Genomic DNA, 1,153,433 nt, shown 5'->3' with positions numbered 1-1,153,433 from the left:
TGTGAAGTTCGGATTACAGGGGACGTTAGTCTTAGGTCGTTTGTAGAACGGAGAGCACATGTAGGGCGATAGACAGAGATGAGAGAGGAGATATAAGGAGGTGCAGAACTGTGGAGAGCTTTGTGGGTGAGAGAGATGAGTTTACACTGGACCCTGTAGCGAATGGGTAGCCAGTGTAATGACTGGCACAAGATGGAGGCATCGGTGAAGCGGCTGGACAGAAATATGACTCTGGCTGCAGCATTCAAGATGGATTGGAGAGGAGAAAGTTTGGTAAGAGGGAGACCGATTAGAAGAGAGTTGCAGTAGTCCAGACGAGAATGAATAAGAGTGACAGTAAGAGTCTTAGCAGTTTCAACGGTGAGAAAAGGTCGGATTATGGAGATGTTTTTAAGATGCAGGTGACAAGAGCGAGTGAGTGATCGGATATAGGGAGTAAAGGAAAGTTCGGAGTCTAATATGACGCCAAGACAGCAGGCATGCTGCTTGGGAGTTATGGTTGAACCCTCCAGGGTAATTTCAATGTTGTGTATAGTGAGGTTAGTAGAAGAGAGAAACACAAGAAGTTCCGTTTTGGAGAGATTTAGTTTCAGGTAGAGGGAGGACATGATGTTAGATACCGCAGACAGACAATCCTTGGTATTTTGAATTAGGGTAGGGGTGATGTCGGGGGAAGAAGTGTATAATTGGGTGTCATCAGCATAGAGATGATACTGGAACCCAAATCTGCTGATTGTTTGTCCAATAGGGGCCATGTAAAGAGAGAAGAGGAGGGGGCCTAGGACTGAGCCTTGCGGAACCCCAATAGTAAGGGGACGAGGAGAGGAAGAGGAGCCGGCAAAAGATACAGTGAAGGAGCAGTCAGAGAGGTAGGAGGAGAACCAGGAGAGGGCTGTGTCCTTGAGGCCTATGGAGCGGAGCATAGTGAGAAGGAGCTGGTGATCCACATTGTCAAATGCGGCAGATAGATCCAGGAGAATCAGCAGAGAGCAATGACCTTTGGATTTAGCTGTTATTAGATCATTAGAGACTTTAGTGAGGGCAGTTTCAGTGGAGTGTAAAGAGTGGAAGCCAGATTGTAAGGGGTCAAGAAGAGAGTTATCCGAGAGATAGCGGATTAGACGGGAGTGGACCAAGCGTTCCAGGAGTTTAGAGATGAAGGAAAGGTTAGAGACAGGTCTGTAGTTAGCAGTGCAGTTCTGGTCCAGGGATGGCTTTTTAAGTAAAGAGGTTATGATGGCATGTTTAAATGAGGAGGGAAAGATACCTGAAGAAAGAGAGAGGTTAAATATTTTAGTCAGGTGAGTGGTGACCACTGGTGAGAGAGACTGCAGGATATGTGAAGGAATGGGGTCACTGTTGCAGGTTGTAGGCCGAGCAGAAGCGAGGAGCTTGGAGACTTCTTCTTCTGAAACAGGCTCAAAGATGTCTTGTGAGCTTGAGGTGCGGCAGGGAAGGGGATCCAGGCACTGAGGAGATTGCGCTGAGATATCCTGATGGATGTGGTTGATTTTTTCTAAGAAATAAGTGGCCAGATCCTCACCGCTGAGGTTGGTGATGGGGGCCTGTACTTTAGGTTTCAGGAGGGAGTTTAAGGTTTCAAAAAGTCGTTTTGGGTTGTTGGATAGTGAAGTGATGAGGGTGGTGAAGTAGGATTGTTTGGCCAGATAAAGGACAGAGTTAAAGGTTTTGAGCATGAACTTATAGTGGATGAAGTCTTCTGCTAAGAGTGATTTTCTCCACTGCCGCTCTGAACACCTTGAGCAACGCTGCAGAAAGCGTGTTTGCATAGTGTGGATGATGAGGGAATGCGGAGAAGAGGGAATAATGATGAGGTGATGTGCAGAGAAGGGGGAATGATCATGAGGGAATATGCGGAGAAGGGGTAATGATGATGAGGGAGTATGCGGAGAAGGGGGAATGATGAGAGAATATGCGGAGAAGGGAAAATGATAAAGGGATGTGCAGAGAAGTGGGAATGATGAGGGGATGTGCGGAAAAGGGGGAATGATGAGGGGCTGTGCGGAGCAGGAGGAATGATGATGAGCGCTGTGTGGAGAAGGGGGAATGATGAAGAGGGAATTTGCACAGAAGGGGGATTGATGAGCGAATGTGCGGAGAAGAGAATGATGAGGGAATGTGTGGAGAAGGGGGGATGTGTTGTGAACTGTGTTTCTGGGCTCCCTCTGGTGGTCACTAACGGTATTGTGTTAGGTATGTCTTGTTGCAGGCCTGGCATCGTTGTATCCAGACCTATTTGGTCTCCTCCGGATTCCTTTCAGTCTGCCTCATGCAAGAAAAGCTAAGTCTGTTTTGTACAATTTGGATTGTTTGCATTATTCAGTGTTTTTGTCCAGCTTGCTTTACATTTGATTTTTGACTCGCTGGAAGCTCTAGGGGGCTGATATTCTCCCTCCACACCGTCAGTCGGTGTGGGGGTTCTTGAATGTTCAGCGTGGATGTTTTGTAGGGTTTTCTGCTAACCGCATAGTCCACTATCTATTTTCTGCTATCTAGACTATTGGGCCTCACTTTGCTGAATCTAGTTCATCTCTACGTTTGTGTTTTCCTCTTGCCTCACCGTTATTATTTGTTGGGGGCTTTCTATATCTTTGGGGTTCAATTTCTCTGGAGGCAAGCGAGGTCTGTTTTTCTCCCGTTTTGACTTTGTGGTCTCGTACCTGCCTGGTTCGAAGAACGTGAAGGCTGATGCACTTTCTAGGAGTTTTGTGCCTGATTCTCCGGGAGTCTCTGAGCCGGCTGGTATTCTTAGAGAGGGAGTAATTTTGTCTGCCATTTCCCCAGATTTGCGACGAGGGCTGCAAAAATTTCAGGCTGATAGGCCTGATCGTTGTCCACCGGAGAGATTGTTTGTCCCTGATGGATGGACCAACAGAGTTATTTCTGAGGTTCATTCTTCGGTGTTGGCGGGACATCCTGGGATTTTCGGTACCAGAGATTTGGTGGCCAGGTCCTTTTGGTGGCCTTCCTTGTCGCGGGATGTGCGTTCTTTTGTGCAGTCCTGTGGGATTTGTGCTCGGGCTAAGCCTTGCTGTTCTCGTGCCAGCGGGTTGCTTTTGCCCTTGCCTATCCCAAAGAGGCCTTGGACGCACATTTCCATGGATTTCATTTCGGATCTTCTGGTGTCTCGGAAGATGTCTGTCATCTGGGTGGTGTGCGATCGTTTTTCTAAAATGGTCCCTTTGGTGCCCTTGCCTAAGTTGCCTTCCTCCCCTGATTTGGTTCCTTTGTTCTTTCAGAATGTGGTTCGTTTGCATGGCATCCCTGAGAATATTGTATCTGACAGAGGATCCCAGTTTGTGTCCAGATTCTGGCGATCCTTTTGTGCTAAGATGGGTATTGATTTGTCTTTTTCGTCGGCTTTTCATCCTCAGACTAATGGCCAGACCGAGCGAACTAATCAGACGTTAGAGACTTACTTGAGATGTTTTGTTTCTGCTGATCAGGACGACTGGGTTACCTTTTTGCCACTGGCCGAGTTTGCCCTTAATAATCGGGCTAGTTCTGCCACCTTGGTTTCACCCTTTTTCTGCAACTCTGGTTTTCATCCTCGTTTCTCCTCGGGTCAGGTTGAACCTTCTGACTGTCCTGGGGTTGATTCTGTGGTGGATAGGTTGCAGCGGATTTGGAACCATGTGGTGGACAATTTGAAATTGTCACAAGACAGGGCCCAGCGGTTTGCCAACCGCCGCCGCGGTGTGGGTCCCCGACTTCGTGTTGGGGATTTGGTTTGGTTGTCTTCTCGGCATGTTCCTTTGAAAGTCTCCTCTCCTAAGTTCAAGCCTCGCTTTATCGGTCCTTATAAGATTTTGGAAATCCTTAACCCGGTGTCTTTTCGCTTGGACCTTCCAGCGTCTTTTGCTATTCATAATGTGTTCCATAGGTCCTTGTTGCGGCGGTACGTGGTGCCTATGGTTCCTGCTGTTGAGCCTCCTGCCCCGGTTTTGGTTGAGGGCGAGTTGGAGTACGTGGTGGAGAAGATTCTGGATTCTCGTATCTCTAGACGGAAACTCCAGTATTTAGTTAAGTGGAAAGCCTATGGTCAGGAGGATAATTCCTGGGTTGTCGACTCTGATGTTCATGCGGCTGATTTGGTTCATGCCTTTCACGCTGCTCATCCTGATCGCCCTGGTGGTCTTGGTGAGGGTTCGGTGACCCCTCCTCAAGGGGGGGGGTACTGTTGTGAACTGTGTTTCTGGGCTCCCTCTGGTGGTCACTAACGGTATTGTGTTAGGTATGTCTTGTTGCAGGCCTGGCATCGTTGTATCCAGACCTATTTGGTCTCCTCCGGATTCCTTTCAGTCTGCCTCATGCAAGAAAAGCTAAGTCTGTTATGTACAATTTGGATTGTTTGCATTATTCAGTGTTTTTGTCCAGCTTGCTTTACATTTGATTTTTGACTCGCTGGAAGCTCTAGGGGGCTGATATTCTCCCTCCACACCGTCAGTCGGTGTGGGGGTTCTTGAATGTTCAGCGTGGATGTTTTGTAGGGTTTTCTGCTAACCGCATAGTCCACTATCTATTTTCTGCTATCTAGACTATTGGGTGTTATGACCCCAATGGCGAGGGTCTCAGAGGAACGTGGAAGTCTGCAGAATACAAAAATCCAGCTCATAGGGCAGTGGTAACTGGGTTGACCATATATCTACTCCTAACGCCAACACTAGAAGTAGCCGGGGATCATTCCTACGTTGATTCTAGATGACACGCGCCAGCCGGAGAATCTAGCTACCCCTAGTAGAGGAAAACAAAGACCTTTCTTGCCTCCAGAGAAGGGGACCCCAAAGCTGGATAGAAGCCCCCCACAAATAATAACGGTGAGGTAAGAGGAAATGACAAACACAGAAATGAACCAGGTTTAGCACAGAGAGGCCCGCTTACTGATAGCAGAATAAAGAAAGGTAACTTATATGGTCAACAAAAACCCTATCAAAATCCACACTGGAAATTCAAGAACCCCCGAACCGTCTAACGGTCCGGGGGGAGAACACCAGCCCCCTGGAGCTTCCAGCAAAGGTCAGGATATAGATTTGGAACAAGCTGGACAAAAATACAAAACCAAAACAAATAGCACAAAGCAAAAGGCAGACTTAGCTGATATAACTGGAACCAGGATCAGTAGACAAGAGCACAGCAGACTAGCTCTGATAACTACGTTGCCAGGCATAGAACTGAAGGTCCAGGGAGCTTATATAGCAACACCCCTAACGACCCAGGTGCGGATAAAAGGAATGACAGAAAAACCAGAGTCAAAAAACTAGTAACCACTAGAGGGAGCAAAAAGCAAATTCACAACAGTACCCCCCCCTTAGTGAGGGGTCACCGAACCCTCACCACGACCACCAGGGCGATCAGGATGAGCGGCATGAAAGGCACGAACTAAATCGGCCGCATGAACATCAGAGGCGACCACCCAGGAATTATCCTCCTGACCATAGCCCTTCCACTTGACCAGGTACTGAAGCCTCCGCCTGGAGAGGCGAGAATCCAAGATCTTCTCCACCACGTACTCCAACTCGCCCTCAACCAACACCGGAGCAGGAGGCTCAGCAGAAGGAACTACAGGCACAATGTACCGCCGCAACAAGGACCTATGAAATACATTGTGAATAGCAAACGACACAGGAAGATCCAGACGAAAAGATACAGGATTAAGGATTTCCAATATCTTGTAAGGCCCAATAAAACGAGGTTTAAATTTGGGAGAGGAGACCTTCATAGGAACAAAGCGGGAAGAAAGCCATACCAAATCCCCAACGCGTAGTCGGGGACCCACACCGCGGCGGCGGTTGGCAAAGCGCTGAGCCCTCTCCTGTGACAACTTCAAGTTGTCCACCACATGATTCCAGATCCGCTGCAACCTATCCACCACAGAATCCACCCCAGGACAGTCAGAAGGCTCCACATGACCCGAAGAAAAGCGAGGATGGAAACCAGAGTTGCAGAAAAAAGGCGAAACCAAGGTGGCGGAACTAGCCCGATTATTAAGGGCAAACTCAGCCAACAGCAAGAATGTCACCCAATCGTCCTGATCAGCAGAGACAAAACACCTCAAATAAGCCTCCAAAGTCTGATTGGTTCGCTCCGTCTGTCCATTAGTCTGAGGATGGAAAGCAGACGAAAACGACAAATCAATGCCCATCCTACTACAAAAGGATCGCCAGAACCTGGAAACGAACTGGGATCCTCTGTCTGACACAATATTCTCCGGGATGCCGTGCAAACGAACCACGTTCTGGAAAAACACAGGAACCAGATCGGAAGAGGAAGGCAGCTTAGGCAAAGGAACCAAATGGACCATCTTGGAGAAGCGATCACATATCACCCAGATAACGGACATGCCCTGAGATAGCGGAAGATCAGAAATGAAATCCATGGAGATATGTGTCCAAGGTCTCTTCGGGACAGGCAAGGGCAAGAGCAAACCGCTGGCACGAGAACAGCAAGGCTTAGCTCGAGCACAAGTCCCACAGGACTGCACAAATGACCGCACATCCCTTGACAAGGAAGGCCACCAAAAGGACCTGGCCACCAGATCTCTGGTGCCAAAAATTCCCGGGTGACCTGCCAACACCGAGGAATGAACCTCGGAAATGACTCTGCTGGTCCACTTATCCGGGACAAACAGTCTGTCAGGTGGACAAGACTCAGGCCTATCAGCCTGAAATCTCTGCAACACACGTCGCAGATCCGGAGAAATAGCTGACAAGATAACTCCATCTTTAAGAATACCAACAGGATCAGCGACTTCAGGAGCATCAGGCACAAAGCTCCTAGAAAGAGCATCGGCCTTCACATTCTTTGAACCTGGTAAATACGAGACAACAAAATCAAAGCGGGAGAAAAACAATGACCAGCGGGCCTGTCTCGGATTAAGGCGTTTAGCAGACTCGAGATACATCAGATTTTTGTGATCAGTCAAGACCACCACACGATGCTTAGCACCCTCGAGCCAATGACGCCACTCCTCAAATGCCCATTTCATGGCCAACAACTCCCGATTGCCCACATCATAATTTCGCTCGGCAGGCGAAAACTTCCTAGAGAAAAAGGCACAAGGTTTCATAACAGAGCAACCAGGACCTCTCTGCGACAAAACGGCCCCTGCTCCAATCTCTGAAGCATCCACCTCAACCTGAAAGGGAAGTGAGACATCGGGCTGGCACAAAACAGGCGCCGAAGTAAACCGGCGTTTCAACTCCTGGAAAGCCTCCACGGCAGCAGGAGCCCAGCCAGCCACATCGGAGCCCTTCTTGGTCATATCCGTCAAAGGTTTCACAATGCTAGAAAAATTAGCGATAAAACGACGGTAGAAGTTAGCGAAACGCAAGAACTTCTGAAGACTCTTAACTGACGAGGGCTGAGTCCAATCAAGAATAGCTCGGACCTTGACTGGGTCCATCTCCACAGCAGAAGGGGAAAAAATGAACCCCAAAAAGGGAACCTTCTGTACACCAAAGAGACATTTTGAGCCCTTGACAAACAAAGAATTTTCACGCAAAATTTTAAAGACCAACCTGACCTGCTCCACATGCGAATCCCAATTCTCAGAAAAAACCAAAATATCATCCAGATAAACAATCAAAAATTTATCCAGATACTTCCGGAAAATGTCATGCATAAAGGACTGAAAAACTGAAGGCGCATTGGAGAGCCCAAAAGGCATCACCAAGTACTCAAAATGACCTTCGGGCGTATTGAATGCGGTTTTCCATTCATCACCTTGCTTAATGCGCACAAGGTTGTACGCACCACGAAGGTCTATCTTGGTGAACCACTTGGCACCTTTAATCCGGGCAAACAAGTCAGACAACAGCAGTAAAGGATACTGAAATTTGACAGTGATCTTATTTAAAAGCCGATAATCAATACAAGGCCTCAAAGATCCGTCCTTTTTTGCCACAAAAAAGAATCCCGCACCAAGAGGGGAAGAAGACGGACGAATATGTCCTTTCTCCATAGACTCCTTGATATATGAACGCATAGCGGTATGTTCAGGTACCGACAGATTAAACAGTCTTCCCTTAGGAAATTTACTGCCTGGGATCAAATCTATAGCACAGTCACAGTCCCTATGAGGAGGCAGTGCACTGGACTCAGACTCACTGAAGACATCCTGATAATCAGACAAATACTCAGGAACTTCCGAAGGCGTAGAAGAAGCAATAGACACAGGCAGGGAATCCCCATGAATACCACGACAGCCCCAACTTGAGACTGACATAGCCTTCCAGTCCAGGACTGGATTATGGGTCTGTAACCATGGCAGCCCTAAAACAACCAAATCATGCATTTTATGTAAAACCAGGAAACGTATCACCTCGCGGTGTTCAGGAGTCATGCACATGGTAACCTGTGTCCAATACTGCGGTTTATTTGCTGCCAATGGCGTAGCATCAATACCCCTAAGAGGAATAGGATTTACTAATGGTTCAAGAGTAAAACCACAGCGCTTAGCAAATGACAGATCCATAAGACTCAGGGCAGCACCTGAATCTACAAACGCCATGACAGGATAAGACGACAGTGAGCAAATCAAAGTTACAGACAGAATAAATTTAGGTTGCAAATTACCAACGGTGACAGGACTAACAACCTTAGCTATACGTTTAGAGCATGCTGAGATAACATGTGTAGAATCACCACAGTAGTAGCACAAGCCATTCCGGCGTCTATGAATTTTCCGCTCATTTCTAGTCAGGATTCTATCACATTGCATTAAATCAGGTGTCTGTTCAGACAACACCATGAGGGAATTTGCGGTTTTTCTATCACATTGCACCGAATTAGGTGTCTGTTCAGACAACACCATGAGGGAATTTGCGGTTTTGCGCTCCCGCAACCGCCGGTCAATTTGAATAGCCAGTGCCATAGTATCATTCAGACCTGTGGGAATGGGAAAACCCACCATAACATTCTTAATGGCTTCAGAAAGGCCATTTCTAAAATTAGCGGCCAGTGCACACTCGTTCCAATGTGTCAGCACGGACCATTTCCGAAATTTTTGGCAATACACTTCAGCCTCGTCCTGCCCCTGAGACATAGCCAGCAAGGCCTTTTCTGCCTGAATCTCAAGATTGGGTTCCTCATAAAGTAAACCGAGCGCCAGAAAAAACGCATCAATATCAGCCAATGCCGGATCTCCTGGCGCCAGCGAAAAAGCCCAATCCTGAGGGTCGCCCCGTAAGAACGAAATAACAATTTTTACTTGCTGAGCAGAGTCTCCAGATGAACAGGGTCTCAGGGACAAAAACAATTTACAATTATTCATGAAATTCCTAAACTTAAACCTGTCTCCGGAAAACAGTTCAGGAATCGGTATTTTAGGTTCTGACCTAGGATTTCTGATAACATAGTCTTGTATGCCCTGCACACGAGTAGCCAGCTGGTCCACACTTGTAATCAAGGTCTGGACATTCATGTCTGCAGCAAGCATAGCCACTCTGAGGTAAAGGGGAAGAAGAAAAAAAAAAAAAAAGAATCTTCTTTCTTATAATCCCTCTTCTGCAATGCATTAAACATTTAATACTGGCCTGGCAAACTGTTATGACCCCAATGGCGAGGGTCTCAGAGGAACGTGGAAGTCTGCAGAATACAAAAATCCAGCTCATAGGGCAGTGGTAACTGGGTTGACCATATATCTACTCCTAACGCCAACACTAGAAGTAGCCGGGGATCATTCCTACGTTGATTCTAGATGACACGCGCCAGCCGGAGAATCTAGCTACCCCTAGTAGAGGAAAACAAAGACCTTTCTTGCCTCCAGAGAAGGGGACCCCAAAGCTGGATAGAAGCCCCCCACAAATAATAACGGTGAGGTAAGAGGAAATGACAAACACAGAAATGAACCAGGTTTAGCACAGAGAGGCCCGCTTACTGATAGCAGAATAAAGAAAGGTAACTTATATGGTCAACAAAAACCCTATCAAAATCCACACTGGAAATTCAAGAACCCCCGAACCGTCTAACGGTCCGGGGGGAGAACACCAGCCCCCTGGAGCTTCCAGCAAAGGTCAGGATATAGATTTGGAACAAGCTGGACAAAAATACAAAACCAAAACAAATAGCACAAAGCAAAAGGCAGACTTAGCTGATATAACTGGAACCAGGATCAGTAGACAAGAGCACAGCAGACTAGCTCTGATAACTACGTTGCCAGGCATAGAACTGAAGGTCCAGGGAGCTTATATAGCAACACCCCTAACTAACGACCCAGGTGCGGATAAAAGGAATGACAGAAAAACCAGAGTCAAAAAACTAGTAACCACTAGAGGGAGCAAAAAGCAAATTCACAACAATTGGGCCTCACTTTGCTGAATCTAGTTCATCTCTACGTTTGTGTTTTCCTCTTGCCTCACCGTTATTATTTGTTGGGGGCTTTCTATATCTTTGGGGTTCAATTTCTCTGGAGGCAAGCGAGGTCTTATTTTTTCCCTCTAGGGATAGTCAGTTCTCCGGCTGGCTCGAGATGTCTAGAACCAACGTAGGCACGTTCACCGGCTACTTTTAGTTGTTTGTGTCAGGATCAGGTATGCGGTTAGCCCAGTTTCCACCTCCCTAGAGCAGTATTTATATTTTTGCTATCTTGCCGGAATATCAGAGATCCTCTGCCATTGGGATCATAACAGGGATGATGATAAGAGAATATGCAGAGATGGAATGATGAGGGAATATGCGGTGAAGGGAATGATGATGAGGGAATATGCGGAGAAGGGGGAATGATGAGAGGATGTGCGGAGAAGGGGAATGATGATGAGGGGCTGTGCGGAGCAGGGGGAATGATGATGAGGGGCTGTATAGAGAAGGAGGAATGATGAGGTTATATGCAGAGAAGGGAGAATGATGAGGAAGTTATATGCGGAAAAGGGGGAATGATGAGGGGTTGTGCAGAGAAGGGTAAATGATGATGAGAGAATATGCAGAGATGGGAATGTTGAGGGAATATGTGGAGAAGGGGGAATGATGAGGGAATGTACGGAGAAAGGGGAATGATGAGGGGATGTGCGGAGAAGGGGGAATGATGATGAGGGCTGTGCTGAGCAGAAGAAATGATGATGAGGGGCTGTGCGGAGCCGGGGGAATGATGGTGAGGGGCTCTGCGGAGAAAGGGGAATGATGAGGAGGTTATATGCGGAGAAGGGGGAATGATGATGAGGGAATATGCGGAGAAGGGGGAATAATGAGCAGATGTGCAGAGAAGGGGGAATGATGATAAGGGCTGTGTGGAGAAGGGGGTATGATGAGGGAATGTGCGGAGAAGGGGGAATGATGAGAGAATATGCAGATATGGGGGATTGATGAGGGGATGTGCGGAGAAGGGGGAATGATGAGGGGCTGTGCGGAGAAGGGGGAATGATGATGAGGGGCTGTGCGGAGAAGGAGAAATGATGAGGGAATGTGCGGAGAAGGGGGAATGGTGATGAGAGATTATGCAGAGATGGGGGAATTGTTGTGATTTTGCTTTTTGCTCCCTCTAGTGATCATTAGTGAATTGACTCTGGAGTGTCTGTCTTTTTCTTTATCCTCACCTGGGCCGTTAGTTCTGGGGCGTTGCTATATAAGCGCCTTGGACCTTCAGTTCAATGCCTGGCATCGTTGAAATCAGAGCTAATCTGTTGTGCTCTTGTCCTTTGATCCTGGTTCCTGTATTTCAAGCTAAGTCTTCTTCCTTGCTTTTTGCTTTTGTTTTGTTTTGTATTTTTGTCCAGCTTGTTCCAATCTGTATCCTGACCTTTGCTGGAAGCTCTAGGGGGCTGGTGTTCTCCCCCCGGACCGTTAGACGGTTCGGGGGTTCTTGAATCTCCAGCGTGGATTTTTATAGGGTTTTTGTTGACCAGATAAGTTATCTTGCTTTATTCTGCTATAAGTAAGCTGGCCTCTCTTTGCTGAACCTGGTTCATTTCTGTGTTTGTCATTTCCTCTTACCTCACCGTTATTATTTGTGGGGGGCTTGTATCTTTCTTTGGGGTCCCTTTCTCTGGAGGCAAGAGAGGTCTTTGTTTTCTTCTCCTAGGGGTAGTTAGATTCTCCGGCTGGCGCGAGTCATCTAGCGATCACCGTAGGCATGATCCCCGGCTACTTCTAGTGTTGGCGTTAGGAGTAGCTATTTGGTCAACCCAGTTACCACAGCCCTATGAGCAGGATTTTTGTATTTCGCAGACTTACACATTCCTCTGAGACCCTGTCCACTGGGGTCATAACAGTATGCCAGGCCTGTATTAAATGTTTAATGCATTGCAGAAGTGGGATTATAAGAAAGAAAATTTTGAGGTTTTTTTTTCCGCTCTCATTTTTTTTTTTTTTTTTTCCTTTCCCCTTTACCTCAGAGTGGCTTAAGCTTGCTGCAGACATGCTTGTCCAGACCTTGATTACAAGTGTAGACCAGCTTGCCGCTCGTGTGCAGAGTATACAAGATTATGTTACCAGAAATCCTAGGTCTGAACCCAAGATTCCGATTCCTGAACTGTTTTCAGGAGACCGATTTAAGTTTAGGAATTTCAGGAATAATTGTAAATTGTTTTTGTCCCTGAAACCTTGTTCGTCTGGAGACTCTGCTCAACAAGTAAAAATTGTTATTTCATTCTTACGGGGTGACCCTCAAGATTGGGCTTTTTCGTCGGCGCCAGGAGATCCGGCATTGGCTGATATTGATGCGTTTTTTCTGGCGCTCGGTTTACTTTATGAGGAACCCAATCTTGAGATTCAGGCAGAGAAAGCCTTGCTGGCTATGTCTCAGGGCCAGGACGAGGCTGAGGTGTATTGCCAAAAATTTCGGAAATGGTCCGTGCTGACACATTGGAACGAGTGTGCACTGGCCGCTAATTTTAGAAATGGCCTTTCTGAGGCCATTAAGAATGTTATGGTGGGTTTTCCCATTCCCACAGGTCTGAATGATACCATGTCCCTGGCTATTCAAATTGACCGGCGGTTGCGGGAGCGCAAAACCGCAAATTCCCTCATGTTGTTGTCTGAACAGACACCTGATGTGATGCAATGTGATAGAAAAACCGCAAATTCCCTCATGGTGTTGTCTGAACGGACACCTGATTTGATGCAATGTGATAGAATCCTGACTAGAAATGAGAGGAAAATTCATAGACGCCGGAATGGCTTGTGCTACTACTGTGGTGATTCTACACATGTTATCTCAGCATGCTCTAAACGTATATCTAAGGTTGTTAGTCCTGTCACCGTTGGTAATTTGCATCCTAAGTTTATTCTGTCTGTAACTTTGATTTGCTCATTGTCATCTTATCCTGTCATGGCGTTTGTAGATTCAGGTGCTGCCCTGAGTCTTATGGATCTCTCATTTGCTAAGCGCTGTGGTTTTATTCTTGAACCATTAGAAAATCCTATCCCTCTTAGGGGTATTGATGCTACGCCATTGGCAGAAAATAAGCCGCAGTATTGGACACAGGTTACCATGTGCATGACTCCTGAACACCGCGAGGTGATACGTTTTCTCGTTCTACATAAAATGCATGATTTGGTTGTTTTTGGGCTGCCATGGTTACAGACCCATAATCCAGTCCTTGACTGGAAGGCTATGTCAGTGTCTAGTTGGGGCTGTCTTGGTATTCATGAGGATTCCCTGCCTGTGTCTATTGCTTCTTCTACGCCTTCGGAAGTTCCGGAGTATTTGTCTGATTATCAGGATGTCTTTAGCGAGTCCAGGTCCAGTGCATTGCCTCCTCATAGGGAATGTGACTGTGCAATAGATTTGATTCCAGGCAGTAAGTTTCCTAAGGGGAGACTGTTTAATCTGTCGGTACCTGAACATACCGCTATGCGTTCATATATCAAGGAGTCTCTGGAGAAAGGACATATCCGTCCTTCTTCTTCCCCTCTTGGTGCGGGATTCTTTTTTGTGGCTAAAAAGGACGGATCTTTGAGGCCTTGTATTGACTATCGGCTTTTAAATAAGATCACTGTCAAGTTTCAGTATCCTTTGCCGCTGTTGTCTGACTTGTTTGCCCGGATTAAGGGTGCCAAGTGGTTTACCAAGATAGACCTTCGTGGTGCGTACAACCTTGTGCGCATTAAGCAAGGGGATGAATGGAAAACCGCATTCAATACGCCCGAAGGTCATTTTGAGTACTTGGTGATGCCTTTTGGGCTCTCTAATGCCCCTTCAGTTTTTCAGTCCTTTATGCATGACATTTTCCGGAACTATCTGGATAAATTTTTGATCATTTATCTGGATGATATCTGTTTTTTTCTGATAATTGGGACTCGCATGTGGAGCAGGTCAGGATGGTCTTTAAAATTTTGCGTGAAAATTCTTTGTTTGTCAAGGGCTCAAAGTGTCTTTTTGGTGTACAGAAGGTTCCCTTTTTGGGGTTCATTTTTTCCCCTTCTGCTGTGGAGATGGACCCAGTCAAGGTCCGAGCTATTCTTGATTGGACTCAGCCCTCGTCAGTTAAGAGTCTTCAGAAGTTCTTGGGTTTCGCTAACTTCTACCGTCGTTTTATCGCTAACTTTTCTAGCATTGTGAACCCTCTGACGGATATGACCAAGAAGGGCTCCGATGTGGTTAATTGGGCTCCTGCCGCCGTGGAGGCCTTCCAGGAGTTGAAACGTCGGTTTACTTCGGCGCCTGTTTTGTGCCAGCCTGATGTCTCGCTTCCCTTTCAAGTTGAGGTGGATGCTTCAGAGATTGGAGCAGGGGCCGTTTTGTCGCAGAGAGGCCCTGGTTGCTCTGTTATGAGACCTTGCGCCTTTTTCTCTAGGAAGTTTTCACCTGCGGAGCGAAATTATGATGTGGGCAATCGGGAGTTGTTGGCCATGAAATGGGCATTTGAGGAGTGGCGTCATTGGCTCGAGGGTGCTAAGCATCGTGTGGTGGTCTTGACTGATCACAAAAATCTGATGTATCTCGAGTCTGCTAAACGCCTGAATCCTAGACAGGCCCGCTGGTCATTGTTTTTCTCCCGTTTTGACTTTGTTGTCTCGTATTTACCAGGTTCAAAGAATGTGAAGGCCGATGCTCTTTCCAGGAGCTTTGTGCCTGATGCTCCTGGAGTCGCTGAACCTGTTGGTATTCTTAAGGATGGTATTATCTTGTCAGCTATTTCTCCAGATCTGCGACGTGTGTTGCAGAGATTTCAGGCTGATAGGCCTGATTCTTGTCCACCTGACAGACTGTTTGTGCCTGATAAGTGGACCAGCAGAGTCATTTCCGAGGTTCATTCCTCGGTGTTGGCAGGTCACCCAGGAATTTTTGGCACCAGAGATCTGGTGGCCAGATCCTTTTGGTGGCCTTCCTTGTCTAGGGATGTGCGGTCATTTGTACAGTCCTGTGGGACTTGTGCTCGAGCTAAGCCTTGCTGTTCTCGTGCCAGCGGGTTGCTCTTGCCCTTGCCTGTCCCTAAGAGACCTTGGACACATATCTCCATGGATTTCATTTCTGATCTTCCGGTGTCTCAAGGCATGTCTGTTATCTGGGTTATATGTGATCGCTTCTCCAAGATGGTCCATTTGGTTCCTTTGCCTAAGCTGCCTTCCTCCTCCGATCTGGTTCCTGTGTTTTTCCAGAACGTGGTTCGTTTGCACGGCATCCCTGAGAATATTGTGTCAGACAGAGGATCCCAGTTCGTTTCCAGATTCTGGCGATCCTTTTGTAGTAGGATGGGCATTGACTTGTCGTTTTCGTCTGCTTTCCATCCTCAGACTAATGGACAGACGGAGCGAACTAATCAGACTTTGGAGGCTTATCTGAGGTGTTTTGTCTCTGCTGATCAGGACGATTGGGTGACCTTCTTGCCGTTAGCTGAGTTTGCCCTTAATAATCGGGCTAGTTCCGCCACCTTGGTTTCGCCGTTTTTCTGCAACTCTGGTTTCCACCCTCGTTTTTCTTCGGGTCATATGGAGCCTTCTGACTGCCCTGGGGTGGATTCTGTGGTGGATAGGTTGCAGCGGATCTGGAATCTTGTGGTGGACAACTTGAAGTTGTCACAGGAGAGGGCTCAGCGCTTTGCCAACCGCCGCCGCGGTGTGGGTCCCCGACTACGTGTTGGGGATTTGGTGTGGCTTTCTTCCCGCTTTGTTCCTATGAAGGTTTCCTCTCCCAAATTTAAACCTCGTTTTATTGGTCCTTACAAGATATTGGAAATTTTTAATCCTGTGTCCTTTCGCCTGGATCTTCCTGTGTCGTTTGCTATCCACAACGTATTTCATAGGTCCTTGTTGCGGCGGTACGTTGTGCCTGTGGTTCCCTCTGCTGAGCCTCCTGCTCCGGTGTTGGTTGAGGGCGAGTTGGAGTACGTGGTGGAGAAGATCTTGGATTCTCGTCTCTCCAGGCGGAGGCTTCAGTACCTGGTCAAGTGGAAGGGCTATGGTCAGGAAGATAATTCCTGGGTGGTCGCCTCTGATGTTCATGCGGCCGATTTAGTTCGTGCCTTTCACGCCGCTCATCCTGATCGCCCTGGTGGTCGTGGTGAGGGTTCGGTGACCCCTCACTAAGGGGGGGGTACTGTTGTGATTTTGCTTTTTGCTCCCTCTAGTGGTCATTAGTGAATTGACTCTGGAGTGTCTGTCTTTTTCTTTATCCTCACCTGGGCCGTTAGTTCTGGGGCGTTGCTATATAAGCGCCTTGGACCTTCAGTTCAATGCCTGGCATCGTTGAAATCAGAGCTAATCTGTTGTGCTCTTGTCCTTTGATCCTGGTTCCTGTATTTCAAGCTAAGTCTTCTTCCTTGCTTTTTGCTTTTGTTTTGTTTTGTATTTTTGTCCAGCTTGTTCCAATCTGTATCCTGACCTTTGCTGGAAGCTCTAGGGGGCTGGTGTTCTCCCCCCGGACCGTTAGACGGTTCGGGGGTTCTTGAATCTCCAGCGTGGATTTTTATAGGGTTTTTGTTGACCAGATAAGTTATCTTGCTTTATTCTGCTATAAGTAAGCTGGCCTCTCTTTGCTGAACCTGGTTCATTTCTGTGTTTGTCATTTCCTCTTACCTCACCGTTATTATTTGTGGGGGGCTTGTATCTTGCTTTGGGGTCCCTTTCTCTGGAGGCAAGAGAGGTCTTTGTTTTCTTCTCCTAGGGGTAGTTAGATTCTCCGGCTGGCGCGAGTCATCTAGCGATCACCGTAGGCATGATCCCCGGCTACTTCTAGTGTTGGCGTTAGGAGTAGCTATTTGGTCAACCCAGTTACCACAGCCCTATGAGCAGGATTTTTGTATTTCGCAGACTTACACATTCCTCTGAGACCCTGTCCACTGGGGTCATAACAGGGAATGATGAGGGAATGTCCGGAGAAGGGGGAATGATGAGGGTATGTGTGAAGAAGGGGGAATGATGACGGAATGTGCAGAGAAGGGGGAATGATGTTGATGGGATGTGCGAAGAAGGGGGAATGATGAGGGGCTGTGCGGAGAATGGGAAAGGATGAGGCGATGTGCGGAGAAGGGGGAATGATGAGGGGATGTGCGGAGAAGGGAAGATGTTGAGGGGCTGTGCAGAGAAGTAGAATAAGAAAGGAATGTGCAGAGAAGGTGGAATGAGGATGAAGTGCTGTGCGGAGAAGGGGGAATAATGAGGGGATGTGCAGACAAGGGGAATGATGATGAGGGGATGTGCGGAGAAGGGGAAATGAGGGGAAGTGCGAAGAAGGGGGAAGATGTTGAGGAGCTTTGCAGAGGAGGGGGAATGATGAAGGGATGTGCAGAGAAAGGGAAATGAAGGGATGTGAGGAGAAGGGGAAATGATGAAGGAATGTCCAGAGAAGGGGGAATGATGAGGGGCTGTGTGGAGAAGGGGGAATGATGATGAGGGAATGTGCGGAGAAGGGGGAATGATGAGGGAATGTGCAGAGAAGGGGAGATGTTGAGGGGCGGTGCGGAGAAGGGGGAATGTTGAAGGGATGTGCAGAGAAGGGGGGAATGATGAGGGGATATGCGGAGAAGGGGGAGTGATGATGGGATGTGCTGAGATGGAGAAATGAGGGGATGTGCAGAGAAGGGAGAATATGTTGAGGGATGTGTGGAGAAGGGGGAATGAAGAAGGGGGAATGATGATGAAGGGATGTGCGGAGAAGGGGTAATGGTGAGGGGATATACAGAGAAGGGGGAATGATGAGGGGCTGTACAGAGATGGGGGAATGATGATGAGGGGCTATGCAGAGAAGGGGGAGTGATACTCCTACTTAGCAATTTTGAAGAGTATTTGTTAAATATTAATTGAATGATTCTTAATCTCAATTCAGTACCGAGCACATTGCTTCTTGCTGACATTACAAAAGGGCTATTTCTGTGTGTGTAGTCAACACCATATACAGAGAACACGTGATCTGTAGAAAACATATATAAACGTCTCTTAGGAGGGTGTGGGGGTCTTTTGTCGCGTGGGACTGTCACCTCCTGCCTTCAACTTCATTCTCCATGGACGTCCGACAAGGAAGGAACAGCTGTTAGCTGGTAGCCATAATGACCTTCAAACTTCACACAGACAGACGGCTTTTACCATCCAAACTTTGGGAAAGATGAGTATAAAGTGCTGATATCTACACATGGACAATCTGTTCGTAACTATTTAATCGATTTTTATGTTTCACTGCAATGTGGTTATTCTGTGGACAATTCAATAAACCACTACCTTTTTTATGAGAATATCATGACATTTTTCTTTAAGAGTAGCACACCTGGTGAATAGTCTTGATTAAATAAATGTGCAAAATAAGCATATTTAACAGTATTTTTAGCCAAGGAGGACATAAGTTGTAGTAACTCAAATCTATAGTACATAGTATACAGCAGACCTGGGCATAGTAGTAGTGTAGCAGAGGTATTATTCGTCAAACTCAATTTGACAGGTGGACCTGCCCCTATCAAAGTGTATCAAAGTGTGTAACCCCTCCCCTCCCTGTCTGGCAGCTGTCAGCAGCTGTTCCCTGTGTGTCTGCTCTCCTCTTTTGATACAGTTTGCTATTGTTAATTTGAAACAGTGATTATTATCACAGTATTGCTTTTATATTAGATTTTCATTTTTATATGTAACTGCTGTGAGATTATTCTGTAATCAGGGCAGTGTGTTTTTTTTTATAACACACTGTGCCAGTTATATAATTATATCCTAGCTGGTGTGAGATTATTCTGTAAGATGTGCTGTTTCTGTCTGCAATTCTGCAGGGTGTTATGTGAAAGCTCATTTTACAAGAACTTTTTTTTACGTAAACACAGATGTGTCCGTGCAGGACATACAGCTAATGGCCTGTCAATCAACACAGCAAAACAGACTGCAATTCTGCAGGGTGTTATGTGAAAGCCATTCTCATTTTACAAGAACTTTTTTTTACGTAAACACAAACAGATGTGTCCGTGCAGGACATACAGCTAATGGCCCGTCAATCAACACAGCAAAACAGATGTGGTAGAGATGTGTGTGTTATGAGTTATGGGTGGCCCCACGGATGTTGTGAGTTCTGGGGTCCCAGAAGTGAAGGAAAGACTAGATGTACAAACACAGATCAGTTTAAAAATGTTTATTGTCAGACCTAAATGCAAATAAAAAACACATAAGGTAGCAATGCCACACACAACAGCATGGAATGTTAAATAAAAAACACATGGGCATTAGGGAATTTAGCTAATTGCTAGCAGCCGCCATGTATCAATGGGGCTATGTCTGCTCAGACAGCCTGAGGTCAGAGATCTAGTTCAGCGAAACTGACAAAGACAATCACATTCTTGCTGAATTTGATAACTCCGGTCAGAACAACGAGTTAAACTTGAAAATTTTGATGACACAAAATCTGATACGATTCTATCATTATTCTGTAAGTCAGAAGTGAAACACTGTAAAAGCGTCTTGAATGGTATCCTGCGCGCTAAATGATGTAATACATATACGCAATAATGGCCGCATACACGGCTATACATATCTTGGATTTGCGCGTTCTGATAACAATAAGATTCACAATTCTTGTTCAGGAATGTCACAAAATCGCGTGGGAAGATTATATTGTCCGGACGAAAGCCATAACTATCAAAAAATATGCCCGTCTTATCATCGCAGAGTATGATTAATACCCAGTGGCGTCCAGCTTGACTCGCCGGGTCTGTATTCACGATATATGCCGCGGGTCTCTGAGGCACTCTTTCTTCTGGAAGCAAATCACACGGAAACACACCGGCGAATATGCGGTCTGTATAATTATCGGCCTTCACTACCGCTGTAAGCTGCAGACTGTCCATCGTTAATTAAAATCGTACAAGATCTCACGCCTATTATTAATTTCCAGAATGGTGTGGTTGATTGCAAAAACAATCATATTTATTGTGTGGGGTGTCGCTAACGCAAAGCGGACTTCAGCACGTAGGTTACCTGTTTTAATGAGCGAGAAATGTCCTCCAGGCTCTTGATCAGGCGATAAATCAAAAGCAAATAGAGTGAATCCAGCTATAAATTCTTCACGATCTATCGCCATGGCACAATCAGCCGTTTGCTTACCAGATATATGGGCAAGCGCCATATACTCTCTGATGGCTAAATCATCATTAAAATTGGGATTATAAGGTCTCGCGGGTATCTGCTGGCCGTCCAGATATTAAGCGGCGTGGTTGACGTGGTAGTGGTGGAATTGCAGGGGGTTTTTCGAGTAAGAACCGCTGAAGGCCTCATTATCTACAAACCCCAATATAACAGTTTTTGGTATCTGGCCTAGGAAGAGGTTCTCGTGGTTCGTGATCCGTGTCCCTGCGGCGATGCTGTACACTTTCATGCATGTTCGGTCAATAGCGTACTTGGCGGTTGCGGATAGGAGGGCCTGGCTGTGACCGATTCGGACAGCCGGAGACACCTGCACTCTTTTCACATAGAGAGCCGCTTGCGAGATTTGCAACTTCAGCAGCTCGGCTTCTACGGACATGAGGCAGAAAGCATCCTTATTTCTTGTTAACTTAACCTTAAGGTCAAGTCCATTCAATATTAACTTTGGTTGATTAAATATATCCCCAAAAATTGGCCCCAAGAGGTCGATGGGCTTTGAGCGGGACGCTGCATTGGCTCTTTTGATAAACCCTGCATTTGAGCCATCCAAGCTCCGGTCATTATGATGGCCCGCAGTGTCTTTATAGAACAAACCGGCTGTAAATTGTGATGCCAGTGTCTGTGAGCTGTAATTTAAAAGGGTCTCTATGTACGCTCTATAGCTGTAGAGATTGTCCGATTGTGAGATAAGGCGATCTCCCAGAGTAATATCGACCTGGTTAAAAAGAGTGGCTAGAGGGTAATTTATGAGAGCCACACGGGAGCCATCGCCGATAGCCGTATTATCTTGCTTCACGATGCGACAGCTTATGTACAGCAGCGTGTTGTTTAGATCATAATAATAATCGCCACTCCCAGATATGAAAAATTTAAACGGGCCATTGTCTGACAGCCGCAACCGGTTGTACTTCTACAAATAGAGATTTCTCTATACTTGTTTGTGTCGGGGGTACGTCAAAAATATCCAGTTCAGATTTTGCGCACTCCACAGAAGCGTCATGCAGGAAAGCCATGATAACTGATTAGAAGATGTCGTCCACAGAGCGTCTTACGCGTTTCTGACGGGGGCATCTCTTGGTGATAGTTTTATTCATGAGCATCGGCGGTAAAGGCGGGCAAGCGTGCCTCTTTCTTTTTTGTGCTTTTTTAGCGACATAAATTATCCCAGATCCGTCTTGCTGAGGTTGTGTATTTAGCTGTTTCATAAGGGCCGTTGAGGCGATCGTGACTGCATCCGTCGCGATGTTCCGGACTGCCGTCTTAACGTGCGATTTTACTAATTCTAGGCCTTTTCTGAAAAGCGGCACGGCGTGGCGAAATAAGCCTTTAAATATTCCGGCCAGGCCGGAGCCATACATGTACTCGCTCCCACGGAACCCCTCTAGACGGTGCCCCGACTGGGCGGTATAGTAGCGGGCATAAACAGCGGGATCTCCATACACCCTTTGAGACACCATTTTAGCGTGTCAATACTGTCGCGGTCTAAAATGTAATCGCACTATACACTTTCCGTATCTGAATTTAACCGGCGTACCCTGGTCTGACATGACTGTAATGTTTATGGAGTCAAAGTATTGTTTGCACAGTGGTATGTAATCGGGACGCGAGTATCGCACCGTGACAATATCATTATCATCGCCGCTAACTTCTACGGTTCGTAACAGTTGAACGTAACTGTCGCCTACAAGCTGATGTTGAATTATATCAGTGTATACAAAAAGCGGATAAAAACCAGCCTTTGAATCGGGGTAAAAGCGGCGATTCCACGGCATTAAAGCAACGGAGTCATCGACGGTCTGTAGGCCGAAAAGAAATTTTAGCTTAGTACCCAGCGCAAACTGTATAGGGGCTGGGTCGGGCAGGATCACCTCTCGGCGTAGCTCAACATACCGTATTCTGTAGGCCGGCGTGGATAAATTCAGCGCTTCTATTCGGGCATTGACCGCGCCAACCAGCTTATGAATGTTCGAGTAAAATCCTGATTTTATGTGATAATGTTCTAACGGATCGTTGTGTTTAGCCGCGTAGAAGTTCCCTTCAAAAGCCTCAAACGTGTTCCACGTATGGGGGTACTGTATTTCCATTAACGCCACTTCATAAACGTCTGAAAGCTGAACGGCCCTCGCTAACTTGGTATTGTAGCTCGATATGGTGTTTTCGGGGTAGATTTTGATTGAGGAGTTGCTGGGTAATGTGACGAAAAATGAACCAGCTTCCATGGCTATATATCTGTCAACTCTGAAGCCGGGATCCAACTATTGAATTTTTCGGGGTACCCCAGCCATTTGACAAAGCAGTGACTCACACCCCCGACACGTTTTTTTCTCAAAATCTTTTCTACTCTGTAGACACAATTCTCATCCATAGGTATTTTTTGCAGCTCTTCCTTATAAAATGACCCCTCTACAGAGTCGCCGGCTAAATCACTAATTTTTTAAAGAGGTTTATGAAGTTTATTGGAGACGGCAGTAATTAAAAAAAATCTCTTCGCTGTACGTTTTCTCATAGCTCTTACAGAATGTTCCCTTATAGCGCGATATTCTGACATGATCTCCAACCTTTAAAGACGGTTTAATCGGTTTATTAGTAATAGTAGAACTGTAAATATTGCGCCAGATTTGCATCGCGTTTTGCGAACTCACAGCAGCGGGACTACAGCGTATGGTAGAATGATAAGTATGATTGTAGCTATGCACCAAATCCAGTAAAATATCAATATACCTAAAGGTATTATGCTGCGTAAGATAGCGCCACATATGGGTTTTTAATGTGCGATTAAAGCGCTCTACCATAGCGGCCTTCACATCATTGTTGGTAAAAAAGTGGTGAATATTATGCATATTATATAGTTGCTTGAGTTGTGAATTTATAAATTCTTTGCCGCGATCCGTCTGCAATTTCTTCGGTATGCGCTTATCATTTTGAAATATTAATTCGAACGATCTGGCTACACTCGACCGGTCTTGTTTGATAAGGCCACGCACCATGCGTATCTCGATAGAGTATCAATCACCGTCAGGATGTATTTGACATTATCATTTTCCCTTGAATAGTCAATTAAACTTACGAGATCCGCTTGCCACTGCGCATCAATGTCCGAGACGTAAATTTTATTTGTCAAAAGCGTTTTCTAACAGGTTTGTGTAGAGTGTAGGCATTTTGTTTATTCAACCAGCCAGTCACATCAGATTTCTTTATTCCGCGGTCTCTTGTCTCTCTAAATAATTTGTCAATTCCGCAGAATGATCCGGGGGCTTTAGGTGTAAAATATTGTTTTTCTAATATGGCATCATACGATTTAGATGTCATGATTGAATAAATGATTGTGTCTCGATAACAACAGCCGGTTTCTTTCAGAAATTCAACTGTATAAAATTTCATATTAAATGCTGTATTTATACCAAATATTCCAGCCCGAGATAATATATTTCAGTCCTAGATGAGTTATTTAGTTTTAACACAACAGCTGCAACTCATTAGTGTAATCCGATACTGCATGGCTGAAATCACTGAAGAGCTGAACACAGACACAGTGGGTGGTACTTTCTCTTTAAATACAGGCCAAACTCCTCTAAGTTTGACACAGAATCTTAAAGACAGTTTTTCTGTGAATCTCAACAGCTGTTCTTTAAAAAAGTAAGTGTTTACTGATTTATTTGCACCCTGATATTATCATTGTCTGTAACGTATATATTTGTAACATAGTTTTAAACTATATTTATCGTCGGTATAGATATAGATAAAACTTTTCCCCTTTTTATTTAAGATGGAATTCCAATATCCCTGCGATCAATACAGCCCCTGTTATGATCTCAGTGGTAGAGGATCTCTGATATTCCGGCAAGATAGCAAAAACATAAATACTGCTCTAGGGAGGTGGAAACTGGGCTAACCGCATACCTGATCCTAACACACACAACTAGAAGCAGCCGGTGAACGTGCCTACGTTGGTTCTAGACGTCTCGAGCCAGCCGGAGAACTGACTACCCCTAGAGGGAAAATAAGACCTCACTTGCCTCCAGAGAAATTGAACCCCAAAGATATAGAAAGCCCCCAACAAATAATAACGGTGAGGCAAGAGGAAAACACAAACGTAGAGATGAACTAGATTCAGCAAAGTGAGGCCCACTAGTCTAGATAGACAGAAAATAGATAGTGGACTATGCGGTCAGCAGAAAACCCTACAAAAACATCCACGCTGAACATTCAAGAACCCCCACACCGACTGATGGTGTGGAGGGAGAATATCAGCCCCCTAGAGCTTCCAGCGAGCCAGAAAATCAAATATTAAGCAAGCTGGACAAAGACACTGAAAAATGCAAACGATCCAAATTATACAAAACGGACTTAGCTTTTCTTGCATGAGACAGACTGAAAGGAATCCGGAGGAGACCATATAGGTCTGGATACAACGATGCCAGGCAAGAGACTGAGTCCGGAGGAGACTTAAATAGGGAACACCCGCTGCTTAACGACACAGCTGGAGCTCAGGCCTGCCACAAGACATGCCTAACACAATACCGTTAGTGACCACCAGAGGGAGCCCAGAAACACAGTTCACAACAGTACCCCCCCCCCCTTGAGGAGGGGTCACCAAACCCTCACCAAGACCCCCAGGGCGATCAGGATGAGCAGCGTGAAAGGCATGAACCAAATCAGCCGCATGAACATCAGAGGCGACAACCCAGGAATTATCCTCCTGACCATAGCCTTTCCACTTAACTAAATACTGGAGTTTCCGTCTAGAGATACGAGAATCCAGAATCTTCTCCACCACGTACTCCAAATCGCCCTCAACCAAAACCGGGGCAGGAGGCTCAACAGCAGGAACCATAGGCACCACGTACCGCCGCAACAAGGACCTATGGAACACATTATGAATAGCAAATGACGCTGGAAGGTCCAAGCGAAAAGACACCGGGTTAAGGATTTCCAAAATCTTATAAGGACCGATAAAGCGAGGCTTGAACTTAGGAGAGGAGACTTTCAAAGGAACATGCCGAGAAGACAACCAAACCAAATCCCCAACACGAAGTCGGGGACCCACACCGCGGCGGCGGTTGGCAAAACGCTGGGCCTTGTCTTGTGACAATTTCAAATTGTCCACCACATGGTTCCAAATCCGCTGCAACCTATCCACTACAGAATCAACCCCAGGACAGTCAGAAGGTTCAACCTGGCCCGAGGAGAAACGAGGATGAAAACCAGAGTTGCAGAAAAAGGGTGAAACCAAAGTGGCAGAACTAGCCCGATTATTAAGGGCAAACTCGGCCAGTGGCAAAAAGGTAACCCAGTCGTCCTGATCAGCAGAAACAAAACATCTCAAATAAGTCTCCAACGTCTGATTAGTTCGCTCGGTCTGGCCATTAGTCTGAGGATGAAAAGCCGACGAAAAAGACAAATCAATACCCATCTTAGCACAAAAGGATCGCCAGAATCTGGACACAAACTGGGATCCTCTGTCAGACACAATATTCTCAGGGATGCCGTGCAAACGAACCACATTCTGAAAGAACAAAGGGACCAAATCAGAGGAGGAAGGCAACTTAGGCAAGGGCACCAAATGGACCATTTTAGAAAAACGATCGCACACCACCCAGATGACAGACATCTTGCGAGATACCGGAAGATCCGAAATGAAATCCATGGAAATGTGCGTCCAAGGCCTCTTCGGGATAGGCAAGGGCAAAAGCAACCCGCTGGCACGAGAACAGCAAGGCTTAGCCCGAGCACAAATCCCACAGGACTGCACAAAAGAACGCACATCCCGCGACAAGGAAGGCCACCAAAAGGACCTAGCCACCAAATCTCTGGTACCGAAAATCCCAGGATGTCCCGCCAACACTGAAGAATGAACCTCAGAAATAACTCTGCTGGTCCATCTATCAGGGACAAACAGTCTCTCTGGTGGGCAACGATCAGGCCTATCAGCCTGAAATTTCTGCAGCACTCGTCGCAAATCTGGGGAAATGGCAGACAAAATCACTCCCTCTCTGAGAATACCAGCCGGCTCCGAGACTCCCGGAGAGTCAGGCACAAAACTCCTAGAAAGTGCGTCAGCCTTCACGTTCTTCGAACCAGGCAGGTATGAGACCACAAAGTCAAAACGGGAGAAAAACAACGACCAACGAGCCTGTCTAGGATTCAGGCGCTTGGCAGACTCGAGGTAAATCAGATTTTTATGATCAGTCAAGACCACCACACGATGTCTAGCTCCCTCAAGCCAATGTCGCCACTCCTCAAATGCCCACTTCATAGCCAACAACTCCCGATTACCAACATCATAGTTCCGCTCAGCAGGCGAAAATTTTCTTGAAAAGAATGGCTTCATCACGGAGCCATCAGAACTTTTTTGTGACAAAACAGCCCCTGCACCAATCTCAGAAGCATCAACTTCAACCTGGAAGGGAAGAGAGACATCCGGCTGGCACAAGACTGGCGCTGAAGTAAACCGACGCTTCAGCTCCCGAAAGGCCTCCACGGCCGCAGGAGACCAATTAGCAACATCAGAACCCTTCTTGGTCATATCCGTCAAAGGCTTCACCACGCTGGAAAAACCAGCGATAAAACGACGGTAAAAATTAGCAAAGCCCAAGAACTTCTGCAGGTTCTTAACAGACGTGGGCTGAGTCCAGTCATGAATGGCACGGACCTTGACTGGGTCCATCTCCACAGTAGAAGGGGAAAAAATGAAACCCAAAAAAGAAACCTTATGTACCCCAAAGATACATTTTGAGCCCTTCACAAATAGAGCATTCTCCCGCAGAACCTGAAACACCATCCTGACCTGGTTCACATGGGACTCCCAATCATCAGAAAAAAACCAAAATATCATCCAGATAAATAATCATAAATTTATCCAGATATTTCCGGAAGATGTCACGCATGAAGGACTGAAACACAGAAGGGGCATTCGATAATCCAAAAGGCATCACCAGGTACTCAAAATGACCCTCGGGCGTATTAAATGCCGTTTTCCATTCATCTCCCTGCTTTATGCGCACAAGGTTATACGCACCACGAAGATCTATCTTGGTGAACCAACTGGATCCCTTAATCCGAGCAAAACAAATCAGACAACAATGGCAAAGGATACTGAAATTTAACCGTGATCTTATTCAGAAGACGATAATCTATACAAGGTCTCAAAGACCCGTCTTTCTTGCCCACAAAAAAGAATCCTGCACCAAGAGGAGAAGAGGATGGGCGAATATGTCCCTTCTCCAAAGACTCCTTTATATAACTCCGCATCGCGGCATGCTCTGGCACAGATAAATTAAAGAGTCGTCCCTTAGGAAACTTACTACCAGGAATCAAATCGATAGCACAATCACAGTCCCTATGAGGAGGAAGGGCACTGGACCTGGCCTCATTAAATACATCCTGAAAGTCTGACAAAAACTCAGGGATCTCAGAAGGAGTAGAAGAAGCAATAGACACCAATGGAGAATCGCCATGAATCCCCTGACACCCCCAACTAGACACAGTCATAGCTTTCTAATCTAAAACTGGATTATGGGCCTGTAACCATGGCAGACCCAAAACGACAACATCATGCATTTTATGCAGTACCAGAAAACGAATCACCTCCTGATGTACAGGAGTCATGCACATGGTCACTTGCGTCCAATACTGAGGTTTATTCTCTGCCAATGGTGTAGAATCAATTCCTCTAAGAGGAATAGGATTTTCCAAAGGCTTCAGGACAAAACCGCAGCGCTTGGCAAACGACAAATCCATCAGACTTAAAGCAGCACCAGAATCCACAAAAGCCATAACTGAGTAAGAAGATAATGAACAAATTAAAGTCACAGACAAAATAAACTTAGGCTGAAAAGTACCAATGGCGACAGGATTAACAATTTTTTTTTAAGCGTTTAGAGCATGCTGAGATAACATGTGTTGAATCACCACAGTAGAAACACAACCCATTTTGACGTCTATGATTTTGTCGCTCGACTCTGGTCAGAATTCTGTCACCTTGCATAGAATCAGGTGACCGTTCAGACAGCACCGCCGAAGGATTAACAGATTTGCGCTCCCGCAAACGTCGATCAATTTGAATGGCCAGAGCCATTGAATCATTCAGACCTGTAGGGATAGGAAACCCCACCATCACATCTTTAATGGCTTCAGAAAGACCATTTCTGAAATTTGCGGCCAGTGCACACTCATTCCATTGAGTAAGCACGGACCATTTCCGAAATTTTTGACAATATACCTCAGCTTCGTCCTGACCCTGAGAGATAGCCAGCAACATCTTTTCAGCCTGATTTTCAAGATTAGGCTCCTCATAAAGCAAACCAAGTGCCAGGAAAAACGCATCAACATTCACCAATGCAGGATCTCCTGGTGCCAGAGAGAAGGCCCAATCTTGAGGGTCGCCGCGCAAGAAGGAAATAACAATCTTAACTTGCTGAGCGGAATCACCAGAGGAACGAGGTTTCAGAGACAGAAACAATTTGCAATTATTCCTAAAATTCAGGAACTTAGATCTATCTCCAAAAAACGGCTCAGGAATAGGTATTTTTGGTTCAGACATAGGGCTATGGATAACAAAATCCTGAATGCTTTGCACCCTAGCAGCAAGCTGATCCACACTAGAAGTCAGAGTCTGGACATTCATATCTGCAGCAGAGTTCCAGCCACTCAGAGAAAAAGGGGATGGAAGAAGCTAGGCAAACTGCAGCAACAAAAAAAAACAAAAAAAAAACTCAGAACTTCTTTTTAATCCCGCTTCTGCGATGCAATAAACATTTTCTTTCGGCCTGGCATACTGTTATGATCCCAGTGGTAGAGGATCTCTGATATTCCGGCAAGATAGCAAAAACATAAATACTGCTCTAGGGAGGTGGAAACTGGGCTAACCGCATACCTGATCTTAACACACACAACTAGAAGCAGCCGGTGAACGTGCCTACGTTGGTTCTAGACGTCTCGAGCCAGCCGGAGAACTGACTACCCCTAGAGGGAAAATAAGACCTCACTTGCCTCCAGAGAAATTGAACCCCAAAGATATAGAAAGCCCCCAACAAATAATGAGGCAAGAGGAAAACACAAACGTAGAGATGAACTAGATTCAGCAAAGTGAGGCCCACTAGTCTAGATAGACAGAAAATAGATAGTGGACTATGCGGTCAGCAGAAAACCCTACAAAAACATCCACGCTGAACATTCAAGAACCCCCACACCGACTGACGGTGCGGAGGGAGAATATCAGCCCCCTAGAGCTTCCAGCGAGCCAGAAAATCAAATATTAAGCAAGCTGGACAAAGACACTGAAAAATGCAAACGATCCAAATTATACAAAACGGACTTAGCTTTTCTTGCATGAGACAGACTGAAAGGAATCCGGAGGAGACCATATATGTTGTGAATTTGGATTCTGGGCTCCCCCGGTGGCTACTGGTGGAATTGAACTTGTGTCATCATCTTCCCTGTTCACCTGTTCTCATCAGATCTGGGTGTCGCTATATAACCTGGCTTCTCTGTTAGTTGCTTGCCGGTCAACAATGTTATCAGAAGCCTCTCTGTGCTTGTTCCTGCTCCCAGACATCAACTAGATAAGTTGGACTTTTGTCCATGTTTGTTTTTGTTTTTTGGTTCCAGTTCACAGCTGCAGTTTCGTTACTGTGTCTGGAAAGCTCTTGTTGATCAGGAATTGCCACTCTGGTATTATGAGTTAATGCCAGAGTTCTAAAGTAATTTCTGGATGGTGTTTTGTTAGGGTTTTCTGCTGACCATGAAAGTGTTCTTTCTGTCTTCTGCTATCTAGAAAGCGGACCTCAAATTTGCTAAAACTATTTTCCTGCTGCGTTTGTTATTTCTTCTAAAATCACCGCCAATATATGTGGGGGGCCTCTGTCTCCTTTTTGGGTATTTCTCTAGAGGTGAGCCAGGTCTTATATTTCCCTCTGCTAGCATTATTTAGTTCTCCGGCCGGCGCTGGGCATATAGGGATAAAAAGTAGGACATGCTACCTGGCTACTTCTAGTTGTGCGGTAGGTTTAGTTCATGGTCAGTACAGTTCCCATCTTCCAAGAGCTTGTTCATATGTAGGCTTATGCAATGTTCTCTGGCCATGGAGATCATGATAGTTTGACCGGCCACTAAAGGGTTAAAATCCTTGGCTGAGAAAGGAGAGAAATAAGAAGTCTGCTGAGAGTTTTTTTTTTTTTTTTTTTTGTGCTCTTAATTGGATCACTTGCCAGTCTGTCTATGCTGCAGTCTTTCTTTTTTTTTCTCTCTCCTTCTAATCTTTGAATGGCTCTGTGTTCACCTGTTTATAATGGATCTTCAGAGTGTAACTGCAGGTTTGAATAATCTCACCACGAAAGTACAAAATTTGCAAGATTTTATTGTTCATGCTCCGGTATCTGAGCCGAGAATTCCTTGGCCGGAATTTTTCTCGGGGAATAGATCTGGTTTTCAGAATTTTAGAAATAATTGCAAGTTATTTTTGTCCCTGAAATCTCGTTCTGCCGGAGACCCTGCACAGCAGGTTGGGATTGTGATTTCCTTGCTCCGCGGCGACCCTCAAGACTGGGCTTTTTCATTGGCACCAGGGGATCCTGCGTTGCGCAATGTGGATGCGTTTTTTCTGGCCTTGGGGTTGCTTTATGAGGAGCCTCATTTGGAACTTCAGGCAGAAAAAACTTTGATGTCCCTATCTCAGGGGCAAGATGAAGCTGAAATTTACTGCCAAAGATTCCGTAAATCGTCTGTGCTTACTCAGTGGAATGAGTGTGCCCTGGCGGCTACTTTCAGAGAGGGTCTCTCTGATGCCATTAAGGATGTTATGGTGGGGTTTCCTGTGCCTGCGGGTCTGAATGAGTCCATGACAATGGCTATTCAGATCGATAGACGTTTGCGGGAGCGCAAACCAGTGCACCATCTGGCGGTGTCCACTGAGAAGGCGCCGGACAGTATGCAGTGTGATAGAATTCTGTCCAGAAGCGAGCGGCAGAATTTTAGACGGAAAAATGGGTTGTGTTTCTATTGTGGGGTGGGGATTCTACTCATGTTATATCAGCATGCTCTAAGCGTACTAAAAAGCTTGATAAATCTGTTTCCATTGGCACTTTACAGTCTAAATTTATTTTGTCTGTGACCCTGATTTGCTCTTTGTCATCTATTACCACGGACGCCTATATCGACTCTGGCGCCGCTTTGAGTCTTATGGATTGGTCCTTTGCCAATCGTTGTGGGTATGATTTAGAGCCTTTGGAGACTCTTATTCCTCTGAAGGGGATTGACTCCACCCCATTGGCTAATAATAAACCACAATACTGGACACAAGTAACTATGCGTATTGATCCGGATCACCAGGAGATTATTCGTTTTCTGGTGCTGTATAATCTACATGATGATTTGGTGCTAGGATTGCCATGGCTGCAGTCTCACAACCCAGTCCTTGACTGGAGAGCTATGTCTGTGTTGAGCTGGGGATGTAAGGGGACTCATGGGGACGTACCTTTGGTTTCCATTTCATCATCTATTCCCTCTGAAATCCCTGAGTTCCTGTCTGATTATCGTGACGTCTTTGAAGAACCCAAGCTGGGTTCACTACCTCCGCACCGCGAGTGCGATTGTGCTATAGATTTAATCCCGGGTAGTAAATACCCAAAGGGTCGTTTATTTAACCTGTCTGTGCCTGAACATGCTGCTATGCGTGAATATATAAAGGAGTCCTTGGAAAAGGGACATATTCGTCCATCGTCATCTCCCTTAGGAGCCGGTTTTTTCTTTGTGTCAAAAAAGGACGGATCTTTGAGACCATGTATTGATTATCGGCTTTTGAATAAAATCACGGTTAAATATCAATACCCATTGCCGTTGCTGACTGATTTGTTTGCTCGCATAAAGGGGGCCAAGTGGTTCTCTAAGATTGATCTCCGTGGGGCGTATAATTTGGTGCGGATCAGGCAGGGGGATGAGTGGAAAACCGCATTTAATACGCCCGAGGGCCACTTTGAGTATTTGGTGATGCCTTTTGGTCTTTCTAATGCCCCTTCAGTCTTCCAGTCCTTTATGCATGATATTTTCCGCGAGTATTTGGATAAATTTATGATAGTGTATCTGGATGACATTCTGATTTTTTCGGATGACTGGGACTCTCATGTCCAGCAAGTCAGGAGGGTTTTTCAGGTTTTGCGGTCTAATTCTTTGTGTGTGAAGGGTTCTAAGTGCATTTTTGGGGTTCAGAGAATTTCCTTTTTGGGATATATTTTTTCTCCCTCTTCCATTGAGATGGATCCTGTCAAGGTTCAAGCTATTTGTGATTGGACGCAGCCCTCTTCTCTTAAAAGTCTTCAGAAATTTTTGGGCTTTGCCAACTTTTATCGTCGATTTATTGCTGGTTTTTCGGATGTCGTTAAGCCATTGACCGATTTGACTAGACAGGGTGCTGATGTTGCTAATTGGTCCCCTGATGCTGTGGAGGCCTTTCAGGAGCTTAAGCGCCGTTTTTCTTCTGCCCCTGTGTTGCGTCAGCCTGATGTGGCTCTTCCTTTTCAGGTGGAGGTCGACGCTTCTGAGATCGGAGCTGGGGCAGTGTTGTCGCAGAAAAGTTCTGACTGCTCCGTGATGAGGCCTTGTGCCTTCTTTTCCCGTAAATTTTCGCCCGCTGAGCGGAATTATGATGTTGGGAATCGGGAGCTTTTGGCCATGAAGTGGGCGTTTGAGGAGTGGCGCCATTGGCTTGAGGGGGCCAGACATCAGGTGGTGGTATTGACTGACCACAAAAATTTGATTTATCTTGAGACCGCCAGGCGCCTGAATCCTAGACAGGCGCGCTGGTCATTATTTTTTTCTCGGTTTAATTTTGTGGTGTCATACCTACCGGGTTCTAAGAATGTTAAGGCGGATGCCCTTTCTAGGAGTTTTGAGCCTGACTCACCCGGCAACTCTGAGCCCACAGGTATCCTTAAGGATGGAGTTATTTTGTCAGCCGTTTCTCCAGACCTGCGGCGGGCCTTGCAGGAGTTTCAGGCGGATAGACCGGATCGTTGTCCGCCTGATAGACTGTTTGTTCCTGATGATTGGACCAGCAGAGTCATCTCTGAGGTGCATTCTTCTGCATTGGCAGGTCATCCTGGAATTTTTGGTACCAGGGATTTGGTGGCAAGATCCTTCTGGTGGCCTTCCCTGTCACGAGATGTGCGAGGCTTTGTGCAGTCTTGTGACGTTTGTGCTCGGGCCAAGTCTTGTTGTTCTCGGGCTAGTGGATTATTGTTGCCCTTGCCTATTCCTAAGAGGCCTTGGACGCACATCTCGATGGATTTTATTTCAGATCTGCCTGTTTCCCAGAAGATGTCTGTCATCTGGGTGGTGTGTGACCGTTTTTCTAAGATGGTCCATTTGGTTCCCCTGCCCAAATTGCCTTCTTCTTCCGAGTTGGTTCCCCTGTTTTTTCAAAATGTTGTTCGTTTGCATGGTATTCCTGAGAATATCGTTTCTGACAGAGGAACCCAATTTGTGTCTAGATTTTGGCGGGCATTCTGTGCTAGGATGGGCATAGATTTGTCTTTTTCGTCTGCTTTTCACCCTCAGACTAATGGTCAGACCGAGCGGACTAATCAGACCCTGGAGACATATCTGAGGTGTTTTGTGTCTGCTGACCAGGATGATTGGGTTGCTTTTTTGCCATTGGCGGAGTTCGCCCTCAATAATCGGGCCAGCTCTGCCACTTTGGTGTCCCCGTTTTTCTGTAATTCGGGGTTCCATCCTCGATTTTCCTCCGGTCAGGTGGAATCCTCGGATTGTCCTGGAGTGGATGCTGTGGTGGAGAGATTGCATCATATCTGGGGGCAGGTGATGGACAATTTGAAGTTGTCCCAGGAGAAGACTCAGCTTTTTGCCAACCGTCACCGTCGTGTTGGTCCTCGGCTTTGTGTTGGAGATTTGGTGTGGTTGTCTTCTCGTTTTGTCCCTATGAGGGTCTCTTCTCCTAAGTTTAAGCCTCGGTTCATCGGTCCGTATAAAATATTGGAGATTCTTAACCCTGTTTCCTTCCGTTTAGACCTCCCTGCATCCTTTTCTATTCATAACGTTTTTCATCGGTCGTTATTGCGCAGGTATGAGGCACCGGTTGTGCCTTCCGTTGAGCCTCCTGCTCCGGTGTTGGTTGAGGGTGAGTTGGAGTACGTTGTGGAGAAAATCCTAGACTCCCGTGTTTCCAGACGGAGACTCCAGTATCTGGTCAAGTGGAAGGGATACGGCCAGGAGGATAATTCTTGGGTCACTGCATCTGATGTTCATGCCTCCGATCTGGTGCGTGCCTTTCATAGGGCCCATCCTGATCGCCCTGGTGGTTCTGGTGAGGGTTCGGTGCCCCCTCCTTGAGGGGGGGGTACTGTTGTGAATTTGGATTCTGGGCTCCCCCGGTGGCTACTGGTGGAATTGAACTTGTGTCATCATCTTCCCTGTTCACCTGTTCTCATCAGATCTGGGTGTCGCTATATAACCTGGCTTCTCTGTTAGTTGCTTGCCGGTCAACAATGTTATCAGAAGCCTCTCTGTGCTTGTTCCTGCTCCCAGACATCAACTAGATAAGTTGGACTTTTGTCCATGTTTGTTTTTGTTTTTTGGTTCCAGTTCACAGCTGCAGTTTCGTTACTGTGTCTGGAAAGCTCTTGTTGATCAGGAATTGCCACTCTGGTATTATGAGTTAATGCCAGAGTTCTAAAGTAATTTCTGGATGGTGTTTTGTTAGGGTTTTCTGCTGACCATGAAAGTGTTCTTTCTGTCTTCTGCTATCTAGAAAGCGGACCTCAAATTTGCTAAAACTATTTTCCTGCTGCGTTTGTTATTTCTTCTAAAATCACCGCCAATATATGTGGGGGGCCTCTGTCTCCTTTTTGGGTATTTCTCTAGAGGTGAGCCAGGTCTTATATTTCCCTCTGCTAGCATTATTTAGTTCTCCGGCCGGCGCTGGGCATATAGGGATAAAAAGTAGGACATGCTACCTGGCTACTTCTAGTTGTGCGGTAGGTTTAGTTCATGGTCAGTACAGTTCCCATCTTCCAAGAGCTTGTTCATATGTAGGCTTATGCAATGTTCTCTGGCCATGGAGATCATGACACATATAGGTCTGGATACAACGATGCCAGGCAAGAGACTGAGTCCGGAGGAGACTTAAATAGGGAACACCAGCTGCTTAACGACACAGCTGGAGCTCAGGCCTGCAACAAGACATGCCTAACACAATACCGTTAGTGACCACCAGAGGGAGCCCAGAAACACAGTTCACAACAAGCCCCCTTCTTACAAGCACACAACTAGGTATTTGTTGTGAACTCTGTTTTCGGGCTCCCTCTTGTGGTCACAGGTGGAATTGTGTGAGTTTTGTTTTTGGGCTCCCCCTGGTGGCTTTGTTTGTTATCCTGCGGATCTGTGGCTGATCAGCTGCCTCGTTATGCACTAGGGAGTTTCCTACGGTTGTGAACTCTGTTTTCGGGCTCCCTCTTGTGGTCACAGGTGGTATTGTGTGAGTTTTGTTTTTGGGCTCCCCCTGGTGGCTTTGTTTGTTATCCTGCGGATCTGTGGCTGATCAGCTGCCTCGTTATGCACTAGGGAGTTTCCTATTTAGCTCTGCTTCACCTCCACTTGTTGCCGGCTGTCGATGTATTCAGTGCTATTCTGATCTCCCCTGATTATCTTCGTTTTCAGTCTCTTCTGGAGAAGCTAAGTTTCTGTTTGATTATTTTTTGCTTATCAGTCTGCAATATGATTTCTGTGTATGATGAGTTTAGTTCAGCTTGCTAATATGTGAGTTCTTGCTGCTGTAAGCTCTGGGGTACGGAGTTGCTTCCCCCGCACCGTTAGTTGGTGCGGGGGCTCGAGCAATCTCTGCGTGGATATTTTGCTTAGGGTTTTCTATTGACCGCACAGCTCCCTTCCTATTTTCTGCTATCTAGTGTTAGCGGGCCTCATTTGCTAAATCTATTTCATCTCTGCGTTTGTGCTTTCCCCTTAACTCACCGTTAATATTTGTGGGGGGCTTTTCTATATTTTTGGGGTCATTTCTCTGAGGTAAGTAAGGACTTTACTTTCCCTCTAGGAATAGGTAGTTTCTCAGGCCGTGAAGAGACGTCTAGGATTTTCAGGTAACGTTCCACGGCTGCCTATAGTTGTTTGCGGATAGGATCAGGTTGCGGTCAATCCAGATACCACTTCCCCAGAGCTGGTCGTCGGTTTAGTTACTTAGCTTGTCAACTTGCGATCCTTGCCACTAGGATCATAACAGGTATTATACCGAATATAATGTACAGAGTATTGGCTCATTCTGATTAAGTCATTATATTATAAGTAGTTTATATTAATTATATATTCTTTCATTCTTTCTTATTTAAGAGGAGTGTATGTCTCCCGATTATCGCAATAACTTCATCACGCCAAATTATGAACCCTTTGAACACGTAGCTGAGGAACCGTTAGAAGATAATGAGCCTGCTCTTCACCTTATCACAGGTAATTAGATTCTCCTTTTTGCATTTAGATAGGGAAAAATGCCATTGTAACACAGTACCAAGATATTTATCTTTCCTGTATCACATGTAAGAAAGCTATATATATATATATATATATATATATATATATATATATATATATATATATATATATATTATCTATGTTAATTCCACACCACAGACAAACACATTTTATACACCTCAACAACTAAATTTGCGCCTACTGCATAAATATGTTTATACTAAGCAAAACATAGGTAATACGGATACGTCTTGCTATATTAATTTTACACCATAAATATGGTTTATACAGTAAAACTATTATACACCGCAACAACTAAATTTACGCATACTGCATAAATATGTTTATACTAAGCAAAACATAGGTAATACGGATAAGTCTTGCTATATTAATTTTACACCATAAATATGGTTTATACAGTAAAACTATATTATGCACCGCAACAACTAAATTTACGCATACTGCATAAATATGTTTATACTAAGCAAAACATAGGTAATACGGGATAAGTCTTGCTATATTAATTTTACACCATAAATATGGTTTATACAGTAAAACTATATTATACACCGCAACAACTAAATTTACGCATACTATAATAATAATAATAATAATTTTTATTTATATAGCGCCAACATATCCCGCAGCACTTTACAATTAAGCGGGGACATGTACAAACAATAAATTCAATACAGGTTAAGACAATTTAAACAGTGACATTAGGAGTGAGGTCCCTGCTCGCAAGCTTACAATCTACAAGGCAATGGGGGGACACAATAGGTGAAAAGTGCTTGTTATTTCAGGTCTGGCAATTATAATACATAGCGATTTTCGTATAAAGCTGCATGATCCGGTCATCAGCCCGTGTGTTTAAGTGCAATAGTCAAGCATACTGCATAAATATGTTTATACTAAGCAAAACATAGGTAATACGGGATAAGTCTTGCTATATTAATTTTACACCATAAATACGGTTATACAGTAAAACTATATTTATACAGTAAAACTATTTTATACACCGCAACAACTAAATTTACGCATACTGCATAAATATGTTTATACTAAGCAAAACATAGGTAATACGGGTAAGTCTTGCTATATTAATTTTACACCATAAATACGGTTATACAGTAAAACTATATTTATACAGTAAAACTATATTATACACCGAAAAAACTAAATTTACGCATACTGCATAAATATGTTTATACTAAGCAAAACATAGGTAATACGGGATAAGTCTTGCTATATTAATTTTACACCATAAATACGGTTATACAGTAAAACTATATTTATACACCGCAACAACTAAATTTACGCATACTGCATAAATATGTTTATAGTATGCAAAACATAGGTAATACGGGATAAGTCGTGTTATATTAATTTTACACTATAAATATGGTTTATACAGTAAAACTATAACAGCTATTAACTATTGTATTACACAAATGATGCCATAATAAATATACGGTTAAATTATCAAAACAAATAATGCCGCTAGCCATCAATATAATACTAAATTATTAAAACAGATACACCATAAACAGGGGTTATACCGTAAAACTATATTATACTATGTCAGCTGCTTTAATCCTTTGTATGTAAACACGAACTTAGTGCAATTTCTCATACAGATACTGACACGCATCCATCGGTCTATATGGCGGAAAAGTGGTGTATTCCCGAACCGTGTGAAAATCTGGATTCAGACGTCGAGATCATAGATGTCAAGAACACTGTAATTTCAGCGCTAGCCGATGCTCCTAAAAGACGTGGAAATTCGTTAAGCAGGTGTCTCAAGAATAGAAAAGGTAACGGTTCACTTGAAATACATACGATTCTCACTTTTGTGTAGAAAATCAGTTCAGTATTAACTAATAGTCATATTTTATTTACATCTGCTAAACTAGTTGTCAGAAAAATTCATTTTGAAAAAAGAGAGGCAGTTTTGTGTAGAAAATCAATTCTGTGTTAACTAATAGTCATATTTTATTTACATCTGCTAAACTAGTTGCCAGAAAAATTCAATTTGAAAAAGAAAATATCCCCGTCTCAACGAGTTCGAACAATGCGATGTCCATTAAACCAGGCGCTGCGGAGCTGCAATTTCCGGTTCATACTTGTAAGTATATATCTGGTCTGCTCTATACCGGATTTATGCAAATATTGTTACAATGATTTCATGGATAACTGTCACAGTTAACTTTTCAAATATTACGCAGGATCATGGATAACTTCCGGCGTGTAGCTTTTCCAATTTTACAACGGTTTTGCGGATAACAGACACTTGTATCTTTCGTTTTAGATACGCCGGATCTTCAACCACGAGTTTTGCATCGGCGTAATTACGGATCTGCACAGAAGCAACCACAAAGAGCTAATGCGTCTGTGAGATCAACTCCTCTTTCGCCCATCTGTGTTGTGGATCGTGAGGAAAGCTACGCGGCACCCAAACACACCGGGCGTCCAAGCCCCAAGATTCCACATCAAAAATATAAGAATGTTTCAAGAGAGAGATTTGCAGCGCAGAACGCTAGTCCCTGCATAACTCAGGAAGCCAATAGCACAATCATCATTCCACAAGTTACTCCTGAAAACAGAGAAATTGCGCAGCTCGTCGCGGGTAAGAAGAGTAATAACCGGAGCAATATACGTGTGTGTCAAACTGTACAATCTGCAGATACTGCTCTTGCAGGCTCTTCTAGCGATTTTGGCACTGTATTACCTCTAAAGAAACGATCAGTATCACGCCGCCGTGTAAGGAGTAAAAAACAGAAAGTTGCTGAACATTCATCTTATACAGGGAGTCCTGTTTGGGATGATGAACATATCAAAATGTTTATTGCCATGTCTGGTCAGTACGTCCATACCAAACTCGCACAGATCAAACTAAAATCTTTCTGTGATACGTATGAAAGACTGATAAATGCATGCCCTACACCTGACATTATCGCCGAGCTATATGATTTTAAACTAAATCATGCCTGTGTACATACACCACCTGTGAATTTAAATAAATCTAAATCCACCTGACTAAGCTTGGTTGGCTGTGGTTTGAAAAAATCCAGAAGATCGCGAGCAGCTAGAAGGGGGCGAAAGTCAGTTTACAGCGCTAAAACTACACAATATCCCCAGAGCCTGTTACATGATTCAACTACAGTTTTACACACCCAAGACAACCCTGGAGGTGTCAACAGCAGTGCTGATCCAGATGCTCAGAGCAGTGGGCATCTTGAAACACATACTGAAAACGCGCATGATGCAGCCTCTGTGGGTAATGGTGTTTATGATAATGAAATGCCCGTAGATCGTTCAGACATTTTACAACATTTTTATCATCATCAAAGGGCTCTCCACAATTTCAACGGGCATATACATACAGATCATTTTAGATTTGTAAATTTGGATCGTGTACGATCATTTGTAGAGGCCGTAAATATTGTTCATGACGGCGTTCAGTCATTACTGGATAGAATCATCAGGGACATTGAACCTGGTGAGTTTGTACAGTTAAGGCTTGAATGTGGGGATACTTTAGACCCTATTTTCGCTACAAAACAAACCTGGGAAGAATCTTTTTTAAACGCCGTTGCCCGCACACTTCAAAGTAACGTTGAATGTCTAGCATCCAATTCTTTAAAGCTAGTCATCACCATCATTAAAAATAGCGGTGGTGTAAAAAAAGGCGCTTGAAATCTATAGCGACCAGTCGGATCATTAAACAAAAGAGGCAGTGTCTGTATGATTTTAACACAACAAAAACACAAACTTTTTATGGCGTGTTTTACAACCGCGTATGTCAGGCTAGAGCTCTATTCGCTGCTGGACCGGGTGTAGGAAAGGTGGCTTTATCACGACACAGATTCAGTTATTTTTGTACAGAAAGATGGTGAGTAGCAACCGCCTTTAGGCGATTACCTGGGGGAACTGATCAGTGAAATACCCAATGGTACACACATCACAGAATTTGTATCCGCGGGCCCCAAAACTTACGGATACAAACTCAACACCGGTAAAACTGTCTTAAAAGTTAAGGGGATAACACTAAATGTCGGTAACTCTCAATCTATTAATTTCAACAGTCTAAAAGATCTAGGTCTTGGCTACCCGCGCAATTCTGACACAGATACACAGAAACGTATTGTCGTACAGCAGCCGTCCATTGTGATAAATAAAAAGTACTGGGAGATTGAAACGAGGACCTTGCCTTTTGGGTATTAGCCGAGTATTGTAGTGATGGATACCCGCCTGCAACACCCATTCTCATGCATTCTAGCAGGACCATCTAATTCTGGAAAGAGCTATTTTGTAAAACAACTGCTATATAATATTGAAACTATTTTTTCTCAGAAACCTGATAATATTGTTTGGTTGTATTCGTGTTGGCAAAAACTATATGATGAAATCTCTCTCTCTTTTCCCAAGGCCAGATTTGTGGAAGGTCTGCCGAATACATTCGTAGATGACGAATTATTCCCGCCGGAGAAGGTGAATTTGGCTATTGTTGACGATCTCATGGAGAGTGCTAGTGAAAATTGTGAGATAGAAAAAGCCTCTACTAAGTATGTGCACACAGAAATCTCAGCTTTTTCTACCTGGTACAAAACATATTTTGTCAGGGTAAGAAAAGCCGCACGATAAATTTAAACACCAAGTACATGGTGCTTTTTAATAACCCCCGAGATAAATTACAAATTTTAACTCTAGCTCGTCAGATGTATCCCGGAAAAACACATTTTTTCCTAGAATCTTTTGAGGATGCCACGCGGGAGCCTTATGGGTATTTGCTTGTAGATTTGAGAGCTAATACCCCTGAGGATCTGCGCTTTAGGACCGGATTGTTTCCACCAGCGTTGCCTGCTGTCTATGTTCAAAAGAAAAACACTTCTAAAAAGTGAATTTTACCCGGTATCAGACATTCTACGCTGTGTGCGTTGTGATGTAAAGATGTCTGAGAGACTCCGGCGTAACTGGGCTCTCTTAAAAACTCTGGTGAAAGCAACCCCAGCTGTCCGAAAGTCTATTTTGCGCAGTGCAAGCAATGATTTAATTACAGCCATCGGCGAGATTGCTTTAAACATCTTAAAAGGCAGGATTCCTCTGAAAGAGCGACAAAAAGGCATATTAAAGAAGTGGCGTAAAGCTATAAGAACCCTGAGCGACAGATTTCAGCCCATAAAGAAAAAGAAGCGGCTACTAAAGCAGGCCGGCGGGTTTATCGGTCCTCTTTTAGCTTTTGCAATTCCAATAATAACAAGCCTGCTCGCAGGAAGATAATGGAGCATACAGAGAAAATGTATCTAGTCTCCAAACATGAGCTAGACAAACTAAGACCCGGTACTACAGATAACATACGCGACAGTGTTATTCGTCGCCTTGATGGTGAAATTAGCGCCATTTTACAACGTCGTGACATTCCCGATGATGTGAAAATTAAAATGTATAGCTCCGTGCTACAGCGCTACTTGGTACATACGAGACACAGCTCAAAAGAAGTAACGGCTTTAAATCTCGTTAGCACTCCTGATCCTGATCAGCAACAATTGTCAAATACCGACTCTGATAAAAATCAAGAGATCGCTGAAATTGTCAGCCATATAAACCAAAGATATAAAAAGAATGCTGAATTTTTACTAAACAGGTTACTGCAGAATAAAATTGTTACAGCCTGGAATAATAAAGCTGAATTTATTTTTAAAGGATCCGTAATACCAGGGTCTAACTTACTGGATTTGGTACGTAGTACAACGCAGAGTCATGCTCTGACTGGCAGAAATTTACCTCCGGGTTGGGATGCATTTATGCAAGCTATGGCCGAGCTAAATATACCGTCTACAGTTGTGGGTAATCCCACTACTAGGAAGCTTTTAGATGAATTAAAAATTTCCAGCAGTGAGACACACGCTGTATCTACACCACAGACGCTAGCCACAACGCCGCGTACAATTCAATCTTTACATTCCCCGTCATTAGGTACCACACGCGGAACTCTGCTACCTAAAAAAAGGTCTCTTCCGATACTACAAACTATGTGGCTCACGATGTAAAGAATGTACTGGGAAAATGCTGTACTTGGCTTGTAACACTATATTATTTATTTTGTAAGAAGTGTAATGTTAATTGTACTTGTGATACTATTTACTTATTTATTTTGTAAGAAGTGTGTTGATGTATGATCACTGTACTATTTAATGTTTGCTTTTTTATATTCTGTAAGAATTTTATAGTATTGAAATGTCTTTGAGATGTATTTATTTTACAATAAAATCTTTTAAACTTTTACAATATCGTGTCTTTGGTTTTTATAATCGTATAAAACACATCGCTTCATACTTGCGGGTGTTGTAATATGGCCACATACATAATGTGCACATATAATGAGACTGGTGTTATAAACCACGTGTAAAAATGAGAATCCTAGGATATAATTATATAACTGGCACAGTGTGTTATAAAAAAAAAACACACTGCCCTGATTACAGAATAATCTCACAGCAGTTACATATAAAAATGAAAATCTAATATAAAAGCAATAATGTGATAATAATCACTGTTTCAATAGCAAACTGTATCAAAAGGGGAGAGCAGACACACAGGGAACAGCTGCTGACAGCTGCCAGACAGGGCGGGGAGGGGTTACACACTTTGATACACTTGATAGGGGCGGGTCCACCTGTCAAATTGAGTTTGACAAATAATACCTCTGCTACACTACTCATAGTGCAGCACACAGGCTACATCTGACCTTCTGGTCATTCCTGTCTGGCCCGTGGACAGCCAAAGGGCAAAAAACAATGACCTACGGGCCACACCATGGAGTCACCATTCTGACATCCAAAGTTGCCAAACCGACAGAATTTCCGGGACCGTTGGCATTTTTTTTTGCCCGGATTTGTAAAAAAAAAAGTTAAGACACACTCGCTGATCAGCAAGTTACCACCTATCCCATAGTTAGGTGATAACTTGTTTTCACTGCATGGCCCCTTTAAAAGGACTCTGTCAGCACAGAATGACTATTCAAACCAAGCACAGGTGCTCGGCGCACCCTTGTTGTCATCTAGTGCTCCTTGACATCTACTTGATTTTTCTCTATCTCCGCCCTTCCTCTATTTTGATTGATAGTTTAGTCCTTACTAGAACCAGAGAAGGGCGAAGATGGAAAACAAGTAGGTGGGAAGGTGCACTTATACAGGTCCTTCTCAAAAAATTAGCATATAGTGTTAAATTTCATTATTTACCATAATGTAATGATTACAGTTAAACTTTCATATATTATAGATTCATTATCCACCAACTGAAATTTGTCAGGTCTTTTATTGTTTTAATACTGATGATTTTGGCCTACAACTCCTGATAACCCAAAAAACCTGTCTCAATAAATTAGCATATCAAGAAAAGGTTCTCTAAATGACCTATTACCCTAATCTTCTGAATCAACTAATTAACTCTAAACACATGCAAAAGATACCTGAGGCTTTTAAAAACTCCCTGCCTGGTTCATTACTCAAAACCCCCATCATGGGTAAGACTAGCGACCTGACAGATGTCAAGAAGGCCATCATTGACACCCTCAAGCAAGAGAGTAAGACCCAGAAAGAAATTTCTCAACAAATAGGCTGTTCCCAGAGTGCTGTATCAAGGCACCTCAATGGTAAGTCTGTTGGAAGGAAACAATGTGGCAGAAAACGCTGTACAACGAGAAGAGGTGACCGGACCCTGAGGAAGATTGTGGAGAAGGACCGATTCCAGACCTTGGGGAACCTGAGGAAGCAGTGGACTGAGTCTGGTGTGGAAACATCCAGAGCCACCGTGCACAGGCGTGTGCAGGAAATGGGCTACAGGTGCCGCATTCCCCAGGTAAAGCCACTTTTGAACCATAAACAGCGGCAGAAGCGCCTGACCTGGGCTACAGAGAAGCAGCACTGGACTGTTGCTAAGTGGTCCCAAGTACTTTTTTCTGATGAAAGCAAATTTTGCATGTCATTCGGAAATCAAGGTGCCAGAGTCTGGAGGAAGACTGGGGAGAAGGAAATGCCAAAATGCCTGAAGTCCAGTGTCAAGTACCCACAGTCAGTGATGGTGTGGGGTGCCATGTCAGCTGCTGGTGTTGGTCCACTGTGTTTCATCAAGGGCAGGGTCAATGCAGCTAGCTATCAGGAGATTTTGGAGCACTTCATGCTTCCATCGGCTGAAATGCTTTATGGAGATGAAGATTTCATTTTTCAGCACGACCTGGCACCTGCTCACAGTGCCAAAACCACTGGTAAATGGTTTACTGACCATGGTATTACTGTGCTCAATTGGCCTGCCAACTCTCCTGACCTGAACCCCATAGAGAATCTGTGGGATATTGTGAAGAGAAAGTTGAGAGACGCAAGACCCAACACTCTGGATGAGCTTAAGGCCGCTATTGAAGCATCCTGGGCCTCCATAACATCTCAGCAGTGTCACAGGCTCATTGCCTCCATGCCACGCCGCATTGAAGCAGTCATTTCTGCCAAAGGATTCCCGACCAAGTATTGAGTGCATAACTGAACATTATTATTTGATGGTTTTTTTGTTTGGTATTAAAAAACACTTTTATTTGATTGGTCGGGTGAAATATGCTAATTTATTGAGACAGGTTTTTTGGGTTATCAGGAGTTGTAGGCCAAAATCATCAGTATTAAAACAATAAAAGACCTGACAAATTTCAGTTGGTGGATAATTAATCTATAATACATGAAAGTTTAATTGTAATCATTACATTATGGTAAATAATGAAATTTAACACTATATGCTAATTTTTTGAGAAGGACCTGTATGTTTGACTGCACTAAGAGTGCACTGAGCACCTGTCCTTGCAGTCATTCTGTGCTGACAGGGTTCCTTTAAGCCCATGTTCAAACTATCAGTATTTGGTCAATATTTTATATCAGTAATATAGCTGCCTCGGGAACACATACATACATACATACATGGAGAGCCTGTGTGTTGTCACTGTCACACAGCCGGGACACATGCAGCTGCAGCATCGAACAGCTGATTATCGGGAGCGCTCAAGGTATCCGGGTTTCTGAGGCAGCTATTCGGTAAGAGCTATAGCTATACTGATAAGGAGTTATCCAAAGCTATTTGATCAACACTATTTATAAGCCAAAACCAGGAGTGAGTGAAAAACGGAGAAATGGTGACATGTTTCTATTATACTTGTCCTCAGATTTTTCCACACCTGGTTTTGGCTTACAAATATTGATGTAAAATTGTCACGCTCACGCCCTGTCTGGTGGGCGTGAGCTCGGGGGGTTTGTGGCCCCACTGTGCCACAAATCAGACTACTCTGGAAGGGGCGTGACTATGACAGCTGCCTGGGTTTTCACTGGAGCCTCTGATGGTGAGGTCAGGCTTGTGCAGCAGGCAGGTGCCAGGTGCTACTCCAGGGTGGTGTCTGGCTGTGGCTGCTGATCCCACTTGGGAGACAGGAACACTAGGACAGCTGCGGGTGACTGGCAGATGAGCACTGCTGAAACTTGGATGAGTAGGCTGGCACGGCTGAGACACAGCTGGCAGAGACACAGGGCTGGCATGCACGGCAGAGACAAGGCTCGCAGGTTCGGTAGAGACACAGGGCTGGCAGGCACGGCAGAGACACAGGGCTGGCAGGCACAGCAGAGATACAGGGCTGGCAGGCAAGGCAGAGACACAGGGCTGGCAGGCACGGCAGAGACACAGGGCTGGCAGGCACGGCAGAGACACAGGGCTGGCAGGCACGGCAGAGACACAGGGCTGGCAGGCACGGCAGAGACACAGGGCTGGCAGGCACGGCAGAGACACAGGGCTGGCAGGAACGGCAGAGACACAGGGCTGGCCGGTATGGCAGAGACACAGGGCTGGCAGGAACGGCAGAGACACGGTTGGCAGGTACAGCAGAGACACATGGCTGGCAGGTACAGCAGAGACACAGGGCTGGCAGGTATGGCAGAGACACAGGGCTGGCAGGAACGGCAGAGACACGGCTGGCATGTACAGCAGAGACACAGGGCTGGCAGGTACGGCAGAGACACAGGGCTGGCAGGTACGGCAGAGACAGGGCTGGCAGGTACGGCAGAGACACAGGGCTGGCAGGTACGGCAGAGATACAGGGCTGGCAGGAACGGCAGAGACACAGCTGACAGGAACGGTGTATGAAAGAACAGGTAGGGACCTGTTCACACAGGAGATGCAGGTACGGTAACAAGCAGGAAGGAATGGAGCGTGAAGGAACAGGTTGGGACCTGTTCACACAGGAGATGCAGGTACTGTAACAAGCAGGAAGGAATGGAGTGTGAAGGAACAGGTTGGGACCCGTTCACACAGGAGATGCAGGTACGGAAGCAAGCAGGAAGGAATGAAGTGGGAAGGAACAGGCAGGTTGGGACCTGTTCACACAGGAGAATCAGGTACGGAAACAAGCAGGAAGGAATGGAGTATGAAGGAACAGGTTGGGATCTGTTCAAATAGGAAGAGAACCGCAAGGCTGTGGATAGGAATGGTAGAGCAGCAGGAGATGGAGCAGCAACAGAAGCTAAGCAGAGCTGAACCACAAGGAATGCGGAGAGGAGCTGCAGCAAGAGGTTTCTGCAGCAGCAAAAGCTAAGCAGAGCGGAACCGCAAGGAATGCGGAGAGGAGCTGCAGGAAGAGGTTTCTGCAGCAGAGCAGAGCAGAATGGAGCAGAACCGCAGGAGTGCGGAGCAGAGGCAAAGCTGCAAGAGAGCAGAGCCCAGGCAAAGTCACAAGGGTTCAGAGCAGACAAAGTCGCAAGAGTGCGGAGCATAAGCAGACTGGGAACACAAGGAAAGACACAGCAGGGAAGGAAGCCACTGACAAGGAGACAGAGATAGGACTAAGTTCAGACAAGGTAATGGAACAAGACAAGGAACAAGAACAAAGAGACAGGGACCAGGATATACAGCCTCCTAGAGGGCAGACAAACAAGATCAAGGCAAGGCAAGGAGAAAAGCCTCTAGAGAGGGAGTAACACAGAGCAAGGCCTGGCAACTCAGAAGCTAAACACAAACTGAGCTAACACATTACACAGGCCCAGTCCACTGGGTGGAGCTGCACTAAATACTTGAGGCCTCTTGGTAATTGGTCAGGGACAGATTAGACAGGTGCACCTGATTCCTATAAGAACCAGAGAGTTCAGGCGCCTCCCCCCTATGCACACAGCCAGGAAGCATGCAGAGGCACAGAATATGGAGCTGGCAAGAAACAGAAACCACATCATGACCTGGAGCAGTGGGTAAGATAGTGTGAGAGATGAGAGGCCATGCCGTGATGCCAGCAGAGTTGTTACAAAAATGCTGACCAAATACTAATAGTGTGATCATGGCCTAAGACCCTCAAATGTTAGATAGCTGTCAGCCGTTTGGTCGACAGCTCTCTCTCCGGAACATCACATACATGGTAGCACTTTGAAAACGTTCTTGTGCTGTCTTTTAGAGAGCAAATGTCTGGCTCCTCTAGTAGTGGCAGCTTATCTTCAGAGTGAACAAGAGGCTTAAAGGGAACCTGTCACCCCCCCAGGCGTTTTTAACTAAAAGAGCCAACTTGTGCAGCACTAATGCTGCAGTCCGTCAAGGTGGCTCTTTTAGTTGTGGTCTCTTTCAACGCTAAAATAGTTGTTTTTATAATTTGTCCCTGATACCTCGAATTTGTACTGGGGGCATGTCTTTTCCCCCGGACACAAACGCCTCCCAGCCATCACTCAATACTCTGTGCGCAGGGCTCCGCCTCCTCTGCCTTCATTAACGTCCCACTGGGGCTCCCGGATTTACCGCCTTGTCAGTGACCACCGCGGTGCGTCCCTTGCTTCCCAGACGACCTTCCGCGGTCGGAGCAGCAGCCGCAACACCGACCACTTTGAGGAAGTCAACACGCAGCAGTCGATCATGTGTTCTGCTGCGGCCCCAGCTCCTGCGCTGTAAGTTCGAAGGGCAGCGCAAACTGCTACTGAGCATGTGTATAAAGTGCAGCACAGATTCATCTCAACAAGAAGCTGAGATCCTTAGATCAGGAAGAGACATTTATAGGACATTTCATAACTTTAACAAATTCCTATGAAAAATGTACAGCACAATCTGATCTTAACCCAATTTAGTATACATTTAAGGAGTCGGAATTGGTCCATTTTATACTGACTCCAACTCCACAAAAATGGACACTGACTACGACGCCACAGTTCTGACTGTAGTGAGACAGCTTGAATGGAGTCGCTGCAATGAGGACGTCCTTCTAGACAGTGCTCTGTGTACAGACAGGGCAGCCACTAGGAATATCGGGGCCCCATACTGGCCTAATTTTCGGGGCCCACTTGAGACTCCACCCCTCAAACAATCCACTGTCCCACTGCCCTCTCTTGGAAAAACTCAACTTCTGCACCACATCCTCACAAATCACACATCAGTTCCCATCACCAGATCACATACATGGCCATCAACTTTTGATTTTTTAACCCGCCACCACGACAAGGACTCTTTTGGCCAGGCTCTACTTTACTGAAGCTTATTACACTGTTGTTAAAATATCCAATACAATTTAGGTATATTTTTATTTTTCAATTTTTTAACCCCTTAATGACCGCCGATACATCTTTTAACTGACCTGAGATATAAGAGACCAGCATCCCTATACAGGAGACAATCCAGCAGCTGTCGGCTGGACACTATAGCTGACAATTTGCTGCATCAGCCACGATCAGTGTTGGCACGTCCATATCTGTTTAACCCCTTAGATGCTGCTGTCAATAATAACTGCAGTACAGACCAAAAGTTTGGACACACCTTCTCATTTAACCCCTTAATCCCATATGACGTACTATCCCGTCGAGGTGACCTGGGACTTAATTCCCAGTGACGGGATAGTACGTCATATGCCATCGGCCGCGCTCACGGGGGAGCGCGGCCGTACGCTGCCGGGTGTCAGCTGAGTATCGCAGCTGACATCTGGCACTATGTCAAACATGATCGCAGCGTTTTGGCGGCATAGGGAAGCATCGTGCGTGCTTCCCTGAGACCCTCGGAGCAACGCGATGTGATCCTACCTCTTTCTCCCTGCAGGCCCCGGATCCAAAATGGCCGTGGGGCTACATCCGGGTCCTGCAGGGAGGTGGCTTACCAGCGCCTGCTCAGAGCAAGCGCTGGTAAACCTGCAGCCCTGCATGTCAGATCGCTGATCTGACACAGTGCTGTGCAAAGTGTCAGATCAGCGATCTGTCACTATAACATGATGTTATAAAGTAAAAAAAAAAATATTCACATGTGTAAAAAAAAAAAAAATCCTAAATGAAGAAAAATATATATATATATATATTGTTCCCATAAATACATTTCTTTATCTAAATACTAAAAAAAACAATAAAAGTACACATATTTAGTATAGCCGCGTCCGTAACGACCCCACCTATAAAACTGTCCTGCTAATTAACCCCTTCAGTGAACGCGGTAAAAACAAAGCAAAAAAAAACGAGGCAAAAAAACAACACTTTATTATCATACAGCCAAACAAAAAGTGGAATAACACACGATCAAAAATACGGATATAAATAACCATGGTACCGCTGAAAACGTCATCTTGTCCCGCAAAAAAACAAGCAGCCATACAGCATCATCAGCAAAAAAATAAAAAAGTTATAGTCCACAGAATAAAGCGAGGCAAAAATAATTATTTTTTCTATAAAATATTTTTTATCGTATAAAAGCGCCAAAACATAAAAAAAGATATAAATGAAGTATCGCTGTAATCGTACTGACCCGAAGAATAAAACGGCTTTATCAATTTTACCAAACGTGGAACGGTATAAACGCCCCCCCAAAAAAGAAATTCATGAATAGCTGGTTTTTGGTCATTCTGCCTCACAAAAATCGGATTAAAAAGCAATCAAAAAATGTCACGTGCCCGAAAATGTGACCAATAAAAACGTCAACTCGTCCCGCAAAAAAACAAGACCTCACATGACTCTGTGGACCAAAATATGGAAAAATTATAGCTCTCAAAATGTGGAGACGGCTGCCAATCATAAAAATCCGCTAAAAAAACCCTCTATAAATAGTAAATCAAACCCCATTTCATCACCCCCTTAGTTAGGGAAAATTAATAAAATTAAAAAAATGTATTTATTTCCATTTTCCCGCTAGGGTTAGGGCTAGGGTTAGGGGTAGGGTTAGGGCTAGGGTTAGGGCTAGGGCTAAGGTTGGGGCTAGGGTTGGGGCTAGGGTTAGGGTTTCAGTTAGATTTGGGGGTTTTCACTGTTTAGGCACATCAGGGGCTCTCCAAAAGCTTCATGGCGTCCGATCTCAATTCCAGCCAATTCTGTGTTGAAAAAGTAAAACAGTGCTCCTTCCCTTCCGAGCTCTCCCGTGCGCCCAAACGGGTTTACCCCAACATATGGAGTATCAGCATACTCAGGACAAATTGGACAACAACTTTTGGGGTCCAATTTCTCTTGTTACCTTTGGGAAAATAAATATTTGGGGGGCAAAAAAAACATTTTTGTGGGAAAAAAATTATTTTTTATTTTCATGGCTCTGCGTTATAAACTGTAGTGAAACACTTGGGGGTTCAAAGTTTTCACAACACATCTAGATAAGTTCATTGGGGGGTCTAGTTTCTAATATCGGGTCTCTTGTGGGGGGTTTCTACTGTTTAGGTACATTAGGGGCTCTGCAAATGCAATGCGACACCTGCAGACCAAACCATTCTAAGTCTGCATTCCAAATGGTGCTCCTTCCCTTCCGAGCTCTTCCATTTGCCCAAACAGTGGTTCCCCCCTACAAATGGGGTATCAGCGTACTCAGGACAAATTGGACAACAACTTTCTGGGTCCAATTTCTCCTGTTACCCTTGGGAAAATACAAAACTGGGGGCTAAAAAATAATTTTTGTGGAAAAAAATGATTTTTTATTTTCACGGCTCTGCGTTATAAACTGTAGTGAAACACTTGGGGGTTCAAAGTTCTCACAACACATCTAGATAAGTTCCTTGAGGGGTCTAGTTTCTAATATGGGGTCACTTGTGGGTGGTTCCCCCCCTACATATGGGGTATCAGCGTACTCAGGACAAATTGGACGACAACTTTTGGGGTCCAATTTCTCCTGTTACCTTTGGGAAAATTCAGAACTGGGGGCTAAAAAATAATTTTTGTGGGAAAAAAAATCATTTTTATTTTTACGGCTCTGCGTTATAAACTGTAGTGAAACACTTGGGGGTTCAAAGCTCTCACAAAACATCTAGATAAATTCCTTAGGGGGTCTACTTTCCAAAATTGTGTCACTTTTGGGGGGTTTCAATGTTTAGGCACATCAGTGGCTCTCCAAACACAACATGGCGTCCCATCTCAATTCCTGTCAATTTTGCATTGAAAAGTCAAACGGCGCTCCTTCCCTTCTGAGCTCTGCCATGCGCCCAAACAGTGGTTTACCCCCACATATGGGGTATCAGCGTACTCAGGACAAATTGTACAAAAACTTTTGGGGTCCAATTTCTTCTCTTACCCTTGGGAAAATAAAAAATTGGGGCGAAAAATCATTTTTGTGAAAAAATATGATTTTTTATTTTTACGGCTCTGCATTATAAACTTCTGTGAAGCACTTGGTGTGTCAAAGTTCTCACCACACATCTAGATAAGTTCCTTAGGGGGTCTACTTTCCAAAATAGTCACTTGTGGGGGGTTTCAAAGTTTAGGCACATCAGTGGCTCTCCAAACGCAACATGGCGTCCCATCTCAATTCCTGTCAATTTTGCATTGAAAAGTCAAACAGCACTCTTTCCCTTCCGAGCTCTGCCATACGCCCACACAGTGGTTTACCCCCACATATGGGGTATCAGCTGTAGGGATTCACTCGCTCAGATGCGACAGCTGACACTCAGGAGGCACGTTCCATTAAAAAGTTCAAAGGGTTTATTGCTCCATAAACCACATAGCAGAACAGAAAACAAATAGCCTTTAGCTCAGGAAAAGGAAAAACAGGTGTCCAGTCCTTCAGGCTCAGTCCTGGAGCCTTAACACACTCTGGATTCTAACACCTCCACACATATCCACCTGTGTTAAGCATTAGCCTTTCTTTTATAGATCTAACCACACCCAGGAACCCATCACATGATTAGACATGTCGTTATGACATCACCACAGGTCCTGAAACACATATAGATAGCTATGGTTACATCACAGCGGCAAGCCATCTATGTGACACATATCTCCCGTCGATTAGACACCTTTTAGCCATGCTACATACCTCCCCCCTCTGCCTAAAGCCGTGGGGCTTGGCACTTTCCCCCACTAGACAAGGGATTCTTGACAGGGCATCAGCATTACCGTGCAGCTTCCCGGCCTTATGTTCCACATGGAAACAGAAGTCCTGCAGGGCTAAGAACCAACGGGTGACCCTAGTATTTCTACCCTTCGTTTCCCTCATCCATCTAAGTGGGGCATGGTCGGATATCAGTCTAAATTTACGTCCAAGCAGATAGTACCGTAATGTGTCCACCGCCCACTTTATGGCCAAACACTCCTTCTCTACGACTGAGTAGTTCTTTTCAGACGAGGACAGTTTCCTACTCAGAGAACAGGATGCTCCTCCCCACGTAGTTCTTGGGAAAGGACTGCTCCTACCCCAACATCTGAGGCATCTGTCTGAAGAATAAACTCTTTCTTGAAGTTTGGGGCCATCAGAACGGGTTGCTTACACAGAGCCTCTTTCATTTCTTGGAAGGCTGACTCTGTTTCTTCGGACCATTTAACCATTACTGATTTTGTCCCTTTTAGCAGATCAGTCAGAGGCGCAGCCATCGTGGCGAAGTTTGGGATGAACCTACTGTAATATCCCACGATTCCCAGGAAGGCTTTAACTTGCTTTTTGGAAACTGGTTTTGGCCATGTTTGAATTGCCTCCACTTTACTGATTTGGGGTTTTATTTCTCCATGACCCACTATATATATCCAAGGTCTTAGCTTCTTCTTTACCCAAGGCACACTTCTTCGGGTTTATTGTAAACCCCGCCTCTCTTATAGCATCATACACCGCTTGGACTTTTTCCAGATGACTCTCCCAGTCCGGGCTAAAGATGACGATATCATCCAGGTACGCAGCAGCGTATGCCTTATGGGGTGCAAGGATTCTATCCATAGCCCTCTGGAAGGTCGCCGGAGCTCCCTGTTAGCCCAACGGCATCCGGACATACTGGAAGCACCCATCTGTTGTAGAAAACGCCGTCTTCTCCTTGGCTTCCTGTGCCATAGGGATCTGCCAATACCCCTTCGTCAAATCCAAGGTGGTTATATACCTGGCTGGCCCAAGCCTTTCGATGAGCTCATCAACGCGGGGCATGGGATATGCGTCGAACTTGGAGACCTCATTCAACTTCCTATAGTCATTGCAAAATCTCCACTCCCCATCAGGTTTTGGGACCAGGACAATTGGGCTCGACCAACCGCTCTTGGACTCCTCAATGACTCCAAGCTCAACATACGCTCCACTTCCTTGGAGATTACTTCTCGACGGGTCTCAGGAATTTGATAGGGCTTCACGTTCACCCGCACATGTGGCTCTGTCAGGACCTCGTGCTCTATGACCTTCGTGTACCCTGGCAACTCAGAAAACAGGTCCCTGTTCTTCTGGAGTAACTCCCGGCACTGCTGTTTCTGGGCCTTCGATAGCATCTCCGCTATAGTAACCCCTCCAACCTCACCTTCTGGGTTTCTTAGCAAAGATGGAGCTACTGTCGGCTCTCTATCGTGCCATTGCTTGATGAGGTTGACATGGTAGACTTGGATTGGTTTCCGTCTACCTGGTTGGTGAATTTTATAGTTTACCTCACCAAGCTTCTCGACGACCTCATATGGCCCTGCCATTTGGCCAAGAACTTGCTCTCCACCGTCGGAACTAACACAAGAACTCAGTCTCCCAGATTGAACTGCCTAACTCTTGCAGACCGGTTGTAGACCCTAGCCTGAGCTTCTTGTGCCTGGAGGACGTGTTCTTTCACGATAGGCATCACCTTTGCAATCCTCTGCTGCATCAGGGCCACATGCTCAATGACGCTTCTGTGGGGCGTAACTTCGGCTTCCCAAGTTTCCTTGGCTATATCCAGGAGACCTGTAATAATTATAGGGGATATCTCAGGAGACTCTTTGCGTGGAACAAGACAACTACAGGACACAGTTTTATAAGTGGTAAAGTCTATATTATCACACGGTGATTCAAACAGGTGCAGAGAGAAACTCAAGTCCACAACACTTGGTGCAAATAATAAACGCAGCTTAGCAGTCTATAGGAAACTTCAGAGGAAAATGCAATCAAGCAGAAAGTCTATGAAGCACAGTTATTCTTGAGGATACTTGACACGAATAAATCCTTGTCTTAGTCCAGGCACAGATAGGTATGCTTATTAGGCAGTTCAAATCATATCTTAGCTCAACCAGGGAGACCTGGTTAATAGTCTCAGGTTATTGCAAAGCAGCAACAGCTTACATGTCCAGCAAATGCAGATGGAAGTAAACACGAGCAGCAGATGAAGGAGGATTACTGGAAAATTGTGTATGCAGCAGGAACTCAGAGCAGAGTAGCAGGATCACCACACAGGTTCACAGGAGCAGGTGTATAGCCAGGGAGTAATCAGAGGTCAGGAGCTGGATGCAAGGCAGAATACTCTAGCACAGACTGAAGGCTGGGGTGGAGTTTTATAGCAGGAAGACACAGTGCACATGAGACCAAATATGCCATCTTGGAAAAGGGCAGTAATGCACAAAAGGTAAAAAATGTTCAGAGTCCTGACATTACTCCCTCCTTAGAAGCGGCCTCAGGACGATCCTGGACTTGGTTTCTCAGGGAATCTCTGATGAAAACGAGAAATCTTCTGTTGGGCATTGATGTTTTCCACAGGTTCCCAAGAGTCTTCCTCAGGGGGATATCCCTGCCATCTTATCAGATATTGGAGCTGATTCCTGCGAATCCTGGAATCAATAATTTCCTCCACCACGAATTGTTTTTGCCCATCAATCACCACAGGCTGCGGAGGTGGCACAACACGTCTCTGGAAGGTATTAGGAGATACAGGCTTTAGTAAAGATACATGAAAAACTGGGTGTACCTTCATTGTCCTAGGCAGCTTCAGCCGGCAGACCACAGAGCTCACAATACCATTGATCTTGAAAGGGCCAATGAATTTCTGTCCAAGTTTTTGTGAAGGAACGTTTAACTTCAGATTCTTAGTTGCTAACCACACGGAATCTCCTACCTTGAACATGGGTGCAGGTTTACGGAATCTATCAGCCGATCTCTTATAACGTTCTCGAGCTGTGGTCAGGGATTCCTTCAGAACCTCCAGATTTTGTCTCATCGCAGTCAGCCTTTCCTCCACTGCCGGAACTGGAGAATTAATTGGAGACCTAGGTAAAATACACGGATGATAACCCAGATTGGCAAAGAAAGGGGTAAATTTAGTGTAGGCGCTCTGAGAATTATTATATGAAAATTCGGCTAACGGCAACAACTCCAACCAATCATCCTGGAGATGGCTGACATAGCATCTTAGATATTGTTCCAGCGTCTGGTTGGTACGCTCAGTCTGACCATTTGTCTGGGGATGGTAAGCAGAAGAGAGACAGACATTATTGTTAAGTGCAGAGCAAAACCCCTTCAAGAATCTTGAAGTGAACTGTACTCCACGGTCAGAGATGATCTCATCCGGAACCCCGTGCAACTAAAAGACATTCTGTATAACCAAGTTCACTGTATCTTTAGCTGAGGGGAGGCCGGTGCACGAAACAAAATGATCAGCTTTAGTCAGGCGATCAACTACCACCATGATTGTATTCATGCCCCCCGATCTAGGCAGCTCCACAATAAAGTCCATTGATATAGACCCCCAAGGGCGGGACGGAACAGGTAATGGTTGTAGAAGACCCGTAGGTGCCACATGAGGAGTCTTGTAACGGGCACATACCTCGCAAGAGAGAGCATAGTCCTTGGTATCATTCAGGCAAGTTGGCTACCAGAAGAATCGGCTCAGGAACTCTTGTGTCTTCTGTACCCCCCTGTGACCAGCCAACTTGGAGTCATGTACCAACTTGAGGATCTGCAGACGGACGACCTCTGGGACGTAGATACGTCGATCTCTGAACCACATGCCACCCTTAAAGACAAGATTAATATCCACAGGTGGGTTGGCCAGAAATACATCACCTTCATAGGCCTCCCTGCACTCCTTCCACAAGTCCTGATCGTGGATAACTCCGATGAAATTGGCATCAGATAGAATGGTCTTGGATGGGGCTCCAGGTACGGAATCCGCAGCATGGATTCGGGATAAAGCATCAGCTTTCCCATTACGAGAACCTGGACGGTACGAGATAACAAAGTTAAATTGATTTAAAAATAAGTGCCAACGAGCCTGACGAGGAGAAAGACATCTAGCAGATCTAAGGAACTCTAGATTGCGATGGTCAGTTAGCACTATGATCTGTTGTGCAGCTCCTTGCAGATGATGCCTCCATTCTTTGAAAGCCGCAATAATAGCCACAAATTCCTTGTCTCCCATGTCGTAATTCTTCTCTGCTGAGGTTAGCCTACGGTAAAAGAAAGCTGTTATGATCCGGTGACCCTGGAGCCGCATGAGACTATCTCTGGAGTAGGTGGTACCTGTACTGACCGCAATCCTAATACTGACACCGCAACTTGAAGTAGCCGTGGGATGTACCTAACCAGGCCTAGACACCTCGACACAGCCGGAGGACTAAATACCCCTAAAGATGGAAATGGGAAATCCTATCTTGCCTCAGAGCAGAGCCCCAAAGGATAGGCAGCCCCCCACAAATATTGACTGTGAGTTTAAGAGGAAATACGTACACAGGCAGAAAAAACAGAGTTTAGCAAAAGAGGCCCTTCTAGCTAGATAGAAAGGATAGGACAGAGTTCTAAGCGGTCAGTATTAAAACACTAGAAAATTCCACAGCAGAAAATACTATATACTAAATCTAACTAAAGACATAGGATGTATATCTGCATCTCCAAAGAAACCAGCATGACAGAAAAATCCAAACAAGTCAAGCTGGACAAAAACACAATAGATTGCACTGCACATAAAAGCACACTGCATGCGTGCTACAGAGAACCAAAACAAGACACTTATCTTAGCTGAAATGACAGCAGGGCAGTGGAGCCAGACAGAGATGAAATCCCTCCAAGATACAATGGACAACTGGCAGGGATTGATGGATCCTACAAACCTAAATACCTAATAGAGCTGCAATAAGCAGAAACACCTGCCCTGGCCTATAATCCTGAGACCACTGCACTACCACTAACAACCACCGGAGGGAGCCCAAGAGCAGAATTCACAACAGTAGCCCCCCCTTGAAGAGGGGTCACCGAACCCTCACCAGAGCCCCCAGGCCGATCAGGACGAGCCAGATGAAAGGCCCAAACCAAATCAGCAGCATGGACATCAGAGGCAAAAACTCAAGAATTATCCTCCTGGCCGTAACCTTTCCATTTGACAAGGTACTAAAGCTTCCGTCTCGAAAAACGAGAATCCCAAATCTTCTCAACCACATACTCCAACTCCCCATCAACCAACACAGGAGCCGGAGGATCAACAGAGGGAAGAACGGGCACCACATATTTCCGCAATAAAGATCTATGGAAAACATTATGGATAGCAAAAGATGCCAGAAGGGCCAAACGAAAAGACACCGGATTGATAATCTCAGAAATCCTATAAGGACCAATAAACCGAGGCTTAAACTTAGGGGAAGAAACCTTCATAGGAACATGACGGGAAGACAACCAGACCAAATCCCCAACCCGAAGCTGGGAACCAACACACCGACGACGATTAGCAAAACGTTGCGCCTCCTCCTGAGACAACACCAAATTGTCCACCACATGAGCCCAAATTTGCTGCAACCTGTCCACCACAGAGTCCACACCAGGACAATCAGAAGGCTCAACCTGCCCTGAAGAAAAACGAGGATGAAAACCAAAATTACAAAAAAAAGGCGAAACCAAGGTAGCCGAACTAGCCCGATTATTAAGGGCAAACTCGGCCAATGGCAAGAAAGCCACCCAATCATCCTGATCAGCAGACACGAAGCATCTCAAATAAGTTTCCAAAGTCTGGTTGGTTCGCTCGGTTTGGCCATTTGTCTGAGGATGAAATGCGGAAGAAAAAGACAAATCAATGCCCAGCCTAGCACAAAAGGCTCGCCAAAACCTAGAAACAAACTGGGAATCTCTGTCGGACACAATATTCTCCGGAATACCATGCAAACGAACCACATGCTGAAAAAACAATGGAACCAAATCAGAAGAGGAAGGCAACTTAGGCAAAGGCACCAAATGAACCATCTTAGAAAACCGGTCACAAACCACCCAGATAACTGACATCCTCTGGGAAACCGGAAGGTCTGAAATAAAATCCATAGAAATATGCGTCCAAGGCCTCTCAGGGACCGGCAAAGGCAAAAGCAACCCACTAGCGCGGGAACAACAAGGCTTAGCCCGCGCACAAGTCCCACAGGACTGCACAAAAGAACGCACATCCCGTGACAAAGAAGGCCACTAAAAAGACCTACCAACCAAATCTCTGGTACCAAAAATACCAGGATGACCAGCCAACACAGAACAATGAACCTCCAAAATCACCCTACTAGTCCATTTATCAGGAACGAACAGTTTCCCCACTGGACAGCGGTCAGGTTTGTCAGCCTGAAATTCCTGAAGGACCTGTCGTAGATCAGGGGAGATGGCAGAAAGAACCACCCCTTCCTTTAGAATGCCGACCGGTTCAAGGACCTCCGGAGAATCAGGCAAAAAGCTCCTAGAGAGGGCATCAGCTTTAATATTCTTAGAACCCGGAAGATACGAGACCACGAAATCAAAACGGGAGAAAAACAAAGACCATCGAACCTGTCTAGGATTCAGCCGCTTGGCAGACTCGAGGTAAATCAGATTTTTATGATCGGTCAAAACCACAATGTGATGCTTGGCTCCCTCAAGCCAATGTCGCCATTCCTCGAACGCCCACTTCATAGCCAACAATTCCCGATTGCCGACATCATAATTACGCTCAGCAGGTGAAAACTTTCGGGAAAAGAAGGCACATGGTTTCATCAAGGAACCATCAGAATTCCTCTGAGACAAAACGGCCCCTGCCCCAATCTCAGAAGCGTCAACCTCAACCTGAAATGGAAGAGAAACATCTGGCTGACGCAACACCGGAGCAGAAGTAAATCGGCGTTTAAGCTCCTGAAAGGCAGAGACAGCCGCAGAGGACCAATTCGTCACATCAGCGCCCTTTTTCGTCAAATCGGTCAGGGGTTTAACCACACTGGAGAAGTTAGCAATGAAACGGCGATAAAAATTAGCAAAGCCCAAAAATTTCTGAAGATTCTTCACGCACGTGGGCTGAATCCAATCATGAATGGCCTGAACCTTAACCGGATCCATCTCTATAGATGAGGGAGAAAAAATAAAGCCCAAAAAAGAAACCTTCTGCACTCCAAGAAGACACTTAGACCCCTTCACAAACAAAGCATTGTCACGAAGGATGTGAAAAACCATCCTGACTTGTTTCACATGAGACTCCCAATCATCGGAAAAAAAAAAAATGTCATCCAAATATACAATCATGAATTTATCAAGATAATTCCGGAAGATATCATGCATGAAGGACTGAAACACAGATGGAGCATTAGAGAGTCCGAATGGCATCACAAGGTATTCAAAATGGCCTTCGGGCGTATTAAACGCAGTTTTCCATTCGTCCCCCTGCTTAATACGAACCAGATTATATGCCCCTTGAAGGTCAATCTTAGTAAACCAACTAGCCCCCTTAATCCTAGCAAACAGATCAGAAAGCAAAGGCAAAGGGTATTGAAATTTGACCGTGATCTTATTCAAGAGGCGATAATCAATACAAGGTCTCAAGGAGCCTTCCTTCTTGGCAACAAAAAAAAATCCCGCTCCCAATGGTGAAGAAGATGGCCGAATATGCCCTTTCTCCAAAGACTCCTTAATATAACTCCGCATAGCGGTATGTTCAGGCACCGACAGGTTGAAAAGTCGGCCCTTAGCAAACTTACAACCTGGAATCAAGTCAATAGCACAATCACAGTCCCTATGCGGTGGAAGGGAACTGGACTTGGGCTCATTGAACACATCCTGAAAATCAGACAAGAACTCTGGAATTTCAGAAGGGGGGGAAGAGGAGATTGACATCAAAGGAACGTCGCCATGAACTCCCTGACAACCCCAACTAGTCACAGACATAGATTTCCAATCCAACACCGGATTATGTACCTGCAACCATGGAAAACCCAGCACAATAGCATCATGCAAATTATGCAACACCAAAAAGCGACAATCCTCCCGATGGGCTGGCGCCATGCACATGGTCACCTGTGTCCAAAACGGGGGATTATTTTTAGCCAAAGGTGTAGCATCAATGCCCCTTAAAGGAATAGGGTTCTCCAAAGACTGCAAGGGGAAACCACAACGTCTAGCGAATTCAAAGTCCATTAAATTCAAAGCGGCGCCAGAATCTACAAATGCCATGACAGAAAATGATGACAATGAGCAGATCAATGTCACAGATAACAGAAATTTAGGTTGTACGGTACCAATGGTAACTGAACTAGCGATTCTCTTAATATGCTTAGGGCAGACCGAAATGACATGAGAAGCATTGCCACAGTAAAAACACAACCCATTCTGACGTCTGAATCCCCGTCGTTCAGTTCCAGACAGAATCCTATCGCACTGCATAGGCTCAGGTATCTGCTCTGAGGACAACGCCACAGCGCGCGCAACTCTGCGCTCACGCAGGCGCCGATCAATCTGAATGGCCAGAGACATAGAATCGCTCAGACCAATAGGCGTGGGAAACCCCACCGTAACATCTTTAACAGATTCAGAAAGACCCTTTCTGAAAATTGCCGCCAAAGCATCCTCATTCCATTTAGTCAGCACAGACCATTTTCTAAATTTCTGACAATACAATTCTGCCGCTTCTTGACCCTGAAACAGGGTCAACAAGGTCTTCTCAGCATGATCCACAGAATTTGGTTCATCATATAATAACCCTAGAGCCTGAAAGAAGGCTTCTACATTAAGCAAGGCAGGATTCCCAGATTCCAGGAAAAATGCCCAATCCTGAGGATCGCCACGCAGCAGGGAGATGACTATTTTAACCTGCTGAATGGAATCACCAGAAGAACGAGGTTTCAGAGCAAAAAACAGTTTACAGTTATTTTTAAAACTCAAAAATTTTGACCTGTCCCCTGTTGTGAATTTGGTTTCTGGGCTCCCCCGGTGGTCACTGGTGGTACTGAACTTGTGTGCTTCATCTCCTCTGTTCACCTGTTTCCATCAGGATGTGGGAGTTTTCTATTTAGCCTTGCTCCTCTGTCATTTCTATGCCGGCCAACAATGTTACCAGAAGCCTTTCTGTTGCATGTTCCTGCTCCTAGACTACTATCAGCTAAGTTGGACTTGTAGTCCTAAGTTTGTTTTGCATTTTTGTTCCAGTTCTCTGTGATTGAATATTTCTGAGACTGGAAGCTCTTGTGAGCTGAAATTGCCACTCTGGTGTCATGAGTTGATATTAGAGTCTTAAAGTAATTTCAGGATGGTGTTTTGAAAGGGTTTTCAGCTGACTGTGAAGTTCCCTTTTCTGTCTTCCTACTATCTAGTAAGCGGACCTCAATTTGCTAAACCTATCTTCATACTTTGTATGTCAATTTCTTCTGAAATCACCGACAATATATGTGGGGGCTACTGTCTGCCTTTTGGGGAATATTTCTCTAGAGGTAAGCCAGGTCTGTATTTTCCTCTGCTAGGGTCAGTCAGTCCTCCGGCTGGCGCTGGGCGTCTAGGGATAAAACGTAGGCACGCTACCCGGCCACTGTTAGTTGTGCGGTAGGTTTAGCTCACAGTCAGCTCGAGTTCCCATCTTCCAAGAGCTAGTCCTTTTGTATGCTTTACTACGTTCTCTTGCCATTGAGAACCATGACAGTTTGGCCGGCCAAGGGTTAAAATAATTGGCTGAAGAAAGGAGAGAAAAGAAGTCTGCAGAGAATTTTTTTTTTTTTTTCTGAGTTTGCTCATTAGTTGATTCACTAGCATCTCTGCTTACTGCAGCCTTCGTCTCTCTCTCCTTCTAATCCTTGAATGGTTCTGATGTCACCTGATTAAAATGGATCCTCAGAGTTTAGCTACAGGTTTGAATAATCTCGCTATGAAGGTTCAAAGTTTACAGGATTTTGTAACTCATGCTCCTATATCTGAACCTAGAGTTCCATTGCCTGAATTTTTCTCCGGGGATAGATCTCGCTTCCAGAATTTCAAACATAATTGTAAATTATTTTTGTCTCTGAGATCTCGCTCCGCTGGAGATCCTGCACAGCAGGTCAGGATTGTAATTTCCTTGCTCCGGGGCGACCCTCAGGATTGGGCATTTGCTTTGGTACCAGGGGATCCTGCGTTGCTCAATGTGGATGCGTTTTTCCTGGCTTTGGGGTTGCTTTATGAGGAACCTCATTTAGAGATTCAGGCTGAAAAAGCCTTGATGGCCCTGTCTCAAGGGCAAGATGAGGCTGAAATATACTGCCAAAAATTTCGTAAGTGGTCTGTGCTTACTCAGTGGAATGAGTGCGCCCTGGCGGCGAATTTCAGAGAGGGTCTCTCTGATGCCATTAAAGATGTTATGGTGGGGTTCCCTGTGCCTACAGGTCTGAATGAGTCCATGACAATGGCTATTCAGATTGATCGGCGTTTGCGGGAGCGCAAACCTGTGCACCATTTGGCGGTGTCTACTGAGAAGGCGCCAGAGATTATGCAATGTGATAGAATTCTGTCCAGAAGCGAACGACAGAATTTTAGGCGAAAAAATGGGTTATGCTTCTATTGTGGTGATTCAACTCATGTTATATCAGCATGCTCTAAACGTACTAAGAAGGTTGATAAGTCTGTTTCAATTGGCACTTTACAGTCTAAGTTTATTCTGTCTGTGACCCTGATTTGCTCTTTATCGTCTATTACCGCGGACGCCTATGTCGACTCTGGCGCCGCTTTGAGTCTTATGGATTGGTCCTTTGCCAAACGCTGTGGGTTTAATTTAGAGCCTCTGGAAGTTCCTATACCTCTGAAGGGTATTGACTCCACGCCATTGGCTAGTAATAAACCACAATACTGGACACAAGTAACTATGCGTATTAATCCGGATCACCAGGAGATTATTCGCTTCCTTGTGTTGTATAATCTACATGATGTGTTGGTGCTTGGATTGCCATGGCTGCAATCTCATAACCCAGTCCTCGACTGGAAAGCAATGTCTGTGTTAAGCTGGGGATGTCAGGGGACTCATGGGGACGTACCTTTGGTTTCCATTTCGTCATCTATCCCCTCTGAGATTCCGGAATTTTTATCTGATTATCGTGACGTTTTTGAGGAGCCTAAACTTGGTTCACTACCTCCGCACAGAGATTGCGATTGTACTATAGATCTGATTCCGGGCAGTAAGTTTCCAAAGGGTCGTTTATTTAATCTATCTGTGCCTGAACATGCTGCTATGCGGGAATATATTAAGGAGTCCTTGGAAAAGGGACATATTCGTCCTTCGTCATCCCCCTTAGGAGCCGGTTTTTTCTTTGTATCTAAAAAAGATGGCTCTTTGAGGCCGTGTATTGATTATCGGCTTTTGAATAAAATCACGGTTAAATATCAGTATCCTTTGCCACTGCTTACTGATTTGTTTGCTCGAATAAAGGGGGCCAAGTGGTTCTCTAAGATTGATCTTCGTGGGGCGTATAATTTAGTGCGAATTAAGCAGGGGGATGAGTGGAAAACCGCATTTAATACGCCTGAGGGCCATTTTGAGTATTTAGTAATGCCTTTTGGTCTTTCAAATGCCCCTTCAGTCTTTCAGTCTTTTATGCATGACATTTTCCGTGAATATTTGGATAAATTTATGATTGTGTATCTGGATGATATTTTGATTTTTTCGGATGACTGGGACTCTCATGTCTAACAGGTCAGGAGGGTTTTTCAGGTTTTGCGCTCTAATTCCTTGTGTGTAAAGGGTTCTAAGTGCGTTTTTGGGGTTCAAAAGATTTCGTTTTTGGGGTACATTTTTTCCCCCTCTTCCATTGAGATGGACCCTGTCAAGGTTCAGGCTATTTGTGATTGGACGCAACCCTCTTCTCTTAAGAGCCTTCAGAAGTTTTTGGGCTTTGCTAATTTTTATCGTCGATTTATAACTGGTTTTTCTGATGTTGCTAAACCGTTGACTGATTTGACTAAGAAGGGTGCTGATGTTGCTGATTGGTCCCCTGCTGCTGTGGAGGCCTTTCGGGAGCTTAAGCGCCGCTTTTCTTCCGCCCCTGTATTGCGTCAGCCTGATGTTACTCTTCCTTTTCAGGTTGAGGTCGACGCTTCAGAAATCGGAGCTGGGGCGGTTTTGTCGCAGAAAAGTTCCGACTGCTCCGTGATGAGACCTTGCGCGTTCTTTTCTCGTAAATTTTCGCCCGCTGAGCGAAATTATGATATTGGTAATCGGGAGCTCTTGGCTATGAAGTGGGCTTTTGAGGAGTGGCGTCATTGGCTTGAGGGGGCTAGACATCAGGTGGTGGTATTGACCGACCACAAGAATTTGATTTATCTTGAGTCTGCCAGGCGCCTGAATCCTAGACAGGCGCGCTGGTCGTTATTTTTCTCTCGGTTTAATTTTGTGGTTTCTTACCTACCGGGTTCTAAAAATGTGAAGGCGGATGCCCTTTCTAGGAGTTTTGAGCCTGATTCCCCTGGTAATTCTGAACCTACAGGTATCCTTAAGGATGGAGTGATATTATCTGCTGTTTCCCCAGACTTGCGACGGGTCTTGCAGGAGTTTCAGGCGGATAGACCTGATCGTTGCCCGCCTGGTAGAATGTTTGTTCCTGATGATTGGACCAGTAGAGTCATCTCGGAGGTCCATTCTTCTGCGTTAGCTGGTCATCCTGGAATCTTTGGTACCAGGGATTTGGTGGCTAGGTCCTTCTGGTGGCCTTCCCTGTCGCGAGATGTGCGAGGTTTTGTGCAGTCTTGTGATGTTTGTGCTCGGGCCAAGCCTTGTTGTTCTCGGGCTAGTGGATTGTTGTTATCTTTGCCTATTCCGAAGAGGCCTTGGACTCACATCTCCATGGATTTTATTTCTGATCTCCCTGTTTCTCAGAAGATGTCTGTCATCTGGGTGGTGTGTGACCGTTTCTCTAAGATGGTCCATTTGGTCCCCTTGCCTAAATTGCCTTCCTCATCCGAGCTGGTTCCTCTGTTTTTTCAAAATGTGGTTCGCTTGCATGGTATTCCGGAGAATATCGTTTCTGACAGGGGAACCCAATTCGTGTCTAGATTTTGGCGAGCGTTCTGTGCTAGGATGGGCATTGATTTGTCTTTTTCGTCTGCTTTCCATCCTCAGACTAATGGCCAGACCGAGCGAACTAATCAGACCTTGGAGACTTATTTGAGGTGTTTTGTGTCTGCAGATCAGGATGATTGGGTTGCCTTTTTGCCCTTGGCGGAGTTTGCCCTCAATAATCGGGCTAGTTCTGCCACCTTGGTTTCTCCTTTCTTCTGTAATTCGGGGTTTCATCCTCGTTTCTCTTCCGGTCAGGTGGAGTCTTCGGATTGTCCTGGAGTGGATGCTGTGGTGGAGAGGTTGCATCAGATTTGGGGGCATGTGGTGGACAATTTGAAGTTGTCCCAGGAGAAGACTCAGCATTTTGCCAACCGCCGTCGTCGTGTTGGTCCTCGTCTTTGTGTTGGGGACTTGGTGTGGTTGTCTTCTCGTTTTGTCCCTATGAAGGTTTCTTCTCCTAAGTTTAAGCCTCGGTTCATCGGCCCGTACAAGATATTGGAGATTCTTAACCCTGTGTCCTTTCGTTTGGACCTCCCTGCATCTTTTTCTATTCATAATGTCTTCCATCGGTCATTGTTGCGCAGGTATGAGGTACCGGTTGTGCCTTCCGTTGAGCCTCCTGCTCCGGTGTTGGTTGAGGGTGAGTTGGAGTACGTTGTCGAGAAGATCTTGGACTCCCGTGTTTCCAGATGGAGACTTCAGTATCTGGTCAAGTGGAAGGGCTACGGTCAGGAGGATAATTCTTGGGTGACAGCCTCTGATGTTCATGCCTCCGATTTGGTCCGTGCCTTTCATAGGGCTCATCCTGATCGCCCTGGTGGTTCTGGTGAGGGTTCGGTGCCCCCTCCTTGAGGGGGGGGGGTACTGTTGTGAATTTGGTTTCTGGGCTCCCCCGGTGGTCACTGGTGGTACTAAACTTGTGTGCTTCATCTCCTCTGTTCACCTGTTTCCATCAGGATGTGGGAGTTTTCTATTTAGCCTTGCTCCTCTGTCATTTCTATGCCGGCCAACAATGTTACCAGAAGCCTTTCTGTTGCATGTTCCTGCTCCTAGACTACTATCAGCTAAGTTGGACTTGTAGTCCTAAGTTTGTTTTGCATTTTTGTTCCAGTTCTCTGTGATTGAATATTTCTGAGACTGGAAGCTCTTGTGAGCTGAAATTGCCACTCTGGTGTCATGAGTTGATATTAGAGTCTTAAAGTAATTTCAGGATGGTGTTTTGAAAGGGTTTTCAGCTGACTGTGAAGTTCCCTTTTCTGTCTTCCTACTATCTAGTAAGCGGACCTCAATTTGCTAAACCTATCTTCATACTTTGTATGTCAATTTCTTCTGAAATCACCGACAATATATGTGGGGGCTACTGTCTGCCTTTTGGGGAATATTTCTCTAGAGGTAAGCCAGGTCTGTATTTTCCTCTGCTAGGGTCAGTCAGTCCTCCGGCTGGCGCTGGGCGTCTAGGGATAAAACGTAGGCACGCTACCCGGCCACTGTTAGTTGTGCGGTAGGTTTAGCTCACAGTCAGCTCGAGTTCCCATCTTCCAAGAGCTAGTCCTTTTGTATGCTTTACTACGTTCTCTTGCCATTGAGAACCATGACAGTCCCCCCAAAATAACTCAGGAGTAGGAATCTTAGGCTCTAAAACCGGAGTCTGAACAATATAATCGGAAATACCCTGTACCCTAGCAGCTAGTTGGTCTACACGAGAAGCTAATCCCTGAACATCCATGCTAGCACACAGCTCCTCAGTCACCCAGAGGAAAAGAGGGAAGGAAAGTCAAAACAGACTGCAGAAAAAAAAATGGCTCAGGACTTTTCTTCCCTTCTTCTGAGATGCATTTAACTCATTGTTGGCCAGTTGTACTGTTATGATCCGGTGACCCTGGAGCCGCATGAGACTTTCTCTGGAGTAGGTGGTACCTGTACTGACTGCAATCCTAATACTGACACCGCAACTAGAAGTAGCCGTGGGATGTACCTAACCAGGCCTAGACACCTCGACACAGCCGGAGGACTAAATACCCCTAAAGATGGAAATGGGAAATCCTATCTTGCCTCAAAGCAGAGCCCCAAAGGATAGGCAGCCCCCCACAAATATTGACTGTGAGTTTAAGAGGAAATACGTACACAGGCAGAAAAAAACAGAGTTTAGCAAAAGAGGCCCTTCTAGCTAGATAGAAAGGATAGGACAGAGTTCTAAGCGGTCAGTATTAAAACACTAGAAAATTCCACAGCAGAACATACTATATACTACATCTAACTAAAGACATAGGATGTATATCTGCATCTCCAGAGAAACCAGCATGACAGAAAAATCCAAACAAGTCAAGCTGGACAAAAACACAATAGATTGCACTGCACATAAAAGCACACTGCATGCGTGCTACAGAGAACCAAAACAAGACACTTATCTTAGCTGAAATGACAGCAGGGCAGTGGAGCCAGACAGAGATGCAATCCCTCCAAGATACAATGGACAACTGGCAGGGATTGATGGATCCTACAAACCTAAATACCTAATAGAGCTGCAATAAGCAGAAACACCTGCCCTGGCCTATAATCCAGAGACCACTGCACTACCACTAACAACCACCGGAGGGAGCCCAAGAGCAGAATTCACAACAGTAGCCCCCCCTTGAAGAGGGGTCACCGAACCCTCACCAGAGCCCCCAGGCCGATCAGGACGAGCCAGATGAAAGGCCCGAACCAAATCAGCAGCATGGACATCAGAGGCAAAAACCCAAGAATTATCCTCCTGGCCGTAACCTTTCCATTTGACAAGGTACTGAAGCTTCCGTCTCGAAAACAGAGAATCCAAAATCTTCTCAATTACATACTCCAACTCCCCATCAACCAACACAGGAGCCGGAGGATCAACAGAGGGAAGAACGGGCACCACATATTTCCGCAATAAAGATCTATGGAAAACATTATGGATAGCAAAAGATTGATAATCTCAGAAATCCTATAAGGACCAATAAACCGAGGCTTAAACTTAGGGGAAGAAACCTTCATAGGAACATGACGGGAAGACAACCAGACCAAATCCCCAACCCGAAGCTGGGAACCAACACACCGACGACGATTAGCAAAACGTTGCGCCTCCTCCTGAGACAACACCAAATTGTCCACCACATGAGCCCAAATTTGCTGCAACCTGTCCACCACAGAATCCACACCAGGACAATCAGAAGGCTCAACCTGTCCTGAAGAAAAACGAGGATGAAAACCAAAATTACAAAAAAAAGGCGAAACCAAGGTAGCCGAACTAGCCCGATTATTAAGGGCAAACTCAGCCAATGGCAAGAAAGCCACCCAATCATCCTGATCAGCAGACACGAAGCATCTCAAATAAGTTTCCAAAGTCTGGTTGGTTCGCTCGGTTTGGCCATTTGTCTGAGGATAAAATGCGGAAGAAAAAGACAAATCAATGCCCAGCCTAGCACAAAAGGCTCGCCAAAACCTAGAAACAAACTGGGAACCTCTGTCGGACACAATATTCTCCGGAATACCATGCAAACGAACCACATGCTGAAAAAACAATGGAACCAAATCAGAAGAGGAAGGCAACTTAGGCAAATGAACCATCTTAGAAAACCGGTCACAAACCACCCAGATAACTGACATCCTCTGGGAAACCGGAAGGTCTGAAATAAAATCCATAGAAATATGCGTCCAAGGCCTCTCAGGGACCGGCAAAGGCAAAAGCAACCCACTAGCGCGGGAACAACAAGGCTTAGCCCGCGCACAAGTCCCACTGGACTGCACAAAAGAACGCACATCCCGCGACAAAGAAGGCCACCAAAAAGACCTACCAACCAAATCTCTGGTACCAAAAATACCAGGATGACCAGCCAACACAGAACAATGAACCTCCGAAATCACCCTACTAGTCCATTTATCAGGAACGAACAGTTTCCCCACTGGACAGCGGTCAGGTTTGTCAGCCTGAAATTCCTGAAGGACCCATCGTAGATCAGGGGAGATGGCAGAAAGAACCACCCCTTCCTTTAGAATGCTGACCGGTTCAAGGACCTCCGGAGAATCAGGCAAAAAGCTCCTAGAGAGGGCATCAGCTTTAATATTCTTAGAACCCGGAAGATACGAGACCACGAAATCAAAACGGGAGAAAAACAAAGACCATCGAGCCTGTCTAGGATTCAGCCGCTTGGCAGACTCGAGGTAAATCAGATTTTTATGATCGGTCAAAACCACAATGCGATGCTTGGCTCCCTCAAGCCAATGTCGCCATTCCTCAAACGCCCACTTCATAGCCAACAATTCCCGATTGCCGACATCATAATTACGCTCAGCAGGCGAAAACTTTCTGGAAAAGAAGGCACATGGTTTCATCAAGGAACCATCAGAATTCCTCTGAGACAAAACGGCCCCTGCCCCAATCTCAGAAGCGTCAACCTCAACCTGAAATGGAAGAGAAACATCTGGCTGATGCAACACCGGAGCAGAAGTAAATCGGCGTTTAAGCTCCTGAAAGGCAGAGACAGCCGCAGAGGACCAATTCGTCACATCAGCGCCCTTTTTCGTCAAATCGGTCAGGGGTTTAACCACACTGGAGAAGTTAGCAATGAAACGGCGATAAAAATTAGCAAAGCCCAAAAATTTCTGAAGATTCTTCACGGACGTGGGCTGAATCCAATCATGAATGGCCTGAACCTTAACCGGATCCATCTCTTTAGATGAGGGAGAAAAAATAAAGCCCAAAAAAGAAACCTTCTGCACTCCAAGAAGACACTTAGACCCCTTCACAAACAAAGCATTGTCACGAAGGATCTGAAAAACCATCCTGACTTGCTTCACATGAGACTCCCAATCATCGGAAAAAAAAAAAATGTCATCCAAATATACAATCATGAATTTATCAAGATAATTCCGGAAGATATCATGCATGAAGGACTGAAAAACAGATGGAGCATTAGAGAGCCCGAAGGGCATCACAAGGTATTCAAAATGGCCCTCTGGCGTATTAAACGCAGTTTTCCATTCGTCACCCTGCTTAATACGAATAAGATTATATGCCCCTCGAAGGTCAATCTTAGTAAACCAACTAGCCCCCTTAATCCTAGCAAACAAATCAGAAAGCAAAGGCAAAGGGTATTGAAATTTGACCGTGATCTTATTCAAGAGGCGATAATCAATACAAGGTCTCAAGGAGCCTTCCTTCTTGGCAACAAAAAAAAATCCCGCTCCCAATGGTGAAGAAGATGGCCGAATATGCCCTTTCTCCAAAGACTCCTTAATATAACTCCGCATAGCGGTATGTTCAGGCACCGACAGGTTGAAAAGTCGGCCCTTAGCAAACTTACAACCTGGAATCAAGTCAATAGCACAATCACAGTCCCTATGCGGTGGAAGGGAACTGGACTTGGGCTCATTGAACACATCCTGAAAATCAGACAAGAACTCTGGAATTTCAGAAGGGGGGGAAGAGGAGATTGACATCAAAGGAACGTCGCCATGAACTCCCTGACAACCCCAACTAGTCACAGACATAGATTTCCAATCCAACACCGGATTATGTACCTGCAACCATGGAAAACCCAGCACAATAGCATCATGCAAATTATGCAACACCAAAAAGCGACAATCCTCCCGATGGGCTGGCGCCATGCACATGGTCACCTGTGTCCAAAACGGGGGATTATTTTTAGCCAAAGGTGTAGCATCAATGCCCCTTAAAGGAATAGGGTTCTCCAAAGACTGCAAGGGGAAACCACAACGTCTAGCGAATTCAAAGTCCATTAAATTCAAAGCGGCGCCAGAATCTACAAATGCCATGACAGAAAATGATGACAATGAGCAGATCAATGTCACAGATAACAGAAATTTAGGTTGTACGGTACCAATGGTAACTGAACTAGCGATTCTCTTAGTACGCTTAGGGCAGACCGAAATGACATGAGAAGCATCGCCACAGTAAAAACACAACCCATTCTGACGTCTGAATCCCCGTCGTTCAGTTCCAGACAGAATCCTATCGCACTGCATAGGCTCAGGTATCTGCTCTGAGGACAACGCCACAGCGCGCACAACTCTGCGCTCACGCAGGCGCCGATCAATCTGAATGGCCAGAGACATAGAATCGCTCAGACCAATAGGCGTGGGAAACCCCACCATAACATCTTTAACAGATTCAGAAAGACCCTTTCTGAAAATTGCCGCCAAAGCATCCTCATTCCATTTAGTCAGCACAGACCATTTTCTAAATTTCTGACAATACAATTCTGCCGCTTCTTGACCCTGAAACAGGGTCAACAAGGTCTTCTCAGCATGATCCACAGAATTTGGTTCATCATATAATAACCCTAGAGCCTGAAAGAAGGCTTCTACATTAAGCAAGGCAGGATTCCCAGATTCCAGGAAAAATGCCCAATCCTGAGGATCGCCACGCAGCAGGGAGATGACTATTTTAACCTGCTGAATGGAATCACCAGAAGAACGAGGTTTCAGAGCAAAAAACAGTTTACAGTTATTTTTAAAACTCAAAAATTTGGACCTGTCCCCCCAAAATATCTCAGGAGTAGGGATCTTAGGCTCTAAAACCGGAGTCTGAACAATATAATCGGAAATACCCTGTACCCTAGCAGCTAGTTGGTCTACACGAGAAGCTAATCCCTGAACATCCATGCTAGCACACAGCTCCTCAGTCACCCAGAGGAAAAGAGGGAAGGAAAGTCAAAACAGACTGCAGAAAAAAAAATGGCTCAGGACTTTTCTTCCCTTCTTCTGAGATGCATTTAACTCATTGTTGGCCAGTTGTACTGTTATGATCCGGTGACCCTGGAGCCGCATGAGACTATCTCTGGAGTAGGTGGTACCTGTACTGACTGCAATCCTAATACTGACACCGCAACTAGAAGTAGCCGTGGGATGTACCTAACCAGGCCTAGACACCTCGACACAGCCGGAGGACTAAATACCCCTAAAGATGGAAATGGGAAATCCTATCTTGCCTCAGAGCAGAGCCCCAAAGGATAGGCAGCCCCCCACAAATATTGACTGTGAGTTTAAGAGGAAATACGTACACAGGCAGAAAAAAACAGAGTTTAGCAAAAGAGGCCCTTCTAGCTAGATAGAAAGGATAGGACAGAGTTCTAAGCGGTCAGTATTAAAACACTAGAAAATTCCACAGCAGAACATACTATGTACTACATCTAACTAAAGACATAGGATGTATATCTGCATCTCCAGAGAAACCAGCATGACAGAAAAATCCAAACAAGTCAAGCTGGACAAAAACACAATAGATTGCACTGCACATAAAAGCACACTGCATGCGTGCTACAGAGAACCAAAACAAGACACTTATCTTAGCTGAAATGACAGCAGGGCAGTGGAGCCAGACAGAGATGCAATCCCTCCAAGATACAATGGACAACTGGCAGGGATTGATGGATCCTACAAACCTAAATACCTAATAGAGCTGCAATAAGCAGAAACACCTGCCCTGGCCTATAATCCAGAGACCACTGCACTACCACTAACAACCACCGGAGGGAGCCCAAGAGCAGAATTCACAACAGTAGCCCCCCCTTGAAGAGGGGTCACCGAACCCTCACCAGAGCCCCCAGGCCGATCAGGACGAGCCAGATGAAAGGCCCGAACCAAATCAGCAGCATGGAGATCAGAGGCAAAAACCCAAGAATTATCCTCCTGGCCGTAACCTTTCCATTTGACAAGGTACTGAAGCTTCCGTCTCTAAAAACGAGAATCCAAAATCTTCTCAACCACATACTCCAACTCCCCATCAACCAACACAGGAGCCGGAGGATCAACAGAGGGAAGAACGGGCACCACATATTTCCGCAATAAAGATCTATGGAAAACATTATGGATAGCAAAAGATGCCAGAAGGGCCAAACGAAAAGACACCGGATTGATAATCTCAGAAATCCTATAAGGACCAATAAACCGAGGCTTAAACTTAGGGGAAGAAACCTTCATAGGAACATGACGGGAAGACAACCAGACCAAATCCCCAACCCGAAGCCGGGAACCAACACACCGACGACGATTAGCAAAACGTTGCGCCTCCTCCTGAGACAACACCAAATTGTCCACCACATGAGCCCAAATTTGCTGCAACCTGTCCACCACAGAATCCACACCAGGACAATCAGAAGGCTCAACCTGCCCTGAAGAAAAACGAGGATGAAAACCAAAATTACAAAAAAAAGGCGAAACCAAGGTAGCCGAACTAGCCCGATTATTAAGGGCAAACTCGGCCAATGGCAAGAAAGCCACCCAATCATCCTGATCAGCAGACACGAAGCATCTCAAATAAGTTTCCAAAGTCTGGTTGGTTCGCTCGGTTTGGCCATTTGTCTGAGGATAAAATGCGGAAGAAAAAGACAAATCAATGCCCAGCCTAGCACAAAAGGCTCGCCAAAACCTAGAAACAAACTGGGAATCTCTGTCGGACACAATATTCTCCGGAATACCATGCAAACGAACCACATGCTGAAAAAACAATGGAACCAAATCAGAAGAGGAAGGCAACTTAGGCAAAGGCACCAAATGAACCATCTTAGAAAACCGGTCACAAACCACCCAGATAACTGACATCCTCTGGGAAACCGGAAGGTCTGAAATAAAATCCATAGAAATATGCGTCCAAGGCCTCTCAGGGACCGGCAAAGGCAAAAGCAACCCACTAGCGCGGGAACAACAAGGCTTAGCCCGCGCACAAGTCCCACAGGACTGCACAAAAGAACGCACATCCCGCGACAAAGAAGGCCACCAAAAAGACCTACCAACCAAATCTCTGGTACCAAAATACCAGGATGACCAGCCAACACAGAACAATGAACCTCCGAAATCACCCTACTAGTCCATTTATCAGGAACGAACAGTTTCCCCACTGGACAGCGGTCAGGTTTCTCAGCCTGAAATTCCTGAAGGACCCGTCGTAGATCAGGGGAGATGGCAGAAAGAACCACCCCTTCCTTTAGAATGCCGACCGGTTCAAGGACCTCCGGAGAATCAGGCAAGGCAAAAAGCTCCTAGAGAGGGCATCAGCTTTAATATTCTTAGAACCCGGAAGATACGAGACCACAAAATCAAAACGGGAGAAAAACAAAGACCATCGAGCCTGTCTAGGATTCAGCCACTTGGCAGACTCGAGGTAAATCAGATTTTTATGATCGGTCAAAACCACAATGCGATGCTTGGCTCCCTCAAGCCAATGTCGCCATTCCTCAAACGCCCACTTCGTAGCCAACAATTCCCGATTGCCGACATCATAATTACGTTCAGCAGGCGAAAACTTTCGGGAAAAGAAGGCACATGGTTTCATCAAGGAACCATCAGAATTCCTCTGAGACAAAACGGCCCCTGCCCCAATCTCAGAAGCGTCAACCTCAACCTGAAATGGAAGAGAAACATCTGGCTGACGCAACACCGGAGCAGAAGTAAATCGGCGTTTAAGCTCCTGAAAGGCAGAGACAGCCGCAGAGGACCAATTCGTCACATCAGCGCCCTTTTTCGTCAAATCGGTCAGGGGTTTAACCACACTGGAGAAGTTAGCAATGAAACGGCGATAAAAATTAGCAAAGCCCAAAAATTTCTGAAGATTCTTCACGGACGTGGGCTGAATTCAATCATGAATGGCCTGAACCTTAACTGGATCCATCTCTATAGATGAGGGAGAAAAAATAAAGCCCAAAAAAGAAACCTTCTGCACTCCAAGAAGACACTTAGACCCCTTCACAAACAAAGCATTGTCACGAAGGATCTGAAAAACCATCCTGACCTGTTTCACATGAGACTCCCAATCATCGGAAAAAATCAAAATGTCATCCAAATATACAATCATGAATTTATCAAGATAATTCTGGAAGACATCATGCATGAAGGACTGAAAAACAGATGGAGCATTAGAGAGCCCGAAGGGCATCACAAGGTATTCAAAATGGCCCTCTGGCATATTAAACGCAGTTTTCCATTCGTCACCCTGCTTAATACGAATAAGATTATATGCCCCTCGAAGGTCAATCTTAGTAAACCAACTAGCCCCCTTAATCCTAGCAAACAAATCAGAAAGCAAAGGCAAAGGGTATTGAAATTTGACCGTGATCTTATTCAAGAGGCGATAATCAATACAAGGTCTCAAGGAGCCTTCCTTCTTGGCAACAAAAAAAAAAAAATCACGCTCCCAATGGTGAAGAAGATGGCCGAATATGCCCTTTCTCCAAAGACTCCTTAATATAACTCCGCATAGCGGTATGTTCAGGCACCGACAGGTTGAAAAGTTGGCCCTTAGCAAACTTACAACCTGGAATCAAGTCAATGGCACAATCACAGTCCCTATGCGGTGGAAGGGAACTGGACTTGGGCTCATTGAACACATCCTGAAAATCAGACAAGAACTCTGGAATTTCAGAAGGGGGGGAAGAGGAGATTGACATCAAAGGAACGTCGCCATGAACTCCCTGACAACCCCAACTAGTCACAGACATAGATTTCCAATCCAACACCGGATTATGTACCTGCAACCATGGAAAACCCAGCACAATAGCATCATGCAAATTATGCAACACCAAAAAGCGACAATCCTCCCGATGGGCTGGCGCCATGCACATGGTCACCTGTGTCCAAAACGGGGGTTTATTTTTAGCCAAAGGTGTAGCATCAATGCCCCTTAAATGAATAGGGTTCTCCAAAGACTGCAAGGGGAAACCACAACGTCTAGCAAATTCAAAGTCCATTAAATTCAAAGCGGCGCCAGAATCTACAAACGCCATGACAGAAAATGACGACAATGAGCAGATCAATGTCACAGATAACAGAAATTTAGGTTGTACGGTACCAATGGTAACAGAACTAGCGATTCTCTTAATACGCTTAGGGCAGACCGAAATGACATGAGAAGCATCGCCACAGTAAAAACACAACCCATTCTGACGTCTGAATCCCCGTCGTTCAGTTCCAGACAGAATCCTATCGCACTGCATAGGCTCAGGTATCTGCTCTGAGGACAACACCACAGCGCACAACTCTGCGCTCACGCAGGCGCCGATCAATCTGAATGGCCAGAGACATAGAATCGCTCAGACCAATAGGCGTGGGAAACCCCACCATAACATCTTTAACAGATTCAGAAAGACCCTTTCTGAAAATTGCCGCCAAAGCATCCTCATTCCATTTAGTCAGCACAGACCATTTTCTAAATTTCTGACAATACAATTCTGCCGCTTCTTGACCCTGAAACAGGGTCAACAAGGTCTTCTCAGCATGATCCACAGAATTTGGTTCATCATATAATAACCCTAGAGCCTGAAAGAAGGCTTCTACATTAAGCAAGGCAGGATTCCCAGATTCCAGGGAAAATGCCCAATCCTGAGGATCGCCACGCAGCAGGGAGATGACTATTTTAACCTGCTGAAAGGAATCACCAGAAGAACGAGGTTTCAGAGCAAAAAACAGTTTACAGTTATTTTTAAAACTCAAAAATTTGGACCTGTCCCCCAAAAATAACTCAGGAGTAGGAATCTTAGGCTCTAAAACCGGAGTCTGAACAATATAATCAGAAATACCCTGTACCCTAGCAGCTAGTTGGTCTACACGAGAAGCTAATCCCTGAACATCCATGCTAGCACACAGCTCCTCAGTCACCCAGAGGAAAAGAGGGAAGGAAAGACAAAACAGACTGCTGAAAAAAAAATGGCTCAGGACTTTTCTTCCCTTCTTCTGAGATGCATTTAACTCATTGTTGGCCAGTTGTACTGTTATGATCCGGTGACCCTGGAGCCGCATGAGACTATCTCTGGAGTAGGTGGTACCTGTACTGACCGCAATCCTAATACTGACACCGCAACTAGAAGTAGCCGTGGGATGTACCTAACCAGGCCTAGACACCTCGACACAGCCGGAGGACTAAATACCCCTAAAGATGGAAATGGGAAATCCTATCTTGCCTCAGAGCAGAGCCCCAAAGGATAGGCAGCCCCCCACAAATATTGACTGTGAGTTTAAGAGGAAATACGTACACAGGCAGAAAAAACAGAGTTTAGCAAAAGAGGCCCTTCTAGCTAGATAGAAAGGATAGGACAGAGTTCTAAGCGGTCAGTATTAAAACACTAGAAAATTCCACAGCAGAAAATACTATATACTACATCTAACTAAAGACATAGGATGTATATCTGCATCTCCAGAGAAACCAGCATGACAGAAAAATCCAAACAAGTCAAGCTGGACAAAAACACAATAGATTGCACTGCACATAAAAGCACACTGCATGCGTGCTACAGAGAACCAAAACAAGACACTTATCTTAGCTGAAATGACAGCAGGGCAGTGGAGCCAGACAGAGATGCAATCCCTCCAAGATACAATGGACAACTGGCAGGGATTGATGGATCCTACAAACCTAAATACCTAATAGAGCTGCAATAAACAGAAACACCTGCCCTGGCCTATAATCCAGAGACCACTGCACTACCACTAACAACCACCAGAGGGAGCCCAAGAGCAGAATTCACAACAGAAAGCACAAGGATGTAGCAGACCCTTCTCTCCAGTTCTTTGGGAGAGAATAGCCCCCAAAGCATTATCAGAAGCGTCCACCTCCACAATGAAAGGAAGTGTTGGATCTGGGTGTATTAACAGCGGTGCTGATGTGAAACAGATCTTAAGCCCATCAAAAGCTTCTTGAGCCTGTGATGATAACTTAAAGGGCTTTTCCTTCTTTGTCAAGGAAGTAATGGGACGGACAATATCAGAAAAATTTCGAATGAAGCGCCTGTAGAAATTTGCAAAACCAATAAAACGTTGGACCTCCTTAACGTTCTTGGGTACCAGCCAGTCAAGGATAGCCTGAATCTTACCAGATTCCATGTTCAGTGTTGTGAATTCTGCTCTTGGGTTCCCTCCGGTGGTTGTTGGTAGTAATGCAGTTGTCCCTGGGTTGCAATCCTGGGCAGGTGTCCCTGCTGATTGCAGCTCTGACTGGGATATTTTGGGTGTGCAGGATTCATTAGCCCTTGCCAGTTGTCCATTGTTCTAGGAGGTTTTGCATCTCTGTCTGGTTCCTCCTGCCCTGCTGTCAAGTCAGCAAAGATAAGTGTCTGGTTTTGTTTCTGCAGCACACATGCTGTGTGCTTTACAGTTCAGTGCTGTTCAATGTTTTTTCTTGTCCAGCTTAGACTGTGTTTGGATATCTCAGTCAAGTTGGATTCTCAGGAGATGCAGATATACATTCCATGTCTTTAGTTAGATGGTGGAATTTTTGTATTATCTGCTGTGGATATTTTTAGGGTTTTAATACTGACCGCTTTGTATTCTGTCCTATCCTTTCCTATTTAGCTAGCGTGGCCTCTTTTGCTAAATCCTGATTTCTGCCTGCGTGTGTCTTTCCTCTAATACTCACAGTCAAAATTTGTGGGGGGCTGCCTATCCTTTGGGGTTCTGCTCTGAGGCAAGATAGAATTCCCATTTCCATCTATAGGGGTATTTAGTCCTCTGGCTGTGTTGAGGTGTCTAGGATGTGTTAGGTACACCCCACGGCTACTTCTAGTTGCGGTGACAGTTTAGGGTTTGCGGTCAGTACAGGTTCCACCTACTCCTGAGAAAGTCTCATGCGGCTCCAAGGTCACCAGATCATAACAGTTCAGCCCCTGGGGAGAGATGATATAACCTAAGAACTGTATCTCAGAACGATGGAACTCGCATTTCTCCGGCTTAATATACAGATGGTTCTCTTTCAGACGTCTTAAAACAGTTTTGACATGTTCTTCATGTTCCTGTATAGAGTCAGAAAAGATTAGTACATAGTCCAAATAGATGACTACAAACTGGTCCAACAAATCTCTGAAAATGTCATTAGCAAGGTATTGAAATGTTGCAGGGGCGTTACAAAGCCCGAAGGGCATCACAAGAGATTCAAAGTGTCCATACCGGCATCTGCTGTCTTCCACTCATCCCCTGGACGAATACGCACCAAATTATAAGCCCCACGAAGATCCAGTTTAGAGAACACCTTAGCATGGCGGACTCTTTCCAGTAATTCGGGAATCAGAGGCAAAGGGTAACGATTCCATACGGTTACCTTATTGAACTCTCGATAGTCCACACAGGGTCTCAGGGTCCCATCCTTCTTCTTTACAAAAAAGATAGGTGCCCCTGCTGGTGAGGAAGAAGGAAGCCTTTGGCCAGATTTTCATCAATATACTCTTTTAAGGCTTGAAGCTCAGGTGCCGCCAAAGGGTATACGTTACCAATAGGAATGGCTGCCCCAGGAAGCAGCTCAATGGGACAGTCATAATGCCTGTGTGGAGGAAGCTGATCTGCATTCTTCTTGTCACAGATGTCAGAAACTCTTTATAAGCTGGAGGTAAAGAAAATACCTGTACATGTGTGTGAGGATAGACTAGGGAAAAAATGGAAAGTGGACCCACTGAACCGTGATGACGATCCCCTCAAGGACGAGCTGACCAGGTGGACCGCCCCCTATACAGGGAGAGTTAGGGGCAGGCCCGTGAGGGACTATCACCACGGAAGCTGGGGAAGCAAGAGGGAACAGACGAAAGGATAAGAGGAAGCGGAGGAATCAAAGAAGGCACTGGACTGCAATGAAACTGGTCTGGTAAGACAGAGATGGCAGGAGGACTGCGGTGATACAGGGCTGATAACACAGGGACGGCAGGAGGACTGCGGTGGTACAGGACTTGGTGACTAAGGGACGGCAGGAGAACTGCAGTGGTACAGTGCTGGTAACACAGAGAAGGCAGGAAGAGGCAACGGAAGATCCAGAATCAAAAGAGCATAAAGCACAAACGAGGGGCCAAGAGCATTAGCAGAGTACAAGTGATCTTCAGGCACAGAGGAGCGAACGGAAGCAACTTACATACAAAAACAGCAAGGCAGTTCCGGGTGAAGATCCTCCAAGACAAAAGAGAGGAGGGAAGGAGCGCCACCAGGAAGGTTAGAGGTGCGCGCGCGCAGTGCTGAATCTGGCGTGCGCGCGCGCGCGACGAGCAACAGAGACTGGGAGCGAGTGCAGAGAGGAGGACGCTGCAGGAGAGGAGGTGTGCCAAGACGCCGAAGACAGGTGAATATGAGTGGGCGGCAACGGCAGCGGCGTAACAGTACCACCGTCCTTACATCCCCCTTACTCTTATGGCTGGAAAGAAACCTAGCTAAAATACGAGGAGCCTGAATGTTCTCCCGAGGCTCCCAGGAACTCTCCTCAGGACCAAAACCCTTCCAGTCCACCAAAAAGAAAGTTCTACCCCTACGCCTTTTCATGGCCAAAATATCCTTTATCTCAAAGATATTATACGTAGAAACAGGCGACGGTGAAGACAAGGTCGAGGCATGAAACTGATTAAAAACTACAGGTCTAAGGAGAGAAACATGAAAAGAATTGGGAATGCGAAGAGAGGCTGGAAGCTTAAGTTTGTAGGAAACATTGTTAATACGTGCCAAGACCTCAAAGGGACCAATGTAGCGAGGACCCAGTTTGTGCGAAGGGATTTTAAGGTGAATAAATTTAGACGAGAGCCAGACCTTATCTCCAGGATGGAATACAGGGGAATTAAGATGCCTTTTATCTGCGTGTCTTTTCATCCTAAGCTGAGCTAGTTCGAGAGCAGACTTGGTCTCCTGCCAGACCCTGGAGAATTCCCTAGACAGAAGATCTGCCGCAGGCACAGAAGAGACAGGAGGAACCGGAAGAGGAAGTCCGGGATGTTGTCCATAAACGACAAAAAATGGAGACTTGGTAGAGGCTTCATTGGTATGATTATTATAAGAAAATTCGGCCCATGGAAGTAAGTCGGACCAGTCATTTTGATGAGCGTTGGAGAAGTGCCGGAGATAAGTTACCAGAGTTTGGTTAGTACGCTCCACTTGGCTGTTGGACTGTGGATGATAGGCTGAAGAAAAGTCAAGCGAGATGTTCATCGATTTACAGAGAGACCTCCAGAATCGAGCAGTGAATTGGACTCCTCGATCAGAAACGATATGCTGTGGTAGACCATGAAGGCGAAAAATATGTTGAACAAAAATCTTCGCCAACACAGGAGCCGATGGCAAACCTGAGAGAAATGAAAAGAGCCATTTTAGAGAAACGGTCTACTACCACGAGGATGACGGTGCAACCAGAAGAAAGAGGCAGGTCAGTAATAAAATCTACTGCAATATGTTGCCACGGAGCAGTAGGCACAGGAAGAGGATGCAGAAGACCTGAAGGCAACTGTCTTGGAACCTTATTCTTAGCACAGGATGGACAAGACTCGACAAAACCTCGGACATCCTTTAAAAGAGTCGACCACCAGTAGTAGCGGGATATGAGATTGAAGATTTTCTTGAAACCGACATGGCCCGCTAGCTTGGATGCATGTCCCCAAAGTAAAACACGTCTCTTGTCTTTCTCAGAAACAAAGGTCTTACCCGGAGGTAAAGAGGTCAGGGAGACTGGAGCAACCGTGATGACTCTGGTTGGATCAATGATGTGTGTGGTCTCCTCCTCAGCATCCTCCGGCGAGAAAGATCTGGACAAGGCATCAGCCTTGACGTTTTTTTCACCAGGCAGAAAGCGGAGTTCAAAGTCAAATCGGGCGAAGAATAAAGCCCACCTGGCTTGTCGAGGGTTTAGTCGGTGCGCAGAATGAATGTACGCCAAATTCCTCCAGTGCCAATTTGATGGCTAAAAGTTCTTTATCGCCAATTAAATAATTTCTCTCAGAAGACGAAAAGCACTTGGAAAAGACGCCACAAGGCACAAGACGACCAGTAGAGGACTTCTGAGAAAGCACAGCTCCAGCTCCGATAGCAGAGGCATCAACCTCAAGGAAGAAGGGCTTATTTGCTTCAGGGTGATGGAGTACAGGAGCTGAGGTGAAAGCTTTCTTGAGAGACAGGAAAGCCTCTTCGGCCTCTGCTGGCCAATGATGAGGATTGGCACCTTTCTTCGTCAGAGAAGAGATGGGAGCCGACACGGAGGAGAAGTGAGGAATAAATTGCCGATAATTAGCAAATCCTAAAAAACGCTGGATTGCCTTCACACCGAGTGGACGAGGCCAGTTGAGTGCGGCAGCAACCTTGCCCAGATCCATACGTAGACCAAAATCAGAGATGATGAAACCCAAGAACGGCAGTGACGACTGTTCAAAGGCACATTTTTCAAGTTTTGTGTAAAGCCGATTCTCTCTCAAACGAAGAAGAACTTGACGGACATCTCTTCGATGAGAAAGTAGATCCGGAGAAAACACAAGGATATCGTCCAAATATACCACAACACAGGTGTAAAGAAGATCCCGAAAGACGTCATTCACCAGCTCTTGAAAGACTGCAGGAGCATTACATAAGCCAAAGGGCATCACCAAATACTCATACTGGCCATCACGGGTGTTAAACGCAGTCTTCCATTCATCTCCCGAGCAAATACGGATCAAATTATAGGCTCCTCTGAGATCCAGTTTAGTGAAAATGCGTGCTCCTCGTAAGCGATCGAAGAGTTCCGGGATGAGAGGTAGTGGATACTTATTTTTAATTGTGATATTATTGAGGCCACGATAATCTATGCAGGGTCGAAGGGAACCATCCTTCTTCTTAAAGGGACACTGTCACCTAAATTTGGAGGGAACAATCTTTAGCCATAGGGGCGGGGTTTTCGGGTGTTTGATTCACCCTTTCCTTACCCGCTGGCTGCATGCTGGCTGCAATATGGGATTGAAGTTCATTCTCTGTCCTCCGTAGTACATGCCTGCACAAGGCAATCTTGGAGGAGTAGACCTCTGGGAGGAGTAGAGCCAGGAACAAGATCAATCGGACAATCGTAGGGACGATGCGGTGGTAAAACCTCTGCTTCTTTCTTGTTGAAGACGTCCGAAAAAGAAGAATAAACCGAGGGCAGATTCTCTAGTCCAGGAACAGATGGAGAGGAACAAGTAGGCTTGACGGGAAGTAGACATCTATTCACACAAGACTGGCCCCAACTTAACACGTCTCCAGTTCGCCAGTTTAAGGCTGGTTCATGGTTTCTTAACCAGGGTAGACTGAAAAGAAACGGATGAGATAAAGACGGCAGAACATAGAAAGCCAATTTCTCACGATCAAGAGCTCCAATTTGAATCTCGACCTCCTCGGTGACTGAAGTAACGGACTCCCGCAAAGGCTGACCATCGACAGAAGCTATTTGCCTAGGAACCTCCAAGGATCAGACAGGAATCCCAAGTCTTTTAACAACCTCGAGTTGGACGAAATTCCCAGCCGCACCTGAATCTACGTAAGCCCCTAGAGAGAAGCGACTCGACCCTAAATGTAAAATCACAGACAGAATCAAAGGTGGAGAGGAATCATAACTACCTAGGAAGGCCTCTCTTACCTGTCCTAGGCGGAAGCGTTTCCCGGCTTCAGAGGGCAGGAACGTAGAAGATGAGTAGCACTGCCACAATAGAAGCATAATCCCTGTGCAAGTCTCTCCTTACGGCGTAATTCTGCGGGCTTGAGGCGATCTACCTGCATGGGCTCAGGAGAAGGAGAGGTGGTTACAGTAGAGGTTAGAGGGAAAGAAGCACCCCGAGCAGCAAAAGACGAGCGAGGAAGTCTCCTCTCTCTGACAACCTCACGAGAGTGCTCCTGGAATCGCAAATCAATGCGAGTCGCCAAAAAGATTAGGTCTTCCAAAGTAGTAGGAGTATCACGCCTCGCCAGCTCATCCTTTATTCGGGAAGAGAGACCTCGCCAAAATGCTCCCACCAATGCTTCATTGTTCCACCTGTTATGGTTCTCAATGGCAAGAGAACATAGCCCAGCAAACATAAGTACTAGCTCTTGGAAGGATGGAAACTAAACTGACCATGAACTAAACCTGCCGCACAACTAACAGTAGCCGGGTAGCGTAGCCTACGTTTTTTATTCCTAGACGCCCAGCGCCGGCCGGAGGACTAACTAATCCTGGCAGAGGAAAATATAGTCCTGGCTCACCTCTAGAGAAATTTCCCCGACAGGCAGACAGAGGCCCCCCACATATATTGGCGGTGATTTAAGATGAAATGACAAACGTAGTATGAAAATAGGTTTTAGCAAAATTGAGGTCCGTTTACTAGATAGCAGGAAGACAGAAAGGGCACTTTCATGGTCAGCTGAAAACCCTATCAAAATACCATCCTGAAATTACTTTAAGACTCTAGCATTAACTCATAACATCAGAGTGGCAATTCCAGATCACAAGAGCTTTCCAGACACAGAAACAAAACTACAGCTGTGAACTGGAACAAAATGCAAAAACAAACGAGGACTAAAGTCCAACTTAACTGGGAGTTGTCTAGCAGCAGGAACATGCACAGAAAGGCTTCTGATTACAATGTTGACCGGCATGGAAGTGACAGAGGAGCAAGGTTAAATAGCGACTCCCACATCCTGATGGAAGCAGGTGAACAGAGGGGATGATGCACACCAGTTCAATTCCACCAGTGGCCACCGGGGGAGCCCAAAATCCAATTTCACAACATCCACCCTAAATCAGAAGACAGTGTTCGGAAACGGATGACGTACTGAGCCACAGAAAGGGTGCCCTGGTGAAGGTTGAAAAGAGACTCAGTAGTAGATACCAGACGACCGGGTTCATCAAAAACCTTGCGAAAGGTATCTAAAAAAAGATTAAGTTGAGAGACCACCGGATCACTTCGCTCCCAGAGAGGGTTAACCCAGGCCAAAGCCTCACCCTCCAAATGAGAAACCACAAAAGCTACTTTAGCTCAGTCCGTGGGATACAGCAGTGGGGACAACTCAAAGTGTAACAGACACTGATTGAGGAACCCTCGACAAAATTTAGGATCTCCACTATGGCGAGGAGGTCTGGCCAGACGAGGGGAGGGGTGCGGAGCAGAGGCCTGGATAGGAGCAGAAGCGGCACCCTGAAGGGAGAGAAGTCGATTATCGACAGAGGCCATAAAATTCAAAATATGAGACTGAGTGTCCCGAGCAGCGAACGGAAGCAACTTACATACAAAAACAGCAAGGCACTTCCGGGTGAAGATCCTCCAAGACGAAAGAGAGGAGAGAAGGAGCGCCACCAGGAAGGTTAGAGGTGCGCGCGCGCAGTGCTGAATCTGGCGTGGGCGCGCGCCCAATGAGCAACAGAGACCAGGAGCGAGTGCAGAGAGGAGGACGCCGCAGGAGAGGAGGTGTGCCGAGACGCCGAAGACAGGTGAGTATGAGGTGAGTATGAGTGGGCGGCAACGGCAGCGGCGTAACAATGTGGTTCCGTAGCCGTGGACTCAGGGACAGCTTCTGTTAATGCTGAGTTGCTCCTTGTTGGGAAGATAATCTCCTTGGTCTCCCAGTTGATAATTGGGTTCTGAGAACGCAAACAAGGAATGCCTAAAATCACAGGAAAATGAGGAGAAGAAATTAGCAAGAAAGAAAGTTGCTCCTGATGATTAGGCTCCAACAAAATTTCAAGGGGTACGGTCTCCTGATCCACAGGCCCAGAGATTAAAGGTGACCCATCCACTGTTTCCATGGTAATTGGAGAGGCTCTTTGCTGAATTTTAATACCATGTTCCTTGGCAAATGCGATATCCATGAAATTGCCACCTGCACCAGCACCAGCTGAACTGGAAATCCACTGTCCTGAACACAGGATCTTAATACGGAGAGAACAGTGAGAGTTCTTTTCCTTCAGCTCCTTGGGGGGTGAAGTCATAGAAAGTGAATGGAATACAGCATTTAAAGGCAGGCTACATTCAGAGATGTCAGATTCATCATCACAGTTGTCATACTCCCTTATTGCTGCTAGCACCTTGTTAGGCCGTCTAGGACACTTAGGACAATTGATCAAGAAGTGGTCAGACTGGCCGCAGTAGAAACATAGACTTTCACAAAGGCGATGCTCCCGGCGCTCATTGATCTCGCGCCTCTGAAAGGAATCAATTTGCATGGGCATCTCCTCCACCTCCCGAGAGGTTTTACCTGCAGGCTCTTTGGAAGGAAGGGAAAAGTTAGAAACACGGTTATATGCAGCAAATTTCTCCTGCCTACGCTCAGTAAGGCGAATGTCTATGCGCACACAATGCTGTATAAATGTCTCTAGCTCTTGTGGTGACTCAGAGCGGGCTAGTTCATCTTTTACAATACTAGACAGACCCCTTTTAAAAATAGGCAATTGTGCATAACTGTCCCAATTGGTATCTACCGCCAATCTCCTGAATTCAGTGGCATACTCAATAACAGAACGTTTAGCCTGGCATAAAGACAACAAAGCAGATTCAGCGGTTGCACGGCGATTAGAGTCATCAAACATTAATACCATAGCGGCCAAGAAATCATCCAAGTTATTTAACCGTGGGTCACGAGACTCAATCATCGGATTCGCCCAGGCGAGCGCTCGTGAGGTCAGTAGCATTATTACACACAATACTTTGGATCTATCAGTAGGAAACCGGTCAGCATGCACATCAAAATATAGCATACATTGATTCACAAAGCCACGAAATTTGTCGTGATCACCATTAAATCTGAATGGGGCAACTTAGGTGGGCTAGCTGGTGGCGGTTGCCCAGAGGGTAAAGTCACTTGTGCAGCTATTTGTGTGCTTATGTCCTGAAAAGCCCATCCATACTGGGACTCTATGCCAGCAAGTTTGTTTTCCTGGGCTCCCATGCAGTTGCTCAAGTGCTGCAAAGTTTGTCCAAACACTTGTTGATTGTGTTCAAAGCTTCCAAACTTCTTTTGAAGACCTTCCACATCTTTCTGCAGTGATCTAATTATGAAAAACACCTGCTCTAATCTGCTTTCTGCAGTCATTGTTCCAGCAGTCTCCTTTTTTTTTTTTTTTTTTAAGGTTAGAGTATCCTGTAATAGTTATAGGGGATAACTCAGGAGACTCTTTGCGTGGAACAATACAACTACAGGACACAGTTTTATAAGTGGTAAAGTCTATATTATCACACGGTGATTCAAACAGGTGCAGAGAGAAACTCAAGTCCACAACACTTGGTGCAAATAATAAACGCAGCTTAGCAGTCTATAGGAAACTTCAGAGGAAAATGCAATCAAGCAGAAAGTCTATGAAGCACAGTTATTCTTGAGGATACTTGACACGAATAAATCCTTGTCTTAGTCCAGGCACAGATAGATATGCTTATTAGGCAGTTCAAATCATTTCTTAGCTCAACCAGGGAGGCCTGGTTAATAGTCTCAGGTTATTGCAAAGCAGCAACAGCTCACATGTCCAGCAAATGCAGATGGAAGTAAACACGAGCAGCAGATGAAGGAGGATTACTGGAAAATTGTGTATGCAGCAGGAACTCAGAGCAGAGTAGCAGGATCACAACACAGGTTCACAGGGGCAGGTGTATAGCCAGGGAGTAATCAGAGATCAGGAGCTGGATGCAAGGCAGAATACTCTAGCACAGACTGAAGGCTGGGGTGAAGTTTTATAGCAGGAAGACACAGTGCACATGAGACCAAAGACGCCATCTTGGAAAAGGGCAGTAATGCACAAAAGGTAAAAAATGTTCAGACTCCTGACAAGACCTCTCGGATGTCGGCCATATAGAAGCTCAAATGGTGAGAAACCTGTGGAGGCCTGTGGAACTTCACGAATGGAAAACATCAGATATGGTAAGAGACAGGCCCAGTCTCTACCGTCTTTCTTTATAGCTTTTCTCAGCATGCTCTTCAGTGTCTTGTTAAATCTCTCCACAAGACCATCTGACTGGGGATGGTACACCGAGGTTCTCAACTTGGAGATTTTCAGGACTTTGCATAACTCCCTCATCACCTTGCTCATGAAAGGTGTCCCCTGGTCAGTCAGAATCTCCTTCGGCAGACCTGTCCGGGAAAACACATGGACCAACTCACGGGCTATACTCTTCGAGGAAGAATTTCTCAGGGGAATTGCTTCAGGATAGCATGTGGCATAGTCCAGGATGACTAATATATACTGATGGCCCCGGGCTGATTTAACTAAGGGACCATCCAAGTCCATGGCAATTCTCTCGAATGGCACCTCAATAATGGGCAATGGCACAAGGGGGCTCCGGAAATGAGGAGTGGGGGCAGTTAGCTGACATGTAGGGCAAGACCTGCAATAGTTCACTATTTCCCGGTGACACCCAGGCCAATAGAACCTCTGCACAACCCATTCCTGCGTTTTTCCACCCCTAGGTGTCCACCCAAGATGTGTGAATGGGCCATATCCAACACCTTCGGTCTATATGTACCCGGCACTACCAACTGCTCTATCAACTCCTCCCTTATTTTCGTGACCCGGTACAACAACTCCCTTGTAGATTGTGAGCCCTCGCGGGCAGGGTCCTCACTCCTTCTGTACCAGTTATGACTTGTATTGTTCAAGATTATTGTACTTGTTTTTATTATGTATACCCCTCCTCACTTGTAAAGCGCCATGGAATAAATGGCGCTATAACAATAAATAATAATAATAATAATAATAACAACTCCCCACTCATCAGAAAATAGGGAAATCTTGTGTCTGCCCCCGGTTCCTGTACAACCCCATTAATAACTGTGACATTATTAAAGGCCTCCCTCAGAGTGGGGTCCCTATGTTGGGCAGTCCCAAAATTTTCACCAGTTACCTCTAACTCCAGAATGTCAGATGTAGGGGACACTTCCTCCTCATCCCCAACCAGGACACAAAAAGGAAACCTGTCTGTCTCTGGGTGTGGCGATACCTTTTTAGGGTTCATTGGTTCCCTACTCTTGCTAATGAATTCAGAACCCTTTCCCCACAAATCCCAAAACAAACAGAAATCCCGGCCAATAATTATAGGGTGCAACAAGTCCCGAACAACGCTGACTTCATGGGACTCAGTGCCACACGCCGTTTCAAAATCCACCCTAGCCATAGGGTAGTTCTTTGCATCACCATGTATGCATCGCACGCCGACCTTCTTTCCTGTAAGCAGGTGGAGAGGAAAAGTGGCCCTCACCAGGGTCACTAAGCTCCCCGAGTCTAACAACGCCATTACTGCTCGACCGTTCACCTTTACGGGACATGCTTGAGGCCCCTTGTTGGGTGGAGAGTTAACACTGCAGGCAGGATATGCATAGTATGAACTACGACGTCCCATGCTGCAGTCCATCTGCTCAGTGGTCTGGGAACAATGGGCAGCTATATGTCCTGGCCCGTGGCACCTCCAGCAAATAATGTCACCCGTAGGGACCTTGGGCACCACCTCCCCCGCCCTTTGTGACCTTGGACGCCCCACCCCTTTTTGGGACTCAGCCCCCTTCTGGGACCCCAGTACAGCATGGGCTGCCTCCCGAAGGAGCCTTCCACCCCTTTGTATCTCTTGACCAGTCCGACCAGCTCGTCGGCATTCTGGGGATCACCCTGGGCAACCCAAGTCTGTATGGGCCTCGGGAGGGAATGCACAAACCAATCCATCACCACTCGTTCTCGTTCTATCTAGCAGTGAATTCGCTGTGCCCTAACAGTCATTGTCACCACCAAACGTGCGAGAATCTCGGCTTTCAATTTGTGATACTCCTTGGCATCCTGCAAGGTCAAATCATAGTACGCCTTCTGAGGTTCCCCCGTCAGGTAAGGCGCCAATACCTCAACCCACTGCTCTGGCGGAAGTTTTTCCCTCTCAGCGACCCTCTCAAACACCGTCAGGAAGGCCTCAACATCATCCCCGGGAGTCATTTTCTGCAATGCGCGTCTTTCCGTCTTCCGGCCGTGGGTGTCATCAGCCAGACCTGGGGTTGGGACGCTCGTCTTGCCCTAGATGGCGGTTGCCAGAAGTTGCATCTGCTGCTGTTGCTCCTGCTGGCTCTGCCATTGCTCCTGATGGCTCTGTTGTATCTGCTGCATCAACAGCCTGTTGGTCTCTTGCTGTATCTGCTGCCGTTGCTCCTGCTGTGATTGCAACTTGACCAAGTGTTTCAGCAGGTCCTCCATTTTCCCCGGCAATGCTTGCTGGCTTTCAACAGACTTGACCCAGGACATTCAATAATAGACTTATGTCTCCGCTGGGAACGGTGCCCGCATTCTCCAACAATTGTAGGGTTTCACTCACTCAGATGCGAGGGCTGACACTCAGGAGGCACGTTCCATTAAAAAGTTCAAAGGGTTTATTGCTCCATAAACCACATAGCAGAACAGAAAACAAATAGCCTTTAGCTCAGGAAAAGGAAAAACAGGTGTCCAGTCCTTCAGGCTCAGTCCTGGAGCCTTAACACACTCTGGAGGCTAACACCTCCACACATATCTACCTGTGTTAAGCATTAGCCTTTCTTTTATAGATCTAACCACACCCAGGAACCCATCACATGATTAGACATGTGGTTATGACATCACCACAGGTCCTGAAACACATATAGATAGCTATGGTTACATCACAGCGGCAAGCCATCTATGTAACACATATCTCCCGTCGATTAGACACCCTTTAGCCACACTACACAGCGTACTCAGGACAAATTGCACAACAACTTTTGATGTCCAATTTCTTCTCTTACCCTTGGGAAAATAAAAAAATTGGGGGCGAAAAGATAATTTTTGTGAAAAAATATGATTTTTATTTTTACGGCTCTGCATTATAAACTTCTGTGAAGCACTTGGTGGGTCAAAGTGCTCACCACACATCTAGATAAGTTCCTTAGGGGGTCTACTTTCCAAAATGGTGTCACTTGTGGGGGGTTTCAATGTTTAGGCACATCAGGGGTTCTCCAAACGCAACATGGCGTCCCATCTCAATTCCAGTCAATTTTGCATTGAAAAGTCAAATAGCGCTCCTTCCCTTCCGAGCTCTGCCATGCGCCCAAACAGTGGTTTACCCCCACATATGGGGTATCGGCGTACTCAGGACAAATTGTACAACAACTGTTGGGGTCCATTTTCTCCTGTTACCCTTGGTAAAATAAATCAAATTGGAGCTGAAGTAAATTTTGTGTGAAAAAAAGTTAAATGTTCATTTTTATTTAAACATTCCAAAAATTCCTGTGAAACACCTGAAGGGTTAATAAACTTCTTGAATTTGGTTTTGAGCACCTTGAGGGGTGCAGTTTTAGAATGGTGTCACACTTGGTTATTTTCTATCATATAGACCCCTCAAAATGACTTCAAATGAGATGTGGTCCCTAAAAAAAATGTTGTTGTAAAAATGAGAAATTGCTGGTCAACTTTTAACCTTTATTACTCCCTAACAAAAAAAATTTTGGTTCCAAAATTGTGCTGATGTAAAGTAGACATGTGGGAAATATTACTTATTAAGTATTTTGTGTGACATATCTCTGTGATTTAAGGGCATAAAAATTCAAAGTTGGAAAATTGCGAAATTTTCAAAATTTTCGCCAAATTTCCATTTTTTTCACAAAAAAACGCAAGTCTTATCGAAGAAATTTTACCACCCTCATGAAGTACAATATGTCTTGAGAAAACATTGTCAGAATCATCAGGATCCGTTTAAGCGTTCCCGATTTATAACCTCATAAAGGGACAGTGGTCAGAATTGTAAAAATTGTCCCGGTCATTAACGTGCAAACCACCCTTGGGGCTTAAGGGGTTAGAGATTTTTCTTTATTTTCGTGACTATGAAAATTGTAAATTCACACTGACGGCATCAAAACTATGAATTAACACATGTGGAATTATATACTTAATAAAAAAGTGTGAAACAACTGAAAATATATCTTATATTCTAGGTTCTTCAAAGTAGTCATCTTTTGCTTTGATGACTGCTTTGCACACTCTTGGCATTCTCTTGATGAGCTTCAAGAGGTAGTCACCAGAAATAGTTTTCACTTCACAGGTGTGCCCTGTCAGGTTTAATAAGTGGGATTTCTTGGGTTGGGACCATCAGTTTGTTGTGCAGAAGTCTGGTGGACGCCCCCTGAAGAAGGACAACTCCAAAACGCGCGTCGGGGTGGGTCTGGAGTGGACACGTTTCCCGCACCATCTGCCGGTATGATATGCGCTTAGGTGACTACTCTTTATATCTCTAACTATATATGATTTTACTGTCTTCACCTACATACTCCTGCTTGGTTATTTCTACTATTACAAATGGAGCAGGTAGTGACTATTATATGGTCTGTGGTCCCTAGTGCACTGCACCTGGCCGCTGGTGTGGGTTACTTTGTCTGACTCCATGCGGTGTACACTCTGTGTTTGCAGTTTTTAACTCACCATTACTTTTATTCCTTGTATTATTTCATATATATTTAATAATGATTTTGTATTTTCATACTTTTTGACTATTGCACCATTTTTTTGAGTGGTTTTGCTTTTGAGCATTTGGTGTGTCCTACACTACTCCATCAACAGGTACCTGCTATTTCTTTTATGTCTTTCTATGACAATATGATCAGAAGATATGCATACTTTTGCCTGTTATGTTTTCCTTGTTTATAACTATATATGAGAAAACATTGTCAGAATCATCAGGATCCGTTTAAGCGTTCCCGATTTATAACCTCATAAAGGGACAGTGGTCAGAATTGTAAAAATTGTCCCGGTCATTAACGTGCAAACCACCCTTGGGGCTTAAGGGGTTAGAGATTTTTCTTTATTTTCGTGACTATGAAAATTGTAAATTCACACTGACGGCATCAAAACTATGAATTAACACATGTGGAATTATATACTTAACAAAAAAGTGTGAAACAACTGAAAATATGTCTTATATTCTAGGTTCTTCAAAGTAGTCATCTTTTGCTTTGATGACTGCTTTGCACACTCTTGGCATTCTCTTGATGAGCTTCAAGAGGTAGTCACCAGAAATAGTTTTCACTTCACAGGTGTGCCCTGTCAGGTTTAATAAGTGGGATTTCTTGGGTTGGGACCATCAGTTTGTTGTGCAGAAGTCTGGTGGATACACAACTGATAGTCCTACTGAATAGACTGTTATAATTTGTATTATGGCAAGAAAAAAGCAGCCAAGTAAAGAAAAACAAGTGGTCATCATTACTTTAAGAAATGAAGTCAGTGTGAATTTACAATTTTCATAGTCATGAAAATATAGAAAAATCTTTAAATGACAAGGTGTGTCTAAACTTTTGGTCTGTAATGTATATCATATAAATGTTTAAAAGAGTGTGGCTTCGGGGGGCGTATCCAGCGGCTGGAGAAGAAGGTCGCATGGTGGAGAGCTCCTCCAGCAAAGAGGAGATAAAGGTCTTCCCCGGACCTCAATCAAGCGCGGACCACCAAATATTTTCTGGCAACGCACCTGAATTAGGGGGACCCCCGACCTGTGACCCCCCACGGCGAGGAGTCGGCACACCGGACCCTCGGGTACAGAGCGGCCTTGCAGCACAGCCGCACCGGTAACAGGTCGGCACAGCTAGGACCTCTCAGGCACTGCAGACGGCACAGGGAAGCCCAGCAGGCGGCACGAAGTAAGGTGTGCGGCGGTAGCGAGAAGCCTGCGAATCCCCCGCCGGGCCAGAGGGGTGGCGAGGGAGAGGCCCTCCTGCTCTCGGATCCCCCGTGGCTCTCGCGGAGAGAACATCGTGGGTGCGCTCTGCCGGAACCCCTGCAGGGAAGACCCTGAAGAGTGCGCGGACCGCGCTACACCGAGGAGGAGGGCGAGCAAGTTAGTACTGGGGCTGGTGGGACAGGAGACTCCACGGGGCGCCCGCCATAGTGCCCCCAGCGCCGAGCGTTTTCCCGCCAGTGGGAAGGTAGACGCCATCTTGGGGACGGATCCCCTCATAAAGAAGCGCCATCTTAGGGCGGGCATACATAAGATACCTGGCACTCCTGCGTATTGTCCTGCCCATCGCCCTTGCTGCAAAGGCGGCGCAGCCATCCTGCTATTACCCTTTATTGGGCTGATATTGTGCCTTATCTGCAGCAATATTAGAAAACAGAATACCAGCATACCACCTAACAAGCCTACATTCCACAACTCCAGACCTCTGGCGACACCTAGTGCTGAGATCGTTTAAAACATCCAGAGGTTCCTTCGTTCTGGCTCAGGACATAATATATGCCCCACTAACCTTAAGATTATAACCAAATGCACCTTGGAGGGGGCTTGCTGATGGGGGGTGTGCCTAATGCGGTGACCGCTGCACCCCCATGTCCCCCTGAACACTATCACGGGCAATTAATAGCAGCAGACATATATGGGTAAAACTAAGAAGACTTCTGGACAATCCACAAGCTTACACAAGGAGCCTCCTATAGAGGATATGGAACGGTTCTTAAACCAGCCACTCCAAACAAGGAACACCAGATCAACAATGTCGCAAACCCCACATAAAAATAGTTCCTCCTCAAAAGAGCCACAGACCGCACATATCTCTCCAAAAAAACTAACAGACAACGGTGGTGGAAGCGGGGACCTGCCCGAGGACATGAATATAGCTGAACTGAGTAAATATATTAAAGCTCTCCCAACCAAAACAGACCTAGAAAGTTTTGCGTGCAGGCTTGAGAACTCGTACAAAAAGGAGATACATAATCTGCAGGCAGAATTTACATCGCGTATAGAGGATGTGGAAAAGACGCAAGAAGATATCTCACAAGAACTTTCATGCGCACAGAGAAATCTTAATGGATCATACCATGAAACTGGAGGAAATGTCATCCGGTCTCGAGGACTTGGAAAACCGCAACAGGCGTAATAATTTCCGTATACGTGGCCTTCCAGAATCTGTCAGTCCTCAGGATCTAGACCGTACAGTCCAGAGAATTTTCCTGGATATTCTCGGCGATTGTGAAGACAACACCATTGAGTTCGACAGAATTCATAGATCTCTTGGTCCTAAACCCACGTCCGAGTCGCGCCCTAGAGACGTCATTTGCAGGGTGCACTACTTCAGAATCAAGGAGGCCATCATGATGGCCTCTAGGAAAAAAGGATCCCTCCAATTTGAAGGTCAACCAATTCTGCTCCTATCAGATCTATCCAGGCGCACCCTATTATTGCGCAAGGCCTTGAAGCCCTTACTGGCGGTTCTCAAGGAAAGAGATATCCCCTTACAGGTGGGGGTTCCCATTTCAATTAACAGCTTTCAAAGGCGGCAAAAGCGCATACTTTCGCCGGATTGGAGACCTTGCCAACTTCCTGGGTACTTTTGAACTCCCACTAATAGATCTCCCGGACTGGCCTCTGACTCCGACACTCCCAGATGCTCCTCCAAAGTGACTCAAGGTCCCCCGTTCTAAGAACCGACACACCAATGAAGGCTCCTCTGATTTTTGTTTTTTCCTCCCCCCCCCCCTTTTTTTTTTTTTTTTCTCTTCTCTCTCCTATTCTTTTCTGATGGCATGTGGGACATCTCGCTTGTACAAGGGTTATTATTCTGTTTAAGCTAGACTCTACATGTTTGCAAGTTCTTGTTCATGGGACCTACCAAGTTCTCGGGGGGGGGGGCTAGTGTTTCCCTCGGCTTCCCTTATCCACTCAAGGTGCACGGGCGAGGTAGGGGGAGGAAACTTTTCCTTCTCCATTCTTTTGCCCTAACTAAACAGATGCAAAGTCAGACTTGGTGCGTGAACTCTAACGCACCTTCTTCTATGTTTTCTATGTTCTATTATCTCTTCTCTACCCTGTCTTCTTCCCTTCCCTCCTATTGGTTTTCCCACACTACCCTTGGCTGTCGTGTGTTTTGGCGGATGGGGCGCATGATGTCGCGAGATGGCATAAAGGTATTTGATAATGGATGAAATTAAATTTTGCTCCTTTAACGTAAAGGGGCTAAATATCCCAGAAAAAAGATGGCGGGTCCTATTTGATAGCCACAAGCAACAGGTCTCTGTGCTACTGCTACAAGAGACACATTTCAAAACTGGTGTGGTACCACATTGTATCACGAAAAACTACCCCAAATGGTATCACAGCCCAAACCCATTCTCAAAGTCAAAAGGTGTCTCAATAGCCTTCCTCAAATACTTTATGCCTGAGATCCTAGATTCACTAATTGATAAAAATGGTAGATTTATCTTCCTACTTATCACATGGGCAGCTCATAAACTTGTAATAGCTAACGTATATTTCCCAAACCAAGGGCAGCAGAAGTTTGGAGCCGACTGCAAAAGACGCCTCGAGGAGTTTGCTGGTTCCTCTCCTGTGATACTTGGGGGCGATTTTAACATCCCAATGAACCCTGCGGTGGATGTCTCTTCGGGTAAGTCTTCGTATCCCACATCTTCTATTAACAATATAAGATCTCAGCTGCGCAGCCTGAGACTGATAGATGTCTGGAGGGTTCTTAATCCAACAACTAAGGACTATAGCTTCTTCTCAAAAATACATAATACTTACAGTAGAATAGACTATTTTTTTCATTTCACATAAGCTGCTTGATATGCAGGTAAAGGCGGGCGTGGGGTTGATATTGTGGTCGGATCACGCTCCTATTTATCTAACAATCTCACTTCATTCTGCCTCGAGACCAGGTTTCTCATGGCGTCTGAATGAAAACCTGCTCCAGGACCCAATATGTAAATCCAGGATTGAACAAACAATCACAGATTTCCTGGCTGACCACGAGGTAGACACCACGTCCCCCACTGTGAAATGGGGAGGCTTTGAAAAGCGTAATAAGAGGCGTCCTCATCTCTCATGGCGCTCGGTTGAAAAAAGAAAGGGCGGCGGAAATATATAACCTAACAGAGCAAATCCACCAACTAGAAAACAAACACAAGTGAAACCTTGAGACCAGCACATTTGCTCGGCTCTCGTCGGCCAGGCAGAAACTGCTAACTATTATAGACCAAAAATCCAAATGCCTCAGAGAGAGACTCAAAAGCCGATTCTACCAACTTGGCAATAAAAGTGGTAGGCTCTTAGCCAGAGCTCTTAATCAACGCAATCCCAATACCTACATTCCTTTTATCAAAAACAAACAGGGGAAAAAAGTGTTTAACACCAGAGATATTCTTTCTAACTTCAGCGATTATTATAAATCTCTATATAACATAGCGGGACACTATAAAGACACACCACTACATTCTTTCCGTAACAAAATCAAATCATACTTACAGGAACATAAATTACCCATATTACCTGAAGGTGATCTACTCGATCTTGAAAGGGAATTTTCAGTGGAGGAAGTATCTGAAACCATTAGCGCCTTAAAACAAGAAAAGAGCCCGGGCCCCGATGGGTTCTCAGCAGGCTTCTACAAGTCGTTCAACACGCTGCTCAGTCCAATATTCTTGAAAGCTTGTAACTCTGTCTCTCTTGGAGGTTCTTTCCCTACACAGGCACTCACCGCTCACATAACAGTTCTCCCCAAGCCTGGTAAAGACCCTTCTACGTGTGATAATTACCGCCCGATCTCTCTGATAAATCTAGATATTAAAATATATGCAAAAATGTTAGCAAATAGATTAAGTCCCCTCTTACCAAAATTAATAAACCAGGATCAGGTGGGCTTTGTCCCAGGACGAGAGGCGAGAGACAACACGATCCGAGCTATCTCTCTACTTGACAGGGCGGAGAGGGAGGGGGACCCACTATGTATTATGTCAATCGATGCTGAAAAAGCTTTTGACCGGGTCCACTGGGAATTCATTTTTCAGACCCTAGAGGAAATTGGTATCAAAAACCAACAAATGCCCAGAAATATATTAAAGGACAAATAACTCAAGGAACATTAACAACCACAGGTGGATAAACCACAGCACAACCGAGTATAATCCTTATCAAATATTTTTATTGAAGAACAATTAAAATGAACATGAAATACACATTAAAATGAGAAAAAACTGGATAACCTATAAACAGGACACAAAGAGTGCCCGGCACATACAACCTATAGCAGCGGAGTAGAAATTCAATGCCCCATAAAGTGCTAATAGTGATTTAATCACACAGCAATGTAAATACCGAAGTGAAAACAGCTTCAGTGATCACACCATTGAAACTATATATGGTGTCAAAGACAACCACATGGTATAAAGTATGTGTAATGGCGAAGCTCAGTACAGAGGATCTACATGCTGCTGGATAATAAATAACAGATAAATAATATTGTCCCACATTAGAATCAGTGTATAATGTGGCAAGGCAAAACAACAGGCATGAGCCTAAGATATAGACATATAATAGAAAGAGGCATGATATACTCACTAAATGTTGTAGAGGTAAAGTGCCGGTACCACGTTGGTCCCTGCCGCCCCAACGCACGTTTCGTAGAGACTTCCTCAGGAGGCGTGCATTGGGGGGAGGGTTTCGACCATTTATAGCATGTCCAGCCAATCACAACATAAAACTAAACCTAATTGAAAACGTATAGCAGATGTGCGCCGACTGCCCATGCTGACGTCTGATGATGTCCGGTAACAGCGGCGCATGCTCAGCCACCACAGCAACCACGGGACCATCCAGGAAGCGGCAGTGGAACGCAAGCAAGCAGGGCCGTCATGGAGACGGCTCTGCATGACGCGCACCGAGCGCCGCCCACCAGATGATCCGGTGCCATGGAAGCGGCGCATGCGCACACCGGACAAAGGGTAATCAAAAGAAGAAAATAAACGCAGAGGTAAATGTATCGTAGCACAAAGAAATCATAGCGCTAAACTGGAGTGAAAGTGACTGTGTGCATATGATGCTGGTGCGCATGAAATAATGATATGTCAAACCCACTTATATGAAATAAAACATTAAACAATGTTGATAGACTTATATAAAATGCAAAAAAACAAAAAAAGGAGACAGAGTGCCATGACAATTCATGTAGGTGAGAGCCTCATGATAAAACAGTCAATCTAGATGTGAACAAGTGAGTAATACACATTGTAATAATATAACACATACACAATGAGTAGCGATATTAAAATGCAATAGTATAAAAAATACGGTGACCATATGCATATAAAACTGATATGCATACATGAATAATCTCACCCAATACAGAAAAACTAAAGTGCTGTGCAATGACATGGAATAAATAAGTAAAAATAAGTGCAGAGCAGTGTATAAAACTGTAGGACAATATAGAGGTAAAAGAACCTCGCAATCAACCAAAGAAACAATAATAAAAATGGGTGCGAGCACATAGACAGACATACATAAAACGTGGATGGTGTTTTCAATTGAAGAATGGAAGACTTCCTACGATAAGAACCTCATAGATCTTCATGAGGATGCGACTCCCAGGTTGTTCTTTGGATGGGAGGTAAGGGACTGGGGTCAGGCGTCTACATACCCTTCCTCACACGAAACATATTGCTCCTTATCAAAAACAGAAACAAAGACCTTCAGATTACAACTATCCCGGGCCCCCTGATTCCAATCTATGATAATCCTGCTTTTCCGGCGGGGCTAAATAAAGAGGCATATCTAAACAAGAGAAAAGAATACAAATCCATCATTCACGATTATTTAAAGGATACCAGGATGAAGTCCCTTCGGGAATTATTCCCAGAGGAAGAAACACACTCTGTTGATTGGTTCTTCTATGAACAACTAAAAAGCTACAGTATATCCACACAATCTCTAAACAAACCAATATTAGCAGGCCACTAACTCCCTTTGAGATGCTTTGCGTATCAACAAACCCTCCGGATCATACCGTTTCACAGCTATATAAAATCTTCCAAGAGGGGAGGGCTCCGCTGCAGGGTTGGCCAATGTTTTTCTCAAAATGGGAGGGTGACCTGGGAAGACCCTTGTCACCCGAAGATAGGGGAAAAATTCTTCTCTTCTCGTCCAGATCGTCATTATACGCAGTATCACAGGAGAGGAGCTATAAGATCCTAGCAAGATGGTATAGATGCCCCTCCATGGTGCATGCAGTGTTCCCCACAACCCCTGACACCTGTTGGAGATGCTTAAAGGAAATAGGCTCTTACATACATATTTGGTGGGACTGCCCTCCCATAAGGGATCTGTGGTTGGCTGTCTTTGAACTTCATAATATCATGTCTATCACACAGATCCAACCTTCAGCAAGTCTAGCATTGTTGTCTTTATGTGACTTGTCGATATCTCGGTTCAAGAGGGGCATCCTCAGACACTTCCTTACCGCAGTCAGGAACTTTATTCCACGTTTCTGGAAACAAGAAAAATTTCCCTCCCGAGCGGAATTTGTGGCTGAACTTAATAACATCTATAGAATGGAGCAGCTGATAAGTCAGTCCTCAGGCAATGTAGAAAAAGCTTACAACACATGGGCTCCCTGGATTGCTTTCAGGGAAACCTCTGAACTTGATCTCTGGATTTCCGGAACCTGATGTATCATGTAGCTCACTCTTGCGTACTGTCGGGCCGTTTCTCGGCCTGCGCCCTGTCTGCTGGAGCAGGATGGCAGCCTTACTCCCTTCCTGCATTCCCCAAACCCCCATCCATCCCTCTCTCTCCTCTTCTTTCTACTCCCTTTTCTTTCCCTTATCTTACTTTCTTTGTTTGTCTTCCTCATATCCAGTTTGATTGTATATTGTACTTTTGAATGATTACAAAGAAATTCAACAATGGTTATCGTTTATCCCTGCTGTTAACACTTCATAATTTCGGGATAACTAACAACATTATTAACAAGAAAGTTAAATCATAAGACTTAAATGTTGTAACAATGTTTCACTTGATTAACTTGTAACCTCTGCCTATTATTGCACAGATTTACTAGTTTGTATTATGCGTCATTATTCTTTATTGCTGTGACCAATAAAATTGATTTATACAAAAGAGTGTGGCTTCTCACTCTTTATCCCCATCGGCACCCTAAGATCATAATTGTATGGTCCTTATGTTTGTCATGGCAATGCACGAGCAAATAAGTGGCCTTAGAGTCTGCCAGCTACACTGACCTGTTAAAAAGTTAGCGACATTTAGGTGGTAAAAATCAACTTTTTCATTCCTATCACGCCATTATGTATTAATTCCTGAAAAGCACCTGAAGGGTTAATAAACTACCTGACAGCAATTTTCAGAATGTCAGGGGGTGCTGTTTTTAAAATGGTATCAGTTGTTTTTTTTTCAATAGATAGGACCCCTAAAGTCAATTGAAACCTGGATAGCCCCTAAAAAATAATTTTGTAAATTTCCTTGAAAAGATCAAAAATTACTGCTACATTTGTAAACCTCCTAAAGTGCTAATAAACTAAAATAACATTTTACAAATGATGCTGATGTAATGATAATCATGCAAAGTTTCAAAATTGCTTATTTTTTTACATTTTTTTTCACATTTCTGATATTTTTTATAAATAAACACAAAACGTATCAACCAAAATTACCATTATCATAAAGTATAATGTGTCATGAAAAAAAACAATATCAAAATCACTGGAATTTGTCAAAGCGTTACAGAGTTATTACCACTTAAAGTGACACTGGTCAGATTTTTAACATTTGGCTTTGTCACTAAGGGGTTAAATTACCAATAATCACATACAAGGGACAAATACCACCTCACCATGACCAAATCACATATTTCCACCACATGGTGACCAAATACTACAATACTGATCATTAATAAAAAAAAACACACAATACTAATATCACCATAAGTGCCATTATACACAGGAGATCTATACAGTGTCCATGTACAGGTAATACAGTAATCTTTTATTCATTTCACACTTTTGGGTGGTTTCCACGCGCTTACTTATCACACTTGTGTCCATGTACATTTTTTTGTGCCTTGGAGGTGAGTTGTGGTGGTTGGTAGAGATGAGCCAATATTTCAATGTTCGTTTCGGATTACGATCTCTGATTCTGCAATATTCGCCGATTTATTTGTCAAATATTCACCGAACATAGCCAAACATCATTGGAGTTAATGGGAGGCAAAAATATGCATCAGAAGAAGAAGCATCAGCAAAACGCACGTTGTAGTGAGGAGAGGCAGCATGCAGTAATCAGCTCTCAGCCAGCGACACTTTCTACTTTCTATTTTTGCAAATATTTGATCAATAGCCTATATGCATTTTATGCTGTTTATTTTACCTTCACTCCCTCATGACATTGAGATATTTTATATGCACATATTTTGCTTGAAAATGTTACTACTAGAAATTTTCTGGGCCATATAATATATTTTCTTGACTGCAGCTGCCTCTTCTTCTTTGTTTGATTTGATGCACCTTTTAATATATGTGTTTTAAATTGTTTCAATAATGATATATCATTTTAAATTTTTGTGTTCCAACCCATCTGTTTTCTCACATAATTGTGGGAATGGGTATGATGTACTGTCAGGAAAATGTAAGGATAGTAACACGGGTAGTTGACTCAAAGGTAGTGGAGGCCTGACGGTCTCAGAGGACTACTGCTACAGGCAATACATATGAAGGAGACCCAACAAGGAGTCTACACATTTCCAAAAATTTGTGGCAGACACCACCAAAGTGGCATCAATTTCACCAGAGTAGAAATAGCATAATGGTGATTGGCACCTCTTCCACTACAGCCAACCAAGCAGATGGAGAGACCCAATCAGGAGTCTCCACATTTCCAAAAATTAGTGGCAGACACCATCAAAATGGCATCAATTTTACCAGAGTAGAAATAGTATAATGGGGAGCAACATCTCTTCCACTATGCAACTGTGGCGCCCCTGGGGTCCAGTCACCATAGAGATGCTGCACCTCACCCAGAGGTGTGGTATCCCACTCTCAGGTAAGGAGGGAGCACTATCGAGGACTCTAACACTCAGATCCAACACACACCAGTTCAGTCGGGGCACCTGGGTGTACCCATAGGGAGGAAGGCCTCATCCCAGGCTGGATAGGAAAGGATGTTGGAGGAGTGGGTGGGGTAGGTAGAGTAGGGGAGGAGCTAATTAGGAGAGAAAGTGAGGCAGATTGTGAGAGAAGTGGAGCTGAGCAGACATGAGGGTCTGCAGCTCCTGACAGCCAGAAGAGAGAATTGAAAGGGAGAGAATGAAAGAAGCTCCAAGAAGGACAGAAGGGGTCCTAGGGGCATGGGTAGTGCAGAAGTGGGGCCTGTATCCAGGCATGGAGGGACCAGGTCGCAGTTAAGGGTTCAGCTAAGAAACCGGAGGCTGTGGCTTTTGCTAGAAGCACAGCCACATCCACCCATACTTCACCAAAAAGGCAGCCGTATAGAATCCCGGGGACTCGGAGGACGTCACCCAACCAGATTCGTGGCTGCTGGCTTGGGACACTGTCAGTAAGGCACTGGCAGGAGAAGAGGAAAGCCAGTCTAGTGAGACGACCAGAGAAAGGCATACGAAAGGAGTCCTGGAAAGGTGCATCCCAATTTACCTGGGAGTTTGCAGGACCACTATCCTGGAGCATCAGGCCGACATTTGTGGAATGAACAACTGTGAGTAAAATATTGAAAACTGCATCTTGCTGTGTCCTTTCTACAACACCTGCCCGGCCTACCACAACCACCATCATCATAACCAATATTACACCTGCCCTGGGGTTAGCTCTACCTGTGTAGAGCTGTACAAACTCTGCTGCATCACTACCATCACCCCAGAGGATCTGACTGCAGTATTGGCTAACATCTTTATTGCCGAGTACCACAGGTGGCGTCACGAACAATTCCCATAAACTTTATTTTCCCCTTTATTTCACCTTTAATTGGACGCCCAGGGCAATGGACCGGGTCACTGCTGCCGTGACCACATCCCCTTTAATAACCGGTCCGGTACCAAGTACCCCACGGCTCTTGGGGGCGCTCCATAACGAATGGAAGCAGAGGCACAGATGTTGTAGTGTACATTCGTTTATTGCTATTTTAGTTGGACCATGGCCTGGGGGGATCTGAAGGGGGCTTGACTATGCGAGCCCCAGACACCCGTAGAAAGACCCCTTTAGCAGGGTCAGATTGGAATGTCCGAGGGACGCAGGTGCTACTTCCAGTTAGACCCCGGACACGTGGCAGCTGCCCCAGCAAAGTATGTGGACTGGCCAAGATAACAGGCAGTGGTGGGCTAGACCAGCGGCAAGCGGCTGAGCATGGTGGAACTGGCAGTGACAGTACAGATGTCATCCAGGATGACGGGCTGATGAGCATCTGAGTGAGACGGGACTGGCACAGGCAGTAGAGGTATCATCCCGGGTAGCAGAGTGACGAGCGGCAGACAGTCTAAGAAGACAAACAGTCTAGCAGGATACTGGCCTGACACTGGCGGTACACAGACAGAGCACACAGATGAAAGTACAAGGAACCGGAAGCTAGAAACAGGAAACACTTGTTTCTCTGCCACCTCCTCTAAGACAGGGACCGAGGCCGGGCAGCGGGGAGCAGACCGAGAGCGGGGACCCCGATGGGAGCCCCACGGAGGTATGGGTGGAGATGCTACAGTACCCCCCCTTTACGCCCCCTCTTTTTCAAGCCGGCAAGAAATCTCTCCAATAGGAGGGGATCCTGGATATTCTCTTTGGGTTCCCAAGACCTCTCCTCAGGACCGAAGCCCTTCCAATCCAGTAAGAAAAAGGTTTTTCCCCTTACCCTTTTTGTGGCCAAAATATTCTCTACCTCAAAGACATCCTCACTGACGGGAACAGAAGTGGTACCCGAGTCCTTAAAGAAGAAGCTCAAGACTACAGGTTTGAGGAGGGAAACATGAAAAGAATTAGGCACACGTAATGTGGCAGGCAATTTCAATTTATACGAGACTGCCCTGATTCGTTTCAAGACCTCAAAGGGACCAATGAAGCGGGGACCCAATTTGTAGGAGGGCATTTTCAAACGGATGTACTTGGAGGAGAGCTACACCTTATCCCCGGGCTAAAGGTTGAAACACTCAGGCGTCTTTTGTCTGCTTGTTTCTTCATCCGTTGTGAGGCTTTTTCCAAAGCGGACTTGGTATCTCTCCACACTTCAGATAATGCCTCCGCAAAGGTGTCAGCTGTTGGAATGCCCGAAGACCCAGAGATGAGAAGAGGGATTCCATGTTGAAGTCCAAAGACAATCTGGAAGGGAGACCTTCCCGAGGATTCACTGACTTGATTATTGTTGGAGAAATTCGCCCACGGCAGTTACTTGACCCAGTCATTATGATGGACGTTAATGAAATGATGCAGGAATCCGGACACGATTTGATTGGTCCTCTCGACCTACCCATTGGATTGGGGATGATAAACAGAAGAAAAATCCAGCTCCACCTTCATTAGTTTACAGATCGCCTTCCAGAACTTTTAAGTGAAATAGACACCCCTGTCGGACAAAATGTGGAGAGGAAACCCATGGAGACGGAAAATATGCTGTATGATGTAATCGGCAAGCTCAGGAGCAGACGGAAGACCAGACAGAGGAACAAAGTGAGCCATCTTCGAAAAGCAATCCACCACAACCCAGATAGCGGAACAGTCAGAAGAGATGGGAATATCCATAATAAAGTCCATAGTAATGTGCTGCCAGGGAATGGATGGGACAGGAAGTGGCTGGAAGACGCTTCTTAGTCTTGTTTTGAGCACGCGAAGGACAGGCTGCGACATACCAATAATAACAGGAAATAAGTTGCAAAGTATTCCTTTGTCCGGCATGACCGCCCAACTTGGAGGAGTGACCCCACCGAAAGACATGATTCCTGTTAGAGGCGAACACGAGAGTTTTTCCGGGAGGAAGTCGAGAAAGATTGACAGAGGCTACTGACACTAACCTGGATGGCTCATTGATGTGTTGAGTTCTTCTTCAAGGTCGGGAGGCAGGAAGGCTCTAAAGAGTGCATCAGCTTTGATGTTCTTATCAACTGGGCAGAAATGAAGAACAAAATTAAATCTAGCAAACAACCAGGCCCACCTTGCCTGGTGGGAATTCAACCTCTGTGCAGACTGGAGGTAGGCAAGGTTTTTTAGATCGGTGAATATGACAACCTGATGGACTGTCCCTTCGAGGAGGTGTCGCCATTCTTGCAGAGCCAACTTGATTGCCAGCAATTTCCGATCTCCATTGGAATAATTCCTTTCGGAAGTGGAAAAAACCTTCGCAAAAAAAACACAAGAGACCATACAATCGGTAGAAGACTTTTGAAAAAGAACCACTTCAGCGCCTATGGAGGAAGCATCTACCTCGAGAAAAAATTGTTTATCAGTAACCAGTCGATGAAGCACAGGTGCGGAAAAGAAGGCTCTCTTTAGAGAAATAAAGGCCTCCTCCGCCTTCAGAGTCCAATCCTTGGGGTTAACGCCTTTCCGAGTTAGAGCCGAGATGGGTGCCACTCGAGTTGAGAAGTGTGGAATCAGTTGCCGGTAATAGTTGGCGAACCACAGAAACCGTTGTATCGCTTTAAGCCTGGACGGGCGGGGCCATTTGAGGATAGCTGATAACTTCTCCGGTTCGATCTTTATATCTGTGGTAGAGACAATATAACCGAGAAAAGGCAGAGAGGATTGCTCGAAGATGCATTTCTCAAACTTGGCATACAATCTGTTCTCCCTGAGCCTTTACAAGACCTGGGGAGCATGCCTCTGATGGGAGGCTAAATCAGCAGAGTAAATCAAGATGTCATCCAAGTAGACAACTACACATGAATAGAGAAGATCTCTAAAAATATCCTTTACTAACTCTTGGAAGACCGTGGGTGCATTACTGAGGCCAAATGGCATGACCAGGTATTCATAGTGTCCATCTTGAGTGTTGAAGGCTGTTTTCAATTTGTCTCCCTGCAGTATATGGATCAGGTTGTAAGCACTTCTGAGATCTAATTTGGTGAAAATCTTGGCTCCCCTGAGACGATCAAACAGCTTAGAAATAAGCAGTAACGGGTATCTATTTTTTACCGTGATCTGGTTTAACCCTTTGTAGTCGATACAGAGCGGTAGAGATCCATCCTTCTTGATGAAAAAGAATCCTGCACCCACCGGGGAAGATGGTTTCCGGATAAAGCCTCTAGCCAAGTTCTCCTGGATGTACTCCGACATGGCCTGGGTCTCAGCATGGGAAAGAGGATAGATTTGTCCCGAGGGGATGATATTCCTGGAAGCAGATCAATTGGACAGTCATACGACCTGTGTGAAGGCAACCTCTCTGCTTCTTTTTTCCCGGAGACATCTGAGAAGACACAGTAAGAGGATGGTAAACCTGGAAGGGCAGTTGGCTTCACTGGAGGGCGAGCAGGACGGATAGAAGCGATACATCTGTTAGAGCAGGAATCTCCCCAGCGCAGAACCTCTCCAGTCTTCCAGTTTAAGACGGGCTCATGTGCTTGGAGCCATGGTAACCCTAAGAGCAAGGGATGAGACAAACCTGGCAAAATATAAAAACAGATTCTCTCTGAGTGCATCAGACCTATCCGAAGTTCTTGAAACCGAAGGTCAATCCAGGTTGCCAGGGATATCAAGTCATCCAGAGTCGCAGGAGTTTCTCAACCCGCTAACTTGTCCTTTATTCTTCTAGCCAGACCTTCCCAGAAGGTAGCCACCAAGGCCCCCTTATTCCAGGATAACTCAGAGGAAAGGGTACGAGACTGAACAGCATACTGAGTCACCGTGAGACCCTCCTGGCGGAGACGGAGAAGAGAGAAAGCTGTCGAAGAGGCACTGCCAGGCTTGTCAAAGGTCCTGCGGAAGGCCTCAAGAAAAAACTATAAGTTATTAACCAGGGGATCCCCTCTCTCCAACAACGGACTCAGCCAGGCGAGAGCCTCTCCCACAAGGTGTGAAATAATGAAGCCCACCTTAGCCCAATCGGAAGCAAACATATGCCCCAAGAGTTCAAAGTGCAGCATGCACTGATTAATAAACCCCCCCACAAAGAGCTAAATCACCTTCAAACCGAGTGGAAGCCGCCAGACGGAGTCCTTTACCTGTCGTACAACAGGGAATCTGGATTCCTGCAGTAGAGGTACTCGTAACCTGGGCAGAGACAGAAGAAGCTAAAGATACCACTGAGTCCATGCGCGTAAACAGGTTGCGCAGATAGGTTGTGATCTTCTTGGCTGGAGCAATCTGTAACAAATGGAAGCGGAGGCACAGATGTTGCAGTGTACATTCGTTTATTGCTATTTTAGTGGAACCACTGGACCATGGGCCGGGGGGCTCTGAAGGGGGTGTAACTATGCCAGCCCCAGACACCCGTAGTAAGACCCCTCAAGCAGGGTCAGATTGGAATGTCCAAGGGATGCAGGTGCTACCTCCAGATAGACCCTGGACACATGGCAGCTGCCCCAGCAGAGTAGTTGGACTGGCCGAGATAACAGGTAGTGGTGGGCTAGATCGTCGGCAAGCGGCTGAGCACGGTGGAACTGGCAGTGGCAAAATGGGACTGGCACAAGCAGTAAAGGTATCGTCCCGGGTAGCAGAGTGATGAGCAGCAGACAGTCTGGGAAGACAAACAGTGCTAGCAGGATACTGGCCGGACACTGGCGGTACGCAGAGCACAGGGACGACAGTGCAAAGAACCAGAAGCTAGCAACAGGAAACACTTGCTGCTCCAGTGCCTCCTCTAAGGCAGAGGCACCAGAAATAGTACTCATTCTTCTATCATTGGTTTGGAGCATATTTGAAAAATGCTGTCTCGTTAAGAGACTGGGAGCGTGCGCGCGCGCCCTTAGAGTCATATCCGGAGACCTACTGGCTGCACTCCAGGAAGCAGCAGCAAGAGGAGAGCCAGGGACTGAGGCTGGGCAATGGGGAGCGGACCGAGAGCGGGGACCCCGACGGGGTCCCTGCGGAGGTACGGGCAGAGGCGCTACACACTACAGCCAACCCAGCAGATGGAGATCCAGCAAGGAGTGTTCACATTTCCAAAAATTAGTGGCAGACACCAACAAAGTAGCATACATTTTACCAGAGTAGAAATAGTATAATAGGGACCAACTCCTCTTCCACTACAGCCAATCCAGCAGATGGAGACTCAAGCAAGAGTGTTCATATTTCCCCAAATTAGTGTTAACATCTGCAGCAACAGCAGGCACAGAAGCCACACTAAAGATATCACAGACTGCAAATACGCAAGATCAATGTAGCACACTAAAAACTACATTGCCTAGTCTGTACAATCTGCGATTGGGGTGCAAAAGGCCTTGGAGATCCATGACTTGTTCATCTTGATGAAAGTTAGGTAGTCTACACTTTAAGTCACGCTGTGTGACTGAGAAGTAAGGTGCACAACAACAGGAAGGGGTGAGGAAGCCCAAACACTAGGAAAGGGGGGAGTGGAGACTCCTTGTCAGGACTCTGAACATTTTTTACCTTTTGTGCATTACTGCCCTTTTCCAACATGGCGTCTTTGGTCTCATGTGCACTTGTCTTCCTGCTATAAAACCCCACCCCAGCCTTCAGTCTGTGCTAGATTATTCTGCTTTGCATCCAGCTCCTGATTACTCCCTGGCCTTGCACCTGCACCTGCTCCTGTGAACCTGTGTTGGAGATCCTGCCACTCTGCTCTGAGTTCCTGCTGCATACACCAGTGTTCAGTAATCCTCCTTCATCTGCTGCTCATGTTACTTCCATCTGCATTTGCTGGACATGTAAGCTGTCTTGCTGCTCTACAAAACCTGAGACTATTAACCAGGCCTCCCTGGTTGAGCTAAGATATGATTTGAACTGCCTAATAGCATATCTATCTGTGTCTGGACTAAGTCAAGGATCTATTCGTGTCAAGTTTCCTCAAGAATAACTGTGCTTCATAGACTTTCTGTTTGTTTGCATAGTAACATAGTAACATAGTCAGTAAGGCCGAAAAAAGACATTTGTCCATCCAGTTCAGCATATTCCATCATAATAAATCCCCAGATCTACGTCCTTCTACAGAACCTAATAATTGTATGATACAATATTGTTCTGCTCCAGGAAGACATCCAGGCCTCTCTTGAACCCCTCGACTGAGTTCGCCATCACCACCTCCTCTGGCAAGCAATTCCAGATTCTCACTGCCCTAACAGTAAAGAATCCTCTTCTATGTTGGTGGAAAAACCTTCTCTCCTCCAGACGCAAAGAATGCCCCCTGGTGCCCGTCACCTTCCTTGGTATAAACAGATCCTCAGCGAGATATTTGTATTGTCCCCTTATATACTTATACATGGTTATTAGATCGCCCCTCAGTCGTCTTTTTTCTAGACTAAATAATCCTAATTTCACAAATCTATCTGGGTATTGTAGTTCTCCCATCCCCTTTATTAATTTTGTTGCCCTCCTTTGTACTCTCTCTAGTTCCATTATATCCTTCCTGAGCACCGGTGCCCAAAACTGGACACAGTACTCCATGTGCGGTCTAACTAGGGATTTGTACAGAGGCAGTATAATGCTCTCATCATGTGTATCCAGACCTCTTTTAATGCACCCCATGATCCTGTTTGCCTTGGCAGCTGCTGCCTGGCACTGGCTGCTCCAGGTAAGTTTATCATTAACTAGGATCCCTGTTGTGAATTCTGTTCTCGAGCTCCCTCCTGTGGTTATGAATGGTACTTCGGTGAGTTCTGTTCATGGACTCCCTCTGGTGGCTGTGAGTGGAGCTGCTGGTTCTGAGATTCCTTCTCCAGCTGATCTCGTTCAGGCCTTGGCTGGCTGCTCTATTTAACTCCACTCAGATCTTTACTTGATGCCAGCTGTCAATGTCCTAGTACTGGTTCAGTTCTCTTGGATCTTTCAGATGACCTGTCTATTTCAGCAAAAGCTAAGTCCCTGCTAGCTTATTTGTTACCACTGTGTTTTTGTCCAGCTTGCTATTATGATTTAATCTTGTTAGCTGGAAGCTCTGGGATGCAGAGTGGCACCACCGCGCCATGAGTCGGTGCGGTGGTTTCTTTTGCACACTCTGCATGGTTTTTTGTTAGTTTTTTATGCTGACCGCAAAGATACCTTTCCTATCCTCTGTCTGTTTAGTTAGTCTGGCCTCCTATGCTGAAATCTATTTCATTCCTGTGTTTGTGACTTCCATCTTAACTCACAGTCAATATGTGGGGGCTGCCTATTTCTTTGGGGAATTTCTCTGAGGCAAGGAAGGCTGTATTTTCTATCTTTAGGGGTAGTTAGCTCTTAGGCTGTGAAGAGGCGTCTAGTGTTATGGACCTGGTGGTTAGGTGCACCAGGAATGACCTGATAGTTAAACACGGAATCAGGACGAGCTCTGGGGAAATGGGAACTCTGCTGACCGCAAACCCTACTCCTATCAACACAACTAGAAATAGCCGTGGAGCGTGCCTGACTCTGCCTAGACGCCTCTTCACAGCCTAAGAGCTAACTACCCCTAAAGAAAGGAAACAAAGCCTCACTTGCCTCAGAGAAATTTCCCCAAAGGTAAAAGCAGCCCCCCACAAGTATTGACTGTGAGTTAAGAGGAAATCACAAACACAGGATGAAATAGGCTTTAGCAAAGAGAGGCCAGTCTAACTAAACAGATTGAGGATAGAAAAGGGATCTTTGCGGTCAACACAACAAACTACAAAAACCACGCAGAGTGTGCAAAAAATACCCCCGCACCGACTCACGGTGTGGTGGTGCCACTCTGCACCCCCAGAGCTTCCAGCTAGCCAGGCAGATTAATGATAGCAAGCTGGACTAGAACTTAGCAAGAAAAACCATAAGTAACAAATGAACAAGCCGGAACTTAGCTTTTCCTGGAGTAGTCAGGTCCTCAGAAAGATCCAGGAGAGATCTGAACCAGTACTAGAACATTGACAGCTGGCATGGAGTAATGATCTGAGTGGAGTTAAATAGAAAATCCAGCCAAGCCCTAAACGAGGGCAGGTGGGGAAGGAATCTCAGAACCAGCAGCTCCACTCACAGCCAGCAGAGGGAGTCCATGGACAGAACTCACCGAAGTACCATTCATGACCACAGGAGGGAGTTCGAGAACGGAATTCACAACAGTCTAGGCAGAGTCAGGAACGCTCCACGGCTATTTCTAGTTGTTGTGATAGGATTCGGGGTTGCGGTCAGCAGAGCTCCCACTTCCCAGAGCTCGTCCTGTATTGCTAGTTTGCTCATCTGGTCATTTCTAGTGCTCCTAACCACCAGCCAAACATAACAGTACAGCTGGCCCGCAAAGTGTTAATGCATCTCAATAGAGGGATAAGAGAAGTTCTGAGACCATTTTTTTTTCTCTGAGTGTGTTTTGTATTTCTTTTCCCCTTAACCTCTGGGTGGTTCAGGACACAGGTGTAGATATGGACATTCAAGGTCTGTCCTCTTGTGTGGATCAACTCACTGCAAGGGTACAAAGCATTCAAGATTATGTAGTTCAGAACCTGATGTTAGAACCCAGAATTCCAATTCCTGATTTGTTTTCTGGGGATAGATCTAAGTTCCTGAATTTCAAAAATAATTGTAGACTGTTTTTTGCTTTGAAACCCCGCTCCTCTGGTGACCCCATTCAGCAAGTAAAAATCATTATTTCTTTGCTGCGTGGCGACCCTCAAGACTGGGCATTTTCCCTTGTGCCAGGAGATCCTGCATTGCGTAATGTAGATGCGTTTTTTCTGGCGCTTGGATTGCTTTATGATGAACCAGATTCAGTGGATCAGGCAGAGAAAATTTTGCTGGCTTTGTGTCAGGGTCAGGATGAAGCGGAGGTATATTGTCAGAAGTTCAGAAAGTGGTCTGTGCTTACTCAGTGGAATGAGTGTGCCCTGGCGGCAATTTTCAGAAAGGGTCTTTCTGAAGCCCTTAAGGATGTTATGGTGGGATTCCCCACGCCTGCTGGTCTGAATGAGTCTATGTCCTTGGCCATTCAGATCGATCGATGCTTACGTGAGCGCAAAAATGTGCACCATTTGGCGGTGTTTTCTGAGCAGAAGCCTGAGCCTATGCAATGTGATAGGACCTTGACCAGAGCTGAACGGCAAGAATACAGACGTCAGAATGGGCTTTGTTTTTACTGTGGTGACTCCACTCATGCTATCTCTGATTGTCCTAAGCGCACTAAACGGTTCGCTAGGTCTGCCACCATTGGTACTGTACAGCCAAAATTTCTTTTGTCCATTACTCTGATTTGTTCTTTGTCGTCCTATTCTGTTATGGCATTTGTGGATTCAGGCGCTGCCCTGAATTTGATGGACTTGGAGTTTGCCAGGCGCTGTGGTTTTTTCTTGGAGCCCTTGCAGTATCCTATTCCATTGAGAGGAATTGATGCTACACCTTTAGCCAAAAATAAGCCTCAGTACTGGACTCAATTGACCATGTGCATGGCTCCTGCACATCAGGAGGATATTCGCTTTTTGGTGTTGCATAATCTGCATGATGTGGTCGTTTTGGGTTTGCCATGGCTACAGGTCCATAATCCTGTATTGGATTGGAAATCAATGTCTGTATCCAGTTGGGGTTGTCAAGGGGTACATGGGGATGTCCCATTGTTGTCTATTTCGTCTTCCCATCCTTCTGAAGTCCCTGAGTTCTTGTCAGATTACCGGGATGTATTTGATGAGCCCAAATCCAGTGCCCTACCTCCTCATAGGGATTGCGATTGTGCTATTAATTTGATTCCTGGTAGTAAGTTTCCGAAGGGCCGACTGTTCAATTTATCTGTGCCAGAACACGCTGCAATGCGGAGTAATATAAAGGAGTCCTTGGAGAAAGGGCATATTCGCCCGTCGTCGTCACCGTTGGGAGCAGGGTTCTTTTTTGTGGCCAAGAAGGATGGTTCTCTGAGACCTTGTATAGATTACCGCCTTCTTAATAAAAATCACCGTCAAATTTAAGTACCCTTTGCCGCTACTGTCTGATTTGTTTGCTCGGATCAAGGGAGCTAGCTGGTTCACCAAGATAGATCTTCGAGGGGCGTATAACCTTGTGCGTATTAAACAGGGCGATGAATGGAAAACAGCATTTAATACGCCCGAGGGCCATTTTGAGTACTTGGTGATGCCATTCGGGCTTTCTAATGCTCCATCTGTGTTTCAGTCCTTTATGCATGACATCTTCCGAAAGTACCTGGATAGATTCATGATTGTATATTTGGATGATATTTTGGTCTTTTCGGACGATTGGGAGTCTCATGTGAAGCAGGTCAGAATGGTGTTCCAGGTCCTTCGTGCTCATTCCTTGTTTGTGAAGGGGTCTAAATGTCTCTTTGAAGTTCAGAAGGTTTCATTTTTGGGCTTCATTTTTTAGCCTTCTACTATCGAGATGGACCCTGTTAAAGTTCAGGCCATTTATGATTGGACTCAGCCTACTTCTGTGAAGAGCCTTCATAAATTTCTGGGCTTTGCTAATTTTTACCGTCGCTTCATCGCTAATTTTTCTAGTGTTGTTAAACCATTGACTGATTTGACCAAGAAAGGTGCTGATGTGGTCAATTGGTCCTCTGCGGCCGTTGAGGCTTTTCAGGAGCTGAAGCGTCGTTTTTCTTCTGCCCCTGTGTTGTGTCAGCCAGATGTTTCGCTCCCGTTTCAGGTCGAGGTGGATGCTTCTGAGATTGGAGCAGGGGCTGTTTTGTCTCAAAGAGGTTCTGATGGCTCTGTGATGAAACCATGTGCTTTCTTTTCTAGAAAGTTTTCGCCTGCTGAGCGCAATTATGATGTGGGTAATCGAGAGTTGTTGGCTATGAAGTGGGCGTTTGAGGAGTGGCGACATTGGCTTGAAGGAGCCAAACATCGCGTGATGGTCTTGACGGATCACAGGAATCTGATTTATCTTGAGTCTGCCAAGCGGTTGAATCCTAGACAGGCCCGATGGTCGCTGTTTTTCTCCCGCTTCAATTTTGTGGTTTCGTACCTTCCGGGTTCTAAGAATGTGAAGGCTGATGCCGTTTCAAGGAGTTTTGTGCCTGATTCTCCGGGAGTTCCTGAGCCAGCTGGTATTCTCAAAGAGGGGGTAATTTTGTCTGCCATCTCCCCTGATTTGCGGCGGGTGCTGCAGGAGTTTCAGGCTGATAGACTTGACCGTTGCCCAGCGGAGAAGCTGTTTGTCCCTGATAGATGGACTAGTAGAGTTATCTCTGAGGTTCATTGTTCGGTGTTGGCTGGTCATCCTGGAATCTTTGGTACCAGAGATTTGGTGGCTAGATCCTTTTGGTGGCCTTCCTTGTCATGAGATGTGCGTTCTTTTGTGCAGTCCTGTGGGACTTGTGCTCGGGCTAAGCCCTGCTGTTCTCGTGCCAGTGGGTTGCTTTTGCCCTTGCCGGTCCTGAAAAGGCCCTGGACGCATATTTCCATGGATTTTATTTCGGATCTCCCTGTCTCTCAGAGGATGTCAGTTATCTGGGTGGTTTGTGATCGCTTCTCTAAGATGGTCCATTTGGTACCTTTGCCTAAATTGCCTTCCTCCTATGATTTGGTTCCATTGTTTTTCCAGCATGTGGTTCGTTTACATGGCATTCCGGAGAACATTGTGTCGGACAGAGGTTCCCAGTTTGTTTCAAGATTTTGGCGGTCCTTTTGTGCTAAGATGGGCATTGATTTGTCTTTTTCTTCAGCTTTCCATCCTCAGACAAATGGCCAAACCGAACGAACCAATCAGACTTTGGAAACATATCTGAGATGCTTTGTTTCTGCTGATCAGGACGATTGGGTGTCCTTCTTGCCTTTGGCTGAGTTCGCCCTTAATAATCGGGTCAGCTCGGCCACTTTGGTTTCGCCTTTTTTCTGTAATTCTGGTTTCCACCCTCGTTTTTCTTCAGGGCAGGTTGAGCCTTCGGACTGTCCTGGTGTGGATTCCGTGGTGGACAGGTTGCAGCAAATTTGGACTCACGTAGTGGACAATTTGACATTGTCCCAGGAGAAGGCTCAATGTTTCGCTAATCGCCGTCGCTGTGTTGGTCCCCGACTTCGTGTTGGGGATTTGGTTTGGTTGTCATCTCGTTTTGTTCCTATGAAGGTTTCGTCTCCTAAGTTTAAGCCTCGTTTCATTGGTCCTTATAAGATTTCTGAAATTAATAATCCTGTGTCGTTTCGTTTGGACCTTCGAGCTTCTTTCGCCATCCATAATGTGTTCCATAGGTCGTTGTTGCGGAGATATGTGGCTCCTATGGTTCCCTCCGTTGATCCTCCTGCCTTGGTGTTGGTTGAGGGGGAGTTGGAGTATGTGGTGGAGAAGATTTTGGATTCTCGTATTTCGAGACGGAAACTTCAGTACCTAGTCAAGTGGAAAGGTTATGGTCAGGAGGATAATTCCTGGGTAGTTGCCTCTGATGTTCATGCTGCCAATCTTGTTCGTGCCTTTCACTTGGCTCGTCCGGAGTGGCCTGGAGGCTCTGGTGAGGGTTCGGTGACCCCTCCTCAAGGGGGGGTACTGTTGTGAATTCTGTTCTCGAGCTCCCTCCTGTGGTTATGAATGGTACTTCGGTGAGTTCTGTTCATGGACTCCCTCTGGTGGCTGTGAGTGGAGCTGCTGGTTCTGAGATTCCTTCTCCAGCTGATCTCGTTCAGGTCTTGGCTGGCTGCTCTATTTAACTCCACTCAGATCTTTACTTGATGCCAGCTGTCAATGTCCTAGTACTGGTTCAGTTCTCTTGGATCTTTCAGATGACCTGTCTATTTCAGCAAAAGCTAAGTCCCTGCTAGCTTATTTATTACCACTGTGTTTTTGTCCAGCTTGCTATTATGATTTAATCTTGTTAGCTGGAAGCTCTGGGATGCAGAGTGGCACCACCGCACCGTGAGTCGGTGCGGTGGTTTCTTTTGCACACTCTGCGTGTTTTTTTGTTAGTTTTTTATGCTGACCGCAAAGATACCTTTCCTATCCTCTGTCTGTTTAGTTAGTCTGGCCTCCTATGCTGAAATCTATTTCATTCCTGTTATTGTGACTTCCATCTTAACTCACAGTCAATATATGTGGGGGCTGCCTATTTCTTTGGGGAATTTCTCTGAGGCAAGGAAGGCTGTATTTTCTATCTTTAGGGGTAGTTAGCTCTTAGGCTGTGAAGAGGCATCTAGGCAGAGTCAGGAACGCTCCACGGCTATTTCTAGTTGTTGTGATAGGATTAGGGGTTGCGGTCAGCAGAGCTCCCACTTCCCAGAGCTCGTCCTGTATTGCTAGTTTGCTCATCTGGTCATTTCTAGTGCTCCTAACCACCAGCCAAACATAACAGATCCCCAAGTCCTTCTCCCTGTCAGATTTACCCAGTGTTTTCCCGTTCAGGGTGTAATGGTGATATTGATTCCTTCTTCCCATGTGTATAACCTTACATTTATCATTGTTAAACCTCATCTGCCACCTTTCAGCCCAAGTTTCCAACTTATCCAGATCCATCTGTAGCAGAATACTATCTTCTCTTGTATTAACTGCTTTACATAGTTTTGTATCATCTGCAAATATCAATATTTTACTGTGTAAACCTTCTACCAGATCATTAATGAATATGTTGAAGAGAACAGGTCCCAATACCGACCCCTGCGGTACCCCACTGGTCACAGCGACCCAGTTAGAGACTATACCATTTATAACCACCCTCTGCTTTATATCACTAAGCCAGTTACTAACCCATTTACACACATTTTCCCCCAGACCAAGCATTCTTATATTGTGTACCAACCTCTTGTGCGGCACGGTATCAAACGCTTTGGAAAAATCGAGATATACCACGTCTAATGACTCTATAAGCCTATAGCTTACCTCTTCATAAAAACTGATTAGATTGGTTTGACAGGAGCGATTTCTCATAAACCCATGCTGATATGGAGTTAAACAGTTATTCTCATTGAGATAATCCAGAATAACATCCTTCAGAAACCCTTCAAATATTTTACCAACAGTAGAGGTTAGACTTACTGGCCTATAATTTCCAGGTTCACTTTTAGAGCCCTTTTTGAATATTGGTACCACATTTGCTATGCGCCAGTCCTGCGGAACAGACCCCGTCGCTATAGAGTCCCTAAAAATAAGAAATAATGGTTTATCTATTACATTACTTAGTTCTCTTAGTACTCGTGGGTGTATGCCATCCGGACCCGGAGATTTATCTATTTTAATCTTTAGCCGGTTTCGTACCTCTTCTTGGGTTAGATTGGTGACCCTTAATATAGGGTTTTCATTGTTTCTTGGGATTTCACCTAGCATTTCATTTTCCACCGTGAATACCGTGGAGAAGAAGGTGTTTAATATGTTAGCTTTTTTCTCGTCATCTACAACCATTCTTTCCTCACTATTTTTTAAGGGGCCTACATTTTCAGTTTTTATTCTTTTACTATTGATATAGTTGAAGAACAGTTTGGGATTAGTTTTACTCTCCTTAGCAATGTGCTTCTCTGTTTCCTTTTGGCAGCTTTAATTAGTTTTTTAGATAAAGTATTTTTCTCCCTATAGTTTTTTAGAGCTTCAATGGTGCCATCCTGCTTTAGTAGTGCAAATGCTTTCTTTTTACTGTTAATTGCCTGTCTTACTTCTTTGTTTAGCCACATTGGGTTTTTCCTATTTCTAGTCCTTTTATTCCCACAAGGTATAAACCGCTTACAGTGCCTATTTAGGATGTTCTTAAACATTTTCCATTTATTATCTGTATTCTTATTTCTGAGGATATTGTCCCAGTCTACCAGATTAAGGTCATCTCTAAGCTGGTCAAACTTTGCCTTCCTAAAGTTCAGTGTTTTTGTGACTCCCTGACAAGTCCCCCTAGTGAAAGACAGGTGAAACTGTACAATATTGTGGTCGCTATTTCCTAGATGCCCGACCACCTGCAGATTTGTTATTCTGTCAGGTCTATTAGATAGTATTAGGTCTAAAAGTGCTGCTCCTCTGGTTGGATTCTGCACCAATTGTGAAAGATAATTGTTCTTGGTTATTAGCAGAAACCTGTTGCCTTTATGGGTTTCACAGGTTTCTGTTTCCCAGTTAATATCCGGATAGTTAAAGTCCCCCATAACCAGGACCTCATTATGGGTTGCAGCTTCATCTATCTGCTTTAGAAGTAGACTTTCCATGATTTCTGTTATATTTGGGGGTTTGTAACAGACCCCAATGAGAATTTTGTTACCATTTTTCCCTCCATGAATTTCGACCCATATGGACTTGACATCCTCATTCCCTTCGCTAATATCCCCCCTTAAAGTGGACTTTAGACAAGACTTTACATAGAGACAAACCCCTCCTCCTCTCCAATTTTACGATCCTTCCTAAACAGACTGTAACCCTGTAAGTTAACTGCCCAGTCATAGCTTTCATTTAACCATGTCTCGGTTATTCCCACTATGTCAAAGTTACCTGTAGATATTTCTGCTTCTAGTTCTTCCATCTTGTTTGTCAGGCTTCTGGCGTTTGCGAGCATGTAGTTTAGAGGATTTTGTTTTGTTCCAATCTCCTCGCTGTGGATTGTTTTAGAAATGACCTTATCTCCCCTTCTGAGTATGTTTTCCTGGGTCTTCTTTATTCGAGTCTAATGTTTTTCTTCCCGTCCCCTCTTCTTCTAGTTTAACGCTCTCCTGATGAGTGTAGTGAGCCTTCTGGCGAATGTGTGTTTCCCAGGTTTTTTGAGGTGTAGTCCGTCTCTGGCGAGGAGTCCATCTACCTCTGAAGTTTCCTATTGACTGCTAAGCTGCGTTTATTATTTGCACCAAGTGTTGTGGACTTGAGTTTCTCGCTGCACCTGCTTGAATCACCGTGTGATAATATAAACTTTACCACTTATAAAACTGTGTCCTGTTGTCTTGTTCCACGCAAAGAGTCTCCTGAATTATCCCCTATAATTATTACAGGATAATCTAGCCATAAAAAAAAGGAGACTGCTGGAACAATGACTGCAGAGAGCAGATTAGAGCAGGTGTTTTCCATAATTAGATCACTGCAGAAAGATGAGGAAGGTCTGCAAAAGAAGTTTGGAAGCTTTGAACACAATCAACAAGTGTTTGGACAAACTTTGCAGGACTTAAGCAATCGCATGGCAGCCCAGGAAAACAAACTTGCTGCCATAGAGTCCCAGTATGGATGGGCTTTTCAGGACATAAGCACGCAAATAGCTGCACAAGTGACTTTACCCTCTGGGCAACCACCACCTAAGTTGCCCCCATTCAGATTTAATGGTGATCGCGACAAATTTCGTGGCTTTGTGAATCAATGTATGCTATATTTTGATGTGCATGCTGACCGTTTTCCTACTGATAGATCCAAAGTATTGTGTGTAATAATGCTACTGACCTCACGAGCGCTCGCTCCGAATCCGATGATTGAGTCTCGTGACCCACGGTTAAATGACTTGGATGATTTCTTGGCCGCTATGGCATTAATGTTTGATGACCCTAATCGCCGTGCAACCGCTGAATCTGCTTTGTTGTCTTTACGCCAGGCTAAACGTTCTGTTATTGAGTATGCCACTGAATTCAGGAGATTGGCAGTAGATACCAATTGGGACAGTTATGCACAATTGCCTATTTTTAAAAGGAGTCTGTCTAGTATTATAAAAGATGAACTAGCTCGCTCGGAGTCACCACAAGAACTAGAGACATTTATACAGCATTGTGTGCGCATAGACATTCGCCTTACGGAGCGTAGGCAGGAGAAATTTGCTGCATATAACCGTATTTCTAACTTTTCCCTTCCTTCCAAAGAGCCTGCAGGTAAAACATCTCGAGAAGTGGAAGAGGTGCCCATGCAAATTGATTCCGTTCAGAGACGCGAGATCAATGAGCACCGGGAGCATCGCCTTTGTGAAAGTCTATGTTCCTACTGCGGCCAGTCTGACCACTTCTTGATCAATTGTCCTAAGTGTCCTAGACAGCCTAACAAGGTGCTAGCAGCAATAGGGGAGTATGACAACTGTGATGATGAATCTGACATCTCTGAATGTAGCCTGCCTTTAAACGCTGTATTCCATTCACTTTCTATGGCTTCACCCCCCAAGGAGCTGAAGGAAAAGAACTCTCACTGTTCTCTCCCTATTAAGATCCTGTGTTCAGGACAGTGGATTTCCAGTTCAGCTATGATTGACTCTGGTGCAAGTGGCAATTTCATGGATATCGCATTTGCCAAGGAACATGGTATTAAAATTCAGCAAAGAGCCTCTCCAATTACCATGGAAACAGTGGATGGGTCACCTTTAATCTCTGGGCCTGTGGATCAGGAGACCGTAGCCCTTGAAATTTTGTTGGAGCCTAATCATCAGGAGCAACTTTCTTTCTTGCTAATTTCTTCTCCTCATTTTCCTGTGATTTTAGGCATTCCTTGGTTGCGTTCTCAGAACCCAATTATCAACTAGGAAACAAAGGAGATTATCTTTCCAACAAGGAGCAACTCAGCGTTAACAGAAGCTGTCCCTCAGTCCACGGCTACGGAACCACATGTACAGGTATCTTCTTTACCTCCAGCATATAAAGAGTTCTCTGACCTCTGTGACAAGAAGAATGTAGATCAACTTCCTCCACACAGGCATTATGACTGTTCAATTGAGTTGCTTCCTGGGGCAGATATTCCTTTTGGTCACGTATACCCTTTTGCGGCACCTGAGCTTCAAGCCTTAAAGGAGTATATTGATGAAAATCTGGCCAAAGGCTTCATACGTCCTTCTTCCTCACCAGCAGGGGCACCCATTTTTTTTGTAAAGAAGAAGGATGGGACCCTGAGACCCTGTGTTGACTATCGGGAACTCAATAAGGTAACCGTACGAAACCGTTACCCTTTGCCTCTGATTCCCAAATTACTGGAAAGAGTCCGCCATGCTAAGGTGTTCCCTAAGCTGGATCTTCGTGGGGCTTATAATTTGGTGCGTATTCGTCCAGGGAATGAGTGGAAGACAGCATTCAGATGCCGGTATGGACACTTAGAATCTCTTGTGATGCCCTTCGGGCTTTGTAACGCCCCTGCAGCATTTCAACACCTTGTTAATGACATCTTCAGAGATTTGTTGGACCAGTTTGTGGTGATCTATTTGGACGATATACTAATCTTTTCTGACTCTCTACAGGAACATGAAGAACATGTCAAAACTGTTTTAAGACGTCTGAAAGAGAACCAACTGTATATCAAGCCGGAGAAATGCGAGTTCCATCGTTCTGAGATACAGTTCTTGGGTTATATCATCTCTCCCCAGGGGCTGAACATGGAATCTGGTAAGATTCAGGCTCTCCTTGACTGGCCGGCACCCAAGAACGTTAAGGAGGTCCAACGTTTTATTGGTTTTGCAAATTTCTACAGACGCTTCATTCGAAATTTTTCTGATATTGTCCGTCCCATTACTTCCTTGACAAAGAAGGAAAAGCCCTTTAAGTGGTCATCACAAGCTCAAGAAGCTTTTGATCGGCTGAAGATCTGTTTCACATCAGCATGGCTGTTGATACACCCAGATCCAACACATCCTTTCATTGTGGAGGTGGATGCTTCTGATAATGCTTTGGGCGCTATTCTCTCCCAAAGAACTGGAGAGAAGGGTCTGCTACATCCTTGTGCTTTCTTTTCCCATAGACTAACCTCAGCAGAGAAGGATTACGACGTGGGAGACAAGGAATTGCTGGCTATTATTGCGGCTTTCAAAGAATGGAGGCATCATCTGCAAGGAGCTGCACTACAGACCATAGTGCTAACTGACCATCGCAATCTAGAGTTCCTTAGATCCGCTAGATGTCTTTCTCCTCATCAGGCTCGTTGGAATTATTCTTAAACCAATTTAACTTTGTTATCTCGTACCATCCAGGTACCATCATGTGTTTCTCAACGCAAGCAATGAATAGCCAGGTCTTTTACCGGGAAGGAACAACCACGGGAAGGGCAGCATCCAATGAAGGAAAACCACCTATGCCAAAACATGGTATCCATCCACAGACAGCTGTTTTGGTGTATTTGCCCCTCATCAGTGTGGAGTAGGAAACTGGATATTAGGAGCAGTGCCTAGTGAAAAGGCTATAAACATAAGGATGAATGACCTCGGGGAGATCAAAACATCCAACACCGCGGAAACACGTGATGGTATGCATTTGCATATTTCCCATAAGGGATGGGGGCAGTGTTCTGGATCACTGCATTGAGAAACACGTGATGGTGTCTCCGCGGTGTTGGATGTCTTGATCTCCCCGAGGTCATTCATCCTTATGTTTATAGGGGGGTACAGAAGACACAAGAATTCCTGAGCCGATTCTTCTGGTGGCCAACTTGCCTGAAGGATACCAAGGACTATGTTCTCTCTTGCGAGGTATGTGCTCGTTACAAGACTCCTCATGTGGCAGCTATGGGTCTTCTACAACCATTACCTGTTCCGTCCCGCCCTTGGGGGTCTATATCAATGGACTTTATTGTGGAGCTGCCTACATCGGGGGGCATGAATACAATCATGGTGGTAGTTGATCGCCTGACTAAAGCTGCTCATTTTGTTCCGTGCACCGGCCTCCCCTCTGCTAAAGATACAGTGAACTTGGTTATACAGAATGTCTTTCGGTTGCATGGGGTGCCGGATGAGATCATCTCTGACCGTGGAGTACAGTTCACTTCAAGATTCTGGAAGGGGTTTTGCTCTGCACTCAATAATAATGTCTGTCTCTCTTCTGCTTACCATCCCCAGACAAATGGTCAGACTGAGCGTACCAACCAGACGCTGGAACAATATCTAAGATGCTATGTCAGCCATCTCCAGGATGATTGGTTGGAGTTGTTGCCGTTAGCCGAATTTTCATATAATAATTCTCAGAGCGCCTCCACTAAATTTACACCTTTCTTTGCCAATCTGGGTTATCATCCGTGCATTTTACCTAGGACTCCAATTAATTCTTCGGTTCCGGCAGTGGAGGAAAGGCTGACTGTGATGAGACAAAATCTGGAGGTTCTGAAGGAATCCCTGACCACGGCTCAAGAACGTTATAAGAGATCGGCTGATAGATTCTGTAACCTGCACCCATGTTCAAGGTAGGAGATTCCGTGTGGTTAGCAACTAAGAATCTGAAGTTAAATGTTCCTTCACAAAAACTCGGACAGAAATTCATTGGCCCTTTTAAGATCAATGGTATTGTGAGCTCTGTGGCCTGCCGGCTGAAGCTACCTAGGACAATGAAGGTACACCCAGTTTTTCATGTATCTTTACTAAAGCCTGTATCTCCTAATATCTTCCAGGGACGTGTTGTGCCACCTCCGCAGCCTGTGGTGATTGATGGGCAAGAACAATTTGTGGTGGAGGAAATTATTGATTCCAGGATTCGCAGGAATCGGCTCCAATATCTGATAAGATGGCAGGGATATCCCCCTGAGGAAGACTCTTGGGAACCTGTGGAAAACATCAATGCCCAACAGAAGATTTCTCGTTTTCATCAGAGATTCCCTGAGAAACCAGGTCCAGGATCATCCTGAGGCTGCTTCTAAGGAGGGAGTAATGTCAGGACTCTGAACATTTTTTACCTTTTGTGCATTACTGCCCTTTTCCAACATGGCGTCTTTGGTCTCATGTGCACTTGTCTTCCTGCTATAAAACCCCACCCCAGCCTTCAGTCTGTGCTAGATTATTCTGCTTTGCATCCAGCTCCTGATTACTCCCTGGCCTTGTACCTGCACCTGCTCCTGTGAACCTGTGTTGGAGATCCTGCCACTCTGCTCTGAGTTCCTGCTGCATACACCAGTTTTCAGTAATCCTCCTTCATCTGCTGCTCATGTTACTTCCATCTGCATTTGCTGGACATGTAAGCTGTTTTGCTGCTCTACAAAACCTGAGACTATTAACCAGGCCTCCCTGGTTGAGCTAAGATATGATTTGAACTGCCTAATAGCATATCTATCTGTGTCTGGACTAAGTCAAGGATCTATTTGTGTCAAGTTTCCTCAAGAATAACTGTGCTTCATAGACTTTCTGTTTGTTTGCATCTACCGCTGAAGTTTCCTATTGACTGCTAAGCTGCGTTTATTATTTGCACCAAGTGTTGTGGACTGGAGTTTCTCTCTGCACCTGCTTGAATCACCGTGTGATAATATAAACTTTACCACTTATAAAACTGTGTCCTGTTGTCTTGTTCCACGCAAAGAGTCTCCTGAATTATCCCCTATAATTATTACACTCCTAGGCAGATCTGACACCCTGTCTGTTGTGAACTCTGTGTTCGGGCTCCCTCTTGTGGTCACAGGTGGTATTGTGTGAGTTTTGTTTTTGGGCTCCCCCTGGTGGCTTTGTTGGTTATCCTGCTGATCTGTGGCTGGATCAGCTGCCTCGTTATGCACTAGGGAGTTTCCTATTTAGCTCTGCTTCACCCCCACTTGTTGCCGGCTGTCGATGTATTCAGTGCTATTCTGATCTCCCCTGATTATCTTCGTTTTCAGTCTCTTCTGGAGAAGCTAAGTTTCTGTTGGATTATTTTTTGCTCATCAGTCTGCAATATGATTTCAGTGTATTATGAGTTAGTCCAGCTTGCTAATATGTGAGTCCTTGCTGCTGGTAAGCTCTGGGGTACGGAGTTGCTTCCCCCGCACCGTTAGTTGGTGCGGGGGCTCGAGCAATCTCTGCGTGGATATTTTGCTTAGGGTTTTCTATTGACCGCACAGCTCCCTTCCTATTTTCCGCTAACTAGTGTTAGCGGGCCTCATTTGCTAAATCTATTTCATCTCTGCGTTTGTGCTTTCCCCTTAACTCACCGTTAATATTTGTGGGGGGCTTTTCTATATCTTTGGGGTAATTTCTCTGAGGTAAGTAAGGACTTTACTTTCCCTCTAGGAATAGGTAGTTTCTCAGGCCGTGAAGAGACGTCTAGGATTTCCAGGTAACATTCCATGGCTGCCTATAGTTGTTTGCGGATAGGATCAGGTTGCGGTCAATCCAGATACCACTTTCCCAGAGCTGGTCGTCGGTTTAGTTACTTAGCTAGTCAAACTTGTGATCCTTGCCACTAGGATCATAACACTGTCTCCCCTAATGTCCCTAAATAGGTTCCGCACCTATCCCAAAGCAGGAGCCTAATCCCTGACTGCCCCTAGTGATAGGCCCTGGATAGGGTGGGTACAGGGTAAGCACTAGTCAGCCCCCACTACAACTAAAGACAAATAAGGTAAACAAATGAGGAAATAAACTTATCTTGAAAAAACACCAAAGAGGTCACACCAGCTATCCTCCAAGATGGAACTAGTCGACTACTAGTACTTCCAACCAGACAGAGGGAAATAGAACTATCACCAGCGCCATGCTAAAGTGACTAAAGGTATTTAAACATCCAACAAGGGTGTGTTAATCAGCAACAGATGGTGGAGATCACAGATAGATCGTAGAGGGAGAAGGATATCACTCCACAGCAGAGATACAAGATCCAGAAGGTGTCTGCAGAGTCAGGCACAATGACCTTCTAAAACCGGATCAAGAATGACTGTCTGTCACACCTGACACATCCGTGACACTTTCATGGGACAGCCGGCTGTGCTTATCCATCAGGACACCACCAACAAAACTGAAGATTCGTTCTGTGTGAACGCTTGCTGCCGGGCATGATAAAATCTCCAAGGCGTGACAGGTAAGCTCAGGCCACTCATCCATTTTTGAAGACCAAAATGTAAAAGGGTCCAAACCCTCCCTGACAGAATTGATATTGAGTTAAAGATACTCCTGCACCATCCTTTCCAGTCATTCACCACATTTAAGACTTGGACTCTGTTGTGCTGGTGCACGAGCTGGTCTAAAAAATGTGTCAAAGGACTCAAAGAAATTCCTTCTGCCACTTACACTGCTGCTGCTAATGTTTTTGCGTTGATGAATTGATGTGCCAGTGATTGGAAGTCTAGAGCTGTGATGCACTCTGTGACAACGAAGTAATCAACACTATTTTGAATCATAACAATGCGGGGATCATGTTGCAGATAGTGCAGCAAAAAGGAACTCATATGTTGGGCTCATCCATGAGGTCCAAGCCCATGCTGTGTTGGTGGCTGGGTAACACTGATGTTTGTTTCTTCCGTCGCCTCCCAAAAACCACGAAGAATAGAGAGGGGATGATTATCCTCTTCATCTCCTGACAGCTGCTCGCCCATCACCTCTTCCTCCTTCATTTGTTCCTCGGCTCTTGCACCTTCACTAACAGTTTGTCTGGTATCACCAGCCTCCCTCGATAGCAGTAATCCACCCTCTCTTGGCACCCGCCTGTGTGATGACAGTCTGGAACTTTGAGACATTGTTATCCCTTCTGCATCCTCCTCTGCTTCCTCCTCTTCCTCTGGGACCACCACATCCTCTGTTATGAACTGGTGGCCTAGGAGCAGCATGGACGAGCTCTGGAGTAGGTGGCCTCTATACTGACCGCAGACCCTGAACTTAACACATCAACTAGAAGTAGCCGTGGGATGTTCCTGTCACTCCCTAGACACCTCGTCACGGCTGGAGGACTAATTACACCTAAAGAAAGAAACAGGAATACTATCTTGCCTCAGAGAAAATTCCCAAAGGAAAGGCAGCCCCCCCACAAATATTGACTGTGAGAGAAGAGGGAAATTACAAACGCAGACTGAAAACAGAATTTAGCAAAGGAGGCCACGCTACCTAGAAAGAAAAGACAGGAAAGAGTACTGTGCGGTCAGTATAAAAAATACTACAAAATCCACCACAGAGAATACAAAAATCTCCACACCTAACTAAAGGCATGGAGGGTAACTCTGTGACTCCAGAGCTTCCAACTTGGCTGAGTAAATCTTAACACAGACAAAGCTGGACAAGAAAAAACATAGCAATTCACAGAACTATTAAGTCCACCGCATGTGGACTGCAAAAACAGAGCCAGGACTTATCTTTGATGATTTGGACAATCCAGAAGGAGAAACCAAGCAGAGATGTGGATCCCTAGAAAACAGTGGACAACTGGCACTCACTAAAGGAAGGAGCCAGACTAAATAGCCCCAACCAAAGTGGAAGCAGCTGATGACTGTTGTGAAGGACAAACAGCAGCACTACCACTTATAACCACCGGAGGGAGCCTAAGAGCAGAACCCACAACAGAATTCACAACAATCCTCCCACAGGTTATTCAAAGTCTGCTCCAGCAGGTAGATGACCGGAATAGTGATGGCATCATCAGCACTAACCAGCTTAGTAGCAATTTCGAAAATGTGCAGAAGAGTACAGAGGTCTTTAATCTTTGACCACTCCATAAACGTGATATTGCCCACACCCGTGCTGCATTGGTCCATGCTATATGACATGACATACTGCATCAGAGCTCATTGCTGCTGCCACAGTCACTGCAACATGGGCAGAGTGGAATTTTACCGTTGTCACATTGCAAATCAGCCTAACTGTCATAGACAAAGACCTCTGTATCAATGCAAGTCGATGACCTGAGGGGTGCAAATGGCAGAAGTGAGCACACAGCTTCTGCGCTTTCTGTAGCAGCTCACCCAGGCTATGTTGTGAATTCTGCTCTTGGGCTCCCTCCGGTGGTTGTAAGTGGTAGCGCTGCGGTCTCTGAATCACAGCATTTATCAGGTGTTTTCACTTTTTGCAATTTGGACAGGGCTATTTAGTCTTGCTTCACCCTTTAGTCTATGCCAGTTGTCCATTGTTCCTGGAGGATTCACATCCCTGCCTGGTCTCTTCTGCTTTGCAGTTCTTTTCAACAAAGATAAGTTCTGGCCTTGATTTTGCTGTCCACATGCTGTGGTCTTATTGTTCAGTTATTTCCCATGTTTTGTCTTGTCCAGCTTGGTCTGTATAAGGATTTGTTTAGCCAAGCTGGTATCTCTGGAGATGCAGATATACCCTCCATGTCTTTAGTTAGCTGTGGAGTTTTTGTATTTTCTGTGGTGGATATTTTCTAGTGTTTTAATACTGACCGCATAGTACTCTGTCCTGTCCTTTCTATTTAGCTAGAAGTGGCCTCCTTTGCTAAATTCTCATTTCAGTCTGTGTATGTTTTTTCCCTCTCCTCTCACAGTCAATATTTGTGGGGGGCTGCCTGTTCTTTGGGGATTTTCTCTGAGGCAAGATAGTTTTCCCTTTTCTATCTCTAGGGGTAATTAGTCCTCCGGCTGTGTCGAGATGTCTAGGGAGCGCTAGGTACATTCCACGGCTACTTCTAGTTGCGGTGTTAGGTTCAGGGTCTGCGGTCAGTACAGGTACCACCTTCTCCAGAGTACGTCCCATGATGCTCTTAGGCCACCAGATCATAACAGTACAACTGGCCAACAATGAGTTAACCGCATCTTAGAAGAAGGGAAGGAAAGTGCTGAGCCATTTTTTTTTCTGTAGTCTGTTGTGTTTTTTTTTTCTCTTCCCTCTTTGCCTCTGGGTGGCTCAGGAGTTCGACGCTGGTATGGATGTTCAGGGATTGGCTTCTCGTGTGGATCAACTTGCTGCTAGAGTACAGGGTATTTCCGATTATATCGTTCAGACTCCAGTTTTAGAGCCTAGAATTCCAACTCCTGATTTGTTTTTTGGGGATAGGTCCAAATTTCTGAGCTTTAAAAATAACTATAAACTGTTTTTTTCTCTGAAACCCTGTTCCTCTGGTGATCCCATCCAGCAGGTTAAAATTATTATATCTCTGCTGCGTGGTGACCCCCAGGATTGGGCATTTGCCCTGGAACCTGGGAATCCGGCGTTGCTTAATGTAGACACCTTTTTTCAGGCGCTTGGGTTATTGTATGACGAACCTAATTCAGTGGATCATGCTGAGAAGACCTTGTTGGCCCTGTCTCAGGGTCAAGAAGTGGCAGAATCATATTGCCAGAAGTTTAGAAAATGGTCTGTACTGACTAAATGGAATGAGGATGCCTTGGCGGCAATCTTCAGAAAGGGTCTTTCTGAATCCGTTAAAGATGTTATGGTGGGGTTCCCCACGCCTGTTGGTCTGAGTGATTCTATGTCTCTGGCCATTCAGATTGATCGGCGCTTGCGCGAGCGCAGAGTTGTGCACACTATGGCATTGTCTTCCGAGCGGAGTCCTGAGCCTAGGCAGTGTGATAGGATTGTGTCTAGAGCTGAACGACAAGGATTCAGACGTCAGAATAGGTTGTGTTTTTACTGCGGCGATTCTGCTCATGTTATTTCTGATTGCCCTAAGCGTACCAAGAGAATCGCTGGTTCTGTTACCATCAGTATTGTACAACCTAAATTTCTGTTATCTGTGACCCTGATCTGTTCATTATCGTCATTTTCTGTCATGGCATTCGTGGATTCAGGCGCCGCTCTAAACTTAATGGACTTAGAATTTGCCAGACGTTGTGGTTTCCCCTTGCAGCCTTTGCAGAGTCCTATTCTTTTGAGGGGCATTGATGCTACACCGATGGCTAAAAATAAACCTCAGTTTTGGACACAGCTGACCATGTGCATGGCACCAACCCATCAGGAAGATTGTCGTTTTCTGGTGTTGCATAATTTGCATGATGCTATTGTGCTGGGTTTCCCATGGTTACAGGTGCATAATCTGGTATTAGATTGGAAATCTATGTCTGTGACTAGTTGGGGTTGTCAGGGGGTTCATGGTGATGTTCCTGTGATGTCAATTGCCTCCCCCCCCTTCTGAAATTCCTGAGTTTTTGTCAGATTTCCAGGATGTATTCGATGAGCCCAAGTCCAGTTCCCTTCCACCGCATAGGGACTGTGATTGTGCTATTGACTTGATTCCAGGCTGTAAGTTCCCTAAAGGCCGACTTTTCAACCTGTCTGTGCCAGAACATACCGCCATGCGGAGCTATGTGAAGGAGTCCTTGGAGAAGGGGCATATTCAGCCATCTTCTTCACCATTGGGAGCAGGTTTTTTCTTTGTTGCCAAAAAAGATGGCTCCTTGAGACCCTGTATTGATTATCGCCTCTTGAATAAGATCACGGTCAAATTCCAATACCCTTTGCCTTTGCTTTCTGATCTGTTTGCTAGGATTAAGGGGGCTAGTTGGTTTACTAAGATTGACCTTCGAGGGGCATATAATCTGGTTCGTATTAAGCAGGGGGACGAATGGAAAACTGCGTTTAATACGCCCGAAGGCCATTTTGAATACCTTGTGATGCCATTCGGACTCTCTAATGCTCCATCTGTGTTTCAGTCCTTCATGCATGATATATTTCGGAATTATCTTGATAAATTCATGATTGTATATTTGGATGATATTTTGATTTTTTCAGAAGATTGGGAGTCTCATGTGAAACAAGTCAGGATGGCATTTCAGATCCTTCGTGATAATGCCTTGTTTGTGAAAAGGTCTAAGTGCCTCTTTGGAGTACAGAAGATTTCTTTTTTGGGGCTTCATCTTTTCTCCCTCATCTATAGAAATGGATCCGGTTAAGGTTCAGGCCATTCATGATTGGATCCAGCCCACATCCGTGAAGAGCCTTCAGAAATTTTTGGGCTTTGCTAATTTTTATCGCCGTTTCATTGCCAACTTCTCTAGTGTGGTTAAACCTCTGACCGATTTGACGAAGAAAGGCGCTGATGTGACGAATTGGTCCTCCTCGGCTGTTTCTGCCTTTCAGGAGCTTAAACGCCGATTTACTTCTGCCCCTGTGTTGCGTCAGCCGGATGTTTCTCTTCCTTTTCAGGTTGAGGTTGACGCTTCTGAGATTGGGGCAGGGGCCGTTTTGTCTCAGAGGAATTCTGATGGTTCCTTGATGAAACCGTGTGCTTTCTTTTCTCGAAAGTTTTCGCCTGCGGAATGCAATTATGATGTCAGCAATCGTGAGTTGTTGGCTATGAAGTGGGCATTTGAGGAGTGGCGACATTGGCTTGAGGGGGCCAAGCACCGTATTGTGGTCTTGACTGATCATAAGAATCTGATTTATCTCGAGTCTGCCAAACGGCTGAATCCTAGACAGGCCCGATGGTCCCTGTTTTTCTCCCGTTTTGATTTTGTGGTCTCGTATCTTCCGGGTTCTAAGAATGTTAAGGCTGATGCCCTCTCTTGGAGCTTTTTGCCTGATTCTCCTGGGGTCCTTGAGCCAGTCGGTATTCTGAAGGAAGGGGTGATTCTTTCCGCCATCTCCCCTGATTTACGACGGGTTCTTCAGAAATTTCAGGCTGATAAACCTGACCGCTGTCCAGTGGGGAAATTGTTTGTTCCTGACAGATGGACTAGTAAAGTGATTTCGGAGGTTCATTGTTCTGTGTTGGCCGGTCATCCTGGGATTTTTGGTACCAGAGATTTGGTGGGTAGGTCCTTTTGGTGGCCTTCTTTGTCACGGGATGTGCGTTCTTTTGTGCAGTCCTGTGGGACTTGTGCGCGGGCCAAGCCTTGCTGTTCCCGCGCTAGTGGGTTGCTTTTGCCTTTGCCGGTCCCTGAGAGGACTTGGACGCATATTTCTATGGATTTTATTTCGGATCTTCCGGTTTCCCAGAGGATGTCAGTTATCTTGGTGGTTTGTGACCGGTTTTCTAAGATGGTTCATTTGGTACCTTTGCCTAAATTGCCTTCCTCTTCTGATTTGGTTCCGTTTTTTTTTCAGCATGTGGTTCGTTTGCATGGCATTCCAGAGAACATTGTGTCCGATAGAGGTTCCCAGTTTGTTTCTAGGTTTTGGCGGGCCTTTTGTGCTAGGCTGGGCATTGATTTGTCTTTTTCTTCCGCATTTCATCCTCAGACAAATGGCCAAACCGAGCAAACTAATCAGACTTTGGAAACTTATTTGAGATGCTTTGTGTCTGCTGATCAGGATGATTGGGTGGCTTTCTTGCCATTGGCCGAGTTTGCCCTTAATAATCGGGCTAGTTCTGCTACCTTGGTTTCACCCTTCTTTTGTAACTCTGGTTTTCATGCTCGTTTTTCTTCAGGGCAGGTTGAGCCTTCTGATTGTCCTGGGGTGGACTCTGTGGTTGACAGGTTGCAGCAAATTTGGGCTCATGTTGTTGACAATTTGGTGTTGTCTCAGGAAGGGGCTCAGCGTTTTGCTAACTGTCGTCGCTGTGTTGGTTCCCGGCTTCGGGTTGGGGATTTGGTCTGGTTGTCTTTCCGTCATGTCCCTATGAAGGTTTCTTCCCCTAAGTTTAAGCCTCGGTTTATTGGCCCTTATAGGATTTCTGAGATTATCAATCCAGTGTCTTTTCGTTTGGCCCTTCCAGCCTCTTTTTCCATCCATAATGTTTTTCATAGATCTTTGTTGCGGAAATATGTGGTGCCCGTTGTTCCCTCTGTTGATCCTCCTGCCCCGGTGTTGATTGATGGGGAGTTGGAGTATGTGGTTGAGAAGATTTTGGATTCTCGTTTTTCGAGAGGCTTCAGTATCTTGTTAAATGGAAAATGGAAGGGTTATGGCCAGGAGGATAATTCTTGGGTTGTTGCCTCCGATGTTCATGCTGATGATTTGGTTCGTGCCTTTCATTTGGCTCGTCCGGATCGGCCTGGGGGCTCTGGTGAGGGTTCGGTGACCCCTCCTCAAGGGGGGGGTACTGTTGTGAATTCTGCTCTTGGTCTCCCTCCGATGGTTGTAAGTGGTAGCGCTGCTGTCTCTGAATCACAGCATTTATCAGGTGTTTTCACTTTTTGCAATTTGGACAGGGCTATTTAGCCTTGCTTCACCCTTTAGTCTATGCCAGTTGTCCATTGTTCCTGGCGGATTCACATCCCTGCCTGGTCTCTTCTGCTTTGCAGTTCTTTTCAACAAAGATAAGTTCTGGCCTTGATTTTGCTGTCCACATGCTGTGGTCTTATTGTTCAGTTATTTTCCATATTTTGTCTTGTCCAGCTTGGTCTGTATAAGGATTTGTTTAGCCAAGCTGGTATCTCTGGAGATGCAGATATACCCTCCATGTCTTTAGTTAGCTGTGGAGTTTTTGAATTTTCTGTGGTGGATATTTTCTAGTGTTTTAATACTGACCGCATAGTACTCTGTCCTGTCCTTTCTATTTAGCTAGAAGTGGCCTCCTTTGCTAAATTCTCATTTCAGTCTGTGTATGTTTTTTCCCTCTCCTCTCACAGTCAATATTTGTGGGGGGCTGCCTGTTCTTTGGGGATTTTCTCTGAGGCAAGATAGTTTTCCCTTTTCTATCTCTAGGGGTAATTAGTCCTCCGGCTGTGTCGAGATGTCTAGGGAGCGCTAGGTACATTCCACGGCTACTTCTAGTTGCGGTGTTAGGTTCAGGGTCTGCGGTCAGTACAGGTACCACCTTCTCCAGAGTACGTCCCATGCTGCTCTTAGGCCACCAGATCATAACAGGCTAGGAGAAATTGCTGTACAGCCAGGTTGAGGATGTAAGTCATGCAAAGCATGTGTGTGAAGTTGCCTCAGCTTAGGGCCGCCACCAGGTTGGAAGCATTATCAGACAAGGCTTTCCCTAGATCAAGGCTCAGTAGAGACAGCCATTGCTCAAACTCGGCCTGGAGAGCTGTCCAAAACTCTTCAGCTGTATGACTGCAATCTCCAAGGCATATCAATTTTATCATTGCCTGATTGCAGTGGGCCCTGGCTGCACAGTAAGGTGGTGTTGAGGATTCGCTCTGCACTGTTGGAATGCGTGTCTCATTAAGGCAGAGGTTCAGGGCACAGGTGGAGGCCCTAGAGGATGTGGAGGAGGCTGAAGCAGTGCAGGAAGTGTGAAATACAGAGGTTTATCCAGCAAGCCTTGGGGATTCCAAGACTTGTACAGCAGCCCCTTCCCCACCTGCCCCCACAGCCACCAGAGTCACCCAGTGCCCAGTCAGCGAGATGTAACGTCCTTGGCCATGCTTACTCTTCCAAGTGTTTATGGTGAAATGTACCCCGTCAGACACAGATTTAGTCAAGGGATGGGTGATTTTGTCTGCAACATGCTGGTGTAGCATAGGCACAGCTTTCTTAGAGAAGTAATGCCGACTGGACAACTGTTACTGGGGGACCTCGATGGCCATCAGCTTTCAAAAGCCGTCTCTATCTATCAGATGGAAAGGCAGCATTTCTGTGGCCAACAGATTGGAGATGCTGGAGTTCAACCTCTTAGCTTTGTCATGTATAGGAGAAAACAATCCTTTGCATTACCACTACTGCGGGACTGAGAGCTAACCACAATGCTGAGAGTTGGCGGAGTACCATGAACAGGACAAACTGCTGGACTGTGAGTTAGATGCAGGTGGAGATGTTATGTGGATTGATAAAGTTGTGGTGTGCTCATTCTCTGAGATCAGTCAAAAACAGCAGGTATGTACACTTCTGTTACAACTGACGGGCTCTCACTCAGCCTGACGAGTGGGTAAAGAACCAGAGGTTCTGTAGTCGGAGACCTGCATCACAATAATTGACACAGTAACAGAGGAGGAGGAAGAAGCAGCAGATGCGGTTGATTAGTCGGCTGATGGTTGTTGAGGACCACTGGTCTGCATATTTTTGCAGTTGGATTGCCAGAGTAATGCATGTTGATTGCGTATGTGAAGTGTTATGATCCTTAGTGGTTGAGGATCACAAATTACTCCAGCTAAGTAACAAACATAGGACAAGCTCTAGGGAGGTGGCAAACTGGACTGACCGCAAATCTGAACCTATCCAAACACACTAGAAGTAGCCGGTGAACGTGCCTAAAAATCCTAGACGTCTTGAGCCAGCCTGAGGAACTAACTACCCCTAGAGAGAAAGGAAAGACCTCTCTTGCCTCCAGAGAAATAATCCCCAAAGATATAGAAGCCCCCAACAGATAATAACGGTGAGGTAAGAGGAAGGCACATACACAGGGGTGAAAGCAGATTCAGCAAATGAGGCCCACTAATACTAGATAGCAGAAAATAGAAAAGGGAATCTATGCGGTCAGTAAAAAACCCTTACAAAATATCCACTCTGAGATTTCAAGAACCCCCACACCAACTCACGGTGTGGGGGGAGAACCTCAGTCCCTTAGAGCAACCAGCAAGCAAGGAAATCACATTTTAGCGAGCTGGACTAAAAAACATAATGAACACTGATAATCAAAAAATGATCAAACAAAAACTTAGCTTGTCTTGGAGAGACTGGGAGCAAGGTAGACACAAGGAATCTGAAGAGCACTGAATACATTGATAGCAGGCAAGGAACTGAGTCTCCAGGTGAGCTAAATAGGAAACCAACCAAGGATAACGAACCAGCTGATGCAGCCAACCAGCAGAAAGACAACACTACACAGTACCGCTTGTGACCACTAGAGGGAGCCCAAAAATAGAATTCACAACAGTGAAGGTTCATGCATGTAGTAGTCAAATTTTTGCACTTTTTCCCTCTACTCGTTTTTTTTTAAAAAGTTGACAGATAACATGAGTTGGCTCATCCTTTGCGGTGTCAAAAAAAGCCCAGGCTAGGCAGCCCTCACCACCCTTGCAAGCTGTGACCCGTGAACGCTGCTGGCCACAGCTGTGGCTGAGAATGCAGTGCTTGTCTCATGGTTGCATCACTCCGTGTCTATGCCATAGGACGCAAATTAACCTCCTCGTCTTCCTCCTCCTCAGATGACCTACTCAGCTGTGGGTTTCTGTGTTCACACCAAATGGGATCTACAACTTCATTATAATCCTCTTTGATATACCATTTCGCGCCCTGACATTGACTCTCTTCCTCTTCCTGCCCTGACAGTACAATCTGTGTGAGCCTCAAATAACTGAGTCTCATTAGGATCATCTCCTTCCCCGTTGGTTAGCGTCTGGTGACGAGGGTCAGGATGCTGCTCGGACCCTATTTTGTCCTGCCCCGGATCCAATCTAAAAAATGTTGGGCATCGTGCAGATGATTTCCTCCTCTTGACTCTGTGAATCTTTGGAGTACACTTCTGATGCCCATGGCATAGAATGTGTGAACAGCTCTGCAGACTCACCCATTTGTGGTTCCCTACTGACTGTTGGGCGGTTGGTGAATTGTGATGCTGGGGGAAACAAGGGTAATTAGGGTGCCACCTTTGTGAATTGTACTGTGTGTCATGTTGAGGTGGAGGAAGAGAAGGAGAGACCACTTGAAGCTGCGCTTGCCACCCACTGAAGCACATGGTCTTTCTGGCCCTCATCAACAAGGCGTTCCGCTGTCTGTCTGCCAAAGAAAGTGAGTGGAGTAGCGCATCCAGTAACAGAAGTTGTCAGTTGTGTTTGATTAGGACATGGTGGCGTTGGTTCACTAAGATTACCACCTACCCCAGGTACACCTTTAACACAAAGCCTATTCCCCCTTCCACGCCGACATTGCTTTTTCCAATTCATGTTGCTCAGTGTGGTAGGAGCATACTAATAGCAACAACAAATTAGATTTTTTACTGTGCACACAGCTGAATTTCAGCAACACTAAATAACAATGTGAAGTATGGCTTGCTGAATCACGTTAGTAACAGAAGAAAGTATATTTTAGTGTGGATGAGGCCTGTATAACATAGCAGATATGATCCAAACAAGTTCAAAGTGAGATATCCCCTACTGTATCACATTAGTAACTGAAGAAATAATTTTTTCAGTGTTGATGAGGCCTGTATAACCAAGAATATATGCTCCAAACAATTTCAAACTGAGATTTCCCCTACTGTATCACATTATTAACAAAAGAAAGTATTTTTTAGCAGCCTGTATAATAAAGAACGTATGTTCCAAACTATTTCAAACTGAGATCTCCCCTACTGTCTCATGATAGAAACATAAGAAATATTTTTTTCAGTTTGAATGAGGCCTATTTAGCAAAGAATATATGCTCCAATAAATTTCAAAGTTAGATCTCCCCTACAGTATCACGTTAGTAACTGAAGAATGTATCCTTTCTCATGCTGCATGATCTTGCACACAGCTGAATTTCACTGCCACAAAACGAGAAAGTGGGATATGGCATGTTGAATCATGTTTGTAACAGAAAAAAATAGTTTTTCTGCTCTGCAACAGCTCCTCACAGAGATGACTTTCACCGCCACTAAATGAGAAGGTGAGATATGGCGCGCTGAATCACGCTTGTAACAGAAAAAAATAGTTTTTTTTACTCTGCAACAGCTCTGCATAAAGATGAATTTCACTGCCACTAAATTACAAGGTGAGATATGGCGTTCTGAATCATGTTAGCAACTGAAAAAAAGTTTTTTTCACTCTGAAACAGCTCAACATACAGATGAAGTTCTGTGCCACTAAGTGACAAGGTGACATATGCCTTGCTGAATCACCACCCAGGAGAAGTGCAGCGCCCCAGAGTCCTGGTCGTTGCAGTACTGTGGCTCCGCCACTAAGGGGAGCTATGGTACGTCCGATGGCACTGAAGGAGTTCATCTGACCAGGTATCACAGACACCAATACATTTCACAGCCGGGCCACCAGGGGGAGCTAAGGGTTCTATTCATTAGGCCACTCCCCACCATTGTGGGTAACTGGGGGTCAGGCAGGAAGTTAGACAGAAAGCTGACTGGGTTGGAACCAGGCAACACCTTGTGGCAGAGGGTGTTGTGGGAGAAGATTCGGTAGGGTCCCTGTCAGGGGTGGGATCCTGACAGAGGCCTGGCAACTTGAGCGAACGCAACGGGACCGTGCCTGCTCAGTATAGCGGCGGTACCCAAGGAGGGATTGGAAGCGAGATAGATTGTGCTGAGTGAGAAACGAGATCAAAGCAAGAAGGAGAATACCAGTAGGAGTCGTGCTGTAAGACCGAGGCAACATCCTACTGAGGCGCACAACCGGCGGCCGGAACGCCGAGGGAGTATTACAATATTCAGCTTCAAGCAATACTCTAAACCAACGGCAGGACAGTCAGTTTAAGGCGGGCTGTCTCACCTAAATCACCTATGCAGTCTCGGGGGGCAACTTGTGGAGAGGGGCGACTCTAGGGTCCCGGAAGAGCTCTGAGCCTACCCGTCATACGGGTGCCGTCCTAACCGTAACATCAGGGAGGGACGGAGGATTAGCAGAACATCATCTAATCGAGTTGTGAGGGAACTTAAGAAACGGACACAACAGTTGTGGGGACTTTCCGTAAGCACAGCAGGGAAGGACCACAAGACATAGCGCTAGCAGGAAGGCGCAGATTTCCACCTGTTAAGAGAACTCTGGAGGTGCCATTGGACCGGCCGGACTTGCGCAGCCTGGTTATCCGGATTCCGGACTGAGGACCCAGAGATCTTCAGTAAAGAGGTAAAGAGACTGCAACCTGGTGTCCTCGTTATTTACTGCACCGCACCATTACAGCATCACCACCACCATCATCTACCCACACCTATTACTGTACGCCCCTCAGCAGGGTCACGGACCGGGTCTAGCCACCGTGACAACCCCAGAACAGAGACTCAGAGGCCCGGTACCGGGTACCCCTCGACCCTGCGGCAGTGGGGGCGCTGCAACTTGGCGTCACGAACAGGATCTACTTAAGCCTGAAGGATCAGGTCATGTGTGCCTTAGAACTGTGATTTACTGTGCTTGGGACTGTACTTTATTGCAAAGACTGTGCTGTGCCATTTGCCGCCAAAATCCGCCGCCATTACAGCGCTGAGGAGAGCGCAGGAGAAGAAGAGGGGCGTGGAGTGAGCGTAGGCAAGCTGGAGACCGCGAACAACAATGACCGCCCAGTCTAAATATTGCTGTGTTCTGAGGACGTGTCCGTCAGCAGTCGAGACCCGCCTTCTGATTTTCTATGCTGGATGGAAACCGAAGAAACGAAACTATGACTCAGGTGAGGTGGAACTGGAGACCAAGGAAGGCTTGCAGAAAAGAATGGCCCCGCATCGACCCCCGTCACCAGCGGATTATTCCGATATGCCCCCGCTGGAGGACTTGCATCCCTGGGAGCTGCCGATGGGGCATCCCGTGCCTGAATGGTCCCCGGTTCGTACGCCTTCCACAGGAGAGGGGAGCGGCACCGGAGGAGCTACCGCAAGTGAAAGTACCCAGTGCCGCGATCCCCGGGGAGACCACCTCACCCCTGCACACGACCCGGCCACTGCTGCGACCAGTGGCGCCCCGATGTCCCCGCCGTCTGGCACCAATGCACCGGGGGGGCATGACCTCGGGCCCTTCCCCTGGGGGGAATATCGGAACCACCTGATCGCGGAGTTCCAGCGAGAAGTGGAGCGGGAGGCGCGAGGAGAACTGCTGGAGGGCTCCCTGCCGAAGTGGGGCGTTGTGGTTGTTTACCTGCCCCAGACGGGAAAGGGCTTCGTGCAGGAGATCGGGACAGCCCTGAGAGTCCGCATCACCCGGGATGAAGTGGAGCCCTGCCTGTGTGGAGATGGCGCCAAGTCCTTCCTGAACCCGGGGGATGTGGTCACATACCGCCGGCACTTAAGGGGAGCGGCTGGTGGGCCCGGGATATGCAGCGCTGCACTGCCGTTCTGGCGGTATCCCGCACCGAGCGGGAGGAGCTCGCCGCTGAAGCCACTGCTGCCGCCGCTGCTGCCAGCATTATCCATCGACCCACGCAGACACTCATCGCAGCGCACGACCTGGTCGTGCAGGAGACCCGAACCCACGGGGTGCACCTGGCCGCGGGAGTGAGCTTGGAGTCCGACCTGCCTGGCCTGCAGAGGGCCACCTGCCAGGTGAAGCCTCGGTGGGGGCTACCGAAAAATGAGTAAGAAACTGCATTATATGTAAATAGTTCCTTAACTGTTTGTTCGTTTCCTGATTTTTTGCTGCTAGACCCGTCCAGGGTTAACTCTTAAGGGGATCCCTTTGTTGACCCGGGATCCCTATTGTTTTGTTTACTTTTTCTAAGTTTTGCACAAGTTTCCAGAACTGCCGCAATCATGAACAGTGCATGATACAAACTGCTTGTAAATAGTTTGCACCTTCTTAAAGGTGCTCCCTACTGGTTTTACTTAAGGAAGGACTCTTTGTGAAGTTACCGCACCGGAGCCTTTGCTGAGTACGGACTGGTAGCTTGAGAAGATATGCTACCTCATGGAGACTTGGTCACCTTTTAAAGAGGACGTTCACCTGTTGCACTTAAAGGGTGATATTGCTTTAAGACAGAAAGTAATAATGTCTTGACAAAAAAAAATGATGAAGATGCTTATATGAAGAAGTTATGTTTATTTAACAAGTTAATTGTGAGAAATGTTTAATAATGATGATAGAAACCTGGGGACAGACAGTGAACCCGTACGGGGTTAGTTAGTGAGTCCTCTTAGGAGCCTGTGATACAGTGACCCCTGTAACAGGTAGGGGGCACTGCATGGTTTCCCCAGGATGCGCACGGACTCGTATTGAGGCCGTGAGAATCCATGGCAGTTGTATGCGTGGATGTAATTATGAGACAGTGTCCGGCATGGTGTTTAATGGGAGGTATGTGTCGCAGAGGAGGAGGTCCTCTGTACTATAAGTAGTCTCCCTTGATGTGGGGTCTGGCGACCCATATTCTTCACCACTGTGTGAGGGCACTCACTGTACCTTGTTCCTTGCAGGATTATGAGGACCTGCAGTGATGTCAGGATCACATGACCAGCCCATGTGATCCATTTCTGTGGGCGTGGTTACAGGTACATAGTGTGGCCAGGGTGTGGGTCACATGGTCTCCCTGAGGGCCCGGTGTATGGGCTGTGTATGTTCCTGTGTTGGAAGCCTGGGAGGAGGCTTCCTGGAAAGCGCGTGCTGGCGTGGGAGGTCCTGGGAGGAGGACCGGATCCCTGAGCCGCGCACAGTGGAACTTGGGGAAGCCACAGTCCTCCGGAGGGTCTGGACTAACGAAGTTATGCCATAAAGGCAAGTTGGGGATTCCCGTGAGGCAGCTTCCCCAGAGGACTGACAAGGAGTCAGCAGTTGGAGCAGGAGCTCCCATAAGGTACCTCCACGAATGGTTGGTGCTTGTAACGTACTGTGTGATGTTAGCTGGGAGGGAGCAGCCCCCCCAGTTGTTAGTTTAGTAACGCATTGGTTGAGTTACATATAAAGAGAAAAAAGAAAAAAGGTACACATGCCCGTGCAAGTAATCTGTGGTATTTCTGTGCTATTGCATTTGTCTTTGCGCTCCAGGTCATGGTTCTCCCTCTTCTGGTGGGTATTTCATCCATGTTTATCTACAGCATGCTGTCCAAGTCTGGTCATTGAATCATGTGTAAAATTGTGTGCATTTTTTCCCTTTCCAGATTGCATATCACTATCAGGTATGCATTGCATCTTAACATCTAAGTGACAGTTAGCATTTAGGGAGCTGGTCATTTTCGTTTATTATTCTTAGCCATCACATGAGCCTGTGGGACAGACTATGTATTATTTTGGGCATGTGTAAATAAATACCCCTTTGAGAGTGATGCGGTGCTGCGGCCGTATTATGGGCCTTTTGTTTGTACAGGGATATGCCACATCCCTTTGTTTTTAATGTTTTAAAAAATGTTCTGTCTTTTGCATATGTGTGGAATAAAGCTGTTATCCTGTTATTTGCATGGTGGTGACTCCCGTTTTTGTTAGGCCCATCTTTTTTCTCTTTATATGTTACATAGTGTTTTCTGGGCCTAGGTTTGAGTCCCACCGACCGTGGTGCCCCCGTTTGCTCTTTTTGGTGCATTGGTTGAGTTAGTGCCGGACAGGCTAGGGTTTATTTTTATGTTTTGTTTTGTTGCTTTCACATTAATAAACCTGACCTGAGGTCAGCTTACTCGAAACCTGCTGTACGCCTCGGAGTTCAATGCGCAAACCACGTGACCTTTGACCCCAGCAAAGGCGATCCCGGAGTGTGATGTCACATTGTGGTGGAGAACGCGGGCACACGTGGAGTTGATTGCTGTAACTCGGCGGGGTTACGAAGCTGACAAGCGTCTGGCTGTAACTCGGCAGGGTTACGAAGCTGACAAGCGTCTGGCTGTAACTCGGCGGGGTTACGAAGGGGACAAGCGGCGTCCTGTGGATCGGCGGGTCCACGAAGTCGGCGGTAGAGCCTTGTGGAGCGTAGCTGCAGTGGCGGCAAGAGGTTCCACAGCAGGCAGAGCTGCAGTGGCTTGTGGTTGGCAGCCGGAGGTGCCGGTTGGGTGTGACTGCAGCGTGAGCGGTGGCAGTACCAGCAGGAGCTGGTGAAGTGACATGTAAAAGAAAAAAAAAGAGTTTTTTTTTTTCCCTTTTCTTCCAAGTTGTGCTGACTCTTAAAGGGCCAGTACAAGCCCAGAGACAAAGGGGTGTACTGTGCGAACTGGGGCCTGGGTCCGCGGGGTGTATCCCAGCAAGGGGTGTAACCCTAATAGTGAGCAGTGACCCAAATGGAGATGGTTGCCCAAAAGGGGGCGGAGTCCCAAAAAGGGGCGGTAACCCGAACAGGGGTAATGGCCCGAAAAGGAGTGGAATCCCGAAAGGGGGCTGAATCCCGAACGGGGGTGGTGTCAAAAGGCGGAGCACTTGCCCAAAAAGGGGGCAGAGCCAAAAAAGGGGCGGCAATCAGTGAGGAGTCACGACTGTGTCCTTTTTGGCTGGATGGAGAGTGTGTGCAGGGGTTGATAGACCCGGGGAGAGAAGTGTCTTTGCTGAGAACCCTTCCAGGGAATTCTGTGTCACCTGGGGACACTAAACGTCTTCAGGTAGCCACTCTCTATGTTGTCGCAGCTGGTGTTTCCACATACCATGAGGTGGCTGTAGTCCCGAACTTGCCGTGTCCTATGGTAATAGGACAAGACTTGGAAGCAATGTGGGAAAAGGGTGAAGTCTTTGTGGATATAATGTGGATGGGAGGTAAGAATGTTGAGAATGTGCCCCCTGGAGTTGACAGTCCTAAGGTAGGCCTGACCAAGGGAAATGGTGAATGGGCCCAACCTAGTGACACAACGTTAGCATTAGTTCCTCCCAAAGTTGTAAGGTCAGACATGTTGGTGACCAGAGGTAAAGGTGCGACTGCCCAACTAACTGACCTGACGTCACCTGAAGTGTGCCACAATACGACTGGTAGTAGTCTGGTGGATAAAACAAGTGGAGCTGACACCCAGACAGAGAGTGACTTGCGGGGTCATTGTACTGTGGAGTGTGACACAGACTCTGGGGGTGACTGTGACAAGTCATGGTCAGTAACAAGCGCATGTGCCATGGTGACAGGTGGAGGACGGGGTCCAGGACCTGTGGTGACGGGTGGAGGACGGGGTCCAGGACCTGTGGTGACAGGTGGAGGATGGGGTGCAGGACCTGTAGTAACGGGTGGAGGACGGGGTCCAGGACCTGTGGTGACGGATGGTGGTGACTCCCATTCAGACGGTGATACCAGTGGAAAAGAGTGTAATAAGGTTGACTCAGGCAATTCTTCCTCCCATCGCCGGAGACATAAAAGAGCCAAAGGGGCTGAACCGGTTGGTCCGTGTGAGGAATTGATGGAAGATGCTGAGGACCTGGGGTGTATGAAGTACTCTGAAGTCCCAGGAAAAAGGGACGAACCTAATGATGTCACCGCTGAGACCCAAGAGAGGGCCGACCCTGACAGTGCAGAGTCTGAGGGTGCAGAAGTGGAGGAGGCCACCAAGGAGGTGGTGCCTGAAGTAAATACCTCCTCAAGTATTGGATGTTCCACCAGTCCAAAGGATGGGAGGAGCGAGATAGAACTGGTTAAAGAGACGGTGAACGACCATCTCGAACGAGAAAGGTTCCTGAGACAAGCAGCTGAGTGCAGAGTGGATGAGCTGGAGAAGGAAGTCTCTGAGCTCAGAGGTCACCTGTTCAGATGGCAAAATGTGTATCAGACCCTAAAGGAAGACATTGACGTGCTCAGAGAAGCACTGAAAGGCCCTCTACAAGGAAAAGAGGTGGTGGCCGCAGACTTCTCGTGTCAGTACCAGAGTGGTAACGAGGTGAAGCTGCTAATGCCCATCTTGACCCGGGGTCTGGAAGAGGGTAAAGCTGAAGAGGAGTTGGCGCTAAAAGCAGAACAAGATAGTCACCCGGTTGTGACAGGTGTCTTGATGGAAAGGTCCATGGCAAAGCAGGAGCCATCCGTTCCTGAAGAAAGTGAGACTCCGCTCTTCAAGTGCGTGATAGATGTACCCGAAGAGCCGCATGATGCATGTACCCGTGAGGGTGTGCATGAGGCCTTTAAAACGGCAGTAGCAGCGTGTAGTGTGCACTGGGCACTGGAGACGAAACAGTTGGTGATACTGTCTACTAAGGAAGTCACAGTGAAGAGGGTGGCTGTCCTGAGGGACATGCACCTACGGTGCCTCCGCACGAAACAGATGGTCCTGTTGGGGAATGGTGAGGCCACTCGTTGTTTGGAGCAAGCCAGGAAAGCTCAAAGTCGTCTGGGCTTGGTAGAGGACACAGTCCAAGTGCCCAGGGCTCTGGTAGCGAAGCTCATTGGCTGATTTGGGAAAGTGATGCAGGAGATGGTGAATAAATCCGGTGTGAAGAGGCTAAGGATTCCGGCAGATGACGAGGCCCAGGACGTGGGTGAAGATGGGATGGTACCATGCCTTATTGTCGGGTCCGTGGAGAGCATTGAGAATATCCGGATGCTGCTGGGGTATCGCGTGGCGTACCTAAAAGAAATCGTGCAGCTAAAACGTGAAAGGGAACAGATCCATAAAGAGCTGCAGAAAATGGGAAACAGGTGGCCGCCAGCATCATCTCACGGGTTAGAGAGGCGAAGAGGTTCGCTAAGGGCTGAAGGTCCTCAAGATGAAACTAACAGAAGATATAAATACCGTGGAAGAAATGGCCAGCAGAGAGGTTACAGAAAGAGGCCTGATGAAAGAGATAAAAGTAGTGTCGTCTCAGTTAGCTCAGGCCTGAGTGACTTAGGTGGGAGACCTGGTAGCGGACGTGTTGACAAAGAGTCAAACCAGACAGGTCATATGGGTGCAAGGGGATTGCGACGCCAGATTGACCGTGATGCCCAAACCCGACTGAGTGGGCCCTCTCGGCTGGAAGGGCAAGGTGACTTGCGTACCCGGTCTCGGGTCCCCAAGTGTGTGACAGGTGTTCAACCCCATAAGTTTGAACAGAGGGGGGGGATATGTGATACAGTGACCCCTGTAACAGGTAGGGGGCACTGCATGGTTTCCCCAGGATGCGCACGGACTCGTATTGAGGCCGTGAGAATCCATGGCAGTTGTATGCGTGGATGTAATTATGAGACAGTGTCCGGCATGGTGGTTAATGGGAGGTATGTGTCGCAGAGGAGGAGGTCCTCTGTACTATAAGTAGTCTCCCTTGATGTGGGGTCTGGCGACCCATATTCCTCACCACTGTGTGAGGGCACTCACTGTACCTTGTTCCTTGCAGGATTATGAGGACCTGCAGTGATGTCAGGATCACATGACCAGCCCATGTGATCCATTACTGTGGGCGTGGTTACAGGTACATAGTGTGGCCAGGGTGTGGGTCACATGGTCTCCCTGAGGGCCCAGTGTACGGGCTGTGTATGTTCCTGTGTTGGAAGCCTGGGAGGAGGCTTCCTGGAAAGCGCGTGCTGGCGTGGGAGGTCCTGGGAGGAGGACCGGATCCCTGAGCCGCGCACAGTGGAACTTGGGGAAGCCACAGTCCTCCGGAGGGTCTGGACTAACGAAGTTATGCCATAAAGGCAAGTTGGGGATTCCCGTGAGGCAGCTTCCCCAGAGGACTGACAAGGAGTCAGCAGTTGGAGCAGGAGCTCCCATAAGGTACCTCCACGAATGGTTGGTGCTTGTAACGTACTGTGTGATGTTAGCTGGGAGGGAGCAGCCCCCCCAGTTGTTAGTTTAGTAACGCATTGGTTGAGTTAGTGCCGGACAGGCTAGGGTTTATTTTTATGTTTTGTTTTGTTGCTTTCACATTAATAAACCTGACCTGAGGTCAGCTTACTCGAAACCTGCTGTACGCCTCGGAGTTCAATGCGCAAACCACGTGACCTTTGACCCCAGCAAAGGCGATCCCGGAGTGTGATGTCACAGAGCCATATAGAGATGGCTCATGGATCTAAAACTGAAAGTAATGTTATGTTCTATACTGTGTATAGTAGTTGAAAAGGCAGTAGGCCCGGGCTGAACGGGGCGGTCCTGTAACAGAAAGGAGAGGAAGAAGGTCTGGTGCCGTTAGGACAGGCGGTCCTGCAGATTTAAAGAAGGAGAATGAAAAGTTAAAATTGCCTTATAATGTGATTATAAGAAGGTCTTTAGTGCATTCAGAGTGTACGTCCTTAAAGGCAAAGTTAAACTATTGTTTGAACCTTTGTACTAAGTAGAATACCCGGTTGGGTAAGAAAAGTTACTTATAGCATGTTGCTATGATATTTAACCATGTTTGTAATGTTCAAGTGTCCTCACCTCCCATAAAGGGAAGCTCTGTTCCAGTATGCTTATTGTTATTGCACTCAACAAAATTGTATGTCTTTTTGCTAACCTGTATTGTTGTTTTCTTCCCAGTCCAGGAGTACTGGATTTAACCAGGGGGGAGTGCAGCGCCCCAGAGTCCTGGTCGTTGCAGTACTGTGGCTCCGCCACTAAGGGGAGCTATGGTACGTCCGATGGCACTGAAGGAGTTCATCTGACCAGGTATCACAGACACCAATACATTTCACAGCCGGGCCACCAGGGGGAGCTAAGGGTTCTATTCATTAGGCCACTCCCCACCATTGTGGGTAAACTGGGGGTCAGGCAGGAAGTTAGACAGAAAGCTGACTGGGTTGGAACCAGGCAACACCTTGTGGCAGAGGGTGTTGTGGGAGAAGATTCGGTAGGGTCCCTGTCAGGGGTGGGATCCTGACAGAGGCCTGGCAACTTGAGCGAACGTAACGGGACCGTGCCTGCTCAGTATAGCGGCGGTACCCAAGGAGGGATTGGAAGCGAGATAGATTGTGCTGAGTGAGAAACGAGATCAAAGCAAGAAGGAGAATACCAGTAGGAGTCGTGCTGTAAGACCGAGGCAACATCCTACTGAGGCGCACAACCGGCGGCCGGAACGCCGAGGGAGTATTACAATATTCAGCTTCAAGCAATACTCTAAACCAACGGCAGGACAGTCAGTTTAAGGCGGGCTGTCTCACCTAAATCACCTATGCAGTCTTGGGGGGCAACTTGTGGAGAGGGGCGACTCTAGGGTCCCGGAAGAGCTCCGAGCCTACCCGTCATACAGGTGCCGTCTTAACCGTAACATCAGGGAGGGACGGAGGATTAGCAGAACATCATCTAATCGAGTTGTGAGGGAACTTAAGAAACGGACACAACAGTTGTGGGGACTTTCCGTAAGCACAGCAGGGAAGGACCACAACACATAGCGCTAGCAGGAAGGCGCAGATTTCCACCTGTTAAGAGAACTCTGGAGGTGCCATTGGACCGGCCGGACTTGCGCAGCCTGGTTATCCGGATTCCGGACTGAGGACCCAGAGATCTTCAGTAAAGAGGTAAAGAGACTGCAACCTGGTGTCCTCGTTATTTACTGCACCGCACCATTACAGCATCACCACCACCATCATCTACCCACACCTATTACTGTACGCCCCTCAGCAGGGTCACGGACCGGGTCTAGCCACCGTGACAACCCCAGAACAGAGACTCAGAGGCCCGGTACCGGGTACCCCTCGACCCTGCGGCAGTGGGGGCGCTGCAGAAGCATCAGGAGCAGCTTTTCTGTGCTGTTATACTGACAAATTGGCACTAAAACAAGATGTCCACTCTTTATATAGAGCAGGACATATGATTTCAGCAGCCAATAGCACAAAACGTTGTGTCTAGACATTGTGGATGTTTCCTGCCCCCTGATTGGCTAGCCGCAATGTGCATACTATGAGGCAGTGACCGGTGTCACAGGTAGGGTTCGCTGTTTGTTCTCCGCAGGTTATACACAGAGGCATTTGAAGGCCATAGAAGTGCATGGCCATCACGGGCATAGCGGTGGCTGCAATGCATGCTAGTGTCCAAGGCAGATGTAGGGTAAACCTGCTCAGGGATATGGTGTTTTGAAACTGACTGCAGTATGTCAGTAGTGCAGTCCGTTTCATTTCCGGCCCAGGTTTTCCATGTGGCTGAATGCCACAGGTCTCTGTGTTAAAAGCCCTGTATTATAGGATAGGGGTGTGTCAGGTCAAGCCTGTGTCAGGGCCAGAGGGAGTTGATGCTTGTAACTGTGCAGAGCAGTTGGTGTTGCAGAGCACAGCCTGTGTGAGGCAACACAGGACAGAGCAGAGCCAATAGGCCTGGCACCCGCAGCATACACAGCGGTTCTGCAGTCCATGGTAACTAGTCTCAGATGTGGATGTCCTGTGCCTGAAGGAGAACTGGAGGTGGATGTCCTGTGCCCGAAAGAGGACTAGCGTGTGTAATGGCTTCAAACAGGTGGATATGGTTCTCGGCTGCAACCCGGAGGATATCAAGGACTGTGTACGGCTGTGTGAGTAAAAGAGACACTGGTCAGAGTTGGACTAGTGTGTGTAGTGACTGCAAACTAAAGGAGGCTGTGAGTAAGAGACATTGACATGGTGCGGCAGTCGCCCACGGAAACAGGACAAAGGGAAGTCCGGCGTGTTTAGTGACTGTGATTTAAAAGATGCCGTGTACTATGTAGTGCTATGGACTGGTGTGAACTGAACACTAATGATATGCACTTGTGAGAACTGGACTTTAATGTAGTCAATTGAACACATTAAAGAGACTTTGTGTTTGAACTTTGTGCGTTACTGCCTCAGTACTGCGTACCGTGCTACCGCTGCACTACTGTCATGATCCAGTCCAGGTTTTGAGTACTGTCTGCCCTTTTCCCTGGGCTGATCATGTCAAGGGTTAACTTTGCTCTGCCTCATTCTGGGTTCAAGTTTGCTATTAAGCTCCACTGTATCCTGCAGGCGGATACACACGGCGTGTGTAGCTGACTCTTCGTACCCTGATTGGTCCTGCTGCTTTTGCTGACTGTACCCGTGTCTGTTTATTCCCCTCTTTCCTTCTCGATTCTGTGTTCCCATTTCATGTTTGGATTCCCTAGGTACCTGACTTGGCTTGTACTCTGACCTGCTGTTTCGTTTCTTGTCTTAGGCATATCTGCTCTTGACCGGTATTGACCCATTTGACTTGTTTCTGACTTGTTGTACTGCGCTACAGACTAATATCGACCCCGCTTGTTTTACTATTTCCGCTGCCACCTGGTGGTGGCCTTGCTGCTGCAGGTCTGCTCCTGCTGTGTGCAGTCCTCCCTCCACTCTATTGTCATCTACTGGAGCTGCGTCTTCCTGTATAACAGCAGCGTGACAACTACAATACATAACATTAGAAAATAAAAACTTTTTTTACAAGCACGCTGCTCCTCTGAGCTCTCCCCCCTCCCCTAATCAAACACGTGACCCCCGCTCATCATACACCAACATTAACCTAGCCAAAGTGCTAAAAGACTTTAGTGGCAACGCAAATATTTTTTGTATAAATTAAGTTTATTGAAACATAATGTACAGGAGTACAATCAAATGAATCAGCAAATTATCAGATATTGCTTACAAACTGGTCGAGAATTACAATACAACATCTCCACAAATCTGTATGGATTTGCACTCTGTCAAATGATATTGCTAATTATAATAATATTGTGAAATGTTAATAGTAAAAGAACAATAAAGATATTTAATAACACCTATCGGTATCGTGATAATTATTCAAAAAAGATAAAGAAAATTGAATCTAGATAAGAAAGAGGACAAACAGAGAAAGTAGAGAAGAAGAAAAAGAAAGGGAGGGAGAAGAAGATTGGGAGAGAGGATGGGATATGCATGGAAGGAAACGTAGCTGTCATAGCTCTCCAACGTCCGGGTGACAGATTGACAAAGCGGTCCAGAAACGTACAAATATGCGGGTCGTCAGGTTCTTAAAAGCCAAAGATCTAATTCAGGTGTCTCCCTAAATACGACCCAGGGGGCCCATGTATTATATGTTTTATCGGTATTTCCTGAGATCTGACTTATCATTTGTTCTGTAAATATCATTGAGTTCTGCTACAACCTCAGCGCGTGAAGGAAATTTCTCTTGTTTCCAAAATCGATGAATTAAATTCCTAACAGCAGTAAGAAAGTGTCTGAGTAGACCCCTCTTGAACCTAGATATCGATAGGTCACATAGGGACAGCAAGGCTAGACCTACTGAGGGTTGGATCTGTGAAATTGACAACTTATTGTGGAGTTCAAAAACAGCTAACCACCTATCATTCATGGGGGAACAATTCCACCAAATGTGTACGTAGGAGCCTGTCTCTTTTAGGCACCTCCAACAGGTCTCAGGGGCCGTAGGGAACACAGAGTGCACCATGGAGGGATACCTGTACCACCTCGACAAGATTTTATAGCTCCTCTCCGGCGACACCGTATATAACAACGACCTAAACGTGAATAGAAGGATTTTTACTCTATCCTCAAGTGACAGAGATTTCCCCAGATCGATTTCCCATTTTGAGAAGAACGTTGGGTAGTCCTGTAGTGGGGTCCTTCCTTCTTGGAAGATTTTATATAGCAATGAGACAGTATGGTCTGGAGAGTTTGCTGATATGCAAAGCATTTCAAAAGGAGCTAGTGGTCTACCAATATTGGTTTGTTTTGACAATGTATAAATGAAGCTCTTCAATTGTTCGTAGAAGAGCCATGCGCCTGAAGGTGGTTCCTCGTCTTGGAATATTTCTTGAAGAGATTTTATCCCTGTTTGTTTTAGATAATCATGAATAATAGGTTTTGTGTCTCTACTCTTATTTAGGTACATCTCTCTGTTTAATCCCACGGAAAAGGCGAGATTATCATATATTAGGATCAGAGGGCCCGGAAATGTTGTGATCTGAAGACCCCTACTTCTGTATTTGATAAAAGATAACATGTTTCTGGTGAGAAAGGGCAAGGGGGTATTCGTCCCTCCCCCCCTACCCAAGGACCACCTGGGAATCACAGCCATTGAGATCATTTTCTAAGTTAACCCATTTATTGCTATTTCTGCTATGGTACAAGTCTAAGAAACATGTTCCTATTGAAGCATAGCTATAAATCGCGAGGTCTGGGAGGCCTAAGCCACCTGTCTGCTTGGATCTGCTCAGTAATAGATACGAAGTATGTGCCCGACTGTGAGACCAGATAAATCAGGTGATCATTTGTTTGAGGCGAGAGAAGAAGGAAGCTGGCAAGTGTAGAGGTATTGTTTGGAAATAATATAAGAGACGTGGCAGGAGGTCCATTTTAATTACGTTAATCCTGCCCAGCCAAGACAACTGGAGCCTGTGCCATCTCTCCAAATCCGATTCAGCTTTCTGTAGGGCTATTTTAAAGTTTGCTTTGAATAGCTGGGTTGTTTTAGCTGTAATATTAACACCTAGTTAAGTGAGGGAGTCAAAACGCCATTTAAATGGAAAGGCTATCCTCAATTGATCAATCAAGGAGAGTTGTATTGATATATTTAAAACCTTCGATTTGTGGGAATTCATCTTAAAATTACTTAAAAGGCCAAATTTATGTAGTTCCGGGATAATGTTCGGCAGGCTTGTTGACGGGGATGTGATATATAAAAGTATGTCATCTGCAAAGAGTGCTAGTTTATGTTCTTCTGACCGTAGTTTTATTCCTTTGATTGAAGGGTTATTTCATATTGCTATAGCCAGGTGCTCCATTGTTAGTATGTACAGAAGGGGGAAAGTGGACATCCCTGTCTTGTACCATTTCTGACTGGAAACATGCTTGAGAGTGCACCATTAACCTTGACTTGGGCACTGGGAGAGGTATACAGAGCGGTGAACCTACGTAATATGTTTTTTTTTTAGGCCGATTCCCTCTAGGGTCTGGAAAATAAATTCCCAATGTACCCGATCGAAAGCTTTTTCAGCATCGATTGACATGATGCATAAGGGATCTCCCTCTTTACCCACGCTATCTATTAGGGAAACAGTTCTAATTGTGTTGTCTCTTCCCTCTCGACCTGGGACAAAGCCATCTTGGTCTTGATTTATCAATTTTGGCAAGAGGGGACATAATCTATTTGCTAACATCTTTGCATATATTTTAATATTTATGTTTATCAGAGATATCGGGCGATAATTGTTGCATGTAGAAAGGTCTTTACCAGGTTTAGGAAGTACCGTGATGTGAGCAGTAAGCGCCTGTGGAGGAAAAGAACCCTCCAGTGAAACAAAGTTACAGACCTTCAGGAACATTGGCCTTAATAACGACGTCGTGAGCCTCATAGAAAAGTCTGCTGAGTACCCATCAAGGCCTGGGCTCTTCCCTTGTTTGAGAGCGCTAATGGTTTCAGATACCTCTTCCACTGAGAAATCTTTTTCTTGATCAAATAATTTGTCTTCTGATAGTAAGGGTAGTTTGTTTTGTTGTAAGTATTTATTTGATTTTGTTGCGGAGTGATTGTAGTGGTGCATCTTTATAATGCCCTGCTATGTTATATAAGGATTTGTAATAATCACTAAAGCTGGAGAGAATATCTCTAGTATTATACACTTTTTCCCCCATTTTATTTTTAATAAAGGGTATGTAAGTATTTGAGTTGCGCTGATTAAGAGCTCTTGCCAAAAGTTTACCTCTTTTATTACCAAATTGGTAGAAGCGACTCCTGAGTCTTTCATTAAAACATTTAGATTTTTGGTCTAATGTAGCAAGCACTTTTTGCCTAGCTGTTGAGAGCTTTGCAAGCGTATTGGCCTCGAGATCTCGTTTATGTTGGTTTTCTAGTTTGTGAATTTGATCTGATAGACTAGCTATTTCCGCGATTCTGTCTTTTTTCAGCCGAGCACCATGGGAAATAAGCACACCTCTTACAACACTTTTCAAGGCTTCCCACTTTATAGTGGGAGACGTGGTATCCTCCTCATCGTCCGCCAAGAAGTTTGATATTGTTTGTTCTACCTCAGACTTACATATGGGATCTTGAAGTAGGTTTTCATTTAGGTGCCATGAAAAGCCCGGTCTCACAGCAATATGAAGTGAGATTGAAAAATATATAGGGGCATGGTTTGACCAGAGTATCGACCCCACGTCTGCCTCTACTGGCAAGTCAAGTAGCTTATGTGAAACAAAGAAGTAATCTATTCTACTATAAATATTGTGGATTTTTAAGAAAAAGCTATAATCCCTAGCTTCAGGGTGAAGAACCCTCCAGACATCCACTAGTCTGATGCTATGCAACTGAGATATTATTTTGTTAATAGAAGATGGTATGATGACTTACCCGAAGAAACGTCCACCACAGGGTTCATTGGGATATTGAAGTCGCCTCCAAGTATCACAGGAGAGGAGCCGGCAAACTCATCAAGACGTCTTTTACATTCAGCTCCAAACTTCTGTTGCCCTTGGTTTGGAAAATACACATTAGCTATTACGAGTTTATGTGTTGCCCATGTGATAAGCAGAAAAATGTATCTACCATTTTTGTCAACTAGAGAATCTAGAATCTCAGGCATAAAAGATTTGTGAAAAGCTATTGAGACACCTTTGGATTTAGAATATGGATTTGAGCTATGGTACCATTTAGGATAATATTTTGTGATACAATGTGGTATTGCTCCGGTTTTGAAATGTGTCTCCTGAAACATTGGTGGCGCTGTGGCTTAGTTGGTTAAAGCGCCTGTCTAGTAAACAGGAGATCCTGAGTTCGAATCTCAGCAGTGCCTTACTTTGGGCAGCATGGTGGCACAGTGGATAGCACAGCAGCCTTGCAGCGCTGGAGTCCTGGGTTCAAGCCCCACTAAGGACAACATCTGCAAAGAGTTTGAATGTTCTCTCTGTGTTTGCGTGGGTTTCCTCTGGGTACTCTGGTTTCCTCCCACATTCCAAAGACATACTGATAGGGAATTTAGATTGTGAACCCCAACCCCAATCTGCGACGATAATGTGTGCAAACTGTAAAGCGCTGCGGTATATGTTAGCGCTATATAAAAATTATTATTATTATAACATTAACACTGAGACCCGATGTTTATGACTGTTAAAAAGAACCTGTCTCCTTTTTTCCGGAGTATTTAGCCCCTTTACATTAAAGGAACAGAGTTTAATCTTATCCATAATCTAGGTATTTACCAGCATCTCGCATCCTCACGTTTCCAAATAAATAAGAGATCCGTTGAATTATAAGACAGCCAAGTGAGATGAGGAAGGAATGGGGAGGAGGAAGAAAAGAAAGTAAAGTAAGGAGAGAAAGATAGAAAATAAATAACATATAAAAAAATTGTATTAGAGCTGGTGCTCCAAGTTAGTTGTCGCAACAGTGTTACTTAGGCAACCAATTACCTGTACACCTTGTAGGGAGGAAGGAAGCCGAGGAAGAACAGCAACCCCCCCACATCCCTCTTCATTCTTGAAAGGTCCCGGGAATGAAGACATACGGTCATACATTTGTCCAAACAAGATGGAATATAATCCCTTATAAAAGCAAGGCGTTTCACATGTATAAAAACAAAGAACAATAATGACGTGTGTACGACCATATACTAAAAAGAAAAAAACTATATCTTTCACATTCCCGTTATTCTAAGATTAAGATCGAACCCCTGGGGTGGACCTAAAATGGGCTAACGACAGAATAATGCCTTGATGACCCGCCAGCCCGTCCAGGAGATCCATCCAATCAATAAAAGATATACATGAGACCCTCTCAACTACAGCAGAACATCTAAATGTAACGCAATAATAAACAAAGTCTATTTCAACTATGGTATAGTTAACGGAAAGTTAATATTATCTCCTCTAATGATCAAGTATGACCCGGTGGGGATCATGAATAGGAAAGAGGAGAAATAATAAAAGAAAAAGGGGTGAAAATGGAGAAAGAAGGAACTTCATAGCGGATCAGAAGGACTTCCTTTGGTGTTCAGTTTCTTAGGTTGAGGAACCTTGAGCCACTTTGGAGGAGCATCTGGAAGCGCTGGGATCGATGGCCACTCCGGGAGATCTATTAGTGGAAGTTGAAATGTTCCTAAAAAATTAGCCAGGTCCCAATCCGGCGGAAAGAGATGCTTTTACCTCCTTTAAATGCTATTAGTTGAAATGGGAACCTCCATCTGTAGGGGATGTCTCTCTCCTTAAGAACCGCCAACAAAGGTTTCAAGGCTCTGCGTAAGAATAAAGTACATGTAGAAAACACCATCACGTGTTTCTCAACGCAAGCAATGAATAGCCAGGTCTTTCACTGGGAAGGAACAACCACGGGAAGGGCAGCATCCAATGAAGGAAAACCACCTATGCCAAAACATGGTATCCATCCACAGACCGCTGTTTCGGGGTATTTGCCCCTCATCAGTGTGGAGTAGGAAACTGGCTATTAGGAGCAGTGCCTAGTGAAAAGGCTATAAACATAAGGATGAATGACCTCGGGGAGATCAAAACATCCAACACCGCGGAGACACCATCACGTGTTTCTCAACGCAGTGATCCAGAACACTGCCCCCATCCCTTATGGGAAATATGCAAATGCATGTAGAAAAGCCGCGGAGACACCATCACGTATTTCTCAACACAAGCAATAAATAGCCAGGTCTTTCACTGGGAAGGAACAACCACGGTGTTCTGGATCACTGCTTTGAGAAACACGTGATGGTGTCTCCGCGGTGTTGGATGTTTTGATCTCCCCGAGGTCATTCATCCTTATGTTTATAGCTTTTTCACTAGGCACTGCTCCAAATAGCCAGTTTCCTACTGCACACTGATGAGGGGCAAATACCCCGAAACAGCTGTCTGTGGATGGATACCATGTTTTGGCATAGGTGGTTTTCCTTCATTGGATGCTGCCCTTCCCGTGGTTGTTCCTTCCCGGTGAAAGACCTGGCTATTCATTGCTTGCGTTGAGAAACACGTGATGGTGTCTCCGCGGCTTTTCTACATGCATTTGCATATTTCCCATAAGGGATGGGGGCAGTGTTCTGGATCACTGCGTTGAGAAACACGTGATGGTGTCTCCGCGGTGTTGGATGTTTTGATCTCCCCGAGGTCATTCATCCTTATGTTTATAAGAATAAAGTACGTCTGGATAAATCTGATAGAAGTAGGATTTGATGACCCTCAAACCGGAGAGGTCTCTTTTTCCTAGAGGCTATCATAATGGCTTCTTTGATTCTGAAATAGTGCACCCTACAGATGACATCTCGAAGGCGTGTGTCAGGTTTAGGGCCAAGGGATCTATGAATCCTGTCAAACTCGATGGTATTATCCTCGCTGTCGCCAAGAATGTCCAGAAAAATTTTTTGTACTGTACGGTCTAAATCAGGAGGGCTAATGGACTCTGGTAAACCACGTATACAGATATTATTACGCCTGTTGCGATTTTCTAAATCCTCTAGGCCAGACGATATTTCTACCAATTTCAGAGTGTGATCAATTACGATTTCTCTGTGGGCATGTAGTTCTTGTGAGATATCCTCCTGGGTCTTCTCTACGTCCTCTATACGCGATGTGAATTCCATCTGCAAATTATGGATTTCTTTTCTGTACGAGTTCTCAAGTCTGCACGCCAACCCTTCTAGGTCTTTTTTAGTTGGAAGAGCTTTGATATATTTGCGTAGATCAGCTATATTTATGTCATCGGGGACGGCAACGTAAATATTTTAATGCAGTTTTACAGAATGCTACCAATTGTTCCCAATTTTAAGAAAATGTGCTCGTGTTTCTGATCAGCAATTCGAATGTGCCATATGCATGCCGAATTTACGTTTGGCGATCGTTTTCCGAACATATTCGCTCATCTCTACTATTGACTTAAGGTTCATTTGATTTTTCTGTTGCTCCTTCAGTGGTTGAAGAGCCTAACCAGATTTCTACATCCTTTTCCTTGTTATTTTGAAATTGTGACTGAGATTGTTGTTGCTTTAGCTGGACTACTGGGATGATGTCATGATACTTCAGCGACACAAAGTTCTCATCAATTATTACATCTCTGATTATTATGAACTTGTTCGTTTCTGGGTGCAGGATTCTATATCCTTTCTGTGTTTCACTGTAGCCCACCAAAATGCCATCCTTTGCATGAGAGTCCCACTTGCTAAGTTTTTCTTTGGGAATATGTACAAATACTTTACTTCTGAATATACTTATGTGTTGTAGTTCAGGCTTCTTGCTGTTCATTTGCTCAAATGGAGTTTTCTCAGTAGCTTTACCTGGTAGTCTGTTTTGAAGATAGCAAGCTGTCATGATTACTCTACTTCAATATGTTGTTGGCAGATCTGCATCAAATAGCATACTTCTTCCATTTCCACTTCTTCCATTTCCACTTCTTCCATACATGGATACAATTTTTGTGCAGTTCATGTTTACTAGTCTATACACTTTTGTTGCATTTTAGCTGGTACAGCTCATCTTTTAATTTTCCTTCTGCTAGTGTGTGACTTTCTTATAACCCTGCTGTTCTGTTCGGGTCCATATGACCAGAAATGAAATTTGAGACCCTGCAGATTATTTATTATGCGGATCTGAAACTTGTGATTAATTGACTTTTCCTCATTTGAGGGGTTCTTACTATGATTGTTGTTTGTTTTTTTTTGTTTGCTTTTTGCTAAATGCTGATTGTTACACTTGTACTGTTCGGGTCAATATGACCCGATAACATTTTATACTGTTCAACAGGTCACTAATTATTTCTGCCTGCAAAATTTATTTGTTTTCCTGTGTACTTCATCTCATTATTCAAAGGGTGGAGGTTTCACTGTTCTTGGTTTCTCCTGGTCCTACTAGCTACGCTATATAAAGAATATCTGATACAGGATCAGCATTCACATTTTTCCTAAATATGACTTTCCTAAATATTATAATACAAATGACAAACATTGAGGGACAACGAATTTATGATGATAAAAGGAACAAATTAGATGTGACAGCTCTAAATGCTTATATTGGTTTACGTCTTTTAGCAGGAGTATACAAATCTTATGGTGAATCAACTAAAAGTTTGTGGAATTCCGAAACCGGTCGCCACATATTTAGAGCTACAATGTCACTTGAAAGGTTTCATGAGATTTCTAGAGTACTGAGGTTTGATAATAAAACAGATCGAAATGAAAGAAGAGCTAAAGATAAACTAGCCCCTATTAGAAATGATTGGAATAAATGGATAGAGATTACCGTATATACTCGAGTATAAGCCGACCCCCCTAATTTTGCCACAAAAAACTGGGAAAACTTATTAACTCGACTATAAGCCTAGGGGGGAAAATGCAGCAGCTACCGGTAAATGTCAAAAGTAATAATAGATACCAATAAAAGTAAAATTAATTGAGACATCAGTAGGTTAAGTGTCTTTGAGTATCCATATTGAATCAGGAGCCCCATATAATGCTCCATACTGTTCATTATGGCCCCATAAGATGTTCCATATTAAAATATGCCCCATATAATCCTGCATAAAGGTTAATAAAGGCCCCATAAGATGCTCCATAGACACATTTGCCCAATATAATGCTGCACAAATGCTGATTATGGCCCCATAAGATGCTCTATAAAGATATTTGCCCCTTATAGTGCTGCACAAACGTAATGGCCCTATAAGATGCTCCATCCAGACACTTGCCCCATATGCCGTAGTTCCCTACAAACGTTAATTATGGCCCCATACAGACACTTGCCCCATATAGTGCTGCACAAACATTATGCCCCTATATAGTGCTGCAGAAACGTTATGGCCCCATATAGTGCTGCAGAAAAGTTATGGCCCCATATAGTGCTGCAGGAATGTTATGGCCCCATATAGTGCTGCAGGAATGTTATGGCCCCATATAGTGCCGCAGGAATGTTATGGCCCCATATAGTGCCGCAGGAATGTTATGGCCCCATATAGTGCTGCAGGAATGTTATGGCCCCATATAGTGCCGCAGGAATGTTATGGCCCCATATAAGCGCACATAGTACATCACCCAGCTTTGCACACAGACTTCCCTCTGCTTTTTGCTTTCATATGGTATGTTCATCCACCCAGCTCTCCTGCTATGAAGCGCACATAGTACATCACCCAGCTTTGCACACAGACTTCCCTCTGCTTTTTGCTTTCATATGGTATGCCTTTCAGCTAACCCCAGCTCACCCTGTGATATTTATGACCTTGTTTACTTAGGCTTGATTGTATGCATCTGGCCCACTCTTAATTCTCTGACCAAGATGAGCAGAGACCACTCCTCTCTGCTTCACACCTGAACGCACTTAGTTTTCCATATATTGTATAGCACAAGTCTGCATGACTTCAGTCTGCAGTGTGATTTCTAGAAGTGTGTTCTAAAAGTGTGGATTACATTAGAATTAAAACCTGAATTGAACCTGAAGGGAACTGAAGGTAACTGGCCTGTCACTGCAAACAATGTTTCTGTTTGTTGTCACTTTTACCCCTATAATCTTTCACTTTCGGCTACCTCCCCCAATCCCCACACCAAGTAAGGAACTGTTCATCTCCTCTTCAATCCTCCCCATCCATCTCACCTCCTCCTCAGAACTGTTCCTTAACATACAATCCTCTGTCTCAAAGCACAGGCAGCCACCTCATGCCCTCTCCTGCTCCCACCTGCTAACACTTTCTCTGCTACTTCTCACTGCTGGTGATATCTCTCCAAATCCTGGTCCTCCTCACCATATTCCCACAGTCATTTCTACCTCCCACCCACACTCCTTCACAAACTTCCGTAACCTCTCTAACCTTATACCCATTCACCCAGCCCCCGCTTCCCCAGTCCCACTAACAGGAGCTCTGTGGAACGCTCGCTCTGTCTGTAACAAGCTTCCCTACATCCATGATCTTTTTGTTACTACCAAACTTTCCTTCCTCGCCATCACCGAAACCTGGCTCACCCCTTCTGACACAGCCTCCCCTGCTGCACTCTCTTACGGTGGCTTCCACCTTTCTCACACACCCCGCCCCAGCAGCAAGCATGGCGGAGGAGTTGGTTTTCTCCTGTCAGATAACTGCTCCTTCACCCCAATCCCACTGCCACCCTCTGTTACCCTCCCTTCCTTTGAGGTGCACTCTGTGCGCATCTACTCCCCCTCCAACCTCCAACTGGCTGTCATTTACCGCCCCCCAGGGCCAGCCACCACCTGCTTTGACCACTTCACCACCTGGCTACTTCATTTCATTTCTGCAGACATCCCCACTATCATCATGGGCGATTTCAACATCCCCATTGACACTTCCCTCTCAGCTGCCACTAAACTTCTATCTCTCACTTCCTCCTTCGGCCTCACTCAATGGTCTTCTGCAGCCACTCACAAAGATGGTCACACACTGGACCTCATCTTCACCCGCCTCTGCTCCCTATCTAACCTCTCTAACTCACCTCTTCCTCTCTCTGACCACAACCTTCTCACATTCTCATCTCTCTCCACTCCATGTCTACAATCCCCACCCCACAAACTTTCACACCCTCGCAGAAATCTTAAACATCTTGACCTACATTCATTCTCTGAATCCCTCCTCCCTCTCACAGACATAAGTTCCATACACAATGCGGATGACGCTGCCGCTCTATATAACACCACAATAGCTGTAGCTTTGGAATCTGCTGCCCCACTTACACATACCAAAGTGTCATGAATCCCAATGGCTAGGGATAGCAAGGGACAAGCAAAGTAATACAAAATATCGGACGAGCTCTAGGGTGATGGAACCTAGGCTGACCGCTGCCCTACGCCTGACAAACGCAACTAGAGATAGCCAGGGAGCGTGCCTACGTTGGTTCTAGACGCCACGCACCAGCCTAAGAGCTAACTAGTACTGCAGAGAAAATAAAGACCTCACTTGCCTCCAGAGGAATGAACCCCAAAAGGTATAGTTGCCCCCCACATGTATTGACGGTGAAAATGAGAGGAAGGCACACACATAGAGATGATATATATAGGTTCAGCAAATTGAAGCCCGCTGTAAACTAGAAAGCAGAACGATACAAAAGGGGTCTGAGCGGTCAGCAAAAAACCCTAATCAAAAAACCATCCTGAGATTACAAGAACCCATGTGCCAACTCATGGCACATGGGGAGAACCTCAGTCCACTAGAGCTACCAGCTAGCATAGAGACATAATAAGCAAGCTGGACAAAAAACCAAACAACTGAAAATCAGCACTTAGCTTATCCTGAAAGATCTGGGAGCAGGTAGGCAGGAACCAAACAGAGCACATCTGAATACATTGATAGCCGGCAAGGGAATGACAGAAAGGCCAGGTAAAATAGGAAACACCCAGCCTCTGATGGACAGGTGGAAACCAAAGGCCGCAACCCACCAACATCACCCAGTACCAGCAGTAACCACCAGAGGGAGCCCACAAACAGAATCCACAACAGTACCCCCCCCTTGAGGAGGGGTCACCGAACCCTCACGAGAACCCCCAGGGCGATCAGGATGAGCTCTATGGAAGGCGCGGACCAAATCAGTCGCATGAACATCGGAGGCGACCACCCAGGAATTATCCTCCTGACCATAACCCTTCCACTTAACCAAATACTGGAGTTTGCGTCTGGAAACACGAGAATCCAAGATCTTCTCAACAACATACTCCAATTCTCCCTCCACCAGCACCGGAGCAGGAGGCTCAACCGAAGGAACAACGGGCACCTCATACCTCCGCAACAACGACCGATGGAACACATTATGAATAGCAAACGATGCTGGGAGATCCAAACGAAAAGATACAGGGTTAAGAATCTCCGAGATCCTATAAGGACCGATGAACCGAGGCTTGAACTTAGGAGAAGAGACCTTCATAGGGATAAAACGAGAATACAACCACACCAAATCCCCAACAAGAAGTCGGGGACCCACGCGGCGACGGCGATTAGCAAACTGCTGAGTCTTCTCCTGAGATAACTTCAAATTGTCCACCACCTGATTCCAAATCTGATGTAGCCTATCCACCACCACGTCCACTCCAGGACAATCCGGAGACTCCACCTGACCAGAGGAAAAACGAGGATGAAACCCCGAATTACAAAAAAAAGGAGAGACCAACGTGGCAGAACTAGCCCGATTATTAAGAGCAAATTCGGCCAGTGGCAAAAAAGCAACCCAGTCATCTTGATCAGCAGAAACAAAACACCTCAAATAAGTTTCCAAGGTCTGATTAGTTCGCTCCGTCTGGCCATTCGTCTGAGGATGGAATGCAGACGAGAAAGACAAATCAATGCCCATCTTGGCACAAAACGTCCGCCAAAATCTAGACACAAACTGGGATCCCCTGTCAGAAACGATATTCTCCGGAATCCCATGCAAACGAACCACGTTCTGAAAAAATAAAGGGACCAACTCAGAGGAGGAAGGCAACTTAGGCAAGGGCACCAAATGAACCATCTTAGAAAAGCGGTCACACACAACCCAGATAACGGACATTTTCTGTGAAACCGGGAGATCAGAAATAAAATCCATGGAAATGTGCGTCCAAGGCCTCTTCGGGATGGGCAAGGATAACAACAACCCACTGGCCCGAGAACAGCAAGGCTTAGCTCGAGCACACACTTCACAAGACTGCACAAAGGTACGCACATCCCTAGACAAGGAAGGCCACCAAAAGGACCTGGCCACCAAGTCTCTAGTACCAAATATTCCAGGATGACCAGCCAACACAGAAGAATGGACCTCGGAGATGACTCTACTGGTCCAATCATCCGGAACAAACAGTCTTTCTGGTGGACAACGATCCGGTTTATCCACCTGAAACTCCTGCAATGCACGTCGCAAGTCTGGGGATACGGCGGACAATATCACCCCATCCCTAAGGATACCAGTAGGCCCAGAGACTCCAGGAGAGTCAGGCACAAAACTCCTGGAAAGAGCATCTGCCTTCACATTCTTTGAACCTGGCAGGTATGAAACCACGAAATTGAAACGAGAAAAAAACAACGACCAACGAGCCTGTCTAGGATTCAAACGCCTGGCAGACTCAAGGTAAATGAGATTCTTGTGATCAGTCAAGACCACCACACGATGTTTAGCACCCTCAAGCCAATGACGCCACTCCTCAAATGCCCACTTCATGGCCAAAAGCTCCCGATTACCCACATCATAATTGCGCTCGGCGGGCGAGAATTTTCTAGAGAAGAATGCACATGGCTTCATCACCGAGCCATTAGAACTTCTCTGTGACAAAACCGCCCCCGCTCCAATCTCGGAAGCATCAACCTCAACCTGAAAAGGAAGTGAAACATCTGGTTGACACAACACAGGAGCAGAAGAAAACCGGCGCTTAAGTTCCTGAAAGGCCTCCACGGCCGCAGGAGACCAATCAGCAACATCAGCACCCTTTTTAGTCAAATCAGTCAAAGATTTAACAATACTGGAAAAATTAGCAATGAACCGACGATAAAAATTAGCAAACCCCAAGAACTTCTGAAGGCTCTTAACAGATGTAGGTTGTGTCCAGTCACAAATCGCCTGAACCTTGACGGGATCCATCTCAATAGTAGAAGGAGAAAAAATGTACCCCAAAAAAGAAATCTTCTGGACTCCGAAGAGACACTTTGAGCCCTTCACAAACAGAGAATTGGCCCGCAGAACCTGAAACACCTTCCTGACCTGTAGAACATGAGACTCCCAGTCATCAGAAAACACCAAAATATCATCCAAATACACAATCATAAACTTATCCAGATATTCACGGAAAATATTGTGCATAAAGGACTGAAAGACTGACGGAGCATTGGAGAGTCCAAAAGGCATTACCAAATACTCAAAATGGCCCTCAGGCGTATTAAATGCGGTTTTCCACTCATCACCCTGTTTTATCCGCACCAGATTATACGCACCGCGAAGATCTATCTTAGTGAACCACCTAGCCCCCTTAATGCGAGCAAACAAATCAGTCAATAATGGCAATGGATACTGATATTTGACTGTAATCTTATTCAGAAGGCGATAATCTATACAAGGCCTCAGGGAACCGTCCTTTTTTGCCACGAAAAAAAAACCTGCTCCCAGAGGGGACGAAGATGGACGAATATGTCCCTTTTCCAAGGACTCCTTAATATAATTCCGCATAGCAGTATGCTCTGGCAGTGACAGATTAAATAAACGACCCTTAGGGAACTTACTGCCAGGAATCAATTCTATAGCACAGTCACACTCTCTATGAGGAGGGAGCGAATTGAGCTTAGGCTCCTCAAAAACATCCCTATAGTCAGACAAAAACGCAGGGACCTCAGAAGGAGTAGATGAAGCGATTGAAATCGGAGGTGCATCATCATGAACCCCCTGACATCCCCAGCTTAGCACAGACATTGTTTTCCAGTCCAGGACAGGATTATGAGTTTGTAACCATGGCAGACCCAGCACTAGTACATCATGTAAATTATACAGTACAAGGAAGCGAATCACCTCCTGATGAACGGGAGTCATGTGCATGGTCACTTGTGTCCAATACTGCGGTTTATTCATAGCCAATGGTGTAGAGTCAATTCCCTTCAGAGGAATAGGAACTTCCAGAGGCTCCAGACTAAAACCGCAGCGTTTAGCAAATGACCAATCCATAAGACTCAGGGCAGCGCCCGAATCCACATAGGCATCGACGGAAATGGAAGCCAGTGAAAAAATCAGAGTCACAGACAAAATGAACTTAGGCTGCAGAGTACCAATGGCAAAAGATTTATCAAGCTTTTTTGTGCGTTTAGAGCATGCTGATATAACATGAGCTGAATCACCACAATAAAAACACAATCCATTTTTCCGCCTATAATTTTGCCGTTCACTTCTGGACTGAATTCTATCACATTGCATAGTCTCAGGTGCCTGTTCAGAAGACACCGCCACCTGGTGCACGGGTTTGCGCTCCCGTAAACGCCGATCAATCTGAATGGCCATAGCCATAGACTCATTCAGACCTGTAGGCGTAGGGAACCCCACCATAATATCCTTAATGGCCTCAGAAAGACCATTTCTGAAGTTTGCAGCCAGGGCGCACTCATTCCACTGAGTAAGCACCGACCATTTCCGAAATTTTTGACAATATATTTCCGCTTCATCATGCCCCTGAGAGAGGGCCAACAAAGCCTTTTCAGCCTGAATCTCCAGGTTAGGTTCCTCATAGAGCAATCCCAATGCCAGAAAAAACGCATCCACACTGAGCAATGCAGGATCCCCTGGTGCCAATGCAAATGCCCAATTCTGAGGGTCGCCCCGCAGGAAAGATATTACAATCCTGACCTGTTGAGCAGGGTCTCCAGAGGAGCGAGATTTTAAAGAAAGAAACAATTTACAATTGTTCCTGAAATTCAGGAAGGTAGATCTATCTCCAGAAAAGAACTCTGGAATAGGAATTCTAGGTTCAGACATGGGAGTGTGAACAACAAAATCCTGTATGTTTTGAACTTTTGCCGCGAGATTACTCAGGCTGGAAGCCAAACTCTGGACATCCATGTTAAACAGCTAAGATCAGAGCCATTCAAGGGTTAAGAGGAGGTAAGAAGCAGCTAGACAGCAATTAAGGGCTAGGCAGCAAAACTCTGAAGGGAAAAAAAATAAATAAATAAATTTCCCTTAAACACTTCTTTTTCTCCTGCTTCAGCCCAAACAATTAACACTTTGTGGGCCGGCTATACTGTCATGAATCCCAATGGCTAGGGATAGCAAGGGACAAGCAAAGTAATACAAAATATCGGATGAGCTCTAGGGTGATGGAACCTGGGCTGACCGCTGCCCTACGCCTGACAAACGCAACTAGAGATAGCCAGGGAGCGTGCCTACGTTGGTTCTAGATGCCACGCACCAGCCTAAGAGCTAACTAGTACTGCAGAGAAAATAAAGACCTCACTTGCCTCCAGAGGAATGAACCCCAAAAGGTATAGTTGCCCCCCACATGTATTGACGGTGAAAATGAGAGGAAGGCACACACATAGAGATGATATATATAGGTTCAGCAAATTGAGGCCCGCTGTAAACTAGAAAGCAGAACGATACAAAAGGGGTCTGAGCGGTCAGCAAAAAACCCTAATCAAAAAACCATCCTGAGATTACAAGAACCCATGTGCCAACTCATGGCACATGGGGAGAACCTCAGTCCACTAGAGCTACCAGCTAGCATAGAGACATAATAAGCAAGCTGGACAAAAAACCAAACAACTGAAAATCAGCACTTAGCTTATCCTGAAAGATCTGGGAGCAGGTAGGCAGGAACCAAACAGAGCACATCTGAATACATTGATAGCCGGCAAGGGAATGACAGAAAGGCCAGGTAAAATAGGAAACACCCAGCCTCTGATGGACAGGTGGAAACCAAAGGCCGCAACCCACCAACATCACCCAGTACCAGCAGTAACCACCAGAGGGAGCCCACAAACAGAATCCACAACACCAAAGCTCGCAAAATCAACAGACAGCCCTGGCACACCAGCCTGACCAAAGAACTGAGGCGAGCTTCCAGGGCTGCTGAGCGCAGATGGAAAAGATCCCACTCCAACGACCACTTCATCGCATTCAAACAGTCCCTCACTACTTTCAAGACCACACTCGCCACAGCAAAACAAACCTACTTCTCATCTCTCATATCCTCCCTGTTTCACAACCCTAAACAGTTATTCAACACCTTCAATTCTCTCCTCCGTCCCCCAGCACCTCCTCCCTCCCCACTTATCTCCGCTGAAGACTTTGCCTCATTCTTCAAGCAGAAGATTGATAACATCAGAGACAGTTTTGGTCAACAAGCCCCAGAGCCCTTCCTCCCAACTTCCCTACCCTCCACCTCCAAAACCAACTTCTCCACCATTACAGAAGATCAACTCGCCACTCTACTCTCAAGATCGCATCTCACCACCTGTGCACTTGACCCGCTCCCATCCCACCTCATCCCAAACCTCACTACAATCTTCATCCCAACCCTAACCCATCTATTCAACCTATCACTAACAACTGGTGTTTTCCCCTCAAGCTTTAAACATGCCTCCATCACACCTATCCTCAAAAAGCCCTCTCTTGACCCATCCTCTGTATCTAGCTATCGCCCTATATCACTTCTCCCCTATGCCTCAAAACTACTGGAACAACATGTCTACCTTGAACTGTCCTCCCATCTCTCTTCTTGCTCCCTCTTTGACCGCTTACAATCTGGCTTCCGGTCACACCATTCCACTGAAACTGCCCTAACTAAGGTCACCAATGACCTCTTAACCGCCAAGAGCAAGCGACACTAATCCGTTCTCCTCCTCCTCGACCTGTCGGCTGCCTTTGACACAGTGGACCATTCCCTATTATTACAGACGCTCTCATCCCTTGGCATCACAGACTTGGCCCTATCCTGGATCTCCTCATACCTAACAGACCGGACATTCAGCGTCTCCCACTCACACACCACCTCCTCACCTCGCCCCCTATCTGTCGGAGTCCCACAAGGTTCAGTCCTTGGGCCCCTGCTCTTCTCCATTTACACCTTTGGCCTGGGACAGCTCATAGAATCTCATGGCTTTCAGTATCACCTCTATGCTGATGACACACAGATCTACATCTCTGGACCAGATATCACCTCCCTACTAACCAGAATCCCTCAATGTCTGTCCACTATTTCATCCTTCTTCTCCGCTAGATTTCTCAAACTTAACATGGACAAAACAGAATTCATCATCTAAGGCTACGTTCACATTTGCGGTGTGCGCCGCAGCGTCGCCGCCGCAACGCACAGCGCAAATGTGAACACATGCACAACGCTGCTTTTTGCGCCGCATGCGTCCTTTTTTCCATTGATTTTGGACGCAGCAAAAATGCAACTTGCTGCGTCCTCTGCGCCCCGACGCGGGCGCCGCAGGGACGCATGCGGCGCAAAAAGCAAGTGCACCGCATGTCCATGCGCCCCCATGTTAAATATAGGGGCGCATGATGCATGCGGCGCCGCTGCGGCGCCCGACGCTGCGGCGCTAGCCGCAAATGTGAACGTAGCCTTTCCCCCATCTCACGCGACCCCCCCAACGAACCTATCCATTACAGTAAATGGCTGCCCACTCTCCCCAGTCCCACAAGCTCGCTGCCTCGGGGTAATCCTTGAGGCTGATCTCTCCTTCAAACCACATATCCAAGCCCTTTCCACTTCCTGCCGACTTCAACTCAAAAATATTTCACGAATCCGTTCATTCCTCAACCAAGAATCTGCAAAAACCCTAGTCCATGCCCTCATCATCTCTCGCCTCGACTACTGCAACCTCCTGCTCTGTTGCCTGCCCTCGAACACTCTCGCACCCCTCCAATATATTCTAAACTCTGCTGCCCGACTAATCCACCTGTCCCCCCGCTATTCTCCGGCCTCTCCCCTCTGTCAATCCCTTCACTGGCTCCCCATTGCCCAGAGACTCCAGTACAAAACCCTAACGATGACATACAAAGCCATCCACAACCTGTCTCCTCCATACATCTGTGACCTCGCCTCCCGGTACTTACCTACACGCAACCTCCGATCCTCACAAGATCTCCTTCTCTACTCCCCTCTTATCTCCTCTTCCCACAATCGTATACAAGATTTCTCTCGCATATCACCCCTACTCTGGAACCTTCTACCACAACACATCAGACTCTCGCCTACCATCAGAATCTTCAAAAAGAATCTGAAGACCCACCTCTTCCGACAAGCCTACAACCTGCAGTAACCACCGATCAACCAACCGCTGCACGATCAGCTCTATCCTCACCTACTGTATTCCCACCCATCCCTTGTAGATTGTGAGCCTTCGTGGGCAGGGTCCTCTTTCCTTCTGTACCAGTTATGACTTGTATTGTTTAAGATTATTGTACTTGTTTTTATTATGTATACCCCTCCTCACTTGTAAAGCGCCATGGAATAAATGGCGCTATAACAATAAATAATAATAAATAATAATAATAATAATATAGTGCCGCAGGAACGTTATGGCCCCATATAGTGCTGCAGGAATGTTATGGCCCCATATAGTGCTGCAGGAACGTTATGGCCCCATAGATGCTCCATACAGACACTTGCCCCATTTGCTGCGATAAAAAAAATAAATCACATACTCACCTCTCCGTCGCTCAGGCCCCCGGCACTTTCAATAGTCACCTGCTCCTCCTTCCGGGCGCCGATCTGTCTCCAGCACTGACGTTCAGCAGAGGGTGCGCACTGACCACGTCACCGCGCCCTCTGACCTCAGCGTCACTGCTGGAGACAGATCGGTGCCCGGAACGAGGAGCAGGTGACTATCGCGCAGCGCAGCGCTCCCCTCCCCGTATACTCACCTGGTCCTGCCGCTGTGTAGATCCTGCTTCTCCGACGCCGCAGCGCTTCAACCTGTACTCAGCGGTCACATGGTACAGCTGATTACAGTAATGAATAGGCGGCTCCACCCCTATGGGAGGTGGAGCCGAATATTCATTTACTGCAATGAGCGGGACCATGTGACCGCTCAGTGCAGGAAGACGCTGAAGCTGCTGCTGCTGGCGCTGGGGAATGTTGTGAATTTACTTTTTGGCTCCCTCTAGTGGCTACTAGTGATTTTACTCTGGGTATGTCTATCATCCTTTGTATGCTCACCTGGGTCGTTAGGTCAGGGGTGTTGCTATATAAGCTCCCTGGACCTTCAGTTCAATGCCTGGCAACGTTGATATCAGAGCTAATCTGTAGTGCTCTTGTCTACTGATCCTGGTTCCTGCTTGATTAAGCTAAGTCTGCTTTCTTGCTTTTTGCTATTCGTTTTTGTTTGCATTTTTGTCCAGCTTGTATATTATCTGTATCCTGACCTTGCTGGAAGCTCTAGGGTGGCTGGTGTTCTCCCCCCGGGCCGTTAGACGGTTCGGGGGTTCTTGAATCTCCAGCGTGGATTTTGATAGGGTTTTTGTTGACCATATAAGTTATCTTACTACATTCTGCTATTAGTAAGTGGGCCTCTCTTTGCTAAACCTAGTTCATCTCTGTGTTTGTCATTTCCTCTTACCTCACCGTTATTATTTGTGGGGGGCTTGTATCCTACTTTTGGGGTCTTTTTCTCTGGAGGCAAGAGAGGTCTTTGTTTTCCTCTTCTAGGGGTAGTTAGCTCTCCGGCTGGTGCGAGACATCTAGCGACCAACGTAGGCATGTTCCCCGGCTACTTCTAGTGTTGGCGTTAGGAGTAGATATATGGTCAACCCAGTTACCACTGCCCTATGAGCTGGATTTTTGTACTTTGCAGACTTGCTGATATCTCTGAGACCCTCGCCATTGGTGTCATAACAGTTTGCCAGGCCAGTATTAAATGTTAAATGCATTGCAGAAGCGGGATTATAAGAAAGAAAGTTCTGAGTTTTTTGTTTTTTTTTCTCTCATTTTTTTTTCTTTTCCCCTTTACCTCTGAGTGGCTTGTGATTGCTGCAGACATGAATGTCCAGACCTTGATTACAAGTGTGGACCACCTTGCTGCTCGTGTGCAGGGCATACAAGATTATGTTACCAGAAATCCTATGTCAGAACCTAAGATACCGATTCCTGAACTGTTTTCCGGAGACCGATTTAAGTTTAGAAATTTCAGGAATAATTGTAAATTGTTTTTGTCCCTGAGACCCTGTTCCTCTGGAGACTCCGCTCAGCAAGTGAAAATTGTTATTTCTTTTTTACGGGGCGACCCTCAGGATTGGGCTTTCTCGCTGGCGCCAGGAGATCCGGCATTGGCTGATATTGATGCGTTTTTTCTGGCGCTCGGTTTGCTTTATGAGGAACCCAATCTTGAGATTCAGGCAGAAAAAGCCTTGCTGGCTATGTCTCAGGGCCAGGACGAGGCTGAAGTGTATTGCCAAAAATTTCGGAAATGGTCCGTGCTGACCCAGTGGAACGAGTGTGCATTGGCTGCAAATTTTAGAAATGGCCTTTCTGAAGCCATTAAGAATGTGATGGTGGGTTTTCCCATTCCCACAGGTCTGAATGATTCCATGGCCCTGGCAATTCAAATTGACCGGCGGTTGCGGGAGCGCAAAACCGCAAATTCCCTCATGGTGTTATCTGAACAGGCACCTGATTTAATGCAATGTGATAGAATCCTGACTAGAAATGAGCGGAAAATTCATAGACGCCAGAATGGCTTGTGTTACTACTGTGGTGATTCTACACATGTTATCTCAGCATGCTCTAAGCGTCTTACTAAGGTTGTTAGTCCTGTCGCCATTGGTAATTTGCAACCTAAGTTTATTCTATCTGTAACTTTGATTTGCTCACTGTCATCGTATCCTGTCATGGCGTTTGTAGATTCAGGTGCTGCCCTGAGTCTTATGGATCTGTCATTTGCCAAGCGCTGCGGTTTTGTTCTTGAGCCATTAGAAAATCCTATCCCTCTTAGGGGTATTGATGCTACGCCATTGGCAGAAAATAAACCGCAGTTTTGGACACAGGTTACCATGTGCATGACTCCTGAACATCGGGAGGTGATACGTTTTCTTGTTCTGCATAAGATGCATGATTTGGTTGTTTTGGGTTTGCCATGGTTACAGACCCATAATCCAGTCTTGGACTGGAAGGCAATGTCAGTGTCAAGTTGGGGCTGTCATGGAATTCATGGAGATTCCCTGCCCGTGTCTATTGCTACTTCTACGCCTTCGGAAGTTCCGGCGTATTTGTCTGATTATCAGGATGTCTTCAGCGAGTCTAGGTCAAGTGCATTGCCTCCTCATAGGGAATGTGACTGTGCAATAGATTTGATTCCAGGCAGTAAGTTTCCTAAGGGAAGACTGTTTAATCTGTCGGTACCTGAACATACCGCGATGCGTTCATATATCAAGGAGTCTCTGGAGAAGGGGCATATCCGTCCTTCTTCTTCCCCTCTTGGTGCGGGATTCTTTTTTGTGGCCAAAAAGGACGGATCTTTGAGGCCTTGTATTGACTATCGGCTTTTAAATAAGATCACTGTCAAATTTCAGTATCCTTTGCCGCTGTTGTCAGACTTGTTTGCCCGGATTAAAGGTGCCAAGTGGTTCACCAAGATAGACCTTCGTGGTGCGTACAACCTTGTGCGCATTAAGCAAGGAGATGAATGGAAAACCGCATTCAATACGCCCGAAGGTCATTTTGAGTACTTAGTGATGCCATTTGGGCTCTCTAATGCACCTTCAGTTTTTCAGTCCTTTATGCATGACATTTTCCGGAAGTATCTGGATAAATTTTTGATCGTTTATCTGGATGATATTCTGTTTTTTTCTGATGATTGGGACTCACATGTGGAGCAGGTCAGGATGGTTTTCAAGATTTTGCGTGAAAATTCTTTGTTTGTTAAAGGCTCAAAGTGTCTCTTTGGTGTACAGAAGGTTCCCTTTTTAGGGTTCATTTTTTCCCCTTCTGCTGTGGAGATGGACCCAGTCAAGGTCCGAGCTATTCATGATTGGACTCAACCCTCGTCAGTTAAGAGTCTTCAGAAGTTCTTGGGTTTTGCTAACTTCTACCGTCGTTTTATCGCTAATTTTTCTAGCGTTGTTAAACCGTTGACGGATATGACCAAGAAAGGCTCTGATGTGGCTAACTGGGCTCCTGCTGCCGTGGAGGCTTTCCAGGAGTTGAAACGCCGGTTTACTTCGGCGCCTGTTTTGTGCCAGCCTGACATCTCACTTCCCTTTCAGGTTGAGGTGGATGCTTCGGAGATTGGGGCAGGGGCCGTTTTGTCGCAGAGAGGTCCTGGTTGTTCTACGATGAGACCTTGTGCCTTTTTCTCTAGGAAGTTTTCGCCGGCAGAGCGAAATTATGATGTGGGCAATCGGGAGTTGTTGGCCATGAAGTGGGCATTTGAGGAGTGGCGTCATTGGCTCGAGGGTGCTAAGCATCGTGTGGTGGTCTTGACTGATCACAAAAATCTGATGTACCTCGAGTCTGCTAAACGCCTGAATCCTAGACAGGCCCGCTGGTCATTGTTTTTCTCCCGTTTTGACTTTGTGGTCTCGTATTTACCAGGTTCTAAGAATGTGAAGGCCGATGCTCTGTCTAGGAGCTTTGTGCCTGATGCTCCTGGAGTCGCTGAACCTGAGGGTATTCTTAAGGAAGGAGTTATCTTGTCAGCTATTTCTCCAGATCTGCGACGTGTGTTGCAGAGATTTCAGGCTGGTAGGCCTGACTCTTGTCCACCTGACAGATTGTTTGTGCCTGCTAAATGGACCAGCAGAGTCATTTCCGAGGTTCATTCCTCAGTGTTGGCAGGGCACCCGGGAATTTTTGGCACCAGAGATCTGGTGGCCAGGTCCTTTTGGTGGCCTTTCTTGTCAAGGGATGTGCGGTAATTTGTGCAGTCCTGTGGTACTTGTGCTCGAGCTAAGCCTTGCTGTTCTCGTGCCAGCGGGTTGCTCTTGCCCTTGCCTGTCCCGAAGAGACCTTGGACACACATCTCTATGGATTTCATTTCGGATCTTCCGGTGTCTAAGGGCATGTCTGTCATCTGGGTGATATGTGATCGTTTCTCCAAGATGGTCCATCTGGTTCCTTTGCCTAAGCTGCCTTCCTCTTCTGATTTGGTTCCTGTGTTCTTCCAGAACGTGGTTCGTTTGCACGGCATTCCTGAGAATATTGTGTCGGACAGAGGATCCCAGTTTGTGTCCAGGTTCTGGCGATCCTTTTGTGGTAGGATGGGCATTGATTTGTCGTTTTCGTCCGCTTTTCATCCACAGACTAACAGACAAACGGAACGAACTAATCAGACTCTGGAGGCGTATTTGAGGTGTTTTGTCTCTTCTGATCAGGATGATTGGGTGACCTTCTTGCCGTTGGCTGAATTTGCCCTTAATAATCGGGCTAGTTCTGCCACCTTGGTTTCGCCATTTTTCTGCAACTCCGGTTTCCATCCTCGTTTTTCCTCGGGACATGTGGAGCCTTCTGACTGTCCTGGAGTGGATTCTGTGGTGGATAGGTTGCAGCGGATCTGGAATCATGTGGTGGACAACTTGAAGTTGTCACAGGGGAAGGCTCAGCGTTTTGCCAACCGCCGCCGCGGTGTGGGTCCCCGACTTCGTGTTGGGGATTTGGTATGGCTGTCTTCTCGATTTGTTCCTATGAAGGTCTCCTCTCCCAAATTTAAGCCTCGATTCATTGGTCCTTACAAGATATTGGAGATCCTTAATCCTGTATCCTTTCGCCTGGATCTTCCGGTGTCGTTTGCCATTCACAACGTATTTCATAGGTCCTTGTTGCGGCGGTACGTTGTGCCTGTGGTTCCTTCTGCTGAGCCTCCTGCTCCGGTGTTGGTTGAGGGCGAGTTGGAGTACGTGGTGGAGAAGATCTTAGATTCTCGTCTCTCCAGGCGGAGGCTTCAGTACCTGGTCAAGTGGAAGGGCTATGGTCAGGAGGATAATTCCTGGGTGGTCGCCTCTGATGTGCATGCGGCCGATTTAGTTCGTGCCTTTCACGCCGCTCATCCTGATCGCCCTGGTGGTCTTGGCGAGGGTTCGGTGACCCCTCACTAAGGGGGGGGGTACTGTTGTGAATTTACTTTTTGGCTCCCTCTAGTGGCTACTAGTGATTTTACTCTGGGTATGTCTATCATCCTTTGTATGCTCACCTGGGTCGTTAGGTCAGGGGTGTTGCTATATAAGCTCCCTGGACCTTCAGTTCAATGCCTGGCAACGTTGATATCAGAGCTAATCTGTAGTGCTCTTGTCTACTGATCCTGGTTCCTGCTTGATTAAGCTAAGTCTGCTTTCTTGCTTTTTGCTATTCGTTTTTGTTTGCATTTTTGTCCAGCTTGTATATTATCTGTATCCTGACCTTGCTGGAAGCTCTAGGGTGGCTGGTGTTCTCCCCCCGGGCCGTTAGACGGTTCGGGGGTTCTTGAATCTCCAGCGTGGATTTTGATAGGGTTTTTGTTGACCATATAAGGTATCTTACTACATTCTGCTATTAGTAAGTGGGCCTCTCTTTGCTAAACCTAGTTCATCTCTGTGTTTGTCATTTCCTCTTACCTCACCATTATTATTTGTGGGGGGCTTGTATCCTACTTTTGGGGTCTTTTTCTCTGGAGGCAAGAGAGGTCTTTGTTTTCCTCTTCTAGGGGTAGTTAGCTCTCCGGCTGGCGCGAGACATCTAGCGACCAACGTAGGCATGTTCCCCGGCTACTTCTAGTGTTGGCGTTAGGAGTAGATATATGGTCAACCCAGTTACCACTGCCCTATGAGCTGGATTTTTGTACTTTGCAGACTTGCTGATATCTCTGAGACCCTCGCCATTGGGGTCATAACAGGGGAAGCAGGGTCCGCGCCTGGACTAGGTGAGTATTTTTAGACAGCCCCCGCTCCCCCTCCCCTGCCGACCCCCGGTATGACTCGAGTATAAGCCGAGAGGGGCAATTTCAGCCCAAAAAAGTGGGCTGAAAATCTCGGCTTATACTCGAGTATATACGGTATACCAAAATTATATAATATTGTTGAAGCTGTAACTGTTGATGAACAACTGGTGGCATTCCGAGGTAGGTGCCCATTCAGACAATACATACTGAGTAAGCCAGCAAAGTACGGCATCAACATATGGACACTTTGTGACAGCAAAAGTTCATATGTTGTAAACTTTCAAGTATATACAGGAAGAAACCCTGGAGAAAGAGATGAAAAAAATGAGGGTATGCGAGTTGTTCTCGATTTGACTCATGGACTAAAAGGACAAAATGTCACATCTGACAACTTTTCCACATCCTACCAACTGGGCCAGATGTTGCGAAAAAGACAACTTACCATACTGGGTACTATAAGGAAAAACAAGCCAGAACTGCTGCAAGGTATCCTTAGTAAAAGAGATGTGTATAGTTCTACTTTTTACTTTACTGGAGATACAACAGTTGTGTCTTACGTTCCCCCCCAAAATAATCATGTAATTCTAATGAGCACAATGCACAATGACAAGGCAATAAGTAATCGAGAAGACAGAAAGCCGGACATGATATCTATAATATAATGCTGGGAGCGTCACTCTGTCCGAAGCCTTTATAGACTCCCCAAGCGTGGCGTGCCTGCACAGTCTGGACCCCACAGAGTGACACATCTGGGGATAAGGATTGTGGCCCAGGAGACCGCGGTATGCGTAAGCACTGAATGCATTCTGCGATCTCCGATGGAAAAGTAGGGACGTGCCAGGAGGGGGTGAGTATGATGGGGAGGGTGAGCCATGCGATATTCACCTGTCCCTGTTCCACCGCCGGGCTCTGTCTTCTGCATCCTCTGGCTGTGGCATTCAGGTCAGAGGGCGCGATGGCGTGGGTAGTGCGTGCCCCCTGCCTGAACAGTCACAGCCAGAGGACCTGGAAGACACAGCGGCACGTGGCGGTGGAACGGGGACAGGTGAATATCGCAAGTTTCTGTGGCCTGAGCCAGCGGTGACTCCGGCACCTGACCCCCATAGCGTGCCGGTGTCCCTGCCTGCTCAGGCCCCTGGCACTTGGTGCCCAGAGATGAGAGGTGACTATGTCATTTTTTTTTAATCGCAGCATACGGGGCATATTATGCTATGGAGCATATTGTGTGGCCATCAACCTTTATGGAGCAGCATAAGGGGCATATTATGCTATGGAGCATCTTATGGGGGCCATCAACCTTTATGGATCAGCATACGGAGCATATTATGCTATGGAGCATCTTATGGGGGCCATCAACCTTTATGGATCAGCATACGGAGCATATTATGCTATGGAGCATCTTATGGGGCCATCAACCTTTAGGGAGCAGCATACTGGGCATAATATGCTATGGAGCTGGAGCGCCCCCCATGGGGCCGTGGGGTACTCGGTTACGGGTCCTTCAGTTCACAGGGGGATGTCACGGTGGCTGACCTGGTCCATGGCCCTGGGACGTCCATGTAAAAGGGAAAGGTCTTTAAAGGGGAAATGTTCATGACGCCATCTGTGGTATTCGGTCAGGGTGACAAGATGCTGCTTTAAGGGGTCCGCTGGGGTGATGTTATGGCAGCTAGATGGTATACCTTCCCACAGGTGAAGTGTATTCCCAGGGCTTCCCGGTGTGTAGATGGTGAATGATGAATGGCGCAGTGAGGAATGTCATGATCTCTGCAGGCAGAGATCATAGCAAGCCTATAGAGGGACAAGCTCTCGGAAGATGGAACTATACTGACCATGAACTAAGCCTGCCGCGCAACTAGAAATAGCCAGGTAGCATTTCCTATTTATCGCTAGATGCCCAGCTCTGGCCTAAGACCTAAATAGCTAGCAGAGGGAAATATAAGACCTGGCTCACCTCTAGAGAAATATTCCAAAGAAGACAGTAGCCCCCCACATATAATGACGGTGAGTTCAGATGAAACAACAAACGCAGCAGGAAAATAGTCTTAGCAAATTTGAGGTCCGCTTACTAGATAGCAGAAGACAGATAGTATACTTTCATGGTCAGCAGAAAAACACTAACAAAACACCATCCAGAGATTACCTTAAACTCTGGCATTAACTCATAACGCCAGAGTAGCAATCCCTGATCAACGAGAGCTTTCCAGACACAGTAACAAAACTTCAGCTGTGAACTGGAACAAATAGGCAAAACAAAACATGGACAAAAGTCCAACTTATCTAGTAGTTGTCTAGAAGCAGGAACAAGCACTGAGAGGCATCAGATAACATTGTTGACCGGCAAGAAACCACCAGAGAAATGAGCTTAAATAGCGACACCCACTACTGATGGAACCAGGTGAAACAGGAAAGAGGATGACAAGTCCAATTCCACAAGCGGCCACCGGGGGAGCCCAGAATCCAAATTCACAACAGTACCCCCCCCTCAAGGAGGGGGCACCGAACCCTCACCAGATCCACCAGGGCGACCAGGATGAGCCCTATGGAAGGCACGAACAAGATCAGAAGCATGAACATCAGATGCATTGACCCAAGAATTATCCTCCTGGCCGTAACCCTTCCAGTTGACCAGATACTGGAGTTTCCGTCTGGAAACACGAGAGTCCAAAATTTTCTCCACAACGTACTCCAACTCACCCTCAACCAACACCGGAGCAGGAGGCTCAACTGAAGGTACAACAGGTACCTCATACCTGCGCAATAACGACCGATGAAAAACGTTATGAATGGAAAAGGACGCAGGGAGGTCCAAACGGAAAGAAACAGGATTAAGAATCTCCAATATTCTATAAGGGCCGATGAACCGAGGTTTAAACTTAGGAGAAGAGACCCTCATAGGGACAAAACGAGAAGACAACCACACTAAATCTCCAACACAAAGCCGAGAACCAACACGACGATGACGGTTGGCAAAACGCTGAGTCTTCTCCTGGGACAACTTCAAATTGTCCATAACCTGCCCCCAGATGTGATGCAATCTCTCCACCACCGCATCCACTCCAGGACAATCCGAGGATTCCACCTGACCGGAGGAAAATCGAGGGTGAAACCCCGAATTACAGAAAAACGGGGACACCAAGGTGGAAGAACTGGCCCGATTATTGAGGGCGAACTCTGCCAATGGCAAAAAAGCAACCCAATCATCCTGGTCAGCAGAGACAAAACACCTCAGATATGTCTCAAGGGTCTGATTAGTCCGCTCGGTCTGGCCATTAGTCTGAGGGTGAAAAGCAGATGAAAAAGACAAATCTATGCCCATCCTAGCACAGAATGCCCGCCAAAATCTAGACACAAATTGGGTACCTCTGTCAGAAACAATATTCTCAGGAATACCGTGCAATCGGACAACATTCTGAAAAAACAGAGGAACCAACTCAGAAGAAGAAGGCAACTTGGGCAGAGGAACCAAATGGACCATTTTAGAGAAACGGTCACAGACCACCCAGATGACAGACATCTTCTGGGAAACAGGCAGATCTGAAATAAAATCCATCGAGATGTGTGTCCAAGGCCTCTTAGGAATAGGCAAGGGCAACAGCAGTCCGCTAGCCCGAGAACTACAAGACTTGGCCCGAGCACAAACGTCACATGACTGCACAAAGACTCGCACATCTCGTGACAGGAAAGGCCACCAGAAGGATCTTGCCACCAAATCCCTGGTACCAAAAATTCCGGGATGACCTGCCAATGCAGAAGAATGTACCTCAGAGATGACTCTGCTGGTCCAATCATCCGGAACAAACAGTCTATCAGGCGGACAACGATCCGGTCTATCCGCCTGAAACTCTTGCAAGGACCGCCGCAGATCAGGAGAAACGGCCGACAAAATTACTCCCTCCCTAAGGATACCTGTGGGTTCAGAATTACCAGGAGAGTCCGGGTCAAAACTCCTAGAAAGGGCATCTGCCTTAACATTCTTAGAACCCGGTAGGTATGACACCACAAAATTAAAGCGAGAAAAAAATAAAGACCAGCGCGCCTGTCTAGGATTCAGGCGTCTGGCAGTCTCAAGATAAATCAAATTTTTGTGGTCAGTCAATACCACCACCTGATGCCTAGCCCCCTCGAGCCAATGGCGCCACTCCTCAAACGCCCACTTCATGGCCAAAAGCTCCCGATTCCCAACATCATAATTCCGCTCTGCGGGCGAAAATTTGCGAGAAAAGAAGGCACAAGGCCTAATGACGGAGCAGTCGGAACCTTTCTGCGACAACACTGCCCCAGCTCCGATCTCCGAAGCGTCAACCTCAACCTGAAAAGGCAGATTCACATCAGGCTGACGCAACACAGGGGCAGAGGCAAAACGGCGCTTAAGCTCCTGAAAGGCCTCTACAGCATGAGGGGACCAATTAGCAACATCAGCGCCTTGTCTGGTCAAATCAGTCAGTGGTTTAACGACATCCGAAAAACCAGCAATAAATCGGCGGTAAAAGTTGGCAAAGCCCAAAAATCTCTGAAGACCCTTAAGAGAGGAGGGCTGAGTCCAGTCACAAATAGCTTGCACCTTGACGGGATCCATCTCAATGGAAGAGGGAGAAAAAATATACCCCAAAAAGGAAATTTTCTGGACCCCAAAAACGCACTTAGACCCCTTCACACATAGAGAATTAGACCGCAGAACCTGAAAAACTCTCCTGACCTGCTGGACATGAGAGTCCCAGTCATCAGAAAAAATCAGAATATCATCCAGATATATTATCATAAATTTATCCAGAAAATCGCGGAAAATATCATGCATAAAAGACTGGAAAACTGAAGGGGCATTAGAAAGACCAAAAGGCATGACCAAATACTCAAAGTGGCCCTCGGGCGTATTAAATGCGGTCTTCCACTCATCCCCCTGCCTGATCCGCACCAAATTATACGCCCCACGAAGATCAATTTTAGAGAACCACTTAGCACCCTCTATACGAGCAAACAAATCAGTAAGCAATGGCAATGGGTATTGATACTTAACAGTGATCTTATTCAGAAGCCGATAATCAATACATGGTCTCAAAGAGCCGTCTTTCTTTGAGACAAAGAAAAACCCAGCTCCCAAGGGAGAAGAAGATGGACGAATATGTCCCTTTTCCAAAGACTCCTTTATATATTCTCGCATAGCAGCATGTTCCGGCACAGACAAATTAAACAAACGACCCTTTGGATATTTACAACCCGGTATCAAATCTATGGCACAATCGCACTCACGGTGCGGAGGTAACGACCCAAGCTTGGGTTCGTCAAAGACGTCTTGATAATCAGAGAGGAACTCAGGGACTTCAGAGGGAATGGACGACGAAATAGAAACCAAAGGTACGTCCCCATGAATACCCTTACATCCCCAGCTCAACACAGACATTGCTCTCCAGTCCAAGACTGGGTTGTGAGACTGCAACCATGGCAATCCCAGTACCAAATCGTCATGTAAATTATACAGCACCAGGAAACGAATAATCTCCTGGTGATCCGGATTGATACGCATGGTTACTTGTGTCCAGTATTGTGGTTTATTATTAGCCAATGGGGTGGAGTCAATCCCCTTCAGAGGAATAAGAGTCTCCAAAGGCTCTAAATCAAAACCACAACGATTGGCAAAAGACCAATCCATAAGACTCAGAGCGGCGCCAGAGTCAACATAGGCGTCCGTGGCAATGGATGACAAAGAGCAAATCAGGGTTACAGACAAAATAAACTTAGACTGAATGGTGCCAATGGAAACAGACTTATCAAGCTTCTTTGTACGCCTAGAGCATGCTGATATCACATGAGTAGAATCCCCACAATAGAAACACAATCCATTCTTCCGTCTAAAATTCTGTCGCTCGCTCCTGGACAGAATTCTATCACACTGCATACTTTCTGGCGTCTTTTCCATAGACACCGCCAGATGGTGCACCGGTTTGCGCTCCCGCAGACGCCTATCAATCTGAATAGCCATTGTCATGGACTCATTCAGACCTGCAGGCAAAGGGAACCCCACCATAACATCCTTAACGGCATCAGAGAGACCTTCTCTGAAAGTTGCCGCCAAGGCGCACTGTCATGATCTCTGCAGGCAGAGATCATAGCAAGCCTATAGAGGGACAAGCTCTCGGAAGATGGAACTATACTGACCATGAACTAAGCCTGCCGCGCAACTAGAAATAGCCAGGTAGCATTTCCTATTTATCGCTAGATGCCCAGCTCTGGCCTAAGACCTAAATAGCTAGCAGAGGGAAATATAAGACCTGGCTCACCTCTAGAGAAATATTCCCAAGAAGACAGTAGCCCCCCACATATAATGACGGTGAGTTCAGATGAAACAACAAACGCAGCAGGAAAATAGTCTTAGCAAATTTGAGGTCCGCTTACTAGATAGCAGAAGACAGATAGTATACTTTCATGGTCAGCAGAAAAACACTAACAAAACACCATCCAGAGATTACCTTAAACTCTGGCATTAACTCATAACGCCAGAGTAGCAATCCCTGATCAACGAGAGCTTTCCAGACACAGTAACAAAACTTCAGCTGTGAACTGGAACAAATAGGCAAAACGAAACATGGACAAAAGTCCAACTTATCTAGTAGTTGTCAGAAGCAGGAACAAGCACTGAGAGGCATCAGATAACATTGTTGACCGGCAAGAAACCACCAGAGAAATGAGCTTAAATAGCGACACCCACTACTGATGGAACCAGGTGAAACAGGAAAGAGGATGACAAGTCCAATTCCACAAGCGGCCACCGGGGGAGCCCAGAATCCAAATTCACAACAGTACCCCCCCCTCAAGGAGGGGGCACCGAACCCTCACCAGATCCACCAGGGCGACCAGGATGAGCCCTATGGAAGGCACGAACAAGATCAGAAGCATGAACATCAGATGCATTGACCCAAGAATTATCCTCCTGGCCGTAACCCTTCCAGTTGACCAGATACTGGAGTCTCCGTCTGGAAACACGAGAGTCCCAGTCATCAGAAAAAATCAGAATATCATCCAGATATATTATCATAAATTTATCCAGAAAATCGCGGAAAATATCATGCATAAAAGACTGGAAAACTGAAGGGGCATTAGAAAGACCAAAAGGCATGACCAAATACTCAAAGTGGCCCTCGGGCGTATTAAATGCGGTCTTCCACTCATCCCCCTGCCTGATCCGCACCAAATTATACGCCCCACGAAGATCAATTTTAGAGAACCACTTAGCACCCTCTATACGAGCAAACAAATCAGTAAGCAATGGCAATGGGTATTGGTACTTAACAGTGATCTTATTCAGAAGCCGATAATCAATACATGGTCTCAAAGAGCCGTCCTTTTTTGAGACAAAGAAAAACCCAGCTCCCAAGGGAGAAGAAGATGGACGAATATGTCCCTTTTCCAAAGACTCCTTTATATATTCCCGCATAGCAGCATGTTCCGGCACAGACAGATTAAACAAACGACCCTTTGGATATTTGCAACCCGGTATCAAATCTATGGCACAATCGCACTCACGGTGCGGAGGTAACGACCCAAGCTTGGGTTCGTCAAAGACGTCTTGATAATCAGAGAGGAACTCAGGGACTTCAGAGGGAATGGACGACGAAATAGAAACCAAAGGTAAGTCCCCATGAATACCCTTACATCCCCAGCTCAACACAGACATTGCTCTCCAGTCCAAGACTGGATTGTGAGACTGCAACCATGGCAATCCCAGTACCAAATCGTCATGTAAATTATACAGCACCAGGAAACGAATAATCTCCTGGTGATCCGGATTGATACGCATGGTTACTTGTGTCCAGTATTGTGGTTTATTATTAGCCAATGGGGTGGAGTCAATCCCCTTCAGAGGAATAAGAGTCTCCAAAGGCTCTAAATCAAAACCACAACGATTGGCAAAGGACCAATCCATAAGACTCAGAGCGGCGCCAGAGTCAACATAGGCGTCCGTGGCAATGGATGACAAAGAGCAAATCAGGGTTACAGACAAAATAAACTTAGACTGAATGGTGCCAATGGAAACAGACTTATCAAGCTTCTTTGTACGCCTAGAGCATGCTGATATAACATGAGTAGAATCCCCACAATAGAAGCACAATCCATTCTTCCGTCTAAAATTCTGTCGCTCGCTCCTGGACAGAATTCTATCACACTGCATACTTTCTGGCGTCTTTTCCATAGACACCGCCAGATGGTGCACCGGTTTGCGCTCCCGCAGACGCCTATCAATCTGAATAGCCATTGTCATGGACTCATTCAGACCTGCAGGCACAGGGAACCCCACCATAACATCCTTAACGGCATCAGAGAGACCTTCTCTGAAAGTTGCCGCCAAGGCGCACTCATTCCACTGAGTAAGCACAGACCATTTACGGAATTTTTGGCAGTAAACCTCAGCTTCGTCTTGCCCCTGAGATAGTGCCATCAAAGTTTTTTCTGCCTGAAGTTCCAAATGAGGTTCCTCATAAAGCAAGCCCAAGGCCAGAAAAAACGCATCCACATCGCGCAACGCAGGATCCCCTGCTGGCAATGAGAAGGCCCAATCTTGAGGGTCACCCCTGAGCAAGGAAATCACAATCCTAACCTGCTGAGCAGGGTCTCCAGCTGAACGAGACTTCAGGGACAAATAAAGCTTACAATTATTTCGGAAATTCTGGAAGCTAGCTCTATTCCCTGTGAAGAACTCCGGCAAAGGAATTCTCGGCTCAGATACTGGAGCATGTACCACAAAATCTTGTAAATTTTGTACTTTCGTGATGAGATTATTCAAACCCGCAGTTACACTCTGAAGATCCATTATTGTCAGGTGCCCACAGAGCAATACAGAGATTAGGAGGAGAGAGAGAAAAAAGACTGCAGCAAGGCAAACTGGAGGAAAAAAAAAAAAAAAAAAAAAAAATTCCAGCAGACTTCTTATAACTCTCCTTTCTCAACCTGGGTCTTTAGCACTTTATTGGCCGGTCAAACTGTCATGATCTCTGCAGGCAGAGATCATAGCAAGCCTATAGAGGGACAAGCTCTCGGAAGATGGAACTATACTGACCATGAACTAAGCCTGCCGCGCAACTAGAAATAGCCAGGTAGCATTTCCTATTTATCGCTAGATGCCCAGCTCTGGCCTAAGACCTAAATAGCTAGCAGAGGGAAATATAAGACCTGGCTCACCTCTAGAGAAATATTCCCAAGAAGACAGTAGCCCCCCACATATAATGACGGTGAGTTCAGATGAAACAACAAACGCAGCAGGAAAATAGTCTTAGCAAATTTGAGGTCCGCTTACTAGATAGCAGAAGACAGATAGTATACTTTCATGGTCAGCAGAAAAACACTAACAAAACACCATCCAGAGATTACCTTAAACTCTGGCATTAACTCATAACGCCAGAGTAGCAATCCCTGATCAACGAGAGCTTTCCAGACACAGTAACAAAACTTCAGCTGTGAACTGGAACAAATAGGCAAAACGAAACATGGACAAAAGTCCAACTTATCTAGTAGTTGTCAGAAGCAGGAACAAGCACTGAGAGGCATCAGATAACATTGTTGACCGGCAAGAAACCACCAGAGAAATGAGCTTAAATAGCGACACCCACTACTGATGGAACCAGGTGAAACAGGAAAGAGGATGACAAGTCCAATTCCACAAGCGGCCACCGGGGGAGCCCAGAATCCAAATTCACAACAGCGCACTCATTCCACTGAGTAAGCACAGACCATTTACGGAATTTTTGGCAGAAAACTTCAGCTTCGTCTTGCCCCTGAGATAGTGCCATCAAAGTTTTTTCTGCCTGAAGTTCCAAATGAGGTTCCTCATAAAGCAAGCCCAAGGCCAGAAAAAACGCATCCACATCGCGTAACGCAGGATCCCCTGCTGGCAATGAGAAGGCCCAATCTTGAGGGTCACCCCTGAGCAAGGAAATCACAATCCTAACCTGCTGAGCAGGGTCTCCAGCTGAACGAGACTTCAGGGACAAATAAAGCTTACAATTATTTCGGAAATTCTGGAAGCTAGCTCTATTCCCTGTGAAGAACTCCGGCAAAGGAATTCTCGGCTCAGATACCGGAGCATGTACCACAAAATCTTGTAAATTTTGTACTTTCGTGATGAGATTATTCAAACCCGCAGTTACACTCTGGAGATCCATTATTGTCAGGTGCACACAGAGCATACAGAGATTAGGAGGAGAGAGAGAAAAAAGACTGCAGCAAGGCAGACTGGAGGAAAAAAAAAAAAAAAAAAATTCCAGCAGACTTCTTATAACTCTCCTTTCTCAACCTGGGTCTTTAACACTTTATGGGCCGGTCAAACTGTCATGATCTCTGCAGGCAGAGATCATAGCAAGCCTATAGAGGGACAAGCTCTCGGAAGATGGAACTATACTGACCATGAACTAAGCCTGCCGCGCAACTAGAAATAGCCAGGTAGCATTTCCTATTTATCGCTAGATGCCCAGCTCTGGCCTAAGACCTAAATAGCTAGCAGAGGGAAATATAAGACCTGGCTCACCTCTAGAGAAATATTCCAAAGAAGACAGTAGCCCCCCACATATAATGACGGTGAGTTCAGATGAAACAACAAACGCAGCAGGAAAATAGTCTTAGCAAATTTGAGGTCCGCTTACTAGATAGCAGAAGACAGATAGTATACTTTCATGGTCAGCAGAAAAACACTAACAAAACACCATCCAGAGATTACCTTAAACTCTGGCATTAACTCATAACGCCAGAGTAGCAATCCCTGATCAACGAGAGCTTTCCAGACACAGTAACAAAACTTCAGCTGTGAACTGGAACAAATAGGCAAAACAAAACATGGACAAAAGTCCAACTTATCTAGTAGTTGTCTAGAAGCAGGAACAAGCACTGAGAGGCATCAGATAACATTGTTGACCGGCAAGAAACCACCAGAGAAATGAGCTTAAATAGCGACACCCACTACTGATGGAACCAGGTGAAACAGGAAAGAGGATGACAAGTCCAATTCCACAAGCGGCCACCGGGGGAGCCCAGAATCCAAATTCACAACAGAGGAATGAAAACACAGGGTTGCAGTCTCTTTACCTTTACTGAAGACTTCAGCATCCACAGTCCAGGGCACCAGATCACAGGGCAGGCAGAGTCCGGCCGGTTTGGAGGCAAGTCCAGAGTCCCCTTGCCCAGGTGGAAATCAGTAGCCTTCCCTTGCGCTGCAGTGTTGTAGTTCCTTACTGCCTAAGGCTTCACATAAGGTCCTCACAGATGTAATGTCTCTCTCTGTCCCCCGTATGGATAGGACAAACCCGTATGACTGGTGGCTTGAGGCGGTTTATAGGGACTCTATCATGCCCCAGTCTCTAAGGGGTGCCATCGTGCCTCCTGGGCGTAGGGTGGATAGGTAACGTGAAATTAGCTGTCCTGACGGTCTCTGGAGCAAGGCATAAAGGTCGTTACTCCCTCGGTGTTCCGGGTACCGGGATTCTGCGCCTCAGAAGGAGGCAGCCTGTGTAGGGCTGGCCCCCTTCTGGCATCCACTCCTTTGCTACAACTTCCTTCACGCTAGCTGCAATACAGTGTTGCCTTCAATGTCTCTTTCTGGGAGCTGCAGCTCTGAGGGCATGCACAGCTCCGTGTCCTTCTCCTTCGTTCTCTGACAGGATCCCACCCCTGTAAGGGACCAACTAACTGAGCTGAGCTCAGCCAGCAACTAACTCACTTTCCCTACAGGCAACCAGTTTTACCTATGTGGGGAGTGACCTAATAAATAGGAGCAAGAGCTCCCCCTGGTGGCCTGGAGTGTGAAATCTGTTGCTTGTTTGTGATACCTGGATGCAGTTGTCCTTCATTGCCTCCAAACGTAATATCACTCTCCCCTAGAGGAAAATGACATTACTGCAATGACCAGGACCCTGGGGCACTGAAGAGCATCTTATGGGGCCATCAACCTTTATGGAGCAGCATACGGGGCATATTATGCTATGGAGCATCTTATGGGGACCATCAACCTTTATGGAGCAGCATACGGGGCATATTATGCTATGGAGCATCTTATGGGGCCATCAACCTTTATGGAGCAGCATACGGGGCATGTTATGCTATGGAGCATCTTATAGGGCCATCAACCTTTATGGAGCAGCATATGGGGCATATTATGCTGTGGAGCATCTTATGGGGCCATCAACCTTTATGGAGCAGCATATAGGCCGTATATTGAAGCCAGAAAAGTAAACCCCAGAAGTGAAGGAGCAGCAGCCATTGTGAAGAGTGTTCAGCAGTATGCTCAAGAAAGAGACTCCACGGCCTCCTCCAACACAGCTACCAGCCAAAAAAGGAAGAGATGTAGCTTCTGTCATCTTCTTGTGACAATAAAACAAATCTGACATGTGCTGGGTGTGCAAAATATCTATGTAAAAGACAAGTGTTTTATTATTGTGTTCAATGTAAAAATGCATGAACTGTTCAACCTTTTTAGAGATAAAAATTAAAAACTGAAGTTTTCATTATTTTTCATTTGTTGTTTTATAAAATATGTTAACACAAAGTTATATTTAGTTAGATTTCATGTTATAGTAATAGAAATCTAAAGTATGTTTGTTATTTGTGTGCAGAATGCTATAAAGCGAACATAATTGCAAACAGCCCGTGTAACCTTTTTCTGAAAAAAATAAAATAAAATTAAGTTTTAATTTTATTTTTCATTTGCTTATGATCAACCATGTTCACATACAGTTTAATAATGAAATAGGTATCCAAATAAAACACTTACAGTAGCTAAAATCAACATTTTAATAGGTTGGGTCATATTGACCTGAAACAGTACAAGTTATAATAAATGCGTTCAAAACAGCAGGGTTAAGATGATACAGCTGTCATCTTTAAAAGTAACTTCATTTCCTTGTCTTGTGAGTTTTTTCACAGATGACAGGTTGCTTTCAAGGCTAGAGACATAAAACACGTCCTTTACTGGGATCTTTCTGTTTAGTGTTAGCGAGACTTGACTTCTATTCCCTCTGAATTAAGATACTGACAATTAGCCTCTCTGATTTACTTTGTTCAAATTTAAAAAAGACGCTTCTGTCATTAGTTATAAGACTAGTTGCCCGAGTCTATACACCATGCATACTTTGATGTACTTGCATTAACAGTAAACGCAGCTTCAGTACTTGAAGTCTCATAGTCTCAGTAATGACACTTTTAACCCTTTGATTATTTTACTTTTTAGCTGATTCATTCTAGCGTTCCAGACTTTACAGTCATCCTTTAGTTGCGCTGACTTATTGCAGACAATACAAGTGTTTCCTTCAAATGACTTATTTTTGGATAGATCTTGGGTTTTTAAAGCAAATTCTGCTTTGGATACCCCATTAAATAGAGCTTATTGCTGAGTTTATCTTTTCAAGCACTTTCTGCAGCTGTTCCCACATCTCTTTTGCAGTTTCACATTTACATACATGCACAATCTTATCATTATCTATTCTGAGGGAGATACTGCTTTTTAATCATTCTCTACCCAGTCTTCTGGTAGTGGGTTAAGTCTTGACTCCTGTGTGTATTTGCATGTTCCTTTTCTTATCAGCAGTATCTTAACTTTGAATTTCCGGGTTTGGTAGTTCTGGTTAGTCAAACTTGGCACTGTGAAATTCACAGAGTTGCTGTTGGCGGCCATCTTTGCTTCTTGTTCTTAGTACGCTGTTGTTCTCTCTCCTCTGTGCTGTTCTCTGAGTCTTTGGGTTTCTGGGTCTTTGGATACATAACCTATTGGCAGCGGATTAATCTCTGTACTGTCCAGCCATTCAACAGTAAATATATATTTATTCAGTAGCAAAGATAACAGCTTACAACTGGTATTTCTTATAGCTTAGGATCTTAGCATCTTGTCGGTCAGCTTGCAAAGTGAAAGTAAAATTGTGCTTCAGCTACATACACAGTGAACAGGAACTTTCTGTTTTATTTTTTTAAACACTGTTTAACCCCTCCTGCCATTGGACGTAGTATTCCGTCCATGTGGGGTGGGCTTTACTTCCCAAGGACAGAATAGAACATCCAGCACGATCAGCCGCGCTCACGGGGGGAGCGCAGCCCATTGCGCCCAGGTGTCAGCTGACTATCGCAGCTGACATCCAGCACTAAGTGCCAGGAGTGGTCACGGACCGCCCCCGGCACATTAACCCCCGGCACACTGCGATCAAACATGATCGCAGTGTACCGGCGGTACAGGGAAGCATCGCACAGGGAGGGGGCTCCCTGCGGGCTTCCCGGAGACCCCCGGAGCAACGCGATGTGATCGTGTTGCTGCGAGGGTCTCTTACCTCCTCCTCCCTGCAGCATGTCCGGATCCAAGATGGCCGCGGCATCCGGGTCCTGCAGGGAGGTGAATCTGTGCACCTCAGATCGCCGATCTGACACAGTGCACAGCAAAGTGTCAGATCGGCGATCTTACACTTATAACATGATGCCCCCCCCCCCCCCCGGGGCAATGTTATAGAAAAAATATATATTCACATGTGTAAAAAAAATGTAAAAAAATTCCCCGAAAAAAATAAATAAAATAAATATATTGTTCCTATAAATACATTTCTTTATCTAAAAAAAACAAACAATAAAAGTACACATATTTAGTATCGCCGTGTCTGTAACAACCCGACCTATAAAGCTGTCCCACTAGTTAACCCCTTCAGTGAACACCGTAAAAAAAAACGAGCCAAAAAACAACGCTTTATTATCATACCGCCAAACAAAAAGTGGAATATCACGCGATCAAAGAGATGGATATAAATAACCATGGTACCGCTGAAAACATCATCTTGTCCCGCAAAAAACGAGCTGCCATACAGCATCATCAAAGAAAAAATAAAAAAGTTATAGTCCTCAGAATAAAGCGATGCAAAAATAATTATTTTTTCTATAAAATAGTTTTTATCGTATAAAAGCACCAAAACATAAAAAAATTATATAAATGAGGTATCGCTGTAATCGTACTGGCCCGAAGAATAAAACTGCTTTATCCATTTTACCAAATGCGAAATGGTATAAACGCCTCCCCCAAAAGAAATTCATGAATAGCTGGTTTTTGGTCATTCCGCCTCACAAAAATCGGAATAAAAAGCGATCAAAAAATGTCATGTGCGTGAAAATGTTACCAATAAAAACGTCAACTCGTCCCGCAAAAAACAAGACCTTACATGACTCTGTGGACTCAAATATGGAAAAATTATAGCTCTCAAAATATGGTAACGCAAAAAATATTTTTTGCAATAAAAAGCGTCTTTCAGTGTGCGACGGCTGCCAATCATAAAAATCCGCTAAAAACCTGCAATAAAAGTAAATCAAACCCCCCTTCATCACCCCCTCAGTTAGCGAAAAATTAAAAAATTACAAAAATGTATTTATTTCCATTTTCCCATTAGGGCTAGGGTTAGGGTTAGGGCTAGGGCTAGGGTTAGGGTTGGGGCTAAGGTTAGGGCTAGGGTTAGGGCTAGGGTTAGGGCTAGGGTTAGGCAAGGGCTAAAGTTAGGGTTAGGGTTGGGGCTAAAGTTAGGGTTAGGATTACATTTACGGTTTGGAATGGGGTTGGGATTAGGGTTAGGGGTGTGTTTGGATTAGGGTTTCAGTTATAATTGGGGGGTTTCCACTGTTTAGGCACATCAGGGGCTCTCCAAACGCGACATGGCGTCCGATCTCAATTCCAGCCAATTCTGCGTTGAAAAAGTAAAACAGTGCTCCTTCCCTTCCGAGCTCTCCCGTGCGCCCAAACAGGGGTTTACCCCAACATATGGGGTATCGGCGTACTCAGGACACATTATTATTATTTATTATTATTATTTATTGTTATAGCGCCATTTATTCCATGGCGCTTTACAAGTGAGGAGGGGTATACATAATTGGACAAGAACTTTTGGGGTCCAATTTCTGCTGCTACCCTTGGGAAAATACAAAACTGGGGGGTAAAAAATAATTTTTGTGGAAAAAAAAGGATTTTTTATTTTCACGGCTCTGCGTTATAAACTGTAGTGAAACACTTAGGGGTTCAAAGTTCTCACAACACATCTAGATAAGTTCCTTGGGGGGTCTAGTTTCCAATATGGGGTCACTTGTGGGGGGTTTCTACTGTTTAGGTACATTAGGGGCTCTGCAACCGCAATGTGACGCCTGCAGACCAATCCATTTAAGTCTGCATTCCAAATGACGCTCCTTCTCTTCCGAGCACTGCCATGCGCTCAAACGGTGGTTCCCCCCACATATGGGGTATCAGCGTACTCAGGACAAATTGGACAACAACTTTTGGGGTCCAATTTCAACTGTTACCCTTGGAAAAATACAAAACTAGAGGCTAAAAAATAATTCTTGTGGAAAAAAAAAGAATTTTTATTTTCATGGCTCTGCGTTATAAACTGTAGTGAAACACTTGGGGGTTGAAAGCTCTCACAACACATCTAGATAAGTTCCTTAGAGGGTCTACTTTCCAAAATGGTGTTACTTGTGGGGGGTTTCAATGTTTAGGCACATCAGGGGCTCTCCAAACGCAACATGGCGTCCCATCTCAATTCCTGTCAATTTGGCATTGAAAAGTCAAACGGCGCTCCTTCCCTTCCGAGCTCTCCCATGCACCCAAACAGTGGTTTACCCCCACATATGGGGTATCAGCATACTCAGGACAAATTGTACAACAACTTTTGGGGTCCAATTTCTTCTCTTACCCTTGGGAAAATAAAACAAATTGGACCTGAAATAAATTTTTTGTGAAAATTTTAAATGTTCATTTTTATTTAAACATTCCAAAAATTCCTGTGAAACACCTGAAGGGTTAATAAACTTCTTGAATGTGGTTTTGAGCACCTTGAGGGGTGCAGTTTTTAGAATGGTGTCACACTTGGTTATTTTCTATCATATAGACTCCTCAAAATGACTTCAAATGAGATATGGTCCCTAAAAAAAATTGTGTTGTAAAAATGAGAAATTGCTGGTCAACTTTTAACCCTTATAACTCCCTAACAAAAAAAAATTGGTTCCAAAATTGTGCTGATGTAAAGTAGACATGTGGGAAATGTTACTTATTAAGTATTTTGTGTGACATATCTCTGTGATTTAATTGAATAAAAATTCAAAGTTGGAAAATTGCGAAAAATTTTCAAAATTTTAGACAAATTTCTGTTTTTTTCACAAATAAACGCAGGTAATATCAAAGAAATTTTACCACTATCATGAAGTACAATATGTCTCGAGAAAACAATGTCAGAATCACCAGGATCCGTTTAAGCGTTCCAGAGTTATAACCTCATAAAGGGACAGTGGTCAGAATTGTAAAAATTGGCCTGGTCATTAACGTGCAAACCACCCTAGGGGGTAAAGGGGTTAAACACTGTTTTACTGGTAATATAACACTATTGTTGGAGACAGAAATGTATGCACTGTTAAACAGTTGTAAGTAGTTTATTCAATATATACAATATATACAGCTGAAGGGAAGTTGGGACCAGAACAGGTGAGCAAACATGACCTGCTAACAATCACATCTCAATTCCCCCCTCCACCCCATACAGCTGGAGATCAGAACGTTAAGGCACACTCACACATTCATTATTTTATATCAGTATTTGTAAGCCAAACAGAGGAGTGTGTGAAAAATGCAGAACTGGTGCACATGTTTCTCTTATACTTTTCCTCTGTCTGTTTGACTTGCAAGTCATGTTTGACTTGCAAATAGTAATCTATATATATATAAAGTTGAGTGTATATGTAGCGCCCCCACTGCCGCAGGGCCGAGGGGTACCTGGTACCGGGCCTCTGAGTCTCTGCTCTGGGGTTGTCACGGTGGCTAGGCCCGGTCCGTGACCCTGCTGAGGGGCGTACAGTGATAGATATGATGGATGTGGATGGTGGTGGTGGTGCGGTGCAGTAAATAACGAGGACACCAGGTTACAGTCTCTTTACCTCTTTACTGAAGATCTCCGGGTCCTCAGTCCGGAATACGGTTCACCAGGCTACGCAAGTCCGGCCGGCCCAATGGCACCTCCAGAGTTCTCCTTGCAGGTGGAAATCTGTGCCTTCCTGCTAGCGCTATGTGTTGTGGTCCTCCCCTGCTGTGCTTACGGGATAGTACCCCACAACTGTTGTGTCTGTTTCTGATGTTCCCTCACAATTCGTTCGGATGATGTTCTTCTCCTCCGTCCCTCCCTGATGTTCTGGTTAAGACGGCACCCGTATGACGAGTAGGCTCAGAGCTCTTCCGGGACCCTAGAGTCGCCCCTCTCCTAGTGCGCCCCCCATGTCTTCATAGGTGATGTATGTGAGACAGCCCGCCTGAGACTGACTGTCCTGCCGTTGGTTTGAAGTATTGCTTGGAGCTAGATATATAAATACTTCCTCGGCGTTCCGGCCGCCGGTTGTGCGCCTCAGTAGGATGTTGCCTCGGTCTTACAGCACGACTCCTACTGGTATTTCTCCTCTTGCTTTGATCTCGTTTCTCACTCAGCACAATATATCTCGCTTCTGATCCTTTCTTAGGGCACCGCCGCTATGCTGAGCAGGCACGGTCCCGTGACGTTCCTTCCTGTAGCCAGGGGTCTGTCAGGGTCCCAAACCTGACAGGGCCCCTACCGAATCTTCCCCCACAACACCCTCTGCCACCAGGTGTTGTCTGGTCCAATCCAGTCAGCTTTCTGACTAACTTCCTGCCTGACCCCCAGTTTACCCACACGGTGAGGAGTGGCCTAATAAATAGCACCCTTAGCTCCCCCTGGAGGCCCGACTGTGAAATGTATTGGTGTATGTGATACCTGGTCAGATGAACTCCTTCAGTGCCATCAGACGTACCATAGCCCCCCTTAGCGGCGGAGCCACAGTACTGCAACGACCAGGACTCTGGGGCGCTGCACTCCCCCCCCGGTTAAATCCAGTACTCCGGGACTGGGAAGAAAACAACAATACATGTCAGCAAAAAGACATACAATTTTTGTGAGTGCAATAACAATAAGCATACTTGAACAGAGCTTCCCTTTATGGGAGGTGAGGACACTTGAACGTTACAAAACATGGTTAAATATTATAGCAACATGCTATAACTAACTTTCCTTTACCCAACCGGGTATTCTACTAAGTGCAAAATTGTTGAACAATAATTTAACATTGCCTTTAAGGATGTACACTCTAAATCCACTAAAGACCTTCTCATAACACATTGTAAGGCAATTAACTTCATACTCCTTCTTTAAATCTGCAGGACCGCCTGTCCTAGATGCTCCAGACCTACTGCCTCTCCTTTCTTTACAGGACCGCCCTTTTCAGCCCGGGCCTACTGTCCTTCCACTACTATACACAGTATAGAACATAACATTTACTTTCAGTTTGAAATCACTGAGCCATCCCTACATGACTCCTAAGAGGACTCACTGATTAACCCCATACGGGTTCACTTTCTGTCCTCATTTTCCTTTCAATATTATTGAACCTTTCTTACAATTAACTAGTTAGTTACATTTAACTCTTACATATCAGCATTATTACTTTCTCTTTTCAAGACATTATTGCCACCCAACTGTCTTAAGGCAATACGGTTCATCAGCGCAATACGTGAACATCCCCTTTAAGAGGGGATCAAGTCTCTATGAGGTAGCACATCTTCCCAAGCTACCAGTCCGTACTCAGCAAAGGCTCCGGTGCGGTATCTTCGCAAAGAGTCTTTCTTTAAGTAAAACCAGTAGGGAGCACCTTTAAGAAGGTGCAAACTATTTACAAGCAGTTCGTATCATGCACTGTTCATGATTCCAGCAGTTCTTGATAATGGAACGAAAAGGTAGAAAAACAAAACCAAACAACAGAAACAATAGGGATCCCGGGTCAACAAAGGGATCCCTTTAAGAGTTAACCCTGGACGGGTTTAGCAGCAACATAACAGGAAACAAACAGTTAGAAGAACTATGTACATTTTCAGAGTTTTAAGATCTTACTCTTTTGATGCCGAAGGTGGTTTCCTTCCGGGCCTCACCAGACCAACGGGTCGCGCTGCCGATCCAAGGAGCGGTTCCTGTCCCAGCAATGACAGGATCCCTCGCCGTGATGCTCTTCTCATTGATGGGCCGGCACGCCCCCAAGGTACGTGGTGGGTCCGGGTTCCCCGCTGCTCCGCAGGGACAGGTTCCATTGCCTTTTCGGCAGGAGGTTCATCTTCGGATGTTTCGGCGGCGGCCTGGAGTGCGACGCACCGCTGGACGCCCCGGGCTATCCAGCCAGCTTCACCTGTTTCCCTCCTCCACCTGGTGTAGGTTACAGCGTCACCTGGCTCCAGGTCGCGAGCGAACCTTCCTCCGCAGGGCTCTACCTCCTCCCGGTCTACACGGATCTGTAGCGGCTCCCCAATCTCCTGTATAACTCCCCTTCCGTGTCGGGAGTTAAAGGACACCACTACACCCCAGTGTGACAGCGGGGTTTCTTCCACGCTGGTCAGGTCAATCTGGGCTGCAGGCTGGGGCCGGCTCCGCCATGCCATCAACAGGCGCCGCAGGTGTTCGGCCTCCGGCAGGATTCTCATGCCCTGTGTCTGCAGCGTACCTTCAGCCACAGTCGGGTTGGGAGGAGCAGGGGACACCAGAGACAGGCGGACCTCCGTGGGCTGGCCCAGCCGAGCGAGCACGCGGGCATCAGCCTCCAAGCGGCGTGCTATCTGTCGGGCCTCGGCTGCGGCCACACACTCCTCGGACATCTGCCAGTTAGGTCGACCCATCGGTGGTTCCGTGAGAGCCAGTCCCCGCAACGATGGCGTCTCCGAGGCTGTGTCCGGTGATGCGGCTCCATGCCGAGTCGGGTCATCCCCACGTGGTGCTCCCGGCGTCGCCATCTTTATCTCCTCCCCAGCGTCTTCTTCCCGTGGTCTCTTTCGTGGGCGGCCCCGTCTCCATGGTCTCCACCCTCCAAACAGGATCAGGAGGCGGACCTCGGCTGTTGACGGACACGTCCTCAGGACACAGAAATATTTAGACTGGGCGGCCATTGTCGTTCGCGCTCTCCAGCTTGTCCACGCCTACTCCACGCCCCTCTTCTTCTCCTGTGCTCTCCTCAGCACTGTAATGGCGGCGGATTTTGGCGGCAAGTGGCACAGCACAGTCTTTGCAATAAAGTACAGTCCAAGCACAATAAATCACAGTTCCAAGGCACACATGACCCGATTCCTCAGGCTTAAGTAGATCCTGTTTGTGACGCCAAGTTGTAGCGCCCCCACTGCCGCAGGGCCGAGGGGTACCCGGTACCGGGCCTCTGAGTCTCTGCTCTGGGGTTGTCACGGTGGCTAGGCCTGGTCCGTGACCCTGCTGAGGGGCGTACAGTGATAGATATGATGGATGTGGATGGTGGTGGTGGTGCGGTGCAGTAAATAACGAGGACACCAGATTACTGTCTCTTTACCTCTTTACTGAAGATCTCCGGGTCCTCAGTCCGGAATACGGTTCACCAGGCTACGCAAGTCCGGCCGGCCCAATGGCACCTCCAGAGTTCTCCGTGCAGGTGGAAATCTGTGCCTTCCTGCTAGCGCTATGTGTTGTGGTCCTCCCCTGCTGTGCTTACGGGATAGTACCCCACAACTGTTGTGTCTGTTTCTGATGTTCCCTCACAACTCGTTCGGATGATGTTCTTCTCCTCCGTCCCTCCCTGATGTTCTGGTTAGGACGGCACCCGTATGACGAGTAGGCTCGGAGCTCTTTTGGGACCCTAGAGTCGCCCCTCTTCTAGTGCGCCCCCCATGTCTTCATAGGTGATTTATGTGAGACAGCCCGCCTGAGACTGACTGTCCTGCCGTTGGTTTGAAGTATTGCTTGGAGCTAGATATATAAATACTTCCTCGGCGTTCCGGCCGCCGGTTGTGCGCCTCAGTAGGATGTTGCCTCGGTCTTACAGCACGACTCCTACTGGTATTTCTCCTCTTGCTTTGATCTCGTTTCTCACTCAGCACAATATATCTCGCTTCTGATCCTTTCTTAGGGCACCGCCGCTATGCTGAGCAGGCACGGTCCCGTGACGTTCCTTCCTGTAGCCAGGCCTCTGTCAGGGTCCCAAACCTGACAGGGCCCCTACCGAATCTTCCCCCACAACACCCTCTGCCACCAGGTGTTGTCTGGTCCAATCCAGTCAGCTTTCTGACTAACTTCCTGCCTGACCCCCAGTTTACCCACACGGTGAGGAGTGGCCTAATAAATAGCACCCTTAGCTCCCCCTGGAGGCCCGACTGTGAAATGTATTGGTGTATGTGATACCTGGTCAGATGAACTCCTTCAGTGCCATCAGACGTACCATAGCCCCCCTTAGCGGCGGACCCACAGTACTGCAACGACCAGGACTCTGGGGCGCTGCATATATATGTGTGTGTGTATATGTATCAAGCCACGCCCACTCCACATAGCAGGCACAGGCCACATCTAGCTCCGTCGTGTTTAGAATGGAGTTGCTCTTGTGAGGCATGACGTCAAGGGAAAGGGAGTAGCCTCATGGATTGAGATGTGAGGGGGAAAATGAGAGATGTCAGGGTGAAAATGAGAGAAGTGAGCTGCAGTATGAGGCTGTGTATAGAGAAGAGTAAGGCGCCGCAGGTGGAGACTGTGTATAAGGCCACATTCACACGTTCAGCTTTCGGTCAGTATTTTACCTCATTATTTATAAGCCAAAACCACGAGTGGGAGAAAAATACGGAAGTGGTGACGTTTTTCTAATATACTTTTTCTCTGATTATTTTACTCCGAGTTTTAGCTAACAAATACTGAGGTAAAAATACTGACCAAATAACATGTGAACGAGGTCTAAAGGAGAAAAGTGTGATGCTGCAGAAGAAGTAGGCTGTGTATACGATACGCATTTTTGCAATTTCTCTCGGGATCAAGTGTTTCCAATTGTATATCGAAGAGGAGTGTGAGGTGCTGCCGGAGGCGACTATAAAGGAGAAAAGCTGTGTGGCACAAAAAAGCTGTGTATAATCCGTCTTTCACATGTCCGTGTCACCGGTACGTGTGGTGACAGTTTTCACACATACTGGAGACATGAATGGGTGTGTGCACATGTCAGTGTGTTTCCACGGACCATGTGTACGTGGGCAAAACATGTTGACACACATTGATGTCCTCCGTGTGACACGCATTGGCACCGGGAAAGAAGCGCTACAGTTGTGAAGGAGAAAATGGCTAATGAAATCAATTATTAAACGTTTTATAAGTCAGTTCAGATATGGTGTAGCAAGATGGAGTCTATTTCCTGATCAGCAGCACACTGGAAGGAATTTTTTGGATGTGAAGAAGTCACTGGACATTGGACACTGGACATTGGACTGAATACCATATATGGAAGTGAAGTTGGAAATGAAGTTGGAATGAGCCAATCAGAGTGACACTAACTATTCAGAAGTTGTGCGACCTCCCCTATTTCCTGTTTCTAGTATCTTCCTTTGTTCAGAGAATAATGCAGTTGTGTGTAAGCCTTTGCTGAGAGGAGTGTGTATCTGTCTCTGTGTATCTGATACATTCTTAGCCTCTAAGCTAGCACTCAGCTTATATTTGGTCAGGTACAAGCAATCATATAGATCTCACTTTAAGAGATCACCCTCACACAGTAAGCGCTGTTCCCCGGTGGCAGGTGCTGAAGCTGGCTCTCATCATTCTCCCCTACTCTGCCAGTGAGCAGAGGAGAATGATGAGAGCGGGCTTCAGCATCTGCCACCGGGGAACAGCTCTTACTGTAGCACTTCTTCCCCAGCAGCTGTCCGTGTGGTACTGATGCGCACACGGGTGGCACACGGTTGACACACATGTGCCCAGGGCTGCCACTAGGAATTTCGGGGCCCCATACTGGCAACATTTTCAGGACCCCCGAGACTCCACCCAGGCTCCACCCCAGCTCCGCCTCCACCCCTTGAACTGTCCACAGCCCCGCCACTCTCTCTTGGAAAAGCTTCTCACCAATCACCCATTACCATTTCCCATCACCAGATCACACATATGGCCAACAGCTTTTGTTTTGGCCAAAATATTTTTTAAACTGCCACCACAGCAAGGTAGACTCTTTTGGCCGAGCACTACTCTACTCTATCCTATTAATTATTTGTTAAAATATCCAATACAATTTTGGAACAAATACCACCACACCATGTCCAGAACACATATTATCACCAGTGACTAGTGTTGAGCGATACCGTCCGATACTTGAAAGTATCGGTATCGGAAAGTATCGGCCGATACCGGCAAAGTATCGGATCTAATCCGATACCGATACCCGATACCAATACAAGTCAATGGGACACCAAGTATCGGACGGTATCCTGTATGGTTCCCAGGGTCTGAAGGAGAGGAAACTCTCCTTCAGGCCCTGGGATCCATATCAATGTGTAAAAGAAAGAATTAAAATAAAAAATAGGGATATACTCACCCTCCGACGCAGCCTGGCCTTTACCGCTGTAACCGGGAGCCGTTGTACCTAAGAATGCGCGCTTGAAGGGCCTTAGATGAGGTCACTGCTCTCTGATTGGTCCGTAGCGGTCGCGTGACCGCTACACGACCAATCACAAAGCAGTGACGTCACCTAAGGTCTTTCAAGCGCTTGAAATACCTTAGAAGACGTCCGCAGCTTCTGATTGGTCGCGTAGCGGTCGCGTGACCGCTACGCGACCAATCACAAAGCAGTGACGTCTTCTAAGGTATTTCAAGCGCTTGAAAGACCTTAGGTGACGTCACTGCTTTGTGATTGGTCGCGTAGCGGTCACGCGACCGCTACGGACCAATCAGAGCGCAGTAACCTCATCTAAGGCCCTTCAAGCGTGCATTCTTAGGTACAACGGCTCCCGGTTACGGCGGTAAAGTCCAGGAGCCACCGGAGAGGTGAGTATATCCCTATTTTTTATTTTAATTCTTTATTTTACACATTGATATTAATCCCGATACCGATTCCCGATACCACAAAAGTATCGGAATTCCGATACCCGCAAGTTTCGGCCGATACCCGATACTTGCGGTATCGGAATGCTCAACACTACCAGTGACCGAATAATATCACATGCAAGGAACAAATACCACCACACCATGACCAGACCACATATTACCACCACATAGTGACCAAATAACAGCACATGCAAAGAACAAATACCGCCACACCATGGCTGGACAACATATTACCACCACATAGTGCCTGAATACTACAATACTGATCATTAATAAAAAAAATACTAACATCACCATAAGTGCCATTATACACAGAAGAGCTGTACTTAGTGTGCAGTGTCTGTGTACAGGTAATACAGCGATTACCGGTGACATTATACACAGGAGCTGTTAGAACTGGCGGAACGCACAAAATAATAGTAATGGAGAATATGTGGTGCGTTCGCAGTCCGGGGTCCATCGTGCATAGATGACACCTGCTGCTGAGTAATGGCGGATGGATGCTTGCTCACACGTGGGTTAGACTTCACCCAATGTGAATAGAAGCGAACTCTGTTGCTTCACAGAGTCGCCACAAATTCGCTGCGCCCTGTTAGAAGTCACAGGGTGCAGCTGAAAGGCTTTTGAGCCCGCATCTGAGGTATGGGAAAAGCAGAACTTAGTCTCAGAAAGACCTGCTTGCTGCTGATCAGTGCTGGCTACAAAGGCAGAGCCTGGAAAGGCAGCAGTAACCAGTCACAGAGTATCAGCTTGAGCCAGACCCTGGGACCGACGTCTCCGCTCAGCAGGCTCCACTGCGGCTGGAGAAGAATGGGAGGCAGCAGCGGACATGGTTCGAGATTCCCCCTGTGTGGAGGCCTGTACTCGGCACCTTAAATGGCCCCCACTCCCTGGGCCTCACTATGTTCAAAGGCTGCAATGTGCAGCAGAGCCCGAATGTGCTGCACAGGCTCCCAGGTTCTGTCCTCTGGGCTGTGACCCTTCCAGTCCATCAGTAAGGAGGGAAATAGGAGAGCAGGGCAGGCCAGACAGGTGCTGGTAGTGGGGGACTCAATTATTAGGGGAACAGATAGGGCAATCTGTCACAAAGACAGGGATCGTCGAACGGTGTGCTGCCTAACTGGTGCTCGAGTCCGACATATTGCTGATCTGGTGGACAGATTTCTGGGAGGGGCTGGTGAGGACCCAGCGGTCATGGTGCACATTGGCACAAATGACAAAGTTAGAGGTAGGTGGAAGGTCCTTAAAGATGATTTCAGGGAATTAGGCTGCAAGCTGAAAGCAAGGACCTCCAACGTGGTATTTTCTGAAATACTGCCTGTACCACATGCCACGCCAGAGAGGCAACGGGAGTTTAGGGAGGTTAATAAGTGGCTCAAGAATTGGTGTAGGAAGGAGGGGTTTGGGTTCCTGCAGAACTGGGCCGACTTCTCAGTTGGCTACAAGCTCTACGCTAGGGACGGGCTGCACCTCAATGGGGAAGGTGCAGCTGTGCTGGGGGAGAAAATGGCTAGAAGGTTGGAGGAGTGTTTAAACTAGGGATTGGGGGAGGGTATTCAATTTATAGGAGGAGAAGATAGTGCAGATAGAGACCTGGGCACAAATAAGGAAGTTGGGGGTGGCGGTGGCATGGGGGGTGGGGTTAGAACAGTTAATAATTTAAGAATAGAGAGGAACATCAAGTGCATGTACACTAATGCCAGAAGCCTCGCCAACAAAATGGACGAATTAGAACTAATGTTGTTGGAGCATAATTATGACATGGTGGGGATATCTGAAACATGGCTGGATGAGAGCCATGACTGGGCTGTTAACTTGCAGGGCTATAGTCTGTTCAGAAATGACCGTACAGATAAGCGAGGGGGTGGGGTGTGTCTATATGTAAAATCGTCCTTAAAACCCATCCTGCGTGATAATATAGGTGAATTTAATAAAAATGTAGAGTCCCTGTGGGTGGAGATGGGGAGGGGGAAAAAATAATAAATTACTGATAGGGGTTTGTTGATAATGGAAGCAATGGAGAATATCCTCGTAAAGCAAATAGATGAAGCTGCGACTCAAGGAGAAGTCATTATTATGGGGGATTTCAACTACCCTGAAATAGATTGGGGAGCAGAAACCTGCAGTTCCAGTAAAGGTAATCGGTTTTTGACAACTATGAGAGACAATTACCTTTCACAACTGGTTCAGGACCCAACAAGGAGGGGGGCACTGCTAGACCTAATATTAACCAACAGGCCAGACCGCATATCAAATATAAGGGTTGGGGGTCACTTGGGGAATAGTGATCACACAATAATAAGTTTTCATGTAACCTTTAATAAGATGGGTAGTAGGGGGGTTACAAGGACACTAAACTTCAGGAGGGCAAATTTCCAACGGATGAGAGAAGGATCTTGGTGCAATTAACTGGGACGATATCCTGAGACACAAAAATACACAAAAAAAAAGGGAGACGTTTATTAGCATCCTGGATAGTACTTGTGCACAGTTTTTACCGTATGGGAATAAACATACTAGAAATAGGAGGAAACCAATATGGCTAAATAGAGCTGTAAGGGGCACAATAAGTGACAAAAAGAAAGCATTTAGAGAATTAAAGGAAGTAGGTAGTGAGGAGGCATTAAATAAATACAGAAAAATTAAATAAATTCTGTAAAAAGCAAATCAAGGCAGCAAAGATTGAAACAGAGAGACTCATTGCCAGAGAGAGTAAACATAATCCCAAAATATTATTTAACTACATAAATAGTAAGAAACTAAAAAATGATAGTGTTGGCCCCCTTAAAAATAGTCTGGGTGAAATGGTGGATGAGGATGAGGAAAAAGCCAATATGCTAAATGACTTTTTTGCATCAGTATTTACAAAAGAAAATCTCATGGCAGACAAAATGACTAGTGATAAAAATTCCCAATTAAATGTCACCTGCTTAACCCAGCAGGAAGTACGGCGGCATCTAAAAATCACTAAAATTGACAAATCTCCGGGCCCGGATGGGATACACCCTCGAGTACTGCAGGAATTAAGTACAGTCATTGATAGACCATTATTTTTAATCTTTAAAGACTCCATAATAACAGGGTCTGTACCACAGTACTGGCGTATAGCAAATGTGGTGCCAATATTCAAAAAGGGGACAAAAAACGAACTCGGTAATTATAGGCCAGTAAGCTTAACCTCTACTGTGGGTAAAATCCTGGAGGGCTTTCTAATGGATGCTATACTGGAGTATCTGAAGAGCAATAACCTCATGACCCACTATCAGCACGGGTTTACTAGGGACCGTTCATGTCAGACTAATTTGATCAGCTTCTATGAAGAGGTAAGTTCCGGTCTGGACCAAGGGAGCCCAGTGGATGTAGTGTATATGGACTTTTCAAAAGCTTTTGATACGGTGCCACACAAAAGGTTGTTACATAAAATGAGAATAATGGGGATAGGGGAAAATATGTGTAAATGGATTGAGAGCTGGCTCATGGATAGGAAACAAAGGGTGGTTATTAATGGAGCACACTCGGACTGGGTCGCGGTTAGCAGTGGGGTACCACAGGGGTCAGTATTGGGCCCTCTTCTTTTTAACATATTTATTAATGACCTTGTAGGGGGCATTCAGAGTAGAATTTCAATATTTGCAGATGACACTAAACTCTGCAGGGTAATCAATACAGGGGAGGACAATTTTATATTACAGGATGATTTATGTAAACTAGAAGCTTGGGCTGATAAATGGCAAATGAGCTTTAATGGGGATAAATGTAAGGTCATGCACTTGGGTAGAAGTAATAAGATGTATAACTATGTGCTTAATTCTAAAACTCTGGGCAAAACCGTCAATGAAAAAGACCTGGGTGTATGGGTGGATGACAAACTCATATTCAGTGGCCAGTGTCAGGCAGCTGCTACAAAGGCAAATAAAATAATGGGATGCATTAAAAGAGGCATAGATGCTCATGAGGAGAACATAATTTTACCTCTATACAAGTCACTAGTTCGACCACACTTAGAATACTGTGCACAGTTCTGGTCTCCGGTGTATAAGAAAGACATAGCTGAACTGGAGCGGGTGCAGAGAAGAGCGAACAAGGTTATTAGAGGACTGGGGGGTCTGCAATACCAAGATAGGTTATTACACTTGGGGCTATTTAGTTTGGAAAAACGAAGGCTAAGGGGTGATCTTATGTTAATGTATAAATATATGAGGGGACAGTACAAAGACCTTTCTGATGATCTTTTTAATCATAGACCGGTGACAGGGACAAGGGGGCATCCTCTACGTCTGGAGGAAAGAAGGTTTAAGCATAACAGACGCGGATTCTTTACTGTAAGAGCAGTGAGACTATGGAACTCTCTGTCGTATGATGTTGTAATGAGTGATTCATTACTTAAATTTAAGAGGGGACTGGATACCTTTCTGGAAAAGTATAATGTTACAGGGTATATACACTAGATTCCTTGATAGGGCGTTGATCCAGGGAACTAGTCTGATTGCCGTAAGTGGAGTCGGGAAGGAATTTTTTTCCCCAAGGTGGAGCTTACTCTTTGCCACATGGTTTTTTTTTGCCTTCCTCTGGATCAACATGTTAGGGCATGTTAGGTTAGGCTATGGGTTGACCTACATGGACTTAAAGTCTTCCTTCAACCTTAATAACTATGTAAGATAGAACTTTTTGCCACGTACCACCTTGCACCCCAAGATAGCGTTCACCTCATAATCGTCAGTGGACAAACCCGATGTCCCGGCAGATGACTCAGAAAACCAGGACATGTGAACGGGATTTAAGAGGGACACATGAAAGGTGTCGGTGATACCCAGGCGTGGAGGAAGAGCCAGATGATAGACCACAGGGTTAACCTGTTCCAGAACCTTGAAGGCCCTAAGTAGTGAGGCGCAAACTTAGTGAACTCAACTTGCAGCCTGATATTGTGGGCGGAGAGTCACACTAAGTCGCCAGGAGCAAAGGTCAGAGCGGGACGCCAATGTGCATCGGCAGAGACCCTCATTCTCTCCTTGGAAGCCTGGATAGCATCCTGTGTACGGTCCCAGATGTCCCTTGCTTCCACTGCCCAGTCTGCCACCCTACAGTCAGCATAAGACATGGGCATGGGCACAGGAACCCGTGGATGCTGGCCGTAATTAAGGAGGAATTGGGTGTGACCAGTGAAGTCGGCTACAGCATTGTTCAAGGCAAAGTCTGCCCAAGGTAGCAGGGATGCCCAGTCATCCTGCCTGGCTGAGACAAAATGTGACCAGGGTCTGGTTGGCCCTCTCTACCAACCCATTCGTCTCGGGATGGTATGCTGAAGAGAGATTCAACTCAATACTAAGTAGGCGACAAAGGTCTCCCCAGAACCGAGACACAAACTGGGGACCCCGGTCACTGACAATCTTGTCAGGCATACCGTGTAAATGGAAGACATGTTTGACAAACAACGCCGTCAAGGCTGGTGCAGAAGGTAACCGTGGGAGAGGCACCAAATGCACCATTTTAGAGAAATGGTCAGTAACCACCCAAATAACTGTGCAGCCACTGGACTTGGGTAAGCCTACCACAAAGTCCATCTGACCGGTAGGGGGTAGAGTAACCCAGCAGGCCGTTGTCGAGGAGACCTATTCTTGGCGCAGGAGACGCACTCCTGAATATAGTCTCTAATTTCACGGGCCATATGCGAACACCAGTACGTCCTCACCATAAGCTCAGGTGTCCTTTTGATCCCAAAATGTCCACCCACCCTGGACGAGTGAGCCAAAGAGAGAACCACCGGTTGCAAATTGGAAGGAACGAAAGTCTTGCCCGGAGGCACAGACTCTAGCGACACCGGAGCCACAGTTCTCAGACTCTCAGAAGGAACAATTAGCCCGAGGCTCCTCCTCTGATGATGATCACAAGGAGTGGGAGAAAGCATCGGTGCGAATGTTTTTCTCCCCAGATAGGAAATGAAGGGTGAAGTGGAACTGGGAGAAGAACAGGGACCATCTGGCCTGGCGAGAATTCAGCCGCAGGGCTGTCTGCAAATATACCAAATTCTTTTGGTCAGTGTAGACTTGGAAGGGAAAGCGAGCCCCTTCCAGAAGGTGTCTCCATTCTGAAAAAGCCAACTTCATTGCTAACAACTCCCTGTCCCCGATGGAATAATTCCTCTCTGCCGGAGTGAAGATCTTGGAGAAATAGAAGCAAGGATGCTTCCGACCTTGAGCGTCCTTTTGGAAGAGGACCGCTCCAGCTCCGACAGATGAGGCATCCATCTCAATAATAAAAGACTTATCTACATCGGGACGATGTAGAATGGGAGCACTAGCAAAGTGGGACTTAACAGATAAGAAGGCTTTGGAGACCTCCTCTGACCACAATTTGGGATTTGCTCCCTTCTTGGTGAGGCTACCAAGGGAGCTACCAAAGTTGAGAAGTGGGGGATGAACTGACGATAATAATTAATGAACCCCATAAAGCGCTGTACCGCCTTGAGAGAATGGGGTTCTGCCAGTCCATCATGGCTTGTAGTTTGGCAGGACCCATAGCTAATCCCCGGGCTGAGATGATATAACCCAGGAAAGGCAAGGACTCCTGCTCAAACACACACTTCTCCAACTTGGCGTAGAGGAAGTTTGCCCGTAGGAGATCGCAAACTCTGCAAACATCTTTCCGGTGGGAATCAATGTCTGGAGAGAAGATGAGAATATCATCCAGATAGACCAAAACTGAGGTGGAGAGCATATCCCGGAAGATGTCATTCACTAAGTCTTGGAAGATGGCTGGTGCATTATAGAACCGGAAGGGCATCACCAGGTATTCATAGTGCTCATCTCTAGTTTTAAAGGCTGTCTTCCACTCGTCCCCCTCACGGATGTGAATCAGGTTGTAGGCACCCTACAGATCTAGCTTAGTAAATACCCTAGCTCCCCAGAGCCTATCGAAGAGCTCAGATATCAGGGGAAGAGGGTACTTATTCTTAACGTTAATGGCATTAAGACCCCTGTAGTCTATACATGGATGTACTTCTCTGCTCTTCTTCTGCACAAAGAAGAACCCCGCCCCCGCAGGTGACACTGACTTCCTAATGAAGCCTCTTGCCAGATTATCCTGGACATACTGTGACATTGCCTCCATCTCTGGGAGAGACAGGGGATAGACACGTCCCGAGGAGGCTCTGCCCCTGGCAAGAGGTCAATAGGACGGTCATAAAGGCGGTGAGGCGGAAGAGTCTCCGCAGCTTTCTTGGAGAAAACGTCTGCATAGGTGTTGTGAATTAGACTTTTTTGGCTCCCTCTTGTGGTCACTTGTGATATGACTCTGGGATTGTCTTTCCTCAGTTTGGCACCCACCTGGGTCGTTAGTCCAGGGGTGTTGCTATATAAACTTCCTGGTTTCTCAGTCCAGTGCCTGGCATCGTTGTAATCAGTTCCTTTCTGTTTGCTCCTGTCGGCTGGTCTTGGATCTTGCAAAATTAAGCTAAGTCCTGCTTCCTTGTTCTTTGGTTATTTGCTTTGCTCTTATTTTTTGTCCAGCTTGTACTAAATGTGATTCCTGATTTTGTTGGGAGCTCTAGGGGGCTGGTGTTCTCCCCCCAGGCCGTTAGACGGTTCGGGGGTTCTTGAATATCCAGCGTGGAAATTTTGATAGGGTTTTTGCTGACCATATAAGTCATCTTACTATATTCTGCTATTAGTCAGTGGGCCTCTCTTTGCTAAATATCTAGTTCATTCTTACGTTTGTCTTTTCTCTTTACCTCACCGTTATTATTTGTTGGGGGCTTGTATCCAACTTTTGGGGTCTTTTCTCTGGAGGCAAGAAAGGTCTATCTTTTCCCTTCTAGGGTTAGTTAGTTCTCCGGCTGGCGCGAGAAGTCTAGAACCAACGTAGGCACGTTCCCCGGCTGCTGCTATTTGTGGTGCTAGGATTAGATATATGGTCAGCCCAGTTACCACTGCCCTATGAGCTGGTTTTTTGTGTTTGCAGACTTGGTATGTACTTTTGAGACCCTCTGCCATTGGGGTCATAACAGTATGCCAGGCCAAGGTTGAATGTTTAATGCATTGCAGAAGTGGGATTACAAGAAGGGAAAGTCTGATTTTTTTTTTTTTCTTTCCTCTCTTTTTTCCTCCCCTTTACCTCTGAGTGGCTTGTGCTTGCTGCAGACATGAATGTCCAGACTTTGATTACAAGTGTGGATCAGCTTGCTGCTCGTGTGCAGGGCATACAAGATTTTGTTATCAGTAGTCCAATGTCTGAACCTAAAATACCTATTCCCGAACTGTTCTCTGGAGACCGATTTAAGTTTAGGAATTTCAGGAATAATTGTAAATTGTTTCTATCTCTGAGACCCCGTTCATCTGGAGACTCAGCTCAGCAAGTAAAAATTGTTATCTCTTTCTTACGGGGCGACCCTCAGGATTGGGCCTTCTCGCTAGCGCCAGGAGATCCGGCATTGGCTAATATTGATGCGTTTTTTCTGGCGCTCGGATTGCTTTACGAGGAACCCAATCTTGAAATTCAGGCAGAAAAAGCCTTGCTGGCTATTTCTCAGGGTCAGGATGAAGCTGAAGTGTATTGCCAAAAATTTCGGAAATGGTCCGTGCTTACTCAGTGGAATGAGTGTGCTCTGGCCGCAAATTTCAGAAATGGCCTTTCTGAAGCCATTAAGAATGTGATGGTGGGTTTCTCCATTCCTACAGGTCTGAATGATTCCATGGCGCTGGCTATTCAAATTGACCGGCGTTTGCGGGAGCGCAAAGCCGCGAATCCTCTGGTGGTGTTGTCTGAACAAACAATTGATTTAATGCAATGTGGTAGAATTCAGACTAGAAATGAACGGAAAAATCATAGACGTCAGAATGGGTTGTGTTTTTACTGTGGTGATTCTACACATGTTATATCAGCATGCTCTAAACGCCTAACTAGGGTTGTTAGTCCTGTCACCATTGGTAATTTGCAACCTAAATTTATTTTGTCTGTGACTTTAATTTGCTCATTGTCCTCCTACCCTGTTATGGCGTTTGTGGATTCAGGTGCTGCCCTGAGTCTTATGGATCTGTCGTTTGCCAAGCGCTGTGGTTTTGTTCTTGAGCCGTTGGTAAATCCTATCCCTCTTAGAGGTATTGATGCTACGCCATTGGCGGAAAATAAACCGCAGTTTTGGACACAGGTAACCATGTGCATGACTCCTGAACATCGGGAGGTGATTCGTTTTCTTGTTCTGCATAAAATGCATGATTTGGTCGTTTTGGGTCTGCCATGGTTACAGACCCATAATCCAGTCTTGGATTGGAAGGCTATGTCTGTGTCAAGTTGGGGCTGTCAGGGAATTCATGGTGATTCCCCGCCGGTGTCTATTGCTTCCTCTACTCCTTCGGAAGTTCCTGAGTATTTGTCTGATTACCAGGATGTATTCAGCGAGTCCAGGTCCAGTGCTCTTCCTCCTCATAGGGACTGTGACTGCGCTATAGATTTGATTCCAGGTAGTAAATTTCCTAAGGGAAGATTATTTAATCTGTCTGTACCTGAGCATACCGCAATGCGTTCGCATATCAAGGAATCTCTGGAGAAGGGGCATATCCGTCCATCCTCTTCCCCCCTTGGTGCGGGATTCTTTTTTGTGGCCAAGAAGGATGGATCTTTGAGACCTTGTATTGACTATCGGCTTCTGAATAAAATCACTGTTAAATTTCAGTATCCTTTGCCTCTGTTGTCGGACTTGTTTGCCCGGATTAAAGGTGCCAAGTGGTTCACCAAGATAGATCTTCGTGGTGCGTACAACCTTGTGCGCATTAAGCAAGGAGATGAATGGAAAACTGCATTTAATACGCCCGAAGGTCATTTTGAGTACTTGGTGATGCCTTTCGGGCTCTCTAATACTCCTTCAGTGTTTCAGTCCTTTATGCATGATATTTTCCGGAAGTATCTGGATAAATTTATGATTGTTTATCTGGATGATATTCTGTTTTTTTCTGATGATTGGGACTCGCATGTAGAGCAGGTCAGGATGGTGTTTCAGGTTTTGCGTGAGAATGCTTTGTTTGTTAAGGGCTCAAAGTGTCTCTTTGGAGTACAGAAGGTTCCCTTTTTGGGTTTTATTTTTTCCCCTTCTGCGGTGGAGATGGACCCAGTCAAGGTCCGAGCTATTCATGATTGGACTCAACCCACGTCAGTTAAGAGTCTTCAGAAGTTCTTGGGTTTTGCTAACTTCTACCGTCGTTTTATCGCTAATTTTTCTAGCGTTGTTAAACCTTTGACGGATATGACCAAGAAAGGTTCTGATGTTGCTAACTGGGCTCCTGCAGCCGTGGAAGCCTTTCAAGAGTTAAAGCGCCGGTTTACTTCGGCGCCTGTTTTGTGCCAGCCTGATGTCTCACTTCCCTTTCAGGTTGAAGTGGATGCTTCTGAGATTGGGGCAGGGGCCGTTTTGTCGCAGAGAGGCCCTGGTTGCTCTATAATGAGACCATGTGCTTTTTTCTCTAGGAAGTTTTCGCCTGCTGAGCGAAATTATGATGTTGGCAATCGGGAGTTGTTAGCCATGAAGTGGGCATTTGAGGAGTGGCGTCATTGGCTCGAGGGTGCTAAGCATCTTGTGGTGGTCTTGACTGATCACAAAAATCTGATGTATCTCGAGTCTGCTAAACGCCTGAATCCTAGACAGGCCCGCTGGTCATTGTTTTTCTCCCGTTTTGACTTTGTGGTCTCGTATTTACCAGGTTCAAAGAATGTGAAGGCTGATGCTCTTTCAAGGAGCTTTGTGCCTGACTCTCCTGGAGTCGCAGAACCAGTTGGTATTCTTAAAGAGGGAGTTATTTTGTCAGCCATTTCTCCGGATTTGCGACGTGTGTTGCAGAGATTTCAGGCTGGTAGACCTGACTCTTGTCCACCTGACAGACTGTTTGTTCCTGATAAGTGGACCAGCAGAGTCATTTCCGAGGTTCATTCCTCGGTGTTGGCAGGGCATCCGGGAATTTTTGGCACCAGAGATCTGGTGGCTAGGTCCTTTTGGTGGCCTTCCTTGTCACGGGATGTGCGGTCATTTGTGCAGTCCTGTGGAACTTGTGCTCGAGCTAAGCCTTGCTGTTCTCGTGCCAGCGGGTTGCTCTTGCCCTTGCCTGTCCCGAAGAGGCCTTGGACACACATTTCCATGGATTTCATTTCAGATCTTCCGGTGTCTCAGGGCATGTCTGTCATCTGGGTGGTATGTGATCGCTTTTCCAAGATGGTCCATTTGGTATCTTTGCCTAAGCTGCCTTCCTCTTCCGATCTGGTTCCTTTGTTCTTTCAGAATGTGGTTCGTTTACACGGCATTCCTGAGAATATTGTGTCTGACAGAGGATCCCAGTTTGTTTCCAGGTTCTGGCGATCCTTTTGTGCTAAGATGGGCATTGATTTGTCGTTTTCGTCTGCCTTTCATCCTCAGACTAATGGACAAACGGAGCGAACTAATCAGACTCTGGAGGCTTATTTGAGGTGTTTTGTTTCTGCAGATCAGGATGATTGGGTGACCTTCTTGCTGTTGGCTGAGTTTGCCCTTAATAATCGGGCTAGTTCCGCTACTTTGGTTTCGCCATTTTTTTGCAACTCTGGTTTCCATCCTCGTTTTTCCTCGGGACATGTGGAGCCTTCTGACTGTCCTGGGGTAGATTCCGTGGTGGATAGGTTGCAGCGGATCTGGAATCATGTGGTGGACAACTTGAAGTTGTCACAGGAGAAGGCTCAGCGTTTTGCCAACCGCCGCCGCGGTGTGGGTCCCCGACTTCGTGTTGGGGATTTGGTATGGCTGTCTTCTCGATTTGTTCCTATGAAGGTCTCCTCTCCTAAATTTAAGCCTCGCTTCATCGGTCCTTACAAGATATTGGAAATCCTTAATCCTGTGTCCTTTCGCTTGGATCTTCTGGTGTCGTTTGCCATTCACAACGTGTTCCATAGGTCTTTGTTGCGGCGGTACGTTGTACCTGTGGTTCCTTCTGTTGAGCCTCCTGCTCCGGTGTTGGTTGAGGGCGAGTTGGAGTACGTGGTGGAGAAGATCTTGGATTCTCGTCTCTCCAGGCGGAGGCTTCAGTATCTGGTCAAGTGGAAGGGCTATGGTCAGGAGGATAATTCCTGGGTGGTGGCCTCTGATGTGCATGCGGCCGATTTAGTTCGTGCCTTTCACGCTGCTCATCCTGATGCCCTGGTGGTCTTGGTGAGGGTTCGGTGACCCCTCCTTAAAGGGGGGTACTGTTGTGAATTAGACTTTTTTGGCTCCCTCTTGTGGTCACTAGTGATATGACTCTGGGATTGTCTTTCCTCAGTTTGGCACCCACCTGGGTCGTTAGTCCAGGGGTGTTGCTATATAAACTTCCTGGTTTCTCAGTCCAGTGCCTGGCATCGTTGTAATCAGTTCCTTTCTGTTTGCTCCTGTCGGCTGGTCTTGGATCTTGCAAAATTAAGCTAAGTCCTGCTTCCTTGTTTTTTGGTTATTTGCTTTGCTCTTATTTTTTGTCCAGCTTGTACTAAATGTGATTCCTGATTTTGCTGGGAGCTCTAGGGGGCTGGTGTTCTCCCCCCCGGGCCGTTAGACGGTTCGGGGGTTCTTGAATATCCAGCGTGGAAATTTTGATATGGTTTTTGCTGACCATATAAGTCATCTTACTATATTCTGCTATTAGTCAGTGGGCCTCTCTTTGCTAAATATCTAGTTCATTCTTACGTTTGTCTTTTCTCCTTACCTCACCGTTATTATTTGTTGGGGGCTTGTATCCAACTTTTGGGGTCTTTTCTCTGGAGGCAAGAAAGGTCTATCTTTTCCCTTCTAGGGTTAGTTAGTTCTCCGGCTGGCGCGAGACGTCTAGAACCAACATAGGCACGTTCCCCGGCTGCTGCTATTTGTGGTGCTAGGATTAGATATATGGTCAGCCCAGTTACCACTGCCCTATGAGCTGTTTTTTTGTGTTTGCAGACTTGGTATGTACTTTTGAGACCCTCTGCCATTGGGGTCATAACACATAGGACCAGTAGTGTTGGGGAAGAAAACTAAGATCTGTGGGTATCTCCGTAGTGGCAACCTGAACACACTCCCTCTGACATCTACCTTCACAGGATTTACTCCATCCCAGAATTTTCCCAGAGGACCACTCAATATGTGGGGAGTGGTAACGCAACCAAGGTATCCCTAGAAGAATCTCATCTATTCCCTCAGGAATGACGAGAAGGGAGATGATCTCCTGATGAGATGGAGACATGGTTAAAGGAAAGGGGATAGTCTGATGTGTGATCTGTGAAGGTAGTGCCAACCCATTCACCACTCTTACGGTCACTGGTTTGGCTAGCATAACCAGGGGTATTGCGTGCCGTTGGGCGAAGGAAGAAGACATGAAATTTCCCTCCGCCCCGGAATCCACACAAAGCTCAACCATAAAAGTGGAAGGGCCAAAAGTAATTGTCCACTTGAAGGACAATTTGGAGGAAAACGCCGCTGTGTCTAGTGAACCTCCTCCTACAGCTACTAGACGTGGTCGTTTGCCGCTGTGGACAATTCTTGGAATAATGTCCCGACTGCTGGCAGACACTACAGACCATGGGTGTTCGAGCAGCCCGAGATTTAGGACCTGCTCGAGATACCTCCATGGCCTCATAGGGCTCGGACGCCTGGACAGGTGACTCTAGAGGTTTGGCGAAGGTAGGCGCCAACCGAAACCTCTGTCTACACTGGGCTCGCTCCAACCTTCACTCATTAAAACGTAGGTCTATGTGAGTGGATAAAGTTATTAACTCCTCCAGTGTAGTGAGAATCTCCCTAGTGGCCAAGGCATACTTTATATGGTCAGCCAGTCCTCTCCAAAACACTGGAATCAGGACTTTATCCGGCCACTTCAGCTCAGATGCTAATGTCAAGAAGTGGACGGCAAAATGGCTGACCAAGGATGAATCCTGTGTCAATGCCAACAGTTGAAGCACCGAATCATGGGTGACGCGAGGTCCCATAAAGACCTGTTTCAGAGTGTCCAGTAACCTGGGAGCACTCTGCACCACATGATCGCCACGCTCCCATAGCAGCGTTGCCCACTCCAACGCCCTGCCCAACAGAAGGGATATAATAAATCCCACTCTAGCCCGTTCTGTGGGAAAATGTGCAGCCAGGAGCTCAAGATGTATAGCTCACGAATCCCTGACACAGCTTACTGTCTCCAGCAAACTTGTCCGGTAACGGGAGACGAGATAATGTCGGAGCAGGGGTGGCAGTGGAAAACTGGCTGCAGCCACGCTAGTGGCCTGAACAGCGACTGCGGTAACATCCACAGCCGAGGTTGTGCGCTCAAGAGCCGCCAACCTACCCTCCAGCTGCTGGATGTATCGTTGTAATCGCTGTTCATTCGCCATTACTAGCCAGAGCCTGGCGCTAGTGTAATATTAGGACTGGCGGAACTCACCAAATAATAGTAATAGAGAATATGAGGTGCGTTCGCAGTCATCCGGGGTCCACCATGCAGAGATGACACCAGCTGCTGAGTAATGGCGGACGGATGCTTGCTCATACGTGGGTTAGACCTCACCCAATGTGAATTGAAGCGAACTCTGTTGCTTCACAGTGTCATCACAAATACGCTGCGCCCTGTTAGCAGTCACAGGGTGCAGATGAAAGACACTAGTGAGATCCCTATGAATCACCCCCACTAAGCTGGTGATTGGACCCTCTCTGACCCTCAGTGGCTTTTGAGCCAGCGCCTGAGGACGCCCTGAGTCAAATGCTGAGTCCAAGCGGGAATTCCCACCCTACATTGACACGCTGTCTGGAAAGCGCACTGATTGCGCACGATGCCGTATAAGCGGGCACTGCAAAGGCACTGTAACGTGTGCTTGGTGTGCAGATGGCACTGTCGGGTGCTAGATAGCAAACATCCACCATACGCGAGCAGACAACAACATTAGGAAGTGGGATGATTAACGAGCTACTTTCACACATCTACACACACACGTTTTCAAGTATACACTAGCGCATGGTCGAGCAGCCATGCAAACTTTTTATAGCAGTAGTGCTATGGGACCTACCAGATGGTCCAATGGGAGATGCAACAGGACCTGAGCATGTGATTTCCTTAGTATTGCACAGGTGATGGAATTATTGCCTGTCCAGGTGATGAAAGTATCACCTCTTCAATACTAAGGAAATCCTGAAAACGTGACCTGTTGGTGGCTCTTGAGGACTGGAGCTCAGGAACACTGGTGTACAGTGTACAGGTAATTCAGTAATCAACAGTGACATTAAACACACGAGCGCTGTATATATTGTACAGGTTATACAGTGATCAATGACATTATACAAAGGAGCTCTGTATATAGTGTCAGTGTAAAGGTAATACAGTGATCACTGGTGACATTGTACACAGCACAGCTGTATATAGTAAACAGTGTATAGTGTCAGTGTACGGGTAGCACACTGACTCACCAGTGACGTCTTTAGGTGAAGTCCTTCATCTTTGCTTTTCATCTTTATCCAGCCAGAGCTCGTCTCTGCAGGAAATAACACTGTTATCTAGAGCACCGCTTGTAGAACACATTACTTAATTTTTCGCAACTTCTACACTACACCAGATGAAGAAAAAAAAGCGACATAGTGTCGCTCTGCACAGTAACAGGACCGCCCCCCATTTAAAACTGCAGTAATAATATCCCTTAATTAGCCCAAATGGTAATAATATCCCCCATCCTGACCCCGTGTCTCATTCCTGGCTCCAGCCATATGTTCTCCCATGCTGGCCCCATATGTTCTCCCATCCTGCCCTCATCAGTATCCATTCTGTCCCCATGTGATGTCCTGTGATCCTGCCCCATCTGCCCCGTGATCCTGCTCCATCTTTCCCATGATCCTGCCCCATCTGTCTCCATTGTATCCATCCTGCACCATATGTCTCCATCCTGCACCATGATCCTGCCCCATCTGTCTCCAGCCTGCCCCATGATCCTGCCCTGTCATGATTCTCAATGGCGAGAGAACATAGCCCAGCATATATGAGAACTAGCTCTTGGAAGATGGAAACTATACTGACCATGAACTAAACCTGCCGCACAACTAGAAGTGGCCGGGTAGCATGCCTACGTTTTTTTATCCCTAGATGCCCAGCGCCAGCCGGAGAACTACCTAATCCTAGCAGAGGAAAAGACAGTCCTGGCTCACCTCTAGAGAAATTTTCCCAAAAGGCAGACAGAGGCCCCCACATATATTGGCGGTGATTTTAGATGAAATGACAAACGTAGTATGAAAATAGGTTTAGCAAAATCGAGGTCCGCTTACTAGATAGCCGGAAGACAGAAAGGGCACTTTCATGGTCAGCAGAAAACCCTATCAAAACACCATCCAGAAATTACTTTAAGACTCTAGCATTAACTCATAACACCAGAGTGGCAATTTCTGCTCACAAGAGCTTTCCAGACACAGTAACGAAACAGCAGCTGTGAACAGGAACAAAATGCAAAAACACACAAGGACAAAAGTCCAACTTAGCTGGGAGTTGTCTAGTAGCAGGAACATGCACAGAAAGGCTTCTGATTACATTGTTGACCGGCATGAAACTGACAGAGGAGCAAGGTTATATAGCGACTCCCACATCCTGATAGGAGCAGGTGAACAGAGAGGATGATGCACACAAGTAATTCCACAAGTGGCCACCTGGGGAGCCCAGAATCCAATTTCACAACAGTACCCCCCCCCTCAAGGAGGGGGCACCGAACCCTCACCAGAACCACCAGGGCGATCAGGATGAGCCCTATGAAAGGCACGGACAAGATCGGAGGCATGAACATCAGAGGCAGTGACCCAAGAATTATCCTCCTGACCGTATCCCTTCCATTTGACCAGATACTGGAGTTTCCGTCTGGAAACACGAGAGTCTAAGATCTTTTCCACAACGTACTCCAACTCACCCTCAACCAACACCGGAGCAGGAGGCTCAACAGAAGGCACAGCCGGTACCTCATACCTGCGCAACAATGACCGATGAAAAACATTATGAATCGAAAAGGATGCAGGGAGGTCCAAACGGAAGGACACAGGGTTAAGAATCTCCAATATCTTGTACGGGCCGATGAACCGAGGCTTAAACTTAGGAGAAGAAACCCTCATAGGGACAAAACGAGAAGACAACCACACCAAGTCCCCAACACAAAGCCGAGGACCAACACGACGACGGCGGTTGGCAAAAAGCTGAGTCTTCTCCTGGGACAACTTCAAATTGTCCACCACCTGCCCCCAAATCCGATGCAACCTCTCCACCACAGCATCCACTCCAGGACAATCCGAAGATTCCACTTGACCGGAGGAAAATCGAGGATGAAACCCCGAATTACAGAAAAACGGGGACACCAAGGTGGCAGAGCTGGCCCGATTATTGAGGGCGAACTCCGCCAAAGGCAAAAAAGCAACCCAATCATCCTGATCCGCAGACACAAAACACCTCAAATATGTCTCCAAGGTCTGATTAGTCCGCTCGGTCTGGCCATTAGTCTGAGGATGGAAAGCAGACGAAAAAGACAAATCTATGCCCATCCTAGCACAGAATGCCCGCCAAAATCTAGACACGAATTGGGTCCCTCTGTCAGAAACGATATTCTCCGGAATACCATGCAAACGAACAACATTTTGAAAAAACAGAGGAACCAACTCGGAAGAAGAAGGCAACTTAGGCAAGGGAACCAGATGGACCATCTTAGAGAAACGGTCACACACCACCCAGATGACAGACATCTTCTGAGAAACAGGCAGATCCGAAATAAAATCCATCGAGATGTGCGTCCAAGGCCTCTTCGGGATAGGCAAGGGTAACAACAATCCACTAGCCCGAGAACAACAAGGCTTGGCCCGAGCACAAACGTCACAAGACTGCACAAAGCCTCGCACATCTCGTGACAGGGAAGGCCACCAGAAGGACCTTGCCACCAAATCCCTGGTACCAAAGATTCCAGGATGACCTGCCAACGCAGAAGAATGAACCTCAGAGATGACTCTACTGGTCCAATCATCAGGAACAAACAGTCTACCAGGTGGGCAACGATCAGGTCTATCCGCTTGAAACTCCTGCAAGGCCCGCCGCAGGTCTGGAGAAACGGCAGACAATATCACTCCATCTTTAAGGATACCTGTGGGCTCAGAATTACCAGGGGAGTCAGGCTCAAAACTCCTAGAAAGGGCATCCGCCTTAACATTCTTAGAACCCGGTAGGTAAGACACCACAAAATTAAACCGAGAGAAAAACAACGACCAGCGCGCCTGTCTAGGATTCAGGCGCCTGGCAGACTCAAGGTAAATTAAATTTTTGTGGTCAGTCAATACCACCACCTGATGTCTGGCCCCCTCAAGCCAGTGACGCCACTCCTCAAAAGCCCACTTCATGGCCAAAAGCTCCCGATTCCCAATATCATAATTCCGCTCGGCGGGCGAAAATTTACGGGAAAAAAAAGCACAAGGTCTCATCACGGAGCAGTCGGAACTTCTCTGCGACAACACCGCCCCAGCTCCGATTTCAGAAGCGTCGACCTCAACCTGAAAAGGAAGAGCAACATCAGGCTGACGCAACACTGGGGCGGAAGAAAAGCGGCGCTTGAGCTCCCGAAAGGCCTCCACAGCATCAGGGGACCAATCAGCAACATCAGCACCCTTCTTAGTCAAATCAGTCAATGGTTTTACAACATCAGAAAAACCAGCAATAAATCGACGATAAAAGTTAGCAAAGCCCAAAAATTTCTGAAGACTCTTAAGAGAAGAGGGTTGCGTCCAATCACCAATAGCCTGAACCTTGACAGGATCCATCTCGATGGAAGAGGGGGAAAAAATGTATCCCAAGAAGGAAATCTTTTGAACCCCAAAAACACACTTAGAACCCTTCACACACAAGGAATTAGACCGCAAAACCTGAAAAACCCTCCTGACCTGCTGGACATGAGAGTCCCAGTCATCCGAAAAAATCAGAATATCATCCAGATACACAATCATAAATTTATCCAAATAATCGCGGAAAATGTCATGCATAAAGGACTGGAAGACTGAAGGGGCATTTGAAAGACCAAAAGGCATCACCAAATACTCAAAATGGCCCTCGGGCGTATTAAATGCGGTTTTCCACTCATCCCCCTGCTTGATTCGCACCAAATTATACGCCCCACGGAGATCAATCTTAGAGAACCACTTGGCCCCCTTTATACGAGCAAACAAATCAGTAAGCAGTGGTAACGGATATTGATATTTAACCGTGATTTTATTCAAAAGTCGATAATCAATACACGGCCTCAAAGAGCCGTCCTTCTTGGACACAAAGAAAAAACCGGCTCCTAAGGGAGATGACGAAGGACGAATATGTCCCTTTTCCAAGGACTCCTTTATATATTCTCGCATAGCAGCGTGTTCAGGCACAGACAGATTAAATAAACGACCCTTAGGGTATTTACTACCCGGGATCAAGTCTATGGCACAATCGCACTCCCGGTGCGGAGGTAGTGAACCAACCTTGGGTTCTTCAAAAACGTCACGAAAGTCAGACAAGAATTCAGGAATCTCAGAGGGAATAGATGATGAAATGGAAACCAAAGGTACGTCCCCATGAGTTCCTTTACATCCCCAGCTTAACACAGACATAGCTCTCCAGTCGAGGACTGGGTTATGAGATTGCAGCCATGGCAATCCCAGCACCAAAACATCATGTAGATTATACAGCACCAGAAAGCGAATAACCTCCTGGTGATCAGGATTAACACGCATAGTCACTTGTGTCCAGTATTGTGGTTTATTACTAGCCAATGGGGTGGAGTCAATCCCTTTCAGAGGTATCGGAGCCTCCAATGGCTCCAAATCATACCCACAGCGTTTGGCAAAGGACCAATCCATAAGACTCAAAGCAGCGCCAGAGTCGACATAGGCGTCCGCGGTAATAGATGACAAAGAACAAATCAGGGTCACAGATAGAATAAACTTAGACTGTAAAGTGCTAATTGAAACAGACTTGTCAGGCTTCTTAGTACGCTTAAAGCATGCTGATATAACATGAGTTGAATCACCACAATAGAAGCACAACCCATTTTTTCGTCTAAAATTCTGCCGCTCGCTTCTGGACAGAATTCTATCACATTGCATATTTTCTGGCGTTTTCTCAGTAGACACCGCCAAATGGTGCACAGGTTTGCGCTCCCGCAGACGCCTATCGATCTGAATAGCCATCGTCATAGACTCATTCAGACTCGCAGGCACAGGGAACCCCACCATAACATCCTTAATGGCATCAGAGAGACCTTCTCTGAAAATCGCCGCCAGGGCGCACTCATTCCACTGAGTAAGCACAGACCATTTGCGGAATTTTTGGCAGTATATTTCAGCTTCATCTTGCCCCTGAGACAAGGACATCAAGGCCTTTTCCGCCTGAAGCTCTAAATGAGGTTCCTCATAAAGCAACCCCAAGGCCAGAAAAAACGCATCCACATTGAGCAACGCAGGATCCCCTGGTGCCAATGCAAAAGCCCAGTCTTGAGGGTCGCCCCGGAGCAAGGAAATTACAATCCTGACCTGCTGTGCAGGGTCTCCGGCAGAGCGAGACTTCAGGGACAAAAACAATTTGCAATTATTTTTAAAATTTTGAAATTGAGATCTATTCCCCGAGAAGAATTCAGGCAAAGGAATTCTAGGCTCAGACATAGGTGCATGAACAACAAAATCTTGCAAATTTTGTACCTTTGTGGCGAGATTATTCAAACCTGTAGCTACACTCTGAAGATCCATTTGAAACAGGTGAACACAGAGCCATTCAAGGATTAGAAGGAGAGAAAGAGAGGAAGGCTGCAGTATAGGCAGACTAGCAAGTGATTCAATTAAGAGCACACTCAGAACTAGAGGAAAAAAAAAAAAAAAAATGGTAGCAGACTTCTTTTTTCTCTCCTTTCTCAGCCAGTAATTTAACCCTTTTTTAGGCCGGTCAAACTGTCATGATTCTCAATGGCGAGAGAACATAGCCCAGCATATATGAGAACTAGCTCTTGGAAGATGGAAACTATACTGACCATGAACTAAACCTGCCGCACAACTAGAAGTGGCCGGGTAGCATGCCTACGTTTTTTTATCCCTAGATGCCCAGCGCCAGCCGGAGAACTACCTAATCCTAGCAGAGGAAAAGACAGTCCTGGCTCACCTCTAGAGAAATTTTCCCAAAAGGCAGACAGAGGCCCCCACATATATTGGCGGTGATTTTAGATGAAATGACAAACGTAGTATGAAAATAGGTTTAGCAAAATCGAGGTCCGCTTACTAGATAGCCGGAAGACAGAAAGGGCACTTTCATGGTCAGCAGAAAACCCTATCAAAACACCATCCAGAAATTACTTTAAGACTCTAGCATTAACTCATAACACCAGAGTGGCAATTTCTGCTCACAAGAGCTTTCCAGACACAGTAACGAAACAGCAGCTGTGAACAGGAACAAAATGCAAAAACACACAAGGACAAAAGTCCAACTTAGCTGGGAGTTGTCTAGTAGCAGGAACATGCACAGAAAGGCTTCTGATTACATTGTTGACCGGCATGAAACTGACAGAGGAGCAAGGTTATATAGCGACTCCCACATCCTGATAGGAGCAGGTGAACAGAGAGGATGATGCACACAAGTAATTCCACAAGTGGCCACCTGGGGAGCCCAGAATCCAATTTCACAACAGTACCCCCCCCCTCAAGGAGGGGGCACCGAACCCTCACCAGAACCACCAGGGCGATCAGGATGAGCCCTATGAAAGGCACGGACAAGATCGGAGGCATGAACATCAGAGGCAGTGACCCAAGAATTATCCTCCTGACCGTATCCCTTCCATTTGACCAGATACTGGAGTTTCCGTCTGGAAACACGAGAGTCTAAGATCTTTTCCACAACGTACTCCAACTCACCCTCAACCAACACCGGAGCAGGAGGCTCAACAGAAGGCACAGCCGGTACCTCATACCTGCGCAACAATGACCGATGAAAAACATTATGAATCGAAAAGGATGCAGGGAGGTCCAAACGGAAGGACACAGGGTTAAGAATCTCCAATATCTTGTACGGGCCGATGAACCGAGGCTTAAACTTAGGAGAAGAAACCCTCATAGGGACAAAACGAGAAGACAACCACACCAAGTCCCCAACACAAAGCCGAGGACCAACACGACGACGGCGGTTGGCAAAAAGCTGAGTCTTCTCCTGGGACAACTTCAAATTGTCCACCACCTGCCCCCAAATCCGATGCAACCTCTCCACCACAGCATCCACTCCAGGACAATCCGAAGATTCCACTTGACCGGAGGAAAATCGAGGATGAAACCCCGAATTACAGAAAAACGGGGACACCAAGGTGGCAGAGCTGGCCCGATTATTGAGGGCGAACTCCGCCAAAGGCAAAAAAGCAACCCAATCATCCTGATCCGCAGACACAAAACACCTCAAATATGTCTCCAAGGTCTGATTAGTCCGCTCGGTCTGGCCATTAGTCTGAGGATGGAAAGCAGACGAAAAAGACAAATCTATGCCCATCCTAGCACAGAATGCCCGCCAAAATCTAGACACGAATTGGGTCCCTCTGTCAGAAACGATATTCTCCGGAATACCATGCAAACGAACAACATTTTGAAAAAACAGAGGAACCAACTCGGAAGAAGAAGGCAACTTAGGCAAGGGAACCAGATGGACCATCTTAGAGAAACGGTCACACACCACCCAGATGACAGACATCTTCTGAGAAACAGGCAGATCCGAAATAAAATCCATCGAGATGTGCGTCCAAGGCCTCTTCGGGATAGGCAAGGGTAACAACAATCCACTAGCCCGAGAACAACAAGGCTTGGCCCGAGCACAAACGTCACAAGACTGCACAAAGCCTCGCACATCTCGTGACAGGGAAGGCCACCAGAAGGACCTTGCCACCAAATCCCTGGTACCAAAGATTCCAGGATGACCTGCCAACGCAGAAGAATGAACCTCAGAGATGACTCTACTGGTCCAATCATCAGGAACAAACAGTCTACCAGGTGGGCAACGATCAGGTCTATCCGCTTGAAACTCCTGCAAGGCCCGCCGCAGGTCTGGAGAAACGGCAGACAATATCACTCCATCTTTAAGGATACCTGTGGGCTCAGAATTACCAGGGGAGTCAGGCTCAAAACTCCTAGAAAGGGCATCCGCCTTAACATTCTTAGAACCCGGTAGGTAAGACACCACAAAATTAAACCGAGAGAAAAACAACGACCAGCGCGCCTGTCTAGGATTCAGGCGCCTGGCAGACTCAAGGTAAATTAAATTTTTGTGGTCAGTCAATACCACCACCTGATGTCTGGCCCCCTCAAGCCAGTGACGCCACTCCTCAAAAGCCCACTTCATGGCCAAAAGCTCCCGATTCCCAATATCATAATTCCGCTCGGCGGGCGAAAATTTACGGGAAAAAAAAGCACAAGGTCTCATCACGGAGCAGTCGGAACTTCTCTGCGACAACACCGCCCCAGCTCCGATTTCAGAAGCGTCGACCTCAACCTGAAAAGGAAGAGCAACATCAGGCTGACGCAACACTGGGGCGGAAGAAAAGCGGCGCTTGAGCTCCCGAAAGGCCTCCACAGCATCAGGGGACCAATCAGCAACATCAGCACCCTTCTTAGTCAAATCAGTCAATGGTTTTACAACATCAGAAAAACCAGCAATAAATCGACGATAAAAGTTAGCAAAGCCCAAAAATTTCTGAAGACTCTTAAGAGAAGAGGGTTGCGTCCAATCACCAATAGCCTGAACCTTGACAGGATCCATCTCGATGGAAGAGGGGGAAAAAATGTATCCCAAGAAGGAAATCTTTTGAACCCCAAAAACACACTTAGAACCCTTCACACACAAGGAATTAGACCGCAAAACCTGAAAAACCCTCCTGACCTGCTGGACATGAGAGTCCCAGTCATCCGAAAAAATCAGAATATCATCCAGATACACAATCATAAATTTATCCAAATAATCGCGGAAAATGTCATGCATAAAGGACTGGAAGACTGAAGGGGCATTTGAAAGACCAAAAGGCATCACCAAATACTCAAAATGGCCCTCGGGCGTATTAAATGCGGTTTTCCACTCATCCCCCTGCTTGATTCGCACCAAATTATACGCCCCACGGAGATCAATCTTAGAGAACCACTTGGCCCCCTTTATACGAGCAAACAAATCAGTAAGCAGTGGTAACGGATATTGATATTTAACCGTGATTTTATTCAAAAGTCGATAATCAATACACGGCCTCAAAGAGCCGTCCTTCTTGGACACAAAGAAAAAACCGGCTCCTAAGGGAGATGACGAAGGACGAATATGTCCCTTTTCCAAGGACTCCTTTATATATTCTCGCATAGCAGCGTGTTCAGGCACAGACAGATTAAATAAACGACCCTTAGGGTATTTACTACCCGGGATCAAGTCTATGGCACAATCGCACTCCCGGTGCGGAGGTAGTGAACCAACCTTGGGTTCTTCAAAAACGTCACGAAAGTCAGACAAGAATTCAGGAATCTCAGAGGGAATAGATGATGAAATGGAAACCAAAGGTACGTCCCCATGAGTTCCTTTACATCCCCAGCTTAACACAGACATAGCTCTCCAGTCGAGGACTGGGTTATGAGATTGCAGCCATGGCAATCCCAGCACCAAAACATCATGTAGATTATACAGCACCAGAAAGCGAATAACCTCCTGGTGATCAGGATTAACACGCATAGTCACTTGTGTCCAGTATTGTGGTTTATTACTAGCCAATGGGGTGGAGTCAATCCCTTTCAGAGGTATCGGAGCCTCCAATGGCTCCAAATCATACCCACAGCGTTTGGCAAAGGACCAATCCATAAGACTCAAAGCAGCGCCAGAGTCGACATAGGCGTCCGCGGTAATAGATGACAAAGAACAAATCAGGGTCACAGATAGAATAAACTTAGACTGTAAAGTGCTAATTGAAACAGACTTGTCAGGCTTCTTAGTACGCTTAAAGCATGCTGATATAACATGAGTTGAATCACCACAATAGAAGCACAACCCATTTTTTCGTCTAAAATTCTGCCGCTCGCTTCTGGACAGAATTCTATCACATTGCATATTTTCTGGCGTTTTCTCAGTAGACACCGCCAAATGGTGCACAGGTTTGCGCTCCCGCAGACGCCTATCGATCTGAATAGCCATCGTCATAGACTCATTCAGACTCGCAGGCACAGGGAACCCCACCATAACATCCTTAATGGCATCAGAGAGACCTTCTCTGAAAATCGCCGCCAGGGCGCACTCATTCCACTGAGTAAGCACAGACCATTTGCGGAATTTTTGGCAGTATATTTCAGCTTCATCTTGCCCCTGAGACAAGGACATCAAGGCCTTTTCCGCCTGAAGCTCTAAATGAGGTTCCTCATAAAGCAACCCCAAGGCCAGAAAAAACGCATCCACATTGAGCAACGCAGGATCCCCTGGTGCCAATGCAAAAGCCCAGTCTTGAGGGTCGCCCCGGAGCAAGGAAATTACAATCCTGACCTGCTGTGCAGGGTCTCCGGCAGAGCGAGACTTCAGGGACAAAAACAATTTGCAATTATTTTTAAAATTTTGAAATTGAGATCTATTCCCCGAGAAGAATTCAGGCAAAGGAATTCTAGGCTCAGACATAGGTGCATGAACAACAAAATCTTGCAAATTTTGTACCTTTGTGGCGAGATTATTCAAACCTGTAGCTACACTCTGAAGATCCATTTGAAACAGGTGAACACAGAGCCATTCAAGGATTAGAAGGAGAGAAAGAGAGGAAGGCTGCAGTATAGGCAGACTAGCAAGTGATTCAATTAAGAGCACACTCAGAACTAGAGGAAAAAAAAAAAAAAAAATGGTAGCAGACTTCTTTTTTCTCTCCTTTCTCAGCCAGTAATTTAACCCTTTTTTAGGCCGGTCAAACTGTCATGATTCTCAATGGCGAGAGAACATAGCCCAGCATATATGAGAACTAGCTCTTGGAAGATGGAAACTATACTGACCATGAACTAAACCTGCCGCACAACTAGAAGTGGCCGGGTAGCATGCCTACGTTTTTTTATCCCTAGATGCCCAGCGCCAGCCGGAGAACTACCTAATCCTAGCAGAGGAAAAGACAGTCCTGGCTCACCTCTAGAGAAATTTTCCCAAAAGGCAGACAGAGGCCCCCACATATATTGGCGGTGATTTTAGATGAAATGACAAACGTAGTATGAAAATAGGTTTAGCAAAATCGAGGTCCGCTTACTAGATAGCCGGAAGACAGAAAGGGCACTTTCATGGTCAGCAGAAAACCCTATCAAAACACCATCCAGAAATTACTTTAAGACTCTAGCATTAACTCATAACACCAGAGTGGCAATTTCTGCTCACAAGAGCTTTCCAGACACAGTAACGAAACAGCAGCTGTGAACAGGAACAAAATGCAAAAACACACAAGGACAAAAGTCCAACTTAGCTGGGAGTTGTCTAGTAGCAGGAACATGCACAGAAAGGCTTCTGATTACATTGTTGACCGGCATGAAACTGACAGAGGAGCAAGGTTATATAGCGACTCCCACATCCTGATAGGAGCAGGTGAACAGAGAGGATGATGCACACAAGTAATTCCACAAGTGGCCACCGGGGGAGCCCAGAATCCAATTTCACAACAGTACCCCCCCCCTCAAGGAGGGGGCACCGAACCCTCACCAGAACCACCAGGGCGATCAGGATGAGCCCTATGAAAGGCACGGACAAGATCGGAGGCATGAACATCAGAGGCAGTGACCCAAGAATTATCCTCCTGACCGTATCCCTTCCATTTGACCAGATACTGGAGTTTCCGTCTGGAAACACGAGAGTCTAAGATCTTTTCCACAACGTACTCCAACTCACCCTCAACCAACACCGGAGCAGGAGGCTCAACAGAAGGCACAGCCGGTACCTCATACCTGCGCAACAATGACCGATGAAAAACATTATGAATCGAAAAGGATGCAGGGAGGTCCAAACGGAAGGACACAGGGTTAAGAATCTCCAATATCTTGTACGGGCCGATGAACCGAGGCTTAAACTTAGGAGAAGAAACCCTCATAGGGACAAAACGAGAAGACAACCACACCAAGTCCCCAACACAAAGCCGAGGACCAACACGACGACGGCGGTTGGCAAAAAGCTGAGTCTTCTCCTGGGACAACTTCAAATTGTCCACCACCTGCCCCCAAATCCGATGCAACCTCTCCACCACAGCATCCACTCCAGGACAATCCGAAGATTCCACTTGACCGGAGGAAAATCGAGGATGAAACCCCGAATTACAGAAAAACGGGGACACCAAGGTGGCAGAGCTGGCCCGATTATTGAGGGCGAACTCCGCCAAAGGCAAAAAAGCAACCCAATCATCCTGATCCGCAGACACAAAACACCTCAAATATGTCTCCAAGGTCTGATTAGTCCGCTCGGTCTGGCCATTAGTCTGAGGATGGAAAGCAGACGAAAAAGACAAATCTATGCCCATCCTAGCACAGAATGCCCGCCAAAATCTAGACACGAATTGGGTCCCTCTGTCAGAAACGATATTCTCCGGAATACCATGCAAACGAACAACATTTTGAAAAAACAGAGGAACCAACTCGGAAGAAGAAGGCAACTTAGGCAAGGGAACCAGATGGACCATCTTAGAGAAACGGTCACACACCACCCAGATGACAGACATCTTCTGAGAAACAGGCAGATCCGAAATAAAATCCATCGAGATGTGCGTCCAAGGCCTCTTCGGGATAGGCAAGGGTAACAACAATCCACTAGCCCGAGAACAACAAGGCTTGGCCCGAGCACAAACGTCACAAGACTGCACAAAGCCTCGCACATCTCGTGACAGGGAAGGCCACCAGAAGGACCTTGCCACCAAATCCCTGGTACCAAAGATTCCAGGATGACCTGCCAACGCAGAAGAATGAACCTCAGAGATGACTCTACTGGTCCAATCATCAGGAACAAACAGTCTACCAGGTGGGCAACGATCAGGTCTATCCGCTTGAAACTCCTGCAAGGCCCGCCGCAGGTCTGGAGAAACGGCAGACAATATCACTCCATCTTTAAGGATACCTGTGGGCTCAGAATTACCAGGGGAGTCAGGCTCAAAACTCCTAGAAAGGGCATCCGCCTTAACATTCTTAGAACCCGGTAGGTAAGACACCACAAAATTAAACCGAGAGAAAAACAACGACCAGCGCGCCTGTCTAGGATTCAGGCGCCTGGCAGACTCAAGGTAAATTAAATTTTTGTGGTCAGTCAATACCACCACCTGATGTCTGGCCCCCTCAAGCCAGTGACGCCACTCCTCAAAAGCCCACTTCATGGCCAAAAGCTCCCGATTCCCAATATCATAATTCCGCTCGGCGGGCGAAAATTTACGGGAAAAAAAAGCACAAGGTCTCATCACGGAGCAGTCGGAACTTCTCTGCGACAACACCGCCCCAGCTCCGATTTCAGAAGCGTCGACCTCAACCTGAAAAGGAAGAGCAACATCAGGCTGACGCAACACTGGGGCGGAAGAAAAGCGGCGCTTGAGCTCCCGAAAGGCCTCCACAGCATCAGGGGACCAATCAGCAACATCAGCACCCTTCTTAGTCAAATCAGTCAATGGTTTTACAACATCAGAAAAACCAGCAATAAATCGACGATAAAAGTTAGCAAAGCCCAAAAATTTCTGAAGACTCTTAAGAGAAGAGGGTTGCGTCCAATCACCAATAGCCTGAACCTTGACAGGATCCATCTCGATGGAAGAGGGGGAAAAAATGTATCCCAAGAAGGAAATCTTTTGAACCCCAAAAACACACTTAGAACCCTTCACACACAAGGAATTAGACCGCAAAACCTGAAAAACCCTCCTGACCTGCTGGACATGAGAGTCCCAGTCATCCGAAAAAATCAGAATATCATCCAGATACACAATCATAAATTTATCCAAATAATCGCGGAAAATGTCATGCATAAAGGACTGGAAGACTGAAGGGGCATTTGAAAGACCAAAAGGCATCACCAAATACTCAAAATGGCCCTCGGGCGTATTAAATGCGGTTTTCCACTCATCCCCCTGCTTGATTCGCACCAAATTATACGCCCCACGGAGATCAATCTTAGAGAACCACTTGGCCCCCTTTATACGAGCAAACAAATCAGTAAGCAGTGGTAACGGATATTGATATTTAACCGTGATTTTATTCAAAAGTCGATAATCAATACACGGCCTCAAAGAGCCGTCCTTCTTGGACACAAAGAAAAAACCGGCTCCTAAGGGAGATGACGAAGGACGAATATGTCCCTTTTCCAAGGACTCCTTTATATATTCTCGCATAGCAGCGTGTTCAGGCACAGACAGATTAAATAAACGACCCTTAGGGTATTTACTACCCGGGATCAAGTCTATGGCACAATCGCACTCCCGGTGCGGAGGTAGTGAACCAACCTTGGGTTCTTCAAAAACGTCACGAAAGTCAGACAAGAATTCAGGAATCTCAGAGGGAATAGATGATGAAATGGAAACCAAAGGTACGTCCCCATGAGTTCCTTTACATCCCCAGCTTAACACAGACATAGCTCTCCAGTCGAGGACTGGGTTATGAGATTGCAGCCATGGCAATCCCAGCACCAAAACATCATGTAGATTATACAGCACCAGAAAGCGAATAACCTCCTGGTGATCAGGATTAACACGCATAGTCACTTGTGTCCAGTATTGTGGTTTATTACTAGCCAATGGGGTGGAGTCAATCCCTTTCAGAGGTATCGGAGCCTCCAATGGCTCCAAATCATACCCACAGCGTTTGGCAAAGGACCAATCCATAAGACTCAAAGCAGCGCCAGAGTCGACATAGGCGTCCGCGGTAATAGATGACAAAGAACAAATCAGGGTCACAGATAGAATAAACTTAGACTGTAAAGTGCTAATTGAAACAGACTTGTCAGGCTTCTTAGTACGCTTAAAGCATGCTGATATAACATGAGTTGAATCACCACAATAGAAGCACAACCCATTTTTTCGTCTAAAATTCTGCCGCTCGCTTCTGGACAGAATTCTATCACATTGCATATTTTCTGGCGTTTTCTCAGTAGACACCGCCAAATGGTGCACAGGTTTGCGCTCCCGCAGACGCCTATCGATCTGAATAGCCATCGTCATAGACTCATTCAGACTCGCAGGCACAGGGAACCCCACCATAACATCCTTAATGGCATCAGAGAGACCTTCTCTGAAAATCGCCGCCAGGGCGCACTCATTCCACTGAGTAAGCACAGACCATTTGCGGAATTTTTGGCAGTATATTTCAGCTTCATCTTGCCCCTGAGACAAGGACATCAAGGCCTTTTCCGCCTGAAGCTCTAAATGAGGTTCCTCATAAAGCAACCCCAAGGCCAGAAAAAACGCATCCACATTGAGCAACGCAGGATCCCCTGGTGCCAATGCAAAAGCCCAGTCTTGAGGGTCGCCCCGGAGCAAGGAAATTACAATCCTGACCTGCTGTGCAGGGTCTCCGGCAGAGCGAGACTTCAGGGACAAAAACAATTTGCAATTATTTTTAAAATTTTGAAATTGAGATCTATTCCCCGAGAAGAATTCAGGCAAAGGAATTCTAGGCTCAGACATAGGTGCATGAACAACAAAATCTTGCAAATTTTGTACCTTTGTGGCGAGATTATTCAAACCTGTAGCTACACTCTGAAGATCCATTTGAAACAGGTGAACACAGAGCCATTCAAGGATTAGAAGGAGAGAAAGAGAGGAAGGCTGCAGTATAGGCAGACTAGCAAGTGATTCAATTAAGAGCACACTCAGAACTAGAGGAAAAAAAAAAAAAAAAATGGTAGCAGACTTCTTTTTTCTCTCCTTTCTCAGCCAGTAATTTAACCCTTTTTTAGGCCGGTCAAACTGTCATGATTCTCAATGGCGAGAGAACATAGCCCAGCATATATGAGAACTAGCTCTTGGAAGATGGAAACTATACTGACCATGAACTAAACCTGCCGCACAACTAGAAGTGGCCGGGTAGCATGCCTACGTTTTTTTATCCCTAGATGCCCAGCGCCAGCCGGAGAACTACCTAATCCTAGCAGAGGAAAAGACAGTCCTGGCTCACCTCTAGAGAAATTTTCCCAAAAGGCAGACAGAGGCCCCCACATATATTGGCGGTGATTTTAGATGAAATGACAAACGTAGTATGAAAATAGGTTTAGCAAAATCGAGGTCCGCTTACTAGATAGCCGGAAGACAGAAAGGGCACTTTCATGGTCAGCAGAAAACCCTATCAAAACACCATCCAGAAATTACTTTAAGACTCTAGCATTAACTCATAACACCAGAGTGGCAATTTCTGCTCACAAGAGCTTTCCAGACACAGTAACGAAACAGCAGCTGTGAACAGGAACAAAATGCAAAAACACACAAGGACAAAAGTCCAACTTAGCTGGGAGTTGTCTAGTAGCAGGAACATGCACAGAAAGGCTTCTGATTACATTGTTGACCGGCATGAAACTGACAGAGGAGCAAGGTTATATAGCGACTCCCACATCCTGATAGGAGCAGGTGAACAGAGAGGATGATGCACACAAGTAATTCCACAAGTGGCCACCGGGGGAGCCCAGAATCCAATTTCACAACACTGCCCCATCTGTCTCCATCCTGCTCCATGATCCTGCCCCATCTGTCTCCATCCTGCCCCATCTGCCTCCATCCTGACCCGTGTCTCCATTCTTGCCCCGTGTCTCCATTTTTGGCCCGTGTCTCCATTCTTGCCCCGTGTCTCCATTCTTCCCCTTGTGTCTCTATTCTTCCCCTTGTGTTTCCATTATGCCCCCGTGTCTCCATTATTCCCCGTCTCCCATTCTTGCCCTTTGTGTCTCCATTCTTGCCCGTGTCTCCATTCTTCCCCGTGCCTCCATTCTTCCCCATGTCTCCCATTGTTGCTTCGTGACTCCATTCTTCCCCGTGTCTCCATTCTTCCCTGTGTCTCTATTCTTCCGTGTCTCTATTCTTGCCCCTTGTCTCTAGTCTTCCCCCTGTGTCTCCCATCCTGCCCCCATGTCTCCCATCCAGCCCCCTCCTGCTTTCAATAAAAATGAAAAAAAAACTTTCTCCTTACCATGCCGCTCTCCTGCGGCTATGCTCTCTCCACACAGTTCCAGCGCGCACTCGCTGGCGAATGACAATGTCATACGCCGGTGACATGCGCGCTGACGTCAGCTGCCAGCCTCTGATTGGCTGGCGGCTTTTAACTATTAAAAAAAAAACAGCAGAAAAAAGCAGCACTGCTTACCTTCACAGGTCTTTGAACAAATGAACTACAGGATGCAGCCAGCCCATATTGCAGGATGTTGGCAACACAGGTGCAAAATACAAAATAGACTGCCGCTCACCGCATACCCATTCATGGAGGGGGGTGACTGCTTACTTTACATTTGCACAATTAATGGACATGCATGTCCTGCGTTTGTTCAAAGACCTGGGCAGGTAAGCGGTGCTGCCTTTTTTCAGCTTTTAATTTTTGGAGGATTTTAGTCCTCTTTTGTGGCTTTGCTATTAGTTTAGTGATAGGACTCGCAAGTGTGGGGACCCTTGGCATGGGTTGCGAGCTTGCAAGTTTTGGCCAAAATATCGACCAATACTTCAATATTTTTGTGTATTTTATGCACTGTATTTTTCAGGGTGCAGCCAAGCCCAGCAGGTTTTGTCTTGTATACAGGGTGTTGAGAGAGTGCTGGCCAGCCCGCCTAATCGAATAGTAGGGGCGTGACCAATAGGCTAGGAACCAGACACTATGCATTGCCTTTATGTGAACAGTGCCCTATACAGGCCTTTATTGTGCAAATGTATACTAAGGAGTCACCCCCTCCATGGATGGGTAGGTAGTGAGTGGCTGTCTATTTAGTATTTTGCACCTGTGTTGCCAACATCTTGCTATATGGGCTGGCTGCATCCTGTAGTGCATTTGTTCAAAGACATGGGAAGGTAAGCGGTGCTGCCTTTTTTCTGCTGTTTTTTTTTAAATTATTTTTGGAGGATTTTAGTCCTCTTTTGTGGCTTAGCTATTAGTTTTCGACTTTTAACTGATATTGTGCAGGCCCAGGCCGGGACGGCAATAGAGTTTAACTGAACCTGCATCTCGGACGCAGGTTCAGTTTCTGCACCGGCAGAATACTGCCACTGGGACCCGATGACCAGAAGAGATGGGGCCCGATGCGGGCCCCATCCGCCAGTCAGGGCAGTAATGTCCTGATGGTGGCCCTGCGTGTGCCACACGTAGTACACACACGGACACTGATATCTCCGGTAGTTTTTTTTCCTGTACCGGAAATAAACGGACATGTGAAAGTGGCCTAAAGGAGGAGCTTGAGGTGCAGGAGGAGGCTGTGTTTAAAGGAGCGTGAGGTGCAGGTGGAATAAAGCCCCTTAAAAGCTGTTAAAAGTTGTATCGGCAGTCATTAAGGGGTTAATATTGTGTTAAAAAAAATCTTTTATTCAACAAAATGTCGCCAGTTGTATTCCATGTACCAGTGCGGGAGCGTTGCTATGTTCAACAGCGACAATTTATTTTTCTTCATTACAATTTGTTATAACTAACTCACAGTTAGTTACTATGCCCGGGCAACGCCAGGCTCTTCAGCTAGTTTAAAATAATTACCAAATACTGATAGTGTGAAAATGGCATAAAACTGACACTCAGTGCTCTCATTATCACAGCAGCTGACAGAAGAAATTCAAAACAGGAGTCATCCGCAGGATTCTAGTGATTTCCAAGCACTTAGAAAGCACTCACAGAACAAGAGCTATTCCGCATGCAGGGTCCAGCCTCTGCTACAACATCATGTTTAACCCCTTAGTTACGGAGCTAATTTTGACCTTAAAGGGCCACTGTCACCCCCCTCCAGCCGTTATAAACTAAAAGAGCCACCTTGTGCAGCAGTAATGCTGCAGTCTAACAAGGTGGCTCTTTTAGTTTTTGATTCAGTTATTCCCTCAATAAAGCGTTTTAAAATTTGTACAAAATAACCTGTCCTTAGACCTGGAGGCGGTCCAAACTTCCTCGGTGAATCTCCCAACGGCCGTCACTCTTCTCTTCTGGGGATGTGGTCGCCGCCCCCTGAGCGCTGTTTCTTCTTAAATCCAGCGCCTGCGTGTGCGTGCCTGCCTGTGACAGGCGCAGTCTTCATTGTCCGTCATAGGTCAGATGCAGGGTGCCTGACTGCGCCTGTGCGGGCAGTGCGGCCACCCTGTTGCTGAATCCCCGCCCCGCACTGTGTTATTCATTATGCACAGTGCGGGGCTGGGGTTACTGGGCATGCGCACTGCGCTGTTCAGACGCTCCCCCAGCTCAGACGCTCCCCCAGCTCCCCCGCCTTCCAGCGTTATTTGCAGCTGCTTCATTCCAAACGCTGGCAAGGAAACCTGTATATTACGGCAACGCTGGAAGGCGGGGGACCGTCTGAACAGCGCAGTGCGCATGCCCAGGAACCCCAGCCCCGCACTGTGCATAATGAATAACACAGTGCGGGGCGGGGTTTCAGCAACAGGGTGGCCACACTGCCCGCACAGGCGCAGTCAGGCACCCTGGATCTGACCTATGACGGGGCAGGCGCCGGATTTAAGAAGAAACAGCGCTCAGGGGGCGGCGACCACATCCCCAGAAGAGAAGAGTGACGGCCGTTGGGAGATTCACCGAGGAAACTTCGGACCGCCTCCAGGTCTAAGGACAGGTTATTTTGTACAAATTTTAAAACGCTTTATTGAGGGAATAACTGAATCAAAAACTAAAAGAGCCACCTTGTTAGACTTACTGCTGCACAAGGTGGCTCTTTTAGTTTATAACGGCTGGAGGGGGGTGACAGTGGCCCTTTAATGACGAGGGCAAATTTTTTTAAATCTGACCACTGTCACTTTATGTCAGGGATGGGGAACCTCAGGCCCCAGGGCCATTTACAGCCCTCGATGACCTTTTATCAGGCCCTCGAGCAGATTCTCAGGTACCGCATTCTTCGGCAGGGAGGTGTATTTTGATTACAACCAGCTCATTAATTTCTTCTTGCTCTGTGAGCACACACATACAGTGTTCACTACTGAACATTGAAGGGCATGCAATGAAAGATTATTTCCTGATACCAGTGCCAGTCAGGATGTACTTTGTGGGCGGAGTTTGTACGGGCCCCGAAGGATGGTATAAATATCCAAATGACTCTTGGCAGAAAAAAGATTCCCCACCCCTGCTTTATGTGATAATAACTCTGAATCCCACTGATTCAGAGATTGTTTTTTGTGACATTGTACTTGATGTTAGTGGTAAATTTAGGTCGTTATGGTTTGCCTATATTTATGAAAATGTTGAAAATTTGACAAAAAAAATTGAAAATTTTCCAATTTTTATGCCCTTAAATCAGATAGTTATACCACACAAAATAATTAATAAATAACATTTCCCACATGTCTACTTTACATCAGTATAATTTTTGAAACATTTTTTTGTAATAAAATTAGAAGGGTTCAAATTTGAACAGCAATTTCTCAATATTCTAAGGTTAGGTTTACATTAGCGTTTGAGTCTGCAGCGTATCATCGGCAAACGCATGGAAATGCATGCTTAAGCGTTTTTATCAGCATCATTAGCGATGAGCGAGTGTACTCGTTGCTCGGGTGGTCTCCGAGTATTTGTAACTGCTCGGAGATTTAGTTTTTGTTGATGCAGCTGCATGATTTACAGCTGCTAGCTAGCCTGAGTACATGTGGGGGTTGTCTGGTTGCTAGGGAATCCTCACATATTCAAGCTGTCTATCAGCTGTAAATCATGCAGCTGAGGCAACGACAACTAAATCTCCGAGCAATTACAAATACTCGGAGACCACCCGAGCGGGCTCGGGAAAACCTGAGCAACGAGTATACTTTCTCATCACTACGCATCATCTTCCGCATGACAGCAAAAAAACGTTGCGTGTGCATGCGTTTGCATTGTTTATGCACATGTGTTCGATATTTCCAATGTTTTCCAGTAGCTTTTCCTTGACATTAGACACCCAATGGGTGTGTCTTATGGGATTTCTATATATATATAGACACACTGCACTGAGGAAATCCTCATTTTTGCTGCTGTATCCTGCTGCAAGATGGATCTTGACATTTTCTTGAGCTTCTATGCTAATCTGGATTTACAATTGAAATTGGCTGTTGCCTTTGCTTATCAAGAAGGAGACAAAGACTGAGAAGACATCGTCGTCATCGCTACTGGCAACACCCCATCCTTGAACTCTGAGAGAGCCATGGAGCCGACCACCCGTTACACACCGAGCTGCATGCAAACCCTCAGAAGTTTTTTGACTACACGAGGATGTCTGAACAGAGTTTTGATGACTTGCTGCAATGTGTCCAAGGATCCATTACCAGGCATGACACACAACTCCGTAGAGCAATTCCTGCTGAGGTACATCTGTTGGTGACCCTGAGGTACGTAATTGTGAAAAACAAACACATGTTCATAGTATTATTGTTAGAAAACCCATGTATTAATATTTTTATTTCCATTTTCTGTTCGACAGAATCCTGGCTACCGGAGAGATCTTATCTCTCCATTTCCAGTTCCAGATTGGAGTGTCCACCCTTTCTGGGATTGTTGGAGACACCTGCAGGGCTTTATGTGACGTTCTGTGTCAAGAATTCCTCCCCCAACTGAAATCTGGCTTCTAAATGCGGAAAAATTCAAGGACATTTGTAATTTTCCTAACTGTGTGGGGGCTATGGATAGCAAGCACATTCGGATTATGAAACCTGCTGGAAGTGAAATTGAGTATTTTAATTACAAAAAATACTTTTCTATTGTTCTCATGGCCATTGCAGATGCTGAATGTCGATTTGTCACCATGGACCTTGGCTCATTTGGACGAGGAAATGACTCTCAGACTTTCAAAAACTCTGACATGGGCCAACGTTTGTATCATAATAATTTCAATTTTCCACAGCCACAACCTCTTCCCAACACTGAAGGCCCGCCAATGCCGTTTGTTGTGGTTGGGGATGAGGCCTTTCAAATGTGTGCCAACCTCCTAAAACCTTACTCAAGTAGGGACTTGAATCATACCAAACGGATTTTCAACTACTGACTGACAAGGGCACGAAGAACTGTGGAGTGTGCCTTTGGCTTGCAGGTGTCTAAATGACGCATTTTGGGAACACCAATCAATCTAAAAATTGAGACAATTGATGAGGTTGTGAAAGCATGTGTTGTTATGCACAATTATATCATGGCAAAAGAGCGACCCGACTTAAAACCTGAGGAACCTGTTACAGTGCATGATTACCAAGATCACCCTGAGGACTACAGTGGGAGTTGCCCAGATGAAATATAAGTTTGCTACATACTTTATTTCTGATAATGGATGTGTGGCATGGCAATACGGAATGGTTTAAGCCGCTAAGTATGTACCTGTAATTTCAAAATGTACCTGTAATATTTGCTAAATTAAATAATAAAATACCTGTAATTTTTTCAAAAAGTCACAGAGAAAGAAGCAGAGATGTTTACCCGCTCTGGCCTCCAAAACAAATGCACTGGCAGGGTGCAGCGGACCCGATTAATGATGGCAGAAACACAGGTGCAACAATACCGATGAAACAACCACTTTCAATCTAGTGTTGGCTGTTTGGTATTTAAGTGCACAAAAAAGATAAAAGATAGTAGTCTGTATGTGGCATTATTCACACAGGCAATGCAGAGCATCTGGCTTACAGCCCATTACTAACGCACATACAGGCGGGCTGCCCAGTGCTACCAAATGCATGCTGTGCGAGCAGAAGCCACAGTTTACAGAGCCATCTTGGTCCAACTGCACCCTGCAAGATAAAGTGCAAAAAAAAACATATCAATGTTGGTTAATATTGGGGCCCAATATATAAGCTGGCAACCCACGTCAAGGGTCCTTACAGTTTGCCAGTCCTAACGCTAAACATCTCCTAACGCTAATCAAACAAGGCTCACCGACACAAAAAGAGGACTTGAAAAATCCTCCAAATTTTTTTTCAAAAAGTCACAGAGAAAGAAGCAGAGATGTTTACCTGTTCTGGCCTCCAAAACAAATGCACTTGCAGGGTGCAGCGGACCCGATTAATAATGGCAGAAACACAAGGTGCAACGATACCGATGAAACAACCACTTTCAATCTAGTGGCATTATTCACACAGATGCTCTACATTGCCTGTGTGAATAATGCCACATACAGACTAGTATCTTTTATCTTTTTGTGCACTTAAATACCAAACAGCCAACACTAGATTGAAAGTGGTTGTTTCATCGGTATTGTTGCACCTGTGTTTCTGCCATCATTAATCGGGTCCGCTGCACCCTGCCAGTGCATTTGTTTTGGAGACCAGAGCAGGTAAACATCTCTGCTTCTTTCTCTGTGACTTTTTGAAAAAAATTTTGGAGGAATTTTTAAGTCCTCTTTTTGTGAGCCTTGTTTAATAAAATACCTGTAGTAAAACGCCCGTTACAAGTTCCCTCAACAATACAATACAAACGTGTGTTTGCGGCGGCAGAGACGCTTAAAGAGACAAAGAAAACAGATATTGTGCAAACAAAATAAACATTTATTTAACAAAAAAATAACAGGGTTTAGGATTGGGGTCTATCTGATGGTGAGATGTGGTGGACCTTGGGGATGTGGAGGTGTGAGGATTGGGTGGTAGTTGATGGAGGGGTTACAGCAAAAGGGGCAACAAGTTGAAGGATTGGATCATGGATGGGACTAGACACATTGGGAGTAGACAACACAGTGGAATCATGGGAATGGATAGACAAACTGGAAGGGGCAGACACAAGGGAAGGTAGTGACACATTTGACAACAGAGACACATTGGTAGGTGAGGGTGGAGGTAGTGGGTGCAATTTTAGCAATTTTTTTTTACTCCAGGTCTTCGTCCTGGTGGGAATGTTTTTAGTTTTTGACTTTTGCTTTCTTGGCCGAGTGGGAGTGGTGGCCTCTGTAGCAGTCTTCTGGCGTTATGCTGGACTGGACAGCGTGGTGGATGCTGCTGGCTGCATGGGTGCTGAACTTGGGAGTGTGGTGGATGCTGCTGGCTGCAGGGGTGCTGAACTTGAGAGCGTCGTGGATGCTGCTGGCTGCAGGGATGATGAAGTCCGCAGCATGGTGGATCTGTTAACTGGAGGCGGTGGTGGATAGTTCGGTGCTGTGGGAGTTCGAAAGTAGATGTTCGGCTGCTGGTTGGTAACATCCTCCAGCCTGTGGATTGTAGCTTTGGGACTGCTGCTGCTGTAATGCATGTCTGTAAGCAGCCTGGCAGGCCTGCATGACGTTGATCTGGAATTGAGGCTTAAGGTTTTCCAACACTTTCCGCTCTACTGAAGAAAAAAAATGTCTGGAAGACCGAGCTAAAGTGCATAAACTCGGGCATGAGTGACCTCTCACAGGCCCTCTGCCGCTGACGAGAAGACCCAACCAAAGCAGTGACAGAGGGCTGGGAGAGGGGAAAACCTGATGGACCAGAGGCTGCCTGTTCCTTAGCCTGTGAGGCCTGCCAGGTTGCTCCTTCACTAGTGGATGATTGGGACTGTGCCTGTTCGTTGGCTGGTCGATGAAGGTCGACTCCAAGAGAGGACGATCCAGGTTGTGTGGTGCTACACCAGGTTCTCTGGTGAAATTAAAACAAAAACATTAGTAAAACACAAAAAAAGGTTAAATAATAGTAAGACAACACAAAATATACTTACGTTTGCGTAACAAGCGCAGGCCTCAGAAAAGCAAGGTTCCGGTGGTATTTGTATTTTCTGAGTATCCTTTGAGCAGCACCACTTTTAACCTGGTTCTGCTGTCTCATGTCCTTGTTGAAGCGATCCTTCATTGAGCGCAAACGCACCCTTATTCTCTTCACTGTAAAGGGGGAAAAAAGGGAAAAAATTAATTGTAAAACAATGCACCTACATTTACAGCTTCACTGGCACGTCACACCACATTGCAATACTTACCAAAATCATTTCTGGTACGTGGCATGGTACGATCCCAATCATGCAGCAGCGATCTGGCCACTTCTTCCCAGAGTCGTCGAAGGACACCAATGTCGGAGTGCTGACGAGCACGGGTGTCCCACAGCGGTACTCGCTCTTGCACAAGGTGAATTAGTTGCTCGTTTTCAATGTCCTGTTGGACTTCTTCCCATTGTGGAATCTATAGATCAAATAAAACAAAATAATTTTAAGTAAAAATGAAGCCAAAATCAATTACAACTCTGATGAAAAGAATGATTACACCAAGTCTTTCCTCCTGAGACACATGAGCCCGACGACCCTGGGAAGATTCATTTCCACTTGACTGCTCCTGCTCTTCATCGGTGGAAGGTACCTGTAAAGAAATTACATGATTTAACATAGGTATAGTATTGGCAGTCAATACATTCCAATCAGTATAGCAAATGTGATTACATAATCTGTGTCATGACCACCCTGGGAAGCAGTCACTTTTTTACTTGAGGAAATGGTTGAAGAGCAGGCAGCAATCAAGTGAAACACTACACAAAAAACAAAATTTAAACTTCTTAAGAGCCAAACACAATGTAGCCCCCCCCAAAAAAAATAAAAAAATGGACACCAATATGTACATTACAGGCAGTAGTCCAACAGCACAGAACTCAGCACTGGACAGGGACAGACGGCCGCACCAGGAAAAGATGCCAGCACCAGAGACAGCAGCACCAGGAGAGACGCCAGCACCAGGAGAGATGGCAGCACCAGGAGACAACCTTCCCTAATAATAAAATACCAAGGTTTATGATGTTTATATGATTTTATTTGCCTGTAGAATATAAATCCTGTGTAGAACATAAAAGTTGACTCTCACTGACACACAGTTAAAACTCATTTTATTTTTTAATTGACACATATTAGTGGGGATATGAATCAACTCATTCTTTCTAGACCGGTAAATGGCCAGGCAACTCCTTCTTGCAGGTACTGTTTCTCTTTTTTTTTTTTTTCTTACTTTGATTTCATCTTAAACATCCAACAAGAAGATACAATGAAAACAATCAAAATTTATAATTTACATTACTATAACTAAAATCCAACTCCTGAATGATTACAACACATCACACTCAAGTGGAAATATTTGGAATTTGTGAACATTTATAATAACCCATCTAAATTCTTTAGGACAGTCTGGTCATGTGCCCAAAAATGGTTCCAATAAAAAAGTCAGCTCGACCCGCAAAAAACAAGCCATCATATGACTCTGTCAGCCGAAATATGGAAAAATTATAGCTCTCAAAATAAAGTGTGTGCTAAAACTTGTATTTGCAATAAAAAGCATCTTTTAGCGTTTGACAGCAGCCAAACAAAAACTCGATATAAATCTGGTATCGCTGCAGTCGCACAGACCCGAAGAATAGTCACCTAATCACTTATACCGCATGACGAACAGCGAAAAAAGTAAATAAAACCAATTCTTCACATGCTGCTGATTTTTTCATTCTTCCTCCCAAAGATCGCAGTAAGGCTCGGCGCACATTTATCCCGCGCACTGCACTGAACTCTTACACCGGGGTTTCCGTGTAAATCTCTGAAATAGGTGATTCAGATGGAGCCCCCGGAGGAAGACTCCCCATAATGAGGCAGATGGAGGCACTGTGGGCGCCATAAGACCTGTGATACGGCGGTGTCCGTCTTTTAGGTCATACATATAAGTGCAGTCAGCCAGTTTTGTGCACCTCTGAAAAGAAGGACACTGCTGAAGAGAGGCCAGACAGAGTCCAGAGTAACTCTGCTGCCTCATTATAGTGAATGGATAGGGGGTTTCATCTGTCACATCACTTATGTAAAATTTTCCCAATAAAAGCTTCCATTCAATCCACAAAAAAAGGAAGTCCTCTCTCAGGTCCGTCTTCTGTTAATGGAAATATTGGGAGATTCCACGTTACTGCTAGTACAAAGGCTATGGAAAAGCGTTATGGCTACTCATCCCCCTAAAAGAAATTCTGCACTCCCAATTTCAAATGCCCCCCTCCCTTCTGAGCCCCACAGTGTACCTAAACCACATATATCATCCACATATTTGGTATTTCTGCAGTGAGAGCCCACCTAATTTATGGGTGCATGTATCCAGAAGCACGGGCTGGGCATAACGTACTGGTGACTGCAACGTACTGGTCACTACAGCGTACTGGTCACTATAATGGCAGTTTGCATTTTTCACTCAGCAACATCCACTGTTGCCTGTTTTGTAGAGAAATTCCTAAAGGGGTTTAATTTTCAAACTGGGATCACTTGAGTGGGGATTCTGCTTTTCTGACATTTAGGGGCTCTTTATATAGAGTCTGGAAACTATTCTATAATAATTTGTTCTCCCAAGAGTCCCTCCAGAGTCTTGCTGTGTGGCGAAGCAGTTCTGTACAGGCACATATGGAGTATTGCACAGTTCAGAAGAAATTGTGTAACAGATTTTGACACCATTTTTACCCATTTCTCAGTGTGAAAATGTAAAATCTGGAGCTAAAACAATTTTTTTTGTGATAAAAGTGTTATTATTTTTCCTTCACTGCCCAATGGTAACAAATTCTGTGACACACTTGCGGTGTCAATATGATGACTGCACCCCTATATGAACTCATTGAGAGGTGTAGTTTGTAAAAAGGGGTCACTTATTGGGGCTTCTGCTGTTCTGGCACCTCAAGAAGTCTGCCAATGTGACATGGCCCACTCAAACCAATGCAGCAAAAACTGCACTGTAATATGTTCTCCTTCCCTTTCATGCCCTGCCGTGTTCCCAGACAGTAGTTTTCCACCACATACTGGGTATTGACATACTCAGGAGAAATTGCACAACAAATTTTGGGGTCCATTTTTTCTTGCTACCCTTGTGAAAATAAAAAAAGTGGGGGCTAAATAGCAGTTTTGTGGTAAAAATGTGTTTTTTTTTAATTTTGACGGCTCAATATTATAAAATTGTGTGAAGTCCCTGGAGGTTTCAGGTGCTCACCAGACATCTAGATAAATTCCTTGAGGGTTCTAGTTTCCAAAATGGGGTCACTTGTTGGGGGTTTCCACTGTTTAGGCACGTCAGGGGCTCTCCAAATGCAATATGGCGTCCACTATCGATTCCAGGCAATTTTGCATTTCAAAAGTCAAATGGCGCTCCTTCCCTTCCAAGCTCTGCCGTGCACCCAAACAGTAGTATTCCCCAACATATGGGATATTGGCGTGCTCAGGAGAAATTACACAACAAATTGTATGAAACAATTTCTCCTGTTACCCTTATGAAAATGCAAAATATGGAGCTAAAAAGATTTATTTGGGAAAAATGTTATTTTTTTTTATACTTCCATGGCTCCACATTATAAACGTCTGTGAAGCACCTGTGGGTTCAAGCTGCTCAATACACATCTAGATAAGTTCCCTAATGGGTCTATTTTCCAAAATGGCATCACTTGTTGGTGGTTTCCACTGTTTAGGCACATCAGGGGCTCTCCAAATGCGACATGGCAACCGCTAATTATTCTAGCATATTTTACATTCAAACAGTCAAATGGCGCTCCTTCCCTTCTGAGCCCTGCTGTGTGCCCAAACAGTAGATTTCCCCCACATATGGGGTATCGGCATGCTCAGGATTAATTACAAAACAAAATGTATAGTCCTTTTCTCCTGTTACCCTTACGAAAGTAAAAAAAAAATTAGGTCTAAAGGAACATTTTTGTGAAAAAAGTAAATTTTTATTTTTTCCTTCCACATTCCATTCATTCCTGTGAAGCACCTGAACTTCTTGAATGTGGTCTTGAGTACCTTGAGGGGTACAGTATTTAGAATGGTGTCACTTTTGGGTATTTTCTGTCATATTGATCCCACAAACTCACTTCAAATGTGAGGTGGTCCCTAAAAAATATGGATTTGTAAATGTTGTTGGAAAAATGAGAAATCGTTGGTCAACTTTTAACCCTTATAACTTCCTAACAAAAACAAATTATGCTATTTATTAACTATGTTGTGCGATATGACTTAAGGGCATAAAAATTAAAAGTTTGAAAATAGCAAAATATACAAATTTTTTACAATTCTGAACACTGTCAATTTTTGAGGCTATAGCTCTAGAACGTTTTAACATATCCTACTGATTCTGAGACTGTTTTCTTGTGACTTGTGTACTTCATGTTAGTTGTAAATTTTCTTCGATATAAGTTGCATTTTTATGAAAAAAAAGGAAATTTGGCAAATATTCAGAAAATTTTGCAGTTTTTACATTTTTTACCCTTAAATCAGAGAGTGGTGTCACACAATATAGTAAATAAATAACATTTTCCACATGTCTACTTTACATCTGCACAATTTTGGAAACATAATTTTATTTTCTGCTAGGACGTTATAAGGGTTAAAAGTTGACCAGTGATTTCTCATTTTTCCAACAAAAATTACAAAACCATGTTTTTTAGGGACCCCCTCACATTTGAAGTGAATTTGGGGGGTCAATATGACAGAAAATACCCAATAATGGTGCCAAGCTAAAAACTGCACCCCTCAAGGTGCGCAAAACCACATTCAAGAAGTTTATAAACCCTTCAGGTGCTTCACGAGAATCAAAGCAATGAACATTTTGCTTTTTTCACAAAAAGTTCACTTTGGAACCATAATATTTTTAATTTCATAAGGGTATCAGGAGAAAATGGATGACAAAATTTGTTGTGCAATTTCTCCCGAGTATGCCAATACCCCATATGTGGGGGAAAGCCACTGTTTGGGCGCATGGCAGGGCTCAGAATGGAGGGAGCACGGTTTCACTTTTTGAACACAAAGTTGGCTGGAATCAATGGTGGCTCCATGTTGAGTTTGGAGACCCCTGATGTACCTAAACAGTGGAACCCCTAATTCTATCTCCAACACACCCCTAACCCTACTCCCAACCCTAACCATAACCCTAACACACCCCTAATCATAACCCTAACCACAAGCCTTACCCTAACACACCCATACCCCTAATGCCAACCCTAAAAGTAATCACAACCGTAACCACAACCCTAACCCTACCCCAACCCGAACTTTAGTCCAACCCTAGCCCAACCCTAACTTTAGCCAAACCCTAACCCTAATGGAAAAATGGAAATAAATACATTTTATTTTATTATTTTTACCTAACTAAGGGGGTGAAAAAGGGGGGTTTGATTTACTATTTGTTCATTTTGATCACTGTGATAGACCCTATCACAGTGATCAAAATGAAAAAAAACCAGGAAAAATGTCCTATTGTTGCCGGGTACCGGCCGGCAGATCTCGGCGGGCACACTGCGCATGAGCCCATAATTTTCTTCCCACCAGCCAAGGGACATCACAGGGGGATGCAGGAGGGTCCAGGAACACCGGAGGTGCGATCACATCAGAGGAGAGAAAAATCGGACTTTTTTTTGCCGTCGCTGTTATTCCATTAATAATGCCAATCACAACACTGGGGTGGGTAAAAACTGACCCGAATCATGTTATCCCCGGTAACCGAGACCCTGGAGAGATTCCGACGCTGAGGGCGCTATACACTTATTTCTCACCACCGTTAAAAAGCGGCACTGATGCATAAGTACCCTTAACTAACGCTTAAAAGGCGTATCGGCGGTCGTTAAGGGGTTAAAGGGATTGTCTGGTCTTAGGGTACAAGTCTGCATTTACTCTATGTGATTGTAGACTTGTGAATCCTCACATTGCGCACACTGAACTCTGTGAGGATTTTCCAGTGCTGGAGCTGGGAACGTGTGGTCATGTGACTCCAATACGCGATATGCATAATCTGCCACATTCCGATTAGATGGGTGCGGCCACACTTCATTCAAGTGTATTGAGCGAGGCTGGAAACAGTCTAGTCGGAATGTGGCCAGGAGTATGCATATCGCATACTTGTCGTCACATGACCACTGTTCCTGATGATGACACCAGAGAATCCTCACAGGCAGGGAAAATGCTTTAATTTTCCAAGTAATAGTGAGTAAAATGAATAGAGAAATCTGTTACATCTGTAAACAATACTGTAATAATTATAGGGGATAACTCAGGAGACTCTTTGTGTGGAACAAGACAACTACAGGACACAGTTTTATAAGTGGTAAAGTCTATATTATCACACGGTGATTCAAACAGGTGCAGAGAGAAACTCAAGTCCACAACACTTGGTGTAAATATTAAACTCAGCTTAGCAGTCTATAGGAAACTTCAGAGGAAAATGCAATCACGCAGAAAGCCTATGAAGCACAATTATTCTTGAGGATACTTGACACGAATAAGTCCTTGTTTTAGTCCAAACACAGATAGATATGCTTATAAGGCAGTTCAAATAATATCTTAGCTCAACCAGGGAGGCCTGTTGTGAATTCCGTTCTCGGGCTCCCTCTTGTGGTCATGAGTGGTATTGTGTGAGTTCTGTTCTTGGGCTCCCTCTGGTGGCCTTTATTGCTTACTGCGGGTCTGTAGCTGGAATCCAGCTGCCTCGTTTTCTGCTAGTCTGGCCTCTATTTAACTCCACCTGGACCTTCACTTTTTGCCTGCTGTCGTTGTATTCAGTACTGGTTCTGATCTCTCTGGACTTTCCTTGTGACCTGTCTCCTCCTGAGAAGCTAAGTCTTGCTAGTTCATGTTTGCTCATTATTTCCTTGAAAATGTTTCTCTGTATATGATGAGTTCTGTCCAGCTTGCTTATATTTAATATTCTCGCTTGCTGGAAGTTCTGGGGTGCAGAGTTGCGCCCCTCACATCGTGAGTCGGTGTGGGGGTTCTTGTAATCTCTACGTGGATTATTTTTGATAGCATTTTATACTGACCGCACAGATCCCTTGCTGTCTTCTGTCTATTTAGTGTTAGCGGGTCTCATTTGCTAAAAAACATGTTTTCATTTCTACATTTGTGTTTTCCCCTTAACTCACCGTTATTTGTGGGGGGCTGTCTAAAACTTGGGGTGATTTCTCTGAGGCAAGTGAGGCTTGCTTTCTCTCTAGGGGTAGCTAGTTTCTCAGGCTGTGACGAGGCGTCTAGGATTTTAGGTAACGCTCCACGGCTGCCTATAGTGTGTATTGATAGAATCAGGGTTGCGGTCAGTATAGCTCCCACATCCCCAGAGCTTGTCCTAAGGATTTCTGTTACTTAGCAGGTCAGTTTGCGATCCTTGCCACCAGGATCATAACAGTACAGCAGGCCATAAAAGAGTTAATGCATCGCAAAAGAGGGATAAGAGAGATCCTGAGTTCATTTTTTTTTTCCTCTGCAGTGTGGCTAGCCTCTCTCCTCCCCTTAATCTCTGGGTGGTTCAGAATTCAGCTGCAGACAAGGGCATTCAGAGTCTGTCCTCTAGTCTGGATCATCTCACTGCAAGGGTACAAGGTATCCAGGATTATGTAGTTCACAGTCCTATGTCAGAGCCTAAAATACCAATTCCTGAGTTATTCTCTGGAGATAGATCTAGGTTTTTGAATTTCAAAAATAATTGTAAATTATTCCTTTCTCTGAGACCTTGTTCCTCTGGTGACCCTGTTCAGCAAGTTAAAATTATTATTTCTTTGTTACGTGGTGACCCTCAAGATTGGGCATTCTCTCTGCCGCCAGGAGATCCTGCATTACTAAATGTGGATGCGTTTTTTCTGGCGCTTGGATTGCTTTATGAGGAACCTAATCTAATAGACCAGGCAGAAAAGGTTTTGCTGGCTCTCTCTCAGGGTCTGGATGAAGCAGAGGTTTACAGTCAGAAGTTTAGGAAATGGTCTGTGCTCACTCAGTGGAATGAGTGTGCCCTGGCGGCAATTTTCAGAAAAGGTATTTCTGAAGCCGTTAAGGATGTTATGGTGGGGTTCCCCACGCCTGCGGGTCTGAATGAGTCTATGTTGTTGGCCATTCAGATTGATCGGCGTTTGCGGGAGCGCAAACCTGTGCACCATCTGGCGGTATTTTCTGAGCAGAAGCCTGAGTCTATGCAATGTGACAGGATTCTGACCAGAATTGAACGGCAGAATCACAGACGTCAGAATGGGTTGTGCTTTTACTGTGGTGATTCTACTCATGTTATCTCTGATTGTTCTAAGCGCACAAATAGGTTCACTAAATCTGTCACCATTAGTACTGTACAGCCCAAATTCATTTTGTCTGTTACTTTGATTTGCTCCCTGTCATCCTACTGAGTTATGGCTTTTGTGGATTCAGGTGCTGCCCTGAACTTGATGGATTTGTCATTTGCCAGGCGCTGTGGTTTTATCTTGGAGCCTTTGCAATTTCCTATTCCACTAAAGGGAATTCATGCTACGCCATTGGCCAAGAATAAGCCTCAGTACTGGACTCAAGTGACTATGTGCATGACTCCTGCACATCAGGAGGTGATTCGTTTTCTTGTGTTACATAATTTGCATGACGCTGTCGTGTTGGGTCTGCCATGGCTGCAGGCTCATAATCCAGTCCTGGATTGGAAAGCAATGTCTGTGTCAAGTTGGGGTTGCCAGGGGATTCATGGCGATGCTCCTTTGGTGTCAATTGCTGCTTCTACTCCTTCTGAAGTCCCTGAATTTCTGTCGGACTACCAGGATGTATTTGATGAGCCCAAATCCAGTGCCCTACCTCCTCATAGGGATTGTGATTGTGCTATAAATTTGATTCCTGGTAGTAAGTTCCCTAAGGGACGACTTTTCAATTTATCTGTACCAGAACATACCGCTATGCGGAGTTATATAAAGGAGTCTCTGGAGAAGGGGCATATTCGCCCGTCCTCGTCCCCTTTGGGTGCGGGGTTCTTTTTTGTGGCCAAGAAGGATGGTTCTCTGAGACCTTGTATAGATTATCGCCTTCTAAATAACATCACGGTCAAATTTCAGTATCCTTTGCCACTGCTGTCTGATCTGTTTGCTCGGATTAAGGGGGCTAGTTGGTTCACCAAGATAGATCTTCGAGGAGCGTATAATCTTGTGCGTATAAAACAGGGCGATGAATGGAAAACGGCATTTAATACGCCCGAAGGCCATTTTGAGTACTTGGTGATGCCTTTTGGGCTCTCTAATGCACCTTCCGTGTTTCAGTCCTTCATGCACGACATCTTCCGAGAGTATCTGGATAGATTTATGATTGTGTACCTGGATGATATTTTGGTATTTTCTGACGATTGGGAATCCCATGTGAAGCAGGTCAGGATGGTATTTCAGGTCCTGCGTGCCAATGCCTTATTTGTGAAGGGCTCTAAATGTCTCTTCGGAGTCCAGAAGGTTTCCTTTTTGGGCTTTATTTTTTCTCCTTCCACTATTGAGATGGATCCAGTTAAGGTCCAGGCTATTTATGACTGGACTCAACCTACATCAGTGAAGAGTCTTCAGAAGTTCTTGGGCTTTGCTAATTTTTACCGTCGCTTCATCACTAATTTCTCTAGTGTGGTTAAGCCTTTGACGGATTTGACCAAGAAGGGTTCTGATGTGACCAATTGGTCTCCTGCGGCCATGGAGGCCTTTCAGGAGCTGAAACGTCGGTTTTCTTCGGCTCCTGTCTTGCGTCAGCCGGATGTCTCTCTCCCTTTCCAGGTCGAGGTTGATGCCTCTGAGATAGGAGCAGGGGCTGTCTTGTCGCAGAAAAACTCTGATGACTCTATGATGAGGCCATGTGCTTTCTTTTCAAGAAAGTTTTCGCCTGCCGAGCGGAATTATGATGTTGGTAATCGGGAGTTGTTGGCAATGAAGTGGGCATTTGAGGAGTGGCGACATTGGCTTGAGGGAGCCAAACATCGTGTGGTGGTCTTGACGGATCACAAGAATTTGACTTATCTCGAGTCTGCCAAGCGGTTGAATCCTAGACAGGCTCGATGGTCGCTGTTTTTCTCCCGTTTCAATTTCGTGGTTTCATACCTTCCGGGTTCAAAGAACGTGAAGGCTGATGCCCTTTATAGGAGTTTTGTGCCTGACTCTCCGGGAGTTTTTGAACCGGCTGGTATCCTCAGAGAGGGGGTGATTCTGTCTGCCATCTCCCCTGATTTGCGGCGGGTGCTGCAGGAATTTCAGGCCAATAAACCTGACCGTTGTCCACCGGAGAGACTGTTTGTCCCGGATAGATGGACCAGTAGAGTTATTTCCGAGGTTCATTCTTCGGTGTTGGCGGGTCACCCTGGAATTTTTGGTACCAGGGATTTGGTGGCTAGGTCCTTTTGGTGGCCGTCTGTTGTGAACTGTGTTTCTGGGCTCCCTCTGGTGGTCACTAACGGTATTGTGTTAGGCATGTCTTGTTGCAGGCCTGAGCTCCAGCTGTGTCGTTAAGCAGCGGGTGTTCCCTATTTAAGTCTCCTCCGGACTCAGTCTCTTGCCTGGCATCGTTGTATCCAGACCTATATGGTCTCCTCCGGATTCCTTTCAGTCTGTCTCATGCAAGAAAAGCTAAGTCCGTTTTGTATAATTTGGATCGTTTGCATTTTTCAGTGTCTTTGTCCAGCTTGCTTAATATTTGATTTTCTGGCTCGCTGGAAGCTCTAGGGGGCTGATATTCTCCCTCCGCACCGTCAGTCGGTGTGGGGGTTCTTGAATGTTCAGCGTGGATATTTTTGTAGGGTTTTCTGCTGACCGCATAGTCCACTATCTATTTTCTGTCTATCTAGACTAGTGGGCCTCACTTTGCTGAATCTAGTTCATCTCTACGTTTGTGTTTTCCTCTTGCCTCACCGTTATTATTTGTTGGGGGCTTTCTATATCTTTGGGGTTCAATTTCTCTGGAGGCAAGTGAGGTCTTATTTTCCCTCTAGGGGTAGTCAGTTCTCCGGTTGGCTCGAGACGTCTAGAACCAACGTAGGCACGTTCACCGGCTGCTTCTAGTTGTGTGTGTTAGGATCAGGTATGCGGTTAGCCCAGTTTCCACCTCCCTAGAGCAGTATTTATGTTTTTGCTATCTTGCCGGAATATCAGAGATCCTCTACCACTGGGATCATAACAGCCGTCCTTGTCGCGGGATGTGCGTTCCTTTGTGCAGTCCTGTGGGATTTGTGCTCGGGCAAAGCCTTGCTGTTCTCGTGCCAGTGGTTTGCTTTTGCCTTTGCCTGTCCCAAAGAGGCCTTGGACGCATATTTCCATGGATTTTATTTCGGATCTTCCAGTCTCTCAGAGGATGTCTGTCATCTGGGTGGTTTGTGATCGTTTTTCTAAAATGGTCCATTTGGTGCCCTTGCCTAAGCTGCCTTCCTCCTCCGATTTGGTGCCGCTGTTTTTTCAGAATGTGGTTCGTTTGCATGGGATTCCGGAGAACATTGTGTCTGACAGAGGATCCCAGTTTGTGTCCAGATTTTGGCGGTCCTTTTGTGCTAAGATGGGCATTGATTTGTCGTTTTCGTCGGCCTTCCATCCTCAGACGAATGGCCAAACTGAACGAACTAATCAGACCTTGGAAACTTATCTGAGATGCTTTGTTTCGGTTGATCAGGATGATTGGGTGTCCTTTTTGCCATTGGCTGAGTTCGCCCTCAATAATCGGGCTAGTTCTGCTACTTTGGTTTCACCTTTTTTTTGCAATTCTGGTTTTCATCCTCGTTTTTCCTCAGGTCAGGTTGAGCCTTCGGACTGTCCTGGGGTGGATTCTGTGGTGGATAGGTTGCAACAGATTTGGAACCACGTAGTGGACAATTTGACGTTGCCACAAGAGAAGGCTCAGCGCTTTGCTAACCGCCGTCGCTGTGTGAGTCCCCGACTTCGTGTGGGGGATTTGGTATGGCTGTCTTCTCGTTTCGTTCCTATGAAGGTTTCCTCTCCTAAGTTCAAGCCTCGTTTCATCGGTCCTTATAAGATTTTAGAAATCCTTAACCCTGTGTCATTTCGTTTGGACCTCCCAGCATCGTTTGCCATTCATAATGTGTTCCATAGGTCATTATTGCGGAGGTATGTGGTGCCTGTGGTTCCTTCTGTTGATCCTCCTGCTCCGGTGTTGGTTGAGGGAGAATTGGAGTATGTGGTGGAGAAGATCTTGGATTCTCGTATTTCGAGACGGAAGCTTCAGTACTTGGTTAAGTGGAAGGGCTATGGTCAGGAGGATAATTCCTGGGTTGTCGCCTCTGATGTCCATGCGGCTGATTTGGTTCGTGCCTTTCATCTGGCTCGTCCGGATCGGCCTGGGGGCTCTGGTGAGGGTTCGGTGACCCCTCCTCAAGGAAGGGGGTACTGTTGTGAATTCCGTTCTCGGGCTCCCTCTTGTGGTCATGAGTGGTATTGTGTGAGTTCTGTTCTTGGGCTCCCTCTGGTGGCCTTTAGTGCTTACTGCGGGTCTGTAGCTGGAATCCAGCTGCCTCGTTTTCTGATAGTCTGGCCTCTATTTAACTCCACCTGGACCTTCACTTTTTGCCTGCTGTCGTTGTATTCAGTACTGGTTCTGATCTCTCTGGACTTTCCTTGTGACCTGTCTCCTCCTGAGAAGCTAAGTCTTGCCAGTTCATGTTTGCTCATTATTTCCTTGAAAATGTTTCTCTGTATATGATGAGTTCTGTCCAGCTTGCTTATATTTAATATTCTCGCTTGCTGGAAGTTCTGGGGTGCAGAGTTGCGCCCCTCACATCGTGAGTCGGTGTGGGGGTTCTTGTAATCTCTGCGTGGATTATTTTTGATAGCATTTTATACTGACCGCACAGATCCCTTGCTGTCTTCTGTCTATTTAGTGTTAGCGGGCCTCATTTGCTAAAAAACCTGTTTTCATTTCTACGTTTGTGTTTTCCCCTTAACTCACCGTTATTAATTGTGGGGGGCAGTCTAAAACTTTGGGGTGATTTCTCTGAGGCAAGTGAGGCTTGCTTTCTCTCTAGGGGTAGCTAGTTTCTCAGGCTGTGACGAGGCATCTAGGATTTTAGGTAACTGTTGTGAACTCTATTTTTGGGCTCCCTCTAGTGGTCACAAGCGGTACTGTGTAGTGTTGTCTTTCTGCAGGTTGCAGCATCAGCTGGTTCGTTATCCTTGGTTGGTTTCCTATTTAGCTCACCTGGATACTCAGTTCCTTGCCTGCTATCAATGTATTCAGTGCTCTTCAGATTCCTTGTGTCTACCTTGCTCCCAGTCTCTCCAAGACAAGCTAAGTTTTTGTTTGATCATTTTTTGATTATCAGTGTTCATTATGTTTTTAGTCCAGCTCGCTAAAATGTGATTTCCCCGCTTGCTGGTTGCTCTAGGGGACTGAGTTTCTCCCCCCACACCGTTAGTTGGTGTGGGGGTTCTTGAAATCTCAGAGTGGATATTTTGTAAGGGTTTTTTACTGACCACATAGATTCTATTTTCTGCTATCTAGTATTAGTGGGCCTCATTTGCTGAATCTGCTTTCACCCCTGTGTATGTGCCTTCCTCTTACCTCACCGTTATTATTTGTTGGGGGCTTCTATATCTTTGGGGATTATTTCTCTAGAAGCAAGAGAGGTCTTTCTTTCTCTCTAGGGGTAGTTAGTTCCTCAGGCTGGCTCGAGACGTCTAGGATTTTTAGGCACGTTCACCGGCTACTTCTAGTGTGTTTGGATAGGTTCAGATTTGCGGTCAGTCCAGTTTGCCACCTCCCTAGAGCTTGTCCTATGTTTATTACTTAGCTGGAGTAATTTGTGATCCTCAACCACTAAGGATCATAACAGGTAACGCTCCACGGCTGCCTATAGTGTGTATTGATAGAATCAGGGTTGCGGTCAGTATAGCTCCCACATCCCCAGAGCTTGTCCTAAGGATTTCTGTTACTTAGCAGGTCAGTTTGCGATCCTTGCCACCAGGATCATAACAGAGGCCTGGGTAATAGTCTCAGGTTTTTGCAGAGCAGCAACAGCTTACATGTCCAGCAAATGCAGATGGAAGTAAACACGAGCAGCAGATGAAGGAGGATTACTGGAAACTGGTATATGAAGCAGGAACTCAGAGCAGAGTAACAGGATCACCACACAGGTTCACAGGAGCGGGAATATAGCCAGGGAGTCATCAGAGTCAGGAGCTGGATGCAAGGCAGAATACTCTTGCACAGACTGAAGGCTGGGGTGGAGTTTTATAGCAGGAAGACACAGTGCCCATGAGACCAAAGACGCCATCTTGGAAAAGGGCAGTAATGCACAAAAGGTAATAAAAAATGTTCAGAGTCCTGACATTACTCCCTCCTTAGAAGCGGCCTCAGGACGATCCTTGACCTGGTTTCTCAGGGAATCTCTGATGAAAAAGAGAAATCTTCTGTTGGGCATTGATGGTTTCCACAGGTTCCCAAGAGTCTTCCTCAGGGGGATATCCCTGCCATCTTATCAGATATTGGAGCCGATTCCTGCGAATCCTGGAATCAACAATTTCCTCCACCACAAATTGTTCTTGCCGATCAATCACCACAGGCTGTGGAGGTGGCACAACACGTCCCTGGAAGGTATTAGGAGATACAGGCTTTAGTAAAAATACATGAAAAACTGAATGTACCTTCATAGTCCTAGGCATCTTCAGCCGGCAGGCCACAGAGCTCAAAATACCGTTGATCTTGAAAGGGCCAATGAATTTCTGTCCAAGTTTTTGTGAAGGAACGTTTAACTTCAGATTCTTAGTTGCTAACCACACGGAATCTCCTACCTTGAACATGGGTAGAGGTTTACGGAATCTATCAGCCGATCTCTTATAACGTTCTTGAGCTGTGGTCAGGAATTCCTTCAGAACCTCCAGATTTTGCCGCATTGCAGTCAGCCTTTCCTCCACTGCCGGAACCAGAGAATTAATTGGAGACCTAGGTAAGATACATGGATGATAACCCAGATTGGCAAAAAAGGTGTAAATTTAGTGGAGGCCCTCTGAGAATTGTTATATGAAAATTCGGCTAATGGCAGCAACTCCAACCAATCATCCTGGAGATGGCCGACATAGCATCTTAGATATTGTTCCAGCGTCTGGTTGGTACGCTCAGTCTGACCATTTGTCTGGGGATGATAAGCGGAAGAGAGACAGACATTAATATTGAGTGCAGAGCAAAACCCCTTCCAGAATCTTGAAGTGAAATGTACTCCACGGTCAGAGATGATCTCATCCGGAACCCCATGCAACCGAAAGACATTCTGTATAACCAAGTTCACTGTATCTTTAGCTGAGGGGAGGCCGGTGCATGGAACAAAATGAGCAGCTTTAGTCAGGCCATCAACTACCACCATGATTGTATTCATGCCCCCCCCGATGTAGGCAGCTCCACAATAAAGTCCATTGACATAGACCCCCAAGGGCGGGATGGAACAGGTAATGGTTGTAGAAGACCTGTAGTTGCCACATGAGGAGTCTTGTAATGAGCACATACCTCGCAAGAGAGAACATAGTCCTTGGTATCCTCCAGGCAAGTTGACCACCAGAAGAATCAGCTCAGGAACTCTTGTGTTTTACGAGAACCTTGACGGTACGAGATAACAAAGTTAAATTGATTTAAAAATAAGTTCAAACGAGCCTGACGAGGAGAAAGACATCTAGCGGATCTAAGGAACTCTAAATTGCGATGGTCAGTTAGCACTATGATCTGTTGTGCAGCTCCTTGTAGATGATGCCTCCATTCTTTGAAAGCCAAAATAATAGCCAGCAATTCCTTGTCTCCCACGTCGTAATTCTTCTCTGCTGAGATTAGTCTACGGGAAAAGAAAGCACAAGGATGTAGCAGACCCTTTTCTCCAGTTCTTTGAGAGAGAATAGCCCCCAAAGCATTATCAGAAGCGTCCACCTCCACAATGAAAGAAAGTGTTGGATCTGGGTGTATCAACAGTGGTGCTGATGTGAAACAGATCTTAAGCCGTTCAAAAGCTTCTTGAGCCTCTGATGACCACTTAAAGGGCTTTTCCTTCTTTGTCAAGGAAGTAATGGGACGGACAATATCAGAAAAATTTCGAATGAAGCGTCTGTAGAAATTTGCAAAACCAATAAAACGTTGGACCTCCTTAACGTTCTTGGGTACCGGCCAGTCAAAGATAGCCTGAATCTTACCAGATTCCATGTTCAGCCCCTGGGGAGAGATGATATAACCTAAGAACTGTATCTCAGAATGATGGAACTCGCATTTCTCCGGCTTAATATACAGATGGTTCTCTTTCAGACGTCTTAAAACAGTTTTGACATGTTCTTCATGTTCCTGTAAAGAGTCAGAAAAGATTTGTATATCGTCCAAATAGATCACCACAAACTGGTCCAACAAATCTCTGAAAATGTCATTAGCAAGGTATTAAAACGTTGCAGTGGCGTCACAAAGCCCGAAGGGCATCACAAGATATTCAAAGTGTCCATACCGGCATCTGAATGCTGTCTTCCACTCATCCCCTGGACGAATACGCACCAAATTATAAGCCCCACGAAGATCTAGTTTAGAGAACACCTTAGCATGGCGGACTCTTTCCAGTAATTCGGGAATCAGAGGCAAAGGGTAACGGTTTCGTACGGTTACCTTATTGAGTTCCTGATAGTCAACACAGGGCCTCAGGGTCCCATCCTTCTTTTTTACAAAAAATATAGGTGCCCCTGCTGGTGAGGAAGAAGGACGTATGAAGCCTTTTGCCAGATTTTCATCAATATACTCCTTTAAGGCTTGAAGCTCAGGTGCCTACAAAGGGTATACGTTACCAAAAGGAATAGCTGCCCCAGGAAGCAGCTCAATGGGACAGTCATAATGCCTGTGTGGAGGAAGCTGATCTGCATTCTTCTTGTCACAGATGTCAGAGAACTCTTAATATGCTGGAGGTAAAGAAAATACCTGTACATGTGGTTCCGTAGCCGTGGACTCAGGGACAGCTTCTGTTAACGCTGAGTTGCTCCTTGTTGGAAAGATAATCTCCTTGGTCTCCCAGTTGATAATTGGGTTCTGAGAACGCAACCAAGGAATGCCTAAAATCACAGGAAAATGAGGAGAAGAATTTAGCAAGAAAGAAAGTTGCTCCTGATGATTAGGCTCCAACACAATTTCAAGGGGTACGGTCTCCTGATCCACAGGCCCAGAGATTAAAGGTGACCCATCCACTGTTTCCATGGTAATTGGAGAGGCTCTTTGCTGAATTTCAATACCATGTTCCTTGGCAAATGCGATATCCATGAAATTGCCACCTGCACCAGAGTCAATCATAGCTGCACTGGAAATCCACTGTCCTGAACACAGGATCTTAATAGGGAGATAACAGTGAGAGTTCTTTTCCTTAAGCTCATTGGGAGCTGAAGTCCTAGAAAATGAATGGAATACAGCGTTTAAAGGCAGGCTACATTCAGAGATGTCAGATTCATCATCACAGTTGTCATACTCCCCTACTGCTGCTAGCAGCTTGTTAGGCCGTCTAGGACACTTAGGACAATTGATCAAGAAGTGGTCAGACTGGCTGCAGTAGAAACACAGACTTTCACGAAGGTGATGCTCCCGGCGCTCATTGATCTCGCGCCTCTGAACGGAATCAATTTGCATGGGAACCGCCTCCTCCTCCCGAGATGTTTTACCTGCAAGCTCTTTGGAAGGAAGGGAAAAGTTAGAAATACGGTTATATGCACCAAACTTCTCCTGCCTACGCTAAGTAAGGCGAATGTCTATGCGCACACAATGCTGTATAAAGGTCTCTAGCTCTTGTGGTGACTCAGAGCGAGCTAGTTCATCGTTTACAATATTAGACAGACCCCTTTTAAAAATAGGCAATTGTGCATAACTGTCCCAATTGGTATTTACCGCTAATCTCCTGAATTCAGTAGCATACTCAATAACAGAACGTTTAGCCTGGCGTAAAGACAATAAAGCAGATTCAGCGGTTGCACGGCGATTAGAGTCATCAAACATTAATGCCATAGCGGCCAAGAAATCATCCAAGTTATTTAACCGTGGTTCACGAGACTCAATCATCGGATTCGCCCAGGCGAGCGCTCGTGCGGTCAGCAGCATTATTACACACAATACTTTGGATCTATCATTAGGAAACCGGTCAGCATGCACATCAAAATATAGCATACATTGATTCACAAAGCCACGAAATTTGTCGCGATCACCATTAAATCTGAATGGGGGCAACTTAAGTGGGCTAGCTGGTGGCGGTTGCCCAGAGGGTAAAGTCGCTTGTGCAGCTATTTGCGTGCTTATGTCCTGAAAAGCCCGTCTATACTGGGACTCTATGCCAGCAAGTTTGTTTTCCTGGGCTGCCATGCGGGTGCGTAAGTCCTGCAAAGTCTGTCCAAATACTTGTTGATTGTGTTCAAAGCTTCCAAACTTCTTTTGCAGACCTTCCACATCTTTCTGCAGTGATCTAATTATGGAAAACACCTGCTCTAATCTGCTCTCTGCAGTCATTGTTCCAGCAGTCTCCTATTTTGTGGCTAGAGTATCCTGTAATAATTATAGGGGATAACTCAGGAGACTCTTTGGGTGGAACAAGACAACTACAGGACACAGTTTTATAAGTAGTAAAGTCTATATTATCACACGGTGATTCAAACAGGTGCAGAGAGAAACTCAAGTCCACAACACTTGGTGCAAATAATAAACGCAGCTTAGCATTCTATAGGAAACTTCAGAGGAAAATGCAATCACGCAGAAAGTCTATGAAGCACAATTATTCTTGAGGATACTTGACACAAATAAGTCCTTGTTTTAGTCCAAACACAGATAGATATGCTTATAAGGCAGTTCAAATAATATCTTATCTCAACCAGGGAGGCCTGGGTAATAGTCTCAGGTTTTTGCAGAGCAGCAACAGCTTACATGTCCAGCAAATGCAGATGGAAGTAAACACGAGCAGCAGATGAAGGAGGATTACTGGAAACTGGTATATGCAGCAGGAACTCAGAGCAGAGTTGCAGGATCACCACACAGGTTCACAGGAGCAGGTATATAGCCAGGGAGTCATCAGAGTCAGGAGCTGGATGCAAGGCAGAATACTGTAGCACAGACTGAAGGCTGGGGTGGAGTTTCATAGCAGGAAGACACAGTGCACATGAGACCAAAGACGCCATCTTGGAAAAGGGCAATAATGCACAAAAGGTAATAAAAAATGTTCAGAGTCCTGACAAATACTGAACATATAGTGCATAAGGATAAAAAGGTTTTTTAAAACTTAATCTTTTATTTTTCACATTTTTTAAATACACTATCGAAACATGATAGTTTTTGCCAGTTTCATTCATTTTTTTCACAATATGTTTAATAATAAAATACCAAGGTTCATGATGTTTATATGATTTTATTTGCCTGTACAATATAAATCCTGTGTAGAAAGTAAAAGTTGACTCTCACTGACACAGTTAAAACTCATTTTATTTTTTAATTGACACATATTATTGGGGTATGAATCAACTCATTCTTTCTACAGCGGTAAATGGCCAGGCAACTCCTTCTTGCAGGTACTGTTTCTCTTTTTTTTTTTTAACTTTGATTTCATCTTAAACATCCAACAAGAATATATAATGAAAACAATCAAACTTTATAATTTACATTACTATAACTAAAATCCAACTCCTGAATGATTACAACACATCACACTCAAGTGGAAATATTTGGAATTTGTGAACATTTATAATAACCCATCTAAATTCTTTTGGACAGTCTGGTCACTTTTCTCATTATTTGGTTGGTTCAATGGTTTATAATTATTTTGGTATTCTTGAAGAATTTTAACTACATCATGATGTCCAAAGTGTATAGCTTCATCCATAGGAGTGTTATTCCATCTGTAAAAAAGAAAAAAAAAATCAGAAGGTTGAGATTAAGGCCTCTGCTTATCTGCTACATAAACTCTATTGTCACCATCCACCAGCAATCTGTTTATAACACTGTTTAATGTGCAAATATGACTGAAAAGCTTTGGGAGTGCCTCCCCAGCACTATTCTCATCCTGCTTGACTGACAGCTTGTTGGTGATGTAGTCACGATAGAGAGTTGTCAGCCAAGCAGAAGGTGGTACTAAGTGGGTAATAGTGCTGGAGAGGCAGAAGCTCAGGGAGTGCTTTGCCATGCCCACAGCAATTCAGCTTAACTTGCATATGAATTAAAATGCACTTTTTGGTGGGTCAGGGAGCAACAGATTGCATAAATAAAGGTTTGAATGGCATTACCGCTCACAGAGCAACATGACCACATAAACAGTTTATTTTTGGGTGGGGCAGTAGGAGGGCGCAAAGCTGGATCATGTTGACAGATTCCCTAAAAGTATCCTTGTTGTAAAGTGATAACATATTGATTGTATTTGCGTTCATTATGTTGGTTAGAGGTCTGACCACTAAGGCCATGTTCACACTTTGCGGTTTTTACCGCGGAACCGCGGTGATTTTGATGCTGCGGGTCCGCAGCAGTTTCCATAGCGTTTCCATTTACATGTAAACCCTATGGAAACCGCAAACCGCTGTGCACATGCTGCGGGAAAAACCGCGCAGAAACGCAGCGGTTTAAAACGCGCAGCATGTCACTTCTTTGTGCAGAATCGCTGCGATTCTGCACCCATAGGAATGCATTGAACCGCTTACTTCCCGCATGGGGCTGTGCCCACGTTGCGGGAAGTAAGCGGTTAATGTGCAGGTGGTACCCGGGGTGGAGGAGAGTAGACTCTCCTCCAGGCCCTGGGAACCAAATTTGGGGTAAAAAAAAGAATAAAAAATCATGTTATACTCACCTCTCAGCGCTGCACGCGGCCGGCCAGTCAGAGTTGCTGTGCGAACAGGACCTGCGGTGACGTCGCGGTCACATGACCGTGATGACTCCCGGGTCACATGACCTTGACGTCACGAAGGTCCTTCTCGGCACAGCATCTTTGGAACCGGAGCGCCGCGTGCAGCGCCGAGGAGATCCGGACATCGGAGGGTGAGCATAACCAATTTTTATTATTTTTAACATTACTATTGATGCTGCATATTGCTGCATATGCAGCATCAATAGTATAGGAGTAATCCCGCAGCGTAAACCGCGGAACAAACCGCGATAAATCTGCAGGGATAACCGCAGCGGTTTTGCCCTGCAGATTTATCAATTCCGCTGCGGGAGAACCCGCAGAGGGACGCCGCAAAGTGTGAACGTGGCCTAAGACCTCACAGTCTTCATTTCCACCCACCATAATGTAATATGCATACACTGTACAGTATGACAACACTTTATAAGACTGCAATAACCTTTAAAATAAAAAGTTAATTGATTTTAAATTTCAAACATCAATATTATGTAAATGTTAATATGTATTCAATTTGACTTCCACTGACAATTGACAATACAAATTCTAAACTTAGTTAAAATAAAAGCTCTCATTCTCTGAGGTGTGAAGGATGTGTATAACTTTTTTGGCAAAGCTATATTTCAATGCTAGTCTCATCAAAGCAGGAAATTCATCACTAGTCATCTAATGTTTAAAGAACTCAAGCAGTGAGAGAGTTCTGCTGTATACAGTATATCACATAGGATACATTGAGACTGCTGTATAAACATCACAGGAGACAATGAGGCTGCTGTATATACATCAAATAAGAGGCACTGACACTGCTGCATATATCACATAGCAGACATTGGGGCTGCAGTATATACAAGCCTACGTGGCAACATATCCAGAGCAATCAGTCTGGAAATGTGACCGTTTAGTATCGTGGCCTGTGAGTGGGCGGCTGCATAATTTACACTTGCGTTCCAAGGACTGCGGTAGGGACAACTGAACGCTGCACTGGGACAGGGATGTGGCTGCTGATGGTGGTTGCAAGTGTGCAACGATAGGTGCAGGGTGGGAGGCATCTTTGCCTACATAGATGGGATTGGCGTGCTTGTAGGACAGAGAAAGAGGCAGTGGTGTCATATGCAGGCACTTTTTCTGGACATTGGCATTTGGCCCAAGTAGTCCGGTGCTTTGCTTGCATGTGCCTGAGCATGATGGTGGTGTTCAGGCCGGCAGTTGTGCTGCCTCTGCTGATGCTGGCATGGCAGATGTTGTAAATGGTCTTTGTTGGGTTAACTGGACTGTTTTTAAAAAAGCGTCAGACTTGGGAACACCTAACCCTTGGCTTGGCAACTTCACCTGTACTGGTGATTTGGGGAACAGTTGCCCGCCTTGTGTCTCTGGCCATCACACTGCCTCTCCCTGCCTGTTGTAGTGCTGCGGATCCCTCCCTCAGTGCCCTGCTGTCCTCGATCTGCATGTCACTTTCCCAGGTTGGGTCAGTGACTTCATCGTCCACCATCTCGTCTTCAGCTTCCACACCCTGGTCCTCTTCCTGACGTAGCAACATCACTTGTTTGCAATTGTCTCATCTTTACCCACTTCTTGTGACAGTAATTGCATTTTCCCACTGTCGCCTTCTTGTGAGTGTGACTGCTCAAATATTTGGGCATTGCTACATGCAATCTCCTCATGTCCCGCTTGAAATGAGCAGGGTGAGAGGCCAGAATTTATAAATGGAAATGTGAACATCTATTTGGAGTGTCCAAGTGTAGGATCATTTGTCTCTGGGCACTCAGCTGGTGGGAGGAAGGAGGATCAGGGGGGAGGATAATATGGTCAAGAATCATGGCTACTGAGACTGGACCATATGGAAGACAGGGTGATGCTGGCACAGTGACCAGAAGCATTATCTGCTATCCAGTAGGGATGAGCGAGTATACTCGTTGCTCGGGTTTTCCCGAGCACGCTCGGGTGACCTCCGAGTATTTATGACTGCTCGGAGATTTATTTTTCATCGCAGCAGCTGGATGATTTGCGACTGTTAGACAGTTTGATTACATATGGGGATTCCCTAGCAACCAGGCAATCCCCACATGTACTCAGCCTGGCTAGTAGCTGTAAATCATTCAGCTGAGGTGATGAAAACTAAATCTCCGAACACTAACAAATACTCGGAGGTAACCCGAGCGTGCTCAGGAAAACCCGAGCAACGAGTACACTCGCTCATCACTACTATCCATACAACAACCTTTTCACACTGATCTGGCTTTGATAGTGGTGTTTTGTGCCCTCTACCAAGTGGGGCAGGAAGCTAGATCGACATGATGTGTGTGTTTGTTGTGTTCTCGCGGCAGACACAGTTTCATCGTGCCCATGGCCTCGGCCTCTGTACTCACCATCAGCATCAAGTCCACTTCCCTGTTCTTTACCATGCACCATGCCCATTTTAAATTACGTATGATATATCCATGTTGAGAAAACTTTTCAGTCTTACTATTGCCAAAAAATTGGCCCACCTCTGTGGACTTCATAAGCTGCAGTGTCAATAAAGCGATGCTATTTCTAACCAACCAGTTTTATTTTGAGGCATAACTGGAGCACGATAAATGCGTATATAATTTCACAGCTGAAAAAATTTTCAGTACAATTGCAGGAAAATTGGCCCACCTCAGATGGACCCCTTTCGCTGCAGTATCAAAATAGTGATGCTATTTCTAACCAAACAAGTTTTTTTTTGTTTTGATGTACAAATGGAGCATGATAAATGCTGTATAAAATTTTACTGCTGAAAAAAAATTGCAGTATTACTATTGCAGGAAAATTTGCACACCTCAGATGGACCAGTTACAGTGCAGGAGCAATATAGTGATGCTATTGAGATCCAACTAATTATTGACCCAAAAAGAGGCCCGTTATAGAAAAGGCGAACTCATCCATAAATATACAGATAAATAACCAAAACGAAATGGACACAAGAGCAGTACTCAAAAAATGTATATAACTTTATTACAAAATATATTTTTCTTTAACACACAGTTAAAATCATAGAAATAAAGACAATTAAATAAAGGCAATCACAAAATGCAATACAAAAGGGTACCACACACAGGCAATTTGGTAATATATAATAGTCTATCGTATTTTTTCAGACCATAAGACGCACTTTTTCCCAAAAATTTTTTTTGGGGAAAATGGGGATGCCTCTTATAGTATCAATATACTTACAAATCCTGGCGGCGGTCCCAGTGGCCGAGGTTCCGATGCAGCTGTGCGGCTATAGCTGTGCTCTGTGGTGTGGTGGTGTCGTGGCTCTGTGGTGTGGCGGCAGCGGGGCTCTGTGCTGCCTGGGGGGCTCTGCCGGCATTTCGTTAAAGCCCAGAAGCCCCCCGCAGCTCCGTTGCTCTGATGCCGTGGCCTCCGGAAAGATGGCCACCGGGGGCGGCCAATGCTCATATTCAAATCTCGGCAACGAGATCTGAATCTGAGCATGCGCCACCCCCGGCGGTCATCATTCCAGAGACCACTGGGGGCATTCTTTCCGGAGGCCTCCTTGCAGCAGAAAATAGAAAAGGGAATCTATGCGGTCAGTAAAAAACCCTTACAAAATATCCACACTGAGATTTCAAGAACCCCCACACCAACTCACGGTGTGGGGGGAGAAACTCAGTCCCCTAGAGCAACCAGCAAGTGAGGAAATCACATTTTAGCGAGCTGGACTAAAAACATAATGAACACTGATAATCAAAAAATGATCAAACAAAAACTTAGCTTGTCTTGGAGAGACTGGGAGCAAGGTAGACACAAGGAATCTGAAGAGCACTGAATACATTGATAGCAGGCAAGGAACTGAGTCTCCAGGTGAGCTAAATAGGAAACCAACCAAGGATAACGAACCAGCTGATGCAGCCAACCTGCAGAAAGACAACACTACACAGTACCGCTTGTGACCACTAGAGGGAGCCCAAAAATAGAATTCACAACAGCCGGGGCTCTGTGCTGGGGCGGCAGCGGCTCTCTGTGCTGCATGGGGAGCTCCGCCAGCATTTTATCAAAGCCATTTGATGGGCCATCAGGGACCCACACCGCGGCGGCGGTTGGCAAAACGCTGAGCCTTCTCTTGTGACAACTTTAAGTTGTCCACCACATGATTCCAGATCTGCTGCAACCTATCCACCACAGAATCTACCCCAGGACAGTCAGAAGGCTCCACATGTCCCGAGGAAAAACGAGGATGGAAACCAGAGTTGCAGAAAAATGGCGAAACCAATGTAGCGGAACTAGCCCGATTATTAAGGGCAAACTCAGCCAACGGCAAGAAGGTCACCCAATCATCCTGATCCGCAGAAACAAAACACCTCAAATAAGCCTCCAGAGTCTGATTAGTTCGCTCCGTTTGTCCATTAGTCTGAGGATGAAAGGCAGACGAAAACGACAACTCAATGCCCATCCTAGCACAAAAGGATCGCCAGAACCTGGAAACAAACTGGGATCCTCTGTCAGACACAATATTCTCAGGAATGCCGTGTAAACGAACCACATTCTGAAAGAACACAGGAACCAGATCGGAAGAGGAAGGCAGCTTAGGCAAAGATACCAAATGGACCATCTTAGAAAAGCGATCACATACCACCCAGATGACAGACATGCCCTGAGACACCGGGAGATCTGAAATGAAATCCATGGAAATGTGTGTCCAAGGCCTCTTCGGGACAGGCAAGGGCAAGAGCAACCCGCTGGCATGCGAACAGGAAGGCTTAGCTCGAGCACAAGTCCCACAGGACTGCACAAACGACCGCACATCCCGTGACAAGGAAGGCCACCAAAACGACCTAGCCACCAGATCTCTGGTGCCAAAAATTCCCGGATGCCCTGCCAACACCGAGGAATGAACCTCGGAAATGACTCTGCTGGTCCACTTATCAGGAACAAACAGTCTGTCAGGTGGACAAGAGTCAGGTCTACCAGCCTGAAATCTCTGCAACACACGTCGCAAATCCGGAGAAATGGCTGACAAAATAACTCCCTCTTTAAGAATACCAACTGGTTCTGCGACTCCAGGAGAGTCAGGCACAAAGCTCCTTGAAAGAGCATCAGCCTTCACATTCTTTGAACCTGGTAAATACGAGACCACAAAGTCAAAACGGGAGAAAAACAATGACCAGCGGGCCTGTCTAGGATTCAGGCGTTTAGCAGACTCGAGATACATCAAATTTTTGTGATCAGTCAAGACCACCACACGATGCTTAGCACCCTCGAGCCAATGACGCCACTCCTCAAATGCCCACTTCATGGCCAACAACTCCCGATTGCCAACATCATAATTCCGCTCAGCAGGCGAAAACTTCCTCGAGAAAAAGGCACAAGGTCTCATCATAGAGCAACCAGGGCCTTTCTGCGACAAAACGGCCCCTGCCCCAATCTCAGAAGCATCCACTTCAACCTGAAAGGGAAGTGAGACATCAGGCTGGCACAAAACAGGCGCCGAAGTAAACCGGCGCTTCAACTCCTGGAAAGCCTCCACGGCTGCAGGAGCCCAGTTAGCAACATCAGAACCTTTCTTGGTCATATCCGTCAAAGGTTTAGCAATGCTAGAAAAATTAGCAATAAAACGACGGTAGAAGTTAGCAAAACCCAAGAACTTCTGAAGACTCAACTGACGTGGGTTGAGTCCAATCATGAATAGCACGGACCTTGACTGGGTCCATCTCCACCGCAGAAGGGGAAAAAATAAACCCCAAAAAGGGAACCTTCTGTACTCCAAAGAGACACTTTGAGCCCTTAACAAATAAAGCATTCTCACGCAAAACCTGAAACACCATCCTGACCTGCTCTACATGCGAGTCCCAGTCATCAGAAAAAAACAGAATATCATCCAGATAAACGATCATAAATTTATCCAGATACTTCCGGAAAATATCATGCATAAAGGACTGAAACACTGAAGGAGCATTAGAGAGCCCAAAAGGCATCACCAAGTACTCAAAATGACCTTCGGGCGTATTAAACGCGGTTTTCCATTCATCTCCTCGCTTAATGCGCACAAGGTTGTACGCACCACGAAGATCTATCTTGGTGAACCAACAGGCACCTTTAATTCGGGCAAACAAGTCTGACAACAGAGGCAAAGGATACTGAAATTTAACAGTGATTTTATTCAAAAGCCGATAGTCAATACAAGGTCTCAAAGATCCGTCCTTCTTGGCCACAAAAAAAAATCCCGCACCAAGAGGGGAAGAGGAAGGACGGATATGCCCCTTCTCCAGAGATTCCTTGATATACGAACGCATTGCGGTATGCTCAGGTACAGACAGATTAAATAGTCTTCCCTTAGGAAATTTGCTACCTGGAATCAAATCTATGGCACAGTCACAGTCCCTATGAGGAGGCAGAACACTGGACCTGGACTCGCTGAACACATCCTGATAATCAGACAAATACTCAGGAACTTCCGAAGGAGTAGAGGAAGCAATAGACACCGGCGGGGAATCACCATGAATACCCTGACAGCCCCAACTTGACACAGACATTGCCTTCCAATCCAAGACTGGATTATGAGTCTGTAACCATGGCAAACCCAAAACTACCAAATCATGCATTTTATGCAGAACAAGAAAATGAATCACCTCCCGATGTTCAGGAGTCATGCACATGGTTACCTGTGTCCAAAACTGCGGTTTATTTTCCGCCAATGGCATAGCATCAATACCCCTCAGAGGGATAGGATTAACCAACGGCTCAAGAACAAAACCACAGCGCTTGGCAAATGACAGATCCATAAGACTCAGGGCAGCACCTGAATCCACAAATGCCATAACAGGGTAAGAGGACAATGAGCAAATTAAAGTCACAGACAAAATAAAATTAGGTTGCAAATTACCAATGGCGACAGGACTAACAACCCTTGTTAGGCGTTTAGAGCATGCTGATATAACATGTGTAGAGTCACCACAGTAAAAACACAACCCATTCTGACGTCTATGATTTTTCCGCTCATTTCTGGTCTGAATTCTATCACATTGCATCAAATCAGGTGTTTGTTTAGACAACACCACCAGAGGATTAGCGGTTTTGCGCTCCCGCAAACGCCGGTCAATTTGAATAGCCAGCGCCATAGAATCATTCAGACTTGTAGGAATGGAGAAACCCACCATCACATTCTTAATGGCTTCAGAAAGGCCATTTCTGAAGTTTGCGGCCAGAGCACACTCATTCCACTGAGTAAGCACGGACCATTTCCGAAATTTTTGGCAATACACTTCAGCTTCATCCTGGCCCTGAGAAATAGCCAGCAAGGCTTTTTCTGCCTGAACCTCAAGATTGGGTTCCTCGTAAAGCAATCCGAGCGCCAGAAAAAACGCATCAATATTTGCCAATGCCGGATCTCCTGGCGCTAGCGAGAAGGCCCAATCCTGAGGGTCGCCCCGTAAAAAAGAGATAACAATTTTAACTTGCTGAACTGAGTCTCCAGATGAACGGGGTCTCAGAGATAGAAACAATTTACAATTATCCCTGAAATTCCTAAACTTAAATCGGTCTCCAGAGAACAGTTCAGGAATAGGTATTTTAGGTTCAGACATTGGACTACTGGTAACAAAATCTTGTATGTTTTGCACACGAGCAGCAAGCTGGTCCACACTTGTAATCAAGGTCTGGACATTCATGTCTGCAGCAAGCTCAAGCCACTCAGAGGTAAAGGGGAGGAAGAGAGGAAAAAAAAAAAAAAAAATCAGAATTTCCTTTCTTATATCCCACTTCTGCAATGCATAAAACATTCAATGTTGGCCTGGCATACTGTTATGACCCCAATGGCAGAGGGTCTCAGGAATCAATACCAAGTCTGCAAACACAAAAAACCAGCTCATAGGGCAGTGGTAACTGGGCTGACCATATATCTAATCCTAGCACCACAAATAGAAGTAACCGGGGAACGTGCCAACGTTGGTTCTAGACGTCTCGCGCCAGCCGGAGAACTAACTAACCCTAGAAGGGAAAAGAAAGACCTTTCTTGCCTCCAGAGAAAAGACCCCAAAAGTTGGATACAAGCCCCCAACAAATAATAACGGTGAGGTAAGAGGAAAAGACAAACATAAGAATGAGCTAGGTATTTAGCAAAGAGAGGCCCACTAGCTAATAGCAGAATATAGTAAGATGACTTATATGGTCAGCAAAAACCCTATTAAAATATCCACGCTGGATATTCAAGAACCCCCGAACCGTCTAACGGCCGGGGGGAGAACACCAGCCCCCTAGAGCTTCCAGCAAGGTCAGAAATCACATTTAGTACAAGCTGGACAAAAATAGTAGCAAAGCAAGTAACTCAAAAAACAAAGAAGCAAGACTTAGCTTAATTTTGCAAGAGCCAGGACCAGCAGACAGGAGCAACAGAAGGATCTGATTACAACGATGCCAGGCACTGGACTAAGGATCCAGGAAGTTAATATAGCGACACCCCTGGACTAACGACCCAGGTGAGTGCCAAACAGAAAAAAGACAATCCCAGAGTCATACCACTAGTGACCACAAGAGGGAGCCAAAAGGTCTAATTCACAACAGTCTGCCATGGCTGCAAGCTCATAATCCAGTTTTAGATTGGAAAGCTATGTCTGTGTCAAGTTGGGGTTGTCAGGGAATTCATGGCGATACTCCGTTGGTGTCTATTGCTTCTTCTACTCCTTCTGAGGTCCCTGAGTTTTTGTCTGACTACCAGGATGTATTTGATGAGCCCAGGTCCTGTGCCCTGCCTCCTCATAGGGATTGTGACTGTGCTATAAATTTAATTCCTGGTAGTAAATTCCCTAAGGGACGACTTTTTAATTTGTCTATACCAGAGCATGCCGCGATGCGGAGTTATATAAAGGAGTCTTTGGAGAAGGGACATATTCGCCCATCCTCTTCCCCTCTTGGTGCAGGATTTTTTTTTTTGTGGCCAAGAAGGACGGTTCTTTGAGACCTTGTATAGATTATCGTCTTCTGAATAAAATCACAGTCAAATTTCAGTATCCTTTGCCACTATTGTCTGATTTGTTTGTTCAGATTAAGGGTGCCAGTTGGTTCACCAAGATAGATCTCCGTGGTGCGTATAACCTTGTGCGCATTAAGCAGGGAGATGAATGGAAAACAGCATTTAATACGCCCGAAGGCCACTTTGAGTAGTTGGTGATGCCTTTTGGACTCTCTAATGCTCCTTCTGTGTTTCAGTCCTTCATGCATGACATCTTCCGAGAATATCTGGATAAATTTATGATTGTTTATCTGGATGACATTTTGGTCTTTTCTGATGATTGGGAGTCCCATGTGAAGCAGGTCAGGATGGTGTTTCAGGTCCTGCGTGCTAATGCTTTATTTGTGAAGGGCTCAAAATGCCTCTTCGGAGTACAGAAGGTCTCCTTTTTGGGTTTTATTTTTTCTCCTTCTACTGTGGAGATGGACCCAGTCAAGGTCCAGGCTATTCATGACTGGACTCAGCCCACGTCTGTTAAGAGTCTTCAGAAGTTCTTGGGTTTTGCTAATTTTTACCGTCATTTCATCGCTAATTTTTCTAGCGTGGTTAAACCTTTGACGGATTTGACCAAGAAGGGTTCTGATGTGACTAATTGGTCTCCTGCGGCCGTGGAGGCCTTTCGGGAGCTGAAGCACCGGTTTTCTTCAGCTCCAGTCTTATGTCAGCCAGATGTCTCTCTCCCCTTCCAGGTCGAGGTTGATGCTTCTGAGATTGGAGCAGGGGCTGTTTTGTCGCAGAGAAGCTCTGATGGCTCTGTGATGAAGCCATGTGCTTTCTTTTCAAGAAAGTTGTCGCCTGCCGAGCGGAATTATGATGTTGGTAATCGGGAATTGTTGGCTATGAAGTGGGCATTTGAGGAGTGGCGACATTGGCTCGAAGGAGCTAAGCATCGGGTGGTGGTCTTGACTGATCACAAAAATCTGATTTACCTTGAATCTGCCAAGCGCCTGAATCCTAGACAGGCTCGTTGGTCGTTGTTTTTCTCCCGTTTCAACTTCGTGATCTCATACCTGCCTGGTTCGAAGAACGTGAAAGCTGATGCACTTTCTAGGAGTTTTGTGCCTGACTCTCCGGGAGTTTCTGAGCCGGCTGGTATTCTCAGAGAGGGAGTGATTTTGTCTGCCATTTCCCCAGATTTGCGACGAGTGCTGCAGAAATTTCAGGCGGATAGACCCGACCGTTGTCCACCAGAGAGACTGTTTGTCCCGGATAGATGGACCAGCAGAGTTATTTCCGAGGTTCATTCTTCGGTGTTGGCGGGTCATCCTGGGATTTTTGGTACCAGAGATTTGGTGGCTAGGTCCTTCTGGTGGCCTTCCTTGTCGCGGGATGTGCGTTCCTTTGTGCAGTCTTGTGGGATTTGTGCTCGGGCTAAGCCTTGCTGTTCTCGTGCCAGCGGTTTGCTTTTGCCTTTGCCTGTTCCGAAAAGGCCTTGGACGCACATTTCCATGGATTTTATTTCGGATCTTCCAGTGTCTCAGAAAATGTCTGTCATCTGGGTGGTGTGTGATCGTTTTTCCAAGATGGTCCATTTGGTGCCCTTGCCTAAGTTGCCTTCTTCCTCCAATTTGGTTCCTCTATGTTTTCAGAATGTGGTTCGCTTGCACGGCTGTTGTGATCCGCTTTTTGGGCTCCCCTAGTGGTGGCTGGTGGTACTGGAGACTTGTGTGTTCTTTTCTGCCTCAGCTCACCTGCTTCCATCAGTTTTGGGAGTTCCCTATTTAGCCTTGCTCTCCAGTCACTTCCTTGCCGGTCATCATTGTAACCTGAGTCTTTCAGTTGCATGTTCCTGCTACCAGTCTGCTGATCAGCTAAGTGGACTCTTGTCCTTTTTGTTTTGTATTTTTTGTCCAGTTTACAGTTTGTCATTTCCTGTTACTGGAAGCTCTTGTGGACTGAAATTGCCACTCCTGTGTCATGAGTTGACACAGGAGTCTTAAAGTAATTTCAGGATGGGTTTTTCAAAGGGTTTTTCAGCTGACCGTGAAGTCCTCTTTTGTATCCTTCCTCTATCTAGTAAGTGGACCTCGCTTTGCTAAATCTACCTTCATACTGTGTATGTCTTTTCCTCTGAACTCACCGTTAATATATGTGGGGGCTACTATCATCTTTGGGGAATTTCACTAGAGGTAAGCCAGGTCTGTTTCCTTCCTCTTCCAGGCGTAGTTAGTTCTCCGGCTGGCGCATGGCATCTAGGCAGCCGTAGGAATGCTTCCTGGCTACTGTTAGTTGTGTGGTAGATTTAGGTCACGGTCAGCTTGAGTTTCCATCACCCGAGGGCTAGTCTGTTATTTTGGTGTTTCTGATGTTCCCATGCCATTGGGGAATCATGACACACGGCATTCCTGAAAATATTGTGTCTGATAGAGGATCCCAGTTTGTGTCCAGGTTTTGGCGGACTTTTTGTGCTAAGATGGGCATTGATTTGTCTTTTTCATCGGCCTTCCATCCTCAGACTAATGGCCAAACCGAGCGAACTAATCAGACGTTGGAAACTTATTTGAGATGTTTTGTTTCTGCTGATCAGGATGATTGGGTGACTTTTTTGCCATTGGCCGAGTTTGCCCTTAATAATCGGGCTAGTTCTGCTACTTTGGTTTCGCCTTTTTTCTGCAATTCTGGTTTCCATCCTCTTTTTTCCTCGGGTCAGGTTGAGCCTTCTGACTGTCCTGGGGTGGATTCTGTGGTGGATAGGTTGCAGCAGATTTGGAACCATGTGATGGACAATTTGAGGTTGTCACAGGAGAAGGCTCAGCGCTTTGCCAACCGCCGCCGCGGTGTGGGTCCCCGACTTCGTGTTGGGGATTTGGTGTGGCTGTCTTCTCGGTATGTTCCTATGAAGGTCTCCTCTCCTAAATTCAAGCCTCGCTTCATCGGTCCTTATAAGATCTTGGAAATCCTTAACCCGGTGTCTTTTCGTTTGGATCTCCCAGCACCGTTTGCCATTCATAATGTGTTCCATAGGTCTTTGTTGCGGAGTTATGTGGTACCTGTGGTTCCTTCTGTTGAGCCTCCTGCTCCGGTGCTGGTCGAGGGCGAATTGGAGTACGTGGTGGAGAAGATTTTGGATTCTCGTATCTCTAGACGGAGGCTTCAGTATTTGGTTAAGTGGAAGGGCTATGGTCAGGAGGATAATTCCTGGGTTGTCGCCTCTGACGTTCATGCGGCCGATTTGGTTCGTGCCTTCCACGCGGCTCATCCTGATCGCCCTGGGGGTCTTGATGAGGGTTCGGTGACCCCTCCTCAAGGGGGGGGTACTGTTGTGAATTCTATTTTTGGGCTCCCTCTAGTGGTCACAAGCGGTACTGTGTAGTGTTGTCTTTCTGCAGGTTGGCTGCATCAGCTGGTTCGTTATCCTTGGTTGGTTTCCTATTTAGCTCACCTGGAGACTCAGTTCCTTGCCTGCTATCAATGTATTCAGTGCTCTTCAGATTCCTTGTGTCTACCTTGCTCCCAGTCTCTCCAAGACAAGCTAAGTTTTTGTTTGATCATTTTTTGATTATCAGTGTTCATTATGTTTTTAGTCCAGCTCGCTATAATGTGATTTCCTCGCTTGCTGGTTGCTCTAGGGGACTGAGTTTCTCCCCCCACACCGTGAGTTGGTGTGGGGGTTCTTGAAATCTCAGTGTGGATATTTTGTAAGGGCTTTTTACTGACCGCATAGATTCCCTTTTCTATTTTCTGCTATCTAGTATTAGTGGGCCTCATTTGCTGAATCTGCTTTCACCCCTGTGTATGTGCCTTCCTCTTACCTCACCGTTATTATCTGTTGGGGGCTTCTATATCTTTGGGGATTATTTCTCTGGAGGCAAGAGAGGTCTTTCTTTCTCTCTAGGGGTAGTTAGTTCCTCAGGCTGGCTTGAGATGTCTAGGATTTTTAGGCACGTTCACCGGCTATTTCTAGTGTGTTTGGATAGGTTCAGATTTGCGGTCAGTCCAGTTTGCCACCTCCCTAGAGCTTGTCCTATGTTTATTACTTAGCTGGAGTAATTTGTGATCCTCAACCACTAAGGATCATAACACCTGGCACCTCCGCCCCACAGAGCCCCGCTGCCCCACAGAGCACTGCAGCCCCACAGAGCACCGCAGCCCCACTTAGCACCGCAGCCCCACAGAGCAGCAGCACCACCGCACCAGCCTGGGATGGGATTTCCCGGAGGCCACTGCACCAGCCTGGACCACTGAACAACCTCTGTGACTACTCCTCCACCAGTGCCGAAACCCCTGCCCGGTAAGCTGAATTCGGACTGTAAGATGGACCCCTATGTGACACTTTTTTTTCCCCTATTTTCCTTCTGAAAATTTGGGGTTCGTCTTATGGCCTAGTGTGTCTTATAGTCCGGAAAATACGGTATATATGTGCCTAGAGCAAGTCAGAAGGGATACAAGGGTAATGGCTCTATATGAATGCATTCTTATTGTAGAGCAACTGAAGTTATGCTAAGAGGGATGATTATAACTAGTGTTACATAAAGTAAATAGTGCAATAATAAGAATAGGCAACACTATAATACATTAGTCAGGGATAAAATCCCATAATACAAGTTCATGATATACATACAGAGAAAGAATCATTCAAGATACAACTCATATGGAATATATCACATGAACCCTGGTATGACAAGAGACTAATAATGCTGAGCCATAATATGACAGTGAGGACCAACCTGCAATGGATGTGGGAAAAGAGACCCCAATGCGCGTTTAGCAATGTGCTTCTTCAAGCCCCCAAAAGAAGCACATCACATAACGTCCCATGTCCACTGCAGGTTGGTCCTCTCTGTCATATTATGCCTCAGCATTATTAGTCTCTTGTCATACCAGGGTTAATGTGATATATCCCATATGAGTTGTACCTTGAATGATTCTCTTTATGTATATTGTGAACTTTTATTATTTTATTCCTGACTAATGTATTACAGGGTTTTCCTATTCTTATTATTGGACTGTGTACTTTATGTAACACTAGATATAATCATCCCTCTTAGCACAACTTCAGTTGCTCTTCCATAAGATCACATACAGTGGGTACGGACAGTATTCAGACCCCTTTACATTTTTCACTCTTTGTTTCATTACAGCCATTTGGTAAATTCAAAAAAGTTCATTTTTTCTCATTAATATACACTCTGCACCCCATATTGACTGAAAAAAATCAGAACTGTAGAAATTTCTGCAAATTTATTAAAAAAGAAAAACTGAAATATTACATGGTCATAAGTATTCAGACCCTTTGCTCAGACACTCATATTTAAGTCACATGCTGTCCATTTCCTTGTGATCCTCCATGAGATGGTTCTACTCCTTCATTGGACTCCAGCTGTGTTTAATTTAACTAGCAGGACTTGATTTGGAAAGGAACACACCTGTCTATATAAGACCTCACAGTGCATGTCAGACCAAATGACAATCATGAGGTCAAAGGAACTGGCCAAGGAGCTCAGAGACAGAATTGTGGCAAGGCACAGACGTGACCAAGGTTACAAAAGAATTTCCACAGTACTCAAGGTTCCTAAGAGCACAGTGGCCACCATAATCCTTCAATGGAAGAAGTTTGGGACCACCAGAAGTCTTCCTAGACCTGGCCGTCCAGCCAAACTGAGCAATAGTGGGAGAAGAGCAATCGTGAGAGAAGAGAGCCTTGGTGAGATAGGTAAAGAAGAACCCCAAGGTCACTGTGGCTGAGCTCCAGAGATGCAGTAGGGAGATGGGAGAAAGTTCCACAAAGTCAACTATCACTGCAGCCCTCCACCAGTCGGGCCTTTATGCCAGAGTGGCCTGACAAAAGCCTCTCCTCAGTGCACGACATATGAAAGCCTGAATAGAGTTTGCAAAAAAACACATGAAACCCCAAGATCACTGTGGCTGAGCTCCAGAGATGCAGTAGGGAGATGGGAGAAAGTTCCACAAAGTCAACTATCACTGCAGCCCTCCACCAGTCGGGCCTTTATGCCAGAGTGGCCTTACAAAAGCCTCTCCTCAGTGCACGACATATGAAAGCCTGAATAGAGTTTTCAAAAAAAACACATGAAACCCCAAGATCACTGTGGCTGAGCTCCAGAGATGCAGTAGGGAGATGGGAGAAAGTTCTACAAAGTCAACTATCACTGCAGCCCTCCACCAGTCGGGCCTTTATGCCAGAGTGGCCTGACAAAAGCCTCTCCTCAGGGCACGACATATGAAAGCCTGAATAGAGTTTGCAAAAAAACACATGAAGGACTCCCAGACTATGAGAAATAAGATTCTCTGGTCTGATGAGACGAAGATAGACCTTTTTGGTGATAACTTTAAGCGGTATGTGTAGAGAAAACAAGGCACCTCTCATCACCTGCCCAATACAATCCCAACAGTGAAGCATGGTGGTGTCAGCATCATGCTATTGGGGTGCTTTTCAGCTGCAGGGACAGGACGACTGGTTGTCACTGAAGGAAACATGAATGCAGCCAAGTTCAGAGATATCCTGGATGAAAACCTCTTCCAGAGTGCTTTGGACCTCAGACTTGGCAGAAGGTTCACCTTCGAACAAGACAATGATCCTAAGCACACAGCTAAAATAACAAAGGAGTGGCTTCAAAACAACTCTGTGACCATTCTTGACTGGCCCAGCCAGAGCCCTGACCTAAACTCAATTGAGCATCTCTGGAGAAACCTGAAAATGGCTGTCCACCAACTTTCACCATCCAACCTGACGGATCTGGAGAGGATCTGCAAGGAAGAATGGCAGAGGATCCCCAAATCCAGGTGTGAAAAACTTGTTGCATCATTCCCAAGAAGACTCATGGCTGTACAGCTCAAAAGGGTGCTTCTACTCAATACTGAGCAAAGGGTCTGAATACTTATGACCATGTGATATTTCAGTTTTTCTTTTTTAATACATTTGCAAAAACTACTACACTTCTGTTTTTTTCCAGTCAAGATGGGATGCAGAGGGTACATTAATGAGAAAAAATATGAACTTTTTTGTTTAATTTACCAAATGTCGGCAATGAAACAAAAAAGTTAAAAATTTAAAGGGGTATGAATACTTTCCATACCCACTGTACGTATAGAGCCATTACCCTTGTATCCCTTCTGACTTGTTCTAGGCGCATATATAATAATAATCTTAATAATAATAATCTTTATTTTTATATAGCGCAAACATATTCCGCAGCGCTTTACAGTTTGCACACATTATCTTCGCTGTCCCCGATGGGGCTCACAATCTAAATTCCCTATCAGTATGTCTTTGGAATGTGGGAGGAAACCGGAGTACCTGGAGGAAACTGTTATGACCCCAATGGCAGAGGGTCTCAAAAGTACATACCAAGTCTGCAAACACAAAAAACCAGCTCATAGGGCAGTGGTAACTGGGCTGACCATATATCTAATCCTAGCACCACAAATAGCAGCAGCCGGGGAACGTGACTACGTTGGTTCTAGACGTCTCGCGCCAGCCGGAGAACTAACTAACCCTAGAAGGGAAAAGATAGACCTTTCTTGCCTCCAGAGAAAAGACCCCAAAAGTTGGATACAAGCCCCCAACAAATAATAACGGTGAGAGGAGAACACCAGCCCCCTAGAGCCTCCAGCAAAATCAGGAATCAAATTTAGTACAAGCTGGACAAAAGATAAGAGCAAAGCAAATAACCAAAAAACAAGGAAGCAGGACTTAGCTTAATTTTGCAAGATCCAAGACCAGCAGACAGGAGCAAACAGAAAGGAACTGATTACAACGATGCCAGGCACTGGACTGAGAAACCAGGAAGTTAATATAGCAACACCCCTGGACTAACGACCCAGGTGGGTGCCAAACTGAGGAAAGACAATCCCAGAGTCATATCACTAGTGACCACAAGAGGGAGCCAAAAAAGTCTAATTCACAACAGGAAACCCACGCAAACTCTTTGCAGATGTTGTTCTGGGTGGGATTAGAACCCAGGACTCCAGCGCTGCAAGGCTGCAGTGCTAACCACTGCGCCACTGTGCTGCCCATATATACAGTATAGACTATTATATATTAATAACTTGTCTGTGCGTGGTACCTAGGTGTAAAAAAGCACACTTTTGTATGGCATTTTATTATTGCCTTTATTTCTATGAGTTTATCTTTGAGTGTGAAAAATATATTTTGTAATAAAGTTATATACATTTTTGAGTACTGCTCTGGTGTCCATTTCGTTTTGGTTATTTATGAGATCCAACTAAGTATGGCTGTATGCTTTTGACGCACAACTGCCGCAGTAAAAATGGTGTAGAATATTTCCCTGCACAGAACAGTTTGCAGGATTAAGAGCAGAAAGAATATTGTTAGCCCTGAGAAGGGGTTTTAGTATGAATTGCAGGCTGCAGCATAAAGCATGTGCAATTCACCCTATCCTACACGATCCTTCAGCACAACTTGTCACGACTCTGTTGTCAGGTGTCTCAGAACCAGGGTCTCCTTCACTGTCCCTAACGCTAGGGGTGCTCTAGCTCGCTCTGCTCCCCGGATTACTTCTAACGGTGAAGACGCCGGGGCCATGTACCTTACCTTAGCTCCTGAATTCGCTGTCATGTCGGACGCTATTCACACTAGGGCGTCCAACAGACATCGGTAATTCCACATTCGTCCACTATACGCTCAGTGGCGCCAGCTAGACTTTATCCAGGTTGTCCGGGGTTAATCTAGCTGGTAATCGGGTTGGAAGCTGGGTCATGCCCATGGCCTTTAAATAGTCATTCTGGACTTTGGGCGTCGCCAATTATAGCTTGTGTCTTGTGCCTGGTGATCTCGGTCTGGAGTGGTGGTCTAGGAGAAGAAATATCGTATCTGGTGGTGTATTATCCTTTGTCATATTTCTCCTTCCTATATTTGTATTTGTTTTGCCCTGTGCACATTATAGTGTTTTCCTGTGTGTCTGCAGCGTGGTGCGTTTTTAGTTTTCCCTGTCTGCGCTTTCTGTAGGGGTTGGTGTGTGGTCTTATCACTGGGTGGCAGGTGGAGGTTTCAGCATAGGACTGAAACAGGAGTCAGGGTCAGGCCTGGCAGCCCAGACAAGCACACCATCAGTGTAAATTCTGGGAGAGGGAGACAGGGTTTTCCCTAGTCTGAGGGATATCGCAGGGGCCCGGGTAATCAGCTGTAGTCTACCCAATACCCGCGTGACATTATAATCGGCCAAAATAAATTTTGGATGCCATGTATCCCATGATTTCCATAACCTGCCAGTTGGAGGCGCTGTCCTTACAGGTCACTGAGTTGAAGAGGGCAGTTCAGCAACAGGGTCTTGTAGTATCTAATGTGCAAGCTGAAACTGCAGGTAGAGTTGCAGAGCCAAAGATTCCTTTACCTGAGAGGTTTGCTGGGGAACGCAGTAAATTTGTTGTTTTTCGTGAAGCTTGCAAATTATATTTTCGTATGCGCCTGATCTCCTCAGGTAATGAGGCTCAGCGTGTGGGTCTGGTGTTGTCATTACTGAACGGGGACCCCCAAGCATGGGCATTTTCATTACCATCTGATTCAGCTGCATTTAACTCAGTGGAGTTTTTTTTTCTGCTCTTGGGCTCATTTATGATGATCCTGACAGATTGGTTCCAGCAGAATCTAAAATACGCGCTCTCCGCCAGGGGGAGTGAATAGCGGAGGATTACTGTTCTGAATTTCGCCGCTGGGCGGTGGACACACAATGGAATGACCCAGCGCTGCGGAGTCAGTTTGTACATGGGGTTTCGAGAAGGGATAAACAAGCCCTCCTGATGTATGAGACTCCTGCTTCTCTAGAGTCTGCCATGAGTCTTGTTGTCCGCATTGATCGCCGTTTGCGTCAGGGGGTGCAAGAGACGCTGCTTATGGGGGAGGGCTTAGGTGCACGTGAGGTTGCTGCAGGTGAGCCCACAGAGCCTATGCAAATCCCAAGGGGGTCACATCATCGAGCCCCCTCCCTCACTCAGGAAGCAGGGAGCCTATTTTTGCTGTGGTAAAAAAGGGCATTATGTTAATGTTTGTCCTCTGTTTTCTAAGAAAAGCGCAATGGCGGAAAACTACTAAGCTCAGAGGGTGTGGAGGAGGCCAATCTGAGCTTATGCATATCCTCCATGGTGGTCTCTCAATGTATGCTTCCTGCCAGAGTTATGGTCGTTGGCAGAGAGCTGGCAATCACTGTTATTGTGGATAGTGGTTTGGCCACTAATCTCATTGATGAGGAGTTTGCGCGCACGGCCGGGTTCACGGTCGAAAAACTGCCTCATCCTATCCGGGTGGTCACCATCAATGCTACTCCACTCCCACAGGGGGAGATTACTGAGTTTGTGGCTGAGGTTAAACTCCACATTAGGGTCCTACATTCTGAGCAAGTTACATGTAGGGTGCTCAGTAATCTTCCTGCACAAATGGTTCTGGGCTTTCCATGGTTGTCTATGCACAACCCGGTGATTGACTGGAAAACTCAGGACATAATTCAGTGGAGCGGATTCTGTCAGGAGAATTGCCTGGCCACATGTGATTCCGCTGTGACTCCTAGCATTCCTGAGTCACTGCTGGATTTCGCAGATGTGTTCTCTGAGAAGGGTTGCTCAGAATTGCCACCACATTGATCCTATGACTGTACTATTAGGTTTAAACCAGGGGCCAAATTGCCGAAAGCTAGGATGTTTAACATCTCTGGTCCTGAGAGGCAAGCTTTAAAAGACTACATTGCTGAGAGTTTGAGCAAAGGGCACATCAGGCCTTCGTCCTCGCCGGTGGCAGCGCGGTTCTTCTTCGTTAAGAAGAAAGATGGCGGACTACGCCCGTGTCTGGATTTCAGGGAGTTAAACCAGATTACGGTCCGTGATCCATACCCTATGCCACTGATACCTGATTTGTTCAACCAGGTGGCTGGTGCTAAGTGGTTTTCCAAGCTTGACCTCAGGGGGGCGTACAACCTCATAAGAGTCCGTCAAGGGGATGAGTGGAAGACGGCTTTTAATACTCCTGAGGGTCATTTTGAAAATTTGGTGATGCCATTTGGGTTGATAAACGCGCCTGCTGTATTTCAACATTTTATAAATGATGTGTTCTCGCATGTACTGGGGAAATTCGTTATTGTGTACCTAGATGACATTCTCATTTATTCATGCGACCGTGATACTCATTTAGAGCATGTGAGGCAGGTGCTACAGCTACTCAGAGAAAATAAGCTCTATGCAAAACTGGAGAAATGTGTTTTCTCGGTTCAGGAGTTGCCTTTCTTGGGTTATATTGTGTCCGCTTCAGGGTTTAAAATGGACGCCGCTAAGGTGCAAGCGGTGCTGCATTGGGAAAGGCCTGATAACCTAAAAGCACTCCAGCGGTTCCTTGGATTTTCTAATTATTATAGAAAATTTATCAAAGATTGTTCTACCATTGCTAAACCGCTTACTGACATGACGAAAAAGGGTACCAATTTCTCCGCCTGGCCTGAGGCTGCTGTGCGCGCGTTCGAATTTCTGAAGAATAGTTTTGCTTCGGCCCCCATTCTGGTGCAACCGGACGTATCAAAACCGTTTACCGTGGAAGTCTATACACAAAAAGAAGAAGAAAGCGGCGCAAGAAAAGTGCGCTCACAACCCATAGGATTATATAAGTAATGCTTTATTGAGACTAACTCTAGTGCAAAAAACATAATAAAAACATTTAAAAGCATGTGGACAACACACCCATACAGGTCCTTCTCAAAAAATTAGCATATAGTGTTAAATTTCATTATTTACCATAATGTAATGATTACAATTAAACTTTCATATATTATAGATTCATTATCCACCAACTGAAATTTGTCTGTCTCAATAAATTAGCATATCAAGAAAAGGTTCTCTAAATGACCTATTACCCTAATCTTCTGAATCAACTAATTAACTCTAAACACATGCAAAAGATACCTGAGGCTTTTAAAAACTCCCTGCCTGGTTCATTACTCAAAACCCCCATCATGGGTAAGACTAGCGACCTGACAGATGTCAAGAAGGCCATCATTGACACCCTCAAGCAAGAGGGTAAGACCCAGAAAGAAATTTCTCAACAAATAGGCTGTTCCCAGAGTGCTGTATCAAGGCACCTCAATGGTAAGTCTGTTGGAAGGAAACAATGTGGCAGAAAACGCTGTACAACGAGAAGAGGTGACCGGACCCTGAGGAAGATTGTGGAGAAGGACCGATTCCAGACCTTGGGGAACCTGAGGAAGCAGTGGACTGAGTCTGGTGTGGAAAGGCGTGTGCAGGAAATGGGCTACAGGTGCCGCATTCCCCAGGTAAAGCCACTTTTGAACCATAAACAGCGGCAGAAGCGCCTGACCTGGGCTACAGAGAAGCAGCACTGGACTGTTGCTAAGTGGTCCCAAGTACTTTTTTTCTGATGAAAGCAAATTTTGCATGTCATTCGGAAATCAAGGTGCCAGAGTCTGGAGGAAGACTGGGGAGAAGGAAATGCCAAAATGCCTGAAGTCCAGTGTCAAGTACCCACAGTCAGTGATGGTGTGGGGTGCCATGTCAGCTGCTGGTGTTGGTCCACTGTGTTTCATCAAGGGCAGGGTCAATGCAGCTAGCTATCAGGAGATTTTGGAGCACTTCATGCTTCCATCGGCTGAAATGCTTTATGGAGATGAAGATTTCATTTTTCAGCACAACCTGGCACCTGCTCACAGTGCCAAAACCACTGGTAAATGGTTTACTGACCATGGTATTACTGTGCTCAATTGGCCAGCCAACTCTCCTGACCTGAACACCATAGAGAATCTGTGGGATATTGTGAAGAGAAAGTTGAGAGACGCAAGACCCAACACTCTGGATGAGCTTAAGGCCGCTATTGAAGCATCCTGGGCCTCCATAACATCTCAGCAGTGTCACAGGCTGATTGCCTCCATGCCACGCCGCATTGAAGCAGTCATTTCTGCCAAAGGATTCCCGACAAAGTATTGAGTGCATAACTGAACATTATTATTTGATGGTTTTTTTGTTTGTTATTAAAAAACACTTTTATTTGATTGGACGGGTGAAATATGCTAATTTATTGAGACAGGTTTTTTGGGTTATCAGGAGTTGTAGGCCAAAATCATCAGTATTAAAACAATAAAAGACCTGACAAATTTCAGTTGGTGGATAATGAATCTATAATATATGAAAGTTTAATTGTAATCATTACATTATGGTAAATAATGAAATTTAACACTATATGCTAATTTTTTGAGAAGGACCTGTATATGCATGATCAATATCCTCTGTATATGAAGACATAGAAAAAGCAGGCTCCAAACAGAGTGGGTACAGTGGGTACAATAATCCCTTATAAAATCCTGGTGAGTAACTATAACAATAAACTAGTAATAAAGCTTGTATATAAAATATCCTTGTGCACCTGATTGCTCGACCCGGATATGGCTCTCTCCAGCGTGCCAGTATTAAATACGCTCTAATCAAATTGGTGTACAATTTATAATTATATTATGGTTAATATTAAATATAACTTGTGGCTATAAAAAGCTAGGCATCGCTGCGGGGGTAGCCCCTCTCTGAGTCTTGCACATCAGTATTTATATACATGCATTGCACATGAATGACATAAATAGAAAGTTGTAAATATCCTTGTGCTCCTGACTGCACGGCCCAGATGTGGCTCTCTCCAGCATACCACTATTAGATCAACGTTTGTCTTATTCATATAGGCTTATAACAACATTATAATATTACAATGATATAATGAAAAATAAATATCACTTATTGCTAATAAGGCTAGGTCATGCTGCAGAGAATGCCCCCTTCTGAGTCATGCATGTCAGTATCTATTCACATATATTGCACATTGAATAAAGTTGATGGTTATACTCACTGATAATAGTAGAGCCCACTAGCTCCCAACGCGTGTCGCTACGCTCTGTAGCTTCGTCAGGGGAAGTAAAGAACCACTGATCATGTCTAGCATTTATACCCGTAAGTGCACTTACATAGCAGCTAATGGTTGCCGGCACCTGAGTCCGGCATACCATAAGCTGTGGAACTACCTATTTGTTACACCGTGACTGCACATTTCTAGCAAGAAAATCAATGGACTCCGGTGCCACAATTTGTCCTACTCCGTCATACTACTCAAAACGGTCCCTGGTTACTATCAGAAGTCGTGACCGCGCTTGCGCCAATCCTTCTAATTCCGTCAATCACATTCATTGGAGCACTCCCAGAAAGCTGGCTCCGCCCCATGGTGCAATCCCCCTTGGTCCATCCAACCTAGATTGTTACGTCACAGTTTGCATCTGCGCGGTGCCCTCGTGGTGTCCGCTCTGTGTGTGCTCCTGTCCTGATCATACTAAAATGGCGCTTGCGCTTTACAACAGTTACTATTATCAGGGTACGTAGATTAACGGCCGTCGCCGGTGGGCAACTGCGCATGCGCTAGATTGCCGTTCCCTGATCTCTTCTATAGTGACCTCTAGCCTGCTATCCTGGTACTACGTTATTTCACACCGGCCATAAATCAACCCAGCAAGCCAGACTTAGTGGTAGCTGTTATCCTACTAATATGTATTCAAAGCAGGCTCCAGTATGCTGTTATAATTGACTCCTATATCTAGTTAACACTTAATTGCACCCTAACTAATCAAATACAAAAACTCACTATAGGACTAAAACTGATACTGCAAATGGGAACCATATGCTCAATATAAGTTAGCTGTTATGCATACCTGTTGTTTTCTTTTGTCCTATGTCACTAATATCTAGTCTAATAGGCAACGATACCCAGTGTTAGATCCTATGGGGTTTAAAATGCATAAATTAGCCATAATATCCCCATCCAGGGACTACAAAATGTATCCTTATCCTAACAACTCTGTCTAGACTAGAACCCAGTGGACACCTTCACTAATAAATAATCGGTATTTTACCCGATATTAAGACCATCTACTCCAGATTTCAATCCTTGCTCCTCTAGAGGCTTTAATTAGTATCCCTCAAAAAATAGGGGCCATCATACGTTAGTCCTTACTTCACTACCACCAATAACCTAACTACTATATTCCAGAGTTCACCGATTTAACACTGCCAGTGCCCTTTCAGCTAGGACAGACTTCACAAGAGCTGCGCAAACGGACTCAACAGCACATTTCTAATATAAGATTGGCAAGGCAGGATCTGGCTAAAGTTAAAAATATTTCCACGGTGGCAATGCATTTTCTAGAAATTCATTCTAGTAATACTAGTGACTTACAGGTATTAGGCCTACAAAAGGTCCCCAATAATCTACGTAAGTATGATCGACAGGGTGAGTTGCTTTAATTAGAGGCACGATGGATATACCAACTTGGGTCAGTATCACCGGGAGGCCTCAATGAGGACTTGCTCTATACAGATTTTCTTTTACCTTAGAGCCTAAAGGGATAATGCTGTCACAAGCCCAGCATACAGAAATAGCTGAAAGGGCACTGGCAGTGTTAAATCGGTGAACTCTGGAATATAGTAGTTAGGTTATTGGTGGTAGTGAAGTAAGGACTAACGTATGATGGCCCCTATTTTTTGAGGGATACTAATTAAAGCCTCTGGAGGAGCAAGGATCGAAATCTGGAGTAGATGGTCATAATATCGGGTAAAAAAACGATTATTTATTAGTGAAGGTGTCCACTGGGTTCTAGTCTAGACAGAGTTGTTAGGATAAGGATACATTTTGTAGTCCCTGGATGGGGATATTATGGCTAATTTATGCATTTTAAACCCCATAGGATCTAACACTGGGTATGGTTGCCTATTAGAGTAGATATTAGTGACATAGGACAAAAGAAAACAACAGGTATGCATAACAGCTAACTTATATTGAGCATATGGTTCCCATTTGCAGTATCAGTTTTAGTCCTATAGTGAGTTTTTGTATTTGAATAGTCAGGGTGCAATTAAGTGTTAACTAGATATAGGAGTCAATTATAACAGCATACTGGAGCCTGCTTTGAATACATATTAGTAGGATAACAGCTACCACTAAGTCTTGCTTGCTGGGTTGATTTATGGCCGGTGTGAAATAATGTAGTACCAGGATAGCAGGCTAGAGGTCACTATAGAAGAGATCAGGCAACGGCAATCTAGCGCATGCGCAGTTGCCCACCGGCGACGGCCGTGAATCTACGTACTCTGATAATAATAACTGTTATACAGCGCAAGCGCCATTTTAGTATGATCAGGACAGGAGCACACACAGAGCGGACACCACGAGGGCACCGCGCAGATGCAAACTGTGACGTAACAATCTAGGTTGGATGGACCAAGGGGGATTGCACCATGGGGCGGAGCCAGCTTTCTGGGAGTGCTCCAATGAATGTGATTGACGGAATTAGTAGGATTGGCGCAAGCGCGGTCACGACTTCTGATAGTAACCAGGGACCGTTTTGAGTAGTATGACGGAGTAGGACAAATTGTGGCACCGGAGTCCATTGATTTTCTTGCTAGAAATGTGCAGTCACGGTGTAACAAATAGGTAGTTCCACAGCTTATGGTATGCCGGACTCAGGTGCCGGCAACCATTAGCTGCTATGTAAGTGCACTTACGGGTATAAATGCTAGACATGATCAGTGGTTCTTTACTTCCCCTGACGAAGCTACAGAGCGTAGCGACACGCGTTGGGATCTAGTGGGCTCTACTATTATCAGTGAGTATAACCATCAACTTTATTCAATGTGCAATATATGTGAATAGATACTGACATGCATGACTCAGAAGGGGGCATTCTCTGCAGCATGACCTAGCCGTATTAGCAATAAGTGATATTTATTTTTAATTATATCATTGTAATATTATAATGTTGTTATAAGCCTATATCAATAAGACAAACGTTGATCTAATAGTGGTATGCTGGAGAGAGCCACATCTGGGCCGTGCAGTCAGGAGCACAAAGATATTTACAACTTTCTATTTATGTCATTCATGTGCAATGCATGTATATAAATACTGATGTGCAAGACTCAGAGAGGGGCTACCCCTGCAGCGATGCCTAGCTTTTTATAGCCACAAGTTATATTTAATATTAACCATAATATAATTATAAATTGTACACCAATTTGATTAGAGCGTATTTAATACTGGCACGCTGGAGAGAGCCATATCCGGGTCGAGCAATCAGGTGCACAAGGATATTTTATATACAAGCTTTATTAGTAGTTTATTGTTAGAGTTACTCACCAGGATTTTATAAGGGATTATTGTACCCCTTCTGTTTGGAGCCTGCTTTTTCTATGTCTTCATATACAGAGGATATTAATCATGCATATATGGGTGTTTTGTCCACATGTAATGACCAGAGGTCCGAATAAGATCCAGTGAGTCACAAACCAAGACTAAGGCAGAAATCTCCAACAGTTGTTTACTCAAAGGCAAAATAACTAAGGTAGTATGGAGAATACCAAGGCAGATGCACCCCAAAGATACACCAATTCAGCATCAGCTGAAATCACTGTGCCACTCCAAGGTCTCCTGAGAAGTGTATGCTCCAACAGTCTAATAATCAATTTACCTAACAGAACTCAATACAAGAACAAGTGTAAATTGATTGTAGTGCAATCAAGGGAGCCCCTGGAATGGCACACTGAGTATAACTTATACACATCTAATATTAACAATTAAACACTCTGAACAGGGATACCCGGGTATCTATAACTATGGTACCGTATCCTGAGATAGATCTCGTCTCAGGCAGGAATCTGCACAGGCTGCAGCCAGTCCAGATCTTCAGCGCCAATAAATTACAGCAAGCTCCTCTGTCTTGTCGGCCGATGCCGAGCCCAAACGCCGGGGACTTAGTTTGGTGGCCTCACGATGTTGTCTCTGCTTCTGTAGCTCCTAGAAATGCTCCACAACAACCCGTCCGTCTCTATATCAGCAGTCTGTCCAAACTTATTTCTCCACTCAATGCACAGGGACTCCACAAACTCTCAAATACGTACTGAGTTTCCAGTGAAGTCTCAGTCTTCCAAAATAAAAGGTTAGCTCTTCTCCAGAAAAATGTTAGCAACAAAAAGTCTCTCACAGGGTTAAATAAAAGGTTAGCTCTTCTCCAGAAAAAAGTTAGCAACAAAAAGTCTCTCAAAAGCTTTTCCTCCAACACACTCGCAGTAAATTCACACAGTCTCTTGCTATATCACTGCAGCTTCTTCTCCTCTTGCCGCCTTTTTCTTCTCTCACTTCCTTATCTGACACTTTACACACAGGACACCAGACCCCACCCACCAGCACACATTGTCTCCGGGAGTCTCGCAGTGTCTCTCCCTTGCTGCAGCAGGCAAAAACCATAGGGTCCTAGTGCTCTCTCAGTGGGACTACAGTTCACCCTCTTACACACATACCGTGGAAGTCGATGCGTCTGAGGTTGGAGTGGGGGCGGTGCTGTCACAAGGCTCATCCTTGGGCGAGTTGCATCCATGCGCCTACTTTTCCAAGAAGCTGTCGCCCGCCGAACGTAACTACGATATCGGCAACAGGGAGTTGTTGGCTATCAAGTTGGCTTTTGAGGAATGGCGACACTTCTTGGAGGGGTCGGTCCACCAGGTTACAGTTATCACCGACCATAAAAATCTGCTTTATTTAGAGTCAGCCAAGCATCTGTCCCCCAGGCAGGCTCGCTCGGCATTGTTTTTCACGCGATTCAACTTTTTTGTTACGTACCGACCGGGGTCTAAGAACACTAAGGCAGATGCTTTATCTAGGTGTTTTCCGGGGGGAGAACCTTGGGAAGATCCGGTACCCATCCTCCAAAAGGGTGTAGTGGTCTCGGCTCTCACGACAGAAGTTGAGGCTGAGATTGCCGAGACTCAGGAGGAAGTACCACCAGAGCTTCCCATTAACAAATCATTTGTACCGCTTCATCTTCGCCTAAAGGTGTTGGGTGAGCATCATGATGCTGTTCTGGCTGGCCATCCAGGGGTTAGGGGTACCTTGGAGTTGGTGTCGCGTCGGTTTTGGTGGCCCAAAATCCGACAGGACGTGGTCTCGTACGTATCAGCATGTACCACGTGTGCTAGGGCTAAGACGCCTCGCTCCTGTCCTGCTGGCTCTTTACATCCTCTAGGGGTGCCCAGTAGGCCATGGACAGAGATCTCCATGGATTTTATTACAGACCTGCCCTCCTCAGCTGGGAACACGGTCATCTTGGTGGTTGTTGATCGGTTCTCAAAGATGTCGCACTTTGTGTCCTTGCCTTCATTGCCTAACGCGAAGACTCTGGCTCAGGTTTTTGTGCAGGAGGTGGTCAGACTTCACGGGGTCCCGTCTGACATAGTGTCGGATAGGGGTACTCAGTTTGTGGCAAAGTTTTGGAAAGCATTTTGCTCACGGCTGGGGATCAAGTTGTCGCATTCTTCGGCGTTTCATCCTCAGTCAAATGGTCAGACCGAGCGTATGAACCAAAATTTGGAGCAGTACTTACGCTGCTTTGTTTCTGACAACCGGGAGGAGTGGTCGACGTTCCTTCCTTTGGCTGAGTTTGCCATTAATAATCACCGCCAGGAATCTTCTGGGGAGTCCGCGTTCTTTTGTGTTTATGGGTACCATCCTCAAGTTTGTACTCTGCGTCAGGGTGGCTCTGCTGGCGTTCCGGAGGAGGACCAGCTAGGAGCACAAGTGTCATCCGTTTGGAGGAGAGTGAAACAGCGCTTGCTGAGCGTGGGTGCAAGGTACAAACGAGTGGCTGACAGTAGACGTGTGCCAGGTCCGGACCTGAGTGTGGGTGATTGGGTGTGGTTGTCCACAAAAAAACATAAAACTCAAAGTACCATCCCTGAAATTGGGTCCAAGGTTTATTGGTCCATTTAGGGTCGCCGCCATCATTAACCCGGTAGCCTACCGATTGGAGCTTCCTACGGTATATAAAATACACAACGTGTTTCACAGATCTCTTTTAAAGAAGGTGGTGGGTTCCGTGGACGCGGCGCCGATGCCACCTCCAGTCTTGGTGGATGGCAATTTGGAGTTTGAAGTCTCCAAGGCTGGTTGACTCTCGTATAGTGCGTCGCACATTACAGTACCTGGTACACTGGCATGGTTATGGGCCAGAGGAGAGGTCTTGGGTACCAGCTTCGGACATACATGCGGACCGGCTGGTCAGTATGTTTCACCGCCGCCATCCGGACAAGCCGGGTCCTATAAGTCGTGAGGGCCCTGGGGTCCCTCATAGAAGGCAGGGTACTGTCATGTTGGACGCTATTCACACTAGGGCGTCCGACAGACAGTGGTAATTCCACATTCGTCCACTATACGCTCAGTGGCGCCAGCTAGACTTTATCCAGGTTGTCCGGGGTTAATCTAGCTGGTAATCGGGTTGGAGGCAGGGTCACGCCCATGGCCTTTAAATAGTCATTCTGGACTTTGGGCGTCGCCGATTATAGCTTGTGTCTTGTGCCTGGTGATCTCGGTCTGGAGTGGTGGTCTAGGAGAAGAAATATCGTATCTGGTGGTGTATTATCCTTTGTCATATTTCTCCTTCCTATATTTGTATTTGTTTTGCCCTATGCACATTATAGTGTTTTTCTGTGTGTCTGCGGCGTGGTGCGTTTTTAGTTTTCCCTGTCCGTGCTTTCTGTAGGGGTTGGTGTGTGGTCTTATCACTGGGTGGTGGGTGGAGGTTTCAGCATAGGACTGAAACAGGAGTCAGAGTCAGGCCTGGCGGCCCAGACAAGCACACCATCAGTGTAAATTCTGGGAGAGGGACAGACAGGGTTTTCCCTAGTCTGAGGGATATCGCAGGGGCCCGGGTAATTAGCTGTAGTTTACCCAATACCCGCGTGACATTCGCCCTCAGTCTTCTATACCCTTCCCTCACCCAGGGTAGAGGGGAGTAGCAGTGTACTGTAATACACCAACCAGACTAACAAGGTAATACAAACAGGGGTAATGAAAAATACCAAACATACTCACACATACAACAGAAGAATCCACCAGGGAGTGGAGGATGAGGTTAAACCAAAGTAAGAGAATAAAGGGAATTATCACACACTCAAAACTTAGCAAAAGTCACAGATAAATCCACCAACCGCCTTCTTCAATAACCACCAACAACCTCTAGCCATGCAGAAAAAGCTACTCTGACAATGAGTGCTAGCCAGGGCCCAGATTATATAGGAGATGGAAGTGGCTAACAGTGCACAGCTGAGAGCCTTAGCTCCAGAAGCTCAAAACTGAGCAGATTAACCCCTGCACTGCTAAAATAAATTTACACCGTTTAATAAGAAGGTGAAGTGCTTCTAATTAGAGATGAGCGAATTGATTGGGTCAGGGCTTATTCGGCAAGCTACAGAGCTTGCCGAATAAGCTGCAGAGGGAAACCGGCTTCCTGGATCGCGCTGGCTGATCAGCTGTTCGGCTCCACAGCTACATGTGTCGGGGCTGAGTGACAGTCTCGACACATGCATGGAGAGCCTGTTTGTTGGGCTCTACATGTACAGTTGTGGCCAAAAGTATTGACACCCCTGAAATTCTGCCAGATAATACTCAGTTTCTTCCTGAAAATGATTGCAAGCACAAGTTCTTTGGTATTATTATCTCCATTTAATTTGTCTTAAATGAAAAAACACAAAAGAGAATGAAGCAAAAAGCAAAACATTGATCATTTCACACAAAACTCCAAAAATGGGCCAGACAAAAGTATTGGCACCCTCAGCCTAATACTTGGTTGCACAACCTTTAGCCAAAATAACTGCGACCAACCGCTTCCAGGAACCATCAATGAGTTTCTTACAATGCTCTGCTGGAATTTTAGACCATTCTTCTTTGGCAAACTGCTCCAGGTCCCTGATATTTGCAGGGTGCCTTCTCCAAACTGCCATTTTTAGATCTCTCCACAGGTGTTCTATGGGATTCAGGTCTGGACTCATTGCTGGCCACTTTAGAAGTCTCCAGTGCTTTCTCTCAAACCATTTTCTACTGCTTTTTGAAGTGTGTTTTGGGTCATTGTCCTGCTGGAAGACCAATGACCTCTGAGGGAGACCCAGCTTTCTCACACTGGGCCCTACATTATGCTGCAAAATTTGTTGGTAGTCTTCAGACTTCATAATGCCATGCACACGGTCAAGCAGTCCAGTGCCAGGGGCAGCAAAGCAACCCCAAAACATCAGGGAACCTCCGACATGTTTGACTGTAGGGACCGTGTTCTTTTCTTTGAATGCCTCTTTTTTTCTCCTGTAAACTCTATGTTGATGCCTTTGCCCAAAAAGCTCTACTTTTGTCACATCTGACCAGAGAACATTCTTCCAAAACATTTTAGGCTTTTTCAGGTAAGTTTTGGCAAACTCCAGCCTGGCTTTTTTATGTCTCGGGGTAAGAAGTGGGGTCTTCCTGGGTCTCCTACCATACAGTCCCTATTCATTCAGACGCCGACGGATAGTACGGGTTGACACTGTTGTACCCTCGGACTGCAGGGCAGCTTGAACTTGTTTGGATGTTAGTTGAGGTTCTTTATCCAACATCCGCACAATCTTGCGTTTAAATCTCTTGTCAATTTTTCTTTACGTCCACATCTAGGGAGATTAGCCACAGTGCCATGGGCTTTAAACTTCTTGATGACACTGCGCACGGTAGACACAGGAACATTCAGGTCTTTGGAGATGGACTTGTAGCCTTGAGATTGCTCATGCTTCCTCACAAATTTGGTTTCTCAAGTCCTCAGACAGTTCTTTGGTCTTCTTTCTTTTCTCCATGCTCAATGTGGTACACACAGGGACACAGGACAGAGGTTGAGTCAACTTTAATCCATGTCAAGTGGCTGCAAGTGTGATTTAGTTATTACCAACACCTGTTAGGTGCCACAAGTAAGTTACAGGTGCTGTTAATTACACAAATTAGAGAAGCATCACATGATTTTTCGAACAGTGCCAATACTTTTGTCCACCCCCTTTTTTATCTTTGGTGTGGAATTATATCCAATTTGGCTTTAGGACAATTCTTTTTGTGTTTTTCATTTAAGACAAATTAAATGAAGATAATAGTACCAAAGAATTTGTGTTTGCAATCATTTTCAGGAAGAAACTGAGTATTATCTGACAGAAATGCAGGGGTGTCAATACTTTTGGCCACAACTGTATGTGTTATGACTGTCACACAGACGCGACACATGCAGCTGCGGAGCCGAATAGCTGATCCAGTAAGCCGGGTTCCCTCTGCAGCTTATTCGGCAAGCTCTATAGCTTGCCAAATAAGCCAAGACCCAATCAAATTCGCTCATCTCTACTTCAAATCAGTGTAGGAGTACAAGAAATCAGACACTGTGGTTTTCTAGCTCCTCTCTGTCGCAGTAAATCCATGACACAACTTCTCTCTAAGTGCTGCTAGCAGCAGTATTACTATTGATTATAATTAGTCCTAAGAAGGGCTGTTGTACTTGAAAGAAATGCAAATGTTTTTGAATCCTTGCTTGATATGAAGCTAAAATTCACTCCCTCTTTCAGCATCACCTCTCCCTGCTCTGCCTTGTTACGGGGCACCCATAGCCAAATTTGAAGACCCGGGCGGCTCCTTCATCCACCTCGAGTGCACATCAGGAAGCACCTCCAAGCCTACGACCCAGCCACAGCAGGGACCCTGAAGACAGGCCTCCTATATGTGCACAGCTGCGCTCGCCTGACATGGAAGGCTGGAGCGCAGGCTGCACGCCCGATGGACCTCCAGACGACAGACATCATGGAAGGGTGAGAGCTTTCCTGTGTCGGTACCTTTATGTAATTCGGATCTTAAACACATTTTAAGGAATGTCATTACTGAAGCTTTGGGTAATGCATTTAAAGCTGCTTCACCCATACACCTTACTATAGACTTATCTAGCGATTCGCCTTTAGTTTCTATTCCTCCGAGAAACACTTTTAAAGAAGCCCACGAAAAGAAGAAGCCCGGAAGCCCGGAAAGTAAAAGCACAGCACAGCGGTGACATCACCGCTGTGCTCTGCTTTCACTTTACGGCCGGCACTCAGTCAGTGCGGGAAGCAGACGGCGAGGGACCTGACGGACACCGGAATGTGAGTATGTACTGTTTTTTTTTTTTTACATTTACGATGGTAACCAGGGTAAACATCGGGTTACTAAGCGCGGCCCTGCGCTTAGTAACCCGATGTTTACCCTGGTTACCCGGGGACTTCGGCATCGTTGGTTGCTGGAGAGCTGTCTGTGTGACAGCTCCCCAGTGACCACACAACGACTTACCAACGATCACGGCCAGGTCGTATCGCTGGTCGTGATCGTTGGTAAATCGTTTTGTGTAACGGTACCCTTATGTAGTAAACTATTCCAGCATGTTGACATTATCCTGGAAGCATACCAAAATTTTGGCGGATTTGCTTGGTTGAATTATGATGAAGCTTTCCGCCAAAAATTTGCGGTTCATCCTGAGGTTATATGGTGTAGCAAGGATGTGGGACTATGGCTCAATTTAATGCTTCCTCAGAGACAATTTTCTAATAGATCACCGTCCACATCTCAACCAAAGAAAGGTTTTTACTTCGCATTTAACGAATCCGTGTGTAAATGGGGTAGTAGTTGCAGGTTCCGTCATGAGTGTTCCTTTTGTGGATACTCACACCCCGTTTCCAAATGCTTTAAGAAACAAGCCCAGTCTTCATCTAAGGATGCTAATTCAAAAGGCACAGACCCCGGTGATGGTGGAAAGAATGGCTTCTTGGCTAAATCGTTACCCAGATCAAGTGACCAGTGATCTGCTTTTCAATGGTTTTTGTAATGGCTTTTTCGTTCCTCCATTTCAGGGGTCTGGTTGTAAAATTGTTAAAAATTTACAATCAGTCTTTATTCATCCTGAGGTAGTCAGAGAAAAAATTTCAAGCGAATTGTTACTAGGCAGAGTAGCTGGCCCCTTTTTCTTCCCCACCTTTTCAGAATTTCTCCATTTGGCGTAGTCCCTAAGAAGGTGGCTGGCTCTTTCCGCCTCATTCATCACTTGTCATACCCTCCTGGTGCTTCATTAAATGATGAAGTAGATAAATCAGCTTGTTCCGTTACTTATTCATCATTTGATGTGGCGATCGACTTGCTAAGGCAGTTCCGAAGCGGAGCTTTGATGTCAAAATCTGACATTAAGTCTGCCTTCAGACTTCTTCCGGTTCACCCTGATGGGTTTTCTTCCTTGGGTTTTCATTTTGAGAATCAATTTTTCTCTGACAAATGTCTTCCCATGGGGTTTTCTCTTTCCTGTCTTTATTTTGAGAGCTTTTCCTCCTTTTTGCAGTGGGTTTTGGAATGTCAATCTTCAGAAGTTGGTATACTACACTATCTTGATGACTTACTTTTCATAGGTCCTCCTTCCTCTTCTAATTGTCTGCATATGCTGAATAATTTTATTGGCATGTGCAGACACTTTGGTGTCCCAATCGCTGACGAAAAAACAGTTCCCCCTTCTACAGTTATTGAATTTTTGGGGATAACTTTAGATTCCTCTACAATGGAATGTAGACTTCTTGAAGAAAAAATTACCAAATTGCGTGCTACATTGAATAATTTTCTTTCTAAACCCTAAGGGACTTACAGTCCTTATTAGGTTTATTGAATTTTGCTTTAAGGATTATACCAATTGGCCAGGCATTCTCTCGATTATACACGAGGTTTTTCATCTCCCAATTCACACATTAGAATCGGTTCGGAAGCAAGAGAAGATGCCAAAATTTGGCTCTCTTTTCTTGCTAGCTTTAACGGCAAGGCTTGTTTGCAATCCCCTTTTGTCTCTTCAGATTCTTTTCCGTTTGTTTTCTCAGTACATAGTTTTTCCGGTTGTGGCATTCTTTTTTCGACACATTGGATCTTGCAGTGTTGGCCTAAGACATGGGTTGTCTCCGGGATGACCAGGAACACAATGGTTCTGGAAATCTTTTCCATTTTTGTTGCCATTTCCCTCTGGGGGTACGGTATGCAAAACGCGAGAATAAGTATTCTTTCTATGGACACGGGTGTTATTTTTTCCATTAACACATTATCATCAAAAAACAAATGGGTTTCCTGCATATTAAGACAATTGGTATTGGTTTGTCTTAAATCCAACATTTGGCTGAAAGCATATTCTGGCAAAAGCAAATGGAGCTCGCCAGCCGATGCACTACGTGAACATCATTGGTCGCTCTTTCATTTGCAGGTACCCGATGCGGATCCAGAAGCGACACCCTGCCCCCACTCTATTTGGGAAGTGATTGCAATTTGTTCCCTCAGCTTATTAAAAATTCGTTATCTGTTCGATCATGGGCCGGTTATTCAGCTGCATGAAATTGTGGACTGATTTTTGTAGTTTAAATCTTTTTAATACCAAGGTTGCCAGCCCCATTTCTGGTATAAAATTCGCGGAGTCCTTAATTATTCAGGGCCTATCATATTCTGCTGTAACCAAACACTTAGCGGGTGTCTCATTTTTCCTTAGACTTGGCGGCGAATCATCTTTGGCTTCAATTTTTCCGATTAAACAACTGCTGAAAGGCTACAAGAAAACTAGCTTTCAGCCTGACAGCAGACGCCCGATTTCTCTCCCACTGTTAAAAGAACTTTGCTCGGCCCTAAGCCGAGTTTGTTCTGATTCAGACGAGGTTTCTTTATTTTATGCGGCATTATGCTTGTCATTCTTCTGGGCCCTCCACATAGGAGAGGTGGTATCCGGTAAAAAATCTCAACACTCAGGATTGATGCTTTCAGATTTAAAAGTCAGTGACAATTTTATTATTTTAATCATTAGAAGGTCTAAAACAGATCAGTTGGCCAGGGGATCAAGTTTGAAAATTGTTTCTTTTGCTGACCCAGCGATTTGCCCAGTATTCAACATTAAAAAGTGGCTGCTTATTAGACCTAAAAAGGAGGGCCCTTTATTTTTGCATAAGAACGATTCTCCAGCTACACTTTTTCAATTTAATTTTATTTTGAAGACGTGTTTGTTATTGTTAGGGAAACATCATTTCAGAATAATATCTCATTCCTTCAGGATTGGAGCTGCGACGGAGGCTTCTAGGGCCGGTTTTTGTGACTCCCAAATGAGGCAAATTGGACGATGGGAGTCGGGGAGGTTTAAACTTTATATTCGGCATGATTTATACGATGACTAATCTGTATTTCAATTTCAAGTCCCTTCATAATTTGGGTCATCGGACACTCTCATTTATTGGGCTCAGAAGAGAGCGTGTCAACGATGCTACTCCGAAAATTTGTCTTTTGATGTTTCTAAGGTGCAGATCTTCTGGCATGGAGTTCGTGGTCTGAGATGGTTCAATTTGGTTTTAGAATTTAAAACATGTTTTAATCTGTTTCCATTCCCAGATTTGGTTGTGTTTCATGCAGGGGGGAATGATCTCGGGAAATTAAAAACCCTGGACTTATTAGCCATTATGCGTTATGACATTGTTGATCTTAGACAATCTTTTCCTTACCCGGGTTTTGTTTTCTCTGAGATCATTCCCAGGCTTATGTGGAATTCACCGGAACTCAGATTTATGGATAAAGTTCGCAAGAGAGTTAATAGAGGCATGGAAAAATTCTTGCCTTTGGTAAATGGATTTTCCTTTAGGCATGACGACCTCGAAGGTTTTCTACCAGGGCTGTATTGCCAGGATATGATTCATCTATCTAATATTGGCCTCGACATTTTTAACCTGAATTTACAAAATATTGTGGAAAAATGGCTGTGTGTTTTTGGGGGGGCCTCAACTCTTTGAGTAGAGGCTCTTGGGAAAATCACCCAGTCCCTGGGTGGATTGTTTAATGGAGTCTTGGAATGTTTGGTTATTTATATGAATTGTTCAGTTGGTATTTTTACTGTTACATTTTAAAGTTACCCAAGAATAAACATCACGGCCAATTTTATTCCACAAAATTTTGTCTTGTCTTTATTTTAGTAGGAATTAAGACTTGTGTTGCCATGGCAGTTTCCCCCCCCCCCCCCGTAAGAAATAGGGAATAGGGGGGGGGGGGGGGGGGTGTCACATGGCCACACAGGCTATGAATGTGCCGAGGCCACAGTGCTATTAAGGGGTTAATTTTGAATCTAAGCACTGGGCAAGTTTGAGTTATTTTTAGAAATACTGGTTTGGACCAGCAGGTTTTTGCGCCCTTTTAACGGCTGCTCATTGGTGGACAGTGCGTTGCTGGGCTGTTGCCGGATTATTTAAAGCCTGTTATGGCAGATTTTAGGCATTCTGAGGCGAATGCTGAAGAAAAGAAGATCCCACCCTCCCTCCCTTGAGCTTTTGTCCTTGTCGTGATGTTTATATTGTGGGAAAATCACCCAGTCCCTGGGTGGATTGTTTAATGGAGTCTTGGAATGTTTGGTTATTTATATGAATTGTTCAGTTGGTATTTTTACTGTTACATTTTAAAGTTACCCAAGAATAAACATCACGGCCAATTGTATTCCACAAAATTTTGTCTTGTCTTTATTTTAGTAGGAATTAGACTTGTGTTGCTATGGGTTTTATATAGATCTGATGACGCTATGCTGCCAGCCAATCATAGTATTGTCTACAAATATCTGAAGGGATGTCACAGTGTAGAGGGATCATCATTATTCTCATTTGCACATGGAAACACGAGAAGCAATGGAATGAAACTGAAAGGGAGAAGGAAGAGATTAGATAATAGAAAAACGTTTTGACAGTGAGGCCATGTGCACACGTTCAGTATTTTTCGCGTTTTTTTCGCTATAAAAACGTGATAAAAACGTGAAAAAAACGCGAAAAAAGCGCTTACATATGCCTCCCATTATTTTCAGTGTATTCCGCATATCTTGTGCAAATGTTGCATTTTTTTCCGTGAAAAAAATCGCATCGCGGAAAAAAAAGCAACATGTTCATTAACCCCTTTCTGACATTGGACGTACTATCCCGTCGAGGTGGGGTTGGCCCGTATGACCACCGACGGGATAGTACGTCCAGAGCGATCGGCCGCGCTCACGGGGGGAGCGCGGCCGATCGCGGCCGGGTGTCAGCTGCCTATCGTAGCTGACATCCGGCACTATGTGCCAGGAGCGGTCACGGACCACCCCCGGCACATTAACCCCCGGCACACCGCGATCAAGCATGATCGCGGTGTGCCGGCGGTATAGGGAAGCATCGCGCAGGGAGGGGGCTCCCCTGAGACCCCCGGAGCAACGCGATGTGATCGCGTTGCTGAGAGGGTCTCTTACCTCCTTCCTCGCTGCAGGTCCCGGATCCAAGATGGCCACGGCATCCGGGTCCTGCAGGGAGGTGGCTTCGCTACGCCTGCTCAGAGCAGGCGCCGGGAAGCATAGAAAAAGTGCACGTCAGATCGGTGATCTGACACTGTGCACAGCAAAGTGTCAGATCACCGATCTTACACTATAACATGATGCCCCCCCGGGGCAATGTTATAGTGTAAAAAATAAAATATTCCAAAGTGTAAAAAAAATAAAAAAAATAAATACAAAAATATATTGTTCCTATAAATACATTTCTTAATCTAAATAAAAAAAACCAAACAATAAAAGTACACATATTTAGTATCGCCGCATCCGTAACAACCCCACCTATAAAACTATATCACTAGTTAACCCCTTCAGTGAACACCGTAAAAAAAAAAAAAAAAAACGAGGCAAAAAAACGCTTTATTCTCATACCACCAAACAAAAAGTGGAATAACACGCGATCAAAAAGACGAATATAAATAACCATGGTACCGCTGAAAACGTCATCTTGTGCCGCAAAAAACGAGCCACCACACAGCATCATCAGCAAAAAAATAAAAAAGTTATAGTCCTCAGAATAAAGCGATGCAAAAATAATTATTTTTTCTATAAAATAGTTTTTATCGTATAAAAGCGCTAAAACATAAAAAAATGATACAAAAGAGGTATCGCTGTAATCGTACTGACCCGAAGAATAAAACTGCTTTATCAATTTTACCAAACGCGGAATGGTATAAATGCCTCCCCCAAAAGAAATTCATGAATAGCTGGTTTTTGGTCATTCTGCCTCACAAAAATTGGAATAAAAAGCGATCAAAAAATGTCACGTGCCCGAAAATGTTACCAATAAAAACGTCAACTCGTCCCGCAAAAAACAAGACCTCACATGACTCTGTGGACTCAAATATGGAAAAATTATAGCTCTCAAAATGTGGTAACGCAAAAAATATTTTTTGCAATAAAAAGCGTCTTTCAGTGTGTGACGGCTGCCAATCATAAAAATACGCTAAAGAAAACCCGCTATAAAAGTAAATCAAACCCCCCTTCATCACCCCCTTAGTTAGGGAAAAATTAAAAAATTTTAAAAAATGTATTTTTTTTTCCATTTTCCCGTTAGGGTTAGGGCTAGGGTTAGGGTTAGGGCTAGGGTTAGGGTTGGGGCTAGGGTTAAGGCTACAATTAGGGTTGGGGCTAAAGTTAGGGTTTGGATTACATTTACGGTTGGGAATAGGGTTGGGATTAGGGTTAGGGGTGTGTCTGGGATAGAGGTGTGGTTAGGGTTACCATTGGGATTAGGGTTAGGGATGTGTTTGGATTAGGGTTTCAGTTATAATTGGGGGGTTTCCACTGTTTAGGCACATCAGGGGCTCTCCAAACGCGACATGGCGTCCGATCTCAATTCCAGCCAATTCTGCATTGAAAAAGTAAAACAGTGCTCCCTCCTTTCCGAGCTCTCTCGTGTGCCCAAACAGGGGTTTTCCCCAACATATGGGGTATCAGCGTACTCAGGACAAATTGGACAACAACTTTTGGGTTCCAATTTCTCCTGTTACCCTTGGGAAAATACAAAACTGGGGGCTAAAAAATAATTTTTGTGGGAAAAAAAAGGATTTTTTATTTTCACGGCTCTGCGTTATAAACTGTAGTGAAACACTTGGGGGTTCAAAGTTCTCACAACACATCTAGATAAGTTCCTTGGGGGGTCTAGTTTCCAATATGGGGTCACTTGTCGGGGGTTTCTACTGTTTAGGTACATTAGGGGCTCTGCAAACGCAATGTGACGCCTGCAGACCAATCCATCTAAGTCTGCATTCCAAATGATGCTCCTTCCCTTCCGAGCTCTGCCATGCGCTCAAATGGTGGTTCCCCCCCCACATATCGTGTATCAGCGTACTCAGGACAAATTGGACAACAACATTTAGGGTCCAATTTCTCCTGTTACCCTTGGAAAAATACAACACTGGGGGCTAAAAATAATTTTTGTGGAAAAAAATTTTTTTTATTTGCACGGCTCTGCGTTATAAACTGTAGTGAATCACTTGGGGGTTCAATGCTCTCACAGCACATCTAGATGAGTTCCTTAGGGAGTTTACTTTCCAAAATGGTGTCACTTGTGGGGGGTTTCTACTGTTTAGGTACATTAGGGGCTCTGCAAACGCAGTGTGACTCCTGCAGACCATTCCATCTAAGTATGCATTCCAAATATCGCTCCTTCCCTTCCGAGCCCTCTCATGCGCCCAAACGGTGGTTCCCCCCACACATATGGGGTATCAGCATTCTCAGGACAAATTGGACAACAACTTTTGGGGTCCAATTTCTCCTGTTACCCTCGGGAAAATACAAAACTGGGGGCTAAAATATAATTTTTGTGGGAAAAAATGTTTGTTTTATTTTTACCGCTCTGCATTATAAACTTCTGTGAAGCCCTTGGTGGGTCAAAGTGCTCACCACACCTCTAGATAAGTTCCTTAGGGGGTCTACTTTCCAAAATGGTGTCACTTGTGGGGGGTTTCAATGTTTAGGCACACCAGTGGCTCTCCAAACGCAACATGGCGTCCCATCTCAATTCCTGTCAATTTTGCATTGAAAAGTCAAACGGCGCTCCTTCTCTTCCGAGCTCTCCCATGCGCCCAAACAGTGGTTTACCCCCACATATGGGGTATCAGCATACTCAGAAGAAATTGGACCCCAAAAGATGTTGTAAAATTTGTCCTCTTTGTCATGGTTCTCAATGGCAAGAGAATGTAGTAAAGCATACAAAAAGGACTAGCTCTTGGAAGATGGGAACTCGAGCTGACTGTGAGCTAAACCTACCGCACAAATAACAGTGGCCGGGTAGCGTGCCTACGTTTTATCCCTAGACGCCCAGCGCCAGCCGGAGAACTGACTGACCCTAGCAGAGGAAAATACAGACCTGGCTTACCTCTAGAGAAATTTTCCCCAAAAGGCAGACAGTAGCCCCCACATATATTGTCGGTGATTTCAGAGGAAATTGACATACGAAGTATGAAGATAGGTTTAGCAAATTGAGGTCCGCTTACTAGATAGCAGGAAGACAGAAAAGGGAACTTCACAGTCAGCTGAAAACCCTTTCAAAACACCATCCTGAAATTACTTTAAGACTCTAATATCAACTCATGACACCAGAGTGGCAATTTCAGTTCACAAGAGCTTCCAGCCTCAGAAATAACAATCACAGAGAACTGGAACAAAAATGCAAAACAAACTTAGGACTACAAGTCCAACTTAGCTGATAGTAGTCTAGGAGCAGGAACATGCAACAGAAAGGCTTCTGGTAACATTGTTGGCCGGCATAGAAATGACTGAGGAGCAAGGCTAAATAGACAACTCCCACATCCTGATGGAAACAGGTGAACAGAGGCGATGAAGCACACAAGTTCAGTACCACCAGTGACCACCGGGGGAGCCCAGAAACCAAATTCACAACAGTACCCCCCCCTCAAGGAGGGGGCACCGAACCCTCACCAGAACCACCAGGGCGATCAGGATGAGCCCTATGAAAGGCACGGACCAAATCGGAGGCATGAACATCAGAGGCAGTCACCCAAGAATTATCCTCCTGACCGTAGCCCTTCCACTTGACCAGATACTGAAGTCTCCGTCTGGAAACACGGGAGTCCAAGATCTTCTCGACAACGTACTCCAACTCACCCTCAACCAACACCGGAGCAGGAGGCTCAACGGAAGGCACAACCGGTACCTCATACCTGCGCAACAATGACCGATGGAAGACATTATGAATAGAAAAAGATGCAGGGAGGTCCAAACGAAAGGACACAGGGTTAAGAATCTCCAATATCTTGTACGGGCCGATGAACCGAGGCTTAAACTTAGGAGAAGAAACCTTCATAGGGACAAAACGAGAAGACAACCACACCAAGTCCCCAACACAAAGACGAGGACCAACACGACGACGGCGGTTGGCAAAATGCTGAGTCTTCTCCTGGGACAACTTCAAATTGTCCACCACATGCCCCCAAATCTGATGCAACCTCTCCACCACAGCATCCACTCCAGGACAATCCGAAGACTCCACCTGACCGGAAGAGAAACGAGGATGAAACCCCGAATTACAGAAGAAAGGAGAAACCAAGGTGGCAGAACTAGCCCGATTATTGAGGGCAAACTCCGCCAAGGGCAAAAAGGCAACCCAATCATCCTGATCCGCAGACACAAAACACCTCAAATAAGTCTCCAAGGTCTGATTAGTTCGCTCGGTCTGGCCATTAGTCTGAGGATGGAAAGCAGACGAAAAAGACAAATCAATGCCCATCCTAGCACAGAACGCTCGCCAAAATCTAGACACGAATTGGGTTCCCCTGTCAGACACGATATTCTCCGGAATACCATGCAAGCGAACCACATTTTGAAAAAACAGAGGAACCAGTTCGGATGAGGAAGGCAATTTAGGCAAGGGGACCAAATGGACCATCTTAGAGAAACGGTCACACACCACCCAGATGACAGACATCTTCTGAGAAACAGGGAGATCAGAAATAAAATCCATGGAGATGTGAGTCCAAGGCCTCTTCGGAATAGGCAAAGATAACAACAATCCACTAGCCCGAGAACAACAAGGCTTGGCCCGAGCACAAACATCACAAGACTGCACAAAACCTCGCACATCTCGCGACAGGGAAGGCCACCAGAAGGACCTAGCCACCAAATCCCTGGTACCAAAGATTCCAGGATGACCAGCTAACGCAGAAGAATGGACCTCCGAGATGACTCTACTGGTCCAATCATCAGGAACAAACATTCTACCAGGCGGGCAACGATCAGGTCTATCCGCCTGAAACTCCTGCAAGACCCGTCGCAAGTCTGGGGAAACAGCAGATAATATCACTCCATCCTTAAGGATACCTGTAGGTTCAGAATTACCAGGGGAATCAGGCTCAAAACTCCTAGAAAGGGCATCCGCCTTCACATTTTTAGAACCCGGTAGGTAAGAAACCACAAAATTAAACCGAGAGAAAAATAACGACCAGCGCGCCTGTCTAGGATTCAGGCGCCTGGCAGACTCAAGATAAATCAAATTCTTGTGGTCAGTCAATACCACCACCTGATGTCTAGCCCCCTCAAGCCAATGACGCCACTCCTCAAAAGCCCACTTCATAGCCAAGAGCTCCCGATTACCAATATCATAATTTCGCTCAGCGGGCGAAAATTTACGAGAAAAGAACGCGCAAGGTCTCATCACGGAGCAGTCGGAACTTTTCTGCGACAAAACCGCCCCAGCTCCGATTTCTGAAGCGTCGACCTCAACCTGAAAAGGAAGAGTAACATCAGGCTGACGCAATACAGGGGCGGAAGAAAAGCGGCGCTTAAGCTCCCGAAAAGCCTCCACAGCAGCAGGGGACCAATCAGCAACATCAGCACCCTTCTTAGTCAAATCAGTCAACGGTTTAGCAACATCAGAAAAACCAGTTATAAATCGACGATAAAAATTAGCAAAGCCCAAAAACTTCTGAAGGCTCTTAAGAGAAGAGGGTTGCGTCCAATCACAAATAGCCTGAACCTTGACAGGGTCCATCTCAATGGAAGAGGGGGAAAAAATGTACCCCAAAAACGAAATCTTTTGAACCCCAAAAACGCACTTAGAACCCTTTACACACAAGGAATTAGAGCGCAAAACCTGAAAAACCCTCCTGACCTGTTGGACATGAGAGTCCCAGTCGTCCGAAAAAATCAAAATATCATCCAGATACACAATCATAAATTTATCCAAATATTCACGGAAAATGTCATGCATAAAAGACTGAAAGACCGAAGGGGCATTTGAAAGACCAAAAGGCATTACTAAATACTCAAAATGGCCCTCAGGCGTATTAAATGCGGTTTTCCACTCATCCCCCTGCTTAATTCGCACTAAATTATACGCCCCACGAAGATCAATCTTAGAGAACCACTTGGCCCCCTTTATTCGAGCAAACAAATCAGTAAGCAGTGGCAAAGGATACTGATATTTAACCGTGATTTTATTCAAAAGCCGATAATCAATACACGGCCTCAAAGAGCCATCTTTTTTAGATACAAAGAAAAAACCGGCTCCTAAGGGAGATGACGAAGGACAAATATGTCCCTTTTCCAAGGACTCCTTAATATATTCCCGCATAGCAGCGTGTTCAGGCACAGATAGATTAAATAAACGACCCTTTGGAAACTTACTGCCCGGAATCAGATCTATTGTACAATCGCAATCTCTGTGCGGAGGTAGTGAACCAAGTTTAGGCTCCTCAAAAACGTCACGATAATCAGATAAAAATTCCGGAATCTCAGAGGGAATAGATGACGAAATGGAAACCAAAGGTACGTCCCCATGAGTCCCCTGACATCCCCAGCTTAACACAGACATTGCTTTCCAGTCGAGGACTGGGTTATGAGATTGCAGCCATGGCAATCCAAGCACCAACACATCATGTAGATTATACAACACAAGGAAGCGAATAATCTCCTGGTGATCCGGATTAATACGCATAGTTACTTGTGTCCAGTATTGTGGTTTATTACTAGCCAATGGCGTGGAGTCAATACCCTTCAGAGGTATAGGAACTTCCAGAGGCTCTAAATTAAACCCACAGCGTTTGGCAAAGGACCAATCCATAAGACTCAAAGCGGCGCCAGAGTCGACATAGGCATCCGCGGTAATAGACGATAAAGAGCAAATCAGGGTCACAGATAGAATAAACTTGGACTGTAAAGTACCAATTGAAACAGACTTATCAACCTTCTTAGTACGTTTAGAGCATGCTGATATAACATGAGTTGAATCGCCACAATAGAAGCATAACCCATTTTTTCGCCTAAAATTCTGTCGTTCGCTTCTGGACAGAATTCTATCACATTGCATAATCTCTGGCGCCTTCTCAGTAGACACCGCCAAATGGTGCACAGGTTTGCGCTCCCGCAAACGCCGATCAATCTGAATAGCCATTGTCATGGACTCATTCAGACCTGCAGGCACAGGGAACCCCACCTTTAATGGCATCAGAGAGACCCTCTCTGAAATTCGCCGCCAGGGCGCACTCATTCCACTGAGTAAGCACAGACCACTTACGAAATTTTTGGCAGTATATTTCAGCCTCATCTTGCCCTTGAGACAGGGCCATCAAGGCTTTTTCAGCCTGAATCTCTAAATGAGGTTCCTCATAAAGCAACCCCAAAGCCAGGAAAAACGCATCCACATTGAGCAACGCAGGATCCCCTGGTGCCAAAGCAAATGCCCAATCCTGAGGGTCGCCCCGGAGCAAGGATATTACAATCCTGACCTGCTGTGCAGGATCTCCAGCGGAGCGAGATCTCAGAGACAAAAATAATTTACAATTATGTTTGAAATTCTGGAAGCGAGATCTATCCCCGGAGAAAAATTCAGGCAAAGGTACTCTAGGTTCAGATATAGGAGCATGAATTACAAAATCCTGTAAACTTTGAACCTTCATAGCGAGATTGTTCAGACCTGTAGCTAAACTCTGAGGATCCATTTTCATCAGGTGAAATCAGAACCATTCAAGGATTAGAAGGAGAGAGAGACGAAGGCTGCAGTAAGCAGAGATGCTAGTGAGTAAACTAATGAGCAAACTCAGGAAAAAAAAAAAAAAAATTCTCTGCAGACTTCTTTTCTCTCCTTTTCTTCTGCCAATAATTTTAACCCTTGGCCGGCCAAACTGTCATGGTTCTCAATGGCAAGAGAACGTAGTAAAGCATACAAAAAGGACTAGCTCTTGGAAGATGGGAACTCGAGCTGACTGTGAGCTAAACCTACCGCACAAATAACAGTGGCCGGGTAGCGTGCCTACGTTTTATCCCTAGACGCCCAGCGCCAGCCGGAGAACTGACTGACCCTAGCAGAGGAAAATACAGACCTGGCTTACCTCTAGAGAAATTTTCCCCAAAAGGCAGACAGTAGCCCCCACATATATTGTCGGTGATTTCAGAGGAAATTGACATACGAAGTATGAAGATAGGTTTAGCAAATTGAGGTCCGCTTACTAGATAGCAGGAAGACAGAAAAGGGAACTTCACAGTCAGCTGAAAACCCTTTCAAAACACCATCCTGAAATTACTTTAAGACTCTAATATCAACTCATGACACCAGAGTGGCAATTTCAGTTCACAAGAGCTTCCAGCCTCAGAAATAACAATCACCGAGAACTGGAACAAAAATGCAAAACAAACTTAGACTACAAGTCCAACTTAGCTGATAGTAGTCTAGGAGCAGGAACATGCAACAGAAAGGCTTCTGGTAACATTGTTGGCCGGCATAGAAATGACTGAGGAGCAAGGCTAAATAGACAACTCCCACATCCTGATGGAAACAGGTGAACAGAGGCGATGAAGCACACAAGTTCAGTACCACCAGTGACCACCGGGGGAGCCCAGAAACCAAATTCACAACACCTCTTACCCTTGGGAAAATAAAAAATTGAGGGCGAAAAGATAATTTTTGTGAAAAAATATGATTTTTTATTTTTACGGTTCTGCATTATAAACTTCTGTGAAGCACTTGGTGGGTCAAAGTGCTCACCACACCTTTAGATAAGTTCCTTAGTGGGTCTACTTTCCAAAATGGTGTCACTTGTGGGGGGTTTCAATGTTTAGGCACATCAGTGGCTCTCCAAACGCAACATGGCGTCCCATCTGAATTCCAGTCAATTTTGCATTGAAAAGTCAAATGGTGCTCCTTCGCTTCCGAGCTCTGTCATGCGCCCAAACAGTGGTTTACCCCCACATATGGGGTATTGGCGTACTGAGGACAAGTTGTACAACAACTTTTGGGGTCCATTTTCTCCTTTTACCCTTGGTAAAATAAAACAAATTGGAGCTGAAGTAAATTTTGTGTGAAAAAAAGTTAAATGTTCATTTTTATTTAAACATTCCAAAAATTCCTGTGAAACACCTGAAGGGTTAATAAACTTCTTGAATGTGGTTTTGAGCACCTTGAAGGATGCAGTTTTTAGAATGGTGTCACACTTGGGTATTTTCTATCATATAGACCCCTCAAAATGACTTCAAATGAGATGTGGTCCCTAAAAAAAAATGGTGTTGTAAAAATGGGAAATTGCTGGTCAACTTTTAACCTTTATAACTCCCTAACAAAAGAAAATGTTGGTTCCAAAATTGTGCTGATGTAAAGTAGACATCTGGGAAATGTTACTTATTAAGTATTTTGTGTGACATATCTCTGTGATTTACCGTATTTTTCGGACTATAAGACGCACCGGACTATAAGGCGCACCCAGGTTTTAGAGGTGGAAAATAGGGAAAAAAAATATTTGAAGCAAAAAATGTGGTAAAATACTTAATAACACAAATAACATACAATTATATGTGGTGTTATTATATATAATAGTATGTTATTATGTTGGAAGCTGCGGGACCAGTGTGGTGTCTGTACAGTACTATATGAAGATGCTGGAGGGTGAGTATAAGAATGGGGGCACAGGGCTTATAGTGAAAGCACCACTCCAGCACTGCAAAATAACACTGGAGTGCTGCTTTAAAATCCCATGGGAGAACTATAACTCCCAGCATGTCCTGCAGATCCTATGACATGCTGGGAGTTATAGTTCACCAAAGGCGTGGCAGAGTGCTTTATTGTGTTTTGTAGACTAACCTCTTAATTGTGGCAGCCTGCCAGCCTGTGGTGAGGTAAAAGCTGGAGCATCCCATGACTGCACACACAGAGCCCTCCCTCTTGTTGCCTTTCCACAGCACAGGTAATGAGGAAGCTGCAGATTCTAGTGGGGAGCCTGAAGGACCTGTGATGATATCAGGAAGAGGGAGGGCTCTGAGCTGCCATGTGATGCTCCAGCCCGCCCACTTCTGACATCATCACAGGTCCTCCTTGTGCACAACACTCGGCATCCAGGCATGGCAGGCAGGTATGCAGCGATCTCCTGGCCCCTGCTGCTGCCTCCTCCTCCCCAGGACACACAAATCTCCCCGGAATCAGTGCTGGGGAAACTGTGTTTCCCTGCATAAGTGCAGTACTCATTTGCTGTTCCCGACTCACCGCTCAGCTGATCAGTGGGCGGGGAGCAGCTAATAAATATTCACTGCACTTAATCAGCGGGGCCACGTGGTTTCCCCAGCGGCTGATTCCGGGCAGCGGGGACATCCTGAAGTGGGATAACAGTGCGATCCCACTCACTGCTGCCCCCCTCCCCACATGCTACATCCGGACCATAAGACGCACCCACACTTTCCTCCCAAATTTGGAGGAAAAAAAGTGCGTCTTATAGTCCGAAAAATACGGTAATTGCATAAAAATACAAAGTTGGAAAATTGCAAAATTTTCAAAATTTTCACCAAATTTCAATTTTTTTCACAAATAAACGCAGGTAATATCAAAGAAATGTTACCACTATCATGAAGTACAATATGTCACGAGAAAACCGTGTCAGAATCACTGGGATCCATTGAAGCGTTCCAGAGTTATAACCTCATAAAGGGACAGTGGTCAGAATTGTAAAAATTGGCCCGGTCATTAAAGTGCAAACCACCCTTGGGGGTGAAGGGGTTAAATTTGTGGAATTGCGGGGATTCCGCACAACTAGGAATGCATTGATCTGCTTACTTTACGCATGTGGCTATGCCCACCCTGCGGGAAGTAAGCAGATCATGTGCGGTTGGTACCCAGGGTGGAGGAGAGGAGACTCTCCTCCACGGACTGGGCACCATATAATTGGTAAAAAAAAAAGAATTAAAATAAAAAATAGTCATATACTCACCTTCGATGGCCCCCGCAGTCTTCCCGCCTTTCAGCGGTGCACGCTGCCGCTTCCGTTCCTATAGCTGGTGTGTGTGAAGGACCTGCGATGACGTCACGGTCACGTGACCGCGATGTCATCGAAGGTCCTGCACACACCATCTATAGGAACGGAAGCCGCTGAGGAGATCGGCTGTCTGCAGAAGGTGAGTATAACCATTTTTTTTATTATTTTTAACATTCTATCTTTTACTATTGATGTTGCATAGGCTGCATCTATAGTAAAAAGTTGGTCACACTTGTCAAACACTATGTTTGACAAGTGTGACCAACCTGTCAATCAGTTTTCCAAGCGATGCTACAAATCGCTTGGAAAACTTTAGCATTCTGCAAGCTAATTACGCTTGCAAAATGCTAAAAAAACGGGAAAAAAATGCAAAAAGAAACATGCGGATTTCTTGCAGAAAATTTCCGGTTTTCTTCAGGAAATTTCTGCAAGAAATCCTGACGTGTGCACATACCCTGAGGGTGATCAATAAGTGGAACAGGCTGCCACAAGAGGTGGTGAGTTATCCTTCAAAGTCTTCAAACAGAGGCTGGACAGACATTGTCTGAGACGGTTTAGTGAATCCTGCATTGAGCAGGGGGTTAAGGCCTCGTCTCACATAGCGAGATCGCTAGCGAGATCGCTGCTGAGTCACAAGTTTTGTGACGCAACAGCGACCTCAGTAGCGATCTCGCTATGTTTGACACGTACCAGTGACCCGGCCCCTGCTGTGAGATCGCTGGTTGTGTCGGTATGGCCTGGACCTTTTTTTGGTCGTTGAGGTCCCGCTGACATCGCTGAATCGGTGTGTGTGACACGGATTCAGCGATGTCTTCACTGGTAACCAGGGTAAACATCGGGTTACTAAGCGCAGGGCCGCGCTTAGTAACCTGATGTTTACCCTGGTTACCATCGTAAATGTAAAAAAACCAAAACACTACATACTCACATTCCGGTGTCCGTCAGGTCCCATGCCGTCTGCTTCCTGCATTGCCTGACTGCCGGCCGGAAAGTGAAAGCAGATCACAGCGGTGACGTCACCGCTCTGCTGTTAGGGCCGGCGCTCAGTCAGTGCAGGAAGCGGACGCCGGGGGACGCGAAGGTGAGTATGTAGTGTTTGTTTTTTTACATTTTACACTGGTAACCAGGGTAAACATCGGGTTACTAAGCGCAGCCCTGCGCTTAGCAACCCGATGTTTACCCTGGTTACCCGGGGACCTCGGCATCGTTGGTCGCTGGAGAGCGGTCTGTGTGACAGCTCTCCAGCGACCACACAGCGACTAAACAGCGACGCTGCAGCGATCGGCATCGTTGTCTGTATCGCTGCAGCGTCGCTATGTGTGACGGGGCCTTTAGACACAATGACCCTGGAGGCTCCTTCCATCTCTAAGATTCTATGAGTAATGAGTAGTGATAAGCACGCTTATAGCAAACACTGATACTTGCAGTTTGGTGCACACAGCCTTTCTCTCTCAGAGACAGATTCTGGCTTGTCTCTGTTTAGCTTTTTGGCTCCAATACAATCCACTTTGGTTAGCTTCCCCCAGCTGACTGCCTAAAGTGAACACCTAGCCTGGTTAAATGCAGAGCTAGTCAGATGCACTGTTACCGCTGTATCCGGGGTGGGGGGGCGCCCCGCTGCATCTTCTCTTCCAGCCAGGGGGCATCCTCGGGTTCCCTGTCATCCGTGCATGCCGGCTTGCCGGGTGCCTTAGAACGCAGCCTGAGTCCTGATCCGGAAGTAACCTTTCCCGGCATCTGGTATACCTGGCAGCTGCGGCCGTGCCTCCTTGCCTGATTATTGTTTTCTTGCGCTTGTCCTGTGCAGACTAGCCCTCAGGTCCCTGTACGCTTCCTATTGTGTACTTAGCTCTGTAGCCGTTTTGGTGTATTTCCCTGTGCGTGCTCTGTCCGTCTGCTTCCCAGTACATACTCTGCTCCGTACCTGTTATTATGTGTTTCCATGTGCGTGCTCTGCTCTGTCCCTTTCCCTGTATGCTTCCCAGTACATACTCTGCTCCGTACCTGTTACTATGTGTTTCCATGTGAGTGCTCTGCTCTGTTCCTTTCCCTGTATGCTTCCCAGTGCGTAATCTGCTCCGTAACTGTTATTGTGTGTTTTTCTGTGCATGCTCTGCTCTGTCCCTGTCCTGTATGCTTCCCAGTGCATACTCTGCTCCGTCCCTGTTACTGTACGTCTCCCTGTGTGCACTCTGCCTTACCCTGGATCTCGGTTCTCCCTGCGAGTATCCTGCCCTATCCAGAGTCCTGTACCAGCTGTGTGGACTCAGCCTGGTCCTGGTGCCTTCCCGTGAACGCGCTGCTCTGTACTGTTCTTGGTAAGTACCCTGGTTCTTTCCGTTTCCTTTGAGCCATCCCTCTGGCACTAGCTATCACGGCATACCTTCCCCCCGGGCCTGCCCCTAACAGTCTCTCAAAAAGGAGGACAAATGAAGTTTTTTAAAAAAAAATACGTACAAAAGCCTTTATTGACACAACAATAAACATACAGAAAGACAGATAAAATCAGGTGCTATAAGGGACAACACAAAGTGGTGGCGTTCAGTACAAAGAATAGCTCAAGTCACAGTAACTAACTTAGTAATGGTAAGATGAGGACTTGCTGGTTGAGCTCAGAGAGTCACATAACAATGCCCCCTGCTGTAGGCAAAAAGTACCATCAGTCATCATACTATTCCTATGTCTATACTAATGCCCAGGGTTGCATGGTTTGTGGTCAAGAGCCCAGGGTCCAAAACCAATCTGACATTACAATCATCAAAGGTTATAAGCATACAGAAACCGAAATTGAATTCTGCTATTTATAGGAGAATCATTATTGCAACCAGCCATATTCAAGGTAAAACTATTTCATGTATTCAGTATAAACAGACATTTGGGGTAAGGAAAAATATTTAAAAGTATTTTAAAGTACGGTCAAATGTAGCGACTGAAAACTACTCCATCATGTGTACTTCAGTAAACCAGTATGAAGTTATGGCATTCTCGTTCACGTTTGCACGTTTTTTCAGGCTAATAACCATTTACCAGCAAAAATGTCATTTTGGGCCAAAGAGAAATGTGTGGCCCTACAGTCCTATGAGTTATGCTAGACAAGACTGGCCCAACTTGATACAAAAACTCTAAAGAGAATACCATACTATAACAGTCTCAAAATATTGATTTACATATATATATATATATATACTAACAGTATTAAAAAAAATAATTACCTGTCTTTTGGGAATGGGTTAACTTTGCATGCCTCAAGAAGAAAACGTACAACTTCTACATGCCCTGCATTTCAAAATAAAAGCAAAAGAATCAAACAGATTATTCATATATTTGCTTTCAATGAAACAATACAAAAGTGTTTAGAAAGGTACCTTTTATGTTTTTAAAGAAAACTAAAAGTGGAATTATCTGTAGGATCAACCCTCCTATATGAGCATCTAGGTCATAGGAGGCTGAATAAAATTATATATTTTTTTCCTAATATGCAAGAACTATGGGCCGGACACTGATCTCTATGAGAATCTACCTCCAGGGCTTATTATAAATGAGAGGGGGCGTTACCAGTGTGAGACATGTAATGATTGACAGACTGCTCTCCTGATCTACCAGTCTCTCACTGGTAAGTTCTTAACAGTTCATTTACATATTAAGAAAAAAATGGATTTCTTGTGAATTAGACATCAGATCACAAATATCAAGTATCACTTTAGTCAGCTTCCTATGACCTATATGCTCCTTTAAACAGCTTAGGAGGGTTGATCTTATAGATTCCCTTTAAAGGGAACCTGTTAGCTGGCTCATGCTACCCAAACTGTGGGCAGCATGAATAAATGGCTGGCTACGCGATTACAGCCAGGTATATCAAAGTTTGAAGATCTGGCCAGGAACAACAACCAGAGATGAGAGCAGTCCAGGACAAATGTTACATGTTGAACCTGACACGATGTATAAGGCGCTGCAGAGCTGCATAACATGTTTGTGTCCTAAATTTGGTCTCTCCGTTGCGGAGGTATTAGCTATTATAGTATATGGCACCTCAACAGTTAAACTTGTTGAGTCCAAGTGGGCATTATCAGACAAATTTCATTGGGGGCTTGTACTTCTTCCTCTTTCTGACGCTGACCAATCATAGGTAGCAACACAATGGAGAAAGAACAGCATGCTCCCACAATAGCTTAGAACAGGCTCAATGAGAGACATGTATTGATAAACAGTCTGCTCTTCTCACTGCAGTGAGGTGACGTGCTGGAGCTCAGCAGATGCGAGTGTGATTAACTGACAGCTTTCAGCTCTCATCTATGGCAGTCAGTATGGGGGTGGGGCTGTACTGTAGAAGTTGAGTCTCATTGCAAATACTTCTAGAAGCTCTCCTATCAAATTCATAATCAGCTTTATTGTCTGGACCAAATACACATTAGCATTGCCAAAGCAAGTGTAGTGCTCTCAACTCTGTTGTACTGCACCTACCCCCACACTGACTGCTGAATAATATTCAGGTCTGGTGTGTTCCAGTACATGTAATCACTATTTTTTATGTAGAGAGCAGATTATTAATATGCTTCACACAGAGCCTGTCCTATATGGGGGGAATGTTTTCCCCCTTGTATGTAGATGCCTGCTTATGATTGGCAGAGCTGTCAGCACTATGAAAGGAGAGCTACTAAAAGTGTTTATAATGTGACCCAACTCTGCAGCACTGCCCCTCCCCCCACACTGACTGCTGGAGATGTGAGGTAATAGTGGTCAGTTAATCACACATGTCTGCTGTGCTGAAGCTCATGTATTCATGTTGCAGTGAGGACAGAAGATTTATTGTCAATACATGGCTCACAGGGAGCCTGCTCTAAGCTTTTTTTTTGGGGTGGGGGGGTGTTCTTCCTCCAAACTCTGTTGTTGCCTGATTATGATTGGTGAGCTGTGATGTAAAGGATATACGTCACTCAGTCTGTGGATGCACGAGAAGGGTACCAACCTGTATAAAATAAGAGAAAAATAGCTGGCACTTCTTATGAAGTAGAAGAGACAAAGCCTTAATGGTGCAATTCAGAAATCTATTGTTTTGATCTACGAGCCTTAGACCTTCAGTACATGGATTTCCATCATGAAACAAATGCTCAGATTGTGTGCTGTGCAGAAAAGGCGTAAATGTACGCCACAAGGACAAAGGCCTCACTCCAGGCCGTCCAAGCACGCCTGCTCCACACAGCACAAGATCAGCGCTTTCATCACTGGCCAGTGTCAAAAAAAGGAATAAGAATAATATTTGGTGAAAGGTCCTCGTTAAGAGGGTTCTCCAATAAAAGCTTTTTGGTCTTTAGACATGGATACATAAAATATGTTACTTTATTCACCTACTACAGGTTAAGAAGAGCCTCTCCCCGGCTGCCCCCAGTCCTTGCTGACAGACTACAGCAGTGACCTCACAAGTACACACACGTAACTGCTGCAGCCAATCACTAGGCTTATACCCACTTCTTCAGCTGAGTTCAATAATTGCACGACGTGTAGTAACACAATAGGCAGAGTTAAAAAGTTCCAAATGTATTATGTGTGCTCGCAGGTCTCTCATCCCTCTTATCTTCAAGGCAACACCTAAAAAGCGACACGCACAAAAAATGTCTCTGCAGTTCTATTATATGTGCAAAATATCTGATTTTATTATCTTTAAGTAGCAGCAAAGATTCAGGTTGCTCTCCTAGCCCTAGGTATAAAATCCAGGCCAGGCAGTATGGTTTATGGCTCTGATGTTTAGCACTCTGTACTGCCTGTCACCTCTATACAAAACACTTGTAAGCAGAAGAGTTGTTAGCTATCAATATAAAGGTTGGTGGAGGTCTAACCGCTGGGGCCACCACTGACCGTCAGAATGGGTACTTCACGTACTTCCACGTTAAAATGGAGAATAAATGGAGAGCGGTGAAGCGGTGGGTGATAACTTCTCTTCACTGGCCATCCCCTCTAACTACAATTCTTCAAATGAGCTTTCATTTTGTCAGTTCATTCACATCCCGTAAAAATGTTAGTAAAATTTCTCTCGATACAGTATGAGCCTCATTTATGTTCTCAAAGATACATAGTAATACAAATAACATACCTTCTGCGGATGCGACATGCAATGCCGTGCGTGAGTCATAGTCACGTTGTTCCATGTCCATTGCTGACAGGGCAAACCTAGCGAACAAAAGCAATAGTCAAGTTTGAGGTCTGATCTGCAGTTTCAGCCTATTCGGGGTTAAAATTTCACCTAAGATCTGGATTAATTTGGGGCTGCATTAAATTTGCCTTTTTTACATATGTGGCTCAGAGGCGTAGCTTGGGTTTTGGTTTGGGGGGGGGGGGGGGTTTCGAAGCTTCTGAGTGGGCCCCTTACCAGATAACCTTGATTACAACTTGGTGACGCACCCTAATAGTGGAGGAGAACCTCAGCAGATGACCGCGCTGTTGCTGAAAATAATCTCTATATGAAGACCAACATAGATATTACCGCCATCTGGTCAGTGGTAGATACCAGTCCTACAGAACATATACAAGATCACAGCACAGTTGCAGATGGTAACTTACAGAGGACGTTCTTTCTGATGGAATCATTCATTTTTCACATCTTTTCCATCTGGCCCAGACCGACATGACAACTTCTTTCAGCCAGGACTCTGCTACAGAGAATACAACAAAGACACATTTCACGTCTCATATTTTCAGGACATCACCATCTATTCCCAACCTGCACAAACTCATCCTTAAGATACCCCAATGCTGAGCCGCTGCTGCCTTATGTGTCCCTATTACTGTCCCCATAGGCAGCCTGTATAGTATAATGCATCCCCAGAGGCAGCCTGTATAGTATATTGCACCCCCTTAGGCAGCCTGTATAGTATATTGAACCCCCATAGGTAGCCTGTATAGTATATTGCACCCCCATAGGTAGCCTGTATAGTATAATGCACCCCCATATGCAGCCTGTATAGTATATTGCACTCCCATAGGAAGCCTGTATAGTATAACCCTTTCTCATAGGCAGTCGGTATAGTATATTGCACCCCATATGCAGCCTGTATACATAGTATAATGCACCCCCATAGGTAGCCTGTATAGTATATTGCACCCCATATGCAGCCTGTATACATAGTATAATGCAACCCCATAGGTAGCCTGCATAGTATATTGCACCCCCATAGTCAGCCTCTACAGTATAATACACCCCCCATAGGCATACTCTATAACATGATGCACCCCCCAAAAAATAAATCCAATACTCACCTCTCTTCCTCCGCTGCTCCGAGCTCCCGCTCAATGCCTGACAGCGGGCGCTGGGTAGTGACGTCATCGTGCCTGCTGTCAGTGTCTGAGTCAGTGACGTCAGACGCTGACAGGGGGATGATGGGAGAAGGAGCACTGGGCCCCCCCGCCTGCTCAGGGGCCCATAGCTGCCAGGCGGGAGATTGCATCTCCCTGCTCTGCTGGAGAATGTAACTGTATCGGCGCTCTGTGCACGCAAATACATAGCGTAGCTCCGGGTGGGCCCCCTCAGAGCACCGGGCCTGGGGCCACCACACCCTCTGCCTCCCCTGTAGCTATGCTACTGATGTGGCTGATAATGTGTACTCTAGTTTGTGGAACTGTAAGTCCCATCATGCTTTGATTATTTATCAGTTCATGCTGCTAGACTAGATTCACAAGCATTCTAGCATCAATTCTGCAATGCAAAAAGCACATTGATTCTTCATTTAATGCTGAGAAAAAAATATTTTGACATGATCGTGTCCTATCTGTGCACATTATTGCATGTTGACCCTCTTCTAGGCAGGCATGTCACCACAGTAATGTATTTTTTTTTACTCAGAGATGTTTGAGCTCTTGTTTTTTACATGATGAGTTCATTTTACCATTTTGTGATACATAAGACTTTTGGGTCACTTTTTACACTATTTATCATAGTTCTTAAAGGGAACCTGTCACCCCCCAAAATCGAAGATGAGCTAAGCCCACCCCGTGTATCCTGAAAGATGACAAAAATAGGTTAGATTATACTCACCCAGGGGCGGTCGAGCTGCGGTCCGGTCGCGGTCTGGTAAGGCGCCTCCCATCTTCATAGGATGACGTCCTCTTCTTGTCTTCACGCTGCGGCTCCGGCGCAGGCGTACTTTGTCTGCCCTGTTGAGGGCAGAGCAAAGTACTGCAGTGCGCAAGGGCCGGGAAAGGTCAGAGAGGTGCACAAACGTCAATTGAAGTTCACCCTATACCCTGGCATATTAATCCAGAGGAAGGCAAAAAACCCATGATGGAGAAGATAATTCTCAATATTAGGGGAAAAATTCCTTCCCAACTCCACACAAGTCAATCATACAAGTCAACAGCACAGAATTTAGTGCCCATAATGAAATATTATATTTATCAAAAAATGCATCCAGGTCTCCTTGTACTTTAGTAGTGAATCAATCTTTACATCATCATGTGGCAGGGAGTCCCATTGCCTCACTGCTCTTACTGTAAAGAATTGTCATCTGTGATAATGATTAAACCTGCTCTCCTCTAGAGGATACCTCCTTGTTATCACAGGCCCAATTATATAGAAGTCTTTAGATAGATCTCTGTGCTGTTGCCTCATGTATTTGTACATTGTAATAATCATTTTCTTCCAACAATATTAATTCTAATTCAACAATCTTGTTGGTGAGGCTTACATTAGTTACTTTATATTAGTGTACATTAACTTTAGTTGTTTTTTTTTTGTATTTCTATTCCTCCTCAATGTATTATCTGTTAAGTGGAGGTGTTATGGGGGAAGGGGTTAACTCAGTGTGTTAACTGTTTTAACCCCTTCCCCATAACACCTCCACTTTCATTACCTTGGCCTAGGTCACTATCTACACTAGCTTCCACTCCTGTACAGTAATTGCCCACCCCAAGTCCCTAGTTTATACACTCCTCCAACATTGTAGCCACTCTTTCCTCCAGCACATCCTAAGGGTATGTTTCCAGGTCAGGAACGGCTCAGTATTTGCTCAGGATTTGACCCAGGTAAAATCCGCATTTGAGGTTCGTGGCAGGTCACTTGCGTTTTTGATGCCTTTTGGACCATACGCAGTGAAAACGGCAGTGACCCAAGCAAGTTCAAACAAAACGTTTCTTTATTGTGTCACTTCACACAGTCATTTAGCAATACATAGTAAATGGCTTCTTCATCCAGGCCAAAGGAAAATACGGCTTCTTCACATAATCCATCAAAAATACACAGTAACCGGCTTTACTTTGCAGTCCCTACACAGGCAAGACTTCCCCGTCCAGTTTCCCTGGGGCGACCGCACAACGATACCAAGTCTCTTTACTCACGCCGTGCACCAAACGCTATCCTCCGGATTGCAGTCTGGCAAACACAAGACAGCCCGGGACGCAGGGTGTCAGTTCCTTTTGCCCCTGTGTTGCTCCACACACAAAGAGCTCTGCAGACAACTGCTTTGTCTGCCTCCAAACCAACACTGACACACCTCCCCCTCTACTACAGGGCTTTTAATCAGTCACTGCTTCACTATTCTAATTACAGCCACACCTGTGTCTGCAGTACACCCTCATGGCCTCACTACGCTTCCATGCACATTCTGGAGAGCGCATACAGTGCCCCCTAGCTGTAACAGGGGTCACTGCCTCACACTATCTATCTTCTATCTATCTATCAATATATCTATCTATGTATCTATCGATATATCTATCTAGATAGATCGATAGATAGAAATATCTATAGATAGATATATCTATAGATAATACCAAGCCCGATGTTTAGTAATAAACGTAATAAAATGGTACATAAAGAGTTAGGCTGGGATCACACATGCGAGAAACTCGGACAAGTTTCACATCTTAATACCCTTGAGAAAGGTTCAACAAAAGCCGAAACGTCGCCTGCCATGTGAGTCTGAATTAAATCACAGATTTTCACTCAAAGAAAAGGAGTGCTGCCTTCTTTTTTCTAATGTTACTGAATTTTTATGCATAATGGATGGATTGCAGTGAAGGCTTGTGTACCCGATAATATATATTGTGCTGTTCCGCTTTTTTGGTTTCATCTATCGATATATCTATCTATCTTCTATCTATCTATTTATCTATCTATCAATCAATATATCTATCTAGCTATCTATCTATCTTTATATCTATCTAGATAGATCGATCGATCGATCGATAGATAGATAGAAATATCTATAGGTAGCTATATCTATAGATAATACCAAGCCCGATGTTTAGTAATAAACATAATAAAATGGTACATAAAGAGTTGGGCCGGGATCACACATGCGAGAAACTCGGACGAGTCTCGCATCTTAATACCCGGCACTGCCGCCGACACTGCCCCTGTGTCTGACCGTGTACAAAACATACCACAGCTCCTGGCCAGGGGAGGAAGCAAAAGACAATACTGACATTACAGCAGGAGATTGCAGAGGATACATTTTGTGAGGTAAAATATTTTTTGAAAACAGTCAGTGAAATATTTTACCTCGCAAAATGAATCCACTGTGATCCCCTGCTGTAATGTCAGTATTATCTTTTGCTTCCTCCCCTGCCCAGAAGATGTGGTATGCTCCGTACACGGTCAGACACAGTAAATTTTTAAAATGAACTTTAATTCGTGGGAAAACCCCTTTAATGTGACAGGCTTCCTCTGCATCTGCCGCCGGGATGAGCCAAATGATTCACTGCACCTGCGCGTAATTCGCGCAGGCGCAGTAAATCAGACCGCCGCCGTCTTTGTACAGACAGAAAGTGGTGGTCACATTAAAACTGCGCATGTGCTACTCATGTGCAAAGATGGCGGCAGTCAGTGAATCATTCGGCTGATCCCAGTGGCGGCGTGTTCGCGACTGTGTGAGTGTGTGTGTGAGAGTGTGAGTGTGTGCGGTGCGTACGGCGTATAGAGTGTGTGTGTGTGCTGCGGCAGTGTTCCGCTGGTGGTACCGCGCAATGGGTTGGTACCAGCAGCAGTTTCCATATTGAGACACCCATCACTTGGGTGTCCCAATATGGCAGTCGGTGAACTTCCTCCGCTTGGAATTCTAGGATACGGTCACATCTGGACAGAACAGGAAATGAAAACATTACAAGGCAGTTATATAAATAGTCATTTATTTAAAAAAATATAAAATGTTATGTTTAATTATTAATTTTTTCTGTAGCTGCTGGGGGCTGCAATTTTGCTGGTGTGTAAATGTTTAAGGACGACACTTTCACACTGCAAATGTGGAAGCCCCAGGGAGACTGTGGTTGGTGTCCGACTTCATCTCCTAAACTGTGGCTACCTCAGCTATGAACTGGGCATGCCCCCAAGGCTCTCCAGGTAACAGCTATGGGGGAACCAGGCACCATTTTGTTGTAGCCCACCCAGAAGGGGAGTGACATCACACACATGCAAGCAAATCTCGCCCACTTTTACTGCAGTCATAATGTGAGCTAGCAATAAACTAGGTTTTCATTACAAATACGGTATTAATAGCAGATCCCCCAAGTGTCTGAAAGTGGAAAATATCACACCTGTTACCATTCTTTTTAGATTGTATAGCATTAAAAAATATTTTTTTTTAAGTTAAAACTTTGCATTATTTCAATTTTTAAAAAACTTTTTATGACACTCCCTTTAGCCACCTTTAACCTACGACCTAAACTCGAACTTCCTGCTTTGTCATTGGTACTGATGTGCACCATGACTGCTAACAAGCCCCTCCCATTAATTTGTCAACCTAATTCTCAATGTCTAAGACACGTGCAGCACACACTGCTTACAAATCAGTCATATGCAGCGCACATTTCACATATCAGATACATGCAGAACCAGGGTCAGACTGGCCCACCGGGATACCGGTAAAATGCCCGGTGGGCCCCGCCCCAGAGAGAAGGAGGAGGAGGAAAAAAAAAAAAAAAGGGCGCGGGCCCTTTCAATCTTCGGGCAGCGCCAACCACCGCCACGACCAGGGCCCCCCCCCGATGCCAGCGCTGGCATCGGGCCCCCCTTCTAATACCCACACCTCCTCGTTTCGGCAACAGCTACAGTGTCTTCAGCGCCCTCTGACTATGCGACATCTCAGGGCAGAGGGTGCGATGACGTCATCACTGCGCGCTCAGCCTCTCTGTCTTGAGCGTTGCAGAGCTGGAGAGACGCTGAGTGTATGGGACCTGCGGTGGGAACGGGAGAGGTGAGGATTTTACTTTTTCTTTAAATGCATGGAGGAGCGGGGGGCAGCATAATGCTGTGTGGCGGAGTGGGGTCCCATAATACTGAATGGAGGACCTGGGGGGCATAATACTATTTGGAGGAGTGGGGGGCATAATACTGTGTGGAGGAGCGGGGGGCATAATACTGTGTGGAGGAGTGGGGGGCATAATAATGTGTGGAGGAGTGGGGGGCATAATAATGTGTGGAGGAGCGGCATCCCATAATACTCATAATACTGTGTGGAGCAGTGGGCTCCCATGATACTGTATGGAGGAGCGTGGGGGCATAATACTGTATGGGGGAGCAGGGTCCCATGATACTGTGTGGAGGGGTGGGCATCCATGATACTGTATGGAGGAGCGGGGGGGCATAATACTGTGTGAAGGAGTGGGGGGCCCATAATACTGTGTGGAGGGGCGGGTTCCATAATACTCTATATGGAGGAGCGGGGATGCATAATACTGTATGGAGGAGAACGGGGGGGGGGCATACTGCTCTATGGAACAGCAGGTGGGGGCATAATACTGTGTGGAGGAACGGGGTCCCATAATACTGTATGGAGGAGCTGGGGGGGCATAATACTGTGTGGAGGAGCACGGGGCCCACAATACTGTATGTAGGAGCAGGGGGCCCATGATGTGCTGTATGGAGGAGCATTATATGGGGCCCATAATACTTTATGGAGGACTATGTGGTTGGCCGTAATACTGTATGGAGGAGCATTATATGGAGCCAATAATACTGTATGGAGGAGCATTATATGGGACCAATAATACTGTATGGAGGAGCATTATATGGGGCCAATAATATTGTATGGAGGACTATGTGGTTGCCCATAATACTTTATGGCAGACTATGTGGTTGCCCATAATACTGTATGGCGGACTATGTGGTGCCCATAATACTGTATGGAGCACTATGTGGTTGCCCACAATACTGTATGGAGGACTATGAGGTGCCCATAATACTGTATGGAGGAGCATTATATGGGGCCAATACTGTTTGGCGGACTATGTGGTTGCCCATAATACTGTATGGCGGACTATGTGGTTGCTGTACTGTATGGAGGAGCATTATATGGGGCCAATAATACTGTATGGAGCACTATGTGTTGACCATAATACTGTATGGAGGACTATGTGGTTGCCCATAATACTGTATGGCGGACTATGTGGTTGCCCATAATACTGTATGGCGGACCATGAGGTGCCCGTAATACTGTATGGAGCACTATGTGTTGACCATAATACTGTATGGAGGACTATGAGGTGCCCATAATACTGTATGAAGGACTATGTGGTTGCCCATAATACTGTATGGCGCACTGTGTGGTGCCTATATATTGTACTATATCTGTTTTTTTATCTGTGCATCAGGAATCGTGGCATGTATTAAAGGGGCCCACTGATACTCTTTTGCCTGAAGCCCATGAAAACCTGGAGCCAACCCTGGTGACAACGCACATCAAGATGAATGCCGGCTGCAGCTGTGACAGGGAGCTCTGCTCTGTGACAGGCCATGTATTGAAGTCACATAGCAGTTTTGTTAACCCCTTTCTGACATATGACGTACTATCCCGTCGAGGTGGGGTGGGCCCATATGACCACCGATGGGATAGTACGTCATATGCAATCGGCCGCGCTCACGGGGGGAGCGCGGCCGATCGGGGCCGGGTGTCAACTGACTATCACAGCTGACATCCAACACTACGTGCCAGGAGCGGTCATGGACTGCTCCTGGCACATTAACCCCCAGAACACCGCGATCAAACATGATCGCAGTGTTCCGGCAGTATAGGGTAGCATCGCGCAGGGAGGGGGCTCCCTGCGTGCTTCCCTGAGACCCTTGGAGCAACGCGATATGCTCGCGTTGCTCCGAGGGTCTCCTACCTGCTTCTCCCTGCAGGCCCCGGATACAAAATGGCCGCGGGGCTGCTTCCGGGTCCTGCAGGGAGGTGGCTTACAAGCGCCTGCTCAGAGCAGGCACTGGTAAGCCTGCAGCACTGCCTGTCACAGTGCTCTGCAAAGTGTCAGATCAGCGATCTGATCCTATAACATGATGCCCCCCCGGGGCAATGTTATAGTGTAAAAAAAGAAATATTCAGATGTGTAAAAAAAAAAAAAAAAAAAAAAATCCTAAATAAAGAAAAAAAAAAATATTGTTCCAATAAATACATTTCTTTATCTAAATAAAAAAAACAAACAATAATAGTACACATATTTAGTATCGCCGCGTCCGTAACGACCCGTCCTATAAAACAGTCTCACTAGTTAACCCCTTCAGTGAACACCGTAAAAAAAAAAAAAAAAGAGGCAAAAAACAACGTTTTATTATCATACCGCCAAACAAAAAGTGGAATAACACACGATCAAAAAGACGGATATAAATAACCATGGTACCGATGAAAACGTCATCTTGTTCCGCAAAAAAAGAGCTGCCATAGAGCATCATCAGCGAAAAAAAAAAAAAGTTATAGTCCTCCGAATAAAGCGATGCAAAAAGAATTATTTTTTATATAAAATAGTTTTTATCGTATAAAAGCGCCAAAACATAAAACAATGATATAAATGAGGTATCGCTGTAATCGTACAGACCAGAAGAATAAAACTGCTTTATCAATTTTATGAAACGCAAAATGGTATAAATGCTCCCCCCCCAAAAGAAATTCTTGAATAATTGGCTTTTGGTCATTCTGCCTCACAAAAATCGGAATAAAAAGCAATCATAAAATGTCACATGCCCAAAAATCGTACCAATAAAAAAAGTCAACTCGTCCCGCAAAAAACAAGACCTCACATGACTCTGTGGACCAAAGTATGGAAAAATTATAGCTCTCAAAATGTGGAGACGCAAAAACTATTTTTTGCAATAAAAAGCATCTTTTAGTGTGTGACAGCTGCCAATCATAAAAATCTGCTAAAAGCCCCGCTATAAAAGTAAATCAAACCCCCTTCATCACCCCCTTAGTTAGGGAAAAATAATAAAATAAAAAAATGTATATATTTCCATTTTCCCATTAGGGTTAGGGTTAGGGCTAGGGTTAGGGCTAGGGTTGGGGCTAGGGTTGGGGCTAAAGTTAGGGTAAGGGTTGGGGCTAAATTTAGGGTTAGGGTTGGGGCTAAAGTTAGGGTTTGGATTACATTTATGGTTGGGATTAGGGTTACGGGTGTGTCAGGGTTAGGGTTATGATTGGGATTAGTGTTAGGGGTGTGTTAGATTTAGGGGTATGGTTAGGGTTGGGATTAGGGTTAGGGTGTGTGTTGGGGTTAGGGGTGTGGTTGGGGTTAGGAGCATGTTCTGGTTAGGGTTATGGTTATAGTTGGGATTAGGGTTAGGAATGTGTTTGGGTTAGGGGTGTGTTAGGGTTAGGGTTTTAATTAGAATTGGGGGGTTTCCACTGTTTAGGCACATCAGGGGCTCTCCAAACGCGACATGGCGTCCGATCTCAATTCCAGCCAATTCTGCGTTGAAAAAGTAAAACAGTGCTCCTTGCCTTCCGAGCTCTCCCGTGCCCCCAAACAGGGGTTTACCCCAACATATGGGGTATCAGCGTACTCGGCACAAATTGGACAACAAGTTTTGGGGTCCAATTTCTCTTGTTACTCTTGGGAAAATAAAAATTTGGGGGGCTTAAAAACCCTTTTTGTGGGAAAAAAATGATTTTTTATTTTCACGGCTCTGCGTTATAAACTGAAACACTTGGGGGTTCAAAGCTCTCACAACACATCTAGATAAGTTCCTTGGGGGGTCTAGTTTCCAATATGGGGTCACTTGTGGGGGGTTTCTACTGTTTAGGTATATTAGTGGTTCTGCAAACGCAATGTGACACCTGCAGACCATCTCAGTCTGCAATCCAAACGGCGCTCCTTCCCTTCCGAGCGCTGCCATGCGCCCAAATGGTGGTTCCCCCCACATATGGGGTATCAGCATACACAGGACAAATTGGGCAACAACTTTTGGGGTCTAATTTCTCCTGTTACCCTTGGGAAAATACAAAACTGGGGGCTAAAAAATAATTTTTGTGAAAAAAAAAGGAATTTTTAATTTCACGGCTCTGCGTTATAAACTGTAGTGAAACACTTGGGGGTTCAAAGCCCTCACAACACATCTAGATAAGTTCCTTAGGGGGTCTACTTTCCAAAATAGTGTCACTTGTTGGAGGTTTCAATGTTTAGGCACATCAGGGGCTCTCCAAGCGCGACATAGTGTCCCATCTCAATTCCAGTTAATTTTGCATTGAAAAGTCAAACGGCGCTCCTACCCTTCCAAGCTCTGCCATGCGCCCAAACAGTGGTTTACCCCACATATAGGGTATTGGCATACTCAGGACAAATTGCACAACAATTTTTGGGGTCCAATTTCTTCTCTTACCCTTGGGAAAATAAAAAATTGGGGGCGAAAATATCATTTTTGTGAAAAAATATGATTTGTATTTTTACGGCTTTGCATTATAAACTTCTGTGAAGCACTTGGTGGGTCAAAGTGCTCACCACACATCTAGATAAGATAGTGGTTTACCCCCACAAATGGGGTATCGGTGTACTCAGGACAGATTGTAGAACAACTTTTGGGGTCCATTTTCTCCTGTTACCCTTGGTAGAATAAAACAAATTGGAGCTGAAGTTAATTTTTTGTGAAAAAAAGGTAAATGTTTATTTTTTTTTAAACATTCCAAAAATTCCTGTGAAACACCTGAACGGTTAATAAACTTCTTAAATGTGGTTTGAGTACCTTGAGGGGTGCAGTTTTTAGAATCGTGTCACATTTGGTTATTTTCTATCATATAGGCCCCTCAAAATGACTTCAAATGTGATGTGGTCCCTAAATAAATGGTGTTGTAAAAACGAGAAATTGCTGGTCAACTTTTAACCCTTATAACTCCCTAACAAAAAACAATTTTGGTTCCAAAATTGTGCTGATGTAAAGTAGACATGTGGGAAATGTTACTTATTAAGTATTTTCTGTGACATATCTCTGTGATTTAAGGGCATAAAAATTCAAAGTTGAAAAATTGCAAAATTTTCAAAATTTTCGCCAAATTTGTTTTTTTCACAAATAAACGCAGGTAATATCAAAGAAATTTTACCACTACCATGAAGTACAATATGTCACGAGAAAACAATGTCAGAAGCATCAGGATCCATTGAACCGTTCCAGAGTTACAACCTCATAAAGGGACAGTGGTCAGAATTGTAAAAATTGGCCCGGCCATTAACGTGCAAACCACCCTTGGGGGTAAAGGGGTTAAATGACTCCTGCAGCCTTTGATATGCCGGCGGCCTTTCAATTTTACTGCTATGTGACGTCAGCGCGCGGCCTGTCACAGAGCAGAGATCCCTGTCACAGCTGCAGTCGGCAGCCATTGTAACGACCACGCCGAATATGAAGCCACAAGAGGATGCTGGAGAGCGCAGGTGTCAGGACTCTGAACATTTTGATTACCTTTTGTGCATTACTGCCCTTTTCCAAGATGGCGTCTTTGGTCTCATGTGCACTGTGTCTTCCTGCTATATAACTCCACCCCAGCCTTTAGTCTGTGCTAGAGTATTCTGCCTTGCATCCAACTCCTGATGACTCCTTGGCTTTGCACCTGCACCTGCTCCTGTGAACCTGTGTGGAGATCCTGCTACTCAGCTCTGAGTTTCTGCTGCATACATCGGTTTCCAGTAATCCTCCATCTGGCTGCTTGTGTTTGTTTCCATCTGCATTTGCTGCTGTTGCTGCTCTGCTTAAACCTGAGACTTTTACCCAGGCCTCCCTGGTTGTGCTAAGATATTATTTGAACTGCCTTATAAGCATATCTATCTGTGTTCGGACTACCAAGGACTTGTTCGTGTCAAGTATCCTCAAGAATAAATGTGCTTCATAGACTTTCTGCGTGATTGCATTTTCATCTGAAGTTTCCTATAGACTGTTAAGCTGCGTTTAATATTTACACCAAGTGTTGTGGACTTGAGTTTCTCTCTGCACCTCTTTGAATCAAAGTGTGATAATATAGACCACCACTTATAAAACTGTGTCCTGTAGTTGTCTTGTTCCATGCAAAGAGTTTCCTAAGTTATCCCTTATAATCTTTAATGGATACTCTAGCTTCAAAAGAGGAGACTGCTGGAACAATGACTGCAGAAAGCAGACTAGAGCAGGTGTTCTCCATAATTAGATCACTGCAGAAAGATGTGGAAGGTCTGCAAAAGAAGTTTGGAAGCTTTGAACACAATCAACAAGTGTTTGGACAAACTTTGCAGGACTTAAGCACCCGCATGGCAGCCCAGGAAAACAAACTTGCTGGTATAGAGTCCCAGTATGGACGGGCTTTTCAGGACATAAGCACGCAAATGGCTGCACAAGCGACTTTACCATCTGGGCAACCGCCACCAGCTGGCCACCTAAGTTGCCCCCATTCAGATTTAATGGTGATCGTGACAAATTTCGTGGCTTTGTGAATCAATGTATGCTATATTTTGATGTGCATGCTGACCGTTTTCCCAATGATAGATCCAAAGTATTGTGTGTAATAATGCTGCTGACCTCACGAGCGCTCGCCTGTTCGAATCCGATGATTGAGTCTCGTGACCCGCGGTTAAATAATTTGTACAATTTTTTGCCCGCTATGGCATTAATGTTTGATGACCCTAATCGCCGTGCAACAGCTGAATCTGCTTTATTGTCTTTACGCCAGGCTAAACGTTCTGTTATTGTGTATGCTACTGAATTCAGGAGATTAGCGGTAGATACTAATTGGGACAGTTATGTACAATTACCTATTTTTAAAAGGGGTCTGTCTAGCATTGTAAAGGATGAATTAGCTTGCTCTGAATCACCACAAGAGCTAGAAACATTTATACAGCATTGTGTGCGCATTGACATTCGCCTTACTGAGCGTAGGCAGGAGAAGTTTGCTGCATATAACCGTATTTCTAACTTTTCCCTTCCTTCCAAAGAGCCTGCAGGTAAAGCATCTCAAGAGGTAGAGGAGGTGCCCATGCAAATTGATTCTGTTCAGAGGCGCGAGAGTAATGAGCACCAGGAGCATCGCTTTCGAGAAAGTCTATGTTTCTACTGCGGCCAGTCTGACCACTTTCTAATCAACTGTCCCAAGTGTCCCAAGCGGCCTAACAAGGTGCTAGCAGCAGTAGGGGAGTATGACAACTATGATGATGAATCTGACATCTCTGAATGTAGCCTGCCTTTAAACACTGTATTCCATTCACTTTCTATGACTTCACCAGCCAAGGAGCTAAATGAAAAGAACTCTCACTGTTCTCTCCCAATTAAGATCCTGTGTACAGGACTGTGGATTTCCAGTGCAGCTATGATTGACTCTGGTGCAGGTGGCAATTTTATGGATATCGCATTTGCCAAGGAACATGGTATTGAAATTCAGCAAAGAGCCTCTCCAATTACCATGGAAACAGTGGATGGGTCACCTTTAATCTCCGGGCCTGTGGATCAGGAGACCACCCCCCTTGAGATTTTGTTGGAGCCTAATCATCAAGAGCAACTCTCTTTCTTGTTAATTTCTTCTCCTCATTTTCCTGTGATTTTAGGCATCCCTTGGCTGCGTTCTCAGAATCCAACTATCAACTGGGAGACCAAGGAGATTATCTTTCCAACAAGGAGCAACTCAGCATTAACTGAAGCTGTTCCCGAGTCCACAGCTACGGAACCACCGGTACAGGTATTTACTTTACCTTCAGCATATAAAGAGTTCTCTGACATCTGTGACAAGAAGAATGCAGATTAGCTTCCTCCACACAGGCATTATGACTGTCCCATTGAGTTGCTTCCTGGGGCAGCTATTCCTTTTGGCGGCACCTGAGCTTCAAGCCTTAAAGGAGTATATTGATGAAAATCTGGCCAAAGGCTTCATACGTCCTTCTTCTTCACCAGCAGGGGCACCTATATTTTTTGTAAAGAAGAAGGATGGGTCTCTCAGACCCTGTGTGGACTATCGAGAGCTCAATAAGGTAACCATACGAAATCGTTACCCTTTGCCTCTGATTCCCGAATTACTGGAAAGAGTCCGCCATGCTAAGGTGTTCTCTAAACTGGATCTTCGTGGTGCTTATAATTTGGTGCGTATTCGTCCAGGGGATGAGTGGAAGACAGCATTCCGATGCCGGTATGGACACTTTGAATATCTCGTGATGCCCTTCGGGCTTTGTAATGCCCCTGCAACATTTCAACACCTTGCTAATGACATTTTCAGAGATTTGTTGGACCAGTTTGTGGTGATCTATTTGGACGATATTCTAATCTGACTCTCTACAGGAACATGAAGAACATGTCAAAACTGTTTTAAGACGTCTGAAAGAGAACCATCTGTATATCAAGCCGGAGAAATGCGAGTTCCATCGTTCTGAAATACAGTTCTTAGGTTATATTATCTCTCCCCTGGGGCTGAACATGGAATCTGGTAAGATTCAGGCTATCCTTGACTGGCCGGTACCCAAGAACGTTAAGGAGGTGCAACGTTTTATTGGTTTTGCAAATTTCTACAGACGTTTTATTCAAAATTTTTCTGATATTGTCCGTCCCATTACTTCCTTGACAAAGAAGGAAAAGCCCTTTTAAGTGGTCATCACAGGCTCAAGAAGCTTAAGATCTGTTTCACCTCAGCACCGCTGTTGATACACCCAGATCCAACACTTTCTTTCATTGTGGAGGTGGATGCTTCTGATAATGCTTTGGGGGCTATTCTCTCCCAAAGAACTGGAGAGAAGGGTCTGCTACATCCTTGTGCTTTCTTTTTCCTTAGACTAACCTCAGCAGAGAAGAATTACTATGTGGGAGACAAGGAATTGCTGGCTATTATTGCGGCTTTCAAGGAATGGAGGCATCATCTGCAAGCAGCTGCACAACAGATCATAGTGCTTACTGACCATCACAATTTAGAGTTCCTCAGATACGCTAGATGTCTTTCTCCTCGTCAGGCTCGTTGGAATTTTTTTTTTTTTTTCCAATTCGTTTATTAATGCAGAATAAATCAAACGATACACACATTTGCATTTGTTACTATCAGTTACAACATGAAATACAAATAATTACAGTGCAACATCACATCCAAGTAATACAAGAATAGCAAACTGTGTATGTCAAATCATTAGTACTTATAAACTACCTATTATAGAACATTAACTACTTTAACTACCAATAGTAAGTCGCCAAAGAAAATTCTACATAAATCTCGCCCTTTAAGCGATGCCCCGGAAACAATAAATCTAACTGCTTACATAAGTGTTAAATTGTAAATTAGTGTGATCTATAGAGTATGATGTGAAGAATTCCATCTACCCCAAATCTTTTCAAATTTACCTGGGCATCCTCTGTTTTGGTACAATGTTCTTTCATATGGAATAATCGAGTTTACTAATTCCACCCAAGCTCTGAGAGACGGGTGAGAACCACCCATCCACCTTAACGCTAACACCTTCTGTGCCATAAAAAGTGCCTATCATAGAAAAATCCCAGTGCAATGATGCCAGGATTCCATATCCCACACTCCGAATAAGCAGGTCAATGGCTCAAGTGGGACAGGAATCGACAATAAGGATGTTAGTAATTTTGTCACCTCTTTCCAATAATGAAAAATTACAAGGCACTTCCAAAGCATGTGGATAAAATCTGTATCACGAGTATGACACCTTAGGCAATCTGACGAGAGGAGGCGACCCATTTTAAAGAGTCGTGTCGGGGTCAAATAAGACTGATATATAATATATAATTGAGTCATCCTTGTTGTGAACTCTATTTCTGGGCTCCCTCTTGTGGTCACAAGTGGTACTGTGTGAGTGCTGTCTTTCTGCAGGTTTGTGACTGGCATCAGCTGTCTCGTTATCTGTGGGCTGGTTTTCTATTTAAGCTCACTTGGACTCTCAGTCTATGCCTGCTGTCAATGTATTCAGTGCTATTCTGATTCCTTCTGACTACCTTGCTCCGTTTCCGTTTTGTTAATTTTTTTGATCATCAGTGTTCTATTTGTTTCTTGTCCAGCTTGCTAATATGTGATTTCCCAGCTTGCTGGTAGCTCTATGGGGCTGAGTTTCTCCCCCCACACCGTTAGTTGGTGTGGGGGTTCTTGAATTTTCAGCGTGGATATTTTGGTAGGGTTTTTTGCTGACCGCACAGTTCGCTATCTGTCTTCTGCTATCTAGTATTAGCGGGCCTCATTTGCTGAATCTGTTTTCATTCCTACGTGTGTCTTTTCTCCTTACCTCACCGTTATTATTTGTTGGGGGCTTCCTATATCTTTGGGGTTATTTTTCTTGAGGCAAGTGAGGTCTTGCTTTCTCTTTAGGGGTAGTCAGTTTCTCAGGCTGCGTCGAGACGTCCAGGATTTTAGGCACGTTCACCGGCTACCTTTAGTGTGTTTGGATAGGATCAGTTTTTGCGGTCAGTCCAGTTACCATCTCCCTAGAGCTCGTGTCTATGTTTAGTTACTTAGCTAGTATTTCCTGTGATCCCCAGCCACTGGGATCATAACACATCCTATTGTTAATCGAAGGGGAGACTTTAGTTGGAGAATCCAGAATATCATCCCATTCCTCTCCCAATACATCAGGAAGAAGACCCTCCCACTTCCCCTTGATAGAATTTATGGCAGACACAACTCCCTGGGACAACAAATATGTATATAAAGAGGATATGAGTCCTTGAGGACCCTGTGAGTTGAGAATGCCTATCAAAGGCAAAGATGAAATAGCCCGACTTGTACCTATATTCCGCATGTGTGACTGGAAAGCTGACCTTAATTGTAAATAATGGAAGAATTGAGTTCTCGGGATATCATAAGTATTCTGTAAGTGTTCAAAGGATATAAAGACCCCTTGGTCATATATGTCGCTGATCGAGAGAACACCGCACAAAACCCAATATTCGGTAGATGGATGGTTCAGCAACTCCGGGAAATAACCTTTATTCCACAATGGCATTTCAGCCACTATATCTACAAACCTGATGATTTTTTTAATTTGCCTCCATATTAATCTTGCCAACCGGAGTAGAGGCAGCAAACGAGGAGCACTAACCTTCTCTGACTCCAAAAACCCCAGTGGACAATCAATCCTGGCCGAGTGGAGCAGATGACTCTCAGAGTTAGGTAGAGAATTATTAGGCATCCATTTATTTATCGCCTTAGCTTGTCCTGCAAGGTAGTACAAATAGAAATCTGGTAAAGCCGCCCTTCCCGCCTGCCTCGGTCTCTGCAGAGCAGACAGTGTAAGTTTGGGCCTGGCCTTCCCCCAAATAAAGGACGTAATTAGGGAATTTAAACTCGCAAAGAAGGATTTAGGTACTGGCACAGCACTATGCTGAAAGCAGTAACTAAGTTTGGGGAGCAATACCATTTTAATTAGATTAATACGGCCAGCAACCGAGAGTGGGAGTTTGTTCCAGATTGCAAATTTAGATTTGACCAAATCCAGTAATGGGTAAATATTAAGTTGTAGATCAAGTCGACTATGTTGAGACATATGGATACCTAAATATTTAAAATTAGAGACAATAGGTAGCGACGAATAAGTTTCAAGACGGGGCGTTGGGGTATGAGAAAGATGCAGCAAAGTAGATTTATCCCAATTTATATAGAGACCGGAGAATTTACTAAATTTATCTATGGTCGTTATCACTTGTGGTAGTGTTTCCTCTACTTTATCCATAAATATTATCATGTCGTCAGCATAAAGACCAATGGTATCTACACGACCCGCAATATTTATACCCTTAATATCCGAGGAGGACCTTATACGTATTGCCAGAGCCTCTATTGCAAGGGCAAAGAGAACCGGGGATAGAGGACATCCCTGACAAGTTCCTCTATGTAAGGCAAAGGGTTCAGAGATAGAATTGTTCACAATTATACGTGCCTTGGGATTCTTATAGAGTATACCTATCCCTCTCAAGAATTTATCCCCAAAACCGTATTTCTGTAGACAGGCAGAGAGAAAAGGCCATTCAAGAGAATCAAATGCCTTGGCTGTATCCAGCGACGCTAATGCCCAATTATTATCTGATTCTAAAGAACTATATTGAATCACTGATTGAACCCGCCTAATATTAATGGAGGTAGTCTTCCCAGGCATAAAACCAGTTTGGTCTGGATGTATAAGGTCTAGTATGATCGTGTTCAGTCTAGTAGCCAAAATTTTGGTGAAAATTTTATAATCTACGTTTACCAGCGATATGGGGCGATACGATCCACATTCCAAAGGTTCCTTCCCTTCCTTCTTAAGCAGTATAATATCTGCATCATAAAATGTTTCAGGCATGGATCCTCCCTCCCATATTCCCTGGAGCACCTTCAATAAGAGTGGTGCCAATTTGTCCCAGTATTTCTTGTATAATTCGATGGGAAACCCGTCAGGCCCAGGGGCTTTTCCAGTAGCCATATCTGTCATAGCCTGCTGAACTTCCTCCAATGTGAACTCAGCATCCATAAAGGTCTGTTGGGTTGGATTTAATGAGGGGAACGCCACATCCGACAGATAGTCTAAACATTCCGAAACATTGAAACCAATTCCAGACCTATATAATAATTTATAATAATTATGGAAACATCGAAGTATTTCATCAGTAGAAGATACTAATGAGCCATCAGGTGTTCGAATCTGTAGTATTGTATTAGAAGTATTATGTTGGCGCACTAAAAAAGCTAGAAATGTACTGCCTTGATTCCCCAATTCAAAGTAGGATTGACGGGTAAAGAATAGTTTGCATTTCGATTTAGTATCTATGTGTTCAGCATATAGCCTCTGAGAAGCAAGCCATTCAACTCTGTTACCGCTGGTTTGGTTAGTTACATAAGCGGCCTTCAAGTACTTCAACCGCCGCTCCATCTCATCATCCTCCCTCGCCGTTGTCTTTTTAATATAAGAAATTGTAGAAGACAAACACCCCCTTAAGTATGCTTTTAAAGTATCCCAAAACAAACTAAAATTTGAAGGTTCCGGGTGAGTTAAGATAAAACAGTTCAGCTGATCAACCGTTTTATCACTAGAACCTATTAATTTCAACCAGAAGGGATTCAGTTTCCAAGGCATATTATTACTGGATTGACTGTATTTAAGTTTAAAAATAATTGGGCTGTGGTCCGATATCCCCCTATTACCATGCTCACCACTATCTACCCACAATGCCAGCCCACTGGATCCAAAAATATATTCTATACAAGATAGAGATTGCCTGGTAGACGAGTGACAGGTATACCCCCTAGCCTCAGGGTGACGTATTCTCCATAGGTCTAGCCACCCGCTACCACCCATAAACAATGCCAATTGGAGGAGGGGACCCACCAGGTATCGCGTCATCCAGTCTCAATCTATCCATGGAATTTATCCATAACCAGATTAAAATCTCCCATACAAACAACGTTGGCACCAGGGTAATTTAAGGAAAAACACAGTGCCATGCGGAGAACCGATGTATTAGCCGGGGGGGGGGGGGGGGAGGGGGGGTTATAGACACATAATATCACATATTCACGTGAATTAATGAAGGCGTGTACAAAGACAAAACGACCCTCGGGGTCCCTTTGTGCCTCCCTGGCTTCCCATCTAACATCCCTATGTATCAGAAGCTTCTTGAGTAGCTGGTGTGGAATGCATGGAGAGACCACTGTACCCACGGCTTATGTACACATCTAACTGTATCCCTAGTCAGACGTGTCTCCTCCAGGGCAACAACATGAGGATGATAACGTTTAATCTGCGAGAATACCTTTATTTTCTTACGGGGAGTCTTAACACCCCGTATATTCCAGGTCATACATATAATCTCAGACCCCATATCCACACGTAATAGAAGGAATATCATACATCAGAACTGGAGCAGGAATCAGGGACATCACACAGAGCACAAAAATATTAATGGCGGCGACCATATACATCAAACAGTCAGAACTAGTATAAAAAACCAAACAAAACAAAACTTGAACAGTAGAGGAGTATGATCCTATACTTCTACAGTCAAATAGAGAAGGGGATACCCCCACTGAATCCAGCGTCCGGTATTGTAATAACCTCAGCACCCATACGGAGAGCTCCGTTTATATTGCCATTAGACAAGTAGGAACAACCTAGGAGTCTGCCACGTTAGACACCTTATAGGACCGTAACCATTTGGCTACCTCCGCCGGATCTGTAAAAAATAGGGAGGAGCCCTCATGGACAATGCGGAGTCGGGCTGGATAAAGCATGGAGTAGATAATGTTTTTTTCTCTAAGCTGTTTCTTAATTTCCATAAACCGCGCCCGTTGTTTTTGGAGCTCCATGGAGAAGTCTGGGAAAATCGATATAGTAGCGTTGTTGAACTTGATAGGGCCCTTCTGCCGCACCAAACGAAGAATAGCATCCCTGTCCCTACAGTTGAGGAGACGCGCCAGGAAAGGCCGGGGTGGAGTTCCAGGAGGGAGGTCTCGTTGGGACCCTATGGGCCCTCTCCACCGAGAATGTTGAGGAGAATCCATCCCCCAGGGAGGCCTTAAGCCAGTCCTCCAGAAACTGCTCAGGTCCTGACCCTCCGAATGGTCCGGCAGGCCGATAATTCTAATATTATTGCGACGCATTCTGTTCTCCAGGTCGTCTGCCTTTTGTTTCCAGGCGTTCAGAGAGCCAGCGGCTTTTGACAGCTTAGCCTCCATAGGGGTAATGGTATCCTCTATATGGGACACTCTTGTTTTGTTGAGGAGAGCCATAAGATCAAATACTTAATTAACCTCAACATATAAGGTAATTGAGAGAAGCAACCTATAACATGTATTGTTTAACCTTACATAAGTTTTCCTCAGACAAAGTAAGACACTAAAGATGGCCGCCATTTCCTGTATCAGCATGCCGTGTGCTCTGGTATCCAAGACGACGCCCACCCTGATGACCTCATGGATCCACCCACAGTGACGCCCACCCTGATGACCTCACGGACCAACCCACCCTGATGACCTCATGGATCCGCCCATGGACTTGCTCATGCCCAACCCACTAACCAATGAAATACATCCGATCACTCCCATTTTAGAGCTAACCGAGCCCCCTTACAGGAGATATATAAGATGTGTTTTCACTAATAAAATCCCTTCTTGGAGCTGAGCCACACATTGATCAAGGAGAGTTACAGCTGACTGTGTCTGGTGTATTTCTTTAGTGCACATGATCAATATCCATTAGGCCAGGAGTAGGCAACTAGAGAATTGAACATTTTATTAATTGTTCAACCCTAATATTTGGCCGCCCAACCTGGGGCCAGCAGAGGAGAGCCCTGAACCCTGAGGACCGGCGAGTGGAATGGCTGGACGCATTGAATACCCCGAACCTGGAGACTGATCACCTCCTTAACAGAACACGGTAAGTCTGCTGATTTTTATAATCTGTAGTCTTTACCTGTGTCCTTCGGGGTATCCTGTGCAGATTGCCTGACCGTGTCCGGTTTTCTTGGTATCTGTAAGACGGCAGAAGGGTTTCTCCGCTGCTGGTCATTTAATTGCAAGAACCATCACATATTTTAGTTGCCTGCTGCCTGTTACATGTTGTGAAGAGGGGAGATGACTAGTAAATAAGAGAAGCAAGTTTTTTTTTTCTACAGAGGCAAGTGAGAAAACAGGAAGAGCAAGTTTGTTTGTCTTTTACAGAAGGAGATGATGGTAGTTAAGAGAAGCATTGTGTTTGGAACAGGAAGAACAGGTTTTTAGGAAGGAAAAGAAGCAAGTGTTTACAGAAGGAAAAGCATGTGGTAGAACGGGATTAACAGGATTTTTTTTTAGAGAAGGAGAGCAAGCGTTAGGAAAAAAAAATAATAAATAATAATAATAATAAATTTTTGTCTGTGGTATACGGTTGTCGCCTGTGATAAGATTTTCAGTTCTGTATAAGAGAGACTAGGACCTGGAGTGATTGACTCAGTTCGGGCATAATAAATTGTGTAGCGGCTCATTAAAAACTTGGAGTGATTGACTCAGTTTGAGCCAAATAATTAAACTTATAGTTTTTGCCCCGTGACATCGAGTGAGTGACTCTGCACGGGGACCGGTAAGTTAGGGAGCAATTTGACAAAGTAGGGAATAATTGGTTTGTAAAGTACGGAGCACGGAAGTCAGACAGGGACCACGTGACAAGAAGCAATAGGAACTGAGTACTGCAGACTCAGTTCCCTTTAGAATCTCAGGTTTGAGTCATCTCCCCCGTCTTATTGTTTGTTTGGTGTTTGTTATCTTGATAGATAGATAGATAGATAGATATACTGTATATCTATAGAAAGATGGAGAAATTAATGCAGTTCTGCCGTATGGGCACTAAGCCAAATTCAGATGGCAAGTTAGACTCATGCACATTAGTGGAAATTGTGTGGAATGCCAGAAGGGGGGATGGTTACAGCCCCTGGAGTGGAAGCTTGTCTTGAAAGAAAGAAAAGGTATCCTAGAAGATAATGGATTGTTGTCTATTGCTAGGGCAGGAGAAAGAGTCTCTGGAAGTCTGTAGAAAAAAAATAAAAAATAAATAAATAAAAATTGGAAATTGGGTAGAAGAGAAAAGGAATAGAAAGAATAGAGTTTTGAGTTGTGTGTATTACAAAAATATATCCTGTGAGCGGCCACCACCGTATAATGGTGGCCCAGAGCCATGTGTTAAATGTAATAGCAGCCAAAATGGTGGCCCAGAGCCATGTGTTAAATGTAATAGCAGCCAAAATGGTGGCCCAGAGCCATGTGCTAAATGTAATAGCGGCCATTTTGTTGGTGGCAAATGTGTTAAATGTAATAGCAGCCAAAATGGTGGCCCAGAGCCATGTGCTAAATGTAATAGCGGCCATTTTGTTGATGGCAAGTGTGTTAAATGTAATAGCAGCTATAATGGTGGCCCAGAGCCATGTGCTAAATGTAATAGCGGCCATTTTGTTGATGGCAAAGGTGTTAATGCTAACAGCGGCCATTTTGTGGATGGCAAATATTTTAATTCTAATAGCGGCCATTTTGTGGATGGCAAATGTAATGCTAACGGCGGCCATTTTGTTGGTGGTAAATGTAATTCTGATGGCGGCCATTTTGTTGGTGGTAAATGTAATTCTGACGGCGGCCATTTTGTTGGCGGTAAATGTAATTCTGACGGCGGCCATTTTGGTGGCAAATGTAATTCTGACGGCGGCCATTTTGTTGGTGGTAAATGTAATTCTGATGGCGGCCATTTTTGTTGGTGGCAAATGTAATTCTGACGGCGGCCATTTTGTTGGTGGTAAATGTAATTCTGATGGCGGCCATTTTGTTGGTGGTAAATGTAATTCTGACGGCGGCCATTTTGTTGGTGGTAAATGTAATTCTGACGGCGGCCATTTTGTTGGTGGCAAATGTAATTCTGACGGCGGCCATTTTGTTGGTGGTAAATGTAATTCTGACGGCGGCCATTTTTGTTGGTGGTAAATGTAATTCTGATGGCGGCCATTTTGTTGGTGGTAAATGTAATTCTGACGGCGGCCATTTTGTTGGTGGCAAATGTAATTCTGACGGCGGCCATTTTGTTGGTGGTAAATGTAATTCTGACGGCGGCCATTTTGTTGGTGGCAAATGTAATTCTGACGGCGGCCATTTTGTGGATGGCAAATGTAATTCTGACGGCGGCCATGTTGTGGATGGCAAATGTGCTGCCCCTGGTGGTGAACATCTCACACTAAGGCTACACACCACATCACTAAATCCTTGTTACCCAGTAATGACCACTGATGGCCAATACTATATTCCTTCGGGAAATAAAAAGGCTTTACCCATGTTTCCTATCTCAGTGGTTTCCAATGAGGCACCAACCCTTTCTACTATCACTTCCAATGCCAATTTAGCCGCACACCCACATGAGATGCTCCAAGCAGCGGCCTCTCCTCCCAATGCTTCCACAACAGCACTCTCATGCAGTCTACCTAACCCTATACCTAGTACCTCACAGGCTGTCTCGCAGCCAAGTGTACACCTGTATGGGACGGTGGCAACTGTAACAGGGGGGGCTCAATCTGGGAGGAGGATACCAATAGAACAGGAAACACAAAGGGGAGGGAATGTTGGCAACCTATTTTTGAAAAAGGAACTTCCTGAGGGACCCTTGTTAGTGGTGGGAAAGGGTGACATAACATTGGAGACAGACGCTATTGTTAATGCTGCCAATTCTTGGTCAGAGCACAATGGAGGTGTAGCTAGAGCTATAGTGGAAGCAGGAGGGGCGACTATTCAAGCTGACAGTCGAATCATTGTTGAGTCACGTGGTCAGATAGCTGTTGGGGACATAGCGGTGACTAAAGCTGGCAATCTCCTGTGTAGAATGATCATACACACTGTGACCCCTACTTATGACCCTATTCATCCAGACGTTAGTGCTCAACAACTTCATGTAGCAATAACTCGCATTAATGAGGACAGGACTGTTAAAGCTTTTAAGACTGCCTGCATCACCTGGAGCCCACACCATGATACTGGAGCTGCCCAAATAGAGCCCCTCATTCCAGGACTGTTACCTCCTCCGGCTCCTTATACACAAGGGACTACATCTGCACTCCCGGTGCCATCTCTACTCCCGCCTCAGGTGCCACCGCCAACAGTGCCAATGCTCATGTCTGAGGAGCCCGCCATCTATGTCAAGTTTACACCCCAGCAAGCTGCTACTCTGTTGAACCAAGTTCTAGATCCAGAAAAACAGCCGATGCCTTTCTACAGGAGCATGACGAGACATGGGACTCTGGTGTTGAGTTCTGCCAAGAACCTAAGACAAGGGCCTCGGATGAGTTGGCTGACCTATCAATTATTATTGTTGCCAAAGGTTTCCAGATGCCTCAAAGCTGATGCAGCCATTGTACGATGACCTCAAGACGTCAGCGTTTCCACTATGTACTGAATCTGTGGAAGCTTTCTACGCTCTTAAACAGGCCATACAGTCTGCACCAGCTCTTTGAATCCCAAATCCTGATATCATCTGAGGACATCCAGTTCTCTTAATGGCTCCACACGACATAATTGCTATTGTTGGAACCTAAACATCTGTTGGTGCAGCATCATAAGAGACTCCAATGTTGGCTCTTGGTTCCGGATAATGTCACTCTTGTCCGCTGCAGCATCTTCAAACTGTCCACGCTGATTCCTCTTTCCAGGGGGGATGTGGATGATACTGATGCTCTCGGAGAAGATGCCTCTACACACTCAGAGGTTCATGACTGTCTTGAACAAATGCATGAAGAAGTAGCCTCCCAGAAAAACGTGTCTGAAGACCCACTCCCACATGCTGACGTGACGTTCTTCACTGATGGTTCCAGATTTGCAGATAAAACAGGAAGGTTCCATACGGGATATGCCGTGGTTACACATGACCTGATCATCTCAGCTGGATCGCTACCACCGCACATGTCTGCACAAGAAGCGGAACTTGAAGCTTTGACGCTGGCTTGTCAGGAAGCGACGGAGAAGGTGGTCAACATCTACACGGATTCAAGATACGCTTTTGGAGTGGCTCATGACTTCGACAGTATCTGGGCAGCCAGAGGATACCTAACGTCCAGTGGAACTCCTGTAAAACATGCTGCTACCATGCAAGAACTTGTGGTCGCTCTGAATCTACCTTCAGAGGTTGCAGTGATCGAGATCAAAGCTCACGGGAGACTGGATTCTCCAGAAGCAAGGGGGAACTTCTTTGCTGACAAAACAGCAAAAACCTATGCTGTGGATCCATTTAGGAAAGAGAAAGCAGCGGTGTACGTGTCACAAGACACTGAAGAAGGGACTAAAGCCTCTCTTATGAGGATTATCCATCTACATCAAGACAAGACATCAGATGATGAAAAGAAGTCATGGCAAGAAGGAGGAGCTAAAAAAGGATGAAGATGGAGTCTGGAGGGTGAACACAAAGGTCTACCCCGTAATCTGTACCCCTCAGTGACAGAATGGGCACACGGTATCACCCACAGAGGCAAGAATCAGATGAATGACCCGATTTGGAAGACCTACATGGCACCTGGGATTTCTACTGTCACCCAAAAATATTTCAAGTCCTGCCTTGTGTGTGCAACATGCAATCCAGCACCGCCTCAGAAAGTTACTTAGAAACATTTGGCTAAACCACTTTATCCCTTTCAGAGAATTCAGATCGATCGTATTCAAATGCCAAAAGTAGGGAAGTACGAGTATGTACTGGTAGTGACTGACATGTTCTCAGGATGGCCCGAAGCCTATCCAGTAACCAACATGACTGCCAGAGTGACTGTTAAGAGACTGATGACTGAAGTAGTCTGCAGATATGGGATCCCAGAGTAATTGAGAGTGACCAAGTACCCGTATTCATTGCTGCTCTGACTAAGGAACTATGGACATTGGTAGGAGCGGATTTGGGTTTACATACTCCATATCACCCACAGAGCAGTGGGAAAGTAGAAACACTGAATGGCACCTTCAAAAATAAATTACTGAAAGCCAGTTAGGAGGTCAGACTTGGACAGACATTTTGCCCGTTGCCTTATACTCAGTCAGAAACACTCCAAGGGGTTCTACTAAACTCACACCATTCGAAATTCTTTTTGGGGGGCCTCCAAGGTTGGGTCAATATTTTCCACAACAGCTAGCCTTAGGAAGTGATACTCTTGTAAATTATGTAATTGTTGTTACTAAAGAACTGTCAGTAACACATGTACGAGTTTTATCATCCATTCCAGGTCCAGATTCCAGTGAAGGTACCCATGCTTTCCAACCTGGTGACTACGTGCTTGTAAAGAAGTTCATCAGAAAGACATCCCTGGAGTCGAGATTTAAGGGTCCCTACCAAGTGCTCCTGACTACTCCTACTTCGGTCAGGATTGCTGAGCGCCTCCTGGATCCATCTCTCACATTGTAAATTTGTTAGACAGTTAGGGACAGAGTAGGATCTGACCTGCTTGTCAAAGTCCAGCTACAAAGGGAGGTTTTCCACAAGGGAAAACTTGTCTCAAACTGGTGAAAACTCCAATTCCCCCTCCCGGGCAAGACGGTCAGATCTAGGATGTGTACATCAGGGTTAGTCACATGTGTATTTTACTGTAAGTAACCATGGAGATGGGAGATTGGAGAGTAATAGATCCAGCAGGTAGGGAAGTCCCGAGGACACTGGTAACACGTTCCGATATACCTCCGCAGTATACCCATAATTGGTCACACATTCTCTGGTGTCTATAGCATCCATATTGTCATGAAGCTTCTGATGTCATAATAACACTTAACATCGGTGGATTAGGGAACCACGGTGGAATCAAGATAAAAGAAAAGGTTAATAAAGTATTTAGGGGGGACTGTTGAGGAGAGCCATAAGATCAAATACTTAATTAACCTCAACATATAAGGTAATTGAGAGAAGCAACCTATAACATGTATTGTTTAACCTTACATAAGTTTTCCTCAGACAAAGTAAGACACTAAAGATGGCCGCCATTTCCTGTATCAGCATGCCGTGTGCTCTGGTATCCAAGATGACGCCCACCCTGATGACCTCATGGATCCACCCACAGTGACGCCCACCCTGATGACCTCACGGACCAACCCACCCTGATGACCTCATGGATCCGCCCATGGACTTGCTCATGCCCAACCCACTAACCAATGAAATACATCCGATCACTCCCATTTTAGAGCTAACCGAGCCCCCTTACAGGAGATATATAAGATGTGTTTTCACTAATAAAATCCCTTCTTGGAGCTGAGCCACACATTGATCAAGGAGAGTTACAGCTGACTGTGTCTGGTGTATTTCTTTAGTGCACATGATCAATATCCATTAGGCCAGGAGTAGGCAACTAGAGAATTGAACATTTTATTAATTGTTCAACCCTAATATTTGGCCGCCCAACCTGGGGCCAGCAGAGGAGAGCCCTGAACCCTGAGGACCGGCGAGTGGAATGGCTGGACGCATTGAATACCCCGAACCTGGAGACTGATCACCTCCTTAACAGAACACGGTAAGTCTGCTGATTTTTATAATCTGTAGTCTTTACCTGTGTCCTTCGGGGTATCCTGTGCAGATTGCCTGACCGTGTCCGGTTTTCTTGGTATCTGTAAGACGGCAGAAGGGTTTCTCCGCTGCTGGTCATTTAATTGCAAGAACCATCACATATTTTAGTTGCCTGCTGCCTGTTACATGTTGTGAAGAGGGGAGATGACTAGTAAATAAGAGAAGCAAGTTTTTTTTTTCTACAGAGGCAAGTGAGAAAACAGGAAGAGCAAGTTTGTTTGTCTTTTACAGAAGGAGATGATGGTAGTTAAGAGAAGCATTGTGTTTGGAACAGGAAGAACAGGTTTTTAGGAAGGAAAAGAAGCAAGTGTTTACAGAAGGAAAAGCATGTGGTAGAACGGGATTAACAGGATTTTTTTTTAGAGAAGGAGAGCAAGCGTTAGGAAAAAAAAATAATAAATAATAATAATAATAAATTTTTGTCTGTGGTATACGGTTGTCGCCTGTGATAAGATTTTCAGTTCTGTATAAGAGAGACTAGGACCTGGAGTGATTGACTCAGTTCGGGCATAATAAATTGTGTAGCGGCTCATTAAAAACTTGGAGTGATTGACTCAGTTTGAGCCAAATAATTAAACTTATAGTTTTTGCCCCGTGACATCGAGTGAGTGACTCTGCACGGGGACCGGTAAGTTAGGGAGCAATTTGACAAAGTAGGGAATAATTGGTTTGTAAAGTACGGAGCACGGAAGTCAGACAGGGACCACGTGACAAGAAGCAATAGGAACTGAGTACTGCAGACTCAGTTCCCTTTAGAATCTCAGGTTTGAGTCATCTCCCCCGTCTTATTGTTTGTTTGGTGTTTGTTATCTTGATAGATAGATAGATAGATAGATATACTGTATATCTATAGAAAGATGGAGAAATTAATGCAGTTCTGCCGTATGGGCACTAAGCCAAATTCAGATGGCAAGTTAGACTCATGCACATTAGTGGAAATTGTGTGGAATGCCAGAAGGGGGGATGGTTACAGCCCCTGGAGTGGAAGCTTGTCTTGAAAGAAAGAAAAGGTATCCTAGAAGATAATGGATTGTTGTCTATTGCTAGGGCAGGAGAAAGAGTCTCTGGAAGTCTGTAGAAAAAAAATAAAAAATAAATAAATAAAAATTGGAAATTGGGTAGAAGAGAAAAGGAATAGAAAGAATAGAGTTTTGAGTTGTGTGTATTACAAAAATATATCCTGTGAGCGGCCACCACCGTATAATGGTGGCCCAGAGCCATGTGTTAAATGTAATAGCAGCCAAAATGGTGGCCCAGAGCCATGTGTTAAATGTAATAGCAGCCAAAATGGTGGCCCAGAGCCATGTGCTAAATGTAATAGCGGCCATTTTGTTGGTGGCAAATGTGTTAAATGTAATAGCAGCCAAAATGGTGGCCCAGAGCCATGTGCTAAATGTAATAGCGGCCATTTTGTTGATGGCAAGTGTGTTAAATGTAATAGCAGCTATAATGGTGGCCCAGAGCCATGTGCTAAATGTAATAGCGGCCATTTTGTTGATGGCAAAGGTGTTAATGCTAACAGCGGCCATTTTGTGGATGGCAAATATTTTAATTCTAATAGCGGCCATTTTGTGGATGGCAAATGTAATGCTAACGGCGGCCATTTTGTTGGTGGTAAATGTAATTCTGATGGCGGCCATTTTGTTGGTGGTAAATGTAATTCTGACGGCGGCCATTTTGTTGGCGGTAAATGTAATTCTGACGGCGGCCATTTTGGTGGCAAATGTAATTCTGACGGCGGCCATTTTGTTGGTGGTAAATGTAATTCTGATGGCGGCCATTTTTGTTGGTGGCAAATGTAATTCTGACGGCGGCCATTTTGTTGGTGGTAAATGTAATTCTGATGGCGGCCATTTTGTTGGTGGTAAATGTAATTCTGACGGCGGCCATTTTGTTGGTGGTAAATGTAATTCTGACGGCGGTCATTTTGTTGGTGGCAAATGTAATTCTGACGGCGGCCATTTTGTTGGTGGTAAATGTAATTCTGACGGCGGCCATTTTTGTTGGTGGTAAATGTAATTCTGATGGCGGCCATTTTGTTGGTGGTAAATGTAATTCTGACGGCGGCCATTTTGTTGGTGGCAAATGTAATTCTGACGGCGGCCATTTTGTTGGTGGTAAATGTAATTCTGACGGCGGCCATTTTGTTGGTGGCAAATGTAATTCTGACGGCGGCCATTTTGTGGATGGCAAATGTAATTCTGACGGCGGCCATGTTGTGGATGGCAAATGTGCTGCCCCTGGTGGTGAACATCTCACACTAAGGCTACACACCACATCACTAAATCCTTGTTACCCAGTAATGACCACTGATGGCCAATACTATATTCCTTCGGGAAATAAAAAGGCTTTACCCATGTTTCCTATCTCAGTGGTTTCCAATGAGGCACCAACCCTTTCTACTATCACTTCCAATGCCAATTTAGCCGCACACCCACATGAGATGCTCCAAGCAGCGGCCTCTCCTCCCAATGCTTCCACAACAGCACTCTCATGCAGTCTACCTAACCCTATACCTAGTACCTCACAGGCTGTCTCGCAGCCAAGTGTACACCTGTATGGGACGGTGGCAACTGTAACAGGGGGGGCTCAATCTGGGAGGAGGATACCAATAGAACAGGAAACACAAAGGGGAGGGAATGTTGGCAACCTATTTTTGAAAAAGGAACTTCCTGAGGGACCCTTGTTAGTGGTGGGAAAGGGTGACATAACATTGGAGACAGACGCTATTGTTAATGCTGCCAATTCTTGGTCAGAGCACAATGGAGGTGTAGCTAGAGCTATAGTGGAAGCAGGAGGGGCGACTATTCAAGCTGACAGTCGAATCATTGTTGAGTCACGTGGTCAGATAGCTGTTGGGGACATAGCGGTGACTAAAGCTGGCAATCTCCTGTGTAGAATGATCATACACACTGTGACCCCTACTTATGACCCTATTCATCCAGACGTTAGTGCTCAACAACTTCATGTAGCAATAACTCGCATTAATGAGGACAGGACTGTTAAAGCTTTTAAGACTGCCTGCATCACCTGGAGCCCACACCATGATACTGGAGCTGCCCAAATAGAGCCCCTCATTCCAGGACTGTTACCTCCTCCGGCTCCTTATACACAAGGGACTACATCTGCACTCCCGGTGCCATCTCTACTCCCGCCTCAGGTGCCACCGCCAACAGTGCCAATGCTCATGTCTGAGGAGCCCGCCATCTATGTCAAGTTTACACCCCAGCAAGCTGCTACTCTGTTGAACCAAGTTCTAGATCCAGAAAAACAGCCGATGCCTTTCTACAGGAGCATGACGAGACATGGGACTCTGGTGTTGAGTTCTGCCAAGAACCTAAGACAAGGGCCTCGGATGAGTTGGCTGACCTATCAATTATTATTGTTGCCAAAGGTTTCCAGATGCCTCAAAGCTGATGCAGCCATTGTACGATGACCTCAAGACGTCAGCGTTTCCACTATGTACTGAATCTGTGGAAGCTTTCTACGCTCTTAAACAGGCCATACAGTCTGCACCAGCTCTTTGAATCCCAAATCCTGATATCATCTGAGGACATCCAGTTCTCTTAATGGCTCCACACGACATAATTGCTATTGTTGGAACCTAAACATCTGTTGGTGCAGCATCATAAGAGACTCCAATGTTGGCTCTTGGTTCCGGATAATGTCACTCTTGTCCGCTGCAGCATCTTCAAACTGTCCACGCTGATTCCTCTTTCCAGGGGGGATGTGGATGATACTGATGCTCTCGGAGAAGATGCCTCTACACACTCAGAGGTTCATGACTGTCTTGAACAAATGCATGAAGAAGTAGCCTCCCAGAAAAACGTGTCTGAAGACCCACTCCCACATGCTGACGTGACGTTCTTCACTGATGGTTCCAGATTTGCAGATAAAACAGGAAGGTTCCATACGGGATATGCCGTGGTTACACATGACCTGATCATCTCAGCTGGATCGCTACCACCGCACATGTCTGCACAAGAAGCGGAACTTGAAGCTTTGACGCTGGCTTGTCAGGAAGCGACGGAGAAGGTGGTCAACATCTACACGGATTCAAGATACGCTTTTGGAGTGGCTCATGACTTCGACAGTATCTGGGCAGCCAGAGGATACCTAACGTCCAGTGGAACTCCTGTAAAACATGCTGCTACCATGCAAGAACTTGTGGTCGCTCTGAATCTACCTTCAGAGGTTGCAGTGATCGAGATCAAAGCTCACGGGAGACTGGATTCTCCAGAAGCAAGGGGGAACTTCTTTGCTGACAAAACAGCAAAAACCTATGCTGTGGATCCATTTAGGAAAGAGAAAGCAGCGGTGTACGTGTCACAAGACACTGAAGAAGGGACTAAAGCCTCTCTTATGAGGATTATCCATCTACATCAAGACAAGACATCAGATGATGAAAAGAAGTCATGGCAAGAAGGAGGAGCTAAAAAAGGATGAAGATGGAGTCTGGAGGGTGAACACAAAGGTCTACCCCGTAATCTGTACCCCTCAGTGACAGAATGGGCACACGGTATCACCCACAGAGGCAAGAATCAGATGAATGACCCGATTTGGAAGACCTACATGGCACCTGGGATTTCTACTGTCACCCAAAAATATTTCAAGTCCTGCCTTGTGTGTGCAACATGCAATCCAGCACCGCCTCAGAAAGTTACTTAGAAACATTTGGCTAAACCACTTTATCCCTTTCAGAGAATTCAGATCGATCGTATTCAAATGCCAAAAGTAGGGAAGTACGAGTATGTACTGGTAGTGACTGACATGTTCTCAGGATGGCCCGAAGCCTATCCAGTAACCAACATGACTGCCAGAGTGACTGTTAAGAGACTGATGACTGAAGTAGTCTGCAGATATGGGATCCCAGAGTAATTGAGAGTGACCAAGTACCCGTATTCATTGCTGCTCTGACTAAGGAACTATGGACATTGGTAGGAGCGGATTTGGGTTTACATACTCCATATCACCCACAGAGCAGTGGGAAAGTAGAAACACTGAATGGCACCTTCAAAAATAAATTACTGAAAGCCAGTTAGGAGGTCAGACTTGGACAGACATTTTGCCCGTTGCCTTATACTCAGTCAGAAACACTCCAAGGGGTTCTACTAAACTCACACCATTCGAAATTCTTTTTGGGGGGCCTCCAAGGTTGGGTCAATATTTTCCACAACAGCTAGCCTTAGGAAGTGATACTCTTGTAAATTATGTAATTGTTGTTACTAAAGAACTGTCAGTAACACATGTACGAGTTTTATCATCCATTCCAGGTCCAGATTCCAGTGAAGGTACCCATGCTTTCCAACCTGGTGACTACGTGCTTGTAAAGAAGTTCATCAGAAAGACATCCCTGGAGTCGAGATTTAAGGGTCCCTACCAAGTGCTCCTGACTACTCCTACTTCGGTCAGGATTGCTGAGCGCCTCCTGGATCCATCTCTCACATTGTAAATTTGTTAGACAGTTAGGGACAGAGTAGGATCTGACCTGCTTGTCAAAGTCCAGCTACAAAGGGAGGTTTTCCACAAGGGAAAACTTGTCTCAAACTGGTGAAAACTCCAATTCCCCCTCCCGGGCAAGACGGTCAGATCTAGGATGTGTACATCAGGGTTAGTCACATGTGTATTTTACTGTAAGTAACCATGGAGATGGGAGATTGGAGAGTAATAGATCCAGCAGGTAGGGAAGTCCCGAGGACACTGGTAACACGTTCCGATATACCTCCGCAGTATACCCATAATTGGTCACACATTCTCTGGTGTCTATAGCATCCATATTGTCATGAAGCTTCTGATGTCATAATAACACTTAACATCGGTGGATTAGGGAACCACGGTGGAATCAAGATAAAAGAAAAGGTTAATAAAGTATTTAGGGGGGACTGTTGAGGAGAGCCATAAGATCAAATACTTAATTAACCTCAACATATAAGGTAATTGAGAGAAGCAACCTATAACATGTATTGTTTAACCTTACATAAGTTTTCCTCAGACAAAGTAAGACACTAAAGATGGCCGCCATTTCCTGTATCAGCATGCCGTGTGCTCTGGTATCCAAGATGACGCCCACCCTGATGACCTCATGGATCCACCCACAGTGACGCCCACCCTGATGACCTCACGGACCAACCCACCCTGATGACCTCATGGATCCGCCCATGGACTTGCTCATGCCCAACCCACTAACCAATGAAATACATCCGATCACTCCCATTTTAGAGCTAACCGAGCCCCCTTACAGGAGATATATAAGATGTGTTTTCACTAATAAAATCCCTTCTTGGAGCTGAGCCACACATTGATCAAGGAGAGTTACAGCTGACTGTGTCTGGTGTATTTCTTTAGTGCACATGATCAATATCCATTAGGCCAGGAGTAGGCAACTAGAGAATTGAACATTTTATTAATTGTTCAACCCTAATAGTTTCAACCTCCGATATACGCCCTCTCATAGCTTGCATGTCATGCCGCAGACGGCCCACTTCAGTGTGCACATCCTCTATCTTTTCCGTAAGAGAAGATCTGGTGAGGGATATAGCCTGCATTCATTGCTCAGATGCTTGTTTAAGAGTCAGTTCATCTTGCTCTCCCTCCTCATTACTATCAGAGAGGTGATTCTTACGTTGAACCTGCGATGGATTATTCCGAAGTGTGCGCACATTATCAGAGGTGTCTTCCCTCGCATACTTCTTTAGTTTATCGGCAGCCCCCGCTCCCTCTGATGCATGGCGGAAGGGTATGCAAGGGTATATCTCAGAGGAATCATTAAGCGGGCAAGAAGAGTGCCAAGGGTTATAAGAGCAACAGTTTGATATTTACCCAGGCACTGCGGCCCAGAGCAGCCTCACAGCCCCCACAGGTGGACCAGCAGGGAGGGGGTTAATCCCTCCAGTATTATGGTGCCGGCAGGAGAAATGTCTATCTGATAAGGGGGTGCAGGGCCCAGTCTTTCAGGGCACACACCGCACCACCCCCCTATTATATCAGGCTGCCCACTTGTATCCTGTGCAGCACCGCAGATATGATATAAAGCGCCGCTCCCTTTACTGTTAAGGTGCGCGCTACAGTAATGGCCGCCGTCCCCTGCAGTCACCACCGACCGCTCCTGTCCCCAGCACCTGTGCTCCGGTGTTCCACAGCGCTGCCAGCCACAATTTGGAGATCCACCGCGTCCTGGATGAGAAAGCCCGACACTGATAGGGCCGGCGCTGCGCTCTGTCCGCCTGAACGCACACTCCAAAGATGGCCGCCGCTACACGTGGACTCCACAGCCTGCTCACACCGCTCCGGCTCCCGACGTCCCGGGCCTCCACAGCTGCCATCCGAAGAGGATCACAGGGCTCCCAGGGTCCCAGGGCTTCAGCCCTAGCAAGCATATTCCCTTAAACCGGGGATTATTTAGCAGGATGAGGTCAGGATGGCCGGAGCTCTCACAAGGTGCGTCCTGTTGTGAATTCTATTTTTGGGCTCCCTCTAGTGGTCACAAGCGGTACTGTGTAGTGTTGTCTTTCTGCAGGTTGGCTGCATCAGCTGGTTCGTTATCCTTGGTTGGTTTCCTATTTAGCTCACCTGGAGACTCAGTTCCTTGCCTGCTATCAATGTATTCAGTGCCCTTCAGATTCCTTGTGTCTACCTTGCTCCCAGTCTCTCCAAGACAAGCTAAGTTTTTGTTTGATCATTTTTTGATTATCAGTGTTCATTATGTTTTTAGTCCAGCTCGCTAAAATGTGATTTCCTCGCTTGCTGGTTGCTCTAGGGGACTGAGTTTCTCCCCCCACACCGTGAGTTGGTGTGGGGGTTCTTGAAATCTCAGAGTGGATATTTTGTAAGGGTTTTTTACTGACCGCATAGATTCCCTTTTCTATTTTCTGCTATCTAGTATTAGTGGGCCTCATTTGCTGAATCTGCTTTCACCCCTGTGTATGTGCCTTCCTCTTACCTCACCGTTATTATCTGTTGGGGGCTTTTATATCTTTGGGGATTATTTCTCTGGAGGCAAGAGAGGTCTTTCTTTCTCTCTAGGGGTAGTTAGTTCCTCAGGCTGGCTCGAGACATCTAGGATTCTTAGGCACGTTCACCGGCTACTTCTAGTGTGTTTGGATAGGTTCAGATTTGTGGTCAGTCCAGTTTGCCACCTCCCTAGAGCTTGTCCTATGTTTGTTACTTAGCTGGAGTAATTTGTGATCCTCAACCACTAAGGATCATAACAGTATAGCAGGCCAAAAAAGTGTTTAATGCATCGCAGAAGTGGGATAAAAAGAAGACCTGAGTACATTTTTTTTTCCTCCCGCTTTTCCTTTGCTGCAGTCTGTTTAGCTTCTTTCATCCCCTTGAACTCTGGGTGGTTTTGAGCTCAGCTGCAGAAATGAATGTTCAGACTCTGACTTCTAGTGTGGATCATCTTACTGCACGGGTGCAAAGTATTCAGGATTTTCTTATTCATAGCCCTATGTCAGAACCAAAGATACCCATTCCTGAGTTGTTTTCTGGAGATAGATCTAGGTTTCTAAATTTTAAGAATAATTGTAAGTTATTTCTATCTCTGAGACCTCGTTCCTCTGGTGATTCCGCTCAGCAAGTTAAAATTGTTATCTCCTTGTTGCGTGGCGACCCTCAAGATTTGGCTTTCTCTCTGGCGCCAGGAGATCCTGCATTGCTTAATGTAGATGCATTTTTTCTGGCTCTTGGACTGCTTTATGAGGAGCCTAATCTTGAGAATCAGGCAGAAAAAGCGTTGCTGGCTATCTCTCAGGGTCAGGATGAAGCAGAGGTGTATTGTCAAAAATTTCGGAAATGGTCGGTGCTTACTCAATGGAATGAGTGTGCCCTGGCTGCAAATTTCAGAGAAGGTCTTTCTGAGGCCGTTAAGAATGTTATGGTGGGGTTTCCCACCCCTGCAAGTCTGAGTGATTCTATGGCTTTAGCCATTCAGGTTGATCGGCGTTTGCTGGAGCGCAAATCTGCTCATCCTTTGGCGGTATTTTCTGAACAGAGACCTGAGTCTATGCAATGTGACCGAACTCTAACCAGAATTGAGCGTCAAAGTCATAGACGTCAAAATGGGTTGTGCTTTTACTGTGGTGATTCTACTCATGTTATCTCAGCATGCTCTAAACGCTTAAAAAAAAAAAATAAACCTGTCACCATTGGTACTATACAGCCTAAATTTATTTTGTCTGTTACTTAGATTTGTTCTTTATCGTCCTACCCGGTTATGGCTTTTGTGGATACGGGTGCTGCCCTGAATCTGATGGATTTGTCGCTTGCCAGGCGCTGTGGTTTTGTCCTGGAGCCTTTGGAATTTCCTATTCCTCTGAGGGGAATTGATGCTACGCCATTGGCTGAGAATAAGCCTCAGTATTGGACGCAAATGACCATGTGCATGACTCCCGTACATCAGGAGGTGATTCGCTTTCTTGTTCTGCATAATTTGCATGATGTTGTCGTTTTGGGTCTGCCATGGCTGCAAGCTCATAATCCAGTTTTAGATTGGAAAGCTATGTCTGTGTCAAGTTGGGGTTGTCAGGGAATTCATGGCGATATTCCGTTGGTGTCTATTGCTTCTTCCACTCCTTCTGAGGTCCCTGAGTTTTTGTCTGACTACCAGGATGTATTTGATGAGCCCAGGTCCTGTGCCCTGCCTCCTCATAGGGATTGTGACTGTGCTATAAATTTAATTCCTGGTAGTAAATTCCCTAAGGGACGACTTTTTAATTTGTCTATACCAGAGCATGCCGCGATACGGAGTTATATAAAGGAGTCTTTGGAGAAGGGACATATTCGCCCATCCTCTTCCCCTCTTGGTGCAGGATTTTTTTTTGTGGCCAAGAAGGACGGTTCTTTGAGACCTTGTATAGATTATCGTCTTCTGAATAAAATCACAGTCAAATTTCAGTATCCTTTGACACTATTGTCTGATTTGTTTGCTCGGATTAAGGGTGCCAGTTGGTTCACCAAGATAGATCTCCGTGGTGCGTATAACCTTGTGCGCATTAAGCAGGGAGATGAATGGAAAACAGCATTTAATACGCCCGAAGGCCATTTTGAGTACTTAGTGATGCCTTTTGGACTCTCTAATGCTCCTTCTGTGTTTCAGTCCTTCATGCATGACATCTTCCGAGAATATCTGGATAAATTTATGATTGTTTATCTGGATGACATTTTGGTCTTTTCTGATGATTGGGAGTCCCATGTGAAGCAGGTCAGGATGGTGTTTCAGGTCCTGCGTGCTAATGCTTTATTTGTGAAGGGCTCAAAATGCCTCATCGGAGTACAGAAGGTCTCCTTTTTGGGTTTTATTTTTTCTCCTTCTACTGTGGAGATGGACCCAGTCAAGGTCCAGGCTATTCATGACTGGGACTCAGCCCACGTCTGTTAAGAGTCTTCAGAAGTTCTTGGGTTTTGCTAATTTTTACCGTCGTTTCATCGCTAATTTTTCTAGCGTGGTTAAACCTTTGACGGATTTGACCAAGAAGGGTTCTGATGTGACTAATTGGTCTCCTGCGGCCGTGGAGGCCTTTCGGGAGCTGAAGCACCGGTTTTCTTCAGCTCCAGTCTTATGTCAGCCAGATGTCTCTCTCCCCTTCCAGGTCGAGGTTGATGCTTCTGAGATTGGAGCAGGGGCTGTTTTGTCGCAGAGAAGCTCTGATGGCTCTGTGATGAAGCCATGTGCTTTCTTTTCAAGAAAGTTTTCGCCTGCCGAGCGGAATTATGATGTTGGTAATCGGGAGTTGTTGGCTATGAAGTGGGCATTTGAGGAGTGGCGACATTGGCTCGAAGGAGCTAAACATCGTGTGGTGGTCTTGACTTTTCACAAAAATCTGATTTACCTTGAATCTGCCAAGCGCCTGAATCCTAGACAGACTCGTTGGTCGTTGTTTTTCTCCCGTTTCAACTTCGTGGTCTCATACCTGCCTGGTTCGAAGAACGTGAAAGCTGATGCACTTTCTAGGAGTTTTGTGCCTGACTCTCCGGGAGTTTCTGAGCCGGCTGGTATTCTCAGAGAGGGAGTGATTTTGTCTGCCATTTCCCCAGATTTGCGACGAGTGCTGCAGAAATTTCAGGCGGATAGACCTGACCGTTGTCCACCAGAGAGACTGTTTGTCCCGGATAGATGGACCAGCAGAGTTATTTCCGAGGTTCATTCTTCGGTGTTGGCGGGTCATCCTGGGATTTTTGGTACCAGAGATTTGGTGGCTAGGTCCTTCTGGTGGCCTTCCTTGTCGCGGGATGTGCGTTCCTTTGTGCAGTCTTGTGGGATTTGTGCTCGGGCTAAGCCTTGCTGTTCTCGTGCCAGCGGTTTGCTTTTGCCTTTGCCTGTTCCGAAAAGGCCTTGGACGCACATTTCCATGGATTTTATTTCGGATCTTCCAGTATCTCAGAAAATGTCTGTCATCTGGGTGGTGTGTGATCGTTTTTCCAAGATGGTCCATTTGGTGCCCTTGCCTAAGTTGCCTTCTTCCTCCGATTTGGTTCCTCTATTTTTTCAGAATGTGGTTCGCTTGCACGGCATTCCTGAAAATATTGTGTCTGACAGAGAATCCCAGTTTGTGTTCAGATTTTGGCGGACCTTTTGTGCTAAGATGGGCATTGAATTGTCTTTTTCGTCGGCCTTCCATCCTCAGACTAATGGCCAAACCGAGCGAACTAATCAGACGTTGGAAACTTATTTGAGATGTTTTGTTTCTGCTGATCAGGATGATTGGGTGACTTTTTTGCCATTGGCCGAGTTTGCCCTTAATAATCGGGCTAGTTCTGCTACTTTGGTTTCGCCTTTTTTCTGCAATTCTGGTTTCCATCCTCGTTTTTCCTCGGGTCAGGTTGAGCCTTCTGACTGTCCTGGGGTGGATTCTGTGGTGGATAGGTTGCAGCAGATTTGGAACCATGTGATGGACAATTTGAGGTTGTCACAGGAGAAGGCTCAGCGCTTTGCCAACCGCCGCCACGGTGTGGGTCCCCGACTTCTTGTTGGGGATTTGGTGTGGCTGTCTTCTCGGTATGTTCCTATGAAGGTCTCCTCTCCTAAATTCAAGCCTCGCTTCATCGGTCCTTATAAGATCTTGGAAATCCTTAACCCGGTGTCTTTTCGTTTGGATCTCCCAGCATCGTTTGCCATTCATAATGTGTTCCATAGGTCTTTGCTGCGGAGGTATGTGGTACCTGTGGTTCCTTCTGTTGAGCCTCCTGCTCCGGTGCTGGTCGAGGGCGAATTGGAGTATGTGGTGGAGAAGATTTTGGATTCTCGTATCTCTAGACGGAGGCTTCAGTATTTGGTTAAGTGGAAGGGCTATGGTCAGGAGGATAATTCCTGGGTTGTCGCCTCTGATGTTCATGCGGCCGATTTGGTTCGTGCCTTCCACGCGGCTCATCCTGATCGCCCTGGGGGTCTTGATGAGGGTTCGGTGACCCCTCCTCAAGGGGGGGGTACTGTTGTGAACTCTATTTTTGGGCTCCCTCTAGTGGTCACAAGCGGTACTGTGTAGTGTTGTCTTTCTGCAGGTTGGCTGCATCAGCTGGTTCGTTATCCTTGGTTGGTTTCCTATTTAGCTCACCTGGAGACTCAGTTCCTTGCCTGCTATCAATGTATTCAGTGCTCTTCAGATTCCTTGTGTCTACCTTGCTCCCAGTCTCTCCAAGACAAGCTAAGTTTTTGTTTGATCATTTTTTTGATTATCAGTGTTCATTATGTTTTTAGTCCAGCTCGCTAAAATGTGATTTCCTCGCTTGCTGGTTGCTCTAGGGGACTGAGTTTCTCCCCCCACACCGTGAGTTGGTGTGGGGGTTCTTGAAATCTCAGAGTGGATATTTTGTAAGGGTTTTTTACTGACCGCATAGATTCCCTTTTCTATTTTCTGCTATCTAGTATTAGTGGGCCTCATTTGCTGAATCTGCTTTCACCCCTGTGTATGTGCCTTCCTCTTACCTCACCGTTATTATCTGTTGGGGGCTTCTATATCTTTGGGGATTATTTCTCTGGAGGCAAGAGAGGTCTTTGTTTCTCTCTAGGGGTAGTTAGTTCCTCAGGCTGGCTCGAGACGTCTAGGATTTTTAGGCACGTTCACCGGCTACTTCTAGTGTGTTTGGATAGGTTCAGATTTGCGGTCAGTCCAGTTTGCCACCTCCCTAGAGCTTGTCCTATGTTTGTTACTTAGCTGGAGTAATTTGTGATCCTCAACCACTAAGGATCATAACAGCGTCCTCTCTCCTGCTCTACATAGCCACGCCCCCCAGGCTCGTTGGAATTTTTTTTCAAATCAGTTTAATTTTGTTATCCCGTACCGTCCAGGTTCTCGTAATGGGAAGGCTGATGCTTTATCCTGAATCCATGCTGCGGATTCCGTACCTGGAGCCCCGTCCAAGACCATTCTATCTGATGCCAATTTCATCTGAGTTATCCACGATCAGGACTTGTGGAAGGAGTGCAGGGAGGCCTATGAAGGTGATGTATTTCTGGCCAACCCACCTGTGGATATTAATCTTGTCTTTAAGGGTGGCATGTGGTTCAGAGATCGACGTATCTACGTCCCGGAGGTCGTCCTTCTGCAGATCCTCAAGTTGGTACATGACTCCAAGTTGGCTGGTCACAGGGGGGTACAGAAGACACAAGAGTTCCTGAGCCGATTCTTCTGGTGGCCAACTTGCCTGAAGGATACCAAGGACTATGTTCTCTCTTGCGAGGTATGTGCCCGTTACAAGACTCCTCATATGGCACCTACGGGCCTTCTACAACCATTACATGTTCCATCCCACCCTTGGGGGTCTATATCAATGGACTTTATTGTGGAGCTGCCTACATCGGGGGGCATGAATACAATGATGGTGGTAGTTGATCGCCTGACTAAAGCTGCTAATTTTGTTCCGTGCACCGGCCTCCCCTCAGCTAAAGATACAGTGAACTTGGTTATACAGAATGTCTTTCGGTTGCACGGGGTTCCGGATGAGATCATCTCTGACCGTGGAGTACAGTTCACTTCAAGATTCTGGAAGGGGTTTTGCTCTGCACTCAATATTAATGTCTGTCTCTCTTCTGCTTACCATCCCTAGACAAATGGTCAGATTGAGCGTACCAACCAGACGCTGGAACAATATCTAAGATGTTATGTCAGCCATCTCCAGGATAATTGGTTGGAGTTGTTGCCGTTAGCTGAATTTTCATATAATAATTCTCAGAGCGCCTCCACTAAATTTACACCTTTCTTTGCCAATCTGGGTTATCATCCGTGTATTTTACTTAGGTCTCCAATTAATTCTCCGGTCAGACAGAATCTGGAGGTTCTGAAGGAATCCCTGACCACAGCTCAAGAACATTATAAGAGATTGGCTGATAGATTCCGTAAACCTGCACCCATGTTCAAGGTAGGAGATTCCGTGTGGTTAGCAACTAAGAATCTGAAGTTAAACGTTCCTTCACAAAAACTTGGACAGAAATTCATTGGCCCTTTCAAGATCAGCGGTATTGTGAGCTCTGTGGCCTGCCGGCTGAAGCTGTCTAGGACAATGAAGGTACACCCAGTTTTTCATGTATCTTTACTAAAGCCTGTATCTCCTAATACCTTCCAGGGACGTGTTGTGCCACCTCCGCAGCCTGTGGTGATTGATGGGCAAGAACAATTCGTGGTGGAGGAAATTATTGATTCCATGATTCGCAGGAATCGGCTCCAATATCTGATTAGATGGCAGGGATATTCCCCTGAGGAAGACTCTTGGGAACCTGTGGAAAACATCAATGCCCAACAGAAGATTTCTCGTTTTCATCAGAGATTCCCTGAGAAACCAGGTCCAGGATCGTCCTGAGGCCGCTTCTAAGGAGGGAGCAATGTCAGGACTCTGAACATTTTTTACATTACTGCCCTTTTCCAAGATGGCGTCTTTGGTCTCATGTGCACTGTGTCTTCCTGCTATAAAACTCCACCCCAGCCTTCAGTCTGTGCTAGAGTATTCTGCCTTGCATCCAGCTCCTGACCTCTGATTACTCCCTGGCTATACACCTGCTCCTGTGAACCTGTGTGGTGATCCTGCTACTCAGCTCTGAGTTCCTGCTGCATACACAAGTTTCCAGTAATCCTCCTTCATCTGCTGTTCGTGTTTACTTCCATCTGCATTTGCTGGACATGTAAGCTGTTTCTGCTTTGCAATAACCTGAGACTATTAACCAGGCCTCCCTGGTTGAGCTAAGATATAATTTGAACTGCCTAATAAGCATATCCATCTGTGCCTGGACTAAGACAAGGATTTATTTGTGTCAAGTATCCTCAAGAATAACTGTGCTTCATAGACTTTCTGCTTGATTGCATTTTCCTCTGAAGTTTCCTATAGACTGCTAAGCTGCGTTTATTATTTGCACCAAGTTTTGTGGACTTGAGTTTCTCTCTGCACCTGTTTGAATCACCGTGTGATAATATAGACTTTACCACTTATAAAACTGTGTCCTGTAGTTGTCTTGTTCCACGCAAAGAGTCTCCTGAGTTATCCCCTATAATTATTACAGCTAGGGACTCAAAGGGCATTATTACATTAGACATGAACGTATCTGTCAATTGTATATTCTTTTCATTGTATCATTATAGAAATTAATCTTTTTACAAGGTTCCATCCATGTTCTAGGCATAGTTTGCACGTATAAAAAGTTTTTCGTTGTTATTTATACCTTGTAGATCTGATGAAGGCAATGTAACTGGCCGAAATGTCAGCATTGCTTATACAGTAGGTGAACCTGTTCGAATAAAATATCCTATTCATGCACCCACCTTCAGAGGAGTGCGGCATAGCCTTTCTACTTATTCTGCAATGGAGTCATGGATGGAAGAAGTTGTCATGTCAATGTGGGGAAGATAAGTGGATAAATGTAAAAAAACCAAATGGGTCACTCTTCGCTGCCATGGAAAGAAGGATGACAGATTCCAAATCCAAGTTTAAGCGGTTTATTCATCAACATGTTTTGAAGTATATAACTTCTTCCTCAGGACAAACCACAATGTGGGGAAGATGAAATAGATGGGGAAACGAGTGACTCCATCAGAAAGCACATCACCTGTGAGCCACTGTGTATAAAGCTGTATTGTAATCCCTTATAACATACCCGGTATTTATAACTATATGGCCACTATATAGTGGTTATATCAGTCTTTGTCATTGTAAGCCGATTTTTATTTAATAACCACATTGCCATCTGCTGAGGTCGCCACTTCACCCAAGGTATTCACAATGCATTCCCACAACTGAAACATAGGTTAGGCGACTATATATAGATTTGCCCCTCCTGTGCTGGACCCCTAGCTGCGCTTCTGATGTCAGATAGTTATTGATTATAATATGTATATAAGATGTACATGCTTGTACTGGATATGTTCTAAGCTGTACTAATTGCACTTTCTAGCGCTATAGGATGCAAACATGAAATATATGAAATTTGAATTGCATTACTGCTCTAGAAAAACTCTTAGTTCACACATGTTTTCTGTTAAGGAAGTGGTGGTCAGTCTTTTGATATTTGTACTAATTGTTTGATTATGATAATTACTTGATCTTATAGTTTCACCCATATAATGTTTGAGATGCCATTGTAATGCTTAAAGGGAACCTGTCATTCCCAAAATCGAAGGTGAGCGGCATCAGGGGCTTATCTACAACATTCTGGAATGCTGATTTCGATTAGACGAGTCATATAGCACAAAATTACACCGTGGCCAAGAGGGAACTAATGTCCCTCTTCCATCAACAATGTCACCATAATCATTATTTTGAATGAGAGTACTCCCTGATAGATCCAACACAACAAAACAATGGAGTAAACACAGAATCTCAGAAATCATTATAAAAATACTAAATTTATTACACAAATATCAACAAACAATTCAATCATATGAAGAGAAAGTACAAAGTGTACAAAATGCAGGAACAATCCAATGAACAGACTGGTGGTATAGCAGAAAGTTCGCAGGGACACAGATCACTACGGTACCATGGTACGAGCCCAGTACGTGTACCAGTGTGCACCATACAGAAAGCACAGCATATCATTGAGGTAAATCACTACATAATGTTAGTTATACTGCCGCCGCCTACCAGGTGCATTAGTGTAGTTATAAGCGCTTACCCATGGGAGATGATCGGTCCCACGAACTCCCTGACACCCCTAAGGGGTGTACCATGGTATAATACCGTAGTGATCTGTGTCCCTGCGAACTTTCTGCTATACCACCAGTCTGTTCATTGGATTGTTCCTGCATTTTGTACACTTTGTACTTTCTCTTCATATGATTGAATTGTTTGTTGATATTTGTGTAATAAATTTAGTATTTTTATAATGATTTCTGAGATTCTGTGTTTACTCCATTGTTTTGTTGTGTTGGAACATTCTGGAATGCTGTAGATAAGCCCCCGATGTATCCTGAAAGATGAGAAAAAGAGGTTAGATTATACTCACCTGGGCGGGCGGTCCGATCCGATGGGCGTCGCGGTCCGGGGCCTCCCATCTTCTTACAATGACGTCTTCTTCTTGCATTCACGCTACGCTACGGCTCTGGAGCAGGCATACTTTATCTGTCCTGTTGAGGGCAGAGCAAAGTACTGCAGTGCGCAGGCGCCGGGAAAGGTCAGAGAGGCCCAGCGCCTGTGCACTGCAGTACTTTGCTCTGCCCTCAACAAGGCAGACAAAGTACGCCTACGCCGGAGCGTGGATGCAAGAAGAGTACATCATCGTAAGAAGGTATGAGGCCCTGGACCGGACCGCAACACCCATCGGACCCGGGCCGCAGCGGGACCGCCCCTGGGTGAGTGTAATCTAACGTCTTTTTCTAATCTTTCAGGATACATCGGGGGCTTATCTACAGCATTCCAGAATGCTGTAGATAAGCCCCTGATGCCGGTGGGCTTAGCTCACCTTCGATTTTGGGGGTGACAGGTTCCCTTTAAAAAAGGCTTGTACACACTGGGCTGAAATGTAACATTTTGCATGGGCTAATTAAAGTGATTTTTTTGTACTTAAAGCTGCTATGTACATAAGTAAATGTGTATTATGTAGCATTTATCATATATACTATCAATAATTTTATTAATTAAAATGAAAATTGTGTCTCCTGGAGACAAATGGTCATCTAGACTTTGCCCACCTTTTACTACGGCATTTCTCGGTTCCAAACCTCCTCTATAGTGGTACACATGCCAATTCATTTATCCTAACTGTAGTTCCTTAAGTTGTAGGCTTTGAAAAGTGAACTCTTATTCTGTAGTTAATGAGGCAGGACTAGTCCTGTTTGGAGAAGTCAAGGGGAGACAGGATGTCAGAATACGCTTACCTCATCAACATAAAAGAGCAGAATAAAAAATCATTTTTAAAAGCCTGCAAGCTAAATAAACACTTAAAAAGCATTAGAATAACGGAAATTGTGTGTATAATGCTACAGTAGTGGTTAGGAAAAATCAGGGGTCTGATAGATTACCTTTTATCAATTTTCTATCACTAGCCTGAAAATCAGAATGTGTCTCTTATTGCGGCAACGATATTTTAGTGTAACAGTCTCTAAGGCCGGAGTCACACTACCGTAGAATACAGCCGAGTACTATGCGAGAAAACATTGCATAGCATTTGGCCCAGTATTCATCTATGGGGCAGCTCACATCACCTTTTTTTTTTCTCTGCTGTATTCAGCGTGCGTGTAAAATTGCAGCATGCTGCGATTGTCGCCGAGACTCAGCCGAAACCTCAAATGCAAGCCTATGGGTGCGAGGAAAAAAAACAAAATCGCACAGCACTCCGACCATGTGAGTGCTGTCCAATTTTTATGCACTGATGTCCTTTGAAAAGCCAGCAATTCATCTGTCGCATATACAGATATATACACATAGAATACATATATATACATATAGATGTCAGTGACACACACACACACACACACAGTCAGCCATTTATATGGATACATCTAAATAAAATGGGAATGGTTTGTGATATCAACTTCCTGTTTGTGGCACATTAGTCTATGGGAAGGGGAAAACTTTTCAAGATGGGAGGTGACTATGGCGACCATTTTGAAGTCGTACATTTTGGATCCAACTTTTTTTTCAATGGGAAAGAGGGTGTTGTGATATCAAGCTTATTGAGAATTTCACAAGAAAAACAATGGTGTGCTTGGTTTTAACGTAACTTTATTCTTTCATGAGTTATTTGCAAGTTTATAACCACTTATAAAATGTGTTCAAAGTGCTGCCCATTGTGTTGGATTGTCAATGTAACCCTCTTCTCCCACTCTTGACACACTGATAGCAACTCCGCAGAAGAAATGCTAACACAGGCTTCCAGTATCCGTTGTTTCAGATCCTGCACATCTCATATCTTATAATAATAATAATCTTTATTTTTATATAGGGCTAACATATTCCATAGCGCTTTACACACATTATCATCTCTGTCCCCAATGTGGCTCACAATCTTAATTCCCTATCAGTATGTCTTTGGAATGTGGGAGGAAACTGGAGTACCCGGAGAAAACCCACGCAAACACGGGGAGAACATACAAACTCCTTGAAAATGTTGTCCTTGGTGGGATTTGAACCCAGTACTCCAGCGCTGCAAGGCTGCAGTGCTAACCACTGAGTCACCGTGCTGTCCATAGACAACAGCCTTCAGATGACCCCAAAGATAAAAGTCTAATGGGATCAGAGCGGGAGACCTTGGTGGCCATTTAATTGGCCCACGACGACCAATCCACTTTCCAGGAAACTGTTCAAGTAAGAATGCTTGGACCCGACACCCATAATGTGGTGGTGCACCATTTTTCTGGAAAAACTCAGGGAACGTGCCATCTTCAGTGCATAACTGAACAGTTAACTGGAAAATGGATTGGTCATCGTGAGCCAGTTGAATGGCCACCAAGGTCTCCCGATCTGACCCCATTAGACTTTTATTTTTGGGGTCATCTGAAGGCAATTGTCTATGCTGTGAAGATACGAGATGTGCAGCATCTGAAAAAACAGATACTGGAAGCCTATGCTAGCATTTCTTCTGCGGTATTGCTATCAGTGTGTCAAGAGTGGAAGAAGAGGGTTGCATTAACAATCCAACACAATGGGCAGCACTTTGAACGCATTTTATAAATGGTCATAAACTTGTAAATAACTCATGAATGGTTAAAGTTATGTTAAAACCAAGCACACCATTGTTTTTCTTGTGAAATTCTCAATAACTTTGATGTGTCACATGACCCTCTTCCCATTGAAAAAAATTGTTGGATCCAAAATGTCCGAGTTCAAAATGGCCGTCATGGTCACCACCCATCTTGAAAAGTTTTCCAGCTCTCATATACCAATGGGCAACAAACAGGAAGTTGATATCACCAACCATTCCCATTTTATTTATGTGTATCAATATAAATGGCCCATCCTGTGTGTATATATATATATATATATATATATATATATATATATATATATATATATATATATATATATATATACACACACCGTATAAACTCGAGTGTAAGCCGACCCGAGTATAAGCCGACCCCCTGATTTTGCCACAAAAACCTGGGAAAACGTAATGACTCGAGTATAACCCTAGGGTGGGAAATGCAGCAGCTACTGGTAAATTTCAAAAGTAAAAATAGATACCACTAAAAGTAAAATTAATTGAGACATCAGTAGGTTAAGTGTTTTTGAATATCCATTATTGAATTAGGAGCCCCATGTAATGCTCCATACAGTTCATGATGGGCCCCATAAGATGCTCCATACAAAATACGCCCCATATAATGCTTCATAAAGTTTATGATGGGCCCTATAAGATGCTCCATATTAAAATATGCACCATATAATCCTGCATAAAGGTTAATAATGGCCCCATAAGATGCTCCATAGACACATTTGCCCCATGTAATGCTGCACAAATGTTGATTATGGCCCCATAAGATGCTCCATAAAGACAGTTGCCCCATACAGTGCTGCACAATCATTGATTATGGCTCCATAAGATGCTCCATACAGACACTTGCCCCATATAGTGTGGCACAAACGTTAATTATGGCTCGATAAGATGCTCATAAAGATATTTGCCCCATACAGTGCTGCACAAATGTTGATTATGGCCCCCATCAGATGCTCCATGCAGACTCTTGCCCCATATAATGCTGCTGAAACCACAACTGATCAAAAAAAAGACCTAAAAAATTAAGCTTTAATGAAGATGATTAAAACCAGAAACATATAAGTAAGACTAATATACCAATAGCAGAGAACCTGCAATTAGGGGTCTATACGTAATACAAAAAATATAGTCAATATATATAGGAAAAGACTATGGAGGAAAGAGGTGCCTTTCCCTAGAATATTCCCTTCCTAGCTGCGGAGGTTGGCACCCTGGGAAGCGATGTGGCGCCCCCGCTCAACGTGAACTGACCCTAAAGACCCTAGCAGGTATCCCTACCAAAAGCCACCACCTACAAACACACCAAAAAAAAGACAGAAAAAAGTGATACTATACACTAAACAGTGCTAATGCTAATGCTGGCTAGCGGTGTATAGCTAACACACAATGAGCTTGTATTAGGTAGATTCAAGGTGATGAAGATACTGCGCTATGTTGATACTGAAAAGTAAGATGTAAATAATATATTTAACAGTATCCCACAGTACGGTCCTCTTTGTATATATCATACAAGGCAATAAGTATCTGTTATACAATATACAAAATCTTCCTCTTCAAAAGAAGCCCCACAGAGAGAGGAGAAAAAAAAACCAAAACAGTTTTTCTATAGTCACCTATTCAACAATAGAAATGATCTAGGTGTAGAAGGGCTTAATAGACGAGGGCTTCAAAGATATATTCATATCAAGAGAATTAGCATCATCGCTAGACAGAACATCACCAATATCAATAAAATTAGCATCACCGCTAAAAAAGTATAGGCTTAATTGCCAGAATAGAGCCGCCTTATTGTTCAAGCCGTCATATGCCCTTTGATGATTTACAAAAATGCAGACTCTCTTATACCATGCCTGCTATGAGTGGGAGAATAATTGTCACTCACTAGTCGTTAGACCAACATAGTCAAAAAAATGCCCTAGAGATAGATGACTTGGTCGGACACTGATGGAATAGTCGCCTGAAAAAAAATGTTTCTAGCGTATACAGTGATCCAACAGTGCCAGCGATGTCTCTACCAAAACATGTATGGTGTTTAAGCCATTATGGGCACAAAAGAAAGTACATATTGTGATAATACTCAGTATCAAAGCATACGATAGCCAGAACAAGGATAATAGACTGCCAGCATATCAGCACATGTGTATGATTATAATCCACTTATCTTTATAGAGACAGTGTCTCATCCCAATGCGTTTCGCCCCATAAGAAGATTCAGAGGGGCTCATCAGGGGGGTGCCCTTAGTTGGCACAGGCAGCGGGGAATGCTGTCGCTGCGCGTGGTCCAGAAGTCATGGATTATAATCATACACGTGTGCTGATATGCTGGCAGTCTATTATCCTTGTTCTGGCTATCGTATGCTTTGATATTGAGTATTATCACAATATGTACTTTCTTTTGTGCCCATAATGGCTTAAACACCATGCATGTTTTGGTAGAGACATCGCTGGCACTGTTGGATCACTGTATACGCTAGAAACATTTTTTTTTAGGCGACTATTCCATCAGTGTCCAACCAAGTCATCTATCTCTAGGGCATTTTTTTGACTATGTTGGTCTAACGACTAGTGAGTGACAATTATTCTCCCACTCATAGCAGGCATGGTATAAGAGAGTCTGCATTTTTGTAAATCATCAAAGGGCATATGACGGCTTGAACAATAAGGCGGCTCTATTCTGGCAATTAAGCCTATACTTTTTTAGCGGTGATGCTAATTTTATTGATATTGGTGATGTTCTGTCTAGCGATGATGCTAATTCTCTTGATATGAATATATCTTTGAAGCCCTCGTCTATTAAGCCCTTCTACACCTAGATCATTTCTATTGTTGAATAGGTGACTATAGAAAAACTGTTTTTTGTTTTTTTTTTCTCCTCTCTCTGTGGGGCTTCTTTTGAAGAGGAAGATTTTGTATATTGTATAACAGATACTTATTGCCTTGTATGATATATACAAAGAGGACCGTACTGTGGGATACTGTTAAATATATTATTTACATCTTACTTTTCAGTATCAACATAGCGCAGTATCTTCATCACCTTGAATCTACCTAATACAAGCTCATTGTGTGTTAGCTATACACCGCTAGCCAGCATTAGCATTAGCACTGTTTAGTGTATAGTATCACTTTATTCTGTCTTTTTTTTGGTGTGTTTGTAGGTGGTGGCTTTTGGTAGGGATACCTGCTAGGGTCTTTAGGGTCAGTCCACGTTGAGGGGGGGCGCCACATCGCTTCCCAGGGTGCCAACCTCTGCAGCTAGGAAGGGAATATTCTAGGGAAAGGCACCTCTTTCCTCCCTAGTCTTTTCCTATATATATTGACTATATTTTTTGTATTACGTATAGACCCCTAATTGCAGGTTCTCTGCTATTGGTATATTAGTCTTACTTATATGTTTCTAGTTTTAATCGTCGTCATTAAAGCTTAATTTTTTAGGTCTTTTTTTTGATCAGTTGTGGTTTCAGTTGTAATGATAGACCTTAGTTCATTACTTTGTGTTTTTTTTCCCCATATAATGCTGCACAAACATTGATTATGGCCCCATAAGATGCTCCATAAAGATATTTGCCCCATACAGTGCTGCACAAACGTTGATTATGGCCCCATAAGATGCTCCATACAGACACATTTGCCCCATATACAGTAGTGCTCCACAAACATTGATAATGGCCCCATAAGATGCTCCATAAAGATATTTGCCCCATATAGTGCTGCACAAACGTTGATTATGGCCCCATAAGATGCTCCATACAGACACATTTGCCCCATACAGTGCTGCACAAACGTTGATAATGGCCCCATAAGATGCTCCATAGAGATATTTGCCCCATATGCTGTTGCTGCGATAAAAAAAAAAAAATCACATACTCACCTCTCGTTGCTCAGGCCCCGGCATTTGCAATATTCACCGGTCCTCGTTCCGGGCACTGCTCTGTCTTCAGCGTCTTCTGCACTGACGTTCAGGCAGAGGGCGCGCACTAACCATGTCACTGCGCCATCTGACCCGAGCATCACTGCAGAAGACGCTGAAGACGGAGCTGCGTCTGGAACGAGGAGAGGTGAATATCTCGCAGCGCTTCCCCTCCCCATTATACTCACCTGCTCCTGGCGCAGTCCCTGGTTCTCCGGCGCCGCAGCTTCTTCCTGTACTGAGAGGTCACCGTTACCGCTCATTACAGTAATGAATATGCGGCTCCACCCCTATGGGAGTGGAGTCGGGTCCATATTCATTACTGTAATGAGCAGTACCATGTGACCACTCACTACAGGAAGAAGCTGCGGCGCTGGGAGAACCAGGGACTGCAGGGACCGCGCCGGGAGCAGGTGAGTATTATTAGACTCCCCTCCCCTGCCGACCCCTGGGTATGACTCGAGTATAAGCCGAGAGGGGGACTTTAAGCCCAAAAAATTGGGCTGAAAATCTTGGCTTATACTCGAGTATATACGGTATATATATATATATATATATATATATATATATATATATATATATATTACATAGATACATAGATAGAAGAAAAGCCAGTAATTAATCTGCCGCATACAGTAAAATCGCAGCATGACAGGTTAGAAAAAAATGGATAGAACAGATATATACACATAGAATATATAAATATAGAGATGTAAGTGATTCACACATATATATGTATATATATTACATAGAAAGAAGAAAAGCCGGCAGTTCAGCAGCCGCGTACAGTAAAATCACAGCGTGACAGGTTAGAATAGATATATACACATAGAATAGGTAGATATATAGATATCAGTGGCACACACATACAGTTGAGCTCAAAAGTGTACATACCCCAGCAGAATTTTGGTTTTCTTGGCCTTTTTTCAGAGAATATGAATGACAACATTAAAACTTTTTCTCCACTCATGGTTAGTGGTTGGGTGAAGCCATTTATTGTCAAACTACTGCGTTTTCTCTTTTTAAATCATAATGACAACCCAAAACATCCAAATGACCCTGATCAAAAGTTCACATACCCCAATTCTTAATACCGTGTATTGCCCCCTCTAACATCAATGACAGCTTGAAGTCTTTTGTGGTAGTTGTGGATGAGGTTCTTTATTTTCTCAGATGGCAAAGCTGCCCACACTTCTTGGCAAAAAGCCTCCAGTTCCTGTAAATTCCTGTCCAGCAAAAATTCTGCTGGGGTATTAATCTTTTGAGCACAGATGTATATATGTATATACACTGCTCAAAAATATAAAGGGAACACGTAAACAACAGAATATAATTCCAAGTAAATCAAACTTCTGTGAAATCAAACTGTCCACTTAAGAACTAACACTGTTTGACAATCAATTTCACGTGCTGTTGTGCAAATGGAATAGACAGATGGAAATTATTGGCAATTATCAAGACACACTCAATAAAGAAGTGGTTCTGCAGGTGAGGCAACAGACCACATCTCAGTACCAATGCTTTCTGGCTGATGTTTTGGTCACTTTTGAATGTTGGTTGTGCTTTCACACTCATGGTAGCATGAGACGGACTCTACAACCCACACAAGTGGCTTAGGTAGTGCAGCTCATCCAGGATGGCACATCAATGCGAGCTGTGGCAAGGTTTGCTGTGTCTGTCAGCGTAGTGTCCAAAGGCTGGAGGCGCTACCAGGAGACAGGCCAGTTCCCCAGGAGACATGGAGGGGGCCGTAGGAGGGCAGCAACCCAGGTGTCACGATCCTTGTTTGGATCTGTGGCAGATCTGGTTTCCCTCAGATTAAAACCTTTTTTCCTTTCAGGTCATCGGAGGTTAATGCAGTTTTTCCCCTGGTGGCCGCTGGTGTAATTGCATTGCAGCTTGTTCTGCTGATGTGGGTGGTGTTATTGTTTCTTTGTCCCTTTGTTGTTTGTTACTTTCCCAGTGTTGTATTAGTCCAGCGGTGGGACCAGTGCCCTCACCTGTCAGTTCCCTACATAGGGATTAGAGCAGGGCAAGTAAGGGTCTAGGTATCCTGGTCGGCGACAGGTTGAAAGAACCCGTATAGGGAGGGTAGCAAGATCAGGGCAGAGCCTCAGGTGAGTGCAGGAGGTGCCCATTCCCCGTTCCCTACCAACAGGGCCCACCGTTGTTAAAGTGTCCCCGGTGTACCCTTATGTGTTTCGCCGTTTTGTGACTGACCACCTGCCAGGTCGTGTCACACCAGGACAGTCACATCGTGACACTAGGAGCAGGACCGCTACCTCAGCCTTTGTGCAAGGAGAAACAGGAGGAGCACTGCCAGAGCCCTGCAAAATGACCTCCAGCAGGCCACAAATGTGCATGTGTCTGCACAAACGGTTAGAAACTGACTCCATGAGGATGGTCTGAGTGCCCGACGTCCACAGATGGGGATAGTGCTCACAGCCTAACACCGTACAGGACACTTGGCATTTGCCACAGAACACCAGGATTGGCGAATTTACCACTGGCGCCCTGTGCTCTTCACAGATGAAAGCAGGTTCACACTGAGCACATGCGACAGACGTGACAGAGTCTGGAAACGCCGTGAAGAGTGATCTGCTGCCTGCAACATCCTTCAGCATGACTGGTTTGGCAGTGGGTCAGTAATGGTGTGGGGTGGCATTTCTTTGGAAACCACACACCCCTCCATGTGCTCACCAGAGGTAGCCTGACTGCCATTAGGTACAAAGATGAGATCCTCAGACCCCTTGTGAGACCATATGCTGGTGCGGTTGGCCCAGGGTTCCGTCTAATGCAGGACAATGCCAGACCTCATGTGTCTGGAGTGTGTCAGTAGTTTCTGCAAGATGAAGGCATTGAAGCTATGGACTGGCCTGCCTGTTCCCCAGACCTGAATCCTATTGAACACATCTGGGACATCATGTCTCACACCATCCACCAACGTCACGTTGCACCACAGACTGTCCAGGAGTTGGCCTCATCAGGAGCATGCCCAGGTTTGTAGGGAGATCATACAGGCACGTGGAGGCCACACACACTACTGAGCATCACTTCCTTGTCTTGAGGCATTTCCACTGAAGTTGGACCAGCCTGAAATTTCATTTTACACTTTGATTTTGAGCATCATTCCAACTCCAGACTTCCGTGGGATATTAGTTGTGATTTACGTTTATCATTTTTAAATTTTATTGTTCTCAACACATTCCACTATGTAATGAATAAGGATTTACAACTGGAATATTTCATTCAGTGATATCTAGGATGTGGGATTTTAGTGTTCCCATTATTTTTTTGAGCAGTGTATATTACATAGATAGATAGAAGAAATATCTGCAATTCAGCAACGGTGTACTGTAAAATCACAGGAGACGACAGGATAGAATAAATGGATTACCTACAGTAAATACACATAGAATAGATAGTTATACAGATGACAGTGACACATACAATTAGTACAGTGTTTGTTTAGCTTACTGTACATGTACTTAATTAACAAAAGATTATTTTTCTGAAAAAAATAGCGTGGGCTCCGGCATAATTTTCTTAAACAGGAGAGGAAAGCCAACGGCTGGGGGCAATGTTTATAGCCGGCGAAGGTTGTAATACCCATGGAGCTTCCCAGGCTATTAATTTCAGCTCACAACTGTATACTTAGCCTTTACTGGCTATTAGAATGAGGCCTCCTAAAAAAAAATGGTGTAGGGTACCCCTATAATAATCAGCAAAGGCTATGCAGACAGCTGCAGGCTGATATTAATAGCCTATGAAGGGGCCATGGATACTGCCACCCCAGGCTAAAAACATCAGCTCTCAGCCACCCCCTGAAAAGGTGCATCTCTAAGATGTGCCAATTCTGGCACTTGTAAAACAAAGTCAGTAAAAGGCGGATTCTTTAGGAGCACTGGATAGGCAGCCCTAGTGAGGGGAGGGCGTACAGTCCCCCCGCAGCTCCAGCCGAACACCTCCGAAGGAGCACAGAAACAGGAAAAGGGTGAAACTCGGTCAAAGGAGCGCCGAAAGGAAACTCTGACACCAGAATAGGGTTTAAGCCACAACGCGTTTCAACGGAAGTACCATCTTCATCAGGTGTCCACCTGATGAAGACTGGACTTCCGTTGAAACGTGTTGTGGCTTACACCCCATTCCGGTGTCAGAGTTTCCTTTCGGCGCTCCTTTGCCCGAATTCTGGCACTTAGCCTTGCTCTTCCCACTTGCCCTATAGTGGAGGCAAGTGGGGTGACATCAACCCCGAGATTAATAATAGAGAGGCGTCAATAACACACCCCCATTACTAACCCCATAATTATATCACATAAATACACACACCCAGAAAAGTCCTTTAATTGAAAGAATACCACAGCCTCCTTTAATAAATCTTAATTAAAACATACTTATGACCTCGCCCATTTCACAGATGCCATTGCCTTCTACAAAAGCGTTAAATAAACACACAAACAACAATACTCCTCACCTTTCCGCAAAGAAGATGATAATCCATTTGTCTCACAACAGGTCTAGTTCTGCTACATCTAGATGGCAGGTTGCATGATGCAACCATACAGCCTGCCATCCAGCAGAGACACTGAGCAACCTCTGTAGCCTTCCCAGGCTATAAACATCTGCCCCCAGCCGTTGAATATCCCTCTGCTGGTTAAGAAAATTATGCTGGAACCCACGCCATTTGTTTCAGAAAAACAATCTTTTATTAATTAAATACATGCACAGTAAGCTGCACATACACTGTACTAATTGCATTTGTCACAGACATCTCTATATCTACCTATTCTATTTGTATTTACTGTATGCAATCCGTCTATTTTATGCTGTTGGTTCCTACTGTAATTTTACACTACACGGCTGCTGAATTGCCAACTTTTCTTCTGTCTATGTATGTAATATATAAACATATATATATATATATATGTGTGTGTCACTGACATCTATATATTCTATGTGTATTTATTCTATCTACCCTATTCTAACCTTTCACACTGTGATTTTACTGTATGTAGCAGATGAATTGCCGGCCTTTATTCTAATATATGTGTGTGTGTGTGTGTGTGTGTGTGTGTGTGTGTGTGTGTGTGTGTGTGTGTGTGTGTGTGTGTGTGTGTGTACTCATGTTAAAATGGCATTTCAATCGGATAGCAATCGCGCTGCATTCGGATGTAAATCGGATGCTAAGCATGAAAAATTGGTTTGTACTCGCATGACACTCGCATTACACCTGTGAGACTCTCGGCAGTCAGAATTGGACTGATTTTTTTATACGTTTAGTGTGACTCCAGCCTAATTCTAATAAATGGTGGTTTTCTTTACCTTCTCAGTGCAGATACATCTCCAGTGAATGCAGCAAATAGAAGATTTATCACGGATTTCACCTAGAACGAAAATATATTTTGTATCAGAAATAAAGGACAAAAAGTGGGTCATTTAAAAGTAATATCATATTTTTTATACTTAAACTTTATTTAATTGGCTTCAATTTTTGTTCCAGTTTGTTGCATGTGCTTTTATAAATTGGGATTATGAGGACGCAACAATATGATATGCTACCAATGTTGAGAGCTGAGACAAAAAATGCATTTAAAAAAGATGATTATAATAATGTACAATACAACCTATAACATAAATCCAGTCTGAAGAAAAAATAAGATGCAAAAAGAAAATGAAAACATAAAAAATACAAAAATATGACTCCAAAATGTAAAGCAGGCACTCTCAAAAAATGTTTATACATACTAGTCAACTAAATATGTAAATTAATCAACACTATCCATCAAGGTACAATTGCCAAAGGATAATGAGGGGTGTAGGCAGCAAAATAGTTTTAAAAAATATATATTTTATTACAAAAAAATCTAAAATACAACCTAATTAATAAACAGGGCTAAAACAATGAAAAAAATATATATATATATATATACTAGCTGTACTACCCGGCTTCGCCCGGGTTAATGACTGCTGTTAGCAAAATAGAATGTGTTAACAAAAATTTATTCTGCACACAAAAACCACAAAACAAATAGATAGAAATGTAATTATTAAAAGGCAAAAACTAAGCAAATAGAAGCATTTCACAACATATATTAGCTTTGTTATACTGAGAATGTCTTTGTTGCCTATATTAACCAATCAGAGCTCAGGTTAATTAACTGTAGCAAAATAGAAGCTGAGCTGTGATTGGTTGCTATTGGCAGCCTGATAAATCCCCAGCCAACAGGAAGCCCTCCCCCCTGCCAGTATATATTAGCTCACACATACACATAATAGACAGGTCATGTGACTGACAGCTGCCGTATTTCCTATATGGTACATTTGTTGCTCTTGTAGTTTGCTTATTAATCAGATTTTTATTTTTGAAGGACAATACCAGACTTGTGTGTGTTTTAGGGCGAGTTTTATGTGTCAAGTTGTGTGTGTTGAGTTGCGTGTGGCGACATGCATGTAGCGACTTTTGTGAGATGAGTTTTGTGTGGCGACATGCGTGTAGCAACATTTTGTGTGTTGAGTTGCATGTGACAGGTTAGTGTAGCAAGTTGTGTGCAGCAAGATTTGTGCATGGCGAGTTTTGCGCGTGGCGAGTTTTATGTGTGGTGCATTTTGAGTATGTGCAAGTTTTGTGTGAGGCAACTTTTGCATGTGGTGCAACTTTTGTACATGTGGCAATTTTTCTGTGTGTGCAAGTTTTGCATGAGGTGAGTTTTCCATGAGGTGAGTTTTGCACGTGTGGCGAGTTTTGCGTGAGCCTAGTTTTGCATATGGCGAGTTTTGCATGTAGCGAGTTTTGAGTGGTGACTTTTGTGTTTCGACTTTTATGTGGCGAGGTTGGTGTGTGTGTGTGGTGAAATGTGTGCTGAGGGTGGTATATGTGTTCAAGCACGTGGTAGTGTGTGGCGCATTTTGTGTTTGTGTTCATATCCCCGTGTGTGGTGAGTATCCCATGTCGGGGCCCCACCTTAGCAACTGTACGGTATATACTCTTTGTCGCCATCGCTCTCATTCTTTAAGTCCTCATTGTTCACATCTGGCAGCTGTCAATTTTCCTCCAACACTTTTCCCTTCACTTTTTCCCCATTATGTAGATAGGAGCAAAATTGTTTGGTGAATTGGAACGCGCGGGGTTAAAATTTCACCTCACAACATAGCCTATGACGCTCTCGGGGTCCAGACGTGTGACTGTGCAAAATTTTGTGGCTGTAGCTGCGACGGTACAGATGCCAATCCCGGACATACACACATACATACATACACACATTCAGCTTTATATATTAGATATACCTGTATGTAATCTCCTGTATATAGTATATACCTGTGTGTCATCTCACCTATATATAGTATATATCTGTGTGTCATCTCCTGTATATAGTATATACCTGTATGTCATCTCCTCCTATACATAGCATATACCTGTGTCATCTCCTCCTGTATATACTATATACCTGTAGGTAATCTGCTCCTGTATATAGTATATACCTGTGTGTCATCTCCTCCTGTATATAGTATATACCTGTATGTCATCTCCTCCTGTATGTAGTATGTACCTGTATGTCATCTCCTCCTCTATATAGTATATACCTGTGTGTCATCTCTCCTGTATATAGTATATATCTGTGTGTCATCTCCTCCTGTATATAGTATATACCTGTGTGTCATCTCCCCTGTAAATAGTATATACCTGTGTGTCATCTCCTGTATATAGTATATAGCTGTATGCCATCTCCTCCTGTATTAGCCCTCGTTCACACGTTATTTGGTCAGTATTTTTACCTCAGTATTTGTAAGCTAAAATGGCAGCCTGATAAATCCCCAGCCAACAGTAAGCCCACCCCCTGGCAGTATATATTAGCTCACACATACACATAATAGACTGGTCATGTGACTGACAGCTGCCGGATTCCTATATGGTACATTTGTTGCTCTTGTAGTTTGTCTGCTTATTAATCAGATTTTTATTTTTGAAGGATACCAGACTTGTGTGTGTTTTAGGGCGAGTTTCGTGTGTCAAGTTGTGTGTGTTGAGTTGCGTGTGGCGACATGCATGTAGGGACTTTTGTGAGATGAGTTTTGTGTGGCGACATGCGTGTAGCAACTTTTTGTGTGTCGAGTTGCATGTGACAGGTTAGTGTAGCAAGTTGTGTGCAGCAAGTTTTGCGCATGGCGAGTTTTGCGCGTGGCGAGTTTTATGTGTGGTGCCTTTTGAGTATGTGCAAGTTTTGTGTGAGGCAACTTTTGCATGTGTTGCAACTTTTGTGCATGTGGCAATTTTTCTGCGTGTGGCAATTTTTCTGCGTGTGCAAGTTTTGCGTGTGGCGAGTTTTGCACGTGTGGCGAGTTTTGCATGTGGAGAGTTTTGCGCGTGGCGAGTTTTGAGCGGCGACTTTTGTGTTTCTACTTTTATGTGGCGAGGTTGGTGTATGTGTGGTGAAATGTGCACTGAGGGTGGTATATGTGTTCGAGCACGTGGTAGTGTGTGGCGCATTTTGTGTGTGTGTTCATATCCCCGTGGTGGTGTGATTATCCCATGTTGGGGCCCCACCTTAGCAACTGTACAGTATATACTCTTTGGTGCCATCGCTGTCATTCTTTAAGTCCCCCTTGTTCACATCTGGCAGCTGTTAATTTGCCTCCAACACTTTTCCTTTCATTTTTTCCCCATTATGTAGATAGGGGCAAAATTGTTTGGTGACTTGGAAAGCGCGGGGTTAAAATTTCACCTCACAATATAGCTTTGACGCTCTCAGGGTCCAGACGTGTGACTGTGCAAAATTTTGTGCCTGTAGCTGCGACGCCTCCAACACTTTTCCTTTCACTTTTTCCCCATTATGTAGATAGGGGCAAAATTGTTTGGTGAATTGGAAAGCGCGGGGTTAAAATTTCACCTCACAACATAGCCTATGACGCTCTCGGGGTCCAGACGTGTGACTGTGCAAAATTTTGTGGCTGTAGCTGCTACGGTTCAGATGCCAATCCCGGACATACATACATACATACATACATACACACACACACACATTCAGCTTTATATATTAGATATATATATATATATATGTCCGTGTGCTTGACAACCAAGGGTTACACTAGTTATATATACCAAAAAATAGAGTATGGCAATAAATAATAAGGTGAACCAGCAGATAATTTTATATATATATATATATATATATATATATATATATATATATATATATATATATATATATATATATATATATATATATATATATATATATACTAGATTGTGGCCCGATTCTAACGCATCGGGTATTCTAGAATATGCATGTCCCCGTAGTATATGGACAATGATGATTCCAGAATTTTATGACATCATCGTCGCCATGGCAACCATTATGACATATATGTCGATACTGTGCCCGTCGCTGATTGGTCGAGGCGAATTCGCGGCAGACTGTGCCCGTCGCTGATTGGTCGAGGCAACCTTTATGACATCATCGTCGCCATGCTGTGCCCGTCGCTGATTGGTCGAGTCCTAGCGGCCTCGACCATTCAGAGACGCGGGATTTCCAGGACAGACAGACAGACGGAAAAACCCTTAGACAATTTTATATATATATATATATATATATATATATATATATATATATATATATATATATATATAACTGCACCGTATACCAAAAATCACCACCATAATAGGGGCCAAAGACTTATCTTAATATATAGAAAAGCAGATGTGAGTTTTTAGAAGTAACAAACCATCAATGTCTAATATAATCATCCGTGTACAAATACCACAATGTAAGCCAATACTGACAGTGACAGTCTCCAATATCAGGAGGTGCTAGCCCCGAGGTAGTGTACTGTTATGATCCTGGTGGTAGGATCTCAAACTGACCTGACACATATGCCCTGAATATATAGGACAAGTTCTGGGGATGTGGAAGCTATACTGACCGCAATCCTGATCCTATACAAACACACTAAAGGCAGCTGTGGAGCGTTACCTGAAAACCTAGACGCCTCGTCACAGCCTGAGAAACTGACTACCCCTAGAGAGAAAGCAAAGACCTCACTTGCCTCAGAGAAATATCCCCAAAGTTTTAGATAGCCCCCCACAAATAATAACGGTGAGTTAAGGGGAAAACACAAACGTAGAGATGAAACAGGTTTAGCAAATGAGGCCCGCTAATACTAGATAGGCAGATAATAGATAGGTGTCTGTGCGGTCAGTACAAAAGCTATCAAAAGTAAACCACGCAGAGAATACATGAACCCCCACACCGACTCACGATGTGAGGGGCGCACTCTGCACCCCAGAACTAACCAGCAAGCAAAAAATCACATAAAAGCAAGCTGGGCTGAACTCATAATATAATGAGAAACGTTTTCAAGGAAATAATGAGAAACTGAACAAGCAAACTTAGCTTCTCATAGCAGGAGACTGGTCACAAGGAATATTCAGGAGAGCAAAGGATCAGGACTGAACACACCGACAGCAGGCGACAAGTAAAGGTCCAGGTGAGTTAAATAGGCCCAGCCTAGCAGGAGATGAAACAGCTGAGCCCAGCCAAGACCAGCCATATCGCTAAAGGCCACCAGAGGGAGCCCAAGAACAAACTCACACAGTACCACTCATGACCACAGGAGGGAGCCCGAGAACGGAATTCACAACAGTACCCCCCCCCTTGAGGAGGGGTCACCGAACCCTCACCAGAGCTCCCAGGCCGATCAGGACGAGCCAAATGAAAGGCACGAACCAAATCGGCCGCATGGACATCGGAGGCGACAACCCAGGAATTATCCTCCTGACCATAACCCTTCCATTTCACTAAGTACTGAAGCCTCCGTCTCGAAATATGAGAATCCAAGATCTTCTCCACCACATATTCCAACTCCCCCTCGACCAAGACCGGAGCAGGAGGATCAACAGAAGGGACCACAGGCACCACATATCTCCGCAACAATGACCTCAGGGCCGGCGTTAGGGGCAGGCAGACTAGGCAGCTGCCTGGGGCCCCCGCTGCCCTAGGGGCCCCCAGCCAGGGGCAGACATACTGTTGATGGCACTGCTCCAGGGCCCAGAGGTGGAGGGGGGCCCCTGCAGGAAGGCCCGGTATCATGCAGGATCGGGCCCCTCTCACTCACTCCTGTAATCATGGAACACCGAGTGTCAGGGAGAGAGCGGGGCGCGAAGTGCAGGAGATCAAAAAGGGGGCGTGTCATGCAGGGAGAGACGCTGGCCAATGAACGCTTTCCTTACCTCACAGTGACCAGACAGAGGAGAGCGTTCACTGGCTGCCGTCTGTCCTCCTGCATGGAGCGTCCCAATCGTGAGTACTCGCCTACAGTCAGGGGCCCCAGGGCACAGCAAATAGAGACATCAGTGGAGGAAGAGCAGGACTTACAGGGGGGTCTTCTGCTCCCTCCACTGTTCTGTTCAGAGCAGGCTGCAGCGTCTCCTCACAGAAAAGAGATGGGGGAGGAGGCTCACTGCAGGGGCAGCACGGCAGCAAAATGTATGCTGTGAAGTGACCTGAAAAGTAATGTGCAGTTATAGTGCTCTTTATAACTTATCTCTTTATAATTTTAGTCATGGAACTTTTTGAATTTGAGTCTTTTCCTCCCTTACTGGGAATTTATCATCAGGTGCTGTCTGCTCTGTGCCCCATCCCCCACAGTGGGGTCTGCAGCCTTCTCCAGCTGAACTGACCTGCAGGGCTCATCTGATCACCTATACAAGATTAGTATGTGTGTATGTATATGCTTGTATATGTATGTGTGCATCTGTGTGTATCTATGTGTATGTTTCTATCTGTGTGTGTATGTACAGTATATGTGTGTATGTATGGTATAGTTGTATGGCTGTGTGTGTATGCATGTACAGTATGTGTGTATCTGTGTATGTGAAATAAATTTGTATGGATATATGGTATATATGTATGTTTATGTGCATGTACATACAGTATATGTGTATGTATATGTGTGTACGGTATGTGTATATACTGTATGTGTGTATGTACGGTACGTGTATGTGTATCTGTATGTTCGGTATATGTGTGTGTATGCATGTACGGTATATGTATGTATGTACGGTATGTGCATTTGGGAGTATTTTATATGTATGTACGGTATGTGTGTACTATATGTATATAACTGTATCTGTGTATGTACGGTATATGTGTGTGTATCTGTGTGTATGTACGATATATGTGTGTACGGCATTTGTGTGAATGTACGGTATATGCATGTGTGTATGTACGGTATGTGTATGTATGATGGTATATGTATGTGTATCTGTGTGTATGTATGGTATATGTATGTGTTTGCATATACTGTATTTGTATGTGTATCTGTGTGTACGTACGGTGTATGTATGTGTATTTGTGTGTATGTATGGTATATGTATGTACGGTATGTGTATACTATCTGTGTATATAACTGTATGTGTGTATGCATGTAAGGTGTATGTCTGTGTATGTACAGTATGTGTACCTGTGTGTATGTACGGTGTATGTATGTACAGTATATGCCGGAACAAAAATCATTGTTCTCATCAGCACATCGCCCAGTTAAAACTGCAGATATGCTGCCAAGATGATACTGTATGGGGACAGATTGATTTACTAGTGATCATTCTGTCCCCATCATTGTTCCTCAGCCAGTGTAAAGAGGCTGGAAACAAGTGGCGAATGACTTCAATATTGTTGATCACGCTCGTTTAGTGGCCTGAAATCAGCGCATGTAGCTACAACCAAAATGTTTCTGTTGGTGCAATATGTTAGCATTTGGGGCCCCATTTTAAACTTTTGCCTAGGGCCCCACTTTGCCTAAAACCGGCCCTGAATGACCTATGGAACACATTATGAATGGCAAACGATGTTGGGAGGTCCAAACGAAAAGACACAGGGTTGAGGATTTCCAAAATCTTATAAGGACCGATGAAACGAGGCTTGAACTTAGGAGAGGAAACCTTCATCGGGACATAACGAGAAGACAACCATACCAAATCCCCCACACGAAGTCGGGGACCCACACAGCGACGGCGGTTAGCAAAGTGCTGAGCCTTCTCTTGGGACAAAGTCAAATTGTCCACCACATGGTTCCAAATCTGCTGCAACCTATCCACCACAGAATCCACCCCAGGACAGTCAGAAGACTCAACCTGACCCGAGGAGAAACGAGGATGAAAACCAGAATTGCAAAAGAAAGGTGAAACCAAAGTAGCAGAACTAGCCCGATTATTGAGGGCGAACTCAGCCAATGGCAAAAAGGTCACCCAATCATCCTGGTCAGCAGAAACAAAACATCTCAAATAAGTTTCCAAGGTCTGATTAGTTCGTTCGGTTTGACCATTCGTCTGAGGATGGAAGGCTGACGAAAAAGACAATTCAATGCCCATCTTAGCACAAAAGGATCGCCAAAATCTGGACACAAACTGGGATCCTCTGTCGGACACAATGTTCTCCGGAATACCATGTAAACGAACCACATTCTGAAAAAACAGTGGCACCAAATCGGAGGAGGAAGGCAACTTAGGCAAGGGTACCAAATGGACCATTTTGGAAAAACGATCACAAACCACCCAGATGACAGACATCTTCTGAGAGACAGGAAGATCCGAAATAAAATCCATGGAAATATGCGTCCAAGGCCTCTTCGGGACAGGCAAAGGCAAAAGCAATCCACTGGCACGAGAACACGAAGGCTTGGCCCGAGCACAAATCCCACAGGACTGCACAAAGGAACGCACATCCCGCGACAAGGAAGGCCACCAAAAGGATCTCGCCACCAAATCCCTGGTACCAAAAATCCCAGGATGACCCGTCAACACCGAAGAATGAACCTCGGAAATAACTCTACTGGTCCATCTGTCTGGGACAAACAGTCTCTCCGGTGGACAACGGTCAGGTCTATTGGCCTGAAACTCCTGCAACACCCGTCGCAGATCAGGAGGGATGGCAGACAAAATCACCCCCTCTTTGAGAACACCAATCGGTTCAGAAACTTCCGGGGAGTCAGGTACAAAACTCCTAGAAAGGCCATCAGCCTTCATGTTTTTCGAACCCGGAAGATATGAAACCACGAAATTGAAACGAGAGAAAAACAGCGACCATCGAGCCTGTCTCGGATTCAACCGTTTGGCAGACTCGAGATAAGTCAAATTCTTGTGATCCGTCAAGACCACCACACGATGCTTGGCTCCCTCAAGCCAATGTCGCCACTCCTCAAATGCCCACTTCATTGCCAACAACTCTCGATTACCAACATCATAATTCCGCTCGGCAGGCGAAAACTTTCTTGAAAAGAAAGCACATGGTCTCATCACAGAGCCATCAGAGCTTCTCTGCGACAAAACAGCCCCTGCTCCAATCTCAGAAGCATCAACCTCGACCTGAAAGGGAAGAGAGACATCGGGCTGGCGCAAGACAGGAGCCGAAGAAAACCGACGTTTCAACTCCTGAAACGCCTCCACGGCTGCAGGAGACCAATTCGTCACATCAGAACCCTTCTTGGTCAAATCCGTCAAAGGCTTCACCACACTAGAAAAATTAGTGATGAAGCGACGGTAAAAATTAGCAAAACCCAAGAACTTCTGAAGACTCTTCACAGATGAAGGTTGAGTCCAGTCATGAATAGCCTGGACCTTGACTGGATCCATCTCGATACGAGAAGGAGAAAAAATAAAGCCCAAAAAGGAAACCTTCTGGACTCCGAAGAGACATTTAGAGCCCTTCACAAACAAGGCATTGGCACGCAGGACCTGAAATACCATCCTGACCTGCTTCACATGAGACTCCCAATCATCAGAAAAGACCAAAATATCATCCAGGTACACAATCATAAATCTATTCAGGTACTCTCGGAAGATGTCGTGCATGAAGGACTGAAACACAGAGGGGGCATTAGAAAGCCCAAAAGGCATCACCAAGTACTCAAAATGGCCTTTGGGCGTATTAAATGCTGTTTTCCATTCATCGCCCTGCTTTATGCGCACAAGATTATACGCTCCACGAAGATCTATCTTGGTGAACCAACTGGCCCCCCTAATCCGGGCAAACAGATCGGACAACAGTGGCAAGGGATACTGAAATTTGACCGTGATGTTATTTAGAAGGCGATAATCTATACAGGGTCTCAGAGAACCATCCTTCTTGGCCACAAAAAAGAACCCCGCACCCAAAGGGGACGAGGACGGGCGAATATGTCCCTTCTCCAAGGACTCCTTTATATAACTCCGCATAGCGGTATGTTCTGGTACAGACAAATTAAAAAGTCATCCCTTAGGGAACTTACTACCAGGAATCAGATTTATGGCACAATCACAATCCCTATGAGGAGGTAGGGCACTGGATTTGGGCTCATCAAATACATCCTGGTAGTCCGACAAAAATTCAGGGACTTCAGAAGGAGTAGAAGAAGCAATTGACACCAAAGGAGCATCGCCATGAATCCCCTGGCAACCCCAACTTGACACAGACATTGCTTTCCAATCCAGGACTGGATTATGAGCCTGCAGCCATGGCAGACCCAACACGACAACATCATGCAAATTATGTAGCACCAGAAAGCGAATTACCTCCTGATGTACAGGAGCCATGCACATGGTCAATTGAGTCCAGTACTGAGGTTTATTCTTGGCCAATGGTGTAGCATCAATTCCCTTTAGCGGGATAGGGAATTGTAAAGGCTCCAAGATAAAACCACAGCGCCTGGCAAATGACAAATCCATCAAATTCAGGGCAGCACCTGAATCCACAAAAGCCATAACTGGGTAGGATGACAGAGAGCAAATCAAAGTAACAGACAAAATGAATTTAGGTTGTACAGTACCAATGGTGACAAACTTGGCAACCCTTTTTGTGCGCTTAGAGCATGCTGAGATAACATGAGCAGAATCACCACAGTAAAAGCACAACCCATTCTGACGTCTGTGGTTTTGCCGTTCAACTCTGGTCAGAATCCTGTCACATTGCATAGGATCAGGTTTCTGCTCAGAAAATACCGCCAGAGGGTGCACAGGTTTGCGCTCCCGCAAACGCCGATCAATCTGAATGGCCAAAGACATTGACTCATTCAGACCCGCCGGCGTGGGGAACCCCACCATAACATCTTTAAGGGCTTCAGAAAGACCCTTTCTGAAAATCGCCGCCAGGGCGCACTCATTCCACTCAGTGAGCACTGACAACTTCCTAAACTTCTGACAATAAATCTCTGCTTCATCCCGACCCTGAGCGAGAGCCAGCAAAACCTTCTCTGCTTGGTCTACCAGATTTGGTTCCTCATAAAGCACTCCAAGCGCAAGAAAAAACGCATCAACATTTAGCAGTGCCGGATCTCCTGGCGCCAGAGAGAATGCCCAATCTTGAGGGTCACCCCGCAACAAAGAAATAACAATTTTAACTTGCTGAACAGAGTCGCCAGATGAGCGAGGTCTCAGAGAAAGGAATAACTTACAATTATTCTTAAAGTTCAAAAACCTAGATCTATCTCCGGAGAACAGCTCAGGAATAGGTATTTTAGGCTCTGACATAGGACTGCGGACTATATAATCCTGAATGCCCTGTACCCTTGCAGTGAGATGATCCACACTAGAAGACAGACTCTGAATGTCCATATTAGTAGCTGCATACAGAACCACCCAGAGATTAAGGGGAGGAGAGAGGCCAAACACAGTGCAGAGGGAAAAGAAAAAAAAAAATGACCTTAAGATTTCTCTTCTCCCTCTTCTGCTGCATTAACACTTTCGGGCCTGCTGTACTGTTATGATCCTGGTGGTAGGATCTCAAACTGACCTGACACATATACCCTGAATATATAGGACAAGTTCTGGGGATGTGGAAGCTATACTGACCGCAATCCTGATCCTATCCAAACACACTAAAGGCAGCTGTGGAGCGTTACCTGAAAACCTAGATGCCTCGTCACAGCCTGAGAAACTGACTACCCCTAGAGAGAAAGCAAAGACCTCACTTGCCTCAGAGAAATATCCCCAAAGTTTTAGATAGCCCCCCACAAATAATAACGGTGAGTTAAGGGGAAAACACAAACGTAGAGATGAAACAGGTTTAGCAAATGAGGCCCGCTAATACTAGATAGGCAGATAATAGATAGGTGTCTGTGCGGTCAGTACAAAAGCTATCAAAAGTAAACCACGCAGAGAATACAAGAACCCCCACACCGACTCACGATGTGAGGGGCGCACTCTGCACCCCAGAACTAACCAGCAAGCAAAAAATCACATAAAAGCAAGCTGGGCTGAACTCATAATATAATGAGAAATGTTTTCAAGGAAATAATGAGAAACTGAACAAGCAAACTTAGCTTCTCATAGCAGGAGACTGGTCACAAGGAATATTCAGGAGAGCACAGGATCAGGACTGAACACACCGACAGCAGGTGACAAGTAAAGGTCCAGGTGAGTTAAATAGGCCCAGCCTAGCAGGAGATGAAACAGCTGAGCCCAGCCAAGACCAGCCATATCGCTAAAGGCCACCAGAGGGAGCCCAAGAACAAACTCACACAGTACCACTCATGACCACAGGAGGGAGCCCGAGAACGGAATTCACAACAGTGTACATAAACAGTGCTAATGCTGTTTAATAGCCATGATATGGTATAAGTGCTTACCAGCAAGGTGTCCAGAGTCAGAGTGATTATAAAATTATCTGCTGGTTCACCTTATTATTTATTGCCATACTCTATTTTTTGGTATATATAACTAGTGTAACCCTTGGTTATCCAGCACATGGACATATATATATATATATATATATTTTTCATTGTGTCTGAATTTATTGTCCCTCCCTATGGAGGTTTTTTAGCCCTGTTTATTAATTAGGTTGTATTTTAGATTTTTTTGTAATAAAATATATATTTTTTAAAACTATTTTCCTGCCTACACCACTCATTATCCTTTGGCAATTGTACCTTGATGGATAGTGTTGATTAATTCGAATAGAGTGTTTATTGGGCAATCCATTCCCTTATGGACATCGAGTATAAATATATAAATTGTTGAAATAGATATATTTTTAAGTCCTACGACGCAAGAGTAAAATGAGACTATGAATGTGTCCACATTATGAATCGCTCACAGTTCCTGATCTGATTGAAGAAACACTGTGGTAACAGACAGCATAATCTGATGATCTCATGCACCGTAACAATCAATGTTCAATTCGTATTTCCACACTGTGCTGTGCAGTAAAGTGACGCACAGCCATAGTGAATGATTCCTGGAGTCAGAGGCTACAATTATGACTTGCAGACGCTGCAAGACTGCTTTGTACAATTCTGAACAGCCAATCACAGCAATTTCAAAATTTTGGCAAACAGAATTGCCTGAAACATTGAAGTCCAGCTATGATCAGTGCTATAACAGCAGTGATCATAGGATGGTGCTAGGAAATAGCAGTGTCAATAGCTCCAGTGCTAATAGGTGGGATCGAAGAACGACGTTCGATTGCACCGATCAGTGAGCAAAAGCGCAGTTTGGCCTCTTGATGACTGCTCTGCTTCATTCTAGCTAGGAGAGGTATGCATTGTGATTACTGTGTCATTCTGCTAATCTGCTGGGCCTTGCTGTGCCACAGACCATTTTATCCTGTGCCACTACTTATGCTGTTGCTACTGCTGCTGAATGAAGACCTGATGAAAAGAAGATTTGCTTCTGAACTGTTCCTGTCCCTTGCTTTTTTCTTGTCCACCACAATCCCATCTACCCCCTTTCTCTCCTTTCACCTCTTCCTAACCCCTTCCCCAGCCCCTTTCTGTTGCCTAGCACTGATCAGTACATGATCGCTGTTCAGTACTTGATCGTTCAATTGTTGTAAATCTTTTTCTTTTTTACCACCTACGTGTGTGCAGCCGCCGAGTGCTGATCAGTGACACTCATCACTGATGGGCATCCATGCTCGCTTTTTGCCAGGATTTTTTCTCCCTTACCATTTTTCATACCCCTCTCTTTGCACCACCTCTGTACATGCGTTCAGGAGCCGCCAAGCACTATTAAGTGACGCACATCACTGATCAGCATCCGTGCTCAGTTTTGACGACTTTTTTTCCTGTCCATTTTTTTCACTTCCCTTTGCACCAAATTCGTGCATGCATCCTGCAACCGCTGAACACTGATCAGTGACAACAAAGATAATCCACCTCAACGAACTTTGAGAAGGCTTTTATTCACACAAAGTGCATAACAGAGCACAGTATCAGCAGTACAGCTAAAGGAAAGGCAACATCGACGACTTCATGACCAAGGGTGGGCTGTCGCGTTGTTGTCGCATTTCCTTTAGCTGTACTGCTGATCTTGTCCTCTGTTAGGCATTTTGTGTGAATAAAAGCCTACTCACAGTTCATTGAGATGGATCATTTTCAGTTTCACTATTGTTCCACACCTTGACGCGGCGTCTCCGGGCTCCAAACACCTTCAAAATGTCCTTGTGTGGAGCTGCATCAAACCTTTCTGATCAGTGACGCACATCACTGATCAGCATCTGGTTGTTTTTTTGGTTAACTGTAAAAAATAATTTGGATTAGTTGATAGGGCTAGATTAGGAACAGTAAATATATACTGCAGCATTCAGCTTCTTCTATAGTATTTTTTACTAAAACCGTAATCAAAATTAGCATCAAATAATGAAGTATATAAAAAAAAAGAATCAAATAAAAATAATTTAGATTAGTTGATAGAGCTAGATTAGGGAATATTCGAATCCACAGTAAAAGTAAACTGTAGTAATCAGCCTATACTACAGTATTTTTTTTTTTACTAAATTGCAGTCAGACTTAGAATCAGATAGTTGCTGGTGCCCAGTAATTTGTTTTTACTGACATCCGCGTAGTAATAGTAGTTTTGTAGTTTTATAATTTTACTGAAAAATTCTTGTAGTACTAATACTACAGGTTTTTTTTCCTACTAATGTATAAAATCAAAATTAATGTCAGATAGTTGCGGGCGCTCAGTAATTTTTTTTACAGACTTCTGTTTCGTAATAGTAGTTTCAGAATTTTAGTGTAGTAATTATACTACAGTTTTTTTCTACTGCGTAGAATTACGATTAGCATAATTTAGTTTTGGGGCTCAGCAGTTGTTTTTACTGTTGTTAATTTTTTTTATTTTATCAAATTTTCATATTATCTTTCTTATTTTTATCCTTTTATTTCTAGATTCTTTTCTTCAATTCTTTATTGTTCCTTTTCTCTATTCTAAAATTAATAAAATTATATTTTTTTTTTTACAACAAACACACCTCAATAATATTTGATTACCCAACACAGGTGAAAAACACTACAGAAAAACACACCACCCACGTGAAAATAAAATGTCCCGCTTTGTAATAATTATAGGGGATAACTCAGGAGACTCTTTGCATGGAACAAGACAACTACAGGACACAGTTTTATTAGTGGTAAAGTCTATATTATCACACAGTTATTCAAACAGGTGCAGAGAGAAACAAGTCCACAACACTTGGTGTAAATATTAAACGCAGCTTAACAGTCTATAGGGAACTTCAGAGGAAAATGCAATCACGCAGAAAGTCTATGAAGCACAATTATTCTTGAGGATACTTGACACGAATAAATCCTTGTTTTAGTCCAAACAGATAGCTATGCTTATAAGGCAGTTCAAATAATATCTTATCACAACCAGGGAGGCCTGGGTAATAGTCTCAGGTTTTTGCAGAACAGCAACAGCTTACATGACAAGCAAATGCAGATGGAGAAAACACAAGCAGCAGAATAAGGAGGATTACTGGAAACTGGTGTATGCAGCAGGAACTCAGAGCAGAGTAGCAGGATAACCACACAGGTTCTAAGGAGCAGGTATATAGCCAGGGTGTCACCATGGGTCAGGAGCTGGATGCAAGGCAGAATACGCTAGCACAGACTTAAGGCTGGGGTGGAGTTTTATAGCAGGGAGACACAGTGCACATGAGACCAAAGACGCCATCTTGGAAAAGGGCAGTAATGCACAAAAGGTAATAATGTTCAGAGTCCTGACACGCTTTTCCCAAAGACGGCATTCAGACAAGGAGGTATTATGTCTTCCTTGCCTCTGACACTGATATTGAGTGAGAGGATTCCATCTTCCTCTATATATTCTCCTCCTCTTCCTTTAGCAACAATGACCAGGACCACCATCAGGGCATTACTGTCCTTACTGGCGTATGGGGCCCAGTGAGCAGAGGGGGCCAGGACTGGGCCCCCCTTCTTCTGCTCACCAGGTCCCAGTGGCAGGAGGATTCAGACAATGCAGTAACTGATCATGCATCTGCATGGCAACATTTAAAAGCCACCAGCCAATCACAGGCTGGCAGCTGACGTCAGCACGCACATCGCCGGCGTATGACATCATTGTCATTCGCTGACGAATCCATACTTCAAATGCATGGAGGGGACGACAATGCTGGACCACGGCCAGGTAAGGAGAAAGTGTTTTTTAATGGAAAGTGGAAAGCTGCAATATGTTTGGGTGGCAGAATGGAGACACAAATGTGGAGGATGGAGGCAGATGGGGCAGGATGGAGACACAGTGCAGGATGGAGACAGATTTGGCAGGAACATGTGGCAGGATGGAGACACATGGTGCAGGATCATGGGGCAGAGGGGCGGGCTGGCCCGGGTGGCAGGGAGGCAAATGCCCCCAGGCCACTCACCCAGCAGCTGTGCAGGTCCAGCCACCTGATGGCCGCACACAGCAAACTGTGTGCGGCCGTGTCTGCTGTGCTGTACAGTACTGTGATGCAGCTGGCAGCAGGGTTTGTGTCTAGATCGGAGTTGATTTCTTGAGGAAATGATGTCACTGGAAGGGACGGGGCCTCCTTCAGTCCCATCCAGTGAAGAGATCCAATAGCAGGAAGCTGTGTTTGCCTAGGCTGCTGGAGAAGGAAGTGGGAAAGGAGGGGCTCCACCATGGAGACCTGTGAGGACCGAGGGGATGCAAATGGGAATGAGGACCCAGGACTCATTGTGAGTACTCCGAGGATGGATTTTGGGAAGGGGTTGATGCTACATGAGTGGTCCTGCAAAGGGAAGATTATGATTAGGTGCTGTATGAGGAATGGGGGGATGATGAGGGGCTCTGTTGGGAGAAAAGAGGGGGTGATGAGGGGTTGTGCATGCTGAGAAGGGAAGCTTAGGGGCCATTATGAGATGAGGGGCTGTGGGGAGAAGGGGGATGCTGAGGGGCAGTGGGGAGAAGGGGGATGATGAGGGGCTGTGGGGAGAAGGGTGAATGATGAGGGGTTGTGGGGAGAAGGGTGAATGATGAAGTGCTGTGGGAAGAAGGGTGAATGAGAGGCTGTGTGGAGAAGGGTGAATGATGGATGAGAGCCTGTGTGGAGAAGGATGAATGATGAGGGACTGTGTGGGGAGAGGGGTGAATGATGAGGGTCTGTGAGGAGAAGGGTGAATGATGAGGGGCTGTGGGGAGAAGATTGAATGATGAGGGGCTGTGGTGAGAAGGTTGAATGATGAGGGCCTGTGGGAAGAGTGAATGATGAGGGGCTGCTTTGAGAAGGGTGAGTGATGAGGGGATGTGGGGAGAAGGGTGAATGATGAGGGGCTGTGGGGAGAAGGGTGAGTGATGAGGGGCTGTGGGGAGAAGGGTGAATAATGAGGGGCTGTGGAGAGAACGGTGAATGAGGGGTTGTGGGGTGAAGGATGGGAGGCTGTGGGGAGAAGGGGGAATGATGAGGGGCTGTGTGGGGAATGGAGGGGAAGAGGGGCTGTGTGGGGAATTGGGGGTGATGAGGGGCTGTGTGGGGAGATGGGATGATTAGGGGCTGTGGGGGGATGAGGGGTTGTGCGGGGAATTGTGGGTGATGAGGGGCTGTGTGGGGAATGATGAGGGGCTGTGTGGAGAATGATGAGGGGCTGTGTGTGGAATTGGGGGATAATGAGGGGCTGTGTGGGGAATTGGGGGATGATCAGGGGCTGTGTGTGGAATTGGGGGATAATGAGGGGCTGTGTGGGGAATTGGGGGATGATGAGGGGCTGTGTGGGGAATGGGGGAATGATGAGGGGCTGTGTGGGGAATTGGGGGTTGATGAGGAGCCGTGTGAGGGATGATGAGGGGCTGTGTGGGGAATGGGTAGTGATGAGGGACTTTGTGGGGAATGGGCAGTGATGAGGGGCTGTGTGGGGAATGGGGGAATGATGAGGGGCTGTGGGGGGAATAATGAGGGGCTGTGTGGGCAGTTGGGGGATGATGAGGGGCTGTGTGGGGAATGATGAGGGGCTGTGTGGGGAATTGGGGGATGATGAGCTGTGTGAGGGATGATGAGGGGCTGTGTGGGGAATGGGGGGATGAGGGACTGTGTGGGGAATGGGCAGTGATGAGGGGCTGTGTGGGGAATGAGAGAATTGGGGGATGATGAGGGGCTGTGTGGGGAATGGGGGGATGATGAGGGACTGTGTGGGGAATGGGGGAATGATGAGGGGTTGTGGGGAAGATGAAGGGCTGTGTGGGGAATTGTGTGATGATGAGGGGCTGTGTGGGGGATTGGGGGATGATGAGGGACTGTGCTGGGAATGGGGGGATGATGAGGGACTGTGTGGGGAATGATGAGGGTGTGTGGGGAATGGGGGGCTGATGAGGGACTGTGTGGGGAATGGGGGGATGATGAGAGACTATGTGGGGAATGGGGGGTGATGAGGGGCTGTGTGAGGAGAAGGGATTATTAGGGGCTGTGAGGGATGAGGTGCTGTGCGGGGAATGGTGGGTGATGAGGGGCTGTGTGGAAAATGGGGGTGATGAGGAGCTGTGTGGGGAGAAGAGGATGATGAGGGGCTGTGGGGATGAGGGATTGTGTGGGGAATGGGGGTGTGAGGACTTCAAAGTGTGTGTGTGTATATATATATATATATATATAGATATATATCTATATATATATATATATATATATATTTGTATAAGGGGTACTTCCGTCTGTTTGTCTGTAACTTCCATAACAGAAATCCAGGGTCGCTATAAAAAAAACATTATATTCTCACCTTCCGGCGTCCGCGGCAGCCTTTTCCACTCCTCGCGACGCTCTGGTCCCAAGAATGCATTGCGGCAACGACTCGAGATCACGTAGCGGTCTCGCGAAATGATGACGTAGCGGTCTCGCGAGACTGCTTCATGATCACGGGTTATTGCCGCAAAGCATTACTGGGAACGGAGCGTCGCGAGTAGCATCGCTAAAGGCCTGGGCTGGATCCGGGGGCCGCCGGAAGGCGAGTATATAACAATTTTTTATTTTAATTGTTTTTTTAACAGGGATATGGTGACCACACTGCTATATACTATGTGGGCTGTGCTTTATACTATGTGGCCTGTGTTATATACTGCATGGGCTGTGTTATATATTACGTGGGCTGTTATGTACTACGTGGGCTGTGTTATATACTACGTGGCCTGTGTTATATACTGTGTGGGCTGTGTTATATACTGCGTGGGCTGTGTTTTATACTACATACATACTCTAGAATACCCGATGCGTTATAATCGGGCCACCATTTAGTATATATATATATATATATATATATATATATATATATATGTATATATATATATATATTATATACACAGTGGGTAAAAAAGTATTTAGTTATCCACCAATTGTGTAAGTTCCCCACTTAAAAAAATGAGAGAGGCCTGTAATTTACATCATAGGTAGACCACAACTATGAGAGTCAAAGTGAGAAAACAATTCCAGAAAATCACCTTGTCTGATTTAGTAAGATTTATTTTGCAAATTTTGGTGGAAAATAAGTATTTGGTCATTAACAAAAGTTAATTTCAATATTTTGTTATATATCCTTTGTTGGCAATAACAGAGGTGAAACGTTTTCTGTAAGTATTCACAAGGATGTCACACACTGTTGGTAGTATGATGGCCCATTTCTCCATACAGATCTCCTCTAGAGCAGTGATGTTTTGGGCCTTTGGCTGGGCAACATGGACTTTCAACTCCCTCCAAAGTTTATCTATGGGGTTTGAGATCTGAAGACTGGCTAGGTCACTCCAGGACCTTCCTATGCTTCTTACGAAGCCACTCCTTCACTGCCCTGGTGGTGTGCTTGGGATCATTATCATGCTGAAAGACCCATCCACGTTTCATCTTCAGTGCCCTTGCTGATGAAAGGAGGTTTGCACTCAAAATCTCACAATACATGGCCCTATTCATTCTTTCATGTACACGGATCAGTCGTCCTGGTCCCTTTGCAGAGAAACAGCCCCATAGCATGATGTTGCCATTCCCATGCTTCACAGTAGGTATGGTGTTCTTTGGATACAACTCAGCATTCTTTCTCCTCCAAACACGACGAGTTTTGTTTCTACCAAACTGTTCTACTTTGGTTTCATCAGACCATATGACATTCTCCCAATACTCTTCTGGATAATCCAAATGCTCTCAAGCAAACTTTAGACGGGCCCGGACATGTACTGGCTGAAGCAGGGGGACACACCTGACACTGCAGGATCTGAGTCCCTGGCGGCGTAGTGTGTTACTGATGGTAGCCTTTGTTATGGTGATCCCAGATCTGTGCAGGTCATTCTGGGATTTTCACCCCACGGGGTGAGACCTTGCGTGGAGCCCCAGATCGAGGAAGATTATTAGTGGTTTTGTATGTCTTCCATTTTCTTATTATTGCTCCCACAGATGATTTCATCACACCAAGCTGCTTGCCTATTGCAGATTCAGCCTTCCTAGCCTGGTGCAGGGCTACAACTTTGTTTCTGGTGTCCTTCGACAGCTCTTTGGTCTTCACCATAGTGGAGTTTGGAGTGTGACTGAGGTTGTGGACAGGTGTCTTTTATACTGATAACAAGTTCAAACAGGTGCCATTACTACAGGTAATGAGTGGAGGACAGAGGAGCCTCCTAAAGAAGAAGTCACAGGTCTGTGAGAGCCAGAAATCTTGCATGTTTTTAGGTGACCATTACTTATTTTCCACCATAATTTGCAAAATAAATCTTGCCAAATTAAACAAGGTGATTTTCTGGATTGGTTTTCTCATTTTGACTCTCATAGTTGTGGTCTACCTATGGAGTCAATCACAGGCCTTTCTCATCTTTTTAAGTGGGAGAACTTGCACAATTGGTGGCTGACTAAATGCGTTTTTTCCCCACTGTATAATACATATAGGACAGTGAGGACCTTCATACTATATATAGGGGGCAGTGGGGACATCATATTTTATATAAGGGCTATGTAGCCATTTTACTATATACAGGGAGCTCTGGAGTCCTCAATGTATTATAAAGCGCTTTTGGGACCATCATATTGTGTATTGGGGCTGTAAGACCATCATTCTATATATACAGAGCTGTGTGTTTACTCAGAGGACATTATTTGTTATAAAAGGGGACATTATTAATTTTGATAGGGGCACTCAGGTTCCATTATTTATTTATTTTTGTTGGGGGGGGCATTATTAACTTTAAGTGGACACTCAAGGGTATTTGATGCTGCAAGGGGGCACTTGGGATATTATACAGACTACAGGCCTTTGCACAGTAGGGGCATTAATACTTTCTATGGGACACTTTCATTTTTTAGGGAGGGAGCAATCCTAATAATGGCACAATTTTAAAATATTGTGGTCAGTGTTCCACACCACAAGTGCACGCAGAGTGGGGAGTTTTTGTAGGTTGGAAATAGATGGCGACGTCACTGAAAATGCGTTTTTGTTGTAATCTGTGCAGAAAGCTGTGGCTGGAGAAGTGGTAATGGAGGTCTGGGCCAGATGGAAAAGACTGGAAAAGTGAACGACCTGAATGAGAAAGAACGTCATGTGTAAGTTAAACTGTACTGTAATCACGTGTATGTCCTGTGGGACTGGTATCTATAATAATAATAATAATACATTTTATTTATATAGCGCCAGCATATTCCGCAGCGCTTTACAACTTATAGAGGGGACTTTTACAGACAATAGACATTACAGCATAACAGAAATCACAGTTTAAAACAGATACCAGGAGGAATGAGGGCCCTGCTCGCAAGCTTACAAACTATGAGGAAAAGGGGAGACACAACAGGTGGATGGTAACAATTGCTTTAGTTATTTGGACCAGCCATAGTGTAAGGCTCGGGTGTTCATGTAAAGCTGCATGAACCAGTTAACTGCCTAAGCATGTAGCAGTACAGACACAAAGTGCTATTAACTGCATAAAGTGTATGAGAACATGATGCGAAGAACCTGTGTTTTTTTTTTTATAGGCCACACAGGGATAGTTAGGTTAATGCATTAAGGCGGTAGGCCAGTCTGAACAAATTAGTTTTTAGGGCACGCTTAAAACTGTGGGGATTGGGGGTTAATCGTATTAACCTAGGTAGTGCATTCCAAAGAATCGGCGCAGCACGTGTAAAGTCTTGGAGACGGGAGTGAGAGGTTCTGATTATTGAGGATGCTAACCTGAGGTCATTAGCGGAGCGGAGGGCACGGGTAGGGTGGTAGACTGAGACCAAAGAGGAGATGTAGGGCGGTGCTGAGCAATGGAGTGCTTTGTGGATGAGGGTAGTAGTTTTGTACTGGATTCTGGAGTGGATGGGTAGCCAGTGTAATGACTGGCACAAGGTAGAGGCATCGGTGTAACGGTTGGTGAGGAATATGATCCTGGCAGCAGCATTCAGGACAGATTGGAGGGGAGAGTTTGGTAAGAGGGAGGCCGATTAGTAGAGAGTTACAATAGTCCAGACGAGAATGAATAAGTGAAACAGTAAGAGTTTTTGCAGAGTCGAAAGTAAGAAAAGGGCGAATTCTAGAAATGTTTTTGAGATGCAGATAAGAAGAGCGAGCCAGTGATCGGATGTGGGGGGGTGAATGAAAGCTCGGAATCAAGGATGACCCCAAGGCAGCGGGCATGTTGCTTTGGAGTAATGGTGGAACCGCACACGGAGATGGCAATGTCAGGCAAAGGTAGGTTAGTAGAGGGAGAGAACGCGAGGAGTTCAGTTTTTGACACGTTCAGTTTCAGATAGAGGGAGGACATGATGTTAGAGACCGCGGTAAGACAATCACTGGTGTTTTCTAAAAAGATCGGCGTGATAACAGGAGAAGAGGTGTATAATTGGGTGTCGTCAGCATAGACATGGTACTGGAAACCAAATCTACTGATTGTTTGTCAAATAGGGGCAGTGTACAAAGAGAAGAGGAGGGGGCCTAGGACTGATCCTTGAGGAACCCCAACAGTAAGGGGAAGGTGAGAGGAGGAGGAACCAGCAAAAGATACAGCGAAGGAGCGGTCAGAGAGATAGGAGGAGAACCAGGAGAGAACGGTGTCCATGAGGCCGATGGAGCGGAGCATAGTGAGGAGGAGCTGATGATCCACAGTGTTGAATGCTGCGGAGAGATCCAAGAGAATTAGCATGGAGTAGTGACCATTAGATTTAGCTGTTAGTAGGTCATTAAAGACTTTAGTGAGGGCAGTTTCAGTAGAGTGTAAAGAGCGGAAGCCAGATTGAAGAGGGTCGAGAAGAGAGTTATCTGAGAGATAGAGGGTAGGACGGGAGTGGACCAGGCGTTCGAGGAGTTCGGAGATGAAGGGAAGATTAGAGACAGGTCTATAATTAGCGGCACAATTTTGGTCGCGGGAGGGTTTTTTAAGTAATGGATGTATGATGGCATGCTTAAATGAGGAGGGAAAATTACCGGAAGTGAGGGAAAGGTTGAATATTTTTGTTAGGTGAGAGGTGACAGCCGGGGAAAGGGACTGGAGGAGATGTGACGGAATGGGGTCACTGGTGATAGTGGTCGGGCGAGAAGATGCAAGGAGCCTGCTTACTTCTTCTGTAACTGGTTCAAAGTAAGAGAGTGAACTAGATGCAGTGGGGGAGGGAGGACAGTGCATGGTATGAAGAGATTGGGAGATGATTTCCTGTCGAATGTGGTCAATTTTTTCTTTGAAGTAATTGGCCAGATCGTCAGCGTGGAGATCCGTGGTTGGGGCCTGCTCTCTTGGGTTGAGTAGGGACTGGAAAGTGTCAAAGAGACGTTTAGGGTTATTTGACAGTGAGGTGATGAGGGTGTTGAAATAGGTTTGTTTGGAGAGGTGAAGGGCAGAGTTGTATGTTTTTAGCATGAACTTATAATGGATGAAATCTTCGGGTAGATTAGATTTTCTCCACAGACGTTCGGCGCACCTGGAGCACCGCTGCAGGAAATGTGTTTGCAGCATGTGCCACGGTTGTCGCCGTCTGTGCCGAGTTGTTCTATGTATTGGAGGTGCAGCTTCATCCAGGGCACTTTGCAGGGTTTCATTGTAATGCTTCAGAGCAGAATCAGGACATGAGATGGAGAAGATTGGGGCCAATGAGGACTGCAAGTTCTTCATAAGTTTCTGGGTGTTAATGGCCTGTATGTTTCTATAAGTGTGGAAAGTGGGGGTGACCTGAGCGGGATGGCAGTTCTTGATAGAGAATGAAAGAAGGTTGTGGTCAGAGAGCGGGAGAGGGGAGTTTGTGAAATCATCCAGTGAGCAAAGAAGGGAGAAGACCAAGTCAAGGGAGTTTCCATCTTCATGCGTTGGAGAGTTAGTATGCTGCGAGAGGCTGAAAGAGGAGGTTAGAGATAAAAGGTGAGAAGCAGATGAGGAGAGGGGAGAAGCAATGGGGATGTTGAAATCACCCATGATAAGGGTGGGGGTGTCACAGGAGAGAAAGTGTGGAAGCCAGGTGGCAAAGTGATCCAGGAACTGATGAGAGGGGCTGGGAGGACGATACACCACCGCCACTCGCATGGAGAAGGGGACGTAGAGTCTGACAGCATGGACCTCAAAGGAAGGGAATACAAGTGAGGGTACTTGGGGGATAACCTGGAAGGTACATTTGGGTGAAAGGAGTAGACCAACGCCTCCACCTGCTCTGTTGTCCGATCTTGGGGTATGAGAAAAGTGTAGTCCACCATATGAAAGAGCAGCAGCAGCGGTGGTGTCTGACTGCTGGATCCAGGTTTTAGTAAGAGCCAGGAGATTAAGAGAATTAGAAAGGAAGAAGTCATGAATGAAGGAGAGTTTATTACACACAGAGCGAGAATTCCAAAGGGCACAATTCAAAGAGACAGAAGGCATGCATGGAATATTATTAAGGTTAGAGGGGTTTCTGGGTGTAGCAATTGGGAGGTTTGACTGGCTATATACATGGGGGGCCTGTTGTGAATTAGACTTTTTGGCTCCCTCTTGTGGTCACTAGTGGTATGACTGTTGTGAATTCGCTTTTTGCTCCCTCTAGTGGTTACTAGTTTTTTGACTCTGGTTTTTCTGTCATTCCTTTTATCCGCACCTGGGTCGTTAGTTAGGGGTGTTGCTATATAAGCTCCCTGGACCTTCAGTTCAATGCCTGGCAACGTAGTTATCAGAGCTAGTCTGCTGTGCTCTTGTCTACTGATCCTGGTTCCAGTTATATCAGCTAAGTCTGCCTTTTTGCTTTTTGCTATTTGTTTTGGTTTTGTATTTTTGTCCAGCTTGTTCCAAATCTATATCCTGATCTTTGCTGGAAGCTTTAGGGGGCTGGTGTTCTCCCCCCGGACCGTTAGACGGTTCGGGGGTTCTTGAATTTCCAGTGTGGATTTTGATAGGGTTTTTGTTGACCATATAAGTTACCTTTCTTTATTCTGCTATCAGTAAGCGGGCCTCTCTGTGCTAAACCTGGTTCATTTCTGTGTTTGTCATTTCCTCTTACCTCACCGTTATTATTTGTGGGGGGCTTCTATCCAGCTTTGGGGTCCCCTTCTCTGGAGGCAAGAAAGGTCTTTGTTTTTCCTCTACTAGGGGTAGTTAGATTCTCCGGCTGGAGCGTGTCATCTAGAATCATCGTAGGAATGATCCCCGGCTACTTCTAGTGTTGGCGTTAGGAGTAGATATATGGTCAACCCAGTTACCACTGCCCTATGAGCTGGTTTTTTGTATTCTGCAGACTTCCACGTTCCTCTGAGACCCTCGCCATTGGGGTCATAACAGTTTGCCAGGCCAGTATTAAATGTTTAATGCATTGCAGAAGAGGGATTATAAGAAAGAAGATTCTGAGTTTTTTTTTTTTTTTTTCTTCTTCCCCTTTACCTCAGAGTGGCTATGCTTGCTGCAGACATGAATGTCCAGACCTTGATTACAAGTGTGGACCAGCTGGCTACTCGTGTGCAGGGCATACAAGACTATGTTATCAGAAATCCTAGGTCAGAACCTAAAATACCGATTCCTGAACTGTTTTCCGGAGACAGGTTTAAGTTTAGGAATTTCGTGAATAATTGTAAATTGTTTTTGTCCCTGAGACCCTGTTCATCTGGAGACTCTGCTCAGCAAGTAAAAATTATTATTTCGTTCTTACGGGGCGACCCTCAGGATTGGGCTTTTTCGCTGGCGCCAGGAGATCCGGCATTGGCTGATATTGATGCGTTTTTTCTGGCGCTCGGTTTACTTTATGAGGAACCCAATCTTGAGATTCAGGCAGAAAAGGTCTTGCTGGCTATGTCTCAGGGACAGGACGAGGCTGAAGTGTATTGCCAAAAATTTCGGAAATGGTCCGTGCTGACACATTGGAACGAGTGTGCACTGGCCGCTAATTTTAGAAATGGCCTTTCTGAAGCCATTAAGAATGTTATGGTGGGTTTTCCCATTCCCACAGGTCTGAATGATACTATGGCACTGGCTATTCAAATTGACCGGCGGTTGCGGGAGCGCAAAACCGCAAATTCCCTCATGGTGTTGTCTGAACAGACACCTGATTTAATGCAATGTGATAGAATCCTGACTAGAAATGAGCGGAAAATTCATAGACGCCGGAATGGCTTGTGCTACTACTGTGGTGATTCTACACATGTTATCTCAGCATGCTCTAAACGTATAGCTAAGGTTGTTAGTCCTGTCACCGTTGGTAATTTGCAACCTAAATTTATTCTGTCTGTAACTTTGATTTGCTCACTGTCGTCTTATCCTGTCATGGCGTTTGTAGATTCAGGTGCTGCCCTGAGTCTTATGGATCTGTCATTTGCTAAGCGCTGTGGTTTTACTCTTGAACCATTGGAAAATCCTATTCCTCTTAGGGGTATTGATGCTACGCCATTGGCAGCAAATAAACCGCAGTATTGGACACAAGTTACCATGTGCATGACTCCTGAACACCGCGAGGTGATACGTTTCCTGGTTTTACATAAAATGCATGATTTGGTTGTTTTAGGGCTGCCATGGTTACAGACCCATAATCCAGCCCTGGACTGGAAGGCTATGTCAGTCTCAAGTTGGGGCTGTCGTTGTATTCATGGGGATTCCCTGCCTGTGTCTATTGCTTCTTCTACGCCTTCGGAAGTTCCTGAGTATTTGTCTGATTATCAGGATGTCTTTAGTGAGTCTGAGTCCAGTGCACTGCCTCCTCATAGGGACTGTGACTGTGCTATAGATTTGATCCCTGGCAGTAAATTTCCTAAGGGAAGACTGTTTAATCTGTCGGTACCCGAACATACCGCTATGCGTTCATATATCAAGGAGTCTCTGGAGAAAGGACATATTCGTCCGTCTTCTTCCCCTCTTGGTGCGGGATTCTTTTTTGTGGCAAAAAAGGACGGATCTTTGAGGCCTTGTATTGATTATCGGCTTTTAAATAAGATCACTGTCAAATTTCAGTATCCTTTACCGCTGTTGTCTGACTTGTTTGCCCGGATTAAGGGTGCCAAGTGGTTCACCAAGATAGACCTTCGTGGTGCGTACAACCTTGTGCGCATTAAGCAAGGTGATGAATGGAAAACCGCATTCAATACGCCCGAAGGTCATTTTGAGTACTTGGTGATGCCTTTTGGGCTCTCCAATGCGCCTTCAGTTTTTCAGTCCTTTATGCATGACATCTTCCGGAAGTATCTGGATAAATTTTTGATTGTTTATCTGGATGATATTTTGGTTTTTTCTGATAATTGGGATTCACATGTGGAGCAGGTCAGGTTGGTCTTTAAAATTTTGCGTGAAAATTCTTTGTTTGTCAAGGGCTCAAAGTGTCTCTTTGGTGTACAGAAGGTTCCCTTTTTGGGGTTCATTTTTTCCCCTTCTGCTGTGGAGATGGACCCAGTCAAGGTCCGAGCTATTCTTGATTGGACTCAGCCCTCGTCAGTTAAGAGTCTTCAGAAATTCTTGGGTTTCGCTAACTTCTACCGTCGTTTTATCGCTAATTTTTCTAGCATTGTGAAACCTTTGACGGATATGACCAAGAAGGGCTCCGATGTAGCCAACTGGGCTCCTGCTGCCGTGGAGGCTTTCCAGGAGTTGAAACGCCGGTTTACTTCGGCGCCTGTTTTGTGCCAGCCCGATGTCTCACTTCCCTTTCAGGTTGAGGTGGATGCTTCAGAGATTGGAGCGGGGGCCGTTTTGTCGCAGAGAGGCCCTGGTTGCTCTGTTATGAAACCTTGTGCCTTTTTCTCTAGGAAGTTTTCGCCTGCCGAGCGAAATTATGATGTGGGCAATCGGGAGTTGTTGGCCATGAAATGGGCATTTGAGGAGTGGCGTCATTGGCTCGAGGGTGCTAAACATCGTGTGGTGGTCTTGACTGATCACAAAAATCTGATGTATCTCGAGTCTGCTAAACGCCTTAATCCAAGACAGGCCCGCTGGTCATTGTTTTTCTCCCGCTTTGATTTTGTTGTCTCGTATTTACCAGGTTCAAAGAATGTGAAGGCCGATGCTCTTTCTAGGAGCTTTGTGCCTGATGCTCCTGAAGTCGCTGATCCTGTTGGTATTCTTAAAGATGGAGTTATCTTGTCAGCTATTTCTCCGGATCTGCGACGTGTGTTGCAGAGATTTCAGGCGGATAGGCCTGAGTCTTGTCCACCTGACAGACTGTTTGTCCCGGATAAGTGGACCAGCAGAGTCATTTCCGAGGTTCATTCCTCGGTGTTGGCAGGTCACCCGGGAATTTTTGGCACCAGAGATCTGGTGGCCAGGTCCTTTTGGTGGCCTTCTTTGTCAAGGGATGTGCGGTCATTTGTGCAGTCCTGTGGGACTTGTGCTCGAGCTAAGCCTTGCTGTTCTCGTGCCAGCGGTTTGCTCTTGCCCTTGCCTGTCCCGAAGAGACCTTGGACACATATCTCCATGGATTTCATTTCTGATCTTCCGCTATCTCAGGGCATGTCCGTTATCTGGGTGATATGTGATCGCTTCTCCAAGATGGTCCATTTGGTTCCTTTGCCTAAGCTGCCTTCCTCTTCCGATCTGGTTCCTGTGTTTTTCCAGAACGTGGTTCGTTTGCACGGCATCCCTGAGAATATTGTGTCAGACAGAGGATCCCAGTTCGTTTCCAGGTTCTGGCGATCCTTTTGTAGTAGGATGGGCATTGATTTGTCGTTTTCGTCTGCTTTCCATCCTCAGACTAATGGACAGACGGAGCGAACCAATCAGACTTTGGAGGCTTATTTGAGGTGTTTTGTCTCTGCTGATCAGGACGATTGGGTGACATTCTTGCCGTTGGCTGAGTTTGCCCTTAATAATCGGGCTAGTTCCGCCACCTTGGTTTCGCCTTTTTTCTGCAACTCTGGTTTCCATCCTCGCTTTTCTTCGGGTCATGTGGAGCCTTCTGACTGTCCTGGGGTGGATTCTGTGGTGGATAGGTTGCAGCGGATCTGGAATCATGTGGTGGACAACTTGAAGTTGTCACAGGAGAGGGCTCAGCGCTTTGCCAACCGCCGCCGCGGTGTGGGTCCCCGACTTCGCGTTGGGGATTTGGTATGGCTTTCTTCCCGCTTTGTTCCGATGAAGGTCTCCTCTCCCAAATTTAAACCTCGTTTTATTGGGCCTTACAAGATATTGGAAATCCTTAATCCTGTATCTTTTCGTCTGGATCTTCCTGTGTCGTTTGCTATTCACAATGTATTTCATAGGTCCTTGTTGCGGCGGTACATTGTGCCTGTAGTTCCTTCTGCTGAGCCTCCTGCTCCGGTGTTGGTTGAGGGCGAGTTGGAGTACGTGGTGGAGAAGATCTTGGATTCTCGCCTCTCCAGGCGGAGGCTTCAGTACCTGGTCAAGTGGAAGGGCTATGGTCAGGAGGATAATTCCTGGGTGGTCGCCTCTGATGTTCATGCGGCCGATTTAGTTCGTGCCTTTCATGCCGCTCATCCTGATCGCCCTGGTGGTCGTGGTGAGGGTTCGGTGACCCCTCACTAAGGGGGGGGTACTGTTGTGAATTCGCTTTTTGCTCCCTCTAGTGGTTACTAGTTTTTTGACTCTGGTTTTTCTGTCATTCCTTTTATCCGCACCTGGGTCGTTAGTTAGGGGTGTTGCTATATAAGCTCCCTGGACCTTCAGTTCAATGCCTGGCAACGTAGTTATCAGAGCTAGTCTGCTGTGCTCTTGTCTACTGATCCTGGTTCCAGTTATATCAGCTAAGTCTGCCTTTTTGCTTTTTGCTATTTGTTTTGGTTTTGTATTTTTGTCCAGCTTGTTCCAAATCTATATCCTGATCTTTGCTGGAAGCTTTAGGGGGCTGGTGTTCTCCCCCCGGACCGTTAGACGGTTCGGGGGTTCTTGAATTTCCAGTGTGGATTTTGATAGGGTTTTTGTTGACCATATAAGTTACCTTTCTTTATTCTGCTATCAGTAAGCGGGCCTCTCTGTGCTAAACCTGGTTCATTTCTGTGTTTGTCATTTCCTCTTACCTCACCGTTTTTATTTGTGGGGGGCTTCTATCCAGCTTTGGGGTCCCCTTCTCTGGAGGCAAGAAAGGTCTTTGTTTTTCCTCTACTAGGGGTAGTTAGATTCTCCGGCTGGAGCGTGTCATCTAGAATCATCGTAGGAATGATCCCCGGCTACTTCTAGTGTTGGCGTTAGGAGTAGATATATGGTCAACCCAGTTACCACTGCCCTATGAGCTGGTTTTTTGTATTCTGCAGACTTCCACGTTCCTCTGAGACCCTCGCCATTGGGGTCATAACATATGACTCTGGGATATTCTTTTTTCTGTTTGGCACTCACCTGGGTCGTTAGTCCAGGGGTGTCGCTATATTAACTTCCTGGATCCTTAGTCCAGTGTCTGGCATCGTTGTAATCAGATCCTTCTGTTGCTCCTGTCTGCTGGTCCTGGCTCTTGCAAAATTAAGCTAAGTCTTGCTTCTTTGTTTTTTGAGTTACTTGCTTTGCTACTATTTTTGTCCAGCTTGTACTAAATGTGATTTCTGACCTTGCTGGAAGCTCTAGGGGGCTGGTGTTCTCCCCCCGGCCGTTAGACGGTTCGGGGGTTCTTGAATATCCAGCGTGGATATTTTAATAGGGTTTTTGCTGACCATATAAGTCATCTTACTATATTCTGCTATTAGCTAGTGGGCCTCTCTTTGCTAAATACCTAGCTCATTCTTATGTTTGTCTTTTCCTCTTCCCTCACCGTTATTATTTGTTGGGGGCTTGTATCCAACTTTTGGGGTCTTTTCTCTGGAGGCAAGAAAGGTCTTTCTTTTACCTCCTAGGGTTGGTTAGTTCTCCGGCTGGCGCGAGACGTCTAGAACCAACGTAGGCACGTTCCCCGGCTACTTCTATTTGTGGTGCTAGGATTAGATATATGGTCAGCCCAGTTACCACTGCCCTATGAGCTGTTTTTTTGTGTTTGCAGACTTGGTATTTATTCCTGAGACCCTCTGCCATTGGGGTCATAACAGGGCCGGGGTTTGGAGAGATGTCTCCAGCGACTAGGAGAAGGAGGATAGAAAGAGTGAGTAGATGGTTAAGTGATTTGTGAGAGCGTCTCTTGTGTTGGATGGTGGGACTGAATGGATCTGCGCTGTTAAGCAATGTGAACAGAGCATGAGTGCTATACATAGGTGAGGCAAGGACAGAGGGGCAGATATGGATGGAGAGTAAAGAGTTTATGCAAGGGCGGTGAATGTGAGTGAATGCAGCAGCCAGGATATAGATTATACAAATACATATGGTGAGTATTTGTTCTGTTCCAAATGAATAGGGAATAGATTTAGATTGTCTTACCTGTCTCCTGCCCTGTCTAACTGCCATGTTATAACTGCCGAATACTTAGAAAAAAAGTACTTTGAATAAAAGTACACGAATAATAGTGCACAAATGCACCCCTGCACAAATGCATCCCCAAGCTATGTCTACATTTATAGAAGGCTAGCTCTTAGATCTCATTTTTTTTTCCTCCCCTTCTCGTTAACAATCAATCTAACTCAGTTGAGACAGCAGGACACAATAAATGTAGTGATCAGATAAACAAATGTCCAGGTCTACATGGATCATAAACCTCTTTGAAACAGTTATGTGATCTCTCTGCATAAGGACAAGTAGAAGTGAGTTAAATATCTATAAACACAAACAAATGCATAATAAGATGACTAATATATATAGATATATGCAGGATTCAATGCGAGGATAGAATCACTCAGATACCATTCAGGCTGCTTGCTGTCTATCAATATTCGGTTACTGTAAGGTGGTAATATTGCTCTTTTTAGTACTGTAGTGTTTTTATTTTTTTTATTTAGTAACAGCTTAAAGTGTTTCGGTCATTATGTAGTAGAAGGTGTATGGTGGTGTCATTGGTCTTTGTATAGAGTGTTTTGTTAAGTAGCGGTAATGGTCATATTATGATGCATTCGCTGTGTAGTGGTGATGTGGTGGATGGTAGTTTATTGTTTTGGTCTTTTATAGTAGTAATTTTGATAATATTGGTCTTTGCACTGTATGTTGTTGGCTAGCATCAGTGGTATACTGTAATTACATATGTACAGATGCTATTTTACATGGCTATAGGGGGTCATATGGGGAAATATGCACTTTGGGGCTTGGACCCCTGATCTTTTAGGACCCTAGCAACGCCCCTGCTGTACTGTGTGTTTACGTGTCCATGTTTCTGGAGTTGTATGTTTGAAGGTAAGCTAAGTTATGGTACCATATCTAAGCAGTAAGCTTGGTTCTGGTACTGTATCGATGTAGTAATCTAGATTCTGGTCCCATATGTATGATGGAAGCTTGGTATTGTTCCCGTATCTATGTAGTAGACTTAGTAAGCTCTGATCTGCTCCCTTATCTCTGTAGTAAGCTCTGTTATGCTCCCTTATCTCTGCAGAAAGCTCGGTTCTGCTCCCATATCTCTAGTAAGCTCGGTTGTGCTCCCATATCTCTGGAGAAAGCTCGCTTCTGCTCCCATATCTCTGTAGTAAGGCCGGTTCTGCTCCCATATCTCTGTAGTAAGGTCGGTTCTGCTTCCATATCTCTGTAGTAAGCTCGGTTCTGCTCCCATATCTCTGTAGTAAGGTCGGTTCTGCTTCCATATCTCTGTAGTAAGCTCGGTTCTGCTTCCATATCTCTGTAGTAAGCTTGGCTCTGCTCCCATATTTCCGTACTAAGCTCGGTTCTGCTCCCTTATCTCTGTAGTAAGCTTGGTTCTGCTCCCTTATCTCTGTAGTAAACTGGGTTCTGCTCCATATCTCTGTAGCAAGCTTAGTTCTGCTCCCATATCTCCGTAGTAAGCTCGGTTCTGTACACATATCTCTGTAGTAAGTTCTGTTCTGCTCTCATATCTCAAGTAAGCTCGGTTCAGTTCCCTTATCTCTGTAGTAAGCTCTGTTCTGCTCTTATATCTCTGTAGTAAGCTCCTTTCAGTTCCTATATATCTATACTAAGCTTGGTTCTTCTCCCATATCTCTGTAGTAAGCTCTGTTCTGCTCCCATATCTCTAGTAAGCTCAGTTCTGCTCCCATATCTCTGTAGTAAGCTTGGTTCTGCTCCCATAACTCTATAGTAAGCTCAGTTCTACTCTCTTATCTCTGTACTAAGCTCGGTTATGCTACTATATCTCTGTAGTAAGCTCGGTTCTGCTCCCTTATCTCTGTAGTGAGCTCCTTTCAGTTCCCTTATCTACGTAGTAATTTTGGTTCCGTTCTTGTGTCTATGTAGTTAGCTTGCTTCTGTTACAGTATCTATGTAGGCAGTAAGCTTGATTCTGCTCCCATATCTATGCCGCATGCTCCGTTCTGTTTCCATATCTATGTACCAGCCTGTCTTGGAAGCATGTTATCTCTGCTGCTTTATTGCAGCGGCCAGAGATAAGCAGGGCAGAGGTGGGCCACCACAATTCGAGGGCCACTGCCTTGTGATTGCCCCCAGGCTGAAAAGTGCCAGCCAGCCCCTGTGGGGCAGGGTGGAGACACATGGTGCAGGATGGAGACATATGGGGCAGTAATATGGGGCAAGACAGACAGATTGGGGAGGATGGAAACAGATGGGGCAGGAACATGTGGCAGGATGGAGACACATGGTGCAGGATGGAGACACATGGGGCAAATGGAGACACATGGGGTAGATGGAGACATATGGAGCAGGATCATGATACAGGATGGAGAAACATGGTGCAAGGCTATAGAGCAGGATGGAGACAGATGGGGCTGGAACATAGGGTAGGATGGAGACAGATGGGGCAGTCACAAGGGCTGGATGGAGACACATGGTGTAGGATCATGGAGCAGGATGAAATCAGATGGGGCAGGAACATGGGTCAGGATGGAGGCACATGGTGCAGAATCATGGGTCAGGATGGAGGCACATGGTGCAGTATCATGGGGCAGGATGGAGAAAGATGGGGCCGGACGGAGAAAGCGGGGACAGGAAAATGAGGCAGGATGGAGACACATGGCGCAGGATGTAGACACATGGTGTAGAATCATGGGGCCGGATGAGACAGATGGGGCAGCAACATGGGGCAAGATGGAGACAGATAGGGCAGGATGGAGACACATGGGTCAGGATCATGGAGCAGGATAGGGACACATGGGGCAGGATGGATACGATGGAGACACATGAGACAGGATGGATACGATGGAGACACATGATGCAGGATCATAGGACAGATGGGGCAGGATCATGGGACAGATGGGGCAGGATCATGGGACAGATGGGGCAGGATCACGGGACAGATGGGGCAGGATCACGGGACAAATGGGGCAGGATGGAGACAGATGGGCAGAATGGGACACCACATAGCGGCAGACTGGAGACACATGAGGGCAGGATGGGAGAACATACAGTTAGTACGGAACGTATTCAGGCCCCTTTAAATTTTTCACTCTTAGTTTCATTGCAGCCATCAGGTAAATTCAAAAAGAGTTCACTTCTTTTCTCATTAATAAATTGCAAAAATGTCTACATTTGTTTTTTTTTCAGTCAACATGGGGTGCAGAGTGTACATTAATGAGGGACAAATGAACTTTTTTGAATTTACCAAATGGCTGCAATGAAACAAAGAGTGAAAAATGTAAGGGGGTCTGAATACTTTCTGTACCCACTGTATGGCTGGAGCCAGGTATTAACACAAGGGAGTCAGGATGGCGGATATTATTACTGTAGGGGCTAATTAAGCGATATTATTACTGCAGTGATGTATTTCATTTTTGAGGATACTGTTTTCAATGGGGTCCCGGTACTGTGCAGGGTGACACTATGTCACCTTTTTTTCTTCATTTTTTGTAGTGTAGAAGTTGGGAAAAATTTAACCCCTTTCTGTCATTGGATGTACTATTCCGTCCATGTGGGGTGGGCTTTACTTCCCAAGGAAGGAATAGTACGTCCAGCGCGATCGGCCGCGCTCACGGGGGGAGCGCGGCTGATCGCGGACGGTTGTCAGCTGACTATCGCAGCTGACATCCGGCACTATGTGCCAGGAGCGGTCACGGACCGCCCCCGGCACATTAACCCCCGGCACACTGCGATCAAACATGATCGCAGTGTTCCGGCGGTACAGGGAAGCATCGCGCAGGGAGGGGGCTCCCTGAGTGCTTCCCTGAGACAATCTGTACAAGGCGATGTGCTCACCTTGTACTGAGCATCTCCTCCCTGCAAGCCCCGGATCCAAAATGGCCGCGGGGCTGCATCCGAGTCCTGCAGGGAGGTGGCTTCACAGGGCCTGCTCGGAGTAGGCGCCGGGAAGCCTCCGTGCTGTGCATGTCAGATCGCCGATCTGACAAAGTGCACAGCAAAGTGTCAGATCGGCGATCTGTCACTTTACTGTGATGCCCCCTCCTGGGGCAAAGCAAAAATGTAGAAAAAATTTTTTTACATATGTAAAAAAAAAAAAAAAAAATTCCTAAATAAATAATAAAAAAAAAATATTGTTCCAATAAATACATTCCTTTAACTAAATAAAAAAAAACAACAATAAAGTACACATATTTAGTATCGCCGCGTCCGTAACGACCCGACCTATAAAACTGTCCCACTAGTTAACCCCTTCAGTGAACACCGTAGAAAAGAAAAAAAAAAAAAAAGAGGCAAAAAACAACGCTTTATTATCATACAGCCGAACAAAAAGTGGAATAACATGCGATCAAAAAGACAGCAATAAATAATCATGGTACCGCTAAAAACGTCATCTTGTCCAGCAGATAACGAGCCGCCAAACAGCATCATCAGTGAAAAAATAAAAAAGTTATAGTCCTCAGAATAAAGCGATGCAAAAATAATTATTTTTTCTATAAAATAGTTATCGTATAAAAGCGCCAAAACATAAAACAATGATATAAATGAGGTATCGCTGTAATCATACTGACCCGAAGAAAAAAACTGCTTTATCCATTTTACCAAACGCGGAACGGTATAAACAACCCCCCAAAAAGAAATTCATGAAAAGCTGGTTTTTGGTCATTCTGACTCACAAAAATCGGAATAGAAAGCGATCAAAAAATGTCACGTGCCCGAAAATGTTACCAATAAAAATATCAACTTATCCCGCAAAAAAAAAAGACCTCACATGAACCTGTGGATCAAAATATGGAACAATTATAGCACTCAAAATGTGGGAACGCAAAAAACATTTTTTGCAATAAAAAGCGTCTTTTAGTGTGTGACAGCTGCCAATCAAAAATCCGCTAGAAAACGCGCTATAAATAGTAAATCAAACCCCCCTTCACCACCCCCTTAGTTAAAAATAAAAAAAATGTATTTATTTCCATTTTCCCATTAGGGTTAGGGCTAGGGTTAGGGCTAGGGTTGGGGCTAGGGTTAGGGCTACAGTTAGGGCTAGAGTTGGGGTTAAAGTTAGGGTTTGGATTACATTTACGGTTGGGAATAGGGTTGGGATTAGGGTTAGGGGTGTGTCAGGGTTAGGGGTGTGGTTAGGGTTACAGTTGAGATTAGAGTTAGGGGTGTGTTTGGATTAGGGTTTCAGTTATAATTGGGGGGTTTCCACTGTTTAGGCACAACAGGGGCTCTCCAAATGCGACATTGCGTCCGATCTCAATTCCAGTCAATTCTGCGTTGAAAAAGTAAAACAGTGCTCCTTCCCTTCCGAGCTCTCCCGTGCGCACAAACAGGGGTTTACCCCAACATATGGGGTATCAGCGTACTCAGGACACATTGGACAACAACTTTTGGTGTCCAATTTCTCCTGTTACCCTTGGGAAAATACAAAACTGGGGGCTAAGAAATAATTTTTGTGTAAAAAAAAATATTTTTTATTTTCACGGCTCTGCGTTATAATCTGTAGTGAAACACTTGGGGGTTCAAAGTTCTCACAACACATCTAGATAAGTTCCTTGGGGGTCTAGTTTCCAATAAGGGGTCACTTATGGGGGGTTTCTACTGTTTAGTTACATCAGGGGCTCTGCAAATGCAACGTGACGAATGCAGACCAATCCATCTGTCTGCATTCCAAATGGCACTCATTCCCTTCTGAGCTCTGCCATGCGCACAAACGGTGGTTCCCCCCACACATGGGGTATCAGCGTACTTAGGACAAATTGGACAACAACTTTTGGGGTTCAATTTACACGGTTTCCCTTGGAAAAATACAAAACTGGGGGCTAAAAAATAATTTGTGGAAAAAAAAGGATTTTTTATTTTCACGGCTCTGCGTTATAAACTGTAGTGAAACACTTGGGGGTTCAAAGCTCTCACAACACATCTAGATGCGTTCCTTAGGGGTATACTTTCCAAAATGGTGTCACTTTTGGGGGTTTCAATGTTAAGGCACATCAGTGGCTCTCCAAACGCAACATGGCGTCCCATCTCAATTCCAGTCAATTTTGCATTGAAAAGTCAAATGGCGCTCCTTCCCTTCCGAGCTCTGCCATGCATCCAAACAGTGATTTATCCCCACATATGAGGTATCAGCGTACTCAGGACAAATTGTAGAACAACTTTTGGGGTCCAATTTCTTCTCCTACCCTTGGGAAAATAAAAAATTGGGGGCGAAAAATCATTTTTGTGAAAAAATATGATTTTTTATTTTTACGGCTCTGCATTATAAACTTCTGTGAAGCACTTGGTGGGTCAAAGTGCTCACCACACATCTAGATAAGTTCGTTAGGGAGTCTACTTTCTAAAATGGTGTCAGTTGTGGGAGGTTTTAATGTTTAGGCACATCAGGGGCTCTCCAAATACAACATGGCGTCCCATCTCAATTCCAGTCAATTTTGCATTGAAAAGTCATATGGCGCTCCTTCGCTTCCGAGCTCTGCCATGCGCCCAAACAGTGGTTTACCCCCACATATGGGGTATTGGCGTACTCAGGACAAATTGTACAGCAACTTTTGGGGTCCATTTCTCCTGTTACCCTTGGTAAAATAAAACAAATTGGAGCTAAAGTAAATTTTTTGTGTAAAAAAGTTAAACGTTCATTTTTATTTAAATATTCCAAAAATTCCTGTGAAACACCTGAAGGGTTAATAAACTTATTGAATGAGGTTTTGAGCACCTTGAGCGGTGCAGTTTTTAGAATGGTGTCACACTTGGGTATTTTCTATCATATAGACCCCTCAAAATGACTTCAAATGAGATGTGGTCCCTAAAAAAAAATGGTGTTGTAAAAATGAGAAATTGCTGGTCAACTTTTAACCCTTATAACTCCCTAACAAAAAAAAATTTGGTTCCAAAATTGTGCTGATGTAAAGTAGACATGTGGGAAATGTTACTTATTAAGTATTTTGTGTGACATATCTCTGTGATTTAATTGTATAAAAATTCAAAGTTGGAAAATTGCAAAATTTTCGCCAAATTTCAATTTTTTTCACAAATAAACGCAGGTAATATCAAATAAATTTTACCACTATCATGAAGTACAATATGTCACGATAAAACAGTGTCAGAATCACCAGGATCCGTTGAAGCGTTCCAAAGTTATAACCTCATAAAGGGACAGTGGTCAGAATTGTAAAAATTGGCCCGGTCATTAACGTGCAAACCACCCTTGGGGGTAAAGAGGTTAAATAATGTGCTCTGCAATTGGTGCTCTAGATAACTGTTATTTCCTGCAGAGACGAGTCCTGTCTGGAAGAAGTGATGGTGTTCAATGCTGGATGAAGATGAAAAGCGAAGATGAAGGACTTCAGCTAGAGATGTCACTAGTAAGTCAGTGTATTACATGTACACTTACACTATACACTGTATATTATATACAGAGCTCTTGTATAATGTCAATGATGATCCCTGCATTACCTGTACACTATATACTATATACAGAGCTCGTATATAATGTCACCGATGATCCCTGTATTACCTGTACACTGACACTATATAAACAGTTCCTGTGTACGTCACCAGTGATCACTGTATTACCTGTACACTATACACTATATACAGAGCTCCTGTGTATGTCACTGGTGATCACTGTTACTTGTAAACTGACACTATATACAGAGCTCCTGCGCATATTGTCACTGGTGATCACTGTATTTCCTGAACACTGACACTGTATACTAAGCACACTAAGTACAGAGCTCCTGTATATATATACATATATATATATATATATATATGTATATATATATATATATATATACACACACACACACACACAGTACAGACCAAAAGTTTGGACACAGCTTCCCATTTAAAGATTTTTCTGAATTTTCATGTCTATGAAAATTGTATATTCACACTGAAGGCATCAAAACTATGAATTAACACATGTGGAATCATATACTTAACAAAAAAGTGTGAAACAACAGAAAATATGTCTTATATTCTAGGTTCTTCAAAGTAGCCACCTTTTGCTTTGATGACTGCTTTGCACACTCTTGGCATTCTCTTGATGAGCATCAAGAGGTAGTCATCGGGAATGGTCATCCAACAATCTTGAAGGAGTTCCCAGAGGTGCTTAGCACTTGTTGGCCCTTTTGCCTTCACTCTGCGGTCCAGCTCACCCCAAACCATCTCAATTGGGTTTAGGTCTGGTGACTGTGGAGGCCAGGTCATCTGGCGTAGCACCCCATCACTCTCTTTCTTGGTCAAATAGCCCTTACACAGCCTGGAGGTGTATTTGAGGTCATTGTCCTGTTGAAAAATAAATGATGGTCCAACTAAAAGCAAACCGGATGGAATAACATGCCACTGCAAGATGCTGTCGTAACCATGCTGGTTCAGTATGCCTTTAATTTTGAATAAATCTCCAACAGTGTCACCAGCAAAGCACCCCCACACCATCACACCTCCTCCTCCATGCTTCACGGTGGGAACCAGACATGTAGAGTCCATCCGTTCACCTTTTCTGCGTCGCACAAAGACACGGTGGTTGGAACCAAAGATCTCAAATTTGGACTCATCAGACCAAAGCACAGATTTCCACTGGTCTAATGTCCATTCCTTGTGTTATTTAGCCCAAACAAGTCTCTTTTGCTTGTTGCCTGCCCTTAGCAGTGGTTTCCTAGCAGCTATTTGACCATGAAGGCCTGCTGCACAAAGTCTCCTTTTAACAGTTGTTGTAGAGATGTGACTGCTGCTAGAACTCTGTGTGGCATTGACTTGGTCTCTAATCTGAGCTGCTGTTAACCTGTGATTTCTGAGGCTGGTGACTCGGATAAACTTATCCTCAGAAGCAGAGGTGACTCTTGGTCTTCCTTTCCTGGGGCGGTCCTCATGTGAGCCAGTTTCTCTGTAGAGCTTGATGGTTTTTGCCACTGCACTTGGGGACACTTTCAAAGATTTCCCAATTTTTCAGACAGACTGACTTTCATCTCTTAAAGTAATGATGGCCACTCGTTTTTCTTAGCTGCTTTTTTCTTGCCAAAATACAAATTCTAACAGTCAATTAAGTAGGATTATCAGCTGTGTATCCACCAGACTTCTGCACAACACAACTGATGGTCCCAACCCCATTTATAAGGCAAGAAATCCCACTTATTAAACCTGACAGGGCACACCTGTGAAGTGAAAACGATTCCCGGTGACTACCTATTGAAGCTCATCAAGAGAATGCCAAGAGTGTGCAAAGCAGTCATCAAAGCAAAAGGTGTCTACTTTGAAGAACCTAGAATATAAGACATAATTTCAGTTGTTTCACACTATTTTGTAAAGTATATAATTCCACATGTGTTAATTCATAGTTGTGATGCCTTCAGTGTGAATGTACAATTTTAATAGTCATGAAAATACAGAAAAATCTTTAAATAAAGTGTGTCCAAACTTTTGGTCTGTACTGTATATATATATATATATATATTAGCATTGATTTTTTTTTTATTAATGATCAGTATTGTAGTGTTCAGTCACTGTGGTGGTAATATGTGGTCCAGTATTTGTTCCTTGTATGTGATATTATTCCGTCACTGTGGTGGTACTATGTGGTCTGGTCATGGTGTGGCGGTATTTGTCCCTTGTATGTGATATTAATGGTAATATTAAAAACTGAAAAACAAATAAAAAAAATATACCTAAAGAGTATTGGCTATTTCAGCAAATGTTTAATAAGTTACAGTAGAATAGAGCCCGGCCAAAAGAGTCCTTGTAATGGTGGCGGATTAAAAAACCTTTTGGCCAAAACAAAAGCTGCTGGCTTTGTATGTGATCTGGTGATGTGAACTGTTAATGTGTGATTGGTAAGGACGTGGTACAGAAGTGGAGTTTTTGCAAGAGAGGGTGGTGGGACTGTGGAAGGTTCAAGGGGTGGAGGCGAGGCTGTGGCGGTGCCTGAGCGGAGTCTCAAGGGGGTCCAAAAATCTTTAGAATCATCAAGATGTTTTCTGGCAAAACTGAGACAACCCTTTATGTTCTTATTGCTCAGCAGTAGTTTTCGTCTTGGAATTCTGCCATGTAGGCCACTTTTGCCTAGTCTCTTTCTTATCGTGGAGTCATGAACACTGTACTTAACTGAGACAAATGAGGCATGCAGTTCTTTGGATGTTTTTGTGGGTTCTTTTATGACCTCTTGGATGAGCCCTTGGGGTAATTTTGGTCAGACAGCAACTCCAGGGAAGGTTCATCAGTGTTCCATATTTTCGCCATTTTTGGATAATGGCTCTCACTGTGGTTAGCTGGAGTTTTAAAGCTTGATAAATGGCAGTATAACCTTTTCAAGACCAATAGATCTCAATTACTGTATTTCTTATTTGTTCCAGAATTAATTTGGATCACGGCATGATGTCTAGCTTTTGAGGAACTTTTGGTCTACTTCACTTTGTCAGGTATTTAAGGGATTTCTTAATTGAGAACAGGTGTGGCAGTAATCAGGCCTGGGTATGGCTAAGGAATTTTAACTCAGGTTCCCAAAGATGTGATAAACCACAGTTAATTTATGCTTTAATTGTGTGTGGGGGGGGGGCAATCACTTTTTCTCACAGGGACCTGTAGGGTTGGATTTAATCTTCCCTTAAAAATAAAGACCTTGACTTAAAAACTGCCTTTTGTGTTTCCTTGTTATCTTTGTGTAATATTTAAATTTGTTTAGTGATCTGGAACATTTAAATGTGGCAAACATGCAAAATGAATAGGAAATCAGGAAGGAGGCAAACAGTTTTTCACACAACTGTAAATGTTATTTATTAACTACTAGATGGTGGCCCGATTCTAACGCATCGGGTATTCTAGAATATGCATGTCCACGTAGTATATTGCACAGCCCACGTAGTATATTGCCCAGCCACGTAGTATATTGCCCAGTTACGTAGTATATTGCCCAGTGACATAGTATATTGCCCAGTGACTAGTGTTGAGCATTCCGATGCTGCAAGTATCGGGTATCGGCCGATACTTGCTGTATCGGAATTTCCGATACCGAGATCCGATATTTTTGTGATATCGGGTATCGGTATCGAAACAACATTAATGTAAAAATGTGTAAAAGAAAGAATTAAAATAAAAAATATCGCTATACTCACCTGTCCGACGCAGCCTGGACCTCAGCGAAGGAACCGGCAGCGTTGTTTGTTTAAAATTCGCGCTTTTACTTGGTTACGTGAATTCCCGGCTTGTGATTGGTCAGGGCGGCCATGTTGCCGGGACGCGGACCAATCACAGCAAGCCGTGACGAAATTACGTCACGGCTTGCTGTGATTGGTCCGCGTCCCGGCAACATGGCCGCCATTAACCAATCACAAGCCGTGACGTCACGGGAGGCTGGACCTGCGCACTTTTTAAAAAGCGCGCGTGTCCAGCCTCCAGTGACGTCCCGGCTTATGATTGGTCACGGCGCCATGTTGCCGGGACGCGGACCAATCACAGTAAGCCGTGACTAAATTACGTCACGGCTTGCTGTGATTGGTCCGCGTCCCGGCAACATGGACGCCATTAACCAATCATAAGCCGGGACGTCACTGGAGGCTGGACACGCGCGCTTTTTAAAAAGTGCGCAAGTCCAGCCTCCCGTGACGTCACGGCTTGTGATTGGTTAATGGCGGCCATGTTGCCGGGACGCGGACCAATCACAGCAAGCCGTGACGTAATTTCGTCACGGCTTGCTGTGATTGGTCCGCGTCCCGGCAACATGGCCGCCCTGACCAATCACAAGCCGGGAATTCACGTAACCAAGTAAAAGCGCGAATTTTAAACAAACAACGCTGCCGGTTCCCTCGCTGAGGTCCCGGCTGCGTCGGACAGGTGAGTATAGCGATATTTTTTATTTTAATTCTTTCTTTTACACATTTATATGGTTCCCAGGGCCTGAAGGAGAGTTTCCTCTCCTTCAGACCCTGGGAACCATCAGGGATACCGTCTGATACATGAGTCCCATTGACTTGTATTGGTATCGGGTATCGGTATCGGATTGGATCCGATACTTTGCCGGTATCGGCCGATACTTTCCGATACCGATACTTTCAAGTATCGGACGGTATCGCTCAACACTACCAGTGACGTAGTATACAGCACAGAGCCACGTAGTATATTACCCAGTGACGTAGTATACAGCACAGAGCCACGTAGTATTTTGCACAGCGACGTAGTATACAGCACAGAGCCACGTAGTATATTGCCCAGCCACGTAGTATATTGGCCAGTCACGTAGTATATTGCCCAGCTATGTAGTATATTGCCCAGGCACGTATGTCACAGGTTAAAAAATAAAAAATAAACATATACTCACCTTCCGAGGGCCCCTTGTAGTTCTGTCGCCTGTGTTTGGTGCAGGTGGCAGCTTCCGGTCCCAGGGTGTGATGACATCGCGGTCACATGACCGTGACGTCATGGCAGGTCCTTCTCGCGCAGGCCCTGTGATGACGTCGCGGTCACATGACCGTGACGTCATGGCAGGTCCTTCTCGCACACCATCCTTGCCACCGGAACCTGCCGCTTGCATGGAGCGGTCACCGGAGCGTCGTGAGGAGCGGGAAAGGCAGCGGAAGGTGAGTATATAATGATTTTTTATTTTTTGTATTATTTTTTACATTAGATGTTTTTGCTATTGACGCTGCATAGGCAGCATCAATAGTAAAAACTTGGTCACACATGGTTAATAGTGGCGGTAACGGAGTGAGTTACCCGCAGCATAACGCGGTCCGTTACCGCTGGCATTAACCCTGTGTGAGCGGTGACTGCGGGGAGTATGGAGCGGGCGCCGGGCACTGACTGCAGGGGAGTAGGAAGGGACTAATCGGACTGTGGCCATCGCTGATTGGTCGCGCGTTCCATGACAGACAGAGGCCGCAACCAATGATTATCCGTGACAGAAAGACAGAAGGACAGACAGACGGAAGTGACCCTTAGACAATTATATAGTAGACTAGATGGTGGCCCGATTCTAACGCATTGGGTATTCTAGAATATGCATGTCCACGTAGTATATTGCCCAGTGGCGTAGTATACAGTACAGAGCCACATAGTATGGGGACGCAGGCACGCGCACCACGCAGGGAGACGCAGGCACGCGCACCACGCAGGCACGCGCACCACGCAGGGTGACGCAGGCAAGCGCCCCACGCAGGGAGACGCTGGCACGCATCCCACACAGGGAGACGCAAGCACGCGCCCCACTCAGGAACGCGCACCACACAGGGAGACGCTGCCCCACGCACCACACAGGGAGAAGACGCTGCCCCACACAGGGAGGAGACGCCGCCCCACACAGGGAGGAGACGCCGCCCCACACAGGGAGGAGACGCTGCCCCACACAGGGAGGAGACGCCACCCCACACAGGGAGATGCCGCCCATACAGGGGGCCACAGGCACGCACCACACACACACACAGGCCCACACAGGGAGAAGACGCCGCCCCACACAGGGAGGAGACGCTGCCCCACATAGGGAAGAGACGCTGCCCCACACAGGGAGGAGACGCCGCCCCACACAGGGAGGAGACGCCGCCCCACACAGGGAGGAGACGCTGCCTCACACAGGGAGGAGGCCGCCCCACACAGGGAGGAGACGCCGCCCCACACAGTGAGGAGACGCCGCCCCACACAGGGAGATGCCGCCCATACAGGGGGCCACAGGCACGCACCGCACACACACACAGGACCACACAGGGAGGAGACGCTGCCCAACACAGGGAGGAGACGCTGCCCTACACAGGGAGGAGACGCCGCCCCACACAGGGAGGAGACGCTGCCCCACACAGGAAGATGCCGCCCATACAGGGGGCCGCAGGCACGCACCGCACACACACAGGTCCACACAGGGAGGAGACGCTGCCCCATACAGGGAGAAGACGCCGCCCCACACAGGGAGGAGACGCTGCCCCACACAGGGAGATGCCACCCATACAGGGGGCCGCAGGCACGCACCGCACACACACACACAGGGAGACATCATTGGTGGCACTGGACGAAGACACCGCCCCACACAGGAAGATGCCGCCCATACAGGGAGACGCAGGCACGCACCCTACACAATGGCGGCACTTGACAGCAGTGGAGGACAATGATGATTCCAGAATTCGCGGCAGACTGTGCCCGTCGCTCATTGGTCGAGGCTGGCTGGCCTCGACCAATCAGCAAGGCGGGATTTCCGAGACAGACAATTAGACCCTTAGACAACACAATGGCGGCACTTGACAGCAGTGGAGGACAATAATGATTCCAGAATTCGCGGTAGACTGTGCCCGTCGCTGATTGGTCGAGGCCGGCTGGCCTCGACCAAACAGAGACTGCCCGTCGCTGCGGCCTCTACCAATCAGAGACGCGGGATTTCCAGGACAGACAGACAATTAAACCCTTAGACAATTATATATATAGATTTTGCTATACAGTGCCTACAAGTAGTATTCAACCCCCTGCAGATTTAGCAGGTTTACACATTTGGAATTAACTTGGCATTGTGACATTTGGACTGTAGATCAGCCTGGAAGTGTGAAATGCACTGCAGCAAAAAAGAATGTTATTTCTTTGTTTATTTTTTTTTAAATTGTGAAAAGTTTTTTCAGAGGGTCATTTATTATTCAACCCCTCAACCCCCCAGAATTCTGTTTGGTTCCCCTAAAGTATTAAGAAGTAGTTCAGGCACAAAGAACAATGAGCTTCACATGTTTGGATTAATTATCTCTTTTTCCAGCCTTTTCTGACTATTTAAGACCCTCCCCAAACTTGTGAACAGCACTCAAACATGGTCAACATGGGAAAGACAAAGGAGCATTCCAAGGCCATCAGAGACAAGATCGTGGAGGGTCACAAGGCTGGCAAGGGGTACAAAACCCTTTCCAAGGAGTTGGGCCTACCTGTCTCCACTGTTGGGAGCATCATCCGGAAGTGGAAGGCTTATGGAACTACTGTTAGCCTTCCACGGCCTGGACAGCCTTTGAAAGTTTCCTCCCGTGCCGAGGCCAGGCTTGTCCGAAGAGTCAAGGCTAACACAAGGAAGGAGCTCCGGGAAGATCTCATGGCAGTGGGGACATTGGTTTCAGTCAATACCATAAGTAACGTACTCCACCGCAATGGTCACCGTTCCAGAGGAGCCCGTAAGGTACCTTTACTTTCAAAGCGTCATGTCAAGGCTCGTCTACAGTTTGCTCATGATCACTTGGAGGACTCTGAGACTGACTGGCTCAAGGTTCTCTGGTCTGATGAGACCAAGATCGAGATCTTTGGTGCCAACCACACACGTGACGTTTGGAGACTGGATGGCACTGCATACGACCCCAAGAATACCATCCCTACAGTCAAGCATGGTTGTGGCAGCATCATGCTGTGGGGCTGTTTCTCAGCCAAGAGGCCTGGCCATCTGGTCCGCATCCATGGGAAGATGGATAGCACGGCCTACCTGGAGATTTTGGCCAAGAACCTCCGCTCCTCCATCAAGGATCTTAAGATGGGTCGTCATTTCATCTTCCAACAAGACAACGACCCAAAGCACACAGCCAAGAAAACCAAGGCCTGGTTCAAGAGGCAAAAAATCAAGGTGTTGCAGTGGCCTAGTCAGTCTCCTGACCTTAACCCAATTGAAAACTTGTGGAAGGAGCTCAAGATTAAAGTCCACATGAGACACCCAAAGAACCTAGATAACTTGGAGAAGATCTGCATGGAGGAGTGGGCCAAGATAACTCCAGAGACCTGTGCCGGCCTGATCAGGTCTTAGAAAAGACGATTATTAGCTGTAATTGCAAACAAAGGTTATTCCACAAAATATTAAACCTAGGGGTTGAATAATAATTGACCCACACTTTTATGTTTAAAATTTATAAAAATTTAACTGAGCAACAAAACTTTTTGGTTTGTAAGATTTATGCATCTGTTAATAAATCCTGCTCTTGTTTGAAGTTTGAAGGCTCTAACTTATTTGCATCTTATTAAACCTGCTAAATCTGCAGGGGGTTGAATACTACTTGTAGGCACTGTAGATACTTTTCTTGTTTAAGAGCATAAAAATTAAAAGTTTGACAATTGCAAAATTTTGTCAAAATTTCAATAGTTTCACATTGAACATAAAAAAATTTCTACCTAAATTTACCACTAGCATGAAGTACAATGTGTCACGAAAGAAACAGACTCAGAATCACTTGGCTCCGTTGAAGCGTTCCAGAGTTTTTACCCTATAAAGTGCCCCTAGCCACATATTGTAAAATTTGGCCTGGACAGGAAGGTGAAAACAGGCTCATGTGTGATTAATGGGGCTGTCAACCTTCCAGGACAATTTTTATTTTCTTACATAAATGTTTGCAATGTTGGCTAAAAATCATTTTTGCAATTGGGTTGCAGTAAAAATGTTGCACTATAACTGCTATATTACAGTGTTTGTGAGCAGTTCCAAAATTTTCACCGGTCACCCCTAACTCAGGAATATCAGCCTCAGGGACACCACTTTCCTATAACCCACAAGGACACAGAAGGGAAACCCGTGAGACTCTGGGGGTGGTGACACTTCTTTAGGTGCGACCCGTATCTTATCTGAGTAACCGAGCCGTCTCCTTCCCCCATAAGTCCCAAAATAAACAAAAGTTCCAGCCTATGATAATGGGGTGCAATAAATCATGAGCTACATCCACCTCATGGGACTCAGTACATTGGGCTATTTCAAGGTCCACTCTGGTGACAGGATAGTCTTTAGCATCCCCATGGATGCAGCGGATGCCAACCTTCTTCTCAGGGATCAGCTGGAGAGGAAGTGTGGCCCTCACAAGGGTCACTAAACTCACCGAGTCTAGCAGTCCAGTCACTTTCAGACCATTCAACCTTACGGGACAAGTTTGTGGCCCCTCGCTGGGTGAACCGTTCCCACTACAGGCCAGATATGCACAGCATGAACAGCACCGTCCCAGGCATCAGTCCATGAGCTCAGATGTCAGGGGACAATGGGCGGCTATATGGTCTGGGCCAGGACATTTCCATCATATATCGCAAACTGGGACTTTCGGCACTACCTGTCCCTGCCCCTTTGGACCTTGGATACCCCACCCCCTTTTGGGACTCTGCCACCTATTGGGCCCCCGAGTATGGAGTGAGTTGCTTCCCCAAGGAACCCTCAACCCCCCGATACCTTTCGACCAGTCTGACCAGGTTATCGGCATTCAGGAGATCTCCCTGGGCAACCCAAGTCTGCATTGACCTCAGAAGGGATTGCACGAACTGGACCATCACTACATGCTCTACCATCTGCCCATGAGTAGAGGATTCTGGCTGCAACCATTTATGGACCAGGATCAGCAGAACAAACTTTGGGAGCAAGGTGGTTTGTTACAGAGATACGCCCAGTGGTGTACCCATTGTGCCCTAATAGTCATTGTCACCCCCAAGAGCGCCAAAATTTCAGTTCTCACTTTCACATATTCGTTGGTGTCTTGTAATGCTAAGTCATCGTAGGCTTTCTGGGGCTCTTGCGTTACGTATGGCGCCAGCATGTCCACCCATTGCTCTGGCTGAAGTTTCTCACTCTTGGCGACCCTTTCAAAAACGGTCAAACTACTTTCTCAATGCCAGTATTTACCGTATATACTCGAGTATAAGCCGATAATTTCAGCTGATTTTTTTATTCTGAAATTGCCCCTCTCGGCTTATACTCGAGTCATACCCAGGGGTCGGCAGGTGAGGGGGAGCGGCAGCTGTCTAATAATACTCATCTGCTCCTGGCGCGGTCCCTGCACATCCCTGGTTCTCCGGGTGCCGGCAGCTTCTTCCTGTAGTGAGCGGTCACATGGTACTGTTCATTACAGTAATGAATATGGACCTGGCTCCACTCCCATAGGGGTGGAGCCGCATATTCATTGCTGTAATGAGCGGTACCATGTGACCGCTCAATACATGAAGCTGCCGATGCCGGAGAAGCAGGGACTGCACCACGCCAGGAGAAGCCGAGTATAACGCAGTGCGCAATATTCACCTGTTCCCTGTTCCACTGACGGCCGCCGCTGTGTCGTCCCTGTCCTTTACAGTGACGCTCAGGTAAGAAGGCGCGATGACGCGATTAGTGTGCGCACTGCCCTCTGCCTGAACAGTCAGTGCGGACGACAGGGAAGACAGCGGCGGCTGTCGGTGGAACGGGAAAGGTGAGTATATCAAGTGCCGGGGCCTGAGAGGTGAGTATGTAATTTTTTTTTTTAATCGCAGCAACAGCATATGGGGCAAATGTCTGTATGGAGCATCTTATGGGGTCATGTGCAGCGTTATATGGGGCACATATATCTGTATGGGGCCATGTGCATCATTATATGGGGCAAATATCTATAGAGCATCTTATAGGGCCATAATCAGCATTTGTGCAGCATTATATGGGGCAAATATCTGCATGGAGCATCTTATGGGGTCATAATCAACATTTGTGCAGCATTATATGGGGCATATTTTAATATGGAGCATCTTATAGGGCCCATCATAAACTGTATGGAGCATTATATGGGGCTCCTGATTAAATATGGATATTCAAAAACACTTAAACTACTGATGTCTCAATTAATTTTACTTTTATTGGTATCTATTATTATTTTTGAAATTTACCAGTAGCTGCTGCATTTTCCACCCTAGGCTTATGCTCGAGTCATTAAGTTTTCCCAGTTTTTTGTGGCAAAATAAGGGGTCTCGGCTTATACTCGAGTATATACGGTAACTCATATTTTTGCATTTTTTATGCTCTGATTTTATTTTTTATTTTTTGGATCTTATGAACCTAGTCCAAAGAAAAAAATGTTATAGGTTGTATTGTACAATAAGAGAATGTATGTTTTCAATAACCTGCTTTGAAGGAACTTTTTATATATTATGTAATATAATAAAAATATTTATATACTCACAACACTTTGAAAGATGGCAACTTTCTATATATATTTTTATATAATTTTGTTATAACACCCACTAACAAAGCATATTTTGTTAAAATAATGGTTGGAAATAGTGTATTCCATCTGCAATTTCCTACTCATGTGATTTGTCACTGTCAGCCTCAGTCAGCCTTCTTCATGTGGGGTGGGTGATGATAAGGGGTCCAACTCACTCGAGAGCTTAATCTCACATTTTCCCGCTGGTCAGGCTACAGATTGAACACAGAACATACCCCCAATCAATCTGCACACCCAAGACCCTCAATACTGCCTCATTTACCAAAAAGGTTATAAGTAGTGATGGGCCAGCACTAAAATGCGAGCAGTGAGCGCTGCCCGTCCTCTGTCCTCATATGCAGTCTACGAGTGGACTGCGCCTAAGCGGCCGCCATGCCTGTGAATCCCAGCCCCGCAGTGTCTTCCGATTTATTCACATTGCGGGGCTGAGATTCACAGGCAGGGCGGCCGCACAGGTGCAGTCAGCTAGACTGCATATGAGGACAGAGGACGGGCAGCGCTCACTGCGCCTGCCCAAGGCATGACAAAAGAGCGCAGGCACCGGCTGATTTCAAAACAGCGCTGAGGAGGCGGCGCCCGGCGCCAAGAAGACTTGAGTGACGGCTGTGTGGCGTCTGCAGCAGGGGGGGAAAGGCCTGCCTCCAGGACTGAAGACAGGTATTTTCTGACAAATTACAAAACGGATTACTTCTGCAGTTACAGCAGCCAGAACTAAAAGAGCCACCTTGTCAGAATGCAGCATTACTGCTGCACAAGGTGGCTCTTTTAGTTTCAAACACCCAAACACCTGGGTGGGTGGGGGGGGGGTGACAGGTTCCCTTTAACATTATACAACCTTATCTGGCCATGTGGTGTGTGACACATCAGACACATTCTGTTTCATTTATGAAGGAGGGACTCTGAAAGTCACAAAGCCTACTTTTATAAGGCCACAAGGCGGCCTTTACTATCCATAGAGAGCCATCAGCCAGTTATGCTTTGTTGTTCCCATTATTAACTAGTGGGTCTCCTATACTGTTATTGCGTATGCCATGAGTGACAGGGCTGCCCAAAATTTGGACGCACCCAATACCCCTTTGAAGAGACGTACAGGAGGGCCTCCTGAAAACAATGTTCCCATTATTAAGAAGTGGGTCTCCCATTCTGTTTGCCAATGCAGTTAATGCAAGGGCTGCCAAAAATTAGGAGGTACTCCAATACCCCTTTGAAGAGAAGTAGAGGAGGTCCTTATGAAAAAATGTTCCCATTATTAGGAAGTGGGTCTCACACACTGTTTGCCTATGCAGTGAATGTAAGGACTGCCAAAAATTTGGAGGCACTCCAATGCCACTTTGAAGAGACGTAGAGAAGGCCCTCATGAAAAAATTTCCCCATTATTAGGAATTGGGTCTCCCATACTGTTTGCCTATGCCCTATGCAGTGAATGCAAGGGCTGCCAAAAATTTAGAGGCACTCCAATGCCCCTTTGAAGAGACGCAGAGAAGGCCCTTATGAAAAAATGTTCCCATTATTAGGAAGTGGGTCTCCCATACTGTTTGCCTATGCAGTGAATGCAAGGGCTGCCAAAAATTTGGAGGCACTCCAATACCCCTTTGAAGAGAAGTAGAGGAGGTCCTTATGAAAAAATGTTCCCATTATTAGGAAGTGGGTCTCCCACACTGTTTGCCTATGCAGTGAATGCAAGGGCTGCCAAAAATTTGGAGGCACTCCAATGCCACTTTGAAGAGACGTAGAGGAGGGCCTTATAAAAAATGTTCCCATTATTAGGAAGTGGGTCTCCCATAGTGTTTGCCTATGCAGTGAATGCAAGGGCTGCCAAAATTTTGGAGGCACTCCAATGCCCCTTTGAAGAGATGTAGAGAAGGCCCTCGTGAAAAAATGTTCCCATTATTAGGAAGTGGGTCTCCCATACTGTTTGCCTATGCAGTGAATGCAAGGGCTGCCAAAATTTTGGAGGCACTCCAATGACCCTTTGAAGAGACGTGGGGGAGGGCCTCATAAAAAAAATGTTCCCATTAGAAAGGAGCGGGTCTCCTAGACTTGAAATGCCCATGCACTAAGTGTATGGGCTGACAAACATTTACCCCTGGAGGGTATACATGAACATACTGCATATTATTTTTTTTACAGGCATCGTAAACACCCTTTAAAAAAATGATGTGGGTGTTGCATCACGGACTATGGTCAACCTGGTGATATGGCGGTGGAGGATGAGGACAACAGCAAATAGCCAAAATCAGGAATATTATTCCTATGTGTAGGTGTGAAGAGGTGCATGGGATTAGACCTATCAAAAAAAGAGACTGGATTTGAGTTTGTTACACTATCATTCGGTGGTGTTGAGAAGTCTGTCCCAATCCAGCCCGTGTTCATTTTTATAAGATTCAGTCTGTCAGCATTTTCAGTTGACAGGTGGATGCGATTATCAGCTATAATTCCACCAGCAGCACTAAAAACCCGCTCTGACAAAATGCTAGCGGCAGGGCAGGGTAGGACGTCCAAGGCGTAGAGAGCCAGTTCATGCCACGTGTCCAGCTTAGTAACCCAATAATTAAAAGGCACAGAGGAATCACAGAGGATGTTGGTATGGTCAGCAAGGTACTCCCTCAGCATCTTCCCAAACTTTGAACTCCTTGTGACAGTACCCCACACCTCAGGGCATGTGCGATGGGAGGGTCTGAGAAAACGCTCACAGAACTTTGACAGTGTTCCCCTGCCTCTGCTGGATTGGAGTTGTGTCTCTCTCGCTTTAGTCCTTGGTTGTCCAATGAACTGTGACCTCTGCCGCCAGCGTTTTCTATGGGATTTTTTTTAATCGTTACGCAACAAGGGCCTTCTGCTACTGCCCCATATTAGTAGACCTGTCTGCCTCAAGAATAAGATATAAAAAGTTCTCCTTTTGTGTGGGTCTAGAAGTGTCACCAACCAGTAATGACTGTCACTCAATTTTGAGAACGCGAGGGTCACGAGAAAGGCAGTGTAACATATACTCGGCCATGCGTGCCAGACTGCTAACAGGCAAGAGTTCCGTGTCCTCATCAAGAGCACGACTGACCATACTCTCCTTCTCCTCTCTGTCCTCAGGCCATACAAGCTGAACAAACGGTAGGAAAGTTGTGCAGGTAGTACCGTCTATAGTGCATGAAACTAGCTCCGGTTCTTCCTCCTCCTCTTCCTCATTGTCACCCAATCCACGTTGGGATGAGATGAGGCTGGACTGTGTGTAATCACCCTGTATGGTTCCTTGCTCTGCCTGCAATGCATCCTCATTGATTGTGAGCAGAGAGCGTTTCAGAACACAGAGAAGCGGGATGGTGACTAATTATAGCACAATTGCCGCTCACCATCTTGGTGGAGTTCTCAAAGTTTTGGTGGATGGTACATATGTCTGACATTCATGTCAACTCCTAAGGTTTTATGTGTGAAGTCTGAACTGAATACCGATGACCTTTTTGATGCTGGTAGTCAACAACTGCTCTCTTCTGATCACAAATTCTTTCCAACATCTGCAGTATAGAGTTCCAAAGTGTGGGAACATCACACACCAGTCGGTGAGCCAGAAGCTGCAAACACTGCTGAAGCATGGCAAGGGCGGCGGAAGCTGTAGCTGACTTTCTAAAATGGGCACACAGGTGGTGTACTTTGACAAGCAGATCCGGCAGCACCAGGTACGTTTTGAGAAACCGCTGAACCATGAGGCTAAGCACATGGGCCCGGCATAGTACGTGTGTAAGCTCAACTAGCCTCAGAGCCATCACCAGGTTCCGTCCATTGTCTAACATGACCATGCCTGGCTGTAGGTTCAGCGGTGTCAGCCACAGATCTGCCTGCTCTTTCAGAGCTATTCGTAACTCTTCAGCATTGTGCCCGTTGTCACCGAAGCATATTAGCTTCAGCACAGCCTGTTGCTGCTTGGCTGAGGCAGTGCTGCAGAGCATCCAGCTTGTGACTGATGCGGTATTTTCGGAGGTGGAGGCTGAAGAGGATGATGAGCTGCAGGAGCTGTAGACTGTGGAAGTAAACCTGATTGACCTAGGGCCCGCAATCCTCGGCATCGGGAAAATATGTTCCATCCCAAGGTCTGACTGGGTCCCGGCTTCCACTATGTTAACCCAGTATGCCATCAGCAAGATGTACCGTCCCTCCCCAAAAGCACTTGTCCACATGTCCATGGTTAGGTGGACTTTCCCAGTAACTGCATTGTTGAGGGCACGGCTAATGGTGTGAGACACGTGCTTGTTTAATGCGGGGATGGCACACTGGGAGAAATAGTGGCAGCTGGAGACCAAATTCCAAGGGATGGCCGCCGCTATCAGGTTGCGCAAAGCTTCCGTCTCCACGAGCCTAAAAGGCAACATTTTGAGTGCAAGCAGTCACGAAATGTGTGAACTTAGTAGTGTGGCCTGTGGGGCGTTGGCTGCGTATTTGAGCTTGCACTCCAAGGACAGGGGTATGGCCAACTGAATGCTGCGCTGGGACAAGGACGTGGAAGGGCTTGCTGATGGTGCTAGTTGAGTGTGTGCAACGACAGGCGCAGGGCAGGAGGCATCTTCGCATACACCATGGACAAGGGATTGGCTTGCACGCACAACAGTGGAAGAAGTAGTGGTGTTACCCGCAGACACTGTTCCTGGACCCTGGGGTTCGACCCATAAAGTCGGGTGCTTTGCTGCCATGTGCCTGATCATGCTGGTGGTGGTCACGCTGGTAGTTTTTCTACTTCTGCTGATGCTGGCCTGGCAGATGGTGCAAAAGGCATTTTTTTGGGTTATCAGCAGAGTCTATAACCCCTTCATGACCCAGCCTATTTTGGCCTTAATGACCTTGCCGTTTTTTGCAATTCTGACCAGTGTCCCTTTATGAGGTAATAACTCAGGAACGCTTCAACGGATCCTAGCGATTCTGAGACTGTTTTTTCGTGACATATTGGGCTTCATGTTAGTGGTAAATTTAGGTCGATAATTTCTGAGTTTATTTGTGAAAAAAACGGAAATTTGGCAAAAATTTTGAAAATTTTGCAATTTTCACATTTTGAATTTTTATTCTGTTAAACCAGAGAGTTATGTTACACAAAATAGTTAATAAATAACATTTCCCACATGTCTACTTTACATCAGCACAATTTTGGAAACAATTTTTTTTTTTGCTAGGAAGTTATAAGGGTTAAAATTTGACCAGTGATTTCTCATTTTTACAACAAAATTTACAAAACCATTTTTTTTTAGGGACCACCTCACATTTGAAGTCAGTTTGAGGGTTCTATATGGCTGAAAATACCCAAAAGTGACACCATTCTAAAAACTGCACCCCTCAAGGTGCTCAAAACCACATTCAAGAAGTTTATTAACCCTTCAGGTGTTTCACAGCAGCAGAAGCAACATGGAAGTAAAAAATGAACATTTAACTTTTTAGTCACAAAAATTATATTTTAGCAAAAATGTTTTTATTTTTCCAAGGGTAAAAGGAGAAACTGGACCACGAATGTTGTTGTCCAATTTGTCCTGAGTACGCTGATACCTCATATGTGGGGGTAAACCACTGTTTGGGCGCACGGCAGGGCTTGGAAGGGAAGGAGCGCCATTTGACTTTTTCAATGAAAAATTGGCTCCAATCTTTAGCGGACACCATGTCGCGTTTGGAGAGCCCCCGTGTGCCTAAACATTTGAGCTCCCCCACAAGTGACCCCATTTTGGAAACTAGACCCCCCAAGGAACTTATCTAGAAGCATAGTGAGCACTTTAAACCCCCAGGTGCTTCACAAATTGATCCGTAAAAATGAAACAGTACTTTTTTTTCACAAAAAAATTATTTTAGCCTCAATTTTTTCATTTTCACATGGGCAACAGGATAAAATGGATCCTAAAATTTGTTGGACAATTTCTCCTGAGTACACCGATACCTCACATGTGGGGGTAAACCACTGTTTGGGCACATGGTAAGGCTCGGAAGGGAAGGAGCGCCATTTGACTTTTTGAATGGAAGCTTCCGGTCCCAGGGTGTGATGACATCGCGGTCACATGACCGTGACGTCATGGCAGGTCCTTCTCGCGCAGGCCCTGTGATGACGTCGCGGTCACATGACCGTGACGTCATGGCAGGTCCTTCTCGCACACCATCCTTGCCACCGGAACCTGCCGCTTGCATGGAGCGGTCACCGGAGCGTCGTGAGGAGCGGGAAAGGCAGCGGAAGGTGAGTATATAATGATTTTTTATTTTTTGTATTATTTTTTACATTAGATGTTTTTGCTATTGACGCTGCATAGGCAGCATCAATAGTAAAAACTTGGTCACACATGGTTAATAGTGGCGGTAACGGAGTGAGTTACCCGCAGCATAACGCGGTCCGTTACCGCTGGCATTAACCCTGTGTGAGCGGTGACTGCGGGGAGTATGGAGCGGGCGCCGGGCACTGACTGCAGGGGAGTAGGAAGGGACTAATCGGACTGTGGCCATCGCTGATTGGTCGCGCGTTCCATGACAGACAGAGGCCGCAACCAATGATTATCCGTGACAGAAAGACAGAAGGACAGACAGACGGAAGTGACCCTTAGACAATTATATAGTAGACTAGATGGTGGCCCGATTCTAACGCATTGGGTATTCTAGAATATGCATGTCCACGTAGTATATTGCCCAGTGGCGTAGTATACAGTACAGAGCCACATAGTATGGGGACGCAGGCACGCGCACCACGCAGGGAGACGCAGGCACGCGCACCACGCAGGGAGACGCAGGCACGCGCACCACGCAGGGTGACGCAGGCAAGCGCCCCACGCAGGGAGACGCTGGCACGCATCCCACACAGGGAGACGCAAGCACGCGCCCCACTCAGGAACGCGCACCACACAGGGAGACGCTGCCCCACGCACCACACAGGGAGAAGACGCTGCCCACACAGGGAGATGCCGCCCATACAGGGGGCCACAGGCACGCACCACACACACACACAGGCCCACACAGGGAGAAGACGCCGCCCCACACAGGGAGGAGACGCTGCCCCACATAGGGAAGAGACGCTGCCCCACACAGGGAGGAGACGCCGCCCCACACAGGGAGGAGACGCCGCCCCACACAGGGAGGAGACGCTGCCTCACACAGGGAGGAGGCCGCCCCACACAGGGAGGAGACGCCGCCCCACACAGTGAGGAGACGCCGCCCCACACAGGGAGATGCCGCCCATACAGGGGGCCACAGGCACGCACCGCACACACACACAGGACCACACAGGGAGGAGACGCTGCCCAACACAGGGAGGAGACGCTGCCCTACACAGGGAGGAGACGCCGCCCCACACAGGGAGGAGACGCTGCCCCACACAGGAAGATGCCGCCCATACAGGGGGCCGCAGGCACGCACCGCACACACACAGGTCCACACAGGGAGGAGACGCTGCCCCATACAGGGAGAAGACGCCGCCCATGGTTAGGTGGACTTTCCCAGTAACTGCATTGTTGAGGGCACGGCTAATGGTGTGAGACACGTGCTTGTTTAATGCGGGGATGGCACACTGGGAGAAATAGTGGCAGCTGGAGACCAAATTCCAAGGGATGGCCGCCGCTATCAGGTTGCGCAAAGCTTCCGTCTCCACGAGCCTAAAAGGCAACATTTTGAGTGCAAGCAGTCACGAAATGTGTGAACTTAGTAGTGTGGCCTGTGGGGCGTTGGCTGCGTATTTGAGCTTGCACTCCAAGGACAGGGGTATGGCCAACTGAATGCTGCGCTGGGACAAGGACGTGGAAGGGCTTGCTGATGGTGCTAGTTGAGTGTGTGCAACGACAGGCGCAGGGCAGGAGGCATCTTCGCATACACCATGGACAAGGGATTGGCTTGCACGCACAACAGTGGAAGAAGTAGTGGTGTTACCCGCAGACACTGTTCCTGGACCCTGGGGTTCGACCCATAAAGTCGGGTGCTTTGCTGCCATGTGCCTGATCATGCTGGTGGTGGTCACGCTGGTAGTTTTTCTACTTCTGCTGATGCTGGCCTGGCAGATGGTGCAAAAGGCATTTTTTTGGGTTATCAGCAGAGTCTATAACCCCTTCATGACCCAGCCTATTTTGGCCTTAATGACCTTGCCGTTTTTTGCAATTCTGACCAGTGTCCCTTTATGAGGTAATAACTCAGGAACGCTTCAACGGATCCTAGCGATTCTGAGACTGTTTTTTCGTGACATATTGGGCTTCATGTTAGTGGTAAATTTAGGTCGATAATTTCTGAGTTTATTTGTGAAAAAAACGGAAATTTGGCAAAAATTTTGAAAATTTTGCAATTTTCACATTTTGAATTTTTATTCTGTTAAACCAGAGAGTTATGTTACACAAAATAGTTAATAAATAACATTTCCCACATGTCTACTTTACATCAGCACAATTTTGGAAACAATTTTTTTTTTTGCTAGGAAGTTATAAGGGTTAAAATTTGACCAGTGATTTCTCATTTTTACAACAAAATTTACAAAACCATTTTTTTTTAGGGACCACCTCACATTTGAAGTCAGTTTGAGGGTTCTATATGGCTGAAAATACCCAAAAGTGACACCATTCTAAAAACTGCACCCCTCAAGGTGCTCAAAACCACATTCAAGAAGTTTATTAACCCTTCAGGTGTTTCACAGCAGCAGAAGCAACATGGAAGTAAAAAATGAACATTTAACTTTTTAGTCACAAAAATTATATTTTAGCAAAAATGTTTTTATTTTTCCAAGGGTAAAAGGAGAAACTGGACCACGAATGTTGTTGTCCAATTTGTCCTGAGTACGCTGATACCTCATATGTGGGGGTAAACCACTGTTTGGGCGCACGGCAGGGCTTGGAAGGGAAGGAGCGCCATTTGACTTTTTCAATGAAAAATTGGCTCCAATCTTTAGCGGACACCATGTCGCGTTTGGAGAGCCCCCGTGTGCCTAAACATTTGAGCTCCCCCACAAGTGACCCCATTTTGGAAACTAGACCCCCCAAGGAACTTATCTAGAAGCATAGTGAGCACTTTAAACCCCCAGGTGCTTCACAAATTGATCCGTAAAAATGAAACAGTACTTTTTTTTCACAAAAAAATTATTTTAGCCTCAATTTTTTCATTTTCACATGGGCAACAGGATAAAATGGATCCTAAAATTTGTTGGACAATTTCTCCTGAGTACACCGATACCTCACATGTGGGGGTAAACCACTGTTTGGGCACATGGTAAGGCTCGGAAGGGAAGGAGCGCCATTTGACTTTTTGAATGGAAGCTTCCGGTCCCAGGGTGTGATGACATCGCGGTCACATGACCGTGACGTCATGGCAGGTCCTTCTCGCGCAGGCCCTGTGATGACGTCGCGGTCACATGACCGTGACGTCATGGCAGGTCCTTCTCGCACACCATCCTTGCCACCGGAACCTGCCGCTTGCATGGAGCGGTCACCGGAGCGTCGTGAGGAGCGGGAAAGGCAGCGGAAGGTGAGTATATAATGATTTTTTATTTTTTGTATTATTTTTTACATTAGATGTTTTTGCTATTGACGCTGCATAGGCAGCATCAATAGTAAAAACTTGGTCACACATGGTTAATAGTGGCGGTAACGGAGTGAGTTACCCGCAGCATAACGCGGTCCGTTACCGCTGGCATTAACCCTGTGTGAGCGGTGACTGCGGGGAGTATGGAGCGGGCGCCGGGCACTGACTGCAGGGGAGTAGGAAGGGACTAATCGGACTGTGGCCATCGCTGATTGGTCGCGCGTTCCATGACAGACAGAGGCCGCAACCAATGATTATCCGTGACAGAAAGACAGAAGGACAGACAGACGGAAGTGACCCTTAGACAATTATATAGTAGACTAGATGGTGGCCCGATTCTAACGCATTGGGTATTCTAGAATATGCATGTCCACGTAGTATATTGCCCAGTGGCGTAGTATACAGTACAGAGCCACATAGTATGGGGACGCAGGCACGCGCACCACGCAGGGAGACGCAGGCACGCGCACCACGCAGGGAGACGCAGGCACGCGCACCACGCAGGGTGACGCAGGCAAGCGCCCCACGCAGGGAGACGCTGGCACGCATCCCACACAGGGAGACGCAAGCACGCGCCCCACTCAGGAACGCGCACCACACAGGGAGACGCTGCCCCACGCACCACACAGGGAGAAGACGCTGCCCCACACAGGGAGGAGACGCCGCCCCACACAGGGAGGAGACGCCGCCCCACACAGGGAGGAGACGCTGCCCCACACAGGGAGGAGACGCCACCCCACACAGGGAGATGCCGCCCATACAGGGGGCCACAGGCACGCACCACACACACACACAGGCCCACACAGGGAGAAGACGCCGCCCCACACAGGGAGGAGACGCTGCCCCACATAGGGAAGAGACGCTGCCCCACACAGGGAGGAGACGCCGCCCCACACAGGGAGGAGACGCCGCCCCACACAGGGAGGAGACGCTGCCTCACACAGGGAGGAGGCCGCCCCACACAGGGAGGAGACGCCGCCCCACACAGTGAGGAGACGCCGCCCCACACAGGGAGATGCCGCCCATACAGGGGGCCACAGGCACGCACCGCACACACACACAGGACCACACAGGGAGGAGACGCTGCCCAACACAGGGAGGAGACGCTGCCCTACACAGGGAGGAGACGCCGCCCCACACAGGGAGGAGACGCTGCCCCACACAGGAAGATGCCGCCCATACAGGGGGCCGCAGGCACGCACCGCACACACACAGGTCCACACAGGGAGGAGACGCTGCCCCATACAGGGAGAAGACGCCGCCCCACACAGGGAGGAGACGCTGCCCCACACAGGGAGATGCCACCCATACAGGGGGCCGCAGGCACGCACCGCACACACACACACAGGGAGACATCATTGGTGGCACTGGACGAAGACACCGCCCCACACAGGAAGATGCCGCCCATACAGGGAGACGCAGGCACGCACCCTACACAATGGCGGCACTTGACAGCAGTGGAGGACAATGATGATTCCAGAATTCGCGGCAGACTGTGCCCGTCGCTCATTGGTCGAGGCTGGCTGGCCTCGACCAATCAGCAAGGCGGGATTTCCGAGACAGACAATTAGACCCTTAGACAACACAATGGCGGCACTTGACAGCAGTGGAGGACAATAATGATTCCAGAATTCGCGGTAGACTGTGCCCGTCGCTGATTGGTCGAGGCCGGCTGGCCTCGACCAAACAGAGACTGCCCGTCGCTGCGGCCTCTACCAATCAGAGACACGGGATTTCCAGGACAGACAGACAATTAAACCCTTAGACAATTATATATATAGATTTTGCTATACAGTGCCTACAAGTAGTATTCAACCCCCTGCAGATTTAGCAGGTTTACACATTTGGAATTAACTTGGCATTGTGACATTTGGACTGTAGATCAGCCTGGAAGTGTGAAATGCACTGCAGCAAAAAAGAATGTTATTTCTTTGTTTATTTTTTTTTAAATTGTGAAAAGTTTTTTCAGAGGGTCATTTATTATTCAACCCCTCAACCCCCCAGAATTCTGTTTGGTTCCCCTAAAGTATTAAGAAGTAGTTCAGGCACAAAGAACAATGAGCTTCACATGTTTGGATTAATTATCTCTTTTTCCAGCCTTTTCTGACTATTTAAGACCCTCCCCAAACTTGTGAACAGCACTCAAACATGGTCAACATGGGAAAGACAAAGGAGCATTCCAAGGCCATCAGAGACAAGATCGTGGAGGGTCACAAGGCTGGCAAGGGGTACAAAACCCTTTCCAAGGAGTTGGGCCTACCTGTCTCCACTGTTGGGAGCATCATCCGGAAGTGGAAGGCTTATGGAACTACTGTTAGCCTTCCACGGCCTGGACAGCCTTTGAAAGTTTCCTCCCGTGCCGAGGCCAGGCTTGTCCGAAGAGTCAAGGCTAACACAAGGAAGGAGCTCCGGGAAGATCTCATGGCAGTGGGGACATTGGTTTCAGTCAATACCATAAGTAACGTACTCCACCGCAATGGTCACCGTTCCAGAGGAGCCCGTAAGGTACCTTTACTTTCAAAGCGTCATGTCAAGGCTCGTCTACAGTTTGCTCATGATCACTTGGAGGACTCTGAGACTGACTGGCTCAAGGTTCTCTGGTCTGATGAGACCAAGATCGAGATCTTTGGTGCCAACCACACACGTGACGTTTGGAGACTGGATGGCACTGCATACGACCCCAAGAATACCATCCCTACAGTCAAGCATGGTTGTGGCAGCATCATGCTGTGGGGCTGTTTCTCAGCCAAGAGGCCTGGCCATCTGGTCCGCATCCATGGGAAGATGGATAGCACGGCCTACCTGGAGATTTTGGCCAAGAACCTCCGCTCCTCCATCAAGGATCTTAAGATGGGTCGTCATTTCATCTTCCAACAAGACAACGACCCAAAGCACACAGCCAAGAAAACCAAGGCCTGGTTCAAGAGGCAAAAAATCAAGGTGTTGCAGTGGCCTAGTCAGTCTCCTGACCTTAACCCAATTGAAAACTTGTGGAAGGAGCTCAAGATTAAAGTCCACATGAGACACCCAAAGAACCTAGATAACTTGGAGAAGATCTGCATGGAGGAGTGGGCCAAGATAACTCCAGAGACCTGTGCCGGCCTGATCAGGTCTTAGAAAAGACGATTATTAGCTGTAATTGCAAACAAAGGTTATTCCACAAAATATTAAACCTAGGGGTTGAATAATAATTGACCCACACTTTTATGTTTAAAATTTATAAAAATTTAACTGAGCAACAAAACTTTTTGGTTTGTAAGATTTATGCATCTGTTAATAAATCCTGCTCTTGTTTGAAGTTTGAAGGCTCTAACTTATTTGCATCTTATTAAACCTGCTAAATCTGCAGGGGGTTGAATACTACTTGTAGGCACTGTAGATACTTTTCTTGTTTAAGAGCATAAAAATTAAAAGTTTGACAATTGCAAAATTTTGTCAAAATTTCAATAGTTTCACATTGAACATAAAAAAATTTCTACCTAAATTTACCACTAGCATGAAGTACAATGTGTCACGAAAGAAACAGACTCAGAATCACTTGGCTCCGTTGAAGCGTTCCAGAGTTTTTACCCTATAAAGTGCCCCTAGCCACATATTGTAAAATTTGGCCTGGACAGGAAGGTGAAAACAGGCTCATGTGTGATTAATGGGGCTGTCAACCTTCCAGGACAATTTTTATTTTCTTACATAAATGTTTGCAATGTTGGCTAAAAATCATTTTTGCAATTGGGTTGCAGTAAAAATGTTGCACTATAACTGCTATATTACAGTGTTTGTGAGCAGTTCCAAAATTTTCACCGGTCACCCCTAACTCAGGAATATCAGCCTCAGGGACACCACTTTCCTATAACCCACAAGGACACAGAAGGGAAACCCGTGAGACTCTGGGGGTGGTGACACTTCTTTAGGTGCGACCCGTATCTTATCTGAGTAACCGAGCCGTCTCCTTCCCCCATAAGTCCCAAAATAAACAAAAGTTCCAGCCTATGATAATGGGGTGCAATAAATCATGAGCTACATCCACCTCATGGGACTCAGTACATTGGGCTATTTCAAGGTCCACTCTGGTGACAGGATAGTCTTTAGCATCCCCATGGATGCAGCGGATGCCAACCTTCTTCTCAGGGATCAGCTGGAGAGGAAGTGTGGCCCTCACAAGGGTCACTAAACTCACCGAGTCTAGCAGTCCAGTCACTTTCAGACCATTCAACCTTACGGGACAAGTTTGTGGCCCCTCGCTGGGTGAACCGTTCCCACTACAGGCCAGATATGCACAGCATGAACAGCACCGTCCCAGGCATCAGTCCATGAGCTCAGATGTCAGGGGACAATGGGCGGCTATATGGTCTGGGCCAGGACATTTCCATCATATATCGCAAACTGGGACTTTCGGCACTACCTGTCCCTGCCCCTTTGGACCTTGGATACCCCACCCCCTTTTGGGACTCTGCCACCTATTGGGCCCCCGAGTATGGAGTGAGTTGCTTCCCCAAGGAACCCTCAACCCCCCGATACCTTTCGACCAGTCTGACCAGGTTATCGGCATTCAGGAGATCTCCCTGGGCAACCCAAGTCTGCATTGACCTCAGAAGGGATTGCACGAACTGGACCATCACTACATGCTCTACCATCTGCCCATGAGTAGAGGATTCTGGCTGCAACCATTTATGGACCAGGATCAGCAGAACAAACTTTGGGAGCAAGGTGGTTTGTTACAGAGATACGCCCAGTGGTGTACCCATTGTGCCCTAATAGTCATTGTCACCCCCAAGAGCGCCAAAATTTCAGTTCTCACTTTCACATATTCGTTGGTGTCTTGTAATGCTAAGTCATCGTAGGCTTTCTGGGGCTCTTGCGTTACGTATGGCGCCAGCATGTCCACCCATTGCTCTGGCTGAAGTTTCTCACTCTTGGCGACCCTTTCAAAAACGGTCAAACTACTTTCTCAATGCCAGTATTTACCGTATATACTCGAGTATAAGCCGATAATTTCAGCTGATTTTTTTATTCTGAAATTGCCCCTCTCGGCTTATACTCGAGTCATACCCAGGGGTCGGCAGGTGAGGGGGAGCGGCAGCTGTCTAATAATACTCATCTGCTCCTGGCGCGGTCCCTGCACATCCCTGGTTCTCCGGGTGCCGGCAGCTTCTTCCTGTAGTGAGCGGTCACATGGTACTGTTCATTACAGTAATGAATATGGACCTGGCTCCACTCCCATAGGGGTGGAGCCGCATATTCATTGCTGTAATGAGCGGTACCATGTGACCGCTCAATACATGAAGCTGCCGATGCCGGAGAAGCAGGGACTGCACCACGCCAGGAGAAGCCGAGTATAACGCAGTGCGCAATATTCACCTGTTCCCTGTTCCACTGACGGCCGCCGCTGTGTCGTCCCTGTCCTTTACAGTGACGCTCAGGTAAGAAGGCGCGATGACGCGATTAGTGTGCGCACTGCCCTCTGCCTGAACAGTCAGTGCGGACGACAGGGAAGACAGCGGCGGCCGTCGGTGGAACGGGAAAGGTGAGTATATCAAGTGCCGGGGCCTGAGAGGTGAGTATGTAATTTTTTTTTTTAATCGCAGCAACAGCATATGGGGCAAATGTCTGTATGGAGCATCTTATGGGGTCATGTGCAGCGTTATATGGGGCACATATATCTGTATGGGGCCATGTGCATCATTATATGGGGCAAATATCTATAGAGCATCTTATAGGGCCATAATCAGCATTTGTGCAGCATTATATGGGGCAAATATCTGCATGGAGCATCTTATGGGGTCATAATCAACATTTGTGCAGCATTATATGGGGCATATTTTAATATGGAGCATCTTATAGGGCCCATCATAAACTGTATGGAGCATTATATGGGGCTCCTGATTAAATATGGATATTCAAAAACACTTAAACTACTGATGTCTCAATTAATTTTACTTTTATTGGTATCTATTATTATTTTTGAAATTTACCAGTAGCTGCTGCATTTTCCACCCTAGGCTTATGCTCGAGTCATTAAGTTTTCCCAGTTTTTTGTGGCAAAATAAGGGGTCTCGGCTTATACTCGAGTATATACGGTAACTCATATTTTTGCATTTTTTATGCTCTGATTTTATTTTTTATTTTTTGGATCTTATGAACCTAGTCCAAAGAAAAAATGTTATAGGTTGTATTGTACAATAAGAGAATGTATGTTTTCAATAACCTGCTTTGAAGGAACTTTTTATATATTATGTAATATAATAAAAATATTTATATACTCACAACACTTTGAAAGATGGCAACTTTCTATATATATTTTTATATAATTTTGTTATAACACCCACTAACAAAGCATATTTTGTTAAAATAATGGTTGGAAATAGTGTATTCCATCTGCAATTTCCTACTCATGTGATTTGTCACTGTCAGCCTCAGTCAGCCTTCTTCATGTGGGGTGGGTGATGATAAGGGGTCCAACTCACTCGAGAGCTTAATCTCACATTTTCCCGCTGGTCAGGCTACAGATTGAACACAGAACATACCCCCAATCAATCTGCACACCCAAGACCCTCAATACTGCCTCATTTACCAAAAAGGTTATAAGTAGTGATGGGCCAGCACTAAAATGCGAGCAGTGAGCGCTGCCCGTCCTCTGTCCTCATATGCAGTCTACGAGTGGACTGCGCCTAAGCGGCCGCCATGCCTGTGAATCCCAGCCCCGCAGTGTCTTCCGATTTATTCACATTGCGGGGCTGAGATTCACAGGCAGGGCGGCCGCACAGGTGCAGTCAGCTAGACTGCATATGAGGACAGAGGACGGGCAGCGCTCACTGCGCCTGCCCAAGGCATGACAAAAGAGCGCAGGCACCGGCTGATTTCAAAACAGCGCTGAGGAGGCGGCGCCCGGCGCCAAGAAGACTTGAGTGACGGCTGTGTGGCGTCTGCAGCAGGGGGGGAAAGGCCTGCCTCCAGGACTGAAGACAGGTATTTTCTGACAAATTACAAAACGGATTACTTCTGCAGTTACAGCAGCCAGAACTAAAAGAGCCACCTTGTCAGAATGCAGCATTACTGCTGCACAAGGTGGCTCTTTTAGTTTCAAACACCCAAACACCTGGGTGGGTGGGGGGGGGGTGACAGGTTCCCTTTAACATTATACAACCTTATCTGGCCATGTGGTGTGTGACACATCAGACACATTCTGTTTCATTTATGAAGGAGGGACTCTGAAAGTCACAAAGCCTACTTTTATAAGGCCACAAGGCGGCCTTTACTATCCATAGAGAGCCATCAGCCAGTTATGCTTTGTTGTTCCCATTATTAACTAGTGGGTCTCCTATACTGTTATTGCGTATGCCATGAGTGACAGGGCTGCCCAAAATTTGGACGCACCCAATACCCCTTTGAAGAGACGTACAGGAGGGCCTCCTGAAAACAATGTTCCCATTATTAAGAAGTGGGTCTCCCATTCTGTTTGCCAATGCAGTTAATGCAAGGGCTGCCAAAAATTAGGAGGTACTCCAATACCCCTTTGAAGAGAAGTAGAGGAGGTCCTTATGAAAAAATGTTCCCATTATTAGGAAGTGGGTCTCACACACTGTTTGCCTATGCAGTGAATGTAAGGACTGCCAAAAATTTGGAGGCACTCCAATGCCACTTTGAAGAGACGTAGAGAAGGCCCTCATGAAAAAATTTCCCCATTATTAGGAATTGGGTCTCCCATACTGTTTGCCTATGCCCTATGCAGTGAATGCAAGGGCTGCCAAAAATTTAGAGGCACTCCAATGCCCCTTTGAAGAGACGCAGAGAAGGCCCTTATGAAAAAATGTTCCCATTATTAGGAAGTGGGTCTCCCATACTGTTTGCCTATGCAGTGAATGCAAGGGCTGCCAAAAATTTGGAGGCACTCCAATACCCCTTTGAAGAGAAGTAGAGGAGGTCCTTATGAAAAAATGTTCCCATTATTAGGAAGTGGGTCTCCCACACTGTTTGCCTATGCAGTGAATGCAAGGGCTGCCAAAAATTTGGAGGCACTCCAATGCCACTTTGAAGAGACGTAGAGGAGGGCCTTATAAAAAATGTTCCCATTATTAGGAAGTGGGTCTCCCATAGTGTTTGCCTATGCAGTGAATGCAAGGGCTGCCAAAATTTTGGAGGCACTCCAATGCCCCTTTGAAGAGATGTAGAGAAGGCCCTCGTGAAAAAATGTTCCCATTATTAGGAAGTGGGTCTCCCATACTGTTTGCCTATGCAGTGAATGCAAGGGCTGCCAAAATTTTGGAGGCACTCCAATGACCCTTTGAAGAGACGTGGGGGAGGGCCTCATAAAAAAAATGTTCCCATTAGAAAGGAGCGGGTCTCCTAGACTTGAAATGCCCATGCACTAAGTGTATGGGCTGACAAACATTTACCCCTGGAGGGTATACATGAACATACTGCATATTATTTTTTTTACAGGCATCGTAAACACCCTTTAAAAAAATGATGTGGGTGTTGCATCACGGACTATGGTCAACCTGGTGATATGGCGGTGGAGGATGAGGACAACAGCAAATAGCCAAAATCAGGAATATTATTCCTATGTGTAGGTGTGAAGAGGTGCATGGGATTAGACCTATCAAAAAAAGAGACTGGATTTGAGTTTGTTACACTATCATTCGGTGGTGTTGAGAAGTCTGTCCCAATCCAGCCCGTGTTCATTTTTATAAGATTCAGTCTGTCAGCATTTTCAGTTGACAGGTGGATGCGATTATCAGCTATAATTCCACCAGCAGCACTAAAAACCCGCTCTGACAAAATGCTAGCGGCAGGGCAGGGTAGGACGTCCAAGGCGTAGAGAGCCAGTTCATGCCACGTGTCCAGCTTAGTAACCCAATAATTAAAAGGCACAGAGGAATCACAGAGGATGTTGGTATGGTCAGCAAGGTACTCCCTCAGCATCTTCCCAAACTTTGAACTCCTTGTGACAGTACCCCACACCTCAGGGCATGTGCGATGGGAGGGTCTGAGAAAACGCTCACAGAACTTTGACAGTGTTCCCCTGCCTCTGCTGGATTGGAGTTGTGTCTCTCTCGCTTTAGTCCTTGGTTGTCCAATGAACTGTGACCTCTGCCGCCAGCGTTTTCTATGGGATTTTTTTTAATCGTTACGCAACAAGGGCCTTCTGCTACTGCCCCATATTAGTAGACCTGTCTGCCTCAAGAATAAGATATAAAAAGTTCTCCTTTTGTGTGGGTCTAGAAGTGTCACCAACCAGTAATGACTGTCACTCAATTTTGAGAACGCGAGGGTCACGAGAAAGGCAGTGTAACATATACTCGGCCATGCGTGCCAGACTGCTAACAGGCAAGAGTTCCGTGTCCTCATCAAGAGCACGACTGACCATACTCTCCTTCTCCTCTCTGTCCTCAGGCCATACAAGCTGAACAAACGGTAGGAAAGTTGTGCAGGTAGTACCGTCTATAGTGCATGAAACTAGCTCCGGTTCTTCCTCCTCCTCTTCCTCATTGTCACCCAATCCACGTTGGGATGAGATGAGGCTGGACTGTGTGTAATCACCCTGTATGGTTCCTTGCTCTGCCTGCAATGCATCCTCATTGATTGTGAGCAGAGAGCGTTTCAGAACACAGAGAAGCGGGATGGTGACTAATTATAGCACAATTGCCGCTCACCATCTTGGTGGAGTTCTCAAAGTTTTGGTGGATGGTACATATGTCTGACATTCATGTCAACTCCTAAGGTTTTATGTGTGAAGTCTGAACTGAATACCGATGACCTTTTTGATGCTGGTAGTCAACAACTGCTCTCTTCTGATCACAAATTCTTTCCAACATCTGCAGTATAGAGTTCCAAAGTGTGGGAACATCACACACCAGTCGGTGAGCCAGAAGCTGCAAACACTGCTGAAGCATGGCAAGGGCGGCGGAAGCTGTAGCTGACTTTCTAAAATGGGCACACAGGTGGTGTACTTTGACAAGCAGATCCGGCAGCACCAGGTACGTTTTGAGAAACCGCTGAACCATGAGGCTAAGCACATGGGCCCGGCATAGTACGTGTGTAAGCTCAACTAGCCTCAGAGCCATCACCAGGTTCCGTCCATTGTCTAACATGACCATGCCTGGCTGTAGGTTCAGCGGTGTCAGCCACAGATCTGCCTGCTCTTTCAGAGCTATTCGTAACTCTTCAGCATTGTGCCCGTTGTCACCGAAGCATATTAGCTTCAGCACAGCCTGTTGCTGCTTGGCTGAGGCAGTGCTGCAGAGCATCCAGCTTGTGACTGATGCGGTATTTTCGGAGGTGGAGGCTGAAGAGGATGATGAGCTGCAGGAGCTGTAGACTGTGGAAGTAAACCTGATTGACCTAGGGCCCGCAATCCTCGGCATCGGGAAAATATGTTCCATCCCAAGGTCTGACTGGGTCCCGGCTTCCACTATGTTAACCCAGTATGCCATCAGCAAGATGTACCGTCCCTCCCCAAAAGCACTTGTCCACATGTCCATGGTTAGGTGGACTTTCCCAGTAACTGCATTGTTGAGGGCACGGCTAATGGTGTGAGACACGTGCTTGTTTAATGCGGGGATGGCACACTGGGAGAAATAGTGGCAGCTGGAGACCAAATTCCAAGGGATGGCCGCCGCTATCAGGTTGCGCAAAGCTTCCGTCTCCACGAGCCTAAAAGGCAACATTTTGAGTGCAAGCAGTCACGAAATGTGTGAACTTAGTAGTGTGGCCTGTGGGGCGTTGGCTGCGTATTTGAGCTTGCACTCCAAGGACAGGGGTATGGCCAACTGAATGCTGCGCTGGGACAAGGACGTGGAAGGGCTTGCTGATGGTGCTAGTTGAGTGTGTGCAACGACAGGCGCAGGGCAGGAGGCATCTTCGCATACACCATGGACAAGGGATTGGCTTGCACGCACAACAGTGGAAGAAGTAGTGGTGTTACCCGCAGACACTGTTCCTGGACCCTGGGGTTCGACCCATAAAGTCGGGTGCTTTGCTGCCATGTGCCTGATCATGCTGGTGGTGGTCACGCTGGTAGTTTTTCTACTTCTGCTGATGCTGGCCTGGCAGATGGTGCAAAAGGCATTTTTTTGGGTTATCAGCAGAGTCTATAACCCCTTCATGACCCAGCCTATTTTGGCCTTAATGACCTTGCCGTTTTTTGCAATTCTGACCAGTGTCCCTTTATGAGGTAATAACTCAGGAACGCTTCAACGGATCCTAGCGATTCTGAGACTGTTTTTTCGTGACATATTGGGCTTCATGTTAGTGGTAAATTTAGGTCGATAATTTCTGAGTTTATTTGTGAAAAAAACGGAAATTTGGCAAAAATTTTGAAAATTTTGCAATTTTCACATTTTGAATTTTTATTCTGTTAAACCAGAGAGTTATGTTACACAAAATAGTTAATAAATAACATTTCCCACATGTCTACTTTACATCAGCACAATTTTGGAAACAATTTTTTTTTTTGCTAGGAAGTTATAAGGGTTAAAATTTGACCAGTGATTTCTCATTTTTACAACAAAATTTACAAAACCATTTTTTTTTAGGGACCACCTCACATTTGAAGTCAGTTTGAGGGTTCTATATGGCTGAAAATACCCAAAAGTGACACCATTCTAAAAACTGCACCCCTCAAGGTGCTCAAAACCACATTCAAGAAGTTTATTAACCCTTCAGGTGTTTCACAGCAGCAGAAGCAACATGGAAGTAAAAAATGAACATTTAACTTTTTAGTCACAAAAATTATATTTTAGCAAAAATGTTTTTATTTTTCCAAGGGTAAAAGGAGAAACTGGACCACGAATGTTGTTGTCCAATTTGTCCTGAGTACGCTGATACCTCATATGTGGGGGTAAACCACTGTTTGGGCGCACGGCAGGGCTTGGAAGGGAAGGAGCGCCATTTGACTTTTTCAATGAAAAATTGGCTCCAATCTTTAGCGGACACCATGTCGCGTTTGGAGAGCCCCCGTGTGCCTAAACATTTGAGCTCCCCCACAAGTGACCCCATTTTGGAAACTAGACCCCCCAAGGAACTTATCTAGAAGCATAGTGAGCACTTTAAACCCCCAGGTGCTTCACAAATTGATCCGTAAAAATGAAACAGTACTTTTTTTTCACAAAAAAATTATTTTAGCCTCAATTTTTTCATTTTCACATGGGCAACAGGATAAAATGGATCCTAAAATTTGTTGGACAATTTCTCCTGAGTACACCGATACCTCACATGTGGGGGTAAACCACTGTTTGGGCACATGGTAAGGCTCGGAAGGGAAGGAGCGCCATTTGACTTTTTGAATGGAAAATTAGCTCCAATCGTTAGCGGACACCATGTCGCATTTGGAGAGCCCCTGTGTGCCTAAACATTGGAGCTCCCCTACAAGTCACCCCATTTTGGAAACTAGACCCACCAAGGAACTTATCTAGATGCATAGTGAGCACTTATAACCCCCAGGTGCTTCACAGAAGTTTATAACGCAGAGCCGTGAAAATAAAAAATAATTTTTCTTTCCTCAAAAATGATTTTTAGCCCAGAATTTTTTATTTTCCCAAGGGTAATAGGAGAAATTGGACCCCAAATGTTGTTGTCCAGTTTGTCCTGAGTACAATGATACCCCACATGTGGGGGTAAACCACTGTTTGGGCGCACGGCAGGGCTCGGAAGGGAAGGCACGCCATTTGGCTTTTTGAATGGAAAATTAGCTCCAATCATTAGCGGACACCATGTCGCGTTTGGAGAGCCCCTGTGTGCCTAAACATTGGAGCTCCCGCACAAGTGACCCCATTTTGGAAACTAGACCTCCCAAGGAACTAATCTAGATGTGTGGTGAGCACTTTGAACCCCCAAGTGCTTCACAGAAGTTTATAACGCAGAGCCATGAAAATAAAAAATAATTTTTCTTTTCTCAAAAATGATTTTTTAGCCCACAATTTTTTATTTTCCCAAGGGTAACATGAGAAATTGGACCCCAAAAGTTGTTGTCCAGTTTCTCCTGAGTACGCTGATACCCCATATGTGGGGGTAAACCACTGTTGTGGCACACGTCGGGGTTCGGAAGGGAAGTAGTGACGTTTTGAAATGCAGACTTTGATGGAATGCTCTGCGGGCGTCAGGTTGCGTTTGCAGAGCCCCTGATGTGCCTAAACAGTAGGAACTCCCCACAAGTGACTCCATTTTGGAAACTAGACCCCCAAGGGAACTTATCTAGATGTGTGGTGAGCACTTTGAACCCCCAAGTGCTTCACAGAAGTTTATAACGCAGAGCCGTGAAAATAATAAATGTGTTTCCTTTCCTCAAAAATATTTTTTTAGCCCAGAATGTTTTATTTTTGCAAGGGTAACAGGAGAAATTGGACCGCAAAAGTTGTTGTCCAGTTTCTCCTGAGTACGCTGATACCCCATATGTGGGGGTAAACCACTGTTTGGGCACATGCCGGGGCTCGGAAGGGAAGTAGTGATGTTTTGGAATGCAGACTTTGATGGAATGGTCTGCGGGCATCATGTTACGTTTGCAGAGCCCCTGATATGCCTAAACAGTAGAAACCCCCCACAAGTGACCCCATTTTGGAAACTAGACCCCCCAAGGAACTTATCTAGATGTGTGGTGAGCACGTTCAACCCCCAAGTGCTTCACAGAAGTTTACAACGCAGAGCCGTGAAAATAAAAATTCATTTTTCTTTCCTCAAAAAAGATGTTTTAGCAAGCAATTTTTTATTTTCACAAGGGTAAGAGGAGAAATTGGGCCCCAATATTTGTTGCCCAGTTTGTTGTGAGTACGCTGATACCCTATATGTGGGGGTAAACCACTGTTTGGGCACACGTTAGGGCTCGGAAGGGAAGTAGTGACATTTGAAATGCAGACTTTGATGAAATGGTCTGCGGGCGTCACATTGCATTTGCAGAGCCCCTGATGTGCCTAAACAGTAGAAACACCCCACAAGTGACCCCATTTTGGAAACTAGACCCCCCCAAGGAACTTATCTAGATGTGTGATGAGCATGTTCAACCCCCAAGTGCTTCACAGAAGTTTACAACGCAGAGCCGTGAAAATAAAAAATCATTTTTCTTTCCTCAAAAATTATGTTTTAGCAAGTAATTTTTTATTTTTGCAAGGGTAACAGGAGAAATTGGACCCCAACAGTTGTTGCCCAGTTTGCCCTGAGTACGCTGGTACCCCAAATGTGGGGGTAAACCACTGTTTGGGCGCACGTCGGGGCTTGGAAGGGAGGGAGCACCATTTGACTTTTTGAACGCAAGATTGGCTGGAATCAATGGTGGCGCCATGTTGCGTTTGGAGACCCCTGATGTGCCTAAACAGTGGAAACCCCTCAATTCTAACTTCAACACTAACCCCAACACACCCCTAATCCTAATCCCAACTGTAGCCATAACCCTAATCACAACCCTAACCCCAACACACCCCTAACCACAACCCTAACCCCAACACACCCGAAACCCTAATTCCAACCCTAACCCTAATCCTAACCCTAATCCCAACCATAATCCTAATCCCAACCCTAACCACAACTGTAACCCCAACACACCCCTAACCCTATCCGTAACCCTAACCACAAGCCTAATCTTAACCCTATTTCCAACCCTAGCCCTAATTCCAACCCTAACTCTAATTCCAACCCTAACCCTAAGGCTATGTGCCCACGTTGCGGATTCGTGTGAGATTCTTCCGCACGATTTTTGAAAAATCTGCAGGTAAAAGGCACTGCGTTTTACCTGCGGATTTACAGCAGATTTCCAGTGTTTTTTTGTGCGGATTTCACCTGCGGATTCCTATTGAGGAACAGGTGTAAAACGCTGCGGAATCCGCACAAAGAATTGACATGCTGTGGAAAATACAACGCAGCGTTTCTGCACGGAATTTTCCGCACCATGGGCACAGCGGATTTGGTTTTCCATAGGTGTACATGGTACTGTAAACCTGATGGAAAACTGCTACGAATTTGCAGCGGCCAATACACTGCGGATCCGCGGCCAATCCGCTGCGGATCCGCAGCCAAATCCGCACTGTGTGCACATGCCATAACCCTAACCCTACCCCTAACCCTACCCGTAACCCTAACCCTACCCCTAGTTCTAACCCTAGTTGAAACCCTAACCCTAGTGGAAAAAGAAAAAAAAATAATTTTTTTATTTTATTATTGACCCTACCTATGGGGGTGATAAAGGGGGGGGTTTATTTATTATTTTTTTTATTTTGATCGCTGTGATAGAACCTACCACAGCGATCAAAATGTACTTGTAACGAATCTGCCGAAAGGCAGATTCGGCGGGCGCACTGAGCATGCGCCCGCCATTTTGGAAGATGGCGGCGCCCATGGAGAAGACGGACCGACACCGGGAGCCTCGGTAAGTATAAGGGGGGGGGAGATCGGGGCACGGGGGGTCGGAGCACGGGGGGGTGACATAGGAGCACGGGGGGAGCGGACAGGAGGACGGGGAGCGGAGCACAGGACGGAGGGGACTACGGGACAGATCGGTGGCTTGGGGAGGCGATCGGTGGGGGGGGGGTGTCACTTCAGTATTTCCAGCCATGGCCGATGATATTGCAGCATCGGCCATGGCTGGATTGTAATATTTCACCAGTTTTTTAGGTGAAATATTACAAATCGTTCTGATTGGCAGTTTCACTTTCAACAGCCAATCAGAGCGATCGTAGCCACGGGGGGGGGGGGTGAAGCCACCCCCCCTGGGCTGAAGCACCACTACCCCTGTCCCTGCAGATCGGGTGAAATTGGAGTTAACCCTTTCACCCGATCTGCAGGGACACGATCATTCCATGACGCATACGCTGCGTAACAGGTCGGATTGGCACCGACTTTCATGACGCAGCGTATGCGTCAAAGGTCGGGAAGGGGTTAAAAAACAGCCAGACTCGTGTGGGATCAGTTGTCTCCGAGCACACGGCATGGTAGGAGAAAGGAGGATCAGGGTGAGGCCTCTGCATGCACCATCACGTCCAGTTCCCCATCCATTGCCACGCGCTGTGCCCATTTTAAATGGAGGACAATATTTTCCACATTCACTACAAATGGCTGAATTTGGAGCAAACTTATATGTGATCCATGTGACGGATAAACCACAGTTTTAAATAGCTGGCCTGTAGGTAACTATTTTTACCAGCAAACTGGTGTCAATAACATCGCTAACACACTGCAACAAAGTTTAAAGGGAGGCCAGAAATGTCAGAATTTGGAGCACATTTTCTATCTCTGATCCATATGTGACAGACAAAACACAGTTTTAAATAGCTGGCCTGTAGGTAACCATTTTTACCAGCAAACTGGTGTCAATAATTTAGATAACACACTGCAACACAATTTAAAGGGAGGCCAGAAATGGCAGAATTTTGAGCACACTATTTATCTCTGATCCGTGTGTTGGACATACCACAGTTTTAAATAGCTTGTCTGTAAAAAAATTATTTCTGGCCCCCGATACCTGGGGCTACATCTAGAAATATGTGTAATAGCAGCAGCAGACAGAACTGGAATAGACCCTCTTGCTATATGCACTGCAGTCTGCCGCATACACTGCCTGACTGCCTAGCACTGATATCTATGCAGCTTTATTAATCCTTAGAAGGACTGTTAGCTGAGATGGATATGTGTATAACATATGGTATGCCCACACTAAGTAAGAACCAAGCAAATTTCTCCCTAGCTCAGCAGCAACTCTCCCTACACTGCCTGACTCCGTAGTAGATTGTGAGGAGCATGGCGGTGCAAGGTCTGATATAGACCTGATGACGCTATATCTTTATCGCTAGGGGTCGACTGATTCTGAGAGCTGACCCCCTGCACTAATTACACACAACTCCCGACACTTTAATCCCCAAAATGCTGCGATCGAATGCGACACGGGGTCCCAATCGTTGCCATGGTGACCTGATGACGACATACGAGTCACCAGAGATAAAAAACTTGCTGATCATGCCCAAGCCATGATCAAGCCTGCAAAAAATGATAGTCCTATATTAGGACAAAATAAAAAATATAAAAAATATTATTTATATCATTGAGTGCGAACAATGCAATATCAAATACACAGGTTGTACACTGGACCCTTGAAAAACCGCATGTCTGACGCGGTTAAATTGAAAGCTGCTGGTGTATCAGCAGTCTCAAAACATTTTTCTCAAATACATGAGGGTATCGTATTTTTCGGACCATTAGACGCACTTTTTTCCTCCAGATTTGGGAGGAAAGTGTGGGTGCGTCTTATGGTCCGGATGTAACATGTGGGGAGGGGGTGGCAGCAGAGAGTGGAATCCACTGTGATCCCACTCACAGGAGGCAGAAAAATGTCCCCACTGCCTGGCTGCAGTGTTGGGGAAACCATGTGATCCCGATGATTAAAGTGCAGTGAATATTCATTAGCCGCTTCCCTGCCCACCTGTCAGCTGAGCAGTGAGCAGCCATTGAATAGTCCTTCACTTAAACAGGGACACACATGGTTTCCCCAGACCTGGATTCCTGCATCAGCTGGGGATATCTGCGTGTCTGGTGGAGGAGGCAGCAGCAGGGTGGCAGAGGAGACAAGATCGCTGCATACCTGACAGGCTGTGCTGGATGCTGAGGCATAAAAACCTGTGTGATGTCATGACGTGGGCGGGCTGGAGTATCACATGGCAGCACACAGCCCTCCCTCTTGATGTCATCACAGACACCGCACTAGAATCTGCTGGCTCCTCTTATGACCTGTGCTGTGGAGAGGCAACAAGAGGCAAGAATCTGTGTGTGCAGTCATGGGATGCTCCAGCTCTTTACCTCACCACAGCATGAATGGCTGGCTGGCTGCCACAATTAAAAGGTTAGTCTTTACAACACACAATAAAGCACTGTGCCACTCCTATCGTGAACTATAACTCCCAGCATGCCATATGATCTGCAGGACATGCTGGGAGTTATAGTTCTCCCATGAGATCATAAAGCAGCACTCCAGTGTTATTTTTCAGTGCTGGAGTGGTGCTTCAAATATAAGCCCTGTGCCCCCATTCTTATACTCACCCTCCAGCGTCTTCATATAGTACTTTACAGACACTACACTGGTCCCGCAGCACCATCTTCTACCCGCAGCTTTCAACATAATAACATACTATTATATATAACACCACATATAATAGTATGTTATTTATGTTATTAAATATTTTACCACTTTTTGCTTCAAATATTTTTTTCCCTATTTTCCACCTGAAAAAATTGGGTGCGTCTTATAGTCCGATGCGTCTTATAGTCCGAAAAATACGGTAATATCAGCTCCCTAAAATTCTATGGTATAGAAAAAGTGTATAGAACTAAGAGAAGAGGTGATTTAAGGTGAAAATTGTTGAACCACAAATCCATTTGTATTTTTAGGACCAGACTAGAGTCCCCCACTATACGATAAGCAGCACGGTAGCTCAGTGGTTAGCACTGCAGCCTTGCAGCGCTGGAGTTCTAGGATCAAATCCCACCAAGAACATCTGCAAGGAGTTTGTATGGTCTCCCCGTGTTTGCATGGGTTTCCTCCAGGTACTTCAGTTTCCTCCCATATTCCAAAGACATACTGATAGGGAATTTAGATTGTGAGCCCCGTCTGGGACAGCGATGATAATCTGTGCAAAAACTGTAAAGCGCTGTGGAATATGTTAGCGCTATATAAAAATATAAATTATAAAGATTATTATTAAATAAAATTATTATTTTACAATACAATTAAGTCCAATGATTTTTTGTATTTGTCTTGGTATACTACACATTTTTTTAGCAAGAAAAAAAATCATTTTTATTTTTCTTTTTTCATACCATCTTTGTATATTTATGTATGATGTGTTTTTTTTCTTCCAAATCTACGTGCTAAATTTTTGTGGCACTTTATTGAGTTAATTTTTTAGGTGTTTTGTTATCTTCATTAGCTCACACCAGTGCAGCACTAACTTGTGACCTATATTAGAAATCTGTTCAGTCCAGGGTGTTACATACCATGATTAACGCTTTTAGCAGAAACAAGTTGGTTGTTCATCCCAGGTTGTGGTGACCAGGATCCATGTCTTTTTTTAATGCACTACTGTACCAAATACATTTTTTCATATTTTTTTTTACAAAAAAGATATTTCCCTTCTTGATTTCATCGCTGGAGTTTTCTTCCCCCACCTTTTTCTATTTTGCTGACGTCCTAGACTGAGACGGTTCCGGGCTATGTTACCTTCATCCGGCAAGGTGCTGCAGTAGATGGTGAGCTGACATTTTTCCCCAATATTTTCCCTCCATTGCAACCAATAAAACTGTCCCACTAGTTAACCTCTTTAGTGAACACCATAAAAAATAAATAAAAAACAAGGCAAAAAACAATGCTTTATCATCATACCGCCTAACAAAAAGAGGAATAAAATGCGATAAAAAAGATTGATATAAATAAACATGGTACCGCTGAAAACGTCATCTTGTCCCGCAAAAAAAGGTGAAAATATAAAAGTTATAGCTCTCAGAATAAAAGGATGCAAAAATAATTATTTTGTCCAGAAAATAGTTTTTATTGTGTAAAAGAGCAAAAACATAATAAAAACAATATAAAAGGGGTATCACTGTAATCGCACTGACCCAAAGAATAAAACTGCCTTATCAATTTTACCACACACGGAGAGGCATAACCCCCCATCTAAAAAAGAAAAAATTCTGAATTGCTGTTTTTTGTTCATTCTGCCTCCCTAAAATTGGAGTAGAAAGCGAACATAAAATGTAGTGTGCTCAAAAATGGTACCAATAAAAACATCAACTCATCCTGCAAAAAACAAGCCATCACATGACTCTGTGGGTCAAAATATGGAACAATTATAGCTCTCAAAATATGGTGATGCAAAAAGTATTCTTTTCAATAAAAAGCGTCTTTTAGTGTATGACAGAAGTCAAACATAAACGGTGAAATCGCACTGACCTGAAGAATAAAGTCGCCTAATCACTTATACTACATGAGGAATGGCATAAAGAAATAAATAAAACCAATTCTTCACCTGCTGTTGATTTTTTTCATTCTGCCTCCCAAAGATCACAGTAAGGCTCAGCACACATTTATCCTGCGTTCTGCGCTGAATGCTAGCACCGGCCCCTTCTCTTCAGGCTATCGAAGAAGTTACGGAGGAGAATCGGAGCATGAATGTTCTCTTTAGGCTTCCAGGATCTCTCCTCAGGACCACATCCCTTCCAGTCAACAAGAAAAACCCTTAGGGCTCATTCTCACTTGAAACACAGATGAGTGCAATCCGATAAAAAATCGGATTGCACTCGGACCAATGTTATTCAATGGGTGACATCTCATCTGCGATTTTTTTCTCAGCTGAAATCGGACTGAGAAAAAAATCGCAGCATGCTGCGATTTGCTGATTATCTCAGACGAGACTCACCAATGCAAGTCAATTGATGCGAGAAAAAACGCACAGCTCTCGCACCATGCAAGTGCTGTCCGTTTTTTCTCACCGTTGTCCTTTGAAAAGCCAGTAATTCATGTTGCTACTGTAAAAATCCCAAATTTACGTACAGTAAATCCATGCAGAATAGTTAGATATATAGATGTGTGTGATCAATGCAAATTACTGGACAAGTATTTAATAAATAAATGATTATATATTTGAAAAAAATGCCATGTGCTCCAGTGCAATTTTCAAAACCAGCATAGGGAAAGCCAGCGACTGGGGGTGGATTTTTATAGCCAGGGAAGGGGGTAATACCCATGGAGCTTCCCAGGCTATTAATATGAGCTCACAGCTGGATAATTAGCCTTTACTAGCTAATAAAATGGGGACCCCCCCAAAAAATGATGTGGGGTTCCCCCATAATTAATAACCAGCAAAGGCTATGCAGACAGCTGCGGGCTGTGCCCTTATTCACACTGAGGTCAACATTGACACATGGTAAGGTTTTAATATTAGACAGTGTAGGACTGTCCCTATCAGAGTTACCTTGACGAAGTGGGATGGCTTTTGTGCTATTTTTTGATCAAAAAACAGTAATACTAAAAACTCTGTTATTTAAATGCACTTTCGCTTTTTCACTTAGTTACATCAGGGTTTTTGCTTACTTTTTTCTCTTGTAGGTTTTAATGTTTTGTGGCCAATGTAAACATGCGTTTAACCTCTGCGTGTGTATCAACTCAAGTTAAGCTCAATTTCTGTGTTTTTTTTCTCTGTATTGTTGCATTCTGTGCAAGCCGTGGTGTGGCCTCCCTGTTCCTGAGCTAGAGACTATTTATAAGGCTTCCCCAGTCTGGTGTTTCACTGGTTGGGCCCAGTCCTTTTGTCTGCCCTTATTCACACTGAGGTCAACATTGACACATGGAAAGGTTTTAAAAATATTAAAAACAGTGTAGGACTGTCCCTATGAGAATTACCTTGACGAGGTGGGATGGCTTTTGTGCTATTTTTTGATCAAAAAACAGTATTACTAAAAATGCTGTTATTTAAATGCACTTTCGCTTTTTCACTTAGTTACATCAGGGTTTTTGCTTACTTTTTTCTCTTGTAGGTTTTGATGGGCTGATATTAATAGCCCAGGAAGGGACCATGTGTATTGCCCACCCCGGCAAAAAACATGAGCACTCAGCCGCCCCAGAAAAGGCTCATCTATATAAGGCACCAATTTTGGCACTTAGCCTCGCTCTTCCCACTTGCACTGTAGCAGTGGCAAGTGGGGTAATAGTTGTGGGGTTGATGTCACCTTTGTATTGTATTTGACTGGGCTGGTCGCATTACCACCGTTCTCGGTTGTAAACTGTATATCCCCTAGATATGGATTATGCCGTGGGACTGACTGAATGCCGGACAGGTATGGTATATTGTTGTTTTTGTTTTATTTATTACAGGAGATCGAGGGCATCGTTTGGATTAGCATAAGAATAAAGATGGCAAAACTGTGTGGTCTTTCATTTCATTAAAATACTTTTTTATGTCTGTGTGTGTGTGTTGATTTAACCCTTTACAAACTTTAGGATTAATAATGGATAGATGTGTTATTGACACCTCTCCATTACTAAAACACGCTTAATATCACCTTACAATACAAAGGTGATATTAACCCCTTATTACTCCATATGCCACCACTACAGGGCAGTAGGAAGAGAGAGGCTAAGTGCCAGAATTGGCGCATCTTACTGATTTGCCTTTTTTGGGACGGCTGGGGGCATATGTTTTTAGCCGGGGACAATAACCATGGTCCCTCTCTAGACTATTAATGTTTGTCCTCAGTCACTGGCTTTCCCTCTCTGGCGCAGAAAATTGCACGGGAGCCCACGCCAGTTTTTTCCGTGAAAACATTATTTTTCTTCCAGATGTGCCTTTTCTGGGGTGGCTGGGGGCAGATGTTTGTAGCCAGGGGGGGCCAATAACCATGGACCCTCTCCAGGCTATTAATATCTGCCCTCAGTCACTGGCTTTACCACTCTGGCGGAGAAAATTGCGCGGGAGCCCACGCCAATTTTTTCCGTGATTTAATCCTTAAATGTAATAACTACAGCGCCGAAATTTTGCACATACACACTACTAACATTAGTAGTGTGGAATATGCAAAAAAAAGGGGGATATGACATGGTTTACTGTATGTAAACCATGTCTCATATCATGTCGGGTTTAGGCAGGAGAAATGAAAAGCCGGCAATTGAATTACCGGCTTTTCACATATATCGCGCTGAAGTAAATATAAATATATATATGTGTCTCAATGACATATATATATATATATATATATATATATATATATAAATGAAACCCGACTTTGGAGCGAAGATCGCCGACGGCCGACCCTATCCCACAGTGAGATCGGGTCGGGTTTCCCAAAAGTCGACTTTTGAAATTGGCCGATCTGTTTCGCTCAACCCTAGCGCAGAGTCTAAGTGTAGGTGTATATTCACAGCAAGAAATATATATTGTTGCACTCACCCTTTGGATGTCTTGTATGTACATTCAATTGATCCGTATGATGGATCCACGCCTTATAATATTCCGGTATGCAGCACTATTGCAGGAACTATGCCAGCCTTGATCCAAGGATTGCATGTGAATACAATGGTTAGAAAAAAAAAATTCCTTTCTTGGCGCTTCAGGAAGACAAGGATAGTTTGGAGGTTGAGATAATTTGCTCAGTACCAAATTTATTAGGACACTTCAATAAGAACTAAACAACGCGTTTCAGCCCACAACGGCCTTCATCAGGTATTGTATGTGCTTTTAAAAATGTTTTAAAAGAAAGTTGTCTTTATAGACTGGTGACTCCTAAGGGCTGTCCCACACGTCCAGATAATTCCGTTACCGGAAAAAATCGGTACCGGAGTTATCCGTGTCCGTGTGCCCATGAGCTCACGTAGGCCATACGTGCGGCACACGTGTGCCGCCCGTGTGGCGAGTGGGTACCACACGGAGCGTGCAGGAGACAGCGCTAAAGTTTAGCGATGTCCCCTGCATCGTGCTGAAGCCGCGATTCATATCTTCTGTGCAGCAGCGTTTGCTGCATAGAAGATATGAATAGTGTTTAAATGAAAGATCTATGTGTCCGCCGCTCCCCCACCCCCTGTGCGCCCCCCCGCTGTTCAGAAAATACTCTTTTTCTTTTCTGTCCACATCTAGGGAGGTTAGCCACAGTGCCATGGGCTTTAAACTTCTTGATGACACTGCGCAGGGTAGACACAGGAACATTCAGGTCTTTGGATATGGACTTGTAGCCTTGAGATTGCTCATGCTTCCTCACAATTTGGTTTCTCAAGTCCTCAGACAGTTCTTTGGTCTTCTTTCTTTTCTCCATGCTCAATGTGGTACACACAAGGACACAGGACAGAGGTTGAGTCAACTTTAATCCATGTCAACTGGCTGCAAGTGTGATTTAGTTATTGCCAACACCTGTTAGATGCCACAGGTAAGTTACAGGTGCTGTTAATTACACAAATTAGAGAAGCATCACATGATTTTTCTTACGGTGCCAATACTTTTGTCCACCCCCTTTTTTATGTTTGGTGTGGAATTATATCCAATTTGACTTTAGGACAATTCTTTTTGTGTTTTTTTCATTTAAGACAAATTAAATGAAGATAATAATACCAAAGAATTTGTGTTTGCAATAATTTTCAGGAAGAAACTGAGTTTTATCTGACAGAATTGCAGGGGTGTGAATACTTTTGGCCATGACTGTATATATATATATATATATATATATATATATATATATATGTACACACACCTATTCTATGTGTATATATCTATTCTATTAAAACCTATTCTATTCTATACTGTATGCGGCAGATCATTTGCCGGCTTTTAATCATATATATTGTGGCATAGCAACTGGTCATGTGATTAATGGGCGGTATGTATCGCAGAGGTGGGTGGCCCTGTGATGGAACCCTGAGGGAATTGTTTTACATTGGGAAGGCTTCCAGGTGATTGGAGAGATGGGTGGGTCCAGTCACCTACAAACCCACCCAAAGGGATGTGTCTGAATACCCAAGATGAAGCCTGTATATGATTGTGTGTTTGAGGATCTTTGGTGATGTCACGCTAACCTGACTAGCTATGATAGGTACCTGGGTGTGGTTACACCTATGTAATTGAGGTGTGTTTGGCACATGGGAGCGAGTGCTGGCTAGTCTGAGCCAGAGCAAGGAGGCCTGTGAGATGCCTCCAGAGTGGACGGTAATGATAACCGTGTGCGATACTGACCGGGGTCAATGAGAGATGTCTGTGGGATACCTCTGAGGATAAGAGGTATCCGGGAACCTGTGCGGCACCAAGTGGTAACTGAAAGGGATCCGTGTTCTACTGACCGGGGTCAGAGAGAGAGACACTGTGTTTACTCTATGGGATACCTCTAAGGATAAGAGGCATCCGGGAACCTGTGTGATGGTTGCCAACAGGTAACGGACTGTAATCCGTGTTATGCTGACTGGGGCCAGTGAGGGACTGTGGTTCCACTGTAAAGCTGAATATGTACAGACGGTGTTCAGGCTGTTACAAACTACCAAGTTCATGAGGTTGTGGTTTATGCTGATGTGGAAATAAACCTAAGAGACTGTTTTTGTAAGAAAATAGTGCCTGAGTGCATTTATCCCATTGCCAAGTGAGTGCATTTATCCCATTGCCAAGTGAGTATCCCCCAAGACACGCAGTAAGCGTTATCTTACAATTGGTGCTAGACTGCGGGCAACGGTCCAGGGAGCACGTGTGGAGGTGATTGCTGTGGCTCGGCGGGGGTCACGAAGATTTATTTTTTTCTTTCCTCAAATCAACTTGCTGTGGATCGGAGGGTCCACGAAGCTGACAAGCGTCTGGCTGTAACTCAGCAGGGTTATGAAGGTTTGCTGTGGATCGGCGGGTCCACGAAGTCTGTGGTGGAACTGTGCAGAGCCTTGTGGAAAGGAGATGCAGTTGCAGCAAGAGGTTTCCACAGCAGCCGGAGCTGCAGTGGCAGCAGCAGCGGCTTGTAACTGCAGCAGGAGCTGTGGTGGTGCCAGCAGGAGCTGGAGAGGTGTCGTAAGGACATTGGTCCAGATTGTGCAGACTCTTAAAGGGCCAGTGCCGACCCAAAGAGACTTTTTTTCTGTACTGTGCGAACTGGGGCCTGAGAGTACCGTGGGGAGTCCACAGGGTGTACCTCAGGAAAGCGGTGGTGTCCCAAACAAGGGAGCGGTAACCCAAACAGGGACGGTTGCCCAAAAGGGGGCAGAGTAAAAAAAGTCACTTCTGCTTCTGAGGATAAGTTTATCCGAGTCACCAGCATCAGAAATCGCAGGTTAACAGCAGCTCAAATTAGAGACCAAGTCAATGACACACAGAGTTCTAGCAGCAGACACATCTCTACAACAACTGTTAAGAGGAGACTTTGTGCAGCAGGCCTTCATGGTAAAATAGCTACTAGGAAACCACTGCTAAGGACAGGCAACAAGCAGACTTGTTTGGGCTAAAGAACACAAGGAATGGACTTTAGACGAGTGGAAATCTGTGCTTTGGTCTGATGAGTCTGTCCAAATTTGAGATCTTTGGTTCCAACCACCGTGTCTTTGTGTGACGCATAAAAGGTGAATGGATGGACTCTACATGCCTGGTTCCCACCGTGAAGCATGGAGGATGAGGAGTGATGGTGTGGGGGTGCTTTGCTGGTGACACTGTTGGGGATTTATTCAAAATTTAAGGCACACTGAACCAGCATGATTACCACAGAATCTTGCAGCGGCATGCTATTCCATCCGGTTTGAGTTTCGTTGGACCATCATTTATTTTTCAACAGGACAATGACCCCCAAACACACCTCCAGGCTGTGTAAGGGCTATTTGACCAAGAAGGAGAGTGATGGGGTGCTAAGCCAGATGACCTGGCCCCCAGTCACCAGACATGAACCTAAACGAGATGGTTTGGGGTGAACTGGATCGCAGAGTGAAGGCAAAAGGGCCAACAAGTGCTAAGCACCTCTGGGAACTCCTTCAAGATTGTTGGAAGACCATTCCCGGTAACTACCTCTTGAAGGTCATCAAGAGAATGTCAAGAGTATGCAAAGCAGTCATCAAAGCAAAAACTGGCTACTTTGAAGAACCTAGAATATAAGACATAAGTTCAGTTGGTTCACACGGTTTTGTTAAGTATATAATTCCACATGTGTTAATTCATAGTTTTGATGCCTTCAGTGTGAATGTACAATTTTCATAGTCATGAAAATACAGAAAAATCTTTAAATGAGGTGTGTCCAAACTTTTGGTCTGTACTGTATTTCTTTCTGGTTGGTCAAGAAAAATAGACTTTTGGTTGTATAAGCCTGTAATATTGACTTCCAAGTTGACATTTGCTGTAACATTGTGCTGTTATCCTGGATGATAGAGACGCAGGATAAATGAACAATGATGTTTGCTGATATGTTGATTATACACTGTCCAGGAAATTATCTTGGCCAAAATATCGACCAATACCGCATATATTTATATGTATTTTGTGCACTTCAATTTTCAGGGTGCAGCCAAGCCCAGCACGTTGGACCTCGTATACAGAGATGTTCACATGGGATGCATTTAGAGAGTGTGCTGGCCAGCCTGCTTAATCAAATAGTATGAGCGTGACTAATAGGCTGTGAAACAGGGCTGTGGAGTCGGAGTTAGTTTTGGTTGGAGTCAGAGTCGGTAGAAATGTACCGACTCCAGCTTTAAAAAAAATGTAATAATATTTCATAATTGAACTTTCATATGAATTTTATAAATGTTACTTAAATATCTATGTTCTATCAAACTATGAACAACAGTGATAAGCAGTTCTGCTGGCAATAGAGACATTTCTTACTTCTTGTGTGTCACTGTTCTCCACTGCCCTTATCTAATCTTATACTTGGTTAACCTCATGCTGCCCCAACCCCCCTACTTACAATGTATGAAACTGAAAGTGAAAATGTGTTGCAAATTCTTAGTAGTAAAGCTCCTCCTCTAGACTAGATGTTTACTAGGTGTGCGTCTTCCAAGCATCTCACAGCTGCTACTCAGAAGAGGAAGACTGTAAGAAGTAATATCCTTTCAACAAACTTTGCATCAGTTAACTGTGAGTACATGAGGAATAACAGTATTACTGACCACTATATCAGTTGTACGACCTGACAATAATTTTGTACAATTGTTTTTAAGAAAAACAATTGTCATTTGGATTGTGAATGCAGAATTAAAAACCTGAGAATGTCAAAGAAGCGTCACATTAAATCAGCGGTATTTGAACATTTCACCATCACTCAAGATAGAAAACATTATGTCTGTCAGTGTATGACAAATGATCCAGACGAAAACAAATGCTGTGAAGCCAAGATAAGGGCATATTCAGGCAAAGATAAAAATGCTCCCACCAGAGATTCTAATCTAAAGAGACATTTACAGCGCTTTCATCCAGAAGTACTGAAAGCAGTGGATGAGAAAGACTGCATCCAAACCAATGAACCAGTGCCCAAATCTTTTATGTGTCTGAATGGGGAAAATGGCCCGCAAGCTTGGTGTTTCTCTGGAGAGAGAGAGTATTAGAAAATTAGTAATCGAAGAAGCTTTTAAACAAAAGGAAGAACTTAAAAATCTCTCAAGGGACGCTTTCTGTTTCTTAAAATGGATGCCTGCACACGTCACAGAGTGAACTATTTTGCCATCAATGTCCGATTTGTTTATGACAAAAATGAAATAGTTACCAAGACATTGGCAGTAAAAGACACCAAAGCTCATCACACCAGTGAGTTTCTCCAGGTCTTGGTGGAAAAGGTTCTGCAAGACTATGAACTTAAAAAAGAGCAAGTTCTTTCTGTCGTAACTGACAATGCTTCAAATATGATAAGTACTATTAAGCTAATGAATGAGAGTAATGATGGTGACCAGCAGCTAGAACAACATTCTGGGTCCACAGACACAGAAATGTTTGAAATAGAGGAACACAGTATTGTAACTGAGGAGCAAACTGAAGTTGCTTCAGATGAACAGCAACATGATAGTTTAGATGATCTTGTTGAAACGGTGTCAATATGTTCTTTCATTCATCACATGCGCTGTGTTGTGCATACGCTACAGCTGGCTATAAGAGACAGTCTGCAAGAATGACATGCTGCTGCACTGATTGGCAAGGTGAGAAAATTGGCTACTGTTGCCCGAACCCCTAAAGTTGACTCAATTTTGAAGAGACGTGCTGAAAAAGGGGCAATTATTGATCAAGCCACACGATGGGGCAGTACTTACTTAATGATTCAGCGCTTGGTTAAACTGAAAACCTTTCTTGTAGACATGGCTAACCCTCAACTGACGCTAAATGAAAGTCAGTGGAATCAGGTGACTGAGCTGGAAAAATTGCTAGAGCACCCATTTACAGTGACTAAAAAATTACAAGCAGAGGACTTAACTCCAGGTATTTTCTTAAAGGAGTGGAAGAACCTGATGTTTCGTCTGTCCCAAAGAGGAGGGTTAATTGCAAGCGGCATTGCTACATCAATGAAACGGAGAGAGGAGCTACTATTACAAAATAACATTCTTTTGGCAGCTGTTTATGTAGACCCAATGCATCGGATTCTTCTAGATGATTAACAGCTAACTAAAGGAAAAGAAGCTCTGTTTGAAATAGCAGTAAGGATGAAAGGGTTGCAGAACAGTCAGGAGGAACAAGAAGAATTTGGTCGTCCTGCCACATCTTCACCCTCATCAACTGATGAAGAATTTAATTTCGAAAAATATTTGGATCACAAGGACCGTGCAAAGCCTTCCCGCATAGAAAAAGAGTCATCCCCATCAAAGAACACAGCCAGTACATTTCAGCAGAATTTTTCATGTGCACTAAAAGAAATTGAGAAATTTGACCGTTCATCAAAAATAACAGTGCAACAAGCGATTCCTCTGTATCCTGACATTGTCAGAGATGTTGCCCGAGTGGTTACTGATTTGCCACCAACCCAAGTTAGTGTAGAGAGGTTGTTCTCTGCTCTCAAAATAATTAGATCAGATTTGAGGGCATCCATGAAGGAGGATCTGACAGAGGCAATACTTTTTCTGAGGACAAATTTATAGATTTCTTCTTATTAACTGCATAACAGTGTTTATTGCATATTTACTTACAAGAGTTTAGAAAAGTTCATAAAAGTTATTTGCTATATTCTAATTGTATTCTAATAAATACAGTTTTTGCTCTAAGTGGTCTGATTACTTATATGATGGTGAGAAACTGAATAAGCACGATGTTAATATTTCACAACAGTAAATTTATTGGTACGAATTGGCCATTTATGAAGGAGTCGGAGCCGGAGTCTGAGTCGGAGCCAGAACCTGATAAAATCCAGGAGTCGGAGTCGCATCTGTGGCTTACCGACTCCACAGCCCTGCTGTGAACCAGACACTATGCGTTACCTGCATGTGAACAGCGCCCTATACAGGCCTCTATTGTGCAAACATATAGTAAGCAGTAACCCCCTCCCATTAATTGGTAGGCTGTGAGTGGTTGTCTATTTAGTATTTTGTACCTGTGTTGCCAAAATCTTTGCTACATGGGTTGGCTGCATCCTGTAGTGCATTTGTTCACAAACCTGGGCAAGTAATCGGTGCTGCCCCTTTTTCTGCTGCACTTTGGCATTTTTGGAAGATTTTCAGTCCTCTTTTGTGGCTTTGCTACTAGTTTAGTGATAGGACTCACATGCGTGAGGACCCTTGATGTTGGGTTGTGAGCTTGCATATCTTGGCCAAAATATCGACCAATACCTCACATATTTATATGTATTTTGTGCTCTTTATTTTTCAGGGTGCAGCCAAGCCCAGCATGTTTGGTTTTGTATACAGGGGTGTTCACATGGGATGCATTTAGAGAGTGCTGGCCAAGCCGCCTAATCGAATAGTATGGGCGTGACTAATAGACTGTGAACCAGACACTATGCATTACCTGCATCTGAACAGCACCCTACACAGGCCTCTATTGTGCAAACATATACTAAGCAGTCACCCCCTCCATTAATTGGTTGGCTGTGAGTGGCTACTTAGTATTTTGCACCTGTGTTGTCAACGTCTTTGCTACATGGGCTGGCTGCATCTTTTTTTTAAATCATGTATTTTTTATTAAAGCATATGACACCCCATTAAGAGTCCGATACAATTTCCAGACAAATACCGTACATTAGATACATGACCTGATCATATTTTCTGGCTGCATCTTCTAGTGCATTTTTTTTTCCAGAAACCTGGGCAGGTATGCGGTGCTGCCCCTTTTCTGCTGAATTTATACACTGTCCAAGGCCAGCTAGTATCTTGATTTGTGAAACAAAGCAGGAAAAACTATGCAAATAAATTAAATACCGTATATACTCGAATATAAGCCAACCCGAGTATAAGCCAAGGCATCTAATTTTGCCACGGAAAACTGGGTAACCTTATTGACTTGAGTATAAGCCGGGTATGTATTGTCCCCTCATTCCTATCCCGGTATGTTTGGTTCCCCCTGCCCTGCTCTGTGTGGTTCCCCCGGTCTCCTCATTGTATGCATGGCTCGGCTCCCCCCTCCCATCCTTGTATGCATGGCTCCCCCGTCCCATCGTGTATGCATGGTTCGGCTCCCCCCTCCCATCCTTGTATGCATGGCTCCCCCCGTCCTATCTTGTATGCATGGTTCGGCTCCCCCCTCCCATCCTTGTACGCATGGCTCCCCCTGTCACATCTTGTATGCATGGCTGGGCTCCTCCGTCCTCCTCGCGTCGTCGCTGAACGTCCCAGCGCGGCAGCTTCTTCCTGTGCTGAGCGTTCACGTGGTACTGCACATTAAGGTCATGATTATGCGCTCGACACCTATGGGAGTGGAGTCTCGTCCATATTCATTACCTTAATGAGTGGTGCCATGTGACCGCTGAGCACAGGACCAGAAAAAAGCTGCCGGCGTCAGACAGATGCAGGGACGGAGATGCAGCGACGGAGGGTGAGTATTGATGTCTTCTGGAAGCCGGCGACTGCAACTGTCACTGTGTTACAGCCGCTGGCTCCCCGCTCCCCCTCTGGCTTTCTGGACCATGACTTGTGTATAAGCCGAGGGAGGCATTTTCAGCGCAAAAAGATGTGCTGAAAATCTCGGCTTATACATGAGTGTATACGGTAATCAAAAATTGTGAGTTGATCTCATCACCATTACCTGTGAATGCTGGCTTGGAAGGACAACAGCTATGTGAGCTATGTAAGTGAGATGTAAACAATCATACAGATATATACATCCAGTCATTATCATTAAGTCAGCCAAGACATCCAGAGATCCAAGAGAACAGAGACTTTACAAAATTGCAGCCAGGAACAAGCTACAGGACAGCAGCCAGATCATCATGGCTCCGTCACGAGTGACACATATTTGACATTCTACAGGATGCCAGCTTAGGAGACCACAGTCCCGGCTGGAAGAATAAAGATTTGCTTCATTGACCATCACTGAACCATGGATACATTTTGGGTAGTAAGGATTTGGACCCACCGCTCACCTGAGCCTCATGGAAACATTTGTGAAAGCCAAGAATGTGACTCACCAGTCACCTGGCTCCATGGAGATGTTCGGAGAAACCAGGTTGTGACCCTCCGTTCACCTGACCTTATACATCAATGGACTGTCATCTTTCTAAGCTTGTCATTACCTAATCTGTGTGTGCTGTAGGTGGAGTTGTTGGCCCTGGAAGTTCTGAAGTAACAACTGCTCTCGTCCCGGTGAGTCAGCGGAAGGGTGAGACTCAGTAATTTGCACCATCTTGGGTATTTTTTGGGGACTGTTCTACATGTTATTTTTCTGTTTTGTGGTTCAATAAAGTATTGCCACACTTTTACTCTCACCCTGAGTCGCCTGAGTAGTATTACGCCCACGGTAAGAGAGCGGGCATTCGATGGGATGATCCCTGGTCCATGCGGTTTTAGCTAGCGGACCAGAGCACCCGTTGACCCCCTCCCCCATGTATTCACAACAGGCTTCAATATGCTTGAGGGATACTATGAAAATCTCATGATGCCATTTGGGTTGACTAATGCTCCCGCTGTCTTTCAACAATTTGTTAATGACATTTTTAGTTACCTGCTGGTAGGTAGGTTTGTTGTGATCTATCTTGATGACATTTTGATTTATTTGACTGACCTCAAGTCACACCAGGCACATGTCAGACAGGTCCTCCAGGTACTCATGGACAATATATTATTTGTTAAATGCTTGTTCTTGGGATCAAGGTATTCCTTTTCTGGGTTATTTTTTTATCATCCTCCGGATTTCACATGGATCTGGCGAAAGTCCGGGGAGTACAGGATTGGAATCGTCCTGAGAAACTAAAGGCCTTGCAAAGGTTTTTTTGGGTTTTGCCATCTACTACAAAAAGTTCATCAAAACCTTTTCGTTAGTAGCCAAACCACTGACTGATATAACTAGGAAAGGGACTGACTTTTTCAAATGATCCAGTCCGGCCTGGGAGGCCTTTCACACCTCGAATTTGATGTCTAGCAACTGCACCAATCCTAACACAGCCTAAAGTCAATCAGCCAATTATTGTAGAAGTTGATGCGTCTGAAGTGGGGGTGGGGGCTGTTTTATCGCAGGGTGCATCTCCTAATAAATGGGGTCCATGTGCATATTTTGTTTAGATCATCTACTGAGAAAAACTATGTACTTGGCAACAGGTAATGTTTGGCAATTAAGTAGGCTTTTAGAAAAGTGGTGTCATTTTCTGGAAGGGGCAGTTAATCCATTCATGGTAATCACAGATCATAATCTTTTATATTTAGAATCAGCTAAGCGTCTGACACCTAGACAGGCAAGGTGGTCTTTGTTCTTCACTAGATTTGACTTCTTATAATGTATAGGCCACAGAATAGGGGTGTTAAGGTGGATGCCTTATCCTGCTATTTTCCTGGGAGTGGAGATAATTGTTAAAAGGTTCCTATACTACAGAAAAGAGTGGTTATTGCTGCTAGAAGTTTTGACCTTGAGAAAGAGTATGTAGAGGATCAGGTGGAAGGCTGTCCTTTGGGTAAACTTTTTGTATCTGTGAATCTCCATCTTAAAGTGATAAGTGAACATCATGATTCGGTCTCGGCCGAACAACCAGGTAATAAAGTCACCATGAATCTCCTTATCTGGCATTTTTGGTGGTCTGGGGTGCATCAGGATGTTCGGGAGTATGTAGCGGCTTGTAATGTATGTGCTGTTCTAAGACCCCTCATACTCGATCGTCTGGGTCTTTCCAATCATTGGCGATTCCCAGGAGACCTTGGGTTAATTTGTCAGTAGATTTCATTACTGATTTACCTGTGTCTGCTGGTAATACAGTTATTGTGGTTGTAGTGGACAAGTTCCGTAAGATGTCCCATTTCACTGCGCTATCCACCTTACCTAACGACAAAACTTTGCACAAATTTTCAACAAAGAGATTGTAAAAATGCATGGGATTCCTACATATCATGGTTATACCCCTCACTGTTTCTGAAATGCTGTTACTGACAACATAGCCATCCAATCTTGGACAGCTCAGTCATCTAGTCTGGTGCAGGGGTGTGCTGAGCTGTTAGTGTGTTGATTGACAGCTCGGCCGTCCAATCAGACACTGGGAGGCACTGGCCGTCTCCAGGTGTTCATTGTCCCAGGTGAGTGCCAGGCTAGTTAACTGAGCTGTTACTCCCAGACCTCTGTCAGACGTACATTCACCTAAGTGTAGTTTGTCTCTCTGTGCCTTGCATTCGGCTTGTAGAGCTTTTGTGTCTGACTTTGGACCTTGTTCTGTCCATCTGATTAAACTCTTCTGCTTTGATCCGCTATCCTCCTGGTATTCTGACTTTAGAACAATACCTGACTTCACCTTTGCCTCTACACACGATCTGTGACCAGGTTGTGAATCCTGATGAAGATCCATCAGGATCTGGATAAGGAATGCCAGAATCTGGAGTCAGCACAATGCCAGTTGCAGGGTCAGATAATTAATTTGATGAAGACCTCCTACAGCCCTCCACTGCTGGCAGTGACATCAGTATCTCCTGATGTACAATTGGTCTTTCCCAAACCTGTTATGGCGGTCCCTGATAAATTTTCGAGAGAGAAAGATAAGTTTAGGGTATTGTAGATTTTTTTTTTACTCTGTGCCTCTGGTCATCAGGGGAGGAGTTTCAGCGGGTGGGAATAATCATGTCCCAACTGCGAGGAGGGCCTCAGACCTGGACATTTTCCTTGTTCCCACAAGCCACAGAACGGGTTTCAGTTGATAGCTTTTTGACAGACTAGGTCTGATATATGACCAATCCGACAGGATCTAGGTCGCTGAGGCTAAGATCATGAACCTAGCATGGGGAGGGGAGGTTGCACAGCTGAGGACTACTGTACTGAGTTTCAGCAGTGGTCCACTGAAGTTTTGTGGAACAATGCAGCTCTCAGGTGCCAATTTCACAAAGGCCTTTCCGAAATTCTTAAGGATGCTCTGGTACATGATGCCCCTTGTTCTCTGGAGGAGGCCATGACCCAAGCCATATGAATGGACCACAGAATCCATGAGAGATGTGGCGAACTTCCCAGGAGCAGGAACATTTAATGTAGGTGAAGCTGTTGGAGGTTAGAGTTACCAGTCTTAACGTTGTAGATAAAAGACGTAGACAAGATCTTGTACTGTCTGTACTGTGGTCTCTCTGGACATTTTCTAAAGAATTTCTCAACTCCTCCTCAGGCTAGCAAGGAGTTTGGGTGATGGCCAAGGAGGTCACCTAGACTCCCAGGTACCTTTTTCGCTCTCTGATAAATATCGTGCTATTGTTTGAGAACCAGATGTAATCAACATTGGCGTTCATTGACTGTGGGTCTGCTGCTAACTGTATTGATTCGGGATAGATTCTAAAGTTAGGGACAGTTAGTTTAGCCCCATTCAAATCTTTACCCTTGACAAGACACCGTTAGTTCAGAATTTGGTCACGAAGCTAACAGTGGATTTCAAGCATTCCATTCTGAAACCGTCTCCTATTTTGGATAATTTACCTGCTGGGTTGGTACTGGGGTTTCCGTGGTTGTAGAATCACAATCCTGTTATTGATTGGTGTCAGAAGGAGATTGTTAAATGAAGTCCCAATTGTTGAAAGAAATATCTAAAAACCGTACAAATATGCTCTGCTAGAATGAAGGGTCTGCTGGGGCACCTGAAGGTCTTTGGAGATGTGTTTTCAGAAAAAGAGGCAGAGATTCTACCTCCTCATTATCCTTATGATTGTGTCATTGATCTTATTCCTAACGCCAAACTGCCTAAAGCTCGTCTTTACAATTTATTTGGGCATGAACGGTCTACTATGAAAGAATGTGTTAACTAAAGTTTACGGAACGGTCATATCCATCATTCCTCCTCCCCTGTAACTGCCAGAATTTTCTTTGCAAAATAGAAAGATCGGGGTCTCTGTCCTTGCTGAGAACTAAACAAAATGAGGATTAAAAATACTTAACTGCTTTCACTCATCTCAAACCTACTGTATATAATCAGCTTTTGGGAGCCAGGGTATTTTCTAAACTTGATCTTAGAGGGGCTTACAATTTGATACGCATCTGGAACGATGAGGAGCGGAAAACGGCGTTTTTAACATGTGAGGGTCTATTTGAAAACCTTGCTATGCCATTTGGATTATCCAATGCCCCTGCAGTGTTTCAAAATTTTATGAATATTTTCTCTGATTGCATTAGAAGATATGTTGTGATTTTACTTGGATGATATTCCAATTATTTCACCAGATTTGGACTCTCACCAGGAACATGTATGTCTGTGTTGTGTTACAAAGGTTGAGGGAGCACTGTTTGTTTGCTATATTAGAGAAGTGTTTTTTCTGTTTAAGAAACTTCATTTTTGTGGATTATTTTGTCAGCAGACGCGTTTAAGATGGACCCTGCGCAGGTGTAGGTCATTATTGATTGGGGTCAACCTCGTGATCTTAAGGCTTTGCAGCGTTTTCTGGGATTCGACAACTATTATAGGAAATTTATCAAGCGTTTTTCTCAAATTGCTAAACCTCTTACTGACCTTACACATAAGGGGTTCGAATTTCAAGGTTTGGTCGCCGGGTGCTATCAGGGCTTTTGAAAAAACTAAATGTTTCATGTCTGCTCCCATTCTGATCCAACTTTATGTCAAAGAACCTTTCAATGTGGAAGTGGATGTTTTGATGGTCTGACTAGGGGCAGTTTTATCATAGGGGCCAAAAACTCAACTACCTGCGCCCATGTGCTTTTTTTTTCTAAAAAATATTCTTCTGCGGAAAGAAATTATGATGTTGGGAATCGTGAGTTACTTACTGTCAAATAGGCCTTTGAGGAATGGAGGCATTTTTGGAGGGGGCGTTTCAGCCAGTAAGGCTACTTTCACACTAGCGTTTTTTTGCATACGTTGCAATGCGTCGTTTTGGCGAAAAACCGCATCCTGCAAAGTCGTCTGCAGGATGCGTTTTTTCCCCATAGACTAGCATTAGCGACGCATTGCGATGTATTGACACACGTCGCAACCGTCGTGTTGTGGCCGACCGCCGGCAGCAAAAAACGTTACATGTAACGTTTTTTGGTGCCGACGGTCCGCCATTTCCGACCTCACAATGGGGCATCTGCTGCCCCGTTGTGCGGCGCTTGCACAGTATGCATCAATACGTCGGGCCGACGCAGCGAGATGGCCCCGTACCGACGCTAGTTTGAAAGTAGCCTTACTGTGGTCACTGATCACAATAATCTAGCTTAGATTAAATTAGCTAAAAGCTAACTTCTAGACATGCCAGAGGCTCCTTGTTTTTCTCTTGGTTTAATTTTCGATTACATTCAGAGCAGGGTCTAAGAATGTAAAAGCTGATGCATTATCTCGTTGTCTCGATTCATTCTCTCCTCCAGAACCTGTATTATTCCTTAGAATATTGTGGGTTCTATGGTAACCTCAGAATTTGAAGAGGAATCCATCAAGTCCAGTCGTTGGCTCCTGCTGCTAGTAGAGGGTCCAAATTATTTATGCCTGTGTACCTAAGATTACAGGTATTACAGCAATTTCATAATTCCGCCTTGAGTGGTAATCCTAGGGTTATTGCTACATGGAAAGGAATTGCTAGACTTTTTTGGTGGCCATCAATGCATAATGATATCAAAGATCTGTTTGTGAGGTTTGCGCACGCACTAAAGTCAGTCATGGCTGGACAATTGGTTCCATTGCCTATTCCAGAAAGACCATGGACTCAGGAATTTCATCACTTTCATAATTTTCTGTAATTATGGTTTTCATTCCCATTTTGGTGAATTTTCTAGGATTAGTTCTGATTAACTTAGAGTGGAGGTCGCAGTACAGAGACTTGGGGATGTCTGGAGGGAGGTTCAAAAGAATATTAGAACTGCTCAGATTCTCCAAAAATGGGAGGCTGTTAGAAGATGTTTGGTGGGTCCTGTTTTTAAGATTGTGGATAAGGTTTGGTTGTCAAGTAGGATCATAAAACTTAAAGTGCCATCAAAGAATTTGGGTCCAAAGTTTATTAGTCCATATGAAATCCTAGAAGTGGTCAATTCTATGGAATTCAGATTAAAGCTTACTCCATCTCTTCGCATAAATAAAGTGTTCCATAAATTCCTACTAAAAGAGTTTGTCCCTTCTGCATTGTGTCCCTCATCTCCGCCTCCATCGGTTTCAGTTAATGGTGGCTTGGAGTGAGATTCAGTGTTGTGAAATCTCATAAAGTCCGAAATTCCCTCCAAAACCTTGGTCCATATCCCCTCCAATATCCACTGGAGGGGATATGGACCATAGGAGAGATCCTGGGTCCCAGCTCAAGATGTGAAGGCCAATCGGTTAGTCAGGGCCTTTCGTCTAAAATTTAATGAGAAGCCTGGGGTTCTGGTGCCCCCCTAGAAGAGGGGGTACTGTCACGGATCCACCCCTCAGTGTGTATGGGATACAGTTACTGACAGCTCAGCCATTCAATCTGGTACAGTGGCATGCTGAATCTGTCAGTAGTTTCACTGACAGCTCAGTCGTCCAGTCTAGTGCAGTGGAATGCTGAGCTGTCAGTGTGTTGATTGTCCAATGTGAGACTGGAATGTGCTGGCTGTCTTCAGGTGTTTTTTGTCCCCAGTAATTGCTACTTTATTGAACTGTAACTCTCAGACGTCTGCCAGACGTAAATTCAGCTAAATGTGGTTTGTCTGACTGCCCTGCATTCTATTTGTAGATCTTTTGTTGCCTGACCTTGGACTGCGTTCTGACCAGCCCTCTGTTTAACACCTTCTGTTCTGATCCGCTATCCTCCTGGTATTCAGGCCTTGGCACATTACCTGACTAAGCCTTTGTCTTTTCCTTCTGTTTATGACGTACTGTCCCTATAGCTTTTGACCTCGGACTCCTTGACCATCCTGTCTCAAGGCTTTGACGTGACAACTATTGTTTCTGACCAGGTGTGCAATTTATTTCTAAATTTTGGAAAGTATTTCGCGCTCGGTTGGGGATCCATCTGTACTCAGCCTCTCATCCACAGTCTGATGAGCAAACTGACTGCATTAACCAGAATCTTGAGATTTATCTTAGGTGTTTTGTGTGAGAATCAAGAAGATTGGGCTACATACTTACCTCAAGCTGAATTCAAGGTGAATGACCATTGTCACGAGTCTACTGGTATATCACCATTCTTCGGGGCCTATGAGTTTCATCTTCAGTTCAGATCTTTTAATATTAATTGTTCCTTGGGAACACCTGAAGAGTAACGGTTTTTTATCATCTATTACGTCTGTGTGGCAAGGGATTCTTAATAGTTTGAAGAAGATGGGGTGCAAATATAAGAGTATGGCTGATCGGAGAAGTTTGATGGGTCCGCAACTGTGTTGGTGATTTGGTGTGGTTATCCTAGAGGAACATATAAGTTAAAGGTCCCCTCGTAGAAACTGGGTCCCAGGTTCATTGGTCCTTATAAGTCATGTGACAAAACACTCCGGGATCGCCTTTGCTGGGGTCAAAGGTCACGTGGTTTGTGCATTGAATTCTGAGGCGTACAGCAGGTTTCTTTAGCAAGCTGACTTTAGGTCAGGTTTATTAACGAGAAAGTAACATAGAAAAAACAAAGCATAAAAATAAATCCTAGCCTGTCCGGCACTAACAGATACGTTGCTATCTCAACAACTGGGGGGCTTCTCCCTCCCAGCTAACAACACACAGTCCTTGAGCACAACTCTCACTCACGTTTGTCTCACACAGACAGGCAATCTGTGTGCCCCAGGCTGACGCTGGAAACCCTCAGCTGGTCATCCTTTATTCCCACACTCATTAACCCATCATTATCCTGAAAATACTGAGCGGCCTAATTCACATAGGACAAATACCTGGGCGAGATATACCTGCCCCCAACTACCAGACCGACATGATTCTTACATATCCTCCCCCCCTGCTCAGACCACTCAGGTTGAGCAAGAACACTCTCGAAACAGTGCACTCGGGACAGGGCATCAGCGTTCCCCATCTGCACCCCGGGGCGGTGCTCCACCGTGAAAGAGTAAGCCTGCAGGGCAAGGAACCACCGGGTTACCCGACTATTACGGTCTTTGTGGAGGTGCATCCACTTGAGAGGGGCATGGTCCGTGACCAGCTTAAACTTCCTACCTGCCAGGTAATACTTGAGGGAGTCGAGAGCCCATTTAATGGCTAGGCACTCTTTTTCAACCACGGCATACCTCTGCTCATGTACACTCAGTTTACGGCTGAGGTAGAGGACCGGGCGTTCGACTCCGTCCCTCACCTGGGAAAGTACAGCTCCGACCCCAGTATCAGAAGCATCAGTTTGGACCACAAACTCGCTGCTGAAATCAGGAGTCACTAGTACGGGCTGAGAGCACAAAGCTCGTTTCAGACTGTGGAAGGCCTCTCCAGCCGCTGGGGTCCATTTTACCATGACGGAACCCTTCCCTTTGGTAAGATCCGTCAAGGGGGTAGCCATGGCTGCAAAATTAGGTATGAACCGGCGATAATAGCCGGCGATCCCCAGGAAAGCTTGTACTTGTTTCTTGTTCACTGGTTGCGGCCAGCCCTGAATTGCCTGTATTTTGTCGATCTGTGGTTTAACCACTCCTCTGCCAATCACGTAACCCAAGTATCGGGCTTCTTCAAGCCCGATATGACATTTCTTGGGGTTTGCCGTTAAGCCTGCGTCTCGCAGGTCATCAATCACCGCCTGTACCTTCCGGAGGTGAGTTTCCCAGTCCAAGCTGTGAATTACAATGTCATCCAGGTAGGCCGAAGCGTACTGCCTGTGGGGCCTCAAGACTCGATCCATCAATCTCTGGAACGTTGCTGGAGCTCCGTGAAGTCCAAACGGCATGTAGACATACTGGAACAGACCTTCCGGTGTAGCAAATGCCGTCTTCTCCCGGGCCGCCTCGGCCAGAGGGATCTGCCAGTACCCCTTTGTTAGATCCAGGGTCGTAATGTATCGGGCTTTACCCAGCCGGTCGATTAACTCATCGACCCGAGGCATAGGGTACGCATCAAATTTAGAAGCCGCATTCAGTTTCCTAAAGTCATTACAAAACCGTATGGAGCCATCCGGCTTAGGTATCAACACGATTGGACTGGACCAGGCGCTGTGTGACTCCTGAATGACTCCTCAGTCCAACATTGCCACCACCTCCCGGGAGACGGCTTCACGGCGTGCTTCCGGAATCCGGTATGGCTTCACATGAACTGTGACACCAGGCTCCGTAACAATCTCATGTTTCACCAGCTTAGTCCGGCCAGGTTTTTCCGAGAAAAACTGTCGGTTCTGCAACAAAAACTGCTTAACCTCAGATTTTTGTTGTTCTGAGAGAGTCTCGGCAATCTGCACCTCCGGTACGGTAGGTGCGCAAACCGGACGGGGCAGCTCCGCCGTTAGGGCAGAGCGGTCTTTCCAGGGTTTTATCAGATTCACATGATAAATCTGTTCTGGTTTTCTCTTACCGGGCTGGTACACTTTATAGTTCACTTCACCAACTCTTTCCATGACCTCAAAGGGGCCCTGCCATTTCGCCAGAAATTTACTATCCACTGTAGGGATTAGGACCAACACCCTATCCCCGGATGCAAACGTACGGACCTTAGCACCTCTATCATAATTTTGCCTCTGGGCTCCCTGGGCCTGTAACATATGGTCCCTAACAATGGGCATGACAGCGGCAATACGGTCCTGCATTTGTGTTACATGGTCGATCACCGTTTTAAAGGGAGTGACTTGACCTTCCCAGGTTTCTTTTGCGACGTCCAACAGTCCCCGGGGACGGCGGGCGTACAACAGTTCGAAAGGCGAAAACCCTGTGGAAGACTGGGGAACTTCCCTAATGGCAAACAGCAAATAGGGTAGCAAGTAATCCCAGTTCTTCCCATCTTTGTCTATCGCCTTCCGGAGCATCTGTTTTAAGGTTTTGTTGAACCGCTCAACCAGGCCATCTGTTTGAGGGTGATAGACAGACGTACGCAACTGGTCTATTTGTAAGAGTCTGCAGAGCTCCTTCATCACCCTCGACATAAAGGGAGTCCCCTGGTCGGTGAGTATCTGTTTTGGAATTCCCACCCGACTAAACACTTGTACCAACTCTTTGGCAATCGTTTTGGTAGCAGTGTTACGCAAAGGGATGACTTCTGGGTAACGAGTGGCATAGTCCATGATGACGAGGATATGTTGGTGCCCACGTGCGGACCGGGGAAGGGGCCCAACCAGATCCATCCCAATTCTCTCAAAAGGGACTCCAATGATAGGGAGGGGTACCAAAGGGCTACAGAACTGAGTTTTAGGCGCAGAGATTTGGCACTCTGGACAGGACTCACAATAGTTACGTACATCACTATGTATTACGGGCCACACAAAACAATGCAATATCCTTTCTATGGTTTTCTGTACCCCCAGATGTCCCCCCATTATATGTCCGTGGGCCAGGTCCAGTACCTTCCGCCGATAAGGTTTGGATACCACTAACTGTTGCACAGTGTCTTCTCCTTTTTTCTCTACCTGGTAGAGTAAATCATTTTCAAGAACCATGTACGGGTACGCTAGCCTAGTGTCAGGTTCTACGGGTACCCCATCTATCATTTTTACATTTTTCCTAGCCGGAATCAGGGTAGGATCTTTCATTTGCTCGCTGTGGAAGTCATCCAACTGGACTCCCAAATCTGGCAGGCAAGGTGCTGGATGGCTGTCTGCCTCCACCTCTCGCTGAGTTTCCTCAGTTTCCCCCGCCAGAACTGAGAAGGGGAACTGAAGGCTAGTTTCAATAACCTCCCCAGCAACGTCTTCTTGTGGGACCTCCTCTAGGAGTTCGGGACCTCCAGATGGCATGGGAAAAGACTTACAGCTACCGTGAAGGAGCAACTGATTCTCCCACAACTGCCAGAAATGGGGAAAATCCCTGCCCAGGATTACATCCTGTAACAATGCGGGAACGAGTCCCACTTTGTGTTGCACAGACCCATAGGGAGTGGAAATCGATATGACCGCTGTTAGGTACGAGCAGGTGTCACCATGCACACACGTTACAGAAAATTTGTCAGACGAACCAGATGGAAGTGCCACCAGACTAGCTTTCACCAGAGTCACCACACTTCCAGAGTCTAGTAATGCCACAACATTTTTCCCATCCACAGACAATTCACACAGGTGTTTCGCTATATCATTTTGACCCGCATTCACATTCACTAGCCGAGTAACCAAAGACATGCGTTTCTTAGAGTCTGTAACATCGCACTGCATGGGTTCAGTGGTAACAGGACAGTTCGCAGAAATATGGCCCTTCTCACGGCAGCAGAAACACCTAACAGGCCCCCTACTGAGACCACCGTCCAACACTCTCGGTCTCGGAGTGCGAGCAGTCCCGTGTTCCTCCCCCATAGTTTTTGGCAATTTTCCTTCACCCGTAGTCGCTGGAACAGTCTTACCGGTTCCACGAGGAGGAGGCACGGACCGGGTGCCAGTGGTTTCGTCGGGAAGTCCTTCTGCCACGGAATAACGCTCAACCAACTCCACAAGTTGATCCGCTGTCGTGGGATTTCCTTGGCTTACCCACCTTTTCAGCGCTGGTGGTAGTACTCTCAGGTACTTGTCCAAGACAATCCGCTGGATTATTTCGGGTGTTGTACCTCGGGTTGCAGCCATTTCTTTGTCAAGCAGATCAGGTCGAACATCTGAGACCGCGCCGGTTTATCTTGCTGGTATGTCCACTGGTGTACCCTCTGTGCACGGACAGCTGTCGTTACACCCAGCCGGGCCAGGATCTCAACTTTCAGCTTCTCGAAGTCCTGAGCGACTTCCGGGTCCAAGTCATGGTAAGCTTTTTGGGCCTCGCCGGAGAGAAACGGAGCAATCAAATCGGCCCATCGTGCCTTCGGCCACTTCTCCCTCAACGCCGTCCGCTCAAACGTTGTCAGGTATGCCTCGACGTCATCTTCTGCAGTCAACTTTTGCCAGTATCGACTCACATGGATCCTTCTGGACTCTGCTTCCGGGTCTACCTCAGGCATGCTCACCAGGCGCTGCGCCACCTGTTGGAGAAGCTGGCGGTCTGCAACCGTCATGTCCATTAACTCCTTCAGCTGTGCGGCCATCAAGCGATTAGCTTCATGCTGTGTGGCAGTGGCCTGCTGCTGTACGGCAGTGGACTGTACTAGGGCTTTCACCACGTCTTCCATACTGTCGCCTGTGCCACGTAAGTGCCCGCGTTCTCCACCACAATGTGACAAAACACTCCGGGATCGCCTTTGATGGGGTCAAAGGTCACGTGGTTTGTGCATTGAATTCTGAGGCGTACAACAGGTTTCTTTAGCAAGCTGACTTTAGGTCAGGTTTATTAACGAGAAAGTAACATAGAAAAAACAAAGCATAAAAATAAATCCTAGCCTGTCCGGCACTAACTAACAGATACGTTGCTATCTCAACAACTGGGGGGCTTCTCCCTCCCAGCTAACAACACACAGTCCTTAAGCACAACTCTCACTCACGTTTGTCTCACACAGACAGGCAATCTGTGTGCCCCAGGCTGACGCTGGAAACCCCCAGCTGGTCATCCTTTATTCCCGCACTCATTAACCCATCATTATCCTGAAAATACTGAGCGGCCTAATTCACATAGGACAAATACCTGGGCGAGATATACCTGCCCCCGACTACCAGACCGACATGATTCTTAGAGTCATCAATGCCATAGCATTCCATCTTGCATTGCCACCTACTTTTAGGATTCATAATGCGCTTCACTAGTCTCTGCTCAAAAAATAGGTGGTGTCTTCTGAACCATCATCACCACCTCCATCACCTGTCCAGTATTGGCCACTCCTCTCACTTATACATGCTTACCCCTGACAATCTGGATTGCCAGTGTTAGTCTTGTACTTCCTGGAGTGGTGGGGACAGTTGTTGGTACAGGCGTTTGGAGTATTGATCTGAGATTGTTGCTTGGTGTTTCTGTTTGTGATTCCTTTTCTTCTCCTTTTTTCTTTACCTCTCATCTCCTCAGTGTTCTTCTCTCATATCTGTGCATATTTGTATGTGTGGTATTTTCATTTATTCCTGTACGTCCTTCCCTTAGTAGTTTGGTTTGCGTATATACATACACTATTACTCCCCACTTCACTGGGTGGGGAGTAAGACAGATATAGGGCTGATTCAGGAAGTCAGCAATGTACATGGCCCTGGCATCTTCACTATCAGAAGTAATCCGTGGAGCAGGGATAGCTAGGGCGTCCCTAGCATTAAGGACAGGAGCCCTTGGCCCCGGGTATTCCGACAACAGAGTTGTGACAGTATGGTTCAAAAGGGAGAGGGGCATTTGGATTTGGGAGCACAGAATTTGTTGGATTTCTTTTGGAGGGCAAGGAGCCATAGTGCTTATCCAGAGCCTTTGTGCTATCAGTAACGTGGAAGCCTCCTATATTTCCACTGACAGATGATGAATCTGAGTGGGTATTTGCTTTTTTGTGGATTGAGTTGAAGCTTTTGTTGGGAACATTTTACATAACATTTTGGATCACGTTTATCCTGAGCTCTACGCTGAGCATTTACATTGTGGTTTCCATCTAAGGGATCCATTCAGTATATTGAGGCAGCAGAGTAACTCTCAACTCCGTGTGGCCGATGTTCTGCAGTCTTCTTTTCAGAGGTGCACAAAACTGTGGCCGACCGTGCTTTTATGCATGCTTAAAAAGACGAACACAGAGGCCAGACAAAGTCCACATCTGCCTCATTATATGGGAATCTTCCACTGGGGATTCTGTCTGAATCACAAATTTCAGAGATTTACATAGAAAATACAGTGAAAGCGCTCAGTGTAGAACGCAGGATAAATGTGTACCAAACCTTACTGCGATTTTTGGGAGGTAGAATGAGCAAAACAACAAGAATTGGTTTTATTTATTTTTTATGCCTTTCCTAATGCAGTACAAGTGATTAGACGGATTTATTCTTTGGGTCAGTGCCATTACAGATATACCAGGTTTATATTTTTTTTTTTTGCTTGATTGCTGTCACAAACTAAAAAAAGTTTTATTTTTGCAAAGCTATCATTTTTCTACATAACGGGCAACATTCATATCAGGGCTTGATATTGATGTTTTTATTGATACTATTTTGGGGCACAAAACATTTTTTCATCTCTTTCTATTCCGATTTTTGGGAGGCAACATGAACAAAATCCAGCATTTCAGGAACTGCTTTTGAGTTTTGTTTTTTTTTTAATGCCGTTTACTGTGTGGTAAAAGGGTTTAGACAACTTTATTCTTCTGGTCAGCATGATTACAGCGATACCACATTTATCTTTATGTTTTGCCTCTTGTCCCGTCCAATTTTGGATGCATGGCAGCTCTGGTTCTCTATAAATTAAATGTAGCTTTTTTCCTTTTCAGGCCAGCAGGGGTTAATGTCGGTTACCCTCATTGTAACTGCAGAGTTGCTAGGTCAGCTGATGTGGGTGGTGACCACTCCCACTATCCTTTAAATAGTCACCTGATGCATCAGCTGGCTGTTGGTGATAGAGATTCTCTGGAGACCAGTCGATGTGTGCGCTCTCTGGTGCCAGCGCGTTTCAGCTGTTTGAGGTCCTGGTTTCATATCCTATGCTGAGTGGAGTTTGCAGCAGCACAGCAGCTTGGAAGCTAGGTGGTGTGCTTATTCCTTGTCTATCTCATGTTCGCCACTGTCCCTGTGTGGTACCATCTGCAGTGGTGAGGCTAGCGCCCTTGTCGGCAAGTGCACTGTGAGGTGGCAGCGAGGGACGATGTAATAATTATAGGGGATAATTCAGGAGACTCTTTGCGTGGAACAAGACAACAGGACACAGTTTTATAAGTGGTAAAGTTTGTATTATCACACGGTGATTCAAGAAGGTGCAGAGAGAAACTCAAGTCCACAACTCTTGGTGCAAATGATAAACGCAGCTTAGCAGTCTATAGGAGACTTCAGAGGTAGATGTGTTGTGAATTAGACTTTTTGGCTCCCTCTTGTGGTCACTAGTGATATGACTCTGGGATTGTCTTTCTTCAGTTTGGCACTCACCTGGGTCGTTAGTCCAGGGGTGTCGCTATATAAACTTCCTGGATCCTTAGTCCAGTGCCTGGCATCGTTGTAATCAGATCCTTCTGTTGCTCCTGTCTGCTGGTCCTGGTTCCTGCAAAATTAAGCTAAGTCTTGCTTCTTTGTTTTTTGGGTTATTTGCTTTGCTTCTATTTTTGTCCAGCTTGTACTAAATGTGAGTTCTGACCTTGCTGGAAGCTCTAGGGGGCTGGTGTTCTCCCCCCGGCCGTTAGTCGGTTCGGGGGTTCTTGAATATCCAGCGTGGATATTTTAATAGGGTTTTTGCTGACCATATAAGTCATCTTACTATATTCTGCTATTAGCTAGTGGGCCTCTCTTTGCTAAATACCTAGCTCATTCTTATGTTTGTCTTTTCCTCTTCCCTCGCCGTTATTATTTGTTGGGGGCTTGTATCCAACTTTTGGGGTCTTTTCTCTGGAGGCAAGAAAGGTCTTTCTTTTCCCTTCTAGGGTTAGTTAGTTCTCCGGCTGGCGCGAGACGTCTAGAACCAACGTAGGCACGTTCCCCGGCTACTGCTATTTGTGGTGCTAGGATTAGATATATGGTCAGCCCAGTTACCACTGCCCTATGAGCTGGTTTTTTGTGTTTGCAGACTTGGTATTTATTCCTGAGACCCTCTGCCATTGGGGTCATAACAGTATGCCAGGCCGACATTGAATGTTTAATGCATTGCAGAAGTGGGATAATAAGAAAGGAAATTCTGAGTTTTTTGTTTTTTCTTTCCTCTCTTCCTCCCCTTTACCTCTGAGTGGCTTGAGCTTGCTGCAGACATGAATGTCCAGACCTTGATTACAAGTGTGGACCAGCTTGCTGCTCGTGTGCAAAGCATACAAGATTTTGTTACCAGTAGTTCTATGTCTGAACCTAAAATACCTATTCCTGAACTGTTTTCTGGAGACCGATTTAAGTTTAGGAATTTCAGGGATAATTGTAAATTGTTTCTATCTCTGAGACCCCGTTCACCTGGAGATTCAGCTCAGCAAGTTAAAATTGTTATCTCTTTTTTACGGGGCGGCCCTCAGGATTGGGCCTTCTTGCTAGCGCCAGGAGATCCGGCATTGGCAAATATTGATGCGTTTTTTCTGGCGCTCGGATTGCTTTACGAGGAACCCAATCTTGAGGTTCAGGCAGAAAAAGCCTTGCTGGCTATTTCTCAGGGCCAGGATGAAGCTGAAGTGTATTGCCAAAAATTTCGGAAATGGTCCGTGCTTACTCAGTGGAATGAGTGTGCTCTGGCCGCAAATTTCAGAAATGGCCTTTCTGAAGCCATTAAGAATGTGATGGTGGGTTTCTCCATTCCTACAAGTCTGAATGATTCCATGGCGCTGGCTATTCAAATTGACCGGCGTTTGCGGGAGCGCAAAACCGCTAATCCTCTGGTAGTGTTGTCTAAACAAGCACCTGATTTGATGCAATGTGATAGAATTCAGACCAGAAATGAGCGGAAAAATCATAGACGTCAGAATGGGTTGTGTTTTTACTGTGGAGATTCTACACATGTTATATCAGCATGCACTAAACGCCTAACAAGGGTTGTTAGTCCTGTCGCCATTGGTAATTTGCAACCTAAATTTATTTTGTCTGTGACTTTAATTTGCTCATTGTCCTCTTACCCTGTTATGGCGTTTGTGGATTCAGGTGCTGCCCTGAGTCTTATGGATCTGTCATTTGCCAAGCGCTGTGGTTTTGTTCTTGAGCCGTTGGTTAATCCTATCCCTCTGAGGGGTATTGATGCTACGCCATTGGCGGAAAATAAACCGCAGTTTTGGACACAGGTAACCATGTGCATGACTCCTGAACATCGGGAGGTGATTCGTTTTCTTGTTCTGCATAAAATGCATGATTTGGTCGTTTTGGGTTTGCCATGGTTACAGACTCATAATCCAGTCTTGGATTAGAAGGCAATGTCTGTGTCAAGTTGGGGCTGTCAGGGTATTCATGGTGATTTCCCGCCGGTGTCTATTGCTTCCTCTACTCCTTCGGAAGTTCCTGAGTATTTGTCTGATTATCAGGATGTGTTCAGCGAGTCCAGGTCCAGTGCTCTGCCTCCTCATAGGGACTGTGACTGTGCCATAGATTTGATTCCAGGTAGCAAATTTCCTAAGGGAAGACTATTTAATCTGTCTGTACCTGAGCATACCGCAATGCGTTCGTATATCAAGGAATCTCTGGAGAAGGGGCATATCCATCCTTCCTCTTCCCCTCTTGGTGCGGGATTCTTTTTTGTGGCCAAGAAGGACGGATCTTTGAGACCTTGTATTGACTATCGGCTTTTGAATAAAATCACTGTTAAATTTCAGTATCCTTTGCCTCTGTTGTCAGACTTGTTTGCCCGAATTAAAGGTGCCAAGTGGTTCACCAAGATAGATCTTCGTGGTGCGTACAACCTTGTGCGCATTAAGCGAGGAGATGAATGGAAAACCGCATTTAATACGCCCGAAGGTCATTTTGAGTACTTGGTGATGCCTTTTGGGCTCTCTAATGCTCCTTCAGTGTTTCAGTCCTTTATGCATGATATTTTCCGGAAGTATCTGGATAAATTTATGATCGTTTATCTGGATGATATTCTGTTTTTTTCTGATGACTGGGACTCGCATGTAGAGCAGGTCAGGATGGTGTTTCAGGTTTTGCGTGAGAATGCTTTATTTGTTAAGGGCTCAAAGTGTCTCTTTGGAGTACAGAAGGTTCCCTTTTTGGGGTTTATTTTTTCCCCTTCTGCGGTGGAGATGGACCCAGTCAAGGTCCGTGCTATTCATGATTGGACTCAACCCACGTCAGTTAACAGTCTTCAGAAGTTCTTGGGTTTTGCTAACTTCTACCGTCGTTTTATTGCTAATTTTTCTAGCATTGTTAAACCTTTGACGGATATGACTAAGAAAGGTTCTGATGTTGCTAACTGGGCTCCTGCAGCCGTGGAGGCTTTCCAGGAGTTGAAGCGCCGGTTTACTTCGGCGCCTGTTTTGTGCCAGCCTGATGTCTCACTTCCCTTTCAGGTTGAAGTGGATGCTTCTGAGATTGGGGCAGGGGCCGTTTTGTCGCAGAGAGGCCCTGGTTGCTCTGTGATGAGACCTTGTGCCTTTTTCTCGAGGAAGTTTTCGCCTGCTGAGCGGAATTATGATGTTGGGAATCGGGAGTTGTTGGCCATGAAGTGGGCATTTGAGGAGTGGCGTCATTGGCTCGAGGGTGCTAAGCATCGTGTGGTGGTCATGACTGATCACAAAAATTTGATGTATCTAGAGTCTGCTAAACGCCTGAATCCTAGACAGGCCCGCTGGTCATTGTTTTTCTCCCGTTTTGACTTTGTGGTCTCGTATTTACCAGGTTCAAAGAATGTGAAGGCTGATGCTCTTTCAAGGAGCTTTGTGCCTGACTCTCCGGGAGTCGCAGAACCGGTTGGTATTCTTAAAGAGGGAGTTATCTTGTCAGCCATTTCTCCGGATTTGCGACGTGTGTTGCAGAGATTTCAGGCTGGTAGACCTGACTCTTGTCCACCTGACAGACTGTTTGTTCCTGATAAGTGGACCAGCAGAGTCATTTCCGAGGTTCATTCCTCGGTGTTGGCAGGGCATCCGGGAATTTTTGGCACCAGAGATCTGGTGGCTAGGTCCTTTTGGTGGCCTTCCTTGTCACGGGATGTGCGGTCGTTTGTGCAGTCCTGTGGGACTTGTGCTCGAGCTAAGCCTTGCTGTTCTCGTGCCAGCGGGTTGCTCTTGCCCTTGCCTGTCCCGAAGAGGCCTTGGACACACATTTCCATGGATTTTCATTTCAGATCTCCCGGTGTCTCAGGGCATGTCCGTTATCTGGGTGGTATGTGATCGCTTTTCTAAGATGGTCCATTTGGTGCCTTTGCCTAAGCTGCCTTCCTCTTCCGATCTGGTTCCTGTGTTCTTTCACAATGTGGTTCGTTTACACGGCATTCCTGAGAATATTGTGTCTGACAGAGGATCCCAGTTTGTTTCCAGGTTCTGGCGATCCTTTTGTGCTAGGATGGGCATTGAGTTGTCGTTTTCGTCTGCCTTTCATCCTCAGACTAATGGACAAACGGAGCGAACTAATCAGACTCTGGAGGCTTATTTGAGGTGTTTTGTTTCTGCGGATCAGGATGATTGGGTGACCTTCTTGCCGTTGGCTGAGTTTGCCCTTAATAATCGGGCTAGTTCCGCTACATTGGTTTCGCCATTTTTCTGCAACTCTGGTTTTCATCCTCGTTTTTCCTCGGGACATGTGGAGCCTTCTGACTGTCCTGGGGTAGATTCTGTGGTGGATAGGTTGCAGCAGATCTGGAATCATGTGGTGGACAACTTAAAGTTGTCACAAGAGAAGGCTCAGCGTTTTGCCAACCGCCGCCGCGGTGTGGGTCCCCGACTTCGTGTTGGGGATTTGGTATGGCTGTCTTCTCGATTTGTTCCTATGAAGGTCTCCTCTCCTAAATTTAAGCCTCGCTTCATCGGTCCTTACAAGATATTGGAAATCCTTAATCCTGTGTCCTTTCGCTTGGATCTTCCGGTGTCGTTTGCCATTCACAACGTGTTCCATAGGTCTTTGTTGCGGCGGTACGTTGTACCTGTGGTTCCTTCTGTTGAGCCTCCTGCTCCGGTGTTGGTTGAGGGCGAGTTGGAGTACGTGGTGGAGAAGATCTTGGATTCTCGTCTCTCCAGGCGGAGGCTTCAGTATCTGGTCAAGTGGAAGGGCTATGGTCAGGAGGATAATTCCTGGGTGGTTGCCTCTGATGTGCATGCGGCCGATTTAGTTCGTGCCTTTCACGCTGCTCATCCTGATCGTCCTGGTGGTCTTGGTGAGGGTTCGGTGACCCCTCCTTAAGGGGGGGGTACTGTTGTGAATTAGACTTTTTGGCTCCCTCTTGTGGTCACTAGTGATAGGACTCTGGGATTGTCTTTCTTCAGTTTGGCACTCACCTGGGTCGTTAGTCCAGGGGTGTCGCTATATAAACTTCCTGGATCCTTAGTCCAGTGCCTGGCATCGTTGTAATCAGATCCTTCTGTTGCTCCTGTCTGCTGGTCCTGGTTCCTGCAAAATTAAGCTAAGTCTTGCTTCTTTGTTTTTTGGGTTATTTGCTTTGCTTCTATTTTTGTCCAGCTTGTACTAAATGTGAGTTCTGACCTTGCTGGAAGCTCTAGGGGGCTGGTGTTCTCCCCCCGGCCGTTAGTCGGTTCAGGGGTTCTTGAATATCCAGCGTGGATATTTTAATAGGGTGTTTGCTGACCATATAAGTCATCTTACTATATTCTGCTATTAGCTAGTGGGCCTCTCTTTGCTAAATACCTAGCTCATTCTTATGTTTGTCTTTTCCTCTTACCTCACCGTTATTATTTGTTGGGGGCTTGTATCCAACTTTTGGGGTCTTTTCTCTGGAGGCAAGAAAGGTCTTTCTTTTCCCTTCTAGGGTTAGTTAGTTCTCCGGCTGGCACGAGACGTCTAGAACCAACGTAGGCACGTTCCCCGGCTACTGCTATTTGTGGTGCTAGGATTAGATATATGGTCAGCCCAGTTACCACTGCCCTATGAGCTGGTTTTTTGTGTTTGCAGACTTGGTATTTATTCCTGAGACCCTCTGCCATTGGGGTCATAACATAGATGCAAACAAACAGAAAGTCTATGAAGCACAGTTATTCTTGAGGAAACTTGACATGAATAGATCCTTGACTTAGTCCAGACACAGATAGATATGCTATTAGGCAGTTCAAATCATATCTTAGCTCAACCAGGGAGGCCTGGTTAATAGTCTCAGGTTTTGCAGAGCAGAAACAGCTTACATGTCCAGCAAATGCAGATGTAAGTAACATGAGCAGCAGATGAAGGAGGATTACTGAACACTGGTGTATGCAGCAGGAACTCAGAGCAGAGTGTGTTATGATGACCTGGTGGTTAGGAGCACTAGGAATGACCTGATGAGCAAACTAGTAATACAGGACAAGCTCTGGGAAGTGGGAACTCTGCTGACCGCAACCCCTAAACCTATCACAACAACTAGAAATAGCCGTGGAGCGTACCTGACTCTGCCTAGACGCCTCTTCACAGCCGAAGAGCTAACTACCCCTAAAGATAGAAAATAAGGCCTAACTTGCCTCAGAGAAATTCCCCAAAGAAATAGGCAGCCCCCCACACGTATTGACTGTGAGTTAAGATGGAAGTCACAAACACAGGAATGAAATAGGTTTCAGCAAAGGAGGCCAGACTTAACTAAACAGACTTGAGGATAGAAAAGGTATCTCTCCGGTCAGCATAAAAAACTACCAAAAAACCACGCAGAGTGTGCAAAAGAGACCCCACACCGACTCACGGCGTGGAGGTGCCACTCTGCATCCCAGAGCTTCCAGCTAGCCAGGCAGACTCATGATAGCAAGCTGGACAAGAAAACAGTGGTAAACTAATAAGCTAGCAGGGACTTAGCTTTTGCTGGAGTAGACAGGTCATCTGAAAGATCCAAGAGCAAACTGAACCAGTACTAGGACATTGACAGCTGGCATCAGGTAACGATCTAAGTGGAGTTAAATAGAGCAGCCAGCCTAGGACTAAACGAGGTCAGCTGAGGACAGAACCTCAGAACCAGCAGCTCCACTCACAGCCACCAGAGGGAGTCCATGGACAGAACTCGCCGAAGTACCATTCATAACCACCGGAGGGTGTTCGAGAACAGAATTCACAACAGTACCCCCCCCTTGAGGAGGGGTCACCGAACCCTTACCAGAGCCCCCAGGCCGATCAGGACGAGCCAAATGAAAGGCACGAACAAGATCGGCAGCATGAACATCAGAGGCAACCACCCAAGAATTATCCTCCTGACCATAACCTTTCCACTTGACCAGGTACTGAAGTTTCCGTCTCGAAATACGAGAATCCAAAATCTTCTCCACCACATACTCCAACTCCCCCTCAACCAACACCGGGGCAGGAGGGTCGACGGAGGGAATCATAGGAGCCACATATCTCCGCAATAACGACCTATGGAACACATTATGGATGGCGAAAGAAGCTGGAAGGTCCAAACGAAACGACACAGGATTAAGAATTTCAGAAATCTGAAACGAGGCTTAAACTTAGGAGACAAAACCTTCATAGGAACATAACGAGACGATAACCAAACCAAATCCCCAACACGAAGTCGGGGACCAACACAGCGACGGCGGTTAGCGAAACGTTGAGCCTTCTCCTGGGACAATGTCAAATTGTCCACCACGTGAGTCCAAATCTGCTGCAACCTGTCCACCACAGAATCCACACCAGGGCAGTCCGAAGACTCAACCTGTCCTGAAGAAAAACGAGGGTGGAAACCAGAATTACAGAAAAAAGGCGAAACCAAAGTGGCCGAGCAGGCCCGATTATTAAGGGCGAACTCAGCCAAAGGCAAGAAGGACACCCAATCATCCTGATCAGCAGAAACAAAGCATCTCAGATATGTCTCCAAAGTCTGATTGGTTCGTTCGGTTTGGCCATTTGTCTGAGGATGGAAAGCCGAAGAAAAAGACAAATCAATGCCCATCTTAGCACAAAAGGACCGCCAAAACCTCGAAACAAACTGGGAACCTCTGTCCGACACGATGTTCTCCGGAATGCCATGTAAACGAACCACATGCTGGAAAAACAACGGAACCAAATCAGAGGAGGAAGGCAACTTAGGCAAAGGCACCAAATGGACCATCTTAGAGAAGCGATCACAAACCACCCAGATAACCGACATCCTTTGAGAGACAGGGAGATCTGAAATAAAATCCATGGAAATATGCGTCCAGGGCCTTTTCGGGACCGGCAAGGGCAAAAGCAACCCACTGGCACGAGAACAGCAGGGCTTAGCCCGAGCACAAGTCCCACAGGACTGCACAAAAGAACGCACATCCCGTGACAAGGAAGGCCACCAAAAGGATCTAGCCACCAAATCCCTGGTACCAAAGATTCCAGGATGACCAGCCAACACCGAACAATGAACCTCAGAGATAACTCTACTAGTCCATCTATCAGGGACAGTTTCTCCGCTGGGCAACGGTCAGGTCTATCAGCCTGAAACTCTCGCAGCACCTGCCGCAAATCAGTGGAGATGGCAGACAAAATTACCCCCTCTTTGAGAATACCAGCCGTCTCAGGAACTCCCGGAGAATCAGGCACAAAACTCCTTGAAAGGGCATCAGCCTTCACATTTTTAGAACCCGGAAGGTACGAAACCACAAAATCGAAGCGGGAGAAAAACAGCGACCATTGAGCCTGTCTAGGATTCAACCGCTTGGCAGACTCGAGATAAGTCAGATTCTTGTGATCCGTCAAGACCACCACGCGATGCTCGGCTCCTTCAAGCCAATGTCGCCACTCCTCGAACGCCCACTTCATAGCCAACAACTCTCGATTGCCCACATCATAATTGCGCTCAGCAGGCGAAAACTTTCTAGAAAAGAAAGCACATGGTTTCATCACCGAGCCATCAGAACTTCTTTGAGATAGAACAGCCCCTACTCCAATCTCAGAAGCATCCACCTCGACCTGAAACGGGAGCGAAACATCTGGCTGACACAACACAGGGGCAGAAGAAAAACGACACTTCAACTCCTGAAAAGCCTCAACGGCCGCAGAGGACCAATTGATCACATCCGCACCTTTCTTGGTTAAATCAGTCAATGGTTTAACAACACTAGAAAAATTTGCGATGAAGCGACGGTAAAAATTAGCAAAGTCCAGGAATTTCTGAAGGCTCTTCACAGAAGTAGGCTGAGTCCAATCATAAATGGCCTGAACTTTAACAGGGTCCATCTCGATAGTAGAAGGGGAAAAAATGAAGCCCAAAAATGAAACCTTCTGAACTCCAAAGAGACATTTAGACCCCTTCACAAACAAGGAATTAGCACGAAGGACCTGGAACACCATTCTGACATGCTTCACATGAGACTCCCAATCGTCCGAAAAGACCAAAATATCATCCAAATATACAATCATGAATCTATCCAGGTACTTTCGGAAGATGTCATGCATAAAGGACTGAAACACAGATGGAGCATTAGAAAGCCCGAATGGCATCACCAGGTACTCAAAATGGCCCTCGGGCGTATTAAATGCTGTTTTCCATTCGTCGCCCTGTTTAATACGCACAAGATTATACGCCCCTCGAAGATCTATCTTGGTGAACCAGCTAGCCCCCTTAATCCGAGCAAACAAATCAGACAGTAGTGGCAAAGGGTACTGAAATTTAACGGTGATTTTATTGAGAAGGCGGTAATCTATACAAGGTCTCAGAGAACCATCCTTCTTGGCCACAAAAAAGAACCCTGCTCCCAACGGTGATGACGACGGGCGAATATGCCCTTTCTCCAAGGACTCCTTTACATAACTCCGCATAGCGGCGTGTTCTGGCACAGATAAATTGAACAGTCGGCCCTTCGGAAACTTACTACCAGGAATCAAATTAATAGCACAATCACAATCCCTATGAGGAGGTAGGGCACTGGATTTGGGCTCATCAAATACATCCCGGTAATCTGACAAGAACTCAGGGACTTCAGAAGGATGAGAAGACGAAATTGACAACAATGGGACATCCCCATGTACCCCTTGACAACCCCAACTAGATACAGACATTGATTTTCAATCCAATACTGGATTATGGACCTGTAGCCATGGCAAACCCAAAACGACCACATCATGCAGATTATGCAACACCAAAAAGCGAATATCCTCCTGATGTGCAGGAGCCATGCACATGGTCAATTGAGTCCAGTACTGAGGCTTATTCTTGGCCAAAGGCGTAGCATCAATTCCTCTCAGTGGAATAGGATACTGTAAGGGCTCCAAGAAAAAACCACAGCGCCTGGCAAACTCCAAGTCCATCAAATTCAGGGCAGCGCCTGAATCCACAAATGCCATAACCGAATAGGACGACAAAGAGCAAATCAGAGTAACGGACAAAAGAAATTTTGGCTGTACCGTACCAATGGTGGCAGACCTAGCGAACCGCTTAGTGCGTTTAGGACAATCAGAGATAGCATGAGTGGAGTCACCACAGTAAAAACACAGCCCATTCTGACATCTGTATTCTTGCCGTTCAGCTCTGGTCAAGGTCCTATCACATTGCATAGGCTCAGGCCTCTGCTCAGAAGATACCGCCAAATGGAGCACAGTTTTGCGCTCACGTAAGCATCAATCGATCTGAATGGCCAAGGACATAGACTCATTCAGACCAGCAGGCGTGGGAAATCCCACCATAACATCCTTAAGGGCTTCAGAAAGACCCTTTCTGAAAATTGCCGCCAGGGCACACTCATTCCACTGAGTAAGCACAGACCACTTTCTAAACTTCTGACAATATACCTCCGCTTCATCCTGACCCTGACACAAAGCCAGCAAGATTTTCTCTGCCTGATCCACTGAATCTGGTTCATCATAAAGCAACCCAAGTGCCAGAAAAAAACGCATCTACATTACGCAATGCAGGATCTCCTGGCGCAAGGGAAAATGCCCAGTCTTGAGGGTCGCCACGTAGCAAAGAAATAATGATTTTTACTTGCTGAATGGGGTCACCAGAGGAGCGGGGTTTCAAAGCAAAAAACAGTCTACAATTATTTTTGAAATTCAGGAACTTAGATCTATCCCCAGAAAACAAATCAGGAATTGGAATTCTGGGTTCTAACATCGGGTTCTGAACTACATAATCTTGAATGCTTTGTACCCTTGCAGTGAGTTGATCCACACAAGAGGACAGACCTTGAATGTCCATATCTACACCTGTGTCCTGAACCACCCAGAGATTTAGGGGAAAAGAAAAACAAAACACGCTGCAGAGGAAAAAAAAAAAATGGTCTCAGAACTTCCTTTATCCCTCTATTGAGATGCATTAACACTTTACGGGCCAGCTGTACTGTTATGATGACCTGGTGGTTAGGAGCACTAGGAATGACCTGATGAGCAAACTAGTAATACAGGACAAGCTCTGGGAAGTGGGAATTCTGCTGACCGCAACCCCTAAACCTATCACAACAACTAGAAATAGCCGTGGAGCGTACCTGACTCTGCCTAGACGCCTCTTCACAGCCTAAGAGCTAACTACCCCTAAAGATAGAAAATAAGGCCTAACTTGCCTCAGAGAAATTCCCCAAAGAAATAGGCAGCCCCCCACACGTATTGACTGTGAGTTAAGATGGAAGTCACAAACACAGGAATGAAATAGGTTTCAGCAAAGGAGGCCAGACTTAATTAAACAGACTTGAGGATAGAAAAGGTATCTCTGCGGTCAGCATAAAAAACTACCAAAAAACCACGCAGAGTGTGCAAAAGAGACCCCACACTGACTCACGGCGTGGAGGTGCCACTCTGCATCCCAGAGCTTCCAGCTAGCCAGGCAGACTCATGATAGCAAGCTGGACAAGAAAACAGTGGTAAACTAATAAGCTAGCAGGGACTTAGCTTTTGCTGGAGTAGACAGGTCATCTGAAAGATCCAAGAGCAAACTGAACCAGTACTAGGACATTGACAGCTGGCATCAGGTAATGATCTAAGTGGAGTTAAATAGAGCAGCCAGCCTAGGACTAAACGAGGTCAGCTGAGGACAGAACCTCAGAACCAGCAGCTCCACTCACAGCCACCAGAGGGAGTCCATGGACAGAACTCGCCGAAGTACCATTCATAACCACCGGAGGGAGTTCGAGAACAGAATTCACAACAAGAGTGGCAGGATCTCCAACACAGGTTCACAGGAGCAGGTGCAGGGCCAGGGAGTAATCAGGAGCTGGATGCAAAGCAGAATAATCTAGCACAGACTGAAGGCTGGGGTGGAGTTTTATAGCAGGAAGACAAGCGCACATGAGACCAAAGACGCTATGTTGGAAAAGGGCAGTAATGCACAAAAGGTAAAAAATGTTCAGAGTCCTGACAGACGAGATTCCTGACAGCGGTGGGGGGGGAAGGACCCACTTAGGGTGTTAGGGGAGTGCAGGAATAGGCTCAAGGGGGTGTCCATGCCTCATTTCTCTATCGGTAGGGCCTTCCTTTCCCCTTTTCCATCCCATTGTGTGTTTGTTGTGCACCCATTTTACACAATAGAAACTATATTGTAGAAAAAATTATTGTTTTTGCATCTCAACATTCTGAGAGCTATAACTTTTTTATTTCTCTACTGATGGAGCTGTATGGCAACTTGTTTTTTGAGGGACAAGAAGGCGTTTTCAGAGATACCATTTTTATTTCCATTTGACTTTTTGATCACGTTTTATTTCACATTTAGTTAGGTGGTATGATGAGAAAGTATCGTTTTTTCCACATTTTTATTTATGTTTTTCACGGTGTTCACAGAACGGGTTAACAATTCAGTGACAATTTTACAGGTCGGGTCATTCCGGAAGTGGTGATGCCAAATGTGTACTTTTTTTGTTTATTGATTTTCTTACATTAATGTTTATTTATTGGTATAATTTTTAAATTTTTTTTGGTTCTGTATTTTGTGATTTGTTTTAAATATCTTTACAATTTTTTAACTTTTTTACTTTAACTTTTTCACTCTGATCTCTCGTATAATGCATTGCAATACATCATGTTAATGTACTGCAATGCTTTATACCGGACAGTGCTGTACTGACAGAGCCCCTCCTTCTCCCAGCCTTTTAAATGCTGCAATAAACATCAATTGCGGCACTTAGGGGGCTTAACTCCTTACTGACATCAGGCGGTAAGCCCACATCTTTCCGGGGACATTTCAGCTGTTTTAAACAGCCGACAAGTGCCAACAATAGCCACGGGTGGAATCGCGATCCACCCACGGCTATTAACCAGTTAAATGTCGCTGTCAAACTCTGACAGCGACATTTAAATCGCGCTTCTGGCCATTAGGCCGGAAATACGCACACCGGTGACCCCTGTCAAGTGATCGCGGGTCACCGGTGTGCTGGCATGACAACCTGAGGTCTCCTGGAGACCTCTATGGTTGTCAGTGATGTCTTGCTGTGAGCACCACCCAGTGGTTGGCGCTCATAACAAGTGGGCAATTCTGCTATATAGAGGCGAGTTGAACATCGCCTCTATGTAGCAGAGCTGATTGGGCACTGGCAGCTTCTAGTCTCCTATGGAGACTATTGAAGCATGCCAAAAGTATACAAAAAATGTTTTTAAAAACATAAAAAAAAAAATGTTAAAAGCTCAAATCACCCCCCCTTTCAAAATAAAACAATAAAAATAAAATCAAACATACACATTTGATATCGCCGAGTTCAGAATCGCCTGATCTATCAATAACAAAAAGGATTAACCTGATCACTAAAAGGCGTTGAGAGAAAAAAAGTGAAAACGCCAAAATTAAGTTATTTTGGTCGCCACGACATTGCATTTAAGTGCAGTAACAGGCGATCAAAAGATCGTATCTGCACCAAAATGGTATCATTAAAAATGGCAGCTTGGCATGCAAAACATAAGCCCTCACCCGACCCGAGATCACGAAAAATGGAGACGCTATGGATATCAGAAAATGGCAATATTATATTTTTTAACAAAGGTTGGAATTTGTTGTCACCACTTGAATAAAAAAGAACCTAGACATGTTTGGTGTCTATGAACTCAGAATGACCTGGAGAATCATAATGTCAGGTCAGTTTTAGCATTTAGTGAACCTAGTAAAAAATCCAAACAAAAAACATGTGTGGGATTGCACTTTTTTTTACAATTTCACCACACTTGGAATTTTTTGACCCGTTTTCTAGTACGAGAAATGGTAAAACCAGTGGTGTTGTTCAAAAGTACAACTCATCCCGCAAAAAAAAAAGCCATCACTTGGCCATATTGACACAGAAATAAAAAAAGTTATGGCTCTGGGAAGAAGGGAAGCGTAAAACAAAAAAGCAAAATCGAAAAAAAAAGCTCTGGGGGTTAAGGGCTTAACAGGCCCTGAGCGGTGCGTGCACCACTCCTGACAGTGACAGCGGGGTCTCAGCTTTAACTTAAGCCAAGCTACTGGCATCGATCATGTGGGCACAGATTCTATGCCTGCATGATCGCCATGATGTACCCCATACGTCAAAGGTCATGAAGGGATTAATAGCTGCAGCCAAATAGATAATTCACAACTCCCGTTAATACAGAAACCCACCCCCTCTCATGGTTGAAAAAAGTTAAATATGAAGACTTGAAGAACTGTCCAACCATGATTTATTCTCTAAAGCTTGAAGCCCTTTGTTTTGTGCTTTTGGCTCTCTGGTTGCATAATGAGTGCCTCAAAAGGGATCTTCTCTTTATTGAATATACTAATCTACATCACCTTTGTACTGTGACAATCTAAAAAAGCCAACAAGTTGTCAATCCCATGCTACCTAAAGTTTTAGTCCTCCCTCTTTCCCTCATCTATCTTTTCTATTCCACCCACTCAATACTGGTTTCTAAGACTATTTAGCCTTGGATATTGATACGATACCAGTTTGTCATTAATTTTTAGGCATTGAAGAAGCGTTAACATTTTTAATCCATCTATTTATTCTATATGGACTTTAAGCTTCAATTATATAATCAATCTCTTCATTTAACCCCTTCACGACATGCGCCGTACTAGTACGGTGCATGTCGTGTCTCCCCCTTTGATGTGGGCTCCGGCGGTGAGCCCACATCAAAGTCGCGACATGTCAGCTATTTTGTACAGCTGACATGTGCGCGCAATAGCGGCGGGTGAAATCGCGATTCACCCGCCACTATTAATCTGTTAAATGCCGCTGTCAAATGCTGACAGCGGCATTTAACTACCGCTTCCGGCCGCGCGGCCAGAAATGAGCGCATCGCCAACCCCCGTCACATCATCGGGGGGTTGGCGATGCGTCAGGATGGTAACCATAGAGGTCCTTGAGACCTCTATGGTTACTGATGCTGGCCTGCTGTGAGCGCCACCCTGTGGTCGGCGCTCATAGCAAGCCTGCATTTCAGCTACATAGCAGCGATCTGATGATCGCTGCTATGTATCTGAGCCGATCGAGTGGTGCCAGCTTCTAGCCTCCCATGGAGGCTATTGAAGCATGGCAAAAGTAAAAAAAAAATGTTTTTAAAAATATGAAAAAAAAAAAGTGGTATCACTAAAAACGTCAGCTCGGGACGCAAAAAATAAGCCCTCACCCGACCCCAGATCACGAAAAATGGAGACGCTACGGGTATCGGGAAATGGCGCTTTTTTTTTTTTAAGCAAAGTTTTTAATTTTTTTTCACCACTTAGATAAAAAGTTACCTAGACATGTTAGGTGTCTATGAACTCGTAATGACCTGGAGAATCATATTATCAGGTCAGTTTTAGCATTCAGTGATCCTAGCAAAAAAGCCAAACAAAAAACAAGTGTGGGATTGCACTTTTTTTTGCAATTTCACCACACAATTTTTTTCACGTTTTCTAGTACAAGACATGGTAAAATCAATGGTGTCGTTCAAAAGTACAACTCGTCCCACAAAAAATAAGCCCTCACATGGCCATATTGACGGAAAAATAAAAAAGTTATGGCTCTGGGAAGGAGGGGAGCGAAAAACGAAAACGCAAAAGGGCCGCGGCGTGAAGGGGTTAAAGAAGAGCTCATACAGTTGAACTAAACACATTGTCATTAGTCTTATGTTTGTCTTTATTTCATCATTGGTGTTAAATCTTTAACAAAAACAGATTTGGTAAACAGATGAGGGCACTGCCAGCAGTGGCTATTTCAAGATTTTTCAGCCTAGAGCTAGGAGGTCAGAGCGCACAGCTTAATACACATAGTAATAAAAAAGGCCTAAATCTGATTGTGGTGTACTACTACAGTAATGAAGCATATTAAAAATGGGATTGCACTCTCAGTCTAAGAATAATAACCCAAAAGATTAAAGTGATAGGGATGTACTGAGCATGAAAAGTCAGTCAAGACTTTGAATTGATTGATCTGTTGTTATATATTGCAGTACAGCACCTAAATATTTTTTTTTTTATTTCTCACTGCAAACAAAGAGGGCAGTTTAATTACCACTGTTCTCAATTTGCTACTGAACACAAATCCTGAAACCAGGGACGTGTGTCAGAGAAAGTGTGTAGAATCACTTGAGAGAAGGCCAAGCCATATATATATATATATTTTTTTTTTTAAAGACGAAAGAAAAAACTCCACGTACCAGAAATTTAAATTCAACTGAGTAACTCACACAGTGTGTGTGTTGTAAAAAAAATGTAATGTACGATTGGAGGAAGAGTAGGAGCAGCAGGTCGATATGAGCGGGGACAAAGAACTAGCACAGGCAGAGGACAAGATTGACAGAGTTAAAATGATAACGATGCAGGCAATGACAACCAACCGCCACAGCAAGGTGATAAAGGTGAACCAACGGGGACCTCGGTAATGCTAGCGAGTATAGCAAACTTTACGCTAGAATTCTTGTGAGAGGACAGTTGTATTGTTACCATCAAGCAAAGGAATGACTATAGGATAACTATGCTTTTACACTCTCGCTATACAAGCAGAAAGAGGGATTATTTCCAGCTTCAGGAAGGGAGTCCAAACTAACTTTTCCCCCCCAAAATAAGCAGTGTTGTCTGCTCCGTGAAGCTTTCGCTTAGCGGACACCGGCCTCTCTCATGACTGATCAAGAGTTCCGTTTCCTAGTTTCGCAGACCCAACACTTTCCCGTATGAGATAGGACTATAGCAAAAAGCTAAAGTAGCTGCAGCAGCTACAGTATGTTGGGACATGATGGACCAGCTGTCATTGCCACAATCTGATGCACATTAACACTTCGTTTCAGTTAAACCTTCTTAAGCAGATACCCTGAGCCACAATCCCATGAACTTCTGGGTCAGTAAATTGGACCAGTGGTAAGAAGAGGTCCAGTTTGCTATCAGCCATTTGCGTATGCTCATAGCGAGTATATGACACAGTTTGGTGGCTTTGTCACACCCAAGCAGACCAATTTAACCTCTGCAAGAGACTCTTACACCTGTCTTAGTTTCCAGCCTGCAGCAATCTCACTGCAAGAGTGGAAAAGCTTACATCTGTCAAAATAAATTAGGCATGGATCAGTGCCAACTTTCATTAACCTCTGGCTGAAGCCAGTGATGCAATTCGTCATACCATCTTACTGCTTGCTGTCTTGTGTGACTTCTACACCGTTCAGTTGATTCCAGTGCTGATGAACACAGTTGTGCATCTACACCTTGTCCATAACTGCTGCTTCCAGGGCTGCCATTGATGGTCCTACACTTACAGACATCTCTTCTTGACCATTCATCGCTTTACACTGTGCGGCTACAATGCCCCCACACACATCCTCCATTTGTCCAGTTTGTTGTAAAGCTATATCATTATTATTATATATTATTACAGTGCCTCTTATTCCATGGCGCTTTACATTTGAAAAGGGGTATATATAATAAAAACAAGTACAATAATCTTAAACAATAGAATTCATGACTGTAAAGGCCTCTTTCACACTTCCGTGTTTTCAGATCCGTTGCAATGCGTTGTTTTGGGAAAAAAACGGACCCTGCAAATTTGCCAGCAGGATCCGTTTTTTTCCCATAGACTTGTATTAGCGACGGATCGCGACACGTCGCATCCGTTGTGCGATGGATCCGTCGTGTTTTGGCGGACCGTCGTCTGGAAAAAAAAGTTCAATGTAACGTTTGTCTGCGTCGGGAAAACGTGTCGTGACGGATCCTGCGGCATACATCGTTGACTAGAATAGAAGCCTATGGACGCAGGATCCGTCGTGACACGTCGTATGACGGAATCCAGCGCTGGAATCCGTTTTTTTACACTGAGCATGCTCAGAATCAGGAATTTGTAGCCAATTGGTTAGACGGGCCCCAAATCTATATAAACCTGGCCTGGGGCTTCACCCCCAAATGTGCCAGAAAGACTCCTGCCAGCCTGAAGACAGCCAGCCAGTCAATATATTGGTTTCCCTATTTTCCAGTAGCCAATTACATTTGGGAGACTCCCATTTTTAGGCATGGAAAACGGATCCGTCAAGAAAACGGATCAAACGGATGGTAAAAACGGACAAAACTGATGCAACGGATCCAGTTTTTCGACAGAACCGTCTAGCGGATCCCTCGAAATACTGGATGCGTTGCATCCGTTTTTCACTATTTTTGCAGGATCCTGCATTCACTAAAAACGATGGATTGTGACGGATTCAAAAAAACGGGAGTGTGAAAGTAGCCTAACAGGAGGAGAGAGGACCCTGGACGTGAGGGCTCACAATCTACAAGGGATGGGATGTCTTAATGCCGCTTGGAAACTTAATTCCTTGAGGGTACACAAACATCAAACTGCTCTCAAAATAGTGCTATTTGTTCATAGTGCTATTTGCTTATGACTTGTTGACAAGCCACTACTTCTTCACATTGAAAACCGCTAGCCTGAAACTCTTTCAAAAAATGTATAATACAGTCATGGCCAAAAGTATTGACACCCCTGCAATTGTCAGATAATACTCAGTTTCTTCCTGAAAATGATTGCAAACACAAATTCTTTGGTATTATTATCTTCATTTAATTTGTCTTAAATGAAAAAACACAAAAGAGAATGAAGCAAAAAGCAAAACATTGATCATTTCACACAAAACTCCAAAAATGGGCCAGACAAAAGTATTGGCACCCTCAGCCTAATACTTGGTTGCACAACCTTTAGCCAAAATAACTGCGACCAACCGCTTCCGGTAACCATCAATGAGTTTCTTACAATGCTCTGCTGGAATTTTAGACCATTCTTCTTTGGCAAACTGCTCCAGGTCCCTGATATTTGAAGGGTGCCTTCTCCAAACTGACATTTTAAGATCTCTCCACAGGTGTTCTATGGGATTCAGGTCTGGACTCATTGCTGGCCACCTTAGAAGTCTCCAGTGCTTTCTCTCAAACCACTTTCTAGTGCTTTTTGAAGAGTGTTTTGGGTCATTGCCCTGCTGGAAGACCCATGACCTCTGATGGAGACCCAGCTTTCTCACACTGGGCCCTACATTATGCTGCAAAATTTGTTGGTAGTCTTCAGACTTCATAATGCCATGCACACGGTCAAGCAGTCCAGTGCCAGAGGCAGCAAAGCAACCCCAAAACATCAGGGAACCTCCGCCATGTTTGACTGTAGGGACCGTGTTCTTTTCTTTGAAGCCTCTTTTTTTCTCCTGTAAACTCTATGTTGATGCCTTTGCCCAAAAAGCTCTACTTTTGTCTCATCTGACCAGAGAACATTCTTCCAACACGTTTTAGGCTTTTTCAGGTAAGTTTTTGCAAATTCCAGCCTGGCTTTTTTATGTCTCGGGGTAAGAAGTGGGGTCTTCCTGGGTCTCCTACCATACAGTCCCTTTTCATTCAGATGCCGACGGATAGTACGGGTTGACACTGTTGTACCCTCGGACTGCTGGGCAGCTTGAACTTGTTTGGATGTTAGTCGAGGTTCTTTATCCAACATCCGCACAATCTTGCGTTGAAATCTCGTCAATTTTTCTTTTCCGACCACATCTAGGGAGGTTAGCCACAGTGCCATGGGCTTTAAACTTCTTGATGACACTGCGCACGTTAGACACAGGAACATTAAGGTCTTTGGAGATGGACTTGTAGCCTTGAGATTGCTCATGCTTCCTCACAATTTGGTTTCTCAAGTCCTCAGACAGTTCTTTGGTCTTCTTTCTTTTCTCCATGCTCAATGTGGTACACACAAGGACACAGGACAGAGGTTGAGTTAACTTTAATCCATGTCAACTGGCTGCAAGTGTGATTTAGTTATTGCCAACACCTGTTAGGTGCCACAGGTAAGTTACAGGTGCTGTTAATTACACAAATTAGAGAAGCATCACATGATTTTTCGAACAGTGCCAATACTTTTGTCTACCCCCTTTTTTATGTTTGGTGTGGAATTATATCCAATTTGGCTTTAGGACAATTCTTTTTGTGTTTTTTTTCATTTAAGACAAATTAAATGAAGATGATAATACCAAAGAATTTGTGTTTGCAATCATTTTCAGGAAGAAACTGAGTATTATCTGACAGAATTGCAGGGGTGTCAATACTTTTGGCCATGACTGTAGGTATGCAATCAGTATTATAAGTTTTCAGTTAACGATATGCCTGTGCTTCAGGGCGGACTGTAGGCATAGTGTTATCTTGGTCCTCTAGGTCAGAGAAACCATGAAGAGACCTGCCCGAAGGCCACACCGAAGCACAAACATGTTCCTCATGATAGAAACAGAGAATTATGTGGAAAATCCTGCTGACAGGCTCACTTTAACTTAATACATTTTATTTCAGGACAACTAGAGCCTTTGCAGTATTGACATGCACTGCAAATTTAATTTTTGGGAAAAATGTTTAATTTTAATTTCAAAAGCTCTGCTTCTCTCTAATTCAAATTATTATAAGCACAAGGAGGCATGGCGGGGCATTATTATTATGAGGCATGGCGGGGCATTCCTATTTTTGTTATAGGTAGGCACACTTATTATTATACGGAGCCACAATTATCATCTGTCAAAAGGTGACAGTATAACTGTAGGGTGCTGTAAAACTATAAGGAGTCATTGGGGGTAATTTGTTCTATGAAGAAGCACAGAAGAGATTATTACTGTCTACGGTACACATACGACTATTTGGTTTGTGTAGAGGTGGTGTGATGTGAGGATGATGCGGGGAAAAGCTGAAGATATCAATGTGTTACATTCTGCATGTACATGGATGGAAGAAATGGTCATGTGCCAAATGGAAAGGAAAAATTGAATAACTATGATCAGCGAAAATGTCAACATTGAATCACGGATACATGGTCACTGTAGTATAAATCCTAGTATAGTAATTTTGGATAATGTTCAGAATGTTGCTATTGTACACTACTATATATGCTGGTGTCACAAACAGTTCCCACTTGCTGCACACATGACTCAGATGTGTAAAGGGGGAGTTCGCTTCTCTCTCTCTCTCACTCATCACTTCACCCATTGCAATAGGCAAGCAGTGAGATAAGCGGAACCCACAGCCAGTTCACATGTCCACACAATATTACTTGCTGTCACCACTCACCGTTTTACTAGTCCAACAAGATGCTTGCCCTGGGTAACATACTAAGATACGCTCCAAACATCTGACAGGTACATTTCTTGCACTCTGGCATATACAGGGCATATACTTTTCTTCTTCGAGGTTGTGGGTATGTTTACAGCATGAACGAACAAGCTTATTTAACTTTAGCTTTAATATACCAAAAAGGAGGTACAGTGCATAAAAGTTTACAAAAAGATTAAATAAAAATACACACATACAAGCAAAAACAGTATAAAAAAAAGGATAAATACAGAAACATCTTATGAAATGGATCCATGAATACTTTGGGTAGAGAAGTTCACCACAGAAATTTGAACGGATCTACAATACATGTTGTCTCTCCTGGGATCAGACAAAGGGTGTCTATGGGTGAGATAGCATATAGGATATCATCCAGACCCCTCATCACTTCCCTCTGGACAGGTGAGAGCAGAATGGCTGATGAAACACAAGGATGGGGTTCCTCTCGATTGTGCCAGAGTGGTTAGTATGAAGTCAATCTGAGGTATCCTTTTTGAGGCTATGGCCTCTGTCAGACATTACAGTTTAACTGCCCTACTATGGATCTCCTCCAAGCGGTGGTCAGTCAAGTGCAAGACCAGGCCCAGTTTATGCAGAGTGATTTTCTCAACCGAGAATCACTCACATATAAGTCCTTGAAACAATTCCTTTGACCATTTCAGAACTCAGGAATAACCTACCTGACAGATTTTTAGGTGACCGTAAGAATTTTTTTTTCCTTTAAGCATTTCAGGCTCTACCCATATTCGTCTGGCAGAATATGGCACTCATTGTATCTGAGTGACCCCCAGGTTTCGGCCTTTTTACTTCCCACTGATACTCCAGAACTCTCCACAGTCAATTTATTTTTTGAGGCCTTATGGCTTATACTGTATATTATGACCTTTACTGAGTTGCTTTAGCATAAAGTAAATTAATAGCCCTCTGTTAGGGGATGGCAGTGTACTACTGTGGAGTATTGCACTGAGTTTACGCGCTAGAGAAAAGACTCACTGTGAAATGATCAGGCCCTTTGCCATCAGTTTTGTACTGGACTCTGACCAAATCAAAGACACGTTAGTTCAGTTCCATTCTCCTTACTCTTTTGACTCATTCATGTCCCTGGCAATTGGTCTTGATAAGTAGCTGCGTGAAAGCAGACAAGAACACACTGCTGACTCTTCACCACTATCTAACATTTCTGTATCTATTACCCTTATTGTGGACCCCATGGAGATTGGGAAGGCAAACTCACATAGACAAGAAGGGGTTAAGTGGCAAAAACTAGATCTTGGTAGCAAACATCGAGAGTTTGGATATGAGATGCATGCCTGCCCAAGACAAACTCTACTATAAAGACACCAGCACCAAAGAGGGTACAAGGATGTTGCACAAGTATCTCGCTATGATTCTGCAAAATTACTGCACCCTGCTTTTTTATCTTATCTTGGACAATCTGTGTTGCATGACACCTTCATTCAGTGCAGTTCCGCAACAAATTTTGTAGATGACAAAGCAGCTAAAGATATAGGCTTACTCTTGCTAAAATTATGTTTTCCTATGAAAGTCATTGTTCTTGGTTATGCATGTTTCTTACCCAGAGTGTGGGGAACTACATCACTAAGGACGTCTCCCTGCTTTGCATTTAGAATTTGTCATTTTTTTCCTTGAAAACCTAGTCACAACTGTGGTCTTGGACATTCCTGATTACATAAGTTTAACTACGTTTTTGACTGGAACCTGTGGAAAATTGTACACTGGAGCCCTCAATGCCTCAACAAAATGTATGTATCTGTAGGGGCAGCATGGTGGCTCAGTGGTTAGCACTGCAGCCTTGCAGCGCTGGAGTCCAGGGTTCAAATCCCACCAAGGACAACATCTGCAAGGAGTATGTATGTTCTCCCTGTGTTTGCGTGGGTTTCTTCCAAGTACTCAAGTACCCAATGGGAACAGTGATAATGTGTGCAAACTGTAAAACTCTGTGGTATATGTTAGCGCTATAAAAAAATAAATATTATCATCATCTGTGAATTTGTCTGAAGTCATACCCAGTTGTTTACTTGGCAGTATTTAGACATTTTGCTGAAGAATTTTCTGTGTCTGAAACTAAAAATTTACTCCTAAACTGAGATTATGACTGTCCCATTGATTTGGTACCCAACTCTCGTCTTCGCAAGGTTAAAATATATTATCCTTCCAGTCAGAACGTCTCATCATGAAATATTATATATCAGACAGAAAGCAAAAAGTTCATCAGACCGTTCAGTTTCTTTTTCTATTTGTAAAAAAAGATAGTGGACTAAAACTATGTATTGACTTAACCCCTTAGTGACAGAGCCAATTTGGTACTTAACCCCTTAACGACCTTTGACGCATACGCTGCGTCATGAAAGTCGGTGCCAAAACGACCTATGACGCAGCGTATGCGTCATGGAATGATCGCGCTCCTGCAGATCGGGTGAAAGGGTTAACTCCATTTTCACCCGATCTGCAGAGACAGGGGGAGTGGTGCTTCAGCCCAGGGGGGGTGGCTTCACCTCCTCGTGGCTACGATCGCTCTGATTGGCTGTTGAAAGTGAAACTGCCAATCACAGCGATTTGTAATATTTCACCTAAAAAACAGGTGAAATATTACAATCCAGCCATGGCCGATGCTGCAATATCATCGGCCATGGCTGGAAAACCTGAAGTGACCACCCCCCACCCCACCGATCGCCCCCCCAGTGCTCCGGTGCGTGGTCCGGTCCCCTCCGTCCTGTGCTCCGCTGCCCCGTGCTCCTGCCCGCTCCCCCGTCCTGCTGTCCGCTCCCCCCGTCCTCCGATCACCCCCCCTGTGCTCAGATCCACCCCCCCACCACCCCTTCATACTTACCGATCCTCCCGGTGTCCGGCCGTCTCCTCGCTGGGCGCCGCCATCTTCCAAAATGGCGGGCGCATGCTCAGTACGCCCGCCGGCCGGCAGATTCCTTACAGGTACATTTTGATCGCTGTGGTAGGTTCTACCACAGCGATCAAAATAAAAAAAATAATAAATAAACCCCCCCCTTTATCACCCCCATAGATAGGGACAATAATAAAATAAAGAAAATATATATATATTTTTTTTCAACTAGGGTTAGGGTTAGAACTAGGGTTAGGGTTAGAACTAGGGTTAGGGTTAGAACTAGGGTTAGGGTTACGGGTAGGGTTAGGGTTATGGCATGTGCGGATTTGGCAGCGGATCCGCAGCGGATCGGCCGCGGATCCGCAGCGGATCGGCCGCGGATCCGCAGCGGATCGGCCGCGGATCCGCAGCGGATTGGCCGCTGCGAATTCGTAGCAGTTTTCCATCAGGTTTACAGTACCGTGTACACCTATGGAAAACCAAATCCGCTGTGCCCATAATGCGGAAAATTCCGTGCAGAAACGCTGCGTTGTATTTTCCACAGCATGTCAATTCTTTGTGCGGATTCCGCAGCGTTTTACACCTGTTCCTCAATAGGAATCCGCAGGTGAAATCCGCACAAAAAAACACTGGAAATCTGCTGTAAATCCGCATGTAAAACGCAGTGCCTTTTACTTGCAGATTTTTCAAAAGTCGTGCGGAAAAATCTCACACGAATCCGCTACGTGGGCACATACCCTTAGGGTTAGGGTTGGAATTAGGGCTAGGGTTGGAATTAGGGTTACGGGTGTGTTGGGGTTAGGGTTGTGGTTAGGGGTGTGTTGGGGTTAGGGTTGGGATTAGGGTTATGGCTACAGTTGGGATTAGGGTTAGGGGTGTGTTGGGGTTAGTGTTGAAGTTAGAATTGAGGGGTTTCCACTGTTTAGGCACATCAGGGGTCTCCAAACGCAACATGGCGCCACCATTGATTCCAGCCAATCTTGCATTCAAAAAGTCAAATGGTGCTCCCTCCCTTCCAAGCCCCGACGTGTGCCCAAACAGTGGTTTACCCCCACATTTGGGGTACCAGCGTACTCAGGACAAACTGGGCAACAACTGTTGGGGTCCAATTTCTCCTGTTACCCTTGCAAAAATAAAAAATTACTTGCTAAGACATAATTTTTGAGGAAAGAAGAATGATTTTTTATTTTCACGGCTCTGCGTTGTAAACTTCTGTGAAGCACTTGGGGGTTGAACGTGCTCATCACACATCTAGATAAGTTCCTTGGGGGGTCTAGTTTCCAAAATGGGGTCACTTGTGGGGTGTTTCTACTGTTTAGGCACATCAGGGGCTCTGCAAATGCAACGTGACGCCCGCAGACCATTCCATCAAAGTCTGCATTTCAAATGTCACTACTTCCCTTCCGAGCCCTGACGTGCGCCCAAACAGTGGTTTACCCCCACATATGGGGTATCACTGTACTCACAACAAACTGGGCAACAAACATTGGGGCCCAATTTCTCCTGTTACCCTTGTGAAAATAAAAAATTGCTTGCTAAAACATCTTTTTTGAGGAAAGAAAAATGATTTTTTATTTTCACGGCTCTGCGTTGTAAACTTCTGTGAAGCACTTGGGGGTTGAATGTGCTCATCACACATCTAGATAAGTTCCTTGGGGGGTCTAGTTTCCAAAATGGGGTCACTTGTGGGGTGTTTCTACTGTTTAGGCACATCAGGGGCTCTGCAAATGCAACGTGACGCCAGCAGACCATTCCATCAAAGTCTGCATTCCAAAACGTCACTACTTCCCTTCCGAACCCCGACGTGTGCCAAAACAGTGGTTTACCCCCACATATGGGGTATCAGCGTACTCAGGAGAAACTGGACAACAACTTTTGGGGTCCAATTTCTCCTGTTACCCTTGCAAAAATAAAAAATTCTGGGCTAAAAAAATATTTTTGAGGAAAGGAAACACATTTATTATTTTCACGGCTCTGCGTTATAAACTTCTGTGAAGCACTTGGGGGTTCAAAGTGCTCACCACACATCTAGATAAGTTCCTTGGGGGGTCTAGTTTCCAAAATGGAGTCACTTGTGGGGAGTTCCTACTGTTTAGGCACATCAGGGGCTCTGCAAATGCAACGTGACGCCCGCAGAGCATTCCATCAAAGTCTGCATTCCAAAACGTCACTACTTCCCTTCCGAGCCCCGGCATGTGCCCAAACAGTGGTTTACCCCCACATATGGGGTATCATCGTACTCAGGACAAACTGGACAACAACATTTGGGGTCCAATTTCTCCTATTACCCTTGGAAAATTAAAAAATCCTGGGCTAAAAATCAATTTTGAGGAAAGAAAAATTATTTTTTATTTTCACGGCTCTGCGTTATAAACTTCTGTGAAGCATCTGGGGGTTATCAGTGCTCACTATGCATCTAGATAAGTTCCTTGGGGGGTCTAGTTTCCAAAATGGGGTCACGTGTAGGGGAGCTCCAATGTTTAGGCACACAGGGGCTCTCCAAACGCGACATGGTGTTCGCTAACGATTGGAGCTAATTTTCCATTCAAAAAGTCAAATGGCACGCCTCCCCTTCCGAGCCTTGCCGTGCACCCAAACAGTGGTTTACCCCCACATATGAGGTATCAACATACTCAGCAGAAATTGCCCAACAAATTTTAGGATCCATTTTATCCTGTTGCCCATGTGAAAATGAAAAAATTGAGGCTAAAAGAAATTTTGTGTGAAAAAAAGTACTTTTTCATTTTTACGGATCAATTTGTGAAGCACCTGAGAGTTTAAAGTGCTCACTATGCTTCTAGATAAGTTCCTTGGGGGGTCTACTTTCCAAAATGGGGTCACTTGTGGGGCTCTCCAAACGCGACATGGTGTCCGCTAAAGATTGGAGCCAATTTTTCATTCAAAAAGTCAAATGGCGCTCCTTTCCTTCCAAGCCCTGCCGTATGCCCAAACAGTGGTTTACCCCCACATATGAGGTATCAGCGTACTCAGGACAAATTGGACAACATCGTTCGTGGTCCAGTTTTTCCTTTTACCCTTGGGAAAATAAAAAAATTGTTGCTAAAATATCATTTTTGTGACTAAAAAGTTAAATGTTCAGTTTTTCCTTCCATGTTGCTTCTGCTGCTGTGAAACACCTGAAGGGTTAATAAACTTCTTGAATGTGGTTTTGAGCACCTTGAGGGGTGCAGTTTTTAGAATGGTGTCACTTTGGGGTATTTTCAGCCATATAGAACCCTCAAACTGACTTCAAATGTGAGGTGGTCCCTAAAAAAAATGGTTTTGTAAATTTTGTTGTAAAAATGAGAAATCACTGGTCAAATTTTAACCCTTATAACTTCCTAGCAAAAAAAAAATTTGTTTCCAAAATTGTGCTGATGTAAAGTAGACATGTGAGAAATGTTATTTATTAACTGTTTTGTGTCACATACCTCTCTGGTTTAACAGAATAAAAATTAAAAATGTGAAAATTGCGAAATTTTCAAAATTTTCGCCAAATTTCCGTTTTTTTCACAAATAAACTCAGAAATTATCGACCTAAATTTACCACTATCATGAAGCCCAATATGTCACGAAAAAACAATCTCAGAATCGCTAGGATCCGTTGAAGCGTTCCTGAGTTATTACCTCATAAAGGGACACTGGTCAGAATTGCAAAAAACGGCAAGGTCATTAAGGCCAAAATAGGCTGGGTCATGAAGGGGTTAATGACCGAGCCAATTTTTACAATTCTGACCACTGTCACTTTATGAGGTTATAACTCTGGAATACTTTAACGGATCCTGCTGATTCTGAGATTGTTTTTTCGTGACATATTGTACTTCATGGTAGTGGTAACATTTCTTCGATATTACTTGCGATTATTTATGAAAAAAATGGAAATATGGCGAAAATTTTTAAAATGTTGCAATTTTCAAACTTTGTATTTTAATGCCCTTAAATCAGAGAGATATGTCAAGAAAAATAGTTAATAAATAACATTTCCCACATGTCTACATCAGCACAATTTTGTACACAAAATTTTTTTGTTAGGGAGTTATAAGGGTTAAAAGTTGACCAGCAATTTCTCATTTTTACAACACTTTTTTTAGGGACCACATCACATTTAAAGTCATTTTGAGGGGTCTATATGATAGAAAATAACCAAGTGTGACACCATTCTAAAAACTGCACCCCTCAAGGTGCTCAAAACCACCTTCAAGAAGTTTATTAACCTTTTACGTGCTTCACAGGAACTGAAACAATGTGGAAGGAAAAAATGAACATTTAACTTTTTTTTGCAAACATTTTGCTTCAGAACCATTTTTTTTTTATTTTCACAAGTGTAAAAACATAAATTTAACCATAAATTTTGTTGTGAAATTTCTTCTGAATACACCGATACCCCATATGTGGGGGTAAACCACTGTTTGGGCGCACCGCAGAGCTTGGAAGTGAAGGAGCGCCGTTTGACTTTTTCAATGCAGAATTGGCTGGAATTGAGATTGGATGCCATGTCACGTTTAGAGAGCCCCTGATGTGCCTAAACAGTGGAAACCCCCCACAAGTGACACCATTTTGGAAACTAGACCCCTTAAGGAACTTATCTAGATGTGTGGTGAGCACTTTGAACCCCCAAGTGCTTCACAGAAGTTTATAACGTAGAGCCGTGAAAATAAAAAATCGCATTTGTTTACACAAAAATGATTTTTTCGCCCACAAATTCTTATTTTCACAAGGGTAACAGGAGAAATTAGACCACAAAAGTTGTTGTGCAATTTCTCCTGAGTATGTCGATACCCCATATGTGGGGGTAAACCACTGTTTGGGCGCACCACAGAACTTGGAAGAGAAGGAGTACCGTTTTACTTTTTCAATGTAGAATTGGCTGGAATTGAGATCGGACGCCATGTCGCGTTTGGAGAGCCCCTGATGTGCCTAAAGAGTAGAAACCCCCCACAAGTGACCCCATTTTGGAAACTAGACCCCCCATGGAACTTATCTAGATGTGTGGTGAGAACTTTGAATGCCCAAGTGCTTCACAGAAGTTTATAATGCAGAGTCGTGAAAATAAAAAATATATTTTTTTTCCACAAAAAAAGATTTTTTAGCCCCCAAGTTTTTATTTTCACAAGGGTAACAGGAGAAATTGGACCACAAAAGTTGTTGTCCAATTTATCCCGAGTACGCTGATGCCCCATATGTGGGGGTAAACCACTGTTTGGGCGCACGGCAGAGCTCAGAAGGGAGGGAGCACCATTTGACTTTTTGAGCGCAAAATTGGCTGCCGTGTTTGGAGACCCCCTGATGTACCTAAACAGTGGAAACCCCCCAATTCTAAATCCAACCCTAACCCCAACACACCCCTAACCCTAATCCCAACCCGATCCATAATCCTAATCACAACCCTAACGATAATCTCAACCCTAACCATAACCCTAATCAAAACCCTAAATCCAACACACCCCTAATCCTAATCTCAACTCTAACCTCAAACCTAACCCTAATCCCAATACACCCCTAACCCTAATCCCAACCCTAACCTTAACCCTAATCCCAAACCTAACCCTAATCCCAAACATAACCCTAATGCCAACCCTAACCCTAATACCAACCCTAATCCAAACCCTAACCCTAACTCTAACCCTAACTTTAGCCGCAACCCTAGCCCTAACTTTAGCCCCAACCCTAACCCTAAATTTAACCCTAACCCTAAGGCTACTTTCACACTTGCGTCGTGTGGCATCTGTCGCAATCCGTCGTTTTGGACAAAAAACAGATCTTGCAAATGTGCCCGCAGGATGTCTTTTTTGCCCATAGACTTGTATTGCCAACGGATGGCCACATGTCGAGTCCGTCATGCACTGGATCCGGTTGTGTTTTGGCGGACCGTCGTCACAAAAAAAACGTTCAATGTAACCTTTTTTTGTACGTCGCGTCCGCCATTTCCGCGCTTGCGTGGCCGTAACTCTGCCTCCTCCTCCCCAGGATATAGACTGGGCAGCGGATGCATTGAAATCTGCATCTGCTGCCCACGTTGTGCACAATTTTCACAATGTGCGTCCGTACGTCGGGCCGACGCATTGAGAAGGTCCCGTACCGCCGCAAGTGTGAAAGAAGCCTAACCCTACCTCTAACCCTAAATTTAGCCCTAACCCTAAATTTAGCCCCAACCCTAACCCTAATTTTAGCCCCAAGTCCTCTCTCCTGCCGGCCGGCAGATGGCGGACGCACTGAGCATGCGCCCGCCATTTTCTTTCCCAATGAAGAGGCCGGCGGACAGGAGGGGACGCAGGAGGACCCAGGGACACCGGTAAGTATGATAGGGTACCCGAATCCCCCTATTTCTCTGTCCTCTGATGTGCGATCACATCAGAGGACAGAGAATGACAGATCGCTTTTTTTTTTTGCGACCGCCGGTAAACAGTTAATTACCAGCGATCGCAAAACAGGGGTCGGTAAAAACCGACCCCGATCATGTTCTTTGGGGTCTCGGCTACCCCCGGCAGCCGAGACCCCAAAGATCCTCCGGGTGCTGGCCGGCGGGCGCACTGCGCATGCGCCCGCAATTTTTTTGCCGGAAAAAGATGGCGGCGCCCATTGGGAGCCACGAGGAGCACCGGGGGAGACAGGTGAGTATCGGGGGGCTATTGGGGACCCCATTTCTCTGTCCTCTGATGTGCGATCACATCGGAGGACAGAGAAATTAAAAGGGAAATCGCGGGTTTTTTTTTTGTTTTTTTTGCGATCGCCGGTAAACGGTTAATTACCGGTGATCGCAACTCGGGGGTCGGTAAAAAAACCCCGAATCATCGGTTGCCGGGGGTAGCCGAGACCCCAGAGAAAATCCGACTCTGGGAGGCGCTATTCACTTTTTCCACAGCGCCATTAATTAATGGCGCTGTGGTTTAAGTACCCTTAATTGCCGCCGTTAAAAGGCGTATCGGCGGTCGTTAAGGGGTTAGTAAAATTACTGTAAAGAATCAGTATCCGCTGCTACACATCCCTGATCTCTATAACCAGATGTTGGGATATCAATGAGATGAGAGTTACACAGCCTTTAACAAAAATTATTTATTCACCTAAAGCCTCAACTGAGATATCAGTGTTGCATGTATGTGTTTTATCTGTTTTTTTTCACAGATACAACACATACCCATTATAATCTATGCTTCTATTCACATGTCTAGGTTGTTTCACTGACTGTATTTCCAATGCAAACTCATGAAGACAAGTCCATTTTTTTTCCAGTATCATGGATGAAAAGGGCCAATACAAGTCCAAGGGTGCAGGAAAAACATGTACAGTACAGATATGACATTATCTGTTTGCAATCCGTATTTACTATTGCAAACAATATAAGAAGCTTTGAAATGTATTTATTCATCCTTGAAAAACACTGATGGTAAAATGAACACACGGACCAAACACTGATGACACACTGATGGTAAAAATGAACACACAGACCAAACACTGATGACACACTGATCTAAAGCACTGACAACACCGGTACTATTTTTATTTACGTACGTATTTAAGCACGGACTTGTGAATGAGTCCTAATACTGAGTCACAAATCCGACATGTATGTATGGTACTGAGAAAACTGATAATTTTTTATTTGCTAAAAATTGGAAAATATGTTTCTTAGTTCAACAAGTAATCTTCCTGGGGTATATTTTTCAGCGAAAGGTTTCTAAATGGACCTTTCAAAGGTCAAAGCTATTAAGGCTAGGGATAGAAAAAGGCTGGTATCTGATTGTGGTGTACTACTGCAGAGCTGAAGCACATTGAAAACAAAAGTTGCTTTCTATGTATGTACTGTACCTACCAACCAATGTAACAGTCTGGCTTATGATTTTTTTTTCCGGATGAAATATTAATGTATTAAAAAAATAAAAACATTTGAAAATATTATAAAAATTTTTTGCATCTCTTTTAAATAATCCACTTTGGCAACTGTACAACTATACTAAGAGCCATTGTAGCATTTTTTAGGCAGTGTTCATAACGCCTAACATTCATTGTTATGTGGTCCTCTATAGGCAGGGGTGAAATCTGCTTTAACCAAAAATGTGCAAACTAATTATAAAGGTAAATTCGAGATCTATAACCTCGCAGGTCTGTGTTAGAACTCCTGTTTAAATTGTCAAATTGGAGACACATACATGCCACACTGATATGATGGTCAGGCTAATATTGCATTAGTCTTTTGGGGCATCACAAGTATCCTATGCAGCATTTCTGATATATTCCATACTTTGTCACTATTGGCTAAGCCTATTAAAATATTTTTGTAAACAAGTTTAACAAAGTGTCAAGCATGTATATTAAAACAAAACAGGCACTGGCAAATGATGTAGAGTTAGAGAAAAAATAAAGATACCATGCAAAAATTGTATTAGCCACTTGTAGCACCCATACTGCTGGTAGCAACTGTGTTGGTACCAGTACCAAAATAATGTTAACACTTGGCATCCTTTGCCTCTAGCAAGAGTATTAGTGTGGCGAAAGTGAAAAGTGTAATGGAATATACGTCACATCACTTGTCTCAGTCACATTAGGATGATGTAACCTCTGACAGCGACATTATCAGTTTAAGTCACTGTTTTCAGTCCACTTCCTTTGTCGACAAAGCACTTAATATTGTACATAGAGGAATTTCCCATTCTGACACTAATACCTGTTTTTGTTAGGCCACCTAGACCTGAGATACTATACCAGAACAACTTATTCCAGTTGATTTATTGGAAGAGAAGAAAAATCAGCCTTTGTATTTGGAAGACAAGACACTATTTCAAACGCCAAATGTCTGTAAGCCATAGTGATAAGGGTGCTAGCAATGGCAATAGCACACTAACCCAGGCCAAATCTGCAGGTGGAAATCAGGTGGAGGACAAGGAGTGTTGGCTACTCTCCACTTAAAGGCAACTGTGAGCCGAGTCATGGATAATGCTGCTGATGACTAGAAACCAAATCAGTATGCTGAAGAGATGAGAGGGCAAGGGTGGCGGTGTCGGCATTAAGGATCAGAGGCAATGTCCAGCCAAAAGATCTAGTGGTGAAATATTTGCTTGTACTGCAGTAAGCACGGGAACAGGCGACGTCATGACAGAATTTGGAGAAGGAGGCTCTACCATGTCGGAAAGCTCTTGAGGTTGTGGAGACTTATGTACCAGCATCTTGGGTTTGAGAATTCCTTTCTACATTGCCTGATGGTAAATTGCATTGTGCAGGCTGTGCCAATGGAAAATTAGTTGCATAGATCCTGGAACACATCGACTAAGAACTAAATCCTCCATTAGCTCATGAAATGGCATCCCATGCAAACAGACCAGTAAGATGAGCAAGGGTCAATCTACCCTGCTTCTTCTCCTTGTGATTGTCTATCGAGTAGTTAGTTCACATCCACAAGTAGTGCCTTGTTGTTGTCGACAAACCATCATCCATGTCTACTGATTCCATACTCTTTCTCATCTAACTCTATTGCGTCATCAGTTAGCTTTTTGTGTCCCTAAGAAATATGCATCCAGTTGTCTGTTTTTGTGGAAGCTTAACTCCCACAAGTCCAAATTCACTACAATCAGTGCCAAGTCACTTGCTTTGTATTGCCTTTTGCAAAAGATTCTGATGCCATGAGTCTCAATCAAGATACCTAACCGTCATCATTCATTGAAAAATGACATCAGTGCCAGGTTTTCATACAAAATGCTAATTTTTTTCCAAAACAAAGGTAATCATGTTCTGAGATTTTCACTACACCTCAAGACTCTCACCTTCTTTTCAACTATTGGTGAAATTAAATTTTATTGTGCATGTATTTTTAGGGATAGCACCCTGCACAGGATCGGGCCCCTGTGCAAGCCAAGGTACAAATGGCAAGATTGTGGTAACTTATCAAATAAAAATTCTTGTAATTCCATAAATGCAATATTCTTAAAAACAAAATTATTAATTTTTTAGAGCAAGGCAGGCATTTTCCCCCCAAAAGAATACTTTTATACCGTTTTTACGAGTATAAAAAGTCTGATAATACAGTGTGTTGTTACATATGCTCTTGGCTATTACCAGTTACCATCCTTTTGTACACAGCCAGACAGGTTGAGGTCACTTGAACATTACTAATGTTCACGTTTGCATTAAACAGCTCAAAAGAGGTTTAATTCAGTAGGAAAACTCTGAGGGTTATACACGTATTTTCCGGGGAATTATAGTTTATGCCATTTAAAATCAAGCTTTTCAGGAAAATTTGTCAAAATAGAATATCAAACAATCAGCTCATCTCTAATCTGTGCATATGTTATGAAAACAATAGATACATTTTTTTTTTTTATAAATTGCACAATAACCGCAAAATTTTCAGGTTTTGGTTTTACAAACACATTTATAGTATAAAAGGAATTTACAATTGTAGATACTGGAGTGTATGAATAAAAGCAATACAAAGTGACTGGAGGCAATGACATATTGTAAAACTTGCTAAATACTTTGTATTATTTTGATAAAGCAGCATAAGTAATAAACAGTTCCTGTCAAAAGTTTGGACATACCTGTTCATGCAATGGTTTCCATTGAACATTGTAGATTCAGTTGGGGGACAGCAGGCCCATTTAGAAAAAGAAATAGAATTAAAAAGTAAAAAATATCTGAAACAATGTTGCTATGTGACCAAGAAGGAGAGGATGGGAATTCGCAGTCAGCTGACATGGCCTCCACAATTGCTCTATTTCAACCCAATTGAGATGGTTTGGGATGAGTTGGACTGCAATTAATTAGTCGATAAAGATGCTTAAGAAAATGTCAAGGGTGTATAAAGTTGTCTTTAGATTAAAAAGAGGGTTACTTTAAGGAATCTAAGGTTTCATACACTCTCACATGTGTTTCTTTACTCCTTATTTCCATATGTGAATCTTTGTAGTTTTGCGGCTGAATCTACAATCTGCACATTCCAATAAGTATAAGGTAATTCATTGCTTGAACAGTTGTGTCCAAACTTTTGACCGATACTGTAATTCTTTGGTAAAATAGGACCTGCATACATAAAAGTTAGATCAAAGATATACATCATAACTATAATACTCTCAGTATGTAATAATAAAAAGAAATGACTTATGTACTTATATATAGTTCCGCACTACATCAGTGCTTCATAGTGAAATGGTAGAGAAATAAAGCAGGTTAAAGAGAGAAACTCCTAATACATTAATTACAAAATTATAACCAAAAGTATATGGATTCTGTCACCCAAGATTTCCTTTTTCTAAACTATAGCAAAAACTGTAATGTGGAGTAGTCCTCATTTTATTCAGGTCACACTTTTTCCAAACTGCATCTTTTAGTGAAAGCTCCTTCTGAAGGCAGTCATAATCCAGGGATCCAAAGGAGAATTAATTCTTCACATTACATACAAAAATTAAAATTGAAAGAAAATAGTAAAAAGTTAAAAAGTAATGTTATAGTAAGAATCCAAATTTGATAAATTCAATAAGTAAACTTTAGAAAAATGGAACATCATTAGTGAAAGTGAATCTAAAAAAGTCTTGCAGCCCCCTTTTAAAAGTCATTAAAAATTATTTACCAGTTTAGGACCAGGCCATTTTCCCCCTTCCTGACCAAACACAGTATCATATATGTGCTCATATATGTGCTCAACGGCGGCAAAAAAAATTTCATTCAGATATTCAAATGATTTTAACCTCTTTCTTTATGATACATGGGACTTTATTTAATTTTTATTTTATTGTTTATTTCTTTATTTTTTGATTGTTTGCGGATATTGAGGGGAAATTTAAAGAAAAATTAAGAATTATGAATCTATCTTTCACAGTTTTTTCTTCTATTTTAGGAAATCAGAGGACAGTTAAGGAAAATTTAAATGGAGTTTCATTTTTCGTTAAAATAATTGTTATATATTAGACATATTTTGGTTGGTTGCAAGTCTAAAAATAGCTACAGGAAAGATATATATCTTGGTACCGTGTTAGCCAGTAGACAGAAAAAATCACATATTTATGCACAGCATAGCACAGAATAAGAAAAAAAACATGGATAAGACAGGTGACATGAAGCAGAATTACCATGAGTGATAAACAGTTATGTCCATAAATGTTGGGCCAGTTCTTAGATAAGGAATGTTTTATTGTCCTCTGATTGGGGTCTGTGTTGTGATGACCCTTCATAGTCTGAGGGGCAAGTTCCTTAAGGTACCTTCACACCAAGCGACTTTACGATATTGCTAGCGATCCGTGACGTTGCAGCGTCCTGGATAGCGATATCGTTGTGTTTGACACGCAGCAGCGATCAGGATCCTGCTGTGATATCGCTGGTCGTTGCTGAATGTCCAGAACTTTATTTCGTCGCTGGATCTCCCGCTGACATCGCTGAATCGGTGTGTATGACACCGATCCAGCGATGTCTTCACTGGTAACCAGGGTAAACATCGGGTTACTAAGCGCAGGGCCGCGCTTACTAACCCGATGTTTACCCTGGTTACCAGTGTAAATGTAAAAAAAAAAAAACACATACTCACATTCCGGTGCCCGGCGTCCGCTTCCTTGCACTCGTCCTGCATCCTGTGTAAGTGCCGGCCGTAAAGCAGAGCGGTGACGTCACCACTCTGCTCTGTGGGAGATGCCGGAGATGTTCGGCGCTGACACAGGATGCAGGAGGAGTGCAGGGAAGCGGACACCGGAATGTGAGCATGTGTTTTTTTTTTTTACATTTACACTGGTAACCAGGGTAAACATCGGGTTACTAAGCGCGGCCCTGCGCTTAGTAACCCGATGTTTACCCTGGTTACCCGGGGACTTCGGCATCGTTGGTCGCTGGAGAGCTGTCTGTGTGACAGCTCTCCAGCGACCACACAACGACTAAACAGCGACGCTGCAGCGATCGGCATCGTTGTCTGTATCGCTGCAGCGTCGCTTAGTGTGAAGGTACCTTTAGTTGTAAAAAGACATAAATCCATGCGACACATTCATTCCACCACTAAGACAGTCAAAGGTCGTCATCAGTTTATATTCCCAGACTCTTCTGTCTCTCTGTGTTTTGAAGTTACCTTTCAATACAAGTAATTTCATGTCCATAATGTTATGATTTGGGAGACAGAAATGTATTGCCACAGGTAGATCCATTCTTTTTTCTCTTATTGTATGGCGGTGAGAATTCATTCTTGTTTTAAGCTTTTGCTCTGTCTCCCCCACATACAGACCCCCAGTTGGACATTTAGTACAAATAATTAGGTACACCACATTAGATGTGATGCAGCTGAAAGTACCTGGTATCTTGTAGTCCTGATGTGAATTGGGGATCTTTATCTTGTCCGTGGTCGTTATGAATGGACAGGTTTTACATTTTTTCTGATTGCAGGGAAAGGTACCTGCAGCTGTTGGAGAGGACAGGGAGCTCTTGACAATGATGCTTCTTAGATTTTGGGGCTGTCTAAAACACAGTAGTGGGGGGTCTGGAAAAATGGATTGTAATCGGGCATCTTTTTGTAGTAAAAAAAGTTTGTAGAGTAGCGGCGCTTGTGAGATGGGCAGGAATAGCTGCGGGTAATGCTCCTTACCACCCAAAAGCAGAAATAAAAGCTAATAAAAAATATTTCTACAATATTAATACCTGCGCATAGTGTATCTTTAAGTCTAGCGCAGGTATTAATATTGTAGAAATATTTTTGGTTTTTGTAGTTAAGGTTGTAATTTCCGTGCAGCTCCCCTTAGCACCTCCAGATTTGGATTGTAGGTAACTACTAGAGGTACCCGGTTATTTTCTTCTTTAGCTTTGTAATGTAGCAGGTGATTCCTTGATATTCTGGTGGCTCTTGTAATCTAGTTTTCAATTGTTCTTGGATGGTGGCCCTGATTCGAAAAGGTGTTTCTGAGGCGACCAAGGTGCTCATCCCTGTCCATTGGGTTGGAACATATACGATTGTATCTGATGGCTTGGCTGTAGATAATGGAGTTTTTTATGTGTTTTGGATGGAAACTGTCCCATTTAAGGTATGTTGGACGGTCGATTGGCTTCTGATACAGGGATGTCTCTATTTTATTGTTCTGCAGCTTAATGATGGTGTCCAAAAAGTTAATTTCAGTACAGGAGTAGTTGAGTGTCAAGTTGATGGTAGAGTGAAATTGATTAAACTGTTCATGAACATCTTTAGCTGTGGTTCAGACTCCGTCCAGATGATTAAAATGTCATCAATGTAGCGGTAGTACGCCAGAGGCCTGATGGGACATGAGGATAAAAAGTCGCTTTCAAGCTTGGCCATGAAAAGATTTGCATACTGTGGGGCCATTTTACTTCCCATTGCTGTGCCAGTCTCCTGTAGATAGATCATCTTGTCAAATTCAAAGTAATTGTGGGTGAGGATGAATTTTATAAGTTTCACCACAGAATTTGCATCAGTCCCTGTGTTTTCCAGGAAGAATTTGCAGGCATTTAATCCATCCTGGTGTGGCATATTGGAGTACAAAGATTCCATATCCATGGTGGCCAGGATGGTTCCTTCTGGTAGAGGACCTATTGTCCCATCAGGCCTCTGGCGTTCTACCGCTACATTGATGACATTTTAATCATCTGGAAGGAGTCTGAACCACAGCTAAAGATTTTCCATGAACAGTTTAATCAATTTCACCCTACCATCAACTTGACACTCAACTACTCCTGTACTGAAATTAACTTTTTGGACACCATCATTAAGCAGCAGAACAATAAAATAGAGACATCCCTGTATCAGAAGCCAATCGACCGTCCAACATACCTTAAATGGGACAGTTTCCATCCAAAACACATAAAAAACTCCATTGTCTACAGCCAAGCCATCAGATACAATCGTATATATTCCAACCCAATGGACAGGGATGAACACCTTGGTCGCCTCAGAAAGACCTTTTTGAATCAGGGCTACCATCCAAGAACAATTGAAAACCAGATTACAAGAGCCACCAGAATATCAAGGAATCACCTGCTATATTACAAAGCTAAAGAAGAAAATAATCGCATACCTCTAGTAGTCACCTACAATCCAAATCTGGAGGTGCTAAGGGGAGCTGCACGGAAATTACAACCTTTACTACAAAAAGATGCCCGATTACAATCCATTTTTCCAGACCCCCCCACTACTGTGTTTTAGACAGCCCCCAAGCCTAAGAAGCATCATTGTCAAGAGCTCCCTGTCCTCTCTAACAGCTGCAGGTACCTTTCCCTGCAATCAGAAAAAATGTAAAACCTGTCCATTCATAACGACCACGGACAAGATAAAGATCCCCAATTCACATTAGGACTACAAGATACCAGGTACATTCAGCTGCGTCTCTTCTAATGTGGTGTACCTAATTATTTGTACTAAATGTCCAACTGGGGGTCTGTATGTGGGGGAGACAGAGCAAAAGCTTAGAACAAGAATGAATTCTCACAGCCATACAATAAGAGAAAAAAGAATGGATCTACCTGTGGCAATACATTTTTGTCTCTCAAATCATAGCATTATGGACATGAAATTACTTGTATTGAAAGGTAACTTCAAAACACAGAGAGACAGAAGAGTCTGGGAATATAAACTGATGACGACCTTTGACTGTCTTAGTGGTGGAATGAATGTGTCGCATGGATTTATGTCTTTTTACATCAACTAAGGAACTTGCCCCTCAGACTATAAGGGGTCATCACAACAGAGACCCCAATCAGAGGACAATAAAACATTCCTTATCTAAGAACTGGCCCAACATTTATGGACATAACTGTTTATCACTCATGGTAATTCTGCTTCATGCCACCTGTCTTATCCATGTTTTTTTTTTTTTCTGTGCTATGTTGTGCATAAATATGTGATTCTTCAGAATTTGTATTAGCCTATGCCTGATGAAGAGACCTGTGTAGTCTCGAAAGCTTGCAATTTGTTACCATCTTTTCAGTTAGCCATTAAAAGGTATCAACCACTGAGGACTCTCAATTCTAAATTTTTTTCTAAAAATAGCTATTCAGCTTACTGGTGTTTCTTGTATTCTTTTTAGTTTTGTTTTTTAATCACATTTTTTTGCTTCTTAATTTTTTCTTTACTTCATATACTTTATCCCCCTTGAGGCCTCTTTCACACTTCAGTCTTTCTTTTTATGTCACAATGCGTTGGTTTGTGAAAAAAACTGATCCAGCAAATGTTTCTCCTGGATCTGTTTTTTCTCATAGACTTGTATTAGCGACGGATTGTGACGGATGGCCTTCGGTTTCATCCGTCGTGCACTGGATCCGTCATAAAATTGCTGTCCGTCGGGCAGAGACAACGCACATAGAAACGTTTTTTGTGTATGTCGTAAAATCGCTCAGCGACGGATCCTGCACGTCTGTCGTTGGCTATAATGGAAGCCTATGGACGCAGGATCTGTCGCTGACCGTCAAAAGCAGAAATCCAGCGACAGATGCAGTCTTTTGAAACGGAGCATGCGTGGAAGAATTTCCAGTCAGGGAAATTCTCTCTCGCTCTCTCTTTTTACTATTGATGTTGCCTATGCAGCATCAATAGTAAAAAGATATAATGTTAAATGTCTTGCGAGAACACTACATCATCACAGGTCATTGTCTCGCAAGGTATTACTGGGAACGGGAGATGCGGGGAGCATTGCGAGCATTGGGAAGGCTGCGGGGGACGGCTGAAGATAAGAATATCACTTTTTTTTTTTTTTAAACATGGGTTGTGTTGTGTATGCATTTGCACAGCGGAAAAATGTGGCGAAGAAGCATACACAATGTGCGCACATAGCCAATTCTGGCAACAAATTACTCGACAGGTCCGTCAAAAAAAAACCCAGTGCACCAGTTTTTTTAGAATCTGCACAGGATCCGTCTTTTCAACATTTTGACAGATTGTGACTGATTGTAAAAAAAAAGGAAGTGTGAAAGAGGCCTAAGGTTTTAAAAGACATTTATGGACATTTTAACTTATTAATACATTCTCTTTATTGCTGATTTCTCCTGCAACTGGGGCTGGTATATTAGCCCCAGGTACAGGAAGAATTCAGCTTCCTGGCTGTATAAAATAGCAAAATAATCTGTCTAGTGACTATAGCTAAATTACCATGAGCTGATTGGATTATCCTTACCACAACAATCAGTGGTATATAAACAGCTGTGTTCAATAAACATGAGAATAAAACATTTTTGTTTTTCACATGTTAAATATGATATCAATATTTACATCTTCAACACATAAAAGCACCTTATTTCACTTGATTCTATGTGAAATAAATAGATATGCAAAAGAAATGTCTATTAATAATAAAGTGCTTAGATATACCATAAATCCACAAAGGATCCTAGGACACTAAATGTATCCACCTACTGTAAGGTGCTATAGGTTATCCTCATACAGTCATTAGGGGACCACGTATTTCTGGAAGACCTGGAGTTAGAAGGTCAAGTCTGGTAATGAATCACAGTCCTCTTTAGAGATGATGTGATTCATGTATTATTTTAAGGACTCTTTCCATGCTGGTTGGGAATATTCAGTTTTTGTGTACACAGCTGTTGCTGCTGATAATCATTTCTACTCCCTATATATGCCAACTCTGGATGTCTCTTCCTTCATTGGTGAAAGATTCTTCTTCCTGTGCTTAGCTGAGTAGTTGGAGTGGGAATTATAGTTGCAGTTATCTGAGGTTTGCTGGAGTACGAGTGCTCTCCTGGTCCCTATTTCTATTTAGTTCATTCCTCCTTGCCCCTGTCCTCCTCCCTATTTATTTAGTCAACAACCATAGAGGTCTGCAGGAGACCTCTGTTTGTTATGCCGACACTTTGATGCGAGTTCTCCGCTGGAGCCCACATCAAAGCTGGTGGTCTGCCCTCAGACATACTATTCCGTCCAAGGGCAGAAAGGGGTTAAAGGGACAGCATGTGCCGTCCTAAAGTGTCCCCAACCAATGGCTGAAAGACACTTATTATTTAAGGCACCTCCACCTATTGGAAGGTGCCTGAGCAACGTGTATACTCTGCTTGTTGCATGCTTGCTAGTTTTCAGGTACCCTGGATCTAGTCTGCCTGTACCTGCTTACATCAGCCGTGCTTGCTGTACATACCTGAATATCAGCGGTGTCAGCCTGCACCTGCCATGTCCACCTATATATCGGCCTTACTTGCCTGCATGTTCCAGTGCCTGCCTGTATACTAGCCGTACCTGCTTGCACCTGCCAGTGCCTGCCTGTATACCAACCGTACCTGCCTGCATCTGACATGTCCACCTGTATACCAGTCGCGCCAGCCTGCATCTGCCGTGTTTTTTTTTATATATCAGCCGTACTTACCTGCACCTGCCAATACCCATCTGTATACCAGTTGTTCCTGTCCACACCTGTCAGTACCCGACTGTATTCCAGCCATTCCCATCAGGACCTGTCATGCCAGTTTGTACCAGCCAAGCTTTCCCTTTCTAGGCTGTACCAGCTACATGTCCTTGGGGGTCAGCTACGATGTGTCCGACGTCCATCCTGGAGTAGCACCTGGTGTGCATCTGGACCCAAGTCAAAACCCACCAACAGGGGCTCAAGCACAGAGTCAGGTGTTCACCTCACCAGGTTCTCCTGGAACCATGGCGCAGTGGTTCCACCACTCTATTTGTTACACAGTGCATAGTAATAAAACTAATTCAAAGCTACATCCACAAACATTAGTTAAGGAGACAGACAGGAGATGGTGCAGATATGTCTGCAACGTTTTGGGTAGCATACACAAATTACTTCTATAACTATGGAATGAAGCTTTTTCAACACAACGTATTAAGATACACTGGAGCACCTTACATGGATACATTTATTGTTCTAGGATCTGTTGTAGATTTCTGGTATACCTAACTACTTTACTATTCATAGACATTTATTTTATAAATATATTTATTGCCCATGGAATTAAAGCGAACCTGTAATCAGGATTTTGCTAAGTAAACAACAGGCACTGTCAGGTTGGTGCCGTTTACTGATTAAAACGATACATGGGTTGATAAAATCCGTCAATATGAACTGCACAAAAGCAGTAGTAAAATTGGAGGCAGGTCACTAAAGACTCATTGACCTGTCATTTATGCTCTTAAGGAGGAATATGAGAAAAAGGCACCAAGGGTAAAAGGAGAAACTTGACCCCAAAAGTTGTTGTCCGATTTGTCCTGAGAACGATACGATACCCCATATCTGGGGGGGAAACACTGCTTGGGTGCACGACAGGGCTCGGAAGGGAAGGAGCGCCATTTGACTTTTTGAATGAATAATTGGCTCCAATCTTTAGCGGACACCATGTCGCGTTTGGGGAGTCCCTGTGTGCCTAAACATTGGAGCTCCCCCACAAATGACCCCATTTTGGAAACTAGACCCCCCAAGGAACTTATCTAGATGCATAGTGAGCACTTTGAACCCTCAGTTGCTTCACAAATTGATCCGTAAAAATGAAAAAGTACTTTTTTTTCACAAATTTTCTTTTAGCCTCAATTATTTCATTTTCACATGGGTAACAGGAGAAAATGGATCATAAAATTTGTTGGGCAATTTCTCCTGAGTACACCGATACCTCATATGTGGGGGTAAACCACTGTTTGGGCGCATGGCAGGGCTTGGAAGGGAAGGAGTGCCATTTCACTTTTTGAATGGAAAATTAGCTTCAATCGTTAGCGGATACCATGTCGCAATTGGAGAGCCCCTGTGTGCCTAAACATTGGAGCTCCCCGACAAGTGACCCCATTTTGGAAACTAGACATCCAAATGAACTAATCTAGATGTGTGGTGAGCACTTTGAACCCCCAAGTGCTTCTCAGAAGCAGAGCCGTGAAAATAAAAAATATTTTTTTCCTAAAAAAAAAAAAAAGTTTTTTTAGCCCACAATTTTTTATTTTCACAAGGGTTACAGGAGAAATTGGACCCCAAAAGTTGTTGTCCAGTTTGTCCTGAGTAAGCAGATACCCATATGTCGGGGTAAACCACTGTTTAAGCACACGTCGGGGCTCGGAAGGGAAGTAGTGACATTTTGAAATGCAGACTTTGATGGAATGGTCTGCAGGACGTTGCATTTGCAGAGCCCCTGATGTGCCTAAACAGTAAAAAAAAACCCACAGGTGACCCCATTTTGGAAACTAGACCTCCCAAGGAACTAATCTAGATGTGTGGTGAGCATTTTGAACCCCAAGTGCTTCACAGTAGTTTATAACGCAGAGCCGTGGAAATAAAAAATCATTTTTCTTTCCTCAAAAATGATTTTTGTAGCCCGCAATTTTTTATTTTCCCAAGGGTAAAAGGAGAAATTGGACCCCAAAAGTTGTTGTCCAGTTTGTCCTGAGTATGCTGGTACCCCATATGTGGGGGTAAACCACTGTTTGAGCACACGTCTGGGCTCGGAAGGGAGGGAGCACCATTTGACTTATTGAACGCAAGATTGGCTGGAATCAATGGTGGCGCTATCTCGTGTTTGGAGACCCCTTGATGTGCCTAAACAGGGGAAACCTCTAAATTCTAACTCCAACACTAACCCCAACACACCCCTAACTCCAATCCCAACTCTAACCATGACCCTAATCACAACCCTAACCCCAACATACGGCTAACCAAAACCCTAACTCCAACACACCCAACCCCAACCATAACCACAAGCCTAACCCTAACCCCAACACACCCCTAACCCTAATCTTAACCCTAATTCCAACCCTAAACAGGCTATGTGCCCACGTTGCGGACTTGTGTGCACATTTTTCCGCACTGTTTTTGAAAAATCTACAGGTCGGATTTCCAGTGTTTTTTTGTGCGGATTTCATCTGCGGATTCCTATACAGGAACAGATGTAAAACGCTGCAGAATCCACACAAAGAATTGACATGCTGAGGAAAATACAGAGCGGTATTTTCCGCACCATGGGCACAGCGGATTTGGCTTTCCATAGGTTTACATGGTACTGTAAATGTGATGGAAAACTGCTACGAATTCGCATTGGCCAATCCGCTGCGGATGCGCAGCCAAATCCGCACCGTGTGCACATAGCTTAATTCTAACTCTAACCCTAATTCTAAACCTATCCCTAATCCTAACCCTAATTGCAACCCTAACCCTAATTGCAACCCTAACCCTAACTCTAACCCTAGTAGAAAAATAAAAATAAATATATTCTTTATTTTATTATGTTCCCTACCTATGGGGGTGATAAAGGGGGGGTTATTTACTGTTTTTTTATTTTGATCACTATGATAGAACCTATCACAGTGATCAAAATGTACCTGGAATGAATCTGACGGCCGATTCGGCGGGTGCACTCCACATGCGCCCGCCATTTTGGAAGAAGGAGAAGACGGAGGGACACCGGGACTTGGTAAGAATGGGGGAGCAGGATCGGACAGCGGGGGGACTGAAGGTAGCAGATCACAGCTCTCAGTCGGTGGCGGGGCAGATCGGGGTCTCCAGCCGTGGCTGATGATATTGCAGCATCGGCCATGGCTGGATTGTAATATTTCACCAAGTTTCATAGGTGAATTATTACAAATTGCTCTGATTGGCTGCTGAAAGTGAAACAGCCAATCAGAGAGATCGTAGCCACGTGGGGGCAAAGCCACCCCCCGGGCTGAAGTGCCATTCCCCCTGTCCCTGCAGGTCGGGTGAAATTTGAGTTAACCTGATCTGCAGGAACGCGATCATTCTGTGACGCTGCATGCGTCACAGGTCGAATTGGCACCGACTTTCATGACGCATATGCTGTGTTACTGGTAGGGAAGGGGTTAAACAAGAACCACCAGATGAATTTCGTCAACCAAGGTATCATTTTAGTCAGCGTAACGGTGCTAACCTGACAATGCCTGCAGTTTACTTGGCAAAATGATGACAGGTTTGCTTTAAGGAATCAAGTGAAATACAGTAAGTGCTTTTGTGCCTTCAAAATGTACAAATTGATCATTTTAAGCATTTGTGAAAAACAAAAAAGTTTCATTCTTGTGTTTACTGAAAGCAGCTGTATATCTACTAATGCCCAGCATCTCCTGCTAGCTCACCACACCCAGAAATCACATAGTGGTTAATGGTACCACAGGATATTTCTCAAAAAAGATGTTTTAGAACTCAATGCAGAGCAAACTATGGACAACCCAGAGGATTCTGGGTCGTTAACTTGTTACATTCACAGCCAGGTAAAAAAAAAAAAATGTATAGTGCTTCTTTACTTAGAGTTACAAATTGCACTACTCTATCTGTATTTTAGGCCTAAAAATTATGTAGTTAGAACACAGTAAATGTACTTATCTACATAACATGAGCAATAGAACAAAACAAACTCAAAAGTTTTCAACTTGAAAAAGACGTCAGTTCGGAGTTGAAATACATTGTTTAATAAAAGAAACCCTGTTTCCTTCCCTGAAGCAGGAAGAAGAGCCTTTTCAGCCTACTTCAACGTTTTTTTTATCGCTATCTGTGAATTTTATCTTGGGGATTTCCCTCATTCACGAGGCAGCAGTGACTGACTTTTTAGGTGGTTACCTGTAACCTCCAAACCTAAGAGAGCCACACCATTTTTCTTTCTCCTCTAATAGGGTCACTTCATTGTGCGCACTTTCCCCCTCCAGAGCTCCTTCCAAATGTGTCACTATGTGGTAATAACTCTAGGATGTTTTAACGGTTATTCTGAGGATACTTTTTCGTGATAAACTGTGCTTTATGTTAGTGATGAATATAGGTTAAAATAGTCATTTTAAAACTACTTATACCCATTAAACAGATAGTCATGCAGCACAATTTTTTTAAAAAAATAACATTAACCGTATGTGTACTTTACATCAGCATCATTTTTATAATGTCCTCATATTCTGCTAGGGTCATAGAAGTGTTAAATTGATTAGCAGAAATGTTTCATTTTTTTCAAGATGTATCGTTTTTCTTTGTGGAGACTGACATTCTCTGCAAGGAGAAACGATACTTCTTGGCTATCGGTCAGACGCCTCTCACTCAGCCAAACCAGATCTCCACTTTGCACTGACGAGGGGCAGTACCCCGAAACACAGTGTCTGCAAATTGAGATTCTAGTTTGGGTTTTATCCTAAGTCATGTGACAAGGCTCGTTAAAGGGTCGACATTGACTGTTAGGATTGCTACTACAATAGGTGGCACTAGAGTTCTAGTCCTCTTCCTCTCTTGCATTTTTTTTCAAGGAAATTTACAATCTTTTTTTTAAGTCCCAGTCTTGAAGTATTCTAGAGGCAGTGTCAATAGACAGTTCTGCACAGAAACGTTACAAGCCAGAATATGGCAACATTCATTCAACTAAGTAAAAGAAATCACAGTCCACGAGATCGGGGGTCATCAATTCGTCGGCATGACAACCAAAGGCCTCTATAGTTGTCAGTGCTGGATTGCTGTGAGCGCCACCCAATGGTCGGCGCTCATAGCAAGGCTGTAATTCTGCTACATAGAGGCGATCTGAGCAGAGGTGATAGAGTTATGGCAGCTTCTAGTCTACTATGGAGGCTATTGAAGCAGGGCAAAAGGAAAAAAAATGGTTTTAAAAATATTAAAAAAAATATGAAAGTTCAAATCATCCCCCTTTCGCCCAATTCAAAATAAAACAATAAAATCAAACATACACATAATTGGTATCGCCAAGTTCAGAATCGCCCGATCTATCAATAAAAAAAGCATTAACATGATCACTAAACGGCATAGCGAGAAAAAAAGTCAGACGCCAAAATTACGTTTTTTTTGGTCGCCACAACATTGACTTAAAATGCAATAACGGGCAATCAAAAGTTCGCATCTGCACCAAAATGGTATAATTAAAAACATCAGCTCAGCGCGCAAAAAATAAGCCCACCCCCTTTGAAGACATTATTTTCTCTGGTCGGTGAAGACCTGTGGATCTGCAGCAGCCGCTATCTACATGCTCTAATCTCATCCTAACCAGGTGAGCAAGTTTGGTGTATATTCTCCTTTGTGTAACGTGGATAAGACCCTATTGCGCTCTTTGTCTCCCCATTGTTTTGCAATAGCCACCCTGAGAAATGGAGACGCTACGGGTATTGGAAAATTGCACATTTTTTTTTATAGCACAGTTTGAAATTTTTTTTCCACCACTTAGATAAAAAAAGAACCTAGACATGTTTGATGTCTATAAACTCGTAATGACCTAGAGAATCATAATGGCAGGTCAGTTTTAGCATTTAGTCAACATAGCAAAAAGGCCAAACAAAAAACAAGTGTGGGATTGCACTTTTTTGCAATTTCACCGCACTTGGATTTTTCCCCCCCCTTTTCTAGTACACGACATGGTAAAACCAAAGGTGTTGTTCAAACGTACAACTCGTCCCGCAAACAATAAGCCCTCACATGGCCATATTGACAGAAAAATAAAAAAAGTTATGGCTTTGGGAAGGAGGGGATTGAAAAACAAAAACGCAAAACCGAAAAAAGCTCCGGTCATGAAGGGGTTAAGGGAAAAAAAATCCAAACCTACATGGTGCTGTGTGAAAAAGTGATTGCCCCCTAAATCTAATAACTGGTTGGGTCACCCTTAGCAGCAATAACTGCAATCAAGAATTTGCGATAACTGACAATGAGTCTTTTACAATGCTCTGGAGAAATTTTGGGCCACTCATCTTTGGAGAATTGTTGTAATTCAGACACACTGGAGGGTTTCCGAGCATGAACTGACTTTTTATGGTCATGCCACAGCATGTAAATCTGATTAAGATCAGGACTTTGACTGGACCACTCCAATATCTTAATTTTGTTTTTCTTAAGCCATTCAGAGGTGGACTTGCTGGTATGTTTTAGATCACTGTCCTGCTGCATAACCCAAGAGCGATTCAGCTTGAGGTCATGAATAGATGGCCAGACATTCTCATTCAGGATTTTTTGTAAGACCGCAGAATTCATGGTTTCATTCACCACAGCAAGTCTTCCAGGTCCTGAAGCAGCAAAACAGTCCCAGACCATCACGCTACCACCACATTTTACTGTTGGCATGATGTTCCTTTTCTGAAATGCTGCGTTACTTCTTACGCCAGATGTAATGGGACAAACCTTCCAAAAAGTTAAACTTTTGCCTCATCAGTCTAGAGAGTATTCTCCCAAAAGTTTAGGGGAACATCAAGATGTTTTCAGGCAAAACTGAAATGAGCTTTTATATTCTTATTACTCAGCAGAGATTTTCATCTTGGAACTCTGCCAATTTATGTTTTAAGGGGGGGTTAATCACTTTTCACAGGTTTGGTTTTCTTTTTCCATTACTAATAAAGACCTTCATTTAAAAGCTGCATTCTGTGCTTACTTGTGTTATCTTTGCCTAACATTTACATTTGTTTGGTGATCTGAAACATTTGAGTGTGACAAACATGCAAAAGAATAGGAAACCAGGAAGGGACAAACACTTTTTCACACAACTGTATCTATATAGGTCTTCTCCTGCTTGTGTGTGTACCCAATTTTTACCGTATATCAATAAAGAATGATTTTATTTATCTTGTAGTCTATTGTATGTGGCCATACTTTATCTTGAATCTGTTATTAGGCTTGTAAGCGCTGGGCTGGATTATGGGAATAACGTTTTTGACCAAGACTGTTTTTGTTGCTCCTAAATCCCGGACCCAAAATCCAGTCAAATTAACCCTTTCAGTAACTCAGTGTTACTGATACAGATTTTATATTACCGAAGCCAACCAACTCAGTGGCACATATCTGCCATCCAGGACCTTACCTCCTGATTTCTTACAAAAGCTATGATAACCATCAATCATTATGATAAAACTAGCTCTCAATGAAAGATGTTGCGAAGGATAAGTTCAAAAGAAGTACCAACTTCAGAAACGCAATTTGACAGCACCTCAGATAACACAGGTCAACAAAAAAAAATTTTTTTTCTGGTGTCCAAAATATTTTAATGAATTTGGGGTATTTTTGGGGTGCTGATTCTGAATATGCTATCAGTTTTGCCAGATTGGCTCAAGTTTTTGACATTTTTGGTATCTTATTTATAGCACTTGTTGGTAAATGCGACGCATCATCTCATTAATTTCTTTGGATTAGTACTTGAACTGAGCAGTTCTCAATATAGTTTTGTGTTAATTAGTGTTCTAAAAGTTTGTTCATAGCTTGATTTTTGCACTAACTTTATGTTGTTGTCTGTTTTCCAGTGAAAAGCATGAACTCATCAAGAAGAAGTTGTCTTAACGATCCAGACTCATTCTGTTACATTTGTGGTGAATACACACTGCCAAAACATAGAAGAAACATAACAGACTTCGTAAAAAAAGTGTATTTTGCCTATTTTGGGGTTATGCTTGGGGACCAAGACAAGTTTTGGGCACCACACATAGTGTGCAAAGCATGTATCGAATTATTACGAAAATGGAGCAAAGGACAAAGAAAAAGCTTCAAATTTGGTGTTCCAATGGTGTGGAGAGAGCCAAAAAATCATCATGATGACTGTTATTTCTGTGCAGTGCAAGTGCAAGGATTCAATAAGCATAAGAAACGAAAATGGGAGTAACATGGAATCTGCAAGAAGGCCTGTCCCTCATTGTGAAGATGTGCCTGTACCTGTGTTTACCATAAATAACAGTCATCATGATGATTTTTTGGCTCTCTCCACACCATTGGAACACCAAATTTGAAGCTTTTTCTTTGTCCTTTGCTCCATTTTCGTAATAATTCGATACATGCTTTGCACACTATGTGTGGTGCCCAAAACTTGTCTTGGTCCCCAAGCATAACCCCAAAATAGGCAAAATACACTTTTTTTACGAAGTCTGTTATGTTTCTTCTATGTTTTGGCAGTGTGTATTCACCACAAATGTAACAGAATGAGTCTGGATCGTTAAGACAACTTCTTCTTGATGAGTTCATGCTTTTCACTGGAAAACAGACAACAACATAAAGTTAGTGCAAAAATCAAGCTATGAACAAACTTTTAGAACACTAATTAACACAAAACTATATTGAGAACTGCTCAGTTCAAGTACTAATCCAAAGAAATTAATGAGATGATGCGTCGCATTTACCAACAAGTGCTATAAATAAGATACCAAAAATCTCAAAAACTTGAGCCAATCTGGCAAAACTGATGACATATTCAGAATCAGCACCCCAAAAATACCCTAAATTCGATGAAATATCTTTGGCACCAAAAATGCTGTTGACCAGTGTAATAGCCCTCATAAATGATGCACAGGCATCAAGTAGTAGACATATCTCAACATCAGTCCAGAGATGACAGCAAGAAGCAGGGCTTTAAGATGGAATTGCTGCATCAAAACCACTACTGAAGACCACAAACACAAAGAAGAACTTGTTTGGGACAAGCAACAAGAGGACTAAACATTAGATCAATGGAAATCTGTATAGTGGTCTGAATAGTCAAAATTTGAGAATTTGGTATCAAACACCATGTCTTTTTGAGATGTAGAAAAGATCAGTAAATGGTTTCTATAGGTTTGTGTCAAACGTGAAGAATAATGGTGTGGGGAGGGCTTTTGCTGGTGACACAGTAATTTATTGCAAATTCAAGGCACACTTACTGAGGATATAAAAAGTCTACACACCCCTGTTAAAATGCAAAGTTTTTGCCATATTAAACAGTAATAAGAAGAAATAATTTCAGAACTTTTTCCACCATTTATGTCATTCAAAATCTTTAGAGATCCATTGAGAAACGAGACATAAAATAAAAATAAAACTAAAATCATGCATAGGTGTGAACAGAACACCCTCATATAATTGGGAATGTGGTTGTGTTCGGAATTAGTCAATCACATTTAAACTCAATAGTAATCAGTATTCAGCTGCCATGATTCGAAGTGATTCTCATTAATCCCATAGAAAGTTTAGCTGTTCTAGTAGGATATTCCTGTCATGTTCTTATTTGAGTTTTACAGCAAAAGCCAGGGTCCATAATTAACTTACAACAAGGGATTTCATTGATAAAATGTATCAATCAGGAGAAAGGTACAAAATAATTTCCAAGGTATTAGATATACCATAGAACATTGTGAAAACAGACATCAAGAAGGGGCACAAAATATGGCACAACAATGACTTTATCTAGAACTGGATGTCTCTCCAAAATGTATAAAAAAACTGTAAGAAAATTGGCCCAGGAAAGTGCAAAAAGGCGTTCAGCAACATTAGAGGAGCTACAGGAATTTCTGTCAAGTACTTGTGTACTACATGTGAAAACAATTTCTGGTATTCTTTATATGTCTGGCCTTTGGGATAGAGTGGCAAGATGGGAAGCTTTTCTTACACAGGAAAACATTCAGGCCTGGCTATGTGTTCCCAAAACTTACACCAAGTCTGCTAAAAGCATGTGGAAAAACTTGTTATGGTCCGATTAGACCAAGGTTGACCTTTTTCGTCCTAATTCCAAAAGTGATGTTTGGAGCAGGCTACTACTCCACATCACTAAAAGAAAACCATATTCACAGTGACGAATGGTGGAGTCAGCATTATGCTTGAAGGTTGTTTTTCGGCAGATGGAACCGAGATTTTAGTCAGGTTGGAGGAAATTATGAACAGTTCCAAGTACTAATCAATTTTGAAACAAAACCTTCAGGCCTCTCCAAAAAAGAGATGCGAACTCTGCTTCAGGAAAATGGCTGCCGCGATCTCCATCTGCGGCATCCCGCGGACATTTTCCTGAAGCCCCGGGCAGCAGAGCGCTCCATCTGCGCACGCGCGGCCACAGGAAGATGGCCGCCCCCACCGATCACCAGGGGAATAGCGCAGATCGCGCTCTTTTCCCTCCCCTGTGCAGTGGATTCTGGACATGGGCATGCGCAAACCACTACGCCACCAACGGAAAAATAAGCAAGATCTGGGGGAAGACACCACGCCCATCTGACCAGACCAGCCTGATTGACAGGCGAAAACGGCTACTTTGGTAACGTATTTCAGCAGCATAGGTGGGGAATCGGGGTCCACAAAATACACTATTGTAATGCACATATCAGGCCCTATTTAACAGTATTTTTATCTCATACGGAAAAAACGGGGTGACAGGTTCCCTTTAAAGGTGGAAAAAGTTATGAAATGATTCTTCTTGGTATGATTTTTTTTACACAACAAGAAACTGGTATTTTAACAGGGGTGTGTAGACTTTTTATATCTACTATATCCATCATAGCAACCACATCTCGTATACGTTTAATGGGACTATAATTTGTATTGCAATAGGACAATAACCCAAAATCACACCTCAATGTTATGTAACAGCTATGTGACCAAGTAGGAGAGCGATGGAGTCCTGTATCTGATAACATTGTCTCCACGATACTTAACTAAATTTAAATAGTTTGGGATGAGTTGTACTACAGAGTGAAGGTAAAGCAGCCAACAAGTGCCCTTCTCCACTGCCAATCATATCCCTCATCACAGCATCATGGACATGTAATTACATGTATTAAAAGATAACTTTAAATCTCAAAGAGACAGAAAAATGTGGGAGTATAAACTCATGACAACTTTTGACACACTTCGTGGAGGAATGAATGTATCTCATGGATTTAGGTCTTTCTATATCAATTAAGGAATTTGCTCCTTAGACCATTTGGGGGCATCAGACTCATGAACCAGACCTCAATCACAGAACAATAAACTTTCACACTCCTTATCTATGAACTGTTCCAATATTTATAGCCACAAATGTTCTCCCATTCCTCATTGGTCGTTCAGACTCACGTCACTTGTCTTATCTATTGCTTTATGTGATGTGTTGTGTATACAGTGGGGGAAATAAGTATTTGATTTTTTGCTAATTATGTAAGTTTGCCCACTGACAAAGAAATGAACAGTATATAATTTTAAGGGTAGGTTAATTTTAACATTGAGAGATAGAATATCAAAAATAAAATCCAGAAAATCACATTGCATAAATTATATAAATTTCCATCTTGCAGTGAGAAATAAGTATTTGATCCCCTACCAACCATTAAGAGTTCTGGCTCCTACAGACCAGTTAGACGCTCCTAACCAACTTGTTAACTGCATTGAAGACAGCTGTCTTACATAGTCCGCTTTATAAAAGACTCCTGTCCACAGACTGAATTAACCAGTCAGACTCTAACCTCTACAACATGGGCAAGGCCAAAGAGCTTTATAAAGATGTCAGGGAGAAGATCATGGACCTGCACATAGCTGGAATGGGCTACAAAACCATACGTAAGACGCTGGGTGAGAAGGAGACAACTGTTGGGGCAATAGTAAGAAAATGGAAGAAATACAAAATGACTGTCGATCGACATCACCATGCAAAATCTCACCTTGTGGGGTATCCTTGATCATGAGGAAGGTGAGAGATGACCCTAAAACTACACGGGAGGAACTTGTTAATGATCTCAAGACAGCTGGGACCACAGTCACCTAGAAATACGTACGCTACTTACCTGGTAGCAGTGTTTTTTCAGGAGCCATGCAGCACAACGAGAGAGGGAATCCGCCCTTCAGGGACAGGAAACCTACAGACATAAAAGGGCGGTACCTCTCTCCCGCATCAGTTGGTTCCAAAGCATGAGAGGACCACCTTGGTTAGTAACACAGATGCAGCATACAATTATGTACATTTTATTATATGAGTGAACATGGAAGAGGAAAAACACGAAAAGTGACACATCATCCAAGAAAAGAATAGGGTAGGGAATATAAGGGTGCTGTCATGGCTCCTGAAAAATCACTGCTACAAGGTAAGTAGCGTACGTATTTATTCAGTCGCCATGACAGCACAACGAGAGACTTTCAGAGAAATAAGAAACATTAGGGAGGGATAACAGCCTCAAGCACCCTTCTCCCAAACGTGAGGTCCGAGGAACTACCCAGATCTAATCTGTAGTGTTTAAGAAAGGTAGATGGAGAAGACCATGTGGCCGCCTTACATATGTCTTCTATCGATACTTCTGCTCTCTCCGCCCACGAAGATGCTACGGCCCTCGTGGAGTGTGCCTACCATCTGGAACTTCGTTGCCACCTGCCGTATAAGCGAGAGAGATCGCCTCCCTGATCCATCCGGCTAAGGTGTTTTTAGATACTCTAAGACCTTTCCTCACTCCCTGATAAGCTACAAATAAGGAGTTATTTTTTTTCCAGTCATTCGAGACAGAAATATATTTAAGGAGGCATCTTCTTACATCTAAGGAATGAAATTTACGTTCCTTATCATTGGAAGGATTAGGGTATGTGCACACGTCCGGATTTCTTGCAGAAATTTCCTGAAGAAAACCGGAAATTTTCTGCAAGAAATCCGCATTTTTTTTTTTTGCGTTTTTTTTCCGTTTTTTTCGCGTTTTTTTTAGCATTCTGCAAGCGTAATTAGCTTGCAGAATGCTAAAGTTTTCCAAGCGATCTGTAGCATCGCTTGGAAAACTGACTGACAGGTTGGTCAAACTTGTCAAACATAGCGTTTGACAAGTGTGACCAACTTTTTACTATAGATGCTGCTTTTGCAGCATCTATAGTAAAAGATAGAATGTTTAAAAAAAATAAAAAAAATGCTTATACTCACCCGCAGACAGCTGATCTCCTCACTGGCGTCCGTTCCGTATAGATGGTGTGTGCGCGCAGGACCTTCCATGACGTTGCGGTCACGTGAGCGGTCACATGACCGGTCTCGACCAATCACAAGACCGTGACGTCATCGGCAGGTCCTTCACCGCACACCAGCTACAGGAACCGAAGCGACAGCGTGCAGTGGAGAGGCGGGAAGACATCGAAGGTGAGTATAGGACTATTTTTTATTTTAATTCTTTTTTTTTTGACCAATTATATGGTGCCCAGTCCGTGGAGGAGAGTCTCCTCTCCTCCACCCTGGGTACCAACCGCACATAATCTGCTTACTTCCCGCATGGTGTGCACAGCCCCGTGCGGGAAGTAAGCAGATCAATGGACTCCTAGGTGTGCGGAATCCCCTGCAATTCCGCATTTTAATGAACATGTTGCTTTTTTTTCCGCGATGCGATTTTTTCGCGGAAAAAAAGGCTACATTTGCACATAAAATGCGGAATACACTGAAAATAATGGGAGGCATATGTAAGCGTTTTTTCACGTTTTTATCACGTTTTTATAGCGAAAAAACCGCGAAAAAAACCGCGAAAAATACTGAACGTGTGCACATGGCCTTAGAGCAAAACGAAGGTAGGACTACCTCTTGTAATCTATGGAATTTTGACGCAACTTTTGGAAGATAGAGGGGATCAGGTTTCATGATTACTCTATCCTCCCTAAACTGCATGTATGGTGGATGTCTGGAAAGTGCCTGCAGATCACTAACCCTTCTTGCAGATGTGAGTGCGACCAAAAGGGCTGTCTTGATAGAAAGGATTTTTACAGGAATAGTATCGATAGGCTCGAATGGGGCCTGCGTTAAGGCTGAGAGTACCAGATTTAGGTCCCATGGGACTAACTTTTGTTTTATGATTGGTCTGGATCTAGTCACTGCTTTGAAAAACCTAGAAATCCAGTGATTGCTGGCTAAGTTAAAATTGTATAGCGCCCTCAGAGCCGATACTTGAACTCTGAGAGTACTTGTGGCCAGGCCCATCTCTAGACCTTTCTGTAAAAATTCAAGAATCTGATTTATACATGGCTCTTGGTCAATCTGAGCCCCTGTACTTGATAGAAATTTTCTGCACACTCTAACATAGATGTTCGTTGTAGTGGGTTTCCTACTCTTAAGGAGTGTATTTATTAGATCCTGAGAGAATCCCTTCCCCCTTAGTAACAACCTCTCAAACTCCACACCGCTAGGTGTAAGTTGGCTACTCGTGGATGAAGGATTGGGCCTTGGGAGAGCAGATCTGGCAATTCTGGAATAATCCACGGTTGGCAGACGGACATCTTCCTCAGCCAAGGAAACCATGCTCTTTTGGGCCAAAATGGGGCTATTAAGATTACCCGGGCTCTGTCCCCCCGAATCTTCCTCAGAACTAACGGGATTAGGTTTAGAGGGGGGAAGGCATAAGCGAGACTGAAGTGCCATGATATCAGAAAAGCGTCTACTGCATATGAGTTGTCTCTTGGATCTAGGGAGCAGAATTGTTGTAATTTTTTTTTCTCCCTGCTGGCAAAAAGGTCTATTTCTGGACAACCCCACATCTGTATGATCTGCTCGAAGATAGCTGGATTCAGCGACCACTCTCCCTGTTTGAGCTTGTTGCGGCTTAGATAGTCGGCTTTGGTATTGAGACTTCCTTTTACATGAAGAGCCGTTAGGGAGAGGAGATGTTCTTCGGCCATCTGAAAAATATGATTTGCGACCTTCATTAATGAACTGGATTGCGTACCTCCTTGACGATTAATGTAGGCCACGGTTACCCGGTTGTCCGATAACAGCCTCACGTGTCGACCCTGTAGGGGTATAAGGAACTTTTTTAAGGTGTTTTGTACGGCCAATAGCTCTTTCAGATTGGAGGATGAGTCCTGCTCCGACTGGGACCATAGCCCCTGAACGCAATCCTCCCCTAAGTGAGCCCCTCAACCTTTAGGGCTAGCATCCGTAGTTACTACTCTAGATACATGATTTGTCCAAGGGACCCCCCTACAAAGATTTGACGCGTGTGTCCATTAAACAAGTGAATGCGTAGTCTCCGCAGAAAGTGAAAATTTACTGTCGAGGTGAGCTTCTAGACGACAGGAATTGTGTAAGACGTCCCATTGTAGTGTCCTGGTGTGGAACTGCGCCCATAGAACCGCCGGTATACAAGAAGTGAGGGAACCCAAGAGCGACATTGCACTTCTCAAAGACACTAAGGGATTGCCGATTGCCCTGGTGACTAGTCGTTGAATCTTAGTTATTTTTGCATCCGGCAGGTGACATTCCTGCCGACTAGAGTCTATAATAAACCCCAGAAACTCTTGTGATGTTAGGGGCTGTAGACGTGATTTTTTAAGGTTGATAATCCAGCCCAGCCTGTGCAATGCTCCCATCACCTTCTCTAGCTGATCCTTGCAATGTGATTCTGAATGACCTACAATCAGTAAATCATCCAAGTATGGGATTATTAATATGTCCTGTTCATGCAGGTGTGCCATAACCTCCACCATGATTTTTGTAAACACCCGGGGTGCGACAGCGACTCCGAAGGGAAGTGCCTGATATTGGAAATGCTCTACCGTGCCGGCAAGTGAAACCGCCACCCTAAGGAATTTTTGGTGATCTACATGTATTGGAACATGGTAGTAGGCATCTTTGAGGTCTAAGACGACCATAAAACAATGGTTGAAAAGTAACTTTATTGCCGTTTTAACTGATTCCATCTTGAAGGATGGAATCAACAAAAAATTGTTCAGTCCTTTTAAGTTAATAATTGTGCGATATGAACCGTCAGGCTTTTTGATCAGGAATAAAGGGGAATAGAACCCCCTACCTTCCTCTTCTGTAGGGACTCTAACCAGAACCTTCTTCTGTTGGAGTTCCCGGACTTCTGACTCCAGCGCCAACTGCTCTGTAGAGGAGGAACGAACAGGTGTCATCTTAAACTTGTCCTGAGGAATATGGTGGAAATCAAATTTTAAGCCCATTTTCACAATGTCTAGAATCCATGGACTGCTCGTGATCTGTACCCAGGCCGGGTAGAAGGCCAAAAGCCTACCCCCCACCTGGTCCGCCAGTCATTGTGGTTTCTTAAAATCTCGTGAAGGATTAAACATAAATCCTTTACCCCTTCTTCTGTTACTGTCGTATCTGTTAGAATCCCTGTTAGAATCCCTGTTGGGCCTTCTGCGGTTAGACCATCCTCTATTGGAGTCCCGTCTGCGGAAGGGTCTTCCTAGAAAAGGGAAGCGTTTCTTACTATCTCCCGCCTTTTCTAACAGTTCATCCAGGACAGGTCCGAATAAATGAGCTCCTTCGCAGGGAATGCTACACAACTTTGTTCTGGCCTGCAAGTCCCCTGGCCAGCATTTTATCCATAGTGCTCTCCTGGCTGCGTTAGATAACGCTGAGGACCTGGCAGCCAATCTGACCGAGTCGGCTGACGCGTCTGAGAGGAAAGCTGCAGCATCCTGTATTATAGGCATAGAGGCTAACATTTCAGATCTGGGAACTTTATCCCTGAGCTGATCTTCAAGGTGACCTAACCACACCATCAAGGATCGAGCTGTACAGGTGGCTGCTATAGCAGGTCTCAAGGATCCAGCCGAAGTCTCCCAGGCTCCCTTAAGGAAGCTATCAGCTTTCCTGTCTAATGGGTCCTTTAGGCTCCCCAGGTCATCAAAAGGGAGAGATGTCTTCTTGCACGCTTTGGCGACTGCCGCATCTAGTTTCGGGACTTTATCCCATGAGGATGAAGCCTCCTCCTCGAAGGGATATTTTCTTTTAAATGCAGGCGGAAGTGACCCCTTCCTCTCGGGCTTCTTCCATTCCTTTGAAATCAGCGTCTTAATCTTATCGACGACTGGAAAGGCCCTTCGAGATTTTCGCTCTATACCCCTGAAAATAACGTCCTGAATGGAGCACTCCGACTGGGAGTCCTCTATCCCCATTGTACTGTTGACCATTTTAACCAGATGGTTAATTCTATCAAGGGACAGACAGGCCCGACTAGAGTCTAATTCCTCAGAGGAGGCAGAAGATGGAAGGGACCCCGAGCTCAGCGCCCCCGAGTCTGATAATACTTCTGAAACAGGGGATGACTTTTTAACCTCCGTTAAACGAGACCTGGATCTCACAGAACTTCTAACTTCTTGTCTAACCATTTCCTTTATTGTAGAGGTCAGATCAGGAGCCTCTTCCTGTAGTAACTGTTGTATACAGGATTTGCATAATCTTTTTAAATGTCCATCCGGAAGCGGCTCTGCACACTCGGCACACTGCCTATGTTTGGCCTTAGTTAGACACTTCCTCCCCTAGTAAGGAGAGAGGGAATATAAGGGGAACAATCAATCAATAAGTGAACTTTCACGGAGATCACTTACCCAGCCGGAAATGAGTGGTACCGTAGACGGGGGGGTCCTTCGTAGCCGATGATTCCTTACGGCTTGAGGACTCTGGTCTTGGCTTCTGGGCCCCTTTAGCTCCACCAGCTCGGCTACTGCCACTAGACCGACGCTGGGAGCTTCTCCGAGGCTTTTCAGACTGAAGCTGCTGCTGCTGCTGGCTGCTCTGAGTTCCTTCTGGCGACTCCATTATGGACCGAGTCGGGAACACTCAGCAGCCCCTGTGCGCAGCCTTAAATAGAGCCTCCTCCATGCCCCCAGGGTACCGCCCCCGGATGGGGGTCAGCAGGGATCTCCAGGTGCCGGTGATGATAGGAATATCGTTAGGGTCCGCTGCTCCGTGCTGCGGCGCCGCTGCCCACCGATAGGACCGACGGACCCCCACCCCCGGGCCCAGGCCCGCCCCAGACGCCGCCATCGGCCGGAAAACGGCGCTACTGCGCATGCCCGGCCGCGTCATCAAGTTGCGCCGCCCGCCGCGTCATCCGGACACGCCCCTTCCGGACGCCGCAGCGGCCGGCAAGCAGAGAAGCGGTCCAGGACGGCAGCAGACCCCCCGGAACGACATGGGCCCCCACCGCAGGGCACGGGCAGACCCGGAGGATCCGGCAGACGCAGCACCAAGTCCCCCACACAGCAGGTACAGCTGCGGCCACCATAGAAGCCAGCCTATAATCTAAGGCTGCTTCCTCCTGCTGACACCTACACAGGCAGTCCCCCTGCCGTGTGGTGCATCCTGCCCCCTGATCAGGCCGAGGTAGGGGACCCCCGCTACCTGGATCGGCGTGTCAGGAGTGGGATCTTCATATCTTCGACCTTCTTCACTAGGCTTGCCTGAAGAGGTTCCGCTGTCAGGGACAGGAAACCAACTGATGCGGGAGAGAGGTACCGCCCTTTTATGTCTGTAGGTTTCCTGTCCCTGAAGGGCGGATTCCCTCTCTCGTTGTGCTGTCATGGCGACTGAATAAAACCATTGGTAACACATTACGCCGAAAAGGTTTAACCCCTTCATGACCCAGCCTATTTTGACCTTAATGACCTGGCCATTTTTTGCAATTCTGACCAGGGTCCCTTTATGAGGTAATAACTCAAGAACGCTTCAACGGATCCTATCGATTCGGAGAATGTTTTATCGTGACATACTGAGCTTCATGTTAGTGGTAAATTTAGGTCGATAATTTTGCGTTTATTTGTGGAAAAAAATGGACATATTGCAAAAATTTTGAATTTTTATTCTGTTCAACCAGAGAGTTATGTGACACAAAATAGTTAATAAATAACATTTCCCACATGTCTACTTTACATCAGCATAATTTTGGAAATAAATAAAAAAAATTTTTTGCTAGGAAGTTATAAGGATTAAAATTTGACCAGCGATCTCTCATTTTTACAACCAAATTTACAAAACCATTTTTTTAGGGACCACCTCACATTTGAAGTCAGTTTGAGGGGTCTATATGGCTGAAAATACCCAAAAGTGACACCATTCTAAAAACTGCACCCCTCAAGGTGCTCAAAACCACATTCAAGAAGTTTATTAACCCTTCAGGTGTTTCACAGCAGCAGAAGCAACATGGAAGGAAAAAATGAACATTTAACTTTTTAGTCCCAAAAATGATCTTTTAGCAACAATTTTTTTTATTTTCCCAATGGTAAAAGGAGAAACTGGACCCCGAAAGTTGTTGTACAATTTATCCTGAGACCGCCGATACCCCATATGTCGGGGGGAATCACTGTTTGGGCGCACGACAGGGCTCGGAAGGGAAGGAGCGCCATTTGACTTTTTGAATGAAAAATTGGCTCCAATCTTTAGCGGACACCATGTCGCGTTTGGGGAGCCCCTGTGTGCCTAAAGATCTAAAGATTGGAGCTCCCCCACAAGTGACTGCATTTTGGAATCTAGACCCCCCAAGGAACTTATCTAGATACATAGAGAGCACTTTCAACCCCCAGGTGCTTCACAAATTGATCCGAAAAAATGAAAAAGTACTTTTTTTTTCCACAAAAAAATTATTTTAGCCTCAATTTTTTCATTTTCACATGGGTAACAGGAGAAAATGGATCGTAAAATGTGTTGGGCAATGTCTCCTGAGTACACAGATACCTCACATGTGGAGGTAAACCACTGTTTGGGCACACGGCAAGGCTTGGAAGGGAAGGAGCGCCATTTGACTTTTTGAATGAAAAATTAGCTCCAATCGTTAGCGGTCACCATGTTGCGTTTGGAGAGCCCCTGTGTGCCTAAACATTTGAACTCCCCCACAAATGACACCATTTTGGAAACTGGACCCGCAAAGGAACTCATCTAGATGTGTGGTGAGTACTTTGAACTCCCAAGGGCTTCACAGAAGTTTATAACGCAGAGGCATGAAAATAAAAAATCATGTTTCTTTCCTCAAAAATTATTTTTTAGCCCGCAATTTTTTATTTTCACAAGGGTAACAGGAGAAATTGTTGTTGTCCAGTTTGTCCTGAGTACGCTGATACCCCATATGTGAGGGTAACCACTGTTTGGGCGCATGGCAGCGCTCGGAAGGGAAGTAGTGATATTTTGGAATGCAGACTTTGATGGAATGGTCTGAGGGCATCATGTTACGTTTGCAGGGCCCCTGATGTGCCTAAACAGTAGAAACCCCTCACAAGTGACCCCATTTTGGAAACTAGACCCCCCAAGTAACTTATCTAGATGTGTGGTGAGCACTTTGAACCCCCAAGTGCTTCACAGAATTTTATAACGCAGAGCCGCAAAAATAAAAAAATATTTTTTTTCCAACAAAAAAAATCATTTTTTTAGCCCCCATTTTTTATTTTTCCAAGGGTAACAGGAGAAATTAGACCCCCAAAATTGTTGTACAATTTTTCCTGAGTACACTTATGCCCCATATGTTTGGGTAAACCACTGTTTGGGGGCACGTCGGGGCTTGGAAGGGAGGGAGCTCCATTTGACTTTTTTAATGCAAGAATGGTTGGAATCAATGGTGACACCATGTCGTGATTGGAGACCCCCTGATGTGCCTAAACAGTGGAAACCACTAAATTCTAACTCCAACACTAACCCCAACTCTATCCATAACCGTAATCACAACCCTAACCCCAACACACCCCTAACCACAACCCTAACCCCAACACACCCCTAACCCTAATCCCAACAATAACCACAACCCTAACCCCAACACACAACCAACCCTAATCAGAACCATAACCCTAACCACAAGCCTAGCCCTAACCTCAACACACCCTAACCCTAATCTTAACCCTAATTCCAACCCTAACTCTAGTTTCAGCCCCAACCCTAAGGCTATGTGCCCACGTTGCGGATTCGTGTGAGGATTTTTCCGCACAGTTTTTGAAAAATCTGTAGGTAAAACGCACTGCTTTTTTCTTGCGGATTTACTGCGGATTTCCAGTGTTTTTTGTGCGGATTTCACCTGCGGATTCCTATTGAGGAACAGGTGTAAAACGATGCGGATCCCACACAAAGAACTGACATGCTGCGGAAAATACAACGCAGCGTTTCCGCACGGTATTTTCCGCACCATGGGCACAGCGGATTTGGTTTTCCATAGGTTTACATGGTACTGTAAACTTGATAGAAAACTGCAACGAATCCGCAGTGGCCAATCTGCACCGTGTGCACATACCCTAATTCTAACCCTAATTGAAACCCTAACCCTAATTGCAACCCTAACCCTAATTGCAACCCTAACCCTAACTCTAACCCTAGTAGAAAAATAAAAATAAATATCTTTTCTTTATTTTATTATGTTCTCTACCTATGGGGGTGATAAAGGGGGGGTTATTTACTTTTTATTTTGATCACTGTGATAGAACCTATCACAGTGATCAAAATGTACCTGGAACGAATCTGCTAGCCAGCAGATTCGGTGGGTGCACTGCGCATGCTATTTTGGAAGATGGCGGTACCCATCGCTGAAGACGGACGGACGCCGGGACTCTGTAAGTATGGGGGGTGGGATCGGACAGCGGGGGGCGGAGGGGAGGCCGGGGACAGGCAGAGGGGAGAGGAGGGCAGCGGAGCACAGAATGGAGGGGAAGAAAGACTGACAGCGGCGGCAGATTGCTGCTGTCAGTCGGTGGTGGGGGCAGATCGGGGTCTCCAGCCATGGCCGATGATATTGCAGCATCGGCTGGATTGTAATATTTCACCAAGTTTCACTGGTGAAATATTACAAATTGCTCTGATTGGCTGTTTCACTTTCAGCAGCCAGAGTGATCGTAGCCAAGTGGGGGCAAAGCCACCCCCCCTGGGCTAAAGTACCACTCCCCCTGTCCCTGCAGATCGGATGAAATTTTAGTTAACTCTTTCACCCGAACTGCAGGAACGCGATCCTGCCATGACGCCACATAGGCGTCACAGGTCGGATTGGCACCGACTTTCATGACGCCTACGTGGCGTCACAGGTCGGGAAAGGGTTAAAATCCTGCAGTGCCCGCAAGGTCCCCCTGCTCAAGAAGGCACATGTGCAGGACTGTCTGAAGATTGACAGTTAACACCTGGAAGATTCTGTGAGTGATTGGGAGAAGGTGCTGAGGTCAGATGAGACAAAAATTGAGGTCTTTGGCATTAACTCAACTCACCATGTTTGGAGGAAGAGAAATGCTGCCTATGACCCAAAGAACACCATTCCCACTGTCAAGCATGGAGGTGGAAACATTAGGTATTGGGGGTGTTTCGCTGCTAAGGGCACAGGACTACTTCACCGACTACTTCACCGCATCAATGGGAGAATGGATGGAGCCATGTACCGTAAAATCCTGAGTGACAACCGCTTTTCCTCCGCCAGGACATTAAAAATGGGTCATGGCTGGGTCTTCCAGGAAGACAATGACCCAAAGCATACTGCCAAGGCAACAAATTAGTGGTTCAAAAAGAAGCACATTCAGGAGTGGCCTAGTCTCCAGACCTTAATACCATAGAAAACTTATGGAGGGAGTTGAAGCTCCGAGTTGCCAAGTAACAGCCTCAAAATCTTAATGATTTAGAGATGATCTGCAAAGAGGAGTGGACCATAATTCCTCCTGACATGTGCGCAAACCTCATCACCAACTACAAAAACGTATGAATGCTGTGCTTTCCAGCAAGGGTTTTGCCACTAAGTATTAAGTCTTGTTTGCCAGAGGGATCAAATACTTATTTCTCACTGCAAAATGCAAATAAATGTATATAATTAATACAATGTGATTTTCTGGATTTTATTTTTGATATTCTATCTCTCAATGTTAAAACTAACCTACCCTTACAATTATGTTCATGTCTGTCAGTGGGCAAACTTACTAAATCAGCAAGGGATCAAATACTTATTTCCTCCACGGTTAATATGTGAGTCTTCAGATTTTGTATTAGTCTATTACTCATGAAGAGACCTGAGTAGTCTCGAAAGCTGTCATTTGTTACCATCTTTTCAATGAAACAATTAAAAGGTATCAACCCACTGAGGACTTTCAAATTTCAATATTTTTCTATCTGTTAGCTAACACGGTACAAAGATATATATTTTTCCAGCTCCTGTATATATGTAAAAATTAAAAGTTCAAATCACCCTCCATTCCCCCACTGAAAATAAAGATATTCAAAAATAAAAAAAAAATGTGGTATCGCTGTGTTCAGAATAGCCAGATCTATCCAAATATAAAAACAATTATTCCAATCGGTAAACATGGTAAACAGACGAAATTAAAGAATGCCAAAATTAAGGGTTTTTTTAGTCGCTGGAAATCCCCCCAAAATGCTATAACAAGCGATCAAAAAGTCACATCTATTGTGTCGACCTGAAAAAAATAACCTAACAAACAGCTCCATCGCATGAAAAATAAAAATGTTCCGGTTCTCATAAAACGGTGTCACAGCTCCAAGTTTTTTGTTTTTTTTTGCAAAATTCTGATTTTTTTTTCACTACTAAAATAATAAAAGAACTGGACATGTTTGGTATTGCTGTAATCGTATTGAGTAAGAGAATTATATTGCATGGTCTTTTTTTGCCAAAAAATGTTGAGCGGAAAAACAATTCCCAAAAACAATGTCCGAATTGTGTCTTTTTCACAATTTCACTGCACTTGGGAGTTTTTTTTACTGTTTTTGAGTACACCATGTGGTAAAATCAATGGTGTCAACCAAAAGTACAACTCGACCATCAAAACAAGAGTTCATATGTCTACATAGTCAGAAAAATAAAAGAATTATGACTCTGGGAAGAAAAAACAAAAATGCCAAAACGGAAATTGGCTGCCGTGTGGAGGGGTTAACTGAGCTCTATCATACATATATGAATTTTTTAAGTGTCTTTTTTATGGACTGGAGAGCATACTTGCTTCCAGAAGCTTTAGTTTACTGGTTAGGGCTTCATCTTTGACTTCATCTAGCACCAATGGCAATACACTGTCTGTGGAAGACATTCCATGATATTGCTTCAAAACAGACTAATCCCTTATTGAGTTCAAAGTAATTTTGCAAATGCAGGCACAATTCTTCTGTAACGGAAGGTTTACGTAAGAAAATCCCATTGAGTCTCAAATGACAAGAGCAGGTAAAAATTGAGGAATCTTTGAATGATATCTCTATTGGGGCATAATCAGACTACATCAATTAACCAAATCTCTGCTTCTGCCAGAATACATAACGGGATTGTTCCCAAACAAGTAGTTTATGCAAGTATGGGTACTATGAGGTGGTGACAAAAAGGAGAAGGATCTGTCTTCAGGGTGAATAATTCTCCATAGATCATAAAGGGAGTATTTATGGATAAGCTTGCAAAATTCTCTGGAGAAGTGTATTTGAGATGGGCTTGGAGGCCTATTGTTTAAGTAAAGTCTATCCCAATTTTGGGAGAACTTCATATTAAAATCTCCTCTAAGAATTATGGCAGAGGGAGGCAGGCGTGAAATCTTAAGTATGACTTTTCTGTGGAATAAATATTACAAAGTAAAATGGCATTCTTTCTGAGGGTGCCTTGTAGAATTATATATCTACCGTTGGAGCCTAGGTGGGAAGAGGACACCTGAATATAAAATAATTACTACACCTACTTTCTTCTGTCTTGTATGGCAGAAAATATTTTAGGGAACTGGTTCAGGGCAAAATTAAAGGAGACAGATTTGTTAAATGGGTTTCCTGTAGGAACACCACGTCGGCTTTAAGGGATTTCATTTCAGTAAGGGCTAAGCATCTCTTGACAATTGAGTTAAGCCCTTTAACAGTTAGTGAGATGCACGTAATCATGGTGGATGTGATAGGAATATACTTTCTGATGTAAACTCACCAGCATCAGAGGTATGGTAGAAAATCTTGAGGATCAACAGTGTGCACATTTCAATAAGAAAAAGGGACTGTAATCCATTGCATGATCAGGTGTATCCAAATTTGAGACTGTTACTGTATATTTCCTCCACTACAATATCAAACACACAGGCACTTCACAGAAATGTATAACACTGGGAAATGAAAATGAAAAAAATATTATTCTGCTAGCTAAAATATTAGATTAGCCTCGTGTTTATTTCTCACAACTAATAGTAGGTAAAAATCAGCCCATCATTTTGTTAATAAATCGCTCCGGAACCCAGAGATACTTCATTTGTGGTGGGAATGGAATATGGCTTTTAAATATTAAAATGTATTCATTAATTCTAATCATTGTTACTTTCAGCCTTGTTCTGGGTAATTAAATTTTTGCTGACATACATGTAGTATTTCTGTATAATTAGCTTTGCTAGTGTCACACTGAAAGCTCCAAATGCAATAGATTGACACACCAGGTGTTTACCTCACGGTGTATATATTAATACACACGTTGTCTCCACTCAAGTAAGAGCTGCCACGAGGCTTCTTCTGTTACAATTGGATTACGACATTCAGGCCACGGTCACAAGATCAGTATTTGGTCAGTATTTTACCTCAGTATTTATAAGCCAAAACCAGGAGTGGAACAATAGAGGAAAAGTATAATAGAAACACGTCACCACTTCTGTATTTATCACCCACTCCTGGTTTTGGCTTATATATACTGTAAAATACTGATCATCAAATACTGAACGTGTGAACGTGGCTTCATGGAGACAAGCAAATTACAAGTCTTCCATTCAGGATACAGAGAAAAGATGGGCGTGACATTTCCTTTAACCAATCTAATGGCTTCCCAAGGACAAATTGACTATTTTCTAATACCATATATCTTCTTCACATATTCTGTATTTTTTTTGTAAAAATATAATTAAGTCCTCCTTGGTATATCAATAAGGGGTAAAATTATCCCATAAATAAATATATATACACAACATATATACAGTATTTTACAGACTATAAGACATACTTTTTTCCCCAAACAATATTGGGGGAAAATGGGGGTGCATCTTATAGTAGGAATATACGTACAAATAGTGTGGCGGCAGCAGGATTAGGGCTATTCTGCGGTGGGCCGACGCTACAGGGCGATGATCACACTCCCTTCCTAGGCTGGTGTGGCAGGTTCGGAGGCCACCACATCGCAGTAATTTCACAAAATGCCGGCGGAGCCCCCAGCACCACATAGCACCCCCGAACTTGCCACGCCAGTCTGGAATGAGAGTCCTATCGCCAGGCCATCGAACACATCCTAAGACCATGGTCCACCAGCACTGCCGATCCCCCCCCGGTAAGCTGAACTTGGACTGTAAGACAGACCCCCATTTGACACAACTTTTTTCCTTATTTTCCTTCTGAAAATTTGGGGTGCGTCTTATGGTCCGGTGCATCTTATAGTCTGAAAAATATGGTATTTAACAATGGGATGCCCCTTATGTATTTGGCTGAAATAGATTGTGAATGCCATGTTGTGTTTGAGGAGCTCCTGAGGTGCCAGAACAGCAGAGCTCCAATCTCCCTTACGCAAGCACGCACGCACTCACACGTAACCTAATTGTGAAAAATAAACCTTTTAACGAATTAATCTAGAAGTGTAGTGAGCATATTAACCCCAGATTCCTTCACAGAACTTTATAATACTAGGCCACAGAAACAAAAAAGTTTTTTTTCAACTAAAATATTGCTTGAACTTTAAATTTTTCATTTTCACAAAGATTTGGAGAAAATACACCCCCCAATTTGTTATGCGATTCCTCCCGAATGCAGCAACGCTCCATATTTAGCTGTACAACACTGCATAGGCACATGGATGGATCAGACGGGAACGTGTACTATTTGGCTTTTGGGGTGCAGAATTTATTGGAATACATTGTGGGTGTCATTAACAGAGACCCTGAGTTTCCAGAACTGCAAAATGCCCCCAAATTACGGTACCCCATTTGGGAATGACACCCCTCAAGACACTCGACTAGGAGGAAAGTAAGTATTCTACATCTGTAGATGCCTCACAGAATGTAGTGGAAAAATAGGGATAAAAAATAGATGCTATTTTCTAAACAGCTGGTGCTAAGTACACAAAATACGGTAGATAAATTTATTAAAATTACATAAACACATAATGTTATGTCTATAAACAAATGTGTTTTTGAGACTTATCCAGAGTTGTCATCAGGTTATACACATACAATGTTAGTGGTAGTAGTACAGGTTTGAAAGCAGTTTTTGTTAATCTTTCAAACGTTCAAAGGTTAATGGTCGCTATGAGCATGTATAATGAACTACATAGGATACATGGAAATTCAGTTACATCTAGATTAACAGATGATATAGCAAAATGTAAGGGTTTAGAGGGGATAATGATTGCATAAATGGATAATAAAATAGCAATACAAAATGCAGAGAAGGAAAACGATAGAATCGAATACAGAGATTATTATTACTATTAATACTGAAGCTTTATCCTTGGATCTTGCTTTTAAAATACCACAGAAATGAATTACCGTAATGAGAAATATCTGGATTATGGCTAACAATGTGTTGTTGTAATACTGAAGGGGCAGAAGCAGACAGGACCTCCTGTCATAATGACTGACAGATCACTGTTCCCCCAGGTAGACATAACACTCAATGTGCATTATATCATGAAATCAAATTAGAGATGCTCAGCAAGCAACAATCATGTTAATTAGGTAATTATCATAGTGCAAAAGAAGGGGATGGGTGAGGGTTATATCTGTATATTCCATGCATTATTAGTCGCCTAAATGTAGAGTGGAGCTAGGGGTGAACATAACCTGATGTGGTGGAAATATGTGGGTAAAATCGCAAATCACACTCCATCGATTTTGTGCAAGCATGTAGGTAGATCCACGACACAAGAATAATAATTGATTTGTGCCATGTTTTAGGAGAAAAAAAGATAAACAGAGTAAGCATGCTATTAAGAGGTTGCATATAGGGATTCAAAAATCGATTTCCTAAGGAAACCTGGATGGGTAAAACTATTGGAAATATAGGGAGTTTTCGAGTTGTATTATCTATGGAAAGGCCACTAGAAGTCTTCTGAATTACAGTAGATCAATAAATGCTATACCCCTAGATGCCCCCACTTCTTAGTATTTAAGCTATCATTGGACAATGACCTGTTCTTTAAATCAAATTTCATGCTAGGGCTACATATAGGGGTGTAATGATTGCAGTCACATAGGGGGCCACCGCGACCGAGCTCCTGGAGATCGGGCCGACGACTGCCAGCACCATCTACAGCTGAATGTTCACTTTATGACACATCCAGCTGAAAACTATTGTGGTGCACAGTGCCGCCGGCTCCATTCACCACAATAACTATACATGCTGCCAGCCAACGTCCGCATGCATGACGTCACTGCTATGTGCCACCTGCACCAAATTTTTCATGTTGAACAAGACACAATGTAGCTGAAGATTGGAATAAAACATTGTTTATTTTATCTTTCTGCTGCAGAGATATTCGCAAAGTATTGGCACATAATAAGGCTACTTTCACACTAGCGACGGCCCATCGCAGTGCGTCGGGCCGACGTACAGACGCATACTGTGAATTAAAAGCACAACGGGAGCAGCGGATGCAGTTTTTCAACGCATCCGCTGCCCCATTGTGATGTCCGGGGAGGAGGGGGTGGAGTTCCGGCCGCGCATGTGTGGTCGGAAATGGCAGACACGACGCACAAAAAAAGTTACATGTAATTTTTTTTGTGCTGACGGTCCGCCAAAACACGACGCATCCGTCGCACGACGGATGCGAAGTGTAAGTGTGGCAATGCGTCGCAAATGCAACCCTATGGAGAAAAAACGCATCCTGCGGGCAACTTTGCAGGATGCGTTTTTTTCTCCAAAACGACGCATTGCGACGTGCGTCATACGACGCTAGTGTGAAAGTAGCCTGAGTTAACTTTTTTTTAAAAGTCCAAGTTGGTATTATTAGTTGCTTTTCACTGGGGAGCGTGTACATTTTCTGACAATATGAGCTGCCCAACCAGCAACGTCAAAGAGAGAACTTGCTCAACATAGCTTGGGTTCCTCAGTGTGTGAGATGTAAGGATACAGAGCTGATCTCCTGGTCTCACTTCCTGCACAATTAGACAGTGCTGGGCAGAGAGCACAGATGACTCACACTTGTCAGATCAGGTTGTTATGGGGGGGAAGGGCAAAGCAGTGTAACAATGTAAATATTTCTATTAGCTCTCCTCCTCTGAAGAAACTACCAGCTCTGCCATAGCACGCAACTGTCCAGATATAGCTGGACTGTCTCAGTTTAAAGGCTTAATCTCGTAACGTCAGGGCTTTGTCCCGACTTATTATACTTACCTCTCTCCGACATCACCATCGATCCGTTGCTCCTCTTCCTTGGGAGTTGAGGCTGCCTCTCTCTGCATTGAATTAAATTCTAGTATTCACTTCTTCTCTTGTGATCCCTGGCTTATTAAAAGTTGCGCTGGGGATGCTGGAAAGTAAGAGATTCACAGGCCCCAAGTCCAGCCACCAGCTAATACTGACCTGGACACTGGACCGGAGTTCCAAGAATCGATCTGCTCATCTCTAGTTCCAACTGTCCTGGATACATTGGACAGTCCCAAATTTGGGTCTACACCCGCAGTCTTGGGTGTCTGCTGAATTTCTCTCATTGCTACCGCCCCTCTGACATCTCCTCCTGCCAGAAGAGAAAGAAATGGCAAATGGGAGCAGACTGGGGTGTGAGCAAAATGTGTCATGGCGCACATAGCATACCACATACTTTGCCCCTCTTCAGGGCCGGACTGGGACTAAAATTCAGCCCTGGCATTTGAAGTTACACAGGCCCACTTGTCGCATGGTGAATATATAATATATTTGTGCACCCGTATGTCATAAGATGTGAGGTGCGTTTAACAAGACTATATAACATACAGTCCCAGATGGTCCAGTATTATAGCTCAGTCTTATTTATTGCTCCAAGGCCTGGGTCACATGAGCGCATAACATGGCTGAGTGCTATGTAATAAAGCATCGTATAGCACTCGGCCCAGAGTTATCCTTTGGTGCAACTCAGATCTGCGATTATTTTCACATATGGATTCGGCATGAGAGAACAATCGCGGCATGCTGCGATAGGCAGCGACACTTGGCTCACTCACTCCCACACAAGTCTATGGGTGCATGTGAAACATCAGACTGCATTCGGATGTCATCCCAGTGCAGTCCGATTTACGCAGAGACAGGTAATGGAGGAGATGGAGAAAAAACTTTCTCCATCTCCTCCGCAGCTGTGCTTAATCAGAGCTGTGCTCAATCAATCTCCCACGTGAGAGGATCGTAGCACAGAGCATGACACTCACGTCAGAGCTGGAGCTGAGGGTCATTGGCATATCGCATCCAATGCGCTCGCATCTGATGTTATATGCTTAGTGTGATTCCAGCCTTAGTTGCAGTACCAAGAAAAGTTGCTACTTTACACACAGAGCAGGTAGACAATGTCTCGTAGACAATGAAGATGATGCTGTGCTCTCCATAGTGCTATGGTCTGGTCTAAAGTGACCACATTAGCTATATTTCGCTTCTATGGGAAAAAATGTGCACAGAAAATTTAGTATATCTGCAAGAAAAATGAACATGTTGGGAATTTGAAGCACGCACTGCAGGTCAGTTTACACTGCATAAAAAAGCCAAGTGGGCAGGAGATTTTTATATGGTAAATCCCATCCACATTGATGAACTGTAAGATGTTGCCTTTTTTATGCAACAAAAATATGTAGCGCCAAAAACACACCAAAATCTGAGAAGCCGGCAACGTTTTGGACACAGCGGACATGTGCTGCGTCCAAAGTGCTGCCTAAGGCTATGTGCACACGTTGCAGATTTGTGTGCAGATTTTTCAGCTCAGTTTCTGAAAAATCCTCAGGTAAAACGCAGTGCGTTTTACCTGAGGATTACCCACGGATTTACTGCGGATTTCTAGCATTTTTGTGCAGATTTCACCTGCGTTTTACACCTGCGGATTCCTATAAAGGAACAGATGTATAGCGCTGCGGAATCCACACAAAGAATTGACATGCTGCAGAAAATACAACGCAGCGTTTCCGCGCTGTATTTTCCGCACCATGGGCACAGCGGATTTGGTTTTCCATAGGTTTACATGGTGCTGTAAACCGGATGGAAAACTGCTGCGAATCCGCAGTGGCCAATCCCCTGCAGATCTGCAGGCAAATCCGCAATGTGTGCACATACCCTAATACTGAACATCTATACATACCCTTAAAGTGAACCTGACCGCTGATACGTGCTGTGTGACCCATGGGCAGCACATATCCGGTATTGGCTGTACGATCTAAGCCAGGTATGTTTGTCTCTGAAACACTGCGGCATCACAGAGAAAAACATGTCTGACTTCTCCCCTCCTGCTTCCAGTGACTGGTGTGTCTCTGTACTCGCACACAGGAAGAAACTTGTCGCTCAGTGGGAGCGGATGGGGAGAAGCCTCCAGGGACCCGCCTGTCTGACTAGTCACCCATGTGGCCGTGGTTCTCGGCGGCTTTTAAAGTGTGTTTTCCTGAAACATAGCAGCATTTCAGAGTCAAACATACCTTTCTGGAATTATACAGCCACTGTCTGATACATGCGACCTGCGGAACAAGCAGCATGTATCAGCCATCAGATTCCCTTTAAGATCCCATAGGTGACATTTATGTCACATGATTGACTATTATCCTTATCCCTTTGAGGAGAACTATAACTCCCAGCATGTACAGAAGCTCCTATGGCATGCTGGGAGTTCTAGTTCACCACAGGAGTGGTGATTTTCTCTTGAGTTAGGGTATGTTTCCACGGTCAGTAAATGATGTGGATTGGATGCTGTGTCCAGCCGCAGCATCCAATCCGCAGTGTAAAGATGTTACACCATAGTGGATGGGATTTTATGAAATCCCATCTCCACTATGCATGCAGGGACACCCGCAGCTTCCCTGCGTATACGCACATGCAGTGTGTCTTTCTAGACCGCAGCATGTCTATGTCTAAAGCTGGCAACGCTTACGACGGAGCGGGTATGTGCTGCGTCCAAAGCGCTGCCAATACTGACCGTGGAAATATAGCCTTAGTGGCATTGGAGCAGAGTGGACACAGCTTTTTTTTTTTTTCTTAATTCTATTAATGCTTGCCTTTTAGCAGCTTCTTTTTTCCTAAGTACAACTCCGGGGCTTCCTGGGCTTCTACTCAGGACACTCACCTTAAGGTTATCAGCAGCTACTAAATCTTTTCTGTCCCACTCCTTGCCGCTTTGCTGGACGGACACAGTGGACAGGAGGAAGTGGGCGGTCTGATGTCGTGAATTGATCACCAGCTGCAGTAAGTGGCAGGGTCCGGGCAGCACAGCAGAGCAGAGCACGCCTCCCCCTCCCCCCTGCCTGTCTCTATATTACCTCACTGCAGCTGGTGTGACCAGGACACCAGACGGCAGCTGCAAACTTCATCCCATACAGCGGCAGTGATTTTAACAGTAGCGCGCTGCTGGCTGCAGAAGCTGACAGCATGAAGGAGCAATAGATCGAGCGGCCCACTACAGGGACCGGACGTTCTGGCATTTGCCAGAAATGCCCGATGGCCAGTCCGGCCCTGCCCCTCTTTCTGTTCTTAAAAAAATGGGAGGTATGGCTCTGCTGGCCAGTCCTTCCTCCCCCCTCACTGCCTGCACAGAGGTGAAAGCTTAAAGGGACTCTGTCAGCTCAAATTGGCGGGATATTAAAATGATTTCTTACCGGTCAGATGGGAGGCGTATCCTCTTTATTTCTCCACCCCGTCCGTCCCTGTTTTCCGCATTATTTTCGGGAATAAGAGTATGCGTGCACCATAGTTGGCGCGTGCGCCATGCAGTCTTCGGTGGTGCACGCGCAGTATGCTTTGCCCTACTGCGGGCAAAGCCGAAAAGAATTACTGCGAAAGCGCCCGCGCACTATGTCCCGGAACACAGCAAAATACTTCTGGGACATAGTGCGCTGGCGCATGCACAGTAATGCTTTTTGGCTTTGCCTGCAGTAGGGCAAAGCATACTGCACGTGCACCACCGAAGACTGCATGGCGCACGCGCCAACTATGGCGCATGCATACTCTTATTCCTGATAATAATGCGGAAAACAGGGATGGACGGGGAGGAGAAATAAAGAGGATACGCCGCCCATCTGACCAGTAAGAAATCATTTTAATATCCCGCCAATTTGAGCGGACAGAGTCCCTTTAACTTATATTAACACACAAATTGCTGTCCAAGGTCAGCGTAGGTTAACGGATATAATTAACAATTTGCCAAAAGGCAACAAATTCCTTAACTGAAGACCTAAAAAATAACTTTTATTATTATTCCTACTAAAGGAAACAAAACCACTAAAACTCTCAAGTCAGTTTCACTAGGTGGACACCAGCATACTGATAGTTAAATCATTTCCATTCTATATATTGCGCTATTAGTCGTACCTATATTTATGTATATTTTATATTTATTTATCATTTCATTCAGGCATGTGGATCAAGGTGTGGCCGTAACATAAGGGTGAACCACCTAGTGAAACTGACTTGTGAGAGCTTTAGTAGTTTTTTTATCTTTAGTAGTAATAATAATAAAAGTTACTTTTTAGGTCTTTAGTTAAGGGATTTGTTGCCTTTTGGCAAATTGTTAATTATAGCTTAACTTTAAAACTCTGGTTAAACAAAACCATATATGCCAACCAGATAAGCTGATGATACACTACACAATGAAATTCATAACTATGTGTAGACCATAAATGAAATCTAATTTTACCCTCATACATAGCAATACATATGAGTTTGTCTATTTTATGCCTGGCATTCTGCACATGAACGAGGAAACTCAGGATGCACAATGCTACTATATACATCCAACTCAATGAAATAACAAAATTAAATATACATTTCCACTGACACATAGCAAAAAAAATCTTGTCAGTCTTGACTATACTTCTGGTTCATGAACCAGGAAGTCCAGCATAATGAAATATTACTGAAATATAATACTGAATGATTTACATGTATCCATGTATACAGTAGCATGGTGTATCATGAGCTACCTGCTTCATATACAGAATGCCAGACAAAATAGATTAGACAAACATGTACTGCTATGTATGAGGGTAAATGTATATTCCATTCATGGTTTGTGGGTACAATTATGAATTTCATTGTGTAGCGTATCATCTCATTATCTGGTGCATCCATGACTTATAAATTGAGCTCTCACCCCTGGACAGGCAGTGAGGGGCAGTACAGCAGAGCCCACAGTGTTACAACAGGAGAAGAGCTGGTGAAATGGTTTCCAATGTGACACAGCCACACAAGGACCTTATCTGAAAGGTGTAAGCCATTTGTGCCAGCTTTGTTTAATCATGAAGTGAAGAGTGGAGATAAGCTCTGTATCCTTACATATCACACACTGAGAAGCCTAAGCTGTGGTGGGCACATTCTCTCTCTAGTATGTTGCTGCCTGCTTATGACTAGCCTCATACACTCTCCTGGTGAAAAATAACTAATGCCACCCACTTGGACTTCAAAAAAGTTCACTCATTATGTGCGAATTATTTCATTGCTAATAGCTCTGCAATGGAGAAGAGGAAAAAGAAACACGTTTTATTCCGCTCTTTAATGTAGAAAGTAATTCCCCCAGCTTCTAGCAGTTCTTTCTTAATAACACTGTACTTACTCTTTGATCACCGCCTTCTCTTCGAGGATCAAGTTTCTTTGCGAAGTGTCGGAGATTATCATAATTATGAAAATTGCACAGAGATACTAAATCCTGTAATAAAAAAGAAACAATATGGATGCAATACTTTATAAGTTATACATATATATAAACAAGTGGTGTGAAATATTTACAGTGCTCAGCATAAATGAGTACATCCCTTTTGAAAAGTAAAAGTTTAATCAATATCTCATTGAATACAAGAACAATTTCCAAAAATGTTTACAAGACAGAGTTTCATAGAACATTTTTTAATTCGTAACATGTAATTCAGGTTAATAATATAACTTTCATTACAAAATCTTCAGTTTTACTCAAATTAGTTGTTGTGACAACATCAAGTCTCCTATGCATGAAATAAATAAATTGGTGACATATATTAACATTTAATTTTTTCCATTCTTCAAGAACAACCTCTGATAGAGCCTGGAAGTTGGTATTTGGAAATATTTAGAAAAATTTAATTTAGAAAAATGCATGATTCCTACAGTGAGACATGATGGTGGCAGTGTCCTTATCTATGGCTGCTGGTGTCGGGAGCTAAACTTCATTGATGGTATCATGAATTCACAGATATATTGCTGTATAGAAAGAAGATGCTACCATCACTTTGCGTCCTTGGTAGACGTGCACTTTTCTTACAAGACAATGATCCAAAATACACATTTATTGCATTTCTGAAGAAGAATGGGGTGAAAAAGATTCAGTGGCCAAGTATGTCTTCTGACCTGAACTCAATCAAACACATAGGGAATTCTGAAGAGACAAGTTGAATATCAAACTCCATGCGGCAACCAGACTCTAAAAGACGTCGTTCTTGAAGAATGAAAAATATAGCTGTTGTAATATGTCACCTCCTTGTTCATTCCATTCCTAGAATACTTGGTGGTGTTCTTAAAAATTATGAAAGTCACACAAAGTACTAGATGTAACCATAAAAATTATCCAAAAGACATATAAACATTGGTATAGGGTTTTTCCCATCATGCAAAGATCAATAATCAGTGGATTCTACTAACAGATACAATCAAAATCAGGGTACAAAGTACCCCAAAAAACCACTCAAAAGAGTATAAAACATAAAAAATTATTTTATTAAGGACTAAATATCAAAAAGACATGAACCAGAGTGTAAATGGGACATGTAAGAAGATTCAAAATGGGATAAAATCAAGTAGATAAAGGTGGGAGAGGTTTTCACAAAAAGTAAAGGGTAACTAGGTAGTCTATATCAGACAAAGCAGGGAATATTAATGAACTTCCATAAATCACATAAGAATTTGCATGTAAGGCATGATACCGTAAATTTTAGTACAGTCTATTAAGACCGGATAGTGTCAATCTGTCTATATGAATATCATGCAGTATAATATTGGAAAACAAGAAAAAAAGGCTTATCCAGTCCACATCGAATATAAAGTTAGTATAGAGCTTCCCCATATTAACGTGGCCACTAAGTGTATTCATTCCCTCATCGCCATTTTAAAACGGCAATCGGGAATAAGGCTGTAGTGCACCCCAGAATTGAGCTGAGAACAGAGCTGAGATCCCGGAGAATATGATCGGGCCGGATTTTCTGGTGTATAACAGTGATAAAAAAAAGTGCGTCTGTTGTTTCAATTATTTCTTTCTCCTCTAACATGACATACATGTCAGAGTAGAGAGAAATTATGCCCCGACACGCCCCAGTACCTCCACCATCTGCGGGCCCTCCTAATCTGTCCCCCAGCCCGCCTTCTTAGAAAAAAAAATGGAGGAAACATGCGCCCACCAAGATCTGCCGGCCGGAACCTGGCAACAATAGGAAGTTTTTCCTATTTGTACCTTTTGATCACTGTGATATACTCTATCACAGTGATCAAAATAAACAAAATAGTAAATCAAATCCCCCTTTGTCACCCCCTTAGTTAAGTAAAAATAATTATTTTTTTCCATTCTTTGCAGTTGGGCTTAGGGTTGGGGTTAGAATTGTTTTTTTTTTCCAAAATTAAAAAAGAAAAGACAATATGACAGATGTGGTTGAGCGCAAGTTCTCGCTATTCAAGTTTGCATCGGGTGGTCGGGTATCATGGATCCCTGCATGCTTTTTTGGTTGGCAGACACAAAACATGCGGAGGAGGGACTCGAGCATGTCACTCGCCACCAGCAATATTTGGTGCATATCTGAGCACCCGATGCAAACTGGAGTAGCGATTATTTCCGCTCAACACTAATGACGACATACTCAATATGATGACCTAATGTTATCAATTTCTGTGTCGTACCTGTGGTTTCAAAATGCTCACTATAACACTAAATAAAATCCTTGACGGGTCTAGTTTCCAAAAGGGTGTCACTTGTGGAGGGATATCCACAGTTATTATTCCAGCAAATTTTACATTCAAAAAGTCAAACGGCGCTACTTCCATTCCGAGCCCTGCCGTGCGCCCAAACCGTTGATTTTCGCCAAAAATAAGGTATCAGTGTATTTAGGAGAAATTGCACAACAAATTTGAGTGTTCATTTTCTAATGTTACCCTTGTGAAAATAAAAAAAGCTTGGGTCTAAATTTAATTTTTTGTGAAAAAAATTAAACGTTCATTTTTTTCCACGTTGCTCCAGATCCTGTGAAGAAACTGAAGGGTAAATACATTTCTAGAATGTGGATTTTGAGCACCTTGAGGGGTGCAGTTTTTAGAATGGTATCACTTTTGGGTATTTCTGTCATATAGGCCCCCAAAAGTAACTTCAAATGGGAGGTGGCCCCTAAAAAATGGTTTTGTAAATTTTGTTGGAAAAATTAGAAATTGCTGGTCAACTTTTAGCCCTTCTAACTTCCTAACAAAAAAAAGTTACACTACCGTTTAGGGTCACCCAGTCAATTTTGTGTTTTCCATGAAAACTCATAGGTTTATTAATCAAATGAGTTGCCAAATGAATTGAAAAGCTAGTCCAGACATTGACAAGGTTCGAAAAAAAGATTTTTATTTGAAATAATAATTTTCTCCTTCAAACGTTGCTTTCGTTAAAGAATGCTCCCTTTGCAGCAATTACAGCACTGCAGGTCTTTGGCATTCTAGCAGTTAATTTGCTGAGGTAATCTGGAGAAATTTCACCCCATGCTTCCAGAAGCCCCTCCCACAAGTTGGTTTGGCTTGATGGGCACTTTTTGTGTTCCATACGGTCAAGCTGCTTCCACAAAAGCTCAATGGGCTTGAGATCTGTTGAGAGATTACAGATAGAATACCAGCTGCCTGCTTTTTCCCTAAATAGTTCTTGCATAATTTGAAGGTGTGCTTTGGGTAATTGTCCTATTGTAGGATGAAATTGGCTCCAATCACGCGCTGTCCACAGGCTATAGCATGGCATTGCAAAATAGAGTGATAGCCTTCCTTATATAAAATCCCTTTTACCTACAAATCTCCCACTTTACCAGCACCAAAGCAACCCCAGACCATCACATTACCTCCACCATGCTTGACAGATGGCGTCAGGCACTCTTCCAGCATCTTTTCAGTTGTTCTGCATCTCACAAAGGTTCTTCTGTGTGATCTAATACCTCAAACTTGGATTCGTCTGTAAATAACACTTTTTTCCAATCTTCCTCTGTCCAATGTCTGTGTTCTTTTGCCCATATTAACCTTTTCCTTTTATTAGCCAGTCTCAGATATGGCTTTTTCTTTGCCACTCTACCCTGAAGGCAAGCATCCTGGAGTCGCCTCTTCAGTGTAGATGTTGACACTGGCGTTTTGCGTGTACTATTTAATGCAGCTGCCAGTTGAGGACCTGTGAGGCATCGATTTCTCAAACTACAGACTCTTAGGTACTTGTCTTGTCGCCAAATTTCCATTTTTTTCACAAATAAACGCAGGTAATATCAAATAAATTTTATCACTATCATGAAGTACAATATGTCACGAGAAAATGTCACAATCACCGGGATCGTTGAAGCGTTCCAGGGTTATAACCTCATAAAGGGACAGTGGTCAGAATTGTAAAAATTGGCCCGGTCATTAACGTGCAAACCACCCTTGGGGGTAAAGGGTTTAAGGGGTTAAATATTACTTTTCAAAAGTGATGTATTCATTTATGTATAAGAATCAGTCAATGGATGCGAACAAAAACTTCATAATCCCAAATGTTGCATACCTCTGTTAATTCACCTACTATATCATACAAACCTGGCAAAACTGAATCCCACGAACGCTATTTCCTAATTTATCCAATGGTGGAGACCAGCACATCAAGCCCATAACATTAGGAACTACCAAAAGGATACCTCCTGCAACACCAGACTTTGCTGGGAGACCAACCTATAAAAGATAAGAGAAGTAATTACAACTTAAAGCATATTGCATGAATAAACGCTCATAAAGCGGTTGTTCCAACATCACACTTTGTTTCAACACAAAGATATATGCATATGTGAAATATCTATGCAATTATGGTGAAAGCACATTGCCTGTGTCTTTCTCCTTTGCATTCTGCAACTCATCACCCTTGCAGTTATATGCCTATTCAAGTTTAATCAGTCCAGGACTTTAGTGACAATACACTTCCCTATCATAAAGTTACATTATGCAGTCATAGGCATACCCTTCTCCATCCTTTGCAATGAGAGCTGTGCATGTGCAGTCTTATAGCACGCATAGAGAAAAAGACTAGCAATAGAGATGAGCAAACACGCTCGGTGATACTCTGTTATCACACGAGTATCATTGTGCTCGAATGTGCTCTTTACTTGGCGAGTAAAGAGCGATGCTTGATGTATAACATGAAACCCCGCTTTGCATCTTTGGCGGCTGTTATACATCCAATAAGAATGCAGGGTTTGCCTGCGAGTCACTGTAATGACGTAGCCATCTTGGTTGTGGTATTACTGTGATTGGCTGGGGAGATTGCAGGTCTAGGCCTGTGTGCACAATATAATGAATCAGAGGCCTGTAGTGTAGATACTGGTGCTGAAACTGACCCATCATACTAACAGCTAGGGTTGAGCGAAACGGATCGTTCATTTTCATAAGTCGCCGACTTTTGGCAAAGTCGGCGTCTCATGAAACCCGACCCGATCCCTGCGTGGGGTCGGCCATGCGGTACGCGATCTTGGCGCCAAAGTCGCGTTTCGTATGACGCGTTTAGCGCCATTTTTTCAGCCAATGAAGGAGTGTGGGCAGAGTGATGACATAGGGGTTAGGGGCGTGCACGCCTATGATCATTTTAGCGCTTGTGCGCAGCAGGGATTTGCAATGTGTAAAACGAAATTTCCGGGGCTGGGACGGAGGGGGGCGGGGGAAGAGAGAGAGAGAGAGAGAGAGAGAGAGAGAGAGAGAGAGAGAGAGAAAAAAATCCCCATTGACGTGCATAGGGTTTCGTGTTCCGGCCGATCCTCGACTTTTCGCAGTAATCGGCCGATTTCGCCCGACTCGACTTTTCAAAAAGTCGGGTTTCGCAAAACATGACTCGACCCTAAAAAGGTCAAGGTCGCTCAACCCTACTAACAGCCCTTTTAAGGGCTAATACTTTGTAGCACATACAATCTGCATTTAGCCTAAGGAGGGAGTGAGAGTTGCAGAAGCAAAGAGAGTGACAGAATAGTTTGTAGACAGGAAATTGGCCTGTTCAGTCCGTTGGCAAACATACAGCTGCAGTTGTTTTTGTGGGGGCTAAAAAAAATGTAATATATTTTGATCCATCAAGTATTATGTACTTTGATGTCCTTTTTTTGCGTTATATAACACACCCAAAAATGGTTGAAACATTTTACTGGACTACACTTCTCAGCTATACATTATTCCGTAGTGTGGAGTAAATTTCTGTGATCTATAATACTGCTAAAACGCTTTAAAAATTTTTGCAGGTTTCTATTTCTCATACATACAGTGTTACGTGGTCTGTGAACATTTCTGTGATCTCTAAAACTGGACTGACTTTGATTGTCATCCAAACACTTTTGCATTCTGTCACACTATGGTGGAGTAAACTCACACAAACCACTTTGAATGCTGTAGGTGACTGTTATGGTCTGGTGATGTAGGAGCAACATGCGACTAGCTCTGAGCAGGTGGTAACTATACAGACCGCAGTTCCTGATCTTAACACAGACACTAGCAGTAGCCGTGGGATGTTCCTGTCACTCCCTGGACACCTCGTCACAGCCGGAGAACTAGCTACCTCTAAAGGTAGAAACAGGAAAGCTATCTTGCCTCAGAGAAAATCCCCAAAGGATAGGACAGTCCCCCACAAATAATGACTGTGAGAGGAGAAGGAAATGACATACGTAGTATGAAACAAGATTTAGCAAAGGAGGCCACTTCTAGCTAGATAGAATTAGTACAGGACAGAACACTGTGCGGTCAGTAATAAAAACTAGAAAAAGTCCACCGCAGAGAAATGCAAAAATCTCCACACCTGACTAAAGGTGTGGAGGGCAAACTCTGCTGCCCAGAGCTTCCAGCTTAGCTGAATAGGTTCATACTGATAAGCTGGACAAATGAGCAAAACATAGAAAGTGCTGAACAACAAAGTCCACAACAAGTGAACTGCAAAAGGACAAGCAAGGACTTAGCTTTGCTGAACTGGTCAGAGTGTCAGGGAAATCCAAAGAGCCGTGACTCCAGGCTGGAACAATTGACAACTGGCATTAGTCAGGCCAGACTAATATAGCCGAGCCAGAAAGACGATCAGTGAAAACAGCTGCTGATGCTAAATCCCAGAAGCAGCCATACCACTCAAAACCACAGGAGGGAGCCCAAGAACAGAATTCACAAAAATGCCACTTACAACCACCGGAGGGAGCCCAAGAGCGGAATTCACAACAGGTGACCAATTGTTTTCTTTTATTAAAAATAAACTTGATTTCAATAGACCAAGCAATTACAAAATGCGTAATGTGTGCTTTAAGAGATGGGTAAGTGGAAGTGCTGATGATGGTGAACGCAGATGCCAAGGACGTGGGGCAGGTGTAACTACGCCTGTTTTTGGAGCACGAGAAACATGCCCATCCACGACCACGACACATAGGTTCCTGTCCCACTTTGCATGGAGGTATGGTACACCACTTCTGAAGCCAGGGCAGTGTGAACATGTCATCGGTTGGATAGAGGATAATGATTCCAGCAGGCCTGGCAGCACCATACAGTCTTCCACACAGTCCAATCTCACCAGCCTAAAGTATGGATCACTTAATCCTCAACCTGATCCTCCTTCTTTCCACCATGTTGAGTCCCAGGAGACTAGTGATCCCACACTCCGAGGAGCTCTTCAAAATATAATTTTTTTGATTGTATTCTCTCAATCTATACTCCAAAAGGGACAGGATGGCATGCTGTTTAGAGAAGCACAAACCTTAGAGCACCTACACCCACAAGAACATAACGGTTCGGAATAGCAAATTTGAGATAATTAGGAAGATTGGTGCTAAGTTTTGTTAAGTCACAAAGTCAGGAGGTCCAGGGTGCGGTGGTGGAAAAGGAGGTGATGGATGACGAAGTGTGAGAGTTTTTCTCACGGTAATAGCGGGGATCTCACCGATGTCACCGCAGTTCAGCCTGGCTGAGAACAGAGCCTCAGCGACTGTACATAACCTCAATGACGTCAGCACCAGTCACTGAGGCTGCAGTTGAGCTCAGTCACCAGTGGTTCTCAGCCTGGACGGTTGCATCTTGGCACCGTCCAGGTTGAAAACGGTTTATCCCCCAGACATGGATTATGGCGTGGGACAGAACAACGGACAGGTATGGTATATTGTCTTTTCTTATCTTTCTTTTATTACAGGAGATCGAGGGCTTCGGTGGAATTAGGCGAGGTCGTAAGCGTGGTTTAATTGAGATTATTAAAGGAGTCTGTGTCATTTTTTCAATTAACCCCTTCCCGAGCTCCGCCGTACTATTACGGCGGAGGTCGGGTCCCCCTGCTTTGATGTGGGTTTCAGTGCTGAGCCCACCTCAAAGCCGGGACATGTCAGCTGTTTTGAACAGCTGACATGTGCCCGCAATAGCGGTGGGTAAAATCATGATTCACCCGCCGCTATTAACCAGTTAAATGCCGCTGTGAAACGCTGACAGCGGCATTTAACCGGAGCTTCCGGCCGCGCGGCCGGAAATGAGCGCATCGCCGACTCCCGTCACATGATCGGGGGTCAGCGATGCATCAGGATAGTAACAATAGAGGTCCTTGAGACTTCTATGGTTACTGATGCTGGCCTGCTGTGAGCGCCACCCTGTGGTTGGTGCTCATAGCAAGCCTGCAAGTCCGCTACATAGCAGCGATCTGATGATCGCTGCTATGTAGCAGAGCGGATCGCGTTGTGCCAGCTTCTAGCCTCCCATGGAGGCTATTTAACCCCTTCACCCCCAAGGGTGGTTTGCACGTTAATGACCAGGCCAATTTTTACAATTCTGACCACTGTCCCTTTATGAGGTTATAACTCTGGAACGCTTCAACAGATCTTGGCGATTCTGACATTGTTTTCTCGTGACATATTGTACTTCATGATAGTAGTAAAATTTATTCGATATAACTTGCGTTTATTTGTTAAAAAAATGGATATTTGGCGAAAATTTTGAAAATTTCGCAATTTTCCAACTTTGAATTTTTATGCCCTTAAATCACAGACATATGTCACGCAAAATACTTAATAAATAACATTTCCCACATGTCTACTTTACATCAGCACAATTTTGGAACCAAATTTTTTTTTTTGTTATTGAGTTATAAGGGTTAAAAATTGACCAGCAATTTCTCATTTTTACAACACCATTTTTTTTCAGGGACCACATCTCATTTGAAGTCATTTTGAGGGGTCTATATGACAGAAAACACCCAAGTGTGACACCATTCTAAAAACTGCACCCCTCAAGGTGCTCAAAACCACATTCAAGAAATTTATTAACCCTTCAGGTGTTTCACAGGAATTTTTGGAATGTTTGAAAAAAAGTTAAATGTTCATTTTTATTTACACAAAATTTATTTCAGCTCCAATTTGTTTTATTTTACCAAGGGTAACAGGAGAAAATGGACCCCAAAAGTTGTTCTACAATTTGTCCTGAGTACGCTAATACCCCATATGTGGCGGTAAACCACTGTTTGGGCGCATGGCAGAGCTCGGAAGGAAAGGAGCGCCATTTGACTTTTCAATGCAAAATTGACTGGAATTGACATGGGACGCTGTCATGAATCCCCAATGGCTAGGGATAGCACAGGACAAGCAAAGTACAAATAAATAACGGACGAGCTCTAGGGTGATGGAACCTGGGCTGACCGCTGCCCTACGCCTGACAAACGCAACTAGAGATAGCCAGGGAGCGTGCCTACGTTGGTTCTAGACACCACGCACCAGCCTAAGAGCTAACTAGTACTGCAGAGAAAATAAAGACCTCACTTGCCTCCAGAGGAATGAACCCCAAAAGATATAGTTGCCCCCTCACATGTATTGACGGTGAAATGAGAGGAAGGCACACACATAGAGATGATATATATAGATTCAGCAAATTGAGGCCCGCTGTAAACTAGAAAGCAGAACGATACAAAAGGGGACTTTGCGGTCAGCAAAAAACCCTAATCAAAAAACCATCCTGAGATTACAAGAACCCATGTGCCAACTCATGGCACATGGGGAGAACCTCAGTCCACTAGAGCTACCAGCTAGCATAGAGACATAATAAGCAAGCTGGACAAAAAACCAAACAACTGAAAATCAGCACTTAGCTTATCCTGAAAGATCTGGGAGCAGGTAGGCAGGAACCAAACAGAGCACATCTGAATACATTCATAGCCGGCAAGGAAATGACAGAAAGGCCAGGTAAAATAGGAAACACCCAGCCTCTGATGGACAGGTGGAAACCAAAGGCCGCAACCCACCAAAGTCACCCAGTACCAGCAGTAACCACCAGAGGGAGCCCACAAACAGAATCCACAACAGGATGCCATGTTGCGTTTGGAGAGCCCCTGATGTGCCGAAACATTGAAACCCCCCACACGTGACACCATTTTGGAAAGTAGACCCCTTAAGGAACTTATCTAGATGTGTGTTGAGCACTTTGACCCAACAAGTGCTTCACAGAAGTTTATAATGCAGAGCCGTAAAAATAAAAAATCATATTTGTTCACAAAAATGATCTTTTCGCCCCCATTTTTTTATTTTCCCAAGGGTAAGAAAAGAAATTAGATCACAAAAGTTGTTGTGCAATTTGTCCTGAGTACGACGATACCTCATATGTGGGGGTAAACCACTTTTTGGGCGCATAGCAGAGCTCGGAAGGGAAGGAGCGCTATTTTACTTTTCAATGCAAAATTGACTGGAATTAAGATGGGACGCCATGTTGCGTTTGGTGAGCCCCTGATGTGCCTAAACATTAAAACCCCCCACAAGTGACACCATTTTGGAAAGTAGACCCCCTAAGGAACTTATCTAGATGTGTTTTGAGAGCTTTAAACCCCCAAGTGTTTCACTACAGTTTATAACGCAGAGCCGTGAAAATAAAAATTCCTCTTTTTTTTCACAGAAATTATTTTTTAGCCCCCAGCTTTGTATTTTTACAAGGGTAACATAATAAATTGGACCCCAAAAGTTGTTGTCCAATTTGTCCTGAGTACGCTGATACCCCATATGTGGGGGGGAACCACTGTTTGGGCGCATGACAGAGCTCGGAAGGGAAGGAGCGCCATTTGGAATGCAGACTTAAATGGATTGGTCTGCAGGCGTCACGTTGCATTTGCAGAGCCCCTGATGTACCCAAACAGTAGAAACCCCCCACAAGTGACCCCAAATTGGAAACTAGACCTCCCAAGGAACTTATCTAGATGTGTTGTGAGAACTTTGAACCCCCAAGTGTTTCACTACAGTTTACAATGCAGAGCCGTGAAAATAAAAAATCTTTTTTTTTCCCACAAAACTTATTTTTTAGCCCCCAGTTTTGTATTTTCCCAAGGGTAACAGGAGAAATTGGACCCCAAAAGATGTTGTCCAATTTGTCCTGAGTACGCCGATACCCCATATGTTGGGGTAAACCCCTGTTTGGGTACACGGGAGAGCTCTGAAGGGAAGGAGCACTGTTTTAATTTTTCAACGCAGAATTGTCTGGAATTGAGATCAGATGCCATGTCCCGTTTGGAGAGCCCCTGATGTGCCTAAACAGTGGAAACCCCCCAATTATAACTGAAACCTTATCCAAACACACCCCTTACCCTAATCCAAACGGTAACCCTAACCACACCCCTAACCCTGACACATCCCAACCCTATTCCCAACCGTAAATGTAATCCAAACCCTAACCCTAACTTTAGCCCCAACCCTAACTGTAGCCTTAACCCTAGCCCTAACTCTAGCCCTAACCCTAGCCCTAACCCTAGCAATAACCCTAGCCCTAACCCTAGCAATAACCCTAGCCCTAACCCTAATCCTAGCAATAACCCTAGCCCTAACCCTAGCCTTAACCCTAACTCTAGCCCTAACCCTAATGGGAAAATGGAAAAAAAACAATTTTTTTTATTTTTTTTTATTTTTCCCTAACTAAGGGGGTGATGAAGGGGGGTTTGATTTACTTTTATAGCGGGTTATTTAGCGGATTTTTATGATTGGCAGCCGTCACACACTGAAAGACGTTTTTTATTGCAAAAAATATTTTTTGCGTGACCACATTTTGAAAGCTATAATTTTTCCATATTTGAGTCCACAGAGTCATGTGAGGTCTTGTTTTTTGCGGGACGAGTTGACGTTTTTATTGGTAACATTTTCAGGCACATGACATTTATTGATCGCTTTTTATTCCGATTTTTGTGAGGCAGAATGATCAAAAACATGAATTTCTTTTGGGGGAGACGTTTATACCGTTCCGCGTTTGGTAAAATTGATAAAGCAGTTTTATTCTTCGGGTTTATGTTTTGGCGCTTTTATACGATAAAAGCTTTTTTATAGAAAAAATAATTATTTTGGTATCGCTTTATTCTCAGGACTATAACTTTTTTATTTTTTTTGCTGATGATGCTGTATGGCGGCTAGTTTTTTGCGGGACAAGATGACGTTTTCAGCGGTACCATGGTTATTTATATCTGTCTTTTTGATCGCGTGTTTTTCCACTGTTTGTTCGGCGGTTTGGTAATAAAGTTTTTTTCTTTTCCTCACGGTGTTTACTGAAGGGGTTAACTAGTGGGACAGTTTTATAGGTTGGGTCGTTACGGACGCGGCGATACTAAATATGTGTACTTTTATTGTTTTTTTTTTACATTTAGATAAAGAAATGTATTTATGGGAATATATTTTTTTTTTCTTTATTTAGGAATTTATTTTTTATTCATTTTTTTACACATATAGAATTTTTTTTTTTTTAACTTTTTTACTTTGTCCCAGGGGGGGACATTACAGATCGGCGATCTGCTGTGCAGGGCTGCAGGCTTACCAGCGCCTGCTCTGAGCAGGCACTCGGTAAGCCACCTCCCTCCCTGCAGGACCCGGATGCCGCGGCCATCTTGGATCCGGGACCTGCGGTGAGGTGGGAGGTAGGAGACCCTCGGAGCAACGCAATCACATCGCGTTGCTGCGGGGGTCTCAGGGAAGCCCACAGGGAGCCCCCTCCCTGCGCGATGCTTCCCTATATCGCCGGTACACCGCGATCATGTTTGATCGCAGTGTGCCGGGGGTTAATGTGCCGGGGGGCGGTCCGTGACCGCTCCTGGCACATAGTGCCGGATGTCAGCTGCGATATGCAGCTGACACCCGGCCGCGATCGGCCGCGCTCCCCCCGTGAGCGCGGCCGATCGCGTATGACGTACTATCCCGTCGGTGGTCATACGGGCCCACCCCACCTCGACGGGATAGTACGTCAGATGTCAGAAAGGGGTTAAGCATGGCAAAAAAAAAATAGTTTTTAAAAATATGAAAAAAATATAAAAGTTTAAATCACCCCCCTTTCGCCCCATTCAAAATAAAACAATAAAAAAAAAATCAAAACCTACACATATTTGGTATCGCCGCGTTCAGAATTATCTATCAATAAAAAAAAAGGATTAACCTGATCGCTAAATGGCGTAGTGAGAAAAAAACGCCAGAATTACTTTTTTTGGTCGCCGCGACATTGCATTAAAATGCAATAACGGGCGATCAAAAGAACGTATCTGCACCAAAATGGTATAATTAAAAATGCCAGCTCGGTACGCAAAAAATAAGCCCTCACCTGACCCCAGATCATGAAAAATGGAGACCCTACGGGTATTGGAAAATTGAGCAATTTTTTTTTTAACCACTTAGATAAAACGTAACCTAGACATGTTTGGTGTCTATGAACTCGTAATGACATGGAGAATCATAATGGCAGGTCAGTTTTAGCATTTAGTAAACCTAGCAAAAAAGCCAAACAAAAAACAAGTGTGGGATTGCACTTTTTTTTGCAATTTCACCGCACTTGGAATTTTTTTCCAGTTTTCTAGTACACGACATGCTAAAACCATTGATGTAGTTGAAAATTGCAACTTGTTCCGCAAAAAAAAAAGCCCTCACATGGCCATATTGATGGAAAAATAAAAAAGTTATGGCTCTGGGAAGGAGGGGAGCGAAAAACGAGAACGCAAAAAGGCAAGGTCGTGAAGGGGTTAAAGGACTTTATTCTGGCTGTGTCTTTATTTACCATATAACTATAGGATTAGTAATGAAAAGGTGTCTTATAGATGCCTCTCCATTACTAAGCCGTGGGCTTGATGTCACCTAACAATACAAAGGTGACATAAATCCCACATATATTAACCCCACTTACCACCGCTATAGGGCAAGTGGGAAAGACGGGCAAAGCACTAGAATTGGTGCATCTAATAGATGTGCTTTTTCTGGGCAGCTGCGGGCTGCTATTTTTAGGTGCGGCAATATCCATGGCCCCTTACCAGCCTGAGAATACCAGCTCCCAGCTGTCTGCTTTAGCAAGGTTGGTTGTCAAAAAATGGGGGGACTCCACACCGTTTTTGTAAATTATTTAAATAATTTAAAAAAAAAGGTGTGGGCACCCCTCTATTCTTGATAACTAGCCTTGCTGAAGCTGACAGCTGAGGTCTGCAGCACCCAGCTGTGAGTTTTGCCTGCCTAGTTAACAAAAATACAGGGGAACCCATGCCGTGTTTTTTTTATTATTTATTTACATTGCAGGAGTGGCTGATGAATACTCCCATCTGCCGCTCCTGCTCTCGCTGTTATTAGCGGCAGCAGGTGTTGAATGATGGGAGCAGTGGTCCCATCAGCTGACACCAGTGACCGAAGGTAAACTTTATACCTCCGATCACAGCTGAGCATTCACTCTGCCTTTCGACAACGTGGGAACACAGCTCTCTGACCGGCGAGGATGATTTCACCGACGATCACAAGCGGTGTTTGCTGTGCTGTCTTGCACATTACAGCGCACCAAACACTGGATGTTCAAGCCCCCAACTCAAGTGAATGGGGTAGGGGTTAGGGTCAGGGTACTGTTCTGGTACCCAAACTCGAATTTTTTTTTTAACTGTTCTGCTTAACCCGCTGGACCCGAACATCCAGGTGTCTGCCCATCTCTAGTAGTAACTACACATTAAACATGTGATTATGCTGCAGCGCAGGTGCTTTGTCTGGCATCTGCCTGCAGAAGGTTTTTTTTTTCCTCAGTATGTACAAGTATTCATTATGAAAACTAGGGGACAGGTCAGTGAGGGATCAATGACCTGTCAGCAGGCTGCATTATGAATACCTAATGAGAGCCCCATATAAAGATCCCCCACAGGCCGCCCCGGGGCACAGGAATATCATTAACTAAAAACTGAAAACAAAAGATTAAAAAACAACCACAAGATGGATTTCATCAACCTCAAGGTATCATTATTTACTATATAATTGTCTAAGGGTCACTTCCGTCTTTCTGTCTGTCATGGATATTCATTGGTCGCGGCCTCTGTCTGTCATGGAATCCAAGTCGCTGATTGGTCTCACCAGCTGCCTGTCATGGCTGCCGCGACCAATCAGCGACGGCCACAGTCCGATTAGTCCCTCCCTACTCCCCTGCAGTCAGTGCCCGGCGCCCGCTCCATACTCCCCGCAGTCACCGCTCACACAGGGTTAATGCCAGCGGTAAAGGACCGCGTTATGCGTTATGGTAACTCACTCCGTTACCGCCGCTATTAACCCTGTGTGACCAAGTTTTTACTATTGATGCTGCCTATGCAGCATCAATAGTAAAAACATTTAATGTTAAAAATAATTAAAAAAATAAAAAATCATTATATACTCACCTTCCGCCGCCTTTCCAGCTCCTCGCGATGCTCCGGTGACCGGTCCAAGCAAGCGGCAGGTTCCAGTGGCAAGGATGGTCTGCGAGAAGGACCTGCCAAGACGTCACGGTCATGTGACCGCGACACGGTCATGTGACCGCAACATCATCACAGGTCCTTTGCGCCTGCGCGAGAAGGAGGCGACAGAACTACAAGGGGCCCTCGGAAGGTGAGTATATGCTTATTTTTTAACCTGTGACATACGTGGCTGGGCAATATACTACGTAGCTGGCCAATATACTACGTGACTGGCCAATATACTACTTGGCTGGGCAATATACTACGTGGCTCTGTGCTGTATACTACGTCGCTGGGCAATATACTACGTCGCTGTGCAATATACTACATGGCTCTGTGCTGTATACTACGTCACTGGGCAATATACTATGTAACTGGGCAATATACTATGTAACTGGGCAATATACTACGTGGCTGGGCAATATACTACGTCACTGGGCAATATACTACGTCACTGGGCAATATACTACGTGGCTCTGTGCTGCATACTACTTCTCTGTGCAATATACTACGCGGTTGGGCAATATACTACGTAGCTGGGCAATATACTATGACTGGCCAATATACTACGTGGCTGGGCAATATACTACGTGGCTCTGTGCTGCATACTACTTCTCTGTGCAATATACTACGCGGTTGGGCAATATACTACGTAGCTGGGCAATATACTATGACTGGCCAATATACTACGTGGCTGGGCAATATACTACGTGGCTGGGCAATATACTACGTGGCTCTGTGCTGTATACTATGTCGCTGTGTAATATACTACGTGGCTCTGTGCTGTATACTACATCACTGGGCAATATACTACGTTACTGGGCAATATACTACGTGGCTGGGCAATATACTACGTCACTGGGCAATATACTACGTAACTGGGCAATATACTACGTGGCTGGAGAATATACTATGTGGCTGGGCAACAGGGGCGTAACAACAGTCCTGCGGGCCCCGGTGCGAACTTTTGAATGGGGCCCCCCCCCCCTCCCCCCAAAAAAAAAATGATATACAGACACACGCATACAATGTTAAACTAAGAAGTAAATATCTATTGCAATTCCTTTATGTATGAGTGGTCGCCTATATACACTGCAGGGGCAGATAGTATAGAGCTTTATGTATGAGTGGTCACCTATATACACTGCAGGGCAGATAGTATAGAGCTTTGTGTGTGAGTGGTCACCTATATACACTGCAGGGGCAGATAGTATAGAGCTTTGTGTGTGAGTGGTCACCTATATACACTGCAGGGGCAGATAGTATAGAGCTTTGTGTGTGAGTGGTCACCTATATACACTGCAGGGGCCGAATATCTGAGCTGGAAGCAGTGCATTCTGGGTCTAACAGGGCCAAGGCCGGATATATAATACACGTGGGGCGTCTCCGACAGGGTAAACCAGCTGTAACCCATCCAAGCCCGGTCATCTGCCTGCAGCACAGCACGCCCCTTATGGAGCGGGGCGGACATCCGGCATAAGATGACTAGTAGCCCGTACCTGAGCTGCAGGCCCCTCTCTTCGTCCTCATGGCCGTTCAGGACCCTCCGCAGCTTATCCATGCCTCCCTCTGCACGACACCACGCTCCACCAGTGACAAACCGTACAGCTGGCCACCTTCACGTCCTGTCACGTGATGACAACAGCATGTGACTCGCTTGACGGCAATCTCAGCCTGGTGTACGGAACTGCGACGTGCATGGCCCCTCCCCCACAGCGTGTACGGAAGCCCGTGGGTTCAACCTAACACTGAATTTACAGGACGAAATGTGCAGCGTGCGCTCACGGAGATACCCTGACAAGTTGACCTCAGGTCGCAGAGGTCGCGGCGGCACCGGGCCCTCTTTTGGGCCCGGGCCCTGGTGCAGCCGCGACCTCTGCGACCCCGGTAGTTCCGCCCCTGCTGGGCAATATACTACGTGGGCTGGGCAATATACTACGTGGACATGCATATTCTAGAATACCCGATACGTTAGAATCGGGACACCATCTAGTAATCAGTATAATGGCGCTGACCTGACAGTGTCTGTAGGTTACTGTGCACAATCCTGCTGTCGGGGTTCCCTTTAAGGTATTACATTATCTTGGGTACATTTTGTTGCACTAAAAGCCTCAAAAAATGTGTTCAAAATGTATTGGTATCATATTGCTTGCCCATAAGGGATTACATCTTCTTTGGTTAATTTGTTGCTATAAAACCCTTAACAAACTTGTTCAAAAATTTTAAATTATTGGTATTATAATACTCACCCACAGACTGTTCCATGGTCTGCAGTACATTTCGTTGGTATATAACCCTCAAAAAACTTGTTCCAAAATGATCGGTATCATATTGCTCACTTATAGGATATTACATTTTCTTGGGTACATTTCGTTACTATATAAGTCTCCAAAAACTTATTCCAAATTTATAGATATCATATTGCTTACCCATAGGGTATTACATCTTCTCGGATACAGAACAGATGGTATTGGTGGATCTAAAAAGTTTGCAACAGAGTGATTTGTTGACTGAAAGGAACATTTGTCAGGTGACCTGCTTTAACATGAAAAATCCTTTCTTCTATCCTCTACAGTCATGAGTGGACTGCATGGAACGCTTCCAAGATGTAATTGAGAGAGAGCTGAAAAAACGGGATACTTATACCAAATCTCACAGACATTATAGCAACTTATCTTCAGCACAATGGTATGTCTTACAGGATTTTAAAAAAATGTTGGACATTACTATGAGAATGGCAGATAAAGGAGATATGGTAGTGGTAATGGACACTAATGCTTATCTCTCCCAAATCAAACTCATTTTGAAGGTTATTCCATCTACCAGAAATTAATGCGCGATCCTATTTTTAAGATCCAGAAGGACATAAAAAAATAATTTTTGATGACGTGTCTTTGGGAGCTCTTACCACAGAGGGATTATCACACAGTTGATCACCCCATTACCCCAATAACGCATGCTCTCCCCAAAGTACATAAAGGAATGGATCCACCACCAATGAGACCTATTATTTCGGGCATCAGTTCAATGTCTTAGCACCTCAGTGAATGGCTAGATTCACTTCTCCAACCTCTGTCATAAAAAACTCCTGGGTTTGTAAAGGACTCCCGTGATGTATTGAACCAATTTGCAAGCATTGACTGGACAGATGAACTTTCTTGGCTGAGTTGTGATGTAGCCGCACTATATACTTCCATCACACAAGATATAGCTCTTGAAGCTCTGGAATTTCATAGTAACTATTCAGATGATCTACGCATGTACCGTATTCTTCGGATTATAAGACGCACCTAGGTAATAGAGGAGGAAATTAGGGGGAAAAAAAAACCTGAAGCAAAAAATGTGTTCAATTCTGTACTTAAGATGACCTATCCTGGTAAATATGGTCCCTTCATCAATATCCTGGTATGCATGGCCCCATCCTTATTCTGGTATGCATGACCCCATCCTTATTCTGGTTTGATTGGTCCCCATCCCGTTCCTGGTATGATTGATTGGCCTCATTCAGCTCCTGGTATGATTGATTGGCCCCATCCCGTTCCTGGTATGATTGATTGGCCTCATTACGTTCCTGGTATGATTGATTGGCCTCATTCCGCTCCTGGTATGATTGATTGGCCCCATCCCGTTCCTGGTATGACTGATTGGCCCCATCCCCTTCCTGGTATGATTGATTGGCCCCATACAGTTCCTGGTATGATTGATTGGCCCCATCTCCTTGCTGGTATGATTGGCCCCATCCCAGTCCTGGTATCCAAGGCCCCATCAGAAAAGATTAAAAAAAACCCAAACCTTTACGCTTACCTTCCTCTGCTACCTCGCAGTGGCAGCGTCCTGCTCCGGTGCCAGAAGCTGATGAATGCTTGTAAGCAGCGCATGGCAGGGACATCATGCGCTGCTCACAAGCTGAGCACAGCTGCTGGAATATTCACCGGGTGTTCATAGAATTAATATGCCTTGGAGATCGCAGTCACACAGCTGAAGAGTTGTGGACAGGTATCTAGACAGAGTTAGAGCAATGGCTCTCTCCACTGAATCTGGAGCCAGGAAAGGCCGTGTGCGATAACATTGCAAACCTAGTGCCGACCCAACTTTGGGGCAACCTCACACACGTGCCTTGCATGGCTCATGTCCTTAACCTGGTGGTACCCAATTTCTCTGCCACTATCCCTGCATGATTGCGCTGTTGCCAAAAGCAGAGTCACTGCTCACTTCTGACGATCGCACCCCACAGGTCATTGACTTGCATCACTACAGAGGTACTTCGGCCTACCGGTTAACCATTTGATTTGCGATCTTCCACTGTGCACATGTTGCAGTTACAGTGACAGCAGCGACGAGCCCTGATGCAGCATGTTCTTTTGCACAGCTTTGGTCACCACAGTACTGACGTGGTGCAAATCACACTTGCAGAGTGGGCACAGATGAAGGATCTCTGCACCCTTTAGCACAGTTTTGAAATGGCTACTAAAATGATTAACGCTGACGACTGGGTTGCCACTCCGTTAGATCCACAGTACAAGAGTAAATTTAGCCAAATCCTTCTCTCCCTGGAAAGGGACGCGCGCATGCTGGAGTATCAAAACATGCTTTTAGACAATCTTAAACAGTGGTTTTCCCCAAGAAAGCAGTGAGGTACACAGTGTGCATCGCAGTTCTAGAAGTCCAAGCCCGGGAACGTCAAGATGTCATCACAAAAACATTATAATCAGTGTAAGTGGCATAAGCAATTTCTGTGGGTCATTTCACACATTTTTTAGACTAGCCCATGCACTAGCAGAACAGAGTACAAGTCTGACATGCTGGGAACGACTGGAGAGGATGGTGCAGGAGTATCTGGAGCTCAATATCAATGCCATCAGGGGGTTTGGAGTTTTTTACATTTTGGTCTTCGAAAATGGAAAAGTGGCCTGAGCATGCCTGTCACACCTTGGAGGTTTTGTCATACTCGGCAGCCAGAGTTCTCCCTTAACTTGCCTTCAGTGCTGCTGGTGTCCTAATGAAAGATAATGCATCCATCCCCTAAAAGTGTAGAACGCCTACATTTCATCAAAATGAACAAGTCATGGATCTGCAATGACTTTTGCACCCAAGGCACAGACAGGGCAGACTAGGTGATAGTGTCGTTTTTAGTGTTATGCATTGATCTCGCATTTTTGCAGCCTGTGATACCTTTGTTGTGTCTTCTGTGCCGGCTGTGGGTACTGCTGCTGATATTACAAACAATTTTTTGAAATGTGGAGACTCAAAGTTGGTCTCCATCTCGTGGGTTGCCTGTAGTAGAAGATGTATCAGAGGCCTATTACACTACTTCTACTCTGTGGAAATTGATGACACTTTAGTGGTGTAGGACAATTATTTTTAGAAATGTAGAAACTTGAAGTTGGGTCTCCATCTGGTGGGTTGACTCTAGTAGAAGGTGTGTCAGAGCCCTATTATACAGTTTCTACTCTGTGAAAATTGATACCACTTTAGTGGTGTGTGACAATAATTTTTTTTTAAACATATAGACTCCAAGTTGGGTCTCTATATAGAGAGCTGTCTGCGTAAGTAGGGCTCCCAGACAGGCAGGCCTGCACTTTAAGTTTGTTTTGGCATCCCATTGAATTTAATGTAGTTCGGGTACGTTCACCGAAATTTGTTCGGCGAATCCAACGGAACTGAAACTTAAAAGGTTCGCTCATCTCTAATGCACACGTCTAGCACGGCACAATGCTCCCTAAACAGCTGGTAAAGGACTGCATGCATGCAACAAGATGAACACTGAATTGCATTTTCAATCATTTCCAAATAATGAAAATGAAAATGTTTTAAAATATTTTCATTAACATAACAAATTGGTTAAATATTTTAAATAGTTGTGCATACTTACATGAAAAGCAAACTGCCCAGAAAAGTCATACATCCCACAAGAGTGCATTAAACTTAATGTATTCCTCACTGCTTCTGGACTGAGCACTCTCTCACCGGAAATTGGACAGAAGCCACCGTTCGCCAACGTTGCTGCCATTACACTTGCCGATTCACATGTCACTTCAATGGAACACAGCTAAATAAAATAATAATAAAGACTAAGAAAACTGCATGGTAAAAAGAAAAACAAAATTGCAGAAACAATACTTTAACGAATCTACAATTATTTTTATTTTCCTTGATGTTCTACAGGGTAGGACCAATTTGTGGATGACTGCATTGCTTTTCTGGCACAGAGCAGTCCAGTTTATGTCTCTATGTTATTAACCTTGGCCTGTTTAGTGACAATCCATCTGCTTGCCGACTTTGCTTAAAGGGAACCTGTCACCCTGTTTTTTCCGTATGAGATAAAAATACGGTTAAATAGGGCCTGAACTGTGCGTTACAATAGTGTATTTTGTGTACCCTGATTCCCCACCTATGCTGCCGAAATACGCTACCAAAGTCGCTGTTTTCGCCTGTCAATCAGGCTGGTCTGGCCAAATGGGAGGTGACATCGCTGTTTCTTCCCCCAGATCTTGCTTATTTTTCCGTTGGTGGCGTAGTGGTTTGTGCATGCCCAACTGCCGAATCTACTGCACAGGTGAGGAAAAAGAGCGCGATCTGCGCTATTCCCCTGGTGATCGGTGGAGGCGGCCATCTTCCTGAGGCCGCGCGTGCGCAGATGGAGCGCTCTGCTGCCCGGGGCTTCAGGAAAATGGCAGCGGGATGCCGCGCGTGCGCAGATGGAGATCACGGCGGCCATTTTCCTGAAGCAAAGATGCGAACTTGGCTTCAGGAAAATGGCTGCCGCAATCTTCATCTGCGCACGTGCGGCATTCCGTGGCCATTTTCCTGAAGCCCCGGGCAGCAGACCACTCCATCTGCGCACGCGCGGCCTCAGGAAGATGGCCGCCCCCACCAATCACCTGGGGAATAGCGCAGATCGCGCTCTTTTTCCTCACCTGTGCAGTGGATTCGGCAGTTGGGCATGCGCAAACCACTACGCCACCAACGGAAAAATAAGCAATATCTGGGGGAAGAAACCGCGATGTCACCACGCCCATTTGACCAGACCAGCCTGATTGACAGGCGAAAACGGCGACTTTGGTAACGTATTTCGGCAGCATAGGTGGGGAATCATGGTACACAAAATACACTATTGTAATGCACAGCTCAGGCCCTATTTAACCGTATTTTTATCTCATACGGAAAAAACGGGGTGACAGGTTCCCTTTAAAGTTTTGGACATTTTAGTTTGACTTGGCTTACTGACCACCCTTTTCTAGCCTACTTCCCTAGCTAGTGATTACGTACTGCCTCTGTTGTAAGTACCCAGACAGGTTTGCCAACTTGGGGTTATTTAGTTTGGAAAAATTATGGTTTAAGGGCGACCTCATTTCAATGTACAAATATATGAGGGGACAGTACAGAGATCTTTACATAAAGTCAGTAAGTTATCCCTTATCATCGGGACTGGGGATAACTTGATTTATTTGGGGAATAACCCTTTATCAGATATCAGATGGTTTACACTGTGTTCCAAATTATTATGCAAATAATATTTCCTCATATTTTCTCTAAATTACCTATCTGAATTGCAGTCATTGTTATTTTCCAGTCATCTACTATTCTAGTATAAGGGTACGTTCACACAGGACTTTTTTGCTGCTTTTTTTTGCTGCTTTTTTTTATGCTAATTTAGGTGCGTTTTTTTGGTGCGTTTTTGGTGTGTTTTTTGGGTATGTTCACACAGGACTTTTTTGCTGCAGATTTTTGCTGCAGATTTTTGCTGCTTTTTTTTATGCCAATTTTCAGCTGCTAGGACACCTCATAATGGCTCTTTACACCTTACTACCAGGAACTCCCTCACAATAGATCACAATCAGGACACCTCACAATGGCTCTTCACACCTCACAATGGCTCACAATGGCTCTTCACACCTCACTACCAGGAACTCCCTCACAATAGATCACAATCAGGACACCTCACAATGGCTCTTCACACCTGACAATGGCTCACAATGGCTCTTCACACCTCACTACCAGGAACTCCCTCACAATAGATCACAATCAGGACACCTCACAATGGCTCTTCACACCTCACAATGGCTCACAATGGCTCTTCACACCTCACTAACCACACCCCTAAGCTCTTGGCTGTGAGATCCCTTCCTGCTGGCCATGATTTTCTGCACAAAAAAAGCAGCAAATAATGCTACATGCGTTTTTTCAGCGTTTTTGCAGCGTTTTTTTCATCACCCATTCAAGTCAATGGGTGAAAAAACGCTGCAAAAACGCTGCAAAAACGCTGAAAGAAGTGACATGCCCTATGTCCAAAAAAAGCAGCAAAGCAGAAAAAACTGATCAAACAAAAAACCAACGTGTGTGCATGAGATTTCTGAAATCTCATAGGCTTTACTGGTACTGTAAAAAGCAGCTGAAAATTAGCATAAAAAAAAGCAGCAAAAAAAAGCAGCAAAAAAGTCCTGTGTGAACGTACCCTAATTGCAATGTTTTGGAAAAAAATGCCTATGAAAACAGTATATTTTTAAAAAAAATAAACACTCAAAATGCATGTTCCAAATTATTATGCACAGCAGAGTTTTCAACCTTTTTTTTTTATTTTGAACAAAAAAATGGTCAATTGTGAAGTTATAAGCATTATCAGCTTATTACAAAATGAAATCAAACAGTTTTCAAGTGAAAACTTTATTCTAGGTGATGTTACATTTGCACGTAGGACCCCTTGTTCGAAAGAAGCTTCTGAACTCTCTCGTCCATTGAATTTGTCAGTTTTTGGATGGTTTCTGCTTCAGTTGTTTTGCATGTGGACAGAATACCCTCCCAGAGCTGTTGCTTAGATGTGAACTGCCTCCCGCCATCATAGCCACTCCTTTTGATGATGCTCCAGAGGTTCTCTATGGGGTTGAGGTCAGGGGAAGATGGTGGCCACACCATAAGTTTGTCCTCTTTTATGCCCATAGCAGCCAGAGATGCAGATGTGTTTTTTTCAGCATGAGATGGTGCATTATCATTCATGAAAATGATCTTGCTGCGGAAAGCACGGCTCTTCCTCTTGAACCATGGCAGGAAGTGTTGTTTTAGAAACTCCACATAGATTATGGAGTTCATCTTTACCCCTTCAGGGATCATAAAGGGGCTGACAATCTCTCTCCCCATGATTCCAGCCCAAAACATTACTCCACCTCCTCCTTGTTGGCACCTTAGCCATGTTTTCATGGGGTGTCCATCCTCCACTCCATCCATCTGGACCATCGAGCTTTGCACGGCACTCATCGGTGAACAAAACAGTTTGGAAGTCAGTCTTCATGTATCGTTTGGCCCACTGGAGCAGTTTCTGCTTGTTGCAGTGGATAGAGGTGGTCGACAGGATGGCTTACGCACAGCTGCAAACCTCTGAAGGACCCTACATCTTGTTGTTCTGGGGACGTTGGAGGCACCAGCAGCTTCAAAAACTTGTCTGCTGCTATGACAAGGCATTTTTGCAGCTGCTCTTTTAACCTTACGCAATTGCCTGTTGGAAAGAGTCCTCAATTTTTCCTTATCAGCACGCACACGTGTGTGCTGGGAGTGAGCTACATACTTCTTGATTGTGCGATGATCACGATGAAGTGTCTTGGCAATGTTGATTGTAGTCATGCCTTGACCTAAATACTCCACAATTTGTTGCTTCTCAGCAGCCGACACATCCTTTTTCTTTCCCTTTTTGGCAAAAAATGTAGGCTGCTTAATAATGTGGAACAGCCTTCTTAAGTAGTCTTGCCTTTATTTGGACACAACTGCCAATCTAATTTGCACAGGTATCTGCAATTGCTTTCAGTGATATAAAGAGCCCTGACACACATCACCAACAATGAGTTTAAATGACAAACAAAAAAATTCTAACCTTATCACTCCTAAACTCTATGTGCATAATAATTTGGAACACAGTGTAGATATCAGAGATATAATGTAATATAATATATACATGGTTGGGCTCAGCAGAACCGAACCCTAACGGAGATATATATCTCCATCTCAGTAAAAACAATATAAATATATATTTTTAGAGGTGTGGGGTCACAAATAGAACTTTTGCTATGGTGTCCTGTGAGCTCTTTGTAAGCTCCTGCTAGCAGGGCGGTGATAATGAGGGCAATATGGCCAGATGCTCAAAGCCCAAGGCCCCAGAGGTCCATGGCCAGACTGTCCTCATCATTAGCGGCATGCCGAATAGGGAGGGGGCCCAGATACCCAGATATATTTCTTGCACAGGTGACCCAAGCTGTCAGTATTAGCCCCTAGTATTAATGGCACGTATATTCCTATATGTGCGGTAAGTAGGGCTGTCCTGGGCGGGGTGACAGTTCTTAACAGAGAATGAAAGAAGGTTGTAGTCAGAGAGCGGGAGATGAGAGTTAGTAAAGTCATACACTGAGCAGAGTCAGGAGAAGATCAGGTTCAGTGTATCCTGTCTTCAAGCGGAAGTAAGCTGTGAAAGGCCTAGAGATGTAGTTAGAGATAAAAGGCGAGTGGCAGATGGGATAGGGAGAGAGGACCACCAATGGGGATATTAAAGCCACCCATGATGAGAGTGGGAGTGTCATATGATAGAAAGTGTTGAAGCCAGGTGGCAAAATGATCCAGGAACTGATGGAAGGGGCCCAGGGGGCGATAGACAACCGCCACTAAACAGAAGGAAGGGCCAGTAAAGTCTGACAGTGTGGGCCTCAAAAGAAGGAAGGATAAATTAGGGTAGTAGGGGGATAACCTCAAAGGTACATTTTGTATGCACTAGTCGCAGTGTGCTGACGTATCGTATATGTATATATATTGACCACATAGCGTATTTGTGTAACTGTACTTTAATTTAATACTAAAAGTGTGTGTGCTTCCTCAATGTAGATGTAAACAGAACATAAATTGGATACTTATTTTCATCAACTAAACGCTATTTCAACAATATTTTAGTGAATGACAACTAAAAACACCATATTAAATAACACAAGTCACATACATTCATCTAAGCCAAGGTAATATAGGGTAATTAGTAATAATTCTATTACTTTAAATTGTTATCAACAATTGATTGTCACAAAAATATTACGGTACTTACAAAGATAATGATGGAAAATTTCCAAATTTCCAATGCTATGTATTAAAAGGGTTGTCCAGGTTTGGCATGAATGTCTGCAGTCACTCTATGTGACTACAGCCTTGTGAATCCTCACAGTGCACGCAGCGTATGCAGGGCGCCCTTGTCATGTTTCTCCAGCGCCAGGAGTGGCCGGTCACTTGACCCCAAGTATGTGATATACATTCTCCAAGCCAAATTCCAATCCAATGTCCGCAGCCTCACAATACAGGTGAACTGACCAGAAGTGTGCAAGTCGCACGTTTGCAGTCACATGACAGACCAATTTTGCCGCCAGTGCCACTTACATGTGTGCAGCACCATAGAGTATAATGATATGTCTGGTATCTATGAAAAACAGATGTCACACGTACCTGACACACGGACTTGTGAAGGGAGCCTTATAGAATGGCTGCAGACCTTCGTGACAAATCTAGACAACCGCTTTAAAAGCATGAAAATCATCAGTTATATCTCAAACTAGACAACATACTGAAAAAATAAAAAAATAAAAAAAAATAAAAGATAAAATCAGTCCAATTATCAGATCACATTTTCTTACCTGGAAATAAAAATCTAAGGTTCCCACCATGTCAGTGTGCTCTGGAAAACACTGTGAATTAAAAAAAAATACATGTAGATAAAATAATTGTTCATTTAAAAACTAGTAAGTACGGTATGTTATTGAACCTGTAAGGATGTAGCTCTTTTTGAGAATATTGAAAATTGAACATTCTGGTAGCACAATGAATATTAAAGATCCTATTTGCTAAAATTACATAAAGGAGGAGAGGCGGATGGTGCTGCACTGTTGCTGGAAATTAAAAATCCAAAATTAGTGATATAAAGTATTATGAAGTTTAATCTCAAAGCAATTTGAAGTCGTACTGACATCTTCTTCAGGAAACCACAATAACTTTTCTTTCTGGCCCTCCTGAAGAACTTGTCGGTACGACTTCGAAACGCACCGAGATTAAAACCGCATAAGGTACTACTTTATACCACAGATTTTGGATTTCTTATTTTTACTAGCAGCACAGCACCATCCGCCTCTCCTCCATTTCAATGAAAACTTATTTAGATTTCTCCAGCCAGCGAACAAAGAGCAGCTGATTATCCTACTAAGGCCGGTGTCACACTGGCGTTTTAAACGGCCGAGTGCAATGCGATAAAAAATCGCATTGCACTCGGACCAATGTTAACATATGGGGCAGCTCCCAGCAGCCGACTTTTTGTCGGCCATTTTCTTCAGTCCGAGACAATCGCAGCATGCTGCGATTGTCTTGGACCGAGGAATACTCTGGGCTCACTCGCACCCATATAAGCCTATGGGTACGAGTGAGACAGCGCACACCACTCGGATATCATCCGAGTGCTGTGCGTTATAAGCGGACCCCAGCAATGGAGGAGATGGAGAAATTCTTTTCTCCGCCTCCTCCGCAGCTGTGCTCCCATCCTCCCTGTGCGAGAGAATCAGAGCACAGACGCATGACACTCGGCTCCTGCTCTGCTGCGAGCAGGAACCGAGGGTCATTAGCATATCGCATCCGATGCTCTCGCATCGGATGCAATACGCTAGTGTGACGCCGGCCTAAGTCTATTAAGAGTTGTGCTTCTCAAAACCCGACCACATGAGTAAATATTGCAACTTAAATGTACGTTATCTGGAAAAGGCCCGATGTGCACTCTCTGTCCATTATGAGTTTTTCCTCAATTTGCTAAGGTTCGTATTTAAAAAATGTATGGTTATTTAACCCCTTCATCCCGAATCGTGTTTTTATCTTCCCGACAAAGCCAATTTTTACAATTCTGACCACTGTCACTTTATGAGGTCCATAGTACGCTTCAACAGATCCCAGTGATTCTGAGACGTTTTTTTCCTGACATATTGTACTTGATGATAGTGGTAACATTTCTTTGATATGACTTGTGTTTATTTGTTAAAAAAATTGAAATTTGGCGATAATTTGGAAAATTTCACAATTTTCAAAATTTAAATTTTTATGCCCTTAGATCAGAGAGTCATATCACAAAAAAAAAGTTAATAAATAACATTTCCCACATGTCAACTTTAAATCAGCACAATTTTGGAAACATAATTTTTTTTTTGTTAGGAAGTTATAAGGGTTGATCAACGATTTCTCATTTTTGCAACAAAATTTGCAAAACCATTTTTTTTAGGGACCACATTACATTTGAAGTGACTTTGAGGGGCCTATATGACAAAATACCCAAAAATGACACCATTCTAAAAACTGCACCCCTCAAGGTTCTCAAAACCACATTCAAGAAGTTTATTAACCATTTAGGTGCTTCACAGGAATTTTTGGAATGTGGAAGAAAAAAAAAAAAGACTTTTCTTTCACAATAATTTTCTTTTAGACCTAATTTTTTTTTTAACTTTCGCAAGGGTAACAGGAGAAAATAGACAATACATTTTGTTGTGCAATTTCTCCTGAGCATGCAGATACCCCATATGTGGAGGAAATCTACTGTTTGGGCACAAGGCAGGGCTCGAAAGGGAAGGAGCGCCATTTCACTTATGAATGTAAAATTTGATGGAATAATTTGGGAACGTCATGTCGCATTTGGAGAGCCCCGGAGGTGCCCCAACAGTGGAAACCCCCAACAAGTGACACCATTTTGGAAACTAGACCCCTTCGGGAACTTATCTATATGTGTATTGAGCACCTTGAAACCTCAGGTGCTTCACAGAAGTTTATAACATTAAGCTGTGAAAAAATAAAGAAAAATAAAAAATCTATTTTTTCCCAGATAAATCTTTTTTAGCTCCAAACTTTCCATTTTCATAAGGGTAACAGGTGATATTGCTCTACACTGTGTGCAGAATTATTAGGCAAGTTGTATTTTGATCACATGATACTTTTTATACATGTTGTCCTATTCCAAGCTGTTCAGGCTTGAGAGCCAACTACCAATTAAGTAAATCAGGTGATGTGCATCTCTGTAATGAGGAGGGGTGTTGTCTAATGACATCAAAACCCTATATAAGGTGTGCTTAATTATTAGGCAACTTCCTTTCCTTTGGCAAAACGGGTCAGAAGAGAGATTTGACGGGCTCTGAAAAGTCCAAAATTGTGACATGTCTTGCAGAGGGATGCAGCAGTCTTGAAATTGCCAAACTTTTGAAGCGTGATCACCGAACAATCAAGCGTTTCATGGCAAATAGCCAACAGGGTTGCAAGAAGCGTGTTGGGCAAAAAGAACAAGATGTGTGAAACTCAGAGACATGGCCAAGGAAAGGAAGGCTGAAAAACAACCACCTTTGAGCAAAAAACATAAGATAAAACGTCAAGACTGGGCCAAGAAATATCTTAAGACTGACTTTTCAAAGGTTTTATGGACTGATGAAATGAGAGTGACTCTTGATGGGCCAGAGGTGGATCAGTAAGGGGCAGAGAGCTCCACTCCGACTCAGATGCCAGCAAGGTGGAGGTGGGGTACTGGTATGGGCTGGTATCATCAAAGATGAACTTGTGGGACCTTTTCGGGTTGAGGATGGAGTGAAGCTCAACTCCCAGACCTACTGCCAGTTTCTGGAAGACAACTTCTTCAAGCAGTGGTACAGGAAGAAGTCGGTGTCGTTCAAGAAAGACATGATTTTCATGCAGGACAATGCTCCATCACATGCCTCCAACTACTCTACAGCGTGGTTGGCCAGTAAAGGTCTCAAAGAAGAAAAAAATAATGACATGGCCCCCTTGTTCACCTGATCTGAACCCCATAGACAACCTGTGGTCCCTCATAAAATGTGAGGTCTACAGGGAGGGAAAACAGTCCACCTCTCAGAACAGTGTCTGGGAGGCTGTGGTGGCTGTTGCATACAATGTTGATCGTAAACAGATCAAGCAACTAACAAAATCTATGGATGGAAGGCTGTTGAGTGTCATCATAAAGAAAGGTGGCTATATTGGTCACTTTTTTGGGGTTTTGTTTTTGCATGTCAGAAATGTTTATTTCTAAATTTTGTGCAGTTATATTGGTTTACCTTGTGAAAATAAACAAGTGAGATGGGAATATATTTGTTTTTTTTTAAGTTGCCTAATAATTCTGCACAGTAATAGTTACCTGCACAAACAGATATCCTCCTAAGATAGCCAACTTTTGGGATGATTGAGAACATAGTTGTTGATCAATAATAAAAATAATCCTCTAACATACAACTTGCCTAATAATTCTGCACACAGTGTATACAATTTGTTGTGCAATTTCTCCTGAGTACACCGATACTCCATATGTGGGGGAATAATAATTCTTTGGAGGGCCACACAGCCCTTCATGTGCTCGCAAGAAGTAGCCTGACTGCCATTAGGTACCGAGATGAGATCCTCAGACCCCCTTGTGAGACCAAATGCTGGTGCGGTTGGCTGGGCACGGCCAATCAGCGAAGCGGGATTTAAATCCTGCGCCAATGTCGCCCAATCAGCGAAGCGTGATTTAAATCCTGCACCAATGTCGCTGATTGGTCTCGCCGGCTGGGCGCGAGCACTCAGCGAAGCGGGATTTAAGTCCCGCGGCAATGTTGCTGATTGGTCGCGACCAATCAGCGAAGCGGTGGGACCGGAGCATCACGAGCAGAAAAGCTGCAGCGGAGGTGACGGAAGGTGAGAATATCACGATTTTTAATTTTTTAAAATTATTTTTAACATTATATCTTTTTACTATTGATGCTGCATAGGCAGCATCAATAGTAAAAAGTTGGTCACATAGGGTTAATAGCAGCGTTAACACACTGCGTTACACCGCGTTATGCCGCGGTGTAACGCAGTCGGTTTAACGGACTGCTACAACTCTATGTGGGCGGCGGCTGCTGACTGGGGGGGTAGTATAGCGTGGGCACTGACTGCAGGGGAGTAGGGAGCGGCTGGACTGTGCCCGTAGCTCCCAAGAGTGCATTGCGGTCTCGCGAGACCGTTACGTCATCATCTCACGAGACCGCAATGCATGGACCGGTCACCGGAGCATCGCGAGGAGCGGGAAAGGCCTGGGCTGGATCCAGAAGGTGAGTATATAATGATTTTTTTTTTTTTTTATTATTTTTAACATTAGATCTTTTTACTATTGATGCTGCATAGGCAGCATCAATAGTAAAAAGTTGGTCACACAGTGTTAATATGTTGTGAATTCTGCTCTTGGGCTCCCTCCGGTGGTTGTAAGTGGTAGCGCTGCTGTCTCTGAATCACAGCATTTATCAGGTGTGTTCCCTTCTTGCAATTTTGACTGGGCTATTTAATCTTGCTTCACCCTTTAGTCAGTGCCAGTTGTCCATTGTTTCTGGAGGATTCACATCTCTGCCTGGTCTCTCCTGCTTTGCAGTTCTTTTCAACAAAGACAAGTTCTGGCCTTGATTTTTTGCTGTCCACATGCTGTGGCCTTATTGTTCAGTTTTTTTCCATGTTTTTGTCTTGTCCAGCTTGGTCTGTATAAGGATTTGTTTAGCCAAGCTGGTATCTCTGGAGATGCAGATATACCCTCCATATCTTTAGTTCGCTGTGGAGTTTTTGTATTTTCTGTGGTGGATATTTTCTAGTGTTTTAATACTGACCGCATAGTTCTCTGTCCTATCCTTTCTATTTAGCTAGAAGTGGCCTCCTTTGCTAAATTCTGATTTCAGTCTGTGTATGTTTTTTCCCTCTCCTCTCACAGTCAATATTTGTGGGGGGCTGCCTATCCTTTGGGAATTTTCTCTGAGGCAAGATAGTTTTCCCTTTTCTATCTCTAGGGGTAATTAGTCCTCCGGCTGTGTCGAGATGTCCAGGGAGTGCTAGGTACATTCCACGGCTACTTCTAGTTGCGGTGTTAAGTTCAGGGTCTGCGGTCAGTACAGGTACCACCTTCTCCAGAGTACGTCTCATGCTGCTCTTAGGCCACCAGATCATAACATAATAGCAGCGTTAATGGAGTGCGTTACACAGCGGCATAACGCGGTCCGTTAACGCTGCCATTAACCCTGTGTGAGTGCTGACTGGAGGGGAGTATGGAGCGGGCACTGACTGCGGGGAGTAAGGAGCGGCAATTTTGCCGCCGGACTGTGCCCGTCGCTGATTGGTCGTGGCTGTTTTGCCGCGACCAATCAGCGACTTGGGATTTCGGTTACAGACAGACAGACAGAAAGACGGAAGGGACCCTTAGACAATTATATAATAGAATATATATATATATATATATATATATATATATATATATATATATATATATAAATTAATTATTAATAGTCAAGTTTAGCGATAATAGTTAATATCGGACCACAATAGAGGTGTTAGGGAGAGTTCCTCCTTTGGTACTATAAGTTTAGTATATTTTTAGGGGGAAGTCCCTCCCTTTTACAATATGTAATCTATCTTTTATATTTTAACCCATAAGTGTGTTTTTTTCATTAGCTGCATATGAAATGCCGGCTTTTCAAAGGACACCGTTGTGTAAAAATCACACAGCACTCGCATGGTGCGAGTGCTGTGCAATTTTTTTATCGCATCCATTGACTTCTATTGTGGGGTGCGATCCGTTTTCTGATTACATTCGCCTGATCGTGATCCGATCCAACCTGGAAAAAAAAACGCAGATGAGCACACAATCATAGATTAACATTGGTCTGAATTCAATCTGATTTTTTATCAGATTGAATTCGTCCGATTTTTTTACGCCGTTCCTCATGCAGTATAAGTGATTAGGCGACTTTATTCTTCGGGTCGGTGTGATTACAGAGATACCAGGTTTATATCGGGTTTTTATGTTTGGCTGCTGTCACACACTAAAAGACTCTTTTTAGTGCTAAAAATAGTTTTTGCATCACCATGTTTTGGGAGCTATAATATTTTTATTATACAGTCAGTCATGCGACGGCTTGTTTTTTGCGAGACAAGCTGATGTTTTCATTGGTACCATTTTCGGGCACATGACATTTTTTGATTGCTTTCTGTTCTGATTTTTGGGAGACAGAATGAACAAAACCCAGCAATTTAGGAATTGTGTTATGTTTTTTATATGACTCCACTTGTAGTAAAATTGATAAAGCAGCTTTATTCTTCGGGTCAGTACGATTACAGCGATACCTCACATATCATTTTTTTATGTTTTGGAGCTTTTACACAAAAACTATTTGATAGAAAAAAATTATTATTTTTGCATTGCTTTATTCTGAGAGTTAGAACTATTTTATTTTTCTGCTGAGGGAGCTATAATCGTGGCTTGTTTTTTGCGGGACAAGATGACGTTTTCAGTGGTACCATTTTTATTTACATCCATCTTTTTGATCGCATTTTATTGCACTTTTTGTTCGGCGATATGATGATAAAGCATTGTTTTTTTACTTTTTTTTTTTTTTTTTTAAGGTGTGCACTAGTGGGACAGTTTTATAAAGAGGGTCGTTATGAACGAGGCAATACTAAATAGGTGTACTTTTATTATTTTTATTATTTTTTTATTTACGGTACATAAATAAATGTATTTACTTGAAAAATAATGTCTTTATTTAGGAATTGTTTAAAAGATTTGTTTACACTTTGTAATTTTTATTTTTAGCTTTTTTACATTGTCCCAGTATGGGACATCACTATATAATGTCAGATCGCTGATCTGACACTACACAGCAGAGTATCAGATCAACGATCTGACAGGCAGGGAAGGAGGCATGCTGGCGCCTCAGCAGGAACTCACAAGCCAAGTTCCCTGCAGGACCCGGAAGGACGCTGGAGCCATCTTGGTGCCAAGGGTCTCCATGGAGACCATCAGGCCAACGCAATCGCATCGCGCTGGCCTGATGAAGGCGCGCAGGGAGCCCCCTCCCTGCGCGATGCTTCTCTATGCCGATGTCACTACTGACCACAGCATCAGAGGGGTTAAATGCCCGCAATCGGTGCTAGCACAGATTGTGGGCATTGCTGCAGGCTGTCAGGTGTCACATACAGCTGACACCAGCACGTGATCGCCACGGCCCTCCGCTTGAGGCTGCGCGAACGTGTTGCCACAGATATACTGCCTCTTTGCGGTAACGCACCTCCAGCAGAGCAGTACATGTAAGGCGCATGTCGGGAAGGGGTTAAAATTACCTATGTGGCGCCATGCAAAGACATGAGACATGAGTCACCAACGTCTGAACGCTGATGGTATAAAGCCAGCTCTTCAGCCATTTTTACACACACATGTAATTAGTATAAGAGATATTGTGAAGTTTAGGTAGCAGCCCCCATAGGAGAACTACCGATCCCAGGAGAAGCAACCCTGCGCCCTGGCATTGAGTGGTGCTGGAGATCAAGGAGACCAGTTTATGCCTTTGCTGTGGTCACGGTCAGGACTCATGCAAAATCTATGCAGCTGCATGGGACATAGTGTCGTGCGCGGTTCAAGAAGTTCTGACGAACTGCCAGACAACGTCAGTTAGGGATCAGAAGAGAGATGTCTAGACACGATCCTTAGTTATCAGTGATGGGAACAGAACTGAAGTACTTTCCTGTAAGACTGATGTGCTGTGGATGCCAAGGTCCGGGCTGCGGGGAGAAGTTTTAGTGCACGTATAGTGCTATATGCAGCTGGAGTGAGAAGAGTTTTTTTTTTTTTTTTAAATAATAGGTGGTCTTTGTATTCATGAGATATAGGGATATATGATTGGCCTAGTGATGACACAGGTATATGATTGCCTGGAAACATACATCACTCCCCAAACACTAAAGTCATCCACCCTATTGATTTAAATATCAAGTTCCGAATCTGTCTGCACACTCTCGGCCATACAGAAGCGCTGTGAGGAAACTTCTCTTTGTAAATTGCTTTATGATTGGTCCTCCGTAAACTATATAACCATGCTCCTGTTGGTGTGATGCCACCCCCAGAAGAAGGCAATACCCGAAACGTGAGTTGGGGCAGGCACCATCACCCACAAGAGGTAATCTTTGTATCACTTTGATTACTTGTCCTTATAAGGCTATGTGCACACGTTGCAGATTCCATTGCAGATTTTTCCGCTCGGATTCTGCAAAATCCGCAGGTAAAACGCCCTGCCCTCTATATAGCATGTGGTGGGTGTATGGTGCGAATTCCTTGGTTTCCCACTTTTTTAATAACCTTGTCTTTTTTTTTTTTTGCTAATAAAATGTTGTACTTCTTTATTACGACTGGTTCCTGAGTACATTTTTTTCTTTCTGAATTTACCCTATTGTACTGAACCCTGTACATGTCCATTTTTTTGTTGGCACTTTATCATCATTTGTTGTGAATAGAACTTGGTGAATTTTGATTTGATGCCATTATCATTGACCCATCCTCCCTATGTATAGTGCTATATGCAGCGGGAGTGAGAAGAGCTACTACACATTGCCAGAAAAGGGGGTCATCACACCATGAGGAGCTGTTGGCTCAGTGTACTGAATAACTGTGGAGAGCTGTAATCATCAGCAACTGATCCATTAAAAGCAAGTTTTTCCTCCTGTTGCACCTGAGGTCTGGACATTGCTAATTGAGATAGGCTGATCCTGCATCTTCCACAAATGTCCCAATTTTTTGTATAAATCAGGTTTATTGAAGCAAATAAACAATACAAACAATGGTACAGTGCTGAAACAATTGTTAAACTCAACAGGGTACAACCCGTAGATCGTACCAAAGGAGAAAGTCTCAGCAAATATTAAATGTAGTTGGCCACAGCCAACGATAACACTTTCAAGTTAACAGTGATACTTTTCATAGTTGTAACATATAAACAGCATCAAAGGTAATCAAGCATTACTAGCTATATTAAATCGTTTATATTAGTATAAAATGTCGCTAGAAATAAGACGTAAGCAGAGGTAGAAAGAAGTAAAGAAACAGAACGAGGAGGAAAGAAAGAAGAGAAAGAGAGAAAGAAAGAAGAAAAAAAAAAAGGGGGGGGGGGGTAAAGGAAAGCGGGTGAAGGTAAGAGGGTACACTAGGTATAAGGAATGCGGTATCCCTCCTGGGCCGACCCCAGGCCCCATGTAGTGGAAAGAAGAACATTAAGTAGTAGGCCACGACAGCAGGCCAGAGGATAGGGGCAACAGCCATTACGCGAGCGCTCCCAAATCGGCTCCAGATATGGATTAGGACCTGGACAACCATATGTCTAACTCCGGGGTCTCCCTGAATACAATCCATGAAGCCCAAGTGTTAAAAAATTTCGCCGAATCCCCTATGGATTCACTTATCAATTGTTCCATTCTGTAAATGCTGTTAAGTTCCGCAACAAAATCGGAGCCTGAGGGGTAACGATCCTGCTTCCAGTATCTAGGAATCAAATTCCTGGCAGCCATAAGAAAATGTCTGAGAAGACTCCTCTTAAAACCAGATATCGACATGTCCCACAGAGACAAGAGGGCTAGTTCCACTGTGGGTTGTATTTTGCGAAAGGATAATTTGTTATGGAGATCGAAAAGTAGCATCCAGAATTTCTTTATGGGTGGACATTCCCACAAGATATGGACATAAGTCCCTTTTTCTGATGTGCATCTCCAACAAATATCCGGTATCACCGGGAACATAGTGTGTACCCGGCAGGGGCATCTATACCACCTCGACAGAACCTTGTAACTCCTCTCCTGTGACACAGCCGACAGCGAAGTCCTAAAGGTGAACAGCAAAATCTTGTCCCTTTCCTCTTGGGACAAAGAAATCCCCAAGTCACTCTCCCATCTTGAGAAAAACATTGGGAAGTCATGTGTTGGGGTCTGACTCTCCTGGAAAAGATTATATAAGAGGGACACCTTATGAGACGGGGGCTCCTCAGCGAGACAAATTTTCTCGAAAGGGGTTAACACCCCCAAGGACTTATTACGTTTAAATGATGTGCCTATGAAGCTCTTTAGCTGTTCGTAAAAGAACCAAGAGCCCTCAGGAGGTTCCCCCCCTGGTATATTTCGTGTAGGGACTTAATACCTGTCTGATTTATGAAGTCAAATATAATGGGTCTTGAAGCTCTATTTTTACTCAGGAAATTTTCCCTACGGAGACCTGCGGGGAAGTGAGGATTGTCGTAAATTGGGGTTAGTGGACCCGGGGCTGTAGAGGTTATAGTATTTCTGCCACTCTGTCGTACAAGTAGAAGCATGTTCCTAGTCATGAATGGAAGGTTTGACCTCCCCCCCCCCTCCCGTGTTCCATAGTATTGTCTGAGGATCCCCGCCAACGAGATCACCCTCCAGGCCCACCCATTTCTTGTTGTTACTGCTGTGGTATAAGTCTAAAATGCAAGTACCTAATGAGGCACGACTATATACTAGGAAGTCTGGTAGGCCAATTCCCCCCCTCCTCTTGGACCTGCTTAATACAAAATGTGATATTCTTGATCTAGCATGAGACCAGACCAGTCGGATGACCGCTTTCTTGAGTCGCGAGAAGAAGGACGCGGGAAGATATAACGGGATTGTCTGGAAATAATATAAAAGGCGAGGCAATAAGTCCATTTGAATTACATTAACTCTACCAAACCAAGACAGTTGAAGTTTATGCCATTTCTCTAAGTCCAGCTCCGCTTTTTGCAACGCCTTTTTAAAGTTTGCATCGTACAAACCAGTTGTTTTGGCTGTTATTCTGATCCCCAGATATGGAAGTGAATCGGAGCGCCATCCAAACGGGAAAGAGGCTCGCAGCCCACTCACCTCAGATGGTGGTAGGGATATGTTTAAGGCCATGGATTTATGAGAATTAATTTTGAAATTGCTTAGGTGACCGAATTTTGATAATTCTAAAATGATATTAGGTATGCTAGTTATGGGGGAGGTAACATATAAGAGGATATCATCGGCAAAAAGCGCCAACTTGTGTTCCTCTGATCTTAATTTAACTCCTCTTATGGAGGGGTTATTGTGCATGGCGGTGGCCAGGTATTCCATTGCCAGGATATATAGGAGAGGGGAAAGCGGTCACCCCTGCCTTGTACCATTCCGTATCTCGAACGTGTCTGAAAGGGTGCCATTCACCTTCACCTGGGCGTTAGGGGAGGTATATAAGGCCTTTATTCTATGCATCATGTTGTCTCCCAGACCAATCCCTGCCAGGGCCCGGATCAAAAACTCCCAGTGTACCCTGTCGAAGGCCTTCTCAGCATCGATCGACAGGATACACATGGGATCACCCCCCTCCCATCCCGCCCTGTCTATTAAAGAGATGGTCCTAATGGTATTATCACACGCCTCCCTACCAGGGACAAAACCAACCTGGTCTTGGTTTATCACGTTTGGAAGGAGAGGGCTCAATCTATTCGCAATCATCTTCGCGTAGATTTTAATGTCTAAATTTATAAGAGATATTGGACGATAATTATTACGTAACGAGGGGTCTTTATCTGGTTTTGGTATGACCGTGATATGAGCGGCCAAAGCCTGAGGGGGAAAGGAACCACCCGAGGAGACCGAATTACACACTTCAAGAAAAATCAGGCTCAATAATGAGGAGAATGATTTATAAAAACCGGCTGAGTACCCGTCCGGACCTGGACTTTTCCCTTGTTTCAGGTCTTTGATAGTATCCAAAACCTCCTCCAGTGAAACTCCTCCTCTAGACCCAGGATCTCGTCCTCCTGTAGAAGGGGTATAGTGTTTTGATGCAAATACGTATTAATTTTTTTATGGAGAGCGGATGTGGACAGATCTTTGTAGTGGCCATCTATGTTGTATAAGTCTTTGTAGTAATCACTGAAACTCGAGATGATGTCTCTGGTATTATGTAACTTTTCTCCTTTGCCATTTTTAATAAAGGGAATAAATGTATTTGGGCCACGTGGGTTAATATATCTAGCCAAGATCTTGCTACTTTTGTTTCCATATTGGTAAAAGCGATTTCGGAGCCTTTCCCTGAGATAGCGTGATTTTTGGTCCAGTAAGGCGAGCAACTTTTGCCTGGTTGTGGACAAGTGTGCGAATATAACCTCATTGAGATCTCTTTTGTGTTGCGTTTCTAATTTATGGATTTGGTCTGAGAGTTTAATTATTTCTGCGACCCTCTCCCTCTTCAAGCGCGCGCCATGTGAAATAAGAACTCCCCGTATCACGCTTTTCAGGGCCTCCCATTTCATAGGAGAAGATGTGGTGTCCCCCCCATGGTCCGCTACAAAATTGGATATCGTCTTTTCCACATCAGTTTTGCATTGGGCATCCTGGAGTAAGTTCTCATTCAGGCGCCACGAGAAGCAAGGTTTTGTATTAGAATGGAACAGAATTGAAAGAAATATCGGGGCATGGTCCGACCACAAAATCGAACCCACCTCTGCTTCCACTGGGAGATCCAGCAGGTTGTGTGAGATAAAAAAGTAGTCAATTCTGCTGTAGGTGTTATGCACTTGTGAGAAAAAGCTGTAGTCCCCTGTACCCGGGTGAAGTACCCTCCATATGTCAACTAGTCTCATGTCACGCATTTGTTTCCTAATCCGAGCAATAGAAGAAAGCGAGTATGAAGTCTTACCCGAAGAGACGTCTACCACCGGGTTCACGGGAATGTTGAAATCGCCCCCCAGTATCACAGGAGAGGAGCCAGCAAATTCCCCGAGGCACCTCCCACACTCCGCACTGAAGCTCTGCTGACCTTGGTTCGGAAAATAGACATTAGCCAAGACCAATTGACGTGCATCACAGGAAATTTTTAAAAACACATATCTACCATCTGGGTCTATAGAGGAACTCAGCACTTCCGGCACAAAGTTTTTATGAAAAGCTATCGAGACCCCCTTAGATTTGGCATGCGGATTGGAACTGTGGTACCATTTGGGGTAATATTTTGAAACGCAGGGGGGGACAACCCCAGTTTTAAAATGCGTCTCCTGGAGCATCAGGACTGAAACCTGCTTTTTATGACTTGTGTATAGAACCTGCCTCCTTTTTTCAGGAATATTTAGCCCCTTTACATTAAAGGAGCAAAACTTTAATTTACCCATAATCTGAATGCGCCGCTATGCAGCAAATTTTTATTGATCCGCCCGGAAGGAGTACCCGCATGGAAAGGAAGTATTTAGAAAGGGGAAGAAAAGGAAAGGGAGTAGAGAAAAAAGGGAGAAGAGAAACAAAGAAAAAACAAAACATATCTATAATTACTCTAAAGCCAGAGCTTTGTAGCCCTAACTACAGTAAGACAAGTTTTGGTAGTATACTACCTGAGAACCCAACCAAAGGGAAGGAAGCCCAAGGAGGAACCATGACCCCCCCCCCCCAAGAAAACATAAGAAATATCCGTTGGACACATGTCAAAACATCAAGCTAAATATGTCATATAAAGTAACAAGACAATTAATTGTCAGTGCAGAAACCCAAGTGTGAAGTCAAGTCTGAATATGAATCATGGAAAATGTAAGCACAGGCCTATTTGTACAGGCGAATCCTCCAAAAAGGTAAAGAGAAAGAGGGGGGGGGATAGGAAGAGAGGGTGGGAGAGGTAGGGAAAAAGGGTGGTGAGGAAGGGGGGGGAGGGAGGAGAGGTGGAAGAAGGGAAGGGAAAGGGAAACCTAGGAGAGGAGGAAGGGAAGGGTCTGGAGGAAAAGCCCCCGCCACAGGCCTATGACTTCTCACAATCTGCAACACCCGCACCTAAAACACTGAGAACATGAGAATAAAGTGCAAACATAATAAAACTAAGCAATAAATGCCAGACTTTCATAACCAACATAATGGAAATACAAAAAAGAGAAAAACCAGACAATAAAAGCCTTCAAACGAAACCCACTCCATCCGTAGGCGGAGCTCGCCTTTCTGTATCACCAAACCAGGATGCTAAGTTCTCAAGGCGGGTCAGATGAAACCCGCTTGTTGTCTTGTTTTCTGGTTTGTTGAACCTTGAGCCATTTTGGTGGAGCTTCAGGGAGAGTTGGGCTCACGGGCCACTCAGGAAGATTTACCATTGGAAGTTCGAAGGTGCCCAAGAAAGTAGTTAAGTCACAAAGCCTTCGAAAAGAGGCCGACTTGCCTCCCTTAGAGGCCGTTAATTGGAACGGTAACCCCCATCTATATGGAATGTCTCTTCTCTTAAGTTCGGCCAGTAATGGTTTTAGAGCTCTGCGCAGTAACAAAGTACGTCTAGATAGATCAGAAAGGATTAAGATTGGGTGATCCTCGAATCTGATGACTTCTTTTTTCCTGGTAGCCATCATTATGGCTTCTTTGATTCTATAGTAGTGGATTCTACATATAACATCACGTGGTCGAGAATCGGAAATAGGTTTAGGACCCAAAGCGCGATGGATCCTATCGAACTCGATAGAGCCACCATCCTTGTCGTCCAACAGGTCTGAGAAGATATTTTGTACTGTACGATCCAGATCAGAAAAAAACGACAGATTCTGGGAGGCCTCGTATAGGAATGTTATTCCGTCTATTGCGGTTTTCGATTTCCTCCATTCCAGATGAGATATCTTCTAGTTTGAGAGTATGATCTATTAAGAGGTCCCTATGGGCCTGCAGTTCTCGAAAAATATTCTCGTGTGTTTTTTCCACGTCCTCTATTCGTGTGGTAAATTCTTTCTGTAAGTTGTGGATTTCTTGCTTATATGTATTTTCAAGCCTGCAGGCGAATCCTTCAAGGTCTTTTTTGGTAGGTAGGGCTTTGATGTACTTGCTCAATTCTGCGATGTTCATTTCCTCCGAATCTGCAGTGTCCTCATCGAAGCCGTCAGCCGACGAGCTACGTGCGCCCACTGAATCCCCGGACGGGGAGTTATCACGGTTAGTAGTAGAAGTCATTGCAGACCTTGTATTTCTAGTCTGGGGAGTTGAATTTAGATAACGTTTCATGTCTTCAGAGGTAATTTCCCCAACCGATTTTGTTTTCTGTTCAGGTATCTTTCTGGTTTTTCCCATGGATGTCTATAGTAAGCACTGTGTGTCCAAGGTAATGGTGGTATATGGGGGGTGGTGCGGTCACTCCATAGAGCCTAGCACCCCATCAGCAAGCCCACCCCGGGCAGAGTTCCCAATATTCAAGGGGGCCGTAGGCCAAGCCCCGTGAGCAGGATCCTAAAATCCAAGGGTAAAAGGGGGCCGTAGGCCAAGCCCCGTGAGCAGGATCCTAAAATCCAAGGGTAATGGGTAATGGAAGTAATAGGAGTCTGGTGTTATTCCAGATTTCGCCACAAGATGGCAGCAGAGACCTTTAATGATTATTCCAGTGAATGGTGGCATTCAGTCCATATGTGCATGACTAATTCTGGGCTGCGGTAGGGACTATTTTGTGTCTAATTTATTTATTTAGGGGGGGATTAACACCAGGGGGGTGATATTACTCAAGTCCCTCCACCCTATACGCACCGTACCGCTCCCCCTGTGCCCCTCAGGAGGCTTACAATTTGTCCTTAGTCCCGGAACTATATAGTGTTGTGCGGCTCTGGTATTGAGATCCCTCCGCCGGCTGCTGCGATCTTGTTATTATGATATCACAGCGATCTCTTGCCTGTAACTCCCCAGAAACAGTGCGAAATAGACCCCCAGGGGTAGGGGAAGAAAACCGCTGTACCTTGGTGTGCCGAGTAATCAGCACACTTTCAGTCCATCTGTTCTCCTGTGGTGACCGGGTGTATCCCTCCGCCACTCCTCTTCTATAACAGTTGTTGACCGGGCAGCACGGTGGGCACCTTCGTCCTCGTATCCTCACTAGAGGGACAAAAGGCAACCTCCTGGGGCTGTGGCTGTTGGGCTCCAAATTTGATCCGGGCTTGCAAATATTCTGAGTCTTTTGCTTCACCGGATGAGATGTTCTTCAAATTTCCCAATTTTTTATTCTGCAGAGTACAGCGAGACCGACATGACTGTTGGCCACCTTTACCCCCTGGCTCGGTGGAGGCTGACTCAGACATCATGCCCTTCCATTTTTCTTTTGACCGTATGGGGTGTTTTATTATTATGAGGTCCAACAGATATCTGGAAAGTAAAAAGTAATGTGGCTAGTCCTCCAGAGTTATGTGAGTTGGATATTCTCTGTATTACATCATTTTTGGCCACTCCATTATGTAGGACGAGACCCTCTGCCTGATATGCATGTCGTAACTGAAGATACTTATAAAATTCCGTGTTGGGCAGTCCATATTCATTTTGTATTTGTGAGAACTCCTTGAGTGAATCTCCCACTAAGACATGTGTAAATCTTTCTACTCCTTTTAGACTCAAGTTTTTAACCCTTCCAAATTATACAAATTAGGGAGCCATGGCGATTCCTACAGTGATGTAAATTGTGAAATTCCTTGTTTATCCTGTAGTTTCTTCACTGTCCCCAAAGTTTGTGTATTAACAGTGTTGTTGGGGTTCTACAAGAGGGTAACTTAAATTTGTGAGCCTCCAATGCTTCATAGAGTCTTAATGATTTAAAGTGTGACTGGAGTAGTAGACGTGGAACTCCCCCTCCCCCTCCAGGGTCGCCCCATCCACGAATGTGCTGGAACTGAGCTGCCATATAATAAACGCATGGATTTGGGACTACAAGGCAACCCATTGTTTTATCTCTCTGCAGAATTTCCAGTTTAATTCTTGGAGATTATCTTCCCCAGATTAAGTCTCTGAACATGCCGTTAACTTTAAGGAAGTATCTCTGGGGCAGCCAAATTGAAGCATTATGCAACACATATACCAATTGTGGCATCCAGATCATCTTGACCAAGTTGGTGCGACCCATAACTGACAGTGGTAGTTTTAGACCACGTGTCCAGTTTGCATTTGAATCTCGCCAGTATTGGGTAAAGGTTATGTTTCTCATAGTCAGTAATTTTGGATGTTACATTAATACCTAAATATTTAAAAATTCAGTGACCACTTGTAATCCCGAGTCAGTATAGTGAGGTGCATTAAAGTTCCAGTCATCCAGGGGAAGCAACACTGATTTAGTCCAATTAATCACCAAACACGAATATTTCCCAAATGTCTCAATTGTCTCCATAGCTATAGGTAATGTTTTGGAGGCTTCGGCCAAAAATATTAAAGCATCGTCAGCATAAAGCGCAATTTTGTCCTCCATATTCCCTCTGCGAATTACCACTACTCCAGAGTGTGTCCTAATAATCAAAGTTAGTGGTTCAATGCAAAATGCTTACAGTAGGGGGGACAAAGGGCAACCCTGCAATGGACCCCTCCCCAGTTCAAAGGCTGATGTAAGAAGCCCGTAATTTGATCCATGAAATACGGTAAATCCAGCACCCATACCAAATTTCTCCAAAACTACTCATAAGTATTCCCATTCAACAGAGTCAAATGCTTTAGCAGCGTCAAGAGAGTATATGACCCTATCTCCTGCATTATCCACTGGTAGCTGGAAATTAAGATATAATCTATGGATATTAACGTCTGTAGACCTAGCGAGCATAAAGCCTGATTGATCACTATGTATGACATTAGATATTATGTTATTTAACCTGGAGGCCAGAACATTTGCTATTATTTTAACATCCGTAGGTAGCAAAGATATAGGCCTATAGGAATCAGGAAGCAATGGATCCTAGCTCGGTTTAGGTATAACGACAATGACTGCTTCTCTCATTGATATCCCCCTGACGAAGGATAACGATTTCCGAAACGCGCGTCGGGTGAGACGCTGGCACAGGATTAAAAACGTCCCCAGGTAGATATAACCACATTGCTGCTATACAATTACACATACGGGTGTTCAGCTTAGTCTGACACCTGATGAGTGATTTTTTCAATCTCCTTTCCTTTTTGCACACCAATGGCTGGTAACAGAAATTTGCACCTAGTCACTTTATATTATATTATATTTTATATGTTATAATAGTGCACGTCACTTTTTCCAATTTGGCTTTTATTATTGTTTCTTTTCACATTTTTTACACGTGAGAGATTGATCTGTATAGCACAAGTAAAAATACCTTGATACAAGTGGGGTAGTTATTATTACATTTTATAATCCTGTGCAGCTATATCTTTTTGAATGGATATTTTATAATTAATTTTATATGTATTTTCACATTTTGTAAATTTTGCCATACCCATAAATAAAGGCTTATTGTAATAATCCCATGCTTTGGTAATTTTCCTTGGAAATTGATCCTTACTGCGTTGTTTGGTTGTAGCTCGGTCTAGACTGTGGTCTCCACAGAGGTTGTCACACAGCGCACCCTGGTGGTTAATATTAAAACATTGCACAATAGATTTTTTATTTTTTTATATATATGCGTATGAGTGTATGTGTGTATATATATATATATATATAGAGGTGTGGATTGGAGTAATTGGTCCACCTGTGGGTACGCTGTGATTTTTAATAATCTCATTGATAGGGGCAGAGTGCATTCCTTGGCTGCCTCCTGGAAGGTGCAGAACAATTGAGGTAGTAATATATCCCCAAATTTCTTGTATATTTCCACAGGGAACCCATCCAGCCCCGGTGATTTATTATTGGCCAATGATGCTGTGGCCATTTGCAACTCCTCTAATTGCAAGGGACTATTCAGGTATTTTTGATTTGCCACAGAGATAGCTGGAAGATCAATCACCTCCAGATATGTCACGATTTGTTCTAGGCTACACTGTATTTTGGTTCCGTATAAGTCCTGATAAAATTCTCTGAAATTATTTGAGATTTGATCGGGCTGATTAACCATTGCACCTTCCTTGTGTTTTAAAGCTCCTATAAAGCTATAAAGGATGTCCCTATTTGAGCCCTTGCGATCATAGCCAATAAATGCATAGAAATGTATCTGGGAAAACAATTGCTTATTCTTGGTCTTCTCCCTAATGTGTGTTGAGTATGCCTCTTGCGCCTCTTTCCAAGTCATTAGGTCTTCCTCTGTGCCTGATAGGACAAAATTTATTTTCCATGATTCTAACCGTCTTGCAAGAATTCTCCAAATTGATTCATTTTAGCCTTGGATCTATTGATGACTTGTATCAAAACTCCCCTCAGGCAGGCCTTCATAGAGTCCCATAGTGAATTCTGCCCCCAGAGCCATTATTTGCTATAAAATAGTTTTGAAGAGCTGACGTGATCAATTTTGTGTCTATCATTTGCAACCAAAAGTGGTTCATGGACTACCTAGTAAAGGTAGATTCCAGTCTGGGCAGGAGACAGAGGTTCAGCATCAAAGGCGAGTGATCCGACAATACTCTGGGTAAGTACTCCAACTCTTCTATTAAAGGGAGAATGTGTTCTGTTCCCAGTGCTAAATCTATGCGTGAGAGTGTATTACGTGATTTGGGCTGTAATGTACTCACTGTAAATAGCGCTGGTAGGACCACAAGTCACAGAAGGGCACTCACTGTGCATCTGCAACGGTCGGATGGTTCTCTGGACGCCAGCTGGGGGCGGCCGGATTCAGTCCTTTATACGGTGGGAATGCCGGCAGAACTCTCCAAGTTCTTGATGTAACTTGCTCCAGAGGGTAAAAAAAAGCTGCGCTCTCTCCAGAAAGGACAACAACACTGCAGCGTAGAGGGATGCAAATCCACCGTGTTCAGTCTCTCACAGCAAGTTGTCACGCTCTTTTCTTTCTCTGAATTCTTGCTTTCACTTTCTGCCCAGCTCCTCCTTCCAAGTCCCTCCTCATCCAATCCAGGCTGTGTCATCTGACGGAAACAAGGGTCCCTGGGAATTGTAGTCCACTGCAGCTCAGGGGAAAATCTGCTAATGTCTGTAGGTCCCTGTTTAACAGCTGCTGCAAAGCTCTTCTTAGTGTCTGTAAATCCCAGTATATGAGTAGCTGCCCTGACAGTTCCCAGTGCAGGTGTTACAGTTAGAAGACACTAGTACACCCCGTATTGCCCTTGTCCACTGCTCAGACAGCAGTACCCGAGGTCAGTTACCTGTTCGATACGCAGTATCTAGAAAAGTGTCTGTCTGTCCTGTATATGTAAGTAAGACACCAAACGGTTATTTGAAATGTAAATATGTTACTGTTTGCAACTTAGTAAGGACTTTCCTGCTTCCTCTATACAGGGTACTTAGGGGTGAGCATGAACCGTACCCATACACCCCTGTAACTATGGATTTGCCCCTTCAGAGGCCATCCCCAGCTACACTCAGGATATATAAACTCTAAGCTGGCTTCTCTCTTCCAAGGCTTTCATTCAGGTGGGTGTTGAGGCTCCTATACCTGCCTTATTGCATTTATTATCTTTACCATAGATGTAAATGAACAACTTTCTCATTTGTTCAATGTTTATAACTTATGCTTTGTTTATGTTACAAGGTAGACTAACGATCTAGCTACATTTAGGAAGGCGGGAGTGTGGTGCCTTGCAAAGACAGGGGTCACAAATGTCTGTGAACTCTGATGGTGTGAGATGCCAGATCTTCAGCCACTTTTACACTCACACATGTAATTGGTGCAATGGCTATTGTGAAGTCTGGAAGGGAGCAACCCCTGCAGGAGAACTACTAAGCCCAGGAGAAGCAACCCTGCACCCTGGGATTGAGTGGTTCTAGAGATCAAGGAGACCAACCAGTGCCTTTGCTGTGGTCAATGTCGGGACTTTAGCAAAATCTGTGCAGCCACATGGGACGTAGTTTCCTGCCCGATTCAAGAAGGGCTCAACTGCCAGACAACATCAGTTAGGGATCAGAAGAGAGATGTCTAGGTATGATCCTTAGTTATCAATGATGGGAAGAGAACTGAGGTACTTTCCTGTAAGACTGAGGTGCCTTGGAGGCCAAGGTCCAGGGTGAGAGGAGATTTAGCGCACGTATAGTGCTACATGCAGCCGGAGTGAGCTACTACACATTGCCAGAAAAGAGCTGGACTCATCACACCATGAGGAGCTGTTGGCTCAGTGTACGGAATAACTGTAGAGAGCTGTAATCATCATCATCAACTGCTCCAGTAAAATAAACTTTTCTTCGTGTTGCACCTGAGGTCTGGACATTGCTTATTTTAATGGACTTATCTCACATCCCTTAGGCTATGTGCACACGTTGCGGATTGTATGTGTTTTTGCAGTGGTTTTTCGACGCAAAAACGCATACACAACACAACCCATTGAATTCAATGGGATTCCACAATGCTGTGCTAATGCTGCGTATTTTTCTGCGGCGGAATCGCATCGCGGAAAAATACGCAGCATGCTCATTCTTTGTGCGGAATCACGGCGATTCCGCACACATAGGAATGCACTGATCCGCTTACTTTCCGCATGGGGCTATGCCCACCAGGGGGCAAAGTAAGCAGATCATGTGTGGATGGTACCTGGGGTGGAGGAGAGGAGACTCTCCTCCAGGCCCTAAATAAGAAATAAAATAAAAAAATAGTTATAATACTCACCTTCTGGTGGCCCCCGGATCCAGCCCAGGCCTTAGCGATGCTCCCGGCAGCTCCCGTTCCCAGAGATGCTTTGCGACAATGATCTGTGATGACGTAGTGGTCTCACGTGATGCTACGCCATCTGGGGTCATTGTCGCAAGGCATCGCTGGGAACGGGAGTTCCCGGGAGCATCGCAAGGTTCGGGAAGGCTGTGGGGACCGCCGGAAGGTGAGAATATCACGATTTTTTTTTTAAAATTATTTTTAACATTATATATAAACGTTGGTCACACTTGTCTAACACTATGTTTGACAAGTGTGACCACCCTGTCAATCAGTTTTCCAAGCGATGCTACAGATCGATTGGAAAACGCTAGCATTCTGCAAGCTAATTACGCTTGCAAAACGCTAGTGTTTAGCGGGAAAACGCATGCTAATTCTGCATGCGCTTTACCCGCAGCAGGGAGTTGCGGAATTGCCGCGGAAATTTCAGCGGCAATTCAGCAACGTGTGCACATAGCCTTAACAATTTTAGTATGATGTCCCTACCGCTTCCCACACAGTATAAGGGATTTCATAGCCCCACACAAACACATTATGATGTTTCACACAGCCCCATACACATAGTATGACAGTCCTCACAGCCTCCACACATTGTATGATGTTCCTCACAGCCCACAACACTTTTTATGATTGCCCTCAAAACCCCCCACAGTCACATACATCGTATGATAGCCCCAGAGCCCGCACAGAGAACTATGTCCCTCGTAGCCTTCCATAGACAGTGTGATTGTCCTCAGAGCCCTCTTCACACAAGGTATAATGGTCCTCCCAGCCCCCCACACAGTATAATCTTCCGCATCCTGTCCTAACATCATCCCACACACAGCATGATGGTCTTCACACTACATGTAGTATGAAAACAGTGTCTTCCATATACAGTATGAGCCTACAAACATCTCCCCTATATACAGTATGAGCCCACACACAGCCTCCCATGTATAGTAGAAAAACAGTGGCCCCTATATACACAGTATGATCCCACACACAGCCCCTAAATACAGTATAATCTTACACATGACCACTATACACAGTATGATCCCATACATAGTCACCTACTATATATAGTATGATCCCACAACACCCCCTATATACAGTATGATACAACACACAGACTCCCACACAGTATGATGTTTACCCCAGCCCCCACACAGTATGATGGTCCTCACAGTCCTCCTATATTCAGTATGAAAACAGTGCCCCTATATCCATTATAATCTCCCACAGCCCCCCACACTCAATGTGACATCCCCGACGGCCCACACATGGTATCATGGTCCTCAAAGCATCCCATACAGGGAATGATGGTCCTCACCTCTCCTCACATGTGGTATGATGGTCCTTACAGAACCCTAGACACATTATGTTCCTCACAGTTGAATTGCAGTCTGTCGACGTTATCCTAGTGTGAAGGAACAAATTAAGAAAGATTCTCCATTTTGTGCTTTTCGACTCCATTTTGCTGTTTTGATATAAATTTTGTTACTAGGCTAAAGTTCACAGCTGTTATTAGACCTTGATTGTTTCAACCTGGCAGGACATGAGACTGAGGGTGTATTGCTCTACGAGACTTTGACGTACAGACTATTCCTGCATTCTTATAGGTTAAGAACTGTGAGCGCGTTCTTATGCTGATTGGTTGAAGTATAATTTCTATGATTATGAAAAGTGATACACAATAAACGGGGGCCAGAGATCTGCTCGATCCTTCCAAACAGAGACATACATCTCCGTCTGGTCATATTCAGTTGCCGGCAACGCCCTGTAGATTAATTTGGAAATCACTGAGTCAACCGTGAAGGATCACTTTAGATCCTCCCTCAACAGTTGGCGCCCGAACGTGGGGCCCCAAACAGGAACGCCTCTGCCCCCCGGAGGACAACAAGACAAAGGACCCTCGGATCGGACACAGGCACTGCAAAATTGGGACTGATCATCCCCCACAACAACCACGGTAAGTTGGCAGTTATACTGTCCAGACTGACCATTTGGTGTGGTTTTCCTATGTTTGTGCTGCAAAGAGGATCTGAGGTTTGTCCCCGATGGTGGGGTGATTTTTGGGTGGAATCATATAGAGGTGTAGTTCCGTTGGGGGCCCAGTGCTCGAACCGTACCTTATAAGGGACAGACACCCCGGATTGACCAGTGATGTAATTCTCTTTATAGTCAAAATATCCAGAAATCCTGATCACTGTTAGAATCAGGCACGGTGAGGTGATCGAAGATGGGTAGGATGTGTAACTCAGGAATATATAGATATATATGTATATGTCCTGGGGTATCCGGAGGGTTAGTTTTAGACGCCCTCCTCCTTTCACTGAGTACCGCATTTTTGGGCTGTCCCAGAGGGGGACAGGTAGACCCAGTGGAATAGACTATACGGCCGCTCTAGTACTATACACAACAAAGTAAGGATATTTAGCTCTAAAGGAGAATCAGTTTCCGTGGAAGAATAAGAAGACTTTGAATTTGTGTGATGAATCTGATACTGTTAGCCCAAAGACGGGGAAAGAAATCTTTCAGGAATGCAGGAAAGATATTCTCAATTATGAGTTTTTCTAAGGTGGTCTGGCACATGAATTGTGTGATGAAGGTTTTGTAGAAATTAATTAAGTCTGAGAACTGTTGTATTCTGTTTCTGTGTGAAATTTCTAAAATACCTGATGGGAGGGGTGAATCAAACAGCTGCGCTATTACTTTCATCTTTCTGTGTTGAGGAATGCTGTGAATTCTTATCCCTGCTGAATACCTGATGGGAGGGGGGAATCAAACCGCTGCGGGATTTGCTTGTGATTTTCTCCTCTCTGTTGAGTCTCTGGTATGGAGGGGGCATGTAGCTGCATTCAAGTTTCTCTGTATTTTCTGTCCTTGGTGTAGTATGCGTTGGGAGATCTGTGTTTTGTTTAAAGCAACAATATTGTATGGCAGTAGAAAGAAATATTGTAAGTTGAAGTTGGAAGTTGAAAGTGAAATATGGTGCCTAGTTTTAGAAGGAAACTTGTAAGTGATTGTTTGGTTATCAGTGTAATTGAAAGATTGGTAAAAGACTCACCTGCTTCAAGTTGAGTGGTTGATATATAGCAAATTGAGGATCAACAGAGGAAGTGAATTCTGATTGTTTTTGTTACGTTGAAAAAGGAAAGTTGTCTATTACTATGACAAAAAACTGGATGTTTTGTGGTGCAAGAAAGAACTGAGAAAGTGACTGAGATAAATGTGTTGGGAAAGCAAACAATTAAAAATTTGGGACAGGGGGTCTCCCTGCTAGATAATATGGTCCCTCCCCAGGAAATTAAGCCTCTCCTCCTGACTGTAAGCCCTATGCCCCTTAACCCCAAGGCACCAATATATCCTGGACTGCCGAGAAGTTCTCTGGGTATCTTATGGTAGTATTTAAAGATCTGGGATTCTCATTGTAAAATAAAGCCCATACACACCTTTTTGTGGCAGCTTTAATGTCCGGCCTTATATCTGAACTGAAAGAGGCGATAATGTCAGTTAGACCTGATATAGAGACTTCCACTCCAGATGATGCATTGAAAATAGTGGAAAGTTTTCAGAAGAACTTACCCCGCTCTGCATCAGCAGGGAAATTAAAGGTTAAATCAATGGCCACAGCGATTCCTGCTCCAACCTCAGCCCCCACCACAGCTACAAGGACGCAGCTCCGTTCCTTATCAGTGGCCCACACAACAGACTTCAGCTCCTGCCCTCCCACCTTACACAAATCCAGTCCCATACTCCAATATCCCTTTAACCCTATGTCTGGGAATCTCCCTCCCAAGCACTGACATGTCAATTCTCAGATCAAGAGCTTGTTTTAATTAGAGTAGATGGCAGACCCCATAAATATACTCTTACAAAACCCATCCCTGTGGGACCTTTCCCTGAAGTTACTGCTCAGTTCGTAATCTCTTCCACATGTCCGGTAAATTTACTGGGGGCAGATTTATTATCACAGTTCTGCTCCAGAATACAATTCCAAGATGATGGTCAGATGGTTCTTACGTTATATAACCCCTATGCAGATGAACACAATGAGGAGATCTGTATCCTACATGCCCTTCCCACGGTTATGATGGCCCTGATAGGCCCAGATCCACCCCTAATAATGCCTGTAGAACCAGTAAAAGTGTTTCTCAAACCTGGTGCCCCTTTTCCCAAAGTCCATCAATACCCTTTGAAACATGATCAGGTGCGGGGCCTCAAGGGACAAATACAAACGTTACTCGATAGTGGTGCCCTGGTACCCTGTGTTTCCCCATGTAACACGCCCTTGTTTCCCGTTAAGAAAAAGACCCCACCCGGCCAACCCCCTGTGTACCGGCTGGTACATGATCTATGGGCAGTTAATGCAGCTGCTGCTCTGGAAACTCCGGTGCCTAATCCACATACTCTTTTGTCCCAGATACCTCAGGATGCTGCTTGGTTCACAGTCATCGACCTTGCCAATGCCTTCTTCAGCATTCCATTACACCCAAATTGCCAGTTTCTGTTTGCATTCACTTATCAGGGACGACAATTGACGTGGACAGTTATGCCACAAGGGGCCCAAAACAGTCCCAATCAGTTTGCAAAAAAAATATGGGCGAGTGTCTTTTACCATGGCAGTTAGAACACCCCTATGTCACGCTGCTTCAGTATGTGGATGATCTTTTGTTGTGTGCACGAACAGAGCAGGAAGCCATTGCTGCCACTGTTAGCCTCCTCAAGTTTCTGGCAGATCTGAACTGTCGGGTTTCGGCCTCAAGACTTCAGTTCTGCCTTGGTCAAGTGATATTTTTGGGTCACTGTCTACTTCAGGGTGTCAGACACCTCACAAAAGAAAGAAAAATAGCCGTCAGTTCCCTTCCTTTTCTGAAAGATGAGACTGAACTCCAGCGTTTTCTTGGACAATGTACCTATTGTCGTCAGTGGATACCGGAAGCATCCCGTATAATGCAACCTCTCTACAATGCCCTGAAAGACGGTTCAAGATATGCTGATGAGTTTGGCAGATTCCACACCGGATACACTGTTACTACAGAAGACACTGTAGTGCACGCAGCTGCACTCCCTCCCTCACAGTCAGCACAAGAAGCAGAACTTCAGGCTCTGCCTACTGCATGTGTTCTGGCCAAAGACAGGCGGGCTAATATATACACGGGCTCACAGTATGCATTTGGTATTGCTCATGATTTCGGAGCCCTATGGGCCAATCGAGGGTTTATTACCACCTCTGGGACTCCAGTGAAGAATGCTGAAGCTGTTAAGACCCTCATGGAGTCAATCAAATTACCTACCCAGTTGGCCATTATCAAGGTCAAGGTGCACGGTCCTAGGAACAGTCCACAGACTGTTGGTAACGCCTTTGCGGATATGCAAGCAAAAGCTGCTGCTCTCCTACCCGTTGAACTGACCATACCAAGTATGGTGACCACACGCTCTCAGCGTAAACAGTTACAAGAAACACTGACTACAGGAACCTGATGATCCACGACAGACTGAGGTCTTCTGCCGGACCCTGCGAGACCGCTTAATGACGATGCAGAGAATGTCTCCAAAGGAAGAGGTGAAGCAGTGGAAGACTGATGGAGCATGTATGGACAATGGTCTCTGGAAAAAGGACCAACTTGTGTGTCTCCCTAAGCGGATGTACCCTGCTATTGCCACGTGGGCCCACACATCGAAAAAAAACCCAGGCCCTAGCCCTGGTACAAAAATTCTACTGGGCTCCAGGTATTTCTACAGTCCTGACAGCACTCAACCGTGCATGTAATATGTCAGACCTGCAATCCCGGTCAACTTCAACGTGTACCCCCAAAGCACCTTGCTAAGCCTGACAACCCTTTCCAAAGGCTCCAGGTGGACCACATCACATTGCCTAAGTCGGGAAGGTATGAGTATTGTCTGGTGGTTGTCGACATGTTCTCCAGTTGGCCGGAAGCACTCCCCGTTACCAACATGATTGCAAAAACCACAGCAAAGAAACTGGTGATGGAAGCCATATGCAGATATGGTGTTCCAAAAGTCGTCGAAAGTGGCCAAGGTCCGGTCTTTTCTTCTCATGTGTATCAGGAGGTTCTCACAATGCTTGGATCCACTGTAGCCCTCCATACTCCGTACCATCCACAATCTAGTGGGAAAGTTGAGAGGCTGAATGGCACAATGAAGGGACAAATGATCAAAATGATGCAAGAGACTACGGCTCCATGGCCAGAGCTCCTACCCATTGTACTGTACCACATTCGTACTACCCCTATTGCAAAACATGGCCTGTCCCCATATGAGATATTGTTTGGTGCTAGGCCCTCAGTTGCAAATTTCCAGCCTCAGTAGTTTTCAGAAACTGACCATGCTGTTCAATATGTTATTCAGCTTAGTAAAAATCTTGCTAACACCCATGCTTTCGTTTTTTCATCCCTTCCAGATTCAGCAGAAACCGACACTTGTCACAACTTGAAGTCTGGTGATTTTGTAGTCATGAAAAGGCATGTCACAAAACACAGACTAGAACACTTGTATGACGGTCCCTACCAAGTTCTCCTCATCACTCCTTTGTCAGTAAAACTGCAAGGAAGGCCGACGTGGATCCACGTATCACACTGCAAGCTGGTCAAACAGATTAGTAGCAAATAAGGGGACATAATGTTTTGGTTTTTCGTATTTCCATATAATAATATTGATAACCGCATGGGACAGCCTAAATTCCCCTTGAATAATAAGTTTGTACAATATCATGAAAGATTAGTAGTACAGATGGGTATAGCCTATAAAATTGTCAGTTCTATTTTCATTTACCCTATGATTACACAAATGTGGGATAAATTGCTTAGGGCCACAAACTATCTAGATAATCAAATTTGGGATATATTGGACATACTTAATACTACTGTTGCTTTCCAAAACCAACTTATCATAGTCATTAATCAACATACTGTAGTACTGGATTACTTAACAGCAGCACAGGGTGGTATGTGTCAGGTTATTGGACCCGCATGCTGTCATTATATAGATCCCAATAGCACTATGAAGTTAAAGTTAGAGGACATTCAAAGACTCAGAGATTAATATGATAAAGACAATGATCGTAATAAGGACAGTTGGTGGGCAGACATCTTCTCCTTTGTTAATCCAACAAATTGGTTTAAGGGACTTGGGGGCTGGATAGCTGGAATCTTGCAAAGTTTGTTACACATCGCTGCCTTTATGCTTGTCATGAATGTAATACTAAAACTTGTTCTTTGGTGTATTTATGTGTGTATTAGGAAATTCTGCACTAAGACAACTAATGATGGTACCAAAAGCGTTGCCACCCCTGCTCTTCTTTACACCGATTTCATAAAGTTATCTGATGAAGATGCTGAAGCCAAGCGCATGGCTAACTTCAAAAGACCTCCTCCACTGTCATCAAAAAATAGTTATCCGTAAATTGTAGCATACAGGGGGGACGGGTGCGCCGTAACAGCCATGGCTGGTAACATGGCACCAGTCATGTGAAGACCAGTACCACTCGATCTTATAGCTCGGGATATTACCTCTGATGCTGTATATTAGTTAACAAAATGTATCTAGGGGGGAATGTGAAGGAACAAATTAAGATTCTCCATTTTGTGCTTTTCGACTCTATTTTGCTGTTTTGATATAAATTTTGTTACTAGGCTAAAGTTAACAGCTGTTATGAGACCTTGATTGTTTCAACCTGGCAGGACATGAGACTGAGGGTGTATTGTTCTACGAGACTTTGACGTACAGACTGTTCCTGCATTCTTATAGGTTAAGAACTGTGAGCGTGTTCTTATGCTGATTGGTTGAAGTATAATTTCTATGATTATGAAAAGTGATACACAATAAATGGGGGCCAGAGATCTGCTCGATCCTCCCAAACAGAGACACACGTCTCCGTCTGGTCATTTTCAGTTGCCGGCAATGCCATGTAGATTAATTTGGAAATCACTGAGTCAACCGTGAAGGATCACTTTAGATCCTACCTCAACACTAGGACGGTGCAGGGATAGAAGCTGTGTCAGCAGAAGGTTAAGATGCAAATGCTGGGTGTATCCAGCATCACGTCCACAGGAAATGATTTAAATCAAAATCCTTTATTATTCCATATTAAAAGTCTAGATTAAAAACTTCCATGGAGAATTGTGCAGAGAAAAATATATATTGGCCATGAACCTTACGAGTTTCGAACAGTTAAGTTCTTAGTACAATCCCACTGTTACTGTGAACAGTTAAGCAAGTTGAAAATTAAATTTTATCTAAAAGGCCTAAACGTAAAGATGACACATTTCCTTTGTATTTTAGGCAAAAAAAAAAAAAAATTATAAATGTGAAAGAAGCATGTCAATGTCCTGGAGTGCCCTAGTCAGTTTCCACACCTAAACCCAATAGAAAAGTCTTTGGAGGCAACTGAAACTATGTTGCCCAGCGACTGCCCCGAAACATGAAAGATCTGTATGGAGGAGTGGGCCAAAATCCCTGCGGCAGTGTGTTCAAACCTGGTCAATAACTACAGGAAACATCTGACCTCTGTAATTGCAAACAAAGGTTTCTGCACAAAATATAAAGTTCTGTTTTTCTATTGCAACAAATACTTATTTCATGCAATAAAATGCAAGTTAACCACTGTTTGCATGTTAATGAACAGGCCAATTTCTACTATTCTGACCACTGTCATTTTACGAGGTAATAACTCTGGAACGCTTCAACGGATCCCACCAATTCTGAGCCTATTTTTCATGACATATTGTACTTCATGACAGAGGTAGAATTTCTTCAATATCACTTGCGTTTATTTGTGAAAAAAATTGAAATTTGGCAAACATTTTGCAATTTTCATGCTTTCAATTTTATGCCCTTAAATCAGAGATATATAATACAAAATAGTTAATGAATAACATTTCCCACATGTCTACTTTACATCAGCACAATTTTTTAAATTAACATTTTTTTTGCTAAGAAGTTAAACAAAACTTTTAAAAAACATTTTTTTTAGGGACCACACCACATTTGTAGTGACTTTGAGGAGTCTACATGACAGAAAATACCCCAAAGTGACACCATTCTAAAAACTGCACCCCTCAAGGTGCTTAAAACCACAGTAAAGAAGTTTATCAACCCTTCAAGCGCTTCACAGGAATAAAGGGAATGTGGAAGGAAAAAATTAACATTTTGTTTTTTTTCATGAAAATTTTACTTTAGATCCAACTTTTTTTTTTATTTTCTCAAGGGTAATAAGAAAAATTGGACCCCCAAATGTGTAGTGGTATTTATATTGAGCATGCCGAGAACATAGCCATGCAGACGCCATGTCACATTTGGAGAGCCCCTGATGTGCTTAAACAGTGGGAACCCCCCACAAATGACACCATTTTGGAAACTAGACCCCTTAGGGAACTAATCTAGATGTGTGGTGAACACTTTAAACCCCCAAGTGTTCACAGAAGTTTATAACGTAGAGCCGTGAAAATAATACAATCACATTGTTTCCACAAAAATGATCTCTTAGCCCCCAAGGGAGGTAAGGCGCACCATTTGACTTTTTTAATGCAAAATTTGCTGGAATAGTTTGCGGATGTCATATCGCATTTGCAGAGCCTCTGATGTGCCTTAACAGTGGAAATCCCAGACAAGTGACCCCATATTGGAAACTAGACCCTCCCAAGGAATTTATTATGTAGATGTATGTTAAGCACCTTTGAAGCCAAGGTGCTTCACAAAAAATTATAACATTGAGATGAAAAAAAAAATCACATTTTTCCATGAACATGTTATTTTAGTCAAAAACTTTTTATTTTCACAAGCGTAACAGGAGAAAATGAAACAAAATCTGTTGCGAACTTTCTGACGAGTACACGGATGTCCCATATGTGGGACAAAACTACTGTTTGGGCACATGTCTTGTCTTGGAAAGGAAGGAAGGAATAACGTTTGGAATGCAGACTTTGAAAGAATGGTCTGCGGGCATCAGGTAGCGTTTGCAGAGCCCCTGAAGCGTCTAAACAACAGAAATGCCCAAATGACCCTATTTTGGAACTGATCTACTGTTTTCTGGTATGTGAATTTTATAAAGTAGTGGCATACGTAAGTTGTGTAGAGTGCATCAAATTGGCATACGTGAATTACGCAAGTCAGAAATAAATTTAGCAGTACATGGATATTTGGAACAATCTTAAGCATTCTTTTATACACAGGCCAGGTTTGTCAAGGCAGGTATCGCGTGGTGTACTTGCGCATCCCCCTTCTGTAACACACTCGGCACCTCTTTTGCGGTTTGAGGGACCTCCCCTGGGAAATGTTGACCTGGTACGATATGAGCACCTTCAGTATTGGAAGTACTGGGGCCCGCCCCGCTCCTTCCTGATCTCCAAATAGATTAGGGCCTTGATCATTACCTCCTGGAACTGAAGGTACGACATACCAGTCTGGCCTGCTCATCTTGACAGCACAAATGTGTTGTGCATTGCCATCTGTACGATGTACACAGCCAACTTCTTGTATCACACCTTGGCCTTTCTCGTGGCACTGTATGGCTGGAGGACTCGATCAGAGAAATCAACTCCCCCAATGTACGTGTTGTACCTCAGTACACAGTGTGGTTTGTGGATCTGTGTAGAGTTTCCTTGTACAGTGCTGGGGGTGCTGCCGTCACAAAATTGGGAGTTAAAGTAAAATTTTTGATAAAGTAAAATGTTAATTTTTTCCTTCCACATTGTATTAATTCTAGTGAAGCACCTGAAGGGTTAATAGACTCTGTAATGTTTAATTTAATTTGTTTCACCAGCCATCTTTAGGGAGGTATAATTCTCTTCTCATTGTGCCAATATTATACTGATCTGATGCAGTCATTGCATGCTTTTCATGCAGGAAGCACCACTAACACCAGGAACTGGAGGATCACTTTAGATTACCTTACGCTTTAGCCTAATTGGATATCATCTTTTGGCCCATGTTTCTCATGTTTTCTTGATATCCGGCATTTATATTTGCATCATTATTGTTTTACCGCATTATTGGTGCTAGCAGTTTAGTATACCGTATATACTCGAGTATAAGCCGACCCGAGTATAAGCTGGCGCCCCTAATCTTGCCACAAAAAACTAGGAAAACTTAATGACTCAAGTATAAGCCTAGGGTGGAAAATGCAGCAGCTACCGGTAAATGTCAAAAGTAAAAATAGATACCAATAAAAGAAAAATGAATTGAGACATCAGTAGGTTAAGTGTTTTTGAATATCCATATTGAATCAGGAGCCCCATATAATGCTCCATAAAGTTTGATGGCCCCATAAGATGCTCCATATTAAAATATACCCCATATAATCCTGCATAAAGGTTAATAATGGCCCCATAAGATGCTCCATAGACACATTTGCCCAATATAATGCTGCACAAATGTTGATTATGGCCCCATAAGATGCCCCATAAAGACATTTTCCCCATATAATGCTGCACAAACCTTGATTATGGCCCCATAAGATGCTCCATACAGACATTTGCCCCATATAATGCTCCACAAACGTTAATTATGGCCCCATAAGATGCTCCATAAAGATATTTGCACCATATAGTGCTGCACAAACGTTGATTATGGCCCCATAAGATGCTCCATACAGACACTTGCCCCATTTGCTACGATAAAAAAAAAAAAATCACATACTCACCTCTCCGTCGCTCAGGCCCCCGGCACTTTCAATATTCACCTGACTTCGTTCCGGCGCCGCTCCATCTTCAGCGTCTTCTGCACTGACGTTCAGGCAGAGGGCGCGCACTAACCACATCACTGCGCCCCTCTGACCTGAGCGTCACTGCAGAAGACGCTGAAAACGGAGCGGCGCCGGAACAAGGAGGTGAATATCGTGCAGCGCAGCACTCCCCTTCCCGTTATACTCACCTGCTCCAGGCGCGGTCCCTGCTTCCCCAGCGCCGCAGCTTCTTCCTGTATTGAGCGGTCACCATTACCGCTCATTACAGTAATGAATATGCGGCTCCACCCCTATGGGAGGTGGAGTCGCATATTCATTACTGTAATGAGCGGTACCATGTGACCGCTCAGTACAGGAAGAAGCTGCGGCGCCGGGGAACCAGGGACCTGCAGGGACCGTGCCAGGAGTAGTTGAGTATAACTAGACAGCCCCTGCTCCCCCTCCCCTGCCGACCCTGGGTATGACTTGAGTATAAGCCGAGAGGGGGACTTTCAACCGAAAAAAAATGGGCTGAAAATCTCGGTTTATACTCGAGTATATACGGTATGTACTTCCATATTTAACTAAGATTTTTTTTTCTTGTTCATTGCTTCTCATTACTGCATTTTCTAACCAGCATTATTATATGACTTGGCAATAACTGCTTCGGCATTTGGTGTTCAGTGCACTGTTCTAACAGGCATGGGAGGTTAGACATTAACCCTATTATGGATATTTCATGGTTTTTGTAAGCAGCCTTTTGGCTGTTTTAATTGTTCTTATCTCTATGTGGTTTCTTTTTGTCTTGTGGTATAACTAATAAAACAGTCATTTTGCTAGGTGATCCCTTGTGTGGCATGTTTCTTTTTCCCTTTTTATAGTCTATTTTGGTATGCTTAATGCTGATCACTCCCATCAGTGGGGAAAATAAGTATTTGATACACTGCCAAATTTGCAAGTTTTCCCACATACAAAGAATGGAGAGGGCTGTACACTTCAACTGTGAGAGACAGAATCTAAAAATAAAAACCACAAAATCATATTGTATGATTTTTACATTATTAAATTGCATTTTATTGAATGAAATAAGTATTTGATCACCTACCAACCAGCAAGAATTCTGGCTCTCACAAACCTGTTGGTTTTTCTTTAATAAGCCTCCTACTCTGCACTCATTACAGGTATTAATTGCACCTGTTTGTACTTGTACCTTGTGTAGAAGACACCTATCCACACACTCACACTACAACCTTTTCTTCATGGCCAAGACCAAGAAGGAAACAACTGTTGGCACAATTATTAGAAAATGGAGAAACTCAAGATGACTATCAATCTTCCTCAGTCTGGGGATCCATGCAGGATTTTGCCTCATGGGTAAGGATGATTAAGAGAAAGGTCAGGAATCAACCCAGAACTACAAGGGAGAAACTGGTCAATGACCTCAAGAGAGCTGGGACCACAGTCTCAAACTTTACCATTAGTAACACACTACATCATCATTGATTACAATCCTGCAGAGAATGCAAAGTCCTTCTGCTCACGTCAGTACATGTCCAAGCCAATTTGAAGTTCGTCAATGACCATCTGGACGATCCAGAGGAGAGAGAACTTTTAGGCATCAACTTCACTCGCCGTGTTTAGATGAGGAAGAATGAGTACTTCTCTAAGAACATCATCCCAACCGTGAAGTATGGTGGGGGAAACATCATACTTTGGGGAGTGCTTGTCTGCAAAAGGGACAGGACAACTGCACCATATTGAAGAGAACATGGATGGGGTCATGTATCACAAAATTTGGTCAACAACCTCCTTTCCTCAGTAAGAGCATAGAAGATGGGTTGTGGCTGGGTCTTCCAGCATGACAATGACCAAGTGCAACTAAAGAGTGGCTCCGTAAAAAGAATTTCAAGGTCCTGGAGTGACCTTGCCAGTCTCTAGACATGAACCCAATAAAAAAAAAAACTTTGGAGGTTGCTGAAACTCAATGTTGCCTGTTGTGAATTCCGTTCTTGGGCTCTATCCTGTGGTTGCGAATGGTATTTTTGGGAGTTCTGCTCTTGGGCTCCCTCTGGTGGTTTCAAGTGGAACTTAGCAGCTGCGTTCACTAATCGGTTTCCTGGCCTTGTTATTTAACTGGGCTTTTGGCTTTAGTGGATGCCAGCTGTCAATGTATTTCCTGTGGATTCAGTCCTTTCCTGGAAGTTCTCTGTTGGCCAGTCCATTTTCAGCTTAAGATAAGTCTGCTACTTTTTGGGTGTTTCCCTGCTTATGACCTTCTGTTCAGTTCAATTTATGTCTCTTTTGTCCAGCTTGTCATTATGAAATATTCCGGCTAGTTGGAAGCTCTGGGGTCGCAGATTTGCCCCTCCACACCGTGAGTCGGTGTGGTGGTTATTTTTGTAAACTCTGCGTGGACTTTTAGTTTTTATACTGGCCGCACAGTAGCCTTTTCTATCTCTGTCTATTTAGATAGTTTGGCATCCTTTGCTAAAAAATCTATTTTCATTTCTGAGTTTGTCATTTTCCCTCTCCACTCACCGTCAATATTTGTGGGGGGCTATCTTCCTTTGGGGGTTTCTCTGAGGCGAGATAGCTTTCCTTTCCATCTTCAGGGGTAGTTAGTTCTTAGGCTGTGCAGAGGCATCTAGGCAGAGATAGGAACGCTCCACAGCTATTTCTAGTGTTGGTGTTAGGAGTAGGGATTGCGGTCAGTAAAGTTACCACCTCCTCAGAGCTAGTCCTATTTTTGTTTTACCCACCAGGTCATTGCAGCGCTGCTCCTTAGCGAGTCCATGATTGGTTTTAGCCACCAGGTCATCTCAGTACCGCTCCATACCCACCAGGTCATAACAGTTGCCCAAAAAAACATCTAAAGAAACAAGCCCAGTTCTGGAAAAGTTTCCAATGGTACTGGGACACTTGTGGCTGTTGATGACGTGACTAAACACAGAAGTAGCAGTCTGAATTCTGAAGTGTAAAGGGCTATACTTTCAGTTCAGATTGGACAGCATTTCACAGTACGAATGGACAATGACCCAAAACGAAAGCGAAAGCAATACAGGAGTTTTTAAGGCAAAGAAGTGGAATATTCTGCAATAGCCGAGTCAACCACTAGATCTCAACCCCATCGATCATGCATTTTACATGTTTAAAACAAAACTTAAGGCAAAGAGACTTATAAACAAGCAACAACTGAAGTCAGCCACAGTAAAGGCCTGGCAAAATTTCACAAAGGAGGAAACACAGTGTTTGGTGAAGTCTATGGCTTCCAAACTTCAGTCAGTCGTTGCCTGCAAAGGATTCTCTACAAAGCAGTAAAAATGAACACTTTATTTATGGTAAAGTTAATTCATACAATTACTTCTGGGCCCCTGAAATGAGGAGGCTTTGTAGAAAAATGGTTGTAAATACTTTTATACCAATAAATTACACAAATATTAGGAGTTATACCTTTATTGGCTAACCAGAAGAATTATGTTTGCAAGCTTTCAGAGCACCGGAGCTCCTTCTTCAGGCTGGTTTACAAATTAATTATGGAGATTACAGCACAACATTTAAGAGATATTACAACAGGACATTTGTTCACGAGGTAGATCGGGTGCCAAGGAAATAAAATTCAGGTTTTCTTTACAAATGGAGAGGTGGTAGTGATAGCTTAGTGATTTGTGATCTGTCGGTCTAGTGGATGTGTTAACTCTGTCCATATAGTGAGGCATAAAGGTATCACTCATAGAATACATGTGCCATTTTAGAACATAAAAGTATTTACATTGATTTTTCTGGTTTACACAGTACCACACTAAAACATTTTTTTATTGTACATCATAGAAAAATAGTTGCAATTGCTAAACGTTTCACAGGATATTTTTGTTCACCCCCTTTAATTAAACCTGAAAGTCTCCACTTCAATTTTATCTCAGTTGTTTCATTTTAAATTTAACTAGAGGCACGCAGAGCCCAAATCATGGAGATCCAGTCACTGTCCATATATTTCTGGACCTAACTATATATAGGCATTTATCACCTATAGGCTCACATATTAATAAAAAGTACAGAACATTGAATCAATTTTTAAGTGATGCCTCAGGAACACTGGAGATGGCTATTCCATGCAGCAAAACAAAGGATATATCAAAGGGTATTACAAAGGCTAATTGGACTACCAGGTGTAGTATCAGGGAAAGAAAAGGAACTACGGTATATAAAAACACTCAAAGAGGAAGAACTGAATTCACCTATCCATATCATAGAGTCCACACTCAGACTGCAATAGCCAGAGACCACTGGCCATGAGGGTGTTCATTCCTTGTTGCAGGATTAAGTTGCACCGTGAGAGATGCATCAGAGCGCCACCTGAGGTAAGATGCTCATCTCTCCTCATGTCAGAAGTGAGCCTGCTTTCCCCATTATCCTACTAATAAAGGTTGCCATTCTAGTCCACCATCTGGCAGCTACTGTGGCCAAAACCTTGCCCACTTACAGCTGATAGTTGCATGTTAAACCTACAAAACTGCAGAAATTGGCAAGCCATGGTGAGCAAAGTTTCCAAAACATCCAGAGCTAGAGTTTATGGTTTTTAAATTTTGTAGAAATTAGCATAGGATATATTGTGAACGCAACTTAATGTACCAGACAAACATGAACTACATGCTTGTAGTGATACACGTGCCAAAGATTGCTGACCGGAGGGAAATACACCCTATGAAGACCACTGTCCCTGTCAATCAGAAACATGCTATGAAGCTGTTGGTTTGGGCCAAGAACCACGCAACCAGTCTGGACATTGTGGGTCGTAGACGAAGCATACGATTGGGGTGTAAATGCAGGCACCACACAAATAAATAGGGACCAACCTATAACATACTTGAATAGATATAGAAAAGCAAAAAGAAGTATGCATATGCTAAAGGATCACAAAATAAATATATTTTATTTTATTAGCATGGGTGACAAGGGGACAAAAACTATTTCAATTTTAAAAAGTATAAGAACCATGAAACACAAGCATTTAAATCTAACATTAGTATTTATTTTTTACATGATTTGTTCAATGTTCATGAAATCATAAGAGCATTTCCGTTTTAATTGTGTATACTTTGTTACTTAGTAAATAGAATTTAAAAATGTGATCATAACTTAGAGATTATCAGCATTTTACAAAAATAATGTGCTATTAATACCCCAAATCAGTAAGATTTACATTGTTGCCTCATATTTATTCTTTTTTAACTCTAAGTTCTTTATATTCTTTTTGTGGTCCGTATCTAAATTCAGTGATTATGATCAGTTTTCTGTACTCAAGTGGATATTACAATACATATGGATTTTGATAGAAACATACACTAGTTTCTGTTAACCTTTTATGACAGCAGTCAATAACTGACACATGCATACAGTATCCTGTTTGAGCCCTGCTCAGTGGGGTCTTTCCCAAGCATTCTTTTCGCAGTATCAAGTAATTTATAAATACTTTGTCCAGTGCATACAAACCACTGTATATCTGTATATACAGTGTTTTGTATACACTGGACATGGTATTTATAAATTACTTGATACTGTGAAAAGAATGCTTGGAAAAGACCCCACTGAGCAGGGCTGAAACGTTGTATGGGTGAAAAAAGGGTCACCAGTCTTTCACGTGAACCTTAGATTGATCTGTAATGTTGAGGGAAGATCTTGTTACAATTGCATCAGTCAAGGAATATATTTTATTGACCATTGAACCTTAAAACCACCTGCCTAACATTGTGCCACCAAAACAGCTCTAGCTAATTGGAGAATGAACTTCACTGGACCTTCGATACCCTATGGTATCTGACACCAAGAGATTAGCAGCAGATGACGTACAGGAGCTGTCAACGTAAAGCCTACATTGATTGGGTGCTAATCAATGAGCGTTAAGCTCCTATGGCCTTGTAGTAGGGGTTACCAGTTGTCATTCCTTGGGCCAGTTTAAAACTATGCAAGGAGAACCCCAACAAGTCCAAGCATTTTGGAGATGCTAACAGCCACCACAATTTGTCCTTTGTCAGATCTGGTCCGATCCTTACTTTCAACTATTTTTCCTGCTTCCAACACATCAGCTTCAAACACTGACTGCTAACCCTTAGGAAGTGCTATTTGTAGCAAGAGAATAGATGTTCTTCACTTCCTGTGTGAGTGCTTAGAATTTTATCACTGCATATGATTTATACAAATATCTTTACTTGTATTATAAGAAAATGAAACAAAAAATAGAAACCTTTTTTTCTTTTAAGTAATATCCAATTGCAAAATTCCTGTCTCCACTTTCTCTTTCAGACTGGAATCTAAAAGAAAATATAGGTTTTTCTATTAATAATAATAATAATAATAATAATATTATATGTCAAATAATCAAGACAAAATAAACACAAAATTGGCAATATGGTTGAGAAATACACATACAAAATATTATAAACCTAAATTAATTATTAAACCTTGAAGGGAGTCTGTCAGAACAATCCAACTTTCCTGTTTATATGGTTATATTGCTCTCTGAAAGATAAAGTTATTCACACCTTTACTTATGCAATCTGATGCTTACTGATTTTTTTTTTTTAATTGTTGTTTTAATAATATGTAAATGAGACTTCCCTGCTTTGGGTTGGTGAAAGCACTTTGCAAGTCTCTGCCTCCTTTGTGTTATACTCCACCCAGCCCCCACCTTCCTCTGCTTGACCTACAGCTCACTGGCGGAGTAGTCAGCTGGAGTCTGTGTATCATAGCAGCGGCTGAAGATGAGCTCTGATCACTGCTTTTAACCATTTAAATACTGCTATCAATTTCTGACAGTGGTGTTTTAAAGGAGTATTTGCCGTACTGGCATGCACCTAGCTACGATCAGACCTCCACTACATGGTCTTGGTTCTGGCTGAGCTGCATAGGAGACTGCAGTTGACATTATATACTGAAATACTCTGGTTTTACAGTATATTATATGATTATTACAGAATGGTGTAAGCAATCAGTTATTGACTGTTTGGGTCTCGTAGGTGACTAAAAGAAAACAACAACAAAGAACAGAAAGAGTTGCTGAAGTGACTTTTATTTTTTTCTTTAAACAGATAAAGTTTATTAAGAAATTAGAGGATGAAGTACAGATCACAGTACACACATGAAGGAGACAACATATACCCTGTATCACTTGGATATATCATTCTACAACTTAATATCATGAAAAATGGGTCCATAAGGATGACAGCCAATGTCAGCAGTTCAACATTCAGTCAATAGTGCCACCACCAGCATATCACATTCACGATGGTAGAGAAACGTGACAAATAGAGAGATTAAAATATCAATATTTTATTTAGCAAAATTATTAAAAATTAATACACATAAAATAAAGTGCCTCAAAATGTGGGGAATGTCTTACAGAAAAAGCAGTGGCAGGCCAACCTTAGAAAGTGAGAATAATCATAGGTCTAACAATGTACATAGGACTTCTTCAGTCAATATTGAACTCAAATCCACTGATAACCTTAAATTATTGTAACAATGTGGAGTCATAATCTCATGAGAACACGGTCGATACAAAGTTCAGTCAACCCCACTATAGAGAATCTGCATAGTACCAAGAGTAATAAAAAGTGCAAGTGCAAAGAGTATCTCTAATGCAGTGTCAGTACAGTACAGGAAATAATAAACCGCCACCAGCTGCTATACATAACGGATGTTACCTGAGATGTGGATAGGTGCTGGACAATGGAACCTCTGGTTTTTTTTTCTGTCAGACTTTGTTATTATATGTATATTCATTTGTAATCATTTTTCTAAATAAAATATTGATATTTTAATCACTCCAATTGTCACGTGTGTCTCTACCATCACAAATGTGATATGCTGGTGGTGGCACTACAATATTGATTTCATATCATTATAGAAAGAAAAAGATATTAAAAGTATATCCACATATCATATGCAGTATACAGAAGTTTTGCATAAAGAATATGTACATCATTAATAGAATTATTAACCTGCCCGGCGCCCGCACTATGCCGAACGCTGTCAGGAAAAAATTAACTTTATTCCCCCGACACTGTTCGGCTTCCAGTCATAGGGGTGGCACACTCGTTGCTGACTGACACTGGCTCTGCATTAGGCCCAGCTGTCAGTCATGGCCAGGGGCATGGTTACAGCTGCCGCTCTGTATTCTCAAAAAGATGACTGAACCCACACCACCCTCTGTGAATGGAAGCCGACTGCTTCCGGGGGTAACAAAGTTAACCCTCTCCCGACAGTGTTCAGCTAAGTGCAGGTGCCGGGCAGGTTAGTAACACTATTGACCTGCAGATTAATCCCATATCTGCATGTTAATAAGATTTTTTTCTGGTAACAGGTTCCCATTAGGAAGATCTAAATAAAGACAAATCGAACAAGACAGAGGAGGAAAAAAAAAAATCAACTGCTTCTACTGTGTATATCAGCAAGGGGAAAAAAAAAGATATTAGCTAATTTCAGTTTTTTCACAATGGCATTGTACTGTGATGTCAACTGACCCACTAAGTACTCGAGGAAAATTTCCAAAAAAAGAAAATTTGTCTATGAAATCCTGTAGAAATGAAAAATATAATTTTATTTAATAGCCATAGGATGGTTATCTCCCACAGCTGACTTGTCACGATTCCTCCTATCTGGGGGCCTGGATGCAGTGAATGACAGTTCTAGCTTGCTGTTCACGGGAGACTCTAGTGGCGAGGTCAGGCTTGTGCGGCAGGTAGCTTCCACATGCCACTCCAGGGCGGCGTCCGGCAGTGGCAGCTGACCACAAGGGTCTAAGTCGTTAATTAGATTCCTAGACTAGGCAGGATGGCCACTTGCGACAGGTTCAGACTGTGCAAACAGGATGAACACTTGAGACAGGTTTCAGACAGAATGGCAGCTTGGAAAAGGTAGAGACAGAATTACCACTTGGGAAACACTTCTGGAACCGCTGATGCAGCCACGGGGTACAGATATCGCAGACGCGGTTTCAGGATACAGACACCGCTGAAGCGGACACAGGAAACACGGAAAATCTATACTGAACAGGACACCAGAAAAGGAGAATCACTATAATAGACTATGGGAACACAGGATACGGAAACAGTCATACAGACTAGAGACAGGGACCTGGCAACATACAGTTGCATCACCAACACACCTAACACTAACCATAGCGGGTGCTCAGGCACCTCCCTAATGAGGAGGGTGCTATTTATACAAGATGCCTTCCAGCTATTGGCAATCAGACACCATGCCTGGGAACACTACCTAAATGCTTCCAAGTTGATTTTTTTTTTTGTTTTACATCTACTGATTTTTACTTTCATTGTTTTTATTCTAAGGCTATGTGCACACAATGTGTTTTTGCAGCTTTTTTTACGCGCGTAAATGGTCCAAAAATGCAATGGAATACTAAAGCAAGGAAATTCAATGACAATCCTGAAATGTTGTGCATATTCTGTAAATTTCCATCCTTATTTGCAGCATTTTATTTTCTGCAGCATGTCAATTATTTTTGCGTAATTGCAGCGTTTTTGACTCATTGACTTCAATTTAGTCAGTCAAATCTGCAGCAAAAACGCAGGTGTAAAAAGGTTTGCATATTTGCTGATTATTTTCAGCAGATTTGCAGCCAAAAACACGCTACAACTGTCAAAGGGAAATGATGTCAGAAGGAGAAGGAGTGTGTGCGCGGAGAATATGTGTGTGTTTGTGTGTGTGGGCAGAGAATGTGTGCGTGTGTTTCTGTGTATAGTCAGAGAATATGAGCGTGTGTCTGTCTGTGTTTGTCTGATGGGACTAGTACTCTGATCTGACTACGTCTTTTGTCACATATAACAGCAACAGAATAAGCCGTTGATGGGAGAATAGTCTCATCATCCGTCACCTGTGTTCAATTGTAAAAAATAAAAACTTTTACATAATTACATACAAAATACATACTCACCGAACACCTAATCCCAGATGTTCATGTCTCCTGCAAACAATCAAAAATAAACCAACATATACTAACCTTTCCGCCGTAGTCCATTTAATACTGAGTGTCCCACATCGATCTCACACGGCCGCCGGCGAAACACTGACAGAAGATGATCGCTCCCGCAGTGTGTCAATGAGCTGCCGTGAGAGTTCACCGGAGTTCATCAGCTGATGAACTCCGAGGCTCTCACTTATGGCACCGCTGCATGAGAAAGTTCTCACATAGCGGTAGAAGTGAGAGTACCGGCGATGATGAACTCCGGTGAACTCTCACGGCGGCTCAGTGATGCACTGCGGGAGCGATTACCTCCTGTCAGTGTATCACCGGAGGTCGGGTAGAGCAGTCACATCTCCCGATGTGACTGTTCTACACGTGAGATCGCAGTGGGACACTCGGTATTAAATGGACTACATCAGACAGGATAGTATTATATGTTGGATTATTATTTTTTGTTTGCAGGAGACGAGGGCGTCGGGGATTAGGCGTTTAGTAAGTATGGCAAACAGATTCAATAAATTAGTGATTTCAAATAAAGGACTTTATTCTGGGTGTCTGTGTTTTATACAATATCACTATGGGGTTAGTAATGGATAGATGTCTTGTAGACGCCTCTCCATTACTAACCTGTGGGCTTGATGCCACCTGACAATACACAGGTGACAGCAACCTCACAAATATGAACTTCACTTGCCCCTCTACAGGGCAAATGGGAAGAGCGAGGCTAAGTGCCAGAATTGGCAAATCTAAAAGATGCGCCATTTCTGGGGTGGCTGAGAACTGATGTTTTTAGCCTGGGGGGATGCCGATATCCATGGCCCCTTCCAGGCTATTAATATCAGCCTACAGCTGTCTGCCTAGCCTTTGCTGGTTCAATTTTATAGGGGGACCCCAAGTAAATTTTTTTTCTGGGGTTCCCTTGTAAACTAGCCAGTAAATGCTAAGCAAACAGCTATGAGCTGATATTAATAGGAATCTTTCACTATTGGCTCCTTCCCAGAATATTAACAGCAGCCCTCAGCCGTCGGCTTTCTCTCTGCTGGTAATGAAAATTATGCAGGAGCCCACGCAATTTTTATTTTTAATTTCTTTGAAAAATAAACATATTGCATTTCAGGTAGATTTCTGACAGTTTGTGTTTTGTTACAGTATGTCTAGGTTAAATATTTATGCTCTGGCTGAAGAGGTTGAACAAGGAAATGATATCACAATTTTTTTATAACAATTTATCTTTATTTAGCTCTATGGGTTTACAAAAACGCATATAAAAACCGCATAAAAAAAGCATTAAAAACGAGCATATTTTGAGCTGCGCTTTTCTGCAAATATATGCAGAAACCTGCAAATACGCAATGTGCGCACATAGCCTAAGTGTTTCTTCTAATTTTTTTATTTTTTCTCTACTTTAAAATAAATAGTCCTCTTTACTCAAGCCCCAGCTAGAAGTTTAAAAGCACCACTACACATACATCCCCAATGTTTTGAAGAACAAAATAAAAATGGCCCATTTGTGAAGAAGATGCTATTCAAAAGAGGGGGCATATGCTTTCCTTGCCTCCAACACGGATCCAGCCAGTGAGGAAGATCCCACATTCCTCTATTTCTCTTCCTCCTTTCACCAGCAAGACACCCTAGGACCCAGGCAACCCCATCAGCAATCGATCCCATATGGACTCCAACCCTGAAAATTATCAGCTAGTTATTCCGGATTTCGTTGGCAAGCTCAGTAATCCAATTTGACACAACTGGCCTCACTGAAATTGACTTTTTCAAGTTCTTTTTAACCCCTTCACCCCCGGAGCTTTTTCCGTTTTTCCGTTTTCGTTTTTCGCTCCCCTCCTTCCCAGAGCCATAACTTTTTTATTTTTCTGTCAATTTGGCCATGTGAGGGCTTATTTTTTGCGGGACGAGTTGTACTTTTGAACGACATCATTGGTTTTAGCATGTCGTGTACTAGAAAACGGGAAAAAAATTCCAAGTGCAGTGAAATTGCAAAAAAGTGCAATCCCACACTTGTTTTTTGCTTGCCTATTTTGCTAGGTTCACTAAATGCTAAAACTGACCTGCCATTATGATTCTCCAGGTCACTACGAGTTCATAGACACCTAACATGACTAGGTTATTTTTCACCTAAGTGGTGAAAAAAAATTCCAAACTTTGCAAAAAACAAAACAAAACAAAATTGCGCCATTTTCCGATACTCGTAGCGTCTCCATTTTTCGTGATCTGGGGTCAGGTGAGGGCTTATTTTTTGCGTGCCGAGCTGGCGTTTTTAATGATAGCATTTTGGTGCAGATACGTTCTTTTGATCGCCCGTTATTGCATTTTAATGCAATGTCGTGGCGACCAAAAAAACGTAAATCTGGCGTTTCGAATTTTTTTCTCATTACGCCATTTAGCGATCAGGTTAATGCTTTTTTTTTATTGATAGATCGGGCGATTCTGAACGCGGCGATACCAAATATGTGTAGGTTGGGTTTTTTTTTATTGATTTATTTTGATTGGGGCGAAAGGGGGGTGATTTAAACTTTTATATTTTTTTTATTTTTTTCACATTTTTAAAAACTTTTTTTTTTTACTTTTGCCATGCTTCTATAGCCTCCATGGGAGGCTAGAAGCAGGCACAGCCCGATCGGCTCTGCTATGCAGCAGTGATCATAAGATCGCTGCTACACAGCAGATTTGCAGGTGTGCTGTGAGCGCCGACCACAGGGGGGCGCTCAGAGCCACCGGCAATCAGTAACCATAGAGGTCTCAAGGACCTCTATGGTTACAATGGAGGAGCATCGCCGACCCCCGATCATGTGACGGGGATCGGCGATGCGCTCATATCCGGCCGCATGGCCGGATGCGGTAGTTAAATGCCGCTGTCTGCGTTTGACAGCGGCATTTAACTAGTTAATAGGCGCGCGCAGATCGCGATTCTGCTCGCGCCTATTGCGGGCACATGTCAGCTGTTCAAAACAGCTGACATGTCCCGGCTTTGATGTGCGCTCACCGCCGGAGCGCACATCAAAGCGGGGGTCCCGACATGTGACGTACTATACCGTCAGATGTCGGGAAGGGGTTAAGCAAGGAAATAATAAATCTTATGGTGGCTCAGACAAATTTGTATTTTTTACCAAAAATCCCATGTCATCATACCCCAGATGGACCCCTGTAAATTCAGCAGAGATGATGACATTTTGGAGCATTGTGCTGCATATGGGCATAGTAGGAAAGAAAAAGCTTTGGCAATACTGGAATACTGATATACTCTACAGCACACCGGTATTCTGTATGGCCATGACAAGAAAATGTTAGTATTATAACAGTGTCCTCCCTAAGACGATCCTAACTTTAAAAGTCTATACAAAATTCAGTTAGTAGTTGACCACATCAGCAGAAAATTTGCAAAGGCATACTACCTCCAAAGGGACATCTGTATAGATGAATCTCTAGGAGGCAAATATTCTGACAATACCTGCCCAGTAAGGCCGGCGTCACACTGAGCGTATGTAAATACGGTCCGTTTATTACGGCCGTAATACGCAGAAATGTTCCCAAAATAGTGATCCGTATGTCATCCGTAGGCAGGGTGTGGCAGCGTATTTTGAGCATGGCATCCTCCGTATGTAATCCGTATGGCGTCCGTACTGCGAGATTTTCTCGCAGGCTTGCAAAACCGACATCTAATGGATTTATGTGCTCAAATGTTCGTTAAAACATATATACAGTATGTATATATATATATATACATATATATATATATATATATATATATATATATACTGTATATATGTCATTGAGGCACACACACACACATATATATATATATATATATATATATATATATATATATACTGTTTTTATATTTAATTCAGCGCGAGATATGTGAAAAGCCGGTAATTCAATTGCCGGCTTTTCATTTCTCCTTCACAAACCCGACATGATATGAGACATGGTTTACATACAGTAAACCATCTCATATCCCTTTTTTTTGCATATTCCACACTACTAATGTTAGTAGTGTGTATGTGCAAAATTTGGGCGCTGTAGCTTGTAAAATAAAGGGTTAAATCGCGGAAAAAATTGGCGTGGGCTCCCACGCAATTTTCTCCGCCAGCGTAGTAAAGCCAGTGACTGAGGGCAGATATTAATAGCCTAGAGAGGGTCCATGGTTATTGCCCCCCCCTGGCTAAAAACATCTGCCCCCAGCCACCCCAGAAAAGGCACATCTGGAAGATGCACCTATTCTGGCACTTGGCCACTCTCTTCCCATTCCCGTGTAGCGGTGGGATATGGGGTAATGAACGGTTAATGTCACCTTGCCATTGTAAGGTGACATTAAGCCAGGTTAATAATGGAGAGGCGTCAATTATGACACCTATCCATTATTAATCCAATAGTACTAAATGGTTAATAAAACACACACACATGATTACAAAGTATTTTAATGAAATAAAGACACATGTTGTAATATTTTATTAGACTCTTAATCCACCTGAAGACCATCATCCTGAAACAAAGTAAAAAAAACAAACAACAATATTCCATACCTTCCGTCGTTATGTCCCACGATGTAAATCCATCTGAAGGGGTTAAATCATTTTACAGCCAGGAGCTGTGCTAGTGCACTCGCTCGTGCCTGTAAAACCCCGGGTACTGAATGGAAACCAGGGTGATCTGTAGTTACCTTGAGTTGCGGTGAGGCGCCCTCTGCTGGATGTCCTCATATGAACTCGAGCGTGGGAACTTTTCCAAGGCTCCAGTTCATGAGGACTATTTTTGACTAACTTGACTAACTATTTTTACCCCCCAAATTTTGTTTTAACCCCAGATTTTACATTTTCACATAAGAAGTGGGTAAAAATGGCACCAAAATGTGTCCCACAATTTCTACTGAACATGGCAAAACCCCATATGTGGCTGTACAGTACTACTTAGCCGTGCGGAGAGACTCGGGAGGAACAGAGTGCTATTTGCCTCCTGGAGCGCAGATTTTCCTAGAACAGTTGGCAGACTCCATATACAGAGCCCCTAATTGCTAGAAGAGCAGAATCCCCCATCAAGTGACCCTATTTTGGAAATTTTTGGGAAAATAAGAAATCTCCGAAGCGCTCCTTTTAGAAGAGCAACTTTATGTAGAAAACAATGAAAAAGGAAGGATGCCTAGATCAATATTCTTACATGTAAAATCTAGTGGCTTGTCTATCTGGATTTTAGAGAAAAAATGGCATGGGGGCACCAAAGGGCAATCTTGCACAGGGCACCATTCAGCCTACCACCAGCCCTGCCCAAGCTATTAAAATCTAAAGGGCTTTCACTTGTCCGTGTTTTTGTTGGGGACCATGTTTCCACAACCAAATCACAGCGACACTTTCATTTTTAATCTGTGTTGCAGATAAAAATTACCCATATAAGTCTATAGGTCCATTAAAATTATGGATAGCACATAGATGGCATCATGGCGTCCATGTGCGTCCCACGATTAATACTGTAATGGATTAGAGAAGTTTTGCTTTCATTTTCCATGGGTAAAAATCACTGGACTTTGGATTGAAAACCACGATGAATAACCGCAAGCGCTTTTAGGTACGACAAACATCATGTAACGTGTGCACGAGACCCTGGATTCTGAGGTACAGGTGGGGATAGGTGATCATTTACCACACACATGAAAAGATGATCTTTATGTATTTTCCACTACAGTTTTTAAAGCAATAATATGACCGAAGTACAGAAGATTAACAAACTGCCAGGATTTTATTTTGCAGATTTTGTAACTGTTATAATCTCTTAGGACTTGTTATCAAGGACAAACTTGTAACATTTAATAATTCTTTGATGTCATGAGTGATACAATGAATCGATATATAGATCGTCCTGTATTTGTATCTACCGGTTTTTCCGTTTCTCATGCTGTATACTTACGTGGCATTACTGAATCCAACGTATTCATTACCGGCCATCTTATTAAGGAACTGCATTACCTAGAAAAAGCAAAACACAGCCAGCATAAATACAGTGATCTTACTAAGGGTCTGCCTATGGGGGGTTGCCTTATACTACAGAGTCTGCCAATGGGGGGCTGCCTTATACTACAGACTCTGCCTATGAGGGGCTGCCTTATACTACAGTCTGCCTATGGGGGCTGCCTTGTGCTATAGAGTCTGCCTATGGAGGCTGCCTTGTGCTATAGAGTCTGCCTATGGGGGCTGCCTTGCGCTATAGAGTGTCTGAGGGCAGCCGTATGCTATAGAGTCAGCCTATGGGGCCTGCCTTATTCTATAGAGTCTGCCTATGGGGGTGCATTATACTATATGAAGGCCTATGGGGAGTGCATTATACTATATTGAGGACTATCTGGTGCATTATACTACGTGGAGGCTATCTAGGGGCCATCATACAGTGTGAAGATTACAGTGAGGGGGGGTCATCATACATTGTTGGAGCCATCAGTTTGTGGGCTACTAAGGGGTCTGCATACTGTGTGGGTGGTATTATACAGTGAGGGGGCATTACTGCGTATAAGAGAGCATCATACTGTGTATAGGGGAGCTGTACAGGGGAGAGACTCGGGATATTATTAAATGTAAAGTGGGCACTTATTGTTATAGGGGAACTCAGGTTACTGTGACTATCAAAGGGGCACACAGAGGGCATTATTACTTTCTAGGGGGCAAAATATGGGCAATATTTTTTAGGGCACTTTCACCTGGCATTACTATATTCTAGAGGGTTGCTTTATAATTTAGAAGGCACAGAGAACCACACAAAAGGTGCAGTAATAGGGACACATAATGCAGCTGCGGCTCAGTATTAGGATATCAGGATGAGGAGTTTGTGCAGGCTGGGAATAGATGGTGATGGGACTGGAATATGAGAAGTGAAATACGCCCCTGATCAGCTGTCATCGCTGTCGGTTGCAGCTAAATGGAAGTACTCACTCACTCATTTCAGATTTTAAAATAATTTTTTCATGCTAGTGTTATTAAGTATTCTATTTTACTGAGATAATGACATTTGAGTTTTCATTGGATGTAAGCCATAATCATCAACATTAACAGAAATAAACACTTGAAATACATCACTCTGTTTGCAATGACTATCTGAGTTTCACTTTTTGTATTGAAGAACTGAAATAAATTAACCTTTTGATGATATTCTAATTTTGGGAGATGCACCTGTAAATCTCAATGCATTCTGATGACATGAGAATTTGTTTTCAAACAACAGTGTGGGTATCAAGAGCAACTACCGTTAGTTGAAATGTCCATATAGAAATATTTTTTAGGACCCACTGAGTAAAGACACGTCTAGGTGTTGGGGGTCTACTTGTGTCGATGGGTCCTGCACAACTCTCAAAGAAAGTTTAAGGTTACGCGCCCATTTTGGGTGATCAATATGTAAGAGTTCTACCGGGTTTCAGACTTATTGTTCTCTCCCCTCCTTCAATATAATTATGACTGTAATAGATACTTTGTTACCCACCGTCTCATAACAACATAGCATACATATGATAGTAGGTCTTGGTTAATCCTTGTCATTAATATATACGCTTCAGGTAATGTTTGCATTGATGTATGTAAAAATTTGATTCAATAAAAACAAGGTTTAAAAAAAAGAAACAAAACCATAGGTCTATGTACATGTGTTATTTCCTGAAACAAAAGGAAGTACGAATCTAACTAAATCTTCTTGGCCACTGTGAAAGTTGTTGAATTTCTATTTATTATTCTGAATAAAGATTGTGTTATGAAAAAAAAAACACTGCCAACATTTAAAAAAATATATATATTTCACAAAAAACCTGACTTACTCAACAGGTAATTTTCTGATGATAGTTTCCCTTTAACCGCTTCCCAAAGCACCCCATTTTCATTTCCATTTTTTTCCCTCGCCTTCTTCCCAGAGCCCTTATTTTTCTGTCCACATAGACATATGAAGGCTTGTTTTTTGCGGCACAAGTTGTACTTTTTAAGGACACCATTCATGTTACCACACAGTGTACTCGAAAGTAGGAGAAAAAAAATCCAAGTATGGTAAAATTGTGGAAAAAAAAAATATTCTAATATTGCTTTTTGGGAATTATTCTTATGGTGTACATTTTGTGGTAAAAATGATCATGAAATATGATTCTCATCATTAATAAGATACCAAACATGTTCAGCTTTTTTAAATTAATTTAGTGGTAAAAAAATCTGAAGTTTGCAAAACACTACTTTGGAGTTGTGGTGCCATGTTTTGAGACCGAATCATTTTTATTTATTGTCCGATGGAGCAGCAGGGTAGCTTACTTTTTGCAGGGCGAAACAATGTTTTTATTAGTACCATTTGGGGATAAATGTGACTTTTTCATTGCTTGTCACAGCATTTTTTTAAGGAATTGTGGCAACCAAAAAGACAATTTTGACATGCTTTAATTTTTTCCATTTACGTTGTTCACCGATCAGGTTAATTGTTTTAATATTTTGATAGATCAAACTTTTCTAAATGTGGCAATATCAAATATTTGCCACATCAAATCTTTATTATCACTAGGGGAAAGGTAGGAAATTTGAACTTTGCCGAGATATCAATCTGCGCATGTGCCGCCTACGGAGGTGATTTTCCCGGAGGCCACAGCATCTAGGCAATGGAAATGCGAGGGTTCTAAGCTTTCACAAAATGTCGCTGGAGCCCCAGCACCACCGAGCTCCGCCAAACCTAAGGCCGCAGCCTGGGATGGGATTTCCCAGAGACTACCGCATCGCAGCAAGAGATGTGCAGGGGCTCCGGGCTTTCACAAAATGTTGGCGGAGCCACCGCACCACAGATTCTGCTGCACCAGTCTGGGTCATACCGTCGCCGGACCACCAAACACCTCCTGTGACTCCGCTTCACCAGCGCTGCCAATCCCCCCAGGGTAAGCTGAATGCAGGACAGTAACACAGACCCCCATTTGACGTATTAATCTTTTTTCCCCATTTCCCTTCTGAAAATTTGGGGTGCGTCTTATGGTCTGGTGCATCTTATAGTCTGAAAAATATGGTGTTTTTGCATTTCATTTTTTGCTCCCCTTCTTCTCAGAGCCATAACCTTCTTATATTTTGGTCAAAATGGCCATGTGAGGGCTTGAGTTTTGCGGGACGAGTTGTACATTTGAATGACACCATTGGTGTTAACTTATCCTGTACTGGAAAACGGGAAAAAATTCCAAGTGCGGTGAAATGGCAAAAAAGTGCAATCTCACAGTTGTTTTTTGGTTGCTTATTTTTACCATGTTCACTAAATGCTAAAGCTGTCCTGCATTATGATTCTACAGGTCATTACGAGTTCATAAACACCAAACTTGTCTAGGTTCTTTTTTTATTTAAGTGGTGAAAAAAGTTCAAAAGTTTGTTTAAAAAAAAAAACATTGCGCCATTTTTACGATACCTGTAGAGTCTCCATTTTTCGTATTTGAGGCTGGGTGAGGGCTTCTGGTGTTATAACTTTTTTTTCTCGCTATGCCAAATAACGATTGGTTTAATTCTTTTTTTATATTGATTGGGCGATTCTGAAAGCAGCGATACCAAATATGTGTACAATTGATTTTGTTTTGTTTTATTTTGAATGGGGTGAAAGGGGGTGATTAGAACTTTTATTTTTTAAATATGTAAAAAATTTTAAAAGCTTATTACTTTTTGCAAGCTTCAATAGTTTCCATGGGAGACTAGAAGCTGCAGTCTTTTGATCGGCTCTGCTACACACGGGCGACGATCAGATCGCCTGTATGTAGCAGCAATGCTCACTTGCTATGAGTGCAGACCACAGAGCGGCGCTCATTGCAATCCAACAGTGACAATCATAGAGGTCTGCTGGAGATCTCTGGTTATCAAGCAAACTGATGGGCGGGATTTCATGCGCGCTTGCCGGAAGCGCAAGTTAAATGCCGCTGTCACAGCTTGACAGCCGTATTTAAAGGGAAGGTACCGCGTTTGTAGATCATTAATAAATCACTGTAATGTAGCATAACATGCTGCTATAACCAACTTTTAAATGCATGTGAAACAGATTTTGTGTGTTATATGCGTTTAAAGAAGGCACTGGGGGCTGACATCTTGGTTTCACAGCAGTAGCACGACACTAACAGTGTCATATTACGGCACCCCATGGACATAGGAGATAATAGACCGGCGCTGAACCTATCTCTAACATTGCAGCAGCATTAGCAGTGAGCTGGGCACGCCTCTGTGGGCTGCACAATTCACTGCTGTAGGTGTGGCTGGCCGCCATTTTATTATAGCCCAGTGCTATCTGCCCAGCTCCACTTACTCTCTATTGCAGGACAGAAGCGCTCACTGGAGCCCGAGGATGGAGAGTGGGGAGTGCGGGTGATTTACCTCCATGCTCCTCTGTCCTGTACTCCAGGCACTGCACGTCCTGAGCAGACATCCCCTGCTCCTCACACGCTGCCCTGTCTACTTCTCCTGCTCTGTCTCCGCCTCCTCACACACAGACCCTGTGATCTCAGGTAAGCTGCACTCACAGCCTGCAGAGAGGGAGCTGACACCTGGAGAAAGAGCAGGGCAGCTGACAGGACAGGGATTAAGGTGGGGGAAGGGGGGATGGCAAGAATGTTAGTCACAAAACAGGAGAGACATAGCATGCACACAACAGGGATCACATACCCTTCCCCCATATAACTCTTCTGTGATCTCCCATAGGCCAGCACACTGCTCTCCTGAAATACTCTGTGTTGCAGTCACCCTGCTCCTTCCCCCATATATCTCCCTGTGACCCTGGAGGCGACTGTCTCTCCCAATTGGGTGCTGTCTCTCTCCCCATGTGTGCTCTCCATCCCCCTGTGCCTGTTCGCTCTCGCTCCTATGCACTCCTCTCCCCCTGCATGTCTTTCCCCATTGCACACACAGCTCAATGCTTGCAATAACAGGAGCTGCGGGGGTCATGCTGTTGCATGTCAGCGTGACCCCCACAGCTGTGACTGTTACCTGCGGTAACGCTACCGCTGGTACTGTCGGTCACAGCGCTGCAGGATCATGCTGGCAGATGTCAGTGTGATTCCGCAGCTGACTGTGGCCTGCAGCGGTGACTTGCGGTAAAAAAGCAGGCGTGGACCGATGAGACTACTGCTCCCATTGGGCTATGTCTGATGGGAGAGTAGAATCATCTGCTGCTACCTGTGCTCACAGTTTAAAAATAAAAGTTACATTACATACACATTCACATAAAAATTAAAAAAAATTATGCTCACGGTGGTGCAGTGATCCACTGCAGGGGGCGATCTCATCCTGTCAGTGTATCGCCGGCTGTCTTTGAGAGCAGTCATATCACTGATGTGACTGCTCTCAAAGTGATCAGGATCGTCGTGGGACATTATGGATTATCTTCTCGGCAGGCAGGTGAGGAATATTTGTGGTTTATTTTATTTTTGTTGCAGGAGACGAGGACGAGGGATTCGGGGATTATGCGTTCGGTAAGTATAGTTTAATTAAGATTAAGAAAGGACTTTATTCGGGCTGTGTCTTTATTTACAATACAACTATAGGATTAGTAACGGATAGGTGTCTCATATATGCCTCTCCATTACTAAGCTGTGGGTTTGATGTCACCTGACAATAGAAAGGTGACATCAACCCCACAAATATGAAACCAGCTTGCCACCGCTACAGGGCAAGTGAGAAGAGTCGGGCTAAGTGCCAGAAAAGACGCATCTAATAGATGCGCCATTTCTGGGGCGGCTGAGAGCTGATGGTTTTTAGCCTGGGGGGGCAATATCCATGGCCCCTTCCTAGGCTATTAATATCCCGCAGCTGTTTGCATAACCTTTGCTGGTTATTATAGGGGCACCCCACGTAATTTTTTTTGTTTGGGGTCCCCCATTTTAATAGCCAGTAAAGGCTAAGTATACAGTTGTGTGTGTGTGTGTGTGTGTGTCAGCGTGTGAGCGTCAGCGTGCGCACACTCCCCCCATAGACCAGCACACTGCTCTCCTGAAATACTCTGCTCCCTCCACCGTATATCTCTCTCTGTGACCCCCCATAGACCAGCACACTGCCATATGGATCACGCATAATGCTGCCATATCTATTTATCACATAATACTCCCATAAAGACCACACATTATACAGCCATATATATTTATTACATAATACTGCCATTTAGATCACACATGATGCCACCGTATATATTTTTTACATAGTACTGTCATAGACTACACTTGATGCGGACAAGTATTATGTGTGATCTGTTTTATGGCATTATGTGTGATCTATATGACGGTATTATATGTGATCTTTATGGTGGTATTATGTTTGATCAGTATGGTGGAATAATGTAAAAAATATATGACTAGTATATGATAACTATATTGTGGGATTATGTGTGATCTATGTGGCATTATTATGTGACAATTATATGGTGGTTTTATGTGTGATCTACGTGGTGTTGTGTGTGATCTATATAACGGTATTATGTGTGATCTATATAGCGGTATTATGGGAGAAGTATATGTCGGTATTATATGAGAACACTATGGCGGTATGTGTGATCTGTATGATCGTATTATATGAGAACTATATGGCGCCATTATGTGTGATCTATATGGTGGTATTACGTGAGAACTATATGATGTTTATAGCCTAGGAAGGGGTTAATACCCATGGATCTTCCCAGGCTTTGAATACTAGCCCGCAGCTGGATATTTAGCCTTTACTGGCTATTAAAATAGGGGGACACCCCAAAAAACAACGTGGGGTCCCCCTATAATTAATAACCAGAAAAGGCTATGCAGACAGCTGCACTAATCCTATAGTTGTTAAGGGGTTAAATAAACACACAGCCAGAATAAAGTATTTTAATGAAATAAAACACTACATACTTTCTCATCTTTATTAGTCAGCTAACCGTGCAACGCCCTCAATCTCCTGAAAGACAAAACAAAAAAACAGCAGTATACTCCCTGTTCCCGCACACACACACACACGTAGATACCCACGGACACCCGCACATATTCACAGTTCACAGTCTCCGCCCACACTCCCTCCTCCCTATCTGCAACGTTTATCGCACACAACTCCGCAGAAAAACCTCAGATTTTTACACCTGCAGTTTTGCTGCGGATTTGCCTAACTCAATGGTAGTCAGTGGGTGCAGAAACGCTGCAGAACCGCAAAAAGAATTGACATGCTGCGGAAAATAAAACCCTGCAAATCCGCGCGTATTTTTCCGCAGCATGTGCACAACAATTCTCAATTTCCCATTGACTAACATTGGTTGTGCACTACACTGCGGATTTGATGCAATTCCGCGCATCCAAAAACGCTGCGGAAACGCATCAAAATCATCCAAGTGTCTCACCCCTGCTATTCCATGTGTATCTCTCTCCATCACACTCCATATGTCTCTCATACTACATGTCTCTCTCCAAATCACACTCCATGTGTCTCACCCCTGCTATTCCATGTGTATCTCTCTCCATCACACTCCATATGTCTCTCAAACTACATGTCTCTCTCCAAATCACACTCCATGTGTCTCACCCCTGCTATTCCATGTGTATCTGTCTCCATCACACTCCATATGTCTCTCAAACTACATGTCTCCTCATCACACTCCATGTGTCTCACCCCTGCTATTCCATGTGTATCTCTCTCCCCATCATGCTCCATGTGTATCTCTCTCCCCATCACGCTCCATGTGTCTCACTCATCATTCTACATGTCTCTCTCCCATCAGTCTTTCTCAGCCATACAATGTATCTCTCTCCTCCCTCCACAATGCCTGGCCATTCACTGCAGACCTGGATCTCCTTCTTATCTTACTGAGGGATGAGTCGCAGACAGCTCCACTCAGGTAATGCTGCTCCATACACACCACATGTCTTCAGTCTTCCTCCAGTCCACCATGCTGCTGAGCCCACTGTGTTCTGCTCTTCTGTAAACTCTGTAGCTGTGTTTCTGATGCAGTAACTGCTGGTGATAGCAGATCACAGGGCAGTCACACACAAAATGGCTCTGCCCTGTGATGCTGCTCTTCATTCTGCCCCAGGGATATTAGACCACCCAAAAGGGGAGGGAGATGGTGATGTCAGCAGTTACTGCCCCAATTTTCCAGCTAACAGTAAAGCTGGTAAGTCTTACTATAGCTGCTTGAGGTCTAAAACGGAAAATACTCCCCCTAGCGGTCAATATATATATTTGTAAGAAAATATATAATATTTTTCATATAGAAATGTTTGCAAACAGTGCAAACATTGCATTAATACATTTTATTTACTATTTTAAGCTTAATTTCACAAAAAAACAAACTACAAGAAAACTGGTACCTTTCCTTGCAACCAGAAAAAATGTAAAACCTGTCCATTTATTATGACCACGGATAAGATAAAGATCCCCAATTCACATCAGGACTACAAGATACCAGGTACATTCAGCTGCGTCACTTCTAATGTGGTGTAACTAATTATTTGTACTAAATGTCCAACTGGGGGTCTGTATGTGGGGGAGACAGGGCAGAAACTGAGAACAAGGATGAACTCTCATCGCCATACAATAAGAGAAAAAAGAATGGATATACCTGTGGCAATACATTTCTGTCTCCCAAATCATAACATTATGGACATGAAATTACTTGTATTAACCCATTCACCCCCAAGGGTGGTTTGCACGTTAATGACCGGGCCAATTTTTACAATTCTGACCACTGTCCCTTTATGAGGTTATAACTCTGGAACGCTTCAACGGATCTTGGCGATTCTGACACTGTTTTCTCGTGACATATTGTACATAGTTATTATTAAGGTTGAAGGAAGACTGTAAGTCCATCTAGTTCAACCCATAGCCTAACCTAACATGCCCTAACATGTTGATCCAGGGGAAGGCAAAAAAAACCCATGTGGCAAAGAGTAACTCCACCATGGGGAAAAAAATTCCTTCCCGACTCCACATACGGCAATCAGACTAGTTCCCTGGATCAACGCCTTATCAAGGAATCTAGTGTATATACCCTGTAACATTATACTTTTCCAGAAAGGTATCCAGTCCCCTCTTAAATTTAATTAATGAATCACTCATTACAACATCATACGGCAGAGAGTTCCATAGTCTCACTGCTCTTACAGTAAAGAATCCGCGTCTGTTATTATGCTTAAACCTTCTTTCCTCCAGACGTAGAGGATGCCCCCTTGTCCCTGTCTTAGGTCTATGATTAAAAAGATCATCAGAAAGGTCTTTGTACTGTCCCCTCATATATTTATACATTAACATAAGATCACCCCTTAGTCTTCGTTTTTCCAAACTAAATAGCCCCAAGTGTAATAACCTATCTTGGTATTGCAGACCCCTCAGTCCTCTAATAACCTTGGTCGCTCTTCTCTGCACCCGCTCCAGTTCAGCTATGTCTTTCTTATACACCGGAGACCAGAACTGTGCACAGTATTCTAAGTGTGGTCGAACTAGTGACTTGTATAGAGGTAAAATTATGTTCTCCTCATGAGCATCTATGCCTCTTTTAATACATCCCATTATTTTATTTGCCTTTGTAGCAGCTGCCTGACACTGGCCACTGAATATGAGTTTGTCATCCACCCATACACCCAGGTCTTTTTCATTGACGGTTTTGCCCAGAGTTTTAGAATTAAGCACATAGTTATACATCTTATTACTTCTACCCAAGTGCATGACCTTACATTTATCCCCATTAAAGCTCATTTGCCATTTATCAGCCCAAGCTTCTAGTTTACATAAATCATCCTGTAATATAAAATTGTCCTCCCCTGTATTGATTACCCTGCAGAGTTTAGTGTCATCTGCAAATATTGAAATTCTACTCTGAATGCCCCCTACAAGGTCATTAATAAATATGTTAAAAAGAAGAGGGCCCAATACTGACCCCTGTGGTACCCCACTGCTAACCGTGACCCAGTCCGAGTGTGCTCCATTAATAACCACCCTTTGTTTCCTATCCCTGAGCCAGCTCTCAACCCACTTACACATATTTTCCCCTATCCCCATTACTCTCATTTTATGTAACAACCTTTTGTGTGGCACCGTATCAAAAGCTTTGGAAAAGTCCATATATACTACGTCCACTGGGTTCCCTTGGTCCAGTCCGAAACTTACCTCTTCATAGAAGCTGATCAAATTAGTCTGACATGAACGGTCCCTAGTAAACCCGTGCTGATACTGGGTCATGAGGTTATTCCTCTTCAGATACTCCAGTATAGCATCCCTTAGAATGCCCTCCAGGATTTTACCCACAGTAGAGGTTAAACTTACTGGCCTATAATTACCGAGTTCAGTTTTTGCCCCTTTTTTGAATATTGGCACCACATTTGCTATACGCCAGTCCTGTGGTACAGACCCTGTTATTATCGAGTCTTTAAAGATTAAAAATAATGGTCTATCAATAACTGTACTTAGTTCCTGCAGTACTCGGGGGTGTATCCCATCCGGGCCCGGAGATTTGTCAATCTTAGTTATTTTTAGACGCCGCTGTACTTCCTGCTGGGTTAAGCAGGTGACATTTAATGGGGAATTTTTATCACTAGTCATTTTGTCTGCCATGGGATTTTCTTTTGTAAATACTGATGAAAAAAAGTCATTTAGCATATTGGCTTTTTCCTCATCCTCATCCACCATTTCACCCAGACTATTTTTAAGGGGGCCAACACTGTCATTTTTTAGTTTCTTACTATTTATATAGTTAAAGAATATTTTGGGATTATTTTTACTCTCTCTGGCAATGAGTCTCTCTGTCTCAATCTTTGCTGCCTTGATTTGCTTTTTACAGAATGTATTTAATTTTCTGTATTTATTTAATGCCTCCTCACTACCTACTTCCTTTAATTCTCTAAATGCTTTCTTTTTGTCCCTTATTGCGCCCCTTACAGCTCTATTTAGCCATATTGGTTTCCTCCTATTTCTAGTATGTTTATTCCCATACGGTATATACTGTGCACAGGTCCTATCCAGGATGCTAATAAATGTCTCCCATTTTCTTTGTGTATTTTTGTGTCTCAGGATATCGTCCCAGTTAATTGCACCAAGATCCTCTCTCATCCGTTGGAAATTTGCCCTCCTGAAGTTTAGTGTCCTTGTCACCCCCCTACTACCCATCTTATTAAAGGTTACATGAAAACTTATTATTTTGTGATCACTATTCCCCAAGTGACCCCCAACCCTTATATTTGATATGCGGTCTGGCCTGTTGGTTAATATTAGGTCTAGCAGTGCCCCCCTCCTTGTTGGGTCCTGAACCAGTTGTGAAAGGTAATTGTCTCTCATAGTTGTCAAAAACCGATTACCTTTGCTGGAACTGCAGGTTTCTGTTCCCCAATCTATTTCAGGGTAGTTGAAGTCCCCCATAATAATGACTTCTCCTTGAGTCGCAGCTTCATCTATTTGCTTTACGAGGATATTCTCCATTGCTTCCATTAGTTTTGGAGATTTATAACAAACCCCTATCAGTAATTTATTATTTTTTTTCCCCCTCCCCTTATCTCCACCCACTTCATGATAGTGGTAAAATTTCTTTGATATTACCTGCGTTTATTTGCAAAAAAAATGGAAATTTGGCGAAAATTTTGAAAATTTTGCAATTTTCCAACTTTGAATTTTTATGCCCTTAAATCACAGAGATATGTCACACAAAATACTTAATAAGTAACACTTCCCACATGTCTACTTTACATCAGCACAATTTTGGAACCAACATTTTTTTTTGTTAGGGAGTTATAAGGGTTAAAAGTTGACCAGCAATTTCTCATTTTTACAACACCATTTTTTTTTAGGGACCACATCTCATTTGAAGTCATTTTGAGGGGTCTATATGATAGAAAATACCCAAGTGTGACACCATTCTAAAAACTGCACCCCTCAAGGTGCTCAAAACCATATTCAAGAAGTTTATTAACCCTTCTGGTGCTTCACAGGAATTTTTGGAATGTTTAAATAAAAATGAACATTTAACTTTTTTTCACAAAAAATTTACTTCAGCTCCAATTTGTTTTATTTTACCAAGGGTAACAGGAGAAAATGGACCCCAAAAGTTGTTGTACAATTTGTCCTGAGTACGCCGATACCACATATGTGGGGGTAAACCACTGTTTGTGCGCATGACCGAGCTCGGAAGCGAAGGAGCGCCATTTGACTTTTCAATGCAAAATTGACAGGAATTGAGATGGGACGTCATGTTGCGTTTGGAGAGCCACTGATGTGCCTAAACATTGAAACCCCCCACAAGTGACACCATTTTGGAAAGTAGACCCTCTAAGGAACTTATCTAGAGGTGTGGTGAGCACTTTGACCCACCAAGTGCTTCACAGAAGTTTATAATGCAGAACCGTAAAAATAAAAAATCACATTTTTTCACAAAAATTATTTTTCGCCCCCAATTTTTTATTTTCCCAAGGGTAAGAGAAGAAATTGGACCCCAAAAGTTGTTGTACAATTCGTCCTGAGTACGCTGATACCCCATATGTGGGGATAAACCACTGTTTGGGCGCATGGGAGACCTCGGAAGGGAAGGAGCGCCGTTTGACTTTTCAATGCAAAATTGACAGGAATTGAGATGGGACGTCATGTTGCGTTTGGAGAGCCACTGATGTGCCTAAACATTGAAACCCCCCACAAGTGACACCATTTTGGAAAGTAGACCCCTTAAGGAACTTATCTAGAGGTGTGGTGAGCACTTTTACCCACCAAGTACTTCACAGAAGTTTATAATGCAGAACCGTAAAAATAAAAAATCATATTTTTTCACACAAATTATCTTTTCACCCCCAATTTTTTATTTTCCCAAGGGTAAGAGAAGAAATTGGACCCCAAAAGTTGTTGTACAATTTGTCCTGAGTACGCTGATACCCCATATGTAGGGGTAAACCACTGTTTGTGCGCATGGGAGAGCTCGGAAGGGAAGTAGCACCGTTTGATTTTTCAATGCAAAATTGACAGGAATTGAGATGGGACGCCATGTTGCGTTTGGAGAGCCACTGATGTGCCTAAACATTGAAACCCCCCACAAGTGACACCATTTTGTAAAGTAGACCCCCTAAGGAACTTATCTAGATGTGTTTTGAGCGCTTTGACCCACCAAAGGCTTCACAGAAGTTAATAATGCAGAACCGTAAAAATAAAACAAAAATTTTTTCCCACAAAAATTATTTTTTTAGCCCCCAGTTTTGTATTTTCCCGAGGGTAGCAGGAGAAATTGGACCCCAAAAGTTGTTGTCCAAGTTGCCCTGAGTGCGATGATACACCATATGTGGGGAGAACCACTGTTTGGGCGCATGGGAGTGCTCGGAAAGGAAGGAGTGCCATTTGGAATGCAGGCTTAGATGGAATGGTCTGCAGGCGTCACATTGCGTTTGCAGAGCCCCTAATGTACCTAAACAGTAGAAACCCCCCACAAGTGACACCATGTTGGAAAGTAGACCCCCTAAGGAACTTATCTAGATGTGTGGTGAGCGCTTTGACCCACCAAGGGCTTCACAGAAGTTTATAATGCAGAGCCATAAAAATAAAACTAAAATTTTTTCCCACAAAAATTATTTTTCAGCCCCCAGTTTTGTATTTTCCCGAGGGTAACAGGAGAAATTGGACCCCAAAAGTTGTTGTCCAATTTGTCCTGAGTGCGCTGATACCCCATATGTGGGGGGAACCACCGTTTGGATGCATGGGAGGGCTCGGAAGGGAAGGAGCGCCATTTGGAATGCAGACTTAGATGGAATGGTCTGCAGGCGTCACATTGCGTTTGCAGAGCCCCTAATGTACCTAAACAGTAGAAACCCCCCACAAGTGACACCATGTTGGAAAGTAGACCCCCTAAGGAACTTATCTAGATGTGTGGTGAGCGCTTTGACCCACCAAGGGCTTCACAGAAGTTTATAATGCAGAGCCGTAAAAATAAAACTAAAATTTTTTCCCACAAAAATTATTTTTCAGCCCCCAGTTTTGTATTTTCCCGAGGGTAACAGGAGAAATTGGACCCCAAAAGTTGTTGTCCAATTTGTCCTGAGTGCGCTGATACCCCATATGTGGGGGGAACCACCGTTTGGATGCATGGGAGGGCTCGGAAGGGAAGGAGCGCCATTTGGAATGCAGACTTAGATGGAATGGTCTGCAGGCGTCACATTGCGTTTGCAGAGCCCCTAATGTACCTAAACAGTAGAAGCCCCGCACAAGTGACCCCATTTTGGAAACTAGACCCCCCAAGGAACTTATCTAGATGTGTTGTAAGAACTTTGAACCCCCAAGTGTTTCACTACAGTTTATAACGCAGAGCCATGAAAATAAAAAATATTTTTTTTTTCCCACAAAAATTATTTTTTAGCCCCCAGTTTTGTATTTTCCCAGGGGTAACAGGAGAAATTGGACCCCAAAGGTTGTTGTCCTATTTGTCCCGAGTACGCTGCTACCCCATATGTTGGGGTAAACCCCTGTTTGGGCACACGGGAAAGCTCGGAAGGGAAGGAGCACTGTTTTACTTTTTCAACGCAGAATTGGCTGGAATTGAGATCGGACGCCATGTCGCGTTTGGAGAGCCCCTGATGTGCCGAAACAGTGGAAACTCCCCAATTCTACCTGAAACCCTAATCCAAACACACCCCTAACCCTAATCCCAACAGTAACCCTAACCACACCTCTAACCCTGACACACCCCTAACCCTAATCCCAACCCTATTCCCAACCGTAAATGTAATCTAAACCCTAACCGTAACTTTAGCCCCAACCCTAACTGTAGCCTTAACCCTAGCTCCAACCCTAGCCCTAATGGGAAAATGGAAATAAATACATTTTTTTTTCCCTAACTAAGGGGGTGATGAAGGGGGGTTTGATTTACTTTTATAGCGGGTTATTTAGCGGATTTTTATGATTGGCAGCCGTCACACACTGAAAGACGCTTTTCATTGCAAAAAATATTTTTTGCGTTACCACATTTTGAGAGCTATAAATTTTCCATATTTTAGTCCATAGAGTCATGTGAGGTCTTGTTTTTTGCGGGACGAGTTGACGTTTTTATTGGTAACATTTTCGGACATGTGACAGTTTTTGATCGCTTTTTATTCCGATTTTTGTGAGGCAGAATGACCAAAAACCAGCTATTCATGAATTTCTTTTGGGGGAGGCGTTTATACCGTTCCGCGTTTGGTAAAATTGATAAAGCAGTTTTATTCTTCGGGTCAGTACGATTACAGTGATACCTCATTTATATTATTTTTTTATGTTTTGGCGCTTTTATATGATAAAAACTATTTTATGGAAAAAATAATTATTTTTGCATCGCTTTATTCTCAGGACTATAACTTTTTTATTTTTTTGCTGATCATGCTGTATGGCGGCTCGTTATTTGCGGGACAAGATGACGCTTTCAGCGGTACCATGATTATTTATATCTGTCTGTTTGATCGCGTGTTATTCCACTTTTTGTTCGGCGGTATGATAATAAAGCGTTGTTTTTTGCCTCGTTTTTTTTTTTTTTCTTACGGTGTTTACTGAAGGGGTTAACTAGTGGGCCTGTTTTATAGGTCGGGTCGTTACGGACGCGGCGATACTAAATACGTGTACTTTTATTGTTTTTTTAATTTTATTTAGATAAAGAAATATATTTATGGGAATAATATTTTATTTTTTTTCATTATTTTGGAATATTTTTTTTTTTTTTTTTTTTACACATTTGGAAATTTTTTTTTTTACTTTTTTACTTTGCCCCAGGGGGGGACAATACAGATCGGTGATCTGCCAGTTTGCATAGCACTCTGACAGATCACCGACCTGAGAGAAGTGCAGGCTGCTTCACAGTGCCTGCTCTGAGCAGGCTTCTGTGAAGCCACCTCCCTCCCTGCAGGACCCGGATTCGCGGCCATCTTGGATCCGGGTCTGGAGCAGGCAGGGAGGGAGGTAAGACCCTCGCAGCAACGCGATCACATTGCGTTGCTGCGGCGGGCTCAGGGAAGCCCGCAGGGAGCCCCCTCCCTGCGCGATGCTTCACTGCACCGCCGGCACATCGCGATCATGTTTGATCGCGGTGTGCCGGGGGTTAATGTGCCGGGAGCGGTCCGTGACCGCTCCTGGCCATAGTGCCGGATGTCAGCTGCGATAGGCAGCTGACACCCGGCCGCGATCGGCCGCGCTCCCCCCGTGAGCGCCGCCGATCGCGCTGGACGTACTATCCCGTCCGTGGTCATGGGGGCCCACCCCACCTCGACGGGATAGTACGTCCGATGTCATGTTTGATCGCGGTGTGCCGGGGGTTAATGTGCCGGGAGCGGTCCGTGACCGCTCCTGGCCATAGTGCCGGATGTCAGCTGCGATAGGCAGCTGACACCCGGCCGCGATCGGCCGCGCTCCCCCCGTGAGCGCCGCCGATCGCGCTGGACGTACTATCCCGTCCGTGGTCATGGGGGCCCACCCCACCTCGACGGGATAGTACGTCCGATGTCAGGAAGGGGTTAAAGGGTAGCTTCAAATCGCAAAAAGACAGGAGAGTCTGGGAATATAAACTGATGACGACCTTTGACACTCTAAATGCAGGAATGAATGTGTCACACGGATTTATGTCTTTTTACATCAACTAACTACAACTAAGGAACTTGCCCATCAGACCATGTGGGGTCATCAAACAGAGACCCTAATCACAGGACAATAAAACAATCCTTATCTAAGAATTGGCCCACTATTTATGGACGTAACTGTTTATCACCCATGGTAATTCTCCTTCATGTCACCTGGCTTATCCATGGTTTTTTTCCCCTCTCCCTTTTTTTTATTTTTTTTTCTATACTATGTTGTGCATAAATATGTGATTCTTCAGAATTTGTTTTAGTCTTTGCCTGATGAAGAGACGTATGTAGTCTCGAAAGCTTGCAATTTGTTACCATCTTTTCAGTTAGCCATTAAAAGGTATCAACCACTGAGGACTCTCAATTCTAAATATTTTTCTATCTACTGGCTAACACGGTACCAAGATATATTTCTTTCCTGTAAGAAAACTGATGGCACCTTCCCTTTAACTAGTTAACAGCCGCTTGTGGATAACGATTCCATCCGCGGCAGTTGTAGGCACATGTCAGCTGTATATATCAGCTGTCATGTGCCCAAAAAGGTGCCAGCTCAACACCGGAGCCCACACCAAACAGGGGGAGTCCGACATCGGCGTACCATTACGCTCAATGACGGAAAGGGGTTAAAACTTTTTTTTTTTTTTTTACTGATTTTGTTAGCCCCGTTATGGAGCTTGAAGATGGCTTGTGTTATAGGCAGAAATGCCACAGCATCACTGAATATAACAGAAAGCAGTCTCCTTTGAAGCTTTGCCAAAGGCAGGGTATAAAAGGAGCTCCATAATGACAGTCGTGGGGGTTATCAGCTGAACTCTGACTGTCATGACAATCAGAGATTGACAGCGACATTTAACAGTTTAAATTTAACAGGTTACATTTATATGGGTAGGTCAGTCTTTAATATTCATATACATAGGCTATCTGACCAAGCACTACACTAGTCTATGGTGGTTTTAAACACAGCTTCCTAACTATCCTTGCAAATGTAGGCTATCAGCACATGAGAGGTCAAGTTCGCAGCAAAGAGGCATTGGCTGCTTGGCACACATGAATTGGCCAATGCATGCGCTAATTATCTGTGATGACACAGCATTTTATCTTAATTAAGCAGAAGTCCATTTCCAGTCAGCCAGTATGTTGAATTTTTAATTTGTGCGTTTTTTCTTCAGTTGGTCAAGAGACTTAAATGTTGACTATTCTTGTAGGTTAAAATGACAATTTTGAATGGATAATGTTTGCGTCTCATATCAGCTCCTACAACTTATTGTCTGCCATCTTTGTAAAACAGTGATGCAGGATAATTGAACAATAATGTTTGCCGATATGTTGATTACACAGTGTCCAGGACAGCTATTTTGTTGACTTGCAAAACAGAGGAGGAAAAACTATGCAAACAGATTACATAATCAAACACTGCAATTTGATCTCGTCACCAGTCTTATGCTGTGAATGTTGGGTTGAAAAACAGTTGTGAACTATAAAAAGAGGAGATACACATCTGTAACATATACAGATACAGTGCCTTGCGAAAGTATTCGGCTCCCTGGAATTTTTCAACCTTTTCGCACATATCATGCTTCAAACAAAGATACCCAATGTAAATTTTTGGTGAAGAATCAACAAGTGGAACATAATTGTGAAGTTGAACGAAATTTCTTGGTTATTTTAAATGTTTGTGGAAATTCAAAAACTGAAAAGTGGGGAGTGCAATATTATTCGGCCCCTTTAACTTAATCCTTTGTTGCGCCACCTTTTGCTGCGATTACAGCTGATAGTCGCTTGGGGTATGTCTCTATCAGTTTTGTACATGGAGAGACTGAAATTCTTGCCCATTCTTGCTTGGCAAATAGCTCGAGCTCAGTGCGGTTTGATGGAGATCATTTGTGAACAGCAGTTTTCAGCTCTTTCCACAGATTCTCGATTGAATTGAGGTCTGGACTTTGACTTGGCCATTATAACACCTGGATACGTTTATTTGTGAACCATTCCATTGTAGATTTTGCTTTATGTTTGGGATCATTGTCTTGTTGGAAGACAAATCTCCGTCCCAGTCTCAGGTCTTTTGCAGACGCCAACAGGTTTTCTTCAAGAATGGTCCTGTATTTGGCTCCATCCATCTTCCCATCAATTTTAACCACCTTCCCTGTCCCTGCTGAAGAAAAGCAGGCCTAAGCCATGATGCTGCCACCACCACGTTTGACAGTGGGGATGATGTCTTCAGGGTGATGAGCTGTGGTGCCTTTACGCCAAACATATTGTTTGGCATTGTTGCCAAAAAGTTTGATTTTGGTTTCATCTAACCAGAGCACGTTCTTCCACATGTTTGGTGTGTCTCCCAGGTGGCTTGTTGCAAACTTTAAACAACACTTTTTATGGATATCTTTGAGAAATGCCTTTCTTCTTGCCACTCTTCCATAAAGGCCAGATTTGTGCAGTGTACGACTGATTGTTGTCCTATGGACAGACTGTCTCACCTCAGCTGTAGATCTCTGCAGTTCATCCAGAGTGATCATGGGCCTCTTGGCTGCATCTCTGATCAGTCTACTCCTTGTTTGAGATGAAAGTTTATAGGGACGGCTGGGTCTTAGTAGATTTGCAGTGGTATGATACTCCTTCCATTTCAATATGATCACTTGCAAAGTGCTCCTTGGGAGTTTAAAGTTTTGGAAATAATTTTGTATCCAAATCCAGCTTTAAACTTCTCCACAACAGTATCACTGACCTGCCTGTATTATTCCTTGGTCTTCATGATGCTCTCTGTGCTTCAAACAGAACCCTGAGACTATCACAGAGCAGGTGCATTTATACGAAGACTTTATTACACACAGGTGGATTATATTTATCATCATTAGGCATTTAGGACAACATTGGATCATTCAGAGATCCACAATTAAATTCTGGAGTGAGTTTGCGGCACTGAAAGTAAAGGGGCCAAATAATATTGCATGCCCCACTTTGGAGTTTTTGAATCTCCACAAAAAATGTAAACTAACCAATACATTTCGTTCAACGTCACAATTGTGTTCCACTTGTTGTTGATTCTTCACCAAAAATTTACATTTGGTATCTTTATGTTTCAAGCATGATATGTGGGAAAAGGTTGAAAAGTTCCAGGGAGCTGAATACTTTTGCAAGGCACTGTATATACATCCAGTCATCCAGACAACTACGAGATCCAGAGGTCGAAAGACCCAGACCCTCTTTACAAGACAACATGGCTCCATCACGATGGACACAGATTTGATATTTTACAGGATACCAGTTTAGGGGATCATGGCCCCAGCTGAAAGAATACAGATCTGCTCCACTGACCATCACTCAGCCATGGATATGTTTGGGGTAGTCAGGATTTGGACCCACCGGTCACCTGAGTTCCATGTATATGCTTTTTGGAAAGCCAGGAATGAGTCCCAGCAGTCACCTGGCTCCATAGAGAAGTTCGGAGAAGCTAGGTTGTGACCCTCCGGTTAACTGGCCTTGTACCTCAATGTACTGTCAGCTTCCTTAGCTTGTCATTACCTCCTCTATTTGTATTCTACAGGTGGTGTAGCTGGCCCTGGAAGCCCTGAGATCACAGCTTCTCTTATTCTGGCGAATCAGCAGAAGGGTGAAATTTTGTAAATTTGCACCATCTTGGGTATTTTGCTGGAGCTGTTCTACATGTTATTTGCCTGTTTTGTGGTTCAATAAAGTATTGCCACACTGTTTTACCCTCACCCTGTGTTGTCTAGAGTAGTATTATGACCAAGGTAAAAGGAGAGCAGGTGTTCGGTGGGATGATCCCTGGTCCATGCTGTTTCAGCTAGTGAACTATGCATCCCCTGACCCCAGTGTCTCCACAGTGTCTTCGTTTTTTCCTATTTTCTAGAGCAGTAATGCATTTCCAATTTCATATATTTCATGTTTACATGCTATAGCGTTACAGAGTGCAACTTTTAATGTTATGTATGGAGGTGGCTACTCTTTGCATGGTCTCTGTTTTGAAGTGACGGTCAGTTTTTCATATATGTACACACTAACTGCTATTATATTTTAATCCCTACTTCCTGAATGATGACACTTTGTTTGATTATCCCAGTGCATGCTGGGATACTCAAACAACGTGTCATCAGGGAACAGAGGTTGTAGTCACTTATGCAGACACTGCCCAGACTATGAAACAAAGCATAATCAGTGGCGCTCGCTTCATGGGCTAGGATAGTCCCTGCTGTGTTCCTGTGTCCTGAGCACTGTGAGATGTGCACAATCACAGCTCACGTTTTGTTGTTGGCTCAGATCAGTAGTAACCAGCCGGCCACAGAGCGGTGTCACAATACCCAGCCTGCAAGAGACCAGCTCCGCCCCCGCAAGTGACATCACTGGTCTCCTGCATGCCAGGTATTGTGACATCACTTTGTTCTTCAGGCTTAACTGGGCACTGACAAACAATATCTGTTGCTATCACATTATATACACACATTGTCATGATACAGTGGGTACATAAAGTATTCAGGCCCCTTTAAAACTTTCACTCTGTTTCATTGCAGCCATTTGGTAAATTCAAAAAAGTTCATTTTTTTTCTCATTAATGTACACACTATACCCCATCTTGACTGATAAAAACAAATGTAGAAATTTTTGCAAATTTATTAAAAAAGAAAAACTGAAATATCACATGGTCAGAAGTATTCAGACCCTTTGCTCAGTATTGAGTAGAAGCACCCTTTGAGCTAGTACAGCCATGAGTCTTCTTAGGAATGACACCACAAGTTTTTCACATCTAGATTTGGGGATCCCCTGCCATTCTTCCTTGCAGATCCTCTCCAGTTCCGTCAGGTTGAATGGTGAACATTGGAGGACAGCCATTTTTAGGTCTCTCCAGAGATGCTCAATTGGGTTTAGTTCAGGGCTCTGGCTGGACCAGTCAAGAATAGTCACAAAGTTGTTCTGAAGCCACTCCTTTGTTATTTTAGCTGTGTGCTTAGGGTCATTGTCTTGTTAGAAGGTGAACCTTCAGCCAAGTCTAAGGTCCAGAGCACTCTGGAAGAGGTTTTCATCCAGGATCTTTGTACTTGGCGCCATTCATGTTTCCTTCAATGACAACCAGTAGTTCTGTCCCTGCAGCTGAAAAACACCCCTATAGCATGATGTTGCCACCACCATGTTTTACTGTTGGGATTGTATTGGGCATGTGATGAGCAGTGCCTGGTTTTCTCCACACATACCGCTAAGAATTATCACCAAAAAGGTCTATCTTTGGCTCATCAGACCAATCAATCTTGTTTCTCATAGTCTGGGAGTCCTTCATGTGTTTTTAAGAAAACTCTATGCGGGCTTTCATATGTCTTGCACTGAGGAGAGGCTTCTGTCGGGCCACTCTGGTGGAGGGCTGATGATAGTTGACTTTGTGGAACTTTCTCCCATCTCTCTAATGCATCTCTGGAGCTCAGCCACAGTGATCTTGGGGTTCTTCTTTACCTCTCTCACCAAGGCTCTTCTCGCACGATTGCTCAGTTTGGCTGGACTGCCAGGTCTAGGAAGACTTCTGGTGGTCCCAAACGTCTTCCATTTAAGAATTATGATGGCCACTGTGCTCTTAGGAACCTCGAGTACTGGAGAAATTATTTTGTAAAAATGGCCAGATCTGGGCCTTGCCACAATTCTGTCTCTGAGCTCCTTGGCCAGTAACTTTGACCTCATGATTCTCATTTGGTGTGACATGCACTGCGAGCTGTGAGGTCTTATACAGACAGGTGTGTGCCTTTCCAAATCAAGTCCTATCAGTTTAATTAAACACAACTGGCCTCCAATGAAGGAGTACAGCCATCACAAGGAAATGGGCAGCATGTGACTTAAATATGGAGTATCTGAGCAAAGGGTCTAAATAATAATAATAATAATAATCTTTATTTGTATAAAGCCAACAAATTCCGCAGCACTTTACAATTAAGCGGGGACATATACAGACAAATTCAATACAAGTTAAGACAATTTAAACAGTGACATGAGGAGTGAGGTCCCTGCTCGCAAGCTTACAATCTACAAGGAAATGGGGGGGACACAATAGGTGAAAAGTGCTTGTTATTTCAGGTCTGGCAATTATAATAAATAGGGATTTTCATATAAAGCTGCATGATCCGGTCATCAGCCCGTGTGTTTAAGTGCAATAGTCAAGTATCAAGTGCAGTTATCATGAGCATGGAGGGTGTGGAAACAGATGAATAGTAGGGTGCAGATTTAGAATAATAAATGCTTATGGCCATATAATATATCAGTTTTCCTTTTTTAATAAATTTGCAAAAATGTCTACATTTGTTTTTTTTCCCGTCAAGATGGGGTGCAGAGTGTATATTAATGATAAAAAATGATTTTTTTTTAAATTTACCAAATGGCTGCAATGAAACAAAGAGAAAAATGTAAAGGGGTCTGAATGCTTTCCGTACCCACTGTACCTTCGCTGTTGCTCTTGTACAGAATGCTTAGCTCGCTCTTCCTGCATTGGCGCTACAGCAGGAGGTGGAGCTTGCAGAAGCAAGGGGTACTGAAAGGCTGGAAACATCCTGGGAGGTTCCTGAAAAGAGAAGACACTTGAGCCTGTTACCGAGCTTGCAAATGGAAATGGAGATTAAACTTATAAAGAATATGTACACTGGCGCCTAATCACCTGAAAGGGTAGAGTAGAATGCTGCGGGAGCTGCAAGTGGTTGCAACAGGTTCTGTGCCAACCCTGTTAAAAAGAACAACCAAGTAGTAAAAGATAATTTGAACCACTGCGCTACCCAAGATCAAAAAAACAAAAACTTACTTACTTGTTAAGAAGTCAGTTTTTGTATATAAGAGCCACCTATTCCTTTAGGAGAGAGGTTGAACCTGATTGTAGTATGTTACTGAAAGGAATATCATAGAGTCAGTGAAATTGATATTAACAAGATCGTGAGGGAAGATAATCACGAATATTGTATATACACACTTACTTATTGTGTGAGGCTGTATGTGCTACACTTAAGGTGTTCCTATGTGGATTCTGATGTTAGTCCTTCCACAGGTTTAGAGAATAATTCTGAAGGAAAATAGTAGATTGTATATTATAGAACATAGATATCCTAACAGACCTCCACCTTGTGTTAATAATGATATCGATTCAGATCACTTACTGCTTATGTTAAGCTCTGACGGCTGCACCTGGAGTGCTTACTTGCCGCAGTCTGGTGAACCGATACTGAGAGGGATAAGGTGGTAATGTGAACAATCTGTCCTAGAACTTTTAGAACTAGCAGTGCCAATAGAATAAAGCTATCCGTTCACTCACCATATACTTTCTGGAGTAAGCGCTTATCCTGATGTGCCTGTAATATTTGTAGCGCTGATTCCGTCCGGCAATTGGTGGTGCGGGCAGTGCCAGGGGTTCCTGAAGAGTCGCGTGCTAGTGGGAGCGCAGGAGCACGGGAGAGCACCAGCGCTTCGTGTGCCCCGGCCGGAAGCAACGCTGAGGACGCGGTGACGAATTGGGGGCGGAGCTGATGTGACGTCACACAGAGTAAGGACGGGTGCGCGATGGAGACAAGCTGCCTATGCGTTTCGAGGGTTCTCGAACAGATTGTTCACATTACCACCTTATCCCTCTCAGTATCGGTTCACCAGACTGCGGCAAGTAAGCACTCCAGGTGCAGCCGTCAGAGCTTAACATAAGCAGTAAGTGATCTGAATCGATATCATTATTAACACAAGGTGGAGGTCTGTTAGGATATCTATGTTCTATAATATACAATCTACTATTTTCCTTCAGAATTATTCTCTAAACCTGTGGAAGGACTAACATCAGAATCCACATAGGAACACCTTAAGTGTAGCACATACAGCCTCACACAATAAGTAAGTGTGTATATACAATATTCGTGATTATCTACCCGCACGATCTTGTTAATATCAATTTCACTGACTCTATGATATTCCTTTCAGTAACATACTACAATCAGGTTCAACCTCTCTCCTAAAGGAATAGGTGGCTCTTATATACAAAAACTGACTTCTTAACAAGTAAGTTTTTGTTTTTTTGATCTTGGGTAGCGCAGTGGTTCAAATTATCTTTTACTACTTGGTTGTTCTTTTTAACAGGGTTGGCACAGAACCTGTTGCAACCACTTGCAGCTCCCGCAGCATTCTACTCTACCCTTTCAGGTTACATAGTTACATAGTTACATAGTTATTAAGGTTGAAGGAAGACTTTAAGTCCATCTAGTTCAACCCATAGCCTAGCATGCCCTAACATGTTGATCCAGGGGAAGGCAAAAAAAACCCATGTGGTAAGAGTAAGCTCCATCATGGGGAAAAAAATTCCTTCCCGACCCCACATACGGCAATCAGACTAGTTCCCTGGATCAACGCCTTATCAAGGAATCTAATATATATACCCTGTAATATTATACTTTTCCAGAAAGGTATCCAGTCCCCTCTTAAATTGAAGCAATGAGTCACTCATTACAACATCATACGGCAGAGAGTTCCATAGTCTCACTGCTCTTACAGTAAACAATCCGCGTCTGTTATTATGCTTAAACCTTTTTTCCTCCAGACGTAGAGGATGCCCCCTTGTCCCTGTCTCAGGTCTATGATTAAAAAGATCATCAGAAAGGTCTTTGTACTGTCCCCTCATATATTTATACATTAAAATAAGATCACCCCTTAGTCTCCGTTTTTCCAAACTAAATAGCCCCAAGTGTAATAACCTATCTTGGTATGGCAGACCTCCCAGTCCTCTAATAACCTTGGTTGCTCTTCTCTGCACCCACTCCAGTTCAGCTATGTCTTTCTTATACACCGGAGACCAGAAGTGTGCACAGTATTCTAAGTGTGGTCGCACTAGTGACTTGTATAGAGGTAAAATTATGTTCTCCTCATGAGCATCTATGCCTCTTTTAATGCATCCCATTATTTTATTTGCCTTTGTAGCAGCTGCCTGACACTGGCCACTGAATATGAGTTTGTCATCCACCCATACACCCAGGTCTTTTTCATTGACGGTTTTGCCCAGAGTTTTAGAATTAAGCACATAGTTATACATCTTATTACTTCTACCCAAGTGCATGACCTTACATTTATCCCCATTAAAGCTCATTTGCCATTTATCAGCCCAAGCTTCTAGTTTACATAAATCAGCCTGTAATATAAAATTGTCCTCCCCTGTATTGATTACCCTGCAGAGTTTAGTGTCATCTGCAAATATTGAAATTCTACTCTGAATGCCCCCTACAAGGTCATTAATAAATATGTTAAAAAGAAGAGGGCCCAATACTGACCCCTGTGGTACCCCACTACTAACCGTGACCCAGTCCGAGTGTGCTCCATTAATAACCACCCTTTGTTTCCTATTCCTGAGCCAACTCTCAACCCACTTGCACATATTTTCCCCTATCCCCATTATTCTCATTTTATGTATCAACCTTTTGTGTGGCACCGTATCAAAAGCTTTTGAAAAGTCCATATACACTACATCTACTGGGTTCCCTTGGTCCAGACCGGAACTTACCTCTTCATAGAAGCTGATCAAATTAGTCTGACATGATCGGTCCCTAGTAAACCCGTGCTGATACTGGGTCATGAGGTTATTCCTCTTCAGATACTCCAGTATAGCATCCCTTAGAATGCCCTCCAGGATTTTACCCACAGTAGAGGTTAAACTTACTGGCCTATAATTTCCGAGTTCAGTTTTTGTCCCCTTTTTGAATATTGGCACCACATTTGCTATACGCCAGTCCTGTGGTACAGACCCTGTTATTATGGACTCTTTAAAGATTAAAAATAATGGTCTATCAATGACTGTACTTAATTCCTGCAGTACTCGGGGGTGTATCCCATCCGGGCCCGGAGATTTGTCAATTTTTGTGATTTTTAGACGCCGCCGTACGTCCTGCTGGGTTAAGCAGGTAACATTAAATTGGGAATTATTATCACTAGTCAAATTGGCTGCCATGGGATTTTCTTTTGTAAATACTGATGAAAAAAAGTCATTTAGCATATTGGCTTTTTCCTCATCCACCATTTCACCCAGACTATTTTTAAGGGGGCCAACACTATCATTTTTTAGTTTCTTACTATTTATCTAGTTAAAGAATATTTTGGGGTTATTTTTGCTCTCTCTAGCAATGAGTCTCTCTGTCTCAATCTTTGCTGCCTTGATTTGCTTTTTACATAATTTATTTAATTTTTTGTATTTATTTAATGCCTCCTCACTACCTACTTCCTTTAATTCTCTAAATGCTTTCTTTTTGTCCCTTATTGCGCCCCTTACAGCTCTATTTAGCCATATTGGTTTCCTCCTATTTCTAGTATGTTTATTCCCACACGGTATATACTGTGCACAGGTCCTATCCAGGATGCTAATAAATGTCTCCCATTTTCTTTGTGTACTTTTATGTCTCAGGATATCGTCCCAGTTAATTGCACCAAGATCCTCTCTCATCCGTTGGAAATTTGCCATCCTGAAGTTTAGTGTCCTTGTCACCCCTCTACTACACATCTTATTAAAGGAGACATGAAAACTTATTATTTTGTGATCACTATTCCCCAAGTGACCCCCAACCCTTATATTTGATATGCGGTCTGGCCTGTTGGTTAATATTAGGTCTAGCAGTGCCCCCCTTCTTGTTCGGTCCTGAACCAGTTGTGAAAGGTAATTGTCTCTCATAGTTGTCAAAATCCGATTACCTTTACTGGAACTGCAGGTTTCTGTTCCCCAATCTATTTCAGGGTAGTTGAAGTCCCCCATAATAATGACTTCTCCTTGAGTCGCAGCTTTATCTATTTGCTTTACAAGGATATTCTCCATTGCTTCCATTATTTTTGGAGATTTATAACAAACCCCTATCAGTAATTTATTATTTTTTCCCCCTCCCCTTATCTCCACCCACAGGGACTCTACATTTTCATTAGATTCACCTATATTATCACGCAGGATGGGTTTTAAGGTCGATTTTACAAACAGACACACCCCACCCCCTCGCTTATCTGTACGGTCATTTCTGAAAAGGCTATAGCCCTGCAAGTTAACAGCCCAGTCATGGCTCTCATCCAGCCATGTTTCAGATATCCCCACCATGTCATAATTATGTTCCAACAACATTAGTTCTAATTCGTCCATTTTGTTGGCGAGGCTTCTGGCATTAGTATACATGCACTTGATGTTCCTCTCTGTACCTCTATTCTTTCTTAAATTACTAACTGTTCTAACCCCACCCCCCATGCCTCCGCCACCCCCAACTTCCTTATTTGTGCCCAGGTCTCTATCTGCACTATCTTCCCCACCTATAAAATGAATACCCTCCCCCCCATTCCCTAGTTTAAACACTCCTCCAACCTTCTAACCATTTTCTCCCCCAGCACAGCTGCACCTTCCCCATTGAGGTGCAGCCCATCCCTAGCGTAGAGCCTGTAGCCAACTGAGAAGTCGGCCCAGTTCTGCAGGAACCCAAACCCCTCCTTCCTACACCAATTCTTGAGACACTTATTAACCTCCCTAATCTCCCGTTGCCGCTCTGGCGTGGCACGTGGTACAGGCAGTATTTCAGAAAATACCACGTTGGAGGTCCTTGCTTTCAGCTTGCAGCCTAATTCCCTGAAATCATCTTTAAGGACCTTCCACCTACCTCTAACTTTGTCATTTGTGCCAATGTGCACCATGACCGCTGGGTCCTCACCAGCCCCTCCCAGTAATCTGTCCACCCGATCAGCGATGTGTCGGACTCGAGCGCCAGGTAGGCAGCACACCGTTCGACGATCCCTGTCTTTGTGACAGATTGCCCTATCTGTTCCCCTAATAATTGAGTCCCCCACTACCAGCACCTGTCTGGCCTGCCCTGCTCTCCTATTTCCCTCCTTACTGGAGCAGTCACTCCTCCGGCATTCAGAGGACATGCCTGGCTGCAGCAGTGCTACCCCTGTACTGGCACCCCCCTCAGCTGCCAACTTAGCAAACTTATTGGGGTGTGAAAGATCAGGACTAGCCTCCCTGGCACTCTTCCCTCTACCCCGCTTCCTAACTGTCACCCAGCTAACTGCCTCACTGTCCTGCAGCTCCATCCTACCATCCCCCTCCTCATCTATCCCATTGAGCGTCTGCTCTGTAAGCAGAAGACTCCTCTCCATATTGTTTATGGATCTCAGTGTTGCCAGCTGCACATTTAGATCCAGTATCTGGGTTTCCAAATGCACAACGTGCTCACATCTCGCACAGCAGTATGCACCCTCGACCGGCTGATCAAGGACTGCATACATGTGGCAAGATGTGCACTGGATGGCATTAACAATTGTGGAGCACATTTCCTAATGGGGATTGCAACAGACAGAAACGTTAAATAAAAATAAATACAAAGTATTAATTAACACTTGGAACAGCAATTCCTCCCTTGGAAACTCCCTGATTCCAAAGTCACTGAGTCACAAGTCACACTTACCGCGGTCCACACTCAGCTCGCTCACACTCGCTATGCTGAAGATTTAAAGATTTTTATTTTTTTTTTCCTCTATTTCCCTTCAACAACAAGCCACCTTGCTGTTCTAATGCACTTCCAAAAAGGACTTGAGCCCCAAACAGCTGCCCCTTATAAACCCTTGATTATGACCGCCCACCCTAAGTTAACCCCTTGTGAATATAGCTACTCCCAATTCAACAACTCACACAAATTCACACAGGTATTTGTTAAAGGCCTTCCAAATACCTCTTCACTGAGTCACAAGTCACACTTACCGCCGTCCACACTAACGCTCAGGTCACACTCAGCTCGCTCACACTCGCTATGCTGATGATTTAAAGATTTTTTTTTCCTCTATTTCCCTTCAACAACAAGCCACCTTGCTGTTCTAATGCACTTCCAAAAAGGTGATTAGGCGCCAGTGTACATATTCTTTATAACCTTTTTTACTCGTATCTGTGCTAGTACACTTTGGCAGCCTCACCATGGCCATTGATGCCTTAAGAAAGGATAGGGAATTCAGACGTACATTCATCCAAAAACAGTTTGTACACCATAGGGACACAACCAATCAGCTTGACCAAGCTAGAAGCCTATTAAAATCATTGGAAAAACAACTAATTAATGAGATGAGAGATCTATGGGTTTGGTGATCTACAAAACACTAGCTGGAGACTTCGGTGACCCCGACATCCAGCATGAATGGGACAATCTATTTTTGCAATTTTCCAACCAGGTTTTACAATTTATTATTAATAAACGTAAGTCTAACCTCAAAAAAACAAGCGATTTAATAAGTATTTCATTTGAGCAATTGAATAATTTCAATCATCTGGATGGTATCCAGGATCTCACTGCTAACATCATGTGTAGACTGAAGGAGAAAGAAAAAGAAATAATTTCTAAAAAATTAAGGAAATTTGCAAGGGACAATATTCCCATAGACAACACTCCTAAAACAACAATACTCAATGAACCTGGGACACCCGCTTCCAACTCGAGGAACTATGTCACCCTCGATGAATATAACTTGACTCCAGCACATAATTCTATGGATGCCTCCATGATCTTCTCCACATACTCCAATTCCACACAATATACCCCGGTATCAGTTCGCACTAATGGGAGAACCCAGTCTACTACATCCATAAGGGAGGGAGAGACTATTAATGACTCCCATAATAACATACGGACCACAATAGGGCAGGATCCATTGGGTCGAGAACCGATAAATATTGCTACCTCTAACAGATATGCCCAGCTATCCTTACGTGGTGAAGAACCAGCTAATAATGAAAGTTGGGAAGTCTCTACCCCCACGAGTACCAGTCAACCTCCACATAGGGTAGAACCCATTAGGCAAAAACAAGTGCGGACATTCTTTACCAAACAATCGAATCCAATTAACAAAAAAGTACAAGGTAATAATTATGGGAACTCAACCGCCAAATCCACAAATGGCACCCATAGTAACACCATTAATAATAGAAACAAAAAAACATTAAGACCCAGACCAAATACTAGCACAAATAAGGATTTTTTTCGGACACTAGGCGCAAGACCAAAAGAGGTAAGAGAGGAGGGTCACTCTCCCAAAAGAAAATAAGTAAACAAACAACTACTAGTACCCAAAAAATCTTCAACCTTAGCTCATATATATTGACACAGAATGAACAAACACTCCTACATAAAGGTTTAAAGTTCGCACCAACAGCTAAAGCCAAACCCTTCAACCTATATATAAGCGTAAATTTTTTTTTACAGAACCTAGCTCTTAAAAAATACTTCCTCAAAAAGAGCAATGATAACCCAGGTACTGCTATTTCTACTCTGAATCAGCTACCCATGGAGTATGTTCACACCCACTTAGCTTGTCCATCCATGTTCAATCACCTTAATGAGTACTCCAACTCATTTCGGGCCTTCGAAACTATGGTAACAACAGATATCAAAAAAATGTACAAAAAGAATTCCAAATACGCTCCACATAACTTAAACCCTAGCGAAAGGAATGCTATCATCCAATTACAGGAGAACAACAACATTATAATCCGCCCGGCAGATAAGGGGGGTGGGATTGTCGTATTGGATTATATGAAATACCACAACGAATCCCTAAACCTGTTGGGCGACACAGTTACATATAAAAAAATGACATTTGATCCCACATCAAAATTTATGAAAGAGCTTAATACATTGGCTATAAAAGGGAAAACTTTAGGTGTCTTAAATAAAAAAGAATACCAGTTCATAAAGAGAACCCCCTCTACAGCCATATTTTACCATATTCCAAAAATACATAAGAGTACAGATAACCCACCAGGAAGACCCATCATATCGGGTATAAACTGTTTAACAGCTAACCTATCCAGGTACGTGGACACTCACCTACAGAAGTGCATGCCACTACTACCTGCGTATTTAAAGGACACCACACACACTTTACAAATTCTGGAAACAATAGAATGGAAAAGTGGCTTCATCCTAGGAACTCTGGACATCAAGTCCCTTTATACTGTAATTGACCCACTAAAGGGTTGTCAATCAGCAGAATTTTTTCTTAATAATCTAGGCACCTACAAGAACACACAAATTCAATTCATAATTGAGGGTATTGAGTTCATTCTAAAGCATAACTACTTCCTATATGAAAAACAGTATTACCTGCAAACACACGGGACAGCTATGGGTACGCGGTTTGCGCCCAGCTTCGCAAAATTTTATGTAGGCAAGTGGGAGCTCGAGTTCATCTACAAGGACAGTCATCTCCGGAAAGGCCTACAAATCTGGCACCGCTTTATAGATGACATCCTTTTTATTTGGAATGGTTCACTAATAGACCTACAAATTTTTATTTCCAGTCTCAACTCCAATAATTATGGCCTGGAGTGTACGCCTACCATTAGTTATACCAGCGTAAACTTTTTGGACCTAACAATTTGTGTAGAACAGAACAAATTAATTACTAAGGGCTTCCACAAACAAGTGGACTCAAACAGCTACATTCATATTAGCAGTTGCCACTTGCCAGTTTGGCTTTCTAATATTCCAAAAAGCCAATTCTTGAGGATTAGAAGAAACTGTACAGAAGTTGAGGATTATCGTAAGGAAAGTGACCACTTGGTAGCACAATTTGAGGAAAAAGGTTATGATATATCCACTCTAAACAAAACAAGAACAGAAGTAGAAACTATACCAAGGGACTCCTTAATCCACAAAACCACAATTACCTGCAATCCCCCTACTATACACGAACAAATAGGGCAAGTCCCAATAATAACGCAATTTCATTCAGGTCACAGACGTTTTAAAAACATAATTCACAAGCACTGGCCCATTCTGAAGGGGACAAGTGTATTGGCAATCTGTTACCTTCAAAACCTAAGTTTGTTTATACAAAAGCACAAAATCTACGACTCTTACTTGCACCAACTACGAAATCTGTAATTCCCACAAAAAATCCTAATAACAAAAAACAAACATGTCTAACTGATCCCAAAGTAAAACAACAAGGTTTCATGCCATGTGGCAAATGCACATGCTGTAGACGAGTTTCTATTAAAAAAGAGATTCGCACCAGCTTCAAGGACGCCAATGAAATGAATGAATATCTCATCAATGACTATATTACTTGTCAAACCACAGGGGTCATTTATATACTAAAATGCCCGTGTGGAAAGATCTATGTAGGCCGTACAAAAAGAAGACTGATGGATAGGATTAATGAACATCTTAATAACATTAGTAAGGGGTTCATAGGACATCCATTATCCTGACATTTTTCGGAACAACATAATCACTCCATCTGTGGAATTTCTTTTTGGGGCATCCAGGTGGTCCCACGCAATTCTCGAGGGGGGGACTATATAAAAGCCATGTCCCGGGTGGAGTCCAGGTGGATATTCACCTTAGACAGTCTGGCTTAAATCAAGAAATAGAACTATATGCTTTTTAAGAACCCTACCCCCCCCCTATAACCTCATTACACACATTAGCGGAGATATGTAAGCAGGTTGAGTGATTGGAGATTATTACTATTATGTATTTTTAGTTATACATCATAATATCGTTTTATCCACCATTTTTTCTTAAGTCATTTACATTAGTATATATCGTTATGATTACAAACATTTTTTTTATCCATATTAAAATCTTGCTAATCCCTCTAGGTTTTTAATAAATATAGGGAATTGCACAGACGTGATATCCGGTTATTTTTATATTTTTATATATTTCTGGTTTGCTTTTAAAAGATTAATATTAACTCTATATTTAATTTACATTATCCCAAGCGTAGTAGTTTTTAATCTATAAATTAATAAAAGATGTTTTTATTATTACTAAATTATCTAATGGTATATGTAGGGATATTTATCGTTTTTATTATACAGAGCCCCAAGTCTCTTTCACTATTCTATCATGTAGCTCTGAATTGACGGCAATAGATGTAATCCGGCAACTATAGTTCAAACTATTATGTTGCTTGATAATCAGGGACCACTAAATGTGGGCAATTAGCTTAAATTATTGTGCCAATTATCAATTAGGGGTTCCAAAGGGCGCTCAATTAGTAATCAGGCGGCTATTTAAAGACGGGTCCCTATAATGGAGACATAGCCCTGACGAAGAGGGAAGTTAACCCTCGAAACGCGTAGGCAGCTTGTCTCCATCGCGCACCCGTCCTTACTCTGTGTGACGTCACATCAGCTCCGCCCCCAATTCGTCACCGCGTCCTCAGCGTTGCTTCCGGCCGGGGCACGCGAGGCGCTGGTGCTCTCCCGCGCTCCCACTAGCACGCGACTCTTCAGGAACCCCTGGCACTGCCTGCACCACCAATTGCCGGACGGAATCAGCGCTACAAATATTACAGGCACATCAGGATAAGCGCTTACTCCAGAAAGTATATGGTGAGTGAACGGATAGCTTTATTCTATTGGCACTGCTAGTTCTAAAAGTTCTAGGACAGATTGTTCACATTACCACCTTATCCCTCTCAGTATCGGTTCACCAGACTGCGGCAAGTAAGCACTCCAGGTGCAGCCATCAGAGCTTAACATAAGCAGTAAGTGATCTGAATCGATATCATTATTAACACAAGGTGGAGGTCTGTTAGGATATCTATGTTCTATAATATACAATCTACTATTTTCCTTCAGAATTATTCTCTAAACCTGTGGAAGGACTAACATCAGAATCCACATAGGAACACCTTAAGTGTAGCACATACAGCCTCACACAATAAGTAAGTGTGTATATACAATATTCGTGATTATCTACCCGCACGATCTTGTTAATATCAATTTCACTGACTCTATGATATTCCTTTCAGTAACATACTACAATCAGGTTCAACCTCTCTCCTAAAGGAATAGGTGGCTCATATATACAAAAACTGACTTCTTAACAAGTAAGTAAGTTTTTGTTTTTTTGATCTTGGGTAGCGCAGTGGTTCAAATTATCTTTTACTACTTGGAGATTAAACTTAGTAGCAAGGTGTCTACCAACTTATCCTTAATTCAACTGGACATACCCTGCCAGAAGGTCAGCACAGGGGCCTCTTCGTTCCAGGCCAGCTCCGCCACCAGGGTGCGGAAGAATAAAGCATACTGAGCAACGGGTAGAGTCAGCAGGGACAAGGTGGAAGATGAGGTAAGACCAGTTTCCTCAAACTGCCTGCAACATCTATAAGAAACTTCCAGAGTCACAAGTCTTGGGATCATCGTGCTCTCAAATGGGATTTGCTCAAACCAGGGATCGTCCAGATAGCATAGAAACCAAGAAGGCAATATTGGTCTGGTCAGAAGGAAAAAGATAAACGTGGAGAGTGAAGTGGATCTGGCACTGGTTTATGAAGTGTCAGCTTTCTCAAAGTGGGACAGAAGTGAAAGCTAAAGCTTAGATGCTCTACCAAACACTGGAACTCCAGGTGGCTTCCCAGGAGAAGATGACAATACTGAGGAATGAGGGACTGTTATGATTGAGGCACAGGATAGTGTGGATACAGAGGTTGACAAATCCTGCAGCTGAGTGGCCATCACATTAAGTGCGTACATCAGGTGGTCTTTACACTCACATAGCCAATGAACCTCCTCATACTTAGGAGACTTGAGGTCTTTAGATCCCATACTGTCAGCACAGTCCATCGCCTAAGCTTACTGAAATGCATGTGGGTGTGGACCCACTGAGCCACTGATCGGGCTCAACCTAAAAGGGCGTGAGTGGCTACCTTGTCTTCACTAGCACCTTTGATTGTGAAGATAAACTTGAGTTGCAGAATAGCTACCAGGTGCCACTTCAGCGCAACGTCCGGATCTGCAGCAGCTGACCCATGAGTAAGAGCAGGTATGCAAGGTAGAGGGTGAGAGAGAGAGAAACATAGCCAGATGGTCAAGAGTCGGGATAGGTTGCATGGGTACACAAAGCAGGGGTCAAAAGGGGAGAGATCAGAGCAGATGAATAGACAAGCCGGGTCGAACACAGAAGGGATTAAACAGAGGTACACCTTGGCAGGAAGATAGAGACAAATTACACTATAACCTAAGCTCAGGCATGTGGCGCTGCCTGATATAGCATTTGCTGGTTGGTGATTACCTGTGTAATCCAAACTATGCAGGACACATCAAAGTTAAATTCCTGCAGGATCTGGCGGCATCCTCCCCTAGCCATGAGGAGATATCAGGGATATGCACCAGAGTTAAAAGTGCTGCATAAGGAGTCAGCGCGAATCAGCCTGACATGAGGAAAAGCAGAGCGGTGAATGCAGCGAGTAGCATGGCGCAGGGAAGCTGTGACAGTTACCGCCGTGACATTAATCAAATCATAGACGGCAAGAAGTCTTTGAGAAGCTGTTCTACTTGATTTACTCTAATGGATACAATCAAGGGAACAGTTGGGTTTGTTAAAAGGACATTAATGCTTCAGATTTGTTCATAAAGTTCCATGCCAAATACCCTTTCTCTTCTCTGTAACACACTTTGGACTAACCTATACAGGATCCAGGGCTGAGAGCTGCATCACTCATTTCTTGTGTTTAGTCACATCTCTATCTCTCTCCTTTAAGTTGCTCCAAGTTGCCACGGCTCTTCTTCTGGTCTTCATGTCATCAACTCTGCTGTTCCAACTCTGCTACATCAGATCTTTACTGCATCGACTGTGCTTCTCAAACTTTTTCTCTTGGAACCTCATCAGACTGATCAAGACCCAGGTCTCACCAGACGGAGATGATGTCTGAGCCTTTCAATTTGTAGTTAAAATCCATACTGAAATTGAAAATATCTCTAATGTTTCCTTCTTTTGTCACTGGAACCCAATAAAAGATTACCTTAGCAACTCAGTTGATTCATTCCAAACTTATTGTAAACTATTGCTGCATCTATAGAAAGGCCTGTGTAGAATATTAACACCGCTATGAAAATTGCCTTCTTTGCTGTGTCTCGCCAACAACTAGCTAGTACCCCACTGCTTGGCAAGCTCTGATGTATCCTAAGTGGAGGTCATTGTTGTAGAATAAGAATCCATAAAGGCATCTCTAGAGAGGAGACATATCACCTTCACATTGAACACACGAGATTAAATTATAACTGGGGAAGTAAGAAACTAATTTTAACTGGGGAAGTGTGAGAGAGCTAATACTTCATCCTCCATTGAAGTAGGAACTCCTTTAGTGAACAAATATTTGCAAAACAAGATCTGCTCTAGGAACTAGACACTAAGCCTAGGATTTGTATATTCAGTGTTATGAACTGGTGGTTTAGGAGCAACATGGGACATGCTCTGGAGGAGGTGGTACCTGTACTGACCGCAGTTCCTGAGCTTAACACAACACTAGAAGTAGCCGTGGGATGTTCCTGTCACTCCCTAGACACCTTGTCACAGCCAGAGGACTAACTATCCCTAAAGATAGAAACTGGAAAGCTATCTTGCCTCAGAGAAAATTCCCAAAGGACAGACAGCCCCCCACAAATATTGACTGTGAGTGGAGAGGGAAATGACATACACAAAATGAAACCAGGATGTAGCAAAAGGAGGCCACTCTAGCTAGATAGATAGAACAGGACAGAATACTGTGCGGTCAGTATTAAAAACTAGAAAAATCCACCACAGAGTTTACAAAAATCTCCACACCTGACTAAAGGTGTGGAGGGTAAATCTGCTTCCCAGAGCCTCCAGCTTAACTGAATAAATCCATACTGACAAGCTGGACTAGAAAAAACATAGAATGTGCTGAAAGATTAAGTCCACAACAAGTGGACAGCAAAAGAACAAAGCAAGGACTTATCTTTGCTGAACTGGTCAGAATATCAGGGAAATCCAAGAGAGATGTGAATCAAACCAGGAACCATTGCCAACTGGCACTGGTTGAAGGATAGAGCCAGGATAAATAGCCGAGCCAGAAAGACGATCAGTCGAAGCAGCTGCTGACTGCTAAATCCAAGGAGCAGCAGTTCCACTCAAAACCACCGGAGGGAGCCCAAGAGCAGAACTCACAAAAGTGATGGACCCGTAGAAGCGCTATTGTTCAGCGTGAAACGGCCGTCGTCCCGCCTCTCACACTCCTCACCTTGGAGACTCCCCCGTGCCGTGAAGCTGTACATTTTCTCATGTTGCAATAAAGAAGACTGCTGACCACGGTGCCGGTGAGTGCTGCGTTATTTGTTCTATTTTCCTGTCACAAAAGTGCCACTTACAACCACCGGAGGGAGCCCAAGAGCGGAATTCACAACAGTACCCCCCCTTGAGGAGGGGTCACCAAACCCTCACCAGAGCCCCCAGGCCGATCAGGGCGAGCAAAGTGAAAGGCACGAACCAAATCGGCGGCATGGACATCGGAGGCAACAACCCAAGAATTATCCTCCTGGCCATAACCCTTCCACTTGACAAGATACTGAAGCCTCCGCCTCAAAAAACGAGAATCCAAAATTTTCTCCACCACATATTCCAACTCCCCCTCAACCAACACCGGGGCAGGAGGATCAACCGAGGGAACAACGGGCACCACATATCTCCGCAACAAAGATCTATGGAAAACATTATGGATGGCAAAAGAGGCTGGAAGGGCCAAACGAAAAGACACCGGATTGATAATCTCAGAAATCTTATAAGGACCAATAAACCGAGGCTTGAACTTAGGGGAAGAAACCTTCATAGGAACATGACGAGAAGATAACCAGACTAAATCCCCCACCCGAAGCCGGGGACCAACACAAAGACGGCGGTTAGCAAAACGTTGAGCCTTTTCCTCAGACAACGTCAAATTGTCTACCACATGAGTACAAATCTGCTGTAACCTGTCCACCACAGAATCTACACCAGGACAATCAGAAGGCTCAACCTGCCCCGAAGAAAAACGAGGATGAAAACAAAAATTACAAAAGAAAGGCGAAACCAAAGTAGCCGAACTAGCCCGATTATTAAGGGCAAACTCGGCCAATGGAAAGAAAGCCACCCAATCATCCTGATCAGCAGACACAAAGCATCTCAAATAGGTTTCCAAGGTCTGATTAGTTCGCTCAGTTTGGCCATTTGTCTGAGGATGGAACGCCGAAGAAAAAGACAAATCAATGCCCATCCTAGCACCAAAGGCCCGCCAAAACCTAGAAACAAACTGGGAACCTCTGTCAGACACAATATTCTCCGGAATGCCATGCAAACGAACCACATGCTGAAAAAACAATGGAACCAAATCAGAGGAGGAAGGCAACTTAGGCAAAGTTACCAAATGGACCATTTTAGAGAACCGGTCACAAACCACCCAGATAACAGACATCATCTGGGAAACAGGAAGATCCGAAATAAAATCCATGGAAATATGGGTCCAGGGCCTCTCAGGGACCGGCAAAGGCAAAAGCAACCCACTAGCGCGGGAACAGCAAGGCTTGGCCCGGGCACAAGTCCCACAGGACTGCACAAAAGAACGCACATCCCGCGACAAGGAAGGCCACCAAAAGGACCTAGCAACCAAATCTCTGGTACCAAAAATCCCAGGATGACCAGCCAACACTGAACAATGAACCTCAGAAATTACCTTACTAGTCCATCTATCAGGAACAAACAGCTTCCCCACTGGACAGCGGTCAGGTTTATCAGCCTGAAATTCCTGAAGCACCCGCCGCAAATCAGGGGAGATGGCAGAAAGAATCACCCCTTCCTTAAGAATGCCAACCGGCTCAAGGACTCCAGGAGAATCAGGCAAAAAACTCCTAGAGAGGGCATCAGCCTTAACATTCTTAGATCCCGGAAGATACGAGACCACAAAATCAAAACGGGAGAAAAACAGGGACCATCGAGCCTGTCTAGGGTTCAGCCGCTTGGCCGACTCGAGGTAAATCAGATTCTTATGATCGGTCAAGACCACAACGCGGTGCTTGGCTCCCTCAAGTCAATGTCGCCACTCCTCAAATGCCCACTTCATAGCCAACAACTCCCGATTGCCAACGTCATAATTGCGCTCCGCAAGCGAAAACTTTCTGGAAAAAAAGGCACACGGTTTCATCAAAGAACCATCAGAATTCCTCTGAGACAAAACGGCCCCTGCCCCAATCTCTGAAGCGTCAACCTCAACCTGAAAAGGAAGAGAAACATCCGGCTGACGCAACACAGGGGCAGAAGTAAATCGGCGTTTAAGCTCCTGAAAGGCCTCAACCGCCGCAGAGGACCAATTCGTCACATCAGCGCCTTTCTTCGTCAAATCTGTCAGGGGCTTAACCACACTGGAAAAGTTGGCAATGAAACGGCGATAAAAATTTGCAAAGCCCAAAAATTTCTGAAGGCTCTTCACTAGGGTTGAGCGAAACGGGTCGTTCATTTTCATAAGTCGCCGACTTTTGGCAAAGTCGGCGTCTCATGAAACCCGACCCGATCCCTGTGCGGGGTCGGCCATGCGGTACGCGATCATGATTTATAACGCTTAACTGAATAAATCCATATTGACAAGCTGGACTAGAAAAAAACATAGAATGTGCTGAAAGATTAAGTCCACAACAAGTGGACAGCAAAAGAACAAAGCAAGGACTTATCTTTGCTGAACTGGTCAGAATATCAGGGAAATCCAAGAGAGATGTGAATCAAACCAGGAACCATTGCCAACTGGAACTGGCTGAAGGATAGAGCCAGGATAAGTAGCCGAGCCAGAAAGACGATCAGTGGAAGCAGCTGCTGACTGCTAAATCCAAGGAGCAGCAGTTCCACTCAAAACCACGGGAGGAAGCCCAAGAGCAGAACTCACAAAAGTGCCACTTACAACCACCGGAGGGAGCCCAAGAGCGGAATTCACAACAATTCAGAGAAAGAAAAGTATACTTCTGAGGCAAGAGCTTCCTCTGTTCTAAGAACTCTTCTAAGACTTTTTGGAGCCAGTGGTCAGTGATGAATATTGGGGTTTGCATCAATCTGATATTTATGGAAGATACATTTTCAGCATCGTAGCAAACATAATGCATTCACCCACATCACCGAAAGGTAATGCTAACGCCTTCAACTTAATATTGATCAGAAGGATGATGCTATCCATGCCATCTTTCATCTTTATAGTAAATTCATCTCTAAAAGTAAAATTAATCAGAGTTGGAGTTTATGTCATTGTTCATTTCTGGAAGACACAGTTCTCTGTGAGAGTGTTCCATTGTCCTGATTGGGGCTCTTCCCTACATAAAGATAAGAGCAATTCCTCCAACATCATGTTTATTACTAATCTTTCATCATTACCTTTTACTTTATGTAACTGTATATAAAGTATTGTTTCGTTCTCATTTTGTAACATCATTGTATATTCTTTATACACACTGCCTACCTTTCTGTATTAAATACATATAGTTCAGTAGATCTGTTCCTCTTGCTCTGTAAACCTCACTTCTGAAGCCATACGCTACCTGTAACGGGTGTCCAATCATCCTGCATAAACTATTGGTGGTGGCAGCTAGTAGTTCCTCTTGTTATTGTGGAGCTAATATTAACCTTACCAGTGTTTGTGTCTACATATATATTTATGTATTTTACTCATTTATATAGCACCATTAATTCCACAGCGCTTTACATACAATATATATACGTATATATATATATATATATATATATATATATATATATATATATTTTTTTTTTTTTTTATTATTTTTTTTTATTTTTTTTTTTTCACCCCTCCTGGGCCAATTAATCTTTAGTAAAGATGTAGTGGAAAACCCCTTTAACCTTTGAGTATACTTAGAAGTGTAGGAGGAACTGAGGGACATTCACATAACATACAACAAAATCTAAAATCTCTATTTACCGTATATACTCGAGTATAAGCCGAGATTTTCAGCCCAAATTTTTGGGCTGAAAGTGCCCCTCTCGGCTTATACTCGAGTCACGGTCTGTGGCAGGGTCGGCGGGTGCGGGGGAGAGGGCGCTGAGGCATACTTACCTAGTCCCGGCGATCCTGACGCTCCCCCTGCCCGTCACACTGTCTTCGGGTGCCGCAGCTCTTCCCCTGTACAGCGGTCACGTGGGACCGCTCATTAGAGAAATTAATATTCATTTCTCTAATCAGCGGTGCCGGTGACCGCTGATAGAGGAAGAGCCCAGCTGTCCGGGGGAAGGAGCGGGAAGCCGGGAGCAGGTAAGTATCGCATATTTACCTGTCCACGATCCACACGCCGGGCGCCGCTCTGTCTTCCCGGCGTCTCTCCGCTCTGACTGTTCAGGTCAGAGGGCGCGATGACGCATATAGTGTGCGCGGCGCCCTCTGCCTGATCAGTCAGTGCGGAGAGACGCCGGGACCGGACGCTGGGGAGCTGCAAGCAAGAGAGGTGAGTATGTGTTTTGTTTTTTTTATTGCAGCAGCAGCGTTATATATGGCACAGATTTATGTGGAGCATCTATGGGGCCAAACTGAACAGTGCAGAGCATATAGTGCACAGCTTTATAATGAGCATCTATGGGGCCAAACTGAACGGTGCAGAGCATATAGGGCACAGCTTAATAAGGAGCATCTATGGGGCCAAACTGAACGGTGCAGAGCATATATGGCACAGCTTTATATGGAGCATCTATAGGGCCATAATGAACAGTGCAGAGCATTGTATATGGGGCACAGCTTTATATGGAGCATCTATGGGGCCATAATGAACGGTACAGAGCATTCTATATGGCACAGCAATATATAGATAATATATGGGGCAATAATCAATGGTATGGAGCATTATATATGGCACAGCTTTATATGGAGCATCTATGGGGCAATAATGAATGGTATGGAGCATCTATTTTTATTTTTGCAATTCACCGGTAGCTGCTGCATTTTCCACCCTAGGCTTATACTCGAGTCAATAAGTTTTCCCAGTTTTTTGTGGCAAAATTAGGGGGGGCGGCTTATACTCGGGTCAGCTTATACTCGAGTATATACGGTAGATGTTTTTGGTCACATTTGGACAAGTTGATGGAAGGTAATGTGAGTGACTTTGCTACAAGATTCCTATAAAGCATAATTGTATTAATCTGGGCAATCTATGTTTGCATGGAATAGTCAGAGTGTCAAAATGACAAATTTAGGAAACTTAAAGATGGCATTGAAAAGACTCACTAGTGTATCACCTAAGAGTAGTGCCGAGGTCAGCAAAGTCTATTCTGGTGACATCAATGATTGATGACCCCAACCATGATATCCTGTTCTTCAGATGCTCCTGTGAACTGCAGATCAGTTCTTATAATATGAATATTATGTGCATTCAATCAATGTTGGAGCTGGTAGCTGATCAATAGAGGAGAAAAGTGTTCGACTTCACCAGTCTGATATTGATGACCTATTCTAAGGAAACTACATAATATTTGTTGCTTTGTTTTCATTCATTTTCATTTCACAGCACCCCCCCCAAACAAAAACAAAAAAAAACTGTTTTAAATGTAGCTATTTTTATATTTGATGTCACTTTTTGTATATTTGCCAGGTAAATTGGATTAGAAAACATAACATAGCTCTACATACTACCATAGTGGGGACAGTGGGTCAGACTGGTTTAGTGCTATATAAAATGCAAATATAAGATTGAAAAGGGAAAAATAACATCTGTAGAAGAAAAAGTTTGATACTTACATAATCAAATTTTTCAGCGTTACTTGCCGCTTGCTGCAAAAAATAAAAAGTTTGTTAACTTGTAGCAATCTACAGTGTGCATTAACAGCTTACATTTCAATATCTAAACATTTCAACATCATTTCATTGATTGTTAATGCATCATAAACTTCTACAATAATGAGAATGGTTTTCCATGGGGGGGATTTTTTTTTATTTTGGCAAATTTAGCTTCATAAATTTCACTTTCTATGTGTTTAACACTCAGAGACTGACACACTCTCTGCTATGTTCGATTTAATACATAGAGCAGCAGTTTGCATATAAAAATAAGATATATAAAAAAAAATATAATGAAATAAAAAAAGGGTTTGTCAAAAAAATCGCAGCAAGAAGTAAAGGCCCACATATACATTAAAACGAACCTGTCAGCAGGACTGTACTCTGTAAACAACAGACAGTGTCAGGTCGGCGACGTTATACTGATTAAAATAATACCTGGGCTGATTAAATCCATCTTGTGGTTGTTGTTTAACCCCTTAAGCCCCAAGGGTGGTTTGCACGTTAATGACCGGGCCAATTTTTACAATTCTGACCACTGTCCCTTTATGAGGTTATAACTTTGGAACGCTTCAACGGATCCCGGTGATTCTGACATTGTTTTCTCGTGACATATTGGGCTTCAAGATAGTGGTAAAATTTATTTGATATTACTATTATTATTATTGTGAAAAAAAAACGGAACTTTGGCAAAACGTTTGAAAATTTTGCAATTTTCCAACTTTGCATTTTTATGCCCTTAAATCACAGAGATATGTCACACAAAATACTTAATAAGTAACATTTCCCACATGTCTACTTTACATCAGCACAATTTTGGAACCAAAAAAGGGTTAAAAGTTGACCAGCGATTTCTCATTTTTACACCATTTTTTTTGTTAGGGACCACATCACATTTGAAGTCATTTTGAGGGGTATATATGATAGAAAATACCCAAGTGTGACACCATTCTTAAAACTGCCCCCCTCAAGGTGCTCAAAATCACATTAAAGAAGTTTATTAACCCTTCAGGTGTTTCACAGGAATTTTTGGAATGTTTAAAAAAAAAATGAACATTTAACTTTTTTTCACAAAAAATTCACTTCAGCTCCAATTTGTTTTATTTTACCAAGGGTAACAGGAGAAAACTGACCCCAAAAGTTGTTGTACAATTTGTCCTGAGTACGCCGATACCCCATATGTTGGGGGTAAACCACTGTTTGGGTGCATGGTAGAGCTCGGAAGGGAAGGAGCGCAATTTGACTTTTCATTGCAAAATTGACAGGAATTAAGATGGGACGCCATGTTGCGTTTGGAGAGCCCCTGATGTGCCTAAACATTAAAAAAACCCCACAAGTGACACCATTTTGGAAATTAGACCCCCTAAGGAACTTATCTAGATGTGTGGTGAGCACTTTGACTAACCAAGTGCTTCACAGAAGTTTATAATGCAGAGCCGAAAAAATAAAAAATCATTTTTTCACAAAAATGATCTTTTCGCCCCCAATTTTTTATTTTCCCAAGGGTAAGAGTAGGAATTGGACCCCAAAAGATGTTGTGCAATTTGTCCTGAGTACGCCGATAACCCATATGTGGGGGTAAACCACTGTTTGGGTGCATGGGAGAGCTCGGAAGGGAAGGAGCGCCGTTTGACTTTTCAATGCAAAATTGACTGGAATTGAGATGGGACGCCATGTTGCGTTTGGAGAGCCACTGATGTGCCTAAACATTGAAACCCCCCACAAGTGACACCATTTTGGAAAGTAGACCCCCTAAGGAACTTATCTAGATGTGTTGTGAGAGCTTTGAACCCCCAAGTGTTTCACTACAGTTTATAACGCAGAGCCGTGAAAATAAAAAATCCTTTTTTATTTTCCACAAAAATTATTTTTTAGCCCCCAGATTTGTATTTTCCCAAGGGTAACAGGAGAAATTGGACCAGAAAAAGTTGTTGTACAATTTGTTCGGAGTACGTGGATATCCTATACGAGGGGGGAACCTAGGTCACCCAGGAAAAAGAAACGTCGAGTGGAGTAAAAGTGCTCGAAAAAGAGTTAGTCCCTGCAGCTGCTCAACTTGTCCTTCCGCCTGGCCAGACTGTGTTCACATTGCCCGTACGAGCTTGAATGCCCCTCGAAGGAATGGAAGTCCAGATAGAACCAGCCCTATTGGACAAGGTACCTTTGGGACTCCTCATTGCTTGGACATTAGCCGTCATCCACGATGGTAACGTTGTGGTGCGATGCATCAACCTGAGGGAGGAAGATTTGACTCTTCCACCCAAGAGTGAAGTAGCACAGGTGCTGGGAATGCCAGAAAAATTGATACCACCGGAGGCCGTCCAGTTGGCAGTGAAACAGGGAGACCCATGGATTGTAGCCATAACCCTGACCCCGGAGCATCCGCCTGGAAGCACAAAGGAGGGGCGCCGAATTCTGGAGCAAATGCAGTCCAAATTGACAGGACTCTAACCGCAGCAGGTGCAACACGTAGAAGCTGTACTGGAACGTTATCAGGATGACTTCAGGTGCACTACAGCCATAACCCATGAGATACCCACAGGAAGTGCAGCACCGATCCGGGAGAGGTACCGACAGATACCGCCTCAAATGTACAAAGAAGTGAAAGAAATGTTGGCACACATGCTGGGAGAGCCAGAGCCCATGGGCAGCTCCCATTGTCCTAGTTCGGAGGAATGACGGGACCCTGCGTTTTTGTGTCGAATATATGTGGCTGAATGCTTGCATGGTGCAGGACTTCTATCCTTTACCCAGAACTGAAGAGTCACTCTCAGCCTTGAGAAAGGCGAAGTATTTCTCGTCCCTGGATCTGGCCAGTGGATACTGGCAGGTGCCCATGCCGAACATGACTGGCCGAAGACAGCATTCATACTGCTCATGGGATTGTTTGAATTTAACCGGATGTCATTTGGCCTGACTAACGCTCCTATGACATTCCAGCGATTGATGGAAAGGTGTCTGGGGGACCTGAACTTTGAAGGCCCGCTTATCTACCTGGACGTCTATGCAACCACGTTTGAAGAACACCTCCGGCGGCTGGAGCAAGTGTTAAGTCGTCCACAGAAGAGCGGACTGAAGGTGAAGCCTCAAAAATGTCATCTCTTCCATAAGCAGATCGAATACCTGGTGTCACGGTTTGTCTGGTTTGGTTCTTTTAGGGTTAACTCCTGTAGCCTCACATTGGTCCTGGGTGGACTTTATATAAGTCTCCTTCTGGGAGATTCCTTTGTCAGTTATACTTCCGCCCTTGGCTAAGTGTGTTGACCCCTGAGTGTGCTGTGTGCTAGTTTGTTTGATCTCTTGGCTTTCTGACTCGGTCTGTTCTCTGGATATTGCTTATTGGATTCCCTATTTGTACTTTCTCTGTCCGTTCGTTATTGACCTCGGCTTGGCCCCTACTATCCTTTCTGTCTAGTCCCTTGGTACTGTTACGCTATCCTGTGCTCTGACCCCGGCCTGATCTGTTTTTGTCTCTATCTTTACCCCTTGGTAGCTTTGCTTCTTAGTTGTCTTTCTAGGAGTTTTCCTTCACCTTCTAGTTCCCTGGAGCTTAGGCCACGCCCACTTGCAGTCAGGTGATTCAGGTCCTCTCAGGCCTGGAGCCAGTCTTGCTGGCTCTGCATTCCTGGGAGTCTGCGGCTCTCTCCAGATCCTGTCTTTCCAGGAATTAGTATCGGTGAGTGTCGCTCATATCTCCCACTCTGACATTATAACTGACCACTAAGTTATTTCTGTGTTTCTGCAGTTTTGGGCGTGTATTGATTTGAGGGTTATGGATCCCATACAGTCTTTATCTGAGCAGATGAAAAAACTGAGTCAGATGTTTCAGGCCTTAACCCTGGAGCAGCAGGCCCTGGCTCGTTCTCAGCAGCAGGTCACTGAGACTGTGCAGGGAGCATTGTCTTCTGGTGTTCAGGGGGCTATGGCGAGTGACGTTGTGCTGGTGTCTCCAGAACCCCCTGTTAAATTGCCTGACTTTTTCTCTGGAAATAAGAAGGAGTTCAGGGTTTTCAAAGAGGGTTGTAAACTTTTTTTCAATTTGAGACCACGGTCCTCTGGGGATGAAAGTCAGAGGGTAGGGGTCGTCATGTCCTTGTTAAGGGGGTCCCCTCAGGCTTGGGCATTTTCCCTTCCTCCCACCGCTCCTGAGAGAATGTCAGTGAATGCGTTCTTTGAGGCCCTCGGGCATATATATGATGAGCCTGACCGTGTGCGATTGGCAGAGGATATGGTGATGAATGTCTGTCAGGGGAAGCACTCGGCCGAGTGGTTTTGTACGGAGTTCCGCCGCTGGGCCGCGGAGGTTTCTTGGAACGATGCCGCTCTCCGAGGACTTTTTCGTAGAGGCTTGTCCGAGCGGCTACAAGATGCCCTGGCGTTACACCCTCCACCAAACACCCTCGAGGATGCCATGACTCAGGCCGTCCGGATGGACCGCAGGTTGCGGGCCAGAGGGGCGATGCAGGTGGAGACTCCGTTATTTCTCAGTGGAAAAGAGACTGTTTCTGAGCCTATGGAAGTAGGTGCCCTCAGCTTAAAAGAAAAAGAGAGAAAACGCCGGCGGGAAAAGCAGTTATGTTTTTACTGTGGTGAAGCTGGACATTGGAAGAAGGAGTGTCCTTCTTGCCCATCATCGACCCGGTCGGCGGGAAACGACTAGGTCTGGGTAGTTATCGAGGAGACTACTCAGACCCACAGGTACATTTGTCCTCATTTTCTAAGGTGTTGCTTCATGTGGAACTATTAGTGGATGGTTGTTCTTCTTTTTCGACAGCATTTGTGGACTGCGGCTCATCTATCAATCTGATTGACTCCCAATTGGTCACACGTTGCAAGATAGGGACAGTTAGGCTCAAATCTCCAATCAAAGTGGTGGCCATTGACTCCTCCCCCCTCACAAAAGAGGGAATTCTCTTTATGTCTGATTTGTTTTCGCTCAGAGTGGGTGCTGCTCACGAAGAGAAATTAAGTTGTTTTGTTCTGGACAATCTGCCAGCAGGCTTAGTGTTGGGTATGCCCTGGCTTCAACGTCATAATCCAGTTATTAATTGGAAAACGGGGGAGATTGTTCAGTGGGGGTCTAATTGTTCTAACTTGTGTTCTAAATCTGCATTGTTGGTTAAACCTGTCAAATCTGTGTCTGTGTCGTCTGTCGAGCTGGAGGGTATTCCGGAGTACCTGATAGACTTCGAAGATGTGTTCTCTGAAAGCGAGGCTGAGACGTTACCGCCACATAGACCTTTTGATTGTGCCATCGAATTAGTGCCAGGGGCTAAACTACCTAAAGCCCGTCTGTTTAATTTGTCTGGCCCTGAACGCTTGGCTATGAAAAATTACATTGCTGAAAGTCTTCGTAAGGGACATATACGTCCTTCTGTCTCACCTATAGCTGCAGGGTTCTTTTTTGTAAAAAAGAAAGATGGCGGTTTACGTCCCTGTCTCGACTTTCGAGAACTTAATAAAATAACGGTTCGGAATACATATCCTCTCCTGTTGATTCCTGATTTATGTAACCAACTTTCGGGGGCTAAATGGTTCTCCAAACTGGATCTTCGGGGAGCATATAACTTGATAAGAGTCCGGGAGGGGGATGAATGGAAGACTGCGTTCCTCACGTCCGAGGGACTTTTTGAAAATTTAGTCATGCCATTTGGTCTTACCAACGCCCCCGCTATATTTCAGAATTTCATCAATGTTGTGTTTGCTGATCTTATTGGTCGTTTTGTTGTGATTTACTTGGATGATATTCTGATATACTCATCTGACAGTCAGTCTCATCTGATTCATGTACGAACCGTCCTCCAAAGACTTAGGGAAAATCATCTGTTTGCTAAATTAGAGAAATGTTTGTTTTTTGTTCAAGAATTATCTTTTTTGGGGTTAATTGTGTCATGTGAGGGTTTTCGTATGGACCCCAAGAAGGTGCAGGCCATTGCCGATTGGGTACAACCCCGAGATCTTAAGGGGCTTCAGCGTTTCTTGGGGTTCGCCAATTATTACCGTAAATTTATTCGGGGGTTTTCGCAGGTGGTCAAACCTCTCACAGATTTAACACGTAAGGGTGCGGATGTAAAAAATTGGTCCTCATCTGCTGAGGAGGCCTTTGCTGCTCTTAAAAAATGCTTTACTACCGCCCCGGTTTTGATACAGCCAGATCCGTCCAAACCTTTTATTGTGGAGGTGGACGCCTCTGAGGTGGGGGTGGGTGCTGTGTTGTCTCAAGGGTCCGTCACTCTGACCAACCTCAGGCCATGTGGGTTTTTTTCCAGGAAGTTCTCTGCTGCTGAAAGGAATTATGATGTAGGCAACAGAGAGCTTCTTGCGGTGAAGCTGGCGTTTGAAGAGTGGAGGCACTTTTTGGAGGGGGCCAAACATTCGGTCACTGTAATTACCGATCATAAAAATTTATCTTATATTGAATCTGCCAAAAGACTTACGCCCAGACAGGCCCGTTGGTCACTTTTTTTCTCTCGTTTTCAGTTTACCATAACGTTTCGACCTGGGTCAAAAAATATCAAGGCTGATGCCTTGTCTCGTAGTTTTCATTCGGTGTCTCCACCTGAGCCACCGTCCTCCATTCTTCGCCCTGGGGTAGTGTTGGCAGGGGTTTCGTCTGAGTTGGAACAAGAGATTGAGGGGGCTCAATCTCTGGCTCCTGCTGCCAAGCCGCGGGGTAAGTTGTTTATCCCGCTCCAGCTTCGACTTAAACTCCTGCAGGAGTTTCACGAGTCCAAGCTTACAGCTCATCCTGGTATTTCAGCCATACGCCTAGCGATAGCTAAGACTTTTTGGTGGCCTACTCTAAGTTCGGATGTTAAAAAATTCATTTCTGGTTGTGGGGTCTGCACTCGTTCCAAAAACTCTCACGGTCGGACGGCCGGGGAACTGATGCCCTTGGCAGTTCCTGAAAGGCCATGGACTCACTTGTCCATGGACTTTATTACCAATCTTCCCCTGTCTAGGGGCAATACTGTGGTATGGGTAGTGGTGGACAGGTTCTCGAAGCAGGCTCATTTTGTTCCTTTGACCGCGTTACCTTCTGCTGAGACTTTATCCGGATTGTTTGTGCAGCATGTGGTCCGGTTGCATGGGGTACCCCTGAATGTGGTGTCTGATCGTGGGGTGCAGTTTGTGGCTAAGTTTTGGCGTGCCTTCTGTAAAAAATTGGGAATTTCTCTGTCTTTTTCATCTGCATACCACCCTGAGAGCAATGGTCAGACAGAACGCACTAATCAGTCTTTGGAACAAATCCTCAGATGTCTGATTTCCGCTAGGCAGAATGACTGGTGTTATGTACTGCCATTGGCGGAGTTCGCTTTCAATAGTCGTGTGAGCCAAGCTACCGGTATGTCTCCTTTCATGATTAATTATGGTTTTAATCCACATTTCGGCGAGTTTTCTCGTATGGATTCTGGATGTCCTGGGGCTGAGGGTTCTGTTCAGAGTCTGAAAAATACATGGGCAGAGGTCCAGCGGAATATCTCCAGGTCTCAAGGGAGATATAAATTTTTTGCTGACAGGAAAAGAACCCCAGGTCCGGTGTTTCGGGTTGGGGACGAAGTTTGGCTTTCCACGCGAAACATTAAGCTGAAGGTTCCTTCAGCTAAATTGGGCCCTAAGTTCATTGGTCCATACAAGATTGTAGAAAAGGTCAATCCAGTTGCTTACAGGTTGTGTTTACCAGTCTCATTCAAGATCCCTAATGTCTTCCATAAATCCCTACTGAAACCTTTTGTGCCAGTTCGGGGGGAGTCTGGGTCTGCTGCGCCCCCTGTCTTGGTGGAGGGACACATGGAATATGAAATTGGTCACATCGTGGATTCCAGGTTGGTGCGGCGGTCGGTACAGTATCTGGTTCACTGGAAGGGGTATGGGCCTGAGGACAGGTCCTGGGTTGCTGCCCGCTCGGTACATGCAGATCGCTTGATTCGTGCTTTTCATTCCAGGTATCCTGGTAAGCCTGGGGGTCCAGTGGCCCCCCGTTGAGAAGGGGGTACTGTCACGGTTTGACTGGTTTGGTTCTTTTAGGGTTAACTCCTGTAGCCTCACATTGGTCCTGGGTGGACTTTATATAAGTCTCCTTCTGGGAGATTCCTTTGTCAGTTATACTTCCGCCCTTGGCTAAGTGTGTTGACCCCTGAGTGTGCTGTGTGCTAGTTTGTTTGATCTCTTGGCTTTCTGACTCGGTCTGTTCTCTGGATATTGCTTATTGGATTCCCTATTTGTACTTTCTCTGTCCGTTCGTTATTGACCTCGGCTTGGCCCCTACTATCCTTTCTGTCTAGTCCCTTGGTACTGTTACGCTATCCTGTGCTCTGACCCCGGCCTGATCTGTTTTTGTCTCTATCTTTACCCCTTGGTAGCTTTGCTTCTTAGTTGTCTTTCTAGGAGTTTTCCTTCACCTTCTAGTTCCCCGGAGCTTAGGCCACGCCCACTTGCAGTCAGGTGATTCAGGTCCTCTCAGGCCTGGAGCCAGTCTTGCTGGCTCTGCATTCCTGGGAGTCTGCGGCTCTCTCCAGATCCTGTCTTTCCAGGAATTAGTATCGGCGAGTGTCGCTCATATCTCCCACTCTGACACCTGGGACACGTTCTATCGGCTGAAGGAGACCGTGAGAAGATAGCGGCAGTACAGGACTGGCCTACCCCGAAGACAGTGAAGGATGTCCGGGCCTTTCTGGGCCTGACTGGGTACTACTGGAGGTTCATGAAGAATTTCACCCGTATCGCTAATCCACTTCTGGAGCTACTAAAGAGAGTGCCGGACGTCACCAAGCATTTTGTTGCGGTCGGTGCAGCGTCAAAATGGCGCATATGGAGGCATCTGCATACATTCGCATGGCCTGTGTACCCAATGAAAAAGATAGGTACGCAGGACGCAAGGAGAAGTAGGCGGAGCGTAGGCATGGTTTCATGGAGGAAATACGCTGCCATCCGCAGCCCTCCCATACGCAAGTATGAAACCAGCCTAATGGAGTGGCCAGCGCAGTCACCAGATCTCAACCCCATTGAGTGGTTGTGGGAGCAGCTTGACTGTATGGTACACAAAAAATGCCCATCAAGCCAAACCAACTTGTGGGAGGGCTTCTGGAAGAATGAGGTGAAATTTCTCCAGATTACCTCAGCAAAGTAACTGCTAGAATGCCAAAGGTCTGCAAAGCTGTAATTGCTGCAAAGGGATCATTCTTTGACGAAAGCAAAGTTTGAAGGAGAAAATTATTATTTCAAATAAAATTCTTTCTTCCGAACCTTGTCAATGTCTGGACTAGATTTTCAATTCATTTGGCAACTCATTTGATTAATAAAAGTATGATGACTTTTCATGGAAATTACAAAATTGTCTGGGTGACCCTAAACTTGCATGTATATATGTATATATATATATATATATATATATATATATATATCAGTACAGACCAAAGTTTTGGACACGCCTTCTCATTTAAAGGTTTTTCTGTATTTTCATGACTATGAAAATTGTAAATTCACACTGAAGGCATCAAAACTATGAATTAACACATGTGGAATTATATACTTAGGAAAAAAGTGTGAACAACTGAAATCATGTCTTATATTCTAGGTTCTTCAAAGTAGCCACATTTGCTTTGATGACTGCTTTGCACACTCTTGGCATTCTCTTGATGAGCTTCAAGAGGTACCAATGATTCAAAGTGAAGGACAGCATATCCAATCCAGGTGAAGACAGAAAACGCTTTATTGTGCCATAAGTGCGACGTTTCAACCTCACAGGGTCTTTATCAAGCATACATAACAATCCACATGACGGCCTTAAATAGGACGTGGGTAATCACCCCCCATTAGGTCCGCCCATATAATTTACATATATGATATTTGTTAATAATAATAACAATAAAAAGTATATAAACAGTGAAACATATACATTTAAAACTTCATCATAGTGTCACTGGAAGTCCCGGTTATGAACAATACTGCACACGATCATAGTAGCAAGCACATGTACAAGGTTGAAACATAAATAAACAAAACTATCTGTCACATCTCAGCCTATCAAAACATTCTGGAGGTTCATTATATACACGAGCTACCTATACCTGGGCTCGTACCACATCTACCAATCAGTACCTGTAGCGGTAATCCAATCCGGAGCAGTGATGCATGGCCACCAACTTTCAATGAAGCCAATCCAGGCTCCATACCTGCTTCCAACGAACCGCCTCCCAAGCTGAACATCCATCGCATCGGAGGCAAGATCCCGAGCCTATTGCGCATGCCCGTCGGCTCCACAGCGACACACTACATGTGAGACATGCAGCGCCGCTGTCAACAGCCGAAGGACACGTCCACCTACATCGCTACTAGCCCCATGTAAGAGAGCCAATCTAGGCTCCTTCTACATCCATTGGAGACGCCACATGATCGGCCCTCTGTGACATCAGCGAGAGAATCACCAACCCAGTGCGCATGCTCCCCGGCTCCCCAGCAGCGCACAACCACATGATATAGCGCCATCACGGACAGCCGAAGGTCACGCCCACCGGCCAGCATATCCTCCCTACATATAGGCTACCCAGAACCCACATACACCGCCAATATATCTCTCACATGCAAAATGTGCATATCATGTGGGATAATGAGGACTATAAAATGGGACGTGTGTTTCCATGGCACATGGGGAAACAGTCGTCCTCATATAGAAACAACAAAACTTTTCAACCACGTCGACGAAGGAGAGCCCAGGAGGGTAAACAACAATTTGGTTTCACTACTGGAGAGTCTGACTCTACTGATGACTCAAATATGGGAGCTTCAACGTCCATGCATTTTTTGGAGAAAGAGACACTGACGGACACCACCCCAGGAGGAAATATCGGAGGGGCGGTAGGAAGCATAAAAGGAACAAGGCCAGCACAAGTACAGAGAGTGACACGGAACACCGCAACCAAACAGAGGAATGGAGAGGAGAAACGGAGGTTCAACAACTAAGAGAAAGAACTCTTGTGGTGAATATTTTGTGTCTACAATTGAACTGAATGTTTTAGAGAAGGGCCTTTCATTTTGCCCTACAAATACACCGGACTGGTTTGAACTTGAGACCAATCTTTTTGCTTTTTTTAGGAGGTGTCGTTTAACAACTTTTTTTGCAGATAAAAAACAAGACACAACAATAAGTTCTGGTGATGCAGTGAATACTGATGTTTTTTCTTTACAGGGTGTTGGCCTATATGGTAGAAGTGAGTTTCAGCCACCTACTAAAACCCATGTAGTTGAGGCATTTATCCAGTTGGTAGAAAAAGAATTTGAGACATTGAGAAAGACACATAGGAATCGTAGTCAACATAACCTTACTATGGACGAGAAGAGAGCATTGGATAATCTCTCTAGTAAAACATCCATTACAATCAAGGCCGCCGACAAGGAGCGGAGGTTGTGATGGATACTGTAAAATATAAAGCGGAGATACTAAGCCAATTGGCAGACACGAATGTCTACTGTAAATTGACAGGGGATCCTACGATGCGTTTCCAAAGTGAATTACAGCTTATAGTCAATGAGGCCTTGACTGATGGCCTGATTGACTCTAAGCTGTCTGAGTATTTGATTACTGATTGTCCTGTAAGACCATTGATATATGTTTTGCCCAAAATCCACAAGGATTATTTTAACCCTCCGGAGCGCCCGATAGTTTCGGGGTGTGGCTCCATTTTCAATAAAGTGTCGGTTTTCCTTGATAAGGTGTTGTCTGGGTTTGCCTCAACAGCGAGGTCATATATTCGTGATACAGACGATTTTTTGAATAAAATTGAAAATTTAAGTGTTACAACTGAAACGTTGTTAGTATCTTTCAACGTGGTTTCATTGTATACCTCCATAGAACACGACAGAAGTTTGGCAGCAGTCGACGTGGCTCTATCGGGCTCGGACATGGGGCCGGGCTGTGCACGTCTGGTCCTCCAGCTGCTGGAGTTCATCCTCAGAAGGAACTACTTCCTGTTTGGGGGTGATTATTACCTGCAGCTGAGGGGTACTGCCATGGGGTCCAATGTGGCCCCCACTTACGCTAACATCTACATGGCGGTACTCGAGGACCAGTACGTGTATGTCTCCCGGTTCTGGCCCCATGTCCGGGTCTGGTGGCGCTACATTGATGACGTGTTTGTAGTTTGGGAGGGACAACTTAGTGAGCTTCTGGACTTTCATCATGAGTTAAACAACATTTTCCCAGAACTCAGCTTCACAATAACACATTCCCAGGAACAGGTACAATTTCTAGACACACTGGTGTATAAGGTTGGGTCCACATTGAAAACTGATTTATATATTAAAAGCACGGACAGGAACAGCTTATTACAGTTTAACAGCCATCATCCGAGAAATATGGTGGAGTCGCTCCCTTGGAGCCAAATGCTTAGAGTAAGGAAAATAGTCTCGGAGGACTCACGTCTCGATTCTAGGCTGGAGGATATGTGCAATAAATTTCTAAATAGGGGTTATCCAGAGAATGGAGTTAGAAAACATATGTACAAGGCTAAGGTAACTTCAAGGGCTGCTGTAAGGGAAAAGAAGGTTAGGGTTAGAGACAAGCGAATCCCATTTGTGTCCACTTACAGTACAGCCAGTGGGCATGTGAAGAATATTATTTTGAAACATTGGCACATTTTGCATCAAGGTTTACCTGAAATTAAAGAATTTACTCTACCACCGATTTTGTCCTATAAAAGAGGACGCAATTTAAAGGACAAATTAGTGAAATCTGATGTTGGTCCTACGGTAGTTAGTATACAGAGGACCTTGGGCCCCCCGAAATTTGGGAATTTTCCTTGCTTAGGATGTGCGTGCTGTAGCAATATGATTAAGGGGGATTTTTTTAATCATCCCCGCACAGGCCAGAGATTTTCAATTAGAGAGAGATACACATGTACCTCAAGTTTTGTCATTTACCTTGTTTGTCCTTGTGGATTGACATATGTGGGAGAAACCACTATGGAAATAAAGGCACGCATTGGCAAACATAAAAGTACAATTAGAACAAAAAAGGTGGATTTACCGATACCTAAACATTTCATTGAGAGTGGACACTCGGTCAGTCAATTGCGGTTTAGGGTGACAGATAGCGTGCCTCCTCTTCGTAGGGGAGGCGATAGAGTTAAATTATTTAAAAAGAAGGACTTGAGATGGATCTCGAGGTTGGGTTCTCGTCAGCCTGGAGGGTTAAATGTTGATTATAATCTGCTGTTATGTGTATCTTGAACAATCTTTAGGTGGTTCGTGCGGCCCACGTTCGTAGGGATATGTTTTTATTGGTGATTGGGTAGGTCTACTGTTGTCCCCTGTTATGACTTATGGTAATTGTGAATTTGTATACAATTGATTGATTCATATTGTATGGGTTGCCCTCTCTTTTCCTTTCCTTATTAATTAAAGAGCATTTCCACTAATGTTAGTGGCTCTATAGCCATGGATATGACAGTACAAGGATTGGAATTGGCTTTTTTTATATATGGGGGTATACCCTAATGTGTGGGATTGAGGGATTATTATTCATATATTTATTCGATCTTTTTATATGTTATATCTTGTATATACCATGCCATAAGTTTTTGTCACATGATATGCACATTTTGCATGTGAGAGATATATTGGCGGTGTATGTGGGTTCTGGGTAGCCTATATGTAGGGAGGATCTGCTGGCCGGTGGGCGTGACCTTCGGCTGTCCGTGATGGCGCTATATCATGTGGTTGTGCGCTGCTGGGGAGCCGGGGAGCATGCGCACTGGGTTGGTGATTCTCTCGCTGATGTCACAGAGGGCCGATCATGTGATCAATATGAGGGGCGTCTCCAATGGATGTAGAAGGAGCCTAGATTGGCTCTCTTACATGGGGCTAGTAGCGATGTAGGTGGACGTGTCCTTCGGCTGTTGACAGCGGCGCTGCATGTCTCACATGTAGTGCGTCGCTGTGGAGCCGACGGGCATGCGCAATAGGCTCGGGATCTTGCCTCCGATGCGATGGATGTTCAGCTTGGGAGGCGGTTCGTTGGAAGCAGGTATGGAGCCTGGATTGGCTTCATTGAAAGTTGGTGGCCATGCATCACTGCTCCGGATTGGATTACCGCTACAGGTACTGATTGGTAGATGTGGTACGAGCCCAGGTATAGGTAGCTCGTGTATATAATGACCCCCAGAATGTTTTGATAGGCTGAGATGTGACAGATAGTTTTGTTTATTTATGTTTCAACCTTGTACATGTGCTTGCTACTATGATCATGTGCAGTATTGTTCATAACCGGGACTTCCAGTGACACTATGATGAAGTTTTAAATGTATATGTTTCACTGTTTATATACTTTTTATTGTTATTATTATTAACAAATATCATATATGTAAATTATATGGGCGGACCTAATGGGGGGTGATTACCCACGTCCTATTTAAGGCCGTCATGTGGATTGTTATGTATGCTTGATAAAGACCCTGTGAGGTTGAAACGTCGCACTTATGGCACAATAAAGCGTTTTCTGTCTTCACATGGATTGGATGCTGTCCTTCACTTTGAATAATTGGTATGTACTTCTCCACTTGGGTCCTGTTGAACTAGGACGAGCACCACTTTATGCAGCAGTGCTGTCAGCCTTTTTTGTATTACTTGAGCTTCAAGAGGTAGTCACCGGAAATAGCTTTCACTTCACAGGTCAGGCTTAATAAGTGGGATAAATGGGGTTGGGACCATCAGTTGTGTTGAGGATGGTGGATAAGCAGCCCCAATCAAGTTCCAAAGAAATTCAAGCTGTTCTGCAAGCTCAGGGTGCATCAGCGTCAGAGCAAACAATTTGTCAACATTTGAATGAAATTAAACGCTATGGCCGGAGACCCAGGAGGACCGCACTGCTGACGCAGACATAAAAAAGCTACATTGCAGTTTGCCAAAATGTACGCGAGTAAGCCAAAATCAAATCAGGGCCGGCGTCAGCACCCGGCGCACCCAGGCAAGTGCCGGGGCCCTGAGCAGGCAGGGGGCCCACTCGCCGTCGGGGACACTGGCACGCTATAGTGCCGGCCCCCGCGAGTGGACTCACCACTTGCTCCGGGCCCCGACACTTGCGATACTTACCTTGTTATGACCCCAATGGCGAGGGTCTCAGAGGAACGTGGAAGTCTGCAGAATACAAAAATCCAGCTCATAGGGCAGTGGTAACTGGGTTGACCATATATCTACTCCTAACGCCAACACTAGAAGTAGCCGGGGATCATTCCTACGTTGATTCTAGATGACACGCGCCAGCCGGAGAATCTAGCTACCCCTAGTAGAGGAAAACAAAGACCTTTCTTGCCTCCAGAGAAGGGGACCCCAAAGCTGGATAGAAGCCCCCCACAAATAATGACGGTGAGGTAAGAGGAAATGACAAACACAGAAATGAACCAGGTATAGCACAGAGAGGCCCGCTTACTGATAGCAGAATAAAGAAAGGTAACTTATATGGTCAACAAAAACCCTATCAAAATCCACACTGGAAATTCAAGAACCCCCGAACCGTCTAACGGTCCGGGGGGAGAACACCAGCCCCCCTAGAGCTTCCAGCAAAGGTCAGGATATAGATTTGGAACAAGCTGGACAAAAATACAAAACCAAAACAAATAGCAAAAAGCAAAAGGCAGACTTAGCTGATATAACTGGAACCAGGATCAGTAGACAAGAGCACAGCAGACTAGCTCTGATAACTACGTTGCCAGGCATTGAACTGAAGGTCCAGGGAGCTTATATAGCAACACCCCTAACTAACGACCCAGGTGCGGATAAAAGGAATGACAGAAAAACCAGAGTCAAAAAACTAGTAACCACTAGAGGGAGCAAAAAGCAACTTCACAACATTACCTCTCCCGGTTCCAGAGCTGCAGCGTCTTCCATCCTGTGACTGTGATATTCAGGTCAGAGGGCGCAATGACGTCACCAGTGTGTGCCCTCTGCCTGAGTAGTTGCAGCACAGAGAGCAGGAAGACGCCGACGGTGAGGAGTCCAGAGCAGAGCAGCGTCAAGGAACGAGAGGTGAGTATTTCATTTTTTATTTTATTTTATTTTTTTAAAATATTTGGAGCAATATATGGGGACAATCAGAAGGGGCCCATATATGGAGCATTATATGGGGCTAATTCTATATGGAGTATCTTAAGAAGACAATTCTATAGGGAGCATTATATGGGGCCAACTTAATATGGAGCATCTTATGTGGCCAATTCAATATGGAGCAGTATATGGGCCCAATAATATATGAAGCATCTTATGGGACTAATTATATATGGAGCATTATATGGTGCCCATTATACATGGAACATCTTATGTGGCCAATTAATTTTGGAGCATTATATGGGATCCATTCTGTAAGGAGTATTATATGGGGCCCATTCTGTATGGAGCAATATATGGGACTCAGTATACTGTATGGGGCCGATCATATACTGTATGGAGCATTATATGAGGCCCAATATATATGGAGCAATAGATGGGGCCCATCAAATACTGTATGGAGAATTACATGTGGCTCACTATACTGTATGGAGCATTATATGGGGTCAATTCCGTATGGAGCAATATATGCGGCTCATTCTGTATGGAGTACTCTGTGGTGCCCATTATACTGTATGGAGCATTATATGAGGCTCATTATTCTGTATGGAGCATAATATTGGGCCCATTATTCTGTTTGGAGCAATATATGGGGCTCATTATTCTGCATAGAGGACTATGTGGTGCCAATTATACTGTATGGAGCACTATATGGGGCCATTATACTGTATGGGGCAATATATGGGGCTCATTATTCTGTTTGGAGCAATATATGGGACTCATTATTCTGTATAGAGGACTATACTGTCCGGTTTCTGAGCTAATGTAGAATGCACAATAGATATCACTCATGTAATGTAAGAAGTAAGTGAAATATTTGGCATTGTACTATACCTATATTTCTCTGCCATATCCGTGCATTATGAATTGTGGTATGTGTTAAAGGGGCCCACCGGGACTCTTTCGTCCAGGGCCCATGAAAACCTGGAGCCGGCCCTGGCCAAAATCCTTCAATTAACACGTCTTGCAAATAGATGAGACCAAGATAGAGCTTTTTGGTAAAGCACATCAATATACTGTTTACCAAAAATGGAATAAGGTCTACAAAGAAAAGAACACAGTACCTATAGTCAAATATGGTGGAGGTTCAAGGATGATTTGCGGTTGCTTTGGTGCCTCTGGCACATTGCGCCTTGACTGTGCTCAAAGCATCATGAAATCTAAAGAATACCAAAACATATTGGGTCGCAATATAGTTCCAGGTGTGAGAAATCTGGGCTTGTGTTCTAGGTCATAGGACATCCAGTAGGACATTGACCCCATACATCTTCAAGAAGCACCCAGAAATTAATTGAAACAAAGCGCTGGATAGTTCTTAAGTGGCCAGCAATGAGTCTGGATCTAAATCCCATTGAACACCTGTGGAGAGATCTTAACCCTGAAGCTTTTTTCAGTTTTGCGTTTTCATTTTTTGCTCCCCTCCTACCCAGAGCCATAACTTTTTTATTTTTCCATCAATATGGCCATGTGAGGGCTTAATTTTTGCATGAGTTGTACTTTTGAACCACACCATTGGTTTTATCATGTCTTGTACTGGAAAACGGTAAAAAAAATCCAAGTGCGGTGAAACTGCAAAAAGTGCAATCCCACACTTGTTTTTTGTTTGGCTTTTGTTGTAGGTTCACTAAATGCTAAAACTGACCTGCCATTATGATTCTCCAGGCCATTACGAATTCAGAGACACCAAACATGTCTAGGTTATTTTTAATCTAAGTGGAGACAAAAAAATCCAAAATTTGCTTTAAAAAAAAAAAAAAAATTGCACAATTTTCCGAGACCCATAGAGCCTCCATTTTTCGGGATCTCGGGTTGGGTGAGGGCTTATTTTTTGCGTGCCAAGCCGACATTTTTAATGTTACCATTTCGGTGCAGATACGTTCTTTTTATCGCCTGTTAATGCATTTTTTCAATGCAATGTTGAAGCGACTAAAAAAAAAAAAAAAGTAATTATGGCGTTTTTGTTTTTTCTCGCTATGCCATTAAGCGATCCGGTTAATTTTTTTTTATTGCTAGATCAGGCGAATCTGAACTCAGAGTTTGACAGCGGCATTTAACTAGTTAATAGCGGAGGGTGGATCGTGATTCCACCGGACGCTATTGCGGGCACATGTCAGCTGTACAAAACAGCTGACATATCCCAGCTTTGAGGCGGGCTCACCATTGGAGCCCGCATCAAAGCAGGGGATCTGCCATCAGATGTACTATTCCGTCCCATGGCAGAAAGGGGTTAAAGGGAACCTGTCACTACGTTTTTCCCATGTGAGGTAAGGCCAGTACTTTTCAGCACTGATATACTGAATTCTAATATGCTATACATATGACTCCAATATGGCCTGCTGTACAAGAAAAATAGATTTTATAATACTCGCCTACGGGGTGGTCGGTTCCGATGGCAATTGCTGTCTTGGTCCGGTGCCTCCTCCTTTACGATATAGTGCTCCTTCTTGCTTCATGTGGATGACACATCCTATGTCATTCAGTGTTGCCGGCATCGCAAGCCTGCACAGGTGTACTAAAGTGCTCATACGCCGGAAAAAGGCCTAAGAGCCCCAAGCACATGCGTACTGCAGTACTTTACTCTCCCCTAGTCAGGGCAGAGAAGTATGACTGCACAAGAGCGCGATTCCGGGGACACTGTGGATGATGCAGAATGCGTCGCCTACACAAAGCAAGAATGAGGACGGCATTGCAAGATGAGAGGCGGCAACGGATGAAGACAGCAACCTGACCGACCTGTAGGTGAGTATTATGAAAGCTCTTTTCCTGGTCTTGCAGGCCAGATTGGGGATATATATATATATATATATATATATATATATATATATATATATATATATATATATATATATATATATATATATATATATCTCATATTAGAATGCTGTATATCAAGGCTGAAAAGTACTGGCCTTAATTCATATGGGAAAACCTGGTGTCAGGTTCACTTTAAAATTGCTGTTGGGAGAAGGTACTCTTCAAATATGAGAGACCTGGGGCAGTTTGCAAATGAAGAGTGGTCCCAAATTCCACTTGGGAGGCATAAGAAGCTTGTTGATGGTTATAGGATGCAATTGATTGTAGTTATTCCAAAGGGTGTGCAAACAAATATTAAGTTGAGGGTGTCAACAATGTTGACAGGACCATTTTGAGGGTTTTGTGCAAAACTATATCTAATTTTTGCTCAATCTTTTTATGTTGTTCCAATATACAGAAAGGAAATAAACATGTGTATAACAAAGAATATGTAATTGCAATCATTTTCTGGGAGAGATATTTTCTGGAACAATTTCAAGGCTTCCAAGATTTTTGGCCATGACTGTGTATGTATACACAACACATCACATTTTGGTAGTTCAACTCATGTGGCAGTATTCAGATGTAGAAAAAATGGGAACACTATAAAAAAGGGGGAGAAGCCAGCGCTGCTTATGGTCAGAACACAATACATAAAGTGCACATGCTCATATTGATTTCTCATGCACATGCTCACATTTGAGCCACCCCGCCACATCATTCTCATAATGGGGCAGTCCTACTCTATGTTTTTTATATTTGCGGTGCCATTACGGCCTCCCTTGTGGTCTTGCTTTTAATACATTTAGGAGGCCGTAATGGCACAGCGAATATAAGAAAGGTAGAGTAGGACTGCCCCATTATGAGAATGCCATGACGTGGTGGGGTGTCTCAAAAAGTTGATCAATTGTTTGCTAAATGTCTCATTTTGAAATACAGTTAGAAATCAGTATGTGCATATGCACTTTATGTATTGCGTTCTGACCATAAGCAGTGCTGGCTTCTCCCCTTTTTTTATTTTGATATTGGCTTGTGGTTGATCACCACTGTTGCCGTGCGCGCTGGGTTATGTATGCCATTCTTTCTGTGTTTTTTGTTATTGACCTAGGCTGCTGTACACACATACAGCAGCCATGTCCTGCCCTAGGCTTTGTTTGATTGTACACCTGTGTCCAAGCCTGTCTCATCCTTCATCTGTGGTGCTGGTTAGGCAGTGTGGAGGTTGTATCTGAAATGTCTATGTCCAGACCTGGTCAACCTTTATCTGTGCTTGCCCTTTCTGGCGCCATGGGAGTGATTCAGAAAATCTTCAGGAACAGCTTGCATTTAATGTGGTCTTGCTTTTAATACTTTTAGGAGGCCGTAATGGCACAGCGAATATAAGGGTAGAGTAGAGTAGGACTGCCCCATTATGAGAATGCCGTAAAGTGGCGGGGTGGCTCAAAAAATTAATCAATTGTTTGAAAAGTATTGCAATGCGCAGGTGCCGGGAAAGGTCAGAGAGGCCCGGCACCTGCGCACTACAGTGCTTTGCTCTGCCCTCACCAGGGCAGACAAAGTACGCTGTTATGATCCTTAGTGGTTGAGGATCACAAATTACTCCAGCTAAGTAACAAACTTAGGACAAGCTCTAGGGAGGTGGCAAACTGGACTGACCGCAAATCTGAACCTATCCAAACACACTAGAAGTAGCCGGTGAACGTGCCTAAAAATCCTAGACGTCTCGAGCCAGCCTGAGGAACTAACTACCCCTAGAGAGAAAGAAAAGACCTCTCTTGCCTCCAGAGAAATAATCCCCAAAGATATAGAAGCCCCCAACAGATAATAACGGTGAGGTAAGAGGAAGGCACATACACAGGGGTGAAAGCAGATTCAGCAAATGAGGCCCACTAATACTAGATAGCAGAAAATAGAAAAGGGAATCTATGCGGTCAGTAAAAAACCCTTACAAAATATCCACTCTGAGATTTCAAGAACCCCCACACCAACTAACGGTGTGGGGGGAGAAACTCAGTCCCCTAGAGCAACCAGCAAGCGAGGAAATCACATTTTAGCGAGCTGGACTAAAAACATAATGAACACTGATAATCAAAAAATGATCAAACAAAAACTTAGCTTGTCTTGGAGAGACTGGGAGCAAGGTAGACACAAGGAATCTGAAGAGCACTGAATACATTGATAGCAGGCAAGGAACTGAGTATCCAGGTGAGCTAAATAGGAAACCAACCAAGGATAACGAACCAGCTGATGCTGCAACCTGCAGAAAGACAACACTACACAGTACCGCTTGTGACCACTAGAGGGAGCCCAAAAATAGAGTTCACAACAGTACGCCTGCGCAGAAGCTGCGGCAGGAAGAAAAGAAGAGGACATCATCGAATTAAGATGGGAGGTGCCGGACCCGGACCGCGACGCCCATCGGACAGGACCACAGCGGGACCGCCCCTGGGTGAGTATAATATAACCTGTTTTTCTTATCTTTCAGGATACATCGGGGGCTTATCTACAGCATTACAGAATGCTGTAGATAAGCCCCTGATGTCGGTGGTCTTAGTTTACAGGCCAATTTTGGGGTGACAGATGCCCTTTAAGAACAGTGACACATATCTCCCCTCTATTATCTTACCAGTGACTGTCAAAACATGCATACGCATTGGATGGCTTGTGACTGATGGCAAAAAACTGATGTGTGAAAGGGGCCTAAGGCCATTTATTTTCCTTTGCTTGTGGCATGGTTTATGAAGCACTAATAAACCAGTCTGGACATTTAAATTGAAACGGTTCCTATGTTATCTCACCACAGACTCAAGTAACTACCATTCCCACAATTGGTGTTAGAAATACGGGCAGCATTCCCAGAGAACACGTGTGACTGCTACAAAGGTACAGAATGTCCTAGGTGAATGTGGCCATAAGCCAGCAAGCAAGGTCAGTCAGTACGGAGGACCTGGTTAAATACCTGGTGCAAGCCCAGCAGCAACAGCAACAGCTGTAGTAGCCCCAATAACAGCTGGCACAGCAGGAGACGAATAAGCTGTTTAAGCAACAGATCCAGCAGCACCATCAAAAGCAGCAGCAGTTTGATTTACTTACAAACGTGGTTTGTGGCATGGTGGCCACTATGACTCCAAGGTCAGCTGATGATTTTTCCAATTGGAAGGCGGTAAGGAGAGCACAGGTGAGGACATAGAAGCCTTTTTGACTATTTTTGAAAGGGTCGCCGATAGAGAAACTATGACCAGAGCAATGGGCAGAAGTGCTTGAGTCATATTTAACGTGGGAGAACCAGAAGGCCGACAATGACTTAGTCTTAAAGGAACCAAGGAATATGTAAAAATGAAAAATTTAATTTTGGCGTGCTTGGGAATAACATCAACTGTCAGGGAACAAGTCCACCTCTGGGCGTATTACCGTGACTAATTCCCTCGTTCCCAAATATTTGACCTGCTGCATCTGGTCCAAAAATGGTTGAATGGTTGCAGTCAGAGTCCTCTACCCCTGCGCATATGGTATAGCGAGTGGTAATGGACCGGTTCGTGCATTCCCTTCCGAAGGCTAATGCAGACTTGGGGTGTCCAGAGTGATTCCCAGAATACCGATGACCTGGTCGAACTGGTCAAAAGATATCAGGGGGTTGAGAGTTCCTTGGGGAGGCTGTTGTGAATTCCGTTCTCGGGCTCCCTCCTGTGGTCGTGAATGGTACTTTGGTGAGTTCTGACCTTGGACACCCTCTGGTGGCTTTGAGTGGAACTGCTGATCTTTGAGGTTGGCTTTCTCAGCTGCCCTCGTTTATTACTGCTGCTGGCTTCCCTATTTAACTCTGCCCAGGTCGTTAGTCCATGCCAGCTGTCAATGTTTCAGTACTGGTTCAGATCTCTCTTGGATTTCTCTGATGACCTGTCTACTCCAGCAGAAGATAAGTCCTTGCTAGTCCACTTGCTGTTCATTGGTTTTTTGAATATATTTCTCAGTACATGCTATGTTTTTGTCCAGCTTGCTATTATGATATTTCCTTGCTAGCTGGAAGCTCTGGGGGTGCAGAGCTGCACCTCCACACCGTGAGTCGGTGTGGAGGTCTTTTTGCACACTCTGCGTGGTTTTTGTAGTTTTTAATACTGACCGCATAGTTCCCTTTCCTATCCTCTGTCTTTCTAGAGAAGATTCGGCCTCCTTTGCTAAAATCTGTTTCATTCCTGTATTTGTTACTTCCCTCTTAACTCACAGTCAATATTTGTGGGGGGCTACCTTTACTTTGGGGAATTTCTCTGAGGCAAGGTAGGCTCCTATTTCTATCTTTAGGGGTAGTTAGCTCTTAGGCTGTGAAGAGGCGTCTAGGGAGAGTTAGGTATGCTCCACGGCTATTTCTAGTGTGTGTGATAGGATTAGGGATTGCGGTCAGTAGAGTTACCACTTCCGCAGAGCTTGTCCCAGGTTTTCTATTTTAACCATCAGGTCATTTCGGGTGCTCCTAACCACCAGATCCATAACAGGAGGCAACTCACTTTATACTGAGGCTCCCAACAGGAGGCAGTCCAATAGGGCAGAGAGGTAATGCCGAAAGTCCCAGCTGGTGACATGTGCTGTAAATACCACGGCCCATGCCATATAGAAGCCCGTTGTCCCCTGAACTCTGAGCAGATGGACTGTAGCATGGGATGCCGCTGTTCATACTATGTGTATCCGACCTGCAGTGTGAACTGCCCACCCAGCGAGAGGCCACAGGTTTGTCCTGTAGAGGTGAATGGTTGGCTGGAATACTAGACTCAGGGAGTTTGGTGACCCTCATGAGGACCACACTTCCTCTCCAGCTTATCCATAGGAAGAAAGTTGGCATCCAATGCATTCAAGGGGATGCTAAAGACTATCTAGGGCCAGAGTGGATATTGCAATGGCCAAAAATAGAGTCCCCAGAGGTCGGCGTGGTCCAGGACTTATTGCACTAAATAATCATAGGCGAGGACTTTTAGGGGACAGGGCTCGGTTGCTCAGATTAGAGATGCGTCACCCCTAAATAAGTGTTACAACACCCAGAGTCTGACGGGTTTCCCTTCTGTGTCTATGTGAGGGTGAAGAGGTAGTGTCCCCTGAGGCTGACATTCCTGAATTAAGGTTGATCGATGAAAATTTTGAGTCAGCCCATCAGGGCCGGCTCCAGGTTTTTGAGGGCCCAGGGCGAAAGTCTCAGTGGGCCCCCCCCCTCCTTTAACACATATCACGATTCATGATGCACAGATACAGCAGAGAAATATAGGTATAGTGCAATGCCAGATTTCACTTCTTACATGAGTGATAGCTATTGTAAATTCTACAATACTATACAGCAGAGGGGCTTTATATAAGTCAACCCCTTATATGCCAATTTTTGTGACCTACTTCCCTCTTCCTCAGTTACCAGTAGACATTTTATTGTTAGCTGAACTTGCTGCAAAGAAAAAACTGCATACACTGAATATGCCAATTTTTAAAAATGGAACTCTTTAAAGTAAACATTAGAAAGTATTAAAGTACAACATTTGCAAAAGTGCAAAATGGGTAGCATATAGCACAGCCCATGTACAGTAGCATATAACACAGCCCACGTAGCATATAACACAGCCCACGTAGCATATAACACAGCCCACGTAGCATATAACACAGCCACTTTGTATATAGCACAGCCACTTTGTATATAGCACAGCCACTTTGTATATAGCACAGCCACTTTGTATATAGCACAGCCACTTTGTATATAGCACAGCCACTTTGTATATAGCACAGCAACTTTGTATATAGCACAGCCACTTTGTATATAGCACAGCCACGTAGCATATAGCACAGCCACGTAGCATATAACACAGCCACGTAGCATATAACAGCCCACATAGTATGTAGCACAGCCACGTAATATATAGCACAGCCGCATCTCCCCCCCTCCCCGAGAGTTGCCCCACAGTCCAGTACTCACTATTATAGTTATAAAAAAAAAAAAAACACATACACTCACCTCTCCTCGTGCCCGCGCCGCGCTACTCCCTGCTCCTGTCTCGGCGGCTGCACTACCTGGCACACAGTGAGTGCGCGATGTCATCGCGCACCCGCAGTGTCACAGGCAGAGCGGGGAATGATGGGAGAGGGAGCGTCAGCTGACGTTCTCTCATGTCTCCTCCATCATTGCTTTGAACTGTACCGGCAGACGCCGGTATAGTTCAATGTGGCGGCAGGCCCCCCTGCCTCACAGGGGCCCCATAGCGGCTGCGTGATGTGCCGCTAGCTGAGGGCCCCTGGGGGAGCAGGGGCCCTAGGCAGCTGCCTGCCCCTAACGCCGGCCATGCCTGCAGGGGCCCCCCGGAGCCTCAGTGATCCGTACTGTGAATGGGCCCCCCGTCTAGCCAGGGCCCTGGCACTTGCCCGTGTGCTGACGCCGGCCCTGCAGCCCAACATAGGGACCTAACTCTAAGGCTATGTGCCCACGTTGCATTTTTTAAGCGTTTTTGCTGCGATTATCCGTGGCGGAAACGCTTAAAAAACGCTTACAAACAGCATCCCATTACTTTCTAATGCATTCCGCAATTGTTGTGCCCATGCTGCGTTTTTTTCCACGGCGGAAACACATCGTGAAAAAATGCAGCAAGTTGATTATTTTTGCGGAATCGCGGCAATTCCGCACCCATAGACATGCATTAGAAAAATGCTTAAAAAAAAAAAAATGTCACTAGAAAAATTTTAAGTAATGCAAGTCGTGTCCCACCTGCCAGATAGCCGCTCCCACCTGTCACCTCCGAAGATCCCTTGTGTCAATAACCTTCATAGAAGTGCCATTTGTGCAAATTGCCATGGACTTGGTCAGTCCCCTGGTTACATCTATATATATAAGAGGCATCGTGATTACTCGCTAATCCTGCCCCCTGCACAGTAGCTCCGCCCCCCACACATCACCACACACAATCCCACCCCCACCACATTACCACACACAATCCTGCCCCCCACCACATTGCCACACACAATACCGCCCACCACACTACCACAAACAATCCCGCCCCCACCACATTACCACACACAATCCCACCCCCCACCACATTACCACACACAATCCCGCCCCCCCCCACATTACCACACACAATACCGCCCACCCACCACACTACCATACACAATCCCACCCCCCACCACAATACCACACACAATCCCGCCCCCCTACCACATTACCACACACAATCCCGCCCCCTACCACATTACCACACACAATCCAGCCCCCCACCACATTACCACACACAATCCAGCCCCCCACCACATTACCACAGACAATCCCGCCCCCCACCACATTACCACACACAATCCCGCCCCCCACCACATTACCACACACAATCCCGCCCCCCACCACATTACCACACATAATCCCACCTGTTATGATCCGGTGACTTTGGAGCCGCATGAACTTTCTCTGGAGTAGGTGGAAACTGTACTGACCGCAAAACCTGAACTAACACCGCAACTAGAAGTATAGCCGTGGGGTGTGCCTACCAAACCCTAGACACCTCGACACAGCCGGAGGACTAAATACCCCTATAGATAGAAATAGGAATACTACCTTGCCTCAGAGCAGAACCCCAAAGGATAGGCAGCCCCCCACGAATATTGACTGTGAGTAGGAGAGGAAAGACACACGCAGGCAGAAAACAGGATTCAGCAAAAGAGGTCACTCTAGCTAAATAGGGAAAGATAGGACAGAATACTAAGCGGTCAGTATTAAAACCCTTCCAAAAATATCCACAGCAGATAATACAAAAAGTTCCACAATCTAACTAAAGACATGGAATGTATATCTGCCACTCCAGAGAATCCAAGAAGACTGAGAAAATACTGACACAATCTAAGCTGGACAAAAAACACTGAATAGCACAGAATTATTAAGCACACAGCATGTGTGCCAGAGAAACAAAACCAGACACTTATCTTTGCTGATTTGGCAGAAGGCAGAAGGAACCAAACCAGGACCAAAACCTCCCAACAACCATGGACAACTGGCAAGGACTAATGAATCCTGCACGCCTAAATACCCCAGTCAGAACTGAAATCAGCAGATACACCTGACCAGGACTGCAACTCTGGGGCAACTGCATTACCACCTACAACCACCGAAGGGAGCCCAAAAGCAGAATTCACAACAGTACCCCCCCCCCCCCTTGAGGAGGGGTCACCGAACCCTCACCAGAGCCCCCAGGCCGATCAGGACGAGCCAGATGAAAAGCATGAACCAAATCAGCAGCATGGACATCAGAGGCAAAAACCCAAGAATTATCCTCCTGGCCATAACCCTTCCATTTGACAAGATACTGAAGTCTCCGCCTCGAAAAACAAGAATCCAAAATCTTCTCAACCACATACTCCAATTCCCCATCAACCAACACAGGGGCCGGAGGATCAACAGAGGGAACAACGGGTACCACATATTTCCGCAATAAAGATCTATGGAAGACATTATGGATAGCAAAAGAGGCCGGAAGCGCCAATCGAGAAGACACCGGATTAATAATCCCAGAAATCCTATAAGGACCAATAAATCGAGGCTTAAACTTAGGAGAAGAAACCTTCATAGGAACATGACGGGACGACAACCAGACCAGATCCCCAACCTGAAGCCGGGAACCAACACACCGACGACGGTTAGCAAAACATTGAGCCTCCTCCTGAGACAACACCAAATTGTCCACCACATGAGCCCAAATCTGCTGCAACCTGTCAACCACTGAATCCACACCAGGACAGTCAGGAGGCTCAACCTGCCCAGAAGAAAAACGAGGATGAAAACCAAAATTACAAAAAAAAGGCGAAACCAAAGTAGCCGAACTAGCCCGATTATTAAGGGCAAACTCGGCCAATGGCAAAAAGGCCACCCAATCATCCTGATCAGCAGACACAAAGCATCTCAAATAAGTCTCCAAGGTCTGATTAGTTCGCTCGGTTTGGCCATTTGTCTGAGGATGAAATGCAGAGGAAAAAGATAAATCAATGCCCAGCCTAGCACAAAAGGCCCGCCAAAACCTAGAAACAAACTGGGAACCTCTGTCAAACACAATATTCTCCGGAATACCATGCAAACGAACCACATGCTGAAAAAACAACGAAACTAAATCTGAAGAGGAAGGCAATTTAGGCAAAGGCACCAAATGAACCATCTTAGAAAACCGGTCACAAACAACCCAGATAACCGACATCCTCTGGGAAACCGGAAGATCAGAAATAAAATCCATAGAAATATGCGTCCAGGGCTTCTCAGGGACCGGCAATGGCAAAAGCAACCCACTAGCACGGGAACAACAAGGCTTGGCCCGCGCACAAGTCCCACAGGACTGCACAAAAGAACGCACATCACGTGATAAAGAAGGCCACCAAAAGGACCTACCAACCAAGTCTGGTACCAAAAATACCAGGATGACCAGCCAACACAGAACAATGAACCTCAGAAATCACTCTACTAGTCCATCTATCAGGAACAAACAGTTTCCCCACTGGACAGCGGTCAGGTTTGTCAGCCTGAAATTCCTGAAGGACCCGTCGTAAATCAGGGGAAATAGCAGAAAGAACCACCCCTTCTTTCAAAATGCCGACCGGTTCAAGGACCTCAGGAGAATCAGGCAAAAAACTCCTAGAAAGGGCATCAGCCTTAATATTCTTGGAACCTGGAAGATACAAGACCACAAAATCAAAACGGGAAAAAAACAAGGACCATCGAGCCTGTCTAGGATTCAGCCGCTTGGCAGACTCGAGGTAAATCAAATTCTTATGATCGGTCAAGACCACAATACGGTGCTCAGCTCCCTCAAGCCAATGTCGCCACTCCTAAAATGCCCAATTCATAGCCAACAACTCCCGATTGCCAACATCATAATTGCGTTCAGCAGGCGAAAATTTACGGGAAAAGAATGCACACGGTTTCGTCAAGGAACCAACATGATCCCTCTGGGACAAAACGGCCCCTGCGCCAATCTCAGAAGCATCAATCTCAACCTGAAACGGAAGGGAAACATCCGGTTGGCGCAATATCGGAGCAGAAGTAAATCGACGTTTAAGCTCCTGAAAGGCAGAAACAGCCGCAGAGGACCAATTCGCCACATCAGCGCCTTTTTTTGTCAAATCGGTCAAGGGTTTAACCACGCTGGAAAAGTTAGCATTGAAACGGCGATAAAAATTTGCAAAACCCAAAAATTTCTGAAGGCTGTTTACGGACGTGGGTTGAATCCAATCATGAATGGCCTGAACCTTAACCGGATCCATCTCAATATATGAAGGAGAAAAAATAAAACCCAAAAAAGAAACCTTCTGCACCCCAAAGAGACACTTAGACCCCTTCACAAACAAAGCATTGTCACGAAGGATCTGAAATACTATCCTGACCTGTTCCACATGAGACTCCCAATTATCAGAAAGAATCAAAATATCGTCCAAATATACAATCAAGAATTTATCAATATAAGTCCGGAAGATATCATGCATGAAAGATTGAAAAACAGACGGAGCATTAGTGAGCCCGAACGGCATCACAAGGTATTCAAAATGGCCTTCGGGCTTATTGAACGCAGTTTTCCATTCATCACCCTGCTTAATACGAACAAGATTATACGCCCCCCGAAGGTCAATCTTCGTAAACCAACTAGCCCCCTTAATCCTAGCAAACAAATCGGAAAGCAAAGGTAAAGGGTATTGAAACTTGACCGTGATCTTATTCAAGAGGCGATAATCAATAAAGGGTCTCAAGGAGCCATCCTTCTTAGCAACAAAAAAAAATCCCGCTCCCATCGGTGAAGAAGATGGCCGAATATGCCCTTTCTCCAAAGACTCCTTAACATAACTCCGCATAGCGGTATGTTCAGGCACAGACAGGTTGAAGAGTCGGCCCTTAGGAAACTTACAGCCTAGAATCAAATCAATAGCACAATCACAGTCCCTGTGCGGTGGAAGAGAACTGGACTTGGGCTCATCGAATACATCCTGAAAATCAGACAAAAACTCTGGAATTTCGGAAGAGGAAGAAGAGGAGATGGACATTAAAGGAACATCATTATGAACCCCCTGACAACCCCAACTAGTCACAGACATAGACTTCCAATCCAACACAGGATTATGTACCTGCAACCACGGAAAACCTAACACGATAGCATCATGTAAATTATGCAATATCAGAAATCGACAATCTTCCTGATGGGCTGGCGCCATGCGCATGGTCACCTGTGTCCAAAACTGGGGCTTATTTTTAGCCAAAGGTGTAGCATCAATGCCCCTTAAAGGAATAAGGCTCTGCAAGGGCTGCAAGGGGAAACCACAACGCCTGGCAAACTCAAGGTCCATTAAGTTCAAAGCGGCGCCTGAATACACAAACGCCAAGACAGAAAATGATGACAATGAGCAGATCAAGGACACCGATAACAGAAATTTAGGTTGTACAGTACTGATGGTAAATGAACTAGCGATCCTCTTTGTCCGTTTAGGGCAGACTGAAATGACATGAGAAGCGTCGCCACAATAATAACACAACCTATTCTGATGTCTGAGTCCTTGTCGTTCTGTCCTAGACAGAATCCTATCACACTGCATTGGCTCAGGACTCTGCTCAGAGGACAACGCCACAGCGCGCACAGTTCTGCGCTCCCGCAAGCGCCGATCAATCTGAATGGCCAAAGACATAGAATCACTCAGACCGACAGGCGTGGGAAACCCCACCATAACATCTCTAACGGATTCAGAAAGACCCTTTCTGAAAATTGCAGCCAAAGCATCATCATTCCATTTAGTCAACACCGACCATTTTCTAAATTTCTGACAATACAATTCTGCCGCCTCTTGTCCCTGAGATAGGGCCAACAAGGTCTTCTCCGCTTCATCCACAGAATTAGGTTCATCATATAATAGTCCTAAAGCCTGAAAAAAGGAATCTACATTAAGCAAAGCCGGATTCCCAGATTCCAGGGAAAATGCCCAATCCTGTGGATCACCACGCAGCAGGGAAATGACGATTTTAACCTGCTGAATAGAATCCCCAGAGGATCGAGGTCTCAAAGCAAAAAACAGTTTACAGTTGTTTTTAAAACTCAAAAATTTGGACCTGTCACCAAAAAACAAATCAGGAGTAGGAATCTTCGGCTCTAAAACAGGAGTCTGAACAATATAATCAGAAATTCCCTGTACCCTAGCAGCAAGCTGGTCTACACAAGAAGCTAATTCCTGAACATCCATGCTAACACAAGACTCCTTAGCCACCCAGAGAAAAAGAGGGAAGAAAAGGCAAAGCAAACTGCAGAAAAAAAAATGACTCAACACCTTTCTTCCCTTCTTCTGAGATGCATTTAACTCATAGTGGGCCAGTTGTACTGTTATGATCCGGTGACTTTGGAGCCGCATGAACTTTCTCTGGAGTAGGTGGAAACTGTACTGACCGCAAAACCTGAACTAACACCGCAACTAGAAGTAGCCGTGGGGTGTGCCTAACAAACCCTAGACACCTCGACACAGCCGGAGGACTAAATACCCCTGTAGATAGAAATAGGAATACTACCTTGCCTCAGAGCAGAACCCCAAAGGATAGGCAGCCCCCCACGAATATTGACTGTGAGTAGGAGAGGAAAGACACACGCAGGCAGAAAACAGGATTCAGCAAAAGAGGCCACTCTAGCTAAATAGGGAAAGATAGGACAGAATACTAAGCGGTCAGTATTAAAACCCTTCCAAAAATATCCACAGCAGATAATACAAAAAGTTCCACAATCTAACTAAAGACATGGAATGTATATCTGCCACTCCAGAGAATCCAACAAGACTGAGAAAATACTGACACAATCTAAGCTGGACAAAAAACACTGAATAGCACAGAATTATTAAGCACACAGCATGTGTGCCAGAGAAACAAAACCAGACACTTATCTTTGCTGATTTGGCAGAAGGCAGAAGGAACCAAAGCAGGACCAAAACCTCCCAACAACCATGGACACCTGGCAAGGACTAATGAATCCTGCACGCCTAAATACCCCAGTCAGAACTGCAATCAGCAGATACACCTGACCAGGACTGCAACTCAGGGGCAACTGCATTACCACCTACAACCACCGGAGGGAGCCCAAAAGCAGAATTCACAACACCCACCCCCCACCACATTACCACATACAATCCCACCCCCCACCACATTACCACACATAATCCCGCCCCCCACCACATTACCACACATAATACCGCCCCCACCACATTACCACACATAATCCCGCCTCCCCACATTACCACACATAATCCCGCCCTCCCACCACATTACCACACATAATACCGCCCCCCCACCACATTACCACACATAATCCCACCCCCCCACATTACCACACGAGGCTCCATAACCACACATTACCACACGAGGCTCCGTCCCAACACATTACCACACGAGGCTCCGTCCCGCCAAATTACCACACGAGGCTCTGTCCCCACACATTACCATACGAGGTTCCGTCCTTACACACTACCACACGAGGCTCCATCCCCACACAATACTGTACGAGGCTCCGTCCCTCCACATTACCACACGAAGCTCCGTCCCCACACATTACCACACGAGGCTCTGTCCCCACACATTACCACATGAGGCTGCGTCCCCACACTATTGAATGTTGTCATTATTTACTTTAGTTTAATCACTGGCGTTAATTAGATAGCAATGAGCATGCCGAGCGTTAGCTGGCTGGAAACCGCTAGTCATTACATACTGGTCATCCTTGTCTATGTTATGCGGTACCCTGAAGCAGTTCCCTTGAAAAACTCCTCTGTGAAAAGTATAGTCCGTGAGTTGGTCCACATTTTTCGCACATGATTACCGTGGGAGATCCTGACCAACCAAGGAACACGTTTTATGAGTAAGGTGATGAGGAAAATGTGTAAGGCCCTGCAAATTACACAACTAAAGACATCAGTGTACCATCCCCAGATGGACGGCATTGTGGAAATGTTGAATAAAACATTTAAGAGTATGCTTAAGAAAGTCGTAAAAAAGGACAGCAGAGGCTGGGACTGTCTCCTACTGTATCTGCTGTTCTCTATCTGGGAGATTCCACAAGCCTCTGTCGGATTCTCTCCATTTGAACTTCTGTATGGTCGACATCCGTGGGGTCTCTTTGATGTAGCGAAGGAAAACTGGGAAACCAAAGACTAGCCCCACCAACGCTTCATCGAGCACGTTCCCCAGATGCAGTAGAGGATTGCGAAGGTGATGCCCATCGTAAAAGGACATCTGCAGGCACAAGAGGCTCAAGCAAGGGTCTACAACCGATCAACCAAGGTGAGGCAGTTCAGCCTTGGGGACTGAGTCCTCATACTAATTCCCACAGTGGAGAGTAATTTCTTGGCCAAATGGCAAAGGCTCTGTGAGGTTGTGGAGAAGCTTGGTAAAGGAACTGCAAAGTTCATCAACCAAGTAGTAGTGGACAAAACACATGCATACATAATATGTATTATATATACATACACATATATATATATATATATATATATATATATATATATATATATACACACACACATTATATATATATATATACACATACATACACACACATTATATATATATATACACACATACATACACACACACATTATATATATATATATATATATATATATATATATATATATATATATATATATATATATATATATATATATATATATATATATATATATATATATACAGGTCCTTCTCAAAAAAATAGCATATAGTGTTAAATTTCATTATTTACCATAATGTAATGATTACAATTAAACTTTCATATATTATAGATTCATTATCCACCAACTGAAATTTGTCAGGTCTTTTATTGTTTTAATACTGATGATTTTGGCATACAACTCCTGATAACCCAAAAAACCTGTCTCAATAAATTAGCATATTTCACCCGTCCAATCAAATAAAAGTGTTTTTTAATAACAAACAAAAAAAACATCAAATAATAATGTTCAGTTATGCACTCAATACTTGGTCGGGAATCCTTTGGCAGAAATGACTGCTTCAATGCGGCGTGGCATGGAGGCAATCAGCCTGTGACACTGCTGAGATGTTATGGAGGCCCAGGATGCTTCAATAGCGGCCTTAAGCTCATCCAGAGTGTTGGGTCTTGCGTCTCTCAACTTTCTCTTCACAATAGCCCACAGATTCTCTATGGGGTTCAGGTCAGGAGAGTTGGCAGGCCAATTGAGCACAGTAATACCATGGTCAGTAAACCATTTACCAGTGGTTTTGGCACTGTGAGCAGGTGCCAGGTCGTGCTGAAAAATGAAATCTTCATCTCCATAAAGCATTTCAGCCGATGGAAGCATGAAGTGCTCCAAAATCTCCTGATAGCTAGCTGCATTGACCCTGCCCTTGATGAAACACAGTGGACCAACACCAGCAGCTGACATGGCACCCCACACCATCACTGACTGTGGGTACTTGACACTGGACTTCAGGCATTTTGGCATTTCCTTCTCCCCAGTCTTCCTCCAGACTCTGGCACCTTGATTTCCGAATGACATGCAAAATTTGCTTTCATCAGAAAAAAGTACTTGGGACCACTTAGCAACAGTCCAGTGCTGCTTCTCTGTAGCCCAGGTCAGGCGCTTCTGCCGCTGTTTATGGTTCAAAAGTGGCTTTACCTGGGGAATGCGGCACCTGTAGCCCATTTCCTGCACACGCCTGTGCACGGTGGCTCTGGATGTTTCCACACCAGACTCAGTCCACTGCTTCCTCAGGTTCCCCAAGGTCTGGAATCGGTCCTTCTCCACAATCTTCCTCAGGGTCCGGTCACCTCTTCTCATTGTACAGCGTTTTCTGCCACATTGTTTCCTTCCAACAGACTTACCATTGAGGTGCCTTGATACAGCACTCTGGGAACAGCCTATTTGTTGAGAAATTTCTTTCTGGGTCTTACCCTCTTGCTTGAGGGTGTCAATGATGGCCTTCTTGACATCTGTCAGGTCGCTAGTCTTACCCATGATGGGGGTTTTGAGTAATGAACCAGGCAGGGAGTTATTAAAAGCCTCAGGTATCTTTTGCATGTGTTTAGAGTTAATTAGTTGATTCAGAAGATTAGGGTAATAGGTCATTTAGAGAACCTTTTCTTGATATGCTAATTTATTGAGACAGGTTTTTTTGGGTTATCAGGAGTTGTATGCCAAAATCATCAGTATTAAAACAATAAAAGACCTGACAAATTTCAGTTGGTGGATAATGAATCTATAATATATGGAAGTTTAATTGTAATCATTACATTATGGTAAGTAATGAAATTTAACACTATATGCTAATTTTTTGAGAAGGACCTGTGTGTGTATATATATATATATATAATATGTGTGTGACTAATAATTATGCACGCAGTGTATATATATGTGTGTGTGTGTGTGTGTGTGTGTGTGTGTGTGTGTGTGTGTATAAATATATATATATATATATATATATATATATATATATATATATATATATATATATATATACACACATACACGCACACACATATACACACTGCGTGCAGAATTATTAGGCAAGTTGTATTTTAGAGTATTATTTTTATTATTGATCAACAACTATGTTCTCAATCAACCCAAAAGTTGGCTATCTGTTTGTGCAGGTAACTATTACTGTGCAGAATTATTAGGCAACTTAATAAAAAACCAAATATATCCCCATCTCACTTGTTTATTTTCACCAGGCAAACCAATATAACTGCACAAAATTTAGAAATAAACATTTCTAACATGCAAAAGCAAAACCCCAAAAAATTAGTGACCAATATAGCCACCTTCCTTTATGATGACACTAACAGCCTTCCATCCATAGATTCTGTCAGTTGCTTGATCTGTTTACGATCAACATTGCGTGCAGCAGCCACCACAGCCTCCCAGACACTGTTCCGAGAGGTGTACGGTTTTCCCTCCCTGTAGATCTCACATTTTATGAGGGACCACAGGTTCTCTATGGGGTTCAGATCAGGTGAACAAGGGGGCCATGTCATTATTTTTTCTTCTTTGAGACATTTACTGGCCAGCCACGCTGTGGAGTAGTTGGAGGCATGTGATGGAGCATTGTCCTGCATGAAAATCATGTTTTTATTGAACGATACTGACTTCTTCCTGTACCACTGCTTGAAGAAGTTGTCTTCCAGAAACTGGCAGTAGGTCTGGGAGTTGAGCTTCACTCCATCCTCAACCCGAAAAGGTTCCACAAGTTCATCTTTGATGATACCAGCCCATACCAGCACCCCACCTCCACCTTGCTGGCGTCTGAGTCGGAGTGGAGCTCTCTGCCTTTTACTGATCCAGCCTCTGGCCCATCAAGAGTCACTCTCATTTCATCAGTCCATAAAACCTTTGAAAAGTCAGTCTTAAGATATTTCTGGGCCCAGTCTTGACGTTTTATCTTATGTTTCTTGTTCAAAGGTGGTTGTTTTTCAGCCTTCCTTACCTTGGCCATGTCCCTGAGTATCGCACACCTTGTGCAGTAACGTTGCAGCTCTGAAATATGGCACAACTGGTGGCAAATGGCATCTTGGCAGCTTCACGCTTGATTTTCCTCAATTCATGGGCAGTTAGTTTGCGCCTTTTTTGCCCAACACGCTTCTTGCAACCCTGTTGGCTATTTGCCATGAAACGCTTGTTTGTTCGGTGATCACGCTTCAAAAGTTTGGCAATTTCAAGACTGCTGCATCCCTCTGCAAGACATCTCACAATTTTGGACTTTTAAGAGCCTGTCAAATCTCTCTTCTGACCCATTTTTCCAAAGGAAAGGAAGTTGCCTAATAATTAAGCACACCTTATATAGGGTTTTGATGTCATTAGACAATACCCCTCCTCATTACAGAGATGCACATTACCTGATTTACTTAATTTGTAGTTGGCTCTCAAGCCTGAACAGCTTGGAGTAGGACAACATGCATAACATGTATAAAAAGTATCATGTGATCCAAAAAACAGCTTGACTAATAATTATGCACGCAGTGTATATGTGTGTGTGTGTGTGTGTGTGTGTGTGTGTGTGTGTGTGTGTGTGTGTGTGTGTGTGTGTATGTATGTATGTATGTATGTATATGTATGTATATATATATATATATATATATATATATATATATATTATATATAACACACACAAACAGTGTGTGTGTGTGTGTGTATATATGCCTTACATGCCTCCTCAGCATCCTTCTATTCACCGTGCCGCTTCTCCCCGAGTCAGGCCGCTCCGCTAGACTGCCTCCTGCTGCACAGCTACATCTGCTTATGGCATTCATTTAGCCTTAAAGGAGCGTGGCCAGTCTCTGCTGGAATTTAACCCTGCTAGGTCCTGCAGATATTTTGCTCCCCAGCCTATCCTGTGCTAGCAGGGCCTTCATTAGGCATTAGGCAGATCCACCTACCTCTCCCGCCTGAACATTAGTTCCCAGTCTGTTTGTCCTGCAAGTGATTTGTTTCAGCTAGTGTGTTTCTGTTTCTCCTGTTACAGAACCAGCTTGTCTACCCGTCCTGTCTGACCTCTCTGCTCTTGACCTTGGCTACATATCCTTAACCTGTGCTGACTACTCCAAACTCGGACCATCTGACCACATTTTTGTCTTTGCCCTCCAGTACTGCGCATATGTGCCTCTGACCCTCCAGTCATCTGCTGCAGTCCCGGGGACTGCGTTGGACCTGATGTCTACCAGCATCCCAGTCTATCCTCACCACCAGAGGCTATAGTGAAGACTCGATAGGCCCCTAGTGAAGCCTCTCGAGTAAGCCTGGCCCATGGCATACTGGGTTCACACCCACCAGAGATACATTACGTTTGGGCCATGGACCCCGCTGAGAGGTCTGGATCCAGGAATCCCACGACGACTGTACAAGTGTTGTACGAGATTGTCTGCTCTCATAATGAACCTCATGACCATTTGATATAGGCCATCAATATGCTGGCAACCCAGTTGCAGGGTCTGTCCACCCGTCCAGTACGCCAACTACATTGGAATATGTTTTGCACCTGTTGTTCCATTGACCCCCAGAGACAACCTCGGCCTGAGTCTAGAAAACAGAAGAACCTAAGAGGAAGTTTACGACGATGATGAATAGTGGACTGTACCGATCAAGCAGAGCTTAAAGGGAACCTGTTACCCCCAAAATCGATGATGAGGTAAGCCCACAGTCATCAGGGGCTTATCTACAGCATTCTGGAATGCTGTAGATAAGCACCCATTGTTACCTGAAAGAGGAGAAAAAGAGGTTAGATTATACTCACCCAGGGGCGGTCCCGCTGCGGTCCGGTCCGATGGGTGTCTCAGGTCCGCTCCAGCACCTCCTATCTTCATTCCATGATGTCCTCTTCTGGTCTTCACGCCGCGGCCCCGGTGCAGGCGTACTTTGTCTGCCCTGTTGAGTGCAGAGCAAAGTACTGCAGTGAGCAGGCACCGGGCCTCTCTGACTTTTCCGGCACCTGCGCACTGCAGTACTTTGCTCTGCCCTCAACAGGGCAGACAAAGTACACCTGTGCCGAAGCCGCGGCGTGAAGACAAGAAGAGGAAGTCATGGAATGAAGATGGGAGGCCTGGACCGGACCGCGACGCCCATCGGAGCGGGACCGCCCCGGGGTGAGTATAATCTAATGTTTTTTCTCTTCTTTCAGGTAACATCGAGGGCTTATCTACAGCATTACAGAATGTAGTAGATAAGCCCCTGATGACGGTGAGCTTACCTCACCATCGATTTTGGGGGTGACAGGTTCCCTTTAAAAAACAATACAGCTCTGGCACCCAAACCACAGCCGCAACTACAGAGGGAGAGAGAAGGCCTAGAGAGTCCTTGGACCCTGCTGCCTTTTTAAATTAACTAACTAGACCACTATAAGGTGATGTTATGGATTATCATTGATGTATTGTAATTTCATTTTTCTTCTCTCAATGGGCTCCTATACTACTCACAGAGAAAGACAGTCCTTGTGAAAAGGAACATGACATTAGTGGTGAGTGAAATATGGACTTTCACACTACCCACACAACTTGTGAATGGTAAACATCAAAAGATTACAATTCATACTTGTGTGACCAAAAAATATTATATAAAATTTGCCTCTGACTCTTACTTTCCCTCTCAAATATTTCCCAGCAGTCATTATGAAAGGAAACATACCTTTATTAACGAAGTGATAACGATTGCTCCGGCATTGACCATTGGGTTGTGTGGCTTTTCTGGAATACATAAAGATACAGCAACATTTTACTAGCACACATATGAATTTACTATTCCTCGAAAAAAATACAAAATTGAGATAATTATCATAAACAGATCATCAAATCAATTTACATAAATACTCTGCTACAACGACTTTCAACTATTATAAAAATTGGACACTAACTGGATCTTGTGAAAGACTATTAAAGAACATCTGAGCACTAAAATGTAGCGATTTATTGATTGCTTTAAAATATGTGAATGAAAACGGTTAAATTAGCAAGAATCACCAAGAATTGCTCAATGCTACAATTTCATTGCTTAGTCGCTTTTTGCAGTTCAGTTCTGGTTGCCAGTACAAAACAGGGATTCTCTTCAGTTAGTATGAATAAGGCCAGGGGCACACTTGCAAGTGCAATGCGAGAAACTTGCGCGACTCTGGCATCAATACCCAGCACTGCCGCTGGTACTCGGGACCGGGGTGTGCGGCTGCATGTATTTCTATGCAGCTGAATGCTCCGGTCCCGAGAGCCGGCAGCAGCGATGGGTATTGATGTGAGAGACTAGCGCGAGTTTCTCGCAAGTGTGACACTGGCCTAACAAAGACGAGCAGCAAAACTAATAAATGGCATGGAGAACATAAACCATTAACATTTATAGATTTTTTTAAACTTGAAAATAGATGAATAAGGACTTATTCACATATCAGAATTTGGTGAGCATTTGGCATCAGTATTCATACAATACCATGTCTAAAGAAAACACGGACAATCTATCAGTAGGATCAACCCTCCTAAGTCATCTATACGGGCATGTAAATCATAGGAAGCTGAATCAAATTATATCTGATATCTATGATCCGATGTCATATTCCAGAGAAATCCACATTTTCCATATAGAAGACCATCAAATCAAATGTAACTTTTATTTCTATTACCGTATATACTTGTGTATAAGCCGAGTTTTTCAGCACATTTTTTGTGTGCTTAAAACGCCCCCTTTGGCTTATATATGAGTTATTGTCCCAGAGACTGCAGGGGAGGGGGAGCGGTGGAGCAGCGGGTCACAGAGGAAAGAGCCGGCGGCTGCAGCTGCAACTGTGCCCGCTGCTAAAGAGAATATCGTAGTTACTCACCGATAACGGTATTTCTCTGATCCCATGACGGCACCACGGAGAGAGAGGGATCCGCCCTCAGGGACAGGAAACCCACAGGATAAAAAGGCGGGACCTCTCCTCCACCTCAGTTTGGTTTACAGAGCCTTAACAGGACTTCAGTTGTAATTTAATTGGTTATTTACAAGCACAAAAATCATCATATACATATATATATTTATTTATTTTTCTTGCGACACCGCGTGACAAACATTAGTAGTGTGCACACCCATATGTGAAGGGAGGGAATATACGGGTGCCGTCATGGGATCAGAGAAATACCGTTATCGGTGAGTAACTACGATATTCTCTTACCCCCATGACGGCACCACGGAGAGAATTTCAAAGAATGTGTATTTAGGGTGGGATTACTGCCTCCAGAACTCTTCTACCAAAGGTTAAGTCTGAAGAGGGAGTTAGGTCAAGTTTATAGTGCTTAAAAAATGTAGAGGGAGAGGACCAAGTGGCTGCTCTACATATCTGGTCAATCGAGCTCGCTCTGCCCAAGAGGTTGCCACCGATCTGTTTGAATGGGCCTTAATTGTGTCTGGAACCTCTTCCTCGGATTAGGTATATGACAAGGTGATGGCATCCCTTACCCATTTCGCCAACCTGGCTTTTGATGCTTTGTGTCCCTTGTTTGGCCCCTGAAAACAGACAAACAGAGCCCTCCCTTTCCTGTACTCCCTCGTGGCTGATAATAATGGATTAGACATCTCTTCACATCTAGCGTGTGCAGAGTTCTTTCTTTTTCATTTTTGGGATTTGGACAAAAGGATGGTAAAGATATTTCTTGGGTTCTATGAAATCTTGATGCCACTTTAGGAAGGTAGGATGGATCAATCCTAAGGACCACTCTGTCCTCTAATATCTGGGTTAGAGGTGGGTAAGCTGATAGAGCCTGCAAATCACTGATCCTGCGATCTGAGGTTAGTGCTACCAGCAGAGCGGTTTTCAGGGAAATTATTTTTAAGGAAACCTGCGATAGGGGTTCAAAAGGCGCTTTAGTTAGTGCCGAAAGAACTAGGTTCAGATCCCAGGGAGGATAAGTGTGATGTATGACAGGTCTAGATCTAGTTGAAGCTTTAATAAACCTTTTTATCCAGTGGTTCCCTGCCAAGTCATGGTTATAAAGGGCGCCTAATGCTGCGATTTGAACTTTTACAGTGCTTGTTGCCAAGCCTTTCTCTAACCCTTTTTGGAGGAATTCCAGTACTTCCTGAATTGGGATTTCTTCTGATAAGCTGACCCCTGAACTAGAGAGGAATTTTTTTCCAGACTTTGCCATAGTAGTTACTGGTTTTCTTCTGGCCAACAGAGTTGAAACTAGATTTGGAGAAAACCCACTCCCAGTTAAAAGTTCCCGCTCAAATTCCAGGCCGTCATATGCAAGTTTTTTATTTGTGGATGATTTACTGGCCCCTGGCGCAGAAGGTTTGGGATATCTGGGAGGACCCAAGGCTCTGATAATGACATTAGGCGTAGCCATGGAAACCACGTTCTTTTTGGCTAAAACGGGGCTATCATGATCACTCTTGCTCTGTCCTCCCTGATCTTTTTTAGAACTAATGGAACTAAAGCTATCGGAGGAAAGGCATGAGCTAGTTTGAAATTCCAGGGAATTAGAAAAGCGTCTAGGGTCACTGGATTCCCCCGTGGATCTATTGAGCAAAATGCCTGTGTTTTCCGGTTTTGACTGTTTGCAAACAGATCTATATCTGGGGCCCCCCACCGATCCACTATGTGATTGAATATCTTCGTGTTTAATTCCCATTCCCCCTGTTTTAGTTGCGTTCTGCTTAAAAAAATCTGCAGTCTGATTCTCTGTCCCTTTGATGTGAAGGGCTGTCAGGGAGGACAGGTTGGCTTCTACTTGAGACAGGATGGATTTTGTCACTTTCATCAGAGGTTGTGACCTTGCCCCCCCCCCTGATGATTCAAATACGCCACAACCACCCTGTTGTCTGTCAGTACTCTTACGTGATGGGAACGGAGGGAGACTAAAAAGTGATTGAGGGCATACTTTACTGCCAAAAGCTCTTTCATGTTTGAAGTGAGGGGTTTTTCTTCCCCTGACCAAGGACCTTGAGCAATTTGACCGTTTAGGTGGGCTCCCCAACCCCATGGGCTTGCATTCGTGGTCAGGGTTACTGAAACCGGACATACCCATGGAACTCCTCTGATGAGATTGGACGGGTCTGTCCACCAAGCTAGGGAAGCTATTGTTTGTGAGGATATTTTTAATCGCTTCTCTAAATCTCCCTTTAAGCGGAATTCTGCTTCTAATATTTCCCACTGGAGATCTCTGGAGTGACCCTGAGCCCATTGAACGGCTGGAATGCAAGCCGTCATTGATCCTAGTATAGACATTGCTTTCCTTAAAGTAAAGACTGGAGAATGTCTCAAATGGTCCACTAGTTGTATCATCTTGGACACTTACTTCTGGAAGACGACATTCTTGTTTTGTTGAGTCTATTATTATCCCTAAGTATTGTTGTACTTGTGTTGGGATAAGTCTGGATTTTTCCAGATTGAATAACCACCCTAGATTTGATAGGGCTGCCATTACTCTGTCTAGTTGCTGACTGCAATGGAGAGGAGATCTGCCCATCACTAGGATGTCGTCCAGATAAGGGACAATCAATATATCTTGCTCCCTTATGTGGGCCATTACTTCCGCCATTAGTTTTGTAAACACCCTCGGTGCAATGGCAAGGCCGAACGGAAGCGCTCTGTATTGATAATGTTTCAGTTCCCCTTGTATCATTACTGCCACTCTGAAATATTTTTGGTAATCCGGATGGATCGGCACATGATAGTATGCGTCTTTTAAGTCTATGACGGTCATAAAGCAAGACGGATGAAGGGTTCTGACACATGATTTTATTGTTTCCATCTTGAACTTTTCTGTCACTAGGTATTTGTTTAATTTCTTCAAGTTTATTATTGCTCGGAAAGTCCAGTCCGGCTTTGTCCGAAGAAAAAGAGGAGAGTAGAAACCTGTTGCTTCCTCCTGTTGTGGGACTTCCTGTAGGACATTCTTTGTTAGTAGACTGAGGACTTCTTTCTGGATGCTCAGCTGTTCGATCTCGGATTTCCTTTGCGGTGTTACTACAAATTGATGGTGTGGCCTTGTATGAAATTTCAGCTTTAGGCCCGTCTCTATTATATTTAAAGTCCAAGTGCTCCCAGATATTTTTTTCCAGGCTTGGAGAAAGTAAGTCAGTCTCCCTCCTACCTGGGGCGCACCTTCATTGGGGCTGTTTTTTATTATCCGGCTTGTTGAACATGAAGCCTCCCCTTTTAAATTTTTTATCTTCCCATCCATCTTTTTGGTTTTTTGGGGGACGTCTTCACATAAATTTCTTCCCTCGAAAGGGCCGCCTATAGGATTGGTTGGGAAATCCTGGAAAAGCGTTATTCTTGTCTTTTCGAGGATATCATCTAGGGTAGGCCCAAACAAAAATTCCCCTTCACACGGTATGGAGCATAGCTTTGCCTTTGTTTGTAAGTCACCTGGCCAGCACTTCAGCCATAGTGCTCTTCTGGCTGCATTTGAAAATGAAGCTGATCTTGCTGTCAGCCTTACTGAGTCTATGGAAGCATCTGCTAAAAATGCCGCAGCTCCCCTCATGATTGACACAGAGACCAATATAGACTCTCTTGGTGTTTTATTTTTTAATTGGGTCTCCAGGTGATCCAGCCAAACCATTAATGCTCTGGCCGTGCATGTAGCAGCTATGCCAGGTTTTAACCCTCCGCTAGCGGCTTCCCAGGATCCTTTTAAGAATACATCTGATCTCTTATCCATAGGATCCTTGAGGGTTCCCATATCCTCAAAGGGTAAAGCGAATTTTTTTAGAAGCTTTCGCAATAGCGACATCCAATTTTGGTGCTTTTCCCCATGAAGCACAAGCTGGGTCATCAAACGGATATTTCCTTTTAGGGGTTAACAGGACTTTTTTATCTGGCCTCTTCCACTCCTTCATTACGGCCTGTATTTTTTCGTTTAACGGAAACACCATATGTTTCTTCTGTTCTAGGCCACTAAACATAAGGTCTTGTGCAGTTTTTTTAGAACGAGTGTCTGCCAGCCCCATGCTTGTTCTAACCATTTTAACTAAAGCATGTTTCTTCAATAGGGAAACAGTTGCGGCCGCCTTCTGAGGATGCGGAGGATGATGAGGAGGAGGATGTAGAGCTATCCGAACTGTAAGGTACACTATCTTCCTTGCTGGAACTGTAATCTGGGGATCTATTTTTTCGTTTTCTCTTACGGCTTTTTACACTCTTTAGCGCATCTTCTACTTGGGTTTTAATTAAGTCTTTGAGCTCAGACGCAAATCTTGGGGTCTCTTCATTTATGGTGTTCTCTATGCATAAGGCACAGAGCTTTTTTGCCCATGTAGCTGGTAAATCTGCTGAGCAGAGCGGGCACACTTTATGTTTGGTTTTCGCCTGGCATTTCTTCCCCTAAGAAATACAATAAACCCCTATTTAGAATATATATATTCACGGAGGTCACTTACCCTCCTAACGTGAGGAAGATACCGGTTCTGTTCTTGGGGATGCCTCCTCCATTTGAACCACTGTTTTCCTCCTGGATCCACTGGAGTCTCTGCTGCGTTGGGATCCTGAGCTGTGGCGCTGCATAGGTTAATCCTGCTTTTGTCTCCTCTGCGGGTGACGGCGCTCCTGCGGGTCTTTCTCCAGCGGGGATTGCGGAGTTTCCTCCACCGACTGCTCTTTTCCACTCATAGTGGTACTATTTGAGCATCGGTGTCCTGTTTCTCTGCCGATTTTATCTTCATTGTGCGGCGCAAGGCAACATCCGGTCTACCCAGAGGTACCTTACGCCGCCCTGGAAATGACCCCCCCGCACCTGCGCAGTAAATTGCCGCCTGACCTCGCGCGCGCCCTACTGGCTGCCGGCTCACAGGAGGGACGGAGGGATCGCCGCAGCCGCCGCTGCTTCACCGTACCAGAGCCTCCTGTCGGTGACCGCTGTCACCTCCTCCCATGAGCCCCTCAGACCGGCGGTGTCACACCAGGTAGCCGCCGCTACCTACTACCGGCTGCTGTGGAAGAGAAGAGGCAGACTCGGTTCCTCTTCACTGCCTCTTCTCCACACATACACACAGTGCCCGCCGACCCCGGAATGTGCTTTCAGGGAGGACATCCATCTACGACCGCGGCAGGGCCCCCGCTGCCTGAATTCGGCCCAGATGGTCCCTGGTATCCCGCGACGACGTGGTAAGCTGTGGGTTCCCCGTCAGGGACAGGAAACCGAACTGAGTTGGAGGAGAGGTCCCGCCTTTTTAACCTGTGGGTTTCCTGTCCCTGAGGGTGGATCCCTCTCTCTCCGTGGTGCCGTCATGGGGGTAAGAGAAATTAATATTCACTACGCTGGTAGTGAATATTAATTTCTCTTATAGCGCGCACAGTTACAGCCGCAGCCACCGGCTTCCAGGACACATTCTACTTTACCTTCCCTGCGCGCCCTCATTGCATCTCGTTCCGGTGCCAGCAGCTCTTCCGGCTGAGCAATCGCGAGTCCCCGCTTATTAAGGTAATGAATATTCACCCCTCTCCACTCCCATAGGCGTGAAGTGAATATTCATTAAGTTAATGAGCGGGGACACATGATCGCTCGGCCAGAAGAGCTGCTGGCGCCGAAACAAGATGCAGCGAGGGTACGTAGGGAAGGTAAGTAGGGTATGCATACAAGGATAGGGGATAAGGAGCCAAGCATACAAGAACAGGGACGGGGGAGCCATGAATTCAGGGACAGGGACTGGGGAGCCATGCATACAAGGATGGGGATAAGGAGCCATGCATACAGGGATAAAGAGCCATGCATACAGGGATGGGGAGCCATGCATACAGGGACGGGGATAAGGAGCCATGCATACAGGGATGGGGATAAGGAACCATGCATACAGGGATGGGGAGCCATGCAGACAAGGATAGGAATGGGGAGCCAGGCATACAAGGACGGTGAGCCATGCATACAAGGACGGGGAGCCAGGCATACAAGGACAGTGAGCCATGCATACAAGGATGGGGAGCCAGGCATGCAAGGACGGTGAGCCATGCATACAAACAAGGACAGGAACGGGGAGCCATGTATTCCAGGATAGGGATGAGGGGACAATGCATACCCGGCTTATACTCGAGTCAATAAATTTTCCCAATTTTTCATGGCAAAATTAGGTGCCTCGGCTTATACTCGGATCGACTTATTCTCTAGTATATACGGTAATTAAAATAAAGAATACACAAAGGGTATAAAATGTTTTGTCTCTAATCTGCCTCAGAAGGCTGCAGTTATTTTATGCAGTATTCCTGCTAATTTATATTTAGAAAGTGTGTAGCACCCGGTATGCTAATACATATTGGCAGAATATGAGAACAAATTTTTTGCACCAGCGTCCCCCAACATGTTTCACCTGGCTAGCGGCATCATCAGGGGATGGCACATAGGCTTAATGGATTCCACTCGTGGATGTTCCGGGCACATGTCAGCTGTTCAAAACAGCTGACATGTGCCGGGAAAGATGTGGGCACACATTAAAGGGAGGGTGTCCAAAATCAGTGCATGGAGGGTTTATTTGGGTTTCTCTCCAATTTGGAAATTATATATATACTAGATGGTGGCCCGATTCTAACGCATCGGGTATTCTAGAATATGTATGTATGTATGTATGTATATAGCAGCCACATAGTATATAGCACAGGCCACGTAGTATATAGGAGCCATGTAGTATATAGAAGACAAATACTACGTGGCCTGTGCTATATACTATGTGGCTGCTATATACATACATACATACATACATACATACATATTGTAGAATACCCGATGCGTTAATACAGGCCGCGCAATATGTAACAGTGGCCACGCAGTATATAACAGAGCCCAAATAGTATATACCACAGCCCACGCAGTATATAGCAGCCACGCAGTATATAACACAGGCGACGTAGTATATAACACAGGCCATGCAGTATATAACAGTGGCCACGTAATATATAGCACAGGCCACACAGTATCTAACACTGGCCACGTAGTATATAGCAGCCACGCGGTATATAACGCAGCCCACGCGGTATATAACACTGCCCACGCGGTATATAACACTACCCATGCAGTATATAACAAGGTATATAACACTGCCCACGCGGTACATAACACTGCCCACGTAGTATATAGCAGCCCACGCGGTATATAACGCAGCCCATGCGGTATATATAATGCAGCCCACGTGGTATATATAACGCAGCCCACACGGTATATAAAGCAGCCCACGCGGTATATAACGCAGCCCACGCGGTATATAACGCAGCCCACGCGGTATATAACGCAGCCCACGCGGTATATAACGCAGCCCACGCGGTATATAACGCAGCCCACGCGGTATATAACACTGGCCAAGTAGTATATATAGCAGCCACGCTGTATATAATGCAGCCCACGCGCTATATAACAGTATATAGCAGTGTGGGCACATATCCGTGTTAAAAAAAGATAATTAAATAAAAAAACAGTTATTTTCTCACCCCCTGGGATCCAGCGAAGCTGTCCCTATACGCGCGGCAGCCGCCATCTTTCGTTCCCAGGATGCATTGCGAAATTACCCAAATGACTTAGCGGCCTCGCGAGACCGCTAAGTCTTCTGGGTAATTTCGAAAAGCATCTCTGGTAACGGAAGATGGCGGCCGGCGTGAGCGCATCGTCGGACTACGGAGGGTGCGTATAGCAGGTTTTTTGTTTTTTTATTATTTTTAACATTAGATCTTTTTACTATTGACGCTGCATAGGCAGCATCAATAGTAAAAAGTTGGGGACACACAGGGTTAATAGCAGCGGTAACAATACCCGCGGCATAGCGCGGTACGTTACCGCTGGCATTAACCCTGTGTTTGTGGTAACTGGAGGGGAGTATGTGGGCGCCGGGCACTGACTGCGGGGAGTAGGGGAGGGACTAATCGGACTGTGCCCGTCGCTGATAGGTCGTGGCAGCCATGACAGGCAGCTGGCGAGACCAATCAGCGACGCGGGATTTCCGTGAAGTTGCAGACAGAAAGACGGAAGTACCCCTTAGACAATTATATATATAGATATATATCTATACCTCCCTCCAAAGACCATCATAGTTCCTCCGTTGTGTTATATTTTTCATATGTGTACATGATCTATGGGCCGCACTTTGATCTGTATGAGAATCTGCCTCCAGAGATTATTATGAGAGGAGTTACCAGTGTGATGTGTAATAACACCTCTCTGCTCTCACTGCATTATACCTGACACATCTGCAGGTTCCACTCAGTTTCAGCTTTTATCTCACAGGCAGTCAGGGATACAATACTGCTGCAATACAGCAGAGCTGTGAGAGCTGCAACAAATGAGTCTCTAAGAAGACATAGTTCAGTTCTCCTGTTCTATGATACTTATATGTAAGTCCAGAACGAAGTGTAGGCAGGGTAGCTGGCTGCCTAAGGCACCACCTCATATCAGAAGGAGAGGGGTGTAATTTTGCCTAACAAACCATTAACTTTTGCCACGCACTGGTCAGCTGTGGTCTATCTGTGCATAGCCACTAAAGTGAATGGAATTAGCTGGAGCGCTGCTCCAGCTTTTGGCATTGAAAAAGGGTGTGTGTCAAGCATGGAGGGAGGCCGCTGGCCAATGAACACTGCCCCGTCAGACTGATGAGAGCACTCACTGGTTGCCGTCTCTGTCCTGCACAGCATCACAATGGTGAGTGTTTGCTTAGGGGAGAGGCTGCACAGCTGCCACATAAAAGACAGGAGAGCAAAGGAGGCCTAAATTGTGCTGGGGATATCCTATCTGTCATATATACCTACATGCTGTATGTAGGTATATACAGTTGTGGCCAAAATTATTGACACCCCTGCAATTCTGTCAGATAATACTCAGTTTCTTCCTGAAAATGATTGCAAACACAAATTCTTTGTTATTTTTATCTTCATTTAATTTGTCTTAAATGAAAAAACACAAAAAGAATTGTCCTAAAGCCAAATTGGATATAATTCCACACCAAACATAAAAAAGGGGGTGGACAAAAGTATTGGCACTGTTCGAAAAATCATGTGATGCTTCTCTAATTTGTGTAATTAACAGCACCTGTAACTTACCTGTGGCACCTAACAGGTGTTGGCAATAACTAAATCACACTTGCAGCCAGTTGACATGGATTGAAGTTGACTCAACCTCTGTCCTGTGTCCTTGTGTGTACCACATTGAGCATGGAGAAAAGAAAGAAGACCAAAGAACTGTCTGAGGACTTGAGAAACCAAATTGTGAGGAAGAATGAGCAATCTCAAGGCTACAAGTCCATCTCCAAAGACCTGAATGTTCCTGTGTCTACCGTGCGCAATGTCATCAAGAAGTTTAAAGCCCATGGCACTGTGGCTAACCTTCCTAGATGTGGACGGAAAAGAAAAATTGACAAGAGATTTCAACGCAAGATTGTGCGGATGTTGGATAAAGAACCTCGACTAACATCCAAACAAGTTCAAGCTGCCCTGCAGTCCGAGGGTACACCAGTGTCAACCCGTACTATCCGTCGGCGTCTGAATGAAAAGGGACTGTATGGTAGGAGACTCAGGAAGACCCCACTTCTTACCCTGAGACATAAAAAAGCCAGGCTGGAGTTTGCCAAAACTTACCTGAAAAAGCCTAAAACGATTTTGGAAGAATGTTCTCTGGTCAGATGAGACAAAAGTAGAGCTTTTTGGGCAAAGGCATCAACATAGAGTTTACAGGAGAAAAAAAGAAGCATTCAAAGAAAAGAATACGGTCCCTACAGTCAAACATGGCGGAGGTAACCTGATGTTTTGGGGTTGCTTTGCTGCCTCTGGCACTGGACTGCTTGACCGTGTGCATGGCATTATGAAGTCTGAAGACTACCAACAAATTTTGCAGCATAATGTAGGGCCCAGTGTGAGAAAGCTGGGTCTCCCTCAGAGGTCATGGGTCTTCCAGCAGGACAGTTACCTAAAACATACTTCAAAAAGCACTAGGAAATGGTTTGAGAGAAACCACTGGAGACTTCTAAGGTGGCCAGCAATGAGTCCAGACCTGAATCCCATAGCACACCTGTGGAGAGATCTAAAAATGGCAGTTTGGAGAAGGCACCCTTCAAATATCAGGGACCTGGAGCAGTTTGCCAAAGAAAAATGGTCTAAAATTCCAGCAGAGCATTGTAAGAAACTCATTGATGGTTACTGGAAGCGGTTGGTCGCAGTTATTTTGGCTAAAGGTTGTGCAACCAAGTATTAGGATTAGGCTGAGGGTGCCAATACTTTTGTCTGGCCCATTTTTGGAGTTTTGTGTGAAATGATCAATGTTTTGCTTTTTGCTTCATTCTCTTTTGTGTTTTTTCATTTAAGACAAATTAAATGAAGATAATAATACCAAAAAATATGTGATTGCTATCATTTTCAGGAAGAAACTGAGTAATATCTGACAGAATTGCAGGGGTGTCAATACTTTTGGCCACAACTGTACTTGCTCATTGGTATAGGCAACTGCTGCTACACACTGAATGGAGGTGTGCAGATCTGTTCCATGTGGTTACATCCAAACGACGCCAGAGCATCTAAAAGCTGACCACTGACAACCTTTCCTAAAAAAATAAATAAATAGGTAATTAATATCAAATGACCAAAATACCCTTTTAAAGGATTTTATTCAAAACAGTAATCCTTTGTATAGGCGTTAATTTACTGAGCCTGAGTAAGAGATATTGGAAACAGACCCTACAGAGCCCCATTTTGAATTGGGCAGAGGTGTGTACCTCAGGCAACTGAGTATTTTGATCACATCATTTTTATACACATTTTCCAACGCCAAAACTATAGAAACGTGAATGCTCATTGGGTGAAGAAGAACAGGTGATGTGTATTTGTGTAATGAGGGAGGGGTGGCCTCAGAATATTAACACACTTTATCAAGGTGTGCGGAAGTATTAGGCAACTTGTTTTCCACAAACAAAATGGGCCAAAAAATTGTTAAAAGTTTTATAGAAGGATGCAGAAATTTTGCATTATATTGGCGAGTGATCTCCGAACCATCAAAAGGTTTTATTGCAAATAGTCAACATGGTTGCAAAAAAACACTATGAGAAAAGAAGATGCATATTAAAGAAGCACTCCTGTTTATTTTATACTATTTTGCATACCTGTATGTCTTTTTATTACCATATTTTTATATTCTTTTTTACTGTAAGCACTGTACCTTTTGTATTAAAGCATAAAACTTTAACAGTTGAACCTTGTATGTTCTAAAGAATCCATAGCCTTAAAGTGTTTGACCCTTATGAGTGGTAGACAGTATTAGTAATATTTCCAGGACTCACCGCCCGTGTGTTCGGTGAGTGGTGGCAGCGTGTATGAGCGTGTGTGTGGCCTGGGTCGGTGTGTGATTTATGCTCCCATTACAGCATAGGACAGAGATTGAATGCTGGACAGAGAGGGGAGATAGATTAACCCATGCAGGCGCAACCCCAAGTCACGTGCCGAGAGCGGGTACGTGACAAATTGGTAGCAGCACGGAGTGGGATCCGTGACACGCATATTACGTATCCTGGTTGGGAACACGAGTACAAGGTCCCCACTATTTAAATGTGCAAAATAATATGTTGCTACACAGTGGAGTACTCCTTTAAAATGTGAACACATCAGCGACCAACTGATGGAATAGCCACAAACCACCAATAAAGTATTAAAGATAACAATTTATTTAGAAATATTAAAAATAATAACCATTAAATAGATACAGGTCTAGGAAGGAGGAAAAAATGGGAAACCATTAATATCCAAGAATGTATACAGCATAGACCACATTTGTGAATAATTGTCATAATAATATAGCATCAAAGTGAACATAACCTTGAATAAAACTAGAAATGACATATGTTTAGTATAAGATATGTTGCTAGTGTGACGCCCCAGGGTCCTAGTTGTCACAGTGGCATTGCTTTCCTCACGGGGAGAGTGATGTCACGCTTGGAAGCGATGGAGGATTCCTTTTTGACAGGTAATCAGCACATACAACACCGTTCTGACTCCAGGCCAGAAGGGGGAGCTCTACACCCGACTTAAGGGGAGCTGCGCTCTCTTGTCGGGAGGAGGAGTTAGTTGCTGGGCAACTGCTGTGCAGTTGGGAAGAATTAGACAGTTGGTGCCAGACAGCAGACTGGAGCAGTCTGAGGCAGAAGGACGAGGGATGGGCAGTACAGCCTGAAGTGCTGTAACGCTTAGATGGTGAGATACAGAAGGAAGAACAGCTTTTAGCTAACGTGCCGGAGAGCGAAGCACAGGAGAGTGACAACAAGGGAGAATAGTAGCAACTGGACTACATCCATGACAGAGTGCAGATAACAGTAACCGGAAGACCGAGGTTGTGTGTCATACTCTAGGACGCACAGCAGAAACCGATAGGACAGCTAGACTACATGTAACTTGTCCGCCCTAATACCCAGGAGACAGTGACACAGAGCCCGGGTCGTGATAGAGACCCTGTAAAAAGGCTCGAGTCACCTGTCATACGGGTTTGAGTCCTACCTAAAGAGGGACAGAGAGTACTGAGAGGACCTTGCCAGAAGCCATAGGCAGCAAGGGACTACAATACCACCAGGCTAGGAGGAAGGCTTTTAGCTCCGCCTGGTAAAGGGGAACTCTGGATTTGCTTCCAAGCCGGCCGGACCCTGCCTGTACCTGTGATCTGGTGCCCTGGACTGTGGCTGCCTGCTACCATCAGTAAACCAAGTAAAAAGACCGCAAACCTCTGTCCTCTGTTCTTTGCTGCACCACTCACCATCTTCCATCTATTCACCGGGAGCCCTGGGGACCTACTTCACCTGTGGGAAGTCATAACATTTGGCTGCCATAACATCACCCCAGAGGACCCCTTTAAGCACCGTTGGTCATCCTTGACCGAATACCACAGGTGGCATCACGAACTTTCTGTATTTCAAAAATCCCTTTAAAGACCATCCCTTTAACATGGGCGCCCAGGGCCCCGGACCAGGTCGCCACCGCAGTGACACATCCCTTTAGGTGCCAGACCCGGCACCGAGTACCCCAGAGCCCTGGCGGGCGTTTCACTTACCCATGATAAGGGGGCATGGTGGGCTCATCTAATCTCCCTTATCCTGGGTGAACAACATTTCTTATACAGTGGCATGTAAAGGTTTGGGCACCCCTGGCCAAAATTACTGTTATTGTCAACAATTCAGCAAGCTGAAGATGAAACGATCTCTAAAAGGATAAAGTTAAAGATAGATAAGGAGGATTTGTGGATAATCTTTGCTGCTGGTATCCCATATAATAAATCCAAATCCAGACAGAAAGTACCGGAACATGCATTTTTTTTTTCTTTATTTAGTTTGACTTAGTAAAGAATAACCGCAAGTACTTTCTGTCTGGACTTAGATTTATTATATGGGATACCAGCAGCGCAGATTATCCACAAATCCTCCTTATTTGTGTTTTCCCGGTCTGTACACCAGTTGGACCTGCAGCAGCTGTATGTATAAGTGATTGAAAAGTTGTGTATACACAACTAAGTCAGGTTAGTATAACCTTAAACACGTTGATCTCCCTTGGATAAAACCTTATTGCGCAACATGCACACTATCACACATTTCCTTTGTATTTTAGGCAAAAAAATAAATTCTATACGATGTAGAAAAAGAGAAACAGCACCAGAAAAAAATTACCTTAACCCCTTCACGACATGCTCCGTACTAGTACGGGGCATGTCGTGTCTCCCCCTTTGATGTGGGCTCCGGCGGTGAGCCCACATCAAAGTCGCGACATGTCAGCATTTTTGTACAGCTGACATGTGCGTACAATAGCGGCGGGTGAAATCGCGATTCACCCGCCGCTATTAACCTGTTAAGTGCCGCTGTGAAACGCTGACAGCAGCATTTAACTACCGCTTCCGGCCGCGCGGCCGGAAATGAGCGCATCGCTGACCCCCGTCACGTGATCGGGGGTCGGCGATGCATCAGGATGGTAACCATAGAGGTCCTTGAGACCTCTATGGTTACTGATGCCGGCCTGTTGTGAGCGCCCCGCTGTGGTCGGCGCTCATAGCAAGCCTGCATTTCAGCTGCATAGCAGCGATCTGATGATCGCTGCTATGTAGCTGTGCCGATCGAGTGGTGCCAGCTTCTAGCCTCCCATGAAAGCTATTGAAGCATGGCAAAAGTAAAAAAAATGTTTTAAAAAATCTGAAAAAAAAAATAATAATAATAATAATTATATATATATATATATAAAAGTTTAAATCACCCCCCTTTCGCCCCATCCAAAATAAAACAATAAAAAAAAAATTAAACCTACACATATTTGGTATCGCCGCGTTCAGAATCGCCCGATCTATCAATAAAAAAAAGAAAGCATTAATCTGATCGCTAAACAGCGTAGCAAGAAAAAAAATGTGAAACGCCAGAATTACTTTTTTTTGGTTGCCGCGACATTGCATTAAAATGCAATAACGGGCGATCAACAGAACGTATCTGCACAAAAGTGGTATCATTAAAAACGTCAGCTCGGCACGCAAAAAATTAGCCATCACCCGACTCCAGATCACGAAAAATGGAGATGATACGGGTATCGGAAAATGGCACATTTTTTTTAGCATAGTATTGAATTTTTTTTCACCACTTAGATAAAAAAATAACCTAGACATGTTTGGTGTCTATGAACTCGTAATGACCTGGAGAATCATGATATCAGGTCAGTTTTAGCATTGAGTGAACCTAGCAAAAAAGCCAAACAAAAAACAAGTGTGGGATTGCACTTTTCTTGCAATTTCACCACACTTGGAACTTTTTTCCCATTTTCTAGTACACTACATGGTAAAACCAATGGTGTTGTTCAAAAGTACATCTCGTCGCAAAATATAAGCCCTCACATGACCATATTGATGGAAAAATAAAAAACTTATGGCTCTGGGAATGAGGGGAGCGAAAAACAAAAATGCAAAAACGAAAAAGGGCCGCGGCGTGAAGGGGTTAAAGCGTGCACGCTTCCCTGACCAGAATTCCAATGGCCCTCCAGACAGTAAACAAAAAGGGAAACAGCACAAAAAGATGTAAAAAAAAAAAAAAAGACTTTAATGCCCTGTGGCGTGGCAACGTTTCAGATAAAACTAATCCTTTTCTCAAGCTTGAGAAAGGGTTTGTTTTATCCGAAACGTTGCCACGCCACAGGGTATTAAAAGTCCTTTTTTTTTTTAAATCTTTTTGTGCTGTTGCCCTTTTTGTTTACTGTGTGTGTGTGTGTGTGTGTGTGTATGTGTGTGTGTGTCTGTGTGTATATTTTTGTGCCTAAAATACAAAGGAAAATGTGTCATCTATAACTTCAGACCTTTTATATTCAGCTTTTACATTTTAAAAATTACAAAAAGGAAAATGGGTCGATGCAAAAGTGTGGGCATTCTTGGAGATTTGAGTGCTGTTGCCAAGTTTTCAGACCTTAATTAGCCTGTTATGGTTATGGCTTGTTCACAATCATTGCTAGGAAAGGCCAGGTGATGCAAATTTCCCAGCTTTATAAAAACACAGCTTCGTCTAAGGGCTGTCCCACACGTCCAGATAATTCCGGTACCGGAATAAATCGGTACCGGAGTTATCCGTGTCCGTGTGCCTGGGAACTCACGGAGGCCATACGTGCGGCACACGTGTGCCGCCCGTATGGCGAGTGGGTACCACACGGAGCGTGTGGTACCCACTCTGCATGGTGCTGAAGCTGCGATTCATATCCTCTCTGCAGTAGCGTTTGCTGCAGAGAAAATATGAAGAATAGTGTTAAAAATAAAGATCCATGTGTCCGCCGCCCCCCCACCCCCTGTGCGCCCCCCCCGCTGGTCAGAAAATACTTACCCGCTCCCTCGCTGCTTCCTGGACTGGCCGCGGCTTCTCCTGCATGCGGTCACGTGGGGCCGATCATTTACAGTCATGAATATGTGGCTCCACCTCCCATAGGGGCGGAGCCGACTATTCATGATTGTAAATGATCGGCCCCACGTGACCGCATACAGTAGGAGGCGCGGCCAGACCAGGAAGGAGCGAGGGAGCGGGTAAGTATTTTCTGACCAGCGGGGGGACGCACAGGGGGTGGGGGTGGGGGGCGGCGGACACCTAAATCTTTATTTTTAACACTATTCTTCATATTTTCTCTACAGCAAACGCTGCTGCAGGGAAGATATGAATACCGGCTTCAGCACCATGTGGGGGGGACAGCGCTTACTGTAGCGCTGTCTCCTGCACGCACACGGACCCCAGACGGAGAATGTCCGTGTGAGGTCCGTGTTTTACGCGGACCCATTGACTCTATTGGGTCCGTGTAAAACGTGCGCTCCCACGAACACTGACATGTCTCCGTGTTTGGCACACGGAGACACGGTCCGCAAAAAATCAATGACATCTGAACAGATGCATTGATTTTTATGGGTCTACGTGTGTCAGTGTCTCCGGTACGTGAGGAAACTGTCACCTCACGTACCGGAATCACTGACGTGTGAAACCGGCCTAACCTTGTGCCAAAAAACAGCAGCCATGGATTCTTCTTAGCAGCTGCCTTGCACTCTGAAAATGAAAATGGTGGATGCGAACAAAGCAAGAGAAGGCTTCAGTTCGAAATATAATTAAGAAATAGGGGTTAACAGGAACAGTAGAGGTCAAGATAAGGTCTTGAAGATCAAGTACATTTTCAGTGAGAGCCGCTCATAGAATTGCTAGACAAACAAATCCAAAAAGACCCTCAGAAAGATTAAGCAGACTCTGGAGTTGTGGTACATTGTTCTACTGTTCTGAGACACCTGCACAAATATGACCTTCATGGAAGAGTCATCAGAAGAGGACCTCCTACTGTGTCCTCACCATATAATTCAGTGCAAGGAATATGCAAAAGAACATCTAAACCAGCCTGATGCATTTTGGAAACAAGTCCTGTGGACTGATGAGGTTAATATATAACTCTTTGGCCACAATGATCAAAGATATGTGTGGAGAAAAAAAGGACATAGAATTTCAGGAAAAGACCAACCATTAACCCCTCTCTGACCTTAGACGTACTATCCCGTCGAGGTGACCTGGGCCTATCTGACCTTCGACGGGATAGTACGTCATATGCGATCAGCCGCGCTCACGGGGGGAGCGCGGTCGATCGCCGCCGGGTGTCAGCTGATTATCACAGCTGACATCCGGCACTATGTGCCAGGTCACGGACCACTCCTGGCACATTAACCCCAAGCAAACATGATCGCATAGTTCGGGCGGCACAGGGAAGCATCGCGCAGGGAGTTGCTCCGAGGGTCTCCTACCTCCTCCTCCCTGCAGGCCCAGATAAAAAATGGCCGCGGTGGGCCTTCCGGGTCCTGCAGGGAGGTGGCTTCCAAGCTCCTGCTCAGAGCAGGCGATGGGAAGCCTCCCAACACTGCCTGTCAGATCGCTGATCTGACACAGTGCATTGCAAAGTGTCAGATCAGCGATCTGTCACTTTACTGTGATGTCCCCCCCTGGGGCAATGTAAAGAAGTAAAAAAAAAATATTTACAAGTGTAAAAAAATATATATATATATACACTCACCGGTCACTTTATTAGGTACACCATGCTAGTAACGGGTTGGACCCCCTTTTGCCTTCAGAACTGCCTCAATTCTTCGTGGCATAGATTCAACAAGGTGCTGGAAGCATTCCTCAGAGATTTTGGTCCATATTGACATGATGGCATCACACAGTTGCCGCAGATTTGTCGGCTGCACATCCCAAAGATGCTCCATACAAGGCAGGATGGATCCATGCTTTCATGTTGTTTACGCCAAATTCTGACCCTACCATCCGAATGTCGCAGCAGAAATCGAGACTCATCAGACCAAGCAACGTTTTTCCAATCTTCTACTGTCCAATTTCGATGAGCTTGTACAAATTGTAGCCTCAGTTTCCTGTTCTTAGCTGAAAGGAGTGGTACCCGGTGTGGTCTTCTGCTGCTGTAGCCCATCTGCCTCAAAGTTCGACGCACTGTGCATTCAGAGATGCTCTTAGGCCTACCTTGGTTGTAACGGGTGGCGATTTGAGTCACCGTTGCCTTTCTATCAGCTCGAACCAGTCTGCCCATTCTCCTCTGACCTCTGGCATCAACAAGGCATTTCCGCCCACAGAACTGCCGCTCACTGGATTTTTTTTCTTTTTCGGACCATTCTCTGTAAACCCTAGAGATGGTTGTGCGTGAAAATCCCAGTAGATCAGCAGTTTCTGAAATACTCAGACCAGCCCTTCTGGCACCAACAACCATGCCACGTTCAAAGGCACTCAAATCACCTTTCTTCCCCATACTGATGCTCGGTTTGAACTGCAGGAGATTGTCTTGACCATGTCTACATGCCTAAATGCACTGAGTTGCCGCCATATGATTGGCTGATTAGAAATTAAGTGTTAACAAGAAGTTGGACAGGTGTACCTAATAAAGTGGCCGGTGAGTGTATATTGTTCCAATAAATACATTTCTTTGTCTAAATAAAAAAATAAAAATAAAAGTACACATATTTAGTATCGCCCAGTCCGTAACGACCCGACCTATAAAACTGTCCCACTAGTTAACCCCTTCAGTGATCACCGTAAAAAAAAAAAAAAAAAAAAAAGGAGGCAAAAAACAACGCTTTATTATCATACCGCCGAAACAAAAAGTGGAATAACACGCGATCAAAAATACGGATATAAATAACCATGGTACCGCTGAAAACATCATCTTGTGCCGCAAAAAAAACGAGCCGCCATACAGCATCATCAGCAAAAAAATAAAAAAGTTATAGTCCTCAGAATAAAGCGATGCAAAAATAATAGTTTTTTTTTATATAAAATCTATTTTATCGTATAAAAGCGCCACAAAATAAAAACATGATATAAATGAGGTAAAATCACCCCCCCCCCAAAAAAAAAAGAAATTCACGAATTGCTGGTTTTTGTTCATTCTGCCTCACAAAAATCAAAATAAAAAGCGATCAAAAAATGTCACATGCCCGAAAATGGTACCAATGAAAACGTCAACTCGTCCCGCAAAAAACAAGACCTCACATGACTGTGCACCAAAATACAGAAAAATTATAGCTCTCTAAGTGTGGAGACGCAAAAACTTTTTTTTGCAATAAAAAGTGTCTTTCAGTGTGTCACAGCTGCCAATCATAAAAATCCGCTAAAATTCCCGCTATAAAAGTAAATCAAATCCCCCTTCATCACCCCCTTAGATAGGGAAAAATAATAAAATTTAAAAAATGTATTTATTTCCATTTTCGGGTTAGGGTTGGGGCTACAGTTAGGGTTGGGGCTACAGTTAGGGTTAGGGTTGGGGCTACAGTTAGGGTTAGGGTTGGGGCTACAGTTAGGGTTGGGGCTACAGTTAGGGTTAGGGTTGGGGCTACAGTTAGGGTTGGGGCTACAGTTAGGGATGGGGCTACAGCTAGGGTTGGGGCTACAGCTAGGGTTGGGGTTTGGATTACATTTACGGTTGGGGTTAGGGGTGTGGTTAGGGTTATGGTTGGGATTAGGCTTAGGGGTGTGTTGGAGTTAGGGGTGTGATTAGGGTTGGGATTAGGGTTAGGGGTGTGTTGGGGTTAGAGATGTGGTTGGGATAAGGGTTAGGGGCATGTTCGGGTTAGGGGTGTGGTTAGGGTTATGGTTGGGATTAGGGTTAGAGGTGTGTTTGGGTTAGGGTTTCAGTTAGAATTGGGGGGTTTCCACTGTTTAAGCACATCAGGGGCTCTCCAAACGCGACATGGCATCCAATCTCAATTCCAGCCAATTCTGCGTTGAAAAAGTAAAACAGTGCTCCTTCCCTTCCGAGCTCTCCGATGCGCCAAAACAGGGGTTTACCCCAACATATGGGATATCAGCGTACGCAGGACAAATTGGACAACAAGTTTTGGGGTCCAATTTCTTCTGTTACCCTTGTGAAAATAAAACAAATTAGAGCTAAATCAATTTTTTTGTGAAAAAGTTAGATGTTAATTTTTTTTTTTTTACTTTCCAAAAATTCCTGTGAAACACCTGAAGGGTTAATAAACTTCTTGAATGTGGTTTTGAGCATCTTGAGGGGTGCAGTTTTTAGAATGGTGTCACACTTGGGTATTTTCTATCATATAGACCCCTCAAAGTGACTTCAAATGTGATGTAGTCCCTAAAAAAAATGGTGTTGTAAAAATGAGAAATTGCTGATCAACTTTAAACCCTTATACCTCCCTAACAAAAAAAAATGTTGGTTCCAAAATTGTGCTGATGTAAAGTAGACATGTGGGAAATGTTACTTATTAAAGGGACACTGTCACCCCCTCCAGCCGTTATAAACTAAAAGAGCCACCTTGTGCAGCATAATTTTGCCCAAATACCTGTCTTTCGCCATGGAGGCAGGTCTGAACCCCCCTCTTTGAAGCGCCCAACTGCCTTCAGTCATCTCTTCTGGGGCGCTGGTCGCCGCCCCCTCAGCGATGTTTTCCTCTGAAATCCGGCGCCTGCGCTGTGCTCTTCTGCCTGGGGCAGGCGCATTGAGCATTGGCCGTCATAGCTCAGATGCCGGGTTCCGGACTGCGATTTCAGAGGAAAACATTGCTGAGGGGGCGGCGACCAGCGCCCCAGAAGAGATGACTGACGGCAGTTGGGCGCTTCAAAGAGGGGGGTTCAGACCTGCCTCCATGGCTAAAGACAGGTATTTGGGCAAAATTATAAAACGCTTTATTTTGAGAATAACAGCAACAAAAACTAAAAGAGCCACCTTGTTAGAATGCAGCATTACTGCTGCACAAGGTGGCTCTTTTAGTTTATAACGGCTGGAGGGGGTGACAGTGGCCCTGTAAGTATTTTGTGTGACATAACTCTGTGATTTAAGGGCATAAAAATTCAAAGTTGGAAAATTGTGAAATTTTCAAAATTTTCGCCAAATTTCCGTTTTTTTTCACAAATAAACGCACGTAATATAAAATAAATGTTACCAATAATATGAAGTACAATATGTCACGAAAAAACAATGTCAAAATCACTGGGATCGGTTGAAGCGTCCCAGAGTTATAACCTCATAAAGGGACAGTGGTCAGAATTGTAAAAATTGGCCGGGTCATTAACGTGCAAACCACCCAAAGGGGTTAAGCATGGGGTTGGAGCAATCATGTTTTGGAGTTTTGTTGCAGCCAATGGCCTGGGTAACATTTCACGGGTAGAGGGAAGAATAGATTCAATTAAATTTCAACACATTTTTGATTGAAACATAACACCATCTGTAAAAAAGCTGAAGTTGAAAAGGGGATAGTTTCTACAAATGGATTACGATTCTAAACACAAGTCAAATTCCACAATAGACTAACTCAAAAGGCGCAAGTTGAAAGTTCTACAATGGCCCTCACAGTCCCCTGATCTGAACATCATTGAAAATCTGTGGCTAGACCTCAATATAGCAGTGCATGCAAGCCGACCCAGGAATCTCCCAGAACTGGAAGAATTTTCCTAGGAAGATTACTGTGATACTTTCGAAAAGGGGTGCTACCAGGTAATAACCATGCAGGGTCCCCAAAATATAGCATTGGAGCGTTTTCCTGTTAGTAATTTTTAAAATGTAAAAGATGAAAATAAATATTTGTTTTGTATGCCTAAAATACAAGGGAAATGTGTCACCTTTAACTTTAGACCTTTTAGAGATCATTTCAATTTCAACTTGCTTAACTGTTGACAATAACAGTAATTTTGACCAGGGGTGCCCAAACTTTTACATGCCACTGTACTAATACCATTTTCGCTTTTAATCTATGTTATGGGCAATTTGATGCTATACTATAATGATTGTCAGGCTTGAAGTGGCCCGCAGGAAAACAAGAGAATCCTCCGATGGGCCCTGGGTAAGATTGGGCCACCACCCTCTTATATGAGCAGTACTTGGTGCTATATACTTGAATCACTATGTACAGACAAAGGCGGCATCTTATTCATTTAATATATACGCAGCTCATTGTTATATACATTTGTAATTGCAGATTATGTCACATTAGCATGTAGCTGAAAAGGAGGGCCCTGGAGTTGATTACTGGCGGGCCCTTGGCACCCCAGTCTGACACTGATGACTGTTCACAATGACTGTTCATGTGGTCTATGCTGGTATTTTGCCACGCTCACAGATGGCATATGTGGTTCGTGGACCCGCTATGCCACAGGGCCAGTAGCTAAGTAATTACCTGGTATTCACTGGAGCTCCTGATGGTGGAGTCAGGTTTGAGCTGCAGGTACCGCCAGATACCACTCCTAGGCAATCATGAATACTGCAGCTGCTGCCCTCAAAGGGGCAGGTACACTGGCACAGACTAGATTTGGAGTCAGTGACATTGCTGGATTCAGAGCCTGTTAAGACAGGTGCAACCCAGAAGTACATGGTGTTTAGTGCTCAGAAACATGGCCAAGGTAAGGAAGGCTGAAACCCCACCACCACTAAACACGTTACAGAAGGCGAAACATCAAGATAAGGCCAAGGAATATCTGAAGACAGATTTTCCAAGGTTTTATGGAATTATCAGATGAGAGTGATTCTTAGTGGACTAGATGGATAGGCCTGGCTGGCTCAGTAAGGGTGCTTTCACATTGCATTGCACGGGGACACAGAATGCAATGTGAAAGTGCTGCGCCCCAGTGTCCTGGTCGTCACAGTGATGTCATTATCCTTTCAGGGGAGAAGTGATGTCATGTCTGAAGGCAATGAAAGACAACCAGATTCAGGTATCACACACATGCAGCATGTTCACACTCCAGACCAGAAGGGGGAGCTCTAAGCCTGTTTAGGGTGAACTCCCCTATTTAACATCCTGATCTGGAGGGAAAAGGGGTTCAGAGTTCAGTTCCTGTCAGGCAGACAGAAGGAGAGGAGTTCTGCCGGCATGAAGTGCTGCAACTCCTGGGAAAAGACACAAAAAGGTGAACATACTGCAGAGAGTGTGCAGGAAAGCAAAGCACAGGAGAGAAATACCAGCAGGAGATCAGCCAGGAACAAGCTGCTCCTTTCTGAGGCGCAGGAGCCGCTAGCCAGGATACCGAGGAAGCAATCGTCTCCAAGCCTTGCTTCAGAGACTGGCAGGACAGTTAATTCCACGTTGGCTGCCCGACCATATACCCAGGAGGCACTGTGGCAACTGTGGGGGTCGGGGCGTCTCTAGGGTCCCTGTAAAAAGCCTCAGGCCATCAGTCATACAGGTTTCTCCTATCCATACCATCTGGGGGATAGAGAGGAAGACATAACATCTAGAACATCTACAGCAGTTGTGAGGACCTCACCGAGAAGCTCAGCAGGGAGGTACTACAACACACAGGCGCTAGAGGAATGCTACTGATTTCCACCTGGATAAGGGGACTCTGGATTTGCCTTCAGACCGACCGGACTCTGTCTGCCCTGTCATCTGGCGCTCTGGGCTGAGGAAGCCATCTGAAGTCTTCAGTAAACAAGGTAAAAGACTGCAAACCCGTCTCCTCGTTCTTTACTGCACCTTGCCCATATATAAACTCTTTTAATGGACACCCCTGAGGGCCACGGACCGGGACAGCCACCGTGACATCCCCCGAACCGAAGGACCCGATGCCGAGTACCAAATTGCCCTTACGTGGGGGCGATCCAAAAGCACCCTAACAGGCACAGACCTCCACTTTGACTCAGATGCCAGCAAGGTGGAGGTACAGTAACTGCAATGGGCTTGCATTATTAAACATGAGCTATTGGACCCTTTTGTGCTGAAACTAGACTCCAAATCAAGTGGCAAACCTACTGTAAGTTTTTAGAACACACTTTCTTCAAGCAACTGTAAAGGAAAATGTCTGTATCTTTTAAGAAAACTATGATTTTTATGCAGGAGAATGCTCCATTGAATACACAGCAGTACAAACGTTTGTCTGCCGGTAAAGACCTTAAAGATGTACGAGTAATGATGTGGCCTCTTCCTCACCTGGCATGAACCCCTTTGAGAATGCGTAAGCCCTTATTAAATGGGATATTCACAGTGAAGGAAAACAGTACACCCCTCTGATCAGTGTTTGGAAGGCTGTGATTGAGTGTCAACAGATTAAACCCTTCACAACATGTGCCATACATGTACAGCGCATATTGTGCTATTCCCTCTTGGTGTGGCCTCCAGCGCTGAGCCCACATCTTTCCAGGCACATATCAGCTGTTTTGAACAGCTGACGTGCCCCTAACAGCAGTGGGTGGAGTCGTAATCCACCTGCGGCTGTTATCCCGGTAAATGCCGCTGTCAATCTCTGACAGCAGCATATAATGTGATCGCGCCGGAAGCGCACAGGAATGCGGGTCGCCAATGGGTTGGCATGACAACCCGCGGTCTCCAGGCGACTCCTGTGGTTGTCATTGCCAGATTGCTGAGTGCCGCCCAGCGGTCGGCGCTCATAGCAAGTGACTATTTCTGCTACACACAGGTGATCTGATCATCGCCTGTGTGTAGCAGAGATGATCAAACAACTGCAGCTTCTAGTCTCCAATGGAGACTGTTAAGGCATGCAAAAAAAAATATATATATATATAAAAAAAAAATATATATATATATAAAAGTTCAAATCACCCCCCTTTCTCCCTGTTCAAATAAAACAATTAAAAAATACACAGATTTGGTATCACCACATTCAGAATCGCCCAATCTATCAAGCTATAAAAAGAATAAATCCGATCAGTAAACGGCATAGCAAGTCAAAACGCCAAAATTATGTTTTTTTGGTCAACACATCATTGCATTAAAATGCAATGATGGGCAATCAAAAAATCGTATCTGCACCCAAATGGTACAATTAAAAACATCAACTCAGCACTCAAAAAATAAGCCCTCGCCCAACCCAGAGCACGAAAAATGGAGACGCTACAGGTCTCGGAAAAAGACACTTTTTTTTTTTTTTTTAAACAAACTTTGGATTTTTTTTTTTTTACATTTAAAAAAAAAACAAAAAAAACCCTATACATATGTGATATCTAAGAACCCATAATGACATGGAGAATCATAATGGCAGGTCACCTTAGCATTTGGTGAATAAAATAAAAAATAAATAAAATAAAAGTTATGGAATTGCACTTTTTTGCAATTTCACCGCACTTGGAATTTTTCCCCCATTTTGAGTACAGAATATGGTAAAACCAATGGTGTAATTCAAAAGTACAACCCGTCCATCAAAAAATAAGTCCTCACATGGCCATATTGACGGAAAAATAAAAAAGTTATGGCTCTGGGAAGAAGGAGAGCGAAAAACAAACACAAAAACAAAAAAGGGCTGGGACGTGAAGGGGTTAAGAAACTAGCATACTGCATGGATGGAAGGCTTATGGCTGTTATTGAAAATAAGGGGGGTTATATTGGTCACTGATATTTTCTTGGTTATTACAGAAATGTATTTTGTACATTTTGAGCTGTTTGGTTATTGTTCTCATGTTGACAGGTAAAAATAAATGGAGATAGGGAACATTTACGTATTTCATTTAGTTGCTTAACCCCTTCCTGACCCCTCCGGTATTTTCGTTTTTGCGTTTTCATTTTTTGCTTCCCTTCTTCCCAGTGACCTAACTTTTTTATTTTTTTTGTCAATATGGCCATGTGAGGGCTTGTTTTTTGCAGAACAAATTGTACTTTTGAACAACATCATTGGTTTTAACATATCTTGTACTGGAAGACAAGAAAAATATTCAAAGTGTGGTGAAATTGCAAAAAAAGTGCAATCCCACAGTTGCTTTTTATTCTGCTTTTTTACTATGTTCACTAAATGCTAAAACTGACCTGCCATTATGATTCTCCAGGTCATTACGAGTTCATAGACACCAAACATATCATAGGTTCTTTTTTATCTAATCCAAAGTTGGTTAAAAACAAAATGCGCCATTTTCCGATACCAATAAAATCAAACCAACAGAAATCACATGGGCCCCACACCATCTGTGTGTAAATGTAAGCGGTTGATTGTCCTTACCCATGTATATAAATGGAAATTAGTAACGTATACTCCAAATAACTTATAAATAAAAAGAGAGCACGTAAGGGATATAGTTAACGCACGCAAGGCTGAGGACATCAGTGCCCTTAAAACCATCCCCAGACACTTTTATAAGTTCCATGCATGCGATCCTACTGGCCCTTAGGGTCATTGGGATCGATCAAGTTCATAGTGGTAATAGGGGAGGCAACATAAAACGGACACTTGCACAGGTTGAATGCAAGTGGATTGTGATCTTGGATTCTATGTCTCCTGTAGGATTAAATGAAACAATCAGTTTGTTCCCTTTTTATAAGGAGCCTTGTTCCCCATGTCCTCTCTTGCCGCAGAATTGATTTAATCTGTAATTACATTTTAATTCTGTATTTTTTCTGCTTATTTATGTTTGTCACTCTTTACATCCCTAGACCTAATGGCTTTTCTTGAGCTTGGTGCTTATGAGGTTTATGACCTGGCAGTATATGAGGAATGTGAGAGCTTGGATCAGGATGACGGCTCACTATATCAAGATTGATCACTTCAAGTCTGCTCACTGTGAAAAATAGAGGGAAGATTGAAAAATGGCATATAATCCTTCCATAAATTCATTATTTAATTTTATAACTTGTTTATAATTTATTACTTTATTTAGATGTAATCTTTTATCACATATTTATGTATGGTTTCACATTGACACTATTATTATAAATTTTTTGTTTATTTATTAGTTTATTATATAATATATTGTGCACGGTTTCACATTCATGGGCACTATTATTATTATACATATATTTTTTCTTATATATTTATTTTAAATTAGTAATGACCCGTTTGTATCCTGAGATTCTCGCTCCCACTCCTTATATTTGTATTCCAACCAAATGCAGTGCGCTGTGGCCGTATGGCTATATACGGTATATTTATTACCATGGTCTGTTTTTAGTGTGGAACGCTATTTTCCTTACTATATATGTACCACTTTCTCCTTTTTGCTGTGCGCTGTTCGATCCTCACATGTGGGTCCTTCTGTCGGCCTGTGCGTGCGCCCCGTGACTGCTGGGAGGCCCATGCATCTCCGGCTTCTATGATTCGAGAGCGCATGTCTGTGACGTCAACGGGGGAATTCCCTCTGACGTGCGCTCTCGATGAATGCCGGGGAGCTGGGACTTCCCTGCAATGTAGTTGCGCTGCGCTTGCGCACTTTGTTATGGAGGAGCGCCTGTAACTGCGCAGGTCTGAAAGGTTAGGAACAGCTGTGCAGTGACGACTTCCTGCTATCTGAGTCACAGCGCGGTTGCGCACTTTCAAAGCAGGTCTATTAACCTCATTATAAAAGCGCCACGCTCTGCTAAGCCCCTTCATTCCCTCTTTGAAAAAGGAAACGCGCGTCAGGGGGTATTCGGAGCCCCAGGCAGATTAACTACTCCATCATGGGTAAGCAGTCTCGCATTAGGTAGGCACAGTAACTAGCCTCACGCATGGGAGATGCATGTCCACATGGACCTTTAAACCATATAATACAGTCACACCATGCCTTTTGGCGCTGATACTTATGCTGACTTGTGATAATACCCTGATGTGTTTTTTACTTTTTCTTTTCTGCCTGTGACCTGGATGTTTGCTACTAGGGTTTTTCCTGTCATCTGTGTATTAAAATATGTTACGTGGTTTTTATCATTGCTACAATAAAATTTATATTTTTATATTTATTCACTTGGTAATTTTCTTCTTTTTTCTACATATTTATTCGTATAAAAACTCCCTTTTTTTCTGTTAAATTTTCCGATACCAGTAGCGTCCCCATTTTTCGTGATCTGTTGTTGGGTGAGGGCTTTTTTTTTTGTGTGCAGAGCGGACGTTTTAAATTATACCATTTTCATGCTGATACTTTCTTTGGATCACCTGTTATTGCATTTTAATGCAATGCTGTGGCGACCAAAAAGAAACCTAAATCTGGAGTTTTTACTTTTTTTCCTCGCTACGCCATATAGCAATCAGGTTAATTTTTTTTTATTGATAGATCGGGCGATTCTGAACATGGTGATACCAAATATGTGTAGGTTTGAATTTTTTTATTGTTTTATTTTGAATGGGGCGAAAGGTGGGTGATTTCAACTTTTATATTTTTTATATTTTAATTTTTTTTTTTCACTTTTGGCAAGCTTCAATAGTCTCCATGGGAGGCTAGAAGCTGCCATAACCCGATCGGCTCTGCTACATACAGACAATGATCAGATCGCCTGTATGTAGCAGAATTACTCCCTTGCTATGAGCGCCAACCACCGGGCGACGCTCATAGCAAGCCAGCAGTCACAAACATATAGGTCTATAGGAGACATCTGGTTGTCATGCCAACCCTTCGGTGACCCGCGAACACGTGACGGGGGTCACCGATGGGCGGATTTCCAGAGCGATTGCCGGAAGTGCATGTTAAATGCAGCTGTCAGAGTCATAGGAGAGGTTTTCTTCTGATGACTCTTCCATGAAGGCAATATTCGAGCAGGGGTCTCTGAACAGTAGAACCACAACTCCAGAGTCTACTAAATCTTTTGGAAAGTCTTTTGCAGTCAAGGTGGCGTTCTGATTTGCCTTTCTAGCAATCCTACAAGCAGCTTTCAGATAAATGTTTCTTGGCCTTCCAGACCTTATCTTGACCTCCAATGCTCCTGTTAACTGTCATTTCTTAATTACATTTCGAACTGAGGGAAAAGCAACTTGAAAACGCTTTGCTATCTTCTTATAGTCTTCTCCTGCTTTGTGTGCCTGCACCATTTTCTTTTTCAGAGTTCTAGGCAGGCAGCTTCTTAGAGGAACCCACGGCTGCTGTTTTTGGCAAAAGGTTAGAGAGGGAAGGGTTTTTATAAAGCTGGGAAGTTTGCATCACCTGGCCTTTTCTAACGATGATAGTGAACAACCCATAATGATAACAGCCTAATGAAGGTCTGAAACCTTGGTCAAAAATCTCCAAGGGTGCCCAAACTTTTGCGGTGTAAAGGGCAGATGTGCTACTGATAACAGGATACTGTTTGGGGAAATAATGGTCTATTAGTGATTGTTTTGTGCCCATCACTCATTTGTATAATGCGAATACATTCAGATCTCTTACTAATACATATAGTGAATACACCAGAACTCAAGATGTAATGCTTACACATTGCTGGAGATAAATTCTGCTGGACATACATTATCGTTCTGCAAACCCAATTATAGTAGAACAATGACCAGTATAAAGCATGAATGAATCTCGGCACTAATAGTATAAGACAAGACAAGTACTTAATGGCAATGCCAAACACCAAGGACAATTGCTTAGAGACAATGCCACACATCAAAGAAAATTGCTTAAAGGCAATGACATACACCAAAGACATCTGGTTAAAGTCAATGCCATAGTAACAGTCATTGATCACTATGGTTTGAATTGAGTCACTGTGCTACTATTTAGTTCACTACTTCAGTAATCTATTGTTCTGTATTACATTTGATTATATCTAGAGATGGGCGAAACCGAACAGTAAAGTTTGACGTCCCCGTACAGAACCTACTGTTCGGGCACGGACACCGCACACGGACTTCACCAGGAAGTCCGTGTAAGGGTATGTGTCCACGTTCAGGATTGCATCAGGATTTGGTCAGGATTTTACATCAGTATTTGTAAGCCAAAACCAGGAGTGGGTGATAAATGCAGAAGTGGTGCATATGTTTCTGTTATACTTTTCCTCTAATTGTTCCACTCCTGGTTTTGGCTTACAAACACTGATGAAAAATCCTGACCAAATCCTGATGCAATCCTGAACGTGGACACATACCCTTACTGTTCGGGTTTGGCTGCGCGAACATCGGGTGTTTGTCATGCAGTCATGTTCATGGCAGGGCAGCAAACAGCTTCTGATCGGCGGTGAAATCATCCCCACCGGTCAGAGAGCTGCGATTCCCACGCTTTCAAAAGACAGCGTGAGCCTGCGGCTGTGATCGGAGGTATAAAGTTTAGCTCCGGTCACTGGTGTCAGTGGATGGGACAACTGCTCCCATTATCCGACACCTGCTGCCGCTAATAACAGTAGGAGCAGGAGCGGCTGTTGGGTGTATTTAGTAGCCGCCTCCTGCGCTGTAAATAAATAATTAAAACAAATTATTTAAATAATTTAAAAAAGCGTGAGGACCCCTCTATTCTTGATAACCAGCCTTGTTGAAGCCGACAGCTCAGAGTTGCAGCCCCCAGCCGTGAGTTTTGCCTGGCTGGTTGTCAAAAATACAGGGGAACTCACACCGTGTTTTTGTCTCTGGTGCACATTTACAGCAATTCAAATTCTTTTTTAAACCTTTGAACTTTAAAGGTTAGCATTATTGTGGGCAGCACAGTCAGGGCCGGTTTTAGGCAAAGTGGGGCCCTAGGCAAAAGTTTAAAATGGGGCCCCAAATGCTAACATATTGCACCAACAGAAACATTTTGGTTGTAGCTACATGCGCTGATTTCAGGCCACTAAACGAGCGTGATCAACAATATTGAAGTCATTCGCCACTTGTTTCCAGCCTCTTTACACTGGCTGAGGAACAATGATGGGGACAGAATGATCACTAGTAAATCAATCTGTCCCCATACAGTATCATCTTGGCAGCATATCTGCAGTTTTAACTGGGCGATGTGCTGATGAGAACAATGATTTTTGTTCCGGCATATACTGTACATACATACACCGTACATACACACAGGTACACATACTGTACATACACAGACATACACCTTACATGCATACACACATAGTTATATACACAGATAGTATACACATACCATACATACATATACCATACATACACACAAATACACATACATACACCGTACGTACACACAGATACACATACAAATACAGTATATGCAAACACATACATATACCATACATACACACAGATACACATACATATACCATCATACATACACATACCGTACATACACACATGCATATACCATACATTCACACAAATGCCGTACACACATATATCGTACATACACACAGATACACACACATATACCGTACATACACAGATACAGTTATATACATATAGTACACACATACCGTACATACATATAAAATACTCCCAAATGCACATACCGTACATACATACATATACCGTACATGCATACACACACATATACCGAACATACAGATACACATACACGTACCGTACATACACACATACAGTATATACACATACCGTACGATACAGTATATACACATACCGTACACACATATACATACACATATACTGTATGTACATGCACATAAACATACATATATACCATATATCCATACAAATTTATTTCACATACACAGATACACACATACTGTACATGCATACACACACAGCCATACAACTATACCATACATACACACATATACTGTACATACACAGATACACACACACACAGATAGAAACATACACATAGATACACACAGATGCACACATACATATACAAGCATATACATACACACATACTAATCTTGTATAGGTGATCAGATGAGCCCTGCAGGTCAGTTCAGCTGGAGAAGGCTGCAGACCCCACTGTGGGGGATGGGGCACAGAGCAGACAGCACCTGATGATAAATTCCCAGTAAGGGAGGAAAAGACTCAAATTCAAAAAGTTCCATGACTAAAATTATAAAGAGATAAGTTATAAAGAGCACTATAACTGCACATTACTTTTCAGGTCACTTCACAGCATACATTTTGCTGCCGTGCTGCCCCTGCAGTGAGCCTCCTCCCCCATCTCTTTTCTGTGAGGAGACGCTGCAGCCTGCTCTGAACAGAACAGTGGAGGGAGCAGAAGACCCCCTGTAAGTCCTGCTCTTCCTCCACTGATGTCTCTATTTGCTGTGCCCTGGGGCCCCTGACTGTAGGCGAGTACTCACGATTGGGACGCTCCATGCAGGAGGACAGACGGCAGCCAGTGAACGCTCTCCTCTGTCTGGTCACTGTGAGGTAAGGAAAGCGTTCATTGGCCAGCGTCTCTCCCTGCATGACACGCCCCCTTTTTGATCTCCTGCACTTCGCGCCCCGCTCTCTCCCCGACACTCGGTGTTCCATGGTTACAGGAGTGAGTGAGAGGGGCCCGATCCTGCATGATACCGGGCCTTCCTGCAGGGGCCCCCCTCCACCTCTGGGCCCTGGAGCAGTGCCATCAACAGTATGTCTGCCCCTGGCTGGGGGCCCCTAGGGCAGCGGGGGCCCCAGGCAGCTGCCTAGTCTGCCTGCCCCTAACGCCGGCCCTGAGCACAGTGGTTCAGTGGTTAGCACTGCAGCCTTGCAGCGCTGGAGTACTGGGTTCCAATCCCACCAAGGACAACATCTGCAAGGAGTTTGTATGTTCTCCCTGTGTTTGCGTGGGTTTCCTCCGGGTACTCCGGTTTCCTCCCACATTCCAAAGACATATTATTATTAAAGATAGCTTACATATTGCCAAACCCCATAGTCTCTGCTTTTAACCCTAATCCCTGTTTATAAAAATAGTTTAGGGCTAAAATTTCGCAACAGTGAGTAAGCCTACATTTTGAACATCACCAATTTTAAGCAATCTTTTGAGCACTGATTTGTTCATATTGGGGAGAACATACTACATTTATATGACCCAAAAGAATCACTAAATATCTACCATACTTTATGTGTCACCTGGCTTATGGGTGAGGTCCTAACGTCACAGAACTATACACTCAACTACATGGAATACTTATTTCCTTCGGTCATAAAAGTTTTGCTAAAAAGTGATTATTTTTGAATTTTTGAAACTATTCCCCAATAGTGATAAGGTGTTATGTGAGCATGCTGGGTGCTAACAGAGTGTCTTCGGAGTGCTAGAATAATGTTCAAGTCCACCTCGGCTGCGTGTCTCATGGCTGTTAAGACAACTGCAACAAATGCAATCAGTGCATGTGTTGCGGATGTCGAACAGCCACAAGACACCCAGCCGCGGGGACTTGAACATATGTTTGGAGCGCACCAAAGACACTTGGTTAGCACCAGAGCATCCTCAGATAACACCTTATCCAAGCACATGCGCTCATCACTATTCCAATTTTCCTGAAAATGTTAATATTTTACTTAAGCAAAAAAACATAACTTACCATCTTCATTCAAAAACAGTTTATTGAATCTTAAACCACTAGGTTCTTTTCCAACATATCTGTGCACCAACTCTGTGCTGAGATCATTAACGGCAATTGCATACTTCAGAGGCTTGACACATGACTGAAGGCAAAACGGGACTTTGGTGTCACCAACAGAATGCCTATAAAGGGAGAAGAGCACAATAAGTAACAGAATGCCTATAAAGGGAGAAGAGCACAATAAGTAACAGACTGCCTATAAAGGGAGAAGAGCATAATAAGTAACAGAATGCCTATAAAGGGAGAAGAGAACAAGAAGTATCAGAATGCCAATAAAGGGAGAAGAGCGCAATAAAGTAACAGAATGCCTATAAAGGGAGAAGAGCACAAGAAGTAACAGAATGCCTATAAAGGGAGAAGAGCACAATAAGTAACAGAATGCCTATAAAGGGAGAAGAGCGCAATAAGTAACAGCATGCCTATAAAGGGAGAAGAGCGCAATAAGTAACAGAATGCCTATAATGGGAGAAGAGAACAAGAAGTAACAGCATGCCTATAAAGGAAGAGCACAAAAAGTAAAAGAATGCCTATAAAGGAAGAAGAGCACAAGAAGTAACAGAATGCCTATAATGGGACAAGAGCGCAAGAAGTAACAGAATGCCTAAAAAAAGGGAAAAGAGCACAAGAAGTAACAGAATGCCTATAAAGGGAGAAGAGCGCAAGAAGTAACAGAATGCCTAAAAAAGGGAAAAGAGCACAAGAAGTAACAGAATGCCTATAAAGGGAGAAGTGCGCAATAAGCAACAGAATGCCTATAAAGGCAGAAGAGCATAATAAGTAAAAATACTTTACATGCTGCCTTAAAGGGAACCTGTCACCAGAAACAAACACTAATAACTTGCAGATATGGAGTTAATCTGCAGGTCAATAGCGTTACTAACCTGCCCGACACCCGCACTTTGCTGAACACAGCAGGGAGGAAATTACCTTTATTCTCCCCAGCAGCTTTCCGGTTTCAGTCATGGGGTCAGCATTGGCGCAGATTCAGTCACTGCTCTGAGAATACATAGCGATGGCTGTAAATGCGCACCCGGCACTGACAGACGGCTATAATGCTGAGGGAGCAGCCGCTCTGCATTTTCAGAGCGATGACTGAACACCGAATGTTGGCGTGGAGAATAAAGTTAATTTTCTCCCTGCAGTGCTCGGCTAAGTGCGGGTGCTGGGCAGCATAATAACGCTATTAGCCTGCAGATTAAACCTATTTCTGCACGTTAACAGCGTTTTTTCTGGTGACAGGTCCCCTTTAAAATACATAGTGTACTGCAGCGCTTACTGAGTGTGTTGGGGACATTAACTTTTCTGGTCGCTGGCACACTCAGGGTTAAAAGTGGTCCATTTGGTTTATTAGTAAACTGCATAAACCGCTCCTCGGGATGCAAGTAGTATGCAGCCGCAAGTACATTGTCCGTTAAACATTCAGCTCTATAGGAAAACAGTCTCTTACTGACCCCGGTCAGCATAACATGGATTCCAGTCCATTACCTGTTGGTGTCACCCACACAGTTTCCCGGATGCCTCTTATCCTCAGCGGTATCCCATAAACACAGTCTCTCACTGACCCCGGTCAGTATCACTCACGGTTATCAGACCGTCCACTCCAGAGGTATCTTACAGACCTCCTTCCTCTGGCTCAGACTAGCAGACACTCCTTCCCCAGGTTGTGCGATGTCCAGCAAGCAGGTTTGGTTTGGAACCACACACGCAGGAAGACTTCTTTTTCACTGCACACAGACCACTCTGTAGTGTGCTGCCTGGACACATGGAAATCTGTTCACACTGACAGACTCCCGCACTCTCCACCCACGTGCCAAACACACCTCCATTACATAGCTGTAACCACACCCAGGTACTTAGCACATGGCTAGTCAGGTGATCGTGACATCACCGCAGGTCCTCAAACACACAACCACACACAGGCTTCATCTTGGGTGTTCAGACACACCCCGTTGGGTGGCTATGTAGCTGAATGGACCCTCCCAACTCTCCAAGTCACCTGGAAGCCTCCCAATGTAAAGCAAATCCCTCAGCAGTAGATCTGCTGAGCAAAATTCGCCCATGCTTCCATCACAGGGCCACCCACCTCTGTGATACATAACAGCCATTCATCGCGCCTCCAAGCGTATCCTGAGGAGCCCATACAGCATCCCCTAGCTGTAACAGGGGTCACTGCCTCGCAATAGAAAGAAACTGTAGTGTGGCGGGGTCCTCACTGTGCAGTGAAGAAGCAGTCACCCAGGAGAGTTCAAAGTAAACGTAGGTTAAAAGGGAACCTTTAACCCCCAAAATCGAAGGTGAGCTAAGCCCACCAGCATCAGGGGTTTATCTACAGCATTCTGGTATGCTGTAGATAAGCCCCCGATGTATCCTGAAAGATGAGAAAAAGAGGTTAGATTAAACTCACCCAGGGTTGGTCCCGCTGCGGTTCAGATCCGATGGGCGTCGCGGTCCGGTTCGGGGCCTCCTATCTTCTTAAGATGACGTGCTCTTCCTGTCTTCATTCTGTGGCTCCGGCGCAGGCGTACTTTGCCTGCCCTGTTGAGGGCAGAGCAAAGTACTGCAGTGCGCAGGCGCTGGGCTTCTCTAACCTTTCTCGGCACCTGCGCAGTGCAGCACTTTGCTCTGCCCTCAACAGCCCAGGCAAGGTACGCCTGTGCCGGATCCGCAGTGTGAATACAAGAAGAGGACGTCATCGTAAGAAGATGGGAGGCCCTGGACCTGAACCGAAGTGGGACCGCCCCTGGGTGAGTATAATCTAACCTCTTTTTCTCATCTTTCAGGATACATCGGGGGCATATCTACAGCATTACAGAATGCTGTAGATAAGCCCCTGATGCCGGTGGGCTTAGCTCACCTTCAATTTTGGGGGTAACAGGTTCCCTTTAATGTCCAAAACTTGTAAAGAAAACAAACGGTATCCTCCACATTGCAGCCGGGAAACAAGACAGTCTGTAAATGCGGCCTGTTGCCGAGGGCGACTGCACAACTGTATAATGATGCGGGGGTGCCAGGAGTTTGCTCTGCTTGGTGCTGTGTTCCCTCACACAGGCTGAGCTTTTGCAGAGCCGTCTGCTCTGCACCTTGCAAACTCCACACTGACACACCCAAACCCTTAACTGCAGGGTTTTTAACTGGAATCTTAGGCCATGGGCCACTTGTAAAACCCGGCTTGGAGGAAGCGGATCGCCCCACTACCATCCTGTAGTCCCCTTCAAAAATAAAAGCCCTTACTGGGTTTTCCTGAATATTGCCTTGGTCAAATAGCTTGATCAGATCAAAACTTACTTTTACTTTGCCCTGTGACTCACAGGCGTCCTGTTGTGAGTACAAGGCACTCCAGTGGGTCTAATAGACCTCTGTCTGCAACTTGGGGGATACATATCGACCCTCGCATATGATCCCCCTTACTGCCTCACAGAAACATACATTGGTCTTGCCATTAAGAAGCACAAATCAATTTTAATGCCAATAAAGTAAAAATCCTGCAAAGATCCAAAATTTCAGGGATTAATGGTTTTGACTGAATGGTTTGATAACCATAAGATAGTTGCGCATCAATCAATCAATGATTCAATGTCATCCTTACACACTGAACAAGAAACCACTGGGTAAAACTGACATGGAGGACTTGGGGATCCTAGTTAAGGATAAACTTTCCTGGAGCAGCCAGTGCCAGACAGCGGCAGCCAAGGCAAACAGGATCATGGGGTGCATTAAAAGAGGTATGGATACACATGATGAGAGCATTATACTGCATCTGTACAAATCCCTGGTTAGACCGCACATGGAGTACTGTGTACAGTTTTGGGCACCAGTGCTAAGGAAGGATATAATGGAACTAGAGCGAGTACAAGGGAGGGCAACAAAATTAATAAAGAGGATGGGGAACTACAATACCCAGAGAGATTAGCAAAATTAGTATTATTTATTCTAGAAAAAAGATGACTGAGGGGCCATCTAATAACCATGTATAAGTATATAAGGGGACAATACAAATATCTCTCCAAGGATCTGTTTATACCAAGGAAGGTGACAATCACAATGGAGCATTCTCTGCATCTGGAGGAGAGAAGGTTTTTCCACCAACATAGAAGAGGATTCTTTACTGTTAGGGCAGTGAGAATCTGAAATTCCTTGCCTGAGGAGGTGGTGATGGCGAACTCAGTTGAGGGGTTCAAGAGAGGCCTGGATGTCTTCCTGGAGAATAACAATATTGTATCTTACAGTTATTAAGTTCTTTAGAAGGATGTAGATCTGGGGATTTAGTCTGACGGAATATAGGCTGAACTGGATGGACAAATGTATTTTTTCGGCCTTGCTAACTATCTTACTTTATCTTTTCAGTCATGGATCATTCAGTATATTTTTGAAATTAGGCATGCCCGCAGGATTGCAGGTGACTAGCCCGTATCAAATCCCGTGAGTGCGCACTGACACCGGGTGTACAGCCGCATCTTCATGTCAGATGCGCACGTGCCAGAGCCACTCTGAGTTAGGGGCTACATGATGTGTGAGCGCACGCTATGCACGACATTGTGTCCCCCTCCACTCCAGCGCACATCTGACATAAAGCTGGGGCTGTACACCCAGTGTCAGTATACATCCCCGGGGGGGCAGATGGGCAGTGCACATGCGCGGGATTTGATATGTGGATGCCATGACGTCCAATACTTGGAGCTTTTCCTTCACAAAAACATGTTAGTGATCCATATTGCTTCACTAACACCAAACCAGGGCCAGTGTAACAGCTAAAAACGAGGTGACAGGTTACCTTTAAAGAGTCCAAATTATGAGCATCTGTAGAAAATCCCCAAATTTAGTCTATGTTTTCTTTTGGTGTACTTAAATAGTCTCTAAACATGAAGGAATGTGAGACCTATAATATAATACTGCATATATTATACAAAAATAAACCAAAAAAGGTGTACAGGCATCAGATAAAAACAAGCAACATTGGGCACTCTCCCAGATGTTTTCCCTAATAAATGTTTCTACCTCTCAGCAGTGTTACCACCATAATGCAAGATATGGTGCCCCCTTTCCTCCTCGTCGCACCCCTAAGATCCTGAAAGACCCTCACCTTTACAGTTAAACCAAATTCAAAAATCATAAAAAAACTCAAAAGAAATACATACTTATATGCATATTGCATGCTTCACATGCATCCTATACTATTATCAGATAATTTGCAAACATACTAATCTGACATTTATCTGTAAACATGGGCACTTTGTCAATGTGCTGTCCCTTCTAGTGTAGAGATTTATCATTATGCTGGACATAGGGCCGGATTGGCCATCTGGCAATTCTGGCAAATGCCAGATGGGCCTGTGCCAGCTGTGGGCCTCTCCTTCACTCTATTCACTAAATTTGTTCTATTAGATTCCTGCTCTTTGCAGGGATTAACTCCAGTGGTGACCTTACCTCCGCTTCTTACTATCCACATTCAGTACATGAAGGAGGGGGTGACACCGCAACCAGTCAGCTTAATCAGGCTTAGTGACTCAGCCAGCCCAGCAAGAGCAACCAAGGCACAGACAGAAGAGCAGTGTGGTGAAAATTCTGCTCAGGTGAGGGCCGCAGATTATATCCCTCCCACATTCAGTCCTGTGATTAGAGCTTTTTCAGAGTGTGAAACAGTCAAATACCACATAATGATAAGACAAATACTTAAAGGGTTTTCCGACTAACAAATGTTCATTTAATTCACAAGATCTTTTATTCACTAGATACCACATGTCCTAGGCAGGGGAGGAAAAAGAATATACAGACATTACAGAATGGGATCACAGCTGATTCTTTCTGTAAGGTAAAACATTTCCCTGCCTGTTTTTTAGCAATGTTTTAACTCAAAAAAAGAATTATTTGTGATCCTATGCTGTAATGTCTGTATACTCTATTGCTTCCTCCCCTGCCCAGGAGCTGTGGTGTGACCAGACCATGTTCCTGCAGTCAGACACAGCCATTACACAGCACACAGCAAATTGTCTCTTCAGAGAGGAAGAGGACTAGAACTCTAATGCCACCTATTGGAAATAGCAATTCGAACAGTCAATGTCGACTCTTTAACGAGCTTTGTCACGTGACTTAGGATAATACTCAGCAGGCGCACATTTATAAGATTATCTCAGCACAGGAACATTTGTTTTAAACCACATCTAATTGTGGAAATTATTTTGATTCCAAGATATATTGAATAAAATGAACTCTTTTTCGTTTGAAAACCCCTTTAAGTCATGACTTGAGGTTACAAAGGAGCCAAAGGTAAGAAAAACCCGGCACGTTGCTACGTCACATACAGGGGTTGGACAAAATAATGGAAACCCCTAACGTTTTGGCATCATAATCTTCGAACATGTGATAGACATGCAAACTGTGACATATGGTAATGTTTTCTAGTTGATTATTTGTGTTATGTGATATGTGTATGTAAATTAACTGTTTGTTTTGCATAATTGTAAGAACATTGATGAGAACCTGATACCAATGGCAGACCTCTCGAATTTTCAAAGAGGCCAAATTGTTGGTGCTCGTATGGCAGGCGCTAGTGTAACAGAAAGTGCCCGAATGCTTGGCATTTCAAGAGGTACTGTCTCCAAAGTAATGACTGAAAGAGAAGAAAAAACGTCTGCAGCAAAGCACAGGTCCGGCCAAAAGTTAAAGTTGACTGAGAGAGACCGTCGTACTCTAAAGCGAATTGTGAGGGAGGATCGCAATACAACGGCTCCGAAAATCACTGCTGAGCTCAATGAACACCTACAGAACCCAGTTTCCATGAAAACTGTTCGTCGGGAGCTGCACAAGTCTGGATTCCACGGAAGAGCTGCAATTAGAAAACCGCTGCTCTCAATGACAAATGTTTGCAAGCGTTTAGAGTGGTGTAGAAACCCCCAGAATTGGTCCCTCGAGCAGTGGAAACATGTGATATTCTCAGACGAATCATCGTTTACCCTATTTCCGACCTCCGGCCGAGTGTACGTTTGGAGACAGCCGAAAGAAGCATTCCATCCAGACTGCCTTCTCCCAACCGTAAAACATGGTGGAGGTTCTGTGATGATCTGGGATGCTATTTCGTGGAGAACCGCCGGGCCAATGATATCCCTTCATGGAAGAATTAACAGCCGAGGTTATTTAGGCATTTTGGGCGACCAAGTGCATCCAATGGTTCAAGCACTGTTCCCGGAGGGGAACGCCATCTTTCAGGATGATAATGCACCAATTCATACAGCTAGAAGCATTATTAAAGCATGGCACGAGGAACATTCTAATGAAGTTGAGCATCTCATCTGGCCCCCACAATCCCCAGACCTCGACATTATTGAGCATTTACGGTCGATTTTAGAGATTCAAGTTATACGTCGAATTCCGCCGCCATCGTGGCTCAAAGAACTGGAGGGTGTTTTAACTGCAGAATGGCAGTCTCCCCCCCCCCCCCCCCGTAAGAAATAGGGAATGATGGGGGGGGTCACATGGCCACACAGGCTATGAATTGGTCGAGGCTACAATACTGTTAGGGGTTAATTTATGAGGTCAACTTCGGGACAAGTTTGAGTTATTTTTGGAAATACTGGTTTACACCAGCAGTTTTTTGTGCCCTTTTTAACGGCTGCTCATTGGTGGACAGTGCGTTGCTGGGCAGTTACCGGTTTATTTAAGGCCGGATATGGCAGATTTCAGGCTCTGAGGAGAGTGCTGAAGAAAAGAAGATCTCCGCTCCATGGAAGGGTTACTCCACCAGATGGAGCGGAATGGCTGAGGAGCTGCCTTGCTGTAAAACCTATAACGGCAGCTCCGGATGCCTTCCCTCCTCCGCTTAGCCCAAGCTTACCACAGCTCCAGCCGACTCCTCCTCCTGTGTCCCCGCCGAGTTCCCACAACGGCGGGCGAAGACGGAAGCCCAGGATGGCGTATTCCCCGTCCTCAGTGTCCTCACGTTCCAGCCGGCAGACGGGGTCAAGCAGGAAGTCCCGCCCGCCTTTAGCTAAGAAGTCTCGCAGCCCGGCGCGAGACTTCCCACATCAGATAGAAGACGTGACGGCGGCGTCATCAGGAGTCGTCGCCACTGTAAGCGCACAGCGCGGCCGTAAAAGCGCCACGGCGCCAAATTTGAAATCCCGGACTCCCTCAGCAACTGTGAGTGCACGTCAGGAAGCAACACCAAACCCGCGACCCAGCCAATCCACGGACCCTGAAGACAGGCCTCCTATTCGTGCACAGATGCGCTCGCCTAACATGGAAGGCTTGAGAGCCGGCTGCACGCCCGATGGTCCTACAGATGACAGACAGCATCGAAGGGGTGAGAGCTTGCCTGTGTCAGTACCTGTATGTAATGAGGGTCTTAAACACATTTTACAGAATGCCATTGCGGAGGCTTTGGGTGATGCATTTAAAGCTGCTTCACCTGTACAACATACTATAGACTTATCTAGCGATTATCCTCCTAGAAACACTTTTAAAGAAGCCCTTATGTGCGAGCTCTCCCCCCTTGGCTTCCACCTAAGCTCTTCCACAAAAGAGCTTATATGGAGCAAACAGTATGTGGATTTATTCTCCCTCCTTCCTCGTAGAGAACAGCTGAATAAATCAGATAAAAAAGTTGATAAAAGTGACCCGGATGATAAGCGAGGTTCAATTAGATCTATATATATAATTGTCTAAGGGTTTTTCCGTCTGTCTGTCTGTCTGTCTGTCTGTCTGTCCTGGAAATCCCGCGTCTCTGATTGGTCGAGGCCGCCAGGCCTCGACCAATCAGCGACGGGCACATCATGGCGACGATGATGTCATAAAGGTTGCCTCGACCAATCAGCGACGGGCACAGTCTGCCGCCAGGCCTCGACCAATCAGCGACAGGCACAGTATCGACGTAGATGTCATAATGGTTGCCATGGCGACGATGATGTCATAAAGGTTGCCTCGACCAATCAGCTACGGGCACAGTCTGCCGCGAATTCTGGAATCATCATTGTCCATATACTACGGGGACATGCATATTCTAGAATACCCGATGCATTAGAATCGGGCCACAGTCTAGTCATTCAATAATTGGATACAGGCTTTCTCTATTTATGCAGCTGTTCTTGGCGAGAAATCCCCCCATTTGTGTAGTAAGCTATTCCAGCATGTTGACATTATTTTGGAAGCATACAGAAATTTTGGCGCATTCGCTTGGTTGAATTATGATGAAGCTTTCCGCCAAAAGTTAGCGGTACATCTCGAAGTGATTTGGGGTAGCAAAGATGTGGGGCTATGGCTCAATCTAATGCTTCCTCAAAGACAATTTTCTACTAGATCACCGTCCACATCTCAACCGAGAAAAGGCTTTTGCTTCGCTTTTAATGAATCAGCATGTAAATGGGGTAGCAGTTGCAGGTTTCGTCATTAGTGTTCCTTTTGTGGATACTCACACCCCTCCTCCAAATGCTTTAAAAAGCAAGCTCAGTCTTCATCCAAGGATCCTAATTCAAAAGGCACAGACCCCGGTGATGGTGGAAAGAATGGCCCCTTGGCTAAACCGTTTCACAGATCGAACGATCAGTGATCTGCTTTTCAATGGTTTTTCTTATGGCTTTTTCGTTCCACCATTCCAGGGGTCTGGCTGTAAAATTGTAGAAAACTTACATTCAGTTTTTATGCATCCTGAGGTAGTTAGGGAAAAAAATTTCAGGCGAATTGTTGCTAGGCAGAGTGGCTGGCCCTTTTTCTTCCCCACCTTTTCGGAATTTTAGAATTTCTCCGTTGGGCGTAGTCCCTAAGAAGGAGGCTGGCTCATTCCGCCTCATTCATCACTTGTCGAACCCTCCTGGTGATTCATTAAATGATGAAATTGATAAAACGGCTTGTTCCGTTACTTATTCATCATTTGATGTGGCGATCGACTATCTGAGGCAGTTTGGAAGCGGAGCTTTGATGTCAAAATCTGACATTAAGTCTGCTTTCAGACTCCTTCCGGTTCACCCTGATGGTTTTTCTTCCTTGGGTTTTCATTTTGAGAATGAATTTTTCTTTGACAGATGCCTTCCCATGGGGTTCTCCCTTTCAAGTTTTTATTTTGAGAGCTTTTCCTCCTTTCTACAGTGGGTTTTGGAATGTCAATCTTCAGGGGTTGGTATACTTCACTACCTTGATGACTTTCTTTTCATAGGTCCCCCCTCTTCTTCTAAGTGTCTGCATACACTGAATAGTTTTATTGGTATGTGTAGACACTTTGGCGTCCCAATCGCTGGCGAAAAAACGTTTCCCCCATCTACTGTCATTGAATTTTTGGGGATAACTTTAGATTCCTCTACAATGGAATGTAGATTTCCGGAGGACAAAATTACCAAATTGCGTTCTGCATTGAATAAATTGCTCCCTAAGCAAAAAATCACCCTAAGGGACTTGCAGTCCTTATTGGGTTTATTGAACTTTGCATTAAGGATCATACCGATTGGCCGGGCATTCTCTCGGCGCCTTTACGATGCTACACGGGGTTTTTCGTCTCCTAATTCACACATTAGAATAGGTGCTGAAATAAGAGAAGATGTTAAAATTTGGCTCTCTTTTCTTGCCAATTTTAACGGCAAAACTTGTTTGCAATCTCCTTTCGTTTCTTCAGATTGTTTTCCATTTGTTTTTTCAGTGGATAATGCTGCTGGATGTGGCATTCTCTTTTCAACACATTGGATCTCACAAGCTTGGCCTAGGTCATGGGTTGTTTCCGATTTGACTAGGAACACAATGGTTCTTGAAATATTTTCCATTTTTACTGCCGTCTCCCTATGGGGGTACGGTATGCGAAATTCAAGTTTAAATATTCTATCCATGGACCCGGGTGTTATTTTTTCCATTAACACATTATCGTCAAAAAACAAATAGGTTTCTTGCATATTGAGACAACTGGTATTAGTTTGTCTTAAATCAAACATTTGGCTGAAGGCTTATTCTGGCAAGAGCAAATGGAGCGCAGCGGCTGAGGCACTACGTGATCATCATTGGTCGCTCTTTCATTTGCAGGTGCCCGATGCGGATCCAGAAGCGACAACCTGCCCCCAGTCTATCTGGGATGGGATTTTAATTTGATCCCTAAGCTTATTAAAAATTCTTTATCTGTTCGGTCATGGGCCAGTTACTCGGCCGCATGGAAATTGTGGAATTAATTTTGTAGTTTAAATCTTTTTAATCCTAAAATTACCTGCTCGATTTCCGGTCTGAAAATAATGGAATTTTTGATTAATCAGGGCCTATCATATTCTGCTGTAACCAAACATTTAGCAGGTGTCTCATTTTTCCTTAGATTGGGCGGCGAATCATCCCTGGCTTCAATTTTCGCGATTAGGCAACTTCTGAAAGGCTACAAGAAAGGTAGCTTTCAGCCGGACAACAGACGCCCGATCTCTCTCCCAATTTTAAAAGATCTTTGCTCGGCCTTAAGCCAAGTTTGTTCTCATGCAGATGAAGTCTCTATTTTGTGCCGCATTTTGCCTTTCATTTTTTGGGGCTCTCCGCATAGGTGAAGTGGCATCCGGTAAGAAATCTCAACCCTCAGGATTGATGCTTTCAGATTTAAAAACCAGTGCCAATTTTATTATTGTAGTCATTAGGAAGTCTAAAACAGATCAGTTGGCCAGGGGATCAAGTTTGAAAATTGTTTCTTTTGCTGACCCCGCGATTTGTCCAGTACTTAACATTAAAAAGTGGCTGCTGGTTATACCTATAAAGGAGGGCCCCTTATTTTTGCATAAGGACGGTTCTCCAGCTAGTTTTTCAATTTAATTTTATTTTGAAAAAGTGTTTGAGTGTTATAGGGAAACAACATCTTCGAATAAAGTCTCATTCTTTCAGCATTGGTGCCGAGACGGAGGCGGCTAGGGCCAGCCTTTGTGACTCCCAGATCAAGAAAATTGGACGATGGGAGTCGGGGAGGTTTAAACTGTATATTCGGCATGATTTATATGACAACTAATATATATCTCAATTTCAGGTCCCTTCATAATTTGGGTTATCGGACACTCTTTCATTTATTGGGCTCAGAAGAGAGCGTGTCAACGATGCTACTCCGAGAATTTGGCATTTGATGTTTCTAAGGTGCAGATCTTCTGGCATGGAGTTTGTGGCCTAAGATGGTTCAATTTGGTTTTAGAATTTAAAACATGTTTCAATCTGTTTCCATTCCCAGATTTAGTTGTTTTTCATGTAGGTGGAAATGATCTCGGTAAATTGAAAACCCTGGATCTATTAGCCATTATGAGCGCCGATGTGGTCAATCTCAGACAATCTTTTCCATATCCAGGCTTTGTTTTCTCTGAGATCATTCCCAGGCTTATGTGGAATTCACCGGAACTACGATTTATGGAAAAGGTTTGCAAGAGAGTTAACAAGAGCATGGAAAAATTCTTGCCGCTAGTTAATGGGTTTTCCTTTAGACATGACGACCTCGAAGGGTTTTTACCGGGGCTGTACCGCCAGGATATGATTCATTTATCCAACATTGGCCTCGACATTTTTAATCTAAATTTACAAAATATTGTGGAAAAATGGCTGTGTGTTTTTGGGGGGGCCTCAACTCTTTGAGTTGAGGCTCTTGGGAAAATCACCCAGTCTCTGGGTGGATTGTTTAATGGAGTCTTGGAATGTTTGGTTATTTATATGAAGCTTTCTATTGGTATTTTACTGTTACGTTTTAAAGTTACCCAAGAATAAACATCACGGCCAATTTTATTCCACAAAGTTTTGTCTTGTCTTTATTTAAATATGAATTAGACTTGTGTTGCCATGGCAGTCCCCCCTCCCCCCATAAGAAATAGGGAATGAGGGGGAAGGTCACATGGCCACACAGGCTATGAATTGGTCGAGGCTACAATACTATTAGGGGTTAATATATGAGGTCAACTTTGGGGCAAGTTTGAGTTATTTTTGGAAATGCTTGTTTAGACCAGCAGTTTTTTGCGCCCTTTTTAACGGCTACTCATTAGTGGACAGTGCGTTGCTGGGCAGTTACCGGTTTATTTAAGGCCTGATATGGCAGATTTCAGGCACTCTGAGGAGAGTGCTGAAGAAAAGAAGATCCCACCCTCCCTCCCTTTGATCTATCTCCTGTCATGATGTTTATATTGTGGGAAAATCACCCAGTCTCTGGGTGGATTGTTTAATGGAGTTTTGGAATGTTTGGTTATTTATATGAAGCTTTCTATTGGTATTTTACTGTTACATTTTAAAGTTACCCAAGAATAAACATCACGGCCAATTTTATTCCACAAAATTTTGTCTTGTCTTTATTTTAATATGAATTAGACTTGTGTTGCCATGGGCTAAAATTCCTTTGGAAACAATTCAAACCTTGAATGAATCCATACCTCGGAGAATTGAGGTTGTAATCGCCGCAAAAGGTGGACCTACACCATATTAAACTAACTTTTGTTGATGTTTCCAGGTGTTTCCATTATTTTGTCCAACCCCTGTAGTGCAGCTTCATCAGGGGTAATGTTATGGTGCTGGTGGTTAGGAACACTTGGAATGACCTTATAGGTAAACCAGAAATATAGGACAAGCTCTGGGGGCGTGGGAACTTTACTGTCCGCAAACCTGATCCTATCACACACACTATAGGCAGCCGTGGAGCGTACCTAACTCTCCCTAGACGCCTCTTCACAGCCTGAGAGCTAGCTACCCCTAGAGAGAAACAAAAGCCTCACTTGCCTCAGAGAAATTTCCCCAAAGTAAAGTCAGCCCCCCACAAATAATGACGGTGAGTTAAGAGGAAAATACAAACATAGGAATGAAAACAGGTTTTAGCAAAAGAGGCCCACTAGTACTAAATAGTATGAAGATAGCAAGGGAACTGTGCGGTCAGTATAAAATACTACAAAATATCCACGCAGAGAGTACAAAAGACCCTCACACCTACTCACGATGTGAGGGAGCAACTCTGCTCCCCAGAGCTTCCAGCTAGCAAGATAATAGCATATAAGCAAGCTGGACTGAACTTATCATATACTGAGAAACATTTTCCAAAAGCAATAAGCAAAAATGAACTAGCATGAACTTAGCTTCTCCAGGAGGAGACAGGTCACACGTGAAGTCCCAGAGAGAACTGAACCAATACTGAATACAATGACAGCTGGCAACAAGTAAAGATCTAGGTGGAGTTACATAGGCAACCAGCACTGCAGAAAACGAGGCAGCTGGAGCCCAGTTAAAGACCAGCAGTATCACTCAAAGCCACCAGAGGGAGCCCACGAACAGAACTCAACAAAGTACCATTCACGACCACAGGAGGGAGCCCGAGAACGGAATTCACAACAGGACCCCCCCCTTGAGGAGGGGTCACCTAACCCTTACCAGAGCCCCCAGGCCGATCAGGACGAGCCAAATGAAAGGCACGAACCAAATCAGCAGCATGGACATCAGAGGCAACAACCCAGGAATTATCCTCCTGACCATAGCCCTTCCACTTAACCAAGTACTGAAGCTTCCGTCTCGAGACACGAGAATCCAAGATCTTCACCACATACTTCAATTCTCCCTCGACCAACACCGGAGCAGGAGGATCAACAGAAGGAACCACAGGCACCACATACCTCCGCAACAATGACCTATGGAACACATTATGGATGGCAAAAGATGCTGGGAGGTCCAAACGAAATGACACAGGATTGAGGATTTCAGAAATCTTATAAGGACTGATGAATCGAGGCTTAAACTTAGGAGAGGAAACCTTCATAGGAACATAACGAGAAGACAACCAAACCAAATCCCCCACACAAAGTCGGGGACCCACACAGCGACGGCGGTTAGCAAAGCGCTGAGCCTTCTCCTGTGACAGCGCCAAATTGTCCACTACGTGGTTCCAAATCTGCTGCAACCTGTCCACCACAGAATCCACACCAGGACAGTCAGAAGGCTCAACCTGCCCTGAGGAAAAACGAGGATGAAAACCAGAATTACAAAAAAAAGGCGAAACCAAAGTAGCAGAACTAGCCCGGTTATTGAGGGCGAACTCAGCCAATGGCAAAAAAGTCACCCAATCATCCTGATCAGCAGAAACAAAACATCTCAGATAAGTTTCCAAGGTCTGATTAGTTCTTTCGGTTTGGCCATTTGTCTGAGGATGGAAAGCCGAAGAAAAAGACAAATCAATGCCCATCTTAGCACAAAAGGACCGCCAAAATCTGGACACAAACTGGGACCCTCTGTCCGACACAATGTTCTCCGGAATACCATGCAAACGAACCACATTCTGAAAGAACAGCGGAACCAAATCAGAGGAGGAAGGTAATTTAGGCAATGGCACCAAATGGACCATCTTAGAAAAACGATCGCAAACCACCCAGATGACAGACATCCTCTGAGAGACCGGAAGATCCGAAATAAAATCCATGGAAATATGCGTCCAGGGCCTCTTTGGGACAGGCAAAGGCAAAAGCAATCCGCTGGGACGAGAACAGCAAGTGTTGTGAACTCTGTTTTTGGGCTCCCTCTTGTGGTCACAAGTGGTACTGTGTGAGTGTTGTCTTTGGGCTCCCTCTGGTGGCTCTTTGTGTCATTCTGCAGGTCTGAGGTTGGATCAGCTGTCTCGTTAGCTGGTTCCTATTTAGCTCACCTGGACTATCAGTTGTTGCCTGCTGTCGTTGTATTCAGTGCTATTCTGTTTGCTCCTGTCTACATCCGTTACCAGTCTCTCCAAGAGAAGCTAAGTTCTGTTTGCTTATTCTTGCTCATCTGTGTTCAGTATGTTCCTAGAATATTATGAGTTTTGTCCAGCTTGCTAATATGTGATTTCTCTGCTTGCTGGTAGCTCTGGGGTGCTGAGTTGCTCCCCCCACATCGTTAGTTGGTGTGGGGGTTCTCGCATTCTCTGCGTGGATATTTTTGTATAGGGTTTTTTACTGACCGCACAGATCCCTTGCTATTTTCTGCTATCTAGTGTTAGCGGGCCTCATTTGCTGAACCTGTTTCATCTCTGCGTTTGTCTTTTCCTCTTAACTCACCGTTATTATTTGTGGGGGGCTGTTCTCTTTCTTTGGGGTTATTTCTCTGAGGTAAGTGAGGTCTTTACTTTCTCTTTAGGGGTAGTCAGTTTCTCAGGCCGTGAAGAGACGTCTAGGATTTCAGGAAACGTTCCACGGCTACCTTTAGTGTGTTTGGTTAGGATCAGCTTTGCGGTCAGTCCAGTTACCACATCCCCAGAGCTCGTCCTATTGTCTCTGACTTAGCTGGTTAGATTTGTGATCCTAAGCCACTGGGATCATAACAAGCAAGGCTTGGCCCGAGCACAAATCCCACAGGACTGCACAAAAGAACGCACATCTCGCGACAAGGAAGGCCACCAAAAGGACCTAGCCACCAAATCTCTGGTCCCAAAAATCCCAGGATGACCCGCCAACACTGAACAATGAAACTCGGAAATAACTCTACTGGTCCATCTATCAGGGACAAACAGTCTCTCCGGTGGACAACGGTCAGGTCTATCGACCTGAAACTCCTGCAGCACCCGCCGCAAATCAGGGGAGATGGCAGACAGAATCACCCCCTCTCTGAGGATACCAGCCGGTTCAGGAACTCCCGGAGAGTCAGGCACAAAACTCCTAGAAAGGGCATCAGCCTTCACATTCTTAGAGCCCGGAAGGTACGAAACCACGAAATCGAAACGGGAGAAAAACAACGACCATCGAGCCTGTCTAGGATTTAGCCGCTTGGCAGACTCGAGATAAATCAAATTCTTGTGATCCGTCAAAACCACCACACGATGCTTGGCTCCCTCAAGCCAATGTCGCCACTCCTCAAATGCCCACTTCATTGCCAACAACTCCCGATTGCCAACATCATAATTACGCTCGGCAGGCGAAAACTTTCTAGAAAAGAAAGCACATGGCTTCATCACAGAGCCATCAGAGCTTCTCTGAGACAAGACAGCCCCTGCTCCAATCTCAGAAGCATCAACCTCGACCTGAAAAGGGAGAGAAACATCCGGCTGACGCAAGACAGGAGCCGAAGAAAACCGACGTTTCAGCTCCTGAAAGGCCTCAACGGCCGCAGGTGACCAATTCGTCACATCAGCACCCTTTTTGGTCAGATCAGTCAAAGGCTTAACCACACTAGAAAAATTAGTGATGAAGCGACGGTAAAAATTAGCAAAGCCCAGGAACTTCTGAAGACTCTTCACAGATGTAGGTTGAGTCCAATCATAAATGGCCTGGACTTTAACTGGATCCATCTCGATAGTAGAAGGGGAAAAAATAATGCCCAAAAAGGATACCTTCTGGACTCTGAAGAGACATTTAGAGTCCTTCACAAACAAAGCATTAGCACGCAGGACCTGAAATACCATCCTGACCGGCTTCACATGAGATTCCCAATCATCAGAAAAGACCAGGATATCATCCAGGTATACAATCATGAATCCATCCAGATACTCTCGGAAGATGTCGTGCATAAAGGACTGAAACACGGAAGGGGCATTAGAAAGCCCAAATGGCATCACCAAGTACTCAAAATGGCCTTCGGGCGTATTAAATGCTGTTCTCCATTCATCGCCCCGCTTTATACGCACAAGATTATACGCTCCTCGAAGATCTATCTTGGTGAACCAACTAGCCCCCTTAATCCGAGCAAACAGATCGGACAGCAGAGGCAAAGGGTACTGAAATTTGACCGTGATTTTATTAAGAAGGCGATAATCAATACAGGGTCTCAAAGAACCATCCTTCTTGGCCACAAAAAAAGAACCCTGCTCCCAATGGTGACGAGGACGGGCGAATATGTCCTTTCTCCAAGGACTCCTTTATATAACTCCGCATAGCGGCATGCTCTGGCACAGACAAATTGAACAGTCGACCCTTAGGGAACTTACTACCAGGAATCAAATTTATAGCACAATCACAATCCCTATGAGGAGGTAGGGCACTGGATTTGGGCTCATCAATACATCCTGGTAATCCGACAAAAATTCAGGGACTTCAGAAGGAGTAGAAGAGGCAATTGACACCAAAGGAACATCACCATGTACCCCTTGACAACACCAGCTAGACACAGACATTGATTTCCAATCCAATACTGGATTATGAACCTGCAGCCATGGCAACCCCAACACGACAACATCATGCAAATTATGTAACACCAGAAAGCGAATATCCTCCTGATGTGCAGGAGTCATGCACATGGTCACTTGAGTCCAGTACTGAGGCTTATTCTTGGTTAATGGCGTAGCATCAATTCCCCTTAGTGGAATAGGAAACTGCAAAGGCTCCAAGAAAAAACCACAGCGCCTGGCAAATTCCAAATCTATCAAATTCAGAGCAGCGCCTGAATCCACAAAAGCCATAACTGAGTAGGATGACAGAGAGCAAATCAAAGTAACAGACAAAATAAATTAAGGCTGTACAGTACCAATGGTGACAGACCTAGCGAACCTTTTAGTGTGCTAAGGACAAACAGAGATAGCATGAGTGGAGTCACCACAGTAAAAACACAACCCATTCTGACGTCTGTGATTTTGCCGTTCAATTCTGGTCAGAATCCTATCGCATTGCATAGACTCAGGCTTCTGCTCAGAGAACACCGCCAGATGGTGCACAGGTTTGCGCTCCCGCAAACGCCGATCAATCTGAATGGCCAAGGACATTGAATCATTCAGACCCGCAGGCGTGGGGAACCCCACCATAACATCCTTAAGGGCTTCAGAAAGACCCTTTCTGAAAATCGCTGCCAGGGCACACTCATTCCATTGAGTGAGCACAGACCACTTCCTAAACCTCTGGCAGTAAACCTCCGCTTCATCCTGACCCTGAGACAGAGCCAGCAAAGTCTTTTCTGCCTGGTCTACTGAATTAGGCTCCTCATAAAGCAATCCAAGTGCCAGAAAAAACGCATCTACATTTAGCAATGCAGGATCTCCTGGCACCAGGGAGAATGCCCAGTCTTGAGGGTCACCACGTAACAAAGAAATAATAATTTTAACTTGCTGAGTAGGGTCACCAGAGGAGCGGGGATTCAGAGCAAGAAACAATTTGCAATTGTTTTTGAAATTCAGAAACTTAGATCTATCTCCATAAAACAAATCAGGAATTGGTATTCTAGGCTCTAACATAGGATTTTGAACTACAAAATCCTGAATGCTTTGTACCCTTGCAGTGAGATGATCCAAACTAGAGGACAGACTTTGAATGTTCATATCTGCAGCTGAGTCCTAAACCACCCAGAGATTAAGGGGAGGAGAGAAGCAAAACACACTGCAGAGAAAAAAAAATGAACTCAGGACTTCTCTTATCCCTCTTTTGTGAGGCATTAACACTTTCGGGCCAGCTGTACTGTTATGGTGCTGGTGGTTAGGAACACTTGGAATGACCTTATAGGTAAACCAGAAATATAGGACAAGCTCTGGGGGTGTGGGAACTTTACTGTCCGCAAACCTGATCCTATCACACACACTATAGGCAGCCGTGGAGCGTACCTAACTCTCCCTAGACGCCTCTTCACAGCCTGAGAGCTAGCTACCCCTAGAGAGAAACAAAAGCCTCACTTGCCTCAGAGAAATTTCCCCAAAGTAAAGTCAGCCCCCCACAAATAATGACGGTGAGTTAAGAGGAAAATACAAACATAGGAATGAAAACAGGTTTTAGCAAAAGAGGCCCACTAGTACTAAATAGTATGAAGATAGCAAGGGAACTGTGCGGTCAGTATAAAATACTACAAAATATCCACGCAGACAGTACAAAAGACCCTCACACCGACTCACGATGTGAGGGAGCAACTCTGCTCCCCAGAGCTTCCAGCTAGCAAGAAAATAGCATATAAGCAAGCTGGACTGAACTTATCATATACTGAGAAATATTTTCCAAAAGCAATAAGCAAAAATGAACTAGCATGAACTTAGCTTCTCCAGGAGGAGACAGGTCACACGTGAAGTCCCAGAGAGAACTGAACCAATACTGAATACAATGACAGCTGGCAACAAGTAAAGATCTAGGTGGAGTTAAATAGGCAACCAGCACTGCAGAAAACGAGGCAGCTGGAGCCCAGCTAAAGACCAGCAGTATCACTCAAAGCCACCAGAGGGAGCCCACGAACAGAACTCAACAAAGTACCATTCACGACCACAGGAGGGAGCCCGAGAACGGAATTCACAACAGGGTAAGCCTCAGCTTGAAGATTGTACCTTTATATACCCTCACCAAATGAAAAATAAACCAATAAGAAAAATATTTGAATACTTGTTTAAAAGGGAATCTGTCACCTAGGAAAATGCTATTTCCCTGCAGATACAGAGCAATCTGCAGGTAAATAGAATTACAATGCTGCCAGACCGCCTGACAGAGAGTGTGGTTACCAGTAAAAAATAAACTTATTTCCTCCCAGGAACTTTCAGTCTTGGGGGCCTACAAGGAGTGGCCACAGTCACTATACTGGAAGGTCCCTGGAGGGGATAACGGAAGGGGCCACATGGGATTGTGGTACCTAAATATGAGTTTTATGGTTTAGGATCTCTACTTAATAAATCAATAATTGTCACAGTTTTCTATCCCATTAGGTATAAGGTTTGTGAAGTAATTCTGCTGGTCACTCAAGGGGGCTCGGCCTTAACCTTAGTAACAGTGGTTCGTGATCCTTGATTGGGTGAGTTGTCTGACTGGACCGTGGTGCCGATTGGATGCTATTCTGGCAGCAAGTAGACAAGTAAGGCTACTTTCACACTAGCGTTTTTGGCTGCACTTCGCAAAGCGTCGTTTAGGAGAAAGAATGCATCCTGCAAAGTTGTCTGCAGGATGCGTTTTTTTCCCCATAGATTAACATTACCGACGCATTGCGACGTATTGCCAAACGTCGCAACCGTCGTGTTTTGGCGGACCGCAGCCACAAAAAAATGTTACATGTAACTTTTTTTGCGCGCCTAGTCCACCATTTTCGACCGCGCATGCGAGGCCGAAACTCCGCCCCCTCCTCATCGGACCTTGCAATGGGGCAGCGGAAGCGTCGTAAGACTGCTTCCGCTGCCCACGTCGGGCATTTTTTTCACAGTATGCGTCGGTACTTCGGGCCGACGCAACGCGACGGCCCCGTACCGACGCTAGTGTGAAAGCAGCCTTATACGCCCTCCTGTGTTTCGATCACCTCAGCAGCTGTTTAAAATCTGAAAGAGATAAACCCACCCACCCGCGCCTTTGTGTATTTTCAGTTCATCTTTTTATGTTGTCTGATTTTATTGGAGGAATAAATTAACCCATGTTTTGGGGTGTTTTTTGGAAGTATTTTGTTTAGTCAAGTCTGCGACTAAACTGGTTGAGTTGTTTAATAAGGTGTTTAATTTAATAAAGAGTATTTTAATGATATATAGGGAACCCTCAATACAGCCTCTCGGCCATCTTACCCCAAAGCATTGTCTGTAGTCTTTATTTCGGCTTATTAGAGTTAAAGGGAACCTGTTACCCCCAAAAGCAAGGGTGAGGTAAGCCCACCAGCATCAGGGGCTTATCTACAGCATTCTGTAATGCTGTAGATAAGCCCCCGATGTATCCTAAAAGATGAGAAAAAGAGGTTAGATTATTCTCACCCTGGGGCGTTCCAGCTGCTGGTCCGGTCCGATGGGTGTCGCGGTCCGGTCCGGCGCTTCCCATCTTCTTACGATGACGTCCTCTTCTGGTCTTCACGCTGAGGCTCCGGCGCAGGCGTACTTTGTCTGCCCTGTTGAGGGCAGAGCAAAGTACAGAAGGGCGCAGGCGCCTCTCTGACCTTTCCCGGCACCTGCGCACTGCAGTACTTTGCTCTGCCCTCAACAGGGTAGACAAAGTACGCCTGCGCCGGAGCCGCAGGGTGAAGACCAGAAGAGGATGTCATCCTATGAAGATGGGAGGCCCCGGACCGGGATCGCCCATCGGATCGGACTGCCCGCCCAGGTGAGTATAATCTAACCTTTTTTCTCATCTTTCAGGATACATCGGGGCTTATCTACAGCATTACAGAATGCTGTAGTCAAGCCACTAATGCCGGTGGGCTTAGCTCACCGTCGATTTTGGGGGTGACAGGTTCCCTTTAAGTTCTAAAATGGGGTCTACAATCTTTTGTGAGCATCGGCTGTAAGCACGCATTTTTGAATGACAGTGTGCTCTGTAGTGCATCTGTGGAGAGCAAGCGCTCAAAGTGCCAAGACCCTCATGACTGAAAGATGGTGGCTCTTGGAAGGAAATAAGTTAATTTTCTCTCAGTAGCAGCACTTTCAGTAAGGCAGAACTGTAAAGCTATTTAGCTGCAGAACAACCCCAAATCTGGAGGTAAATTGTGCTTTCCAAAATGACAGGATCCTCTAAGAAACTGCCCATGTGCAGGCAACAAACATCAGAAATTCATGACAGGAAATTAAAATCACTACCCAAAAACAAAAATGTCTAACACTATAGATGACATTGGACAAAAATCGCACCTGCACATGAACAGTTATATTCTAAGCACGCATGTGCACAAACAACGTAAGCACGTCACCTATATTTTATTATGAAGGATATAGTAGAAGAACCATCCCACTCCCCCAAAAAATAAATCCTATTTTCAACACATTATATGTCCACCAAAATTGTATCATTAAAATTGCACTCAAACAGCAGCATCATGAATGGCTAAATAGGGTAAATGAGAACATATAACACACATTTGACAAGAAAAAAAGAAAAAGTCTAAATTTACCTTTGACCATCTACTGTACAAAGTGAGACACCCCAAAGGTCAGGACTAAATTTAGCCAGTTGAGGAATGTAATCAGCAACCTGTAGAGGAAAAAAGCACTGTAAGACAAGTAGAAATTGTTTCCAATTATCTTTAGGTTTCTCCAGAAACGGAGAAAGAATAAAAAAAGAAAACAAAGAAAATTTAATTGTGAACAAGAGCTAAACACAGTTACTTCGCAACCATTTATTTTGTCTATAGTGATAATCACTATAGAAAATTAATATAGCCACTGTCATGTTACAGTGACAAAGAAATGTTCAGAGAAAATGTTAATAGCAGAAGTGTCTGTCCGCATGTGCAGTAGAAAGCATCACTGTGACCTGGAGATAACCTATACCAAGGGCCGTAAAGGTATGACCAGGTCACAGCAGTGTGCGCAGCCTTATGGCTATGTGCCCACGTTGCGGATTCGTGTGCCTATTTTTCCGCACCATTTTTGAAAAATCTGCAGGTAAAATGCACTGCGTTTTACCTGCAGATTACCCTCGGATTTCACCTGCGTTCTTACATCTGCGGATTCCTATCGAGGAGCAGGTGAAAAACGCTGCGGAATCCGCACAAAGAATTGACATGCTGCAGAAAATACAAAGCAGCGTTTCCGAGCGGTATTTTCCGCACCAGGGGCACAGCGGATTTGGTTTTCCATAGGTTTACATGGTACTGTAAACCGGATGGAAAACTGCTGCAAATCTGCAATGTGTGCACATACCCTAATACTTCTGGGGTCTCTAGTGATAACATTATTCACTAGGAAATCATTTTATGGCACATGCCCAGAGGCACCTGTCCTAATAACATTCTAGGGAAGCTTTCTCTAATTAGGACATTCACCAAATTATTCATATTGAACTGAACACATGATGAAGTAATGGCTGGTGAGTGGAATAAAACTTTCTTGCCACTGTTTTGGAAAGATCAGTAATCAAAGTATTTGGCACCTAATTAATTTTTGCCAACTTCTTCCCCTCTATATGATTTGACCAATAAGCAGGCAGCAACATACCAGAAAAAGAACACGCCTCCACCATAGCTTAGGCTAGTCTTCTCTGTGTGTAAGATATAAGGGATACAGTTCTGATCTCCTGGTCTAACCTCCTGCAAAGTGCTGGGATATTAGAGCATAGAAGACTCACACGCTTAAGTTAAAGGGAACCTGTCAGCAGGATTGTGCACAGTAACTTACAGCGTCAGGACGACACCGTTATACAGATTAAAATGATACCTTGATTGATGAAATCTATAATAATATGCTTGTGTTCGGGGCGGGCCTATGGGGAGGATCTTCTTGCAGTGCTCTGCTTAAAGGGAACCTGTCAGCAGGATTGTGCACAGTGTCAGGTTGGTGCAGTTATACTAATTAAAATGATACCTTGGTTGATGAAATCAATCTTGCAGTTGTTGCTTAATCTTTATTTTCAGCTTGTAGTTAATCATATGCTCGTGCCCTAAGGCGGGTCTGGAGGGGGGTCTGCATGTGGTGCTCTGATTAGGTATTCATAATGCAGCCTGCTGTCAGGTCACTGATCCCTGACTGACCCGGCCCCTAGTTTGCATAATGAAGATCTGTATATACTTAAAAAACAAAAAACAAAAAAAAAAACCTTCTGCAGGCAGGTGCCAGCTGTGGCACCTTCTCTGCAGCAAAATCGCATGTTTTGTGTGCCAATAATACATTTTTTTTAGGTTATTCAGCTAGAGGGAAAAAAAATCAGTTTGAAAATGGCGCCCGTTACGCCTACGCAGTAGATGCTATCGGTGCCTGCTGCTGTGATCCGATATCTTCTATTGCACAAACGCCGGCGGCGCCTTCTTATTGAAGAAGAAAAAAATTCCTCCTCCAAGATGGCGCCGCCTGCGCAGTAGCAGCTCGGAGATAGCTGAGAGATGCTACTGCGTAGGGGGGCACCATCTTGGAGGAGGATTTTTTTCTTCTTCTCCAGTAAGGTGCAGCCGATGCATGCTCAGTAGCAGCTATCGGATCACAGCAGCAGACACCGATAGCAGCTACTGCACAGACACAGCGGGCGCCATTATTAAATAGATTTTGTTTTTTTTCTCTAGCCGAATAATCTGAAAAAAAAAGTAGTATTACTGGCACACAAAACTTGCGATTTGGCTGGGAATCAGTGACCTGTCAGTTACTGAATACCTAATCGGAGCACCACATACGCCAACCCCGCCTTAGGGCACGAGAATCTCATTAACACAAAACTGAAAATAAAGATAAAACAACAACAACCACAAGACGGATTTCATCAACCAAGGTATCATTTTAACCAGTATATAGGCGCTGACCTGACACTGTGTGCAGGTTACTGTGCACAATCCTGCTGACAGGTTCCCTTTACGTATTCATGTGTATGGCTTCTGACAGGTCACTGATCCTTCAGTGACCTGCACCCTAGTTTACATAACAAATAATATATATATATATTTATATATATATATATATATATATATATATATATATATATATATATATAACATGCATATAATTACTTAGTTTGCTGTAATCCTAATATTCATAAAAAAAATCTGTTTCAAAATGGTGCTGGCTGCAAACACAGATAGCTGCTACTGTGCAGGTGGCACCATTTTTGAGGAGGAATTTTTTTTTCTCTAGCAAGACTGCGAGGCCTGGCCCGCGCAGTAGCAGCTATCGGTGATCATAGCCAGAGTAACTGCGCCTCCAGACCCAAGCTCTAAAAAGCTGGGCATTTATCCTCTGGACTCATCCCACTCTACGGCTGTTCAATCATTATAGTACTAAACATGGCTGATTAACCCCTTTCATCACTTGGTGTGCTGGATGGTTTTTCCATGTTCATGTTACTGAAGCCAACAACCTCAGTGCTACATATCTCCCCTCTAGTACTTTGTCAGTGACTCTGTCATAGTAAATACAGTAGAAAGTCAAATATTTTGTATCAGGAAATATATGGCTTTGCAATCATCTACAATTTATTGAGTGAAAACATTTCCCAATAGATTTTTTTAATTGTCAGTAAGATACCTTAAGTGAAATTTGGTTGTAGTTTGAGTGGAATTATCAGGAACCCTGCTGCAGACTTACAGTAGGAGTCTGCGCACGTGTTCCAAGCAGTCCGAGAGTCTGTGTGGAGAGCTGCGGGAAGCTTACCTGCCGGCATGTAGGGCCTGAAACACGTGACCACTGGAGGAGTGACCGGAGGCGGAGCCAGACTCAGAGTGGCGGCGATGGCTGGCGAGTAGTCAGAAAGTGCTGAAGTCAAGCCGGGAGGTCAGCGTAGTACAAAAGGGTGAGCCATAAAGGGTGGTCAGATAGCCGGAGGTAGCGACGTAGTATAAACGGGGCAGGCAGATGGGAAGAGTACCAGGCCAAAAGTCAGAGCCAGAAACAGATTTCAAGGACAGTCACAAGGCAAATGCACTGACGAGAAAACAGACCGGGTCATGCACTCAAAAGGCAAATGGACGAAACAGTATGCAAGCACACCAGGGGTCAGACACACAGTCAAGAACGAATGTATCACTGACAAGGATCCCCAGAAGGAAGCGGGTAAATATAGCCCTCCCCAAACCAAAAGGAGGCCATGCAAAATTAACCCTGAGAGGACAGGAAAGAAAACCCTGTCCACAACCATGACAGGAATGTTAAAATTGCCTTTATTTTTTCCAACATTTACTTAATACATTCAAATTGTTTCACATCTGTAGTGTACACAGTCATAACCAAAAGTGTTTGCATCCATGAAATTGTTCCAGAAAATGAAGTATTTCTCCAAGAAAATGTTTGCAATAATACATGTTTTGTTATACATGTTTATTTCGTGTGTGTGTATTGGAACAGCACAAAAAACAAAAGAAAAAAAAGGCAAATTGAACATAATTTCACACCAAACCCCCAAAATGGTCCAGACAAAATTATTGGCACCTTTCCAAAATTGTAGGTAAACAACTTTGCTTCAAGCATGTGATACTCTTTCAAACTCATCTGTGGCAAGTAATAGGTGTGGGCAATATGAAAATCACACCTGAAACCAGATAAAATGGGGAGAAGTTGACTCAATCTTTGCATTGTGTGTCTGTGTGTGCCTCACTAAGCATGGAGAACAGAAATAATAGAGAACGGTCTGAGAACTTGAGAACCAAAATTGTTGAACAATATCAACTATCTCAAGGTTACAAGATATCTTGATGTTCCTTTTTCCACGGTGCCCAACATAAGACGTTTACAATCCATGGCACTGTAGCTAATCTCTTTGGACTTGGATAGCAGAGAAAAAATGATGAAGGTTGCAACGCAGGATTGTCAACATGGTGGATAAGCAGCCCCAATCAAGTTCCAAAGAAATTCAAGCAGACCAGCAGGCTCAAGGTGCATCAGTGTCAGCACAAATTATCCGATATCTGAATGAAATTAAACGCTATTGCAGGACACCTCGGAGGACCCCACGTCTGACACAGACATAAACAAGCGAGACTGCAGTTTGCAAAAATGTACACAAGCCAAAATACTACCGGGCAAGTGCATTGTGGATAGACGAGACTAAGATAGAGCTTTTTGGTAAAGCACATCATTCTACTGTTTACCAAAAGAAGGAATGAGACCTACAAAGAAAAGAACGTAGTGCCTACAGTCAAATATGGCGGAGGTTCAAAGATATGGGGTTGTTTTGCCGCCTCTGACACTGGGTGCCTTGACTGTGTACAAGACAACATGAAATCTTACCAAAGGATGGTAGCAATGTAGTGCCAAGTGTCAGAAAGCTGGGTTTGCGTCCTAGGTCATAGGTCTTCCAGCAGACAATGGACCCCAAGCATACTTCAAGAAGCAACCAGAAATGGATGGGAACAAAGCAGTGGAGAGTTCTACAGCAGCCACCATTTTTGGAGTTTTGTGTGAAATGATGTCCAATTTGCCATTTTTCTCTGTTTCTTTTGTGTTGATCCAATATACACAAAGGAAATAAACAAGTGTATAACAAAACATGTGTAATTGCAATAATTCTCTGGGAGAAATACTTCATTTTTTTGAATAATTTCAAGGGTGCCAACACTTTCGGCCATGACTGTAAATTCTTCCAGTAGCCACTGGATTTCAGTCAGTGGGGTGTCCATGAATGAGATACAGACATCACTCACAATACTGTGAATGGTGCATGTAATCACACCTTAGCACTGACTGACTGCTCACTTCACATAAGGCCATGTGCGCACATTAAGTATTTGCAGAAGTCTCTGCAACATTTCTGCATCTCTAGGAATTGGCAGCAAAAATGCAATGGAAAAAACAAGTTTTGATGAGTTTTAGCATGCGTTTTTGTACAGCAATTAATGCCTTTTGGAGCTAAATATATTTGAAAAAGTAAAAAAAAAATAAGTTTTGTCATGTAATTTTGTTCTTCAACACCTTCGTCATGCTTATTTCCCCATCCCAGTCCTCAGCTGCCCCAGAAATGGCATGTCATATTTGAAGCACCAATTCTGGCACTTAGCCAAGGCTTTTCCAGATGCCCAGGTGCAGTCACATGGGGATAATAAGATTATGGGTTGGTGTCAACAGTTGTCACTGACACCAAGCTATAGGTTTAGTAATAAAGAGGTATCAGCCAGACACCCTCATTACTAAACCTGTAAGTAAAGAGTTAAACACACACCGAGAATAAAACACTTTATTTGAAATAAAACAGACACGTTCTTTAATAATTTAAATTAACCCAATATACTCACCCCAGGTCTGATGGTAATCCAAGGGTTAAAACTATGTCCACGTTGTCACCAGCCTATGTAGGAGCGTTCACAGATGACTTTCGTTTCACTGTGTTACAAAGGTTTTGTTCCTCAGACAATTTTGAGGGTTCCTGATCGATTTTTTCACGCTGATTTCAGAAATGACTTCAGATTTTTCCTATCACGTAAGGTTTTTGACAAATGATACAAAACATTATAATATTCTGTTATAGTTCTAAAAGCACGGATTATAAACGAAAGTCGTCTGCAAAACACTATTGAACAATTGCTTTTGCTACTGACATTGATGCACATGTATGTAGTGTCTCGGACGTCATAATGTAGACTATAAACTGTTGTTTCTTAACCCCTTACTGCCAGCTGACGGAATAGTACGTCAGCTGGCAGTATCCCCCCGCCTTGAGGTGGGCTCTGGAGGTGCCCGCAATAGGCGCGAGCGGAATCGCGATTCACCCGCGCCTATTAGGTAGTTAAATGCCGCTGTCAAACTCTGACAGCGGGCATTTAAATGCACTTCCAGACACCGGCCCAGAAATAAGCGAAGTGACGACCCCATCACTTGATCGGGGGGTCATCACTGTGTTGTCATCACAACCAGAGGTCTCCTCGAAACCTCTATGTTTGTTGATGGCAGATTGCTATGAGCGCCACCCTGTGGTCGGCGCTCATAGCAAGACTGTAATTCTGCTGCATAGAGGTGATCTGAGCATCACCTCTTTGTAGCAGAGGCGATTGCGCTATGACAGCTTCTAGCCTCGTATGGAGGCTATTGAAGCATGCCAAAAGTTAAAAAAAAAAGTGTTTAAAAATATAATAAAAAATAATAAAAAACATACAAGTTCAAATCACCCCCCTTTCTCCCCAATCAAAATAAAACAATAGTAAAAAAAAAAAAATCAAACCTACACATATTTGGTATTGCCGAGTTCAGAATCGCCCGATCAATAAAAAAAAATAAAAAATTAACATGATCGCTAAACGGCATAGCAATAAAAAAAATCTAACCGCCAAAAATTTTTTTTTTGTGGCCGTGACATTGCATTAAAATGCAATAACGGGCAATCAAAAGAACGTATCTACACAAATGTGGTATCATTAAAAACGCCAGCTCGTCCCGCAAAAAATAAGCCCTCACACGGCCATATTGACGTAAAAATAAAAAAAGTTATGGCTCTGGAGAGAAGGGGAGCGAAAAACGAAAACGAAAAATGCTTCGGTCATGAAGGTGTTTTTACCTTACGTGATACAGACTTTTGGAGCACATATTCGTGTTCAGCATATCAAAATCTATAAGATACAATAAAATGTTCTCAGGGGACAAGAACTTCCCTGAAATTTGTTGCGCAGTTTTATTTTCTGACAAAAATGGCATGGGGTCCCCCAAAATTATATTAACCAACAGAGGGAAAACAGACAGCTGGGGGCTAATGTCTTCAGCCTGGGAAGCGGGTAATACCCATGGAGCTTCCCAGGCTATTAATATCAGCTCACAACTGTACACTTAGCCTTTACTTGTTATTAAAATAGGTGAACCCCCAAAAAGAGTTTACCTCTGGTCACTGGTGTCAGCTGATGGGACTACAGATCCCATCATCAGACGCCTGCTACCTCTAATAGCAGCGAGAGAAGGAGGTGGCTGATGGAAGTATTCATCAGCTGACTACTGAGCAACAAATAATAAAAAAAAAAAGCTGTGGGTTCTCCTGTATTTTTGATAACCAGCCAGGCAAAACTCACAGCTGGGGGCTGAAACCCTCAGCTATTGGCCTCAGTAAGTCTGATTATCAAGAATAGAGGGGTCCCCACATCGTATTTTTTCATTATTTAAATAATTTAAAAAAGCAGTGTCACGTCCTCTCCATTTTTGACAACCAGCCTTGCTAAAGCAGACAGCTGGGGGCTTGTATTTTCAGGCAGGTAAGGGGCCATGGATATTGGCCCCCTCAGCCTAAAAATAGCAGCCCGCAGCCACCCAGAAAAGGAGGATCTATTAGATGGGCCAATTCTGGTGCTTTGCCCGAGTCTTCTTCTGAGTCTTCTCGGTTGCCCTGTAGCGATGGCAAATGGGGTTCATATTTGTGGGGCTGATATCACCTTTGTATTGTCCGGTGCCAGTTTTCTGGTCGGCTTCTCAGTCCGCTGTGCAACAGTAGACACAACTTTTCTCCAGGTATTTAGGTTCTGTTATCCAGCCTGCAGTCTGATTAGCATAACAAATGTGTTTTAATTTGTCTGCCCTTACACCTTTGGGGTGCAGCTTTATATTCTTTCCTCCTGTTGGCATTTCCTGCTGGTGATAGTCTCATTTGCATGTCCAGCCATTCTGCCGTAGTTTAAAGCCAGTCAGTGAAATTGCAGCTTGAGTTTATCTCTTTGCGGTTTCCGTTTCTTTACTCTGCATCTATCGTTTCTTTTTTGAAAGTAGGTAGCATATTATCTAACTGTACAAACTTTATTTTTTGTTTACTGGTTTATTTTACACAGTCTAGGATCTTATCTTTTTTTCAGCACACTTTCCCTTTTGTATGTAATTTACACTCTGCTCTGTCCTACTGTTCGTTAGGAGGAACGTGAAGTGCTCGATGGCCTTCCAGGCAGCATAGGTCCGAATTGCCATAGTCTAGCCTGTGGTTAGGGCTATCTCAACTCAAGCAGGAACTCCTGGTGACTGAGGAGTCAGGATCTCTAGTCTGTACAGGAACCAGCAGGGTCAGTTGGAGCTTTTAGCTTTACCTATTATCCCTAGTAAGTTGCTACACTAGCATAACACAGAATTTTCTGGAGTGGTTTGAGGGTGACATCACATTGGCAGAACCACTAAGGTGCCATAACAGCAACCCCCCCCTCCCTATAAGTGACCCCATTTCACAACCTACTCCCCTGAATGAATTCATCTAGTGGTGCAGTGAGCATACTGGCAGCTGTTTCATATATTATACGAAGAAAAAAGTATTACATTTTTACCATTAAAATGTCCTTTTAGCTCCAGATTTTACATTTTTACAGGGGTAAATAGGTAAAAGTGGCACCTTAGTTTGTAACACAATTTTACCTCATATCATCAATACCCCACATGTGGTTATGCAGTACTGTTTGGCAACACGGCAGAACTGAGGACGGAAGGAGTGCCATTTGTAGAACCACTAAGTGTCAGAACAGCAGAATACCACCTGAAGTGACACCATTTTGGAAATGACACCCCCTGAGAATTCAGCTCTGGGTGTAGTGAAGATTTTCACTCCATGGATGATGTCCAGAAAAGCAGAAGGATGTTTTAAAGCAATAATTTCACATATGCCATTATGGTGCCCAATATATTTTGCCCAGTTTGTGTCTCTGACATCCACCCTGGGAAATTGTTAAAACGGGCTCTACTCCAATGTGTCATTCACTAAATAAACCATATGAATGAATTACAAAATGGGATAAACACAATTTAAAAACTTGATTCCACGTGGAACATTTTAAAAGCAGTCCGTGAGGCATAAGGCTGGTAAAAATGGGCAACGCGGGAAATAGCAGGTATCTCGCCTCATTCCCCTCTTGGTACATATGTGACATACATTTCTGTGGGTTCCTTCTTGTCTTTGTTGCTGAAATGTGTGCAATAAAATGTTAGTCAATGAGTCTTTTGACATCTTCAGATTCTAATGGAGGAGCAGGACCGACTTCTGCAAAAACAAGATTTTCAAAGACCTTGTCCTGATAATCAAGGAAAATATCTGAATTTACTGCTTTTTTGCATAACACAAAAGAATTAAATGCGGCTACGTGAAACAAGTAAATGACTAACTTTTTATACCAAGTATATGCTTTTCTTTATACCTGTATGGCTGTAGAACCTGGACTGCAAGGTCCACACCCCCATGTATTTGTTGTGGTAAATGACTGTCACAGGTTTTTGCTTTGGGGTAGTGGATTCTAGTTCTACAGTGGCCCTTGTAGCATCTGTGCGGATTGAGCAGAGTATAAAAAGATCTTTCTTATCCTTATACTTGAGGGCAAGCCGTTCTCCATTGCATACAGCCCCTGACAGTCCCTTTTGGAATTTTTCATTGACCAGTGATTGTGGAAACCCCTGAAGGTTTTTATGAATGGTCCCACAATGGCCCCTATATTGAGTTCAACCAGTCTTTTAAATAAATTAATCAGAACCCACGAAACAAAGGGCACAAGAAGTATATAGAAAATATATCAAAACCAATTACATTATATAATCGAGTATAAGCTGAAATTTTCAGCCCAATTTTTTGGGCTGAAAATGACCCTCTCGGCTTATACTCGAGTCATTGTCGGCAGGGGAGAGGGAGCGGCGCTGTGACATACTCACCTGCTCCTGGCGCTCCTGACGCGGTCCCTGCATGTCCGATGGTCTCCGGGCAGCTCTTCCTGTGTTCAGCGGTCACGTGGTACCGCTCATTAAAGTAATGAATATGGACGCATATTCATTACTTTAATGAGTGGTACATGACCGCCTGAACACAGGAAGATGCCGCCGGCTCCCGGAGACCATCTGACAGTGAGATGCTGCCAGGGACCGCGCTGGGAGCTGGTGAATATATCGGGGGACATGAGCATTGCGCGATAGTCACCTTCCTCGTTCCACCACTGCGCGCTGCTGTCTTCCATCCTCTGCACTTACTGTTCAGGTCAGAGGGCGCGATGACGTGATTAGTGTGCGTGCCGCCCTCTGCCTGAACAGTCAGTGCAGAGGATGGAAGACAGAGCAGCACGCAGCGGTGGAACGACGAAGGTGACTATGGCTAGTGCCGGGGCCTGAGCGAAGAGAGGTGAGTATGTGTTTTTTTTTTTATTTTAATCGCAGCAACAGCATATGGGGCAAACGTGCAGAGCATCTTATGGGGCATTAATGTATCGAGCAACTCATGGGGCATAATGTGTGGAGCATCTTAGGGCCATAATGTGTGGAGCATCTTAAGGGCCATAATGTGTGGAGCATCTTATTGGGCCATAATGTGTGGGGCATCTCATGAGCCATAATGTGTGGAGCATCTTATGGGCCATAATGTGTGGAGCATCTTATTGGGCCATAATGTGTGGAGCATCTCATGGGCCATAATGTGTGGAGCATCTCATGGGGCATAATGTGTGAAGCATCTCATGGGGCATAATGTGTGGAGCATCTCATGGGGCATAATATGTGGAGCATCTCAAGGGGCATAATGTGTGGAGCATCTTATGGGGAATAATGTGTGGAGCATCTTATGAGGCATAATGTGTGGAGCATCTTATGGGGCATAATGTGTGGAGCATCTTATGAGGCATAATGTGTGGAGATTCTTATGGGGTCATCAATCTTTACGCAGCATTGTATGGGGCAAATGTTTCTATGGAGCATCTCATGGGGCCATTATTAACCTTTGTGCAGCATTATATGGGGCATATTTTAATATGGAGCATTATATGGGGTGTATTTTGTATGGAGCATCTTATGGGGCCCATCATGAACTATAAGGAGCATTATATGGGGCTCCTGATTCAATATGGATATTCAAAAACACTTAACCTACTGATGTCTCAATTTTACTTTTATTGGTATCTATTTTTATTTTTGACATTTACCGGTAGCTGCTGCATTTTCCACCCTAGGCTTGTACTCAAGTCAATAAGTTTTCCCAGTTTTTTGTGGCAAAATTAGGGGGGTCGGCTTATACTCGAGTATATACGGTAATTATTATTAATTATACATAAAATTATGTCAAAGTATATAATGAATGCTACTGGTCATACCAGAAGTCAAGCAGCAAACTGAAACACTAAATACAGGTTAATAGTATTATTATTGAGCTCAGTGATTTTCAAAAGAATATTCAAATATCAAGGGCAAAGGGAAAAATCAATTTTGCAAAGATAGCAACTGTCAATACCCAAAGATTAACACTATTTAGAAGGCAGATCAAAATTATTAAAGAAGTTGTCCACTACTATAACCTTTTGTTTTCTTTTTCATAAATCTTGCTATTATGCACCACTGAAAACATCCATTGTGTTTATTTTAGCAATATTACCTTTTATCATGCTGTAGCAGCACATCTTCAGTGCTGGATCCAGCTCTCATGGGGTTAATCGACAACTTCCTTTCTCCTGACTTATTGTGCTCTAATACTACAAGTTCCATGATGCATTGCACTGGCTTCTAAGCCCGAACCTAGCACACCCACTCCAAAACACACCCAAACCCCTCCCTCCTCTATCTTCATTCTGTGATGTCATTTCTGTCCAACCTCTTTTACATTTGTGCAACCCACACTCCATTACACACAGATAGATAGATAGATAGATAGATAGATAGATAATAGCTAGATAGATAGACAGACAGATAGATATGGGATGGATAGATAGATACATACAGAGATATATCTACGGTCATGGCCAAAAGTATTCACACCCCTGCAATTCTGTCAGATAATACTCAGTTTTTTCCTGAAAATGATTGCAAATACAAATTCTCTGATATTATTATCTTCATTTAATTTGTCTTAAATGAAAAAAACACAAAAAGAATTGTTCTAAAGCGAAACTGGATATAATTCCACAACAAACATAAAAAAGGGGGTGGACAAAAGTATTGGCACCATTCGAAAAATCATGTGATGTTTCTCTAATTTGTGTAATTAACAGCACCTGTAGCTTACCTGTGGCACCTAACAGCTGTTGGCAATAACTAAATCACACTTGCAGCCAGTTGACATGGATTAAAGTTGACTCAACCTCTGTCCTGTGTCCTTGTGTGTATTGAGCATGGAGAAAAGAAAGAAGACCAAAGAACTGTCTGAGGACTTGAGAAACCAAATTGAGAGGAAGCATTAGCAATCTCAAGGCTACAAGTCCATCTCCAAAGACCTGAATGTTTCTGTGTCTACGGTGCGCAGTGTCATCAAGAAGTTTAAAGCCCACGGCACTGTGACTAAACTCCCTAGATGTGGACGGAAAAGAAAAATTGGCAAGAGATTTCAACGCAAGATTGTGCGGATGTTGGATAAAGAACCTCGACTAACATCCAAACAAGTTCAAGCTGCCCTGCAGTCCGAGGGTACAACAGTGTCAACCCGTACTATCCGTTGGTGTCTGAATGAAAAGGGACTGTATGGTAGGAGACCCAGGAAGACCCCACTTCTTACCCCGAGACATAAAAAAACCAGGCTGGAGTTTGCCAAAACTTACTGGAAAAAGTCTAAAACATTTTGGAAGAATGTTCTCTGGTCAGATGAGACAAAAGTAGAGCTTTTTGGGCAAAGGCATCAACATAGAGTTTACAGGAGAAAAAAAGAGGAATTCAAAGAAAAGAACACGGTCCCTACAGTCAAACATGGCGGAGGTTCCCTGATGTTTTGGGGTTGCTTTGCTACCTCTGGCACTGGACTGCTTGACCGTGTGCATGGCATTATGAAGTCTGAAGACTACCAACAAATTTTGCAGCATAATGTAGGGCCCAGTGTGAGAAAGCTGGGTCTCCCTCAGAGGTCATGGGTCTTCCAGCAGGACAATGACCCAAAACACACTTCAAAAAGCACTAGAAAATGGTTTGAGAGAAAGCACTGGAGACTTCTAAGGTGGCCAGCAATGAGTCCAGACCTGAATCCCATAGAACACCTGTGGAGAGATTTAAAAATGGCAGTTTGGAGAAGGCACCCTTCAAATATCAGGGACCTGGAGCAGTTTGCCAAAGAAGAATGGTCTAAGATTCCAGCAGAGCATTGTAAGAAACTCATTGATGTTTACCGGAAGCGGTTGGTCGCAGTTATTTTGGCTAAAGGTTGTGCAACCAAGTATTAGGCTGAGGGTGCCAATATTTTTGTCTGGCCCATTTTTGGAGTTTTGTGTGAAATGATCAATGTTTTGCTTTTTGCTTCATTCTCTTTTGTGTTTTTTCATTTAAGACAAATTAAATGAAGATAATAATACCAAAGAATTTGTGTTTGCAATCATTTTCAGGAAGAAACTGAGTATTATCTGACAGAATTGCAGGGGTGTGAATACTTTTGGCCATGACTGTATATATCTATATCTATTTCCATAGATATGTCCATATCCATGTTTCTAAACCCCTTCACCCCCACCGGAGCTTTTTTCATTTTCATTTATCGCTCCCCTTCTTTCCAGAGCCATAATTTTTCCGTCAATATGGCCATGTGAGGGCTTGTCTTTTGCGGGACAAGTTCTACTTTTGAACGACATCATTGGTTTTACCATGTCGTGTAACAGAAAATGTGAAAAAAATTCAAAGTGCGATGAAATTGCAAAAAAAGTGCAATCCCACACTTGTTTTTTGCTTGGCTTTTTTGCTAGGTTCACTAAATGCTAAGGCTCTGTGCACACATTGCGGATTTGATTGCAGATCCGCAGCGTTTTTTGCAGCACGGAATTGCATCAAATCGGCAGTGTAGTGCACAACCAATGTAAGTCTATGGGAGCCGCAGACTTGTTGTGCACATGCTGCGGAAAAAGCCTCATCGACAAGCAGCTTTTTTTTTTCCGCAGCATGTCACTTCTTTTGAGCCGAACTGCAGCGTTTCTGCACCCATAGACTTGCATTGAGTCGGGCACATCTGCAGCAAAACTGCAGATGTGAAAAAGATCTGCAGTTTTGCTGCGGATGTGGGTCCAAGAAACGCTGCAGTTCGGGAGGAGGGAAGTGTGTGAGCGGTGACTGTGTGCGTGTATGTGTGTGCAGGCGGGGTCTGCGGGCTGTTCGGATGTGTGCGGGACTGTTCAGGTGTGTGCGGTGCTGTCAGGGTGTGTGCGGGTCTGTGCGGGGGGTCTTTGGGGGTGTATGTGCAGGCATCATCCGATAGGACTACAAGTACGCAGCATCCAATCTGCAGCTAATGCGGATGTAATCCGGACAGTGGACACGCACTCTACACTATACATACATCTATCAATATATCTATCTATTTATCTCATCTATCATCTATCTGTATGTGTAATGGAGTGTGGGTTGGAGAAATGTAAAAGAGGAGGTTGGACAATAATGACATAAATCTTTTTTTTTTATTGTTCAATAATACATCTTTATTTAGCTTTCAAAAACGCACAAAAACGCATAAAAACCGAAAAAATAAATGTTTCAAAACCGCGCAAAAACCGCACCAAAAACTGCATAAAAAACGAATAAAAAATGCATCGAAACCGCACAAAAACTGCATCAAAAATGCACCAAAAACTGCATCAAAACTGCACCAAAAACTGCATCAAAACTGCATCAAAAACGCACCAAAAACAGCACCAAAAACTGCATCAAAAACGCATCAAAACCGCACCAAAAACTGCCTCAAAACTGCATCAAAACCGCACCAAAAACTACATCAAAAACGCATCAAAACTGCATCAAAACCGCGCAAAAAACACACCAAAAACTGCATAAAAAACGCATCAAAAACTGAATCAAAACCGCGCAAAAAAACGCACCAAAAACTGAATCGAAACCGGGCAAAAACCGAATTAAAACCGTGCAAAACCGGCGCAAAAACACATAAAAAATGCAGCTGCGTTTTCTGCCCGTAGCGTCTATATTTTCTGAGATATCGGTTGGGTGAGGGCTAATTTTTGGCGTGCCGAGCTGACTTTTCTAGTGATACCACTTTTGTGCAGATACGTTCTTTTGATCGCCCGTTATTGCATTTTAATGCAATTCGCAGAGACCAAAAAAACATAATTTGGGCTTTTGATTTTTTTTCTCGCTAAGCCGTTTAGCGAGCATGTAAATTTTTATTTATTTTTTTTAATTGAAAACAGCTGACATGTTGCGGCTTTGAAGTGGGCTCACCGCCGGAGCCCACCTCAAAGCGGGGGATACTGCCAGCTGACGTACTATTCCGTCAGCTGGCACAAAGGGGTTAATGAACAATATGTTTCAGTTAAAAAAAATGAAAAAAAAAACGGCTTGGGCTCCAGTGCAATTTTCTGCGCCAGAGGGGGAAAGCCGACGGCCGAAGGCCAATATTTGTAGCCTGGGAAGGGGGTAATACCCATGGCCCCTCCCAGGCTATGATTATCAGCCCGCAGCTGTCTGCGTAGCCTTTACTGGCTATTAAACTAGGGGGACCCCATAAAAAAATGACGTGGGGTCCCCCTATATTTTATAGCCAGAAAGGCTACGCAGACAGCTGCGGGCTGATATTCATAGCCTAGAGAGGGGACTTGGTTATTGGCCCCCTGGCTACAAATACCAGCCCTCAGCCACCCCAGAAATGCCGCATCTGTAACATGCGCCAATTCCGGCACTTAGCCCCTCTCTTAATTGGATTTCTGTGGATCAGGGAGTATAGTGTTTGTTTATTATTTTAATATTTTTTACAGGTGACACTGGCTTCGGGGATCAATATCAAGGTAACAAGTGATGGCGAGTATGTACTCTATGTTTAATGTACTGTATGTCTATATGTATGCTGTACAGTATGTATGTACTGTATGTATGTATGTATGTACTGTATGTGGCATGGTGCATGTGGCATGGTGCATGTGGCATGGTGCATGCCTCATGTTGCATGTCGTATGTTGCATGTCGTATGTTGCATGTCGCATGTTGCCTGTCGCATGGTGCATGTCGCATGTGATATGTTGCATGTCGTATGTTGCATGTCGTATGGTGCATGTTGTATGTTTGTATGTATATTGTATGTCTGTATGTTGTATGTCTGTATGTGTGTTGTATGTCTGTATGTATGTTGTATGTATGTACTGTATGTGTGTTATGTATGTTTTTGGTTTTTTTTACATTCAACACATTAGCCGGATGATGGCACTACTACTGTGCCATCATTGGCTAATGTGTCACTCACTGTCACTGTAGCATGCATAGCCCGGTGGTACTTGCAGTCCCATCGGACGATACCTGCACACAGAGACACACACACCAATGAATCCCCCGCCCGCCCGAAGCATACTCAAGCACGGCCAGCGGACCCACCGCTACACACCCCAGCACCGCGTGGCGCCCGCACATCCCGACGCAGCCCCACCACACGGCCTGGCGCCGGCAAACCCTGGCACAGCCCCACCGCACCGCTGGCACATCCCGGCGCAGCCCCACCGCACCACCCGGCGCCGGCACATCCCGGCGCAGCCCCACTGCACCGTCCAGCGCCGGCACGCAGACCCCCCCGCGCCTGCCCATCCCATCACAGCGTGCACATCCCTGCCTAGTAAATGTATAAAAATTGGAGAAACGAGCACTCACCATAGGTACAAACGAAATCTTTCTTTATTGTGGCTTCATGCGTAAAAACAGCAAGGCAGTACAGAGAGAACCTTCGGTTCCTAACAGACGACGATCGTTTCGCTCATCTGAGCTTCAACATCCCTGCCTAGCCCTGCCCACCCCCAGCACCCCCCAGCACCGCCCACAGCCCAGTCACTCTTGATGAGTGACAGCTGTCTGTGGAGGCTGGTCACGCCTGCTCATGACGTCACGTCAATTTCCAGAGTCTGGAAATTGACGTGACATTGGCGGAAATTAGCGGCGGCTGCAGCCTGGGGGTCACATGACCCGGACTCAGGCGCCGACATAGTGCCGCTCACAGGCAAAAACGGCAACAAAAGGTATTTACAAAATTCATTAGGGGCCCCGGGGGGATACATTGGGGGGTTAATTGAAAGTAGTGGACAACCCCTTTAAATATAGTGCCTTGCGAAAGTATTCGGCCCCCTGGAAATTTTCAACCTTTTCCCACATATCATGCTTCAAACATAAAGATACCAAATGTAAATTTTGGATGAAGAATCAACAACAAGTGGAACACAATTGTGAAGTTGAACGAAATTTATTGATTATTTTACATTTTTGTGGAAATTCAAAAACTGAAAAAAGTGGGCCGAGCAATATTATTCGGCCCCTTTACTTTCAGTGCAGCAAACTCACTCCAGAAGTTCATTGTGAATCTCTGAAAGATCCAATGTTGTCCTAAATGCCTAATGACGATAAATATAATTCACCTGTGTGTAATCAAGTCTCCGTATAAATGCACCTGCTCTGTGATAGACTCAGGGTTCTGTTTGAAGCACAGAGAGCATCATGAAGACCAAGGAACACAACAGGCAGGTCCGTGATACTGTTGTGAAGAAGTTTAAAGCTGGATTTGGTTACAAAATGAATTCCAAAACTTTAAACATCCCAAGGAGCACTGTGCAAGCGATCATACTGAAATGCAAGGAGTATCATACCACTGAAAATCTACCAAGACCCGGCAGTCCCTCTAAACTTTCATCTCAAACAAGGAGAAGACTGATCAGAGATGCAGCCAAGAGGCCCATGATCACTCTGGATGAACTGCAGAGATCTACAGCTGAGGTGGGACAGTCTGTCCATAGGACAACAATCAGTCGTACACTGCACAAATCTGGCCTTTATGGAAGAGTGGCAGAAGAAAGCCATTTCTCAAAGACATCCATAAAAAGTGTCGTTTAAAGTTTGCAACAAGCCACCTGGTAGACACACCAAACATGTGGAAGAAGGTGCTCTTGTCAGATGAAACCAAAATCGAACTTTTTGGCAACAATGCCAAACAATATGTTTGGTGTAAAGGCAACACAGCTCATCACCCTGAACACACCATCCCCACTGTCAAACATGGTGGAGGCAGCATCATGGTTTGGGCCTGCTTTTCTTCAGCAGGGACAGGGAAGATGGTTAAAATTGATGGGAAGATGGATGGAGCCAAATACAGGACCATTCTTGAAGAAAACCTGTTGGAGTCTGCAAAAGACCTGAGGCTGGGACGGATATTTGTCTTCCAACAAGACAATGATCCCAAACATAAAGCAAAATCTACAATGGAATGGTTCACAAATAAACATATCCAGGTGTTAGAATGGCCAACTCAAAGTCCAGACCTCAATCCAATCGAGAATCTGTGGAAAGAGCTGAAAACTGCTGTTCACAAACGATCTCCATCAAACCTCACTGAGCTCGAGCTGTTTGCCAAGGAAGAATGGGCAAGAATTTCAGTCTCTCGATGTACAAAACTGATAGAGACCTACCCCAAGCGACTATCAGCTGTAATCGCAGCAAAAGGTGGCACAACAAAGTATTAAGTTAAAGGGGCCGAATAATATTGCACGCCCCACTTTTCAGTTTTTTAATTTCCACAAAAACTTAAAATAACCAAAAAATTTTGTTCAACTTCACAATTGTGTTCCACTTGTTCATTCTTCACCAAAAATTTACATTTTGTATCTTTATGTTTGAAGCATGATATGTGGGAAAAGGTGGAAAAGTTCCAGGGGGCCGAAAACTTTCGCAAGGCTTATTAGGCTATGTGCACACGTTGCGGATTAGGCTTAGGAATTTCTGGTGCAGATTCTGCCTCTCCTGGCAGAAAACGCACCTGCGGACTTGTCACGTTTTTGTGCGGTTCCGCAGCGTTTTTTGTGCGTTTTTGCTGCGGTTTTCTTGCGGATTTGCTGCGTTTTTTACCCCTGCGGTTTTCTATGATGGAATGGGTACAAAAACGCTGCAGATTCACAAAAAATAAGTGACATGCTACTTCTTTTAAACCGCAGCATTTCCGCAGCGGATTTTCTTCAAAGTGTGCACAGCATTTTTTTTTCTCATTGATTTACATTGTACTGTAAATCAATTGCGGATCTGCAGCGTTTCTGCACTGCAAAAAACGCTGCGGATCCGCAGAGATTCCGCAACGTGTGCACATACCCTAAGGCATAATGTAATTCACCCAAGACATGACAGAATAATTTGCAGTTTATTTACCAATAAAACATCAAGCTATTACCCTTGATCTCAATGTAGAGGGACTACCAAACAGTATAAGGTGCCTGAGTGCATATAAATAAGGTAAATACCTACCAGATCTCCGTATGGAAGAACTAATAATAATAATTTTATTTATATAGCGCCAACATATTCCGCAGCGCTTTACAACTTATAGATGGGACTTGTACAGACAATAGACATTACAGCATAACAGAAATCACAGTTCAAAACAGATACCAGGAGGAATGAGGGCCCTGCTCGCAAGCTTACAACCTATGAGGAAAAGGGGAGACACGAGAGGTGGATGGTAACAATTGCTTTAGTTATTTGGACCAGCCATAGTGTAAGGCTCGGGTGTTTATGTAAAGCTGCTTGAACCAGTTAACAGACTAAGTATGTAGCAGTACAGACACAGAGGCTATTGACTGCATAAAGAGTATGAGAACATGATGCGAGGAACCTCATTATGTTTTTTGTTTTTTTTTAATTTATTTATTTTTTTATTTTTTTATTAAGCCACACAGGGATAGTTAGGTTAATGCGTTGAGGCGGTAGGCCAGCCTGAACAAATGCGTTTTTAGGGCACGCTTAAAACTGTGGGGATTGGGGATTAATCGTATTAACCTAGGTATTGCATTCCAAAGAATCGGCGCAGCACGTGTAAAGTCTTGGAGACTGGAATGGGAGGTTCTGATTATTGAGGATGCTAACCTGAGGTCATCAGCGGATGCGGAGGGCACGGGTAGGGTGGTAGACTGAGACCAGAGAGGAGATGTAGGGTGGTGCTGAGCCATGGAGTGCTTTGTGGATGAGGGTAGTAGTTTTGTACTGGATTCTGGAGTGGATGGGTAGCCAGTGTAATGGCTGGCACAAGGTAGAGGCATCGGTGTAACGGTTGGTGAGGAATATGATCCTGGCAGCAGCATTCAGGACAGATTGGAGAGGGGAGAGTTTGGTAAGAGGGAGGCCGATTAGTAGAGAGTTACAATAGTCCAGACGAGAATGAATAAGTGAGACAGTAAGAGTTTTTGCAGAGTCGAAAGTAAGAAAAGGGCGAATTCTAGAAATATTTTTGAGATGCAGATAAGAAGAGCGAGCCAGTGATCGGATGTGGGGGGTGAACGAAAGCTCGGAATCAAGGATGACCCCAAGGCAGCGGGCATGTTGCTTGGGAGTAATGGTGGAACTGCACACAGTGATGGCAATGTCAGGCAAAGGTAGGTTAGTAGAGGGAGAGAACACGAGGAGTTCAGTTTTTGACAGGTTCAGTTTCAGATAGAGGGAGGACATGATGTTAGAGACAGCGGTAAGACAATCACTGGTGTTTTCTAAGAAGGTCGGAGTGAAAGCAGGAGAAGAGGTGTATAATTGGGTGTCGTCAGCATAGAGATGGTACTGGAAACCAAATCTACTGATTGTTTGTCCAATAGGGGCAGTATACAAAGAGAAGAGGAGGGGGCCTAGGACTGATCCTTGAGGAACTCCAACAGTAAGGGGAAGGTGAGAGGAGGAGGAACCAGCAAAACATACAGTGAAGGATCGGTCAGAGAGATAGGAGGAGAACCAAGAGAGAACAGTGTCCTTGATGCCGATGGAGCGGAGCATAGTGAGGAGGAGCTGATGATCCACAGTGTCGAATGCTGCGGAAAGATCCAAGAGAATTAGCATGGAGTAGTGACCATTAGATTTAGCTGTTAGTAGGTCATTAGAGACTTTAGTGAGGGCAGTTTCAGTAGAGTGTAAAGAGCGGAAGCCAGATTGAAGAGGGTCGAGAAGAGAGTTATCTGAGAGATAGCGGGTAAGACGGGAGTGGACCAGGCGTTTGAGGAGTTTAGAGATGAAGGGAAGATTAGAGACAGGTCTATAATTAGCGGCACAGTTTTGATCGAGGGAGGGTTTTTTAAGTAATGGATATATGATGGCATGCTTAAATGAGGAGGGAAAAATACCGGAAGTGAGGGAAAGGTTGAATATTTTTGTTATGTGAGAGGTGACAGCCGGGGAAAGGGACTGGAGGAGATGTGACGGAATTTGGTCACTGGTGCAAGTGGTCGGGCGAGAAGATGCAAGGAGCCTGCTTACTTCTTCTTCTGTAACTGGTTCAAAGTCAGAGAGTGAACTAGATGCAGTGGGGGAGGGAGGACAGTGCCTGGTATGAAGAGATTGGGAGATGATTTCCTGGCGAATGTGGTCAATTTTTTCTTTGAAGTAATTGGCCAGATCGTCAGCGCAGAGATCTGTGGTTGGGGCCTGCTCTCTTGGGTTGAGTAGGGACTGGAAAGTGTCAAAGAGACGTTTAGGGTTATTGGACAGTGAGGTGATGAGGGTGTTGAAATAGGTTTGTTTGGAGAGGTGAAGGGCAGAGTTGTATGTTTTTAGCATGAACTTATAATGGATGAAATCTTCGGGTAGATTAGATTTTCTCCACAGACGTTCGGCGCACCTGGAGCACCGCTGCAGGAAGCGTGTTTGCAGTGTGTGCCACGGTTGTCGCCGTCTGTGCTGAGTTGTTCTATGTATAGGAGGTGCAGCTTCATCCAGTGCACTTTGCAGGGTTTCATTGTAATGCTTCAGAGCAGAATCAGGACATGAGATGGAGGAGATTGGGGCCAATGAGGACTGCAAGTTCTTCATAAGTTTCTGGGTGTTAATGGCCTGTATGTTTCTATAAGTGTGGAAAGTGGAGGTGACCTGAACGGGATGGCAGTTCTTGATAGAGAATGAAAGAAGGTTGTGGTCAGAGAGCGGGAGAGGGGAGTTTGTGAAATCATCCACTGAGCAAAGCCGGGAGAAGACCAAGTCAAGGGAGTTTCCATCTTCATGCGTTGGAGAGTTAGTATGCTGCGAGAGGCCGAAAGAGGAGGTTAGAGATAAAAGGTGAGAAGCAGATGGAGAGAGGGGAGAAGCAATGGGGATGTTGAAATCACCCATGATAAGGGTGGGGGTGTCACAGGAGAGAAAGTGTGGAAGCCAGGTGGCAAAATGATCCAGGAACTGATGAGAGGGGCCAGGAGGACGATACACCACCGCCACTCGCATGGAGAAGGGGACGTAGAGTCTGACAGCATGGACCTCAAAGGAAGGGAATACAAGTGAGGGTACTTGGGGGATAATTTGGAAGATACATTTGGGTGAAAGGAGCAGACCAACGCCTCCACCTGTTCTGTTGTCTGATCTTGGGGTATGAGAAAAGTGTAGTCCACCATATGAGAGAGCAGCAGCAGCGGTGGTGTCTGACTGCTGGATCTGGGTTTCAAAAACAATGACCCAGGTACAGAAACCATAGTCATACATATACCTTGGCAGGATCAACAAAGATCCAATTGGGAACAATACCCTGAGATACTTCCTATACAAATAACAACCACAAAAATTGAAGTATAAACAAGCTCATAAAAGATGTTAATTTAATCAGAAAAGTAAGTTTATTAAATAAAATATAAAAACATACAACACAAATTCATGAAACATATACAGAGAATAATCCACTACAGAGTGCTTAGAATATTGGGTGCAGGTGCACCAAAAGAACACGCTACGTGTCACAGCATGGAGAGGGAAAGAAAATAAGAGGGTAAAGTCACATGATTACCGCAACTGGGTCAAAACTAATTTTAGTCCATATGACAATTTCTATCACTAAGGTGAACCACCACTGCACTAGCGCTAATCATAAGCCAGCATAGCAATACAGTAACCACATTTCTCAGATGCCACATTTCTCAGATGCAGGAGGAACACTACGTTTCAAGTTTCTTACCCTTCTCCCTCTCCATGGTGCAGACACACGCCCCTACGCGCGTTTCGCCCACCGCTTCGTCTGGAGGCTAGCACGTGCTAGCCTCCAGACGAAGCGGTGGGCGAAACGCGCGTAGGGGCGTGTGTCTGCACCATGGAGAGGGAGAAGGGTAAGAAACTTGAAACGTAGTGTTCCTCCTGCATCTGAGAAATGTGGCATCTGAGAAATGTGGTTACTGTATTGCTATGCTGGCTTATGATTAGCGCTAGTGCAGTGGTGGTTCACCTTAGTGATAGAAATTGTCATATGGACTAAAATTAGTTTTGACCCAGTTGCGGTAATCATGTGACTTTACCCTCTTATTTTCTTTCCCTCTCCATGCTGTGACACGTAGCGTGTTCTTTTGGTGCACCTGCACCCAATATTCTAAGCACTCTGTAGTGGATTATTCTCTGTATATGTTTCATGAATTTGTGTTGTATGTTTTTATATTTTATTTAATAAACTTACTTTTCTGATTAAATTAACATCTTTTATGAGCTTGTTTATACTTCAATTTTTGTGGATCTGGGTTTCAGTAAGAGCCAGGAGATTAAGAGAATTAGAAAGGAAGAAGTCATGAATGAAGGAGAGTTTATTACACACAGAGCGAGAATTCCAAAGGGCACAATTGAAAGAGACAGAAGGCATGCATGGAATATTAATAAGGTTAGAGGGGTTTCTGGGTGTAGCAGTTGGGAGGTTTGACTGGCTATAAAATGGGGGGCCGGGGTTTGGAGAGATGTCTCCAGCAACTAGGAGAAGGAGGATAGAAAGAGTGAGCAGATGGTTAAGTGATTTGTGAGAGAGTCTCTTGTGTTGGATGGTGGGACTGAATGGATCTGCGCTGTTAAGCAATGTGAACAGAGCATGAGTGCTATACATAGGAGAGGAGAGGACAGAGGGGCCGACATGGATGGAGTTTAAAGAGTTTATGCAGGGCGGTGAGTGAATGCAGCAGCCAGGATATAGATTATACAGATACATATGGTGTGTATTTGTTCTGTTTCAAGTGAATAGGGAATTGTTTTAGATTGTCTTACCTGTCTCCTGCCCTGTCTAACTGCCATGTTATAACTGCCGCATACTTAGAAAAAAAAATACTTTGAAAAAAACTGCACGAATAATAGTGCACGAATGCACCCCTGCATGAATGCATCCCCAAGCTATGTCTACATATATAGAAGGCTAGCTCTTAGATCTCACTTTTTTTATTTATTTTTTTTTTTTTAAAGGGTGTTTCTCCCCCTCTTGTTACCAATCAATCTAACTCAGTTGAGACAGCAGGACACAATAAATGTAGTGATCAGATAAACAAATGTCCAGGTCTACATGGATCATAAACCCCTTTGAAACAGTTATGTGATCTCTCCACATAGGGACAAGCAAAAGTGAGTTAAATAGCTATAAACACAAACAAATGCATAATAAGATGACTAACATATATAGATATATGCAGGATTCAATGCCGAAGATAGAATGACTCAGATACCATCCAAGCCGCTTGCTGTCAGGGAATGGAGCAATAGACATGCAGGATATTTCAGTTCAGGGAATGAATGATATGTTTACCATCCAAGCCGCTTGCTGTTAGGGAATGGAGCAATAGACATGCAGGATATTTCAGTTCAGGGAATGTGAATGATATGTTTACCATCCAAGCCGCTTGCTGTCAGGGAATGGAGCAATAGACATGCAGGATATTTCAGTTCAGGGAATGAATGATATGTTTACCATCCAAGCCGCTTGCTGTCAGGGAATGGAGCAATAGACATGCAGGATATTTCAGTTCAGGGAATGAATGATGTTTACCATCCAAGCCGCTTGCTGTCAGGGAATGGAGCAATAGACATGCAGGATATTTCAGTTCAGGGAATGAATGATATTGTTTACCATCCAAGACGCTTGCTGTCAGGGAATGGAGCAACAGACATGCAGGATATTTCAGTTCAGGGAATGAATGATATGTTTACCATCCAAGCCGCTTGCTGTCAGGGAATGGAGCAATAGACATGCAGGATATTTCAGTTTAGGGAATGAATGATATGTTTACCATCCAAGCCGCTTGCTGTCAGGGAATGGAGCAATAGACATGCAGGATATTTCAGTTCGGGGAATGAATGATATGTTTACCATCCAAGCCGCTTGCTGTCAGGGACTGCCAAAACATTTATACGGTGTCTGAGTGCATGAAAATAAGTTAAGGAATCTACCAAATCAAAATTACCCTAATTAACCCAAGTAGAACTAATTAACCACATGCTAAAGTGATAAAGTGTGCTAAATACCTGACTACCGTGTCAGAACTGCTGCGTCTCACCCAGACGCGCGTTTCGCAGATTCTTCTTCCGGGAGCGGGCTAACTAGGGAGGCTTGTGATCCTTTTAATGCCTTATGGCCAATAAAAACAGGCTAGATCATCATGTGATATCTACCTTTTGTATTTATGCCCGTCAGAAGGTGTATTAAAGCCGAGAAGTGGCGGCGCATCTGGCACTGACGTCACCCCTGCAATGGACCTCCCACTTCCGGCTGCGATAGAATGCACTGCATTCCACCCGGCCACAGCCAAGCGAAAATCAAGCATCCCCATCAGGTGCCAGGAGCGAGACGCCCGGAGAAACAGCAGCGACGCATGCGCACAGGTCTCAGCGTGCGTGATATGGTGATCTAAGTGCAAGGAAACACCAGACTATGATAATGAATATAATTAATATATGTGAAATACAATAACGTGTAGTATAAACCTACAATAATATATGTGACGTTTAATTGAAGGTGAATGTCTGATGAAAGTGATAAAATTAAAGGGGAAGCTAAAATGATGTGAAGTGATAGTCAAAGTGACTGCTGGAAAAAGAATAAAAAACACCTATAAAGATGTGTAAAACAAACTATACAAAGTCATGATGACAAAAAAAGAAAAATCTATTTATACAATTGCCTTGTAATGTTTTCATTTTCTTTTCTGTCTAGATGTCACCGTATCCCAGAATTCCAAGTGGAGAAAGTACAACGACAGCCATATTGGGACACCCAAGTGATGGGTGTCTCAATATGGAAACTGCTGCTGGTACCAACCTATTGCGTGGTACCAGCAGCGGAACACTGTTGCACCACACACACACACTCACACAGCCTCTTGCGTGGTACCACCAGCGGAACACCGTCGCGAACACGCCGCCGGGATCAGCCGAATGATTCACTGACTGCCGCCATCTTTGTACAGGAGGAGCGCATGCACAGTTTTTATGTGACCGTCGCTATCTGTCTGCACAAAGATGGCAGCGGTCTCATTTACTGGAATGAATCATTCGGATGATCCCAGCGGCAGTTGCGCGACGTGTCTACAGGCAGAGGAAGTTGGTCACATTAAAGGGGTTTTGCCACGAACGAAAGTTCTTTTTAAAAATTGACTGTGTCTAACCGTGTACGGAGCACACCACATATCTTGGGCAGGGGAGGAAGCAAAAGATAATACTGACATTACAGCAGGGGATCACAGTGGATTCATTTTGTGAGGTAAAATATTTCACTGACTGTTTTTAAAAAATATTTTACCTCACAAAATGTATCCTCTGCGATCTCCTGCTGTAATGTCAGTATTGTCTTTTGCTTCCTCCCCTGCCCAGGAGCTGTGGTATGTTCGGTACGTGGTCAGATACAGACAATTTTTAAAATTAACTTTTGTTCGCAGAAAAAAACCCTTTAAAAAGCAAATATCAACGCCAACATGGCTCCTCCTAAAAAGTACGCAAATGACAATGAAAGGAAAGCAGCAAAGGCACAACTTTGAAGACAGCAAAGGGAAATGAGACTCTTGAAGCGCAACAGCATCGCTGGGACAAAAACAATGCATATAAGCGTAGGCGTCAAGCACATGAGTCCCCTGATGCAAAAGTCATTAGATTATCACAGGATGCCATTAGGCAACAACAGCGCCGCATGCCTGCCACCATCATGACCTTACCGCCCTCCTGATGCGATAGCATCGGGCCTCCATCTAGTAAATAATAAAGGGATGCCTACAAAAAGAGAGTTCCAAGGTAGATTTCACAAACCTGGAATGTACATACAATATCTATAAACCAAAAAATTCAAGCATACATACCCAAAATTAATTACACTCAAAATATTAAGTGATTCATTCATATACCGTACATTATAATAAGGTTTATAAATAACTAAGTGTACCCGATACATTACTTAAATTTCCTGCAATCATATCTTTTAACCCTTTAGTGACGGAGCCAACATTTTAAATTCTGACCAGTGTCACTTTATGTGGTAATAACTCTGGAACGCTTTGAGAAATTTCAGTGATTTTGAGAATGTTTTTTTCATGACACATTATACTTTATGATAATGGTAAATTCAAGTCAATATGTTTTGTGTTTATTTATAAAAAATATCAGAAATTTGAGAAAAATGTAAAAAAAATTAGCAATTTTCAAACTTTGAATGATTATCACTTTAAAGCCGGGATCACACATACGCGAGATACGTCCAAGTCTCGCAGGTGAATACCCAGCTCTGGCGCCGGCACTCCGGAGCAGAGCGTTTAGCCGCACAGCAATACATGGAGCTGCACACTCCGCTCCGGAGTGCCGGCGTCAGAGCTGGGTTTTCACCTGCGAGACTCGTTCATATCTCGCGTATGTGTGATCCTGGCTTAATCCAGATAGTCATACCACAGCAAAACATTAATAAATAACATTTCCCTCATGTCTGCTTTACATCAGCACCATTTGTAAAATATTGTTTTATTTTGTTAGCATTTTAGGAGGTTTAAAAATGTAGCAGCAATTTATCATTTTTTCAAGGAAATTTACAAAATTTCTTTTTTTAGGGACTTATCCATCTTTGAAGTGCCTTTGGGGGACCTATATATTAGAAACCCCCAAAACTGATACCATTTAAAAAAAAACAGCACCCCCTGACATATTGAAAACTGCAGTCAGGTAGTTTATTAACTCTTCAGGTGATTTTCAGGAATTAATGCAATGTGGCATGACAGAAATTAAAATGTGTATTTTTACCACCTAAATGACGCTGACTTCTGAACAGGTTACAACAGCCGTCAGACTCTAAGGGTACGTCTCCACGGTACGGATGGGCGGCGGTGAAGCCGCTCGGCGCTAAGCCCCGCCCCCTTAATGGGACGCGATCATGCCGGATGTGTTAACTCTTCACATCCGGGATGATCGCTCTCTCCCATAGGGCCCTGTGATATGCCTTGCGGGGACGCTGCGTCCCCGCAAGGTGTACGGACATGCTGCGATCTGAAAAGACGCGCAGCATGTCTGTAATCGCAGGGCCGCCGCGTGCGGGTTTCCATGCATAGTGGAGACGGGATTTCATAAAATCCCCTCCACTATGCTGGAACATCTGGACGCTGCTTTTTTGACGCTGCAGCTCTGCGCAGCGTCAAAAAAGCAGCGTTTCCTGACCGTGGAAACATACCCTTAGGGTATGTGTCCACGTTCAGGATTGCTTCAGGCTTTGGTCAGGATTTTATGCAGGTAAAATCCTGACCAAAACTGCACCTGAGGTCACTGGCAGGTCACCTGCGGTGTTCCTGCGTGTTTTGCTCATTGTAGCAACATGCTGCGTTTTGAAAAAAAAGCACCGCATGTGCGTTTTCGCGGCAAAAACGCATGCGTTTTTTAACGCATAGTGGAGTCGGGATTTCATAAAATCCCCTCCACTACGCTGTAACATCTGGACGCTGCGTTTTTGACGCTGCGGAAAAATGCAGCGTCAAAAATGCAGTGTTTCCTGAACGTGGAAAAATACCCTAAGGCCGCTATTTAGTCATAAATTGCCATGGCAAACATCAGGACCACACAATCATGATCTCAGGGCACCAATTGGGATAAAGAGGAAGCCCCCACACTCTGTTAACCATTTATATGATGTAGTCACTATTGACAGCAGCATCTAAGGGGTTAAACAGGTTTGGACTGTGCAAACACTGATCATGGCTGGTGCAGCAAGTTGTCAGCTATAGTGTACAGCCGACAGCTGCTGGATTGTCACCTGTATGGGAATGCTATTATATCTCAGGTCAGTTAAAAGACGTATTGGCGGTCATTAAAGGGGTTGTCTACTACTTTCAGTTAACCCCCCAATGTATCCCCCCGGGGCCCCTAATGAATTGTGTAAATACCTTCTGTTGCCGTTTTCGCCTGTGAGCGGCGCTATGCTGGCGGCTGAGTCCGGGTCACGTGACCCCCAGGCTGCAGCCACCGCTAATTTCCGCCGACGTCACGTCAATTTCCAGACTCTGGAAATTGACGTGACGTCAGCAACAGGCGTGACCCAGCCGCAGTGAGCAGTCACTCAAGAGTGACTGGGCTCTGGGCGGTGCTGTGGGCTGCCTGCGGGGCTGTGCTGGGGGCGGGCGGGGCAGTGCTGGGGGTGGGCGGGGCTGTGTTGGTGTCTGTACTGGGATCTGCTCGCTGGCCGCGCTCATGTGCCGAGATGTGCGGCCGGTGCTGTGGCGGCGGCCGGTGCCGTGGCGCGGCCGATGCGGCGGCGGCCGGTGCGGTGGCCGGTGCGACGGCGGAGGTCTGCGCGGCGAATGCTGGAGTGTGCGGGGGGGTCTGCGGGGCTGTGCGGTGGCGTCTGTGTGCAGGCATCGTCCGATGGGACTACATGGGACTACAAGTCCCATCGGGCTCTGCCTGCTACAGTGACAGTGAGTGACACATTAGCCAATGATGGGACAGTAGTAGTCCCATCATCTGGCTAATGTGTTGAATGTAAAAAAAAACAAAGAAAAACACACACACATACAGTACATACATACATAGAACACACATACAGAACATGCGACATGCATGCAACATGTGACGACATGCAACATGTGACAACATGTGACATGCAACGACATGTGACAACATGCGACATGCAGCATGCGGCGACATGCGATGACAAGCAGCATGTACCATGCGACGACATGCAACATGTGACAACATGCGACATCCACCAAGTGACATGCAGCATGCAGCATGCGGTGACATGCGCCATGCGATAACATGCAGCAGGCGACATGCAACATGTGACATCATGCGACATGCAGCATGCGACATGTGATGACATGTACCATGCAACGACATGCAACATGTGACGACATTTGCCATGCGACGACATGCAACATCATGTGACATGCACCAGCGAAATGTGACATGCGACATGCAGCATGCGACATGTGACATGCACCATTCAGCATGCAACATGCGACGACATGCACCATGCGACGACATGCGCCATGCGATGACATGCAACATGCGAAATGCAGCATGTGACATGTGACAACATGCGACATGCACCATGCGACATGCAGCAACATGCGACATGCAGCAAGCAACATGTGACGACATGTACCATGCGATGACATGCCACATGGGACATGCGGCGACATGTGCCATGCGACAAGCAGCATGCGACATGCAACATGTGACATCATGCGACATGCAGCATGCGACATGTGACGACATGTAACATGCGACGACATGCGACAACATGTACCATGCGACGACATGCAACATGCACCATGCGACGACATGCGCCATGCGACGACATGCAACATGTGACATCATGCGACATGTGACGGCATGCGACGACATGCACCATGCGATGACATGCAGCATGCGACATGCAACATGTGACATGCCACATACAGTACATACATACAGTACATACATACAACATACATATAGACATACAGTACATATAACAGAGTACATACTCACCATCACGTGTCACTTTGTTCCCCGAAGCCAGTGTCACCTGTAAAAAATATTAAAATAATAAACAAACAATATACTCCCTGATCCGCAGAAATCCAATTAAAACGAGTGTCCCTCGATAGTCTCCCGTGGAGAGCAGGAGCATCAGCTGATGTGAAAGCTCTCAAGGGGCTCCAGGAATACAATGATGGAAGGTATCCTTCCACAATGTATTCCCCACAATGTATTCCTACGTCCCTGTGAGAAAATAGTCCCTAGTCTCACTTTTGGCATTGCTGTGTGAGAAAGTTCCCACGCAGCATTTTGCCATAAAGTGAGACCAGTTAACTATAATAACCTCTCAGTGATGCATTGCAGGAGCCATTGTCTCCTGTCAGTGTGTCACTGAAGGTCCTATAGAGCAGTGACATCACCCGATGTCACTGTTCTATAGGGGAGATCGTCGTGGGACACTCGTTATTAATTGGACTACGGCGGACAGGTAGTATACGGTTTATTATTTTACATTTTTTGCAGGCGCTGAAGTATGGTAAGTATGGTTAAATGAAGAGTATTAAAATACTTTTTTCCTAATGTGTGTGTTTTATTAACCCTTCATTACTATTGGATTAATAACGGATAGACGTCTTATTGACGCCTCTCCGTTATTAACCTGGCTTAATGTCACCTTAAAATAGCAAGGTGACATTAACCCCTTATTACCCCATATCCCACCGCTACACGGGAGTGGGAAGAGAGGGGCTAAGTGCCGGAATTGGCGCATCATACAGATGCGCCATTTCTGGGGCGGCTGCGGACTGGTATTTGTAGCCAGGAGGGGGGGCAATATCCATGGCCCCTCTCTAGGCTATGAATATCAGCCCGCAGCTGTCTGCGTAGCCTTTCTGGCTATGACATATAGGGGGACACCACGTCATTTTTTTGGGGGGGTCCCCCTATATTAATAGCCAGTAAAGACTACGCAAACAGCTGCAGGCTGATATTCATAGCAGGCTACAAAAATTGGGCCCCGGCCGTCGGGCTTTCCCCCTCTGGCGCAGAAAATTTCGCGGGAGCCCAAGCCATTTTTTTTTTTTCGTTTTTTTTTTTTTTTAAATGAAACATATTGTTCATTAACCCCTTTCTGCCAGCTGACGGAATAGTACGTCAGCTGGCAATATCCCCACGCTTTGAGGTGGGCTTCGGCGGTGAGCCCACTTCAAAGCCGCAACATGTCAACGGTTTTCAATACAACACAAAAAATGTACAAGATCGCTAAACGGCGTAGCGAGAAAAAAAAATCAAAAGCCAAAATTATGGTTTTTTTTATCGCCGCGACATTGCATTAAAATGCAATAATGGGCGATCGAAAGAACGTATCTGCACAAAAGTGGTATCATTAAAAAAGTCAGCTCGGTACGCAAAAAATTAGCCCTCACCCGACTCAATATCTCAGAAAATATAGACGCTACGGGTATCGGAAAATGGCGCCATTTTTTTATTTCTTTTTAGCAAAGTTTTGACATTTTTTTTTACCACTTAGATAAAAAATAAGCTAGACGTGTTTGGTGTCTATGAACTCGTAATGACCTGGAGAATCATAATGGCAGGTCAGTTTTATGCTGTGTGCACACGTTGCAGATTTGGGTGCAGAATTTTCTGCACAAAATCTGCATCTCCTTGCAGAAAACGCAGCGGCGTTTTGGATGCATTTTTTTCACTTTTTTTTTCATGTTTTTTGCACGGTTTTGATGCGGGGTTTTTGTGTGGTTTTGATGCTGTTCTTGGTGCGGTTTTTGCGCGGTTTTGATTCAGTTTTTGCTGCAGTATTTGGTGTGGTTTTTTGCGTGGTTTTGATTCAGGTTTTTGATGCTTTTTGATGCAGTTTTTGGTGCAGTTTTGATGCAGTATTTGGTGCAGTTTTGATGCAGTATTTGGTGCAGTTTTGATGCAGTATTTGGTGCGGTTTTGATGCAGTATTTGGTGCGGTTTTGATGCAGTTTTTGGTGCGGTTTTGATGCAGTTTTTGGTGCGGTTTGATGCAGTTTTTGGTGTGGTTTTGATGCTGCTGTTGGTGCGGTTTTGATGCAGTTTTTGGTGCGGTTTTGATGCCTTTTTGATGCAGTTTTTGCTGCAGTTTTTTCGCGCTTTTGATGCATTTTTTATTTTTTTAGTGTGGTTTTTGCGTGTTTTTTGTGCATTTTTGAAAGCTAAATAAAGATGTATTATTGAACAAAAAAAAAAAGATTTGTGATGTCATTATTGTCCAACCTCCTCTTTTACATTTGTCCAACCCACACTCAATTACACGCAGCTCTGCGCAGCGTCAAAAAAGCAGCGTTTCCTGACCGTGGAAACATACCCTTAGGGTATGTGTCCACGTTCAGGATTGCTTCAGGCTTTGGTCAGGATTTTATGCAGGTAAAATCCTGACCAAAACTGCACCTGAGGTCACTGGCAGGTCACCTGCGGTGTTCCTGCGTGTTTTGCTCATTGTAGCAACATGCTGCGTTTTGAAAAAAAAGCACCGCATGTGCGTTTTCGCGGCAAAAACGCATGCGTTTTTTAACGCATAGTGGAGTCGGGATTTCATAAAATCCCCTCCACTACGCTGTAACATCTGGACGCTGCGTTTTTGACGCTGCGGAAAAATGCAGCGTCAAAAATGCAGTGTTTCCTGAACGTGGAAAAATACCCTAAGGCCGCTATTTAGTCATAAATTGCCATGGCAAACATCAGGACCACACAATCATGATCTCAGGGCACCAATTGGGATAAAGAGGAAGCCCCCACACTCTGTTAACCATTTATATGATGTAGTCACTATTGACAGCAGCATCTAAGGGGTTAAACAGGTTTGGACTGTGCAAACACTGATCATGGCTGGTGCAGCAAGTTGTCAGCTATAGTGTACAGCCGACAGCTGCTGGATTGTCACCTGTATGGGAATGCTATTATATCTCAGGTCAGTTAAAAGACGTATTGGCGGTCATTAAAGGGGTTGTCTACTACTTTCAGTTAACCCCCCAATGTATCCCCCCGGGGCCCCTAATGAATTGTGTAAATACCTTCTGTTGCCGTTTTCGCCTGTGAGCGGCGCTATGCTGGCGGCTGAGTCCGGGTCACGTGACCCCCAGGCTGCAGCCACCGCTAATTTCCGCCGACGTCACGTCAATTTCCAGACTCTGGAAATTGACGTGACGTCAGCAACAGGCGTGACCCAGCCGCAGTGAGCAGTCACTCAAGAGTGACTGGGCTCTGGGCGGTGCTGTGGGCTGCCTGCGGGGCTGTGCTGGGGGCGGGCGGGGCAGTGCTGGGGGTGGGCGGGGCTGTGTTGGTGTCTGTACTGGGATCTGCTCGCTGGCCGCGCTCATGTGCCGAGATGTGCGGCCGGTGCTGTGGCGGCGGCCGGTGCCGTGGCGCGGCCGATGCGGCGGCGGCCGGTGCGACGGCGGAGGTCTGCGCGGCGAATGCTGGAGTGTGCGGGGGGGTCTGCGGGGCTGTGCGGTGGCGTCTGTGTGCAGGCATCGTCCGATGGGACTACATGGGACTACAAGTCCCATCGGGCTCTGCCTGCTACAGTGACAGTGAGTGACACATTAGCCAATGATGGGACAGTAGTAGTCCCATCATCTGGCTAATGTGTTGAATGTAAAAAAAAACAAAGAAAAACACACACACATACAGTACATACATACATAGAACACACATACAGAACATGCGACATGCATGCAACATGTGACGACATGCAACATGTGACAACATGTGACATGCAACGACATGTGACATCTATAGATGCATGCATCTATCTTATCTATAGATATATCTGGATAGATATATCTATTGATAGATGTATGGATAGTGTAGGGTGCGTGTCCACTGTCCGGATTACATCCGAATTAGCTGCAGATTGGATGCTGCGTACTTGTAGTCCCATCGGATGATGCCTGCACACACACCCCAAAAGACTCCCTGCATAGCCCCGCACACACCTGAACAGTCCCGCACACACCCGAACAGTCCCGCACACACCCGAACAGTCCCGCACACACCCGAACAGTCCCGCACACACCCGAACAGTCCCGCACACACCCGAACAGTCCCGCACAGCGCCGCACACATCCAAACAGTCCCGCACACTTTCGAACAGCCCGCAGACCCCGCACACACTTGAACAGTCCCGCACAGCGCTGCACAAATCCTAACAGCCCGCAGACCCCGTCCGCACACACATACACGCACACCGTCACCGCACACACACTTCCCTCCTCCCGAACAGCAGCGTTTCTCGGACCCACATCCGCATCTAAACTGCAGATCTTTTTTACATCTGCGGTTTTGCTGCGGATGTGCCCGACTCAATGAAAGTCTATGGGTGCAGAAACGCTGCAGTTCGGAACAAAAGAAGTGTCATGCTGCGGAAAAAAAAAGCTGCGTTTCGGTGCGGCTTTTTCCGCAGCATGTGCACAACAAGTCTGCGGCTCCCATAGACTTACATTGGTTGAGCACTACAATGCGGATTTGATGCAATTCTGTGCAGCAAAAAACCCTGCGGATCTGCAATCAAATCCGCAACGTGTGCACACAGCATTAGCATTTAGTGAACCTAGCAAAAAAGCCAAGCAAAAAACAAGTGTGGGATTTGCACTTTTTTTTGCAATTTCATCACACTTTGAATTTTTTCACATTTTCTGTTACACGACATGGTAAAACCAATGGTGTCGTTCAAAAGTAGAACTTGTCCCGCAAAAGATAAGCCCTCACATGGCCATATTGACAAAAAAATTATGGCTTTGGAAAGAAGGGGAGCGATAAATGAATAAAGCTCCAGGGGTGAAGGGGTTTAGAAACATGGATATGGACATATCTATGGAAATAGACATAGATATATAGCTATATCTGTATGTATCTATCTATCCATCCCATATCTATCTATCTATCTATCTATCCGTGTGTAATGGAGTGTGGGTTGGACAAATGTAAAAGAGGAGGTTGGACAGAAAGGACATCACAAATCTTTTTGAAGCTAGAGGAGGGAGGGGTTGGGGTGTGTTTTGGAGTGGGTGTGCCAGGTACAGAGTTACAGGCGAGTGCAATGCATCATGGAACTTGTAGTATTAGAGCACAATAACTCAGGAGAAAGGAAGTTGTCGATTAACCCCATGAGAGCTGGATCCAGCACTGAAGATGTGCTGCTACAGCATGATAAAAGGTAATATTGCTAAAATAAAGACAGTTCAATGGCACATAGTAGCAAGATTTATGAAAAAAAAAAATTATTGTAGTGGACAACTTCTTTAAAAGGCTAAATAGTGGTATGTCTACATACAGTTTACAGCCTTTTTCTGCAAAAATGGAGTTATCAGCTCTCAATCAATTTTTCCAGATGTCCCCAGATACACAGGGCATCCTGGTGGATTAAGTTGGCCATATTTCCCCTCATAAATATGAAAAAATGAGGTGTATCCTTCTGAACTCTTCCAGAGTTTTAGTCCAAACCTTGCTATCTTAGATGGAATAAATTGCACGAGGTGCAGCTTTCCTTTGAATTTTAAAAGGGACTCATTGATAGAAATGTGGGGTATAGAGCCTTAAAGGGAACCTGTCATCAGTATTTTGCTCAGTAACCTACAAACCCCACCCCATAGGCCTGCCCCAAAACTCAAGAATCTCATTAACTGAAAACTGCAAATAAAGATTAAACAACTACAAGATTGCATCAACCCAGATATCGTATTAATCAGTATAACTGTGGCAACCTGACACTGTCTGTAGTGTACTTAGCACAATCCTGCTGACAAGTTCACTTTAGCCCCTTCACGACCTCAGCCGTACTATTACTGCGGAGGTCGGATCCCCTGTTTTGATGTGGGCTTCTGCGGTGAGCCCGCATCAAAGCCGGGACATGTCCGCTGTTTTGAACAGCTGACATGTGCCAGCAATAGCGGCAGGTGAAATCGCGATTCACCCGCCACTATTAACTAGTTAAATGCCGCTGACAGCGGCATTTAACCGGCGCTTCCGGCCGCGCGGCCGGAAATGCTCGCATCGAAGACCTCAGTCACATGATCGGGGGTCAGCGATGCGTCGGCATAGTAACCAGTGCGTCGGCATAGTAACCAGAGGTCTCCTTGAGACCTCTATGGTTACTGATGCCGGCTTGCTGTGAGCGCCATCCTGTGGTCGGTGCTCATAGCAAGCCTGCAATTCAGCTACATAGGAGCGATCTGATGATCGCTGCTATGTAGCAGAGCCGATCAGGCTATGCCAGCTTCTAGCCTCCCATGGAGGCTATTGAAGCATGGCAAAAATAAAAATAAAAAGGTTAAAAAAATATGGAAAAAAAATAAGAAAAAATATCAAACTTGAAATCACCCCCCTTTCGCCCCATTCAAAATAAAAAATAAAAAATCAAACCTACACATATTTGGTATCGCCGGTTTCAGAATCGCCCGATCTATCAATAAAAAAAAAGCATTAACCTGATCGCTAAACAGCGTAGCGAGAAAAAAATTAGAAACGCCAGAATTACGTTTTTTTGGTCGCCGCAACTTTGCATTAAAATGCATTAACGGGTGATCAAAAGAACGTATCTGCACCAAATGGTATCATTAAAAACGACAGCTCGGCGGGCAAAAAATAATCCCTCACATGACCCAAGATCCCGAAAAATGGAGACGCTACGGGTATTGGAAAATTGCGCAATTTTTTATTTGAGCCAAGTTTGTAATTTTTTTTTACCACTTAGATAAAAACGTAACCTAGACATGTTTGGTGTCTATGAACTCGTAATGACCTGGAGAATCATGATGGCAGGTCAGTTTTAGCATTTAGTAAACCTAGCAAAAAAGCCAAACAAGTGTGGGATTGCAATTTTTTTGCAATTTCACCGCACTTGGAATTTTTTTCCAGTTTTCTAGTACACGACATGCTAAAACCAATGATGTCGTTCAAAAGTGCAACTTGTCCCGCAAAAAACAAGCCCTCACATGGCCATATTGACAGAAAAATAAAAAAGTTATGGCTCTGGGAAGGAGGGGAGCGAAAAACGAGAACGCAAAAACGGAAAAGGGCAAGGTCTTGAAGGGGTTAAGAACATTTTTGGTAACTCGGGTGATGGGTCTCATTTTATATAGTCATGTTCTGCCAAATGCCAAAATCATGATCATTTCATAGTGGGTCCTAGGAAGAACAACAGAAAACACAAGGGTGGCTTCAACTAAGCGGCTGGACCAGTGAGACTGAATGTATGTTTTTTTTTGTTTTTTGTTTTTTACAAGTGCAGCGCCCCAGAGTCCTGGTCGTTGCAGTAATGTCGCTCTGCCACTAAGGGGAGTGATGTTATGTCTGATTGCACTAAAGGAGTTCACCTGACCAGGTATCACAGTCACACATTACACTTCACACTCTGGCCACCAGGGGGAGCAAAGGGTTCTATGTATTAGGCCACTCCTCACACTCTGGTAAAAACTGGGGGTTAGATAGGAAGTGAGGAAGAAGCTGACTGGGTTTTGCCCAGGCAACATCCTGTGAGAGAGGGAGTTACTGGGAAGATCCAGGGGGGTCTCTGTCAGGGGTGGGATCCTGACAGTGGCCTAGCGAAAAGGACAGATCGTTACGGAGCCGCGCCTGCACCCGTTGTGGCGGCATCTTAAGAAAGGACACGAAGCGAGGTTTATTGTGGAGAAGTGAGAAACGAGATCACAGCACAAAGGAGAATAGAACCAGTAGGAGTCGTGCCCTAAGATCGTGGCAACATCCTACTGAGGCGCGTAGCCAGTGGCCGGGACGCCGAGGAAGTATTGGGCTCCAAGCATTACTTCAAACAGCGGCTGGACAGTTAATTATAGGTTGGCTGTCTCACCTAATTCACCTAAGCAGACAACGGAGGCAATTGTGGGAGAGGGGCGTCTCTAGGGTCCCTATAAAATAACTCCAGGCCTACCCCGTCATACGGGTGCGTCCTAGCCATATCATCTGGGGGACGGAGAGAGAAAGAACATCAGAAACAGACAACAGTTGTGAGGACTATCCCGTGGTGCTCAGCAGGGAAGTACTACAACACACAGGCGCTAGTAGGTAGGCACTGATTTCCACCTGCAAAGGGAACTCTGGATGTGCCTTCGGACCGGCCGGTCTCAGCCAGCCCTGTTAGCAGTGCTCTGGATTGTGGATCCCGAAGCCTTCAGTAAAAAGATAAAGAGACTGCAACCCTGTGTCCTCGTTATTCATCGCGCCTTGCACCACGCACCATCAACACCCCTTTCATTGGACGCCCCTTAGCAGGGTCACGGACCGGGTCAAGCCACCGTGACAACCCCAGAACAGAGACAGAGAGGCCCGGTACCGAGTGCCCCGCGGCCCTGCGTTTGGGGGCGCTCCACAAGCTTCTTGGCAAATGTAAGTTCTAAAAAAAAATATTTCAGGAAGATTAGTTGACATCCATAAATTTGACCTAGCATAGCAGGATCGTTGATTCTTGACTGATAAATTGGGAAGTATAATGTGGAGACCAGAGGGGGTCAGCGGGAGCCCTGGTCCTCTAGCTGAAACCGCATTGACCAGGGTTCATCCCACTGAACGTCCGCTCTCCTTTTACCATGGACATTACGCTACTCAGGGAACACAGGGTGAGGGTAAAAGAGTGTGGCAATACTTTATTGAACAACAAAACAGGCAAATAACACATAGAACGGTCCCAGCAAAATATCCAAGATGGTGCACATTACAGAGTCTCAACCTTCCGCTGACTCACCGGGATAAGAACAGCTGTGACTTCCAGGGCCGACTACCACCACCTATGGGAAGCACAGAAAGGAGGTAATGACAAGCTTAGGAAGAGGACAGTCCTTTGAGGCACAAAACCAGTTAACCAGTGGGTCACAATCTGGCTTCTCCAAACATCTCCATGGAGCTAGGCAACTGGCTGGTCCCATTCCTGGCCCCCCACAAACGTATCCATGGGGCTCAGGCAACCAGTGGGTCCACATCATGACTACCCCAAACGTATCCATGGATTTGCGATGGTCAATGGAGCAGATCTGTATTCTTCCTGCCAGGGCTGTGGTCCCCTTAGCCGACATCCTGTAGAATGTCAAATCTGTGTCCCTATATTTACTATGTACTATTTTTTCTGACTTGAACGCTCCGCCCTTCACCATGCTGTGATTTTAATTACATCCAAACACAGTTGGTTCCGACCTTCCTATAAATGCAGGCTTTACCATGTTATTAGCCATAGGTAAGTGTTCACACTAGGCAGAGAGGTCAGGTGTACCCATCCGATCTGAGATTACCTTGACGTTTGGTGGATGGGCTCACAATTTTTGGCCAAATCTTGTGCTAAGCATCTCATGTGTTTTTTCATAGATTTCACAAGCCATTATGCTATTCACATTTTATGTATCGCACATTTCCTTGCTTTAGTACAGTAAAATTGAGTGCAGCCATTGATCTATTTACTATATGTCTTTTTTTGGTTATGCACCAGTTCAGACTAGATTGCTGTTCAGTCAGTTTTCCTATATTTACTATGTACTATTTTTTCTGACTTGAACGCCCTGCCCTTCACCATGCTGTGATTTTAATTACATCCAAACACAGTTGGTTCCGACCTTCCTATAAATGCAGGCTTTACCATGTTATTAGCCATAGGTAAGTGTCACACTAGGCAGAGAGGTCAGGTACCCATCCGATCTGAGATTACCTTGACGTTTGGTGGATGGGCTCACAATTTTTGGCCAAATCTTGTGCTAAGCATCTCATGTGTTTTTTCATAGATTTCACAAGCCATTATGCTATTCACATTTCATGTATCGCACATTTCCTTGCTTTAGTACAGTAAAATTGAGTGCAGCCATTGATCTATTTACTTTATCCCTCATGATGGAGCCATGATGTCTTGGCAGCTGTCCTGTAGAAAGTCTCTGGTTCTTTCTGGATGTTTGGATGTCTTGGCTGAATTTCTGTCTCATGTTATAGAGGCATATTACCTCTTTTTATAGTTAGCAACTGTCCTTCATCCAGCATTCAGAGATAAAGGGGAAGAATGGGGATAAGAAGACCAACTCTCAATGTTTGATTAAGTAATCTATTTGCATAGTTTTTACTTCTCTATTTTGCAAGTGAACAAACTGGCTGGCCCGAATAATGTGCAATCAACATATCAGAAAACATAATTGTTCCATGACCCTGTATCACTAGTAATCCATATAGAAATATCAATTTAACCTACAAGAAGAGTCAACATTTCAGACTCTTGACCAACAAGAAAGAAACACATACATTCAAAAGTCAACATATAGATAACAGTCTATTCCTCCTGGCTTGCTTTAAATAGACGTCTGGGTAATTAAGATAAAATGCTGTGATGTCACACATATAAATTGGTTTAGAGGACAATATGCTCTAGCAAGCTCTCAAACTAATTAAAAAAAATTATTGGGCCAAAATCTTCCACCCCAACATTCATAGCAGGAACGGAATTAAAATCAGAGATGAATGGAGTAGCTGATTCCAAAGTCTTCCATCTGGGAAATGCTACATCATGTGGCCGAGCTCCTTGTCAACTAGCATGCGCCAATTCACTAGTACTAGGGGCAGCATTTGTACTGGGCATAGTTTCCTGATTTGAAGACGTTTCTCCAGTAGCGCAATTTGACCCATTTGATCTACAGCGATAGTTTTACTTTGTAGAAAATATTAATAATAATAAATAATGTATATAATGTATATAGTATTGTATATAGTATTTGCATGTGTATATTAGCACAAAAATTAACAAATTGATTAACGCAACTAAATGATTACATAGTTACATAGTTACAAAGTTATTGAGGTTGAAGGAAGACTTTAAGTCCATCTAGTTCAACCCATACCCATTAAAGTAACTGATTAACGTAACTAATTGAGCTACGCAATTTTTAAGGTAGCTAATTAATTATCCTAACTAATTGATTAATCAATTGATGGAACTACTAATAACTGATTTATTTTAATTTTAAGAATATAAATACATTAATTAATTATGAATAAGCTAATTTTTCTAGTTAACTTATACTATACTAAACACATACCCTATCTAACCCTATACCCTAACTAATAAATTGATGGGATTAACTGGGAAAGGAAGGAATCTAACATTTTTGTGTTTTTTCTTTTCAGTATGACAAGATTGTTGACTGGTACCAGAACCTGTACTTCCATGGGTCCGGTGATTCCTAAAAGGTAGAAATAAAGTGACAAGAGGTTTGTGAGTGCTGTCGTTTTTTTTTTTCTTTTAAGGTGATGCAGACATTATAACTTAGGGTTTTAAGGAGAAATAGCGGTAGGGATCGTAGGGTGGAAGGAGCCGTGAACCCACATGAAAACTCATTTTTGAAGGTGTGAAACAGGATAAAACCAGAAAGTGATACAAGATTTAAGAGAAATATACAGAGGCAGTAGTATAAACTATGTTAAATCTATCTTGGGCACTTATTGTATCCTTGGCAAATATGAAAATAAGACATGTACCGTAGTTGGCGCATATGTAAATAAATATTAAAAAAAAAGAAATATTTAAAACCTATACTGAACTCAATTTGCGCATACATTACAGGTAAAGATTAAAACAATTAAAAAAATATATAAAATTCTAAGGATTATATAATATATTAATACATATTAATGGATAACTGCAAAAATTATAAAAATATAGCAGCGGGAGACATAGGTTATAAATGTTAAAACTATCGGTGTAAAACATGATGGTTATTGCAGAGCGTTCTCTATAGTATAATGAATAAGGCCTCTTTCACATTTCCGTCGGTACGGGGCCGTTGCAAACCGTCGGCCCAATGTACCGACGGACGTTGTGCAAAATTGTGCACAACGTGGCCAGCAGATGCAGTTTTCCGACGCATCCGCTGCCCATTCTGAAGTCCGGGGAGGAGGGGGCGGAGTTCCGGCCGCGCATGCGTGGTCGGAAATGGCGGATCCAACGGACGAAAAGACGTTCCCTTGAACACCTTTTCGTCACGACGGTCCGCAAAAGCACGACGCATCTGTTGCACGACGGATGCGACGTGTGGCCATCCGTCACAGTCCGTCGTCAATAAAAGTCTATGGTAAAAAAACGCATCCTGCGGGCACATTTGCAGGATTCGTTTTTTTACCAAAACGACCGATGGTAAAAAACGGAAGTGTGAAAGAGGCCTAATATTCAATTACCAAGGAATTGGTAGAAACATGCTGTAATGCTCCCCAACTATGTACAGTGGAGAGGTAATGGAAATAATCATAATAGAAACAATTACATGTATGAATGAAGTGGATACTGGACAGAAGGGAAGGAAAATTAAAAAACATTTAGTATCACATGAACAGCTCAATAATTTCATTTACCCAAAAGGTCTCCTGGAATTAATTTTATATATGCAGTAGAGTTTTTCCTGTTCAGAATCTCAAGATTATTGGGGAGTTCAAGGGACACATCCCTGTTATGTATTAGTGTGCAATGTCTAGACAAGCCGTGCTTCATAAATCCTGTGGTAATATTACTAGGATGGGAATTAAGGCTGAAGTGTAAGGTTTGTGTTGTTCTTCCGACATACTGTACATTTCAAGACATTGTATGAGGTATATCACATAACGGGTTTGGTAAGCCATATGTGAGTTAATTGGGAAGACCTCCCCTGTGTGAACAGATTGGAGGGTTTGTGCCACTTGTGCGATACATTTACAACATTGTTTTCCAGACATTTGTAACGCCTTAGCTTTGGTGAAACCAAGGTAGATTGTGCCGTCTTAAGGCCATGTGCACACGTTGCAGTTTTTACTGCGGATCCGCAGCGTTTTTGACGCAGCAGTTTCCATGCGGTGTACAGTAACATGTTAACCTACGGAAAATAAAAACCGCTGTGCACATGCTGCGGAAAAAAACGCGCTGAAACGCAGCGGTTTATTTTCCGCAGCATGTCAATTCTTTGTGCGGATTCCGCAGCGGTTTTACACCTGCTCCATAATAGAAAACCGCACGTGTAAAACCGCAGTAGAATCCGCACAAAAACAGCAGTAAATCCGCAATAAATCCGCAGGAAAAACGCAGTGTTTTTGCCCTGCGGATTTAAAAGCAAAAAATCCGCACACCAGTCCACAGCTTGTGCACATAGCCTAATAAAGGTTTGTTTGAAGTGGCTGAGAGCCAGAATATTCAAAAGAGCTGGCTCTTCGTCCGAAGGCGAGTTTGGGTTGTTTGGGAACAATGGTATTGAGCAAGGGATCCTTCAGTAGCATGTGCCTGTGCTCACGCAGAGATTTACGGAAAAGATGATGTGCAGTTTTAAGTGGTAACAAAATTTCACTGACATTTATTTTTTTCAGGTTGTTCTTTGGGCTTAGAAAAAAAACAAAAAAAACACGGGTATTACATACCTGGTAATGTGTTTTTTCATGAGACATGACGGCACCACGAGAGAGGGGATCCGCCCATCAAGGACAGGAAACCTTCAAGATAAAAGGGGCGGCTCCTCTCTCCACATCAGTAGTTTTACAGAGTACGAGAGGAACTCCGCTGGTTAGTGTACACATATATAATACATCCTATACGGTTCTATTCACCGATACCCCAGGGAGTGTATAATACAAATAATGCTAATAATGCACCCAACTAATGACGTGATCAAAAGGGTGGGAATATAAGGGTGCCGTCATGTCTCATGAAAAAACACATTACCAGGTATGTAATACCCGTGTTTTTCCATCATACATGACGGCACCACGAGAGAGTTACAGAGATTGTATTCTCTTTAGGGAGGGATCACTGCTTGTAACACTCTTCTCCCAAATGTGAGATCAGAGGTAGCAGATAGGTCTACCCTATAATGTTTAAAAAATGTAGACGGAGAGGACCAAGTGGCCGCCTTACAGATTTGGTCGATGGTAGCATCTGCTCTCTCCGCCCATGACGTCGCCATGGCCCTCGTGGAATGGGCTTTCAGACCCTGTGGAATAACCCTGCCTGCACTACTATACGCTAGAATAATGACCTCTCTCACCCATCTAGCTATAGTCTGTTTTGAGGCTTTAAGGCCCTTCCTTGACCCCTGGAACGAAACAAATAAAGCCCTCTGTTTCCTCCAGGATTTTGTCATCTCTAGATACTGTAGGATACATCTCCTGACATCTATCAATGAAGTCTCTCCTCTTTCTTGTTACTAGGATTGGTACAGAAAGAGTGTAGGGTTATGTCCTGAGCCCTATGGAATCTCGATACCACTTTGGGGAGATATGCCGGATCTAATTTTAATACAACCCTATCGTCCATAATTTGCGTGTAAGAGGGGTCAGCTGACAATGCGTGTAAATCCCCCACCCTACGGGCTGATGTAACACATGTGTACTATTTGTTGAAAAACTGACTTTTTTAGGGACCATTCCCCTTGCCTCAGGTGGTTCCTGCTTAAAAAGTCTGCCTTTACATTGTCCACACCTTGAGTATGCAGGGCCGATAATGACAGGAAATGCCTTTCGGCTAGAGACATGAGTCTTGTGGTTATGTGCATCAGTGACCGAGAACGGGTGCCCCCCTGGTGGTTCACGTATGCGACCGCTGTCCGGTTGTCCGATAGGACCCTCACATGATGCCCTGTCAAGTGTGGAAGTAATCTCTCTAGCGCCTTTTCTATTGCTAGGAGTTCCCACTCGTTTGAGGATGGATTTTTCTCCTCTTGAGCCCAGGGGTCTTGGACCCATAGTGTGTCTGAGTGAGCTCCCAACCCCCATGGACTGGCGTCCGTTGTGATTACTTTGGAGGCTGTGTAGGTCCAGGGGACTCCTCTCGGAGATGACTCTATCTGTAACCACCATCTGAGAGATTGGAGCACAGAGAGTGGGAGAGTGAGATTCTGCTCTAGCTGCCCCTGAAGTTCCAGGTCGTTCTGCAGCACACACCATTGCAGTTCTCTTGCATGGAACTGGGCCCATTTTACTGCCGGTATGCAGGAGGTTAGGGACCCCAATACTGACATGGCCCTTCTCAAAGTCATCTCTGGTTTTGTTAATGTTGTTATAATCATCTGCTTGATTTTTTCCTCTTTTTCTTCTGGGAGGCGACACTCCTGCGCCACGGAATCTATCGTTATCCCCAGAAAATTCTGGACCATTGCTGGCTCTAGTTTGGACTTCTTGAGGTTTAGTTGCCTTCCCAGTGTCTGTAGAGTGTCCATCACTATCCTGACCTGCTCCTGACAGTGAGAAAAGTTCTTCCCCACTATCAGGAAGTCGTCCAAGTAGGGTATTATCAGAGTGTCTTTTTTCTCTGAGATGTGCTGTGACCTCTGCTATCAGCTTTGTGAATACCCGTGGGGCTGTTGCTATCCCAAAGGGCAGAGTCCTGTACTGAAAGTGACGCAACTGGGACCCCATCTGCACTGCCACCCTGAGAAACTGACGATCTTGTTGTCTGATTGGGACGTGATAATAAGCGTCCTTGAGGTCGAGGACGGACATGCAACACTGGGGATATAGAAGCTTCACCGCTGATTTTATGGTTTCCATCTTGAATGATGGTATTACAAGAAATTTGTTGAGGCCTTTTAAATTTATTATTGTCCTCCAAGAATTGTCTGGTTTTTTTATGAGAAAAAGAGGGGAATAAAATCCTTCCCTCCTTTCCTCTATAGGAACTTCTTCCAAGACGTGCTTGTCTAGGAGTGATGTTACTTCCCCCTCGAGACTGTCTTGTTTCTCTTGGGAAGACTGTACCGGAGTCTGCATATATCTTTTTGGAGGCCAGTGGTGGAATTTTAGTTTTAGGCCTGATCCTACGATCTGCCGGATCCATATGCTGGATGAGATCCTCTCCCAGGCTGGAAGGAAGTGAGAGAGCCTCCCTCCCACCTGAGAAGGACCGTCACTGGGAGGGTTTCTTGGTGTCTCTGGGGGACTTGCCAAAATAGAAGCCCTTTCCTCCCCTGGGTTGCTTGTCCAGGTTGCTCCTGTCTCGGTCTCTATACTGCTGTCTTCGGAATTTTTGGCATTTCCGAAAGGAGCGACGAAAGGGCTGAAATGGCTGCTTCGGAAAGTTTTTCTTTTTGTCCCCGGCTTTCTCTAATACCTCGTCTAATGCCGGTCCGAACAGGAAGTTCCCCTCACAAGGTAAAGAGCAAAGCTTCATCTTCGCCTGAGTATCCCCTGGCTAGCATTTAAGCCATACGGCACGGCATCCTGTGTTGGCTAAAGCTGCTGATTTTGCTGCCAGTCTAGCCGAGTCTGCCGATGCCTCAGCTAGAAACACTGCCGCAGCTCTCATGGTTGGTATTGCCTCTAAGACAGTCTCTCTGGGAACTTTTTGCTCTACCTGTTCCTCCAGGTTGTCTATCCAGACTTTTAAGGATCTGGCTACACAAGTGGCCGCGATAGCTGGCCTTAGTGCTCCTGCCGAGGCTTCCCATGCCGTTTTCAGGGAACTATCCACTTTCCTGTCCAGAAGTTCTTTTAGAGAACCTAGGTCCTCGAATGGCAGGGAGGATTTCCTGGCAACCTTTGAGACTGCCACATCAATCTTTGGGGCTCTATCCCAAGATGAGGATGCTCCTCCTCAAATGGATACCTTCTTTTTAGGGAGGTGGTTATCTGGGACTTTTTCAACGGTTTTTGCCATTCCCTTTTAATCAGTTCTTGTAATTGTTCATTAATAGGGAATGACCTCCGTTTTCTCTTCTGTAGACCACTGAACATAAGTTCCTGGGCTGTCTTTTTAGCCTTCTCATCTACCAGCCCCATGGTAGAGCGAACGGCTTTTATAAGCCTATCCGTAGCCTCTGCTGGAAATGCATCCTACTCCTCTGAGCTACCCTCTGAGCAGCGAGCTGTATCTGAGTCCCCCTCTGACTCCGAGGAATCTCTTTGGGATGCTATTGAGGGGCTGGATCTGTCCCTAGATCTGGCATCTGTGTCGGCTGTCTGTAATGCTTTTACGGACTTAGAGACCTCGGACTGGATCAGAGATCTTAGACTGTCCGTAAAGGAGGGTGTTTCCTCCGCCACCGTCCTGTTGATACACTCCTGACACAGTCTTTCACCCCAAGATGTCTTTAAAGGCTTTTTACATAAGGGACACTCCTTATTTTTAGTTTTTCCCTTATACTTTTTTGGGACCTCCTATACTCCACCCTGCAATGTATGTAAAAAAAGAGGGGAGAGACGGAGATAAGAGAAGAGAAAAGAACAGACATTAGCATGCTGGGACTTTCTCGCAGTTCACTCACCACTCGGACGCTTTCAAAGTACGGGTACTGGATCCAGAGGTTAGCTGGTTTTCTCCGTGTCTCCCACTGAGACTAGGGACCCCTCCTTGGTATGGCGATCCGTCCGTACGCTGTCCGAGCGGCTTCTGCTGCTGCCACGGCAGATCTGGCTCTTTTCGCTTGAGCGAGACCGCCTCTCCTGCATCTCTTGCTGTGGCATCAAATGCTCTGGTGAAAGGCTCTCCATAATACACACCCCACGTAACAAGAGTAGTCACCTTCAACCTGGCCTGGTTTTAGTGACACAGGGCAGCACTTTAGGCTCGTTTAAATAGATTCACTCTTTTTTTTTTTTTTTCCTTTTAATGAATCACCTGGTTGATGGTTGATCCTGCCATTACTGGTTGCTTCACTAGTCAGGTGCATATGTGCACCTGTCATGAATTAATTTCCTGGCTGATCGTGCCTGCACCACTTCCGGTGCTCCTATGAGCAATCAAACACCTGGTTGATCCTGCCGCCGCAAGTGCAACGCCTGCGCTGAACAATTATGCTAGAGCACGCACCCGGCAACCACTTCTGGTGCGCGCTCACCATTTACCTGGCTGATCCTGCCATCTGAATACTACCGACGGCCTGCGCGCGCACCGGGACTTACTTCCGGCGCGCGCTGCTGTGCTGTGCTCCAGGCGCGCATCACTTCCAGTGTGCGCCGCCTTTTCCGATCCCCCTGCCCCTTAGCTCCTTACAAAAGTTCCGCGTGCTGCCGCCGGGTAATGTGCGCACGTGCGTACCTCCACTTCTGGGTACCCGGCGCCGGCTGGAGGGAGGCTTCAGCGCCGACGGTATCCAAGCCACAGATGTCAGCCAGCACTTACCCTCAGAGCCCCTCATCGCCAGACACCGCTCCATGCTCAGGTACCGACCAGGAAGGAGGGGGGAGGGAGGGAGGGGGAGACCTGCTTTAGAAGCTCAACAGGGAGGCCCTAACCTCCGAGGAGACTTACTCAGCCCAGGCACCGATGTGCCTCACGGGCTGCATGGCCACCTTTGGTCAACAGGGGGGGCACCATAAGGTGACCCCCGTGGACAGCAGGATTTTCTAATCAACAGGGGGGAAACGCCACCTGTGGCCCCCGTGGATAATCTTCACCCGGGCGTTCGCCTCGCGGGCTGTGGCCATGCTTCGCTCAGGGGGGAATGGTATACATTGACCCCCGAGGTGACTACCGGTACCTGGTGACGGGTGCAGCAGACCAGCGCCTGCCCAAATCCACCCGACCCAGGCATCCTCTTCTGTCTTCATCAGAAGTCTTCCATCTTGAGGGTTCCCCGTCAAGGACAGGAAACCAACTGATGTGGAGAGAGGAGAAGCCCCTTTTATCTTGAAGGTTTCCTGTCCTTGATGGGCGGATCCCCTCTCTCGTGGTGCCGTCATGTATGATGGAAAAAAAAAAAATTACTGTTGTAAAAGTGTTTTGGTTCTCTGAAAAGCCCATTTCACTAGACATTTATAGTAATACTAGATGGTGGCATCGAGTATTCTAGAATATGTATAGTAGCATATAGCACAGCCCACGCAGTATATAACACAGCCCACGAAGTATATAACACAGCCCACGCAGTATATAACACAGCCCACGTAGTATATAACACAGCCCACGTAGTATGTAACACAGCCCACGTAGTATATAACAGCCCACGTAGTATATTGCACAGCCCACGTAGTATATAGCACAGAGACGTAGTATATAACACAGGCCATGCAGTATATAACACAGGCCACGCAGTATATAACACAGCCCAGGCAGTATATAACACACCCACGTACTATATAACACAGCCCATGTAGTATATAAAACAGGCCAGCAGTATATAACACAGCCCATGTAGTATATAACACAGCCCACGTAGTATATATCAATGTGGCCACCATATCCCTGTTAAAAAAATAAAATAAAATAAAAAATAGTTATATACTCACCTTCCGGCGGCCCATGGATCCAGCCCAGGCGTTTAACGATGCTCCTCGCGACGCTCCGGTCCCAAGAATGCATTGCGGCAATAACACGTGATGATGTAGGGGTCTCGCGAGACCGCTACGTCATCTCCATTCATTGCCGCAATGGATTCTTGGGACCGCAGCGTCGCGAGGAGCGGGAAAGGTGCCGGAAGGTGAGAATATAATGATTTTTTATTTTTTTTTAATTAATTTTAACATTAGCTCTTTTTACTATTGATGCTGCATAGGCAGCATCAATAGTAAAAAGTTGGTCACACAGGGTTAATAGCAGCGTTTAACGGACTGCTAAACCGTTATGGGGGCACTGACTGGAGGACAGTAGGGAGGGGGCACTGACTGGAGGGGAGTAGGGAAGGGCGAATTCGCGGCCGGACTGTGCTCGTCGCTGATTGGTCGTGGCCGGCCGTGACAAATCAGCGACGCGGGATTTCCGCGACAGAAAAACAGACGGAAGTGACCCTTAGACGATTATATACAGTCATGGCCAAAAGTTTTGAGAATGACACCAAAATTATATTTTCACATGATCTGCTGCCCTCTGGTTTTTATTAGTGTTTGTCTGATGTTTGTATCACATACAGAAATATAATTGCAATCATATTATGAGTACCAATAGGTTATATTGACAGTTAGAATGAGTTACTGCAGCAAGTCAATATTTGCAGTGTTCACCCTTCTTCTTCAAGACCTCTGCAATTCTCCCTGGCATGCTCTCAATCAACTTCTGGACCAAATCCTGACTGATAGCAGTCCATTCTTGCATAATCAATGCTTGCATTTTGCCAGAATTTGTTGGTTTTTGTTTGTCCACCCGTCTCTTGATGATTGACCACAAGTTCTCAATGGGATTAAGATCTTGGGGAGTTTCCAGGCAATGGACCCAAAATCTCTATGTTTTGTTCCATGAGCCATTTAGTTATCACCTTTGCTTTATGGCTAGGTGCTCCATCATGCTGGAAAAGGCATTGTTGGGCGCCAAACTGCTCTTGGACGGTTGGGAGAAGTTGCTCTTGGAGGACATTCTGGTACCATTCTTTATTCATGGCTGTGTTTTTAGGCAAGACTGTGAGTGAGCCGATTCCCTTGGCTGAGAAGCAACCCCACACATGAATGGTTTCAGGATGCTTTTCAGTTGGCATGAGACAAGACTGGTGGTAGCGCTCACCTCTTCTTCTCCAAATAAGCTGTTTTCCAGATGTCCCAAACAATCGAAAAGGGGATTCATCAGAGAAAATGACTTTGCCCCAGTCCTCAGCAGTCCACTCCCTGTACCTTTTGCAGAATATCAGTCGGTCCCTGATGTTTTTTCTGGAGAGAAGTGGCTTCTTTGCTGCCCTCCTTGAAACCAGGCCTTGCTCAAAGAGTCTCCGCCTCACAGTGCGTGCAGAAGCACTCACACCAGCCTGCTGCCATTCCTGAGCAAGCTCGGCACTGCTGGTAGTCCGATCCCGCAGCTGAAACAGTTTTAAGATACGGTCCTGGCGCTTGCTGGTCTTTCTTGGGCGCCCTGGAGCCTTTTTGACAACAATGGAAGCTCTCTCCTTGACGTTCTTGATGATGCGATAGATTGTTGACTGAGGTGCAATCTTTGTAGCTGCGATACTCTTCCCTGTAAGGGTACCGTCACACAGTGCCATTTTCATCGCTACGACGGCACGATTCGTGACGTTGCAGCGTCATATGATTATCGCTCCAGCGTCGTAGACTGCGGTCACACGTTGCAATACACGGCGCTGGAGCGATAATTTCATGACATATTTGCGATGTAGAAGCCGTTGGTTACTGTGCGCACATCGTATACAACCTGTGTCACACGATGCAATCATGCCGCCACAGCGGGACACTAGACGACGAAAGAAAGTTTCAAACGATCTGCTACGACGTACGATTCTCAGCGGGGATCCGGATCGCAGTAGCGTGTCAGACACAACGATATCGTAACGATATCGCTAGAACGTCACGAATCGTGCCGTCGTAGCGATGAAAATGGCACTGTGTGACGGTACCCTTAGGCCATTTTTGTGCAGTGCAATGACGGCTGCACGTGTTTCTTTAGAGATAATCATGGTTAACTGAAGAGAAACAATGATACCAAGCACCAGCCTCCTTTTAAAGTGTCCAGTGATGTCATTCTTACTTAATCATGACTGATTGATCGCCAGCCCTGTCCTCATCAACACCCACACCTGTGTTAATGGATCAATCACTAAAACGATGTTAGCTGCTCCTTTTAAGGCAGGACTGCAATGATGTTGAAATGTGTTTTGGGGGTTAAAGTTCATTTTCTGGGCAAATATTGACTTTGCAAGTACAGTAATTGCTGTTAAGCTGATCACTCTGACATTCAGGAGTATATGCAAATTGCCATTAGAAAAAATGAAGCAGTAGACTTTGGAAAAATTAATATTTGTCTCATTCTCAAAATGTTTGTCCATGACTGTAGATAGATTATCTAACAGACTGCTCTTGGAGAATCTTGGCTTGGGTAGTAAAATCTTCATCTCTACTACAATTCCGTCTGGTATTGACTCCCCTAGCTGACTGACCAACAAATGAACACAGGGCCTGGCTCTAGGTGTGAGATGTGTGTCAGCTCACCAGGGCAGTGTAATTGAAGATAAATGCAATTATACTCACTCCTGAATAATCTGTGCCCTTGTGGTCAATAGATTTGTTTCTTTTAATTAATGGTGTTTTAGCTACTAGATGGCAGCAGTTTGAAGTTTCATATGACTGTCACCTGTATGTCAGATGGCACACAGGGATAAAATGACTTTGAACCGCCCCCAGCGGCAGTTGGAAAACTGAAGTATGACTGAGAGTGGCAGGCGGCCATCTTGAGCAGGGACTGCGGGAATGAGGAGCGTATAAGGCTGTGCAGGTAGAGATGTGGTAAAATACCCTCGTGGCAGCACCCATCTGAGTAAAGAGCAGCGGTAGATTGAGGCTGAACTGAACCAGTATCTGAACGTGTCCGGATGCGAGGGAATTCCTGCTGTAAAAGCTGTTAAAGAACAGAAAGGACCTGTGAAGTGAAAGGTGCAGAAGCACAAGCCTTCTCGGTATTGCTCACCAGCTGGAAGAGCTCTGCATCCACCTGCGTGTCCCTATTGTGTAATTTGGAGCAGACCCGGCGGTAAGAACACTAGAAGCCCACTGCGACATCGAAGTAAGTAAACGTGCACGCATCACGATGTATTTTGGCGCCAAGAGACACAGAGCCGCAACTAAGCCTTTAGTTAGTTAGGTATATTGGCTATATGCACCACGTATTCCTACCGGAATCAACGTCCAGAAACCCTAAATTTGTCACTATGTTTTTGTGCTGTTGAGTAAGGATTCCTATGCTGCATATAGGTGCTGACACAGCACAGAGTGAACTCCAGGAATGACTTCTGTTTTCCTCTCTGTTCTGCTGGAAGACAAGTCTCTCTGTGGGATATTATAAGGTGGAGCAGTGATTCAGCTCCAATAGACTTTGTCCACGGCACCCTCGCTGATGTATAGGGGTTGGACAAAATAATGGAAACACCTGGAAACATCAATAAAAGTTAGTTTAATCTGGTGTAGGTCCACCTTTTGCGGCGATTACAGCCTCAATTCTCCGAGGTATGGATTCATACAAGGTGTGAATTGTTTCCAAAGGAATTTTAGCCCATTCTGCAGTTAAAACACCCTCCAGTTCTTTGAGCCACGATGGCGGCGGAAATCGATGTCTAACTTGAATCTCTAAAATAGACAAAAAATCCTTAATAATGTTGAGGTCTGTGGATTGTGAGGGCCAAGAGGAGATGCTTAGCTTCATTAGAATGTTCCTAGTGCCATGCTTTAATGATTCTAGCTGGATGAATTGGTGCATTATCATCCTGAAAGATGGCGTTCCCCTCCGGGAACACCGGGAACAGTGCTTGAACCATTGGATGCACTTGGTCGCCCAAAATGCCTAAATAATCTCGGCTGTTAATTCTTCCATGAAGGGATATCATTGGCCCAGCGGATCTCCACAAAATAGCACCCCAGATCATCACAGAACCTCCACCATGTTTTACGGTTGGGAGAAGGCAGTCTGGATGGAATGCTTCTTTCGGCTGTCTTCAAACGTACACTCGGCCGGAGGTCGGAAATAGGGTAAACGATGATTCGTCTGAGAATATCACATGTTTCCACTGCTTGAGGGACCAATTCTGGAGGTTTCTACACCACTCTAAACGCTAGGAAACATTTGGCATTGAGAGCAGCGGTTTTCTAATTGTAGCTCTTCCGTGGAATCCAGATTTGTGCAGCTCCCGACGAACAGTTTTCATGGAAACTGGGTTCTGTAGGTGTTCATTGAGCTCAGCAGTGATTTTCGGAGCAGTGGTCTTGCGATCCTCTCTCACAATTCGCTTTAGAGTCCGACGGTCTCTCTCAGTTAACATTGACTTTAGGCCGGACCTGTGCTTTGCTGCGGACGTTTTTCCTTCTCTTTCAAGCACAGTCATTACTTTGGAGACAGTACCTTTGACACGGCAAGCATTCGGGCACTTTCTGTTACACTAGCGCCTGCCATACTAGCACCAACAATCTGGCCTCTTTGAAAATCCGAGAGGTCTGCCATTGGTATCAGGTTCTCATCAATGTTCTTACAGTTATGCAAAACAAACAGTTAATTTACATACACATATCACAAATAATCAACTACAAAACATTACCATATGTCACGGTTTGCATGTTTATCACATGTTCGAAGATTATGATGCCAAAACGTTAGGTGTTTCCATTATTTTGTCCAACCCCTATATATATACACTCACCGGCCACTTTATTAGGTACACCATGCTAGTAACGGGTTGGACCCCCTTTTGCCTTCAGAACTGCCTCAATTCTTCGTGGCATAGATTCAACAAGGTGCTGGAAGCATTCCTCAGAGATTTTGGTCCATATTGACATGATGGCATCACACAGTTGCCGCAGATTTGTCGGCTGCACATCCCAAAGATGCTCCATACAAGGCAGGATGGATCCATGCTTTCATGTTGTTTACGCCAAATTCTGACCCTACCATCCGAATGTCGCAGCAAAAATCGAGACTCATCAGACCAAGCAACGTTTTTCCAATCTTCTACTGTCCAATTTCGATGAGCTTGTGCAAATTGTAGCCTCAGTTTCCTGTTCTTAGCTGAAAGGAGTGGTACCCGGTGTGGTCTTCTGCTGCTGTAGCCCATCTGCCTCAAAGTTCGACGCACTGTGCGTTCAGAGATGCTCTTAGGCCTACCTTGGTTGTAACGGGTGGCGATTTGAGTCACTGTTGCCTTTCTATCAGCTCGAACCAGTCTGCCCATTCTCCTCTGACCTCTGGCATCAACAAGGCATTTCCGCCCACAGAACTGCCGCTCACTGGATTTTTTTTCTTTTTCGGGCCATTCTCTGTAAACCCTAGAGATGGTTGTGCGTGAAAATCCCAGTAGATCAGCAGTTTCTGAAATACTCAGACCAGCCCTTCTGGCACCAACAACCATGCCACGTTCAAAGGCACTCAAATCACCTTTCTTCCCCATACTGATGCTCGGTTTGAACTGCAGGAGATTGTCTTGACCATGTCTACATGCCTAAATGCACTGAGTTGCCGCCATGTGATTGGCTGATTAGAAATTAAGTGTTAACAAGAAGTTGGACAGGTGTACCTAATAAAGTGGCCAGTGAGTGTATATATTTGGTTAATTCTTTAATATTCTCCATATAGTCGAGGACAGACTTTTCCTCTAGTTTCTTGAGTTTATATGGGGACAGAAGGGGAACACTTGGTTGAGAAATAGGAAAAGAAATATATATGTTCTTAGAATTGTGAACCACTATGCTAGACTGTAGGCGAGCCCGTGCTTTGCTCTTACTTAATTAAACCAGTTTGGTCTCAGGGTGTAATAAGGTAACGGCGGCCGGTTCAGACAGACACACCAACAGAATAAATTCCCATAGAATAAATAGCAAAAACAGTTCTCTTGGGTGCCGAGCTGTCCAGTACAGTGCATATAGCCTTCTGGCAAAATGTTTGTTTAATGTGTTCTTCGTTTCTAAGTAAAATAGTTACTGACAGTGGGCTGTGTGGAAATTATTTTCTCATCTGCGACTCCGCAGTATCTTGAACACCACCCTCGGTACATGATTTACACAGGCATAGCAAGCCAGGTGCATGTAATAAGAACCTCCAGTGCTAGGTTTTAACTCTGTCCTACCTGACTTCCTAAAACCCTTCCCCTCTGCCCAAAGTCAGAGGTTGGCATTGTCTGCCAACACACAGAGCCTACAGGATTTTAAACTGACCTGAGTAGGAGGCCCATGTTTGATGACATGAGGGTGATCCACTAACTCCAAGAACTTGCCTCTATTTTTAGGTACCAATTTTTAGCCATGCTCATTTTGGGGTGGCGGCACAGTTTCTGCCACTTTGACACCACAAGGTTGGCTTCTGTCCAGGCTAACAAACAGTCTTGAGTGGGTCCCTATCCTTCCAGGGTTTAGTTGCCATAATATATGGGAAAGGGCTCCTTTTCCTTGTTTGATTAACTTTATAGTTGACCTCTGCCACTTTTTCTACCACTTTACAGTGTCCCTGCCTTTGGGTAAGGAACTTGTCCTCCACTATGGTACTAATACATTTCCAATTGATCATACCCCCTAGATTTTGCCTCTTGGGCCTTGAGCAAGCGCTCTTCCTAGCTGCAGACACGCAAATAATCAGCTGTTTAGTCACATAAAATAGTTATCGTCCTTCGCAACAGGTGATACTTGCAGTTTGGTTCTCATGGCCTTTGCTGTCTCCTACCAGAGAGATTCTGGCTTGTCTAGTGCAGCTCCAACACAACACACTTTCTGCTCCCTCAGCTGACTCACCATTGCACACAGGGCCTGGCTCTAGACAGGGCCTGGCTCTAGCTTTTAACCCTGTCATACCTGGCTTTCCTACACTATGGACAGCGGTTTTCTAGAGACTGAATAAAGTAAAAAAAAGTTTAGGTGTAGACTTAGCCATGCACAGTTGGGTCACTATTAATTTTATGTTATGTTCAATAAATGCTTGTGATACTGTGATGTTCCAACAATGCAAACCAAAACAACTAAAGTATCCGGCTTTCAGGAAGTACACTGGTATACTACCCACATCTTAAAATAGGTACAGAAATATTTAATGTACACTTCTAAAAGCTTTTTGGTGGGCCAATTATGATTAGGATTGGTTTGCTTTCAAGTGACCGTAATGATAATTGGCATGTGTGAATGAAGTAGCAGATCAGTAATAAATCAGTTACTGGCATTACATTTTGTAAACTGCAACACTTGCATATTAAGTGAGAAAAAAAATGTTGTGAAAATAGATTCAATACCTTTCCACCAGATAATTTCTTTGCGCTTTCGAAAAGCTCATCAATGTGTGATGTAAAAGACATAAAATCTGGTATCACAAATTTTCTTCGAAATGCCTGTGTTAAAAGCACGATGTTGCTCTGAACACACCTATGAAAAAAGGGAAATAAAAAATAATTAGGATGAAAAGTCATATAAATAAAAATGTTGATTATAGGCGAATGCTCACTATTTACAACTTAAATGCTTGTTTATTCAATCATTATGGGAGTCATTTTCAAACTTTTTATAGAAAACATAAGCAACACATCCTTTAACCCCTTCATGACCTTTCACGTATCCATATGTCCTGGAAGGGAAGGACTTCTTGGCCTAGGACGTATGGATATATCCTGGCAATTTGGAGAGCCCAAAAGCTGGGCATGTGCGATTACCATCGGCTATTCAGCTGACATAGCAGCTGACATCCATCTTTCATTGACAGGAGCCATCCTTGCTCCGCCCCTGGCATTTTAACCCCCTAAATGCTGTGAGCAATATCGATAGCAACATTTACAAAGCAGGGAGAGGTACGGGGCTACAACTCCCCTCCAACCGGCGTAATCGCGAGAGCTCGATTGTTACCATGGTGACACGAGGTAGTAATGACGACATACGGATCACCAGCTTATGGAAAGCCCCTTAGACCATGCTCATATCACGGTCCAAGAGGCTTGTGAAAGTGCTGCACCGATAGGTCTAAAGCAGAGGTCCCCAACCTTTTTTGCACCAGGGACCGGCTTTAAGCAAGACCAGTTTTCCATGGCCCGGTGGGGGTGGGGCAGGGGCGGGGCTTTGGTCATATGGGGGTGGGGTTATGGAGCAGAGAGGAATGTGTCACTTGTAGATTTCATACACAGAGTGATTCATTTGTCGGGTTTATGAAACACTGAACACGGATGTAGCAGAGCTGATGGTGTCACAGCAGAGTACATTCATTAATGATTAATGAATGTACTCTGCTGTGACACCATCAGCTCTGCTACATCTGTGTTCAGTGTTTCATAAACCTGACAAATGAATCACTCTGTGTATGAAATCTACAAGTGACACATTCCTCTCTGCTACATCTGGCCTCATGCTAAAGCTTTGTGGTACTTTTATCAGTGCAGTGTGGACCGATAACTTCTCTTGAGAGCACATGAGTAACAAACAGTAAATAACAAACTCAGCTCTGCTACATCAGTAAAAAACCAATTGATTAATGATTAATCAATTGGTTTTTTACTGATGTAGCAGAGCTGAGTTTATTTATTAAGTTTCATGGCCACTTCATGAAATCCTATCAACAAAAAAATATTCAGCACTGCTACATATACCCCAGCTCCCCACACATGGACCCTGCACAGCCGCCGGTAATACCTTCATTCAGAGGGGCCCAGCCCGCTGTTCCCGCACACACGCACAGGCCGGATATGACTCACCCATGGTGACTCCGGAAATACATGGTGACGTCACGGAATGGGAGGAGCTGCGGCTGTGGAAGCTGCCCGCCCTGCCCGCCCACCCTGCTCGCCCTGCCCGCCCGCCCTGCTCGTACAGCGGGAGATGGGAGGAGGGAGTGGCGGATGAGGGGGAGGAGACTTCCGCCCTAACTCCACGGCCGCCCACCAAAGGGGGAATGACGAACGCTGCGGCGCTGGAGTGTGACAAGCCGCACAACCGGCGTGTTTAACCGCTGTCAGCGGCGCCGCGGACCGGCTGCAAAACCCCAACGGCCCGGTCCTGGTCCGCGGACCGGCGGTTGGGGACCTCTGGTCTAAAGCATTGCAATGATCATGCAATACAATACTTTATAACAGCAATCAAGGTGCTGAATGTGAAAGTCCCATAGATTGAGGAAGTAATAAAATAAAAAAAAGTAAACAAAATTGTAAAAATATACGGTACTTTACAAAAATCTGAAAATATAATAATCATAAACATTAAATATAAAACCAATAAATACATATTTTTATGTAAAAAAAGATAAAGTAAACATATTTGATATTGCTGCATTCGGAACAACCCCACCTATAAAACTGTCAACACTAGTTAACCCCTTCAGTGAACACCTTAAGAATTGAAAAAAAAAAATGCCCAAACTATGCTTTTTCACCATACTGCTTAACAAAAAGTGGAATAAAACACGATTAAAAAGATCTCTGAAAATGCCATTTTGTCCTGCAAACATGTTGCTATTCAGCTCCATCACTGGAAAAATAAAGTTACAGCTCTCAGTATAGAGAAATGCAAAAATAATTGTTTTTTCTACAAAATTGTTTATTGTGTAAAAGTGCCAAAACATTAATAAAAATTATATAATCATTGTATCGCTGTAATCATACTGAATAATAAAGCTGCCTTATCAATTTTACCAAACACGGAACAGCATAAAACAAGACCCCCAAAAAACAATTCCTGAATTGCTGATTTCTGCTTATTATGCCCAAAAATGGGAACAGAAAGCGATCAAAAAACGATATGTGACAGAAAATGGTACCAATAACACCGTTAACTTGACCAAAAAACACATTTATCTTGTGGTATAAGCTGAGCTCTTACACCGGGGATTTCCATATACCGGTAAATCTTTGAAATGCGTGATTCAGACAGAACCCCAGGTGCAAGATACCCTATAATGAAGCAGATGGGGTCACTATGAATGCGGTCTGGCCTATGATCCAGAGAGGTTGTCTTTTTGGACCTGCATAAAATTCTGTATAAAATTCTGTGACACATCCGTGGTGTCAATATATTCTGGCACCTCAGGGGCTCTAGCAATGTAACATTCAGCAAACTCTGAACTCCAACATAGCACTTCTTCACTTCTGAGTTTTGCAATGTGCCTCAAAAGTAGTTTTCAAGCACATGAGGGTATCTGTGTACTCAAGAGACATTGCAGAACAAATTTTGATGTCCATTTTCTCTGCTATCCTTGTGAAAATGAAAAATTATGGGCCTCAAACAACATTTTTGTGGGAAAAAAAATCAAATTTTGTGATTTTCACAGCTTAACTAAAATTCTGTGAAGCACCAATGGGTTCAAAGTGCTCACCACAGAGCTAGACAAATTGTTTGAGGGTCTAGTTTCCAAAATGGGGTCACTTATAGGGGGATTTCCACTGTTTAAGAACATCAGGTGCTATCCAAACAGGACATGGTTTTCGCTCTCGATTCTAGCCCATTTTGTGTTTGACTTCCTAAATGGTGCTTCTTCTCTTCCAAGCCCTGCAGTTCACCCCAAGCCATAGATTTCCCCCACATATGAGTTATCGGCGAACTCAGGAGAAATTGCATAATATATTTTGGGGTCCATTTTCTCCTGTTACCCATTTGAAAATAAAACAATTGGAGCTATAGTAAAAATTTTCTGAAAAAAAAAATAAGTAAAATATTAAATTTCCTTCCACACTGCATTAATTCCTGTGAAGCACCTGAAGTGATAACCTTATTGAATGTGGTTTTGAGGACTTAGGAGGGTGCAGTTTTTAGAATGGTGTCACAATTAGGTATTTTCTGTCATAGAGGCACCCCCAAAGTCACTTCAAATGTGATGTGGTCTCTAGAAAAATGGTTTTGCAAATTTTGTTGGAAAAATTAGAAATTGCTGATCAATTTTTAACCCTGCTAACTTCCCAGCCCAAAAAAATAGGTTTAAAAAATTATGCAGATGTAAATTTGACCTTTGGGAAATGTTATTTATTCACTAATTTGTGTCATTCAACTCTCTTGTTTAAGGATATAAGAATTAGCCGTTTGAAAATTGCAAAAATTTCTAAGTTTCTGCCAAATTTCTGATATTTTAACAAATAAATGCAAAGTCATATTGAACAAATGTTACCACTATCATGAAGTACAATGTGTCAATAGAAAATAATCTGAGAATCAGTGGGATCCGTTGAAGCGTTCCAGAGTTATTAACACAAATAGACACTAGTGAGAATTGTAAAATCTGGCCTGGGACCATGAAGCTGAAAATGGGCTTTGGGGGATAAAGGGGTTAAACATTATACAGTTACCAGAGAAAGTTTTCCACCATTGCTTAAAGGTAAGGTACCGCGTTTGTAGATCATTAATAAATCACTGTAATGTAGCATAACATGCTGCTATAACCAAGTTTTAAATGCATGTGAAATAGATTTCGTGTGTTATATGTGTTTAAAGAAGGAACTGGGGGCTGACATCTTGGTTTCACAGCAGTTCACAACACTAACAGTGTCATTTTACAGCACCCCATGGACATAGGAGATAATAGACCGGCGCTGACCCTATCTTTAACATTGGAGAGGCGTTAGCAGTGAGCTGGGCACGCCTCTGTGGGCTGCACAACTCACTGCTGTAGGTGTGACTAGCAGCCATTTTATTATAGCCCAGTGCTCTCTGCCAAGCTCCACTTACTCTCTATCACAGGAGCTCCATTCACTCCATTAAGCTGCATTCACAGCCTGCAGAGAAAGGTGACACCTGACACCTCTCAGCCATACAATGTATCTCTCCCCTCCCTCCACAATGCCTGGCCATTCACTGCAGACCTGGAGCTCCTTCTTATCTAAGGCTACGTTCACATTTGCGTTGTGCGCCGCAGCGTCGTCGCCGCAACAAAACGCATGCGTCGTGCGGCCCTATCTTTAACATTGGGGCCGCATGGCGCCGCATGTACATGCGTTGTCATGCGTTTTGGTGCGTCGTACGCCGCATGCGGCGTTAGGGCGCACCTGTCAGGGCGCGGCAAACGCAACATGTTGCATTTTTTTTGCGGCGCTGACTTTTTAAAAAACGCATGCATCGTGTTTGCGTCGCTTTTGCGTCGTCGATGCGCCTTTTTTACCATTGATTTGTATTGACAACGCAGACGACGCAAGTACTTGCGTCGTGGTGCGTTGTACGACGCATGCGTTTTCCAATAAATATGCAAAACATTGTATAGATTTTGGGGGGCGCATGCGGCGCAAAACGCAGCGTTTTTTGTTCAAAACGCAACTGCGTTTTTGTTTGCGTTGTGCGTTGCTGGCCGACGCTGCGGCGCACAACGCAAATGTGAACGTAGCCTTACTGAGGGATGAGTCACAGACAGCTCTGCACAGACAATGCTGCTCCATACACACCACATAAACTAACTGTGCTTCTGATGCAGTAACTGCTGGTGATAGCAGATCACAGGGCAGTCACACACAAAATGGCTCTGCCCTGTGATGCTGCTCTTCATTCTGCCCCAGGGATATTAGACCACCCAAAAGGGGAGGGAAATGCTGATGTCAGCAGTTACTGCCCAGATTTTCCAGCTAACAGTAAAGCTGGTAAGTCTCACTATACAGTGCCTACAAGTAGTATTCAACCCCCTGCAGATTTAGCAGGTATAATAAGATGCAAATAAGTTAGAGCCTTCAAACTTCAAACAAGAGCAGGATTTATTAACAGATGCATAAATCTTACAAACCAAAAAGTTTTGTTGCTCAGTTAAATTTTTATAAATTTTAAACATAAAAGTGTGGGTCAATTATTATTCAACCCCTAGGTTTAATATTTTGTGGAATAACCTTTGTTTGCAATTACAGCTAATAATCGTCTTTTATAAGACCTGATCAGGCCGGCACAGGTCTCTGGAGTTATCTTGGCCCACTCCTCCATGCAGACCTTCTCCAAGTTATCTAGGTTCTTTGGGTGTCTCATGTGGACTTTAATCTTGAGCTCCTTCCACAAGTTTTCAATTGGGTTAAGGTCAGGAGACTGACTAGGCCACTGCAACACCTTGATTTTTTGCCTCTTGAACCAGGCCTTGGTTTTCTTGGCTGTGTGCTTTGGGTCGTTGTCTTGTTGGAAGATGAAATGACGACCCATCTTAAGATCCTTGATGGAGGAGCAGAGGTTCTTGGCCAAAATCTCCAGGTAGGCCATGCTATCCATCTTCCCATGGATGCGGACCAGATGGCCAGGCCCCTTGGCTGAGAAACAGCCCCACAGCATGATGCTGCCACCACCATGCTTGACTGTAGGGATGGTATTCTTGGGGTCGTATGCAGTGCCATCCAGTCTCCAAACGTCACGTGTGTGGTTGGCACCAAAGATCTTGATCTTGGTCTCATCAGACCAGAGAACCTTGAACCAGTCAGTCTCAAAGTCCTCCAAGTGATCATGAGCAAACTGTAGACGAGCCTTGACATGACGCTTTGAAAGTAAAGGTACCTTACGGGCTCGTCTGGAACGGAGACCATTGCGGTGGAGTACGTTACTTATGGTATTGACTGAAACCAATGTCCCCACTGCCATGAGATCTTCCCGGAGCTCCTTCCTTGTTGTCCTTGGGTTAGCCTTGACTCTTCGGACAAGCCTGGCCTCGGCACGGGAGGAAACTTTCAAAGGCTGTCCAGGCCGTGGAAGGCTAACAGTAGTTCCATAAGCCTTCCACTTCCGGATGATGCTCCCAACAGTGGAGACAGGTAGGCCCAACTCCTTGGAAAGGGTTTTGTACCCCTTGCCAGCCTTGTGACCCTCCACGATCTTGTCTCTGATGGCCTTGGAATGCTCCTTTGTCTTTCCCATGTTGACCATGTATGAGTGCTGTTCACAAGTTTGGGGAGGGTCTTAAATAGTCAGAAAAGGCTGGAAAAAGAGATAATTAATCCAAACATGTGAAGCTCATTGTTCTTTGTGCCTGAACTACTTCTTAATACTTTAAGGGAACCAAACAGAATTCTGGTGGGTTGAGGGGTTGAATAATAAATGACCCTCTGAAAAAACTTTTCCCAATTTAAAAAAAAAATAAACAAAGAAATAACATTCTTTTTTGCTGCAGTGCATTTCACACTTCCAGGCTGATCTACAGTCCAAATGTCACAATGCCAAGTTAATTCCAAATGTGTAAACCTGCTAAATCTGCAGGGGGTTGAATACTACTTGTAGGCACTGTAGCTGCTTGAGGTCTAAAACGGAAAATGGTCCCCCTAGTGGTCAATATATATATTTGTAAGAAAATATATATTTTTCATATAGAAATGTTTGCAAACAGTGCAAACATTGCATTAGTACATTTTATTTACTATTTTAAGCTTAATTTCACAAAAAAACAAACTACAAGAAAACTGGTGGCACCTTCCCTTTAAGCAGTTGCCTGGTCAACTGCTGCTTTCAGTATCTTCCTCCCCAGATTTGCATCTGCCAAAACAAAGGTGTGGACCCTGTAAAACTGTATGCACTGATGACAGCAAGTGGCTACTTTTCAGAGCTGCAAGGTTGATACCTGGTGAAGGACTGCCCGGAAAGCTCTTACAATCCAGGCAGAGTGTTCCCTAACCCCGAATGGGGGAGCACAGGCACCTACCCTACAAGCCTCGCAAAAGTCTGATAAATCCAGCAATCAATGATCACACTATAGAAAGTCAGACCTCTGCCAGAGCATACCAGGAGAACCCTAAAGCATCTAATCGGAGCTTTGAGACACAGGCAGATCTGTGCACAGCTTCCGGCTCTACCATGGCATGTAAAAGTTTGGGCACCCCTGGTCAAAATTACGGTTATTGTGAACAGTTAAGCAAAATGAACATGAAATTATCTCTAAAAGGCCTAAAGTTAATGATGACACATTTCCTTTGTATTTTAGGCAAAAAAAGTCATTTTTTACAAGTAAAAAAATACAAAAAGGAATGTAGGGCAATGCAAAAGTTTGGGCACTCTTGGAGATTTGTGTGCTCAGATAACTTTGACCAAGGTTTCAGACCTTAATGTGAACCTGTCACCAGGTTCAGCCGATATGCGTTACGGCAATTACCTTTCAGAGCTCATATACAGCATTGTAAAAGTAGGAGCGCGATTCAGAGGAGACTGTGTGAATGGCGTAGAGACATGTCATCCAAACAAAGCAAGACAGCGATCGTAAGAAGATGAGAGGTGCAGGACCACGAATATGATACCCCTCAGACCGGAGTGCCCCACAGGTAATATAATAAAAGTTATTTTTCTTTTCTTAGGCTGGTTTCACACTTGCATTGTGCAGAGCTGCGGAGTGCTGCGTACTTCCTCTGTTAAGCCCTGCCCACTGCGGCACCTCTTTCATTCAGCTCAGCCTACGCTGGCATGCATCCTGCGTACCTATCGTTAACATTGGGTACGCAGGCCATGCGAATGCATATGGATGCCTCCGCATGCGTAATGTGACGCTGCGCCGGCCACAACAAAATGCAATATGTTGCATTCGGCGCAGCATCAAAACGACGCATGCGGAGGCATCCGCATACATTCGCATGGCATGTGTACCCAATGTTAATGATCGGTACGCATGATGCATACCGACGTAGGCGGAGCTGAATGGAAGAGATGTGGCAGTGGGCGGGGCTTAACAGAGGAAGTACGCAGCCCTCAGCAGCTCAGCACAACGCAAGTGTGAAACCAGCCCCTAACCAGTTAGAGCCTCACCCTTCAGCTGGCTCGCTGAGAATTAGAACATCTGCGACTTTGGGGATTCCAGGGTCAACTACCCCAACTAGTGGCAACCCGCCTTTGGTGGGCACCCACAGAGAGAAGATAGCGTCAATCTTAGGAAGCTAACAGTCCACTGATGTCTGTGGCTTGGTGACCTCTCCAAACATCTCCGTAGGATCAGTAATGGGCAGTGGATCAAATCTGTATTCCTCGCATTGTAGCCATGATGTCAGGGCTGCTGTTCTTTATTCAGTGTCGTAAAGTCATGGCGCACTTTTGACCAGTCACTGGAAAGCAACAATATGATAGAAATGTGAAATCTGCTCCAAATAAAAGAAAAATTCTCCCAGTTTCATACCTATTCAATGCAGCTCGATGTGGGCTCCATTTGTTGCCCTACACACATCCAAACAAATAGTGAAGTTCTTGCTTGCCACACACAGGTCAGGATGTCTGGTGTAACAGAGTGAACGTCTGTGATTCTCAGTTTTAAGTCATTAATATCATTGATACGTTCAATGTACACATGTTGCTTCACATAACCCCAAAAGTAAAAGTCTAAAGGAGTCAGATCCGGGGATCGTGGTGGCCATGGCTTGACAGAATTCCTGCCTATCCACTGTGGGGGGAATGTTCTATCCAGAAAATCAAGAACAATGGTGGCATAGTGTGGAGGAGCGCCGTCCTGTTGAAAGATGACACCTTCTGGAAATTTTGGCACTGCATACAATTCCAACATGTCAAGATACGCGTTTGCCGTCACAGACCGCGCCGCGAAAAAACAAGGGCCTATCATGGGGTTTCTCCACCAAACTGCCGGTTTCCTTCAACTGTTTATCCCTATTCCCATGTGGTGGCACTTCGTTCTAAACGCTCCGATATTCATGTACCACTTTGGTCACAGATTCAAATTTAGCGAGCCACAAAACACACTGAACTATCCTCTGTACAGTCCACATCTCGACCACACAGTTGGCATAAGCTTGTGGTTGCATGTTGTCACAGACCTGGCAGTGTATTAATCAGAGTTGTTTATCAGGGGTTAATCTGACTGGGGGCTAAGCAACAGCTTAAATGAGTTGGTGTTCTTTGATTGGTGAACGGATGGACTCTACATGCCTGGTTCCCGCCGTGAAGCATGGAGGAGGAGGTGTGATGGTGTGGGGGTGCTTTGCTGGTGACACTGTTGGGGATTTAATAAAAATTGAAGGCATACTGAACCAGCATGGCTACCACAGCATCTTGCAGCGGCATGCTATTCCATCCGGTTTGCGTTTAGTTGGACCATCATTTATTTTGCAACAGGACAATGACCCCAAACACACCTCCAGGCTGTGTAACGGCTATTTGACCCAGAAGGAGAGTGATGGGGTGCTACGCTAGATGACCTGGCCTCCACAGTCACCAGACCTGGGGTGAGCTGGACCACAGAGTGAAGGAAAAAGGGCCAACAAGTGCTAAGCATCTCTGGGAACTCCTTCAAGATTGTCGGAAGACCATTCCTGGTGACTACCTCTTGAAGCTCTTCAAGAGAATGCCAAGAGTGTGCAAAGCAGTCACCAAAGCAAAAGGTGGCTACTTTGAAGAACCTAGAATATAGGACATAATTACAGTTGTTTCACACATTTTTGTTAAGTATATAATAATAATAATAATAATTTTTATTTATATAGCGCCAACATATTCCGCAGCGCTTTACAACTTATAGAGGGGACTTGTACAGACAATAGACATTACAGCATAACAGAAATCACAGTTCAAAATAGATACCAGTATGTAGTATATAATTCCACATGTGTTAATTCATAGGTCTGATGCCTTCAGTGTGAATGTACAATTTTCATAGTAATGAAAATACAGAAAAATCTTTAAATGAGAAGGTGTGTCCAAACTTTTGGTCTGTACTGTATGTGTGGAGAGAAAAATACTCAAGCTACTTACCGGTAGCGGTGTTTTTCAGGAGCCCATGACAGCACTAACGAGAGAGGGGATCTGCCCTTCAGGGACAGGAAACCTACAGAGATAAAAGAGCGGCACCTCTCTCCCGCATCAGTTGGATTACAGAGCATGAGAGGACCTCCTTGGTTAGTAGCACATAAATAATTTATACATTTCACCCTGTGATTAAACTTAAAAATTTATATAAACAAGTGGTGATAAGCCATGCCAGCATAAAGGGAGGGAATATAGGAGTGCTGTCATGGGCTCCTGAAAAACACCGCTACCGGTAAGTAGCTTGAGTATTTATTCAGTCGCAATGACAGCACTAACGAGAGATTTACAGAGAAAAAAGTCTTAGGGAGGGACTACTGCTTCCAGCACCCTTTTACCAAACGTGAGATCGGAGGAGCCTCCCAGATCTAATCTATAACGCTTAAAGAAAGTAGACGGAGATGACCATGTGGCCACCTTACATATATCCTCAATCGACACCTCCGACCTTTCCGCCCAGGATGTCACCATGGCCCGAGTGGAATGAGCTCTTATACCTTACGGGACTTCTAGGCCACCTGCTGAATAAGCCAAAGATATCCCTTCCCTAATCCATCTACCTAAGGTGTTTTTGGACACCCTAAACCCTTTCCTGACTCCCTGAAAGGATATGAACAAAGAACCATCTTTTTTCCAAGGGTCCTTTAAAGTTATGTATTTGAGTAGACATCTTTTAACATCTAATGAATGGAGTTTCAGTTCTTTTTTATTTTTAGGATTAGGACAAAAAGTGGGGAGATTTATCTCCTGAAGTCTGTGGAACTTAGACGCTACCTTAGGAAGGTAAAGAGGATCCGTTCTTAATACTACTCTATCGTCTCTAAACTGAATGTATGGGGGCTGTCTAGAGAGGGCTTGTAGGTCACTAACCCTTCTTGCTGATGTAAGAGCAACCAAAAGAGCTGTTGTAAAAGACAGGATTTTTATAGGAGCAGAATCAATAGGCTCAAAGGGGGGTTCAGTTAGAGCTGTAAGTACCAAGTTTAAGTCCCACGGGGCTAGTTTTTTTTCTTAACAATGGGTCTTGACCTAGCCGCTGCTTTGATAAATCTAGCAGCCCAGTAATTGTTAGCTAAATTACAATTATATAAAGCTCCTAAAGCTGATACATGGACTCTAAGAGTGCTAGTGGCTAGTCCCATCTCCAGACCCCTCTGCAGGAACTCCAGAACTTTAGTAATACTGACTTTCTGACCAATATCTGCTCCTGAAATAGTTAAGAATTTCTTCCAGACTCTAACATAAATATTTGTTGTGGAAACTTTCCTACTTTTAAATCAGTCCTTGTGAAAAACCCCCTCCTTTTCAGTAATGTCCCTTCAAATTCCACGCCGCCAGATGTAATTTGGACACTCGTGGATGGAAATTTGGACCTTGGGAGAGGAGGTCTGGGAGTTCTGGAAGAATCCAAGGCTGGGAAACCAACATTTTCCACAGCAACGGAAACAACGGCCTCCTGGGCCAGAATGGCGCTATTAGGATTACCCGAGCTCTGTCCTCCCGTATCTTCCTCAGAACAATCGGGATCAAGTTCAGTGGGGGAAAGGCATAGGCTATGTTGAAACGCCATGGAATTAGAAGGGCGTCCACCGCGTACGGATTGTCTCTGGGGTTTAGGGAGCAAAACTGGTGACTCTTATTTTTCTCTTTGCTGGCGAATAGGTCTATATCCGGGCACCCCCATAGAAGTGTGATCTGATTGAAGACGGTTTGATTGAGAACCCAATCTCCTTGCCTGAGTTTTCTGAGACTTAGGTAATCTGCTATGATGTTGTGTTTTCCCTTTATATGAAGAGATGTGAGCGACAGTAGATGAGTTTCGGCAATCTGAAAGATACGACCCGCCGTTTCCATTAAAGATCTGGAACGGGTTCCCCCCTGATGATTAATATAAACTACCGTTACCTGATTGTGTGAAAATAGCCTGACGTGTCGGCCCTGTAAGGACATAAGGAAATAACTCAGAGCTCGTTCTACCGCCAATAACTCTAAGGTTGGAGGAAAGGTTTTGCTCGGAATGTGACAAAACTCCCTGGACCCACATATCACCCATATGTGCTCCCCATCCCCTGGGGCTAGCATCTGTGGTCACCACGAGATATCTGGTTTATCCAGGGAACACCTGTCCGCAGGTTAGGCGTGTGTAACCACCAACGTAAGGAATGTACAGAAGCCTCAGACAAAGAAAAGGTACTATCAAGGTGGCCTTCTAACTGATGAGTATTGCACAGTACATCCCACTGTAGGACTCTGGTGTGGTACTGGGCCCAAAGAACAGCCGGGATACAAGACGTGAGTGAGCCTAACAGTGACATTGCCCCTCTTAATGTGACTGATGGATTGTTAACAACCTTGAGTATTTGCTGTTGAATTTTGTCTACCTTTGTGTCTGGTAGGCGGCATTCTTGTAACCTGGAGTCTAAGATGAGACCCAGGAATACTTGTACTCTTAGGGGCTATAACCGTGATTTTTTTTAAATTAATAATCCATCCCAACCTTTGTAAGGCTGTAATTACTTTTGCTAGTTAGGCCGAGCAATGTGATTCTGAGTTTCCTATTATTAATAGGTCATCCAGATATGGAACCACTAGAATATCCTGGTCATGAAGATGTGCCATGACCTCCACCATTATCTTCGTGAAAACACGAGGGGCAACTGCAACTCCAAAGGGGAGTGCCCTGTATTGGAAGTGTTTAACTGTCCCGCTTAGTGAGACTGCTACCCTTAAGAACTGTTGATGGTCTGCGTGTATAGGAACATGATAATAGGCGTCTTTAAGATCTAAGACGACCATGAAACACTTGCCAAACAATAGCTTTATTGCTGTTTTTACCAACTCCATTTTAAACGATTGGACCCATAGGAATTTATTCAGGCCTTTAAGATTAATGATGGTACGAAAAGAATTGTCTGGCTTTTTAATCAAGAAGAGGGGGGAATAAAACCCCTTACCTCTTTGTGCTTCAGGCACTTCCACCAATACACCCTTTTGTTAAAGTTCCTGGACCTCAGACTCTAATGCCAGTTGTTCTGCAGGTGAAGAACGTACAGGTGTTACAAGAAATTTATCATTAGGAATGTTCTGAAAATCAAACTTTAGTCCTGATTTAATAATGTTCAGGACCCATGGGCTACTGGAAATATTTAGCCAAGCCGGATAGAAGGCCAAAAGCCCACCTCCCACCCGGCCCGGCAGTCATTGTGGCTTTCTGTTGTCCCGAAAAGAGTTGAACATGTAGCCTCTACCTTTCTTCCTACTGGAGTCATATCTGGACCTTTCTCTATTAGATCTTGTACGGTCAAACCATCTTTTATTAGTACTCCGTCTGTAGGAGGGTCTTCCTAAGTAAGGGAGACGTTTCTTACTATCCCCTGCTTTCTCCAATAGTTCGTCTAGAACCGACCCGAACAAATGCGCCCCCTCACACGGAATACTGCACAGTTTTGATCTGGCCTGCATGTCACCTGGCCAACATTTTAGCCAAATGGCTCTACGAGCAGCATTAGAAAGGGCCGCTGATCTGGCTGCCAGCTTCACAGAATCTGCAGAAGCATCTGAAAGGTATGCTGCTGCTCCTTGAACCATAGAAAGAGAGGATAAAATCTCATTCCTCGGAGTTTTGTTTTTAAGTTGATCTTCTAAACTGTCCAACCACACCATCATAGAACGTGCTGTACAGGTGGCTGCAATTGACGGCCTGAGAGCTCCTGCTGACGTTTCCCAAGCCCCTTTAAGGAACACATCAGCTCGCCTGTCCAACGGGTACCTTAAAGTTCCCAAATCCTCAAATGGTAGAGAGGATTTCTTGGAAGCTTTGGCTATGGCAGCAACGAGTTTTGGGGCTTTATCCCATGCTGAAGATGCCGCCTCTTCAAAAGGATATTTCCTCTTAAACAACGGCGGAAGAGAACCTTTCCTCTCAGGTTTCTTCCACTCTCGTAGGATAAGGGAGTTCACCTTGTCAACCACCGGAAAACATCTACGAGATTTTCGGTCTAGCCCTTTAAACATGACATCCTGCATAGATTTCTCTGACGGGGTCTCCTCAATCCCCATAGTATTATTTACCGCCTTGGCCAGCCGGTCTATACGGTCAAAAGAAAAACATGAATGACCGGAATCAGTCTCTGAAGAAGATGATGAAGAATGAACAGACTCCGATCTTAGCTCCCCTGAGTCACTGTCCTCAATTGAAACTTGGGATGTGGGTTCTCTTCCCCTAATATCTCTATCCTGAGAAAGGGATTTGACCGAACCTCTGACCTCCTGCCTGACCATCTGTTTCAGGCTGGTAAAGTCTGGCGTCTCCTCCGCTATCAAATGCTGAATACAAGGTCCTCATAGCTTCATTATGTGGTTGTCCGGTAAAGGGACTCCACATTCAGCACATTCTCTACGCTTAGTTTTAGTGGACCGTTTCATTCCGTGATAAATAAGGAGAGAGGGAACATAAGGGGAGACACACATCACCAAGGGAACTTTCTCGGAGATCACTTAGCCCTAGAAAGTAATTGAGTGGTACCGTAGACTGCGGGGTATCCTTCACAGCTGATGCATCATCTTTACGGCTTGAGGATCTACCAGGCTTAAGATTCTGGCTGATCCTTTCCCTTCCCGGGTGACTACTGCAACTGGACCTTCGCTGAATAGCCGACACTTGGGGCTCCTCCAAGGAACGAGACTGCTGTTCTGGAGATTGCTGCATTGCACCATGCTCCTGAGACTCCATTTCCCAATAAGGATAACGAGCCTTGTATTAGCCCAAAGGGATTTCTTAAATAGCCTGGTCCCCCTCAGGTACCTCCCCCGGATGGGGTCAGCAGGTCAATCCAGGTGAACTGCCTGGTACATAGCATATGGGAGGCCCGTCCCCCACAAGCCTGCCCCCTTATAGGAACCTCCCCCCCCAGCTGTGCCGTGTGTCGCCCTTAATGGCTTCACCTGACCCAGGAACCGCCAAGCGCCCGCATTCCCACGTTGTGTACTGCAGGGCGCTGCCATCTTTACCGCCGCGGCCCAACTGTGCATGCGCCGCGCGTCATCACTCCTCACCAGCCACGATCTACAGGGCGCTGCCATATTCCCCGCTGCGGCCCAACTGCGCATGCACCGCACGTCATCACTCCTTGCCGGCCACAATCCACAGAGCGCCGCCATAATCACCGCCGCGGCCAACTGCGCTAACACTCACCAGGCCCCCCACTGTGACCGGAACGCCGACCGCGCCGCCACACGTGCGACACCCCCCCCGGTTCGACCGGAAGAGGACGCCAGCTCCGCTGCAGCGCTCTGGAAGACAGGGCCTCCCATAATATACAGACCTGTAACTGCGGCTATGGGACACCTCAAAGTCAGCACTCCCCCTGAAGGCTGCTTTTCTCTGCTGCTGCCTACTCCCACAGCCCTCTGTGGAGTGGCACCTCCAAGACTCCGAACAATACCATGGAAGGGGAGCTCCTGCCTCAAGAACCGGTCTGTCGGGCCTGGGCATAATCTTCCATCTTCACCTTTCTTCTAAAGGTATGTCTGCAGGGTCCCTTGTCAGGGACAGGAAACCAACTGATGCGAGAGAGAGGTGCCGCCCTTTTATCTCTGTAGGTTTCCTGTCCCTGAAGGGCAGATCCCCTCTCTCGTTAGTGCTGTCATGGCGACTGAATAAATAGGGCACAAAATTTCAGGAAAAGAGCATTTCGCCAACTATTAAGCATGGGGATGGATCAATCATGCTTTGGGATTGTGTTGCAGCCAATGGCATGGGGAACATTTCACAGGCAGAGGGAAGAATGGGTTCAATGAAATTTCTTGATGCAAACATAACACCATCTGTAAAAAAAAGCTTATGTTGAAAAGAGGATGGCTTCTACAAATGGATAATTATCCTAAACAGACGTCAAAATCCACAATAGACTACATCAAAAGGCGTAAGCTGAAGGCTTTTACAATGGCACCAAGTCCCCTGATCTGAACATCAGATGGTTAGACCTCAAAATAGCATTGCATGCAACACGACCCAGGATTCTCCAGTAAATGAAAGAATTTTAAAAGTCAGAATGGATGAAAGTCTCTTAAACAAGAATTGAAATACTCTTCGCTGGCTACAAAAAGCGTTTACAATCTGTGATACTTGCAAAAAGGGGGGTGCTACTAGGTACTAATCATGCAGTGTGCAGAAACTTGGCCCATTTCCTTTCTGTAATTTTTTTAAATGTCAAAGATGAAAATATTTTTTTGCCTAAAATACAAAGGAAATGTGTTATCTTTAACTTTAGACCTTTTAGAAATAATTTCATCTTCAAATGCATAACTGTTCACAACAACAGTAATTTTGACCTGGGGTGCCAAAACTTCTACATGCCACTGTATCTACTTATGTGATAGCCACTCGTCTCCCTGAGAGTTTAAGTACCTAAAAAAGAAGGGAGAGTAATCTCCTCATTTAAGTGAAAAGGAGGAGAATTCTGCTAAGGCGAAATGAGGATGCTGAACACCCGAATGCCGGAAAAGGAGAGAGAAAAATCACAAAAAAGCCAAACTGGAGAGATCTCTCTGATCAGTGCAAAAAGGGGAGGACCAAAGGACGGCTGGACCCCTAGAGGTCTCCCGGATGCCAGAAATAATATGTGGCAGTCAGTTTTCCCCTTTCCGGGTGGGCAGTTTTGACTCTTAGGCTACTTTCACACACAGCATATTTGCTGCGTATTTTTACGCGCGCGTATTTTGCTGCTGCTTTACCTGCGTTTTTTTAAAAAGGGAAAAAACGCAGCTGCTTTTCACACACTGCGTTTTTTGCTGCGTTTTTTGCAGCTGCGTTTTTTTCAGCATTGTGTACTGAAAATAAAGTTTGTTTGAAAAAAAAAAAAGGGGAAAAAAAAAAAGAGTCATTGAGGTCATTTCCTGTCTTTATGACTCAGAATACAATACACACTGGAGTTAACATCATGTCGATTCTGCCAGCTGCAATGGCCTTGAGCCAAAGACGCCTCAGCAAGCGGAACAGACATCAGCTGGGGTTTACTAACCCCACTGTCACTAACCCCAGGTTACTAGGGCAGGCGTCAGTCAGACGCCCCCCCTCGTAACCCTGTACGGTAAGGGTATGTTCACACGATCCTGATTTCAATCCTTTTTTTTCAGGACAAAAACCGCAGCTCTTGGCAGAAAACGCAGGTGCGTTTTTGGTGCGTTTTTGATGCGGTTTTTGATGCGGTTTTTAGTGCGGTTTTTTATGCAGTTTTCTCTGCAGATTGTCTGTGTTTGACACAAATAAAGCTTTAACTGCAGTGGGGGAAAAAAAAAAAGAAATGATGTCATTTCCTTGTCCAACCCTTTTCTTCTTCCATCCTCCATTTTGGGACTAAACACCAAAATGAGTGGACGTGTTTTGAATGACAGCGCTCCGCAGAGTGCTGAGCGTAGGCCAGATCACAGCCCGCGGATCCAGCTCTATCCAGCTATTTAAGTCTACGTTCACATTTGCGGTCTGCGCCGCAGCGTCGGGCGCCGCATGCGTCATGCGCCCCTATATTTAACATGGGGGCGCATGGACATGCGTCGCACTTGCGTTTTGCGCCGCATGCGTCACTGCAGCGCACGCATCCGGCCGCAGAGGACGCAGCAAGTTGCATTTTTGCTGCGTCCAAAATCAATCAAAAAAAGGACGCATGCGGCGCACAACGCAAATGTGAACATAGCCTAAGTGCCACGTATTTAAGTGCCACGTATCACGTATTTCAGTGCCACGTATTTAAGTGCCACGTGCCACGTATTTCAGTGCCACGTGCCACGTATTTCAGTGTCACGTGCAACGTATCAAAGTGCCACGTGCCACGTATCAAAGTGCCACGTGCCACATATTTCAGTGCCACGTGCCACGTATTTCAGGGCCACGTGCCACGTATCAAAGTGCCACGTGCCACGTATCAAAGTGCCACGTGCCACATATTAAAGTGCCACCACATATTTCAGTGCCACGTATTTAAGTGACACGTGCCACATATCAAAGTGCCACGTATCACGTATTTCAGTGCCACGTATTTAAGTGACACGTATCACGTATAAGTGCCACGTGTCACGTATTTAATTGCCACGTATTTAAGTGCCACGTATCAAGATTTTCCATGGAGAACAGACACATCCAGAGATATGTCTGCTCTCCACGGCTGCAGCAACACACTGACAGGAGCCATAGTTCCTGTCGGTGTGTCACTGCGCATGCGCGAGCGAGTTTACCGGCGGTCATTGACCCCGGCACTCTCGCTTAACGGCAGTGCTGCGTGGGAAAGTTCAACGCAGCTGTACTGCTGTTAAGCGAGACGCCGGAGCCATTGAACTCCGGAACAGTACGCGATACACTGCTAGGAGCTTCGCTCCTGGCAGTGTATCGCCGGAGAGCAGGGGATCGGCGTGGGACACTCGTTTTATGGATTCTGCGGACAGGGAGTATGAATTTGGTTTATTATTTTTGGATTTTTTCCTGGAGGATCGAGGGCTTCGCCTACAAGTGTGCTGTTGGTGAGTATATACTCTATGTTATGTGTTGTATGTACTGTACTGTGTGTCATGTATGTGTATTGTGTGTAGGTGTTTTGTGTAACTTTACAATTGTGCTAAGTCGCCGGACACAGGGACAACTCTCCCATCCTAATACCGGATGGGAGTAGTAGTCCCATACGGCGACTTAGCACAATGGTGGCACTAGCGTCGCATGGGGACACACACACACACACATACACACACACACGCACACACACACATACCAAATCGATCAGCAGCCCCACGTTTATGCTCATTCTGTTGAAGGACTCCATGCTGCTTCACTGGGGGGCGGGGGCTTCCCTCTTCCTGTCCGACGTCACGTCCGGTCCTGGGTGTCAACCCCTCCGTACAAAGACGCCGACACCCAGGACAAAGGCGCTGTGTGTGGACGGTAATATGGGGCCCTATGGGGATACGCAGACACGCCGCTGCGTAAAGAATTGACATGTCAATTCTTTTTACGCCGGCATGTTTGCAGACAAAAGTGCCGCGTTTTTTTGCGGTGTGTCTGAACGGCAAAGTGAATTTCTCATTCACTTTGCCGGCAGACGAAAATGACATTGCACATTTTTGAAAAGCGCCCGCAAAATAGCGCTCAAAAATGCGCTATGTCTGAAAGGAGCCTTAGCTACATGTTAAATTCTGCTGGACCAGAATAGCGAATGCAGGAATTTGGGAGTCTGCCCTAGTTCAATTTAGACCTACAACAAGTAAATAGAAGGATATTGCCAAATGAGAACTGCCTCTAGGTTCTCATATATAGAAGAGGTGCTAAATTAAATGCCAGAAAAGTGACCTTTTAGGGCTCTTGTTCCTTAATCCTAGCCAGACAAACCTAATCTGTAAGGACAAGAGCCTTCTGAATTGCGGACCCGATAAAATAAATTACCAAAAAGAAACTGGGAAGAAGAGGGCCACCTTGGGAAAGGTCTGTTTGGATACTATGGGCAGGGCCGCCATCAAAGCATTACTGCCCTGACTGGCGTATGGGGCCTGTTGGTTTACTTTTCTAACTGATTTTAATGGTTGCAGCACGATCCAAGAAAAATTGGTTGCTAATTCCACTTTATCGTTCTTTTCGTCTTACAGTCCATCAGGTTTTGCATGTTTTTGGTCAGGGCATTGGTGCGCTGAGCAGTGGCACCAAAGACACATTTCAAAAAATTCTGTCTTGTTAGAACTTTTTCCCATTTTATTATCAGTAATTTGGTATTAGTATTTGGAGTCATTTCTTCAAAAACAAAAGGATTTTTATTTTGTCAGATAATTAGTCAGCCATCTTTGCTCTGAATACTTTAACTCCTTCAAGACCTTGCCCTTTTTCGGTTTTGCGTTTTCATTTTTCGCTCCCCTCCTTCCCAGAGCCATAACTTTTTTATTTTTCCGGCAATATGGCCATATGAGGGCTTATTTTTTGCAGGTCAAGTAGTACTTTTGAACGACATTATTGGTTTTAGCATGTCGTGTACTAGAAACCAGGAAAAAAAATTCCAAGTGCGATGAAATTGCAAAAAAAAGTGCAATCCCACACTTGTTTTTTGTTTGGCTTTTTTGCTAGGTTCACTAACTGCTAAAACTGACCTGCTATTTTGATTATTGAAGTCATTACGAGTTCATAGACACCAAACATGTATAGGCTATGTTTTATCTAAGTGGTAAAAAATAAATAAAAAAGTTTGCTAAAAAAAAAAAAATTGCGCAATTTTCCAATACCCGTAGCGTCTCCATTTTTCGTGATCTTGGGTTGGGTGAGGGCTTATTTTTTGCGCACCGAGCTGATGTTTCTAATGATACCATTTTGGTGCAGATATGTTCTTTTGATTGCCCGTTATTGCATTTTAATGCGATGTCGTGGCGACCAAAAAAAACGTAATTCTGGCGATTCAAATTTTTTTCTCGCTACGCCATTTAGCGGTCAGGTTAATCTTTTCTTTTATTGATAGATCGGGCGATTCTGAATGCGGCGAAACCAAATATGTGTAGGTTTGATTTTTTTTTTTTTATTGTTTTATTTTGAATGGAGTGAAAGGGGGGTGATTTAAACTTTATTTTTTTTTCATATTTTTTAAAACTTTTTTTTTTTTTTTTTTTTTACTTTTGCCATGCTTCAATAGCCTCCATGGGAGGCTAGAAGCTGGCACAACTCGTTTGGCTCTGCTACATAGGAGCGATCGTCAGATCGCCCCTATGTAGTAGATTTACTGCATTGCTATGAGCGCCGACCACAGGGTGGCGCTCATAGCAATCTGGCATCAACAACCATAGAGGTCTCAAGGAGACCTCAGGTTGTCATGCCGACGCATCTTTGACAACCGATCATGTGACAGGGGTCGGCGATGCGCTCATTTCCAGCCCGATTGCCGGAAGCGGTAGTTAAATGCATTTGACAGCGGCATTTAATTAGTTAATAGCGGCGGGTGAATCGTGATTTCACCCGCCGCTATTGCGGGCACATGTCAGTTGTTCAAAAAAGCTGACATGTCTCGGCTTTGATGCGGGCTCACCGCCGGAGCCCACATCAAAGCAGGGGATCCGACATCCGCGGTACTAGTACGGCGGAGGTCGTGAAGGGGTTAAACTCCAAAAAATGTGAGTAGGGAAGCTCCTCAGGCATTTGGTTTTGTTTTGTTTGAAATTCAATATCTGGCTTAACCCCACAGTGACCGAGGCAATTTTGACCTTAAAGGGAATCGGTCACCTCAAATTGGCGGGATATGTAAATGCCTTTTTTCCAGTCCGATGGGCGGCGTTTCGACTTCATTTCTCCACCCCATCCTTCCCTGTTTTCCGCAATATGTTCAAGAATTAGAGTACTTGTCCTCCATAGTTTGCACGTGCGCAATGCAATCTTTGCTCGCGCACGCGCAGTATGCTTTGCCCAACTGCGGGCAAAGCAGAAAAGCATTACTGAGCATGCGCAAGTGCACTATGTCCCAGAACACAGCGAAATACATCCGGGAAATACTTGTGTAAAAAAATGGAAATTTGGCAAAAATGTTGAAAATGTTGCAATTTTCAAACTTTGAATTTGTATGCCCTTAAATCAGAGATATATGTCACACAAAATAGTTAATAAATAACATTTCCCACATGTCTACTTTACATCAGCACAATTTTTGAAACATTTTTTTTGTTAGGAAGTTATAAAGGTTAAAAGTTGACCAATGATTTCTAATTTTTACAACTAAATTTACAAAACCATTTTTTAGGGACCACCTCACATTTGAAGTCACTTTGAGGGGTCTACATGACAAATAAAATATCCAAAAGAAACACCATTCTAAAAACTGCACCCCTCACGGTGCTCAAAACCATATTCAAGAAGTTTAATAACCCCTCAATTGCTTCATAGGAACTGAAGGAACGGAGAAGGAAAAAATGAACTTTTTTCACAAACATTTAACTTCAGAACCATTTTTTTTTCACAAGCATATGAAGAGAATAGGAACCACAAAATTTGTTATGCAATTTCTCCTCAATATGCCGATACCCTATATGTGGGGAAAACTACTGTTTGGGCACACGGCAGGGATCAAAAGGGGAGAAGCACCATTTGACTTTGGAGAGTCAGGTTTGGAGAGGACCTAAGGTGCATAAACAACAGAAAGACCCCCCCACCACCACCCCCAACAACTTGACCCCATATTGGAAACTACACCCCTCTAGGATTTTAGCAGGGGTAAATTGAGAAAAAAAAGTGGACCCCACCGTTTGTTACCCCATATGTAGTCAAAAAGCTCTGTTTAAGCAAACGGCAGGGCTTGGCGCGGAAGGAGCAATGTTTGAATTTTGGAACACAAATTTTGCTGGAAGACGTTGGGCACCATGTCTCATTTGCAGGGCCCCTAAGGTGCCTAAACAGTAGAAAACTCCCACAATGGACCTCATTTTGGAAACTACACCCCTCAAGGATTTTATCCGGGGGTATATTGAGCAATTTGAACCCACAGAATTTGATAACATTAGGTCGTCATATTGAAAAAGTTCATTTTTTTCACAAAAATCTTGTATTTGCCCAAAATTTCTCACTTTTGCTAGAGATTACATGAAAACGTGGACCCCAGAATTTGTTACCCACTTTCTTATGAGCACAGCGATACCCCATATGTAGTCAAAAAGTTCTGTTCGGACAAACGGCAGGGCTCGGACAGGAAGGGGCACAATGTGACAAATTTGGCTTTATTTGAAATAGATTGCCACATTTGCAGAGCCTGTGTGGTTCAAGAGCAACAGAAATCCCCCATAAATGTATTTTTTGAAATTGTACCCTATAATCTATTTATCTAGAGAGGAAGTGACTAGGGAGTAGTTTGATGCCACCATTTATTATGCAGTTGATGCAACACAAGTTTAAAATTTACAATTTGCATTTTTTTCACTGTTTCTTTTATGATTCTTTTTTGCATGTTCTGAGGAACACACCTCAAATTTTATTACACTAGTTCTTATGTGTTCAGAAATATATCCAATATGGCACCAATGTGAGTACTGGACACACGGCTGTGCCAATAATAATAGATGGCACACCCTTTGGTCTTTAGGGTAAAATTGAACAAGTTCCAGGACAAGTTCAAAGCTTACAGAGACATTGAGCAAACAAGAAAATCCTTCCAGGAATTATTACTCACAGAGTGAGGCATGCCCTAAAAACACATTAAAGAAAAAAAAATGGGATAAAAAGGTGGACTATGACTCCATCAGGAAACCACAAAAGTATATCAATATAGTTTTGTGGTTTCCTGATGAAGGAGTCATAGTACTCCGAAACGCGTTGAATAAAGCCACTTTTCATCTGAATATCCATTTGAACTTCTATCTTTCAAGCAGCGCGGAGTTAATCCACCTTTTTATCCCTTTTTTTTCTTCACTCTGGCAGGTCACGAGGAGACCAGTGGATCTGCAGCAGCTAATATTTCTATGAGCCTGTGTTTAGGCTCTATCTGGTGAGTAAAATCTGATTAGAGGTATCTCTTAATACCCAGATAAGACCCTATTGCGCTTCTACTTTCCTTCCAGCTTTTTATTGATTCCTAATAACATATTGGCCGATTATAAAACTTGGTATTGCTAACAAACAGTTGCCCCCAATTGGCGTATATTGTAATAGGAAGAATAAACTGTACTGTAATGAAGGGTAAAACGTGGAGGAAAATGCAGCCAACTATGTGGCAAAGCTGAGTTTGTTCCAAAGATGAAAGCACACCAGCAGGGCTAGTATTGCAAACACTTTCAGAGACTGGTCGTACAACGTCCATTTAGCGCAATCAATCCCTATATGAGAGACGAATGTGCCAATAGACATGGATCCAAGAAGTATCGTTTCTCCTTGTGGAGACATGATAAGCATGTCGAGGTGAGGAGACTTAAAGCCGCAATGCTCCTCTGGGAAATATGCCCCTCGTCAGTGCAAAATTGTCAGTGCACTGACGAGGGGCAGTACCCCGAAACACAGTGTCTGCAAATTGAGATTCTGGTTTGGCTACTATCCTAAGTCATGTGACAAGGCTCGTTAAAGGGTCGACATTGACTGTTAGGATTGCTACCTCCTATAGGTGGCACTAGAGTTCTAGTCCTCTTCCTCTCTGAAGAAACAATTTCCAATAGACATGGTACACCATAGCAAGCTCCCACCCGCCAAGGTCAGAACCGCTATATGCACAAAACAACCAGTTCTCTGCAGAATCCTGAAAGTTCTGTCTGGTACCGGAGGTTTGGCAAAAACCATACAGTAAAGCCCAAAGTGTATAAGTAAAAGGGAACATCCTCATTATTAGAGATCTTCCAATAAAATGATCATGCCCATACCACCCACATAAATATATAAGCAATATACCGCATATACTTGAGTATAAGCCGACTCGAGTATAAGCGGAGACCCCTAATTTTGCCACAAAAAACTGGGAAAACTTAATGACTCGAGTATAAGCCTAGGGTGGAAAATTCAGCAGCTACCGGTAAATGTCAAAAATAAAAATAGATACCAATAAAAGTAAAATTAATTGAGACATCAGTAGGTTAAGTGTTTTTGAATATCTGAATATCCATATTGAATCAGGAGCCCCATATAATGCTCCATACAGTTCATGATGGGCTCCATAAGATGCCCCATACAAAATATGCCCCATATAATGCTCCATAAAGTTTATGATGGGCCCCATAAGATGCTCCATATTAAAATATGCCCCATATAATGCTGCACAAATGTGGATTATGACCCTATAAGATGCTCCATACAGACATTTGCCCCATATAATACTACACAAATGCTGATTATGGCCCCATAAGATGCTCTATAGACACATTTGCCCCGTATAATGCTGAATAAATGCTGATTATGGCCCCATAAGATGCTCCATAGACACATTTGCCCCGTATAATGCTGCCCAAATGCTGATTAAGGCCCCATGAGATGCTCCATTGAGATATTTGCCCCATATAATGCTGCACAAATGCTGATTATGGCCCCATAAGATGCTCCACAGACTATTACGCCTCATATGCAGTTGCTGCGATTAAAAAAAAAAAATGACATACTCACCTCTCGTCACTCAGGCCCACGGCACTTGCTATAGTCACCTTTCCCCATTCTAGCACCGGGCGCCGCTGTGTCTTCCCCGTCCTCCGCACTTAAGCTCAGGCAGAGGGTGCGCACTAACCACATCATCGCGCCCTCTGACCTGAGCGTCACAGGCAGATGACGCGGAAGACGGCGCCCGGTGGTGTAAAGAGGAAAGGTGAATATCTCCGTGCTTCCCCTCCCCATTATACTCACCTGCGGTCCCTGGCAGCTTCTCTGATGGACTCTGCGGGCGCGGCAGCTCTTCCAGCTTTGTGCGGTCACTGATACCACTCATTACAGTAATGAATATGCGGCTCCACCCCTATGGGAGTGGAGTCGCGTCCATATTCATTACTGTAATGAGAGATACCATGTGACCGCTCAAAGCTGGAATAGCTGCCGGCGCCTAGAAACCATCGGAGATGCAGGGTCCTCGCCAGGAGCAGGTGAGTATGTCACAGCCGCCGCTCCCCCTCCCACCCCACAGGGACAATGACTTGAGTATAAGCCGAGAGGGGCACTTTCAGCCTAAAAAAAATGGGCTGAAAATCTCAGCTTATACTAGAGTATATACCGTAAATAGAAAACAAAGTAAGACAGTCGTAAAACCAGTCAAAGTTAAATGGTCAAAATTGTTTGTGAGCAATCAAGTCCTAGAATTAATTTTCAGATGACCTGACTTTTCAAGAACATAGACGTACAGACGTGCGTATGTGGACGAGAATTTGTTGGAATAGTAGCTTGGCATGTGATTGATCAAGTCCTAGAATTACTTGTGAAATGGGGTAAAATAGGATTTACTGATGAAAATATTCTCTTCAATACTTGTTCCATAAAAATTCCTCTACTGGGGACCACTAAGCAAAAAATAAAAATTTTTGAAAAAAAACCCCTAATAATTGTAACATGTGGTATGTCTCAAAACAGGGGAAGATACAAAGGCCTGGTTGGGATTGGCAGTGACAGGGCAAGGAAAATGGTGCTCTACAAGTCTCCTGACATCCTCAGACTCGAAGGCTTCCCCCTGTGACATTGACTCAAATATGAGATCCTCTACAATTTTCTCCTGGAACTTTAGGAAAGTGAGCGGTCCTTGGGATTTTTTGTACAGTACGAACGTGTTATAGGTAGCAATATGGATGAGGTATATTGCTACTTTTTTGTACCAGGCCCTTGTTTTCCGCTTCATCAGGTATGGTTGCAGAACCTGGTCTGACAGGTCAACGCCACCCATAAATTTGATGTAATCTGTGATGCAGATTGGTTTCTGTTTGTACCTGGTGGCACCCCTGTCTTTGGTGTACACATGCAGTCCTTCCAGTCATTCAACTTCACTGCAAGAAGTTAGTCACTTGCGAGTGAGAATGATGCCCCCTTCTCCAAACGTCTGGACACCAACTGTGACAGAAACCCCACTGTTTTTCCTGACTGTCCCACAGGCTCCTGTATTTGCAGCGTGGAGGGATTTGTATAGAGGGATGCTCATGTAGTAATTGTGTAGATATGGTATCCTTGATGCAGAAAGGGTGTCATTAGCTCCCAGACAATTTTGCCTGGGATGTCAATTGTCTGGGGGCAGTTTGGGTGGCTGATTTGGCGGCCTCTACCTTCATAGATTAGAAAGGCGGGTGTGTAGCCTGACGTTCTCTCGCATGTTTTATATAGTTTGATTTTCTTTCTGCAGAAGGAAGGAGGAGGGCTGGGGGACCAGGAGATTTTCCGATGCTAGGGGCGCTATCCACTTGTTTCTCAGCGCTGAGAAATAAGGAACCCTAACTGCCGCCATTAAAAGGCATATCGGCGGTCATTAAGGGGTTAAAGCAAGATGGAATCCTAACGAAAAATTGTTGGTTGATGCATTGTCTCATTTTCAATGGCAGACGTTTCGGAATTTGCCACAAGGAGCGGACGGTGACGGGATTGGCTGTCCTCAGCACTTATGGAGTCTGATTTAGCCTGTCATTTTATTCAAAGGTCTTTGTGTCCAAAAACCTGTCAGGATTACTCTCAGTCATGGTATATGTGGCTAGCATTTTGTCAGAATTCTGGTGCTAATGCTTTGGTTAATTACACGCCTGCGGCAATTCATTTTCTATCTGGTTTAATTGAAGGTAATTACGCTTACTCTTCTGCAGCGCGGATCATACATGGTATCTCATTTTTTCAAAGGTTGTATGACATAAGGCCTTTAAAGGCCATGTTCACACATAGCGGTTTTTACCGCGGATCCGCTGCGATTTTGATGCTGCGGGTCCGCAGCAGTTTCCATAGCGTTTACATTAACATGTAAACCCTATGGAAACCGCAAACCGCTGTGCACATGCTGCGGGAAAAAACGCGCAGAAACGCAGCGGTTTAAAACCCGCAGCATGTCACTTCTTTGTGCAGAATCGCTGCGATTCTGCACCCATAGAAATGCATTGAACCGCTTACTTCCCGCATGGGGCTGTGCCCACTTTGCGGGAAGTAAGCGGATAATGCGCGGTTGCTACCCGGGGTGGAGGAGAGGAGACTCTCCTCCAGGCCCTGGGAAGCATGAATAGTGTAAAAATAAAAGAATTAAAATAAAAAATACTCACCTCTCAGCGCTGCCCGCGGCCGTCCCCGGTCTTCGGTTTGCTGTGCGAACAGGACCTGTGGTGACGTCGCGGTCACATGACCGTGACGTCACGAAGGTCCCTCTCGGCACAGCAGCTTTGGAATCGGACCGCCGAGTGCAGCGCTGAGGAGATCGCGACGTCAGAGGGTCAGTATAACCAATTTTTATTATTTTTATCATTACTATTGATGCTGCATATTGCTGCATATGCAGCATCAATAGTACAGGAGTAATCCCGCAGCGGAAACCGCGGAACAAACCGCGATAAATCTGCAGGGATAACCGCAGCGGTTTTGCCCTGCAGATTTATCGATTCCGCTGCGGGAAAAACCCGCAGAGCACGCCGCAAAGTGTGCACATGGCCTAATACTATTTTTTTTAGGTAAAACAATTATTAAAAGGTTTTAAGAAAAAGTGTTTTTCAGTGGTAATTAATGCCGCACGGTTACTATTGATTTCTTATTAAACTTTTTGGAGTTTTGGAATATGTTTGCTCATCCAAGTTTGAGGTTCTGTTGTTTAGAGCTATTTTTCCATCTCCTTTTTTGCTGCTTTAAAGGCAACCTGTCACCCCCAAAATCAAAAGTGAGCTAAGCCCACCGGCATCAGGGGCTTATCTACAGCATTCTGTAATGCTGTAGATAAGCCCCCGATGTATCCTGAAAGATGAGAAAAAGAGGTTAGATTATACTCACCCAGGGGCGGTCCAGTGAGATGGGCGTCGCGGTCCGGTCCGGGGCCTCCCATCTTCTTACGATGACGTCCTCTTCTTGTCTTCACGCTGCGGCTCTGGCGTACTTTGTCTGCCCTGTTGAGGGCAGAGCAAAGTACTACTGTGCGCAGGCGCCAGGAAAGGTCAGAGGCCCGGCGCCAGCGCACTGCAGTACTTTGCTCTGTCCTCAACAGGGCCCGGACCGCAATGCCCATTGGATCGGACTGCCCGCGTGAGTTTAATCTAACCTCTTTTTCTCATCTTTCAGGATACATCGGGGGCTTATCTACAGCATTACAGAATGCTGTAGATAAGCCCCTGATGCTGGTGAGCTTAGCTCTCCTTCAATTTTGGGGGTGACAAGTTCCCTTTAAGGCTCAGTGAGATAGTGTTTGTTAATAAGTTTTTTCTTTCCAGGCTTAGCTGGGATGGCGTTGTTTTTGTTCAAGATGGCCTTGCTTATGTACTCGAAAATCTAAGACTGATCAACTTGGAAAAGAAACTTGGTTGCCTTTATCATCGATCAACAGTAATTTTTTTACGTGATTTTATCTCAGTTAGACCTTTTTGTACAGGCCCCCTTTTTATGCATCTGGATGGTTCCTTTGTGACAGTTCCAGTTTAACTTTATTTTTTTTAATGTTTTTGCAGGTACTTAGTCTAGGACTTTGCAATGATTCTTCCCACTCTTTCAGAATTGGGCCAGCAACAGAAGAAACGAGGGTGGGTCTGAGTAAATAAGCCATGAAAAAGCTGGGTAGATGGGAATTAGACAGATTTAACATTTATGTTAGATCTCAGTTGATTTTACTTTGATCCCCGAAAAAGATGTGTGTGGATTATTGGTCACTCCATTGGGTGGAGAAAAGATAAAGAGCTGCGGTACGGAACTACGTGGTTAATTTAGGTTTTGATACAGGATCTGTTTTAATTTGTTGGTTGGGTTATAGAGGATTAAAGAGGTTTTGATCAAATTCTTCATGCTAGACTTATTTTCCCATCTCCACACCTAATTATCATTCATGCAGGAGGTAACGAGGTTGGAAGGGTTAAAACTAAACTTCTGATTGAAGAAATTAAAAAGGTTTTTTGGTATTGTAAGACGGTTTATCCTTTTGTCTTTTCTGAAATAATTTTCAGACTGTTATGGAATTGCAGTGATCTCAGATTAATGGATAAAAATCAGTAAAAGAGTCAATAGAGCCATGTGACTGCAACAGACGTAGTCTGCTTCAACCATATTTCAAATTACAGGTTTCTAATTACAACACTCTAAATTAAACTAGAATTCTAAGATACATTTGGCTGCTCACCACCATCAGTCCTATACTGTAATATTGTCATCATCTTCATCATCACCTAATATTGTCATCATCTTCATCATCACCTAATCAAGTTACTCATCTTTCCACGGCTCCTGATTGTGAACTGCATTTACACTCCCCCTGGTATGCTCTGTATGTACTCATCTTTCCACAACTCCTGTTTGTGAACTGAATTTAGACTCCCTCTGGTATGCTTTGCTTACCCATCATTTAGTTTCCATAATCTCTTTCATTTCTCTTGTGTTTTCATGCATATCTTTGAGAGGTCACTCCAACCCCTCCCTACTTCTATGTAAAATTTATTTTTTGTTTCTCTATGAGCACCTGGTCTGGCCATTCACACCCAACCCCTCACTCACACCTGAATATCCTTAATTTGCAGATTAACTCAGAGCCATGTGTCTGCCCCAGAAGTAGTCTGCTCCAACCATCTTTCAAATTACAGATTTTTAATTACACTACTAATTAGACTAGAATTGGACTGGAATTGACTAAGGTAAAGGAATAAAAAACCACTACAATATTTCGGTTTCTTTTCTCTTTCAGACCTATACTACTCTATTTTCCCTACTTCCTGTAATCCCTCCACCTAGTAAGGAACTAGTAATTTCCCCCTCCATCCTTCCCAGCCATCTCACCTCCTCCTCACAGCTGTTCCTCCACATACAATCCTTTTTCTCCAGACTCATATGGCCACATCAAGTTCTACCCTGCTCCCACCTTCTAACGGTCTGTCTGTTACTCCTTATTGCTGGCGACGTATCCCCAAATCCTGGCCCTCCTCAACACATCCCCACACTCATTTCTAACACCCTGCCATGATCCTCTACACATTTTCGCAATGATAACCTCATACCCATTCATCCAGCCCCCACTCCCCCGGTCCCCTTACCTGGAGCACTATGGAACGAACGCTCTGTCTGCAATAAACTGCCAATTATCCATAACGTCTTTATCACTAAAACTCTCCTTCCTTGCCATCACTGAAACCTGGCTTACCTCCCCTGACTCAGCCTCTCCAGCTCCACTTTCCTACAGCGGATTCCATCTCTTACTCCCCTCGCCCCAGCAACAAACGTGGTGGAGTTGGCTTGCTCCTGTCTGATACCTGCTCCTTTACCCGAATTCCACTACCACCCTCCACTACTCTTCCCTCGTTTGAGGTGCACTCCGTCCGCATCTACTCCCCCTCCAACCTCCAGCTGGCTGTCATCTACTGCCCTCCAGAACTAGCCATCTCCACCATTCTCGACCACTTCAAAACCTAGCTACTTCATTTCCTATCTGCTGACATCCCCACTATCATCATGGGTGACTTCAATATCCCCTTTGAGGCTGCCGTCACACTTAGCAGTATTTGGTCAGTATTTTACATCAGTATTTGCAAGCCAAAACCAGGAGTGGATGATAGAAACATATGCACCACTTCTGCATTCATTATACTTTTCCTCTAAATGTTCCACTCCTGGTTTTGGCTTACAAATACTGATGTAAAATACTGACCAAATACTGCTAGTGTGACGGCAGCCTGACACTTTCACCCCAGCTGCTTCGAAACTCGCTCTGTATCGCTCACTACCTCCTTTGGCCTCACTTAATGGTCCTCCGCGGCCACTCACAGATATGGTCACATGCTGGACCTTATCTTCACTCGCCTCTGTTCCCTTACTAATCTCACTAACTCACCCCTCCCGCTGTCTGACCACAACCTACTGACATTTTTTTCCCTTTCCTCTCCCAGTGAGCAATCCCCACTCCACAAACTCACTCACCCACACAAAAATCGCAAACACCTCAATTTACAATCACTCTCTGAGTCTCTTCTCCCTCTTACAGACATAGCTTCCCTTCATGACACAGATGCTGCTGCCACTTTTTATAACACCACAATAACAGCAACACTTGATTCGGCCGCCCCCCTCAGGCATAGCAAAACTCATACAATCAACAGGCAGCCCTGGCTGACCAGCCGGACCAAAGAACTGAGACGTGCTTCCAGGGTCACTTTGCGGAGATGGAAGCGATCCCGCTCTATTGAGCACTTCATCACATACAGTACAAGCAGTCCCTCGCCAGCTTCAAGTCCACACTCACTGCCGCAAAACAAACTTAATTCTCAACTCTCATATCCTCCCCGTCTCACAACCCTAAACAGCTTTTCAACACTTTCAACTCTCTACTCCGTCCCCAAGCACCTCCCCCTCTCCTTTCATTTCTGCTGAAGACTTTGCCTCTTTTTTTAAGCAGAAGATTGATACGATCAAATAAAGCTTTGGCCCGCAGCCCCCAACGCCCCTCTTAGCTGCTCAACCTTGTTCCTCCAAAACTAGCTTCTCCACCATGACAGAAGATCAGCTCTCCACCCTGCTGTCAAGATCACATCTCACCACTTGCATGCTTAACCCGCTCCCATCCCACTTCATCCCTAACCTCGCCAGTCTTCATCCCAACTAGAAAACACCTCTTCAACCTCTCACTCACAACTGTTATCTTCCCTTCATACTTCAAGCATGCCTCGATCATACCCATCCTCAAAAAGCCCCCCCTCCACCCATCCTCTGTGTCTAGCTATCGACCAATATCTCTTCTCCCTTATGCTCCAAAACTACTGGAACAGCATGTCCATCTTGAACTGTCCTCCTACCTTTCCTCCTGCTCCCTCTTTGACCGGTTACAATCTGGCTTCCAACCACATCACACAACTGAAACTGCCCTAACTAAAGTCACCAATGACCTACTAACTGCCAAGGGCAAGCGACTCTATTCTGTCCTCCTTCTCCTGGACCTGTCTTCTGCCTTTGACACTGTCGACCATTCCCTCCTGCTACAGATTCTCTCACCTCTTGGCATCACTGACTTGGCCCTATCCTGGATCTCGTCGCATCTAACAGACCGAACATTCAGTGTCTCCCTCTCCCACACCATCTCCTCATCTTGCCATCTGTCTGTCGGTGTTCCCCAAGGCTCAGTCCTAGGGCCCCTGCTCTTCTCCATGTACACCTTTGGCCTGGGACAGCTCATAGAATCCCATGGTTTGCAGTATCATCTCTACGCTGATGACACGCAGATCTACCTGTCTGGACCCGAACTTGCGTCCTTACTGACCAAAATCCCACAAATGTCTGTCTGCCATTTCAGCTTTCTTTTCTACTCGCTTTCTAAAACTGAACATGGACAAAACAGAATTCATCATCTTTCCCCACATCTCACTCTGCCTCTCCAAGAGACCTATCCATCAATGTCAATGGCTGCTCACTTTCCCCGGTCCTGCATGCTCGGTGCCTCGGGGTGATACTCGACTCTGCCCTCTCTTTCAAGCCTCATTTCCAAGCCCTTGCCTCCTCCTGCCGACTCCAACGCAAAAATATTTCCCGGATCAGTGCATTCCTTGACCATGAAACCACAAAAACGTTAGTGCACGCCCCTATCATCTCCCGACTCGATTACTGCAACCTCCTACTCTCTGGCCTCCCCTCTAGCACTATGGCACAACTCCAATCCATTCTACACTCTGTTGCCCGACTAATCCACCTGTCTCCCCGTTATTCCCCAGCCTCTCCTCTCTGCCAAGCCCTTCACTGGCTTCCTATTGTCCAGAGGCTCCAGTTCAAAACCCTAACTATGACATACAAAGCCAGCCACAACCTGTCTCCTCCATACATCTGTGACATGGTCTCCCGATACTTGCCCACAAGCAACCTTCGATCCTCTCAAGATCTCTATCTCTACTCTCCTCTTATCTCTTCTTCCCACAACCGCATACAAGACTTTTCCCGTGTTTCCCCCATACTCTGGAACTCTCTACAACACATCAGACTCTCGCCTACCATTGAAACCTTCAAAAAGAACCTGAAGACCCACCTCTTCTGACAAGCCACAACCTGCAGTGATCCTTAGTCTGTTGAACTGCCGCATGACCAGCTCTACCCTCTCCTACTGTATCCTCACCCATCCCCTGTAGACTGAGCCCTCGCAGGCAGGATCCTCTCTCCTTCTGTACTTGGGTGTGCCTATTTTTGCTCATGTTTATTGTGCTTGTCTATATTTGCCCCTTTCACATGTAAAGCGCCATGGAATAAATGGAGCTATATAAATGTATAATAATAGACTAAGTAAATTTATGCGATCAGTTGGTGGTAATTCTTATTTGGAAGGTTTAATTTCAGGTCTATTCCAGAATTATTGAATTCATTTGTAGGAAATCGGTATGGATATATTTAATGTTGGTCTGCAAAATATTGATGCTGCAATGCTTGGGTGCCATATCGGTTGTTTCAACCGTCATGTCATGTGGGAGGTAACACTTAGCCATCTAGCTGTGTGATCTGTTATTAATTATCAATTAACCCCTTTGAGACGAAGCCTGTTCTCACCTTCATGACCAGGCCAATATTTACAATTCTGACCACTGTCACTTTATGAGGTCATAACTCAACGGATAACGCTTCAACGGATCCAGGTGATTCTGAGACTGTTTTCTTGTGACATACTGTACTTTATGATAGTAGTAAAAAAATTTCGACATAACTTGCATTTATTCGTGGGGGAAAAAAAACTGAAATTTGGTGAAAATTTTGCAATTTTTATACTTTTAATTTTTATGCCCTTAAATCAGAGAGTCATATCGCACAAAATAGTTAATAAATAACATTTCCCACATGTCTACTTTACATCAGCACAATTTTTGAAACATTTTTTTGTTAGGACGTTAGAAGGGTTAAAAATTGACCAGCGATTTCTCCTTTTTACAACAAAATGTACAAAACCATTTTTTTTAGGGACCACCTCACATTTGAAGTGACTTTGAGAGGCCTATGACAAAAAATACCCAAAAATGACACCATTCTAAAAACTGCACCCCTCATAGTACTCAAAACCACACTAGAAGTTTATTAACCCTTCAGGTGCTTCACAGGAGTGTTTTAACGCGGAAGAAATAAACACTTTTCTTTCACAAAAGTTTTTCCTTTAGAGATTTTTTTTTTTTTTTTTTTTTTTCGAAAGGGTAACAGGAGAAAATGGACCATACATTTGGCTGTGAAATTTCTCCTGAGCATGCCGATAACCCATATGTGGGAGACATTTACTGTTTGGGCACACAGCAGGTCTCGGAAGGGAAGGAGCGCCGTTTAACTTTTTGAACGTAAAATATGCTGGAATAATTAGCGGTTGCCATGTCACGTTTGGAGAGCCCATGATGTGCCTAAACAGTGGAAACCACCCAACAAGTGACACCATTTTGGAAACTAGACCCCTAAGGGAACTTATCTAGATGTGCATTGAGCACCTTAAACCCACAGGTGTTTCATAGAAGTTTATAACGTAGAGCAGCGGAAATTAAAAACAAAAAAAAGACAAAAAAAAAAAATCACATTTTTCCCAAATAAAACTTTTTAGCTCCAAATTTTGTATTTTCACAAGGGCAAAAGAAAATAGACCCCAAAGTTTGTTGTGCAAGTTCTCCTGAGTTCACAGATACCCCATATGTGGTCGAAAACTACTTTTTAGGCACAGTGCAAAGCTCAGAAGGGAAGTAGCGCCATATTACAGTGCAAATTTTACTGCAGAGCCCCTGAGGTGACAGAACAGCAGAACCCCATATGTGGCTGTACAGCACTACTTTGCCATACGGAGTGACTCGGGAGGGACAGAGCGCTATTTGCCTCCTGGAGTGCAGATTTTCCTAGACTAGTTTGCGGATGCCATATAACGCGCCCCTAAGTGCTAGAAAAGCAGAATCCCCCCTTAAGTGACTCCATTTTGGAAATGATAACCCTATGGGAATTTATCTACAGATGTATTGACGATTTTGACTCCATGGGCGTTTTCCATAAACAGACTGCAGTTGTAGTGACCAGTAGGCTATAGTGACCAGTACGCTATAGTGACCAGCACATTATGTCCAGCTCATGCTTCTAGAGACACGCACCTGTAAACCAGGCGGGCTCTCATCACTACAGAAATGCCAAACAAGTGGGAGCTAAATATTGTCTAGGCACATTGGGGTTCAGAAGGGAGGGGGGGGGGGGTTTGGATTTGGGAGCGGAGAAATTGCTGAATTTCTTTTGGCAGGTGAGGAGCCATTTAGCTTTTCCAGAGCCTCTGTGCTACCAGTAGCGTGGAAGCCCCATATATTTCAGTTAACAGATGACAGACCTGAGTGGAGACTTGCTTTTTTGTGGATTGAGTGAAAGCTTTTATTGGGAACATTTTACATAACGTTTGGAATCATTTATCTGGTGCCTAACGCTGAGCACTTTGGGGTTTCCATCTAAAACTCCACTATAGTGAGGCAGCAGAGTTACTCTGGACTCCGTCTGGCCCCTGTTCCACGGTTTCCTTTTCAGAAGAGCACAAAACTGTGGCAGACGGCACTTTTATGCAATCCTAAAAAGATGGACTCCCCCGGATCACAGGTGGTATGGCGTCCAGAGTGCCTCCATCTGCCTCATTATAGGGAATGTTCATCCAGAGGTTCTGTCTGAATCACGTATTTCAGAGATTTACATGGAAACCCTGCTGTAAGCACTCAGCACAGAGCACCGGATAAATGTGCGCCGAGCCTTACTGTGATCTTTGAGAGGCAGGAAGAACAAATCAACAGAATGTGTAGAATTGGTTTTATTTATTTTTTAAGCCATTCCTAGTACGGTGTAAGTGATTACGTGACTTTATTCTTCGGTGCGATTACAGCGATACCAGATTTATATCGGGTTTTCATGTTTGGCTGCTGTCACACACTAAAAGAGGCTTTTTATTGCAAAAACTAGTTTTTGCATCACCATATTTTGAGAGTTTAGAAGTTTTTTCAAATTTCAACCAACAGAGTGTTGTGAGGGCTTGTTTTTTGCGGGACGAGCTGATGTTTCTATTTTCAGACACATTACTTTTTTATCACTTTCTATTTCGATATTTGGAAGACAGAATGAACAAAAACCAGCAATTCAGGAATTGCTTTTTTTTTTTTTTTTTTTTTTATATACCGTTCCACATGTGGTAAAATTGGCAAGACTGCTTTATTCTTCTTCATGTCAGTACGATTACAGCGATACCTCATTTATATCTTTTTTTATGTTTTGGCGCTTTTACACATTAAAAACTATTTTATAGAAAAAATAATTACTTTTGCATAGCTTTATTCTGAGAGCTGTAACTTTTTTATGTTTCTACTGATGGTGGATTGTTTTTTTGTGGGACAAGATAACGTTTTCAGCGGTACCATATTTATTGCACCTTTTGTTCGGCTGTATGATGATAAAGCATTGCTTGTGTCTCATTTATTTTTTGTACGGTGTTCACTGAAGGGGTTAACTAGTGAGACACTTTTATAGAGCGGGTCTTAAGGTCGTGGCAATACCTAATATGTGTAGTTTTATTGTTTTTATTCATTTACATAAATGTATTTATCGGTAAAAATCTACTGTATATACTTTTGGTCTGTACTGTGTATATATATATATATATATATATATATATATATATATATATATATATATATATATATATGTGTGTGTGTGTGTGTGTGTGTGTGTGTGTGTGCGTGCGTGCGTGTATGTATATGAATATATATATATATATATATATATATATATATATATTGTAACCAAACACTCCGGGATCGCCTTTGCTGGGGTCAAAGGTCACGTGGTTTGTGCATTAAACTCTGAGGCGACAGCAGGTTTCCAAGTAGACTGACCTCAGGTCAGGTTTATTAAAGTGAAAGCAAATACAGAAAACAAATCATAAAAAGAAATCCTTGCCTGTCCGGCGCTAACTATACAGATACGTTCCTATCTAACAACTGGGGGGGCTACTCCCACCCAGCAAACATAACACAGATCATGAGCACAGCTCTTACTCACATTGTCTCACACAGACAGGCGTTCTGTGTGCCCCAGGCTGACACCTGAAACCTCCAGCTGGTCAGCCTTTATTCCTGCAGTTATTAACCCCTCGGTATCCTGAAGATACTGAGCGGCCTAATTCACATAGGACAAATACCTGGGCGAGATATACCTGCCCCCGACTACCAGGCCTACATGACTCTTACATATCCTCCCCCCCCTGCTCAGACCACTCCGGTCGAGCAAAGACACTCCTGAAACAGTGCACTCGGGACAGGGCATCAGCATTCCCCATCTGTACCCCGGGGCGGTGCTCCACCGTGAACGAGTAAGCCTGCAGGGCAAGGAACCACCGGGTTACCCGACTATTATGGTCCTTGTGGAGGTGCATCCATTTGAGAGGGGCATGGTCCGTGACCAGCCTAAACTTCCTACCTGCCAGGTAATATTTGAGGGAGTCGAGACCCCATTTGATGGCTAGGCACTCTTTTTCAACCACGGCATACCTCTGCTCATGCACATTCAGTTTCCGACTGAGGTAGAGGACCGGGTGTTCGACTCCGTCCCTGACCTGGGAAAGTACAGCTCCAACACCAGTATCAGAAGCATCCGTTTGCACCACAAACTCGCTGCTGAAATCAGGAGTCACTAGTACGGGCTGAGAGCACAAAGCCCGTTTCAGGCTGTGGAAGGCCTCTTCAGCCGCTGAGGTCCATTTTACCATGACGGAATCCCTCCCTTTGGTAAGATCCGTCAAGGGGGTAGCCATGGCCGCAAAGTTGGGTATGAACCGGCGATAATAGCCGGCAATGCCCAGGAAAGCTTGAACTTGTTTCTTGTTCACTGGTTGCGGCCAGCCCTGAATTGCCTGTATTTTGTCGATCTGGGGTTTAACCACTCCTCTGCCAATCACATAGCCCAAGTATCGGGCTTCTTCAAGGCCGATGTGACATTTCTTGGGATTCGCCGTTAAGCCTGCATCTCTCAGGTCATCAATCACTGCCTGTACCTTCCGGAGGTGAGTTTCCCAGTCCACGCTGTAAATTATGATGTCGTCTAGGTAGGCAGAGGCGTACTGCCTGTGGGGCCTCAAGACTCGATCCATCAATCTCTGGAACGTTGCTGGTGCTCCGTGAAGTCCAAACGGCATGTAGATATACTGGAACAGCCCTTCCGGTGTAGCAAATGCCGTCTTCTCTCTGGCCGCCTCGGCCAGAGGGATCTGCCAGTACCCCTTTGTTAGATCCAGGGTCGTAATATATCGGGCTTTACCCAGCCGATCGATCAACTCATCGACCCGGGGCATAGGGTAGGCATCAAATTTAGAAACCGCATTCAGTTTCCGAAAGTCATTGCAAAACCGTATAGAGCCATCCGGCTTAGGTATCAACACAATTGGACTGGACCAGGCGCTGTGCGACTCTTCAATGACTCCTAAGTCCAACAGGGCCTTCACCTCCCGGGAGACGGCTTCACGGCGTGCTTCCGGAATCCGGTATGGCTTCACATGAACTGTGACACCAGGCTCTGTGACAATCTCATGTTTCACTAGCCTAGTCTGGCCAGGTTTTTCCGAGAAAAACTGTTGGTTCTGTAACAAAAACTGCTTAACCTCAGATTTTTGTCGTTCAGATAGAGTCTCGGCAATCTGCACCTCCGGTATGGTAGGTGAGCAAACCGGACGGGGCAGATCCGCTGTTAGGGCAGCGCGGTCTTTCCAGGGTTTTATCAGATTCACATGATAAATCTGCTCTGGTTTTCTCTTACCAGGCTGGTGCACTTTATAGTTCACTTCTCCAACTCGTTCCATGACCTCAAAGGGGCCCTGCCATTTTGCCAGGAATTTACTATCCACCGTAGGGATTAGGACCAACACCCTATCCCCGGGTGCAAACGTACGGACCTTGGCGCCTCTATCATAACTTTGCCTCTGGGCTCCCTGGGCCTGTAACATATGTTCCCTAACAAGGGGCATGACAGCAGCAATCCGGTCCTGTATTTGCGTTACATGGTCTATTACCGTTTTAAAGGGAGTGACTTGACCTTCCCAGGTTTCTTTTGCGACGTCCAACAGTCCACGGGGACGACGGGCATATAATAGCTCGAAAGGCGAGAATCCTGTGGAAGACTGGGGAACTTCCCTAATGGCAAACAGCAAATAGGGTAACAAGCAATCCCAGTTCTTCCCATCTTTGTCTATCGCCTTCCGGAGCATCTGTTTTAAGGTTTTATTGAACCGCTCAACCAGACCATCTGTTTGAGGGTGATAGACAGACGTACGCAACTGGTCTATTTGTAAGAGCCTGCAGAGCTCCTTCATCACCCTTGACATAAAGGGAGTCCCCTGGTCGGTGAGTATCTGTTTTGGAATTCCCACCCGACTAAACACGTGTACCAACTCTTTGGCGATCGTTTTGGTAGCCGTGTTACGCAAAGGGATGGCTTCGGGATAACGAGTGGCATAGTCCATGATGACGAGGATATGTTGATGCCCACGTGCGGACCGGGGAAGGGGCCCAACCAAATCCATCCCAATTCTCTCAAACGGGACCCCAATAACAGGCAGGGGTACCAAAGGGCTACGGAACCGAGGTTTAGGTGCCGAGATTTGGCACTCTGGACAGGACTCACAATAGTTACGCACATCATTGTGTATTCCGGGCCACACAAAACAATGCAATATCCTTTCTATGGTTTTTTGTACCCCCAGGTGTCCCCCCATTATATGTCCGTGGGCCAGGTCCAGTACCTTCCGCCGATAAGGTTTGGGTACCACTAACTGTTGCACAGTGTCTTCCCCTTTTTTCTCTACCTGGTAGAGTAAACCATTCTCAAGAACCATGTACGGGTACGCTAGCCTAGTGTCAGGTTCCACGGGTACGCTATCTATCACTTTTACATTTTTCCTAGCCTGAGTCAGGGTAGGATCTTTCATTTGTTCGCTGTGGAAGTCATCCAACTGAACTCCCAAATCGGGTAGGCAGGGTGCTGGATGACTGTCTGCCTCCGCCTCTCACTGAGTTTCCTCAGTTTCCTCAGTTTCCCCCGCCATAACTGAGAAGGGGAACTGAAGGTTAGATTCAATAACCTCCCCAGCAACATCTTCCTGTGGGGTCTCGTCTAGGAACTCGGGACCTCCAGATGGCATGGGGGAAGATTCACGGTTACAGCTACCGTGAAGGAGCAACTGATTCTCCCACAACTGCCAGAAATGAGGAAAATCCCTGCCCAGGATTATATCATGTAACAGTGCGGGAACGAGTCCCACTTTGTGTTGCACAGACCCATAGGGAGTGGAGATACATATGACCGCTGTAGGATATGAGCAGGTGTCACCATGTACACACGTTACAGAAAATTTATCAGACGGACCAGATGGAAGTGCCACCAGACTGGCTTTCACCAGAGTCACCACACTTCCAGAGTCTAGCAATGCCACAACATTTTTCCCATCTACAGACAATTCACGCAGATGCTTCGCTGTATCATTTTGACCCGCATTCACACTTAGTAGCTGTGTAACCAAAGACATGCGTTTTTTAGAGTCCGTAACGTCGCACTGCATGGGTTCAGTGGTAACAGGACAGTTCGCAGAAACATGGCCCTTCTCATGGCAACGGAAACACCTAACAGGCCCCCTATTGAAACCAGAGTCCGACACCCTTGATCTCGGGGTGCGAGCAGTCCCGTGTTCCTCCCCCACAGTTTTTGGCAATTTTCCTTCCCCCGCAGTCCCTGGAACAGTCTTACCGGTTCCACGAGGAGGAGGTACAGTTCGGGTAGTAGCGGTATCATCAGGAAGTCCTTCCGCCACGGAATAACGCTCCACCAAGTCCACAAGTTGATCCGCTGTCGTGGGATTTCCTTGGCTTACCCACCTTTTCAGCGCTGGAGGTAGCGCTCTCAGATACTTGTCCAGGACAATCCGCTGAATTATTTCGGGTGTTGTCAGTTCCTCGGGTTGCAGCCATTTCTTTGTTAAGTAGATCAGGTCGAACATCTGAGACCGCGCCGGTTTATCTTGCTGATAGGTCCACTGGTGCACCCTCTGTGCACGGACAGCCATCGTCACACCGAGCCGGGCCAGGATCTCAGTTTTCAGTTTCTCAAAGTCCTGAGCGACTTCCGAGTCCAAGTCATGGTAAGCTTTTTGGGCCTCACCGGAGAGAAACGGAGCAATTAGATCGGCCCATCGTTCCTTCGGCCACTTTTCTCTCAACGCTGTCCGCTCAAACGTTGTCAGGTACGCCTCGACGTCATCTTCTGCGGTCAGCTTTTGCCAGTACCGACTCACATGGATTCTCCTGGACTCTGCTTCCGGGTTAGCCTCAGGCATGCTCACCAAGCGCTGCGCCACCTGTTGGAGAAGCTGGCGGTCTGCAGTCGTCACGTCCAGTAACTCCCTCAGCTGTGCGGCCATCAAGCGGTTAGCTTCCTGCTGTACGGCAGTGGACTGTACTAGGGCTTTCACCACGTCTTCCATACTGTCGCCTATGCCACGGAGTGCCCGCGTTCTCCACCACAATGTAACCAAACACTCCGGGATCGCCTTTGCTGGGGTCAAAGGTCACGTGGTTTGTGCATTAAACTCTGAGGCGACAGCAGGTTTCCAAGTAGACTGACCTCAGGTCAGGTTTATTAAAGTGAAAGCAAATACAGAAAACAAATCATAAAAAGAAATCCTTGCCTGTCCGGCGCTAACTATACAGATACGTTCCTATCTAACAACTGGGGGGGCTACTCCCACCCAGCAAACATAACACAGATCATGAGCACAGCTCTTACTCACATTGTCTCACACAGACAGGCGTTCTGTGTGCCCCAGGATGACACCTGAAACCTCCAGCTGGTCAGCCTTTATTCCTGCAGTTATTAACCCCTCGGTATCCTGAAGATACTGAGCGGCCTAATTCACATAGGACAAATACCTGGGCGAGATATACCTGCCCCCGACTACCAGGCCTACATGACTCTTACAATATATATATATATATATATATATATATATATACACACACACACACACACACACACACACACACACACACACATATATATACAGTACAGACCAAAAGTTTGGACACACCTTCTCATTTAAAAGTTTTTCTGTATTTTCATGACAGTGAAAATTGTACATTCACATACACTGAAGGCATCAAAACTATGAATTAACACATGTGGAATTATATACTTAACAAAAAAGTGTGAAACAACTGAAAATATGTCTTATATTCTAGGTTCTTCAAGGTAGACACCTTTTGCTTTGATGACTGCTTTGCACACTCTTGGCATTCTCTTGATGAGCTTCAAGAGGTAGTCATGGGGAATGGTTTTCACTTCACAGGTGTGCCCTGTCAGGTTTAATAAGTGGGATTTCTTGCCTTATTAATGGGGTTGGGACCATCAGTTGTGTTGTGCAGAAGTCTGGTGGATACACAGCTGATAGTCCTACTGAATAGACTGTTAGAATTTGTATTATGGCAAGAAAAAAGCAGCTAAGTAAAGAAAAACGAGTGGCCATCATTACTTTACAAAATGAAGGTCAGTCAGTCCGAAAAATTGGGAAAACTTTGAAAGTTTCCCAGGTGCAGTGACAAAAGCCATCAAGCGCTACAAAGAAACTGGCTCACATGAGGACCGCCCCAGGAAAGGAAGACCAAGAGTCACCTCTGCTTCTGAGGATAAGTTTATCCGAGTCACCAGCCTCAGAAATCCCAGGTTAACAGCAGCTCAGATTAGAGACCAGGTCATTGCCACACAGAGTTCTAGCAGCAGACACATCTCTACAACAACTGTAAGGGCTCATTTCCACTTGCGAGAGGATAAACGATCCAATTTACGGACCGAAATAATGGAAGTAAATCATGCGAGTGTCATGCGATTTTTTTTATCGCAACATCCGTATGACATCCGTATTGCTGTCCGATTTTTACGCACCGGTGTCCTTTGAAAAGCCGGCAAATCAGTGCTGTGTACAGTAAAATCACACTGACAGGTTCGAATAGAGTAGATATATACACATAAAATAGGTATATATATATATATATATATATATATATATATATATATATATATATATATATATATATCAGTGAGACACCTATATATATTTTATATTTATATTTAATGCAGCGCTAGATAGCATAAAAGACGCTAATTCAATTGCCGGCTTTTGCTATCTCCTTCACAAACCCGACAGGATATGAGACATACATACAGTAAACCATCTCATATCCCTTCTTTTATTACATATTCCTCTTCACTAATGTAAGAAGTGTCTGTGTGTCAAATTTGGGGGCTCTAGCTATTAAATGAAAGGGTTAAATCGCGGAAAAAATTGGCGTGTGCTCCCGCGCAATTTTTTCCGCCAGAGTGGGAAAGCCAGTGACTGAGGGCAGATATTAACCCCCTTCTGCCATTGGACGTACTATTCCGTCCATGTGGGGTGGGCCCTAATTCCCAAGGACGGAATAGTACGTCCAGCGCGATCGGCCGCGCTCACGGGGGGAGCGTGGCCGAACGAGGCCGGGTGTCAGCTGCCTATCGCAGCTGACATCCGTCACTATGTGCCAGGAGCGGTCTCGGACCGCCCCCGGCACATTAACCCATGGCACACCGCGATCAAGCATGATCGCGGTGTGCCGGCAGAACAGGGAAGCATCGCGCAGGGAGGGGACTCCCTGCGGGCTTCCCTGAGACCCCCGGAGCAACGCAATGTGATCGCGTTTCTGCGAGGGTCTCTTACCTCCTATCCCTGCAGGCCCCAGATACAAAATGGCCGCAGGGCTGCATCCGGGTCCTGCAGGGATTACTTCCGGGTGCAGACCAGGCTCTGGTAAGCCTGCAGCACTGGAACTCAGATCGGTGATCTGACAGAGTGCTGTGCAAACTGTCAGATCAGCGATCTGTGATGTCCCCCCCTGGGACAAAGTAAAAAAACAAATTTCCACATGTCTAAAAAAAAAAAAGAAAAAAAAATCCTAAATAAAGAAAAAATATATATATTATTCCCATAAATACATTTCTTTATCTAAATAAAAAAAATCAAACAATAAAAGTACACATATTTAGTATCGCCGCGTCCGTAACGACCCCACCTATAAAAGTATATCACTAGTTAACCCCTTCAGTGAACACCGTAAAAAAAAAAAAAAACGAGGCAAAAAACAACGCTTTATTCTCATACCGCCAAACAAAAAGTGGAATAACACGTGATCAAAAAGACAGATATAAATAACCATGGTACCGCTGAAAACGTCTTCTTGTCCCGCAAAAAACGAGCCACCATACAGCATCATCAGCGAAAAAATAAAAAAGTTATAGTCCTCAGAATAAAGCGATGCCAAAATAATTATTTTTTCTATAAAATAGTTTTTATCGTATAAAAGCGCCAAAACATTAAAAAAATTATATAAATGAGGTATCGCTGTAATCGTACTGACCCGAAGAATAAAACTGCTTTATCCATTTTACCAAACGCAGAACGGTATAAACGCCTCCCCCAAAAGAAATTCATGAATAGCTGGTTTTTGGTCATTCTGCCTCACAAAAATCGGAATAAAAAGCGATCAAAAAATCTCCCGTGCCCGAACATGTTACCAATAAAAACGTCAACTCGTCCCGCAAAAAACAAGATCTCACATGACTCTGTGGACTCAAATATGGAAAAATTATAGCTCTCAAAATGTGGTAACGCAAAAAATATTTTTTGCAATAAAAAGCGTCTTTCAGTGTGTGACGGGTGCCAATCATAAAAATCAGCTAATAAACCCGCTATAAAAGTAAATCAAACCCCCCTTCATCACCCGCTTAGTTAGGGAAAAATTAAAAAATTTTCCGATTAGGGTTAGGGTTAAGGCTAGGGCTAGGGTTAGGGCTAGGGTTAGGGCTAGGGTTAAGGCTACAGTTAGGGTTGGGGCTAAAGTTAGGGTTGGGGCTAAAGTTAGGGTTAGGGTTTGGATTACATTTACGGTTGGGAATAGGGTTGGGATTAGGGTTAGGGGTGTGTCTGGGTTAGAGGTGTGGTTAGGGTTACCATTGTGATTAGGGTTACGGGTGTGCTTGGATTAGGGTTTCAGTTATAATTGGGGGGTTTCCACTGTTTAGGCACATCAGGGGCTCTCCAAACGCGACATGGCGTCTGATCTCAATTCCAGCCAATTCTAAGTTGAAAAAGTAAAACAGTGCTCCTTCCCTTCCGAGCTCTCCCGTGCACCCCAACATATGGGGTATCAGCGTACTCGGAACACATTGGAGAACAACTTTTGGGGTCCAATTTCTCCTGTTACCCTCGGGAAAATACAAAACTGGGAGCTAAAATATAATTTTTGTGGGAAAAAAGTTTTTGTTTTATTTTTTTGGCTCTGCATTATAAACTTCTGTGAAGCACTTGTGCACACCACACCTCTAGATAAGTTCCTTAGGGGGTCTACTTTCCAAAATAGTGTCAATTGTGGGGGGTTTCAATGTTTAGGCACATCAGGGGCTCTCCAAACGCAACATGGCATCCCATCTCAATTCCAGTCAATTTTGCATTGAAAAGTCAAATGGCGCTCCTACGCTTCCAAGCTCTGTCATGCGCCCAAACAGTGGTTTACCCCCACATATGGGGTATCGGCGTACTCAGGACAAATTGTACAACATCTTTTGGGGTCCATTTTCTCCTGTTACCCTTGGTAAAATAAAACAAATTAGAGCTGAAGTAAATTTAGTGAGAAAAAAAGTTAAATGTTCAGTTTTATTTAAACATTCCAAAAATTCCTGTGAAACACCTGAAGGGTTAATAAACTTCTTGAATGTGGTTTTGAGCACCTTGAGGGGTGCAGTTTTTAGAATGGTGTCACACTTGGGTATTTTCTATCATATAGACCCCTCAAAATGACTTCAAATGAGATGTGGTCCCTAAAAAAAATGGTGGTGTAAAAATGAAAAATTGCTGGTCAACTTTTAACCCTTATAACTCCCTAACAAAAAAAAATTTGGTTCCAAAATTGTGCTGATGTAAAGTAGACATGTGGGAAATGTTACTTATTAAGTATTTTGTGTGACATATCTCTGTGATTTAATTGCATAAACATTCAAAGTTGGAAAATTGCGAAATTTTCAAAATTTTAGCCAAACTTCCGTTTTTTTCACAAATAAACGCAGGTAATATCAAAGAAATTTTACCACTATCATGAAGTTCAATATGTCACGAGAAAACAATGTCAGAATCACCAGGATCCGTTGAAGCGTTCCAGAGTTATAACCTCATAAAGGGACAGTGGTTAGAAATTTTAAAAATTGGCCCAGTCATTAACGTGCAAAACACCCTTGGGGGTGAAGGGGTTAATAACCTAGAGAGGGTCCATGGTTATTGGCCCCCCCTGGCTAAAAACATCTGCTCCCAGCCACCCCAGAAAAGGCACATCTTTTTTGCGTTTTCCTCGCAAGCGGAAATGAGCCCTTAAGGTCATGTGCACACGTTCAGGATTTTTCACTTTTTTTCGCGTTTTTTCGCTATAAAAACGCGAAAAAAAAGCTTACATATGCCTCCTATTATTTACAGGGTATTCCGCATTTTTTTGTGCAAATGTTGCATTTTTTTCCGTGAAAAAATCGCATCCCGGAAAAAAAGCAACATGTTCATTAAAAATGCGGAATTGCGGGGATTCCGCACACCTAGGAGTGCATTGATCTGCTTACTTCCCGCACGGGGCTATGCCCACCATGCGGGAAGTAAGCAGATTAAGTGCGGTTGGTACCCAGGGTGGAGGAGAGGAGACTCTCCTCCACGGACTGGGCACCATATAATTGGTAAAAAAAAAAGAATTAAAATAAAAAATTGTGATATACTCACCCTCTGATGGCCCCCGAAGTGTTCCCGCCTCTCCGGTGCATGCTCTCTCTTCTGTTCCTATAGATGGTGTGGTTCAGGACCTGTGATGACGTCGCTGTCTTGTGATTGGTCGCGTGATCGTTCATGTGACTCACGCGACCAATCACAAGCCGCGACGTCATCGAAGGTCCTGAACCACACCGGCATCTATAGGAACGGACGCCGCTGAGGAGATTGGCTGTCTGCAGAGGGTGAGTATAATCATTTTTTTATTTTTTTTATTATTTTTAAACATTCTATCTTTTACTATAGATGCTGCATAAGCAGCATCTATAGTAAAAAGTTGGTCACACTTGTCAAACAGTATGTTTGAAAAGTGTGACCAACTTGTCAGTCAGTTCTTCAAGCGATGCTACAGATCGCTTGGAAAACTTTAGCATTCTGCAAGCTAATTACGCTTGCAGAATGCTAAAAAAAACGCAAAAAAAAAACGCAAAAAAAATGCGGATTTCTTGCAGAAAATTTCCGGTTTTCTTCAGGAAATTTCTGCAAGAAATCCAGACGTGTGCACATACCCTAAGAGGAGACTTTGTGCAGCAGGCCTTCATGGTAAAATAGCTGCTAGGAAACCCCTGCTAAGGACAGGCAACAAGCAGAAGAGACTTGTTTGGGCTAAAGAACACAAGAAATGGACATTAGACCAGTGGAAACCTGTACTTTGGTCTGATGAGTCCAAATTTGAGATCTTTGGTTCCAACCACCGTGTCTTTGTGCAACGCAGAAAAGGTGAACGGATGGACTCTACATGCCTTGTTCCCACCGTGAAGCATGGAGGAGGAGGTGTGATGGTGTGGGTGCTTTCCTGGTGACACTGTTGGGGATTTATTCAAAATTGAAGGCATACTGAACCAGCATGGCTACCACAGCATCTTGCAGCAGCATGCTATTCCATCCAGTTTGCGTTTAGTTGGACCACCATTTATTTTTCAACAGGACAATGACCCCAAACACACCTCCAGGCTGTGTAACAGCTATTTGACAAAGAAGGAGAGTGATGGGGTGCTACGCCAGATGACCTGGTCTCCAGTCACCAGACCTGAACCCAATCGACAAGGTTTGGGGTGAGCTGGACCGCAGAGTGAAGGCAAAAGTGCCAACAAGTGCTAAGCATCTCTGGGAACTCCATCAAGATTGTTGGAAGACCATTCCCGGTGACTACCTCTTGAAGCTCATCAAGAGAATGCCAAGAGTGTGCAAAGCAGTCATCAAAGCAAAAGGTGGCTACTCTGAAGAACCTAGAATATAAGACATATTTTCAGTTGTTTCACACTTTTTTGTTAAGTATATAATTCCACATGTGTTAATTCATAGTTTTGATGCCTTCAGTGTGAATGTACAATTTTCATAGTCATGAAAATACAGAAAAATCTTTAAATGAGAAGGTGTGTCTAAATTTCTGGTGTGTACTGTGTGTGTGTATGTATATATATATATATATATATATATATATATATATATATATATATATATATATATATACACACACACACACATATATATGTATATATATATATAATCTATTTTTTGGTGTCCTCCAAGTATTTTATAGTGCTCGGAGTTTTAGTTTTTAGCGCCGCAGCTGAATGATTTACATCTGTTAGCCAGCATAAGTACATGTGGGATTCCCTAGCAACCAGGCCACCCCCACATGTACTTATGCTGGCTAACAGATGTAAATTATTCAGCTGCGGTGCTAAAAACTAAAACTCCGAGCACTAAAAAATACTCTGAGGTCACCCGAGCATGCTCGGGAAATCTCGAGTAACGAGTATATTCGCTAATCACTAATCAGGATCTGACAGGCAGGGAAGGAATGCCAAAGAAATTACTCCTAATAGTGAAGTAACTAATGAAAAAATTATGGATAAAAATTCTGTCATTAAATAAACAATTGATATCAATATGAGTACTCCCAAAGCATCCCCAAGGACTACTAAGGAAGATATTTTAAATCACTCCCAGACTTTATCCGAAGCTAGAAAATATTAGACTGCAAATTAATAAACTTAATGAAGAAAAGAATAAAAAGACAAAAATTCTCCCGACAAGATATGATTAATAAGCCCTCCCAATTTGATAAAAATAATTCCCCTACACATTTTTCAGACTCTATCCCTATGTCATTGTTAGATCTTTCAATCCACGACACTACACCAAGTATGTTAATTTCATCTCAACCTAACAACACCTGTTTGGTTGACAACTCTAATATGTCCAACACTGGCACTGTTCCCTTTTTTCTGATCATGCTTTAATGGAAGATGAAAGTTCATTATTGTGTAAAGGTTTATCCTTCTGCCCAACCAGGGCTGGTCCGAGAGATTACGGCACCCTAGGCGAAACCATTTTGTTGCGCCCCTACTACTTTTAACATACCTCCCAACTTTTGAAGATGGGAAAGAGGGACAAAGTTTGCGGCGCGTAAATTGCGCCGCGGCAAATTTTAGGCCACACCTCTGACCACACCCAATCATAACTAGCCACACCCATATCCACGTCCCAACCACAGCCATTTAGCACTGCTGATCACACTGTTTCATAAAGAATAATTATAAACAAAAAAATATGGCCACACAGTGCTCCATACTGTATAATGGCCACACATGATGCTCCATACTGTATAATGACCACACATGATGCTCCATACTGTATATTGGCCGTACATGATACTTCGTACCATATAATGGGCACACATAGCTACTCCTACACACGCGCTCCGCTCCATACACCTCATACACAAGCGGCTCCGCTCCGTACACCTCGTACACATTTAGCTCCGCTCCATACACCTCATACACACACGACTCCGCTCCTTACACCTCATACACACGGCTCCGCTCCGTACACTTCATACACACACGGCTCCGCTCCATACACCTCATACACATTCAGCTCCGCTCCATACACCTTTTGCCTTTTGAAAAGATTTTTATAATTTTTTCTATTTTTTCTCTGGCGCCCCCTTAGGTTCGGCGCCCTAGGCGGCCGCCTAGTTCGCCTATATGATCGGACCGGCTCTGTGCCCAACTAATAATTCCAAAGAATTTGATCTTTGGACTTACAAACCTTTGTGAGAAAACTGACTCAAAAGACATTTTTTATTAAAGGAATAAACTCATTAACTTCAAATTTGGAACAATACATTGATAGAACCATGCTAATACAGGTTTTTAACCTCAAGCGTCATCTTCAAGACTCCTCTTTATTAATAGAGGTGGATATATGTATTTATTGATACTTTCTATTAATTTTTACAAGTATGGGTGTCTTTAATATATATTTTTTTCTATGGGAGTTTTTTTAAGAATTCCTCCAGGAATACATGATGGGTTAGTTGTTGCAAAAGATTTTTTCCATGTTTCATAAGGAAAATATTTCATGCATTTTAAAATATCTAAATATATTTATTCTACTCCTTTATGTCCAATAAGCTTTTTAAATTTAGAAATTTTTAAGCGCTATACAGTAAGAGGATTAAATTGTCGGGGCTGCGGTTTGAATGAGTGACGCCTGCTAGGTAATGGTACCCCTTGTTAGGTGTTCTTTTTTTCCCTGATACAACATAATTATAAATATAACTTCATTCCCGCAGAGCGGGTGAGGGAAATCACTAAACCACCCTTTTTTTTCCCCCACTATCTCTACTCTGAAAAACAGTAGTTTTACAGAGCATCAACTCCTCTTCTCTTTCCGGACTGCCCCTGGACCCCAGTATAATTTTATAAATAATTACTCTGGTATTTTTAAGATCTATATATTCTTGTTAAGTTTGTTAACATTCCTCTCTGAAATAACTTTAGACAACCAATCATTCCATTGTTCTAAAGACATGAGTTGCAATCTCCAGGTGGTGGAAAAATGCTGCTGAAGGGGGGATTTATAAAACTTTGTTATGTGGCTTGCACTGGCCGCTATATCATTTGTCTCTGTGCGGGGGGGCTGATAATAGCCCTGTGTCATTTGGAGAAGCGCTGTGTGCTCCTCCTGCGATGTGATCCTGAGGGTGTGCGCAATCCTGCAGGTGTGGAACACATGGTCCTTCCCACACGGCCACTGAGCTTTGGCAGATGACGAGCAATCTCTTCTTTTCCTATTATACTAATTCATCATTAAATAGGAATAAAAAGCCAGACTAATGTTTTAAGGAAAGAAAAAAAAGAAAAGAAAAAATTATATATATATTAACCCCTTCATGACCCAGCCTATTTTGGCCTTAATGACCTTGCCGTTTTTTGCAATTCTGACCAGTGTCCCTTTATGAGGTAATAACTCAGGAACGCTTCAACGGATCCTAGCGATTCTGAGATTGTTTTTTCGTGACATATTGGGCTTCATGTTAGTGGTAAATTTAGGTCGATAATTTTTGAGTTTATTTGTGAAAAAAACGGAAATTTGGCAAAAAAATTGAAAATTTCGCAATTTTCACATTTTGAATTTTTATTCTGTTAAACCAGAGAGTTATGTGACACAAAATAGTTAATAAATAACATTACCCACATGTCTACTTTACATCAGCACAATTTTGGAAACATTTTTTTTTTTTGCTAGGAAGTTATAAGGGTTAAAATTTGACCAGTGATTTCTCATTTTTACAACAAAATTTACAAAACCATTTTTTTTAGGGACCACCTCACATTTGAAGTCATTTTGAGGGTTCTATATGGCTGAAAATACCCAAAAGTGACACCATTCTAAAAACTGCACCCCTCAAGGTGCTCAAAACCACATTCAAGAAGTTTATTAACCCTTCAGGTGTTTCACAGCAGCAGAAGCAACATGGAAGTAAAAAATGAACATTTAACTTTTTAGTCACAAAAATGATCTTTTAGCAACAATTTTTTTATTTTCCCAAGGGTAAAAGGAGAAACTGGACCAGGGACGTTGTTGTCCAATTTGTCCTGAGTACGCTGATACCTCATATGTGGGGGTAAACCACTGTTTGGGCGCACGGCAGGGCTCGGAAGGGAAGGAGCGCCATTTGACTTTTTGAATGAAAAATTGGCTCCAATCTTTAGCGGACACCATGTCGCGTTTGGAGAGCCCCCGTGTGCCTAAACATTGGAGCTCCCCCACAAGTGACCACATTTTGGAAACTAGACCCCCCAAGGAACTTATCTAGAAGCATAGTGAGCACTTTAAACCCCCAGGTGCTTCACAAATTGATCCGTAAAAATGAAAAAGTACTTTTTTTTTCACAAAAAAATTATTTTAGCCTCAATTTTTTCATTTTCACATGGGCAACAGGATAAAATGGATCCTAAATTTTGTTGGGCAATTTCTCCTGAGTACACCAATACCTCACATGTGGGGGTAAACCACTGTTTGGGCACATGGTAAGGCTCGGAAGGGAAGGAGCGCCATTTGACTTTTTGAATGGAAAATTATCTCCATCGTTAGCGGACACCATGTCGCGTTTGGAAAGCCCCTGTGTGCCTAAACATTGGAGCTCCTCCACAAGTGACCCCATTTTGGAAACTAGACCCCCCAAGGAACTCATCCAGAGGCATAGTGAGCACTTTAAACCCCCAGGTGCTTCACAAATTGATCCGCAAAAATGAAAAAGTACTTTTTTTTCACACAAAATTTCTTTTAGCCTCAATTCTTTCATTTTCACATGGGCAACAGGATAAAATGGATCCTAAAATTTGTTGGGCAATTTCTCCTGAGTATGCCGATACCTCATATGTGGGGGTAAACCACTGTTTGGGTGCACGGCAAGGCTCGGAAGGGGAGGCGTGCCATTTGACTTTTTGAATGGAAAATTAGCTCCAATCGTTAGCGGACACCATGTCGCGTTTGGAGAGCCCCTGTGTGCCTAAACATTGGAGCTCCCCTACAAGTGACCCCATTTTGGAAACTAGACCCCCCAAGAAACTTATCTAGATGCATAGTGAGCACTTATAACCCCCAGGTGCTTCACAGAAGTTTATAACGCAGAGCCGTGAAAATAAAAAAATAATTTTTCTTTCCTCAAAAATGATTTTTAGCCCAGAATTTTTTATTTTCCCAAGGGTAATAGGAGAAATTGGACCCCAAATGTTGTTGTCCAGTTTGTTCTGAGTACGATGATACCCCATATGTGGGGGTAAACCACTGTTTGGGCGCACGGCAGGGCTCGGAAGGGAAGGCACGCCATTTGGCTTTTTGAATGGAAAATTAGCTCCAATCATTAGCGGACACCATGTCGCGTTTGGAGAGCCCCTGTGTGCCTAAACATTGGAGCTCCCGCACAAGTGACCCCATTTTGGAAACTAGACCTCCCAAGGAACTAATCTAGATGTGTGGTGAGCACTTTGAACCCCCAAGTGCTTCACAGAAGTTTATAACGCAGAGCCATGAAAATAAAAAATAATTTTTCTTTTCTCAAAAATGATTTTTTAGCCCACAATTTTTTATTTTCCCAAGGGTAACAGGAGAAATTGGACCCCAAAAGTTGTTGTCCAGTTTCTCCTGAGTACGCTGATACCCCATATGTGGGGGTAAACCACTGTTTTGGCACACGTCGGGGTTCGGAAGGGAAGTAGTGACGTTTTGAAATGCAGACTTTGATGGAATGCTCTGCGGGCGTCAGGTTGCGTTTGCAGAGCCCCTGATGTGCCTAAACAGTAGGAACTCCCCACAATTGACTCCATTTTGGAAACTAGACCCCCAAGGGAACTTATCTAGATGTGTAGTGAGCACTTTGAACCCCCAAGTGCTTCACAGAAGTTTATAACGCAGAGCCGTGAAAATAAAAAATGTGTTTCCTTTCCTCAAAAATATTTTTTTAGCTCAGAATTTTTTTATTTTTGCAAGAGTAACAGGAGAAATTGGACCCCAAAAGTTGTTGTCCAGTTTCTCCTGAGTACGCTGATACCCCATATGTGGGGGTAAACCACTGTTTTGGCACACGTCGGGGTTCGGAAGGGAAGTAGTGACGTTTTGAAATGCAGACTTTGATGGAATGCTCTGCGGGCGTCAGGTTGCGTTTGCAGAGCCCCTGATATGCCTAAACAGTAGAAACCCCCCACAAGTGACCCCATTTTGGAAACTAGACCCCCCAAGGAACTTATCTAGATGTGTGGTGAGCACGTTCAACCCCCAAGTGCTTCACAGAAGTTTACAACGCAGAGCCGTGAAAATAAAAAATCATTTTTCTTTCCTCAAAAAAGATGTTTTAGCAAGCAATTTTTTATTTTCACAAGGGTAACAGGAGAATTTGGACCCCAATGTTTGTTGCCCAGTTTGTTGTGAGTACGCTGATACCCCATATGTGGGGGTAAACCACTGTTTGGGCGCACGTCAGGGCTCGGAAGGGAAGTAGTGACATTTGAAATGCAGACTTTGATGGAATGGTCTGCGGGCATCACATTGCATTTGCAGAGCCCCTGATGTGCCTAAACAGTAGAAACACCCCACAAGTGACCCCATTTTGGAAACTAGACCCCCGAAGGAACTTATCTAGATGTGTGGTGAGCACTTTCAACCCCCAAGTGCTTCACAGAAGTTTATAACGCAGAGCCGTGAAAATAAAAAATAATTGTTCTTTCCTCAAAAATTATGTTTTAGCAAGTAATTTTTTATTTTTGCAAGGGTAACAGGAGAAATTAGACCCCAACAGTTGTTGCCCAGTTTGTCCTGAGTACGCTGGTACCCCAAATGTGGGGGTAAACCACTGTTTGGGCGCACTTCGGGGCTTGGAAGGGCGGGAGCACCATTTGACTTTTTGAACGCAAGATTGGCTGGAATCAATGGTGGCGCCATGTTGCGTTTGGAGACCCCTGATGTGCCTAAACAGTGGAAACCCCTCAATTCTAACTTCAACACTAACCCCAACACACCCCTAATCCTAATCCCAACTGTAGCCATAACCCTAATCACAACCTTAACCCCAACACACCCCTAACCACAACCCTAACCGCAACACACCCGTAACCCTAATTCCAACCCTAATCCTAACCCTAATCCCAACCGTAACCCTAATCCCAACCCTAACCACAACTGTAACCCCAACACACCCCTAACCCTATCCGTAACCCTAACCACAAGCCTAATCTTAACCCTATTTCAAACCCTAGCCCTAATTCCAACCCTAACTCTAATTCCAACCCTAACCCTAAGGCTATGTGCCCACGTTGCGGATTCGTGTGAGATTTTTCCGCATGATTTTTGAAAAATCTGCAGGTAAAAGGCACTGCGTTTTACCTGCGGATTTACAGCAGATTTCCAGTGTTTTTTTGTGCAGATTTCACCTGCGGATTCCTATTGAGGAACAGGTGTAAAACGCTGCGGAATCCGCACAAAGAATTGACATGCTGCGGAAAATACAACGCAGCGTTTCTGCACGGAATTTTCTGCACCATGGGCACAGCGGATTTGGTTTTCCTTAGGTGTACATGGTACTGTAAACCTGATGGAAAACTGCTTCGAATTCGCAGCGGCCAATCCGCTGCGGATCCGCTGCCAATCCGCTGCCAATCCGCTGCGGATCCGCTGCCAATCCGCTGCCAATCCGCTGCCGATCCGCTGCGGATCCGCTGCGGATCCGCTGCCAATCCGCTGCGGATCCGCGGCCAATCCGCTGCGGATCCGCTGCCAATCCGCTGCCGATCCGCTGCGGATCCGCTGCCAATCCGCTGCGGATCCGCTGCCAATCCGCTGCCGATCCGCTGCGGATCCGCTGCCAATCCGCTGCAGATCCGCTGCCGATCCGCTGCGGATCCGCGGCGGATCCGCTGCAGATCCGCTGCCGATCCGCTGCCGATCCGCTGCCGATCCGCTGCCGATCCGCTGCGGATCCGCTGCCGTTCGCTGCGGATCCGCGGCCGATCTGCTCTGTGTGCACATGCCATAACCCTACCCCTAACCCTACCCGTAACCCTAACCCTACCCCTAACCCTACCCCTAGTTCTAACCCTAGTTCTAACCCTAACCCTAGTGGAAAAAGAAAAAAATATATTTTCTTTATTTTATTATTGTCCCTACCTATGGGGGTGATAAAGGGGGGGGGTTTATTTATTATTTTTTTATTTTGATCGCTGTGATAGAACCTACCACAGCGATCAAAATGTACCTCTATGAATCTGCCGGCCGGCGGGCGCACTGAGCATGCGCCCGCCATTTTGGAAGATGGCGGCGCCCATGATGGAGGCGGACGGGGACCGGGAGCCTCGGTAAGTATAAGGGGGGGGAGATCGGGGCACGGGGGGGGCGTCGGAGCACGGGGGGGTGACATAGGAGCAGGGGGGAGCGGGCAGGAGGACGGGAGAGCGGACAGCAGGACGGGGGAGCCGGCAGGCGGACAGAGGGGACCGGTCCTTATAACGGTGCACTGGGGGGGCGATCGGTGGGGTGTGGGGGGGTCACCTTAGTGTTTCCAGCCATGGCCGATGATATTGCAGCATCGGCCATGGCTGGATTGTAATATTTCACCATTTTTTTAGGTGAAATATTACAAATCGCTCTGATTGGCAGTTTCACTTTCAACAGCCAATCAGAGCGATCGTAGCCACGGGGGGGTGAAGCCACCCCCCCTGAGCTGAAGTACCACTCCCCCTCTCCCTGCAGATCGGGTGAAATAGGAGTTAACCCTTTCACCCGATCTGCAGGGACGCGATCATTCCATGATGCCACATAGGCGTCATGGGTCGGATTGGCACGGGTTTTCATGACGCCTACGTGGCGTCATGGGTCGGGAAGGGGTTAATCTTTTTTTATTAATAAAATAATGATTTTTACTTGATTAAAATTTAGATCCAAGCAATTAAATTTTTTTTTTAAATAAATGGTTCACAAACCTCACTGAGCTCGAGCTGTTTGCCAAGGAAGAATGGGTAAGAATTTCAGTCTCTCGATGTACAAGACTGATAGAGACATACCCCAAGCGACTTGCAGCTGTAATCGAAGCAAAAGGTGGCGCAACAACGTAATAAGTTAAAGGGGCCGAATAATATTGCATGCCCCACTTTTCAGTTTTGGAATTTCCACAAATATTTAAAATAAACAATAAATTTCGTTCAACTTCACAATTGTGTTCCATTTGTTGTTGATTCTTCACCAAAAATTTACATTTTGTATCTTTATGTTTGAAGCATGATATGTGGGAAAAGGTTGAAAAGTTCCAGGGGGCCGAATATTTTTGCAAGGCACTGTATATGGTCACTATATGGCGGCAATATCTGTGTTCCAGTTATAATCAGGGTTAACGGTTAGTGGTCCATTCTGATGTTTTTTTCCCCCTCGGAGCTGAACCCTAAGCTATGCCCCTAGTAACCATAGAAACATCTGACTAAAAGATCTAGAATTTTTGAAGCAGCAAACTCTGAGAAAATCAAATGTTCCAATTTTGACCCTATAGAATACAAGTTATAAAAGTACCGTATATACTAGAGTATAAGCCGAGATTTTCCGCCCATTTTTTGAGGCTGAAAGTCCCCCTCTTGGCTTATACTCGAGTCATACCCAGGGATCGGCAGGGGAGGGGGAGCGGGGGCTGTCTAATTATACTCACCTGCTCCTGGCACGGTCCCTGCAGGTCCCTGGCTTCCAGCGCCAGCAGTTTCTTCCTGTACTGAGCGGTCACATGGTACCGCTCATTACAGTAATGAATATGCGGCTCCACCTCCCATAGGGTACAGCAAGAAGCTGCCGGAGCCGGGGAAGCAGCGCGCTAGGAGCAGGTGAGTATAACGGGGAGGGGAGCGCTGCGCGATAGTCACCTGATCCTTGTTCTGGGCGCCGCTCCGTCTTCAGCGTCTTCTGCAGTGACGCTCAGGTCAGAGGGCGCGGTGACGTGGTTAGTGTGCGCCCTCTGCCTGAGCAACGGATTTTTTTATCGCAGCAACAGCAAATGGGGCCAGTGTCTGTATGGAGCATCATATGGGGCCATAACGTTTGTGCAGCACTATATGGGGCAAGTGTCTGTATGGAGCATCATATGGGGCCATAACGTTTGTGCAGTACTATATGGGGCAAGTGTCTGTATGGAGCATCTTGTGGGGCCATAACATTTGTGCAGCACTATATGGGGTTAAGTGTCTGTATGGGGCCATAACGTTTGTACAGCACTATATGGGGTTAAGTGTCTGTATGGGGCCATAACGTTTGCGCAGCACTATATGGGGCCAGTGTCTGTATGGAGTATCTTATGGGGCCATAACGTTTGTGCAGAACTATATGGGGCAAATATCTTTATGGAGCATCTTATGGTGCCATAATTAATGTTTGTGGAGCATTATATGGGGCAAATGTCTGTATGGAGCATCTTATGGGGCCATTATTAACCTTTATGCAGGATTATATGGGGCATATTTTAATATGGAGCATCTTATGGGGCCATCAAAAACTTTATGGAGCATTATATGGGGCTCCTGATTCAATATGGATATTCAAAAACACTTAACCTACTGATGTCTCAATTCATTTTACTTTTATTGGTATCTATTTTTACTTTTGACATTTACCGGTAGCTGCTGCATTTCCCAACCTAGGCTTATACTCGAGTCATTAAGTTTTCCCAGTTTTTTGTGGCAAAATTAGGAGGGTTGGCTTATACTCGGGTCGGCTTATACTCGAGTATATACGGTACTTTAGCACATTGACTTTTCTGCTACATATAACCCCAACTGTACTTCTGAGTCCTAAATATACAACTAGTGCCTCTCGATAAAAAATAAATAATATTGGGGGGCTCATTTTTAAAGGCACGTGTCCACAATCAGGAATAGCAGCAGGTTGGACACAAGCACAGTGGATGGATTTATAGAGATTCCATTCACACTGTAAACTCACCCACGGCGTGGGTTTACGAGCCGCAGCATGCCAATTATCTGCAGCAGAGACGCTAGCCTCAGCAACAGAAACCTCCAGAATAGAATGTATTGGATGCGGTACACCATGTGGGGTCATCACAACAGAACCAGACCCTAATCACAGGACAATAAAACAATCCTTATCTAAGAACTGGTCCAATATTTATGGACGTAACTGTTTATCACCCATGGTAATTCTGCTTCATGTCACCTGGCTTATCCATGGTTTTTTTCCCCTCTCCCCTTTTTTTTTTTTTTTTTCTTCTATACTATGTTATGCATAAATATGTGATTCTTCAGAATTTGTTTTAGTCTTTGCCTGATGAAGAGACGTATGTAGTCTCGAAAGCTTACAATTTGTTACCATCTTTTCAGTTAGCCATTGAAAGGTATCAACCACTGAGGACTCTCAATTCTGAATATATCTGAAAAATTTTGCAAGGTTTTAAATTCTGTTGCTCATTTTATCCATGTCACTATTGGATGCGCTGGTACGATTTTGATCAATACTGTACACAAAGTAACTCACTTTTCACATATGGAGCCATCGTGGAGTTCTATTTGTTCATTAAAGATAGTGTCCAGTACTGAACACCCCTTTAAGTGCCCCACATAATTATAAAAAATGAACTCATACTCGTCTCCTGGACAGGAGCTATTCCTGCAATGTCAGTGCTGTTATTCCCAGCTTTCACGTAACACTAGTGAGTCACATAACCACTGCAGCCAATCAGTGACTTCAGTACTGACAGTTCAGTCTAACAGAGGGAAAGCTGTGGCCGAGCAACAGCGGCTGATGGACGGATTTCGGAAGTCTCATTCACTTTACTAGAACAGTAAAATTTTCCTTTTTCACGGAGAACATCGCCATGGTATGTTTGTCAAGTAAAATTTAGACATTTACTTTTTGAAGAGTTCTTTGTCCAGCATTACTCCATCTGATGACGTTTGTAGGGTAAGTCTCAACATGTCCATGCATTCTTTCAGCCTTGGATCAGAAGTGCGCAGACCAGTAGACTTTAATGCCTGCAGGAAAAAAAAAAAAAAAAACTAAAGTAGCACTCAGCCAATTTTCATCTTGCAGACAAATTCCTCAAATTCACTGTGGGCCACTGAAATCGAGCCAGGGGTCCAGGGACAAATATATATAGGTGATGGGACAGTGCGTATGGAGGAAGATTAAGCCGTGTTCGCCTTTGAGCGAAAGAGTCATTTTGGGGTTCCCTCTCATCACAGAATGACCAAGAACTTCTTAGAATACCCAAAACACACTGTTCAGGGGTCAGACAACAATATCATAGTGTGAACTGGGTAGTCTGAGAAGCACTTGTGACAATGCAGAGGGGACCTTATCCTCTTCACACCATGTACCGTACATTTACATCATATGTCGTGTCCCTGACTTTGGTGCTCACATCTTTCCAGTCAGATGATGGCTGATTTAATCAGCCATCATCTGTCTCTTACAGCTGTGCGTGGATTAGAGTTCAACCCGTGGATATTAACCAGTTAAATGCCACTGTAAATCTCCTAGAGCAACAATTAACAAGTGCCAGTAGGACACGATCATGACAACATGATTGTGGGGCGATGACGGGTGGCCATAACATACGAGGGTCTGCTGAAGACCTCCATGCTTGTCATCACGATTCTCCTGTGAAAGCCAGCATTTAGCTGACATTAATGGGAGATTGTGATTTCCACTATACATAACAGTGCTGATACACTGCTGTCAATAGCACAAGTGATCAGATGGTCGCAGGTTCAGTTCCTCTAAGGGCTGTCCCACACGTCCAGATAATTCCGGTACCGGAATAAATCGGTACCGGAGTTATCCGTGTCCGTGTGCCTGGGAACTCACGTAGGCCATACGTGCGGCACACGTGTGCCACCCGTATGGCGAGTGGGTACCACACGGAGCGTGTGGTACCCACGCGTGTGGTACCCTGCATCGTGCTGAAGCCGCGATTCATATGTTCCCTGCAGCAGCGTTTGCTGCAGAGAAAATATGAATAACAGTGTTTAAAATAAAGATCTATGTGTCCGCCGCCCTCCCACCCCCTGTGCGCCCCCCCCTGCTGTTCTGAAAATACGTACCCGCCTCCCTCACTGCTTCCTGGTCTGGCCGCGGCTTCTAGTGTATGCGGTCACGTGGGGCCGATCATTTACAGTCATGAATATGTGGCTCCACCTCCCATAGGGGCGGAGCCGACTATTCATGATTGTAAATGAGCGGCCCCACGTGACCGCATACAGTAGGAGGCGCGGGGCAGAGAGGAAGGAGTGACAGCCAACGTGGGAGCGGGTGAGTATTTTCAGGACAGCGGGGGGGGGGGGCGCACAGGGGGTGGGGGGGCGGCGGACACATAGATCTTTATTTTAAACACTATTATTCATATTTTCTCTGCAGCAAACGCTGCTGCAGGGAAGATATGAATCGCGGCTTCAGCACCATGTGGGGGGGACAGCGCTTACTGTAGCGCTGTCTCCTGCACGCACACGGACCCCAGACGGAGAACGTCCGTGTGAGGTCCGTGTTTTACACGGACCCATTGACTCTATTGGGTCCGTGTAATACGTGCGCTCCCACGAACACTGACATGTCTCCGTGTTTGGCACACGGAGACACGGTCCGCAAAAAATCAATGACATCTGAACAGATGCATTGATTTTTATGGGTCTACGTGTGTCAGTGTCTCCGGTACGTGAGGAAACTGTCACCTCACGTACCGGAGCCACTGACGTGTGAAACCGGCCTAAGGGGACTGACAAATACAGTTAAAAGTAAAAAAGAAAAAAAAATGTAAATATAAAATAAAGGGAAATAGAAAACGTGGGTAGGGATAAGGGAAGACAAAAAGCTATGTTTGTTTGCTGTTAAAGTTAGAAAAATAATAAAAAAGCTTTTGAAACTAAAAAAAAATAAAAACATGCAAAAGTTCAAATCACCCTCTTTTTACCTCATTAAAAACAAACAGAAAAAAATATATATACATTTCATATTGCTGCATTCGTCAAAGTCTGATCTATCAAAATATAAAATAAATTAATCCGATTGGTAAGTGGCACAAGAAGAAAATGAATCAAAACGGCCAGACCTGCAGATTGTGAGCCCTCGCGGGCAGGGTCCTCCCTCCTTATGTACCCGTGTGCCTTGTTTTTTTTTGCTCATGTTTAATGTATTTGTCTATATTTGCCCCGTATTTCACATGTAAAGCGCCATGGAATAAATGGCGCTATAAAAATGAATAATAATAATAATAATTACGTTTCAGCCACTGAACACATTGCAATAAAATGAAATAAGAGGAAGTCAATACATCACATGTATGGTACCCCAAAATAGTATCAGTAAAATAAGCTCCCATACAGCCAAACATCTCAAAAACTGAAAACATTCTGAATTAATACCTTCACTGAAATAAGGAAAAAAAAACTATACATGTTTGGCTTCTGCGTACTCATATTGACCTGGAGAACGATCTTGCCAGGCCAGTTTAGCATATAGTGAACATGATAAATACACAAAAAAAAAAAAACACAATTGTGGAATTGCACATTTTTTGCAATTTTCCCTCTTTCCAGTTCCTCACATGATAAAATGAATGTCGTCATTCAAAAGTACAACTCATCCCACAAAAAAACAAGCCCACGTACGGACTATGTGGAAGAAAAAAATAAAAAAGTTATGGCTCTTAGAATAAGGGGAGGAAAAAACAAAACGAAAATTGGCCACAGCATGCAAGGGTTAAAGGGAATGTGTCCACAGAAAACAACCTAATATTTAAATCAAATTTCGATGCCCGGAAAGCTCTCCTATACAAGTCAATGAGTCCATCTATTGCCTTCTATAGTCCATGTAGCTACTGTAAGCTTATCTCTAAATGTTATTAACAGAAGGTCAGCGACAAGGTATGTCCTGTTATACATAGACAGTCAAGAGAAAAAAAATCTACAATCAAAAAATGAAAAACAACTTAGCTTAATTACTGCATTTTCTTTAAAATTAGTGACAGATGGGCAGATCAGTAGAGGTAGGTCAGGAGAGCAGACTGTCAGTTATTACATGTCTCACACTGGTAACGCCTCCTGTTATTTTCCATAAGCTCTGGAGGCAGATTCTCAGGGAGATCCATGTCTGGCCCATTGTCCTGGACAGCTCATTTACATATAAGAAAAATGTGGATCTCTCTAGAATAAGACATCAGATCACAGATATCAAGGTATGATTATATTCAGCTTCCTATGACCTACACGCCCATATAGTAGATAAATAAAATAAAATAAATAAAATAAGTCCACTACAGATTTTACCACAGTCCCCAGATACAATCCTATATGTTGTGAAAAATAGCGTTACACACAACAGACCAAAGTTTAGATTAATGGATTCTACATGATGCTGCTGTGCGTCTGTTATGCAATAAAGATGGATGCAGGATTGCAGATTCCACTGACTGATGAAAAGGAGAACAGGAATAGGCCAAGAAGTGTGTTCATCGCCAGTGTCGGCCATAGACTGGGCCCTCACGGTTTCCACTTAGGGTATGTGTCCACGGTCAGGTTTGCTTCAGGCTTTGGTCAGGATTTTATGCAGGTAAAATCCTGACCAAAAATGCACCTGAGGTCACTGGCAGGTCACCTGCGGTGTTCCTGCGTGTTTTGCTCATTGTAGCAACATGCTGAGTTCTGAAAAAACGCACCGCATGTGCGTTTTTGCGGCAAAAACGCATGCGCTTTTTAATGCACAGAGGAGACGGGATTTTATGAAATCCCCTAGTGAGGGGCAATTTTTTATTCAGGAGCATTATAATGACACATATCTTTAAGGGTATCATGTGGAGATTTTCTGCAAAAGAGCGGAGAACATGGAATCTGTAGAGACGGCGGTGGATGAGAAAACTCATCATGGGGTCTGGACAAGATGAAGAAAAGGAGAATGACTCCAGAGACTACGTCATCTATAAGGTATCTGGATGTAAATGTTATTTGTTATACTGACTAACTCATGTTTTTATTTATGTTAGGAGCATTAAACGGGATGTCCAGGTTTGTAATGAGTTTGCAGTCATTCATTGTGACTGCAGACTTCTGAGTTCTCAGACTGCGCACTGCACGCTGTCAGGATTCTCTTATGCCGGCGATTTACATACATGCGGTCACATGCTAACTAGACATGTGTGGCCTCACTCAATGAAAATGAACTGAGCGAGGCCGGGCACGTCTAGTCGGAGTGTGGTGAAGTATACAAATCACATGCTTATGCTGACATGACTGTCCACCGGCAAGGGAGAATCCTAAAAGTGTGCAGTGCATTCGTTGTGATTATTCAGTAGCTGCGATGTCAGGATTCAATTCAGCTCTGCAGGTTCCAGTAGTCGCCACATGGACACTTCACTCATATGCGATTTTCATACTTATGGTCCTGTGACAACGAGCTTCTCTTCTGCTTCTCTCAATTTTTCACTGAATATTGAGAGCATTAGGGAGAGAGGCTCGTCGGTACATGACTAAGTGTGCAAATCGCATATGTCCTGGAAGGGGGGGGGGGGGGCGCCAAAATTAATTCTTGCCCCGAGTGCCAGAAACTCTAGATACGCCTCTGCATCTATGGGGCCATAAAGAACTGCATGGAGCATTATATGGGGCATCTATGGGGCCATAAAGAACTGCATGGAGCATTATATGGGGCATCTATGGGGCCATAGTGAACTGCATGGAGCATTATATGGGGCATCTATGGGGCCATAGTGAACTGCATGGAGCATTATATGGGGCATCCATGGGGCCATAGTGAACTGCATGGAGCATTATATGGGGCATCTATGGGGCCATAGTGAACTGCATGGAGCATTATATGGGGCATCCATGGGGCCATAAAGAACTGCATGGAGCATTATATGGGGCATCTCTGGGGCCATAATGAACTGCATGGAGCATTATATGGGGCATCTATTGGGCCATAAAGAACTGTATGGAGCAGTATATGGGGCATATTTTAATATTGAGCATCTTATGGGGCCATAATGAACTATATGGAGCATTATATGGGGCTCCTGATTCAATATTGATATTCAAAAACACTTAACCTACTGATGTCTCAATTAATTTTACTTTTATTGGTATCTATTTTTATTTTTGACATTTACCGGTAGCTGCTGCATTTTCCACCCTAGGCTTATACGTGAGTCAATAAGTTTTCCCAGCTTTTTGTTGCAAAATTAGGGGGGTCGGCTTATACTCGGGTCAGCTTATACTCGAGTATATACGGTAATCACATTTTTACAACCAAAATGTTATTTTAGCCCCAGATTTTACATTTTCACACAGGAAATGGGTAAAAATGGCATCAAAATGTGTCCCTCTGGTTACCTAAACGGTGGTTCCGTACAATCAATTATATATTTAGGGATGTTGTGTGGGGGGGAAAAACAACCGAGGTTTAGACTGGAAATATTACAGAGGCCCAAAGCTGAGGGGGGGCTGGTGCTCCCAAGTCCGTGGATTTATTATCTAGCAGCTCAGGGCCAACAGCGGAGGGGATGGAGAGAGACAGAAGACACGGGTTCTGTGTGGCGGATATTGACTCGGGTATTGGGGAGAGACTCATTGGTTTAAGCACTGGAGGCAGGTAGTTTTAGAAAACTGAGACTGGCGTGCCCCACGCTGGCCCTGGAAAACAAGGTGTGGGAGGAGATTAAAAGGATTAGGGGAATGGAGGCCCTGACTAATTACTCCCCTATATGGCAAAATGAAAAACTGCTGGAATTTCTCAAAATGGGGGAATTTAAAAACTGGACGAGGGAAGGAATTCAATACATGGCCCAATTACAGGACTCGCGGGAACTAGTGACTTTTGAGAAAACTACAGGAGGAATATAAGTTATCTGGGACCTGTAGATTCCACTATAGACAGCTCAATCACGCTTACATAGCGCAGAGTAAGACGGTTTCTATAAGGGTTCAAAAAGACATATTGGTGTACTATGTGTGTAGTGATGGTGGAACAAAAGGAGTTATGTCAGGTATTTACAAGGAGTTAATGCACACCTTTTTAATCAATTACCCAATTAAGGCTAAAGAAGTGGGAAGATGAATTAGGACTGATAGAAGAGGATGAGTGGGAAGCGATTATGAAATACATACCCCAATTGTCACTGAGTGAGCCAGGTAGACTCTCACAAATATATGTGTTCCATAGAGTGTACAGGACCCCTGAAAGACTAAATAGGGCAGGACCAAGACAGACTTCTGAATGCCCTCATTGTCAGGCTGATGGTGCCAGAATCTTAAAGGGATCCCGTGATTTGTATTTTAGGTTATGTGGAGGAGATTCAGATTCAAAATCAGTTCACATTGGTGATAGCTAGGTTCTTATACATTGAATGTAAATTAATAGACAGGCATTGGATAAATGAAGAACAGCCGACGATACAAGAATTTTTTAGACAATCGGACTTTATTGTAAATATGGAAAAAGGTATTTATACCAAAAGAAAAAGAGAAAAAAAACGTTCAATGCATTGTGGACACCGTGGATTGAGAGACGATGATCCCGAAAGGTGGATGTATTTCTGAGTATTTGTTGTTGATGTTTCTATAAGAGGGGGAGGGAGGGGATGCGCTGTAATTGAAAATATGTGACCTTGTTGGACATTGTAATGTCTGGACTCTGTTTGAATTTCGTTAATAAAAATCTATCGGATTAAAAAAAAGAAAAAAAAAACGGTGTCCCTCAATTTCTGCTAAATGTTCATATGTGGCTGTACAGTACTGATTACCAACATGGCGAGACTCTGGAGGGACAGAGCGCTATTTGGCTCTTGGAGTGCAGATTTTCCTAGAATAGTTTGCAGACTACATATACAGAGCCCCTAAGTGCTAGAAGAGCAGAATCCACCTCAAGTGACGCCATTTTGGATATGATACCCCTTTAGGAATTTATCTTCAGGAGTAGCGATGATTTTGACTCTATGGGTGTTTTCAAGAAACAAGCAGGAGTGAATGCTGCTGAGTGAAAATTGTAAACTGCCATTTTAGTGTCCAGTACATTGTAGTGACCAGCTCGTGCTTATGTCCAGCTCGTAAATTAGTGGGACTCTAATTGCAACAGATATGCCAAATATGTGGATGCTAAATATGGTTTAGGCACATTTTGGCTCAGTAGGGAGGGAAGCATTTGGATTCGGTAGCACAGAAGTTGCTGAATTTCTTTTGGGGGGCGAGGAGCCATTTAGTTTTTTCCGGAACCTTTGTACTACTAGCAATGTGGAAGCCCTCTATATTTCTGATTTTGTTAGGAACATTTATTCTCTGCTCTACGCTGAGCACTTACATCAGAGTTTCCATCTAAATCTCCGAGTGAAGGGATTCAGATGAAATTCCAGAGGGATCCATTCACTATAATGAAGCAGCAGAGTTACTCTAGACTGTCTGAAATCTGTTCAGTGGTGTCCCTTCTTTTCAGGATTGCACAAAACAGAGGTCGACTGCGCTTTTTTTGAAGCCTAAAAAGACTGACACTGCCGGGTCACAGGCAGACAGCGTCCACAGTGACTCCATCTGCCTCTTTATAGGGAATCTTCTGCCAAGGGTTCCGTCTCAATCACAAATTTCAGAGATTTACATGGAAACTCCGGTGTAAATGCTCAGCGTAGAGCACAGGATAAATGAGAGCAGACTCTTACTGTGATCTTTGGGAGGTAGAATGAACAAATCAACAGCAGGTGAAGAATGGGTTTTATTTATTTTTTACGCTGTCCCTCGTGCAGTATAAGTGATTAGATGACTTTATACTTTGGGTTGGTGCAATAACAGCAATACCAGATTTATAATCGTTATTAATGTTTGGCTGCTGTCACACACCAAAAGATGCTTTTTATTGCACAAACACATTTTTACAACAACACCATATTTTGATAGCTGTAAATTTTTTATATTTGGCCGATCGAGTCATGAGAGGTCTTGTTTTTTGTGGCACAAGTTGACTTTTTATTAAAACCATTTTCGGGCACATGACATTTTTTTATCGCTTTCTATTACAATTTTTCGGAGGCAGAGTGAACAAAACCCGGTAATTCAGGAATAGTTTCTCTGTGCTGTTCTGCAATTTATAAGGCAGCTTTATTCTTCGGGTCAGTACGATTACAGCGATACCAAATTTATATAATTTGTTTTATGTTTTAGCGCTTTTTGGCGCTTTTACACAATAAAAACAATTTTATAGAAAAAATTATTATCTTTCATCGCTTTATTGTGAGAGCTATAACTTCTTTATTTTCCCGCTGATGGAGCTGTAAGGTGGCTTGTTTTTTGAGAGACAAGATGAAGTTTTCAGAGATACCATTTGTACTTACATTTGTCTTTTTCATTTTCAAAAGAGCTTTATTAATGTTTTAACATTGTATTTAACATAAAACAAACAAAGAAAAGTCAAAATGTATGCCTCAGAAATGGGGATGGCATAAAGTAGGAGGTGGGGGAAAAAACACATAAGAGAAAAGGGGAGAAAAAGAAGAGGGCGGGGTATAAAACATATTGGTAAATATCATTAGCTTACATCTAGTACATCATACTTTAGAGATGCAAATCAAAAAGTAATATCAACATATAATGTATATTATGGTACACTGCATACATATAAACACATGTGAACTCTTGGGACCTAAAGGTTCTTTAATACAACCCAAGAGGCAATCTATCAACATTATAGTTTACAGGCTAGAGTGATAAAGAGAGCACAATTAAGCATAGGGTCAGAATGGAGATCCATCCACCAGGCCCTAATGCTACAGAAGAGCTCAAAACGTATGTGATATATTAGCTTCAATACGCTTCATACAAAATCTATGTATCTATTTTTCGCTTAACTGAATTTATGGATAAAACTGACGTTTTCCATTTTGAGGCTATATGGATCCGTGCAGCCATCCATAGTGATAAGATTAGGTAAATTAAAGGATTTATTAGGTAATCCTAAAGGTTTGTCACCAAAAAGTAAAATTAACAGTTGGGACAAGATGAATTGATCCTCCACTTACACACCTAATCAAGGTTTTAACCTCCAGCCAGAAATGTTTTGTTTTATTTGTTTGTTTTTTTTAACCAAGGAGCATGTCCACAGGCCACCATATTTGTTTCATGCCTCCCAAATAATCACAACCCCTGGAGCATTTATCAGTTATATTGGGATATATCTCATGCAATTTTTCTGGCATATAATATGTTCTGTGGAGAACCTTTAGAGATGCTACTGTGAGTGAGGTTTGGTTACTGCCTTTTGATAGCACTTCACAACAGCGATACCACCTTTCTATGGACATGGTAACTCCTAGGTCTTTTTCCCCATTGTTCCATAAACCTTAAAGGGAACTTGTCAGCAGGATTATGCACAGTAACCTATACACAGTGTCAGGTTGGTGCCATTATACTGAATACAATGATGCCTTCGCTTTCTACAACTGAACATGGACAAAACAGAATTCATCATCTTTCCCCCATCTCACTCTACCCCTCCACCAGACCTATCCATCAATGTCAATGGCTGCTCACTTTCCCCAGTCCCACACGCCCGGTGCCTCGGGGTGATCCTCGACTCTGCCCTCTCTTTCAAGCCACATATCCAAGCCCTTGCCTCCTCCTGCCGCCTCAAACTCAAAAACATTTCCCGGATCCGCGCATTCCTTGACCGTGACACCACAAAAACACTAGTGCATGCCCTTATCTCCCGCCTCGACTACTGCAACCTCCTACTCTCTGGACTCCCCTCTAGCACTCTGGCACCACTCCAATCCATCCTACACTCTGCTGCTTGACTAATCTACCTGTCTCCCCACTATTCCCCAGCCTCTCCCCTATGCCAAGCCCTTCACTGGCTTCCTATCGCCCAGAGACTCCAGTTAAAAACCCTCACAATGACCTACAAAGCCATCCACAACCTATCTCCTCCATACATCTGTGACATGATCTCCCGGTACCTACCAACACGCAACCTCCGATCCTCTCAAGACCTACTTCTCTACTCCCCTCTCATCTCTTCTTCCCACAACCGCATCCAAGACTTCTCCCGTGCTTCCCCCATACTCTGGAACTCTCTACCCCAGCACATCAGACTCTCGCCTACCATAGAAACTTTCAAAAAGAACCTGAAGACTCACCTCTTCCGACAAGCCTACAGCCTGCAGTGATCCTGAACCTACTGAACCGCCGCACAACCAGCTCTGCCCTCTCCTAGTGTATCATCACCCATCCCCTGCAGACTGTGAGCCCTCGCGGGCAGGGTCCTCCCTCCTTATGTACCCTTGTGCCTTGTTTTTGCTCATGTTTAATGTATTTGTCTATATTTGCCCCGTATTTCACATGTAAAGCGCCATGGAATAAATGGCGCTATAAAAATGAATAATAATAATAATAATAATGCCTTGATTGATGACATCAGTCTTGCGGTTGTTGTGTAATCTTTATTTTCAGTTTTTCGTTAATGATATGCTCGTGCTCTGGGGCGGCCTGTGGGGGTCTTCAAGTTGTGCTCCGATTAGGTATTCATATGTATGGCTTCAAACAGGTCACTGACACCTCTGTAACTTGCCCCCTATCTTACATACTGAATATAATATGTTTTAGAAAAAAATTCATATTCAGCAGGTGGGCACCGGCGCCTGTGCTGTAACATGATTGCAAGCATAATGTCCATATAATTATTTATATTGGCGATATACATGTATTCGGGGGGAAAAAAAAATTGTCTCAAAATACTGTGCACAATACTTCTGACAGGTTCCCTTTAAGTTAAATGGGGATGCATTTGTCTTTTTGATCACATTTTATTCCACTTTTTGTTAAGTGGTATGATGAGAAAACATTTTTTTGCCTCATCTTTCATTTATTTTTTTAAGGTGCTTACTTAAGGGGTTAAGTAGTGGGAGAGTTTTATAGGACACGTCATTCCAGATGCTCCGATACCAAAAGTATTTTTATTATTATTATTATTTAGTTTCATAAAAATCTGAGCATCGCCTCTTTGTAGCAGAGCCGATCAAGTTGTGGCAGCTTCTAGAGCCTCCCACGGAGACTATTGAGGCATGGCAAAACTGAAAAAAAAAGGGTTTAAAAATATGAAACAAAATTAAAAAAATAAAGAAGTTCAAATCACCCCCCTTTCGCCCCATTCAAAATAAAACAATTAAAAAATAAATAAATAAAACCTACACATATTTGGTATCGCTGTGTCCAGAATCGCCTGATCAATAAAAAACGGTAATTAGTCTTACCGGTAATAGTATTTCCAGGAATCCATCCTGACAGCACCATGGAGGATGTTTTCTTATCCACAGTGGGACAGGAAACCACGAGCATAAAAGGACCCTCCCCTTACCAATCATCAGTGATTTTCAAAGTACCACATCTGGATGGATGCCAAAAAGAAAATTTTATTTAAACACCAACAAGATACAAATGTTTACGTCACATTAGTTCTTAGAAAATTAGCATGGGAAGGGAAACTAGCAGTGCTGTCAGGATGGATTCCTGGAAATACTATTACCGGTAAGACTAATTACCGTTTTCCAGGTCATCCACCTGACAGCACCATGGAGAAGTACCAAAGCAGACTACTTCCTAGGGTGGGAATACTGCCTGGAGTACCCTCCTGCCAAAACTTAATTGCGTTGACATCACGTCTAGTTTGTAATGTTTGGAGAACGTACTAAGATTTGACCAGGAAGCGGCGTTACAAATTTGCTCTGCTGAAGCCCCCCCTTTTTCTGCCCATGAGGCTGCCATTGACCTAGACGAATGTGCTCTGATATATCCCGGCGGATCCTTCCCCCGGGCTTTATAAGCCGAAATTATTGTAGATCTAATCCATCTCGCGATTGTGGATTTAGACACCTTTCTACCCTTATTTGGGCCTCTAAACTGAACAAAAAGATTATTATCTACCCTCCAGGGTGCTGTAACCTCTAGGTACTTAAGCACTGATTCTCTAACGTCCAGGCTATGGTAAAGAGACTCCTTTTGATTTCTGGGTGACTGAAAAAAGGAAGGAAGTATGACCTCCTGATTGATATTTGATTCGGAGACCACTTTCGGGAGGAAAGCTGGGTCCAGTCTCAGAACCAATCTGTCATGAAAGACCTGTAAATATGGGTCCTGAATAGAGAGGGCCTGAAGCTCTCCTAGTCTCTTTGCCGAAGTAATGGCTACAAGAAAGGCCGTTTTTAGGGACAATTTACCTATGTCTGGATTATCCTCTGAATCAAACTGAATTTTACACAATTCATTAAGGACTAAATTTAAGTCCCATGGTGGAATAGTTTTCCTTATTAATGGTTTTAGTCTTGTAACCACCCTGGAGAATCGACTTATCCATGGGTGAGCTGATAAAGTGCAATCATATAAAAAAAAACACTAAGGGCCGCTACTTGTACTCTTAAGACCTGCGTTAAACCCTGCCTGTAAAAAGTCAAGGATTTTAGGTATATTAGGCCGGTCAGTATCGACTGTAGTTTCTCCACAGTAGCTGCAGAATTTTTTCCAAATTTTGGAATAGATTGAAGAGGTTACTGGCTTTCTGCTTGCTTTTAATGTAGAAATCACCTCATCTGATAAACCCTTTGCCCTTAGGACTTCCCGCTCAGGATCCAGGCTGATAGATGAAGGGTTTCTGGATTCCGGTGAAGAATGGGACCTTGAAAGAGGAGATCTGTTCTTTGCGGAAGAATAATTGGTTTCTCCTTTGACATCTTTTTCAGTAAGGCAAACCAACTCCTCTTCGGCCAGTACGGTACCACGAGCAGGACCTTGGCTTTGTCTTCTGCAATTTTCCTGAGAGTTCTTGGTATTAGTGCAAGTGGAGGGAACGCATACAATAGACCTTTTTCCCATGATTGGGAGAAGGCATCGACTCCCGCCGGGTTTTCCTGAGGGTTCAGCGAATAGAAGATGTTGACCTTTGCATTCTGTCTGGTTGCAAAGAGGTCTATCTTCGGGTTTCCCCAACGATGACACAAGTCTTTGAAAACCTCGTTGTTTAACTCCCATTCTGTTGCTAGAATCGTCCTTCTGCTCAGGAAGTCCGCCACTTGGTTGCTGGAACCTTCCAAGTGAACAGCAGAGATCGAGAGTACCGTCACCTCTGCCCACCTGAAGATTCGTTCCGCCAACTGTTGTAGAGCCCTGTGCCTCTGACCACCCTGATGTCGAAGGAAAGCAACTGCTGTTGTGTTGTCCGAGAGTACTTTTACATGTTTGTTCTTCACCAAGGCTTGTGCTGAAGATAGAACCTTCCAGACTGCGAGCAGTTCTCTGAAATTTGAGGACCGTGTACTGTCTTCCCGAGTCCACTGACCCTGGTAATACCTTCCCTGGATGTGACCTCCCCAGCCTTGCTGACTTGCGTCCGTGGTAATTATCACCTCGGGAACATGATTCCAGGTCACTCCTTGCCTGAGATTCTTGGGATCTGTCCACCAACGTAACGAAGTCTTCACTTGGTTTGGTAGATGTATCACTTTGTCTAAGGAACTTTGTTTTCTGTCCCAGGACGAGAGAATCGCCTGTTGAAGCCTTCTGGAGTGAAATTGACTCCAATTTACACAAGGCATGCAAGCAGTCATCAGCCCCAGGATTTTCATGGCATCTCTGATGGAAATTCTGCTCTCTGTAAAAAGATGAATCTTGTCTATTATGCCTCGCAGTTTTTCTTCTGGCAGAAAAGACATTCTCACGTTTGAGTCTAGTATGACTCCGAGGAATTTTATCCTCCGTTTGGGAACTAGATCGGATTTTGCCCAATTTATGATCCATCCCAAGTTCTGCAGAGTGGAGATTACGAACTGACAGTCGGTTCTGAGTTGACTTACTGTGTCTGCCACCACTAAGAAATCGTCCAGATACGGAACGATTATGATATTTTGATTTCTTAGGTAGGCTACTACCTCTATCATAATTTTCGTAAAGACCCTTGGGGCCGAAGCTAGACCAAACGGAAGGCAGCGAAACTGGTAATGAAGGACTTTTCCTTCTTTTTCTACTGCGAATCTCAGATATTTTTGGTGGTTTAGGCAGATAGGAACATGGTAATACGCACTCTTTAAATCTAAGGTGCACATCACCACCCCCCTGTCCAAGAGGAGAATCGTAGATTTTAGTGACTCCATTTTGAATCGTTTGTACACAACCCATGAATTTAGGTGTTTGAGGTTTATAATGGTTCTCGACTCCCCCGAGGGCTTTATAATGGAAAATAGGCTTAAATAAAACCCCTGTCCTATTTCTTGGGGAGGCACCGGGACAATCGCGGCTGTTTTTAGTAGATCCTGAATATCCACCCACATGGGAGATGAGGAAGCGAGATGGGAGCTGGAGATTAGGAATTTCCGTGGGGGAGGGGAGGAGAATTCTATTTTGTAACCCCGAGCCACTAGTTGTAACACCCATGGGCTTGTAGTGATTTTTTGCCAGCCCTCCAGAAAACTGGTTAAACCCCCCCCCCCCCACACTGGTGGCGTCACTTCCTGTGGTAACCTGATGTTGAGCCTGAAAAGGTGGATTCTTTACTTTTAGTTTTAGCTTCTCCACCCTTTGGGTAACTCCACCTTCCTTGTTTCCCTTTCCCCCTATAGTCAGTTCTCTGATTAAACTGTGACCTCCGAAAGGGCTGAAACTTTTTGCGTTTGTCCTCTGGGAACCCCTTTTTATCATCTGACGCTTTCTCTAAGATGTCGTCTAGTACCGGCCCAAATACCCTCCCACCTGAATATGGGATGGCGCAGAGCTTATTTTTGGAATGTACGTCCCCTGACCAATTTTTAACCCCTCTGTGACCTTTGACGTACTATCCCGTCGAGGTGACCTGGGCCTATCTGACCCTTGACGGGATAGTACGTCATAGCCGATCGGCCGCGCTCACGGGGGGAGCGCGGCCGATCGCGGCCGGGTGTCAGCTGACTATCGCAGCTGACATCCGGCACTATGTGCCAGGAGCGGTCACGGACCGCCCCCGGCACATTAACCCCCGGCACATCGCGATCAAACATGATCGCGATGTGCCGGCGATGCAGGGAAGCATCGCGCAGGGAGAGGGCTCCCTGCGGGCTTCCCTGAGCCCCCCGCAGCAACGCGATGTGATCGCGTTGCTGCGAGGGTCTTACCTCCCTCCCTGCCTGCTCCAGACCCGGATCCAAGATGGCCGCGGATCCGGGTCCTGCAGGGAGGGAGGTGGCTTCACAGAAGCCTGCTCAGAGCAGGCACTGTGAAGCAGCCTGCACTTCAATCAGATCGGTGATCTGTCAGAGTGCTATGCAAACTGGCAGATCACCGATCTGTATTGTCCCCCCCTGGGGCAAAGTAAAAAAGTAAAAAAATAATTTTCCAAGTGTGTAAAAAAAAATAAAAAAAAATATTCCAAAATAATGAAAAAAAAAAAAAAATATTATTCCCATAAATACATTTCTTTACCTAAATAAAAAAAAACAAACAATAAAAGTACACATATTTAGTATCGCCGCGTCCGTAATGACCCGACCTATAAAACTCGCCCACTAGTTAACCCCTTCAGTAAACACCGTAAGAAAAAAAAAAAAAAAACGAGGCAAAAAACAACGCTTTATTATCATACCGCCGAACAAAAAGTGGAATAACACGCGATCAAAAAGACAGATATAAATAACCATGGTACCGCTGAAAGCGTCATCTTGTCCCGCAAATAACGAGCCACCATACAGCATCATCAGCAGAAAAATAAAAAAGTTATAGTCCTGAGAATAAAGCGATGCAAAAATAATTATTTTTTCCATAAAATAGTTTTTATCGTATAAAAGCGCCAAAACATAAAAAAAATAATATAAATGAGATATCGCTGGAATCGTACTGACCCGAAGAATAAAACTGCTTTATCAATTTTACCAAACGCGGAATGGTATAAACGCCTCCCCCAAAAGAAGTTCATGAATAGCTGGTTTTTGGTCATTCTGCCTCACAAAAATCGGAATAAACAGCGATCAAAAAATGTGACGTGCCCAAAAATGTTACCAATAAAAACGTCAACTCGTCCCGCAAAAAACAAGACCTCACATGACTCTGTGGACCAAAATATGGAAAATGTATAGCTCTCAAAATGTGGTAACGCAAAAAATATTTTTTGCAATAAAAAGCGTCTTTCAGTGTGTGACGGCTGCCAATCATAAAAATCCGCTAAAAAACCCGCTATAAAAGTAAATCAAACCCCCCTTCATCACCCCCTTAGTTAGGGAAAAATAAAAAAAAAGTATTTATTTCCATTTTCCCATTAGGGCTAGGGTTAGGGCTAGGGTTGGGGCTAGGGTTAAGGCTACAGTTAGGGTTGGGGCTAAAGTTAGGGTTAGGGTTGGGGCTAAAGTTACGGTTAGGGTTTAGATTACATTTACGGTTGGGAATAGGGTTGGGATTAGGGTTAGGGGTGTGTCAGGGTTAGAGGTGTGGTTAGGGTTACTGTTGGGATTAGGGTTAGGGGTGTGTTTGGATTAGGGTTTCAGTTATAATTGGGGGGTTTCCACTGTTTCGGCACATCAGGGGCTCTCCAAACGCGACATGGCGTCCGATCTCAATTCCAGCCAATTCTGCGTTGAAAAAGTAAAACAGTGCTCCTTCCCTTCCGAGCTCTCCCGTGTGCCCAAACAGGGGTTTACCCCAACATATGGGGTATCAGCGTACTCAGGACAAATAGGACAACAACCTTTGGGGTCCAATTTCTCCTGTTACCCCTAGGAAAATACAAAACTGGGGGCTAAAAAATAATTTTTGTGGGAAAAAAAAGGATTTTTTATTTTCACGGCTCTGCGTTATAAACTGTAGTGAAACACTTGGGGGTTCAAAGTTCTTACAACACATCTAGATAAGTTCCTTGGGGGGTCTCGTTTCCAAATTGGGGTCACTTGTGCGGGGCTTCTACTGTTTAGGTACATTAGGGGCTCTGCAAACGCAATGTGACGCCTGCAGACCATTCCATCTAAGTCTGCATTCCAAATGGCGCTCCTTCCCTTCCGAGCCCTCCCATGCATCCAAACGGTGGTTCCCCCCACATATGGGGTATCAGCGCACTCAGGACAAATTGGACAACAACTTTTGGGGTCCAATTTCTCCTGTTACCCTCGGGAAAATACAAAACTGGGGGCTGAAAAATAATTTTTGTGGGAAAAAATTTTTGTTTTATTTTTACGGCTCTGCATTATAAACTTCTGTGAAGCCCTTGGTGGGTCAAAGCGCTCACCACACATCTAGATAAGTTCCTTAGGGGGTCTACTTTCCAACATGGTGTCACTTGTGGGGGGTTTCTACTGTTTAGGTACATTAGGGGCTCTGCAAACGCAATGTGACGCCTGCAGACCATTCCATCTAAGTCTGCATTCCAAATGGCGCTCCTTCCCTTCCGAGCCCTCCCATGCATCCAAACGGTGGTTCCCCCCACATATGGGGTATCAGCGCACTCAGGACAAATTGGACAACAACTTTTGGGGTCCAATTTCTCCTGTTACCCTCGGGAAAATACAAAACTGGGGGCTGAAAAATAATTTTTGTGGGAAAAAATTTTTGTTTTATTTTTACGGCTCTGCATTATAAACTTCTGTGAAGCCCTTGGTGGGTCAAAGCGCTCACCACACATCTAGATAAGTTCCTTAGGGGGTCTACTTTCCAACATGGTGTCACTTGTGGGGGGTTTCTACTGTTTAGGTACATTAGGGGCTCTGCAAACGCAATGTGACGCCTGCAGACCATTCCATCTAAGTCTGCATTCCAAATGGCGCTCCTTCCCTTCCGAGCCCTCCCATGCATCCAAACGGTGGTTCCCCCCACATATGGGGTATCAGCGCACTCAGGACAAATTGGACAACAACTTTTGGGGTCCAATTTCTCCTGTTACCCTCGGGAAAATACAAAACTGGGGGCTGAAAAATAATTTTTGTGGGAAAAAATTTTTGTTTTATTTTTACGGCTCTGCATTATAAACTTCTGTGAAGCCCTTGGTGGGTCAAAGCGCTCACCACACATCTAGATAAGTTCCTTAGGGGGTCTACTTTCCAACATGGTGTCACTTGTGGGGGGTTTCTACTGTTTAGGTACATTAGGGGCTCTGCAAACGCAATGTGACGCCTGCAGACCATTCCATCTAAGTCTGCATTCCAAATGGCGCTCCTTCCCTTCCGAGCCCTCCCATGCATCCAAACGGTGGTTCCCCCCACATATGGGGTATCAGCGCACTCAGGACAAATTGGACAACAACTTTTGGGGTCCAATTTCTCCTGTTACCCTCGGGAAAATACAAAACTGGGGGCTGAAAAATAATTTTTGTGGGAAAAAATTTTTGTTTTATTTTTACAGCTCTGCATTATAAACTTCTGTGAAGCCCTTGGTGGGTCAAAGCGCTCACCACACATCTAGATAAGTTCCTTAGGGGGTCTACTTTCCAACATGGTGTCACTTGTGGGGGGTTTCTACTGTTTAGGTACATTAGGGGCTCTGCAAACGCAATGTGACGCCTGCAGACCATTCCATCTAAGTCTGCATTCCAAATGGCGCTCCTTCCTTTCCGAGCCCTCCCATGCGCCCAAACAGTGGTTCTCCCCACATATGGTATATCATCGCACTCAGGACAACTTGGACAACAGATTTTGGGGTCCAATTTCTCCTGCTACCCTCGGGAAAATACAAAACTGGGGGCTAAAAAAATAATTTTTGTGGGAAAAAATTTTTGTTTTATTTTTACGGCTCTGCATTATTAACTTCTGTGAAGCCCTTGGTGGGTCAAAGCGCTCAAAACACATCTAGATAAGTTCCTTAGGGGGTCTACTTTCCAAAATGGTGTCACTTGTGGGGGGTTTCTACTGTTTAGGTACATCAGTGGCTCTCCAAACGCAACATGGCGTCCCATCTCAATTCCTGTCAATTTTGCATTGAAAAGTCAAACGGTGCTACTTCCCTTCCGAGCTCTCCCATGCGCCCAAACAGTGGTTTATCGCCACATATGGGGTATCAGCGTACTCAGGACAAATTGTACAACAACTGTTGGGGTCCAATTTCTTCTCTTACCCTTGGGAAAATAAAAAATTGGGGGCGAAAAATAATTTTTGTGAAAAAATATGATTTTTTATTTTTACGGTTCTGCATTATAAACTTCTGTGAAGTACTTGGTGGGTCAAAGTGCTCACCACACCTCTAGATAAGTTCCTTAGGGGGTCTACTTTCCAAAATGGTGTCACTTGTGGGGGGTTTCAATGTTTAGGCACATCAGGGGCTCCCCAAACGCAACATGGCGTCCCATCTCAATTCCAGTCAATTTTGCATTGAAAAGTCAAACGGTGCTACTTCCCTTCCGAGCTCTCCCATGCGCCCAAACAGTGGTTTATCGCCACATATGGGGTATCAGCGTACTCAGGACAAATTGTACAACAACTTTTGGGGTCCAATTTCTTCTCTTACCCTTGGGAAAATAAAAAATTGGGGGCGAAAAATAATTTTTGTGAAAAATATGATTTTTTATTTTTACGGTTCTGCATTATAAACTTCTGTGAAGTACTTGGTGGGTCAAAGTGCTCACCACACCTCTAGATAAGTTCCTTAGGGGGTCTACTTTCCAAAATGGTATCACTTGTGGGGGGTTTCAATGTTTAGGCACATCAGGGGCTCCCCAAACGCAACATGGCGTCCCATCTCAATTCCAGTCAATTTTGCATTGAAAAGTCAAATGGCGCTCCTTCGCTTCCGAGCTCTGTCATGCGCCCAAACAGTGGTTTACCCCCACATATGGGGGTATCGGCGTACTCAGGACAAATTGTACAACAACTTTTGGGGTCCATTTTCTCCTGTTACCCTTGGTAAAATAAAACAAATTGGAGCTGAAGTAAATTTTTTGTGAAAAAAAGTTAAATGTTCATTTTTATTTAAACATTCCAAAAATTCCTGTGAAGCACCAGAAGGGTTAATAAACTTCTTGAATATGGTTTTGAGCACCTTGAGGGGTGCAGTTTTTAGAATGGTGTCACACTTGGGTATTTTCTATCATATAGACCCCTCAAAATGACTTCAAATGAGATGTGGTCCCTAAATAAAAATGGTGTTGTAAAAATGAGAAATTGCTGGTCAACTTTTAACCCTTATAACTCCCTAACAAAAAAAAATTTTGGTTCCAAAATTGTGCTGATGTAAAGTAGACATGTGGGAAATGTTACCTATTAAGTATTTTGCATGACATATCTCTGTGATTTAAGGGCATAAAAATTCAAAGTTGGAAAATTGCAAAATTTTCAAAATTTTCGCCAAATTTCCATTTTTTCTGCAAATAAACGCAGGTAATATCAAAGAAATTTTACCACTATCATGAAGTACAATATGTCACGAGAAAACAATGTCAGAATCGCCAAGATCTGTTGAAGCGTTCCAGAGTTATAACCTCATAAAGGGACAGTGGTCAGAATTGTAAAAATTGGCCCGGTCATTAACGTGCAAACCACCCTTGGGGGTGAAGGGGTTAAGCCAGATCGCTCTTCTGGCCGCATTTGTTAGGGATTGATTTCTGGCCGTAAATCTTACTGATTCTGCCGATGCGTCTGCTAGAAAATCTGTTCCCATTTTAAGAAGGGGAAGGGATTTTAATATAGCTTCCCTAGGGGTTTTAGAGGAAAGTTGCTCCGCTAGGTCATCTACCCATAAGTGCATAGATCGTGCTACTGATGTCGCCGCTATGTTTGCACGCATCACAGCTGCTGAGCTCTCCCAAGCTCTTTTTAAGAGACTGTCTGCTTTCCTATCCATAGCCTCCTTCAAGTTAGATGAGTCCTCGAAGGGTATTGCAGTTCTTTTGGAGACTCTAGCTAGAGGGATGTCTATCTTGGGGACATCCTCCCAGTCCTTGACTTCCGCTGGATCAAATGGGAGGTGTAATTTAAAGTCTTTTGGGATAATTAGGCGTTTTTCCGCCTCCTCCCACTCTTCCAGAATCATTCCGCGAATATGAGCATTAACGGGAAAGACTTTTGAGGTCTGAGCTCGTAATCCGCCGAACATCTCATCTTGTATTGAACGAGAAGTTGGCGGTTCTTCAATTTGCATGGTGTGCCTCACAGCACCTAGCAGCTCATCCGTGTCCACTGAAGAAAATAAGTATTTTTTCCCTTTCTCAGGGGGGTCTCTAAACTCGTCTTCCTCCAGATCTGAATTGGACAATGCTCCTTCAGACGTAGAGTCCGAATCCCTCATTCTCTTCCTATTATCCGACTGTGAGGGTTGAGGAGTCATTAATCCAGAGACTGACGCCTGCACCTCCTCCCTGATAATAGCCCGCATGTTAGACATGAGAGAGGCCTGCTCTTCACCCAGGATACGGTTAGTGCAGGGTTCACACAGAGGTTTTTGCCATGTGTCTTTTAACTTAATGGAGCATATAGGGCACTTCTTATATTTCCCCTTCTTAGCCACGGTGGCGGGGGGCTACCTATAATAATAGAAACAGCCCCGTTTTAGAAGGATGTGCATGGAATCGGGAGGTAAGCATAAGCAGTCGCCCTTTTTAGGGGACTTACGTGCGCCTGATTTTCTCCCTCTATCCTGGCGGTATCCTCCATTTCGGATCATGTGCAGGATAGATCCCTATACACTCTTTTTACCTTTATACTGGAATCCTGGCGTTGGAGCGTTCGCGCTCGCCAGCATGCCCCGGAAGTGCTCCGCCTCCACCATAGAGACGGAGACGCCTACCCCGCCCTCCGCTGACAGCGACCCGGAAGAGGCTATGCCGCTACAGCGCTCCAGTGATGCGGTGAGCCGCCGGGCCGCCTGCCTGTTCACAGGAGCGGACACGGGAACGTTCGGGCGGCGTGCACGGTCCAGAGCCCCCGGAGGAACCGACCGGCGATCCCAGGAGCAGCGCTGCACTGGGTAAACTGAGGCACCCTGTGTCGGGTTTCAGCATATGGGGTCTTGTAGTGGGAAGGGTAAATAAGGGCCTAAACCCCCCAATCCACACTCCCCAAACGGAGCCTGCCGGAGCTCGTAGTTCCTATCCAAAGTGGGACAGGAAAAACACTGATAATTGGTAAGGGGAGGGTCCTTTTATGCTCGTGGTTTCCTGTCCCACTGTGGATAAGAAGACATCCTCCATGGTGCTGTCCATGGTGCTGTCAGGTGGATGACCTGGAAAAAAAAAAGATTAATCTGATCGCTAAACAGCGTAGCGATAAAAAAAAGTCAAAACGCCAGAATTACATTTTTAAAATGCAATAATGGGGGATCAAAAGATCGTATCTGCACCAAAATGGTATACCGTATATACTCGAGTATAAGCCGACCCGAGTATAAGCCGACCCTCTAATTTAGCAACAAAAAACTGGGAAAACTATTGACTCGAGTATAAGCCTAGGGTGGAAAATGCAGCAGCTACCGGTAAATTTCAAAAATAAAAATCGATACCAATAAGAGTAAAATTAATTGAGACATCAGTAGGTTAAGTGTTTTTGAATATCCATATTGAATCAGGAGTCCCATATAATGCTCCATGCAGTTCTTTATGGCGCCATAGATGCTCCATATAATGCTCCATGCAGTTATGGCCCCATAGATGCTCCATATAATGCTCCATGCAGTTATGGCCCCATAGATGCCCCATATAATGCTCTATGCAGTTATGGCCCCATAGATACCCCATATAATGCTCCATGCAGTTATGGCCCCATAGATGCCCCATATAATGCTCCATGCAGTTATGGCCCCATAGACGCTCCATACAGCATTGTGCCACATGTAATGCTGCTGCTGCAATAAAAAAAAAAAAAATGACATACTCACCTCTCGTCGCTGCCTGCTGCTCCTCAGCGTCCCGTCTCTCCGAACTGAATGTTCAGGCAGAGGGCGGCGTGCACACTAAAACGTCATAACGCCCTCTGACCTGAACAGTCACAGCAAGAGGACGGGAAGACGGAGCGGTGCCCGGCGGATGGAACGCGGACAGGTAAATATAAAATACTCATCTGCTCCTGGCGCTCCTGACGCTGTCCCATAGTACCGCAGCTTCTTCCTGTAATGAGCGGTCAATGGTACCACTCATTACAGTAATGAATATGCGGCTCCACCCCTATGGGAGTGGAGTCAATATTCATTACTTTAATGAGCGGTACCACGTGACCGCTTAATAGAGGAAGAGCTGCAGCGCGGGAGACCATGGGACAGGCTGGGACAGCGTTAGGAACGCCAGGAGCAGGTGAGTATGCGACAGTCCTCTCTCCCCCTCATCCGCCGACGACCATGACTCGAGTATAAGCCGAGAGGGGTACTTTCAGCCCAAAAATTTGGGCTGAAAATCTCGGCTTATACTCGAGTATATACGGTAATTAAAAACGTCTGCTCGGCACGCAAAGAATAAGCCCTCACCCAACCCAGATCACGAATAATGGAGACCCCACGGGTCACGGAAAATTGCACATTTTTTTTTTTTTTTAAGCAAAGTCTGGAATTTTATTTCACTACTTAGATAAACAAATAACCTAGACATGTTTGGAGTCTATGAACTCGTAGTGACCTGGAGAATCATAGTGGCAGGTCAGTTTTAGCATTTAGTGAATCTAGAAAAAAGCCAAACAAAAAACAAGTGTGGGATTGCACTTTTCTTGCAATTTCACAGCACTTGGAATTTTTCTTCTCATTTTTTAGTGCACAACATGGTAAAGCCAATTGTGTAGTTCAAAAGTACAACACGTCCCACAAAAAATAAGCCCTCACACGGCCATATTGATGGAAAAATAAAAAAGTTATGGCTCTATGAAGAAGAGGAGCAAAACACAAAACGGAAAAAAGCTCCAGGGGTGAAGGGTTTAACCCCTTAATAATAGTCAATACATCTTTTAACTGACCTGACATATAAGAGACTAGCATCCCCATACAGGTGACAATCCAGCAGCTGTCAGCTGTACACTATAGCTGACAACTTGCTGCCTCATCCACGATCAGTATTAGCACCGTCCAAATCTGTTTAACCCCTTAGATGCTGCTGTCAGTGTTTACTACATCATGTAAATGTTTAAAAGAGTGTGGCTTCGCCCTCTTTATCCCCATCAGCACCCTGAGATCATGATTGTGTGATCCTGATGTTTTCTATGGCAATTCACGACCAAATAGCGGCCTTAGAGTCTGCCGATACCAGCGATCTGTTCAAAAGTCAGCAACATTTAGGTGGTAAAAATACACTTTTCCATTCCTGTCATGTCACTTTGCATTCATTCCTGAAAATCACCTGAAGGGTTAATAAACTACATGATGGCAAATTTTAATACGTCGAGGGGTGCAGTTTTTTAAAATGGTATCACTTTTGGGGGTTTTCCAATATACAGGACCCCCAAAGTAACTTCAAACCTGGATAGGCCCCTAAAAAAAATAATTTTGTAAATTTCCATGAAAAAATGAAAAATTGCTGCTACATTTTTAAACCTCTTAAAATGCTAACAAAATAAAATAACATTTTAAAAATGGTGCTGATGTAAAGCAGACATGAGGGAAATGTTATTTATTAACCCCTTTCTGCCAATGGACGTACTATTCCGTCCATGTGGGGTGGGCCCTAATTCCCAAGGACGGAATAGTACGTCCAGCACGATCGGCCGCTCTCACGGGGGGAGCGCGGCCGATCGCGGCCGGCTGTCAGCTGCCTATCGCAGCTGACATCCGGCACTATGTGCCAGGAGCGGTCATGGACCGCCCCCGGCACATTAACCCCCGGCACACCGCGATCAAACATGATCGCGGTGTGCCGGCGGTACAGGGAAGCATCGCGCAGGGAGGGGGCTCCCTGCGGGCTTCCCTGAGACCCCTGGAGCAACGCGATGTGATCGCGTTGCTGCGAGGGTCTCCTACCTCCTATCCCTGCAGGCCCAGGATCCAAAATGGCCGCGGGGCTGCATCCGGGTCCTGCAGGGATTACTTCCGGGTGCCGTGCAGGCTGCAGATGAAAGCTGCAGCCTGCACGGCTATAAGTGAGATCGGTGATCTGACAGAGTGCTGTGCACACTGTCAGATCAACGATCTGTAATGTCCCCCCCTGGGACAAAGTAAAAAAAAAATTTCCCACACGTGTAAAAAAAAAAAAAAAAAAAAACAAGTTCCTAAATAAAGAAAATATATATATATATTATTCCCATAAATACATTCCTTTATCTAAATAAAAAAAATCAAACAATAAAAGTACACATTTAGTATCGCCGCGTCCGTAACGACCCCACCTATAAAACTATACCGTAAAAAAAAAAAAACGAGGCAAAAAACAACGCTTTATTCTCATACCGCCAAACAAAAAGTAGAATAACACGCGATCAAAAAGACGGATATAAATAACCATGGTACCGCTGAAAACGTCTTCTTGTCCCGCAAAAAACGAGCCGCCATATAGCATCATCAGCAAAAAAATAAAAAAGTTATAGTCCTCAGAATAAAGCGATGCCAAAATAATTATTTTTTCTATAAAATAGTTTTTATCGTATAAAAGCGCCAAAACATAAAAAAAATGATATAAATGAGGTATCGCTGTAATCGTACTGACCAGAAGAATAAAACTGCTTTATCAATTTTACCAAACGCGGAACGGTATAAACGCCTCCCCCAAAAGAAATTCATGAATAGCTGGTTTTTGGTCATTCTGCCTCACAAAAATCGGAATAAAAAGCGATCAAAAAATTTCCCGTGCCCGAGCATGTTACCAATAAAAACGTCAACTCGTCCCGCAAAAAACAAGACCTCATATGACTCTGCGGACTCAAATATGGAAAAATTATAGCTCTCAAAATGTGGTAACGCAAAAAATATTTTTTGCAATAAAAAGCTTCTTTCAGTGTGTGACGGCTGCCAAGCATAAAAATCAGCTAAAAAACCCGCTATAAAAGTAAATCAAACCCCCCTTCATCACCCCTTTAGTTAGGGAAAAATAAAAAAATTTTTAAAAATGTATTTATTTCCATTTTACCATTAGGGTTAGGATTAGGGCTAGGGTTAGGGTTAGGGTTGGGGCTAGGGTTAGGGTTGGGGCTAGGGTTAGGGTTGGGGCTAGGGTTAGGGTTGGGGCTAGGGTTAGGGTTAAGGCTACAGTTAGGGTTGGGGCTAAAGCTAGGGTTAGGGTTGGGGCTAAAGTTAGGGTTAGGGTTTGGATTACATCTACGGTTGGGAATAGGGTTGGGATTAGGGTTAGGGGTGTGTCTGGGTTAGACGTGTGGTTAGGGTTACCATTGGGATTAGGGTTAGGGGCGTGTTTGGATTAGGGTTTCAGTTATAATTGGGGGGTTTCCACTGTTTAGGCACATCAGGGGCTCTCCAAATGCGACATGGCGTCCGATCTCAATTTCAGCCAATTTTGCGTTGAAAAAGTAAAACAGTGCTCCTTCCCTTCCGAGCTCTCCCGTGCACCCAAACAGGGGTTTACCCCAACATATGGGGTATCAGCGTACTCGGAACACATTGGAGAACAACTTTTGGGGTCCAATTTCTCCTGTTACCCTTGGGAAAATACAAAACTGGGGGCTAAAAAATAATATTGGGGGGGAAATTTTTTTATTTTTATTTTCACGGCTATGCGTTATAAACTGTAGTGAAACACTTGAGGGTTCAAAACTCTCACAACACATCTAGATGAGTTGCTTAGGGGGTCTACTTTCCAAAATGGTGTCACTTGTGTTTTTTTTTTACTGTTTAGGTACATTAGGGCTCTGCAAACGCAATGTGACGCCTGCAGTCCATTCCATCTAAGTCTACATTCAAAATGGCGCTCCATCCCTTCCGAGCACTCCCATGTGCCCAAACAGTGGTTCCCCCCACATATGGGGTATCCGCGTACTCAGGACAAATTGGACAACAACTTTTGGGGTCCAATTTCTCCTGTTACCCTCGGGAAAATACAAAACTGGGGGCTAAAAAATAATTTTTGTGGAAAAAAAATATTTTTTATTTACATGGCTCTGCGTTATAAACTGTAGTGAAACAATTGGGGGTTCAAAGCTCTCGCAACACATCTAGAGGAGTTCCTTAGGGGGTCTACTTTCCAAAATGGTGTCACTTGTGGGGGGTTTCTACTGTTTAGGTACATTAGGGCCTCTGCAAATGCAATGTGATGCCTGCAGACCATTCCATCTAAGTCTGCATTCAAAATGGCGCTCCATCCCTTCCGAGCCCTCCCATGTGCCCAAACAGTGGTTCCCCCCACATATGGGGTATCAGCGTACTCAGGACAAATTGGACAACAACTTTTGGGGTCCAATTTCTCCTGTTACCCTCGGGAAAATACAAAACTGGGGGCTAAAAAATAATTTTTGTGGGAAAAAAATGTTTGTTTTATTTTTATGGCTCTGCATTATAAACTTCTGTGAAGCACTTGGTGGGTCAAAGTGCTCACCAAACCTCTAGATAAGTTCCTTAGGGGGTCTACTTTCCAAAATGGTGTCACTTGTGGGGGGTTTCAATGTTTAGGCACATTAGTGGCTCTCCAAACGCAACATGGCGTCCCACCTCAATTCCTGTCAATTTTGCATTGAAAAGTCAAACGGCGCTCCTTCCCTTCCGAGCTCTCCTATGCGCCCAAACAGTGGTTTACCCCCACATATGGGGTATCAGCGTACTCAGGACAAATTGGACAGCAACTTTTGGGGTCCAATTTCTTCTCTTACCCTTGGGAAAATAAAAAATTGGGGGCGAAAAGATCATTTTTGTGAAAAAATATGATTTTTTATTTTTACGGTTCTGCATTATAAACTTCTGTGAAGCACTTGGTGAGTCAAAGTGCTCACCACACCTCTAGATAAGCTCCTTAGGGGGTCTACTTTCCAAAATGGTGTCACTTGTGGGGGGTTTCAATGTTTAGGCATATCAGGGGCTCTCCAAACGCAACATGGCGTCCCATCTCAATTCCAGTCAATTTTGCATTGAAAAGTAAAATGGCGCTCCTTCGCTTCCGAGCTCTGTCATGCGCCCAAACAGTGGTTTACCCCCACATATGGGGTATCGGCATACTCAGGACAAATTGTACAACATCTTTTGGGGTCCATTTTCTCCTGTTACCCTTGGTAAAATAAAACAAATTGGAGCTGAAGTAAATTTTGTGTGAAAAAAAAGTTAAATGCTCATTTTTATTTAAACATTCCAAAAATTCCTGTGAAACACCTAAAGGGTTAATAAACTTCTTGAATGTGGTTTTGAGCACCTTGAGGAGTGCAGTTTTTAGAATGGTGTCACACTTGGGTATTTTCTATCATATAGACCCCTCAAAATGACTTCAAATGAGATGTGGTCCCTAAAAAAATGGTGTGAAAATGAGAAATTGCTGGTCAAATTTTAACCCTTATAACTCCCTAACAAAAAAAAATTTTGGTTCCAAAATTCTGGTGATGTAAAGTAGACATGTGGGAAATGTTACTTATTAAGTATTTTGTGTGACATATCACTGTGATTTAATTGCATAAAAATTCAAAGTTGTAAAATTGCGAAATTTTCAAAATTTTCGCCAAATTTCCCTTTTTTTCACAAATAAACGCAGGTAATATCAAAGAAATTTTACCACTATCATGAAGTACAATATGTCACGAGAAAACAGTGTCAGAATCACCGGGATCCGTTGAAGCGTTCCAGAGTTATAACCTCATAAATGGACAGTGGTCAGAATTGTAAAAATTGGCCCGGTCCATAACGTGCAAACCACCCTTGGGGGTGAAGGGGTTAATGTTTTGCTACGGTATGACTGTGTGAATTAAAAGGATAATCATTCAAAGTTTGAAAATTGCTAATATTTTTACATTTTTGTCAAATTTCTGATCTTTATTATAAACACAAAACATATCGACCTAAATTTACCATTATCATAAAGTATAATGTGTCACCAAAAAAAAAATTCTCAAAATCACTGGAATTTGTCTAAGCATTCCAGAGTTATTATCACAAAGTGACTGGTGTTGTGAATTCTGCTCTTGGGCTCCCTCCGGTGGTTAGTGGTAGTGCAGTGGTCTCTGGATTGTAAGCAGGGCAGGTGTTTCTGCTTATTGCAGCTCTATTGGGTATATAGGGTGTTGTGAATTCTGCTCTTGGGCTCCCTCCGGTGGTTATAAGTGGTAGTGCTGCTGTTTGTCCTTCACAGCAGTCATCAGGTGCGTCCACTTCGGACTGGGCTATTTAGTCTGGCTTCACCCTTTAGTAAGTGCCAGTTGTTCATTGTTTCTGGAGGATTCACATCCCTTCCTGGTTGCTCCTGCTTGCTGTTCATTTCTACAAGATAAGTTCTGCTTGTTTTGCTGCCCACATGTTGTGGGCTTCATTGTTCAGTGCATTGCATGTTTTTTCTTGTCCAGCTTTATCTGTGTAAGGATTTATGCAGCCAAGCTGGAAACTCTGGAGAGGCAGAAATACCCTCCATGTCTTTAGTTAGATGTGGAGTTTTTTGTATTTTCTGTGGTGGACATTTTCCTAGTATTTTAATACTGACCGCATAGTTCTCTGTCCTATCTTTCCTATCTAGCTAGATTGGCCTCCTTTGCTAAATCCTGTTTTCATTCTGTGTATGTTTTTTCCTCTCCTCTCACAGTCAATATTTGTGGGGGGCTGCCTATCCTTTGGGAATTTTCTCTGAGGCAAGATAGTTTTCCCTTTTCTATCTATAGGGTTAATTAGTCCTCCGGCTGTGTCGAGGTGTCTAGCATTGGTAGGTACATCCCACGGCTACTTCTAGTTGCGGTGTTAAGTTCAGGGTCTGCGGTCAGTACAGTTACCACATTCTCCAGAGTACGTCTCATGCCGCTCCTAGGCCACCAGATCATAACAATAGGGTTTTAGTATCCTTCAATCCCTGCCAGTTGTCCATTGTATCTTGGAGGGTTTGCATCTCTGTCTGGCTCTACTTGCCCTGCTGACATTTCTGCGCAGATAAGTGTCTTGTTTTTGTTCTCTGTAGCTCGCATGCAGTGTGCTTTTATGTGCAGTGCAATCTATTGTGTTTTTTGTCCAGCTTAGACTTGTTTGTATTTTTCTGTCATGCTGGATTCTTTGGAGATGCAGATATACATCCTGTGTCTTTAGTTAGATGTAGTGATAGTATATTCTGCTGTGGATTTTTCTAGAGTTTTAATACTGACCGCTTAGAACTCTGTCCTATCCTTTCCTATTTAGCTAGAAGTGCCTCTTTTGCTAAACTCTGTCTTTTCTGCCTGTGTACGTATTTCCTCTTAAACTCACAGTCAATATTTGTGGGGGGCTGCCTATCCTTTGGGGCTCTGCTCTGAGGCAAGATAGTATTTCCCATTTCCATCTTTAGGGGTATTTAGTCCTCCGGCTGTGTCGAGGTGTCTAGGCCATGTTAGGTACATCCCACGGCTACTTCTAGTTGCGGTGTCAGTATTAGGATTGCGGTCAGTATAGGTACCACCTACTCCAGAGATAGTCTCATGCGGCTCCAGGGTCACTGGATCATAACAGACTGGTCAGATTTTTAAAATTTGGCTCTGTCACTAAGGGGTTAATATGTCGGATTAGTTATTGTCACAATGGTAAAACTATGTACAGTAACTTTGCTCAATTGCTCAATTTTGAGGCATCTCAATCTTCTTTCCCTTGTGGTTATCTGACACCGGTTGCAAACAAGTAAAGAAACACTATAAGACCGAACAATATCCTCATAAATTGTAATAGTGATCCCTTCGTACCAGAAATATATCAACCAATAGCGAATTGTGAAGGAGCAAATGATCAAAGGTATGTAAAAATAACAAATTTTATTTATAATATTAAAAAAATTTAGAAAATCAATACAACAATATACAGTTAATCAATAAAGGACATGATGACAGAAAACTAAAGTGCACAAACACACAGGGTGATCAAACAGATGTGACCTGATATAGCAGTTGGATAATAGATAAGGATGGCAATAAATACTGTTTAAAAACAGGCAGTGAAATGTTTTATCTCATAAAAAGAATCAGCTGTGATCCCCTGCTGTTATGTCTGTATACTCTTTTGCTTTCTCTCCAGTAATTGTGGTATGATCAGACCATGTTCCTGCACGGTCAGACACAGCCATTACAAAGTACACAGCAGGGGCACATTTATAAGTTTATCTCAGCACAGGAACATTTTATTTAAACGCATTCAACTGTGGAAATTATTAATGTATATACTCATGTATAAGCCGAGTTTTTCAGCACATTTTTTGTGCTAAAAACACCCCCCTCGGCTTATATACAGTGGGGCAAAAAAGTATTTAGTCAGTCAGCAATAGTGCAAGTTCCACCACTTAAAAAGATGAGAGGCGTCTGTAATTTACATCATAGGTAGACCTCAACTATGGGAGACAAACTGAGAAAAAAAAATCCAGAAAATCACATTGTCTTTTTTTATCATTTTATTTGCATATTCTGGTGGAAAATAAGTATTTGGTCAGAAACAAACAATCAAGATTTCTGGCTCTCACAGACCTGTAACTTCTTCTTTAAGAGTCTCCTCTTTCCTCCACTCATTACCTGTAGTAATGGCACCTGTTTAAACTTGTTATCAGTATAAAAAGACACCTGTGCACACCCTCAAACAGTCTGACTCCAAACTCCACTATGGTGAAGACCAAAGAGCTGTCAAAGGACACCAGAAACAAAGTTGTAGCCCTGCACCAGGCTGGGAAGACTGAATCTGCAATAGCCAACCAGCTTGGAGTGAAGAAATCAACAGTGGGAGCAATAATTAGAAAATGGAAGACATTCAAGACCACTGATAATCTCCCTCGATCTGGGGCTCCATGCAAAATCCCACCCCGTGGGGTCAGAATGATCACAAGAACGGTGAGCAAAAATCCCAGAACCATGCGGGGGGACCTAGTGAATGAACTGCAGAGAGCTGGGACCAATGTAACAAGGCCTACCATAAGTAACACACTACGCCACCATGGACTCAGATCCTGCAGTGCCAGACGTGTCCCACTGCTTAAGCCAGTACATGTCCGGGCCCGTCTGAAGTTTGCTAGAGAGCATTTGGATGATCCAGAGGAGTTTTGGGAGAATGTCCTATGGTCTGATAAAACCAAACTGGAACTGTTTGGTAGAAACACAACTTGTCGTGTTTGGAGGAAAAAGAATACTGAGTTGCATCCATCAAACACCATACCTACTGTAAAGCATGGTGGTGGAAACATCATGCTTTGGGGCTGTTTCTCTGCAAAGGGGGCCAGGACGACTGATCCGGGTACATGAAAGAATGAATGGGGCCATGTATCGTGAGATTTTGAGTGCAAACCTCCTTCTATCAGCAAGGGCATTGAAGATGAAACGTGGCTGGGTCTTTCAACATGACAATGATCCAAAGCACACCGCCAGGGCAACGAAGGAGTGGCTTCGTAAGAAGCATTTCAAGGTCCTGGAGTGGCCTAGCCAGTCTCCAGATCTCAACCCTATAGAAAACCTTTGGAGGGAGTTGAAAGTCCGTGTTGCCAAGCGAAAAGCCAAAAACATCACTGCTCTAGAGGAGATCTGCATGGAGGAATGGGCCAACATACCAACAACAGTGTGTGGCAACCTTGTGAAGACTTACAGAAAACGTTTGACCTCTGTCATTGCCAACAAAGGATATATTACAAAGTATTGAGATGAAATTTTGTTCCTGACCAAATACTTATTTTCCACCAGAATATGCAAATACAATGATAAAAAAACAGACAATGTGATTTTATGGATTTTTTTTTCTCAGTTTGTCTCCCATAGTTGAGGTCTACCTATGATGTAAATTACAGACGCCTCTCATCTTTTTAAGTGGTGGAACTTGCACTATTGCTGACTGGCTAAATACTTTTTTGCCCCACTGTACAAGTCAATTGTCCCAGAAAGCCGGCGGAGGAGGGGGAGCGGCAGATGACAGGCAGGAGCCGGAGCCTGCGGCTAAAGCCTGTGCTGTTGCTAAAGAGAAATCAATATTAATTTCTCTTATAGCGCGCAGTGACACCCGCAACCGCTGGCTTTCAGAAGACATCCTACTCACCTTCCTGCACGCCCTTGCAGCATCTCGTTGGTCCCGGCGCCAGCAGCTCTTCCTGTACCGAGCGGTTACGTGGCCCTGCTCATTAAGGTAATGAATATTCCCTCCACGCCTATGGGAGTGGAGAGGTGTGCATATTCATTACCTTAATGAGCGGGGCCATGTGACAGCCCGGCACCGAGACCAATGAGATGCTGGGAGGGCGAGTGGAAGGCGAGTAGGATTTTTTTTTTTAATATGAACCATTCATACAAGGATAGGGAATAAGGAGCCATGCATACCAGGACAGGACGGGGGAGCCATGCATACCAGGACAGGATATGGAAGTCATGCATACCAGGACAGGATATGGAAGTCATGCATACCAGGACAGGGCGGGGGGAGCCATGCATACTAGGACAGGGCGGGGGGGAGCCATGCATACTAGGACAGGGCGGGGGGAGCCATGCATACTAGGACAGGGCGGGGGGGAGCCATGCATACTAGGACAGGACGGGGGGGAGCCATGCATACTAGGACAGGACGGGGGAGCCATGCATACCAGGACAGGACGGGGGAGCCATGCATACCAGTACAGGATGGGGGGAACCACACATACCAGGACAGGGATGAGGGGACAATGCATACCCTGCTTATACTAGAGTCAATAAGCTTACCCAGTTTCCCGTGGCAAAATTAGGTGCCTCTGCTTATACTCGGGTCGGCTTATACTCGAGTATATATGGTATTATTCCAAAATCTATTAATTAAAATGTACTTTTGTTTGTGGGAAAACCCCTTCAAAATTTGGATTTGTAAGTTATTTAAGCAAACAATACCATTGTTTGAATTAGCATACTAGCTACACTGTGTTCCAAATTATTATGCAAATTGGATTTAAGTGTCGTAAAGATTTAATTGTTTTGTTTTTCAAATAAACTCGTGGATGGTATTGTGTCTCAGGGCTCAGTGGATCACTGAAATCAATCTTAAACACATGTGATAATTGGTTTTCCAGGTGCTTCTAATTAAAGGAAAACTACTTAAAAATGATGTTCCACATTATTAAGCAGGTCAGTTTTCAAGTTACATGGGAAAGAAAAAGGATCTCTCTGCTGCTGAAAAGCATCAAATAGTGCAATGCCTTGGTGAAGGGATGAAAACATTAGAAATTTTCCAAAAACATAAGCGTGATCATCGTACTGTTAAGAGATTTGTGGCTGTATCTGAGCACAAATGTGTTTGTGCTGATAAAGGCATAATGAGGAAGATTTCTGCCAGGCAAGTTCATCGGATTAAGAGAACAGCTGCTAAAAAGCCATTACAAAGCAGCAAACAGATATTTGAAGCTGCTGGTGCCTCTGGAGTCCCTCGAACCTCAAGGTGTAGGCTCCTTCAAAGGCTTGCTGTGGTGCATAACCCTACTATTCGGCCACCCTTAAACAGTGTTCACAAGCAGAAATAGTTGTATTGGGCCCACACATACATGAAGAATAATTTCCAAACAGTCTTGTTTACTGATAAGTGTTGAGCAACCCTGGATGGTCCAGATGGATGGAATAGTGGATGGTTGGTGGATGGCCACCATGTCCCAACAAGGCTGCAACGTCAGCGAGGAGGTGGAGGAGTCATGTTTTGGGCCAGAATCATGGGAAACAGCTGGTAAGACCCTTTAAGGTTCCTGAAGGTGTGAAAATGACCTCTGCAAAGTATATAGAGTTTCTGACTGACAACTTTCCTCTATGGTCTAAAAAGCAGAAATGTGCCTTCAGGAGCAAAACCATCTTCATGCATGACAATGCCCCATCTCATGCTGCAAAGAATACCTCTGAGTCATTGGCTGCTATGGGCATAAAAGGAGATAAACTCATGGTGTGGCCACCATCTTCCCCTGACCTCAACCCTATAGAGAACCTTTAGAGGATCATCAAGCAAAAGATCTATGAGTGTGGGAGGCAGTTCACATCCAAACAGCAGCTCTGGGAGGCTATTCCAACTTCATGCAAAGAAATACAAGCAGAAACTCTCCAAAAACTCACAAGTTCAATGGATGCAAGAATTGTGAAGGTGACATCAAAGAAGGGGTCCTATATTAACATGTAACTTGGCCTGTTGGGATGTTTTGGCGTTAAATAGCTTTTTTGTTCAGTGAATGTGACCTCCTAATGCTGCAAATTCCACAAATGAGCATTTTCAGTTCTTTAAAACATATCAAATGTTTAGAAATTCTACTGTGCATAATAATTTGGAACAGTGCATTTTGAGTTTTTATTCATTTTGGAGATTATACTGTTATCATTGGGAGGTTTCTTCAATAAAATTCGATGTATAATCTAACGGGTAATGACTTTTATTAGACTGACTGTCATTTGCACCGACCATTTAGGAAAATCTGATAAAAATGTAATTTGCATAATAATTTGGAACACAGTGTAGATGAAAACTTTGCCTCTTTAAGCAGAAGATCGATACACTCAAAGAAAGCTTTGGCCCGCAGCCCCCAATGCCCCTCCTCTTAACTCTTCAGCTCTGTTCATTCAAAACTAGCTTGTCCACCATGACAAAAGATCAGCTATTCACCCTGCTGTCAAGATCACATCTCACCACTTGCACGATTGACAGGCTCCCGTCCCACCTCATCCCTAACCTCGCCACTATCTTCATCCCAACCCTAACACATCTCTTCAACCTTTCACGTACAAATGGTGTCTTCCCCTCATCATTCAAACATGCCTTAATCACACCCACCCAAAAAGCCCTCCCTCGACCTATCCTCTGTGTCTAGCTATCGCCCAAATTCACTTCTCCCTTAGGCTGGGTTCACATTGCGCTAGAGGCATCCGTTAGACGGACTACGCGGTGTAACGCAGCCCGTTAACGCAGCCATTAAGTACAATGTCGGACACATCGCTAGCGCATGCCCACAATGAACGTGCGCTAGCGATGTGCCGTCATTCAGTAAAGGACCCTGGGACGCGGGCTGCAGCGTTTCCGGGTCCGTCACTGCTAGCGCAGATAGAGCATCTGCTAGCTCTATCTGCGCTAGCGCAATGTCAAGTCGGCACTTGCGTTAACAGCAGCCCGTTAACGCATGTGTTGAACGGGCTGCTGTTAACGCAATGTGAACCTAGCCTTATGCCTCAAAACTACAGGAACAACATGTCCATCATGAACTGTCTGCCCACCTCTCCTCCTACTCCCTCTTTGACTGATTACAATCTGGCTTCCGACCACATCACTCAACTGAAACTGCCCTAACTAAAGTCACCAATGACCTACTAACCGCCAAGATCAAGCGCCACTACTCTGTCCTCCTCCTCCTCGACCTGTCTTCTGCCTTTAACACAGTGGACCATTCCCTCTTGATACAGATTCTGTCATCTCTTGGCATCACAGATTTGGCCCTATCCTGGATCTCGTCATATCTAACAGACCAGACATTCAGTGTCTCCATCTCCCACACCACCTCCTCACCTCGCCCCCTGTCTGTCGGTGTTCCCCAAGGCGCAGTTCTAGGACCCCTGCTCTTCTCCATCTACACCTTTGGACTGGGACAGCTCATAGAATCTCATCTCTGATGACACACAGATCTACCTATTTGGCCCTGACATCACCTCCTTACTGACCAAAATCCTGCAATGTCTGTCAGCTACTTCATCTTTTCTACTCGCTTTCTAAAACTGAACATGGACAAAACAGAATTCAGCATCTTTCCCCCATCTCACTCTACCCCTCCACCAGACCTATCGATCAATGTCAATGGCTGCTCACTTTGCCCAGTCCCACATGCTCGGTGCCTTGGGGTGATCCTCGACTCTGCCCTCTCTTTCAAGCCACATATGCAAGCCCTTGCCTCCTCCTGCCGACTCAAACTCAAAAACATTTCCCGGATCCGTACATTCCTTGACCAACAAACTGCAAAAACGCTCCTGCACGCCCTCATCATCTCCCTCCTTGACTATTGCAACCTCCTACTCTCTGGCCTCCCCTCTTGCACTCTTGCAATGCTCCAATCTATCCTAAACTCTGCTGCCCGACTAGTTCACCTGTCTCCCCATTATTCCCCAGCCTCTCCTCTCCCAAGCCCTTCACTGGCTTCCTATTTTCCAGAGGCTCTAGTTCAAAACCCTAACTATGACATACAAAGCTAGTCACTACCGTTCTCCTCCATACATCTGTGACATGGTCTCCCGGTACTTACACACAAGCAACCTTCGATCCTCTCAAGAACTCCTTCTCTACTCCCCTCTTATGTCTTCTTCCCATAACCGCATACAAGACTTCTCTCGTGTTTCCCCCACACTTTGGAACTCCCTACCACAACACATCAGACTCTCGCCTACCACGGAAACTTTCAAAAGGAACCTGAAGACCCACCTCTTCTGACAAGCCTACAACATGCAGTGATCCTCAGTCTACTGAACAGCTGCACAACCAGCTCTACCCTCTCCTAGTGTATCCTCACCCATCTCCTGTAAACTGTGAGCCCCCGCGGGCAGGGTCCTCTTTCCTTCTGTACTTGTACTTGTCTATGTATGCCCCTTTTTTCACACGTAAAGCACCATGGAATAAATGGCGCTATAAAAATGAATAATATTTTTTTTTTTTTTTTTAATCAGATAATTTTTATTATCCGCAAAGAACAAACAATCAGAATATTTCTCATGACAATGTTACATTAAACATTTACAGATAACTTTTTACCCCCGACCCAGAGCCCCCCCCACCCCGCCCAACCCCCAGAGACCTCAGCCAGAGCCCTCAGCCAGAGCCATCCCAATTCCCATCATCATACAAGCATTTGAATAAACGTCCGTTATATTTCCATTGAATAATAGGCTCCCTATATTCTCATTTATCATCCTAATTCAAGTCCATCCACGGTTGCCACAGCTTGTGGAAGATGTCCAGCTTATTCCTTTTGGTGTAGATACTTTTCTCCAATGTAAGCATATGCTCCGTTTGCTTAAGTCTCTCCTTGTTGGAGGTTCCTCTCTAATCCAAAATTTGGCGATCAATTTGCTAGCAATGAATAACAATCGTGCAATAACTATTTTAAACATGTTGTCCATAACCATTTCCTCCACATATCCCAATAGGCAAGTCAGTGGATTCCTAGGGACAGAACATCCATACACCAGTTCAATACGATTTAAGACAACTATCCAGAAGGAGGACAGTCTAGGGCACTGCCACATCATATGCAATATCCCCGCTTAGGATTGTGAGCACCGAGGGCATTCCGAGTTTTGCCTAAGCCAAGCCTTGAACAACCTGTTAGGGGTTCTATAGGCCCTATGGATTACAAATAACTGATAGCCTGCCAGGTTCACTCATTGATATCTTGGGCACATATTCTAGGACCGACTCCCATCTATCATTATCAATCATTCCCAATTCAGCTTCCCATTTCCCTTTAGCTCGGATGGGATGTTTTTCCAGGAAAGAAAAAAGCAGAAACCCATATATTTCTGAAATCGCCCCCTTCGTGCAGCTATTCTTAAGGATATAGTCGAGCATGAGATCAATCTGTACCACTATGGCTCCCCTTTTATTCTGTGACTGATAAGCATGAGAGATACGATTATACTGGAACAATTCAGACCGTGGCAACTGAAATTCTTCCTGCAACTCCTCAAATGTTTTAAGTCTGCCCTGACTTATCAGCTGCACCAGCCGTTTAATACCTGCTGCAGACCAAAAGTGAAAACCCTCCCTCTGCCTAAATTCCAGTAGATATATGTTATCCCAAATAGGCGAGAATCTGGCGAGCCCACTCACTCCCCTAATGAGTTTAACTCTTTCCCATACTCTGTGAATTAATCTAATAGTGCACCCCTGTGAACCCATTTTTTTGAATTGTCCTCCCTCCAAACTATCACTCAAAACGTCCGCCTGTAGTAAGAACCTCAAGCTATTAGGTATTTGCACACTCCTTGCCTCCTCCCCCCATCCTTTAAGATGTTGACACTGTTCCGCTAAGAAGTATAGCCATGGATTAGGAAGTCGAAGACCCCCCTCTGTTTTGGCCCTCTGAAGTAAAGGTACCTTCACACTGAACAACTTAACAACGATAACGATAGCGATCCGTGAAGTTGCAGCGTCCTGGATAGCGATATTGTTGTGTTTGACACGCAGCAGCGATCAGGATCCTGCTGTGACATCGTTGGTCGGAGCTAGAAGGCCAGCACCTTATTTCGTCGCTGGCTCACCCGCTGACATCGCCAAGTCGGCGTGTGTGAGGGTAAACAGGGTAAACATCGGGTTACTAAGCGCAGGGCCGCGCTTAGTAACCCGACGTTTACCCTGGTTACCATTGTAAATGTAAAAAAAAAAAACAAAAAAAACAAAAAAAAAACACTACATACTTACATTCCGGTGTCTGTCGCGTCCCCCGGCGTCCGCTTCCCTGCACTGTGTCAGCGCCGGCCGGCCGTAAAGCAGAGCACAGCGGTGACTTCACCGCTCTGCTTTACGGCCGGCGCTTACACAGTGCAGGGAAGCGGACGCCGGGGGACGCGACAGACACCGGAATGTAAGTATGTAGTGTTTGGTTTTTTTACATTTACACTGGTAACCAGGGTAAACATCGGGTTACTAAGCGCGGCCCTGCGCTTAGTAACCAGATGTTTACCCTGGTTACCCGGGGACTTAGGCATCGTTGGTCGCTGGAGAGCTGTCTGTGTGACAGCTCTCCAGCAACCACACAACGACGAAACAGCGACGCTGCAGCGATCGGCATCGTTGTCTATATCGCTGAACCGTCGCTTAATGTGACGGTACCTTAACTCCTGTTTAAACCTAGGACTCTTTCCTCCCCATATTAATTCCCTAAACAAAGACCTAATCTTACGGAATCTGCTTTGTGTAATCCAAATGGGAGAATTATGTAACACGTACAACAACTGTGGCATTACAATCATCTTTAAGAGGTTCACCCTACCAACCACAGATAAATGTAGTTTGTTCCACGCCGTAATCTTGGTACGAATTTTCTGCATTAACGGACTTAAATTCAGTTCCTCAAAGGTAGTCAGAGGAAGAGCAATCTGAATACCCAAATATTTGAATTTTTGAACAATCTTTAATTTTGTGGTTATCGCCCTCTCTCCACTGCCCATACTGTCCTCCTCAATCAACAACATACAAGACTTATCCCAGTTTATTGTGAGTCCCGAAAACCAACCAAACTCCTCAATCAAAGCAACCGCATTGCACAGGGACCTCTCAGAATCCTCCAGGAACAACAAAATATCGTCAGCATATAATGCAATTTTGTCTTCCCTCCTACCATAGATGTAACCTCTAACCTCCTGAGCACCTCTTATTTTAACCGCTAACGGCTCCACGGCCAGAGCGAAGAGCAACGGGGACAGCGGACACCCCTGTCTGGTACCCCTAAACAGCGGGAAACTCTCTGACAATTTATTATTAACTCTAATTTTTGCCGTTGGGTACGAGTACAACAACTTAACCCAGGCGATGAATTTTGAACCAAACCCCAGGCGATCCAGTACCGACCACAAGTAACTCCACTCCACACAATCAAAGGCCTTGTGGGCATCTAAAGACACCACAACTCTTTTTCCGGCATTGTCTGCAGGAGTTTGCATATTTAAAAATAGCCTTCTCAAGTTAATTGCCGTGGATTTATTGGGCATAAAGCCAGACTGGTCTGGGTGAATCAATTTATCAATCACTTGGGACAGCCTGTTCGCCAGGGCCTTCGCCAAAATCTTTATGTCAGCCGTTAGAAGTGAAATTGGTCTATATGACTCCAGCTGCTGAGGGTCTTTCTCAGCTTTAGGAATAACCACCACAATGGCCTCTCTCATTGATGGGGGCAGCACTCCCCTCTCCAACGACTCAGAGAACACTCGCTCCAATTTGGCATTAACTCTGCATTAAGAATTTTATAAACCTCTACTGGGATACCGTCCGTCCCCGGAGCCTTCCCACCCGCCATATCCGCCAAAGCCGCCTTCAATTCTTCCTCCCCAAGCGGTTTATCCATCCACTCCCTTTCCTCTCTACCTAGTCTGGGTAAGTCAACCTCTTTCAGATATCTATTCATTTCCTCAGGACTTTTTTCCACCCTAGAGGAATATAATTTACTATAAAATCTCCGAAAAACTTCTAAAATTTCCCCCCCCGAGTAACCGCTTTACCTTCCTCTGTTCTTATGGAGCATACATGTGAAGAATCCCGCTGCGCAGAAACCACCACCGAGAGCAAGTGTCCCACCTTCTCTCCCTCCGAATAGAATGTTTCCTTTTGAAAGGCTCTCAACCTATTTGCCCTACGCATATGAAGTTTATCGACCGCTACCTGAGCCGCCCTCATACGAAGTTGCGCTTCTCTTGTATTCTGAGAGGCCAGTGCCTCTTCCACCACCCTCAGCTCCTCCATCACTGCATTGTCTTGAACTTTAGACTTAGTTTTATGTCTCGAGATGTCCCAGAATAAAATTCCTCTCAGGTACGCCTTCATGGTGTCCCACACTACAAGATTCCCCGCACTCCCTTCATTAATCCTGAAAAACTCCCCGAGTTCAGTTCCCACCTGTTCCATATCCAAATACTGTAGCCAGGAGGGGTGAAATTTCCATCCCAACCCCGCCAGACCACTCCTCCCTGCCATTTGCACCGAGACCAGTACTGGGCTATGGTCTGATATTACTCTAGGCCTATACTCCACCTCATGTATTAGATTATTCACCCCCCCCGTTTCCCAAAGCCACATCAATGCGAGATAAAGATCCGTATGTTGTCGAATAACATGAGTAGGCATATGTCCTAGGATTACGCACCCACCACAAATCTATCCATCCTATTTCTCTTAGATAATTTTCAAAGGGAGTAGAGTTCCCTTCACTTCTCAACTCCGCATGTCTACCCTTGTCCCGGTGATCATTAGATATATTGTTCACATCCCCCACTATAAGAAGGGGCACCTCATCCCACCTACCCGTAACTTCCAGAATCTCCTGTATCTTTTTCTTGGAATATGGTGGAGGAATATAAATTGACACAATGCAAATTAACCTATTAAATATCTTGCATACTAAAAACACAAATTGGCCGTCTTTATCGGTGGTTACTTCAATCTCTTCAAAAGGAACACTAACGTGTATCAAAATGGACACACCTCTGGCATAATTTGAGAACGTTGAGTGATACGCCTTTCTCACCCATCTCTTCTGTATAATAGCAACCTTTTCCTTCACTAGGTGAGTTTCCTGCAGACATATCACTGAAGGCCTCGGTTTCAGTACATATTGGAAAATTGCTGTTCGTTTAGTAGCATTTGCAAGGCCCCTAATATTCCAACTTAGGATTTTAACCTCCCCACCCATTGTAACTTATAGAAACAATGAATGAGTTCAAGCTCCCTAAGGTCTCAGCCCCAACTGCCCCCCCTCCTCCCCCAATTCCCAACTGAAATAACTCTATCTCTCCCCTCTCTTAAGCCCAACCAATTCCTTTTTACTCTTAGAATATCAAAATCAACTCTCCCTCTCGATTTGAGATCTGGGAACGCTGTTTCACAGCCTAACGATACAAACTCAGCGTTCCTTCAGCTACCCCGCCCACCATAGCCAAAATGCAAATTCCGCTGCGCCGCCGAACACAACCTGATGATATCAATATACCATAAAGTCACAGCATAAGTACCAGTTAACTATCAAACCAAACCTAACAGTAAAGGGTTAACAATTGTCTCAGTAGCACTTAAATCAGTTTCAACGGGTCTGCCCCGCTCTGACATGTTTAGTATTGAGATCCAGCCATTGTGATGCCTCCTCTGGGTTTTGAAAAAAATGCACCCGATCCAGAGCCACCACCCTTAATTTAGCTGGGTAAATCATTGAATAGCAGACATCTAAGTCTCGCAACCTCCTCTTGACCTCTCCAAACTTCATCCGAAGCTTTTGGACTGCCGCAGAGTAATCCGGATTAAGGGAGACCCGATTACCATCAATGATCAGCTCATCACCATTCCTGGCTTTCCTCAACAAAATGTCTCGGTCCTGATAGTAAAGAATTTTAGCCAAGATAACTCTCGGGGCCGAGCCGGGGGGGAGGGGTCTGGCGGGCGCACGATGCGCTCTTTCAACGGCAAAGATCTTAGTGAGGCCATCTCCACCCACAGCGTTTTTTAGCCATGCCTCAATATAAGCCGTGGGGTTGCTCCCTTCCGCCTTTTCTGGGACCCCCACAATCCTTAGGTTGTTCCTGCGGGATCGGTTTTCAAGGTCGTCAGTCTTAAACCTCAGATCAGCTATACGTTGAATATACTTTTTTTCCCTGTTTAACAATTCACCAATCTGATCTTCTGCACTCCCAACCCTTTCTTCCACCACTTCCACTCTCTTTTCAACTTTACGCATAGCAGAGTTTAGAGCGACCATCTCTCCCTTTAATTCATCCACTCGGAGGTTTAGTGCCCCCAGGGCTGACTTACAGTACATCACCACTGAAAATATGTCCTTCAGAGTCGGTTCCTCCGTTTCAGGCATGTCAGACTAAGCAGACAGAACAGCTCCTGCGGCTATGTTAGGAGATCCCTGGTCTGGCCCACTGCACTGTAGCTGAGCCCCTCCTTCCTGCTGTTCTCCGGGGGCACCAGCTGCTCCAGACTTCACACTTCCAGCCTCTGACTGCAGATTTACAGCCTCCTCTGACCTGACAAATCGCTCCAACTTAGCGATCGCTTGCCCTCGCCGCCTTCTCTGCAGCCTCGGCGCCATCTTGGGCCTGTGAGCTTCCCGCCGCTGCCGGCTCCTTCTGTCTCCTGCGCGTCATCCTCACATAAGACTCCGTTCCTTCGGGTCGCACCTCGCTCCCCTCCGCTCCCCAGGACTCTGTGCACTCCTGAGAGTGTAATTGGCGTTCGGTGGCGCCTCTAAGGGGTTAATACAGGGATAATGAAGCGGGAGAGCTCTGCTGCACGTCCGTTCACATCGCCCGCTAGGCCACTCCCCAAAATGAATAATAATTTAAATATAAATAGTAACTTACAGTGATAAATTTATGAACTGGTATTTTTTCTTGTCCTTCACCAATTGTATAGAAAAGCAAATCCTCCAAACTTGGTAGAAGTCCTTGTTTAGTTTTTCTGCAAAACAAAAAAGAGTTTTAAGAAAAATGTTTAAATTCCTATATATTTTCTCCTGGAGCAACCTGTGGGATCCCATAGTATATCATTGCTATACACATTGCTGGATAATCCAGCCCCATTCCTGCTGACATGGTAAAGATAACTAAACAACGTTATCCACTCTTGAATGGAATTCAGCAATTATTCACACACTCACACAAACTTTCTATTTTCTGCCACATTCAGGAAGCAAAGTACTTATATTTAGGAGGTAGAGGACCCCTGACCCTATCCATCACAGGTTTCTGAAAGCCCCAAACACTGGAGGTGTGAGAAAGCTGAGGGTATCATGATGCCTATTTGTCAGGTTTATCTGGGAATTACCAAGTTATGGAGAGCCATAAATGACATCTTTAATATGCTCTTCAGTACATCCTTCTATATCATGCCTGATGCAGCTTTACTTTCTATACTTCCAATTTCAATTTCATCTACTGAAAGATGTTTGCCGTATATACTCGCGTATAAGCCAAGATTTTCCACCCATTTTTTTGAGGCTGAAAGTCCCCCTCTCGGGCTTATACTCGAGCCATACCCAGGGGTCGGCAGGGGAGGGGGAGCGGGGGGCTAATTATACTCACCTGCTCCTGGCGCGGTCCCTGCAGGTCCCTGCTTCCCCGGCGCCCCATCTTCTTCCTGTACTGAGCAGTCACATGGTAACGCTCATTAAAGTAATGAATATGCTGCTCCACCTCCCATAGGGGTGGAGCCGTAAATTCATTATTGTAATGAGCGGTAACGGTGACCGCTCACTACAGGAAGAAGCTATGTGACACATATCTCCCGTCGATTAGACACCCTTTAGCCATGCTACAACACATACATTCATATTTTTAGTACTGTGCAAACTTTGCAGGCAGCTGAGAAAATGTTGGAAAGTAACATAGCCTTCAAAACTTGAAAAGAAAAGCAAATTTTAGAATGAATCTGAAATGTTACAATACAACAGTTCATGAATTTCTACACAACCAATCAAATCCCCTTTTTACAAATGTTCGGAGATCATTCCTAGCATTCAACCTAAAAGAAAAAAAAATGGTAACCAAGTACCTGCAGTTTAGCTATAGTGGAGTACATGTATTCGTTAATTGTGGTGTGCTGATGAATTGTGTCTTTATATACATTCCTATCATTGAAACAGAAAAGTCACAAAGCCTCCATTTTTTACATTAATTCAGCTTCCTTGCATACTACATTATGTCTGACTCCCCACAATTAGTAAGGGCCCAACATACAGGGGAATCTACAAACCGCTTGCTGCTGTGACCCTTCTGTTCTGCAAGTCGTAGTGAACCTGCTTCCTAAGAGCTTCCATTTTCGCGGAGCCTCTTAACACCTAGGACTAATGTTTTTTTCCAATATAAAAGAAACCGAGATCACAAAGGACTGCATGACTGCATAGACCACATACAGTATATACTCGTGTATAAGCAAAGTTTTTCAGCACATTTTTTGTGCCGAAAATGCCCCCTCTGCTTATACACGAGTCACTGTCCCAGAAGAAGCCGGGAGAGGGGGAGCGACGGAGAAGCGGGTCACAGGAAGCAGGAGTTGGCGGCTGTGGCTAAAGCCTGTGCCTGCTACTAAAGAGAAAATGAAAATTCACTGCACTGACCGTGAATATTCATTTCTCTTATAGCACAGTTACAGCCGCAGGCTTCCAGCACACATCCTACTTATCTTCCCTGTGCACCCTTGCTGCATCTCGTTCTGTGCCAGCAGCTCTTCCGGCCAAGCGATCACGTGTCCCCCGCTCATTAAGGTAATGAATATTCACCTCTTTCCACTCCCATAGATGTGGAGTGAATATTCACTACCTTAACCCCTTAAGCCCTGAGGGTGGTTTGCACGTTAATGACCGAGCCAATTTTTACAATTATGACCACTGTCCCTTTATGAGGTTATAACTCTGGAACGCTTCAACGGATCCCGGTGATTCTGACATTGTTTTCTTGAGACATATTGTACTTCATGATAGTGGTAAAATTTCTTTGATATTACCTGCGTTTATTTGTGAAAAAAAAACGGAAATTTGGTAAAAATTTCGCAATTTTCCAACTTTGAATTTTTATGCCCTTAAATCACAGAGATATGTCACATAATACTTAAAACAAAATACTTAAAGGGCCACTGTCACCCCCTCCAGCCGTTATAAACTAAAAGAGCCACCTTGTGCAGCAGTAATGCTGCAGTCTAACAAGGTGGCTCTTTTAGTTTTTGATTAAGTTATTACCTCAATAAAGCGTTTTAAAAATTGGCCACAAAGACCAGATATTGTACCTGGAGGCAGGTCCGAATCGGCCTCTATCAATCTTCCAACTGCCGTCACTCTTCTCTTCAGGGGCGATGGTTGCCGCCCCCTTCGCGTTGTTGCTTCTTAAATCCGGCGCCTGCGCTGTGCGTGCCTGCCTGGGGCAGGCGCAAATAACAATGCCGGAAGGCGGGGGAGCGTCAGAGATGGGAGAGCGTCCGAGATGAGGGAGCGCCTGAACAGCGCAGTGCGCATGCCCAGGAATGCCAGCCCCGCACTGTGTTATTCATTATGCACAGTGCGGGGCTGGCATTCCTGGGCATGCGCACTGCGCTGTTCAGGCGCTCCCTCATCCAGAATACAGAGAGGAAATAAAAACCTCATTGCAAAATTATTTCAAGGAAAATGTAAACTGTGAAACTGACCCGTTTATGATTTGGAACGCCCACAAAGCAGTAATTAGGGGAAAATTAATACAGATCTCTGCCAGACACAACGCAAAAAAAAGAGAAAACATTAAGAGTATTCAGAAAAAAATTCGAGAATAAGAAAATAGTCTTAATACCCCAAACAATGACGCACAAAGCGAAAAGACATCCTAGCTTTGAGACAATTGTTGAATAAAGCCATCATGGAAGATTATGAAAAAGTCATAAAGGCATCTAAATTTAGGAATTATTACGAGGCTAATAAACCAACGAAATATATGTTGGCTAACCTTAAAAGGGACAGGATAAACAAAAGAATTAATAAAATAAAAAATAATTCGGGAGACATGATCCACCATCCTACAAGCATAGCGGAGGAATTCGCTAAATTTTATCGCAAATTGTATAACTTAAAGGTTGATCCCTTAACACCCAGCCCAGATCCGAAGGAAATTCAGTCATTTCTCAGTAAATTACACCTCTCAACAGTGGAATCCTCGGATTTAAATGACTTGACAGCGAACATCACCGTTTCCGAGGTGACAGAAACAATAAATTCCCTTAACCTACAAAAATCTCCAGGACCAGATGGGTTAGTCAACGAATATTATAGGATTTTTTCAGAACTATTGGCCCCCTATATGACTAATATATTTAATATTGCTTCAATCTCTAGGATTTTTCCCAAAGAAATGCTGGAAGCAACTTTGATAATGATACCAAAACCACAGAGCAACATGGAGGAAATTAAAAACTATAGGCCAATTTCACTTATAAACACTGATGTTAAAGTTTACTCGAAAATATTGGCCAAAAGGGTAAAAAGGATTCTACCAAAAATGATAAAACATGACCAGTCGGGGTTCATTGAGGGGAGGCAGACCTCTGATGCCACTAGAAGATTAATCAACTTCCTCAGCAAAATCAACGCCAATAGTATCCCATCTGTCCTGTTGGCGCTTAACGCCGAAAAGGCGTTTGATCGGATAAATTGGAAGTACCTCAGAATGGTGATGGAGAAATTTGGTTTTGATGAGAGATGGCTGACGTCAGTATTTGCGCTTTACTCGGTACCCAGTGCAAAAATATATATTAATAATAATTTATCAAAATCCTTCCCAATAAGCAATGGAACTAGACAGGGCTGCCCACTATCCCCCCTTCTGTTCGCCATAGCAATTGAACCCTTGGCAGAAATTATTCGCATAAATAAAAAATATTCAAGGGGTGGACATCGGTAATAATCAGTATAAAATATCCCTTTTTGCAGATGATATGTTACTAACCCTCACAGACCCCAACCATTCCATCAAAAATCTCCTGGGAATACTTGAGGAATTTTCAAAAATCTCTCTATTTAAAATAAATATCACTAAATCAAAAATTCTCCAATTTAATTTACAGGAAGAAACCGTTAACCTAATAAAACAAACAGTAGAATTTACCTGGGAGGAGGAACAGATTTCATACCTAGGAATCACATTTACAAAAAGGGTTAGTGAGCTATCCAAAACTAGTGGGGAGAACATTCTTTCGGTAATTCATAAAGATTTTCAACTGTGGGGCAAGGTGGGGCTATCATTGATGGGTAGGGTATTGGCAGTTAAAACAATGATTCTTCCAAAAATTCTGCACATCTTTAGAGCCTTGCCTTTGAAATTTCCTTCAGAATTTTTCAAAAATTCTCAGAAAAGAATTCTGTCTTGTCTGGAATGGGAAAAAGCCCAGAATTTCTAGGGACATCCTTTATAAAAGCAAAATTAATGGGGGGTTGGGTCTCCCGAATATATCGGCTTACTATAATACAAACTTAATAAAAACATAGCCAGGGATGGTTAAAAAACAAAGAAAAACAGGTATGGCTTGAAATGGAGCTGTCTTTACACAATTCGGACTCTTAGGGAAATCTCCTCCTTAAACCTACCCTAAACAAGTACAAACATAGTCATCCGATTGTCTCAACTATTCTCCAAGCATGGGATAAATTAGCTAAAATTCCTGGAAAGAAAAACAAATCAACAATTGGGGAAATTCTACCAATTTCTTTAATAGCATCTTTGTTCGGGCAACAATTTTCATCATTGTGGGAACAGAAAGGAGTAAAGGTACCTTCACACGAAACGACATCGCTAGTGATCCGTGACGTTGCAGCGTCCTCGCTAGCGATATCGTTTCGTTTGACACGCAGCAGCGATCAGGATCCTGCTATGATGTCGCTGGTCGCTGAATAAAGTCCAGAACTTTATTTGGTCGTCCGATCGCTGTGTATCGTTGTGTTTGAAAGCAAAAGCAACGATACCAGCGATGTTTTACACTGGTAACCAGGGTAAACATCGGGTTACCAAGCGCAGGGCCGCGCTTAGTAACCCGATGTTTACCCTGGTTACCAGCGTAAAAGTAAAAAAAAACAAACAGTACATGCTCACCTGCGCGTCCCCCAGCGTCTGCTTCCTGACACTTACTGAGCGCCGACCCTAAAGTGAAAGTGAAAGCACAGCGGTGACGTCACCGCTGTGCTGTTAGGGCCGGAGCTCAGTCAGTGTCAGGAAGCAGACGCTGGGGGACGCGCAGGTGAGTATGTACTGTTTGTTTTTTTTACTTTTACGCTGGTAACCAGGGTAAACATCGGGTTACTAAGCGCGGCCCTGCGCTTAGCAACCCGATGTTTACCCTGGTTACCCGGGGACCTCGGCATCGTTGGTCGCTGGAGAGCGGTCTGTGTGACAGCTCTCCAGCGATCAAACAGCGACGCTGCAGCGATCGGCATCGTTGTCGCTATCGCTGCAGCGTCGCTTCGTGTGAAGGTACCTTAAAAAAATTAGGAGACCTTCTGGTAATCAACAAAATACTAAGTTTCTCAGAAATTAAGCAAAAATTTGATATTCCACCCTCAGAATTTACTCAGTACTACATAATCAAAGAATTCCTCCAGATCTTCATATCTAAACCTACCCCCAAATCCGAATTAATATATTTACTGCTCAAAAACCATGAGCATAAAATTTTTTGGAGTACTAAGTTCCTTTACAGCAATTTCAACAAAGACTGTACATTTAAAAAGAATAAATATATGAAAAAATGGGGGAAAACATTAGGCCTACATATAGATGAGGATCAGTGAGAGGAAGCACTAAAAAACACTTATGCCTCTAATATCTCCCTACAACATCATGAGACATACTACAAGATTCTTACAAGATGGTATCTTACTCCAGATAGGATCTCTCACTTCGGTGGAAGCTCTTCGCCATTGTGTTGGAGGGGTTGTGGAAACAGGGGAAATTTTCTTCACATATTTTGGTCATGCCCAAAATTAACAAACCTGTGGAAGCAGGTATCCGAATACATAGGCAATCTGCTCAATGAGGACTTTGTCCTTACTCCCCAGATGGCTCTCCTCTCAGTGGACACCGAAAAATGTCATTATTCAACGAGATTTGTAATAATTCATATCTTTGTTGTTGATTAAAAATAAAATTGCAGCTATGTGGAAAAGCTCAGAGACTCCGAGTTTCCCTGACGTTGTGGACAATCTGAATCTACACAACTCTTTAGATCTTAAATTTGCTATAGTGAATGGATGCTTACAAAAATACGAAAGAAAGTGGAAGTGGAACATTGGATTAAAAAAATCAATAATCTATTCAGTATATGTGGGCGCAGTTGACGATGCAATTAAGACAAATATTTAAATTAAAAAAGTTATATGTTCTTTTAGGGCAATTTTCTGGCCTACCCAGGTCAGCGGCCCAAAAAACAAGATTATTGCTTATCTGTTTTTTTGGGGGTTTTTTTGTTACTATTCCCTTATACCCTCCTCTCTCCCAGTTTTCCCTTTCCCCTCTCCTCCCTTCTCTAGTCTTAAGGTACCTTCACAATAAACGGTTTACTAACAATCACGACCAGCGATACGACCTGGCCGTGATCGTTGGTAAGTCGTTGTGTGGTCGCTGGGGAGCTGTCACACAGACAGCTCTCCAGCAACCAACGATGCCGAGGTCCCCGGGTAACCAGGGTAAACATCGGGTTACTAAGCACAGGGCCGCGCTTAGTAACCCGATGTTTACCCTGTTTACCATTGTAAACGTAAAAAAACCAAACAGTACATACTCACCTTCTGCTGTCTGTCACACGTCCCTCGCCGTCTGATTCCCGCACTGACTGAGTGCCGGCCGTAAAGTAAAAGCACAGCACAGCGATGAAGTCACCGCTGTGCTGTACTTTACGGCTGGCAATCACAGTCAGTGCGGGAAGGAGACGGCGAGGGACGTGTGACAGACAGCAGAAGGTGAGTATGTACTGTTAGTTTTTTTTACTTTTACAATGTAACCAGGGTAAACATCGGGTTACTAAGCGCGGCCCTGCGCTTAGTAACCCGATATTTACCCTGGTTACCACTGTAAAACATCGCTGGCATCGTTGCTTTGGCTGTCAAACACGACGATACACGCCGATCTGACGACCAAATAAAGTTCTGAACTTTCAGCAACGACCAGCGATATCACAGCAGGATCCTGATCGCTGCTGCGTGTCAAACACAATGATATCGCTATCCAGGACGCTGCAACGTCACGGATCGCTATTGTTATTGTTGCAAAGTCGGTTAGTGTGAAGGTACCTTTACTTTCATATGGTAGATGCATTTTAGTATATTACAAATGCAATATTAATGTTTTAAAAATTGTTAATAATTACATTTGAAAAAGGACCACATCACATTTGAAGTCATTTTGAGGGGTCTATATGATAGAAAATAACCAAGTGTGACACCATTCTAAAAACTGCACCCCTAAAGGTGCTCAAAACCACATTCAATAAGTTTATTAACCCTTCTGGTGCTTCACAGGAATTTTTTGAATGTTTTTAAAAAAAAAATGAACATTTTTCCACAAAAAATTTACTTCAGCTCCAATTTGTTTTATTTTACCAAGGGTAACAGGAGAAAATGGACCCCAAAAGTTGTTGTACAATTTGTCCTGAGTACCCAGAAACCCATATGTGGGGGTATACCACTGGGCGAATGGCAGAGCTCGGAAAGGAAGGAGCGCCATTTGACTTTTCAATGCAAAATTGGCTGGAATTGAGATTTGACACCATGTTGTGTTGGGGAGCCCCTGATGGGCCTAAACATTGAAACCCCTCACAAGTGACACCATTTTGGAAAGTACACCCCTAAGGAACTTATCTAGATGTGTGGTGAGCATTTTGACCCACCAAGTGCTTCATAGAAATTTATAATGTTGAGCCGTAAAAATAAAATATATTATGTCACAAAAATGAACTTTTCGCCCCCAATTTTTTTATTTTCCCAAGGGTACCAGAAGAAATTGTACCCCAAAAGTTGTTGCGCAATTTGTCCTGAGTACACTGATACCCGATATGTGGGAGTAAACCACTGTTTGGGTGCATGGCAGAGCTTGGAAAAGAAGGAGCGCCGTTTGGCTTTTCAATGCAAAATTGCACACCATTTTGGAAAGTAGACCCCTAAGGATCTTAACTAGATGTGTTGTGAGAGCTTTGAACCCCCAAGTGTTTCACTACAGTTTGACGCAGAGCCGTGAAAATAAAAATTATTTTTTTTCCCACAAAAATTATTTTTAGCCCCCAGTTTTGTATTTTCCCAAGGGTAACAGGATAAATTGGACCCCAAAAGTTGTTGTGCAATTTGTCCTGAGTACGCTGATACACCATATGTGGGGGGTAACCACCGTTTGGGCGCATCGCAGGGCTCGGAAGGGAAAGAGCGCCATTTGGAATGCAGACTTAGATGGATTGGTCTGCAGGCATCACGCTAAATTTGCAGAGCCCCTGATGTACCTAAACAGTAGAAAGCCCCACACGTGACCCCATATTAGAAACTAGACTCCCAAGGAACTTATCTAGATGTGTTGTGAGAACTTTGAACCCCCAAGTGTTTCACTACAGTTAATAACGCAGAGTCGTGAAAATAAAAAAATCATTTTTTTCCCACAAAAATTATCTTTAACATCCAGTTTTGTATTTTCCCAAGGGTAAAAGGATAAATTGGTCCCCAAAAGTTGTTGTCCAATTTGTCCCGAGTTCGCTGATACCCCATATGTGGGGGGAACCACCGTTTGGGTGCATGGCAGAGCTCGGAAGGGAAGGAGCACCATTTGGAATGCAGACTTCGATGGATTGGTCTGCAGGTGTGACGTTGCATTTGCAGAGCTCCTGATGTACCTAAACAGTAGAAACCCCCCACAAGTGACCACATATTGGAACCTAGACCCCCCAAGGAACTTATCTAGATGTGTTGTGAGAACTTTGAACCCCCAAGTATTTCACTACAGTATATAACGCAGAGCCGTGAAAATAAAAAATCATTTTTGTCCTACAAAAATGTTTTCTTTAGCCCCCCAAATTTTTATTTTCCCAAGGGTAACAAGAGAAATTGGACCCCAGAAGTTGTTGTCAAATTTTTCCTGAGTACGCTGATACCCCATATATACCATATGTTGGGGTAAACCCCTGTTTGGGCGCACGGGAGAGCTCGGAAGGGAAGGAGCACGGTTTTACTTTTTCAATGCAGAATTGGCTGAAATTGAGATCGGACGCCATGTTGCGTTTGGAGAGCCCTGATGTGCCAAAACAGTGGAAACCCCCAATTCTAACTGAAACCCTAACCCAAGCACACCCCTAACCCTAATCCCAACCATAACCCTAACCACACCCCTGACACACCCCTAACCCTAATCCCAACCGTAAATGTAATCCAAAACCTAACCCTAGCCCCAACCCTAGCCCTAACCCTAGCCCTAACCCTAGCCCTAACAGGAAAATAGAAATACTTTTAAATTTTTTTATTTTTCCCTAAATAAGGGGGTTTGATTTACTTTTATAGCAGGTTTTTTAGTGGATTTTTATGACTGGCAGCAGTCACACACTAAAAGACGCTTTAAATTTCAAAAAATATTTTTTTGCGTTACCACATTTTGAGAGCTATAATTTTTCCACATTTTGGTCCACAGAGTCATGTGAGGTCTTGTTTTTTGTGGGACGAGTTGACGTTTTTATTGGTAACATTTTCGGGCACGTGACATTTTTTGATCGCTTTTTATTCCGAGTTTTGTGAGGCAGTATGACCAAAAAACAGCTATTCATGACTTTCTTTTGGGGGGAGGGAACCGTTCCGCGTTTGGTAAAATGGATAAAGCAGTTTTATTCTTCGGGTCAGTACGATTACAGCGATAGCTCATTTATATCATTTTTTTATGTTTTGGCGCTTTTATACAATAAAAACTATTTTATAGAAAAAATAATTATTTTTGCATCTCTTTATTCTGAGGACTATAACTTTTATTTTTTCTCTGATGATGCTGTATGGTGGCTCGTTTTTTTGCGGGACAAGATGACGTTTTCAGCGGTACCATGGTTATTTATATCCGTCTTTTTTATCGCATGCTATTCCACTTTTTGTTCGGCGGTATGATAAAGCGTTTTTTGCCTCTTTTTTATTTTACGGTGTTCACTGAAGGGGTAAACTAGTGGGACAGTTTTATAGGTCGGGTCGTTACAGACACGGCGATACTAAATATGTGTACTTTTATTGTTTTGTTTTTTAGATAAAGGGATGTATTTATTGGAACTATATATATATATATATATATATATATATATATATATATATATATATATATATATATATATATATATATATATATATTAATTTTAAAAAAAATTTTTTTTTTTTTTTTAATTTATTTTGGGTTTTGTTTTGGTTTTTTTACACATGTAAAAAAAATTTTTTTTTTACTTTTTTACTTTGCCCCAGGGGGGCGCATCACAGTAAAGTGACAGATGGCTGATTTGACACTTTGCTCTGCACTGTGTCAGATCAGCAATCTGACATGCACTGCAGGGAGGCTTCCCGGCGCCTGCATACAAGGATCGGGGATAAGGATCCATGCATACAGGGACAGGGATGGGGAGTCTTGCATACAAGAACAGGGATAGGGAGCCAAGCATACCAGGATAGGGATGAGGGGACAATGCATACCCGGTTTATACTCGAGTCAATACATTTAACCATCGGCTTATTCTCAAGTATATACGGTAAATATTTTTTTATTTTCGCAAGGGTAATTGGAGAAGATGGATCCCATAACTTATTGCCACATTCAGGAGAAATTGTGTAACATCTCATTTGTGGTCAAAACTTGCTGTTTACGCACAAGGCCAGGCTCGGAATGAAAGGAGGGCTGAGTTGGCTGTGCTAGATTATGGATGTCATATCACATTATTATTATTATTATTTATTGTTATAGCGCCATTTATTCCATGGCGCTTTACAAGTGAGGAGGGGTATACATAATAAAAACAAGTACAATAATCTTGAACAATACAAGTCATAACTGGTACAGTAGGAGAGAGGACCCTGCCCGTGAAGGCTCACAATCTACAAGGGATGGGTGAGGATACAGTAGGTGAGGATAGAGCTGGTCATGCAGCGGTTTGGTCGATCGGTGGTTACTGCAGGTTGTAGGCTTGTCGGAAGAGGTGGGTCTTCAGGTTATTTTTGAAGGTTTCGATGGTAGGTGAGAGTCTGATATGTTGCGGTAGAGAGTTCCAGAGTAGGGGCGATACGCGAGAGAAATCTTGTATACGATTGTGGGAAGAGGAGATAAGAGGGGAGTATAGAAGGAGATCTTGTGAGGATCGGAGGTTGCGTGTAGGAAAGTACCGGGAGATGAGGTCACAGATGTAAGGAGGAGACAGGTTGTGGATGGCTTTGTACGTCATGGTTAGGGTTTTGTACTGGAGTCTCTGGGCAATGGGGAGCCAGTGAAGGGATTGACAGAGGGGAGAGGCCGGAGAATAGCGGGGGGACAGGTGGATTAGTCGGGCAGCAGAGTTTAGAATAGATTGGAGGGGTGCGAGAGTGTTTGAGGGGAGGCCACAGAGCAGGAGGTTGCAGTAGTCAAGGCGAGAGATGATGAGGGCATGGACTAGGGTTTTTGCAGATTCTTGGTTGAGGAATGAACGGATTCGTGCAATATTTTTGAGTTGAAGTCGGCAGGAAGTGGAAAGGGCTTGGATATGTGGTTTGAAGGAGAGATCAGCGTCAAGGATAACCCCGAGGCAGCGAGCTTGTGGGACTGGGGAGAGTGGGCAGCCGTATACTGTAATGGATATGTTCGTTGGGGGGGTCACGTGAGATGGGGGAAAGATGATGAATTCTGTTTTGTCCATGTTAAGTTTCAGAAATCTAGCGGAGAAGAAGGATGAAATAGTGGACAGACATTGAGGGATTCTGGTTAGTAGGGAGGTGATATCTGGTCCAGAGATGTAGATCTGTGTGTCATCAGCATAGAGGTGATACTGAAAGCCATGAGATTCTATGAGCTGTCCCAGGCCAAAGGTGTAAATGGAGAAGAGCAGGGGCCCAAGGACTGAACCTTGTGGGACTCCGACAGATAGGGGGCGAGGTGAGGAGGTGGTGTGTGAGTGGGAGACGCTGAATGTCCGGTCTGTTAGGTATGATGAGATCCAGGATAGGGCCAAGTCTGTGATGCCAAGGGATGAGAGGGTCTGTAATAATAGGGAATGGTCCACTGTGTCAAAGGCAGCCGACAGGTCGAGGAGGAGGAGAACAGAGTAGTGTCGCTTGCTCTTGGCGGTTAAGAGGTCGTTGGTGACCTTAGTTAGGGCAGTTTCAGTGGAGTGGTGTGACCGGAAGCCAGATTGTAAGCGGTCAAAGAGGGAGCAAGAAGAGAGATGGGAGGACAGTTCAAGGTAGACGTGTTGTTCCAGTAGTTTTGAGGCATAGGGGAGAAGTGATATAGGGCGATAGCTAGATACAGAGGATGGGTCAAGAGAGGGCTTTTTGAGGATAGGTGTGATGGAGGCATGTTTAAAGCTTGAGGGGAAAACACCAGTTGTTAGTGATAGGTTGAAGAGATGGGTTAGGGTTGGGATGAAGATTGTGGTGAGGTTTGGGATGAGGTGGGATGGGAGCGGGTCAAGTGCACAGGTGGTGAGATGCGATCTTGAGAGTAGAGTGGAGAGTTGATCTTCTGTAATGGTGGGGAAGTTGGTTTTGGAGGTGGAGGGTAGGGAAGTTGGGAGGAAGGGCTCTGGGGGTTGTTGACCAAAACTGTCTCTGATGTTATCAATCTTCTGCTTGAAGAATGAGGCAAAGTCTTCAGCAGAGATAAGTGGGGAGGGAGGAGGTGCTGGGGGACGGAGGAGAGAATTGAAGGTGTTGAATAACTGTTTAGGGTTGTGAGACAGGGAGGATATGAGAGATGAGAAGTAGGTTTGTTTAGCTGTGGCGAGTGTGGCCTTGAAAGTAGTGAGGGACTGTTTGAATGCGATGAAGTGGTCGTTGGAGTGCGATCTTTTCCATCTGCGCTCAGCAGCCCTGGAAGCTCGCCTCAGTTCTTTGGTCAGGCTGGTGTGCCAGGGCTGTCTGTTGATTTTGCGAGCTTTGGTATGTGTAAGTGGGGCAGCAGATTCCAAAGCTACAGCTATTATGGTGTTATATAGAGCGGCAGCGTCATCCACATTGTGTATGGAACTTATGTCTCTGAGAGGGAGGAGGGATTCAGAGAATGAATGTAGGTCAAGATGTTTAATATTTCTGCGAGGGTGTGAAAGTTTGCAGGGTGGGGACTCTAGACATGGAGTGGAGAGAGATGAGAATGTGAGAAGGTTGTGGTCAGAGAGTGGAAGAGGTGAGTTAGAGAGGTTAGATAGGGAGCAGAGGCGGGTGAAGATGAGGTCCAGTGTGTGACCATTTTTGTGAGTGGCTGCAGAAGACCATTGAGTGAGGCCGAAGGAGGAAGAGAGAGAAGTTTAGTGGCAGCTGAGAGGGAAGTGTCAATGGGGATGTTGAAATCACCCATGATGATAGTGGGGATGTCTGCAGAAAGGAAATGAAGTAGCCAGGTGGTGAAGTGGTCAAAGAAGATGGTGGCTGGCCCTGGGGGGCGGTAAATGACAGCCAGTTGGAGGTTGGAGGGGGAGTAGATGCGCACAGAGTGCACCTCAAAGGAAGGGAGGGTAACAGAGGGTGGCAGTGGGATTGGGGTGAAGGAGCAGTCATCTGACAGGAGAAAACCAACTCCTCCGCCATGCTTGCTGCTGGGGCGGGGTGTGTGAGAAAGGTGGAAGCCACCATAAGAGAGTGCAGCAGGAGAGGCTGTGTCAGAAGGGGTGAGCCAGGTTTCGGTGATGGCGAGGAAGGAAAGTTTGGTAGTAACAAAAAGATCATGGATGTAGGAAAGCTTGTTACAGACAGAGCGAGCGTTCCACAGAGCTCCTGTTAGTGAGACTGGGGAAGCAGAGGCTGGGTGAATGGGTATAAGGTTAGAGAGGTTACGGAAGTTTGTGATGGAGCGTGGGTGGGAGGTAGAAATGACTGTGGGAATATGGTGAGGAGGACCAGGATTTGGAGAAATATCACCAGCAGTGAGAAGGAGCAGAGATAGTGTTAGCAGGTGGGAGCAGGAGATTGAGATGGCAGAGTTGCCAAAAACCAAGGTAACCCCATTTTGAAACCTATACCAATCAAGCAGTTAATCTGGGGGTGTAATGAATATTTTGAACACACAAGTGCTTTGGAGAATTTTAAAACTTGAGCACCTGGAAATAAACAAACAAACAAATTAACTACCATTAGAATGTTATGTTGGCCTTACATGTATAATTTTCACAAGGGATAATGGGTAAAAATGGACCCTCCAGTTTGTTGTGCAATGTCTCCTAAATGCAACGATACCTTATAAGTGATCAGAAACTACTGTTTAGCCACATATTAAGACTTGGGATGGAAGGAACTCTGACTTTTGGAGCACACATTTTGCCAACATAGACTGCAGACTGTATTTGCCGAAACTATAAGTACCAGAAGAGCAGAAAACAAAAAAGTGACCCCATTTTGGAAATTACAGCTCTCAAATTCATAATGGATGCAGCAACGAATTTAGTCTCACGGGTGTTTTCTTGAAAAAATAAAACCCATTGCTTGGGTGCTGCAGAGTGAAAATTGCAAATATGCCAGCTTAATGCCCATACATTGTGCCCAGCTCATGCTTCTGGAAAAATGCACCCTATAAACTAAGTGTGCTCTTCTTGATACAGTAATGCCATGCAAGTGGATACTGACTGCGCTTTAAAGGGAGTCTGTCAGCACAGAATGACTATTCAACCTAAGTCCCGCTGCTAGGTGCTTCTCAGTGTGGCCAATCCTTTATATTCACCTTCCCATTGATTAGGCTTCCCTTCATCTCTACCCCCTCTTCTTTGAATAACAGCTGTGGCTTAATAGGGCCAGAGAAAGCAGGAAATAGATGTAAAACAAGCAATTGAGAAGATGGATTTAAATGTTTAGTCCCGCCATTTAACACAGAGCACCTTTACTTGCTTTGAACAGTCATTCTGTGCTGACAGTCATTTTAAGCGCACGGTGAGACTGTCCTGGAGTAATAAGGGGGCATTTTTGATTTGGTAACACAGATTCTACTGGATTGTTTTTTGAGAGCCATATCACTATTGCAGAGCCTTTGTGCTACCAGTAATGTGGGACCCCCCCCACCCCCTATTTTTCAGTTGACAAATGACGGAGATGAGCGAGGACTTGTTTTTTGTTGGCTGATGAAGCGTTTTTATTGGTAACATTCTGGAGATCATAATACTTTTTGATTGTTTTCAGTATAAGGCTCGGGTCACATTTATCCTGTGCTCTACCCTGAGCACTTATATCAGGGTTTACATCCAAATCCCACAAAAAATGTGTGTTGTACAAATTGCACAACAGAACCATTCACTATAATTAGGCAGATGCAGTCCTTTGGATTCGTTCAACCTCCGTTCTGGTGGTGGTTGCATCTCTTAGGCTACATTCCCACTACTAGCTTTTTTTGGTGAGTTTTTTGATGTTGCAGATTTTTCCAGCATTTTTGCACCCGCTAAAGGAAAGCTGTCAGGTCATTTTGATGAACCCTACTAATAGCATTCTGAAGTAGGGTTTGGTCAGCCCTTTCAGGATGTAACTTTTATTGATGTAGGTTAGCCCATTGTGTTGGTGTAAGCCCCTGAAAATGTATTGTTGTGTGCCGGCTAGTCAAATGTATGTTAAATGCCAAATGAATATTCACCCCTTCCCTCATCCATAATCCCTCCAACACCTCTGCCAGAGTCAGTGATTCAGTCAGACTCACATATGTCCAAGGATTGCATCACAATCCTCAGACTGGCCGTCTGTTCTCCTGACCCAAGCTTGACAGCTGCATAGAAAAACACGTTGTTACGCTTAGGTCAGGAGAGCACACGGACAGTACGATCCTCGGGAGAGTAATATGACAGTAACTGAATCAGTGATGTCAGTGCAGAGGGGAAAGTGGGATTATGCGTGGGCGAGGGGTAACATTCATTTATTCAGTCGCCATGACAGCACCAACGAGAGAGGGGATCCGCCCTTCAGAGACAGGAAACCTACAGACATAAAAGGGCGGTACCTCACTCCCGCATCAGTTGGTTTCCTGTCCCTAACAGGGGACCCTGCAGGCAGAGCTCGGATAATCTTAATTGCGCCATTCTGGCCCAGGAGGCCGTGGTTTCCTTGGCTGAGGAAGATGTCCATTTCTCAGCCTTGGATTCTCCCAAAACTTCCAGACATTCTCTCCCAAGGTACAATTCTCCATCCACGAGTGTCCAATTTACATCTGGCGGTGTGGAATTTGAAGGGACATTACTGAAAAAGAAGGGGTTTTCACAAGGACTGGGTAATACCTTACCAAAAAGCAGGAAGGTTTCTACTACAAATATTTATGTTAGAGTCTGGAAAAAATTCTTGACTGTTTCAGGATCAGAGATTGGTCAAAAAGTCAGTATTACTAAGATTCTGGAGTTCCTGCAGAGAGGTCTAGAGATGGGTCTAGCTACAAGCACCCTTAGAGTCCATGTGTTAGCTTTACATGCGCTATACAATTGTAATTTAGCTAACAATTATAGGATTGCTAGATTCATCAAAGCAGCGGCTAGGTCGAGACCCATTGTTAAGGAAAAACTAGCCCCGTGGGATTAAAACTTGGTACTTACAGCTTTAACTGAAGCCCCCTTTAAACCTATTGAATCTGCGCCTATAAAAGTCCTGTCCTTTAAAACAGCTCTTTTGGTCCCTCTCACATCAGCAAGGAGAGTTAGGCTACTTTCACATTAGCGTCGTGCACTGCACGTTGCAATGCGACGTTGCGGCGCACCGACGCATACTGTGCAAGCGCTGCACAACGGGGGCAGAGGATGCTGTTTTTCAACGCATCCGCTGCCCCATTGTGAGGTGCGGGGAGACGGGGGCGGAGTTCCGGCTGCGCATGAGCGGTCGGAAATGCTGGACACGACGCACCAAAAAATGTTACATGCAACGTTTTTGGTGGCGACTGTCCGACGCAACAGTCGCATGACGGTTGCGACATGTGGCAATGCGTCGCACTGCGTCGCTAATGCAAGTCAATGGAGAAAAAAACGCATCCTGCAAACACTTTTGCAGGATGCGTTTTTTCTACAAAACGACGCATAGCGACGTGCAGTGCACGACGCTAGTGTGAAAGTAGCCTTAGTGATCTACAAGCCCTCTCTAGACAGCCTCCATACATTCAGTTTAGAGACGATAGGGTAGTATTAAGAACGGATCCTCTTTACCTTCCAAAGGTAGCGTTAAAGTTCCACAGACTACAGGAGATAAATCTCCCCACTTTTTGTCCTAATCCCACAAATCAAAAAGAACTTAAACTTCATTCATTAGATGTAATAATGCAATATATCTGAGCAGACATCTTAACAGACCCTTGGAAAAAAGATAGTTCTTTATTCATATCCTTTCAGGGAGTCAGGAAAGGATTTAGGGTGTCCAAAAACACCTTAGGTAGATGGATTAGAGAAGGGATATCTTTGGCTTATTCAGCAGGTGGCCTAGAAATTCCGGAAGGTATAAGGGCTCATTCCACTCGAGCCATGGCGACATCCTGGGCGGAAAGGTCGGAGGTGTCGATTGAGGACATATGTAAGGCGGCCACATGGTCATCTCCATCTACTTTCTTTTAGCATTATAGACTATATCTGGGTGGCTCCTCCGATCTCACGTTTGGTAAAAGGGTGCTGGAAGCAGTAGTCCCTCCCTAAGACTCTTTTCTCTGTAATTCTCTCGTTGGTGCTGTCATGGCGACTGAATAAATACTAAAGCTACTTACCGGTAGCGGTGTTTTTCAGGAGCCCATGACAGCACTCCTATATTCCCTCCCTTTATGCTACTATGGCTTATCACCACTTGTTTATATAAAATTTTAAATTTAGGTCACATGGTGGAATGTATAAATTATTTATGTGCTACTAACTAACCAAGGAGGTCTTCTTATACTCTGTAATCCAACTGATGAGGGAGAGAGGTACCACCCTTTTATGTCTGTAGGTTTCCTGTCCCTGAAGGGCGGATCCCCTCTCTCGTTGTTGCTGTCATGGGCTCCTGAAAAACACCGCTACCGGTAAGTAGCTTGAGTATTTCACATGTACATGAGTGCAGGCTAGCCAAGAGTATGTAAATGAGAAATATTGACCTATTACCATGCCCATAATTCCGCCGACCCCTCTGCACCAGCGTCACTGGATGCAGTCGGACTGCCATATTACTTGCCAGAGGATAGCATCGCAATCCTCGAATTTCCCGTCTGCTCTTCTGACCTAAGTGTAACAGCATGTATTTCTATGCAGCTGCCACACAAGTCAGGAGAGAAGACGGCCAGTCCGAGGGTTACAAAACACTCCCCAAAAGCTCATCGAGGCAGCGACACACCCCTCTCTCCCGGCAGGGACACAGACTCCCTAACCACCATGGTCCCGCACTCCTTCCTCCTGCTCCTGGTACCCGGGATATCCACATGGCTTGCTTATCACCAGGCACTGTTCTTAGGGCGCGTGCCTAGTCCCGTCCTCTTAAAGGGACAGTGTGTGCCACCCATAAGTGTCCCCAGCCAATGGCTGGGAGACACTTACTATTTAAGGAACCTCCATCTGATGGGAGGTGCCTATGCAACCTTATTAGTGTTTCTAAAACATGCTTACTAGTTATTGGGTGGCAATGCTCGTATCCCAGTATACCTGCCTGTGTATCAGCCATGCCCGCCTGCACCTGCATGCCAACGTACCATTCTTGACAGCCAGTACCTGTCTGCGTCTGTCATGCCAGTCACCATACCAGCTGTACTGCTTGCCAAGTTTACCATTCCTGGCCGTTCTTGCCTCCTGTCCCCCGGGAGTCAGCTGCCATCCACCTGAAGTCAGTCCTGGAGTAGCATCTGGATCTGTCGCCCTCATCCCTCTTTGGATTGTGGTAACATCAACCGCCGTGTACCCGAGGTCAGACATGGTGAGCCACCAGGTCACACCCCTCCAGGCTTTCCTTGAATCATGGCACAGTGGTACCACCACCCAGTCCGTTACAGTAGCCATAAAGGGCCTGTCCTGTTATGATCTGGTGGCCTAGGAGCAGCATGGACGAGCTCTGGAGTAGGTGGCCTCTATACTGACCGCAGACCCTGAACTTAACACCGCAACTAGAAGTAGCCGTGGGATGTTCCTGTCACTCCCTAGACACCTCGTCACAGCCGGAGGACTAATTACCCCTAAAGAAACAGGAAAACTATCTTGCCTCAGAGAAAATTCCCAAAGGAAAGACAGCCCCCCACAAATATTGACTGAGAGAGGAGAGGGAAATTACAAACGCAGACTGAAAACAGAATTTAGCAAAGGAGGCCACGCTACCTAGAAAGAAAAGACAGGGCAGAGTACTGTGCGGTCAGTATTAAAATACTACAAAAATACACCACAGAGAATACAAAAATCTCCACACCTAACTAAAGGAATGGAGAGTAACTCTGCAACTCCAGAGCTTCCAGCTTGGCTGAATAAATCCTTACACAGACAAAGCTGGACAAGAAAAAACATAGCAATTCACTGAACTATAAAGTCCACCGCATGTGGACTACAAAAACAAAGCCAGGACTTATCTTTGATGATTTGGACAATCCAGCAGGAGAAACCAAGCAGAGATGTGAATTCTCCAGAGAACAATTGACAACTGGCACTCACCAAAGGGTGAGGCCAGACTAAATAGCCCCTCCAAAGTGGACGCACCTGATAACTGCTGTGAAGGACAAACAGCAGCACTACCACTTATAACCACAGGAGGGAGCCCAAGAGCAGAACCCACAACAGAATTCACAACACTGTCCCCCTTCAGGTAACAGAGGGAATGAAACATTCCAGTTGTAAATCTTTATTCATCACATAATGGAATGTGCTGAGAACAATAAAACCTAAAAATGATCAACGTAAATCACAACTAATATCCCACGGAGGTCTGGAGTTGGAATCATGCTCAAAATCAAAGTGGAAAATGAAGTTACAGACTGATCCAACTTCAGTGGAAATGCCTCAAGAAAAGTAAATGATGCTCAGTAGTGTGTGTGGCCTCCACGTGCCTGTTTGATTTCCCTACAATGCCTGGGCATGCCCCTGATCAGGCGGCGGATGGTCTCCTGAGGGATCTCCTCCCAGACCTGGACTAAAGCATCCGCCAACTCCTGGACAGTCTGTGGTGCAATGTGATGTTGGTAGATGGTGAGACATGATGTCCCAGATGTGTTCAATCAGATTTAGGTCCCGGGAAAGGGCGGGCCAGTCCATAGCTTCAATGCCTTCATCTTGCAGGAACTGCTGACAGTCCAGCAACATGAGGTCTGGCATTGTCCTGCATTAGGAGGAACCCTGGGCCAATCGCACCAGCATATGGTCTCACAAGAGGTCTGAGGATCTCATCTCGGTACCTAATGGCAGTCAGGCTACCTCTGGTGAGCACATGGAGGGCTGTGCGGCCCTCCAAAGAAATGCCACCCCACACCATTACTGACCCACTGCCAAACCGGTCATGCTGAAGGATGTTGCAGGCAACAGATCGCTCTCCACGGCATCTCCAGACTGTCATGTCTGTCACATGTGCTCAGTGTGAACCTGCTTTCATCTGTGAAGAGCACAGGGGCCAGTGGTGAATTTGCCAATCCTGGTGTTCTGTGGCAAATGCCAAGCGTCCTGCACGGTGTTGGGCTGTGAGCACAAAGCCCATCTGTGGACGTCGGGCACTCAGACAATCCTCATGGAGTCAGCTTCTAACCGTTTGTGCAGACACATGCACATTTGTGGCCTGCTGGAGGTCATTTTAGAGGACTCTGGCAGTGCTCCTCCTGTTCCTCCTTGCACAAAGGCTGAGGTAGTTGTTATGGTTCTCAATGGCAAGAGAACATAGCCCAGCATACATAAGAACAAGCTCTTGGAAGGATGGAAACTAAAACGGACCATGAACTAAACCTGCCGCACAACTAACAGTAGCCGGGTAGCGTGCCTACGTTTTATCCCTAGACGCTCAGCGCCAGCCGGAGGACTAACTAATCCTAGCAGAGGAAAATACAGTCCTGGCTCACCTCTAGAGAAATTTCCCCGAAAGGCAGACAGAGGCCCCCACATATATTGGCGGTGATTTTAGATGAAAATGACAAACGTAGTATGAAAATAGGTTTAGCAAAATCGAGGTCCGCTTACTAGATAGCAGGAAGACAGAAAGGGCACTTTCATGGTCAGCTGAAAACCCTATCAAAACACCATCCTGAAATTACTTTAAGACTCTAGTATTAACTCATAACATCAGAGTGGCAATTTCAGATCACAAGAGCTTTCCAGACACAGAAACGACACTGCAGCTGTGAACTGGAACAAAATGCAAAAACAAACAAGGATAAAAGTCAGACTTAGCTGGGAGTTGTCTAGAAGCAGGAACATGCACAGAAAGGCTTCTGATTACAATGTTGACCGGCATGGAAATGACAGAGGAGCAAGGTTAAATAGCGACTCCCACATCCTGATGGGAACAGGTGAACAGAGGGGATGATGCACACAAGTTCAATTCCACCAGTGGCCACCGGGGGAGCCCAAAATCCAATTTCACAACAGGTAGTGGTACTGCTGCTGGGTTGTTGCCCTCCTACGGCCCCCTCCACGTCTCCTTGTGTACTGGCCTGTCTCCAGGAAGCGCCTCCAGCCTCTGGACACTAGCTGCTCCCACCCAGTGCGCATGCGCCCACCTTCAGCACCGCTCTCAAATGAAGAGTTCGTCCTTTTACTGCGGCCTCTGGCGCACACTGCGCATGCGCGCGCTGTAGCATCTGCGTCCCTAGCCTCTCTCACACCATCTGGATGATGCAGGCGCTCCTTCCCGCTCATTCCCCTGGCGCACACTGCGCATGCGCGTGCTGCGTTTCACAGGCGCGTGCCAGCGTCTACGTCCCAGCGTCTGCGTCCCTAGCCTCTCTCCCACCATCCGTATGACCCTCTCCCCGCTCAATTCCCCGCCTGCCTTAATTCCTGTTCGGACGCTACATTAACCCACTGACCATCAATGATAGTACACAGCACCACAGGAACCCGGACACTCCAGACCCGCAGGCATCTATCTACTATACAACCACGCTAGATTCTTGGAATCTACTACTTTATCCCTGGGCATGTCTTACAGGTCTTCTTCATTATTGTATTCCCTCAGTTTCTATTGGGACCATACCCCCTAACCGTGCCTTACCGGTTTCTTGTCTCCAAAATTTATTGGTATGTTACTTCCCAAACCTTTTTCCTTTTCTATTCCTTTCATGTTTTTATTCAGTCTACCTTCTTTTCCCACAGCTTTCCTCAGGAGCCCTCACATGACTACTTCGTACTGCGGTTTCTCTCCTCAATTTACCATACTTTGTCTTAAGGTCAGTCTCTCATGTTTAAACCTCCTCAGCATTAGCTTACTGTGCCTTTTCCTTTTCTTATTTGGATGTGGATCTTATGTGGTGCCCGCCACGTTCGTTTCCGCTGCATTTAGCTTAAGCCTGTTTATGAATACGCAATTTACAGGCATCAGTTGTTTTTGGGCAATAATTGATTTGTATATATGTATAAATTGTATATAATCTTGTATATATCCCCACATATACGCACGTATTTGACCAATGAATTCTGTTGTAGATAACCTACATTTGTCCTGTATATAACTGGCACAATGTGTACTTGCATTGGGATGTTCCGATATTTCATGTACCATTATCTCTTGTTCATTTGCCTTCACAATGTCTAATTTGACATATTTCTATGGTCTCTTCCAGCGAGGTTTGAAAAATACCCATTACGGGGTAGAAACGTTACCTCAACACCCTTTTATTTTACTGTGGTGACTTCAATAAATGTTTGCCTGATCTGCATTTGAAAATCCATATTTTGAGTGCGGCTGTTTATCCTGAACTTACAATTGGATATATGCCAAGTTTAGACTGCACCTGGTCCTAATTTTCAGTGCACACGCCATTATTCTATAAACTACGCTGACAGACACAGCATACCTTCTTGCCACAGCTCGCATTGATGTGCCATCCTGGATGAGCTGCAATACCTAAGCCACTTGTGTGGGTTGTAGAGTCCGTCTCATGCTACCATGAGTTTGAAAGCACAACTAACATTCAAAAGTGATCAAAACATCAGCATTGGTACTGAGATGTGGTCTGTGGTCCCCACCTGCAGAACCTCTCCTTTATTGAATGTGTCTTGATAATTGCCAATAATTTCCATCTGTTGTCTATTCCATTTGCACAACAGCATGTGAAATTGATTGCCAATCAGTGTTGCTTCCTAAGTGGACAGTTTGATTTCACTGTAATAATTATAGGGGATAACTCAGGAGACTCTTTGCATGCAATAAGACAACTACAGGACACAGTTTTATAAGTGGTAAAGTCTACATTATCACACAGTGATTCAAACAGGTGCAGACAAACTCAAGTCCACAACACTTGGTGCAAATAATAAACGCAGCTTAGCAGTCTATAGGAAACTTCAGAGGAAAATGCAATCAAGCAGAAAGTCTATGAAGCACAGTTATTCTTGAGGATACTTGACACGAATAAATCCTTGTCTTAGTCCAGGCACAGATAGATATGCTTATTAGGCAGTTCAAATCATTTCTTAGCTCAACCAGGGAGGCCTGGTTTATAGTATCAGGTTTTTGCAGAGCAGCAAACGCTTACATGTCCAGCAAATGTAGATGGAAGTAAACACGAGCAGCAGATGAAGGAGGATTACTGGAAACTGGTGTATGCAGCAGGAACTCAGAGCAGAGTAGCAGGATCACCACACAGGTTCACAGGAGCGGGTATATAGCCAGGGAGTAATCAGAGGTCAGGAGCTGGATGCAAGGCAGAATACTTTAGCACAGACTGAAGGCTGGGGTGGAGTTTTACAGCAGGAAGACAGTGCACATGAGACCAAAGATGCCATCTTGGAAAAGGGCAGTAATGCACAAAAGGTAAAAAATGTTCAGAGTCCTGACATTACTCCCTACTTAGAAGCGGCCTCAGGACGATCCTGGACCTGGTTTCTCAGGGAATCTCTGATGAAAACAAGAAATCTTCTGTTGGGCATTGATGTTTTCCACAGGTTCCCAAGAGTCTTCCTGCCATATTATCAGATATTGGAGCCGATTCCTGCGAATCCTGGAATCAATAATTTCCTCCACCACAAATTGTTCTTGCCCATCAATCACCACAGGCTGCGGAGGTGGCACAACACGTCCCTGGAAGGTATTAGGAGATACAGGCTTTAGTAAAGATACATGAAAAACTGGGTGTACCTTCATAGTCCTAGGCAGCTTCAGCTGGCAGGCCACAGAGCTCACAATACCGTTGATCTTGAAAGGGCCAATGAATTTCTGTCCAAGTTTTTGTGAAGAACGTATAACTTCAGATTCTTAGTTGCTAACCACACGGAATCTCCTACCTTGAACATGGGTGCAGGTTTAAGGAATCTATCAGATGATCTCTTATAACGTTCTTGAGCTGTGGTCAGGGATTCCTTCAGAACCTCCAGATTTTGTCTCATCGCAATCAGGCTTTCCTCCACTGCCGGAACCAGAGAATTAATTGGAGACCTAGGTAAAGTACACGGATGGTAACCCAGATTGGCAAAGAAAGGTGTAAATTTAGTGGAGGCGCTCTGAGAAGAATTATATGAAAATTCGGCTAACGGCAGCAACTCCAACCAATCATCCTGGAGATGGCTGACATAGCATCTTAGATATTGTTCCAGCATCTGGTTGGTACGCTCAGTCTGACCATTTGTCTGGGGATGGTAAACGGAAGAGAGACAGACATTAATATTGAGTGCAGAGCAAAACCCCTTCCAGAATCTTGACGTGAACTGCACTCCACGGTCAGAGATGATCTCATCCGAAACCCCATGCAACCGAAAAGACATTCTGTATAACCAAGTTCACTGTATCTTTAGCTGAGGGGAGGCCGGTGCATTGAACAAAATGAGCAGCTTTAGTCAGGCGATTAACTACCTCCATGATTGTATTCATGACCCCCGATGTAGGCAGCTCCACAATAAAGTCCATTGATATAGACCCCCAAGGGCGGGACGGAACAGGTAATGGTTGTAGAAGACCCGTAGGTGCCACATGAGGAATCTTGTAACGGGCCCATACCTCGCAAGAGAGAACATAGTCCTTGGTATCCTTCAGGCAAGTTGGCCACCAGACCAGCCAACTTGGAGTCATGTACCAACTTGAGGATCTGCAGACGGATGACCTCAGGGACGTAGATACATCGATCTCTGAACCACATGCCACCCTTAAAGACAAGATTAAGATCCACAGGTGGGTTGGCCAGAAATACATCACCGTCATAGGCCTCCCTGCACTCCTTCCACAAGTCCTGATCGTGGATAACTCCGATGAAATTGGCATCAGATAGAATGGTCTTGGACGGGGCTCCAGGTACGGAATCCGCAGCATGGATTCGGGATAAAGCATCAGCCTTCCCATTACGAGAACCTGGACGGTACAAGATAAAGTTAAATTGATTTAAAAATAAGTTCCAACGAGCCTGACGAGGAGAAAAACATCTAGCGGATCTAAGGAACTCTAGATTGCGATGGTCAGTTAGCACTATGATCTGTTGTGCAGCTCCTTGCAGATGATGCCTCCATTCTTTGAGAGCCGCAATAATAGCCAGCAATTCCTTGTCTCCCACATCGTAATTCTTCTCTGCTGAGGTTAGTCTATGGGAAAAGAAAGCACAAGGATGTAGCAGACCCTTCTCTCCAGTTCTTTGGGAGAGAATAGCCCCCAAAGCATTATCAGAAGCGTCCACCTCCACAATGAAAGAAAGTGTTGGATCTGGGTGTATCAACAGCGGTGCTGATGTGAAACAGATCTTAAGCCGATCAAAATCTTCTTGAGCCTGTGATGACTACTTAAAGGGCTTTTCCTTCTTTGTCAAGGAAGTAATGGGACGGACAATATTAGAAAAATTTCGAATGAAGCGTCTGTAGAAATTTGCAAAACCAATAAAACGTTGGACCTCCTTAACGTTCTTGGGTACCAGCCAGTCAAGGATAGCCTGAATCTTACCAGATTCCATGTTCAGCCCCTGGGGAGAGATGATATAACCTAAGAACTGTATCTCAGAGCGATGGAACTCGCATTTCTCCGGCTTAATATACAGATGGTTATCTTTCAGACGTCTTAAAACAGTTTTGACATGTTCTTCATGTTCCTGTAAAGAGTCAGAAAAGATTAGTATATCGTCCAAATAGATCACCACAAACTGGTCCAACAAATCTCTGAAACTGTCATTAGCAAGGTGTTGAAACGTTGCAGGGGCGTTACAAAGCCCGAAGGGCATCACAAGAGATTCAAAGTGTCCATACCGGCATCTGAATGCTGTCTTCCACTCATCCCCTGGACGAATACGCACCAAATTATAAGCCCCACGAAGATCCAGTTTAGAGAACACCTTAGCATGGCGGACTCTTTCCAGTAATTCGGGAATCAGAGGCAAAGGGTAACGGTTTCGTACGGTTACCTTATTGAGTTCCCGATAGTCAACACAGGGTCTCAGGGTCCCATCCTTCTTTACAAAAAATATAGGTGCCCCTGCTGGTGAGGAAGAAGGACATATGAAGCCTTTGGCCAGATTTTCATCAATATACTCCTTTAAGGCTTGAAGCTCAGGTGCCGCCAAAGGGTATACGTTACCAAAAGGAATAGCTGCCCCAGGAAGCAGCTCAATGGGACAGTCATAATGCCTGTGTGGAGGAAGCTGATCTGCATTCTTCTTGTCACAGATGTCAGCGAACTCTTTATATGCTGGAGGTAAAGAAAATACCTGTACATGTGGTTCCGTAGCCGTGGACTCCGGGACAGCTTCTGCCAACGCTGAGTTGCTCCTTGTTGGAAAGGTAATCTCCTTGGTCTCCCAGTTGATAATTGGGTTCTGAGAACGCAACCAAGGAATGCCTAAAATCACAGGAAAATGAGAAGAAATTAGCAAGAAAGAAAGTTGCTCCTGATGGTTAGGCTCCAACACAATTTCAAGGGATACGGTCTCCTGATCCACAGGCCCAGAGATTAAAGGTGACCCATCCACTGTTTCCATGGTAATTGGAGAGGCTCTTTGCTGAATTTCAATACCATGTTCCTTGGCAAATGCGATATCCATGAAATTGCCACCTGCACCAGAGTCAATCATAGCTGAACTGGAAATCCACTGTCCTGTCCTTAATAGGGAGAGAACAGTGAGAGTTCTTTTCCTTCAGCTCCTTGGGGGGTGAAGTCATAGAAAGTGAATGGAATACAGCGTTTAAAGGCAGGCTACATTCAGAGATGTCAGATTCATCATCACAGTTGTCATACTCCCCTACTGCTGCTAGCACCTTGTTAGAAAGTCTAGGACACTTAGGACAATTGATCAAGAAGTAGGACAATTGATCAAGAAGTGGTCAGACTGGCCGCAGTAGAAACATAGACTTTCACGAAGGCGATGCTCCCGGCAGTCATTGATCTCGCGCCTCTGAACGGAATCAATTTGCATAGGCACCTCCTCCACCTCCCGAGAGGTTTTACCTGCAGGCTCTTTGGAAGGAAGGGAAAGTTAGAAATACGGTTATAAGCAGCAAATTTCTCCTGCCTACGCTCAGTAAGGCGAATGTCTATGCGCACACAATGCTGTATACATGTCTCTAGCTCTTGTGGTGACTCAGAGAGGGCTAGTTGATCTTTTATAATACTAGACAGACCCCTTTTAAAAATAGGCAATTGTGCATAACTGTCCCAATTGGTATCTACCGCCAATCTCCTGAATTCAGTGGCATACTCAATAACAGAAGGTTTAGCCTGACAACAAAGCAGATTCAGCGGTTGCACGGCGATTAGGGTCATCAAACATTAATGCCATAGCGGCCAAGAAATCATCCAAGTTATTTAACCGTGGGTCACGAGACTCAATCATCGGATTCGCCCAGGCGAGCGCTCGTGAGGTCAGTAGCATTATTACACACAATACTTTGGATCTATCAGTAGGAAAACGGTCAGCATGCACATCACAATATAGCATACATTGATTCACAAAGCCACAAAATTTGTCGTGATAACCATTAAATCTGAATGGGGGCAACTTAGGTGGGCTAGCTGGTGGCGGTTGCCCAGAGGGTAAAGTCACTTGTGCAGCTATTTGCGTGCTTATGTCCTGAAAAGCCCGTCCATACTGGGACTCTATGCCAGCAAGTTTGTTTTCCTGGACTGCCATTCGGGTGCTTAAGTCCTGCAAAGTTTGTCCAAACACTTGTTGATTGTGTTCAAAGCTTCCAAACTTCTTTTGCAGACCTTCCACATCTTTCTGCAGTGATCTAATTATGGAAAACACCTGCTCTAGTCTGCTTTCTGCAGTCATTGTTCCAGCAGTCTCCTTTTTTTAATGGCTAGAGTATCCAGTAATAATTATAGGGGATAACTCAGGAGACGCTTTGCGTGGAACAAGACAACTACAGGACACAGTTTTATAAGTGGTAAAGTCTATATTATCACACGGTGATTCAAACAGGTGCAGAGAGAAACTCAAGTCCACAACACTTGGAGTAAATATTAAACGCAGCTTAGCAGTCTATAGGAAACTTCAGAAGAAAATGCAATCAAGCAGAAAGTATATGAAGCACAGTTATTCTTGAGGATACTTGACACGAATAAGTCCTTGTCTTAGTCCAAACACAGATAGATAAGCTTATAAGGCAGTTCAAATAATATCTTAGCTCAACCAGGGAGGCCTGGTTAATAGTCTGAGGTTTTTGCAGAGCACCAAAAGCTTACATGTCCAGCAAATGCAGATGGAAGTAAACACGAGCAGCCATCTGCTGGAGGATTACTGGAAACTGGTGTATGCAGCAGGAACTCAGAGCAGAGTAGCAGGATCACCACACAGGTTCACAGGAGCAGGTGTATAGCCAGGGAGTAATCAGAGGTCAGGAGCTGGATGCAAGGCAGAATACTCTAGCACAGACTGAAGGCTGGGGTGGAGTTTTATAGCAGGAAGACACAGTGCACATGAAACCAAAGACGCCATCTTGGAAAAGGGCAGTAATGCACAAAAGGTAAAAAATGTTCAGAGTCCTGACATTCAGAGAAGTTCGATTTACTTGGAGTTATAGTCTGTTGTTTAAGTCTTCCCATTATTTTTTTGAGCAGTGTATAAATCAATCACCCACAGCAGGTAAGACTCTAATTAGCTCCATTTTCTATCTGAGTGCACTCCTGCCCTGCCACACTCTGAGGTCTCTGCTGCCTGTGAAAATACCATTCCTGGCAGCTATCCCTCCCCTAATGCCTCAGTTATTAGGAGGGGGGGGTGAGACCCCTCACCTGACATTGTGCCCCCCAGCTTCTCTTATAACCTGGCTGAATTGACTGCATTTTCGATTTAAACAGCCTCATGCTCTTCAAATAATAAAACTCTAAAGGAGTTAACCCCTTACTGGAAAAACTGTCATCTAGAAGAGCTGCATTTATTGAAGAGCAGCATCCCAAAAGCCCTCCTAACCACCAATGAGAATACTGTAGATGCAAAGGTGCAGTTTTAGTTTGGGTTTTAGTGTATTAAAACTTTCTGACCATCTTATAATATATTACTATTGTTAAAAAGGACTAAGAATTTTTCCTTATTATAAAGGGCTCTTCTCCAACTCTCTGCTGACATCAAGCTGCCTATTCGTGTAACCACATCTTTATTTCCAAGTATAAATGATTATATCTACACAAACTGTGACAACACTTTAATGGTCTTCACTTACCTATACCCCACTATACTATACAGTCCCTAAAGCACAGGAATATTCACATGCAAGAGAAAATAGAGATGTAGGACACTAAATCTACTACCCGGCAACAAAAAATAAGAGGGGCCACGCACTATCCCTACCCCAGAACTAATGGGAAAAAAGACATCCGGGAAAAAAACTGGATCTCTGCAGACATCAATTAATTCTGGGACTTTAGATAACTTCCTCTGTAGTTAATCCCAAAAAGTCCAACTATATCTCTATTCAATGGTACCTCCACAGTACATATAAACAACCACAAGATGGCAGTAAAATCACTGTCACCCTAAAGAAGCCGACCATACATAAAAAATATTCTAAAACAAGTGTTTATTGAGAAAAATGAAAATACATCAACACAAATTTAAAAGCTACTACATTCCACCAGGATAATACCCCATGGGAAAATAGCAGTGGGAGGCCACGTATATCTCATTATACTGGGAACATAGCTAATAGCTTAGAAACTCATGGAAATGTATTAGCTATGTTCCCAGTATAATGAGATATACGTGGCCTCCCACTGCTATTTTCCCATGGGGTATTATCCTGGTGGAATGTAGTAGCTTTTAAATTTATGTGTTGATGTATTGTTTTCATTTTTCTCAATAAACACTTGTTTTAGAATATTTTTTATGTATGGTCGGCTTCTTTAGGGTGACAGTGATTTTACTGCCATCTTGTGGTTGTTTATTTAACTTCCTCTGTAGACCTGACAACTCTCTAAGTGGGGAACCACCTACTCCAAGGTGCTCATCCAAGCGGATTGGTCCACTGACACGCACTTCTAGTGCGCCACCAAACTTTTCTCAGGACAATCTTGGACCCTTGACGTCCTCTTACACTACAAATATTACAGGTTCAACAACCCCATGTATCACTGAAAAAGGGGGGGGGGGGGCAACAAAATTCCACCAAAAGTATAATCTAGCTTCTCAGCAGGGGGACCCTGAGACAGTGAAACTTAAATCTCTCTCCCTCAGCTCAGGACAAACTCCCTATGACAGAAATCTGACTATACTCATCAGAAGCTACTGGAAACCCTATAGCAGCAAAATCTCTTGATTCCAATATGCCTCCTAAACCACAAACACCCCATCATAGGGCATAAACAAAGACACTCTTACCTCTGCAAACCAAACTGACTCCCCAGGAGACCTAAGGGCTGCTCCATCCCTCTTTGGCCTTATGGAGGAATAAAGGAACAGTAACCTTGGCTCCGCTTCTTCCATTACCAACTCTCCTTTAAGACCCTCTATTCCTGCAGAAACACTTGCCTACTTACAACAAATACCCACTAAGGGGGATTTTGGGGCTCTCATCTCGGAAGTGAAATCTATATGCAGATCCAAGATGGCTGTGCTGCATCAGAATATTACATTTATTGCGGAACGTGTAGAGTCATTAGAAGGAGCCCACAACGACACACAAATATTTGACTCTGCTCAAGGAATCTGGGTCCACCCAGGCAGAAGCTCTTAAGGCTGCTAATAGCTTTTAGAGGACCTCGATAGGACAAAGTAATAATATCTGATTAAGGGGCCTTCCTGAACAAGAGGGAAATGAAGACCTCCCAAAAATTTTGGAATCCATATTCAATAGAATCCTAAGCCTTCCAAACACTAACAAAATTAAGCTAGATAGAGCTCACTGTGCTCGAAGGCCAAATGGATCCTCAGCCTTACCGTGTGACATTATATCATCTCACGAGAAAAAAATTAAATAAAAAAAGAGTCCAAAAAGTTGCCAATAAGTTACAGAAATAACAATATTTATTTGAACAATCAAACTAGTTTACACATAAAAATTTCACAATACTACAAAAATTGAAGTACGGTATATGGATTTTATCATCAATGCGACTATAGCTATAGTTGCAAAAAGTGACCCAAGAATGCAGAACGGGACATATAATGCCCACAGCAGGTTCAAAGGATCATGCAAAAAGGCATGATGTCCATAGTAATGTAAAGTGCATGTGCCTAATATATAGTGATAATTATAAAAAGTGCATCGGTATAAACAGTTAACCACTTAATCACTACATGTGCATAATCTAAAGCAGTAAGAATGAGTAAGCAGGATATTTATCCATAAGTGTAGAAGTCCCGTCTGGATACTGGTCACCTTGCCCCAAAGCGCGTTTCGAATCCAAATGTTACCGCCCCCTGAGGAAGCGGTGGCTTTTCCCCACATACGGGGTATTGGAGTACTCGGAAAAAAATTGCACAACAAATTTTGTGGTCTATTTTCTCATGATACCCTTGTAAAAATAAAAAAAGTTTGGTTCCAAAGTAAATTTGTGAAAAAAGTAAAATGTTAATTTTACCATTTTTTTCCTTTTCATTGCTTTAGTTTTCGTGAAGCACCTGATGGGTAAATTAATAAACTTCTTGAATGTGGTTTTGCACACCTTCAGGGGTGCAGTTTTTAGAATGGTGTCACTTTTGGGTATTTTCTGTTATATTGACCCCCCAAACTCACTTCAAATGTGAGGTGGTCCCTAAAAAAAAAAAATGGTTTTGCAAATTTTGCTGGAAAAATGAAAAATCGCTGGTCAACTTTTAACCCTTATAACATCCTGACACAGGACCTGTTGAAGTGCCTTCTGCACGAAACGGCTGTCGTCCATCTATCCCTCCCTGCTGCACTACGTTATGTCCGAATAAAGTTTGACACCTGAATACCGGTGAGTGCGCTCCAGTTTTTTATCTTTGGACAGATTTAACATGATGTTCTCCAAAACTATGGATAGATCTGCCTTGTCTGGTAAATTACCATCTCCATCCCAAATTTCTATTTCTAAGGAATTTCGGGAAATTAGGAAATATTCTTTACATGACTTATGGAGAATTAATCCTCCAAGGGACAGGCCTTTCTCCTTTTTTTCACCCACTCATAGTACCCATACATGTATAGATTACTTTTTCGGGAACACCTCTATGCTTCGTATACTAGCAGGTGCGGGAATGGGTCCCACAACATGGTCAGACCATGACCCAATGGAAATTTCACTGAAGAGCTCCTCACTGTATGCCTGATCATGCCACTGGAGGTTTAAGACGTTATTAACCCCTTAATCCCAAATGACGTACTATCCCGTCGAGGTGGGGTGGGCCTTAATTCCCACCGACGGGATAGTACGTCATATGCGATCGGCCGCGCTCACGGGGGGAGCGCGGCCGAGTGTCAGCTGACTATCGCATCCGACATCCGGCACTATGTGCCAGGAGCGTTCACAGACCGCCCCCGGCACATTAACCCCCGGCACACTGCGATCAAACATGATCGCAGTGTTCCGGCGGTATAGGGAAGCATCGCGCAGGGAGGGGGCTCCCTGCGTGCTTCCCTGAGACCCTCGGAGCAACGCGATGTGATCGCGTTGCTCCGAGCATCTCTTACCTCCTATCCCTGCAGGCCCCGGATCCAAAATGGCCGCGGGGCTGCATCAGGGTCCTGCAGGGACTACTTCCGGGTCCAGAGCAGGCGCTGGTAAGCCTGCAGCGCTGTAAGTCAGATCGCTGATCTGACAGAGTGCTGGGCAAACTGTCAGATCAGCGATCTGTGATGTCCCCCCTGGGACAAAGTAAAAAAAAAATTCCACGTGTGAAAAAAAAAAAATAAATCCTAAATAAAGAAAAAAATACATACATTAGTCCCATAAATACATTTCTTTATCTAAATAAAAAAAACAAAACAATAAAAGTACGCGTTTAGTATCGCTGCGTCCGTAACGACCCAACCTATAACACTGTCCCCCACTAGTTAACCCCTTCAGTGAACACCGTAAGTAAAAAAAAAAAAAAAAAAAAAAGAGGCAAAAAAACGCTTTATCATAATACCGCCGAAAAAAAAGTGGAATAACACGCGATCAAAAGGACGGATATAAAGAACCAGGGTACCGCTGAAAATGTCACCTTGTCCTGCAAAAAAAGAGCCGCGATACAGCATCATAAGCAAAAATATAAAAAAGTTATAGTCCTCAGAATAAAGAAATGCCAAAATAATTATTTTTTCTATAAAATAACTTATCGTATCAAAGCACCAAAACATAAAAAATGATATAAATGAGGGATCGCTGTAATCGTACTGACCCGAAGAATAAAACTGCTTTATCAATTTTACCAAACGTGGAACGGTATAAACGCCTCTCCCAAAAGAAATTCATGAATAGCTGGTTTTTGGTCATTCTGCCTCACAAAAATCGGAATAAAAAGCAATCAAAAACTGTCACGTGTCCGAAAATGTTACCTATAAAAACGTCGACTCGTCCCGCAAAAAACAAGACCTCACATGACTCTGTGGACCAAATTTTGGAAAAATTATAGGTCTCAAAATGTGGAGACGCAAAAAAATTTTTGCTATAAAAGCGTTTTTTAGTGTGGACAGCTGCCAATCATAAAAATCTGCTATAAAAAAAACGCTATAAAAGTATATCAAACCCCCTTCATCACCCCCTTAGTTAGGGAAAAATAATAAAATTAAAAAAAAATGTATTTATTTCCATTTTCCCATTAGGGTTAGGGATAGGGCTAGGGTTAGGGCTAGGGTTAGGGCTAGGGCTAGGGCTAGGGCTAGGGCTAGGGTTAGGGCTAGGGTTAGGGCTAGGGTTGGAGCTAAAGTTAGGGTTAGGATTACATTTACGATTGGGATTAGGGTTGGGATTAGAGTTAGGGGTTTGGGGTGTGGTTAGGGTTACCGTTGGGATTAGGGTTAGGGGTGAGTTTGGATTAGGGTTTCAGGTAGAATTGGGGAGTTTCCACTGTTCAGGCACATCAGGGGCTCTCCAAACGCGACATGACGTCCGATCTCAATTCCAACCAATTCTGCGTTGAAAAAGTAAAACAGTGCTCCTTCCCTTCCGAGCTCTCCCGTGCGCCCAAACAGGGGTTTACCCCAATATATGGGGTATCAGCATACTCGGGACAAATTGGACAACAACTTTTGGGGTCCAAGTTCTCTTGTTATCCTTGGAAAAATAAAAAGTTGGGGGGCTAAAAATCATTTTTGTGGTAAAAAAAGGATTTTTTATTTTCACGGCTCTGCGTTGTAAACTATAGTAAAACACTTGGGGGTTCAAAGCTCTCAAAGCACATCTAGATAAGTTCCTTAGGGGGTCTGCTTTCCACAATGGGGTCACTTGTGGGGGGTTTCTACTGTTTGGTACATCAGGGGCTCTGCAAATGCAACGTGACGTCTGCAGACCAATCCATCTAAGTCTGCATTCCAAATGGCGCAGCTTCCCTTCCAAGCACTGCCATGCGCCCAAACAGAGGATCGCCCCCACATAAGGGGTATCAGCGTACTCAGGACAAATTGTACAACAACTTTTGGAGTCCATTTTCTCCTGTTACCCTTGGTAAAATAAAACAAATTGGAGCTGAAATAAATTTTGTGTGAATAAAAGTTAAATGTTAATTTTTATTCAAACATTACAAAAATTCCTGAGAAACACCTAAAGGGTTAATAAACTTCTTGAATGTGGTTTTGAGCACCTTGAGGGGTGCAGTTTTTAGAATGGTGTCACACTTGGGTATTTTCTATCATATAGACCCCTCAAAATGACTTCAAATGAGATGTGGTCCCTAAAAAAAAAATGGTATTGTAAAAATGAGAAATTTCTGGTCAACTTTTAACCCTTATAACTCCCTAACAAAAAAAAATGTTGGTTCCAAAATTGTGCTGATGTAAAGTAGACATGTGACATATCTCTGTGATTTAAGGGCATAAAAATTCAAAGTTGGAAAATTGCGAAATTTTCGCCAAATTTCCGTTTTTTCACAAATAAACACAAGTTATATATCGAAGAAATTTTATCACTATCATGAAGTACAATATGTCACGAGAAAACATTGTCAGAATTGCTAAGATCTGTTGAAGCGTTCCAGAGTTATAGCCTCATAAAGGGACAGTGGTCAGAATTGTAAAAATTGGCCCGGTCATTAACGTGCAAACAACCCTCGGGGCTTAAGGGGTTAAAAAGCCTCATCTCAGAGAAGAGCTTCGCCATCACTTAAAAGAATACTTTGAACATAATGTAGTTTCAGTTTCATCAGAAGCAACGTTATGGGAAGCACACAAAGCAGTCTTTAGAAGGCAATGTATAGCCATGAGCTCCAGACTCAATAAAGACTATAAATTGAAACAAGAGGCTTTGACCTTGGAATTAAAGCTTCTCGATGCAAATATGCCCTCTTCCAGAACAACCCTTAAACGACTTAAAGATGTTCGGGCTCAGTTAAAAAACTTAGCTTTGAAACGGATGGACAAGCTTCTTCTCTATACTCGACAAAGATATTATGAGAAAGCCATTGAACCCCACACTTAAAGGGAACCTGTCACCCCCAAAATCGATGGTGAGGTAAAGCTCACCGTCATCAGGGGCTTATCTACAGCATTCTGTAATGCTGTAGATAAGCCCCTGATGTTACCTGAAAGAGAAAAAGAGGTTATAATATACTCACCTGGGTGGTCCCGCTGTGGTCCGTGGTCAAATGGGCGTCTCAGGTCCGCTCCGGCGCCTCCCATCTTCATTCCATGACGTCCTCTTCTGGTCTCCGCGCCACGCCGCGGCTTCGGCGCAGGCTTACTTTGTCTGCCCTGGTGAGGGTATAGCAAAGTACTGCAGTGCGCAGGCGCCGGGCCTCTCTGACCTTACCGGCGCCTGCGCACTGCAGTACTTTGCTCTGCCCTCAACAGGGCAAAGTACGCCTGCGCCAAAGCAGCGGCGCAGAGACCAGAAGAGGACGTCATGGAATGAAGATAGGAGGCGCCGGAGGAGACCTGAGACGCCCATCGGAGCGGGGCCGCCCCTGGGTGAGTATAATCTAACCTCTTTTTCTCCTCTTTCAGGTAACATCGGCAGCTTATCTACACCATTACAGAATGCTGTAGATAAGCCCCTGATGCCGGTGAGCTTACCTCACCATCGATTTTGGGGGTGACCGGTTCACTTTAATTAGCTAAACAACTTAGAGATCATACAGAACAGACTACCCCATCATGTGTTACGTAGTAGACATAATCAAATTACACATAACCATAAAGAAATTTTGGATATATTTCATGACTATTTCTCACAACTTTACTCACTCCCTTCTACTCTCCCATCTAACCCACTAACCAGAAGTAATCTTGTTGGTTCTTTCTTTGACTCTTGTCAATTACCTTCTCTTTCCTTAGAAGCAATGGCATTATTAAAATGATGCAATTACTGAAGGGGAAATTAAGGATTTAAGCTATAACCTTCCAAATGGGAAGACCTTGGGACTTGATGGTCTGTCCTACTTATACTACAAGACCTTCCAGGATTAAGTTCTCCCTTTATTAATTCCCCTTTTCAATTCTTTTCTAAAAGCAGCCCCAATCCCTGACTCCATGCTACACTCCTTTATAATATTGATTCCCAAACCAGGCAAGGATAGACTAGACTGTAAAAACTATAGACCGATTGCCCTTCTCAATTCAGATGTTAAGATATTCACAAAAAGTATAGCAATGCGACTGAATCAGTGGTTGCCGTATATGATCCACAAAGATCCTGTGGGAATTGTCCCTTTTAGACAAGGCGTGACAACACCAGAAGGGCAGTTGATCTCACAGAAAGGCCGGCGTCACACTAGCGAGTTTTACGGACGTATGAGAAGCGCAGAAAATATGCATTGCACACGGACCAATGATTTTCTATGGGGCAGCTCCTATCTACCGTATTTTACGGCCGTAGAAAATCGCAGCATGCAGCGTTTGTCAGCGTACTGCGCAAAAAATCCGCCAATGAAAGTCTATGGGGGCGAGAAAAATACGGATTACACACGGACCAACAGTGTGACTTGCGAGAAATACGCACCGGTGTTCTATAGAAAAGCTGGCAATTCAGCGAGGTGTACAGTAAAATCACACTGACAGGTTAGAGTAGAATAGCTAAAATAAATGTCTACACATAGTATAGGGAGATATATATATTAGTGAGACACATATATATATTTATATTTTATATAGCGCTAGATAGCAGAAAAGCCGGTAATTCAATTGCCGGCTTTTGTTATCTCCTTCCCAAACCCGACATGATATGAGACATGGTTTACATACAGTAAACCATTTCATATCCTTTATTTTTTTTACATATTCCTCTTTACTAATGTTAGAAGTGTGTGTGTGCAAAATTTTGGGGCTCTAGCTGTTAAAATAAAGGGTTAAATCGCAGAAAAAAATGGCATGGGCTCCCGCGCAATTTTCTCCGCTAGAGTGGGAAAGCCAGTGACTGAGGGCAGATATCAATAGCCCAGGGAGGTACCATGGTTATTCACCCCCCCCCCCCCCCCCGGGCTAAAAACATCTGCCCCCAGCCACCCCAGAAAAGGCACATCTGGAAGATGCGCCTATTCTGGCACTTAGCCTCTCTCTTCCCACTCCCGTGTAGCGGTGGGATATGGGGTAATAAAGGGTTAATGCCACCTTGATATTGTAAGGAGACATTAAGCCAGGTTAATAATGGAGAGGTGTCAATAAGACACCTATCCATTATTAATCCAATAGTAGTAAATGGTTAATATTACACACACACACATTAGGAAAAAGTATTTTAATGAAATAAAGACACATGGTGTTGTAGTATTTTATTATACGCTCAATCCAACTGAAGACCCTTGTCACCTGAAACAAAGTTAAAATAAAAAATCAATAATATCCCATACCTTCTGTCGTTCAGTCTTGTCCCACGCTGTAAATCCATCTGAAGGGGTTAAAGATTTTTACAGGCAGGAGCCTGCTAATGCGGCTGTGCTCCTGACTGTAAAATCTGGGGAATTAATGGAATGCAGGGGAAGATAGCTACCTAGACTTGCGGTGCTGCGCCCCCTGCTGGCATAACCTCATGTGAACTCGAGAGTGGGAATTTTTAAGAATATTTTCTCAGTATAATAAAATATTACAACACCATGTGTCTTTATTTCATTAAAATACTTTTTCCTAATGTGTGTGTGTGTGTGTATTATTAACCATTTACTACTATTAGATTAATAATGGATAGGTGTCTTATTGACACCTCTCCATTATTAACCTGGCTTAATGTCCCCTTACAATAGCAAGGTGGCATTAACCCTTTATTACCCCATATCCCACCGCTACAGCGAGTGGGAAGAGAGAGGCTAAGTGCCATAATAGGCGCATCTTACAGATGTGCTTTTTCTGGGGTGGCTGGGGGCAGATGTTTTCAGCCGGGGGGGGGGGGGGGGGGGGCAATAACCATGGTCCCTCTCTAGGCTATTAATATCTGCCCTCAGTCACTGGCTTTCCCACTCTAGCGGAGAAAATTGAGCGGGAGCCCACGCCAATTTTTTCAGTGATTTAACCCTTTATTTAAACAGCTAGAGCCCCCAAATTTAACACACCTACACTTCTAACATTAGTAAAGAGGAATATGTGAAAAAAGAAGGGATATGAGATGGTTTACTGTATGTAAACCATGTCTCATATCATGTCGGGTTTGGGAAGGAGATAGCAAAAGCCGGCAATTGAATTACCGGCTTTTAAGCTATCTAGTGCTGTATTAAATATAAATATGTACTTTTTCAATATGGCCATGTGAGGGCTTATTTTTTGCGGAATGAGTTTTACTTTTGAACGACACCATTGGTTTTACCATGGCGTGTACTAGAAAATGGGGAAAAAAAATTACAAGTGCGGTGAAACTGCAAAAAAAGTGCAATCCCATGCGTGTTTTTTGCTTGGCTTTTTTTCTAGGTTCACTAAATGCTAAAACTGACCTCCCATTATGATTGTAAAAACTCCAAACTTTGCTAAAAAAAAAAAAAAAACAACAATTGCGCCATTTTCCAATACCCGTAGTGTCTCCATTTTTCGTGATCTGGGGTTGGGTAAGGGCTTATTTTTTGCGTGCCGAGTTGACGTTTTTAGTTATACCATTTTGGTGCAGATAAGTTCTTTTGATCGCCCATTATTGCATTTTTATGCAATGTCGCAGCGGTCAAGAAAACGTAATTTTGGCGTTTCTAATTTATTTTCTCGCTACACCGTTTAGCAATCAGGTTTATCCTTTTTTTATTGATTGATCAGGCGATTCTGAAAGCGGCGATACCAAATATGTGCATGTTTGATTTTATTTTTAATGTTTTATTTTGAATGAGTCGAAAGGGGGGTGATTTAAACTTTATTTTTTTTATTTATTTCATATTTTTTTTAAAACATTTTTTTTTTCTTTACTTTTGCCATGCTTCAATAGCCTCCATGGAAGGCTAGAAGCTGGCATAGCCTGATCGGCTCTGCTACATAGGAGCGATGCTCAGATCGCTCCTATGTAGCTTAATTACAGGCTTGCTATGAGCGCCGACCACAGGGTGGCGCTCACAGCAAGCAGGCATCAGTAACCATAGAGGTCTCAAGGACCTCTATGGTTACTATCCTGACGAATCTCTGACCCCCGATCATGTGATGGGGTCGGCGATGCGTGCATTTCCGGCCGCGTGGCTGGAAGCGGTAGTTAAATGCCGCTGTCAGCGTTTGACAGCGGCATTTAACTAGTTAATAGCGGCGGGTGGATCGCGATTCCACTAGCCGCTATTTCGGGCACATGTCAGCTGTTCAAAACAGCTGACATGTTGCGGCTTTGATGTGGGCTCAGCGCCGGAGCCCACATCAAAGCAGGGGATCTGACCTTGGACGTACTATCCCATCCGAGGTAAGAAAGGGCTTAAGGCCCTTGTAACATATGGCATAGAAGGCTCTTTTTTGAAAGCTATAGAGGGATTATACTTTTGTCCCTCAGCTAAAATATATCCTCCTCATGGCTCCTCTAAACATGTTAAGATAAAAAATAGCACCAGACAGAGTTGCCTGCTTTCCCCTCTACTTTTTGTCCTTTGCATGGAGCCTTTGGCTGCTGCCATTAGAGCATCACCAGACATTAAAAGGAGTTCAGTTTAAAGGCAAAGAATTAAAATTATCTCTTTTTGCTGATGATATCCTCCTATCACTCATGAAGCCTCATACAACCTCTCCCTAGCATCCATTCATTGCTCTTAAAATTATATACAGAAATGCGATCCTTATTAACGAAATGGAAATCACTCCCTCTCACACTACTTGGACGCATTTCAGCAATAAAAAGGACTATCCTCCCAAAAAAGTTATATCTTTTTTGAGACTTTACCTGTATCAGTCCCACTCAGAGTTACGTGCTTTTCAATCAGTCACTTTAAATTTCATGTGGCAGGAGGACGTCATAGAATTCCAAAGTCGGTGATGTTGGCTGATAAAAAGATGGGAGGCCTGGCGGCACCTAACTTTGTTCATTATAATTGGGCATCGCACCTTCGTATGATCCCATCGGGTTCTTCTAATCCTGCCTATACGAAATGGATGGAGATTAGTGATGAGCGAATATACTCGTTACTCGATATTTCCCGAGCATGCTCAGGTGTCCTCCGAGTATTGTTTAGTGCTCAGAAATTTAGTTTTAATCTCCGCAGCTGAATGATTTACATCTGTTAGCCAGCATACGTATATGTGGGGGTTGCCTTGTTGCTAGGGAATCCCACATGTAATCAAGCTGGCTAAGAGATGTAAATCATTCAGCTGAGGTGAGGAAAACTAAATCTCCGAGCACTAAAAAATACTCGGGAGGTCACCCGAGCGTGCTCGGAAAATCTCGAGTAACGAGTATATTCGCTCATGGAGATTGAAAAATGATGGATAGCCCCAGCTAACCCCAACTCCCTGATCTGGAATGGGGCCTACAATCCCATCAATAGACCTATTGGGTCGAATGATGCACACCAGAAATATATGGAGGGTCTGCTCTAAAAAAAAATTCAGACATCAAGGAATTCTGCCCTAACTTCCTTCCTCCTCCATCTGAATTTCCCTGAAAAGTTTAACCCACTCATTTACAGGAACTCAATCTGGCTTGTTTAACTTTGCTGACAATCAACTATAAAATGCGAATTATACATTCCTATGATGAGCTGAAAACAAAATTCTCCCTCTAGTCTCTTACATTATTTCAATATATTAAAATTAGACATTTTGCCTCATCATTATTCCACGGTCTACAGACCTCCATTCCTACCTCCTCCAAGAGTTTGTGCAAGAATAGTTCAACAAGGTTTAATATCTAGCATTTACAATATTCTACAGGCTCCAGACACAGATTCTCTCTAGACACTCATGTGCTCAGATGTAATGGTGACCACTCTCTGCTCATTCTCCTCGACCTTTCTGCAGCTTTCGACACTGTTGACCACCCTCTCCTACTCTCTAGGCTCCAGTCTCTAGGCATTAAGGACAATGCTCTCTCCTGGTTCTCCTCCTACCTTTCTGACGGCTCCTTCAGTGTTCTGTTCTCTGGCTCCACTTCATCTCCTCTTCCTCTCACTGTTGGGGTACCTCAGGGCTCAGTCCTTGGCCCCCTTCTCTTCTCCCTCTACACAGCCCCAATTGGACAGACCATCAGCAGATTTGGCTTTCAGTACTATCTTTATGCTGATGACACACAACTATACACGTCATTCCCTGACTTTACCCCCGCTGTACTACAGAACGCCACTGACTGTCTGTCTGCAGTCTCCAACATCATGTCAGCTCTCTATCGGAAACTCAACCTCTCCAAAACTGAACTTCTGCTCCCGCCTTCTACTAACCTCCCTAAATCTGACATTTCCCTCTCTGTAGGTAGCACCATAATAACACCCCGGCAGCAGGCACGCTGTCTGGGTGTCATGTTTGACTCCGATCTCTCCTTCACCTCCCACATACAATCTCTTGCCCGCTAGCGCCGCTTACACCTAAAGAACATCTCTAGAATCCGCCCTTTTCTCACCATGGAGACAACAAAAACCCTCACTGTCACCCTAATCCACTCCCGCCTGGACTACTGCAATGCTCTATTAATTGGCCTCCCCCTTACTCGACTTTCCCCTCTCCAGTCTATCCTTAATGCAGCAGCCAGGGTTGTCTTTCTAGCTAATCGTTACTCAAACGCATCCGCTCTTCGCCAGTCATTACACTGGCTGCCCATTCATTACAGGATACAATTCAAAGCACTTGTTCTCACCCACAAAGCTCTCCACAGTGCGGCACCCCCTTACATCTCCTCCCTCATTTGTCTATCGGCCTAGCCGACCGCTGCGCTCTGCAAATGACTTTCGACTAACCTCTGCACTAATCCGTATCTCCCACTCCCGACTCCAAGACTTCTCCCGTGCTGCGCCAATCCTCTGGAATGCTCTACCCCAAGATATTAGGACCATCCACAACTTGCATAGTTTTAGGCGCTCGCTGAAAACACATTTGTTCAGAGCGGCCTACCACGTTAACTAATCAAAGTCATGTTTGTGTGTGTGTGTGTGTAGCCCATTCACTATCTCCATCCACCCCCCACCCTCTAAAGATGGCTGGACCATCATTGTAAATACACACCTGTACTTTGTGTCTCCCCCACCTCATTGTAGATTGTAAGCTCTCATGAGCAGGGTCGTCTTATTTTGCTTTATTATTGCATTGTTAACGTTGTTACCTATGACTGTTGTGTTTGAAACTGTTAAACTGTAAAGATCTGCGGAATATGTTGGCACTATATAAATAAAGATTATTATTATTATGGGATGATTATTTGGGTAAAACACTGACCGTAGTAGAATGGAGAAATGTTTGGACCAAAGCAGCCAAGACTGCATCTTGTATTTCATGTAAAGAAAACCAGTACAAAATCCATCATCTCTGGTACCAGATGCATGAAATTTAACATAAAATGGACCCATCTAATCTTTCCCTGTGCTGTCTAGAGGTTCTATATTTCAATTTTTTTGGGACTGTCCACTGATTAAACCATTCTGGGTGATAGTCCAACTCCTCATTAAAGGGAACCTGTCAGCAATTTTGGCCGATATAAAATGCGGCCACTGCCTTTCAGGGCTTATCTACAGCATTCTATAATTTTCAAATAATTTTTATTGTATTCACCCAGGGGACAGTCCGGTCCGATGGGTGTCAAAGGTCCGGTGCCTCCCATCTTCTTATGATCGCCGCCCTCCTGTTGCTTCATCGCTCCCCGGCATCGCGCTCATGCGCAGGCGTACATATCTGCTCTGTTGTGGGCAGAGCAAAGTACTGCAGTGCGCATAAAAAAAGTGATACGGGGGAAGGGGTGCAGTCAGGGGTGATACAGGAGGAGGGGGTACAGTCAGGGGTAATACAGGGATAGAGGGGCTCAGATTGATTCTGGGGCAAGGAGATTCAGCAAGGGTGATACAGGGGAGGGGGTGCAGCCAATACAGTGGTAGAGGGGCTCAGTCAGGGTGATTCCGGGGTGAGGGGATTCAGCAGGTGTGATGCAGGGGAGGGGGTAGTCAGGGGTGATACAGGAGGAAGGGGTGCAGTCAGGGGTCGTCATATAGTGAGAGGGCTCAGTCAGGGGAGATACAGGGGAGGGGGTGCAGTCGGGGTGATTCAGGGGCGATATAGAGGGAGGGAGCTCAGTCAGGAGTGAAAGGAGAGATGAGGTAATGGGGCCCTCATTCTTCCCTAAGTAACTTAGCCCCTCCCCATCTCATCCCAGATTAAAGGCCCCCATTTACACTTACTTTTAGGCTGGCAGGGGGTCCTTGTTCAACCCTTGCAGCTATAGCAAGGAGCCCTCTATCTCCCTCTGCTGCTTACGCTGTGGGGGAGGGGAGCACGCGTTATAGATGATAGCAGCTCATTACCTGAGCTGTGCTGTATGTCCAGGAGATGAGGACACAAACAAAGCTAACACTGATTGGCTGTGCTGTGGCCAATCAGTGTTACCTTAAACCTTATAAGAGCTGCTCCACTGCAGGGAAAAGTGGCGAGTGACATAAAAAGTCATCAGGACAGGAGCGCTGTGTTACTTACAAATCCTGAGCCGCAGGCTGCAGCAGCAGCCGAAAATGTCATCTGTTACAATTGTGGCCAAAAGTATTGACACCCCTGCAATTCTGTCAGATAATGCTCAGTTTCTTCCTGAAAATGATTGCAAACACAAATTCGTTGGTATTATTATCTTCATTTAATTTGTCTTAAATGAAAAAACACAAAAAGAATTGTCCTAAAGCCAAATTGGATATAATTCCACACCAAACAAAGGGGGTAGACAAAAGTATTGGCACTGTTTGAAAAATCATGTGATGCTTCTCTAATTTGTGTAATTAACAGCACCTGTAACTTACCTGTGGCACCTAACAGGTGTTGGCAATAACTAAATCACACTTGCAGCCAGTTGACATGGATTAAAGTAGACTCAACCTCTGTCCTGTGCACTTGTGTGTACCACATTGAACATGGAGAAAAGAAAGAAGACCAAAGAACTGTCTAAGGACTTGAGAAAACAAATTGTGAGGAAGCATGAGCACCTCAAGGCTACAAGTCCATCTCCAAAGACCTGAATGTTCCTGTGTCTACCGTGCACAGTGTCATCAAGAAGTTTAAAGCTCATGGCACTGTGGCTAACCTCCCTAGATGTGGACAGAAAAGAAAAATTGACAAGAGATTTCAACGCAAGATTGTGCGGATGTTGGATAAAGAACCTCGACTAACATCCAAACAAGGTCAAGCTGCCCTGCAGTCCGAGGGTACAAGTGTGTCAACCCGTACTATCCGTCGGCATCTGAATGAAAAGGGACTGTATGGTAGGAGACCCAGGAAGACCCCACTTCTTACCCCGAGACATAAAAAAGCCAGGCTGGAGTATGCCAAAACTTACCTGAAAAAGCCTGAAACGATTTTGGAAGAATGTTCTCTGGTCAGATGAGACAAAAGTAGAGCTTTTTGGGCAAAGGTATCAACATAGATTTTACAGGAGAAAAAAAGAGGCATTCAAAGAAAAGAACACGGTCCCTACAGACAAACATGGCGGAGGTTCCCTGATGTTTTGGGGTTGCTTTGCTGCCTCTGGCACTGGACTGCTTGACCGTGTGCATGGCGTTATTAAGTCTGAAGACTACCAACAAATTTTGCAGCATAATGTAGGGCCCAGTGTGAGAAAGCTGGGTCTCCCTCAGAGGTCATGGGTCTTCCAGCAGGACAATGACCCAAAACACACTTCAAAAAGCACTAGAAAATGGTTTGAGAGAAAGTACTGGAGACTTCTAAGGTGGCCAGCAATGAGTCCAGACCTGAATCCCATAGAACACCTGTGGAGAGATCTAAAAATGGCAGTTTGGAGAAGGCACCCTTCAAATATCAGGGACCTGGAGCAGTTTGCCAAAGAAGAATGGTCTAAAATTCCAGCAGCGCATTGTAAGAAACTTATTGATGGTTACCGGAAGCGGTAGGTCGCAGTTATTCTGGCTAAAGGTTGTGCAACCAAGTATTAGGCTGAGGGTGCCAATACTTTTGTCTGGCCCATTTTTGGAGTTGTGTGTGAAATGATCAATGTTTTGCTTTTTGCTTCATTCTCTTTTGTGTTTTTTCATTTAAGACAAATTAAATGAAGATAATAATACCAAAGAATTTGTGCTTGCAATCAATTTCAGGAAGAAACTGAGTATTATCTGAGAGAATTGCAGGGGTGTCAATACTTTTGGCCACAACTGTATCAGTGACGTTCGCACTGCTCTCTGAGCAGCTCTGAGCGCCGGAGCCAGGATTAGTGGTGACATCACACTGGGAGGACGACCTGCTCGCGGCTCCTCCCACAGTTAGTCAGAGAGCAGTGCGGGCGTCACTAGTAACTGCTGACATGGTCGGCAGCTGCTGCTGCAGCTCAGGATTTGTAAGTGACACAGCCGCTCATGTGCAGACTGCGGCAAACACTGCCCGCAGCTAAAGTGAAATTAATACTCACACCTCTCCACGCCCATGGGGGCGTTGGAAACAGTGAATATTGATTTCCCTTTAGCAGCGAAGACAGGGGCTTCTGCTTCCTGTCACACGCTGCTGCTCTGCTGGCACAGGGGGCCCCCATAGCAGCTGCCTACTGGCTGGGGCCCCTGGAGCAGTGAGGGGCCCTAGGCAGCTGCTGGCCAGTATGCCAGCAAGTGTCAGTGCCTGGGCCCACCGGAGAATCGGTGGGTCAGTCCGACCCTGGATATACCTGCATTACACAGACAGACCACAAGAAGTGCAAGAAGTGCGGTTAGTGTCTAGTGCCTAAGTAATTACATTCTGCATAACATATATTAACCCCTTCATGACCCAGCCTATTTTGACCTTAATGACCTGGCCGTTTTTTGCAAGTCTGACCAGTGTCCCTTTATGAGGTAATAACTCAGGAACGCTTCAACGGATCCTAGCGATTCTTAGATTGTTTTTTCGTGACATATTGAGCTTCATGTTAGTGGTAAATTTAGGTCGATAATTTTTGCGTTTATTTGTGAAAAAAATTGAAATTTGGCTAAAATTTTGAAAATTTCGCAATTTTCAAATTTTGAATTTTTATTCTGTTAAACGAGAGTGTTATGTGAGACAAAATAATTAATAAATAACATTAACCACATATGTACTTTACATCAACAATTTTGGAAACCAAATTTTTTTTTTTGCTAGGAAGTTATAAGGGTTAAAATTTGACCATCGATTTCTCATTTTTACAGCAAAATTTACAAAACCATTTTTTTTTTAGGGACCACCTCACATTTGAAGTCAGTTTGAGGGGTCTATATGGCTTAAAATACCCAAAAGTGACACCATTCTAAAAACTGCACCCCTCAAGGTGCTCAAAAATACATTCAAGAAGTTTATTAACCCTTCAGGTGCTTCACAGCAGCAGAAGCAACATGGAAGGAAAAAATGAACATTTAACTTTTTAGTCACAAAAATGATCTTTTAGCAACAATTTTTTTATTTTCCCAAGGGTAAAAAGAGAAACTGGACCCCAAAAGTTATTGTACAATTGGTCCTGAGTACGCCGATACCCCATATGTCGGGGGGAACCACTGTTTGGGCGCACGGCAAGAACCGGAAGGGAAGGCGCGCCATTTGACTTTTGAATGAAAAATTAGCTCCAATCGTTAGCGGACACCATGTCGCGTTTGGAGAGCCCCTGTGTGCCTAAACATTGGAGCTCCCCCACATGTGACCCCATTTTGGAAACTAGACCTCCCATGGAACTAATCTAGATGTGCGGTGACCACTTTAAACCCCCAAGTGCTTCACAGAAGTTTATAACGCAGAGCCGTGAAAATAAAAAATCATTTTTCTTTCCTCAAAAATTATTTTTTAGCCCACAATTTTTTATCTTCACAAGAGTAACAGGAGAAATTGGACCCCAATAGTTGTTGCCCAGTTTCTCCCGAGTATGCTGGTACCCCATATGTGGGGGTAAACCACTGTTTGGGCACACGTCGGGGCTCGGAAGGGAAGTAGTGATGTTTTGAAATGCAGACTTTGATGGAATGGTCTGTGGGCGTCACTTTGCATTTGCAGAGCCCCTGATGTGCCTAAACAGTAGAAACCCCCCACAAGTGACCCCATTTTGGAAACTAGATCCCCCAGGGAACTTATCTAGATATGTGGTGAGCACTTTGAATCCCTAAGTGCTTCACAGAAGCTTACAATGCAGAGCCGTGAAAATAAAAAATCATTTTTCTTTCCTCAAGAATGTTTTAGCAAGCAATTTTTTATTTTCACAAGGGTAACAGATGAAATTGGACCCCAATAGTTGTTGCCCAGTTTGTCCCGAGTATGCTGGTAGCCCATATGTGGGGGTAAACCACTGTTTGGGCGTACGTCGGGGCTCGGAAGGGAGGGAGCACAATTTGACTTTTTGAACGCAAGATTGGCTGGAATCAATGGTGGCGCCATGTTGCGTTTGGAGACCCCCGATGTGCCTAAACAGTGGAAACCCCTCAATTCCAACTCCAACACACATCTAACCCTAATCCCAACTCTAGCCATAACCCTAACCACAACCCTAACCCCAACACACCCCTAACCACAACCCTAACCCCAACCCTAACCCTAATCCCAACCCTAACCACAACCCTAACCCCAACACACCCCTAACCATATCCCTAACCACAATCTTAACCCTATTTCCAACCCTAGCCCTAATTCCAACCCTAAGGCTATGTGCCCACGTTGAGGATTCGTGTGAGATTTTTCCGCACCATTTTTTAAAAATCCGCAGGTAAAAGGCACTGCATTTTACCTGCGGATTTACCACGGATTTCCAGTGGTTTTTGTGTGGATTTCACCTGCGGATTCCTATTGAGTAACAGGTGTAAAACGCTGCGGAATCCGCACAAAGAATTGACATGCTGCGGAAAATACAACGCAGCGTTTCAGCGCGGTATTTTCCGCACCATGGGCACAGCGATTTGGTTTTCCATAGGTTTACATGGAATTGTAAACCTGTTGGAAAACTGCTACGAATCCACTGCGGATTGGCAGTCAAATCCGCACCGTGTGCACATAATTCTAAGGCTATGTGCACACGCTGCAGAAAACGCTGCGAATCCGCAGGGTTTCCGCAGCTGCGGGTCCGCAGCAGTTTCCCATGAGTTTATAGTTCAATGTAAACCTATGGGAAACAAAAAACGCTGTGCACATGCTGCAGAAAAAACTGCGCGGAAACGCAGCGGTTTACATTCCGCAGCACATCACTTCTTTCTGCGGATTCCGCAGAGGTTTTACAACTGCTCCAATAGAAAACTGCAGTTGTAAAACAGCAGTGAAATCCGCAGAAAAACCACAGAAAAACCACGGTGAATCCGTGATAAATCCGCTGCGGAAAAATCCGCAGAGGACCAGAGTATGTGTGCATAGCCATAGCCTAACCCTAACCCTAGTGGAAATAAAAAATAAAACAAAATATTTTCTTTATTTTATTGCTGTCCCTACCTATGGGGGTTATAAAGGGGGGGTTCATTTACTATTTTTTTATTTTTATTTCGATCACTGTGATAAAACCTATCACAGTGATCAAAATGTACATGGAACGAATCTGCCGGCCAGCAGATTCGGCGGGCGCACTGTGCATGCGCCCGCCATTTTGGAAGATGGCGGTGCCCATGGAGGAGACGGACGGATACAGGGAGGCTTGGTAAGTATGAGGGGGTGGGGGGGGAGCACGGAGGGAGCGGACAGGAGGACGTGGGAGCGGACAGGAGGACGGAGGGGAGCGGACCACAGAACGGAGGACTGGGGAGGAGATCGGTGGCGGCAGATCAGGGTTTCCAGCCATGGCCGATGATATTGCAGCATCGGCCATGGCTGGATTGTAATATTTCACCACTTTTCATAGGTGAAATATTACAAATTGCTGATTGGCTGTTGCACTTTCAACAGCCAATCAGAGCTATCGTAGCCACGGGGGGGGGGCAAAGCTACCCCCCCCCCCGGGCTAAAGTACCACTCCCCCTGTCCCTGCAGATCGGGTGTAATTGGAGTTAACCCTTTTACCCGATCTGCAGGGATGCGATCATTCTGTGACACAGCATATGCGTCACAGGTCGGATTGGCACTGACTTTCATGACGCATACGCTGTGTCACAGGTCGGGAAGGGGTTAAGTCTATGCTTTTATAAAACATTTTTAAACAAAGACATTATGTTAACACATACTTTCCTAAGGCTTCTTTCACACTTCAGTCTTCCAAGTCTGCACAGGATCCGTCAAGACGTTGAAATGACGGATCCTGTGCAGATTGTGGAAAACGTGTGCACTGGGCCCGTCTTTCTGACGGACCCGACGAGGCTATGTGTACCTGTTGTGTATGCGTCTTCGCAGTTGTTTTCCGCTGCGAAAACGCATACACAACACAAACCAGGTTAAAAAATTTTTTTAAAAATTGCAGTATTCTCGCCTACCGAAGTCCCGCGCAGCGATGCTCCCGGCAGCTAGCGTTCCTAGTAATACATTGTGAAATCTCGCAATGTATTACTACGAATGCTAGCTGCTGGGAGCATCGGTGACGCTGCGCAGGACGTCGGTAGGTGAGAATATTGCGATTTTTTTTATTATTATTTTTAACATTATATCATGTTACTATTGATGCTGCATAGGCAGCATCAATAGTAAAAAGAGAAAGAGCGAGTGAGAGAATTTCTCTGACGGGAAATTCTTCCTCGTATGCTTAGTTTGAAAAGACGGGACCCGTCGCTGGATTCCTGCTTTTCACAGTCAGCGACGCATCCTGCGTCCATAGGCTTCCATTGTAGCCAGTGACGGGCAGCGCAGGATGCGTCGCTGACCGATTTTCCAACGTGCAGAAAAAAACGTTCCTCTGAACGTTTTCTCTGCCATACGGACCTTTTTTTACGCAGGATTCAGTGCACAACGGATGGCCATCCGTCACAATCCGTCACTAATACAAGTCTATGAGAAAATGCAGGATCCTGCAAATTTTTTTGCAGGATCCTGCATTCTCAAAAATCGACGGATTGTGACGGGAGCTGAAAGACGGATGTGTGAAAGAGGCCTAACTAAACAGCTTAATTCCAATCACATCCATAAATACTAAAGCGTAACCCACTCGCACCCAACCATGTGGTATCTGAAATGGTCCAACCACAGTGATCTCCCTTACTAAGGTGATTGTATATCTGACACCTTTTTTTCCCCCATCTAACCAAAGAAAAAAGTATTATAAAGTGTGAACAAGTGTCTGAGGCGGTCTACAGTATGCAATTAGGTACTTTGCAATATGCAAACCTATATCAATAATATAAGCAATGGACCAATACACTTATGTCTTTGTAAACTGCAAAAGTGTTATACCGGTCTTATGTCCATTACCTTTATTCCAATATTGGATTAAAAAAAAAAAAAAAAAAAAAAAACACATTACTGTTCAAATATGAAATAAACATTTTTCCAAAAATGCATTTAGTGTATTCCCTTTCCCGTCGTATTTCTAGTGACTAACCGGACAAAACGATGGTGCCAATAGCACACGAGAAGTGATTCCGCGGCCTCATTAATTAAGTATTAATCAGTCCACGGGCACCTCTCCGTTCTTTTGTAATTATGGCCTTCATCCCCTTTTTGGTGACTTAACCTTGATAGACTTGGGGTGTTCAGGGGCTGGTTTGGCCATTCAGTGGCTGAGGAAGGTATAGGGCGAGGTTTAGAGGAACATTGGGGAATCTGAAGGCAAATAAACAGTTTGCGGATAAGCGACGATCTACAGGACCCATATTCCTGGTGGGAGATAAAGTATGGTTGTCCACCAAAAACATTCGGCTGAAAGTTCCTTCCGTTAAGCTGGGTCCCAGGTTTATAGGCCCTTATGAGGTAATTGAAGTTGTCAATCCAGTTGCCTTTCGCTTATGTCTACCTCCATCGCTTCGGTTCCCCAATGTGTTCCATAAGTCTCTCTTAAAGCCATTTGTACCTTCCTCTGATGGGTCTCCATCCCCTCAGCCTCCGGTTTCTGTAGATGGGCAGATGCAGTATGAAGTTGAACGGATTGTGGATTCACGCATGGTCCACAGTATTTGGTCCATTGGAGGGGTTACGGTCCTGAGGATCGATTTTGGATCCCGGCGAGATCGATTCATGCCGATCGATTGTTTCGGGCATTTCATGCACGGTATCTTGGGTGGGAAACCTGGGGGTCGAGTGGACCCCCCTTGAGGGGAGGGTACTGTCATGACCCAGCAGACCGGGTTTTGAGTCCTGTTTTCTCTTTTTTCTTGATCTGGTCATATCAAGAGTTAACCTTTCTCAGCCTCTATCTGGGTTCAGGTTGGCTATTTATCGCCGCTGCTTCCTACAGGCGATGTCAGCTATAGTTTTTGCCTAGTGCTGCTGTAGCTGACTGATTGCTCCTGCTGCATTTGCTGTCTGAAACATTGTCTCTGTTTTCCCCTGTTCCCGTCTTGACTCCTAGGGTCGGTGTTGGGACCTATTATCTTCAACATAATTATTAACGATCTGGTAGAAGATTTACACAGTAAAATATCGATATTTGCAGATGATACAAAACTATGTAAAGCAGTCAATACAAGAGAAGATAGTATTCTACTACAGATAGACCTGGATAAGTTGGAAACTTGGGCTGAAAGGTGGCAGATGCGGTTTAACAATGAGAAATGTAAGGTTATACACATGGTAAGAAGGAATCAATATCACCATTACACACTGAACAGGAAACCACTGGGTAAATCTGACACGGAGAAGGACTTGGGGATCCTAGTTCATGATAAACTTACCTGGAGCAGCCAGTGCCAGGCAGCGGCTGCCAAGACAAACAGGATCATGGGGTGCATTGAAAGAGGTCTGGATAGACATGAGGAGAGCATTATACTGCCTCTGTACAAATCCCTGGTTAGACGCACATGGAGTACTGTGTACAGTTTTGGGCACTGCCTCTGTATAAATCCCTGGTTAGACAGCACATGAAGTACTGGGCACAGTTTTGGGCACTGCCTCTGTATAAATCCCTGGTTAGACAGCACATGGAGTACTGTGTACAGTTTTGGGCACTGCCTCTGTATAAATCCCTGGTTAGACAGCACATGGAGTACTGTGTACAGTTTTGGGCACCGATGCTCAGGAAGGATATAATGAACTAGAGCGAGTTCAAAAGAGGGCAATAAAATCAATAAAGAGGATGGGGGGGGACTACAATATGCAGAGAGATTAGCAAAATTAGGATTATTTAGTCTAGAAAAAAAGACGACTGAGGGGCGATTTAATAACCATGCATAAGTATATAAGGGGACAATACAAATATCTCTGTTTATACCAAGGAAGGTGGCATTCTCTGCGTCTGGAGGAGAGAAGGTTTTTCCACCAACATAGGAGAGGATTCTTTACTGTTAGGACAGTGAAAATCTGGAATTCCTTGCCTGAAAAGATAGTGATGGCAAACTCAGTCAAGGGGTTCAAGAGAGGCCTGGAGGACTTCCTGGAGCATATCAATATTGTATCTTACAGTTATTAGGTTCTTTAGAAGGACGTAGAGCTGGGGATTTATTCTGACGGAATATAGGCAGAACTGGATGGACAAATGTCTTTTTTCAGCCTTTCTAACTATGTTACCTAAGACCTTAGCCTTACTCTAGGACAGATCCAAATCTCTAATAAGATCGTTCAGGTCACTGTGTTATAAGGTGTGGTTCAGCTGATATTTCTGACAAAGTCTGGGATGTGAGAAAAAGATACTTCATGACACCAAGCGTCCTCTTCTTCCTCACTAGACTGAACATGTTTCTGGTACTTTTAGAGCCAGCATTTCTTCTTTATGTGGCACTGGGCGTATTGCAGATGGAATGTTTGGATACTGTAAAGTTCACTTTTTCCTTGAAACTCCTTTCCTAATGGGGGGCACCATGCAGAAATAAGTGGTAGAGTGATTGGTTGGCTCTCTCCGAATCATTGGGACTGCAAAAGGCATAGAGTGCTCTTCCCATGCAACCACTGGGTAAGATGTGATGCACATATATTGCAGCATGTGTGTGGAGCCAAACTCTTGTCCTGATCTCCTATTCTGCAGCCAAATTACAGGTTGTAGGCTTTCCTTATTATGGTAGTCAAGGTTTGCCTTTGTGACGCAAAAGTGACTTCTGTAGTGCCGCTGTCCCCGGTCCACACCTGTGTCCTTGGGGCCGCTGCTTCAGCGTGGTGCCCGTCGGGGACAATCCACGTCCTGCGCTGCCTGTTCCTGCTCCCTGGACACTGCGCACGTCCCGCAGGTCTCCTGGCATGTCACTAAGGGTGCGCGCACTCCCGGTCTTTCAAAGAGACAGTGCGCCATTTTCAAAAATACGTCTCAGCCAACGGCTGAGTGTCTCATACTATTTCAGCCACCTCTGCCCTTAGGGAGGTGCATGAGCAACAAATGTTTCCTTTTGCTAGTTCTCAGGTTCCCAGGTCTTGTGTGTAATGCTCAGTTTGAACCTCGCCAATTCTGGTTTGTCATCTCAGTGTACCCTCCGTGCTTCCCTCACCTTCTGGGGCTAGGTCTGCACCACCAGCTTCTTTCCATGCCAGCTGTTGCTATCTACCCATTTGAGCTGCCGGTCTCCTGTCAGGTTCTCAGCTACTTGCAGTACCTGGCTGCCCGCCAGTCCGGTCGAGTCAGCTTCCACGTATATGGGGTCTAACTGGAGGTAGCACCTTGCGTCTCCCGAACTTTCCACTCTGGCCCTGTTTGAGGGGTCTTACTATGGGAGTCCAGAGCTCGCTTAGTCACGGCCCCTTCGGAGCCCCCCGGGTAGTGGTCCCATGGTTCCACAATTAACCCCTTTCTGACATCGGACGTACTATCCCGTCGACGTGGGGTGGGCCCGTATGACCACCGACAGGATAGTACGTCCAGCGCGATCGGCCGCGCTCACGGGGGGAGCGCGGCCGGGTGTCAGCTGACTATCACAGCTGACATCCGGCACTATGTGCCAGGAGCAGTCACGGACCGCCCCCGGCACATTAACCCCCCGGCACACAGCGATCAAACATGATCGCAGTGTTCCGGTGGTATAGGGTAGCATCGCACAGGGAGGGGGCTCCCTGCGTGCTTCCCTGAGACCCCCGGAGCAACGCGATGTGATCACGTTGCTCCGAGCGTCTCTTACCTCCTATCCCTGCAAGCCCCGCATCCAAAATGGCTGCGGGGCTGCATTCGGGTCCTGCAGGGACTACTACTACTTCCGGGTACTTCGCTGTAAGTCAGATCACTGATCTGACAGAGTGCTGTGCAAACTGTCAGATCAGCGATCTGTGATGTCCCCCCCCCCCCCCCCCGGGACAAAGTAAAAAAAAAAAAATTCCACATGTGTAAGAAAAAAAAAATAAAAAAAATAAAATTCCTAAGTAAAGAAAAAAATATACATTATTCCCATAAATACATTTTTTATCTAAATAAAAAAAACAATAAAAGTACACATATTTAGTATCGCCGCGTTCGTAACGACCCAACCTATAAAACTGTCCCACTAGTTAACCCCTTCAGTGAACACCGTGAAAAAAAAAAAAAAAAAAAAAAAGAGGCAAAAAACAACACTTTATTATCATACCACCGAACAAAAAGTGGAATAACACGCGATCAAAAAGACGGATATAAATAACCATGGTAACGCTGAAAACGTCATCTTGTCCCGCAAAAAACGAGCCGCCATACAGCATCATAAGCAAAAAAAAAAAAGTTATAGTCCTGAGTATAAAGCGATGCCACAATAATTATTTTTTCTATAAAATAGCTTTTTTCGTATAAAAGCGCCAAAACATAAAAAAATAATATAAATGAGGTATCGCTGTAATCGTACTGACCCGAAGAATAAAACTGCTTTATCAATTTTACCAAACGTGGAAACGGTATAATCGCCTCCTCCTAAAGAAATTCATGAAAAGCTGGTTTTTGGTCATTCTGCCTCACAAAAATCGGAATAAAAAGCGATCAAAAACTGTCACGTGTCAGAAAAGGTTACCAATAAAAACTTCAACTCGTCCCGCAAAAAACAAGACCTCACATGACTCTGTGGAGCAAAATGTGGAAAAATTATAGGTCTCAAAATGTGGAGACGCAAAAACTTTTTTGCTATAAAAAGCGTCTTTTAGTGTGTGACAGCTGCCAATCATAAAAATCCGCTATAAAAAACGCTATAAAAGTAAATCAAACCCCCTTCATCACCCCCTTAGTTAGGGAAAAATAATAAAATTAAAAAAATGAATTTATTTCCATTTTCCCATTAGGGCTAGGGTTAGGGCCAGGGTTAGGGTTGGGGCTAGCGTTGGAGCTAAAGTTAGGGTTGGGGCTAAAGTTAGGGTTGGGGTTTGGATTACATTTACGGTTGGGATTAGAGTTAGGGGTGTGTCAGGGTTACGGGTGTGGTTAGGGGTACCGTTGGGATTAGGATTAGGGGTGTGTTTGGATTAGGGTTTCATGTAGAATTGGGGAGTTTCCACTGTTCAGGCACATCAGGGGCTCTCCAAACTCGATATGGCGTCTGATCTCACTTCCATCCAATTCTGCGTTGAAAAAGTAAAACAGTGCTCCTTCCCTTCTGAGCTCTCCCGTGCGCCCAAACAGGGGTTTACCCCAACATATGGGGTATCAGCGTACTCGGGACCAATTGGACAACAACTTTTGGGGTCCAAGTTCTCTTGTTATCCTTGGTAAAATAAAAATATGGGGCGCTAAAAATCATTTTTGTGGGAAAAAAAGATTTTTTATTTTCACGGCTCTGCGTTGTAAATTGTAGTGAAACACTTTGGGGTTCAAAGCTCTCACAACACATCTAGATAAGTTCCTTGGGAGGTCTAGTTTCCAATATGGGGTCACTTGTGGGGGGTTTCTGTTTGGGTACATCAGGGGCTCTGCAAATGCAACGTGACGCCTGCAGACCAATCCATCTAAGTCTGCATTCCAAATGGCGCTCCTTCCCTTCCGAGCACTGCCATGCGCCCAAACAGTGGTTCCCCCCCACATATGGGGTATCAGCGTACTCAGGACAAATTGGACAACAACTATTGGGGTCCAATTTATCCTGTTACCCTTGTGAAAATACAAAACTGGGGGCTAAAAAAATCATTTTTTTAAAAATTATTTTCACGGCTCTGCGTTATAAACTGTAGTGAAACACTTGGGGGTTCAAAGCTCTCAAAACACATCTAGATAAGTTCCTTAGGTGGTCTACTTTCCAAAATGGTGTCACTTGTGGGGGGTTTTAATGTTTAGGCACATCAGGGGCTCTCCAAATGCGACATGGTGTCCCATCTCAATTCCAGTCAATTTTGCATTGAGAAGTCAAACGGCGCTACTTCACTTCTGAGCTCTGCCATGCGCCCAAACAGTCGTTTACCCCCACATATGGGGTATCAGCGTACTCAGGACAAATTGCACAACAACTTTTGGGGTCCAATTTCTTCTCTTACCCTTAGAAAAATAAAAAATTGGGGGCGAAAAGATCATTTTTGTGAAAAAATATGATTTTTTATTTTTACGGCTCTGCATTATAAACTTCTGTGAAGCACTTGTTGGGTCAAAGTGCTCACCACACATCTAGATAAGTTCCTTAGGGGGTCTACTTTCCAAAATGGTGTCACTTGTGGGGGGTTTCAATGTTTAGGCACATCAGGGGCTCTCCAAACGCAACATGGCGTCCCATCTCAATTCCAGTCAATTTTGCATTGTAAAGTAAAATGGCGCTCCTTTCCTTCTGAGCTCTGCCATGCGCCCAAACAGTGGTTTACCCCCACATATGGGGTATAAGCGTACTCAGGACAAATTGTACAACAACTTTTGGGGTCCATTTTCTCCTGTTACCCTTGGTAAAGTAAGACAAATTGGAGCTGAAATAAATTTTGTGTGAAAAAAAGTTAAATGTTCCTTTTTTATTTAAACATTACAAAAATTCCTGTGAAACACCTGAAGGGTTAATAAACTTCTTTAATGTGGTTTTGAGCACCTTGAGGGGTGCAGTTTTTAGAATGGTGTCACACTTGGGTATTTTCTATCATATAGACCCCTCAAAATGACTTCAAATGACATGTGGTCCCTAAAAAAAAAAAATGGTGTTGTAACAATGAGAAATTTCTGATCAACTTTTAACCCTTATAACTCCCTAACAAAAAAAAAATGTTGGTTCCAAAATTGTGCTGATGTAAAGTAGACATGTGGGAAATGTTACTTATTAAGTATTTTGCGTGACATATCTCTGTGATTTAAAGGCATAAAAATTTAAATTTGGAAAATTGCGAAATTTTTAAAATTTTTGCCAAATTTCAATTTTTTTTCACAAATAAATGCAGGTAATATCAAAGAAATTTTACCACTATCATGAAGTACAATATGTCACGAGAAAACAATGTCAGAATCACCGGGATCCGTTGAAGCGTTCCAGAGTTATAACCTCATAAAGGGACAGTGGTCAGAATTGTAAAAATTGGCATGGTCATTAACGTGCAAACCACCCTTGGGGGTAAAGGGGTTAAGTTCAATAAACGAATGTGCACTTCACCACCTGTGCTTCCATTTCCATTCGTTACAACTTCTCTGTATATGTAGCAAAAACTAAGGGCTTTGTTAATGCAAGAACGATAGTAGTAAGGAAAACTAAGAAAGGAAGAGCAAACAATATGGTTTTAAATGTTAAAACAACACAGAAACCAGCATGGATCTGCTCACCTGGTGGTGTTGCAACAAAGCAATATGTATCAAAACGCATAGACCAGCTGCTGCAGGACACCAGTCCAAAAGGACTTAGAGAATGAACATATCTAGGTGTCACTGGATGCGCTGCTGATAATTATATCCAACGAATATTTTCCTTGAAAACGTTATTTCGTCAGGTTTACAAAGTCAATGCGTTTCAAGGTCAGGGCAGGACCTCTTCATCAGGACAAAAACCTAGTGGACCCGTGTAGTAGATGATCTTATTCCTATGTGGTCCTTCTTTAGAAAAGAAAATCGTCAAACCAGGCACAGGATAATGTCAGAGTTCATCACATTATAAAAAGTTTAAAACATTTCTTTTGATGAAAAAGTTTAAGGAAAATATTCGTTGGATATAATTAGCAGCGGCGCATCCAGTCAAACGTCTCCCGAATATGTTCAATGCAAGAATGAGGAATATCTGAAAACACATAGAAACATGTCAATATGCTAAGAAATCTGAAAGCTGTATACCTTACACAGGGAGCAATTATAAAAGCAGGCAATACAACTGTAACTAGGGTTATGTCATCGGAGCGGAGTTGGTGTTTTTTGATTGGCCACCCAAAGATGATAGAATACTGAAGGCACAATAGACTAAATAGTTCATGTAAAAGATTAGCAACTAACAATGCAATAATTATGATCAAACAATAAAGACAATATTTCTGTAATCCTGCACGAGAGAGGTCATAAGTAATTACAACCCCCTCTGGATCTTGAAAATTTAAGCATCACATTCATTTTCACCAACACAAGGTTAGGTACGGTATATACTCGAGTATAAGCCGACCCTAGTATAAGCCGACCCCCCTAATTTTGCAACAAAAAAAACTGGAAAAACTTATTGACTCGAGTATAAGCCTAGGGTGTAAAATGCAGCAGCTACTGGTAAATGTCAAAAATAAAAATAGATACCAATAAAAGTAAAATTAATTGAGACATCAGTAGGGCAAGGTAAGGTTTTTGAACATCCATATTGAATCAGGAGCCCCAAATAATGCTCCATACAGTTCATGATAGGCCCCATAAGATGATCCATACAAAATACGCCCCATATAATGCTCCATAAAATTATGATGGGCCCCATAAGATGCTCTATATTAAAATATGCCCCATATAATACTGCACAAATGCTGATTATGGCCCAATAAGATGCTCCATACGGATATTTGGCCCATATAATGCTGCATAAAGGTTGATTATGGCCCCATAAGATGCTCCATATAACAATGTGCCACATGTAATGCTCCATACGGTTCATTATGGCCCCATAATATGCTCCATATAACAATGTGCCACATGTAATGCTCCATACAGTTAATTATGGCCCCATAAGATGCTCCATATAACAATTTGCCTCATATAATGCTGCTGCAATAAAAAAAAAAAATAATAAAGACACTCCCCTCTCGTTGCTGCCCGCTTCTCCTCAGCGTCCCGTCTCTCCACAGTGACTGTTCAGGCAGAGGGCGGCGCGCACACTAACACGTCATCGCGCCCTCTGACCTGAACAGTCACTGCAGAGGACGCGGAAGACGGGGCGGCGGTGGAAAGAGGGAAGGTGAATATGAAATACTCCCCTGCTCCCGGCACGGTCCCTGGCAGCTTCTCCCGGACAGATGGTCTCCGGCGCCCGCAGCTTCTTCCTCTGTTCAGCGGTCACTGGTACCGCTCATTACAGTAATGAATATGCAGCTCCACCCCTATGGGAGTGGAGTCCATATTCATTACTTTAATGAGCGATACCACGTGACTGCTGAACAGGAGAAGCTGCCAGCTCCCAGGAGACCATGTGACATGCAGGAACCGCATCAGGAGCAGGTGAGTATGTGACAGTTGTCGCTGCCCCTCACCCGCCGACCACGACTGGAGTATAAGCCAAGAGGGTCACTTTCAGCCCATTTATTTGGGCTGAAAATCTCGGCTTATACTCGAGTATATACGCTAAGTTCATCTGTTTTCTTCTCTGAACCAATTTGGCTGTAGTACAGCTATCAGTCAAGCAGAGCTCCTGGCAGCAATTGTGCAAACACAGCTCCAGTGCCAGCATAATTGCAAGACGTATCGGTAGGTCCTTTTGAGGGAAAGCACTGCAATATGGGATGCACTTGTTATGTCAATTTGTCAGGAAGGGACTAAAGCAAACCTGTCACCTCCAGAAATAATATTAATCTGCAGGTATTGTGGTAATCTGTGGGTATGTAGCGCTTAAATCACACCCAAAACAATGAAAAAACGGAGCACCTTTTTATACACTTATTGGACACTCCATTTTTTCATTGTTTTACTTAGTTTGGAGCGTCCCCTTCTCTTGTTCTGCACTGGGCCCTCGCACATGGGTACAGGATCCCCTTGCAGCTTTTTAGTTATGGTCTCGGTTTTTGGTCTTTATTCTACTTAAACCACAACTGCCTGCCTTCACAAAGCAGCAGCTTCAGGAGGAAAATGCAGTTATTCTCCCTGCAGACGCTTTATAACAGTCATAAAAGAGGAGTAAGGGGCGGTTATAGTAACTGCTCACTGTACAGTTAGCGCAAGGCAGCCAGGCAGTTTAAATTAAAGGGAACCTGTCACCCCCAAAATCGATGGTGAGGTAAGCCCACCGTCATCAGGGGCTTATATACAGCATTCTGTAATGCTATAGATAAGCCCCCGATGTTACCTGAAAGAGGAGAAAAAGACATTAGATTATACTCACCCAGGGGAGGTCCCGCTCCGATGGGTGTCGCAGGTCCGTTCCGGCGCCTCCTATCTTCATTCCATGACGTCCTCTCCTGGTCTTCACGCCGCGGCTCCGGCGCAGGCGTACTTTGCCCTGTTGAGGGCAGAGCAAAGTACTGCAGTGCGCAGGCGGCGAAAAGGTCAGAGAGGCCCGGCGCCTGCGCACTGCAGTACTTTGCTCTGCCCTCACCAGGGCAGACAAAGTACGCCTGCGCCGGAGCCGCGGCGTAAAGACCAGAAGAGGACATCATGGAATGAAGATAGGAGGCGCCGGAGCGGACCTGAGACACCCATCGGACCGGACTGCAGCGGGTGAGTATAATCTAACCTCTTTTTCTCCTCTTTCAGGTTACATCGGGAGCTTATCTACAGCATTACAGAATGCTGTAGATAAGCCCCTGATGACGGTGAGCTTAGCTCATCATCGATTTTGGGGGGATGACAGGTTCCCTTTAAAAGGGTAGTCCACTACTAGGACAACCTCTTTTCAATTCCTATGTTTCCAGCTTGTAAAATAATAACACTTATACTCACCTCCGATGCTGGCGCCTCTCCAACGGGGTTGGCACTGCAACCTTTTGCTTGAGTAAGCCTGTAATATTGACTTGTAAGTTGACATTTGATGTAACATATTGTGCTCTTATACATATTCAGACATTCAGAGAGTCTCTACAGCAGAGGTGTCAAACTGCATTCCTCGAGGGCCGCCAACAGGTCATGTTTTCAGGATTTCCTTAGCATTCCACAAGGTGCTGGATTCATTCTGTGCAGGTGATTAAATTATCACCTGTGCAATACAAGGAAATCCTGAAAACAGGACCTGTTGGCGGCCCTCGAGGAATGCAGTTTGACACCTCTGCTCTACAGTACTGCAGCCAAGACTTCATGGCTCCATCATGAGGGACACAGATTTACCATTCCACAGGATTCCAGTTTAAGAGACCTCTGCCCCGGCTGGAAGAATACAGATCTGCTCCATTGACCATCACTGAACCATGGAACGTTCGTGAAACTCAGGTTGGGACCATCCAGTAACCTGGAACCTATGGATACATTTGGAGAAAGCCAGGTTGGGACTATCCGGTCACCTGGCACCTATGGATACATCTGGAGAAAGCCAGGATTGGAACCCGCCGGTCGCCTGGCTCCATGGAGATCTTTGGAGAAGCCAGGTTGTGACTAGGGTTGAACAGATAGCTTTGGATAAGAGTTTATCTGAATAGCTATAGTGCTTCCCGAATAGCTGCCTCAGTAATCTGGATATCTGGAGCGCTCCTAATAATCAGCTGTTCAGTGCCGCAACTGCATGTGTCGTAGCTGTGTGACAGTCACAACACATGCATGGAGAGCCTGTTTGTTGTGACTGTCACACAGCCATGACATATGCAGCTGCGGCGCCCAACAGCTGAATATCAGGATTGCTCCAGGTATCCGGGTTAGGAAGGCAGCTATTCGGGAAGCGCTATAGCTATTTGGATAAGCTCTCATCCAAAGCTATTCGATCAACCCTAGTTGTGACCCTCAAGTCAACTGGCCTTGTACATGAATGGACTGTCATCTTCCTAACCTTGCCTTTACCGCCTCTCTCTGTGCGTGCAACAGGTAGGGTAATCGGCCAGGGAAGACCTGAAGTAACAGCTGCTCTTATCCCGGCGAGTCAGCGGAGAGGTGAGACTCTATAATATGCACTATCTTGGGTACTGTGCTGGAACTGTTCTACGTGGTATCTACCAGTTTTGTGGTTCAATATAGTACCACACTGTTTTACCCTCACTACCATAACTAGCGTTATGCCCACGTTTTATAGTAGAGAAGGAGTTCGGTGGGACGATCCCTGGTCCATGCAGTTTTGGCTAGCGGACCGGGGTACCAGCAGACCCCCTTCTCTCCACAATACACATCTAGAGGAAGTGAGAGAGCAGCCACTCTAGCTTCCTCCGGATGAATGATTTGTCCTAAGGAGAAGAGAGCAGAGTGAGCCAGCGCTGATTGGCCCCAGGGATCGCGTGACATAATTTAACGCGATTACCAAGAGAGCCAGTGTCGACACCGCTGGTACGACACCAGCACCAGAGGGGTGTATAAGCGATATCTTACAAGTGGGAATCATAGGGGTTGAGAAGGGGCTGTCCGAGTAGAGGACAAACCCTTCAAATGCCGTTTACCTGCAGATTAACCCTATAAATGCAAGGAAGCAGTTTATAGATGTGGCATTCTTGTCTGAGCTGCTTATTTCAAAAGCACTTACTTCAGGACGCAATGCGGAATTGTATTTTATTACTGTGAAAAATATTAGACTAAAAAAAATTTTCAGTTTTTTTGTGTGGAACAATAAAATCACTAGAAAGCAATCAGAGTCTTAATCACCATATGAGTGCTACAGGACAGTTACTACTGCTCTATTCTCTACAGACACCCGAGCAATACAGTAAATGGGACAGAACAAGACAGTTACAGGTGCTTCTCACTAAATTAGAATATCATCAAAAAGTTAATTTCAGTTCTTCAATACAAAAAGTGAAACTAATATATGAGATAGATCACTCTGCTTGTAATGACTCTATTTCAAGTGTTTATTTCTGTTAATGTTGATGATTATGGCTTACAGCTAATGAAAACCCAAAAGTCATTATCTCAGTAAATTAGAATAATCAAAAAACACCTGCAAAGTCTTCCTAAGATTTAAAAATGTCCCTTATTCTGTTTCAGTAGGCTCCACAATCATGGGGAAGACTGCTGACTTGACAAATGTCCAGAAGGCAGTCATTGATACATTAAACAAGGAGGGGATGCCACAAAAGGTCATAGCTAAAGACCCTTTCTGTTCAGAATACTGTATCCAAGCATATTAATGGGAAGCTGAGTGGAAGGAAAAAGAGTGGTAGAAAAAGGTGCACAAGTAACCGGGATAACTACAGCCGTGAAAGAACTGTTAAGAAAATGCAAAAAATTCAAAAATTTGGGGGAGACTCACAAGGAGTGGACTACTGCAGGAGTCATTGCTTCAAGAGCCACCACACACAGATGTATCCAGGACATGGGCTACATGTGTCACATTCCTTGTGTCAAGCCACACATGACCAATAGACAGCCAGAAGCGTTTTACCTGGGCCAAAGAGAAAATGAACTGGACTGTTGCTCAGTGGTCCAAGGTGTTGTTTTCAGATGAAAGTAAATTTTACAGTGCATTTGGAAATCAACGTCTGGAGGAAGAGTGGAGACACACACAATCCAAGCTGCTTGAGGTCTAGTGTGAAATTTCCACAATCAGTGATGATTTGGGGAGCCATGTCATCTGCTGGTGTAGGTCCACTGTGTTTTATCATGACCAACGTCAGCACAGCCGTCTAGCAGGACATTTTAGAGCACTTCATGCTTCCCTCTGCGGACAAGCTTTTTGGAGATGGAAACTTAATTTTCCTGCAGGACTTGGCACCTGTCCACACTGCCAAAACTACCAATACCTGGTTTATATACAACAGTATCAGTGTGCTTGTCTGGCCAGCAAGGCCAGCAAACTCACCTGACCTTAACCCCATACAGAATCTATGGGGTATTTTGAAGAGGAAGATGAGAGACACCAGACTCAACAATGAAGACAAGCTGAAAGCTGCTATCAAAGCAACCTTGGCTTTCATAACACCTCAGCAGTGCCACAGGCTGATCGCCTCCATGCCACGCCGCATTGATGCAGTAATTGATGCAAAAGGAGCCCCGACCAAATATTGAGTGCATTTACTGAACATACATTTCAGTAGGCCAACATTTCGGATTTTAAAATCAGTTTTCAAATTGGTGTTAAAAGTATTCTAATTTAATGAGATAATGACTTTTGGGTTTTCATTGGCTGTAAGCCATAATCATCAACATTAACTGAAATAAACACATGAGATAGTTATTAGAAACAGAATGCTCTATCTAATATATGAGCTTCACTTTTTGTATTGAAGAACTGAAATAAATTCAATTTTTGATGATATTCTAATTTTGTTTGAAGCACCTGTACGTGGCTGAAGAGAGGGAAGGCCTACCTCACTACCTGGACTGACATTCTGGGTTCAAGACACTCCTGGCACTCTGGGCTCAGGGCGCACCCAAGACACGGCCAGTGCCCCGGGCTCAGAATACACCCAGTGGCCAAGACACAGCCGATGCCCAAAGCTCAGGACGTTCCCAAGTCCACAACACAGCCACTGCCTGTAGCTTAGGACGCTCCCGAGGCCCAGGATACAGCCGATGCCCGTAGCTCAGGACATTCCCAGGGTCCAGGACACAGCAGATGCCCATAGCTTACCACGCTCCCGAGTCCAAGGACACAGCCGGTGCGAAAAGCTCAGGACGCTCCCAGGGCCTAGGACACAGCCGGTATCCGGAGCTCAGGATGTTCCTGGGGCCCAGGACAGAGCCGATGCCCGGAGCACAGGACGCTCTCTGGGCCTAGGACACAGCCGATGCCAGGAGCAGAGTATGTTCTCTAGGTCAAGGACACAATCGATGCCCGAAGCACAGGATGCTCCCGGGGCCAAGGACACAGCCAATGCCCGGGGCCCAGTACACAGTCGTTGCCTGGAGCTCAGGACGTTCCCGGGGGCCCAGGACAAAGTCGTTGCCTGGAGCTCAGGACGTTCCCAGGGTCAAGGACAGAGCCAGGGTCCGTGGCTCAGGACGTTCCCGGGGCCCAGGACGTTCCCGGGGCCCAGGACACAGCCGATGCCCGGAGCACAGTACGTTCTCTAGGCCCAGGACACAGCCGATGCCCGGAGCACAGTACGTTCTCTGGGGCCAAGGACACAGCCGATGCCCGGAGCACAGGACGCTCCCGGGGCCAAGGACACAGCCGATGCCCGGAGCACAGGCCACAGACGTTGCCTGGAGCTCAGGACGTTCCCGGGGGCCCAGGCCAAAGTCGTTGCCTGGAGCTCAGGACGTTCCCGGGGGCCCAGGCCAAAGTCGTTGCCTGGAGCTCAGGACGTTCCCGGGGCCCAGGCCACAGTCGTTGCCTGGAGCTCAGGACGTTCCCGGGGCCCAGGCCACAGTCGTTGCCTGGAGCTCAGGACGTTCCCGGGGCCCAGGCCACAGTCGTTGCCTGGAGCTCAGGACGTTCCCGGGGCCCAGGCCACAGTCGTTGCCTGGAGCTCAGGACGTTCCCGGGGCCCAGGCCACAGTCGTTGCCTGGAGCTCAGGACGTTCCCGGGGCCCAGGCCACAGTCGTTGCCTGGAGCTCAGGACGTTCCCGGGGCCCAGGCCACAGTCGTTGCCTGGAGCTCTGGACGTTCCCGGGGCCCAGGCCACAGTCGTTGCCTGGAGCTCTGGACGTTCCCGGGGCCCAGGCCACAGTCGTTGCCTGGAGCTCTGGACGTTCCCGGGGCCCAGGCCACAGTCGTTGCCTGGAGCTCTGGACGTTCCCGGGGCCCAGGCCACAGTCGTTGCCTGGAGCTCAGGACGTTCCCGGGGCCCAGGCCACAGTCGTTGCCTGGAGCTCAGGACGTTCCCGGGGCCCAGGCCACAGTCGTTGCCTGGAGCTCAGGACGTTCCCGGGGCCCAGGCCACAGTCGTTGCCTGGGGCTCAGGACGTTCCCGGGGCCCAGGCCACAGTCGTTGCCTGGGGCTCAGGACGTTCCCGGGGCCCAGGCCACAGTCGTTGCCTGGAGCTCAGGACGTTCCCGGGGCCCAGGCCACAGTCGTTGCCTGGAGCTCTGGACGTTCCCGGGGCCCAGGCCACAGTCGTTGCCTGGAGCTCTGGACGTTCCCGGGGCCCAGGCCACAGTCGTTGCCTGGAGCTCAGGACGTTCCCGGGGCCCAGGCCACAGTCGTTGCCTGGAGCTCAGGACGTTCCCGGGGCCCAGGCCACAGTCGTTGCCTGGAGCTCAGGACGTTCCCGGGGCCCAGGCCACAGTCGTTGCCTGGAGCTCAGGACGTTCCCGGGGCCCAGGCCACAGTCGTTGCCTGGGGCTCAGGACGTTCCCGGGGCCCAGGCCACAGTCGTTGCCTGGGGCTCAGGACGTTCCCGGGGCCCAGGCCACAGTCGTTGCCTGGGGCTCAGGACGTTCCCGGGGCCCAGGCCACAGTCGTTGCCTGGGGCTCAGGACGTTCCCGGGGCCCAGGCCACAGTCGTTGCCTGGGGCTCAGGACGTTCCCGGGGCCCAGGCCACAGTCGTTGCCTGGGGCTCAGGACGTTCCCGGGGCCCAGGCCACAGTCGTTGCCTGGGGCTCAGGACGTTCCCGGGGCCCAGGCCACAGTCGTTGCCTGGGGCTCAGGACGTTCCCGGGGCCCAGGCCACAGTCGTTGCCTGGAGCTCAGGACGTTCCCGGGGCCCAGGCCACAGTCGTTGCCTGGAGCTCAGGACGTTCCCGGGGCCCAGGCCACAGTCGTTGCCTGGAGCTCAGGACGTTCCCGGGGCCCAGGCCACAGTCGTTGCCTGGAGCTCAGGACGTTCCCGGGGCCCAGGCCACAGTCGTTGCCTGGAGCTCAGGACGTTCCCGGGGCCCAGGCCACAGTCGTTGCCTGGAGCTCAGGACGTTCCCGGGGCCCAGGCCACAGTCGTTGCCTGGAGCTCTGGACGTTCCCGGGGCCCAGGCCACAGTCGTTGCCTGGAGCTCTGGACGTTCCCGGGGCCCAGGCCACAGTCGTTGCCTGGAGCTCTGGACGTTCCCGGGGCCCAGGCCACAGTCGTTGCCTGGAGCTCAGGACGTTCCCGGGGCCCAGGCCACAGTCGTTGCCTGGGGCTCAGGACGTTCCCGGGGCCCAGGCCACAGTCGTTGCCTGGGGCTCAGGACGTTCCCGGGGCCCAGGCCACAGTCGTTGCCTGGGGCTCAGGACGTTCCCGGGGCCCAGGCCACAGTCGTTGCCTGGGGCTCAGGACGTTCCCGGGGCCCAGGCCACAGTCGTTGCCTGGGGCTCAGGACGTTCCCGGGGCCCAGGCCACAGTCGTTGCCTGGGGCTCAGGACGTTCCCGGGGCCCAGGCCACAGTCGTTGCCTGGAGCTCAGGACGTTCCCGGGGCCCAGGCCACAGTCGTTGCCTGGAGCTCAGGACGTTCCCGGGGCCCAGGCCACAGTCGTTGCCTGGAGCTCAGGACGTTCCCGGGGCCCAGGCCACAGTCGTTGCCTGGAGCTCAGGACGTTCCCGGGGCCCAGGCCACAGTCGTTGCCTGGAGCTCAGGACGTTCCCGGGGCCCAGGCCACAGTCGTTGCCTGGAGCTCAGGACGTTCCCGGGGCCCAGGCCACAGTCGTTGCCTGGAGCTCAGGATGTTCCCGGGGCCCAGGCCACAGTCGTTGCCTGGAGCTCAGGACGTTCCCGGGGCCCAGGACATTCCCGGGGTCAAGGACAGAGCCAGTGCCCGTGGCTCAGGACGTTCCAGGGGCCCAGGACACAGCCATTGCCAGGAGCTCAGGACGTTCCCGGGGTCAAGGACAGAGCCAGTGCTCATGGCTCAGGACGTTCCCTGGGCCCAGGGAATAGCCATTGCCTGGAGCTCAGGACGTTCCCGGGGTCAAGGACACAGCCGCTGCCTGTAGCTTAGGACGCTACCGGGGTCAAGGATAGGGCCAGTGCCCGTGGCTCAGGACGTTCCCGGGGCCCAGGACACAGTCGTTGCCTGGAGCTCAGGACATTCCCAGGGCCCAGGACACAGTCATTGCCTGGAGCTCAGGATGTTCCCGGAGCCCAGGAAACAGCCGCTGCCTGTAACTTAGAAAGCTCCCGGGGTCGAGAAAAGAGCCAGTGTCCGTGGCTCAGTACGTTCCCGGGGCCCAGGACACAGTCGTTGCCTGGAGCTCAGGACATTCCCAGGACACAGTCATTGCCTGGAGCTCAGGACATTCCCAGGACACAGTCATTGCCTGGAGCTCAGGACATTCCCAGGACACAGTCATTGCCTGGAGCTCAGGATGTTCCCGGAGCCCAGGAAACAGCCGCTGCCTGTAGCTTAGAACGCTCCCGGGGTCAAGGAAAGCCAGTGCCCGTGGCTCAGTACGTTCCCGGGGCTCAAGACACAGTCGTTGACTGGAGCTCAGGACGTTGCCGGGGCCCAGGACACAGTCGCTGCCTGTAGCTTAGGACGTTCCCGGGGTCAAGGACAGAGCCAGTGCCCATGGCTCAGTATGTTCCCGTTGCCCAGGACACAGTCGTTGCCTGGAGCTCATGACATAGCCGGGGCCCGGGACACAGATGTTGCCTGGAGCTTAGGACGTTCCCGAAGCCCAACACACAGTCGCTGCCTGGAGCTTAGGACGTTCCCGGGGTCAAGGACAGAGCCAGTGTGTGTGGCTCAGGACGCTCATGGGGCACAGGACGCAGCCAGCGCCCCGTATGCTGTGGGGGAGTCAGGACGCTGCCGGGGGCTCAGGACACATCACTCTGGACAAGTCTGCACTAAGCGACCTGCAGCCAGGAGCAGAGGTCAGAGGTGAGCGCAGATCAATAGCGCATCCCTGATGACAGAGGCCCCAGCCTTCAATGTGCACAGCCTGATACACGACCCTCATACAGACACATACACAGTGATCCCCACTGCACGCCCACCATGTACCCCACCCTCCATGAATGACGTGGTCGGCGCCGTGGTACTTACTTGTCATCCTGCTCTGGACTCGCCCCGGGCTCGGCCGTGCTCGGCTCTGGCGCCACTTGCTCGGCGCCTTTCTGCTCAGCGGAGTCCTCGGGTTTGGAGCAGAAGCCCCTGGCTCGGGATAACTGAGTCACCCACAACCTTCCAGCGCTGCTGCTGTCGTCTACGCCATAGCCGGAGCGTCCTCTGCTGCCGGCGCTCACTCTTACGGCGCATGTTCTCCAGAGATGCCGGCCGTCCAAAATGACACGTCTCATCACTAGCGATCTTCCAAAGCGGATCATAATGGTGGTGTGCGGCCGGTCCTCGGCGCCAGGTACACGGTACAGGAGCCGCTGTGTACAATCCGCTGTGTTTGCAGGCGGAGGAAAGCGGAGGCGCCGTCCTGATTGGTGATCGTCAGCAGCTGTCACCTGGGAGTGTCAGGATTGGCGGCCACAAGGAGCGGCCAGGCGGGGATTACTGAGGCTCCGCCCTGTACTGGCAGGGGGGCTCACAGGAAGCTGGCCGGGGGGATTGCAGCAGTTTATGCCCATGCTGGAGATGCTTCCTTATTCGGCCACTTAGCCCTAAAAATGGATTTTCTTTTTGTACAGGATTAATAACAAGGAGAAATAATCACAATAATAAAATACACTGCAGGATGCCAGGAGGTGAACACAACTAAGTGTCGACGAGGCTGAACTTGGTTTCTTATTCATTCGGTTGTGTTTTGCCGCATTAGACGACGCATGCGTCGTTTCGTCGTCTGCGGTTTGGCGCTGTAAACGCTACATGTAGTAATTTTAAAGGCGTCAATTTGCCGCCTAGAAACATATGCGGTTGTTAGCGGAAGGAAAGAGGCAAAAAAGCGCATTACTATCTATGAGAACGCATGCGTTGCACCACAGGAAAACATGTTTAGACATTGAGTAGCCACCCCCCCCCGCATGCAACCTGATAAAGGGAGGGAGTGGACATTTGCAGGGCACAACTCAGCAGACTGGGAACAAGAGCAGAAGCAGCAGGCCAGGCACAGGAAGGAATCTACACTCTGAACATTGTGAGTATATCCTAGCCAATATCTTTATTTTCTGTCTCTGTATGTCCTAATTTCTGTCCTTTCTTTCTGCATGCATCAGAATGTCATCTTCTTTCCCACATCACACATATCCGAACTCATCATCTTTCCCCCATCACACGTATCCTCCCTACCTGATCTATTTATTATGGTAAACGGCATCACGTTCTGTCCCGCACCTGAAATCCGCTGCCTTGGGGTAACTCTCGACTCTGCCTTGTCCTTCAAACCGCACGTTCAAACTCTTGCCACCTCCTGTCGCCTCCAACTCAAAAATATTGCCAGAATCCGTCCCTTCCTCACCCCACAATCTACTAAGACTCTTGTATAATGAGCAGTAAAAAAGAAAAGAGTCAAGCGCACAATCAGCACCGCTCACCTGTGTTCCCACCTCCACATCGCAGTTAAAGTCCTGATACCACAACTTATGGGGTGCTCGTGAAAAAATGAAACAGTCTTTGTAAATTGTAAAAATAAGAGGAACGAGCACTCACCATAGGTACATGCAATGTCTTTATTGTGGCTTCATTCGTAAAAACAGCAAGGCAGTACAAAAAGAACCTTCGGTTCCTAATAGACGACGATCATTTCGCTCATCTGAGCTTCAACGGGTCTACAGGTGACGCCTGGAGATTAGGTATATATAGTGTTTCCGTGTGCACGGTCCACCTGTTTCTATAGACGTCACCTGATTAGGAAAGCCTATTTATTAAAACATACTTTAAACCAATGGAACAAAACAGTGGAACAACATGGAAAAATGAAACACAATACACATTAGGAAACGTACTATAAATACGCCTATATGACAAATGCGATGAAAAACACTGACAGGTCTAAGCGATCATTCAATCCAAGCGGGCCCGTTGTTAGTTGTTATTAAGGAAAGAGGAGAGGTGGATTTTGAGACTAAACGCAACGGGCCCGCTTGGATTGAATGATCGCTTAGACCTGTCAGTGTTTTTGTAACGATCGTCGTCTATTAGGAACCGAAGGTTCTTTTTGTACTGCCTTGCTGTTTTTACGAATGAAGCCACAATAAAGACATTGCATGTACCTATGGTGAGTGCTCGTTCCTCTTATTTTTACAATTTACTAAGACTCTTGTGCATGTCCTTATCATCTCCCGCCTCGACTACTGCAACACCCTCCTCTGTGGCCTCCCCGCTAACTCTCTTGCACCGCTCCAGTCTGTCCTCAACTCTGCTCCCCGGCTAATCCACCTCTCTCCTCGCTACTCCCCTGCTTCTCCCCTTTGCAAATCCCTCCACTGGCTCCCAATTCCCCAACGAATCCAGTTCAAACTACTAACACTGATCTACAAAGCCATCCACAACCTGTCCCCTCCCTATATCTCTGAACTGATCTCCAAATACCTTCCCTCGCGTAATCTCCGATCCTCCCAAGACCTCCTACTCTCCATCACACATATTCGGTCCTCACACAACCGCCTCCAAGATTTCTCCCGAATATCCCCCATCCTCTGGAATTCCATGCCTCAACACGTCCGACTATCCACCACCCTCGGATCCTTCAGACGGAACCTGAAAACCCATCTCTTCAAGAAAGCCTACAGCCTGCAATAACCATTCTGCTGCCTCGCCATCGCCAGAGCAGCCGCCTCACCACCGCCAGAGCTGCTGCACCTCCGACCTTCTGTCTCTTCCCCACTATCCCATAGAATGTAAGTCCGTAAGGACAGGGTCCTCTCCCCTCTGTATCAGTCTGTCACTGTAAACTTGTTTACTGTAAACGATATTTATAACCCTGGATGTAACCCCTTTCTCATGTACAGCACCATGGAATTAATGGTGCTATATAAATAAATAATAATAATAATCTTCTGAGGAGGAGCAAAGGCCTGGGCCTGCACAAGCCGAACATGTCAGTGGAGTACTCACATCCTCAGATTGGTAAGTATTCACTGTCACATCTACACATGTGTCAATTTTTTTTCTTCCTTTTTTTGGAGCACTTCTTCCAATGCGGCAGAGGCTGAGCAGGAGCAGCGGGGTCACGATCGAGTGGAAAGGCGGCAGCATGTACGTATACCTGGCTGACTGTTTATTGTATCCTCGCTTTACTATTCTTGAATGTTCATTTCTTTACTTTCCTCTTTCTTTACCTTTTTCTTCTTGACTCCTTTTGTTTCTTGACTTTCAATATTCATGCCTGTTTTCTGTCTGTTTTCTTTCTTTACCTTATGTTAATGTATCCAACATTAATGTCTTTATTTATTTTTTAGGTTCCAGAACGGGATGAGGACCTCATTGAAAATGACCTCCTTATCTCCCTGGTGCTTGAGCGAGTCCCATTGTGGGACACCCGGGTTCCACAGCACTTGGACAACGTGACGATCCGGCGGCTATGGAATGAGGAGGCCAAAGCGATGTGGGATGGCTGGGACAATGCCTCAACTTGGGTCCGAAATGCATTTTGTAAGTATTGCAATGCAGTGTGATACAGCAGTGACCTTGGCCGTGACCACACAACTGTGTGTGATGAGAGAAACTCTCTCTTACGAGTTTCTCTCATCACACACAGTTGTGTGAGCATGGCCAAAAGTCCATTGTCTAACCATAATTTTTGTTTTTTTCAACAGTGCTCAAAGTCAAAACACGCTGGCATTTGATGAAGGATCGCTTCAACAAGGACCTTTGTCAAGAGAGCCGGGTACCCTGTGGATCCGAAAATATAAATACCACCGCATTCTGGCATTTTTGAGACCGGTCCTTGACCAGAGGACGTACCGTATTTTTCCGACTATAAGACGCAATTTTTTTCCTGCAAATTTGTGAGGAAAGTGTTATGACCTGGTGGTTAAGGAGCAACATGAGACGAGCTCTGAGGAGGTGGTATCTGTACTGACCGCAGTTCCTGATCCTAACACCAACACTAGAAATAGCCGTGGGATGTTCCTGTCACTCCCTAGACACCTCGTCACAGCCTGAGAACTAACTACCCCTAAAGATGGAAACAGAAAGCTATCTTGCCTCAGAGAAAATCCCCAAAGGAAAGATAGCCCCCCACAAATATTGACTGTGAGTGGAGAGGGAAATGACATACACAGAATGAAAACAAGATTTAGCAAAGGAGGCCAATACTAACTAGATAGACAGGACAGGAAAGTATACTGTGTGGTCAGTATTAAAAGCTAAAAATCCACACAGAGTTTACAAAAAATCTCCACACCGACTCACGGTGTGGAGGGGCAAATCTGCTTCCCCAGAGCTTCCAGCTAAGGTGAAAATATACTGACAAGCTGGACAAGAAAAAACATAACATGAGCTGAACGATTAAGTCCACAGAAAGTGGACAACAAAAGAACAAGCAAGGACTTATCTTTGCCGAAATGGACAGGCTATCAGAGAAATCCAAGGAAAGATCTGAATCCAACCAAGAAACATTGACAGCTGGCACTGGCTGAAGACTAGAGCCAGGCTAAATAGCAGAGCCAGGAGAGACGATCAGTGGAAGCAGCTGCTAATGCTAAACGCAAGGAGCAGCAGTTCCACTCAAAACCACCAGAGGGAGCCCAAGGGCAGAATTCACAAAAGTACCATTTACAACCACCGGAGGGAGCCCAAGAACGGAATTCACAACAGGAAAGTGTGGGTGTGTCAGGACTCTGAACATTTTGATTACCTTTTGTGCATTACTGCCCTTTTCCAAGATGGCGTCTTTGGTCTCATGTGCACTTCCTGCTATAAAACTCCACCCCATCCTTCAGTCTGTGCTAGAGTATTCTGCCTTGCATCCAGCTCCTGATGACTCCCTGGCTTTGCACCTGCTCCTGTGAACCTGTGTGGAGATCCTGCTGCTCAGCTCTGAGTTTTTGCTGCATACATCAGTTTCCAGTAATCCTCCATCTGGCTGCTTGTGTTTGTTTCCATCTGCATTTGCTGGACATGTAAGCTGTTGCTGCTCTGCGTAAACCTGAGACTTTTACCCAGGCCTCCCTGGTTGTGCTAAGATATTATTTGAACTGCCTTATAAGCATATCTATCTGTGTTTGGACTACCAAGGACTTATTCCTGTCAAGTATCCTCAAGAATAATTGTGCTTCATAGACTTTCTGCGTGATTGCATTTTTCTCTGAAGTTTCCTATAGACTGTTAAGCTGCGTTTAATATTTACACCAAGTGTTGTGGACTTGAGTTTCTCTCTGCACCTGTTTTAATCACCGTGTGATAATATAGACTTTACCACTGATAAAACTGTGTACTGTAGTTGTCTTGTTCCATGCAAAGAGTCTCCTGAGTTATCCCTTATAATCTTTACAGGATACTCTAGCCTCAAAAGAGGAGACTGCTGGAACGATGACTGCAGAAAGCTGACTAGAGTAGGTGTTCTCCATAATTAGATCACTGCAGAAAGATGTGGAAGGGCTGCAAAAGAAGTTTGGAAGCTTTGAACACAATCAACAAGTGTCTGGACAAACTTTGCAGGACTTAAGCACCCGCATGGCAGCCCAGGAAAACAAACTTGCTGGCATAGAGTGCCAGTATGGACGGGCTTTTCAGGACATAAGAACGCAAATGGCTGCACAAGCGACTTTACCATTTGGGCAACCGCCACCAGCTAGCCCTCCTAAATTACCCCCATTCAGATTTAATGGTGATCGCGACAAATTTCATGGCTTTGTGAATCAATGTATGCTATATTTTGATGTGCATGCTGGCCATTTTCCTAATGATAGATCCAAAGTATTGTGTGTAATAATGCTGCTGACCGCACGAGCGCTCGCCTGGGCGAATCTGATGATTGAGTCTCGTGACCCGCGGTTAAATAATTTGGATGATTTTTTTGCCTCTATGGCATTAATGTTTGATGACCCTAATCGCCGTGCAACCGCTGAATCTGCTTTATTGTCTTTACGCCAGGCTAAACGTTCTGTTATTGAGTATGCTACTGATTCGGGAGATTAGCATTAAATACTAATTGGCCAAAAAAGAGAGAAAAAGAGTTGGACTAACACAGGCTCGCACAACCACGTAATATAAAAAATATCAAACTTTTATTAAACACCACAAACAAAACATGTAAAAACAATTAAAACCACATCATGTGTACATGATAACACTCCCATTCGCAAGCGATATCTCAATCAGAGCATAGGTAAATCAGATGTTAGTAAATGCAAAAGATATATTGACATATATAAATAGCACCGTCCTCCCTCATATATACAGCCTGCTGCCTAAAAGGAAACCCATATAAAAAGTCATCATAAGACAAGGAACATCCAAAATTCTATACAATGGGTCTTTATACTACCTGATAGTAGATCCTTATGTTATAATAACACCAACCAAAAATTCAGACAAGGTATATAGGACTAGTTTGAATAAAGCATGTGTGCTGAGGAGGAGATGGAAAAAAGGTGCTACTGAGCAAATAAGATGAACCTCACGTCATGAATGCCCAGAGAGAAGAGATAAAATAGACTGGAGCCCAAATGCTTTGTGGCTATAATAGCCAAGCCAGTCTACATGCTATAAGTAGCCAAAGTGCAGCTGGAATGGGGTGTAAGAAGAGAAGCGACCCCACGCGTATCGCTGCCGCAGCAGCTTCATCAGGGGAAGTGCATGTTGCGGTGAAATAGCTCCAGTTTTAATATACTTAGTAATTGCACAGATTACATACCGCTGTGTTGCCACGGAGAAGGGGGGCATATACCGGAAGACGCCTTGGCCGCAATGAGGGAAGATAGAGCGGAAGTGTCAGGGGTCTCCATGGAGACCGTTGGCGCATGCGCATTCGCGGCTCGAGTACCGAGCCGTGTTGCGCACGCGCCGAGCGCTGGGAGCGCCCAAAGCCGAGGCAAAGGAAAAAGAAGAAGAAAGAGCACAGATAAAAGGGGCCATGTAATGGAAAATACACAACGGGAAACAAATGTAGCCCAAATAAACCATTGGAATACATGTAGAAAACCTGCTGCAGGAGGAAAAATCAGTAGTTAGTTGGTACACATATAGATATGCTGGCAAAAATAACCACACATATATTACATTTATATATATACAAATACACATATGGTATAAATCTGCATGCGTATAAATTGAACAAGTACAAAGGATTCAAAACTCATTTTATGTGCTTCCTTCACATGAGAGCAAGCACTGCACAATAACCAAACATAAGGGAGGGTCTAATAGAGACACCTCCAAAAGTTGAGGGTCCCTCATTAATGGAATGTATCGGGATCCATTCATATCATGCGTTTATTTTTCGTGGAGACACCCAGTCCCAAAGTGGAGAGTGTTCATCCGATGGCCACAACCTTCATTGCTGAAGCGCCGAAAAGTCCATTATTAGTCCATTTTTTAAAACATATATTTAAATCCATAATCCCGAGGATCCCAGGTCATATACAGGAGAGAGCATCCCACTTATTCCTGAGAATGTGCAGTATTTAATGCAGCGGATTGAGACTCAGAAGAAGGGCTAAAAGTGGCGATGGAGAAAAGAAGGGGAGAAAAACATGTAAATACAAGTATACCAAATAACCATCTCTAAATATAGCCACTAGCCCAAAAATCCCGTAAAAAGAAGTTCCTCATTCAAACCCAAAGGAGCTACTGTTTGAAGTTGGAAAATCCACCTAGATTCCATTTGTAGGAGTAATTTACGCCTGTCACCCCCTCTCTCACTGGAGGTAAGCTTTTGTAGGCCCACCACCCTGAGGCAGGCTGAAGAACCGCCATGCATGGTTAGAAAATGCTCTGCCACTGGAGTAAGGATATTACCCTTCCTTTTGTCCGAGGCTGCTAAACGCACCGTAGACATATGCTTCTGGGCCCGTTTCCGCAGTTCCTGAGAGGTCTGCCCAACATACACCATATTACAGGGGCAGATGAGGGCATACACAACATCCCTGGACCTGCAATTAATATAAGCCTTTAGAGGATGTCTGCTGAGCCTGGTAAGATGTACAAAAAGATCACGAGTGGGAACCATGTGGGGACACATGTTACAATCCCCACATGGAAATGATCCCTTGAGAACAATACCCCTGTTCAATTTTACCGTCGATCTTTTAAAATGGCTCCTCGTAAGTAGATCCCTCAAATTAGGAGCACGTCTTGCTGTCATAAGAGGTCTATTGCTGGTGACCTCCACAGTTTGTGAATCTGCCCGAAGAATCTGCCAGTGTCTGGATAGAATATCACTGACCTGTTTCCAATTATTGTTATAATCGGTGATAAATCTTGTTTGTACTTCTTGGCATTGCTTCTTCGACAATAAAAGTGATTTTTGATCATGTCCTCTTGCTCTTTAGAAAGCCGTGGAGATTACGCGTTTTGGATAGCCCCTCTGTCGGAACCTATCCGAAAGGTCCCGGGCCTGGATTGAGAAATCACAATCAAGGGTACAGTTGTGTCTCACACGTAAGAACTGTCCCGTAGGTACACCCACCTTAGTGTGCCAGGGATGGAAGCTGGAAAACTCCAGGAGCACATTTTTCGCAGTGGGTTTTCGAAAGAGGTTAGTTGCCAAGCGATTCGCATGCTTGAATATCTTCAAGTCCAAGAAAGTAATCTCACTGTCAGAGATGGAGTGGGTGAGAGAGATGTTATAAGGATTAGAATTTAAGTTAAGAAATTCAATACAATCCTCCCTAGTACCTTTCCAAAGGAAAAATATATCGTCAATAAAGCGATACCAAGATTGAATATGGGCATTAAATGATGGTAAAGAATAGACAAATTTCTCCTCCCACCAACCGAAAAAGGTATTGGCGTAGGCCGGTGCACATTTCGCGCCCATCGCCACGCCTGATCTTTGTAAATAATATACCCTATCAAAGAGGAAAAAATTGTGATGGAGGACAAATGTCAACAGTTCTAAAAGGAACGAATCATGCCCTCTGTCCATTGAACTATTCTTATTCAAAAAATAGGCTACTGCCTCGATTCCATCCCTATGGTTAATATTAGAATATAATGTTTCTACATCACAAGTTACCAATAGGAAGTCCGTAGGGAGCTCAATCTGTCCACAGATTTCGATGAAATGGGAGGAGTCACGAACATACGAGGGAAGAGATGAGGCAATGGGTTGGAGGAAGAAGTCCAGGTACTCACCTGCTTTTTCGCACATGCTACCCACGCTGGACACAATGGGCCTACCGGGAGGCTTGATGTTATCTTTGTGTATCTTCGGCAACATATAAAATTTTGTTCCGTGCACCGGCCTCCCCTCAGCTAAAGATACAGTGAACTTGGTTATACAGAATGTCTTTCAGTTGCACGGGGTTCCGGATGAGATCATCTCTGACCGTGGAGTGCAGTTCACTTCAAGATTCTGGAAGGGGTTTTGCTCTGCACTCATTATTAATGTCTGTCTCTTCCGCTTACCATCCCCAGACAAATGGTCAGACTGAGCGTACCAACCAGACGCTGGAACAATATCTAAGATGCTATGTCAGCCATCTCCAGGATGATTGGTTGGAGTTGCTGCCGTTAGCCGAATTTTCATATAACAATTCTCAGAGCGCCTCCACTAAATTTACACCTTTCTTTGCGAATCTGGGTTATCATCCGTGTATCTTACCTAGGTCTCCAATTAATTCTCCGGTTCCGGCAGTGGAGGAAAGGCTGACTGAGATGAGGCAAGATCTGGAGGTTTCTGAAGGAATCCCTGACCACAGCTCAAGAACGTTATAAGAGATCGGCTGATAGATTCTGTAAACCTGCACCCATGTTCAAGGTAGGAGATTCCGTGTGGTTAGCAACTAAGAATCTGAAGTTAACTTCAACTTTAACTTTAACGTTCCTTCACAAAAACTTGGACAGAAATTCATTGGCCCTTTCAAGATCAACGGTATTGTGAGCTCTGTGGCCTGCCAGCTGAAGCTGCCTAGGACTATGAAGGTACACCCAGTTTTTCATGTATCTTTACTAAAGCATGTATCTCCTAATACCTTCCAGGGACGTGTTGTGCCACCTCCGCAGTCTGTGGTGATTGATGGGCAAGAACAATTTGTGGTGGAGGAAATTGTTGATTCCGGGATTCGCAGGAATCGGCTCCAATATCTGATAAGATGGCAGGGATATCCCCATGAGGAAGACTCTTGGGAACCTGTGGAAAACATTCATGCCCAACAGAAGATTTCTCGTTTTCATCAGAGATTCCCTGAGAAACCAGGTCCAGGATCGTCCTGAGGCCGCTTCTAAAGAGGGAGTAATGACAGGACTCTGAACATTTTTTATTACCTTTTTGTGCATTACTGCCCTTTTCCAAGATGGCGTCTTTGGTCTCATGTGCACTGTGTCTTCCTGCTATAAAACTCCACCCCAGCCTTCAGTCTGTGCTAGAGTATTCTGCCTTGCATCCAGCTCCTGACCTCTGGTGACTCCCTGGCTATATTCCTGCTCCCGTGAACCTGTGGGGTTACCCTGCTACTCTGCTCTGAGTTCCTACTGCATACACAGTTCCAGTAATCCTCCTTCATCTGCTGCTCGTGTTTACTTCCATCTGCATTTGCTGGACATGGAAGCTGTTTCTGCTCTGCAAGAACCTGAGACTATTACCCTGACCTCCCTGGTAGAGCTAAGATATTATTTGAACTTCCTTATAAGCATATCTATCTGTGTTTTGGACTAAGCAAGGACTTATTCGTGTCAAGTATCCTGAAGAATAATTGTGCTTCATAGACTTTCTGCGTGATTGCATTTTCCTCTGAAGTTTCCTATAGATTGCTGAGCTGAATTTGATATTTGCACCAAGTGTTGTGGACTTGAGTTTCTCTCTGCACCTGTTTGAATCACCGTGTGATAATATAGACTTTACCACTTATGAACTGTTTTGTAGTTGTCTTGTTCCACGCAAGGAGTCTCCTGAGTTATCCCCTATAATTATTACACAGAGACCCTGATGTACCTAAACAGTAGAAACCCCCCACAAGTGACACCATATTGGAAACTAGACTCCCCAAGGAACTTATCTAGATGTGTTGTGAGAATTTTGAACCCCCAAGTGTTTCACTAAAGTATATAGCATGTGAAAATACAAAATCTTTTTTTACACAAAAATGATTTTTTAGCCCCCAGTTTTGTATTTTCCCAATAGTAACAGGAGACATTGGACACAAAAAGTTTTTGTCCAATTTGTCCTGAGTACGCTGATACCCCATATGTGAGAGTAAACCACAGTTTGGGGGCACGGCAGAGCTCGGAAGGCAAGGAGCACCGTTTTACTTTTTTAACGCAGAATTGTATGGATTGAGATCGGACGTCATGTTGCATTTGCAGAGCCCCTGGTGTGCCTAAACAGTGGAAACCTCCGAATTCTAACTCCAACCCTAACCCCAACACACGCCTAACCCTAATCCCAACCTTAACCATACACCTTACCCTGACACACCCCTAACCCAACCGTAAACGTAATCCAAACCCTAACCCCAACTTTAGCCCCAACCCTAACTTTAGCCCCAACCCTAACCCTAACTTTAGCCCTAACCCTAAGTTTAGTCCCAACCCTAACTTTAGCCCCAACTCTAATGGGAAAATGGAAATAAATACATTTTTTTATTTTATTATTTTTCCCTAACTAAGGCGGTGATAAAGGGGGGTTTTATTTACTATTTATAGCAGGTTTTTATAGCGGGTTTTTATGTTTGGCTGCTGTCACACACTAAAAGACGCTTTTTATTGCAAAAAATATTTTTTGCGTTACCTCATTCTGAGAGCTATAATTTTTCCATATTTTGATCCAAAGAGTCATGTGAGGTCTTGTTTTTTGCGGGACGATTTGATGTTTTTATTGGTACCATTTTTGGGCACATGATATTTTTTGATCGCTTTTTACTCCGACTTTTGTTAGGCAGAATGAACAAAAACCAGCAACTTGTGAATTTCTTTGGGGGGGGCGTTTATACTGTTCCGCGTTTGGTAAAATTGATAAAGAAGTTTTATTCTTCAGATCAGTACAATTACAGCTATAGCTCATTTATATCATTTTTTTATGTTTTGGCGCTTTTATACAATAAAAACTTTTATAGAAAAAATAATTATTTTTGCATCGCATTATTCTGAGGGCTATAATTTTTTTATCTTTTTGCTGATGATGCTTTATGGCAGCTCGTTTTTTGCGGGATAAGATGACGTTTTCAGTGGTACCATGATTATTTATATCCGTCTTTTTGATCGTGTGTTATTCCACTTTTTGTTCGGCGGTATGATGATAAAGCAATGTTTTTTGGCCTCTTTTTTTTTTTTTACGGTGTTCACTGAAGGGGTTAACTAGCGGGACACTTTTATAGGTTGGGTCGTTACGGACCTGGTGATACTAAATATGTGTACTTATATTTAATTTTTTATTTACATAAAGAAATGTATTTATTGGAACAAAATAAAAAAAAAATAATATATATATATATATATATATATATATATATGTATTGTAGGGGTTCACTCGCTCAGATGCGTAGGATGAAACAGGAGGCACATTCTCTTCAGTGTTCATGTAGGTTTATTCGCTCCATAAACCATTTAAGTCAGCAAAATAAAGGTAAACAGTCTTACAAATAGCCTTTGGCTCAGTCATAGGGAAACAAATGTCCGTTCCTTCAGGCTCAGTCCTGAAGCCTTAACACACTGTGGAGGCTTGCCCCTCCACACACACAGACTCCTGTCTGTAGTGTCTGCCCTGGACACATGGAAATCTGTCCACCATGACAGACTCCCACACTCACTGCCATGTGCCAAACACACCTCCATTATGTAGCCTGAAACCACACCCAGGTACCTGTCACATGATTAGACATGTGGTTCTGACATCACCACAGGTCCTGACACACATACCGACAGCTATGGTTACATCACAGCGGTAAGCCATCTATGTGACACATATCTCCCGTCGATTAGACACCCTTTAGCCACGCTACAATATATATATTTTTTTATTTTTTTTTTTCATTTATATAGGATTTTCTTTACACATGTAAAATTTTTTTTTTAACTTTTTTACTTTGTCCCAGGGTGGGACATCATGCTATTGTGTCAGATCGCTGATCTGACAGTTTGCACAGCACTGTGTCAGATCAGCAGGCTTGCCGGTGCCTGCTCTCAGCAGGCGCTTGCAAGCCACCTCCCTGCAGGACCCGGAAGACCTCCCGCTGTCATCTTGGATCTGGGGCCTGCAGGGTTCCAAGGGTCTCAGGTAAGAATGCAGGGAGCCCCCTCCCTGCGCGATGCTTCCCTATGCCGCCGGAACTCTGCGATCCTGTTTCATCGCAGTGTTCTGGGGGTTAATGCGCCAGGAGCGGTCCGTGACCGCTCCTGGCACATAGTGCGGGATGTCAGCTGTGATAATCAGCTGACACTTGGCCGCGCTACCCCCCCCCCGTGAGTGCGGCTGATCGGTGATGACGTACTAGCCCGTTGGTGGTCATAGGGGCCCAGACCACCTTGACGGGATAGTACATCTAATGTCAGAAAGAGGTTAATGATCATCACTTGTTTGATCCTGGTTAGAGTGACCTGAATTTTATGATTGTCATCCCTATCTCTGTGTCGGCACTGTCAAATCCCTGCCCCCAAATAACTTTGCCCTTTCAATAACGCCCTTCGGCGCCCACCTTAATGTCCTTTTTTATGCCACTTTTATCATTTTTGTAGCTGTTTTTAATTGTATTAACAGAACTCATCACTGCATTGTGTTTTATTATTATTATTATTATTATTATTATTACTATATTGTTTCTTCTCTTTTTATTGAAACTGAAAAAAAGAACATTAAGGCTGCTTTCACACATCAGTTTTTTGCCGTCATTCTCAATCCGGCAAATTTTGAAAAAATTCGCCAGATCCTTTTTTTTCTCATAGACTTGTATTAGCGGATGGCCTCACGTTTCAACCATCATTCCCAGGATCCGTCGAAAATTGTTTGTCCGGTGGTGGGAAAAAAACGACAAAGTAAGGTTGTTTGGCTCCAGCGAAAAACCAGACAGCGCCAGATCCCGTGCTGTCTGGAGTTTGCTAGAATGGAAGCCTATGGGCGCCAAAGGGCTCCAGATGCGTCACATGACGGAATCCGGCGCCAGGTTCCATTTTTTTAACTGCACATGCTCAGGTACAATTGGCTAGCCCCCAATTAGGAAAGGTGTATATAAAGCCCACGAATAGGGCTTCACTCATCCATTTATCAGCCAGGAAGCAATCAGGACACAGACCTGCCGCCAGAGCGGAAACCTGTCACTATAGCTGAAACCTGCCACCAGAGCTGAAAGAAACCTGCCACCAGAGCTGAAACCTGCCCCAGGCCAGCCTGCCAGCAGCCAGCCACAGCCTACCAGGCCAGTAGCCAGCCGCAGCCAACCACAGCCTACCAGGCCAGCAGCCAGCCACAGCCTACCAGGCCAGCAGACAGCCACAGCCTACCTTGCCGGCAGCCAGCCACAGCCTACCAGGCCAGCAGGCAGCCGCAGCCAACCACAGCCTACCAGGCCATCAGTCAGCCAGCCACAGCCTACCAGGCCCGTAGCCAGCCACAGCCTACCAGGCCAGCAGCCAGCCACAGCCTACCAGGCCAGCAGCCAGCCACAGCCTACCAGGCCAGCCGCAGCCAACCACAGCCTACCAGGCCAGCAGGCAGCCATGGCCTACCAGGCCAGCAGCCAGCTGAAGCCAGCCACAGTCTATCAGGCAAGCAGCCAGCCACAGTCTAACAAGCCAGCAGCTAGCCACAGCCAACCACAGCTTACCAGGCCAGCAGCCAGCCGCAGCCAACCACAGCCTACCAGGCCAGCAGACAGCCACAGCCTAACAGGCCAGCAGACAGCCACAGCCTACCAGGCCAGCAGCCAGTTGCAGCCAGCCATGGCCTACCAGGCCAGCAGCCAGCCGCAGCCAGCCATGGCCTACCAGGCCAGCAGCCAGCCGCAGCCAGCCACAGTCTATCAGGCCAGCAGCCAGCTGCAGCCAGCCACTGTATACCAGGCCAGCAGCCAGCCACGGCCTACCAGGCCAGCAGTCTGCCACAGCCAACCACAGCCTACCAGGCCAGCAGCCAGCCGCAGACAACCAGAGCCTACCAGGCCAGCAGACAGCTGCAGCCAGCCACGGCCTACCAGGCCAGCAGCCAGCCGCAGCCAACCACAGCCTACCAGGCCAGCAGCCAGCCGCAGCTAGCCAAAGCCTACCAGGCCAGCAACAAACCACAGCATGTCTTATTCTGGGAGCCCTTCCCCCCTTTTCGTCAGCGCTGAAATGTTTTTTTTTCTTTTTGGTGATGTTCACGTAATTATATATATTATTAATACAGCATATAATTTTTCTATAGCAGGAAGCTGCAGCATCAGAGGTGCTTCTAGAAGGAGACGGACGGGGTGGAGAAATACCCGGAGCGGGCTCTCAATTGGTAAGTTTCTTACATGCATCGCAGAACCACATCATCACAGACATCACAGTACACACAACACATAAAAACAGATCATTACATACATCACAGAACACACAATACATAAGCCTATATCCAAGCACATAATTTTTTTTTTTTTAAGTCTTCCGATTCTAGGGCTCGATCAAGAGGTCCTCAAAGTGCATCCCAGGGTCGTCGGCGTGAGCGTCAGGGCGGTCGCCATCGAGTGAGTAGCTTTTTTATTTTTATTTTTTTTCCACTTCATGTTGAGGATTTCAGTGTAATGTTTTTGGTTTTTTTCTTTTCTTACAGGCTTCACAGTGTGCTCCTGACTCGGACGGTGAGCAGGATGTAATAATCTTTATTTTTATATAGCGCTAACATATTCCGCAGGGCTTTACAGTTGTAATGTGTTGTATACTAACCAATTTGTGCTTTAACTTTACAGGCGAAAGAGTTATCAAGCGGTGGCGGTCACTCAGGGATCGCTTCAAGAAGGAGTTCAACAAGGAGATACAGGCCCCGAGTGGATCGGGAGGACGCAGGAGCAAGTACAAGTATGCAAGAGCCCTGTGGTTCCTCCGGTCGACGATGGTGAGTAAATATTCCCCACCCCATTTACTAAGTAAAAATCTTTACATGTGTAACCTTTTTTTTTGTTTCAGACAGGGCCAAGCAATAACAATATATTAATTTCATTTTTTTTCCCTTTGTTCCACAGCACCGTTTACAGCAATCAGGAGCCTGCAGAGTTGAACCCTTCTGAAGAGATGCCACAGGTGTCCGCCACCGCAGGCCACTTTGACAGGTCCGACCCATCTACACCTTGCCAGCCTTCCCTCACATCTTGTCCCTCGCTCCCATCCACCAGCGCTGGAGCATCGTGGCAGACTTTGTTACATGAAGCTACTGGTGAGGATATAGGTTTTCCTTTACCCCACCCCTCTGACACTGCTGTCACCTCTAGAACACCTGTGGGTTCTGGGCGGCAGTGCCAGGGGGTCAGGAAAAGAGCTATGCGCCCGAGTTCTTGCATCTGAATGCAGCCTTCCAGAACTGTCTCAAACTGTTGTCGAAGCAAATAACTGCTGGATTTAACCTCCTGAACAACAGTATTCTTGAGTTGCACATGCATCTGGATAGGATGCATTCAGATGCAGGTAAATCGCCAAATCACTCCTTTTTCCAGGCAGTAGTCGAGCGCATAGACAACTATCTCCTGACCAGCAGATGCATGTAATGCAAGCCTGCCAGTTTGCCCTAGCGCATGTTAGCTCCCAAGCCCCTCCACCCGCCACGGTAGTTCCTCCCGCACCTGCCCCTCCTCCAGCCACTCTCCCTCTGCCTCCTCCTATACAATACCAGCTTCCTGCCCCATACCAGCTTCATGCCCTGTACCAGCATCCTGCCCCGTACCAGCATCCTGCCCAGTACCAGTTCCCAACCACATCATCTGTGCCTCCACTTTCTGCCCAACCTCTACTCCCTGCCCACTACCCACCAGTCTCCTTCCACACCCATCATGCCCCAAAACACATCCCTTTTCTCCACCCACCATCTCTTCTGCCTCACAATTCCTCCACTCCACCCCTCAAACCTTCCAAATTCCCATCCCTACTCCCGGTTTTATGTCCACCCGTTCTCTTTCTTTCTCCACACCTTCACCTTCTGTTTTACCTTCTGATCCATCACCACCACAATCCTCTCACCACACTCCCACTGTCGAAGTGGCCCAATCTGACAGCCCCTCCAGTACTCCACCCCACACTACCTACATTTATAAATTTTTGTATAACAGTTGTAAATAAAAAACAATTTTTTGGTTTAAAAATGTTGTCTTTCATTTATTTAACCCCTTTCTGACATCAGACATACTATCCCGTCGAGGTGACTAGAACCCGTATGACCATCAACGGGATAGTACGTCATATGTGATCAGCCGCGCTCACAGGGGGAGCGCAGCCGTTCGCGGCCGGGTGTCAGCTGATTATCACAGCTGACATCAGGCACTATGTGCCAGGAGCGGTCACGCACGGACCGTTCCCGGCACTTTAACCCCCGGAACACTGCTATCAAACAAGATCGCAGCATTTCGGTGGCATAGGGAAGCATAGAGCAGGGAGGGGGCTCCCTGCGTGCTCCCCTGAGACCCTCAGAACAACGCAATGTGATCGAGTTGTTCCGAGGGTCTCCTCCCTGCAGGCCCCCGGATCCAAGATGGCTGAGGGGTCCTTCCGAGTCCTGCAGGGAGGTGGCATATGCAGCGCCCCAGAGTCCTGGTCGTTGCAGTACTGATGCTCCGCCGCTAAGGGGGGCTATGTTACGTCTGATGGCACTGAAGGAGTTCACCTGACCAGGTATCACAGACACCAATACATTTCACAGTCTGGCCTCCAGGGGGAGCTAAGAGTACTATGTATTAGGCCACTCCTCACAGTCTGGTAAAACTGGAGGTTAGATAGAAAGTTAGGGAGAAGCTGACTGGGTTGGAACCAGGCAACATCCTGTGGCAGAGGGTGTTGCAGAGGAAGATTCAGGGGGCCCCTGTCAGGGGTGGGATCCTGACAGAGGCCTAGCGAACAGAAAGAACGTTACGGGACCGCGCCTGCACTTCATTGCGGCGGTACCCCAAGAAAGGACAAGAAGCGAGGTTTATTGTGCTAAGTGAGAAACGAGATCAACGCAACAAGGAGAAACACCAGTAGGAGTCGTGCTGTAAGACGAGGCAACATCCTACTGAGGCGCGTAGCCGGGGGCCGGAACACCGAGGAAGTATTGAGCTCCAGGCCTTACTTCAAACCTACGGCAGGACAGTCAGTTATAGGCGGGCTATCTCACTCAAATCACCTAAGACATAGGGGGCAACAACTGGAGAGGGGCGACACTAGGGTCCCGGAGAGCTCCGAGCCTACCCGTCATACGGGTGCGTCCTAGCCATATCATCTGGGGGACGAAACAGAACATCATAATCGAGTTGTGAGGGAACTTCAGAAACAGACACAACAGTTGTGGGGACTATCCCGTAAGCACAGCAGGGGAGGACCGCAACACACAAGCGCTAGAAGGTAGGCACAGATTTCCACCTGCAAAGGGAACTCTGGAGGTGCCATCGGACCGGCCGGACTTACGCAGCCCGGTTAACCATATTCTGGATTGAGGATCCTGAAGCCTTCAGTAAAGAGGTAAAGAGACTGCAACCTGGTGTCCTTGTTATTTACAGCGACCTGCACCGCACCACCACAACTGTTGTGAAATCCGTTCTTGGGCCCCTGTTGTGAATTCCATCTGGGCTCCCTCTGGTGGCCTTTAGCGATACTGCGGGTCTGGAGCTGGGCTCAGCTGCCTCATTTCCTGCTATGCTGGTTCCTATTTAACTCCACCTGGACCTTTACTTGTTGCCTGCTGTCGTTGTATTCAGTACTGGTTCTGACCTCTCCTGGATTTTCCTGGTGACTAGTGTTGAGCATTCCGATACCGCAAGTATCGGGTATCGGCCGATACTTGCGGGTATCGGAATTCCGAAACCGAGATCCGATACTTTTGTGGTATCGGGAATCGGTATCAGGATTAATATCAATGTGTAAAAGAAAGAATTAAAATAAAAAATAGGGATATACTCACCTCTCCGACGCAGCCTGGACTTTACCGCCGTAACCGGGAGCCGTTGTACCTAAAAATGCGCGCTTGAAGGGCCTTAGATGACGTCACAGCGCTCTGATTGGTCCGTAGCGGTCGCGTGACCGCTACGCGACCAACCACAAAGCAGTGACGTCACCTAAGGTCTTTCAAGCGCTTGAAAGACCTTAGGTGACGTCACTGCTTTGTGATTGGTCGCGTAGCGGTCACGCGACCGCTATGGACCAATCAGAGCGCCGTGACGTCATCTAAGGCCCTTCAAGCGCGCATTCTTAGGTACAACGGCTCCCGGTTACGGCGGTAAAGTCCAGGCTGCGTCGGAGAGGTGAGTATATCCCTATTTTTTATTTTAATTCTTTCTTTTACACATTGATATGGATCCCAGGGCCTGAAGGAGAGTTTCCTCTCCTTCAGACCCTGGGAACCATACAGGATACCGTCCGATACTTGGTGTCCCATTGACTTGTATTGGTATCGGGTATCGGTACCGGATTAGATCCGATACTTTGCCGGTATCGGCCGATACTTTCCGATACCGATACTTTCAAGTATCGGACGGTATCGCTCAACACTACTGGTGACCTGTCTATTTCTGAGAAGCTAAGTCTTGCTAGTTCTTTTTTGCTCATTGTTTCCTTGAAAATGTTTCTCAGTATATGATGTGTTCAGTCCAGCTTGCTTATATGTGATTTTTCGCTTGCTGGTAGCTCTGGGGAGCAGAGTGCGCCCCTCACATCGTGAGTCGGTGTGGGGGTTCTTGGACTTTCTGCGTGGATAGTTTTTGATAGTTTTTGTACCGACCGCACAGATCCCTGCTATCTTCTGTCTATTTAGTGTTAGCGGGCCTCATTTGCTTAAACCTGTTTTTCATTCCTACGTTTGTATTTTCCCCTTAACTCACCGTTATTATTTGTGGGGGGCTGTCTAAACTTTGGGGTTATTTCTCTGAGGTAAGTGAGGCTTTGCTTTCTCTCTAGGGGTAGCTAGTTTCTCAGGCTGTGAAGAGGCGTCTAGGTTTTTAGGTAACGCTCCATGGCTGCCTTTACTGTGTGAGGATAGGATCAGGATTGCGGTCGGTATAGTTCCCACATCCCCAGAGCTTGTCCTACTATTCAGGTTTACCTATCAGGTCAGTTTTGTGATCCTACCACCGGATCATAACAGTACAGCAGGCCGTAAAGAGTTAATGCATCGCAAAAGAGGGATAAGAGAAATCCTGAGATCATTTTTTTTTTTTTTCCTCTGCAGTGTGTCTAGCCTCTCTCCTCCCCTTAATCTCTGGGTGGTTCAGAATTCAGCTGCAGCTATGGACCTTCAGAGTCTGTCTTCTAGTGTGGATCATCTCACTGCTAGGGTACAAGGCATTCAGGATTATGTAGTCCACAGTCCTATGTCAGAGCCTAAGATACCTATTCCTGAGTTGTTCTCCGGAGACAGATCTAGGTTTTTGAACTTTAAAAATAATTGCAAATTATTCCTTTCTCTGAGACCTCGTTCCTCTGGTGATCCGGTTCAGCAAGTTAAAATTATTATTTCTTTGTTGCGTGGTGACCTTCAAGATTGGGCATTCTCTCTGGCGCCGGGAGATCCTGCATTGCAAAATGTGGATGCGTTTTTTCTGGCGCTTGGAGTGCTTTATGAGGAACCTAATCTGGTAGACCAAGCAGAAAAGGTTTTGCTGGCTCTCTCCCAGGGTCAGGATGAAGCAGAGGTTTTCTGTCAGAAGTTTAGGAAATGGTCTGTGCTCACTCAATGGAATGAGTGTGCCCTGGCAGCGATTTTCAGAAAGGGTCTTTCTGAGGCCATTAAGGATGTTATGGTGGGGTTCCCCACGCCTGCGGGTCTGAATTAGTCAATGTCTTTGGCCATTCAGATTGATCGGCGTTTACGGGAGCGCAAACCAGTGCACCATCTGGCGATATTTTCTGAGCAGAAGCCTGAGTCTATGCAATGTGACAGGATTCTGACCAGAATTGAACGGCAAAATCACAGACGTCAGAATGGGTTGTGCTTTTACTGTGGTGATTCTGCTCATGTTATCTCAGATTGTTCTAAGCGCATAAAAAACTTCGCTAAGTCTGTCACCGTTGGTACTGTACAGCCTAAATTCATTTTGTCTGTTACTTTGATTTGCTCTCTGTCATCCTACTCAGTTATGGTTTTTGTGGATTCAGGTGCTGCCCTGAATTTGATGGATTTGTCTTTTGCCAGGCGCTGTGGTTTCATCTTGGAGCCTTTATCTTGGAGCCTTTGCAATTCCCTGTTCCACTAAAGGGAATTGATGCCACGCCATTGGCCAAGAATAAACCTCAGTACTGGGCTCAAGTGACCATGTGCATGACTCCTGCACATCAGGAGGTGATTCGCTTTCTTGTGTTACATAATTTGCATGATGTTGTCGTGTTAGGTCTGCCATGGCTGCAGGCTCATAATCCAGTCCTGGATTGGAAAGCAATGTCTGTGTCAAGTTGGGGTTGCCAGGGGATTCATGGCGATGCTCCTTTGGTGTCAATTGCTTCTTCTACTCCTTCTGAAGTCCCTGAATTTTTTTCGGACTACCAGGATGTATTCGATGAGCCCAAGTCCAGTGCCCTACCTCCTCATAGGGATTGTGATTGCGCCATAAATTTGATTCCTGGTAGTAAGTTCCCTAAGGGACGACTTTTTAATTTGTCTGTACCAGAACATTCCGCTATGCGGAGTTATATCAAGGAGTCTTTGGAGAAGGGGCATATTCGCCCATCCTCGTCCCCTTTGGGTGCGCGGTTCTTTTTTGTGGCCAAGAAGGATGGTTCTCTGAGACCCTGTATAGATTATCGCCTTCTAAATAACATCACGGTCAAATTTCAGTATCCTTTGCCACTGTTGTCCGATCTGTTTGCTCGGATTAGGGGGGCCAGTTGGTTCACCAAGATAGATCTTCGTGGAGCGTATAATCTTGTGCGTATAAAGCAGGGCGATGAATGGAAAACAGCATTCAATACGCCCGAAGGCCATTTTGAGTACTTGGTGATGCTTTTTGGGCTTTCTAATGCCCCTTCTGTGTTCCAGTCCTTCATGCACAACATCTTCCGAGAATATCTGGATAGGTTTATGATTGTGTACCTGGATGATATTTTGGTCTTTTCTGATGATTGGGAATCTCATGTGAAGCAGGTCGGGATGGTATTTCAGGTCCTGCGAGCCAATGCCTTGTTTGTGAAGGGCTCTAAATGTCTCTTCAGAGTCCAGAAGGTTTCCTTTTTGGGCTTTATTTTTTCTCCTTCTACCATTGAGATGGATCCAGTCAAGGTCCAGGCTATTTATGACTGGACTCAACCTACATCGGTAAAGAGTCTTCAGAAGTTCTTGGGTTTTGCTAATTTTTACCGTCGCTTCATCACTAATTTTTCCAGTGTGGTTAAGCCTTTGACGGATTTGACCAAGAAGGGTTCTGATGTGACGAATTGGTCTCCTGCGGCCGTGGAGGCCTTTCAGGAGCTCAAACGTCGGTTCTCTTCGGCTCCTGTCTTGCGTCAGCCGGATGTCTCTCTGCCCTTCCAGGTCGAGGTTGATGCTTCTGAGATTGGAGCTGGGGCTGTCTTGTCACAGAGAAGCTCTGATGGCTCTGTGATGAGGCCATGTGCTTTCTTTTCAAGAAAGTTTTCGCCTGCCGAGCGGAATTATGATGTTGGTAATCGGGAGTTGTTGGCAATGAAATGGGCATTTGAGGAGTGGCGACATTGGCTTGAGGGAGCCAAACATCGTGTGGTGGTCTTGACGGATCACAATAATTTGACTTATCTCGAGTCTGCTAAACGGCTAAATCCTAGACAGGCTCGATGGTCGCTGTTTTTCTCCCGTTTCGATTTCGTGGTTTCATACCTTCCGGGTTCGAAGAACGTGAAGGCAGATGCTCTTTCTAGGAGCTTTGTGCCTGACTCTCCTGGATTTTCTGAACCGGCTGGTGTCCTCAGAGAGGGGGTGATTTTGTCTGCCATCTCCCCTGATTTATGACGGGTACTGCAGGAATTTCAGGCCAATAGACCTGACCGTTGTCCACCGGAGAGACTGTTTGTCCCGGATAGATGGACCAGTAGAGTCATTTCCGAGGTTCATTCTTCGGTGTTGGCGGGTCATCCTGGGATTTTTGGTACCAGGGATTTGGTGGCTAGGTCCTTTTGGTGGCCTTCTGTTATGATCCGGTGGTAGGATCACCAAACTGACCTGATAGGTAAACCTGAATAGAAGGACAAGCTCCGGGGATGTGGGAACTATACCGACCGCAATCCTGATCCTATCCACACAGACTAAAGGCAGCCGTGGAGCATTACCTAAAAACCTAGATGCCTCTTCCCAGCCTGAGAAACTAGCTACCCCTAGAGAGAAAGCAAAGCCTCACTTGCCTCAGAGAAATAACCCCAAAGTTTAGACAGCCCCCCACAAATAATAATGGTGAGTTAAGGGGAAAATACAAACGTAGGAATGAAAAACAGGTTTAAGCAAATGAGGCCCGCTAAGACTAAATAGACAGAAGATAGCAGGGATCTGTGCGGTCGGTACAAAAACTATCCACGCAGAAAGTACAAGAACCCCCACACCGACTCACGATGTGAGGGGCGCACTCTGCTCCCCAGTGCTACCAGCAAGCGAAAAATCACATATAAGCAAGCTGGACTGAACACATCATATACTGAGAAACATATTCAAGGAAACAATGAGCAAAAAACTAGCAAGACTTAGCTTCTCAGAAATAGACAGGTCACCAGGAAAATCCAGGAGAGGTCAGAACCAGTACTGAATACAACGACAGCAGGCAACAAGTAAAGGTCCAGGTGGAGTTAAATAGGAACCAGCATAGCAGGAAATGAGGCAGCTGAGCCCAGCTCCAGACCCGCAGTATCGCTAAAGGCCACCAGAGGGAGCCCAGACGGAATTCACAACAGCCTTCCTTGTCGTGGGATGTGCGTTCCTTTGTGCAGTCCTGTGGGATTTGTGCTCGGGCCAAGCCTTGCTGTTCTCGTGCCAGTGGATTGCTTTTGCCTTTACCTGTCCCGAAGAGGCCCTGGACGCATATTTCCATGGATTTTATTTCGAATCTTCCAGTCTCTCAGAAGATGTCTGTTATCTGGGTGGTTTGTGATCGTTTTTCTAAAATGGTCCATTTAGTGCCCTTGCCTAAGCTGCCTTCCTCCTCCGATTTGGTTCCACTGTTTTTTCAGAATGTGGTTCGTTTGCATGGTATTCCTGAGAATATTGTGTCTGACAGAGGATCCCAGTTTGTGTCCAGATTTTGGCGGTCCTTTTGTGCTAAGATGGGCATTGAATTATCTTTTTCATCGGCCTTCCATCCTCAGACGAATGGCCAAACTGAACGAACTAATCAGACCTTGGAGACTTATCTGAGATGTTTTGTTTCTGCTGATCAGGATGATTGGGTGACTTTTTTGCCATTGGCTGAGTTCGCCCTCAATAATCGGGCTAGTTCTGCTACTTTGGTTTCGCCTTTTTATTGCAATTCTGGTTTTCATCCTCGTTTTTCCTCAGGTCAGGTTGAGCCTTCTGACTGTCCTGGGGTGGATTCTGTGGTGGATAGGTTGCAGCAGATTTGGAACCACGTGGTGGACAATTTGACGTCACAAGAGAAGGCTCAGCGCTTTGCTAACCTCCGTCGCTGTGTGGGTCCCCGACTTCGTGTGGGGGATTTGGTATGGTTGTCTTCTCATTATGTTCCGATGAAGGTTTCCTCTCCTAAGTTCAAGCCTCGTTTCATCGGTCCTTATAAGATTTTGGAAATCCTCAACCCTGTGTCATTTCGTTTGGACCTCCCATCATCATTTGCCATTCACAATGTGTTCTATAGGTCATTGTTGCGGAGATATGTGGTGCCTGTGGTTCCTTCTGTTGACCCTCCTGCTCCGGTCTTGGTCGAGGGAGAATTAGAGTATGTGGTGGAGAAGATCTTGGATTCTCGTGTTTCGAGACGGAAGCTTCAGTACTTAGTTAAATGGAAGGGCTATGGTCAGGAGGATAATTCCTGGGTTGTCACCTCTGATGTCCATGCAGCCGATTTGGTTAGTGCCTTTCATTCGGCTCGTCCTGATCGGCCTGGGGGCTCTGGTGAGGGTTCGGTGACCCCTCCTCAAGGGGGGGGTACTGTTGTGAATTCCGTCTGGGCTCCCTCTGGTGGCCTTTAGCGATACTGCGGGTCTGGAGCTGGGCTCAGCTGCCTCATTTCCTGCTATGCTGGTTCCTATTTAACTCCACCTGGACCTTTACTTGTTGCCTGCTGTCGTTGTATTCAGTACTGGTTCTGACCTCTCCTGGATTTTCCTGGTGACCTGTCTATTTCTGGGAAGCTAAGTCTTGCTAGTTCTTTTTTGCTCATTGTTTCCTTGAAAATGTTTCTCAGTATATGATGTGTTCAGTCCAGCTTGCTTATATGTGATTTTTCGCTTGCTGGTAGCTCTGGGGAGCAGAGTGCGCCCCTCAAATCGTGAGTCGGTGTGGGGGTTCTTGGACTTTCTGTGTGGATAGTTTTTGATAGTTTTTGTACCGACCGCACAGATCCCTGCTATCTTCTGTCTATTTAGTGTTAGCGGGCCTCATTTGCTTAAACCTGTTTTTCATTCCTACGTTTGTATTTTCCCCTTAACTCACCGTTATTATTTGTGGGGGGCTGTCTAAACTTTGGGGTTATTTCTCTGAGGCAAGTGAGGCTTTGCTTTCTCTCTAGGGGTAGCTAGTTTCTCAGGCTGTGAAGAGGTGTCTAGGTTTTTAGGTAACGCTCCACGGCTGCCTTTAGTGTGTGTGGATAGGATCAGGATTGCGGTCGGTATAGTTCCCACATCCCCGGAGCTTGTCCTACTATTCAGGTTTACCTATCAGGTCAGTTTTGTGATCCTACCACCGGATCATAACAGGCCCCCTCTTGTGGTTGTGAATGGTACTTTTGTGAGTTCTGCCCTTGGGCTCCCTCTGGTGGTTTCGAGTGGAACTGCTGCTCCTTGAGTTTAGCTGTAGCAGCTGCTTTCACTTATCGTCTCTCCTGGCTTTGCTATTTAACTTGGCTCTGGTCTTCAGTTCATGCCAGCTGTCAATGTTTTCTGGTTTGGATTCAGATCTCTTCTTGGATTTCTCCTATGGCCTGTCCATTTCAGCAAAAGATAAGTTTTTGCTAGTTCTTTGGTTGTCCATTTGCTGTGGACTTAATTGCTCTGCTCATGTTATGTTTCTTTTTGTCCAGCTTGTCATCATGATATTTTCAGGCTAGCTGGAAGCTCTGGGGAAGCAGATTTCCTCTCCACACCGTGAGTCGGTGTGGAGATCATTTTTGTAAACTCTGCGTGGATTTTTAGTTTGTAATACTGACCGCACAGTAACCTTTCCTATTCTATTTAGATTAGTATTGGCCTTCTTTGCTAAATTCTGTTTTCATTTCTGTGTATGTCATTTCCCTCTCCACTCACAGTCAATATTTGTGGGGGGCTATCTTTCCTTTGGGGGTTTTCTCTGAGGCAAGACAGCTTTCTGTTTTCCATCTTTAGGGGTAGTTAGTTCTCAGGCTGTGACGAGGTGTCTAGGGAGTGACAGGAACATCCCACGGCTACTGCTGGTGTTGGTGTTAGGATTAGGAACTGCGGTCAGTAAAGATACCACCTCCTCAGAGCTCGTCCCATGTTGCTCTTTAACCACCAGGTCATAACAGTGTTTCTCCTTAACCACCAGGTCATAACAGTTCAGCTGGCCACAATGTGTTGAATGCATCTCAAAAGAGGGAAAAAAAAGTTCTGAGCCATTTTTTTTTCCTTTGCAGCCTGTTTTGTCTTTTTTTTCCCCTTAATCTCTGGGTGGTTCAGGATTCTGGTGCTGACATGGAGATTCAGGGTCTGTTCTCGCGTGTGGATCAACTCGCTGCAAGGGTACAGAGTATCCAAGATTATGTTGTTCAGACTCCGGTTTTAGAGCCTAGAATTCCTATTCCTGATTTGTTTTCTGGGGATAGATCTAAATTTTTGAACTTTAAAAATAACTGCAGATTGTTTTTTTGCTCTGAGACCCCGTTCCTCTGGTGACCCCATTCAGCAGGTGAAGATTGTCATTTCTCTGCTGCGTGGAGACCCGCAGGACTGGGCATTCTCCCTTGAGCCAGGGAATCCTGCATTGCTCAATGTAGACGCATTTTTTCAAGCGCTCGGATTGTTGTATGACGAACCTAATTCTGTGCATCAGGCAGAAAAATCTTGCTGGCTCTGTGTCAGGGTCAGGAAGCAGCAGAAGTATACTGCCAGAAATTTAGAAAGTGGTCTGTGCTCACAAAATGGAATGAGTATGCCCTGGCAGCGATTTTCAGAAAGGGTCTTTCTGAAGCCCTTAAAGATGTTATGGTGGGGTTACCCACGCCTGCTGGTTTGAACGAATCAATGTCTTTGGCCATTCAGATTGATCGGCGCCTGCGCGAGCGCAAGGTGGTGCACCATATGGCGGTGTCCTCTGGGCTGAGTCCTGAGCCTATGGAATGTGATAGGATTTTGACTAGAGCAGAACGGCAGGAATTCAGACGTCAGAATGGGCTGTGTTTTTACTGTGGTGACTCTACTCATGCTATTTCTGATTGCCCTAAGCGTACTAAGAGGGTCGCTAGGTCTGTTACCATTAGTACTGTACAGCCTAAATTTCTCTTGTCTGTTACCCTGATTTGCTCATTGTCGTCCTTTTCTGTGATGGCATTTGTGGATTCTGGCGCTGCCCTGAACTTAATGGACTTGGAATTTGACAAACGCTGTAGCTTTTCCTTGGAGCCTTTGCAGAGCCCTATTCCCTTAAGGGGGATTGATGCTACGCCATTGGCCAAGAATAAACCTCAGTACTGGACACAGTTGACCATGTACATGGCTCCAGCACATCAGGAAAATATTCGCTTTTTGGTGTTGCATAATTTGCATGATGTTGTTGTGCTGGGTTTTCCATGGTTACAGGTACATAATCCAGTGCTGGATTGGAAGTCTATGTCTGTGACTAGTTGGGGTTGTCAGGGGATACATAGTGATATTCCTTTGATGTCAATTTCCTCTTCCCCCTCTTCTGAAGTTCCTGAGTTTTTGTCGGATTTCCAGGATGTATTTGATGAGCCCAAGTCCAGTTCCCTACCTCCTCATAAGGACTGTGATTGTGCTATTAACTTGATTTCTGGCTGTAAGTTCCCTAAGGGTCGACTTTTCAATCTGTCTGTGCCAGAGCATGCCGCTATGCGGAGTTATGTAAAGGAGTCTTTGGAGAAGGGGCATACTCGCCCGTCTTCGTCACCGTTGGGAGCGGGGTTCTTTTTTGTTGCCAAGAAGGATGGCTCCTTGAGGTCCTGTATAGATTATCGCCTTCTCAATAAGATCACGGTCAAATTCCAGTACCCTTTACCTTTGCTTTCTGATTTGTTTGCTCGGATTAAGGGGGCTAGTTGGTTTACCAAGATTGACCTTCGAGGGGCGTATAATCTTGTTCGTATTAAACAGGGTGATGAATGGAAAACAGCATTTAATACGCCCGAAGGCCATTTTGAATACCTTGTGATGCCATTCGGGCTCTCTAATGCTCCATCTGTGTTTCAGTCCTTTATGCATGATATCTTCCGGAATTATCTGGTGTAGCATGGCTAAAGAGTGTGTAGTCGATGGGAGGTATGTGCCACATAAGTGCCTTGTTGCTGTAATGTAGCCCGGACTATTTCTTTGTTGTACATAACCATGTATATATGTGTGTTCAGGACCTGTGGTGATGTCAGACCACATGGCTAATCATGTGATGGGTTACTGGGTGTGGTTAGCTTTATATAAGACAGGCTAATCCTTAACACAGGGGGATATGTGTGGAGGTGAAACCCTCCTGAGTGTGTTAAGGCTATAGGACTGAGCCTGAAGGACTGGACACGTTGTTTTTCTTTTCCTGAACTAAAGGCTATTTTGTTTGCTGTTATTTTTGCCATGTGGTTTATGAGGTAATAAACCTTTGAACTTTTGTTGGAACCTGCCTCCTACGTGTCAGCCGTCGCACCTGAGTGAGTGAAATCCCTACAATTGGTGGTAGACGTGCGGGCAGCGTTCCCAGTGGAGACGTAAGTCTATTTTTGAATGTCCTGGGTCAAGTCGGCTGTAAGCCAGCAAGCATTGCCGGGAAAAATGGAGGACCTGCTGAAACACTTGGTCCAGATGCAGTCACAGCAGCAAGAGACCAACAGGCTGTTGCAGTCACAGCAGCAGGAGACCAACAGGCTGTTGATGCAGCAGATACAACAGAGCCAGCAGGAGCAACGACAGAGCCAGCAGGAGCAACGGCAGCAGATTCAACAGAACCAGCAGGAGCAACGGCAGCAGATGCAGCTTCTGGCGACCGCCATCCAGGGCAAGACGAGCACCCCAACCCCAGGTCTGGCTGATGACACCCACGTCCGGAAGACGGTAAGACGCGCATTGCAAAAAATGACTCCCGGGGATGATGTTGAGGCCTTCCTGACAGTGTTTGAGAGGGTCGCTGAGAGGGAAAAACTTCCGCCAGAGCAGTGGGCAGAGGTACTGGCGCCATACCTGACGGGAGAACCCCAGAAGGCGTACTATGATTTGACCTTGCAGGATGCCAAAGAGTATCACAAGTTGAAAGTCGAGATTCTCGCACGTTTGGGGGTGACACTGACTGTCAGGGCACAGCGAGTTCACAGCTGGGCCTATCACCGGGACAAACCGCCTCGCTCTCAAATGTTTGATCTGTTGCACCTGGTCCAGAAATGGCTGCAGCCAGAGTCATGTACACCTGCACAGATGGTGGAACGGGTAATGATGGATCGGTTTGTGCATTCCCTCCCGAGGACCATACAGACTTGGGTTGCCCAGGGTGATCCCCAGAATGCCGACGAACTGATCGGACTGGTCGAGAGATACCAAGGGATGGAAGGCTCCTTTGGGAGGCAGCCCATGCCGTACTGGGGGTCCCAGAAAGCTGCTGAGTCCCAAAAAGGGGTGGCACGTCCAAGGTCACAAAGGGCGGGGGAGGTGGTGCCCAAGGTCCCTACGGGTGATATTATTTGCTGGAAGTGCCACGGGCCAGGACATATAGCTGCCCGTTGTTCCCAGACCACTGAGCAGATGGACTGCAGCATGGGACGCCGTTGTTCATACTATGCGTATCCTGCCTGCAGTGTGAACTCTCCGCCCAACGAGGGACCTCAAGCGTGTCCCGTAAAGGTGAACGGTTGAGCAGCAACGGCGCTGTTAGACTCAGGGAGCTTAGTGACCCTGGTGAGGGCCACTTTCCCTCTCCACCTGCTCCCGGGAAAGAAGGTCGGCATGCGATGCATACATGGTGATGCCAAGGACTACCCTTTGGCCAGGGTGGACATTGAAACGGCATGTGGCACTGAGTCCCACATAGTCGGCGTCGTGCAGGACTTGTTGCACCCTATAATTATTGGCCGGGATTTCTGTCTGTTTTGGGATTTGTGGGGAAAAGGTTCTGAGCTCCCTATCAAGAGTAGGGAACCAGTGAACCCTGGAAGGGTGTCACCACACCCAGAGACAGACAGGTTTCCTTTTTGTGTGATGGTTGGGGATGAGGAGGAAGTGTCCCCTGCATCTGACACTATGGAGTTAGAGGTAACCGGTGAAAATTTTGGGACTGCCCAACATAGGGACCCCACTCTGAGGGAAGCCTTTAATAATGTCACAGTTATTGACGGGGTGGTACAGGAGCCGGGGACAGACACAAGTTTTCCCCATTTTCTGATGAGTGGGGAGTTGTTGTACCGGGTCACGAAAATAAGGGAGGAGTTGGTAGAGCAGTTGGTAGTGTCGGGTCCATATAGACGGAAGGTGTTGGACATGGCCCAATCACACATCTTGGGTGGACACCTAGGGGTGGAAAAAATGCAGGAACGGGTTGTGCAGAGATTCTATTGGCCTGGGTGTCACCAAGAAATAGTGAACTATTGCAGGTCCTGCCCTACATGTCAGCTAACTGCTCCCACTCCTCATTTCCGGAACCCCCTTGTGCCACTGCCCATTATTGAGGTACCGTTCGAGAGAATTGCCATGGACTTGGTTGGTCCCTTAGTTAAATCAGCCCGGGGCCATCAGTATATATTAGTCATCCTGGACTATGCCACACGCTATCCCGAGGCAATTCCCTTGAGAAATTCTTCCTCGAAGAGTATAGCCTGCGAGTTGGTCCATGTCTTTTCCCAGACAGGTCTGCCGAAGGAGATCCTGACTGACCAGGGGACACCTTTCATGAGCAAGGTGATGAGGGAGTTATGCAAAGCCCTGAAAATCTCCCAGTTGAGGACCTCGGTGTACCATCCCCAGTCAGATGGCCTTGTTGAGAGATTTAACAAGACACTGAAGAGCATGCTGAGAAAAGCTATAGAGAAAGACGGTAGAGACTGGGATTGTCTCTTACCCTATCTGATGTTTTCCATTCGTGAAGTTCCACAGGCCTCCACAGGGTTCTCAACGTTTGAGCTTCTATATGGCCGACATCCGTGAGGACTCCTGGATGTAGCCAAGGAAGCCTGGGAAGCCGAAGCCACGCCCCACAGAAGCGTCATTGAGCATGTGGCCCTGATGCAGCAGAGGATTGCAAAGGTGATGCCTATCGTGAAAGAACACCTCCAGGCACAAGAAGCTCAGGCCAGAATCTACAACCGGTCTGCAAGGGTGAGGCAGTTCAATCCGGGAGACCGAGTTCTTGTGTTAGTTCCGACGGTGGAAAGCAAGTTCTTGGCCAAATGGCAAGGGCCATATGAGGTTGTCGAGAAACTTGGTGAAGTAAATTATAAAATTCACCCACCAGGAAGACGGAAACCATTCTGTTGTGAACTCTGTTTTCGGGCTCCCTCTTGTGGTCACAGGTGGTATTGCGTGAGTTTTATTTTTGGGCTCCCCCTTGGTGACTTTGTTTGTTATCTTGCGGGTCTGTGGCTGGATCAGCTGCCTCGTTATTCTCTAGGGAGGTTCCTATTTAGCTCTGCTTCACCTCCACTTGTTGCCGGCTGTCGATGTATTCAGTGCTATTCTGATTACTCCTGACTATCTTGGTTTTCTGTCTCTTCATGAGAAGCTAAGTTCTGTTTGATTATTTTTTGCTCATCTGTCTGCAATATGATTTCTGTTTATGATGAGTTTAGTCCAGCTTGCTAATATGTGATTTCTTGCTGCTGGTAAGCTCTGGGGTACGGAGTTGCTTCCCCCGCACCGTTAGTTGGTGCGGGGGCTCGAGCAATCTCTGCGTGGATATTTTGAATAGGGTTTTTCATTGACCGCACAGTTCTCTTCCTATTTTCTGCTATCTAGTGTTAGTGGGCGTCATTTCATCTCTGCGTATGTGCTTTCCCCTTAACTCACCGTTAATATTTGTGGGGGGCTTTTCTATATCTTTGGGGGTCATTTCTCTGAGGCAAGTGAGGACTTGCCTCAGAGAAATAGTCAGTTTCTCAGGCCGTGACGAGACGTCTAGGATTTCCAGGTAACGTTCCACGGCTACTTATAGTTGTTTGCGGATAGGATCAGGTTGCGGTCAATTCAGTTACCACTTCCCCAGAGCTAGTCGTCGGTTCAGTTTCTTAGCTAGTCAGATTTGCGATCCTTGCCACTAGGATCATAACACCATTCCAAGTGTACCATGTCAACCTCATCAAGCCCTGGCAAGATAGAGTGCCAACAGTAACTCCATCGTTGTAAGCAACCCAGAAGGTGAGGTTGGAGTGGTTACTATAGCGGAGACGCTATCGAAGACCCAGAAACAACAGTGCCGGGAGTTACTCCAGAAAAACAGGGACCTGTTTTCAGAGTTGCCAGGACAGACGAAGGTCATAGTGCACGAGGTCCTAACAGAGCCACATGTGCGGGTGAACGTGAAGCCCTATCGTATTCCTGAGGCTCGTCGAGAAGTTATCTCCAAGGAAGTGGAGCGTATGTTGAAGCTTGGAGTCATTGAGGAATCCAAGAGCGGTTGGTCGAGCCCAATTGTCCTGGTTCCAAAACCTGATGGAGAGTGGAGGTTTTGCAACGACTATCGGAAGTTGAATGAAGTCTCCAAGTTTGACTTATCCCATGCCCCGCGTTGATGAGCTCATCGAAAGGCTTGGGCCCGCCAGGTACATAACCACCTTGGATTTGACAAAGGGGTATTGGCAGATCCCCATGGCACAGGAAGCCAAGGAGAAGACGGCATTTTCTACACCAGATGGATGTTTCCAGTATGTGCGGATGCCGTTCGGCCTACAGGGAGCTCCGGCAACCTTCCAGAGGGCTATGGATAGAATCCTTGCCCCCCATAAGGCATACGCTGCTGCGTACCTGGATGATATCGTCATCTTTAGCCCGGACTGGGAGAGTCATCTGGAAAAGGTCCAAGCGGTGTTTGATGCTATAAGAGAGGCCGGATTTACAATAAACCCGAGGAAGTGTGCCTTGGGTAAAGAAGAAGCTAAGTACCTTGGATACATACTGGGTCATGGAGAAATAAATCCTAAATCAGTAAAGTGGAGGAAATTCAAACATGGCCAAAACCAGTTTCCAAGAAGCAAGTTAAAGCCTTCCTGGGAATCGTGGGATATTACAGGAGGTTCATCCCAAACTTCGCCACGATGGCTGCGCCTCTGACTGACCTGCTAAAAGGGACAAAATCAGTAATGGTTAAGTGGTCCGAAGAAACAGAGTCAGCCTTCCAAGAAATGAAAGAGGTTTTGTGTAAGCAACCCGTTCTGATGGCCCCAAACTTCAAAAAAGAGTTTATTCTTCAGACAGATGCCTCAGATGTCGGGGTGGGAGCAGTCCTTTCCCAAGAGCTACATGGGGAGGAGCATCCTGTCCTCTATCTGAGTAGGAAGTTGTCCTCGTCTGAAAAAAAATACTCAGTCGTTGAGAAAGAGTGTTTGGCCATAAAGTGGGCGGTGGACACGTTACTGTACTATCTGCTGGGTCGTAAATTCAGACTGATATCTGACCATGCCCCACTAAGATGGAAGAGGGAAACAAAGGGTAGAAATGCTAAGGTCACCCGTTGGTTCTTAGCCCTGCAGGACTTCAGTTTCCATGTGGAAAATAGGGCTGGAAAGCTGCATGGTAATGCGGATGCCCTATCAAGAATCCCTTGTTTAGTGGGAAAAAGTGCCAAGCCCCATGGCTTTAGGCAGAGGGGGAGGTATGTAGCATGGCTAAAGGGTGTGTAGTCGATGGGAGGTATGTGCCACATAAGTGCCTTGTTGCTGTAATGTAGCCCGGACTTTTTCTTTGTTGTACATAACCATGTATATATGTGTGTTCAGGACCTGTGGTGATGTCAGACCACATGGCTAATCATGTGATGGGTTACTGGGTGTGGTTAGCTTTATATAAGACAGGCTAATCCTTAACACAGGGGGATATGTGTGGAGGTGAAACCCTCCTGAGTGTGTTAAGGCTATAGGACTGAGCCTGAAGGACTGGACACGTTGTTTTTCTTTTCCTGAACTAAAGGCTATTTTGTTTGCTGTTATTTTTGCCATGTGGTTTATGAGGTAATAAACCTTTGAACTTTTGTTGGAACCTGCCTCCTACGTGTCAGCCGTCGCACCTGAGTGAGTGAAATCCCTACACTGGATAAATTCATGATTGTATATTTGGATGATATTTTGTTTTTTTCCGATGATTGGGAGTCTCATGTGAAGCAGGTCAGGATGGTATTTCAGATCCTTCGTGCTAATGCGTTGTTTGTGAAGGGGTCTAAGTGCCTCTTTGGAGTTCAGAAGGTTTCTTTTTTGGGTTTCATTTTTTCTCCCTCGGCTATTGAAATGGACCCTGTTAAGGTCCAGGCCATTCATGATTGGACTCAACCCACATCTGTGAAGAGCCTTCAGAAATTTTTGGGCTTTGCTAATTTTTATCGCCGCTTCATTGCTAATTTTTCCAGTGTGGTTAAGCCTCTGACCGATTTGACGAAGAAAGGCGCTGATGTGATGAGTTGGTCCTCTGCGGCTGTTAAGGCCTTTCAGGAGCTTAAACGTCGTTTTACTTCTGCCCCTGTGTTGCGTCAGACAGATGTTCCTCTCCCTTTTCAGGTTGAGGTTGACACTTCTGAGATTGGGGCAGGGGCCGTTTTGTCTCAGAGAAGTTCTGATGGCTCTTTGATGAAACCGTGTGCTTTCTTCTCCAGAACGTTTTCGCCTGCTGAGCATAATTATGATGTCGGCAATCGGGAGTTGTTGGCTATGAAGTGGGCATCTGAGGAGTGGCGACATTGGCTTGAGGGAGCCAAGCATCGCGTTGTGGTCTTGACTGATCATAAGAATCTGATTTACCTTGAGTCTGCCAAGCGGTTGAATCCTAGACAAGCTCGATGGTGGCTGTTTTTCTCCCGTTTTGATTTTGTGGTCTCGTATCTTCCGGGATCTAAGAATGTGAAGGCTGATGCCCTTTCTAGGAGTTTTTTGCCTGATTCTCCGGGAGTCCTTGAGCCGGCTAGTATTCTCAAGGAGGGGGTGATTCTTTCTGCCATCTCCCCTGATGTGCGGCGGGTGCTTCGGGAGTTTCAGGCTGATAAACCTGACCGCTGTCCAGTGGGGAAACTGTTTGTTCCTGATAGATGGACTACTAAGGTAATTTCTGAGGTTCATTGTTCAGTATTGGCTGGTCATCCTGGGATTTTTGGTACCAGAGATTTGGTTGCTAGGTCCTTTTGGTGGCCTTCATTGTCATGGGATGTGCGTTCTTTTGTGCAGTCCTGTGGGACTTGTGCCCGGGCCAAGCCTTGCTGTTCCCGTGCTAGTGGGTTGCTTTTGCCTTTGCCGGTCCCTGAGAGGCCCTGGACGCATATTTCCATGGATTTTATTTCTGATCTTCCTGTTTCTCAGAAGATGTCTGTCATCTGGGTGGTTTGTGACCGGTTTTCTAAGATGGTCCATTTGGTACCTTTGCCTAAGTTGCCTTCCTCCTCTGATTTGGTTCCATTATTTTTTCAGCATGTGGTTCGTTTTCATGGCATTCCGGAGAATATTGTGTCTGACAGAGGTTCCCAGTTTGTTTCTAGCTTTTGGCGGTCCTTTTGTGCTAAAATGGGCATTGATTTGTCTTTTTCTTCAGCATTTCATCCTCAGACAAATGGCCAAACGGAGCGAACTAATCATACCTTGGAAACCTAATTGAGATGCTTTGTGTCTGCTGATCAGGATGATTGGGAGACCTTCTTGCCTTTGGCCGAGTTTGCCCTTAATAATCGGGCTAGTTCGGCTACCTTGGTTTCGCCTTTCTTTTGTAACTTTGGTTTTCATCCTCGTTTTTCTTCGGGGCAGGTTGAGCCTTCGGACTGTCCTGGTGTGGATTCTGTGGTGGACAGATTACAGCAGATTTGGACTCATGTGGTGGACAATTTAACATTGTCTCAAGAAAAGGCTCAACGTTTTGCTAACCGTCGTCGGTGTGTTGGTCCCCGGCTTCGTGTTGGGGATTTGGTCTGGTTGTCTTCTCGTCATGTTCCAATGAAGGTTTCTTCCCCTAAGTTCAAGCCTCGCTTTATTGGTCCTTATAAGATTTCTGAAATTATCAATCCGGTGTCTTTTCGTTTGGCCCTTCCAGCTTCTTTTTCCATTCATAATGTGTTCCATAGATATTTGTTGCGGAGATATGTGGTGCCCATGGTTCCCTCCGTTGATCCTCCTGCTCCGGTGTTGGTTGAGGGGGAGTTGGAATATGTGGTGGAGAAGCTTTTGGATTCTCGTTTTTCGAGGCGGAAGCTTCAGTATCTGGTCAAGTGGAAGGGTTATGGCCAGGAGGATAATTCTTGGGTTGTTGCCTCCGATGTCCATGCGGCCGATTTGGTTCGTGCTTTTCACTTGGCTCGTCCCGATCGGCCTGGGGGCTCTGGTGAGAGTTCGGTGACCCCTCCTCAAGGGGGGGGTACTGTTGTGAATTCCGTTCTTGGGCCCCCTCTTGTGGTTGTGAATGGTACTTTTGTGAGTTCTGCCCTTGGGCTCCCTCTGGTGGTTTCGAGTGGAACTGCTGCTCCTTGAGTTTAGCTGTAGCAGCTGTTATGACCCCAATGGCGAGGGTCTCAGAGATATCGGCAAGTCTGCGAAGTACAAAAATCCAGCTCATAGGGCAGTGGTAACTGGGTTGACCATATATCTACTCCTAACGCCAACACTAGAAGTAGCCGGGGAACATGCCTACGTTGGTCGCTAGATGTCTCGCGCCAGCCGGAGAGCTAACTACCCCTAGAAGAGGAAAACAAAGACCTCTCTTGCCTCCAGAGAAAAGACCCCAAAAGTTGGATACAAGCCCCCCACAAATAATAACGGTGAGGTAAGAGGAAATGACAAACACAGAGATGAACTAGGTTTAGCAAAGAGAGGCCCACTTACTAATAGCAGAATGTAGTAAGATAACTTATATGATCAACAAAAACCCTATCAAAAATCCACACTGGAGATTCAAGAACCCCCGAACCGTCTAACGGCCCGGGGGGAGAACTCCAGCCTCCCTAGAGCTTCCAGCAAGGATAGGATACAGATTATGTACAAGCTGGACAAAAAATGCAAACAAAAACAAATAGCAAAAAGCAAGAAAGCAGACTTAGCTTAATCACGCAGGAACCAGGATCAGTAGACAAGAGCACTATAGATTAGCTCTGATATCAACGTTGCCAGGCATTGAACTGAAGGTCCAGGGAGCTTATATAGCAACACCTCTGACCTAACGACCCAGGTGAGCATACAAGGAATGAATGACATACCCAGAGTATAATCACTAGTAGCCACTAGACGGAGCCAAAAGGTAAATTCACAACAAGCAGCTGCTTTCACTTATCGTCTCTCCTGGCTTTGCTATTTAACCTGGCTCTGGTCTTCAGTTCATGCCAGCTGTCAATGTTTTCTGGTTTGGATTCAGATCTCTTCTTGGATTTCTCCTATGGCCTGTCCATTTCAGCAAAAGATAAGTTTTTGCTAGTTCTTTGGTTGTCCATTTGCTGTGGACTTAATTGCTCTGCTCATGTTATGTTTCTTTTTGTCCAGCTTGTTATCATGATATTTTCAGGCTAGCTGGAAGCTCTGGGGAAGCAGATTTGCCTCTCCACACCGTGAGTCGGTGTGGAGATCATTTTTGTAAACTCTGCGTGGATTTTTAGTTTGTAATACTGACCGCACAGTAACCTTTCCTATTCTGTCTATTTAGATTAGTATTGGCCTCCTTTGCTAAATTCTGTTTTCATTTCTGTGTATGTCATTTCCCTCTCCACTCACAGTCAATATTTGTGGGGGGCTATCTTTCCTTTGGGGGTTTTCTCTGAGGCAAGATAGCTTTCTGTTTTCCATCTTTAGGGGTAGTTAGTTCTCAGGCTGTGACGAGGTGTCTAGGGAGTGACAGGAACATCCCACGGCTACTGCTAGTGTTGGTGTTAGGATTAGGAACTGCGGTCAGTAAAGATACCACCTCCTCAGAGCTCGTCCCATGTTGCTCTTTAACCACCAGGTCATATCAGTGTTGCTCCTTAACCACCAGGTCATAACACACAACATCATCACCATCCACACCTTTCATTGGATGCCCCTCAGCAGGGTCACGGACCGGGTCTAGCCACCGTGACAACCCCAGAACAGAGACTCAAAGGCCCGGGACCGGGTACCCCTCGGCCCTGCTGCAGTGGGGGCGCTCCAGCATACCTCCTGCACTGCCTGTCAGATCGCTGATCTGACACAGTGCTCTGCAAAGTGTCAGATCAGCAATCTGACACTATATAGTGATGTCCGACCCTGGGACAAAGTAAAAAAGTTTAAAAAAATATATTATACTGTGTAAAAATATATTTTTTTATTTCCTAAATAAAGAAAAATAAATATTGTTCCAATAAATTAATTTATTTATGTAAATAAAAAGTAAATAAAAGTACACATATTTAGTATCGCCGCGTACGTAACGACTCAACCTATAAACCTGTCCCACTAGTTAACCCCTTCATTGAACACCGTAAAAAAAACGATGCAAAAAACAATGCTTTATCTTCACAACGTTGAACAAAAAGTGGAATAACACGCAGTCAAAAAGATGGATATAAATAAACATGGCACCGCTGAAAACGTCATCTTGTCCCACGAAAAACGAATGGCCACACAGCGTCATCAGCAAAAAAATAAAAAGTTATATCCCTCGGAATAAAGCGATGCAAAAATAATTATTTTTTATATAAAATATTTTTTATTGTATAAAAGTGCCAAAACATAAAAAAATTATATAAAAGAGGTATCGCTGTAATCGTACTAACCCAAAGAATAAAACTACTTTATCAATTTTATCAAACGCGGAAAAGTATAATCCCCCCCAAAAAAGAAATTCATGAATTGCTGGTTTTTATTCATTCTGCCTAACAAAAGTCGGAATAAAAAGCGATCAAAAATTGTCATGTGCCTGAAAATGCTACCAATAAAAACGTCAACTCGTCCTGCAAAAAACAAGACCTCACATGACTCTGTGGACCAAAATATGGAAAAATTATAGCTCTCAAAATGTGGAGACGCAAAAACTATTGTTTGCAATAAAAAGCGTCTTTTAGTGTGTGACAGCTGCCAATCATAAAAATCCACTAAAACCCCCCCACTATAAATAATCTAATCCCCCTTCGTCACCCCCTTAGTTAGGGAAAAATAATACAATAAAAAAAATGGATTTATTTCCATGTTCCACCCACTATGGTTAGGGTTAGGGTTAGGTTTGGGCTAAAGTTAGGGTTAGGTTTGGGGCTAAAGTTAGGGTTAGGGTTGGGGCTAAAGTTAGGGTTAGGGTTGGGGCTAAAGTTAGGGTTGGGGCTAAAGTTAGGGTTGGGGCTAAAGTTAGGGTTAGAGATTGGATTACATTTACGGTTGGGATTAGGGTTGGGATTAGGGTTAGGGGTTTGTCAGAGTTATGGGTGTGGATAGGGTTATGGTTGGGATTAGGGTTAGGGGTGTGTTGGAGTTAGGGGTGTGGATAGGGTTGGGATTAGGGTTAGGGGTGTGTTGGGGTTAGGGGTAGGGGTGTGTTGGGGTTAGGGATGTGGTTGGGATTAAGGTTAGGGGCGTGTCCGGGTTAAGGGTGTGGTTAGGGTTATGGTAGGGGTTGGGATTAGGGTTAAGGGTGTGTTTGGGTTAGGATTTCAGTTAGAATTGGGGGGTTTCCACTGTTTAGGCACATCAGGGGCTCTCCAAACGCGACATGGCGTCCGATCTCAATTCTAGCCAATTCTGCATTGAAAAAGTAAAACAGTGCTCCTTCCCTTCCGAGCTCTCCCGTGTGCCCAAACATGGGTTTACCCCAATATATGGGGTATCAGCGTACTCAGGACAAATTGGACAACACCTTTTGGGGTCCAATTTCTCTTGTTACCCTTGAGAAAATAAACATTTTTGAATTAAAAATGATTTTTGTGGGAAAAAAATGCATTTATAAACATTATAAACTGTAGTGAAACACTGAGGGATTCAAAGTTCTCACAACACATCTAGATAAGTTCCTTGGGGGGGTCTAGTTTCCAATATGGGGTCACTTGGGGGGTTTCTACTGTTTAGGTACATCAGGGGCTCTGCAAATGTAACGTGACTCCTGCAGACCAATTAATCTAAGTCTGCATTCCAAACGGCGCTCCTTCCCTTCCGAGCTCTGCCATGCGCCCAAATGGTGGTTCTGCCCACATATGGGGTATCAGCGTACTCAGGACAAATTGTTCAACAACGTTTGGGGTCCAATTTCTCCTGTTACCCTTGGGAAAATACAAAACTGGGGGCTAAAAAATCATTTTTGTGAAAAAAAAAATTATTTTCATGGCTCTGCGTTATAAACTGTAGTGAAACACTTGGGGGTTCAAGGTTCTCACAAAACATCTAGATAAGTTCCTTGGGGGTCTAGTTTCCAATATGGGGTCACTTGTGGGGGTTTCTACTGTTTAGGTACATCAGGGGCTCTGCAAACGCAATGTGACGCCTGCAGACCAATCCATCTAAGTCTGCATTCCAAACGGCGCTCCTTCCCTTCCGAGCTCTGCCATATGCCCAAACGATGGTTCCCCCCAAATATGGGGTATCAGCATACTCAGGACAAATTGGACAACAACTTTTGGGGTCCTATTTCTCCTGTTAGCCTTGGGAAAATACAAAACTGGGGGATAAAAAATAATTTTTGTGGAAAAAAAAGATTTTTAATTTTCACTGCTCTGCGTAATAAACTGTAGTGAAACACTTGGGGGTTCAAAGTTCTCACAACACATCTAGATAAGTTCCTTAGGGGGTCTACATTTCAAAATGGCATCACTTTTGGGAAGTTTCCACTGTTTAGGCACATCAGGGGCTCTCCAAACGCGACATGGTTCTCACAAAACATCTAGATAAGTTCCTTGGGGGGTCTAGTTTCCAATATGGGGTCACTTGTGGGGGTTTCTACTGTTTAGGTACATCAGGGGCTCTGCAAACGCAATGTGACGCCTGCAGACCATTCCATCTAAGTCTGCATTCCAAACAGCGCTCCTTCCCTTCCGAGCTCTGCCATATGCCCAAACGGTGGTTCCCCCCACATATGGGGTATCACCGTACTCAGGACAAATTGGACAACAACTTTTGGGGTTCAATTTCTCTTGTTACCCTTGGGAAAATACTGGGGGATAAAAAATAATTTTTGTGGAAAAAAAAGATTTTTTATTTTCACGGCTCTGCGTTATAAACTGTAGTGAAACACTTGGGGGTTCAAAGTTCTCACAACACATCTAGATAAGTTCCTTAGGGGGTCTACTTTTCAAAATGGCTTCACTTTTGGGGAGTTTCCACTGTTTAGGCACATCAGGGGCTGTCCAAACGTGACATGGTGTCCTATCTCAATTCCAGCCAATTTTGCATTGAAAAGTCAAACGGCGCTCCTTCTCTTCCAAGCTCTGACATGCGCCCAAACAGTGGTTTACCCCCACATATGGGTATCAGCGTACTCAGGACAAATTGCACAACAACTTTTGGGGTCCAAGTTCTTCTGTTACCCTTGGGAAAATAAAAAATTGGGGTTGAAAAGATAATTTTTTTGAAAAAATATGATTTTTTTTTTTACGGCTCTACATTATAAACTTCTGTCAAGCACTTGGTGGGTCAAAGTGCTCACCACACATCTAGATAAGTTTCTTAGGGGGTCTACTTTCCAAAATAATGTCACTTTATTTTTGCGGCTCTACATTATAAACTTCTGTCAAGCACTTGGTGGGTTAAAGTGCTCACCAGTCACCACACATCTAGATAAGTTTCTTAGGGGGTCTACTTTCCAAAATAATGTCACTTGTGGGGGGTTTCAATGTTTAGGCACATCAGGGGCTCTCCAAACGTGACATGGCATCCTATCTCAATTCCAGTCAATTTTGCATTGAAAACTCAAATGGCGCTCCTTCCCTTCCGAGCTCTGCCATGCGCCCAAACAGTGGTTTACCCTCACATATGGGGTATCAACATACTCAGGACACATTTTACAACAACTTTTGTGGTCCAATTTCTCCTGTTACCCTTGGTAACATAAAACAAATTGGAGCTGAAGTAAATTTTTTGTGGAAAGTTAAATTTTTTTATTTTTTTTTAAACATTCCAAAAATTCCTGTGAAACACCTGAAGGGTTAATAAACTTCTTGAATGTGCTTTTGAACACCTTGAAAAAATGTTGGTTACAAAATTGTGCTGATGTCAAGTAGACATGTGGGAAATGTTACTTAGTACTGTAAGTATTTTGTGTGACATATCTCCGTGATTTAAGGGCATAAAACTTTAAAGTTGGAAAATTGCGAAATTTTCGCCAAATTTCCTTGTTTTTTTCACAAATAAACGCAGGTAATATCAAATAAATTTTACCACTATCATGAAGTAGAATATGTCACTGGATAACAGTGTCAGAATCATCAGGATCCATTGAAGCGTTCCAGAGTTATAACCTCATAAAGGGACAGTGGTCAGAAATGTAAAAATTAGCCCGTTCATTAACGTGCAAACCACCCTTGGGTGTTAAGGGGTTAATAATGTCCCGAGTCTCCCCCTGTACAGCTCCCCTACACACAGTATGATGCTCTCTTATACACAGTATAATTCCCCCTCACTGTAAAGTACCACTCACACAGTATACTGACCCCTTAGTAGCCTCCAAACTGTTTGATGGCTCCAACACTGTATGATGGCCCCTTCACTGTAATCCCCACACTGTATGATGACCCCCTCCCTGTAATCTCCACACTGTATGATGCCACCCTAGATAGCCTCCATATACAGATAGTTCTAAATGTAGTATAGCACACTCTCCATAAGCCTCCATATAGTATAATGCACTCTCCATAAGCCTCCATATAGTATTAAGCACTCCCCATAGGGCCTACTCTATATTGTATAATTCACCCCCCATAGGAAGACTCTATAGCACAAGGCAGCACCCATAGGCAGACTCTGTAGTATAAGGCAGCACCCCATAGGCAGACCCTGTAGTATAAAGCAACACCCCCATAGGCAGACTCTCAGGGGCTCCATAGTGGCCGGGTGGCAGAGTAGTGAGATCGATTCTCCCTGCTCTGCCGCAGAATGTATCAGTTACAGTAGCGTAGCTCCGGGTGGGCCCTCTCTGCACCCCCGGTAGCTACACTACTGCTTTTGCTGCATGACTGGGAGGATAGGAGTTAGTGGTTATATGAGAAGGCTTTTGGTGGGTTTATCTGTGACTATTACTTGGTTTAGTAAGTGTGAGGGTATGTGCAGGCGATTAGTAATTGGCAGCACTTGGGATGCAGCGGACATGTGCTGCATCCAAAACTCTGCCGGCTATTTAACACAAGTGAATCCGCGTATGTTCACTGAATCGTGCAGATTCACCACGTCCAATGCATTGTATGGGTGAAATTTATCTTGCGGAGGCTCACGTTTCCGCAAGATAAATATACATACTGCAGTCTGGAAAGATGCACCGCATGTCCATCTCCGCAGATGAGCCGCGGGCGTCCCTGCACGCATATTGGGCATGAGATTTCTTGAAATTCCATCGACTATGCTGTAACATCTGGACGCTGGGGGTTGGATACTGTGCAAGTATGCAGCGTTCAACCTGCAGTGTTGACTGACCATGTGCACCTACCCTTTCCTTCTCCTACTATTGGTTTTTCCCCATCCTCCAATCCCCAATGCATTCCTCTGTTATATGTGAGTGAATATTTTATGCCCGGTATTTTCCTTTGGCCCTGTTAGTGTTACCTTGTTTGTCTGGTTGGTGTACTACGGTGCATGCCTACTCCCACTTTCCCTGCGTGGGGGAAGGGTACAAACGGAAGGCGGATTAAGGAGATAAGGAAAGGGACCTGGTAGCATACAGTTGCACACACACTATATAGGGATATAGGGAACTATAGGAGTTGCTCAGGCTCCTTCCTACTGGGGAAGTGGGAAAATGGCCGCGGGATTCCGCGCGTGCGCAGATGGAGATCGCGGCGGCCATTTTCCTGAAGCCCTGGGCAGCAGAGCGCTCCATCTGCACACGCGCGGCCACAGGAAGATGGCCACGCCCACCGGTAAACGGCTGAATAGCGCAGATCACGCTCTTTTTCATCTCCTGGGCAGTGGATATTCTCTGCTGGACATGTGCACACCACTACGCCACCAACAGAATGATGAGCCTGGTCTGGGGGAGAAACAGTGCTGTCACCACGCCCATAGGACCAGACCAGCGTGAGTGACAGCAGAAAACGGCGACTTTGCAAAGGTATTTCGGCAGCATAGGTGGGTAATAAAGGCACACAAAAGACACTAATGTAATGCCCAGCTCTGCCCCTATTTAACGCTATTTTTAGCTCATCTTCAAAAAACGGGGTGACAGGTTCCCTTTAATACAATATACCTCCCAGCTATTGGCTGGGGACATTTCAAAAGTGTGCACGCTGCCATTTTAAGAACAGGTGAGAATGCGCTTGTACTAGGCGCGATGGGAAACCTGTGGCGGGCACAGGAGCAGGACGAGAAGCAGGAGATGGTGAGCTCACTGCACTCCCGGGGCAGTGAGTATGTCGGTGTCCCTGCATTGAGGGAGAAGAGTCCCAGCAGTACCATGACACTTGTTCAGAACAGTGGCAGTTGAGGAACCATGTCTCTGATCTTTCACAACATAGTGTGCCAACTACATCACATAACAAAAGCAGTCAGACAGTATTTGCTCTCGTCGCAGAAGACCTGTGGATCTGCAGCAGCGGCTAATTATATGCTCTTATCTCATCCTAACCAGGTGAGCATATTTGGTGTTTATTCTCTTTTGTGTAACGTGGATAAGACCCTATTGCGCTCTTTGTCTCCCCATTTTTTTGCAATAAATCAATTTGTTGACACTTTGATATCCTACATAGGGTAAGGTTCAGGAATTTAGTACTGGCACTCCACTACATTAAAATATGGACTAGACCGTAATGACATAGGCCCCATAAACAGATTCCCCAGACAAAAATTCCTGCAGATCCCTAAACGAGACACCTATCCATGCTTACAATGCCACAATTGCAAGAATGTCCAGGAAAGTGACAATCTATCACCCTAAGGCCGGTGTCACACTCCGCGTAGGGAAATACGGTCTGTATTTTACATGTGTGACGCCCGGGAGACCGAGGTACCCAGCACCAGACCAATGAGGTCCGTCTCTTGAGGGGGATGTCACTAGTGGCTTGACCCGGTGCTGTGGCCTCAGGCGATGCACAGTGTAAGGGATATCATGAAGGAACAGACACTTACTTGATCAGCAGCAGGTCCTTTCAGCTGTGATGACCCCGATCCTGGATCGATGGCTATTGTCCAAATGAAAGACTGAGGCACTGAAACGTTTAACCAGTTTACTTCAATAAAAAGGGATTTGCAACCAATACTGTCACCGGAGTCTGTACAAGAACTCTGAATTACTTTGACCTTGTCAGGATTTCCACCTCTTATTATGCGCAGTTTCTGTGTGGCCCTGCTGCTGTATGTGAACTGGCTGCCGACCCAATCTGTCCCTTCTGTGCTCTGGTTCGACGGACAACCCGAGTCCTTTTTGTTGGCTTACCCCCTCTGGGAGTACCGCTGAACTCTGTGTCTGTTGCTGCGTCTTACCCTAGTGAAGCTGATATCACCTAACGTCCTTCCGGTTGCTGTATTATATATAATGAATATAGCCACGGATCCGGTATCCGTCTCTGCGCCTATTCTGGGCAGCGATTATTGCTACCCGGTTCTCACAATGTCCTTTTTCTTTATTCCTCTTTTCCTACTATGGGTACTATGGGCCTATAATCCGTCATAGAGCTGTTAGGAGTTCAGTTATACGACCTCTCACTTTCAGCTCCTCAGCCCAACTGCCAGTCCTTTTCTCAGACCAGAATAGATCAAGGGGAGTCTCTGGAGCTTCCCCTTCTGGTCGGAGATGGTAGTGCAGTCTTGCTATTTTAATATTTGTATTTGGTGTCAACAACTATTTTTGTGGCAAATACCCCTAGGGGCGCCACATTCCCCCTTTGTTAAGAACAGTACTCCGGGACTGTGGGACGATAACATTTTGAAATAACAATTGATATGTACAGAGTCTTAAAAATGAAAAGTTACAAAAACCACTCAAAGAAACAAAAAAAAATGGAATTCTGTAAAAAGTCACTTCAAATAGCGTCCATTAATACAGTTCTATCCTTGAAGGTACTAGGAAGCAAAGTTCACAAAGCAGTCTTTCCGGAGCTTTGATTTAGTGTTTCCAGGCTGATAAAAAGTTCAAGAATATGCAAGAAGTTCATACAGGTAAGTCTCTGTAGGTACTGGGCTTAAACGTTACAGAACGATAACAATGACTGTAGTCTTATAGTTGGTAATCCGCATACCTGGCCGGTAATTGACCCTGGGTACTATGCTGGGATCTACGTACTAGCGGTGTCTCTTTATGTGGTGTACTACTGTCTACTGCGGATATAGTATCTGCCCTCTCTGCTAAAGATAATTCCACCACTATGGGGTTGGCAAGTCCACCGTGAATGGGATCACTCTGATCAGGAATCTGTTCTTCCTGACCTGGAACCTCTTGTAGTGTGGGGTCAGCCTCTTCCTGTCTTGGGACTTCTAATATTGGGTTCGGTGTTGGATAAATGGCCACCATGGGAACCACTACTGCACCATGGTATGTTAGTAGGGTTTTGGGAAAGTCTCCTATGCAGGTGTGATACATTTCCTCCTCGTTTTCCTTTACTGGTTGAACCTGTATGGGTTGAATAACTTCTGATTCTGGCTGGACAACTTCTGGCTCTTCCAACGTTTCTGGAACTAATTTAAGATTGTCTCTTGACACTAGTACAGATGTTAAACCTCCATTTTTGCTAATGAGACACATTTTAGGATTATCCATTCTTGTTGGTAAAACTGTGTAGGGTACGGCTTCCCACTGATTATCCAGTTTATTGGTTCGACGATTCCTCTTGAGTACTTGGTCACCTGGTCTTAATGGAGTTGCTAGAGCATTCTGGTTGAAAGTTTGTCTTGTCTTTCTCCGGATTGCTGGAGGCTTCTTTCCACACTCTCTTGTACTTGGCGATACTGCTTTTGCCGTACGACATCCCAATTGGAGTCTTGAACTTCTGCTTCTGGTTTCAGAATTCCCATTTCTAGATCGATTGGCAATTGGCCGGGTCTTGCACGCATAAGATAAGCTGGGGTGCAGTTGGTAGAGCTCACCGGGACATGATTATACAAATCCACCAAGTCAGGCAATTTCTCTGGCCATTGATTCCTTTCCGTTTCAGGTAAAGTCTTTAGTAGGTCTATCACAATATGGTTCATCTTCTCACATAAGCCGTTTGTTTGCGGATGATAGGCCGTCGTCCGGATCTTTTTGCAACCATACATATTACAGAATTCTCTGAAGATCTCTGATTCAAAGGCTGTACCCTGGTCAGTGAGAACCTGTTCCGCATATCCATGGGGTCTACAAAAGTACGTTTGGAACGCTTTGGCCGCTGTTTTTGCAGTCAGATCTTTTACAGGTACTACTACCAAGAAGCGCGAATAATAATCCACGATGGTCAAGGCATAGACGTAACCAGACCGGCTCGGTGTCAACTTCACGTGGTCCATGGCTACCAGTTCAAGTGGTTGTTTGGTGATTATGGGCTGCAGTGGTGCTCTTTGGCTCTTTTGATCGTTCCTTCTGAGGTTGCACGGGCCACAGTTTCTACACCACTGTTCGATTGATTTTCTCATCCCTGTTGTGAACTGTGTTTCTGGGCTCCCTCTGGTGGTCACTAACGGTATTGCGTGAGGCATGTCTTGTTGCAGGCCTAGGCTCCAGCTGTGTCATTAAGCAGCGGGTGTTCCCTATTTAGGTCTCTGGACTCAGTCTCTTGCCTGGCATCGTTGTATCCAGTCCTATAAGGTCTCCTCCTGATTCCTTTTCGTCTGTCTCATGCAAGAAAAGCTAAGTCCGTTTTGAATACTTTGGATCATTTGCATTTTTCAGTGTTTTTGTCCAGCTTGCTTAATATGTGATTTTCTAGCTCGCTGGAAGCTCTAGGGTGCTGATATTCTCCCTCCGCACCGTCAGTCGGTGTGGGGTTCTTGAAATATTCAGCGTGGATGTTTTTGCAGGGTTTTCTGCTGACCGCATAGTTCACTATCTATTTTCTGCCTATCTAGACTAGTGGGCCTCACTTTGCTGAATCTAGTTCATCTCTACGTTTGTGTTTTCCTCTTGCCTCACCGTTATTATTTGTTGGGGGCTTTCTATATCTTTGGGGTTCAATTTCTCTGGAGGAAAGTGAGGTCTTATTTTCCCTCTAGGGGTAGTCAGTTCTCCGGCTGGCTCGAGACGTCTAGAATCAACGTAGGCACGTTCACCGGCTACTTCTAGTTGTTGTGTTAGGATCAGTTATGCGGTTAGCCCAGTTTCCACCTCCCTAGAGCAGTTCTCTTGTTTTTGTTGACCTTGCCGGAGTTCCAGAGATCCTCTACCACTGGGATCATAACAGTATGCCAGGCCAAACGAAAATGTTTATTGCATCGCAGAAGCGGGATTAAAAGAAGTTCTGAGGTTTTTTTTGTTTTTTTTTGTGTTGCTGCAGTTTGCCTAGCTTCTTCCATCCCCTTTTACTCTGAGTGGCTGGAGCTCTGCTGCAGATATGAATGTCCAGACACTGACTTCTAGTGTGGATCAACTTGCTACTAGGGTGCAAAGCATTCAGGATTTTGTTATCCATAGCCCTATGTCTGAACCAAAAATACCTATTCCTGAGCCGTTTTTTGGAGATAGATCTAAGTTCCTGAATTTTAAGAATAATTGTAAATTGTTTCTGTCTCTGAAACCTCGTTCCTCTGGTGATTCCGCTCAGCAAGTAAAAATTGTTATCTCCTTCTTGCGCGGCGACCCTCAAGATTGGGCCTTCTCTCTGGCGCCAGGAGATCCTGCATTGGTGAATGTTGATGCGTTTTTTTCTGGCACTTGGTTTGCTTTATGAGGAGCCTAATCTTGAAAATCAGGCTGAAAAGATGTTGCTGGCTATCTCTCAAGGTCAGGACGAAGCTGAGGTGTATTGTCAAAAATTTCGGAAATGGTCCGTGCTTACTCAATGGAATGAGTGTGCCCTGGCCGCAAATTTCAGAAATGGTCTTTCTGAAGCCATTAAGAATGTGATGGTGGGGTTTCCTATCCCTACAGGTCTGAATGATTCAATGGCTCTGGCCATTCAAATTGATCGTCGTTTGCGGGAGCGCAAATCTGTTAATCCTTTGGCGGTGCTGTCTGAACGGTCACCTGATTCTATGCAATGTGACAGAATTCTGACCAGAGCCGAGCGGCAAAATCATAGACGTCAAAATGGGTTGTGTTTTTACTGTGGTGATTCAACACATGTTATCTCAGCATGCTCTAAACGTTTAAAAAAAATTGTTAATCCTGTCGTCATTAGTACTTTTCAGCCTAAGTTTATTTTGTCTGTAACTTTAATTTGTTCATTATCTTCTTACTCAGTTATGGCTTTTGTGGATTCTGGTGCTGCTCTGAGTCTGATGGATTTGTCGTTTGTCAGGAGCTGTGGGTTTGTCCTGGAGCCTTTGGAAATTCCTATTCCTCTTAGAGGAATTGATGCTACGCCATTGGCAGAGAATAAACCTCAGTATTGGACGCAAGTGACCATGTGCATGACTCCTGTACATCAGGAGGTGATTCGTTTTCTGGTACTGCATAAAATGCATGATGTTGTTGTTTTGGGTCTGCCATGGTTACAGGCCCATAATCCAGTTTTAGATTGGAAAGCTATGACTGTGTCAAGTTGGGGTTGTCAGGGGATTCATGGCGATTCTCCATTGGTGTCTATTGCTTCTTCTACTCCTTCTGAGATCCCTGAGTTTTTGTCAGACTATCAGGATGTGTTTGATGAGCCCAGTTCCAGTGCCCTTCCTCCTCATAGGGACTGTGATTGTGCTATAGATTTGATTCCTGGTAGTAAATTTCCTAAGGGACGACTCTTTAATTTATCTGTGCCAGAGCATGCCGCGATGCGGAGTTACATAAAGGAGTCTTTGGAGAAGGGACATATTCGCCCATCCTCTTCTCCTCTTGGTGCAGGATTCTTTTTTGTGGGCAAGAAAGACGGGTCTTTGAGACCTTGTATAGATTATCGTCTTCTGAATAAGATCACGGTGAAATTTCAGTATCCTTTGCCATTGTTGTCTGATTTGTTTGCTCGGATTAAGGGTGCCAGTTGGTTCACTGTTGTGAAATTGGATTTTGGGCTCCCCCGGTGGCCACTGGTGGAATTGAACTGGTGTGCATCATCTCCTTTGTTCACCTGTTCCCATCAGGATGTGGGAGTCGCTATTTAACCTTGCTCCTCTGTCACTTCCATGCCGGTCAACATTGTAATCAGAAGCCTTTCTGTGCATGTTCCTGCTGCTAGACAACTCCCAGCTAAGTTGAACTTAAGTCCTCGTTTGTTTTTGCATTTTGTTCCAGTTCACAGCTGTAGTTTCGTTTCTGTGTCTGGAAAGCTCTTGTGATCTGAAATTGCCAGTTAATGGTCTGATGTTATGAGTTAATACTAGAGTCTTAAAGTAATTTCAGGATGGAGTTTTGATAGGGTTTTCAGCTGACCATGAAAGTGCCCTTTCTGTCTTCCTGCTATCTAGTAAGCGGACCTCAATTTTGCTAAACCTATTTTCATACTACGTTTGTCATTTCATCTAAAATCACCGCCAATATATGTGGGGGCCTCTGTCTGCCTATCGGGGAAATTTCTCTAGAGGTGAGCCAGGACTATATTTTCCTCTGCCAGGATTAGTTAGTCCTCCGGCCGGCGCTGGGCGTCTAGGGATAAAAAACGTAGGCAAACGCTACCCGGCTACTGTTAGTTGTGCGGCAGGTTTAGTTCATGGTCAGTTTAGTTTCCATCCTTCCAAGAGCTAGTACTTATGTTTGCTGGGCTATGTTCTCTTGCCATTGAGAACCATAACAGTTCACCAAGATAGATCTTCGTGGTGCGTATAACCTTGTGCGCATAAAGCAGGGAGATGAATGGAAAACAGCATTTAATAAGCCCGAGGGTCATGTTGAGTACCTGGTGATGCCTTTTGGACTCTCTAATGCTCCTTCTGTGTTTCAGTCCTTCATGCATGACATCTTCCGGAAATATCTGGATAAATTTATGATTATTTATCTGGATGATATTTTGGTTTTTTCTGATGATTGGGAGTCCCATGTGAACCAGGTCAGGATGGTGTTTCAGGTTCTGTGTGAGAATGCTTTATTTGTGAAGGGCTCAAAATGTATCTTTGGGGTACAGAAGGTTTCTTTTTTGGGTTTTATTTTTTCCCCTTCTACTGTGGAGATGGACCCAGTCAAGGTCCGCGCCATTCATGACTGGACTCAGCCCACGTCTGTTAAGAGCCTGCAGAAGTTCTTGGGCTTTGCTAATTTTTACCGTCGTTTTATCGCTAATTTTTCTAGCGTGGTTAAACCTTTGACGGATATGACCAAGAAGGGTTCTGATGTTGCTAATTGGTCTCCTGCGGCCGTGGAAGCCTTTCGGGAGCTGAAGCGTCGGTTTACTTCGGCGCCAGTCTTGTGCCAGCCAGATGTCTCTCTTCCCTTCCAGGTTGAAGTTGATGCTTCTGAGATTGGTGCAGGGGCCGTTTTGTCGCAAAAAAGTTCTGATGGCTCCGTGATGAAGCCATGCGCCTTCTTTTCTAGAAAATTTTCGCCTGCTGAGTGGAACTATGATGTTGGTAATTGGGAGTTGTTGGCTATGAAGTGGGCATTTGAGGAGTGACGACATTGGCTCGAGGGAGCTAAACATCGAGTGGTGGTCTTGACTGATCATAAAAATCTGATTTATCTCGAGTCTGCCAAGCGCCTGAATCCTAGACAGGCTCGTTGGTCGTTGGTTTTTTTTTTGACTTTGTGGTCTCGTACCTGCCTGGTTCGAAGAACGTGAAGGCTGATGCACTTTCTAGGAGTTTTGTGCCTGACTCTCCGGGAGTCTTGGAGCCGGCTGGTATTCTCAGAGAGGGAGTGATTTTGTCTGCCATTTCCCCAGATTTGCGACGATTGCTGCAGAAATTTCAGGCTGATAGGCCTGATCGTTGCCCACCAGAGAGACTGTTTGTCCCTGACAGATGGACTAGCAGAGTTATTTCTGAGGTTCATTCTTCGGTGTTGGCGGGGCATCCTGGGATTTTCGGTACCAGAGATTTGGTGGCTAGGTCCTTTTGGTGGCCTTCTGTCATGATTTCCCCAATGGCAGGGAAATCAAAATAACAAACGGACTAGCTCTCGGGTGATGGGAACTAAAGTGACCGTGACCTGAACCTGACACAACACTGGAAGTAGCCGGGGAGTGTTTCCTACGATGCCCTAGACACCACGCGCCAGCCGGAGATCTAACTACCCCTATCAGAGGAATATATAGGCCTGCCTTACCTCCAGAGATGAACCCCCAAAGGAGATAGCAGCCCCCCACAGATATTGACGGTGAGTCAAGAGGAAAAGACATACGTAGGATGAACAGCAGATTTAGCACAGTGAGGTCCGCTTTCTAGATAGCAGAAGTACAGGAAAGAGTTACTTCACGGTCAACTTCAAAACACTACACAAAAACACCATCCTGAAATTACTTTAAAACTCCAGTGACAACTCATGCCACTGGAGTGGCAATTTCAGTCCACGAGAGCTTCCAGCTACAGAGTGTCACATTGCAGATAGCTGGACAAAAATAGCATAAACTAGAAACAAAATTCAACTTAGCTGAACAGGAACTTGAGGCAGGAAAATGCAACAGAATGCTACTGATACATTGTTGGCCGGCATAGGACCAGCAGCCAAGCAGCCTTAAATAGGAAACTCCCCTAATAGGTGGCAACAGCTGATCCAGGATAGAAGAAGGCAAATAAGTGGCACTACCATAAAACACCACCGGGGGAGCCCACAAACAGAACTCACAACAGTACCCCCCCCTTAAGGAGGGGGCACCGAACCCTCACCAGAACCACCAGGGCGATCTGGATGAGCACCATGAAATGCACGAACCAAATCAGGAGCATGAACATCGGATGCTGTCACCCAAGAATTATCCTCCTGACCATAGCCTTTCCACTTAACCAGATACTGAAGTTTCCGTCTGGAAACACGGGAGTCCAAGATCTTTTCCACCACATACTCCAATTCACCCTCAACCAGCACAGGAGCAGGAGGATCAGCAGAAGGAACAACCGGCACCTCATACCTCCGCAATAATGACCGATGAAAAACATGAATAGTAAAAGATGCTGGGAGGTCCAAACGAAAGGACACAGGATTGAGAACCTCCAGAATCCTATAAGGGCCGATAAACCGAGGCTTAAACTTAGGAGACGAGACCTTCATAGGAACAAATCGAGAAGACAACCAAACCAGGTCCCCAACACAAAGACGAGGACCGACACGCCGATGACGATTAGTGAACTGTTGAGTCTTCTCCTGGGACAACTTCAGATTGTCCACAACCTGTCCCCAAATCTGATGCATTCTATCAACCACAGCATCTACTCCAGGACAATCCGAAGACTCCAATTGACCGGACGAAAAGCGAGGGTGAAACCCTGAATTACAAAAAAATGGAGAAACCAAAGTGGCAGAACTAGCCCGATTGTTAAGGGCAAACTCTGCCAATGGCAAAAAATCAAGCCAATCGTCCTGATCAGCGGACACAAAACACCTCAAGTAAGTCTCCAAGGTCTGATTAGTACGCTCAGTCTGGCCATTAGTCTGAGGATGGAATGCAGACGAAAAAGACAAGTCGATGCCCATCCTGGCACAGAACGCCCGCCAAAATCTAGACACAAACTGAGTACCCCTGTCAGACACTATATTCTCAGGAATACCATGCAAACGCACCACATTCTGAAAAAATAGAGGGACCAGCTCAGAGGAGGAGGGCAATTTGGGCAAAGGTACCAAGTGAACCATCTTGGAAAAACGGTCACACACCACCCAGATGACAGACATCCTATGAGAAACAGGAAGGTCAGAAATAAAGTCCATAGAGATGTGCGTCCAAGGCCTCTTAGGAATAGGCAAGGGCAACAACAACCCGCTGGCCCGGGAACAGCAGGGCTTAGCCCGAGCACAAACATCACAAGACTGCACAAAAATACGCACATCTCGAGACAAGGAAGGCCACCAGAAGGACCTAGACACCAAATCCCTGGTGCCAAAAATTCCAGGATGACCTGCCAACGCGGAAGAGTGAACCTCCGAAATAACTCTACTGGTCCAGTCATCAGGGACAAACAGTCTACCAGGCGGACAGCGATCAGGCCTATCCACCTGAAACTCCTGCAAAGAGCGCCGCAGGTCTGGGGAGACAGCTGACAATATCACCCCATCCTTCAGGATGCCAGTAGGTTCGGAATCACCAGGCGAGTCAGGCTCAAAACTCCTAGAGAGGGCATCCGCCCTCACATTCTTAGACCCAGGCAGATATGAAACCACAAAGTTAAATCGAGAGAAAAACAACGACCAGCGCGCCTGTCTAGGATTCAGACGCCTGGCTGACTCAAGATAAATTAGATTCTTGTGGTCAGTCAAGACCACCACCTGGTGTCTAGCACCCTCAAGCCAATGACGCCACTCCTCAAATGCCCACTTCATGGCCAAGAGCTCCCGATTTCCAACATCATAATTTCGCTCAGCGGGCGAAAATTTTCGAGAGAAAAACGCACATGGTCTATTCACTGAGCAGTCAGGACCTTTCTGCGACAAAACTGCACCTGCTCCGATCTCGGAAGCATCTACTTCAACCTGGAACGGGAGCGACACATCAGGCTGGCGCAACACAGGAGCAGAAGAAAAGCGGCGCTTAAGCTCCCGAAAGGCCTCCACAGCCGCAGAGGACCAATTAGCAACATCAGCACCCTTTTTGGTCAAATCAGTCAAAGGTTTAGCAATGGCGGAAAAACCCGCTATGAATCGGCGATAGAAATTAGCAAATCCCAAGAATTTCTGAAGACTCTTTAGAGAAGTAGGTTGTATCCAATCACAAATAGCCTGAACCTTAACAGGGTCCATCTCCATAGATGAAGGGGAAAAAATATATCCCAGAAAGGAAATTCTCTGAACCCCAAAAATACACTTTGAGCCCTTCACAAAAAGAGAATTAGCTCGTAAAACCTGAAAAACTCTCCTGACCTGTTGAACATGAGACTCCCAGTCCTCCGAAAAAATCAAAATATCATCCAAATACACAATCATAAATTTATCCAGATATTCACGGAAAATATCGTGCATAAAGGACTGAAAAACGGAAGGGGCATTCGCGAGACCGAAAGGCATTACCAAATACTCAAAATGGCCTTCAGGCGTATTAAATGCGGTCTTCCACTCATCCCCCTGCTTAATCCGCACCAAATTATACGCACCACGTAGATCGATCTTAGTGAACCACTTCGCCCCCTTTATGCGAGCAAACAGATCAGTCAGTAAAGGTAACGGGTACTGGTATTTAACTGTAATCTTATTCAGAAGTCGATAGTCGATACAAGGTCTCAATGAACCATCCTTTTTACCCACAAAGAAAAACCCTGCCCCCAGTGGAGACAAAGAGGGGCGAATATGACCCTTTTCCAAAGATTCTCTGATATACTCCCGCATAGCAGTATGTTCAGGTACAGACAAATTAAACAAGCGACCCTTAGGAAATTTACTACCGGGAATCAACTCAATAGCGCAGTCACACTCTCTGTGAGGAGGGAGAGAATCAATTTTAGGCTCCTGAAAGACATCATAAAAATCTGACAGAAATGCTGGGATCTCAGAGGGAGTAGATGAAGAAATGGGAACCAAAGGAGCATCCCCATGAATCCCCCGGCATCCCCAGCTCAACACAGACATTGATCTCCAGTCCAAGACTGGATTATGAATTTGTAACCATGGTAATCCAAGTACTAACACGTCATGTAGATTATATAACACAAGGAAACGAATAATCTCCTGATGGTCTGGGGTAAGATGCATAGTCACTTGTGTCCAATATTGTGGTTTATTGCTAGCCAAAGGTGTAGAATCAATACCCTTTAAGGGAATAGAAACTTCCAGAGGCTCTAAATCAAACCCACAACGCTTGGCAAAGGACCAATCCATGAGACTCAGAGCGGCGCCAGAATCCACATAAGCATTCACGGTAACAGATGATAAAGTACAAATCAATGTCACGGACAAAAGAAATTTAGACTGCAAGGTACCCACAGAAAAAGATTTATCAACCTTTTTATCAACCTTTTTTATGCGTTTAGAGCATGCTGATATAACATGAGCTGGATCTCCACAGTAGAAGCACAATCCATTTTTGCGCCTGTAACTCTGTCGTTCACCTCTAGACAAAACACTATCGCATTGCATATACTCTGGTGCCTCTTCAGAGGTCACCGCCAAATGGTGCACAGGTTTGTGCTCAGAAGATACCGCCATATGGTGCACAGGTTTTTGCTCAGAAGACACCGCCATATGGTGCACAGATTTGCGCTCCCGTAAACGCCGATCAATCTGGATAGCCAATTTCATGGCATCATTCAGACCTGTAGGCACAGGGAACCCCACCATGACATCCTTCACGGCATCAGAGAGACCTTCTCTGAAATTAGCTGCTAGAGCGCACTCATTCCATTTAGTAAGCACCGACCATTTACGAAATTTTTGGCAGTAAATCTCAGCTTCATCTTGCCCTTGGGAAAGAGCTATCAAGGCTTTCTCAGCCAAAATCTCTAAATTAGGTTCTTCATAAAGCAACCCCAAAGCCAGAAAAAACGCATCTACATTTAATAACGCAGGATCCCCTGGTGACAATGCAAATGCCCAACTTTGTGGGTCACCCCGCAGTAGAGAAATAACAATTTTAACCTGTTGTGCAGGATCACCAGCAGAGTGAGATCTCAGAGACAAAAACAATTTACAATTCTATCTGAAATTCAAAAAACGGGATCTGTCTCCGGTAAAAAATTCAGGCATAGGGATCTTAGGTTCAGACATTGGAGCACGTATAACAAAATCTTGATACAGGAAAGAAATATATCTTGGTACCGTGTTAGCCATTCCACTCTCAATTCTAAATATTTTTCTAACAAAATCTTGTAAGTTCTGGACCTTTGTAGCCAGGTTATTCAGACCTGCAACCAAACTCTGTGGATCCATGATTCAAACAGGTGTAACCAAAGCCATTCAGAGATTAAGAGGAGAGGAAAAAAAAAAGGCTGAAGACTGCAGTTTAAGCAAGGAGTACAAATGAGCACATTCCAAACACAGAAGGAAAAAAAAAACCTTTTCACATCCTTTCCTGCTTTAGTGCATGGTTTTAACACATTCTGGCCGGCCAAACTATCATGATTTCCCCAATGGCAGGGAAATCAAAATAACAAACGGACTAGCTCTCGGGTGATGGGAACTAAAGTGACCGTGACCTGAACCTGACACAACACTGGAAGTAGCCGGGAAGTGTTTCCTACGATGCCCTAGACACCACGCGCCAGCCGGAGATCTAACTACCCCTATCAGAGGAATATATAGGCCTGCCTTACCTCCAGAGATGAACCCCCAAAGGAGATAGCAGCCCCCCACAGATATTGACGGTGAGTCAAGAGGAAAAGACATACGTAGGATGAACAGCAGATTTAGCACAGTGAGGTCCGCTTTCTAGATAGCAGAAGTACAGGAAAGAGTTACTTCACGGTCAACTTCAAAACACTACACAAAAACACCATCCTGAAATTACTTTAAAACTCCAGTGACAACTCATGCCACTGGAGTGGCAATTTCAGTCCACGAGAGCTTCCAGCTACAGAGTGTCACATTGCAGATAGCTGGACAAAAATAGCATAAACTAGAAACAAAATTCAACTTAGCTGAACAGGAACTTGAGGCAGGAAAATGCAACAGAATGCTACTGATACATTGTTGGCCGGCATAGGACCAGCAGCCAAGCAGCCTTAAATAGGAAACTCCCCTAATAGGTGGCAACAGGTGATCCAGGATAGAAGAAGGCAAATAAGTGGCACTACCATAAAACACCACCGGGGGAGCCCACAAACAGAACTCACAACAGCCTTCCTTGTCGCGGGATGTGCGTTCTTTTGTGCAGTCCTGTGGGATTTGTGCTTGGGCTAAGCCTTGCTGTTCTCGTGCCAGCGTGTTGCTTTTGCTCTTGCCTATCCCGAAGAGGCCTTGGACGCACATTTCCATGGATTTCATTTCGGATCTTCCGGTATCTCGGAAGATGTCTGTCATCTGGGTGGTGTGCGATCGTTTTTCTAAATGGTCCATTTGGTGCCCTTGCCTAAGTTGCCTTCCTCCTCTGATTTGGTTCCTTTGTTCTTTCAGAATGTGGTTCGTTTGCACGGCATCCCTGAGAATATTGTGTCTGACAGAGGATCCCAGTTTGTGTCCAGATTCTGGCGATCCTTTTGTGCTAAGATGGGTATTGATTTGTCTTTTTCGTCGGCTTTTCATCCTCAGACTAATGGCCAGACCGAGCGAACTAATCAGACGTTGGAGACTTATTTAAGATGTTTTGTTTCTGCTGATCAGGACGACTGGGTTACCTTTTTGCCACTGGCCGAGTTTGCCCTTAATAATCGGGCTAGTTCTGCCACTTTGGTTTCACCCTTTTTCTGCAACTCTGGTTTTCATCCTCGTTTCTCCTCGGGCCAGGTTGAACCTTCTGACTGTCCTGGGGTTGATTCTGTGGTGGATAGGTTGCAGCGGATTTGGAACCATGTGGTGGACAATTTGAAATTGTCACAAGAGAAGGCCCAGCGTTTTGCCAACCGCCGCCGCGGTGTGGGTCCCCGACTTCGTGTTGGGGATTTGGTTTGGTTGTTTTCTCGGCATGTTCCTTTGAAGGTCTCCAAGCCTCGCTTTATCGGTCCTTATAAGATTTTGGAAATCCTTAACCCGGTGTCTTTTCGCTTGGACCTTCCAGCGTCATTTGCTATTCATAATGTGTTCCATAGGTCCTTGTTGTGGCGGTACGTGGTGCCTATGGTTCCTGCTGTTGAGCCTCCTGCCCCGGTTTTGGTTGAGGGCGAGTTGGAGTACGTGGTGGAGAAGATTTTGGATTCTCGTATTTCTAGACGGAGACTTCAGTATTTAGTTAAGTGGAAAGGCTATGGTCAGGAGGATAATTCCTGGGTTGTCGCCTCTGATGTTCATGCGGCTGATTTGGTTCATGCCTTTCACGCTGCTCATCCTGATCGCCCTGGGGGTCTTAGTGAGGGTTCGGTGACCCCTCCTCAAGGGGGGGGTACTGTTGTGAACTGTGTTTCTGGGCTCCCTCTGGTGGTCCCTAACGGTATTGTGTGAGGCATGTCTTGTTGCAGGCCTAGGCTCCAGCTGTGTCATTAAGCAGCGGGTGTTCCCTATTTAGGTCTCCTCTGGACTCAGTCTCTTGCCTGGCATCGTTGTATCCAGTCCTATAAGGTCTCCTCCTGATTCCTTTTCGTCTGTCTCATGCAAGAAAAGCTAAGTCCGTTTTGAATACTTTGGATCATTTGCATTTTTCAGTGTTTTTGTCCAGCTTGCTTAATATGTGATTTTCTAGCTCGCTGGAAGCTCTAGGGTGCTGATATTCTCCCTCCGCACCGTCAGTCGGTGTGGGGGTTCTTGAAATATTCAGCGTGGATGTTTTTGCAGGGTTTTCTGCTGACCGCATAGTTCACTATCTATTTTCTGCCTATCTAGACTAGTGGGCCTCACTTTGCTGAATCTAGTTCATCTCTACGTTTGTGTTTTCCTCTTGCCTCACCGTTATTATTTGTTGGGGGCTTTCTATATCTTTGGGGTTCAATTTCTCTGGAGGCAAGTGAGGTCTTATTTTCCCTCTAGGGGTAGTCAGTTCTCCGGCTGGCTCGAGACGTCTAGAATCAACGTAGGCACGTTCACCGGCTACTTCTAGTTGTTGTGTTAGGATCAGTTATGCGGTTAGCCCAGTTTCCACCTCCCTTGAGCAGTTCTTTTGTTTTTGTTGACCTTGCCGGAGTTCCAGAGATCCTCTACCACTGGGATCATAACACATCCCGACCCAATAAAATCTTTCTCTCAGAAGTACTTCTAGCTTTTTCCAACCAAAGTGACCAGCACCATTGTGGTAAGCCTCGAGGACCGTCCTCACATCTTGTTTAGGCACGATAATCTGCCAAACCAATTCATGTGTTTTCGGATTGGTGTATCTTCTACAGAGTTTCCCTTGATACAGGAACATTTTGCCTCTCTCTTTCCAGAGTTGATGCGTCTCTTCTGGGGCATCCTCATCGGGATATGCACTTTGCTCAGTCAATAGTTCCTTCATTAGCTTCACAGCCGGATTGCTATCTTGGGTGTCAGCCCATCTATGGTGTGCTAACGGATTAAAATTCACTTCTTGTTGTTTCTGATAGGTATTTGACTGACGATGTTTTACCTTGGGCTGATGAAAGGCTGGTAGTTCAATTTCTTCAAGCTCCCCCGTTTCTTCTTCTACATCTCTCAAGTGTGGCATCCGGGATAGGGCATCGGCATTTCCATTTTTGCGACCTGCTCGATACTTGATCACGAAGTTGTAATTAGATAACCGGGCTATCCATCGCTGTTCTAACGCACCTAATTTAGCCGTGTCTAGGTGGGTCAATGGATTGTTGTCAGTATAGACAATAAATTCTGCACCGGTCAAATAGTGTTTGAAACGTTCAGTCACAGCCAAAACTACTGCCAGTAGCTCCAATTTGAAGGAGCTATAATTTTCAGAATTTCTTTCAGTAGGCCGGAGTTTTCTACTTGCAAAGGCGATGACTTTCTCCCGACCTTCTTGCTTTTGTGACAGCACCGCTCCCAATCCCACATTACTGGCATCAGTGTAGAGGATGAAAGGTTGATGGTAATCCGGGTACGCCAGAACTTCTTCTCCGGTTAGTGCCTTCTTTAGTTGTTCAAAGGAGTCTTCTCTTTCGTCGTTCCACTGAAAAGGAGGGTTTCGGTTTGAAGGTTTCTTCGTCTGCCCTATCAAAGCATCTTGCAAGGGCGCTGCCAATTTGGTAAATCCTTTTATAAATATACGATAGTAACCCACTAATACCAAGAATTGCCTCACTTCTTTTGCGTTGGTAGGTCTTGGCCAATCCCTTATGGCAGTTATTTTCTCGGGATCCGGTGCTACTCCCTCCGAACTCACGATGTGCCCTAAGTATTGTACCTTTGGCTTGAGAAGGTGACATTTGGATGGTTTGATTTTCATACCATACTTGGATAAGGCTTCGAACACCTCTGCCAGGTCTGTTAAGTGCTGTTCGTAAGTCTTTGAGTAGACGATCACATCATCTAGGTACAGGAGGACAGTCTCGAAGTTCTTGTGTCCGAGGCAACATTCCATCAGTCGCTGGAAAGTACCGGATGCGTTGCAGAGTCTGAACGGCATGCGATTAAATTCGCTTAGACCCATTGGTGTGGTGAATGCCGTTTTTTCTTTATCTCTCTCAGCCACAGGGACTTGCCAATACCCGCTTGTTAAGTCTAAGGTGGAAAAATAATTAGCAGATTTCAAAGCAGTCAAGGACTCTTCTATCCTAGGCAAGGGATAGGCGTCCTTGTGGGTGATGTTATTAATCCGCCGGTAGTCTACGCACATTCTCATGGTTCCGTCCTTTTTTTTGACAATCACCAGAGGGGCCGCCCAAGGGCTACAACTATCTCTTATTACCTGTTTCATCTCTCTCAGCATGTCCTTCGCGCATTGATAGTGAGCGGGCGGTATGGGTCTATATCTTTTATCGGGGGATGGTCACCGGTGGGGATTGTATGTTCCACCCCTTCTATCCGTCCAAAGTCTAATGGGTGTTTACTGAAGACCTGTTCATATTCCGTCACTAATCTATACACCCCATGTCTTTGATGGGTAGGTGTTGAATCTACACCCACGTCTAGCTGTTGGCACCAATCCTCCGATTCTCCATCTGAGCCGTTATTTTCCATCTGACAGGTCGATTCTAAGGGCTCAACGGTTGTGATGGCATTGTTGTCAACAGTATATAACTTTGCCACTGTAGCGTACCTTGGCAAAGTGACCTCTTCCTCTCCACAGTTCAAAAGTCGTACCGGCACCCGTCCCCGGTGTACCTCGACCACCCCTCGTGCCGTGAGTATAGTGGGCCTGCTGTCGGTGTACGCTGGTTCTATTAAGGCTTGATAGTCTCGTCCTTTAGTACCAATGGCCGCTCTACACCATACCAGCATTTCTGTTTTTGGTGGGATTACAATAGACGTTGGATCACTCACCCTCACACTGCTGATTTCTCCACCTGCAACTTCTATCTGTTGCCTTAACATTAATACTTTTATTTCCCTCCGGAGAACTCTCTGCTGGCAGGATCGGGCAGTTTCAGCAATTTGCTGTAAGACAGAAATAACTTCGGAAAAGCAGTTCTCTAACACATTCATTCCTATCAATACAGTTGGTTCACAGTTCTGTCGGTCAACATCAACGACAATTATACCCTGTTTCTTCAATTCTGCTTTACCAATCTTTGTGGTCATCTCCCTGAATCCTAGTTTCGGTACCAACTTACCATTACTGGCCCATATATCTAGTTCAACATCAGAGGGTCCTTTATCAATATCTACCTCAGCCCAGTACCTCTTATAAAGGATATATGGTATAGATGAAATCTGGGAACCTGTATCCAGCAAGGCGTTGAGGGGAATTCCGTCTAGCACGATAGGGATGATGGGTCGTCCTCTGATGTACCTGTCGTGCCAGGGTGTTGGGCCTTGAAAATTCATTCCTGCGAAGCGGCCCGCATTCCCAGGGGATTCCCGTTTAAATCACAATTTCGTGCAAAGTGGCCTGGCTGCTGGCAACGGCGGCAAATGGGCTGTCCATCCGGTTGGTAGCGGTCACGGGGTCGTCCTCTCCATGTCGTGTATCTCCGGGACCTCATCCATGGAACATCCTCTCTACGGTTTGCCAACTCCATCTTGGGTTCTCTCATCTCCTGCATGGTTTTAGCCATTGAAGCAACAACATCAGTTAAAGAGTCAAGCTTTTGCTGAAGAGCCTCATTAGTAATGGGCCCCAGGGACTTAGCACTGGCACCGGACGTAGCTGATGTCACTGGCATTCCCCGTTGCTGAAGTGCATCTGCCATGGGTTGTGTGAGATCCTGATCCCGAGGTGCCTCTGCCAGCTGGAGATGTATAGCGCTCTCCTTTAATTGGGCAAATGTAAATTCAGGGTTCTTAAAAACAAGCATGCTCACATGCCCCCGGTGAGAAGGGGTGTAGAGTCCCTCAATAAATTGATCTCTTAGCAGTTTATCGGCTCCTGTGTTAAAAATGGGTTCAGCCAGTATAAGTGATTTAAGGGCTTCCTGCAGGTTTAAGGCAAAATCTCTCACGCCCTCATTAGCTTTTTGTTTGCAATTAAAGAATCGTACTTTAGCTTTGCTGCTGGTAGTGGTTTCAAATGTAGCTTTTAATCCAGCAAATATACCTTTTAGATCAGTTGCCCATGCCGTGACTTCTCGCTTAGCATGGCCACTTAACTGCATCATCAGGAGACTAACACGCTGAGCTTCACCCACGGGGAACATATCAAAATGAGCCAGCATCTTTTCCCTGAAACCGTCAAGGGTATTAGGTTCACCTTCATACATTGGAAGCCACGGGCCACCCGGGGTATAAGGCATCAACACCGGCATGATGGGCGCCACTCCTTGCACTGCTGCGCTGCCAGGCTCTCTATCGACACTCTGTCTTTCAGCTGCATTAGCATCGCCGGGTGCTGCGGCGTCTCCGTGCTGCGACATACTGTACCCCCTTAGTTAATCCAGACCCCTATAGTCTCAGCTTCCATCTAAATAATGTAGGTTTGTTCCTCTGTGCAGCAGGTTGACAATGACACGCCCCCTGCTGCCTCTAACTGCCGCACGCTCTGTGATGGTGGATTTTGAAGTTTTTCAGTTAGACTGGGGCTTGGGTAATGACGTAGCTCGATTAACAGTTTTGTGCTTAACGGTTATGAGATGATTACATCAGGGGATGGCGGCCATTTTTACCCCATTATAACCAATGGAGAAAAGTCACTTTCAATAGTTTTCAATGGGGAACGGGATTTTCTTTAACAAAGTCAATTTCCAAGATTTTTCATCCAAACTTTCACAGTTTCAGACTCCAATTACGGCACACAATACCCGGTGTACGGGCTGGCCCAATCCTGTTCGTGACGCCAGTTGTGACGCCCGGGAGACCGAGGTACCCAGCACCAGACCAATGAGGTCCGTCTCTTGAGGGGGATGTCACTAGTGGCTTGACCCAGTGCTGTGGCCTCAGGCGATGCACAGTGTAAGGGATATCATGAAGGCACAGACACTTACTTGATCAGCAGCAGGTCCTCTCAGCTGTGATGACCCCGATCCTGGATCGATGGCTATTGTCCAAATGAAAGACTGAGGCGCTGAAACGTTTAACCAGTTTACTTCAATAAAAAGGGATTTGCAACCAATACTGTCACCGGAGTCTGTACAAGAACTCTGAATTACTTTGACCTTGTCAGGATTTCCACCTCTTATTATGCGCAGTTTCTGTATGGCCCTGCTGCTGTATGTGAACTGGCTGCCGACCCAATCTGTCCCTTCTGTGCTCTGGTTCGACGGACAACCCGAGTCCTTTTTGTCAGCTTACCCCCTCTGGGAGTACCGCTGAACTCTGTGTCTGTTGCTGCGTCTTACCCTAGTGAAGCTGATATCACCTAACGTCCTTCCGGTTGCTGTATTATATATAATGAATATAGCCACGGATCCGGTATCCATCTCTGCGCCTATTCTGGGCAGCGATTATTGCTACCCGGTTCTCACAATGTCCTTTTTCTTTATTCCTCTTTTCCTACTATGGGTACTATGGGCCTATAATCCGTCATAGAGCTGTTAGGAGTTCAGTTATACGACCTCTCACTTTCAGCTCCTCAGCCCAACTGCCAGTCCTTTTCTCAGACCAGAATAGATCAAGGGGAGTCTCTGGAGCTCCCCCTTCTGGTCGGAGATGGTAGTGCAGTCTTGCTATTTTAATATTTGTATTTGGTGTCAACAACTATTTTTGTGGCAAATACCCCTAGGGGCGCCACACATGCGTAATACGCAGAAATTATCCCAAAATAGTGATCCATATATCATCCGTAGGCAGGGTGTGGCAGCGTATTTTGCGCATGTACTTCTGCGTATGTAATCCGTATAACATCAATAATGTGTTTTTTTCTCGCAACCTTACAAAATGGACATTTAACGGTTTTTAGGCTTGAATTTGATTTAAATCATCCTCACCAACCCTATTTAAAGCCTCTGCAACAGGTGGCACATTCCCATCTGGACATTTTGTGGGTGTGCATCTGTTGGTGTATTGTTGTTCTGTTGGCACCATGTCTGAGCTGCTGCATTTCACCCCAACTCAGCGGGTGTTATTTAACTGGGTGTTGTCTCGTCGCTTTGGCCAGATGTACCCCGTGATAGTGGATCCGCGAAGGAGGAGAAGAATGTGGGTGCATCCACTTTTCAGACAACGCGTCAGTAAAGGACATTTTCAGAGGCTGTATAGAGCTCTGCGGGCACATCCTGACAAATTTTTTCTTTACTGTCGAGTGACAATACCAACCTTTGACATCTTGTTTGAGACAGTACGTCCAGGACTAACATTTCAGGACACTAGGATGCGAAAATGCATATCCGCAGAGGAGCGTCTTCTCCTTACCTTACAGTATGTATTCACCATACTCACATACTGTATGTTGATGATGTTTTTTTTATGTTGTTTCTTAGCAGCTCTATAAAATTATATGTGTAAATTAGAGACAAAGCTGAGACAAAATATGTATTTACAATGTTTAATTACATACCCAGTGAAGATTTGGCAAGTTACACTGTTTATCCTGCCTTTTTACATTTATACTGTTTTGTTTTTATCTGTTTTTTTTTTTTAACTTAGCTAATCTTATTTGGTCTGTACTTTCAGCTTCCTGTTGACTGGATTGTCCTATGGCGGCCTACATCTGGAGTTTCTCATTGGACGATCCACTATTTCTGGCATTGTGCGTGCAACATGAATGGAAATTTGGTCAAAACTCCACGAACTTGTCATGCCTGAGCCAAAAATGGATGATTGGCTCAAAATAGCCCGTGGATTTCATGTCACTTGCCAATTCCCTCACTGCATCGGAGCCCTGGATGGGAAACATATCAGGGTGCGTAAGCCGCCGAACTCGGGCACCCAATTCTTCAATTATAAGCAGTTTTTCTCTGTAGTTCTGTTAGCTGTAGTTGACAGTAACTACAAATTTATAATTATAGATATTGGGGCCTATGGGCGAATTGAAGACTCTAGGGTCTTCAATTCGTCCATTATGGGTAGGCGGCTACGTGAAAATCAGTTTGACCTCCCCCCATCACGACAACTCCCAGGCTCCAATGCTGAATCCGTGCCATATGTTTTTGTGGGAGATGAGGCCTTCCAATTGACGAGGCATGTGATGAGGCCTTATCCCCGGCGCAACCTAGACCACCGGTGGAGGGTGTTTAATTTGAGGCTTTCCAGGGCGCGGTGACTGATGGAGTGTGCCTTCGGGATTCTGTGTGCCAAATGGCGTGTCCTCCAGTCTGCCATTCAGCTGAGTGAGGATAATTTTAATGAAGTAATCAAAGTGTGTGTTGTTTTACACAATTTTACGCGATATCATGATTGCTCCTCAGCTGATAGCGTTCAAGACATGTTGACTAATAATGTGGTTAGTCCGACAACACATGGCCCTCCTCAGCAGCGTCCCCTTTCTGGCCTAAAAGTGAGGGATATTTTCACAAATTATTTTCTTTCTCCTCAGGGTGCTACTCCCTGGCAGGATTATGCTGTATCTCAGTTGTAATTGATTGTTTGATTCATATTCTATATATATAAAATTAGACATTGAATTATTGAACTATATGTGTTGCTTTGAGTTAATTATTAGCTTTATATGAACATAATGATTGGCTATGATGTCATAATGATTTGAGAAACACAAAGATTTTTGCTTGAAAAATATTTTTATAAATGATTATTTTAGCCAACTTTAAACTTTCATTAAACATATTGCCAGCATATGTATTTTGTGGACAATAAAACTTTGCCAGAGAAAAATAATAAACAAAACAAAAACACTTTGCTCTCACAGCAGATTATCAAATTGTGTGTAAAGCAACAAAAACCCTTTTTTACAGATTATGATATGTTGGTGGAGGTGATGGCAGCAGTTCAGGTTGCTGCTCTTGTGGCCTTTGTTGCCCCAATTGCCCTTCACCCTGTTGTTGTACTCTCTGTTGGGCCTGCCACAAAATGTGGCCCTGCTCAGATTGACCACTTGAGTACTGGCCATAAGGGTTCATACTATGGGCATCATGACGATAATATAAGTTGTGTGTGTCATAACCCCACCAATATGACCATGTCGTCCAAACCCAGGTTGGGACCAGCATCCAACACTGGGTCTAGACAAGCCATATTGGTAAGGTTGGGGTAAGGATGCCATTGGGTAATTAGTTGACATTGATGCCTTCTGTTGGGGATAGGGTTGAGGTGTAGGCCCACGTGGAGGAGGTGCTGCAGATCCCTTTTGAGCATGGACTGGTTGATTTCTTGGCATACGTAAGAGGTTAGATGGTGACCTCTGCCAACTCTCAATGCACTCAAACAAATTGTTAGGGTCATTTGGGGGTGTGCATGCATCAAGAAGGATCTGCATGCACCCTCTCACACGTAGCCTCACCTCACGGGGAATGGGATGGAGATACCGGGCCAGGCTACACGCAAATGACTCCTCACCCTCATCCTGAGTAGCCCTGGCCAAATAATTTAAGACACCAGTGTCCACATTTCTTCTGCTTGGACTAAGCTCTCTCCTTCTGCAGCCACGGCGTGGGGTCATAGCAGGCTGTGGTGAGGCCTCAAGAGGAACAGTTGGGCTGCTGCTGTGGCCAGTATCCTCGGGCATCTGTGAAGCTGGGGCATCTGTGGGTGGTGCTGCAGCATCAGGACCAGGTGGATGAGAAACCTGAGGGGCATCCAGAGATGGATCTGGAGGGAGAATCCTAGAAGGAGCTTCAGATGGTCCAGCCACCTCTTCTCCTTCTCCAACAGGATCTATGAGTGCCTCTGAATCAGAACCTGTTGTCTCCCTCTCAGTGAGGTTGGATTGAGTTCTATAATTTGAACAAGATTTAAAATAAAAAAATTACAATCATCTATGCCCATTCCTAACATATGTGTATTGTGATGTTTGTTTTGTACTTACGGCCTGAGATCCATACTGGGATCCAGAAAGGACAGCCGGTCAAAATAAATATATTTTCTTTTGCCAGGAGCAGATGAGCCACTCCTGGCCCGCTGCTGCCTTTCTCTTCGGTACTGGTCCCGAATGCTTCTCCAACGTCTCACAACATCTTCCACTGTAATGACAGAGAAGAAAAGGATGTCTAAGGACATTGTACACATTGGTAACACAAGGTGTCATTGAGTTCACGGATTTTACTAGGCCCTATTCTAAGCTGCATTTCTAACTTAATATCTTCAATTAGCAAAATAAACACACACAAATACCACAATCTCATAAAAGGGGGACACCGTAGAATGTAAGTACACAAGAACAGGGTTCTGTCCCCTCTATATCAGTCTGTCATTGTCAATTTGGTAACTGTAAGCAACATCTGTAAATGCTGTACGTAACCCCTGTGGTGAAACGCTACCTGAGTGTGTTGGGGGACACTCGCTTGGCATAGGATTTAAGCGCTCAGGCATGATTTTTCCACAAATTAAGTCCGTACCGGTTTATTAAAGCATCATAAACCGTATCTTGAACAGTTCATTATACCGCCATATCACATACGGTTTTTTCATTGCCTTCAGTGGTCACACTGGTATCTCTCTCTCCATTACAGTTCATTACAAGCCTCAACGGAACATATTAAACCCCGACAGTCTGTTCCAATGGCAGATACGTCTCTGCCGTATATCACAAGTTTTTCCCATACCAGGGATTACCTCACAGGAACTTCGGCTCAACACACTGACTCCTGCCAGTGCTGGTTCACAGGGGAAAGCTGCCTCACTGGGATCACCGTCCTTGTGACCAGGGCACCTCAGATAGTCCAGACCCACAGTAGGAACTGTAGCCTCCTAATACAGAAACCGTCTCAGGCTCTGTAGATGCAGCCTTTCCATGCGCTTCCAGGAAGACCAATCACAGGCACTTCCAACACACAAGCCATCAGTCCATGGGCGGACCTACCGCCGGTTCAACCGGTGCGGCTGCACCGGGGCCCAGAGGCTCTGGGGGGCCCCTGCAGGGCGGCTAATATAGAGGGCAAGCTGGCCAGTCTTTCCGGCCCCGAGGCTCCGGGGGCCCCCTGGCCAGATTGCCCTCATGTGCGGCAGGCAGGGAGCAATCCCTGCAGCTCCGCTGCCTGCAAGAGAAAATGGCAGTGGATCTGCAGGGAATGAATCCATCCTGCTTCCTTTCTCACACAGACAGCAGCGGCTGAATGACATCATCATTCCGTGCTGCGGCTGTGCGAGACAGGAAGCTGCCGGCGTGCAGCTGCAGGATAGGATCCGTGCGCAGAGGAGAGACATCTCCTGTCTTCTTCACGGCTGCTCCTCCTGTCTGGTGCTTGTTGTTAGATCACCCCCCTTCTCCCTGCACACACTTCCAGCCTGTGCAGAACGGCGTCTGCACACTCATTGCTGGAATGAAGCTGCAGCTGTGTGCAGGACCTCAATCACCCCCTGAACAGGAGGTAAAGAACGGTCTGAATGTGACGGATTGTTTGCAGAGTAAAGAGGGGAGGCAGGGGCTGCAGTCAGAGACTAGAAGCAGTGATTTACTGACTGTGACCCTGGAGCTTTGTGGTATCTGGTCAGTGCAGGATTTTCATCCACACACAGCAGGGACCAGAGAGCTCAGAGCTGGGGAACACAGTCACTAAATCACTGGGTCTATTCTCTGACGGGACTCCAGTCATCACTGCAGTATCAGATCCAGGCTGGGACTGACCCCTGAGCCCATCCCCCAGTGAAGACTTTTTCACATATACTGCATCTGTTGCATTAAACACACAGGTACAATGCATAGACACATATAAGGGTGCTAGATGGTGGCCCGATTCTAACGCATCGGGTATTCTAGAATATGTATGCGTAGTGTATAGCACAGGCCACGTAGTATATTGCGCAACCCACGTAGTATATTGTGCAGCCCATGTAGTATATTGTGCAGCCCACGTTGTACATTGCGCAGCCCACGTTGTACATTGCGCAGCCCACATAGTAAATTGCGCAGCCCACGTATATTGTGCAGCCCACGTTGTACATTGCGCAGCTCACGTTGTACATTGCGCAGCCCACGTTGTATATTGCGCAGCCCACGTTGTATATTGCACAGCCCACGTTGTATATTGCACAGCCCACGTTGTATATTGTGCAGCCCACGTTGTATATTGTGCAGCCCACGTTGTATATTGCACAGCCCACATTGTATTTTGCACAGCCCACGTTGTATAGTCACGTAGTATATTGCCCATCCACGTAGTATATAGCACAGCCATGTAGTATATTGCCCAGCGCACGGAGTATATTGCACAGCCCATGTAGTATATTGCCAAGCGCACGTAGTATATAGCACAACCCATGTAGTATATTGCCCAGTGCACGGAGTATATTGCACAGCCATGTAGTAGATTGCCCAGCGCACGGAGTATATAGCACAGCCCATGTTGTATATTGCCCAGCGCACGGAGTATATTGCACAGCCCATGTAGTATATTGCCAAGCGCACGTAGTATATAGCACAACCCATGTGGTATATTGCCCAGTGCACGGAGTATATTGCACAGCCATGTAGTAGATTGCCCAGCGCACGGAGTATATAGCACAGCCCACGTTGTATATTGCCCAGCGCACGTAGTATATAGCACAGCCTATGTGGTATATTGCCCAGCGCACGTAGTATATTGCCCAGCCCACGTAGTATATTGCCCAGCGCACGGAGTATATTGCACAGCCCATGTAGTATATTGCCCAGCCCACGCAGTATATAGCAATGTGGGCATCATATCCCTGTTAAAAAAAAAAGAAATAAAATAAAAAATAGTTATATACTCACCTTCCGGAGCCCCCGGATCCAAGCGAGGCCTTTACCGACGCTCCTCGCGCGGTCCAGTCCCAGGAGTGCATTGCGGTCTCGCGAGATGATGACGTAGCCGCATAGGCAGCATGAATAGTAAAAAGGTGGTCACACAGGGTTAATAGCAGCAGTAACGGAGTGCGTTACCTGCAGCATAACGCGGTCCGTTACCGCCGGCATTAACCCTGTGTGAGCAGTGAGCGAGGGGTGTATGCGGGCGCCGGGCAGTGAGTGCGGGGAGTAAGGAGCGGCCATTTTCTTCCAGACTGTGTGCGTCGCTGATTGGTCGCAGCAGCCATGACAGGCAGCTGCCGAGACCAATCAGCGAACGAATAACCGAGACAGAAAGAAGGACAGACAGACAGAAAGACGGAAGTACCCCTTAGACAATTATATAGTAGATGTTTCCACTGTCAGTAAACTCTGCGGATTGGACGCTGTGTACATCCGCAGCATCCAATCCGCAGCAGCCGGATGTTACAGCATAGTGCATGAGATTTCAAGGAATCCAATGTCCACTATGTATGCAGTGGCACCCGCAGCTTCCCTGCGGAGACGGACATGCGGCGCATCTTTCTAGACCGTAGCATGTCTATTTATCTTGCGGAGACGCTCAGTCTCTGCAAGATAAATATCACAGTCCAATGTATAGGATGCGGTGATTCCGCATATGTTCAATAAACACATGCGGAATCATCACTCGTACAAAAGCCGGCAGCGCTTTGGACTGAGCGGACATGTGCTGCATCCAAAGCGCTGCCGATTCCTGACCGTGGAACCATACCCTTATACATTAATGTATAGTATGTCACATATTGCAGTAGACACAGGTGTTTATTATACATGGGCATATTCTACAGTATATTTATGCATTTTATATAGGTATGTGGTCAGTATTATACATTAGTATTTGTAAGCCAAAACCAGGAGCGGCGATAAATGCGGAAGTGGTGATGTGTTTCTATTATACTTCTCATCTGATTGTTCCACTCCTGACTTTGCCAAAACAAAAGCTGCAGGCTATGTATGTAATCTGGTGTTTGATGGGAACTGTTAATGTGTGATTGGTGAGGACGTGGTGCAGAAGTGGAGTTTTTCCAAGAGTGGGCAATGAGACTGTGGAAGGTTCGAGGTGTGGAGGCAGAGCTGGGGTGAAGCCTTAGCGGAGTCTCAAAGGGCCCGAAAATTTTGACAGCATGGGGCCCTGAAATTCCTAGTGGCAGCCCTGGGTGGAGGAGAGGGCAATGATGGGGGTGATGAGGCAGAAGGCAATGATTGGGTTGATGGAGAGGGCAATGATGGGGCAGAAGGCAATGATTGGGTTGACGGAGTGGGCAATTATGGAAGTGATGGGGCAGAAGGCAATGATTGGGTTGATGGAGAGGGCAATGATAGGGGTGGTGGGGGAGAAAGCAATTATGGGGGTGGTAGAAAGGGCAATAATGGGATGGTGGGGAGAAGGAAATGATGGAGGTCCTGGAATGTTTAATGATGGGGTGGTGAAGAGGAGGAAATGATGGAGGTCATGGAATGGGTAATGATAGGGTGGTGGGGAGAAGGCAATGATGGTGGCAGTGGAAAAGACAATGATGGGGTGGTGGGGAGGAGGCAATGATGGAGGTGGTGGAATGGGCAATAATGGGGTGGTGGGGAGAAAGCAATGATGGAGGTCGTGAAGAGGGCAATTAAGGAGGTGGGGAAGAGGGCAATAATGGGATGCGGGGGGAGGAGGACAATGAGGGATGTGGGGGATTGGGGTGAGAGGAAGGGGGATTGGGATGGGAGGAAGGGGGATTTATAATGGATTTGGAACAGGGGGAGGTGGAGAAAGACGTTATTATCGATAATTATTATGTCTAACACAGTCCCTTAGTATATAGTGTACTCACTTATCTTTAGCACAGTCCCTTAGTGTATAGTGTACTCATTATGTATAAAACCATCCTTAGTTACATAGTTTCCTCTTTTGTTATGTATAACACCGTCCCTTATTACGTACCATCCTCTCTAGCTATGTATGATGCCCTCCTTTATTATATAGCTTCCTCTGCTGTTATGTACAGTGCAGTCTCTTACATAGTGTATTCTTGATATTTTTGTTATTCACAGCGCCTTCTTTTATTACATAGTCCCCTCTCTTGTTAGATATAAAATGACTACTGATGGAGGAGTCGGTGACCAGACTACCAGTCCATCAGCTCCTCCTTTAGAAAAGAAGCTTTCTTATTCTCCATCAGCCATCATTGCATTTTACAGCTAACAAGACAGGACGGTAATAAAAACACAGGGTTCTATAAAATCCAATATGTAAGGGACGGTGCAGTACACAATAGGAGAGGGCACTGTATAATAAGGGACGGCAATATACATAATAAAGGAGACTATTTAATATATATACATGTATGTGTGGAGAGATATATATATATATATATATATATATATATATATATATATATAGCTTTGTCGCCTTTATAGGAGGGGGGGCCCAGACACATTTCCCGCACAGGGGCCCCAAGCTGTCTGTGTCCGCCCCTGCATCAGTCCATGATCTACCCAAGTGCTTACAGGACTCCAGTCCATCCGTGGACAATCCAACACTCTGACCATTCCAGGACTCACACTCTTACCAGGTGCTTGCAGGACTCCAGACCCTGGTCACATTACATACCTGTAACCACTCCCCTGGGTGGGAGTGTGGGTGTGTGTGGCAAGTCTGACCCTCCCATCTCTCATAACTAGCCCTGCCAATCTCCCATTAGCACTACACAACTACTTGTGGGACTACAGGTCCCAGCACACCAACCAAACTTCAGATTGACAGCACAGAGTGTCTTCCTCTGCAACACACACACCGGCCATTAACACTCCTGCCGGACTTAGTCTCATCACATTTATGCCTCCAAGCACATCTTGAAGCACACACACAGCGCCCCCTGGCTGTAACGTGGGTCACCGCACCACACCCCTATGTCATGTCCTGCACCATTACAGAAATGCTGCAATATACATTCTAAATCAGGCTAACATAAATATAACTGTGAGCAAATATTATTCTTACTGCAGTTTGTAATATGAAATAGTTGATAATTAGGAGGGTACTTACTTAGTTGCCTCTGTCCCTCACTTGGTCGCTGGTCATAATTTGGGAAAAGGATCCCACAAATGCTCCTCCAAGCAGCCTCTTTCCTAGCCCGGTTGGCATAATTGGCATCCCGTTGGTCCCAAATCTCAGGCTTTTCCTGGACTAGGACCAGGAGCATATCCACATTTATTATGCTTGCCATGCTGCTTGCAACTCCGTGGAGGTGAGCGCCAGACTTCCGGGATCTCTGTCTGGCTTTTTCAGCTAATTAGCATTTCTGAGCTTCCTGATTGAGGGCTTGGCACAATTCCTGGCACCTGGAGATGTCTGGCGTATTTCTCGCAAGTCACACTGCTGGTCCATGTGTAATCCGTATTTTTCTCGACCCCATTGACTTTCATTGGCGTATTTTTTGCACAATACGCTGACAAACGCAGCATGCTGCGATTTTCTACGGCCGTATAATACGGCCGAGAAATATACGGCAGATAAGAGCTGCCCCATAGAAAATCATTGGTCCGTGTGCAATGCGTAGTTTTTGCGCCTCCCATACGTCCGTAAAACTCACTAGTGTGACGCCGGCCTAAGACAGATAAAGGTTACCCTACTCATAACCTTTTTTTTATCTGTGAAACATCATTTGTAGTCTGTGATTAAATGCCCATGTGGTCTCATGTATGTTGGAGAGACTTTCTAATCCACACAGGATCATATTCTGAGCATAAATATCTATGAAAGCATCTTGCTGCCATTACATTACTTCAATCAAATGGGCCATAACACTTGTCAAGTGAAATTCCTGGCGATCAAACATGTACTAGTTTCCTGCCAAGGGGTGGATGACATTTTGTAGCGCTATTGCCTGTGCCTCTGCATGGTGTCCCCTTTTCCCTCCGTCAGGGACGCCGGCTTACTCACTACCCCGGTCCTCGACGCAGCCCCCAGTGTGCTTTGCCTCCTGTAATTTCTTGGTGTGCACGCCACTGTGTTTTGTTGACCTGCCTAGTGCACATTCTCCCCTGTTCTTAAAAGGGCAGTGCGCGCACATCAGGTTCGGACTGGGGTGTCTGGTGCCCACTAGGGGAATGGACTCTAGGGGCCCACCCTACAGCTATATGCAAATATCTGTCAGTCATTATCCCCATTATAGTGGAGCATCATATTTAAAACACCGGCGGCTCCTGCACGTCTACTGTGCGCCCCCATAACTGGGATGTATAATTACGGTAGTTTACATTAATGGGGTTCTTTGGTTAAAATAAGTTATCACAGATCCATGGGCTCCACAGGACAGGTGATCGCTTAGGTCCAACCATTAGAAACTGCACTGATCGAAAGAATGAGGAAGTTTTATCCCTGACAGGACACTTATCCCCATTTTAAAATGCAGCGGCTTGTGAGATGTCTGGCCGCGGCTCCATTCATTCTCTTTGGGGCTTCCAGAAAAAAACAAGTGCAGCCACTGAGGGAAAGAATGGATCAGTGGTCAAGTCGGACATGCCACTCCAGTGTAATGGGGTTAAAAAGTTCAACATTTTGCTGAATTGGTCCAAGCAGGCAGACCCCCATCAATCAATATGTGATCACTTCTCCTATATGGTCGAGTTGGGTCAATAATTAGGGCATCAAATCAAAATACACCAAATACAAAATGTAAGAAATAATGATAAAGTGCCAAACAAAAATGGACATATATAGGATTCAGTACAATATGGTAGATTCAGAAAAATAAAAAATGTACACAGGAACCAATCATAATAAAAAATAAAAAAAAAATTATTGACAACAAAGAACCAAAAAGATAGATAAAAGGTTATTAAAAAGTGGGAAACAAAAAAAATTGACACCAGGAACCCACCACATGAAGAGGCTAGCACACTTCACAGGATAATGCATCCAAGAAAGAGACAAAAATTCCTAGTGAAAAAAAACTTTATCCTGAAGGAGTGTGAATGACTGCAAGGTAAAAAAATCAAGATGGTACAAAGGTTACCTCTGGTGGGTGCCGGTGCTGCCCCTACTCACGTTTCAGTTGTCGCCGTATTCTGGGCGAACTTCTTCAAAGTTTTTTTCACTAGGAATTTTTGGTTCTTTCTTGGATGCATTATCCTGTGAAGTGTGCTAGCTTATCAATCTTCATGTACGACCTCTTTATAACATGTGGTGGGTTCCTGGGGTCAGTTTTTTGGTTTCCCACTTTTTAATAACTTTGTCTTTTTGGTTCTTTTTTTGTCAATAAAATTTTGTATGTTTTATTATGATTGGTTCCTGTGTACATTTTTTCTTTTTCTGATGTTATCGCTAATCATGTAGAGAGGTGACTACTTTTTTTCACAGGAAAACCCTTGGAAGTGCATCTCTGCCGCTGTGTTCCAAGTATCTAATCTCTATTGGAAATAAAAAATCTTCTCCTAATTAATATCAGAGAGAACAAATGACAGCAATACACAACACAATCCACTATATCAAGACCAATAATACCACATACAGGGAAGAAGCCACACCATGACTAGACCACATATTACCACCACATAGTGATCGAATAATACTACATACAAGGAACAAATACCGCCACACTATGACCAGACCACACATTACCACCACATAATGACCGAATAATACTACTTATAAGGGACAAATACCGCCACACCATGACCAGACCACATATTACCACCACATAGTGACCGAATAATATGACATATTACCAGCATATAGGGACCAAATAATACCACATACAAGGATAAATACTGCCACACCGTGACCAGAACCACAAATTACCACCGCATAGTGACCGAATACTACAATACAGATCATGAATACAAACCACAATACTAACAACACTGTTATTACCACCAGTGACATTATACACAGGAGCTCTGTATATAGTGTCAGTGTACAGGTAATACAGTGATCACAGTGACAGTATACACAGGAGATCTGTATACAGTGTCAGTGTACAGGTAATATAGTGATCACCAGTGACATTGTACACAGGAGCTCTGTATATAGTGTACAGATAATATAGTGATCACCAGTGACATTATACACAGAAGTTCTGAATATAGTGTATAGTGTACAGGTAATACAGTTATCACTTGTGACATTATACATTGGGAGCCCTGTACACAGTATATAGTGTATAGTTTGCATGTACATGTAATACACTGGCTCACCAGTGACATCTGAAGTTGAAGTCATTATCTTCGCTTTTCTTCTTCAACAAGCACAGACTGCCATCACTTCTTCCAGCTAGGACTCATCTCTGCAAAAAATAACACACAGTCATCAATAGCTGATCGCTTCCAGAGCACTTTCCCCACTTTTCCTCGACTTCTACACTATGACAGATGAAGAAAAATGTGACATAGTGCCGCACTGCACACTAACAGGACCTCCGTTTTCTTCCTTCCATGGAAAACAGTTTCTTAAAAAGTAAATTTTACAGTAGTAATAATGCCCTTAATTAAATCCTAAAGAAATTATCTTCCCCACTTGTCATTATAAACTAATACAGCATGTTCCTCATTCTGGCCCCCAAACAATAATTAAGTCCCTCGCCCTGGCCCTCTTTATTTAATAATCTCATCCAGCATGGCACCTTTTATTTTATAATATGCCCCAACCTGGCCCCCCATGTCTTTATGCAGCCTGACCACAATATCTGGAGCCTGGGCCCCAGCTATCCATCCTGCACCCCAGCTATCCATACAGGACCCTATATGTCCCTTGTCCTGCTCCCCCATATACTGTATCTATCCTGGCCCCCCATATATCCAACATGGTCCCTTGTCCTGGCTTACATATATCAATCATGGCCCCATGTGCTGCTCCCCCCATATATCCATTATGGCCCCTTGTGCTGCTCCCCCCATATATCCATACTGGTCCCTTGTGTTGCTCTCTCTCAGCCCCCACCATATATCCATACTGGTCCCTTGTGTTGCTCTCTCCTCCCCCCATATGTCCATACTGGTCCCTTTTGTTGCTCTCCCCACCCCCCATATATCCATACTGGTCCCTTGTGTTGCTCTCTCTCCCCCCACCATATATCCATATTGGTCCCTTGTGTTGCTCTCTCCTCCCCCCCATATATCCATACTGGTCCCTTGTGTTGCTCTCTCCCCACCCCCCATATATCCATACTGGTCCCTTGTGTTGCCCCCCCACCACCATATTGTAATAATTATAGGGGATAACTCAGGAGACTCTTTGCGTGGAACAAGACAACTACAGGACACAGTTTTATAAGTGGTAAAGTCTATATTATCATACGGTGATTCAAACAGATGCAGAGAGAAACTCAAGTCCACAACACTTGGTGTAAATATTAAACGCAGCTTAACAGTCTATAGGAAACTTCAGAGGAAAACGCAATCATGCAGAAAGTCTATGAAGCACAATTATTCTTGAGGATACTTGACACGAATAAGTCCTTGTCTTAGTCCAAACACAGATAGATATGCTTATAAGGCAGTTCAAATAATATCTTAGCTCAACCAGGGAGGCCTGGTTAATAGTCTCAGGTTTTTGCAGAGCAGCAACAGCTTACATGTCCAGCAAATGCAGATGGAAGTAAACACGAGCAGCAGATGAAGGAGGATTACTGGAAACTGGTGTATGCAGCAGGAACTCAAAGCAGAGTAGCAGGATCACCATACAGGTTCACAGGAGCAGGTATATAGCCAGGGAGTCACCAGAGTCAGGAGCAGGATGCAAGGCAGAATACTGTAGCACAGACTGAAGGCTGGGGTGGAGTTTTATAGCAGGAAGACACAGTGCACATGAGACCAAAGACACCATCTTGGAAAAGGGCAGTAATGCACAAAAGGTAATAAAAATGTTCAGAGTCCTGACATTACTCCCTACTTAGAAGCGGCCTCAGGACGATCCTGGACCTGGTTTCTCAGCTATCCATACTGGTCCCTTGTGTTGTTCTCTCCCCCCTCCCCCATATATCCATACTGGTCACTTGTGTTGTTCTCTCCCCACCCACCCCATATATCCATACTGGTCCCTTGTGTTGCTCTCTCCTCTCCCATTTGTCCATACTGGTCCCTTGTGTTGCTCTCTCCTCTCCCATTTGTCCATACTGGTCCCTTGTGTTGCTCTCTCTCCCTCCATTATATAACCATACTGGTGTGTTGCTCTCTCCCCCCATATATCCATACTGGTCCATTGTATTGCTCTCTCCCCCCCCCCCCCACATATTCATACTGGTCCCTTGTGTTGCTCTCTCCCCCCCACCATATATCCATACTGGTCCCTTGTGTTGCTCTCTTCTCCCCCCATATATCCATACTGGTCCCTTGTGTTGCTCTGTCCCCACCCCCATATATCTATACTGGTCCCTTGAGTTGCTCTCTCCCCCATATATCCATACTGGTCCCTTGTGTTGCTCCCCCATTCCCATATATCCATTCTGGTCCCTTGTGTTGCTATCTCCTCCCCCCATATATCCATACTGGTCCCTTGTGTTGCTCTCTCCCCCCATATATCCATACTGGTCCCTTGTGTTGCTCCCCCATTCCCATATATCCATACTGGTCCCTTGTGTTGCTCTCTCTTCCCCCATATATCCATACTGGTCCCTTGTGTTGTGATCTCTCCCCCCCATATATCCACTCTGGTTCGTTGTCCTGGCCGCCGCGTGAACAGAAGAAGATAAAAAAAAGATTCCTCTTACCTGCCTGCGCTCCCAGCACCGGGTGACAACCTCTTCCTCTGCAGGTCCAGCGCCCTCCTATTAACATGGCTGCCGACCTAGCAGAGGCCGACGGCTGATTTGTGTGTGCCCAGACCGACCCTGGCGCACATGGTAAAATGCCCCTGCTGTCGGCTGGGAGACATCTTGTATAACAGAAATAAAGATTATTATTATTATTATTATTATTATTATTACAGGCACCCTCCCCTATTGGAAAGTGCCTGAGTAACCCCTATAGCTAGTGTAAGGTGGTTTAATGTGTGCAACTGTATGTTGCCAGGTCCCCCATCCCTAGCCTGTTAATGTTTCCCGTATTCTGTGTCCCGTTAGTTTAGTATAGTAGTCCTTCTTCCTGAAACCGCATTGGCCGTACCAGTCAAGATTCATTATGGGATTCGTGGCAGCTCTGGTTCTGATAAAATGTAAATATTTTTTTCCTTTTGGTCCAGCAAGAATTAATGTCTGTCACTTGCTGGCTGTTCTTAAGGTTGATCAGCTGATGTTGGTTGGTAGCCAAGTCCACCTTTCCTTACATAGTCACATGACCCATCAGCTGCTCATAATAGAGTTCTTCTATTCAGACCAGCTAGGGGTTTGGACAGGGCCGCCATCAGGGCATTACTGCCCTTACTGCTGTATGGGCCCCGGTGAACAGCAGTACACAGAGGGGCCCACAGGTCCAGGGCCCCGCGTATGTGCTACTGTTCATCTGGCCCCATCATGCAGCAAAGTGGCGTGCGCTGCGGCTGTGCACGGCCGTCTTACCTTGACGGCTGCGCAGCTCCTGCTCCCTCCATCTTCTGTGTACTTTGTCAGGTGACGGCACATACGTACGCGTCACCTGACATGTACCTGACGCTGGAGGCTGAGGAGTGACTATGAGGTAAGTATACAAAACTTTTCTGTTTTTTGTACAAAATGAATTAAATGGCTGAGGGGAGGAGGATGAATTGCACATGATGACGGGGAAGGAGTAAGGCGGACTGCACATGATGATGTGGAGAGGGGGTTAAAGGGTGACTGCACATGATGTGGAGAGGGGGTTAAAGGGGGACTGCACATGATGTGGGGGGTTAAAAGGAACTGCAAATGATGAAATGGGGGTAAAGGGGACTGCACATGATGATGTGGGGGGTTAAAGGGGGACTGCACATGATGATGTGGGGAGGGGGGGATAAAAGGGGACTGCACATGATGATGTGGGGGGTTAAAGGGGCACTGCACATGATGATGTGGGGAGGGAGTTAAGGGGGGACTGCCATGAAGTGGGGGGGTTGAAAGGAACTGCAAAAGATGATATGGGGTAAAGGGGACTGCACATGATGAAGTGGGGGGTAAAGGGGACTGCACATGATGAAGTAGGGAAGGGGATCGGACGTGATGAAGTGGAGGAGGGGACGGGAGACTGCAAATGATGAATTGAGAGTGAGGGAAGAGGGATAGCAATTGAATTGAACGTGTGGGGTGGGGAGAGCAAATGATCGGCAAATAATGAATTTTGAGGGTGGGGGAGTAAATGATGTATTGAATGTGGGGTATAGCTGATGATAATGAATAGAGGGTGGGAGAGAGAAGACATGACAATGAATTGGGGCGGAAGGGGCATATAAATATGAGTCGAGGAGCGGTAGGTACATAGTGGGGGGCGTTGAGGATGCAGTGACTGGTAATGAATTGGGGGAAAGAGTATAGGTGCTAATTTATTTATTTATTTATAAGGTGGGGAAAGTGGCTATCTATAGCTAGAAGGGGCTCAGTGGCATATTATAATTTATATTTGGAATGGTGGGTTGCATTATAACCAATTATGTATTAATGGTTGGTTCATATCTATAGTCAGATGTGTAGTGTAGAAGAAAGGGAAAAAGTGGGGACTGTGCTCTGGAAGCCGTGCTCTAGGTAACTATGTTATTTTATGCAGAGATGAGTCCTGGTTGGAAGAAGTGATGGCTAGGGTTGAGCGAAACGGATAGGACAAATTAAAAAATCGCCGACTTTCGGCAAAGTCGGGTTTCATGAAAACCTAGTGTGGGATCGGCCATGAGGTCGGCGATCTTCGCGCCAAAGTCGTGTTTCATATGACGTGTTCAGCGCCATTTTTCAGCCAATGAAGGAGGACGCAGAGTGTGGGCAGCGTGATGACATAGGTCTCGGTCCCCACCATCTTAGAGAAGGGCATGACAGTGATTGGCTTGCTTTCTGCGGTATCACAGGGGGTATAAAGGGGCGTGCACGCCGACCACCATCTTACTTCTGCCGATCTTAGCATAGGGAGAGGTTGCTGCAGCTTCATCAGAAGAAGGGATATAGTTAGGGAGGGAAGATTAACCCCCAAACCGCTTGTGCTGTAGCGATTTCCACTGTCCAACACCACCTTTTTTTTGCAGGGACAGTGTAGGGTATATTTTTGTGCATCAGCTCTGTAGCTTATTAGGCTGCCTTATAAGGCTCCCTGATAGCTGCATTGCTGTTTGCACCGCTGCTGTGCAAACCAACTGCTTTTTTAAAAGCAAAAATCCTGTTGCTCCTTTCTGCACAGTTATCTTGTTTATTTGTCCACACTTTTGTGTGCAGCGGTCCTTTGTATTGCTGCCATACTTGTCCTGAGATCATTGTAGGGAGATTGAAATTGTACTACAGTCCTTGTATTTTTTCATATATCTTCCAGCCACTTTCTGCCTCTTACATTGTGTTGTGTTATACACTGGGCCTGAGTTTTGGTGCAGTCTCCCCCCCAAAAAAGGGAGATTCAAATTGTCACAAAGTGGATATACGTCAGTTCTGTTAGTTTGTCGTATATCAGCCAGCCACGTTCTGCCACTTACACTGTGTTGTGTTATACACTGGGCCTGAGTTTTGGTGCAGTCTCGCCCCAAAAAAGGGAGATTCAAATTGTCACAAAGTGTATATACGTCACTTCTGTTAGTTTGTCATATATCAGCCAGCCACGTTCTGCCACTTACATTGTGTTGTGTTATACACTGGGCCTGAGTTTTGGTGCAGTCTCCCCCCCCCAAAAAAAAGGGAGATTCAAATTGTCAACAAGTTTATATACACCTTCTACCTTGTTTTACAGTACCATATAACGGTTATTATTTTGGTTAGATTTTCCCAAAAATGAGGAAGTCTGGTGGAAGAGGCCATGGGCGGTTGTTGCCAGCTGGTACTGATGGTGGTGGTGGAGCATCTGGTGGTAGCGGGAAAAGCAAAATAGCACCTAAGGCTGGAGGTGTTGAGCCAGCGTCATCGTCTGGCTACACAAGGCCTCAAAGGCTCCCTTATCTTTGAGTAGGAAAACCGCTTTTAAAGCCGGAGCAGCAGAAAAAAGTTTTGGCTTTCCTTGCTGACTCAGCCTCTAGCTCTTTCGCCTCCTCTTCAGAAAGTTCAAAATATAAAAGCAGCGAGTCGTCAGTGGATGCTCCCGGTCAGGAACAAGACGTTTCCTTTGGTCCTTCACCCAAACCAAAAGTGAAGGATGCGTCAGACGACACTACAGGTTACTCCATGGAGCTCTTTACACATACCGTGCCTGGGTTAGAAAGGGAAATTGTTAACTGCCCATTACAGTTGAAGATGAATCGGACATGGAGTGCACTGATGCACAGCCACAGCTAGATTATTATGCTGTTCCATTGACTCAGATCACTACATTGCCCTCGCAGTGTACTCAGCCAGAATCTGACCCTGATGAGGTAATGGTGCCCCGTCCTGAATGCTATAGTACCTTACACGATGACACAGATGAAGGTGCACATGACATTGAAGAGGAGGTGATAGATGACCCAGTTGTTGACCCAGATTGGCAGCCATTGGGGGAAGAGGGTGCCGCTGCCAGTAGCTCAGAAGCGGAGGAGGATGATCCGCAGCAGCCATCTACATCGCAACAGCTGTCATCTGGCAGGCCCGTATCAGGCCAAAAACGTGTGTCAAAAACAAAAACAGTTTTAGGACAGCGTGGCCTTCCGGTGAAAGTAGCACAGCGTGCAATGCCTGAAAAGGTATTCGATAGTAGGAAGAGTGCACTGTGGCAATTTTTTAACCAAGATCCGAATGATCAGTCAAAAGTTATCTGTAAGAAATGCTCAAAGACCTTTAGCAGAGGGAAGAATCTTCAAAATTTAAATACAACGTTCATGCGTAGACATTTAACCAGCATGCACTTGCAAGCCTGGACTAACTACCAAACGTCACGTACCATTGGTGCACCTGCTCAGAATGAAGGTAGTCAGCAACGCTACATTGCTTCCCTCACTGTAAGCCCACCGGTGAGGACACCACCAGCAGCAAATGTGGAGGTATCGTCGCAAGGCCAAAGCAGTCAGGGAATCACAAGGTTATTGGTAGGAAACACTGTATGTAGGCCAACATCAAGAATACCATCACCATCACCAACCCTCTTTCAATCTGCCATGTCCATGTCCACCACCACCACCACCGTTGATGCTGCTGCTCTCCACGGGAGATCGTTGTGGGACACTCATTTTAATTGGATATCTGCGGATCAGGGAGTATAGTGTTTGTTTATTATTTTAATATTTTTTACAGGTGACAATGGCTTTGGAGATCAAAGTGACGAGTTGATGGTGAGTATGTACTCTATGTTGTATGTACTGTATGTCTATATGTATGTTGTATGTATGTACTGTATGTACTGTATGTTGCATGTTGCATGGTGTATGTTGCATGGTGCATGTTGTATGTTGTATGTTGCATGGTGTATGTTGCATGGTGCATGTTGTATTGTGTATGTTGTATGATGCATGTTGTATGTTGCATGGTGCATGTTGAATGGTGTATGTTGCATGATGCATGTTGTATGTTGCATGTTGCATGGTGCATTTTGTATGTTGCATGGTGCATGTTGTATGTTATATGTTGCATGGTGCATGTTGTATGGTGTATGTTGCATGGTGCATGTTGAATGGTGTATGTTGCATGGTGCATGTTGAATGGTGTATGTTGCATGATGCATGTTGTATGTTGCATGTTGCATGGTGCATTTTGTATGTTGCATGGTGCATGTTGTATGTTATATGTTGCATGGTGCATGTTGTATGGTGTATGTTGTATGGTGCATGTTGTATGTTGCATAGTGCATGTTGTATGTTGCATAGTGCATGTTGTATGTTGCATGGTGCATGTTGATTGGTGCATGGTGTATGTTGTATGTTGCATGTTGTATGTTGCATGTTGTATGTTGCATGTTGTATGTTACATGGTGCATGTTGCATGCTGCGTGGTGCATGGTGTATGTTCATGGTGCATGTTGTATGTTGCACACACCTGCACAGCCCCGCACACACCCGAACAGTCTCGCACACACCTGAAAAGTCCCGCACAGTGCCGCACACACCCGAACAGCCCACAGACCCCGCCCACACACACATACATGCACACAGTCACCGCCAACACTCCACCCACACATTTCCCTCCTCCCGAACTGCAGCGTTTCTCGGACCCACATCCGCAGCAAAACTGCAGATCTTTTTTAAATCTGCGGTTTTGCTACGGATGTGCCCGACTCGATGCAAGTGTATGGGTGCAGAAACACTGCAGTTCTGCACAACAGTAGTGACGTGCTGCGAAAAAAAAAAAAAGCTGCGTTTCGGTGCGGCTTTTTCCACAGCATGTGCACAACAAGTCTACGGCTCCCATAGACTTACATTGGTTGTGCACTCACTGCGGATTTGATGCAATTCCGTGCGACAAAAAAAAACGCTGCGGAACTGCAATCAAATCCGCAACGTGTGCACACAGCCTTAGCATTTAGTGAACAGAGCAAAAAAGCCAAGCAAAAAACAAGTGTAGGATTGCACTTTTTTTTGCAATTTCATCGCACTTTGAATTTTTTTTCACATTTTCTGTTACACGACATGGTAAAATCAATGATGTTGTTCAAAAGTAGAACTTGTCCCGCAAAAGATAAGCCCCCACATAGCCATGTTGACAGAAAAAATTATGGCTCTGGAAAGAAGGGGAGCGATAAATGAAAAAAGCTCCAGGGGTGAAGGGGTTTAGAAACATGGATGTGGACATATCTATGGAAATAGATATAAATAGATATATACATATATCTCTGTATGTATCTATCTATCCATCCTATATCTACCTATCTATCTATCTATCTATCTATCTATCTATCTATCTATTATCTATTATCTATCTATCTGTGTAATGGAGTGTGGGTTGAACAAATATAAAAGAGGAGGTTGGACAGAAATTACATCACAAATCTTTTTGAAGATAGAGAAGCGAGAGGAGGGAGGGGTTTGGGTGTGTTTTGGAGTGGGTGTGCTAGGCTCGGGCTTACAGGCCAGTGCAATGCATCATGGGACTTGTAGTAATAGAGGACAATAAGTCAGGAGAAAGGAAGTTGTCGATTAACCCCATGAGAGCACGATCCAGCACTGAGGATGTGCTGCTACAGCATGATAAAATGTAATATGTAATATTGCTAAAATAAACACAGTGGATGTTTTCAGTGGGCCATAATAGCAAGATTTCTGAAAAAAACGTTATAGTAGTGGACAACTTCTCACATAGTGACTGAATAATACAATATTGATCATTAATAAAAAAAAAAAACAATGCTAAGTGACATTATACACAGGAACTCTGTATTTACTGTCTGTACAGGTAATACAGTGATCACAAGTGACATTATACACAGAAGCTCTGTACATAGTGTACAGGTAATACAGTCACAGTAATCACCAGTAACATACACAGGAGTTCTATATACAATGTCAGTGTACAGATAATATAGTGATCACTAGTGGTGACATTATACACAGGAGCTCTGTATATAGTATACAATGTATATTGTCAGTGTACAGGTAACACACTGACTCACCAGTGATGTCTCTAGCTGATGACCTCCATCTTTCCTTTTCTTTTTCATGCATCGCAGATCGCCATCACTAGAGTTGAGCGACTTTTACTTTTTTCGGATCGAGTCGGGTTTCGCGAAACCCGACTTTGTCAAAAGTCTGGTAGGGTGAAATCGGCTGATTATTGCGTAAAGTCGGGGGCCGACTGAAACACGAAACCCAATGCAAGTCAATGGGGAATCAAAGTTGGCAGTGAGTGGAGGACAGGAAAACTCCTACAGTGCCCATTTTAATGCCAAAAACATCAATTCTTATTACTGAAGCTTGTCAATCTTAATTTACTTTATAATAATAGTTAGGCATTGAAAACTGGGGGTCATTTGGCTAAAGTTGTAGGGGGGTAGGGCTGGCTCAAGATTTTCGTGGACCCAGGAAACGCGGAATACGTCACGGCGGTGGAGCAGGGAGAGGTAAGTATTTCAACTTTGCAAGTGCTGTGATCCTGAGCAAGCAGGGGGGCCCACTCATTGGTATTGGCAGTGGCACCGGGCCCCTCATAGTACTGAAGCGATGGCCGGGGGACCACCACTGTGCAGGAAGACTACTGTACACAAGATGAGGTGCAAACAACAAAAGGGTAGATTTATTGGGAGGCAAGAAATGAGGGGAATGAGGAAGATGCAAACAGGGGTTAACAATAGCAAAAGACAATATAAATAAGTAATCTTATCTGTAAAATAGCACGGTTCTCCAACAATTACAGACTCACAATTTGTCTCACAAGCAACTTTAAACAATAAAAACCAATAACGATGCTACTCTGTGTATAACCTCCCTGGCCTTTACTACGCAGGCCACACGGCTACGGTGTTCTGACTACTGAGGCCTACACTAGGCCCTAACTGGTGCACCATACAGGAACAGACTCACGGTGATGTTGGGGACTCAGGTTCAGTCCCAGGGGGCCCCCAGAAGTCCAAAACGGTGGTGCGCACGGCTTCCTGTAAGCTCTGCTAAGCGTGGTCTTCTCCTTGCTTCCGGATACTAGAGATGCTCCTGGAAACTGTAAGTCCCCTTCTCAGTATCTTCGTGGCTTCACAAACTAGCACAGAACAGCCACCTTTGCTGTAACCGGGAAAGTCTATTTCACAAACGCAGTTTGTATCAAGCTGTGTAATCTTTCTTGCATCCAAAACAGCTCACAGTTCTCTCTGTTCTTTCTAGCAGCTTCTTCTCACACACGCTGCTTCAGCTCCACCCCTGCACACAGCACCGACCAGTTCATAACAACGATAAGAGCAGGGGGGAAAAGCAGAACATACCATCACACCAGACAAGGGGGTGCAGCCTCTTAAAGTGACAGCGTGTTTCTTACTGTCCATAACAGCACCACCCTCTTACATGCCTCCCTTCTTAATGATGGTCGTCCTCGGCCATCACAGCATCAGGGCAAAAGTGTAATGGAGGAGGCAACAAAGGTGTAAAAACAGACAGAGCACACTGTTCTACATATCGGACTGGTGGAACCCCTGCATTAGACCTCTGGGATCTCCGAAGCTCTTGGCTGTCAGGCAAGGCTTGACTATCTTCCAGAGGAACACTTGTTGCAGGGGACATTGTGAGCTCTTGTCTGGTCTCATCCTCGCATGGCGGTACTGGTACATCCATGGGATTACCGTCTCTGGGTGGCTGAGGACCCCCTACTGTGTCGGGGACGGTCCACCACTCATCATCGTTTTGACCATCAGGCATGACAGATTCAGGAAGTGGAGTGGCGCCTTCAGGCGACAATGGCATAGAACAGACCTCAGACCGGCAAGGCCGCAGCATATTTCTGTGAAGTACTCTAGAGGCGGATGCCCCATCTTCAATCTGTACCTTGTAGACATGGCCGTTAGCATACACTCGCTCGATAACCTTGTACGGCTGTACTTCCCATCTCTCACTTAGTTTTCCCTTAGGGCGTTACTCTCTGACCAATACTCGGTCTCCAGGTTGGAGCGCTAACTCTTGAGTCGGTTTGCGGGCCGTATGTTCTTTTTCTTGCAGTTGCTGACCCGCCAACCGCCGTATCGTTTGCAATTGTTGCCGGTGCTCTTTCACCCATGAGGTGACAGTTCGCTCCATCAGCTCCTCTGGCTGTTCCAAATTCAGCTCAATGATCTCTCGTCCAACTCTTCCAAACAACAGTGGGGTATATAAGGGGGTATAACCCGTGGTGGAGTGAACCCGATTGTTGTAGGTCCAGACCAATTCTGGCAGATAGTCTGGCCAACACGCCTTCTTCTCCTCCTCCAACGTTCTCAGCATCTGAAGCAAGGTTCTGTTGAAGCGTTCAAGAGCTCCATTGCCTTGAGGGTGGTAAGGGGTGGTCCGGGACCGCTCGATGCCATACATGCGATACAATTCTTCTATCACCTTGCCTTGGAAACATGCGCCTTGGTCAGAGTGGATGCGCTTTGGGCACCCATACACCCGGATGAAGTCTTGACAGATGGCTCGCGCCACCGATTCCGCAGTCTGGTCTCTAGTCGGAGTGACTAATGCAAACTTAGAGAAATGATCGGTCATCACCAAACAGTATTGCAGCCCCCGGGCCCAGTGTTCCACGAGGAGATAGTCGATCATCAAGACTTCCAGCGGTTCCTTAGTTTGTATGGTCTGGATGGGTGCCCTCTGTTCAGTACTCTTAATGAGGTCACATACTCAACATTGCCGGCAAACCTCTTCCACCACAAGCTCCAACTGGGGGCAATACACATACCGCTGCAACCATTGGTAGGTCTTTGTGGGGCCGAAGTGCGCTCCGAATTCATGGGCTTCTTTAGCTATTTCTTGAGCCATTCTTCCTGGGATGACCACTTGCCACCTTACTTCCATATCTTTTGGCTGTTGCCTGTTACGATATAGTACTGACTCTCGCACTTCCAGTCTATCCCACTGGTGCAACACACTCCTCATTTCAGAGTCCAGATTATCTCTCTCTTGTTTGCCAGGCTTCCGCTTTTGCGTTACCCACCATTTCATCTGTCTCAGCCCTTCGTCTTCATCCTGAACGTGTCCCCATTCCTCATTGGTTCTCCCCAGGGACCGGGGTAGTGTGCAGGCCTCCCTTCTTGACTGGGCCACAACCATTGGGGGCTTAAACTTATTAAAGTCTGGGGTTTCCTCCTCTTCGAGTTGCTCGTCAAGATCCCCCACTGGAGTCTCCACAGGCACTCTTGACAGCCCATCAGCATTTGCGTTTTCGGTAGCAGAGCGATAACAGATGGTAAAGTCGAACTTGGCTAGGTGAGCCATCCACCGTTGTTCTAAGGCCCCCAATTTAGCATTCTCAAGGTGGGCCAGGGGATTATTGTCAGTTCGAACTTGAATTTTTGTACCTGTCAGGAAGCCTGCAAACTTTTCTGTCATGGCCCACACCAGGGCCAGGAGCTCTAACCGGAAGGAGCTGTAATTGTGAGGATTTATTTCGCTGTCTCGCAGGGACCTGCTAGCATACCCGATGACTCTCTCATGTCCATCCTGTATCTGAGAAAGTACTGCACAGAGTCCATGAAGGCTACCATCGGTGTACAAGAGGAACGGTTGATCGAAGTCTGCGTAGGCCAAAATCGGGGCCGAAGTAAGGGCATTCTTTATAGCCTGGAAGGCCTAGTGTTGTGTTATGATCCCAGTGGTAGAGGATCTCTGGAATTCCGGCAAGGTAAACAAAAGCAAAAGAACTGCTCTAGGGTGGTGGAAACTGGGCTAACCGCATAACTGATCCTAACACAACAACTAGAAGTAGCCGGTGAACGTGCCTACGTTGATTCTAGACGTCTCGAGCCAGCCGGAGAACTGACTACCCCTAGAGGGAAAATAAGACCTCACTTGCCTCCAGAGAAATTGAACCCCAAAGATATAGAAAGCCCCCAACAAATAATAACGGTGAGGCAAGAGGAAAACACAAACGTAGAGATGAACTAGATTCAGCAAAGTGAGGCCCACTAGTCTAGATAGGCAGAAAATAGATAGTGAACTATGCGGTCAGCAGAAATCCCTGCAAAAACATCCACGCTGAATATTTCAAGAACCTCCACACCGACTGACGGTGCGGAGGGAGAATATCAGCACCCTAGAGCTTCCAGCGAGCTAGAAAATCACATATTAAGCAAGCTGGACAAAAACACTGAAAAATGCAAATGATCCAAAGTATTCAAAACGGACTTAGCTTTTCTTGCATGAGACAGACGAAAAGGAATCAGGAGGAGACCTTATAGGACTGGATACAACGATGCCAGGCAAGAGACTGAGTCCAGAGGAGACCTAAATAGGGAACACCCGCTGCTTAATGACACAGCTGGAGCCTAGGCCTGCAACAAGACATGCCTCACACAATACCGTTAGTGACCACCAGAGGGAGCCCAGAAACACAGTTCACAACAGTACCCCCCCTTGAGGAGGGGTCACCGAACCCTCACTAAGACCCCCAGGGCGATCAGGATGAGCAGCGTGAAAGGCATGAACCAAATCAGCCGCATGAACATCAGAGGCGACAACCCAGGAATTATCCTCCTGACCATAGCCTTTCCACTTAACTAAATACTGAAGTCTCCGTCTAGAAATACGAGAATCCAAAATCTTCTCCACCACGTACTCCAACTCGCCCTCAACCAAAACCGGGGCAGGAGGCTCAACAGCAGGAACCATAGGCACCACGTACCGCCGCAACAAGGACCTATGGAACACATTATGAATAGCAAATGACGCTGGAAGGTCCAAGCGAAAAGACACCGGGTTAAGGATTTCCAAAATCTTATAAGGACCGATAAAGCGAGGCTTGAACTTAGGAGAGGAGACCTTCAAAGGAACATGCCGAGAAGACAACCAAACCAAATCCCCAACACGAAGTCGGGGACCCACACCGCGGCGGCGGTTGGCAAAACGCTGGGCCTTCTCTTGTGACAATTTCAAATTGTCCACCACATGGTTCCAAATCCGCTGCAACCTATCCACCACAGAATCAACCCCAGGACAGTCAGAAGGTTCAACCTGGCCCGAGGAGAAACGAGGATGAAAACCAGAGTTGCAGAAAAAGGGTGAAACCAAAGTGGCAGAACTAGCCCGATTATTAAGGGCAAACTCGGCGAGTCGCAAAAAGGTAACCCAGTCGTCCTGATCAGCAGAAACAAAACATCTCAAATAAGTCTCCAGCGTCTGATTAGTTCGCTCGGTCTGGCCATTAGTCTGAGGATGAAAAGCCGACGAAAAAGACAAATCAATACCCATCTTAGCACAAAAGGATCGCCAGAATCTGGACACAAACTGGGATCCTCTGTCAGACACAATATTCTCAGGGATGCCGTGCAAACGAACCACATTCTGAAAGAACAAAGGAACCAAATCAGAGGAGGAAGGCAACTTAGGCAAGGGCACCAAATGGACCATTTTAGAAAAACGATCGCACACCACCCAGATGACAGACATCTTCCGAGATACCGGAAGATCCGAAATGAAATCCATGGAAATGTGCGTCCAAGGCCTCTTCGGGATAGGCAAGGGCAAAAGCAACCCGCTGGCACGAGAACAGCAAGGCTTAGCCCGAGGACAAATCCCACAAGACTGCACAAAAGAACGCACATCCCGCGACAAGGAAGGCCACCAAAAGGACCTAGCCACCAAATCTCTGGTACCAAAAATCCCAGGATGCCCCGCCAACACCGAAGAATGAACCTCAGAAATAACTCTGCTAGTCCATCTGTCAGGGACAAACAGTCTCTCTGGTGGGCAACGATCAGGCCTATCAGCCTGAAATTTCTGTAGCACTCGTCGCAAATCTGGGGAAATGGCAGACAAAATCACTCCCTCTCTGAGAATACCAGCCGGCTCCGAGACTCCCGGAGAGTCAGGCACAAAACTCCTAGAAAGTGCATCAGCCTTCACGTTCTTCGAACCAGGCAGGTACGAGACCACAAAGTCAAAACGGGAGAAAAACAACGACCAACGAGCCTGTCTAGGATTCAGGCGCTTGGCAGACTCGAGATAAATCAGATTTTTATGATCAGTCAAGACCACCACACGATGTTTAGCTCCCTCGAGCCAATGTCGCCACTCCTCAAATGCCCACTTCATAGCCAACAACTCCCGATTACCAACATCATAGTTCCGCTCAGCAGGCGAAAATTTTCTAGAAAAGAAGGCGCATGGCTTCATCACGGAGCCATCAGAACTTTTTTGCGACAAAACGGCCCCTGCACCAATCTCAGAAGCATCAACTTCAACCTGGAAGGGAAGAGAGACATCCGGCTGGCACAAGACTGGCGCCGAAGTAAACCGACGCTTCAGCTCCCGAAAGGCTTCCACGGCCGCAGGAGACCAATTAGCAACATCAGAACCCTTCTTGGTCATATCCGTCAAAGGTTTAACCACGCTAGAAAAATTAGCGATAAAACGACGGTAAAAATTAGCAAAGCCCAAGAACTTCTGCAGGCTCTTAACAGACGTGGGCTGAGTCCAGTCATGAATGGCGCGGACCTTGACTGGGTCCATCTCCACAGTAGAAGGGGAAAAAATAAAACCCAAAAAAGAAACCTTCTGTACCCCAAAGATACATTTTGAGCCCTTCACAAATAAAGCATTCTCACACAGAACCTGAAACACCATCCTGACCTGGTTCACATGGGACTCCCAATCATCAGAAAAAAACAAAATATCATCCAGATAAATAATCATAAATTTATCCAGATATTTCCGGAAGATGTCATGCATGAAGGACTGAAACACAGAAGGAGCATTAGAGAGTCCAAAAGGCATCACCAGGTACTCAAAATGACCCTCGGGCGTATTAAATGCTGTTTTCCATTCATCTCCCTGCTTTATGCGCACAAGGTTATACGCACCACGAAGATCTATCTTGGTGAACCAACTGGCACCCTTAATCCGAGCAAACAAATCAGACAACAATGGCAAAGGATACTGAATTTTCACCGTGATCTTATTCAGAAGACGATAATCTATACAAGGTCTCAAAGACCCGTCTTTCTTGCCCACAAAAAAGAATCCAGCACCAAGAGGAGAAGAGGATGGGCGAATATGTCCCTTCTCCAAAGACTCCTTTATATAACTCCGCATCGCGGCATGCTCTGGCACAGATAAATTAAAGAGTCGTCCCTTAGGAAATTTACTACCAGGAATCAAATCTATAGCACAATCACAGTCCCTATGAGGAGGAAGGGCACTGGAACTGGGCTCATTAAATACATCCTGATAGTCTGACAAAAACTCAGGGATCTCAGAAGGAGTAGAAGAAGCAATAGACACCAATGGAGAATCGCCATGAATCCCCTGACAACCCCAACTTGACACAGTCATAGCTTTCCAATCTAAAACTGGATTATGGGCCTGTAACCATGGCAGACCCAAAACAACAACATCATGCATTTTATGCAGTACCAGAAAACGAATCACCTCCTGATGTACAGGAGTCATGCACATGGTCACTTGCGTCCAATACTGAGGTTTATTCTCTGCCAATGGCGTAGCATCAATTCCTCTAAGAGGAATAGGAATTTCCAAAGGCTCCAGGACAAACCCACAGCGCCTGGCAAACGACAAATCCATCAGACTCAGAGCAGCACCAGAATCCACAAAAGCCATAACTGAGTAAGAAGATAATGAACAAATTAAAGTCACAGACAAAATAAACTTAGGCTGAAAAGTACTAATGGCGACAGGATTAACATTTTTTTTGTAAACGTTTAGAGCATGCTGAGATAACATGTGTTGAATCACCACAGTAAAAACACAACCCATTTTGACGTCTATGATTTTGCCGCTCGGCTCTGGTCAGAATTCTGTCACATTGCATAGAATCAGGTGACCGTTCAGACAGCACCGCCAAAGGATTAACAGATTTGCGCTCCCGCAAACGACGATCAATTTGAATGGCCAGAGCCATTGAATCATTCAGACCTGTAGGGATAGGAAACCCCACCATCACATTCTTAATGGCTTCAGAAAGACCATTTCTGAAATTTGCGGCCAGGGCACATTCATTCCATTGAGTAAGCACGGACCATTTCCGAAATTTTTGACAATACACCTCAGCTTCGTCTTGACCTTGAGAGATAGCCAGCAACATCTTTTCAGCCTGATTTTCAAGATTAGGCTCCTCATAAAGCAAACCAAGTGCCAGAAAAAACGCATCAACATTCACCAATGCAGGATCTCCTGGCGCCAGAGAGAAGGCCCAATCTTGAGGGTCGCCGCGCAAGAAGGAGATAACAATTTTTACTTGCTGAGCGGAATCACCAGAGGAACGAGGTTTCAGAGACAGAAACAATTTACAATTATTCCTAAAATTCAGGAACTTAGATCTATCTCCAAAAAACGGCTCAGGAATAGGTATTTTTGGTTCAGACATAGGGCTATGGATAACAAAATCCTGAATGCTTCGCACCCTAGTAGCAAGCTGATCCACACTAGAAGTCAGAGTCTGGACATTCATATCAGCAGCAGAGCTCCAGCCACTCAGACTAAAAGGGGATAGAAGAAGCTAGGCAAACTGCAGCAACACAAAAAAAAACAAAAAACCTCAGAACTTCTTTTAATCCCGCTTCTGCGATGCAATAAACATTTTCGTTTGGCCTGGCATACTGTTATGATCCCAGTGGTAGAGGATCTCTGGAATTCCGGCAAGGTAAACAAAAACAAAAGAACTGCTCTAGGGAGGTGGAAACTGGGCTAACCGCATAACTGATCCTAACACAACAACTAGAAGTAGCCGGTGAACGTGCCTACGTTGATTCTAGACGTCTCGAGCCAGCCGGAGAACTGACTACCCCTAGAGGGAAAATAAGACCTCACTTGCCTCCAGAGAAATTGAACCCCAAAGATATAGAAAGCCCCCAACAAATAATAACGGTGAGGCAAGAGGAAAACACAAACGTAGAGATGAACTAGATTCAGCAAAGTGAGGCCCACTAGTCTAGATAGGCAGAAAATAGATAGTGAACTATGCGGTCAGCAGAAAACCCTGCAAAAACATCCACGCTGAATATTTCAAGAACCCCCACACCGACTGACGGTGCGGAGGGAGAATATCAGCACCCTAGAGCTTCCAGCGAGCTAGAAAATCACATATTAAGCAAGCTGGACAAAAACACTGAAAAATGCAAATGATCCAAAGTATTCAAAACGGACTTAGCTTTTCTTGCATGAGACAGACGAAAAGGAATCAGGAGGAGACCTTATAGGACTGGATACAACGATGCCAGGCAAGAGACTGAGTCCAGAGGAGACCTAAATAGGGAACACCCGCTGCTTAATGACACAGCTGGAGCCTAGGCCTGCAACAAGACATGCCTCACACAATACCGTTAGTGACCACCAGAGGGAGCCCAGAAACACAGTTCACAACAGTGTTGTCCCTGTGCCCAGGGGATGTGCTGGGTCTTCGGCACTCCCGCGGTCCCCCTCAGCAACTCATTGAGAGGACCTGCCACCTTCGCGAAGTCTTTAACAAACCGGCGGTAGTACCCAGCGAGTCCCAGGGAGGCCTGGAGTTCTCTCACTGTTTGAGGGACTGGCCACTTCTGGATAGCAGCCACTTTTTCTGGCGAGGGTAGAATTCCATCTTGTGACACTATGTGGCCTAGGTACGCGATCTCTCTCTTGAAGAGGTGGCATTTTTTTGGCTTCACCTTCAGGTTATGAGCCCGCAGTCTTCTGAGTACCTGTCCAAGCCGGGCAAGGTGGTCTTCGAATGAGGCTGAAAACACAATGAAGTCATCCAGATAAATCAGGGTAGCCTCAAAATTTTAATCTCCCAAACACTTTTCCATCAGCCGTTCAAAGGTGCCTGGAGCATTGGAGAGCCCGAAGGGCATCCGGTTAAACGCGAACAGCCCCATAGGGAGGATGAAGGCGGTTTTCTCTCTGTCTTTCTCTGCCATGGCTACTTGCCAGTATCCGCTTACTAGGTCCAGGGTGGAGAAGTATTTGGCTTTCCCCAACGCTGTCAAGGATTCCTCGATGCGGGGCAACGGATACGAGTCTCGAACAGTGCAGGCATTGAGTTTCCTGTAATCTACACAGAATCGGATGGTCCCATCCTTTTTCTTGACGAGCACCACCGGGGCTGCCCAAGGGCTCTGACTACTCTGCACCACTCCTGAATCCAGCATCTGCCTCAGTAATGTCTTCACCTCTTGATACATCTTGGGCGGGATCTGCCGGTATCGTTCTCGAATTGGACGAGCTTCCCCAGTCGGTATCTCATGTGTGATGGCTTCAGTACAGCCGAAATCTTCGGCGTGATGGGCGAATGCAGCCTGATTTTCCCACAGCATAGCTTCTATTGCTTGTACACGCTCAGGGCCCATAGCCTTCACATCCACTTCCACTTGATCAAGGATGACCCGTCCACTCCACTCCGGGGATGGTGTCTCTTCGTCTCCCGCAGCAACTGCTAGGGTCCACCCCACGCCTTCTTTCGGTGATAAAGACATCTCCTTCTGACTCACCATCTCCTTCTGACTCACCACTTCACCCTTATGTAGGTACACCAGAGCCAGATCTGTCCCTCGTGGCAAGGTGATGGAAGAATTGTATCGCATGTATGGCATCGAGCGGTCCCGGACAACCCCTTACCACCCTCAAGGCAATGGAGCTTGTGAACGCTTCAACAGAACCTTGCTTCAGATGCTGAGAACATTGGAGGAGGATAAGAAGGCGTGTTGGCCAGACTATCTGCCAGAATTGTTCTGGACCTACAACAATCGGGTCCACTCCACCACGGGTTATACCCCCTATCTACTGTTGTTTGGAAGAGCTGGACGAGAGATCATTGAGCTGAATTTGGAACAGCCAGAGGAGCTGATGGAGCGAACTGTCACCTCATGGGTGAAAGAGCATCGGCAATGATTGCAAACGATACGGCGGTTGGTGGGTCAGCAACTGCAAGAAAAAGAACATACGGCCCGCAAACCGACTCAAGAGTTACCGCTCCAACCTGGAGACCGAGTATTGGTCAGAGAGAAACGCCCTAAGGGAAAACTAAGTGAGAGATAGGAAGTACAGCGGTACAAGGTTATCGAGCGAGTGTATGCTAACGGCCCTGTCTACAAGGTACAGATTGAAGATGGGGCATCCGCCCCTAGAGTACTTCACAGAAATATGCTGCGGCCTTGCCGGTCTGAGGTCTGTTCTATGCCATTGTCGCCTGAAAGCACCACTCCACTTCCTGAATCTGTCATGCCTGATGTGTTGTGAACTCTGTTTTTGGGCTCCTTCTTGTGGTCACAGCTGGTATTGCGTGAATTTTATTTTTGGGTTCCCCCTGGTGGCTTTGTTTGTTATCTTGCGGGTCTGTGGCTGGATCAGCTGCCTCGTTATTCTCTAGGGAGGTTCCTATTTAGCTCTGCTTCACCTCCACTTGTTGCCGGCTGTCGATGTATTCAGTTCTATTCTGATTACTCCTGACTATCTTGGTTTTCTGTCTCTTCATGAGAAGCTAAGTTCTGTTTGATTATTTTTTGCTCATCTGTCTGCAATATGATTTCTGTTTATGATGAGTTTAGTCCAGCTTGCTAATATGTGATTTCTTGCTGCTGGTAAGCTCTGGGGTACAGAGTTGCTTCCCCCGTACCGTTAGTTGGTGCGGGGGCTCGAGCAATCTCTGCGTGGATATTTTGAATAGGGTTTTTCATTGACCGCACAGTTCTCTTCCTATTTTCTGCTATCTAGTGTTAGTGGGCCTCATTTGCTAAATCTATTTCATCTCTGCGTTTGTGCTTTCCCCTTAACTCACTGTTAATATTTGTGGGGGGCTTTTCTATATCTTTGGGGTCATTTCTCTGAGGCAAGTGAGGACTTACTTTCTCTCTAGGAATAGTCAGTTTCTCAGGCCATGACGAGACATCTAGGATTTCCAGGTAACGTTCCACGGCTGCCTATAGTTGTTTGCGGATAGGATCAGGTTGCGGTCAATTCAGTTACCACTTCCCCAGAGCTAGTCGACGGTTCAGTTTCTTAGCTAGTCCGATTTGCGATCCTTGCCACTAGGATCATAACAGTACAGCCGGCCCATAAAGTGTTAAATGCATGGCAGAAGCAGGAGAAGAGAAGCCTTGAGTTTTTTTGTTTTTTTTTGTTTCTGTGTGTCTAGCTGCTGTGTGTCTAGCCTCTCTCCTCCTCTTAATCCTGGTGTGGCTCTGAGTTCAGCTGCTGACATGGATATCCAGAGTTTGGCCTCCAGTGTAGATCATCTTGCTGCAAGGGTACAAAGTATTCAGGATTTTGTTGTTCACAGTCCTATGTCAGAGCCTAGAATACCTATTCCGGAGTTGTTTTCTGGAGATAGATCTAGGTTCCTGAATTTTAAGAACAATTGCAAGTTGTTTCTTTCTTTGAAACCTCGTTCCTCTGGTGATTCCGTTCAGCAAGTTAAGATTATTATTTCTTTCTTGCGCGGCGACCCTCAAGATTGGGCCTTCGCATTGGTGCCAGGGGATCCTGCATTGCTCAGTGTGGATGCGTTATTTCTGCCCTTGGATTGCTCTGTGAGGAACCTAATCTTGAGAACCAGGCTGAAAAAGCTTTGTTGGCCCTCTCTCAGGGGCAAGATGAAGCAGAGGTGTATTGCCAGAAATTTCGGAAATGGTCGGTGCTTACTCAATGGAATGAGTGTGCCCTGGCTGCAAATTTCAGAAAAGGTATTTCTGAAGCCATTAAGAATGTCATGGTGGGGTTCCCTACGCCTGCAGGTCTGAATGAGTCAATAACTCTGGCCATTCAGATTGATCGGCGTTTGCGGGAGCGCAAACCTGCGCACCATTTGGCGGTGTCTTCTGAACAGACACCTGAGTCTATGCAATGTGATAGAATTCTGACCAGAAGTGAACGGCAAAATTATAGACGGCAAAATGGGTTGTGCTTTTACTGTGGTGACTCAGCTCATGTTATCTCAGCATGCTCTAAGCGCACAAAAAAGATTGATAAGTCTGTCACCATCGGTACTTTACTGCCTAAGTTCATTTTATCTGTTACCCTGATTTGTTCCCTGTCATCTTACCCGGTTATGGCTTTTGTGGATTCAGGTGCTGCCCTGAGTCTGATGGATTTGTCATTTGCCAGGCGCTGTGGTTTTGTTTTGGAGCCTTTAAAATTCCCTATTCCACTAAGGGGAATTGATGCTACACCATTGGCTATGAATAAACCTCAGTACTGGACACAAGTGACCATGTGCATGACTCCGGTTCATCAGGAGGTGATTCGCTTTCTTGTACTGCATAATTTGCATGATGTCGTCGTGTTGGGTCTGCCATGGTTGCAGACTCATAATCCAGTCCTGGATTGGAAAGCAATGTCTGTGTCAAGTTGGGGTTGCCAGGGAGTTCATGGCGACGCTCCTGTGGTGTCAATTGCTTCATCCACTCCTTCTGAAGTCCCTGCCTTTTTGTCGGACTACCAGGATGTTTTTGATGAGCCCAAACTCAGTTCTCTACCTCCTCATAGGGATTGTGATTGTGCTATAAATTTGATTCCTGGTAGTAAGTTTCCTAAGGGACGACTTTTCAATTTGTCAGTGCCGGAGCATGCTGCTATGCGGAGTTATATAAAGGAGTCTTTGGAGAAAGGACTTATTCGCCCCTCCTCCTCCCCTCTTGGTGCGGGGTTCTTTTTTGTGGCTAAGAAGGATGGTTCCCTGAGACCTTGTATTGATTATCGCCTTCTAAATAAGATCACGGTCAAATTTCAGTATCCTTTGCCATTGTTATCTGATCTGTTTGCTCGCATTAGGGGGTCTAGTTGGTTCACCAAGATAGATCTTCGTGGTGCTTATAACCTTGTGCGTATTAAGCAGGGTGATGAATGGAAAACTGCATTTAATACGCCCGAAGGCCACTTTGAGTACTTGGTGATGCCTTTTGGACTTTCTAACGCTCCTTCTGTCTTTCAGTCCTTCATGCACGACATCTTTCGTGAATATCTGGATAAATTTATGATTGTGTATCTGGATGATATTCTGTTTTTTTCTGATGATTGGGAGTCCCATGTTAAGCAGGTCAGGATTGTGTTTCAGGTCCTGCGTGCCAATGCTTTATTTGTGAAGGGCTCAAAATGTCTTTTTGGAGTCCAGAAGGTTTCTTTTTTGGGTTTCATTTTTTCTCCTTCTACTATTGAGATGGACCCAGTCAAGGTTCAGGCTATTCATGACTGGACTCAGCCTACATCTGTTAAGAGTCTTCAGAAGTTCTTGGGTTTTGCTAATTTTTACCGTCGCTTCATCGCTAATTTTTCTGGTGTTGTTAAGCCTTTGACGGATTTGACCAAGAAGAGTTCTGATGTTACTAATTGGTCTCCTGCGGCTGTGGAGGCCTTTCGGGAGCTGAAGAACCGGTTTTCTTCTGCTCCGGTCTTATGTCAGCCAGATGTCTCTCTTCCTTTCCAGGTCGTGGTTGATGCTTCTGAGATTGGAGCGGGGGCTGTTTTGTCACAGAGAAGTTCTGATGGCTCTGTGATGAAGCCATGTGCTTTCTTTTCAAGAAAGTTTTCACCTGCCGAGCGGAATTGTGATGTCGGTAATCGGGAGTTGTTGGCTATGAAGTGGGCATTTGAGGAGTGGCGACATTGGCTCGAGGGAGCTAAGCATCGTGTGGTGGTCTTAACTGATCACAAAAATCTGATTTATCTCGAGTCGGCCAAGCGGCTGAATCCTAGACAGGCTCGTTGGTCGTTGTTTTTCTCTTTTTTGATTTCGTGGTCTCGTACCTGCCTGGTTCGAAGAATGTGAAGGCTGATGCTCTTTCTAGGAGTTTTGTGCCTGACTCTCCTGGAGATTCAGAGCCGGCTTGTATCCTCAGAGAAGGGGTGATTTTGTCCGCCATCTCCCCAGATTTGCGACGAGTGTTGCAGAAGTTTCAGGCGGATAGACCTGACCGTTGTCCACCGGATAGACTGTTTGTCCCAGATAGATGGACCAGTAGAGTCATTTCCGAGGTTCATTCTTCGGTGTTGGCGGGCCATCCTGGAATATTTGGTACCAGAGATTTGGTGGCCAGGTCCTTTTGGTGGCCTTCCTTGTCGCGGGATGTGCGTTTCTTTGTGCAGTCTTGTGGAATTTGTGCTCGGGCTTGTCACCACCTCGCGGTCCGGGGCACCTACTTTCTCTTCCCCGCCTGTTCTTACCTCCTCCGGTTCTGTCCTGAGCCAGCAGGGTCACGCTCCGGTCATCCGCCGGCGCTCCGGGGTCCATCCCTGCAGACATGCTGCCCGGGTCCTTGCTCCCATGTCTGCTGCACTTCCTCGTTCCTCTCCCTCTCCTAGGGAGTGCATAGGGGGCGGGCAGGCCAGCTCTCTGGCTTCTTAAACGGCCAGCCCGTTCCTACTCACTGCCCCTCCTCCCGGCCTATCACCTGCAGGCTGGAGGGATAAAAGGATCTCAGTCACTCCTGGACTCCGCCTGGGCAACTTCTATTATCCTGAAGTTGCTGCTCCAGGTCTTGTCCTGCTATGCTTACCAATCCAGTTTGCCTGCCTTACTCTGTGTTCCTTTTTTCCCCTAGGATCGTGTCTGGCCTTCTCGGCATCCTGTGTCCTGGATCCTGGACGATTCCCTGCAGTCTTCAGCCTGCTTCCTAGTTCCACGTTCTGCCCTGTCTTTTCAGTTCATTTCTCCCCAGCCTCCTAGGTCGGTTTAACACAGGTGTCTGCTTCATCGGACCCTCTATTGGTGGTCAAGGGGAAATCCCTGTATAGGGGTCACTCCAAGCCTTGGACTCCTTAGAGGCACCCTGGTGTTGTGGTCCTGTGGCCCTCCTTTGGGGAGTCTCCCCTAGTATTTGTATTACTTTACAATAAACCTTTTGAACCTGCTTTCTTGGTCTGGCTCTCCCTTCCTGGTATCAGCAACCGCTGTATTTGCGGTCCAGAGGGTCCACCCGATAGACCCATCTGTAGGGCGTGACAGATTTTGCCCAGGCCATGGACCCCGCTGATGCCAGGTTCGATGCTCAGAGGGAGCTTGCTAGTCTCCGCTAGAGCCAGGAACAGGTTGTTGTGTTCATGCGGACCCTTGAGGCCCGTCTAGGTTCCCCTCAGGGGGTGGATGCATCTTACTCCTCTCATCTTGCAGATCTACATCAGGAGCTGGATCAACAAGGACGGATACAGACCCAGATGCTGGAGTACATGACGTCTGTTGACGAGCGGCTCTCGAATCTACAGCGGTCTCCTCCTGCCCCGGTTACTGCACCCGTGTTGGATCCCGTTGCCGTAGGAGGCGTCTTCTCTTCCCCTCGTCTCTGCAAACCCACCAGGTACTCTGGGGATCCAAAAATGTGCAGGGGTTTCATCAACCAATGCCAGCAGCATTTCAGGCTTCTCCCTCATCAATACCCTACGGATGTGGCGAAAGTGGCCTTTCTGGCATCACACCTGGAGGGCGAGACCTTGGCCTGGTTCAACCCACTACTGGAGAGAGAGGACCCCATTGTATCTGATCTGCGGTCCTTCTTGGACACCTTCCGGAAGATCTTTGATGAGCCAGGTCGAGTGGCTTCGGCCACGGAGGAGTTGTTCAGCTTACAGCAAGGTACTCTCTCGGTTGGCCAATACGCCATACAGTTTCGCACTTTGGCTTCGGAGCTTCGCTGGTCTGACAAGCCCCTGATCGGTGTCTTCCGGAGAGGGTTATCCAGTCGCCTGAAGGACGAGCTTGCCGTACGAGACCTCCCCGATACCCTGGACGAATACATCTCCCTTGCCGTCCGGATGGACCGCCGCCTACAAGAACGCACCAAGGAGAGAGCCCAGGAGAGAAGACCACCTCGATTGGCACCCTCTTTACAGAGGCCCCTGTTACCAGGTAACGCCTCGTCTGCCGAAGCACCCGAACCCATGGAGGTGGATCGTCTCCGGCTGAGTCCCCGGGAGCGTGAGGAGAGAGTCGCCCGGAGGTTGTGTCTCTATTGTGGTGGCTCCAACCACTTCCGCCGGCAATGTCCCAGAAGACCGGAAAACTCCTCCACCTAGGACAGGTAAGAGAGGCCATCCTAGGTGAGAGTGATACCTCTCTACCATTAACTGTTTCCATACAGGTGAAAATTGGTGACAGGCGGTTCTCAGAGTTGGCGTATTTGGACTCGGGATCTGCAGGTAACTTTATTCAGCGAGACATGGCTCTCCGCCTCGGCATCCCTATACACCCCCTGCAGCATCCCCGCACCATCACCTCCGTTGATGGGAGACCCCTACAAGACTCCGTTGAGGGCATTACCAGTGAGGTGGAGATTCAGATCGGAGCTCTCCATACTGAGAGGATTGCCTTTCTCGTGCTACCCACTCTCTCCCCACCTTTCTTGCTCGGTCTGCCATGGCTGCGTATGCATGAGCCAGTCATAGACTGGCGAAGTGGGGAGATCCAGCGTTGGGGTTCGGCCTGCCATAGCCATTGCCTGCTGTCCGTCCGGCCTATCCGTTTGCCTCCCTCACCTACGTCCTTGCCTGGACTTCCGGAGGCCTACTGGGCATATGCGGACGTCTTCGATAAACGAGAAGCAGAGGTCTTGCCCCCGCACAGGCCTTATGATTGTCCCATCGATTTGGTTCCAGGTGCCTCTTTTCCTACAGGACGAATCTACCCACTGTCCCCTGCTGAGACCCAGGCGATGTCAGAATACGTCACAGACAGCTTGGCCCGGGGATTCATCCAGAGGTCCACATCCCCTGTCGGAGCCGGGTTCTTCTACGTGAAAAAGAAGGACGGGTCTTTGCGTCCTTGCATTGACTACCGTGGATTAAACGCCATCACGGTAAAGAATAAGTACCCTCTGCCTCTTATTCCAGAACTCTTCGATCGGCTCCGGGGAGCCCGATTGTTCACCAAGCTGGACCTGCGAGGGGCTTACAACCTTGTCCGCATCCGGGCCGGTGACGAGTGGAAAACCGCCTTCAACACCCGTGACGGTCACTTCGAATACCGGGTGATGCCCTTCGGACTGTGCAATGCACCAGCCGTCTTCCAGGAGTTCGTGAACGACGTCTTCCGTGACTTGCTGTACGTATGTGTTGTGGTATACCTAGATGACATCTTGGTTTTCTCCCCAGACCTACCCACACACAGAAGAGACGTCCGACGAGTTCTCCTTCGATTACGGGAAAACCGCTTGTACGCCAAGTATGAAAAATGCCTCTTCGAGCGGTCTTCTCTGCCGTTCCTTGGATACATCGTCTCTGACTCTGGGCTGGAGATGGATCCTGATAAACTGTCGGCCATCATGAACTGGCCTTGGCCGGTCGGGATCAAAGCCATCCAGCGCTTCTTGGGATTCGCCAACTACTACCGGCAGTTTATCCCGCACTTCTCGGATCTGGTCAAACCCCTCACTGCACTCACACGCAAGGGAACACCTGCTAATGGATGGGCTCCAGAGGCTGAGTGCTCCTTCCAGGCACTCAAACGGGCCTTCTCCTCCGCACCAGCCCTGCACAGGCCCGTCGCTGAGAAGCAGTTCTTTCTGGAGGTGGACGCATCCTCCACAGGTGCCGGGGCCGTCCTCACGCAGAGAGCCGCCTCCGGACGTAAGGTCTCTTGCGGCTTCTTTTCGAAGGCCTTTTCCCCCTGTGAGCGGAATTACTCCATTGGTGACCGTGAGTTGCTTGCCATCAAAATGGCCTTGGAGGAGTGGCGTTACCTCCTAGAGGGAGCAGTGCACCCGGTGGTGATCTACACTGACCACAAGAACTTGGCCTATCTCCACTCTGCCCAGAGGCTCAATCCTCGCCAGGCCCGTTGGTCTTTATTCTTTGCTCGGTTTGATTACCGTCTTCATTTTCGTCCCGCAGATAAGAATGTCAAGGCTGACGCCCTCTCCCGCTCTTTTCTTACCGACGATCATGAGGAGGAACCTCGTCCCATCATCGATCCATCCAAGGTGATCATGGTTGCACCGCTCCGACTGTCGCAGGTACCCCCAGGGAAGACGCTGGTGCCTGAACCTAATCGAGAACGCATCCTCCGCTGGGGACATTCCTCCTTACTAGCTGGGCACGCGGGCCTGACTAAGACCCTACAGTTGATCGGCCGGTACTACTGGTGGCCTGGGATGCGTCAAGAGGTGACAGACTACGTCTCTGCCTGTTCTTCCTGTGCCTGCAACAAGACCCCCAAACGGCTTCCCGCCGGTCAACTCTTGCCCTTGCCTGTACCATCAAAACCATGGCAACACATTGCGATGGACTTCATCACGGATCTTCCTGCATCCTCCGGGAATACTGTCATCTGGGTCGTGGTGGACAGATTTTCCAAGATGGGTCACTTCGTTTCTCTGCCTGGTCTTCCTTCGGCACCCAAGCTGGCCGAGTTGTTTGTTCTACATATCCTCCGGTTGCATGGGTTACCCTCCAACATTGTTTCCGATAGGGGAGTTCAATTCGTGTCCCGATTCTGGCGGTCTCTCTGCAGGAAACTCGATATTACCTTGGACTTCTCTTCGGCTTATCATCCACAGACTAACGGACAGGTGGAACGGGTAAACCAGGTGTTGGCAGGTTATCTACGGCACTTTGTCAACGCACACCACGACAACTGGACGTCCCTACTGCCTTGGGCGGAGTTCTCGTACAATAATCATGTTGGTGAGTCTTCACGTAACACTCCATTCTTTATTGTATATGGGCAGCACCCGAGGATCCCGACCCCCTTGGACATCGCTACTACCAATCCTGCAGCAGAGGCCGTGGCTCGTGACTTCGCCGACATCTGGAACAAGACTCGTGTAGCTCTTGAGAAAGCATCCCAGCGTATGAAGGACCATGCCGACAAAAGAAGACTTGATGCCCAGATGTTTCAACCGGGTGACAAGGTATGGTTATCAGCCAAGTACGTCCGCCTTAAGGTGCCCTCCTTCAAGCTCGGACCTCGGTACATCGGACCGTTCGAGGTGTCCCGGAGACTCAACGATGTGTGCTATCAGCTACGACTGCCTCCTTCTCTGCGAATACATAATTCTTTCCACCGTTCCCTCCTCAAGCCTGTGATCCTCAACCGCTTCTCCCAGGATCCGGGAGAGCGTCCTCCTCCTATATCGGCCAATGACGAGTATGAGGTCAGTGCCATTCTGGACGTGAAGAAGAGAGGGCGTGCCACATGGTACCTGGTCGACTGGAAGGGGTTTGGTCCTGAGGAGAGGTCCTGGGAACCGGAGGGCAACATCCATGCTCCTCGTCTCCTACGTCGGTTCCTTGCCAGTCGCCGCCCGGGGGGGCCTGGAGGGGGGGGTACTGTCACCACCTCGCGGTCCGGGGCACCTACTTTCTCTTCCCCGCCTGTTCTTACCTCCTCCGGTTCTGTCCTGAGCCAGCAGGGTCACGCTCCGGTCATCCGCCGGCGCTCCGGGGTCCATCCCTGCAGACATGCTGCCCGGGTCCTTGCTCCCATGTCTGCTGCACTTCCTCGTTCCTCTCCCTCTCCTAGGGAGTGCATAGGGGGCGGGCAGGCCAGCTCTCTGGCTTCTTAAACGGCCAGCCCGTTCCTACTCACTGCCCCTCCTCCCGGCCTATCACCTGCAGGCTGGAGGGATAAAAGGATCTCAGTCACTCCTGGACTCCGCCTGGGCAACTTCTATTATCCTGAAGTTGCTGCTCCAGGTCTTGTCCTGCTATGCTTACCAATCCAGTTTGCCTGCCTTACTCTGTGTTCCTTTTTTCCCCTAGGATCGTGTCTGGCCTTCTCGGCATCCTGTGTCCTGGATCCTGGACGATTCCCTGCAGTCTTCAGCCTGCTTCCTAGTTCCACGTTCTGCCCTGTCTTTTCAGTTCATTTCTCCCCAGCCTCCTAGGTCGGTTTAACACAGGTGTCTGCTTCATCGGACCCTCTATTGGTGGTCAAGGGGAAATCCCTGTATAGGGGTCACTCCAAGCCTTGGACTCCTTAGAGGCACCCTGGTGTTGTGGTCCTGTGGCCCTCCTTTGGGGAGTCTCCCCTAGTATTTGTATTACTTTACAATAAACCTTTTGAACCTGCTTTCTTGGTCTGGCTCTCCCTTCCTGGTATCAGCAACCGCTGTATTTGCGGTCCAGAGGGTCCACCCGATAGACCCATCTGTAGGGCGTGACAGGGCTAAGCCTTACTGTTCTCGTGCCAGTGGTTTGTTGTTACATTTGCCTGTCCCGAACAGGCCTTGGACGCACATTTCCATGGATTTTATTTCAGATCTCCCTGTCTCTCAGAGAATGTCTGTCATCTGGGTGGTGTGTGATCGTTTTCTAAGATGGTCCATTTGGTGCCCTTGCCTAAGTTGCCTTCCTCCTCCGAGTTGGTTCCACTGTTTTTTCAAAATGTGGTTCGTTTGCACGGGATCCCTGAAAATATTGTTTCCGACAGAGGATACTAGTTTGTGTCTAGATTTTGGCGGACCTTTTGTGCTAAGATTTGTCTTTTTCGTCGGCCTTCCATCCTCAGACGAATGGCCAAACCGAGCGAACTAATCAGACCTTGGAAACTTATTTAAGATGTTTTGTTTCTGCTGATCAGGACGACTGGGTCACTTTTTTGCCATTGGCCGAGTTTGCCCTTAAAGGGAATCTGTCACCACGTTTTTGGAAGATGGGATAAAAATAGCGTTAAATAGGGGCAGAGGTGGGCGTTACATTAGTGTGTTTGTTATGCGTTTATTACCCACCTAAGTTGCCGAAATACCTTTGCAAAGTCTCCGTTTTCGCCTGTCAATCAGGCTGGTCTGGTCAAAAGGGCGTGTTGTCTTCCCCCAGATTTTGCGTAGTTTTCCGTTGGTGGCGTAGTGGTGTGCGCATGCCCAAGGTCCCGAATCCTCTGCCAGGGGATTTAAAAGAGCGCGCTGTTCGTTATTTCATTGGTGATCGGTGGGCGCGGCCATCTTCCTTTGGCCGCGCGTGCGCAGAAGCGGCGCTCTGCTGGCCGCGGCTTCAGGAAAATGGCCGCGGGATGCCGTGCGTGCGCAGATGGATATCGCGGCGGCCATTTTCCTGAAGCCGCGGCCAGCAGAGCGCCGCTTCTGCGCACGCGCGGCCAAAGGAAGATACCGATCACCAATGAAATAACGAACAGCGCGCTCTTTTAAATCCCCTGGCAGAGGATTCGGGACCTTGGGCATGCGCACACCACTACACCACCAACGGAAAACTACGCAAAATCTGGGGGAAGACAACACGCCCTTTTGACCAGACCAGCCTGATTGACAGGCGAAAACGGAGACTTTGCAAAGGTATTTCGGCAACTTAGGTGGGTAATAAACGCATAACAAACACACTAATGTAACGCCCACCTCTGCCCCTATTTAACGCTATTTTTATCCCATCTTCCAAAAACGTGGTGACAGGTTCCCTTTAATAATCAGGCTAGTTCTGCTACTTTGGTTTCTCCTTTTTTTTGTAATTCGGGGTTTCATCCTCGTTTTTCCTCGGGTCAGGTGGAGCCTTCTGACTGTCCTGGAGTGGATATTGTGGTGGATAGGTTGCATCAGATTTGGGATCATGTGGTGGACAATTTGAAGCTGTCACAAGAGAAGGCTCAGCGCTTTGCCAACCGCCGTCGCTGTGTGGGTCCCCGACTTTGCGTTGGGGACTTGGTGTGGTTGTCTTCTCGCTTTGTTCCTATGAAGGTCTCCTCTCCTAAGTTCAAGCCTCGGTTTATCGGTCCTTATAAGATTTTGGAAGTCCTTAACCCTGTGTCATTTCGTCTGGACCTCCCAGCATCGTTTGCTATTCATAATGTGTTCCATCGGTCGTTGTTGCGGAGGTATGTGGTGCCTGTGGTTCCTTCGGTTGAGCCTCCTGCCCCTGTGCTGGTTGAGGGTGAATTGGAATACGTGGTGGAGAAGATCTTGGATTCTCGTGTTTCTAGACGGAGGCTTCAGTATTTGGTTAAGTGGAAGGGCTATGGTCAGGAGGATAGTTCCTGGGTTGTCGCCTCTGATGTTCATGCGGCCGATTTGGTTCGTGCCTTCCATGTGGCTCACCCTGATCGCCCTGGGGGTTTTGATGAGGGTTCGGTGACCCCTCCTCAAGGGGGGGGTACTGTTGTGAACTCTGTTTTCGGGCTCCCTCTTGTGGTCACAGGTGGTATTGCGTGAGTTTTATTTTTGGGCTCCCCCTGGTGGCTTTGTTTGTTATCTTGCGGGTCTGTGGCTGGATCAGCTGCCTCGTTATTCTCTAGGGAGGTTCCTATTTAGCTCTGCTTCACCTCCACTTGTTGCCGGCTGTCGATGTATTCAGTGCTATTCTGATTACTCCTGACTATCTTGGTTTTCTGTCTCTTCATGAGAAGCTAAGTTCTGTTTGATTATTTTGTGCTCATCTGTCTGCAATATGATTTCTGTTTATGATGAGTTTAGTCCAGCTTGCTAATATGTGATTTCTTGCTGCTGGTAAGCTCTGGGGTACAGAGTTGCTTCCCCCGCACCGTTAGTTGGTGCGGGGGCTCGAGCAATCTCTGCGTGGATATTTTGAATAGGGTTTTTCATTGACCGCACAGTTCTCTTCCTATTTTCTGCTATCTAGTGTTAGTGGGCCTCATTTGCTAAATCTATTTCATCTCTGCGTATGTGCTTTCCCCTTAACTCACCGTTAATATTTGTGGGGGGCTTTTCTATATCTTTGGGGTCATTTCTCTGAGGCAAGTGAGGACTTACTTTCTCTCTAGGAATAGTCAGTTTCTCAGGCCGTGACGAGACGTCTAGGATTTCCAGGTAACGTTCCACGGCTGCCTATAGTTGTTTGCGGATAGGATCAGGTCGCGGTCAATTCAGTTACCACTTCCCCAGAGCTAGTCGTCGGTTCAGTTTCTTAGCTAGTCCGATTTGCGATCCTTGCCACTAGGATCATAACACTGATCGTCAAATCGATGATGAGTGGTGGACCGTCCCCGACACAGTATGGGGTCCTCAGCCACCCAGAGACGGTAATCCCATGGATGTACCAGTACCGCCATGCGAGGATGAGACCAGACAAGAGCTCACAATGTCCCCTGCAACAAGTGTTCCTCTGGAAGATAGTCAAGCCTTGCCTGACAGCCAAGAGCTTCGGAGATCCCAGAGGTCTTATGCAGGGGTTCCATCAGTCCAATATGTAGAACAGTGTCTGTCTGTTTTTACACCTTTGTTGCCTCCTCCATTACACTTTTGCCCTGATGCTGTGATGGCCGAGGATGACCATCATTAAGAAGGGAGGCATGTAAGAGGGTGGTGCTGTTATGGACAGTAAGAAACACGCTGTCACTTTAAGAGGCAAATGAACAGAGCATTGGGCGCACTACCATATGATAATAGGGCAAGAAATGGGTGCAAGGTCAGTAATCAACAAATTTACAAGGAACCAACAAGAAAAAGCCTTACTGCCAAAGTTCGCACACCAATAATAATACTGATAGAGTTATAGAAATACAAAGCTGATTTTATTGAACAATTCAAAAACATCACAAACAATTAAAACATAATTAAAAAATACACACCATCCAAAATACACAGGAATAGAGATCAAAATAGCAATATAAAATATAACCCCCCCACAAAAAACCCCAACCCCAAACTAATGGCTCATGGGAAAATAAAGGTACACCAAAGAACGGGCAGCATATAGTGCACCTAGTAAGCACATGCCATGCAGACCATGTAAGGCATATAAAGACCACGCTGCCCAGAAGGTAGTATATACAAAACAAGCCAGGAAAGGGGAAGGGAGGGGAGAGAGAGAAAAGGGGTTAATAATAACCCATGAATAAGAATTCCAAGCTAGATCTCAAAGATGTATAAGGAGGAAACCCTCCATAGGAATACAACCTGGTATTGTAGGGCGGGGGACCACCACTACTGTACACAAGATGAGGTGCAAACAACAAAAGGGTAGATTTATTGGGAGGCAAGGAATGAGGGGAATGAGGAAGATGCAAACAGGGGTTAACAGTAGCAAAAGACAATATAAATAAGTAATCTTATCTGTAAAATAGCATGGTTCTCCAACAATTACAGACTCACAATTCGTCTCACAAGCAACTTTAAACAATAAAAACCAATAACGATGCTACTCTGTGTATAACCTCCCTGGCCTTTACTACGCAGGCCACACGGCTACCGTGTTCTGACTACTGAGGCCTACACTAGGCCCTAACTGGTGCACCATACAGGAACAGACTCACAGTGATGTTGGGGACTCAGGTCCAGTCTCAGGGGGCCCCCAGAAGTCCAAAACGGTGGTGCGCACGGCTTCCTGTAAGCTCTGCTAAGCGTGGTCTTCTCCTTGCTTCCGGATACTAGAGATGCTCCTGGAAACTGTAAGTCCCCTTCTCAGTATCTGTTATGATCCGGTGGCCTTGGAGCCGCATGAGACCTTCTCTGGAGAAGGTGGTACCTGTACTGACCGCAACCCTAAACTGACACCGCAACTAGAAGTAGCCGTGGGGTGTACCTAACATATCCTAGACACCTCGACACAGCCGGAGGACTAAATAACCCTATAGATGGAAATGGGAATTCTATCTTGCCTCAGAGCAGAAACCCCAAAGGATAGGCAGCCCCCCACAAATATTGACGGTGAATATAAGAGTAAAGACACACACAGGCTGAAAACAGGATTTAGCAAAAGAGGCACTTCTAGCTAAATAGTAAAGGATAGGACAGAGTACTAAGCGGTCAGTATTAAAACTCTGAAAATATCCACAGCAGAAAATACAAAAATTCCACATCTAACTAAAGTCATAGAATGTATATCTGCATCTCCAGAGAATCCAGCATGACTGAAAAAATCCAAACAAGTCTAAGCTGGACAAGACAAAACAATGAATTGTTCTGAACTGAAAAGCACACTGCATATGTGCTGCAGGAAAATAAACCAGAAACTTATCTTGCCTGAATTGCAGCAGAGCAGAAGGAACCAGACAGAGATGTAAACCCTCCAAGAACAATGGACAACTGGCACTGACTAATGAATCCAGCACACCTAAATACCTAATAGAGCTGCAATCAGCAGAAACACCTGCCCTGGATTACAACCCAGAGACAACTGCACTATCACTAACAACCACCGGAGGGAGCCCAAGAGCAGAATTCACAACAATACCCCCCCCCCCTTGATGAGGGGTCACAAACCCTCACCAGAGCCCCCAGGCCGATCAGGAGGAGCCTGATGAAAGGCACAGACCAAATCAGCAGCATGGACATCAGAGGCAAAAACCCAAGAATTATCCTCCTGGCCATAACCCTTCCATTTGACAAGATACTGAAGCTTCCGCCTCGAAAAACGAGAATCCAAAATCTTCTCAACCACATACTCCAATGTTGTGAATTCTGCTCTTGGGCTCCCTCCGGTGGTTGTTAGTGGCAGTGCAGTGGTCTCTGGATTGTAAGCTAGGGCAGGTGTTTCTGCTTATTGCTCCTCTATTCGGTATTTAGGTGTGTAGGATCCATCAATCCCTGCCAGTTGTCCATTGTATCTTGGAGGGATTGCATCTCTGTCTGGCTCCACTTGCCCTGCTGTCTTTTCAGCTAAGATAAGTGCCTTGTTTTGGTTCTCTGTAGCACGCATGCAGTGTGTTTTTATGTGCAGTGCAATCTATTGTGTTTTTGTCCAGCTTAGACTTTGTTTGGATTTTTCTGTCATGCTGGATTCTTTGGAGATGCAGATATACATCCTATGTCTTTAGTTAGATGTAGTAGATAGTATATTCTGCTGTGGATTTTTCTAGAGTTTTAATACTGACCGCTCAGTACTCTGTCCTATCCTTTTCTATTTTAGCTAGAAGTGCCTCTTTTGCTAAACTCTGTCTTTTCTGCCTGTGTACGTATTTCCTCTTAAACTCACAGTCAATATTTGGGGCTCTGCTCTGAGGCAAGATAGGATTTCCCATTTCCATCGTTAGGGGTATTTAGTCCTCCGGCTGTGTCGAGGTGTCTAGGCCATGTTAGGTACATCCCATGGCTACTTCTAGTTGCGGTGTCAGTATTAGGATTGCGGTCAGTACAGGTACCACCTACTCCAGAGATAGTCACATGCGGCTCCAGGGTCACCGGATCATAACAGTACAACTGGCCAACAATGAGTTAAATGCATCTCAGAAGAAGGGAAGAAAAGTGCTGAGCCATTTTTTTTTCTGTAGTCTGTTTTGTCTTTCCTTCCCTCTTTTCCTCTGGGTGACTGAAGAGCTGTGTGCTAGCATGGATGTTCAGGGATTAGTTTCTCATGTATACCAACTGGCTGCTAGGGTACAGGGCATTTCCGATTATATTGTTCAGACTCCGGTTTTAGAGCCTAGGATTCCTACTCCTGATTTATTTTTTGGGGACAGGTCTAAATTTTTGAGTTTTAAAAATAACTGTAAACTGTTTTTTGCTCTGAAACCTCGTTCTTCTGGTGATCCCATTCAGCAGGTTAAAATTGTCATCTCCCTGCTGCGTGGCGATCCTCAGGATTGGGCATTTTCCCTGGAATCTGGGAATCCTGCCTTGCTTAATGTAGAAGCTTTCTTTCAGGCTCTAGGGTTATTGTATGATGAACCAAATTCTGTGGATCATTCTGAGAAGATCTTGTTGGCCCTGTCTCAGGGTCAAGAAGCGGCATAATTGTATTGTCAGAAATTTAGAAAATGGTCTGTACTGACTAAGTGGAATGAGGATGCTTTGGCGGCAATTTTCAGAAAGGGTCTTCCTGAATCTGTTAAAGATGTTATGGTGGGGTTTCCCACGCCTATTGGTCTGAGCGATTCTATGTCTCTGGCCATTCAGATTGATCGGCGCCTGCGTGAGCGCAGAGCTGTGCGCGCTGTGGCGTTGTCCTCAGAGCAGACACCTGACCCTATGCAGTGCGATAGGATTCTGTCTGGAGCGGAACAACGGGGACTCAGACGTCAGAATGGGTTGTGTTTTTACTGTGGTGATGTGTTATGGTGACCTGGTGGTTAGGAGCACTAGGAATGACCTGATGAGCAAACTAGTAATACAGGACCAGCTCTGGGAAGTGGGAGCTCTGCTGACCGCAACCCCTAATCCTATCAACAACAACTAGAAATAGCCGTGGAGCGTACCTGACTCTGCCTAGACGCCTCTTCACAGCCTAAGAGCTAACTACCCCTAAAGATAGAAAAATAAGCCTACCTTGCCTCAGAGAAATTCCCCAAAGAAAACAGGCAGCCCCCCACAAATATTAACTGTGAGTTAAGATGGAAGTCACAAACACAGGAATGAAATAGGTTTCAGCAAAGGAGGCCAGACTTAACTAAACAGACTGAGGATAGAAAAGGCAACTTTGCGGTCAGCACAAAAAAATATAAAAACCACGCAGAGTGTGCAAAAGAGACCCCCGCACCGACTCACGGTGCGGAGGTGCCACCCTGCATCCCAGAGCTTCCAGCTAGCTTGGCAAAATCATGATAGCAAGCTGGACAGAAAACAGAGATAAACAATTTAACTAGCAGGGACTTAGCTTTTGCTGGAGTAGACAGGTCATCTGCAAGATCCAAGAGAGAACTGAACCAGTACTAGAACATTGACAGCTGGCATCAAGTAACGATCTGAGTGGAGTTAAATAGAGCAGCCAGCCTAGAACTAAATGAGGTCAGCTGGAGAAGGAACCTCAGAACCAGCAGCTCAACTCACAGCCACCAGAGGGAGTCCATGGACAGAACTCGCCGAAGTACCATTCATGACCACAGGAGGGAGTTCGAGAACAGAATTCACAACAGTACCCCCCCTTGAGGAGGGGTCACCGAACCCTCACCAGAGCCCCCAGGCCGATCAGGACGAGCCAAATGAAAGGCACGATCGGCAGCATGAACATCAGAGGCAACAACCCAGGAATTATCCTCCTGACCATAACCTTTCCACTTGACCAGGTACTGAAGTTTCCGTCTCGAAATACGAGAATCCAAAATCTTCTCCACCACATACTCCAACTCCCCCTCAACCAACACCGGGGCAGGAGGGTCAACGGAGGGAACCATAGGAGCCACATATCTCCGCAACAACGACCTATGGAACACATTATGGATGGCGAAAGAAGCTGGAAGATCCAAACGAAATGACACAGGATTAAGAATTTCAGAAATCTTATAAGGACCAATGAACCGAGGCTTAAACTTAGGAGACAAAACCTTCATAGGAACATAACGAGACGACAACCAAACCAAATCCCCAACACAAAGTCGGGGACCAACACAGCGACGGCGGTTAGCGAAACGTTGAGCCTTCTCCTGGGACAGTGTCAAATTGTCCACCACGTGAGTCCAAATTTGCTGCAACCCGTCCACCACAGAATCCACACCAGGACAGTCCGAAGGCTCAACCTGCCCTGAAGAAAAACGAGGATGGATACCAGAATTACAGAAAAAGGGCGAAACCAAAGTGGCCGAGCTAGCCCGATTATTAAGGGCAAACTCAGCCAAAGGCAAGAAGGACACCCAATCATCCTGATCAGCAGAAACAAAGCATCTCAGATATGCTTTCAAAGTCTGATTGGTTCGTTCGGTTTGGCCATTTGTCTGAGGATGGAAAGCTGAAGAAAAAGACAAATCAATGCCCATCTTAGCACAAAAGGACCGCCAAAACCTTGAAACAAACTGGGAACCTCTGTCCGACACGATGTTTTCCGGAATACCATGCAAACGAACCACATGCTGGAAAAATAATGGAACCAAATCAGAGGAGGAAGGCAATTTAGGCAAAGGTACCAAATGGACCATCTTAGAGAAGCGATCACAAACTACCCAGATGACCGACATCCTTTGAGAGACAGGGAGATCCGAAATAAAATCCATGGAAATATGCGTCCAGGGCCTTTTCGGGACCGGCAAGGGCAAAAGCAACCCACTGGCACGAGAACAGCAGGGCTTAGCCCGAGCACAAATCCCACAGGACTGCACAAAAGAACGCACATCCCGTGACAAGGAAGGCCACCAAAAGGATCTAGCCACCAAATCTCTGGTACCAAAGATTCCAGGATGACCAGCCAACACCGAACAATGAACCTCAGAGATAACTCTGCTAGTCCATCTATCAGGGACAAACAGTTTCTCCGCTGGACAACGGTCAGGTCTATCAGCCTGAAACTCCTGCAGCACCCGCCGCAAATCAGGGGAGATGGCAGACAAAATTACCCCCTCTTTGAGAATACCAGCCGGCTCAGGAACTCTCGGAGAATCAGGCACAAAACTCCTTGAAAGGGCATCAGCCTTCAAATTCTTAGAACCCGGAAGGTACGAAACCACAAAATCGAAGCGGGAGAAAAACAGCGACCATCGAGCCTGTCTAGGGTCCAACCGCTTTGCAGACTCGAGATAAGTCAGATTCTTGTGATCCGTCAAGACCACCACGCGATGCTTGGCTCCTTCAAGCCAATGTTGCCACTCCTCGAACGCCCACTTCATAGCCAACAACTCTCGATTGCCCACATCATAATTGCGCTCAGCAGGCGAAAACTTTCTAGAAAAGAAAGCACATGGTTTCATCACCGAGCCATCCGAACTTCTCTGAGATAAAACAGCCCCTGCTCCAATCTCAGAAGCATCCACCTCGACCTGAAACGGGAGCGAAACATCTGGCTGACACAACACAGGGGCAGAAGAAAAACGACGCTTCAACTCCTGAAAAGCCTCAACGGCCGCAGAGGACCAATTGACCACATCAGCACCTTTCTTGGTCAAATCAGTCAATGGTTTAACAACACTAGAAAAATTAGCGATGAAGCGACTGTAAAAATTAGCAAAGCCCAGAAATTTCTGAAGGCTCTTCACAGAAGTAGGCTGAGTCCAATCATAAATGGCCTGAACTTTAACAGGGTCCATCTCGATAGTAGAAGGGGAAAAAATGAAGCCCAAAAAAGAAACCTTCTGAACTCCAAAGAGACATTTAGATCCCTTCACAAACAAGGAATTAGCACGAAGGATCTGGAACACCATTCTGACCTGCTTCACATGAGACTCCCAATCGTCCGAAAAGACCAAAATATCATCCAAATATACAATCATGAATCTATCCAGGTACTTTCGGAAGATGTCATGCATAAAGGACTGAAACACAGATGGAGCATTAGAAAGCCCGAATGGCATCACCAAGTACTCAAAATGGCCCTCGGGCGTATTAAATGCTGTTTTCCATTCATCGCCCTGTTTAATACGCACAAGGTTATACGCCCCTCGAAGATCTATCTTAGTGAACCAACTAGCCCCCTTAATCCGAGCAAACAAATCAGACAGCAGAGGCAAAGGGTACTGAAATTTGACGGTGATTTTATTGAGAAGGCGGTAATCTATACAAGGTCTCAGAGAACCATCCTTCTTGGCCACAAAAAAGAACCCTGCTCCCAACGGTGACGACGACGGGCAAATATGCCCTTTCTCCAAGGACTCCTTTATGTAACTCCGCATAGCGGCGTGTTCTGGCACAGACAAATTGAACAGTCGGCCCTTCGGAAACTTACTACCAGGAATCAAATTAATTGCACAATCGCAATCCCTATGAGGAGGTAGGGCACTGGATTTGGGCTCATCAAATACATCCCGGTAATCCGACGAGAACTCAGGAACTTCAGAAGGATGGGAAGACGAAATTGACAACAATGGGACATCACCATGTACCTCTTGACAACCCCAACTAGATACAGACATTGATTTCCAATCCAATACTGGATTATGGACCTGTAGCCATGGCAAACCCAAAACGACCACATCATGCAAATTATGCAACACCAAAAAGCGAATATCCTCCTGATGTGCAGGAGCCATGCACATGGTCAATTGAGTCCAGTACTGAGGCTTATTCTTGGCCAAAGGTGTAGCATCAATTCCTCTCAATGGAATAGGATACTGTAAAGGCTCCAAGAAAAAACCACAGCGCCTGGCAAACTCCAAGTCCATCAAATTCAGGGCAGCGCCTGAATCCACAAATGCCATAACAGAATAGGATGACAGAGAGCAAATCAGAGTAATGGACAAAAGAAATTTTGGCTGTACAGTACCAATGGTGGCAGACCTAGCGAACCGCTTAGTGCACTTTGGACAATCAGAGATAGCATGAGTGGAGTCACCACAGTAAAACCCAGCCCATTCTGACATCTGTATTCTTGCCGTTCAGCTCTGGTCAAGGTCCTATCACATTGCATAGGCTCAGGCCTCTGCTCAGAAGATACCGCCAAATGGTGCACAGTTTTGCGCTCACGTAAGCGTCGATCGATCTGAATGGCCAAGGACATAGACTCATTCAGACCAGCAGGCGTGGGGAATCCCACCATAACATCCTTAAGGGCTTCAGAAAGACCCTTTCTGAAAATTGCCGCCAGGGCACACTCATTCCACTGAGTAAGCACAGACCACTTTCTAAACTTCTGACAATATACCTCCGCTTCATCCTGACCCTGACACAAAGCCAGCAAGATTTTCTCTGCCTGATCCACTGAATCTGGTTCATCATAAAGCAATCCAAGCGCCAGAAAAAACGCATCTACATTACGCAATGCAGGATCTCCTGGCGCAAGGGAAAATGCCCAGTCTTGAGGATCGCCACGCAGCAAAGAAATAATGATTTTTACCTGCTGAATGGGGTCACCAGAGGAGCAGGGTTTCAAACCAAGAAACAGTCTACAATTATTTTTGAAATTCAGGAACTTAGATCTATCCCCAGAAAACAAATCAGGAATTGGAATTCTGGGTTCTAACATCGGATTCTGAACTACATAATCTTGAATGCCTTGTACCCTTGCAGTGAGTTGATCCACACAAGAGGACAGACCTTGAATGTCCATATCTACACCTGTGTCCTGAACCACCCAGAGATTTAGGGGAAAGGAAAAACAAAACACGCTGCAGAGGAAAAAAAAATGGTCTCAGAACTTCTCTTATCCCTCTATTGAGATGCATTAACACTTTACTGGCCAGCTGTACTGTTATGGTGACCTGGTGGTTAGGAGCACTAGGAATGACCTGATGAGCAAACTAGTAATACAGGACCAGCTCTGGGAAGTGGGAGCTCTGCTGACCGCAACCCCTAATCCTATCAACAACAACTATAAATAGCCGTGGAGCGTACCTGACTCTGCCTAGACGCCTCTTCACAGCCTAAGAGCTAACTACCCCTAAAGATAGAAAAATATGCCTACCTTGCCTCAGAGAAATTCCCCAAAGAAAACAGGCAGCCCCCGACAAATATTAACTGTGAGTTAAGATGGAAGTCACAAACACAGGAATGAAATAGGTTTCAGCAAAGGAGGCCAGACTTAACTAAACAGACTGAGGATAGAAAAGGCAACTTTGCGGTCAGCACAAAAAAATATAAAAACCACGCAGAGTGTGCAAAAGAGACCCCCGCACCGACTCACGGTACGGAGGTGCCACTCTGCATCCCAGAGTTTCCAGCTAGCTTGGCAAAATCATGATAGCAAGCTGGACAGAAAACAGAGATAAACAATTTAACTAGCAGGGACTTAGCTTTTGCTGGAGTAGACAGGTCATCTGCAAGATCCAAGAGAGAACTGAACCAGTACTAGAACAATGACAGCTGGCATCAAGTAATGATCTGAGTGGAGTTAAATAGAGCAGCCAGCCTAGAACTAAATGAGGTCAGCTGGAGAAGGAACCTCAGAACCAGCAGCTCCACTCACAGCCACCAGAGGGAGTCCATGGACAGAACTCGCCGAAGTACCATTCATGACCACAGGAGGGAGTTCGAGAACAGAATTCACAACAGTGATGCTTCTCATGTCATTTCCGTCTGCCCTCAGCGTACTAAGAGGATCGCTAGTTCTGTTACCATTGGTACCGTACAACCTAAATTTCTGTTATCTGTGACATTGATCTGCTCATTGTCGTCATTTTCTGTCATGGCGTTTGTAGATTCTGGCGCCGCTTTGAACTTAATGGACTTTGAATTTGCTAGACGTTGTGGTTTCCCCTTGCAGTCTTTGGAGAACCCTATTCCTTTAAGGGGCATTGATGCTACACCTTTGGCTAAAAATAGGCCCCAGTTTTGGACACAGGTGACCATGTGCATGGCGCCAGCCCATCGGGAGGATTGTCGCTTTCTGGTGTTGCATAATTTGCAAGATGCTATTGTGCTGGGTTTTCCATGGTTGCAGGTACATAATCCGGTGTTGGATTGGAAATCTATGTCTGTGACTAGTTGGGGTTGTCAGGGAGTTCATGGTGACGTCCCTTTGATGTCAATCTCCTGTTCCCCCTCTTCTGAAATTCCAGAGTTCTTGTCTGATTTTCAGGATGTGTTCGATGAGCCCAAGTCCAGTTCCCTTCCACCGCATAGGGACTGTGATTGTGCTATTGACTTGATTCCAGGTTGTAAGTTTCCTAAGGGCCGACTTTTCAACCTGTCTGTGCCTGAACATACTGCCATGTGGAGTTATATTAAGGAGTCTTTGGAGAAAGGGCATATTCGGCCATCTTCTTCGCCATTGGGAGCGGGAATTTTTTTTGTTGCCAAGAAGGATGGCTCCTTGAGACCCTGTATTGATTATCGCCTCTTGAATAAGATTACGGTCAAATTTCAATACCCTCTGCCTTTGCTTTCCGATTTGTTTGCTAGGATTAAGGGGGCTAGTTGGTTTACTAAGATTGACCTTCGAGGGGCATATAATCTTGTTCGTATTAAGCAGGGTGACGAATGGAAAACTGCGTTTAATACGCCCGAGGGCCATTTTGAATACCTTGTGATGCCTTTCGGGCTCTCTAATGCTCCATCTGTTTTTCAGTCCTTCATGCATGATATCTTCCGGAATTATCTTGATAAATTCATGATTGTATATTTGGATGACATTTTGATTTTTTCCGATGATTGGGAGTCTCATGTGAAACAGGTCAGGATGGTATTTCAGATCCTTCGTGATAATGCTTTATTTGTGAAGGGGTCTAAGTGTCTCTTTGGAGTGCAGAAGGTTTTTTTGGGGGGCTTTATTTTTTCTCCCTCATCTATAGAGATGGATCCGGTTAAGGTTCAGGCCATTCATGATTGGATTCAGCCCACGTCCTGAACGCAGACAAACGGATGCTTCACGAACGGACATCAAAATGACATAAACGCAGTCACGTTCGCTAACGCATGTGTTAACGTGAAGCCAAATTTTCACCAAATTTGGCTCATTTCTGGACATGCGTTTAACGGATCCGTTAAATGGATTGTACAAAATGCAATGTGAACCTAGCCTAAGTGCATAAAAACTCAAAGTTTGAAAATTACAAAATTAAAATTTTTTTCGCCATATTTCTGTTTTTTTCATAAATAATTGAAAGTACTATCGAAGAAATGTTACCACTAACATGACGTACAATGTGTCACGAAAAAACAAACTCAGAATCAGCGGGATCCGTTAAAGTGTTCCAGACTTAAAACCTCATAAAGTGACAGTGCTCAAAATTGTAAAATTTGGCTCCGTCATTAAGTACCAAATTGGCTCTGTCACTAAGGGGTTAATTAAACAGTTTGAGAGAAGCTTGTTATGGCATTAATGACAGGTTACTGGCTTTTTGATCTCTATCAAGGTGTGTAAACATTGTGTTTTCTTGCAAAATCTTTTAAAAAAATGCAGAAGTATTTACACAAATAGCCACAATAATAGGTCTGCAATAATGTAGATCTTTTTCCTCCTACAGACTATTTTATTAGGTCACAGCTGTGTTTCTATGGCAATCTTGGGGCATCCTACATCATTCTCTATAGCCCAAATAGCTAATAATTTCTATTAACCCCCGTCCTTTCATATCCCAACAATAATGTTGATTACAGTAGCGCTATAACACCCCCAATGCTAAACAGCACAACGTTACCGATTATGGCCAGTAACCCCCTGGCTCTTGATTCAATTACCCCAACATACCCCATAGCCACAGCGGACGCAAGCGTAGACGCCACACGTCTTCCAAATCCTCCTCTAATAATTCCCGCCAACATTTCTGCTACCCCTCTAAAAGTCATCCCTCCCTATACCACCACAGACACAGCTCACATACGAGCCGCCGCAGATCTCAGGCCTCTGGATGGCTCTCCACATCAGAAGGGTCCGACGCGTCGCAAAGTCCCGATAGGCAAAATCAGGCACATAACAAATGCCAAAAGTCACATGCTCCTTCAAAAGGAGGCGGTCTAGCTCCACCCACTGCAGAAATGTCGGAGCTGGGACTGGTGGAAATACAGTAAAAGTCAAATTCGGGCAAAACTGAACAATCAGTGCTGTGTGTAATTATTTTTTACAAAAAGTGACAATACATACATGCATACATTTATAATTCCTATGCCACTAGATTGGAATCTAGGAGGAGCACCTGGAATTAACTCCATTCTGGAAGTTTCAGACATGAGCCGTCTAGATTAGATTTGATCCTATGAGGACATCACTCCAGCAACTCCATTCTAGTCATGTCAGCAACGAACTGTACAGAATAGAGGCTACAAGGAAAAACTTAGCTCAGTGTTTGGAAAACTCAATTCCAGTCACCTCAGCACCAAACTGTACAGAATAGAGGCCAGTCTAGACAGTTCATCATGTCCTATCCTGCTCCCACCTTCTAATGCTTTTTCTGCTACTCCTCGTTGCTGGCGACGTATCCCCAAATCCTGGCCCTCCTCAACACATCCCCACACTCATTTCGAACACCCTACCACAATCCTCTACATGTTTTCTCAATGATGATAACCTTATACCCATTCATCACTCCCCCGATCCCCTTACCTGGCGCTCTATGGAACGCACGCTCTGTCTGCAACAAACGGCCATTTATCCATGACCTCTTTATCACCAACAAACTCTCCTTCCTCGCCATCACTGAAACCTGGCTCACTACCTCTGACTCAGCCTCTCCAGCTGCACTTTTCTATGGCGGATTTTACCTCTCACACCCCTCGCCCTAGCAACAAATGCGGTGGAGGAGTTGGCTTGCTCCTGTCTGATACCTGCTCCTTTACCACAATTCCACTACCACCCTCCGCTACTCTTCCCTCATTTGAGGTGCACTCCGTCCGCATCTACTCCCCCTCCAACCTCCAGCTGGCTTTCATCTGCCGCCCCCCCCCAGAACTAGCCATCTACATCTTTCTCGACCACTTCACCACCTGGCTACTTCATTTCCTTTCCTCTGACATCCTCACTATCATCATGGGCGACTTCAACATCCTCATTGATGCTTCCACCCCAGCTGCCTCTAAACTTCTATCACTCACTGCCTCGCTTGTCCTCAATGGTCCTCCGTGGCCACTCACAAAGATGCTGGACCTTATCTCCACCTGCCTCTGTTCCCTTACTATTCTCACTAACCCCTCCCCCTGTCTGTCCACAACCTACTGACATTCTCTTCTCTCCTAGTGTGCAACCCCTTCTCCACAAACTCAGTCACCCTCGCAGAAATCTAACGCCTCAATCTACAATCACTGAGTCCCTTCTCCCTCTTACAGACATAGCTTCCCTTCATGACACAGATACTGCTGCTACTTTTTATAACAGCACAATGACAGCAACACTTGACTCGGCTGCCCCCCTCATGCATAGCAAAACTCGTATAATCAACAGGCAGCCTTGGCTGACCAGCCTGACCACAGAACTGAGGCGGGCTTCCAAGGTCACTGAGCAGAGATGGAAGCGATCCTGCTCTGCCAAGCACTTCAACGCATACAAGCAGTCCCTTGCCAGCTTCAAGTCCACGCTCACTGCCGCAAAACAAACTTCTCATCTCTCATATCCTCCCTGTCCCACAACCCTAAACAGCTTTAACTCGATTCCAGTCACCTCAGCACCAAACTGTCACAATTGTAGGCAGGGAGGTCCTCAAAAAATCCACTCCGATCTAGACGGTTCACTAATGAATCAGCTAGAATGGAGGTGCTAAAATGAGCTCCTCAAAAAATCCACTCCGATCTAGACGGCTCAATGGTGATTCAGCTAGAATGGAGTTGCTAAAATGAGGTCCTCAAAATATCCACTCCGATCTAGACGGCTCAATGGTGATTCAGCTAGAATGGAGTTTCTAAAATGAGGTCCTCAAAAAATCCACTACGATCCAATGTTTTAAATTATGAGGACTCTTGCTGCGATCTGTTCTGTTTCTCCCTGCGAAGCTCCGCTCACTCTTTGAAAAACTCAATTCTAGTCACCTCAGCACCAAACTGTCATGATTGTAGGCTACAGGGAGATCCTCCAAGAATCCACTCCGATTTAGACGGCTCACTAATGAATCAGCTAGAATGGAGTTGCTAAAATGAGGTCCTCAAAAAATCCACTCCTATCTAGAAGGCTCAATGGTGAATCAGCTAGAATGGAGTTGCTAAAATGAGGTCCTCAAAAAATCCACTGGGATCCTGTTATGGACCTGGTGGTTAGGAGCACCCGAAATGACCTGATGATTAAACCGTAGAACAGGACAAGCTCTGGGAAGTGGGAGCTCTGCTGACCGCAACCTCTAATCCTATCACACACACTAGAAATAGCCGTGGAGCGTACCTAACTCTCCCTAGACGCCTCTTCACAGCCTAAGAGCTAACTACCCCTAAAGATAGGAAATAAAGCCTTACCTTGCCTCAGAGAAGTTTCCCCAAAGGAAAAGGCAGCCCCCACAAATATTTACTGTGAGTTAAGATGGAAGTCACAAACACAGGAATGAAACAGGTTTTAGCAAAGGAGGCCAGACTTCACTAAACAGACGGAGGATAGAAAAGATATCTTTGCGGTCAGCACAAAAAACTACAAAATACCACGCAGAGTGTGCGAAAAGACCCACGCACCGACTCACGGTGCGGAGGTGCCACTCTGCATCCCAGAGCTTCCAGCTAGCAAGGCAATATCATGGTAGCAAGCTGGACAGGAAAACAATGAACAACAAAATAACTAGCAGGGACTTAGCTTCTGCTGGAGTAGACAGGTCATCAGAAAGATCCAGGGAAGATCTGAACCAGTACTAAGACATTGACAGCTGGCATGGAGTAACGATCTGAGTGGAGTTAAATAGAGAAGCCAGCCTAGCCCTAAACGAGAGCAGCTGAGGAAGGAATCTCAGAACCAGCAGCTCCACTCATAGCCACCAGAGGGAGTCCACGGACAGAACTCGCCGAAGTACCATTCATGACCACAGGAGGGAGTTCGAGATCGGAATTCACAACAGGATCCAATGTTGTAAATTATGAGGAATGTTGCTCCGCTGTTATGTTTCTCCCTGTGAAGCTCCGCTCACTCTTTGAAAAACTCGATTCCAGTCACCTCAACACCAAACTGTACAGATTGGAGGCTACAGGGATATCCTCAAAAAATCCACTCCGATCTAGATGGCTCAATCGTGAATCAGCTAGAAAGGAGTTGCTAAAATGAGGTCCTCAAAATATCCACTCCGATCTAGACGGCTAAATGGTGAATCAGCTAGAATGGAGTTGCTAAAATGAGGTCCTCAAAAAATCCACTACGATCCAATGTTGTAAATTACAAGGACTCTGTTGCTACCCTGTTATGTTTCTTTCTGCGAAGCTCCGTTCAGGCTTTAAAAAACTCGATTCCAGTCACCTCAGCACCAAACTGTACAGATTGGAGGCTACAGGGAGGTCCTCAAAAAATCCACTCCGCTCTAGACGGTTCACTAATGAATCAGCTAGAATGGAGTTGCTAAAATGAGGTCCTCAAAAAATCCACTGGGATCCAACTGTTATGAACTGGTGGTTTAGGAGCAACATGGGACGTGCTCTGGAGGAGGTGGTACCTTTACTGACCGCAGACCCTGAACTCAACACAACACTAGAAGTAGCCGTGGAATGTTCCTGTCACTCCCTAGACATCTCGTCACAGCCGGAGAACTAAATACCCCTAAAGATAGAATCAGGAAAGCTATCTTGCCTCAGAGAAAATCCCCAAAAGATAGGCAGCCCCCCACAAATATTGACTGTGAGTGGAGAGGGAAATGACATACACAGAATGAAACCAGGATATAGCAAAGGAGGCCAATCTAGCTAGATAGATAGGACAGGATAGAGTACTGTGCGGTCAGTATTAAAATACTAGAAAAATCCACCACAGAGTTTACAAAAATCTCCACTACCTGACTAAAGGTGTGGAGGATAAATCTGCTTCTCCAGAGCTTCCAGCTTAACTGAATAAATTCATACTGACAAGCTGGACTAGAAAAAACATAGAATGTACTGAACTATTAAGTCCACAACATATGGACTGCAAAGAACCAAGCCAGGACTTATCTTTGATGATCTGGTCAGAATAGCAAAGAAATCCAAGCAGAGAAGTGACTCCAACCAGGAACATTGACAACTGGCACTAACAGAAGGATAGAGCCAGGCTAAATAGCCGAGCCCAAATAGACAATCAGTGGAAGCAGCTGCAGACTGCTAAATCCAAGGAGCAGCCGTACCACTTATAACCACCGGAGGGAGCCCAAGAGCGGAATTCACAACAGTACCCCCCCTTGAGGAGGGGTCACCGAACCCACACCAGAGCCCCCAGGCCGATCAGGACGAGCCAAATGAAAGGCACGAACCAAATCGACAGCATGAACATCGGAGGCAACAACCCAAGAATTATCCTCCTGGCCATAACCCTTCCACTTGACAAGATACTGAAGCCTCCGCCTTGAAAATCGAGAATCCAAAATTTTCTCAACCACATATTCCAACTCCCCTTCAACTAACACCGGGGCAGGAGGATCAACAGAGGGAACAACAGGCACCACATATCTCCGCAACAAAGATCTATGGAAAACATTATGGATGGCAAAAGAGGCTGGAAGGGCCAAACGAAAAGACACCGGATTGATAATCTCAGAAATCTTATAAGGACCAATAAATCGAGGCTTAAACTTAGGGGAAGAAACCTTCATAGGAACATGACGAGAAGACAACCAGACTAAATCCCCAACCCGAAGCCGGGGACCAACACACCGACGGCGGTTAGCAAAACGTTGAGCCTTTTCCTGAGACAACGTCAAATTGTCCACTACATGAGTCCAAATCTGCTGTAACCTGTCCACCACAGAATCCACACCAGGACAATCAGAACGCTCAACCTGCCCTGAAGAAAAACGAGGATGAAAACCAAAATTACAAAAGGAAGGCGAAACCAAAGTGGCCGAACTAGCCCGATTATTAAGGGCAAACTCGACCAACGGCAAGAAAGCCACCCAATCATCCTGATCAGCAGACACAAAGCATCTCAAATAGGTTTCCAAGGTCTGATTAGTTCGCTCAGTTTGGCCATTTGTCTGAGGATGAAATGCCGAAGAAAAAGACAAATCAATGCCCATCTGTTGTGAACTCTGTTTTTAGGCTCCTTCTTGTGGTCACAAGTGGTACTGTGTGAGTGCTGGCTTTGGGCTCCCTCTGGTGGCTCTTTGTGTCATTCTGCAGGTCTGAGGCTGGATCAGCTGTCTCGTTATCTGTTAGCTGGTTTCCTATTTAGCTCACCTGGACTATCAGTTGTTGCCTGCTGTCGATGTATTCAGTGCTATTTTGATCTCTCCTGAATTCCCTTGCTATCAGTCTCGCCAAGAGAAGCTAAGTTTCTGTTTGGTTATTTTTTGCTCATCAGAGTTCAATATGTTTCTTGGTTATTTATTTGTCCTTGTCCAGCTTGCTAATATGTGATTTCCTTGCTTGCTGGTAGCTCTAGGGGGCTGAGTTTCTCCCCTGACACCGTAAGTTGGTGTGGGGGTTCTTGTATTCTCAGCGTGAATATTTTGTATAGGGTTTTTTACTGACCGCACAGCTCCCTGTCTGTCTTCTGCTATCTAGTATTAGTGGGCCTCATTTGCTGAATCTGTTTTCATTTCTGCGTTTGTATTTTCCCCTTACCTCACCGTTATTATTTGTTGGGGGCTTCCTATATCTTTGGGGTCATTTCTCTGAGGCAAGTGATGTCTTACTTTCTCTATAGGGGTAGCAAGTTTCTCAGGCTGCGTCGAGACGTCCAGGAATTTAGGCACGTTCACCGGCTACCTTTAGTGTGTTTGGTTATGATCAGGTTTTGCGGTCAGTCCAGTTACCACCTCCCTAGAGCTTGTTCTATGTTCAGTAACTTAGCTAGTCCAATCTGTGATCCTCAGCCACTAAGGATCATGACAGTACAGCAGGCCAAGAAGTGTTTAATGCATCGCAGAAGTGGGATAAGAGAAGTCCTGAGTACAATTTTTTTTTTTTTACTCTCCCTTTGCTGCAGTCTGTCCAGCTTCTCTCATCCCCTTAATCTCTGGGTGGCTTTGAGTTCAGCTGCAGACATGGATATTCAGAGTCTGACTTCTAGGGTGGATCATCTTGCTGCAAGGGTGCAAAGCATTCAGGATTTTGTTGTTCACAGTCCTATATCTAAGCCAAAAGTACCTATTCCTGAGTTGTTTTCTGGAGATAGATCTAGGTTTCTGAATTTTAAGAATAATTGTAAATTATTTCTTTCTTTGAGACCTCGTTCCTCTGGTGATTCCGCTCAGCAAGTTAGAATTATTATCTCCCTGTTACGTGGCGACCCTCAGGATTGGGCTTTCTCCCTGGCGTCAGGAGATCCTGCATTGCGGAATGTGGATGCGTTTTTTCTGGCGCTTGGATTGCTTTATGAGGAACCTAATCTTGAGAACCAGGCAGAAAAGGCCTTGCTAGCTCTCTCTCAGGGCCAGGATGAAGCTGAGGTATATTGTAAAAAATTTCGGAAATGGTCGGTGCTTACTCAATGGAATGAGTGTGCCCTGGCTGCAAATTTCAGAGAAGGTCTGTCTGAAGCCATTAAGAATGTTATGGTGGGGTTCCCCACGTCTGCAAGTCTGAATGACTCAATGGCTTTGGCCATTCAGATTGACCGGCGTTTGCGGGAGCGCAAATCTGTGCACCATCTGGCGGTGTTTTCTGAACAGAGACCTGAGTCTATGCAATGTGACCGAATTCTGACCAGAATTGAGCGGCAAAATCATAGACGTCAAAATGGGTTGTGCTTTTACTGTGGTGATTCAACTCATGTTATCTCAGCATGCTCTAAGCGCGTTAAAAAAAAAAATCGCTAAATCTGTCACCGTTGGTACTATACAGCCTAAATTCATTTTGTCTGTTACTTTAATTTGTTCTTTGTCATCCTACTCGGTTATGGCTTTTGTGGATTCAGGTGCTGCCCTGAACCTGATGGATTTGTCGTTTGCCAGGCGCTGTGGTTTGGTCCTGGAGCCTTTGGAATTCCCTATTCCACTGAGGGGAATTGATGCTACACCATTGGCTGAGAATAAGCCTCAGTATTGGACTCAAGTGACCATGTGCATGACTCCTGTACATCAGGAGGTGATTCGCTTTCTTGTGCTGCATAATTTGCATGATGTTGTCGTTTTGGGTCTGCCATGGCTGCAGGCTCATAATCCAGTCCTGGATTGGAAAGCTATGTCTATTTCAAGTTGGGGTTACCAGGGGATTCATGGCGATACTCCTTTGGTGTCAATTGCTTCTTCCACTCCTTCTGAGGTCCCTGAGTTTTTGTCGGACTACCAGGATGTATTTGATGAGCCCAGATCCGGTGCCCTGCCTCCTCATAGGGATTGTGATTGTGCTATAAATTTGATTCCTGGTAGTAAGTTCCCTAAGGGACGACTTTTTAATTTGTCTGTACCAGAACATGCCGCGATGCTGAGTTATATAAAGGAGTCTTTAGAGAAGGGACATATTCGCCCGTCCTCCTCCCCTCTTGGTGCTGGATTCTTTTTTGTGGCCAAAAAAGATGGTTCTCTGAGACCTTGTATAGATTATCGTCTTCTAAATAAAATCACGGTCAAATTTCAGTATCCTTTGCCATTATTATCTGATCTGTTTGCTCGGATTAAGGGGTCCAGTTGGTTCACCAAGATAAATCTTCGTGGTGCGTATAACCTTGTGCGTGTTAAGCAGGGAGATGAATAGAAAACAGCATTTAATACGCCCGAAGGCCATTTTGAGTACTTGGTGATGCCTTTTGGACTCTCTAATGCTCCTTCTGTGTTCCAGTCCTTCATGCATGACATCTTCCGAGAATATCTGGATAAATTTATGATTGTGTATCTGGATGACATTTTGGTCTTTTCTGAGGACTGGGAGTCCCATGTAAAGCAGGTCAGGATGGTATTTCAGGTCCTGCGTGCTAATGCCTTATCTGTGAAGGGCTCAAAATGTCTCTTCGGAGTATAGAAGGTTTCCTTTTTGGGTTTTATTTTTTCTCCTTCTACTATTGAGATGGACCCAGTCAAGGTCCAGGCTATTCATGACTGGACTCAGCCTACATCTGTTAAGAGTCTTCAGAAGTTCTTGGGTTTTGCTAATTTTTACCGTCGCTTCATTGCTAATTTTTCTGGCGTGGTTAAACCCTTGACGGATTTGACCAAGAAGGGTTCTGATGTGACTAATTGGTCTCCTGCGGCCGTGGAAGCCTTTCAGGAGCTGAAGCGCCGGTTTTCTTTGGCTCCAGTTTTATGTCAGCCTGATATCTCTCTTCCTTTTCAGGTCGAGGTTGATGCTTCTGAGATTGGAGCAGGGGCTGTTTTGTCGCAGAGAAGCTCTGATTGCTCTGTGATGAAGCCTTGTGCTTTCTTTTCTAGAAAGTTTTCGCCTGCCGAGTGGAATTATGATGTTGGTAATCGGGAGTTGTTGGGTATGAAGTGGGCATTTGAGGAGTGGCGACATTGGCTCGAGGGAGCTAAGCATCGTGTGGTGGTCTTGACTGATCACAAAAATCTGATTTATCTCGAGTCTGCCAAGCGGCTGAATCCTAGACAGGCTCGTTGGTCATTGTTTTTCTCCCGTTTCGATTTCGTGGTCTCGTATCTGCCTGGTTCGAAGAACGTGAAGGCTGATGCTCTTTCTAGGAGTTTTGTGCCTGACTCTCCGGGAGTTTCAGAGCCGGCTGGTATCCTCAGAGAGGGAGTGATTTTGTCTGCCATTTCCCCAGATTTGCGACGAGTGCTGCAGAGATTTCAGGCGGATAGACCTGACCGTTGCCCACCAGAGAGACTGTTTGTCCCAGATAGATGGACCAGCAGAGTTATTTCCGAGGTTCATTCTTCGGTGTTGGCAGGCCATCCTGGGATTTTTGGTACCAGAGATTTGGTGGCTAGGTCCTTCTGGTGGCCTTCCTTGTCACGGGATGTGCGTTCCTTTGTGCAGTCCTGTGGGATTTGTGCTCGGGCTAAGCCTTGCGGTTCTTGTGCCAGCGGTTTGCTTTTGCCTTTGCCTGTCCCGAAGAGGCCTTGGATGCACATTGCCATGGATTTTATTTCAGATCTTCCAGTCTCTCAGAGAATGTCTGTCATCTGGGTGGTGTGTGATCGTTTTTCCAAAATGGTCCATTCGGTGCCCTTGCCTAAGTTGCCTTCCTCCTCCGATTTGGTTCCTCTATTTTTTCAGAATGTGGTTCGCTTGCACGGCATCCCTGAAAATATTGTGTCTGACAGAGGATCCCAGTTTGTGTCCAGATTTTGGCGGATCTTTTGTGCTAAGATGGGCATTGATTTGTCTTTTTCGTCGGCCTTCCAGCCTCAGACAAATGGCCAAACCGAGCGAACTAATCAGACCTTGGAAACTTATTTAAGATGTTTTGTTTCTGCTGATCAGGATGATTGGGTGACTTTTTTGCCATTGGCCGAGTTTGCCCTTAATAATCGGGCTAGTTCTGCTACTTTGGTTTCGCCTTTTTTCTGCAATTCTGGTTTTCATCCTCGTTTCTCCTCGGGTCAGGTTGAGCCTTCTGACTGTCCTGGGGTTGATTCTGTGGTGGATAGGTTGCAGCAGATTTGGAACCATGTGGTGGACAATTTGAAGTTGTCACAGGAGAAGGCTCAGCGCTTTGCAAACCGCCGTCGCGGTGTGGGTCCCCGACTTCGTGTTGGGGATTTGGTATGGCTGTCTTCTCGGTATGTTCCTATGAAGGTCTCCTCTCCTAAATTCAAGCCTCGCTTCACCGGTCCTTATAAGATTTTGGAAATCCTTAACCCGGTGTCATTTCGTTTGGACCTCCCAGCGTCGTTTGCCATTCATAACGTGTTCCATAGGTCTTTGTTGCGGAGGTATGTGGTGCCTGTGGTTCCTTCTGTGGAGCCCCCTGCCCCGGTGCTGGTTGAGGGCGAACTGGAGTACGTGATGGAGAAGATCTTGGATTCTCGTATTTCTAGACGGAGGCTTCAGTATTTGGTTAAGTGGAAGGGCTATGGTCAGGAGGATAATTCCTGGGTTGTCGCCTCTGATGTTCATGCGGCCGATTTGGTTCATGCCTTCCATGTGGCTCATCCTGATCGCCCTGGGGGTTTTGATGAGGGTTCGGTGACCCCTCCTCAAGGGGGGGGGGTACTGTTGTGAACTCTGTTTTTAGGCTCCCTCTTGTGGTCACAAGTGGTACTGTGTGAGTGCTGGCTTTGGGCTCCCTCTGGTGGCTCTTTGTGTCATTCTGCAGGTCTGAGGCTGGATCAGCTGTCTCGTTATCTGTTAGCTGGTTTCCTATTTAGCTCACCTGGACTATCAGTTGTTGCCTGCTGTCGATGTATTCAGTGCTATTTTGATCTCTCCTGAATTCCCTCGCTATCAGTCTCGCCAAGAGAAGCTAAGTTTCTGTTTGGTTATTTTTTGCTCATCAGAGTTCAATATGTTTCTTGGTTATTTATTTGTCCTTGTCCAGCTTGCTAATATGTGATTTCCTTGCTTGCTGGTAGCTCTAGGGGGCTGAGTTTCTCCCCTCACACCGTTAGTTGGTGTGGGGGTTGTCATGCTCGCGCCCAGGCTGGTTGGCGCGGGCGTGCGGAGGTGTGTGGCCCCACTGTGCCACAGACCAAACCTCCCTGGAAGGGGCGTAACTAAGTAGCTTCCTAGGTGTTCGCTGGAGCCTCTGATGGTGAGGTCAGACTTGTGCAATAGGAAGCTACCAGGTACCACTCCAGGGTGGAGTCTGGTTGTGGCTGCTGATCCCACCGGGGAACGGAACATAGACAAGCAAGCGGGCACGGCTGGCACATAGGCAGGCAGACGGGTACAACAGGAACACTGTCAGGCAGGCGGGCACGGCTGGCTCTCTGGAAAGGTAGGCGGGCACGGCTGGCTCTCTGGCAGGACTGGTGGACAAGACTGGCACACTGGAAGAACCGGTAGGGACCGGTCTGCAGGCAGGTATGTAGAACGGGTAAGAACCTGTTCAGACACGAGGACTTAGGAATAAGTAGAAAAAGACCGCAAGAGCGGATGCAGAGCGAAAGCACAGGAGCTAGAGGCAAGAACAGAAGTGCAGGAGGCGGAGCCAAGAGCAGGAGGCGGAGCAAAGTGCAAACCGCAGGAGGCGGAGCCAAGAGCTGGAGGAGGAGCCAAGTGCAAAACCGCAGGAGGCGGAGCCAAGAGCTGGAGGCGGAGCCAAGTGCAGACAGGCAGGAGGCGGAGCCAAGAGCTGGAGGCAGAGCCAAGTGCAGGAGAAGTAGAACCGTAAAGAGCGGAGCCAGGTAGAACCATAAAGAGCGGAGCCAGGTAGAACCGCAAGGAGCGGAGCCAGGTAGAACCGCAAGGAGCGGAGCCAGGTAGAACCGCAAGGAGCGGAGCCAGGTAGAACCGCAAGGAGCGGAGCCAGGTAGAACCGCAAGGAGCGGAGCCAGGTAGAACCGCAAGGAGCGGAGCCAGGTAGAACCGCAAGGAGCGGAGCCAGGTAGAACCGCAAGGAGCGGAGAGGAGCTGCGGGAGAGGTCTCTGCAGCAAAACTGAGCAGAGCAACAAGGAATGTGGAGAGAAGCTGCAGCAAGGGATAACTGCAACAGCAGAAGATAAGCAGAGTAGAAAGGAGCAGAAACGCAGAAGGGAGGAGCAGAGGTAAAGTCACAAAGGTTCAGAGCAGGCAGAGCTGCAAGAGTGCGGAGTGTAAGCAGACTGAGAATACAAGGAAAGACAACAGGGAAGGAAGCCAAAGACTAGGAGACAGAGATAAGACTAAGTACACACAAGGCAATGGAACAAGACACAAGGACAAAGACACTGGGACCAGGATATACTGCCTCCTGGTGGGCGGACAACAAGACCAAGGAAATAACACAGAGAATCCTCCAGAGAGGGAGTAACTCAGAGCAAGGCCAGGCAAACTCAGAAGCAAGACACTAACTGAGCTAACACATTGCACAGGCCCAGACCACTGGGTGGAGCTGAACTAAATACTGGAGGTCTCCTGGCAATTGGTCAGGAACAGATTGGACAGATGCACCTGATTCCTATAAGAACCAGAGAGTTCAGGCGCCGCCCCTCTATACACAGAACTATGAAGCATGCAGAGAGCAGAGACACAGAACATGGAGCTGGCAAGAAACAGAAACCACATCATGACCTGGAGCAGTGGGTAAGATAGTGTGAGAAATGCGAGGCCATGCCGTGATGCCAGCAGAGTTGTTACAGTACCCCCCCCTTTACGGCCCCTCTTCTTCAAGCCCGCCAGAATAACTTGTAGAAGAAGGATGGGAGCACACATAGTCCAGGCCAACATGACATCTTCAGGGTAGAAGGTGGCAGGAGGGTCACCAGGTATCTCAGAAAACAAAGTCTTTTGGTACTCAGGGTTAGCTTCATCAGAAATCTCGAATAGCAAAGTCTCATTGTACCCAATAGGGTTAGCTTTCTCAATGGACTGGACCATCTCCTCAGGGTAGACAAGAAGCAGGGACTTGGAAGCTACCGACTTGTTATCTTCACCAGCCGGCCACATGGAAGCAGAAGGAATACTCACAGGATACACCCTCTGCCCAATATCCAGAGACAAGCTTTCAGATGGCAGAGATGTTCTAGAGTACTGAACACAGGAAAAGTCACTAGAGAAGAGTGTGGAGAACAGCTCCACCGGGTCAGAGAAAAATTGAGGTGAACAAAGTTCTGTTTTGAAGTTTTCACCAGCCGGCCATAAGGACGCAGAAGGTATGAACATAGGAACCATCTTGTGCCCGTTAACCAGAAGAAATCGTCCAAGCGGCGGGGATGTTCCTAGGAACTGTAAGGTATCTCTTACTGAGAGTGTTGGGGGACACTCTCTTGACCGCGATATTTAAGCACACAGCACGGGTTTATAAAAGAAAGCAGTCCATACGGTTTATTAAGCCACATAAACCGGGTTAAGCACAGTTCATTACATAGAATACAACAGGCACCAACAGTCTCTTTGGTACCTGACGGGAGCTCCTGCTCCACCTTGCCGACTCTTCCAACAGCCTTTGGGTAAGCTGCCTAACGGGGATCACCAACTCGCCTGGTCCATACACATATATACAATTAGAACTCAGCCACATATAAATCCAAAACCGGATACAACATAAACTCCCCAGCAGCATATATAATTCGAAAAAAGGAGTCATTAAGTTGTCTTTAAAGGTACAAAAAAATGTCATATTTATTAAACAACCATAGATATATAAAATGCAATTAGCAAAATGATACAATCATAGAAAGGTAATACTGTGAATATGGAAACAGGTAAGCATAATCCACAGGTCATAGCTCACGTATACGCCTAGAGAGTCCGGGTAAATACACTAGATAAGTGGCAATACCAGCTTACTGAATCCACCCTCGATACATGTGATAAAAAGGGGTTAACAATTAGTAGCAGACCGGACCTCACCCATGTCAGACGTTGTATGAACCTGTGGACCGCCAGCCCCTACGCGCGTTTCGCGTGGGCTTCTTCGGGGGCGTGGGCTCCCCAACTTGCCTGTCTGGCACACAGTAGTCAGTCCGGACCTCACCGAAGGACTGCAGCTTCCCCACACTGTAACGGACACTGGCTCCGCAGATCCTGGTCGTCACCTCGTTACCACAGGTCCTGGACCCCGTCCTCCACCTATCAGCTTAGGTCCTGGACCCCGTCCTCCACCTATCAGCTTAGGTCCTGGACCCCGTCCTCCACCTGTCACAACAGGTCCTGGACCCCGTCCTCCACCTGTCAGCTTAGGTCCTGGACCCCGTCCTCCACCTATCAGCTTAGGTCCTGGACCCCGTCCTCCACCCGTTACCTCAGGTTACCAGGATCACGCCAGTGGCCTAGTCCACGTTCTCAGGTGCTCTCTGGACCCTAGTCATTCCCAGGACGATCCAGCACCATTCGGGACCCTAGTCATTCCTAGGACAATCCCCGCACGTCTCACGGTCTCAGGTGCTCTCCGGACCCTAGTCATTCCTAGGCCAATCCAGCACCATTCGGGACCCTAGTCATTCCTAGGACAGTCCCCGGGACCCTAGTCATTCCTAGGACAATCCCGCACCGTTCCCAAGTGCTGGCAGGACCCTGGTCATTCCCAGGCCAATCCAGCACCTTCACCGGTCAGGTCCATACACAGGTTCCACACAGGAACCACACAGGACCTGCCGGACACACCTCCCATGTGACCCACATCCTGGTCACATTATATACCTGAAACCACACCCCTGGATGTGTGTGTGGATGTGTGGCTAGTCTGACCCTCCCGTCTCTCATGACTAGCCTAGTAAGTCACCCAAACTTAACTATACACATTACAGAAACTCTTGAGGGACTACAGGTCCCAGCATAAACACAAAACATCAGACTTACTACGCAGACTCCCTCTGCGACACATATCGGCCATTCACAACACTGCCGATCACAGGTTCACCACGAATATCACCACAACAGATACGCCTCCATGCATATCTCGCAGAGCGCACAGAGCGCCCCCTAGCTGCCATAGGGGTCACTACACCATCACATATATCACATATCCTCCCCCTCTGTTCACACCCGTAGGGTTGAACACCTGACAAACACCTGAAATCTCGAGACAGGTCACACACACTCTCTTGTCCCACCAGACGAGAAGACTGTCTCAATCGGTTTTGAGCAACACTCATAATCATACTCATACCCTTGTTGGGTTACCCCGCCCCCAGCGGTCAACACGTAGGCCTTGAGTTTTGGCCCTTAAATCACAGTCTGTCTGTGTCACCAAACCCTTAGTCACTACATTTTCTCTACCAGGTCTCCCACCTAGGTCACTCAACACTGAGTTAACTGGGGAGTAACTGCCTCTAACTCTTCCTTGGCGATCAGCCATTCCACCAGGCCCAGGCGATTTTGAGCTTCCCTGGCCTGCTCCAAACGTCGAGTTGCTCCATTATTTCTTAACATGATCATCTGTTTCATGCAGAAGCACCGTAGATGTATATTCTTGAGGACCGGTCCTCGCTTCACTGTGACTTCGTTAGTCGACCGTACCACCAACTGCTTCATCTCTAGTGCCCAATGCACACTATACGCTTTTACTGTCTTTTTAAAGGCTTCATGCACACTCTCACTGGTACATACATCTTGCGCCTCTTCGGGTACATCTATCACACACTTGAAGAGTGGGTCCTCACTTTCTTCAGGAACGGACGGCCCCTGTTTTGCCATCGACCTTTCCAACAAGACCTCTGCCACAACCGGGTGACTATCTTGTTCGGCTCTTAATGCCCACTCTTCTTCAGCTTTACCCTCTTCCAGACCCCTGGTCACGATGGGCATTAGCAGATGTGAGTCTTCAACCAGCATCTTCTTCTCTTGTAGAAGACCACTTAATGCTTCTCTGAGCCCTTTCACATCTTCCCTTAAGGCTTTGTTCACACCTTGCCAGGTTAACAGGTGACCTCTGAGCTCCGAGACTTCCTTCTCCAGCTCATTCACCCTGTGCTCAGCCTCTTGTCTCAGGAGCCTTTCTTGTTCGACATGTTCTTTCACTGTCTCTTTCTCACTGGCATCACCGTCTGAATGGGAGTCACCACCAACCGTCAGCACGGCACATGCCTTTGTTACTGGCCATGACTTGTCACAGTCACCCCCAGAGTCTGTGTCACACTCCACAGTACGTTGACCCCGCAAGTCACTCTCTGTCTGGGTGTCAGTTCCACTTGTCTTATCCAACAGACCGCTACCAGTCATATTGTGGCACACTTCAAGTGACGTCAGGTCAGTTAGTTGGGCAATCGCACCTTTTCCCTTGGTCAGGCCTACATTAGGACTGTCACCTCTAGGGGGCGCATACTCAACATTACTAACTGACATCCACATTATACCCACAAACACGTCACCCTTTTCCCAGAGTGCTACCAAATCTTGTCCTATTACCATAGGATACGGCAAGATCGGGTCTACAGCCACCTCACGGTATGTGGAAACCTCCGGTGCGACAATGTAGATAGTGGCTACCTGGAGATATTCAGTGTCCCCAGGTGACACAAAATCTCCTAGACGGGTTCTCAGCACAGACGCTTCTCTCCCCGGGTCTATCAATCCCCGCACACACTTTCCATCCAGCCAAAAAGTACACAGACGTGGCTCCTCACTGATTGCCACCCCTTTTTTGGCTCCACCCCCTTTTTGGGCAAGTGCTTAGCTTTTTAACACCACCCCGTTTCGGGATTCAGCCCCCCTTCGGGATTCCACCCCTTTTTGGGCCATTACCCCTATTCGGGTTACCGCCCCTTTTTGGGACTCCGCCCCCTTTTGGGCAACTATCTCCATTTGGGTTCCTGCTCACTATTAGGGATACTCCCCTCCCTGGGATACACCCCGTGAACTTCCCCACGGCACTCAGGCCCCAGTTCACACAGTACACCCCAATGTCTCTGGGCTTGTACTGGCCCTTTAAGAGTCTGCACAAAAAGAAAAAAATTTATTTATTTATTTTTTTTTTTCTATGTCACTTTCACCAGCTCCTGCTGGTACCGCCGCAGCTCCCGCTGCAGTCACACACAACCGGCACCTCCAGGTGCTGCCAACCACAAGCCACTACAGCTCCGCCTGCTGTGGAACCTCTCGTTGCAACCACGGCTCTGCACGGGTCCACCGCTGCCGCTTGTCACCTTCGTGACCCCGCCGAGTCACAGCAGACGCTTGTCACTTTCGTAACCCCGCCGAGTTACAGCTAGACGCTTGTCACCTTCGTGGCTCTGCCACAGCAATTAACTCCACGTGTGCTAGCGGGATTGTTGCCAAAATTCTCCACCAATTGTAAGGTATCTCTTACTGAGAGTGTTGGGGGACACTCGCTTGACCGCGATATTTAAGCACACAGCACGGGTTTATAAAAGAAAGCAGTCCATACGGTTTATTAAGCCACATAAACCGGGTTAAGCACAGTTCATTACATAGAATACAACAGGCACCAACAGTCTCTTTGGTACCTGACGGGAGCTCCTGCTCCACCTTGCCGACTCTTCCAACAGCCTTTGGGTAAGCTGCCTAACGGGGATCACCAACTCGCCTGGTCCATACACAGTAGTCAGTCCAGATCTCACCGAAGGACTCCAGCTTCCCCACACTCTGTTCACACTCTTCTGGGTAAGCTGCCTAACGGGGATCCCCAACTTGCCTGTCTGGCACACAGTAGTCAGTCCGGACCTCACCGAAGGACTGCAGCTTCCCCACACTGTAATGGACACTGGCTCCGCAGATCCTGGTCGTCACCTCGTTACCACAGGTCCTGGACCCCGTCCTCCACCTATCAGCTTAGGTCCTGGACCCCGTCCTCCACCTATCAGCTTAGGTCCTGGACCCCGTCCTCCACCTGTCACAACAGGTCCTGGACCCCGTCCTCCACCTGTCAGCTTAGGTCCTGGACCCCGTCCTCCACCTATCAGCTTAGGTCCTGGACCCCGTCCTCCACCCGTTACCTCAGGTTACCAGGATCACGCCAGTGGCCTAGTCCACGTTCTCAGGTGCTCTCCGGACCCTAGTCATTCCCAGGACGATCCAGCACCATTCGGGACCCTAGTCATTCCTAGGACAATCCCCGCACGTCTCACGGTCTCAGGTGCTCTCCGGACCCTAGTCATTCCTAGGCCAATCCAGCACCATTCGGGACCCTAGTCATTCCTAGGACAGTCCCCGGGACCCTAGTCATTCCTAGGACAATCCCGCACTGTTCCCAAGTGCTTGCAGGACCCTGGTCATTCCCAGGCCAATCCAGCACCTTCACCGGTCAGGTCCATACACAGGTTCCACACAGGAACCACACAGGACCTGCCGGACACACCTCCCATGTGACCCACATCCTGGTCACATTATATACCTGAAACCACACCCCTGGATGTGTGTGTGGATGTGTGGCTAGTCTGACCCTCCCGTCTCTCATGACTAGCCTAGTAAGTCACCCAAACTTAACTATACACATTACAGAAACTCTTGAGGGACTACAGGTCCCAGCATAAACACAAAACATCAGACTTACTACGCAGACTCCCTCTGCGACACATATCGGCCATTCACAACACTGCCGATCACAGGTTCACCACGAATATCACCACAACAGATACGCCTCCATGTATATCTCGCAGAGCGCACAGAGCGCCCCCTAGCTGCCACAGGGGTCACTACACCATCACATATATCACAGAACGGATTACAGGTATAGTCGTTGGAGATGTGTGGAGAGATAGTCACCGCCTCCCCATGTTCGGTGACATTAGCACACCTTGACTCGACTACTAAGTGTTTACTGGTATAGTCGCTGGAGATGTGTGGAGACATCGTCACCGTTTCCCCATCTTCGGTGACGTCAGCACACCTTGGCTCGTCGACTAGCAGACCAGCTGAAGAAGATGACACTGCTGAGTGTCTTTGACGCATGGGAACCAGACAGTTCTCAAGACTGGGTAAGTTCAAATGAAGCACTACTGTCATGATCTCAATGGCAAGAGAACATAGCATCAGCATATATAGGAACTAGCTCTTGGAAGATGGGAACTGAGCTGACCATGAACTAAACCTAACGCACAACTAGCAGTGGCCGGGTAGCATGCCTACGTTGATTCTAGATGCCCAGCACCAGCCGGAGGACTAAATAAAGCTAGCAGAGGAAAATATTAGTCCTAGCTCACCTCTAGAGAAATACCCCGAAAGGAGACAGAGGCCCCCCACATGTATTGGCGGTGAATTAAGAAGAAATAACAAACGTAGTATGAAAATAGGTTTAGCAAATTTGAGGTCCACTTACTACATAGCAGAAGACAGAAAGGACACTTTCATGGTCAGCTGAAAACCCTATCAAAACACCATCCAGAAATTACTTTAAAACTCTGGCATTAACTCATAACACCAGAGTGGCAATTCCTGTTCACAAGAGCTTTCCAGACACAGTAACGAAACTACAGCTGTGAACTGGAACAAAAATGCAAAAACAAACATGGACAAGAGTCCAACTTATCTAGTAGTTGTCTAGGAGCAGGAACAAGCACAGAGAGGCTTCTGATAACATTGTTGACCGGCAAGCAACTAACAGAGAAGCAAGGTTATATAGCGACTCCCACATCTTGATGGGAACAGGTGAACAGAGAAGATGAAGACACCAGTTCAATTCCACCAGTAGCCACCGGGGGAGCCCAGAATCCAAAATCACAACAGTACCCCCCCCTCAAGGAGGGGGCACCGAACCCTCACCAGAACCACCAGGGCGATCAGGATGGGCCCTATGAAAGGCACAAACCAGATCAGAGGCATGAACATCAGATGCATTCACCCAAGAATTATCCTCCTGGCCGTATCCCTTCCACTTGACCAGATACTGGAGTCTCCGTCTGGAAACACGGGAGTCTAAGATTTTCTCCACAACGTACTCCAACTCACCCTCAACCAACACCGGAGCAGGAGGCTCAACGGAAGGCACAACCGGTACCTCATACCTGCGCAATAATGACCGATGAAAAACGTTATGAATAGAAAAGGATGCAGGGAGGTCCAAACGGAAGGAAACAGGGTTAAGAATCTCCAATATCTTATACGGGCCGATGAACCGAGGCTTAAACTTAGGAGAAGAGACCCTCATAGGGACAAAACGAGAAGACAACCACACCAAATCCCCAACGCAAAGCCGAGGACCAACACGACGGTGGCGGTTGGCAAAAAGCTGAGTCTTCTCCTGGGACAACCTCAAATTGTCCACCACCTGCCCCCAGATCTGATGCAATCTCTCCACCACAGCATCCACTCCAGGACAATCCGAAGATTCCACCTGACCAGAGGAAAATCGAGGATGAAACCCCGAATTACAGAAAAACGGGGACACCAAAGTGGCAGAGCTGGCCCGATTATTGAGAGCGAACTCCGCCAATGGCAAAAAAGCAACCCAATCATCCTGGTCAGCAGACACAAAACACCTCAGATATGTCTCCAGGGTCTGATTAGTCCGCTCGGTCTGGCCATTCGTCTGAGGATGGAAAGCGGACGAAAAAGATAAATCTATGCCCATCCTAGCACAGAATGCCCGCCAAAATCTAGACACGAATTGGGTCCCTCTGTCAGAAATGATATTCTCAGGAATACCATGCAAACGAACAACATTTTGAAAAAACAGAGGAACCAACTCGGAAGAAGAAGGCAACTTGGGCAGAGGAACCAAATGGACCATCTTAGAGAAACGGTCACACACCACCCAGATGACAGACATCTTCTGAGAAACAGGCAGATCTGAAATAAAATCCATCGAGATGTGCGTCCAAGGCCTCTTAGGAATAGGCAAGGGCAACAATAATCCACTAGCCCGAGAACAACAAGGCTTGGCCCGAGCACAAACGTCACAAGACTGCACAAAGCCTCGCACATCTCGTGACAGGGAAGGCCACCAGAAGGACCTTGCCACCAAATCCCTGGTACCAAAAATGCCAGGATGACCTGCCAACGCAGAAGAATGAACCTCAGAGATGACTCTACTGGTCCAATCATCAGGAACAAACAGTTTATCAGGTGGGCAACGATCCGGTCTATCCGCCTGAAACTCCTGCAAGGCCCGCCGCAGGTCTGGAGAAACGGCAGACAATACCACTCCATCCTTAAGGATACCTGTGGGCTCAGAGTTACCAGGCGAGTCAGGCTCAAAACTCCTAGAAAGGGCATCCGCCTTAACATTCTTAGAACCCGGTAGGTATGACACCACAAAATTAAACCGAGAGAAAAATAATGACCAGCGCGCCTGTCTAGGATTCAGGCGCCTGGCGGTCTCAAGATAAATCAAATTTTTGTGGTCAGTCAATACCACCACCTGATGTCTGGCCCCCTCAAGCCAATGGCGCCACTCCTCAAAAGCCCACTTCATGGCCAAAAGCTCCCGATTCCCAACATCATAATTCCGCTCAGCGGGCGAAAATTTACGGGAAAAGAAGGCACAAGGCCTCATCACGGAGCAGTCAGAACTTTTCTGCGACAACACTGCCCCAGCTCCGATCTCAGAAGCGTCGACCTCAACCTGAAAAGGTAGAGCAACATCAGGCTGACGCAACACAGGGGCAGAGGAAAAACGGCGCTTAAGCTCCCGAAAGGCCTCCACAGCATCAGGGGGCCAATCAGCAACATCAGCACCCTTCTTAGTCAAATCGGTCAATGGCTTAGCAATATCCGAAAAACCAGCAATAAATCGACGATAAAAGTTAGCAAAGCCCAAAAATTTCTGAAGACTCTTAAGAGAAGAGGGCTGCGTCCAATCACAAATAGCTTGAACCTTGACAGGATCCATTTCAATGGAAGAGGGAGAAAAAATATATCCCAAAAAGGAAATCCTCTGTACCCCAAAAACACACTTAGAACCCTTCACACACAAAGAATTAGACCGCAAAACCTGAAAAACCCTCCTGACTTGCTGGACATGAGAGTCCCAGTCATCCGAAAAAATCAGAATATCATCCAGATACACAATCATAAATTTATCCAAATAATCGCGAAAAATATCATGCATAAAGGACTGGAAAACTGACGGAGCATTTGAAAGACCAAAAGGCATCACTAAATACTCAAAGTGGCCCTCGGGCGTATTAAATGCGGTTTTCCACTCATCCCCCTGCCTAATTCGCACCAAATTATACGCCCCACGAAGGTCAATCTTAGAGAACCACTTGGCCCCCTTTATGCGAGCAAACAAATCAGTCAGCAACGGCAATGGGTATTGATATTTAACAGTGATTTTATTCAAAAGCCGATAATCAATACATGGTCTCAAAGAGCCGTCTCTTTTTGACACAAAGAAAAAACCGGCTCCTAAGGGAGATGACGATGGACGAATATGTCCCTTTTCCAAAGACTCCTTTATATATTCTCGCATAGCAGCATGTTCAGGCACAGACAGATTAAATAAACGACCCTTTGGGTATTTACTACCCGGGATTAAATCTATGGCACAATCGCACTCTCGGTGCGGAGGTAACGAACCAAGCTTGGATTCTTCAAAGACGTCACGATAGTCAGACAGGAACTCAGGAATTTCAGAGGGAATAGATGATGAAATGGAAACCACAGGTACATCCCCATGAGCCCCCTTACATCCCCAGCTCAACACAGACATAGCTCTCCAGTCGAGGACTGGGTTGTGAGATTGCAGCCAAGGCAATCCTAGCACCAAATCATCATGTAGATTATACAGCACCAGAAAGCGAATAATCTCCTGGTGATCCGGATTAATACGCATAGTTACTTGTGTCCAGTATTGTGGTTTATTATTAGCCAATGGGGTGGAGTCAATCCCCTTCAGAGGAATAGGAGTCTCCAAAGGCTCTAAATCATACCCACAGCGTTTGGCAAAGGACCAATCCATAAGACTCAAAGCGGCGCCAGAGTCGACATAGGCGTCCGTGGTAATAGATGACAAAGAGCAAATCAGGGTCACAGATAGAATAAACTTAGACGGCAAGGTGCAAATGGAAACAGATTTATCAAGCTTTTTAGTGCGCTTAGAGCATGCTGATATAACATGAGTAGAATCACCACAATAGAAACACAACCCATTTTTCCGTCTAAAATTCTGCCGCTCGCTTCGGGACAGAATTCTATCACACTGCATACTCTCTGGCGACTTCTCAGTGGACACCACCAGATGGTGCACTGGTTTGCGCTCCCGCAAACGCCTATCGATCTGAATAGCCATTGTCATGGACTCATTCAGACCCGCAGGCACAGGGAACCCCACCATAACATCCTTAATGGCATCAGAGAGACCCTCTCTGAAAGTCGCCGCCAGGGCGCACTCATTCCACTGAGTAAGCACAGACCATTTACGGAATCTTTGGCAGTAAATTTCCGCTTCATCTTGCCCCTGAGATAGGGACATCAAAGTTTTTTCTGCCTGAAGCTCCAAATGAGGTTCGTCATAAAGCAACCCCAAGGCCAGAAAAAACGCATCTACATTGAGCAACGCAGGATCCCCTGGTGTCAATGAAAAAGCCCAGTCTTGAGGGTCGCCCCGGAGCAAGGAAATCACAATCCTGACCTGCTGTGCAGGGTCTCCGGCAGAGCGAAATTTCAGGGACAAAAATAATTTGCAATTATTTCGAAAATTCTGAAACCCAGATCTGTTCCCCGAGAAAAATTCCGGCAAAGGAATTCTCGGCTCAGATACAGGTGCATGACAAACAAAGTCTTGCAAATTTTGTACCTTCGTGGCGAGATTATTCAAACCTGCAGTTACACTCTGAAGATCCATT

General features: G+C 45.0%; 2 protein-coding genes, 2 long non-coding RNA genes and 1 other non-coding gene across 10 annotated transcripts; 4 read left to right on the top strand and 1 right to left on the bottom strand.

Moving 5' to 3' along the window:
• Positions 1-35,744: 35,744 nt before the first annotated feature.
• LOC143785133 (uncharacterized) lies at positions 35,745-43,240 on the top strand. Of its 2 annotated transcripts, XM_077273808.1 has the most exons (4): positions 35,746-36,972; positions 38,631-38,807; positions 39,008-39,118; positions 39,302-43,240. In XM_077273808.1, exons 1-4 carry the CDS (start codon positions 36,864-36,866, stop codon positions 40,027-40,029), a joined length of 1,125 nt encoding a protein of 374 aa, XP_077129923.1. In that variant the 5' UTR covers positions 35,746-36,863; the 3' UTR covers positions 40,030-43,240. The 2 variants fall into 2 exon arrangements, with proteins under 2 accessions (XP_077129926.1, XP_077129923.1); XM_077273811.1 differs by lacking the exon at positions 39,008-39,118 and having other exon boundaries at positions 35,745-36,972.
• A 112,004-nt stretch (positions 43,241-155,244) lies between these two features.
• Positions 155,245-155,318, top strand: TRNAT-AGU (transfer RNA threonine (anticodon AGU)). The gene has a single exon. It is a non-coding gene; the product is annotated as a tRNA-Thr (tRNA).
• A 105,473-nt stretch (positions 155,319-260,791) lies between these two features.
• Positions 260,792-1,007,111, bottom strand: GLS (glutaminase). Of its 5 annotated transcripts, XM_077275591.1 has the most exons (18): positions 1,006,706-1,007,111; positions 936,274-936,370; positions 892,182-892,303; positions 831,627-831,756; positions 773,994-774,073; positions 751,302-751,465; positions 716,971-717,029; positions 677,911-677,943; positions 634,785-634,843; positions 625,131-625,197; positions 585,541-585,591; positions 579,762-579,938; positions 562,777-562,908; positions 558,578-558,670; positions 374,710-374,771; positions 317,247-317,323; positions 314,371-314,434; positions 260,792-261,294 (listed from the first exon to the last, which is right to left on the bottom strand). In XM_077275591.1, the coding sequence occupies exons 1-18, from the start codon at positions 1,006,984-1,006,986 to the stop codon at positions 261,138-261,140; spliced, it is 1,905 nt and encodes a 634-aa protein (XP_077131706.1). In that variant the 5' UTR covers positions 1,006,987-1,007,111; the 3' UTR covers positions 260,792-261,137. The 5 variants fall into 5 exon arrangements, 4 of the variants coding, with proteins under 4 accessions (XP_077131706.1, XP_077131707.1, XP_077131709.1 ...); XM_077275592.1 differs by lacking the exon at positions 562,777-562,908; XR_013218256.1 differs by lacking the exons at positions 260,792-261,294; positions 314,371-314,434; positions 317,247-317,323; positions 374,710-374,771 and adding exons at positions 512,547-516,980; positions 548,777-548,948.
• Positions 1,007,112-1,008,829: 1,718 nt separating this feature from the next.
• Positions 1,008,830-1,014,906, top strand: LOC143786319 (uncharacterized). Its single transcript, XR_013218257.1, has 3 exons — positions 1,008,830-1,009,804; positions 1,010,008-1,010,200; positions 1,010,365-1,014,906. It is a non-coding gene; the product is annotated as an uncharacterized LOC143786319 (long non-coding RNA).
• A 95,811-nt stretch (positions 1,014,907-1,110,717) lies between these two features.
• On the top strand, positions 1,110,718-1,115,068 carry LOC143786316 (uncharacterized). Its single transcript, XR_013218255.1, has 2 exons — positions 1,110,718-1,111,082; positions 1,114,759-1,115,068. It is a non-coding gene; the product is annotated as an uncharacterized LOC143786316 (long non-coding RNA).
• The last annotated feature ends 38,365 nt before the right edge of the window (positions 1,115,069-1,153,433 follow it).

Source organism: Ranitomeya variabilis, chromosome 7, assembly GCF_051348905.1.
Source record: "Ranitomeya variabilis isolate aRanVar5 chromosome 7, aRanVar5.hap1, whole genome shotgun sequence".
Classification (NCBI taxonomy): domain Eukaryota; kingdom Metazoa; phylum Chordata; class Amphibia; order Anura; family Dendrobatidae; genus Ranitomeya; species Ranitomeya variabilis.
The sequence above is the reverse complement of the archived record's forward strand: the minus strand, read 5'-3'. Positions and strand labels throughout refer to the sequence as shown.

Bases quoted from the DNA above. Each gene is read 5' to 3' on its own strand.
- GLS (XM_077275591.1), bottom strand. From the start codon at position 1,006,986: ATGATCCGCTTTGGAAGATCGCTAGTGATGAGACGTGTCATTTTGGAC. The intron at 892,304-936,273 runs GTAAGTTACTAT...TTTTTCCTGCAG, and splicing joins CAGTTCATAAATTTATCACT to GCATTAAAGTCTACTGGTCT. The intron at 314,435-317,246 runs GTATGTTATTTG...TTTGAAATGCAG, and splicing joins GCATGTCGCATCCGCAGAAG to GGCATGTAGAAGTTGTACGT.
- LOC143785133 (XM_077273808.1), top strand. From the start codon at position 36,864: ATGTCTCCCGATTATCGCAATAACTTCATCACGCCAAATTATGAACCC. The intron at 36,973-38,630 runs GTAATTAGATTC...TTTCTCATACAG, and splicing joins TGCTCTTCACCTTATCACAG to ATACTGACACGCATCCATCG. The intron at 39,119-39,301 runs GTAAGTATATAT...CTTTCGTTTTAG, and splicing joins GCAATTTCCGGTTCATACTT to ATACGCCGGATCTTCAACCA.